The 1,153,433-nt window shown below is 35.2% G+C and overlaps 1 protein-coding gene and 2 pseudogenes across 24 annotated transcripts; 2 read left to right on the forward strand and 1 right to left on the reverse strand.

Annotated features, from left to right (window-relative positions):
• Positions 1 to 115,165: 115,165 nt before the first annotated feature.
• ADGRL3 (adhesion G protein-coupled receptor L3) lies at positions 115,166 to 705,883 on the forward strand. Of its 22 annotated transcripts, XM_082611711.1 has the most exons (26): positions 115,166 to 115,426; positions 133,733 to 133,936; positions 205,200 to 205,413; positions 297,954 to 298,063; positions 362,172 to 362,186; positions 364,352 to 365,152; positions 420,176 to 420,256; positions 519,644 to 519,946; positions 522,028 to 522,131; positions 532,933 to 533,118; positions 536,068 to 536,106; positions 568,815 to 568,998; positions 569,938 to 570,060; positions 575,475 to 575,683; positions 576,380 to 576,556; positions 595,137 to 595,346; positions 605,346 to 605,566; positions 617,538 to 617,604; positions 618,904 to 618,995; positions 656,054 to 656,080; positions 658,632 to 658,800; positions 665,390 to 665,515; positions 672,159 to 672,255; positions 696,904 to 697,032; positions 701,603 to 701,620; positions 703,561 to 705,883. In XM_082611711.1, exons 1-26 carry the CDS (start codon positions 115,354 to 115,356, stop codon positions 704,358 to 704,360), a joined length of 4,779 nt encoding a protein of 1,592 aa, XP_082467837.1. In that variant the 5' UTR covers positions 115,166 to 115,353; the 3' UTR covers positions 704,361 to 705,883. The 22 variants fall into 22 exon arrangements, with proteins under 22 accessions (XP_082467837.1, XP_082467833.1, XP_082467843.1 ...); XM_082611707.1 differs by lacking the exon at positions 701,603 to 701,620; XM_082611717.1 differs by lacking the exon at positions 696,904 to 697,032.
• On the reverse strand, positions 303,849 to 304,675 carry LOC309795285 (GTP-binding nuclear protein Ran-like; annotated as a pseudogene). The gene has a single exon. The product of its transcript is annotated as a GTP-binding nuclear protein Ran-like (transcript).
• A 167,106-nt stretch (positions 705,884 to 872,989) lies between the features above and the next one.
• On the forward strand, positions 872,990 to 873,971 carry LOC309793860 (serine/arginine-rich splicing factor 7-like; annotated as a pseudogene). Its single transcript has one exon. The product of its transcript is annotated as a serine/arginine-rich splicing factor 7-like (transcript).
• Positions 873,972 to 1,153,433: the final 279,462 nt, after the last annotated feature.

Genomic DNA, 1,153,433 nt, shown 5'->3' on the forward strand with positions numbered 1-1,153,433 from the left:
TGGATCTATTGTATGTCAGAGCAAAGTTTCCATATGTATCTGAGAGCCTTTGAATTATACATATTTTACAAATGTGGTTCCTATTAGGAACACCTCTGGATCAGGTTACCTTCCCTCTAGGCCTGGTCTTGCCATTAACTTGCTGTGAGACCTAGGGCACATCATATAATCTCTCTGGATTGTAGTATTCTCTCTGGATTATAGTATAGAGAATACTATATAGTGAGGGTAGTACTAGATTATCCATAAAGGACCTTCTTGCTCTTAAAAAATAGGATGCTGCAATTCTGTGGTGATCTTGGGTCACTGAGAAAGAAAAGTTCGTTTGTGTGTGTTTAATATACTTTGTCAGAAAGCAAGGATATATACGGTACATTTTAAAAGACTTTTAAAAAATACATGTAACTTTGAAAAACAGTTTTGGTGCTTGGAAGAAATCCACTAGGTATTCTAGAAAGCTTGACTATTATAGAATCATTAATTTCCCTATTATTTTTAAAAAGTTAAGTAATTTGAAAAATTCTGGATTTTGTTTTATATTAAGTGTTTACATAAGTAAATATAAATTGATATCCCCATTTTTTAGTGTTATAGATCTTTATAGAAAATTGTATTTTAAGATTTTTCCAGAATTTCTAATGTCAATAAAAACTTATTGAATTAGTGCCTCCCCTTAATTATGAAACAGAGGCTTCATAGTAAATTCTCAACTTTTTTCAGAATAAATATGCATTTTTTTCTAAACAATTTCAAGCTTATATAATCACAAGAAAAGGAGACTGATTAAAAGCATCATCTTTGGTTACATTTGCTTAATGCAGAATAACTACTACATTAAGTAACATGTTTCAAATGCTAAAGAATGTCATTGTAAATCTTGAAGAGGAATGAAGATTAAAACATTAATCTTAATTTGCTTTTAAAAAATTTAGTACATATTATATTAGTGTCTGGTGTGCATAAGACCTCTGCTGTGTTCTGGAGTGATGGTGCTGTCCTGACATAGAGAAAATCACAAGTCTAGCTGGGTATACAAAAACATGTAAAACTAGATATATTATAATGTCCTAAATACTATAATAGAAAAAGGAAGTAAGTAATTCTGAATAAAAAGCCTTAGTAAAGTTTTGCAGAATTGGTAGCATATGGGAAGGATTTTACTACTGGAGAACAGAGAATGGACATGCTAAGAGAACAGATATTCTTAGAGTATTCATTAGAAAATAGTGAATATTTTGTTCTGGGGAATATAATTTTCCTGGATGATAGAGTATTAGGTAAAGATACTTGAGGAAATTTAAGTACATTAAGAGACCCTTTTAATATTATTATGTATTTAGTAGAGACCTAATAATATAGCTATTATTGTGATACTGGTTTTTTTTAAAGAGCAACATCTCTTGGAAGTGTGAGAGTTTCATTAAAGGTGGGATAAAACCATCAGATAAGAAACATGAAATAGAGGGCTAGAACTGATAGCTACCATCTTCTGTGAACTTTTTGCAAACACCAGTGCTCTCAGCTTGATGAAATTCCAAATACTGAACTTTCTCCACTGAATTTTTATATGAACCTTTGAAATATATACTTTTAGAACTTATTTAGCTCAGAAGGACTACATTTTTTCTTCTTTAAAACATTATAAAATTTACACTTAAATAAAAGTTTCTTTTATATCTTTCTAGTTCATCTCATATACATTATATGCATTTTTTCTTGAGTCCTAAGATGTGTTAGTTGAGGAGAATTTAATTGTTTAAGAAAAAAAAGAAATAAAGAAATTGGATTTCTTGGTTTAGCTTAGTGCTGCCTTCAATATTCTGAGAACAATAATGAAATTAGCTAAAATGTTTATCCACAAAATTTAATTCCTGGGGAGTAGCTTCTCAAATTGCCTCTTACAAGTGTAATGGAAGCAGACAGTTGTTTGCTGCTTTGTTGCCAAAAATTGTGAATGGCTAGATTTTTATAAAACTTGGTGGTAATGCATGTATAATCATGTAAACTCTCCATTGTCAATTTGAATGAAGAAACTGAATTTTGTAGACACTTTTTCTTATATTGTGTCTCAGTGTTCTCAGCCATGAGTGAAGAAATCCTTGATGTTATTAATTATTCCACAAATGCAGTTTTTAATAGAGTTCTTTTTCATTTCAATTTAATTTCATCCCTGATTACATACACTGAATGAGTAATATTTTGGATTGTCATTTTATGGATAATCTAGTGATAAGTAGTTCAAAATGAAAGTTTGGATATTTATTCTGGGCATAAATAAATATCCAAATACAATGAATGCTTCTTATCATTATACCTGTATCAGTAAATATTGTAGCAATAATTCCCTCTGATACTACCTTCTAAAAGAATTTCTAATAGGGAAAGAGCAGAGGAAGTGTATTATAAAAACCTTTGCTGAATATATAGTTTCTGAAAAGTTATCCCTGGGCAAAATCCTATACAAATCCCTTCTAACAATTTTGCTTTATTGTATTATGTTATTTCAGGTGCTTTCTATCTCAACTGGACTGTTTCCTAGCTGCAGTTAAAATATACTATTAGGTTAATCCTATGCAATAAATATAATAAAAATATGAGGGCTATCGGGGCTTCCCTGGTGGCGCAGTGATTGAGAGTCAGCCTGCTGATGCAGGGGACACGGGTTCATGCCCCGGTCTGGGAGGATCCCACATTCCGCGGAGCGGCTGGGCCCGTGAGCCATGGCCGCTGAGCCTGCGCGTCTGGAACCTGTGCTCCGCAACGGGAGAGGCCACAACAGTGAGAGGCCCGCGTACCACCAAAAAAAAAAAAAAAAAAAAAAAAAATGAGGGCTATAATAGGTTAAACCCACTCAGCAAAATATCACAATGAATTACAGCTTTCATTTAAGAAATAGCCAATTGCAACCCATTTGTAATAGATAAGAAAGTGATAGCTGAAAATATTTTAATTGGCATGTACTTCAATAGAATGCCAAGGAATAAATTTAATATAAAACAATTTAGAAAACATTGATATGGTGGGGAATAGCTCAACTGTTGGTTTAGAAAGAGTAACACTAATTGCTTTTTTATCCTTTCTTCTAAGAGAGCACCTTGGGCTAATGCTAATAGACAGACAAGGACTAATGAGCTAATGGAGTCTCCACTAAACTATATTTGCCATAAATTGAAGATCACATCTGAACTGAGATTATTTACAAATTGCATTTACTTATAGCCTATGTTAGCTAAAGAGGGAAAGGATTTATTTGTGAAGGACTACTTACATTGTGCCTTTCACTCAAATGCCTGTACGTATGTGATATCCAGTAACAAAATTCTTTTAACTTTAGTTATAGCAGAAAGTAAACTTCTGAAAAGTTTAAATGAATTAAATAACATTAGATTTTTTCCGATTATGCATATTCATCTTTAATACATTTAGAATGCAAACTCAAAGTGCCGGCCCATTTCTGCCGTTAATGATGGTAAAGTCTTTAAAGTAAAAAACCCACATTTTTTACTATCTTTGATAATGCCATAGAGCAACAAAAATTGCATACTTTGAAACTTTTTAAAGAATGTACATATATCAAATTACATTAAAACACATCTATTATATTAATCTGGGAGAGGTTCATATTTTGACTTATATTGGAAAATCATTGCCATCTTGACTCATTTGAACTGAATTCTTGAGTATTTTATCATTTGAAGGGCTTTGATCTCTGACAACATATTGTATAATATAGGTAAATATGAAGAGTAACCAAGACACTTTTGGTTTTCCCCTGTCACTGACTTTTTTGTAACATCCAACTTTAACTTATCTAGGAGGAAAATTTTATTGTTGTTATATTAATGTATAATGTAGTTACTATAAATTTACTATAAATCTACGTATTTTCCAGCTACTAAATTAGTTTCTAAATTGACACCAATAACATGTATTCATGCAGTGTTTTGACTAGTGTTTTTCTTTTTTAAGATTTTTTTTGATGTGGCCCGTTTTAAAAGTCTTTGTTGAATTTACAATATTGCTTCTGTTTTATGTTTTTTTTTTTTTTTTTTTTTTTTTTTTTTGGCTGCAAGACATGTAGGATCTTAGCTCCCTGACCAGGGATTGAACTTGCACCCCCTCCATTGGAAGGTGAAGTCTTAACCTCTGGACTGCCAGGGAAGTCCCTGACTGGTGCTTTTGATGCTTCTCACATTCAAATTCACATCACTGAGTGTCTATTATGTCCCAGGTACTAGGAAACATAATTTCATGAAATTTTTAATAATCCATTGACCTAGTGAAGAAGAGACTACCCACTGAGAGGAATGGAAATTTGATTTAGTAGAGTAAGGTTTTATATTTCATAGTTTCCAATATAATAAAGATATGTTAAAACTGTAAAATAATGTATAACAACAACAGCAATAGTGCAGTTTCTAGGAGTTCACTTATATAAAAAATGTCATCAAATCACTACATAGTCATTCACCAGTTATTACAAAATTGTATAAAGTTAGGATTTTAAAGCAACAAACTTTTTCTTTTTTGCATGTTAATATAACTTCTGTTTTTTTCCCCCGTAACGATTTTGTCTTCTTGTTCTTCTCACAGAACTTTCTCAATTTCAAATTTTAAATAATTTTACAAAAGAAATTAAGGAATAGGACCAATGTGATTGAAGCAGAATTACCCTCCATTTCTGTGGTATGGTCAGCATTAAAAACCAATCAGTAAAAAAAAAAAAAAAATACAGATATCCAAAAGGGAAATGGGTGCAGATGTGGGGATATGAAAATATGAAAGCACATGATCTCTGGAGGTTTTGCTTTTTAAAACTCCTTCAGAGACCACCTGAATCCTCCAGAAAATTGTGAATTTCACAGTATCTTCCTACCTCTCAATTCCTAGTTAACTATGTTGTCTATTTCCTCACCAACTTTTCTTCCCTCCTTTGCACTGTAGAGCTGGAACACCACTGTTTCTAAGATGCTGGTTGAGTTTAGTCCTATTCTGTTCCTTATGTTTTGTAAGTGTCACATGTGAGTACCTATCTTGGGAAAATTTGAATAAGTGCAGGAGTTGCTAATCTTTCATAAAAATAGTAATTGGTCTTTTCAGGCTCCAGAGGGCTATGTTGAATCTCTTATCTCTTAAGGATCATTTCTTCAAAGAAGGGATTTTAAAACTTAAAGATTCTACTTCTTCTCTGTATTGTACTCCAAAGATCCTTTTAGTGTATAGTTGTAGAAATGGAATGGATGAGTAATAAATTAGTCACTGGAGAACCATACCAAACTATATTTTGAACAGGTAAGTAAATCTGGAACTGTTGGAAGCTCTGGAATGAACCATTCTTCATATTATTTTAGAAGACTTTATCACACCCAACAGGTTAGATTATGAATGATGAAATAACAAGGTAATGTTAGTTTTGCTATATTTTATTTTGCCTTGAGAAAAAATTCATTGAACAATGTTTCCCTGAAACTACAATCCTGAAAATTTGTCAGTGTCCTTTGTGAAATGTCTAAGAGTTAAAATTAAGAAATAGTTGAATGATATAAAATAATTTATGAAGTAAGAAATCAGCCTTTGGAAATCTAAAATTCCATATAAAATATGAGATTTTAGCTTTGAATTTGGATTTTGATCTATTGAAAATATCCATTTAAGCAGACCCTTCATTAGATATCAGAGGGTGAGAATTATTAGCCTCTGTAAATGCATTGACAGTAAATGGCACCACAGTTCAACTTGAACAACGTAGTTTTTCAATTGAGATAAGTTATCTTTTTTCTTGTCTCTTAACATTTAAAACATGGTAAAGGATTTCATATTTAAAGTCATCATCTGGACTTGGTTAGCAAGTTTAATTCATGATAATCCTATCTGTCAACCTTAGTCTGATTCAGTTAATACCTGGTAAAATAGCATCTTCTTTTCTGCCTTTCCTGGCTTCCCTAGGTTGGCTGGCCACTCCACCTTTTTGGCTTCCTCTGTACTTTTGTCCTCTCATACCATATATGGAACCACTGGTACAGAACAGCTTTTTTTTTAAACACATGTTTGACTTCCTTGGTATAACCTTGAAATATGAACCAACATATTCAAAGGATCTGTTAAAATCGAATATTCATTTAAATAAGCAAATCATATCTGATGTAGAGAACGTTTAAATAAAGGAAATCACTCTTTTTCCGTTCTTCTCTTTTGCATGTGCTTTTTCTCCTTCTACAACTGTCTCCCTGACCACTCCCCCCACCCACCAGTCCTTTTTTCTTTCTTATTGCAAAGGAAAGAATAATGTATACTAGGGTTACTTGAATTTATTCACATATTCTAATTAGAAATAAAAGTACTGAATGGACCATTTATAGGACAGGACAATCCCTTACTTGTAAGTAGAAAGTATACAGAAATAGAAATTGTCCATAGAATTGAATGATACTAAAATTATTTTTTATTCAAATGTCATGATATATGAAATGAAAATTGCTTACTTCAGTTAATATTCAGATCTTTACTAATAGATAAATAACATTAAATGAACTGTGTGAAACAGGAATAGAGATTATTTTTTATATTTTTCATAATAGGAATTAATATAATTTAGAAAAGGGCACTGCTGACTAGTTTGGCATTGATGTTGAAAGTGTGTTTTTATGGCTAAAGATACAATCTTTAAAGTGGATTATTTTCCATACAAAATCCAATTTTTAAATGACATAAATCATATATTAGACAATGATGTATAACAGAATTATTAATTTATTCCTATTTCATCTTCTGGGCTAATCTCATTAATTTTAAAGATCTATTTTACAAATATTATCTATACTTTACATTTTTAATGTATTTAGGTTTGTAAATAAAAGTAGAAAAAGTTATCAACTAATAATAAGAGAAATGTCACTCTTTGTAATGAATAAAAATACTAAATGAGTACTTAAAACTACTAGTACTTGTTCTATTAGTACATATTAAAGATAGGATTTTACTTCCATGGACTTGAATTTCTACCGTAAAATCTGAGATCATTGAACTAAATGACTGAGGTATCTTACTGGTGCTAAATGTTTCATATTTAAATCTTCCCTCTTGCTTTACTAACTTAAACTCTTTCCTTTGGGATTTTAGAAGTGAGAAGGAATGCCATTCATGTTTGCTCTTATGTATGGTAAGGTAGACAAGAAGCTCAGTCAGGATGGCAGGGTATAATTTCCAGATTTAAAATGTTGTGTTGACGAATGCAGTAAATTTGTACTTAGTTTTAAGTAGAGGCGATGAGTACTAGGGCACATGATCAGTGCAAGTGTGCCCCTGAGACAATATAATTTTCTGCAAATCAAAATAATCAGCAAGAGAACATATATTTCCTTAATGGAGTGCTGAGAGTTTATCAGCTTCTATTAGAGTGTTCATTTTAAAAATGAAGAAAAGGAGAAAGATGTAGTTGAATTTTTAAACCTCAGTTAAATAAAAAGGTTTTGTTTTTGCCTATGTGGTATCTTAATAATTAATATAGCTGGAAGAGTTAATTCCATGTTGAAAGCAGTGTAATAATTATAGAAATGAGTATAATTATTATAAAAAGCTTCTGCTCCAGTGGAATAGTCAAATGAAATAAATATAGAATTAAAAAAACTCACAGTATAAGAAAGAAGAAAAATGATATAGTTTGTTTTATACAGGAGACTAGAAAGTCAACTAGAAATAATTCCTGTTTAAACCTGGCATTTTGTAAAAGAGAGCCATCACTATAGATTGTCCATGAGATTCCCTGTGAATAACTGGCGATGTGAGGCTATAGTAGTCAGAGCTCTTTATTCCTTCCAAACCAGTTATTGTGCTACTAATTAGAATTGGATATTGGTGGTAGTGGAAATGAGGGAGACTATCAATGTTACTTTGTGTTAAATTTTAATCACACAAGTTAGGACATTCAGAATTATGGTTTCCATGGTAACCACAACACTGAGCCCTGTGTGAAGGCATTACAGTGGGGGTCTTTGATTAAAAGAAAGTAAACCAGAAGTGAAACAAAATGCTCCATATGTGCAGCTAAAGTTACCAAAAAAAAAAAAAAGTCCAGCTCCCTTGTCCTTAATTATATTAGCTTAATAGTATGTCACATGTTTGTGCAGTACACTGAAAGGCCTGTTGTAATTCTCATGTGGATGCTGTGTTTTCATTAGGTTTTAAATGATTATTTTTATAGTACCTTTTATGTTTTTAAAATTTATTTATGATTTTCATTTTTAACACATCTGCAGAATCTGACTTTAGGGAACTCATGATAATGCATATGGAAGAAGATTTTTTTTTTTTCACTGAAAATTTTTTAGAAAATGTGTAAATAGAATTGTAGTACTGGACTTTTGCTTATAAGCTTTGATTTTGAAGATTTAGGTTAGGACAACTGTTTAAAATTCCATTTTTATTAAGTTAATTTTTATCATCAACATGAAAAGAGTCTCAAGGAAGAAATGAGATTGAGTAATTCAAGGTGTTTAAGAACACTGGACCCATAAAGATAATTCCCTGGTGGTCCACTGGTTAGGATTCTGGGCTTTCACTGTTGGGGCCCCAGGTTCGATCCCTGGGGGAGCTAAGATCCTGCAAGCCACATGGCACGGACAAAAAGCAAAAAAACAAAACAAAACAAAACACAAAACATTGTACACATAAAAAGATTGGTACAGTAAAAAGTAGTTGAAGACACTGATCGCTAAAGATAAAAAGTATTTGGAGATTTATTTATTTATTTATTTATTTATACACCTTGGTCACGAATGGGGATAATAATCATTAAACTGTTATGCTACATTCCTGTCTCATTTTTTTTATAGAAATGTAATATTTAGCATATGCTGGAAAACAAATGTGTTACATATATATAGGCATGACCGGGTAATGTTTGTGCTGTAGAAACAGTAGAGACCTGCTCAGGTAAGGAATTTTTCTTGTATGATGGTAGTGGTACTTTACTGAGCACCTATTATAGGCTTAGTTATGCTAAGTTTGTCACTGTCTGAATTTATATGCTTTAAGGAGCATGTGATCTGGTGACATTTTTGACAAGAATAAGTAAAAATAAGAACAAATATTTTTCTACATCTTCATCTCTAAATACAGAAAATGCTAATAGGCTAATACTTCTCATGAAATAGTTCAAAAACATAACATATATTTGAATCAATAACATAGATTAAGTACTTCTCTATGAATACTTAGTCATGTAAGAATGCCAGTGGATCAGATTTTAAAATTAAACATCATTTTACAGACAATTAGTCTGTTGCAGATATTAGTAAACTTTTTCTATAAAGGGCCAGATAGTAAACATTTTAGGCTTTGCAGGACATGTGGTGTCTGTCCTAACTGCTGAACTCTGCTGTCATAGTGCAATGACAGCTGTAGTCAATATGCTAAAAAATGAGCATAGCTGTGTTCCAGTAAAACTTAAGTAGATGTTGAAATTTGAGGTTCATATATTTTTCACGTGTCATGAAATATTCTTCTTTTAACTATTATAAAATATAAAAAAAACATTCTGAGCTTGTGGGATGTACAAAAACAGGCAGTGTGGCAGATTAATCTTGTGGGCTGTAGTTTGCCAAACCGTGACCTTTTTTATTTTCTGATTTTTGTTTTATTTTTATTTTTATTGGGGGGTTGTTTGTTTATTGAAATGCAAAGTATAATGTCTACCTGCATGACAAAAATTAGTACTTCAACACTAAACACTTATGTATCCCAAATTATTTTTTTTAATTCTATATCAGTCCCCATTGATGATGTGAATATTTGATGATACATTCTATTTTGAAACAATAGTAATATCATCTACATGGGTATGATATGCCCCCAAAGTAGCATGTTTTTTTCCACATGTGAGGTTTAATCAGGGTGAGAGCTAGGCAAATATTTGTGTAGATGGGGGTCAAAATGTTGATTAAAGTGACTGGAGAATGTAGCTTATGCATATAGCTGCAATGTTAGCTCCCTAACATTGCATCCCAGAATTAAGCAGTGTCAAGCTCAGAGGGATACATACAGGCCTCTCCATCTAGGGTGATGCCACTGTAAAATTTACGGTATGGACTAATACACTAGAATCTGTGTTTCCTTTGTGTGCCTGGCCACCCACAGATGGAAGAGGGGAAATAATTTAGCCGGATATGTCAGGTTCTTTCCTAAACTCATCAGTTAGATAAGTCACATTTTTTACCTTTGGTAGAGTGAATAAAGGCTGGCAAGTGCCAAAAGTTACATTAAACGCTGTTCTTTCTCATGAAAGAATGAATTTAGAGAAAAGGTTTTTGTTTTTCCTATCTTTTATTCATTCACTTATTCAATTAATCATTCAGCACATCTTTTTAGTTATCCACTATATTAGTCAGCTCAGGCTGCCATAACAAAATACCACAGTCTGGGTGGGTTAAACAACAAAAAAATATTTTTTCATAATTTTGGAAGCTAGAAGTCCCATCTCACAGTGCCTGTCTATTTGGTTCCTGGTGTGGACTCTTTTCTTGGCTTGTAGGTGGCTGCCCTCTTACTGTCCTCACATGACCTTTCCTCCCTACATTTTCATGGAGAGAGAGAGAGGGAGGGAGGTTGCTGGTATCTCTTTTTATAGAGACACTAATCCTATCAGATCAGGGCTTCATCCTCATGATATTTAACTTTAATTGCTTTCTTAGAGGCACCATCTCCAAATACAATCATGTATGAATTTTGGAAGGGAGCAATTTACTCCGTAACACCTACTCTGTGCTCTGTTTTAGTTAATGTATATGTATTAGTCAGCAAGTTCCTGGTACCATGGTGTTTATAGTCTATTGGCAGAGACAGACATCACTCAAGTAATTTCACTAATTAATGTGTAATAGCAAACTGAAATAACTTCTCTAAGGAAAAGAAAAATATTTTGAGACCATTATAATAATAAAGAGTATATATGTAATATATAATAAAAAAACTTAACCTAGATAGGTTCAGAGAAGGCCTCCCTGGGGACTGAAGAGGAATGTTCTAGAGGAAGGAAGCAGCTTTGTGGGAAAAAAACAAAACAAAATCCTTGTCATTGTGGGGTACATGCATTTGTAGTCTTTCCTGTTCAGTTACTATGAGGGGAATAGTACCTTGCTTTTTTCCAATTGCAGCTTACTTTTTGGTCTGCAGAAATACAAGAATAAATCCATAGTCTGTAAAAAATTATTTAATTACATTTAAAACAAGTTATCTGAAAAAGTTTAGAATCATATCATTTGACATTTCTTTATCCTGGCTTTAATATTTATTAATAGAGGATGCCTCAACTAGGTGTTACTGCTAAGAAGTGGAAACTTTCAATCCATCAATTTTTTATCATCACTCTGAATGAAATATAAAAATCCTGATAGTGTATATAAGTAGTTTAGTCTAAATTGATACCATGTTTACCTTTTTCCTTGGCAAAAAATGTTTGGTTAATATCAATCAAAGGGAAAATCTGTTCATGTTTTCAATATCTTTTTCAAAAAGTATCAGAATCATGATTAAATAATGCCTTAAATAAAAAGCTTTTTGTCTTTTTAGAACTCTAGTATGTTAGTAGTGTCCTAATACTACAAAAGAATATTAAAAATATTTGAAATACTCATGAGAATAAAATAGAAAGTGATGATATATACGTATATAGACAACTGAGATGCAAATAAAGATGTGGTGCGTATGCTTACAATGCACTCCACTTGACCAGAAGTTTTTTGCTAAACCCTCTCCCAGACTGGGGCTTGGATAGTTTTCATAGTAACTACTTACCTCTTTGAAAAGAGATGGGATTAATTGAGGAGGGAATGTAGATGTCAAGTCTTTGGAAACACTGCTACTTGTTCATCATGGAGAATACAAAAATATTGGCAAATTAAAAAATGACTTGATTTTACAGTGAATGAACAATTCTACTTGGAAAGGAAACAAAAATTTCATAGGCTTTGATACGTTTTTCCATGTGTGACAGGAACTTAGTCTTAATTGCACTTAGTATTATAGTAACTATTTACATTGCTTTTTATTATGTGTATCATAAAAGGGCACAGTTCTGTAAGTGGTACTATTTGTAGACTCCTAGCACTTAATCTTAATTGTATTAGTTATGATCTACCTAGTCCTGATACATATCTGTAGTAATACCCAAAGGGATTCTTTAACTTGAGATTTATCATGACAATAAAAACTTTTGTTAAGAGTTAAGTTTTGTTAAGACTGAAGCATTCCTATGGCATGAGAACTCGTCATTAAGCCCAATGGAACACCAGATTGTATTCTGGTATATATCACTTATTGTGATTCAAATTCCTCTTAATTCTGAAGTAAAAAATATACAATGTAAAATTATAAGTAAATATTAGTAGTGGCTGTAAGACATAGATTTTTTTTTCTTTCTTTCTTTCATCTTCAGCAAGGACCAATGAAATCATGTTTTATGGCTAACACTAGGTGGATAGATTTGATCATTCTCTCTCCTCTGCAAACAAATGAGAAAGTATTATCTAAATAACTACTTGCAGATTTCATCATTAGTAGTAATGAGTAGTAATAAGTTTAAGAATGGCCAGTAGAAATGTGGGAAACAAAATGTTTTTTTTATTGTAGTAATTAGATGTAATTAGTATTAGTAACTAGTAGTAATAAGATGAAAAAGATAATAATCACAATTTCTCCCTTTCCAAAGTTGCATATATCTCTATTTGATTTGGGTTAGTCTATAAATCCAGTCATTTTGCTCTAAAAAAAGGAATACTAATATGGATGTAGCATCCAGCATCTCAAAGTTCTAATTAGGTTAGAATTGAATTGAATCTAATATTTGAATGTGTCATAGAAATAAATGTAAAATACTATAGTTGTATCCAAAAACTTACTGCAAGTATATAGATGAAGAAGATGTAGTTTTACAGAATCTTACATGAAAATGAATTACGTTTCCTTGACTATAATTAACAATGTGATATGTAAGACTAAGAGCTAATGTTACTTTAAGCTACATTAATAGAAGTAGAGAGCACAGAAGAAAGGATGTAATAGTTCAACTGCTCTCTGCACTTCTAGAGATTTCTGCCTCACTCTGGAGACTCATTTTTTTTTCTAAATGATCAAAATGATGAGATAACTTTAAATAAACTGATCATATATTGTAAAACAGAAAAAATAATATTTATGGAATGGGGATGGAGTAAGGGAATAGTATAGTTTATTTACTTGAAGGACAGTTTAATGAGAGGTTAATATGTTCCATTCTTATCCTATTACACATTCCTCATGTCAAATTTTTCATTTAACTCAATACATGTTTATTGAGTGTTTACTATATTTATTCCTCTTAATTCTGAAGTAAAAAATATACAATGTAAAATTATAAGTAAATATTAGTAGTGGCTGTAAGACATAGATTTTTTTAAAATTTAGGGATGCAAAGTGAAATTTAGATTTGATCCTAACTTTACCAAATTCTTATGTTGAGAGGCTTCTTTGTATTAAATGCAAAACATGTTTTTCACATTGCCAAATGCTAAGCTTTCTAAGTATTGATAATTACCCTTACTCAGTGTAGTGGTAAGACACAGCAGAAAAAGAATGCATTTTATTCTGTAAAATTCAACATCTGGTTGTCACTATAATGCTAAGCCTACAGAAACACTCTTTGCCAGATGTGACTTATGGTTACATTGTATTTTATTCAGTGCAGCAAAATGTATTTGAAAAGAAGTCAAAGACATTACCAGGAATAAACAAACCTAAGCAGTTTATTCATTCATTCACTGAAATGGTAAAAACATTCGTAATGAAAATAGTTAACATTTATTGAGAAGGACTTGCACACCTGCTATTTGCCTATATAAAACCTTGTTCAGTTTTCACACTAACTCTTTGAGAACAGATTCTATTTGTTCTTTATGGTATTGCTGAGAAAACTAAGGAGAAAAAAAGTTGTGCTTGGTTACAGAGCTAACATGTGGAAAGGCAAGCTTTGAATCCAAGCTGAGACCCAAATGCTACACAATACAGCCTCCATCTATGCTGCTATAGTTTCTTTTGTGACTTTTGACCCTGCCTATAAGAATAACGAGTGGTTAAATTTCAAGGTCAAATAACTTACTTTTTGTAATGTTAATGAGAACTACATGCCACTTCTATGAATTACTAGTACATTTTAAAGATGATATATATTACTGAGGGAGATAGAGAAGGCAATATTTTATTAAGGTGTTTTTCTCTGGTGAACATACAGATTTTTTTGTGTTTAAAATTATTTTTAATATATCTGCATTAATAGATAATCCACTTTTATTTTTAAAAAGTCATTTCCAGATTTGTATATTTTAAATTTGTCCTTTTTCCTTTTCTTATCAAAATACAACAGGATAGGTAATGTGGCTGATAAATCATTGCAATTATTAAACCTTTGCAATATTATGCATTCATGTTGGGAAAGGCAAAGGTAGTTCAAATATTTTAACTATAATGTGTTTGTAGAAGAAAGTATTCTGTGCAACTTACTCGACATGTCAGGTTAGTAAAATAAAACACTGTTAGTATTGTTCTTTAATAGGTGAGCTTATCTCCTGTAATGGCTAAATGATGTCATTGGTATTTCCTTTAGCTTAGAACAGTATGCTGTATGCCACAAATCATTCCATGGAACCAACTGTCATAAAATGGGGTGTAAGGTTTTATATTACAACTAAGATTAAAAATAACCTTATGAATGGTATGGATATGATTACTTTAGTCAGATTTGTATAGGTTTTATTTCATTCCTATGGCATTCAATTTAGGCAAGTAATTGTATAAGTAATTCAGCAGGACTTTTGTACTTGGATTTCAGTGATAAAATTTGTATTCAGTGTCTAAATCTGATAACAATGAAACCTTATAGTATTTTATTGTACTTTTGAAGAATTAATAATAAAGATAATTTCAGGTAATTTTTTTCTAACTGGAAGCCAAGGTTAGAGCCATATGGAAAAAAAAAACTGTTGAAGAATTATCCTAAAGTAATATGCTTAAAAAATAATTTGTTTTGATATTGCAGAAGCGGATATGTCATTAGTCTTTCACATATTAATATTCTCTTTGCACAAATTTGGACAGAGTCTGAAAGCATAATTCAATAAAAACAGTAGTTAAACCTTTAATTTCCTTCCTTTATGTCCTATGAAACCCTCAAACTTCAAGGTTTGAGGTTCTCACAATCTTTCTTTATTTGTAACGTCTTGATGATGTCTTAGAGTTGTCCACAAAAAAACAAAAGAAAACGCCAGTTTTGTAAACGAATTTTTAGTTTACACTGCATCTTCCAGACAAAGTTTTACCTTCCAGACAAAGCTCTGTAATAAGTTTCTCTGTCATTATTATAGAACATCTTAAAGGACTGGGAAAAGGCAAAGAGTGTCAAATCCCAAGGGGCGAAGGAGACTGGATTAGCTCATATGTAATGTACATGCTTTGCCATTAATTTCACAAATGCCTGTATTTAAAGCTATAAAAATTCTTTTGGGGCTTCCCTGGTGGCGCAGTGGTTGAGAGTCCGCCTGCCGATGCAGGGGACACGGGTTCATGCCCCGGTCCGGGAAGATCCCACATGTTGCGGAGCGGCTGGGTCCGTGAGCCATGGCCGTTGAGCCTGCACGTCCGGAGCCTGTGCTCCGCAACGGGAGAGGCCACAACAGTGAGAGGCCCGCATACCGCAAAAAAAAAAAAAAAAAAATTCTTTTGGCTTACATTCTTATGTATATGTGTGTGTACTCTATAACAGAATGAGTGAATTCATTAGAGAATGAGAGAATAAATTAGTAAATGAAGGGATTCTTTTGTAAATTATAGACTCAAAATTATAAATTAGTTCTCCATAACAAACATTTTGTGGACTATATTTATGAGGAACGCATCTGGAAAAATAACCATCTAATCTAAGTACACATGATTGTGAATCTACATTATATCATATTTTGTGACGTAGAGGGCAGGGGGAAGAGGGAGAAGGAAAGGAAAATAAGATAAAAACATATTAAAATCAAGAGTCTTATTACTATTTATAAGATGGATCTGTGATTCTTAGAGAAATTTTACAAAATTTAACTTCCAGGAAGATTCTTGTGAACACTGCATTAAATTGACTATTATACTCTTCTGTATGCTTTCTTCTTGTGGATATTTTCCCTTCTCTTTGCCGACAATGAATTCCAAATGTGCCAGGCTTATTAGTTTGGCCCTTACTTCTCTTGCTGGGCCCCAGTTGGCCAATGAGAAGGCTATTTTAAACTACTGACCCTGCACCTGGATATTTGTAGCTCATGGGGGTATTAGCTGCTGTCCATTTTTTCCCTTTCTCTACTGCTTGTAAAGACTTGCCTGGTTGTGGACTGTACAGAGATTAATTTGATCATTCCCTGCTTGTGAGAATAGGTTACCAGAAGCCCCACATCTATCTTCCATCTCTTACTGGTGTGGAGGACTGATTTTGGACTGAAGCTTGGTTTTCTTTCTTAAGAAAACGTCACCTGCTTACCAGTATTTAACTTGGAAATTGCTTTTTTAACGTGGATTATTTTATTTATATAAACTACAAAAGAGTCAGTAATGATGAATTTTAAAATTCTTGAAACTAATACGTATGATTTTAGATAGACTGAGGTTCAAACCTAAATTCAGTGATAGCCTGATTTTTTTTTTTTCTGGAATTTCAATAAGAAAACACTGAGTTTATATGATGCCAAAGTGTATTTCCTCTTGCTAAATCTAACAAGCTATTAAGCTTATTTCTGACAGTTTTAAAATTATTCTTGTAGATTAATTTAAGAGTCATTAGTAATAAAGAAAGCCGTTGAATCTTCAGCTTACATATATTGACTTTTAAGTCTAAATAGTGCAATTTACTTGTTAATTTTGTCTTGACTCTTAACACTTCATAAGAACAATGATTTTGGCTGTGGAAATTTGATACTGGCATTTTATGCCCCAGGACTAGCTCTGCTTGTTTTATTAGTTTGTTTTTCCAGTTATCTTTTAATAAAAGCAAAGATATGTTTTGAGAAAAATCACTGAAAATTCTAATTTTGTTGAAAAATTTTATGATAACTATGTCCATCTCTTCCCGCACTTTTCCTTTTCATATTTATCAAGCAGGAAAAATATCCTTTATTTTCTTTTTCGATATGTCTAAAAAGTTAGGCACTGTGATAACCTTAATTAATTCACAATTCCAAAACCCTAGACCAGTTGAACTAAATGAAAAAAAGGAATCCAAAAAAACCAGATTGTGTAGAGGTCTAAATGTTTCCGTTATACAAAAAGTCACCTCATTCATTTTTAATTCTTTTTAAGCAATATCTAAAAAAAAGAATATTACCATAAGCCCTTTTAACCAAAATTTGAACCAGAAAATAAAATGTTATATCAGTACTTTCTTTTTTTTTTTTTTTTTTTCTTTTTGCGGTATGCGGGCCTCTCACTGTCGTGGCCTCTCCCGTTGCGGAGCACAGGCTCCGGACGCGCAGGCCCAGCGGCCATGGCTCACGGGCCCAGCCGCTCCACGGCATATGGGATCCTCCCAGACTGGGGCACGAACCCGCACCCCCTGCATCGGCAGGCGGACTCCCAACCACTGCGCCACCAGGGAGGCCCTCAGTACTTTCTTTTTAAAGTGACTTGTAAGCATTAGATAATATACCTTTACTGGGACTCTAAAAATGATTTCATTGATTTTTATGTTTGATTTATATTATTATTAAAATAAAAAATATTGACAATGATTTGATCTGTAAGGTTAATTCAAAAGAAGAATGGGTTTTGCTGTGCCTTACTTTTAAAGAAGTGTTATTCTGACATTTTAAAATGAACTTTTCAAATATTTAGCCTTTCATAGAACTAAAACTTAATCCAGAGTTTAATTAAGGGATCACAGAAAGGGAAGTTTAGAATAAAGGTAACACATTATAGTTACATTTTTGTCTGAATATAGATATACTAGATTTTTACAATAATTCAGATGAATGTGTGTGCGTATGTGTGTATGTGTGTAATGTTCTTTTTGGAAAAGAATTGCTTAAATCAGCATTTTGGCAAATGCAAGGGAAGAAAAATTAAAACTCTAACAGTTGTTTCCAGTTACTCATTACTTTAAAAGAATTGGTGTTGGACACTTTAAAATAACATGTTTTTCCATAACTTTATTTTCGTAATTCTTTAAGCCTAGGTTATAAAAATGAGTAGTATTGAGAGGTGAGCTAGATAGAACAGGATATTTTTTCTTCTTTTAATTTGACATATTGCAAAAATTATACAAAAAATTTCTGGGGCTTCCCTGGTGGCGCAGTGGTTGAGAGTCTGCCTGCCGATGCAGGGGACACGGGTTCGTGCCCCGGTCCGGGAAGATCCCACATGCCACGGAGTGGCTAGGCCTGTGAGCCTTGGCCACTGAGCCTGTGTTCTGCAACAGAAGAGGCCACAACAGTGAGAGGCTCGCGTACCGAAAAAAAAAAAAAAATCTGTATATCCTTCAACCACATTACCCAAAATATTAAACTTTTACCTGTAACCACAGTTGCTAAATTAAAAAAAAAAAAAGACTACCTTTTTTAGCACAATGAGATACGTTCTCTGTCGTATCATTGGGCTTCACATGCAAACACAGATGCAAAGATAAAATTATGAAGAATGTCAACATGGTTAATGCAGAGCATTTAACCCAAAGTGTTGATCCTTTTGTGCATGGGATTCGTGTGACTACACTGGTTGCATGCCCATGAAGCCAGCCCTGTTTATAAACCTTATTCAGATGTCGTCAGTTGTACCAATAATGTCCATTATAGCAAGAGAAAATCCCTAATCATGCATTATGTTCAGTGATTGTGCCTCTCTAGTTTCTTTTTTCCTTTTTTTTTTTAGGCATTTCTCAGTCTTTCTTTGCATCTCATGACATTGACATTTATGAATAGTATAGGAAGTTATTTTACAAATGTCCCTCAGTTTGAGTTTCTCTGATGTTTTCTTGTGATTAGATTCACGTTAGACGTTTTTGACAAGAATACCACAAAAATGATATGGTGTTCTCAGTGCGTCATATCAGGAGGCAAGTGATGTCAGTAATAATAATTTGCCAGCCCTCCTTCCTCTGTAGAGATTATATTGTAACAGAATAAGCAGGATTCATTCTTAAATACTAGCTTTCACATTTTTGTTCACCTCTTATATGGATAACTGGCTGTTTCACACTGATATGATGCATATTAATACTTAAGAGCAATATTTAACTTCTAGGTTTGAATTATTAATGATATTTCCATTCTTTTACATGCAATTTTGGCTAATAGCTCTTTCAGTGTTTATCTTATGTTAGAAAAATGATCAATTACCTTATTTGAAATTTTGTTTTCTCCACATTTGTGACTTGTCAGAAATTTCAAGTACATCTTAAGCTGAGTTGCTGGAACGACTACTTATATTTTACTTACTGGATGTCAGGAAATACTTGGGAGATTTGAGATATTTCCCAAACACTTTCAAATGTAGTGATATTTCTGAGAAAATCACTTTAAAAATTCAGTGAATGAAGTGATAATTCTATTTTAAGATGAGAACCAGTTTTTGAAAGGATTTAAATATAAAGTCATTAAAACTTTTACTTTTTAGATTAAATATTAAGAATGTGTTAATATGAATGTTAACCCTTATTCATTCATTTTAATAAACACGAATTGAGTTCTGGGTAATACATCACCTCTCAAATCTCCACTCCAGCCGACCAAGTGCTGTGATAGCTCGTCTCTAAAAGCTCACTGTTTCGCCAGAGTCACAGACAGGTAACTCAATAATTTCAGTTCAGTGTGGCTAAGTCCTATGAAAAGGGCAGGGAGAGGATGTTCTGGGAGCTCTGATGTGGGTGCCTGACTCACCTTAGAAATTTATTGAAGGGTTATGTTTCCCAGTAAGCTTGCCTGAATATATGATAAATTATGAAAGATGATTAGAGACTAGGGACAACATTCTAAATGGAGGAAATAAATTAGAGCTGTTGTGCTTATATTACCTTTAATGGTTATTCATTTTATAATGCTTTCTTAGTAAATTTGGTTTTGTTTTTTGATTCCCCCAAAGACGTTTCATAATTCCCTGAAAGTATCCCACCTACCACAAACAGGAGTGGAAACACAGCATTAATAAATAATTATTTAGCTAAACTGAATCTGTAACTAATGCTGCAATGAACATGGGACACATATCTTTTTGAATTAGTGTTTTTTGTATTATTTGGGTAAATATCCATAAGTAGAATTGCTGGATTATGTATTAGTTCTGATTTTAATTTTTTGAACAACGTCCTCCATTTTGTTTTCCATTGTGGCTACACCAAAGTACATTCCCACCAAAAGTGCCCAAGGGTTCCCTTTTCCCCACATCCTCACCAACACTTGTTATTTCTTGTCTCTTTGACAATAGCCATTCTAACCAGTGTGAGTTGATAGTTCATTGCAGTTTTGATTTGCATTTCCCTGATGATTAGTGGGCTTTTACATTCTTATTTCACTCTACTATATATTAAGGTGAAAGATTTTCTTTAAAGTAGTTTTTAAAATTTATTCATTAATCTCCAATGAAATCTCTCAAGTGTCTTAGGTTTTCAAGGAAAATGATTTAAAAGAAGATGTAACATTATTGCAACTAAGCTTTGACAGCAAGCTTTGTAATATTCCAAATAAGCTTTTCTATACTATCTTGGAGAAAAAAAATTTTTCTGTACAATTTAAGAGGTACATAAAATATTTTATACAGTGAATAATTTGAAAAATATTTTGTTATATTACAAATTGCAACCTATGATAAGAGGCTTGGGTCTGATACTGTTTTGTAAAATAATAAATATAAAATCTGATTAAAATACCCACATTAAAATATTCCCATATATTAACTGAACACTTTGGTATATTAACTTCATACTGAGGAATTTCAAATACATCAAATGTATTAAATTTATGTACTGACCCTTAATATTTCCATAGTGTACAATGTTTGGAATCTACTATGTACTAAAAAATAAAATACTTTTTATTAAATTACATCAATTTTATAATTTTCATAGAATTTTTAGTATTGGGGTGGCCAAAAATTTTCGTTTGGGTTTTTCCATAATATCTTACCGAAAAACCCGAAGGAATTTTTTGGCCAATCCAGTAGTATGTAAACAGGAAGAGACGGAACTACTTCCTGAAGTTATAACTATATCCTAAGAAATGATATGAAACACTTTTAGTTTTGCAACTTACAAACCAATTAATGGTGTGAAATTTGTCCATTTAAAATAATCTACTAGAGGGCTTCCCTGGTGGTGCAGTGGTTGAGAGTCCGCCTGCCAATGCAGGGTACACGGGTTTGTGCCCCCGTCCGGGAGGATCCCACATGCCGCGGAGCGGCTGGGCCCGTGAGCCATGGCTGCTGAGCCTGTGCGTCCGGAGCCTGTGCTCCGCAATGGGGGAGGCCACAGTGGTGAGAGGCCCGCGTACCGCTAAAAATAAATAAATAAATAAATAAATAAATAAATAAATAATCTACTAGAAATAATTGTCTAATAAATATGCAATTACTCTTAACTCAAAATTATAAATTATAAAATGTTTCTATTTTGAAAGTTTATAGCTTATGTGCATATCTAATAAACACAGTTGAATATGTATGCAAATATTGAAAGTTAAATTACACAATTTCCCTAGGATTTACTATACTAATCACTTCAGTAAATCTTTGGACATTTTATTATTTAGATCAAATTTTTGATGTCTTTGTGAAAATTATTGGAATAACTTAATCATATTGGTATTAATTTAAAAATATGCATAATTATAATGCCTCATTATTCCATATTATAATTCCTAATTAAGGCCCTGTAGTAAAGGATTATAAGCAAACATTATTTCAAAACAAATTTTAATATTTAATTTTTTACTCTGTTTTGAATTAAACTTTTTATATATAAAATTTATAAATAGATGTAGATTGACATGTAAGAAATATTACAGAGAGATTTTTTACATTTTACTAAGTTTTCCCCAATAGTGATATATGGCAGAACTGCAGTAGAATATTACAAACAGGGTTCGACATTGAAACAGTGAAAATACTTTTACTTTCAATCTGTTTATATTCTTATATTTGAAGTGAGTTTCTTGTAAATACCATATCTGCCAATCCTTGTCTTCTACTTGGTATAAATTTATATAATATAGTTATTGAATGTTAATTTAATGTTAAGGCTTACATCTTTAGTGTTTTTAATGTGTTTTTATATGGTTGCTTTAGGTATTACATTATATATAAATGACATCACAGTCAACTATTGTCAACATTTCACCAGTATGTCTCCCTTATCATCTCTTCACCCTCCCTCATTTATAATATAGTTGTCTTATTTCTCTACATATATTCAGAACCACACCAGTGTCAAAATTTTGCTTCTAATGTCAAATATAATTTAAGAAGAGAAGGAAAGTCTGTTGTATTAACCTTTATTTTTTCTTACTATATTCTTTTTTTTTCCTGATAATGAGTGATTCCTACTTTTATTATTTCCATTCGATTTAGAGGACTACTTTCAGACATTCTTTTAGAATAGGTTTTTGGCAACACATTTTCTTAGTTTTCCTTCATCTGAGGATATATTTATTCCCTATGATTCCTGAAGGATATTTTTCTAGACATATAATACAACATGTTCACAGGTTCTAGTGATTAGTATGTGGACATCTTGTGGGGGGTGGCATTTTGTGCCTATCAGAACAGGAATGGTAGACCTTTTATTATAGTTTCTGTGGCTTTTTTCAATTTTTTTTTTCATTTTTTCTTCTCTGTGGTTTAAATTGGATAATTCTTTTTTTTGTATATAAAGTTAACTAATTCTATTATCTGTCCTTTTCATTTGGCTCTTGAGGCTATACACTGAGTTTTTAATTTTGGTTATTGTATTTTTCTGCCCTAAATTTTCCATTTGGCTCTTCTTTACATTATATATGTCTTTACTGAGACTTTCTATTTCTTTGCTAAGATTATCTGTTTTATTTGTTTCAAGTGTTTTTGTAATTACTCCTTGGGACATTTTTGTGATAGTCCCTTTAAAATCTTAGATAATCGTGACACCTCTGTCATCTCAGTATTGACATTCAATTTTTCATTTCTTTGAGATCTTATTGGATAGTTGTATGATGAATAATTTTCAGTTGAAACCTGGACATTTTGTGTATTATGTTATGAATCTCTGGATTTTATTTAAATCTTCTGTTTTAGCTGATTTCTTTTGTCACTGCCCCAACTGGGCAGGTTGAGTGCTGCCTTATTACTGTCATATGGAGATAGAAGTTCACGTTTCCCATTTGGCCACTGTTAATAAGGGGGCTCCTTATCACTGCTGGGTGAGGCTGGGACATCCAGTTCCCAAAAGTCCTCTACTGATACCTCCCTGATTGGGAGGAGTAAGAGTGCTTTGTTACTACTTCCTGTGTGGCCTCCACTGACACCACAGGGCAGGGGAGCATCCTAACTGTGGGCAGTGGTGAAAGTCTCCACTTGGCCTCTGCTCACACTACCTTATAAGAGGTGCTTCATTACTATTGGTTGGGTGTGGGTATCCAAGTTCCCCTTGTAATCTTTATTGATAATATGGAGTTGGGAGTCCTTATTATTGCCTAGAGGGGATGAAAGTCTGAGGTCCCCGCTATGCCTTCCCTGATACCATCCTTCTGGGGGGAATATTAAGCTGTCTTGTTATAACCTACTGGGGGGAGAACTCTAGGCATTTCTTGGCATTTGATGGCATCAATGGTGGTTGGGTACAGTGTTTTCTGTGTTGTTTGCCTTGGGAAAAGTGGTTTTGTTAAAAGTTTCCTGAATTACTGTGATGTCTCTTTCCTGGTTCTTTGGCTCAAGAGAGCAAGCTTTAGTTGGACAGTTTTTTGTCTGCACCTGTTGTTGTTTTCAGGTTGCCAGTTTTTTTTTGTGTTCCACGTCTAGGTTCTGTAAATCCAAAAGAAAACCTAGGAACCCACTACCAGGTTGTTCCTTGAATCTTAAGGTCCCTAACTTGTCTGCCTATTCTCTCCAATTTTCAGGGTCTTCTTATGTTTGTTTTATGTATAATGTTCAGGGTTTTTAGTTTTACTTAGTTGAAGAAGTAGAAAAAAAAAAAGAAAAAAACTTGTATACCGTCTTCCTGGGATCAGAGTTCTCTCTACCTTGTTATTCAGAAGAGCAGTTCCAGATACTACCTGATTTCAGAAAATGTATCCATTCGGATTTATTTTGTAATGTATGTAGATTCAGGATCAAGGGGAATTAATGGGTTATTGCTAATTTTTGACTATTAATGGAAAAATATTAAACTCACGTGTTCCACTGATATGAAGTATCTTTGTGTAAAAAGCCAGATTAGTATGAAAGTTTATATTTAATAAGATGCTTCCATGTTACCAATCCACACCTTTGCCATTAGCTTCTAACTTTTTATTGTTTTAATTTTATTTTTATAATCTTATTCCCTTTCTCTGAGAGTATTGTCTTTAGTGATCCATATTAATTCCTTCATTTGACAAATTGATTCTAAAGACATATTCTGTATGACCAAGTTAAAAAAACCCCACAACATTCTTTACCATTTATGTACTAAAAGTTTAATGATGAATATGTTGAAGAATGAGAAATTATTGTGGTTTTTCTTTTTGAAATATGAGAACATATTTAACCTTCATTTCCTCCTATTCTTTTCCTTTGTTCCTTTCCTTGTTTTACGTCTTGGTACCTTAGAATAAGAAGCCAAACAAGAGTCAAATGTTGACATGGCATGTCTTGGGTCTTATTGTTTTGAAACCAGTTTATTAAAAATATGCATTTTCAAATAGTATATGCATATTTGGCAGCTGTGTGATTTTCCTGTAGTTATTGTAAATATTTATGCTCCAAAGTCCTATTTCTAATATTAAGTTAAACCATATTGTTATGACTTGAATTCATCAGCCTTGTGAGAAAAAAGTCAGAGAATCATCTCAGAAGTCACTCTTAGGCTGTCTCATATAATTTTGAAGTGCAGAAAGCATTACATAAAAACAGAAACCCAGGAGCTAACTCATCTGGAAAAATGGGAATAATAATATCAAAGGATTTTCACCTGCCTCTGGTCGGGTTTAATTAAAGTACTATATTTACTTAATCTACATTGTAGGTTTCTGGTTGTTGTAAAAATAATCAGAAACGTGCAAATTCTAAGTAGGTTTCTGGATTGAATCTGAATGGAAGGAGATGCTACAATTTTATTACAGCTATTTCTTATTTTTTGCTTTGACATTAGAAAATGTTTTATGTGTTTCAATGGAAATAGTCTTGAATAAAAAGATAAGAACCTTTAAAGATAGGCTTATTAAGGGACTTCCCTGGCGGTGGTTAAGACTCCACCCTTCCACTGCAGGGGCATGGTTCCATCCCTGGTTGGGGAACTAAGATCCCATGTGCTATGTGGCGCAACCAAAAAAAAAAAAAAAGGCTTATTAAGATATATTGCTGAATGCTAATTAAGCTTATTATAGTAATTATTTCTCAGTGTATACATATACCAAATCATTATGTTGTACACTTTAATACAAAGTTATATGTCAATTATGTCTTTTTTTTTTTTTCGGTACGCGGGCCTCTCACTGTTGGGGTTTCTCCCTTTGTGGAGCACAGGCTCCGGATGTGCAGGCTCAGTGGCCATAGCTCATGGGCCCAGTGCTCTGTGGCATGTGGGATCTTCCCGGACCGGGACACGAACCCATGTCCCCTGCATCGGCAGGTGGACCCTCAACCACTGCGCTATCAGGGAAGCCCTGTCAATTATATCTTAATAGAACTAGGAAAAGCCTATTTATTAGAAGTCATATACAAGAAATTTACAGTTATATTAGTTTTCCTTTGGTATTGGTAATTCATTACTGAAAATTTTATTTATTTGTAAATAATTGCCTTATTTCCATGAATCCTTTTTATTTTAGGAAGTCTTTTTTTTTTCCTGAGGAACTGAAGAGTTATTGAGGAAAGACAGAGTTTTGTTTTTTGTTTTTTTTTCCAAAGTAGTGTATCCAAAACAATTTTTGTAGAATATTAATACTAAGTAGTTAGGAAAACTCCAAATCTAGAAATTTATTGCATGAAGGAAACAACAATTTTAAAGTTGTACTATCTAGCACATCATTGTTTGCTTAAGATTGAGATGCTTATTATAAAGACAGTAAGCTTCTAATAAGTAATGGTAACACATAAAATTGACCATTTTTAGTTTATCTCATTTTCCTCTATTCTTTTTCTCCACTTCCTCTTACCAATCTCTTCTTCTTTCTCTCCTTTTTCCTTCTCTTCTTCTCATAAAAAAAAAAAAGTTTATTTAAAGTATTTTTTTTTCTTTTTCAATATAGTACGTATTTTCAGCTTTTCAAATAATCACTTGATAGAGCCAGGAACATACATTTCAATAATATGGCAAATGATATCTCAGTGTAGGGAATCCAGATGAGGATATTTTTTCCCCAAGTTCTGACACTAACATATTATTCTTGTTTGAGCTATTCTTACAATAAAGGATTTTAAAACTTAATAGTAGTCTATGCCTTTTTAAGCCTATCTCTTCCCTCCCTCTGTCTCTTCTGTGGTTTAGTGAGTTAGACATTCATCAAAATTCTGCAATCTCATTTTTAAGAAGTTTAGTTATTATAGAGTGTAATTTTTAGAATATAAAAAATACATTTTTCAGTTATATTTTTCTATGTCCTCATTTTTAGAATAGGTGAAATATGCAAAATATTATAATGTGTTATTTGAAGTTATTGTTAGTACATTTTCACAAGCATAATATTGACATATCTGTCTCAGTTTTGGCTGAAAACATATGACGGGAGGTAAGAAACTCTACTTCTTCAGTAAAAGCTAAAATTTCAAGTATTTTTAATAGTTATATACCTATTAGTAAAAATGAAATAACTTTTAAATTTCTCTCAAAAGTCATTGAACCTCCTTATCTTCTTCATCAAAAACTTCCCCAGATTCCTCAAAATGATGTTATTTTATTCAGTTTCAATTTGTGGTAAAGTGTGGCTGAGTACTAAATTGAGTCAGAGTATGTAAGAACAAAGTTTAGAAAAATATTTTTGCCTACATTTTTGGATTCCAATATAAATGATTTAGAAAGATGGTGAAAAAGTACAGGCTGTGGATAAATTCCAATGTGCTAATAACTGCTTGTTTCCAGTGTGCAACAAAGCAAGGAAAAGTTGAGATTAATTTTGGGGAAACTTTTATAGCAATATGTTATTTGTTGCAACATCCAAACATATGATCAATAGGCTTGTTTTGTTGAGAGGGATATATTTCATGAAAGAATTGGTCAGTGACACATTGTATTGAAAAAAAAAAAAAGTCTTTTACCACAGTCTGTAAAGCAATGGTTTAGAAAAACAATCTTCTCATTTGGTTTGATTGTTTTATGTATGGCTATTTTTTAGAAAATTTAGAAAAGTTTCCCTAAGTGGTAAATATTATGATAATAGATGTTTTAAAATAGTTTGTCAAATTTTATACTTTTTCACTTTTAGAGGAAGTGTCTATAAATATAATTGAGGATCCAACTTTGTGCTTAAATTGTGTCTACACCATGAATGATACATAAGGGTTATGAATTTTGATGAGGGAGATAATTTTAGGGGGAAACCTTTTACTGCTGAAGTAATAGGCCCAAAGGGATCAGATTCATTGTATGTTGGTAGTGGAACAGTGAAGATTTTTGGTAAACATTTGTTCAATTTTTTTTTTAATGAGATACACATTTTAGGCAAAAGTGTATCAGTTAGCAGTTGAGCTTGGTCCAAATTGATTAAAGATAGGATTTTTAATATTTTCCTAAGATGAGTCATCCAGACACAGGGAACAGAGACTGGTGGGTTTTCCTAGGACTAAGCTTTTCTGTTGTCCTTATGTGTAACCTTCATTTTCACCCTTGCAAAATGGTTACTAACTAGAGTGCCAGTCACCATGTCTGGCTAAAAAAGGAGAAGGGCCAGAAGCAAAAGAGACATTTCATCTAAGATTGCCATTCATTTTGGAGATTTTTCTAGATGTCGTTCTTAATAACTTTGTTATATTTCATTTGGCAAAATGATGCCACGTATTCTCTCATATCTGAAAGAGTGGAAGTATAATTCCTTTTTAAGGTGAGAACAGAGCTTCTGTGAAGAGAAATGAAATTATAGTAAGGAGGTATTAGAGAATGGATATTGGGTAATCACCTGGCAGTTTCTGCTGTAGCAATGGTCTGATATTCTGCAACTGAGCATATTTCAAGCTCTGAACATCTGACCTGCTTTTGTCTTCAAAATGGCAGTAATTTAGATCAAATTCTGTTTGGGGTCATCTCTGTTCATTACTTCAGTGTCTTGAGTACTGTCTGATTTTTTATGTTCTTGCAGTGTTTTATTCTTCCTGACAGTCTTCCTATTGATATTATTTCTTTTCTGCGTGTTTTTTTTTTGCTCTCGATAAGAGCTTTGTTCTTTGATAAAATGATACACATTGATAAATTCTGCAAAAGAAAACCACTTTCAAAGAAAATAGACCATTTGAATAGGGAAACAGCATTCTGTTCAGAAAATTCTCAGTAAGGCCCAATGTTTGTTTTGTTCATTTTCTAGTAAAATGCTCTATTCATCATTAATATGCATTCATATAATATGGCTCAATACCTAATTTTATTAACTGTGTTGCATATTCATTATTCTATGAGTGGAGTTTAAGAGGAGATACTCGATTGGATATACAGGTAGCACAGAGTAAAATTTAAAAGTTCTGTAATATTTAGGAAGAAAACGTATGTGAATTTAATTCAGATATTATTTACATGTTACTGATTATAAATAGAAATCCTATGTCATACATTTCAATAGTTTACTTGATTTAGAGTGGTTTTTATGGCTTTACAGTTTTACAAATTCATAGATGACAATTGTTGTATTAAGAATGTATGTATAGGGCTTCGCTGGTGGTGGAGTGGTTGAGAGTCTGCCTACCAATGCAGGGGACATGGGTTCGTGACCCGGTCCGGGAAGATCCCACATGCCACGGAGTGGCTGGGCTCTTAAGCCATGGCCGCTGAGCCTGTGCCTCCGGAGCCTGTGCTCCGCAGCGGGAGAGGCCACAGCAGTGAGAGGCCCACGTACTGCAAAAAAAAAAAAAAAAAAAAAAAAAGAATGTATGTACAATACATGTATGATACATGCAAGTAGATTTTTTTGTATCGTTCTGACTATATTCTACTTTGGTGTTTTCAGAGAAGTAAAATATATTTGTATATTTTAAATAATCTATTTTTTTTTACAACTCTAGATAGATCTGGTTGTGCATGACTAAACAGTTAAAAATTTTAAGGCACACCTTTTTTATTTTCTTCACTTTTTTTCTTACATGGTATCTTTTACATTAGGGAGCATGTCTCTGTGAATGTGCATTAGATTTACTAATCAGTAATTTTAAAACATTTTGGTTTCTGTAAATGTACTCATGGGTTAGTACTTCATACATCTTTTTATCATGATAAATTCTAAATAATAATAAACTATTTGTACTGGATAAAAGTTTAGAGACTAGTTCAAAGTCTCATTTTTATAGATGAAGAAACTAAAGCATAGAGTAATTCAGAATCATACCCAAGTTAAAAAAAAAAGCCACTTATTAGGTGAGGTGAATTAGAACTTCATTCTCTAAATCTTTATTTTTCTATCCCCTGACTCAAAGAAGAAATCTGCATACCAGATGAGAAATGCCATTCTAGTTATTTTGGAATACTAGTGGAAGATATATTCAAGTTTTAGCTCTGTCTTTTAAGAACTGCACAACTTGGAGCAAAATACTTGCCTGTCATCAGTTTTCTGTAAAACTGGCAAATGCCATCTTACTAACAAATTCATTCACACAATTGCTGTGAAGATCAAATAAGATGCATGTGAAAAGCACTAGAAGTCTAATAATAGTACCACCAACAAGAATAATTTATATCTCTATGACACTTTTAGGAAGTACTATTTATTATTGCTCTAGTGCCTAATTCATTTGACCTGCTTATTTTTCTTTCATTTTATACAGAGAAATCATGAAATATATTTCTACATGCTGTGATGCTAAATACAAGTAGGAAAATTTCTCTCATGATTTCAACAGGATTAAATTTAATTTATTAATTTGTAAATTTTGCAAGTTATTTAAAGTTAATGTATATAAATTTTGCAAATTATTTAAAGTTAATGATTAAATTTAATTTATTAATTTATAAAATTTTCAAATTATTTAAAGTTAATGTATATAAACTTTAATGTTGTTAAAGTTAATGTGATCTATAGTATCAAATAACTAAATATTATGAACTTTAATGAGTTCATCTGATAATAGTTCCATAGATGTGATTAGTACCAGGAGTCAAAACTCCTTGATGGTGCTGATTTTACTATCTATTTTCAAGGAAACAAAAATACACCTGACTACTAGGAGAAGCATCCCTAGTATGTCTGTGGCTAAATACCATTCACAGTGTTTATAATTAGATAGGAATTTTCTTTAAACATCATTAATTTTTTCCATCATTCTTTCTTGTCCTTGAAAACATCTATTCATCCTTCAAGTCCCAATCTGATACTACCACCTTTGTGAATCTTCTGCTAATTTATCTTTTAATTTATATAACTTTTATAACTTGTGTAAAGGATGTACTATGAAAATTTGTCCCCAAAAGGCATATAGAGAGTTACTGCTTTGCATTTTCAGGTCTTTCCATGTTTTAAAGGGAATAGTCAGCAGATTTCAATGTGTGTATTTTGAGGGTAGAAAGTCTTGAGAATCTTTCATTTAAGATAACCTTTGAGCCTTAGACTTCAAATGGATGTATAACCTTCTTATGCAAATGTTAACTTTAGTATCTCTGAAAAGTTTACCAACTAGAGTATCCTCTTTAAAACATCCTCCTTAAAACATTCTTCAAAATTTTGTTTTTTTTAAATGCTTCTTTGATTTCTAGTTTATTTGATTTCTCATCACATATTTTCAGCTAAGATTGTGACAAACATATGATATTATTATGCTTGTCAATATACACAAACATTCACAAACATATCATGTTTATGTCTATACACAGATAAGACAAAATGATTTATGGTTAAATACTATGGAGCATCTTATTATATACTTGGTTGTATTATGTACTGAGGTTTCCAAGATATTTTTTGTAAACATGATTAAACCAAAACTGGTCCAAGATATTTTTCTATGTAGTATATGCAAGTAAGTAATTTTAAGGCTAATATAAATGCTGCAGAATATCTAATTCATTGGTATTATAAATGTTGATAAAGTCTGGCATGGGGGTATGGTATCACACTGTCTTATTAATTAGTAAATTTTGGGTTATGCGATTTTATTTTTTTATAAATAGTTTTAAGAACTTATATATTCTTAAAATATAAACCATATGTGTAAGATTATATATTCTTAAGAATAGATAAATTATATAGATAGATAGAAAGAAAGAAATTAGAAGTCACTGCCTTGCTTTGGCCTAAAGCATTATGTTAAACAGATAACAGAAAAAGTAACAATTTTCATAGTGAAATTTTGATGAATATAAAAATAGATAAAACATTAAATCCTAGCCTAAATATAATGAAGAGGTATTTCTGAGAGTTCTAAGGGGACTATGTTATATGAGTTTTGACATTAATTTTGGTGTGGGGGAGCATGACGGATACTTTTTAAAATTGAGATGAACTAGATTTTGTTTTGAGATAAAACTATATAGTTTGTCTGAGTTGGTTACATCTTGACTACTCCCAAAGTTTTACAGTTCTACTTATCTGTCTTACATAGTATTTGTGTTGCAGATAAACCTTGGAGTTGACAGTCAACTACCCTAATAAAACAACAAGAAAGGCACTGATCATTTCACTAAAGAAACTGAGTTATTAAAGTTCTGCTAGGTAGAGAAGTAACAGGTGGGAAGAGGACTTAGGGAATAGCATGGATAAAGCAAGAGGCCGTGAACTTTCGTTATATTCCAGGGTACGTTGAATCCGGTGTGGAGAAGATCAGCAAGAGATGAGCTGGAAAGGTATAATGAGGTTGAATTTCAAGAGTTATTGAGTGTTATGGTAGGGAGTTTGAATTTCATGCTACAGCAACATGAAGTCATCTGAGACTTGATGAAGAGATAGGGAAAGGCCTTCTCAAATAGACCTGTCTAGCAGCAGTGTGGAAGGTAAGTTAGGATTCAGACAAAGAATTCACAGGGCCCTGAACTTGTGGAATGACAGAAATAGAATGAAGGGGATGATGTTAAAAGAGGTATTATGGATTTGCTTTAAAGGAATTCACAGGCTTATATGGGTAGAAGAATGTGGAAGAGGGAGTCTCCACCTTAGTAGCAGGATTTGTAATGTGACTGACTGGAAGACCAGTGATGTTATTTTAATATATTGAAATCACAAGAAGTGAAAGAGCTGGACTACCAGGAGAGGGTAATGGTTGGGGGATGTTTCAGAATTGCCAAAAATCTTGGTTGTGTTGTTCATTTTGTGGTTGGAAATGCATTGTTTTAGAACTTAGAATCAAGGCCACAGTTAAATTGAGGTATGAAGAATGGGACAGAATGTTTATAGTAGTCATAAGCCAAGGATGGATTGTAGGCTAAGAACATGTTTAAAAATGGGACTTTGATGAACACCTCCATTTAAAGATGAAGTAGAGGATGAGGAGTTAGTGAAGGAAGCTGAGAAGGGTTAACATTAGAGGTTCAGAAAGAAACACAGAGGGGGAGGACAATGTCACAGAGTTAATACTGAAGAAAATTTCGAGGAAATCAACAGTGTCAAAGGTTACGAAAGTTAGGTCTGAAAAGACCGTGGGGTCTGAAAATGTAGTTTGTATTCAGATATTGAGAAGAAGTATATAATTGCATATTGGGTGAGAGTCAGCTCAGGAGCACAGGAAATAAACGGAATTGAAGCTTGAGTAATTTAAACTGAGATTTAGCAAAGGACATTTTGTTGCCTAAAAAAGTACTTCCAGCAATAACAAATTAAAGACTCACATCAGTACAGAAAGAAACATCACCCTCAAGTTATTTCCATTGCACCCTGTTGTCTCTGCAGAAAAGAGAACATGGGTAGAAAGCAAGCTGAAAAGTTAAAGGTGAAGGAAAATAAAGCGTATATTAAGTAAACAGTTGGAGAGAGAAGACACTTTGGACTACCATTTTCAGGAGTAAGTAGGTTCATGTATCATATATCTTTTTTTTTTTTTTTTTGCGGTACGCGGGCCTCTCACTGTTGTGGCCTCTCCCGCCGCGGAGCAACAGGCTCCGGACGCGCAGGCTCAGCGGCCATGGCTCACGGGCCCAGCCGCTCCGTGGCATGTGGGATCCTCCCGGACCGGGGCATGAACCCGTGTCCCCTGCATCGTCAGGCGGACTCCCAACCACTGCGCCACCAGGGAAGCCCTCATATATCTTTTAATATATGCTAAAGTTTTACACATGGTAATTTTACACTCAGTGTAGTTGAATTGATTTTTACCCTCACTTCTCTTGTTTAGAGTTGGGAGAAATGATTACAGTTTTTATCAGGTTATTCCTTCTTTGAACATAAGAGGTAGCTCTATACATTCTCATGTACACATTTCAAAAAGGCCAATAAATGGTTTTTAAAAAGTTCCTGTTTTGTAGGCAGTATGATTTGAGAAATTGGGGCAGTAGCTTGCCTGAGTACTGGATATTTAAGAGGCTCTCAAGTTATTATAAATTACAGTTCAGAAATATGAATGGGAAATAGTCATTTTAATTAGGAAGATACACTTGGAAATGAAGTAATTTTTTTAAGGTAATTTCCTTGGTGAGTGTTTTACTGATCACTTGAACTTATTTACCACACAGACGTCACTATGAAATAGGTATTTATGGGGTAGTTTTTAACTAGAAATAATGTTTTTTAGAGTTGAAGTGATGAATCATTTTATCCATATCTTGGCTCAAGCGGCCCTAGTAAAAGGTGATCCCATTGATAGATTTGGCATATCCTAACTGAATGCTTTGTCTTCTAAGACACAACAAAATCTGTCTTACATTTATGTTCAAAAGCTCTACATCAACAATGAGGTACAAAGATAATAAAAATATTAACCTGTACTTTGGAAACAAACAGGTAATTTTGCCTTTCATCATAACCGAAGCACTTTATAAATTAATAGAAAAATAAGTTATATGGCTACATATTTCTAAATGTAAATGGGATTGGAAGCAAGTCAACCAACCTAGTCAAATTTATGAACACAAGTGCAATAGTGTAGCTGTTGAGATGGCTTCACAGGTATGAAGAATATGTCATTCAGAAGGACACATTGATTCAAGTTAGTTCTTTTCTGCTTGTTTGCATTTAATTATGTCCTAAAAGGATTGCTATAGAGAATAAAATATACATGAACTAGCACTTCTGATTTACAAAAGTACATCAATGACATTTCAATTTCGAGTGCAACCTCTGCAGGGAGAATAAGATTGTACATGCAACTTGCATTAACGATATTGAATTCAAATGAACATTTATTCCTATTTCTCATTCATCTTTTAGCCAAGATATTTTATTCCTACTGAAATGTACCTTTTAACATTGCTTGTACTTAAAACCCACAATCAATAAAACCAAGATACAAAAATAAGTAAATAAAGCTTGAAAAAAATTATGTTCTTAATTTCATTCTTTGTTGGTCCCATATAAAGGTGGTGTTTCTCAATGCCCCTTAGTAAATATGGAATTAAGAAATTGAATCTGCCAGTAACTGACTATGGAGAGAATTAAAATGTTTTCTTGTGAATGCAACACATATCTGATATGTTGATATCATATCAGAATATACTCCACCTAGTATTTTGATATTAAGTAGAGCAGAGGTTTAGTGGCAACATTAAAACCTTGAGCTCAGGAAAGCGTTAGGGTGATTTTAAAAAGAATAATGAGTGTTAAACAGTAGTTTGAAACTCAGTGTCTTTGATGTTCCAATAATCCTTGAATGCTACTAATATCCATTCTCCTTCCGTAAGTCTTTGGTTTTTTCTCAAAAGTTTGAGCCACAGCAAGGGTAAGATAAACTGCCTTTCTCTTTAATTTTAAAGTACTTGTCATTGTAATCATTATTATCACTTGTAACCAAAGAAAAGAGGTGGATTGGGAATGCAGTCTATGTATAGTTTCTGTCATTTTAATTGAAACAGTCTGTCTTTGTTAGGAATCTGAGGTAAATTGCACCAACCATGAAATAGGATCTTTAAGGTGCTTAAACAATCCCTCTATAAAACAAAACCAGTAGATGTGAGGGTCATCTGGCAGTAGCAGCTGTCCTCCGTCACCCCTTCCTCAATGGCTGTTCTCCTTCCACAGTAGGCACCCTTCCTTTGTCCCGGGACGTTGTTGTCTCTTTAGAGACTGAACACTAAACAGAAGATAGCCTACTGAGATAGAAGACAACTATTTTTTGTAGGAATACTCAGTCTCAGGTAACTGGACCTGTTTGTTACCACCTATAACAAGTTCCATTGACATTAAACTGTTCTAAATATTTTTGGGTTGTACAGAGAGCAAACTAAATATAGTTGACCCTTGAACACCACCAGTTTGAACTGTGCAGGTCCACTTACACATGTATATTTTTCAACAGTAAATACTACAGTACTACAGTCCTTGGTTGGCTGAAACTGCGGATGTGGGGGAAGGGAGGTTACTCGGGCTGAATATAAATTATAAGAAGATTAACCCCTGCATTGTTCAAAATTTAACTGTATCAACAAAATGAATTGGAATATAACAAAGTTCTGTTGTAAAATCACCATGTAAGAAATGATTAGGAAAGAATGAAAGCAAGAAAATCTGGAAAGATAGATTTTAATATTAAATCTGCCTCAGGAAGAAAGCTATTTTAAGTCATATTATTAATATCAATAATAGCTTATAATGTACTTGTCTAATAGGGCCAGTATTTAAAAAATAACTTAAGTTCTTAATAAATTAATAGCAATAACGTGCCCTGTCCCAGTAACCATAGATAAGCTAATTAATTTATCTGCTTCAGTTTTCTCATAGGTAAAATGGGGATACTAATAGGTACTTTATAGTTTTGTTACGGTGATTGAGCCAATATATGTTGAGTATTCAGAAGGGTTCTAGGACAGAATAAGTTAAATGTTTGCTATTATTTTTAATAATTACTAATAGCAAACTGGACTTACTGGGCTTTCCTTTACCCTTTTGCAGAATCACTTGCTTTGTTATGAAGTATGTAAACAACTGATCTTTTCCCCTGAAGAATTAGTGTAAGACCAAGTTCTTGAAACTGGTTTATTTCAAGATATAACTGAAATTTCACTGTCACTTTTATGATTCTGTAAATGTCATAAATTTTTGTTTGTAGTAATTGTACATATAACAAGTTGACTCTTTTAAATCAAGTTATTATGTTATATATTAACCTGATTATGACTGTTCTGCCATGACATATTTCATCCATGCTTATCCATTTTTAGTCCATTTCACATCTCTGTATTACCTATTATGCAATTAGATTATAATATAAGGCAGGCTTGAACTTTGAAAAGACAAGAGAAGCCTGATAGGTAACAAGTACATTGGACTCTCACCTAATCCTGAATTATTGTTTCAAGTGTCTCATTAATTATAATACTTTTCTTTTTTCTTTTTTATTTTTGTTTGTTTTTTTGTGTTTTTTTGGCCGTATACGGGCCTCTCACTGTTGTGGCCTCTACTGTTGCGGAGCACAGGCTCCGGACGCGCAGGTTCAGCAGCCATGGTTCACGGGCCCCCGCTCCGCGGCATGTGGGATCCTCCTGGACCGGGGCACGAACCCGTGTCCGCTGCATTGGCAGGCGGACTCTCAACCACTGTGCCACCAGGGAAGTCCCTATAATACTTTTCTTACTCATGATTGGTGTTTTCTGTGTTTCTAGTGCTTCATTTAAGCATGAAGTTACTAATTTCCTAAAGCAAAGGATCAGGGTATGTTACAAAACCAATAGCCTTATAAGAGATCTTTTAACATTTAGAAGTAGCAGTTCTAGAATAAAAATGCATAGAATAGAGAAATTAAATGATTATTTTCCTGCATTCCAATGATCCCGGTACTTCACTACGCACTGTTTCTATCTGGTATTTTCAGTGTTTCTTATGTATATTTTTATCATTATATTCTGGGCTCACTACGTATAAAGATTGCATCTTGTGTATTATTCCTCTTTGAATTGTCAGCTCACAGTAGATTGCTTGTCAGTAGAAATTTAATAAAAGTTTGTTAAATTTAATTTATGAATGTATACATAATAAGATATCTTGTATAAGATATCTAGATATTGTATTAGTGAAAGTTTACAAAGGTGTGACTTTTGATACTTTACAGTGTCAGGATTGTGAATAGTTTTTTTTTTTCTTTTTAAAATTAACCTATCAGGCCACCTCACTGCTCACTAATGCTATAACTTCTGTGTTGCTAAATACGATGGATAATTTCCAGTATCATCTGACTTAAGCCTCAGTAGCATTCAAAGCACTTAATGACTCACTTTTTTCTGACTTTTTTTTTTTTAATGTGATGAACTAAATCACGTCTCTGGCACTTCCTTTTCAGTTGTAGGCAATGCCATTTGATTTTCCTCCTTTCCCTGTTTACTGAGTTCTTTCTTTGGGTTTTCTAGCCTATTTGTCTTCTTATATTCCTATTCTGTAAATACTGATTCTGTATTGCTGACTCACAAATTTTTATCTGTATGGACTTGGTTCCAGACTCATATATTATATATTCAGCTGCCTCTTGACCTCTCAACTTGGGTGTCTTATAGGCTTCTCAAATTAACATTTTCAAAAATATTTTTAAAAAATCTCTCTCTGCCTTCCACAACTGTTCTACCTACCTACCAATCTTCCCCATATCAATAAGTAAGACTTACATTTTGCCAAGGACTTTTGAATGATCCATGATACCTCTGTCTTGCTCACTCCAGAAGCTGCTCCTTTTGGTTGGACCCCCCCAAAATATCTCTCAAATGGAGCCAGTTTTCATTATATTCCTAAAGGCTATTGCTTAGTCCAAGCCACTTAGTTTTCTGATTTAGTCTACTAGAATGTAACCTCTTAAGGGCAGTAATTAGATATGTTTTGGTTCTTGCTATTTTTCAAGTGACTAACCTAGCAGCTGCCTCACAGTAGGTATTGAAAGGTATCTGTGGAATAAATGGATTGATTGTGGCTTCCTGGAGGAGCCTCTTCTATAATCACTGATAATGATATCTTGATAGAGAGGTCTGCCACAGTCATGGTGGGAAGACTGCTGGCAAATCCTGCATTAATTGACCCTGATATTATTCGAGGTAAATTCTAGTGCCTTTTTGGTGAAATCTTTCTAGAACTTTGATACAGTGATACGTTTTGACAAAGTGATTCATGATTTACATAAAAACAGTGTTGTGAATGCCATGTGCACATATATCTTTAACTCAAAATATATGGTATCTAACTATGAAATTCCATACATTTAAATATTTATAAAATCAAATGATATTCTGATTTTAATCCTTTGTTTCTATAGTCAGAATAGGTAATGGACACACACAAAATAGTTTCCTTCTTTAGCATTAATGAAAGCTTAAGATTATCCTGAATCCTGCTGACTATTTTAAAATTATTACTGAGATGTAATAATTTTGAAGCAGAAAGAGTACTTTATACTACAATATTTAGTGAATATTTAGCTTCTTATTCATTGAGTGATTTCAAAATTAACCAAGGTACTTCACCTATGCTGTTTTGTTTTTTTTTTTAGTTTTTGATTAGAGCTGATTTTAAAACATACTCACAGCTTGGTTTTAACTGACATAACTTGTAAAATGGAGACGAGATCTGTAAAACTGAAGATGTGCATGTCATCACTCTCATTTTTTTTTTACTTCAAAAGGACTCTGCAGATATTTTTAATATTAATTAATCATAATTTACAGTTATTAAAAAAACTAATTCATTTGTTTATATGGTCACTGAGATTAAAAATATCACTCAAATTCTGTGAAGAGAAAGCTTTCAAACATTAAATTGAAGAAGATAGAATTCATAATTCTGTTTATTGTAAATGATGAAATAAAAACAATGTAACCCATATTTTTAAATGCCAGGACAATTTGACTTGCTATTTATGTTGAAAATATTTTTCAGTAATATATTTGGTCATATGCAATTATGATATTTTTGGTAAATTTTTGTGTGATGTGACCATTTAAATTTGATATGCTTTATGCAGATGACTGTTGTTTTTTATGATACTGTAGCCCCTGAAATAAAAGATGAATCATTGATTTTGCCATTTATTTCATTTTTTTCATGATTAGAATTGTTTGTCATTGTTTCAAAAAAGAGTTCATGCTTACTAATAAAAAATAAAAGAAAAAATAACAACAGATGTAGAGAGTAAAAAGTTGAGGTTCCTTTCCAATCCTCTGCTTAAATTTCAACTCCCACCAGACACTTATGGATTCATCATATCTTAAGTTTTCCATATTAGTGCATTTCTTGATAAATGTATATGTGCCTATAAATAGAAACGTTGGTTTGGGTTTCTACGTATAGGCTCAAAAAGTTATTTTTGTCTGTTGTATTGTCTATATAATATTGTCTCATTCTAAAATATGTATTAATCTGATTACTTTTCACCATCTCCTTTAATCAATGCATAATCCAAATGTTTTATCCCTCACCTGAACAGTCTTCTTTCTGGTCTTCTACCTTGTTCCCTGACAGTGCTTTTTCCATTAAAACAGTAAGTGAAATCATCCCAAAAGATAAATCAAATCTCATCATTTTGCTGATTAAAACTTTCAAATTACACATTGATATTTGGTTATTTTGGGAGGTGTGAATTAAATTTATCAATGGGAAATTAATCTTCATTGTGTCAGTTTCATTCTTATAGTTAGTATTCCTACTAGACCTTTATTAGTAATCACTTTTGTGATAATCAACATTATAAAATTTTAAAGATCCCAAGATAGTCACTTTTCATGTTAGACTATGTCAGACATTTTTAGGAATATTTCAGGATTCAAATTAAAAACCTTTGGAACACTGAACCCTTTACTATTCCTTTCCATGTTTACATAACCATTTATTGCCTATGTATTACATATTTCCCTTTGCAGGCTATTCTTATGTCTAGACTATAGTCTTATGTATATGTGTATTAGTAGTAGGTATATTGTAAAATGTTGAGGCTATTCTTAAGCCATTTATTTCTAAAAAGGTTATAAAATATTGTTTATACAAAATATAGGAAATATCTTTGCTAAATTGGAAAAATTCAATCTTAGGCAAAATTAGAGGGGGGAGAGGAGCTCAAGAATTATTTGAAAAAATTATTTACATTTGCGACACTTCATATGAAGAAAACATGCACTTTTGCATTAGCTCACAAGTGAATATGGATCTATACCAGCTTAATAATATTTATTCTTCTTTACAAGTGCCTCAGTTTTAATAAGGACAAGGAGAGTGTGTGTGTGGTGTTTGTTGTGCCTGTGTTCATTCTTTTTTTTTTTTTTTTTTTTTTTTTTTTTTTTTTTTTTGCGGTACGCGGGCCTCTCACTGTTGTGGCCTCTCCCGTTGCGGAGCACAGGCTCCAGACGCGCAGGCTCAGTGGCCATGGCTCACGGGCCCAGCCGCTCCGCGGCATGTGGGATCCTCCCGGACCGGGGCACGAGCACGTGTCCCCTGCATCGGCAGGCGGACTCCCAACCACTGAGCCACCAGGGAAGCCCCTGTGTTCATTCTTGTGCATCTACTCTTTTGGTAATAAATATATAAAATTATATTTTGAGGTTTTTCATGTATATTGATGAATATACGTACTATTTTAGTTATTGCTTGGTGGCAGGTCAGTTAAAGGAGAGAGAGTACATTTATTTTTAGGAGACATATAATAGATACGATCGATCAGATTGGGACATATTGAGAGGATGCATCTCATTTTATGAATGTTTTCATCTTTTCTAGTTCTAGTGTGTTTTCTTGTCCTTACTCATCACCTTTCTTCACATCTCTTTCCACTGTTAAGTGATTTTTGTCCTATTTTTCTTAAAATACAAAATCAAAAGGAATGTCTCAGTTTTATATAATCTAGCATATTTCAAAGAATGCATTAAAAAATTAAAAGTAGTTCCTAATATATAATATGTATTCATAATAAATATGAACCTTGCATAATAGAAACTTTTTACACATTTGGGGTTTATTCTAAAAATTCAATTAGTATGTAATGCTTGCAGACCTGATGTACTCTGAACAACTTTATTAGTATGAAAGGAAAAAAATAATTGATTTCATTTTACATGAAATCAAGAGTAAGAGATGATTAGTACTGAATTAAGCTCATGATTCCAAATGTGAGCAGCTTTTGTATAATAATACTTTTGTCAATACTGGTTAATTCATTGTCTTTCGCATCTATTTATTGTTTGTTTAAAATTTATTTTTTTGTTTCTTGGAAAAATTAAAGATGAAAACTCTAGTTCATTTTTGGCTTCTACTTGAATTTTAAAATATTTTTGTATTTTGATTTTATTTATGGAATAAATGTTTATGGATATGCAACTTGATGAGCACCCCATCCTATAAAAGACCATGATTAATAGATCACTTATCATGTGGATAAACTCATTCTGATTCTTATATGTTCATTCACTTATTCATCCATGAACAGTTCCTGAGTGTCAGACTGTTTTCTGTATTAGTACTTGTGACACACGTCTGGCTGGACAGTTTCTGCTCTCAAGGAGCTCATAGTTGAATATGTCATAGTTGATTTGGGAAGACCAACATAAATAAATAGTTACAGGAAAATGTAATGAGTTTCTTAAGAGATGTATGTGCAAGGGGCATTGCAGAAATTTAGGACAGCAATGAACTCTGCCAAAGTTCACAGAGAAAAGAAGCAAGTACTAGGAGATTATGAGACCTAGCACTGACATCTGTCCACTCCAAGTAGAGAGAATATGTTCAAAGGGACAGTGGTGTGAAACAGTGTGGTGGTATCCAGAGTTAAAGTACAGCAGTAGAGCTGCCTCCCTATAACTGTTGAGGCCAGTTTTCTGAAAACTCTAGTGGCAAAGTTTATAGATGAGAAAATTAACACCTCATATGAAATACAGGGTGGATACAAAGCCATTGTCCATATGAAAGACTGTTAGAATAATGCTTTTGAATTTGTAATATTTGTCATTGAAGAGAGAGGTCTAGGCTGGCGACAAACATTTGGGATTGGTCAGCATATAGGTTCAGAGAAAACGTGGGTTTGCCTGAAATTTCCAGGAACCTTGAACTTGATAGACCTTCAGCACTTACCAACTTTGTTTCTTGTTAATGCATAAATATCTAAAGATCACAAGTAATACTGGATTAAATAATGTTGATAGGAACCTAAAAGTGGGAAGACAGAAGGTGAATTTATAAAAATGTTGTTATATATGAATATAGGAAAAACATATTTGAGGTGAGGAGCATAATGACTGGTACACCATTGATCTAAAACCAAAAATTCGGTATGTTTATAATTAAATTTTATTCATTGATTTGAAAAGGTGAGTATACTCTCATATAAAACATACGCAATGTAATGGATACTTTAGAAATCTTTAAGGTTTATGTTAAAAATATAAAGACATCCTAAAATCTATCCATTGCATTTTTTGTGACTGCTAAGTTTATTCAACAGTAGTCTTTAATACACCATAATATTACTGGCAGTGAGGCAGACACTTTGCGTTGTTTTCCTGGCAATGATAATAAATTTGACAACTCCCTTTTTCCATGCTCTTTACCTCCTCACCTCGTCAGTCATGATGTCTTGTCTATTGGATCTGTAACAGTTTTATATATGTACTTTCTTACTGCAGCTGTGTTTTATGTTAAACTTGTCACCTTCTATTTGTAAATTTCCTGTCATCTTCCTTTTAAAAGTGCATACTGATCTCAGAATCTCATTTGTAAAATATCATTTTCATCATGTCATTCTCCTCAGAAATAATTGAATTACTTGATGAATACAGATAAAAATCCATGAACAAGTTTCTCCTCAAGTAAACTTCCCTTTCAGTACAAGTTTCTTCTTCTCTATAAGCCCCACCTCTGACAAACTTCTTCCATACTTAGTTTATCCTCTTTTCTCTGCTTACAATTTTCTTTTCCCTCCTCCCTCCCTTTCCTCTCTTCAAGGTCCAGATCAAATCCTATTCTCCTTCACTGGACATCAATGATATTTTTTCTCTCAATTCTTTCGAAACCCATCCACACTTGGAACTTAATCCAAATAAATGGTTAACATTAGTAACAGATTTCCATTATTGACTTCTCAGGCCTATGTACCTTGTTTTCCCTAGCTACCTGGAAAACTCCACCAGGGCTGTCTGCACATTTTGTACTTCTTGGAATTTCTTATACTCAGTGTTGTGTTTCTTAATATACAGTCTTTAAGCATTTTTTGATGGAGTGATAAGGCAGATGTACCCTCAGTGAGATGATGAATATGAATATGACAGAGTGAAAGAAGATATGAATATTTCAATACCCTTTTTAAGAATTTGCATGCTAAAATGCATACAAAAATATAAAAGTATAAGTATCTGAGACACTCTATCACTCTCTTTCACATTAGCCTATTTCATTTCCTTCCTAGTACTAAGTATCATCAGAAATGAACTTATTTATTTACTTATTTAGTGACATTTTTGTCTAGTTGATACATAGACTAGGCTCCACAGGAGACTTGTCTGTCTTCACTGCTGTGTCGCCAGCATCAGCATAGTACCTGGAACGTAGTAACTATTAGATTAATTAATTAATTAATCAATTAACTAAGCTAAAACATACAATGCTAATACCCTAAAATGGGGCCTACAGATTATATGTTATTCTCTATCACTGGGTTTTAAGTTGAAGGAAAGAGAAACCAGGAGAAAGCTATTAATCTAAATAAATGATACTGAGTGCCAATTTAAGGTACTTGTGAAAACATCATTATGTTGTAGTAGTCTCTTCAATTCTAGCTTCCTGATTTGGACTTCATTTGAGAAGGAAGGTTCTCTGTAAATCTGTCTCAGATGTGTTAACTCTCAGGTCACTGTACTTCGAAATTATTGAATGAGTAAAACAGACCTTAGGAGGTAGAAAGACAGTACTTGATAGAGCAACTTTTTCTTAGCTTAAACTTCTGTCAAGATTTGGTCTCAAGTAATTCTTGAGAGTGACCCCCCTCCCCTTATAAATAACAGGTGACATTTTTCTTCTGAAGGAAACATGTGAATATCATATTGGCTGAAATTTTATTTTTAAACAGGTTTCCTTTTTATCTTTATAAGATGATCCTTAGAAGGATACATTTCAGAAAAAATATTCTACTTTTTCTTTTTCTTCCTACATACATCCTGTATCTCCCACCCCTTTTTATCTATTGCAACACCTGTCTTACACGTGCACTATACATGGATATGTACATACATTGATTTAACATGTATGCCTGTCATATGCAATAAAATTATTGCAACCAGCTATTTCCATCAATGATGTATCTGCCCAATATTTCTTATAATATAAAGTTTATGGTTCTTGCATTTAGAATATTTTTTCACACTTCATTTGGAAACTGACAAAGTTTAGAAGAAGGGATTATAATTGGGTGGGTCAAGGCATGTAACAGGTGATTCAAATCCTATTTATAAAACACCATCTGTTGTCTCAAGGGACTTCTCAGATGTATTAACCATGTCAGTAGATTTCTTTTTTATTTTATTTTATTTTATTTTTTGCTTTATAACAAATTAAATCAGTTATACATATACATATGTTCCTATATCCCTTCCCTTTGCGTCTCCCTCCCACTCTCCCTATCCCACCCCTCCAGGCGGTCACAAAGCACGGAGCTGATCTCCTTGTGCTATGCGGCTGCTTCCCACTAGCTATCTACCTTAAGTTTGGTAGTGTATATATGTCCATGCCGCTCTTTCACTTTGTCACAGCTTACCCTTCCCCCTCCTCATATCCTCAACTCCATTCTCTAGTAGGTCTGTGTCTTTATTCCTGTCTTACTCCTATGTTCTTCATGACATTTTTTTTTCTTAAATTCCATATATATGTGTCAGCATACAGTATTTGTCTTTCTCTTTCTGACTTACTTCACTCTGTATGACAGACTCTAGGTCCATCCACCTCATTACAAATAGCTCAATTTCATTTCTTTTTATGGCTGAGTGATATTCCATTGTATATATGTGCCACATCTTCTTTACCCATTCATCCGATGATGGACACTTAGGTTGTTTCCATCTCTGGGCTATTGTAAATAGGGCTGCTATGAACATTTTGGTACATGTCTCTTTTTGAATTATGGTTTTCTCAGGGTATATGCCCAGTAGTGGGATTGCTGGGTCATATGGTAGTTCTATTTGTAGTTTTTTAAGGAACCTCCATACCGTTCTCCATAGTGGTTGTACCAATTCACATTCCCACCAGCAGTGCAAGAGTGTTCCCTTTTTTCCACACCCTCTCCAGCATTTATTGTTTCTAGATTTTTTGATGATGGCCATTCTGACTGGTGTGAGATGATATCTCATTGTAGTTTTGATTTGCATTTCTCTAATGAGTAAAGATGTTGAGCATCCTTTCATGTGTTTGTTGGCAGTCTGTATATCTTCTGTGGAGAAATGTCTATTTAGGTCTTCTGCCCATTTTTGGATTGGGTTGTTTGTTTTTTTGCTATTGAGCTGCATGAGCTGCTTATAAATTTTGGAGATTAATCCTTTGTCAGTTGCTTCATTTGCAAATATTTTCTCCCATTCTGAGGGTCATCTTTTGGTCTTGTTCATGGTTTCCTTTGCTGTGCAAAAACTTTTAAGTTTCATTAGGTCCCATGTGTTTATTTTTGTCTTTATTTCCATTTCTCTAGGAGGTGGGTCAAAAAGGATCTTGCTGTGATTTATGTCATAGAGTGTTCTGCCTATGTTTTCCTCTAAGAGTTTGATAGTGTCTGGCCTTACATTTAGGTCTTTAATCTTTAGGTCTTTAGATTTCTTATAGTTTGTGAGTGGCTTTTCTGAAGAGAGCATGAGCAGGATGATTTCATAAGAGGTTATCATCTGCAGATGGTGGAAGCTGAGTTGCTACTTGAAAATTTGAGATAGAAATACATATAATGTATCACAATATGTTGTTGACCCATGATGTCCCACTCATTTTTCCTATCATGATTTCTATTGTTCTGAGTTGTCCTGATTCTCATTGTTCCTTGACTTTTCTCTTTTTTCCCCTAATAAGTAGTGGAGATGATGATGATGATGATGATAACAACAGTAGCAGCAGCAACAAAAATACTGATAAAATTACAGTTAATTTACTGCAGTCCTACTATATAATAAGTCATGTGCTATTTAATTTAAACATTATGCCAGTTGATCATCACAACATTCTAAGACAACATGCTAAGTTAAATTATTTTTACAGTATTATGCAACTATAAATGATAGAACCAATGTCTGAATTCCTGTCTCTTTGAGAGCATGTAGAGTGACTCTCTAAACTTTATTTTTTTCCTGTTATTCCTCTTCTTTTTGTACTTTTTCTTGCTAAACTGATTCATTGTTCCTCCATCAATTTTCATCTCTTTGTAGATAATTCTTAAATTGATATCTATAATCCCATCTCTCTCTTTCTTCTGACTTCTAATCTATATCTCCAGATGTCTGATCAATGCCTCTGCCTGAAAATGCTCTGGAAATATCATCATCTTTCTACGAATATTTACCCCAGATTCTTCTTGGTTAAATCATCATTATCCTTTTAAATACCCAGACTGACAACATTGTTTTTGTCTCTATTCTCTACTTCAGTTGCTATCTACAAACAGTAGGCATGTAATGTTGATTTTTATCTTGTTCCCTAGTTTCCTTCATTGTTCTATATCTACAGTATCCCTCAGATATATAATATTCATTTAAATATTATTGCTATTCAGCATGTTCTAAAGCCTGCAAGTAGCCCTACAAATTACTCCTACATGTTACTGCTGAATAATCTTTCTGAAATTATTGAAAAGGTTCTCTTTATGCTCTTAACAGTCTTCATTGCCTGCACATTTTCAAAAAGAATTAGAGAGGGAACACTTGCCATATTTCCATCTTGGTATTCACTATCTTAGAGTATTGCATGCCAACAAATATTGGTTACATACAGAAATCTTCACAAATCATAAACTCCAATATGCTGGACAACTTTTCATTACTTATCAATGTGTCCAAGTCTTTGTTCATGGCTCTTTTATCTCGCTGGAATGTTCTATTCTCCCCACCCCCTTATTAACTGCCTTTCTGAATTCTACCCTTCATCCATTCTGTTTAGATAACTTTTCCAAAGGGAGGTAATCTCTACCATGAACAAACTGACCATGCCTGGCTGAGTGTTCTTTCTGTTGTAGATGTTCAATGAATAAACATTCATTGAATTGACCATGCTTCATCCAAATTCGAAGCTTGGCTATTAAGATATAGATAATTTTAAAGCTCTAAGTTCACATGAAGTACTAGTTTTTGCTGGAATCATATTGATTCTGATTATGAATATATTGTTTGAATATGCTTTCTTTCTTTCTTTCTTTTTTTTCTTTTTTTTTTAGTGGTACACGGGCCTCTCACTGCTGTGGCCTCTCCCGTTGTGGAGCTCAGGCTCCGGACGCGCAGGCTCAGCGGCCATGGTTCACGGGCCTAGCCACTCTGCGGCATGTGGGATCTTCCCGGACAGGGGCACGAACCCGTGTCCCCTGCATCGGCAGGCGGACTCTCAACTGCTGCGCCACCAGGAAAGCCCTATGCTTTCATTTTTGACTAGATAGTATGGTTCACAATGATGTTCATAAAACTCTTGCTTAAAAGTTGATAATATTTTTATGGTATTCAGTGAAAATTAGGAATAGTAGTTTCAACTAAGGGAATAATTTGAATTGCAGCTTTCTTCATAAAAACTGTAAATATTTTATTTTATTCCTTATAAAGCGTTACTCAACTGTACACCATATTAATTCGATTTTTTTGAGTTTTAGAAAATATTTAGATCACTTAGTGGATGCAGTGTACTGAGTGCCTGGAAGATGAAAAGGAGCCCCTGTCCCTGTTTAAAATAGAACACTAGGCATTAACAAAAATCCTTTGATGATAGCTATAATGCTAGTTCAAATAAAGTAGTTGAGAAATAGATACAGTTGGTTATTTCACAGCAAGAGTTATATCTGAGTTGAACCTTGAAGCATAAACCTGAGTATAGGAAAGATATTACAGGTAAAGGGGAGAATTTTAGACATATTTTGGAGGAATGACTAGTGTGTTGTGCTAGAGGAAACGTAAGAGCTGATGAAGCAGAGTATCAGATACATGGGAGAAAAATGACAAGAGGTTAGGCTTAAAAAGAGGCTGGAATAGGTCAAAGAGAGCCATTGGATCCTTTTAAGCAGAGAGATGACACAGTCATATTTATGGCACTGTAAATGCTGGATTGGAGAGGGAGAAGACCTGGTCATGGAGATCATTTAGGAACCACTTCCAATAACCTCAGAGAAAATATCATGCTAGGGCTGGGATGGGGGAATAAGAGTGGAATGAGGCAAGTGTGAGAAATCAAAGAAATTAGTATTCCATTGAGTGTGGGTCTAAAGGGGAGGAGGGTTACTTAGATGTTCACCTTGAACGTTGGGTGGGTCATAATAGTACTACCAATTTAATACAGAAAGCAGGAGAGTTTAGGAGGTGAAGAAAGCATAATGAATTTGTCTCAAGTTTATTAAGTACTTAAGCTTATGTCTGGGTTTCTTGAAGCCAAAACATGCTTATGCATCTTAATAATTCATACTTTAAAAAATACAGCATAACCATATATTTCTTATTTTAGTTCTCCATTCCAAAGCAAAGGATTTTTTTTTTTTTTTTTTTTTTTTGCCAGAAAGAGAAAGGAAATGTAAAATATTCTTATTCAAGGCACTCATGGCTATGGGGCATTGTTCAATTTGAATTCATTTTTGTCCTAAGTTACGTTTAATATAATGTATCTTGGAAACACAAAATGAACTGTACAGCATTTTAAACAGAAGTTAAAAGACTCTGATACAAAACCATTTTGTTCTAAATCTAGTGCACTGTTTCTGACCCCTTTCTTGCCAAATTCAGCCAGTTTTATACCAATGAAGTCATGTAGTTTTCTCAGCTAAAGGCCACTTAGTCTTTGTTTTATGCAACACAGTCTGTTTACCAGCACATGAAGTAATTTTCCAAATCCCGTTGCAACATACAGTTACATTCTTTACAAATACTCCATTTACTTTTAGATATTAAATGAAGATTTACAGGAACTCATGCTCTAAAGGATATTTTAGTACATGTTATTTAATCTTACTTAAAATTTGTTATTTTTTTTCCATTTAAAGCATTTAGAGCTGTGTCATTTTATATTTAACAAGGACATTACTTATTATCACTGTTCAATTTTTTTATGGTTATTTTCTGTTCTAAGAAAGACCCTTAAAAAGTCCAAATAATCATAGCGTATAAACCAGCCAACATTTCATTCTGTTATTTTTTTTTTTAACATCTTTATTGGAGTATAACTGCTTTACAATGCTGTGTTAGTTTCGGCCTTATAACAAAGTGAATCAGCCATACATACACATATATCCCCATATCTCCTCCCTTTTGCAACTCCCCCCTATCCTCGCTATCCCACCCCCTAGGTGGTCACAAAGCACCTAGTTGATATTCCAGTGCTATGTGGCTGCTTCCCACTAGCTATCAGTTTTATATTTGGTAGTATATATATGTCCATGCCACTCTCTCACATAGTCCCAGCTTAACCTTCCCCCTCCCCATGTCCTCAGGTCCATTTTCTACGTCTGTGTCTTTATACCAATACAGACCCTAGGTTCTTCAGAACGATTTTTTCTTTAGATTCCATATATATGTGTTAGCCTACGGTATTTGATTTTCTCTTTCTGACTTACTTCACTCTGTATGACAGACTCTAGGTCCATCCACCTCACTACAGATAACTCAGTTTCGTTTCTTTTTATGGCTGACTAATATTCCATGGTATATACGTGCCACATCTTCTATATCCATTCATCTGTTGATGGACACTTAGGTTGCTTCCATGTCCTGGTTATTGTAAATAGAGCTGCAACGAACATTGGGGTGCAGGACTCTTTTTGAATTATGGTTTTCTCATGGTATATGCCCAGAAGTGGGATTGCTGGGTTGTATGGTAGTTCTGTTTTTAGTTTTTTAAGGAACCTCCATACTGTTCTCCATAGTGGCTGTATCAATTTACATTCACTCCAACAGTGCAAAAGGGTACCCTTTGCTCCACACCGTCTCCAGCAGTTAATGTTTGGAGATTTTTTGATAATGGCCATTGTGATTGGTGTGGGGTTATACCTCATTATAGTTTTGACTTGAATTTCTATAATGATTAGAGATGTTGAGCATCCTTTCATGTGCACATTGGCAATCTGTATATCTTCTTTGGAGAAATGTCTATGGAGGTCTTCTGCCCATTTTTTGATTGGGTTGTTTGTTGTGTTGATATTGAGCTGCATGAGCTGCTTGTAAATTTTGGAGATTAATCCTTTGTTAGTTGCTTCATTTGCAAATATTTTCTCCCATTCCGAGGGTTGTCTTTTCACCTTGTTTATGTTTTCCTTTGCTGTGCAAAAGCTTTTAAGTTTCATTAGGTCCCATTTGTTTATTTTTGTTTTTATTTCCATTTCTCTAGGAGGTGGGTCAAAAAGGATCTTGGTGTGATACATGTCATAGAGTGTTCTGCCTATGTTTTCCTCTAAGAGTTTGATGGTGTCTGGCCTTACATTTAGGTCTTTAATCCATTTTGAGTTTATTTTTGTGTATGGTGTTAGGGAGTGTTCTAATTGCATTCTCTTACATATAGCTTTCCAGTTTTCCCAGCACCACTTTTTGAAGAGTCTGTCTTTTCTCCATTATATATTCCTGCCTCCTTTATCAAAAATACGGTGACCTTATGTGCATGGGTTTATCTCTGGGCTTTCTATCCTGTTCCATTGACCTATATTTCTGTGTTTGTGCCAGTACTATACTGTCTTGTTTACTGTAGCTTTGTAGTATAGTCTGAAGTCAGGGAGCCTGATTCCTCCAGCTCCGTTTTTCTTTCTCAATATTCCTTTGGCTATTCGGGGTCATTTGAGTTTCCATACAAATTGTGAAACTTTTTGTTCTAGTCCTGTGAAAAATGCCATTGGTAGTTTGATAAATATTGCATTGAATCTGTAGATTGCTTTGGGTAGCAGAGTCATTTTCACAATGTTGATTCTTCCAACCCAAGAACATGGAATATCTCTCCATCTGTTTGATCATTTTTAATTTCTTTCCTCAGTGTCTTATAGTTTTCTGTATACAGGTCTTTTGTTTCCTTAGGTAGGTTTATTCCTACATATTTTATTCTTTTGGTTGCAGTGATAAATGGGAGTGTTTCCTTGATTTCACTTTCAGACTTTTCATCATTAATGTGTAGAAATGCAAGAGATTTCAGTGCATTAGTTTCGTATCCTGCTACTTTACCAAATTCATTGATTAGCTGTAGTAGTTTTCTGGTAACATCTTCAGGATTCAGGTAGAATATCATGTCATCTGCAAACATGACAGCTTTATTTCTTTTTGTCCGATTTCATTCTTTTATTTCTTTTTCTTCTCTAATGGCTGTTGCTAAAACTTCCAAAACTATGTCGAATAATAGTGGTGAGAGTGGGCAGCCTTGTCTTCTTTCTGTAGTTAGAGGAAATGGTTTCAGTTGAGAATGATGTTGTTTCAGTTGAGAATGTTCTCAACTGTTGAGAACAATGTTGGCTGTGGATTTGTCGTATATGGCCTTTATTATGTTGAAGTAAGTTCTCTCTATGCCTACTTTCTGGAGAGTTTTTATCATAAATTGGTGTTGAAAGCTTTTTCTGCATCTGTTGAGATGATCATATGATTTTTCTCCTTCAGTTCATTAATATCACCTTGACTGATTTAGGTATATTGAAGAATCCTAGCATTCCTGGGATAAACCCCACTTGATCATGGTGTATGATCCTTTTAATGTGCTGCTGGGTTTTGTTTGCTAGTATTTATTTATTTATTTATTTATATTTTTTGTGGTACACGGGCCTCTCACTATTGTGGCCACTGCCATTGCGGAGCACAGGCTTGGGATGTGCAGGCTCAGCGGCCATGGCTCATGGGCCTAGATGGTCCATGGCATGTGGGATCTTCCTGGACCGGGGCACGAACCCATATGCCCTGCATCAACCACTGAGCCATAGGGAAGCCCTGTTTGCTAGTATTTTGTTGAGGATTTTTGCATCTGTGTTCATCAGTGATATTGGCCTGTAATTTTCTTTCTTTGTGACATCTTTCTCTGGTTTTTGTATCACAGTGATGGTGGCCTCATAGAATGAGTTTGGGAGTTTGCCTCCCTCTGCTATATTTTGGAAGAGTTTGAGAAGGATAGGTGTTAGCTCTTCTCTAAATGTTTGATAGAATTTGCCTGTGAAGCCATCTGGTCCTGGGCTTTTGGTTTTTGGAAGATTTTTAATCACAGTCTCAATTTCAGTGCTTGTGATTTTTCTGTTTATATTTTCTATTTCTTCCTGGTTCACTCTCAGAAGGTTGTGCTTTTCTAAGAATGTGTCCATTTCTTCCAGGTTGTCCGTTTTACTGGCATATAGTTGCTTGTAGTAATCTGTCATGACCCTTTGTAGTTCTGCAGTGTCAGTTGTTACTTCTCCTTTTTCATTTCTAATTCTATTGATTTGAGTCTTCTCCCTTTTTTTCTTGATGAGTCTGGCTAATGGTTTATCAATTTTGTTTATCTTCTCAAAGAACCAGCCTTTAGTTTTATTGATCTTTGCTATTGTTTTCTTCATTTCTTTTTCATTTATTTCTGATCTGATCTTTATGATTTCTTTCCTTCTGCTAACTTCAGGGTTTTCTTGTTCTTCTCTCTCTAATTGCTTTAGGTGTAAGGTTAGGTTGTTTATTTGAGATTTTTCTTATTTCTTGATGTAGGATGGTATTGCTGTAAACTTCCCTGTTAGAACTGCTTTGCTGCATCCCATAGATTTTGGGTCATCGTGTATTCATTGTCATTTGTTTTTAGGTATTTTTGATTTCCTCTTTGACTTCTTCAGTTACCTCTTGGGCATTTCATAGTGTATTATTTAGCCTCCATGTGTTTGTATTTTTTACAGATTTTTCCCTGCAATTGATATCTAGTCTCATAGCATTGTGGTTGGAAAAGATACTTGGTACGATTTGAATTTCCTTAAATTTACAAAGCCTTGATTTGTGACCCAAGATATGATCTATCCTGGAGAATGCTGAATGAGCACTTGAGAAGAAAGTGTATTCTGTTGTTTTTGGATGGAATGTCCTATATATATCAATTAAGTCCATCTTTTTTAATGTGTCATTTAAAGCTTGTGTGCCCTTATTTGTTTTCATTTTGGTTTATCTGTCCATTGGTGAAAGTGGGGTGTTAAAGTCCCTCACTATGATTGTGTTACTGTCTATTTCCCCTTTAATGTTTGTTAGCATTTGGCTTAAGTATTGAGGTGCTGCTTTTTTGGGTGCATAAATATTAAAGATTGTTATATCTTCCTCTTGGATTGATCCCTTGATCATTATGTAGCGTCCTTCTTTGTCTCTTGTAGTAGTCTTTATTTTAAAGCCTATTTTGTCTTTTATGAGAATTGCTACTCCAGCTTCCTTTTGATTTCCATTGCATAGAATATCATTTTCCATCCTCTCACTTTCAGTCTGTATGTATCTCTAGGTCTGAAGTGGGTCTCTTGTAGACAGCATGTATACGTGTCTTGTTTTTGTATCCATTCAGCCAGTCTGTGTCTTTTGGTTGGAGCACATAATCCATTTACATTTAAGGTAGTTATTGATATTTATGTTCCTATTACTATTTTCTTAATGTTTTCAGTTTGTTATTGTAGGTCTTTTCCTTCTCTTGTGTTTCCTGCCTAGAGAAGTTCCTTTAGCATTTTTTTGCAAAGCTGGTTTGGTGTTGCTGAATTCTCTTAACTTTTCCTTGTGTGTAAAGTTTTTAATATCTCTGTCGAATCTGAGTGAGATCATTGCTGCATAGCATTATCTTGGTTGTAGGTTTTTCCCTTTCATCATTTGACATGTGTCCTGCCACTCCCTTTTGGTTTGCAGTGTTCCTACTGAAAAATCAGGTGTTAACCTTATGGGGATTCCCTTGTATGTTATTTGTTGTTTTTCACTTTCTGCTTTTCATGTTTTTTCTTTATATTTAATTTTTGATGGTTTGATTAATATATGTCTTGGTGTGCTTCTTCTTGGATTTATCCTCTGTGGGACTCTCTGTGCCTCCTGGACTTTATTGACTATTTCCTTTCCCATATTAGGGAAGTTTTCAACTATAATCTCTTCAAATATTTTCTCAGTCCCTTTCTTTTTCTCTTCTTCTTCTGGGAACCCCATAATTCGAATGTTGGTGCACAATGTTGTCCCAGAAGTCTCTTAGAGTGTCCTCAATTCTTTTCATTATTTTTTCTTTATTCTGCTCTGTGGTAGTTATTTCCACTATTTTATCTTCCAGGTCACTTATTCGTTCTTGTGCCTCATTTATTGTGCCTTTGATTCCTTGTAGAGAATTTTGAATTTCATTTATTGTGTTGTTCATCATTGTTTGTTTGGTCTTTAGTTCTTGTAGGTCCTCATTAGACATTTCTTGAATTTTCTCCATTCTTTTTCCAGGATTTTGGGTCATTTTTACTCTCATTATTCTGAATTCCTTTTCAGGTAGACTGCCTATTTCCTCTTCATTTGTTTGTTCTGGTGGTTTTTGCCTTGCTTCTTCATCTGCTGTGTGTTTCTCTGTCTTCTCTGTTTGCTTAATTTACTGTGTTTGGGGTGTCCTTTTTGTAGGCTGTGGGTTCATTGTTCCCGTTGTTTTTGGTGTCTGCCCCCAGTGGTTAAGGTTGGTTCAGTGGGTTGTGTAGGCTTCCTGGTGGAGGGGACTTGTGCCTGTGTTCTGGTGGATGAGGCTGGATGTTGTCTTTCTGGTGGGCAGGACCACGTCCAGTGGTGTGTTTTGGGGTGTCTGTGACCTTATTATGATTTTCGGCAGCCTCTCTGCTAATGGGTGGGGTTGTGCTCCTGTCTTGCTAGTTGTTTGTCCAGCACTGGAACTTGCTGGTCATTCAGTGGAGCTGGGTTTTAGCGTTTAGTTGGAGATCTATGGGAGAGCTTCGCTGTTTGATATTACATAGAGCCGAGCGGTCTCTTGTGGACCAATGTCCTAAACTCGGCTCTCCCACTTCAGAGCCACAGGCCTGACACCTGGCCGAAGCACCAAGACCCTGTCAGCCACTCAGCTTGTTTCCTGTTGTACTCCGACCTGCTCACTCCTTTCTAGTCTTCTAATTTTCTTGCTGAATGTTGAACACACTAGGATTTTGCATTTGCAGTTCCCACTTGCCTGGCATGCTCTTCCCCTGATATTCAATGGCTCATACTCTTTCTCTTTCATTCTGTTATTTAAAAATATTTCTTTAAATTTGAAGATATTGCTGATCATGTTTCATACACTTATGTGATCATGGTTTTCCTTCTTTGGACCAATGGTGTGTAAGCAATATAAAAATTCATTCATACATTTTGGCCCTCTGTACTCTGTATTCCTCACTGAAAGACCACAGATCAATTTTTCAAAGGAAAAACTGGATGGATATAAGTCATAACTAACTTCCAATATGAAATCCTTTTGTTGTTACTCAGTGAGTGTGATTATAGGTACAAGGACAAATTGCACTATAAATTATGTGAGATTTTATATGAAAAACTTATTAATTACCTAACACTAGATTTAAATGGTTTCATTCTCCTTGGGTGTCACTTTAAGTACATTGCAGACATATTTGATTCTGAGTCTTGAATCAGTGTGTGCTGTTAGATGAGAAACAGTGACAGGAATTTATTTTATATTATGTAGTATAGGCAAAGGGACTCTATTTGCTGGAATAAATAGGCACTCTTTGTTCACAGTATCAGATCTGCTCTATGCATTTAATAATCATAACATTTCAGGGTGGAATGACATCCTAGTTAAGAGGGCACATTTGCATTGCTTCTCACTTGGTGTATCTGTTATTTTAATGTTATTAATTCTTTCAGATGAGCAGCTTTTAGGAATACTGGAGCTTTGTCTGTGGTCGTAAGCCTTTGATTCTGTTTTCCTAGGTTATCAATTCTTGAATCCTTAGCCTTGTCTCCTTTCCAAAGCTTTGGATTGGCCTATGGACGCCTCCCCCATCCTCTCTAGGCACCAAATTCAGTAAATGGCTTTTGTCTTGATATGTGAACGCAGCCTCTGATTTGAGCTCAGTTTGCCTAAACCTGCTTTTTGTTCCCTTACTCCAGTTTGTTGTATGCCTGGATCCCTGATGTTTGTCTCTTTTGTAATCTTCTAATAAATTCCTTGGATCTTGGTCTTGGCACTAGATCTTACTTTATGGTGATTCTTGCATTCTGTATATCATTTACATTTGTAGTTTGATCTCTTATTATCGATGTCCCTTTGGGTCAGTATTTCTCAATTCACTGAACTTGCACTTTGTTTTTTATAATCCATTACTGGCTTTCAACTAACCCAGCGTGGCCTGTATTGCCACAGGCCATACCATGGTTATAAGTTAATCATGAACCAGGTTTCATAGTTGTTTTTTTTTTTTTTTCCTCCCCTCAGTAATCCCTGTATTCTTGGAACAAACAGTTTAGATTAGGTTTCTTGAACCTATGATACAGGATTGACAACTGACAAATTATTAAAACATGCCACTTCTACGTGGGATTTCCTTTCATGTTTGTAGGTTCTGAATCGTGGAAGAAAATCTAGACCCTATGCCAGGCTTAATGCTGATAGCTCTGCCTGTAGGAAAAGATGTATTCTGGATGCCCTGGCTAGGGTAGTTGGAGAAAATGAGATGAGATGAGAATACCAGAAGTCAGAGAAGATTTATATAAAGGCAAGGGCAATCTTGTTTTCATGAAATCCCCAGAATTTTCCTCTGTGGCAGGCACAGAGCAGTAATACACATTGGTTGAAATCAGTAATAGTGTGCTGATAAAATCTTCCCCTGATTCTTTCTCAGTTGTTGGCAGCCAGGTGTATATTTATTTAACTGCCGGTAGGCCTCGCCTACAACAAAAAATGTATTTGCTAGCAAATTGTTTGCTGCTACAAAGCTGAAAATATACCTATTAAGGAGAAGTGGACACAGGGAAAATAGTGAGAGATAAGAGACTTGGGGAAATAATTCTAAGCAACCTAGAATTGTTAAGGATGAGCCTCTCTTGGGGAATTTTAGGGAAGTGATTTTACCTGTCTGTGCTTCAGTTTCTGTCCTTATTTGTGGAATGAAAATAATAAAAGTACTTCATAGATTATTGTTAGGTTTAAATGAGAAAATGTATTAAAAGTGCTTAGAACATTTCTCAGCATATGCATCATTTTATCAGTGTTACACCTTACATCCTGTGAACGTCAAATAATTAAGTTGAAATGTCATTCAAATGCATTTCATTAGCAGCTTTAAAGGGCAAGAATGGCATTGAAGGTTGTAGGGAGGTTGAAATTAGAAATATACTTAGTTACTTAATTTTTTTGTTAGACCTAGATTCTTAACTCATCTTGATAAATATTTAGTGAGACCCCTTGATAAATTGTTTTAGAATTTGGAGTAATTTTGTTTGACTGTGTCAGGCCAGAGAATAATGTACATGTAAGGAAAAAATAATCAATTGTTTCTCCAGTCTTTTTTTTTTTTTTTTTTTTTTTTGCGGTACGCGGACCTCTCACTGTTGTGGCCTCTCCCGTTGCGGAGCACAGGCTCCGGCTCCGGACGCGCAGGCTCAGCGGCCATGGCTCACGGGCCCAGCCGCTCCGCGGCATGTGGTGTCCTCCCGGAGTGGGGCACAAGCCTGTGTCCCCTGCATCGGCAGGCGGACTCTCAACCACTGCGCCACCAGGGAAGCCCTGTTTTTCCAGTCTTTTGGAGTCTTTTACTACAGGTATTTATAATCTGTAGAGTGTATAGAGTGCTAAGAATAATGGTGTATGAACTGATAAGTTGCCTTTACTTTCCCTAAATGAAACAAAAAGAAAATATTTGAAAACCTATAGAATAATGCTATTTTTTTTTCTCTTTCTCTCTGCTGGTGTTCCATTTGATTTTTCTCATAGCAGTACAATTTTCAAAGCCAAAAAACAAAATATTTAATTGCATGATATTTTGGACTACTTTTTCATGTGCATTGCTTTCTGATATTTACAGGGTTGTCATGTACGATGTATGGTTTGTTTACTGTACAAGTCAAGGAGACAAATAAAGCCTGAAACGCAGACTCTGCTTTACTTTCCAAGGTATATGCTCTAGTATGGGCTGAGTATGCACAGATCGGTCATCTTTTTCGAATCAATTTGCACAGAGTTACCCTATAGGCTAACAGCAGCCCTGAATAGTTGGCTTTGACATTCATCTAATGTACAAGTGACAGTAAGCATTAGATAATATAATTGAATTCTCTGTCACAGATGTCCTGAATCCTAGAGTTATTCAATGGCAGTTTTAATTATTCTACAGAGATATTCCAAATGAATATGGCACATCCTTATACTCACCTTTTAACTCTGTGGAAAAACTCTTCTTAGACATTTTATTATTCTCCTTCTATTAACTTAAACAAATGAAGTCAGACAGTGCAATTGTAATCATGACTGGCATTCAGCATTGTAATGTAGACCTAGAGTTGAACGTTAAGATCAGATTATTTCTCTTTATTGCTTTAGATTGATAAAATATTCAAACAAATAATAATAAAGGTCCTAGTAGAGTATTAAGAGAGAGTGGTAGGCATTAATGTGTAATTTGTGAGAAAATGGAATTCTTTCATGTATGGTTTCTTTGCATTACAAAAGAAGTAAAGAGAATTTAATCAAATATGGAAAATATGAAGGAGTGTTTTTTTTATTTTTTTACATCAAACTTTCTCAAAGGAATAAGAATCCTATAGCTTCCTTTACCTTACTGTGGATATACTGAGATTTCCAGCCTTTTTATACCACTGCTGGGCTTTGATTTCTGGCTCACTAATTGGTGGTTGTATATTTACTTTGTTCCTTGGTTTTACAGATTATGAAAAGAGGGTGATAACTGTGGGTACCATTCAGATTTTTTTAAGGTTTAAATATCATAATGTACATAAAGAAATAAGAACTGGGCTTCCCTGGTGGTGCAGTGGTTGAGAGTCCCCCTGCCGATGCAGGGGACACGGGTTCGTGCCCTGGTCTCGGAAGATCCCACATGCTGCGGAGTGGCTGGGCCCGTGAGCCATGGCCGCTGGGCCTGTGCATCCGGACCCTGTGCTCCGCAATGGGAGAGGCCACAACAGTGAGAAGCCCACATACCGCAAAAAAAAAAAAAAAAGAAAAAAAAGAAATAACAACAGTGCTGGTTAAAATTCAAATCAATACCCATTTTAGCATTTTAATACCATTTCGTATAGTAATATGATAGAAATATATATATATATGTTTACTTTAGTGTCACTTTCAATTTAATGACAGTATTGGATTTTTTTGGATGTTTAAATGACAAACGGATAGATGTGTGACAAATAGCCACCAAAGAATTCATTCTTTAAAAAGAAATTATTGCATTATCACTACCTTCATCATAATCAATTAGTAATTTGTAATGGTGCATATTCTACCCATGCAGAACTATTTTAAGTCTTATATTTTTATAGATTTTCTAAAGCTATATCAAAATTAATGTTTTAAAAAGATCTGGTGGTAGTTAGACAATTCAGGGAAGTTAAAAAATGGTTGACCAGGGTTACATTATAGCCTGTTAAAAGCATAAATGTTTATTCTATTCAGAGCATTCTCTGATACAGTGACTATGTACCACATTGTTCCTCAGCAAGACTGAAGACACAAGTCTGTTGGGCTTCTGAGCTCTTGCTGTTATTCTTTGTTGGCCCCAGCAGATTGGTTGTTGATGAGCCATAAAAAAAAAAAAAAATTTAAATAAGACAATTCTTATTATTTTAGAGTGGTAGAATACTACATTGCTTTTTCTAGCAGACATCATGCTTAGAAAACACTATTATATTCTTTATTTTGTAAGACTACATATTCTAATATGATTATTAAGTGTGATGGAGAAACTCAGTTGCCATAGACTGGCATTAATTGTATTCAGTGAAAGTGCTGAATATGAGCACTTTACCTTTTGTTAGTTTCAAGGGTCCTTATTTAGTCAACTACAAATTAGGTAAGAAAAAAAAATAGCTAAAGAAATTAAGGTTCCGTTCTCTAGATGATAACTTGTTGTGTGAACATACTTTAAGTAACTAACCTCAAGTTAAAGAATGTTACATACAACAGAGTGCAATGTTCATAGTCCAGACTGGGCATCCAAGAAGTTTGTGATTTGGAGCAAGTCGTATCACGTTATTGGGTCTAGTTATGCTTTGAATAAATAGATGAGACTTAGAGTTTTCAAACTGTAACTTCCTAGTCACACAGTCCTGTAGTTATTTATTTTTTCATCCACATATTATGTCACTAAAATAAAGAAAAGAAAAAAAAAGGACAATCCCTGAATTAGAAGATCTGTTCAGGTTCCCCTGTCTTTAAACTCTGAGTGCTATAAATAAATTATTTTGTCTCAACAATTTATTTGGTACCTTATTTTAAAAGGGAGGAAACATAAATCTCTACTATGAACATAGTTTCTCCAAAAAAATCTACTGATTATTTATTTCATTAGTCTTTGCTGTTAGTCCTGTTTTTTATGAAGCTAGATAACCATTGGAAGCTTTACAACTCATATTACAAGTTATATCTTTTTTAAATTATTATTTTACTTTAAATTATTTGTGTCTTTTTGTATGTTTCTTTTTAAAAAAATGTTTCTTCTAGTTACATAACACAGTTATAAGTGACAATATTTAGTTTAGTCTTACATTTTATCTAGCCTATCAATCTCTGCCTGTTTAGTTGGCGTATTGAATCTACTCATATCCACTATAATTATTTATATGTTTGGTATAAGACTATGATTCATCTGTGTTTGCCCCATCTGCTTTTTTGTTCTTTCAGCTCATTTTAAATGCAATTGTTTCTTTTTTTTTTTGCTGTACGCGGGCCTCTCACTGCTGTGGCCTCTCCCATTGCGGAGCACAGGCTCTGGACACACAGGCTCCGCGGCCATGGCTCGCGGGCCCAGCCGCTCCGCGGCATGTGGGATCTTCCGGGATCGGGGCACGAACCCGTGTCCCCTGCATCGGCAGGCGGACTCTCAACCACTGCGCCACCAGGGAAGCCCTGCAATTGTTTCTTATTGAAATCTATGTTTAATAAAGTGGTCTGGTAAAAAATAAAATAAAAAGTTTTCTTATACATAGCTTTCTTATGCATAAGCAAAAGAAATTTGAAGTTTTGCTGAAGAAATTTCTGTACACTACAGGCTTAAACCTTTCAAACATCTATGAATAACCCTAATAAGAGATATTTGAGAACCGCTTAGTGAGTACTTATTGTTTGCTGACTATTTCATTTATTATCTAACAGTTTAAATATTCTTAAAGGAGTAAATTTAATACAAGAATAGTCAGACAAGTCATTAGAATAGAGTATATAGCCTAGAAACAATTCCTGGTGCATATATATGACCTGATTATGTGATAGAATAGATGATTCAAACAAACAGAAAATAGATTGAAATATTTAAGAACTGTTCCTCTGTTAATTTCTTAGATACTTCTATAAAAATCCATTTCCCCTCTTACATACCACATAACTAATAAATTATAGATGATTAAAGACATCAGTGTAAAATATATAACATTTAAAAAAATATATGTACTTATTCTATGAAATACGATCATTCTTTTTTTTTAAATTAATTAATTAATTAATTAATTTTTTGCCATGTTGGGTCTTCGTTGCCGTGTATGGGCTTTTCTCTAGTTGTGGCGAGCAGGGGCTACTCTTCATTGCTGTGTGCGGGCTTCTCATTGCAGTGGCCTCTCCCGTTGTGGAGCATGGGCTCTAGGTGCGCAGGCTTCAGTAGTTGTGGCTCACGGGCTCTAGAGCGCAGGCCCAGTAGTTGTGGCGCACGGGCTTAGTTGCTCCGTGACATGTGGGATCTTCCTGGACCAGGGCTCGAACCCATGTCCCCTGCATTGACAGGTGGATTCTCAACCACTGCGCCACCAGGGAAGCACTAATATATAACATTTTAATGAAAAAAAAGGGCAAAGTACAACTTATTCTGAAAAGTGAAGGATTTTATTAGCTTTCAGGTAATGAAAAATACTGTACAAGGCTGTACAACCACTATGTTGAATGTCAGTATATTCAACAATTTCCAGATTGATGGATAGACCAGTTCAGATACCACTAAGGTAAAGAGAAGAGTTTACTTACATAATATGTTTTTTAAAATCTCAGAGCAGTCTGGATACATTGCAGGGACATGAGCAATATTTTCTAATATAAATGGACCTTCAAATTTTGAGCTCATGTTCCTCACCAGAGGATACAGAGTTGCATAAAATAACATTTGATTGAGTGAGGATTACTTTATGTCTTCTGGAAGACCAATTGTAATCCTCAGACTCTCTTTCTATCTGTATACAAATGTCCATATGTTTGGGGTAGTCCAACTCATAGCCTAATCTGGACATATTCTGGACACCACTTTAGCTGGCCAGTAGTCCTGCTTAATCACTTCTGATCTACATAGAAGGGAACAGGGGTCAGTTTCCCAGAAGTCACAGGAAGTCTCTGTAACAAGAAGACCAGCTAAAGAGTTTTGGCTATAGTATACTAAGCTTAATATGTGCTGAACTCTGATTTTGCATTATTTTATTTTCAAATCCCTTTCCTTCTACCTACACAAAAGAAATCACTGATTGGTGATGGGTATTTTATACAATGTCCAGATTCCCCTGCTTTAGAGCTGATTCCCCCAATTGCCTGGATTGTGACTGCTTTGGGCTGACATCCAAATTTCTCTATAGGACTTTCCCTTAGGCAAGGAGTTGCCTTGATCAAGGTTATGTCTCTGTCCTAAGGAAGTCTTCCTCCAATGAATGGTCAATGCGAGGGTACCCAAACCCTCTCCATTGCCTTGCACGACTACCCTCACGAGGCAATCTTGCCTTGCAATCTCCTCATTACTAGGGTGAGGTCTCTGACTTCTATCACAGTTCAACCTTGCCCTCTGCTCAGCTCTGCTTTCCTTACTCCTCTCGGGTGTTGTTCTCAATAATCTTCCTGCAAAGTATCTTGGACTCAGAGTCTGCTTCCCAGGGAATCTGACCTAGAATACTAGTCATATTCATGATAATATTCCAAATCTTGCAGATATTGTCTCAGTTTTTATTGATTCCTGAAACAGGAAGACACACTTGTTCTTAGTTGAACTTGTGATAATGTTTGAGAATCTTTTAAATGTATCTTGCTTGGTATTTGAAATTATCTTTAGCATCTTTTAAATCGTTAACAGGGCTTTAAGGCACAAAACATGTTAAGACTATTTCTGTATTCTCCTCATTCTCACTAAAATTGTAGGTATAACTATAATAAATATGATGTGTTCACCATCCATTTTGAGATTTGGAGCATTTGTGACATGATATCTTATGATGTACCTTCACTAGATAATGGAATAGGCAAATGACACAGCTCTTATTTCACAAAATGCCTGAAACAAAAATACCAGCATGTAAAATAGCTTGGCAATTTATGGACAATTTATTATTATTATTTTCTTAATTTTTGAAATTCTGTTGTACAGACTACTTAGGAGAAATTCCCCAGAAGTTTAATGTTAAGTTTGCTATGCTTCGGAGAGACATGCATAGATTGCATTTTTAGGAATCATAATACTAAATTATAATTGAGTGATTAAGTCCATAAGTGCTGCTGTAGTTCAGAAGTATCATAGTGTGATTGGAAAGGATTCATAAAAGAGAAGAGACTAGGTCATTGGTGAAAGATTTGGGTATAGCAATGGTAGAACATTCTGAGTGTGAGTAAAGTCAAGTAAGATGGAGGTAAGTTGTAAAAGATTTTGAATGTTAGTCTAAGGACATTGAACTTTACTTTTTAGGCAGTATGAAGTTTTAAATGATTCAAGGGATAGGTGACATGTAAGAAATATATTACAGATGAAAAAGTGATTCGTAAAATGAATTGGTAAAGGAAGAGAGTGGTGGAAGGGCCCTATTTAGGAAGTGATCTCAATAAGGTAGGGCACAGATCTACTTGATTATCATATTCTCAGTTCCATTATTCAGAAATCTTACAAGTATGTTTATGTTACATATCCCTTGGGTTGATTCCTGGGTTTACTATTGACATGGATTATCTCAGATAATTGTATAGCTGACAAACCCCTCTTAGGCAGTGGGGTATTGGTGTGTTTAGTCCCAAAATTGTCATTTTGGTTTATAATAAGTATTGCATTGATTAAAATCAAAACAGTCACTGAAGTCCACAGATTAAATATATTGCTTTCTCTTTATCTCATTGCCTCTAAGTTTATCCCAGGAGAAATTTAATTGGTTTGGAAGCATTTATACTTTACAAAGCCATGTTGGATCTACCTAGTATCTCACACGCCTGCAGATAATGGAAAATTGATTTGAACTTACAGGTATACATTAATCTATACTTAGAATTATTGTCCTTTTTTTTTTTTTTTTTTTTTTTTTTTTTTTTGCGGTACGTTGGCCTCCCACCGCCATGGCCTCTCCCATTGTGGAGCACAGGCTCCGGACGCACAGGCTCAGTGGCCATGGCTCACGGGCCCAGCCACTCCGCGGCATGTGGGATCTTCCTGGAGCGGGGCACGAACCTGTGATGCCTGCATCGGCAGGCAGACTCTCAACCACTGCGCCACCAGGGAAGCCCTGTCCATTTTTTATACAAACACTTAGCTTATCTGTAGACCTCTGTTGTCTCCACTAACTTGCTTATTTCATTTAAAAAACATTATACTAGGTAGTAGCCCTAATATTACCTAAAAGTTGCATAAATACCTGTATACATACACATTTTTTACATATATGCACAAAGATATATATATACACACACACAGATACATTGATATATAAATATGTATTCACTTGACTTCCTTTCAAATGGCTGTCATTTTTCGATTGTTCTTTTTAATTGAATTAGTATTGGTGGTTCAGATAGCCAGTATTTCAAAACTGAGGAAATTGTTTGGTATCAGCATTTATAATTCACTTGTTTTAGATTCTATGAACTTCACACTTGCTAAGAAAGTTCCCTGTTTTCCATGTGGTTTATGGAAATAAGTAGTATCACCTTTCAAACTAAGATAAGCATTGCTCTAAATCAAACGTGTATCTTCCTGATTTCCAGCTATTTCACTTAATTGTAAATATGACATTATTAAAAGCTATGTGACTTATGTAAGCAGAGATCCTGTTTATGTTAACAGAGGTTTCATGAAGAGGTGACTAAAAACTTGAAGTGTAAAGTTGGCAGAAGAATGAAAATTTCTGATAAATTATGTTGATTGAATCATTTTATTTTTAGATTTATCATAGAGAAATAATTTCTGTTATATTCAATACTGTTCAGGAATTCTACAAGCAGGTAGCAAAACTATGAAAGATATATAACATATATATATATATATATATATATATATATATATATATATATATAAAGAAATTTTAAGAAAACTTATCCATTCCATCTATTAATAACAGTGACTTTTCTTGATTTTATTTATATTTTGGAAGATATTACACATTAAGAATATTATTATTTTTAAATTATTTTATTGCTTCAGCTTTCCCTTCCTTTTTTCATATTCCTGTTCTTTTCTCTAGTAATATTCTTTAGGGCCTTTGTTGTATTTATAGTGTGAGATAAGAAAAAGTTGCATAGATGACCCTGGTAGAAATTACTATAAAGTTAGTTATCAGTGAGAAATAGGATTCTTATGTAGAAGTCATAAAAGAAAGAATAAAACAAAATATATGATTGATTTCTGCAAATTCACAAGTAGTGACTGTTTATGTGCAAACTTTTGCTTTCATATATCTTGTATTTATTTTTATTTTCAAATCTGTTTTTTCTTTAACTTGATAAATTATATCGAATAACTTTCTGCAATTTGGATATTATTTTCCCTATACTGAGCATGCAGTAGACTTTCATTCTGGGTTTGGTTAATGAATTTTTCAAATGAGCATTGTTAATTTTCATTACTTTCAGTTTAAATCTAATGAATATAATAGAAATAGTACATAGTTAACGTTTAACACACACATGACTATAGTAGTATCTATATGTGTAACATTCCTCCTACACTGAATTTTTAACAGTTGTACACATATACTTAAATATTGATATTTACATGATAATATATATTGTTTTCAAGTGTGAATTTGTTCCATGAGCCAAATATTTAAATGTAAGTGATAAAAACTTAAAAGCATGTGCTTCTAAATCTTCAAGACAAGCTGAAATTGAATCATTTCACTCTTCAATCTGTAAATTAGACTACTCTTTGTTTGTTTCTTATTAATGTGGCTTTTTGAAGCAAACGTTCTCTGAAGAATTTGAGATTTAAAAGATAATATTTATTTATGCATATTGTTTATACTACAACATCTTGATAAGTGATTTTGAATCTATTGGCCAAACATGTGTTACATATATTTTACTGTGAATCCATACAAATGATGTTTATTTGTAAAATTTTATCTTGAATCCTTTCTTCCTCTCTTCCCACCTGCAAGGCAGAAAGGTTGTTAGACATAATGAAAATATTCATTGATAGAGTGTTATATTAGTCGATTATTTTTTCTTACTGGAGTGAGATTTGGAGTTTGACCTAGGTGAAGATGGAGGCTCCTTTCTCTCTCTGAATGATCAATTCTAATAGCAAAAGTAGAAAATGTAGATGATGTTAATGTATTTTAAAATGGTAACCTAAGATAAATAAACTCAACTGTTTTGAGGATCATATGTGGGTGATTCTTTCCACCCGGGCCCTCCATGCACACCCAATTCCAATTGTGAATGGCATACCCTAGAGGTAGTTCTAATGGGCAGAGGGGCAACTATCAGGCTCATTGTGATTCTATAGTGGCTTGCTGTTTTCCACAGCTTCACCTAAAAACAAAGCAGCACATTTTAGACTATTTTTTCGGAACTGTCAATTATCCTTAATTTAATGTATACAACACTAAGCTAGCTAATATATTGATTAAAAATACAGTTATTAATGCTCACTATTTTTAACAGAATATTCTAAGTAGCAATTCTATGATTTGACATTAATAAAAGTTCTTAGGAAACTTCCAGGGTTTAAAATTGCTCTTAGATGTAGTAATAGCTTTCTCCTTGCAATTTATAGATCGTTTTGGAATAGCAGCTGATATGTAGACATTAAAATGTTTTGAAACGTCTAGTGGTAAAAAGTCTATTATTGCTACATTTTTCTGGGGAAAGAAGTACTTGGACATGAAAGACCTAAAAACCCATGTCTGGACATTTGAATTTTTTTTTTAACATCTTTATTGGAGTATAGTTACTTTATATTGTTGTGTTATTTTATGCTGTATAATAAAGTGAATCAGCTATATGTATACATATATATACATATCCCCTCCCTCTTGTGTCTCCCTCCTAACCTCCCTATCCTACCCCTCTAGGTGGTCACAAGGCACCAAGCAGATTTCCCTGTGCTATATGGCTGCTTCCCACTAGCTATCTGTTTTGCATTTGGTAGTGTATATATGTCCATACCATTCTCTCACTTTGTCCCAACTTACCCTTCCCCCTCCCCATGTCCTCAAGTCCATTCTCTATGTCTGCGTCTTTATTCCTGTCCTGCCCCTAGGTTCTTCAGAACCTTTTTTTTTTTTTTTAGATTCCATATATATGTGTTAGCATATGGTATTTTTTTTTTCTCTTTCTGACTTACTTCACTCTGTATGACAGAATCTAGGTCCATCCACCTCACTACAAGTAACTCAATTTCATTTCTTTTTATGGCTAAGTAATATTCCATTGTATATATGTGCCACATCTTCTTTATCCATTCATCTGTCGACGGACACTTAGGTCGCTTCCATGTCCTGGCTATTGTAAATAGTGCTGCAGTGAACATTGTGGTACATGTCTCTTTTTATTTTATTGTATTTTTTTTTTTTTAGCTTTTATGTTTTAATGCTTTTGTGTTTATTTCAACATGTACTAGAAATATATACATATATATACACATACACGTACACACATATATAATTTGTAGAATTTCTATTCAGGTTAGTAATATGATTTTTTTTGTGATAAAATACACATAAGACAAAATTTACCATTTTCATTATTTTATTTTATTTTATTTTTTATTTTTTTTGCAGTATGCAGGCCTCTCACTGTTGTGGCCTGTCCCGTTGCGGAGCACAGGCTCTGGACACGCAGGCTCAGCAGCCATGGCTCACGGGCCTAGCCGCTCTGTGGCATGTGGGATCTTCCCAGACCAGGGCACGAACCCGTGTCCCCTGCATCGGCAGGCGGACTCTCAACCACTGCGCCACCAGGGAAGCCCTTCACTATTTTTAAGTATACAATTTTGTGGTATTTCATACAACCACAGTGTTGTGCAACCACCACCACTATCTACTTCAAGAACATTTTCATTACTCTGAGCAGTATTTCCCACTCATCCTTCACCCCAGGCCCTGGCAAATATTAATCTGCTTTCTGTCTCTATGGATTTGACTATCATTGATATTTCCTATAAATGGAAACATACAACACACGGCCTTTTGTGACTGGCTTATTTCACTTACCATAATGTCTTCGAGGTTCATGCATTTTGAAGCATGTGTCAGAATGCCCTTCCATTTTAAGGCTAAATAATATACTGTATGTATAGATCACATTTTGTTTATCCATTAATCCATTGATGGACACTTGGGTTGCTTCCACTTTTTGACTATTGTGAATAATGCTGCTATGAATATAAGTATACAAATATCTACTCAAGCCTCTACTTTCATTTATTTTGGGTATATACCCAGAAGTAGAATTGCTGCATAATATGGGAATTCTGTGATTAAGTTTTTGAGGAATCACCAGCATTTTCCAAAGCAGCTATCCCATTTTCCAAAGCAGCTGCCCCATTTTACATTCTCACTAGAAACGCACTAGGGTTCTAATTTCTCCACATCCTCGACAACACTTGTTATTTTCTGTGTTTTTGATAATAGCCATTCTAATGGGTGTGAAGAGATATCTTATTATGGTTTTGATTTGCATTTCACTAATGACTGGTAATGATGAATATTTTTTATTTCCTTACTGGCCATTTGTATATTTTCTTTTGTTTTAAATTTTTTTTCACATCTTTATTGGAGTATAATTCCTTTACATTGATGTGTTAGTTTCTGCTGTATAAAAAAGTGAATCAACTATGTATACATATATCCCCATATCCCCTCCCTCTTGTTTCTCCCTCCCACCCTCCCTATCCCACCCCTCTAGGTGGTCAAAAGGCACTGAGGTGATCTCCCTGTGCTATGCGCTGCTTCCCACTAGCTATCTATTGTACATTTTGGTAGTATATATAAGTACATGTCACTCTCTCACTTCGTCTCAGCTTACCCTCCCCCTTCCCTGTGTCCTCAAGTCTATTGTCTGTGTCTGCGTCTTTATTCCTGTCCTGCCCCTACGTTCTTCAGAACCATTCTTTTTTTTTTTCTTTAGATTCCACATATATGTGTTAACATACGGTATTTGTTTTTCACTTTCTGACTTACTTCACTCTGTATGACAGACGCTAGGCTCATCTACCTCACTACAAATAACTCAATTTCGTTTCTTTTTATGGCTGAGTAATATTTCATTGTATGTATGTGCCACATCTTCTTTATCCATTCATCTGTTGTTGGTCACTTAGGTTGCTTCCATGTCCTGGCTATTGTAAATAGTGCTTCAATGAATATTGTGGTACATGTCTCTTTTTGAATTATGGTTTTCTCAGGGTATATACCCAGTAGTGAGATTGCTGGGTCATATGGTAGTTCTGTTTTTAGTTTTTTAAGGAACCTCTATACAGTTCTCCATAGTAGCTGTATCAATTTACATTCCCACCAACAGTGCAAGAGGGTGCCTTTTTCTCCACATTTATTGTTTGTAGATTTTTTGATGATAGCCATTCTGATCGGTGTGAGGTGATACCTCATTGTAGTTTTGATTTGTATTTCTCTAATGATAAGTGATATTGGGCATCCTTTCATGTGTTTGTTGGCAATCTGTATATCTTCTTTGGAGAAATGTCTATTGAGGTCTTCTGCCCATTTTTGGATTGGGTTGTTTGTTGTGTTGATATTGAGCTGCATGAGCTGCTTGTAAATTTTGGAGATTAATCCTTTGTTAGTTGCTTCATTTGCAAATATTTTCTCCCATTCTGAGGGTTTTCTTTTCCTCTTGTTTATGGTTTCCTTTGCTGTGCAAAAGCTTTTAAGTTTCATTAGGTCCCATTTGTTTATTTTTGATTATACCTCCATTTCCCTAGGAGTTGGGTCAAAAAGGATGTTGCTGTGATTTATGTCATAGAGTGTTCTGCCTATGTTCCTTTAGGAGTTTTATAGTGTCTGGCCTTACATTTAGGTCTTTAATCCATTTTGAGTTTATTTTTGTGTATAGTGTTAGGGAGTGTTCTAATTTCATTCACTTACATGTAGCTGTCCAGTTTTTCCAGCACCACTTATTGAAGAGGCTGTCTTTTCTTCACTGTACATTCTTGCCTCCTTTATCAAAGATAAGGTGACCATATGTGTGTGGGTTTATCTCTGGGCTTTATATCCTGTTCCACTGATGTACATTTCTGTTTTTGTGCCAGTAACATACTGTCTTGATTACTGTAGCTTTGTAGTATAGTCTGAAGTCAGGGAGTCTGATTCCTCCAGCTTGGTTTTTCTTTCTCAAGATTGCTTTGGCTATTCGGGGTCTTTTGTGTTTCCATAAAATTGTGCATTTTTTTTTTCTAGTCCTATGAAAAATGGCCTTGGTAGTTTGATAGGGATTGCATTGAATCTGTAGATTGCTTTGTGTAGTATAGTAATTTTCACAATATTGATTCTTACTATCCATGAACATGACATATCTCTCCATCTGTTTGTATCATCTTTAATTTCTTTCATCAGTGTCTTCTTTCATCAGTTTTCTGCATACAGGTCTTTTCTCTCTTTAGGTAGGTTTATTACTAGATATTTCATTCTTTTTTTTTTTTTTTTTTTTTTTTCGGTACGCGGGCCTCCCACCGCCGTGGCCTCTCCCGTTGCGGAGCACAGGCTCCGGACGCGCAGGCTCAGCGGCCATGGCTCACGGGCCTAGCCGCTCTGCGGCATGTGGGATCTTCCCGGACCAGGGCACGAACCCGTGTGTCCCCTGCATCGGCAGGCGGACTCTCAACCACTGTGCCACCAGGGAAGCCCCTCATTCTTTTTTTTTACAATGGTAAATGGGAGTGTTTCCTCAATTTCTCTTTCAATTTTTTCATCATTAATGCATAGGAATGCCAGAGATTTCTGTACATTAATTTTGTATACTGGTACTTTATCAAATTCATTGATTAGCTCTGGTAGTTTTCTGGTAGCATCTTTAGGATTCTCTATGTATAGTATCCTGTCATCTGAAAACAGTGACAGTTTTACTTCTTCCTTTCCAATTTGGATTCCTTTTAATTCTTTTTCGTTTCTGACTGCTGAGGCTAAAACTTCCAAAACTATGTTGAATAATAGTTGTGCGAGTGGACAATCTTGTCTTCTTCCTGATCTTAGTGGAAATGGTTTCAGTTTTTTACCATCAAGAACAATGTTGGCTGTGGGTTTGTCATATATGGCCTTTATTATGTTGAGGTAAGTTCCCTCTATGCCTACTTTCTGGAGAGTTTTTATCATAAATTGGTGTTGAATTTTGTTGAAAGCTTTTTCTGCATCTATTGAGATTATCATATGGTTTTTATCCTGCAATTTGTTAATATCATTTATCACATTGATAGGTTTGCATATATGGAAGAATCCTTGCATTTCTGGGATAAACCCCACTTGATCATGGTGTATGATTCTTTTAATATGCTGCTGGGTTCTGTTTGCTAGTATTTTGTTGAGAATTTTAACATCTATGTTCATCAGTGATATTGGCCTGTAGTTTTCTTTCTTTGTGACATCCTTGCCTGGTTTTAGTATCAGGGTGATGGTGACCTCATAGAATGAGTTTGGGAGTGTTCCCCCCTCTGCTATATTTTGGAAGATTTTGAGAAGGATAGGTGCTAGCTCTTCTCTAAATGTTTTTTAGAATTTGCCTGTGAATCCTTCTGGTCCTGGACTTTTTTTGTTGGAAGATTTTTAATCACAGTCTCAATTTCAGTGCTTGTGATTTTTCTGTTTATATTTTCTGTTTCTTCCTGGTTCAATCTTGGAAGGTTGTGCTTTTCTATGAATTTGTCTGTTCCTTCCAGGTTGTCCGTTTTATTGGCATATAGCTGTTTGTAATAAATCTCTCACGATCCTTTGTATTTCTGCAGTGTCAGTTGTTACTTCTCCTTTTTCATTTCTAATTCTATAGAGCTGAGTCTTCTCTCTTTTTTTTCATGATGAGTCTGGCTAATGGTTTATCAATTTTGTTTTTTCTTCTCAAAAAAACACCTTCTGGTTTTATTGATCTTTGCTTTCATTTCCTTCATTTCTTTTATATTTATTTCTGATCTGATCTTTATGATTTCTTTCTTTCTGCTACCTTTGGGGTATTTTTGTTCTTCTTTCTCTGATTGCTTTACGTGTAAAGTTAGGTTGTTTATTTGAGATGTTTATTGTTTCTTGAGGATGGATGGTATTGCTATAAACTTCCCTTTTATAACTGCTTTTGCTCATCCCATAGGTTTTGGGCTGTTGACATTTCATTGTCATTTGTTTTTAGGTATTTTTTGATTTCCTATTTGATTACTTCAGTGATCTCTTGGTTCTTTAGTAGCATATTGTTTAGCCTCTATGTGTTTGCATTTTTTACAGTGTTTTCCTGTAATTGATATCTAGTCTCATAGTATTGTGGTTGGAAAAGGTACTTGAAATGATTTCAATTTTCATAAATTTACCAAGGCTTGATTTTGTGCCCCAAGATATTGTCTATCCTGGAGAATGTTCGATGAGCACTTGAGAAGAAAGTGTATTCTGTTTTTTTTTTTTTGATGGCATGCTCTATAAATATCAATTAAGTCCATCTTGTTTAATGTGTCATTTAAAGCTTGTGTTTCCTTATTTATTTTCATTTTGGTTTGTCTGTCCATTGGTGAAAGTGGGGTGTTAAAGCCCCTACTATGATTGTGTTACTGTCAATTTCCCCTCTTATGGCTGTTAGCATTTGCCTTCTCTGTTGAGGTGCTCCTATGTTGGGTGCATAAATATTTACAATATTTACATCTGCCTCTTGGATTGATCCTTTGATCATTATATATTGTTCTTCTTTGTCTCTTGTAATAGTCTTTATTTTTAAGTGTATTTTGTCTGATATGAGAATTGTTACTCCAGCTTTCTTTTGATTTCCACTTTCATGGGATATCTTTTTCCATCTCCTCACTTTCAGTCTGTTTGTGTCTCTAGCCCAGAATTGGGTCTCTTGTACACAGCATATATTTGGCTCTTGTTTTTATATCCATTCAGCCAGTCTATGTCTTTTGGTTGGAGTATTTAATCTATTTACACTTAATTTAATTATTAATATGTATGGTCCTATTACCACTTGCTTAATTGTTTTGGGTTTGTTATTTTAGGTCTTTTCTTTCTCTTGTGTTTCCTGCCTAGAGAAGTTCCTGTAGCATTCGTTGTAAAGTTGGTTTGGTGGCACGGAATTCTCTTAGCTTTTGATTGTCTTTAAAGATTTTAATATCTCCGTCGAATCTGAATGAGATCTTTGCTGGGTAGAGTAATCTTGGTTGTAGTTTTTTCCCTTTCATCACTTTAAATATGTCCTACCAGTCCCTTCTGGCTTGCAGAGTTTCTGCTGAAAGATCAGCTGTTAACTTTATGGTGGCTCACTTGTATGCTATTTGTTGTTTTTCCCTTGCTGCTTTCCATATTTTTTCTTTGTATTTAATTTTTGATAGTTTGATTAATATGTTTTTGGGCTGCTTCTGCTTGGATTTATCCTGAATGGACTCTCTGTGCTTCCTGGACTTGATTGACTATTCGTTTTCCCATATTAGGGAAGTTTTCAACTATAACCTCTTCAAATATTTTCTCAGTCCCTTTCTTTTTCTCTTCTTCTGGGACCCCTATAATTCGAATGTTGGTGCATTCCAGAAGTCTCTAAGACTGTCCTCAGTCTTTTCATTCTTTTTTCTTTATTCTGCTCTGCAGTAGTTATTTCCAGTATTTTATCTCCAGGTCACTCATCCATTCTTCTGCCTCAGTTTTTCTGCAGTTTATTCCTTTTAGAGAATTTTTAATTTCATTCATTGTCTTGTTCATAATTGTTTGTTTGCTGTTTAGTTCTTCTAGGTTCTTTTTAAATGGTTCTTTTATTTTTTCTATTCTATTTCCAAGATTTTGGTTCATCTTTACTGTCATTACTCTGAATTCTTTTTTCAGGTAGACTGCCTATTTTCTCTTCCTTTATTTGGTCTGGTGGGTTTTAACCTTGCTACTTCATCTGCTGCCTATTTCTTTGTCATCTCATTTTGCTTAACTTACTGTGTTTGGGGTCTCCTTTTCATAGGCTGCAGGTTCATAGTTCCCATTGTTTTTGGTGTCTGCCACCAGTGGGTAAGGTTGGTTCAGTGAGTTGTGTAGGCTTCCTGGTGGAGGGGACTCGTGCCTGTGTTCTGGTGTATGAGGCTGGATCTTGTCTTTCTGGTGTGCTATACCAAGTCTGTTGGTTTGTTTTGGCATGTCTGTGAAAGTATTATGATTTTAGGCTGCCTCTCTGCTAATGGGTATGGTTGCATTCCTGTCTTGGTAGTTGTTTGGCATGGGATGTACAGCACTAGAGCTTGCTGGTCATTCAGTGGAGCTAGGTCTTAACGTTGAGATGGCGATCTGTGGGAGAGCTCTCTGTGATTGATATTACATGGGGCCAGGAGGTCTCTGGTGGTCCAGTGTCCTGAGCTCTCCCACCTCCGAGGCTCAGACCTGACAACTGGATGAGCACCAAGACTTGTCAGCCACATGGCTCAGAAGCAAAAGGGAAAAAAAAAAGCAAGAAAATAAATAAATAAAATAAAATAAAATAAAATAATTAAAATTAAAAAATATATTATTTACTTAAAAAATATAAAAGTAATTAAAAAAAAGAAGAGAGCAAACAAGCTAATAAACAAATGCACCAATGATAAGAAGCACTAAACACTAAAGTAAGATAAACATATAAATCAGAAACTAGTTAGTTGCATATAGCAAACCCCAAGTACACTTGCTCCGAACGTTCACTGCCTCAATTTTGGGATGATTTTTGTCTATTCAGGTGTTCCATAGATGCAGGGTACATAAAGTTGAGTTTGGATATTTAGGCTGCTGCTCCTGAGGTTGCATGGAGAATTTTCCCTTTCTCTTCTTTGTTCACACAGCTCCTGAGGTTCAGCTTTGGATTGACATGGCCCCAACTTTGTATGTAGGTTGCCTTCTGGCACCTGTTCTTTGCCCAGACAGGACGATGTTAAGGAAGCTCATTAGGGGCTTCTGGCTCACTCAGGCTGGAAGGAGGGCAGGGTACACAATGCAGGGCAAGCCTTTGGTGGCAGTGGCCAGCATGACATTGCAACAGCCTGAGGCATGCCATGTGTTCTCCCGTGGAATTTGTCCCTGGATCACTGGACACTGGCAGTGACGGACTGCACAGGCTCCTGCTAGGGGAGGTGTGGATAGTGACTTGTGTTTACACACAGGCTTTTTGGGGGCTGCAGTAGCAGCCTTAGCATTTCATACCCGTCTGTGTTGTCCACACTGATAGCTGTGGCTCGTGCCCGTCTCTGAAGCTCATTTAGGCGGTGCTCTGAATCTCCTCTCCTCGTGCACCCCAAAACAATGGTCTCTTGCCTTTTAGGCAGGTCCAGAGTTTTTCCTGGACTACCTCCTGGCTAGCTGTGGTACACTAACCCCCTTCAGGTTGTGTTCATGCAGCCAACCCCTGTCCTCTCTTTGGGATATGACCTCTGAAGCCCGAGCCTCAGCTCCCAGCCCCCACCCGTCCCAGTGGGTGAGCAGACCAGCCTCTCAGGCTGGTGAGTGCTGGTCGGCACCTATCCTCTGTGATCCTCCGCTTTGTCCTCTGCACCCCTTTTTTTGTGCTCTCCTCTGTGGTTCCGAAGCTTCCCTCTCCACCTACCCCTTGTCTCCGCCAGTGAACGGACTTCCTAGTGTGTGGAAACTTTTCCTTCTTCACAATACCCTCCCAGAGGTGCTGGTCCCATCCCTATTCTTTTGTCTCTATTTTTTCTTTTTTATTTTGCCCTAACCAGATATGTGGGGAGTTTTTTGCCCTTTGGGAAGCCTGAGGTCCTCTGCCAACATTTATTCAGTGTTCTGTAGGAATTGTTCCACATGTACATGTATTTTTGATGTATTTGTGGGGAGGAAGGTGATCTCCACGTCTTACTCCTCCGCCATCTTGAGGTCCTCTACACATATCAATTTATTGTGAAGAGCAATTAAATAAGATATTCTTGAAAAGGAGCTGAATATGCAGGACCACATAAAGTTTAAACTAATCTATATTTTGTCAGAAATACTTATAATGGAGGAGTAAAGTGTAGTGGTGAAGAGAATGGATGTGAGCCAGTCAGGTTTCAAATACTGGCCCTGCCACCTATTTGGTGAGTGGCCTCGAGCAAGTCACTTATAGTCTCTGTTCCTTACCTTATTTACATACAGATTAGGGGTACTAAGAGTCCTTACTTTGTAAGGTTGTGGTACATATTAAGTTGATTAACATATGTAAAGTGCTTAGCACAGTGCCTATTAGAAAGGAAAGCTTCAGCTATCTTGGTTGCTTGTTCTTGAATTACAATTCTTTCTGTAGCTCTGAATCCCCATGTGGTTTCAGTTGAACAGCTCCTATAACTAAGTTTCACCTTAACTTAGTGGCCTTAGAAAAGAAGCTAAGGGAATTCCCTTGCAGTCCAGTGGTTAGGACTCTGTGCTTCTACTGCAAGGGGCACAAGTTCAATCCCTGTTTGTTCCTGTTGTGCAGCCAAAAAAAAAAAAGAAAAGTTAAGAAAATTAGTCCTCTACTTTCTGAATACAGATTTCACTGAGAGAAAAGAAAAGGGTTTATTTAGGAAAAATAAGTGGTTTTGCTCATTGATTTTTTTTTTCTGTTTGAGTTGTTTTTCATTCTTACCTTTCTTTTAGCATAATACTCAGATAAATTATAATATGACACAAATGTTTTGTATTTTAAGTTTACTTCAAAACAAAGACTTATATTTAAAAGAAAACAGTGAGAATGTATGCAAATAGAATTATTTTGGTGAAAAATATAATATATTATTACGTTGTACTGGAGTATGAAGAGCTTGATTTATAACCATGGATAGTTAATATGAATAAATCATACATTACAACAGTGAGCTTCTTCTGAGATTTAGAATACAGTATTTGTATATAGTCAGAATGAATTTGGCTGAACAAGTGTTAGCTTTTTGTTTGTGTGCATACATATATACATACATATATATATATATATATATATATATATATACACATACATGTACATGCACGTATGTATATATGTATACACAGCTATGGTCTTTAGTCTTTTGTCCATGTAGACTCATATACAAATATTTTGTTTTTAATCATAAACTAAACATAGAAATATGTGATTTGACAGAATGGAAGATTCCCCCCCACCCCCGCCCTTAATCTGTGAGAGAAGTCTTTATCTTTGGAATGTCTTTTGTTTAGAGCTTACTTTACCAGAAAGGCCTGAATGCCTTTCACACTGGAAATCCTTCCTCAGTGACAATGGTATTATAGATTAAAGATGAGAAATATAATTATGTAGCTAGTAATATATTTTACCTGTTTGTTAAAGCAAAACAAAACAAAACTCTTAAAAAATGACTTCATGATCTTGGACTAAAATTTAGTTGGTTTTCCTTTTATGTACGTAAATGTAATCACTCTAACATAGTGGTGGTGGGGTGGGAAAAGACATGTTTTAGATTTGAAACACTTCAAAGAGGTTATTTTCTAACTAATGATGACAGTTGAAGCAGAAAGAATATCGTACGAAGGCTGGAGGAGTAGACAAGGCAGTGAGAAAAACATCAAAACATTATTATTAAAAATGAAAAATAAGAATTAATCATAACTTTGGAATGTCTTCAAAGTTGAAAATGTTTTCCTATGACAGGGATTACAGTTGAGAATATTTATAACTAGAAAAGGTAAAAATATGGTCAAAGCTTAGCTATCTATTGTTGAGGCTGGATGCTGAGACTAAAGTATTCTAAATAATAAATTCATTTATTTAACAAATTTACTGAGCATCAGCCATGTGCCTGGCCTAGAAATTGTAGGTGTGAATAAAATAGACAGAAAACATTGTTTTTCTGTAACTATTACTATATTACTATAGTAATATAATAATAGTAATATTGTAATAGTCTGTAACTATTTAACTCAGCTATTCTCTATTCTAGTCTATGCTACTCTACTACATTCTATTGTTGATTCTGAATTAATAAGAAATATTTCCAGATAATAGCCCTAGTCTACTTAAAGAAAAACTCTTTTACATCATTTAGATATTTGAAATTGAATAAACCTGTTACTTCATCATTAAATGTAAAGGACCTTTGATCAATAACAACATAGAGATACGTGTTTACTTATTTGTTACACACACACAGAAAAAATAATTTTCACACAGGTACGGAGTTGTATCTGTTTTATTCATTTGATCTCTACCAAATTGTCTATTAGTTTCATGTGTATTTAATAATAAAACAAAAAGAAGATATTTGAACAGAATGTTACAAAACATTCCTAAAGGAATTCAATGAGTTATTTAAAGAGCCTTTATTTCATACCTACTGCTTGTCTTTGCTTTATTACTTAGGCTGATCAAATGTAAAGAAAAACACAGTCCCTAGAGTTTTGGGAACAAGTAAGAACAAAGAAAATGATATGTGACTCAGATAAAACTATGTTGGTTTACTTTTGAGTCTAGAAGAGGTAAATAAGAGTTTTGAAATGTGATGTATTGAGGTAAGTCTCAAAATATGCATAAGCAGCTGTCAGAAGGAGAAGATTGGAAATGACTTCCCATTTATTGGTTAACATTTAGTCATACAAATTTCATTACATGGTAAAATGTAGGGAGTTATATAACTCAGTTCCTCTTCTAAATTACTTTTAGATGTTTGTCTACTAGTTAATATCATTTATTCATATTTTGATATACTTCTTTTTAGTCTTTGAAAAAAATGCACCTATGATGTTTTTTCTGATATAGAGTCTTTATGGACCAGATGCATGTACAATTTGTGTCTTTTACTTAAATTAATACATCATGAGGTACTCTCCTTGCCCTTAAATACTTCTCAGAATGTGATTCATTGACTGCTTGCATTGTTGCCAAGAAACTAGTCTCCCTTTATTAAACCATGGTTTGAAAATATATAATTGCCCAAGTTAATAAAAATTTTTCCAGATATAAAATTGGTATTTAGTCATTAAGAAAGTTATTTCACTAGGTTGTATGTAGTTATCCTCAAAAACTTAGGGGTTGGCACCTGGTAGTCATAGTGCTTAATTTGAAAGATGATGGGAAATTGATTATTAAATATAAAGTAATAAAAATATGATTTTCATTAAATCACTTACCATGGCATATATTAAGAAAAAATCAAGAAAAACTTAAAATTCAGGAAATTCTGTCCATTGACTTATTCTTTTCTGTGGATACAGTTTTTTTTTTTTTTTTTTTTTTTTCTTTTTGCGGTATGCGGGCCTCTCACTGTTGTGGCCTCTCCCGTTGTGGAGCACAGGCTCCGGACGCGCCGGCCCAGCGGCCGTGGCTCACGGGCCCAGCCGCTCCGCGGCATATGGGATCCTCCCAGACCGGGGCACGAACCCGTATCCCCTGCATCGGCAGGCGGACTCTCAACCACTGCGCCACCAGGGAGGCCCTTTTTTTTTTTTTTTTTTTTTTTTTTTTTGCGGTAGGCGGGCCTCTCACTGTTGCAGCCTCTCCCGTTGCGGAGCACAGGCTCCGGACGCGCAGGCTCAGTGGCCACGGCTCACGGGCCCAGCCGCTCCGCGGCATGTGGGATCCTCCCGGACCGGGGCACGAACCCGTGTCCCCTGCTTCGGCAGGCGGACTTTCAACCACTGCGCCACCAGGGAAGCCCCTGTGGATACAGTTTTGATAGCAGAGATCTCAGCTTAAATCATGTAATAGTCATGTTCCTGAAGTAGCTTAGTTTGAAAACCTCTGTTAAAATGCAAATTACAGACGGTTGAATAATGGGAATTTAATTAAATTAACGGAGCTTTAATTTACATTTTTAATTCCTTCTGACGTGTTTCTTGTTCTTTATGACTGGTCAGATTCAGTATATTCTAGAATGAGACCTACACTGGCAATTAAGATTCATGGGTTGGCTTTTAAGGTCTGCTACTATATGAGTGAATTTTGGGAAAGTCATTTAACATCTCTTATTTTACTGACATAAAATTATTAGATTGGACAAGGTTGGAGTTTCTTAGTTATTCCTGAAGACCTTGAGTTTCTGTATAAATTCATGTGTGTGTGTGTGTGTGTGTGTGTGTGTGTGTATGTGTATGAATGCAGATTTTGCTTGGAGTTCCTAATCTCCAAAAGTATATAAACAACCATTGATTTTTAAGGCCTCTTGCAAATATAGAATTCAGTTTTTCTGGAAGTGTTCAGATTTCATGAAATGCTTTTTGCCATAAATTTGTCAAGATGCTTTGTCAATGAGTTAACGTGTCTGTAGATAGTAACTATATAAAAATAGATTGCATGTGATAGTATTCTTCTTTTTGTCATATAAGTGGGGTACTTTGCATTATGATTTTGGACCACTGCTATTTGATTTGTATTTGTTTCATGGGAAGTGAAAATAACTAATTGAATATGTCCATAGATATAAATAGTAGTGTTTTAGTTCATAAAAGTATGATGAAACAACTTTTAAATATCTTTAGTTCACCAATAAAAATTCAAATTTTCTTTATTTTTAAAAGCTGAGTTAATTGAATTACTTTACTAATTTTCAAGGAGGTTTCTAAAAAATTAATAAATAAAACCTTCATTAATAATTGTTTGGTCAGAAGGATAATATTATTTTAAGACTAGAAATATTACCTCCAGTAATGGTTCTTTATGTACTAAATAGGTACTAGATACATGATTTATAAATGTACTTAAGATATGAGTATGATCTAATAATATTCTTGTTAGCTCTCAAATAGTGATTTGTCTTAGAAGAAATGAATTTGTAAAAATAATAGGAATAGAAATAGGTAAATTCCTAAATTTTGATCTTGAATACCCATTTATTCTAACTTATAAATAAGAAAATATAATGCTTTCTTGCCAAGTAATTGAATTTACCGCATCAAATTATCCAACACAAATTATTCTGGTCATCTAACATTACTGACCAAAATTAATTTAAAATTATATAGAAATACATTTTAAATTATGAAGCATTTATTTATTTCCTTTTGGCCTGTTATTCTTAGATGTTCTTGAGATATTTTATTTTTCAAAATAGCAAAACTGCAGTGTGATTAGCATGACACTAGTATCTTAGAATTTCAGTTCCATTTATTTTTCTAATTCCTATTTGTCACATTTTCTTTTAAAGGTTTTGGTACATTTAAAATATCACCAATAAGGTGTTTGTTCAAAAACATGTTAATATTTAATGACATAACTTATGGTGATTTTTTAAGGATGAACTTTATATCACAGTCAAAAATCTATTTTAGTTTATCTTATTTAGCTCATGTTCTACTGTATGTGAATTATCTTTATAAATTTGTCTCATTAGATATTAAGGACAACCATTTAATCTTAAGTTTTAAACCCATTCTCATTCATTGACACTAACTTTTTAGGCACTTATCTTAAAAACCATTAATAATTTAAAAAGTCATTAGAAACTGAATTGTTTCATCTTTCTAAGTCACCAGTACAGATCTTAGTAGACACCATATTGAATGGATTTATATAAACACTGTATGGTAACAAATTGATTTACCTCAGGATTACAGCTAGTTCCAGTTCCATGCCTCATAGCTGGTGTGAGTCAGCTCAAAAGTGCATCCTTTATTTTCTGTTATTCATCTGTTTAGAGAGGATGAATTATTTTTCCTAATAATAAAAAAATAGTAATTAAAAAAATCAAACACAAAAACATCATAAATGCCTAAGGCATGTATTATTAACTGCATGAGGTAAAATAAAATATAATATTTATATTTGTAATTAAGGAGCATCTTGTTGTAAAATTTATACCTGACATTTCATTTTTATGGCCCTTTTAGGAACCTGGTTATCTCCATTAAATTCATAAATAGAGATAGGAAGAAATACGATTTCAACAAGTATTTCTAATTTGAGCTGAACTTAATAACAGGCATAGTAAATTGTTGTCTATATATTGTTATTTCAAGGGCTCCAGAAAGTCCTTGGATCAACTAACCTCTTACTTTGCTGATGAATTAAATCTCCAGTAAGATCAATTCTTGGTTTTTATTGAAATGCAGATGTTCTTGGGAAGGATAACTTGAGCCCTAGCAGAACTTTATGCTTTAGGTAAAGGAGCTTATCACATTGTTTTCTAAGTAAAGCAAGTAAGAAGGAGTGAGAATTTGAGAAAAGCGTGCCTCTGAAGGGAAAAGGAAACAGTGTGGGGAAAATAGTTTCAAAATAGAGGAGACTGGGAGGCTGTCCTGGATGCTTTGGGCTTGGTTTGGTCCAGTTCACTGAATCAGTAGAAAAATTTGTTATGTACTGAAACATAAGTAGCAAAGAATATGATGACTTGATAGTGTCATTGTCCCTTGGTAAACTATGTCTTAAATGTCAGTTAACAGAAGGAAGTAATAGATCTGAGTATTTGAGAGAAATTAAAAAAAGAGAAAAAGAGATAGAAAGTTCTGTTGAGTTCTGTTTTCACCTTGCCCAAGTACAGTGGGCCAATCAGCCTAGCCAGGTGTTACGGTGTTACCCAGGATACACAGCCGTTGTTCAATGAGTATAATGGTTGTACTGTACCTGCTTCTTGGCAAAAGATAGAGGGCCAAAGCCAAGTAGCACAACTCCTACACCAACAAGATTAAGACTTAGTCACATTTGGGCCTATTCAGAATGGTTTCAGTGGCCCCCTTCTCAGTTGTTTGCTTGTTCCCACCTCCAGAGTGTTCAGTAGAAAAATATAAGCCTCAGTTACAGAGCTAATATTCTTCCAAAGGTGGAATAGTTTAAAAGTAAAGTGAATGTAGAAAGGAAATCACCAAAGGAGCAGACATGGGCCATTTAAATTTTCCTTGTTCCTAGGTATGGTTAAAGGGGCGGGTAGGGTATGCATAATGACTTGCAATTCTAAAGACATACAGATATACAGCATATACAAGCATATGCTGTTCATTTGAAATTCAAATTTCACCTAGCATCCTGTATTTTTTACTTTAATCTGGCAGTCCTTGTTTAGCGGACACATTAAAAAGAAAAAAAATGAACATAATAAATACAATGTATATGGTGCTTTACCTTGAAAAATATTTCAAGTTTATTGTAGAAGTGTGTGTGAGATTGTGAGTTATTGTGAGGAAGGAGTGGATATGAAGGTTATCTGAAATTGGATGGAAAGTTTCAATGCCAGAGTGGACAAACTGAAGTCACCAGTGGACCTTTGAATGTGTGTCTATGCATTTTGTGTGTCACTCTGCATCTGGATTCAGTTGAGTACAGCATTTTCCTAAGGGGCTAGAGATGGTCTGTTACAATTACTTGACATTTGAAGCCTGAAAGCAGTTATAAACAATACATAAAAGGGTGGGCATGGCTGTCTTCCAATAAAGCTTTATTATACAAAAACAGGCTACCTGATGGTTTTGCATGGGTTTGCAGACGCATGGCTTAAAATTTCTTGCCTACAAAGTCTCACATAAGCAACTACAAAAGTTGCATTATGTTCAAATAATTTCCCAACCACACCAATTGCATTGGAACAAATTTATATTTTCAAAACAAGTCATTCTTAAGTTTGGCATATTAGGGTACATGGACATATATATAGCAAGAGGGTGAAACTTAAAGAGTCATTAATGCCTGTCCTGGGAATATAAAAATGCAAATTTGTTAGCTGGGACATGCTAAGTCAGGTTCACATTCTCTGCCAAGGTGTTTTCATATTTTCATTTCTTTAATTTCTTAAATTTAACTTTTGGTTTGCACTGTTTATGTATATGATATTTAAAAATATCTGTTTATTCCAGCAATCTCTATAGTGCTTTTTGCATTTAAATTAGACTTTTAGAAAACGTTTTAACTAAAGTTCTGAAATCCAAACATTTAAATATGTATGTCTATTCTTTTAAAGTAACATATAACTAATATTATAATTACTAAAGAATTTACACTATGTAATACACATTTTAATATTAGAACTAGGAATATGCATTACTTGTAATTGATATGGAAGGTATCCTTTCTTGACCACTTGATTTAAAATTGCTTTAAATTTTAGATAGTATATTTATTAGTTATATGTTTCCCTAGAAAACTTACCAAGGTTGGAGCATATAAATACATTCTTTACAACCTTCTCTAATGCAGGTAACCAGTTTGTGTTTATGGTATATATAATTGGTGAATGCCTCAAATAGTACTATAAGCAAATTAGTCTGCATAACAATATAACTATTCCTCTGATATCTGTATCTTCTGAATCTCAAACTGAAACAAAAGGCCTTTAGAATTGTTCTTTATAAATTGTTGTCATCAACTGATCCTCAACACTGGGATCCTGATGTCAGTGCATGTTTTGGGAACATACATTTAAGTAAATGTTAAAGTATGTGATTATTTTAGAAGACCCATGTAGACATGCTACATTTAGAGTATTTTGTATATCAATAAAATATCAATAAAAAAGGTATCTGCAAATATATTTATTTATAGGTGTATATATGCAAATATAGAAATACAATTAGTTGCAAGACTGCAAATATATTTCATTTTATATTAAATATTTTTTTCTGATTTAAAGTTGGAAAAGCTTGTCCAGAGGAAGATAGGAAGGATTTTAGGAAATAATTGTGAGAAGTTTTTAAATAGTATAAATACAACCTACAAATAGCTACATTTTTTGTCCTAAACAAGCAGATTAATCAGCTCTGACACAATACATAATATTATGTTTAAATATAATTGGGATACAATTGCAAAGACATATGGTTGTCCATTCTATAAATAATCGAGATGAATTTATATTGTATTTTATTGAAAGGAAAACAAATATTGTGCTTTCTACGTATATTTCTTATAATTTTAAAATTGAGTGTTCAAAAAAATCCAATAATTACTTGAGTATGAATTATGTATTTCTAACTGACAAATGATTTTGCCAAAATTTATTTTTTCTATTGGTAAGTTAGTCCAACATGATTGTGGAATACAAAACTGTGGTTTGTTTTGGATGTGGGGGCTGGTTCTTGAATGGTAAAGTAATATACATAAATTTTATATGGGATACATATTTTTGTTATATAGTCATCATTCAATACAAATAAGCCAACTCATTTTTAATGTGAAAACTGAAAGGATTTAACAGTTGATAATCACATTTAAAACAATTTCCACTAACTGATCCCTTTCGATCTTATTTCTAGATTAACTCATACACTAGCCAGCATCAGAAAACAAAGCGTTGGGGAAATTTGTCGTCTCTAAAAATGACTGTAAAATACATTTCAATTCACCATATTATTTTCTTATATGAAAGATCATTTTTAAAAGCCCTAAACATTTTGTATCGTTAGCATTTCATATGGGTGCCAAGAGCAAAATGTCCACTGGATAATTCTATTGAAGTTATAGTTGGTTTAGTCGTGGTAAAGCAGGGAGGATACAAAAATCGGCTTATGGATGAGTGTGTTTTACATTACCTTCTTCATGCCATTAAATTGCCAAACAGTGGATCCAGTACTATTTAGAGAATTAAGTATCCTCAAGGGATTATATGTTCCATAAATTCAGAGACTGCTGGCTTTGTTTCCTGTTCTATCCCCAGACTTAGAACGTCTGGTCACAAAGTAGACACTGAATAAATATTTGTTGAATAAAGGATGTCTTCCTGTGTTTGTTAAACCAATGAGAGTTCAATTAAACCAATAATCGTTTGGGAAAATTTATTTATAAAAATTAAGGAAGTAAATTTAAAATCAAACAGAACCCAGCTTGAATGTCAGCTTTGTTGATTTTAGAAAAGCACCTGACTGGCCACATTAATAAAATATGGATGATGATACCTAAAATACAAAACTATTATAAGGACCAAATAAAAAAATACATTTAAGACTCTTAGCACAATGCATAAGATGCATGGTACACATTTTAAAAAGTAATTATTTTTAAAAACTATGTCTATGGACTGGTTTATTCATTAACCATATGATTATCACTTGCTGTGCCAAGCTTTGGTTTAGGTCCTGGGGATGCAGAAATGAGTAAGACACAGCCTGGATGTGTTCAAAGTCAAGGAGAAGCAACATTTATAAAAGCAAATAATTACAATAAATTTTTAATGTCCATAATAGTGGTATGGACATTACAGTGTTAATGGAGATATGCATTTTGTCTTTAGGTATGTTTTGTTCCAGTCTCTCTCACCTATCAAAGTGAAAGCTTGGTAGTTGCTTAAAGCACTGGAGAGTATTCCTGTTACCTTTGACTTCTATGCTCTAGTCTTGAAATTATTTTTATGGTGTTGTAGACCATACATTTAGCTAAGGAATTTCAATCCTTGGCATATATTTAGTTAAAGAAATTCAGTGTCTGCTACTCTAAAAATAATTGTTGAATGGATGAGTGAATGGACACATTACTGAGAAGTTTGATTGCATTTTAAGTGTGGACATGTGTATATGTGAAATAGATGAAGATTGAGGTAGATGTAGTTGCAGAACAATTATTTCTTTAAGAAGTGTGGCAGTGAAAGGCACCTCATTTCAAGTTGAAACACTCAGGAGTAAAAGTGATCTCTAGTTTCCTTGTCACAGTTTGTGTGAATGTAGCTAAATCATCTCCTAATTATTTGACACCTCATCTCATTTGTAATTTTGCAGTTCTTGCTTTCCTTCAACAATTTCCCTTTTCCATTAAAAAAAATCTTTGATTATTTTTCATTATTCTCCACCTCTCTCTCTCTCTTTCTCTCTCTCTCTCCCTCCCTCTCTCTCTACTTTCCTTTCATCTATTTTTGATTCCTGGAACATTGAAAATAGTTATGAATAACCACATATATTCTCTTCTCTGTGCGTGACTATGGCTGCATGTCTGTATTTCTCTGTCTTTTTAATCACTGAATTGATATGTACACCAGGAAAAATATTGTAATTATTGTAGAAAATTATGTTCTTTCTACCTAAATGTGTTTTGTCACACCTTTGGCCTCTGTCAAGGGAAGGATAGATTAGACCTTGGGTAAGGCAAGTATACCATGATATCTCAGGTAATATAGATAGAAGGGGACATGGAGAAGAACACAGGTGTCCAGAGAAGAGAACGTGAGTTTCTCTTTGTGTGTTGGGGGGAAGGGGATGAATTAGAGAAAGAAGTAGCTACCTTAGATGTAGTTTATCGAGCATTAGTCAGTAAACTAGGGTGAGACAAATGCCCTTTTTTTTTTTTTTTTTTTTTTTTTTTTTTTTTTTTTTTTTTCTTTTTGCGGTATGCGGGCCTCTCACTGTTGTGGCCTCCCCCGTTGCGGAGCACAGGCTCCGGACGCGCAGGCCCAGCGGCCATGGCTCACGGGCCCAGCCGCTCCGCGGCATATGGGATCCTCCCAGACCGGGGCACGAACCCGTATCCCCTGCATCGGCAGGCGGACTCTCAACCACTTGCGCCACCAGGGAGGCCCAATGCCCATTTTTAAACTTTGGAATAATTTAGCTGGTCAAAATGCCTCTTTTATATGAAAAAGCCAGAACTGTGGAAACAAGCCAACAAAAAACCTTAAGGAAACTTTAAAACGGCAGCATTGACTATTGATGCAAAGTTCTAATGGTATCAGATTATTTGTCTTTGTTTGTTTGAATGTCTGTTGCCATCCTCACAAAATATTGCTTTGTAAAAGTCCACATGTAATAGTTCTATGCCATGTACAATAATTTAGGATTAAGTAATTTAACATACATGAACTTATGTTCTGACACAGTCATACACATATTGCTTTCCTTTACTTTTGTGCTAGGGAAGCAATAAATAGCCAGGCTCTAACAGGTTTTCCCCTGTAGTCTTTATAGTTACAAAAATCACTTTAGGCTAACAGCTCTCTAAATCATGGCAGCATATATTGCAACACGTGCTGCAAAGGAATTACGCATAAAAGGGAATAAAACAAAGTAAAAACCCCATTGTTGAAAAACGGTTATTACCACAGGCATAATTTCTTCCATCCCTTCTCCTGATCCCCTGCCCATATAGTGGCCACCATCTCTTAAGCAATATCAGTCAGGTAACTTTGTGAAACAGTGTATGTGTTTTACTGCCTGGCATATAAATACCAGGTAGCTCAGCTTCAGCAACTGTTTTCCTGACTTCGTGGCTTTGGTGAATCATTATAAGGTGCAGCTGGGATACTAATGCTAGAGGGCTAGAGAGAGATCTCTTTTTTCAAAAAGGTCTGCCTTTGTCAAATCACCCTGAAAGGAACCATTTTTCTCTAAAAGACTTTTTCAGAGTGTCCCAAATATTCTGTAATATACAGGATGATTAGAGTTTAGAGAAGATTTTACTTTATCAAAACCTTAGCCTCAACTGAGTTAAAAATTCTTTCTCTTTGTCCAGGATAATAGTGTCTTATGTAGCCACATGCTGGAAATAGTGGAGAGAGCGATCTGAGACTCTAGCAATAGAGGCTGGAAGTAGGACTAGGATAATGATTAACACCTGTGAGAAGTCCTTGTTTCTTGTTTAATGGACTTAATAACTTAATGGACGCCAGCTCTGTTACACTGGCTGGCGTCAAGAGAGGGAATGTCATTTAGCAGAGCCTACGCTGCAGACTCGACCACAGAAAGAAGGACACCTAACTTCTCTACTTCAGTCACTGAGTATCAACCCAATCACCTCGTCGTACTGACAGCTTCTCATTTCTCAAGTAATAGGTAAAATGAAAGATAAAAGTAAAATAGATTACTAAAGTATAAAAATGTTATAATTAAACTCTTCGTACTTCTTTGTGTCCCTGGAGCCAGACTCAGAGTTCTGGACTGTGCTCTCTGTTTGACTGGGCTTTGTCATCTAACCCTGTCCTAACTCCAGGGAGCATGGAATTTTTCTCTGTTCTTAAAGGGAGGTCCAGCTACCATTATTTCTAATTGACTCTCAGTCAACCCTCAAATCTTAGAAGGAAAGGCAATACACTGCCTTGTGGTTCTGAGTTTAGGCTCTGTAGTCAGCCTGCCTGGTTTGAATCCCTTTTTGGCCACTGTGTGACTTTGTGAACAGAGATGTCTTCTTGGGAAATTCTTAATTATTCTGTACCTCAGTTTCCTCATCAGTAAAAGTGATGAAAATAATAGCGTGTAACTTAAAGAATTATCCTGAGAAATAAATTAATCTTTGCCAAGAATTTTGAATGAAGCTGAGTACATCGTAGGTGTTCAGATGGGGAGGGCTTTCCTAAGTAAAGACCTCTGTTTAAAAGCTCTTACACAGCCCCATCAATTTCTCTTTAGAAGCAATGGTCAGAGTTGCAGTTTTACCTTTGTGTGTGTGTGTGTGTGTGTGTGTGTGTGTGTGTGAGTGATTTGTTTGTCTCTTCATTTGAAAGCTATGCTCTTGGACATTTATAAACTTGTTTTATATTAAAACTTGTTTTTACATCACTCTAATAACATTTTATCCCGTGTAAAATATTTTTAGTTACTCTTTTGAGATTGAATTTGCATAGAAAAAAGAGATAGATTTGGCCATATGAAGATTCATAATTTTTAAACATTATCCAATTTCAAGGCAAATTGTAGTTTACCACATGACAATATTGCACGGAATACAAGTGTCAAGAGAATATATAATATGGAAATTAATTTAGGATATAGTTACATATATTAATTGTTTTGAAAAGTCAGATACAACCCCAAGAGCCCTAACTGTATGTGCCTAGGAAGAAAAAGAAGACATGATATTTTTATCACTGTTGTACCCCCAGTAAGAATTTGTTTCACTGTGTCTTAGTTAAAGAAAAAAATACCCTAAAGAAATGGGTATACTTTCTACCAGGTGGGTGCTTTATTTATCATTATTGACTATATACACTGATTATATAAAGCTAATTTAAATTCTGCTTTTCCATTCTAATCACTTTGTCACACTTTTAGATGGTACATCATAGTAAGATTCTAGACAGCTGAGAGGAAAGTCTTTTTTCATATAATTGGAAAAACTATGATTTTGAATGGGGAGGAAAATATTGATCCTAAATACCTTCTGAGGCAGATTCATTTTAGAAAGAGAATAGGTTGAATTTTAGGATCTGGAAATTGATTATGTTAAAATTATCTGTATCTCGTACCTTTTAGAGAGTTTTTACATATTCCCAGAGTAAGCATACCTGAGTTTAAAAACTACTGTTTTAAAACACTTAAGTAACAAATAAAAATAACAATAGAACCAATAAGACAGAGAGGTTCTTATCCGATTGACAAAAGCATTTAGATAACAGTGATTTTTTAGAATTGCAGAAGTGGTCAACATAGGTATTATTTAACAGAATTTTTGCTAATTTGGAACTTTTTAAGTAATATTTCAATACCTATTCTAAGGTTACAAATTTGTCCCAACCACAAATAGCAGAAGGAAACCATTATATATATTTGAGAAACAGTAAACCAGCTAACACAAAGTGGAAGATTGTGGTTGACTTTGGGTACTAGATTCAGTATTTTTAACATATTCCTGGTATGTTACTACATTTATGATGTTGTTTATGGGACATTGATTAACAAAATAACATGGTCAATGTAATGGTGTTGGTGGGATAATGGAGTAGAACAATACAAAATGCTTTGGGTTGAAGAGATATTTTAACATTACAAGTAGTTTCAGGATAAGATGTATTATCTTTGTTGCATGAGAAAAATTACACAAATTATCATCTTAAAAAAGCATTTTCTCATAATTTTGGTGGGTTATGAGTCTAAGTGTTACTTAGCTGAGTGCCTCTGGCTCTGTCTGTCTTGGGAGGTTGCAGTCAAGATGTTGGCCTAGGCTGCAGTCTCATCTGTAGATTCAACTGGAGGAGAATCCACTTCCAAGCTTACTCAACGTGGGCCTCTCTACTGGCTACATCATGATATAGCAGCTGGGTTCCTCCAGAGTGAACCGTACAAAATAGAGAGTACCTACGATAGAAGCCACAATATATTTATTATCTAATATTGGAAGTGATATCCAATCACTTCTGCCCTATTCTGTTTGTTTGAAGGGAGTCAGTAAGTCCATTCCAGCCTCAAGGGGATGGATTACATGTGAAGGTAGACACCTGCAGGCAGGAATCCTTGAGGTCCATCTTGAGGCTGCCCACCAAAGAGATGAAAGCCTGAGATGTAGATTTGGTAGAAGTAGAAAAAAAGATCTACACTGAAGAATGTATTGATGAACTTTGGAAAGATAGCCCTAACTTTTAACCATTGCTCTGTGTCTAACTCAAGATATGATCTTGAGAGAACTAACTTATCTTCTTTAGGCCATAGATTTCCCATCTGTAAAGTGAGGTGTTGAGCTCAATTATACCTACGGTTTCATTATTATTTAGTGTTATTTCCTTTTATCCTTTGCATATGATTGAATTTTAGGAGGCAAGGAATCTGATTGGTATAAGGACCATCAGTGCTACAGATGAATTAAGTAGATTGAAAACTATGAAGAGGCTATTGGATTTGACAATTAGCCATTAGGGAATTTTTTGAGAGACTTTTCAGTGAGTGAAGGAGACAGACCTGGACTGGAAGTAATTAGAGGTTGAAGTGGCTGTGAAGTAATAGAGCCAACATTTATTTGCTAAGGTGAGAATTTTGGCAGTGAAATGAAAAAGATACCTCTTCATATGTTTTTGAGTGTATGTATGTGTTTTTTTAAAGCATTAGAGACTTTTATATATTTCTGAGAAAGACAGAGAAAAGAGGTAAAAGGGAGCCTCAGCCTTATTCACCTTTGTACCTTAGGTACTTTGTGCAGTGCCTGGAGCAAAGCAAATGCAGGGCAAGGGTCTGATAGATGAGTGAAAGCAGTTTTTCCTTCTCCCATCATCAGAGGCAGAGCTATACGGCTAAGAGCAGGCACTAGATTGAAACTACTTGGGCTGAAGCCTGGATCCCACACATATTAGTTTGGTGACAAATATATGAGCAAGTTCCTTAAGGTTTTTGTGGCTCAGCTTTTCCATATGTAAAATGGGTATAATTCCAGACTGAACAAGAAATAAATGAAGAAACAACAAAGACAAACCAAAAACATATATACTGTTTATAATAGGGCATGAGACATGCTAAGAGCTTGATGTATGTTAACCTTTATTATTAACTAGTTTTATTTAGGAAAAAATATTTTCAGTCATTTTCTCTTTGACCTAATAAACTCTAATTTCTCATCATCTGGAACCTTAATCATTGGTTTATTCTGTTACAGTTTAGTGAAGCAGACATTTATTGACCTTCTATTAGATGCCAAGCCTTGTGCTAGTTGATGTGAACATAAAAATGAATAAAATATGATCTTGTACTTTTGGGCCTTATTGTCCAGGAGGAGATACACCTATGTGAACAAATGAGAGTAGTAAAGTATTCTTGACCTTGTGATAGAAATGTGAATAGACATTTTTGGGAATTTGTCAGGAAAACATTTGCAGAATAAAAAATTGTGAATATTATAGAAGTAGAGTTTATTTTGTGATAGAAAGATTAATGGATGTATTATCAATATTGACAATTAGCTCTGTTTACAGAGCTAATACTTGAATCTTTACTTTTACAATAGTAAAAATCCTTACTTTTACAATATTGTAAAAATACTTTTACAATACTTTTACAATAGAGCCAGCAGACAAAATATTTTGCAGGGCTAAGTTTCAGTGTACAATAAGAAGGTTAGGACAACTTGTGCAAAATCCCTCTGAAATATTCAGAATGTAGTTGCTATTTAGGTACAACTGTCTTATATGAATAACTTTTAAATAAGGAAAATAATGTGAATATCCTATCACTTCTTGTTAATGACGTAAAAACAGTTAATTCGAGTCTTTTCTGTGGGAGGCTTTGTTTTGCCTCCCTACCATGTGAGGTTCTAAAAGTTAAGGACATGTAACAGACAAACAAGTCTCACTGAGTGTTATGGTAAATAGCACTTTTGGGATACTGAGATAATTTATGTACATCATTCATTGAACACAGGGGTTTTATAGATTATTATTAGTTGCCAAATTCATAGAACCAAAAGGATATCACTGCTCTTAAGTGTTGATTTTTTTTTTTTTTTCCGGTACGCGGGCCTCTTACTGTTGTGGCCTCTCCCGTTGTGGAGCACAGGCTCCGGACGCGCAGGCTCAGCGGCCATGGCTCACGGGCCCAGCTGCTCCGCGGCATGTGGGATCTTCCCAGACCGGGGCACGAACCCGCATCCCCTGCATCAGCAGATGGGCTCTCAACCACTGCGCCACCAGGGAAACCCTTGATAATTTTTTGAGGGAGAACGTGTGAAAACCATTTGTCTAGAAAGAAGGAACAGTGAGAACACTTCAAATAGCAAAATAAACAAAAACTGAGAAATGTCCTTATTGTGTTACTTTTATAATTTTTCTCACCCTAAACAGTAGAGTATGTTAACATCATCAGCACCATTACAGATTTTATTAACATGAAAAGACCTGCATATCTCAAAGCTTTAGCACTAAGGAATTACCAGCTTTTTAGTATCTAAAGCATAAATTTATTTCACTTGAGTGCTATTATACTTCATCTGTTTATTCAAATGTAGTGTATTTCCTCCAAAGATAAATCCTTTTCCCCCACAAGATTTTGTTGCTGGTTAAATTAATATAACTTACTGTCCAACTCTCATTAAATCACTATTGCCTGGGCTTCCCTGGTGGTGCAGTGGTTGAGAGTCCGCCTGCCGATGCAGGGGACACGGGTTCGTGCACCGGTCTGGGAAGATCCCACATGCCGCGGAGCGGCTGGGCCCGTGAGCCATGGCCTGTGAGCCTGCGCGTCCGGAGCCTGTGCTCCGCAACGGGAGAGGCCACAACAGTGAGAGGCCAATGTACCGCAAAAAAGCAAAACAAACAAAAAAAACCCCAAAAAACCAAATCTCTATTGCCCAATTGCACAAAGTTACGTTTTTAATTTAAAATGATTAATTGCTCACCAAAGAACATGTGCACTTCATAACAATCAATTAAACTATTTTAGACTAATGTAACAAACCATTTTAGAACGTGAGGGAAAATGTAAAATAAATATCTTCTCACTGTGCTCTAATTGAAAGTTCTGAACAGAGTTTTCAAAAGCTGGGGCATTTTCTTGTGCTTCTTTGTTTACTATTGATTTGTTCTATAGTAGTATTTATTGCATGTCGCATGTCATACGGTCCCTTGATTCTCTGTGTTAAAAATAATGGTATTTGAATCATGAAATTTTAAGCATGTTTTATCAGAACCTGAGGGAGGTGAAATAAGTTGGGGTACTATTAACAAAACTACTGTGTTACCTCAGCCAAGAGAAGAAGAAACCAGTCCATTCTGATTGAATTCAGGGCTCGTTTCTGAAAGTGACAAAGATCTATAGTTTCTTTTCTGTCAGTCCTGCTTAGTCCCCATGGTACTAGGTCTTTCTTGAAGTACATAAGAAACGGTTAGTGCTAACGGCAAGATATTTTCTACGAAGGTGTATTTTAAAGGTAGATTTGGGGAATGTTAGCAAAGCAACTCTGATTTTTTGAAACCATGATGAATTATGACCTCCAAGTATAGGTCTTGATGAATAGTCATAAAATAGATCTTACATTTTCTTTGTTTTGTCAAAATACCTGCTAAATCTTGTGTTAACTGCTGTGGCCACAGAGATTCCTCAGAAGCCTTGATAATATTTCAAGGCTTTAAACTTCAATTCAAGAATATTAAATCATGGACAAATGAAACTTCTAAATTCTATTACCTCAGTAGATTTATAGACTATGTGCATTTAGTATTGAAATCTATAGACATCATTTTATTCATTGTAAAGAGCAAGTCTGCAGATCCTGTACTGATGAAAAAATAATGACAACCTTTAATTTCAAAAAGTACATGATGTTACACAAACATTTTAGTTAAGAATTTAGACTTTGCTCTTAAAAGATAAAGTGGCTTTTCAGAAAAATATGGGTGGATTAGCAGCTTCACAATCTGTCTTGGCCTAGGGGCACTTTTTGGGCTGTGCTCAGTTTGGGTCATAATACTTCTATTATTTATCTTTGTATTTATAAGTCAGATTTTCTGTTGTGCGATAGCTACTGTTCTGTCGTCTGGCTAATTCCTTTCTAAATTAAGTATTTGAAAGCCTTTGTTACCATAATCAAGTATTCAACAAATATCCTTGCGTATCAGTAATTTATAAGGATAATTATTACTGCTGGGGAGCTTCAGTCATGTGAAAACATTGGTGAAATATACAGAAGTAAATGAAAAGGCATTGCACCAAATTTTAATCTTTGTGGTTTGAGAAAGCACTGTACTGTAATATGTCTGATACATAATTTTAAAAAATCTTTCTTTCATAGCTTTTCAAAATTTTTTGTTCAATACATCTAAACTAATTTCAACTATAGTTTCGGTCTCCATACAAATAGTATAAAATCAAAACAGTGAACTGCAATAGAGAAGTTAATTAAATTTCTCATTAGTAAGTTAGAGTATTCATGGCCAGAATTTTTATCTGGCAGTATGGTCAAGCTTTGGTGTGGTGATCATTTATGTTTTGTTATTATTAAGCTGTAGTAGTATTTTTTTTAGAAATGGTGATAGTTTATTTAAAATAGCAATGATCCACATCAAAAATTATAAAAAACGAGTTGAACCAAAAAAGCCTGCTTTCTTTTCTTTCTTTTTTTTTTTTTTTTTGTAAAAATATTAATGTTCCAAGAATCAGTGAATTCTCTGGACAAAACTGCTTAGTACAAAAATATGTGGAATCAAGAATTTGAACTGCACCCTTACCCTTTAGCTACTTGTAAACAGACGTTACCCCCAACTGTATTTTACATTTCCTTCAGTTTCTCTAAGACATTTGTAAATGCATCCCAGTACTAAAGTGTGTATAGGGGAAGGATGCAGAGAGCTTAGGGAAGTATACAACATTATCTCCTCACTTGGCTTAAGGGATTTAAAAGTCTGTGCAGGGGCTTCCCTGGTGGCACAGTGGTTGAGAGTCTGCCTGCCGATGCAGGGGACACGGGTTCATGCCCCGATCTGGGCAGATCCCACATGCCGCGGAGCGGCTGGGCCCGTGACCATGGCCGCTGAGCCTGCGCGTCCGGAGCCTGTGCTCCACAATGGGAGAGGCCACAACAGTGAGAGGCCAGCATACCGCAAAAAAAAAAAAAAAAAAAAAAAAAAAAAAAAAAAAAAAAGTCTGTGCATACACACTACTATATCTAAAATAGATAAAAAACAAGGACCTATTGTATAGCACAGGGAACTATATTCAATGTCTTGTAACCTATAATGGAAAAGACTCAAAAGAATAGATATGTGTGTGTGTGTGTGTGTGTGTGTGTCTAAAACTGAATCACTTTGCTGTACACCTGAAACTAACACAACATTGTAAATCAACTGTACTTCAGTTAAAAAGAAAGAAAATTAAATTTATTTTGTGGTTTGGGGTTGGAGTTACTACTTTCTACCTTACTATTATAGTCCTTCTTTCTCTTCATTATTTTAAAAAGCTTTAATTATTTTGGCAGGAAAATATATTACTAATAGAGTATTCATAAAATAAACTAGTCGATTTTTAATGTTCAATGCATTGCATTTCTCCTCTTAAAAAAAAAAAAGACTTGAAGAAGATGATTTTGAGAGATTTCCTTAGTTCTGACATGCCATAATTACCCAAATATGGACTTAATACTTTTTACATATATTAAACTATTTTAGTTAATTTCTCCATAAAATGTCTTGAGTCACATGTTTCATTTTTATTTCCTTATAAATTTTCTTGGAGAATAGAACATAAAACAATAATTACTTCATTTGGAATAAAATCTCCCAAGGCCAATAAAATGTTGATCTCTGTCAGAGTAATTTTTATAGTTATCTAGGATTAACTCTGTGCTAAAAGGATTAATGCTACATTTTTTTCCAGATAATTTTGTATATTCTGGTTAATTTTAAGATACATATGCTCACATTGAGATACATATTTGCATAAAACCATCTGCATTGATAGCAGGGTGATTCTTTGCATTCTTGCCTGGACCACTGTAAGTCAACAAAGCAAAAGAGAAAGAAAAAAAAGAGGGAAACATAGGGGGTCATATCTGAGAGGAGCTAATGGATGCTTTTGGTATGATGATACTTGAAAAATATTTTTTAATGTTCCTTAGAATTCAAAGAAACTTTTCCATTACAGTAACTGTTTTAATCCCTGGAAACACTGATGTTCTCCAGACTGCCCATCACATTTCTTTTTGCTTCTGCTATATATCTTCATTTCTGAATCTTTTAAAAAAAATAAGGAATCCAGTGTGGGGCTATTTGAATCTTCTCTGTTTGAGATAAAGAGAATCATTGTAGTATCTGTGTCTTGGATTTGGATGATGAAGATGTTTTACAGTGGATGTTTACTGGCAGTATTCAACAAATTTCCCCTATCTATTAATTTACAATAATACATCCGTTTCTATCTAAAATTTTTAAATGTGCCTGTGTGTGCATATGTGTATATGTTTTATTTATATTCATATGAAATAATAAAATAATTATTTCAGGTAATATTTCCACAGTGAAAAATAAGAATGTATAGATACATTATAAAAACAGCTCATTTTTTCTATAGCATTTGTCACATAGGAATTACTCAATGTATTTTTGTTGTTTGGTTAACATTTGTTGCTGTACTTCAGCTGAACTAACAAAGTTTTTACTTTTTTTCTTTTTAACATCTTTATTGGAGTATAATTGCTTTACAATGGTGTGTTAGTTTCTGCTTTATAACAAAGTGAATCAGCTATACATATACATATATCCCCATATCTCCTGCCTCTTGCATCTCCCTCCCACCCTCCCTATCCCACCCCTCTAGGTGGTCACAAAGCACCCAGCTGATCTCTCTGTGCTATGTGGCTGCTTCCCACTAGATATCTATTTTACATTTGGTAGTGTATATATGTCCATGCCACTCTCTCATTTCGTCTCAGCTATTCCTTCCCCCTCCCCGTGTCCTCACGTCCATTCTCTACATCTGCATCTTTATTCCTGTCATGCTTCTAGGTTCTTCAGAACCATTTTTTTTCTTTAGATTCCATGTATATGTGTTAGCATATGGTATTTATTTTTCTCTTTCTGAGTTACTTCACTCTGTATGACAGACTCTAGGTCCACCCACCTCACTACAAATAACTCCATTTCATTTCTTTTCATGGCTGAGTAATATTCCATTGTATTTATGTGCCACATCTTCTTTTCCTCTGTTGATGGACACTTAGGTTGCTTCAGTGTCCTGGCTATTGTAAATAGTGCTGCAGTGAACATTGTGGTACATGACTCCTTTTGAATTATGGTTTTCTCAGGGTATATTCCCAGTAGTGGGATTGCTGGGTTGTATGGTAGTTCTATTTTAGTTTTTTAAGGAACCTCCATACTGTTCTCCATAGTGGATGTATCAGTTTACATTCCCATTAATCTCCAAAATTTACAAGCAGCTCATGCAGCTCAATATCAAAAAACCAAGCAACCCAATCCAAAAATGGGCAGAAAACCTAAATAGACATTTCTCCAAAGAAGATATACAGATTGCCAATAAACACATGAAAGGATGCACAGTATCACTAATCATTAGAGAAATGCAAATCAAAACTACAGTGAGGTATCGCCTCTCACCAGTCAGAATGGCCATCATCAAAAAATCTACAAACAATAAATGCTGGAAACGGTGTGGAGAAAAGGGAACGCTTTTTCCTTTTTTTTTTTTTTTGATATTAGTTATTAGCATATTAACTCTAGACAGAATTGTCAAAGAGATGCCTCTTTGACATCTTGATTCCCAAACTTCTTTTGTGTTTTGACACCAGGCTCCCAACCAGATCCAAATTTTTCTTTCTATTAGAAGAAAATTAACATTAATAAGCCACAAATCCCTCCGTATAAATCAACTACCCATGCTAGAAAACTTCCATATTTATAAAAGGACCTTATGAGAGGATATTTAAAGTAAACTTAACACATAAGCTTTATAAACTAAACACATGTGGAATACACACACATGCACAAATGCACACCTTGGTGGAAGAATGGATATTCAAAAATATTTGGTTATATTACTTAACTGTCTTCCTATAGAGTTCCTTGGTGAAAAATATATTAGGACCATAAGGCATTCCTCAATTCTGTAAAAATATAAAATGTAGGGTGTCATTCTTTCTGCTGACTGATAGGAATGATTCTTAAAGAGAGCTATTCTTTGGAAATTTTTAAGAAATATCTTTTAAGTAAATATTAAAAAGTTTAGGAAATTAGAAAAGATTTAAATCAGAAGCTATTTATTGAGCCCACCACTGGAGAAAACACCATGGTGCATAAGTCTTGATTAAGGTAATAAGGTAATAAAGGAATTTTGAGGGGTAAAAATACAGTGTAAATACACTGGAAACATGTACATCAAAGGTGAAATTACCATATAGTGTTTACATGATTTTTTAAATATTTGAGATCCATATTAATATTGTTCCCAATGATATAATTTTCTTTTTTAAAGTTAGAATTGTTGTTACATTCCAAGGATGCATTATGATTTAATTTTAAATCATAATGAATTACTCTAGAAGACATTAACTTATCCCCTGAACAGTTTATAATGGTCAATACTGATATTTTATATATAATTATAAAATTAAACTATGCTTAACACACCTCCAGGAATATACTGGCTGGGATAATGAACATTTATTCCAAACAGCCAGAATCTGAAACAATATAATTTTCAGCAATCTAATTAATAAACAGTAGTAAGTTCAGTGATGAGATTTAATCAAAGAATTTCATGCACTTCTTCATCTGATTAAAATGACTTGGTGATCTCAAAGTTTTCTTTGTACAATTATAAAGAACAGCAATAAAAAGGCAAAGAAGATGAAAAAAGGTAGGATGATGCTCTGTAGATAGCATATACTGATTAACGATTACACTGTGTAGACCTTGGCTTTCTCAGATTCCTCAGGTGTAGTGAGGGAGCTAGAGGAAGATGGGCTTTGGAGTTACCCAAATCCAACAGGTGAACAAGACCCACCAGAAACGTACATGTTCTTCATGTGGGCAAAACTGATGCAGTGTGTTAGAATAAAAAAACTCACTCATGACAAGATTATGAAAAGCCACTAAATATAATTAATCTATTGAGATGTTTATGCTAGGAATAAGTGGAATTTTATATATTAATTAGGTTCCTTTATCAAGGCCACGGGGAAGTTTGAGAGTATATTTATCTGTGTTTTATTTTTTTCTTCCAGTTTTATTGAGATATAATGGACATACAGCACTGTATAAGTTTAAGGTGTACAGCATAATGATTTGACATATATTATATACATCATGAAAAGAATGCCCTAACAAATTTAGTGAACATCTATCTCCTTACACAGGTACAAAATTTAAAACAAAAGAAAACAATTTTTCCTCGCAATGAGAACTCTTAGGATTTACTCTGTTAATAACTTCCATAGAAACCATACAACAGTGTTAATTATATTGATTGTACATTACATCACTAGTATTTATTTATCTTATAACTGGAAGTTTGTACCTCTTGACCACCTTTGTCACTACACAAAGATACTACATTATTATTACCTATATTCCCCACTCTGTACATTTCATCCTTGTAACTCATTTATTTTGTAACTAGAAAAACCAGTTATTAAAGTATACATTTTCATTAAAAGTAAAAAATAAGACTTATCATAAAGAAAAAAGAAATAAGCCCTTTCAAAAGGCCATGATTTTAATTGACTAAATAATCTTATTGTTTCACAGAGAAAAATAATGATCTCCCTTTTATTTTAACAGTTTTAGGAAAAAAAAGTAAAGGATATAAGCTTTGTGTTTAAACCATGTTATGTTTCATGCATACCATTAAAAAATTATTGCTATGGTAAATCTTCATAAAAGCAAGACTATGTTTCTTTGGAAATGCAAGTTCCTGAGATATTTCATGGAATACCTTATTTTTCTGAAAGATAAATTAATGTCTCAAATGCAAGGAGAAATAATCTTTGGGATGCTTTCAACTATATCTTATTCAGTAATCACAGACATGATAGAAAAAGCAAAACCAGAAAACATAGATATCTCTTGATTCTAAAAAAAAAAAGAGATAAGATTCGTAATTATTCTAATTCACAAAAAAAATTAACTACAAACTTAACACAAATATAGTTACTGTTTTTTTTTTTTTTTTTTTTTTTTTTTTGCGGTACACAGTCCTCTCACTGCTGTGTCCTCTCCCGTTGCGGAGCACAGGCTCCGGACGCGCAGGCTCAGCGGCCATGGCTCAAGGGCCCAGCCGCTCCACAGCATGTGGGATCCTCCCGGACAGAGGCACGAACCCGTGTCCCCTGCATCGGCAGGCGGACTCCCAACCACTGCGCCACCAGGGAAGCCCTAGTTACTGTTTTTTTAAAAAAATAGTTTTAACCTAAAGTCGTTTCCACAGTTTACATGGTAGGCAGTTATCTGCTTTGGCTCTTTATCTGCCATCACTGTGAAATATATTAGAAGAATATTTAAATAAAATGTTAGTTAAAATTGATCCAGATAGCACTGTGTATAATACTCTGACAGCTTTGTTGTTTCTGATGGATTTTCCATCACAGTTGATCTGTGTTCCCTTACTTTATTTCTAGCTAGAGCCAAGTAACAATGACACTATATACCTTTTTGTAAAATTTGCCAATTTTGGTTATTTTAGAACCTAGGTACTCCTGAATTGTCCTTGTGAATCACCATTCTACAGAGAAAGGACTGAACAAAGAAATGATTTATGTACTGAAGCATCAATGTGATTTTGAAACTACATAACTCAAAGATATTTTTACCAAAGATGGGGAGAAGGGCTTCTTTTAGGGAATCAAAACAGTGGTATCTTTAAATAAATAGGAGCCATTAAGCCATTTTAGATGTCTTAATTATTAAGAAAATCAAATTTCATGAGAAAACCTTCTTACAGGCATTCACCTTAAATAATAATCTTTATCAAAGTAATTTTGGATAGCCACTTTTGTACTGCTCTTTTTCAACTTTCTTTCCTTATGCTTTTTATTTGCATAGTCTCTAGAATGGATTGCTTTTGGCCTAAATTCATTTAAATATAACTTGGAGATAATTGTATAACATATCCTCTTACCTAATGGTAAATAAAAAACAGTCACCCTATAGAATTGTATCTTGCTCAAATCAGTGAGATGATTTTGTTGACGTGTCCAGTTTTTGAACACTTTGGAAAGTACGAACACCTAGAGGATGCAGTGTAAACACCTCTAGGTGAGATGTGTATGCCCGTTTGTGTAGTTAGGTTTTCATACGTTTTCATATTTCTTAATGAGGCTGTTCCTTTTCAAGAACAAAAAAACAACTTGGTTATTCTTCCCATTACCCAAGACTCTTTTGTTTTGTTTTGTTTTGGTTTGGTTTTACCAGTTGTCTTAAGTCTTTGATTGGTTTAATTATCTTTTTACATCAGAAAACGTGTACTATTATTTGTGTGGACATCTTTAGGAGTCATTTGGTGTAATTTTTTTAAATGTCAAGTGTTTGACATTATTATAATTTGAGGTGCCACTTATTTTTACTATTATAAAATAACCAGATACACAGAAGGTACACTGAGAAATAGAAATTGACTATTTGAATGATAACTTTGGATTATGTATTCATATACATTCTCTTCTTGTACTAGGTTACTAAAATCACAAAAATTGTGAGTTGCAATATTTATTGGATAAAAATATATAAAATATGATATAAAATATTTATATAATAAAATATAAAATATGATATAAAAATATCATTGTAGTTATGTGTACATTTATATAAATTATATATTACATATATACAAATGAATAAATCCATATATTAATAACTATAAAAGTTCTGTTATAAAATTCTCTAATTATGGGAATTTGAACAGGACCTGAATTACATGTTCCTTCTCTAAATACATCTTTTATTATCCCGTATTTAAATACATTAGCCAAACCAGTTTAGTTATTCCTTTTCCACTGAGGTACTACTTTTAAGTGGAAATTTCCACTTAAATTTCTTTTTTTCTTTTTTTGATATTTTCTTTCCCAAGCTTTTGCTTACTTATCCCCAGACCTAATTGGTGCTTTTTAGTTTTACCTAATGCTGCTCCACATCAGCTTCTATAGTGATAGGACCAGAAACAAGATGAATGAAACATAAAGATGGTTTCATTCTGATTTCGTTTTACTTCCTGTTTGCCATTTTGCCTAACAGTTAAAACCACAGAAGTTGAGGAAATGTTTTTAATGTGACAATAGGCTTCTTTACCTTAAGCAGCAATGCCAATATCTCCATCATATACTTGTTTTATAGCTCCTGTAGAATTGATGTTATGATGATCATTATTTCTACTAAATTATATACATTTTACTATAAAGATTAAATATATTTTAGATATATTTTTCTTCCCAATGAAGAAAAATACTTTGACATCTAAGCAGCTATCTTCAAATTTAAGTTTTGTAAAGTGACCCATTTCATAATTTGGTAGCTACCTATAAATGCTAATCATCAAAGCATTAATATAAAATGTATTGATACATTCATATTTTTAATCTGTCTTGGTGTTATGCTAAAGCTCACTATGGTAACTGTTGATTTTAAAACCATAAATATGTATTTAAATAAACTACCAGCAGAAATATTGCATCATATGCTACAACCTTAGAAACTCTCCCTTGACAGTAATGGTCCCTGATTGCCTTTGGGTATTTTAGGCATGATACTCCATAATGGGCCATTTAGGAAGATATTTAATTTGAGACATATCCAGGTTTACCCTACTGAGATGAGATAATTTCAAAATGTGTATTTTCTGTCCTGCCTGTTTACTACTGATACACTAACTACAAGGAATGAAATATAGCAAAGTTACCTTTATGAATCACAAAAGACAATGTATTTCTTTTGTAATCTCAAGAACAAGGTATTTAAAATATATAGATATCCTATGTCAGGAGGTTCTAAAGGAATTATTTTAAGACCTTGTCTGCTATACATTTAAAAATATGTCCACTATTTTACAATAATCTCTTTCTTATTAATACTTGTTTAATTCTTATTAATACTTGTTTAATTTAATTTTGAAAAAGAGACTTGAAGTTTTAAAAAAATGTGAATATCAAGGGTTTAAATTCAAATTGTTTATACGAAAGAGATGAATGGGACTGACTAGTTATGATAACTAAACCAGAATGAAACTCTGATATAAGCATCTAGCTCATAAAGAGATTTAGCTTCCCCTGCATTCCTCTTGGTTTTGGAAAGTCTTTAAATAAATTGTAAGTAGAGGTGTATTTTTTTTCTTATCTGTCTGAAGGAATTGGAATAGAATGAATTTGACATTACTACCTCATTTCTTGTAGCTTTTCTATCCTAGGCTTTATTTTTAAGTCAGTTATTTAGTAACTGTCATTGCTTTCAGAGAAATAGTGTTAAGACTTTTTCCCCCAATTCAGCCCCCTAAACCCATGCTGTAGCTTGATATGATAATTTGACTTTTAAAGTTTATTGTTCCCAGCTATGGAAATAGCTTTTTCACCAGTCTCAACTGTAGTGCTATCTGTAATGATATTTTCTACAGTTTTTCTGGAGAAAAGGTGGTTATGTTGGTTTTAAATCAAAACCTGCAACTTCACTTGTAAATGAAACTTAGAGTACATATAATATATTGTCATAGTTGTCAGTTATGAAGTATCCAGGTGATTTCAGTTATAAAATTGTCAGAAAGGAAGTGACATAAGGCAGTACTAGTTTATCCCAATCATACAGCCTCAGCAGATAATAAAAGTTCAATAAATATTAGAAACATTTGAGATCAGCTTTACTGATCATTTGTTAATTTGATTCTTGAATTTAAAATAAGTGTGATAAAGTCTCAAATAATTTTAATACTTTGAAGATATATTTTCTTCTTCTCAGTAACGTTCCAAGTAATCTCAGTTCCCTTTTTGGAAAAATTACTAACAGAATTAGTCATGCTGATTGGAATTAAATTGATACATTTTGAAACTTTTTCAGAATTTCACTTGGGAGATATTTATTTTTTTCCTGATTGCTTTCAACTTTTTATATAATTTGAGAAGCACTTGCTTGGCTCTCAAGAACCTCAGAGATCATCATTTCTGGCTACTCACCTAATAAAGTCTGTGGTCTTGTCCCTCACTCACCCAAAACACGCATGAATAAAATGGATCATTGACATCTATTCAGATATGCAAGAGATATATGATGCCAGCTAGTAGATTTTCAGAAGTGAAGACAGTGAAGGGCTTCTGTTTATGGCATGAATCTCTCAATCTGAAGTTTGTTTGAATATTTCAGTGTACAGCGATATCCTAGATCTTTATCTCACTTCATTCAACCCATAATCACTATTATAACTAACTTAAAGCTCCTTACTTTTATATAAAGTATTGTTTTATCACAGGCTGCTCTAAGAAAAATACCATAGGCTGGATATCTAAATAAACAACAGAAATTTATTTTTCACAGTTCTGTAGACTGGGATTCCAAGATCAGGGTACCAGCATGGTTGAGTTTTAGAGAGAGCCCACTTCCTGAGTTATAGACAGCTGTCCTCTTGCTGTGAGCTCACATGGTAGAAGGAGCTAGAAAACTCTCTGGGGTTTCTTTTCTAAGGTGCTAATCTCATTCATGAAGATTCAGCTCTCTTGACCTAATCACTTCTCAAAGGCCTCACCTACAGATTCCATCACACTGGGATTTGTATTCAACATATGAATCCTTGGGGAGGGACAAGCGCAATCCATGGGTCTAGACTGTTTAGGTGCAAATCCGGGCTCTTTATTTTCAGCCATGTGACCTCAGCAAGCTCTTTTAACTTCTTTTTCCTATAGTTTCCTCATTGGCCTGTTAGTAATAATAATAGCCCCTTCCTTTGGAGTTGTTATAGGATTAACAATAATGTTTATATTTAAAATCAATTAAATTATTTACTATGTGGGAAGCTCTTACAACAGTGCCTGATAGTAAGGGCTCAATAAATGTTAGCTGTTGTTATGAAGAAGACTATATTTTGCCTCATGCTCTAGATTTTGGACTAGATTCACATGCTTCTGTTAGAAATGGAATTATTTACTTTGAAGTAGAAACTTGTTAAATCTTCATGTTTTAACTATAGCTTGCTTGCCTTTCCTAATTTCTACTTCCCTTGGAAACAGAAATCAATCCTTGATTATTATCGGAAATGATGTATTTTAAAGCAATTGTTAATTTTTTGAATATCCTTTTAAATAATGGCTATATTCATTCAAGCTTATTTTTCACAACTAATATTGATGATAAAAATTTGAGTTTTTATGAGTATTTTCATTTGTGAAGAGCAGAGTATCTATTTTACAAATCATATACATGGAAAGAGTGTGAGATTCAGTTTTTAGTTTTAAGTTATCTCATTTCAAACAGAATTATTTCCCAAGCTAGTTACTTTAATGCAATTATTTATAGTTAGCTTAATTTCAGACTCATTGATTCTTATTTCCTATTGAACATATCAATGGAGGAAAATATTGTCTTATCCAAAGTCCATTGGAAACAAACTCCAATCAGATGCCTTGTGGGATCTCAGGGAGAAAGTTAACTCAAGGACACTTGGCAAGAAAATGATCCTCAGTAAAACATCAGTCTATTTTATGGTTAAATGATATGTTGCCCTAAAGCTAAAAATAGCATTGTTCATTAAATCCAAATTTTTTCCTAAACATTAATAGACACTTGTTAGATCATAACATTATCTGAAAGACAATTAGATGGGACTTTTACTCTAGAGAACTTCCTTATTAAAATTACCTTTCTAGATTACTTGTTTTCTAATGTAGCATCAAATTATGTTTGAAATATAATTATATGGCAATATGTGTTTTACTTAAGCAATAAAAAATATTGTTTGTTAACGTTTCAGACAATGTGTAGAGATTTAGAATTTCATTGCTTGAAAAGTGTGGTAAGTAATCTTTAAAAAAAATTAATTGTATACAAATAGGTCTTTCTTTTCTCTGATCACTTTGAAATTTGTGGAAAAGATAGTAGGAAAGGAATGAGGGAAGAATGAAGACTTGAGTGAAAGTTCTAGTGGAAACGTAGTATTATTTCTGAACTATTCTCCCTACTTCTAATCTGATTTAATTTTTTCCTGTATCTTCTGTTTGCAGTGATTTTTATTTATTTCTGTAATTTGTGCTTTTAAAAATTAAAAACATAATATTATTTAAATTTTCAAAATTCATAGTTGGAAACTAAGCAAATTGAATTCAAATTCCTTTCTATAGCCCCCAGAACCTTTCCTGTTTTACCCAAATGCATTGTCTGTATGATTTTCTCTTGTTCCTTACTTGCTCAATAGACCTGACATACCAGATAACTTGCAGTTCTGTAATATGCTGTTTCTTTTTCCTGCTCTTAACTTTTTTCATAACAACGCTTAACTTAGAATAATCCTTCTCCAACCACTGTTTAGTGAAATTTCATCTATTCATATCCTTGTATCCTGAATGATACACGTATTATTCTCTTCTTGCAGGTCTTCCAGACCTTCCAAGCTATGTTATCTCCTTTATTTTTTTAACTCCCTTCTTTATCATATTTGGATTTAAATTTTATTGTTTTTAATTTTTTGCATTATCTCTTCTCCTCCTCTTTTCTGTCCCATTATTGTCCTCCTGCTACTCCTTTTCCTTCTCTTCCTTCTTTAATGCAAGAATCATGCCATATATATCTCACATATCTTCTATGACCACAGTTTACATTGTTTGTATTCAGTGACGATCTCTTGGAGCACAGTGATGAAGAAAACATATGTGGGTTGATCAAATTTAATATTTCTTGAAAATATTAAATAAGATGATGGAGAATTTGTTTTCTATGAATCTCCAAAGGGATCTAATACTATTTTAAAATGTATTCACTGCTAGAACATTCAGATCTTTATTGTTATCAGACTTGATAAATACTTTTGAATAGTTATTTAACATAAAGTTCTTGATTCCATAAATATTGAAAGAAAGATCCTTGAACCTAATTGCAGTACTTCAGTTTTCAGTCAAAATATTGAGAAAGTACATGCCAAACATGCAAAAGCAATCAAGCTCTAAAAAAGACTTAAATGACAAAACATGTAAATACACGAAATGTAGATTAATAAAAATTTGTAAAGTTGATATGGAGTAAAATTTGTAGTTAGCAGAATTTGTAATAAGTGAACATTTAATATGTGGGGAGATGTAAAAATATTATAAAAAGATATAGTGTCTTTTCTAGGCCATTATGAGGGGAAAGGTATAATTATAACATGCAATTTAATTTGGGAAAAGATTTAGAGTAAGTTATACATATGTGATTAAGAGTAGCTAAAATAGAAGTAACAATTCCAAGATGAGTGACATTCAGATTCTAATCCTAACCTTTATTTAGAGGGTAGAAAGAAAGCTAATATAAAGTAAAAATAGCTTTCAAATATGATTTAAGAAGGATACATGAAAAAATTAAATGGGAAAAAAGTTATGACATCAGAATTTAAGGTGCCAGTTTCCTCAAAGTAAAATCAATGTGTTAAGTTTAGAAAAACTCTTGTTTCAGCAATAATGAAAAAAATTCAGATAGTTCCAGAGTATAATTGTGCTAGATATGAATAAAATTTAGTCTAAATGTAAAAAATAAGGAATTTTCCATGCAGTTTATGAGGAAAGACTTTATTTACATAAAGCATTCATAGACTATGTTTACATGTGATTTAAAAATAATATTTAGTGGAACATGAGTCAGATCACAGTTACATAATTATAATCTTAAATATTAATGATATAAATTAGGACACTTTTAATCAACCTCACTGTTTAATTTTGAATATTGTGAAGTGTAGTGAAGTTAGGTAGCTTTGTTGGAAGACATATAAACTTTACTTACCTAATCAAAGTCTGCATTAGAAATATATACCTTCCAAGTTTTAGATAGGGTAACAGGCAAAACTGCCATATTGTGATAATCTATTGTAAAAATTAGAAACACTGTCTTTCAATAATAATTTTTAAAGCATTTTATGTGTTGATTTGTTACTGGAAATTAGTAGCCTAAGTAACAAAGTATATTTCAAACAAGAGAAGCATACTGAAAATCCTTTTTTTTTTTTTTTTTTTTTTTTTTTTGCTGTACGCGGGCCTCTCACTGTTGTGGCCTCTCCCGTTGCGGAGCACAGGCTCCGGACACGCAGGCCCAGTGGCCATGGCTCACGGGCCCAGTCGCTCCGCGGCATATGGGATCTTCCCGAACTGCGGCACAAACCCATGTCCCCTGCATCGGAAGGCAGACTCTCAACCACTGTGCCACCAGGGAAGCCCCTGAAAATCCTTTATTTTAAAAATAAAATCTCACATTGTTTTAGTAGCCACCATTCAGCCATAGAATTCTTGAGTATGCATCTCTCTCAAGGAGAGTGTGTTATTAGTTTCCTAAATATGTAAGTGAAAGGTGTGGGAGTTGGGCTTGTGGTCTCTTCCTCAGTTTTGAAAGAATTAAGGAAACAAAGGAATCGGCGAATGATAGACATGCTCGATGACAGGACATCTCTGCATCAGACAATAATTTATGCTGTCACTAATCTTCTCAACCAACCTACAAGGTGAATATTGTTTTCTTTTTTGTAGTTCAAGAAACTGAGAGTCAGAGAGGTTTGTAAACTTGCCTAGCACCAGAATATTCAGTTTGCATGCTTTTAAGTCCCTTGCTGTTACATGCAAAAGAAAATCTGGCAGTTTTTTTTTGTGTGTGTGTTTCTAGATTATCTCACATAACACATATCACATTTTGCACAGCTTTAATTATTGGTGAGTATACCTTCTAACATTCCTATTTTACTGCAAGTTGTTTTAAAACGGTGATCATAGACTTGTAGACACACTCTCCTCATTTGACCCATAGTGTTAACACAAAGCTTTGTACATAGAAAAGGCTAAAGAAATTTCACTGGAGATGGAAATACATGTTGAAATTGACTTTTCAAATGCTTTTTATCATTAGTAAATATTTTTTACGAGTAATTATTTTGTCTATATATGACTTAATGAGCCCCTAATGTCTTTTCTTGGTTTTTCTTCTCTATGTGTTTTTGAAGAGCTATTTTTCAGAAATGACTTGAGTGAAAATCCCTTTTATATGAAAACTGGTTTGGTTAAGTTAATGACAACACATAAATTGGAAAAAAAAATAATCCCAGAAAGTTTTCTTTCTTTCTTTTTTTTAATTTTTTTTAATTTATTTTTATTTATTTTTATTTTTTTGCGGTACGTGGGCCTCTCACTGTTGTGGCCTCTCCCGTTGCGGAGCACAGGCTCCGGACGCGCAGGCTCAGCGGCCATGGCTCACGGGCCCAGCCACTCCGCGGCACGTGGGATCTTCCTGGACCGGGGCACGAACCCGTGTCCCCTGCATCGGCAGGAGGACTCTCAACCACTGCGCCACCAGGGAAGCCCTCTTTCTTTTTTTTTAAAGTTAATATTTAAAGAGTGGTAGTTTATCTTTCTGTAGATTATAAGCATACTTGTCTGGAACATTATTAAAATTTATATAGTTTAGGGCTTCCCTGGTGGCGCAGTGGTTGAGAGTCTGCCTGCTGATGCAGGGGACACGGGTTCGTGCCCTGGTCTGGGAGGATCCCACATGCCGCGGAGCAACTGGGCCCGTGAGCCAAAATTACTGAGCCTGCGCGTCTGGAGCCTGTGCTCCGCAACAGGAGAGGCCGCGATAGTGAGAGGCCTGCGCACCGCGATGAAGAGTGGCCCCCGCTCTCCACAACTAGAGAAAGCCCTCGCACAGAAACGAAGACCCAACACAGACAAAAATAATAAATAAGTAAATAAAGCAAACTGTCAAAAAAAAATTTCTATAGTTTACTTATTGCAATTTTATTATATATATGCACAAATTAGCACATTATCGTGGAGCTGTGGGTGTGAGGTCCATGGGTGGTGAGGCTAGGGTGTGAAAACATATTACCCTCCTCAAGTAATATCTTCTAGTCATCTAAATTCCTTCCCCCACCTTTGTTTACAGAGTAATCATGAAAACAAATTCTTATGCTCAAATCAAATGCAAAATAATCTTAGTAGACATGACTTTATGCCCTGCTGTGATATCTTAAAATAAGCCATTATTATAAATAATAGATAACACTTCATTATCCTTTCTATAAAGTAACTCTCTCTCATTGCTTCACCAAGGTGAAAATATACTATGTCATATGAAATAAACTATTTTGGTTTTCACTGAAGCTAGACTTAACAATTGCAATACTCATACTTCACTATGGAAATAATTTTCTGGCTCCTCCAAAAGGTACAATGTTATAATTAGGCTGGTTTCCTTCTTTAACATGTCCTTCTTCTCCTTTCTCTTTGTCCCTCCACTTCTACCTCATATATCCATGCTGTTCCCTTTTTCTCTACTTGTCGCAATTGGGTAACACATTTAAGCAAGGCCTAAGTCATCCTTGGAAACTTGCTACATTGTCCCCCTTCCTTTGCACAATTACTACCCCTGGTTATGCTCATACATCTTCTTGTTTATTCTACCATAGAGAGAGGAAAGAGCACTGATGTTGGAGTCAGACATTTGGTATGAAATTCTTGCTGAGTAACATTGTCTGATTTTACTTCTCAGTCGACATGAGACAATATTATCTGCCTGATAGATTTGTATGGAGAATTAAATCATATAATTTTATAATATCTAGAACATTGTTTGGAATATGATAGGAACTGTAAAATGTTGCTTCTTCTCTTTATTTTGAGACTCCATTTACTACGTCTTTTCCATTACAGTGGGAGTTGTGAGAAAAATTGTTCTACTTTATTTGTGATTTCAATAATATCCACCATGGTAGATATTTAGTATATATTTTTTAAATAATGTATAAATAACTTGCCTAGATGGCTGCCCTCAATTTTTTTTTCAGTTGCAAAACACTACTGTATATATTTATCTTACGTATATGTGTATAGGTGTTTGTGTATACATGTCTGTGTGTATATACATATCTCTTGATGCCATAGTTTTAGAGGGGGGAAAAAGACAATAACTGAATGTGAGGGGGTAATTGTTTACTTGTTGATGCATCGGTCAATTTAAGTGTCCTCCTTTAAGTATCCATTAATTATTACATGCATGTAAAAGAATGCAATTTTAAATTAGCACCTGCTTTCAAATTTATTTTCAGAAAAAGTTAAACACTTATGGCACTTATGGTAATTAAGGAAAAGTTCTAAATGTTTTCTTGTAAGTCAGAGTGTGAATAAGGAAAACAAAAGAAAAATGTTAAACATGATTCCTTTTTACATAATTTATTTTATCTCAGCCACATTTTTTTGTTGTCAATGCCTTCTCTGTTGTAAAAGTAAAATGTTATAAGAGTGTTTATTATGAGCTTCATTTTTCTATAATGTCTTTGAGTTTAGAAAGAAAATTATTATAACTGTTATTTCCAGATTTAGCTTTCTCTGAGCCTGTCTGTACAATAGTGACTCAATAAATATTTTTGGCTTGATTTATCAAATGGTCTTGCTTCTTACACAACCACATTAAAAAGTATGAGTAGGATAAAACTGAAAAGTAATGAGATATATAATAACTGTTAAGATATATAGCATTTATTATATACTAGACACTGTTCTGGGCAATACATATTTTTATGTATTGTATATAACTAAAATGACAATTTTTAGTTTATTTAATGTTCATATAACCATATGAATTAACATTACTCCCCCACCATTAGCAGATAGGAAACCAAGGAACCGAGGGCTTAAATGACTTGCCCAAGGTCTTAGTACTAGTAGAGTTAGTAATTGAAATTGGGTTGTCTTGCTTCAGAATCTGTGCTCTTAATTACCATGCTATGAAGTGTTGTGCCAGAGATTCAGATAAATCTGTGTAATTTTGCCTTACAATGAAGGCAAGTACTTCAAAAATACTTTGGAATGTGTTTTGGTAGAATGAGACTTAATACAATCCTCAGTAAACTATCTCTATTTTGAATATTCCTTTCCAGAAAAATTTTAAACTTATACTCAAAATGTGAAATGATTTTAAGTATATACCATTCACTTGAATAGACAATAGAAAGAGAGAGAGAGATAGAGAGAGAAGGAAAGAAGGAAAGAAAAGGAAGATCCAGTTTGCATTTGATCAGTTTTAAAAATGCTCACTGTGAAAAACATCTTCAAAATTTGGGTCATATTCCTTTAGTATTTTCACTTCCTAAGATAAGTCTGTGCAAACTTTAAAGAGGGGGCAGCTATATCAGTTTGGTTCAGTAAAATAACTTTACAATGCTAACAATTTTTAATGTCTTCCATATGCACTTAACACTTTTAAGCCAGATTCCTTATTTTAAGTTGTAAGATCCTGGAGGATAGGTTGCATGTTTTACTCAGTATTCTATTCTATGTTCCTAGCACAGTGCTTTGTATTTCAGCGGACACTCAATAAACTTCTTTTGAATGAATTGATTATGATTGAGCATAATTAATTAACATAAGCCTATAATTTTCACAAATTTAATTATAAAAATATTTAGAAAAGTAATATAGTTAATATGTGGAATGATTTCTGAATGATTATTAGGCCTGGAATGAAAGTAAGACTCATGCATTTAACTTTGTTTAAACACACAGTAATGGTAATGAATGATTTCTTTTTTTTTTTTACTTTTCTATTATTAGTAAAAATTATATTTGTGGAAAATGTTTACACAGAGTTAAGTACCAAATCTATTTAAACACATTAACAAATTATACAAACTAATCATTAATTATTATACAAATGAGTATAGTATATTTATACTGCTTTGTCCAGTGAGACTGAACTATTTGTTTCAGTCAGTTTGGGGGCTGGGATGTAAACGCTGTACTAATACATGCATAAATAATGTACCTTAGGTTACTTATTTATTTTTATAAATGATGCATGTATTCATTAAAATGAAGAAGGGAGACAGTATACAGATGTTCTATTCAGGAAAGAAATTTTCAAGGAAATGAGAAAACCTATATTTGTTAACCCTTGTTTTTTTTCTTATTTGCAGGATTCAGATTTGGAATATTGGTGTTTCTGTTCTGAAGAATATTTCCTTTTGTGATTTTTTTTTTTTTTTAATCATCAGTCTTGGACTACAGCAGAATCAGAAAGACACTTATTTTGTTTCACGTTTGGAACACTCACTCTTGAGGCACTCTCATGCCTGAGAACATGACCATGTGGCCATCACAGCTACTAGTCTTCATGATGCTCTTAGCACCGATAGTTCATGGTAAGACCTTTAATTATATTTTTGTGTGATGCTTAATGTTGTCTTAGTTGTTTACACTAGACTCTTTCTTCTAAATTTTTACTCTATGATTTTGCAGCTTTTGCCTACCATATATTAATAGCAGTAAGTAATGTACCTTAAGCTGCAATAAATAGGATTTTGAGTTTGATTTCTTAAAATACCATTTAAAATGTATATCTAAACAAAGTTTAAAAAAATAATTCATGTTTTATTCTTTGTTTTACCACACTTAAGGAATATCATCTGAATTATTAGCTATATCATTTATTTTGAATTATTTTTATTTACATATTTTAGTAGGTAAAATAACTTTTAATACAGTAAGTATGCACAGTTGAAAGAAAACACTCCAAAAATCTGCTTTATTGAACCAAGTAATCATTTGTTTCTGAGTGTTTACTAATCTCCTCAATCTTTAACAAACAGAATAAAAATTAAACCTCTCATTAAAGCAAAATTCTCACATCCCTTTCAATGCAAAAAAAGCAAAAAAAACCAGCAACATCAAAATGATATCAACATATGCAGAAAGGTATTTTTCTTGAAACATGCTAATATACTCATAAAAGACTGTGTTCTTTGTTCATTTAGACAGCTTGGTATTTATAACATGAGTATGATAGTTAAGAAATGATCTCCCTTTGCAAATTTTATAAAACATATAATTATTCAATAAATAAGCAAGATAAATTCTGTACCACTTAGTACAATATTCATGGGATCTCTCTAAAAATTGGCAAATTAAAGTCTATATATATGTTCCTTTTTCACAATTTAAAGTTTTCTACTAATTATCGTTGGTTTTGCACTAAGATGAAAATGGCATAATATAGTCACTATCTCATACATTAATGGTAATTAGAACAAAGAAAAAGGGACACAGCTGTATTTGCCACTGCTTAGAAGGTCTCAGAATATTATAGTTTAGCAAGCAGCTGAAAAGCAGTTTTAGCCCCTTCAGCTCACTTTTGGTTTTTAATTGACTACAGGAATCTATTGTAGTTCGTCAGTGATGTGAATCTGAATTTGGCTCATATTCATAAGTTTCAACATGAATTCTGCATTCTGCTGTCAGTATAAAAACCGGATATGATCACTTCTCTCTTGACATTTTCCCTAAAGTTCCCCTGATTTAACACCTTTATTTCTAACAAATCGCTATATGAGAGTGTTTTTTTAAAAAATGAAAGTAAAATTATACAACCATCTACTTTTAAACAATGTAAATTTGTCAAATATTTCAAAAATTTTCCTTAATTCTTATACTGATGTAGCACTTACATACTCATATACTTGGGCACATATAACATTTTGTGATATGGGACAGTATAAGAATTATACAGGTTTAAACAAGTGCTTTTCTGATTATCTGTATATCTAAAGATGATTCTAATTAGGCTTTTAGATGTTATAAAAACACCTCACTCATAAGGTTACTTTGAAGATTAAATAAATAGCATATGTAAAGAATCTAGCACAGTGCCTGGCAGATATTAAGTGACTGAACACATTAATTTCCTTTATCATACTATCTGCCCCTCCAGTTTATTTTTGTTCCAGTAAATTGTAACAACTAGGAATTAGCTAACCCTGAGAGCTTTTTCATTTGATGTTGATATTCAGAAAAAAAAAAAAAAAACCTCTATGTATGTACAAGTCAAGTTTAAAAAGTCAGTCTAAAATTACACTGTTAGAGCAAGGTAGGTTAAAAATAGCAGAAATAGGTATTGTAAGAAAGACTCCCTTTTCAGAGGTGAAATTTCTGGTCTCCAAAAACTGACACCTACTGTGTATTTCAGTGGGCCCCAAACATGGCTGAGCCTTAGATCATAGGTCTTGAGTTAAGGCCTGTACTGAACACACATACACACACACACAAACACACACACAGAATCTCTCCAAGTAAGTCTGAGAAGTATTTGAAAACTCCTAATAGGGCACGGAGAATATTGAGCCTGGTATATAAAAAATATAAAACATTTTGGCTAAAAACTAAAGTAATTCTTTCCATTGTATGTGAACTACTTTATATTATCTTGACTTTGAATCATATCAGGATAAACAATATAGGTGTTCCACTTATAAACTTTATTCTTATTACTTTGTGTAAGTATTTTAAAACTTCACACCAGAGAAAATGCAAATCAGTTTTGTCTGCCTTCCATAGGAGGCTTTCTCCATTGCCTTTGTGATACCACTTTGGGCTTGTAAATAAAGGGCTTCACTTGAGCAGCCTTTTGGAATCCAGCATGCTCATAAACAGAGGAGTGTGTGTACTTTTGAGCAGTGATGAAATCTAATAGGATAGGCATTTTTAGAGTCCCATATAGCTTAGAGTCCCAGTCCTGGCTTAAAGGAATACCATATAGCTCGAAACCTTAAAGGACTGAGGTAAAGTGGATGTCTCAGTTATAGAAGTACTCTTGTTTCCAAAACATCCCCTGATAGCATCTCTTTGCATACTGCTGTTGAGATGCCTAGCTTCATTTGTCCTTGAGACCATAGAGAATTAACTTTTCTGGGTATTACCCGAATTGCTGGCCTTTTCTCCAAAGTAAATAATAATGATGACTATAAATTATGTAGCCATAAACTTTAGAGGTATTGGTACAATTAATTATCACAACATTCTCATGGGTTTAATGTTATTTATTATTATCATCATTATCATTAACTTCTTATAGTAAAATCATTGAGGTACCAAGTGGCAAAAGAACTTGACTCAAGTTGCACATGAGACCCAGAGAGGTTTTAAAACAAAGGACTTAGCTTCTTAAGCTCTTGTCTTAATGCCAGTAGATAATCAGTTACTATCAAGGCCATTCTTCCCTACAGAAAAATCCCACCTCAACTCTCCTGGTTCTTTGGGAGCAGATAAGGCAGAAAGGTAGATTACTTGCTTCTTCCATGTTCTGGGCACAGACAGACTGGGATTTGAAGTCTAACAGACCTGAGATAAAATTTCAGCTCTACTGCTTACAAGCACTGTAACACTGTTACCTGGTAAACTAGTTAACACATGTCATTTATCATAGACTGTGAGCCAGAAAACTGTGCTAGTTGCTAAAGGTAAGGTAGTGAACAAAAGATTCTTAATTTTTCCCTCAAGCTTACAGTAACTTAAACATTTGTAACCTACTTCTCATCCGCAACAATGAACACTTACTCCATGTGTGGTTATTTTAAGAAATGGATGGAATGATATGTGAATAGTTTCTAACATAGTGCTTGGCATTCAATAAATCTTTATATTTTATTTTCCTAGCCTTAACTACCTTGAAATAGGACTAAACCTCTCAGCATTACATAAGGAAAATGAGTAATTATCATTATTCTTACCCTGATAATTGAAATATTTTGCTACTTGGACCTCAGCACTTAAGTTTTGCCAGAAAATTTTAATACTAGTATCTAAACAAAATTATTATCAAACTGAGATATATATATATATATATATATGTGTGTGTGTGTGTGTGTGTGTGTGTGTGTGTGTGTGTGTGTGTATATAAAGGCTTAGTATATAATTGTCAGTATATAATAATATAGTATATAATTGTCAATTGTCAGTAGTAGTAGTATATAATTGTCAGAGAAGCATTTTTTGCATGATTTCTACATGGGTAAAATTAGAAACTAAGCTGAAGAACTAATTCTGAATAATGTTTACATTAGTTGAATAATCTCCCACATCATCCTAGAAAGTCTGGCCAGTGTTTTTTATAGTAAAACAAATTAATTAGTATATCCACATTGTGTGTGTATATGTGTATGTATATATATATATATATATATATATATATATATACACACACACACACACACAATTTTAAAATTAAGAAATGTCTCTAGTTCTGTGTTTATCTGTCCATATTTTATGTCTCTGTGTACCTCTGTATTTCTCTTTTTCTGTTTACCATGACTGTGCCCCCTTCTTGTACAGCCATAAAATCCTTATCTATAATGCTATGAGACCTGTCAGAAGTAAAGAGAAGCAGCTAAAGCAAGTGGCCAGTTCTTTGCTGTTAAATAATGTAGTGTTGCATGAAGATAAAAGTTTTTTTGTCCTATTGATCTTGTTGGGAGCAAGAGAAAAAGGGGGAATCAGAGAACAAAAATCAAGAGATAACATGGGCACCTGGGACTCATCCTTATTGGCAGTAAAACAATATGCTTCACTGTAGGACCTGGACTAGGACATCTGGTTCTGGGAGAGATGTCACACAAGCCACAATGGGTTGGGAGTTGAGAAGGTGATTGGGGTGCTCAAATATTTTAACTGCATCTCATCTTAATTAAGCTGTGTTTAGAAACTGTCACAATTAAAAAGATAGAAAACAGGATCATTGGAGCTTACTGCTTACAATATTTTTTATGGTACCTTTGCAGAAAAAAGTAGAATTAAAAAAAATTCTTCTGTGGCCACCATATGTGTACTTTTTTCTGCAAGTCTATTTTTTTGTCATTAAAGTTGAATGTATATTTATATATTAATGGACTTTACAGGCAAACCTGCTCTTTATTATGTTCAAGAAGTTAATTATTATAAACAGTTCTTAGCAGGGACAAAACAATGATCGAATGCATATATATTTCATACTATATGTTTTTATGTAATTTGCATTTTATTATTAACTATTTTTACAGTTATAATAAAATTTAATATGTCAATGATTTAAAATAATAATTTAAAATATTTTTAACCTCTAATAAAATGTAAAGCTTGAGAAAGAACAAAATTACATTTTATAACACAACATATTACCATATAATTTTTTTATGAAGTCATGTTTTATTAATTGTGAAAAAGACAGGTTGACTTCTAAGCTCTGCTTAACTTTGTTATTTTTTGAAATTAATCATCCTTTAAATGTTTATAATGTTTGCCAGCCTAGGCAATTTATAATACTTGCAGTAATATCACTGTTTTTATGGTCAAATATGTTATACAGAAAAATCTTTGTCATTATCATGTTATATGAGGTTACTGCAAACACATCCAACACCATCTACGTTAGCCACTTGGTACTGAAGTTCAAAACATATATTTCAAAAGTTAACTATGCAGTCTCTAATATCACAATATTTACTACAAATATGCACGCCTGACAGCTTTCCTTTGTAAGAATGTGTTTAGGAGCCTTCCCTACACATTCGGTATGCAGGTTGGCAATTGGAAAATAGTTTTATTTTGCCTTTGCATTTGCAAAACATGTTATATGTGAATTTTATTGTAGTGATACTCTATGAGTAACACAGGTATACCTTGAGAATAAAATAACATTTTTTTATTTTCAGATTTTAGGTACTGTGACTATTTGGGGGGGTTAAGATCATATTTTTTTGTATTTCTTGGCTTTGGGGTAGACTGTGACTGCACTAGGATGGTCATCATACACTTGATGTTGAATGAATTTCAAAGTATTTTGATATATAATATATAAATAACTAATTATCTATTTTCCTCTTCTTTGCATTGCTATTTAATTTCATTCTCAATGTAAGAATAGTTCTCTTATATTTATAATTTAATATAAATAGCCACAGTGCATTTTTCACACATTTATTTCCTCCATTCTGATTGGGAAATGATTCCTTAATGACCAAATAAAAAATTGAAATGCAATAGGAAAGAGTCTTATTGATTTGTCACGCAAATAAGACACTATATATTATATTGTGATCTGTTTTAATTTGACAGTTTAGAATAAGGCCCTATTGAAACATAGGGTTAATTCATTCTTTATTTCATGTTTTTAACTGATAAATTGAAAATAAACTATTTACATTTTAATACTTACATTTTTGTTTTATTTGAATCTATATTTGCCCTATATTACCATCATGGCCGAATTAGTTTCTTTAAATAAAGAAAATTGTATTCCTATCAGAAAAATTATACATGAAGGATTTGATCAAATAAGCTAGGCTAGCTAAGGATTTGCAAGAGAAATATGCTAGTTGTACTTACAAAAGTAATAGATAGACATCTTTGTACAAAAATAGATTCTCACAATGACATTTGATAAGATTCCAGTGTTTATTTCATCTACACATATTATTGTTTGTTGTGATTTGACTGTCCAGAAGCCAAGGTTGTAGCTTACTTTTAGAGCACAAGAACATAGTCTCATGTATTTTTTTGTTTGTCATTACCAGTGTCTCCTACTTTATTGTCAAAGTAATTCTCCTCATACAAATTTAGATCAGAAAGAAAAAATCCAATAATCCCATGACCCAGTGGTATAATTAATATTAATGCTTGTTAGATTTTTTTTGCAGTTATGTGTATGCACATTTTTTTAAATTGGAATAATGCTAGAAATAAAAGTTATATCTTTAATTTTGACTTAACCTTAAAATTCAGACATTTCTAGCATCTTATTAAAGTTTCAAAAAATTATGATAACATGTCATATGAATGAACCATTGTTTAACCATATGTCGAGGACTCAGCATTGAAGGTCATTGATACATTACCATTACAAAGAGCAGTAAAATGGAACGCGGTTGTATATAAAATTTGACTGCATCTTTGTACCCCTGGAAGAAAATCTCTTGAGATATGGAGGTAAAAGAATGATTCATTTTTAGGTTAATTAATAATTACTTAATAATTGATAATGAATAACTTAATAATTAATGCTATCTAAAATGAATGGTAGTAAATGATCAATACAGCCTTGCTTGTTATCATGACTTTTTGTTTAAAAGAATTCCACAAATTTTGGCTACTATAATAATGAACAAAATATAAATAAGAAGAGTAAATATTCAAATATTAAGATATAATTATTATTTGTAGGAGTATAATGATGTACTCAGAAAATTCAAGAAATAATAACTTTCCCAGAATTAATGGGAGCACTGATTTCAGGTGTATGATTCAAACATACATATATGATTCCATCAAAACAGCAATGAAATGCCTGAGTTACTTAGGAAGTATCATAGCAGGAACTACATGGAACCTATGAGAAGAAAAGTGTGAAACTTACTGGGAGTTATAAAAGAAGACATGCAATATACCATGTTCCTAGATGAAAAGACTAGGAATAGCAAAATTGTAAGTTATTTCCAAGTTAATTTATATATATATGTTCACACACTGCATTCAGAGTACTGATGTGAGCTTTTCTATGTAGAAATTCAACAAAATTATTCTAATATATATATATATGTATATATATATATAGAATATTAAACAAAAGTTAATAAGAAATGAAAAGAGTAATAGGATGACAAATTGAACATAAATATATATATTATGAAAGTATAGTAATTAAGATAAAGTCTCAAAATTAGGCAAATTGATCAATTGTAAAAGACATCCCTGAAACATTACTGCACTCTGTATGTTTGTGGTGTAATTTGATAGGAACGAGTCCTCAGAAAATTATATATATCTAAGACAAGAAGTAGTCAAATAGGGATCAAATCAAGTGTGTGTGTGTATGTGTGTGTGTGTGTTTCCAATTATATATTATGAAATTTCTGGAGAAAGAAATTTGAGTTACCTACTTTAATCCATTCTTGAACAATGTATTAGATAGGATAAACTTCGGCTATAGTCACAGTAGATTCCAAAATGAATAATGGAGTCTAGAGAATATTGTCTTGTTCACCAAGCATTCCAAGGCAGTTAAGTGTTTCTGGTTGGATATGTGTTTGTGTGTGTGTGTGTGTGTGTGGTAGGGGCTGGGAGGATGCCCTTCTCTTGTTCTCACAGTTATTCAGAGACCCAGTCAGATTTTGGAACAAGGGTTCCAAAATCTTTCTGAGGCTCATTGCCATTCCTGTCTACAGGAAGGAAGAACAAGCATTGGGAAGATTCCAATGCAAAGTTTTTATGGATATGCTTAGAAATAGTGCACTTTACTTTTGCTTCCATTTTCATTAATTAAAACTCCTCCTCATAGCCACATCTATAAAGGAGTCAGAAAAGCATAGTCCTCTTGTGATAAAGGAAGAAGAAAATATTTATAAAAGATGCCATGTAATTTTTTTAAAAAAACTAGATCTGATGCACCAATATCTTTTTTAATGTATAAATGGGGATATAAAAATATATTTATTGATTTATATTTCACATACCATAAAATTTACCCACTTAAAAGTGTTTAGTTCAGTGGATTTTAGTGTATACATAGTTGTGCACCCATCACTGAATCAATTTTAGAATGTTATCAGTCCTCCAAAAAGAAATTATGTACCCATTAATAGTCATACCCAGTTTCCCCTTCTCCCCAGTCCCTGGCAACCACTAATCAATGTCTCTATGGGTTTGCCTATTGTAAACAATTTGTATAAATGGAATCATACAATTTTTTTATCTTTTGCAACTTGCTTCTTTCATTTAACATAATAATTTTAAAATTTATTTATATCATAGCATGTATCAGTAGTTAATTCTTTTTTTGTTTCCAAATAACAATCTATTGTATGAAATATACCACATTATATTTATTAGTTGATGGAAATTTAGATTATTCCTACTTTTGGGCTAATTTGTGTGTTGCTGTTATGAAAATTCATGTACAAGTTTTTGTGTGGACATGTTTTCACTTCTTGGGTATACACCTAGGAATGGAATTGCTGAGTCATGATAACTATATTTAGCATTTTGAGGAACTGCTAAACTATATTCTAGAGTAGTTGCACAGTTATACATTCCAAACGGCAGTATGAGGGTTCTTGCGTTCTCACTCACACTTGTTATTGTCTTTTTTCTTTTAGCCATTCTAGTCAAGATGAAGTAGTATCTCATTGTACTTTTCTCTTTTTTTGACAAACTGAATTAAACATTTTTTTGGTTTTTTTTTTTGCTATATAATAGGTCCTTTTTGTTTATCTGTTTTAAATATAGTAGTGTGTACACGTTAATCCTGAACTCCCAATCTTGATTTTTATTTCTGTAATGAATAATGTTGAGCTTCTTTTCATGTACTCATTGGCCATTTGCATTACTTACTTGAAGAAATATTATTTAATCATTTCTCAATTTTTATTTTTTATTGTTGATTTGTAAGCTTTCTTAAATATCTTTTTTAGAAAACACCACAGGATATCAATGTTAGAATACATTTAGATTTAAGAATTCTTTAGACTGCATTTTGTAAAAGAGGATTTTTGCCTGGATTTAGCCACTTAAATCTCATCTATTTTAAATTCACTTTGAAATCATATATCGCTTGTCTAGCCCCACTCCATCTCCTCTTTTACTTACATATTTGATTCCTAAAAATAGTTCATTAATCTGCTTTTTTTTATGATGGCAAAAACTAGTAATTGACAATGATTGAAACTTTATTCTGAGATGTGAACTGTATAGTGGTGAATTATACACAAAACAGCAAGGTAATTCATTGGGTTCTTCTAGTTACTTTCCAATTACTCCTCCTTAAGAAAATGGTAAAGAATATTAAGCTTTAATTGTAGTGGCCAGAAATGTTTCTGTTTTTGTTCTAGTCTGAATTCTTGTCCTTCCAGATTCTGGAAATCCCCCTTATTTACATTTTATTGTATCATTGCTCAAATTATATTATAAATATTGAGTATTTTATTTAAATAGACTCGTTTTCTCTGATATGTTCTACAAACAACTTAATACCTCTTTTAATTCATCTCAAGAAATTTAGGCAATTTGTTGTGTCTCTCTATCAAATCTACATATTTTAATTGGTGTCCTCTGGACTCACTCATATCACATCTTTAAACAAACAAACAGAAAAAGATGAGAAATGGAAAAGGACCTGAGGTTTTATATGGAAAGGATCCTAGTAAACTTGCACTATTTAAGCCCATTGGGCTTATCTGAAATATTATTATTTGGGGAGAAAAGATTAGGAGAAAACTAAATAAAGATAATGATTTATAAATGTTAATACTGTGAACAGCTCCTACAGTTTCAAGGAACCCTGGATAAAGGAAGATGTCAGTATTTAGAAAGTAATACTTAAATGAAGCCCAGAAACTGAAATTTAGAGTATTATTCAATCTAAACTGCTTTAGAATCCTAATTTGCATGGTTCTATTGAATGAAGTAGAAGGATTTCAAGCCTTAGAGTCTAATTCCAATTCTATTACTTCCAAGAAACATGACCTTAACCAGTTTGAATCACAGTTTCTTCATTTATTAAAGGGGTAATTAGGTCTACTTTGTTATAGTATGAGGATTAAGTAAAATAATGTATAGAAAGGCCCTAACACAAAGCCTCACACATTTAATCCTGGGAAAATGTGGTCATTAAAACATACCTTTAGGAATTAGAACTAAAAACCAAATGACCTGGATAGTAAGCAAAATTTAAAATACAACATCATCTTGGGTCACTTACTTTCCATAGTGGTTTTCAAAGACTGCATTGTATATTCTTAATCCCCAAATGTGACAGTTTCTCTAATTATGAGCCTACACATTTGTACACACATTCCATCATTATATTCAGGACTTACCCACTGGACTGTAACTAAGTCTTTAATGAGTTACTAATGAACATCTTAAGCTTAGATCAGCCAAAAAAAAAGTTAGAGTGTTGAAAAGCTATTCATAGTTAAGCCTGTTGCTTTTAATTAGACTATAAGCCCAATCAAATTTCCTGTCTTCACTATTCTTCCCAGGTTTGAAGAAATTGAATAACCAGTGACAGATGTACCCTTACTTTGATATTAGTTTAATGTGAAATTAAAGGGGATAAATACATTGAGCTAAATTAGAGAAATCATTGCTTATTAAATACAAAGATAAAATAATATGCAAAATTAAAATAGCATTTTACAATGATTCATTTTTTTCTTGGACTCATATGACTTCAAAACAGATGAATTTTGTTGTTGCATTAAGAAATAATAGATGACATGAGGAAAAAAGATCCAGATATGATTAGACCATGTAGAGGGAAAAAAACCCTCTATATTTATAAAAGAAAAAATAGCTTTCACACATTACTTCTCTCCAGGCTGTTAGAGATACTATGAGAGTAATGATCAATAGACGCTACCTGAATTAGATTACAACTATTCTTTTATGTAGCGCTTGTTACAAATCAACATGGTGGTGACTATTTAGCAATGATCCTTTTTTTAAAAATTCCTTTTGATAGTGAAGTTGGTGAAACCATGCAAACCTTAAGGGCACATGATTTAATAATGCACACAGATAATACATAAAATTCAAAGCAACAGGCTGGTATGATGCTCCCTCCAAGGAACAATACATATTTGCTTAAAAGGAAGCCTTTTATATTAGTCAAAATGGCTCAGGCCGGTGGGAAGAGCTGTGATAGCCCAGATGTTTTATGGGTTACAGGCTGTTGTTAGAGGCAGGCTTGTTGTCGCGGCTCTGCACAAAGATTAAAAACCACTATGCTGATTTTTTAAAAGTAGGTGTCCAATAATAATTACACTCTATGTATATATCATCAACATAATATAATTGATCGTTTTGACCTGTGAGCCTGTTAACATATCAACTTTTTTGTGAACCAGCATTTAAACACTCATTTAGTATGTGTATTGAGAAGGGGTGGAGGGGTAAAAGTCTCTTATTACCAGAAAAAAGTATATAAAAAGTTTTCATTCTTCTCAACTACCTCCAGAGATGCCAGTTATGGTTAACTTAGGATGGGGAGAAAGAACTCTCTAATGAGACAGATCTCTGTCAAAACATGTATGGTTTTGCTGTTTTTTCCCCACATGTCGAGTACAATTGGCAACATGATTAAGAAAAATGCCCCATTACTACAGTTAAAAAGATTTTTAAAGAAATTATTTACAACATTCTGAAAGCACATTTTCTATACCATTAAAATTTTAATATCCTTTAAGAGGAGAGTAGAGGGAGGGAAGTTAAAAGAAAATCCGTATTTTCCAAAGAATAAATTCCAGAATTTTCCTTTTGTTGTCATGAATTGAAATCTGTTTGCATTATGTTTACAAAGAGGCAGGTGTTTTTAGTTTGAAAAAAAAAGCTATTAGTTATCAATCTTCTGAGGAACAAGATATGTAATAGGCATTTTATTTAATTTGAATGAAAATAATGTCTTTTTGTCAGAAACTGATTTTTTTTTTTACAAGTTTACATCAATAGCAAAATCTTACTCTACTTACTCATTTTAACAAATGTTTGAGATATTTACATTACAATATTGCAATCTAGGCAACCATTACAATGAATAAGCCACGATTTTTCTTCTATGTTTAAAACATGGAAGATGCCATACATGAAAGACAATTAAAAATAATCTTTTAATGTTGTTTCTTTTGTTTTTTAACACTAGGAATTAAGTTTCCCATTAGCTTTATACATAACAAGTGTTTGCTTGTTCCACTAGTCTCAGGATGTCTTATATAGCTTTCATAACTTGACTGTTCAGTCTTCTGGTGAAAGTTTAACCATATTATATTTTATTTTACTGTAACAGCTGTGTTGTAGAGAAGAAGAGCAAGAAACCCAGTCTGAAGGGAAAATTGCTTGCCCACACAGGACATACCAATGCTTCATAAAACAGTTCAGCCCAAAGAAGGAGTCTGTTGAGTTAAATTGAATAATATTCACATATACTATGAAGGTTGCTTCATCATACATAGGTAGACAATTCATCACTTCGGAGCCATTTTCTTGTAAGACCCAGAATTAAGTCAAATTTATCTCTGTGTTAGAACTTCCATGATGTAATTTCTACTTGGTGGCATCCTTAGTCAGGTGCTTGGATTGGAACTTTTATGACGGTTGTTAGAGATTACTACCCAGCCTAGAAAGAAATTTTGCAGCTGTTCACACACACTTCTAGGGAGAAATCAGGAGAGTAGTAATTTATTTATATGGCCAAAATGAAGGTGCTGGGAGAAAGGTAGAGCATTTCAGGTATGCAAAAGGAAGCAGAATTGGAAAATGACCTTTACTTATAAGAAAAGAAATGAAAGCACCAGTCTGTCTCCCTTTCTCTCTCTTTTCCCTCCTGCTTCCTCCCACCCCTTCCTCCCTCTCTCTATACATAGGTAGATAGAGAGATATAGTTATATATATGAGACTGAATTGGATTAGACATTCTGTATCAATCAATCATTTGTTGTTATAAGTATTTCAATATAATTTCTAGCATTTATGTAGCACTTTGCAGTTAGCTGAACACTTTTGCACATAATAGCTCAACGAATAATCACAACAATCCCTTGAATCATAGGTAGTAGTATCAGTAATTTTAAGATGAAGAAATATACTTGGAACCGTCAATCTAATGATGCAGTGACATTTCAAATAGTTGTTAGAAGAGAAACTCAAATCAAAATTCCTTAACCAGCTCATGGAGACTTCTTCCAAAGGCATTTTAATAACCTACTGAGAATTGCCTTATTTTGTAGACCTATGATTTAAATTAGGAATAAACCAACCAAATCAGCATATAGAAGAACGAGCTAGAAACAAAAGAAGATAACAAAAGAAGTAAAGTTTGTAAAGTTTGATTTAAGGAGAGCAGTATTTGCTTAAATCTTGGAAATAAAAAAGAAATCAAGATTTTAAATGTTTAGAAGATCTAAATTTTAATTTAAAAGTAGATTTAAAATTTTAGATTTTAGTAGAGAATAGAGGGAAATAGTGTGAAATTTGGTGCTGATTATATACATAGTGAATAGTTTAGAATAATTATGGGAAGCATGATACCGGGAGTGTCATTTGTAAAGCCTGAGCAGTAGGGGAAAGAATTTCCTGTTAAGAAGGATAATTTGAACAAAGGATTTGGCAGGTACATATAGAGAATAAGTTTTGTATTCAAGAGATAATAGTGAAAGGCAGAATTGAATATGTAGGTTAGGGTCATAGCTGTAATTACAGTACATACATTATAGTACAGTTAAACCCTGTAAGACTCATAATTAGCTAATTATTTAAAAAAATATAGTAAACTCTTACCCCAAAACACAAAGACGAATGACTCGTGAATATGAATGTTAAATCACGTGTAACTCTGATAAATAACACTCTGATGATGTCTTGTTGTAAGCATTCTCTCTCCTTAGAAATACCTTAGTACTGCAGCCCATTGCTATGTCTAGATTCCAGGCTCACTATTATGATCAATAGATGTTTGGAGGAAGAAGCTGAATAATTGAATTACATCGCTACTCACCTAAGGTGAACAAGAAAATAGAAGAAGTTGAAATTGCTTAGAAACGATGCTTATTTAGTATTTTTATTAATTATAAATCAGTTTTGATCTCTGAAGGCATATATTATTGAAATCTGATATTTTAATACTTATTTCAATTATAAGCTCCACAGATAATATGAAAACTCTGAACTCTGATACCAACATCACGAATACTTTACCTCTTACATGCTCATTATTTTCCCTTTTCTTCTTGCCTCATATTTACCCACAGCCAATATTCAGAGACTTTGATATTCTGATGGCCTTTGATGTTTGGAGACTACACATAAACCTAGTGGAAATATTTTGATCATTTCAGTAGGTTGTGAAATATTAATTTTTATATTTCATGCTTGCCCACTAGGAAAGCAGAATCAAAGTGTTTAAATAGTAAAAATATCTGAATATGAATTAATTATGTGGACAATTTAAGTATGGCAATAATTTACATTACTTATGATGAACTTTTAACATTATTAAAGATTAAAGCAACTCACATTTTAAAAAAAGTAGTGTCCCTCTTTTAAAAAAATGAAATCTAAATCAGATATGTAATTTTTAAAGAAGTTAAGAATGAAGGTTTTCTCTCTTTGAAGAAGGATAGAAAGAAAGAAGAACAAGATGTATTGGCCTCATCGTTACTTCCTGCCCTGGAACCAAAATTACCTTTGAGACATCCTAAAATTACATACAACAAAGTTTGAAAATGTGGTCTCAAGTAGAGATGGGTGTGGGGCATAACGGGGATACCTTCCAAGTACAGATAATGTTACAACATTGTGGGGTATTTTTTAATAGTTAATTTGAAAGAAACCTTTCCCTTATGAATCTGGAGAAGAAAAGAGACATTCAGAATGTGAAGGCTGTCTTCAGATATCTGAAGACAAATGCCTTCTAGGATTAGCTTGATACGTTTTGCACATAACCCATTTGTATCAAATTTAGACAAGTGGATGGAGAATGCCAGAGTATAGATATCACACCTTTTTCAACATGAGGAAGAACTTGCTGCTTCAAATGGAATTGGGTGGCCCAAGAACAGAGTGAGTTTGTGATCACTGTCTCCTTGTGTGAAACATGGAGATTTTTAGCAAGGATGCTCTAAGGTTTATTATCTATTGTGTGCATTGAACAATTCTTTCCAGACTTGAGATTCAATGTTTTTAATGGAATACCAGACTTATAACAGTGATGTTTATCTTGAAGATTTATTTTTATAATAGCTTCAGGAAGAAAAATTAGATTTACATTTATACTTGAGTAAATATTTCCCCAGAATTTTTATAATACCTTAAGTATAACATATACAATATTTCTTAAAACAAAAATTAAGATTTTGGCTCTGTTCTAACAACCCTTCTCCATGTGGGCAGTGTAACGTCCCCTCCACTTTTGCTTCCAGTGGTCTGTGACTCTGGTTTCCTTTAATAGAGATGGGCAGTTTAAAGGAGAGGCTGATCTATAGACATATAAAATAATCCAGCTTCATGGAACACCTTGGAGTCTAATCTCCTTTAATTTACAAGTAAAAGTCTACTTAACTTCCTGGTATTTTTATTTTCCTCAGTCTTACCACATGGAATTATTTTGTTCTTTGATCCAGATCTATTCTTTCTAGGTCCCTAGACTTTGCTTTCAGGTTATAGTTCAAACATTTTTGTCTATTTCTTATTTAAGCTGAGATTCTTTCATTTAATGCAGGCACTATTACATTTTTCAACTGATGGTGATTCCACTCTATATGCATTTTAAATCAATTATAATTCTCTGCCTACTCTAACAATTGACCTTTCCTGAAATAATTGATATTTAATTCAGTAGAGATCATTATTCCTATGTCTTTTTCCCTATCCTGCACTAGTCTTTTTTTCCCAGGAGCTTTATTCAGTATCCTAAACAGATGGTTGATTGTCCCCAAACTAAAAGCCTTACCCAGGTTTACAAAGCCCATGATCTGGCTGCTGATTACCTTTCTGATCTCATTCCAGATTACTCTTCTCCCAGTCCACTATATACAGCTTCATTGGCCATTGTGCTATTTCTTGATCAGACAAAGGTGGTTCCAGCCTGAGGCCTTTGCAGCAGACTGGAATGTTCTTTACTCCTGATTTTTGTATGACTAGCAACTACCAATATTTTGAGATCTCAGTTTAAATTTTACTCCCATAGATATGTCTTCCATAAAAACCTAAACAGAGTAGCCTTTACATATTACCCTACTTAAACTTTCTATGGTTTACCCATATCTATATTGTATTAAAATTATTTATGTATTTGCATTATTCTCCATCTCCCACACAAGAATGGGTGATTTATTAAAGTAGGTATGCTATCTGTTTTGTTCACCAAAATCTCCAGCACCTAGAAAAGGACCTGGAATATAATGGGAGCTCAAAACATATTTGTTGAATGAATGAACAAGTAAATGCATGTTCCATCACTCCGAATGTCCTTATATGTTAATTTGGCTGAGGGTGAAATCTTTCAACTTTATTATAACTGAAGCTTGCAAGATAAATAATAGCTTTATAATCTTTTCCTAATTTCCTTCCATAGAGCAGTAAAAAAAGGTGTTGGTAAAAACATACTTGTATATATTCATGTAAAAATAATCAAAAATTAGTCACATTGTCATTTTGGATAACAAAGAGAATGATAGTTTGGAAGTTAAAAGATCAGAAAAGATGCCACTGGAGGTAATTATTTAGAGATTTTAATTTTCACAGCTTTTTTGGTCTTAAAACTTGTTTCCTTCTTTGACACCTGTTCATTCACATGAACTATCAAAATAGCACTCAGATTACCTCTTGCCTAGATATTTTAGTACACACATTTTATAATGAGTTTAAATAAAAATGTTGTTTAAGGGGGACGACTTAAAGTTATATTCTAAACTTTTTCATTGTAGATGGATTGTTTGACAGATTTCTTAATATAATTTTGTTTTCTATAAGAGCTGTATCATTTGTTGTGATTTGGAGGAGGACATGTTTTTCACTCTTAATTTGCAAATAATTTGTATATCAAGAAATTGTAGTGCTACTTTATAAACTTCCAGTGTTAGAAAGATGATCTAAAATTCTCTTGCTTTATCGAATTTCTTAGTTTCTCTCTTGGCTATTGAATGGTAGCCCTATAGCATTATTATCATGTTTTTAATATGCATGTTAAAATGTTAAAAATAATTATGTAAAGCAAAATCTCCTTCCTTGTAAAGTCTTTTTCTTTCTGTTAATAGGAACATTTTCATTATCACTCCTATTTATTACACTAGTTGCAATTAGTGTAGAGAAATATGTATCTGTACCAATTCACCAAAAAAACCAAAATCCTGTACTTATATTGTTCTGTTTTTCATATCATATTATGTATGACTGTTTTGTGAATATTAAAAAATAGTCGTTTGTGCAATTTTATTTTTTCATTATTGTCTTGGTCTTCCATATCTATTCATTTATGTAATATGTACCATTTGTCAGTAAAATCACTGTGTATGTAAATGGCAAAAATGTATGTATATCCTTTTCACCCTAATGTCCACCACAGACCTTAATACAGCATCTTTCCAAAAAGGTTAAGTGACCTGAAACATATAAATAAATATAAAACAATCCATGTAAGTGTAATAGTACAACAAACAAAATTAATAAAAAGAAAACCTCTCTGAAACTTTCTTCACCCATTACTTTATCAAGCTTTTCATGTGTAAATATTTAGTTCAATAACCAGTATTTTTGTTGACACAGATATTAGTGCCCATAAATTATAACAGAATGCTGTGAATCTTTAACAACATAATCTTTTTTTTCCAATAAATAATCTTTATATTTTTTTCAGTTAGCTTTCTCTGCTTTCAATAATTATATTTAATTTTCTAACCATTGTTAGGAATTAGGATGAGGTTTTTGGCTTACTTAAGATCATGATTAACTAGGACAGAGTTACACAGTCAGTATCACACTAACGACTAGGAGATACGATGTCCTCAGCTTCAGGGTTGTCTGTGGGGCCTGGGGTGGTGGAGTCCTGGGCCTATGGCTTGCAGCAGAGAGCAGCCTGGGAATAGCCCCTAGCAGGGCTCCTCTGAGGCCGGACTGAGCTGAGCGGAGTCTGATGGTGCGCCCTGCGGTCCCCGCAGGTGGCAAGCACAGTGAGCGACATCCAGCCCTTGCTGCTTCACTGCGACATGCTGAGCGCAGCCCAGGAGGCGCTCTACCTCCCAGACATCTCCTTCAGCAGCCAGCTGCGGAGCGTGCCACTGCTCATCGTGGACAAGGGCCCCGTGGAGCTGCCAGAGGAGTTCGTGGTCCAGGTGCCCAAGGAGCTCAGATCTCAGCCCAAGGTGCGGCCAGCGGTGGGGAAAGAGGGCTGCGGGTGGCTGGGCAGGGGCTCCTGGGAGGCTCAGCCTCAGGCAGTGGCCCAAATGTGTCTTCTCATATACTTAGTCTCTGCATTCACTCATAGTGGCTGATGTTTGCACCCACTGATATCCTGATCTGTTGTTGAACAGTGCATGCTTGTTCTACATTAGAGCCTCATCACTATCTCAGAACGTTTGACTTTAAATTTCTGATTGGATTTGAAATATCTTTGCTTTATCACAGGAAGTTTACAATTACTCTTAGTGACAATGTCAATGGTTGTAAAATTTGAATGGTTGTAAAAGACATGTTTTAACATTTCTGATCATCTGCTTGTTTGAAATAAAATTCACATCAGTGGAAACTACCAAGATTTTTGAGGCAATTATGGTGAAAACATCTTGGTTAGGAATTGTATATAGTCATCTAAAGCATGAAACCTGATAGAAAAGTGATTTTTACACAAGAAACCTAATTTTCTTATGAAAATGTTGGAAAGTGCTTTATTTATAATATTATCTCTGTAGCTGGCAAGTACAGTGAGTGACATCCAGCCCTTGAAGTTCCAGTGAGGAATATTATACCATATTTGCACAAAATTCAATACTGCTCTTTTCCTCAATACTTTATATATATATTTTTTACCTTTACATAATATTTAGGCAATATAATTTTTCTTTTTACTCACCAAACTCAATACAGACACTCTTATCCCTCTAATTTCCCTCAGGGAATATAATATGTATAATGTAATATAATATAATATAACATAACATAATATACAAGCATTATATAATATTTATATATTTATTAAGTATTTATATAATTATATAAATACTATATTTGTAATTTTCTTTGTGTCTGCAGCATGAAAAAGGCTGAGAAGCATTTGGCAGGTGGAACCATGAGTATCAAGACTTGTTCCAAAACACACTCACCTCTCCTATAGCATAATTTAATAATTATACAGGAAATACTGGCAAAGGAACATGAAATGCCACTATATTAGCTGAGCTTATCTTCTAAGCCCCATTACAGAACTCCCTGGTAAAATAATCTGGAATACTGTGTTTTAGTTCAGGGACTAAGGTTAATGCATTACCCTTTGATCAATTTGAGATTTAAGAGACTTGTGAAATTTAAAGCTAACTCTTCAATTACTGCAGCCACATAAAAAGAGTAAGTGTGTGGTGACTTTCACACTCACAGTGGCTCTGTCCACTCAGTCACGTTGTTCAACCAGTGGCCTAGAATCTTTCAGTTCAGATTAGCATTTCTTCCCTAGTGGTGATGATTGGGGGGCAGTGGTGGTGGGTAAGTGCCTATGTTTCTACAGAAGCATGTAGAATTGACTCCAGTGTGTTCAGAAAAATCAGGGGAAATGTATGGTAAACATTCTTTAAGAACTACATTTTTTTCTTTTCTGTTTTGCTTTGCATTACCATTTCAAACCTGAAATTCTCTAAATTGGGTGTAGTTACATTTTTCACAAAATGTGCTTCAGCAATCACAAAGTTTACATAATATTGGCTTTTGATTTATATTGTAAAATAGTAACATGAAATTAATATTATTTAATTTACCCAATACATATATGTTCATCAGTTTCTAGTACTAGTGAAGAAGAAATCTAGAAATGAATTTTAATTTTTGAGTAGATGTTATAAATGTTTAAATCAGCAACTATAACATAAACACACACACACACACATAAACACCTGCTGGCATTTCTGTCTTGTGACAAAAATTTAGAATAGCAGTCAATTAGAATAGTTTTTCCTATAGTAACTTTACTAAGATGTTGGCTGAATTTTTACATTCCCCCACTTTTATAGCTTAATAAGATTTTTCTATATTACGGGCTTTTACTTTTTGCCACGTATGTGGCAGATTATACAGTGCGGTAATGGGATTAAGTCAGGTTTTCTATCAACTTACAACTAGGAAAAGTGTATTCTATTCTGTTTTGGCCAAAGACAAAAATGAGGGTACAAGGCAACCTTTACGTGATCTTGTAAATGAAGTCTGATGTAAATGTCATGTGATTTAAAAGGAGCCTACAGATCATGCTAATCTGCTATGATGAGGCCATACTTTCTGAAAGTTGCTTTTGTGCAAAAGTAATTTTATCAGTGAGATAGAGAACAACTGAAGGTCATCTTAAATGTTCCCTATAGAAAGAATAAAGGAAGTGAAGTAAATATTACAGGGGCATACTCTTTCTTGATATAGAAGATAATACATACAGATAGAACATTTGGACCATTATTAAAAATGAAATTAAAATGGGAGATACCACATTACCTTGAGCTCTTAAAATTGAAAAGACATGAAGAATTCAAACTAGAAAATGTCAATGAACTCCAGCTTCCTTTCTTCCTCCCCCTGTCTTTCTAAAACAAAAACAACAGTATGTTATAGAAACAAGATACTTTAAGATATAGAAAAAAATGGAAACAATGAAGACATATTAATGCAGTCTTTGATTGGAAAATAAAATTGATATTACTTTATAAAAGTTAACCACTATTTGTTCTATCGATAGCCAAACAAGCAAATAGAAACCCAACACACACAGCCTTAACAATATAACAAAAACCCTTTTATTTGTTTGAAATTAAACTTTGCCCCCTTTTTCCCCCTTTACATTCATTTGACTCCAGATAGCTAATAGCAGTTCTTTTTTTTATAACAAATTTAATCAGTTATACATATACATATGTTTCCATATCCCCTCCCTTTTGCATCTCCCTCCCTCCCACCCTCCCCATCCCACCCCTCCAGGCGGTCACAAAGCACCGAGCTGATCTCTCTGTGAAATAGCAGTTCTTGAGAGTTAATGAGTGTTTGGATTCACAGGAATTAGGACTTCACAGTACAGCAGCAAAGCATAAAGGATTAAAAAACATTGTTCTCAAAAGACCTGTTTCTCTTTAGCGTACTAAGGCAGAAGGAAGTCTGAGGGCAGATTGCACAGTTAATGACTAGATATCACAGCATTTCCTTGAAGCTAAAGGAATGCTGATGTGTTCTTTATCAGCATTTTCCTTGCTTTAATTGTGATTTTCATGCAGGTGCTTAAAAAGTTCATTGAGATGATCTACAAATAACCCTCCTGCAAGCCATACATACAGTGTGCAGGGCTCATACAAGTGTTCTCTCAGAGTACAGCTAAAGCATTTCAATCCTGACAAGTCATAAAAACTCTACCCTGTGCTCATTTTTTTTTTAACATCTTTATTGGAGTATAATTGTTTACAATGGTTTGTTAGTGTCTGCTTTATAACAAAGTGAATCAGCTATACATATACATATATCCCCATATCTCCTCCCTCTTGCGTCTCCCTCCCACACTCCCTATCCCACCCCTGTAGGTGGTCACAAAGCACCTAGCTGATCTACCTGTGATATGCGGTTGCTTCCCACTAGCTAGCTATTTTGCATTTGGTAGTGTACATATGTCCATGCCACTCTCTCACTTCAGCCCACCTTACCCTTCCCCCTCCCCATGTCCTCAAGTCCGTGCTCTACGTCTGCATCTTATTCCTGTACTGACCCAAGGTTCTTCAGAATGATTTATTGTTTAGATTCCATATATATGTGTTAGCATACGGTATTTGTTTTTCTCTTTCTGACTTACTCCACTCTGTATGACAGACTCTAGGTCCATCCACCTCACTACAAATAACTCAATTTCATTTCTTTTATGGCTGAATAATATTCTACTGTATATATATATATATATATATATATATATATATATATATATATATATATATATATATATATATATATATGCCACAGCTTCTTTATCCATTCATCTGTCTATGGACACTTAGGTTGCTTCCATGTCCTGGCTATTGTAAATAGAGCTGCAATGAACATTGTGGTACATGACTCTTTTTGGATTATGGTTTTCTCAGGGTATATGCCCAGTAGTGTGATCACTGGGTCGTATGGTAGCTCTATTTTTAGTTTTTTAAGGAACCTCCATACTGTTCTCTATAGTGGCTGTATCAATTTACATTCCCAATAACAGTGCAAGAGTGTTCCCTTTTCTGCACACCCTCTCCAGCATTTATTGTTTGTAGATTTTTTGATGATGACCATTCTGACAGGTGTGAGGTGATACCTAATTCTGGTTTTGATTTGCATTTCTCTAATGATTAGTGATATTGAGAATCCTTTCGTGTGTTTGTTGGCAATCTGTATATCTTCTTTGGAGAAATGTCTATTTAGGTCTTCTGCCCATTTTTGGATTGGGTTGTTTGTTTTTTTGATATTGAGCTGCATGTGCTGCTTGTAAATTTTGGAGATTAATCCTTTGTCAGTTGCTTCATTTGAAAATATTTTCTCCGATTCTGAGGGTGGTCTTTTCATCTGGTTTATGGTTTCCTTTGCTGTGCAAAAGCTTTTAAGTTTCATTAGGTCCAAATTGTTTATTTATTTATTTTTTTAAAATTTCCATTTCTCTAGGAGGTGGGTCAAAACGGATCTTGCTGGATTTATGTCATAGAGTGTTCTACCTATGTTTTCCTCTAAGAGGTTTACAGTGACTAGGCTTATATTTACGTCTTTAATCCATTTTGAGTTTATTTTTGTGCCTGGTATTAGGGAGTTTTCTAATTTCCTTCTTTTACATGTAGCTGCCCAGTTTTCCCAGCACAACTTATTGAACAGGCTGTCTTTTCTCCATTGTATATTCTTGCCTCCTTTATCAAAAATAAGGTGACCATAGGTGCATGGGTTTTTCTCTGGGCTTTCTATCCTGTTCCATTGATCTATATTTGTTTGTGTGTCAGTACCATACTGTCTTGTTTAGCATAGCTTTGTAGTATAGTCTGAAGTCTGGGAGCCAGATTCCTCCAGCTCCATTTTTCTTTCTCAAGATTGCTTTGTCTACTCAGGGTGTTTTGTGTTTCCATACAAATTGTGCAATTTTTTGTTCTAGTTCTGTGAAAAATGCCATTGGTAGTTTGATAGGGATTGCATTGAATCTGTAGATCTCTTTGGGTAGTATAGTCATTTTCACAATGTTGATTCTTCTAATCCAAGAACATGGTATATCTCTCCATCTCTTTGTATCATCTTTAATTTCTTTCATCAGTGTCTTATTGTTTTTTGCATACAGGTCTTTTGTATACTTAGGTAAGTTTATTCCTAGGTATTTTATTCTGTTTGTTGCAATGGTAAATGGAAATGTTTCCTTAATTTCTCTCAGATTTTTCATCATTAGTGTATAGGAATGCAAGAAATTTCTATGCATTACTTTTGTGTCCTGCTACTTTACCAAATTCATTGATTAGCTCTAGTAGTTTTCTAGTAGCCTCTTTAGGATTCTCTATGTATAGTATCATGTTGTCTGCAAACAGTGACAGCTTTAGTTCTTCTTTTCCAATTTGGATTTCTTTTGTTTCTTTTTCTTCTCTGACTGCTGTGGCTAAAACTTCCAAAACTATGTTGAATAATAGTGGTGAGAGTGGACAACCTTGTCTTGTTCCTGATCTTAGAGGAAATGGTTTCAGTTTTTTACCATTGAGAATGATGTTGGCTGTGGTTTTATCATATATGGCCTTTATTATGTTAAGGTAAGTTCCCTCTATGCCTACTTTCTGGAGGGTTTTTATCATAAATTGGTGTTGAATTTTGTCAAAAGCTTTTTCTGAATCTATTGAGATGAACATATGGTTTTTCTCCTTCAATTTGTTAATATGGTGTATCACATTGATTGATTTGTGTATATTGAAGAATCCTTGCATTATGGGGTTAAACCCCACTTGATCGTGGTGTATGATCCTTTCAATGTGTTGTTGGATTCTGTTTGCTAGTATTTTGTTGAGGACTTTTACATCTATCAGTGATATTGATAGATATCTGATAGATATTACATCTATCAGTTTATCAGTGATATTGACCTGTAGTTTCCTTTCTTTGTGACATCTTTGTTTGGTTTTGGTATCAGGGTGATGGTGGCCTCGTAGAATGAGTTTGGAAGTGTTCCTCCCTCTGTTATATTTTGGAAGAGTTTGAGAAGGATAGGTGTTACCCCTTCTCTAAATGTTTGATAGTATTTGCCTGTGAATCCATCTGGTACTTGGCTTTTGTTTGTTGGAAGATTTTTAATCACAGTTTCAATTTCAGTGCTTGTTATTGGTCTGTTTATATTTTCTGTGTCTTCCTGGTTCAGTATCAGAAGGTTGTGCTTTTCTAAGAATGTGTCCATTTCTTCCAGGTTGTCCAATTTATTGGCATATAGTTGCTTGTAGTAATCTCTCATGATCCTTTGTATTTCTGCAGTGTCAGTTATTCCTTCTCCTTTATCATTTCTAATTCTGTTGATTTGAATTTTCTCCCTTTTTTTTCTTCATGAGTCTGGCTAATGGTTTATCAACTCAAAGAACCAGCTTTTAGTTTTATTGATCTTTGTTATTGTTACCTTCATGTCTTTTTTGCTTATTTCTTTTCTGGTCTTTATGATTTCTTTCCTTCTGCTAACTTTGGGATTGTTTGTTCTTCTTTCTCTAATTGCCTTAGACGTAAGTTTAGGTTGTTTATTTGAGATGTTTCATTTTTCTTGAGGTAAGATTGTGTTGCTATAACCTTCCCTCTTATAACTGATTTTCCTGCATTCCATAGGATTTGGGTCGTTGTGTTTTAATTTTCATTTTTTTCTCGGTATTTTTTATTTTTTTTGATACACGGGCCTCTCACTGTTGTGGCCTCTACCATTGTGGAAAACAGGCTCCAGATGCACAGCCTCAGCAGCCATGGCTCACGGGCCCAGCTGCTCCACGGCATGTGAGATTTTCCTGAACCAGGGCACAAACCCGTGTCTCCTGCATCGGCAAGCGGACTCTCAACAACTACGCCACCAGGGAAGCCCTCTCGGTATTTTTTGATTTCCTCTTTGTTTTCTTTAGTGATCTTGGTTATTTAGTAGTTTATTGTTTAGCCTCCGTGTGTTTGTATTTTTTACAGATTTTTTTTCTGTAATTGATATCTAGTCTCATAGCGTTGTGCTTGGAAAAGATACTTGGTATGATTTCAGTTTTCTTTAATTTACCGAGGCTTGATTTGTGACCCAAGTTATGATGTATCCTGGAGAATGTTTCATGAGCACTTGAGAGGAAAGTGTATTCTATTGTTTTTGGATGGAATGTCCTATAAATATCAGTTAAGTCCATCTGCTTTAATGTATCATTTAAAGCTTTTGTTTCCTTATTTATTTTCATTTGGATGATCTGTCCTTTGGTGAAAGTGGAGTGTGAGAGTCCCCTACTATTATTCTGTTGCTGTCAATTTCCCCTTTTATGGCTGTTAGCATTTGCCTTCTCTATTGAGGTGCTCCTACATGGGGTGCATAAATATTTACAATTGTTATATCTTCTTCTTGGATTGATCCCTTGATCATTATGTAGTGTTCTTCTTTGTCTCTTGTAATAGTCTTTATTTTAAAGTCTATTTTGTCTGATATGAGAATTGCTACTCCAGCTTTCTTTTGGTTTCCATTTGCATTGTCTATCTTTTTCCATCCCCTCACTTTCAGTCTGTATGTGTTCCTAGGTCTGAAGTGGGTCTCTTGGAGATAGCATATATATGGGTCTTGATTTTGTATCCATTCAGCCAGTCTATGTCTTTTGATTGGAGCATTCAGTCCATTTACATTTAAGGTAGTTATCGATATTTATTTTCCTAGTACCATTTTCTTAATTGTTTTGGGTTTGTTGTTGTAGTTCTTTTCCTTCTCTTGTTTTTCCTGCCTAGAGAAGTTCCTTTAGCATCTGTTGTAAAGCTGGTTTGGTGGTGCTGAATTCTCTTAGCTTTTGCTTGTCTGTAAAGGTTTTAATTTTTCTGTCAAATCTGAATGAGATCCTTGCTTTGTAGAGTAATCTTGGTTGTAGGCTTTTTTCCTTTCAGCACTTTAAATATGTCCTGCCAGTCCCTTCTGGCTTGCAGAGTTTCTGCTGAAAGATCAGCTATTAACCTGATGGGGATTCCCTTGTATGTTATTTTTCCCTTTTTAGTTTTAATATTTTTTCTTTGTATTTAATTTTTAATAGTTTGATTAACATGCATCTTGGTGTGTTTGGGATTTATCCTGTATGGGGCTCTCTTTCCCATATTAGGTAAGTGTTCAACTATAGTCTCTTCAAATATTTTCTCAGTCCCTTTCTTTTTCTCTTCTTCTTCTGGGACCTGTACAATTCAAATGTTGGTGCGTTTAATGTTGTCCCAGATGTCTCTGAGACTGTCCTCAATGCTTTTCATTCTTTTTTGTTTATTCTGCTGTGTGGTAGTTTTTTCCCACTATTTTATCTTCCAGATCACTTCTCCGTTCTTCTGCCTCAGTTATTCTGCTATTGATTCCTTCTAGAGAATTTTTAATTTTATTTACTGTGTTATTCATCATTGTTTGTTTGCTCTTTAGTTCTTCGAGATCCTTGTCAAACATTTCTTTTATTTTTCTCCATTCTATTTCCAAGATTTTGGATCAACTTCACTATAATTACTCTGAATTCTTTTTCATGTAGACTGCCTGTTTCCTCTTTATTTATTTGGTCTGATGGCTTTTTACCTTGCTCCTTCATCTTCTGTGTGTTTTTCTGTCTTCTCGTTTTGCTTAACTTACTGTGTTTGAGGTCTCCTTTGCACAGGCTGCACGTTCGTAGTTCCTTTTGTTTTTCGTGTCTGCCCCCAGTGGCTAAAGTTGGTTCAGTGGCTTATGTAGGCTTCCTAGTGGAGGGGACTGGTACCTGTGTTCTGGTGGATGAGACTGTATCTTGTCTTTCTGGTGAGCAGGACCACGTTTGGTGTTGTGTTTTGGGGTGTCTGTGACGTCATTATGATTTCGGCAGCCTCTTTGGTAATGGGTGGGGTTGTGTTCCTGTTTTGCAAGTTGTTTGACATAGGGTGTCCAGCATTGTACCTTGCTGGTTGTTGAGTGGAGCTGGGTGTTAGTGTTGAGATGGAGATCTCTGGGAGAGGTTTTGCCGTTTGATATTATGTGGAGCTGGGAGGTCACGGGTCAACCAATGTCCTGAACTTGGCTCTCCCACCTCAGAGGCACAGGCTTGACACCTGGCCAGAACAACAAGACCCTATCACCCACACGGCCAGCTACGTGGGGTGTTTCTTGCCTTTTGGTAAGTCTGAGGTCTTCTGCCAGCATTCAGTAGGTGTTCTATAAGAGTTGTTCCATATGTAGATGTATTTCTGATGTGTTTTTGGGGCGGAACGTGATCTTCACGTCTTACTCCTCCGCCATCTTGAAGGTGTCCAGCTATTCTCACTGACCAAAACACCTTCTCATGCCGTTTACAATAGCCATTTCCACCTCTGTCCGGGGGCTTCACTGCTGCGAAGCTTATGGCTTTGGTTCTGTCTCTTTAAATGGTGGGGCCCACTGTCCCTTTGATCATTTTTAAGTGTACCTTTTGCAAGAGCCAAAATGCTTTTACAAGGGGCTTGTGTATTCTCTCAATCATATTGGTGAATCACATCCAACTCTACCATCACTTATTTTTTCATTTTCTCCCATTCTTGGGTTTTTGTGTTTGTAGATTAGAATGCTTTTATGATAATTACAGCAAGGAGAAACTCCATTTGATTTTTTATTGCATTACACAAATATCAGCCTTTAAAATTAGTCTGAATTATTAAATACTGGTGGTTCCTTCATTCATCCTTGCCCTCACTTATTTTTTCAGCTTTAATTGAGTGCTGATTCATGCTGGGTACTGCACTAAGTGGCAGGAAGGCAATGATGGAGAACTTACAATCTTTGATCTCTCAGTCAGTATTGGGAGTCAAAAATTGTACAGTGTGGCAAACATTTGCTAGAGGATACCTCTTCTCTGCACCCAAGGAGACAAGAGCTTTGTTTGTAAAATGATGATTAACATATGTCTTTGTGTGTGTATAGGTGTGTGCTTGTGTGTGTGTATTTGAGGGGGAGTACTAACTGTAAGAGCACAATTTTAAGAATACATAATTCTTATGGAAATCTAAGGACACTCTTGAGTATTGGACATTGGTTTATCAGTTAATGATGCCAAGTTTGTTTTTTTTTTTCTTTCCTGTGGGCCTAGTTCTTCTCTGATTCTTCTCTTACTTTCCAACAGCTTTCTTTGCTCATTAACATTGAAAGTGACCACTAGCCTGAATTGTATACCACTGCTCTGAGCAACAGCACTAACCAGTGACTGGCACTTGTTGTTTTGCCTTTAGGTTTGAATTTCCAAAAAGAGAATTTAATCCTCATTGGGTAAGGCCAATGTCCCTGATTTAATTAATCATGTCACTGGCCATCTCATGACCTAGGCCCACATAGAAGCAAGTTTGTGTAACAAAGAAGCAATACTGAGAATACCTTTTATAAAAGTGAGTATAAAGTACTATGGAGTATGTAGAGAGATTGTCAACCCAGTCTTGGAGGATCAGAGAAGATGCTTTTGAAGAAAAGTGCATTTAAGCTGGGACCCAACAGTCAAGTATTAGTTAGCCAAGCATAGAGGTAGAAGAAAGATACTATTATAGATAGGAAACAGTAGCACAAAGGCCTAGTTTAGTATGATTGGAACTTAACGTGTCCAAAGGATAATTTCTAGTTGTCTGTCCAGAAATCATCTGGAGAAGATCAGGATGGCACGATATAATGTTATGAGGAGTTCAGAATTTGTCTGATGGCAGTAAGGGAAAAATTAAGTTAATCTTAGAGGAATTAAGGGAGGAATGACCTGCCACCTCCATTTGAAGAATAAACTAGAGGCTTCAAGACTGAAAATGGGAGGTTATTCTATTGATTCAGATAAAAAAAATGATGGTGGCACTGACTCTAGGAGTGACTGACATTAGTGATAATGAGGACCTATTGACAGGAGTTAGAGATTCATTTGATAAGTGAGTAAGACAAAGGGAAAACCCAAAGAGTACCACCGAGTTTCTGGCTTGAATGGTTGTATGAAGAATGTTCGTCTCACTGAGTTAAGAAAGACAAGAGGAGGCACAGAGTGTTGGTAAGGAATGATGGTGGTGTTATCCAAACATTTACAAATGATTTCCTCAACATGCTCCTTTGAATAGAAACCCAACTTTCTGGTCCCAAATTTAAGAACACTTAGCTTAAATATAATATATAAATCTGTAAAAACATAGTTAAACATGATGTTTGTTGAGCATGTTATTCTCATTAGAAAGAACAAAAAATATTATCATTCATTGTTAGGATTCTATTTTGGCTTAGGTGTCATAAGATTCTGCCACAAAAGATCATCTGCTAGGCTTTTCATTCAGTCCTTCCTTCTACTTCCCAATAATACCTAGCAGGGCTCTAGTGGAGCCAAGATTAGATTTGATTTTGAGCTCTCCTGTGTTCCCATGAAACAGCTGAAAGAATTCTTACTATATATGTTTTTTTACAATGTATATTTTTCAGTACTATGGCAAGGAGACAAATTGAATGAGGTTAAGACAGTTGATCTGCAGGCCTAAGTATACTGGGCATTCATTCAGTTCTTAGTACAATGTTCCACGTTAAAATTTGGAAAGAAGTAGGAGACTAGTCTGCTCATATTTGGGCTCATTAACAGTGTGACATAGCTCACAGTTTAATAAAATAATAATAAAAATAATCTTCATGTGTCTTTTGAGAATGCCTCAGAAACAAATCTTTATTGATACTCTTGCCTAATTAAAACTGATTATTAAAATAGAATATCACTTGATGCCATTGTTAAGTGATACTTTATCTTAAGGAAATGTTTAATGTTCTCATTGGTTAAAAGTCTAGAAAAATAGGGCTTCCCTGGTGGCGCAAGTGGTTGAGAGTCCGCCTGCCGATGCAGGGGACACGGGTTCGTGCCCCAGTCTGGGAGGATCCCACATGCCGCGGAGCGGCTGCGCCCGTGAGCCATGGCCGCTGAGCCTGCGCGTCCGGAGCCTGTGCGCCGCAACGGGAGAGGCCACAACAGTGAGAAGCCCGCGTACCGCAAAAAAAAAAAAAAAAAAAAAAAAAGTCTAGAAAAATAAAAGCTGTATTCCAAAAAATAAACACTTTTAAATTCATAGATCCAAGGCTACAGTTGCAGAACCCACCTAATTCTACATATGAAGGCATTATAATAAGCTGATAGAGGCAGGGAAAGGGTGGCAAAAGCTCACTTATTGGAATAATTGTAAGACAGTGATTTGGGAATGGAGCCAAGTCTTTAGTATACCATGAACTTACCAACATGATAGGGCAGGTCATGGACACTGGATTAAATAAAGAGCAGGAATGCTTTAAAACCTATGAACCAAAACACATACATCCAGTAAATAAGATTAGTAGACAACACATTTTTCTCTTGCCTCAAACTACCTCTCCACATGCCTTATCCTTCAGCCACAGGGAAGTTCTAACAGTTTATTAAACAAACCATACCCCCTTCCTTCCACATCTTTGGCAAGTGATATTATCTTTGCTGTTTGGAATGCCTTATACCACCTGAGTCCTCCTCAGCTCAGCTAAAAATTTGATGTAGGGTTGACTTGAATTGATTTTCCTGTGCCTGCATTCATCCTTAGCTCTATTCTTGACCAAACGATTTCTATCCTCCCTCTGATTCTGAATTACAGTGACCTGAAAGTTGTGTGTGTGCATTTGGTAAACAATTTCTCTTTATTTCCTTCTGGCTTTTATATTTTCATTTGATATAACTAATGATCATAGGAAAACCTGATACTTTTATACTCAATATGTTTTTAATAGTGTTATTTATATTCACTTTGATGAGTTATCCTTCTGGCATGTTCTCATGTTCTTATTCCCCTTACTCCCAGATTTTTGGAAAAGCTGGTTTTAATTTTGTTATTACATTACAGTCTGACGTGTATAGGTGAAGTCCAGTAATTCATGGGGAAGTAGAGAGATGAAAGAACTTGTAACAGAAGAACAGAGATTATTGTTTCTACAGCAATGGGAACCCTCTGTTTTACAAGATCAGCCTTTTGGATATAACTGTTACTACAAGAGAATAATATAATATGGCCTTCGAACTGCTGTTAGCTTCTTGTTTTATATGACAGTATAATATTGTTTCAGATAAAAACCCATTCACATTTATTTGTGTCTTTCAGTGAGGTTTGCCAGTTTAGACAAAATGTCAGGTCTAATTGATATGCAAAATAAATTATTTGGACATCACCCTTTTGAATCCTTATATACTTAATATTATATGTTATTCAGGAAGGGTCAAAAGGAGAGAGGAGACGCCAGTCCCTATGTCCTACCAACCTCCCAGAATCCTTCTCGCTGGAATCCATCTTGGCTGAGTGATATGCGTGCCACCAGGAAGGACCTTGAGTCAGTGATTGGCCAGAGACAACCCGGAAACTAATCCCATCACCATAAAACCCGAGACTGCAAGCCGTGTGGCAGAGCAGTTCTCCTGGGTTCCCTTAACCTGCTGCTGTCCGCTAGGGCACCCCTTCCCATTAAAGTCTCTTGTTTGTCAACAAAAAAAAAGGAAAAAAAAGTATATGTTTATGTGGGAAGAAGGATAATAGGCTAATAGGCATTTAGGGAAATAGGTGTTGAGGTTAAAAGACAATAATAAACTTTTCAGCCCTAAACATGATTTTAAAACATTTTTTTTAGGATCTTGTTTCTTTCCCAAATGGTATAGATACCAGAATGATGTATCCAGTTGAAAATAAATGTGTTAGTGAGTTTGGCCTTCAAGTATTTTCAGGAAAACGTGATAAACTCTTTTGTTTCTATTGGCATAAATTATAAATTATTTTCCCTTTCCATCTGAGAAGTAAAACTTGAGTAGCTTTTCAAAATGCTTATGGAAATTATATTTTTCACCATTACATTTTTCTTGTTACAAAGAATATTACTAATGGAAAATGGATGCTAAACCTTGACATTCTGGCCAAAAAATTACTTAATTAGGAATATATAAGTTGTTTCATTAATTCATTATTTGAGTGTCTGCCACATAATAATAATTGTGTATATGTTCCAAACAACCAGATTTTACCCTACCAGTCACAGATGCTTTTCAGAATAAATTAGTTAATTACTAGAAGATTTTTTTCCTTTTTCTTTTGTTTCCCTTCAACTCAAACAATGTGTGGTAGTAAAAGAGATCTGAAGTATATCCCAGATACAGAGAGGAAACTTCCATTATATTTATAGAAGCCTTAACCTCAAATTAAGATGAAAGGGGAGAGGAGAGCAGGTGTTGTTTAGCATAGAACATCATACTTTCATAGACTGGTTTACGTCTGTGTTTTCAGATTTTGCATTATTCATATAGGTCTCCAGTACAGCAATGCAAAAATTTGGCCAGGCACTCTAATTTATACTTTCTCTCTTTCATATGTATAGTTAAGTAAATTGATGATTCTCCCTCTCCCCCAGCTATTACTTCCTAAAGAAGAAATTTCTTTTTCTTGGCTATATACATATCTTTAACTCTTATTTTTTTCTTTTTAATTGCTACAGAGAAGGTAGTAGTATGGAATTATAGTTACTCCCTGAGCTTTGGGGTCAGACAGATTTGGGTTCATTCTCAGCTTTACTGTTTATTAACTGTCTTAACCAAGGCTAAGGACTTACATTTAAAAAAACTTTGTTAACTCATCTGTAGAGTGTGATAATAAAAGTACATACATTGTAGTGATGATTAAGCATCATGTGTGAATATATTAAAATGATTAAACTCATAGTTTTTGAAACCTAATATGTGTTACCTATTGCTATTTACCCTTTTTTTTTGCTTTCTGTTTTGTAGTAATCATATCAGAGATATGTAATGGAAGATCCATGAAGAATTTTCAATGAATTTTTTAGTTACTTGTTAATATTTTTGTTTAGGTTTGGGGAGAGAAAAAGTGCTGTAATAAAATACTAGCTTTATATTTTTGTTACAATCATGGGTTCCTAGCTTGGGTAACTGAACATTGAGTATAAATGTTTAGGAGAGAAAATAACTTAATTTAATTTACATATTTCTTGTGCCTATAATGAGCATAGAACCCTCCATAATGCTGTTTTTTCCTCAAGGACTTACAGTCTGTTGCTGGCAACAGAGAGAATAGAAAAACCAGTAGGCATTTGACTCAATGATTTGGTGAAATGTGGTGTCATACAAATGCTGTAGTATTTTATTTTATTTTTTATTAATTTTTATTGGGGTATAGTTGCTTTACAATATTTTCTTAGTTTCTTCTGTACAGCAAAGTGAATCAGCTATAGGTATATATATATATATATATATATATATATATATATATATATATAGGTGTATATATATATATATAGGTGTATATATATATATATATATATATATACCTATAGCTGATTCACTTTGCTGTACAGAAGAAACTAAGAAACTAAGATATATATATATATCCCCTCTTTTCTGGATTTCCTTCCCATTTAGGTCACCACAGAGCATTGAGTAGAGTTCCCTGTGCTATACAGTATATTCTCATTAGTTATCTACTTTATACATAATAGTATATATATGTCAATCCCAATCTCCCAATTCATCCCACCTCCCCCTTCCCTCCTTAGTATCCATATGTTTTTTCTCTTCATCTGTGTCTCTCTTTCTGCTTTGCAAATAAGTTCATCTGTATCATTTTTCTGGATTCCACATATAAGTGATATTATATGATATTTGTTTTTTCTCCTTCTGACTTACATCACTCTGTATGACAGTCTCTAGGTACATCCACATCTCTGCAAATGGCACAATTTCATTCCTTTTTATGGCTGAGTAATATACCATTGTATGTATGTACCACATCTTCTTTATCCATTCCTCTGTTGATGGACATTTAGGTTGCTTCCATATCCTGGCTATTGTAAATAGTGCTGCAATGAACATTGGGGTGCATGTATCTTTTTGAATTATGGTTTTCTCTAAGTGCTATAGTATTTTAAAGAAGGAGGAAATGGCATCCCTGGTATGGGGGGATAGTGGAGAAAGGAAGGCAGGTAAAGCTTTCTTAGATAATGTGATATTTTTACTAACTCTTAAAAAATCTCTAGGATCATTTGGGAAGTGCTGACAGAGGGATTGTGTTCCAGAGAAGTGAATTATGTGAACAAAGTTATAGTTGGAGAAAATTATGACATTTTCATCAAACAGTTAATAGTCTAGCTTAACCAACAGTAAGAGCATGAGTAAAGAAGTGGTGGGGCAGGAAGTTTGAAAGGTAGTTTGTAGCCATCTTGTAGGGGGTTTTAAATGCCCATGTGTACATAATTTTGTCTGTAGTGGGGATTCTTTGGAAGCTCTTGATCAGAGTTGCAGTTTACAACCTGTCAGGATTGTGTGGGAAAGTTTAGTGTGGAGAGAGACTTGAACATGGAGAGATCAGTTAGGTTGTTGCCATAGGGCAGAAAGTAATGAGTGTCTGAACTGGAGAGCGAGTAATCGGGATGGAAAGAAGAGGAACGATGTGAGAGATGCACAGAGATCGAATCTGCAGTGCTTGGCTACTAACTGGATGTAGGAAGTGAGGTTGAGGGAAGAATCAAAGATGCCTAGGTGACTGTGTGCTCCCATTCGTAGAATTAGAATGTCAAGAGGAAGCTTTGGTTTTCAGGAAAAAATAGATGAATGTGGTCTTAGAAATACTGAGTTAGAGGTGTAAATGTGAAGTAAACTCTGAAATATTAATCTAAATATCAAGGGAGAAGTTATTGCTAGTAACAGAAGTTAGACATTTTCAACATAAAGGTGATAGTTAAGGTCACTGGGGTTTAGGAGATCATCAAAGCAGAGAAGAGAATGGGCAAGGGGAGAACTGGGGGATACACTTTCATTTAGAGAAGGGGAAATTATAAGCCAGTGGAGGTGATCATATCATGGGTTGATACAACTGGTAAATAAAAGTCCCAAACTTTTCTTATGCTTTGCCCCTCTGGTAGCCTCAGCTAATGCTAATCCACAGAAAGTTCATAAATGCATGATAAGATTATGACAGAGCATGAGCTAAATGGATGAGAAAATGAAAGTGTTTTTGATTCTCACTGAAAGATTTGTGATGTGTGCTGATCTTTCTCAAATACCCTCTAGCAAGTAGAGCAAATAATAGATTAGATTTATGAATATAAATGATGGAATTGGGGAAATATGACTATGTCTAGTGATTTTCTTCTGTTTTGGAAATGTAGTTCCCTGTCTTTTTGTTTTTGATCATTGGTTAATTGTGAATCATCAGGCTAAAGTAGTGCTGGTGTGAACATATATTAAAAGTATATGAAAGTTTTTAAAATGTTAACTTCTGGAATGTTGTGATACTGTTTGAGATTAATAGAAAAACACTGGGATATTTTTTGATGAGACTTGGAAATTAATAATTAAACTAAAATTATATATTGTAATAAGTTCTAACTGGTTGAATCTAAATATATGCAGTCAATAGCAAAAAAAGTGAACACTTGTTTAAATACTTAAATCACTTTAAAATTTAAGAATTATACCAAACAGATGGACTTCTCAATTTTATTTGAAACTACTGGTCTTGTAAAAGTAATTTATTCCCACAGTTTCACATCTGAAAGGAAAACTGTACCATTTGTTCATCTGATATTTATAAATCTTGTTTCATTTATATTAAGTAATGTGATTATTTATAGCATTAGAAAAATAATGTGTTTATAATGGGAAGATATTCTACCAGAATTATTTGAATAACCTATGACGATGTGTGTCTTGTTGGTTTACTTCTTACTTCTTACCTATATTTTCTTTGTCCTGTTATACAGATTTGTTTACCATGTTAACATCTATGACAACATATTATTGTTGAAAAGCTACTTGTATGAGATCTATTTTTGCATTTCAAACATTTTTAGTTGACATATACATATACGTAAGTGTGTATCCATAGAATTATATATAATAATTACATGTGTGAAATTTAAACAAAATAAAAACGGTTATATAACCTATGGGTAGAACTGTACTACAGATTAGATGTAAGTTCTGTTAAAATCATTATTTATATTGCATTGTAGTTCAGAGAATGTTGAATTTTTTTATAAGATACTGCCTTATATTGAAAGAAAGTTATCACTAATTGAAAATTTCAAGGCTTGTTTCATTTTTTGCATTTCATGCTGCATGATGTATTCACTTGTTTTCCCCTATAACATTGTGATGTAGACTTTGAGTTATGGGGTCATGTGACAAGGAAGGTGATGAGGTGTTTTGATAAGGCCTTTGGTAGTCTCATTTTCTGGGCCCTGCCTAATTTAACAGCTTCATCTGTTACAATTCCTCATATGCATGCCATGTTTTAACTCTCTTGAAGTATGACGGTCGTCTTGGTTTGGGTTCTCACGTTACCATGTCCTTCTCTCCCTTTTTTGCCTTTCTAACTCCCATTCATATTTTAGTTCTTGGCACCTGGGATATGATGCAGTGTAATTTAGTGATTAAGTAGTTGGTTTCTTGGGCCAGAATGCTTGGCCTTCAATCCTGACTCCTTCACTTGCTAGATATATGACCTTTCTATGCCTTCCTTCTCTTATTTTTCAAATAGGAATAATAACAATAATGACTCATAGGGTTGTTATGAGTATTAAATGAGTTAGAAAATTGTTGTGGTATGCAGTAAGCAATAAATGTTAGTAAGTCTATTTTTCTCTTCTGGTCTGTTTTGTCCTATTCTATATTCTTTGCTGTCGTTTCCTCTGGGAAGCCTTCCTTGATCCCTGGAGGCTAGGATATGACAACACTATCATACCTTGTCTGTTTACTCATCTGTTTTCCTCCTTGGACTCTGTTTGAGAACAGAGGCTGTTGAGAATTCCCTGGTGGTCCAGTGGTTAAGACTCTGCACTCCCAATGCAGGGGGCATGGGTTTGATCCCTGATCGGTCCCTCATGCCACACTGCGTGACCAAAAAAAAAAAAAAAAAAAAGAAAGAACAGAGGCTGTGTCTTTCATTTTTATATTCCAGGCACCCAGAATTGAGCATGCTGTGTGGTAGGTACTCAAATTTGTTGAATGAGTAAATAAATCAATGGGATTTGGGGGATATGTGCTGTTGCGTGGGAATTTATATCAATGCAATAAAAGCCTCTACATAAACTATGTAAGGCAAGCTATAATAGAAGTCAGGACTGCAAGGCTTACAGACCAAGACGCCAAGATTCTGGAATCATGTGCTGTATTTATTCTGTCGTGGGAAGCCAAGAACAAAGATATAGGATATGTTTGCACAGTTGGGATAAGGTTCCATTGGATGGTTGAAAGGTTCACACTTTCTTAATTCTGTTGAATGTAATGTTGCAGTATCCTGATTCAGTTTCCACTTCATCTGCTATTTCTGCTGATGGTGTGGTTACACAGACCAGATAAACATTGAAGGACCCAAATTTGTAGCAAATTTCATGGCAGTTTTAAAGTTGAGCTGCTGTAGTAAACTGCACATTCTTGATACTTGAACATGGAATGTGTGCACAGGGAAAGGAAATAACATTGCACTTTATAAGCACTGTATTGTAAGTGAAAAATGCAATGTCTTAAATAAAACTGTATTTAAATTTGGCACCAAAAAGAAAAGCTCACTGGTTGGAAGGTATCTGCAGGTAACACAAGCTCAGTTTGTTGGAGAGATGCAGAGACTCGTACACCTGACCGCAGCTGTACCTCACTGTTTAACGTGTTGAGCTGTGTGGCTTATATCTGTCTTTCTCAAGTGGAGAATACATGGGGTCAGAAACAGACCATAATAGATGTCACTAAGGGAGGCAGATTTAGAGGGAAATAGCTATCAATATAGAGGTGATATAATCTGGGCTTTATGAATACTTAAGATTTATGGTCTTTATATCCCTTTCTAAGTAACACTCTGTTTCATTCTTGTAATTGTCCCATTAATTCTGTATTATGTGTACGGGTTACTAACTTACTTTCTATTCTTAGTACATCTTATGAATTTTGCCTGTCTCCCAAGTTACTTGCCTGTACATTATGTATATTTAACACATAAGTCTTATCTATCCCATTTGTTTCTTGTATCTATAGCAGATTGAATATTCTCAATTGAAATAGCAAATACACATTGCGTGTGTTACAGTTAGGCTAACTGTATATTCTGGTTTTCCCAGAGAGACCCAGTTTATACCTGTTGTCCTCCAGTATTAGTAATAGTAATAGTAATAGTAATAGTAATAGTAATAATCCTTAACAGCGTCCTCTCCCATTCTCAGAAGTGTTCTGATTTGGGTGATAATGTATATTACCACCTTAGTATTAATCTACTGTCTGCTACTTGTAAAACTATGTAAATTGTGGTAAATTATATAATATCCCATCTATAAAATTTGTGGATTGGCTATTATTTGTAAAGCCCTTGCCAAGTCCAAAAAATCTTTGATATTTATAGAAAAAAATATAAAGCATTTTACTTCATTGAGTCTATTCATATGACTACTACCCTGAAGACAAGTACATTTATCCATTAGAACTGGATCTAAATACAAGTTGCATATAAATGTATGCATTAACTACTTTGAAATGTGCAAAATTACAGTTTTAATTTATACTTGGGGTGAAATATTTGAGACATTGTAACCATAGACTTTAAAGTTGAAAAAACTAAAAGCACTTTTATTAATTTCTTTAAAAATTGAGTGTATTAAATAAAAGTTTTTGAAATTACTATATGTGGTTTTTAAAATACTTTATGACTGTGAGTTCAACCTATGCTTATATCCTTATCTGAATATTGAATTAAATAGTTGGCAAGGAATACTTGTTTTTGAAGAAGATAATAATTTTAGTTTTCACTATGTTATATTTTCAGATGTCCATAGCCAGTTCTATAGGGATTTTGAGAATAATGGGAATTAAAGTAAATCAGATCTTTAGCAATGGATTTGTATATTACCTACAGAGAGGAAATCACATAAATGTATGAACTGTCCCAGAAGGTTAGTGTAGACATAGAAGGGAAGTGAAGAAAATCTGGATAGCATTTCTGACTTTTGTTTGCAGGTCAGTTAATTCTTGTTTTGTGGGTCTTTCAAGATTGATGACTAAAAACCTTACCATATAGTAACTGGATTTGCTCTGCCCTCCAGAAAAAATCTTCCTAGAATATATATCTGTATTATTTCATTTTAATGCAACATTGCTTATTTTAATTTTTGTCATGGGTAGAAAATCCCATGGCCCAGAAATGAGTTTGTTGAACACAGACCATAGGGAGATAGATTTTGCCTTTTGGAATTTTGCACTCATATTGTTATTCCACTTTGAAGAGGCTGAGGGTAATACATTCATTCATTATTCAAGTCTCCCTGCACCCCTGCTTAGGTGATGATCTGACATGACTAAAAAATGGTTCTAATAGCGTGCTGTGGTAACACATTAATTTTGAAAATACCAGGAGATTTGATGGATGATTAAATGACTTTAGCTTAGTGGAAACTTTCTCATTTTTGTAGGTGGATGGAGAAGCAAGAGTGATGGAAATGTATTGATCTGTGTGTAAATGACAGTTTATAGGAATTAGTATAGGTTAGATGGCAACACTTGACCCTTAAATGTAGTAGAGAATTTATCACACTATCATATTACAGTTATGTATATATGTACCTTTTCCTCCTTACTTGATTATAAAAGTCTTGAGATGAGGAACTATTTTATTTATCATGTGTTTGCCAGGGTACTTAATATTATCTGTGGCTTATGGTATTTACCCAATAAATATTTCTTTAATGGTATATTAATTATAATGCAAATAGCACAATATTTGTCCTCTGTAGACTACCAACTATGAAAGCAGGAGGTAGCTGATAAAATATTGGCATGCTTCTATGACATAACACCGACGAGCTTATTAAGCAAATAAAATAAAATGAGTGTGCATGTTTTCACACATGTTCTTTCACAGACCTGAATCTCACTAAAATAATTAAGTGCTTTGCTCCCACCTTTACCCGGCAGGAGACACGTTTTTCTCCTAGTTTAACTTGTTTTATACTAACAGGCTGCAGTTCAGATTTCAGTTGTTTGCTTCTGGCCTTTGTGGAAGCTGCTCATTAATTCCTTTGGGGTTGTGGAGGGGAGGAAAGGTGAGTATCTTGCATCATTCTGTGATAGCCTCAGGGGTTCATTCAAGAACCTTTGTAGCTTGCTGTGGTGAGAGCACTGAACAGCCCTCCAGTTGGAAAGACATTATAATTAAAGCATTTCATTTCCTTCATTCAGCAAGCATTTACTATGAACCTACAGTGTGTAAATGAATAACTCTGTTTAGATAAACAATAGGAATCTGAAAATTTAACTCCTGCTTGGGAAGAAATAATAAACCAATAGATAAGATAGAAGATGAAGTAGAGAGGAGAGCAACCCTGTTTTCAATCATTGAAGGATAGGGGATAATTTTTTGAATAGAATTCCCATACATGATGTGCTCTCTAATTTTCTAATAGTATGCCTTGTGTTTCCTCCTGCCTGTATGACTTTGCCCTTAGTACTTCTTAAGAAAAGCAGACAGTTCTTTTTATCCTCTAGTATATTTTTTGTTAGCCTGTAGAAGTATTATTTTTACCTCCCATAGGATAGTGTCTGTGTTTCAAGTGAAGGTGGTGTGTTTTCTACCACATGCATATAAAATAAGGAAAGGAACATTTTGGCTCTCTGAGTAAATTACTTATTTGATTCCATTCCGTCTGTTTTATAATACTGAGTAGTTAATAAGCTAAAACAAAATACTTGGCAGGGTTGACGATCCCTTTCCTTAGGAGAGATTTTGGAATTAGAAAGCGTACAGCAATTTATATGAAGGTCACCAGTTTATACCGAGTATGTAAGGAAAGCAGGCAGTCAGATATGCGCGGCTGCATCTAGACAGGAAAAGTTTTGCATTTATAGCCAGGGTAGCTCTTTCTTGATCTTCAAAGTTAGAATAAAAGCTTGTATGACTTGGAGTGGGGAAAAAAGTTTATCAGCAAGATCATTAATAACTTGGTACTCAGCTTTTCAAGTTACAATTAGCTGCTCAACAGCTGTGACCTTCAAGAATTACTCATTATTGTTGGTCCTGAGTGTTCACTCCCACTCTAGAGCTCTTTTCCGAAATAGTTTCTCTGACATCATTGACCCCAGGGGTCAGAGTGAGAAATGAGTCTTCAAGCACTCATTTGTAAGTCTTGTTTCTGCAGGATGCTGTGTGTGTGTGTGTGTGTGTGTGTGTGTGTGTGTGTCTAAGGAATTCAGCCGACAGTTAATGCTTCATTGTAAATCCAGCTGTTTGGTCAGATCTCAATTAGTATGATGCCTGTTGCAAGAAGTGGCACTCCTGGGAGTAGTGAGGAGATTTAGTGGCCTCAAAAACAGAGTAAACTTGATGGTAACATAGACTACATTTTATTTAGTTTTTTTTTTTTAAGTCTCAATGCACATGCTTGCCAAACTCTGTCATGCACTGTGTAGCATCTCAACGGATCAGCAGGGATTTTAAACATGCTGTGTATTTGGCGTACCCTGCAACCCAAAGAGAAAGTGGGGATTAGAGAAACTGTAGTGAAGTATGAAATGAAAGCTCAGCTGGAAAAGGAGGACTGGATTATGTTCAGCTTCTTTGCCTCAGTTCCTTTGGATATTAAGAACATGGGGCTCTTAGGAAAAAGGGATTTGCTTTCTCAGGGTGTAGTGCTTAATCTCTATGTTCTGAAAGGAGGCTTAATTAGGGAAAAGCTATTTGTCATAAAACAAAGAATAAGCAAATCGACAAGAAGGTTGATAGAACTTGTTACTGAAAAGGACTTCTCTGGCTAATTAAGACTCAAATTTATATCTTTTACTCTTTGGGGAGTCTGGTCAATAAAAGGTATATATAATGAAGCTCGTGAACATGCAGCCTTGGCAGTTTCAACCTGAGATCTCAAACATGTGAAGTCCTTGTGACTCTATATGGGGATCTCTGGATAGGACGAGACGGTCTGGTTTCTAGTTCTGACTCATTTCCTTCCAAACCGTGAGATCCAGGACAGCACCTCTGACCTGTGTGCTTCTTAGTTCTCAGTTGAGAAGATGTGTTAGACTGTGTTAGACTTGAATGATATGTAAAGTTCTTGGGGAACTGCAATTCTTGGCCTTGTAATCTCTCTGAGAGCATTTGTATTTCTCTATCACCTTCATTTTAACCATCTGCCCTGGTTTCACTATTACTAGCTTGAGTGACTGAAAGAACCCTTGAATAAAATTTAAATACATATCGGAGGTCTTTTCTTTTGTTTTCCGACATTAGCCTTTCTACCACAACACTGTAATTTCTTTGCCATGTCTAATGTCAAATGGTTAGGTTATCTAATTTCAATTTCTTGAAATGTCCATATTCATGAATTTTCTAATTTTGTGATTTTTAAAGGATAGCTTTGCATTCAAATGTCTAAGTTTTCTCCAAAACATAACATATTAATGATGAAATTGAAACTATTATTGATAGTTTTAGCCAAAATAAGATACAGATAAACAGTAGCAATAGTAAGAATTTACTTATTAAAAATGTACTGTGTACCGAGTACTTTTTGTTAAGTACTTCACATTAATATATGTACTTCACATATATTAACTTATTTACTCTTCATAATGAACCTCTGATATAGGAACTATTATTATTTCTTTTACAGATAAAGAAATTGAAGCACAAAGAAATTAAATGACTTGTTCAAAGTCGTGGCAGAAGTAGGATTTGAACCCAGGCAGTCTGTCACAAAGTCTGAAATCTTTAAATCTGTAACCACATTAATACTGAGTGAAATACAATGGATTTTCTTCCAGGAATATAACATTTCCACATGTTTTAGACATTAGAATTATGAAACACATTCCTAAAACTGGATTAAATATAGTAAAATCTTGGGGAAGAAGATTTGAGAATACAGCAGAATTGTCAGGTTGAATTCATTGTGCTTGAAGATTAACCTGAACTTAATACCCAGGTTGATATTTCAAAGGGACATTTTAAAAAATATTATATCTGTGCATATTGGAAATCTACCACTGATTAACTACAACTGATCACGGACATACAGGGGCATCCTTGGGTGTAGAAAAGAAGTTAAAATATACAACATTCATCTCACTCAACTTTTATCAAAGGTTATATATGATAAAAAGGGAAATATTCCCCAATAGGAAGAAAATTAGCCACACACCTTCCACAAATAATTAGGATCAGCTGGATTAAGCTGGGGAGGTAATGACACAGAGGCTTGGTAAGCAGAAACCTCGAGGACATTGTTTTCGGAGGCAGAGTAAGAAAAGCATTCCAAATTCATAGAAACTGCTGGTGGCCTGGAGAGCCATAGGAAATGAAAGGTCCGGGGCAAAATAAGCAGGAGTTCGTGGCCCCAGCAGCAAAATAAAGTCCTGAAGCAGCTTGATTTGCTCAGTCTTGGCTGTCTTTATTTGTTTCACCCCCAGTGAGAATTCATCCTGAGAGAACCTGGTCAGCAGGTGAGAATAACTGAAAACAGCTGGCTGTTAGTGAAGGTGGGGGTAGAGCAGATGCTGTTTTCTGGTAGAGTTTTTTTTTTTTCCCTGACAACTGAGCAAGTCACATGTAGTTTACTCTTTTAGCTAGACATTGTAATGGTTCTTCTTATAATCCCATGCCCACAAGTCTGCCATTCTTATATGCTTGAAGGCTGATGTAGCTAAGGAAATATAAAGAAAGGATTGGGAATGAAGTATTGATATTCTTCAGTAAGGTTGATTTGCTTCCATCTCATAGCTAAACTCCAAAGTCATCTTGATAGGAAAGCTGTCATTGGAAAGAGGAAGAATGCTCCCTAGAAATCCAGAAGGAATGTCAGCTCTATTCAGCTGGATTACCTGGAGGGCAGTTCCTCTGTACATTTCCAGAGGGAGCCCTCTGCTGAAAGAACTAGATGATTACCCAAAGTTCCCTTGAGCCTGTGTGTTCTTCCTTTCTCTCTCCTATCAAAGCAAACAATCTGTAAAGAAAGGTAACTAACCAGGCAAATGGATATATTGAGACAAATATATATATACACATACACACACTAATCTTTCAGTGGCAGTGCTGGCTGAGTTTTAAACCTATTTTAAATTGGTTTAGTCTATCCTTGCCTGTGACTGTATTTAGTGGCATAGAGCTGTGGGGTTATAACAAATGCGTCCAAACTTTAACAAACCCTGATTACTAGAAGTAGCCCAGGAAAGTTTCTTTTTTCTGATAATTTTTTATCTAAGTAAATTATATAGATTTTTATATAAATAAAGATGATTCTGTGAAAGTAGGAATGCAGTTTGAATCTGGATATTCTCATAAAATGTTTAAGCTTAGAAGGGACCATTTGAGATCATATCTACAATCTATTGATTTGTAAATGAGGAAATTGTGGCCTGGAAGTTTCAAGTAACTTCCCCATAGTTAATGGGCTGACGTCAGTTATGGACCCCGTTCCATTTCCAAACAGGTTTTACGGTTTCTTTATTGTGAACACATATACATTTTTTAAAGTGAAATATTTATATTTTGATTTTAGTTGTTCAAACAAAAACATTTCTGAGGAGTCTTATTATTTCTAAATATTTACATTATTCCTGGAAATTAAAAAGTAGTTCATGTTCATAATAGAATACTGGAAAAACACAGGAAACTTTTAAAGAAAAAAATCATATATCGAGCTGATAAAGGCAACTGCTATGAAGAGTTTTATGTATTTTATCATTTTATTTATGCTAGCTATGTATCGATATATTTAATGCAGTTGTGATTATACTATAATATTTTTTATCTTTTTTTAACTAAGATTTTGAAAACATTGGACTCTTTTAAAGTGTTTACAACAGTTGCATTTGTATGATATTCCATTAAGAAATAGAATAATTTATGTGCTCTCTATTTTTTGGCATTTCATTTTTACTAATAGGAGATTTTTGCATAATACAAATACATCTTAAAGAAGTGACATTGTGCTCTCTCACCATTTCCTCACCTCACATTCTCTCCTCAATTCACTTTAATGCTGCATTATTTGCCAACACTATACTCAGATTGCTTTTATTAAGTTCACCAAGTAATACCATTTTGCAAATTCAGTGTTTGTTTCCTCTATCCTTATCTTAATTGACTTCACAGCATCATTTGACACAGCTGATAACACCACAGTCTCATATTCCTCTTTTTTCTATGCTATTTTAGGACCTTGGACACACAGAATTGAGTGGATTTGTTCCACAGTGGTGTCACACTATCATCACTCTTCCCAGCTTGTTCAATTTTTGTTTAAATTTATTTATTTTTATCTTTCCCTGTGGTGTGCAAATAATGGCCTCCCAAAGGTGTCACCATTCTAATCCCTCGAACCTGTGAATATGTTACCTTATCGGGCAAAAAGGACTCTGCAGGTGTGGTTAAGTTAAGGACGTTGCTGTAGAAAGAATATTCTGGATTATCCAGGTTGGTCCAGTGTAATCACAAGGATCCTTAAAAGTCGACTTAGGAGGAAAAAAGGAGAGACAGAGGGAGAGGGAAGAAAGGCACAAGGGATGCACCATTTGTTGGCTTTGAAAATGGAGGAAGGGGCCTCTAGAATCTAGAATTCTCCCCTAGTGGCTGGCTTCAGAAAGAAACACAGCCCTACCAACTATTTGAGTTTAGCCTAGTGACAATCACATCAAATTTCTTACTGCTAGAACTGTAGAATAATAAAATTTGTGTGGTTGTGAGCGATTTAGTTTATATTAGTTTGTTACTGCAGCAACAGAAAACTAATACCTACTTTTCATCCTCCTTTCTCAAGCTCATTCTCCTTCCCTACTCTAGTGTATTTAATATATATTCTTCTGGTCATACCTTCAAATATACCTGTATCCTTAAAATATTAGAAAATATTTTGAGTGTTTCTTAATACACATAAATCCATAGGTGGTATCATTCTATTCATCTTATCTTTTTATTACTTTTTTCACTCAGTGCTGTCATTGAACTCTGTCCATATTGTTATGTTTGTTCATGATTCTGACATACTACATTATTGAGTATTCCACTGCTGTATCATATTTCATCATATGCATGTACCACATATTACCCATCTAGTCTTCTAGTGATTCTGTCTGCTTATCTAGGCCATCATATGTGTGGTTTGCATTTTACTTACCCAGTGATGGGTACTTAGGATGCTTCTAACTCTTTATGATCAAAAACGATGTGCCAAACATCCTAAATGTCTCTTTGTGTATCAGTATGAGAGTTTCCTTGGGAATACATTCCAGAGTAGGTCACACACATAGATAACTAACTTTGCTAAGCAATGACAGGTTGCTCTTCAGAATAGCTGCAACAGTTTTCACTCGGGCTACAGCTTCCCATTCTTCTTAGCTTCTCCATAGCTTAATAGTAGAAGCCAGCTTTTTAATTTTTGTCTGTTGGATATATATTAAGTGGTGTCTCATTGTTTTATTTTATTTTATTATTATTATTTTTTTTTTTTGTGTGTGTGGTACGTGGGCCTCTCACTGTCGTGGCCTCTCCCGTTGCGGAGCACAGGCTCCGGACGCGCAGGCTCAGCGGCCATGGTTCACGGGCCCAGCCGTTCCGTGGCATGTGTGGGATCTTCCCAGACCGGAGCACGAACCCGTGTGCCCCGCATCGGCAGGCGGACTCTCAACCACTGCGCCACCAGGGAAGCCCTGTCTCATTGTTTTAATTTGCATTTCTCTGATTACTAGTGAGATTGAATATCCATTTTCAATACTAACTAACCATTGGGATAGTTTCTTCTGTAAACTAACTCTTCGTAGCCATTACCTATTTTTCTCTTTGTTGTTTTCCCCCCCTAGGTTGTAAGAATTCTTGATAGTAAGCCTTTGACATTTTTAATTGTGCAAATATCATCTTCCTCTCTGTTGCCCATTAGATAAGTTTGGGCAGGAATCTTTCATTGAAATATAATCACAACATGCCATTTTCTCCCTTTTGGTTTGTGATTTACAGGTGTTTGAAAAACCATTCCTCACCCAATATCATACATATTTTACCTTTCACATTTAGAGTCACTCTTAGAATTCAAGTAGGTTAACTTTAAGTTTTTATATGTTATGAGTTAGAATTAAAACGCTTTTTGGATGTAGTGAGTACTTTTTTTCAATTCACATTACCAAAAAATGCAAGCTCTCTTCAGTGGTTTCTGACGTTATTTCTGTATAACAAATTCTCCTGTACTCTTAGACTCTTATTGTCTTTCACTGGTTCATTAGCCTGCATCTAATCCAATATACCAGTATGGTTTTGCAATATTGCTTAATACCTGCAGGCATAAGTTCCTTTTTTTTTTTTTTTTACTCCTTTTTCAAAATTGGCTTAAAACATTTTAAACCAGATTGTCAAGTTCATCCCAAATTTTATGATTGAGTTTTCATTAGAAATTCATTGAGTTTAGATTGATTTGTAGGAGGTTAATAAATAAAGTGAATCATATTAATAAAGTAGTCAAAAATCTAGAAGTCCTCTTCCATTTCTCTTTTTTGTTTGCCTCCCCCTCTTACTACATTGCCTTTACTATTTGTGGGGCTAGAACAGGAGCTTAAATAGAAGCCTGCATATCATACATCGTAGTTAAAAGTTATAAATCAAGCTATCCTCAATACTCTGCCCATGTTATCATCCTGAAATATGGAGGCTGAAGGAGTTTCCCTCCTTGTGGGATGCTAATAAACCTGAAACTTGTACTGTTCTGCTGGTAGGAAATGGTAGAAGCTGGGTTTACTCAGGATCTACCCAGAGGTGGGACTGACATAATCAAACTCTCTAGGGAGACAAGGGTGGGCAATGCATTTCCTTTGTATCTCACTTTTCCAACTCAGGATTTCCAGGCAGTTCTAGGCCCTTCCAAGCAGCAAGGAAGAGAGAGGGAACTCTGTCTCCCTAGATATTGACTAAAGCTAGTTTGAGAAAGACAAGTTTAGGCAAAAGCAGCCACTCTTTTCTCTGCTTTTCTACTGCCTAGTTTTTCCTCAGTTCTCACCTTCTACCACCATCCTTCCTCCTTCCCCCAGCTGTCAGACTTGCCAGCACTTTGGAGACAGTTCAGCTCCTGGGTCTCTCCCAGTAATTCTCCTTGGTTATTGATCTATCAAAAAACCTTCATATGACCTCCAAAGAGTTTCTGTGAATGTGATTTGTGGGTCTTAGTCTGATCTAAGGGCTGTGCTGCCTCTACCTGAATCCATCAATAAGTCTAGTCAAGCTACCTTGAAAACATCATTGTAATGAGTACCTTTTTAAAGCCGTTATTATCACTCACCCAGGCTTCTACAGTAGCTTCTGTCTGGTCTCCCTGTTTCTGTTTTCACCTTCTTGAAATTAACTCTCCTGAGAAGGAACTGAGAAGGATCATTTTAGAACACAACTTGAGTCCTTTCTCTCTTCTGATTTCAACCCTCTGGGGGTTTTTCCTTATTCTTTCAATGAAATAAAAACTCCCTTCATTGGTTTATAAAACCCTTACCTGCTCTGTCCCTGTTTACATCTGCAGCCTTATTTATATCACCTTATATGTATATTGAACCAGTGTGCTGGAGTTGGCTTGCATTGACCTGTGAGACAGAATTGGTAAATTTTCAGAAAATTTGCAAGCAAGCTGTTAAAACCAACTATTAAAAATAGTATATAATCTTACAATTAACTAAATTACATGGCAAGCAAATGTAATAAATACTCCAAGCTCATCACTTCCTAATCATTGTATTACCTTTTAGTATTATTTATGCTCTTGGGGTCTTTTCAAGTATACTGTATGTGTATAGTTGAAATATTATATAATGGTTTTGCTTTTGCACATCTCTTCCCAACTTCATGTATAGTGAAGTCATGTTGATAGCTTGATATCAGCTATGGAGGGAGAATTTACACCATTGAAAAGGGCAAATGTTATAAATCAGTGCTTACTTAATGTTTTGTTGATTGTCTGGACATAAGTAAGTGTTGGAGAAAGTTAGTAATGCAGAGTAAACTTAACAGTGAGTTGTGTCTAGCTGTTACATTATGAATAGCACAAAATTTTGAGGAGATACTCCAGAATTTAGGAACTATAATGCAGTATAACAAAGAAGTTACTCACATTACTGATGAACCAGTAAAATTTCAACATTTGTTGTTTTATTTTCATCTTGCTCATTAAACAGAAATATCAATCAACATTAACTTTGGAACTACACTTTTTCATCAGTTACAACCTTACTTTGGCTACAGATAAAAGAGTTCAGCAAGTCAATGACAGCATACCATGAGAATCAATTGGCTGTATGGAATTTACAACATAGGGTATTGTATATGTTATTATTGTTTACAAATTGTATGCTAGACATCTTTTATATTAGTAAAATTTATAATAAACTTAATGTTTCTATATACACACATGTTTTTCTAGAAAGCCAGTTAAACATTTGTCAACACATCACTGCTCTCCACCCCTATCCATTAAGCTCTCACTTCAGGGCCTTTGCCTTAGTTAGGCCCTCTGCCTAGATTTTTCTTCCTCCTCATTTTTGCTTGGATATTTCTTCTGCAATCTTCAGCTTAATGGTCACCTTTGTAGAGACCTCCTCTGACAAAAAAGTAAAATAGTTCCTCTTTATCACAGCATCCTATTTTAATTCTCTGCAGAAGATTAGATATTATCATTATTATTTTTGTTTATTATCTGCCTCCCAAATTCTACCCTTATCCCTCAAAAATATAAGGTATCATGAGATTTGGTATCTGGTTTAATCATTTTATTCAGAGGTCCTTGAACAATATCTAGCATTTATTAAACACTAGGAATTATTTAGCTTATTTTCTCTGTTTATCATAGAAATGTTACATTTAAAGATTGCAGCTTGATTATTAAATTACATTTAAAATACTCAAATATGGTTATATGTATTGAAACTAATGTTGCTTGGACTTGAGAGTAATTGTAGAATATAATTTTATCTTATTGAAATGATGCAGGAAAAATTTAAATTATTTACCTTACTGGAAAAATACAGAAATATCATGAAATATACCACTTGAAATTTTATTCTGTCTTAATCCTCAAGAATTATCTCGTATATCTGTTATAGAGGAAATACACCACCCTAGAGACTGATGCTGGGCTTTAAATACATCCAATATGTTTGCTTTTTAAAATCCATACAGTATCTTCATCTTTGCAAGCAATATTTTTGGATCAGAATCATTTTACTTTGGGATTCAGTTGAAGTCCAGAAGATAAGTAAATTCAGAGAACTAGATTGTTTTTCTTCTGCTGTGGTTTCTGGTATAAGAAAACGAACTGAAGAGTGCTAAAAAAGACAATATTGTTAATAATGAGAGAGAATTTTGAATTTGTGTACTTTTGTTGCCGACTCTCCCAAGTTGGCCCCCTGCAAGGGTCCTTCTGCCTGGTATTGTTCGAGCCAATAGAACGAGACTGAGTTCAGTTCAGAAGTAAAGGAAAGGTTTATTCTTCGATCAGAGAATGGAGAGGTGGGAACTCATCATCTCCAGTGCAAGCTCTCCCGACAGGCTGCGGGTGGGGCTGCTTTATAGGACTCTCTTAAGTGGGGAGGGAGTTCTCTTGGGGCCGGCACAGCTGTGCTGTTCATGCTCCAGACCCCAGTGTTAGGTGCAGTGGCTCTGTTCATGGCCTGCTGCCGCCATCTTGAGTCCAGGTGTCCTGTGGAGCTTCTGCCTGCGCCCGCCCAGCTGAGGTATTGGGTGCAGCCATTTGGCAGGAGGAATTCTGGTCTGAAGTGACAGGCTAGAGGCCTCTGCACGTGACACCCTATGAGCACAAAGGAAAGGAAAAGGAAAAAGAAAAAAAGTTAGACTTTATCTCATTACCCAGATTCTATTTTTATTTCTCAGGAATTTTTAATGGACTTTGCTGGTGACACTTTCTCAGAAAGAGGCATGCCTTATTTGTATAGTAATTCATATATGCATGCACACACATGTATGTATTCTAACTAGGTATGTCAATAAAATATTAAGGGAATAGGGATTACTTCAGTGTCCTATAATCTTTGTTGATTCACTTTATGAAGCAACAGACAAACTATCAATATTTTGGATATTTTGCTGTGGTGAATGGTGAATCATTGATAAAAACACTAGTCTAGGGATAACAAAGGAACAAGTATAAATATGATTCCAGAAGTATTCTTACTTGTGAGGCTAATTGATTTTGAGGGGCTGACTAAGAGTTACGATATATTTATTAATTTATGGGTCATTAATCTAGGGAGCTGGCCAACTAAGTAGTTACCCTATTAAATAATGGCACTATAAATCCAGGTAATTCCTAAATATCTCACTATTTATATTATAAATTGAGCTAGTCATAGGACCTTTCAGTTCTCAACTGTCAGCTCGTATGTGTGTGTGTCTCTGTGTGATTAGACACTTGTATATTTTTACATTGAAGATACTAATCACGTTGTAGCTTCATAGTCCTTTCTCATATCAGCTCCACAGTTAGTAGACTGTAGCTAAACATAGGATCCAAGAGTCACTGTACATATTCCTTTTAGATTAAACTAAGGATTCTATGGATATTTTTCCAGCACCAGACCTTGAGACAGGTGTAACTGTTTGAAATTATATAGTAGATCCTGGCTTCTAAATTTAATTATTTAGAAACTTGCCTATCAAGTATTAGCAAATTTCTAGTGATGTTTTGTGTAATTATAAAACCAAGTATGTGCTTGTGGGGGAAGAAAACATTTCCCTTCTTCCCTTCTATGTTCTTTGGCTGGTCTAATAATTAAGTTGATATAAAACAGAATAACAGGAGAAAAACAAACAAAATGGCATGTATATGTAGGAGCCCCATAAAAATGAAGACTCAAAAGGCAGCCAGGTAATTAAAGCTTATGTAACATCCTGAGCTAAGGAAAGGGGTAGGGGTGTGGGGATTCAAAAGAGTCAAAAGCCATGCACAGGAAGGCAGGGGAGATGTTTAGAAAACAAATGTTGCCCTGTTATAAGTTATCAGTTTCTTAGGTAAAAAGATATTTCTGGTAACAGCTGTCTTCCTGGTATAAGCCCCTTTTCCAATGGAAATTAAGGCTGTTGAGGGGGAGGTAAAGAGCTGTCCCTCAATCTATTGGGTTTTTGACTACCTTTAGCTTATAATAATCCTCATGCAAAAGTGACATATTAGGCAGGGGGTGACAAAATCTACGCACCTTCATGCTCAATGAAAGAAAAAAAGGTATACCTCAAAGGTCATAATTAATCAGAATTCTTCATTTTAGGTAGAGTTGAAAGTATTCACAAAATCATGACACTATGGATATTTGAATGTTAAAAAAGATTTTGGTCTTTTCCTCTTTCTTATTTTACTTTCATCACATATGAAAATTAAGAGTAATAACTCTGGAGGAGACTGAAGGAACTGTAATAACTGAGAAACACTAGAAAATTTTATTCATAGGATGTACTGTCAGCATTTATACAAGCTGTGATTGCACTTATATATAACTCATTACAGTTGACCCTTGATCAACATAGGTTTAAATGCTCAAGTTCACTTATATGCAGATATTTTTCAGTAGTAAATGCTACGGTACCACATGATCTATCGTTGGTTGAATTCAAAGATGTAGAACAATGGCATCGGAGAAACTATGCATATAGAGGGCCAACCATAAGTTATACACAGATATTCAAAGGCATGGAGGGTTGGTGCCCCTAACCTCCACATTGTTCAGGAGTCAACTGTATATAGACTTGGACATGACTCTTTTTGTTAAGATAATCAAGATCTTATTTTTACCCCTTGGGATAGTAAATCCCTGATTCTAGGGTAATTTGTACAGATTATATAACAAACAAACTGAAGTTTTTTAATGTGTATACCTCATATACATATGGGAAATAGAAACAAATAAGCAATTCCCTGAGGTGGGCTAAGCCACCACCTTAATACCATCCTCAGCTAAGGAAAAACAGTTGTGTGAGGGTGAGGGTTGGAGTAGATGGGGAGTTGAGAGGAGGGGAGAGGGAGAGGAGGTCCTTCATGAGAAATTGCCAGGAAAAGCAAGATAAACAAAGGTAAAGTGTGCTATGCAGATTTTGGTTGGTGACTTTCCACTGATAAGATTCTCTTGTGATTTAGGGATCCTTCTATTCCTGGTATAGAGAAGGAGACACTCTTACAAATGAAGATTTCTTTTATAAATGTAAATGTCCCTTACAAAAAAGTGACTTCTGTTTTCAGAGCATCTTTTGCAATTGCTGTTTCTCTAAATAATCTTCATAACAAAGCAGCATGTATTTTGTGGTAGCTTATTCTGCTACCCTTCACAACTTTGCCCCAAATCTAGACGTTACCAGCCCAGTAAGGGAGAAGAGGAAACACCACTTTATGTTAGGTGGATTACATTTATTTAATAATATGAATTTGGGAGCTATTATTTTAAGTGTTTATGATACATTTTTTATATGATTGATTAAATTCATGCTTGGTATCATTTTAAAAGAATGAAGCTTTAACAAATATATATAATGAAGTGAGATTATGTTCAAATTTTAGGTTATTGTTATATATATATTTTTGAATTTTATTTTATTGATTTTTTTTATACAGCAGGTTTTTATTAGCTATCTAGTTTTTACGTATTAGTGCATATATGGCAATCCCAATCATCACACCACCAACCCCCCCAACCCCCCCACTTTCCTCCTGGTGTCCATAAGTTTGTTCTCTACATCTGTGTCTCTATTTCTGCCTTGCAACCAGTTCATCTGTACCATTTTTCTAGATTCCACATATATGCGTTAATATACGATCTTTGTTTTTCTCTTTCTGACTTACTTCACTCTGTATGACAGTCTCTAGGTCCATCCACGTCTCCATAAATGACTGAATTTTGTTCTTTTTATGGCTGAGTAATATTCCATTGCATATATGTGCCACATCTTCTCTATCCATGCATCTGCCGAGGGGCATTCCATGACCTGACTATTGTAAATGGTGCTGCAATAAACACTGGGGTGCATGTGTCTTTTTGAATTATGATTTTTCTCTGGGTATATGCCCAGTAGTCAGATTGCTGGGTAATATGGTAATTCTAATTTTAGTTTTTTAAGGAACCTCCATACTGTTCTCCATAGTGGCTGTATCAATTTATATTCCCACCAACAGTGCAAGAGGGTTCCCTTTTCTCCACACCCTCTGCAACATTTGTTGTTTGTAGATTTTCTGATGATGCCCATTCTAACTGGTGTGAAGCGATACCTCATTGTAGTTTTGATTTGGTGATGTCTCTAATGATTAGTGATGTTGAGCAGCTTTTCCTGTGCTTCTTGGCCATCTGTATGTCTTCTTTGGAGAAATGTCTATTTAGGTCTTCTGCCCATTTATGGATTGGGTTGTTTGTTTTTGAATATTGAGCTGCATGAGCTGTTTATATATTTTGGAGATTAATCCTTTGTCCACTGATTCATTTGCAAATATTTTCTCCCATTCTTGGGGTTGTCTTTCGTCTTGTTTATAGTCTCCTTTGCTGTGCAAAAACTTTTAAGTTTCGTTAGGTCCCATTTGTTTATTTTTGTTTTTATTTCCATTACTCTGGGAGGTGGGTCAAAAAAGATTTTGCTATGCTTTACGTCAAAGAGTGTTCTTCCTAAGGTTTCCTCTAAGAGTTTTATAGTGTCTGGTTTTACATTTAGGTCTTTAATTCATTTTGAGTTTATTTTTCTTTATGGTGTTAGGGAGTGTTCTAATTTCATTCATTTACATGTAGCTGTTCAGTTTTCACAGCACCATTCATTGAAGAGACTGTCTTTTCTCTATTGTATATCCTTGCCTCCTTTGTCATAGATTAGTTGACTGTAGGTGTGTGGGTTTATCTCTGGGCTTTCTATCCTGTTCCATTGATCTATATTTCTGTTTTTGTGCCAGTACCATATTGTCTACATTACTGTAGCTTTGTAGTATACACTGAAGTCAGGGAGTCTGAATCCTCCAGCTCTGTTTCTTTCCCTCAAGATTGCTTTAGCTATTTGGGGTCTTTGGTGTCTCTATACAAATTTTAAGATTTTTTGTTCTAGTTCTGTAAAAAATGCCATTAGTAATTTGATAGGGATTGCATTGAATCTGTAGATTGCTTTGGATAGTATAGTCATTTTGACAATATTGACTTTTCCAATCCAAGAACATGATATATCTCTCCATATGTTTGTGTCATCTTTGATTTCTTTCATCAGTGTCTTATAGTTTTCTGAGCACAGGTCTTTTACCTTGTAGTTAGGTATATTTGAGGTATTCTATTCTTTTTCTTGCAATGGTGAATGGGATTGTATCCTTAATTTCTCTTTCTGATCTTTTGTTGTTAGCATGTAGGAATGCAAGAGATTTCTGTGCCCTAATTTTGTATCTTGTAACTTTACTAAATTCATTCATTGATTAGCTCTAGTAGTTTACTGGTGGCATCTTTAGGATTATCTATGTATAGTACCATGTCATCTGCAAACAGTGACAGCTTTACTTCTTTTCTCATCTGTATTTCTTTTATTTCTTTTTCTTCTCTGATTGCCATGGGTAGGACTTGCAAAACTATGTTGAACAATAGTGGTGAGAGTGTACATCCTTGTCTTGTTCCTGATCTTAGAGGAAATGCTTTCAGTTTTTCACCATTGAGAATGATGTTTGCTGTGGGTTTGTCATATATAGCCTTTATTATGTTGAGGTAGTTTCCCTCTATGCCCACTGTCTGGAGAGCTTTTATCATAAATGGTGTTAAATTTTGTCAAAAACTTTTTCTGTATCTATTAAGATGATCATATGGTTTTATTCTTCAATTTCTTAATATGGTGTATCACATTGATCAATTTGCATATATTGAAGAATCCTTGCATCCCTGGGATAAATCCCACTTGATCATGGTGTATGATCCTCTTAATGTGTTGTTGGATTCTGTTTGCTAGTATTTTTTTGAGGATTTTTTGTATCTATATTCATCAGTGATATTTCTGTGTAATTTTCTTTTTTTGTAGTTCCTTTGTCTGTTTTTGGTATCAGTGTGGTGGTGGCCTCATAGAATGAGTTTGGAAGTGTTCCTTCCTCTGCAATTTCTGGGAAGAGTTTGAGAAGGATGGGTGTTAGCTCTTCTCTAAATGTTTGATAGAATTCATCTGTGAAGCCATCTTTTCCTGGACTTTTGTTGGGAGGTTTTTAATTACAGTTTGAATTTCATTACTTGTGATTGGTCCGTTCATATTTTCTGTTTCTTCCTGGTTCAGTCTTGGAAGTTTGAACCTTTCTAAGAATTTGTCCATTTCATCCAGGTTGTCCATTTTATTGGCATAGAGTTGCTTGTAGTAGTCTCTTTTGATGCTTTGTATCTACGGTGTCCGTTGTAACTTCTTTTTCACTTCTGATTTTATTGATTTGAGTCTTTTCCCTGTTTTTCTTGATGAGTCTGGCTGAAGGTTTGTCAATTTTATTTATATTCTCAGAGAACCAGCTTTTAGTTTTATTGATCTATATATGTCATTTACTCACTATTTAATTCAAGCAAATTTTTTGAACACCTACTATAGTATCAAATCAAGTACTGTTCCATCATAGTCTACTGTCTCAGAGTTTATTACCAATTGCTTTCTTTACTTTTCTTTTTTTAAATTGAAGTAATGTTGATGTATGATATTAGTTTCAGGTGTGCTTTCTTTACTTTCTAATCTGTAGTTTAGGTAACTGGTTACAAACACTTGATTTATACTTTTAAATTTAGAAGTATTCTTTCCTTGTTTAATAAAAAGGAACTCCTCAGAAGATTGCCAGACTTTGCATCACAGGATAGTACTACCAAACTGAATCGTATTTTTCTTTTATTTGTTGAAGGCCTTTTGTATTTGACTTTGTTATATCAGGCCAAGTCTACATTATTAGACCTTGTATGCTAAAAATATCAAAAGTTATTTCTCCGTCTAGCTTATTTCCCTGTGTTCTTGTTTGTTCTTCACATTCTGTCCTACATTCAACTCCTTACCTATTTCCCTAAATGTTTTGAGAGGTTGCAATGTGTCCAATGTCATGGCAAGTTCTGGGAAACAAAGATATATACTATCAATCACTGCTATATGTGGGAAGCAACACACGCTAACATGTAGTTTCAACTTATGTTAAAGGTATTTGGTTTATTGCACCTGCACCATTTAAGTTATATGATGCCTCCAGTCATTTTTAGAAATGGGGATAGTTTATAGGTGGATGTTTTACATTTGGATATGTTACTAAGTTGGCTGACCAGATTTCTCTTAATTAAATTTTATATAAATGGCCTGTGACAAATGTGAAACAGCTGTTATTTCTGAATTTCCACTCTCTTTTCGTTTGAAATTCCAAAGCCAAAGAAAGCATGTCTATGAACCTAAGCATTGCTGTACCTAACATATATAATCGAGATCAAAAATTACAATAAAAATAAGAATAAATAAGTCTTTAGTGCAGTAGGCAAAATGGAAAAATAGGTTTAGATTTTTAGGCAGGGAATTATGCTCCCAGAGACATACAAAATACTTTCCAGAATGCTAAATAAAGAAAGCTAAACAGTATAAATGATTTAGCATTAAAATAGATTCAGCCTCCCCAATTGATTATATAACTGGTTGGTTGTGTGATTTTTAACCGTTATTTAACTTTATTTTTTTCCCATATGGACTTATTAATTATTGGCTGACCTTACAATATAATAAAAGGAATGATTTTTAGGTATTAAGATCAAGTGTAAGCATAAAAAGAAATCACAATAATTCTAATTCATTGCACATTATTCTATCAAGTGCTCTGAAATAAATAGACCACCAGATATTTCTCCAGCAAAGATGGGTTTATTTGGGATCAGCAGAGAATTATAATTTGGAATCTGTAACCATGGTGAGCCACATGTAACTCTTTACACTACAAGGGAAGGAAAATACTTCTATAGAGGAGAAAAGGAAGTTGGGAGGGCTCTAGTAAAAGAGTCCATGGCTTTTCATTAGCTGAATCTTTGCCACGAAAGAAGAAGAGTCTTTTTTCTTTCTGTTGGGCTCTGTTATCAGGCATGAGAGCTCCTCCTTCTGGTCTCCCAACTCTATTTAAATGACTTGTCTGTTTATTAATTTTCACAGTATGTTGTTCTAAACACCTCACCCAGTGGAAGTATTTGGTTAATTGGTGGCTAGGCAACAGGATGTTTTGTAGACTTGGTGGAAATTTTCTAAACTTCGCAGTTAACTCCTACAATTGACATCTTTGGGTTTTCAGATTCTCAAGCTTGAAACAGGGTTAACAGCCCATTTTTAAATTAGCTCATGCAAATGAAGAGTATTTGAGCTGAAGCAATCAGAATTTACATATCAATGTTATGTGGAATTTTCTTTAAATTAGTGCTAGGGCAGTACCTCTACATGTTCGAGGACCCAGGAGAAAGTTTTTTGTGTGAAAGCTATTAAAATGAAAAAAAAAAAAGTGTCCATTTTGTCAGTCTTTGTTTTAGGAATTCATTGTAATCCTCATTAACTCATAAGATTATTAAGAAATACTTTTAGTCAAGTTTGGAATGATAGCTCTTTAATAAGGATCTCAAAGTCATATTAAGTACAGACTTTTACTGTAAATTACTTGGACCTTTAAAATGTTTGATGCTGTTTACTTGTAAAAAAATTCTCTCCTAATTTTAGGTCTTTAGTTCTGTCATTTATATTCACATTTTCTGCTATATGTTTCCTAACCCACCATCTGTGTGTGTGTGTGTGTCTGTGTGTGTATGTGTATCCATGAGAGAGAGAAACTGAAAGGAGAGACAAACAGAGAGAGAAGAAAATTGATTATGTATCTAAGTGTTTAAACAATAATTACAGGTTTTAAATTTTATGCATTTCTACACTTTAATTTCAGAGGCACACTGAATTAAATTGTATGTCAACATAAGGCAGCTAAAACTTTCCTTTCTTGTTTCTTTGGAGCCTCCACCTTAAAGTGATGCAAGACTTTGGAGGCCTCTCAGGTACAGAATCCCCTCCACGTCCCTCATTTCTCATTTCTTATAGACTTTAGCAGGAGAGAAGTTTTATTTTGTATGCTTATGAGGAGCAACACAGAAAGGAAGTGAAATCCCCCAAAATGAGTTACACCTGGGGCTTAGATACCATTTTAACAAAGTGTGAAAAAGTGTGGATTGGAGACATTTTATAGGGAATGTTTTGGGGCTTCTGGGGGAGGGAAGGAATTGTGGAAAGGTAGGGTAATAAGGGTCCTGTAAACACATTTGTTGTGCAGACACCAGTCATCTCAGGTGATAAGAGTTGTCTCCAGAGTAGTTCTCTCATACCTGGTAAGGGGAGAACACCTTTACAAATGGAAATTTCCTTTACAGAAAGGAAATTTATATACTGCTTTTAGGTAGCAAGTGGAAGGGCAGAGAGCTCCTCTTGAGTTTTCTATTTCTTAATTGCTTTTAGCTCAAAATAATCCTTGCACCAATGTGCTATATTTTGGGGTAACATGTTCTGATCCTTTTTATCTGCTTTAGAATGCCATTGAATGTCCAGTAAGAGAATTTTCTTGCAATTAGTATAGGCATGTTTTGATTTTAACATCCTGTATACCTTAGCTCTTTAGTTCCTACCTAAAAGGTAGAATAAATCTATAGTGAATGCAAATGACAAACGAGACTATTCAAAAAACAAAGCTCGGGTTATATTCATTCTACCTTTTTTTTCAATAAATATTAATTGACTATCACTGTGCTCTAGTAACTGTGCTAGATACTGAGAACACAGCAGCAGGATAAAAATGAACAATAGACAATATTCTGCTTTCTTGGATAGGCAGTCTAGGGGGAGCAGATAGAGAAAAAAAAGAATGGGAATATAATTCATTGGTATACTGTATCAAAGGAAAATAATCTACCATTCTACCTTCTTCTGGTGTTACCGAACCTAACTTTGGTCCACTCGCCTGATGCGCAGCAAAGCCAATTTACTGATACTAAGTTGTAGCAAAGGAAAGTACAGTGTTTATACAGAGTACCAAACAGGGAGAATGGGCAGCTCTTCTCAAAAGACCTGAACTCCCTGATGGCTTTCAGGGAAGGGTTTTTAAAGGTAACATCTTGGGTTAAGTTTGCAGGGTACATGACTTCCTTCTGATTGGTTGGTGGTGAGGTAACAGGTGGTATTTTGGGAATCTCAGTCATCAACCTTCTAGTTCCAACAAGTTTGGGGTCTACATGCTTGTGGTCAGCATTTAGGCACCAACTTCCACCTGGGTAGAGGTTTTAGATTTTGCCTAACAACTCAAAGATGTGCATCAGATTGTTATGTATATCTTTTGAGGAGGAACTAGGACTCTGTTTTATGGCTGAACTATTGTTCAAGTTACCTTGCTTAACTTCTTTTCCTTTGTTTCTGCACTCCATCACTTCTGTAATTAGTAACTGCTTGAGTCTGCTGTTTGGAACTTAGCAAAATCCTAGGAGATTAAAACCTTTTTCTACAAATAAGAAATGAGGGACGTGGAGGGGATTCTGTACCTGAGAGGCCTCCACAGGGACCTGCTTGGTTTCAATCCCTTCTTTTTTGATACTCATCAATTCTAAGGGGAACAGAGGTGGGACAAGAAAGGGAATAAAGTTTTGAATAGAGAAGTTAATCATAAACTTGGCAGGAGAACTTGGTTTTAGGGGACACTCTGTTTCACTGACTGGTCTAAGGATTAACTTGACATGACACAGATTAAGAGGAGAAAATTGAATTTCATACATGTAGTAACCCCATGTACATGAGAGGTTCAGAGACAGAAAAGTAAAATGAACTATATATGACATCCTGGGCTAAGAAATGGGCTAAGTGCCTAGGATTCTCAAAGACAGGAAGGTCATTCACAGGACAATAAAAAGAACAGATACTGGGTAACTAGATGTTTCCCTGCCATACAGCTGGAATCACTTAGATAAAATTTCTCTCTGGTAATAACTCTTTTTTTTTTTTTTTTTCAGGAATAAACCCCTCATTTCTTCTAGGTTGTTAAAGGGGGCAGTTCTTTCTCTTGAACCTCTGGGTCTCCATTGCCTTTAGCTTAAAATAATCCACATGTCAAGATGGCACATTTTGGGGAGGGCTGTTTTAAAGCCCTGCAATATCATAGATCAAAAAGCATGGTGTATATCAGAAAGTGATATAAAGAAACATAAGGCACGGTAGATGAAAAAGGTTGCAAATATAAAGAATATAGTCAGAAAAGAATGCAACGAAAAAGTGACTTCTGATCGATACCTTGGGGAAGAACATTCCAAACAGAAGGAACAAACATTAAAAGAAGGCTGTGAGACAGGAGTGTATTTGAAGAACAGCAAGGAGATTGGTGTGGCTAAGGCAGAATGAGAAAAGGGATGAGTACTGGGGAATGGCAGTGTTATGGAAGTGCGAGTTGTGTGTTGAGGGGTTTAGTTGGGCCAGAGTAAGGACTTTGGATCTGAGGAAAATGTGGCTTTGAGTAACAGGACTTGACTTCCCTGTATCCAAGGATCATCCTGCCTACTTTATAGATAACAATGGGGAAGGACCTTGCTCATTTTGAATTGAAAGGTTTTCCTAAACAACTAAAGCTCCACTCAACAAACATATGTGCCTACAGGGCCAGGAGATAATGTCAAAGAGTAAAGCTAAAGATTGAAAGCAGCTGGGTGTTAAGAGGATAAAGGCAGTAGGTATTTAGCCTCAGTGTTGAGAATTTTAGGGAGTGGTGAAGGCTGAGACAAATCAGAATGAGGGTGCACATTGTGGAGGTACTGTCATTGCTCATCTCCAGTTTTTACAATGTGATAACATGGGTCCAGGTGTTGCTAGGTCTTCAGATTTTTTATGAGAAGCCAAAAATATGAATTTTTATGTTAAATCTGCTGATCTGTATAAGTATGACCACCAGCTCATATTTAAAACACTCAATAGCCCAATACTGTCTGGGTTGATTAAAGGATTTCTGAGGGTAGGATATAGCAGAAAGGTTCCAGTTTGCATTCTCTAATCTACATACAGCAAGATAAAGCCGGTAGATTCAACACTGATAAATAAGAGATGAGATAAAGGTGAAGGGAGAGAGATCAGTCCTTATATTCTGATCTTTTCAGGTAAAAGTCTTATCAAAATTTTCTTCAGAAAAATATTTAGTCATAACCCAATAGTGAGTATGACTTAAATTATTATGTGTTAATGATTTTCAATTTGCTTATCAGAATAAAATGATCCTTAACACATTCAGATGCTAGAATACTCTATCCTTGAATAGCAGGAGCTTGTATATATTATCTAAAACAGATTTTCATTATGGACCCTTAATGGATGCCTGGTACAGTCATTTTTGTAAAATTATAAATACATCATTGATTGACAGACATGAGACACTAGGAATTGCTGGAATCCATAGACTCACTGTGTAGTTTTGTTAAAAATAAGGTGGTAAAAGTTGATAACCCATTTATTATCAATGGGTACCCTCTACAGAACTGGGTATTTTAATGATGCACTGCCTGTTCCAGTGGGTAGATCTATCTAACAGGCATTTATAAGTCATTACTAATGTAAAATTATCCAGCAGGCTAAGTGCCTGTCTTTTACTCTGTAATGCTAAAGTGCTGTAGGTCCCCAGAGTTGCAGTTAATAAGAGCACTCAAAAACCGACTTTAGGAATCTCTCACAGGGTGTGGTTTCTTTAGAATGAATGTATCTATATATATACTTTGGCTATTTTGCCTTAAACCATTGATCAGATTTTCTGTAGTTTTTTATTTTCTTTTTATTTTATAAAATAATATTAAAGAGCTGTGATTGACTCTACCAATTTTTCATGAGAAGGGAATAACAGGTTGCCTGGATGAGAATATTTACAAAACAGTTGAGGTAATATGGGTCTTTATCTTAAAACCTGGTGCAAAACTTATGGGTAAAAATGGCACCTTTGATATAGTGGCTTGTGAAATATTTAAAAAGTGTCCCAACTTTTGGGGAAGTCACAATGTATATCTTGCATTTTATTAAAGTACTCCTATTGAGTTAGCTCAGATTTTGAGGTTATTGATTTATATTCTTTCCCATCACAATATATTTAATTTTCTGTCTACAAAATCTGATGATAGTCTGGTTGAATGAAGCTTCGATAGAATTGTAATACTTTTAAATTATTTTTCTTATGTGTTGCTGGCTCCTTTCCCCATGGACTGTTCCAGTCTGCATTGGATGCCCATTTTAGGGGCTGAGTAAAAAAAAGTAGCACTGTGAAATTGGTGTTTAGCCCTTTGGTAAACATCTGATACACAATATTGCTTTTGGTTCTACTCTCTTTTACCAGTATCGGAGATAAGATAGATCTCTCTTTTTCTATCCAGACATTTACCTACCTACCTCTCTATCTACCTAGATTCACTCCTGTAAAATTGCTTGAAGAAATTATTATTATTCAATCATTTTTCAAAAATTCTCTTAAGATTCCTACAATGGAACCATTTTATTTTAAAGAGGGATGCTATTAAGCTTCTGGCCAAAATGAGTACTATTTCTAGAACATATTGGACATATCCAAATCTCTTATAAAGTTTCAAAGTGCTGTTGAACAATGGGTGAATGACTTGAACTTTCTGAGTCTTTTTTGCGCATTGGGAAATGCGGATTATAATGCTCCTTGGGTTATCATAAGAATTAAAGGAGAATATTATGTATACACAACAATTGTACTGATAATTAAAAGAATAATGATTAGCACAGGTTCTGGTGCAGTAAGTGCTTAGTCATACTTCAGGATTATTATTATCATCACATACTGTGCTATGTAAGGAATAAATGAGCCAGGTTACATAATATATTTAGTGCTGTGTTAGTCACAGAGTAAGCTCTCTGCAATGGTAGCTTCTTATCATTATCACCACCATCACCATCCCTAACCATTGACACTTTCTCAGTACATAAAATTCCAAATTTTATTTTTTGAATCATAAATAAAGCAATCTATTTGCAGAGAAATGAGTCAGTAATTACAACTGGTTTTCAGTTCCCTTTAATTTTTGCGTGGTGACTTGAAAGTCTTCTGTCAGTTGCCCTCCCTTTGTCAATATAAGTTGCTTTTGTTTATGGCCTGGCTGAAGACTTAAATAAAAATTAGAAAATGAAAAAGTTTAAAAATAAAACCTTGGATTGAACCCACCATGGCATTTAGTGTGATTAGTCTGAATTTGCCTCTTGCTTATCTACTGATAGTCAGTGCATCTGACACATTGGCAGGAGGTTTTTCCAGCACACATTTTCATGCATTGTAATATTTTGTACTTAGTGTGTGGACATATTTGTTATGTGTTACTTTTTTTTCTGGCAGTACCATAAGGAGATGAAAGTATAACTAAAAATGTAGGAAACAAGAAAAGTATGAGTAAAATATGTGTGTCTTTCTTCCCATTTGCTGATGTCCATATTAGTGTGTATAGTCTGCTGACCAAAAGAGGAAACAATAGGGCATTTATGCATAATCATAATCATGTTATTTTTTATTCTAGTGTTATATATGTTTTATAGAACAAAAATTAGCTTTGAAGGAATTGAGGAACTAAAGATGGTATTCGGTTCACTTGTTACCCCCTGCATATGCTATGTTCATTCATGCCTATTCCCTCTATATGTAATTATCTTCTTTCTGTTTGATCCTTAACCATACCCCTCTGATTGACATGACAAACTCCTAATTATCTTTCAAGATTCAGCTTCAAGACTCATTACATCCTAAAGAAGTCCTTCTATGCTATTACTCCTTCCCTGTCCAGGTAGAATTAGAGAGGCCTCCTCTTTGCTCCTATGTCCTGCTTTACAGAATTCTATTATGACATTTAGCCTATTATATTGTTATTGATTATTTGCCTAAAGCAAAATAAAAGTACAAACCGGAGAGGAATGCTGGATGTGTCTTTTTGTTGTTGTTTTAAATCTCTGATGTCTAGCATGGTGGTGACTAGCTTGTGATGTACAATAAATAATTGTTTGTTTCATCAAATAATGCATGCTAACTGTAACAGTTAATAAGGTAGCTTTTATGTATCCAGAAGTCACTTGTATGTAACATAATTTCCCTACATTTCAAAGTAGAAATAGTAAAAACTAATGGTAAACTGACTACATTTGACCGTTAAGTGAACAGGAGAATTTAAATTTCCAAGGGTCAAATTATTATATCCTGAAATTGTTGTGATGGTTGTTGTTTGTCTTTTGGGAAATGGTGTGATAATCTGAGCACCTAAAGTAATTATGGTGGATACCTGCCTTTGTAAATGTGTTGGAATAGAGAAACCCAGTCCTGCCAAATATGTCCAAATATTCCAGATCCCATTGAATTTGCCTTTTTTTCTTTAACCTTACTTAAAAAAAGGAAGGATAATCTACCACTTCATAACGACCTAAAGAAGTCTTTTATCTCCATCTGGCTGCTTCTTTATGGCCAACTTAATGGCAATAAGACAGTGTGAGAGAGATATGCCTAATTGTTCTCCAGTCATAGGTTTGTTTTCATTGTCACTAAAATACAGATTCTCTGATTTATTTATTTATGGTTGTAACCATTTTCTTTAGGTGAAACATGATAACTTGGGTTGCTAGTAACTTGAAAAACGTTGAGAAAGATATAGTACTGTACAGATAGATAAACATGGTATGTTTTATTTTAACTTTCTAGGTGCCTAAAGAGTATGAGTATGCTTTGTTAATAATACTGATCAGTACTTACACTGTAAGCTTTTATATCAAATTTTCTGCCATCCAGGGAAGACTAATTCTGCCATTCAAGACTCATTTCTATTAGGATTCAGTGCTCCATGTTGAATACCTTATTTGGCAGTAGATAAAAGAGGAGTTAATTCTGCTTATCTTACATTATTTAACAGCACCATTTTAAAATAATCTAAAAAAAAAACCATGTTTCATTGCCAATCTTCTGACTGAGGAAAATTGTCAAGAAAGTAATACATGTTTTGGATGACAATAGACCTTTTAATTTTCAAGATTTAATTATTTCAACGTGAATCATTTATAACCTCATTTAATTCTAGGTACATTATGTTTCCTGATATCTCTTCCCTTCTCCAGAATGAAAAATAAGTAATTTACTGTTTGTTTGTTGGTTTGTTTTTTAAAACATATGATTCAAGGAGGTGGAGAAAGAGAAAAATCTCTTCAGGATATTTGATCTACTTTGAGTGAATTTTTGAATACCTGAAATTTTCATAGCCTTATGCTAAGTAAATATTAGTCAAGTCCTTGTACAGAAAGCAAATATTTTCTGCATATGTTTCTCTCTATTATGAAACACACTAACAGTTGTTCCATTTCTATTTCATGGAAACTTTCCAATTACAACCTATAAATCTTATAAAAACCTACAAAATAAATATGAATTATTTTAATTCTCAGTAAGCTTGACTTCAGAAATTATTTTTAGCTGTATATCATAATGTTTGCTCTTATCTTGTCATACTATCTATACTATGGATTACTAATTCTAAGCTCAAGCTTGCCATCTTGAGAATTTATTTATTACTTGTAAGATGTCTCTAACTCTATTAGTGTTTTAAGTAGACTTACAATTTATATTTAATCACATATTATGTTGGCACTGTTGATGATGATATAAGGATAATAAATCTTGTCTAATTGCCAATACACTGGAACCAAAATAGAAAGCCAAATCAATGGTACTTAGATATATCAGTTTAGGTATGTGTTGTCTTCAATTTTTTTTTTTTTTTTGACTTGGGGATCTATTATTAGCTATGATATTGCTGAAATGATCCTTTCTTCCCCTCACTTGCTTGATTTTATATGGATTTATGAGCTTATTTGAGATTTATGATTTCCAGTCATAGTTTTGAAGAGAAAAGTCTAAAAGTATATTGATTCTGAGAAAGGGAGAAGAGAGGATTTGCCCAAGAATATTGAGCTGTAGGAAGTTTATTAGTTTGTCAGGGCTGCCGTAACAAAGTACCACAATGTGGGTGGCTTAGACAACAGAAATTTATTGTCTCTTTATCTCTCAAGACAACAAGTCTGAGATCAAGGTATCCACACATTGGTTCCTTCTAAGGTCTGTGAGGGAAGGAACTGTTCCAGGCCTCTCTCTTTGGCTTATAGATAGCTGTCTTCTTTCCGTGTCTCTTCATGCAATCTTCCCTCTATGTTTTGTCTCTATGTCTAGATTTTCTCTTATGAGGGCATCAGTCAAACTGGATTTCACTCTATCCTAATAACCTCATTTTAACTTGATTATCTTTGTAAAGTTCCTATCTCCAAATAAGGTCACATTCTGAGGTAGTGGGGGTTAGGACTTCAACATAGAAATTTTGGTGGAGGACACAATTAAACTCATAATGGGAAGGAAAAGTTGCATTTTGGAAAAAACAATCTGTAACTTTTTTTGTCCTAGTAAGGCTTTACCTGCTATTTAAAGTTAATTTTTAAAATATGAACTGTTTCCCTTGGCATCTGTTAGAGGAGATTTAACAAAATATGTTTTGGCATATACTCAATAGTTTTAATGTGTCTGATGAAGGTAAGACGTGTATGGTTAAAAAATAAAATTAAATATTACATATCAATGCAATTTTGATGGTTTATACAAGGAATTTTGTTCTTAAAGTATAAATAATTGAATAATAAATAATAATTGAATAATTTAGTATAAAATTTGTACAATTTTACTATCATTAGCAATAGATGTGTGCCCATTTTTATTTAAAAATGAGTTCCTGTCTTTTTGAGTAAATCTGATCTATTTGCTCAACAAATATATAGCATCCTAACTTGTAGAACATGGGATTGCCCATATTGTATCATCAATCACCTATTCAACTTGGACTCTAAGCTTGAAGAACATTATTAATCATTTACTTCCTATGTCTTATGATAAGGAAATAGATGCCTGAAGCAGAGAAGAAACTTGTCAAATGCTATGCAATTAGTAGAAAATGTAGGGCAAGAACCCAAAAATTACAGAATAAAAATTCAACAAATTTAACAACTTTAAATGACCTTTGAGTTCAACAGCTTTGTAATTTTCCAGATGAGGGAATTAAGGCTCAGAGAAGTTAAATAATTTGTCAAAGTCATACAGTTAGCTCAGTGGCAGAATAAATATTAAAATGCACGTTTAATTGCTACACTCATTTAGAAATCAGTTCAAGCAAGGTCAGTGTCATGGGATGTTTTAGGGGCCATTAGGTAGCCTACACTGATCTTTATCACCCCTTCCTCCAAAAAACCCTACATGTAACTGCTAAATATAGTTAAGCAAATACATACATAGGTAGGAAAAATAGGGAGAATATATGAAATCTTCAGACTATTGAAGTCACAGCTCAATTTGTATGACTGTTGGAATAAGTAGCCAGTCATTAGGAAGAAAAGTATATTAAAATTTAAGGACAAGACCCTCTGTCCTCCTACCATCTAACTCCCCAACTAGATTGCTATTCCTTAGCCCCTTCTGGAGCCTCTGGTGAATTCACTGATGTGTCCCATACACCATTCTTGTCAAGGCAGAAAGGAAATTAAGTCTAACTGTCAATTCATTTTGGTGTGGTTTTTCTAATTATTATGGTGCCTTATATTTTCCTTATTCAATTTTCATTTATCTTTTAATCAACCTAATTATATTATTAGTGTATTATCTGGCTTTATTTGAAAACTTCCTTTTCTATCAGGAAATTTCTCCTTTCATTTTTAATCTTTTCACGTGGCCCCATATCAAATATTTATAAACAATTTTAAGGCTTCTCCAGCAAGACAAGCAAACAAACAAAATAAAACAATAATAATTTCTAAAAACCTGTACACCATACTACCCTTCAACCTGTTCTCTTCTGATACTTTTTTATCAAATCATACTAATAATTTGTAACTAAATTTATTCTTTATCTTTAGTGGGTTCAAATTCATGTTTTCCTTTCTTTCTGACTACTATAGAACCAATTCTTACTAAGTGGAAGCAGTAGAAGAGGCAATGTGAAATAATTGCTTACATTCATAGTTGAGGCTGTGAGGAATTGAGAAATTTTACAATGGTTATACACGTTAACAAGTGACGAAGTCAGAACCCTTAACAAATAATTTTTCCAAAGTTTCTATTAGTCCCACTATAATGTATTAATGCAAAGGCATTAACTAAATTCTTAGTCTGGGATGCTATAACAGTTATACCACTGACTGGGTGACTTTTAAACAAAAGTTTATTTCTCACAATTCTGGCAGGTGGGGAGCCCAAGATCAAGGAGCTAGAACATTTGTTGTTTGATGAGGAGGCTTTCTGATTCATAGGTGGCCATCTTTTTGCTGAATTCTCTCATGGTCGTAGTGGGAAGGAATCTCTCTGGGGTCTTTTTTATTAGGGAACTAGTCCCATTTATGAGGGCTCTGCCCTCATGATTTAATCACCTAACAAAAGCCCCACCTCCAAATACCATCATATTGGGGATTCAGTTTCACCGTATGGATTTTGGGGGGAGAGGAACACAAACATTCAGTCTATAGCAGTAAGTTAATTGTCTTTTATACTCTTCATCATCAGTGAAAATTCTACATTACTCAATATTAATTGCTAGTTCCTTCATGATCCCCTTCACTCCATTTGATTCTGTAGAGCATAATCATGGTTCTCTTCTTGCTTCTTTAACTCTCTTTTCTTTTCCCTTTATGATTCCTTCTTCTATTTTTACCCCTTCTTCCAAAAAGGAGTCTAATCCTTAGGATAATCCTCAGCTCTCTTATGTTCTCCAGAATAGTTTTTTTTTTTTTCAATCTATGGATTATGATGATTGAGTTAGAAAATCAATTTAATGGATTGAGATTAGAATATTCTAATGAACCACAATAGAATAGAGTGAACCTCATATAGTGAACATTGGTACCAGTTGCAGAGACTTGTTTCCATTGTGTGTGTGTGTATGAGCTTTGTATTGGGTAAAATATAAAAAATGTATTTATTTCGATAGGGTCATGGTCAAAAAAGTTTCAGAAATACCTCCCTGTCTAGATTGTCTTCCTTGGCAAAAAAAAAAAAAAAATAGCTTTATTTAGATGTAGTTCATATGCCATAAAATCTGTCCTCCTATAATATACAATTCAGTGGTTTATGGTATGTTCGCAGAATTGAGCAACTATCATCACAATCTAGAATTTAGAATATGTTCATCATCACAGAAAGAAAAACTATACCTATTAACACTCATTCACTGTTTTTTTTTTCAAATTCCCAAGCCCTAGGCAACCACTAATCTACTTTCTGTCTATAGATGTGCCTATCTAGAGATATAATATAGATAGCATAATACAATATATTGTAGCTTATGACTGGCTTCTTTTACTTGGCACAATGTTTTCAAAGTTCATATAACTTACAGCATGTATCAGTACTTCAGTTTTTTTATTTTAATTTTTCTATTGAGGTGAAAGTCACATAGCATAAAATCAGCCATTTAAAATTGTACACTTATATGGCATTTAATGCATTCACAATGATATGCAGTAACCACATATATCAACTTCTAAAACCTTTTTGTCACCTCCTTCATTCTTTATCATTGCCGGAAGATCTTCCATTGTGTGAATATACCACATTTTGTTTATCATTCATCAGTTGATGGACATTTGGCTTGTTTTCATTTTTGGCTATTATGAATATTGCTACTGTGAACATTTGTATACACATTTTTATTGGCAACCTTTTAAAATTCATGGAGTTCATGTATCATTTTAAATTCAGGTAATTATCACTTATGTTCCCCAAGATTGATTTATATGAGTACTTGAGGTTTAAGGGCTAGATAGTTTTTGAGTCTTTTCCTATGTAAAGACTTACCTTAAAGTGAACTTATCTTTTTCTCCCTTCCCACCAATTTGAATACTCCTGACTTTCCCTTTTTCTGCTACTAATACAGCCATCCTTGTCAACTTTGATACCATCCTACCCTTTCTTCCCACATCCTGAAAGTCAACAGAATTTTGATTAATTTCCACAAGTCTCTTAAAGTCACACTCTCTATTTTCTTTATTAACATCATCATTTCTTCTTATTTGGGTGAGTACTATTGTTATCTTGTTATTTTTTCTACTATTTTTTCTCTCTAAATTCTCTCAAATCCATTTTGATCATCTCAGACAGACTATGTTTCCTAATGTGCAGTTATAACCAAATCCAGACTCCACCCAAAGATATCAGTGCCTCGTCTCTGAAGCCCCTCCTTATCCCTCATGGCCTGTGTTCCCTGGGTCCTGAGCCTACTGATGGCAGTGCTCTCAGCTAGGAACACCAGACTCATTCACTCGAGCCTGTATTACTTGTAGTAAGATCCACAGACATTTCTGTCACTGAGGCCATTGTAGTGGCTGGTTCTTACTGTGATCTCAGGACTCACTCTGGCAGAAACTACCAAGGAACTTTGAGGAACAAGATATATTACTCACAGGTCCTGCAGGGCACACAGCATGCACAAGGGCCACACAGGAAGGTTGTAGAGAGAGAGAGAGAGCAAATATGGACCTGGGGTTCTGCCTTTGTTAGTATCTGTGGGTTCACTCTTTATTGGCTAAGTTGAAACATAAGAGTGGGAGTTAAAGTTCATGAAAGGAGAAGCAGGATCACTCAAGTGGTCTGTTTTCTAGGTTATCAAGGGCTTTCTGAAAGAAGGAACTTCATGGGTGGGGGTGGCCTAGTTCCTTATCTGATTGTTTCACTATTAACTGTGTCTTACAGCTGGAAATATGTTTATTCAATATGGATGTATTTTGAAATGGGCACCTTAGCAATCAAAAGTTTAATATCAGGTACTTATAATCAGAAAGCTTAATGTCAGGAACATACACTACAGTCTGTTCCATTTTTTTTTGCCATGATACTTACCACCAATGGACACAACATAAATTGATGGTTCATTTTATGTCTCCCCCAATCAGAAGTTAGGCTCCATGAGGGTAGAGATTTTTTTCTGTTAGTTTACTGCTATGCTCCAGCCCTTTGGACTGTGTGTAGAAGCTCGATAGTTATTTGTTGAATTAACTAAAAGTCAAACCCAGACCTCTCTTGAACATAACCTAATATATATTTTCACTAGTAACATATATTATTTCTTGTCTTATGCCTGTAGCTATAGCAAAAGTAGATTCCTTGCCACTTCCTAAATTAACTTAAAATTAAATTAACTTCTGTGTTAATTTCAATTTAAACAAAATGAAGAAATGTGTGAGAATGGAAATGACTGAGTCTAGAGTATGGCTCAGGATTATGGAGAAGGGTTGGTCAAAGTAGTTTTGAAATCAGAGTTATCTCAAAAGGCATCTTAAAGCAGTGGAGACACAGAAAAGGACATAAAATATGATCTGATAAAAAGCATAAAAATCAAATTAGATTTATATTGGAGACCAAAAACATGAGATCTACATTGTAGACATTGAGGCAATTAGAGGGCTCAGATCAGCAGAATGTGGAGGTTTTGGGCAGCATAGAGGCAGACAGTTGTTTTATTGGTTGTCTGTGTGTACTTCGGGCTCCCAGATGACTCTCTATGGCTTTACTTATACCATTTCATCTACTAGGAATGGTTTTGTATATAATTCTCATATTCACTTAAAGCTCTGGCAGTATCGAAATATACTAGATGTGTAACTTTGATCAAGCACTTATTATGTGCCTGGCACTATGCTTGACAATTGATTTAATTCCTATGAAGGAGGTTCAAATTATTATCCTCACTTCATACAGAAGACGACAACTACTTAAAAAGTTTGAGAAAGTTGCTCATGAATAAATAGCTTTTGGATAGGAACCATAACATTTATATTCATTACATTCATATTCATCTCCTAGAGAATAAAGCTTATTTTTTGGCATATAATAAAACTCAACAGCTGTTTGTTGAATGAATGGCTGAGTAGATAGATAAATAAATTGTATTAACTTACAAATAGTAATAAGAAGTTCACATCAGATGATGTTTCCCAAATGAACTATTTGAGTGTTTTTGAAGATTTTAATAATATTTGTTAGAGAGTTTTCGAAAATTCTCTTGGCTTGTTTTAAATCCTTTTTCTTGGCAAAACTTGCTTTAATAGATTTAGTGTTACGGTAAACAAGCACATAAACCATACAAAACACTATAATTATGTAATTCACCATTTTTTTAAAAGTGCAAATATTATTCCGTGGGCTTATGTTTCCTCTACAGAAACTGATCAGGGGACCACAGGTACAGAAGAAACTTCATCTCTTTGTAAATCCTATCTGTGCAGTTATTCTTCCTTGTGTCAGTTTTTGCTTCAGTGAAAACCACAATTACTTCAGCTTCACATGGTCTCCTATTTTGCCTTGTGAACAAATTTATAGACAGAGAAGTTAAAATTCTTAGTTTATCCAGATGTTGTAATGTGAGAAAAGAAATATAATTTAAATGCATATGTTTTTAAAAAGAGCAGTTTATGAGAAAATGTGAATTATCTAAGAGACTATAGATGAATCTTCTTTTAATATATATGTTTAAAAATATATTTCCCAATATTAGAAAATTTAAACCGTGTGACTTGAGATATTTATGGCAATGTGCTATCTCAGAATACTATAAATTAAATAACATACCAGCAAATTGTGATTAATAAAAACCTCACTTATGTCACAATTTGTTTTCTCCATAAATTTCACTGCATTAATTCATGTCATGTGAAATTAAATACTTCAGAGATTTATAAGTATTATAGATGTGAAAATTCCATGTGTTCTCAAGGCCCCCTTCTGTGATATGACCTCATCTTTGAGACCACCCAAATAAAGAAATGCTTTTGACACTTTGAGTCTCCAAGCATCTTTATGTAAATGATCATCTTTTGCAAAAGTTCAGGCTTTTTGTGATGAATTCTTAGTGCATTTCTGAAATAAGATTTATGGGTGATCCAAGCAAAATTGTAGGACCAAAATAACAATTGTTTATTAGTTCAACAAACTAGAGATAGAAAGGCACTTATTCAATAAATACATGCTAAGCATAGTGTTAGGTATTGGGCTCTGGTGGGATCTGTTCTGTTGTATTTGAAAAAAAAACCCATAAAATAAATATGATGTATAAATTACTTGTATTGACCCTAGAATTTTATAACCTTGAATACTCTGGAGATTCATATTTTCTCTCAATAACTTTTTTCTACATAGGAACTATCAATTTGTTACCTTAGATTTGAATGTTATCATTATAGTACATATATTTTAAATATATCTGCATCCTGGCTCCCTGGAGAGGAAACATTTTATTTTCATTTTTAAACTTTCAAGTGCCTAAACATATTTCATACATGGTAAATAGACATTTAATGAATATTGAATGAGTGAGTGATTGAGTGAACCTGCATCTGATTTCTAGTTCTTCCAATTTCCCTACTGTTTTTTTCAGGAAAAAACCTTATATTCACAACATGATGTGTTTTTTCCTAAATTAATATTCATATGATATTAAATTATGCTTTGGTAAAATAGAAATCAAATGATTAATATTTTCCCATAAATTTATGAACTAGAATAGAATCTCTTATTTGGAGAGACTTTGGACAAAAGGTCTGTTCAATTAAAATTGATATATATATAAAGAATATTTTAAATACCTCTACTGACTTGCATTCAACAAATACTTATAAAAAGCCTGCTAAATTGCATTCACTTGGACAGACGTAAAACATAACTAGAGAAAGCCTTCTAATTATGGAAAGCTAGATATTATTCACACTTTATTATAGAATGATAGTTGATTTTTTTAAAAATAATAACAACTGGTCTCTTTTTCTTGGATGTTCATGTGAGGGAAAAAAACCAATACGAAACTTTGGCCAAATAAGTGTACAAACAAGAAGAATGAAGAAACTTTGAAAACTGCATTAATGGTTATTATTAAACTGTTTGTTTAAAGTGAAATACTTTCATTCTCAAACCAAGTGGCCTCTGTCATTCAACCTAATTCTATTTTCTTAATTGGGCATTTACTGATAAACAGATATGTTGAAAGCATACTTCAAATTAAACCAAGAGAAAGAGAATAACTCCATCATACCTACACCATCAGCAGTACTAGAAAAATAACTTAAAATTTGACATTTTCATAAAGCAGCCTTATGGGTGTATGTATGTATGGTGTGTCTGTGTGATTTGTAATCCTTGTATATATTGAAAAAGCAAGCATAAATAAATGTAATAATTGCAATAAGGTATATGTATATAGTCATCATTTGTAAATATCAGTATGTCACTTTAGAACTTTAATAATTAAGTTCAAATTTTAGTTTTTAAATAATAAACTTGGCAAAATGCCTTCTGAAATCATTATCAATTCTGTAAACAAGGTAATTAAAAAAAAAAAAACTTCCTCAAATATTAGGAACAGAATTCTGTTTAAACAATAGGGAAATGTATCAGCCATAGTCAACAATAACAAGGATCTTGGAAATACCAGAGGATTCCAAGTGATAAATAAATATGAAATTAGATGATCAGCAGGATATAATTAAAATTCAATTCTGTGACTCCAATATCATTGACAGGAAGATGTATCAACTGTGGAAATAATTTTGGATTTATGTATTTTTAGTGATGGATTTGTTTCTTGGAGTTGGACAAATTTCTAGGCATTAAAATGATTCTTTCACTAAAAACAACTTACATTTTACCTTGTAATCTTGAAATGATAATTTGGAAACTTATTAAAATCTGTAAGATATCTTTGCTCCCATAAACTCTTTTAGAAATAGAGAGATTGGAAAATTAATATTAGATTAAATCAGTATATTATTTATTATTAATATTAGAAGGCTCCTCTATATTATTTATTAAAAGTTGCATACATCTTTTTATAGCTGCATTCAAAGAATATGTATTACATTCTATGCCAGTTAAATCAAAGATCTGAAAATCTCTTTACAAATGTCAGCATTTACTTTTTATCACATCTGTTTAAATATACTTATAAAGTGATATGGTTTGATTGAAATGTGAAAAATAATGCAGTTTATCCCTTCATTCTTTTTTGGTATGAATCACAGAAAGCTAATTATGAGTGTAATCATCCTTTCTGCTCTCCCCTTCAACAACTTATTGATTCAAGTAAATGTCTGTTTGTAATAATACATTTTCGAATGCTTCCTCTACTAAGAGTTTGAGCAAGATTTAATGAAATAATTCATTTTGAATAACATTAAGCATTATAAGATTTTAAACTTGTGTTTTAGTAATTTTATAAACACTCTCATTAAAATCATTTTAGATACTCCCAACTTTCTTGGGTAAACCAGAGACAGACATGCTGTTCAAACCTCAGTTGGTGAAGCTGTGCTGTTTTCTTTCATAGTGTCATAGTTTGTTTTGTTTTGTTTTTCCATCATAGTCTTCATGATTATTTTGGGGTTATTTAATCATTTGTATATTTAATTGTTTTTAATGTTTATCCCCTGCCTCCATTTATGTTGTAAATTCCATAAGGTCATGAATCAATGTTTTATTGACCATTGAATACCCACAGCCTGGAACAGTTGTTGGACACTTCCTTTAATGATCTATTTTTATTTGTTGAATGAATAGATGAAGCTAATCATTGATTGATATTTATTATTCAGGCATGTCAGAATATGTATTTCTCAACCATCATTTTGAAAACTGGTTTTTATTTCATAACTTTTTAAAAAATTATTTGAGGAAAAATCAGGGTAGATGTTTAGAACTTTGATTTTAATCTATTTCAAGAAACTTGCTATGTGATCCTGAAAATGTATTATATAAAAACTTTCCATTAAATATTTTTGCAGATGGGAAAATTTTACTAACCTCAGTGGTATATTTTGTAGCTGAGCTGAACAAATAAAATAGAGTGCTGGACATGCCCTATGTCATTTCACGACAGTTTTCCCATGTATACAAATAATCCTGGGTATAGCCTTTATCACCTGTTTCCTGTGATTTTTTTAAATGTGGTTTTTGAAGTCAATTCATAAGTCTTTTGAAATTTAAGTGTGTGAGGTGCTTTTCTGCCTTTCAGAATATTTTTGTTGTTTTTATTGTTGTTAGAGAGAAGAGAAAAATCTGTTTATTCAGAATCCTTCTGGTGGCTTTGCCTCAAAGTTGGGGAAAGGTGAGAGTTCACTTCTGACCCAGCCCAACATATTTCACTTTCACTCAAAATATCTTCACTAGTGTCCAGAATTATCCAGTGTGTGCTCAGGTTTTTTGTTTGTTTTGCCTAGGGTTTATGGTTTCATTTTGGCTAACTTTTTTCACATTCCTTTTTTTTGGCTGTGTTGGGTCTTCGTTGCGAGCGGACTTTCTCTAGTTGCGGTGAGCAGGGGCTACTCTTCGTTGTAAGTGCTGAGGCTTCTCTTTTTGCGGAGCAAAGGCTCTAGGCATGTGGACTTCAGTAGTCGTGGCTCGTGGGCTCTAGAGCACAGGCTCAGTAGTTGTGGCGCACGGGCTTAGTTGCTCCGCGGCATGTGGGATCTTCCCGGACCAGGGGTTGAGCCCGTGTCCCCTGCATTGGCAGGTGGATTCTTAACCACTGGGCCACCAGGGAAGTTCCTTTTTTCACATTCTGACTGTTTATTTTTCCTACGTTGTAGGAAGAATTGTCATCAGTATTTATGAAAAGAAAAACTATCTGGCTACTCTTCCTATCCTACAGTTTACATATTTAGCAAGTATCTGGACTTTCCTAGGCTGAGAGATTTGGTTGGTTAATACATTCCTCATTTACCGATATCACCAAATAGAGATTCACTGTATTTAAAGCCAGGATTTACATTCAGTATTTAGTGTTTAGTTAACTTCTTAATGAAAATATATTTGTTTTAAAACATTGCTAATAAAAGTTTTCACTGGGAGTAAAAAAAAGAATAAGCATTTCATTTTGCAAGCAGCATTGTCAATCTGCAAACTTACTCCTAACAAATACATTCTAGTGGAATGAATTTTAACTTTTAGCTTCTGCAACCAGGTAGTAGGAAACTTTGGCTAGAAACCGTACCAATGTGGAGATGTGGATTTGGTCAGGGTCTTTATGATTAGATTTATTGTTCTAATCTCAGGTGCATTACACAGACACTAATGTTCAGCACTGACTCTGCGAGTTTATATATGTGAAAGCTGTTGTAAAGCTTGTGGCTAAAGGATTTATAAACCCTGTTGTATATGTTTTTCAATATTGAAGATTACCAAAGAGGTTATTACAAGGTCTTTTCTGCAGAAGATTTACCCTGCTGAATTAGAAAATGTTTTAGCATTGCTTTACTTAAGGATAAAACAAACAAACAAAAAAAACTTTTAAGCCACTGAAAGCTCTTTATCCTTCCAAGGAATATAATGTGTTTGGGGGGAGAGAGGAGGGGACGAATGTAAGTAGGTGCTGCTTGTGTATTTCTGAATGGCATTTGCAGTGCAGTAGAGAGTTCATTCACGGTTCAGGAATTCCTTCCCTTCAAAATTAAATGTCATTTAGTCTTAACCTGAGGCATCACTGTTTATTCAAAACTTATATATATATATATATGCTTCTCTAAATTTACTGTATATTTCTTGTTAAAATCTATATGACTAGAGATTTTCTCTGTTATATGACAAGAATAACATAAACTTTAAATTTTGCGATTTGCAATAAAGGAAATCATATATTTATATACTTCAGTAAAAGTATAATGACTACATTTGAGAATTAATGTCACATTTTAAAAGTAAAGTAGTGATTTTCCATCTCACTGCAATAGATTTTCACACAAAGGAAATTTTCATATTAGTGTTTGTGATACAATATTAAAATGTATTAAAATGTTAGGAAATAAATCTTAAAATTCTTAAAATAATAATATTATGCTGTTATGTTTTGTGTTATTAAAAAAAGGCCCCTGTCAGACACAGTAAATGGAATATTTAACTTGCATTTCATATTTGGAAATGAGGCTTCATTTCACCAAAGGAATGGCAATCCCTTAACTTTATATTATTGATAACTAGTGTGATATCCTCACATTGCCTTATGTATTTCCTGACAGAACTCCCCTTCCTTTGTTCTTTCTGTTTGTGTGACAAACAAGGAGAGTCATTGCATCTTTTCTCTCACTTGTATGACTTTCTAGTTCATGCCTCACATTCTTAGCATTTTGGGCTAAACCATATTTTCCTGGTGTACAGTAAATGGGGATGATAATATTGACAAGCTTTTAGTTTGGAGTTTGAAATACAATGATACTTTTTTTTAAATTAATTTTTATTTGAATATAGTTGCTTTGCAATATTGTGTTAGTTTCTACTGTACAGCAAAATGAATCAGCTATACATATACATATATTCCCTCTTTTTGGATTTCCTTCCCATTTAGGTCACCACAGTACATTGAATAGAGTTCCCTGTGCTACACAGTATGTTCTCATTAGCAATGATACTTTAAAAAAAATAAAATGATACTTTTAAAATTAAGACACCCAATATGTATTAACAATTACCATCATCATATCGCCTTTTGTCTCATCAATTTCCAGACTCTGTTATCTTTCACCTAATCTGTTTGAATAATTATTGGTTAGTGCTTTTTAAGATTAATTTCATTAATATTATTATTACGTTATTCTTTTATGCTGTAATCTTCCACTACCCTATATTTGGACTATATTCTGAATCTAATTTGAAGCCTTTTTCTGATTTGACTGCTGTTTAGTTCTGTCTGCCATCTACTCCCAAATCTCTTCTGAATATAACTTCTTTTCCCCATACTTATTGAGTTATAATTGACATAGAATATTGTGTTTGTTTAAGGTGTACAACGTGTTGATTTGATACCCATGTATGTTGTGAAATGATTACCACATTAGAAGTAATTCACACCTTCATCACCTCACATAATTGCCATTTATTTTTTTGTGATGGGAACATTTAAGGTCTACCCTCTTAGTAACTTTCAAGTATATAATACAGTTTTGTTAACTATAATCACCATGCTGTACATTAGATGTTCAGAATTTATCCATATTACAACTACTGGAAATTTAAACCCTTTGACCAACATCTCCCCATTTCCCTTAACCCCCAACCCCCAGAAACCACTATTTTCTTCTCTGTTTCTATTAGTTTGGCTATTTTAGATTCCATATATAAGTGGTATCTTACAGTATTTGTCTTTCTCTGGTCTGACTTACCTTACTTAGCATAATTTCCTGAAAGTTCATCATTGTTTGTTACAGATGGCAGGATTTCCTTCTTTCACATGACTGAATAATATTCCATTGTATATGTATACCACATCTGCTCTATCCATTTATCCATCGATGGATACTTAGGTTGTTTCCATATCTTGACTATTGAGAGTAATGCTGTAATGAACAAGGGGGTACAGATATCTCTTTGAGATCCTCACTCAAAATGCTGAATATAGCTCTCTTTGCTCAGAATTTCTGCCTGGAATATTTTGTTATCTTTTCTCCTATATTCATATATTATTTCATCTTTAAAGAACATCTAAAGTTTGCTTCCTTCAAGAAATCTGTCTTAAGAAACTAAACAAATTTATCGCTTCATTACTTTGTAATCTGTTTCACATTTTCATTGTACTTTATGATGGTTAAACCTTATATAGGTTGTGCACTCTCTCTACAACTCTAAGATTCTAGAGTGAAATGGAGACACTTAGGAAGATTCTCAGTACTTTTGCTCTGGATCATCTGTCCATCTGCTCTCCCCTGCTGTGAACTTTCACCCATCTGATCTTGTTGATATTATTCTATAATCTTTTGGTTTTAGTAATCATGGATACTATCTTTTGGCTTTGGGGATTTTGCTACACTCACATTATTAGGGTTCTCTAGATTGTTTTCCAGTTATATTCATGGGATGAAATTTCTAAACTGTCAACTTTCACATATCACAGTTATCTATATTATCTATATCTATCTATCTATCTATCTAGATCAATATGAAGAGATTTATTATGAGGGATTGACTCACAATTATGAAGACTGAGAAGTCCCATGATTTGCTGTTTGCAAGCTGGCAGCCCAGGAAAACCAGTGATGTAGTTCCAACCCGTACTCAAAAACCTGAAAGTCAGAGGGCCACTGGTGTAGGCTCTGGCCTATGACTAAAGGCCTGAGAGCAAGGAACACCAATGTTAGAGGGCAGAAGATAGTTATCCCAGCTCAAGCAGAGAGAAAATTTACACTTCCTCTGCCTTCTTGTTGTATTCAGGCCCTCGCCGGACCACCTTAAATTGGTGAGGGTGATCTCTGTTAGTCTACAGAATCAAATGCTAATCTTTGTTAATCTTTTCCAGAGATGCCGTCAGAGAGATGCTCAAAAATAATGGTTTAGCAGCTACCTGGGCATCCCTTAACCCAGTCACAATGACACATAAAATTAACCATCGCACACGAATGTTTATCATTTTCTTGATTTCTTATGATAACTCTGAAGCTCCTTCTGCCAGACTTTTGGAATCCCAATCTGTATAGGACCACTCCTAGGCCTGAGATGATCACCAATGCGGATGGAGAATTTAAACAATATCTATGTCTTTTGTTTAATTAACTCCCAGCAACCACATTGTAACTGATAAATATACATTTAGAGTTAAATTGGCATATCTTTTAAAATTTCTTTTGAATTGTATAATTCTTTTTACTGGATTCTTGTTTATCTTGAAATTATAATTTTACTCTTAAGAACACTTTGAACAGCCAGTTTGGTGTTTCTGACATTTAGGAAAAGGCTCTGATAATAGTGATATGTGAAGTTTGACTCAGTTTTAGAAATTTTGTCCCTCATGAATATAATTGGAAGACAATGTAGGATATAATTTTATTAAATGTTGAAAACTTATAACAAGTAGATATGAGTTCATTTATTCAAATACTTGCTACATTTTTTAGGCAACCTCCATGTGGATAATGTCACTTAAAGGTCACCATTTCATATATATATATATATCCTCAAAAAGAATGATTAATGTTACCCTCATGCTGAAGCTCCATAAGTCAGAAGGATAGCTTTACAGTAATTGTTTTATGATATTCCTCTCATTAGGACATTTTTTTCCTGTAACTTCAGAAATTCTAAATTTCATGCTTTTCTTTTTGACCTCAGAACATAATTGCCTTTGGTTATTTCTTTATGGTGTCAATTTTAATTGTCACTGTGTTACACTTAACTAAATACTAAAGTATTTAAATTATATGTATTCTTTGTTGAAATAGACTTTTGAAATTCAGTATATTAGATGCTTACTTGTAGTAGGTGTACTTTTATAGAAAGTAGATGATAGTTTGATATTACACTGGGTTTCCAATGTTATTTTTGCTGCCAAACATTTCAGACTAGATTTTCAGAGCACATTTTTTAAAATTTGGATAAGTGTGTTGGCATGTAAAACAGCACAGAGAAAATACGTATATTTAAGAAAATTATGTCATAGGTTCTGCTGAAACTTAAAATTGGGAATATTTGCTTTTTGGCAGCATTTAAGTAATGAAGAATTTTTAAAAGGCATTGCCAATAATTTATTATAGGCAGTAACCCACTTCCAGATATGTAAGTGTCTTTCTCTATAATTAAGAAACGCCTTTAAAATCATTAGCCTTGACCTACAAATAGTTTAATTTACTTCTTTCTCATAAGAAACCAGATCTATTTTCTTTTTATTTTAATGTTTTCAAAATAACCTTTTTTTCCCCCGTCTTATGATCATTGGGATACAGTGTGGTAAAAAAAAAGCTTAACACCGATTAGTAATCTGTTTTTAGTGCTGAAACTGGATTATTTATGTATTATATATAATGCATAATATAAAATATGTGTATAATAAATTTTATATATATATATATATATATATATATATATATATATATATATATATATATATATGGAATGTTATATTTTTTAAATTAATGGACCAAACTATGTTTAAGCAAAGGGATGGTAATATTAGACTGTGTGGGTCATTCATAGTATTTTTCTTTTATTGATTTGGTAATTCTTCAGTATCGTCCAACAGTTTCAATGTCCACTCTTTAAACATTCCTTCAGAATTGATTCTGCACTGTATTAGTAATATATAGCCCAAAACTTAGTGGCTTAAAACAGTAAACGTTTATTATCTTCTGTGGTTTCTTTAGGTTAGGAATCTGGGAATAGTTTAATTTGCTGGTTCTGGCTCCAGGTCTCTCATAGTGTTGTAGTTACCCAAAGGAAGTGTTTCTTGTGGCTGGAGGGTCAGACTCCAAGATGCCTCAGTTTCCAGCCTTGCAAGTTCATTCTGGCTGTCAGCATAGTGTTCAGTTCCTTTTCTGGACCTCTCCTTGGGGCTGCTTGAATGTGCTCAAGGTTTGGTGACCAGCTTTGTACAAAGTGAGTGATTCAAGAGAGGTTAAAGCTGCAATGTCTTGTTAATGAACTACTCTTGGAAATCACACACTTTCTACCAGGCTGTGCCCATTAGAAGTGAGTCACTAAGTAGAGCCCACATTCAAGAGGAAAGGGGAAAAAATGGAGAAGTAGCAAGGGATTATGAACATATTCTAAAACTGCCACGTGGACATGTTTAATATAATCTTTCTCCCTCCATGGGTTATCTTATCTACTGCTCTGGTTTGAGTACTACCTTACAATTCTCAAATTTATAAAGATCTCTCTTCTAAATCACTGACCTGTATTCAACTTCTTACTAGATTTTGTTCATGGCACTACAATCTAATCACTTGCTTATGCCAGAAACCTGGTAGTCATCCTTGTGCACTCACTTTTACCCTTCATGTTCAACCAATCATCAAATCATGTGATTTTTTTTGTCCCTAAACATAGGTCAAATATGTTCTCTGTCATTACCCATTTAAAGCAACTGTTTTATCTTTACTGCTGCAAAATAGCCTCTTAATTTGCATTTTATTATCTATGCTTAAATTTTTTTCTTAGTAAATTTAATTTTATTTAATACATGGGATTTGAGGTAAACAAAGTATAAAAGTAAGGAAACGAAAAATAAATAAAAATATAAGCTGTATTGCTAATAGTTTTTAATATCACAACAAACACACACATAGGGCAGGCTGAAGATTTTAGTTTCTGCCTAATGGAGAATAGACTGCACCATTTATTTTTGAGTGGATCATTGGATATGTAGAACAATCCATGGAAAACCAGATTTGAACAGTGCATTGAAGGCTTGGCCCAGGGAGAGATATATATAAGTGTTTGATTCATCTGTCCTAAAACTAAGTAGTAGTGGCAGGCATATTGTCCATTTAGTGAAAATCTAAATGAAAATCTTCCTTAAATAGATACACAGTGTTTTTCTCTATGTTATATATATGTCCAGCAACTAAGTAGTACACTCTTCGACATTTCTTCAGTGGCTACTGATACTCCACCTTCTGCATTTATTCTCCTCTACATCTATCCTCTTCAGCTACTTACTGTTATTACCATGGTTTTAGCCTATAGTCTACTCATACATTCCAGACTCATGAACCCAAATGAAAATTAAACATTCCTGAGTATTATCCTGACACCTTAAATTCAACATGTTTAAAAACTTAATTAATTATACTGGGTTAATGCCCTCAACCAAATAACTGGCTGCTTACCTCTTAATCTGTGTTTAGTCTTTTACTTATTGATACCTTTTGTCCTAAAATCCTGTGTCTCAAGTAGCACTCCCTTCTTTGAATGCTACCCTGTAAAGCCCTAGTGTTATCCTAGCAAATCCCTGACCCCTGTCCTTGAGTCCAGGAGGAATCAATTGACTCTTTGGTCATCAGCTTTTAGCACCCTTCTCCCGCCATCACCCCATCTTTACACTGGTATCTTTACTTATCATAACCCACATTCACCAAGAATTTAAAGCATTCTGAGTCAAAAGTCACCAAGCAGGATTGCAGTAGGAAAGCCCAAGAAAAGAGTAACAAAATACAAGAAATGTTAACACCAGATTGGCTGAGGTCTCAGAAAAGGAAGAATAAGAGTGATTTGTGCAGAAACAAGTGAGCAAGAACCGGGAGCTAATTCTCCTGTTGTTTAATCCTTCGTCAGGAGCACTTTTAATTAGGGATGTGTTCGACATGGAACTTGGGCAATTCCTGAGGTTCTGGATGTCCTTAGCAGAGAAGCTTAGTTTCATTTGTGTCCTCGTAGTCCCGTGGTCAGTGGGTAGTTCCAAAGTGCAGCATCTTAACAGAAGTCTACCAGATTTCACATCTGAAGCTTTTCCAATTTATTCAGCCAATGTCTATTACACACCTAATAGGTGACACTCTGTTCTTTGTTACCACAAATTAACTCATGGTATGAAAATGAGAAGGACTTCAAGAATATGCCATCTTTTCCCTGTATTATTTTTCCATAGCCACTTCACAATTCCCAGTGCAATATTATCCTGATACAAAATACAATAGACTGTTTCACTGGCTAACTTGCCTTGAATTGTTGACATTTTCCGTGTCTTAGTTGTTTTCTCTAGTAACTAAAGTCTCTCCATTGTTAGCATGATAACTGAATGGTAAGAAAGACAAAACAACAACAAAAATCTTTTAACTTAAGCATATTTTTCCATTGGACTTTAGTTGCTGATTAAAGCATTTAGCAATGTAATTAAAATAATTTAAGTAGCTAATTAGATATGTTACAGAATAGTTTCCAGTAATACATTCCTTTAAACAAAACATCCATTATTTAGGAATGCAATTTATCACTGAGTTACTGATACTAATGCAATTATATGTTAAATGGAAGAAAGCATCCACAAATCAACCCTGGTACCCTGTAAAATTTTCCATATCTATAACTTTTGAATAGTCCTTATAGGCTCAAAAGAGATACATGGGAAATTTGCCTTCGACATTTTAGATGACTTTGCCACTGTCTGGTTCTAAATCATGTTTTTGACAGTTAAAACCCAGATTAAAGCTATGTCTGTGTACGCATTTTAACAAAATTGACTGATGAGTTTAATCAACCAAATTGTCCACTTAGTCAGACAATGCTTTGACTTTATTATTTGCTTATTTTTATTTCTTTGTTAATTTAACTTTTTTTTAAACAATACGACTTAATAGGTTAGGTTAACAAAATATAGCAAGATCAACTCAATGTTTGGAAGCAGTTTCAGTGTGATTTTTAAAAAATGGCTATACCAAAGTTAAGAAAAAAATTGTCTCAGCAAATCCTCAAAAGTTTACTGTAAAACATTCTGAAAAATTCTGATTTCAAGAACATTTTATAAAAAAAGTAAGCAAAAACTATCTGTTATTCTATTTAAACTGATTGAAATTGTGAAACTGGATTCCCAAATTGGAACATTTTTATTGTTCAATGATTTTATTACTTAAAATGCTATATACAGTAATGAAAATACCTTTTTCCATTAAAATAGAATCTGACTATTAAAAAAGACTTCATGTTTAAACAGCCATCTAATTTCTAAATGATAGATAAATACATATATTTTAGGAACCATAGAAACACACATTTCAGAAATTCAGTGTCTATTGTGAGACTACCCTGTCAAAATGTTGACTCAAGACAAACTTTTTTTTTTAACAACTTTATTGGAGTATAATTGCTTCACAATGGTGTATTAGTTTCTGCTTTATAACACAGTGAATCAGTAATACATATACATCTGTTCCCATATCCCTTCCCTCTTGCGTCTCACTCCCTCTCACCCTCCCTATTCCACCCCAAGAACAAACTTTAAAAATATTGCTACCGGGCTTTCCTGGTGGCACAGTGGTTAAGAATCTACCTGCCAATGCAGGGGACATGGGTTCGAGCCCTGGTCCGAGAAGATCCCACATGCCGCGGAGCAACTATGCCTGTGCACCACAACGAAGAGTAGTCCCCGCTCACCACAACTAGAGAAAGCCTGCTTGCAGCAACGAAGACCCAATGCAGCCAAAAATAAATTAAATTTATTAAAAAAATAATTATTACCACCAATCTTTGTGTTAACTCTCTTTGATCAGTGCTGTGGATGTGCTAGATTCAGGTGTGTGTGTTTGCATGTGTGCATCTGTCTGTCTGTGTTTGAGGGGGATTGAGGACAAAACAAGAAAGATGTTGAATGACAACCAGAATGGAATTAACTGTGCAATGCAGCTTGAGTGACCTATTCGGAAGTTATGCGTGGGGTCTTTGGTCCATGTATAGTTTTTCCAAAATGGTATCGAAATGGGGTAAAAACTAATGTCATTTTCTATCTTGAAATAATAGGTATGGTTTCATAAACCAAATCAATATTTTCTGTAGAGTTTCAAGTGAAGATATTTATAGTAATAAAATCTTTTTCCCTATTTACACTCTTTTTACATTTCCTTGCTTCCCTCCTCCCTTCTTTGCTTTCCACATTTCATGCTTATTAAAAAAGCCATAAGAAAAGGTGAATGTATTTATTTAAATACATTTTTATGTATGTGTCAACATTAGTGAGTTAATCAACTATCAATGCAAATTTATAGCTATCATGTATTTATCTCTATAATTAATTCTCATGTGAAAATCAACTTACTAACTGGTTGGTAAAGAATTTAAGAGTTTCAAATATGTGCTTTTAAAAGAAGACTTGTTGAGTTTTTACAATTAAACATTTGACTGTCTTCCAATAATGTACTGATTATATTCACAACCTTGGATTGTGAAACTGTTAAATCTGACGTGAAAAATAGACAGTTTGCTGTATAAAAATGAAATATATATGTTCAGCAAACATATGAAACCAAACAACAAACTAGAAAAACATATTTACCACAAGTATAAAGGACAACTTTTCAATTTTCTTCTATCCAAAGAAATTTTACACTAACAATGTATAATAAAAAAGAAAGATGAAGGGCCAAGAAACATGGAAATATACTTCATTGTATAAATGAAGTGATGAAAATTCAAATAAGGATCTTATATCATTCTTTGTCTATCACATTGGCAAAATATAAAGGAATTGGTAATGTGTAGTTTGGAAGAAGAAAGTACTGCTGGTGGAAGTGTACATTTGTATTAAGCTTTTTGGACATCTAGTTGTTGATATTTGCCAAATTTGAAATATATATTATGCCTTCATCAATTTCATTTATTAACATATACTGTAAAATATATTTGGATAGTTATATTTTTTCTAAACTATTATAGCCAAGGTACACAGGTAGGTTTATGCTTCTTGCAGTATTATGACACAAAAACACTGGGACATTTCTTTTTTTTTTTTTTGAATTTTATTTAATTTATTTTTTTATACGCAGGTTCTTTTTAGTCAACCATTTTATACACATTAGTGTATACATGTCAATCATTTCTAAGTGCCCATTAACATAAGACCAATTAAATAATGTTTTGTATGTATATGTAATATAGCCATTAAAAATGAGGGATACAATATAGGAATGAAAAGATTTCCACCATATATTGTTAAACTAATAAGTAAAATAAATCAAGATATGAAACAATGTGTGTAGTGTGATACTACCCAATTAAAAGTTACTTAAGTAAAAGTAAAAGAGGGATGGGAAGAAATATACAATGTTGTTTTTTTTTTTCTGTAGATAGTTTTAATAGAAAAGTCACCACATTGTTAACTGCTTACCTCTTGACATTGGGGGAAATGTGTGGGAAGGGAGCTGAAGGAAAATTTAATTTGTCTCCTTACAAATCTATTTTCTTAAAGAACATTCACTATTTCTATAATTAACTCAAAAAATATACTGATTATCTTATTACTTGAAACAATGAAACTGTTTCAAAATTGAAATAAATTATTTAAATATGTATATATAAACTCAAGAACAGTACGTTTTTTGTTTTTGTTCATGGTTTCTATTAAAAAACAAAACAGATACACACAGTATTCTTGAGGTTAATCTGAGAATCTTGTTTTAAAAACTGCATGATATTTCTGTATAGTCTTTACCTCACATACCAGCCAGTGTTTTAGAAAATCCAGAGTGCTTTGTTCCATTTATAAGAAAAATACCTGTGAGATAAGGTTTCTAAGAAATAATTGTTATAGCTAGATTTTTAAAAATTCTGCCAAGTTACTGAAGTAAGAGATAGTCTACTTTTAGTTAAAATTATGAATTGCAACTGCTTTATTCCTTTATATTAGTATATCAGAAATGGGTACTTTTCCTTTCTATGTAACAAAGATGACTTATTTTTCTTCCTCCTCCTGGTAGCCTTCAGCCGTGCCCCAATTCCGATGGCTGTGGTCCGCAGAGAGCTCTCCTGTGAGAGCTACCCAATAGAGCTCCGCTGTCCAGGAACAGATGTCATCATGATTGAAAGTGCCAACTATGGGAGGACTGATGACAAAATTTGTGACTCTGACCCTGCTCAGATGGAGAATATACGATGCTATCTGCCTGATGCCTATAAGATTATGTCTCAAAGGTATGATATTTCTAATATTCTTTGTGCATTTAATATAAACTCTCAACATGCATCTGTGTGACATATTGAACACAGGTACACATAAAATTGTGTACTTTAGGATACTTTGAACTACTTTTTCAATATCAAACTATTCCCCATATCACTAAAATGCTAGTGCTAGAAATTGCAAATGGCATTTGGAAAATATTACAATGTATTAGATTATGTATTGTTTCATGTGTTCTATTCTGTGTTCTCTAGAACTGAGTTCATTAGTTGAGAAACTAAATTTATTTTTCAGTTTTCATAAACAGAATTATGTAATTTTCTCCAGAAATTACAGAAAAATTATTTTACTGCTAACAATGATTTCCATTATTGTGGGAAAAAGGGTAAAATTTAAATTCAGAGGCAATTTTATAACTATTAATCAAAATATAATAAAGACTATTGAGTAATGATTATTTGGCCTTGGAAAACAATAAAAAATATTACTTTGATATCTAGTATATAAATTAATTTATTTAATACATTTAAACTATCTGAAATATTACCATAGTAAAATAGGATAAAGTACCACAGAATATCACTGGATAAGTAAAAAAATATTCAATTCTAAAGAGACTGGTCAATTAGAATCTATACTACAGAAAGTTTATATTAAAATTTCTTAATAAATTAGTTAAATATTAAATATATCTCAAATATTTGTTCACCTATTATGACTTCTCAGAAATCAGTGAGAGTCATTCTTTTACGATGTCTTCATACTTTCTGACTACTTGCTCACAAAGTAATTTTTAAAAACTTAATCAATATATGATTTACTTAGTAAGTTTGTTTTTCATTAGGATTTCTATTTAGGCATCTCTTTCTTTTGTTTAAGGACTTCTTAAAATATGGGGGAAATCAAACATATGTAAAAATAAGTTGAATTATAAAAGCAAAGGCAGTGGATTTTAAGGATTATCTTTCTTGTACTTAAGAAAGCCTGCCTTATTTTTAACCTTCTTGATACTTAAAATTCTGATATCTACATTGATAGTCAATATTTTTATAAATTTCTGTTGTGTAAATTATTCAAAGAAATGACCTCATGGCAGGATTTTAATGATCAGAGCATCTGAGGTGTACTTGAAGGATAGTGGTCTCTGGGAAAACCTGAGAGCTTTTATTTGTCTATTTCTAAAATGCTGGCTCATGCTAAGGTGAGTGTTAATGAGAAATAAGATTTTAAAATTAGCGATTCCGTTTGATATAAGTTTGGTTGCATTTGGTTCTTCTTGTTGTCTCTTGTTGTTATATATTGACATACCTCCAAGTATGGCTAAATTCTCTGACATTATACTTAAAAGAAATCTAATCATTTCATTGCCTGTAGGTGTTATAATCATCTTTCAGGAGTGGTTATTCCATAAGTAGTATGGAATGGGCACCATGACTAAATTGTTAGTTTATTTGTTTCAGTCAGAAAACCAAACACAGGATTCTTCAGAATCCATTCGAGAAGTGGGTTGAGGAGGATTTTCTGTGATTAGGTTTTCATTTAAAACGTAGCAGAAGCATTAACTTCACTAGCTTTTTGATCTCTGTATGATTTTCACCAAAATTGTCTTAATCCTTTCATTGATATTATTAATGGCTCCCAAAATAAGCCCTTAATCTTATAATTATTGCAAAAAATAGTTACAATGGATCCTCTGGAGCTACTGAATTATATGGGATGCATCTGTAAAGTGACAAATCTGTAGAGTAAATTTGCTTTAAGCACCCTGAGTAAACCATTTGTAGGAGCCTTCCTGGGAAGTTCTCAACTAAGAATTGTCAGTTAAAATAGCTGTGGTTGATTCTCCATGGAGGCAAGTTTCTTGCTTGTATTTAGACCATTAAATGTACTACATTTACACTTGTCCAAAATAAATGGAGAGAAGAAATCTGGTCCCATTTTGTAAGCTACCAAGATATGGGATGATCACGTCCACTTAAGCTGCTTTATAATGAACTCTCACTGTCACGCCAATGATAGCATGTTAAATAATGTTCATAATTACTAATTATGATGTAGGCACATCATATTAATTATGATGTCAACAGTTTAAATAATGTGTTTGAATTAAAATAATAGTAGAAAAAATATTTTCCAAAAGGTGTTTTAGATTATTGTGTTGTCTTTCATTTAAACTTCTAGAAAGACATTATATCAGCCTAAAAGTTTTAAGCATGTCTCTACATGGGAAGATTATCACTAAACTCAAAAAATTATTTGTGTGTCTTTGCATAACCTTGTTAAAAACGCTTCCTAGCTTACTTCAGCCTCATAAATTAGACATAAGTCACAAGCAAGGACAGACGTAAAATGTTAGTCATGCAGATGTTTGAATACACGTTGAATAAATAGATAAATAAAACTGTACACTAACATGTTAGTTAGGTGTGAAAAATTGGGGACTTGAATCAAAAAGGTTATGACATGTGATTTCCACATTTTTTCCCCAGTAGAACTATGCAATCTGATATCTGCTCTAGAGAAGCCAGTTTCCTCACTGCCCTTCAGATTGAGCCTGGTGTTCTCAAATCTAAGTGTGTTCTCATGCCATTCTGTCCCCGATTTCTCTGAGTGTTCTGTGCTTTACTTTTTTCATTATACTACCAGAAGACTTTTTCATTATACTACTAGAATACATTTATTTATCCTTCTCAGAACTTCTGAGGCCACTCACCTGTTATCATCTATATCCATCATTTTTGCATCCAAACAATAAATGTGTAGTATCATATTTTAGACAGTTTTCTTGTGTAAAGTAAATTGGAGGCTTCTAGAGGGCAGACTTTCTGTTTATCTTACCTAAAACTAACTTTTAATATGTAATAATCAAATATATGTATATATATATATATTTCAAATCAAACCAAATATATATATATATATATTTCAAATCAAATATATGTATAAATTTAGAAATACACCGTCCAATTTTGTCATGCCATTTAAAAACTTTCTTAACTTTATTTTGAGTCATTTTTGTTTCTTTTTACTTTATATTTATATACTTAAAAGTTTTAAAAGATAGTACATATAGCTTTTGAATATAAATGTGAAAATGACTGTTGGCAACTGATAACTACAGAAATTTTACATTTTAATGCAGCTGAGGTGTTTATGTTTTCTTCAGCTATTAATGGAAATACTTGAATTTTTTTCTCTTCAATCATTTTTATTGAAGTATAGTTGATAAAACTTGCATTTATTAATTCCACCAATACTTGAAAGTCCATGATATGCCATTCACTATGACAAATACTCTGCAGTTTGGTGGTTAAATAAGTCTGACATGGTTCCTGTCCACAAAACTGTAGTTTTTTGGTGAATAAAAAACAAATAGCTATATCATTTGTTCAGTAATTTATTTTTATCTCAGTTACATTTATTGAAGAGTTCAAAACAAGAAAGCATACTCTTTTACTTAGATGATACTAGGGAGTATTCACTGAAGAGAAAGTGTTAGGCTTGTCCTTGAAGGATTGCAGTGTTAGTGGAACCGGAAGAGACGAAAGTGATATTAGATATATAAGTGGATGAACGCCAAAAAAAGATCGTGGGAAACAGCTTCTCTTCAGTAACCCTTCACCCATCTTCCTCTGTCATGGCTTCACAAGCTTATTGGTGTCTTCTGTGCACAGCTTACTCTCTCTAGGCCCTCTTCCAAACGTGCCTGAAGCCAGCCCTCCACCATCATCCACCCCTATAGACCCAGTACACCTTGACAATTCGATGATAAACTAGCTTGGATGCTATTCCCTTGTTGTTAAAACTCCGAATGGAGTCCTTCTTATAAATTGGACATAGATTCCATCTAAATGTGGGATATCATATGTAATGATATCTTTATGCCAGCTTTTTATGACAAATATTTTAAACATGTGGCATAACAGCCTTATTCTGCATAGAGTTACCCATATTTTTTTAGTTGAAAGGAATTTTGAACAAGCATGTATGTTTGTATATGAAGTACAGTGATTTATTGAGGTATAATATATATACAGAAAATTGCACACATGATAAGTGTACAACTCAGTGAATTTTCACAAACCAAGCTTATCTAACAACAACTAAGTAAAGACAGAACATTAAGGGTACCTCAGACACCCCACCTTGTGCTTTGTACCAGCCATCCTCCCCTCAACCAAGAATTGCTGCTATTGGGACTTCTATCATCTTAAATTAGTTTTGCTCATTTTGTAATTTAAATAAATAGATTCATATAGTATATTTCCTTTGGTGTCTAGCTTCTCTCATTCAGTGTATTCAGTTTTAAATATAACTTTATTGAAGCATTTTTATATATCAAATTCACCCATTTCGAGTGTACAAAGATTTTTTTTTTTTTTAGTAAATTTACCAAGTGATACAATCATCACCATAAGTCAGTTTTAGATCATTTACATCACCACAGTGAGATTCTTCACGCCCATTGTTGTTAATCCCCATCTCCTTCTCCACCCCATGCAATGACTAGTCTATTTTCTGTCTTTGTGTCCATCCTTCATGCATTAGTTTTTTAAGCTAAAACCTGAATATTTGAAGTCAAGTTAGATTTAGTGGGTGTTTCAATGGGGATGTTGTCAAAGAAATACTAGCAGTTATTCCTGGAGGCATGGACATAAATATGTTGCTTGCCTTTTGAATTATGTTAGAATCAAAGATCATGAATCTACACATTTAAAAAGTACCCTCTTTAGAGTTTTCTATCAAGGAGAGATGTTAAATGCATAAAGTAGGGGTAATTTTTTTCTGATTAAATGAATGATTTAAGTTTTACTTTTAATCTTCCAGCACCATTTTAGCAATATTACATTTTCACATGTCATAGTTACATCAAGAACATGCGAAAAAAAAAAAAAAGAAAGAAAAGAAAAAGAGGCAGGGAGGGAGAATTGTTTCTCACCTTTCCAGAAAAGTTATGTTTCAGTTTATATCAGTATCACTTCAGGGGATTTTACAGTATACAAAAAGGCCTTTGTTTTTGTTGTGTTTAATCCTGGTGAAGTTAAGAACTCTTTCAATAGCAGAAGAGGAAGAAACGCCAGTGGCAGTTTTTGTATGTACATTGCTGAATAAATGTTCTGCAATAACTGTGTATGTAGACATGAGTTTTTTCAATTTGAGTATTCTCTTTGCTTCCTTGACAGATTCATTACATCATGTCTTGTATTTCTTTTATGAACTATAGCAGATCAAAAACTATCCTGCATATCAGGGACTTTTCCATTGAATCCATATTCTAATGCAGTAAAATTAACAAAAGAACAGATAGGCATAGAAACAGAAGGAGAAAAGGAGGGAAGGAAATGAAGGAAGGAAGGAAGGAAGGAAGAAAACTCCCATTCCCAAAGCCCAAATGTAGAGAATATGAAGAAACTGGAGAGTTTCTATCTGGAAGGCATTTATCTCTCCTTCTCTAATATTTTGTCCCATTTTGATTCTGAGAATACATATTTGATAATATTCTACTAAAATGCTTCCTAGTAATCTTTACTAATATTAACTTAATTTTGAATGAAATTATATGTTATGTATATGTAGTTTGAAATTCAAAAAGTTAGTAAATGATTCAAGTATTTCAGGATAGCTTAGGATAAAAATTAAAGGGAGTTGTGTTGGCTGTCTCTTACAGGTCTTGGGGAGTATTAACCCTTTGTGCAGCCATTTTCTAAGTACTGTTCATGGAAACGTGGACTCCCTGAGTCCTTTCTTGGGATTCCACAGGGTCCAAACTATTTTCATAAAAATTCTGACATAAAGTTTGCCATTTTCATTGTATTTGACATAGGCACTGATGGTGCAAAAGCAGTGGTAGGTAACTGTGGGCATCTTAGCAGGGATCAAGGCAGTAGCAACAGTGTAATTTAAAAAATGTCAGTTATTTTAATTTCTAATATGATAAATATTGATAGCTATAACTCGTATAAACTGATAGTCTTTGAGAATCTTAATTATTTTGAGAGTTAAAAAGGTCATGAGACAAAAACAGGAAAATCGATGATTCATCAAACACAACTATTTTTTCATTTCTATTTACTGGCTGAAAATTAGTGATTTATGTTTTGTTTTCATTGTTTTTACATTGCATAATACTCATTCTATTTGCTTTAAAATCATCTAGACATTTTCTATGAGTGAATTATTTTTGAAGGGAAGAATATCTGCATGTTATAGAGTAGCCCCTGCTAATACAGAATCAAATGAGAATTAGACTCATTGCCTGAAAATTACTAACATAATTTTCTGTTCAGACATTCATAATTTTCATAAAATTATGAAGCCTCCTTAAATTAAATATAAAATGATTAAAGCAATAGAAACTTAGAATAGCTAATTTTTAAATAAAAGTACTGCACAGGTTAACTGTATGATTTTGTAGGAGGGGAGGGAGAGCCCTGCCATGATATTATTCTAAACACAAATATGTTGGAAGAAGTAAATTTATAAGTATGTATACTGGGAAAAACATTTTTCAATTTAATGTATTGTTGATGTCAATTTTCTTTTTAAAAAAGAGTCAACCTTGTAAAGACAGAGTTTAAGAAGTTTTGGGCACTCTTTGTTTCCAGGCACTCTTTAAACTTTCTGAGTTCTTTGTAATTTAGCAGTGTTAATGGTAATTCCAATGCTTGTTACCATTAGTAAATGCATTGGCAAACAAACTAAACAAAATAAACCTAGAAAGGACCTAGAAATACAGGTAGAATGAGAATGATAGATTTACCTGGAGTTTTCCCTGTTTCTCATAGATTTATAAAACATAAGAATCACTTTTTTTCATTCATAGTAAATGACAATCTTAATCGTCTCCCCACCTCTAGCTTTTTAGAAATTTTTTACTCTGTGGTCATTATGTAGAACTTGACATCTTGTGTAAAGTGTTTAGAAGATATTACCAAGAGAAGAAACATAAATAGTTTCCGAAAATTAGAGAATATAGGATAAAAACACTGAAGCAATTATCTTGAGTATAGCTTAAATCCAAATGGAAAATAACTAAGCAGATTATGAACATAAATTCTGTCACTGATTAATGGGATGTCACTGGACTCTGGAGGAAAATAATTTACAGTGATATGTAGCAGATATTTAGAATAAATACCTCAGTTTCTCTATCATTACAATGATTTTAAAGATTGCTGAGGATATTGGGGCAGTGGCTTTCAAAGTACTTTGTCTTTCAGTTTTTGTTTTACTGATGAGGAGACTAAGTTGCACAGAGTTAAGAAATTTACCTGAAATTACTTAACTTGCTGTTTGATGGTGCAAACATACCTGCTCTCTTTGGGCACAAGCCCTGTGATTTTTTACTGTGCTCTCTCTTCTTCTAAGACACTAAGAATACTTTTTTTTCTCTTCTTTTAAATTGGAGTGTAGTTGATTTACAATATTGTGTAAGTCTTAGATATACAGCAAAGTGATTCAGTTATATATATATATATTTTTCCAATTATTTTTCTACTATAAGTTATTATATTGAATATTGTTCCCTGTGTTATACAGTAAATCCTTGTTACTCATCTGTTTTATGTAGAGTAGGTTGTATCTGTTAATCCCATACTCCTAATTTATCCCCCCCTTTCCCCTTTGTAACCATAAGTTTGAGTTCTAATTCTGTGAGTCTGTTTGTGTTTTGTATATAGAATCATTTGTACTATATTTTTAGATTCCAGATATAAGTGATATAATATTTATCTTCATCTGACTTCCCTCAGTATGATAACCTCATACTAATTGCTGCAAATAGTAATATTTCATTCTTTTTTATGATTGAGTAATATTCCATTGTGTTTATATACCATATCTTCTTTACCCATGCATGTGGTGATGGACACTTTGGTTGCTTCTATGTCTTGGCTCTTGTAAATAGTGCTGCTATGAACATTGGGGTACAAGTATCTTTTCAAATTAGAGGGTTTTTTTTCTGGATATATGCCCAGGAGTGGGAATGCTGGGTCATACGTATGGTAGCTCTATTTTTAGTTTTTTAAGGAAACACCATACTGTTTTCCATAGTGGCTGCCCAATTTACATTCCTACTAACAGTATAGGAGAGTTATTATCTGTAGACTTTTTGATGATAGCCAGTCTGACAGGTATGAGGTGATACCTCATTGTGGTTTTGATTTGCATTTCTCTGATAACTAGTGATACACTAAGAATAATTTTTGTTACAAGGAAAGGTCTTTTCCCTTTTTTAGTACATCAGAAAAAGCAAGTCAGTCAAATCCACATTTTATATAATTCCATCTGTTGGTCAAACAAGAGAAGGGTTTTAATAAAACCAACCTTACAAAATTGATCAGTGTAGCCATTTATTTTCATCTTCAGGAAAATATCCTTAATATTTAGGATATTATGTGCTTGAATAACTAGAAAGCATATTCAGTTGTTATTGATAATAATCATACCTGTTAACATTTATCGTGTGCTTTTTATTTGCCGTAAACTCTGGTAATGAATTTACCTTTCATTATCTCATTTATTCCTCTCAATAACACTAAGAGATACATATTGTTATCACTTCCATTATACAAATAAGTAATTAAAGCACACAGAAATTAACTTGCTGAAGAATTTATTTTAAGCCAATGTACTGTTGCCTTATTTGAGGATTTGGGGTTTTGTTTATTGTAGCAATGATGATAAAATGATAAAATGTTAAGATTAGTTAAGAACATGCTCCTGATTATGATCATGATGGTGAGAAAAGAAACTCATTCCATCTCATGGAAACATTCAACCAAATATTGGATTGGTTTGTCTCAGCTTTGATTAATGTTCAGTTACAGCCATACATAGATTTTTATTATTGAAGTTTTTGATAGAAATGATTAAATTATTGTGAATCTGAAACTCTCCAGCCTCTCAACCCCTTTTTTATTTGAATCAATTATGTTTATAAAATGTTTTGTATGATGTCATGTTTCTTGGAAAAACATGCATTGATAGAACAGAGCCAATTGTATTACTAAATATTCCAGCTATAACCGTATATAAAGCAATATTTATTGACAACTTTGTATGAGCCAGGCAGTGTTCTAAGTACTTTATATGAATTACCTCATTTAATTCTTTTTTCACTCCTATGAAATGGATTCTATTGTTATCCTTACTTTACTGATGGGGGAACTAAAGCACAGAGAGTTTGATTAACATCCCAAAGTTACACAGTTACATGGCAAAGCTGCAGTTTTAACCTAGGAAATCCAGCTTCAAAATCCAGGATAACTACTACAATCTCTTGGCTGGTGTGCTCTGTCTAAATTATCTATTTTTGATAAAAAGCCTAACCCAGGAAATAAGTATGAACCAGTCACTCTTCCTGAAAAGAAAACACATGTGTGTGCGTGTGTGCATGTTCACCCACACACATATGTACACTGTTAAGTGGTTTGTTGTCATATTCACATACAAATAATGAAAACATGACATGACACTTATTAAATTATATGACATTTATTTTCTGCCTTAGGATAAGTTTTCAAGAAAAATCACTCAAGTACTTGTGATAAAAGTTTTCATAAGAAAAACTATGAAATCAGATTTTGTTATTGTTTTTAACATTTTAGAGTTTATAGGGAAACAATTATCTATAGAAATACTTCAGTAAAGGTGAACTTATGGGTGATAATGGGAATAATACACCAGTTTCTATATGTGTATGGAAATAAAAGAAAATAGGTATCAGTTAATGTGCAAACTTTAGAACAATGAGGACTCATGAGAGAAGCTAAATATGTGGACACTTTGAAATACTTGTAAATGAGAAAATGTATCATGCCAGCCTTTTTTACTCAAACTTGAATGTAAGTAACAGTGTGCATTAAAATTTCTAATGTTTTATATAATGAGATTTTAAACAGCATTAAACTCCTCAAAGTTTTTGATAATAGTTATAAAAATGAAAGTGGATCTTTATTTGTACCACACTATGGTAACTTTGCTTTATTATACAGGTCAGTTTATTCTTATTTGATATTTTCCATTATATTTTTCATTTTCTACCAAGTTATGCTGAAAACATATTGGTAAATTTGTCTCCATGAATACTCTATTAGACACAGGATTTAACTGATTTATTTTTTCTTTATTCTTAAGAATATGACTAAATAAAATATAGTTAATAAATCATCTGTGTAATACATTTTCAATTTCTCATTATGTGATCTGATTAGTTTAACTCTAAGAAAAATGGTATTTCCCAATTGTTGGGGAATAGCCATTACTCTAACATTTGTTAATATGAAAAAATGAATTATTGATACCAGTTTCTATAAAATTAGATATTTACTTTGTCACGTGTGTTGCAGGAAGATATGTAAATCATATTTATTTGTAACTTGGTTTACCAAATGGTAAAAGCAAAATATGTTTCTTCATGCATATGGGCTTATTTCTATATATAAATATATGTTTGTGAGCTATGGCTCAAAAAGACTTTGATCTTTCCAAAAATGCTAGTACCCATGACTATTAGTACTATCAACCTTATGAAAATAAACATTTGGAACTGTTTCTTGGACTTGTTAGTGTATTGAGGAAGTAATATTAGGAAAAGAATATAATTCTACAAAAATATTGCCATATAAAAATGAGAAAAACGTACTTCAAAAGTATTATAAAAGACAAAAAGAAACTAAATGGCTATGGGTTCAAACCTTCAAAGGTAACAATATACTAATGTTATGTGAAAGATTTATGAGTCCTCTACCAATATGAACATCTTATTAAAGACAATATTCTAATATTATCTCCTGATTTAATGGCATTGATTTTTAATTTCATAGTAATAGTACTTTTTGTTTTAGTTTCAGAATTATGCCCACCAAGGCCAGACAACATGCTACATCCTTGAGCATTTCTGTTATATATGAATATTTATATATGTGATTCTGATATATATCTAAATGTTCCTAATTTTATTTAGATACTATTTTTTATTATCTTATTTCTCTCCCCAAACCACAACTTTTTGTCTTTCCATTAGCAAATGCTGTAAAAGTACCTGAAATCAGTCTCATTGCTTACAGTCTTCTAGACAGTGTGAATTATTTCCTGAAGGTATTTTAGAAATTAGGTTCACAAAAATATACTCCTTTTTCACAAATTAGTCTCTGCAAAATTTGTCACATTAAAAGGCCTTTCACCTTTCAAAGGAATTCAAGTAGATCATTCTTGCCTGAGGAGATAAGATTCTGAATTATTTCCAAGTTCAGGTCTTAAAAAACAAAACAAAATAAAACAAAACAATAACTAGAGTCTTTCAAATGACTTTACATTCAATTATTTCCTCCAATAGCATTTCCCTGCTGTGACATAAAAAAAAAATACTACAACTATAACAACAAAAATTATATATAATCTTTCAATAAAAGACATGGAAAAGCATAAATTAATAAAAGCAACACAAGCCCACATGGATATTGGAATGGAATATGAGCCTCATTATGCAAATTAACAGAAAAAAATGTGTCTCAGAATAAGTTGTGAGGTGCATAACATGTATCTAAAAGGTAACATTATTATATGTAAAGGAAAAGATAATTATCCATGTGATATAATTGAATACATATTTTATAGCTGTAATTGCATTATAAAAGAAGGTCAGCAACAAATGACAAAAGGAGCTGCAATATAACTCTTATCCCCCAGATACTTTTAGTCTGTTGTACCACAATTTCTTGTGGGAAACAATTGAAAAGCATGTTGTTTTGATGGTTATAGCATGAACTCAGTGTATCCTTAGAGTGGCAGCTTTGAAACTGTTATGTCAGCAGTGTTGGCATTACATGTGTATACAGACACATGTACACAAACACAAATAAAAGAGAACATAACTTCTGAGATATAAATATAGAGCATTTATGATATGTATTCCTTGAATGCAGAATAATTTTAAGAAAAAATGTATTTGCCCTGTAATCACATAGTTACATCGTTATCTAATGGGTCAAGATTTCAGGCGATTTTCTTTTTTCTATCATTTATTAAGTAGAGGGATATATTTCTCATCCATTTATTTGATTATTTTATTTTAAAATATTTTTTATTTGTGTTAGGATGATACAGCAGATATATTTATTTTATTTTACTGTTGATGGTACTGATGCTTAAACAGATAAAATGATTAATCCAAGGTTAAATGTGACCCTGTGCCTTTGAATTTATTTATAGATTCACTAATCTATTTTTAAAACTAGTTTATTTGGAAAACAGATTGACTCATATTTGGTTTTATGAAATAAAAATATGTCTTTCATTTATTAGCAAAATGAAAAAACAGTTTAAATTCTTAGACTTTACAATTCAAAAATAAAATTTCCTAATTATAAGTGGAAGCAAATTAGAAATGAGATATTCAACAAAGGTGTAGAGACTTTTTAAGAAAAAGTTGTCTCTTGGAGCTCCAAAATTATATTAGCTTTAGGAAGATGTTTAGAAACCACCCCCTTACTCCTCGAACACATATGCCTCATTTGTAGGTTCAGCGTATGTGCTTTGAAATCTTTGCAGCAGACTTTGGTTTGAAATCCAAGACATGTGTCCTGGTGCACATTGCTTCTCTGAGCAAGTTAGAAGTGATATACTTGCCTTGAAGGGCCATAATGAGAATGGAAAAGTTTATGTTTTTTCACATGTATAATAGCACAATATTAAAGTGGTTATTATTATGACTAGCGGTAAATGTTTCTGTATTATCGTCTATTGTTGAATAAGAAGTGTCATTCTGGATTTTAATATTTGTTTTCCTATGTAAGTCAAAAGAGAAGTGCTTAAAGAATTCCTGTCTCAGAAAGACTCTCCATTATGTCTTTAACAATACATCAAGTTCATATTTCAAAGAAATATGATAGGATTTATTTACACTTGTAAATGTTTGTCTGGCTGTACTTATTTTAATTTTTTTTTTTAATTTTATGATCTCTGTATAAAGAGTTCTGGTTCTGGGAAAATCCTTAAAGCACATGAAGTTTATCTTTGAAGCCAGAAAGGTTTTTTTGGGAGGCAGGGTTGGAGGCTTTCACTTCTTTATGTTCTGGGACCTCAGGCCTCATTTTTTTAGTCTGTATAGTCTCTCTTCCCTATCCTAGTCCTTGCTTTATAGTCCTATGTAAGAATGCCATTACTTTCTTACTTTAAAATTATCTCTGGGGCTTCCCTGGTGGTGCAGTGGTTGAGAGTCCGGCTGCCGATGTAGGGGACACCGGTTCATGCCCTGGTCCGGGAAGATCCCACATGCCATGGAGCGGCTGGACCCGTGAGCCATGGCCGCTGAGCCTGCACGTCCGGAGCCTGTGCTCCACGATGGGGGAGGCCACAGGAGTGAGGGGCTCGCGTACCGCAAAAAAAAAAAAAAAAACTCTGAATCTTAGAATTGTTCCAATTTCAGGTGAAGCACATGCCTCAAAATGAGGAAAGAAGGCTCACCAAAGTTATATCTGTATGGTCCTGACAGAGAATGAGATAAGTAGATGCTGGGGAGGTAATCAAAACTATCCACTCCTGCTCCAAATTCAGAATTTTATGTGGAATATCACAAAATGATTTACCCTTAAATAGGAATAATGCCAGGTGTAATACTGTATAATATATTACAAAGCTATTATTATTTCTTGAAAGTGTTTGTTTCCCTCTTAGGAATTCATCTACATACTTACAAGAGGCTATATTTCGAGCTATGAAAATGTCACTAGCTTGGCAAGAAATGTGGCTTGGGAATGTCTGCACAAATCATTTCTTTAGTCTTGGCGTTGAATAATCAAATTTTGTAGATTTTCTCTCTTCTAGTTAAGGAAGTGATTTCAAATAATAATCTTCGTAGATTTTTAAAGGAAGTCTTATACTTGTGAATTCCGTCTCACCAGCGTCATTTCATTCTGTCATTATTGTTGGAAACACCTTGATAGACCAAGGAAGAGTCACCCACACACTGTTTACATCAGTAATTAACAGAGATAGAATTTTAGGAGGGATTTTAGGCAGTGTCATCACTCCAGAATTTTCCTCTTAATGAAGTAACTAGCACAGTGGGCGGCCAGCTGCATTTTTAAACCCAGCAGGCAAGATTGTGAAATAGAAACTATTAAGTGTCAGAAGGAAGAGTTTGAATATAACGTTTGCTACTACTGAAAATGATAAGAAGCTCTCTTGTAAGGAAATGCCTCTTTGACAATCCAGTCTAGGAGCTTAGAAAACTTCAGGGCTCTTTCCAAATACAGGTTGCCATACATTTTCTAGTATAGCTGGACATTTTGTAGGCTAAGGCCACAAAGCCTAAATAGGATCAGAATTCTCTGGCTTGTGAAGGCCCTCCTCCCTAAGACTAGAACCAGAATTATTTAAGTAGGCCCTTTTACATATACCTATAGGTTTGGGAATAAACTAGTCGTCTCTCAGCACCGAGGTATTGATATTTTCAGAAGGAAAAATTGAAAAAGGAAAAAGCAGCTGTTTGAAAAACTAAACACACTAACTCCCATTCCTCTTAGTTTTTTTCCCGCCTTTTCCTGACCTCTGGCCTTTGGGTTAATGGCATCAATGGCTAAGAATGGTTCCAATTCCAGGGAGGCACATGCCTAAAAATAAGGGAAGAATGCTCACCAAAAGTAAATCTGTATGTTCTTGATAGAAAATGAGAGATATAGATGCTGGGGAGATAATCAACACTATCCATCCCCTACTCCAAATACAATTCAGTATTTTATGTGGAATATCATAAAACGACTTCCCCTTTACTGGAAATGACAATGCTAATCACAAAGACTCAGAATCTCAGAATCTTTCAGGTCTCTGCAGTACCACCTCCCCCACATGAACCAAACCAAGCCAAAGAAGATAAACGTTGTTCCCACATGGTAGTACTTCACTTTTGAAAGAAAGAGAAGTAGTGCCTCTGTTTCAGCCTCATAGCACTGGATGCCTTATGATCTGATTGGAGATCTTGCCTGAAATAAGAGATTTTTGGCACTAATTAAATTTGAATTCAAATTTTAGTTTTGTTGCAAGTTTTACATAGGCCTTTGTGAATTCTCCCTCTCTTTTTTTTTTAAATAAGTTTATTTATTTTATTTATTTATTTTTGGCTCTATTGGGTCTCCATACTGTGCGCGGGCTTTCTCTAGTTGCGGCGAGAGGAGCTATTCTTTGTTGCAGTGCACGGGCTTCTCATTGCGGTGGCTTCTCTCGTTGCGGAGCACAGGCTCTAGGCACGTGGGCTTCAGTAGTTGTGGAACTTGGGCTCAGTAGTTGTGGCTCGCGGGCTCTAGAGTGCAGGCTCAGTAGTTGTGGCACATGGGCTTAGTTGCTCCGTGGCATGTGGGATCTTCCCTGACCAGGGCTTGAACCCGTGTCCGCAGCATTGGCAGGCGGATTCTTAACCACTGCGCCACCAGGGAAGCCCTCCCTCTCTTTTCATCACTCATCTGAGGAGACTAGTAATGAAGTCCTGGGCTGGCATACACCCCTGAGTGTGTGCTGGTGCTTCTGATCTGAGACCTGGATGCCTCCTTTATGTTGGCATAGGCTTTCCACTCCAGCTTGTCAAGGTCAAACTGCTGAAAGAAACTGGATGTGGGAAGCACTGATCAGGTTTCACACTAACCGCAACCTCTAAAATTACTTAAAATTTTTAAAATCAGTGGTATTTTCGCTCGGAAATAAAATGTTTGTCCAAGTTAAAAATGAGAAATGCCATCACGTTTTGCTCTTAGAAGGAAATAACTAGCGAATTCAGTAATGAAAGTTTTTAAATGTTTAAAATTTTGTATTATGACAACAGAAAAAATGTCTTAAAACAATGTAAAATCTCAAATGATTTCTTCTTCCCCTTTCTTTAGCTCAAATTGCACTGTTAAATTTGATAAAACAATTCTATATGTTCTACAATAAAAATAATTGCTGCAGTTTTTACAGCACCCTAACTTCTCTTGTTAACACATATACTAAATGAACCATTGTTAGATATTGCATAGTAAATTGTATAGTTCATTTGTAGCAGAAAAGAAAAATAAACAAACTATATATATATATATATATATATATATATATATATATATACTGCTTTTAGCAGTAACCAAACACTTGAAAATCATTTTCCATTTCCGTCTGAATAAATAAATAAATAAAAAGTCTATTATAAACATATGAGGCCTATTAATCGACCAAAAATTAGGAAACTTATTCATTATAGGAAGAAACTACTGTGCACTAAAATGCAAATCAGAAGTTCACTCTTCTGGTTATTTGGAAACCTTAAAAGTTGTCTTATTTGAAAAGACAGGAAAGGAGAGAGTCAGATATTAGAGGAAAGAGAATGGTATTTCTATTTAAATCCCTGGCTTTCAAGAATGCAACTAATTAGCTGCTTCCAAGTTGTCAGCCTTGTTACCTGGCTAAGATTTCCAAACCAGAAAGGGAGGAAGGTAATGGAGGCTTCTTCACCCTGAGGGAAGGGTAGAGGAAGGTGGCATGCATAGGGAAAAACCATAGATAGACAGCTTCCCTTGGTCTGTGTGCATCTGGCCTGTAACTAGTGTTCACAATTGCCAATCTTTAGCTTGTTTGTACCATCCTTCACTGTTGCCATTTCCCCTATCAGAGAAGGTAAATCATTTTAATAGTAGGCCCAAATAAACAACCTATATGGTATATACATCTCAAAAAAGTAAAGTGATGCATGCCAACCAAACTAAAATCACTTGGATTTTCTACTTATTGGGTCATCAGGGGTTCACAGAAGATTGTGAAAAGAAACTGCACTTTATTGAGGACATTTTAGTTCCTTGTACCACCTCAGCAGAACTTTGTTCAGGCTCTCCTTTTACCTTTGTGCCTTGACTGTGGTCCTTTGTGGCAAGATGCTTTGGTTGGTAAAACATAATTTGGAACAAAGGATCCACTGAAGTGGAAGGAAAAAAAGGAAGAAAAGAAGGAAGTAACTTTTGAAGAATTTGGATCATTGAAAAGTAATCTTTTTCACTCACTTTTTATGTATATGCATTGAGTAAAGAAGACTGTTAATTTTGTTTTATGAAAGAGACCTTGATGTTTCATAAGAATTGTCAATAGCAAACGTGTCTGCAACAATAGTAAATAATGTGATGCTCCTTCTTAGAAGGATCTGGCAGCTCCACTTGAGTCATTTGTAATGAATGCAATGATATGTACTCTCATTAATCATTCCATATTCTATATAAACACTATGAGGTACAAGTAGTTCAAATACTTATAATCTAGGGATATGATTATATTATGGGTAGTTCAAGATCCTTGATTTCAAACTAAAAGCATAAGAAAAACCAGAAGCCTACTCTGTTTTGTCAATAAAATTACTTTGATACAAAAAGTACAAGTTTTACTTCTCAAACATCCAACAAATACCCACAGTTTCTATATTGCAGTTGACCTTTATTAAAAGCTTATATATGTGAAATGAGTATTGAAAGCTGATGGTAAGCAAGTCCAGGCTTGGTGGCACAAATAGACTCAAATTAACCACAGAGATAAGCTATTACTAAAGATACTTCCACTTAATGCACCTTTGCCACGAATCCTGATAACTGCTAGGAACTTAAACATGACTAAAATCGTTCCTCACTATAAGGAAGTTTAAGGGAGAAGATTACATAAGCAATTACATTGAATAAAATGTGGTAGATACATTGATGTAAGAATGATACATATAACTAAAGGACTAAATGAAAGGGCTCCTAATGTAACCTGAAATGGACTGGGAAGCTAAGGGGTAAAATCTTAGCTAAGTCTTAAAGTGGACATGAGAAAGGCATCAGAAGGGTATTCAGGGCTAAGGAGAGATATGGGATTGCACAGATGTGAAGGGAACTAATGTAGTTCAGTGACACTGGAAGTTAAACTGTAAACCAGAGACTAAGAAAACATGAGGTATATAGAGACAAAATAATGGCCTTGACTATCATGTTCAGAATATTGGATTTTATAATGACTGTAGTAATTTGCTAGGGCTGGCATAACAAAATACCACAGACAGTATAGCTTAAACAACAGATATTTAATTTCTAACAGTTCTGGAATTTAGAAGTTTAAGATTAAAGTGTTGGGAGATTTTTCTCTTGAGGCCTCTCTCCCTGACTTTCAGATGGCTTCTGTGTGTCCTCACATGGCCCTTTCTCTGTACATATGCATCCCTGGTCTCTTCTTCTTTATATAAAGACATCAGTCCTATTGGATTAGGGCCTGTCCTATAACTCATTTAATTTTAATTACTTCTTTAAAGCCTCTCTCTCCAACTGTGGAAGTTAGGGCTTCAGCATATGATTTGAGGGACACAGATCTGTCTGTAACAGTAATTATGAAGAGGGTCCGCTGAAGGGTTTTAAGTGAAGAAGTAAATTCCTGCGTTAGGAAAATTTGTGTCTACATGCATAATGAAGATAGATTTGAAGGGGAAAAATAATGGAGGCCTGAGGACGAGTTAGAAACATATAACAAGTTTTTCACTGTGAGAGGCTTGATCTAGGGCAGTTGTAGAATGAATGGAGAAGGGGAGACTGAGTTGAGAAAAATCTATCGTTAATGGGATACAGAGGGTAAGGGGATAAAAAAATAAAAGTCCCAACTTCTGTCTTAGGAAAATAGATAGTGGTATGGGCCGACACAGAAAGGGAATAAAAACCGACCTTCAGCGCTGGACCAATCTGCCTCCACTACCTGTCTCCCACAGTTGCCCACACAGCTTTGTCTCTTTGATCTTGTCTCTTTGTACTCCCAGTCTTGCTCCTTCTAATCCAGCCACGATGGTGTGTCCTTGAACATGACAGACACCCACCACCTAACAATGCTATGAGTTGATCAAGGTAACAGCAGAAACATTGTTCTCATTACCTTGCTGTGGAATGCTGTAGACAAAAGTACATACAGAAAAATAGAAAAACCTCCTAAGTACAGTCAGCATTATAAATAAACTGAGAAAAAAACAAAACAACACAAAAATCCCAAAACAAACAAAAAGTGAGGCAAAATTAGAAATGTAAAAGGGAAAGAAGTAGCATTTTGCAGACTCATTCAATCAGTATTTCTTTATTTATGTATTGAAATATAAAGACACACTCTGGTGGTTTTGGGTGATAATGATAAGAAATGTTAAACTAGGGATATGTACACTGTCTAGAGGTTTGCCATTGGAATGCTAGCCATGTGCGGTTAGGCCTTTTTTATTAAGGAGAAGTCAGAAATTGGAGTTTTATAAAAATCTCCTAAATTCTATTGGATCACTTAAAAAATACATTAGGTGGGTTGAACAAAGTATATCTGAAGAAGAGATTTAGCTTTGACTGGTGTCTACTAGAATCTGGGGATTCAAATATGAATTATCATGAATGATGATTATTACTTCAAGAAGTCAATGAATAGGGCTCTGTTTAATCTTCTGTTTAAAATGCATTTCAATCATTCAAGGATCTTAATTAGTGTAGACAATCTCTTAAGTTCACAAAACTGACAATCTCAGGGTTTGTTTCAGTTTACTTTCAAATTCACAGCATGCACTTACATTCCAAGATTCTTCTGGGTGGTGGTAATGAAAAGAGGAGCTAAATACCATCAGGGTATAGCTTTGCAACACAAACTGGAGTTATGTCAAAGCTAGGTTTTCATAATTACATTTGGCCAGAGCCAGATAGTAAAATAATAAATGATTATAGGCTTATTAAAAATGTTTTCCCTCAGACATGATGTCATTAGAAATGGTATGCCTTCACTTATTTGTAATTTGAGAAGATGTTGCCTAAGTACAGCAAATGAGGCGGGACAAATTATCTTTGATTTTCATAGTTGAAAAATATGGAAACATAACTATTTACAAATTTCCAAATATAACTTATTTATTCAGGGACAAAACACCTCAGATCTGTTACAGAGATATTCTTTTATTGATTTGACTCTTTTGCTGGCATTTTCACCTACTTTACCTTAATTGTACATAAGTGTAAGGGTGAGAAGGAGGTGAAATTTTCATCTATTAATATTATCTTTTAAACATGTGTCTGTTTTAATTTCATGAGTTAAGTCTTTTATGGGAAGCACTACAAGGTCATGGGTATATAGAATTTATTATACGTTTATTTACACTATTAATTGAGAATGGTCTAAGTCATTGATATATGCAATAGCATAAGGATATGACTTAGATTAGAAATATACCTGAAGGTATTGTTAGTGACCTCCAACAGTTCGATCATGTGGCAGTATTTTGAAACAAGGTTATAATCTTTTTTTGAAAATTAATAATTCACTGACTTACCCATGAAATTATTTGTAATTTCTTGCTTAAGATTACAATGAGAAAAAAAATAATTATTTTTTGTATTAAAGCTGTCTCTCTATTTTATATTTTACAGTTTAACATTCTGTTAAGTATGTGATAATGCTTATTTGTTTGTGTTTATGTAGATAAGCCTTATCAGCTGTGAAGCTATGGAAAGGAAGTCACAGCAGGTATGAAGTAGGAAAATCCTTGCCAACAATATTCTTATTGGTTAGTCTGTTTGCCAATTTCACGTGGAAAATGATATCTGAGTTCCAAATTGTTTAATTTTGAAATTAATTAAAGTTTACTCATCAGTATTCCCAGAGAAATCTACACTCATGTGTTATTCTGCACCTTCTGAAATAATAAATTCTAACTCTGCAGACTCGTGCAAATACATAATTAATAAGCAAGGTAAAATACTCTGTATATACTATATTGGACTACACCCTAAAGATGATTTTAAAACCTTTGTTAGGTTTCATAAAGTCATTTATGAGTAAGAATGTGCCTGATTAATTTTCATAGCTATTAATATTTAATGTCATAGCTCTTAAATTTAAAGAAGTAAACATGGTTCATGGGGAAAACACCCAGAATATATGGGATTCATTTTTAAAGAATCATTTTATATTTTAACGTATTTCTTAATTCAGTTTCTCTGTAAGTATTTTGAGTATTTCAGAAGTCTTCCTTCTGAATTTTCTTTCCTGTATTTATATGTACAATCCTGATTATGCAACCCAGCTTCACCTAATATTATTACGTCTTAATCCTTCCATCCCTTTGGCATGCCCAATGTTATTTTCAAATGTGTAATATTATGATAACAAATATTTCAAATTAGAACCCTCCAGCTTCTGATATGAATTTTTAAAATTGCCTATGAGTACTTGGTTTTAATATACAGAATAAAATGGGCATAAATTATCTATGGTTATTTTTGCTACCTTCAATAAACTTTCCCCCCAAAAGAAACTGAAACGGAAAAAAATATATAATAGTTACCAAAGATATGTCATATGCAGGCAGATACAAATTTTTGTTTAAAGAGAGACACTTCTGAAAGTCAAAGTGGGCAGTGTTAGTAATTATGTCAAGATAGTAGGAGTATACAAGAAGAGCCCTGTACTAACGAGGCCATGTGTATGAAATCTATCTCCCAGAATTATTTATATTTTTATGAGCATTTCATATTAAAATGAGAAGTTATACATATACCTCTTTTATAAAAGGAACTGATTTCATTTTTAATGTAAGGAGATCTATGATGTTAACATTTAATTATAGATTTACTAACTCTCTAACTTAGTACTTTTCTTTAAGACAAGTGTCACGTTCTTAAAATCCATTTTTTAACGTCTTTATTGGAGTATAATTGCTTTACAATGGTGTGTTAGTTTCTGCTGCATAACAAAGTGAATCAGCTGTACATATACATATATCCCCATATCTCCGCCCTCTTGCGTCTCCCTCCCACCCTCTCTATCCTACCCCTCTAGGTGGTCAAAATCACCGAGCTGATCTCCCTGTGCTATGTGGCTGCTTCCCACTAGCTATCTATTTTACATTTGGTTGTGTATATATATCCATGCCACTCTCTCACTTCGTCCCAGCTTACCCTTCCCCCCCCCCGCCGTGTCCTCAAGTCCATTCTCTATGTCTGCGTCTTTACTAAAATCCATTCTTAATTTTAAACGTATGTGAGTAATGCATTGATTCTTCACCTCTAATGGGCCCTATTTCCAAAGACTGCCTGGGGATAAGTCAGCAAACTACATTTTAGAAGATGTGTAATTTCAAATTTAGACATGATAGGTCACCTTCTTATATCAGAACTGATCTTTAAAGGATGTGATGGACCTCGGACAAATACCATTTAATGTTTTATACTGTAAGTGATCTGGCAGATTAAAAACATAATCATAGTCTAAGTATTTGTTGAAGAGAAATCCTCTAGAAATAACTTCACAGAGATAAGAGTGAGATGGTCCGGTGATTAGAGCATATCATAGTTTTCCTTGAGTTTTAGCAAGAATATAGCAAAACATTCAAATGTTCAATTTATTCTTCTAACATGTTATCTGCTTGTCAGTGGAAAAAGAAAAGAAAAAGGTTTTGACCATGGTGAACAGAACACTACATGAATACTTTGAAAGATGAAATCTTTTATTTCTTTTAGATTAGAAATTCATTTTTTAGAGATCAAAAATGAAGAGATAGTGAAGAATGTTTGCATATAATCAGCATTAGCAATTTGACTAAAAAGTGACAACTACTTATCAAAATCTTTTACTATTTTTATGCATAGGGAAAATATTCTTTTTCTTTTTGTTCCCCTCAAGTCCATTATGTCAAAATGTCAATATATGCAGGGCCATTCTGTTTTAGGGAGATACTAGATGCTCTCATAAACCCCAGAATTTCAGAGGCTGAAACCATTGAAGTTTATTTCTTGTCCTTATTACAGTGGTCCCCAACCTTTTTGGCACAAGGGACTGGTTTTGTGGAAGACAGTTTTTCCATGGATGTGGGGGATGTTTCAGGCAGTAATATGAGTGATGGGGAGCAGCCCATGAAGCTTCACTTGCTTGCCCACCGCTCACCTCCAGCTGTGTGGCCTTGTTCCTAACAGGCTGAGGACCAGAACCAGTCTGTGACCTGGGGGTTGGTGATCCCTGCTTATAAAACTTCGGAGTTGATTCTTTGACAGGTGATTTTCTTTCATATGGTTAGCAAAGAACCTAGAATCCCTCTATCCTGTCATTCCCCATCTTCCCTAGGGCCTAGGATTTCCATGCATCCAGTGGCAGGGCAGACAGGGGACATGGACTAGATACAGAGGAACCCCAACAGATCTTCAAAGCCCTGGCCTGGAAAGGTCACCTCTTGCTTCCAGTCACGATCCACTGGCAAGAACTAGTCACATAGCCACACCTGATAAATGTGTCCTGGGAATTCCCTGGCAGTCCAGTGGTTAGGGCTCTATGCTTCCACTGCAGGGGGCCTGGGTTTGATCCCTGGTCAGGGAACTAAGATCCCTCATGCCGCGTGACACAGCCAAGAAAAAAAAAAAAAGTGTTCTGCTGGTCTATAGTTTCTATATGTGGCTACTTCCTACACTCTGGAGTAAAGAACACAAATTTCTGTTAACTAACTATCTCTATCAAAGTAATTATGGTAAATATAATTTGATAGTGAAAGTTCATTCAAAAGATGAGTATTAACAAGCCATCAGAGTGGTACCTCTAAAAGGGTGAGCTGTGTCCCCAAGGGGAAAAATATCTTCAGTTAATATCATTTTACAGTTTGAATTAATACCATGTGCATGAATTGATTAACTTGTCTATGTAAATTTAATGGAAAAGAATTCTAGGAATCAGTAACTCATCTACCCTAGTGTTTTACTGTAAACCATATACATCTTCTATTTACTTAGCACATTACAAAATGGGAATTTGATCATTTAAGGAGAATAAAAGTTAAAAAGATGAAATAGGGTTTGCTTAATTTTCCTGTTGGAAAACATTCCCACTAGTTCACATGATGAAAGAAAACAAAATCCCTTTATTCTACTCAGATTGACATCTGGCCAGCTTAAGCATATGATAAGTACTTTAGAGAAAAAAAGCAGATATAGCACAATATAATTGGCATGATTTTGCTATCTTTCTATCATTCAGCCATGAGGTTATTGTGAATTTTATCAATTGAAGCATTTACTGGTGGGAATCCTGCTCTCTTCACTTCTGAAAAATCTCCAGGTGATTCATTCTGCTAAAAGACTCATGAGAAAATAGAAACGATAGTCTACAGGCTCACTAGACATTAGACGGTGGAAGTAATCATAATTATCCCTGTGTTTGGTCCTGAAAATATACACCTTTACTTATTTGTCGATCAACCAAAAATATGAAGAGTCTTTTAACTAGTTCTAAAGAGTTCATCTTACAATAATGACCTTTTCCTTACTTATACAAGTTGGTTATTACCCTTGATAGAGAAGATAATACACTTTGAGGGAGAATTAAAAAATGAAGGCGGGACTTCCTTGGTGGCCAAGTGGTTAAGAATCTGCCTGCCAATGCAGGGAACACAGGTTCATTCCCTGGTCCGGATCCCACATGCCGCGAAGCAACTAAGCCCGTGCACCACAACAACTGAGCCTGTGCTCTAGAGCCCACAAGCCACAACTACTGAGCCTGCGTGGCACAACTACTGAAACCCATGAGCCTAGAGCCCGTGGCAACAAGAGAAGCCACAGCAGTAAGAAGCCCATGCACAGCATCCAGCTTGCCACAACTAGGGAAAACCCACGTGCAGCAATGAAGACCCAATGTAGCCAAAAATATAAATAAATAAATAAATAAAAATACATTTATTAAAAAAAAAAAAAAGAAGGCACTCAAAAAAAAATATCCTTAAATGCAAAGAGCAGTTTCTTTTGCCTTTGGGAAAGTGGATTATATTACTAGCTACAAAAAGGTGATGGATTTAGGCTTTTGCAACGTAGTATGTAGAATAAAGGACCATTTATAGATTTCACTACTCTGAGCACTGCTAAATTATTTATCATTATACTTGGGATGTCTGGAATGGTGTGCTCGCCAGTTTAGTCTAGCCGATGTGAACATGAATTTGGCAGTCCCATGTTAAAAAACCTCAAGGGCATGACTGGGAGCTGCTGTCTACTTCAAGGGAGAAAAGGAGAAGAGGAAATCCTAAAGCTTCTTTAAGTCTCAAGAGGGTTAATTTATTTGTTTTTTGTTTTTTTTAATCATTCTAAATCACTTTATAGGACATCTATGTGCAATTTAGGCAAAGTTCCTACCCTCATACATCTGAAGTAATTTAAAAAAAAATTAAAGGAGCAGATTATCCCTTAAATAATCATATTTTGTGCCTTACCATGGCCCTCGAGACTGAATATGATGTGAACTCCAACTCCTGTCTGATCTTATCTCCTACCATGTTCCCCATTTTCAACAAATTCCATCCAAATGTTGTTTATGACTCTGGATTCATTCCTTTAACATTTTCTTTATATTGGTCTGGGGAAGTTTTGAAGCTGACTTAAATGAGAGCATAATTTCAATTTCTCTTCTCTAGTTTTCTTGTTTTGCATATTTTGCTACAAAGAATGATATATTTGAGGACTAGTTTCACTGAGATTTTCTAAGAATTGTTGCATGTTTAAAAAATTGATCTAGAGTGGGTCCTGCAGACATGTTGTAGTAGTAGATTCAATTGTAAATGAAATATATACACTAAGGTACAAATATGGAAATATATCATGTGTAAAAATGAAAATGTGATGGCAATGCTGCAGCTTGATACTGTTGAGTGCAGGATTCCAACTGTGAAGACAGAGGCACTTGTTAAATTCCTAAATGGTATATGCATCAAAATCATCAGTGTGAATTTGTCCAGCATTTATTGGTAGAGATGCTTTACGGATAATGAATTTATTCCTCACATGTTTAATTTTTAATAAAGTTGAAAAAGTAGTATTTTACAAAGGAAGTGAAATATCTAGATCTCAAGAAAAATATTACAAAGTAAAAAGGTACTACTGCTAACTGTATTTACAATACTCACAGTCACCAGCCAGCACAGAAGCGAAAGTTGTCACTGGAAGATTCAAAGACTGCCAGCATACTACTCAACACAGTACTCTCACTAATAGCATTATGCATGCTTACACTGGAAATGATCTCAGAAACATTGAATTTATACCAAGTGGCAAACTTCAGAAGGATCTCTTTCCAAACTTCATAGCATGCAGTTCAGAAAGTGATTGATCTTATTAAGCAGCTGCTGTTGTCTGCTATGAGGCAGTGATGCTTAAGGTCACTACTTATTCTGTGCACCATTTATCCCTACTGAGAATATTTGCACTGGAGGATGTGAGCAGTCAATTGGGATCCTGATGGCTAAAACATAAAGGCTAGCTTCTGATAGTTTAAATAAGCCACACTAGATTTAAAACACCTTTTAGCATAGGGCTCACCCTAGTGCTAAGAGAATTAAGATAAGTTCATCAAGTCTAATAGAGAAAGAAAATCCAGGGTGCCAAGAAATAACATACTGCACATGGAATGATGCTCACTTTATTTAGTCTGTGCTTAAGACTCACCTCTTAAAGAATCCTTTTTTTTTTTTTTTTTTTTTTTTTGCTCTGGACGCGCAGGCTCAGCGGCCATGGCTCACGGGCCTAGCTGCTCCGCGGCACGTGGGATCCTCCCGGACCAGGGCACGAACCTGTGTCCCCCACACCGGCGGGTGGACTCCCAACCACTGCGCCACCAGGGAAGCCCCAAGAATCCTTTCTTGACCTCCATGTCTGAAAGAACAGTTGTGACCCCCTACCCCCAGACACACTTATTTTATTTCCTTCTTCTCATTTATTTTTCTTCAGACATGACTACCAATCCATATAAGTCTATTTAAATGTATGTATGTATGTATGTGTGTATGTCTCACCCAATTAGAATATCATCTTTATGAGGGTAAGAACTTTGTCTTTTTTAGATCACTGAAATATGCCAGTGTCTAAGACAGTGCCTGTAGTATAAAAGACCTTTTAAAAAAATAAATGCATGATGTGTAGTAAAAAGAAATGTACTATCCTTTTTTTCTCACTAGAACCAAAGTAAGGAATTTTTTTTTGTTTTTTTTTTTTTTGGCGGTATGCGGGCCTCTCACTGTTGTGGCCTCTCCCGTTGAGGAGCACAGGCTCCGGACGCGCAGGCTCAGCGGCCATGGCTCACGGGCTCAGCCGCTCCGCGGCATGTGGGATCTTCCCGTACCGGGGCATGAACCCGTGTCCCCTGCATCGGCAGGCGGACTCTCAACCACTATGCCACCAGGGAAGCCCCAGGAATTTTTTTTATAGACTATCTCAGAATATAGAAAGAGTTTTACAGAGAACCTTTTATAATGGAAAGGAAGCTATTAATTTATAAGATAATAAGAAAAAAGTACAGTTTGAAAGGAAACAAAAATTCATATTTATATGAGGTATGCATAAGGATGAAGATTTTAAGAAGTCTAACATCTTGAATTATGACTGCTATAAATTGTTTTTTAATAATTATTAAATTATGCTTACTATGCCTGACATTACACTAGACATTATGCATAAAAAGATTAATAGAGCATATGTCCTGCCCTTCAAAGGTTCACAGTCTGGAGAGAGTTGCAAACAACTACAATATATTTAAATCAATAATGTATGTGTTAAAATAGAAGCCCAAGGATCTGTGGGAACGAAGAGGGGAAATGCCTTGCAATGTTGAGGGAAGGCTTTGAGAAAGAGGTACTATTTAAATTTAATTTTGAAATACGATAGAGATTTGTTGGTTAGACAAAAAGGAGCAAAGATGTGAGAAATAATTTGTATGTTCTGGTCAGAATCATGTGTGTGTGTATGTGTGTTATGTGACAGAATGGAAGGAGACTGATAGAGAAAGAGGGAGCAAATTATGGTTCTGAATATCAGATTAGAGAATACATTTTAATTTTATTCTCTAGGTGATAGGAAGCTGCCAAAGAATTTTAAGCAAGGGAATATAGTTTGAACAAGTTTGTGTTTTTAAAAAGTGATTTCTATGTCTAGAATGTGGTTAGTACATTGGAGGGAGACAATATCGCAAGGTAGAAGATTGATATCTGAGACCTCCAGTGTTCCCCAAATTTTGTTCAATGGAACACTGGTTTAAGGGGATGTCCATTGAGAGTGTGTGAAAAAAGGATCACATGATCAGCTATGCTTTGGAAATATTAAGTTAAGCACAGATAAAAAGTTTATTATTTCTATTGTTTTATTATTATTATTATTACTACAGAACTTCTTATCAAATTCAGTACATTTATGTGCATCATGAATCTCCAAGTTGGGGGAATATTATGTCGTGTTTTCCAAACATGATTGGCCATGGAACCATGTACCTTCCCTCCTCCTGTCAACTGCCAATTTTATATATGACACTCTTGAATCCTCAGTAGGGCTAGCATTTAGGTGGACTTTCTCAACTGGGCTTCTATGAGAAATTAAGCCCTTAACGAAAATTATTTGAGTGAGTCTCTTGGCAATTCTCCCAAGTACGGTTCATAGGTAATACCATTCTAGATGCATAAAAGAGAAGCTAATTTCTTACATACAGTGAATGCACTTGGATATTAGCAATCAATTCTTTAATGGGGCCCCAACTGAAAGGAACACACTTTGAGGGCTTGAGTTAAAGCAATAGGAGTGTTAATGAAGAGACTGCCCCAAACACTTTAGTGAGTTATTTTTATTGGGGGGGGGGGATTTATGGCTTGAATAGACAACTGTTATCATAGATTTTCTTTATTGAAGATAAATAAATATGCCAAAAAGAATCTCAATACATATATATTTGAATTTAAAAGTCTGACTTTTTCCTCCTCATAATTACATGACAGCAAGGCAGAGTTCTATTCAAAATGATTTAGAGACACCTTAATATAAGGAACAAACTTCTTCTATAGAAAACAATGGGTAGGGAACATTTGCATCTCAAAGAGTCTGGGAACATATGTTTCAACAAAACTGACCATTTTGTTGAAACACAGGAAAGACATCAAAAATATACTAAAGATCACATTGAAAATTATGAGGAAATAAGACACTGAGAGAAAATGGTCCAAAATATATATTTTTAAAGGTTGACAAGATAAGTGGTAGGAAAAGAAAACAAAGACTTGTTATTTGATCAGAATGATAAGTTGTTACAGAATAGCTGTGACATAGGGATATGTTGAAAACTAAAACATTATTAGAAATAAAAGTTTTTAAAAGCAGTGTCTTACTGAAAATATGGAAATTTACATGGCAGATGAATAAACTTCATACAATTAACATTTTAAAGTATAATTTAAGGCCATTTATATTTTTAGTTTTAGAATGAAAGCTGTTAAATAGTTTAGTGGGCAAAACAATTTTATCACTACTGTAGATTAATTTTTACTTCAGTAATCATGGAAAGGAATTTAAATTTTTCTATCCTTAAAAGATGTCATGTAGAATTTGAAGCAACACAAAGACCACAGGAGAAGGCTTGTTTTTCACAAACAGCTTGATTGATGGAAGGTTTCATTCTTTTTTTTTTTTTAAGTAGTGCTGTCTTGCCAGTGAGATAGTCTCTATCCAACTATTGACTACAACCTTCCCATGTTGACAAAGTATTTTTTAATTTTTTTCTTTATAATTTTGATTGGTACCTGGAAGGAAAGGCTAGATTTCTGATACTACTTTGTGAATTTCACTTCTGTTATCCATACTATACAGTGTGACCAATGATTTAAAAATAAGCTTTTGTAAGTATGTTATGTTCTCTTATGTTGGGATCCAAAATTAGAAAAAAATATTAATGAGTGGATTCTTAATATTTAAACATGATCCTATAATTTATGATTACTTCCTATAATAAAATCTTATCTGTATGGTACAGTGAATATTTATTTTGTTAATTCCATTTCATGAAAATCTGGACTTGCATGGGAACTTTCATAGACATAGGATTAATTAATTTTGATTCCTAATGAATTTGACCACAGATGCAAATGGTCTGTGTTGTTCATTAGAATGATTCTCCCTGTATTTTAAATGTGTAAAAATACAAACTTACATATAAACACATTGCATTTTTATTTAATATGGGGGTTATCAATTTTGATGTTATGCTATTCAGGACAAATCCTGGCCTTTAGAATTTTTCATGATTGCTTGAGCACATTCATATTTTCCTTTTTATACTTCTTTCTTCTTTTAAACTTCTCTTTCCATTATAGCATTTGTATTTTCTTAAGCTTCAAAACCCCAAAGCACTTGCTTTCTCTAAGCAGTTTAAATGAGCACTTTCTTTCCAGGTGTTTAATGCCTCTCATTATTTTTGGTGATCACTAATTAGTTCTTCCACCTCTTGCTTTTTTCCCAAAATTACTTTGAGTGCTTCCATGAAGGCTGGCACCTCTGCTGCTCAATCAAAAAGAACTTTCTTCTTCAAAGCTACTCCATATATAAAATGGACAGGTTAAGAGGCGGCCAAGAATTCAAACAGCATCTGCCCCCATCTCAAGTCACTTCAGTGTTTCTTGTTCAACAGCTCTATTCAACTATCGATCTTATTGACATAGATTGAATTCTGAAGACATGCTTACTATTTCCTTCCCTAAGCAAAAACCTTGACCTATCTATTCTGTTAACTTTTGTTATAAATCCTACTTGAGTATCTACTCTATTATCTACCTAGGTTCGCTCTGGCTGCTCTGTATCAGTCAAATTCTGTATCAGTCAAGTTCTAGTAAATTCAGCTCAGTAACATAGTTTGAATATCTACTATTTTAAAATCTTTATTTTTTAAAATCTTTATTTGGCCTGAGTATTAGGGTTTCACTGACAATAAGACATCTTCCTGACTTTGAAGAGTTAAAAGTCTAGTAAGAGAAAAAGTCACATAAATAGATAATTTCAGCCTAATATTTTAAGCCATGAAATTGAGGGTATAATCAGGATTCTGTTGGAATCTAGAAATAAATTCTTGGCTCGATCTTAGAATTGAAGGAGAGCTTGAGAAAGATTCTATCTTGTAAAAGTAAGCAAAATAGGAAGATATTTCTAACAGCAGAAGCCCAGATATGAAACAGAAGGAATGTGATGAAAACTATAAGTTTTAAATTTTTATTTAATAAAATACTGTTGTATTATTTTTTTTCCATCTGTAGTTTTTTTTTTTTTTTGCTTTATAACAAATTTAATCAGTTATACATATACATATGTTCCCATATCCCCTCCCTTTAGCGTCTCCGTCCCACCCTCCCTATCCCACCCCTCCAGGCGGTCACAAAGCACCGAGCTGATCTCCCTGTGCTCTGCAGCTGCTTCCCACTAGCTATCTACCTTACGTTTGGGAGTGTATATATGTCCATGCCGCTCTTTCACTTTGTCATAGCTTACCCTTCCTCCTCCCCATATCCGCAAGTCCATTCTCTAGTAGGTCTGTGTCTTTATTCCTGTCTTACCCCTATGTTCTTCATGACATTTTTTTTCTTAAATTCCATATATATGTGTCAGCATACAGTATTTGTCTTTCTCTTTCTGACTTACTTCACTCTGTATGACAGGCTCTAGGTCCATCCACCTCATTACAAATAGCTCAATTTCGTTTCTTTTTATGGCTGAGTAATATTCCATTGTATATATGTGCCACATCTTCTTTACCCATTCATCTGATGATGGACACTTAGGTTGTTTCCATCTCTGGGCTATTGTAAATAGGGCTGCTATGAACATTTTGGTACATGTCTCTTTTTGAATTATGGTTTTCTCAGGGTATATGCCCAGTAGTGGGATTGCTGGGTCATATGGTAGTTCTATTTGTAGTTTTTTAAGGAACCTCCATACCATTCTCCATAGTGGTTGTACCAATTCACATTCCCACCAGCAGTGCAAGAGTGTTCCCTTTTTTCCACACCCTCTCCAGCATTTATTGTTTCTAGATTTTTTGATGATGGCCATTCTGACTGGTGTGAGATGATATCTCATTGTAGTTTTGATTTGCATTTCTCTAATGAGTAAAGATGTTGAGCATCCTTTCATGTGTTTGTTGGCAGTCTGTATATCTTCTTTGGAGAAATGTCTATTTAGGTCTTCTGCCCATTTTTGGATTGGGTTGTTTATTTTTTTGTTATTGAGCTGCTTATAAATTTTGGAGATTAATCCTTTGTCTGTTGCTTCATTTGCAAATATTTTCTCCCATTCTGAGGGTTGTCTTTTGGTCTTGTTTATGGTTTCCTTTGCTGTGCAAAAGCTTTGAAGTTTCATTAGGTCCCATGTGTTTATTTTTGTCTTTATTTCCATTTCTCTAGGAGGTGGATCAAAAAGGATCTTGCTGTGATTTATGTCATAGAGTGTTCTGCCTATGCTTTCCTCTAAGAGTTTGATAGTGTCTGGCCTTACATTTAGGTCTTTAATCCATTTTGAGCTTATTTTTGTGTATGGTGTTAGGGAGTGATCTAATCTCATACTTTTACATGTCCCTATCCAGTTTTCCCAGCACCACTTATTGAAGATACCGTCCTTTCTCCACTGTATATTCCTGCCTCCTTTATCAAAGATAAGGTGACCATATGTGTGTGGCTTTATCTCTGGGCTTTCTATCCTGTTCCATTGATCTATCTTTCTGTTTTTGTGCCAGTACCACACTGTCTTGATTACTGGAGCTTTGTAGTATAGTCTGAAATCAGGGAGCCTGATTCCTCCAGCTCCATTTTTCGTTCTCAAGATTGCTTTGGCTATTCGGGGTCTTTTGTGTTTCCATACAAATTGTGAAATTTTTGTTCTAGTTCTGTGAAAAATGCCAGTGGTAGTTTGATAGGGATTTCATTGAATCTGTAGATTGCTTTGGGTAGTAGAGTCATTTTCACAATGTTAATTCTTCCAATCCAAGAACATGGTACATCTCTCCATCTATTTGTATCATCTTTAATTTCTTTCATCAGTGTCTTATAATTTTCTGCATACAGGTTTTTTGTCTCCTTAGGTAGATTTATCCTAGATATTTTATTCTTTTTGTTGCAATGGTAAATGGGAGTGTTTACTTTATTTCACTTTCAGATTTTTCATCATTAGTATATAGGAATGCCAGAGATTTCTGTGCATTAATTTTGTATCCTGCAACTTTACCCAATTCATTGATTAGCTCTAGTAGTTTTCTGGTAGCATCTTTAGGATTCTCTATGTAGAGTATCATGTCATCTGCAAACAGTGACAGCTTTACTTCTTCTTTTCTGATTTGGATTCCTTTTATTTCCTTTTCTTCTCTGATTGCTGTGCCTAAAACTTCCAAAAGTATGTTGAATAAGCATGGTGAGAGTGGGCAACCTTGTCTTGTTCCTGATCTTAGTGGAAATGGTTTCAGTTTTTCACCATTGAGGACGATGCTGGCTGTGGGTTTGTCATATAGGGCCTTTATTATGTTGAGGAAAGTTCCCTCTATGCCTACTTTCTGCAGAGTTTTTATCACAAATGGGTGTTGAATTTTGTCGAAAGCTTTCTCTGCATCTATTGAGATGATCATATGGTTTTTCCCTTTCAGTTTGTTAATATGGTGTATCACGTTGATTGATTTGCGTATATTGAAGAATCCTTGCATTCCTGAAATAAACCCCACTTGATCATGGTGTATGATCCTTTTAATGTGCTGTTGGATTCTGTTTGCTAGTATTTTGTTGAGGATTTTTGCATCTATGTTAATCAGTAATATTGGCCTGTAGTTTTCTTTCTTTGTGACATCCTTGTCTGGTTTTGGTATCAAGGTGGTGGTGGCCTCGTAGAATGAGTTTGGGAGTGTTCCTCCCTCTGCTATATTTTGGAAGAGTTTGAGAAGGATGGGTGTTAACTCTTCTCTAAATGCTTGATAGAATTCGCCTGTGAAGCCATCTGGTCCTGGGCTTTTGTTTGTTGGAAGATTTTTTATCACAGTTTCAATTTCAGTGCTTGTGATTGGTCTGTTCATATTTTCTATTTCTTCCTGATTCAGTCTTGGCAGGTTGTGCATTTCTAAGAATTTGTCCATTTCTTCCAGGTTGTCCATTTTATTGGCATAGAGTTGCTTGTAGTAATCTCTCATGATCTTTTGTATTTCTGCAGTGTCAGTTGTTATTTCTCCTTTTTCATTTCTAATTCTATTGATTTCAGTCTTCTGCCTTTTTTTCTTGATGAGTCTGGCTAATCGTTTGTCTATTTTGTTTATCTTCTCAAAGAACCAGCTTTTACTTGTATTGATCTTTGCTATCGTTTCCTTCATTTCTTTTCCATTTATTTTTTATCTGATTTTTATGATTTCTTTCCTTCTGCTAACTTTGGGATGTTTTTGTTCTTCTTTCTCTAATTGCTTTAGGTGCAAGATTAGGTTGTTTATTTGAGATGTTTCCTGTTTCTTAAGGTGGGATTGTATTTCTATAAACTTCCCTCTTAGAACTGCTTTTGCTGCATCCCGTAGGTTTCGGGTTGTCGTGTCTCCATTGTCATTTGTTTCTAGGTATTTTTTAATTTCCTCTTTGATTTCTTCAGTGATAACTTCGTTATTGAGTAGTGTATTGTTTAGCCTCCATGTGTCTGTATTTTTTACAGATCTTTTCCTGTAATTGATGTCTAGTCTCATAGCATTGTGGTCGGAAAAGATACTTGATACAATTTCAATTATATTAAATTTACCAAGGCTTGATTTGTGACCCAAGATATGATCTATCCTGGAGAATGTTCCATGAGCACTTGAGAAAAATGTGTATTCTGTTGTTTTTGGATGAAATGTCCTATAAATATCAATTAAGTCCGTCTTGTGTAATGTATCATTTAAAGCTTGTGTTTCCTTATTTATTTTCATTTTGGATGATCTGTCCATTGGTGAAAGTGGGGTGTTAAAGTCCCCTACTATATTGTGTTACTGTCGATTTCTCCTTTTATGGCTGTTAGTATTTGCCTTATGTATTGAGGTGCTCCTATGTTGCGTGCATAAATATTTACAATTGTTCTATCTTCTTCTAGGATTGATCCCTTGATCATTAGGTAGTGTCCTTCTTTGTCTCTTCTAGTAGTCTTTATTTTAAAGTCTATTTTGTCTGATATGAGAATTGCTACTCCAGCTTTATTTTGGTTTCCATTTGCATGGAATATCTTTTTCCATCCCCTTACTTTCAGTCTGTATGTGTCTCTAGGTCTGAAGTGGGTCTCTTGTAGACAGCATATATATGGGTCTTGTTTTTGTATCCATTCAGCCAATGTGTGTCTTTTGGTGGGAGCATTTAGTCCATTTACATTTAAGGTAATTATTGATATGTATGTTCCTATTCCCATTTTCTTAATTGTTTTGGGTTCGTTATTGTAGGTCTTTTCCTTCTGTTGTGTTTCTTGCCTAGAGAAGTTCCTTTAGCATGTCTTGTAAAGCTGGTTTGGTGGTGCTGAACTCTCTAAGCTTTTGCTTGTCTGTAAACGTTTTAATTTCTCCATCAAATCTGAATGAGATCCTTGCTGGGTAGAGTAATCTTGGTTGCAGGTTTCTCTCCTTCATCACTTTAATTATGTCCTGCCACTCCCTTCTGGCTTGTAGAGTTTCTGCTGGGAGATCAGCTGTTATCCTGATGGGGATTCCCTTGTGTGTTATTTGTTGTTTTTCCCTTGCTGCTTTTAATATGATTTCTTTGTGTTTAATTTTTGACAGTTTGATTAATATGTGTCTTGTTGTATTTCTCCTTGGATTTATTCTGTATGGGACTCTCTGTGCCTCCTGGACTTGATTAACTATTTCCTTTCCCATATTAGGGAAGTTTTCAACTATAATCTCTTCAAATATTTTCTCAGTCCCTTTCTTTTTCTCTTCTTCTTCTGGAACCCCTATAATTCGAATGTTGGTGCATTTAATGTTGTCCCAGAGGTCTCTGAGACTGTCCTCAGTTCTTTTCATTCTTTTTTCTTTATTTTGTTCTGCAGCAGTTATTTCCACTATTTTATCTTCCACCTCACTTATCCGTTCTTCTGCCTCAGTTATTCTGCTATTGATCCCATCTAGAGTATTTTTCATTTCATTTATTGTGTTTTTAATCGATGTTTGATTCATCTTTAGTTCTTCTAGGTCCTTGTTAACTGTTTCTTGCATTTTGTCTATTCTATTTCCAAGGTTTTGGATCTGGGAAATAGAATCTTGGATCATCTTTACCATCATTATTGTGAATTCTTTTTCTGGTAGACTGCCTATTACCTCTTCATTTGTTAGGTCTGGTGGGTTTTTATCTTGCTCCTTCTCCTGCTGTGTGTTTTTCTGTCTTCTCATTTTGCTTATGTTACTGTGTTTGGGGTCTCCTTTTTTCAGGCTGCAGGTTCGTAGTTCCTGTTGTTTTTGGTGTCTGTCCCCAGTGGCTAAGGTTGGTTTAGTGGGTTGTGTAGGCTTCCTGGTGGAGGGGACTAGTGCCTGTGTTCTGGTGGATGAGGCTGGATCTTGTCTTTCTGGGGGGCAGGTCCACATCTGGTGGTGTGTTTTGGGGGTCTACCGACTTTTTATGATTTTAGGCCACCTCTCTGCTAATGGGTGGCGTTGTGTTCCTGTCTTGCTAGTTGTTTGGCATAGGGTGTCCAGCACTGTAGCTTGCTGGTCGTTGAGTGAAGCTGGGTGCTGGTGTTGAGATGGAGATCTCTGGGAGATTTTCGCCGTTTGATATTTTGTGGAGCTGGGAGGTCTCTTGTGGACCAGTGTCCTGAAGTTGGCTCTCCCACCTCAGAGGCACAGCACTGACTCCTGGTTCCTCAGTTTGGGATGATTTGTTGTCTATTCATGTATTCCACAGATGCAGGGTACATTAAGTTGACTGTGGAGCTTTAATCCGCTGCTTCTGAGGCTGCTGGGAGAGGTTTCCCGTTCTCTTCTTTGTTCTCACAGCTCCTGGGTTTCAGCTTTGGATTTGGCCCCGCCTCTGCGTGTAGGTCACCGGAGGGCGTCTGTTCTTCCCTCAGACAGGACAGGGTTAAAGGAGCAGCCTCTTCAGGGACTCTGGCTCACTCAGGCCGGGTGGGAGGGAGGGGCATGGAGTGCGGGGCGAGCCTGCAGCGGCAGAGGCCGGCGTGACGTTGCACCAGCCCGAGGCGCGCCGTGCGTTCTCCCAGGGAAGCCGCCCCTGGATCCCGGGACCCCGGCAGTGGCGGGGTGCACAGGCTCCCGGAAGGGCGGTGTGGACAGTGACCTGCGCTCACGCACAGGCTTCTTGGCGGCGGCAGCAGCAGCCCCAGCGTCCCACGCCCGTCACTGGGCTCCGCCCTTTCAGCCGTGACTCGCGCCCGTCTGTGGAGCTCCTTTAAGCAGCACTCTTAATCCCCTCTCCTCGCGCACCAGGAAACCAAGAGGGAAGAAAAAGTCTCTTGCCTCTTCGGCAGCTCCAGAGATTTCCCGGACTCCCTCCCGGCTAGCTGTGGCACATTAGCCCCCTTCAGGCTGAGTTCTCGCCGCCAGCCCCAGTCCTCTCCCTGCGCTCTGACCGAAGCCCGAGCCTCAGCTTCCAGCGCCGTCCTCCCCGGTGGGCGAGCAGACAAGCCTCTCGGGATGGTGAGTGCCGGTGGGCACCGATCCTCTGTGCGGGAATCTCTCCGCTTTGCCCTACCCAGGTATGTGGGGAGTTTCTTGCCTTTTGGGAGGTCTGGGGTCTTCTGCCAGCGTTCAGTAGGTGTTCTGTAGGAGTTGTTCCACGTGTAGCTGTATTTCTGGTGTGTCCGTGGGGAGGAGGGTGATCTCCGCGTCTTACTCTTCCACCATCTTACCCGGAAGTCCCCTGTTGTATTATTTTTAATACTTGTTTCAAAATGTTATTTTTTATACTGTGAATTTTAATCAAAGTAAGACAGTGCATAAAATTGCTGTATGAGCTGTTTCTGTTTAACAAATCACCCCCAAAACTTTGGGTCTTAAAACAATAAATGGTGATCAGATTCACAGTTTTGTTGGTCAACTGTGTGATTTTTCTGATCAGATTTTGGCCTGCTAGACTGAGGCCTGATGGTCTAGGATATAGCCTCACCCATATTTCTAGTGGTTGGCAGAGTGATTCCTTTGGTTAAAGGAGAGTTGGAGGGATCAGATGGAACTGGCTGTCTGAGCTTTCCTTGATCTCCAGTTCTCCAGGCTTCTTAAAAAGTGGTCTCAAGGTTCCAAGAAACTGCAAGCAAGAGCAAGGTGCACTATGCTAGTGCTTTTCAAATCTCTGCCTGAGTCACATTTTTTTTTTTAAGTGAACCATTAACCAAAGCAAGTCACATGGCCGATCCGAGAGACAATTGTGGAGAAAGAAACTTCACCTCTTTTTAAGGAAATAGTTGCAATTCAGGTTTCAAACAGATTATTTGTATAGGGATAGGAACAATCTGTGTCTATCTTTGTAATTTACCAGCCACCCTGTAGACCTTATAAAATTTTATCATTTCATTTTTTTTCTTCCTTCATTGTGTTGTTTCATATTAAAAAGCACATTCCAATTTGTCCTGGGACCAATTATTATAAATTTACAGTAAGAAGAGCTGATGTGTTTTTTTGTTTGTTTGCTTTTGTTACATTTTAGTACATTTAGTACATTTAGTACATTTAGTACATTTAGTACATTTGCTTCCTCACAGATCTCCTTTGTTCTTTCTACTTGATCTTTTTTTTTTTTTTTTTTTTTTTTTTGTGGTATGCAAGCCTCTCACTGCCGCGGCCTCTCCCATTGCGGAGCACAGGCTCTGGAGGCGCAGGCCCAGCGGCCATGGCTCACGGGCCCAGACATTCTACGGCATGTGGGATCTCCCCAGACCGGGTCACGAACCCGTGTCCCCTGCATCGGCAGACGGACTCCCAACCACTGCGCCACCAGGGAAGCCCCTACATCTTTTTAAATGTAATCTTCCGTAAAGAAATTCCCCCAAATATTTTTTTTTTCTAGAAATCAAAGCAAGAAAATAATTATTTTCTCTGGAAGGAGATATTGAAATTATTTTTAAAAGATACTTCTATGCTACTCAGTACCCACATTTGAAATACTCTGGTAGCTTTATTGCTTGGCTTTTGCAGAGTGTGTTGTAGGTATACATTTTTTGTCATGCTTTTGGATATATAGTAACTTTTATGATATTTTAGATCCAGTTGTTCCCTGGTGTCCAAAGTACTCCTAGCTAGTAATTAAAACTCACAAGGCTCATTGCTGCTCTCTGGCTACCTTGGTGCCATTCAGAGCAGATCCACTGTAGCTACTGCAGTTCACCCTTGAAAGTTCTAGAGACTGCAACTTCTCTCACATTTTTCTTTCTTTCTTCACTCAAAATATATCAACTGTTTCCAAAGAAACATATCCTACCGAAGGACTTTACATTCTGTAGAAAACAAATTTAATTTCTGGAGATTACTGCTGATTAAGCAAAACTGTGCTACTACTCATTCTGGTAAGAACAAATAGTTAAAATTTCTCTGCATCAAGTTTCTGATGGAGTTTTTACTAGTAGAAAGAATAGAGCAGAGTAAAATTATAAATAAAATATTTAGAATCTGTTCTGAGATAATTTAGGGTAGTTTTTCATATTTTAGATATATATACACAATTATTTATATAGAAGTATATATACATATAGATGTATGTATACATATATAAATATATAAATAAAATAAGGCTGGCTTTAGGCTTCTTTCTAAAAAAAATGTTGAGGGGGGTTCTTTAATAATGTAGAAAAGTACAAACAAGAACATTTTCCAATAAGTGTAGCAGATTTAACTCATGCAAATGAATTTCTTTCCCTTCTGAAACCCATACTAATGACAGTAAAGAGATTTTTTAAGACATAAATTCTACAACAGTGGGAAGACTAATAAAGGAAACAATAGCTAGGCAATTTTGGAAGCTGGAAGTAAATGGATGAATGGTAACTATTTGAGAATAGCTGAGAAATTTCCGTTCTAAACTGACATTGCAGAAAGCCTAAAACCAAGCCCATCCAAAGGTCTAAGGGATTGATGGTACCAGGTCCTTCTGGAGGTGGAAAATAAAATAAAAATGAAGTTATTTAATAAGCCACACTCGCAGAGAAGCCTGGACACTTGAATCTACACAAGTATCTCTAGTGTGCCTTGTATTCTTTTCCTTATCTCTTATGCAGTAGTAGACAAAGAAAAAGTTTGGCTGACTTATTTTCTACTCTTGTGTATAGTATATGTAGTGTAAATTATGCCTTCCTGTAGTTCATTTCTGTAACAAATTTTATGGGTTTATTTGGTTCTTTGTTTCTGTTTTTCCTTTTTGTTTTTTGTTTGTTTTGTTTTAAACAATAAAGCCTCCATAGGACTGTGGAGGATTTCCCTCACTGAAGTGTATGTTAATAATGAACAGTCTTATGGCTTTATTTAGTTTTGATTAATGCTTTTTAATCTTTTTTTCATATTTATTATAACTTTTTTCCTAGCTTCTTCTTTGCCTATATCTTTCCTCTATTATATAGTTTATTTTAATAACATGGATGAATTGAAGCCTGCCAATTAAAATGAAATTATCACAGGTTAAAGTTTTATCTGAAATTTAAATAATAACAATGATGACAAACACACAGTAATTTCTAAGAAAGATGTTTCACCACCACCACCACCACCTCCATCCCCCTACTGGACCTCAAGATGCAGTTGGCTTGCTGGAAATTTCTTAGCATTTATAATTGTGAGAATACTTTTTCTGGTAAATTAGTAAAATCTGAATGAAGCAAGGAAATTTTATTAATCTTGATTTTTTTTTTCATTTTAAAAGGTCTTCAGTGTTGGGATTTTATCATATGTGTTAACATTTTGCTTCTCTTTGCTCAAATGTTTAAAAATATTATGCTCTTAATATTAATAAAAGCCTTTTTAAGTATATTAACTGTTCTCAGTAAAACCAACATTACCCTTTATTGCTCAGTGTGCTTAGTTAATTCTTCCAAACAGCTAATTTTCCTTTACTTACTGTCACAAGGACAGCAGAGCTAATTAACTTGAGTACAAAAAAAGGCAGTTTTTAGGGTTTTTTTGAGTGCTTTTAATTTTTGCTGTGAAATTTAATATTAAAGGAGAAAAATAGTTATATTTCTCATTTCTTGTCTTAAAAAGGGAAAAAGGCAATTAATTTCTACTTCCATAATTTATTCAAATGAAGACTAAGGAGAAAAGAAATTGCTGTTTTCATCTTTGTCTGTACATGTAAGCAAAATTTTAGTCAGACAGTTAGACCACAGTAATCATTCATCAAGAGATTGCCTGTATGTCTGTGGCTGCTGTTGGTATACTTATATCAAACCAGTCAGTATTGCTTTCAGCATTTTCTGAGAGTTTACAAAACCAAGTCTGAGGCATATGTACAAAACAAAGAAAACTTTGAAACTGCATCTCTTCTATACATTGCAAAAAAACCCGTCTTTTAAAGGAAAGTGATCTATAATCATTGACCTAACATCAGCGAGCCAAATCTCCTCAGTTTCATTCAAAAGATTCTATAAATTTTCTTGTATTCAGGTTGAGGACAGTCTGTTAAAGTAAGAGAGAATAGTAATCCAAACCAATATTGATATTATGGCTGTGGGATTAAAAAATGTCCATATGAAGTTCTCACTGTGCATTATAAAATCTTCTATCTTAACATGCTCATCATTACCTCCCATTTCTCCAAAGCTTTTCTTACAAATTCAGTCTGATCTGGTAAGGTGTCCTTTTATACATGTGTCAGGATAATAATAAAGTAAAAATGAAAATAATAAAAATGAAAAAAAAGATTAGTAATGATATGATGAAGAAAAGAATAGTTAGCATTTATTAAATATTTGCTCTGTGCAGGCATTCTGGTGGGTGCTTAATGTGGATTATCTTGTTTAATCATCACTATTAAGTAGATAAAAACTTTGCTTCCATTTTAAAAACTGACGCAGACACAGAGAATGGACTTGGGGACATGGGGAAAGGAGAAGGGTAAGCTGGGACGAAGTGAGAGTGACATGGACATATATACACTGCCAAATGTAAAACAGATAGCTAGTGGGAAGCAACCGCATAGCACAGGGAGATCAGCTTGTGCTTTGTGACCACCTAGAGGGGTGGGATAGGGAGGGTGGGAGGGAGACGCAAGAGGGAGGAGATATGGGGATATATGTATATGTATAGCTGATTCACTTTGTTATGCAGCAGCAACTAACACACCATTGTAAAGCAATTATAATCCAATGAAGATGTTAAAAAAAAAACAATAAATGAGGTGTAGCACACACAAAAATAAATAAATTTTTAAAAATAAAATAAAAAAAGACTGGAGCAGGGAAAATTTAAAAATATGTATTTCCCAAAGTCATACAGTGAGTAAGCAAAGGAGCTGAGATTGAAATCCAGGCAGTCTGTTTCAAGGATTCCGTATAACCATAACATTCTACTTCATCTTCCTCCTTAGTGGTTAAGTGTAGTCATATCATAAAGTAACTATGATGATACCATTCTTCTCAGTAAGAATTATGCAAAAATTGAGAAAACCAGCTGTTCAGTTTTCAGTCTTTACATCTCAGAAGGAAAAAAAAAAAAAGATTGAAACATAAATGTTTATTATAATGGTCATATTATTTGGCTAGTGAATAGGAAAATTTTTTAAAAGATAACCTGAAATTGGTTATTTAACCAGGTATCATTCTTTCCCATTGTGGCCTAGAGTAACATTTCTGCAATTTCAGAAAATGACCAAGTCTCATCTTCTTCAAACCTTATTCTGCTGTCCTATTTTGTCTTTGCCACAAGTCTTCCCTAACTTAATGTCCTAACTTTTTCTTCTCTGACTCATTTTATACATTCACATCTTCCTAATAAAACCAGTCCTTACTCAGCAATCTTGATTTTCCTAGAAACCATCCCAGTAAATGTGCATTAGCCGTTTCAAAACAAAAGGTAACTTTAAAAACTGAAAAAGAAGAGAGATGGTGTTCAAGCAGAACTGTGTGGTCACAACCCTATCATTTAAAACGATTTTAATATGAACTAATTGTCAACACAAAAATCCTGTATTATCTTCTTTCATGTTTGAATCTTAGAATGTAATCCTTCTAGAAATACTTCTTTGTAGATTTTTTCCAAAGATAAAACACATTCATCCTTCAGAAACTGATACAGTTTATTCCATCATGACCTGTACTTGTCAGTAATTGGCATTCAGCTTGTCCCTGATTGTAATAATTTCAGCAAATATTTATTGTGTTCCTGATATGTGTTAGGTACTATGCTAGGGGTTAGGGAGAAGATAGTGTCTATTGAAGAAGACAAACATTCGAACAATAACCCCAACAAGTATATTATTAGTCTGGTAGAAGTGCCCTGAAGGATAGGAACACGGTTCTGAAGAGTTTTTAACAAAGAAATCTGAGCTAGTCTGAGTGGGCATGTCATGGGAAATCACTCTAAAAGAGACATGAGCTGAAACACTGGAGAAGGGTCAGGAGGCGTATGGAGGTGAGATGGGAATAGGTTCTAAGGAGAGGGAAAGTATGGACAAATGCTCTTCCAGGGAACTTAAAGTTTCCACTTGTAGTGTGGCTGGTGTTTGCAGCACAAGGTGAGTGAGGCTAGAAATTTACTCCTTTCCTATGTATCTAAAATGATACCAGTCTTGTAACATCCTTGGAAGAACTGAGAAAATAGTCATCTAAGTCTTTTTGTGTAGGGTTTAATTATCTTGCAGAACACTAGTTGAGAAAGACTGGTTTGCTTCATGCCAGATACAATTTTACCTATGTCTTGAATGTAATGAATATGGGATATCTTTAAGCATTTTAAGTGGAGAAAAATCATTGTCATGATGAGATTAACTATAACAGCTTAACTGTATTTAATAGTTAAGGTACCTCAGAAACACCTTATATATTTTTTATATATAGTTAAGGAATACCTTTTAAATACTCATAAAACATGTCCTTAAAAATTACACTATAATAGTAGATGTGCATCATTAATGTACCCTTTCTCGGATGCTTTAGAGATAAAATTTTTGCTTTCTATTAAAAATGCAAATGCTGCATATTTACAATTCTTTTTGAAGTATGCATAGCTCCTTATTTTGAAGTAGAAAACTGGAAATTATTTTGAAAAATTCCCTGAATGGTGATAAAGATCCCAAAAGAGACTAGAATGTTGAAAATGAAATGTAGAAAATGAAACAATGGCATCTAACTTTGAACTTTAGGTGTAATTACATTAAGGTAAAGTATTATTTTTCATCCAGTCATTCAGTAGTTATTTATTTAGTGCTTGGTATATGCCAAGCAGTATTTATGGCACTGGAAAAATCAGTGAACACACTAGATAAAATAAACGTTTGTGGGTGGGATAGGCCAGATTGCTATTTATATAAGATGTTCAGAAAAGTTCTTGTTAAAAAATCATAAGCAAGATTGAGAGTATTTGTTACAAAAAGAATATGGACTTAGTTTATAAACTTTAGGTATTTTCTGCTATTATTTTGTTCTTTTTTGGATAATAAACTTAAGTGTTAGAGGGAATAAAGCCTATATATATTAATTAGTATGTAGAGACCTATATATTGATTACAATACATATTTAAAATTTTTTAAAAATCTGTTTATGCCGACCCTAACTTAAGTGTTTTCCACTTCTTAATTTGAATATTTTTGAATTTGATCATTTGTCCATTTACAGACCTGATAGTCCTAATGAAGGTCAGGCAGACATATAAAAATGAATAATGCAAAGCTAAGAACTTGGATAGGGTCTTGATTCAGCATGGGGGTGGTGAAGGAGACTTCACAGAGAAGATGTTAGCTACTTGAAGGAAGAATAAAGTTAATTATTGGTGTGGCTGTGGGCACTGTAGGCATATCACTAAAACTAACTTTTAACAATGAGTACATAATGGGAAGCATTGAATCAATTGACAATATTTTCTTTTGCTCTATTTTATGTACCTTTGTATACCACAGAACAAAGATCAAGTGGTTCTGCAAGTGGCAACTATTTATTAAATAGAACTCTAAGTATGTGTAGAGTAAATTAAATGCCATTAAATTACAGTTGACCTTTGAGTAACAAAGGTTTGAAGTGCATGAATCCACTTATACATGGAAGTTTTTCAATAAATATATATATTTATTATTGGTTGAATTCATGGATGCAAACCCCATGGATATGGAGGGCTGACTATGGGAGTTGATCATCTGCAGATTTTGGTATCTGAGATGGGTCCTAGAACCAATCACCCATGAATACCGAGAGATGACTGTATATTTTCTCACCGTTTCACAGTGTAAAATGGATGTTTACAGAGCCTTTTATTTCATCTTCATATCAAATGAGAAAACTATGGGTAGAGATGTTAAATAATTTCTCACTTTAAAAGTCTGTAAGAATCTAAGGACTGATTTATTTTTTACATGATTTAATGATTTATTTTATTCAGAAATATTACTGTTTTAGTGATTAAGTGAATGTTTTACACAGAATAACTTTTGTCTGTGTTTGTCTTCAGCTTCATTTCCTCTCCCCCAAATACCTATTTATTTAGATTAAACCACTTATCAAGTATTCGTATTTTCATACAATTCATGATTCAGCATATTTCTTCAAATAGAAAAGCTTGATAGGAACCAAGTTGGAGTCATTGACTGTATGCTACTTATATTCTCCTCAAACTTTTTGAAAAGATAATTTTTTTCTTTTGATCTCTATTGTATTATCCTGATAGTATTGTCTACCGTCTGACAAGGTTGAAAAAGTAAAACTTTTTCTTCCTCAAGAGGAATCAAATACAACAACTAAAATTAATCATTAACTAAAAATTGTATTTCAGGTCCATAAATTTCCTAATTTATGCTTATTAATTTCATAATTTCTAATTCCATTTTTATTATACCGTTAGGAAAGAAAATTCTGGAAATAGTTTGGTGCCGATGATCACAGGCTTTAAAGTGATAAAGACCTAAGGTTAATAACAATTTTTGTTTATCCGTGAAATTACCTTTACTTAATATTCATGGTTGTTACTATCTTAATCTCTAAAATGGGAACAATTATATCAAATATATTGTTTTATGAAAATTAAAGGAAATATATACTAGTCACTCTTGCAATGTATCTGACATAGAGGTAATGCACAGTTGTATATCTTTTTGACTTTTCATCCTCATTTATTAAATTAGACATCTACCATTATATTTGAGCACCTAAAACAATAATATTCTGCATCAGTTTATGATTTTAGTCTGGATATCCCCTTTTCCAAAGAAATTGGAAAACCTCTCTACCCTTTTTTCCTTCTGATACTAACATTTTTAGTATTTCCTTCATGTATCAAGGGACATGGTAATTCTGATATTCTGCAGAATTTTTCATCTTTACTAGACCCTATATTCATTTTGCCTTATTTAAAATTTGCCTTTTCTACTTGTACCTTGTGAAAAATAATAGTCATCTTTCCCTAAGTGTTCACACATTTTCCTTTAGAGCTGGTACATTTAAGTATTAATAACAAATCCTAACTCTCAGTATATTGGAATTACAATACCAGATTGATACGAAAAAGTAGAATAAGTGGCGGTGTTTGGCTACTTCAAGGGGACAGTACCCTCCTAAGCCCCCTCTGCTTGCTTATAGTGCCTTAATTTCCCAATCATTTAAACTCATTTTTTTTGTTTTTGCATTAAAGTTTCTTTTAAAATGTCAACACATTACTTTGTAGATTATCTTTGAGTCACTATCATATATTTTGTGATTGGGTGGGATAGTGATGGAAGAGACAAAAGGAGAAGATGCAAAAAAGCAAGGATATACAGGTAGGAAGTAAACCTTGGTAACAGCGACTCTTGGACCAAATTGTTGTATATTTCATGGTAACTCCCCTTGGAGTTAACTTGATAGCATGATAGAAAGAATATAATAATAATGATAATAATAATAGCAGCTAATGCATAACATAGCTATGTACAGTTTAATGATTAGTAGGACAAAAATAGTGCATGTTTCAGATTCTTTGACACATTATTTGTTTTAAAACAAAGGAGTTCTTAGAGAATAATTAATATTTATAATGTGGTTTACTCATGACTGAGTTCATTAAGCAGTTTCATTTAACATTATGCATCTCACTGATAACTGGAATTTAATTATAAATGAAGGATAAAAGCTTAAATCACAGTTTGACATCTTAACCTGCCTACTTGGAAAATTTTGGTATGGCTCTCTAGCATGAAAGATGGTTGCCTCTCTTCTCTCACATATTCTTTCCATTTTTTGTTGTTGTCCTTATTAAAGTTTTGAGGGCAGTGTTTATTTCTCAAAGAGATGGCTGTAGGGAGGTTGAGAACTGCTTTGCCAAGCTCAACGTTTCCTGCTTCAAAATATAGTTTAGGGACAGTCCTGTTTAAGAATCTCAGTATTAAAGAAAATAAAATTGGACCTTGCTCTTTTTGATAGTATATAAAATACCTGGAGAATAAGTGCTGCCACAGCATAGCAGTGGTACTTTCTGCTTACATAGCACCTATTCCTGCAAAGCAAATACAACCTTGCCTGCATGAGAGCCTCTGAGTCTCTGAAATGTGAGATCTTGCTACCTCACTTGACTAACAAATCAATGCTGAAAAGACAAGTGAGACTTTGGTGAGAATGATATGATTTGCAGATCAGCAAGGTGAGAATGAGTGAAACTTACCATATATAGATGGAGATTCTCTTTAGGAACCTTTTTGCCTCAGAAGTGCTATGGAGATAGAAAAGATTTGTTTTCATTTTCTAAAAGGACAACTCGTAATATTCACAAAAAATTGATGCTGAAACTATTAGAAATTTGTAGGGCTAAATGTATATTTTTATGGTAATGTAGTGACATTAGTTATTTCTGTCCACATTGTTACTTATTTGTAGTTGCATTTGTAGTTAACAACATACATCTTTTGTAGTTATTCAGGGCCATACGCTATTAGTATCTAAAGTTGTACTACATGTTTTTCCTCCATCTTTAAAAAAGTCCAGCTAATTTGGATTGATCTAAAAATCATAATGCAGATTGCTAGATTCATAGTCATTTGCATTGAACATGTGTCCTAATTGTATCCATGTGCTGGCATGATATTCTGTAGAGACTAATTCTAATCAGTTCTGTCTAAACATTCTGGATTTCCACAAATTACTATGCTAAGTCATTGACAGAATTCCTGCCAATCTTTGGGCAAATGCTTCCCAGTACTGCCATTTTAACGCTCCAGAGTGAAAGCAACATGACAGCTCTCTTCATCTTTGTATTTTGCATACCCACCTTATTTAAATGTGAAAGATTACTCTTGTGAAATCTCTACTTCAAGGGTATTATACTTTTCATGGATTTTATTGTACTGTATATATTGGAACAGTATATTACCCCAGTTTTCTGAACTGAATTGGCAATTGAATTATTAGGGTATGTTTATACACATGTAATACTCAGACGTATTTTAACCCTTCTAACTAATATAACGCTATTCAAAAGGTGAAGTAATTTTTTCACTATTGACATTGTTATAATTTAATATGTATATAATATTATTCATGACATTTCTCTTTTAATCATAGGTCTCTTTACTGTAAGTAATAGGATCTTAGTAAAAATAGTTTGATTGAGAAAGAATTTTTTTTAGAAATATATTGTGTTGTCTACTGACTTTACATTTTCCTTGAACAAAGAACTATGAAGACTTCAGCAGGACTTCCCTGGTGGCGCAGTGGTTAAGACTCTGTGCTCCCAATGCAGGGGGCCTGGGTTCTATCCATGGGCAGGGAATTAGTTCCCACATGCATGCCACAACTAAGAGTGTGCATGCTACAACTAAGGGGCCCACAAGCCACAATTAAGGAGCCTGCCTGTCACAACTAAGACCTGGTGCAACCAAATAAATTAATTTAATTAAATTAATGTATTAAAAAAAAGACTTCAGGGACTCAGTAAGCTCTGTGTCTTTCTCTCTTCCCCTTACTTTGTCATTCTTTTTTTCTCCCTTACTCTCTTTATAATTCTCTTTTTTTCACTTATTTTTCTCACTATTAAATGTTTCTTACAGCTAATGTGTACAAATGGCCAAAAAAAAAAATCCTATAGAAATCATGTTTACATGTCTGCAGTTCAAGAAACCAGCCCAAGCTGGCTAGCCAAGTACCCAGGAAAGAACATTTGGGTTAGGTTGTAAATCTTGGTCACAAAGTAAATATATGAGTGAGTGAAAAGTGCGTATATAAATATGGAGCATTTTTTTATGGACAGAGATATAGGTGGTAGTTCTCAAACAAGAGGTGGGAAGACACCCTGAAAGATGTCCACTTATATTATATTTTAGAGGATATTGTATTCAGTCATTAAACTATGATGGTTGAAACTGGATTATAGTTTTTTCTTCACTGGCCACCTTCCTAGCCTAAATAATTCAGAATGCCAAATAAATATTTATTGCATAATTAAATGAGTGAAGTAATGGTTGGCAGGCATACCTATTGGTATCTCAATTTATGTTGATAATTCCATTATTTTCCCATATTCCAAGCTAAAAACCATGACAATTGTCTTTGACTAGCCCTTCCTTTTATGCATCTTTAGTGCATTCTCAGAGGTTCTTCTTGTTGTTCTTTCACTATGCTTAATGAATTTGTACCTTTCTCAGTATTTCAAATGGCATCTCCCTAATCCTGACTTCGCCTAAATCAGCACTTTCTAAATTCAGTTTTGTGGAATAGTCATATCCAGTGAGATATTAATGAGAGTCCTGGGAAAAAATAATAAAAGGTTTCTGCTTTCAAATAAATTTGGGAAAGCTGCATCCTCTATCACCCCTTGGAGATTCATAGTGTACATTAGTGCTTTGAGAAGTTCTACAGTAAAGAAACCTGTTTAATGTTGATTATCCTAGCATTTCTTTAAAACATTTGACCAATGAATTATTTTTATTTTTATTTATTTTTTATTTTTTTGTGGTATGTGGGCCTCTCACTGTTGTGGCCTCTCCCATTGTGGAGCACAGGCTCCGGACGCGCAGGCTCAGTGGCCATGGCTCACGGGCCCACCTGCTCCGCGGCATGTGGGATCTTCCCGGACCGGGGCACGAATCCATGTCCCCTGCATCGGCAGGCAGACCCTCAACCACTGCACCACCAGGGAAGCCCCAATGTATTCTTTTATCATGGAGTTTCTGTTAGAATCTCATGAGATGGTGTTCTATAGATCAATGATTGAAAAATGCTGAGCTTTAAAGTGTTAGAAGGAATTCTTAACCACTTTCTCTATTTCTTATCTTTCTGAGTCTCTGCATCCTATACATTGCCGTTGAAAAAATAATTATGAAATACCACCATGTAATGGGAATATAGAAAGTGATTACTAATCCTGTTGACTAGATTTACTTCCTAGAGAAAAAAGAAAATGAGTTTAATTAAAATCAGGTATTACTTACTAGAATGTAACATATGTTAGTTACTTAAAATAAGCTTAAGGTAATTTCAAAAAGAGTAATATAACTAGTATTGTTTTACTTAAAAACTACTATTTACATATCTATATCAGCAAGGCCCCTATAAGGGAACTATGAAACAAAATATCTAGATAGCTTCTCATAACATACATACCAACTCAAAGGTAATAATTGATAATAGGACAAATCAAACTGTATTAATTTTGATCATTGCTTCCTTAACTTTTATTTGCCTCTTATGTATTATTTTCTTTTAAATGGTGATACTGGGAAACGTTTTACATTTCAAAATTCCTAACCAGAAATATATTATTTATTTTGGTGTACTAGAAATCTTAAGGTCATAATAATTTTTCCATGTAAAGTAAAATGTTTATCTAAATATTTTGAAAGTCAGAATGAGAGTGAGAATGTGTTATTGAGTCTTTAAATCTCCATGAGTATTAGCTTGTTCTTTTTTTAACATCTTTATTGTAGTATAATTGCTTTACATTGTTGTATTAGTTTCTGCTGTATAACAAAGTGAACCAGCTATACATCTACTTATATCCCCATATCCCTTCTCCCTTGCATCTCCCTCCCACCCCTCTAGGTGGTCCCAAAGCACCGAGCTGATCTCCCTGGGCTATGGACTTCTTCCCACTAGCTATCTGTTTTACATTTGTTAGTGTATATATGTCCATGCCACTCTCTCTGTCGCAGCTTACCCTTCCCTCTCCCCGTGTCCTTAAGTCCATTCTCTATGTTTGTGTCTTTATTCCTGTCCTGCCCCTAGGTTATTCAGTACCATTTTTTTTGGTAAGATTCTACATATATGTGTTAGCATACGGTATTTGTTTTTCTCTTTCTGACTTACTTCACTCTGTATGACAGATTCTAGGTCCATCCACCTCACTACAAATAACTCAATTTCGTTTCTTACTATGGCTGAGTAACGTTCCATTGTATATATGTGCCACATCTTCTTTATCCATTCATCTGTTGATGGACACTTAGGTTGCTTCCATGTCCTGACTACTGCTGCAATGAACATTTTGGTACATGTCTGTTCTTGAATTATGGTTTTCTCAGGGTATATGCCCAGTAGTGGGATTACTGGGTATATGGTAGTTCTATTTTTAGTTTTTTCAGGAACCTCCATGCTGTTCTCCATAGTGGCTGTATCAATTTACATTCCCACCATCAGGGCAAGAGGGTTCCCTTTTCTGCACACCCTCTCCAGCATTTATTGTTTGTAGATTTTTTGATGATGGCTATTCTGACTGGTGTGAGGTGATACCTCGTTGTAGTTTTGATTTGCATTTCTCTAATGATTAGTGATGTTGAGCATCCTTTCATGTGTTTGTTGGCAATCTGTTTGTTTGTCAAAAAAAAAAAAATATTGAACACAGGCTCCGAGGAGGGGAGGTGTGAATAGTGACCTGTGCTTGCACACAGGCTTCTTGGTGGCTGCAGCAGCAGTGTTAGCATTTCATGCCCATCTCTGGTGTCCGCGCTGATAGCCGCGGCTCGTGCCCCTCTCTGGAGCTCGTTTAGACAGTGCTCTGAATCCCCTCTCCTCGCGCACCCCAGAACAATGGTCTCTTGCCTCTTAGGCAGGTTCAAACTTTTCCCCGGACTCCCACCCGGCTAGCCGTGATGCACTAGTCCCTTCAGGCTGTGTTCACGCCGCCAACACCAGTCCTCTCCCTGCGCTCCGACCGAACCCCGAGCCTCAGCTCCCAGTCCCGCCTGCCCCGGCAGCCGAGCAGACAAGCCTCTCGGGCTGGTGAGTGCTGGTTGGCACCGGTCCTCTGTGCGGGAATCTCTCCGCTTTGCCCTCCGCACCCCTGTTGCTGAGCTCTCCTCCGCGACTCCGAAGCTTCACCCCTCCGTCCCCCGCAGTCTCCGCCCGCGAAGGGGCTTCCTAGTGTGTGGAAACCTTTTCTCCTTCACAGCTCCCTCCCACTGGTGCAGGTCCCGTCCCTATTCTTTTGTCTCTGTTTATACTTTTTTTTGCCCTACCCTGGTACGTGGGGGAGTTTCTTGCCTTTTGGGAGGTCTGAGGTCTTCTGCCAGCGTTCAGTGGGTGTTCTGTAGGAGTTGTTCCACATGTAGATGTATTTCTGATATATCTGTGGGGAGGAAGGTGGTCTCCGAGTCTTACTCCTCCGCCATCTTTAAGGTCCTCCTAGCTTGTTCTTTTAAGTTAATGAAAGGAAGCAGTAGTCATCATAAAAGCATGTATTGTTTAAAAATCAATGAGGGAACTGCCTTCTATTGTGCTCTTTCCACTCTAATTTTTTTTTCCTGTACCTCGAAGCTTAGGAAGAGTCCTTGCTGAGCCTTTAGATGTACAGTCTGGTGTCATGCCTGTTAACTCCATGATAAAAATGAACTAGTATCCCAGTCTAACCTAGATGGTCCTTGATGTTTTATACCTGGAAGGTAATTCTTGTTTCCCTTTTCAGAACCTCATTACCCCCAAACAACTTTTCTGTGCTCATGCTTATTTTATTTTCTCTTGCTAAGGATAATTGCATATAGTTCTTATTGCTTTTCTTAATGGTGTAAATATAAATTATCAATACAATGTAATTGTTGGCTGAGGTAAATGACCTTTCTGGGTTTCCAAAATGTTTTCTCCTTAGTTGATCTACCATATATGTCTGGCATTGGTGTACTGTATGTGAATTCACATTATTAACAATTTAAAAGGTTCATTAACTTTATTTTTAGGAAATAACATTGATAACTTTTAAAGTGTGGAGCTTCCCAATAATAACAGTGATGTTCATAGCTTATATTTGAAAGTAATTTACATGTTTGCAGATGTGCCTTCACATATATTATTTTATCCTTGTAGCAACCTTGTTAAGATCATGGATATTATTATTCCATATAATGAAGGGATGAAGTTTATATTGTAGAGTCAATTACATTGTGTCCTCATACACATAGGAAGTTTTGGAGCTGGGATTCCAAAGCCAGTTTTTCTTACTTCTTTATTCCTGAGGTAGTAATTTGATAACATTGGACTCATGTTGCTATTTTTGGTTTTAAAGAATGGTTATTGTTTGGCACACACACTTAGGCTTAACATCTACTTCATGTACAGTCCTAAGTTTATTTTATCTTTTGTGTGCTCCTTTTACAATGCAAAAATAAAGTGGGCAGTATCTCAGCATTAATGCTAATTGCAAATCACTTCTGTGTTACTGTACTCTGTAAGCATATGATTTCACATATTCTAAAGGCACAGAAAGAAGCAAATATTAGGGTGCTGGGAAGTAAAAGCAGTATACCAGTCTAGATATCCTATAAAGTCAGACCACATGGGTTTTAATTCACTCCTTCCAAGCTGTGTGATCTGGCCCAAGTTACTTAAGACTCATTTTTCTTATGTGTAAAGGGAGTATCATTAAAGTATTTTCCTTGTATAATTGTTCTGAAAATTAAATGGCATAATATGTGTAATGAATGCCTTTAGTACAAACACTTGCTAATTTTTAGCTATGAAAAAAACTAATGGAATGGAAACTTCAAACTATATTGAGACCACTGGAACATCAAAACACACAGGCATGAAGAAGAAGAGAGAAATGAAAAGGAAGGAAACAGGGAAATGAGAAAGGGTAATTAAAAAGAAATGTGATGGGGCTGCTATTTCGATTCAGGAGTTACAATGTTGCAAGAGAATGTTCCTCTGAACCTAACAATAAAAACAAGCTGAATAAACTATAAAATCAGTTACTTTAGCCCATCAAAGAATCAGGCCCAAAGCAACTGAATAAATTAAAATCCAAAATTTGACAAACCTCTCTTAGCATATATAGCTGCTTTCATTTTTGAAATGTGGGAGGAAGAAGTCACTAAAGTAAAAATAAAGCAGCTGAACTTTTAAAGTTTTTAAATGCCATATGTGGGCTGGTGTTGGAGCTCAGAATTCCTAGGAGTCCTAGATACGAGGGGAATCTTTACTCTCTCCTCATCTTTTTCCCATTGGCTTTCATTTGCGAGCTCATGAGACAGGACAGGATAAGGGCAAGAGAACTGAGAAGTGCATCCTGTGAGGAGCAGGTACACCAAGTCTGCTGTAGTCTCAGTGTGATAAATGAGAACTAAGAGAAATGCTTCTGCATTCTGGGACTTATGTTGAACAGGTGGCAGAATCAATCTGCCACAGGACGGGGGCAGGAGAGATCCCCACTGCTCCTGATCTGGAGTGGGAGTGGGGAGTGCTAGGAGAGCTGAGACCTCCCATACAGCCTGCTAAAGTTTGAGGGCAGGCAGAAAAGAGAGAAGCCCACAAGCTCTCTCCCCTGAGTCAGTGTCTGTCTTTTTTTTTTTTTTTTTTTTTTAGAATATACCATGTTTATTATTTAAAATCATTGTCTTAAGTTTTTTGTTCAAAAAATAAAAATTTGAATACAATCAAAACATTAACAATAATGTATTTTTTTGCATTTTTTATTAGTTTCTGCTTTATAACAAAGTGAATCAGTCATACATATACATCTGTTCCCACATCCCCTCCCTCATGCATCTCCCTCCCTCCCACCCTCCCCATCCCACCCCTCCAGGCGGTCACAAAGCACCGAGCCGATCTCCCCGTGCTCTGCGGCTGCTTCCCACCATCTATCCACCTTACGTCCGGCAGTGTATATATGTCCATGCCTCTCTTTCGCTTTGTCACAGCTTACCCTTCCCCCTCCCCATATCCTCAAGTCCATTCTCAAGTAGGTCTGTGTCTTTATTCCAGTTTTACCCCTAGGTTCTTCATGACATTTTTTTTTTAATTCCGTATATATGTGTTAGCATACGGCATTGGTCTTTCTCTTTCTGACTTACTTCACTCTGTATGACAGACTCTAGGTCTATCCACCTCATTACAAATAGCTCAGTTTCGTTTCTTTTTATGGCTGAATAATATTCCATTGTATATATGTGCCACATCTTCTTTATCCATTCATCCAATGATGGACACTTAGGTTGTTTCTGTCTTCCATTAGGGGAGGGAGAAGAGAGTTGAGAGAGAAAGCCCCTAAATAACAGGTGCAGAGACCCTGTTGAATGAAGTCACAAGATGGAGCAGGAATAGGTGCCACCAGTGCACTGGGGGGTTGAGATCAGAACCAGGAGAAACCTGAGAGGCACTCCGGGCTCTTGAAAGAGTACCAGGAAGTGGGCCTATATCACTGGGACAAGAAAAGGATTGCTGAGACACATCTCTGGGGCATCTGAAGGCAGAGTATGACAACTAAGACAAAACCTTCTGTCACTTAGACTCTAAAGTGAAGTTTCTAATTCCACCCTCAGCATTTAAGCCTATGGTGAACTAAATTTAATGAAAACAACAGCAAAGCCCCGGGCCACTGTATTAGTTTGCTAGGTATGCCATAACAAACAACTAAAGGCTGAGTGACTTAAACAACAGAAATTTATTTTCTCGTGATTTTGGAAGCTGGAAGACTGAGATTCACCCTAATGAGTACATACAATCTTAATTAACTATTTAAAGACCGTTTCTTCAATCACAATCATATTCTGAGGTACTGGGAGTTAGGACTTCAACATATGAATTTTGAGGTTACACGGTTTAGCTTATAATTCCTATGTAAACTGTATTAACATCTAGTCCAAACAGGAGTTGTACCCTTTTCTGTGTGTAAATATTATTCACCTCAACCCTTATTGTTCTTTCATACAATGTTCATATTCAATCAAAAATTACAATACACAAAAAAAGCAAGAAAATGTGATCCTTTGCTAAAAGAGGAAATAATCAATAGAACCAGATCCAAGATGTGGCAATTATCAGATTGGATTTTAAAATACCTCTAATGCATTACGGGATTTTATTGAAAAGATGGACAACATGTGTGAGCAGATGGGGAATTTCAGCAGATAGAAACTATGAAAAAGAATCAAATGTGAATGCTAGAGATGAAAAATACTGCATTGGAGATGAATAGTTCTTCTCATGATCTTATCAGTAATCTAACACATGAAAGGAAATATCAGTGAACCTGGCCAACATAGAGCAATAGAAATTTTCTAACTTGAAACACAGGAAGAAATATAACAGAGTAACTGATTTCTGTAAGACTATGTTTAAGAAGAGTCCCAGGAGGTGAAGAGAAAGAGAATGAGAGAAGAAATACTTGAATAATAATTGATAATTTTCCAACATTAATGAAAAACATCGACCACAGATCAAAACCCCAGATAACTTTAATCAGTGTAAATACAAAGAAAAACATACCTAGAATATCCTAATCACACACAGAAAATCAAAGATAAAGAAAACTCAAGGAAGCAACCAGAGAAAGACACATTAAATATAAGGCAAGTGATGTAAATGATACCCAGTTTTTCATCAGAGGCAATGAAAGCCATGAGATAACAGAATAGCATCTTTAAAGTTCTGAAAGATAGATCTGTCAACCTAGAATTGATACCCCACAAAAAAATATTTTTCAAAAAAGAACGTGAAATGAAGACATTTTTTTTCTAAATTAAAAAAGCTGAATTTTTCTCTGCGTTCTCCATTACAGATATGTTAAAATTTTTAAAAGAATTAAAAAGGAAAGCTTCTTCAGGCTCTAGGGAAATGATAGCAAATATGTATCTGTGATCTTTGAGGTGAAGAATACCTCAAAGATATGGAATATATACATATGAATATATTTACATATTTGGGGATATGTGTATATAGTATATACATATATTTTTATAATAAATATACACACATTAAATATATTATCAATCTAGTTAAACTCATTTGTGTGATTAAGGATAGATAATAGCAGTATAATATGTTTATAGCATATGTAGAAGTAAAACACGATAATAAGAGCACAAAGGATGGGAGGATGGGGCTTCCCTGGTGGCGCAGTGGTTGAGAGTCCTCCTGCCGATGTAGGGGATGCAGCTTCATTCCCCGGTCCGGGAAGATCCCACATTCCTCGGAGTGGCTGGGCCCGTGATCCATGGCCGCTGAGCCTGCGCATCCGGATCCTGGGTCACAGCAGTGAGAGGCCCGCATACCGCAAAAAAAAAAAAAAAAAAAAAAAAAAAAAAAAAAAAAAAGGATGGGAGGATGATAATTGGAAATATACTGTTGTAAGGTTTTTATGTTTCTTATGAAATAATAGAATATTTTTTTAAGTAGAGGGTGATGTTAAATACACATATAGTAATGTTTTGAGCAATAACTGAAGTCAACAAAAGAGGCATTGTTATGGATTGAATTTTTTCCTCTCCCCCTAAATTCATATGTTAAGTCCTAACCCCAGTACCTCAGAATGTGCCCTTCTTGGAAATAGCATCATTGCAGGTGTAATTAAGATGAGTTCTACTGGAGTTAAGATGAGGTTCTATTGGAGTAGAGTGGACCCCTAATTCAATGTGACTGGTATCCTTATATAAACAGGAGAAATTTGGACACATACAGGAACCCAGGGAGAATGCCATGTGAAGATGAAGGCAGAGATCATGGTGATATTTCAATAAGCCAAGAACACCGAAGTTTGACAGCAAACCACTAGAAAGCAAGGGAAAGACATAGGAGAGATTTCTCCTTCACATCTTATACTTCTAGCCTCTAAAACTGTGAGACAATTAATTTCTGTTGTTAAGCCATCCAACCTGTGATACTTTGTTACAGCAGCCCTGGCAAACTAATGCAGGCACAAATAAAAAGTCAGTAGCAAAGATAAAATGGAATACTAAAAGTGCTTGGTTAACGCATGCCCAAAATAAGGCAGAAAGAGGAAGAAACAAAATACAGATTTCATGAAACGAAATCAAACACCTGAATAGTGAATTAAACTCAAATATTGCAGTAATTGCATTGAAGATAAATAGACCAAACACTCCAATTAAAAGGCAGAAATTGTCAGACTAGATAATAACTTTGTCAGATTCTCAAAAAAATGAACATACATCAACTTTATGTCTGAGTAATTCCAATCCTAAATATTTATCTATGAGAAATGAAAACATATATCCACAAAAATATTTGTACAAGGATGTTCATACTAGCTTTATTGATAATAGCCAAAACCAGGAAATAGCCTGCATGTTTATCCATATGAGAATGGATAAACAAACTGTGGTATATTGTGAATACAATATGACATCACTCCCCAATAAAAAAGAACAAACCACTGATGTATGCCACAAAAAGGAAAACTCTCAAAAACATTGTTGAGTGAAGGAAACTAGACACTACTAAGTAAATATATACTGTTTGATTACTTGGTAATGGAAATCAGATGAGTTGTTTTTCTTGTGTGTGTTCCAGCAGAGTAGGGATTCAGTGAGAAGGGCATATATGAATCGTGGGGTAATGGGACTAACCCATGCTTCATAGGGTGGGTTAGCTGAATCTAGGCATTTGCCAAAATTGATCAAAATATGTTTAAGATCTCTTTACTTTATGTATGTAACTTGGGAACAAATTGGAATAAGAAACACATTTACTTATACTGGCATGTGGTCGCTTTTTATTTGAATTTATCTATCTTTAGTGAACAATGTACACCATGTTTTAATCTACTAGTATACTACTACCACAAATATTTAATATTAATGTTCATACTGAGTTTCAGTTTACAAAGTATACTGCATACATACTATATTCAGGCTTCAAAATTACTCTGAGTTAATCAGGAAAGGCTCAGTATGATTATCTCTGTTTTATAGAGGGGATGATGTCACTCATGTTTATTTATCCAGAATCAGTGAGGTGATCAGTGGCCAAGACAAATCTTAAGTGACAATATTTTGACTCTGACTCATTTCAGTGAATGTCTTCTACTGAAAGCTCAATAGTATATAAATTTAGTTCCTCCCCTTCTCCCCCTCACTTAACCTGCTTGCTTATGTCTCATTTATGTTAAGTGGTTCTCTTTGAGCATTAGGTGGCATAAAGCTTGGTGGCTTGTTGAATTGACCCTATGTTCTAAACCAGTCGTATTGTACTTCCATGTCCCTGAATAAAACCTAGTTATTGAAGACAGCCAATGGCAAGAGTGAGATTATTTCCTTTGTGCATATAGTAGGTTTAGAAGTAGAAGAAATGCCAACTCAAAATGTCTTTGTACTCTAAAGTAGAAAACCTATTTGTTTTAACCGTATACTTCTGCCATCCTCCTTCCTCCACCTCCCCAAGGCTGTGAGATGTGTTGTGGTGATTATTAAAGGATCTTAGGTTGTTGAGGCATTAGGTACTTTCTTATGAGGAAGATAAGACTTTGGAATAATATTTAACACAGTGTGTGAATAATGCAGCATCTTAATAAATAAAATGATATGCTCAAATTCTTTTTAAAAAATTAGAAAATGTATCTCCCAAAATAGTATTAAACATTACTGCTATGTTCTGAAATTGGTCATCAAAACTTACATACTTGTGAGATCTTAGGAAAGACATTTCAAGAGTTACTTTTACAACTCAAATAGGAAAGGGTGAATATAAATTAGAATCTCTCTGGAAAGTAGGTTTATCATGCAAAATAGGACTGATTCATTAGGGGGATTTATTTTACTCAATTAATAAAATATGATACCCTGCTGAAGACATGACTACAGCAAGTATAAACTGAAGTAGCAGAGAGGTCATAAAATCTCATTAAAAAGGATTTTAAAATTGTAGTCTCAGTAGTGGGTTAAATTAAAGAAAATGAGTGCACATATTTCTCATTCAGAATTATGTGTTCATAACCATAATTTTTAAACTTCAGTCATAGAGCCCATATTAAGTTCTAATTAATATTAACCATCTTTTCAAATAATTTTAGTATCTATCTAGATTTCTACTTAATCCTTCATGTTACAGATTACATGGAAAAACAGTTGAGCCCATCTGTATTTCACAGAGGCTAACCAATACTCACACTCATTAAAAGAGAATGGAAATTCCTGAGTAAATTATTTCTGACTTTACTGATGACAGCTGGAATCTAGAGAACAGTTCAGAGTATAATATCCTTATCTCCCTAAGCAAGAAGTGGTCAGAATAGTTAACACCTCTTTTTACTTTCTGCAGACTTACAACTTAGAATCATTTAAACCTCTGTGATCGAATAATCAGATTGGATCATGCTGCTGCCCAACTAAATCTGTTCATAAAGCGGAATATGGCAAGAGGAAATAACTGAGTGTGTCTTCATTTTGAACAGAAAAAAGCAAGAAAAGTAGTAATTAAATACAATACCATGTTTTCAACAGATGTCATCTTTTGAGAATTAGTTACATAACACATTGTTCTGCCTCTGACAGTATCCATTGGAGGTTACTTTTGCCTTCTGTAGTGTAAACTAAGAATGTTAATGGTACCCCACAGAAGATTGCTGTTACATAGTTAGCCATAATTGCCTTTTTAGGATACACAGTCTCATTATGTGGGATTTTGTGAGCAAACCCTCATTCACTCTATTCTCCATATGACCTTATAGTTGTGACACATTTCCATCTTACTTTCTGATCTATTTGTCCATATCCATCTCTTGTCCATGGGATAACTCTGGGTGTGAAAACTCCATTTTATTAATTTATCTATCAGTGATAGTGATCCCTGTCAGGTCTTGACACATACTAGATACTCAATAGGTAGTTTTTATTTGTATGTAACACTTTCTCTTTTTTAAAAAATTATTGATTTCCACCAGTCAGTACTTAGAAAAATAGACCATTTTTAATCATTTTTTACAGGTCATTGTGTCTCATTATCATTCTGGAGTTCTGCTTGGATGGGCTTCTTTTTTTTGTTTGTTTTAAAGAAACAAAAATGATTTATTTTTCTAGAATAAACTTGTTTTCCTTTGTAATTAACCAGAATTTGACACAGCTGTATAATTTTCTGTTAAATTTTCTTTAACTATTTAGTGCTTTGGATTAATGGATACACCTTTCAATTTTTTTTAAAGAATATTTTAAAAGCAGTTTTAGGTTAACAACAAAATTGAGAGGAAGGTACAGAGATTTCCCTTACACCCCCTTATACCCCTTGCCTCCCCCATTATCAGCCTCATTCGCCAGAATGATACTTTTTTTTTTTTTTTACCAAGGATGGAGCTACATAGGCACATCATTATTATCCAAAGTCCAGGATGTGCTTTAGAGTTTAGTTTCGATGTTATACATTCTATGGGTTTCGATAAAAGTATAGTGGCATATATCCATCATTATAGTATCATATGGAATATTTTCACTGCCCTAAAAACCTCTGTGGTCTTCATACTCCACCTGCCAACAACCACTGATCTTTTTTTATTGTCTTTATAGTTTTACCTTTTACAGAATGTCATATAGTTGGAATCGTACAGTATGTAGCCTTTTCAGATTGGCTTATTTTAATTAGTAATATGCTGTTAAGGTATTTCCATATCTTTTCATGGTTTGATAGCTTATTTCTTTTTAGAGCTGAATAATATCCATTGTCTGGATGTACCAGAGTTTAGTTATCCATTCACCTAATGAAAGGCACCTTGGGTGCTTCTAAGTCTTGGCAGTTATGAGTAAAGCTGCTATAAACATCTGTGTGCAGATTTTTGTGTGGACATAAGTTTTCAACTCCTTTGGGTAAATATCAAGGAATGCAATTGCTGGATCCTATGGTAAGAATATGTTTAGTTTTGTAAGAAGCTGCCAAACTGCCTTCCAAAGTTCGTTGTACATTTTACATTCCTACCAGCAATGTATCAGAGTTCCTGTTGTTCCACATTCATGCCAGCATTTAGTGTTGTATATGTTCTGGTTGTTGGTCATTCTAATATGTGTGTAGTAGTATCTAGTTTTATTTTGCATTTCTCTAATAACATACGATGTGGAGCATCTTTTCATTTTCTTGTTTACCGTCTGTATACCGTCTTTGGTGAGATGTATGTTAAGATCTTTGGCTCATTTCTTAAATCGTGTTTGTTCAAGAGTTCTTTTATGTTTGGGATAACAGTCGTTTATCAGATGTTTCTTTTGCAAATATTTTCTCCCAGTCTGTGGACTATCTTCTCATTCTCTTGACACTGTCTTTTGCAGAGCAAGAGTTTTTAATCTAGGATTTTAGTGAGTAGGCTTGAAGAATTGGGGAATGAAATCTGCATATACTTTTAAGTTGAAAACAGCTCTTAGTGAGTGATTTTCTGTTCAGCAATGTTGGAATGATACACATTCCTTTCTAGGTCACTAAGTTAATCAAGTTAAAGATTTGTCTCCATTGCCAATCCTATTGGTTACAGATATCATTACTAGGAGGGTTTTATGGGTTTTTTTTTTTTTTTTTGGTTTTAAAGAAGTATTTTCCTATGCTGAGTAATCCTCTTTCAAGTCTGTGAAGCTAAATGTCTAATAAGCTATGTTTCTATTCTCATTAGGGTAGAAAGAACAGTCTAGAATATGAAACATCATTGCCTTTCACTAATGAACAAGGGAGGAAAATGAGCAAACTGGCATTCATGTAGTAACTGCTATGTGCCAGACACTGTTAAACACCTTGCATATATCAGTTCAATTACTTCTCATCTAATCCAGGCATTTAGATATTGTTTCAGTTTTATTGATGAAGAAATTGAGTCCCATGGGATGTGGTCATATTTAAAAATAGTTTTTCATCTTAAAAGTACTAGGGACATAATAAGAACACAGTTTCCTATGACTTCAGCCATCTCTTTCCAGTATTCTATATACTATATTTCTCTCTTTTAAGTTCTTTAAATTACAGAAATAATGTTTTCCAAAAAGAAAAACAAAAACACATTCTAGTCCTTATAAGTAACCACTTTTAACAATCATATTTTAATGCTACATATATGAACTACATATAAGAAAAGGGGATCTTACTCTATATATTGCTCTAAATATAGAGCAGTTAAAAGAGGTACTTGCAGTTAAAATACATTCTGGAAAAGAATGCTAGTAGAAACAGTGCTATCTCATTCTTTTTAAATAGTTATATATCAAGGTAACATCACATACTAATTAATGAAAAAATCAATCTCATAAATTTTTTGATAATATAACAAGATATGTATCCTTCTAGTATTTTATATTTTATTAATAAGATGAAGGTCTATAATTAATTCATCCTTAATAGCGGCAACATCTAAATTTGCCAAATACATTTTTTTTTTTTTTTTTTGCTGTACGCGGGCCTCTCACTGCTGTGGCCTCTCCCGTTGTGGAGCACAGGCTCCGGACACACAGGCTCCGCGGCCATGGCTCGCGGGCCCAGCCGCTCCGCGGCATGTGGGATCTTCCGGGATCGGGGCACGAACCCGTGTCCCCTGCATCGGCAGGCGGACTCTCAACCACTGCGCCACCAGGGAAGCCCGCCAAATACATTTTTAAGGCTTTAGGCCTCTTTTTATTCTCAGGCATGTTTATCTTTTATTTGTATGCCTTCAGTTCTCAATAAATTTATAGGTTGAACTTTGCTTTGTCTTTTTATATTATCGTTTATTTTTTAGAGGTCCTTTATTTTTTTATTAGATTTATAGGTTATTTATATACTTTGTACCAGGGTTTAACCTTTTGTCACGTCTCCTTATTTTAATTATATATATATATATATATATATATATATATATATATATATATATATATATATATATATATATATATATTTTAAAGCACTAAGCAAAACACAGAACGTCTTTTGGGGTGATCCTAATGATTGGTTATCATCATTTTACACCCTTGTTGTTTAAGATGAAAGTTTTAGAGAGAGTCCAATCACTTTTTTAAAGATGAGAAAATTAATGTATCAGTACTATTTTTCTTTGACCTGTAAATAGCAAAGTTAGAACCACAACCAAGCCCTCTCTAGTTATTTCTAGAAGGTACCCATCTACACACACACACACACACATACACACACACACACACACTCACACACACATATATGGATTTGAGTCCACATCTCAGTTTGCTTTCCTATTATAGAGATCCTTCATATTTTAGAAGGGAATTGTAATTCTTGTTCCAGTAAAGGTGACAAAGGTTTACTGATCTAGCCTTGTCTAGGCTTCATTATAACCTTTTTCAGGATGGGCAGTTGGAACTGGAGCTGCAATCCATTGTCTGGCATCTTTTTTGCCCTTTTGGAAGAGTATCGTATCCAGTTAACAATAACACATGTATATTGTAACCAGCTAAAGGTGTGAAAGTGGAGAATCAATTTAGGGCAACTAAATCTACCAAGAGAAATAAGGACTTTTAATCTTTGTCTTGAACAATAATAAATGTATCCATATATCCTCTTATGTTATCAGGATTTACAATGGAAATTTATTAAGGAGGATAATCAATAAAATACAACACCATTTTATAAAGTATAATCAAAATTGGCCTTGATTCTATCTCAAAATACTCATTACTTTCTAAGAATTAAATTATAATTGTTGGTAATACATACTCAATAACATTAGAAACGATGTATTGAATGGAGGCATATTATAAGACTTTCAAAAGTTTTACCAGATTCAGTATACAACTATATTATTAGCACTGTCTATCTTGCGTGAAGTTTCTCTATTTTATATTTTTGTAATGATATATTCCTAAAACTTAAATATTAAATTCCAATTGTAATTTTTTTTTTTTTTTTTTTTTTTTTTTTTTGCGGTACGCTGTCCTCTCACTGTTGTGGCCTCTCCCATCGCGGAGCACAGGCTCTGGACGCGCAGGCGCAGCGGCCGTGGCTCACGGACCCAGCTGCTCCGCAGCATGTGGGATCTTCCCGGACCGGGGCACGAACCCACGTCCCCTGCATCGGCAGGCAGACTCTCAACCACTGTGCCACCAGGGAAGCCCCAATTGTAATGTTTTTATAATAATATTTATTTTTAAAGTTATGACTAATATCCTTCGTGTTTTTGTAATTTTTTGATATTTTTATTTTAATATGTTTTCTGGGGTTTTTTGTTAATTTTTTTGTTTTGTTGTTTTGGAAACTTTTGACCAAAAGTGACTACCAAGTGAACTAAATGAATAAATGATATTAATTTGACCTGGATCCTTATCAGCTGAAGAAGATAACTTGACTTCTGACTACAAGGTCATGATGGAGATCATCCTTCACCTTAACCATAGTATATAAAATAATTAAAATAAAATAAAATACGAAAACTGTGAAAATTAATGTGGCCCCTGTATTTATATATGAAGTGATATTGAGCTGGCAGAATCTATGCTGATTGTGGACAATGAGCAATAAATTATTTTTAGAAGGGTGCTTTTTGAATATCTGTTCAAATATCTGTTTGCCTGCTTAAGAAAAATAAAATGGAATAATAAAATAATACAGACAAGGATCAACTAAAGGACAAAGAGATTTGAATAATATAATCAACCTCAATCAGTGTGATTCTTGAACAAAATGATTTTTTTTTCCTATTAATTTGGTAGTTTTAAAATTTTGGGAGGAAAGGTTTTAGCTTATGGAGGCACTTTCCATATGAGAATGAGGTTAGAAATCTTAGCAAATCATTATTGGTCCATTAGAAAGCAGAAATGATTCCTTTTTTGGATCATATTACAAGGGTAATTGCAGTCCCCAAACAAATACAAATGGGGTGATGAAAAATGATAAACTGATAAATGTGTACAATGATTATAAATCCTTTGTATTTACACTGTTTCCTAAATCACTAAAATACCACTAAATATATTTATACTGTTTATTGAGTCAATAAAAACAATTCACTAAATTATTAACATTTCTTGTCATTAATTGCTATATGAGAGCACTTCTAATATACAGTAGCCTGATCTACCAGCTGCAATTTTGAATATATATTTCAAGGTGTAGTGTTTTTGAGATTTGGAATGAAAGCTTTTCATACAGAGACCAGTTTTACTTTCAGAGGCAGGCTTAAAACTTTTATTGAGTAATGTTTTCAAAATAAATTACTTTTTAAGATAATTTTAATAATGTTTTAAGAAATAAAAATTCTATTAAAAATATTTATGCCAAAGAAGGAAATATAATTGAATTAATTATTATTTTTCAAAATTTCTGACAATGTTTGCATATGCATATTAAAAAAGAATTTCCTTAATACCCTCTAACAGAATTGGAGAAAGCATAATTTATTCTCTATATTTTGCCAAGCATCTAAGGGATGGCCTTAGTATAGATAACTTCAACAGGATATTGCAGAATACTGGAATCTTTTTGTTGTTGGTGGTGGTAGTGGTAGTTTTGTTTTGTTTGTTTGTTTGTTTTGTTTTAGATATCAACATATGCATGGAATGAAAAGCAATATAATTTTAAATTGGGGAAAAATTATTTGTATTACTTGATGATGGAATGCGTAGGATTTAAAAAAAATTATTGGTATATAGTCGATTTACAATGTTGTGTTAGTTTCAGGTGTTCAGCAAAGCGAATCAGTTCTATACCTACATATATACATTTTTTTTTTTAAGATTCCTTTCCCATATAGGGCATTACCGAGTGTTGAGTAGAGTTCCCTGTGCTATACAGAAGGTTCTTATTAGTTATCTACTTTATATATAGCAGTATGTATATGTTAATCCCAATCTCCCAGTTTATCCCTCCTCCTCCCTTATCCCCTGGTAACCATAGGACTTTAATAAGTATTTTTCATTTTATTTTTTACCCAATCTCAAAGTTAAAGATAGCTATTATTGTTGAAATCAAAATAGAGGTTTCTTTGGATTGATTGATTAAATAAATCAGGGGAGAGCAAACAATGGCCCTCATACCAAACTAGGCCTATTGTAACACAACTTATTTATTTGTTTTCTGTCTGTGGAGGCTTTCTTGCTACAATGACAGATTTGAATATTTGTGACAGAGCCCATCAGTTCAGTGAGGCCTAAAACATTTACTACCTGACCTTTAAAGAAAACTTATGCTGACCTCTCAAAGGAGTACATACATATATACCATACATAGATCATCACCATATTATAGTGCATTTTAGAAATTGTTTTGAAGAAAAATGTTTGGGTATAGAATCTATAAACTCTTCCAAGTTTATCAGATTTTGCTTCCCTGACCTACAATACTTGTATTTCTTTCATAATTATAACCACCTTTTTTTTTCTTGTAAGAGCATTTTTTATATAATGGCTGCCAATGGAATAATTACTTAATGCCTTAATCAATTACTGAGCACTTGGTAGGCACAGAAAAAGTAAGTACTAATGATATAAAAGTGAATAATTTTGTTCACAATCCACTGGGAGAGTCAGAGATAATCTAAATCAACACATGCATTATAGGCACTAAACAAGATGTAGTCAGGCCTGCAGGAAACTCAGCTATTCAGGACTCTAAATTGCAGAGCTCAAGTCTAACTTAAAATGACTTACAGAGCAAGAAATTACTCTTTTACCTGAAAAGCCCCAGGTTTAATTGACTTTAGGTCTCTCTTCATCTAGGTGCTCAAGAGATGCAATCAGAAATCTGCCTTTCTCCACTTCTCTTGTCCTTTGTGTTGGGCTTCATTTTTAAGTGTTAGCATATTGGCTTCAGGAGTAGCAGACTTAATGTATGTGACCTTTCAATCTCAGTTTTAGGTTACCAGCAATCTTTTCTCCAGTGTTCTCAGCAAAAATTCCAAGTTTGGATACTATTGACTTCTGTTGGATTGCAGGCCCATCCCTGATTCAGTCCGTGTGACCAGGGAGAGGCATTAGGCAGGTGAGGCTCACATGCACAAATAGATTGAACATATGAGCAAATGATTCTTCAGGGCAAAATCCAGATGCACTTATAGGAGTGGGTGCTAGGTAGACAAATTGATATTGACTACATGCAGTTAACCTGAAAACCTCTTCTAGGGAAACTTTTCAATAATGTGTAATTCCATGTAATTAGGATTTTCTACATTAATCTTTCTTTGTGATATTTTGGGCTAAAAAGAATATGACTTTTGTCTTTGGTGATGTACAATGAAAGAGTATGGGAGAAGACTACAGAAACATTTTTTTTTTTTTGGTAAAAGTTTGTATTTCTTATGTATATCCTGGTGATTAGTTAAGTTAGAAATTTGAAACTTATTTAAAAAGTTTCTGATTTTTTTATATCCCTAATAATGAAAATTTTTGTAATGAATGTGACTTATTTCATTAAGAAAAAAAATGTATGTTTGAACTTTCTCTTAGCACCCAAAATTTAGATATGAATATAAATACAGCATGGTTATTATATTAAATTGGATTCACTTTTTCATTATTATCTATGAGGTGAGTTTGAAATGTTTCCAGATGAATATATAAAATTGTTCATATGTTGTAGGATAAGTACCGACTTGAAAATTAATTATGAAAATGATTTTAACACTTTTGTATTTCTTAAAATTCTATTCCGTGTTCTATTATTTCCTGAAATAAAAATGATTATGAAATTTGTATTATATAGTAAAAGACCTGAGTCTAAAGAAAATGTTATTCTTTAATTATTGTATATGTAAGTATATTAAAAAAATGGAAAGGAAACAGTGTTTTGAGAATGTGGTTCTCCAGGAATCTGACCTTTTTAAATGAGCTGCCTTTCATTGTTATTATTATTTTTATTTTTTTGGTATGGCTCCTGTTATCAACACTATTAATACCTAAATGAAAGTGTATTCTTGGTGACCAGTATTGTATTTACATACACTTTATGATTTGCCTCTTTTAATTCATACAGGAGCCCTATGAAGCATGGGTACAATTATCTCCATTATATAGGTGAGGTGTTTGAGGCTTAGAAAGGTTAAGTAACATAAACTATAATAGCTGATAATTGACTGACCCAGGATTTATTCTCAAGTTTGCATAATTTTTAAGCAAGTGTTTTTAATTTATGCAAGGCTACCTCCAGTTACCTCTATCATGTAATATGAAAATCATACATTTGAAAAGCTTTATAATAAAAACAATAGTATATACATAAAATTTCATTAGCAAATTTGTTATGATTGCATTTAATAGTAATGTGCTTCCTCAGGCTTACCATTAAGTCAATTCAGTAGCAACTAAGATAAAGGAAATAAAATTTAAAAATGAGAGAACAGTTTAAATAACCAATTTTTTACATTAGGAAAAAAAAATAACCTAAAGTTTGAGTTGCTTTTATGCAAATGCTTGTCTTTCCTAGTTAAAGCATTTTTGGCTCAAGATTGTGGTGGTGGTTAGTCACAACTGAGGCCTTCATTTTTCCTTCGATAGATAGATTCATTCAGAAAACTTTTTAAATCAGTGATTTCTATATGCTGGCCACTATGATAAATCATGGCACAAAAATTGGCAAATATGACTTCTGCATAAGTCAAGTTTCTAAAAAAGATTTATTATACTTTTCTTCTTATGCAATTCTAAGTACACAGTTGACTTGAATTTAATTCAAGTAAAACAAATGTAATGTTACCATAGATTTAGATTTTGAGTGAAAACATGTATTTTCTTTGGATTTACGAGATTCTAGATATATGCGGAATATACTTTACTAACTGGTATAAAAGAAAAATACCTGCTTCCTTGTCAATGTTAAAATTCAAGATCAGTGGTTGACTTGGCCCCAGCTGTTTGGTTTTCTCTAGTAGCTTTTGATGTCTTTTCTTAATCAGGTTCTTAACGTTGAAATAAAGCATTAAGTGTCCACTTTATTGCCAAAGGATGTTTATTGTTTTAGTGAGGCATACATTCCATCTTTCAGCAGACAGCGATACAAATTTCATGAATGTCCCTTAGTGCTCTCTTTTGATGCCACCAGTTGTATAAGTCTGCATCTTAAAATATCTTTGAAATATTAGTATGACTCAGTAATTTAATTTTTCTCTATGAAATTAAACTTATATATGACCATTTGCTGAGTTAAAAAAATCTTGCAACAAATGTACATATAAATGGGTTGAAACATACAAAAAGTGTATTCTGTTACACTTTCTTTCATTGCTGTGTGCAGTGAACTCAAGAAGTCCTTGAAGATCAGGATAAATATATATTGGAACCCATATCCCTTAATTTTGGAATCTAAATTTTAAAACTGCGTGTTATAAATGACTATATACATGAGTTATTTAGCTCCTAGGTAAAATACAAGTCAAGTTTTTTTTTTATATATATATTTTTATCTTACTATTTTGTAAATTTTGGCAAGTTGAGATGCAGTAGTTGTATGCTACACTTCTAGAGTGGGTCTCCACTGAAAGGTGAAAACAGCCAATGTATGATTTAGAGAATTGAAACAATGAATTTCCTAACTTTTCAGCCTCCTCACCTAGCATATACCATCTTGCTTGCTAGTTGACTACTTGTTTATGTGCACTTAGACATTTCAAATTCAGTTAGCCATTGCAGCTACTTAATTTTTATCCCCTGCTATTTCTCTCTTTGCTAAACTTGCACTGATTTTCTAAGTTGGTGTGCTATTAATGGCAGTCTCTCAGTATTCTTTTCACCTTGTAAAAGCAGCAAACACATCCTTCAGTTTGCATACATTTGCCAAATCTCTACCCTTGTGATACGTTTTATTTGTAAAATGTGTTTACTTATCAAGTGGATTAATATGCTTGAAATATGGTAAGCAGTAAAAAGCATATGTGTTTTTTCACCTTTCCTCCTGTCCATTCTTATACTTCCCTTTCAGGCTTCTCCATTTACTTTCCATCATTTTTATGTAACTTGCTTCCCACTGAGAAGCCATGAGAGTGGCTTTCCCTCAAGCTGACGCAAGTATCCCTCTGTAATTAGACCACAGGGAATGCTGCAGAAGGAAACAGCCACCTTCTTCCCTGACTTTAGGGACTATCATCTCTGCAATACACTCAAACTTTATAACCCTCAAGAGCTAATTCTACAGACATACATATATGCCTTAGGTAAATAAATGTTTATTTATAATTGCATATGTTCAAAAATATTTTGCCAACTGATAGTAACTCTAATCAATTTCTGACAGTATGGGAATTTTATTCACATAGGTATTATTATCTCTGGAGACTCAATTCTTTAAAATTTGTTGTAAAAATTTCAAATCAACACCAAAGCCAAGAAACAAGGTTGTCCTTTTAATTCTGTAGCTAACCAACTGCTTCAGCCACTTCTTATATTTGCTCTTCTGGGAAATATGAGTCTTTCTGACTAATTTTGAAAATGTTTCTTTCTTTGGAGAAAGAATAAACAACAACAAAATCTGGTTATTTGAATGTGTATATTGCATTGGAAATTGCTAAACATTTCAGATTATATATTAGAAAACCAAAGGATGGATACCCAAGATATTTCTTTTGACATATGAGATTTAGGTTTATATCTTAATCTCTTTAAGGACAACAATAAACATTGGAGAGCAAGAGAGTCTGTTTGGAGTCTGTTTAACAGAGTGCTGCTATCTGCCACTCTGCCGTCTTATAGCACAATATAGCAGAGGAGCAGTGCTTGTCAAAGGACATTGGGCATTTACCAGCAGTCATTCAGAGCTCCTATTATGTACACATCAACCCAGAACCAGTACTTCATGTATCATTTTCCTAATGTAGATCTACTGTAAATTTTGCTCCCTCTTGTATTCTCTGCCTTCTTGGATTTCACCACCAAACATTCAATTTCCAAAGCTAGATTCTGCCTTGGTTCCTCCCTCATTTTAATTCTTGACATTCTAACCAATTATCAAGACCTTTCAGTTTTTCATAAATATATTTTGAATTACTTAAAATATATATTAAATATATTTTGAATTCACTTTTTTTCTCCATCTCTGTTATACAACCCCTATGCCTGTAGGCCTTTACTTCACAGATTATTTTCTATAGAAATGGCAGATTAATATATATCAAAAGCAATGAGACCTATTACTTCCTTACTTATAACACATTCTATGATCTTACTTAACCAAGTAGATCAAGTCTAGACTCCTTTAATAACTAGGTGGATAACCTTTACATAAATCACAATTTCTCAAAGCCTTGCTTTTCTCATGTATACATGTATACAGCACTATTAGGGTCACTGTGAAGATTAGGCAAGATAATGCACATGAAGCACTTTGCACAGCGCTGAACACAGAGGAAGCGATCGATACATGTTATCTACTATCTTTATTAACATGTTATACAAAATCTCTGTATTTGAGCCTCTGCTTGCCTCTCTGACCTCTTCTCTTATCAGCCTGTCTTCTACTCCAAGAGCACCAAGTGGCTTCTGTGTCTCTATGTAACATTGCTGTTTCAATTTTCTTTCTCTTTTCATCTGCCTGAAATGCCTTCTCTCTTCTTCCAGTCATTTCACCAAGGTGACTGTTATTCATCTCTCAACACTCAATTCTGATATCATTTCCAGGAAACCTGCCCTGATATCCCCTATTCTGTCCAGGTTAGGTATCTGTATTATTTTCCTATGGCTGCCAAAACAAAGTACCACAAACTAGGTGGCTTAAAACAACAAAATTTATTCTATCACAGTTTTGAAAGTCAGATATGCTAAGATGTCATAGGGCCATGCTGCCTCTAAGCCTCTGGAGAGAATCCTTCCTTGCCTTCCTAGCTTCTGGTAGTGGCCCTCAATACTTGGTACTCCTTGGTTTGCAGCTGCATCACTCTGATTTCTGCCTCAGTTATAATATGATGTTCTCCCTGTGTGTCCAAATTTCCCTATACTATCATATTGGATTAAGGGCCCACACTACTCCACTCTGACCTCATCTTACCTAGTTACATCTGCAACAAGTCTAATTCCAAATAAGGTTATATTCTGAGGTACTGGGGGTTAACACTTAAACATATTTTTGAGGACACAATTCAACCAATAACAATGACTCTCATGTGTGGTTTTGTTTTTGTTTTTTTTGTTTTTTCGCGGTACGCGGGCCTCTCACTGTTGTGGCCTCTCACGTTGTGGAGCACAGGCTCCAGACGTGCAGGCCTAGAGGCCATGTCTCACGGGCCTATCTGCTCCGGGGCATGTGGGATCTTCGCGGACCGGGGCATGAACCCGTGTCCCCTGCATCGGCAGGCGGACTCTCAACCACTGTGCCACCAGGGAAGCCCTCTCATGTGTATATTTATATCACCTATAATACAGCTATCATTGCACTTAACTCATCATATGTTAATAACCTGTTCGTGTATCTCCTATAGTAGATATCAAGCTCTCTAGAGCATATGCCAAGTGTAATCTATCTGCCTAGCACAGGACACATGGTAAGCTTTTAATACATGTCAATTAAGCGAACATATCGTTGTTCACTATTTAAAAAACAGGTCTTGTGATACAAAAAATTACAAGAGTTGATAATGTCACATAATACCTAATAATCTGATTTTTGTTTTCCCATTACTACAAAGAGAAAGGAAATAGAAATACCTTGAATCACGGGCAAAGAGAATATAGTTATTTTCCCAGGGTCCTCACTGTTAGTCCATGCTGGAATCTAAAATTTTAGAATTTAGTAGAATGATATTTTTGAAAATATCGGAGGCTTTAAGTGTCTTTGTCTATGCGTGCTTCAATGAGACCTATACTGAAGTTATTATACCTTGTAATTATAAAATATTTACATTTCCCTCACTGTTCCCACTTCATATTAACTTTGATGTAGGGAGGCAAAACCCTGTTAGTTGTTTTACACATGAGTAGAGTAAAACTCAGAAGGATAAATGGTTTGCTTGGATAATTGTTACTTTGAAAATGGTCTTTTGATTCAGAATTTTTTTCTTAAAGTAAAACATATATGTAGTTTTAGTCTGCTTTCTCTGACTACATCAACATGTATTCATTCCCTTAGCTACTAAAAATCAACAAATGTTTCTTAGTCATTATCTATCATCAAGGAAGTCTCCTATAATAGTTGAAAATACCGTGTGTATTTGGAAATGGGCATGGTCTTAAAGTGCAGCACAATTTTCCCAAACCCAAACTAAATGGTTTCCTAATTTTGTCTCCAATTAATCAAGAGTATTTTAATTAAAATGTTCATGAATAAGATCTAATGGCATAGTGATATAAAGATTTTAGTTGATGGCAATCCTGTGTGAAGGAAGAAAATCGAAGTGCACACTGCCAAGTGGCTTCTTTCTACTGAGTAACCACATTGAACCCAGTTGTTCAAAAATGAAACTGTGAGGTTTGGATGTACAATGCTTTACTTCGTTGCCTGTGAGTTGTTTCATTTTATTTGGAATGCCAAATTAAAGATTTTTTAGAATGCATTTATTTTATTTTTACCTTATAATAATTTAATTCTTACCTTTTTTAGAATTAATTATCATATATCTTGATTCAGTAACCCAGCATTTATTGAGTACCTACACCATCCTGGGTTATATGTTGTATTATCCTATATGTTATTGCTTCTGAGTCTTAAAATAATCACAGATTATAATTACACATACACAGAAATTGAGACCCTGAGGGGTTACATATCTTGTCTTGTTTACACCATAATATAGGTTCAAATGTAGGCTTCTGAGCTTAATTCTAGGATACTTTCTGTATTACTAATGGTATCTAAACTTTTGGCTGTGGATTTTTTAAGTAACTTAAGATTATTCTACATTTCAAGCATTGTCAGTAACCTGAAAACTACCTCTGCACATTTTGCATATTTTTCAAGTGTGTATAAAATTATTTGAATAATACAATATAAATCCATTTAAAAATAGTAAGAATAAAATGATCACTTTCCATTCTAGACTTTTTAATCAAACAACAACAAGAATACAACTACTATTCTGTAATAGAATAGTATTTTTTCTTAAAAATGAATTCTATATTCTTGAAAAGATTGTAAACCATTGGCTTATATCAGGACATTCTTCTAGTTAAGTGTTATATGTGAATAACAAAAAGTCTAGTACATAGTAAACACATGGGAGGTATTCATAAAAAACTTTGTTTTTTTATTGTGTTTATTAGTTGTTATAAATATTTATGAAACTTTTTTCTCTAAAGAACGCAATTCTTAGAGCAATGTAATGACTGTTCAATTATACTGATATTTTTTCTCTCAAGTTTGACATAAAGTAATAATTGTGTGTATTTCATTATACATTTTTTAGAAAAGTGCATTATGCATTATATTACTTATTTTATTTCTAATTCATATATGTGATTTCATAATAATAAAGGAAATGTTAATAAAACGTGTGTTTAAGCTTGTTAGGGTTCAGTAAAACAAACTTCTTTCACTTAAACTTCAAGCTGTATAGATTAGTTATTAAATATCTATCTATCTATCTATCTATGATTTCAAATGCAAAAGGAAACACCAAGTACCAATCATTGAAAATGGCAACCTGGCAACCAAGAAAATAAATATATCATATTTACCTAACTGTTGCTTATTCTCTTTAAAGGCAAGTTGTGATACCAGATTTTTTTCTGCCCTTTTCTCTTTTACCACAAATTTTAAATTACTTAAGTTTTCTTAAATAAAAAGAAACGAAATTGAGTTATCTGTAGTGAGGTGGATGGACCTAGAGTCTGTCATACAGAGCGAAGTGAGTCAGAAAGAGAAAAACAAATACCATATGCAATGCATATATATGGAATCTAAAAAAAATGGTACTGATGAACCTAGTAGCAGGGCAGGAATAAATACGCAGACATAGAGAATGGACTTGAGGACACAGGGTGGAGGAGGGGGAAGCTGGGGCGAAGTGAGAGAAGCATCGACATATATACACTACCAAATATAAATAGATAGCTAGTAGGAAGCAGCAGTATAGCACAGACAGATCAGCTTGGTACTTTGCAATGACCTAGAGGGGTGGGATAGTGAGGGTGGGAGGGAGGCTCAAGAGGGAGGGGATATGGGGATATAAGTATGCATATGGCTGGTTCACTTTGTTGTACAACAGAAACTAACACAGCATTGTGAAGCAATTATACTCCAATAAAGATGTAAAAAAAATATTGGTGGCTTTCCCAACCATGCATAAATTATGAAGCATATGTCTCAGATAATCACTGTGTTGGATTGAGCATTATAGTATCACTTCAAGATATTTCTCTCATATATGGAATAAGGGCCACCACTTTCAAAGAGACAAATGTGAAACACTCCCTGAAGACAGTATCGATATAAATTGTCATAAGTTGTCATCAGAGTCATTCTAAGATGAATCAGCTAATACTGTTATCATCTTAAGGCCCTTAGCAACTGTAGCAGAGTTTATCCAGTTGTGAATGATATGTATCAGCTTTCTGGACATGTGGCAATCTAGATTTTCATTATGACAGAATTGCTAGGTGATCTGCACCTGTTCATTATCTCTAGAAAGAGGCTATTTCTCAACTCAATATTAAAAATAAATATAATATTTTAGAGATGTGCAATAAATACAGGAGAAACTTTGTTTTACAGAAATATAACTTCTATGAAAGCTGCATTCTATAGATGTTATTATGTAAATTTTTTAAAGAGTTAAAAGGTTATCAGAATATGAAGTAGTAAGTATGGATAGTCCTTAAAGTATTATCATTCTCTTTGAATTGTATGTACACTTTGGAATGATCATGAAATAGTAAATGTTCACTTTGTTTTAAAGGGGGGAAAAACTATTAAGAAACTGACAACTCACACTTATTCTATATCACAGTGATGATCAGTTGGTACTAATCCTTCATAGATATTCCGTACATTTATGCGTGTATTCAGCTATACAATTTTTTTAATGCTTTTATTTAAAATTTCATTATGAAGGGTTTTTTTCAGGTTAATAAAGGAAGAGTTACTTCATCATTTTTAATGGCTGTCTCACATCACATAGTAGAGACTCATTTTAATGTATTTAACCAGACTCTGTACATTAGAATGCACATAGCATATACATACTTTCAAAGTAAAATATTGTGGTTTAAATTTGAAACAAGACTTATTTTATATGTCCCAATATTTTTTTGGTAGCTGTGCTGAAAACTTTGTAATATCTTAAATATGAGGTGCCTTTTGCTAGAGAAAGGAACTTGAGAGAATGGTATATCAAATATATTTGCCTACGACAAACCCATCTTCATTAGCAAAACCATGATTTATTCACTCTCCTATAAGAGGCTAGTGCTTCAGAGGAGACCACGTGCCTCTCTGGACCTGTGATAATGAAACTTCACTGGGTAAAACCAGTCATGTGGATGTCCTTTCCCTTGTGTGATTGTTTTAGGAGTAGGCATTGGCTCATTTTGGTCACTGTTCTTTAAGGGTAGTCTGCTGAGCGGCTTATGTGTAGAATATCCTTACTCTTAAAATGAGACACAAGATAGGAACTTTACTTTTTCTGGATTTTATCTTCAAGTAACATCTTCAAATGCAGTGGCTATCTTAGGACCATAGGACATAAATCCAGTAAAATTTCACAGACTCCAAGTCACAGCCATGACTTTGTAAATCTCTGAATTAACCAACTTGAATCAACTCATCTTCCAATTTTTAATATGTGAGATAATACAACCCTTATTTTTCAGTCACTTTAATTTGTATTTGCTGTTTTTTGAAGCCTAAAGCATTCTGATACCAATAGAAATGTCTTTGCATTTCTCTTGTACTTATTGCTTCCTGGTGATACCATAATTCAAAGCAGGTAGGATATATGCTTGAGATGAGTCTCTGTGTGAGGTCATGACTGGACTTAATTCAACAGAGGTAGCCCAACAAGGCCAAGTACCAGAAGTGAGAGATGAAGCACCTTAGAGGGGAGGGGACCATGATAATTATTGGTCTTCAGTCACTGGCACATGGGGGCTTTCTTTCATATTTTGTTGTGCTGCACCAGGTACATTATACTTACAAAACATGAAGATGACTAAAATTATTTTTGTGTAATATGAATCTTACTACCGCACCCTTCAAAAAATTTATGGATGAGGACACAGACAAAGTTTATTTCTGCTGTGTATTCTGCTTTGGAAGTCTTTTATATAAATGTGTATATACGAGTGTGTGCATGTGCATACATGGGTACATACACACACACACACACACAGTTATTCATTTGCTTTCATTTAGCACTTTATTGAAAACAAATGTGAGGAAGCCAAAGACATTTTTCCGAGCTCATCTTATGTTGTTCCTTGGTTTTCATGTTAACTGACTTCAGTAACCAACATTAGTAAAATTCCTTTTCCATTGAAATTCTCTTTCTCAAGGTTTGAATTTATTTCTTTTTATTTTTCTCATACATACATAGTTTGATTTGGAAATTTTATACATTGACAAGAAAAAAGACTTAACTAAATGAATCAGTATGACATCTCTTGTCTTAGCTGTGTCTTGGCAGATAGGGTATTCTTGTAGCTCAGGGAAGGAAAGAATGTCTTGCAGCACTCTTAGGCAGTGTAATCAATTATGTCTGTCTCTGACTTTAAAAAAAATCTAATTCTCTGCGAAGTGAACATTGTCTTCACTTAAGAAAAATACATACATATAAAATATTGTTCCTTTTTATTCAGAAGAAAACAAGTAATGCCTCCATTTGCTGCTATACTTTCAGATAATGAATTCATACACACACACAGATTTATTTGGTTAACCATACATGCAAGTAAAGAATGTTCTGCTCTGATATGCTACTGCAGGTAGACAGTAATAAACTAATACAGATGCAATTCCAATTATTTTTAAATGAAAAGTTTCTCATAATACTGTGAACGATTGTTATAGCATTCAGCTACTACTAGAAGATTATAGCTTAGAAATCACTGATACATAACTCAGGCCTGAAATACTTTTCCAAGCAATGTTTGTGAACATGTTAATTTTAAATTCCATTTATTGTGAACACATGCTTCTATGAATTGTATTCATGTCTAACATAGCTAATCATTTTATTTTTGGAATGAGCTCCATAAATATTCTGTGGATGCTGACTGATGATTATGATAATTTATTCTGTCAAACATTACCCAGAGATATGTGGAGTATTTGGAAATTGGACTTCCTTGCAAGATTACTGCATTTTCAAACATATTTCAATGTTTTCAAAATATTATTAAGTCAGTTTGAAAAATTCCCAATAATGAACCCTTAAGGTTCATAAACTTGTAAATTTATACTATAATAAGAGAATCTGAAGTTTCCTACTTTTCAAATTGCTACTGATATAGTTTAGAGCATAGACAAATAATATATTTTTAGTGCAGTACAGAATTAGTATTTTAAATTGAATTTTGTCAAAATAAAATTATTTAAATCTGTAAATGTGAAATAGTCACCATTTATTTATTCATAGAAAGGTGTAATGACACTGAAACATGAATTCAGTTTAATATGAGTCAGTTGGGTTTCATTAATAATTTCTTAATGTTTGATATTTCACATTTTATGAAGTTTTATGTTTGATATTTTAAACTTTATGAAGTTCCAAGTTGAAACAATGACCCAATTTCTGTAAAATGCTCTAGAAGTAACCTATATGGGTCAGGCAAATCTAGCTCAGTTTCTCATATCTATCACAATAAGCTTTATGCACTGAAAATTCCATTGTGATCCAACAAAACAAACATATAATATCATGTCTTTTAGCCAAACTATAATCAAACCATTTGTTTGTACTAAAAGATAGTGTATGTAAGTGGAGACCTATGCATCCTTTTAATAAATAAAACTGTATATTAGGGAGACATTAAACACCTTAGCCATGTTCCACTGTAATGATATGCATCTTCCCATGTAAGACTTCTACAAAGTAACCACCTCAGGAGACAGTCTCAATATGTCTTTTTGCTTAAGCACTTGTGGTGGGCCGAATAATGGCCTCCCAATGATATTGGCATCCTTATCCACATAATCTGTGAATTGTACTTTATATGGCTAAAAGAACTTGACTTATGTGACGATGTTAAGGTTCTTGAGGTGGGCACATTATCCTGGATTATGGAGGTGAGCCTTAAATGTGATCACAAGGGTCTTTATAAGAGGGAAGCAAGAAGGGCAAAGAAGGAAGAAGGCAGTGCCATGTCAGAATCAGGGTGAAAAAAGATGATGTGGTGTGTGGTCACAAGCCAACAAATGAGGGCACAGCCACTAGAAACTGATAAAAGGCAAGAAAACAGATTCTCCTCAGAGCCTCCATGTGGGACAAACTCTGCTAACACCTTTGTCTTAGCCGTAGAAGACTCATTTTGGACTTCTACCTCCAGACCTATAAGAGAATAGATTTGCATTGTTTTAAGCCACTAAGTTTGTGATCATTTGTTCCAGAAGCAATAAGAAAACTAACATAGTATCCTAGTTTCTATGGTTCTCCCCACTCATCATTTTGGTCATGTTTTCACTTGCTTGTGTCACATCACATTTTTCTAATGTAAAGAATGTTTGTGAAATGAAATATAAAAGAATATAGAAAATGAAAGACTTGAGGCTAAAGAATCACCTTGTGAATCATAGAACTTGGTTTAAATACATTGTCACGATGTGTTCTGTAAGATCTTACTATATTTTTAGTTTATGATTTAGAATCAATGTTCTCAAAAATAAAAACAGCAAACAAGGGCCTTATAACTTCTGTTACCCTTCTTAACTTGCCACTTAAAATGTATGTGGACAACATTGGCAAATTCCTGTGTGGATGCTAGGTGTTGATATACAATATAAGAATTAGAGAATATTTTTAATATTTATGATGATGATTGATTACGTTCTTTCTGACCATTTAGTTCTCTTACTAGTTGAGATCTACATGATTCCTTTATTATATATATATATATATATATATATATATATATATATATATATATTCATATTCATATTCTACCATGAGAAATTTGCCTTATTCTTCCCAGGCAAATCCAAAATGAATGACGTATTTGCAGGTCTCAGAGCGACAGGCAGTGGCACATAGGGAAAGTATTGTCTTGAGGAAAAGAGAGTTGTTCTGTTCTGTTTATGGACATTGAGCAAAATACTCTTGATATTAACATATGAATTTATGGGGGTTTTTTATATTGCTACATTCCATCCTGAGAATTAAAAACTCCTAGTTACCCTGATTACTTAAAGGACCAGATGGCTTCACAGGCAAATTCTATCAAACATTTAGAGAAGAGCTAACACCTATCCTTCTGAAACTGTTCCAGGAAAATTGCAGAGGAAGGAACACTTCCCAACACATTCTATGAGGCCACCCTCAGACCAAAACCAGACAAAGATACCAAAAAAAAAAAAAAGAAAATTACAGGCCAATATCACTGATGAACATAGACACAAAAATCCTCAACAAAATACCAGCAAACCAAATCGAATAATGCATTAAAAGGATCATACACCATGATCAAGTGTGATTTATCCTAGGGATGCAGGGATTTTTCAGTATCAATCAGTGTGATGCAGGGATTTTTCAGTATCAATCAGTGTGATACCCCACATCAACAAATTGAAGAATAAAAACAATATGATCATCTCAATAGATGCAGAAAAAGCTTTTGACAAAAATCAACACCTATTTATGATAAAAACTCTCCAGAAAGTGGGCATAGAGAGAACATACCTCAACATAGTAAAGGCCATATACGACAAACCTACAGCTAACATCATACTCAGTGGTGAAAAGCTGAAAGTACTTCCTCTAAGATCAGGAACAAGACAAGGATGTCCACTCTTGCCACTTTTATTCAACATAGTTTTGTTGAATATTTTGTTCAGAAAATATTTTGTTGAATAAGCTACGCCAGTCAGAGAAGGAAAATAAATAAAAGGAATCCACATTGGAAAAGAAGAAGTTAAACCGTCACTGTATACAGATGACATGATACTGCACATAGAAAATCCTAAAGATGCTACCAGAAAACTACTAGAGCTCATCAATGAATTTGGTAAAGTTGCAGGTTACAAAATTAATACGCAGAAATCTGTTGCATTTCTATACACTAACAATGAAAGATCCGAAAGAAAAATTCAAGAAACACAATCTCATCTAAAAGAATAAAATACCTAGGAATAAACCCACCTAATGTGACAAAAACCTATACTCTGAAAACTGTAAGACGCTGATGAAAGAAATTAAAGATGACACAAACAGATGGAAAGAGATACCATGTTCTTGGATTGGAAGAATCCATATTGTCAAAATGACTATACTACCCAAGGAAATCTACAGATTCAATGCAATCCCTATCAAATTACCAATGGCATTTTTCACAGAACCAGAACAAAATATCTTAAAATTTGTATGGAGACACAAAAGACCCCGAATAGTCACAGCAATCTTGAGAAACATTTTTAGATTTTAAATACTAATGTGTCATGATGGTAGTACCTTGGGTTTTGCATGAATAGTTATCTTTAAAACATTTTTCTCTTGGAACATAATGCCTTATTCTTATATGATTTAGACACTGATTTGCCATATTTTAGATGCTGTGAATTACTTGAGTATACACAGTGTATGTATTTCTTCATCAGTCATTTGATAAATACTAATATAAATTCATATGACTAATTTTGCTAACAAAGAGACACCCACAAAGTATGTTTTTTTATGCCATCATACTTGTTATTCGAATTATTTTAAATGGAGTTTTATATATGAAGCATTAATAGAGACGTTTCTGAGCATTCGTAGGATTGGCTTTTTTGTACACACTGATTTAAGAGCATAATAAGAATATGTAATTGGATTTTTTAAGGGAGAGCCCTATGAATTACCCTCCTAGTAGAGAAATACAACAATATTTTATTTAAATTATTTTAATTGTACCATATTAGATTACTAGAGCTATGGAACCAACCAATACAATCCTTATATGTCTCTTATGTGGGAATGTTTTAAAACATAGTTATACTTAAGATTCATTTTATATGCTTCATCTATAAATTTGTTGTAACTAAACGGGAGAAAATGGGCTGCTACTTTTTATCTAGGTATGGACGTTAAAACAAACATCACTTTCCTAAATTTAGCAGAAAAGAGGTTGGTTCATTTATTTTATATATAATAAGAACTTACTGAATAGATGATATGTGTATAAACCTAGCAATATCATTTTTATTATATGCTACAGTACGTTGTGGCAAATAAAGGAACTTCTTTGCCCCAGAGGTGACTTTTTCATTATCGTTCTTAACCAATTTTGTTGTTATACTGCTATGAATCATATTGGAATGAATAAGTTAGCATCAAATAATTCTGTATCTAATTTCTAATCCTGTAATTATGTTTATCTTCCCTGGCAGTCATCATAAGACTTCTTTTTAAGTTAAGCAATACTACTTTAAAATTAGTGCTAATAACCAATAGCATTCAACATATTACATAATATTTATTAAATAAACTTTATCAATAGATGGCAAATATACTTAAGATGGAGCTTTGAATGTGGGTTGAGTGAAAATGGCATGTTTTTGTGTTTCCTTTTTTCTTTTGGAATAGTCTATATATAAAGAAATACTCATTTATCTTATTACTCCTTCCACCTTATGTTCAGAGATTGATCTTTCTGATTGCTGCATTCCAATTTGAACTGAGAGGGCTTGGTTTTGTATTGTTAATTTAAATTCAGAGCTTCCTTGGAATGCCTGATTCACACCACAACTGAATGAATCCTGGGCCAGTTAGATATTTCACAGCTGATCTTTACCTCATCGGATCATCATAGTACTGCTGACAACATATACGAGTCAATTAGGGCTTCCCTGGTGGCGCAGTGGTTGAGAGTCCACCTGCCGATGCAGAGGACACGGGTTCGTACCCCGGTCCGGGAAGATCCCACATGCCACGGAGCGGCTGGGTCCGTGAGCCAAGGCCACTGAGCCTGCACGCCCGGAGCCTGTGCTCCGCAACGGGAGAGGCCACAGCAGTGAGAGGCCCGCATACCGCCAAAAAAAAAAAAAAAAGAGTGAATTAAATTAGTTTCCCATAGTGACCATGAGATGTATGACTCACACACTCAGGAGACAATAGGATAGTGGTTTTCAGGTCACTGTTCTGGAGTCCAGTGACTATTATTTGATTACTGAGAGTCTGAAAAGTTATTCAACATCATCATACCTATTCCCTCCTCTGTGAAATTGGTACTAGTAACATTCATCTCAAAAAGAAGTGACAAGTAGGATATATGTGAACATGTTTGATAAGTTTAAAACATTAGTATAAATTTCAAATTTATGGTATACTGGATAATGTACTTTGCATACAACTAATTTATTTGACTTTCTTTTTTTAAAAAAAACATGAATCTGTTTTTTCCTGTTTCTACTCTCAATCCAAAGCATCTATGTGCTTGTCTGTGTGTCACTTCTTCTATGTTGTAGGTTTCTCTCAAAAGACTCAGTCTATATGGAATGAAGTGTTATTAATCCATCCCAAAGCAAATGACTGATGTTAATAATGATAACAATGTGGATAGTTACAGCAACAAATAGTATACCGTGTGCATTTATGTGATACTTTACAAATTTTTAATGCATTTTTATAAGCACGTCAACTCTGTGAGGTAGTAAAATAACTGACCTCCATGTTATATATGTAAAAATTGAAACTCCAAGAGATTCCTTTGAGAATTCTATCTGGTATTTGTTATTGTCATCTGCTTTTTTTTTAAATCAAATACTTTATTTGAAAATTGTCTATTGTTGGGGTAGAAAAATTTTATTGCATAAATTTTCCGATGAAAAAATATTGAAACTTTTATCAAAAGTTGAAGCCTTAATGCTTTTATAAGATTATGGCAATTTTTTCTGTGGTTATTAGTAGATTAGGATACATTTGATCATATCATTGTAGTCTTTTCTCATCCTTTACTATGGGTTTTAAGAATATCTTTAATATCAGGGTTACTGAAAATCATTTTTTATATTTAAATTAAAAGTAAATATAAAGAAAAATCTGAGTGTAAAGCATATTGGAACATTCAATTATTTTATTTCCCTTTTATCATCAATAGTATTTAGGATGAATTTACTTTTGATGACTTTGATATAATTATAAAAGTACTCTTACTGGTGTAAATTGATCAATAATCTTTAATCTAATATTAAGGTTAATTTAATTTTGACTCACAGTGACTGAAATCATAAAAAAGAAAGAAAGACTTAAACTCCTGTTTTTGAAATGTAGCTAGTCTTTAAACAATCAGTATTATATCTTATACAAAAATAATATTCCAGATGTTACCTACCTTTTGATTTTTCAGTATCTTAATTTATAAAAAGCATTTGGTATAGAAATCATAATAGAATATAAATTATTTTGAAAAGTAAATGCTGTAAAGAATTGTTTTCTACAGAACAATGATGACAATGACTGCAGTATATTATTTGTGTAGAATGTGTTGGTTTATATACCTCTTCACATACACTATCGCATCAGGTAGAAGGCTTTCTTGATTCTTCTTTGGTTAACATTAAGTAAGATATTTGGGACTCATTACAGTGTCTAATGTTCATAACAAATGTCGCTTATTTCAGTTTTTTTACATATACATAAATAATTAGTATTTTTGTAAATTAAATAGTATATAATATGCAAATGATCAGTTCACATGTGTAGATAACTAGATGGATGGATGGATGTGTCTAATGTCCATATTATATTTTAATATCTGATCTATACATATATAACCATGTGAAATTCTTTTGATTCAAGACAATTTTCTGTGAAACAAACACTTCCATAATTGTAAATTTTAACCTTTATGCCCTACTCAAAAATGACTAGTAATTTGGTTTGTTGATATCAAACATTGGTTGTTTAAATAATAAAAGATTTGTAATTGCCCATTTACTTCTGAAAATTATAAGAATACACACAGATTGTAAATTAATTTTATTATTATAAGAGCTGCAGTAATTAGAAAAAAAGGATGATAGTAGGCAGCAAATCAACAGTAGACCAAGAGAAGAAACATAATATATATAATATGTATATATATATATATATATTTATTTTAAACATTATAATTTAATTATTTGAGATCAGCAATAATATTATATTTACAGAATATTTAAATATCATCAAATTTTATCATGTATACTTTCATTTTTCATTATTTCTACTTTGACTACATTTCTGATAATAGCTGATTGTTTCTGTAACAATTATGGATATAACTGAGTTTATACAGCTGCTCATTGTATAAAATCCTGAGATAGATTTATGAGTTTATTTTTTCAAGGCGTGTTGTGAAAACTGTATTGCTTTAACTGCAAAAACATGTCTTTTAACTTGAGACAGCTTCCTCTAAAGGGTTTTCTATGTAACAGGAAAGTACCACTATTTTTAAAAAGTGTCAGTACACTAAAATATTTGCACTACCTATTTGTAATGCATGTTGAGGACAGCCACATTTACATTAATGTTATTATACAATTGTCTGATAATCATCTTTAGACACTAAATCTACACAAGAGAACTTTAGAACATGTTAACCCTCAGGATTAGCTGTTATGCTAAACTGACTGATGAGAATGGAATATTGACTTTTATTAATCTTTCACTGGTAACACGAAATGTATTTTTCAGTTTAAGACATTTACTAATGAATCAATTTTAATTTAGGGACTAAATAAAATCCTCAGTAAGCCTGGCAAATGATAGCCTTGAGTAAACTCAAAAAATTTTCACTCTAAATCAAAATGAGTTCTGCCCTAAATGCTCTTTATCCAACTAGTAGCCTAGCAAGGATTCAGACGTATTCGTCATATCAAAAAAGGAAGCATCTTTTTAAGAAAGGAAGGAAAGAAAGAAGGGAAGGAAAGGAAGGAAGGAAGGAAGAGAGGGAGGGAGAGGAAGGGAGGAAGGAAGGAAGGGAGGAACTCTATTGGGTCTAGAAAGTTTCCGAGTAAAATTTACTGTAATGAGGCCACTCTGACCTTGAGTGTCTTTTTCAGAGTAGGAATCAATTTCATTATATGTATATTTATTTACCCATGAGTGAATCAGCTAACCCAGATCTGTTTAGCCCAATTGCCAAAAAATATGCTTAGTTTGTGTTTCTGTTTCAATAGTGATGTCTGATTATTCTCTTTGGAGGTTTAAAGTTATTTTAAAGTATAGGATATTGGCATTTGTGAATAGAAATCTGTAAGGTTAGTGTCGTTATTTGGCTGTACATGAGGAACAGGAGTCCATTTTTATTTTCTTCTTTTTTTTTTTTTTACATCTTTATTGGACTATAATTTCTTTACAATGGTGTGTTAGTTTCTGCTTTATAACAAAGTGAATCAGTTATACATATACACATGTCCCCATATCTCTTTCCTCTTGCATCTCCCTCCCTCCCACCTTCCCTATACCACCACTCTCGGTGGTCACAAAGCACGGAGTTGATCTCCCTGTGTTGATCTTCCTTTGGAAGAGTTTGAGAAGGATAGGTGTTAGCTCTTCTCTAAATGTTTGATAGAATTCACCTGTGAAGCCATTTGGGCTTTTGTTTGTTGGAAGATTTTTTATCACAGTTTCAATTTCAGTGCTTGGGATTGGTCTGTTCATATTTTCTATTTCTTCCTGATTCAGTCTTGGCAGGTTGTGCATTTCTAAGAATTTGTCCATTTCTTCCAGGTTGTCCATTTTATTGGCATAGAGTTGCTTGTAGTAATCTCTCATGATCTTTTGTATTTCTGCAGTGTCAGTTGTTACTTCTCCTTTTTCATTTCTAATTCTATTGATTTGAGTTTTCTCCCTTTTTTTCTTGATGAGTCTGGCTAATGGTTTATCAAATTTGTTTATCTTCTCAAAGAACCAGCTTTTACTTGTATTGATCTTTGCTATCGTTTCCTTCATTTCTTTTTCATTTATTTCTGATCTGATTTTTATGATTTCTTTCCTTCTGCTAACTTTGGGTTTTTTTTTTTTTGTTGTTCTTCTTCTTCTTTCTCTAATTGCTTTAGGTGCAAGGTTAGGTTGTTTATTCGAGATGTTTCCTGTTTCTTAAGGTAGGATTGTATTGCTATAAACTTCCCTCTTAGAACTGCTTTTGCTGCATCCCATAGGTTTTGGGTCATCCTGTCTCCATTGTCATTTGTTTCTAGGTATTTTTTGATTTCCTCTTTGATTTCTTCAGTGATCACTTTGTTATTAAGTAGTGTATTCTTTAGCCTCCATGTGTTTGTATTTTTTACAGATCTTTTCCTGTAATTGATATCTAGTCTCATAGCATGTGGTCGGAAAAGATACTTGATACAATTTCAATTTTCTTAAATTTACCAAGGCTTGATTTGTGACCCAAGATATGATCTATCCTGGAGAATGTTCCATGAGCACTTGAGAAAAATGTGTATTCTGTTGTTTTTGGATGGAATGTCCTATAAATATCAATTAAGTCTATCTTGTTTAATGTATCATTTAAAGCTTGTGTTTCCTTATTTATTTTCATTCTGGATGATCTGTCCATTGGTGAAAGTGGGGTGCTAAAGTCCCCTACTATGAATGTGTGACTGTCGATTTCCCCTTTTATGGCTGTTAGTATTTGCCTTATGTATTGAGGTGCTCCTATGTTGGGTGCATAAATATTTACAATTGTTCTATCTTCTTCTAGGATCGATCTCTTGATCATTATGTAGTGTCCTTCTTTGTGTCTTGTTGTAGTCTTCATTTTAAAGTCTATTTTGTCTGATATGATAATTGCTACTCCAGATTTCTTTTGGTTTCCATTTGCATAGAATATCTTTTTCCATCCCCTCACTTTCAGTCTGTATGTATCTCTAGGTCTGAAGTGGGTCTCTTGTAGACAGCATATATATGGGTCTTGTTTTTGTATCCATTCAGCCAGTCTGTGTCTTTTGGTGGGAGCATTTAATCCATTTACATTTAAGGTAATTATCAATATGTATGTTCCTATTCCCATTTTCTTAATTGTTTTGGGTTCGTTATTGTAGGTATTTTCCTTCTGTTGTGTTTCTTGCCTAGAGAAGTTCCTTTAGCATTTGTTATATAGCTGGTTTGGTGGTGCTGAACTCTCTCAGCTTTTGCTTGTCTGTAAAGCTTTTAATTTCTCCATCAAATCTGAATGAGACCATTGCTGGGTAGAGTAATCTTGGTTGTAGGTTTTTCTCCTTCATCACTTTAAATCTGTTCTGCCAGTCCCTTCTGGCTTGCAGAGTTTCTGCTGAACGATCAGCTGTTAACCTTATGGGGATTCCCTTGTGTGTTATTTTTCCCTTGCTGCTTTTAATATGTTTTGTTTGTATTTAATTTTTGACAGTTTCATTAATATGTGTCTTGGCGTGTTTCTCCTTGGATTTACCCTGTATGGGACTCCGTGCTTCCTGGACTTGATTAACTATTTCCTTTCCCATATTAAGGAAGTTTTCAACTATAATCTCTTCAAATATTTTCTCAGTCCCTTTCTTTTTCTCTTCTTCTTCTGAAACCCCTATGATTTGAATGTTGGTACGTTTAATGTTGTCCCAGAGGTCTCTGATATTGTCCTCAGTTCTTTTCATTCTTTTTTCTTTGTTCTGCTCTGCAGTAGTTATTTCCACTCTTTTATCTTCCAGGTCACTTATCCGTTCTTCTGCCTCAGTTATTCTGCTATTGATCCCTTCTAGAGTATTTTTAATTTCATTTATTGTGTTGTTCATCATTTCTTGTTTCATCTTTAGTTCTTCTAGGTCCTTGTTAACTGTTTCTTGCATTTTCTCTATTCTATTTCTAAGATTTTGGATCATCTTTACTATCATTATTCTGAATTCTTTTTGAGGTAGACTGCCTATTTCCTCTTTGTTTGTTAGGTCTGGTGGGTTTTTATCTTGCTCCTTCATCTGCTGTGTGGTTTTCTGTCTTCTCATTTTGCTTATCTTAGTGTGTTTGGGGTCTCCTTTTTACAGGCTGCAGGTTCATAGTTCCCGTTGTTTTTGGTGTCTGTCCCCAGTGGCTAAAGTTGGTTCAGTGGGTTGTGTAGGCTTCCTGGTGGAGGGGACTAGTGCCTGTGTTCTGGTGGATGAGGCTGGATCTTGTCTTTCTGCTGGGAAGGTCCACATCTGGTTGTGTGTTTTGGGATGTCTGTGGACTTATTATGATTTAGGCAGCCTCTCTGCTAATGGGTGGGGTTGTGTTCCTGTCTTGCTAGTTGTTTGTCATAGGGTGTCCAGCACTGTAGCTTGCTGATCGTTGAGTGAAGCTGCGTGTTGGTGTTGAGATGGAGATCCCTGGGAGATATTTGCCATTTGATATTACATGGAGATGGGAAGTCTCTTGTGGACCAGTGTCCTGAAGTTGGCTCTCTCACCTCAGAGGCACAGCACTGACTCCTGGCTGCAGCACCAAGAGCCTTTTTTCCACACGGCTCAGAATAAAAGGGAGAAAAAGTAGAAAGAAAGAAAGAAAGAAAGAAAGAAAGAAAAAGAAAGAAAGAAAGAAAGGGGACAAAAGAAAAAAAATAAAGTTATTAAAATTAAAAATAATTATTAAGAAAAAAATTAAAAAAATAAAACCCAGACGGATAGAACCCTGGGACAAATGTTGAAAGCAAAGCTATACAGACAAAATCTCACACAGAAGCATACACATACGCACTCACAAAAAGAGGAAATGGTTTCAAAATAATAAATCTTGCTTTCAAAGTCCACCTCCTCAATTTGGGATGATTTGTTGTCTATTCAGGTATTCCACAGATGCAGGGTACATCAAGTTGATTGTGTAGCTTTAATTCGCTGCTCCTGAGCTGCTGGGAGAGATTTCTCTTTCTCTTCTTTGTTTGCACAGCTCCCAGGGCTCAGCTTTGTATTTGGCCCCGCCTCTGCGTGTAGGTCGCCGGAGGGTATCTGTTCTTAGCTCAGACAGGATAGGGTTAAAGGAGTCGCTGATTCGGGGGCTCTGGCTCACTCAGGCCCGGGGGAGGGAGGGGCACGTTGCAGGGTGAGCGTGCGGCGGGAGAGGCCAGCATGACGTTGCACCAGCGTGAGGCGCACCGTGCGTTGTTCCAGGGAAGTTGTTCCTGGATCTCGGGACCCTGGCAGTGGCGGGCTGCACAGGCTCTCCTGAAGGGAGGTGTGGATAGTGACCTGTGCTCGCACACAGGCTTCTTGGTGGCGGCAGCAGCAGCCTTAATGTCTCATGCCCGTCTCTGGGGTCCGCGCTGATAGCCGCGGCTTGTGCCCGTCTCTGGAGCTCCTTTAAGCAGCTCTCTTAATCCCCTCTCCTTGCGCACCAGGAAACAAAGAGGGAAGAAAAAGTCTCTTGACTCTTCGGCAGGTCCAGACCTTTCCCCGGACTCCCTCCCGGCTACCCGTGGTGCATTAACCCCTTCAGGCTGTGTTCACGCCGCCAACCCCAGTCCTCTCCCTGCACTCCGACCGAAGCCCGAGCCTCAGCTCCCAGACCCGCCCGCCCCGGCGGGTGAGCAGACAAGCCTCTCGGGCTGGTGAGTGCCGGTTGGCACCAATCCTCTGGAAGGGAATCTTCCGTCTTTGCCCTCCGCACCCCTGTTGCTGTGCTCTCCTCCGCCGCTCTGAAGCTTCCCCCCTGTGCCACCCACAGTCTCTGCCTGCGAAGGGGCTTCCTAGTGTGTAGAAACCTTTCCTCCTCATGGCTCCCCCCCCACTGGTGCACGTACCGTCCCTATTCTTTGTCTCTGTTGTTTCTTTTTTCTTTTGCCTTACCCGGGTACGTGGGGAGTTTCTTGCCTTTTGGGAGGTCTGAGGTCTTCTGCCAGCCTTCAGTAGGTGTTCTGTAGGAGTTGTTCCTCGTGTAGATGTATTTCTGGTGTATCTGTGGGGAGCAAGGTGATCTCCGTGTCTTACTCTTCCGCCATCTTCCCCCGACTCCCATTCTTAAAAATGGTTTTACTTATGGGATTAGTTTATTATTATATTAATTTATATAAATTAAAATTTTAGATATATTTTAATATTTTTACTGTTTTTATTTTTTAGGTTTGGCTAAAAGCATTTCAACACCATATGTTCATTGCCTATAAAGTAAATAATATGATAATCAGTGAATTTATTTTACTACTGCCTAGTTAAAGCTCTGTGGTTCTATTTTCTTAATTATTTTTTTATAAGAGAGTGAGTTTTTCCTACCAAATCGTCCTGTCTTCACATTGGGAATATCCTATGGGCCAGTTAATGTTGCTTAAGCAGTATTTAACTGCTACCTCAAAATCATGCTGTGTTCAATCAAATATTAAATTAGTTAATATGAATAAACAATGAATTTTTTAATGTCTAGGGTTTTTTTAGGTATACTATAGGTATTTCCTTAACAAGTCTGAAACCCTAAATTGACCAAAACCTTATTTAAATCGTGTAATTAGGAACTAAAATAAAATTGGTATTGGTGTTAATAATGATTTAACTATGTAGAAACTTATTATTCTTTTCTTTTCTTCTCTTTTGACTTCAGGTGCAATAACAGAACCCAGTGTGCAGTGGTGGCAGGTCCCGATGTTTTTCCAGACCCATGTCCGGGAACCTATAAATACCTTGAAGTGCAGTATGAATGTGTCCCTTACAGTAAGTATATTCCTGTACTTTTCTTGTAAAAAGGAAAGCTATTAAGCTTTGTTTTGCATGCATTGACAACATAGTCTCTATGAAAACATAAAAATAATCACATAAATTATATTAAAAAACTGGCTAATTTTAATTTTTCAGGGTCTTACATTCTCCCCACCCTTGGAAGAATTAGGTGTTGCCTGCATGATCCTGCAGCATTTAATTTTGACTATATATTTCTGTATATCAGTATCTATTCTAAAACCCTTTTCTTAATGCAAGAATATAAAATATTTAGAAAAAGGATGAAAGAGTGGTATGTCAGTACTATATCCCTCCAGGTCCAAGCAAACAGAAATGAAAGTGAATAATATACTTGTATATATAGTAGTATAGAAAATGATAAATCTAGAATTTGATAGGAGCAATTATATCTAAGCTTCCTGTGCTGCCAAGATATTGAGAAGTAGAAATATATTCACCCAGAGGGAGCAGATTGGAAAGAAAATACAAGGATTACATGGACTAAAACACTCTTCAGCGAATGTATCTTTTACAGTCTCAAGAACTGCGTCTTTGCAACCTTTATGTCAGAAATGATATATACCAACAACTTTTCTTTTTTTTCAGGAATAATGAAAAATCAAACAATCAAAAATGACCCATTTTTTTTGCCTTTTTTATCCAAAGGTAGAATCATCATCTCAAAAGAAATATTTTTGATCTGACTAGTTAATTATTCATGGGATACCTTAGTGAAGATCACTCAGGAAATCCTGTATTTTCATATTACATATGCAGCTCATCCCAGTGGTAGAAAACTCCTGGGATCATAAACAAATCCCAGGTTCCAACGTCCCTTGACATCTCAGAAAAAACAAAGCATCTGGGGGTCAGCAAGTTTACTGTGTCAAGAGGTAGTTTTGCCTCCTTGATGTTTATTTAAAAAGCAGCACATTGCTCATGAGCTGTAAGTGTGTGTACTCCAATAACAATAGAGAAATTTGGCCAGCAAGAAATGAATTGAAATTTAAAAGTAATAATGAAAGCAATCAAGAGAAAATTTCATTGTTCCTTTATTTGCAGTGTGAGTGAATAGAGAAAGTTTATCTAGGGAAGTTTTATAAGCTTACTTTTTTTGATGTGAAAAAGAATAAGTGTGTAGGTTTTATTGAAATCTCAATTGTGGTTATGCTTCTTATATTGTTATCTCCAGGAACCTCTCTATAAAAATATAAAGCCAAATGACCATTTATTGTTCATTAGTGATACTTTAAAGAAATAAAATTTGTAGTCCACTTTAGAACTGTGACAGTTATACTTAGGTTGCCTAATAAGATCTTGTGAAATATGTAGAATAGCTATTTCCAAAGGCATTTAAAAAATATTAAATATGGTATGCCTCATTTTTAAAGACAGTTTTAAGAAACTTACAATCATATTATTGCAACATGAAAGCTGAAGTTTTGTCAAATATTTTTTTCACAATTTTTAAAATTTAAAGAATTTCACAGCTGTTTCTTCAGTTTTCTGTATTTCTTCAGAATTCCTTTAAGGATAACTACTCCAAATTCCTCTGCCAAACTCATTCTGAAAAATCATCTTCTTAAATCATTTCAATATAGATAAGAACTTGCTCATACACTTTTGTATAAAAGGATTGTGGTTTACCACAGATTTCCTCTCTCTTATAAATTTTTAGAGGGGCAATTTGATTCCTGAATATCCTATATTTTCAGGTTTCTCATAATCCTAAAATGTACTGATTGCCTTAGAAGTATGTTCATATATTAAAATATTTAACTGATTGTTTCATTAAATAAGAATTATAAACACAGGTGCAACCACTTTCCAGTTTATACACAGTTTAATTTATATGATATAGTATAATTGCGTTTGTTTAAATTATCTTCAGTATGTTTCAGTTAAAAGTGTGATGCGTACCTGGAAACTCATTTAGAAAATTTAATATGAACTTAAAAGAAAATAATCCAAAAGAAAGTAAAAACCATAAAATAAACTATAGTGACTCATTTGAAAGGTAGGCTGGTTTAGTAGAAAAATGGCCAGATATCAGGAATCCTGGTTACTTAACAAAAATTCTGGATCCTTTAGTCCCAGGTAAGCTATTAAAATTTTCTGGATCTCACCTTATAGACTTTCCCTCATCTATAGTACAGTAGTCCCCTGTTATCCGTGATTTCACTTTCCTTGGTTTCAGTTATCCATGGTCAACCTCAGTCTGAAAATATTAAATGGAACTTTCCAGAAATAATTAATAAGTTTTAAATCATGTGCCATTCTGAGTAGCATGATGAAATATGCCATCCTACTCGAGACATGAATCATCCCCCTGTTTAGTGTATCCACTATATATGCTACCCACTTGTTAGTCAGTTATCTGTAACAATTCAGCTGTCACAGTGCTTGTGTTCAAGTAACCCATATTTTAATGGCCCAAAACGCAAGAGGAGTCGTGCTGGAAATTTGGATATTTGGATATTTTCTTACTGTGCCTAATTTATAAATTAAACTTTATCATAGATATGTATGTATAGGAAGAAAAACAGTATATACAGGGTTTGGTGCTATCTGCAGTTTCAGGAATCCACTGTGGGTCTTAGAATGTACTCCCTGTGGATAAGGGGTGGACTACTACAAGTTCTGATTTAGTTAATAATAAGCTCTTTTTCTTTTGTCCAGCATAAAAAAAACCACTGATTTTTCCATTGCTGAAAATATTCACTTATTAAAATAGCTTTCATTTATTAACATTTACTACATGGCTTATATGTTTACATACATTATTTTATTTAATTCTCACACTCTCCTCCCTGTTAGGTATGAGTGTCAGCACTTTACTGAAGAGGAAACATACTCAATAGGATACGTAAAATGTTTCATGTAAAATGTAGAATAGCTAGGAAATGGCAGAGCCAAGAGTTGAGTTTGTCTGTAATATCTGTTTTTAAGGACACAGCTATAGTTCTCTCCCTAGATTTTACCCTTTATATTTTCAAGAGTTATTCAATGGTGTTCAATATTTACCTTTCATCGGTACAGTAATGGTACATAGTGAAAGCAAATGCTTCAAGGTCCTGGACCCTTTTTCTTCTTTCTTTTGCTACTTACTTTTAAGAGGTTTGTATTCTTTTCTTAAAACAGCTGAATCACTGCAAATTTTATTTTCCCAAACACCTAATGAAGCTTTATGACAAAGACTAATTTGTGCTATAAAAATACCACCGACAATTTAGAATGAGGCTCTTATCTAAGTAGTAACTTAAAATGTTGTTTAAATTACCTGTATTATAGGAGAAAATCCTTGTACTTAATTAATATGCTTGTTAAAAGACCCTATTGTATTAGTAGCAGACAGACTTCATATTTAGGTTTCAATATTAATATTTGAAAACTGAACAACTGAATAAACAACCAAACAACAAATACTCTTAGGTTCTGTTTGTTATATAATTTAATAATATCCATTTTCATTTTGAATTTAAGATGACAAACTGCCGTGTATATGGTGATATACTTTGTTATGAATGTTTTCTTAATATTGATATGTGGAAAAATATCATTGATATTTTCTTTTTTTATATATGCTCTGTGTGTATATGTTTCTATGGTAATATTGATTTTTAAGGTGATACTTTTTCATGGAAAATATAGAAAGAAAATATAGAAATATAGAAAAACAAAAATATATAGAAAAACATATCAATATTAATGATATATAAGTATATAAGAGGTAATATAGAAAAATTCAACAAAGTTTATTGTATCACACAGAAGAAGGAAAATTAAAAACATCTAAGATAAGCTTGCAATAATTTTTGCAGAGTTTTAGGAGTCAGTAAATCGGTGTATAAATGAACACTGGAATTTTTAAGAGGACTTTAACCTAAATCAACCAAATGGTGTGGCTTGTTTTGAAAAGATGACAGTAGGAAATAAAATAAGGAAAATTAGGAAGTTTAAACAATTTAGTGAGGCTACTGAATTTGTTTTATACTCAGGTTTTTGAGTGTCTTGTACACAGTTTTTTTTCAAAATCACTAAAGTTATATTTAATGTTTTATTTCTACTGTCTGTAATTTCTTGTTTGGGTTCAACAGATACCCTGTTTTGGGGACAGTTGAATCAATACTTTTCTCTGTTCCTGTGACACCTTAGTTCCAGTATGACTTTTATAGCCTTTGCCTTTTCTTTTGAAGTTTGATTTTCCTCCTTCGTGATATTTCCTCCCCAGGAGATGACCCAAATATTCAAGAGGTTAAACCTCAGCATTTACCAATGCCACAGTTTTCTTTTCGCAGCTTCCTTCTTCTCACCCCACCCCATCACTTCTAGCCTGATTTGGGATGGAAATTGTGGCATCTTTAAGTAGAGCTTCCTTCATTTAGCCAGTTTACGGGAATGACTGGTGTTAGAGAGAAAACAGTAAAACAACTAACCACCTACATAGAGTATTTCTGAGCAAAAAATCTTTACTTTAGCTTTACTTTATATCCTGCTGATAATTTGTCTTTTTTCCAAGGCATAGAGTTTCACACACATTACACTCAAAAAGTGTTTGTCTTCTCTCACAGTCCAGCATTTCTCTTCAGTTCTTTGTTTCTTCTTTTTAAAAGTACAAAGTACATATTACTTATTCTAGTAATCTTCTCTGCTGGTAGATTTTCTTCGAAATAGATGGGGGAAGCACACAATTGGAGAGCCACTAGAAATGAGTGTTTGGTTAAACCAATCTTATTTTATAGCACTTACAGACTTTCTCACCATTCATATTAGCCATCTGAAGTTATGTATGTGATTGTCTTTATGGAAAGACGTGCAAAACAAGTAATGTTGGAAATTAATATTTACAATTAATTATATAATCTTATTTTGTCTTTTTTTACTAAAAGAAAAAAGTACTTTCAGCATTTAAAATGAATAAAAGCCTTTAAATATTTAATTATAAATAACTACATTTTGCAACTAATATTCAACTGAGTGCATATTTTAATATGTTCACACTTTGGATCCTATTATGTAAATAAATAATTACATATTTTAAAACTCATGCTGAAATTAACCCATATGTTAAATTTTAAAAATATCACAGAATGTCAAGATATAAATTGATTCCCAATGCCTCAGTACCTTTTCCAGTTTCCAATACATAGGAGACATTCAATAAAGGTGTATTGAATGATTGAAAGAAAAAAAGGAAATATGGTCAAAATTTAATCCTCTAAAATCATTATGTTCATTGAGAAAATGATAAACAAAAGAAACTCTTGTCTACACACAAGACCTTATTAATTCAAAGGGAAGATCTATGGTAAAAAATACAGATTATATGAATTTTAGTTTTTCCAAATTGTTTGATGTTGTAATTGTATTCCTCAAGAATGCTAGAATGCTCCTAGCAACCAATTTGTTTTTCATATTATTCTTCTGTGTGCCTCCATATAATGTATCAAGTATTGTCCCTTTATAAGAGGAATGTCAGTTATCTAAATTCTCTTTTTTAGAATGATACTTATAACAAGAACAATAAAATTCTTCATTTCTTTCTCCTTTTTCTTCCCACCAAAGTTTCTTTCTTTTTTTTTCTTTTCTTTTTTTTTTTAATATATTTGAAATACAATTTTATTCTGATTCTAAACAAAAAGGAATGGGAATGACAGTAACAAACAAGATTCCACCACTGAATATTGTGATGTGACTGTAGCAGTCTTATATTTGGAACTCAAGGAGGAAACAGCTGTGTTCCAAAACACCTAAATATGCAGGTCCAAAAAAATGAAGGTTTTTTTTTTTTAACTGCTGCATTCACTCCGAAACCCACTCATCTCCTTCAGCATCCCAAAGATTAAGCACATGTTCTGCTTAGCTATATAATAAAGTGGCAAACACTCTGCACCACTGATATCACAGGACAGTTGCCTATAAAACTAGACTTCTGACGCTGGGCTCCAGCTTCACTTTCTCACAGGTCATCATCTTCATCCGGGAGGGCAGTTGTCTGAGCAACCTCTAGATCGTGCTCTTACTGCGCTGCCAACTCTGGGCCCATGATCACCTCTGGCAGGGCGAGAGCAGGCATGGCAATGAACTCCAAGTTAAGGTCTCCCATCAGTTTTCTAGCAAGCCAGAGGAAGAGCTTTTCAAAGTTGTAGTTACTTTTGGCAGAAATGTCATAGTACTGAAGATTCTTCTTTCGGTGGAAGACAATTGACTTTGACTTAACCTTTCCCTCCTTAATATCCACTTTGTTGCCACACAACACGATGGGGATGTTCTCACACACTGGTACCAGATCTGTATGCCAGTTAGGCACGTTCTTGTAAGTAACTCTCGATGTTACATCAAACATTATAATGGCACCCTGAGCTTGGATATAATAGCCATCTCTCAGTCCACCAAGTTTCTCCTGACCAGCTGTATCCCATACATTGAACTTAATAGGTCCTCTGTTGGTATGGAACACAAGGGGATGGACCTCAACACCCAAGGTAGCTACATACTTCTACTCAAATTCACCAGTCAGATGACGTTTCACGAATGTAGTTTTACCAGTACCACCATCCCCAATGTAAGTTTGAACTGAAGTTGGGGTTCTCCTTGGGCAGCCATCGTGATGTTAATGCAGGCGGGGGCTGCGAGGGTGCACCATGGCGACGGCATCTGGGGCGCTGCTACCCCCGGCCCCTGTTCCCCCCTTCCCCAGGGCCTGGCTCACGCCTGCTCCAAGCGCAGACCGGACGGAGCAGAGTCCTGCTCGGCGCGGAGGCCCGCTCGGCGCAGAGGCCAGGGCCAGGGGCCAGTTTCTTTCTTAAATAGTTTCTACTTGACAGTATCTTGAACCTAACATATAATTCATAAAACTTTTGCAAGTGAATCAGTAATTACTTAATAGTTAATTTAAACTTCTATTGTATGTCCCAAATATGAAATATTCATAAAAATTGCTATTATAAGTTTGGAAAACAGGAAGCGTAGGTGGACTATATACTTTCTTAGAAGTTATCACCCTAAATTCTCTCCTATTCTTGTCTAGCTGCTTCATATGTTTATGGAACTTATTCTCAACTAGATTATATCATTTGCTTTCAAGACCTCCCTCTTTTATCTTCCTTTCATCACACAACGTCTGTTGCAGACCAGGCACTATGCTAAACACTAGGTAGAATGCTAGGATAAAAATTCTGCCATAGAGGAATTTAGCCAAATGAGGCTCAAGTTCCCCAAAGTTACTCTTCCTAGTTCAGCAAAGCAACTGAGCACTTCATGTTAACAGTGCACCTAGAAGACATGCCCATCCCATAGCGGCTGATGTTTGTAGGGGGTGTGTGGGGGTGTATATCTTCAGGGAAGGTTTTCTAGAGGAGATGACTCTTGAGCTGAATCTTAAAGAATGAATAGACTTTAATGAGAAGGGCAATCATTTTTGGCAGATGGGACAATGTAAGATAAGTAACTGTTATCGTGAAGATAAAACCAAAATAGTTTGGTGTTTGCATGAAAAACAAAACACAAGAGTGACAGGAGATGAACCCATAGATGGGCAGGGTAGAAATCATGAGTTACGTGTATGCTGGGATTCTTCTGAGCCCTAATACCCATCACAGTGTGGAGCATAAAGATAATAAATTATTTTTAATGTAATTAACTAATATATTAATAAGAAATACTTGTTTGCAAATCTGCAAAAACCAATTTTGACTAATTTAAGTTGAAAAATGAAGCCTTTTGTGGAGGGAGGGAGGGTGGGAAATACAAAGTAATAGTTCAAGAATCAAAAGAAGAAAGGTGAAAAACAGGTCTGAAAAAATAAGATCCAGTGATCTAGAGAGCAAGAGTTAGTGGACAGTCTCTTAAGTACTCTGCATTTGGATGAATCAGTTACAAAAATGGTCCATCTGATCTAAGTCCTGTAATGATCTAGGCTAGGACATCAGGACTGCATGAAATTCAGTTGTTTCCAAGGAATGAGAATGGGGCTGGCAAAGAGCCTATATATAATTAGAAAGAATCAGATCCCTCAGTAGACTTTTGAGCAAGGGCTACGGGTTAGTGGTCCTGGACCAGATTCAGCCTGAAGAGGGCTTCCTTAGTTCTCCCAAATCCCTAAAACTCAGATTTAACCTGAAGTCTGGAGAAACACTGGACCTGTATTCCCTTGGGCAACAATAGACTAGAGCTGAGTAGGTGCTGCACCTTTTAAATAGGGTCTGTTCTTTGATATTTCCTGTAATTTCCATTACTTATTTTATTGTACCTGGTTCATTATACTCTTTTAAAATATCTCCTGGCTTCTGAATATACTTAAATTTGCAACTCTTGTTCTAGAGTTTGTAACTAATCAATGCTAATAGGTGTAAAAGCACTCTAAATAGTTACTATATTTTTTTTTATTTTCAAAATATATAGTATTAAGTTCTTGCACCAAAAATAATTCTACCAATAGAAGTTTATCAGTACATATTATGGGTTAATAAGTGTGTTAAGTGCTGGGTAAAAGTAGAGTTCGGCCTTATGGATCTGGTGGTCCCATGGACAAGGCAAATAATAAACACATGAACCAATACATATAATCATAAATGATAAAATGCAAGAAGAAAATAAACACAGTTGTACAATAGAAAACAATAAAAAGGCTAACTTATATAAGTGTGATAAAAGACTGCTCTCAAGAGAGGGTATTTGAAATCTGAAGAATGCGAATGAGACAGTCAGGCAAAGAGCCTGGGAAAGAGCTTTCAAAGCAGAGAGATCATTAGCTCCAAAAAGCATGAGGTTGGGAAGAGGTTGGCCTATCCTAATACCTGATGGAAAGTCAGTGTGATTGCAGTCAACATGGGGGAGAGTGACTTGGAGACGTACCAACCAGTAATTAGTACTATCAATACCATTAATAATGAAGCAGCAATTTCTTTCAAGTTTCTAGGATTTATTAAGAATCAAAATATGTTTGCAGAATGAACCTTAATAAAGTGATATTTCCTTTAAAATATATATTTTTGAAAATATTACATTCTACAATAACATAAAGGTAAACTTATATCAAATAAACCAAATATCAAATGGCATCAACAGCTAGAAAGAATAAATAGATATATTTATAGTTGATTAATAATATGTAAGTGTACACATGATGCTAATTGTAAGGAAACAAGATGAATTGAGAGTATTAAAAATTAATTGGATTGGCAAAGTTAGGAAAATATTTGATTTCGAAGTAAAATATTATTACAGACATAAATAAAGTTGGGGGAATAGTTTACCCATGCTCACTTGCTTTATTTGAAATAGTAAGATTATAGAACTAATGCACTTAAACTTAATTCAAATAAATGTTTATAAGATCCTCAAATTGAATAGCATAAATGTGAGGTTTAAAGAGACATGGAATATAACATTTTGTTTTTAAAATATACTGCATATGTATGGGAAGAGAAGTAGTGAAAACGTGAAGGTGAGGTGTTTTTTTTTTTTTCCCGAAGTGTTTATTGCTAAAAAGATTTATAGCAAGCTTGATGTATGAGATCTAAAGAGTTAATTTTCCAGATAAAATTTTTCTAAATTCTTATAAAATTAACTGAAGTACTATGAAAGAGCATTGTTAATTTTCTTGTATTCTAATCACTAATCTTATGAAACTAGAAAAGAAGGAATCAATTTGCTTGGAAAGTACTTCATTCAAATTTTTCAATTTTAACATAATAGTACTTTGTTAAAATGATTAGTTAGTAAAGGGAAAAATCTACATAAACTTTAATGTTTTTGTTTTCTTTTTGAGGAATTTCTCAAATGGTAGGAGATCACAATTCCTGTGAATGTTGTCAAATTTTTAAATTGCTTAAAAATTTTCAAAATCCTGCTATAAAACCCAAATTCTTTTACACAATTAAATACTTACATGGTAGATTCAATAATGGTCCCTCAAAGAAATCCATAATATGTTATTATAAATGGCAAAGAGACTTTGCAGATTTGATTGAATTAAGGATCTTGAGTTGGGGAGATTATCCTGGGTTATCCATGGAGACCCAATCTAATCATAAATATCCTTATAAAAAGGAGGCAAGAGGTTAATGTTCGAAACAGGAGCTATGACAACAGAAGCAGAGATTAGAGTGATGAACATTGAAGATGGAGGAAGGAGCCACTAGCCAAGGATTGCAGGTATCCTCTAAGAAGCTGGAAAGAGCAAGGACATAAATGTTCCCTAGATCATCCAGAATACTCTATTGTACTCTATATGTACATACTCTATATGTACTAATTTAATTTAGTTTTATCAGCCCTTAATGAAAATGTACTTGTTTTTTAAAACATTGTACAATGTCTACATGCCCCCATAGTATAAATATGACTGTTTTCTAACTTCCAGGAAACCATAATCTTCTCATTATTCTTTAATCCTTAGAGTAATCATATCAACATAGAATCAGACAGGGAAGGAACTAATATTGATTACTTTTTGTTTTGTTTTTTAAATTTTTAACATCTTTATTAGAGTATAATTGCTTTACAATGGTGTGTCAGTTTCTGCTTTATAACAAAGTGAATCAGTTATACATATACATATGTTCCCATATCTCTTCTCTCTTGCATCTCCCTCCCTCCCGCCCTCCCTATCCCAACCATCTAGGTGGTCACAAAGCACCGAGCTGATCTCCCTGTGCTATGCAGCTGCTTCCCACTATCTATCTACTTTACGTTTGGTACTGTATATATGTCCATGCCACTCTGTCACTTTGTCCGAGCTTACCCTTCCCCCTCCCCGTATCCTCAAGTCCATTTTCTAGTAGGTCTGCATCTTTATTCCCGTCTTGCTCCTAGGTTCTTCTGACCATTTTCTTTTTTCTTTTTTTGGATTCCATATATATGTGTTAGCATACGGTATTTGTTTTTCTCTTTCTGACTTACTTCACTCTGTATAACAGTCTCTAGGCCTATCCACCTCACTACAAATAACTCAGTTTCATTCCTTTTAATGGCTGAGTAATATTCCATTGTATATATGTGCCACATCTTCTTTATCCATTCATCTGTTGATTGACACTTAGTTTGCTTCAGTGTCCTGGCTATTGTAAATAGAGCTGCAATGAACGTTTTGGTACATGTCTGTTTTTGAATTATGGTTTTCTCAGGGTATGTGCCCAGTAGTGGGATTGCTGGGTCGTTTGGTAGTTCTATTTTTAGTTGTTTAAGGAACTTCCATACTATTCTCCCTAGTGGCTGTATCAATTTACATTCCCACCAACAGTGCAAGAGGGTTCCCTTTGCTCCGCACCCTCTCCAGCATTTATTGTTTGTAGATTTTTTGATGATGGCCATTCTGACTGGTGAGTGGTTTTACCTCATTGTAGTTTTGATTTGCATTTCTCTAATGATTAATGATGTTGAGCATCCTTTCATGTGTTTGTTGGCAGTCTGTATATCTTCTTTGGAGAAATGCCTATTTAAGTCTTCTGCCCATTTTTGGATTGGGTTGTTTGTTTTTTTGATATTGAGCTGCATGAGTTGCTTGTATGTTTTGGAGATTAATCCTTTGTCAGTTGCTTCATTTGCAAATATTTTCTCCCATTCTGAGGGTTGTCTTTTCATCTTGTTTATGGTTTCCTTTGCTGTGCAAAAGCTTTTAAGTTTCATTAGGTCCCATTTATTTATTTTTGTTTTTATTTCCATTTCTCTAGGAGGTGGGTCAAAAAGGATCTTGCTGTGATTTATGTCATAGAGTGTTCTGCCTGTGTTTTCCTCTAAGAGTTTGATGGTGTCTGGCCTTACAGCTTAGTTTTTATTAATATATTTTATAAATATATTTACTCCCCTCTGTGCTGCTTTCTACTTCAATTAAAACAGAAACCAATGCAGAATAGAATAGTACGTGATATGGAGACAAAAGAAGTGACTGTTTTCAGGTATTCTTCATGGCAATGATATATTTCTAATTATTACTTAGGCAGGTGGCAGGTCCTATCACATTTTCCCTATTTTTGCCTTATCAGTTCTCTCAAGCACAAGAGCATAACATAGTGGTTAAGAGTAAAAGCCTTAGAATTTATGTTCTGATTTTGCTAATTAATAGCTGTTTTCTAGTGAAGTTGTCTTACTTCTCTGTGAATGAGTCTCTTCACATAGAAAATAAGGATGATTATCAATTCACACAGTGTCTATGAAAATTAAAATCAAATATATGTAAAAAGGTTGTACGGTGATGGCCATGTTAGAAATTCTCAGTATATCATAGCTATTAAAATTAATATGGCTCTGGCATCTCATCCATTTCTGAAGTTTTTTGACAATCAATACTATCATGTACTGGGGCTTAGAATTACGTTATGCTGTTAACTTATCTCAGGGAGCCCCAGGCATCATAGAGTTATAGCCTTCTCTATTGCTCTTGACTATTGGTATAATTTCACAGACAAGACTTTTGTCTTAGCTCCTCATTTTTTATTTCAGATCACCTCTGGATTTTGAGTCTTTCTCAGAGCTATTTACACAGGCATCTGTCATCTGATTTAGTTCTTGAACCAGTTCTCTTTTATGGGGTTGGTCTCTTTAACCTAAAAGTGATACTAAGACACATCAAGCAAGCAGATTTTCTGAATTTACCCTCAGCTCAGTTGTCTCTGTGGGTTCTTTTATCACGTATTTCCTGCTCTGCATCCCCTTCAGACTCAACCTGTTGGTGCTAGAATTTTTTTTTTTTTTTTTTTTTTTTTTTTTTTTTTTTTTTTTTTTGTGGTACGCGGGCCTCTCACTGCTGCAGCCTCTCCCATTGCAGAGCACAGGCTCCGGACACGCAGGCCCAGTGGCCATGGCTCACGGGCCCAGCCACTCTGCGGCATGTGGTATCCTCCCGGACCGGGGCACAAACCCGTGTCCCCTGCATCAGCAGGCAGACTCTCAACCTCTGCGCCACCAGGGAAGCCCTGGTCCTAGAAATTGCATGAATCACACCCAAGCTTGCTATGGAGTTTGAGCATTGCGTCTTTTAGTTTCACACTTTTCTTACTGGTGTTAGCTTTTAGTACTAGATTATTTACCTCCAGACCAATTTCTCCCCATAAATAACAATAGATAAAGAGGTGTCAATGTCCTCAAATAACTCCAGGTGGAGCCTGGCCATGTTCATTTATTTCATTCAACAAATATTGGTTCAGCCTTTATTGTATGAGTTTTCACATACTGGATCTAGGTGATAACAGTGGAATTTAATCATAAAGCAATCTAAACCTATCTGTTAGGGTTTTTTTGTAGGTTAACAACCTAAGACTCAGAATAAGTGAAATAGTTAATGATTATATAGTTATAACTCATTGATACCTAATTGTAAGTTGAGTTGTCAATCCATCATTCTACTCTGTTTCTTTAAATTTCAGAATAGGTTTCTATAGCCTAGAGACAGAAGCAGTGATTAAGGCATACTCTCAAAAATATAAGAGATTCAAATATATCCCCTTTAGTTGATATTTGTCATTCTAATTCAGTTCCTCATTTTAATTCACATTCATCCAGGAAGATTTCAAAATTCAAAATGACCCTCATGTGACTACTGGATTATTTTATCTTTGTTTGCCTTCAATATAGCCTGTAATTAATACAATTACATACATACAATAGCATATTGAGTTATCAAAAAACCCAACTTTCTCAATATTATGAAAGAACAGTCTTTTCTGTGCATACAGCTAGATTTCAAGCCTCATGGAGTTTCTCATAAATTTATTTCAAAATTGCCTGCAGAAAGCCAATAAGTGAACATTTTTGGGGTGTGCAATTTGCTTTTATGTTCACTATAAACTAACTATTTACTTTTGGAAGCCTTTGTCAGATACGTATCCAAATTTCTGTGGCAAATCCTTTCTTGTTTTAGTTTTTAAAGCAGTTTGAAATAAGTTCAGTACTCAGTTACATTGAGATTTCATAGTTGCTAAAAACCGTCTGCAGTCAAAAACAAACAAACAAACAAAAAACCCAGCTACTGTACTTATGGAGAAAATAGAATAATGCATATCTCTCCAAAGGCAGAATACAGGATTTCCTTTAATGTGATTTTCCTTGACTTGCTCTCTCCCCTATTCTTCTTATACTTGGAGAACTCTTTGCTGTTAAGTTTATGAAGATAACAGGAAAGGCTCAGAAGGAAGATCTTATTCAAATTTGTTGGAAATAAAATGCATTTATTTCTACAACAATGCTTTCTTTTTTCTTTTTTTTTTTTCTTCTGTATTCATTCTGATTGCTCAAGCACCAATAGAACTGGTAGCTGGCTACTTGTGTGTATCAGAATCTAACAGAAATTGTTCTTATGGCCATATTTTGGTTTTATCCTGATCTGTTACTTATCGAGCTATCTACCCAGACTCAACAAGGCTTAACTTCAAGAAAAATGCTTGCCTAGTAAAAGAATATTATTGGGGAGATTATCAAGGCAAAGCTCTAAGAATTCCTGATTCTACGTTATCATGTACTCAGTAATACTCATATTAAATGTTTTCAAGTATCAAGCTCAGATCTCATAAATTATGAATGACGGCCCTGCAACAGATGGCATGTGTTATTCTTTTTAAGAATGAGTGATAAGTGTAAAGTGAAAAACAAGCTATTCTTTGTCTTTAGGACTGGCAATCCTTCTGTCATTTATCAATGATGGCCTACATTTGTGATTAACACTGTCTCTAATACAAAATTCAAGAGTTTATGATGAGTTATATTACTTGACTGAATCTCACCAGCTGCTGCTCCTTGGGAGTATCAGATGGTATTTTCTAAAATGTTGAAATACCTTATCTTTATCATCAGGCAGTAGCTTGAACAATGGAGGAGCTGTTCACTAAAAATCCCATTTATCATTGTTTCTAAAAGTGCTCAAGATTCAGAGCTAATAGGGACCAACCTACAAAGGTCATTTTATTTTACCTAAGTAATGGAAAGCCAGGATCTTTTTTGCCTCATTGATGGATAATAGAGACGAAGAGTCTCATTGTGTACCAGAAATATCCAAATCAATCTAATGCTTTACAAATCTGTTTTACCTCTTCAATGTAAGCACTACATCAAAATTATTTTGACTCTTCAAATAACCAATACACAAAACAGAATTAAAATAGTTTGTGGCATGTAATTAGTGCTTGATAAAAGTTTGGTATTATTATTTTAGTCTTTCATACAATATGGATAGAGTGTTTAGCCTATTGTTGAAAACACTAAATAATGAAATTCTGAATACCAAGCTATAAATAATATTGCACATTCCCAATTTAGGCTCTTGAGAGCCTACCTGGGTGTGTTTTTAAGAGTTAAAATTCTGACATGGACTAGTATTTATCTATCTTTGAATCCTTTCAGTAGATTGTAGACTTTTACAGAAACTCAAGTCCAATTTTATATTAGTGATGGTGGCCAGGTAACCATTTGATGCAAATAGTTCATTACACATTTAGCAGCTCGTTCTCTGATTGGAGTGGAAACTGGAGTGACTTAGAAGCTGACAGCCCAGGAAATTATTGAGAAAGAATATCTTAGAGTGTTTAATAAAAATAGATTATATCTCATCTACTTGATTTTCTTCCTCTTTGTCAAAATTAAAATATAAAGAAGAAAAATTACTGGAGAAAAATGAGGGGTTTTTCCCCTAATAATAGATATTGTTCTCTGAGCAAGAACTAAGTGCTAACACTATGCTAAATACTTTGTATCCAATATCATTTTATCCTCATAGCAGTTTATTTATGTTGTATAATTCCCATTTTAAAAATTAGGAACACAAGACTATAAATTAAGTCCTTAGTTTGTCCAAATTCCCATGCCTAGTAGATGGGTGGGGAGAGGGTGTGGGTATTTGAATACAGGTCTCTTTGACTCATGTGATTTTGTTGATTTTGTTAAAGGCTGGTAAAAATATCTTCTTGTCTGAGAATTGAGAAGCCTAACCATCTACCTTTTACAAAATATTTTACTACCCTCTAACCTGATGCCTAAAAATTAGAGTTGTGTGTGCTGAAGTTAGCTTGACTTGAAAAGAATTTCTTTCAGGAGGTAGGAATCATTGGTAGGAAACTGTGTTAATACAAGGAGGGAGAGAAACTGCAGTTAGTGAGTGGGGTGATCACAATCACTGATTCTGTAAGTCTTGCTCTGAACTGAATCTGATTTATAGTGCTTTGTTGCTGTTAATAATTGTTAAACTTTTGCATTAGTTTTCTACTGCTACTATATCATGACATGGTGATAATTTTATTCTCTTACAGGTGTAGAGGTCAGAAGTCTAAAATAAGGGTACTTGTAGGAGTCTGTTCCTTTTGGAGGAATCTGATTCCTTGACTTTTCCATCTTCTAAAAGCCACCTGCATTCTATGGCTTGTAATCCCTTCATCCATCATCAAGGCACATCACTCTAACCTCTACTTCTGTCCTCAGGTCTCTTCTCTGACATTGAATGTCTTGCCTGTCTTTCATAAAGACTCATCATGGGTTCACCTGGATGATTCAGGATTCTCTTAGCATCTCAAAATCCTTAACTTAATCACATCCATAAAAGTTCACTTTGTGATGAAGGGTAAAACATTCACAGGTTCTGGGGATTAGGGCATGGACAATTGAGGAGGGGTCATTATTCAGCCTTCTACAGGTTTGTTTTAATTAAAGTGCAAATTTTTATTTTAAAAAGAGTACAATTCAGTATAGAACACATGTGAAGTTCTATTGCTCTATTTCTTAAAGACCAAGTATACCTGATTATTGAGTATTAACAATCACAGAACGCTCATAGTATCAATATCTAGGAGAAAATGGGCAGTCTATGGCTGATTTAAGACTAATGGATTAAATTGAAACCAATCCACTTGCCTTTTTCCTTCTAAAATAAAATGTCTTTTTTTCTGGTTACATAAATAAAGAATAAATGATCAAATAATAAAAATATTACAAAAATATAAAGGAAGCTGAAAGTACAGTTTACTTCAGTTTCTTTAACTGGAGATAAATTCAACTAACTTTGTAATTACCATTATTTTAGGCATTGCTTTATGCATTTATACATACATGCATGATTTTACAAGGATGGGAGTTTTATATATATATATATATATATATATATGTATATATATATATATGTATATGTATATATATATACACACACACATATATATAAGCACACACACACACACACACACACACACATATATATAAACATACAATTTAGTGTCTGTTCTTGACAGTTCTTCCTATACTCAGGCATCCTTTGGAGATTTTTACATGAATATAGATTTATATATGTGTGTGTCTGGGTGTGTGTGTGTGTATGTCTTTACAAAAATGGGATCATATCATACATGCATCTTGCTTTTCTCATTATATGATATCTTGTGAAGTTAGCCAGAGTCAGCTGGTATAACTTCGATTCTTTTTAAGGGCTTTATAATATTTCATGGGTTGATGTAGACGATGTATTCAGTCATTCCCCTATTGATGGAAATTTTTATTTTGCTTCATATGTGATAAGATGAATGATCTTTACCAGTAAGGTGATCTCGGTTGGTTTACTAAGAATCATTTGTGTTATCTTACTTTTCAAACAGCAGTGAGACACTTGCCACTTGACACAAGAGCACCTGTCTGCTGACTGAAGTAAAAGGTTCAAGGTATAGAGTCAAGCTGAATGGGATTGAACCTGTGACTTTTAATTCTCTACCAAAATGACTGACCCAACACCACTGACAAATCTTAGCCTTTGCTAATGTTTGAGGCATGTGTTCTATGAATCTGTATAGTCACTTGATTTGGAGAGTTTTCATTAAATAGACTTTAGAAGTATCTGTCACAGGTAGTGCAACTACCTTAATCAAAATACCTATGGTAAGAGAACCAAAATAACTTTGAACTACTCAGAAACAGAGGGACTACTACACATGTGAACTAATTTCTGTAGTGGCACAAGGCTGGGAGGTTTTTGTTTGTTTGTTTCTTAACTTAATGATATTCCTTAAGCATTTAGTAGCTACCTCCTTGCCATCTTTTTCCTCCACCGATTTACTGGTAACATTTTATCAAAAACCATCTGAAACTTTTTGAGTCAAACTTTATTTTCTCAGAACATATTCTTCAATATCTCTGCAGTAGTTGTGATCATTTACTATCTCCTCCTTTACTAAGCTCTTCCTCTGACTTATATGAAAATACTATCTTTTACATAATATCTAATTCCACCCTCTCAGTTTTCTTTCTTAATTCATTTTGGCATTCCTCTCCTTCCCTCGTCTCTACACTTCTTTTGTCCCTCTCTATTTTTCAAACTCCATATAAAGAACTGTACAATCAAGGTACTGGTTGAGTTTTGTTTGCCTTCTATCTGACTGTTAGTCATTCGGTCTGTCTATCTGTCTCTCTCTCTCACACATACACACACACACGGAGAACTGTTTTTAAATTTTGAAGAACCGTCGCCAATTCAATCTCATACTACAATTATTATTTTACTTTGTTGAATTTCTTATACTTTGAAGAATTCAATGACCCTAATCCTTCCACAAACATGTAGTGGGTAGCTTCAGTGTGTTCTTGACTATTCATGGAAAAATGTGAGTTTTTCTTGAAAATTAACATGTTCCAATCCTTTTGCTCCTTAGCGATTTCTTCATGTCCCAAAACTATTGTATAATTTCATTTTTTATAAAACTTCCCTGTGTGAAAATAATTTAGAACTCAGGGAAAAATGCCAAAATCCATGAACGAAAGTACTTAAAGTTAAGGACAGTTTTGTTTTTTTCTTTCATTCTTAGTCTTGCGAGGCTTAATTATCTTCACTTTTGTGAAAAGAAAAGCAATAATTGGAATAATAACAGAAAATGTATCCTTTTGTTTTGCACTCTTCTATTATCATACTTTAACTCAATATTACCATTGTTTATTTAGTTTCTTACATAAAGTAACCAGAATAACCTTTAAACTGCCATGTTCACTTTTCTAAAGCTTCAAAGGAAATGGATCACTTTAGCTCCAACCAAAATTTATTCTTTTTTTTTTTTTTTTTTTTTTTTTTTTTGTGATACGCGGGCCTCTCACTGTTGTGGCCTCTCCCGTTGAGGAGCACAGACTCCGTATGCGCAGGCTCAGCAGCCATGGCTCACGGGCCCAGCCGCTCTGTGGCATGTGGGATCTTCCCGGGCCGGGGCACAAACCCGTGTCCCCTGCATTGGCAGGCGGACTCTCAACCACTGTGCCACCAGGGAAGCCCCAAAATGTATTCTATTTTTTATGAGAGTTTTATGCAAACCAAAGATTTAGCCTGCCAGAATTCTAACTGGCATTCCTAAAGCTTATAATGTTATACCCTTAAATTGAGTATTATTAAATCACCAAGAAGGTTCAAAGTGGTAGAATAAAGATTATGTTAAGTCTGAGATTAAGCTGTCACATCAGAGTAATTTGATTTTAAGTCTCGCTCCATCACCTCCATAAGTAGTCATATCCTTGACAGAGACAAAGTTCATCCAATATGAGTTCTCACTGCAGATGAAGTATTGATGTTTTCATGTTACTTTGGTCAGTCAATAAGGTTAAAAGGATAAAGTTTATTTAGTTTTTAACATTGCCTTCTTGAAGTCAAGTGTCTATTTAATTAAATTTTTGAAAATTTGGCAAGAAAGCACTGGTCATGTCAGCTTTCTTCAGCTTGATTTTTTTTTTTTTAAACAGGAGAAAAAGAAACACATTTTAATTTATGTGTATGGAGGTCTCATAGATATAGGACCTAAGAAAGAAGTGGTCAAAGCAGGAAGCTTTTATACTTCTTAGACAAAGAAACAATACATTTGTGAAGAGTGGACAGGACAAAGAAACATAGCCATTGGGTGCTTAATCAGTGAAGAATCTAAACAGAGTTTGGGCTTAGGGTAGTAAATTAAAGAAGTAACAAGGTTTGTTTTCGCAGGCTTGTTGGCCCCAAATTCCCTATCTCTGGTGATAAGAGTGTCCTACTTCCAGATGCAGGGAGTGTACCTGTCATATGAGAGATGTATTTCCTGCTTTAGGGAGACAGAAAGGAGAGTCAAACTGTCCTTCTTGCACTGGCTCTTTCTTTTTTTTTTATTAACTTTTTTTTTATTCAAACAGAAAGTCACAAAAATTATAATTATCCTCATTCAGCTTGATATTAAATAGCATATTGTGGAATTTGATAGAGACTATCTACAGTAACATGAAACAGATATACTTGGAGTCTACTTAGAAGAGCATCAGGAGTTCCAAATTCTTTTTCAAGGTAGTTAATAACTTCTAAGAGTCTCCTAATGCTAAAAGTTTGAATTACATCTGCAAGTTTTAAGTATGATATTCATTTTCTAACTGGCTTATGGTAATATGTAGTATTCTGTTTCTTCAAATATTGAGCAAAAAGTGTATATATTATGTAATTCACAAAATTGTTTCTGAACCAAGAGATGATAATGACTTCAAAACAGTATGTCTTCTACATTTTATTTCTAATCCAGGCACCTATCACATAATCATCTTATCTGCCTAGCCCTTTTGAAAATTTATAGTTGCTTTTTTAATATGCTGGTGACATATACAAAGAAGAAAAAAATATAAATTTAATTTATGAAAAATATGACCACATTTGAGGCATTAACATTTTATTTCCTCAACAATGTTGTGTTTTTAGTTTAACTCAAAAAAATTACAAAATTTACTCAACAGTTGAATCTTGTATGCAATTAATATAGGTACCATGTTAAGCAGTCAGCATGCACCTGTGAATAAGATGGATAAGATTCTGGCCCTTATCATGTTTTCTTTCTGATATAGCGTATAGTCATTAAATATAGCCATTAACTACATTTATAATAAATATTACAAAAAAAAAAAACCCTCTAACAAAACATGTGAGTCTGGTGGTAAATTCTTGAGGGTAGAATTTCTTCTTCAAATTTATTATATGTAGATTTCTGACACTACATCTGCCTTGAACCCACAAAGTCAGGGGGAATATCCTATTCCAGAAAAGAGTGTGCTTCCCAGGGCAGAGTTTTGACTGCCAATGAATTTTACAAGTTACCTGCAGGTCAAATTTAATCTTCATGGTAATTTTCCTTCCATAAACAGATAATAGAATGACTGTGATTTTAAGTATCTACTTTATTTCTTTTTGTTTGTTTGTTTGTTTTTTAACATCTTTATTGGAGTATAATTGCTTTACAATGGTGTGTTAGTTTCTGCTTTATAACAAAGGGAATCAGATATACATATACATATATCCCCATATCCACTCCATCTTGCATCTCCCTCCCTCCCTCCCTATCCCACCCCTCTAGGTGGTCACAGAGCATGGAGCTGATCTCCCTTTGCTATGTGGCTGCTTCCAACTAGTTATCTATTTTATATTTGCTAGTATATGTAAGTCCGTGCCACTCTCTCACTTCATCCCAGCTTACCCTTACCCCTCCCTCAGTCCTCAAGTCCATTCTCTACATCTGTCTCTTTATTCCTCTTCTGTACCTAGGTTCTTCATAAATATATTTTTTTAAGATTCTATATATATGTGTTAACATACGGTATTTGTTTTTCTCTTTCTGACTTACGTCACTCGGTATGACAGTCTCTAGGTCCATCCACCGCACTACAAATAACTCAATTTCGTTTCTTTTATGGCTGAGTAATATTCCATGGTATATATGTGCCACATCTTCTTTTCCTCTGTTGATGGACACTTAGGTTGCTTCCATGTCCTGGATATTGCAAATAGAGCTGCAGTGAACATTGTGGTACATGACTCTTTTTGAATTATTCTTTTCACAGGGTATATGCCCACTGGTGGGATTGCTGGCTTCTATGGTCGTTCTATTTTTAGTTTTTTAAAGAACCTCCATACTGTTCTGCATAGTGGATGTATCAATTTACATTCCCACCAACAATGTAAGAGGGTTCCCTTTTCTCCACACCCTCTCCAGCATTTATTGTTTGTAGATTTTTTGATGATGGCTATTCTAACTGGTGTGAGATACCTCATTGTAGTTTTGATTTGCATTTCTCTAATGATGAAGATGTTGAGCATTCTTTCATGTGTTAATGGACAATCTATGTTCTTTGGAGAAATATCTATTTAGGTCTTCTGCCCATTTTTGGATTGGGTTGTTTGTTTTTTTTGATATTGAGCTGCATGAGCTGCTTGTAAATTTTAGAGGTTAATCCTTTGTCAGTTGCTTCATTTGCAATTATTTAATCCCAGTCTGAGGGTTGTCTGTTCGTCTCATTTATGGTTTCCTTTGCTGTGCAAAAGCATTTAAATTTCATTAGGTCCCATTTGTTTACTTTTGTTTTTATTCCCATTTCTCTAGGATGTGGGTCAAAAAGGATCTTGCTGTGATTTATGTCAGGGAGAGTTCTTGCCTTGTTTTCCTCTAATAGTTTCATAGTGTCTGACCTTACATTTAGGTTTTTATTCCACTTTGACTTTATTTTTGTGTATGGTGTTAGGGTGTGTTCTAATTTCATTCTTTTACATGTAGCTGTCCAGTTTTTCCAGCACCACTTATTGAAGAGGCTGTGTTTTCTCCATTGTATACTCTTGCCTCCTTTAACAAAAATAAGCTGACCATATGTGCCTGGGTTTATCTCTGGGCCTTCTATCCTGTTGCATTGATCTATATTTCTGTTTTTGTGCCAGTACCATACTCTCTTGATTATTGTAGCTTTGTAGCATAGTCTGAAGACAAGGAGCCTGATTCATCCAGCTCCATTTTTCGTTCTCAAGATTGCTTTGGCTATTTGGGGTCTTTTGTGTTTCCATACAAATTTTGAAACTTTTTGTTCTAGTTCTGTGAAAAATGCCCTTGGTAGTTTGATAGGGATTGTAGTGAATCTGTAGAGTGCTTTGGGTCCTATAGTCGTTTTTACAATGTTGATTCTTCCAATCCAAGAACATGGTATATTTCTCCATCTGTTTGTATAATCTTTAGTTTCTTTCATCAGTGTCTTACAGTTTTCTGCATACAGGTCTTTTGTCTCCTTAGGTAGGTTAATTCCTAGGTATTTTATTCTTTTTATTGCAATGGTAAATGGGATTATTTCCTTAATTTCTCTTACAGATATTTCATCATTAGTGTATAGGAATGCAAGAGATTTCTGTGCATTAATTTTGTATCCTGCTACTTTACCAAATTCACTGAGCAGCTCTAGTAGTTTTCTGGTAACATATTTAGGATACTCTATGTATAATATCATGTCATTTGCTAACAGTGACAGCTTGACTTAGTATTTTCCAATTAGTATTCCTTTTATTTCTTTTTCTTCTCTGATTGCTGTGGTTAAAACTTCCAAAACTATGTTGAATAATAGTGGTGAGTGTGGGCAACCTTGTCATTTTCCTGATCTTAGTGGAAATAATTTCAGTATTTCCCCATTGAGAATGATATTGGCTGTGGGTTTGTCATATATGGCCATAATTATGTTGAGGTAAGTTCCCTCTATGCATACCTTCTAGAGGGTTTTTATCATAAATGGGTGTTGAATTTTGTCAAAAGCTTTTTCTGCATCTATTGAGGTTATCATATGATTTTTCTCTTTCAATTTATTAATATGGTGTTATCACATTGATTGATTTGCCTATCTTGAAGATTCCTTGCATTCCTGGGATAAACCCCACTTGATCATGGTGTATGATCTTTTTAATGTGCTGTTGGATTCTGTTTGCTAGTATTTTCTTGAGGATTTATGCATGTTCATCAGTGATATTGGCCTGTAGTTTTCTTTCTTTGTGGCATCTTTGTCTGGTTTTGTTATCAGGGTGATGGTCGCCTTCTAGAATGAGTTTGGGAGTGTTCCTACCTTTACTATATTTTGAAAGAGTTTGAGAAGGATAGGTGTTAGCTCTTCCCTAAATATTTGATAGAATTCGCCTGTGAAGCCATCTGGTCATGGGCTTTTGTTTCTTGGAAGATTTTTAATCAGCATCTTTATTTCAGTACTAGTGATTGGTTTGTTTATATTTTCTATTTCTTCCTGTTTCAGTCTCAGAAGGTTGTGCTTTTCTAAGAATTTGTCCATTTCTTCCAGGTTGTCCATTTTATTTGCATAGAGTTGCTTGTAGTAATCTCTCACGATCCTTTTTATTTCTGCACTGTCAGTTGTTTCTTTTACTTTTTCATTTCTAAATCTATTGATTTGAGTCTTCTCCCTTTTTTTCTTGATGAGTCTGGCTAATGGTTTATCAATTTTGTTTATCTTCTCCAAGAACCAGCTTTTAGTTTTATTGATCTTTGCTATGATTTCCTTCATTTCTTTTTCATTTATTTCTGATCTGATCTTTATGATTTCTTTCCTTCTGCTAACTTTGGGTTTGTTTGTTTGTTTGTTCTTCTTTCTCGAATTGCTTTAGGTGTAAGGTTAGGTTGCTTGAGATTTTGCTTGTTTCTTGAGGTAGGATTGTATTGCTATATACTTCCATCTCAGAACTGCTTTTGCTTCATCCCATATGTTTGGGTCATTGTGTTTTCATTGTCATTTGTTTCTAGGTATTTTTTGATTTCCTGTTTGATTTCTTCAGTGATCTCTTGGTGATTAAGTAGTGTATTGCTTAGCCTCCATGTGTTTGTATTTTTACAGATTTTTTCCTGTAATTGATATCTAGTCTCATAGCATTGTGGTTGGAAAAGATATTTGATATGATTTCGATTTTCTTAAATTTACCAATGCTGGATTTGTGACCCAAGATATGATCTGTCCTGGAGATTGGTCCATGTGCCCTTGAAAAGAAAGTGTATTCTGTTGTTTTTGCATGAAATGTCCTATAAATATCAATTAAGTCCATCTTGTTTAATGTATCATTTAAAGCTTGTGTTTCCTTATTTATTTTCATTTTGGATGATCTGTCCATTGGTGAAGGTGCGGTGTTAAAATCCCCTACTATGATTGTATTACTGTCGATTTCCCCTTTTATGGCTGTTAGTATTTGCCTTATGTATTGAGGTGCTCCTATGTTGGGTGCGTAAATATTTACAATTTTTATATCTTCTTCTTGGATCGATCCATTGATCATTATGGAGTGTCCTTCTTTGTCTCTTGTAATAGTCTTTATTTTAAAGTCTACATGTCTGATATGAGAATTGCTACTCCAGCCTTCTTTTGGTTTCCTTTTGCATGGAATATCTTTTTCCATCTGCTCATTTTCAGTCTGTATGTGTCCCTAGGTCTGAAGTGGGTCTCTTGTAGTCAGCATTTGTACATGTCTTATTTTATATCCATTCAGCCAGTCTGTGTCTTTCGGTTGGAGCATTTAATCCATTTACATTTAAGGTAATTATCTATATGTATGTTCCTATTACCATTTTCTTAATTGTTTTGTGTTGTTATTGTAGGTGTTTTCCTTCTCTTGTGTTTCCTGCCTACAGAAGTTCCTTTAACATTTCTTGTAAAGCTGGTTTGGTGGTGCTGAATTCTCCTAGCTTTTGCTTGTTTGTAAAAGTTTTAATTTATCCATTGAATGTGAATGAGAATCTTGCTGAGTACAGTAATCTTGGTTGTAGGTTTTTCCCTTTCATCACTTTAAATATGTCCTGCTGCTCCCTTCTGGCTTGCAGGGTTTCTGCTGAAAGACCATCTGTTAGCCTTATAGAGATTCCCTTGTATGTTATTTGTTACTTTTCCCTTCCTTCTTTTAATATTTTTTCTTTGTATTTAATTTTTGATAGTTTGAAAAATATGTGTCTTGGCATGTTTCTCCTTGGATTTATCCTGTATGGGACTCTCTGTGCTTCCTGGACTTGATTAAGTATTTCCTTTCCCATATTAGGGAAGGTTTCAAGTATAATCTCTTCAAATATTTTGTCATTACCTTTCTTTTTCTCTTCTACTTCTGGGACCCCTATAATTCTAATGTTGGTGCATTAATGTTGTCCCAGAGGTCTCTGAGACTGTCCTCAATTCTTTACATTCTTTTTTCTTTATTCTGCTCTGTGGTAGTTATTTACAGTATTCTATTTTCTAGGTCACTTATCTGTTCTTCTGCCTATGTTATACTGCTCTTGATTCCTTTTAGAGACTTTTTAGTTTCATTTAGTGTGTTGTTCATCATTGTTTGTTTGCTCTTTAGTTCTTCGAGGTCCTTGTTAAATGTTTCTTGTATTTTCTCCATTCTATATCTAAGAATTTGAATCATCTTTACTATCATTACTCTGAATTCTTTTTCAGGTAGACTGCCTATTTCCTTTTCATTTGTTTGCTCTGGTAGGTTTTTACCTTGCTCCTTTATCTGCTGTGTGTTTCTCTGTCTTCTCATTTTGCTTAACTTACTGTGCTTGGGGTCTTCTCTTCTCAGGCTGCAGGTTCGTAGTTCCTGGTTTTTTTTTGGTGTCTGCCCCCAGTGGCTAAGGCTGGTTCAGTGGGTTGTGTAGGCTTCCTGGTAGAGGGGACTAGTGCCTGTGTTCTGTTGGATGAGGCTGGATGTTGTCTTACTTGTGGGCAGGTACACATCCAGTGGTGTGTTTTGGAGTGTCTGTGACCTTTTTATGATTTTAGGCAGCCTCTCTGCTAATGGGTGGGGTTGTGTTTCTGTCTTGCTTGATGGTTGGGATAGGGTGTCCAGCCCTGTATCTTGCTGGTCGTTAGTGGAGCTGGGTCTTAGCGTTGAGATGGAGATCTCTTGGAGAGCTTTCACTGTTTGATATTATGTGGAGCCAGGAGGCCTCTGGTGGACCAATGTCCTGACCTCAACTCTCCTACCTCAGAGGCACAGGCCTGACATCCGGCCGGAGCACCAAAACCCTGTCAGCAACACGGCTCAGAAGAAAAGGAAGAAAAAAAGAAAGATAAAAGTAAAATAATGAAATAAAATAAAATTATTAAAGTAAAAAATAATTATTAAAAAAATTATAGAAGTAATAAAAAAAGAAAGAAAGAAAGAAGAGAGCAACCAAACCAAAAACAAATCCACCAAATATGACAAGCGCTAAAAACTAAACTCAAAAAAAATAAATAAATAAAATGGAGAGAAACCTAGGTCAAATGGTAAAAGCCAAACTCTACAGACAATATCACACCAAGAAGTATACACGTACACACTCGCAAAAAGAGAAAAAGGAATAAAGTATATATATCATTGCTCCCAAAGTCCACCGCCTCAATTTTGGGATGATTCGTTGTCTACTCTGGCATTCCACAGATGCAGGGTACATTAAGTTGATTGTGGAGGTTTAATACACTGCCCCTGAGGCTGCTGGGAGAGATTTATGTTCCTCTTCTTTGTTCGCACAGCTCCTGGATTTCAGCTTTGGATTTGGCCCCGCCTCTGCATGTAGGTCGCCTGAGAGCCTCTGTTCTTAGCCCAGGCAGGACGGTGTTAAAGGAGCAGCTGATTAGGGGACTCTGGCTCACTCAGGCCGGTGGGAAGGAGGGGTATGGAATGCGGGGCGAGCCTGTGGTGGTAGAGTCCGGCATGACGTTGCAACAGCCTGAGGTGCACCATGTGTTCTCCCAGGGAAGTTGTCCCTGGATTATGGGACCCTGGCAGTGGCGGGCTGCACAGGCTCCCGGGAGGGGAGCTGTGGCTAGTGACCTGTGCTTGCACACAGGCTTCTTGGTGGCTGCAGCAGCAGCCTTAGCGTCTCATGCCCGTCTCTGGTGTCCTCACTAATAACTGTGGCTCACGCCCATCTCTGGAGCTCGTTTAGGCTGTGCTCTGAATCCCGTCTCCTTGCACACCCTGAATCAATGGTCTCTTGCCTCTTAGGCAGGTCCAGACTTTTTCCTGGCCTCCCTCCCTGCTAGCTGTGGTGCACTAACCCCCTTAAGTCTGTGTTCACGCAGCCAACCCCAGTCCTCTCCCTGGGATCTGACCTCTGAAGCTCGAGCCTCAGCTCCCAGCCCCCACGTGCCCCGGTGGATGAGCAGACAGCCTCTCAGGCTGGTGAGTGCTGGTCGGCACCGATCCTCTGTGCGGGAATCTCTCTGCTTTGCCCTCTGCACCCCTGTTGCTGTGCTCTCCTCCATGGCTCTGAAGCTTCCCCACCAGCCATCCCCCATCTCTGACAGTGAAGGGGCTTCCTAGTGCGTGGAAACTTTTCCTCCTTCACAGCTCCCTCCCAGAGGTGCAGGTCCCATCTCTATTCTTTTGTCTCTGTTTTTTTCTTTTATCTTTTGCCCTACCCAGGTACCTGGGGAGTTTCTTGCCTTTTGGGAAGTCTGAGGTCTTCTGCCAGCATTCAGTAGGTGTTCTGTAGGAGTTGTTCCACATGTAGATGTATTTCTGATGTATTTGTGGGGAGGAAGGTGATCTCCATGTCTTACTCTTCTGCCATCTTGAAGGTCTCCTCTATTTCTTTTTCAAATTAATTATTTTTTATTGAAGCATAGTTGATTTACATTGTTGTTTTTCAAATTATTTTCCATTATAGGTTTACTTTATTTGTTTTCTATCACTATTATCATGGATTTAAGTGATGATTTATTATATTAATTAAGATACTTGAAGTCCTACTAGTTTATATTTTAGTTTTTTTTTTTTTTAATGTTGAGCCTTCTTTTAATTTATTTATTTTTATTTTTGGCTGTGTTGGGTCTTCGTTTCTGTGCAAGGGCTTTCTCTAGTTGTGGCAAGTGGGGACCACTCTTCATCGTGGTGCGTGGGCCTCTCACTGTCGTGGCCTCTCTTGTTGCGGAGCACAGGCTCCGGAAGCGCAGGCTCAGTAGTTGTGGCTCACGGGCCTAGCTGCTCTGTGGCATGTGGGATCTTCCCAGACCAGGGCTCGAACCCGTGTCCCCTGCGTTAGCAGGCAGATTCTCAACCACTGCACCACGAGGGAAGCCCCTATATTTTAGTTTTAATTGCAACAGATGCTATATTTTAAAATCCCACCAACCACACAAAAAATGTTGTCATATACTTTCAATAAATATTTACTGAATGCCTTCTATCTAAATAAGTGATATATTCACCAGGTCCCATGTGGTCAGGAACTATATATTTCTTGTCCATGTTTATATCCTGTTATGAATCACATTGCTCAATATATAGAAGATACTTAGTAGTATTTTTTCAATGATCAGTTGAAGACTAAATACAAAATAACCTTAATATCCTTTAAAAGCTTATCTCCAAATAGGAGAGAAAATGCAGATTCATGAATGACTGTTATAGTGCTATATGTATAAAGTAAAAATTATCATGTACCAGTTTCTATAGAAGTAGAAAGAAATATTTAAAAACAAAAATAAGCAAAGATTTCAAGGTAGAAGAAATACTCATAATGAAGTGAATTAAAAGATAAGCCTCAATAATTTTTTAAATCAAACATATTTGATATTATTTGAAAATTGATAAAAATAGGTGGAAATATCCAAAAGCTCAGTGAAACATCAGAGGACCCTATAAATGTGGTGTAAGTGACAGAGGTGTTTCCAAGAAGACACTATCAACTATATTCTGTCCATTTCTGAATTCTCCAGGAGCTGGCCTAATAATTGTAGCATACTGTGGTTATGCATAGGGAATTTTGCTGTGTCTTTGAACTTGAACTAGTGTCCACTTTGGAAACCCACAGAGCTTCTGCACCACTTCTATACTGTTAGCATGGAACCTCATTTACTAATCTCAAGTTAGTCTGTTTTATTCATCTCTTAACCACAGAAAAATTTCTGCCACATGAAGGCTAAGAGAGATTATTGGACTAGAGTAGATCATTCTGATCTATACCATTATCTCTCAGCTATGGAGTAATATTTAGAATTACTAAATACTATTCAAGGGGCTTCCCACCATTAGGAATCGGGAGCCATAGAGGAGAATATCGCTCATCTTAATTTTCTCTGTTGGATTTCTGACTCTTCCTTTGAGGCACTAGTATCAAAACTTATTTGGCTATACAAAGTTATAAAATATTAATGATTGTGAATTTTATGATTTATTCAAAAAATATTTATTGAGCTTCAGTGTTATATGCCAGGCACTGGATAAAAAGCTGAGGCCAAAAGTGAAAAAAATAGTTGGTCACTGACATTACAGAGTGAAAAGAGGTTTCACACATTCAAGTTCTTGTGACATTCTCAAATACTTAGTTCTAAAATTCCACTAATTACACATTAAATAAATTATTTACAGAAATCTTAGTAGTATGTGAGATTATCTTAAGAAAAATATGTGATTAAGTACTATATTCATTTTGGCTTGTGATTCTTCATTCAGTCACAGTGTATTGCAATCTTTGATTCCAGCCCCTGCTTATAAACTGAGATAATTGCATATTACATAGACTTCCAGAAAATCCACTTTAAAATTATATCTTATGTAAATGGCAGACTGTTCTTTTGCAATGGGTGACATTATTTAATCCAGTTAAAATTACTTTCTTTTTAACTCTGGAGCTTTGACTTAAATTAGTTTATCTTGAGGCTTCAGCATCTCACTTAAACCATTAGTGTGCTTCTTCCTCTAGGGACTCCCATTTATAGTTTCTCATTCAGAATATAATCCTATCAGAAATGGTAGTAATACTTTATACTTAGTAACATCTTTCATCCAAAGGCGTCTTGAGCACTTTTAAATATGACCTTGTTAATGTTTGCAGCATCCCTGAGATGGAGCCACTAGCTGAGAAGAATTTCTTCAGTTTTACAGATGGAAGAATGGGGTGAAGGAGAAAAGTGTTCTCCAAATGTGATTTTAAGAGGGAAATCTAATGTGATGTAATGTGCATTTAAAAATGAAAGAAAAACTGTGAGAAGGAGTATGTTGCATATCAGAGTTACTCCAGAAGAATATAAATTTTTTTTAGAAATATACTTATAGTCAATTATAATATTTAATTTTAATTTTAAAAAACATTTTCCACTAATCATTTATTAACTGGCTACTCTGGGCCCTCTGGTATGCTATGCACTGAATACAGCAGGAAGCAAAATAGAACCAGGGTGGAGAGGAAGACACAGGGTTCAGATCCTGCAAGGCCTGTGGGCCAGGGAAAGGGTTTTGGACTTGGTCTAAGTTTGTTGAATGGCTTAAAGCATGTTTTAGGTTAAAAAAAAAAATCACTCTCAGTGGAATGTGAAATAAGGGACTTAAGACAGGGAGCAGAGAAAACCCATTAGGATTTTTATTTCTAATATTGTATATTGGCTGTTTTTGCTCTTATCTCTTAACCACATGTTCAATGGTTCCTAAACACATAATAATAAAAAATGGCTTTTTGTGATTTTTTTATATACATTACATATATGTATATGTCAATCCATGAAAATGTATATAAAAAATTCACAAAAAGCCATGTCACTTTCCAAACACTATGGAAAGTTATTAAGAGGAAATGGATGTGAATAAGACATTGTATTTGTATTCATAGTGCTCATAGTCTATTGGAAGAAATAAAATACTTGCATAAAAAGCTCTAATACTAGGCAAAGTGTCATAAGTACCACAAAATGGAATATGAAAGAAGAAATTTAGTACTACCCCAAAACCCAAGCAGATTTTGAATTTGAGAATAGTACACAATAAAATAGCAAGTTTTAATTCAAGAGAGAACAGATCTTACCTTAAATACCAGTTTAAAAGAAGACAAATGTATCAGAGAATTTTAGAAAATGTTATGACAGTTGCATTCAGGTGCCTTAGATCCAGAAAGAATAGGTAAGGAGATGAATTCCACAGTCTAGATGCTGAGTGATTCCAACTGAACTAATATGCCGATGATGGTGATGGGGATAAATGAGATTGGGGTGACATGGTAAAGAAAATTTGACAGAAACTAACAAATTCTTAAATGTGGTGAAAGAAAAAAAAAAAACACCAAGAGCTGAATTTTGAGCCATAGTGATTGTGCAAGTGGCAATATTGCCATTATTTACAATGGGAAAATGAAGAAATGTTGATGTGTAGTGTTCAGTGAAGTGGGGTTGGAAGCAAGTCTTAAACATCTAAAGTTTAAGGTGCTGATGAAATTTATAGCCCTCAGCAGTGGTGATACCCTTAGGGCCAGAAAAGAGCTTGGATTAGGAAAGAAAAAGAATAGCTAATAGTGGGACTTCCCTGGCGGTCCAGTGGTTAAGACTCCGCACTTCCACTTCTGGGGGCATGAGTTCAATCCCTGGTCAGGGAACTAAGATTCTGCATGCCATGCAATGCGGCAAAAAAAAAAAAAAAAGAATAGCTTTTCTTAGTAAGTATTTGAGGCATTTTTTTCTGAACTCTAACTTAATTCTCAAAACTTGCTGAGCAAATACTACTGAAACCCAAGGTCATACAGTTAATAAGTAGACCTGAAGTTTGAACTCCTTCACAGTCATTTCACTGAACCAAACTACTATGCTGACACTTAGGAAGGAACTAAACATTTGAGGATCATTTGTAGAGAGGTACAATTGGAATTTTGAGAGTGGTGCAAGTATCTGAAACAAACCAAAGACAAAAGGTAGATAAAAAATTTGGGGGCTTCCCTGGTGGCGCAGTGGTTGAGAGTCCGCCTGCCGATGCAGGGGACACGGGTTCGTGCCCCGGTCTGGGAAGATCCCACATGCCGCGGAGCGGTTGGGCCCGTGAGCCATGGCCGCTGAGCCTGCGCGTCCGGAGCCTGTGTTCCGCAACGGGAGAGGCCACAGCAGTGAGAGGCCCGCGTACCACAAAAAAAAAAAAAAAAAAAAAAAAAAAAATTTGGAAAACAGGATGGAGATACATATGGAGAAGGTTTGTCAAAGTTGAAAGATGCTGATCCAGAATCCAGGAAAAAAAAAGCTATTGTCACAAAAACTAGGAGAAAGAAGTTTAAAGTAAAAGAAGTGCATTAGCTTGTAGAATTCTGTAGAGCAACATTTCTCAAAGTATGTTCTATGGAATATTAGCCATACACCATATTTGAGGGGGGCGGAGGAAGGAGTCCATCCATCACCAAGTAAGTTTGTTAAGACACAAAATAACAGGTTGTCACTACCCTCTTTCCCCTCATCCTCTAGAATCACAGTGTAAATTAACACATTAAAGCTACAGAGAAATAATTAAAGGAAGCTCACTTCATGTTAGCTTAGAAGGCATCTTCTTTTTTTATTTTTGAACCTAGAAATTACATATTTGAATATATTTTAACAAAAGAATCATATTTAGGGGTAGGATGAAGGTTCTAAAAGAGGGGGTTCTTGAGTTACTAAGATCTAAAGAATGTTAAAAGAGGTGGTGCAGAGATAAAAGAACAGTTTAAATCTGGATGGAGGATTGAGGTAGAAAATGAAAGAGAATTGTGGAATTATAGAATTAGGACAAAAGGGTGAGGCCCACTAGTTTATGACTTGTGTGTTAGAATTACCCTGGAGACAGGTTGGTTACAGAGCTCACAACAGGGTATCTGGGATGTGCAAAGCATGATGGGAATACCAGGCCCTGAATTATCTTGTCCTGCTAATGACTCCAAGTTCTTTTTTCATGGTTTCTAGACCCCAATCCTTTCGAGTTTCGCTCTTTGAACTAGTCCACCTTGATTATATTGATCTCAAAAAGTGTTGCTCAGAACTGAAAACTGGAGTTTGTTGCCTTTTGTAAGGCACTGTGTTTTGGGTTTTTTTAAACATCTTTATTGGAGTATAATTGCTTTACAGTGGTGTGTTAGTTTCTGCTTTATAACAAAGTGAATCACTTATACATATACATATATCCCCATATCTCCTCCCTCTTGCCTCTCCCTCCCACCCTCCCAGTCCCACCCCTGTAGGTGGTCACAAAGCACCGAGTTGATCTACCTGTGCTATGCGGCTGCTTCCCACTAGCTATCTATTTTGCATTTGGTAGTATATATATGTCCATGCCACTCTCTCACTTCGTCCCAGCTTACCCTTCCCACTCCCTGTGTCCTCAAGTCCATTCTCTACATCTGCATCTTTATTCCTGTCCTGCCCCTAGGTTCTTCAGAACCATTTTTTTTCTTTTACATTCTATAAATATGTGTTAGCATATGGTATTTATTATTCTCTTTCTAACTTACTTCACTCTGTATGACAGACTCTAGATCCATCCACCTCACTACAAATAGCTAAGTTTCCTTTCTTTTTATGGCTGAGTAATAATCCATGGTATATATGTGCCACATCTTTATCCATTCATCTGTCGATGGACACTTAGGTTGCTTCCATGTCTTGTCTATTGTAAATAGAGCTGCAATGAACATTGTGGTACTTGACTCTTTTTGAATTATGGTTTTCTCAGGGTATATGCCTAGGAGTGAGATTGCTGTGTCTCATGGTAGTTCTATTTTTACTTTGCTCCATACTGTTCTCCATAGTGGCTGTATCAATTTACATTCCCACCAACAGTGTAGGGGGGTTCTCTCTTCTCCACACCGTTTCCAGCATTTATTGTTTGTAGATTTTTTTATGATGGCCATTCTGACTGGTGTGAGGTGATACCTCATTGTAGTTTTGATTTGCATTTCTCTAATGATTAGTGATGTTGAGCATTCTTTCATGTGTTTGTTGGCAATGTGTATATCTTCTTTGGAGAAATGTCTATTTAGGTCTTCTGCCCATTTTTGGATTGGGTTGTTTGTTTTTTGATATTGAGCTGCATGAGCTGATTGTAAATTTTGGAGATTAATCCTTTGTCATTTGCTTCATTTGCAAATGTTTTCCCCCATTTGGAGGGTTGTCTTTTTGTCTTGTTTATGGGTTCCTTTGCTGTGCAAAAGATTTTAAGTTTCATTAGGTCCCATTTGTTTATTTTTGCTTTTTATTTCCATTTCTCTAGTAGGTGGGGCAAAACGGATCTTGGTATGATTTATGTCACAGAGTGTTCTGCCTATGTTTCGGTCCAAGAGTTTTATAGTGTCTGGACTTACATTTAGGTCTTTAATCCATTTTGAGTTTATTTTTGTGTATGGTCTTAGGGAGCATTCTAACTTCATTCTTTTACATGTAGCTGTCCAGTTTTCCCAGCACCACTTATTGAAGAGGTTTTCTTTTCTCCATTGTATATTCTTGTCTCCTTTATCAAAAATAAGCTAACCATATGTGTGTGGGTTTATCTCTGGGCTTTCTATCCTGTACCATTGATCTATATTTCTGTTTTTGTGCCAGTACCAGACTCTCTTGATTACTGTAGCTTTGTCATATAGTCTGAAGTCAAGGAGCCTGATTCCTCCAGCTCTGTTTTTCGTTCTCAAGATTGCTTTGGCTATTTGGGGTCTTTTGTGTTTCCATACAAACTGTGAAATTTTTTGTTCTAGTTCTGTGAAAAATGCCCTTGGTGGTTTGATAGGGATTGCATTGAATCTATAGATTGCTTTGGGTCATGTAGTCACTTTCACAATGTTCATTCTTCCAATCCAAGAACATGGTATATCTCTCCATCTCTTTGTATTATCTTTAGTTTCTTTCATCAGTGTCTTATAGTTTTCTTCATACAGGTCTCCTGTCTCCTTAGGTAGGTTTATTCCTCGGTAGGTTTATTTTATTATTTCTATTGCAGTGGTAAATGAGAGTATTTCCTTAATTTCTCTTTCAGATTTTTCATCATTAGTGTATAGGACTGCACAAGATTTCTGTGCATTAATTTTGTATCCTGCTACTTTACCAAATTCATTGATTAGCTCTAGTAGTTTTCTGGTAGCGTCTTTAGGATTCTCTATGTATATTATTATGTCATCTGCAAACAGTGCCAGCTTTCGTTCTTCTTTTCCAATTTGGATTCATTTTATTTGTCTTTCTCCTCTGATTGCTGTTGCTAAACCTTCCAAAACTATGTTGAATAATAGTGGTGATAGTGGACAACCTTGTTTTGTTCCTGGTCTTACAATAAATGGTTTCATTTTTTCACCATTGAGAACAATGTTGGCTGCAGGTTTGTCATATATGGCCTTTATTATGTTGAGGTAAGTTCCCTCTATGCTTACTTTCTGGAGGGTTTTTATCAAAAACGGGTGTGGAATTTTGTCAGAAGTTTTTTCTGCATCTGTTGAGATGATCATATTGTTTTTCTCCTTCAATTTGTTAATATGGTGTATCACATGGATTGATTTGCCTATATTGAAGATTCCTTGCTTTCCTGGGATAAACCCCACTTGATCATGGTGTGTGATCCTCTTAATGTGCCGCTGGATTCTGTTTGCTAGTATTTTGTTGAGGATTTTTTCATCTATGTTCATCAGTGATATTGGCCTACAGTTTCCTTTCTTTGTGACATCTTTTTCTGGTTTTTGGTATTAGGGTGATGGTGGCCTTGTAGAATGAGTTTGTGAGTGTTCCTCCCTCTGCTATATTTTGGAAGAGTTTGAGAAGGATAGGTGTTAGCTCTTCTCTAAATGTTTGATAGAATTCATCTGTGAAGCCATCTGGTTCTGGCCTTTTGTTTGTTGGAAGATTTTTAATCACAGTCTGAATTTCAGTACTTGTGATTGGTCTGTTTGTATTTTCTATTTCTTCCTGGTTCAGTCTCAGAAGGTTGTGCTTTTCTGAGAATTTGTCCATTCCTTCCAGGTTGTCCATTTTATTGACGTATAGTTGCTTGTAGTAATCTCTCATTATCCTTTTTATTTCTGCCGTGTCAGTTGTTACTTCTTCTTTTTCATTTCTAATTCTACTGATCTGAGTCTTCTCCCTTTTTTTCTTGTTGAGTCTGGCTAATGGTTTATCAATTTTATCTTCTCAAAGAACCAGCTTTTAGTTTTATTGATCTTTGCTCTTGTTTCCTTCATTTCTTTTTCATTTATTTATGATCTGATCTTTATGATTTCTTTCCTTCTCCAACTGAATATTAATATTTGAGTGATCAGTATGAAGGACAGAGGTTTGCTGAAAGCTGCTAGGAATCATTGTCCAACTTTAACTTACCCAGATATCCTCTGAGTACAGTTATTAATTGTATCAGCTCATTGGGTGCAGCTTTAAGTCCTCTTAAATGAATCATCATTGTTGTTTTTATTTCTACAATCTATTCACTTATATATCAGGATAAAATTTGTCAAAGCCATTTGGTGTCCTGTAAAATCTTTATTCCTGCATTTCCTGATTTTCTATGAAAAAGGTGGTATTACTTTGATATAATTTGTAAGTGATTCCATTTTCATGTATTTATAACCCATCTCTTCAATCATTCTATAATCTAGGTTTGTCCTAACTCAGTATCACTAATGTGTTTCTCTAAACATACATTCCCTCCCTTTCTACAAAAGGTATGTGTCTTTCTTCTTGCTTCCCCACTACTTTCTTTTGTATTTTATTATTTTATTTGTGAAATAGTTTATCATAGTGGCTTTGCATTCTTGAATAAATGCCCTCAAATTCTTTGTACCTCAGTTTCCTCATCATTGTGAAAATTAAATAAACTTAAGTGCTGAGAACATACTTTACACAGTAAATGCTCAACAAATCTTTTTTTTTGTTATTTTTTTCCGCACGCTAGTGTTTTCGAAGAAGCATGATCTATTTACAACCCTAGAGTGAAAGTGCTTTTGGGAAATGTAAGTCTTTGAATAAATACAAAGTTTATTTCAATTACTAAGCTTGAGGAGTGAGTGCAAGTCTTATGCTGGGAACTTAGTATTTAATTATTTCTACAAAAAACAGCTTCTGGGAGACATCTATCCAGTTAAAAATATGTAATAATGAAGGGTGCTGTTTATCCATTCAACATCTGAAAATAACTTTCTGAATTTGAAGTTACAATGCCAAGTATCAGAAAAATAGGGTACGGTTTGAGGAAAAATGGATCAATTTATAAAATAGACATCAAGACTGGTATTTCTATTGTTAGGGATAGAAAATTAGGATGGTCTTCCTGGGCAGTGACTCAGAGAGGCAGATGATAGAGAAAATGAGTGCTATAAAAAGACCAAACCCTGTCACCACAGAACTTACATCCCCTTCCTCCACTGGACTATAGGATGTTCCTTTATGATGTATTTCTTCTATTGTTTGCTTTGATGTTATTTTAACCATTGTTCTTTTTACATAAAAAGGTTTGTTTAGAGAGCAGAATGGAGAAAATTTAAGGAGTAGTATCTGCACCCTAAGGAGATGGTCACTTTTCACTGGAGCTCAGAATCACTTGCTTCAAAAGTGCTAAGCAGGAGACAGCTTCTTTGGGGTAGCATCTATGCTCTCTAGAAGATGTTTAACAGTAAAATTTAATTAATAGTGCTTCATGGGGCAACACTATTACTAGCTGAAAGATTTTAATGGGAACATAAAAATGTATAATTGCTAAAGAAGGTAAGTTTGCCCAGGCTTCGTTATTTGATATCATATCAAGTCCAAATATGAAATCAGAAAATATGTATCAGTCTCTCCACTTACCAGTAAGTAAACATTTCCATAGGAGTACAAATACCTGGAAAGAAAGGTAAACTATAGCAATATAAAATAAATAGCAGTTTGTTGATTTCTTTTTAATGTGTTAATATTACTATCTTTTCAATGATTTTAAAGGTGTTTGCTTGACCTTGATTTTTTTAAAGCTGTATTAGTTTAGCCTTGTTCAAACATACAAACATTTTTAGCTGTCTAATTGGATCTTAGAAATACTTTTCAGTGTGTGTAAGTGTACTTTGAATTTTTTTAAGCCAACGAAGAAGAACTATGGAAAAGAAATGAAAACCCTCAAGTTTCATGTGTTTGTCTCTCTTCATATGTATCCCAGCATATACTCCTTGGTGTGTAAGATTTTCTGCTGTTCTAAGACCCCCGGATGAAAGGCCCATATGTACTTGCATATTGGCTGCAAGTCTACCAGGACCCCAATATGAGAACAGTGGAGGGCTTAACTCACCATGTCACTGCCTGCACTACTTTATTTCAAATTCAGCTGTGGATCACCCCATCTTACTTCTATTCTTTCCCTTCTTTTGTGGCTATAATGTGTAATTTAACTATGTCTTCTTCAGTTGCATTCAACTTACCCAAATTTCAGACGTTCTTTTCTTAAAATCAGCTTTCCTGGGTCATTTGGCACAGTTATTGGCTTATTTCCAAACTTGCCATCTCCCTTTTGTTTAGAATTGCTGACATTTTCATGTTTATTCATGAAAAATATCATGTGAATTTACACTGGCACTGGGAGAAAGTGACTGCGGTGCCAACAATAAGTGTCATTTGGGATGTAGAGGGATTTAGAGACATAATAAATTGTCTCATTCTAAGTAAAGTAATGTATCAGAGTTATAAATCTTACCTTTCAAATGCCTTTCTTTAATTGCAGTTTTTTTTTCCTACACCACTAGCAAGAAAGATTTGATTATTCTTAATATCTTTAAAGATGGTTTAAAACAAGTTTTTAATGGTACCTATTTTTACTAAGTTATTGGTTGTTTAAACTCTTAAGGTCTTAGGTTTTTTTAATACAAAGTTTCCAAGTTGAAAATTCAGAATTTCTTAGATCTAGTTTTTTAAAGTAAGAACTAGAAAACTCAATGAAAATTCAAGAAACACATGATGTTTTCTACTTATATTTTTTTAAGTTATAAATGAAAATTTATTAAAGTTAAAAGATCACTTATTCCATTTTTAACAATTCTTAATCTTTCAGTTTAATCCCCACCTTATCCATAGAACGTTTCATAGAGTCATATTGATCTTGATATTACACCCTTCTGATGATTTGTAGCTCACTGTATCTACTTCTTAAATTTAGCCTGTTATTTTATTCCATTTTATTTTAGTCTAATTTATATCTAATCTGGTAATTTATTTCATATTTAAATGTTACCTAATTTGCTCATGTATTTAGTTTTCTAATTATTCAATCTGTAGAAGTCATACCTTTAGTACAAAATTATGAAAACCATAAAAGCAGGGAAACCATGTGTTTGCTTGTCTTCTATTTACCAGTGACCCTTCTGCCATTTTAATAACAATTAAAAACAGTAATAATAATACCTAGTAGTTACCAAGCATTTATTCTGTGCCAAGCACTGTTTAAGCTTCATAATAAACCAGAGAGATAGAGACTTATATTATACTTTTTTTTTTTAACAACGAGGAAACTGAAGCACAGAAACATGTTATTCACCCAGTGATACATAGCTATCCAGTGGTAGAGCCAGGATTTGAGTCTGTTTGAAACTATGTGACTCAAAACCTGTTATCTTCACCACTGCAATACTCTGCCTGATAAAAAAGTACCATGCAATGAACTATTTGAATTAATTATTTTTAGTGGACCAATCCAAATTCTGCCAGTAGTGGTTAGTATATACTTTATTAATGATTGCAATCTAATGTCTGGTATATTCAGGGAAGTTAATACTTGGGTATAGAGGAGTACACATGATATAATAATAGAATTGAAGTAGGCAAATGCAGCTAATTTCCTGGAGTGACTTGAGAGTCCTAGGTCCTAGTGACCTTTATTAGGGTGTGGGCATGCTATTTCCTAGGCAACAGTTATTCAAAGCAGCATATGTTTTTATGGTAGCCAAGTTGGTTTTTCTATTGCTAAAGCTTTGAAAGAATTAACATAGAAAACATGCTTATTATTTCTTAAACTGAACTTGGTAATGGAAGCTACTCTTACAGATGTTTAAAATGGGATGGGTTCTTTATCTTACCCAAATGTCTAAACAATGGCATTAAAAGCAGTTCTGAAGCCAGTGACTGGATGGTGGGTTTACCCAAGGCTTTGAGTCAAAGCTTTTATGAGATTGTAGATTTCCATATTTATAAAAGAAAGATTATTCATGACTTTGTTGTTCACAAAAAAAATAGATGATATTTACAGAAAAAAAAGCCAATGGATTAGTCTGTGGAATGGCCAATGGATCCAATCTTGAGCTTTAAAATATCCTTAAATTTATACTAGGAGAGGTCTCTCTTCACAGTGTCCCTTTACTCTCCTGGAGATTCTCACCTGCAGGATGCTACTCTCTTTGCCTTGAATGGCAGATTCTGTGATTCTTCTGGCCAAGTGGCAGGCCAACAGGAATATAGCAATTTGTTGAATATCTGAATTCCCAGATAGTATTTGGAAAGAATTAAACTAAGGTTATTGCAGATTATGCCTAGAGTATATATCAATGGTTCTGAACCTGTGTATGTACATGTGTATATTAAAACACCTCCAAATACCAGAATATTTGTGGTTCTTTTGAATGAATTAAATTTCATTCACAAATATAGCACTGTATATTCATTTTGGTGTGTTGCCCTCTCAACATAAACGTTTTCTGACCTACTACCCTTATATACTTGTCAAACAAAGTTCATAGATTTCAACTAAATATCACTGATTTGGGTTTTTGTAAATCTGTTTATTTTGGAGGAGTTTTTTTGGCATTGGCTGTACTCTAAGTTGCACCCCACATGTTACCACGACTCCACTTAATTTAACATTTCATCCAGCAGACATTATTCTTCTCAGTTGTATTTATGATAATGATTTTGCACATTGATCAAAATTTGGTACCACGTCTGTGAAGGGTTTGTGGTATATTATGAATTCTATAGACTTTTGCAGGCTGTCCAGGAAAGTCAGCCACAGGTGGACATTATGTCTTGGGGAAAGACCAATCCCAAGATTTCAATGACCTAATTAGACACGTTTTTTAAAAAAAATACAGCCTCTTTTTATATCAGAAGATATTTCTTTGCTTATAAAACACATATTGTAGCACGACTGTCAGCACTCACAAACAATGTGAGCAATGTTATTTGCCTGTTATAATTTTAATGGAAAATATATTTCACTGAACTGGCTATATATGATATTTAGTTTGCAGTATTGATTTCTCTTAAATAAAGAGTATGCAGTGATTGCTGGTGCTTCTTTCTGTCCTTTTTTGTCTGTTACTAAAGTTAGGATCCATTTGGCAACAGGGAATACTATGAACCTAACAGTGATGTCTTAAAACATATGCTTCAGAGATTTTGCTGTGATAGTTCAATTATAGAACTAATAGAGGCAACTATTTCAGTAAGTCAATTAAAATACCACTAGCTTTGAACAGTATCAGGGAAAAACATTTTTGAGAGTTTTCAGCATCATTGCAAATAAAATTATATTTTACATTTGCATTTCATTCTATACTCTGTTATAGAATGTAGGTTTTGTAATCTTTTGGTTAGAATGTAGGTTTTGTAATCTTACAAATCTGGATTGAAATCCCAAGCTTTTCCATCACACTTGTGTGATTTGTGTCCTGGACTATTCAGTTCACTGAGCCTTCATAGCGAAATGAAGACCTTAACCTGAGCGTTTTTATATGGAAGTTGATAAAGAGTAGGAAGGTGTGAGAAACCATGAGAAGACTAAAGGTATGAGTGAAAGTTGGTAAGCTGGGAGAAACTGTTCTTTTGGATTCCTCTCAGCATCCCTCTGTCTTTTGGGTATAGGGAGGGCACCTCTCACAAGAGGGTCTTAATGACGTGATTCAGGGGGAAGGGGAAGGTTAGAGAGTCCTTCCTGTACCTGCTGTTTCTCACATTTCTTCACTGTAAAAATAGTATTTAGTATGCCAAGGCGCCATATCTTAGGGTGGCATATTCTGATCCCTTTCATGTCTATATAGTTATATGGCTGATATCACTATGTGATCATACTTGCCATCTATTTAAATTCAAGTGATGGCTGCCATCTGCACGAAAGCAAATTATGCCTTATTCTTCACTGTGATTTTGGTTGCCTTTGTCTCTTGATGTAGTACTCTCTGTATACACTTATCTTCTGTGTTTCTTCTTGAAAAGTGTTGGTTTAAAATTTAAATTGCCCTTTTTGACAAAAAAGACTATCATATGGTTTCAAAATTGTCTATCAGTTAAACCTGAGTATCTGAGTTGCACAACACCCAGATACGTGGAAAACGATGAGGACTGATATTGCAGCTACTTCCAAGTACCCTGCTCATTAAAAAGTTATTATATTTATATGCAATGATAAGACTTTATTATTATTTTAGTATGTAAGTATGAATGCATATTACTACATTACTAGCTTGATTCTGTAGCTACTTTTACATTAATAAACATACTGTCATTTTATATTAATTATATGGGTAGTTAATGGTCATTTGTGCTCATTTCCTCCAAAACATTTTGGAGCCAATTATGCTTCTATGGCGAGCACTGAGTGTACTCATTTTTTTTTTCTGTATGTTCTTCCTCCATGTAGAAATTAGTTCTTATTAACTCATCATTATGTTCATTAAGTCGATAAATCTGCAAGTATTTATTATGTACCCAGTGCTCAACAAAGCATACATTTTGTTGCCTTTAAATTGCTTATAAATATTTCAGGTTGCTTGCTAATTTACTGTGTTAGGTTAATTGACCTTGATCTACTTCTAGGTTTAAATTACATCTTCTCAGAATCTTAAAATTTGCAAGGGTTCACTTTTCTGTATGTGAGTTAGTAAATGAAAATATTTGAGTTAAAATTGCAAGCATTGCCCATCCTTTCATTCTTCATTCTTCTTTCAAGAATTTTAGACCGCCCTGTAACTGTACTGAACTACAGGTGATTTATTAAATTCAATGCTGTATTTTAAAAGGCCAAGAAATAAGACACCCAAAAATGAATAATGTTTTCTACATAGGAAGTATTTTAATAGTTTCTCATTATGAGGTCTATCTAAACACATTTTCTCTTATGAAAATAGGAAGGGCTATCAAAAGCCCAATTCAAGTGAAAATAGGAAGGGGTATCAAAAGCCTAAATTTAAGTGACTATTACCATAAAAAGTAACAGAAAAGAATTATTACTTCTCCTGAAGCCCCACTTGTCAGCTGGGTCTTAACTGCTTGTGAATTTAGGATTTGTGATCTAAGTGATTTATCCTTCTCTCTCTTCATTCCCAGAATTGACATGAGAATAGACAGAATCAGTCACAGCAAGTTATATTTTTCCCTTTCTGTGCCTGCAGGAAGAGTTCTGTGGAATGTGTAAATTTTAGACCTCTAGCAACAATTCCTTTTTTGAACTTTTCACTCTCAGCTGTGTGTAACCGGAAAGGATATTACAAAAATAAGCTAGTAGGGGCTTCCCTGGTGGCGCAGTGGTTGGGGGTCCGCCTGCCAGTGCGGGGGACACGGGTTCGTGCCCTGGTCCGGGAGGGTCCCGCATGCCGCGGGGCGGCTGGGCCCGTGGGCCATGGCCGCTGGGCCTGCGCGTCCAGTGCCTGTGCTCCGCGGTGGGAGGGGCCATGGCAGTGAGAGGCCTGCGTACTGCAAATAATAATAATAATAATAATAATAATAATAATAATAATAAGCTAGTACTATTACAGTAGTGAAGATTTTTTGGTTGTTGTTGGAGAAAGAGTGAAGAAAAACTGCTGTTTAAAGAACCATATGAGTAACAATACCTATTGCTGTTTCCAAAATTGAAGTGACTGCTAAATAAATGTGAAACTCGGTATCATGAGAGAATAGAAGTTAAAGATTAAGGTTTAGGTACCTTAAACCTTAATTTTAAGATTTTGTTCATGTGCACGTGTACACACACACACACACAGCAGATGCCTCTGGCATACATATAGCATCCCCTTGGCTCTACTCTGATTTTACCCAGACCCACAAAAACTATTTTGTGGACACTCAGCCCTACCTCAGTTACCCCGTTCTCACCTCAAATGCCTTTGTCTTTTAGCATTCTGCCATAAGACTTTCCCCAAGCCCAGAAACTTGTTTGTCTGGCACCCAGCCATTCACTTGTATGAAGGGCTTTCATCGGGTGAAATTGTCCTCAACCACTGGGGAGGAAGGGCCTGTGTATCATTACTCCAGATATATGTTACTCAGGGAAGTATCTCAGAGATCTGGGCAGAATTTGGTCCTCCTTTCCAGCAGTGGCAACTCCAATAATAATGCATATTGTGACTTTTCTTCCTTTTCAGTTTCTCTCTCCCTGTTCTTTCACACTTGTTTCCTGGTATCACCTCCCAAGTAAACTACCTACATCAAAATTCTTGTCTCAGGGTCTACTTTCCAGGAATCCCAAATTAGGACACTATACCACATACGATTGTTTGGATTCATTATGTTTGAGTAACTCAAAGCATTTGTAGGCATCATCAGTCAATAAGTATCTACCAACCATTATGTAATTATTTAGTGTTATTATAAAAATATTACATAGTCTCTTGTAAATCTGATTTGCCAAAACATTAATCATCTTATCGCCTCTTTTAACATTTAACGTATTATCTACTTTCTTGGAAAGCAGCTATAATCTTGTTGATGAAGTAAGATTTATATGTTTGAAACAGTTGGCCAATAATATAGAGAATCTGCTCCTTTCTGGGATTCTACTGATTACTGAATTTCTTGTTAACATATTAATTGGAGTGATGTCTTACTCCATATCTCCCAAAGTGATCAGTTTCTGCAAAACTTTCTTCCTAAGGCTTATCTTTTGAAAGCAGGCCTTCCTGAAAGCAGTGGTTCACGTGGGAAGTTGTTCAAAACTTCATAGAAGAGGTGGGATTTCAACAAATCTTAGATAAATGTATTGGAGATTGTGAAAGTCAGTATTAAATGATAAGTGGTATGTGCAAGGGCACAGATATAGGAGAATTACTGTGTTTCATTGCAAAAGAGATGGTTTGGGAGAGAGTGGCTCTATAACCAACTTGTTTTTGTGTAAAAGGGAAGTTTGTGTGCAAGAAAATAGTATCAATATATAAAAATGAAAACAAGGCATTAATTCACACACAGCTTTTCAGAAATAAAATCAAGTGTATCATAATAAAAATTCTGGCATTTATCTACTGAGAGATATTTTGTACTTGTGGTAGGTGCATAAAACATAGAGTATATCTATTTTATAGCTGTGGGCATGATCTGATTTAATAAACATCAATGTTTTTCTTCCATTGTATTGTCATAACCAAGGATAAAGTGATTGCCATATAGAACTGGGAGAGAGCAGATTGTATTATCAGTGAGCATCTATTCTGACTGTTGCATGCTTGACCAATTGGTAAGAATTGCTCTAGGGGACTGATTATATAAGCTGTATCTATAACCATCTTCTGTGGGAAGTAAGGAACTGTAAAAAGGAAGAGTTTATCTGTCTTCAAAGTAAAAAATCTTTTCCTCTATAATACTGTCAAGAAAAATGCTGATCATTTCCAATATTTCAATTATCAGTTTAAGAATATTGGACTAAATTTGCTTTTATTTTATTTTTATTTGTCCAAATGGAAATAAACTAGGTCCATCAATAAGCTAGTTTTCTGTACTAAATTTTAAAAAGGCATCAAACTAACATAAAATTCAGCCAGTTAACTTAAGCTCTCTTGCTTCTTTCTATACTGAAGAGTTGTATGGCTCTAGCAACAACACATAGAATCTTTTAAAGTCTTAATATACTCCTCATTGACCCTCTTATAAATATTCCCAAGTATAATATATATCAGAAATATAGATCTGGTCCTATTAAACTGCCATTTATTAACATTAACAAAGTAACATTGCTGCCAGGGAAAGAAAAGGGAACTTAACCTCTCTGCCTTCTTGAAGTTTGCAAGATAAATATGTACTAATTTTAAGTGAAAGTGAACATCAGTAAACTAGACAGATTTATTAAGATAGCTTGTAACAAAATGAGCTGGCTCCGTTTTCACTTACTTTCTGGGTGAATGTTTTAATCTATGGATGCCATGGAGAAATGCTACATTAGCTATAAAGCAGAAAGAGGGCACTGTTCAGAGACAGAACCAATAATATATATAGTGCAGCAAATACTTTTCAAATATTTAATGGCCCTGAATTCAGATAGGCAATATATAGTTTACTAAGCTGAGAGAGAAGAAACATAAAAGACTGCTGCCTTCTCCAAATTCATAAACTTAACTTGGACATGAAATTAAGACATTAGTTTTACAGTGGTAGAAGAAACTATATTTGATTTCAAAAAGAAGGAAAATCCATTTTCATAGCACTGCTGCGCACTAGAATTTTGCACTCTGTTCATTCTTTCGTAGTATAAGCATTCGACTTTTACTTTTGCTTCTAAGGAGTTGTAATTTTTCCATCACAAATCTCTCCTCTCTCTAAAACTGGTAGGCACAGTAGAGAATAGATCCTCACCGTGGTCTGATGAGTCCATGCTACGTGTGTAACAAAAGAACTGATGCTAAAAGAAGACTTCTGAGTTAAGATGCTATTGCTTGTGACTAGAAAATATCAACTTGAGAAATCTAAGAAATCTAAAACTTACCTCACACTCTCTTTCCAAATGTATATGTCATTTATTTGCAAGTGGATACCAGATTCTGTGGGCCACATAGTTTTCATATAAGTATCAAACCAGCCAAAATTCACAACTTGAGATTTCATTCAAAACATCATACTTTTGAATCTATTTTTCAAATTTATTGACATTTAAAATAGGGCATCAAACTGTTGTGGTACTCTATTTTCTGAGTGAGAAAAATTAGTCAGTATAAACTGATAAGTAATCTTCTTAAAAGATGATGTAGACCATCTGATGAGCATAAGCTTTTGGAGCCACATTGTCTCTTTTCAAATCCTGCCTCTGTTTCTTACTAAATTTGTGACTTTAAGTAATTAACTTAATTTCTCCTCACAATTTCTTCACCTGTAAAATGGTGATAGTATACTTACCTTAAAGAGTTATTTTGATAATTAAATGAGTTAATAGTAAGGGTTTCCACAGTAAACATTCAGTAACTGTTGGCTGTTGTTGCTATAAATGCTTCTTGTTTCAAAATTATGCATTTATTGTCATGTTTTAATATGCCAAAAAATGCAAGTGATTTTGTTTCAATGTTCATTATTTTAAAATGGAGCATGATGGAATAGAGTATAATACTTGTTTTTTTTAAGTAATTAGATATTAACCTAAAATATCAAATGAGTTTATTAATTAAACATCATATGCAGAAAACTTTTACTTCAGTATAGCAATTATGCAATCCACATACACATATCATTTAAATTATTTTCCTTTTATTTTGCCTATGAAATATGAATAAAGTTATACCGGTTATTCAAGACCATCATAGATAGAGATGCTTTATACTGATTTAACAAATTCAATATATTTATTGAGTAGCTTCTATATTCCAGGCACTTTTCTAGGTGCTGAGACACAGTAGTGAATAAAATGGTGAGAGTCCTTGAATATATACAACTAACATTCTAGTAGATTAATAGAGCAGGTCATAATATGAGTGTTCTTGAGGAAATATATAGTTTCTATTTGAAATTTATTTTGTCTTTAATGTTGGATTTTTTTAATCACCTTATGTGGTAGATGTAATGATAACATTTATGTAGTAGATGTAATGATATGTGGTAGATGTAATGTGGTAGATGTAATAATAACATTTATGTAGTACCTACAATTACACCTGTAAACGTGAAATTAAAAATTTAAATAAATACCATCTACATCAGTTTACTAGATGTTAATTGCTTTTTTGTTTGTTTACAGGACTTTTTAAATTAAAAAGTGAGAAAATTATATATAATAATGTTACACTGATGATAGTTCATTCCTTAATGCTCTAATCAGCAAATTCGTTTTTATGATCCTACAGATAGCTTTTAAGGCAAAATTAACAAACAAACAAACAAACAAACAGTTGGAGCCTAGTTAGTTTAAACAGACTGTAAAGTATCTTGCCAGTGTCCACTAGAGCAAAGAATAAAGTGATCGTTTATTTCATTCTCTAAAACTTCCTTTTCCTCTACTTTGATATATTTTACTAAAACAAAACAATACATTTAGTGAATTACTGAACAGACGTTGGCTGAGTATTATAAAGAATGGAAGGGACAACACTCTTTTTTTTTTTTTTTTTTTTTAGGGGACAACACTCTTTATGTTTTGTTTTAATTTGATTTTGACTTTAATATTTCAGCTTTGGGTGTCGTACCACACTATATACATTTGAAAGGCAGCCTGTTCATTATTTCCTTTCTCAACTTTCATCTAGCTAATTTACAACAATCTTTTAAGGAATATTTATTCCTTCTGTTACTGTCTCTCAAAAGAAGAACATAAATTCACAAGGAAATGAAGGAAGAATATGCTCCCATTCTTAGAAGCATATACTTTTTATGTCAAATATTATAACATTGCAGAGCTAAATTCTATTATGAATGCTCTCACCTATGAGTGAGAAAAAAGTAGAACCCTTTCACTATACAATTAACTATGTTTATCTAGGCCAATGAAATCTTACTACTAAATTGTTATAGGCATGCTATGATGGATACTGAGGAATTAAGAAATAGGAGACTCCCATGAGAAATCTGCTACGTCTACAGTTTACTCTAGGATGCATAATTAATAAAACATGTGTTTTTCCTTCAAGTAGGAAAAAAAGTGGCAAATAGTTTTATGTATGTCACCTTTATTTTGATATACCTAATTCTTCTACCCCTGCATTTCCTCCAGCTCTGTCCGACATTATTGATTTAAGTCAGATGCTAGTTCCTGCCTTTACAGGTGACCAGTGTATGCCTTGTGAGTCAAAAAAAGTGTCAGAAAAGAAAGCCTGTTGTCTGGAAAGAGATCTTAAATAGATGGCTCTGACAAGAGATTATTTAACAAAAATCAGTGTAGCACATTTTTTCAAGTTAAGTTATTGGTAGTTGTTATTACTAACTTTTAAAAGGTTTTGTTTGTTGAAATCACAATCAGATATTTTCCTTGCGATCATGCCATCAACTCATTTCCTATACCTGATAAATATAATTTAGTGGATAAAGCACTATTGGCATTTAGAAAGTAATAGGGATAGCTGAGGCTCTATTCCTCATTCAGTTGATGGAATTATTCAACAGTAGTAGCTTGCACTTGAAAGATACTGGTTTAGCACTTGGGTTCTTGTATAAGAGGCCTGGCATTGGATCCTGGGTCTGCCATTTACTATTTATTTAACTTATCTGCATCTAGTTTCCTTCTCTGTAATATGGAAATAATAATACTGTCCACTTTATAATGGTAATGTGACTATTATGTGAATAGTATATGTAAATTATTTTAAACAGTAGACCACCTAGTAATTAGTAAGCACTCAGATAATATTAGTTGTGCTCATTATTTTCATTATTTCATCACCTTCTTGTTTGCCAGAGAGTGTAGCACAGAGGTTAAGAGTGCAGGCTCAGAAGTTCAAATAGCAGCTCTACTAATTGTTAATTATATGGACTCTGAACTCCTCATCTGTATAGCAGTGACAACATTCTCAACAGGGTTGTTGTGAGGATTAAATAAGATAATATAGATAAAGTATTCGGCAAGTAGCCTGACATAGTGTAAATGTTAACTAAACATAAAAAATCTAAAAATAACACGTTTCAACATTCTTAAGGAGAAATTCCACAGGGATTACAAAATCTTTCTTAGCAATTGATTGTAGAATAAATATTTTGCAGTGTACAACTGTTTAAGTAAATAGTGAGAGTTACAATGGACTCCATTATAGAGAGATAAGAAGTAGTACCTAAGTGGGATTTTATGTGCCTGTTTAGCAAAAGTACTTTGCCATCTGTAAGATTTGTCCCCTTCTCTTTTGTTCACATTATGAAATAAACCATACCAAGTTCATATTTGGAGCTATTTGCCTGTGATTTTAAAAGCATGTCAGTGCCAACATTTATGGACCAGCAGTTATAACAAGACATTTAGAACCTTATAATGCCTGAGTGAATGATACAGAGTCCCTTGCCTTCAAGAACCTCTCAGTACAATTGATCCTTGAACAACTTAAGGGTTACTCTGAGTATAACTTATAATTGGTCCTCCGTATCCACTGATTCAACCAACCATGGACCGTGTAGTACTGTAGTATTTACTATTGAAATATATTTGTGTATAAGTGGACCTGCACAGTTCAAATTCACATTGTTCAAGGGTCAACTGTGCTTCCAGAAGAAGGATAGAAGGTTAAAATACCAAGGGCCAGGAGAATAGTAAATGAGACCATATAAATGAAATTAACTAGAATAGATATTAGCAAACTATGGCCAAGGGATAAACATCCAGTGGGTTGTTTATGTATTGGCCCATGAGCTAAGAATATCTTTTACATTCTTAAAGAGTTATTTTTAAAAAAGAGAGAGAAGAAGACAACTGTGTGACACAGCTTGTATGTGGCTCACAAAACCTAAATTATTTACTATCTGGCCTTTTGCAGAAAGTTTGCCAATCCCTGGACTGGGACATTGTGGAAACCCTCCTCTTCCATAAGCTATGTTGGAATTATGCAGTTATTCATTATGGAGCTGGAAAATAAAGTAGTGTTCATGAAGGAATAATTTAGAACCTAAAGATAATGTTTGGCTTAACTGGGATATAAGGTGTGAGGCATTCTAAGTAGGGGCTACAGAGTGAGTAAAAGTTGAAAAATAAATATAGGTGTGGAGTATATGAAGCAAAATGAATAAGCCACTGTGAAGAATATGGTTAGCATATAGAATTAGTAAGACACAAATTTAGAAAAATGTTATAAAGAACACATTTTTGGAGATTAATCCCTTGTTAGTTGCTTTATTTGCAAATATTTTCTCCCATTCTAGGGTTGTCTTTTCGTTTTGCTTATGGTTTCCTTTGCTGTGCAAAAGCTTTTAAGTTTCATTAGGTCCCATTTGTTTATTTTTGTTTTTATTTTCATTACTCTAGGAGGTGAATCAGAAAAGATCTTGCTGAGATTTATGTCAAAGAGTGTTCTGCATGTGTTGTCCTCTAAGAGTTTTATAGTATCTGGCCTTACATTTAGGTCTTTAATCCATTTTGAGTTTATTTTTGTGTATGGTGTTAGGGAGTGGTCTAATTTTGTCCATGTAGCTGTCCAGTTTTCCCAGCACCACTTAGTGAAGAGACTGTCTTTTCCTCATTGTATATTCTTGCCTCCTTTGTCATAGATTAGGTGACCATAGGTGTGTGGGTTTATCTCTGGGCTTTCTATCCTGTTGGACTGATCTATATTTCTGTTTTTGTGCCAGTACTAGTTTTGATGACTGTGGCTTTTTAGTATAGTCTGAAGTCAAGGAGCCTGATTCCTCCAGCTCTGTTTTTCCTTCTCAAGATTGTTTTGCCTATTTGTGGTCTTTTGCGTTTCCATGCAAATTATAAGATTTTCTGTTCTAACTCTGTGAAAGATGCCATTGGTAATTTGATAGGGATTGCAATGAATCTGTATATCACTTTGGGTAGGATAGTCATTTTCATAATATTGATTCTTCCAATCTAAGAACATGGTATATCTCTCTGTGTCATCTTTGATTTCTTTCATCAGTGTCTTATAGTTTTCTGAGTACAGGTCTTTTGCCTCCTTAGACAAGTTTATTTGTCAGTATTTTATTCTTTTTGACGTGATGCAAAACATACAAACAGTTCATGCAGCTCAATATCAAGAAAACAAATAACCCAATCAAAAAATGGGCAGAAGATCTAAATAGGCATTTCTCCAAAGAAGACATACAGATAGCTAAAAAGCACATGAAAAAATGCTCAACATCACTAATTCTTAGAGAAATGCAAATCAAACTTACAATGAGGTATTACCTCGCACACTTCAGAATGGCCATCATCAAAAAATCTACAAACAATAAATGCTGAAAACGGTGTGGATAAAAGGGAACCCTCCTACACTGTTGGTGGGAATGTAAATTGGTACAGCCACTATGGAGAACAGTATGAAGGTTCCTTAAATAACTAAAAATAGAGATACCATATGATCTAGCAATTCCACTTCTAGGCATATATCCAGAGAAAATCATAATTAGAAAAGATACACGCACCCCAATGTTCATTGCAGCTCTATTTGCAATAGCCAGGACATGGAAGCAGCTTAAATATCCATTGACAGAGGAATAGATAAAGAAGATGTGGTACATATATACAATGGAATATTACTCAGCCATTAAAAAAAAGGAAATAATGCCATTTATAGCAACATGATCTAGAGATTGTGATACTGAGTGAAGTAAGTCAGCCAGAGAAAGATAAATATCATGATATTGCTTATATGTGGAATCTTAAAAAATAAAAAGGTACAAATGAACTTATGTACAAAACAGAAATAGAGTTACAGATGTAGAAAACAAACTTATGATTACCAGGGGGTAAGACGGGGAGGGATAAATTGGGAGATTGGGATTGACATATACGTACTACTATATATAAAATAGATAACTAATAAGGTACTACTGTATAGTACAGGGAACTCTGTTCAATAATCTGTAATGTCCTATAGGGGAAAAGAATCTAAAAAAGAGTGGATATATGAATATGTATAACTGATTGACTTTGCTGTACACCTGAAACTAACACAACATTGCAAATCAACTATATGCCAATAATTTTTTTTTTAAAAAGAACACATTTTTGGAAATTTATAGCAATGAATCTAAAGACCTGAAATGTATTCAGATGAATTGGTGTTAGCATCTTAACTTTATCAAATGCCAAAATCTAAATAAGTAAGTATCTTAAATCTACTTTCAAGAGATTTGATTGACGTGTATGTGATATTTTTGGTGTATATTTTCTACTAATGAATTCTAGGATTAATTTTGTTTGTTTGTTTTGTTTATAGTTCCAAAAATCATATTTATTTTATTATCTATGCTATTACTGAATACAAAATATTTTCTGCTCTTTGACTAGTGAATCTAGTTCAGGTTGGTTGGGATATTTGGAAGAGTTCTACAAAGTACCCTAGTACGTAGTAGCTCCTCAGATTCCTAAGCTGTTCCTCAAAATGTTGTTTTCTTTTTTTCCTTACTGAATGTCACTGTGGGTTTTGTGGTCCCTTTCTCTTGCACCAAGTGATGATAAAAATTTTCAGTTCCAAGAATAATTCACAAGATCTTAAGAGAACTGGTGAAGACTGAAAGAATAATGTTTAGTCAAAAGTAAAGTAACTTGACTTCTTTCAGCTTCTGGTTTTTCTCATCAATAAAATTAGGATAGCCATTTCTGCCCTCACAATGCATAAAGTTGTTAAGTGTCTCAAAATATTCACATTACTTAATAATTTGTTTTTAATACTATTAAAACCATAATTCAAAAATTAAACTGATTTGGGGCTATTATCTTAATTATCTGGCTTCATTTTTCTAATTTGTAAAATACTGGCTGGGAATAGATATCTAAAAAGAACCTTCAGTCCTAGAACCCTGGGAACATTAATTATAAGGTATTTACTAACTATCTAGGACTTTATTTAGATTCAGTTTGAGTATTTTATTTTTTTAAATATACAGAGCTGGATCCATAGAACCTAGTAATAGACATCAGTCAAAAATATATTTCTCAAGAGCAAATGGATAACATTTTCCACAAGAAATTTGATGGTAGCCAAACTGTTATGCTTTGTGTTTCTAACTTCAGCTTCTCTTAACAATTCCCCCTGTCTCTGCCTTTCACTTCTATTCTTGTCTTTTTTTTTTTTTTTTTTTTTTTTTGCGGTACGCGGGCCTCTCACTGTTGTGGCCTCTCCCGTTGCGGAGCACAGGTTCTGGACGCACAGGCCCAGCGGCCATGGCTCACGGGCCCAGCTGCTCTGCGGCATGTGGGATCTTCCCAGACCGGGGCACGAACCCATGTCCCCTGCATCGGCAGGTGGACTCTCAACCACTGCGCCACCAGGGAAGCCCTCTTGTTTATTTTTAATCTTTTTATACTAGCTCCTTTGAAAGCATTTGAAAGGAACTTAGTTGGTAAACAAGTATACTGAAAATCAGCACTTATTATAAGCTTCCCTAAGGCAGAGATCAGTTCCTCCCTTGTAACATATTCATAATAGTACCAGCAAATCCAGTTTCTCTGTGGATTAAAGAAAATGATGTACTGCATGACTATTCACATAGTATATGTTCAGTAACTGTTAGGTATTATGATTGTTATTAGTTATCTCTGTATTCACAGCTCTGAGGGCCTCACACATAAAAAATGCAGTCAGCAGATCTAATATAGAAATATGCATATATAGTCTAGTACTCTCTGAGGGGACTCTGCCTTTGTTTTTTATTTAGCAACTCTAAATGCCACATGTTTTTTACATAGTGGTGACAAATCATTATGACAAGGGTACATCCTAGATGAACCAAATGTGATGTTGACTTTAACTGTTACCAATAATAACTTTGAAATTACTATTTTCACTAGAAGCTATTACCAGTAGATTCACAAAGGAGTCAACTAATAGCACCATTTTCTTTTAAAAGGCTAAATTAACAGTTTGAAAGATTTTACAGATACATCAATGGAATGGAAAGTTAATACAAAATAAAAGACAGTCTGATTTTCTGCAGCATCTATAGATATTGTATTTAAGTGCTTAAATTATAATGGGACTAGTGAAAGCATTTTATGAATTATTGACATTTTCCATCTACACACTCCAGGATGAAATTCATTAGGAGGTGATAATTTTGGAAACACATTATGTAAAGCCATTGTAATACAAGGTACTTGAGCAGCACTTTTCTTCACTGGTGCATGGGTATCATTTGAAAAACATAATTTAGAAGCTGAGCTGCTGAGATTATCCTTGTCTTTCATTAAATAAAGGATTAGCACTTTGTTTACTGAAAGAGACAGATGTCTGTCAGAATTTTTGATATGTAATATACCAAAAAATTAATGAACTTCATAGATCTTTTTATTTCTGTTTATTGAAGTGCTTCTGTATTTTCTTGGTGGTTGTGAAATGGAAGAAGAGAGAATTTTCTCTGCTTCAGAATAATAATTAACAGGACATGAGGTATTCAGAACTAGTTTGTTTCTGCTGATAAGAAATATCTCGTTTCCTTGGCCAAGAAATGAGGAACCCATTTTTTCTATTTATCTTCTCTGGAGATATGCTTTGCATCACCATTCTCAGGCTTGATAGCACTGAAAAGTATGACATTCAGTTCCTTTCTTTGAAAATACCACAGCACAATTCATCATTTCATCGAGGCATAAGAAATATCAATTGAGCTCTTTCTGTGTGCTGGGCATTGAAGATGCAGTGATGAATAAGATCAAAACTTGGATTTGAATTCCAGCTCTGCTACTTATTAACAAAAGATCCATGCATCTTTGTGCCTGTTTTGTCATTTGAAAAGTTAAGATAATGAGAATATCTACCTCATAAGGTTGATTGAGTTGATTAAATTAGTATCATAGGCAATATGTGGCATGTGGTACATACTTAATTAATGTTAGTTTTTATAACAGACACAGTGCCTGACCTTAGGGAGTTTCCATTTATGTTATTTATCTCCTCTAAAGTACACTCCTGCTTGGATTTGGTGACAGAAAGGAAATGGAGAGCAAGAACGCAACAAACTGTTTTTCATTGAGTTTACATGTTGTGAGAACCAGTGTATGATATTAGACAAATGATAGGACTCTGCCACCTACCATTGTTGACCTTGGTCAAATCCTTTTGAGTTTCAGTTGACTTATCTCTGATATGGTAGTACCTAGCACCATATCACAGTGTTGTTTAAAGAATTAAAGCAAGTGATTCATATGAAAACATTTTGTTTACTTAGAAAGTACTATACTGATATAAAATATTATTGTGAACTTTTGGTTATCCATTTATAGATGATTTTGTTTATAGATAATGCACGGGCAAATTTTCATCAAAGACCGATTTGTTTATTACTTAGTTTGCCTTTCTCCCATCTCCTTAACTGCCCAGCTGGCCTGTGATAAGTGTACCCAAATGTATTTTAATAGTCTAAGCCAAATGTAACCAAGAAGATAATTCTGTTCAAAATACTACTACATGGGCTTCCCTGGTGGCGCAGTGGTTGGGAGTCCTCCTGCTGATGCAGGGGATGCGGGTTCGTGCCCTGGTCTGGGAGGATCCCGTGTGCTGTGGAGCGGCTGGACCCGTGAGCCATGGCTGCTGAGCCTGCGTGTCCAGAGCCGGTGCTCCACAACGGGAGAGGCCACAGCAGTGAGAGACCCGTGTACCGCAAAAAAAAAAAAAAAAAAAAAAAAAAAAAAAAAAAAAAAACTACTACATTTCAATGATAAAAATATTTGTTTATAAATTATTTAATATTTCATTACTATCCTATGCTACTCATAAGTATCTTTTTATTTATATATTACAGAGATCCAGAGGCATCATAGCATTCTACTCATTTGGAACGTTTAAATCGTAGATAGAAAATGTGTTGTATGACTTGCAGTTTAAAAGAAAAGAAATGTTAAGCTACATTAGAATTAGAGACAATTGCATAGTTCTTAGTTATAGCAATTTAGTTCTAACAATTTTTGGCGTGCGACAATTTTATTTCTCTGTAATTTTCAATACAACTTAAAAAAACTTGGCAATGCATGCATATGCTCTCTCATCTATACCTTTTCTAATTAAGGAACACAATTCAAAAGTATTGTATATGGTACAAATATGGACAGAACTAATATAGAACTAATAACATCTTATTTTTCTAAACAATAACATGACTATATTATATCTATTTTATGAACTGTTGGGGAATGAAGGGAAAATTGACTATTCTTTTTTTTCCTGTTTCTTCCTTTTATACAGAATACAATTACCCTTAGTCTGAATTTGTCATTTACTCTAACCACAGGATATAGCTTGAGATGTTAAGGAGGACAAAGGACAACAAGGAAATCACTTTAAGGACATACATAAGTATATTTATGGAGGTTGAATGGACAATAAAAATAGTTTGGGGGTTAAAAGTGAAGAGAGAAAAGGAGAGAAACTAGTTCCATGGAAGTTTGGACATGAACAACAACAGCTATAATGTGGAATTCAGGATATTGGACCAGGCTAAAGACAAGAGGTCCTGAAGAAGGCCTAGCAGAGTTGTCATCATACAATTCATTTATTTATGATCTCATAACAGAGAGGAGTAAAGGGAGTGTTTTCCACTTGTGTTTTTAGATTGTCACAGGCTGTTTTATAGCAACAAATTTTTCTTGCCAATATAACCCTCAGAACCATTCATATACTTTTTCTTCTTTGCTTTTTTTTTTTTTTTTTTTTTTTGGTCTGGTTTTACATTTAATTAGTTGAAGAAACAAACTGCTTATAAATTTTTCTTTCCTCCCCATGCATTAAAATATTCAAAGACATCATGCAGATATGCATTGCATGTATGAATCTATATAACAAGTCCAGATTGTCTTTTGCCACGTTTTTCTTTCTACTAGATGCTTAAAATATCGAGAAGCAGAATTAATCACCTCTGTGGATTTTGTATTAATTCAATAGCTGTTCATCAAATATGTATTATGTGCCAGGCATTGTGAGCTTGTGAAGGATACAGTGGTAAGCATGTTTTCTGTATGAAGGCAATTTGTTTGCATGTTTTTGTTTTTTTTTCAGGTGAGGGAAGCTTCTAGAATCAGAATTAGATGATGGACAATGACTGACCAATCCTAAATGTTACTAAGCTTTTCAGTGACGAATCATGTTTGCCTTGCCAGTTTTTGTTATGGGAGTATGATTTGTGTGTACTTACTTCAACTAAAATTATAGGATATTTTACTTTAGTCTTGAAACTAGCAAATAAATGATGAATGGGCTACAGCCAGTCATGACATAGGCAAGACCATAATAATTTTCTCCAAAGTACAACTGCCTAATAAATCTTAATTTTGAGTCACCAGCAGTACCAGAGGCACACTTTACTTATGCTATAGTTCATGCCAATTTCTTCACATTAGACCACGACCAGAGAATTAAAAGTTAAATTTTACCTAATGACAATTTAGAAAAAAAGTAAAGGTTGTTGGAAAAATAAAAATGTCCATTAAATTGTAAGATAGCATTTATAGACTATAATAAATACCTTATCAATACTTTTTACCATATATGCCATCTTCCTCATTAAGTATTTGTTGATGAGAGAAATACTAATCACTAAGAAGTTAGGGCAATTGCAATCTAAGTGGAAGAATTTTATGTGGAATAAGACTAAAGTTCTGTGAGTGTACATTTTATGTTGTAGAATATACCTTCATATATAATTCAAAGGATATATATTTAAAGCTATTTCAAGGAATGAAATTAGTTCTAGAAATCCCGTTATAGGCTAGTGATTGAAAAATGTCAACTTTAGTGTAAGATTCCACTCCCAACTTCATTGTAAAATGGGCCTCAAGTCCAAACTTTTGAGATGATTGATTAAAAAAAATTTTTGCACTTTTGAAATCACATTTAATTCATTATTTTCATGGGGGGCATTGGTATAATCTTTTATGTTTCCTTTTTAAACAGTTGGCTTTTGATTAAATAATTTTTTTAACATCTTTACTGGAGTGTAATTGCTTTACAATGGTGTGTTAGTTTCCGCTTTATAACAAAATGAATCAGTTATACATATACATATATCCCCATATCTCTTCCCTCTTGTGTCTCCCTCCCTCCCACCCTCTCTATCCCACCCCTCCAGGTGGACACAGAGCACCGAGCTGATCTCCTGGTGCTGTGCGGCTGCTTACCACTAGCTATCTATTTTACATTTGGTAGTGTACATATATCCATGACACTCTCTTACTTCGTCCCAGCATACCCTTCTCCCTCCCTGTGTCCGCAAGTCCATTCTCTACATCTAAGTCTTTATTCCTGTCCTGCCCCTAGGTTCTTCAGAGCCTTTTTTTTTTTTTTTTTTTTTTTAGATTCCATATATATGTGTTAGCATATGGTATTTGTTTTTCTCTTTCTGACTTACTACACGCTGTATGGCAGGCTCTAGGTCCATCCACCTCACTAAAACTAACTCAATTTCATTTCTTTTTATGGCTGAGTAATATTCCATTGTATATATGTGCCACATCTTCTTTATCCATTCATCTGTTGATGGACACTTAGGTTGCTTCCATGTCCTGGATTTTGTAAATAGAGATGCAAGGAACATTGTGGTACATGACTCCTTTTGAATGATTGTTTTCTCAGGGTGTATGCCCAGTACTGGGATTGCTGGGTCATATGGTAGTTCTATTTTTAGATTTTTCAGGAACCTCCATACTGTTCTTCATAGTGGCTGTATCAACTTACATTCCCACCAACAGTGCAAGAGGGTTCCCTTTTCTCCACACCCTCTCCAGCATTTATTTTTTGTAGATTTTTTGATGATGGCCATTCTGACCAGTGTGAGGTGATATCTCATTGTAGTTTTGATTTGCATTTCTCTAATGATTAATGATGTTGAGCATTCTTTCATGTGTTTGTTGGCAATCTGTATATCTTCTTTGGAGAAATGTCTATTTAGGTCCTCTGCCGCTTTTTGGATTGGGTTTTTTTTTTTTTTTTTTGATATTGAACTGCATGAGCTACTTGTAGATTTTGGAGATTAATCCTTTGTCAGTTTCTTCATTTGCAAATATTTTCTCCCATTCTGAGGGTTGTCTTTTCGTTTTGTTTATGGTTTCCTTTGCTGTGCAATAGCTTTTAAGTTTCATTAGGTCCCATTTTTTATTTTTGTTTTTGTTTCCATTTCTCTAGGAGTTGGATCAAAAAGATGTTGCTGTGATTTATGTCATAGAGTTTTCTGCCTATGTTTTCGTCTAAGAGTTTTATAGTGTCTGGCCTAACAATTAGATCTTTATTCCATTTTGAGTTTATTTTTGTGTGTGGTGTTAGGGAGTGTTCTCATTTCATTCTTTTACATGTACCTGTCCAGTTTTCCCAGCACCACTTATTGAAGATGCTGTCTTTTCTCCATTGTATATTCTTGCCTCCTTTATCAAAGATAAGGTGACCATATGTGCATGGGTTTAACTCTGGGCTTTCTATCCTGTTCAATTGATCTATATTTCTATTTTTGTGCCAGCACCATACTGACTTGATTACTGTAGCTTTGTAGTTTAGTCTGAAGTCAGGGAGCCTGATTCCTCCAGCTCCATTTTTCTTTCTCAAGATTGTTTTGGCTATTCAGGGTGATTTATTTTTCCATACAAATTGTGCAATTTTTTGTTCTAGTTCTGAGAAAAATGCCAGTGGTAGTTTGATAAGGATTGCATTGAATCTGTAGGTTGCTTTAAGTAGCATAGTCATTTTCACAATGAAAATTCTTCCAATCCAAGAACATAGTATATCTCTCCATCTATTTGTATCATCTTTAATTTCTTTCATCAGTGTCATATAGATTTCTGCATACAGGTCTGTTGTCTCCTTAGGTAAGTTTATTGCTAGGTATTTTATTCTTTTTGTTGCAATGGCAAATGGAAGTGTTTTCTTAATTTCACTTTCAGATATTTCATCATTAGTGTATAGGAATGCAAGAGATTTCTGTGCATTAATTTTGTATCCTGCTACTTTACCAAACTCATTGATTAGCTCTAGTAGTTTTCTGGTAGCATCTTTAGGATTCTCTATGTATAGTATCATGTCATCTGCAAACAGTGACAGCTTTAGTTCTTCTCTTCCGATTTGGATTCTTTTTTTTTCTTTTTCTTCTCTGATTGCTGTGGCTAAACCTTCCAAAACTATGTTGATTGTAGAGATTTAATCTGCTGCTCCTGAGGCTGCCGGGAGAGATTTCCCTTTCTCTTGTTTGTTCACACAGCTCCTGTGGTTCAGCTTTGAATTTCGCCCCGCCTCTACGTGTAGGTCGCCTGAGGGCGTCTGTTCTTCCCTTAGGCAGGAAGGGGTTCAAGTAGCAGCTGATTCAGGGGCTCTGGATCACTCAGGCCATGTGGAGGGAGGGGTACGGATGCGGGGCGAGCCTGCGGTGCTAGAGGCTGATGTGACGTTGCACCAGCCTGAGGTGTGCTATGCATTCTCCCGGGGAAGTTGTCCTTGGATCACCGGACCCTGGCGGTGGTGGGCTATACAGGCTCCCAACAGGGGAGGTGTGGATAGTGAACTCTGCTTGCACACAGGCTTTTTGGTGGCTGCAGCAGCAGCCTTAGCGTCTCATGCCTATCTCTGGGGTCCGCGCTGATAGCCACGGCTTCTGACTATCTCTGGAGCTCTTTTAGGCGGCGCTCTTAATCCCCTCTCCTTACACACCAGGAAACAAAGAGGCAAGAAAATGTTTCTTGCCTCTTCCGGCACGTCCAGACCTTTTCCTGGACACACTCCCAGCTAGCTGTGGTGCACTAGTCCCCTCAGGCTGTTTTCATGCAGCCAACCCCAGTCCTCTCCCTGGGATCTGGCCTCCGCAGCCTGAGCCTCTGAGGCTCCCAGCCCCAGCCTGCTCTGCGGGTGAGCAGACAAGCCTCTCAGGCTGGTGAGTGCTGGTCGGCACCGATCTTCTGTGCAGGAATATCTCTGCTTTGCCCTCCGCACCCCTGTTGCTGCACTCTCCTCTGTGGCTCTGAAGTTCCCCCCCCCCGCCACCCGCAGTCTTCCCCTGGGAACGGGCTTCCTAGTGTGTGGAAACCTTTCCTTCTTCACAGCTCCCTCCCACTGGTGCAGGTCCCATCCCTATTTTGTCTCTGTTTTTTCTTTTTTCTTTTGCCTTACCCAGGTACGTGGGGAGTTTCTTGTCTTTTGGGAGGTCTGAGGTCTTCTGCCAGCGTTCAGTAGGTGTTCTGTTGGAGTTGTTCTACAGGTAGATGTATTTCTGATGTATTTGTGGGGAGGAAGGTGATCTCCACGTTTTCCTTTTCTGCCATCTTGAAACTCTTCTGATTAAATAATTTTTAAGGTGCTTAGTTATACTTCTTCTAGTTGTCAGTCTGAACTCAGATTTCTTAGTAATCTAGCCATAGCATGAAGTGCGTCTCTTAGGTAAAGCTTTTAAGTGACCTATAATGAGGCATACAGTCCAGTGAACACTACAGTTACTTGATAAAGATCCATAATTAAGGATGATGATAAATTTTAACAGTATGAGTATCATAGAGTTTTTAAGAGTCCTAGAAATATTGCAAAAAATAAGATTTGTAAATTAATGAGATAAGGAATCTTAAAAAGAGAACCCCATTTACAACTTCCTAAGCATAACTTTTCATATATACCATTGTTGTCTTCTAACACGTGTGATACTGAGCTTTTGAAAAAAGTCAATGGAGAGAAATGAGTGTGATTTTGCCAACAATTGAAGACATGAGCTTAGGTCAATGCACAAAAATCTCACCTAAAAGTAACTATCCAAAATGGTATTTCTCCCTTGTTTTAAAAATTTCCTGTAGTTTTATTTATTGTGCATAGTAGATCAATTTATCCCTTCCACTGAAATTATCTTAGATTTGCATCACTTGAAATCTGTGATTTTTTTTCAAAGTTTGCATTATGAACCTATTCTTTCCTGACTTTCTCTTTTTTCCCATTGATTCTTTTTTTTTCTTGTTGTGATCTAGGCAAATTGTCTCCAATGAGACAAATGTTTATAAGATAAAGAAGATGCTGCTTGATGAGTTTCATGAATATGTTATAATTTCCCTGAATTTTCCCTGACTTGTATTAGTCAATATCTTAAAATAATAATGGAATCTAATTTGAAAGATACATAACCATAACGTGTTTGAGGATACCAATTCATTCTTTTAAGAGTTTGTTGAAAGACTCACTTAAGAATTTCAGAAAAGCCCATGGCAGGTGGCTCATTATTTATATCAACCTTCAGATACAAATTTTTCTGAAAGATGGTATTTTTCCACAATAATATAAAATATTTTTGAGTGGGAGGAATAGAACTTTCTTCAATAAGGATTCTAAATATGTTTATTCAGAATGAGATCATTCCCTGTTAATATGTCACCCCATGAAGTACATTTCTCATAATACTGACAAGTTATAGAAAATATTAGGCCTTAGGAAATGAATTACAGAGTAGTTTCTTCTGAAGAGATCAATTTTTGAGATGGGTTAAAAGCAAGACTATTATGTTAAATAGTGATATTAACTATAATATTTAATAAATGAGACTATCCCAGCTATCTGAAAGCTTTCTATATATAGTTACCAACCTGTCTTTCAAATGGAAAATATTTGTGTTATTATTATGAATCTGTATTCCCTATGTCTATAATTTGGAATGGTATGTTTATTCAGTCTTAGCTTGATTAACTTTTGCCTTATTTTTTTCCAAGTTTGTACTGTATTTTTAAGCTTATAATGTGATTGTTTCTTAAAAATAATTTTATAGAGGAATGGGTTTTTTTAAAAAACATAATGTTCAATAAAGCAAGTATGAGTGAAATAAATTATTTACTTTCAGTTTGGAAGAGGTGAATAAAAAGTGCTTGGCCAATATCGTACCATTAATCTATTCTCTTTTCTCCTTTCTCTCTTTACTTCTCTCTCTCCAATAGAAGTGGAACAAAAAGGTAATTAAATACCTTTCATAAATTATATACTATTTATAGGCTAAGTTATTTAACAGTTTAACATCTAGTTAAAATAATTTTGTTATTAATTCTTCTCTATTTTATGAAAATTTATTTACTACTTCTGCTGCTCAACTTCACTTTAGTCTGTTGTACTGACCAGTGCTGGTTTGATTTTTTTAATCCTAAAACAGTTTAATAGTATAAAATTTTCAACCATGCATTCTATTCCTCTTTATTTAAGCAGTTAGAAAAACGGTAGATGGTTTTGGATAGTTACTGTTTTAGATTTGTTTTTATTTCTATAATAGATAATTTTCCATAGCTCTGGTGTGGTTCCCCTGTTCCTTTAATTTTTAACTATTAGGGGAAAAGGGGAGATGGTTTTCTAAAATACCTTAAAATAAAATGCTTTAGTAACCAAGGGCTGATTATTAACTAGCATAAAGTTTATATACAATTTTGACAATAATCCCTCCCCATCCTTTATAATTATAAATATCATATTAGAATCCTGAGAAATTCTTCTAATAATCAATTTTATTATCGAATATAATTTGATGATGGCCATCTATCCTTGCTATGGAAGATTTTGATAGTTAACTTTTCCCCTAAACTTTTCATTTTTCCAAAATTAAAACTTTGGGCATTTTAATAATGTACTTTCCTTTTTAATAATCTGTAAACCCTAGCTGAATTTCATCTTAGATTGTTTTCCATTGGATGTAGCTTTATAGTTGTTGTTAAAGAGCTAATCACTAATACCAAGAGAATAATACTTTAATCATTAAAATACGGGTCAACATCCAAATTTCTTGTAATTTCCTAATTTCTCCTCCCAATACACTTCTAATCATTTCAAACATAACAGTGGACTGCATGATTTTTTTTCAATGTGTTTGCTCTGCAAAAATATTGGAGCACTGTTTCCCATAGCAGGTTCAGCGGAACATTACACCACATCAGGCTCTGTAGAAAGGGTTCCATGATCAAATTAGTTTGTGAAATTTGCTCACCCTCCCCACTTCCATCTTGGAGATTCACTAATGTACCTCAGCTATTAGAATCCTGGTATTATGTTTAATGTGATATTTCTTAAACACAAATGGCTAGGGATCCCTGTTTTCTTTCTGTGTGTGTAATATGTGGCTAAACCACTTAAAACAGGTGCTTCAAGGACCTCCCTTTGGGAAACATTGCTTTTTAGCCCCTTCATTACAGTTGAATTGGCCAAGTTTGGTTTTTTTTTTTTTTTTTTTTTTTTTTTTGCCACCACTCATATGATGTGCTACTGAATTGTACTAAAAATCAACTGAATCAGATAATTCCTGCCCATTTTCAGTCTGAAGTATGAGCAGCAAAATATTGTAGCAAGTAATCTTGTTTTTTAATGTTCTTCTCATGTAACAGTAAAAGGTACATGTTTTTAAGTTCCAATACTACTGTATTTAACAGGACATTTTTAACTGATTAAAATCTAGATCTTGGGTTCTTCTCTGTAACCTTTCACCTTTTCTTCTTTCCTTATTCCTTCTTTCCTTTCTTTTTCTTCCTTTCTCTTTTTCCTTCCAGTATCCATCCATCATTCATTTTTAATTGTGTGGGTTGCATGCTCTGTGTGTGCTATAGCTTTAAGAGCTTTTTTCCTAGAAGGCTTAGTGGCCTGTATTACAGGGCTTTTCTTTTCCCTTATTATTATATTTTAATTACTATTGTATTTTCATATGCTTCTTAATAAGTATAGAATAGTTAATAGCATCAGAATGAAATCAATATCTTTAAAAATTCCAAATAAGATATATAAAACCATCACATATAAAAATTTATATTTGTTATATGTCTATAGAATACATAGACATGTCACATTTATATATATAGCATATCCAAAATTATTGTAACACACTTGCAAAGGTAAAAAGCAAAAGAAAGCACAGCCACTCTTTAAAAGGCCAAATTTTTTCAGCAAATGAAATCAAAATGATTATGAACAAATGTCAAAATTAATGTGGATGACTACTTTATGTTCTCAGAAGAATACAGCAAAATAATTAAGTGGTGGTGGGTATTTCTTGTTAGAGTTGAACTCTATTTGGTGAAAAATAAGAATATATGACAAAATATTAAAATTAATACATTTATTATTTTGACTCTTTCCCTTCCAACAGTTTTTCTTTGTCCTGGACTACTAAAAGGAGTATACCAGAGTGAACATTTGTTTGAGTCCGACCACCAATCTGGGGCATGGTGCAAAGACCCTCTGCAGGCTTCTGACAAGATTTATTATATGCCCTGGACCCCCTACAGAACTGATACCCTGACTGAGTACTCATCCAAGGATGACTTCATTGCTGGAAGGCCAACTACAACCTACAAGCTCCCTCACAGGGTGGATGGCACAGGATTTGTAGTGTATGATGGAGCTTTGTTCTTCAATAAAGAGCGCACCAGGAACATAGTAAAGTTTGATTTGCGGACTAGGATAAAGAGTGGAGAGGCTATCATAGCAAATGCCAATTACCATGATACCTCCCCTTACCGTTGGGGAGGCAAATCTGACATAGACCTGGCAGTGGATGAGAATGGGCTATGGGTAATCTATGCAACAGAACAAAACAATGGTAAAATTGTCATTAGTCAGTTGAACCCTTACACCCTACGGATTGAAGGGACATGGGATACTGCATATGATAAAAGGTCAGCTTCCAACGCATTTATGATATGTGGGATTCTGTATGTGGTCAAATCTGTATATGAGGATGATGACAATGAGGCCACAGGGAATAAGATTGACTACATTTACAACACCGACCAAAGCAAGGATAGTTTGGTGGATGTACCCTTTCCCAATTCATACCAGTACATAGCAGCTGTGGATTACAATCCCAGGGACAACCTTCTTTATGTATGGAATAACTATCACGTCGTGAAATATTCTTTGGATTTTGGACCTCTGGATAGTAGATCAGGTAAGTTTGACTTTTGATGGTACTTTAAGGGGAAATATTTACAACTTGCTCTTAGTAAGTTGATTGTATATTTTGATTAGACATCCTTTTGTGGTCTTCTGGCCTGTGTATTGAAAGGTATTCATTGTCTTTTCAGCTAAAAAATTGTTGCTGTTAGTCACTTTCAACTTTAAAAAATATATAAGCATAAGAAACTGACTCTTCCTCCTCTGTGCAGCTAGTCTCCAACCTGCAGCCCTTATTTGAAGGGCATTTTCATTATCAGCTAGTTAGTTCTTTGTGTAGTGAAGTACACAAAACCTTTGCAAAAATAGAATGCCATCCCATCTAATTAATTGTGACATGCCCTGTGAAGTGCTGTCCACTTGGAAAATGTCAAAGGGTTGGCTTGATATAATTCTTCAGGAGGCCTGCACCAATATATTCAACTCACCAAGAGCATCATATATGACCACCCCTACTGGGAATATTGTCAGTTTGACTGTAAATATGTCTGAATGTATCTAATTAATAAAAATGTTCATAACTGATACAGACAAAAAAATAGATCTCAATTTTATAAGAAACAGCAGTGCAAAACTCAGTTTTGAAAAAAATGAGACAAGCTTTAACTCCCATTCTTTAAAATTGTATTTTTCCTCTCTAGGACATACTGTTTACTTTTAATATTATTTAAGGACAGTCATAAATTGCTTTATCTTTTACATTTCTATTTGCACAAGTGAGCAGAATTATCTTAGTCTAGAAGTTAAATTATTTTAACTAGCAATAATATTGTTCCTCCTGATAAAGTATAATGGAAAAGTAAGATATAGGTGTCTGAATTTTGATAGTAATGTAGCAATTCATAGCTTAATTTTTTTCTTCTAGTGCTTACATGTTAATATTTCTTATTTTCTGCATTGGTTTTACCTTTTACTAGCGTGTCATTCTGCTTACTAACTTACTTCACTATATACATATCTTCTTATACAATTAGATTCTAAGTGCCATAGAGCCAGTAGTCTTGCCTACCCATCTTTTTATTATTTTTCATCTGACCATTATTTCTGCCTTCTTAGACACTAGTGTCATATATGGCATATAGAAAATAAAGCCTCAATAATTCTTTGTTGAATGAATGAATGGATGAATGAATGAATGCCTTTCCACTTCTCACTGTGATAGAATGTCAAATTGGGTAGCATTTTCTCTAATCCCTGTAAGAGTGACAGCAGTTCTTTCCATGGCCAGCAATGCTGATACTATGTTGAATTGCTTTGTGTGGAAGGAGAAGCCTAATATGCAACAGCAGCAAAAGCAACTTCTCCTTACTAAGTTCTCAAAAATCTCGTAGACCTGGCTAACCTCTGTACAGGTAAGGTTTCTCAATCCAACACACCCTTCAATTAAAAACCTAAGCAAATCATCTGGAGTATTCTGGGAAGACAGTTCTTTCAGATCTGTGATGTTCTTAAACCAAAATTCATACTTTGGCAGTGAAATCTTTTGATGAGTGGTTCTTAGCCTTTTTTGACTTTTAATTGTAACTGGAGTAATTTCTAATTGCCTCCAAAGAAATAATATATAATAACTCACCATCTTTTGATGTTTGTGAATAAGGGACAGTAACATATTGATTTTATTTATTGGAAAGATCATGCATTATTTTTGTTTAGAATAATAGATAGGTTAAAATTAACATTCCAGGTTTTGATTTGATGGACTGAAGCAAATTCTTAGCTTAGTTTTTATAAATTATTCCTAAAGAAAAAGATGGTACCATAACCTCATGTATTTAGAGACTTGCCAAAAATATTTCTAACGTACATTAATAAAATTATGTGTGTATCCATATGTATAATGTCATTGTAATTGTGGACATAGGAAAATTATACCACTCATTTAATTTTGTTTGTTTGATTATGGGAGTTAAATTATCAGCCATCTTGCCCGCTTGTACTAGTGCACCTATTTGTTAAAAACATGCTTTTAAAGTGACAAACACTGAGAAATGATAAAGTTCAGCTTTTGAAACAAATTCCTAACTTAAGCCAGGAGATTCAGTTTGCACGCTTTTTAAATGACAGTGAAGCTCTCTTATGTTTTGCAAAGAGTGAGATTTCAGCTGTATTAAATTTGTATATATAATCACAAGAAAAATTATCAATTTTCATGCATGAATGCTCAAATTAAAAAAGCTAGTACTTTGGTGTGGACTTAGTTTAGAGGTAGAAAGAATAAGTGTAGAATAACAATAAGTGTACATTTTATGCATGAATATGAGAATTTCAGTTAGCATTAATGGAGGCTGTTCACCTTATTCTACACAAAGTTTCAACTGAGTATTTTTCTTTAGTATAAATTACATTGACATTTTTCAAAGAAATTTCCTTTAATGAATTCTTATTATGGATCTTCTTATGTGTCTATGTATGGAAACCAACTTACTATAAATATGTTAGGGTCAAAAAGACTAATTCTGACTAATTCTAAGTCCATAGATCTATATAGTATATTTTCTGTTGCCATCTGTTGGAAGCAAGCTGAGTATTTTTGCTCTGATTTCAACTGAGCTCTAATCATTGAAAAGTCACACTTGAAGTTTTTATGTAATGGGGTATCTGTGTTTTACTTCTACTGAATATTACTATTCTGTAAATTAAAAGATCTGGGTGTTGGAAGTTGAGACACATATGTTCTCTCAGATGTATAAAAATCCTCAGGTGAAGCATCCATGGAGGTGGCATACTGCTTCTGAACATGGGTCTGGGAGCCTGAAGGACTTGTGTTTTAATTCTGCCTCAGGTGCTTGTTTGACTATAGGCAGGCTACTGAGCCTCTTGGTCTTAGTTTCCTCAACTATAAAATGGAAAAAAAATAATACCTATCTCGGAAGATTATTGTTATGATATATGTAATAGACATAGCAAAATTAACATAAAATCTACATGCCAACCCTACAAGGACCATTATTATCCAGATTATCTGATTGAGGGGCTTAAGGCACTACAGCACGTATAATTTATTTAAAAATTACTCAGCTATTAAAATGCAGCCCAACTTGAGATTCATGCTCCCTTCCATGACACTAGTAGTGGAAAGTATGCCTACTGAGGCTATGTGTCTGGATGCATTCACTTGACAGAAGTGATCTCAGTATCCCCATGTGTCAGACACTCTCCAGATGCAAATCTAATTTGTAGTTCTCATGAGTAGATAATTACCATAGATCTGCACTCCAAACAATTGCCTTTATTTTTCAATGGTGAAATCATACTGTGTCAAGATTTGTTGAATAAGTTAAGAAATAAATTAATGAATTATAATATATATATATATATATATATTAAACCTTCTTATTCAGCATATTATGGGAATGGGAGTATTAGTCCTAACATTTGTTTTATTAAGATTACATGTATGCTTCTCAGGTAGTCCTCTTCTCAGTTTACCATGCACTCCTATGATCTAGAAGTGTTATGTCACCCCATTTATTCCCCACACACCACCCATACCTACTTCTCCTCTTCACTCAGATTGTAGCGATATTTGATAACCTAAAGGAAGTTTAGTCTGTTAAAAAGTGCCAAAGCACTTTAACACCTAATGCACTTTCTTCCAGAAGAAGTAATTAGAGAAATTAGCCAGTGTTTACAATGGGAAAGAAAGTGAACAACTGTTCAATGAATGTTATTTTCGGAACATATTCTCAAATTTTTCGGTTAATGAATTACAGGAATTTTTTCAACTTAGAGAAAATAGAAAGTGTATTCAAGTGAATAAGTGTGTTCCTTTGAAAATACATTTTGTCTGCAGAACAGGTGATTGATTCGGTTTTGAACACCAGTATCAAAAATACCTGTAAGCATTAGCACCTGAGGATAAAGTAAATATGAAAGTGCTATTTTTTTTCTGAGCAGAGAACCAGCAAATCTAGAATTTTTCTCAAATGTACTTTTAACTGAGCCTTTTTCCTGTCTTATAAAATACAATAATACTATACATTCATCATTGCCTCCAATTGGCTATCTTTTGTAAGATACACATTAAAAACCCCCAAACAATATTTAGCTATTTCACAAGTTATTTGAGTGATTCTTATGTCAGCATCATAACTCTAAAATTCTACCTGATGTCCTGATATATCCGGTGTGAGGGATTTAAATAGTTGTTTTACTTGCCTTTAGTTAACTGGTGTTGATTGACTTTCACTCTTGAGTTCTTTCTCCTAAAGCACCTTGTGCTGAGTTCATTATTCATTGGTAAATAGGAGATGTGAGGTACTTTCTTTGACTCTTCCATTTTGTTTCTGAAGTGTCCACTGAATAATCCAAACTTTCCTTGTCAAATATACAAATATTTTCCACTATTTCCTACTGAAAAAAGAAGAAGTAGGCTCAGGTTGATAAGAATAGACAGAGAAGCTCAGAGCCAAAATTTTTCTGAAATTAGTGTGTCTAACAGATCTAAAAATATGTTGGTTGAGGTTTAGTGAAACACATCAAGCAGTCAGTATGAACCACAAATGATAAGGACACGTAGATACTGTCTAGTGCCTACTCTTCTGCTTCCCAAATACAATCCACATTTTCTTGCAAGCCATTTGAGATTATGTAAATGTAATCATTCTTGTATATGCTGAAGAGAGTAGACTCTAAAACCACAACAAAAAGCCTACACATAACAGTTTAACAATGCAGATAAGGTGAACCTTCTGTCCTTATAATATGCTAATTAAGTGCATCTGTGTCTCCAGTAAAAGCTGTGGTTATGTAGTGATGAATAAGAACTTTAAACACACATGACACCTCGTTAAAATGTAATTTTCACATCATATATCTGAGCCCTTTACTTTGACAGCTGAGTAATGTGAGTGCTGGGCAGAGAATCTTGAACATTTCTAAACTGTCACGTGTTTATTAATAAGTAGCTGAATCTGCTTCCCGAACGATTTAGTTAAATGTGTTGCACCCTAGTCACAAAATAGAGCCTGAAAGTAGTGGGATTTTAAATCAAACTTGTCCTCAGTGTATAGGTTATGATTGCTTCACAGTTCCACTTGAGATGCCACATTGTCTCTAAAGTTTAATTTACATCTATCTTAGTAGCTGAGTGAACTTTACAGAAAGAAAAAAATAGCTACTTGTTGCTAATTTCAACCAGGTCTGTATTTTTATGCATCATCTGTTTGCCTGTCTGCAGAGGAGCCCCTTCTTTTTCTCTCCAATGCTTCTTCATTGCCTGTAGTGACAGCTGCTGCCTGAGGGCATTGCTGCTGGTGATTTTTCAGGGAGCACAGCCAAAACTTGCAAAATTTGCAATAGCTATTCCATTGCCACTTAACATCAGCTGAATTCTCTTATGTTTGTTTTTACATGTCTTGTATTTTTCTTCTTCATAATTGAAGGCTAAACCTTTCCTAGAACAACACCTTCTGCTTTTCGGGCTCTGAATATCAACATCGCAGTCCTGTACAAAGCACAACTAGCTGGACCTGGCTTTGTACAGCTGAGCCCGGTGTTAGCCATTCATCCCACATCTAGGTGACCCTCCTAATAAAGGAGACAAGCTGCAAGGTTCACAAATGTTACTGTTATTAATTTTTTTTTCCTACAGAGTGATGTCCCTGATAAATGTATAATTATTAGGACAGTAATCATGATTATTTCTACATGTAGCTCACAGTCATAAAAGATGACTTGTGAATAAGCTTCCCACTCACACCAGCTGTCTCTTCTGTAGCCATTTCACTGCTCATTAGCACATCCACCAGAGGGCAGGCAGGTGGAACTGAAATAGTTTGGCTGCTCATTATTAGCACATCTTGTCAGGGTTGGCAATAGTGATTATAATGGGATTTCTGGTTATCAAGGGGTTCCACTTTAGAATACTCTGCTTCTATCCATATTGACATAAATAAGTGAGAATTAACTTTATTATATAGCAAAGTCTGACATTTGCTTTATTTCTGGTTTTTTTTTTTTATTTTAGACAATGAACAAATATCTTAAAATAGGGTGGCCAAGCAAAAATATTAATTTAAGCAGAAGATTATTTCCCTCTTAATAACTACTTTCCACCACAGAGCTAAATTCTCTGATAATAATGACTAATGACCAAAAATTTAAGATACCTAAATTACAGGAATAATCTGTATAATTTGTATAATTATAATTGTTGTATAATTTTATGGGATGAGACATGTCAGATTTCCCTGAAAACAATGGATAATATATTTTTTGTTTGCTTAATAAGAATTTGCCTGTTTCTCTTCATTCCCTTCAGTAGTACAAATTCATAGCCAAACTCTATGCATCCACTTACCCAATGAAAGTACAAATTAAAATTATGTAGGACTTTCTCTCTGAAGTGTCATGTGACTGAAATATTTTAGCCTTAAAATTTGGATTTTTAAAACTAATGTTAGAAAAAACAATTCTACCAAAAATATACAAATGCAAGTGAAGTTAGGTATTTGTTGATTTCATAACTTAGAATGATCTCTTATGCTAATTTTTTAACTAAGAAATGTTTTTGAAGAAACTTTTGCCTTTGAGAGAAAATGGCACTTAAAAACACTTTGTTCAATAAAAATATAAAATCATAAACTTTTTAAATTTTTGAAAACAAAATTTCAAAATCTATGATAATTTTGCTGTATAGTATACATATTTACATATTAAACAAAAAAAAAGAGACTTTATAGAGAAGCCCACTGAGAGAAATCTGAGACAAATAGGGATAATAGTGGGGAAGGGGTTTCTGAAAATGCATTCTTTACTTTGATACAGAAAAATAAATCCTTCAACCTGTTTGTGGAGAAGAAGCTTGAAAGTGGACTTGGAAATATTAAGATAACGTCAAAGGTGAAAAGTGAAATTCAGGCACAAAATCAAACCTGCTGCAGAAAGCAGAAGCAGGGAGCCAGACTGGGCTTAAGTCATAAGTCCAGTGATTGATTGATGGGCCTTTCTTCCTCTCTTTCTCTCTTCTTTCTCCCTTCCTTACTTCCTTTCATTACTCACGAGACTTGGCTTTAGGTAGCTGAGGCCAAGCACTGTGCTATACTCTGTGATTACAGCTGTGAACAGAGCAGGCATTGGCCCTGCCCTCTTGGAGTTTACAGAATAGTGAAGACAAATAAGAAACAGAAAGATAAAGGGGGAGGGGTGTCAGAAAATAATAATACTTATTAGCTACTGTTTGTCGAGTGCTTTCTTTTCTGGCCTTTTACATAGATTACCAACTTTCATCCTAATAAAAATCATGCAAAGAAAACATTATTCTCATTTCCAGATAAAGAAATTTAGGATCAGAGACGGTAAATAACTCAAATGTCACATACAGGGCTTCCCTGGTGGCGCAGTGGTTCAGAGTCCGCCTGCCGATGCAGGGGACACGGGTTCGTGCCCTGGTCCGGGAGGATCCCACATGCCGCGGAGCAGCTGGGCCCGTGAGCCATGGCTGCTGAGCCTGCGCGTCCGGAGCCTGTGCTCCACAACGTGAGAGGCCACAACAGTGAGAGGCCCGCGTACCGCAAAAAAAAAAAAAAAAAGTCACATACATAGTCCAGAGTTACAGTTAGAATGTTAGTCTGTCTGACTTTCTGCTATGTCATGTTGCTTCCAATCAGTAATTTAAAAGAATACAGGTGCCATAGCTAAGGAGCAAGGGAAAAGCAGGAAGGCAATGTACAGGTAGTAGAATATAAGTAAAGCAGGTAAAATGAAGTAGCAAATGCAAAGTAGCAAGGCCACATCAAACTCATTTAGAATAAGGACAAGCAAACAGCAGCTAGTGTTATAAAGCACAAACTGCACTCTGCCCTGCATATGGCCATCTGGGCAGTGGGGTGGAGGGCCCTCCTTGGCACGTGCCTTGCTCCAGTGCTTGGCAAACAGTATCAGTGTACGAAACAGTATCAACATGTTACAACAGGGTGGCTGGCAGACAGGCAGGCCTTCCTCACCTGGGTCTCTGGTCTCATTTGGCTGAAGACTAAGAGAGAGCAGTCTCCACTGCTTTGCTGTGTACTCCCCTCCCCCCATCCCCGGCCAAGACCTGCTCTAGTAAAGTAGAGGTGCAGCGTCCTTGTCAGGAGGATGGTGTAGGATGTAAGAGCTACAGGTGTTTCTGGAGAGGACTTTGGAGAACTGAAGAGATGGTTCCAGATCACTTCCGTTTTCACACACACACACACACACACACACACACAGCACCTGCCATCCCCTCCAAATTGTACTGGGTTTCACACACATGCCTTAATGCTTAAAAAAAAATGCTATGAAGTACAGATGTGGAAAATAAGACTCAGAAATGTAAAATTATCTGTCCAGAGAAACCCAGTTGATAAATTTAGATGTGGGTTTCAAAGAAACCCAGGTTTATTTGACTAAGTCATGAAGCTGAAGCAGTTTATATTTACAGGGGAAAAATTATAATACACACAAACATACAATAGAATATGATATAATGGTGCATAGATTTGATGTAGGGTGTGTGTGTGTGTGTGTGTGTGTGTGTGTATGTGTGTATGTATGTTCCTGTTCCTAGAAATGCTTGAAGAAACAGATTGAATTATTGGAGGATTAGAAGACTTAGAAACTTTTGCGGAAATTCTGAGCAATTTAAAAGACCGTACGCTAACAGAAGTGTATGGAATCTAAAAAAAAAAAAGAAATGGTTCTGAAGAACCTAGGGGCAGGACAGGAATAAAGATGCAGACGTAGAGCATGGACTTGAGGACACGGGGAGTGGGAAGGGTAAGCTGGGACAAAGTGAGAGAGAGGCATGGACACATATACACTACCAAACGTAAGGTAGATAGCTAGTGGGAAGCAGCCACATAGCACAGGGAGATCAGCTCGGTGCTTTGTGACCACCTAGAGGGCTGGGATAGGGAGAGTGGGAGGGAGACGCAAGAGGGAGGAGATATGGGGATATATGTATATGTATAGCTGATTCACTTTGTTATAAAGCAGAAACTAACACACCATTGTAAAGCAATTACACTCCAATAAAGATGTTAAAAAAATAAAAATTAAATAAAAATAGAAGACTTTAGAGCTTTGGGGACTGGCTCTTTGTTAGATTTATTTCTACTTATTTCCATTTTATTAATCCAGATAGTTTGCTAGCAATACTATTATGGTTACTATCTATGAGCAAGATTAGCAAAATGGGGGAAAAGGAAGACGAAGAAAGAAAAGGAGTTAGTGAGGCAAAGAATGAGGGAAATAAATTTTTTTTCCTAAAAATAAATGGACAAGAAATGAATGAGTTCCCTTTCTTCAAAGGGAAGGTGATGAAAGAGTATGCATTTAAAAATGTTATTTTCCAAGATTGATTTAAGAAATAACCTCAAGTGGCTAAAGATAAAATTAAAGACAAAGTATGGAATACTTATAACTTGATGGTTGAAATATAAATTGTTGTTAACCACTTTTGAGAGAAACTTGGCAATATCTAGTAGAGCCCATGTCTACATGATTGGCATAGCTTATATACTAACAAATCCACTTCTAGGTTTGCTCACTGGAGAAACTTTCTTACATGTGTGCATAGAGAGCAAGCTTTGTGTGTGGTTGCCCAAGTGACTAATAATCAGCTGGAATAGGAGACATGAATGTGACATCTATCTTCGCTGGCACAGAGATATTAAAAGCCCTGGTCAGTGTTGAAGGTAGAGGGAAGCATTATGTGATCAGTTATTCCTTAGAAAGAAATATACTAAGTTAATTACTGGTACCATGAAATGATAAGTAAGAAAATATCTTATACTGAAATTTACTCTTTCTAGTAATATCATTCCATTTGGTCTCAAGCTGGCTGTAATAACTTAAAGAAACCAGGATTACAATTTGCCAAAGTACCAACAACCTTTAACTCCTGTAACTCTTTCTCAGAAATCATTACACTGTTAGTAAAAGAAGCCCTTTCTTGTCAGAAAAGGAAAACTTTCCTCTGAAATTTTAATTGAGTGTGACATAATAATAGCTGTTATGTGTTCCAGCCACTGTGCACATTAAAAAATCCTTGAGAATTTAATTGCTTTAAAAGTATGTTTATACCTCCTTCACTGAATTTTCCCCATGAGTATGAATAGATTCATATATTCTGGATTCCTATAACAGCTTTTGGTATAACAATCATTTTTAAGCTTTCAGGAACATGGCAAAGTACTTCAGGGGATCAACAGGACTACTGAGTTAGCTGATCATGTCCCAAAGTTAAGAATTTACAATGCCATGACACAGGTTCAAGTGCCCAGTTTCTGCAAGCATGGAAAAGCTAAAATTTTCTAAACCGAATGGTGAACTAGAAAACATATGTGAATTAAGGTGGAGGTTTTAGTTCTCTGAGTTATACAACTGAAAAAGATGTTAATCTTAAGAGATACGTGCCATGAAAGTATTGAATTTCAGGACAAAATATCACATAAGGAATATAAAAAATAATTATCTAGTGGAGTTAAATTGTATATTGGGGTTAGAGTCTAAAATCATCTATTAAAGTAAAAATTAAATATAGTCAAACTTATTTTTGAAACTCCTTTAGTAGTTTATAAAATATAGTGAGTTTTTAAAAATATATCCGTATAGAGTACAGAGAGAGCATTATATGTTATTGTGCAATGTATATAGTGCATAATAAAAGGTACCTTTACAGAGTATAATTTTATAATATTTTAATTACATAAAAGAACTACATGAATTCATTTAAATTCAATGTAGTATCTGTGATACAATTACTCTGTATTTAAAAAAAAAAAGAGTTCCATCATTATTTCTGTGTAAATTCTTTCAGTGAGAGCTTTTTTCCCTAAGCAAGACATGTATTCTTCTTGAATATATTGATTTGTACTTTCCCATTAAACTTCTATACAATTATTAGATCACTTATTAAGTGCCTCAGCAGTACAACTAAAAAAAGTCATGTGACATAAGAATATTTAATGATATCAGAAATATTCATTATGTATTGCTAATTTTTCTTAGAAAGCAGGTTTAAATGATTTGGAATTCAGGTCATTATACATTTTTCTACTATTGTTTATGTTTGAAAATTTTTTTTTAAGTTTTTAAAAAATGATTTATGTAGAATAGCCCTATTCATTATACCTAGTACATTTTTTAGCAAGCTGAGGATCCAGAGTTTTAATGATAGTTAATTTCTTAATGGTTCAGATTTGAGCTTTTCTGGGTTTTCCCAAATTTCTTTAGTGAATATGTTAAGTCTCTGAAATATTTGAAATAAATTTCTGAAAATTAAGCTAATATTCCACATGACTAGAGTAACAATAATCTATTTAGAATTCTATGATGGAATGTAAAAAGGCCTTCTAACTGTGTTCAGGACAATTACCCACCTACCTAATTCCCACCCCTTTGTGACTAGGACACACAAATAAGAAATTGCCATAGTCTTACTGAGAGAATGAAACTGTAAGAGAGGAGCCTTACTCCATTTCTAGGTTTTTTTTTCTTTGCTAAGGAAGAAAGTTCGTAGTTCTTAAAAGTATTGGGCATTCCTAGAAACTTTGCTTCTACCCCTTGACTACAGAGTCATTATATTATTTGATTTAGTGGTATTTTCTGTCAATTTTGACTTTTAAGCTTTTAAAGCATTAGTTTTCACCAGTTGTTTGTAAGGATAAAAATTGAAAAGGCGAAAACATAAAAAGACAACCATTAGTTTAAATATACCCACATTGAATTTGAATGAAAAGAGTCAACCATTCTAATAAGAGGTGAAACTTAAATATTTTACTTTTAGCTTTGACAATAAAGCAGATAAATTGCACATCTGAAACTTTCAATATTATTTTTTTATTTATACAACTATTCCCTTTTTATGTTCATGCTTATATTTTCTAGGAAGAAGTAGGTAAGTATGTTTATTGAACGTAGACTATATTTTTGATGAAGGAGAAGCACTAATGGCTTTTATCTTGGTGTAATTATATATATATATATATATATATATATATTTTTATTTTTTTTTATTTTTTTATTTTTTTTGCGGTACGTGGGCCTCTCACCGCTGTGGCCTCTCCCGTTGCGGAGCACAGGCTCCGAACGCGCAGGCTCAGCGGCCATGGCTCACGGGCCCAGCCGCTCCGCGGCATGTGGGATCTTCCCTGACCGGGGCACAAACCCGTGTCCCCTGCATCGGCAGGTGGACTCTCAACCACTGCACCACCAGGGAAGCCCGGTGTAATTATATTAAAAACCATTCATAGCGAAAATATTAAGAGTGTTTTGCTGCAATTTTATGTAGTTATTTTGGGAGGCAAATAATTTTGTTCTAGTGAACAGTGGGTTTAAATACTTTGGTGAATTAAAGTCTCTTTTTATATTTCCTTGTGTAATAGAACTTAAGTGTGTGCAAGTAGGTTATAGGCAAGTGATTCCTAAGTTATATAGGATAATGGATCTCAAAGTGTAGTCCAGCAGGAACTTGTTACAAATGCAAATTCTCAGGTCTCACTCCAGATTAAATCAGAAACTCTGGGGGTGAATCTCAGTAATCTATTTTTAATAGGCTGCTAAGTTTGAGAATTACTGTGTAGACCATAACCCCTAGGTTGTATATACTAGGTTAGTATACACTATGGGGTATAATTAAAAACATTAAACTTTTTTTTTTTTTGCTTTCTAAATTTCTGTGATATTTGTTGATTGCCTTTAAGTGTTTCCCAATCCCCTATCTGATGACTCCTGCAAAGAGGCTGTAAAACTCACTGAGGGAGCATGTTAAAATGCAGACCTGTCTCTTTCAAATCACAGCCCTAAAATGTTGATTCAGTATGCAAAGTGAGGCGTGGGGATAGTATATTTTAAAGGTGATTCTGGGTTTGGAAAAAATTACTACTCTAGATTCCCTAAGGTTTAAATAAAATTTATATCTTAGCAGGAATGTTATCTTAATGCATTAAGAATCTGTGGAGCGATATATACTTTCTACCTCCTCTCTGGGCTAAGGCTGTTCTGGCAGTGAAATGCATCACTTTGTTTTATTAAATGACCCTGTTTTGTGTCCTCATAGAATTACTACCTGTGTGGTTGACAGAAAAGAACAGCAGCCTGATACAGGATGGACACATCCCCTCTCAGGCTTGTCCTAGCAATGCAAGATGCCATTCATCTTCACCTTGAATAGCTGGAATAAATTAACACAGTGAGAAGAACAATGAGACTCTAGGCAATCATGCAGTGCCTCACAACCACTCATGGTCTAATCATATGTTGGGAAACAAACAAACAAACAAAAAAGGTGAAAAATGTGCAGGAAAACAAATTAGACCTGTCACTATATTTAAAGGAACGTAGCAACCAGTATAATCCCATCCTTAACCATGAGCAATACCTCAAACTTCCATATTCTAATTTAAGGCTAAGTTTTGTTTCATAATCGAAAGTGAGATAGGTAGAATTCTGAATTTTTCATTTATGCTCATAATTTTACAAGTATACTAACACATAGTCTGGAATACATGATAGTTCCTTCTTCTGTCCATCCCCACTGACTTTTGTAAACATGGACAGATGACAAGCTGTTTTGAAATGCTATTTTGCTGCCTGAGTCCGATCACTCTTTCTGACTGTTCATTTATGATGGCTATTCAAGGCTGGCATGAATGGCACTCAGATTTGCCAGCTGAGATCTGAGTGGATGCAGAAAACGTGCCCATCCTGAATCAGGCTGATGTGTAATCTTTGTTTGGTCCAGCCCCCTGATGCTCTCATTTTTCTCTTTTAAGACAGAAACATCTAGTGGCTTTGACCTAATAAGAATGTAAAATTTAAAAGGATGTTTTCAAATGTGAACCTGTTGAATTAAATATGCTGATGTGCTTAAAAGGCACTCAAAATTTTTATATCATTTTAATTTTTAAATTAAAAGTGTGCATGGAATTGCTGTTCCACTAAAGGAAATAACTATTTTTATGAAAAACTTTATGTTAAATTTTCCTTTCACCTTTTAAAAAAAATATCTATTATTAGAGTTATCTCTAGAAATATTTGGCTTAGTTACTAGGGTAAATAGTAGTTGTTTGTTCCAAAGATTTTTTGTTCAGTTTCCTCTAATTATTTTAATTTTGCACCATCCATCCCCCTGATTTAGAGCTGAAAATACAGTCATTCATTCTTGTTGCATGAAGTTTGATTTATTTGTTTTGACTGTACTCTATTCTGATTAGTATGTAAGGCAATTCTGCTATTTTTCCTGTTTAAAATAATATGAAATAGTAAAAGCAATATAATAATATGAAGCCTCACACAAGCCTTGGGGTTTTTTGCATTGCTAAACTATAGGAAAAAGGAAAATCTAAGAGATGGAAAATCTAAAAATCTTGTTTTACTAATAGCTATTATGATTTCTGATTTTAGATTCTAAGTATATTTTCTTTGAGATAATTCAGAGGCCTTTTATATTTCCTTAATTGTTTTATATAATAAGGCTAAAATTTTACATAGTTCATTTTGTTAACAAGTACTTATTTAATTCTTAATTTTGTGTCCAGCTCTGTACTCAAGATCTTAAATTAATTAGAATGAATATATGATGGAACTTATCCTTTTAAATTTCAAAGCAATTCATTTTAGTGTTAAAGTGGACTGATTATACTGCTTGAAATGGGACAAGTAGGACATAGTTTTCATTTGGCAGGGTATCGATGGGTACTATAGGCAGAGATACAACACTGGCTGCATCCTAAATATGTGAGCTCCCTGCTATTTTGACATACTCAGCTTATACTAGATTCCTTTCTTTTTCCATTAATGAGAAGGAATAGTATTCACTGATTCAGTCTGTAGCACTTGGCCATTATTTGCTGAGCTGTATAAACAATGAGCAGCTGTATCATTGTTTATATTACATGATTTTGTTTATTCATTTAAAAATTTTATGACAGTAGTGTGGCTTAGCAGCATGCTTATGGTAATGAAGAAGTTAATTAGCAATGTTGAGCAAGACTTCAGGAGATGACTTTTAATAAGTAGTACTGAAAATATTATAGTAGTTATCTGCAGATAAACATAATAAGCCTCAGACAAATGGGAAAAATGTTCAGATTACAAAAAAAAAAATCACATTAGAATCCTTTGGCTTTCAGTTTCCAAAGAATAGCACAGATAAACACATACTCATTCAGATACCATAATTTCCCTGTTTTGTTTTGTTTTTTCATTAACATAAAACTACAACATGGGTAGAAAATGGAAGATTACTTTAATAGAAAATAAGCAATCATCTTTAAATAATAAATACACTCTGAAAGACAACTCTGCCAGTAAAAGAGTCAGACAGCTTACCAAGAATCCTGGAATTGCATGAGCTTTCCAGCCCAGAAATATTGATAGACATAGTCTGAGTGTCTTAGTCTGCTTCATTTTAGAGCCAAAGAAGTCTTAATTCAAGGATCAGGAAATCTGTAATTGGAAAGAATCCCATAATCACTGCTGATATTTTCCTCTAGTTATAAGTGGCTTTATTGTGTCATAAGCTCACTGAAGAGCTCTGGATTTTGCTAAGAAAAGTATTCTCAGGCTCCATTTACTAGACCTGGTGTTCACTTTTGCTGGCTATGCAGTAGCATGTCATGTAGTATTTGATAGAGTGATATGAAAAAGCTTATATTGGAGTATTTTAATACAGCATCAATTTTGCCTGAGGGCTAAACAGAGGTTAAACTTACATTTCTTGCCATTTGTAACTTAGTGGATACTATGACTCATTTTGGGAATTCATTATGATCGTGGCAGGTGACGTTACTTTATTCTTTTGTCATGCACCATCGGCAGTGTCTCCATATCTGGGCCAAACCCATTGGATAACTTAGTATATATTCAACTTCCATAGACCTAAAGAGGTTATTTTTAATGAGGTAAAGGAATTTTTTTTCTTGTTTATAAATGTCAGATATATGAGTCTCATATGAGTGGGAAGTGCCAAAAGTTATTAAAGCCAAGAGAAGTAGATTGGTGATAAGAGATATTTTGAAAAGAGATCATTCCAGGAAATTGTACATAAAGCCTCTCAATGAAGATTTTTTGTTGGATGAGTTATGCGCACACTCAAGATATTATTTTATTTATTTAACATTTTGTGAGTGTTTATTATGTGCAAAATACTTTATTGAATGCTGTGAGAAATAAAGTAAGAGCCTTGGCTCCATAGATAATAAACATATAATTCAGTTGGGCGGGCAGTGCACTGGAACAAAGTCAAGTTATGCCAAGTAACCAATATTTTTAGTTTTTAAAAATCTTACCAAATTAATAATAATATATCTTAATAAAAGATAATAAATCTTGCAAAAGTCATATTCAACTTGGATTTAGTTTTATTTAAATAAGGTATTTAGCCAACTCTTATATGACAGTCTTAAGAGAAGAAGAAGAAATATGGATTGGATTAGATTAGGTTACATTATAGAGAATTGCCAATATTTTTGCAGTTTTGATTTACAAATTACCAGTTTCATATGACTTGACTTAATGTAATGTACCATCTTCATAAGTGGCTTGAATTAACAAGTGAGACTAAGGAAATATGTTGATTTGTCAGAGTAAACCTAGAAGGTGGTCTTTTGGGCATGTTGACAGGCTATGTCATTGGCCCTCTCCTGCTCAATATTTTTAATGAATAACTTTGATGAAGATATAGAAAATGTGACAGTTAGCATTGATAGATGACAGATTATTGGGAGGAAATATAATTGACCAGGTGATAAAATCAGGAACCAAATGGATCTGGACAGACTGTATCAATGATCTAAAATGAAAAAGATGAAATCTGACATGGGTAAATGTAAAGTCCTCTGTTTAGGTTTGTTTGTTTGTTTGTGTACTATATAATACCCAAATGAGAAGACTCTGCTAGACAGTTGTTCATGTGAAAGAAAAAACAAAACAAAACTTTTAGTTCATTTTCAGTCAGCAAATACAAATTTGTTGACTCACAACATAATATACTGGGAATGCAATGATCCAAACCCAGTTAGTCCCTATATTCCCAAGCTTGTAGGATGTGGAGGACCACAGATGAAATTTATATCAACAGTTTGAAATATGGGGTAGAAAAGGCGAATGCAGTCTTCAAATGTGTTGATGATAACAAAAACAATAACAACAACAACAAAATACCTGGAATAAAGAAGAAAATTTCATGCTCTTCCCAATCTTTCAGACCATTTCCTAAGAATTTGGTTCAGAACTTCTGGGCACCAGCTTTTAGGAGCAATGTTAATATATGAGCATTCATCCAGTGGAGGATGTCTAGGTTTGTTGTGTATTCTGGGGACTATGATCCATTTGATCCATTTGAAGGATCAGGATATTTAGCTAGCAAAGATGAGATCTGATTGCATGAGTTTGAAAATGGCTTCTCCACTTACTAGCTGTGTGACTTAGGGCACGTTACTTGGCCTATCTTCACCTTAGTATCCTCACCTATAAAATGAAAATTGTAATAGTAGCTACATCTCAGATTTGTTACAAAAAGTTGGTTAATATTTATAAAGTACTTAAAACTATGAATGAAGTATCAGTGACATATAAGTGCTAAAAATGCATAAATGGCTAGCAAGGGAAAGAGAGAGTGATAGAGAGAGATTATTAATAAATAAATAGAAGGGTTTAGTAGGGAAATCCGAGATGTCTTCAAAGATCTGAAGAGAAGTCTGTGGATGAGAAGGTATTTGTACTTCATTCTTCCTACAGTGAACAAGGGCAAGTGGTTAGAAACCACAGGGTGAATAAAAATCATATCTTTTATAAAATATAATTTTAAATTTTTACATTTAGTCAATTATATTTCTGCAGTGCTCTCCTCCTTCCTAAATTTTGGTAATTGCTAAAATGATGCCAAATTGGCAAATTAGCTTCAACAACCCTGCAACTTGACAGCTTTCATGTGAACTAAGCAGCAATGTTTTTAAGGTCTAAACAAATTTCAGAAATATTGTCAACTCCTAATATGAAAACAAAATGTATTCTAATAATGGTTTGGGACCTAATTGAGTACATGCCATGTTAGGGCATGACTGCCTAGTGACTGATAATACAGCTGACTTACAGTGGTAACCAGAGGTCGTAAAGTCTATTCCAGCAGCACTTCTGCCAGAGATTATCTGAATAAACTCAAATAATTTTCTTAGCCTCTCTTTTTGTTTAACCAAATAAAATCTCATCAATGCAGTGCTATTGTTAACATTATCGGAGATTTCTTGTAGTAACTGATCCTACTGTGGTGACTTCTTCCTTTGACTATTCTTAATGGATTTAGTGAAACCTCTCTTGCTAACATTAATATAATGTAACATTTTCAAAGTAAAACCATGGTTATGAAGAAACAGAGGAGCTTTTGAAATGATGTTTCTAAAAGTGACTTCCTTAAAAGGGAATTGCTTTTTTCCCTGTTATGCTAAGCCTACAATGTTTTTAGGCCAACCACAAATAATCCAGAAAAATAAAAGTGTTAGCACATCCACTGACACTGTGCCTCAGTGATATTAGCTGTGCAGTGTTGTATAATTGGATAACCGAGGTTTTCCTTACAAACTTGGAGGCTGTATACCTAAGATACTTGTATGTATACTAACTGTAATATTATAGCTTCATTTGTAGAATGTTAGTTTTGTGTCTCCACTGGTACATATGTACATTCATGCTGTTAGAAAGCCATTTAACGTTGTTTTGGCTGTTTAAAAAAAAAAACCAATTTCTCCTTACTAGAAATGTGTAAAGTTTGGGATGTGATTAGTAAGCAGTCAGTTTTTAGCATTCAATAAATAGTTCTCTTATTCATCTTCCTACAGTTTAAACATTTATTCATTCATTCACTCTGTTTTCATGAGGTTACTTGGTGGACACTGTGTGTGGATTTAACATATATAAAAATATATATATTTTGCCCAAAATGAATGCAGTCCAGTTGGGGCACAGACCTTAAATGAATAAACCAAATGGAGAAAGGAGAGGAAGAGCATTCGTAAAATGATGAAATAACACTCAAAAAAGGCAAAAGGCATGAGTGACTATGGGGAAAAAAAGGAGATATAAGGTATTTGATAAGGCACCCATTCCTTAGTTGCTATTGCCATTAACCAACAGAGTATTACATTTCTCATAGCTTTTATTTATTTTTACTTTTTAACCAATAACCTACCTGAAAAAGGTATTATATTGGATAATATAAACAATGAATTTTTTAAAAATTGCAGTTTTTGCTCACAGATGAGCTTATGAACTAATAGGATATTCTTACCCTAAGTGAGTTTTTGATACAAAAACATTCTAATGTTTGCCCATTATGCTTTCATATATTTATTGTAATATAATTTCTCAGTTGATAGATTTTATTGAGAGCCACTCAGCTTTCTGAAAAATTAGAATGGAATTCATCATTTGGTACCCCAAATAATCCTTATATTATGATGGTGATAAGCCATACATCCAAAATAGACCTATTAATTTACTAATAAAAGCAAATGTTTTATATTCAAGAACTCTCATTTTACAGTATCAATAACAAAAATTAGATCTTTGTGAAGTCTTATCCTGATTATTTAAGAGTTTCTTTAGTATTAAAAAAAGAAAAAAGAAAATTTATCACACAAAGCGATGCTAATTCTAATGGCATTCACCAGTACAAAAAAGATAAGGAGAAATCTAGAATATAAATTAATTAATTAAAAATAAATTTATTAACCGTTCTTAATTTCCCATATAAGTTATGTCCTGGGAGGTTGTTACAGGCAAGGGAGTTGTTATTATATCCTGTAAATGACATAATTTGTGAATAATTCACTAACCTCACAATGGAATAGATCATTTCTTTTTGATTGATATGTCACCTAAGAGTATTGTTTTCCACTAATTTCATATGTTATCCAGGCATTATTGGGCATCCTAGAATTTTGTGAAAATTTCCAATTATCCTCACATTATTTTTCAAATATTCCAGATCTTAGTAAATATAAAAGTGACATCATGGATTTAAAAAAGCATAGGCCCATATAACAGTGAATTTGGATTAAATAATATTTTGCCACTGTGTTATTTGAAAATCTTATTATATGTTCCTTCAATATTATGAAGTAACACCATAAAGGGTTTTATGGGAATTTCAGCTTATGCCTGTGAAAGAAGAAAACAAGCCAGTGAAATTTGAGGTCCAAAACAAACCCATTCCAAATCGATTTTTCTTGCAGTTTACCATTAATTGAAAGTTTGCCAGAACTCCTTGTATGTTATTTTCTTTATTTTTTATTAAGGTCCTACCTGATTTCAAAGAGAATTTTTAAAATTTTTAAAATTAAAGAATAAATTGTATACAGTAAAATTCACCCATTTTAGTATAGGTTTCTGTAAATTTTAACAAATGTAGTCTTAAATTCACTACCACAATCAAGGTATAGAATAGTTCTCCAAAAATCAGAAAAAGTTTAACATGTCTTATATTGGTACATAGTATAGAGTAAGAGCACATAAACTAAAACTGAAAAAGACTAAGGAAAACAATAAAGAAAATAGAGTAAAGAAAGTAATGAGGCTAAACATGCATACTACATAATGTGATATCTGGCCACAATTTTGACAGTAAAGAACTTTTTCTATAGATGAGAATATGATTAAAAAAATTATGTGTATATGTGTGTATGTAACTGAGTTATCAAATATTGCAGTCAAAAATGATTATATATTTTATATATATATATTCTCTCCCTATATGGAAATACCTGTTATAATTTATGTGCCGATGGCCATCATTTTTCTGCTTTGTATGATATGGGTTCCCATTTTTAAGAATAGATTCCATTGTTGAGAACTGATTCCATTATTCCAGTGTAATAAGTTTTTCCTTACATGAAATCAATATCTTTTACCCAGTTTTTTAAAAGTTTTCCACTTCCCTTTGGAGCAGGATGCAATAAATCAACTTCCATTTAAATATAATGGTCCATCACAAATTTAATAATTGCCCTTTTTCAGTCTTCTTCTCCAGTCTGAGCATCATGTATCATCATAACAAGGTCCTTAAGACTCCCTATCTCCTTTTCTCTTTCTATTCTCAAAACTGGGCACAACATAGAGATATAATGTGATCAATGTAGAGGTGGTTTGACTGTCATCAATGGTAAGCACTAAAATTTATTGAGCTTTTCTAATGAACTGTGAGGTTTTATTTTTCCCATTTTACAGATGAAATAGGGAGTTACAAAGATTGGACTGTATCTCTATGATCACATAACTACTAAGCTTAAGAGCTGAGATTTCAATCTACATTTGACTCTGTTCAGAATACTAAACCATTTTAATACAGACTGAGAGTATATCAGAGTTTAAACATCTGTATCATTCTATTGATTCATGATGAATTTATGGTTAAGAAAACCAAGTCGAGCTTTCCAAAATATGACTTCTTTATGTGAAATATAAAATTATGTCTCCTCAACCCTATATATATATATATATATATATATATATATATACATGCACAATCCATATTTTAAAACTTAAATTCAGCCCAATTATGAGACCTTAAATGAAGTCATTCTTCACTTTTAAAATTTAAGTAGAGAATAGGAAATATTTTAATAAATTTTAATATTGGAGCCAGGATATTAGAAATTTATATATTTATGGCATGAAGACATGCAATAAAGCTGTTCTATTTATCTAGACTGTTTATATTTTTTACTTTTTCTCAAAATATTTTTGTTAAAATATGTCTTACATTTTAGGTTCTATCTATTATAGGAATGAAAAGCATGTGTTTATATACTGAATTTATGTTTTATTGCAATACTTTTCACTAAATTATATAAGTAAAAAATATGGATATAAGTTGGTCTTCATTAAGGAAAGAAGAAACTCTCAAAAGAACTGTCCTATAAGGGCTTCATATGACACATTTAAACACACCCTCCATAATAAAAATGACTGATAGCCAACTTTCAAAGAATTCTCTAAGGAATGAAATGTCTTCATTACCAGCAATGTGTAATTTTTTTTGTTTTTTTGCATTTTACTTTATGTTATTTTTATTTTATTTTACTTTATGCAGCAGGTTCTTATTAGTTATCTGTTTTATACATATTAGTGTATATATGTCAATCCCAATATCCCAATTCATACCACCAACACCACCACCTCCACCCCCTTCCTGCTTTCCCCTCCTGGTGTCCATACATTTGTTCTCTACATCTGTGTCTCTATTTCTGCCTTGCAAACCGGTTCATAAGTGTCATTCTTCTAGATTTCACATATATGCGTTAATATATGATATTTGTTTTTCTCTTTCTAACTTACTTCACTCTGTATGACAGTCTCTAGGTCCATCCACATCTCTACAAATGACCCAGTTTTTTTCTATTTTATGGCTCATTAATATTCCATTGTATATATGTACCACATCTTCTTTATCTATTTGTCTGTTGATGGGCATTTAGGTTGCTTCCATGACCTGGCAGTTGTAAATAGTGTTACAATGAACATTGGAGTGCATGTGTCTTTTTGAATTATGATTTTCTCTGGGTATATGCCCAGTAGTGGGATTGCTGGGTCACATGGTAATTCTATTTTTAGTTTTTAAGGAACCTCCATACTGTTCTCCATAGTGGCTGTATCAATTTACATTCCCACCAAGAGTGCAAGAGGGTTCCCTTTTCTCCATTTGTAGTTTTGATTTGCATTTCCCTAATAATTAGTGATGTTGAGCACCTTTTCATGTGCTTCTTGGCCATATGTATGTCTTCTTTGGAGAAATGCCTATTTAGGTCTTTTTAATATTGAGCTGCATGAGCTGTTTATATATTTTGGAGATTAATTCTTTGTCCGTTGATTCATTTGCAAATATTTTCTCTCTTTCTCGGGGTTGTCTTTTTGTCTTATTTATAGTTTCCTTTGCTGTGCAAAAGATTTTAAGTTTCATTAGGTCCCATTTGTTTATTTTTGTTTTTATTTCTGTTACTCTGGGAGGTGGGTCAAAAAAGACCTTGCTGAGATTTATGTCAAAGAGTGTTCTTCCTATGTTTTCATCTAAGAGTTTTATAGTGTCTGGCCTTACATGTAGGTATTTAAACAATTTTAAGTTTATTTTTGTGTATGGTGTTAGGGAGTGTTCTAATTTCATTCTTTTACATGTATCTGTCCAGTTTTCCCAGCACCACCTATTGAAGAGACTGTCTTTTCTCCATTGTATATCCTTGCCTTCTTTGTCATAGATTAGTTGACCATAGCTGCGTGGGTTTATCTCTGGGCTTTCTATACAGTTCCATTGATCAATGTTTCTGTTTTTGTGCCAGTACCATATTGTCTTGATTACTGTAGCTTTGTAGTATAGTCTGAAGTCAGGGAGTGTGATTCCTCCAGCTCTGTTTTTTTCCCTAAAGGTTGCTTTGGCTATTTGGGGTCTTTTGTGTTTCCATAGAAATTTTAAGATTTTTTGTTCTAGTTCCATAAAAAATGCCATTGCTAATTTGATAGGGATAGCATTGAATCTGTAGATTGCTTTGGGTAGTATAGTCATTTTCACAGTATTGATTCTTCCAATTCAAGAACATGGTATATCTCTCCAACTGTTTGTGTCCTCTTCAATTTCTTTCATCAGTGTCTTATAGTTTTCTGCCTACAGGTCTTTTGTCTCCTTAGGTAGGTTTATTCCTGGGTATTTTATTCTTTTTGTTGCAGTGGTGAATGAGATTGTTTCCTTAATTTTTCTTTCTGAACTTTTGTTGTTAGTGTATAGCAATACAAGAGATTTCAGTGCATTAATTTTGTATCCTGCGACTTTACCAAATTCATTGATTAGCTCTAGTAGTTTTCTGGTGGCATCTTTAGGATTATCTATGTAGAGTTTCAGTCATCTACAAGCAGTGACAGTTTTACTTCTTCTTTTCCAATATGTATTCCTTTTATTTCCTTTTCTTCTCTGATTGCTGTGTCTAGGACTTCCAAAACTATGTTGAATAAGAGTGGCGATAGTGGACATCCTTCTCTTGTTCCTCATCTTAGGGGAAATGCCTTCACTTTTTCAACATTGAGAATGATGTTTGCTGTGAGTTTTTAGTGTATGACCTTTATTATGTTGAGGTAGGTTCCCTCTGTGCCCACTTTTTGGAGAGTGTTTATCATAAACAGGTGTTTAACTTTGTCAAAAGCTTTTTCTGCATCTATTGAGATGATCATATGGTTTTTATTCTTCAGTTTGTTAATATGGTGTATCACACTGACTGATTTGCATATATTGAAGAATCCTTGCATCTCTGGGATGAATCCCACTTGATAATGGTGTATGATCCTTTTAATGTGTTGTTGGATTCTGTTTCCTGGTATTTTGTTGAGGAATTTTACATCTATATTCATCAGTAATAGGGGTCAGTAATTTCCTTTTTTAGTAGTATCTTTGTCTGGTTTTGGTATCAGGGTGATGGTGGCCTCATAGAATCAGTTTGGGAGTGTTTCTTCCTCTGCAATTTTTGGGAAGAGTTTGAGAAGGATGGGTGTTAGCTCTTCTTTAAATGCTTGATAGAATTCACCTGTGAAGCCATCTGGTCCTGGACTTTTGTTTGTTGGAAGAGTTTTAATCACAGTTTCAATTTCATTACTTGTGATTGGTCTGTTCATATTTTCTAATTCTTCCTGCTTCAGTCTTGGAAGGTTATACCTTTCTACGAATTTGTCCATTTCTTCCAGGTTGTCCATTTTATTGGCATAGAGTTGCTTGTAGTAGTCTTTTATGATGCTTTGTATTTCTGCAGTGTCCATGTAACTTCGCCTTTTTCATTTCTAATTTTATTGATTGTGTCCTCTCCCTCTTTTTCTTAATGAGTCTGGCTAAAGGTTTATCAATTTTGTTTATCTTCTCAAAGAACCAGCTTTTAGTTTTATTGATCTCTGCTATTGTTTTCTTTGTTTCTATTTAATTTATTTCTGCTCTGATCTTTATGATTTCTTTCTTCTACAAAATTTGGGTTTTGTTTGTTCTTCCTTCTCTAGTTCCTTTAGGTGTAAGATTAGCTTGTTTATTTGAGATTTTTCCTGTTTCTTGAGGTAGGATTGTATTGCTATAAACTTCCCTCTTAGAATTGCTTTTGCTGCATCCCACAGGTTTTGGATTGTCATGTTTTCATTGTCATTTGTCTCTAGGTATTTTTTGATTTCTTCAGTGATCCCTTGGTTACTTAGTAACATATTGTTTAGCCTCCATGTGTTTGTATTTTTAATGTTTTTTTCCCTGTAATTGATTTCTAATCTCAAAATGTTATGGTCGGAAAAGATGCTTGATATGATTTCAGTTTTCTTAAATTTAACGAGGCTTGATTTGTGGCCCAAGATATGATCTATCCTGGAGAATGTTCCATGTGCACTTGAGAAGAATGTGTAATCTTCTGTTTTCAGATGGAATATCCTATAAATATCAATTAAATTGATCTGGTCTGTTGTGTCATTTAAAGCTTGTGTTTCCTTGTTAATTTTCTGTCTGGATGGTCTGTCCATTGGTGTAAGTGAGGGGCTAAAGTCCCCCACTATTATTGCATTACTGTCAATTTCCTCTTTTATAGCTGTTAGCAGTTGCCTTATGTATTGAGGTGCTCCTATGTTGGGTGCATATATATTTATAATTGTTATATCTTCCTCTTGGATTGATCCGTTGTTCATTATGTAGTGTCTTTCCTTGTCTCTTGTAGCATTCTTTATTTTAAAGTCTATTTTATCTGATATGAGTATTGGTACTCTAGCTTTTTTTTTTGATTTCCATTTGCATGGAATAACTTTCTCCATCCCCTAACTTTCAGTCTGTATGTGTCCCTAAGTCAAATGGGTCTCTTATAGACAGTATATATATGGGTCTTATTTTTGTATCCATTCCACGAACCTGTGTCTTTTTGTTGGAGCATTTAATCCATTCACATTTAAGGGAATTTTTGATATGTATGTGCCTATTACCATTTTCTTAATTATTTTGGGTTTGTTTTTGTAGGTCCTTTTCTTCTCTTGTGTTTCCCTCTTAGAGAAGTTCCTTTAGCATTTGTTGTAGAGCTGGTTTGTTGGTGCTGAATTCTGTTACCTTTTTATTTTTTTTTTACGGTACACGGGCCTCTCACTGCTGTGGCCTCTCTTGTTGCAGAGCACAGGCTCTGGACGCACAGGCTCAGCGGCCATGGCTCACGGGCCCAGCCGCTCCGTGGCATGTGGGATCTTCCCGGACCGGGGCATGAACCTGTGTCCCCTGCATTGGCATGCAGACTCTCAACCACTGCACCACCAGGGAAACCCTCTCTTAGCTTTTGATTGTCTGTAAAGCTTTCGATTTCTCCATCAAATCTGATTGAGATCCTTGCTGGGTAGAATAATCTTGGGTAGAGTAATCTTCATTGTAGGTTCTTCCCTTTAATCACTTTAATTATATCATGCCACTCCCTTCTGGCTTAGAGAATTTCTGCTGAGAAACCAGCTGTTAACCTTATGGGAGTTCCCTTGTATGTTATTTGTCATTTTTCTCTTGTTGCTTTCAATAATTTGTCTTTAATTTTTGTCAATTTGATTACTGTGTCTCAGTGTGTTTCTCCTTGTGTTTGTCCTGCCTTGGACTCTTTATGCTTCCTGGACTCGAGTGGCTATTTCCTTTCCCATGTTAAGGAAGTTTTCAGCTATAATCTCTTCAAATATTTTCTCAGGTCCTTTCTCTCTCTCTTCTCCTTCTGGGACCGCTATAATGCAAATGTTGTTTTGTTTAATGTTGTCCCAGAGGTCTCTTAGTCTGTCTTCATTTCTTTTCATTCTTTTTTCTTTATTCTGTTCTGCAGCAGTGAATTCCATCATTCTGTCTTCCAGGTCACTTATCCATTTTTCTGCCTCAGTTATTCTGCTATTGATTCCTCCTAGTGTATTTAAGTTACTGTATTGTTCATCTCTGTTTGTTCTTTAATTCTTATAGGTCTTTGTTAAACATTCCTTGCGTCTTCTAGATCTTTGCCTCTATTCTTTTTCCACGGTCCTGGATCATCTTCCCTATCATTCTGAATTCTTTTTCTGGAAGGTTGCCTATCTGCACTTCATTTAATTGTTTTTCTGGGGCTTTATCTTGTTCCTTCATCTGGTACATAGTCTCCTGCCTTTTCATTTTGTCCATATTTATGCGAATGTTGTTTTCATTCCACAGGCTGCAGGACTGTAGTTCTTATTGCTTCTTCTGTCTGCTCTCCAGCAAGGTGTAATTAATTCTAAGTTTTTTCCACTTTTGCCAAAATACATTCACACACTAGAATATACATTATGTAACGTCAATGGAAACGGTTCCAAAAAGACAGCAAAAAATTGTTACATAATCAAAACTTGAATGAACAATATAAAGTGCAAATGCATAAATGAACCATGCCCTTTTCTCAGCACCTATTATTAAAAATAGAATGAAAGTTTTCCTTTTTGAATCCCTCAGAGAATGAGTCATTCTGAATAGCTGAATTCTCCTTCTAAATGAGAATGTTTAAGCACTAAAACATTTACAACATATTTTAATCATTTTGTAGAAATCCTTTCTGTACTTTTTTCTATACACTAACTTTCTAATTTTTTACCACACTTTTTTTCTGCATCAAAGCTAACTCACTGTAACTTTTAACATTTCTTTGGTCACTCCAGTTTATCATTATGTTTGTGGCTTTTGAATTGTCTTACATATATTTCATATTTAAATTCCTGGTTTCAAGATAAGTGGGTTATTTTTACTATGATATTATGAGAAATTAAGTGCCCTTAACTTAAAATATATGTTCATTACAAACATTTATATTTCCAAATTAAACTTTCACAGCTCCTATTACAATAGTTGGCTATACATTTATTTATGTAATCATGAATTATTTGGATTACACTGAATGCATGCATTTGTCTTATTATTTAAAATAATCAAAAACAGAAGTCAAACAGTGTTGACACTGTAAATTACATCACTTGTAGCAATTCTTTTCAAATTCTGGGATACTGGATTTATTTATATTTTTAAAAATCACATAACCTTGGCATTCCCTTTTCTACCCCACTGTCATAGTTTTACTTCAGTCCACTGATTTTCTATTCAGTTGAGGGGTAGGGACCTTGCAAATTATGTATTATAATCACCTGAACACATCAAGCTTCCAAAACTTCCTCATCTTCTAGAGTTTCACCTGTTGAGAATGACTGCTGAGTGAGTCACTGTTTCTGGTGGAAGTTTGTCTTTCCTTTACATATTTGGAGGCTGCAATGCAGGAGAACTGTTGGTTGAGGTTCCCAGCATCACTTGCCTATCGTCTTGCAGTAACTGATTTAACTCTCAGCCTCCAGTCTCAGCAGACTCCTCTCCACCCTCATTCCCACTCTCAGTCTGTCCTCCATACAACTACCAGATAGTTCTAAAACTCAAAACAATAATCTAAATCCTATAGTTTGTTTTCTTTACTCCCTGTTGATTTTATTGTAAACCCTTTGAAACCTGGCATGAGAAATATGACCTCAATATATAGACTGCACCATAAACAATGTGTTGTCATAATTTCACCTAAATTTGTACTATGAATGATAATGAATTTTATATACTTAGTTCTAAAAATAATATTAATTTAAGCTAATATTTTTAAAAATAGATTTTAAATACATTAAATAGCTGGAGAAGTTACAATAATTCCCTGATAATCATCAGCATATCAACTCATGGGAAATCTGTTTTACAAAGAAGGATTCTAGGTGGCATTTCCACAATGTCATAACCTACTTTGCAGACACAGTCATAGCTGGTAAGGTTATATGCCTTGAGAGAACCAGGTAGATCATATATATTTTTGTAGTTAAAAGAGTATTAAACATGTGATCTACTCTAGTTGACAGTACTCTCACAAAATGTCATTTAGCCATTTTTCCTGTTTATGTTTGTTTACCATTGAGGGGTAGGAGTGGATTCATTGTCACCTGAACATTAGCCGAGGGTAATTTTATCCTCACAAATGTAAGGATGTAAGTGGATGAATTATTCCAGCATGCTCTCTTTAGTATTTTTCCACTGTAGGAGTTCACACCTTTGTGATGCCCTTTCTTAACATATTCTAAACAGGATGGAAATTTCTGCTTGTAATACTTTCTGAAAAGACCAAATTGGTTGGTTTTAAAACCAATTAATCTAAAAAAGAGAACACCTGTCTCTTCTTAAATAGTGAGTGTGATGTTTTCCCATGAATTCAGCTTAAGAGATAATGTAAAGCTGAATAGCCATGATTCATTTGTAGTTGTCTATTTCTTCCAATTTGAAACAAATGAAAGCTTCCTGTTATTGAGGTTCCTGGAAAGAAAAGACAAGTGATTGTTCACTTGCCTATGGAGATATTCTTAGTGAAGAGGAACTCAAATGCACTCGGTGATGATTAACTGACTTAAAGAATAAGGTAGCGGAGTTTAAGATGCACTTGCTCATTTGTAAGCTGTGGAACCTAAATGAGGAAAACTGTTAGGTGATGGCTCCTTCAGTTTTCTGTCATGTTTGCTTGTGAACTAATGACCATTTTCAGCATAGATCTTAACTGCAAATTATTCTAAAGAAAGTTACTCATCGCTGTTGCATTCACAATTACTTCCACGTGAATAACTTCTTATCTCTTAACCTCTTTTTATGCCTAAGCAGCTCAAAAAATTCCTATGCAATAAGTGCATTTTACATGAATGGTTTGATGTCAGGTCACTGAGGAGAAATTGAAGAGCTTATTCATTGGATTTTTCTGTATATCAAATAGAAACAATAATAGCTATTTTCTAAAAATGAAAAAAATCAATTTGAGCTCAACCTAGATTAAAAAAAGATCAGATCAAGAATGATTAGAGAGCAAGTACTGATTAGAATTCTTGAGTTTCATTCTTTTCAGTTTATATGTGACCTTGAAGAAATCATTTGAACCCATCTCCGTTTAACTATGGCTAGGGAGTACATATATTATGCAAATTTTGAAAATAAAATATAGAAACATAAATAAAATGAGTCATTTTCCAGCTTATCAACTACCATTTGGAAATGAATACTTTTCAGCTACTCACAATAAATGAGTCACTTTTCCAGCTTATCAAGTAATCTCTTCAAAGGAACACTTTTCAGTTATTCATGGGGGTTTCCATTGTTTCTTAGAAGTATGGTAAGTTCAGACAGAAACCAAAGATCCTTTTCAGAAAAGGATAATTTTTTATTTCACTCCCCCAAAAGATTATTCTGTGACCATGTTGGAAAATATATCCAGAATCTACTCCTGCTTACATCTCTTATCCCATATCCCACTTCTTGCTCCTTACTCAGTACAATAGACTGTTGTGTCCCTGTGCTATTTCATGCAAATGAACCTCCCCACATGCTGCTACATTGATGCTGCCTCTCTTTCCTCACTATAGAAGTGAACTCCTCTGTATCTTTTGAGATTGGGATGATCATAGAATTTATCACCCAAATTGGGACACAAGTAAAAAGGAAAGTTAACCAGATGGGAAGTGTGAAAATAGGTGTCAACAGGGATGTATGGTCCTCTTACTTAAGAGCCATTAAAACATTATGTCCTCTGTGATGGTTTCTCCCAAAACAGAAATGCTTGTTTCCTATTTTAATTGCTGTTGTACCTGTTATGGAACTGAACACATTGTAAACTTACTGTTTGTATACATGCCTGCCTCTTAGAAAGGGATCTTTTAGGGCAGGTTCTTAATGCTATAATCATTTCAAATCCTCATCATACATACTTCACAGGAGACATTTTTTTTCCACCCTAACATATCTGAGGGACATCCTCCTCTCATCAATGTCTGTGTCTCATTACCAGAATAACTCTTGGTGGAGATGGAAAGGCCATCTCTCCCTGGCTTAAAGATAAAGGGATCAAATCAGAAACTGCAATCAGAGCTCTTATGAAATTTGAAAATGCTCTGATGGTGATTCCGTGGGTGATGGGCTAGAGAATCACTGGTGTAACACATCATGTGGATTTAATAAACACTTGTTAATGAATTAATAAAAGAGGTGTTTGTTGTAATAATAACACTTGATGAAATCTATTATGATGAAAAAAGGCTTTACTGATTTCTCTTTTACCTCTGTTTTTCCATGCTAAATCTAAATGTCTATCCTTTTTCGTGTGTTTGTTGTTTTAGTTCATTGTTAGTTATTTACCAGATATGATTTAAATTTTTTCCTTAGAATAGTTTAAACATTGATGGATTTCATTCTAACAAAGTAGAAACAGATTTCAAAAGGAAAAAAGAAAGCAGTTTGCACCCTTTCTGGTATTCTGGGTTTTATAATTGAACAATTTGATTTTGTGGTGGAGTTGTTTTCCCCTATTCTTTAGAATTTTTAAAGGTCAGCACTTACAACCTTCATTTTTCTTTTTTCTTCTCTCTGGCTTGCTTTACCTTTTCTTCTCAAACACAGCATCCCTTTGCTTATCCAAAGAATTAAAAGGATTTCTCTGAAGTTCTTACCTTTTTTCCTTACATGACCAATTCAAATGAAATTTGGTAATACTTTCCTTCTTTCAGTTTTTTGATAGCTTTTCATTCACAGAGAAGTTAAGCAATGTAAATTTATAACATAAGAAAATCAGAATTTTGGTTAGAACTCTGGTATCTAAGAATGATATTCAGACTCTGTGAAGCATGATGAAGAATGTTTCAAAATATCAGTTGTTTAATTTTATACCAATATGGAAATTAAGTACCCTATAAAAGGGTATTTCTAAATTAAAGTCCTTAGTTTTAATTTGAGGGTCATATTTTCTCTGAAATTACCACAAATTTGAGGCAGAGTGTATGGGGGAAAAACATGTTTAAACTGAGACTTAGTTTCCTCATTTGTTAAACAGTGATGACTAGAGCAATTACCTCATGGATCTGTTGTAAGGGTAAAAATGTGTTTATAAAATCCTTAACAAAATTTAGCACTGAGCTAAATATTCAACAAATATCATCAACGTTATCATTATCCTCATTTTTATATTATCTTTTATAACAGTTTATCATTACACAAACCAATTGATAAACCAAGAAAATGTCTGATTATTTAACCAAATACTCATGCTATTGGGGGAAAAAACCCAAAACACATATTCCTTTTTAGATTAAATTTGACCATATATATATGAATTCTCAATTCCTAATGGATAGATTAATTTTCTCCTTCATGTTCAACTTGCATATCAGAAGCCATGTCATTATAAATGTTAAATAATTAATGTGTTGTCATTTTTGTTAGCTATTTTATTTCCACACCCACCTCTTGTGGACTTAGTTTGTGACTTTAGAAAAATCACTGGATCACATTCATCTCTCAGTATAGGAAGGCATAGCTTTCTATTACATTTGACAAGTGGAAGAGTTAGAATGATCAAGGGATGTTTAGAAAATGTATTTCAGTCTTTATTATTCATATTTTGCACCTTATGGACAAAAATCAGGAGCATGCATTTTCTGAAGCAGCTAACTCCCATTGTCTTGTGTTGTACTGATTAGTAATAAAATAGCAAGAGGGACAGTCAACAATTGCTAGGTTTAAAAACTTCTCAGAGGTAAAATCACACCAAATCACAGTGGGAACTTTTATCATTTCTGAGTTCAATAGTTTGTTAATGTCCCTTATGATAAAACTGAGCCAACAGTAGGTACACACAAAGCAGCACCCACAATACTTTGTGTGTGTGTGTCTGAATGGAAATCTTTGATGTAGGACTCACTCCTGTTAAATGCAGCTGCATGAACCAAAATGATCTAAACTATATTTGCCAAATAATTCCTTGCAAGCATAATATTGTAATCTGTCTCTGCCTTATTTATCATATTTCTTTAACCAGAGAAAGAAGAACCCTGTTGTAAAATTCTTTCTAATGAGTTTGGAATTTCATATATTTTCACATCAGTAGTCAGAGGTGACACAAGAAGTATTACTGCTTCCTTTACTATGGCTTTTAGAAGAAGGCTTAGGTTAGTATCAGGAATATTAACTATAATTATGCCAAATCCTCTGCTTAACATTTACTTATATATTGGCTCCTTTAATATTCACAGTAATTCAAAGACAGAGATCAACAAAATTTTTCTTTAAAAGACTAGATGATAGGGCTTCCCTGGTGGCGCAGTGGTTGAGAGTCCTCCTGCTGATGCAGGGGACACGGGTTCGTGCCCCGGTCCGGGAAGATCCCACATGCCACGAAGTGGCTGGACCCTTGATCCATGGCCACTGAGCCTGCGCATCCAGAGCCTATGCTCCGCAACGGGAGAGGCCACAGCAGTGAGAGGCCCGTGTACCGCAAAAAAAAAAAAAAAAAAAAAAAAAAAAGACTGGATGATAAATATGTTAGATTTTGCAGACTACATATGATCTCCAGTGCTGCTAGTGATGCTCTTCCTCCTCCTCCTTTTCTTCTTCTTTCCTCGTTTTCCTTCTACTTCTTTTTTTGTTCTTCTAATCTTTTAAGAATTGAGAAACAATTCTTAGATCACAGGCCATGCAACATCAGAGCATGGGTTAGATTTGGTCTACAGGCTGTAGTTGGCTGACCCATGCTTTATGAAATATCTTTAACTATCCCTATGTTCCAGGTGGGGAAATGGAATCTCCAAGAGGCTAACCAGCCTTCCCAGTGTTCCTCAATTAAAGAAAATGCTTTGATCTTCAGCTAAGAATCTCACCTCTAATGCCATCTCCTAATCACCAAGCTATTGATAATATACCCTCTGCTCAAAGGGGTTTGATGGACAGTGATGAAACTGTCTCATTTGTCTCAGAGGAAACAAGTGTGAGATAGTGATGATGCAAACAGTTATAATGACAAAACTTTAACATTCAGGCACACTTAATATGTGGCAGGCACTCTGCTTCATATTTATTATTTCTTTTGCTCTCACCACAATCCTGTGAAATAGGAATGCTATTGTTTGCTTTTTACAGATGAGATTGACACTAAGAGATGAATATACTCAAAGCCACAGAATCCATGAGTGATGTAACTGTATGAGTACCCATAGATCTTATGTCTCTAAAACCTGTGTTCTTAACCATGGTACTATACTGCCTCACTACTGAAACTCATGTGTTCTGGGATACGTGACTTTGATTAGAGTTAGTGAAACCTATCTCATTTCACCCTGTAAATAAGGTCTAGAAAAGACTAACCTTCTTAACTATTTAGTAACAGTGAGCAAAGAAGTAGAACAAAAATAGGAAAAAAAATGCACACATACACACATACATATATGTATATGTATTTGTTTTTTAAGATTTCCTTAGTGAGTACAGTTGAAGCAAAATGTAAGCTATCACCATGGGATTCAGCAGGAATGATTGTTGTTTGGGGATACTGAGTGACACTTTGAAGACTGAGCAATTTGTCACAATTCATTAGCTAATTATTTCATATTATTTCATGTTATTTTCATTCTGTTGTACGGGATACTTTCTTGTCTGCACCATCTTTTTGGCTGTTTCTTGATAAGAAGAGTGGCATTCAGATAAGGATACTATTCATAAAGTTTCCAACCTCAACTGAGATAAATTCAGGTATGGCCACAGAAAGATAATATCTGGCCATTGGTATATTGAAAATAATTGGCTCAGAGCTGAGATAATGAAAACAGAGGTTCAAGATAGAACAAGAAACCCTTCGTGTTGTTTTGATAAGTAACCCTGAAAAATCGAGATGTTCCCCTGGAGTTATCCTAAAATATAACCGAAGATATTGTTCAAACATCTTTGGTCATTTTCTAATAATGTAATTTCATTTATTGGGTTATCATGAACAGCACGATTTGGACTAAACTCCTCTAGAGCATAATTCTAAAGAGGATTTTAATGAAAATCGTCCCTCCATGTGTATAATATTTTCTAGATAACATGACAATAATATTCTGGAATAACCACTTAATTTTTTCCTTTAATAGTACACTATATGTCAGATAAGTCAAATTGTTTTTTTGTGACCAGCTTTTATTTCCTCAGCCATGTTCTAGTACTGATGTCCTCCTTCATACCTGGCTTATAGGACTGCTGTCCTACACAGTTAACTGTCAATTTGATCAAGTTGAAAAGATAGTTGAGATGGTCCACTAGTCTCAAACCTTCCATGGAATTAGTACAGTGTCACCTTTGATGTTCAGTGGCAGATGATTCAGTATTCAACATTGTTTTTCTGGTTTTGAAATTGTAGGTAAGACCTCGTGCTCTTCTGTGCAGATAATCTACTTGAAAATATGCTTATTTTTAGAAATGAGGTTAGTGATGGGTACTTGCTAAAGCCGTCACTAAAGTGGAGGCCATGGATAATGGCTTTTGGAAGGTTTATATGCTTTTTTTTCTTGAGATAACATTTCTATGAGCATTTAGAACATCAAGGCTATTTGAGTACAGCACCAGCACCTGATGTAAAATATTAATGATAAGACACAATGGTTTATATACATAACATGGAACAAATTTTCAATTAAATTGAGATTATTTGAATTCTATTCATTCTCTAGCTTTTATTATTTTAATAGAATCTTACATTCATCTCATGAAAATAAGATGTTGGATAGTAGAATAAAGTGAAAAAAGCATCATTCCTTTATTGAAACCATAACTTCTTGTTACAAGTAGAACCTTGGACTATCACATTCTAAGTCACTGTATCAGTGAAATACAAAAAGAGAAAAGTAAAAATATTATGATGCATCATGGTCTCATGATATAAGGCATCAATTATTCATTCTATACTAAAGGAGAGTACAGTAACAAGTCTAGCATTCCTATGTAATACAAGCAGCTCATAGTAGGATTTGCTAAGAATCTTGATTGATGCCTAGTGTCCCTAAAAAGCATTTTCAAGATATAAAAGTACTTCAAACGTGTTGGATATTGACATAGTTAATTTCCAGAGCTGAATATTCTCCTTAATGGTTTAATGATTTCATGCTTTTCCCTCACCAACATATGAAGTGATTTAACAAGTTTCTCTATTTTTTGTAGATACTGCTGTCTAAAATTTCTAAGGTGTCTCCCCTTTATTGCTAGTTAATAAGCATTTTAGGGACTTTGATACTGAGTAATTTTAAAAGAATTATATATTAGCCCTCCAAATATTCCCCTTCAAAAAAGTGATATATTAAGATGTGTTAATTGAGTTATATGTGGCTGAATTAATTGAACTGAAACTATGTTAGCAAGTTTTTGAATGGTCAAGGGAAAAAAGCTGAAGTGATTAGCTTCCTTTTATAGAGTGCACTTAGTAAAGGAAGAAAATACTTCTGCTTCCTAGACACACAGGCATATGTCTACACACACAAAATGCTTTTGTTTTAAAGTAAGAAAAACTCAACTCAAATTGGCTAAAGCTAAAATAAGGCATTTGATGTCTCAGGGAACTAGACTTACAAAGAGAGAGGCTTGCTTCAGATCTAAAAAGGAGGTGTTCATTTCTGTTATCAAGGTTCTATCTCACTCGGTCCCTAAACTCAGCTTCCTTCTGATTGGCTCCTGTTTCAGATATACTTCTTCCACGTGGTAATAAGATGATCACCAGCATCTTCAAGCCTATGTTTTTCATGGAGCTCAGGTTCTCAGAGAAAGAGCATTCCTTCTTTCTATTAGCATTAGCAAGTTCCAGGGAAAATTCTGATAGGGTCTTCTGATATATTTGATAGAACCCTCTGAGTGACCAAACCTGGGTGGTGAACTCACCTCTCAGATTTTAGAGGATACTGGAAAGGGTGAGCCCTACCCGGTGTATTTAGAGCAGGATTAATATTGAATGCTATATGTATCCTGAAACAAAGGGATGCTGAACAACAAAAAAAACAGACTACAATTCCACACAACAACAAAAAAAAATCATCTAAATTTACACTAGTAGAGGTTTTTTTTTATATATATAAACATGTCCTTGGAGTTATGTTTATTGCTTCTTTGCTTGTTTCCCCCAATATAAATCTTAAAATCCTTTATGAATAAGAATTAACACTTTCAGATCACTTGAGGAAAGCTAAAATATCTATCAGATGGTGTTTCCTTGAAGTCTGAAGGAAAAAAATAAGACTATAATATGCAAAATTTTCACCAAAATTGAGACATATTAGAAGCTGAGAGATTCGTTTAATCATACATTAAGTTGCAATAATGAAGTATGATGACCTTTTTAGAAATAAGAAAATAATATATCTGTCTGTTAAAGAGGAAAACATAAAACTATGAAATAATGTGGCATAACTAAGAAAAAGATATTTCTATTAAAATATACAGTATCTTAAAATCAATCAAACTCTATACTATTATTTTATAAATATTTTCGCTTTTATGACAGCTTATACTTTTCATAGATAACTATAATATAAATGCCTAGTACCTCCAAATTATGCTAATAGTGCTTCCTATTCTTTGAGTGTAAAGCTAAATTCTAACTTTTCCAAATTCCTTTGATTAAGACTGCAAACATAAATGTAGGATAAATCTGTCAAAAATGAACAATTTGCACAAAGAGTTCAGATGTTTCAGCTGACAGCTTTTTAGCACACAGAGGGGAGTTGTCAAAATTTCACTACAGGCAGTTTCGTTCTATACAATGATATATTTTAGACTTTATTGAAAAGAATTACGTGGTAAAATTCACTGTCGTCATCCTGGAAGAATATCCATATCCTTTTATTCTCGATTTGAAAATCTGGTCTTATTATGCTTGGGTCACTCTGATCCCACTTTTGTAAGCCTATGCATGCAATACCTTTTGCATGGAATTTTCTGAATTCAGGTCTTTTGGGGTGTATATTGATCTCTGTCAACTAACTGAATAATCTGGCAGGTCCTGCTGAGCTTTCTTCATGAAGATCCTCTCACAGATCTCATGGATTGATGAAAAGGGAGAAGAGATTCGAACTTAATTGTGGGGGAAATAAGCATCTCCCTTTCTCTTTTCTTTGAAAAAAAGTTAATTTTATAAACAAACCTCATATATATTCTTGTAAAAAAAATCTCCTCTGATTCTTCATTATTATTATTATTATTATTTATTTATTTATTTTGCGGTACGCGGGCCTCTCACTGTTGTGACCTCTCCCGTTGCGGAGCACAGGCTCCTGACGCTCAGGCCCAGCGGCCATGGCTCACGGGCCCAGCCGCTCCACGGCATGAGGGATCTTCCCGGACCGGGGCACGAACCCGTGTCCCCTGCATTGGCAGGCAGACTCTCAACCACTGCACCACCAGGGAAGCCTGATTCTTCATTATCTTGCCTAACTGTATCATTTTACATATAAAGAACTTCTTTGAACACTGGACCTGTAATTAATATATTTGAATTTTTCTACTCCTCTTTTAAATAAGTTTAGGTATATTTAGTTTATTATACTCTAGTATCCAAAGGTCTCATTCTAATTCTCCTATAGATATGCCTTCTCTAAGATTTACTGACTCAGAAGCTGAGAGGATAAATGCCTGATGAGCATCACTTGAGAATAACACCTGATGAGTAGCTTTTACTTTGAGATCTATGTTGTCACACTTCTCCACTGATAACATTTATCCAGTCAAATCCAGGCTGCTACTTTTCATATTCTGGACCCTTCCTTGTGGTGGGGCTAAGGGCAAGGTGTTAGCATTTTGTTGCCATCCACCTATTAATTTTTCCTCAGGTACATTTAACATGCTTTACCATTCTTCTTTGTGGATTAGTGTTACTGGATATTTTCTGATCTATCAGCAGGGAGGACAAGAAAATTTAACATGTTATGCTTTTCTTAGCATGCTAGGATAGTCTTTAAAGCAGAACTTTAAGCAGCCCAGCTTCTTAGCTCTGTACTCTAGGGAACAAACTTCTTTGTTGTGAAGACCCTGGTCTATACTTTTCTTCTTGCTGCTTGCTTCTGTGGTTCTAGAAGCAGATTTTCATTTGCTAGTTCTCCTTTGAAGTAATTCTAATGTCACTTTTCAGGCACTGTAACCCTTTATCCTAAACACATAATTCCAATCTTTCCTTTATGACATTAACTATTTTCAATTCCATTAAATACAGATAAATAATATAAATATAGTGCCAATTTATCCAATTTTTTCACAGGTTATCATAATGATGTAATTGCCACCTACTTAATAAGGGGGAAAATAAAATTGATAAAAGTACATTAGGAGAGTATTTTTTAAAAATCTACATAAATGCATTGGGTTAAAGTCTGTACTAGGGAATTGCTGTGCATCTCATTTGGTAAAGACCTCTTCAAGAATTCCATGAATCTTTTCTGGTAGAAATGGACAGGCTGAGATAATTTAATAGTTATAAAATTTGTAACATTTCTCAAACCAAGTTAGTGGCACTATGAATTTATTTCCATTTATGAAAGAAATTTTCACAGTTTTACTATTTACCTTGTTTATAATTTGAAGTGTAGCAGTTTTAACATTCATCTTAATTTTTATGTCATTGATGTGAATTTTCACAGAAATACACTGAATTCTTACAGTGACTAAGACATTTGAGTGAGTCCTAGGATGCCAGAGAATACATGGAAACTGGAGTTGTTATGCTTCCAACTCTCATGGCGTTTTATACCTGGATTGACCTATGTAAAGTCTTTGCTATAAATGTGTTCAGTTATCTTACTCTTCCAATGAAGACAGATTAGAGAAGTGAAAGGATGTTTCAGTTTTAATATTTACAAAATTGTAGCAAATGTTAAAACAAGTTTAAGAAATCCTAGAATAATTTGAGGGTATTCAAGATGTGTATGTGTGTGTGTTCACGTATTCATGTGACTATAAATATAAATACACACACAAAATTGCTATTCACATTTTCCCACATCGCACATAGTTTCTGGGGAATACACATTTTTAAATATTATATAAATTTTCATAACTGAAAATGAGTATAAAGACTACTTCACCCTTTTTATTTTCCTGGAATTTGATATCTAGGCTGCATGTTGAATAGGTTAAATAATTGGTATCTTCTTTTGACATTAAGTTTTGATAGGTGAATTTAATTACAAGTAAAAATGTGGATTCATTAAATTAATAGACTATGCCCTTTATGTATTTTTTGCTATAAATCAGATACCATGGAAAACACCTCATCTTTTTCTCTCTCTTAAAAAGCACTTTATAATATGGTGAATCATATTTCCAAATATCTCATATTCCAAATAAGAGAATTAGGAGAGTGAACATGACAACTTCAGTCTTACATAGTCACAGTATGCGCCTGATGCTGGTCCTCTGCCAGCCTTTCCTGAGTCACCCAAGGAGATTTTACTTCTCAGTAATCAAGGTTATTTTTGCCTTTCATATAGGCAAAAATAATAAGTATTTATTGAACACCTACTCTGAGTCATATACATATTTATTAGGCCCCCTCTACCTTAATAAGTGGATTTTTCAATTAAATCCCATAATTTTATATCTCTGATTATAGGTTCCAAGAGTTAACAGTTTACTTGCTTATTTCCAGTAGTTGGTACCAGTAAATAGTAGGCACTCATTAAATATTGCCCTAAAGAATAAACGAGTAATTAAGGAAATTAATGAAAGCTCATTCACAGTTTCTTTCTCTTTTGCCATTATTTGTGCTAAAGAGTTATTTTACTCAGTCTTTGCAAGTTCGATAATCAATAACTGCTATAAAACTAACATTTGGTAATTTATTTTAAAAATTTACAATTTTAGAATGACCCATTCTTGAACAAAGATATATCATCAGGAAGATCATATATACTTCATTATCACAATCCTGCACAGAATATCTGCTATATTCTTAAAATACCACAAAGTATCTGAATATTAATAAGAAATACAGTGATACATAACAGAAATTTTGAATCAGTAACCAAGCTTGCCCACATTTTAATATCCCACTACACAATTAGATTCTGAGTATTGGAAAACATGACAAAGAATGATTCCAGCTTGATCCAAAATTCTCATGTCTTAATTTACTCCTCCCCAAAATTAGATATTGAAAAAAACTTTTAAAAAGTAAGTTATTTTTCATTACTTATACTTATCATTTTTGTTTATTGATGAATAAGATGTCAGAAATGTACAACACAGCAATAAAATAACCCGAAAGGAAATATTTATTAAAGAGGTAGGAACTAAACTCATTTAATGAAGCTTGATTCTGTACTAGACACTAGTAATCTTTATGTCACTATTGATTTCATTCTCACAGTAAACCTGTGACCTAGGTAATTTCATAACAGTGGATAAACTCTAAATCTTCCTTTTATACAAAACTTTTATTTTCCTGTAATGAAACATTCCTAGCCCTAATTGTTAGCCAACAAAGTTTCTATATTTTCTACACTTTCTTTCATAAAAATAAGAGAAATAAAGGAGGAGAGAGGATGAATAGGCAAAGCACAGAGAATTTTAAGGCAGTGAAAATACTCACATGATATCATAATCATGGATAGTTGTCATTATACATTTGTCCAAATCCATTAACTATACAACACCAAGAATGTGCCCTAATACTATATGGACTTTAGGTGATTATGATATGTCAATGTCAGTTCATCAATTGTAATAAACGTACCACTGTGGTCGGGGACATTGATAATGGCTATCTATACCTTAGTGGGGACAGGACACATGGGAAATCTCTACCTCCTTCTTAATTTTGCTATGAATATTTAAATGTTCTAAAAAAATCCTAATTAAAAAAAATAAAGAGACAGAGTCGTATAAAGGAAAGAACACATAACTAGGGGTTATATAACTATTATGCTATGTCTGCCTCTTGCCCTTAGCTAGAGGGTGACTTTACATGAGTCCTATATCTTGTCTAGGCCTATTTCCCCCTGTAAATTACAGCAGTTGGGCTAGATGATTTCTAAGGAAGCTATTCTATCTCTTTGATTTTTGTTTCGTCTATCTCATTATATATAGTTGTGTTTTATGCTTATCATTTAGTTGCAGTCATCAAGTTATTATATTACCTCGTGAAGTAATCTCCTCTTTCTGATTAAAAGAACTATCTATGCCACTGGTGATATTTTAGGTGATGGTACATTCTTAATAATGTATGCAAGAATTTGTATGTATTAGAAAGTTGTGGTTAAACGTTGAAGCTCTAGAACTGTCTTCTAGAGCAGTCTTGACAAAATGCAGAATATCAGTGTGTTTTAATATGGCAGTAATTCAAATAAATAAATATATGGTAGAGTGTGTGTATATGTGTGTGTTATAAAGGTTTAGAATAACTCCAGAAATGTACACAAGATACTGGAAAGAGAGATTGCCTGTGGATAGCCATCAGGTTGATTAGATGCTTTCATTTTGTCCCAGTTGAATATATACCATATCCATGTATTAGCTGTTCAAATAATTAGTATATTTAATATGAAAAGGATATTTTTAGAATTAAAATAAATGCCAGTTATTATATCATGTCTTAGTTTTCTATCACTGCTGGAACAAAGTACCACAAACTTAGAGGGTTAAACAATGCTAATTTATTACTTTATATTTCTCTAAGACAGAAGTTCAACACGGGTCTTTTTAGGCTAAAACTAGTTCTTTATGTAGACTCTGGAATGGATCTTTGTCTTTTTTAGTTCTAGAAGCAGCCCCAATTCCTTGGTTCTGGTCCCTTTCCTCCATCTTCAAAGCTAGCAATAGCTTATGTAGTGTTTCTCATGTTGCACGACTCTGACTTACTCTTCTGCTTCTCTTTTCGACTTTCAAGAACTACTGTCATAAGGATAATCTCCCCATCTCAACCATAATCACACCTGCAAAGTCCCTCCTGCCGTATAAAATAACATATTTACAAATTCTGAGGATTAGGAAGGACCAGTGTTCTATCTACCATAAGCTATAAGCAAAATATCTGAGGAAGCTATAATTCCTAAATCAGAATTGCTCTGGAAGAGAAGGAGGCTTAGGGACAGCCTCTTGTATGTCCTGTGCTAATTGACCAACTGAAGTTATTGACCCCTGTGTTCATGCTAACATCACAGTTCTGCTCGTTAGGTTCACCTGTGTTTTTTCTAAACTAGCTTTTCACAGCTCCTCACCCTGAATACTCACCTTCAGTGGAATAGCCCTGAATATTAACTACTTCAACAGTAAAATATTTTCTCCTTATTCTACTGTATGCAAAACATGGGCTTAGTACAGTGATGATAAACAATAGAAAAGATGTGAAGGTGCATGTGGGGAGGAGGACTGCTTCAAGTGTCTTTTTTCTTTTTTCCAGTTTTGGAATCACAATGATTCAAGGAGATCTGTATTACCTACCCCTACCATTTTTAAGACCTCCATTAAAATTAAAAAAAAAAAAATGTCTGGGGAAGGCTAATATAGTTAACCTAGTGTTAAGTAGAACATAGTGTTTTGCTCATTGTTTGAGAAAAGTGATTTTAGAGTCCTGATTGTTCTGTGATATAGTCTTTTATTAATGTAAACACTTAATTTTAGGTTAGCCTGGAAAAGGACTAAGAATTTCTAATGTTTCAGAAATTTAGTATATTTGCCTCTCTCCACCCTCGTAGGTCTATTTATAGGGTGTGGAGGCAGTAAGCTACATAGTAAGAACATGGTCTCTGGACTTGAAACCTGATTCCCACACACACTGTTGTGTAACCTTTGAAAATCCACTTAACCTTATAAAGCTTTAGTTACTGAATTTTTAAAATGGGAAGCAATATTTACCCCACATGGTGCTTCTTAGTATTAGTCTCTTAGAAAATTAGAAAATAACTATTTTTATTACTATGATCTTCAGTTTCCAAAGTGTTCATTCCTGTTTATTTTTGAAGAATTATAAAAACTAGAAATTCAGGGAAGATAAATGCTCTGATTTATTTTTCTTTTTCTATTCTGTTTCTAGTTTATTTCTGTAAGGCTTGCTACAATAGGTTTCTGAGACTTCAAGGAATAATTTTGAAGCGATGCATCCAAAATTCAGTGTTTATCATTTTAACTACCAAGTCTGTTTTTCACGCTTGTGAAAGAAAGGAAATCATTTGTATGGCTTATAAGATAGAGTCCCCTCTATATCTGTGAGCACCTGAAATTCATCATTGATATAAAACATTCCTCAGTCCAACACAATTTCAGCCCTAGAACCAATGAGGTATTTTGCAGGCCAACAGGTTCCATTTCTTTCAGACTGGCTGATTTCTTCCTGACAATTGCTTCATTGAATTTTACATTAAATTCATTTCACAATGTATCTTCCTAATTTTTAGGTATCATAATGGTATTGTGGTTGTTTTTAAAGAACTCATATTTTATAGACACTCAAATATATACTCAAATAATTTACTCAAAAATATACTCAAATAATTTACAGATGAAATTATATGATGTTTGGGATTTGCTTCCCCTTATTCTGGAATGGGAAAAGAGGCATAGGAGGAGAACGGTGAAACAATATAGCCCCTGAATTAACCATTGATGAAGCTGGGTGATAAACATGTGTAGATGTAGAAAACTTGTCCCTTTTCCCCTTCTAAATTCTTTGGCTGGTCTAATAATTAAATTGACATAAAGATTAGCAAGAGAAAAACAGATTTGATTTTGTTTGTACTGGAGGCCCAAAAAAATATGACTCAAAGAATTGACCATTGTAAGACAAAGGAGTTTGATCTTGGGGTAGTAAATTAGTGAAGAAGTAACAGGGCTTGCTTATGTAGCTTTCTCAGCCCTGAGTTCCCTATCTGGGATAATGATGCCTTCTGTCCTCCTCGTGCAGAAAGGATACCTTTCACATGGGAGATTTATTTCCTGCTTTCAGGGAGACAAAGGAGGCTCAGAGTGTCCTTCTTGTACCATTTGTTTCTCAAGTAACTTTAATTCAAAATAATCAATATGCCAGAGTGGCATGCTTTGGGGTGATATATTCTGTTTCCCTTTGCATGTATTTTTTATTCTTTCCTTTTTTGTACATTTTTGAATTTTTACATTATTTTTAATCATCTTTTCTGCCCACCCTCCTTTGTGGGTCCCTGTCTCCTAGCCCTCTCACTTATCTGATCAGCAGGCATCCCCTCATATCATTCCTTCTGATTCCCTGTGTCTGCCATACTCTTTCACTAGACTACTAATTGCTGTTCCCTCAGTCTCATCTTTCTCCAGGTACTGTTCTTCCCTCACTTCACTTACCTCAGTTCAATGCTATTGTTGTACTCTTTTCTCTCACCTCTATCAAGGTACATATCATACTTCACTGCAATTTCTTAACCCTGCATCTAAGCTGAGGTCTCTCTTTGGAGTATTGTATTGTCTTGTTCATATGGTAATGTTAATACTGGTCACAGAGTGGGAGTGGGTACTGAAGAAATATTTGCTGGAAGAACTACACACACACACACATACACACACACACACACACACAAAACACAAGAAAGTTACCTTTGCTTCAAATTACTCTATTTGTTTCCTTTGTGGCAAGAAATATCCACTGGAGAGAAGCCCATCAGTGACCTTTGCACCTTCATCAATGACTTTATATCCTCAATAAGAAGTCAAGCATGTAGTTGTTTCTCTGCTACTTCATACTTTACTAAAGTCACTGAAAATAAGTGTGAGTAATAAGATGAAGGGGGAAAAGGAAACCAGAGTGAAAAGATAGGTGTTAAATTGACAACTTTACAACTCTTTTCTTTGATGATTAATTTTGATTGGTGTTTATATCTGCACCTGAAAGCTGACTTTTTGGATGCCAGATGGTTATAGACAGACTGGGATTTAAAGACAAAAAAAGCAAGCTGTTATAATGCTAGGCACACCCAGTTTTCCATCAGCACAACCAACACATTGACCTCTGGTATTTTTTTTTTGTAGCTGAAATTATTTTCAACAAAAAATTAACCTTTTTTTGAAGAGTCTCATTTACTTTCAGAGTATTTGAAAAACTTAGAAAAATCCCATATGCCGTTCTTCAATGTAGTTTAGTATAGGTTTCCACATTCCACATGGAATCATTATTATAATAGGGCAGATAAATGCAGTGATGTAACTTGCTATCATTCTAAAGCTTGTAAAAGGAAAATGGCAATATCATTAAAAACCCCATGTTCAAAAATGTGAGATCTATTTTATTGTTTTTAAGGAGGGGGAAATGTCATATCTCTAGAGGAAATAATTAAAATCAGAAGTTGAAAATTTAAAGGAAACGAACAAAAAGAAGGCATGGAATCTGCCTGGAGAGCCATTAACTATTAAACTTGTTTACAGTACTATATAGAAAATGAGGAAAATTTGAGTTGAAAGATAGTATAACTGGAAGAACCAATGGGGACTTTATGGTAGTAAAATGTGTTTTTACTTTAGGAATAAAGTTGTGTTCATTTTCCCAATTACATATCACCGTATTTTATTTATGTCTTCTTTTACTCATTGGTCATTGGTGTCATTATTAATATGTCTATGAATATGTGTAAAATTTGAAATTAATGTTAGGCAAAAGCATCTGCTACCAGCGCATTTTGTTCTTTCATTCTTAATTAATAAAATTAGATTTGGACTCTTATCTATACTTTTACCTTTTTACAATTTCCTATAAAAGTCAGATAATATCTCTTGCCTTTTCTTGAACTCTTCAAAATCTATTCATAGAAATTAAATTAGGCCTTCCCGATCACTCTATTTAAAATTGCAACCTGCCCCTCCCACTTCAGATCCCCTTTAGCCTGTTCTAATTTGTTTCCATTGCCCTCAGCATCTCACACATATAATATTTACTATGTTAAACGCTTACTATCTGTCTTCCCCTACATAAGAGTGTGGATTATCATTTATTTTGTTGTGTGATGTATGCCAACTGCCTAAGAAGGCACCTGTCACATATGAGGCACTCAGTTAATATTGTTTGGTGAATCAATGAATGAAAGAATGAATTTAGCATAATAATAATAATAGCTAAAAATTCTAAGTACTTTGCTACATACCATGCACTCTTCTAATTACTACATATGTATATATTTATCTAATTTTCAAAACACCTCTATGAGGTCAGTGCTATTATAATCCCCATTAGACAGATGAGGAAATCGAGGCACATAGAAGTTAAACAGCTTGATAGTTGCTGGCTAATAACTTATATGGTTAATAATTCTATGGCTAAAATGTGGCAGAGTCCAAATACCAACACTGGCAGTTCTGTTTCCTGGGCATGATTTTACATGTTATGCTAAGTTGCCTTTAGTTTATAGACATAGCCAAATCGAAAAAAAATTACATATTTTTATAAATAAATAGTTTTCAACCCTTTTAATGTCTCAACAACCTGAAAGCTCATGGCCCACACACCTTGAAAATAATTGCTTGCTAAGTAAGGCTTCAGAAGTAAGAGAGGGTTGAGGGCAGTTTTCTGCAGGCTAGCTGCATCCCCTTTCTTACTGTCCTCTGACATCACTCTTGACAACCACCACCTTGATTTGACTTTTGAAAGTCACCAATTTATCAAGATGTCAGCTTCCTTATTCTAAAATGTAGGTTTGGGATTATAAGATATCAAATGTCTTTCTCCCTCCAAACTCTATGGTTCTAAAAATGTATTGCTGTGCTCTGATGTGCAAGTAAAGTATTGACAGTAGAAAGAGGACAAAAAAAATCCTTTTCCTGTGCTTAGGGCTGGTCAAGTCTTTTCTATATTTGAACTTTAGTAGAAATTGCAGAGAATTCCTCAATGAAATAGAAATTAAATGAAAGTTGAAAAAGAGATTGAAAATAGAAAAATAATGGCTTTTCCAAAATCCATAATGGCCTTTTGGGTTCTACTAACTAGCACCCTTAAATCTACATCTTTGTCATACCTAACACTGGATAGTTCACACATTTTCATTTCAGAATGTGAGCAGCTCTTTGTTTTCGTTTTTTTGGCCAGATCATTTTTTTCCTTCTACTCTTGCAATGTGGATGAACTGTACAACTTCTGACCCAAACCCTATGCTTTATTTTTCTGTGTTCATCTGGGGAGATTGTTCCCTTCCCAGATTTCACAATTGTCTTAATATTAATTATTTCAGGTCTCATCAATCTTGATTAACTAGACTATCACCTTAAAATGAACAAACAAGCAAACAAGCAAAAAAACCCTGAAAAACATCTCTGTGATAGTGGAACCCTCATTCATTCCTAATGAAAACTAAAATGGTATAGCTTCTTTGGAAATCAGACTGACATTTCCACAAAAGTTTATACATGGAGTTTACTATACGACCCAACAATTCCACTTCTAGGTATGTGTATTCAAGAAAAATGCAACATATGTCCACACAAAAACTTGTAAATGAAGGTTCATAGCAGAATTATTCATAATAGTCAAAAAGTGGAAATTATCCCCAAAATCCATCAACCAATTAATGGATACAATAAATATGGTATGTTTTTACAATGGAATATTATTTGGCAGCATAAAGGAATTAAGTACTGATTCATGCTACCATATGGAGCCTTGAAAAATTAAATTGAATGAAGGAAACTAATCACAGAAGACTATATATTTGTATGATTCCAATTACGTGAAATGTCCAGAACAGGTAAATCTATAGAGATGGAAAGGGGATGAGTGGTTGCCCAGGACTAGGGTGGGTTGGGAGGAAATGGGGAGTGACTTCTGAGAGGCTTCAAATTTCTTTTTATGGTGGTGAAAGTAGTCTCAATTGATTGTGGTAGTGGTTGCACAAATCTATATATGTACTAAAAACATTGAATTGTATATTTGAAATGGGTGAATTGTATGATATATAAATTATATAAGTATATATTTCATATAAATGTACACATATATACAGGTATGTATGTACATACCTGTATATATATAAATGCATATATATGACACCTTCATGCAAATGTATCATTTACCTACACTAAAAATTGAGTAAAATGCAATTCATAAGCTACCCACCCATTACCCTGTTGCCATTATTCTTCTAGACTCCTAAGCAATGAACCAAGAAGCATTTTTTCCTCCCACTTTTTAATTCTTCATAATTCTTTTATGAAATCTGTCATTAAGCAATGCTTATTCCTTTGGTAATTACTTTGTAGGGACTTAAAGATAAAATGACATGTAAACAGCAACACCAGGAAACTCTGTCCCCTAAAATGCATGTCCTATAAATTCAATCTTTAAAATTTAAATTCTGCAGCACAAAATAATTAAATACAAGGATATATAGATGAATATATAGATGAATCTTAACCTGAGAATACACTTCTTACAAGAAAAAAAGATCACAGAGCATCACCAAAATATTATTATCAGTGTGTCTAGCTCTAAGGAGCTAGTAAGGTAGACTCAATAACTAATAATTACAACAGTAAAGGTCAAAAAAGTTAAATGAAAGTCATCAAGAAAATTTAGAAATTTTATTCAAAATGGGGAAAATAGAATACTTACACAATGAAATATTCTTATAACCAAAATATAGAAAACTTCAAAAATAATTTATTCCTATTTATTAAAAAGCAATTCAAACAAAAAGCAGTCCATTTAAAATACATGAAGACAAACTATTTAAAATATTTATTCTCCATGTTGGTTTATAGAATTAATATAATTCTAATAAAATCTCAATATGATTTTTTTACTTTAAAATTTAGAAAAAAAATGCAATAAAATTCAGAAGGAAAAATAATCAGATATTTATCATTTTTAATTTGGAAACATAAGAACAAAAATGAAAGGAGCACATCAGATATTTAGATATACAAAACTGTGGTTATGAGGACCAGGTGAGACTAGTATAAGACAGTCAAATATGGTGGAAAATGTGTCATATTTTTAAAACATGTGTTTGTCCTGCTTTTTACCTCCCTATGCTCTTTTTGAGCTGACTGCATTTTTTGCTGAATATTATTCACCATAAAGTCCAAGATAAATTTTTATGAAAGTTATTTATGGTTTTAACTGGAGTTTATTATTATTACTATTATTTTGCATGAATTCTTAATATTCTCTCTTAATATTTAATTTTTGTCATTTTAATTACAATGAGTCTTGGCGTGATCCTCTTTCAGTTGATCCTGTCTGGGAGTCTCTGTGCTTCCTGTACATGGATGTCTATTTCATTTCTCAGGTTAGGGAAGTTTTCAGCTACTATTTCTTCAAATATTTTCTCTGTCCCTTTCTGTCTCTCTTCTCCTTCTGAGACTCCTGTGATGAGAATGTTAGTACACTTGAAGTTGTCTCAGAGACCTCTTAAAATGACTTCATTTCTTTCTATTTTTTCAGTTCAGCTTTGGTGATTTCCATTATTATTACTTACAGCTCACTGACTGTTCTTCTGTATCATCTAATCTGTTGATTCCTTACAGTGTATTTTTTATTTAAGTTATTGTATTCTTCAGGTGTGTTTAGTTCTTCTTTCTATCTTCTAACTGTTTGTTCAACTTCTCACTGTGTCCCTCCATTCTTCTCCTGAGTTCTTTGATCATCTTTATGGTCATTACCTTAAAATAAACTCTTTATCAGGTAGATTGCTTATCTCTACTTCCCTTAGTTCTTCTTCTGAGGTTTTATCTTATTCCTTCCATTGCAACATGTTCCTCTGTCACCTCATTTTGCCTAATTTGCTGTTTTTATTTCTATGTGTCTTGTAGGTTGGTTACATTTCCCAACCCTGGGGAAGTGGCCTTTTGTAGGAGGCATCCTGTGCATCCCAGCAGCACACTTCCCTCTGGTCACCAGAACTATATACTCTAGGGGTGTCCCCTTTGTGGGCTGCATGGATCCTTCTCTTATGGAGGGCTGACTACGGTGGGTAGTCTGGTAGGTGTGGCTGGCCCCTGGTCCAGTTGGTTTCCAGACCCTGCGGAAGCTGACAGCTGCTGGTTGGCAGGGCTGGGTCGTGAGGCTGCTCACTGCAGAATGCCACAGGGTCCTGGGGCTAATACTGACCCACTCGTGGGCAGAGCCAGGTTCTGGGGTGGGTGGTTCCAGGGCTGGGGTTGACAGATCTACTATCAGCCTGCTGGTAGGTGGACCGGTTCCTGACATGGCTGGCTATGGGTTCTGGGGTGACCCAAATCTGGTGTCAGGCCTCTGGTAGGTGGGGCTGAATCCTGGGCCACTGGCTGAGGAGCCCAGGGTGTTACAAAGCTGGTGTTGGGGGACTTCCCTTTTGGTGCAGTGATTAAGAATCCACCTGCCAATGCAGGGGACATGGGTTCACGCCCTTGTCCGGGAAGATCCCACATGCCACGGAGCAACTAAGCCTGTGTGCCACAACTACTGAACCTGTGCTCTAGAGCCTGTGAGCCACAACTACTGAGCCCACATGCCTAGACCCCATGCTCTGCAACAAAGAGAAGCAACCGCAATGAGAAGCCCGTGCACCACGACAAAGAGTAGCCCCTGCTCACCGCAACTAGAGGAAGCCTATGCACAGCAATGAAGACCCAAAGCAGCCCAAAATAAATTAATAAATTAATAAATTAATAAATTTTTAAAAAGCTGGTGCTGGCAGGCAGGGCCAGGGCCCAGGTGATCTTAAGGCTGGTGCTGGCCTTTTGGTGGGTTGGCTGGGTCCTGACAAAGCAGGCTACAGAGCTTTGGTGGTCCCGGGGCCAGTATCTGCCTACTGATGGGCAGGGCTGGCACCCAGGGTCTCTGGATGCAGAGACCTGGGGGTCCCAGGTCTAGTGTCTGTGCAGTAGTAAGTAGGCCCAGATCCTGGGCCCTCTGGTGGACAGGGCCATGTCCTGAGATGGTTGTGGGCTCAGGGGGTCTTAAGGCAGCCTCACCTAGTTAGTTACTTGTCCTTATGCATCCTAGTACTGGTGCAAACAAGCTGGTGGGCACACCAGGTCCCAGTGCTAATAAGCTAGAGGGAAGATTCCAAAATGGCATTTACCAGTACCAGTGTCCGCGTGGAAGAATGAGTTCCCCAAAATGGCTGCCACCAGTGTCTTTATCTCCATGGTGAGCTTCAGTTGCGTTCTGCCTCTTCTTAAGGCTCTCCAAGAACAACTGGTGGGTCTAACCCAGGCTTCTTTCAACTTACTGCTTCTGCCTTGGGTCCTGGAGCATGTGAGGTTTTGTGTATGTCCTTTAAGAGTGGAGTCTCTATTTCCCACAGCCCTCTGGCTCTCTGGACACTAAGCCCCACTGGCCTTCAAAACTAAATGTTCTGGGGATTTGTCTTCCTGGTACAAGGCCCCCCGGCTGGGGAGCTTAATGTGGGGCTCAGACCTCTCGCTGTTTGTAGAGAACCTCTGCAATTGTAATTATCATCCCCCCTTGTGGGTCACTCATCCAGGGGTATGGCTCTTGACTATATCGTGATTCCACCTACTCCTACTCGTCTCATTGTGGTTCCTTCTTTATGTCTTTAGTTGTAGAAGATCTTTTCTGCTGGTTTCCAGTGTTTGTCATCAATAGTTGCTCTGAAAATAGTTGTGATTTTGGTGTACGTATGGGAGGTGGTGAGCTCAAGGTCTTCCTACTCTCCCATCTTGGCCAAATTCCTTTTTTAAGTAATTCTTTATGAGGGGGGTGGAACTTTGAGAGACAATGATTTTTTTTCAAACTATGCACAGCATCTCCCCATGTTTCCGTATGCCCTTCCTGATGATGATAGATTACTACCCTGAGAATTGTTGCCTTAGATTTCTTATCTATTAGTTAGTTATCCTTAGTTAGAAGTATTGCCTACTAGAATGTGGTTTTTTTTTTTTAACTTTTATGTGTTTTTGTGGAGATAAATGTGTGAATACCACTGATCTAAAGTGTGGCAGGAATCTTTTCAAGAATTTAATTAATTTAATCAATCAACAACAACCTCCATAATTTCTAGTTTTTATTCTGTAGATCAGAAATTTCAGTTACCAGATTGGAATCCATTGCTGCATTTCTCACCTTTCTCTAAGGCTTAGAGTCCCAGTCAATGCCTACCACTGTGACATTCCCTGCCATACTGCATCCTGCAGTTTGCTAGATTTCTCCTTGGAGAGAGAATGGAAATTGTGGCAAACCAGGTTCAGAATTTTACCATCAATAATCCCCATTCCATTCCACTGGCTCTTTGATATCCCCATTTTCCCTTAGGGATATACACACTGTGAACTTGTGCTGCCTAAAGTACCTGTGTTGAGTACTGTTGAGGTTACATGCTTATCCCAAGAACAAAGGCAAATGTGGCATTTAAAGGGACTGTTTACTTCATTATAAATGTAGAGGTAACAGTCCCCAAAGCAGTTACTTGTCAGAGTTTAATCACTAAAATCTATATGCATTATTTTCAGGTTTAATATACCTTCTTTGAGAAAAATATTATGATATAGATGAAAACACTTGAAATTTGAAGTCAAAATATGACTGACCTTGCTGTTTACTATCTGCATGTTAGTTACTTAATCTCCTCTGCTTGTATCTTTGATTTCAAAATGTGTGTGTACTTACTAATGTATTACCTACCTTTAAATCCTTATAGTGATATTGGTTGCATAAAAGGAGATGATGTATGTATGAATGCATAGTGGTTATTATTATATGTAGTAAAAGCCATGTTCCTTGGTTTGACATGAAATCAATACTATTTTATATGCTGATGTTATTTTGAACCAATATAAAGTGAAAGATTCTTATTTTCACTTACATGATCAATAAAGTTTCAAACCAATTCATTTGTAATGGCACAAGACCTTAAAAATAAAAATGTTTTTGCAACCAAGTATGCAACAAGGTAAACATCAGGTGTTTTTATAATTAAGATAATCTGAAGTTTTTCATAAGCTATATTACACATGGACTGCTAGCAGTGCACAATCGCTGTCATTTCTTTTATAATAGTGCTTTCAGTATTCCACTGAAACATGACCAGTGAAAGCATAATATTCTTAGTTACCATTATGAGGAGCTCTGTATATTACAGCCTCTCCACTGTGTCTGCTGTTAGCTAGAAAAATGCTGGGAGCAATAGCAGCTACTATCAACAGGGAGCCATATTAATTATTTGAAATGTGTCTCATAAGAGAAATCAGCAGAGTTTATTACAAGTCGAATATTACTTGAAACAGGAAGGTTACTCTAACTGTTATCATAATCTATGTATCATTAACTTTCCTTGTTTAGGAAAAGAGACTAACAACCCTGTAGATTGCTAATGTATAAAATATAACTGCATATTCCCATTATAGAAAGAAAGCGGTGGGTTCTGTACTTTCACCCAAACCTTCTTTATATAAAGTAGCTTTAGAAATTGAACTCTGTAATTATGCTTTCTTGCCTTAAAATCTTAATTGCTTACTGGATTATCAGTATACAAGCTATAGCTACTTTGAGCATTAGAAAACTCTTTTGTTTTTAAGCTAGCAATTTTTTTCAGTCAGTGTCTAGTCCTTCAAATCAACTTTAACTCATGAGACAGAAAATGTATTACAGATATGCATGTGAACTAGCAGAATGCTTTACAAAAAACAGAATGAATCCATCTACCTTCTTTTTTATATTGTGGTTAGTTATTTTTTCATCAAATACAATAAGCAAGTAGGAGTAGTTTTCTACTCAAATAATAAGTAAAAAGTTTAAAAGTAATCATAAAAATAAGGTATAAATTAATTAGGGTTGTAAAGTTATCTAAATAAGTGCTATTCAAAGTGTTATCTGACAAAGATGCCAGTCTGCAGACCATTTACTACTGATCTGCAGTGAAATAAATGCAAAAATTAAGAGTAAATGTTTAGAAGCACTTAAAGCAAATTGATAGAGTACTTAATGTCTGTTTAACAATGAAAAATGGGGACTTGTATTTTATGTCTTTGTTTTTAGTTTTTGCATTTCATTTTTCTTGTCAGTCATTTTTATTGTATTTTTTAAAGTGTCACTCAAAAATAAACTTGTGATTTAACAACAACAACAAAACTAGATGGCTTAAGAAGGACTGATTTAATTGCTTGATGTTTGGATGACACATAATGATTCTGTGTTTGGATAGATCTGTCTGCACTCTATAATGGTTAGTAAGTCAGTGTGAAGAAAGATGTATGACATCATAAAACCAAAAAAAAATGTAAGAAGACATAATTATAATATCTTAACATTTATTTTTGGGTCCACAGGACAGGCACATCATGGACAGGTACCATACATCTCTCCACCAATTCACCTTGACTCTGAGCTAGAAAGACCCCCTGTTAGAGGTGAGTTGTATTCTTTTTTTTTTTTTTTTTTTTAGTTTAAAGAAAAAAAATTATTCATTCTTTATTGAAGACAATTAATTAAATTAAAGATAACTGTAAATATGTATCTTACAATGCAGTGCCTATTTTAAAAACAGGAGGAAAATGGTGTGTAATGAATGTAATAACAGAAAGAGTAAGTCTTATTTATAATAAGATGTGAAATATTGTTTTGAGAAATGTTTGTAAACCAAATAAGAAATGAGGATCCATAGTGGAAGACTAGTTGAAAACAAACCTAGATTTAGAGATTACCAGATACCCGTTACTTTTTTTTATTGGAAATTTCTTCTTCTACTATCCTTTTTTATTTTAAAATAAATTAAGATGTCTTAATCTAAATCATATTGACAGATTTATTTTCTTGCAAAGTGATATCTTATATTTTATTATTCCTTTTAAAAGTCATTTTATTATTAATATGATAATTTAGTTTTAAAGTATATAAATTAAAATTATGTATTTAAATTGATGCCGTCTGTTTAAAGATTTTTTAAAATAACTAGTCATACAAAATAGAAGTTAAAAGTAACATTTATCTCATAATCTAAATACAGAATTTATCTTTCTACTTTTAAAAATTAATGATTTGTAAATGTTTTATAATGTTCAAACTAATGTAATAATAGACAAACTTTTAATTTTATAAATACCAAATATCCTAAGGTTAATTTTTCAGTTTAAAGTAATATGGTATATTTTCTTTTTCAAAGAGGAACATAGCTTTATTTTTATTTTATTTTTTTAACATCTTTATTGGAGTATAATTGCTTTACAATGGTGTGTTAGTTTCTACTGTATAACAAAGTGAATCAGCTATACATATACACATATCTCCATATCTCCTCCCTTCCACCCCTCCCTCCCACCCTCCTCACTTTGTCCCCGTGGCATGCTATATTTTCTTATACTTTCAATAGTATACAATAAAAGTCATTAGATCTGACTTTTATGAGCATGTTTTCTATACATGCTATTTCCTCTGCCAGGATTCTCTTACCTTTTCTTTTCTACCCAATAAGTTTCTACCAGTGTTGCAATGCTCTGCTTTACCTTCAGTTCCTCTGTTAAGTCTTCCCATGTACTAGGCGGGAGCTAAGTACATGCCTCTGTCCTCCAAATATCCCCTGTGCTTGTCTCAGTTATTATTCCTAAAACACTTTATTTTTCCTAATTTCCTATTTTCCACTTTATTTTTCCTATTTTTCCTATTATTCCTAAAGCATTTTATTTTTCAGCTTGAATGTCCCCTTTCTCTTCTGTAAGATCCTTGAGGGCAAAGAGTGTCATAATTATTATTTCTCCTCCAGCCACTGGTATGTGCTTGGCACATAATAGGAACTCCTACAATGATTTCTAAGTGACTGAAAGTGAAGGTGACAACCTAAATTGTGAAGGATGTATCCTCATTTTTCAAGAAGAAAACTGAGCAGGGACAATAAGAGAACCTTACAAAAAAGAAGCAGAATGAACCAAAATATGTATATGTGAAAGTTGTGATATTTTTAAGGAAATGTGCTTGAGTGCACAGTAAAATGGGAGCAGTTTTAGAGGAAGAGACTGGGAAGATGTAATGAGGAATATTGTGAAGGATTCTGTGTCTCATGCCAAGGAGTTTGTACTTTATCCTGGAAAAAAATCATCAAATATTTTTAATTTTTTAAAAAAATTTCCTAAGTTAGTGGAGTGTTACATCATAACAGAATCAGTTCTTGATATGAGAAAAGTATCTCTGAAATCAGTGTAGATGATGAAAGATTGACAGAGGGAGACCATTTCAGTAATCCAGGTAAAAGATGATTGGGAAATTAGTTAGGAGTGTGTTGGTGACAATGGTAGGGTCCGAGAAGTGTTTTGAAGAGACATGGCATTGGCTGAACTGATACAGGGGAAAGGGCAGAAATGCCTCTAAGGTTTCTATATTGATTAACTACTTGGATGCTTATGACATAATTTCTCATCATGAGGAAGAGATGAATTTTAAATGGATGCCTTGTTTTAGACATGTTAATTCTTAGTAGAATGTTGTTCCCACCAAAGATGGAGACCTATTTATGCAAGTTGGTGACTTTAATATAATTCAATTCTTCAGACATGATCCCAGTATGGTTTGGGAAGAATACTATAGTCATGGGTGTGACAGTGTAATAATCTACTCCAAAAGTTAGTGGCTTAAAACAGGAAACATTTTTATAGTTCTCAGAGTTGGTTGAATCACATATGTGCTGACTTGACTGAGGCTGGATGTTTAGTAGTTAGCAGGCTGGTTGGATTTTCAGGGGAGGAAATTCATTCACATGTTTGGTAGTCACCTTGATGTCATCTGCAGTGATGGCCATATGGCTCTCATCTTCCAGCAGGCTAGCCCCAGTTCATTCCCATTGTGACAGGATTCCCTGCAATGAGTAGGAAAGTACCAAAGTTCAGGAATTGTTTAAGACTCTACTTGTGTCATGTTTTTTGTGGCCCATTGGCCAAAGCCAGTCACATAGCCAGCCTTAGACTTAAGAAATGGACTCCATCTCTTGATGGAGGAACCACAATCCAAAGGACCATGGATACAGGAAGGAGAGGAATTTGGACCATTTCAACCTACTGTAGCTAGGCAGATAAAGAGTAAAATAAATTTAGTATGAAATAAGACAAAAATTGAGTGATAAAATGAAGGGATTTATAGCCAATAAACTTAAACTTGGGAGTTCTAGACCTTTCTTATCTTTAATTTCCTCAACTACCACACAGAAGTTCAGAAATAAGAAATCCTCACAGTGTCTTTGTGAGGATTAAGGATGATACAGGATAGAGTCTGGCATCTGGTAAGCCCTAGATAATATGTGGCTATTACTATTGATACGAACTTTGGGGTTTGCTGTTGTGACATATGTTAAGAGACTGGGCCTTGGAGCCAGGCAGACCTGCACGACCTTAGGCGACTTTTGTCTATCAACTGTAAAACAAGTTTTTAAGGATGATTCAGTGAAACAGTTAGTGTCAAGTTCCTGGCAAATAACCTGACATAAACTAGACCCTGAAGAGTTAGTAGGCAAGTAGACATTATTAAGAGCTTCACTTTAAAGCAGCATCATCTTAGTAAAAGTAGTGATGGTATTAACCTGGTGAAGAATGATTTACTAGAATCCAGCAGTGATCTCTGCTTTATATCTACCTCAAATTGTGCTCTCTACCTTAGAAGAATTGTCTTGATAACTTCTAGTTCTCACATAGTTCCTCGACATGCATTGACCCAGAGACCTTCCTAAACTACTGTGATTAATGCAATTGCAGTTATAGTCATTAGCTCATGTGCCATAGTCCTGTAATTTAAAAAAAAAAAAGAACATTTAATTGAATAAATAAAGAGGTTTGTGTGAATCACCAAAATAACATTGCAAAAGATCTTGTGCTTTTTTCCTTAAAACTATCTAATATTTTATTTAAAAACAAATATTGGAAATAGTAAGAGTTGGCAATATCATTGCTTTGGAACCACAAAGTATTTCTTTTCAACTTTCAACTCTCACCCCTCATCTGCATTTACTGTTTCTAATTATAGTGTACATTTTTGATATTTATGCACAGTCAAATTACACAAATGACCTGTACATTATCTATATCTATGTACAGAGAGGGAATCTCTCATGTATATTATAGGTTTTTACTTGAATTTATACAATAAGATAAATTAGGTTCTTTAAATACTTTGAAATTTTGTCTCTAATAATTTTTGTGTGATTATATAGCAATATCTTTTGAACTACCTGAAAAACCACATTAGATAACTATTTTTTCTATTTTTCTACTATAATTTTATACATATTGAGAATATGAGAGCTATGTCTTCAGAGTCCCCTTCCCCCACTGACCTACAGTTCTCTGTATTCTCTTTCTTTCCCTCCCTGTACCAGTTTCCACTAGTGTACATGCATGTTCATGTTTTAGGAATTATAGCTTTATATATTAATTCCCTGTGTATTTTACAGACTTGACTATATTTTCATAGGAAAATCTTACTTAAGCTTTTTGATATCCATCAAGAGAGTGATACAAAACAATGTTTAAAATGTATTAATATAGTTATCAATATTAGAACAGGGAATTTTTTAGTAGAAAGTATGAATTCTCTAACATACAATTACATATCAGATTGTTTCAGATACTTTGACATTTTATTCTGTTCTTATCTCAAATATTTTGGATTACTTGGTACCTTTTTTTTAACAGTAATTGTGCTTTGAATATTTGAGATAGTGAACTAATTATTGTTAACTTTGGAATTGTTTTTAAACCTCTATTTTAAAAAATAATTATATAATTATTTTTCAAAAAGTATATGTGACATTTTCATTTCTTTTTCATCCCCTTAAGTTCTATATGTAGCTTATGAATCATTTTGGTTTTAATCTACATGTCACCATACTACCTCCTTTCTATTCTCTTGATTTCTTTCATTTTTGCACTCACTTTTTAGGGAAAAAATATTTTGTGAAATTGATGCACTTGTTTGTCAAAATGTATTTCTTTTTTGGTATTGTGTATTTCAATTGTGACCAACATGCTCTTAGTAACCATATGGAAAATGTAGTAACAAGTTACCAAATAACCTTGAAAAAAATGTTGAAATCTATATTCAAAATAGCTGAACTATATAAATTCAGTGGCACCTACCCCCAATGAGTAAATTTGAGAGATTCTATTGTTTAATGTGATCATACATGGCATTTGGCCACATAATTTATGACTGTGATAACTTTATATGCATTCTTCAACTTATAGACTTTATTACTGAATAGGAGTGTAAATTCCAATAGTTTACTAGTGCATTAATGTCACAATACATTACAAGGTAATTAACCAGAGCTGCCACTATAAATAGAAAAAATAGTCACAGCCCTCACTATAAACTACTTAATAAAAATAAGATCCTGAGTCAGCATTCACCATTATAGTAATTTTTCTTCCTATACGTCTCATTAATCAGGACTTTAAAAAAAAATAGTTTCATCTGGAAGCACTGTTATTTTTAAACCTTTCATTATTAAAACAAGTTTTTTACAATTTTGTACTTAATTTAATGGGATTATTATATATTTCTGTATGCAAATAAGTTATCTATGCTTTTCAGACATATTTCCCAATTTTGTGTGTTATAACTGAAATGAAAGTCTACTTTGTTATTTTTGTATCAGATTTGTAAATCAGCACAATGGAATTCTTAGCAGGGCTCATTAGATGTTGTAGTTCTGAAGGACATGTGTCCTCACCAAGGATCCTCTGTCCCTAACCTTTAGTTTGCTTTCTAACAACTCACAAAATACTGTGCCCCAAAATAATGTCTGTATTACAGATAGAAGCACTAAATAAAGGTGTTTGGGTGGGAATTTATTTTGGAAGCTGAATTAGAATCCTAAGCAGAGGTGAATATTGAGACTCAAATATACCAGTTGAGGCACACTCTTCAGTTGAAACTCTATTGTTTTATTTTTGGTTTGGTTTTGTTTCATTGTTTTTCTATACAGTTTGTTGACAGCCTTAGCAGTTAATGATAGAACCCTACCTATGAATTCTTCACAACATCACTAGCAATTCAGTTTAGATAAGTTCCTGTCAATAACCAAGAAAAGACATTAACTTCTGAAAAATGTCCTCCATTTTATTACTAAGGATGATACTTTGAATACTTTGCTACATAAAAATTTGCCAGTTACCAGATACATTCCACCTTCTAATATGGTAAACCACTAGTAATAAAGCTGGTGAAAACAGTACTATATTTATTCTGTATAGTAATGTGTATAGTCTTCCTTTAGGTAGCATCTTATGTTTGATCAGAAGTCTAATACTAAACACTAATTTATACAGTTGCTAATTGTTGACAGTTACAATTTATACTCTGAAAAAAATCTAAAATATTTGGGCACATTTGGAAAACTGTGTCTATTTTTTTAAACTTTTTTTCTATAATAAAATGAGTAATATAAACATGGTTCCATTGGCAGATAATCAATGAACTAGAATAATGCAAGGCATTAAGTTTCATGTGCAAACTAAATTACATTCAGCACATCCACACACTGACCATATTTTTTTAAGTTCAGAATAAACAGATGGTCCTGCCTGGTGCATATATATTAAAAATAGGCTATAGCCAAAGATTCAGCATCACAAACTTGAGATGTTAACAAGCTATATTATTTAGTGAAATATAAAAGAATTTGATGTTGATTAAAATAAATGAACAGAAAAATTAACAAATAAGTGGACGTGATAATTTCTGGGACATAATGAGAGGGGGAACTGGGGATACAGGCAGAGTATTTAGGCAAGACTCAGATCATGAAGGGCCTTTTCAAGGAAAAACCAGAGCTGGACAGTAAAGGGATAAAAAAAGTTTTGAGTTTTTTTCCCCAGAGCTATTCAGTAGAGGAATAAAGACCCTGGGATAGAAGGGACATCAATTCCAAATACAGCACAAACAAGTGGGAACTTATAGCCAAGGAACAAGGTGGGGGGGGTCACTAGATGAAAAATTACTAAAAGGAAACATCACAGGTGAGGGGGATTCTGGAACCACCTTACTAGGATTCTTGCTGAAGACAGGCCAGGGTGATAGGACATCACCCTGGCCTGTCTTCAGCCAGGGGATGGTGGAGGATGAGAATCTGATCAGATATGGAAGGTGATCAGATATTGAGGGTGGGAGTTCTGACTAAACTGACTTAACAGGGTCCTTGCTAAAACTGGACTGTACAAGGAAGTGCACAGATGGACTTAGAAGAAGGTTCAGGAGTCTAATTAAAGTTTGATCTAGCAGGGAATCTTTGTCAGCCTTGTAGGCCATGAAAGGAGTTTGGCTTTTATTTTAAGGTCTGTGAGGATCCCTGAGGAATTTTTACACAGAATACTGCATAATCTGATTTTGATTTTAAAAAGATGACTCTAGGGACTTCCCTAGTTGTACAGTGGTTAAGAATCTGCCTGCCAATGCGGGGGACACGGATTCGAGCCCTGGTCCGGGAAGATCCCACATGCCGCAGAGCAACTAAGCCTGTGTGCCGCAACTACTGACCCTGCGCTCTAGAGCCACAACTACTGAGCCCGTGTGCCACAACTACTGAAACCTGTGTGCCCTGGAGCCCATGCTCCACAACAAGAGAAGCCACCGCAATGAGAAGCCCGCGCACTGCAATGAAGAGTAGCCCCCGCTCCCCGCAACTAGAGAAAGCCCGTGTGCAGCAACAAAGACCCAATGCAGCCAAAAATAAATAAATAAATAAATTTATTAAAAAAAAAAAAAAAGATGACTCTAGCTATAGGGTGGAAAATGGCATAGAAAGAGGTAAATCCAATCATATTGGTGTGGCCTTTATTTAAATTTCATTTAGAGAATTGCCTTCTGCCACTTAAATTTTTTGAAGATTTTCTTTCCTGCTTTTCACTCCATTTTCCACATTACTGGCCTTTGGGTAATGTGAGACTTCTCTGATCCAGAAATAGCAGAAAAATCTGGAAACTGTCTGTGGGACTAAGTGCTGAGCCCTTTAGAAATAGGACCTGAGGGAACACATCCCTGGATTCCAACAAATGACTGGGGGTTACAGTCCCTGGAGGGAAGAAGGGCATTAAGTGCTAGCAGATAACCCATGAAAACACTGCATTTGCTGAGCCGAGGCTGGGTACACTGAATATTGACCCTGTTAAAGCAACAGTAGTCTCAGTCACTTGGCTGGGTGACTGCTAGGCTGTTAACCTATTGGTCAGGTTGGTCTGCATTGCCTCTGAAACTGGGAAAGGCTTCATTGTCTACAATTGGTATGGTGTGAAATGGGAAAAAAGAAGCTGGCAAACGGGTTTGTAGCTGAGATTATAGCAGATCTTTGTGTATTAAACTTAGCAATTCAATATATTCTATAGAAATCACAAAGGACTTTGGGTATAGCAGGCATTAATACCACTATTTTGCATAGAGATGTTGACTACTCTGTTTAGGATGGATTAGGAATAAAGAAAATTAGTAGGTTATTTAAGAAAGGATTCTTAGGAGTACAAACTTAAAGACAGTAGCAATGGGAATCCAAAAGATGTGATAGACTCACAGACATTCATATATGCAGTTAAAACATAAGAGGACGTGGTGATTGGTTGGATATACTGGAGAGGAAAAAATAAATAATTCCTTGATTTCTAATTTGGATAATTTGGGTAAATATTTATACCATCCTGGAAGATAAGGGAAATCCATGTTCAAACTAAAGATCCCCCATTATTTATTTTTTGAAAATGCATGTAACATGAAATATGATTGGAACTCGTTTCCTTTCAGTCTATGGGAGATATGAAAAATAATTTCAGGGGTATCTGAGACCTTTAGCCTTTTAGAAGTAATTGAATTGGCCCTTTGGTCACCAGGTGGTTAGTTATCCTGGGATGTAATTTATTTAGTAGAGTATGACTAGTGGATTTATGTGATACTGAGTCTGATAAAGCTCTTTCCTGGAACCTGAAAGGCATGCCTGCCAGACTTTATTTAGGTTTTAATGAATGAATAAATGAAGGCAAGGCTATAGAGTGAAAACCACCTCTGGTCACCAAATGGTCCATGCCTTTCCTTTGTTTCACTCTTTTGAACAATTGTACTTCTTCATTTCAAATGCGTGTGTTCATTTGAGAGGGGCACCTCGGGGCATACTTGTTTTTTTGTTAGATAAAACCATTCTTGAAGATGGAACATAGAATGTACAGGCTGTACTGCAAGCACATAAAACCTGAAATACCAGATGGAAAATGTCTTAGCCTTGTACTTCTGATTTCTTAAAGTTAAAAAATGGGGGGTATGAACATTCAAATTTTGCTTCTCTTTTCCTCGTTATATAAAAACATGATGTGGCTATCTTATAGAACACGGGTTTTCAGAAGCAAATCCTCAGCATTTTTAACCACCACCCCCCAAAAATGTGGTTTTATTTTTCTTTATAAAATCTATCCAGCTAAAATATTTTCTGATAAGTTTAAATGCATATGGATTAATGCTCTGGAGAATTTCTTAATGGAGTACTTCATTTTGCACCTTACTGAAATGTGTAATTTGAAAACATTGGTGAAATTTGCCATCCCCCACCTGGCACCAGCAGCTGCTGGAACCTGGACCATTTCTGATGACCTACACTCAGGCAGCAGTAATCTAAGGCAAATGACACATTAAAAGCCACCTCCCCACCCCTTCTTCTGTTAAACGTATCTAAGGTAAAAGAAAGAGGATAATATTTTATTTAAGCTCCAGCTATTTTCTTTTTTCTCCTCTTCTCTTTCCATTCCTGTTACTCTAAAACTATGATGAGTGGTCATGCTCTTAACATTCAGATATTTATAGGAAGAAAATTTGTCTTGAATGAGCAGATGGACCAGTTCTAAGACAAGCTGCTGTATTAATAAACATGTGTGGTGCTTTATCAGCAAAGGAGCCTATTTTGACATTTCTTCTGGATGATTTGTATAACCTATCACTATCACACCTGGTACAGGGACAATAAATGGGCACTTAATAGTCAAGCAGTGTGTGAACACCTTCCATTATAGCTTCATTATGTCAGATATAATCATCTATTACTGAATGTCAGACATTTAATTTATGATCAGTTGCCCTACAGAATTAGTGGCCATACAAATGAATGGTCCATTCATGTCACTTTTACTGTAAATTTCCTTCTCCCGATACCAGCCCCTTTTTTAAACACATAGAATTAATTTGATATCCTTTTGGGATTTCAAAATATAAGATATTTTGTTTATATTTATGAAATTTGAGAAGATAAATATGAATCACATGTGATATAAAATTCCATATGTTAATGCACATATCTATTTAAAATAATAGTACAGTTCTTTAGTTTCCTTTACTTATGAACTTTAATTTGATTTTGGTAAAGAAGCGACAATGCTCTTAGTAAAAAACAAGTTTCCCTAGAAATCTGCAAAGATACAACAATGTGCATATAGTTTGCAATACTTTACTGTACATCTAAATGTTCATTGAGAGTAAATTTCATCTATGTATTTTTTACCATAATGATAATAATAATTCCACTGGACCATAATCAACTGTGGCACTGCCAAAAGATATGTACAAGACAGACAGTAAAAAGGAAAGAGAATCTTAGGTTTGTGAGAGAAAAGCTGAGGGAAAAAAAGAGAGCCAGGAAACTAGCACCTTGTAGTGTTTCAGAATTAATGCTCCTACAGGCATCTTTAGAACTCTCCAGCCCTTTTCTTTGGACTTAAGTAAACACAGCCAGAACTTCACCACGTCTATTTTCAAGATCTCTATTAGAGAGAACTTCAGTTCTTATGAAGACTTCAGACTGAAATTACTATCTATGAAAAAGTTCTTTAAGAGATGTCTCAACTGCTGTCTAATAAGGACCTTAGGACTGGGGCGATGGTAGGATCCACTACATGGGAAAAGGAGTCTCAAAGGCTATTAAACAATAATGCAACTTTGGGACCTTCCAGATTAGAAAGAAAATGAATGGTACAGACAGGAAAATATTAACAAACTGATAATAAAATTGGATCATATGAGGATGAATCTACATTAGTACCAACACCATATTACAATTGCCTTTGGCTGTTTGAAAGGCCAGAGCTGCCAAAAAGAAGGTTCCACCTGTATATTATGGACCTGCTTGTCTTCTACCCAGTTCTACCTTTCAGTGTGATGAGTGGCAGCACTCACACAGGAAACCAGGTGGCAGAAGATTATGAACTTCTTCATTAGAGTTATAAACTTAAACCACGCATTTTGGAAGGGATGTCTGACATAACTGAAAAATGTCACCAAGGACAAATAAGGGGAAGATGCTGGGTGGGGGATATTTAATTCTAATATCCTAAAGAAACAAAAAGCTCTAGTAGTGTGAATGAATACAATTGCAAAACCTCACTACACTGACACATTTCTAATTGGCATGGACATAGCTGCCTTTTATTTCTATTTTCTATAGACAGCAGTGGTCAATAGACATATTAGTCCATAGAATATTCCATTGACTCAAATGTCTGGAAAGCTCATAAAGGGACCCAGGTTGTAGAAGATGATCTTTTAACAACCAACCCAAATAATGTTGTTAAGATTTATTTGATGAAAACTCATGCTAAGGTGACTTAGAGTGATTCTGGCTGAGACTCTTCAGGGATGCAAGCTCCCCAAATGAACTGATTAAGACTACTGTCTTTTACAGATCGGAACCTTTGGGCAAGTATAACCAGAATCAAAGGGAAGCAGGCATCAAGTCTTAGTTGGCTGGGGAAAAAAATCCAAAACCTTCATAGTAAGCCTTACATAGGAGAGCCCTCACCCAGTCCAAGCATTAGACAGCTGACTAGACCTCAGTGCCTATTCTAAACCACCAGACTGATACTTGGCAGGGACCTCTGTTCATTTACTTTCCTTTCCCCATCGTCTTATATGTATTTTTCTCACAGCTTCATTGGGTCTGCTGTATCAAAAATTTACATCATCTGGAACCATATTGGAAAACCTGGTTTTATAATCACTTGACTGGTCCAGAATCATTGTTTTTCTCACCTTTCTAACCATCATGTTTATGTAGAGCCAGGTTTATCTCCTGCTGTGTCTTCAGGCAGGATCTTCAGTTGTTTTTGTGTGCAAAATGAAAACTATTAAGAAACATTACCATCTGGAAATTAAAAGAAAAGATGCATTTATTTGAATTTGTATCCTCAGACTCATTTTATTTTTGCTGGTTATGCCAAGACTGAATAGAGAATAGATGCATATATCATGATGTATAAGTCATAGGAAAAATATGAAATTTCATGTAAAATAACTAGCATAATTCTTGCAAGGGCACTTGGCTCATACTACATTTTAAAAAAAGTGCAAAGGTGAATACTTTGACTTTTTGTTTCCAGCTATAATTACAATCTGTAAAATCCGTATTAGTAACTTTAGTCCTCATACTGAATTTGGGCTTAACTGCTGCTAATGCACAAAGCAAATTCAAGAATATATATGAACAAATATTTTAAATGTTTAACAAGAGAAAATGTTAATAAAAGTGAAAATACTTTTTAAAAATTTTAATGAAATAACACATGGTAGAAATAGCGTAACAGTAATTTGTAATAGCAACATGGAGGAAGCCTGTGATCTAATTATAATTTTTTCAAGGTGTGTACAATCACAATGAAAAGACTATAACTAATATTTACAATTCTTACCTTGAACACTAATCATTCGATAAATGTTTATGGAATTTAACAGAAAACTTTAAGATATAGCATCTGTTTTAGGCTATAGAGCAGCAAAATGTTAATTGTTTTCAGTCAGCAAGAAATGGAATAATTCCAAAATGTAAGCAGCTCCCTTTCCCTCTTGGGTATAATTAGAACCATTATTAAATCAGATCCATTAAACTGATGGGAATTTGGGAACAATAATTAGATTTATCTGCATAAATTGATTGAAGAATACCTAGCCTAAAGAAAAATGACATAAATTTTTGAGAATTCACACGTTTTACTTATTGTATTCCCTTTTTATATTTCAAGTAAGTCGTGGCTTAATCTCTTTTCATTTTCTAAACTAGAAAAACTACTCATTACATTAAAGCTTCAAAATTCTATGTTCTCTGAGAAAAAAATATTATATAACTAGGTTCCTATCAAACTATGTAAACTCACTATTGTCTGTACTATTGAATAATATTTGTGATGCAAATAAGTGAAACCTTTGAGTCATATAGTTGTAAAAGCCAAGTGGAAACAATTTAAGTGCATTGTTTCTTGTATAAAATCCACTAGATTTTTTTTCTTTCTTTTTTTATTCTATGGTTTAGACTAGACAGTGTTAGATAATTGATATGAAATGTGACAGTCTCTCGTTCATTTTACCAATAAAATCTGGATGTGTGATATTCAGGACACTATGCATTTCTAAAATTATATGAATCTGAAGTACCCATAATTTCGAATCAAGAGACATGTAAAACCCAAATGTCTTCCTTATGCTAATATTTTTCCTTGAATAAAAATATTATTCATGAATGCTTATTATAGTACTTACTAACATTTCATTTTTAAATGACTGTATTTATCATGAAACAAATTTACTTTGGGGGAACTTTTTGATGTGTTCTCAATTAAGAAAAAAATTAGTAAGTGATTTCTATTTATTCTGTCATGTGAAATATTTGCCTTTATAAACATGTGATTTAAAATATGACTTTTAGTGCTTCCCTGGTGGCGCAGTGGTTGAGAGTCCTCCTGCCGATGCAGAGGACGCGGGTTCGTGCCCCGGTCCGGGAAGATCCCACATGCCATGGAGCGACTGGGCCCATGAGCCATGGCCGCTGAGCCTGCGCGTCCAGAGCCTGTGCTCCACTGCGGGAGAGGCCACAACAGTGAAAGGCCCACGTACCGCAAAAATAATAATAATAATAAATAAATAAATAAATAAAATATGACTTTTACTCAGCTTCTATCCAACTGTAACCATAGGAGTAATACTGAATAATAGAAGAAAAATTGAAATCTAAGACTTAGGAAATATCTTTAGAAATGCTATTAGCAAACAAAATAAGAACAAGAAAGGTCACCACTGACTGAATGGCAGTTTTAAGCCTTATACACTGTTTGGTACTTCACGTAGGTTATTTCTAATTTTATGAAAACTTGGGAAGGTAGGTCTCTTTATCCTCATTATAGAAATAAGAAGCTGAGACTTAGAGAAGATGAGGCAACTCATCCAAGGTTGTACAGCTATTAAGTGCTAGAGCTGGGACTCTGGAAAATATTCCAAACAGTAACCTCATTTTTTATAGTCAGTGACAGATATGATAAAAGTAGCAACATACTAGTATCTCTTAGGAAACAACTTAAAAAAAAATCATGGTAGCATTCTAGGAAGAAAAGATCACACACTATTACCAGCTAATAGTTATCTCTCAGGGGTGAGGGTTGAGAGGATGGCATTGCATTATGGTTTTAAAGTGAAATGAACTGGATTGAATTCCATTTGTCATGATATACTATATGCAGTTAGGAGTAAGGTTTAGAACTGTGTTGTTTGTTGTTGTTGATAAAATTTGTTTGTTTCTCATCAAATCCTCATTATCCTGGGTCACATTACTCAGATCCCAAGCTGTAACTAAATATAAACCACATTGTGATGATATCAGTAATAATTACACTTGCCAGATTCTGTCACAGGGGAAAGAGGAAGAAATGTGTTCATAAACTACTTTGACCATCTCATTATATATAAAGATAAATATCAAGTTTAAAATTGAGAAATCTTGTGAACAGATTCTGAAAAAGGCAGAGCTATTTTAATTGTGTTTACAGTGGTTAAAATTACTTGAATATGAACTTAGCTCTATAAAAAGGAAACAAACAGGAATTTTTTACAGATTTCTCATGTTAGTTTAGCATTTGTCTTATTTAAAGTAAGATTGTCAAGCAGGTAAATTCAAGACCATTTTCTATTTGTTGAAACTTCAGATTTTGTTAGAACTACATATGAACATGTACAATTGAGTTACTTTGGTTACATGTAGATATAGATATCTAATATATAAATATGTACTGAACATCTTGAAGAATCACCAACTCTGTTTATAGTAATGAATGAAGTTTTAGCACAAGAAAAACTATACCTTCTCTGGTTGGAAGTAAAAAAAAATGTCTGTGCCTTTTATCTTTAAGGAAAGGTCTGAAGATGCTGATTCATTTAATTTCTTCCCTTTGTTATATTTTATTGTGGAGGAGATAATGGGATTGGTTTAATTTAATGAAAAATAAAAACCTCTTTCTATAACTAACTCCCATTCATTTGTATGTCTAAGTGTCTAGATAAATTAGAAATGATCTTTTAAAAATTTGAATTGAAGACTAGTGAGACTAGTACAGAAGTGATCTTCAGAATCACTTAATGGAAAGGGTTGTGCTGATAGAGTGATTTTCTGTTAAGGAGACTTGGTAGATAGGGTGGAGTAGGGGGAAGCAGGAAGGAAGAGGGTGTGTGCTGGACTATTTAAAAGTATCATACTTTATGCAGTAGTTTCAAAATGTGTTGCCACCCATGGTATTCTTTGTTTTTATATAGCTATAGAGTTTATAGTTATAGTGTGACTCTTGAATTAACAGGAGAAAATATATTCATGTGGTATTTTTTTTTCTTTTTAATCATCATAATTTTCCAGATTCTCTTCTTTTTAATTGGTTGATTACTTTTGATTTAGTTATAGGTTTTAGAGAAAAGATGTATAAAAAGTTACAGCCTGTGAAAGTATGTTTCTGATGTAATGGCATAGAATGATGCTACCTTTTTTATTTAAAAGAATTAACCACTAACTAGCTTGTATCATTTAACTTTAACAGAGACACCTGAAGTGATTATAAAATCCCATTTACATATGTTAAAAGATAAACTAAGTCAAATTAAAATTTTAAGAACTTATTTGAGCAAAAGTTGATTCGAATCAGGCAGCAGTCAATCTAGCAGATAGAAAGGAGGTCTGAGGAGCTGTACAAAAGGAAAGACTTTTATAAGCAGAAGGGAGTGGAAGCAAGGAAGTTATACTAGGCAAAAATGCAGACTGGTGATTACAAGATTACTTTCCTTTAAGGAGTAGCAGGGGCAGATTATCTAATTAGTGCTGATCAGGCAATTCCTGACTGACTGGCTTAGGATTCCATTTCTGGGAGAGCCAAAACTGTAAGTAAGTTGTGGTTGGTTTAGTGACCTGGGACTTAGCATAAGCAGCTCCATTTGGGGCCTGTTGTCTTCCTTTTTTTTTTTTTACACATATAAGGAAAGGGAAGCTCAAACAGTTTGTGACTGGTAATAACACATTTTAAGTGTACCCTTTTGTGAGTCTAAGTCTGAGTTCACTCTCTGAGTCAATTTGCAGCTCCATGTATTGCCTTTAACTGATCTTTTCTATTTTTGCTTCTCTTTTCAGTGTTTATTTTACTAGCTACTGTGCTAGTGCCTTTGGGAGGTTCTAATAAAAGTGTTCATTGTTTGTTTAGTTTTCTTGCTGTGCCATCTTGAAATGAGAATTTTTCCCTAAAAGAATGGGTAAGATAATTTGGGAAACAGCCTATTTTCCTGAGTTTACATCTGGATTTGGAGGAAGGAAAAGGTTACAAGAATGCTTCTGGATGATCTATCAAAATATGCTACTTAAGTGAATGTTTCCCTCTTCAGCCAAAAGAGAGGAGATGGTTTGTGTGTTTGTTTTTGATTTTTTTTTTTTTTTTTGGCTGCGTTTGGGTCTTTGTTGCAGTGTGCGGGCTTCTCATTGCGGTGGCTTCTCTTGTTTCAGAGCACGGGCTCTAGGCTCGCAGGCTTCAGTAGTTGTGGTGCACGGCCTTAGTTGCTCCACGGCATATGGGATCCTCACGGACCAGGGCTCGAACCCTTGTCCCCTGAATTGGCAGATGGATTCTTAACCACTGCGCCACCAGGGAAGTCCCTTGATTATGTTTTTTTTTTTTTTTTTTTTTTAAGAATTGCTTCCTTCCCTCCTCCCTTCTCTTCTTCTATTTCAAGCCTAATAAAGATTTCCTACTCAAACTTTCCCTAATCTCAAGGGAGAGCAATAGCTAAATTCCAGGTGAAATTTACCAGTGTAAACTAAAAATGTACATTGGATACGTTTTTAAAGTCATATACTCCGTATTCCCCCTAAAAGGCAGCCATGAGCTAGGCTTTCCACCACCATCCCCCCACCTTTCCTTTTTTCACTAGGTTCTCTCCTTTTTCTCTCTCCTGTTTTGCCTAAATAAAAACAACCTTGACAACAATGAACATCCTGGTTCAAACTTTTAAACATTGGAAAACTCAAAGTATGAAAATTCTTTGGCATAACTGAAAACTGTTGGTCTCCACCAGGCCTTTCCAAGATGCTGGAGGCTCACTTATGTATTTGCATATAAATTATGTAGTTTCTTGTATTTTCACATACATCCTCAGGCCTAACAGATATTCTCAGGTGATTTTCAAGTCAAAATCACAATAGCCAGTACCCTTAAGGAAGTTCTTTTTGAATTTTCTGTTCTCCCTACCTTTTCATTTCACTGCTCATCTTAATTGGCTCAAAACTTCATCAGCACCACGTAGTAGTTGATAGAGATTTTAAGAATGAAAATTGAGGAAAAAGGTTAACAAAGCAAAGCAGATCTGTTTCTAAGAATATTTCACACAAGAAGGATAAATTGTCTTTTCAGAGAGGAAGAAACATATCCATGAGATCATTTAAAACCATGAGATAATTTTGAAATTGTAGAATGGGAGAAAAAATTTTTTTTTGGACAAAATAGATCAGTTTTGATGAGGAAAGAATAATTTCCATAGTGAAATCATTTGTACCTGCTTGCTGTTTTCTTGCTAGTTCCTTGCTGCCTAAAGTATTTTACTATTATCTTTGCACACATTGCCATTAGAGTAATACCTGTAGTGGGGGAAGGAGAGGGCATAGGAAGAGGCCAGCACAAATAGAGATAAATGACTGAAATTTGGCTTTAGTTGTACCTGGAAAACGCCAGCAAAATTGACACTGTGGGTATTTTACAATGATTTGTTTAATTAGCTGAAACTCCTAAGGGAAAATTTTATGAAATGGCAAACTCCCAAAGCCTAATGTAAATCTGTTTTTCAATGTATGACAGAATTTCATAATACAGAGATGTTAAAAAGGCACCAGTGAATAAAACTCCATACAGTCAAACCTTTTAATACCAAAAGTAACATCTTACAGAGAAATGTGAAAATAAGTTCTATAGGTTAAAATATTATTCACCTGAGAGAATTAAGGTACATGTTTGCAGGTGGCTAAGATAGTCATATTTTGGCTAGGGGGATTTTCTTTTAACTCTCTCCATTTCCTCTCTTTCTTGTTTCCTGTGGATTTTTCTATATAGGTAAGTATGTAATCAAGTTTACATTCTGTTCTTACCTAATGGATTTTTTAATCTACAAGATAATTCACTTTTGGAACAACTAAAGGCTATTAATTCTTCATCATTCTGCTTTAGTGCTTTCAGAGTTTGGATTTAGGTAACTGGTTGACTGAAAAGGCTAGAGAACTAGGTTTTCTTTTGCATTTGGTTACACAGGCACAAAAACATGGTGAGTCATCCTCCCAGGGGAGAAAATAGCAGCTGGCCAAAGAGCCATCTCCTCAGGTGTTCTTAGTTTCATTTAGAAAATCAAAATCTTATTAATGTACTGATTCCAGATGAATAAAATCCATCAGTTTTGTTATAATCGTGAAGCTAGAGGATGACTTTATATAAACTGTAGTTGAAAGCAGTTTGTTTTTTGTATGAAGCTGCATCATTTGCTGTTTTCAGTAACTGATGAATTTTCTTTGAAAGATTAGCTAAATGGAGGCTTCTAGTCATGAATTCATGTAGTCTACACTAAAGATGTAGTTTATACATTGGAGATTGGAAACAGGTGTTCCAGCATTGGTTCTATAAGCGCTGTTACAAATTGCTTTCAGTAGGAGGCTATAAGGAAACAAATGTAAGAAAAAGAACAACTCATAATTCTTATGATTATTACCTCATCTATACAAGTATTGAATGACTCAAATGGAAAAAGAGAATAAAGAGCAACAGGTGATTAAATCTTTCAAAATGTAAGCCTAGGTGGGAAGGGTGTGATAGGACAGAGACAGAATCATTGTTCATGCTGTAAAATTGTTCCATTTCCTTTATTCTCAGAAGTAATTGAGGTCATTTCTAAATGAATATATATAAACTTATAGATATGAAAAATCTATGTAGCAGAGACAACTAGATGTCCAGTATCTGTTTACCATTTCTTCTGCAGTAATGGAGCCCTCATTTTTAGCTGGACCCTTGGCTAGTGGGAATAAAGATATTTTCCCTTATACCTAAGGATGTCTTAGCTAATAGTACATAAATAGAAGTGGTGTGTGCAACTTCCAAGAAGTGTTCTTGAATGAAGGTGGCATTCTCCTTCCCTTTTTTTAATCCTTCCTACTGGCTGGTTGCAATATGCTAGAGGAGCCACTATAGATCACAAAGTAGACTCTTATGTATTAAAGAAAGAAAAGAACATAGTGAAGGTGCCTGCTTCCATATTAACCCTGGAAGCCTGTTTTCTCTTGAGAGAGAAATAAAATGATCTCTTGAGTTAGCCATTCTTCTGTTGAATTTTCTGTCACCAACAACTAAACCTCATCCTATTATACTTTAGCATGAGATCCAATAATAATTTCACTAGTAGACTGTGCCTATATCAATTCATGAGGGTCTCTGCTTCTCAAAAATGCATAAAAATGTGAAAATTATATTTTTATGTGTTTTCTCTTTCATCTTTGCTTTATTTTTTTGCTGTGCTAGTTTTACTGGTAGCAATTACAGTCAAAAAGGTTTCAGAAAAAAATTTAAGTAAAGGCTCTATATTTACTTCACTCTTGTAAAAGTTGGGGAAAAACTGGCTAAAAGTGAATAATGGCAATAAACTCACTGTTTCATAGTTTGAACATTACTGCTTTAAAGATCCACATTGATGTAGCCTTTATATCCATTCCAACTGTCCTTGCCTTTTTGCAAAACCCCTTTGACTCTTGTTTGTGTTATTCCAAGAGACTCAAACTACATGCATTGCTTTTGGACTGTTTCTTTGCCTTCTCTGACCAGCTCCCTCTTTCCCTTGTGCTATGGTATATCTCTTTAACACTTAACCACACTCTGCAGTCATTCTTTACATGGCAGTCAAAACCAATGGAACTGTTTGTTCCTGAAGGACATTTGTCTATCTAGACTAATGGGCATATAGTAGCTATCCACTAAATATTAGGAAATAAAAAGGGATGGAGGGTAGGCAAGATGGAAGGGATTGTTCTTAGGGTAAGCCAGCTTTCCTGTTTATAATTTTAAAAATTTTATGTGGACAGGTATAGTCATATACATTTCTAGTATGTACAATAAACTTTTTATTACAATTTTGTGTTTTAATAGTTTAAATCTTGGCATTTTAATTTTCTTTTAGGCATAAATTCTCTTGGAATGCCCCCTTACCTCTTCTTTTTTGGACAATTTCTTATATTAAGAAAAAGGAGCAAGCTATTCATAACTAGTGGTCACGAGTCCCATTATATTTTTCTCTTGTATTAACAATGATCACTCTCCACTGTGTTCTATTTAATTACCCAGAATTTGCTTAGTCATAATATTAACCCTTAACAACAGAAATCAATAGCTTCTGTGGGAAGTGTGGCAGTTTGGGGGAAAATTGGAAAAGCTTATAGGGATACAGAAAGACACAAACTGAGACAGTGTAGATATTTACAAGATGAGATGTAAATCAATTTTTGCCAGCAATTGCCTCCACCAGTACTATTCTATTAATGTGTACTGTTCAGTACACTTTTACAATATTTATTGGCATAGCATTATTTCATCAGCGATTCTTTCATTCTTTGGTTGCAAAATTCTATATTTACATAAAGTCTTTATTAAAAATTATACTCTTGCTCATGTAGAGCACATTAAAAAGTAAAAAAGAATAAAATTAAAAATTACTCATATATTCACTTCCCAGAGATTACCAATGTTGTCATCTTAGCTTATAGCCACCTAGCCTTCTGCTCCACTTTTACAGGGAATATTATTTTATAGTCTGTTTGCAATCTATTTTATTAACTTCAAAATCAGTCATGAAAAAAGTTTACATCAACAAGTGTTTTTCTACAATATTATTAATGTTGGTATGATATTTCATTTGTATGGGTATAATATATTCAAATAATCTAATATTATGGGATACTTAGGATAATTCCAATTAGTTCATATTATAAATAACACTGCAGTGAATATTCTTGCAAATTGTGTGATTATATGTTTTGTGCCCATCTATGACAGTGTCCTTAGACTAAATTCCTAGGTAATGAACTTCCTAAATTAAAGGATAAGCAAAATGCTATCGCATCTTTTTAAGTACTCATTGACAATTGTCCTGCAGAAACGTTATACTAATATACAATGTAAATAGGGCTTTCCCCCAAATCTCACCAACTCTTTAGAGCCACTTAAAAAAAATGTTTAGCAATTTAAGGAGAGCGGTTTGTGTGTAGGTATCACTTGAAAGTAGATATTATACTTTTTGTGTGAAGAATCATTAAATTTTTGTCATAGAATTCTGTTGCTTAAAAGTCCCAATTGGGGATCTATGTTAACTGAAAATAATATTTACATATTTAAATGGTAATAGAAGAAGGGCAAAATACTTTTTAAATCATGTACTGTATCTAAAATTTTATCTTATAAACCATATTCTTATTTGGAAACCACATGTATTAGTTTCCTAAGGCTGCTGTAAAAAATCACTACATATTTTAATGGCTTCAAAAGGCAGAAATTTATTCTCTCCATAGTTCTGGAAGGTAGAAGTCCAAAGTCAAGATGTCAGCTGGACCATAATCTCTCCAAAGCCTCTAGAACAAGATCCTTCCTTGCCTCTTATAGCCCCAGGAGTTCCTTAGCTAGAGGCAGAGTAATTCCAACCTCTGCCTCCATCTTCACATGCTGTCTTCCCTGTGTGTCTCTATCTCAAAATACCAGTCAAAAAAAAAAAAAAAAAAAAAAACAATAAACACCAGTCAAGTTGGATTTAGGGCCTACCCTCTCCAGTATGACCTCATCTTAACTTGATTACATCAGCAAAGATTCTGTTTTATAAAGTAAAGCCACATTCAGGTCAGGAATTCAATCAAGCTCTCTTTGGAGGCCACATTTTAACTCATAACCCCGTATATCTTAAAAGTTATCCAATAAATTATCTATTTTGATAATGAGGTAATAGTAGTTCTTACTTGTAGTCAATAATTTTAATAGTATTACCTCATGCAAGGAGAAATTAATTAAATGACCAAACTTTTGCATCCTGTGGCTACTTTCTGTTCTAAAGACCCTCTTATATACAAATAATAGGAAAATTAAAATACACTGAGTATTTTCTGAGACATGCCACTGATCTCACAGGTGTCTAGATTATGACAGAAGGCAGTGAAGAAAATTCCAACCCATTCAGACCTCTGTCCATACCAGTGTTTAGAGAAGTGCTTTATAAAGCTGTCTAAATACTTCAAAATAACCAAACCAACTTGCATAAATAGAAGGTATATGCGTTTTAACAAGTTCAGCTTTTAGCGATATGCAGTAAAGTTACAATAATAACCAGTTTTAATCTACTGAAAAGTCTTAGCCACTGTTGTAAACAAAATTATTCATTTTTAGCTGGTCTGGTCATTTTTAGCTGGTCTTTAGCTGGTCTTTTCCTTTTTTCTCTGGTTTAAGTTCTTTTGATCCTTTTCTATTTTTGAACTTTTTTTCCCCTCACAATAGCCTACTATTCTTTACTAGGGCACTTACTACTATTTGTAAAAGTCCTGTCTGCTTATAGAGATGCTCAAATTTCACTTTAAATCCAATGATATTTAGCATTGTATTACCAATGAAGTATTGGTTCTTTAGGGCACAAACTTCTAAATGCTGTCTGCTGTATTTATTACACAGCTTCACTTAGTGTGAAGCTCTCTGTATCATTAGGGTGGATTCTAATGTGTTTTCTGCTTTTCTGTAAAGAGAGGAATATTTTATATGATTTTTGTGGAATGTGATTCAAAAGTTGTAGCCCCCTTCTTTCATTGGGCACAAACTGGTGTATCTTAACTCTTCCTTAGTAACCCTTTCCGCACTCTCTGCAGTGTTTGTGGGGGGCCTTTTTATCCATTTTATATAGAAGTTATATATGTAACCTTTTGAAACAATTCTGTATCTTCTTGTTCTCATCTCTGACTTTAATTGTCTTTAGGTTAAATTTTCAATTCTTTCTTACAGATATTATACTCATTTAATATCTAAATGCCAGCTATGACTTTATTTCTTAAAAACAAAGAGAAAATGCAATGAACACAACCAAACACATTTAGTTTCCCCATAATTTGAGGACTGCTTAAAATATTTTCATACTCCTCTAAACATTGCCATGGGTATTTTAGGTATAAACACATTACATGTAAACAGAATGCTTTTGCAAAACAGATTCACTTGTAAAATATTCACTTAAATTATAAAGGCATAATATATACAGCATGTTTAGGCAGATTTTTGTCATTATTTTATTTTCTTAATTTCACCGGTTGTGAACATCAGAATCTTAACTACTAATAAATATGTAGTATCCTCTGATCCAGGTCTTGATGTAAACAGTTCCTTAATTCAGAACATTGGATGGTCAATCCATATTCTCTTAATATTTACTGAGCACATGCTATGGGCCACATGCACTCTGCTTATTAACTTTATGCTTATTATCTCCTTTATCCTCACAACAATTGTGGATTATTATTATTAATTTTTTTCTATTTAAAAAGTAAAGACACTGAATCTTAGAGAAATAAAATAATTGCGTTTTCTGTCCTAGTTTTAAATGCTATTATTCAATTTAGTAGTACTTACCATCAGTGAAATATAAAAGTAGAATGGGTTTGATATCCGACTTTAGCTTTTCTTACCGTTATTAGATGATAAACTTAATTTTAGTAACTAAGTGAATAGTCCTGATCCATTTTAGATCCTTTGTCCTAATTTTGTCCTAGGCTAAAGAGTTTCAGATTATGCAGGAAAATTGTATTGTTAATGATAGAAAAGATGTCAACATAACAATGCTAGTTCTCTGGGATCTTTCTAGATGGCATTTTCTTCTCAGCATATTGCACTTGAAATGAATACTCTGGGCAAGGCTATAACTTCTTTATAACAGCATTAAATGTCTTCCATGTTATATAAGATTGTAGTTAAATGGAAATTTAAATATAGATGGAAAATCTAAATTTTTTTGTCAGTAGTCTAATAGAAAGTATCATCTGTGCAACAAAAGGGAAAAGAAAAAAAATAACTTTAGATAGAGCAAACTATAAATTATTCCCTATCAAGATATACTTCTATGCTATTGAAAATTCTATTCCCAAATGGAATCATCTTTGCCCATGGCGTTTCTCATTGAAATAAAGAAAGGCACATTTCCTAATAATGGAGGTGAATTAAAAAGTGAGCCAAATGGCATTTTTAATCATTCAACAGTAGAAATTTAAATTGAAAGCTTCATATCTTTTATTGTAAAACAGATGTAATTTTATCTTCTTTATGTACTATTTTTATCATATATATTATTTTAATGTCCAAGTCTTTTATGTATTTATTTTTAAATGTAGTGATTTATCCAAAAGTCATATTATACAGAGAACTTATGAAAATCTTTAGTATTAACTTAAGTGAACAAAGATGTATATTTCAGGAAAAATATGTATTTATTTCAAGAACATTTATTAAGGACCCATAACATGAATAACAAATAATGGTTCTTGATTCAGTACATTCAAGTGGCACTTTTAGGGGATAGTTATTACACAGTAACTTTGGTAGAGACTTTGTTAAAAATTTCACCTTAGACCCGTGTTTCCTGAAATTATATTTTAAAGATTTTTTTTCCCTTTGAAGTATTAGAATAAATCTCTCCAATAACATGTGAAACTGCTTATGTGTTTTTGACATAATATAATGGATGCAGTGGATTTACTTCTTTAAATCTTGAAAGACATTGTCAACATACAATAGTAAAGACTTGTTTTGCTATAAACTAGAAAAAAGATTGACATAGCCTTTAGTTTGTCAGCAGCTGATTATATAATTATGTATGTGTTTATGGAGGAAAAAAATGTCATAGCTAAAATATATATTGTTGGTGTCTAAGTATTTCCTAAGCAATTTAAAATTTAGATCTTAAATTTGTATGTTGGGAGACCGCCAGGATGGAAAATAACAAATTTGAGGGTGATCATATTATTCTGTTTTTGTTTACTTCTTAGGAAAGTTTTTTAAAAGATTAAAAAAAAAAAAAAAGGAAGTTTGTCTTGGTTTCTCTAAACTCTGATTAGTTAGCACTGTTATTACATTGATGTATTATTTAGTACAATTAAAAAAAAACTTTTTAAAATGCAGATGCTATAGTTATTTAGTCCATTTATTGCATTTAATTAGAGTGTGTGAAATAAAATATGGAAAACTCTTTATGAATCAAGTCTCAAAATGTGTGAAATTACCAGTTAGGTATTTTTGCCCACAGAAGAAGTATCTTGTTTTAGAACTCAGCTTCTTACTTTTTAAAACTACATCTAACTTCCCTCTTGAAATCACCAGCTACCAACTGTAGAAGAAAGAAACATGTTTTGTGCCCTAGAGGTGTGTGCCTGTCAGAGCTCATCCCTCTTTGTACTCCTGTTCTTAACTAGCACAGTGTCTGTCATGGGGACTCACAGAGGCAAGATTTACTAATCCGGTATTCATTGAATGCCTTACACAATCACTATTTCTTAAAGAAATGTAAACATATAGAATAAATGTAAACCAATATCTACTTAAGGATCTGGTGGTCTTCACACTGTAAGATCCATAAGAATTACCTGGGATGCAGATTCCCAGGAACCATCTCCCAGATTCTAACCCTTTAGGCTCATGATGGTGAAACAAAATTTGCATTGTTAACAATCAAATTTAGGAAATTTTGATAATTGTAGCCCATTTATCCCTCTGATCTTGGGATACCCCACTAACGCTACTATTATTATTGATAGCTTGTGTTACTAATATTTATTAAAAACTTGTCACACGCTTGACAACATTGCATGCACTTTTTAAAGTACTCTCTTTTTATATCCTTACAACACCCTTATATAGTAGACACTATTTCTGCCCATTTTACGGACAAGATAACTAAAGCCAGGAGAGTATTGTTAACTTGCACAAAATTACAAAGTTAATAAATTGATTTATGGAGATCTCTCACTTTAAATTTCATAACATTTATTTAACAATTAATGATGCCCCCAAGTTGTTTTCACAAGATGGATGAATCAAACAAAGCAATAAACCCAGACTACTCTAACATACACATTATACATCTGCAGGATGATATCTACTAAACAATGACTTAATTTATCTCATTAGAATAGCACTGTTTTTTTTTTTTTTGTTTTTTTTTTTTTGCGGTATTTGGGCCTCTCACTATTGTGGCCTCTGCCGTTGCGGAGCACAGGCTTCGGATGCACAGGCTCAGCAGCCATGGCTCACGGGCCTAGCCGCTCCATGGCATGTGGGATCTTCCCAGACCGGGGCATGAACCCGTGTCCTTTACATCGTCAGGCAGACTCTCAACCACTGTGCCACCAGGGAAGCCCACTGATTTTTTTAGAAACATTTTATTGTAGTATAATTGCTTTACAATGGTGTGTTAGTTTCTGCTTTATAACAAAGGGAATCAGCTATACAAATATCACCATATCTATTACCTCTTGCATCTCCCTCCCTCCCACCCTCCCTATCCCACCCCTTTAGGTGGTCACAAAACACCAAGCTGATCTCCCTATGCTATGTGGCTCCTTCCCACTAGCTATGTATTTTACATTTGGTAGTGTATATATGTCCATGCCATGCCACTCTCTCACTTTATCCCAGCATACCCTTCCCCCTCCCTGCATCCTCAAATCCATTCTCTAGTAGGTCTGCATCTCTAATCCCATCCTGCTCCTAGGTTCTTCATGACCTTTTTTTTTTTTTTTTTTTTTTTTTGATTCCATGTACTTGTGTTACCATACGGTATTGGTTTTTCCCCTTCTGACTTACTTCACTCTGTATGACAGACTCTAGGTCCATTCACCTCACTACAAATAACTCAATTTCGTTTCTTACTATGGCTGAGTAATATTCCATTGTATATATGTGCCACATCTTCTTTATCCATTCGTCTGTCAATGGACACTTAGGTTGCTTCCATGTTCTGGCTATTGTAAATAGAGCTGCAATTAACATTGTGGTACAAGACTCTTTTTAAATGATGCTTTTCTCAGGGTATATGTCCAGTAGTGGGATTGCTGGATCATATGGTAGTTCTATTTGTAGTTTTTTAAGGAACCTCCATACTGTTCTCCATAGTGGCTGTATCAATTTACATTCCCACCAACAGGGCAAGAGGGTTCCGTTTTCTCCACACCCTCTCCAGCATTTATTGTTTGTAGATTTTTTGATGACGGCCATTCTGACTGGTGTGAGATGATATCTCATTGTAGTTTTGATTTGCATTTCTCTAATGATTAATGATGTTGAGCATTCTTTCATGTGTTTGTTGGCAATCTGTATATCTTCTTTGGAGAAATGTCTATTTAGGTCTTCTGCCCATTTTTGGATTGGGTTGTTTGTTTTTTTGATATTGAGCTGCATTAGCTGCTTGTAAATTTGAAGATTGATCCTTTGTCAGTTGCTTCATTTGCAAATATTTTCTCCAATCCTGAGGGTGGTCTTTTTGTCTGGTTTATGGTTTCCTTTGCTGTGCAAAAGCTTTTAAGTTTCATTAGGTCCTAATTGTTTATTTTTGTTTTTATATCCATTTCTCTAAGAGATTGGTCAAAAAGGATCTTGCTGTAATTTATGTCATAGAGGGTTCTGCCTATGTTTTCCCCTAAGAGTTTTACAGTATCTGGCCTTATATTTGCGTATTTAATCCATTTTGAGTCTATTTTTTTGTGCATGGTGTTAGGGAGTTTTCTAATTTCCTTCTTTTATGTGTAGCTATCCAGTTTTCCTAGCACCACTTACTGAAGAGGCTGTCTTTTCTCCATTGTATATTCTTGCCTCCTTTATCGAAGATAAGGTGACCATATGTGCATGGGTTTAACTCCGGGCTTTCTATCCTGTTCAATTGTTCAATATTTCTGTTTTGATTACTGTAGCTTTGCAGTATAGTCTGAAGTTAGGGAGTCTGATTCCTCAAGCTCCGTTTTTCGTTCTCAAGATTGCTTTGGCTATTCATGGTCTTTTGTGTTGGCATACAAGTTGTGAAATTTTTTGTTCTAGTTCTGTGAAAAAAGCCATTGGTAGTTTGATAGGGATTGCATTGAATCTGTAGATTTCTTTGGGTAGCATAGTCATTTTCACAATGTTGATTCTTCCAATCCAAGAACATGGTATATCTCTCTATCTCTTTGTATCATTTTTTTTTTTTTTTTTTTGGGGGAAGCCTGGGAACACGAAGTCTTTACCACTGGACCACTAGGGAAGTCCCAGCATGGTTTTCTTTTTCTTTTTTTTAAAGAGAGGGTACAGAGGGAGAATTGGGAGAAACAAGCTTGCTATTCAAGGGGAGTTATTATTATTATTTTTTAATAGAAATTAATTTAATTTATTTATTTGGTTGTGTTGGGTCTTCGTTTCTGTGCAAGGGCTTTCTGTAGTTGCGGTGAGCGGGGGCCACTCTTCATCGCACTGCGCGGGCCTCCCACTGTCGCGGCCTCTCCCGTTGTGGAGCATGGGCTCCAGACGCGCAGGCTCAGTAGTTGTGGCTCATGGACCCAGTCGCTCCGCGGCATGTGGTATCTTCCCAGACCAGGGCTCGAACCCGTGTCCCCTGCATTGGCAGGCAGATTCTCAACCACTGCGCCACCAGGGAAGCCCCTCTTTGTATCATCTTTAATTACTTTCATCAGTGTCTTATGGTTTTACGCATACAGGTCTTTTGTCTCCTTAGGTAAGTTTATTGCTTGGTATCTTATTCTTTCTGTTGCAGTGGTAAATGGGAATGTTTCCTTAATTTCACTTTCAGATTTTTCATCACTAGTGTATAGGAATGCAAGAGATTTCTGTGCATTAATTTTGTATTCTGCTACTTTACCAAATTCATTGATTAATTCTTGTAGTTTTCCGGTAGCATCTTTAGGATTCTGTATGTATAGTATCATGTCATCTGCAAACAGTGACAGCTTTACTTCTTTTCTGATTTGGATTCCTTTTATATCTTTTTCTTCTCTGATTGCTGTGGGTAAAACTTCCAAAACTAGGTTGAATAAGAGTGGTGAGAGTTAGCAACCTTGACTTGTTCCTGATCTTAGTGGAAATGCTTTGAGTTTTTTGCCATTGAGAATGATGTTGGCTGTGGGTTTGTCATATATGGCCTTTATTATGTTGAGGTAAGTTCCCTCTATGCCTACTTTCTGGAGGGTTTTTGTCACAAATGGGTGTTGAATTTTGTCAAAAGCATTTTCTGCATCTATTGAGATGATCATATGGATTTTATTCTTCAGTTTGTTAATATGGTCTATCACATTGATTGATTTGCATATATTGAAGAATCCTTGCATTCCTGGGATAAATCCCATTTGATCATGGTGTATGATCCTTTTAATGTGCTCTTGGATTCTCTTTGCTTGTATTTTGTTGAGGTTTTTTGCATCTATGTTCATCAGTGATATTGACCTGCAGTTTTGTTTCTTTGTAACATATTTGTCTGGTTTTGGTATCAGGGTGATGTTGGCCTCGTAGAATGAGTTTGGGAGTGTTCCTCTCTCTGCTATATTTTGGAAGAGTTTAAGAAGGATAGGTGTTAGCTCTTCCCAAAATGTTTGATAGAATTCGCCTATGAAGCCATCTGGTCCTGGGCTTTTGTGTGTTGGAAGATTTTTATGCACAGTTTCAATTTCAGTGCTTGTGATTGGTTTGTTTATATTTTCTATGTCTTCCTGGTTCAACTTTGGAAGGTTGTGCTTTTCTAAGAATGCATCCATTTCTTCCAGGTTGTCCATTTTATTGGCATATAGCTGTTTGCAGTAATCTCTCATGATCCATTGCCTTTCTGCAGTGTCAGTCATTACTTCTTTTTCATTTCTAATTCTATTGATCTGAGTCTTCTCCCTTTTTTTCTTGATGAGTCTGTTTAATGTTTTTAAATTTTCTTTATCTTCCCAAAGAACCAGTTTTTAGTTTTATTGATCTTTGCTATTGTTTCCTTCATTTCTTTTTCATTTATTTCTGATCTGACCTTTATGATTTCTTTCCTTCTGCTAACTTTGGGTTTTTTTTTTTTTTTTTGTTCTTCTTTCTCTAATTGCTTTAGGTGTAAGGTTCAGTTGATTACTGGAGATGTGTCTTGTTTCTTAAGGTAGTATTGTATTGCTATAAACTTCCCTCTTAGAACTGCTTTTGCTGCATCTCATAGGTTTTGTGTCATTGTGCTTTCATTGTCATTTGTTTCTAGGTATTTTTTGATTTCCTCAGTGATCTCTTGGTTATTAAATAGTGTATTGTTTAGCTGCCATGTGTTAGTATTTTTTGCAGCTTTTTTCCTGTAATTGATATCTAGTCTTGTAGTGTTGTGCTCAGAAAAGATAGTTGATATGATTTCAATTTTCTTAAATTTACCAAGTATTGATTTGTGACCCCAGATATGATCTATCCTAGAGAATGTTCCATAAGCACTTGAAAAGAAAGTGAATTCTGTCATTTTTGGATGGAATGTAATATAAATATCAATCAAGTCCATCTTGTTTAGTGTATCATTTAAAGCTTGTGTTTCCTTATTTATCTTCATTTTGGATGATCTGTCCATTGGTGAAAACAGGGTGTTAAAATCCCCTACTATGCTTGTCTTACTCTCGATTTCCCCTTTTATGGCTGTTGGCATTTGCCTAATGTATTGAGGTGCTCCTATGTTGGGTGCATAAATATTTACAATTGTTATATCTTCTTCTTGAATTGATCCCTTGATCATTATGTAGTGTCCTTCTTTGTCTCTTCTAATAGTCTTTGTTTTAAAGTCTATTTGGTCTGTTATGAGAATTGCTACTCCAGCTTTCTCTTGATTTCCATTTGCATGGAATATCTTTTTCCATCCCCTCACTTTCAGTCTGTATGTGTCCGTAGGTCTGAAGTGGGTCTCTTGTAGACAGCATAGATATGGGTCTTGTTTTTATATTCATTCAGCCAGTCTATGTCTTTTGGTTGGAGCATTTAATCCCTTTACATTTAAGGTAATTATCAATATGTATGTTCCTCTTACGATTTTCTTAATTGTTTTGGGTTCGTTTGTAGGTCTATTCCTTCTCTTTTGTTTCCTGATTAGAGAAGTTCCTTTAGCATTTGTTGTAAAGTTGGTTTGGTGGTGCTGAATTTTCTTAGCTTTTGCTTATCTGTAAAGGTTTTAATTTCTCGGTCAAATCTGAATTAGATCCTTGCTGGGTAGAATAATCTTGGTTGTAGGTTTTTCCCTTTCATCACTTTAAATATATCCTGCCACTCCTTTCTGGCTTGCAGAGTTTCTGCTGAAAGATCAGCTGTTAAACTTATGGGGATTCCCTTGTATGTTATTTTGTTGTTTTTCCCTTGCTGCTTTTAATATTTTTTCTTTGTATTTAATTTTTGATAGTTTGATTAATATGTGTCTTGGCGTGTTTATCCTTGGACTTATCCTGTATGGGACTCTCTGCACTTTGTGGACTTGATTAACTATTTCCTTTCCCATATTAAGGAAGTTTTCAACTATAATCTCTCCAAATATTTTCTCAGTCCCTTTCTTTTTCTCATCTTCTTCTGGGACCACTATGATTCAAATGTTTGTGCATTTAATATTGTCCCAGAGGTCGCTAAGACTGTACTCAATTCTTTTCAATCTTTTTTCTTTATTGTGCTCTGCAGTCGTTATTTCCACTATTTTATCTTCCACGTCACTTTTCCATTCTTCTGCCTCAGTTATTCTGCTATTGATTCCTTCTAGAGAATTTTTAATTTCATTTATTGTGTTCTTCATCATTGTTTGTTTGCTCTTTAGTTCTTCTAGGTCCTTGTTAAACCTTTCTTGTATTTTCTCCATTCTATTTGCAAGATTTTGGATCATCTTTACTATCATTATTCTGAATTCTTTTTCAGGTAAACTGGCTATTTCCTCTTAATTTGTTAGGTCTGGTGGGTTTTTACCTTGCTCCTTCATCTGCTGTGTGTTTCTCTGTCTTCTCATTTTGCTTAACTTACTGTGTTTGGGGTATCCTTTTCTCAGGATGCAGGTTCGTAGTTCCCATTGTTTTTGTTGTCTCCCCCCCAGTGGCTAAGGTTGGTTTAGTGGGTTGTGTAGGCTTCCTGGTGGCAGGGACTAGTGCCTGTGTTCTGGTGAATGAGGCTGGATCTTGTCTTTCTGGTGGGCAGGTCCACGTCTGGTGGTGTGTTTTGGGGTGTCTGTGACCTTTTTATGATTTTAGGCAACCTCTCTGCTAATGGGTGGAGTTGTGTTCCTGTCTTGCTAGTTGTTTGGCATCGGGTGTCCAACACTGTAACATGCTGGTTGTTGAGTGGAACTCTGTCTTGGTGTTGAGATGGAGATGTCTGGGTTATTTAGCCATTTGATATTACATGGAGCTGGGACGTCTCTCTTGGACCAGTGTCCTGAAATTGGCTCTCCCACCTCAGAGGCACAGCCCTGATGCCCAGCCGGAGTGCCAAGACCCTGCCATCCACATGGCTCAGAGTAAAAGGGAGAAAAATAGAAAGAAAAAAACATAAAATAAAATAAAATAAAATAATTAAAATAAAAAATATTTATTAAAAGTGAAAAAAATTTAAGTAATAAAAAATAGAAAGAAAGAAAGATAGAAAGAAGAAAGAAAGAAGAGAGCTACAAAACCAAAAAACAAATCCACCAATGATAACAAATACTAAAAACTATACTAAAAACACCAAAAAACAAACAAACAAAAAATAGACAGACAGTGCCCTAGGACAGACGGTAAAAGCAAAGCTATACAGACAAAATCACACACAGAAGCATACACATACACACTCACAAAAACAGAAAAAGGGAAATATATATATATATATATATATATATATATATATATATATCATTGCTCCCAAAGTCCACTGCCTCAATTTGGGATGATTCTTTGTCTATTCACATTTTCCACAGATACAGGGTACATCAAGTTGATTGTGGAGATTTAATCCACTGCTCCTCAGGCTGATTGGAGAAATTTCCCTTTCTCTTCTTTGTTCTCACAGCTCCTGGGGTTCAGCTTTGGATTTGGCCTTGTCTCTGTGTTTAGGTCTCCTGAGGGTATCTGTTCCCACTCAGACAGGATGGGGTTAAAGAAGCAGCTGATTCAGTGGCTCTGGCTCACTCAGGCTGGGGGTAGGGAGGGATACAGAATGCGGGGCGAGCCTGCAGCGGTAGAAGCCAACATCACATTGCAACTGCCTGAGGTGTGCCATGTGTTCTCCAGGGGAAGTTGTCCCCAGATCACAGGGCCCTGGCAGTGGCAGGCTGTACAGGCTCTGGGAGGGGATATGTGGATAGTGACCTGTGGTTGCACACAGGATTTTGGTGGTGGCAGCAGCAGCCTTAGCGTCTCATGTCCTTCTCTGGGGTCCGTGCTGATAGCCGTGGCTCACTCCCATCTCTGGAGCTCATTTAGGTGGTGCTCTGAGGCCCCTCTCCACATGCACCCCGAAACAATGGTCTCTTGCCTCTTAGGAAGGTCCAGAGTTTTTCCTGGACGCCCTCCCGGCTAGCTGTGGCACAGTAGCCCCCCCTCAGGCTGTGTTCACGCAGCCAACCCCAGTCCTCTCCCTAGGATCTAACCTCCAAAACTGGAACCTCAGCTCCCAGCCCCCACCCACCCCAGAGGGTGAGCAGACGAGCCTCCCAGGCTAGTGAGTGGTGGTTGGCACCGATCGTATGTGAGGGAATCTCTCTGCTTTGCCCTCCGCACCCCTGTTGCTGCGCTCTCCTCTGTGGCTCCAAAGCTTCCCCTCTCTGCCACCCACAGTCTCCGCCTATGAAGGGACTTCCTAGTGTGTGGAACCCTTTCCTCCTTCACAGCTCCCTCCCACTGATGCTTGTCCCATCCCTACTCTTTTGTCTCTGTTTTTTTCTTTTTTCTTTTGCCCTACCCAGGTACGTGGGGAGTTTCTTGCCTTTTGGGAGGTCTGAGGTCTTCTGCCAATGTTCAGTAGGTGTTCTGTAGGGGGTTTTCCACATGTAGATGTATTTCTTATATATTTGTGGGGAGGAAGCTGATCTCCATGTCTTACTCTTCTGCCATCTTGAAGCTCCTCCAAACTAGGGCCGAATGGCACTGATTTTTAATGCAAAATTTGAACAAAGATCCTCTCAGTCAGGTTTTCCTTCAAGCCCCTACCCTCCTTGGTCTAAATCAACATTGCTTCTTCTTGTGTCAGTAGCTAGTTCGTTCTTCACAGTCAAGAATGAGCACAGTCATCAGTAGTCCTCATTGAAATTTAGTTGTTACTAAGTAACTTCAAGAAATGTGATAAATGCATTGCTTTTCAGTGATACATAATGCAGGATTTTTTTATCCAGCTCTGTGTTCCACCCTTGTTCCCTAATCTGTTGATACTATTATCCTTTACACAGTTTACCGAAACTGTTCTAACAATTCAGGTTACATGCCCTAAAGGGACCTTTTTGTACTAGTAAAACTTAACCAAATAAATACATATATACATAAACAAAGGATGAGAAACACAAGATTGACAAGTTCTTTTTATTTTGCCAAGTAAATATATTAATTATATATAGTTTTAAAAGCTATTATTGCCCTCATTACATAAGAAGAAAGAATATTTTAGACCCTTCTCCAGTGAAGAAAGGGAGAATAAAAGTCATAATCTCAGAGTAAATGATATTGTTTTCAGTTTCGGGAAGAAGGGAAATGGATTGGTATGTTCCTGAGCTGGCATTTTGCAACCACTGTTTTCAGCAGTTACCTATATTGTTTTTTCAAGAGCTTCCTAATGAGTTATTCCCTACTTTTATACTTACTTATAAAAAGCCCCCCTTCAAATTTTCAACCATTCTGAAAGATGCTTCCATCTTTCATTCCATTTAGAATTTAAAATTTTGTAGCATCATTGTTATATGCACCATTTCCTCTCTAAGTGAGTAGCATTCTGCAGTTTTTTAATTTCTGTAAAAATGTATTCCTAGTGTTATTCTCTCAGCCTTCTACTTCCTTTTTTGACTAAAAACATATTTAGAATGTATTGGTGCCTAATATTGTCTTTAAAAAAGGAAAGAGAAGTTCTCAGTTGCAATTTCAAAACAATAGCAATAGTTCTTTTGTTTCTATTTTTTTTTTCTTACTACTGTATTGAAGGCACTAAGAAAAGGAAGTCTGGAATTAGAATAGTTAGGGACTATCTGGTGTGTCTTTCATTTTTTAAGGTATATTTTCATATTGTTTGTATCTATTGTTTTCTGACACCAACCAGGTGTCCAATAATTCAATTCAATTCTGTTACTAAATCCCAGAGTAAGAGAAAACCCTACAGGTTAAAGGCTCAGTCCCAGGAAGACTGCCACCACTCAGAGGCCAGCCACAAATGAGTGCCCAGGCTACCCACAGTTCTGCCTACCTGACTACAAATTCAGAGGGTTCCCGTGACTCCCTCCCCCCATCTCAGGTTCCATAATTTTGTAGAACAACCCATGGAACTCTGAACTCATGCAAGTGCTCTATTTAGGATTCCAACTTTATATGCAACTCAAGAAAAGCCAAATTGAAGTGATTTGTAAGACGATGTGTGGCATTCTGCACAACCTCAATGCTGGGTGTCAACTCCCAGTGCATTAATGTGTTCAACTAACCCAGAAACTTTCAGAATCTTATGGTTCAAGAGTTTGTATGACTGAATCTCCAGCCCTCTCTCCCCTCCCAGGCAATTGGGGAATGAAACCTAAAAGTTCCCACCCTCTAATCCTGCATTTGGTCTTTTTGTTAACCACCCACCTCCTGAAACCATCTAGAGGCCCCACCCTGAGTCACCTCATTGGCATTAACTCAGAATTTGTTATTAATAACAAAAGACGCTCATAATACTTAGGAAATTCTAAAGACTTTAGGAGTTCTGTGCCAGGAACCAGGGACAAAGACCAAACACCTTTTTTATTTTGCCACAGTTTGATTTCTGCAGAGACTGGAATATTATGACCAGATTTTCCTCTCCCAAACCATCAGTAGGCTTTCACAGTGCATTTACTGTCTCATCATCTGCTTCTTATGTTCTACTACATAATTTCACTTTGGCTGCAGCATAATGGCTATGAAAATACTTGGAAAAATTTAAAAGTAATCTCTGCCATAAAGTATTATTATTACTTTAATTATTTTGAAGAACATTTCTCTCTTAGACACTAAAGAAACATGTTTATGTCCCCTGCCTTTGACCCATCAAGAGTGTAAACTCAAAGCCACCTGCTGAAGCATTTTTTCTTTACATGATTTGCATTCCTTGTATTAATGTTTATATATAGTTCCTAATATTTGAGATTTATTCTTACTTTCCAAGAGCCCCAGTCTCAGTCCCAAGGGACAGGTTCATCTGTGAAACTCAACAAGGGAGATCCAGAAATGGAAACTATGAACTATAATGATTCCTGAACATAATTGTTTTTACTTATAGCCTCTTTTCTACAGCCTGGTCTTGAGAGCTATACTTGATGTATAAAGCATATCTATCTTTTTGTGTACTTATGGATGTTAATACATTACAGTTATCATTTGCAGATATGGTTTAGTTTATTTTCTAAGAAATCTTCTACCTTAGCCTATTTATAAGCCAGAGTAGTTGGGAATTTATTGCCTCTTTATTGGTAGAAATACGTGTGTGTGAGTATGCTTATATTCATATTCTTAGACGGATTGATGGAATGATGGAGGGCATCCAGAAAGTTGACTAGTCAATACCTTCCTTGTAAAACTGAAACCAATATCAAAAATAAAAGAAGCCATGTAGCACCCAAGTCTTGGTTTCTAATATGATTCTCCAGTCAAAGAAACCAGCTCCTTGGAGGGGTGTCTGACTCTGGGACTGAGGCAGAAAATGTACAGAATGAGCCTGGAAAATCTTATAGTGTCAGAAAGTATGGGGGGAGTGTCTCAAAAAATAAAACAATGGGGATGTGTCAAAGGGAGGTGAGAGTAACTAACAAGGAAGAGCACCCAAGGCCAAAGCAGAAACAATTTGTGCAACAGTTTAAATTTTGTAACACTGGATTACAACCTACAGTATAAGATGAATATCCATGAGTCCATACTGATACAGATAAATGATTAAATAAGTAAATGAGTGGAGGAGAAGAGACAAATCTCCTACAGAAAAAAATTCCAAATAATTTTTGTTGATACTCCCTCCTCAATGAAATAAAGCTTAATTCCCACACCTTCAAGTTACTAAGTGTAACCTACTAAGTGTAGGTTACACTTAGTAACTTGCTATCAAAGAATATAATATGGAAGGGGCAATAAAAAACAAAAAGTAAGTTTACAGTGGAGAAATTTGGGAAACACTACCTAAGGCAGATGATCAATGCTGATATCTTTATCAGTCAGACATGGTAATAGCATATACACTTGGCATGATGTGATTAAAATGGCACTTCACTTCTGTGGCCGTCTTTCCAAAAGCCTACATTCCCAGTCTAAACATAAGAAAAGGACAAGAGACAAGCACAAATGTAGGGACATTCTACACATTATCTGACCAGAACTTCTCAAAATTATCAAGATCTTCACAAACAAGCAAAGTATAAGAAAGTGTCACAGTCCATAGAGAGCTAAGGAGACACGAAAACTAAATGTAATGTGACATTCTGGATGCGCTCCTAGAACAGAAAAAGGACATTAGGGAAAAGCTAATAAACTATGGTGTTTAGTTAATTATTTATTTATTAATATTGGTTTATTAGCTATACTTAATAATAATTTATTAATATTGGTTTATTAGCTATGAGAAGTATACTATAGTAATATAAGATGTTAAAAAAGGGGAAACTGAATGCTGAGTATATATGAAACCAGTTGCAAAGTAAAGTAATCTTTACAAATTTTATGCAGTAAGCTAGAAACCATTTTTTTAATTGTAAAATAAAAAGGTAACTTCTAAGAACAAAATAAAATTACAAAACCGAAAGTCTCACATTTATAGAGTTGATTGAGTTTTTGTATTGAATATTTTCTGGAAGCAATCAAATCCAGAAACTGAAGAGTATATGGTATTTGCTTGCTTTTCAACAGATAAGAGTTCTGATTTAAAAGACGTTGTTTAGTTAGTGAACCGACTATCAATGAAGAATATTGAGATACCAATAGGGAATATCAGTAAAGATTATTTTTCAGTTTTCACAATTTTCCTGGGACTATTGCAAAGATTGTGACAGATTTAATTTTGTTCCTTAGATATCAGCACCTTCTTACTAGTAAAATGTACAACTGACCCACCTTGGGACTTTAATAACCCACCTTGAATCATTTTAAAGGAGTTTTATGAGGGTTATGAGTTAGTGAAGAAAGTACTTGCCTAATAGTCACTGAAAGGCAGTAGATTTAACTCCTTTAATTTTTTCAGCACACATTGAATACCTACCAGTTGCTAGGCTCTGGAGATAGCAACTTAGTCCCTAATTTCAAGGAAGTTACAGTCTAGTAGAGGGCAATGGGCATATATAATCAATAAGAGTAATTAAGTAAACTATTTGCCTGGGTCCATTGAGAGCACTGAAGAAGGAATCATCGATTCCAGAGGATAGGGACAGTTTACAAAGGCTTTGCAGAACAGGTGATTCCAGAGCTTAAATATCTTTCATCATGCCAAAGAAGTTGGGAAACCAAAGGCATAGTCAGAAGCCTGAAGCAGTATGTCAAATTCAGGCAACTGCTAGTGTTTGAGAATTTTTCAGTCATGGTGGGAGTAGAAATTCTATAGTAGAAAAGCTTCCATAAGCAAAAAACCTAGAAATAGAGGCATGCTCCAGGTTACAAGGAGCTTTATGAACATGGCTAGAGTTTTAAATAAGGGAATAAGATGATCAAGTTATTCTGGCAGCTGTTTATCAAGGACAGTGAAGGTGGCTTGCCTGTCAGAAAGTCTTGGGGCTTTGTTTTAACTTCCTACCACCTAAGCACTGGTAATTTCCTCCACAATGGTGAAGAAATACACCTAAGCGTGGCGTTACAACAGCCATTAAATGTGTCCGGTAAAACATCGAGGAAAGCTTTGGAAGAGCATAAGATGGTAGACAGCTGAGAAAGGTGTTGAATGACTGTTTTAATAGTCCACGTAAGAGATCTGAATTAAAGTACAGCAATAATGGTAGAGAGGAAGACAAATGTGAGATACTGGGTGGGCCAAAAAGTTCATTCGGGTTTTTCCTTCACAGCGCACCACAAACCCGAACGAACTTTTTGGCCAACCCAATACTTTGATGAGGCAGAATCCTTTGGAACTTAATCACTGATACGTGGTAAGAGGAAAGATATCCCCAATTACCTTTCATTATTGAAAGGAACAGAGGTCGGCTTGTGAGGAAAGATTATGAACTGTTTTAGCACATTGAGTTTGAGATACCAATGGGAAGCAGAGGTGACATACACAAAAGGTAATAAATAAAATGATCTAGAGCAGAAGTTGGCAAACCTTTATGGTAAAGGACTAGATAGTAACTATTTTCGTTTTTGAAAGCTATGTAAGGTCTCTATCACAGCTACTCAGTTCAGTTGTTGAAGCTGGGAAGTAGCCAGAGACACTATGTAAACAAATGAGGGAGGCTGTGTTCCAATAAAACCTTATGAACACTAAAATTTGATTTCATATCATTTTCATGTCATGAAGTATTCTTTTTTTCCTAACTATTAAAAAAACAGGAAAAAAATCTGCACTCATGGACTATAAGAAAACAGGCAGTGGGGCAGATCTGGCCCAAGATCCTTAATTTGCTGACCTTTGATCTAAAAAGAGATCTGGCTTAGAGATGGGAAGTTTTTGTTATTAATCTATAGAAAGAAGTCTGAAGTGATGGTTGTGAATACCATAATGTCTATGGATTGAGGGAGAGAAGAGTATGGCTAGTATGTGGTTAGGGAACCAGAATTTATGGGATAGGAGTCAATAAATGAGATTTTAGAAGTAAAACAAATCCTGTATTGTTATGAATAATCCCATAGTCACTATTCTATACATATGTTAACTATGAATCTATTTACTATGAGAATATATACTACACTGCTGCTTCTGGGCTCATTTTTCTATGTATTTTTCAGTGTTTAGTGTACCACCTGAAATAGAGCTTGCATTTGAAAAATATATAACGGAGGATGGATGATTAGTAAAAATTTTAAATACCGTTATTTAGAACTATTTGATTTAACTGGGGAAGTTGTAGGGAAACTAAGTGAAATGCTTAGAACTTTAAAGTAATTTGCAGATCGAGTAATAATAAAAGAATTAGTAATGGTAATATTGCAAATTAGTGGTTACACTTAACTTTTTCATACTCGTCATGATGGTGCTAAATGTTTTTGTTTGTTTTTCCTAATTCATTAATGGTGAAAAATAATTAACTAAAAACATTTATTAGTGAAGCCCCTAATCACTAGGTAAGTTTTAGTGAACCAGAGCTCTGTATTTTCTCAATACTATTGGTATCTTTCCAATTTGTAAGTTGTTTTTAGCATGACATAGAAACAAGAGTAACCTCTTGCAGTTCTGTAAGAAGTAGAAGAAATTAAAATGTCAGAAAAGTTAAAAACATTGTTAAATGATATTTATAACAGTTCTGATAAAATGCTAGGAAATAGCTGTGATTATGGATCTGCAATAATGATCTGTTTCTGCAATATGTACTATTAAAGTGGCATTATTCTCACTAAAGAGTCAACTACTAAACAGAACCAGTTATTTCACTGGTAAAACCAGTTTTAAAGGAAGTAAGTTAGTGCCTAATTATTCATATTAAAGAAATAAAGGACATAATCTTTTTCTGATGCTTGTCTGGGTTAGAGAAATATGGTCTCATTGCTTTTAGGTTAATAAAATAACACTATGCTAAAAGCTATTTTTCAAAGTACAAATCTTTATACTTACCTTAAAAAATAGAAGTAAATGTGTATGTATATGTTTATTGTTTTGGAATAAAGCTTTTAACTACAGGGTATTCTTCAGAATTACTTGTGGAGAGTTTTGATTCAGTAGCTTCAGGGTGGCAGGGCTCTGTAATTTTTAAAAGCACCCCAGGAGCTTTCTAACATGCCAGTCAAAGGCAAGAAGCACAAATGTGTTGTGTGTGTGTATATATACAGGTTTGTGTATTGTTTCCTTGCTTCCCTGCATCCAGCTTAGGACAACCAACCCAAGAACAGTGACATTCTCTCTTCTTTTTGTCTTTTTCCTTAACAATATGGAGATAAACTTAAGCCAGAAAAACATTTTTTTTTGGAGTATAATTACTTTACTATGTTGTGTTACTTTCTGCTGTACAATGAAGTGAATCAACTGTATGTATACATATATCCCCTCCCTCTTGGGCCTCCCTCCCACACCCCCCATCCCACCACACCCCATCCCACCTATCTAGGTCATCACAAATCACCGAGGTGAGCTCCTGTGCTATACAGTAGGTTCCCACTAGCTATTTATTTTACACATGGTAGTGTATTTATGTCAAACCTAATCTCCCAATTCATCCCACCCTCTGCTTCCCCTCCTGTGTCCACACATCCATGCTCTATGTCTACTCCTGCCCTGCAAATAGGTTCATCTGTACCATTTTCTTAGATTCCACATGTGTGTGTTAATATATGATATTTACTTTTCTCTTTCTGACTTCCTTCACTCTGTGTGACAGACTCTAGGTCCATTCACATCTCTACAAATGGCCCAATTTTGTTCCTTTCTATGGCTGAGTAATATTCCATTATATATATGTACCATATCTTCTTTATCCATTCATCATTTAGGTTGTTTCCATGTCCTGGCTATTGTAAACAGTGCTACAATGACACTGGGGTACATGTTACTTTTTGAATTATGTTCTTCTCAGAGTATATGTCAGTAGTGGGATTGCAGGGTCATATGGTAGCTCTATTTTTAGTTTTTTAAGGAACCTCCATACTGTTCTCCAGAGTGGCTGTATCAATTTACATTCCCACCAACAGTGAAAGAGGGCTCCCTTTTCTCCACACCCTCTCCAGCATTTATTGTTTGTAGATTTTTTTGAGGGGGGGGGTTAATTTTTTTTTTTAATTTTTATTTGTTTTATTAGTTTCTGCTTTATAACAAAGTGAATCAGTCATACATATACATCTGTTCCCACATCCCTTCCCTCTTGTGTCTCCCTCCCTCCCACTCTCCCTATCCCACCCCTGCAGGTGGTCACAAAGGACTGAGCTGATCTCCCTGTGCTATGCGGCTGCTTCCGACTATCTATCTACCTTACGTTTGATACTGTATATATGTCCATGCCTCTCTTTCACTTTGTCACAGCTTACCCTTCCCCCTCCCCATATCCTCAAGTCCATTCTCAGTAGGTCTGTGTCTTTATTCCCATTTTACCCCTAGGTTCTTCATGACATTTTTTTTTCTTAAATTCCATAGATATGTGTTAGCATACGGTATTGGTCTTTCTCTTTCTGACTTACTTCACTCTGTATGACAGACTCTAGGTCTATCCACTTCATTACAAGTAGCTCAGTTTCATTTCTTTTTATGGCTGAGTAATATTCCATTGTATATATGTGCCACATCTTCTTTATCCATTCATCCGATGATGGACACTTAGGTTGTTTCCATCTCCGGGCTATTGTGAATAGAGCTGCAATGAACATTTTGGTACATGTCTCTCTTTGAATTATGGTTTTCTCAGGGTATATGCCTAGTACTGGGATTGCTGGGTCATGTGGTAGTTCTATTTTTAGTTTTTTAAGGAACCTCCATACTGTTCTCCATAGTGGCTGTACCAATTCACATTCCCACCAGCAGTGCAAGAGTGTTCCCTTTTCTCCACACCCTCTCCAGCATTTATTGTTTCTAGATTTCTTGATGATGGCCATTCTGACTGGTGTGAAATGATATCTCACTGTAGTTTTGACTTGCATTTCTCTAATGATTAATGATGCTGAGCATTCTTTCATGTGTTTGTTAGGAGTCTGTATATCTTCTTTGGAGAAGTGCCTATTTAAGTCTTCTGCCCATTTCTGGATTGGGTTGTTTTTTTTCCTATAGAGCTGCATGAGCTGCTTGTAAATTTTGGAGATTAATCCTTTGTCAGTTGCTTCATTTGCAAATATTTTTTCCCATTCTGAGGGTTCTCTTTTGGTCTTGTTTATGGTTTCCTTTGCTGTGCAAAAGCTTTGAAGTTTCATTAGGTCCCATTTGTTTATTTGTTTTTATTTCCATTTCTCTAGGATGTGGGTCCAAAAGGATCTTGCTGTGATTTATGTCATAGGGTGTTCTGCCAATGTTTTCCTCTAAGAGTTTGATAGTTTCTGGCCTTACATTTAGGCCTTTAATCCATTTTGAGCTTATTTTTGTGTATGGTGTTAGGGAATGATATAATCTCATACTTTTACATGTACCTGTCCAGTTTTCCCAGCACCACTTATTGAAGAGGCTGTCCTTTCTCCACTGTACATTCCTGCCTCCTTTATCAAAGATAAGTTGACGATATGTACGTGGGTTTATCTCTGGGCTTTCTATCCTGTTCCATTGATCTATCTTTCTGTTTTTGTGCCAGTACCACACTGTCTTGATTACTGTAGCTTTGTAGTATAGTCTGAAGTCAGGGAGCCTCATTCCTCCAGCTCCATGTTTTGTTCTCAAGATTGCTTTGGCTATTCGGGGTCTTTTGTTTCTCCAAACAAATTTTGAAATTTTTTGTTCTAGTTCTGTGAAAAATGCCAGTGGTAGTTTGATAGGGATTGCATTGAATCTGTAGATTGCTTTGGGTAGTAGAGTCATTTTCACAATATTGATTCTTCAATCCAGGAGCATGGTATATCTCTCCATCTGTTTGTATCATCTTTAATTTCTTTCATCATTGTCTTATAATTTTCTGCATACAGGTCTTTTGTCTCCTTATGTAGGTTTATTCCTAGATATTTTATTCTTTTTGTTGCAATGGTAAATGGGAGTGTTTTCTTGATTTCACTTTCAGATTTTTCATCATTAGTGTACAGGAATGCCAGAGATTTCTGTGCATTAATTTTGTATCCTGCTACTTTACCAAATTCATTGATTAGCTCTAGTAGTTTTCTGGTAGCATCTTTAGGATTCTCTATGTATAGTATCATGTCATCTGCAAGCAGTGACAGCTTTACTTCTTCTTTTCCAATTTGGATTCCTTTTATTTCCTTTTCTTCTCTGATTGCTGTGACTAAAACTTTGAAAACTAAGTTGAATAAGATTGGGAAGAGTGGTCAGCCTCTTCTTGTTCCTGATCTTAGTGAAAATGGTTTCAGTTTTTCACCACTGAGGACGATGTTGGCTGTGAGTTTATCATATATGGCCTTTATTATGTTGAGGAAAGTTCCCTCTATGCCTACTTTCTGCAGGGTTTTTATCATAAATGGGTGTTGAATTTTGTCGAAAGCTTTCTCTGCATCTAGTGAGATGATCATATGTTTTTTCTTCTTCAATTTGTTAATATGGTGTATCACGTTGATTGATTTGCGTATATTGAAGAATCCTTGCATTCCTGGAATAAACCCCACTTGATCATGGTGTATGATCCTTTTAATGTGCTGTTGGATTCTGTTTGCTAGTATTTTGTTGAGGATTTTTGCATCTATGTTCATCAGTGATATTGGCCTGTAGTTTTCTTTCTTTGTGACATCCTTGCCTGGTTTTGGCATCGAGGTGATGGTGGCCTCGTAGAATGAGTTTGGGAGTGCTCCTCCCTCTGCTATATTTTGGAAGAGTTTGAGAAGGATAGGTGTTAGTTCTTCTCTAAATGTTTGATAGAATTCACCTGTGAAGCCATCTGGTCCTGGGCTTTTGTTTGTTGGAAGATTTTTAGTCACAGTTTCAATTTCAGTGCTTGTGATTGGTCTGTTCATATTTTCTATTTCTTCCTGATTCAGTCTCGGCAGGTTGTGCATTTCTAAGAATTTGTCCATTTCTTCCAGGTTGTCCATTTTATTGGCATAGAGTTGCTTGTAGTAATCTCTCATGATCTTTTGTATTTCTGCAGTGTCAGTTGTTACTTCTCCTTTTTCATTTCTAATTCTATTGATTTGAGTCTTCTCCCTTTTTTTCTTGATGAGTCTGGCTAATGGTTTATCAATTTTCTTTATCTTCTCAAAGAACCTGCTTTTAGTTTTATTGATCTTTGCTATCGTTTCCTTCATTTCTTTTTCATTTATATGTGATCTGATCTTTATGATTTCTTTTCTTCTGCTAACTTTGGAGGTTTTTTGTTCTTCTTTCTCTAATTGCTGTAGGTGCAGGGTCAGGTTGTTTGCTCGAGATGTTTCCTGTTTCTTAAGGTGGGATTGTATTGCTATAAACTTCCCCCTTAGAAGTGCTTTTGCTGCATCCCATAGGTTTTGGGTCATCGTGTCTCCATTGTCATTTGTTTTTAGGTATTTTTTAATTTCCTCTTTGATTTCTTAAGTGGTCACTTCGTTATTGAGTAGTATATTGTTTAGCCTCCATGTGTTTGTATTTTTTACAGCTCTTTTCCTGTAATTGATGTCTAGTCTCATAGCATTGTGGTCGGAAAAGATACTTGATACAATTTCAGTTTTCTTAAATTTACCAAGGCTTGATTTGTGACCCAAGATATGATCTATCCTGGAGAATGTTCCCTGAGCACTTGAGAAAAATGTGTATTCTGTTGTTTTTGGATGGAATGTCCTACAAATATCAATTAAGTCCATCTTGTTTAATGTATCATTTAAAGCTTGTGTTTCCTTATTGATTTTCATTTTGGATGATCTGTCCATTGGTGAAAGTGGGGTGTTAAAGTCCCCTACTATGAGTGTGTTACTGTTGATTTCCCCTTTTATGGCTGTTAGTATTTGCCTTATGTATTGAGGTGCCCCTATGTCAGGTGCATAAATATTTACAATTGTTATATCTTCTTCTTGGATCGATCCCTTGATCATTATGTAGTGCCCTTCTTTGTCTCTTCTAATAGTCTTTATTTTAAAGTCCATTTTGTCTGATATAAGAATTGCTACTCCAGCTTTCTTTTGATTTCCATTTGCATGGAATATCTTTTTCCATCCCCTTACTTTCAATCTGTATGTGTCTCTAGGTCTGAAGTGGGTCTCTTGTAGACAGCATATATATGGGTCTTGTTTTTGTATCCATTCAGCCAATCTGTGTCTTTTGGTGGGAGCATTTAGTCCATTTCCCTTTAAGGTAATTAACGATATGTATGTTCCTATTCCCATTTTCTTAATTGTTTTGGGTTCGTTATTGTAGGTCTTTTCCTTCTGTTGTGTTTCTTGCCTAGAGAAGTTCCTTTAGCATTTGTTGTAAAGCTGGTTTGGTGGTGCTGAACTCTCTCAGCTTTTGCTTGTCTGTAAAGTTTTTAATTTCTCCATCAAATCTGAATGAGATCCTTGCTGGGTAGAGTAATCTTGGTTGCAGGTTTTTCTCCTTCATCATGTCAATTATGTCCTGCCACTCCCTTCTGGCTTGTAGAGTTTCTGCTGAGAGATCAGCTCTTAACCTGATGGGGATTCCTTGTGTGTTATTTGTTTTTGTTTTTTTTCCCTTGCTACTTTTAATATGATTTCTTTGTGTTTAATTTTTGACAGTTTGATTAATATGTGTCTTGGCATATTTCTCCTTGGATTTATTCTGTATGGGACTCTCTGTGCCTCCTGGACTTGATTAACTATTTCCTTTCCCATATTAGGGAAGTTTTCAACTATAATCCCTTCAAATATTTTCTCAGTCCCTTTCTTTTTCTCTTCTTCTTCTGGAAACCTTATAATTCGAATGTTGGTGCATTTAATGTTGTCCCAGAGGTCTCTGAGACTGTGCTCTGTTCTTTTCATTCTTTTTTCTTTATTTTGCTCTGCATCAGTTATTTCCACTATTTTATCTTCCACCTCACTTATCTGTTCTTCTGCCTTGGTTATTCTGCTATTGATCCCATCTAGAGTATTTTTCATTTCATTTATTGTGTTTTTAATCGATGCTTGATTCATCTTTAGTTCTTCTAGGTCTTTGTTAACTGTTTCTTGCATTTTGTCTATTCTATTTCCAAGATTTTGGATCTTGGAAATAGAATCTTGGATTAGCTTTACTATCATTATTGTGAATTCTTTTTCGGGTAGACTGCCTACTACCTCTTCATTTGTTAGGTCTGGTAGGTTTTTATCTTGCTCCTTCACCTGCTGTGTGTTTTTCTGTCTTCTCATTTTGCTTATGTTACTGTGTTTGGGGTCTCCTTTTTGCAGGCTGCAGATTCGTAGTTCCCGTTGTTTTTGGTGTCTGTCCCCCGTGGCTATGGTTGTTTCAGTAGGTTGTGTAGGCTTCCTGGTGGGGGGGACTAGTGCCTGTGTTCTGGTGATTGAGGCTCGATCTTGTCTTTCTGGTGGACAGGTCCACGTCTGGTGGTGTGTTTTGGGAAGCCTGTGGCCTTATTATGTTTTTAGGCAGCCTCTCTGCTAATGGGTGGGGTTGTGTTCCTGTCTTGCTAGTTGCTTGGCATAGGGTAACCAGCACTGTAGCTTGCTGGTCGTTGACTGAAACTGGGTGCTGGTGTTGAGATGGAGATCTCTGGGATATTTTCTCCACTTGATATTATGTGGAGCTGGGAGTTGTCTTGTGGACCAGCGTCCTGAAGTTGGCTCTCCCACTTCAGAGGCACAGCACTGACTCCTGGCTGCAGCACCAAGAGCCTTTCATCTACCCGGCTCAGAATAAAAGGGAGGAAATGTAGAAAGAAATAATTAGTAGAAGAAAGAAAGAGAGAGAGAAAGGAAGGAAGGAAGGAAAGAAGGAAGGAAGAACGGAGGGAGGGAGGGAGGAAGGATGCAAAGAAAGAAAGAAAGAAAGAAAGAAAGGAGGGAGGGAGGAAGGAAAGAAAAAGAAAGAATGAAAGGAAGAAGGGAGGAAGGATGGAAAGGAAGAAAGAAAGAATGAAAGGAGGGAGGAAGGAAAGAAAGAAAAAGAAAGAAAGAAAGGGGCGGAGGGAGGGAGGGAGGAAGGGAAGGTAGGAAAAGAAGAAAGAGGGCAGATAAAGTAAAATAGAATAAAGTATAAAATATAGTAGCGTTATTAAAAATAAAAAAGTAATTATTGAAAAAAAATGGATGGATAGAACCCTGGGACCTATGGTGGAAGCAAAGCTATACAGAGAAAATCTCACTCAGAAGCATACACATACACATTCACAAAAAGAGAATAGGGGGAAAAAATCGAAAATCTTGCTCTCAAAGTCCACCTCTTCAATTTGGGATACTTCATTGTAAAAAGAGGAAAAGGGGAAAAAATCTTAAATCTTGTTCTCAAAGTCCTCCTCCTCAATTTGGGATGATTTGCTGTCCATTCATGAACTCCACAGACGCAGGGCACAACAAGCGGACCGTGGAGCTTTAATCCGCTGCCTCCGAGGCTGCACAGAGAGATTTCCCTGTCTCTTCTCTGCTCTCACAGCTGCTGGTTCTCAGCCTTGGACCTAGCCCCGCCTCTGCACGTAGGTCGCCGGAGGGCATCCGTTCTTCGCTCAGACAGGACGGGTTTAAAGGAGCCGCTGATTCGGGGGTTCTGGCTCACTCAGGCCGAGGGGAGGGAGGGGCACGCAGTGCGGGGCGGGCCTGCGGCGGCAGAGGCTGGCGTCACGTTGCACCAGCCCGAGGCGCTCCGTGCGCTTTCCCAGAGAAGCCGTCCCCGGGTCCCGGGACCCCGGCAGTGGCGGGCTGCACAGGCTCCCCAGAATGGGGTCGTGGACAGTGACTTGCGCTCGCACACAGGTCTTGTGGCGGCGGCAGCAGCAGCCCCAGCGTCCCACGCCCGTCTCCTGGGTCCACACCTTCAGCCGCGGCTCGCGCCCGTCTCTGGAGCTTCTTTAAGCAGTGCTCTTAATGCCCTCTCCTCACGCACCAGGAAACAAAAGGGAAGAAAAAGTCTCTTGCCTCTTCGGCAGCTCCAGACTCTTTCCCCGGACTCCCTCCGGGCTAGCCGCGGCGCACCAACCCCTTCAGGCTCTTCCTGCCGCCAGCCCCAGTCCTCTCCCTGCGCTCCGACGGAAACCCGATACCTGAGCCTCAGCTCCCAGCCCCGCCCGCCCTGGCGGCCGAGCAGACGAGCCTCTCGGCCTGGTGAGTGCCGGTCGGCCCCAATCCTCTGTGCGGGAATCTCTCCGCTTTGCCCTCCACACCCCGTTGCTGTGCTCTCCTCGGCTACTCCGAAGCTTTCCCCCTCTGCCACCCGCAGTCTCCGCCTGCGAAGGGGCTTCTAGTGTGTGGAAACCTTTCCTCCTTCACGGCTCCCTCCCACTGGTGCAGGTCCCATCCCTGTCCTTTTGTCTCTGTTTATTCTTTTTTCTTTTGCCCTACCCAGGTATGTGGGGAGTTTCTTGCCTTTTGGGGGGTCTGAGGTCTTCTGTCAGCGTTCAGTAGGTGTTCTGTAGGAGTTGTTCCACGTGTAGATGAATTTCTGATGTATCTGTGGGGAGGAAGGTGATCTCCGCGTCTTACTCTTCCGCCATCTTCCTCCGGACTCCTGTTTGTAGATTTTTTGATGATGGCCATTCTGACTGGTGTGAGACAAGCATGGTCCAAAATCAGATTATCAGAGTTGGAGTGAAATATGGAATTATTTGTGATGCTGATCGGAAAGTGAACAAATTTGCCCACAAGCAGAGATAGGATAACAGCAGCTGCCAGCTAATTCTTTTATCTCTCTGAATCTGGGTGGAGTAGAAGACGTTAATGATGCTGGCATCAATGCAGTGTGCTGATGCCAATATCTGGGCCCTTTTGTTCATGCCAACATTATACAAATCTTCTCATCCACTCTACTCCAACTGTGGTATTTCCCCTGGGTGCTACATCTAAGAGTTGTCACTGAATGCCCGATTCCAGTGCACTTACCTCTCAGAGCCCCTTCGGGTTATTAATAGCTGCCATGAGAATGCCTGCCATGTGGCCACTACTCTTTGGAGCACTTTATGTCTTCTCATTCAATAATCATCACAATATTACAAGACAACTACCATCATCATCATCATCATCATCATCATCATCATCATTCTTCTATTACAAATAAGAAAACTGAGGCTCAGCAAGTGTAAATTAGCTTATCCAACAATAGGAAGTGATAAAGCCAGGATAAGAACCACATTCGGCCTAATCCTTAAGTCTGCTTTTTTCCCTAAGCCATGCTGCCAGATATTACTGTGTTAAATCACTCATCATTTTGTGTCCAATTGGCAAGTATTTCTACATATGAAGTATTAAAATCTATTTCCTAGTATAGTGAGGATGCAGAATGCTGCTTTGTGTCATAGGATAGGTATACAAGGGCAGTTACATCCTCTCGTTTTAAAAAAAGCATAGTTCCAAATTAAGAAAACCAGCTTCGGGGTCATCAGGGAAAGACCTGGGAAAAGTGAGAGCAAAAGAATATATCATGATTGTTAAAAGCAAGGACTTTGGAATTAAGTATGTATTTGAATTCAGAATCCAGTGTTTGTAAGATGTCAACCTGGGCATCTGTTCAATGGGGACAGTAGCATCACAAGGTGTGAAAATTACATAAAATAATATAGGTGTTTAATTTAGGGTAATGCCTGATGAATATTTAGTGCTTATAAAATTTTGTTTAGAAAAAAAGTATTCCGAAAGACTAGATTACTAGATTGGATTAAATCAAGAAATCAAAGGGATGGAAGATTAAATTCAACGGAGGAGCAGCATGCTTAAGCAACAATCTTCATAAAGCCAAGTCTAAATAGAAAAAAGGTTGGTCCCCTTTTAATTAGATGGGATTTTGATTACCTATTGGTGCATAACAAACCACCCTAAATTTAATAACTTAAACTTTCATTTTATTCTGCTCATGAATTCTGGGGTCAGCAGTTCATCCCTAATATGCTGGAATTGGTTTGCTTTTGACTCATGATATCAATAGGCTCAGCTGAGAAAACTTGAACAGGTGACTTGAATGACCAAGAATGGAATCATCTGGAAGCTTCTTTATCACAAGTTATCTGCTGGGGCTTGATTACTTAAATCCCAAGCCTACCTGGAACTGACAACCAAAACACCTACATGTGGCTTTTCCACGTAGGATTGACTTCTCAGCATGGCATCAGCTGTCTGAAAGAGAGTGCCCCAAATTAAAGCTTCTGGACAGCAAATGTTCCAGAAAACACAGTAGAATCCGCACAGCCTTTTCTGACCTAGCCCTACAAGTTGTGTAGCATCACTTCGGGAACATTCTATTGGTGCAAGGCAGTCACTAAGGAAAGCCAAGATTCAGGGGAAATGAATGAGACTCTCCCTTTTGATGGGGGAATGACAATGTAGTGTGGCCAACTCCCTTGGACTTAGAGAGTTACCATGACATGAGCCTCTCAGTTTTAAAACTGGGAATGTCCCAGGATAGCCAGGATAAGTTGGTTTCTCTGTGGTAAGCTCACATTCAAAAGAGCATTTGGAAGAAGATGACTTGCTCAAAATATAGTCTGCACCAAAGACGAAAACCATGGGGCAGAGCTGTAACAATGAGAAGGCAGAGTCTAGATCAGCAAAGCATAGGCATTTGCATGTTTCAGCTGGCCTGACCCACTTTTAGCTAGATTGTTGGTTGGCATTGTCAAATGTGGGTTAGAAGAGAAAGAGACTGACCTATGATGGGATATTAAGTAACCTGGCCCTGAACGAAAACAAAGCAGACCATTGTCCCCTCACACGTGGTCCTTGGTGTTATGTGTAGCACCACTGCCAACAGTACCCTTGGGAAAACCTCCACTCTAAGTCTCTGCATAAGCTAGTGACCTTGCTCTCCATAGCAGTGCAATGCGGAGTGTAATCCCTGGACCACTACTCTTAGCCTCCCCAGGAGCTTGTTAGAACTACAACTTCCTGGACTCTATCTCAGAATGACTAAACCAGAATCACTGGGAGGTAACCCAGGAATCTGTGTTTAAACTCACTCTCCAGGTGATTCTGATGTTTGAGAATGTATGAAAAGCAGGGATCCAGCACAACTACTCCAGCACAACTGCCAGGTTAGTGGTTCTCATCCTGGGTGTGCATCTGAATCAATTTTTAATTTTTTGGTGCGATAGGAGGTATATTTTAAAATCAGACTAAAATAGGCTTCCTATTTTCTATCACCGAAGTGATTCTGATTTAGAACATTAGGGAAACAGTAGATAGGCAAAAGAACTTGGATTTCAGAAGCCAGTATTTGCAGCCCAGCTTTGCCACTTAAATATTGTGTGACTCCTCTCTGAGAAGGGCAAGTTGAGCCAGGTGAACAGTATGACCTTTCTCTGTTCTGACATTCTGTGATGTACATGATATCCTGAACTCACTAACACAGACGAATACATTGTTGACTGGGACATACTCTACTTCACATAGTGTCTGGTCATCATTCATTCTCTAATTCCAGTCCCACATCTTTTAGGGAAGGAGGGTAAAAGTGGATATTAATGTTGATAGCAGCAAACAGACACACACATATAGATACACATGAAATTACTTTATTTTCAAACATTAACACAAGTCTTACAAATATATCACATTAGTTGTGGAGGAAGGTAGATATTTCATAACTTCAGGGCTATAATTTATTATTGGCAACAAAAGGCAAAAAACCTCACTGTCAGCATGAGGGCACAGTTTGAAGCAACTGAAATCATACAAGCATTGCTTTATAAATATCGATTTCTGAGCAGTATAGTTTCAGAAAACATTGATTTTAAAAGGATATTTTAATTATTCTCTAACAGGTGTTTGGAATGAAATGGTATATTGCAGCTATATATATGAAGGTTTGGTCAGCATTGATTATTTGGAATGTCTAGCTTTGCAAGAGAGCAAAAAGGAAAGTGTTTTGAAATAGACAAACTCTTGTAGCATATAGTTTATATGACTAGAGGTTGTCATCAAATCTTGAAAATAGTCTTGATGTATTTAAGTGAAAGATAGTGGACACTAAGCTGTCATAGGAACAAATTATCTGGGTTGCTTATCCTTGGAAATCAAGTTACTTAGTTTTAAAAACTAATAATAATCCATTTAGATCTTCTTTTCAAATCAGTTTACTCATGAATGACTGCCATGTATACATTCCAATTTGTCAATGAATTGGCATGAAATGTTGGAAATTGATCTTTTTTTTCTTAAACATCTTTATTGGAGTATAATTGCTTTACATTGTTGTGTCAGTTGCTGCTGTATAACAAAGTGAATCTGCCATACATAAACATATATCCCCATATCCCCTCCCTCTTGCCTCTCCCACCTTCCCTCCCTCCATCTCCCACCCCTCTAGGTGGTCACAAAACACCGAGCTGATCACCCTGTGCTATGCAGCTGCTTCCCACCAGCTATCTATTTTACATTTGGTAGTATATATATGTCAATGCCACTCTCTCCCTCCATCCCAGCTTACCCTTCCCCCAACTTGTGTCCTTAAGTCCACTTACTTTGTCTGCATCTTTATTCCTGTCCTTCCCCTAGGTTCTTCAGGACCATTTTTTTTATTCCATATATATATATATATATAGATAGATAGATAGATAGATAGATAGATAATGTTAGCATACAGTATTTATTTTTCTCTTTCTGACTTACTACACTCTGTATGACAGTCTCTAGGTCCATCCACCTCACTACAAATAACTCAATTTCCTTTCTCTTTATGGCTGAGTAATATTCCATTGTATATATGTATCATTCTTCTTTACCCATTCATCTGTCAATAGACACTTAGGTTGCTTCCATGTCCTGGCTGTTGTAAATATTGCTGCAATGAACATTGCTGTACACGACCTTTTTGAATGATGTTTCTCTCAGGGTACATGGCCAGGAGTAGAATTGCTGGGTGAAATGGTAGTTCTTTTTCTAGTTTTTTAAGGAACCTCCATACTGTTCTCATTAGTGGCTGTATCAATTTACATTTCCACCAACAGTGCAAGAGGGTTCCCTTTTCTCCACACCATCTCCAGCATTTATTGTTTGTAGATTTTTTGATGATGGCTATTCTAACTGGTGTGAGGTGATACCGCATTATAGTTTTGATTTGCATTTCTCTAATGATTAATGATGTTGAGCATTCTTTCATATGTTTGTTGGCAATGTGTATATCTTTTTTGGAGAAATGTCTGTTTAGGTCTTCTGCCTACTTTTAGATTGGGTTGTTTGTTTTTTTGATATTGAGCTGCATGAGCTGCTTGTAAATTTTGGAGATTAATCCTTTGTCAGTTGCTTCATTTGAAAATATTTTCTCCCATTCTAAGGGTTGTCTTTTGGTCTTGTTTATTGTTTCCTTTGCTGTGCAAAAGCATTTAAGTTTCATTAGGTCCCATTTGTTTATTTTTGTTTTTATTTCCATTTCTCTAGGAGGTGGGTCCTAAAGGATCTTCCTGTGACTTATAACATAGAGTGTCCTGCCTATGTTTTCCTCTAAGAATTTTCTAGTGTCTGGCCTTACATTTAGGTCTCTAATCCATTTTGAGTTTATTTTTGTGTATGGTGCTAGGGGGGATTCTAATTTCATTCTTTTACATGTATCTGTCCAGTTTTCCCAGCACCACTTACTGAAGAGGCTGTCTTTTCTCCATTGTATATTCTTGCCTCCTTTATCAAAAATAAGCTAACCATATGTGCGTGTGTTTACCTCTGGGCATTCTATCCTGTTCCCTCGATCTGTATTTCTGTTGTGGTGCTAGCACCATATTGTCTTGATTACTGTAGCTTTCTTGTATAATCTGAAGTCAGGGAGTCTGATTCCTCCAGCTCCGTTTTTCTTTCTCAAGATTGCTTTGCCTATTTGGGTTCTTTTTTGTTTCCATACAAACTTTAACATTTTTTGTTCTACTTCTGTAAAAAGTGCCATTGGGAGTTTGATGGGGATTACATTGAATCTATAGATTGCTTTGGGTAATATAGTCATTTTCAAAAATTTGATTCTTCCAATCCAAGAACATGGTATATCTCTCCATCTGTTTATATCATCTTTAATTTCTTTCATCAGTGTCTTATAGTTTTCTGCATACATGTCTTTTGTCTCCTTGGGTAGGTTTATTTCTAGGTATTTTATTCTTTTTGTTGCAATCATAAATAGGAGTGTTTCCTTAATGTCTCTTTCAGATTTTTCATCATTAGTGTATAGCAATGCAAGAGATTTCTGTGCATTAATTTTGTATCCTGCTACATTAGCAAATTCATTGATTAGCTCTAGTAGCTGTCTGGTGGCATCTTTAGGATTTCTTATGTGTAGTATCATGTCCTCTGCAAACAGAGGCAGTTTTACTTCTTTTCCAATTTGGATTCCTTTTATTTCTTTTTCATCTCTGATTGCTGTGGCTAAAATTTCCAAAACTATGTTGAATAATAGTTGTGAGATTGGGCAACCTTGTCTTTTTCCTGATCTTAGTGGAAATGCTTTCAGTTTTTCACCATTGAGAATGATGTTGGCTGTGGGTACGTCATATATGGCCTTTCTTATGTTGAAATAAGTTCCCTCTATGCCTACTTTCTGGAGGGTTTTTATCATAAATGGATGTTGAATTTTGTCTAAAGCTTTTCTGCATCTCTTGAGATGATCATATGTTTTTTCTCCTTCAATTTGTTAATAGTGTGTATCAAATTGATTGATTTGCATATGTTGAAAATTCCTTGCATTCCTGGGGTAAACCCCACTTGATCATGGTGTGTGATCCTTTTAATGTGCTGCTAGATTCTGTTTGCTAGTATTTTGTTGAGGATTTTTGCATCTATGATCATCAGTGATATTGGCTTGTAGTTTTCTTTTTTTATATAATATCTTTGTCTGATTCTGGTATCAGGGTGATGGTGGCCTCATAGAATGAGTTTGGGAGTGTTCTTCCCTCTGCTGTATTTTAAGAATTTGAGAAGGATAGGTGTTAGCTCTTCTCTAAATGTTTGATAGAATTCACCCATCTGGTCCTATGCTTTTGTTTGTTGGAAGATTTTTAATCACAGTTTCAATTTCAGTGCTTGTGATTGGTCTGTTTATATTTTCTATTTCTTCCTGGTTCAGTCTTGGCAGGTTGTGCATTTCTAAGAATTTGTCCATTTCTTCCAGGTTGTCCATTTTATTGGCATACTGCACTTGTAGTAATCTCTCATGATCCTTTGTATTACAGCAGTATCAGTTATTCTCCTTTTTCATTTCTAATTCTGTTGATCTGAGTCTTCTCCCTTTTTTTCTTGATGAGTCTGGCTAATTGTTTATCAATTTTGTTTATCTTCTTAAAGAACCAGCTTTTAGTTTTATTTATCTTTACTATCGTTTCCTTCATTTCTTTTTCATTTAATTCTGATTGATCTTTATGATTTCTTTCATTTGGCTAACTTTGGGGGTTTTTTTGTTCTTCTTTTTCTAATTGCTTTAGGTGTAAGGTTAGGTTGTTTATTTGAGATTTTTCTTGTTTCTTGAGATAGGATTATATTGCTGTAAACTTCCCTCTTAAAACTGCTTCTGCTGCATCCCATATGTTTTGGATTGTTGCGTTTTCATTGTCATTTGTTTCTAGGTATTTTTTGATTTCCTCTTTTTTTTTTTTTTTTTTTTTTATGTTACACAGGCCTCTCATTGTTGTGGCCTCTCCCGTTGTGGAGCACAGGCTCCAGATGTGCAGGCTCAGCAGCCATGGCTCACGGGCCCAGCTGCTCCACGGCATGCGGGATCTTCCCAGACTGGGGCACGAACCCGTGTCCCCTGCATCGGCAGGCGGACTCTCAACCACTGTGCCACCAGGGAATCCCTGATTTCCTCTTTGATTTCTTCAGTGATCTCTTGATTATTTAGTAGCGTATTTTTTAGCCTCCAATTGTTTGTATCTTTTACAGCGTTTTTCCTGTAAATGATAGCTAGTCTCATAGCGTTGTGGTAGAAGAAGATACTTGTTACGGTTTCAGTTTTCTTAAATTTACCAAGGCTTCATTTGTGACCCAAGATATGATGTATCCTGCAGAATGTTCCATGAGCACTTGAGAAGAAAGTGTATTCTGTTGCTTTTGGATGGACTGTCCTATAAATATCAATTAAGTCATCTTTTTAATGTATCAGTTAAAGTTTGTGTTTCCTTATTTATTTTCATTTTGGTTGATCTGTCCATTGGTGAAAGTGGGACATTAAAGTCCCCTACTATGATTGTGTTACTGTCGATTTCCCCTTTTATAGCTGTTAACATTTCCTTATGTACTGTAGTGCACCTATGTTTGTTGCATAAATATTTACAATTGTTATATCTTCTTCTTGGATTAATCCCTTTATCATTATCCTTCTTTGTCTCTTGTAATAGTCTTCAAAGTCTATTTTGACTGATATGAGAATTGCTAGTCCACTTTCTTTTGATTTCCATTTGCATGGAATATCTTTTTCCATCCCCTCACTTTCAGTCTGTATGTTTCCCTAAGTCTGAACTGGGTCTCTCGTATACAGCATATATACTGTCTTGTTTTTGTATACATTCAGCTAGTCTGTAGCTTTTTCTTGGAGCATTTAATGCATTTATGTTTAAGGTAATTATCAATATGTGTGTTCCTATTACCATTTTCTTAATTGTTATGGATTTGTTATTGTAGGGCTTTTCCTTCTCTTGTGTTTCCTGCCTAGAGAAGTTCATTTAACATTTGTTGTAAAGCTGGTTTGGTGGTGCTGAATTCTGTTAACTTTTGCTTCTATGTAAAGGTTTTTATATCTCTGTCAAATCTGAACGAGATCCTTGCTGGGTAGGGTAATCTTGGTTGTAGGTTGTTCCCTTTCTTCACTTTAAATATGTCTTGTCAGGCTTCCCTTATGGTGCAGTGCTTGAGAGTCTGCCTGCAGATGCCGGGGACATGGGTTTGTGCCCCGGTCCGGGAAGATCCCACATGCTGCAGAGTGGCTAGGCCCGTGAACCATGGCTGCTGAGCCTGCACGTCCGGAGCCTGTGCTCTGCCACGGGAGAGGCCACAACAGCGTGAGGCCCCCGTACCGCAAAAATAAATAAATAAATAAATAAAACCCATATGGGGATTCCCTTGTATGTTATGTGTTGCTTTTCCCTTACTGCTTTCAATATTTTTTGTTTGTATTTCATTTTTGATAGTTTGATCAATATGTGTCTTGGAATGTTTTTTCTTGGATTTATCCTTTATGGGACTCTGCTTCCTGGACTTGAATGACTATTTCCTTTCCCATATTAGAGAAGTTTTCAAGTATAATATCTTCAAATATTTTCTCAGTCCCTTTCTTTTTCCCTTCTTCTTCTGGGACCCCTATAATTCAAATGTTGGTGCATTTAATGTTGTCTCAGAGGTCTCAGAGACTCCTCAATTCTTTTCATTCTTTTTTCTTTATTGTGCTCTGTGGTATTTATTTCCACTATTTTATCTTTGAGGTCACTTATCCGTTCTTCTGCCTCAGGTATTCTACTATTGATTCCTTCTAGAGAATTGTTAATTTCATTTATTGTATGTTGTTCATCATTGTTTCCTTGCTCTTTAGTTCTTCTAGGTCCTTGTTAAACGTTTCTTGAATTTTCTCTATTCTATTTCCAGGATTTCGTATCATCTTTACTATCATTACTCTGCATTCTTTTTCAGGTAGATTGCCTATTTCCTCTTCCTTTGTTTGGTCTGGTGGGTTTTTACCTTGCTCCTTCATCTGCTGCATATTTCTCTGTCTTCTCATTTTGCTTAACTTACTGTGTTTTGGGGTCTCCTTTTTGCAGGCTGCAGGTTTGTAGTTCCCGTTGTTTTTGGTGTCTGCCCCCAGTGGCTAAGGTTGGTCAGTGGCTTATGTAGGCTTCCTGGTGGAGGGGACTGATGCCTCTGTTCTGGTGGATGATGCTGGATCTTGTCTTTCTGGTGGTCAGGACCGCATCCAGTGGTGTGTTTTGGGGTGTCTGTGACCTTTGTATGATTTTAGGCAGCCTCTCTACTAATGGCTGGGGTCATGTTCCTGTCTTGCTAGTAGTTTGGCATAGGGTGTCCAGCACTGTAGCTTGCTGGTCATTGTGTGGAGCTGGGTCTTAGCATTCGGATGGAGATCTCTGGAAGAGCTATCACCAATTGATATTATATGGGGCCAGGAGGTCTCTGGTGGCACAATGTCCTGAACTCGGCTCTCCCACTGCTGAGGCTCAGACCTGACACCCGACTGGAGCACCAAGGCCCTGTCAGCCAAACAGCTCAGAAGAAAAGGGAGAAAGAAAAGAAAGAAAGAAATTAAATAAAATAAAGTTATTAAAATATTTTTAATTATTAAAATAAAAAAACAAAAGGAATAAAAAAAGAGAGGAACCAAACCAATAAACAAATCCACCAATGATAACAAGCAATAAAAAGTAAGCTAAGATAACCATATAAATCAGAAACTAATGAGTTGCATACAGCAAACCCCAAGTCTACAGTTGCTCCCAAAGTCCACCACCTCAATTTTGGGTTGATTCCTTGTCTATTCAGGTATTCCACAGTTGCAGGGTACATGAAGTTGATTGTGGAGATTTAATCTGCTGCTTCTGAGGCTGCTGGGAGAAATTTCCCTTTCTCTTCTTTGTTCACACAGCTCCTGGGGTTCAGCTTTGGATTTGACCCTGCCTCTGCATGTAGGTCACCCTCTGGCATCTCTTCTTCACCCAGACAGGAGAGTGTTAAAGGAGCTGCTGATTAGGTGTCTCTGGCTCACTCCGGACAGGGGGAGGGAAGGGTATGGAATGTGAGGCGAGCCTGTGGCAGCAGAGGCCGACATGACATTGCAACAGCCTGAGGCATGCCCTGTGTTCTCCTGGGGAAGTTGTCCCTGTATCACGGGACCCTGGCTGTGGTGGGCTGCACAGGCTCCGGGGAGGGGAGGTGTAGACAGTGACCTGTGCTTGCACACAGGCTTCTTGGTGGCTGCAGCGGCGTTAGCGTTTCATGCCCGTCTCTGGTGTCCGCGCTGATAGTCGCGGCTCATGCCCATCTCTGGAGCTCATTTAGTGGTGCTCTGAATCCCCTCTCCTCGTGCACTCTGAAACAATTGTCTCTTGCCTCTTAGACACTTCCAGCCTTTTTCCTGGACTCCTTCCCGGCTAGCTGTGGTGCACTAGCCCCCTTCAGGCTGTTTTCATGCAGCCAACCCCAGTCCTCTCCCTGGGATCTGACTTCTGACGCCCGAGCCTCAGCTCCCAGGCCCCGCCCGCCCCGGTGGGTGAGCAGACAAGCCTCTCGGGCTGGTGAGTGCTGGTCGGCACTGATCCTCTGTGCGGGAATCTCTCCACTTTGCCCTCCACACCCCTGTTGTTGCGCTTTCCTCTGCAGCTCCGAAGCTCTCCCCCTCTGCCACCCGCAGTCTCCACCCGCGAAGGGGCTTCTAGTGTGTGGAAACCTTTCATCCTTCACAGCTCCCTCCCACTGGTGCACGTACTGCCCCTGGTCTTTGTCTCTGTTTTTTTCTTTTTTCTTTTGCCCTACCCAGGTACGTGGGGAGTTTCTTGCCTTTTGGGAGGTCTGAGGTCTTCTGCCATCGTTCAGTAGGTGTTCTGTAGGGGTTGTTCACATGTAGATTCATTTTTTATGTATTTGTGGTGAAGAAGGTGATCTCCACCTCTTACTCCTCCACCATCTTGAACATCCATGGAAATTGATCTTTAAAGATAGCTTCTCTAAACTAATAATGATTTCCCCCCTGAATTCAAGCTCCTGATCAGAGCAGGAAGGCAAGCTAGTTTTCCTCTCAGTGCCAAAGGCCTTTCAGGAGCCTCAGTATATATTTGCATGTCCAACATAAAATTTTGTTTCTTCCCTATCTTACATTTGATTTGAACATTTCAAAGCCCCAGAGTATCAGATACTCAAGTTAAACTGAGCTCACCAGAAAGCCAAGCTTTCAGATGTTATTGTGACAGTCACTTACTGCCTAAAATGCGTGCAGAAACTATAGTAATGCTGGCTTTAGAAGGTCAGAATTTTGATCTACTATTCCCTTTTATTTGTGGTAGAATAACTTTATACTGCTGAGGCAACAAATAAAGCTGAGGTCACCAGCAGAAACTGGAGAAAATAATAGAATTTTCAAGCAAGATTCTTTTCAATCTGGTGTTGAACTTACTGAGGGGAAAAAGTGTTACATTTACTGAACTGAGCAAGTTCTGTGAATAGTGCCCTGAAAACACATAAAAGGAACAGGTTGGAAAAAATGGTATAGTTGTGAAGCTGTTGAACTAAAGTGTAGTCACCAGAAGCATAGTATATAATGTTTCATTTAATCATATCTTGTGGTTGTTTTATTTGGGGGACATACACTATCACATGTTTGGTACTTCAATCCAGAATGTCCCAAATATCTAAATAATGATGCAGTATGCTGCATCGATTTCTAGCCTGTTAGGAGAAAATGTAGAAAGTATTATTTATGTATGAATGTTTGTAACTTGCTTAGTAGTTTACATTTATCTCTCTGAATGAGGTTGGTTTAATTTAAGCAAAAACTATGAAACAAAATTTTCATCTAGAATAAAATGATTATTTTATTTATTTATTTATTTATTTTATTTTATTTATTTATTTATTTTTTTTTGCGGTATGCGGGCCTCTCACTGTTGTGGCCCCTCCCGTTGCGGAGCACAGGCTCCGGATGCGCAGGCCCAGTGGCCATGGCTCACGGGCCCAGCCGCTCCGCGGCATATGGGATCCTCCCAGACCAGGGCACGAACCCGTATCCCCTGCATCGGCAGGCGGACTCTCAACCACTGCGCCACCAGGGAGGCCCTAAAATGATTATTTTAGATGAGAAACTTCAACCATCCAAGGAGGGGGAAAAAATGGAATTGAGTGAATCAGTTTCTTCAGGGCCTTAGTGTAACTCTCTTGTATCCTGATAGCACTTCACTCAACATGCAGATCCTCAGGAAGTCTAACTGGCCTAGCTTGACTCTCAGACCCACTTCTGGACCAGAGAAGGTCAGGGCATCTTGAATGGCATTTCACAAATTTATAGACACATGAGGCTGGATAGATTCTCAAAGCAAAATGGAGATGCTTTCCTAAGCAGAAGGAATGAAAGCCCGGGAAGCCAAAACATAAATATTCAACACAGAAAGCAAAGTGGGAATTCATTCTTATTAGTCCTGGTAATGGAGGATAGTTTCTTACCAATCTGACACTTTTCCACTTCAGTTAACAGATAGATTGCCAAATATCCCTGAAACACACACATACACACACACACACACACACACACACACACACACACACTTTATTTGATAGCAAAAAGTAATCCAAACACGCTTATGCCCGTTCCTTCCCCTCCTTGCCTACTTCAAGGTTTCTCACCCTCCACACTTCAGGCAGGTGTCCATTTGGCATTTTGACATCTGGGGCAGGATAATTCTTTGTTGTAGGAGGCTGTCTTGTGCATTGTGGGTTGTTGAACGGCATCTCTGCCCTCTATCCACTGGATACCATCCCTCTCTGTTGTTACAACCAAAAATCTCTAGATATTGCCAAATGTCCTATAGAGGACACCATCATCACCATCGAGACCCACTGAAGTCCTAGACTATATTTGAGGAAAAATCTCTTTTTTCTAATGAAAATAAATGATAAGTCTGCTAATACATTTTAGCTATTTGAAAGAAATTTCACATAGAGGAAGATTGCCCAATATACTAATATTAACATTTCTTTTTGTAATGGTTAGTCTGTAATCAGCACATTAAATAAGGATTCTGAGTTCAGTCATAAAACACCTTTTTTCTGATCCTACCAAGTTTCTTCCCTGCCCTTATAGCCCCCTTTTCCCCGCAATCATCATTTCAGTCCAAAGAATAATCTAATTTTTGAAGTTCCAAGTTCCATGTACAGTTCCATATGATAGCAAAATTTCCAAACTTCATTTACAGTAAAATTTCTTTGAAACGTTCTATCTCCTCAGTGCTGTAGGTAGGAAGCTTGCTGTGTGAACTGGGTGCCTAGCCTGCTTCCTCTCTGTTTTTTCACTGGATGCTTCCACTTGTCTTCTGTGGGACAGACTGCCTCTAGCTCCTAAAGGATTTAGCATGGCAGGTGAGGAGGGGAGGAGAAGTGAGGCACAGGAAAATTCATATGTGATAGATTTAGATGGAATAAGAAATAATTTCTCCTTAGGAAGATGGATAAAAATGAATCTGTCTTGGGCAGTTATTTGAGAGCTGAAAGGTCCTCTTGAGAAATATTTGACTGTGTTTCATGTGAAAAAGCAAATGATGCATGTTCTTCCAGCTGGATGGCCACTTACATTTCCTCCTTATGCCCCTGGAAATTCAGTGGTACACTTCTTCTGCCGATATCATTTTTCACCTCCAAAAGTCACCTTGGGCTTCCAGGCCACACCCTCCCCTGATTCCTGAGAAACTTATGCAGCCTTGTTGTAATCTTTAGAGTAGAATTATAGCTAATTCCCTATGCATCTTGGTCTTTCTTTCTCTGCTTTGTCCCCAAACTCTGGGAAATACATATTAAGCTTCCATGAATCCTTTCTCATTAGGTGTAAATGAGAGGGAAACAATGCCACAGCCGTTCAATAACTTAAATACACTTGATGGTGTATCTCACCATTCTCACTGTATTATGTTCCTCAGGGTCACATCACTTGTACAAGCTGCAGTGAACTTCCTCAGGACTGTCTGCAATCTAATGACATCAGATTTCTCTGCACTGGAGCTAGTCAGCCTGACCTCAGCATATATGTTCTCTGTGGCAGGAGGAATTCAGATGCTATTGGTACTGGCCTAAAGCTACTTCATTCTCTTCCTTCATGTCTATAGTAAAGCTGGAGAACACTCAGATTTCAAAATGCCTCCAAGCTTTCCAGTATAACTTCTGAAACCTTATAATTAAGGAACTCCCTGTTCAGCCAGTCTTTTCACTGAAGACTCCTTTCACTTCCTGGCATTAACTAAAATGCATGTCTCCCCTGAGCACACCTTCAAGTTCTCTGAAGGAAGATTATTTTCTCATATCTGTCATAATTCTGTTTTAAGGATTAAAGGTAGTGTCACATTGATCAATCATCCACATGCTTGTAGAATAGCAAAAGTAAACAAGACAAAAGAAAAACTCTGTTCTTTTGAAGCTCATGGCATTCAGCTGTTTTCCCTGAGAGTCAACTATAGGCACAGTAGAGATTATGTACGGACTGTATAAGAATCATATTGACTTTGTTGTAGTTTCTTTTGATTACAACATGGAAAATTCTTATGTACTTGGCCTTCAAATTCTGTTTCTTAGGTTAAAAATCATAGAAAAGGGATTACGATATTAGCCCATATCTACTTTTAACAGATATGCTAAAGAGTATTTGCATTATAACTGGTTAAATTAAACCAACAGAAACTTACATCTAAATGTAAATTTTTTGAGATGATCATATCAGCTCCCGATAGTAAGTTAAAGAATTAAACTTAAAAGGTAAAGAGGAGGAAGACCATTATGAGGGCAAGAGAGGCAAGAGGTGGAGAAAGTAAATGTGTGAGAAGGTGTTCAGCTGGGTGAAATAGGAGCAGGAATTGAAAAAAGGTAGTAAGGAATGAAACATGAACAAATTTCACCTGATTAACTAAAGATCCACCATAGGAGTCAGATAGATCTTATTTTGACTCCCTGCAATACTTCTAAGAAGTTGTTTTGGGTAGTTACTAGCATCGCCCTTCCAAATGACAGTAAGGTTTTTGTTTTGTTTTTTTTTTCCCCCCTAAAACATTACCAAAGAAATGAATTTAAGTGAAGTTGATTTCAAGGAGGATCTGGTGGAGTCTAAGATCAAATAGTGTGTATATCCTTTAAAGTAGGATCGGTAAATGCAACTTGAATTGTGCATTAATAGTATACAGAGTCTTTTAAACAACACATTAGACTAGTAAATTTGTCAAATGGTTATGATAAAATATGAGTGAAGAGTTTTGTTTTGCTATTTGAAGTTGTTCCACTGAGAAAGAACAGTACCATATGTTTATTTTTTTAAGTTATTTGAATAACCCTTATTAATTTTTTTACCAAACACATTTGGAGTACTTGATAAGAATTAATGGATTTTTGCTTTCATGATAAAGGGGAATTTATATACCTTTTCTTCTTTATGGGAAATGTCACTAAATCAAAATGTTGCCATTGTATTTTTGATGACAGTTATTTATTTCTCTGAACATATGCCATATTCCAAAAAAAAGAAATATAACTGAACTTATTTTATAAAAGGGTATAGCAGAGAACTTTTCAAAATTACTTTCACATTCTGAGTGTCTTTCACTACATACAGGTTGACATGAAATGTCAATCTTTTATTAGGTCATTGTAATATATGACAGATTGATTTCTGTCTTTAAGTTTTCTGATTAAATATATAGGGTAATTGATAATATACATAATATAAATGTCACCATTTTGATGTGGTAAATGCAATATTATTCTTGACAACACTGCTATATAAGGTTTTATCTTTGAATATATGCAAATATTTAATTCCCAGTAAAGTAAGAAGTTTGAGACAAAATCAAAGAACATAAGATAGTCTATATAGAACAATATAAACAGCAGGTTTTTTTTCTCCCTATTGATTACTTAGCAAATCTATAGAAGTCATTCCCGAAATGTAAGCTATACTTTTAGCATGTATTAGTATTTATACTCTATTCCAGTGCTATGCCAGTTACTCAGTTTTTACATGGCTATAATAAGTAGACACATATTGTTGGGTCTTGTACATTTTCTCTTGGATTTTGTATAAACTCTTAGATATATCTGTGCAGCTTATGTATTTATCACTTTTAGTGGCAATAATCTATAGCCACTTAAGCCATTCTAAAACTGTACATATTTGTATTCTCTTCATCTCCTTTCTAATATACAGCACACATATACATCATTTTATATACATATTTGGATTTCTTTTGTAGAATTTCCTTGTGATATAGTTCCTGAGATGGAAATATAAGGAGAAAGGGTTATGATGTCTTTTCCATTAACAAACTAATAATGGGACCGCATTTTAAAATACATACTACCTTTTCTATTACCAGTGCCATTATTACACTATTGTCCTTTAACTCTACTGTTTATTATAATAACTTCCAAACTGTTCTTTAACACTCTTCTTTCTTTCTTTTTTCTCTTATATTCTATGTTTGATAGCCAAATTATTCTTCCTAAAACAGAACTTCATTCTCTGTTCATAAACTTCAACAGAAGTTTTAATTTCTAATTTAGTAGGCAATTACAGTTCTTAGCAAGACATTCAAGTTACTGCAAAGTATCACTTCAGCCCACTTTTATAGCTTTGCAACCCAAATTTGGATGACTTCCATGGGTAGTATAGTCATTAGAGTACTATCAGTTATTCAAGATCCATCTGAAAGGGCTTTCTTTGACTTACCAAACAGTTACCAAATGCCTACTATGTAGAAGGCACTGAGATATTCAAAAATGAAAGAAAAACAGAACAAAATATAGTTTTTATTCTTGCAATACTCACTGCATGGATTTGAGATTGAAAACAACACATTTGTGTAATTGTTGACAGCCTGAGTAGAACATGAGTTGCTTTGAATGATGAGTAGGTGCACAACAGACACAGGAAGTTAAAGACAAGACAATTCAGTGGGAAAAGAATAGTAAACTTTTTAACAAATTGTACTAGGACAATTGGATATCTACATGCTGGTGAGTAGAGTTAGACTCCTGCCTTATAACATACACAGAAATTAACTAAAAATGGATCATAAACCTAAACATAAGAGCTAAACTATAAATCTTAGAAGAAAACATAGGAAAAATCTTCACAATCTTAGATTAGACCATAGTTTCTTAGATATGACACCAAAAAGCAGAAGCAACACAGAAAAAATAGATATATCATACTTCATCAAAATGAAAACCACTGTACTTCAAAGGGCACTGTCAAGAAAGTGAAGACACCCACATAACTGGATAAATTATTTGCAAATCATATCATATAGGAGAATTGTATTCAGAATATATAAAAATTTCTTACTACTTGATAATAAAAAGATAAATAACTAATTAAAAATTGGACAAATGATCTGAATAGACATTTCTCCAAGGAAGATATGCAAATGTCAAGTAAGCACATGCAAAGGTAATCAGCATTATTAGCCATCAGGGAAAGGCAAATCAAAACTACAATTGTAGGACTTCCCTGTTGGTGCAGTGGTTAAGAATCCACCGGACAATGCAGGGGACACAGGTTCACACCCTGGTCTGGGAAGATCCCACATGCTGCAGAGCAGCTGAGCTCGTGCACCACAATTACTGAGCCTGCGCTCCAGAGCCCACAAGCTACAACTACTGAAGCCCACTCTCCTAGAGCCCGTGCTCCACAACAAGAGAAGTCACCGTAATAAGAAGCCCAAGCACTGCAATGAAAAATAACCCCTGCTCGCTGCAACTAGAGAAAGCCCATGTGCAGCAGCAAAGACCCAATGCAGCCAAAAATAAATAAATAAATTTATTTTTTTAAAAAACTACAATTGTGTATCACTTCTAACCACTAGACAGGCTGTAATCAGAAAGACAGATAACTATAAGTGTTGACAAGAATATGAAGAAATTGAAACGCTCATCCACTGTTGAGGATTGTAAAATGGTGTGGCCACTTTGAAAGACAGTCTGATAATTTTTCAAATGGTTAAACATAGAGCCACCATATGACTCAGTAATTTTCCTTCTAGGTATCTACTCAAGAAAATTCAAACATATGTCCACATTAAAAAAATACACAAATGTTTATAGCAGCATTTATTCATAATAGACAAAAAGTAGAAATAACCCAAATATCCATCAACGGACGAACGGATAAATAAGATGTGGTATATTAGTAAGTAGACTATTACTTAGCAATAAAAAAGAATCAAGTACTGATTCAGCTACGACATGGATAAAACTTGAAAACATTATGCTGAAGAAAATAAACAGTCAAAAAATTCACATATTGTATGATTCTATTTATATGAAATGTCTGAAATAAATCTGTAGAGATACAAAGAAAAGTAGTTGCTTCTTAGAGCTAGGAGGTTGGGGAAAATGGGGAGTGACTTCTAATGGATATTCAGTTTCTTTTGGGGGTGATGAAATTATTCTAAAATGGGTCATGATAATGGATACATATTCATATGAATATACTAAAGACTATTGAATTCTGCACTCTAAATGGCTAAATTATATGGTATGTGAATTATATCTCAATACAGCTGTTACTTTTTAAAAGTTAAGGAAAGTAGGGTACAGAAAGGCATGTTCCCTTTACTTATATACTCTCTCTATATAGAATGATCTTCCCTAGTTATCTGTAGCGCTCACTGCTTCATTTTCTTCAAATGTCACCTTACATTTGGGCCCACCTTTATTACCAATCTAAATTTCAAAATTTTCTCCTTTGCACATATTACTATCTAACATAAATATTTTACTTATCTTGTTTGTTATTTGCCTTCTCATGAAGGAAAGAATTTTTGCATCTTAATTTGTTGCTGTATCTCTAGTCTCTAGCACATAGTAGATATTTGTTCAATGTGTGAATGGTATTACATGAAAAAAAAAAAAGTGACAAGTAAACCCAGGTCTCAAACAGTGTGGCTTGTTTTGACACTACAAATAGTTCTTAAATAGCTGGATCAGAGGATAGCCAATGGGGTGTGGTATAAATAAGGCTGTAGAGGAAAGGGGAAGCCCTGTTTCTAAGGATCTTACATAGACACACTAAAGAGTTTAATCTTATATCCTATAGACAGGAGAGAACCATGGAAAGGTGATGACCAGGGGATTGTGATGATCATTATTAGTTCAGTTGACTTGTAGAGGCAGAGAATTCTCTCTCTCTCTCTCTGTTTCTCTCTCTCGTAAGAAGGGGTCTTTTTTATTTTTCATTTTCCCACCCATTCTGTAATAGTATATACTGTCATGTACTTGGAAGTCCTGGTGACACTAAGGACATATAATTTATAAGATTATTTACATTTGTTTATTTATCATTTTATTTTAGACTATTCCCCATTGTTTAAATTAGACATTTATTTAATCAGTCTCAAGTCAGTTTTTAGTCCCAATGTTAACCTTACTTTTTTAAAAATGAGTAGAGATTCAGAAAAAATAAACAACACCCCCAAAGACTGAAAACAAAACAGAGTATTTTTCCAATTTAACTTGATAACAACAGTATTTAGATTTTTCACACTAAAATCAGGGTAACTTAAAAAATGTCCAGGGGCTTCCCTGGTGGCGCAGTGGTTGAGAGTCTGCCTGCTAATGCAGGGGACACGGGTTCGAGCCCTGGTCTGGGAAGATCCCACATGCCACGGAACAACTGGGCCCGTGAGCCACAGCTACTGAGCCTGCGCATCTGGAGCCTGTGCTCCAGCAACAAAAGAGGCCTCGATAGTGAGAGGCCTGTGCACCGCGATGAAGAGTGACCCCCCGCTTGCCACAACTAGAGAAAGCCCTCGCACAGAATTGAAGAACCAACATAGCCAAAAATAAATTTAAAAAAAAAAAAGTCCATAGGCAAGTAGTACTTGTGAGAAAAGTAGTTCTTTTTTTGTTTAGTTTTTAAATTATTATTTAGACCAAAAATGTGAACAGAAAGTGACTCGAGTTTATTCTATTCTCTTAAGGCAAAAATCTATTTATCAACCCATAAGGAAATTACAAGCCCTGGTTTCTTTCAGTTCTTTGTTAAAAATGCACTGTAGTGCAGTATGATTTGCATGTTAATGATGTGAATCCAACTGTATAATAAATGAGAAGGGGAAGATATAAACTAGTTTCAGAGAGCAGGTTTGTTTGTTTTTCATGATTTCTTCCTTAAACGTTAACTTGAGAACACATCTATGAGGTATGCTTATGTGAAAGCTGATAATTTGTGATCATTGAATGCAATAGCATTGAAGCAAGAAGTTTCATTCTCAGATTTCTCACTCAGAAAGCAACTGGACACTAGAGGCATTTGAACATCTTTGGAAGGCAGATCTAATATAGTAAACAAGAGGCTAGCAGAATTTATTCTGTGAAGTGTGATCCCTGAAATCAGAAAGCATGAAGCCACCACAGTTTCTCTTTCTCTCACCAACTTCCCCTGTCCTTGACCAAATTCAAGCATACAATTGAGATGCTTTGTATTTTGTGTTTTTCATTAGTTTCTTGGTTTGTTTTTATGCATGTGCTACTTAAGTTAAACAGCAAAACAAAACCAATTTTTAAATATTAATGTCTGATTTGTGGAATTGTGTCTTAGAAGCATGGAAACACTAGAAATTGAAATGCATAATCTATGTTTTTGAAAGCCATCCAATTTCCTTTATTTACAGCCTTTGAACCATTTCACAAATTGAAAAGCAACCATCCAGCCACTTCATGTTTAGATTAATATATGTTTAAAAGATCCTAAAACCATTATCAGCATGCAGTGGCCCTCTCATTGAACAAATATAGATTAGAGGTAAATGAAGAAATTCCTAAATAGAGGTGATTTTCCCCAAAACAGGCATTTGGCAATCTCTAGAGATATTTTTGATTGTCACAACTAGGATTAGTGAGTACTACTGGCATCTAGTGCACAAAATCCAAGGATGTTGCTAAACATCCTAAAATGCACAGGACAACCCCCTTCCCCAACCCACACACACATACACACGCATGCACTAAAGAGTTGTCAGTAGTACCAAGGTTGGGAATTCCTGCTCTCACTAAAGTTGTGGAACCAAATCATATCTTAAATTTTAAATTCTAATTCACAAATGTTTAAAACTCGGAGAACAGTTAGGACTTGTATTATCTACTGGTATATAAAAATGCTACCACAAACTTGGAGGCTTAAAACATGCACATTTATTATCTCAGAGATTCTGTGGATCAGTAGTCCAGGCACAGCTTAAGTGCATCTTCTATAAAGCTGAAATCATAGTGCCACTCAGGGAAGAGTCCTCATCTGAAGGCTCAACTGGGGAAGAATCTGTTTTCAAGCTCATTCAATAGTTGGTAGAATTCAGTACCTTGTAGACTATCAGATTGAGAGCTTCAGTTTCTTGCTGGCTGTTGTCCTCAGCTTCTTGTCCCATGGCTCTCTATAGGCAGTTCACAACATGGGCAGCATGCTTCCTCAAAGCCAGAAGGGAAAGTCTTCTCACAGAAAGATATTATGTGTAATGTAAATCATGCACATAATCACATACATCCTGCCACCTTTGCCTATTTCTATAGGGTAGAAGTAAGTAAAGATCTAGCCCACATTCAAGGGTAAGGAATTACACAAAAGTGTGAAAGTGTCCACTCCTCTGTCTGTTTCATTTTCTTTCTCTGTATTAAAATTTTTCACATTATTTAGGACTTGGAGGTTGGGTGTTTGGGGAGCAGAAAGGCCATCTTGGGTTCTTGTTCATTGCTAGTGATGGGTGAAGATTCATCTGTATTTAAAATATACAATTGTAAATATGATAAATGGAATAACTAATGAGTGAACGTTATATGAGTTACATAACACAAAAATCGGTATTGAATCTCTCTCCACTGTACATTAAGCTTAACTTATTATAATATATTTGTCTTGTTATTATAAATTTTGTTTACTATATCCTTACTGGAGAACTTCTCTGTTTACTTTAAGTTTATGCTGAATGTTCATTCTCTGATATGCAACTATGTTTCCCTTTGGCTTTTATACAAGCCAGATTAATTTCTAGTGTTGGAAATTAATTTCAGCAGTAAAACTGTGATACTACATATGTTATAATATTAAAGAAAATTATTGTTAAGCAAAAAACACACACATATTAATGAGAAATAGTTTTATGATTACAATAAATCTTTCATACATTTGTGTTCTTTTAAGATGTACAAATAACTATAGTTCTTTCCATATACTGTAAGACATATTCTATGGTATTTAATACATATGTGATGACTGATAAAAATTGCATTATGTAGATATCAAGTGTATCAATTTTTCACTTTCATACATGAATTCAGAGTTTCTATTTTATAGAAATTTTATTCATAAGCATAATTTAGGGAGACATGAAAATTACATAGTGAAATAGATTTTTTTGTTTCCTTCAAATCACTTTCTTGGACATTTGCACCATTTGCATATCTTACATGGATACTCACATATACACAAAATATTTATTAAGCACCAAAGGGAACTAACACTCATCCTGGTTTATAGACTTCACCAAAGTTTCAAAGCTAGAAAGTGCAAGAGCTGGTACTCATATGCAAACACCCCTTCATGTGGCTCTACCTAAATAGTAAGAATGAAATCTTGAATTCTTAGTGTAAATTAACATCCTAAAAATAATAAACATATATTGAATACAATTATGAGTAATCTAAAAATGACCATTTCATTCACTCTTTCTCCTTTTCTGCTTGCAACCACTATAAATCACAGCTATCGAAAAGATTAGTGATTTAGCCAAGTAAAGGAAGTGGGATGTGGGTGAGAAGAATAGTTAAGACTGAGAAGAGTGTGTTCCAGAAACAAATGTTAGTATCATTGAAGATGAGATGGGACCTTTTTGGGACACAGGAAATAAATCCAGGATGGTTAGAAGGGAGAGAACAAAGGCAAGGATGCTTCAGTGGAAGCTTGAGAAGTAGGCAGGATGAGGATCAGAGGGCTTTGAAACCATGTTTAAGCATGTCAAATTTATAATAAGATCACTTGGGAGCTTTTAAAGAGCAACAACATGAGATTTGTGTTTTTCAAGATCACTCCAGCTACAAGGTTATAGGTGGGCTTCCCTGGTGGCACAGCGGTTGAGAGTCTGCCTGCCGATGCAGGGGACACGGGTTCGTGGCCCAGTCCAGGAAGATCCCACATGCTGCGGAGCGGCTGGGCCAGTGAGCCATGGCCGCTGAGTCTGCGCGTCCAGAGCCTGTGCTCCACAATGGGAGAGGCCACAACAGTGAGAGGCCCACGTACCAAAAAAAAAAAAAAAAAGATAGATTATAGATATTCATGTGATGATTCAGGGAGATAATTATTGATAGCTGCAACTACCTCAGTGGACCTCAAGAGCATTAGGCTTAGAGAAAAAAAGTAAATCCCAAAAGGCTTCATGCTTATGATTCTACTTATACAACATTCTTGAAAGGATGAGACTGTAGAGATGGAGAATAGATAAGAGGCTGCCAGGAGATAGGGATGGGGATGTGTGGGTATGAATACAGAGAGGTTGCACAGGCAGTTCTTCTCTATTGATGGAACATTTCTGTATCATTAATGTCGTGGTGGTCACACACATGTATACATGAGATACAATCACATAGAACTATATGCATGTGTGCATAAATGAATGCAGTTTAAAAACGGTGAAAACTGAATAAAGTCTGGAGTCAAACTAAAAGCTATGTACCAATGCCCATTTCCTGGCTTTGATATTATACTGTAGTTATATAAGATCTCACCATTGGAGGGAAGCTAAAGGAAGGGATTCTTTGTACTATTTTTGCAACTTCCTGTGAGTCTATGCTTATTTCAAAATAAAAAGATTTTTAAAAAGCTATTGTAATAGAACAGGCTTAGGTTAGAATGGGAATGGTGGTGAAGAATGAGAAAGGCAATATTCTCTGGGCTCAACGACAATCAAATTTGCAAGTCCCAGTGTTAATATTTTGTATGGAATCAAGGCAGTTGATGTTAGAGTGCTTTTATTGAACAAATATTAATTAAGCAACTCTCTGTGTCCCATGCTATTGAAGGCACTGAGGACCACTGTTGAGCAAAACAGCAAGAGTCTGTCCTTATGGGACTTTGGGGCTACCAAAAGAGTCTAAAACATGCCTGCAGAGTGTTACACAAATTTTTGATACTCTCCTATATGAAGACCAGGCAATGCTTCTAACAGATCAAGCTACTGATAGCTCGTGGACTTCTAAATTATGCAAGCCATCTATAATTTTGATTCCATGGTAGTTTCATCTTCTTCATATCATATATTTCAATATTGATTTAAAATGTCTTTTTCCTTCCCCATCCCTCCCATTTTACTTTCAAAACTAAATATTGAATTTTTTTTGGAAAAAAAGATTTGTTATATACTGTATGCCCCCAAATTTCAAGTTTTGAAATACCACAGAGCAGACAAACGATTTTGAAGAAATATTTGCTCCTTATTTACATTTTTCTTGCTTAAAAAAATATTCCCCATTGAAGTGCAAGTAACAATATCTTATGTTTTCCAAAGCTAGTTTGGATAAAGTCAGTGCTAGTGGGGTTTTAAATATCCTTCAGAGATTGAGGTGAAAAAGATAAACTTTATAATTGTACTTCAGGCTGGTCTAATTTCAGTTCTTGTTATATAAATTCAGTTCAACCTTCTAAATTAGATGGCTGTTTATAACTTTCCTGAAACAGAGTCAGTGGCCTCTCAGGATAACCTGCATTTGATATAATAATGCTATTATTAGTGAATGTCTATTTTATATCAGTATTACTGAAGTAAACATAGGAATCCACATTTTTAAAATCCATATTTTTAAAGATAATTAAATTTTTACTTTCTGGAAAATTAACTTGCCCAGATCCAAATAGCTAATAGCTGATTATCTAATATTTGAAGCTAAAATAAATATTCTTTCCAGTACACCTCACTGTCTTTCATCGTATTATTACTACAGTAAATATACTGTTTAATGAAGCCTTTGAGGGCTCTTCGGAGGTCTCTGAAAGTGAACATAATTTTTTTGGAGTAGAAGAGCTCAATATAATCAGTATCCATTTTATTTACTTATTTTCCTAGCAATTTGAAATATACATGTGATACACATATATTTCTGTGCATAAGTGTGTGTGTGTGTGTAGAGAAACCTGAAAATTATTATACTGTGGGCAGATTTTTTTCCTAAGGAATTTGCTTCTCTGACCCATTTATTACTACCTGTGCAATGCATGACTCCATATTCTTAAAAGGAAAATCATCAGGAGAAAGCAAAATGGGGAGGTTTTTATTACTCTATTAATTTGGAAGGTGTTGAGTAGGCATGGTTGGCATGAGAGTAGGAAAAAAATAAATTGTTTGGTACATATTTGAATGAGGAGAAGTTACTAAGTTCCCAACTTGAGGACTGGAGAAAAAACAGTCTCTTCAATAAGTGGTGCTGGGAAAACTGAACAGCTACAAGTAAAAGAATGAAATCAGAACACTCCCTAAGACCATACACAAAAATAAACTCAAAATGGATTAAAGACTTAAATATAAGGCCAGACACCATAAAACTCTTAGAGGAAAAGATAGGCAGAACACTCTTTGACATAAATCACACAAACATCTTTTTTGAGCCACCTCCTAGAGTAATGAAAATAAAATAAACACATGGGACCTAATTAAACTTAAAAGCTTTTGCACTGCAAAATAAACCATAAACAAGACAAAAAGACAACCCTCAAATTGGGAGAAAATATTTGGAAACAAAGCAACTGACAGAGGATTAATTTCCAAAATATACGAACAGCTCATGCAGCTCAATATCAAAAAAACAAACAACCTAATCAAAAAATGGGTGGAAGACGTAAATAGACATTTCTCCAAAGAAGACATACAGATGGCCAACAAACACATGAAAAGATGCTGAACATCACTAGTTATTAGAGAAATACAAATCAGAACTACAATGTGTTATCACCTCACACTGGTCAGAAGGGCCATCATCAAAAAATCTACAGACAATAAATGCTGGAGAGGGTGTGGAGAAAAGGGAGCCCTCTTACACTGTTGGTGGGGATGTAAATTGATACAGCCACTATGGAGAACAGGAGGTTCCTTAGAAAGTTAAAAATAGAACTACCATATGACCCAGCAATCCCACTCCTGGGCATATACCCAGAGAAAACCATAATTCAAAAAGATACATGCACCCAAACGTTCATTGCAGCACTATTTAAAATAGCCAAGATAAAAAGAAAAACAAAAAATAAAATAAAATAGCCAAGACATGGAAGCAATCTAAGTGTCCATCGACAGAGGAATGGATCAGAAGATTTGATACATATGTACAATGGAATATTACTCAGCCATAAAAAGGAACAAAACGGTGTCATTTTCAGAGACGTGGGTGGACCTAGAGAGTGTCATACAGAGTGAAGTAAATCAGAAAGAGAAAAACAAATATACATTAACACATATATGTGGAATCTAGAAAAATGGAATAGATGATCTTATTTGCAGAGCAGAAATAGAGACACAGACGTAGAGAAAAACCATATGGATACCAAGGGGGAAGGCGGATGTTGGGATGAATTGGGAGATTGGGATTAACATATATACACTACTATGTATAAAATAGATAACTGAGAACCTACTGTATAGCACAGGGAACTCTACTCAGTGCTCTCTGCTGACCTAAATGGGAAGGAAATCCAAAAAAGAGGGGATATATGTGCATGTATGGCTGATTCATTTTGCTGTACAGCTGAAAATGACACAGCAATGTAAAGCAATTATACTCCAATTTAAAAAAAAAAAGTGACAGAGCTGTTGAGGATATGACAAAAACTGGTTAGAACCAACTAGGCCCAAGATGGTGGAAGATTCTACCTCCAGTAGACCTTGAGACTCATTATACGCTCATTGTAATACATTAGCATGCTAAATGACACACCCACCAACACCACAACAGTTCCAATGCCATAAAAGGACAAAAAGTAGGCACTGGCTCAATTCCTGGAAATCCCATCCCTTCCCCAAAGTAGTTGGAATAAATCTCCCACTCTTTATATATTTATTTTTAAAATTTTTGAATTTTATTGTATTAATTTTTTATACAGCAGGTTCTTATTAATTATCTATTTTATACATAATAGTGCATATATGTCTATCCCAATCTCCCAATTCATCCCACCACCACCACCCCCTGCCACTTTTCCCCCTTGGTGAACATAGGTTTCTTCTCTACATCTGTCTCTCTATTTCTGCCCTGCAAACAGGTTTATCTGTACTATATTTCTAGGTTCCACATATATACGTTAATATACGGTATTGTTTTCTCTCTTTCTGACTTACTTCACTGTGTATGACAATCTCTAGATCCATCCACGACTTTACAAAGGACCCAATTTCATTCTTTTTTATGGCTGAGTAATATTCCATTGTATATATGTACCATATCTTCTTTATTCCTTCGTCTGTCGATGGGCACTTAGATTGCTTCCATGACCTGGCTATTGTAAATAGTGCTGCAATGAACATTGGGGTGCACGTGTCTTTTTGAATTATGGTTTTCTCAGGGTATATGCCAATTAGTGGGATGGCTAGGTCATATGGTAATTTTATTTTTAATTTTTTAAGGAACCTCCATACTGTTCTCCATAGTGGCTGTATCAATTTACATTCCCACCAACAGTGCAAGTGGGTTCCCTTTTCTCCACACCCTCTCCAGCATTTGTTGTTTGTAGATTTTCTGATGATGCCCATTCTAACTGGTGTGAGGTGATACCTCATTGTAGTTTTGATTAGCATTTCTCTAATTAGTGATGTTGACCAGCTTTTCATGTGCTTCTTGGCCACCTGTATGTCTTCTTTGGAGAAATGTCTATTTAGGTCTTCTGCCCATTTTTGGATTGGGTTGTTTGTTTTATTTATATTGAGATGCATGAGCTGCTTGTATATTTTGGAGATTAATCCTTTGTCAGTTGCTTCATTTGCAAACAATTTCTCCCAATCTGAGGGTTGTCTTTTCATCTTCTTTATGGTTTCCTTTGCTGTGCAAAAGCTGTTAAGTTTCATGAAGTCCCATTTGTTTATTTTTGTTTTTATTTCCATTACTCTAGGAGGTGGATCAAAAAATATCTTGCTGAGATTTATGTCAAAGAATGTTCTTCTTATGTTTTCCTCTAAGAGTTTTACAGTGTCCAGTCTTACATTTAGGTCTCTAGTCCATTCTGAGTTTATTTTTGTGTATGGTGTTAGTGAGTATCCTAATTTCATTCTTTTACATGGACCTGTCTAGTTTTCCCAGCACCACTTATTGAAGAGACTGTCTTTTCTCCATTGTCTATCCTTGCCTCCTTTGTCATAGATTAGTTGACCAAAGGTGCATGGGTTTATCTCTGGGCTTTCTATCTTGTTCCATTGATCTATATTTCTATTTTTGTGCCAATACATATTGTCTTGATTACTGTAGCTTTGTAGTATAGTCTGAAGTCACAGAGTCTGATTCCTCCAGCTCCACTTTTTTCCCTCAAGATTGCTTTGGCTATTCAGGGTCTTTTTTGTCTCCATACAAATTTTAAGATTTTTTATTCTAGTTCTGTAAAAAATGCCATTGGTAATTTGATAGGGATTGCATTGAATCTATAGATTGCTTTGGGTAGTATAGTCATTTTCACAATATTGATTTTTCCAATCCAGGAATATGGTAAACCTCTCCATCTGTTGGTATCACCTTTAATTTCTTTCATCAGTGTCTTATAGTTTTCTGCATACAGTACTTTTGTCTCCCTAGGTCAGTTTATTCCTAGGTATTTTATTCTTTTTGTTGCAGTGGTAAATGGGAGTGTTTCCTTAATTTCTCTTTCAGATTTTTCATCATTAGTGTATAGGACTGCAAGAGATTTCTGGTCATTAATTTTTTATACTGCAACTTTACCAAATTCTTTGGTTAGCTCTAGTAGTTTTCTGGTGGCATCTTTAGGATTCTCTATGTATAGCATCATATCATCTGCAGACAGTGACAGTTTTCCTTCTTCTTCCAATTTGTATTCCTTTTATTTCTTTTTTTTCTCTGATTGCCATGACTAGGACTTCCAAAACTATGTTGAATAATAGTGGTGAGAGTGGACATCCTTGTCTTTTTCCTGATCTTACAGGAAGTGCTTTCAGTTTTTCACCATTGAAAATAACGTTTGCTGTGGGTTTGTCATAAATGACCTCTATTATGTTGAGGTATATTCCCTCTATGCCCACTTTCTGGAGAGTTTTTATCATAAATGGTGTTGAATTTTGTCAAAAGCTTTTTCTGCATCTATTGAGATGATCATATGGTTTTTATCCTTCAATTTGTTAATATGGTGTATCACATTGATTGAGTTGTGTATATTGAAGAATCCTTGCATCTCTGGGATAAATCCCACTTGATCATTGTGTATGATCCTTTTAATGTGTTGTTGGATTCTGTTTGCTAGTATTTTGTTGAGGATTTTTGCATCTATATTCATCAGTGATATTGGTCTGTAATTTTCTTTTTTTGTAATATCTTTGTCTAGTTTTGGTAAGAGGATGATGATGGCCTCATAGAATGAGTTTGGGAGTGTTCCTTCCTCAGAAATTTTTTGGAAGAGTTTGAGAAAGATGGGTGTTAACTCTTCTCTAAATGTTGGATAGAATTCACCTGTGAAAACCTCTGGTCCTGGACTTTTGTTTGTTGGAATATTTTAATCACAATTCCAATTTCATTACTTGTGATCAGTCTGTTCATATTTTCCATTTCTTCCTGGTTCAGTCTTGGAAGGCTATACCTTTCTAAGAGTTTGTCCATTTCTTCCATGTTGTCCATTTTATTGGCATAGTGTTGCTTGTAGTAGTCTCTCAGGATGCTTTGTATTTCTGAGGTGTCTGTTGTAAATTCTCCTTTTTCATGTCTAATTTTATTGATTTGACTCTTCTCCCTCTTTTTCTTGATAAGTCTGGCCAATGGTTTATCAATTTTGTTTATCTTCTCAAAGAATCACCTTTTAGTTTTATTGATCTTTGCTATTGTTTTCTTTGTTTCTATTTCATTTTTTCTGCTCTGATCTTTATGATTTCTTTCCTTCTACTAACTTTGGGTTTTGTTTGTTCTTCTTTCTCTAATTCCTTTAGGTGTAAGGTCACATTATTTATTTGAGATGTTTGTTGTTTCTTGAGCTAGGCTTGTATTGCTATAAGTTCCCTCTTAGAACTGCCTTTGCTGAATCCCATAGGCTTTGGATTGTCCTGTTTTCATTGTAATTTGTCTCTAGGTATTTTTTGACTTCCTCTTTGATTTCTTCAGTGATCTCTTAGTTATTTATTAATGTATTGTTTAGCCTCCATGTGTTTGTGTTTTTTACTCTTTTCCCCTTGTAATTGATTTCTAATCTCATAGCATTGTGGTCACAAAAGATGCTTGATATGATTTCAATTTTCTTAAATTTACTAAGGCCTGATTTGTGACCCAGGATTTGATCTATCCTGGAGAATGTTCCATGTGCACTTGTGAAGAAAGTGAAATCTGCTGTTTTTGGATGGGATAACCTATAAATATCAATTAAATCTATCTGGTCTATTGTGTCATTTAAAGCTTGTGTTTCCTTATTAATATTCTGTCTGGATGATCTGTCCTTTGTTTTAAGTGAGGTTTTAAAGTCCCCCATTATTATTGTGTTACTGTAGATTTCCTCTTTTATAGCTGTTATCATTTGCCTTATGTATTGTGGTGGTCCTATGTTGGATGCAATTTATAATTGTTATATCTCCTTCTTGGATTGATCCCTTGATCATTATGTAGTGTCCTTCCTTTTCTCTTGTGACATTCTTATTTTTAAATCTATTTTATCTGATATGAGTATTACTACTCCATCTTTCTTTTGATTTCCATTTGCATGGAATATCGTTTTCCATCCCCTCACTTTCAGTCTGTATGTGTCCGTAGGTCTGAAGTGGGTCTCTTGGAGACAGCATATATATGTGTCTTGTTTTTGTATCTATTCAGCAAGCCTGTGTCTTTTAGTGAGAGCATTTAATCCATTCACGTTTAAAGTAATTATTGATATGTATGTTCCTATGACCATTTTCTTAATTGTTTTGGGTTTGTTTTGTAAGTCCTTTTCTTTTGTGTTTCCCACTTAGAGAAGATCCTTTGGCATATGTTGTAGAGCTGGTTTGGTGGTGCTGAATTCTCTTAGCTTTTGCTTGTCTGTAAAGCTTTTGATTTCTCCATCAAATCTGAATGAGATGCTTGTCAGGTAGAGTAATCTTGGTTGTAGTTTCTTCCCTTTCATCACTTTAAATATTTAGTGCCGCTCCCTTCTGACTTATAGAGTTTCTGCTGAGAAATCAGCTGTTAAACTTATAGGAGTTCCCTTGTATGTTATTTGTCATTTTTCCCTTGTTGCTTTCAATATATTTTTTTTTTTTTGCCTTTAATTTTTCTCAGTTTGATTACTATGTGTCTCAGTGTGTTTCTTCTTGGGTTTATCCTACCTGTGACTCTCTGCACTTCCTGGAGCTGAGTAGCCCTTTCTGTTCCCATGTTAGGGAAGTTTTTAATATAATCTCTTCAAATATTTTCTCGGGTCCATTCTCTTTATCTTCTTCTGCAACCCCTATAATGCAAATGTTGTTATGTTTAATGTTGTCCCAGATGTCTCTTAGGCTGTCTTCATTTCTTTTCATTCTTTTTTTTTTATTCTGTTCCATGGCAGTGAATTTCACCATTCTGTCTTCCAGATCACTTATCTGTTCTTCTGCCTCAGTTATTCTTCCATTGATTCCTTCTAGTATCTTTTTCATTTCAGTTATTGTATTTTTTCATCTGTGTTTGTTTGTTCTTCAATGCTTCTAGGTGTTTGTTTTTTAATTATTCTAGGTTTTTTATTAAACATTTATTGCATCTTCTCGATCTTTGCCTCCATTCTTTTTTCGAGGTCCTGGATCATCTTCACTATCTTTAGTCTGAATTCTTTTTCTGGAAGGTTGCCTATCTCCACTTCATTTAGTTGTTTTTCTGGGGTTTTGTGTTGTTCCTTCATCTGGTACAAAGTCCTCTGCCTTTTCATTTTGTCTATGTTTCTGTGAATGTGGTTTTCCTTCCACAGGCTGCAAAATTCTAGTTCTTCTTGCTTCTGCTCAAATCTCCCACTCTTTAAATTATGTAATTACCCAGCCCATAAAAACTGTCCACCCCATATTTCAGGGCTGCTCTCACCTGAGACAGCTCATACTCTGTATGTGGAGTGTGTATCTCCCAGGGCCACTCTGGCCTTTTGAGATGGACTGTGTTCTGCCTACAGAATGTGTTTTTCTGTTTTCACTTTCCTATGGCTCACTCTTGAATTTTTTCCTGAGAGAAGCCAAGGACCCTTACTTGGTGGCCCATCCCAGGAACTTGCCCAAGACCTGGGACATGACCATCTTCTCAAGCCCCATTTTCCTGCAACCTCTTTACAAAGGGTAATAATAAATCTATCTACTTTTTACCTTAAAGCAAAACAGACAAACAAAGAAAAAATTGCCTTAGAGATAAATGTTCTGAATTCTATTCCTGAATGTATAACAGAAAATACCTTGGCCTAATCACTCAACCACTTAATTCTCTTAACATAGACAATTTCTACCCCTACCTTTATTTTAGAGGAAAGTAATCATTAATTACTATTATCTATGTAAATGTTATGCTTCTTGAGTGTCTAGGTCTGTATTTTCTGATACTTGTATTATAACTGAATATTATGTAAATTTGAATTTGAAACTCCTGTATATTAAATCTTACAAAATTTAATCTGGAGTGGGTGATTAAATTATTTAATCCAACTTTATTAAAATCTGAATGTAATAAGATACAGTAACATATGTTCATAGATCTGAAAATACTTTTCAAAATAAAGCATAATTATTCTATCACTCACCCATCATGCATTATTGAGTATTTAATATATGTCAGGTAGTATATTTTCATGGAAAACAAAGTAGAATATCAAATTTCCTTTCACTCAGTAATAGCTGTAGAGTTGTACAGTTTAAATGTGGTTTTGGAAGAATGACTTAATTTATCAAGTCTGTAATCTGTAAGCTGATTATTAAGTGACTTAGAAGAATATTTATGGTTTTACTTGAAATTAAGAATCATTTATATGACAATTAATACAGCTCTTTTTCTTTTTTATAATTTAAATTACCTGAAAAAAATGAAATGTCTAGCGATCTCATCAGTGTAAGAAAGATGATGGGCACAGTGGAGAGCCAAGATATGACTCTCTACAACCCATAATACAGTGAGCCCGCCCACCCTGTAAACTCCTTGAGGAGAGGGGCCACGTTATATTCAAACTTGTATTCCCTTCCTAGCAGCTAGGGTCCTAGCAGTTGGATCTCCCAGTTGTGTCACTGTTAGGTTTAATTGGTTAAAAAAATAAAAATCAATGCTTGAGTTTAACTGTTTGCTTTTAAGAAAGTGCTTAGAAAGCAATATAATGACCTTCTTTTTTCCAGACTCTACATGTAAACAGCAAAACAAATAACCAAGAACTGTAGCCACCCTGAAAAAGGGCCTTACATTTTGCCAGTTTCTTGGAAACTTGTGTATATGTAACAGGGGCGAGCACATATATATTATCTCAAGCATATGCAATAGATCAAAGTTACTAAAATTGCATTCTTTAAAAAAATCTTGGAGCTTTAATTATGAGCTTTTCTTTGCTATTCACTTTGAGTATTTCGTTTCTAAATACAGAGAATAATTTTATTTTTCTTGAATTTATTTTAACTTCATACTTACAAATAAATCATATGTAAGCCTTACAGTTTGGAATCACTTTGTCTTCATAGGTAAACTACAATTCACAAGTTAATAATAAAACATATGTCATTGTAAATATTAGGCAATAATTTTAGTAACTGGATAACAATGATGTCAAAAGTAGGGGAATAAAATACAATATTAAGGCTAGAAGTAAGGAATTATTCTAAATCCTAACTCAATTTAACTACTTACACTCCTTGAATGCTTTGCTGGTCATTGAGAAATCAGTAAACTCAAATTCAGTTGAATTTATTCTCCCAGTTTTTTTGTTTGCATGGTTTTGTCACCACCAAAGTTTACTTAATATTCTCATAAATCAAAACTTCTAAATATTTTGCAGTAATGAGAAAACCAACACAACTCTGTTGGTTATAAATCAGGAATCCTTGGGAATATTTTCATACTGTTTGAAGTCAATATGTCTATGTGGTTGTTTCAATTTTAAATAAATAATAGTAATTGAGATGGAGATGAAGAAGAATTGACATTAGAAGAGCTAACTCTTCTTCTGTTAAAATGAAGAATCAAACATCAGCTCAATTCCACCAGCATTGTTCAAGGCCTACTATGTACCAATGAGGATCATAGTTTCCATACTCAAAAGCCATCACCTCTCTCACACCCCCATACTCTTGTATATATGCACATGACCCATAGCATTCTAGTCATTATGATCACCACTTACACCTCAGACGTATAGTCAAATAGATACTTGTTCTCCCTACTTCTGTTCTCTTCCCATTCAGTCACTCTTAAACACAGCAACCCAAGTGAACCTAAATCAGATCATACCTTTCCTCTGCTCAGACCGTACAGTGGCTTCCCACACCAGACAGAGTAAATGCCAAAGTCCTCCCTATAACTATAAAGTGCTATATGCTCAGCCCCTCACCACATCTCTGATCTCATTCCATACTTGTTTTCTTTAACATTGCTCCAACAACACTGGTCATCTCACTGCATATAGACCTTTGCGGATGCTCTTCCCTCTACCTGGAATGCTCCGCAGTTATTCACATCTCTCACTCCTCCACCTCCTTCAGGTCCTCCTTGTCACCATAACAGCAAGGCAATGCCTGACACCCTATTAAAAATTGCAATTTCCTCTACTAACACTTCCGATTACTTTCCCTTCCCCTGTTGTTTTTTTTTTCTTCTTATCCTTAGCACTTTTTAATATGTAATATGCTATATATTTTAAATTTTTGTCCTATTTATCCTAATAAAATATAAGCTCTATGAAGGCAGGGATTTTTATTTTTTATTGTTTTTATTGTTCAATTCTCTATCTCCTGCATTTAGAATAGCAATTGGCACATGGTAAGCAACCAGTAATTCTTGGTTCTATTAGGAAATAAATAACATTATTACTGATAGTAAATGCTTATTAATCTGTTCTCTGTCATTACTTTGCTAAGTACTTTAAACCCATATTGACACTTTTTTCTCAAATATATATATATATTATTGTCTCCATTTAGTGAAAAACACAAAAAGAAAACTAAAGTACAAAGATATTATAATTTGTCCAAAGTCACGTTTCTTTTAAATGATTATTTATCTCATTGTATTATAAAGAGACGTTTCTGTTACTACAGAATTTTATTAACTCTAGGATTCTCATGATTTCACCTCTTAGCATTTCATTAGTTGGAATGTCCCTAACACTTGAAGATATGTCACAGTTTAATTGGCAGAGGTTTTTTCTAAGTGGCACAAAGAAAATTTAATAGATCTTGTACCTTCCAAAAAATACACTATATTAAAATCTTCTTGAGGGCAGTGCTCTTTGCTTAATCTCTGAATCCTTGATACCCATCACAATGTCTAGTATAAAACAAACACCAATAAATATTTACTGAATAAATAATATTTTTAGTATATTTCTGCTCTATTTCCTAACTTCTTCAGTAGATTTTCTATAAAGCTTCTTAGGGCTTCATGAGGGAGAAGAACATGATAACAATATTCAATGTTTTATTCCCAGTACTACTCCTGTCATATGGTAGATGATTAATAAATATGGAAGGGATGAATTAATCTTATAATCCCTAGAAATTAGCTCTCTTATAGACAAATAATATATTCTAGACTTGATAGTTTAAAAATTGACTTCAAATCTTTGTCAGATAATATGGATTACACATGGGTTTTGGAGGCAAACTATTCATATTAAAATCCTGGATTTACCACTTCTGAACTATGTGAAATTAAGAAATTATCTTCACCTCTCCATACCTCAATTATGCATGTAAAGCATTAGCACACTACCAGGTACATAACATATGTTCATGAAAAAGCAGCTATATTTCACATTACTGTTTGCTGATTGTTTACTGCCTACTTGTGTGCCCACCACTGTACTCAATTTTCTGGACTTTATAGTTTTTTCTTGGGGGTCCTTACGTTAAGAGATTTAGACATGCCATAACAGAAAGAAATTAGCTCAAAGAGGATTACTTCCTCCAGTCTCACAATCAGTGGGCAGGTAATTTCCTGTGGATCAAGTTCAGGTTATCAATATTCCTTCTAAGTTAGTGTGGTTAAGAGTGTGCCTAGGTTGTTTCTCTGTTATGAACTTTCAACCTTAGAAAAATTACTGAATCTCTTGGTGCTTCAGTTTCACCATCTGAAAATCATGATAATTAATAGTACAGATTTGTTGTCAGAATTAAATGGGCTAGTTCCTGTGAAGTGCTCAGAATAGTGCCAGATGCATAATAAGTACTCAAAACTACCCAATAGGTCCAGGCCATAGCAATACCAAGAAAGTATATGTGAGCAGTACTGGGGACATATTAATTTCCAAATTTATTGAGTTTTTACAAATATGTTTCTGTCATTACATTTTGTATAAATTTTTAACAATAGGATAATCCTAATAGAAAGGGAGAGATTTTGATAGACTTGGATTAGAATCCTGGTTCTATCACTTTCCAGCTATATAAGCTTGGGAGAATTGCCTAATTTGACTTCTTTCATCTCCAAAATGAAGATCAGTATAGCTACCCTAAGGTTATCAGGAATACTAAATTAGTATTTCTTATAATACATATATAAAACATACAGCGCAGTTCCTGGCATGGTAAGGGCTAAGTATGTAGCAGATAATTCTTATAAGATGCCCCCAAAATCCTTTATTTTACCTTAATACCTTACATGATAAGGCCATTACAAGTTCATGTTTATTAGAACAGATAATTTTCTTTATATACAGTAAGAATATATTCTATGAGAGAATCAGAAAATATAAATGGATCAAGATACAAAAATAACTTTACCCCCACATAGCTGATAGTATGTGGAATTTCACTATTTCAAGGGGCCATGGAGCCAAGTATTATAGATGGATTCTGAAAATAATTGGAAAATTTCATGATTTCATGACTGATAATGTTTCTTTTTAAAAACTAAGTGCAATCAAATCTTCTGCCACCAACTGACATTCATGGAGGTCAGGCAGAATTTCTTTCTTCTACCCAGAGCACTGCACAGGCAGCCAAAAGACACTTGCAGCATTTTTATGGTTTTGGTTTTCATTTTTCCTTTATCACACCCTTGGGAGGATTTCTTCAATAATTGACCTTGGATTAAATGCTTGGAAGGTGGGGAGAAGGAAATGCTTCTGTAGTCAACCAAAATACTTTATGTTGGGATGAAGTTAGCCCAAAAGAAAGGCTTGTAAAGGGAAAACCATGAGGGGAGGTACATATTTTAAAGAGGAAGGGGAAAAATGGAGAATCAAGAAGAAGGTCCATGTATTTCATGAGTAGAAAGAAAACATTTCTTCTATCATGACGTTTATCCTATTTTTGATTCCATGGTTTATATTCTATTTTAAGTATTACATTTTTCAGAAGATGCCTGTATTAGTCTGCTAGGGCTGCAACAACAAAATACCACAGACAAGGTGGCTTAAGCCAACAGAAATTCATTTTCTCACAGTTCTGATGGCTGAAAGTTCAAGCTCAAGGTGCTAGCAGGATTGGTTTCTCCTTAGGCTTCTCTCCTTGACTTAAGATGGTCACCTTCTCACTATATCCTCACATGGCCTTTACTCTGTACCCCTGTATCCCTGGTATCTCTCTTCTTATATGGATAACAGTTCTATTGTATTAGGAACCCACCCTTATGAATTCATTGAATCTTAATTACCTCTTTAAAGGCTCTATCTCCAAATATAGTCATATGTGGAATAGGGCTTCAACATATGAATTTTGGGGGAAAATAACTAAGTCCATTCACAGTGTCAATCCCAAATAATAAATGTGTTTTGTGATCAAGAATAGTAACGTTGGGCTTCCCTGGTGGCGTAGTGGTTGAGAGTACACCTGCCGATGCAGGCGACACTGGTTTGTGCCCCGGTCTGGGAAGATCCTACATGCTGCGGAGTGGCTGGGCTCGTGAGCCATGGCTGCTGAGCCTGCGCATCCGGAGCCTGTGCTCCGCGACGGGAGAGGCCACAGCAGTGAGAGGCCCACGTACCGCAAAAAAAAAAAAAAAAAAAAAAAAAAAAGTAGTAATGCTTTATTAGAATCATTTTAGTTCCTTCAGTCCCTTCTTAAAGCATTATGGAAGACTTGTAGTTGTAGAATGCATGAAATAATTCAGGCTGCCACTTTTAAAAGCATATTATGAAAAATATGGAATATGGAATTAGAGGACACCGACTTACTACTTGCATGATTATGATTCACTTACCAGTTGAGCCTATGTTCTCTCATTTGTAAAATTAGGAATTCATAGTTATAATTACTCTGCACATTTAAAAATAAGAATTCAATGAGATAATAGAGATAAGGTAAAGCATTACAAAATGTAAAGCACTATACAAATGTCATTTATTTTCAGTTTTCCATAGTGTACTCCACAGAGTATAATCTGTAGTAACATTCAAAATAACATTTATTCTTTTCAAGGCAGGCTGAAGAAAAAAAATTCAGCAAAATAAATCAAATCATAAGAATGAAATAACCCATGGACAATAAATTTCAGAGGGCAAGAGAATTAAAAATTTATTTTGGAAATAAATGTTAATTATGAGAGAAAAATGTTAATATGAAGGACTTTTTTGGTTACATTTCTGATAACCAAATACTAATCTGTATAAGCACAATAAGCACAATAACAATGACAAAATAATAAGGAAAATTGCACAATTTTGATAAAGTGTTTTATATAAACAGTCACTCAAACTTATTTTCTTTTACATAGTAACCTTCCCTGATACAAAACCTCAAGCATATGAGGCACTAAAAACTCATAGTTTTATTAAGCTATGTCATCAGGTAAGATTCAGTAACAGTGTACACTGGAAAAGTATCATATCACTTTTACCTTGCTGGAAGATAGAGAAGGAAAAACTCCTTATAGCATATGATATAGGCTGGAACTTCACCAAAGTGTGTTGCTAGAACTCTTTCGTGAATCTAGATCTTTTTTCACAGTATCTAGAAGTAAGGCCTGCTCTTTCCTGGGCACTGGTGACAACATGTATGTCACTAGTAGTACTTATTCTGCCAAAAGCTGGCATTGAGCAGAGCTCTTGGGAGCCGTACATGGCCGTAAATGGTAGGGAAGGGATGGGGGATCAGGGACAGCTTTTAAAATGGATTTTTATTCTGCTTAAAGTCAAACAGAAAGGTACAACCATGCTTGTAGATATCTCTCTGCGACACAGTTCCAAAGAAAAGAGATCTATACTGATCCTTAACAGTAGTGCTTCTGTATTAAACTAAATAAAGTCTTTGCAATGTATTTCATAACAAATTGAACTTAAAAAATATATATCTTGGGCTTCCCTGGTGGCGCAGTGGTTGAGAGTCCGCCTGCCAATGCAGGGGACACGGGTTCGTGCCTCGGTCCGGGAAAATCCCACATGCCGCGGAGCGGCTGGGCCCATGAGCCATGGCCGCTGAGCCTGCGCGTCCAGAGCCTGTGCTCCGCAAAGGGAGAGGCCACAGCAGTGGGAGGCCCGTGTACCGCAAAAAAAAAAGAAAAAAATATATATCTTTTATCAGTGTTACTGCTTCACAAAAGTATGTTCAATTTAAATATGATTGTTCTGAGATAAGGTAATTTGAGGAAAGAGGGGCTTTGTATTCTCCCTGTTTATTTTCTCTTAGAGTTATTTCTTTAAGTTTTCTTAATGTAGAGTAAAATGCATTTATCAAATAACTTTTGCAGCCCATCAACTGTAGGGATTCTTAGCTACTCCATTTGCTATTTCTTTTTACTTATCCTTTCCCATCTTTTGTGAATTTTTACAACAGGACCCTCTCCTGCTTCCTTGACCTATCCCTGATGGTCATCTATCTTTGCTGAGAGCTTATTAACTCTTAGTCAGACAGAAGGCCAAAAGTTGAGGAAATGATATTGACAAAACACATTGTAGTATAAAACCCTGTCTTGTTAAATTTGAAAAGGTTCCTTGATGGAGATGGTATCCAATCTAAGCCCCACAGAATACATAGGAATTACTAGGTGGAAATGGGGGCAGGAGTACTGCAGCATATGCAAAGACCCTGAGGCCAAAAGAACAGGGGACAACTGGGAAACTACTGGTAATTTTGTATGGTTTACGAGTAGAAGTAAAAGATTAAAATGCATTATAAATGAGCTGGAGAAAGAAACTCCTAAAGGCTATAGGCATGAAGAAAGGGGGTTCAGCTTTATTTGGAGGGCAGATAGAAACCATCTGGGGATTTTAATCTGGGGAGTAACATATTCCAATGTACACCCTAAGAGATGCCTTTGGCAAAAGGTGAAGAATGGTTTGAGTAAGCTTATTTTAGAGAAAAATAAGAACACTGATTTTCATTATGTGATGCTATTGTTAAATACTTATTGGTGGGATACTATAGTTTTTAAAAATCTGAAATCTGGATCATTTAAATAGAGCACAATGATACATATATAAAATCTATGCTAAAAGACAATTCTATTCAAACTTGGCAAGTCTGGAATCAGAGCAAACAAAAGTCTTATGATAATATGTCATTGCTCCTTGTGCATGATTTGTGTTGTTGAGAAAATAGGCCAGAGAATCTTCTCACCAGAAATGTGATGATGCAGTTTTATCAGAGCAAAAATGATCACAAAACAAATCCCCTCTTCTCCCAGAGGGTTGTATGTTAATTAAAATTTCTAAGTGAAGAAGGCTAAATTTATTTAGAAAGCATTCTTTAGTACCTATAGAATTCTCAGGAAGAGAAGGAAGACCACTGAAAATCACAGCTTCTATTTTTAAATTAATTTCTTCTCTAGATCAAAAACTTCTTGAACGAGTAAATTTGACCATGAGATTATTTCACTAATACAGCTAACTGATATGAGTCTCTGTTTCTACATGATCAAAGTAGACTACAAAGAACTAAAAATACTTTTTTTGAAACAAAAACTGTAGCTCATTATCAATGAAAAGATTCAGAGTCCCTTTCAAAAATTTGTTATTCAAAATCATCCCTTCAAAAGTACAAATGAGAGATGGCATTACTGAAATTGGAGTCAGAGAAAATAACTTGAAGTTAGCTTTTAACTATTGCCTTACTACTCCATCAAGTAGTATGAGGTCAAAAATAATTTTTCCAACAACTAGAAAAATTTGCACAAAAAATGTGCTTATATTCCCAGCAATGACACAATTGACACATATTTTTTAAAAGCCAATGCTAAGTATTAATACAATTATATTATTTACTTTAACATTAATTAACATTAATAAATAATATTTGATTTTCAGCTCATTATTATTAAATTTTCTTACTTTTATGTTTTCTTTTTGGAAATTCTGATAATTTTATATGTAAACAATATATATTATAATAATTTTTACTGTTTATAATTTTAAGACTTCAATTACACTTGTTTAAAAATACATTGCTAAATATTATATTTGAATTGTGTTAAATGCTTAGTGCCAAAAATTTTGTTTACTAAATCCTGAATTTCTATTTTGCAAAAGTACATATTGAAATACCAGTATTGGCATTTTCCTCTGGTATTGCTTTTATTAGGAAAAATGTTAAAAGGCCACCGTTTTCGTTCATAGATGATGGCAGGTTGAACACAGATAATGGTGATTGGGAAGAAAGAGAAATATTTTTTTTAACATCTTTATTGGAGTATAATTGCTTTACAATGCCATGTTAGTTGCTGCTTTATATCAAAGTGAATCAGCTATACATATACATATATCCCCATATCTCCTCCCTCTTGCATCTCCCTCCCACCCTCCCTATCCCATCCCTCTAGGTGGTCACAAAGCACCAAGCTGATCTCCCTGTGCTATGCAGCTGCTGCCCACTAGCTATCTATTTTACATTTGGTAGTGCATATACTTGCACGCCACTCGCTCATTTCATCCCAGCTTACCCTTCCCTCTCCCCAAGTCCTCAAGTCCATTCTCTACGACTGAATCTTTATACCTGTCCTGCCCCTAGGTTCTTCAGAACCTTTTTTTTTTTTTTTTAGATTCCATTATACATGTTAGCATACGGTATTTGTTTTTCTCTTTCTGACTTACTTCACTCTGTATGACAGTCTCTAGGTCCATCCACCTCACTACAAGTAACTGAATTTCCTTTCTTTTTATGGCTAAGTAATAGTCCACTGTATATACATGCCACATCTTCTTTATCCATTCATCTGTTGATGGACACTTAGTTTGCTTCCATGTCCTGGTGATTGTAAGTAGTGCTGCAATGAACATTGTGATACACATATTTTTTTGAATTATGGTTTTCTCAGTGTATATGCCCAGTAGTGGGATTGCTGGTCACATGGTAGCTCTATTTTTTGTTTTTTAAGGAACCTTCATACTGTTCTCCATAGTGGCTGTATCAATTTACATTCCCACCAACAGTGCAAGAGGGTTCGCTTTTCTCCACACCCTCTCCAGCATTTGTTGTTTGTAGATTTTTTGATGATGGCCATTCTGACTTGTGTGAGGAGATACCTCATTGTAGTTCTGATTTGCATTTCTCTAATGATTAGTAATGTTGATCATCCTTTCATGTGTTTGTTGACAATCTGTATATCTTCTTTGGATAATTATCGTTTTAGGTCCTCTGCCCATTTTTGGATTGGGTTGTTTGTTTTTTTAATATTGAGCTCCATGAGCTGCTTGTAAATTTTAGAGATTAATCCTTTGTCAGTTGCTTCATTTGAAAATATTTTCTCCCATTCATCTTGCTTATGGTTTCCTCTGCTGTGCATAAGTTTTTAAGTTTCATTAGGTCCCATTTGTTTATTTTTGTTTTTATTTCCATTTCTCTAGGAGGTGTGTCAAAAAGGATCCTGGTGTGATTTATGTCATAGAGTGTTCTATGTTTTCCTCTAATAGTTTTCTAGTGTCTGGCCTTACATTTAGGTCTTTAATCCATTTTGAGTTTAGTTTTGTGCATAGTGTTTGGGAGTGTTCTAATTTCATTATTTTACATGTACCTGTCCAGTTTTCCCAGCACCACTTATTGAAGAGGCTGTCCTTTCTCCACTGTGCATTCCTGCCTCCTTTATCAAAGATAAGGTGACCATATGTGCGTGGGTTTATCTCTGGGCTTTCTATCCTGTTCCATTGATCTATATTCTGTTTTTGTGCCAGTACCACACTGTCTTGATTACTGTAGCTTTGTAGTATAGTCTGAAGTCAGGGAGCCTAATTCCTCCAGCTCCGTTTTTCTTTCTCAAGATTGCTTTGGCTATTCGGGCTCTTTTGTGTTTCCATACAAATTGTGCAATTTTTTGTTCTAGTTCTGTGAAAAAATGCCAGTGGTAGTTTGATAGGGATTTCATTGAATCTGTAGATTGCTTTGGGTAGTAGAGTCATTTTCACAATGTTGATTCTTCCAATCCAAGAACATGGTATATCTCTCCATCTATTTGTATCATCTTTAATTTCTTTCATCAATGTCTTATAGTTTTCTGCATACAGGTCTATTGTCTCCTTAGGTAAGTTTATTGATAGGTATTTTATTCTTTTTATTGCAATGGTAAATGAGAGTGTTTCCTTAATTTCTCTTTCAGACTTTTCATCATTAGTGTAGAGGAGTGCACAAGATTTCTGTGTAGTATTTTGCTGCATCCCATACATTTTTGGTCATTGTGTTTTCATTGTCATTTTTTTCTAGGTATTTTTTGATTTCCTCTTTGATTTCTTCAGTGATCTCTTCTTTATTTAGTAGTGTACTGTTTAGCCTCCATGTATTTGTATTTTTTACAGATTTTTTCATGTAATTGATATCTAGTCTCATAGTGTTGTGGTTGGAAAAGTTACATGATACAATTTCAATTTTCTTAAATTTACCAACGCTTGTTTTGTGATCCAAGTATGATCTATCCTGGAGAATATTCCATGAGCACTTGAGAAGAAAGTGTATTCTGTTGCTTTTGGATGTAATGTCCTCTAAATGTTAATAAAGTCCATCTTGTTTAATGTTTCATTTAAAGCTTGTGTTTCCTTATTTATTTTCATTTTGTATGATCTTTCCATTGGTGAAAGTCGGTGTTAATGTCCCCTACTATGATTGTGTTACTGTCGATTTCCGCTTTTATGGCTTTTAGCATTTGCCTTATGTATTCAGGTGCTCCTGTGTTGGGTGCATAAATATTTACAATTGTTATATCTTCTTCTTGGATTTGTCCCTTGATCATTATATAGTGTCCTTCTTTGTGTCTTTTAGTAGTCTTTATCGTAAAGTCTATTTTTTCTAATATGAGAATTGCTACTCCAGCTTTCTTTTGATTTCCATTTGCATGGAGTATCTTTTTCCATCCCCACTTTCAGTCAGTATATGTCCCTAGGTCTGAAATGGGTCTCTTGTAGACAGCACATATATGGGTCTTGTTCTTGTATCCATTCAGCTAGTCTATGTCTTTTGGTTGGAGCAGTTATTCCATTTACATTTAAGGTAATTATCTATATGTATGTTTCCTATTACCATTTTCTTAATTGTTTTGGGTTTGTTATTGTAGGTCTTTCCCTTCTCTTGTGTTTCCTTCCTAGAGAAGTTCGTTTAGCATTTGTTTTGAAGCTGGTTTGGTGGTGCTGAATTTTCTTAGCTTTTGCTTGTCTGTAAAGGTTTTAATTTCTCCATCAAATCTCTATGAGATCTTTGCTTCGTACAGTAATCTTGTTTATAGTTTTTTCCCTTTCATCACTTTAAATATGTTCTGCCACTCCCTTCTGGCTTGTAGAGTTTCTGCAGAAAGATCAGCTGTTAACCTTATGGGGATTCCCTTTTCTGTTATTTGTTGCTTTTCCCTTGCTGCTTTCAATATTTTTTCTTTGTATTTAAATTCTGATAGTTTGATTAATATGTGTCTTGGCATGTTTCTCCTTGGATTTATCCTGTATGGGACTCTTTATGCTTCCTGGACTTGATTGACTATTTCCTTTCCCATATTAGGTAGTTTTCAACTATAATCTCTTCAAATATTTTCTCAATCCCTTTCTTTTTCTCTTCTTCTTCTGGGACCCCTATAATTCGAATGTTGGTGCATTAATGTTGTCCCAGATGTCTCTGAGACTGTCCTCAATTCTTTCCAATCTTTTTTCTTTATTCTGCTCTGTGGTCGTTATTTCCACTATTTTATCTTTGAGGTCACTTATCTGTTCTTCTGCCTCAGTTATTCTGCTATTGATTCCCTCTAGATAATTTTTAATTTCATTTATTGTGTTATTCTTCATTGTTTGTTGCTCTTTAATTCTTCTAGGTCCTTGTTAAATTTTTCTTATATTTTCTCCATTGTATATCCATGACTTTGGATATCTTTACTATCATTAGTCTGAATTCTATTTCAGGTAGACTGCCTATTTCCTCTTCATTTGTTTGTTCTAGTGGGTTTTTACCTTGCTCCATCATCTGCTGCATATTTCTCTGTCTTCTCATTTTGCTTAACTTACTATGTTTGGGGTCTCCTTTTTGCAGGCTGGAGGTTCATATTTCCTGTTGTTTTTGGTGTCTGCCCCCAGTGGCTAAGTTTGGTTCAGTGGGTTATCTAGGCTTCCTTGTGGAGGGGACTGGGGCCTGTGTTCTGGTCGATGGGACTGGATCTTGTCTTTCTTGTGGGCAGGACCATGTCCTGTGGTGTGTTTTGGGGTGTCTGTGACCTTTTTATATTTTAGGCAGCCTCTCTGCTAATGGGTAGGGTTGTGTTCCTGTGTTGCTAATTGTTTGGCATAGGGTGTCCAGCAGTGGAGTTTGCTGGTCATTGAGTGGAGCCAGGTCTTAGTGTTAAGATGGAGATCTCTGGGAGAGCTTTTGTTGTTTGATATCACGTGGAGCCGGGAGGTCTCTTTTCAACTCACCTCAGAAGCACAGGCCTTAAACCTGACTGGAGCATGGAGACCCTGTCAGCCACATGGATGAGAAGAAAAAGGAGGGGGGAGAGAGACAGAGAGAGAGAGAGGGAGGGAGAGAGAGAAAGAAAGAAAAGAAAGTTATTAAAATTAAATTTTTAAAATTATTAGACATAAACAAATTACTGTAATAAAAAAATAAGAAAGAAAGAAGAGAGCATCGAAACCAGAAAACAAATCCACCAATGATAATAAGCACTAAAAACAATACTAAAAATTAAAAAAAAAAAAACTGACACACAGAACCCTAGGACATATGTTAAAAGCAAAGCTATACAGACAAAATCACACAAAGAAGCATACACATACACACTCACAAGAAAGAGAAAAAGGAAAAAAAATGTATATATATATATATATATATATATAGAAGGAAGAGAGCAGCCAAATCAATAAACAAATCTACCATGATAATAAGCTCTAAATACTAAACTAAGGTAAACATAAGACCTGAAACAAATTAGATGCAAAAAGCAAATCCCATGTCTACATTTGCTCCGGAAGTCCACCGCCTCAATTTTGGGATGATTCATTGTCTATTCAGCTATTCCAGTGATGCAGAGTACATCAAGTTGATTGTGGAGATTTAATCCACTGCTCCTGAGGCTGCTGGGAGAAATATCCCTTTCTCTTCTTTGTTCGCACAGCTCCTGGGGTTCAGCTTTGAATTTGTCCCCGCCTTTGCATGTAGGTCACTTGAGGGCATCTGTTCTTCACTCAGACAGGACGGCATTAAAGGAGCAACTGATTAGGAGGCTCTGGCTCACTCAGGCCGGGGGGAGAGGGGGGTCCAGGATGCGGGGCCAGCCTCTGGCGACAGAGGCTGGCGTGATATTGTGACAGCCTTTGGCGCACCGTGTGTCCTCCCAGGGAAGTTGTCCCTGGATCACGGGACCCTGGCAGTGGCAGGCTGCACAGGCTCCCAGAGGAGAGGTGTGGATAGTGACCTGTGACTGCACACAGGCTTCTTGGCAGCTGCAGCAACAGCCTTAGCCTTTTATTCCCGTCTCTGGGTCCGCGCTGACAGCCGCGGCTCGTGCCTGTCTCTGGAGCTCATTTATGCGGTGCTCTGAATCCCCTCTCCTCCCGCACCCCAAAACAATGGTCTCTTGCCTCTTAGGCAGTTCCAGACATTTTCCTGATTCCCTCCCAGCTAGCTGTGGTGCACTAGCCCCCTTCAGGCTGTGTTCACGCAGCCAACCCCAGTCCTGTCCCTGGGATCTAACCTCTGAAGCCCGAGCCTCAGCTCCCAGCACCCACCCGTCTGGGAGGGTGAGCACACAAGCCTCTCACGCTAGTGAGTACTGGTCAGCACCGATCCTCTGTATAGGAATCTCTCCACTTTGCCCTCTGCACCCCTGTACCTGCACATTCCTTTGTGGCTCCAGCGTTTCCCCGCCACCCTGCCAGTGAAGGGGCTTCCTAGTGTGTGGAAACCTTTCCTCCTTCACAGCTCCCTCCCAGAGGTCAGGTCCTGTCCCTATTCTTTTGTCTCTGTTTTTCCTTTTTTCTTTTACCCTACCCAGGTACGTGGGGAGTTTCTTGCCTTTTGGGAAGTCTGAGGTGTTCTGTAGGAGTTGTTCCAGACGTAGATGTATTTCTGATGTATTTGTGGGGAGGAAGGTGATCTCCACATCTTACTCCTCCCCCATCTTGAAGGTCTCCAAGAAATTTTTTAAATGAGACGGAATCTGCCAGACTTGGCAATTTGGGGGATATGGTGTATACAGAAAAAAAAGGGGGAAAGAAGAATACTCTGGTTTCTTGTATGAACTTTGAGTAAATGTAGTTATGAACATTACCATTCATGTGGAGAGGGAATGCGAGAGAAAATGGAGGAAGAAGGGGAGAGGAAACAGAAGAACAAGCAAGAAGACAAAATAGCAAATAGTATCATTTCAGAAATGCTACAATTTCAATTATTAAGTAAGTGTTTAAAATGGTTCTGATGAACATAGGGGCAAGACAGGAATAAAGACAGAGACATAGAGAATGGACTTGAGGACATGGGAAGGGGAAGCTGAGACCAAGTGAGAGAGTGGCATGGACATAAATACACTACCAAATGTAAAATAGATAGCTAGTAGGAAGCAGCCACAATAGCACAGGGAGATCAGCTCGATGCTTTCTGACCACCTAGAGGGGTGGGATAGGGAGGGTGGGAGGGAGATGCAAGAGGGAGGAGATATGGGGATATATGTATATGTATAGCTGATTCACTTTGTTATAAAGCAGAAACTAACACACCATTGTAAAGCAATTATACTCCCAATAGATGTTAAAAAAATAAATAAATAAGTGTTTGAAAAATTCATAGACCCTCCCCCTGCAATCTCTATTCTATTTTATGCACCAAATACACTGTGATGGATTTGGCATCTCTTCTGGGGCAGCAGAGTCTAATTGATGACATGGTAAAGCAGACCATGAATGACAAACAACAGGAGGCTCATCACAGTTCTCCCTTCAGTTTCTTAAACCTGTGCTACTTTGAATCTGACCAGAGCCAGTTCCCCCACTGTTTATTGCCAGTGAGTGAGATTAAGAGTAGTTTCTGGGCTTCCCTGGTGGCGCAGTGGCTGAGAGTCCACCTGCCGATGCAGGGGACGAAGTTTCGTGCCCCAGTCTGGGAGGATCCCACATGCCGCGGAGTGGCTGGGACCGTAAGCCATGGCCGCTGAGCCTGCATGTCCAGAGCCTGTGCTCTGCAACGGGAGAGGCCACAACAGAGAGAGGCCCGCGTACTGAAAAAAAAAAAAAAAAGAGTAGTTTCTAATCTTACATTTAGGAAAGCAGTGTATGTATGTGGAGGCCTGGTACACGCTTGCATTCCTATGTTGGGAATCTGAATATATTTTACCAGAAAGATAATTCTCTGCAGTGATTATTTCTATAGTATCATTAAGACATTGCTTTGTATACATTATAGATTTAATAACCTGTTAATATCTAATCAAGGAACCTAACCACTTTTATCTGGAACTTGGAAAATGCCACTTTAAAAATCTAGTTAGAAAATAATTTATGAACACTAATTGGAAGTTACTAATGTGAAGTTTGAAAGTTTTGATACAATGGGTCTGTTTTAAGAGCATCAGCGTAAATCACGCTACTCGAATTTGTGTTAAGGATATTATACTCAGAATTGCTCTTTACCTTTTAGCTTGTGAGCACTTTAATTTCGGATTGTTTTTTTTTTTTGCTACATCTTTAGAAATTCATGTTATAGTTAATGTGGAAAAAATATTGTATATAGCTCTCTCCCTTCCTATACCGAATTTGAAGATTCTAAGGAGAGGACTGTAAATGTTTTAATCCCCTAATAGTCCAAAAAGCCAGTAAGCTTCTTAAAGCTTACTGAAGAGTTGAATTGTGCTGTAACTTTGTTTTCTGTAATTGAAGTTGAGAAAAACTAGAAACAAGCCTACATTTAGCATTAGTCAAATGACTGTCTTGATATTCAAGTAGCACTCTGATATTTTGATATTGGCTTATTTTTCCCATGTTTAAGTCTCCATGAATTGTCAAATAAAAATGACTTCTGAAGTATTAGGACGTTTTTAGGTCCTACTGTGAACAAGCAATGTAGGCGTTTTCTTCTGAATTTTATTTCAGATATCTCTACCGCAGGACCTCTTGGCACGGGAAGCACCACTACCAGTACAACCCTTCGGACCACAACTTGGGGCCCAGGCAGGAGTACCACCCCATCGGTGTCAGGAAGAAGAAACCGGAATACCAGCACCCCATCTCCAGCAGTTGAGGTACTTGATGACATTACCACACACCTTCTGTCAGGATCATCCCAAATCCCAGCTCTGGAAGAGAGCTGTGAGGCTGTGGAAGCTCGAGAAATCATGTGGTTTAAGACCCGTCAAGGACAGATGGCAAAGCAGCCGTGCCCTGCAGGAACTATAGGTAAGTCTGTCCTACAGAGCTGAGCTAAAAGTGTATTGTTACTTTGGCTTGCTTTCCTAGTTTTTTTTTTCTTTTTTTTTTTGGTCACAACGTAGTTTTATTACTTAAATTTGATTAAATTCTGGACTCAGCCAAATTACAATTTATAGCCAAGTATTTTCAGAGTTTGAGAATGCAACCTGAAGAAGTCACAGGTGAGAATTTGGTGGGAATACCTGTGAGATCAATAGTTTTCACCCATGCTGTGAGGTCAAGTTACAATTAAGCTATGGATGTCCCAGCTACTCCAAAAGGCCAGCTCACCTATGCAACAGCCCAGAGTGAATCACTGGATTGGTGGGAGCTAGTTCTCATGCTTGTGACCAATTGTCAAATGTTTATTGCAGAAAACTAGACCAAGGACTTCTGTATTAGATGATCATTGAAACTACCTAACATTTAACAAAAGAGAAGATTTGACTATCCTTTATTACCAGTCATCATAGCTGTCCTTTAATAGTTGGAGCCTCTTGACATTGTCAGGGATGATGCTGGCAGGAGCCAGCCTCCTCTTACACAGCATCCACTAGAGAGATCAATCCTGCATTGTTTTCTCTAGGAGGTAGTCAAGAACTTGATAGCTCTTTGTCCCCCCACCTTTTTCTTTTCGCTGATGTGATTCATAATATCACCAAATGGTAACCATATTATTATTTACAATTTTAAGCCAGAAATAGTTTGATTTCTTATTGTTACAGATATTGATCTTCATATAACTAATACTTGACACCCTGCATAAAATTTGCATTATTGCATAAAATGTGTAAATAAAACAAATGCATAATAGACATCACTAGACCAGCATTGTTAGGAGCTGTGATTTTGGGTGTTATTGATTTGGTTACTTCAATAGGTTTGTCTTAACAAAGTTTCAATGTGGAAATGTCCTTCTGAATTCCATGGTATATGAAGTGGTGGGAAGATAAGAAGATATATAAAAGTGCACATTTAATTTGTTTTCATCAAAGTGTTTAAAAATATTCTGAGATCTTCCTTCCCTTTATGAAGGGGCACAATATTTAGTTCCAGAGTTTTCTGTGGTATTGGAATCAGAAAACATTTTGAACTTTTCTCTTAGCACTGTCTCCTTAGTTCTGTACCTCAGTTCCTTTATCTCTAAAAGAGAAATAATAACAGTCCCCCTTTCTTCAGATGTTTGTTGTAGAGGTTAGTGAAATACTTTATTTGAAAGCAGTTTGCAAACTGCAAAGCACTACAGAAATATGTTGTTCTTGTTCTGTGAAAATTGAGAAAGAGATTTACAGGAAACCTTCTGAAGCCCTCCCTCCCAGGTGACTGTGCTTACTCTGCAGTCTTCTTTTTACCCTTTCTCTGTCCCCTCTGCTGTGCCCCTGTCCAAGGCCCACACAGTCTTTTCTCACCTGAATTATTGCAATAGCTTCCTCACAACTTCCATATCACTCCCTGAAATTCATCCTCCATGCTGCTGCTACAGTTATCTTTCTACAGCCTAAATCAGCCCATTTGTCTCCTCTGCGTAATGGTCTTCATTGATTTTCCAGCACCTACAGATGACAGACAAGGGCGTTTATGATCTGGCTCTGCCAGCCTTTCCAACTCCATTAAATACAACTCCCCTACCCACTAGACCTCAATTCAAAACACTTGATGATTCCCAAAGACAGCATATTTTTCCTTTGCCTGGAATGCCCTTACCCACCTTGTTTTCCTGAAAAACCTGCAAACTGATTCCTCTAAGACTCAACAGCTACCTTGCCTCTGAAAACTCAAACAGTAAGCCCCATGGAGTCAGGTACTACATTCATCTAATTCATGAAGTTATTCGTGTACCTGGTGTAGTTGTCAGCAAATGCTTTAAAAACATTGAGTGTTTGTTATGTTATGTTTCTCTAATGCCAATTGCTTGCTAGGCACTGTACATGGTGTTTTAATAGACATTACTTCAGTTTAATGATCATAGTCTTACCTTTGCTCATATTTGAACATATTATGGATATAAAGTCATTATAAGAAAGATGGTTTGAACATTTGAAACAGACCTATTTCTCTCATTATTTTAGGAGTATCAACTTATCTATGCCTGGCTCCTGATGGAATCTGGGATCCCCAAGGACCAGACCTTAGCAACTGCTCTTCTCCTTGGGTCAGCCATATAACACAGAAGGTAAATCATGTCACTGACAAGGAAGACTTTGCCAGATCTAGATCCTCTGTTGTTGACTATAACTGCTGTAAACAAAATAGTCAATAATTTTTTTAATTAATGTGGAAAAAATTCTCCATTTTATTTTAAGATTTAATGACAAGCCTAATATGCTATGAGCTAATTCTAGAATTTTGTTGTTCTTAAAGAGGAAATCCATGGACTTCCTCTAAGCCAGGCAGTTTTATTATTAATAAAATTTTTATGATATTGTGAACTACAGATATAAAAGTCCAAGAGGTATTATAAATCAAGCAAGCAAAAGCTTCTAGCATATATACATATGGATTTTCCTGTGGAAATAATAATTACAAAAAAAAAAAGTCTACCTTTGGAATCTTAATCCATTTGATAAATGTTCTGTAACCTAATCGTTTATCAGTGTTAAAAGTATACACACATGTGACAGAATCTTGAAGACTCAAATTTGCAGGGCTTATTTGGTTGCAATATGTTGAACATTTTTATTATTAATGCACTGTGTGGCTTTGAATTGATTTCATTGCAAACAGAGACCAGATGTGCATTTATGCCAAAAGGGCTATGGGATGAATCCTTATTATAGCAATTTGTGTGGATTTATACACTCTTAAAATGGAGAGTCCTTCTATGTTACATTAGCTATGCTGAGGAATTTCTGAAAGAGATTTTTCCTGAGAAGTATTACAAATGATGGCCTTACTAAAAGCCTCTCTGTGCCATTTGCTCTTTTCTCTATTTGTTTTTAACCAGGCTTATCCTCAATAATATACTGTTCAATAATCCATAAATATCTACCCAGTAGATTGTTTAGCAGATGAGCCATAACCATCTATTTACCCTAAATCATGGAAGAACAGTGGTTATATTGACTCCAGTTACCCTCTTACATGTGCATCTCCATACTTGTTGCTATTCATAATGATGCTTCTCCAATTTCAGTACTGTTCCTGCCACAGTTTTTATGTCCTTTGATTTTTATTACAATGTAGCTCAGACCCCAGGGCAAGTAACTCTTCCTGGATGTGATCAGATTAAAAGATCAGTAGCATATCTCCTTACATTAGTGACTTTAAAAAAATATTCCCTATGTACTAAGCCTGGGGGTTAATATTAATTCAGTAATAATTCACCTAGAAAGTGAATGTTTTCATGATAATTCCTGAATATGGTTGGCCTATTTCATTGCAGAAATTACTGGTGACTTTGACTGATAATGATGCTTAATTATTTTCTTTCCTCTGCAGACCTGCTAATCTTGTGACAAAAGGCACAATTCCTTGCAAAGAGCAGACAGCTCTTGCCCATTTGATTTAGGGATGGAATGTTTTTGTTTTATAGCAAGTATGTTCCGTTCTTTTGGAGCATTTCTGTGTAATCCTGTAGCACGTGTAAAATTATGTTGTATTATAATTATATTAAGATTATACAACTTAGAGAGTTGGAATTTATAATAATACCTTAGCTTGATTACTTATAAATTTATAGAATTGTCAAAAGTATAACAGGAGGTTTTTGAACCCTGTGAATTGGCTTATGTAACTATTGCCAGGTCAGTGCTGGAACTGGTATTTAGCTGGGTCTACCTTTATCAACATGTCACATTTAGCCACAACACTGGCTACACTGTGAATAGATCATGATGGCCTTATATCCCACACCCACTTACCTAGTCTCTCTTCACTTCTCTCCACTCTTTTACTTATACCTCCAACTATTTATGCTATTCATTAAACATAAATGATAGTTGAACAGGTTACCACAAAACTCTAACACTTTTAACTATTCACATCATAAGCTTCTGAGAGAGAATTTGTATGTGCTGTCCACAGAGTTATTTGTCCCTATTTTCTCTCCCTTCTCCCCAAAGCATCTTCCACAGAATTCATCCCTTTGCTCATTTACTCCCTCAGTACCTGAGTCCCAAAAACAAACAGATGGAACCTTTGAAGAGGGTTTGTTTACAGTGGCATTTGTGGGAGCAGAGGTGAACTGCAAGGGATTGAGAGGAACCCAGAGCTAGTAATAGGGATGGAGCTGTTCCCAACCCCAGGCCTCTGGTTGCCAGATCAATGGAATGACAGAAAACTGGTAACACGATATCCTTGAGAGGAAAGATGGGGCTTCCCTGGTGGCTCAGTGGTTGAGAGTCCACCTGCCGATGCAGGGGACACGGGTTCGTGCCCCGGTCCGGGAAGATCCCACATGCCGCGGAGCGGCTGGGACCGTGAGCCATGGCCGCTGAGCCTGTGCGTCCGGAGCCTGTGCTCCGCAACGGGAGAGGCCACAACAGTAAGAGGCCCGCGTACTGCAAAAAAAAAAAAAAAAAGAAAGAAAGATGACCTATAGACAAGAGACACAACCTAGCCTCAGGCAAATCTTCAGAAAAGATCTAGGCGAATAAATACTCTGATCTCACCCACTCACCTCTTCCAGCCTCCTCACGTGCCCAGCTTCACCACTGGCCAAACCCAAACAAAAGCCAGAGAAGAGGGGTGCTCTTAACTAACATCATGTAAGTCCACCTCCTAGGGCAGAGAGAAGGAGGGAGGAGGATGGAAAGTGGCCTTCCTTGAATTAGCAAATGGAAAGTAACCAACAGAGTTCGCAGTTTTTGCTTCCCTTCTCTCACCCCTCCTCCCTTTCCCATCCCCCTCTCTTTCTCTCATCACTGCCCCTCTCTTCCCTCCTTTCTTTCCCTTGTTCCGTCCCCCTTCCTCTGTTCTGACCTCCCTGCTTTTCTTTAATTTGTTTGTTATGCCAGTGTGAAAAAGTAAAAGTGAAATAGGTATCCGGAATGATTTGTTCCTTCCCTCCTCTGCTCATTGTGGTTCAGACTTTTAAAATAGAGTAACACTTGTTACCCGCAATAAAAGCATAGAAGACAAAAGAAAAGAAGGGGTGATTCTCTCATTTAAACAGTGTTTTCAGTTTTACCTCTGCAAGTTTGTGGGTGAACGTACCTTGGAACATGAGGCCCATCTCTTATGGCTTTATAGTGCCTGTGGGGAATTCCTGAGGGCTTTAAAGATAAGACCACCCTGGATCGCAGTCACTGCATCTTTCCCATGGGAGGATCTTTCATGTTGTTATTGGTACTATTCACTCACTGTATGTCAGGCACCACTGTAGACAACAAGTATACACAAATAAATGGATCAGGATGCTTACTTTAGTTGGAAAAAGCAAACCTTAAATTTTCATTTTCATTAAGAAATGAGTAATATTTTTTTTTTTTTCCCCTACAGTCAGGCCAGGAGGGAGAAAACAAGCAAAGAATCTTGATGGTTTCTGATTCACAACTGAATTTGGCCACTTACATACTGGTGACATTATAGATTAAATTTTGAGTGATATTAAAGAATAGATTACATTTCACTAGAGAAAATGTAAACCTTTAAAGGCAGAAGAAATTTGTTACAAACTGGCCAGAATACTTTCATAATCATGAGATTTAATAATTTGTATAGAAGGGGAAAAGCAAAAGTTGTACAAAAAGATGCAGTGGTGGAGTGTAGGGGCAGGGAGGGAAAGAGAAATTGGTAGGTGGGTGGGTGGGTGGATGAATGGGTGGACAGAAAGATAGGTACAAAGATAAACAGATGATTGGATACAAAGATAGATTAAATAGATAGTGAGATTAGGTACATATGTCTTCAAATTAATGTTTTAAAAATATGTTTCTGGTCATATTGGAGGCCAACAAATTAGTTTAGAGCTCTGCCTGCCTTCTCTAACATATGTGGTAAAATATCCTGTTTTCTCACATTTCTTTTTTTTTTTTTTTTTTTTTTTTTTTGCGGTATGTGAGCCTCTCACTGTTGTGGCCTCTCCCGCTGCGGAGCACAGGCTCCGGACGCACAGGCTCAGCGGCCATGGCTCACGGTCCCAGCCGCTCCACGGCATGTGGGATCTTCCCGGACCGGGGCACGAACCCGTGTCCCCTGCATCGGCAGGCGGACTCTCAACCACTGCACCACCAGGGAAGCCCTCTCACATTTCTTAATGACTGTTTGCTGAAATCATAGTCTCTGGCTTCAGCTTGACCTCTAGCTTGGACTCAAGTTATCAAAAAGGAGTTTATACTTTCTATTTTGCATACCTTTAAAGAATTCCTTGCACTTTATAATCCCTCCTGTCTTTTTTTCAATTGGAAACTGTGAAATTAAAGTTGTGAAGACATTCTGTATTTATTTACATGTAAAGTAAGGTCTGCTTCCTACTTCATTACCTGGTCCAACTATTATATGAAAAAGATATGCCTGAACTATTACTGGGAAATAGTCTTCTTATTTCTAGCAAACTGAAATATCTTTTTGTTTGTTTGCACACAAACTACTGACAGCTTCTGAGATAATGTAAGATTCTTCCTGCATTTTCTAAAGAAGGATGTGAAGATCTAGAAATGATGTTGCTGTTTTACAGTATAAAATAAGCCGGTGATTTGCTCTGGAAGACTGGTTGAATCCTGTCACCCATATCTTAATTTCTCCATTCTTTTAGCCTCTGTAGATCTACTATGGAATGAAAGTTAAATTGCTTGTTAATTTAATCAGAGATTAGCGGAATTTCCACATCTTCAGGCTCATTTAGCCCACATTCAGTTGTAAGCTAGAAGCATTTTATTGTTTATATACCTACTTGACTCAGATTTATAGAAAAAATAGGCAGATCTTTCAAAGAAATGGTAGCTTTGTACTTAAACAATATGAGTAACTTCTTCATGAATTGTTTTGACACCTGATTAATGTTTGATATAATAAATCCCATAAAATGTCAAAGCTTATTTCAAAGAAAACTGTTTTTCCTTGTGTCAAAATTTGAAATGCAAATAGTATCCATCTCTGTCATAATTATTATCCTTAACTGCAGGGTTTCCCCTCCCCTATTGAAGCCCTAGGTATAATCCCACCATTTCAATACAGGCATTAATTTACTAATCCTCAAAAACTCATAAGATTTCTCAGTGTGCATGTACTTATTTCTGAGAAATAACTTAAGCAGAATAAAAGAAATGTTAGAGATAGACATTGTAATGATGTCTTTAAGGTAGAATATATGAAATAACTATTTCAATCCTGCCTCTTTGCACAGAAGACTTGAGGCAGATTCAATATATGTATATATTTTTGTATGGAAATAAGATAATAATAACTGTGGTGAGAGAAATAAATAGGACCATCAGAAAGAAGAGTAGCTTCTGGATGCCCCTGGAAAGAATATGGTTAGTGAAGGTCTGGTTTGATAAGGCAACCTTTGAACTGAGCTTGAACCTTGAGGTCACAGTGACTAGGAGAGAGTCCAGTTGATGGCACCACTGCCATTAACAACAAGAAAATTGGAGATGACTCTTGGTGCCTCCCTTTCCTTCCCTTCACACGTCCAATCAGATAGTAGGCCTGTCAGGGTACTTGTAAATCTCTCCCAAATCAGGCCAGTTGTCACTTTTCTCCACTGCTACTACCCTTAATCCTCAATAGCTCCTTCTACTGCTGTGGCAGTAGAAGACCTCACAGCAGGTCCCCTTTCATTCACTCCTGAACCCTCTAATCCATTCTACTGAGTTTGATTTCAAATGTAAGACTGATTAGACCACTCCTATTTAGACTCCAGTACATTCACATCACTCTTTTTTTTTTTTTTTTTTTTTTTTTTTTGCGGTACGCGGGCCTCTCACCGTTGTGGCTTCTTGCATTGTGGAGCACAGGCTCCAGACGCGCAGGCTCAGCGGCCATGACTCACAGTCCCAGCCGCTCCGCGGCATGTGGGATCCTCCCAGACCGGGGCACGAACCCGTGTCCCCTGCATTGGCAGGCGGACTCTCAACCACTGCGCCACCAGGGAAGCCCCATTCATATCACTCTTAACACAATTTTCCAAAATCGTCGTCATGACTTCCAAAGTGGGACTACTCAATCTTGCTTACCTCTCCAGCTGCCTAAACCCCAGTCACAAGTGCCCTTTGTGCAGCACCCTTAAGACTCCCTGCCCGCCTCTCCTAAAAGCTGCTCTCTCTGCCTGGAAACTCCTGCCCTCATCCCAACCTAATTCCCTCTTTTCTATTTCATCTCAGATTACACATTATTTCTCAGAGAAGTATTTCCTAAATTATTCCCTAACTTCATACACCAGGTTAAAATGCCTTTTAACTACTCTACCACACTGGGATTCTGTATTGCCCTCAAAAAAACTGAAATCAAATTCTTGTGCAGTTAATTTCTTAATAGCCCTTCCCTTGCTAGTACGTAAGGTCCTGTTATTGGGAACCATTTTATCCCCAGACTTTAGCATAATACTATTAGAAATTAAAATTTTGGTTAAATAACAAATGAGCATTTAGACTGAAGGAACAATTGTTGAAAGTAGAGATAGAGATATTCTATTTTTTAAAAACTAGATATATATATTTAATACATACAGACACACAATTTGTGCTATGTAAGTACCAAACTGAATTCTGAAGATAGAAAAATGTGCTTTTTCTTTCTGTTCTGCCTTTAGTACCCTGTCTTCCCAAACCATGATTACTTAGACTTCGCTTTTTATATAACATCCTCTTGGCTCTCTTTCCCCACCAGTCCCTACCAGAATTTTATCTTACTAAGTCACGCTCAACTTATCTTTTAACTTTCAACTTATTGTTACTTTCTGTTGTTTTCCCACCTAATTTCCAGGTGTTTATTACCTCTGTTCTATATTTCAATAACACCTCATATACATTCTGTTATCATAATTGCATTGTTGAATTAGTATTATCTGCCTTTATGCACCCTCCCCCGCAATACCAACTAGTAGAACGTGAGATTCCTGAGTGCAAGAGCCACATATAACATTTGTCTTTATTTCCTTAGGAAATAACAAGTGTCCAAATGATTGTTGAATGAATGAAAGAATTTTACTATGATTTCTTCAATTTTAAGAGGAAGAGAGGATCATAATGAATAACTGGTTATATTAGTTTTTATTTTACTTTAAAAACATGCTTATCACATTTTTATTATAAACATTTTTATAACTTATTTGTACTTTAGTTTTTTTCTTACAGCTTTCTTATTGGTGAATATTGAGTTCCAGAGTTCTTTTGTGGGATTAATTAGATTTATTCTTCATAAATAAACACTTGAGTGCTAAAATGTAGTTACTATTTTTAAGATAATCCACTAGAGATTTTCATATTTGACTCACGGTTTTACAACACTACACTATCGGCTATTGACACATATATAGGCAGCATCATTATCTTTTATGTTGAGAGCAGTGATATTTTGACTTATTAGTCTTTTACATTTTCAACTTTTTCATTACTGTACATAAAGAAAAAGTTTAAATTTTTATGTTAGTAAATTACATAGGCCTCCTTTTTCACCTTATCATGTCCTACCCCAATGTTATAATAATTAATAATTGAAGACTATGTTTGTACAACTACACAGAAAAAGAAAAGAAAATGAATTACAATGTGAAAATACCTATTTTTTTCTGTTTGATAAGTAATTTTGTTTTTTATAATGTTCCGTGATAGCTGTAGTGAAAGTCAGTACTTGCATCTTTAGTTTTGAGGATAATGTATGAAAGAAAGCCTATTATCTAGTAGATCTCAGCCTTTTTCCAACAACGCCCATTTAAGTGAATCAAAAGACTCCAGAGGTGCATGTGCCTTGACATTTTCTCATCGAAAAAATATTATGTGGTAATAAAGGCATAGAAGAAAACAATACAGTAATAATGATGATAAAACAATTATACAAGTGCATAATGCTTAAAGTAAAACAATAGTAATTCCACAAATAGATTCATTTTTATAAGAATAGTGTAGGTAGGAAACTACAACAAATGCAAGACTCTATGGATGGTGGATGTAGCATCTGTCACCCCATTGATCTCCAGGGTTAATTTGGCTTATCTGGCTGGCTAGGCGTGTGTCCCCTTCCTCCCTCACCGCTCCACGTGCATCCCTTCCAAAGCTGCTCGCTTGGTTGAAGAGGATGACCTTTCCCAATAGAGGAGGACCATTCTTCAGTCAAGGGTATATAAGTAGGTGTGCTCCCCCACTAGAACCTCCAATCAAGCTCTCAAGGTCCATTTGTAGGAGAACATAGGGTAGTCAAGCTTCCAAGACTCTAGACATATCCAAATGAGGTGCTGTATGTGGCAGTCTGCCTTTCTATAAAAGAAAAAAAAAAATATGAGTGGTGCATTGCTTATAAGAATATCCCTTTGGAAAATTATAGGAATTCCAGCTATCTGGATACTCATGTGCACAGGAGTTTTGCAACATTGCCAAGCAATTGTATCAGGTGTTCAGACTTACTGATGGAATATTGAATTTGAATACTTCATGAGTACTAGCATTTCACCAATTTAATTAACAAATACTGAATTTTATAAATCATTGATTTACTAGATTACAAGTAAGTAGCCCTAAATTATATGTAATGATTAAATGTATGGATTATAATCACATTTATGTCACTTTGTGACCACTTAAAAGTACTTTCATGATCCATCAGTGGGTCTACATTGACTTTGCTACACACTTATCCTTGAACCTTATAATCTATTCCATTTGGTCTTACAAGTATCTCAGGTTTTCAGGTCCTGACCATAATTTACAAATTCAATAAATTTAGTGCAAGTGTTTTTATATTTTAAGGGTTTCTAAAAAGTACCAATTAACTATATAATAATACTTTAATATATTCTTCTTGTAAACTTTAAACATTGCAGAAAAGGATTTGTTTTTTGATTTCCATCTTTCAGATTTGTTTTATGCGTTTAAACATATACACATATATATATAAATGTAAAATATTTACATATAATATTATTTTTTATAGGTAAAATGTTTATATGCTACTCAAGTTGTGTTTATATTTCACAAATAACATGCCTATATATATTAGCACATAAATAATTTTTATACTTGCATTTATTTTAACTCAACATTACATGTTGAAGATTAATGTTAACAATATTGTTCTCTTTCATACTTTTAAACTGTTGATTAATATTCCATAGTATTTATATACATGAGCAGTTTTCCACAGTCATAACCCATTTTGTTTTCTATTATAAGCAAGCTAGAATGAGCATCTTTGAACATATCTCTTTCATAACAGTGGGATTATTTTTTTATGGTTGATAGTGATAAGAGAAATCTCTGTCTTATACAGTTTTCACATTTCAGAGTTTAATAGACGCTAACAATTTACTCTACATAGGAAGTATGCAAATATACACATTCAGTAGTAGTTTATGATGGTCATATACATTTTTACAAATCTTTGCCAACACTTTGTTATTAAACTATTTTTATGTTTTTGAATTAGGATTTTTCTATATACTTGAGAATGTGATTATTAACAATTTAGTTATTCGAATTTCTCCAATTTATTCATGTTTCTTTAACATTCAATACTGCTACAAATATTTATTAAGCATCCCTGAGTAGATAGTGATAACCTATTTGACTAAGAGTTTTTGTTGTGCCCCTTATAGCTTTCTGGATATCCATTAGGAAGATAGCCTTACGAAGAGAGGAACTTTCTGTATGGGATCCTAAGTTCTGTATTAGACTGTCTTAAAGATAGAAAAAGAGAAGAAAAGAAAATTTTCTAAATAATGACACTATTATATATTTAAGTAGTAATAGAGCAGGCTAAAGTCAGGAAAAGTCCGTGCCAAACCATTAACAATCTCTAGGAAGTGGGAATATAGAGAGGCAAAAGAAGAGACATTCATGATTTTGGCATTGCATACCTATATCTGTATTGTGTAAATGTTTTATAATCTTATTTTAGTCTATTAGTTTAAAAATGATAAAGGACATGATAAATTGGGAAATTACACTTATTTTTTTTTAAGTTCCCCAGGCCTTCCTTATAAGCTAATATATATTCCTGTCTACTTATTACCCAGAGCTATCAAATTTGCTCAAGTAATCATAGGGTATTAGTCTATCTTTTTTTTTTTTTTTTTTTTTGGCGGCACGCGGGCCTCTCACTGCTGTGGTTTCTCCCGTTGAGGAGCACAGGCTCCGGACGCACAGGCTCAGCGGCCATGGCTCACGGTCCCAGCCGCTCCGCGGCATGTGGGATCTTCCCGGACCGGGGCACGAGCCCGCGTCCCCTGCACCGGCAGGCAGATTCTCAACCACTACGCCACCAGGAAAACCCAGTCTATCTCTTTTAACATCTTGGGATTGTTGACAATTTGAAAAATTCTTGTAGAATATACTTGAAAAAGCAGCACGTACTTTCAGAAAAGGAAAGTTCTAGAAACTAAGCAATAGTTTGCTACCTGGTACATTGGGAACAAAATCTCTTAGTAAGAAGACGAAGAGCACTTTGAAAGGCAGGGATTTTATTTGGAATTAAATTTTCACAGAGTTTAGCAGCCAGTGAGTATTCGTTGTGAACTAAGTGCTAAACTAGGCATAATGGAAAATTTGTACTGGCCACTGTCAATATCCAATTTAGAAATGCATAGAAAAACGTCATAAGGCAAACCTTAGACTTAACCACTCAGATGGGTAAACTAAGAACAATTTCTAGAAGTTAGATTCCTCAAGAGGAGCTTCCTAAAGGCATGAATTTCAAGTTAGGTATTGAAGAAAATAATGGATTAGCAGGAAAACTTAAGGAGTGTATACCAAGTAAAGATGGGGTTTAATAACTTTCTTGCCTCAATGATTAAAACATATGCAAAAGCAATTGTCCAAAGAAACCAATAAAATTACTTATTTAAGATCTCTTTCCTTTTTCTTCTGTTTTCAAAATTATAGTTGAAATCTGGAGAGACAGCTGCCAACATTGCTAGAGAACTGGCTGAACAGACAAGAAATCACTTGAATGCTGGAGATATCACTTATTCAGTCCGGGCCATGGATCAGCTGGTAGGCCTCCTAGATGTACAGCTCCGGAACTTGACCCCAGGTGGAAAAGATAGTGCTGCACGAAGTTTGAACAAGGTAAGGACTTTTGTTACATGTATCTTTAAAGTTGTAAAATCAGTGAGACTTCCCTGATTAATTTATTTCCTTCCATAAAATCAGATCATTCTAAAGAGAATTGCTAGCTATATTCAATTCACTTCACTACTGTAGTATAATAATGACCTTATTTGACTTTCAATCTAAGGAACAATAAATGATATCTCTCTATATGTATTTTGAATTTACAATTCTATTTTCCATAGTACTCTTTTGTATGCTAAATTCTGACAGGGTTATTATAGATAAATGCCATTTCTTTTGGGTGTTTTTTCCCTGTCAAACCTTTATATTAATATAATTAACAGTAAAACAAATGTCTAATCAACAAGCAGAAATTTAGAAAATAACAATGAAAAAGGATATTAGTAATACATTATAGATTTTTTAAAAAATAATTTAACCTAATTCATATTACATTAAAAAACTCATATGGCAAGTATTTATTTTTATTTCCTTTTGATTTTTAAATTACTGATTTTGTATCATTACCATTATAACTTAAAAGGTTTAAATGTGTTTCAGCAACTTTGAATTGTAACTAATAAAAATAATTTGTTTTTAAAATTTTAAGGAATTTTATGTATTTTAATTTATATTTCTAAATCTACTATATATTTATATACATTATATACTCATATATAAGCATTTTATATATAACCTATACACATATAAACATTTTATTTACATAAGTATGTAAAATATATTTAATATATTTATAACGAATATCATTTATTTATGTAACAAAATATCACATGGTGAAAAGATATTAGAATGATGCCATCAGATAACATGTATTCCCTGAATGGCATTTTTGTAGTAAAGATAATCGGTTATTGAAACTTGATTTTAAGATCTCAAATATCAGTGATAATCTTATTACTTAAAAAAGCAAGAATTTGACAGTGACCTTCTAATGTCCTGTATGGAATTCACTAAATGAATATTCCCCTTTAGAATGAAAAAATAACTTTGCAGACTGGTCTTTATTATGTTTATTTCCTTTCTGTCTTATTAGACTAGGAGTCTCACTCATGAACCGGAAGAATTTTTTTTTTAAATAATAATGGTTCGACATTAAAAAGCTAGATATTTTATCTGTCAGTTTTTTCTGCAATTTCATCCTCAGAAAATAGATTCAGCTTTATCAATTATATATAAATTATTACTAAAGGTTTTTTCATGCTGAGCAGAAAGGAGTTATTTTTGTCATTCATATTCCTGATAGAATCTCAACCAAGTTGCTGGCAGAATATAATCCACAGCTGCCTATGTAGTCTGGGCAGGCATGCTGTGATTTTAATGTGTTATCACCCAGGCTGACTGGAGGCTATTAATGAATATTGCTGCCAGCTATTGTTATCATAATGTACTGGATATAGTAATTTCTATTAATGTTACATATCCATACCATTACTTGTTATAGCAATACTTTGTATCTTTATTTAAAAATGGTGTCGATGTCTGACAATATCAGGTAAAGCTGGCAATTAATGTCACATTCTAACTAGCTACAGCTAATCAGCTCGCCTAGTCTGAATATCAAATAACTGCATAATGGACACATTTTCATTTGTGAAGCTTTTTAATGCTCTCTTTTGTTTCTTATTTGGCTCTTTTCAGCTGTTTATATAACGTGGTTTGTTATATGTTAATTTGCATGATGGGGTAAGAAGATGGGAGGGCAGAGGTTATTCACATGCTTCCTGGCTTGTTCTCATTTCCTGTGGTTCCCACTGTTCCCTGAAGCAGTTTTAACCCATCAGATTTGCAAAGTCAACTTCGTACAAATCAATTGAGCTCCACATTGAAATTCTGGAGAGTTTAGAGACCTGCTAAACCAAAATGAGAGTCAGTGATCCAAATGACAGTGCTGACAATTTACTTGCACTCATTCCTCACTTAATTCTTTAGAGAAGTAACTGCTCTATGCTCATTGAAGATGCATGAATTAAAGTGGGAGAGTATTAGCCACACAAAAGGCATCAGAGTAACTGCTTCTTAAAACTGGTTAATTTTCTCCTTGAACAATCGAGGCTCCTGAAGGAAAATAATAAGGAAAAGGAGGAAAACTACAATCTAATTTATAAAATTTGCAGTCATTTATTTAAAGAGAGCAAATATATGTATTAATTATTCATTTTATCACCAGGAAAAAATGTTTGGGACTGAATATGAGTTGCTGTTAACCTTTTGCCCAGAAAAACATCATTCTCTATGCAAACAAAGAAACACACAGAAACAGGCTTCTTATCCCACAGAAGTTCCTAAAATGTATAAATTTTTTGGTCAAAACCATCAAAAGGAATTATTCAAGAAATAAAAACAAGATAAATAACAATATCGATTGCATTCTTTTAATCAGAAGTTACTTATCTCTTGGTATTTGTCCCTTAGAATCAAATAGTCAAATGAATGGGCATTCCTATTTTCTCAATAAATAGAACTTTTTGTATGTATGAACAAATGGTTTGTGGGACACATTAACCACCTAAAAATCTGTAAACCACAGACAATTTACTATCTTTAAAAAATGGGTTCCAAATTTTTGACATAATTTACTTAACTTCATAGATCTTCATTTGTGGCCCATGAATTAATAACTAACCTCATGTGAAATGAATCATGTCAAATGAATGAAATATATTGATTTTTACTAATTTCTACTAAATTTAGTCTCAGATTTCTTTCCATCATTAACAGCTTTATACCATCCAGTTATCACTTGGGTTCTGAAAAGCTGTTAGTTTCTGTTTTTCAAGCCGTTACTGACATTTTGCTGCTGCTTAGCTTTCATTCTCTTCTTGAAAGTAGTGCACAACAAAATAAGGTGTTTGTGTAGATGTGTTCTTTTATTTTTCTTGTTTTCTTCTGTCACTAACTTGTTTTTTCTATTCTGTGTTTAATCTGCTGTCTTAATGGATTCAGCTTCAGAAAAGAGAGCGCTCTTGCAGAGCCTATGTCCAGGTACTTTCTGCGTTTTTATAAATGTGTTAAGTTGTTGAATTGTCTCTGTTGGTGACAGCATGTATGGGCATCAGATAGAAAGATGATAATGTATCCTGTTGAACTAGAAGAATTTCAGGGAGGGCATGGAGGGTGGGAATGGAAAGTTATATGAAAGGGTATGTGCTAAAAATAAATTTGACAGTGCCAGTGCTCTATCATACAAGAGGAGCACAGACTAACATAGAGGTGCAACCTTGGGTGTGAGAATTTTGATCATCACTGAAAGGTGAGTTGGGTGTAATATATAATAAATCTCTAATTTCTTCAGAGAGGTGGGTATGAAAACATTTCATTCCTATGTTGGTCTAGCTAATATTTGAGTAGCAAGTCATCCAGAAATGACAATCAAATAAGACAACAATTCTGGGATACTTGGAATATCATGTTTCTGTGCCAAATTAATCAAGACAAGCTGTGACGATCTTACTCTTCCACTTATTATAAACACATGGATCTGAATGTAAGTGTAATTTTTCCTCCAGTTAACATGTTGTAATTTGTTTCTAAGCAAGATAAAAAACACTTCTACTGTTTATGAGTTCTTTGTGAAAAAGAATCCCAGAAGCAAGTTTCATAGTTATTTTTAGAATAAGGGAAAGAAGGGAGGGGAGGGGAGAAGAGGAGAGGAGAGAAGAGGAGAGAAGGGAAGGGGAAGGGAGAGGAGAGGAGGGGAGGAGGGAGGAACAAAGGCAGGCAAGGTCAAATGACAAATTCAAATGACAAAGCTATTTAGTAATGACTTTGATGTGCTTTATTCAAGGGAAAACAATCCATGGGTTGAGGCAGTAAGTGCCTCACCATCAGTGGTGCACTCTCCCTGAGGGATGTTGGACAAGAGTGAGTTTTATAGAGACAACTCTAAACAGGGTGCGATTGGCAAGGAGGTTGGGGATTTCCTTATAAGGCTAGCAGGTCCTGTTTTCTAGGGTAAGGTGAGCTAGCTAACTCTGAGTTGGAGGATTGTGATCAGTGTATGTGAGGTTTCCTTGACAGTCATTTCCCATAAGTGCAGATTTAGATTTGTGATGTGGACCAGGCCACTGGGGCGGCCTCCATTTTGTGGGTCCCAAAATACAAATTAACTTTATCAGAAGGAAGAAAAAATATGAAACTGTGTGACTGTCAACTTTATTCCCTATGTGTATATATCATAGCATTTTTAAGGGGAAGGCCAACTACATTTATGAAGAGAGATGCCTTCAAGACCCAAATCACTGGTTCTCAGATTAGTAGTCCAGAAAATACACAGTATCAGTTTATTCACAATAAGGGCATTTTGTGAGACAGTCATTTAAAAGGAAAAAAAAAATCATTTGAACATTGAACAGAGATTAGGAAGAAAAGCTTTTAATTTGTATTTAACTTTATAAATTAATGAATCTTTGTATATAAGAAGCTGTTCAGGTTTATTTTTCTAAGGTTTTGGGAAAGAAATTGCTTGGGGGGTTATGTATATATATATATAGCTTAGTGTGTGCCATAGACAGAGAAATGAAGTGCTCTTCATCATTGAAAGATGAGGATCATTTTTGAGAAATATTAGGATTGTTTTTTATTGTAATCTATGCTATCCCTTTAATGGGGCCTTGGAGATAATTAGCCTTTCAGTATTTAAATCTATGAAATGCATGGTCATTCAAACATGAATCTCTGATGGAAAATTAATAGCACAGTTTATTCAGTAGCTGATTTCCTGGTGTTGTAATTGACTGGCTAGGAATAAATGTTTCAGCTATTGACTAAACATCTGATAAGACCAAATACAAACAGAATATTGGTGAAGCAGAAATGCTGTGCTCACTATAACACAGCATTATTTCTGTTCCTTTTATTGTAGATAATTATTCTATGAAACTCTAGAGGGAGTAATACTTTAAACTTTAGTCTATTTGAATTTTAAAGGCTTATGTTCCCTATTATTTCTATGTTCAGAGCACATTCTGAGCTACCTATGAAATAGGTATGAAATACACTTGAAATGTTTTATGCATTAAATTTGAAAAAAAGATAATTATTTAGTTACCACAAGATTCTTAAAAAAAAAAAAAAATTCCTTTCCATGGGCACAAGCAGTGATTCTCCTAGGTTTGATTTTGACCATCTAAACACATTTAGCTTTTAAGTTTTTAGAAATACAGTGTTTATTTTATGAATGACCTAGATCTATTTTTTATTTCTTGCTTCCCACCTTTTATTCCACACACACACACACAAAAAAGTGAAATCTGGACTGTCAGCCGTCAGCTATGATAACTCATCTGTAGGTGAACAATTAAAACACAGTTGCTCTGATTTTTTAAATAATATGTGAATCTCCTAAAACCCATTATTCTTTTGTCTCAAGAATTTTAACAAAAACAAAAAATTGGATCAAATATATTTTATTTTTCTTTATTTAGTTGTAATTTTAGATTACATTAAAATCCTTGTTGACTATCAAAAGATAGTTATTGACATATCATATTAAAAATAGCATTACCATATTGCAGGCATAATGCATACCTTCATTTAGGAGAGGGTTTTAAGTTTTATGCCAGAGATAACAAATAAGGTTTGTGTTACATATGCATATTAAGTAGCTACCATGATATAATATTACCAAGAGGGACCTTAGAGATGAAGATGAGTGAGTTGAGATCTGGAGAGATGAAATGACTGGACCAAGGTCACACAACTAGCACCAATGGCACTAATGCTGCTATCCTGATGTGCATCCAGTGCTTCTTCAACACCATGATTAAGAATAGGGTTTCCAGGCTTCCCAGGTGGCACAGTGGTTGAGAGTGCCCCTGCCGATGCTGGGGACACAGGTTCGTGCCCGGGTCTGGGTAGATCCCACATGCCGTGGAGCGGCTGGGCCCGTGAGCCATGGCCACTGAGCCTGTGCATCCGGAGCCTGTGCTCTGCAACGGGAGAGGCCACAACAGTGAAAGGCCCGTGTACAGCAAAAAAAAATAAATAAATAAAAAATAAAAGAATAACAGTGATTTATTATGAAGAATAAATATGTTTATTAGGCACTGTGGCCATAATTGTGCAAAGCATTTTGCATAAATTCTTACTTAATATTCAAAACAACCCTATGATATAAGTTATTGCTATTCTTAAAGTAGAGAAAATGTGGCACAGGAAGCATTAAATGACTTTCACAAAATTACACAGTAATAATTGAGGGGCTCCTGAATTCAAAGTTAGGTCTTCCTGATTCAGAAACTTGCTTTCATTCGCCAAAATAATGTGATTGCAAAACTGACATTATTTGGTGTTAGAAGTCAAGATATATTATTTGGTTTATATTTATTGATTTATGGTACTGTATTTCAGGAATGGTATAAAGTATAACAATTGTTTTTTTTTTTTTAATTTCTCCTTTTTTTGAGATTGAGCTCAAATGGCTGTGTGGTGATTATTTTGTACTCCTATAGCCAGGTCAAATACAAACATAATTTACTTTGAAGTCATTTGGTTTTCAGAGGAGACTGTGATTTAAAAATTATCATATTGAGAGAAGAAAAGAGCAAGTAGAAAATATTCTAACTGTATGTTAAAGGAGAAACAGTCAAACTGTTTTCCAAAGTGAAAACACCATTTTACATTTCCACCAGCAATACGTGAGGGTTCCAATTTCTCCACATCTACGGCAGCACTGTTACTTTCTCTTTTTGATTATAATCATCCAAGTACATGTGAATTGCATAAGTTCTTAACTCTAGTGGTGGAATGGGGGCAGGGGAAGTTTTAGGAGGGTAATCCATGAACGAATAAAAAAATTATATGGCTCCAAAGAGAGGTCTGTGTTTTCATGAGAATCTGAGAGTAGAATGTGACCTCAAATAGCTTAAGAACAACTGTCTTCATGTTCTATAAGTGTAACCAGAACTTATATTTATATTTTTTTCTCAGTTTTCAATCCCAAGTTCCCATCTTCTAAATAGAAATGTTTGTTAACATTGTTCTTCTCTTTAGCAGGAAATATTAAAAATTACTAGTGTTCATTTTTTACTGCTTTAAAAGTAGGACATTTTCCTAGTTAAGAAATATGTTTTGATTTTTATCAGCAGTTTCTTTTGTCCTCCAAATCTCAGAGGTGGCATGGACTCCCTAGAGTCTGCAGTAGATCTTGCTTAATGGGAAATATAAGTACATACAGTTTTTGATGTGAATCTTTTGAGTCATTCTTTGGAACCTACTATATTATTTGCATAGTCGGGCTGAGAACTGATCAGAAAAAAATTGGTAAATAGATGCAAATTTTTTAAAAAAGACACATATACATGCATACCTGGTTTCCTCCCTTCTTCCCATCCTTCCTTAAATTTTTCTTTCCTTTTTTTTCAAAGGCAGATAGTCTATGTGTTCTTTAAGTCTTACCAAGTATTTGTAATAAGGTCTCTTTTTATTTCAGTTTGGAATTATAGTTTGCTTTTTCTGTTTATTTTTTTATTTATTTTGTTTGTTTCACCTTCATTATCCACTAGAAATCTGTATCCTAGGTACCATCAGTGTGAAAGCAATCTCTATCTTCAAAACTATGTAAAAAACATCACATAGTAGTTAATGACAAAAACATTCAAGAATTACTAGTTCAGCACATGTGCCCAGTAATATTATCAGTACTAGGAATATAGCAATGCCCATAACAGGCCAAAATCCCTGCTCTCTGAAACGTCCAGTAGCAGAATATAAACAGTATGCTAAGTATATGAAATATATGGTATGTGAGATGATGATAAATGTTACAGAGAAAAATAGAGCAAGAAACGCATCACTGAGGTGACATTTCAGAAAAACTCTGAAGGAGTGAACCGTGAAGATATGCAGGAAAAAGCATTCCAGCAGAGAAAACAAAGTTTCTGAGGTGGAAATATGCCTGTGTTGTCCAGGAAGCGAATGCAACTGGAGGAGAGTGAAAGAGAAGAGGGTAACAGGACATTAATCTGTGGGGCAACGAGGGCCCAGATCTGATAGACCATCGTAAGGACTTCAACTTTTACTCATAGACACACAGGAAACCACTGCAGGTTTATGAGCGGAAGGATGACATGATGTGATGTGTTTTAAAAGTGGAGAATAGGGCTTCCCTGGTGGCGCAGTGGTTGAGAGTCCGCCTGCCGATGCAGGGGACACGGGTTCGTGCCCCGGTCCGGGAGGATCCCGCATGCCGCGGAGCGGCTGGGCCCGTGAGCCATGGCCGCTGAGCCTGCGCGTCCGGAGCCTGTGCTCCGCAACGGGAGAGGCCACAACAGTGAGAGGCCCGAGTATCGCAAAAAAAAAAAAAAAAAAAAAAAAAAGTGGAGAATAGATTCTAGCAGGAAAAGTAAGGGCTGAAGCAGGGTGACCATTTGGGCAATAACAACATTCACTTGAAACAGGATATGAGTGTGGGATGCTGAGATAATTCTTCATCTTTGGGAATTCTTTTAAGTGGAACAAACAGGATTCGCTAAGGGGTTGTATGTGAAGTGTCAGAGATAGAGAGGAGTTGGGATGACACAAAGTGTTTTGACTGAGCAACTGGAAGGATGCAGTCACCATTTATTGAGATAGTCAATCTGTGACCAATTTGGGAGGAGCACGAAAAGAACTTCACTCAGGGGCATGTTAAGTTGGAGATTCTTATTAAGTATGCAATATTGATGGTAAATATGCAGTTAGATATACGAGCTTGAAATTTACCTGAGAGGTCAAGCTAGACATAATCATTTAGTAATGTTTCACTTAGAGTGGCTTTTTCAGCCAATGTACTAGATGAATTCATCAAGGAAATGAGTGTAGAAAGAGAAGAGAATCTAGAGCTGAGCCCCAGGACACTGTCATATGATGAGGTCAGGGAGAGGAAGAGGAACCAGCAGTAGAGACTAACAACCAGCCTTAAATAAGGAGGAGGACCTGGAGAGTATGGATGGCATCCAGGAGTCAACTCAAGTTCTTGTTTCATGGAGGAGAAAATGATGTCAAGTGCTGCCGAATCTGCTCAGAAATGCTGATACAGCTTTTCAATGATAAAAGTAATGTCAACTTTTGATGAATTTTAAAAAATTCCAGGGCTTCCCTGGTGGTGCAGTGGTTGAGAGTCCGCCTGCCGATGCAGGGGACACGGGTTCATACCCCGGTCCGGGAAGATCCCACACGCTGTGGAGCGGCTGGGCCCATGAAACATGGCCGCTGAGACTGCGCATCCGGAGCCTGTGCTCCGCGACGGGAGAGGTCACAGCAGTGGAAGGCCCGTGTACCGGAAAAAAAAAAAAAATTATATATATATATATTCCAAAGCCCAGATATCTGTATTATTATATGTACTGCATAAACATCTTTACCTATTGCTTTCATTTTTTTTGGTCTGTAATGCAGACTTTCTGTGAACCAAAGTTGCTACTTGCACCTTTGACAAAGTGCAGATTGAATTATGCCAGTTTTATTTGTGCGCTTTTGGTGCATGAGACAAGAAAGATTCTAACCTCCATTTATACTGCTAGGAAGAAATTAATGAGTATTTTCAAGTTTCTTGTTTGGTCACTTAATTGGCTGTGTGGCAAAGAGCTCCATGGTGCATGTCAAACGACTTTCTGAGTCCTCTAATGATTTGTGCTTTGCTTGACTTGTGATACTATTCTGTGTGGCCTGTCAGGCTGGATATCCTTGTTAAAGTGGCTAGAATAAATTGGCCAGTGGTGTGCATACAATGTAGTATATTAACTGCAGCAACGGGGAGTAGTTTTAGCAGCTCTTTCAGGCGATTTCGATGTTTGCCCATAAGCATCAAAGCCAGTCCAAACTTTCATTTAATATAATTAAAAGGACATCTGAAAGTAGTTTGAATCACACCAGGTTTTGAGGTTTGGTAACCCTTTGTTAAAACTTTGTGAACTTAATATATTTCACAGCTTGATAAATCTTCACTTGATTTGAGTCAGTAAGAGAAAAAATATAAATCTGCACCCTGCATGTTTCTGGTGCCCTGAACCTATTTCTAAAACACTTTGAGATCAAAGAAAGTAACTTCCATCTACAAAGCAGAGTTTTCTTTAGATAAAGAAGATATAATAATTCTTTTCTATAAGTTGCAGTCACTAAATGCTGTTGTAAAGCAATTGTTGAATCAAAAGATAGTAAAACCATATGTAATGTAAGCAGTGTAAATTATTCAGGTTATTTTTTAAGAGCATAGGTAGGTCAGTTGATAAATCTAATAATTTGAAAACCTCCAAAGGACAATGACAGATGTTGATGATGGAGTTCCTGCTTTGACGTGCAAAGAACATCATTTTGGGAATCTCTCAAAATTCCCATGGCTAATGTGTCAGGTCAGGCAGAGATGGCCACTTTACAAAGTCATTTCTGACTCTTCCAGTTTGCACGTTTCCTATAAGTAAACAAAATGTTCCAGCTGCTGTTTGTATATACATGGTTTGTAAATGCTTCAGGAAGTAATTCTAATAAGGGTGAAAAAAAAAAAAGCCCTTTTGTTTTTAAATAAAATGTTTTCACTTAAAACAAAAGTATTTTCTCACTTCTTTTCACCAAATTTTATTTTCTTCTCTCTTATAACTTCTTGATCAAAGCCTAGATAACTACTTAATTGTAAAATTGTTTATTTAAAGTCCATTCTAATGCATCATTGCTTTCCAAACATGAGTTTACTTTCAGAAAAGTTTTAAATACATAGAATATAAATAGATATACTTTCTACGCAAACACAAGAGAATGCACATCAATTTACTTTGCTATTTTTCTTTCTTTTTTTTTTTTTTTTTTTTTTTTTTTTTTGCGGTACGCAGGCCTCTCACTGTTGTGGCCTCTCCCGTTGCAGAGCACAGGCTCCAGACTTGCAGGCTCAGCGGCCATGGCTCACGGGCCCAGCCACTCCGCAGCATGTGGGATCGTCCTGGATCGGGGCACGAACTCGTGTCCCCTGCATTGGCAGGCGGACTCTCAACCACTGCGCCACCAGGGAAGCCCTACTTTGCTATTTCTTTAACAACATTATGATCATGTACCTAACTAGAATGAAAAAATACATTTAAAATAGGATTACAGATTTAAGGTCCTACTTGCTGAAACTATCATTAGCATTTCTGGTACAGGTCAGGAAAGCAATGGAAGTTTTAAGGTGTCATTTTCAGTAGAGTAGTTCCTTGATGGCTTGGAACCAAACAAATGATTTTTTAATACTGCTCCCAACAGAGTTATAATTCTGATATTTTCCCTTATCAGCCAGTAGTAACAGAAACTTAACTATGACAACTTAAACTAGGGCTTTATTTTCATTAAGTAAAAAGGAAATGCAGCCGAAACTGTTCAGGATTAGCATGAAACTCCATATCAGAGACAAAGGTGTCATCTGCTTTTCTGCTCTATTGTCTTTAGCACATGGGTTTCCATCCTTAAAATGACAAGATGGTTACTTAGCATCCATGCTAATTTTTACATAGAAAGAAGCATAAGGACAGGTAACTAAAATATTCATCTTTGTTAGAACTTTCCAAATGTCTCACCCAACTATATTTGACCATTTTCCCTACTTCTGACCATATCCCTTGGGCTACGCAGGGATAGCCCAAGGGATTTAGCTTTGCATAGCTAAACGCTTCATTAATAGTTATACTTTTGCAGCTGGGCATAACTATATCTATTAATATCCAGTGATTCTATATTTAAAACAAGAGAATTTTTGGGCAAATAGTATTCTTAGATGCAACCAAAAATACTTTTTTCTTATTTAATGGTACATATTGATAAATTCATTCAGTTTTGATGTAATAATCTACCATAGAGTTATGACAATACCAATGGTTACTTTTAAACCCTAAGTATAGATTAAAATGTTATTTTGATTGTTCTCTTATAGTTATAGTATGAAAGCAATCATTTTTGTTAAAAGGAAAAAAAGATTATTTCAGATTATTTCTGAATAGCTAATATAGGTATATGGTTTAAAATTCAAAAAGTAGAATAATAGGTATGGCTCCTTCCCACTGAGGCTGCTGCATTGCTAACTCTGGGGCATGCCACTGACATTGTGACCTATTTCAGTGGTGCCCCCTTGGAGTTGTGTGGTGCAAGCAACCCTGCCTCTCTCCCCAATCACTCAGATCTCCTTCCTTACTGTTACCAGCCTCTTAAATATCCTACCAGAGAAGACAATTTTTATTCATATCCATGTTTCTATAATGTTTCTTTATAAATTTTGTCATACAATCACAAAACAGTGCTGTTCTCTTTACCTACAACTAGGACTTTGGGAATAGCTGTGGCAGACCCACATTATGTGGTAGCATTCCACCACTGAGAAGAATAAGCATATAGAGATGATCACAAGGTACACTTGTATCGCAGTTTATATCAACAAAAAGACTTAACTGTATCAGTAGGAAACCAGTTGAATAAAATGCTACACCAAATAGTGGAATAATCTTTAGACACAGAAAGAAGGAGGTAGATCTTGTACTGACTTAGAAAGATGGGTATAATACAGTAGCAAGTAAAAAAAAGGCAAGCAAGCAAAACCAAACAAATAACATTATTATGGTGATCACATCTATTTGTATGTATCTGTAAATATTTACGAGTCTGGAGGGGTCCACAACTAACTGTCAAAGAAATTCCTTTTGGGATAGGTGAGTGTTATTCCATAAATAGACTTTCCAGTTTTAATGTATATACTTATGTATTTTCAACTGTTCACAACGTATGCTTTTTATTTATTTTTTTTTACTAGTACAGAGTATTTATTGGAAAAGTTTTAGACTTACAGAAAATTGGTCAGTTAGTATAGAGTTCCAATACCATATATACCTCCTACACACAGTTTCCTTTATTATTACTACCTTACATTAGTATGGTACATTCATTATAATTAATGAACCAATATTGATATATTATTATTAACTAAAATGCATAGTTCAGATTCACTTAGGTTTTAACTATGCCTTTTTTCTGTTTCAGGATCCTATAAGGATATCACATTACATTTAAACATCGTATCTCCTTAGGCTCCTCTAGGCTGTGACAGTTTTTCAGACTTTCCTGCAAGGTTGTCCTTTTCAAAGTCAGAAAATATATTTTCCTTTTGAAATAATTAGTGTGTATACTTTAAGAAGAGCATAGAAGTATTCATTCATTCACTCACTCAGACAATATTTGTTGAGCTCCTGTGCTTCAGGCACTGTTCCAGGTGCAGTGATTCAAAGGTAAAGACAGACAGGATTACTATTCTTGCAGAGCTCACACCCTAGTTTAGCAAACTGGAGTTTGGGAAGGAAATAGACAGTAAAGCAATCGAAATAATAAAAGAAGATAATGGCCGAAGTACTATGCAGAGAATTAAAACAGAATCATGAGTTAAAGTAACTGCTTCGTTACTTTAGACTGTGTGTATCTGGGAGATGAGAGTGCAGCTGACTCCTGGCAGTATGAGATCAGCCATTTGCCTATCTGGAGAAAAAGCATTCTAGAATCAGAGGTCACCCATCATGGCCAAGTGAGGTTGGAGAGTCCTGGAAATAGAAAGAAGGCTAATATGCCTGAAGCAATGGGTTGAAGGAGAATACAGGGCTAAGAAAGCTATGGGAAGGAGTCAAGATTCTGAATGCCACTGAAGAGTTTTAACTAGGGTTGTGACAGTAGATTTTTGCAAGATTAATTTGGTTGCAAATTTAGTTTTCCTCTGATATCCATTATTGCTGCTTCAGTTATCATCTTTATGTAGGTAATTCTCAAAAAACCTTAATCAACCACTTTAAACACTTAGAAATTTTGTCATTCCATTCTCCCTACTGCTGAATAATGTTTTAAAGATGCAAATCTGATTAAGACTTGATCCCACTCAAAGACTGTCCATTACTCTCTTTTTCACTAAAGAGAAATTTTCCTGTTTTGGACTACAGTCTTTGAGAATTTGACTCCTCTTTTCCCATACCTGACTTCCCATACCTTTAGCTGGCCCCTTCCATATTCTTAGATTCTACACTCCCAAACCACCTAAGTACTTGCAGTTCATGTCTCTGTGCCTTCTTAGTCACAGTTATGTTCTGCTTGGATTTCTTCTATATTTGTTCTCCTTTCTCCATCCTTCCCTCTCAGTAACGTTGACTTATCTTCCAACACCTACTTTATAAGCCAGTGACTCTAAAGAAGCATTCTTTCTCCCACCTAGTCTGGATAAATGCCCTCTTATACATCCTCGCTTTTCCTCTTATTACAACAATTATCACGCTATAATTTTTTAATATAATTTAATTTATTTTTTACACAGCAGGTTCTTCTTAGTCATCCATTTTGTACACATCACTGTATACATGTCAATCACAATCTCCCAATTCATCACAACACCACCCCCATCCTCCACTGCTTTCCCCGCTTGGTTGTACATACATTTGTTCTCTACATCTGTGTCTCAATTTCTGCTCTGCAAACCAGTTCATCTGTACCATTTTTCTAGGTTCCACATATATGTGTTAATATACAATATCTGTTTTTCCTCCTTCTAACTTACTTCACTCGGTATTACAGTCTCTAGATCCATCCACATCTCTACAAATGACCCAATTTCGTTTCTCTTTATGGCTGAGTAATATTCCATTGCATATATGTACCATATCTTCTTTATCAATTTGTCTGTCGATGAGCATTTAGGTTGCTTTCATGACCTGGCTATTGTAATTATTGCTGCAATGAACATTGGGGTGAATGTGTCTCTTTGAATTATGGTTTTCTCTGGGTATATGCCCAGTAGTGGGATTGCTGGGTCATATGGTAACTCTATTTTTAGTTTTTTAAGGAACCTCCATACTGTTCTCCATAGTGGCTGTATCAAGTTACATTCCCACCAACATTGCAAGAAGGTTCCCTTTTCTCCACACCCTCTCCAGCATTTGTTGCTTGTAGATTTTCTGATGATGCCCATTCTAACTGCTGTGAGGTGATACCTCATTGTAGTTTTGATTTGCATTTCTCTAATATTTAATGATGTTGAGCAGCTTTTCATGTGCTTCTTGGCCATCGGTATGTCTTCTTTGGAGAAATGTCTATTTAGGTCTTCTGCCCGTTTTTGGATTAGATTTTTTTTTTTTTTTTTTTTTATTGAGCTGCATGAGCCGTTTATATATTTTGGAGATTAATCCTTTGTCCATTGATTTGTTTGCAAATATTTTCTCCCATTTTGAGGGTTGTCTTTTCATCTTGTTTGTGGTTTCCTTTGATAGGGATTGCATTGAATCTGTAGATTGCTTTGGGTAGTATAGTCATTTTCACAATATTGATTCTTCCAATTCAAGAGCATGGTATATCTCTCCATCTGTTGGTATCATCTTTAATTTCTTTCATCAGTGTCTTATAGTTTTCTGCATACAGGTCTTTTGTTTCCCTAGGTAGGTTTATTCCTACGTATTTTATTCTTTTTGTTGCAATAGTAAATAGGAGTGTTTCCTTAATTTCTCTTTCAGATTTTTCATCATTAGTGTATAGGAATGCAAGAGATTTCTGTGCATTAATTTTGTATCCTACAACTTTACCAAATTCATTGATTAGCTCTAGTAGTTTTCTGGTGGCATCTTTAGGATTCTCTATGTATAGTATCGTGTCATCTGCAAAGGTGTATACAGTTTGACAGTTTTACTTCTTTTCCAATTTGTATTCCTTTTATTTCTTTTCCTTCTCTGATTGCCGTGGCTAGGACTTCCAAAACTATGTTGAATAATTGTGGTGAGAGTGGACATTCTTGTCTTGTTCCTGATCTTAGAGGAAATGCTTTCAGTTTTTCACCACTGAGAATGATGTTTGCTGTGGGTTTGTCATATATGGTCTTTATTATGTTGAGGTAGGTTCCCCCTATGCCCACTTTCTGGAGAGTTTTTATCATCAGTAGGTGTTGAGTTTTGTCAAAAGCTTTTTCTGCATCTATTGAGATGATCATATGGTTTTTATTCTTCCGTTTGTTAATATGGTGTATCACATTGATTGATTTGCATATATTGAAGAATCCTTGCATCCCTGGGATAAATCCCACTTGATCATGGTGTATGATCCTTTTAATGTGTTGTTGGATTCTGTTTGCTAGTATTTTTGCATCTATACTCATGAGTGATATTGGCTTGTAATTTTCTTTTTTTGTAGTGTCTTTGTCTGGTTTTGGTATCAGGGTGATGGTGGCCTCATAGAATGAGTTTGGGAGTGTTCTTTCCTCTGCAATTTTTTGGAAGAGTTTGAGAAGGATGGGTGTTAGCTCTTCTCTAAATGTTATCAAGCTATATTTTAATTTCTGTTCACTTTTGTATCTCAGAGCTCCTTGAAAAGGGACAGTGCCACTTTTATTTCTATATCTCCAATACCACTTAAATTCTACTTAACACACAAAAAGTGACTTCTAAATATTTACCTTTTAATTGAGGCTTCTGGCTAATGTTTCCTATTGCTTGCTGGTATTTCCACTGCAGTAGAAATTCTCAAAACACTTGTCTACACTCACTATCACCAATCCCTCTCCTCGTATTCTCTCTTGATTTCACCTCATCAGGCTTTTGCCCTCACTACCTTATTGCAACTGCACTTGCTGAGGTCATTAAGGATTTCATGCTGCTAAATTCAGTAGTCAGTTGTCAATCCAACATACTTAACCAATCAGAAACATCCAACACAGTTGATCACTCCCCACTCCCTTTTCCTTGATACATTCTCATGAGGACAGCTCATTCTCTTGGTTTTCCTCCTCTTGATGCTTCTTTCCAGTCTCCTTTGCTGGTTCCTTTTCTCCCAAACCCTTGGTTGGAGTGCCTCCTAGCTCAGTCTATTCTTGTTTTCTCTGTCCCCACACTCCCTTGGTGAGCTCATTGATTTAAATACCACCTATGTGCCTAAGACTCACAAATGTTATCTGCAGCACAGACCACTTTCCTGAACTGCAAAATTCATTTCAAGCTAACTTCTCAACATCTTCACATTTTTTTTCTGACACCTCCATTTATAACTGAATTCCCAATCTTTCTTCACTTGAAAACTATGTTTTTGTGCAGTGTTCGCCTACTCAATTGATGTGGTTCAGTCCCACCCCTCCTGTTTTCTGTAAAAAGCTCCAACGTGGGCCTCCTTAAGGTTTTGGAACATGCAGAGCATGTTTCCACTTGTGGACTTTTATTCTGTTTGTTCCCCCTGATTGAAATATCTCCTCCAAATACCTGCATGGGTAACTCTCTCAGCAACTTTGTATTTTTTAAATTATTACACTTTCAAGGAGGTCCACTGGACCATCCTAGGTAAAATCACAAGGTACCCTTCCCCAAAGCTACCCCTAGCTCTAGATCCCCCTATCATGTATATTTTACTTTTATTTTACTAGATAGTTAGATGATAGATAGATAGATAGATAGATAGATAGATAGATAGATAGATCTGATTTTAAGCTTACTTTCCTTGCCAGAACATTTAATTCTAGGATTTTTTCCCCTTTTCTGCTTTGTTTAAGATGTATCTCAAGAGTCTAGAACAGTATTGGGACATATTAAATGCTCAAGAAATACTTTTTGAATGAATAAATGTCCTACTTCAAAGTAAAGATACTTAAAATTGAACTGATTATCTCTCAAAAGCAGATTCTCCATAGCTTTACTCTTTATTTTACAACCATTTTACTAGTTACCCAGAAAAAAATCTAGAGTTATTTTTATTTCAAGAAGGACTTTTTTGTTTTTATTTTTGTGGTACACGGGCCTCTCACTGTTGTGGCCTCTCCCATTGCGGAGCACAGGCTCCGGACGCGCAGGCTCAGCAGCCATGGCTCATGGGTCTAGCCGCTCCACGGCATGTGGGAGCTTCCTGGACTAGGGCACAAACCCGTGTCCCCTGCATCGGCAGGCGGACTCTCAACCACTGCGCCACCAGGGAAGCCCAAGAAGGACTTTTTTTTTGATACTTTTATGATTGAGTTCATTTTGAAATTGATGGAAACAATCTTCCCTTGACTTCTGTGATATCACAACCTTCTGGCAACTTACTCTTTCTTCATCTCAGTTGTCGACTCTTCTTTCTACATTTTCTTCTTTATCATTAGTGTTTGTAGGTCATCAGTTCTTCTCCTTGTACTCAGTTTATCTGGTAATGTCAGACATCTCAGTGGCTTCAATGAGCTTCCTGAATTTATGATGCCTAAACCTGTATGCCAAGAGCAGATATCTTAGTAAACTGCAGACTGAAGAGGTTAAGAATATGCCACCCCAAAACCTGTCACTTTGGCACATTGATTATTTTGAACTGAAGGCAATTGAGAAACAGCAGATGAAGAAGGGCTTTCTGATCCCCCTCTTTCTATCTAAAAGCAGATCATAAAATTTCCATGTGCCAGGAAGAGAAGAACATTCTTATCACCAGAGAGTGGGAATCAATGCCAAAATGGATCTGAGCAAAAAAATGTACAAAAATGAAAATAACCCTTATTTTCCACTTGTTTCCCCCATGTATTTCCTAGTCGCTTTCCCACAATTTAGTGCCCCTAGTAGCTTAATCCCTTTTCCTTTATGTTTACCCTTCATCACAAATTTATCATTCTCTGGTTAAAAAAGCAGGTAAACTCTCAGTCCTAGCTACTTCTTCAGGTTTTTATTTTTCCTATGAAGTATACCTTGTATTAAATAAAATTTGTGTGATTTTTTCCTGTCACTCTATGTCAGTTTAATTCTCAGGTCTCATCACTGAACCTAAGAGGGTAGTGGAAGGTTACTTTTCTCCCCTACAAGTCTTCTCTAGACCTTTTAAATTAATTCAATTCAAGTACTTTGCATTCAAAATAGACAAACTTGAATTCATCATGTTTTGCACACTCTCCCCGAACATGTACTTACATCCTCTACCTTTTAAAGATCAAACATTTGCTCCTTTTCCTTTATTCCCATTTTAAGTGAGTGCTACCTCATTGCCTACCCCCAAATTCTGTGAATTTCACTTCATTTCCCTTTCCAACTGTAAATTAATCATTAAATTTTTTTGGAATCTCTATTTTTCTCCATTCCCACAGCCAGATTGCATGGATTTGAACCCTGGTTCTGCCCTATGTTAACTAATTAGCCTTTAGCAAGTTAACTTCTCTGAGTCTCGTGCTCACTTCGACAGCACATATACTAAAATTGGAACGATACAGAGAAGATTAGCATGGCCCCTGCATAAGGATGACAGAGAGAGAAAAAAAAAAGAAAAACTTCTGAGTCTCAATTTTCTCACTGCAAGATGAGAATAATAACTACTTCTACCTGTTGGGTTATTCTCAAAATTAAAGAAGCTGATGCATATAAAGCATTTAGATGACAGTCTGGAACACACTCAGTAAATATTAACCATTGTATTTTATATCACTCCCCTACCTTAAATTTTTCAGTGACTTCCTGGTGCCTTTTGGAATTGCAAACATCTTAACAAGGTTTGCAAGCCTCTTTGAAAACTAGCCTTCACTTACTAATCTTGTCACTGAACACTTTTCACTCTGCTCTACTGTAAGGAATTTTTCTTCAGTTCCTCTGAGATGCCTGTTCTCTTTCACCTCTGTATGTATAAACACATGTTTACCCCTTGCCTGTTTGGTCAATGTTGTACTTAAGCTTGAAATTCTACTTCATGGAGCCTAATACAAAGCTTGAACCCCATGTTTCTGCTATTATAATGCTTGTCATGTCATATTTTATTTAGTGGCCTCACTATATTGTTATCACTTTGAGGGAAGGGAGAATATCTGTCCCTCTTGCAGTATCCCAATGGAAGGTACTTAGTTAATATTTGTTGAATGAATGTTGAGTTAACAAAAAGTTTGAGTCCAGTTTATAGCTCCATTTAATTCCTGTAACACAGCATAGATTTGACAGTGTTCAATCATTTAACTCTAAATAAGATTTTTAAAATAATACAATTACAGTTTGCTAAAAATAATACATTTTTAAATAACAAGGGGTTTCTTGAAGAGGCAGAGTCATTTCTATGAAATTTTAGTTTCACCTTGTTCTACTACTAAAGGTTCTTATTACTATATTAAGGTCAGTTGTGTTATGCAATCTAATTTAAGACTTAATGCCAACACTTCACTGTAATGTAAAAGGGAGTTCAGAGATTAGTGATTTTTATATGCTTAGTAATATTAAATGACAGTGATTATAAAAAGAACCTTAGGTTTATTGATCAGATGTGTAAATTATCAGTCACTCATCTTGACTTCTAATAAAAAACCTGCAAGTTTAAAACGGTTTTGAAGACTTCTAACATTTGACCTTTAAATTTTCGATTCGAATCAATGTCTAAACATAAATTGGAGTACAATGTGCCTTATTCAGGAATGATTGTTAACTTTTACTCTATTTTATTTTATTCTCAACTAATAAACTTTATATCAAGCAGTCAAAAATGAAGAATGAAAGAAAAGTTGTTTTTTTATTTTTTTAATTATAAATCAATATAAACTCTCTCTCTGTATATATGTATATATATATATGTATATATATATATATACATATATATATACATATATATACATATATATATATACATATATATATATATATATATATATATATATGTATATATATATATAGTGAGAAAGCAAGAAATGGGAGTAGAGAAGCCCTGAAGACTTATTTCTCTTTCTCTATATATCCTGAAATTTATACATGAAATATATTTAAACATAACCATATATATAATATAGTAAGAGAAAATAACAGTGTTCAGCATGATTACTATATATATTGGTAAAGAAATATTGCATTCAGGAGAACACATCAAAATACAAAGATGTGGAAGTAAAGAGTAAAATAAAATTTCATGTTACTAGGCATTTTTTCAAAAGGATGTCAGCAATTTATTAATTTAAATTTATCTACTAGTAGGAAACATTTGCTCTTAACTTTCTAATGGGCTGCCTGATGATAATCTGCATACATATAAATCTTTGCTTCATTTTAACACAAGAGAACTTAAAAATATAATAAATGAACTGAAGAACTTAAGATCTAAACTTATAACTCCTTTGCTTAAATATCTTTAATGGCTGTACATTTTCTACACAATAAAGCCCAAACTTCTATCATACTGAAGATCTTCTAAAATCTGAATTCTACTTACCATTTCTCTCACTGTACTCATCTTTTAAACTATCTTTCCACACAGTATACATGCTCCTCACCTCAACCCAACAAATTTCTTGTCTTGGTACCTTCTTTTTTTTTTTTTTTTTTTTTTAAATCATCAACTTGCTTGTTATGTTCCTTAGCTTCAAATTTCCTCATCATAGTTAAAGAAAGTTTATTAATCTTTTAGTGCCCCACTCAAAACCAAACCAAACACCTCTGGGATCTTTTCTTGATCCTCCTCAGCAAGAATTCATTACTTTTTGTCCCATGTGACGTGCTTACCTTCTGCTTTGGAGTATAGGCAAATTGAGAACAGATTCCATGTTTTCCTTATTTTTCCTAACTTCACACAATAGTGAATTCCCTAGTTCTTTGCATATCATACATACTTAATAAAACCTCATTGAGTTGCATTGAAAGTGACCTTTGGTACATTTTAAAACATTTTGGGGAATTCCCTGGTGGTCCAGTGGTTAGGACTCTGAGCTTTCACTGTGAGGGCGTGGGTTCAATCCATGGTCAGGGAACTAAGATCCCACAGGCCACGTGGCTCAGCCAAAAAAAACTCCAAATAAATAAATAAAACATTGTGGAAAGCTTTTTATAGAATATATTGTCATTATGCTTAGTGATCTGCATTCACTACAATAACCTGTGCTTCTGCTTTTCTCCTTAATTCCCTGTAATTCACCCTCCCTTCCTTCCAAACCATGCTGATATCTGAGCACTCAGAAGACTTCTTGGGAGACACAACAAAAAGTTATAGAACTAAAAGAAGATGTTTTCAGTTTCCCTATTTTATTAATGATTTGATATTAAAAGTAGGTTATTTTTGTTTAATGGACATTTATTGAATGCCCAAAATGTCTCAAGACACTAAAATTTACCCTGGAAAAATACAAATGAACATGATGTATCCCCTGAGGACATCATAATCTAGTGAGAATGCCAGACACAAATATGGATAATTCTATTAGAGGTGAATAAGTACTAAAATGGGAGCCCATTGTGACATTGAGTCTCTGAAATGATAATGATTCAGATAACATTGGCTAGCTAATAGGTTTTTTCATTTGTGCTTAGATAATCTTTGCTCTTATAAAATCAGAGATTTGTTTTCTGCCGGTGTGAAAAAGGAGAAAACTCACGTGTGAATCTTCACTGGATGGCAATCATTCAGCGAAGAGTTATTGAACACTTATTATGTGCCAGGCAGAGTTTTAGGCACTTACAAATGACACAGTCACCACCCTCATGAAGCTTGCCTTTTCTTGAGTGAGAGATCTTGAGTGAGAGAATCCTGAAGGTAAATAAATATCTGACATATCTTAGATAATGATACATGATACAAAGAAAACAAAACAGATCTTGGATTTAAGGGCGGTAGACTCTGCCTAGATATGCTGATAGTGGAAGAGCTCGTTGAGCAGTTGATACCTGAGTTAAAACCTGAATGAGATCATGATCAAAAAGCTTGTCTTCATGGCTTCCCTGGTGGCGCAGTGGTTGAGAGTCCACCTGCTGATGCAGAGGACATGGGTTCGCACCCCGGTCCGGGAAGATCCCACTTGCCATGGAGCGGCTAGGCCTGTGAGCCATGGCTGCTAAGCCTGTGCGTCCGGAGCCTGTGCTCCGCAACGGGAGAAGCCACAGCAGTGAGAAGCCCGTGTACCACAAAAAAAAAAAAAAAAAAAAACAACAACAACAACAAAAAAAAAAACTTGTCTTCAGAAAAATACCATGGTGGTATAGTTGTATACCTTTTCACAAGACATTCATTCTATTTGGATCTTTATTCTAGTGATTTCAAGCAAAGGAAGAAGGGTAACTAAGTTTCCCAGGTTGTTCTGCTTACCTAGTTTAAGATTTACAGCTCACCTCGGTAAGAAGTGCCATTGATATGTTTTTCACCATGGATCCTTTTTTTGTTTGTTTTTTTAACACTTTTATTGGAGCATAATTGCTTTACAATGGTGTGTTAGTTTCTGCTGTATAACAAAGTGAATCAGCTATACATATACATATATCCCCGTATCTCTTCCCTCTTGTGTCTCCCTCCCTCCCACCCTCCCTATCCCACCCCTCAAGGTGGTCACAAAGCACAGAGTTGATCTCCCTGTGCTATGCGGCTGCTTCCCACTAGCTATCTATTTTACATTTGGTAGTGTATATATTTCCATGACACTTTCTCAGTTCGTCCCAGCTTACACTTCCCCCTCCCTGTGTCCTCAAGTCCATTCTCTACATCTGCGTCTTTATTCCTGTCCTGCTCCTAGGTTCTTCAGAACCATTTTTATTTTATTTTTTTTTAGATTCCATATATATGTGTTAGCATACGGTGTTTGTTTTTTTCTTTCTGACTTACTTCGACCATGGATCCTTTTATGTATACTTTTTTTTTTTTGCGGTACACGGGCCTCTCACTGTTGTGGCCTCTCCCGTTGCGGAGCACAGGTTCTGGATGCGCAGGCCCAGCGGCCATGGCTCACGGGCCCAGCCGCTCCACAGCATGTGGGATCTTCCCGGACCGGGGCACGAACCTGTGTTCCCTGCATAGGCAGGCGGACTCTCAACCACTGAGCCACCAGGGAAGCCCCCTTTTATGTATTCTTGTCAAGGAATCCTAGACTATTTCACAAGCACATTCTCCTGGAAAAATGACAAAAGTTGTTATTGGAAGGATATATAGCTGTTTTTCTGCAAAAAAGTTTGATTATACAGTTTATAACATCTTTTAACAAACATACTACAATTATATGCTCTGAGTAAAATTAGTCAAATGAATTTGCTTAATATCTGAATTTAATGATAAGAGGTTCAATAATATTGTGTAATGCAAATATATGTCCAGAAGGGTATGTTATGTACATGATCTTGGTATGAATCTAAGTGACTTTTCACACTTCCTAATTTATATTTGATTTTTATAAAGTCAAAAGTGACTTTGGGGGCTTCCCTGGCGGTCCAGTGGTTAAGACTTCTCCTTCCAATGCAGGGGGAGCAGGTTCGATCCCTTGGCTAGGGAGCTAAAATCCCACATGCCTCGTGGCCAAAAAACCAAAACATAAAACAGAAGCAATATTGTAACAAATTCAATAAAGACTTTAAAAAAAAGTGACTTTAGAGTCTAGTCCATAAACTGTAAAACGAGAAGAGTAATATCTAATAGTAGAATGCCCCTAACCACCCTCGAATTGAAACACAATGAGTTTTATTTTCTTTTGTAGTTCACACGTTGTTGATTGGTTAGAAAACATCAATTTGTTCAAAGGCACACAAATTTAGTGGCAGAACCAGAATGTAAATTTCCCATGTCCATCTCCTATTCAGTTTCTAGTGTTTTAAAAACGATAATGGAGTGAATTAACATTTAGTTTCTGGCAAAGATATTGTTGACTAAATTAACTTCTCAAAATTTAGATTATTTCAGTCTATACATGTCAAAACCATTAGGTGTTTTTTGTTTGTTTGTTTGTTTTTTCCTTCTGGATCAAGGCATTGTGGTGAGAATATAAATTTTTTTAAGATAAATTCAGAACCAATCTTATTTCCGTCCAACTTTAGAATGTAAATTTTAGGTCAGAAAAAGAATTATAACAGAAAATAGAAATTAATGAGAGCTGTTGGACATTAAAGTAATGCCACAGCACCTCACTTTAATCAAATTCATTGTATATTTCCTGTTCAACTTTGGTTCTAAGTGTAGTCAAGCTCATTTCTTTGTAACCAAATACAATGAAAATCAACCTGTTTTTTAAAAGAAATATTGTTGAGCTAATGAAAGCAATGGAAATAAGTAGTTTGACCAAAAAAGAAAAAAAAAATACGGAAAACTTAATTACCAGATGTCATCATTTATGGGTAAATATATAAATGCAAAATATATAGGGAAAACGAAATATATTCTTTTCCCATCGAAGAGTTGTGACTATTTAATTGGCCTTCATTAAACTGGTAACAGGGACACATCAGCAACCTTTGGAAAGCTTACACAAATTGTATCAATTATAAAGCTATTAAGATTGACTTAATTGTGCTGTCTCACTAGCAGAAAATGGGTCAGTTAGTTCAAGCCTCTGGAACACACTTTATGAACTATTTAATACACATGTTCCTCCCGTTCCTCAGTAGTAAAGTTGTGTAACAGGTCTGTTTATGAAGATCGCATTGTAGAAGAGGTATTCCTTCCAGATCTCACTTCAGTGTGAATATTTTGCAGTTATCGCATATGACTTGTGCTTTATTCAGTGAAGACCTCTTTTTTCACACACTGGACTTTGATATCAAATGAAAGTAAAGATTTCAACTAAACACTTATTATGAGCCAGGCAACCTTATGAAATGATTTTATTATCATCTCCAACTTACAGGTGAATCCAGAGAAGTGAAATAACTTGCCCAACAGCACACAACTAGTAAAGTGGCAGAGGCCAGTTACAAACTCAGCAGATGTAGTCCTAAATCCTACACTAATTTTAGCACTACAGAATTCTCTTTCTCAATTCTTGTGTTGACATTTCCTTTCAGTTATACTTGGGCAATCATAACAGGTGCTGTTTTAAGAATAAATAAATATTAGATTTGTGTCTTAACCCACCCAGGTTTTAGGGCCATATTTTAAGTCTGTCGTTTCTGCGATGAACTTGGAAATCCTTTGGCCTTTATTTTTATTTATTTATTTATTTATTTTTTTCATTTTATTTTTTATTAGTTTCTGCTTTATAACAAAGTGAATCAGTCATACATATACATCTGTTCCCACATCCCTTCCCTCATGCATCTCCCTCCCTCCCACCGTCCCCATCCCACCCCTCCAGGCGGTCACAAAGCACCGAGCTGATCTCCCTGTGCTCTGCGGCTGCTTCCCACTATCTATCTACCTTACGGTTGGTAGTGTATATATGTCCATGCCTCTCTTTCGCTTTGTCACAGCTTACCCTTCCCCCTCCCCATATCCTCAGGTCCATTCTCAAGTAGGTCTGTGTCTTTATTCCCATTTTACCCCTAGGTTCTTCATGACATTTTTTTTTAATTCCATATATATGTGTTAGCATACGGTATTTGTCTTTCTCTTTCTGACTTACTTCACTCTGTATGACAGACTCTAGGTCTATCCACCTCATTACAAATAGCTCAGTTTCATTTCTTTTTATGGCTGAGTAATATTCCATTGTATATATGTGCCACATCTTCCTTATCCATTCATCTGATGATGGACACTTAGGTTGTTTCCAGCTCTGGGCTATTGTGAATAGAGCTGCAATGAACATTTTGGTACATGTCTCTTTCTGAATTATGGTTTTCTCAGGGTATATGCCTAGTAGTGGGATTGCTGGATCATATGGTAGTTCTATTTTTAGTTTTTTAAGGAACCTCCATACTGTTCTCCATAGTGGCTGTACCAATTCACATTCCCACCAGCAGTGCAAGAGTGTTCACTTTTCTCCACACCCTCTCCAGCATTTATTGTTTCTAGATTTCTTGATGATGGCCATTCTGACTGGTGTGAGATGATATCTCATTGTAGTTTTGATTTGCATTTCTCTAATGATTAATGATGTTGAGCATTCTTTCATGTTTGTTGGCAGTCTGTATATCTTCTTTGGAGAAATGCCTATTTAAGTCTTCTGCCCATTTTTGGATTGGGTTGTTTGTTTTTTTGCTATTGAGCTGCATGAGCTGTTTATAAATTTTGGAGATTAATCCTTTGTCAGTTGCTTCATTTGCAAATATTTTTTTCCGATTCTGATGGTTGTCTTTTGGTCTTCTTTATGGTTTCCTTTGCTGTGCAAAAGCTTTGAAGTTTCATTAGGTCCCATTAGTTTATCTTTGTTTTTATTTCCATTTCTCTAGGAGGTGGATCCAAAAGGATCTTGCTGTAATTAATGTCATAGAGTATTCTGCCTATGTTTTCCTCTAAGAGTTTGATAGTGTCTGGCCTTACATTTAGGTCTTTAATCCATTTTGAGCTTATTTTTGTGTATGGTGTTAGGGAATGATCTAATCTCATACTTTTACATGTCCCTGTCCAGTTTTCCCAGCACCACTTATTAAAGAGGCTGTCCTTTCTCCACTGTACATTCCTGCCTCCTTTTTCAAAGATAAGTTGACCATATGTACGTGGGTTTATCTCTGGGCTATCTATCCTGTTCCATTGATCTATCTTTCTGTTTTTGTGCCAGTACCACATTGTCTTGATTACTGTAGCTTTGTAGTATAGTCTGAAGTCAGGGAGCCTGATTCCTCCAGCTCCGTTTTTCGTTCTCAAGATTGCTTTGGCTATTCGGGGTCTTTTGTTTCTCCAAACAAATTTTGAAATTTTTTGTTCTAGTTCTGTGAAAAATGCCAGTGGTAGTTTGATAGGGATTGCATTGAATCTGTAGATTGCTTTGGGTAGTAGAGTCATTTTCACAATATTGATTCTTCCAATCCAGGAGCATGGTATATCTCTCCATCTACTTGTATCATCTTTAATTTCTTTCATCAGTGTCTTATAATTTTCTGCATACAGGTCGTTTGTCTCCTTATGTAGGTTTATTCCTAGATATTTTATTCTTTTTGTTGCAATGGTAAATGGGAGTGTTTTCTTGATTTCATTTTCAGATTTTTCATCATTAGTGTACAGGAATGCCAGAGATTTCTGTGCATTAATTTTGTATCCTGCTACTTTACCAAATTCATTGATTAGCTCTAGTAGTTTTCTGGTAGCATCTTTAGGATTCTCTATGTATAGTATCATGTCATCTGCAAACAGTGACAGCTTTACTTCTTCTTTTCCAATTTGGATTCCTTTTATTTCCTTTTCTTCCCTGATTGCTGTGGCTAAAACTTCCAAAACTATGTTGAATAAGAGTGGTGAGAGTGGGCAGCCTTGTCTTGTTCCTGATCTTAGTGGAAATGTTTTCAGTTTTTCACCATTGAGGACAATGTTGGCTGTGGGTTTGTCATATATGGCCTTTATTATGTTGAGGAAAGTTCCCTCTATGCCTACTTTCTGCAGGGTTTTTTATCATAAATGGGTGTTGAATTTTGTCAGAAGCTTTCTCTGCATCTATTGAGATGACCATATGGTTTTTCTCCTTCAACTTGTTAATGTGGTGTATCACATTGATTGATTTTCGTATATTGAAGAATCCTTGCATTCCTGGAATAAACCCCACTTGATCATGGTGTATGATCCTTTTAATGTGCTGTTGGATTCTGTTTGCTAGTATTTTGTTGAGGATTTTTGCATCTATGTTCATCAGTGATATTGGCCTGTAGTTTTCTTTCTTTGTGTCATCCTTGTCTGGTTTTGGTATCAAGCTGATCATGCCTCATAGAATGAGTTTGGGAGTGTTCCTTCCTCTGAAATTGTTTGGAAGAGTTTGAGAAGGATGGGTGTTAGCTCTTCTCTAAATGTTTGATAGAGTTCCCCTGTGAAGCCATCTGGTCCTTGCTTTTTGTTTGTTGGAAGATTTTTAATCACAGTTTCAATTTCAGTGCATGTGATTGGTCTTTTCATATTTTCTATTTCTTCCTGATTCAGTCTTGGCAGGTTGTGCATTTCTAAGAATTTGTCCACTTCTTCCAGGTTGTCCATTTTATTGGCATAGAGTTGCTTGTAGTAATCTCTCATGATCTTTTGTATTTCTGCAGTGTCAGTTGTTACTTCTTCTTTTTCATTTCTAATTCTATTGATTTGAGTCTTCTTTTTTTTCTTGATGAGTCTGGCTTATGGTTTGTCTATTTTGTTTATCTTCTCAAAGAACCAGCTTTTAGTTTTATTGATCTTTGCTATCGTTTCCTTCATTTCTTTTTCATTTATTTCTGATCTGATCTTTATGATTTCTTTCCTTCTGCTAGCTTTAGGGTTTTTTTGTTCTTCTTTCTCTAATTGCTTTAGGTGCGGGGTAAGGTTGTTTGTTCCAGATTTTTCCTGTTTCTTAAGGTGGGATTGTATTGCTATAAACTTCCCCCTTAGAACTGCTTTTGCTGCGTCCCATAGGTTTTGGGTCGTCGTGTCTCCATTGTCATTTGTTTTTAGGTATTTTTTAATTTCCTCTTTGATTTCTTCAGTGATCACTTCGTTATTGAGTAGTGTATTGTTTAGCCACCATGTGTTTGTATTTTTTACAGATCTTTTCCTGTAATTGATGTCTAGTCTCATAGCATTGTGGTCGGAAAAGATACTTGATACAATTTCAATTTTCTTAAATTTACCAAGGCTTGATTTGTGACCCAAGATATGATCTATCCTGGAGAATGTTCCATGAGCACTTGAGAAAAATGTGTATTCTGTTGTTTTTGGATGGAATGTCCTATAAATATCAACTAAGTCCATCTTGTTTAATGTATCATTTAAAGCTTGTGTTTCCTTATTTATTTTCATTTTGGATGATCTGTCCATTGGTGAAAGTGGGGTGTTAAAGTCCCCTACTATGATTGTGTTACTGTTGATTTCCCCTTTCATGGCTGTTAGTATTTGCCTTATGTATTGAGGTGCTCCTATGTTGGGTGCATAAATATTTACAATTGTTATATCTTCTTCTTCGATCGATCCCTTGATCATTATGTAGTGTCCTTGTTTGTCTCTTCTAATAGTCTTTATTTTAAAGTCTATTTTGTCTGATATAAGAATTGCTACTCCAGCTTTCTTTTGATTTCCATTTGCATAGAATATCTTTTTCCATCCCCTTACTTTCAATCTGTATGTGTCTCTAGGTCTGAAGTGGGTCTCTTGTAGACAGCATATATATGGGTCTTGTTTTTGTATCCATTCAGCCAATCTGTGTCTTTTGGTGGGAGCATTAATCCATTTACATTTAAGGTAATTATTGATATGTATGTTCCTATTCCCATTTCCTTCATTTCTTTGGGTTTGTTATTGTAGGTATATTCCTTCTGTTGTGTTTCTTGCCTAGAGAAGTTCCTTTAGCATTTGTTGTAAAGCTGGTTTGGTGGTGCTGAACTCTCTCAGCTTTTGCTTGTCTGTAAACGTTTTAATTTCTCCATCAAATCTGAATGAGATCCTTGCTGAGTAGAGTAATCTTGGTTGCAGGTTTCTCTCCTTCATCACTTTAATTATGTCCTGCCACTCCCTTCTGGCTTGTAGAGTTTCTGCTGAGAGATCTGCTGTTAACCTGATGGAGATTCCCTTGTGTGTTATTTGGTTTTTTTCCCTTGCTGCTTTTAATATGATTTCTTTGTGTTTAATTTTTGACAGTTTGATTAATATGTGTCTTGGCATATTTCTCCTTGGATTTATTCTGTATGGGACTCTCTGTGCCTCCTGGACTTGATTAACTATTTCCTTTCCCATATTAGGGAAGTTTTCAACTATAATCTCTTCAAATATTTTCTCAGTCCCTTCTTTTTCTCTTCTTCTTCTGGAACCCCTATAATTCGAATGTTGGTGTGTTTAATGTTGTCCCAGAGGCCTCTGAGACTGTCCTCTGTCCTTTTCATTCTCTTTTATTTTGCTCTGCATCAGTTATTTCCACTATTTTATCTTCCACCTCACTTATCTGTTCTTCTGCCTCAGTTATTCTGCTATTGATCCCATCTAGAGTATTTTTCATTTCATTTATTGTGTTTTTAATCAATGCTTGATTCATCTTTAGTTCTTCTAGGTCCTTGTTAACTGTTTCTTGCATTTTGTCTATTCTATTTCCAAGATTTTGGATCTTAGAAATAGAATCTTGGATCATCTTTACTATCATTATTCTGAATTCTTTTTCAGGCAGACTGCCTATTACCTCTTCATTTGTTAGGTCTGGTAGGTTTTTATCTTGCTCCTTCACCTGCTGTGTGTTTTTCTGTCTTCTCATTTTGCTTATGTTACTGTGTTTGGGGTCTCCTTTTTTGCAGGCTGCAGATTCGTAGTTCCCGTTGTTTTTGGTGTCTGTCTCCAGTGGCCAAGGTTGTTTCAGTAGGTTGTGTAGGCTTCCTGGTGGGGGGGACTAGAGCCTGTGTTCTGGTGGTTGAGGCTCGATCTTGTCTTTCTGGTGGACAGGTCCACGTCTGGTGGTGTGTTTTGGGGTGCCTGTGGCCTTATTATGTTTTTAGGCAGCCTCTCTGTTAATGGGTGGGGTTGTGTTCCTGCCTTGCTAGTTGCTTGGCATAGGGTGACCAGCACTGTAGTTTGCTGGTCGTTGACTGAAGCTGGGTGCTGGTGTTGAGATGGAGATCTCTGGGAGATTTTCGCTGCTTGATATTATGTGGAGCTGGGAGGTCTCTTGTGGACCTGTGTCCTGAAGTTGGCTCTCTCACTTCAGAGGCACAGCACTGACTCCTGGCTGCAGCACCAAAAGCCTTTCATCTACCTGGCTCAGAATAAAAGGGAGAAAAAGTAGAAAGAAAGAATTAGTAGAAGAAAGAAAGAGAGAGAGAAAGAAAGGAAGAAGGAAAGAAAGGAAGGAAGAAAGGAAGAAAGGAGGGAGGGAAGGATGAAGGATGGAAAGGAAGAAAGGAGGGAGGGAGGGATGAAGGATGGAAAGAAAGAAAGGAGGGAGAGAGGGAGGAATGAAAGAAAAAGGAAGAGTGAATGGAAGAAGGGAGGGAGGGAGGAAAGAAAGAAAGGAGGGAGGAAGGAAAGAAAAAGAAAGTGAAAGGAAGAGGGGTGGGAGGGAGAAAGGAAGGAAAGAAAGGCAGGAGGGAGGGAGGGAGGGAGGAAGGAAAGAAAAAGAGAGTGAAAGGAAGCAGGGAGGGAGGGAGGGAGGAAGGAAAGAAAAAGAAAGTGAAAGGAAAAGGGGTGAGAGGGAGGGAGGAAGGAAAGAAAGACAGGAGGGAGGGAGGGAGGGAGGGAGGAAGGAAAGAAAAAGAGTGAAAGGAAGCAGGGAGGGACGGAGGGAGGAAGGAAAGAAAGACAGGAGGTAGGGAGGGAGGGAGGAAGGGAAGGTAGGAAAAAAAGAAAGAGCAGGTAAAGTAAAATAGAATAAAGTATGAAATATAGTAGCGTTATTAAAATTTAAAAGTAATTATTGGAAAAAAAAAAAAAACGGACCGATAGAACCCTGGGACATATGGTGGAAGCAAAGCTATACAGAGAGAATCTTACACAGAAGAACACACATACACATTCACAAAAAGAGAGCAGGGGGAAAAATCAAAAATCTTGCTCTCCAAGTCCACCTCCTCAATTTGGGTTACTTCGTTGTAAAAAGAGGAAAAGGGTGAGAAGTCTGAAATCTTGCTAAGTTCACCTCCTTAATTTGGGATAATTCGTTGTAAAAAGAGGAAAAGGGGGGAAAGTCTTAAATCTTGTCCTCAAAGTCCACTTCCTCAATTTGGGATGATTCGCTGTCCATTCATGCACTCCACAGACGCAGGGCACATCAAGTGGACCGTGGAGCTTTAATCCGCTGCCTCCGAGGCTGCACAGAGAGATTTCCCTGTCTCTTCTCTGCTCTCACAGCTGCTGGTTCTCAGCCTTGGACCTGGCCCCGCCTCTGTGCGTAGGTCGCCGGAGGGCATCCGTTCTTCGCTCAGACAGGACGGGTTTAAAGGAGCCGCTGATTCGGGGGTTCTGGCTCACTCAGGCAGAGGGGAGGGAGGGGCGCGCAGAGTGGGGCGGGCCTGCGGCGGCAGAGGCCGGCGTGACGTTGCACCAGCCCGAGGCGCTCCGTGCGCTTTCCCGGGAAAGCCGTCCCCGGGTTCCGGGACCCCGGCAGTGGCGGGGTGCACAGGCCCCCCGGAGGGCGGGGCGGATAGTGACCCGCGCTCGCACACAGGCCCCGCGGCAGCGGCAGCAGCAGCAGCCCCAGCGTCCCACGCCCGTCTCCGGGTTCCGCGCCTTTAGCCGCGGCTCGCGCCCGTCTCCGGCGCTTCCCCAGGCAGCCCTCTTAATGCCCTCTCCTCGCGCACCAGGAAACAAAAGGGAAGAAAAAGCCTTTTGCCTCTTCGGCAGCTCCAGACCCTTTCCCCGGACTCCCTCCGGGCTAGCCGTGGTGCACTAACCCCCTCAGGCTCTCTTCCTGCCGCCAGCCCCAGTCCTCTCCCTGCGCTCCGACTGAAAGCCGATACCCGAGCCTCAGCTCCCAGCCCCGCCCGCCCCGGCGGCCGAGCAGACAAGCCTCTCGGGCTGGTGTGTGCTGAGGGCACCGATCCTCTGGGCCGGAATCTCTCCGCTTTGCCCACCACACCCCTGTTGCTGTGCTCTCCTCCGCTACTCCGAAGCTTTCCCCCTCCGCCACCTGCAGTCTCCGCCCGCAAAGGGGCTTGTAGTGTGTGGAAACCTTTCCTCCTTCACGGCTCCCTCCCACTGGTGCAGGTCCCGTCCCTATCCTTTTGTCTCTGTTTATTCTTTTTTCTTTTGCCCTATCCAGGTATGTGGGGAGTTTCTTGCCTTTTGGGGGGCCTGAGGTCTTCTGTCAGCGTTCAGTAGGTGTTCTGTAGGAGTTGTTCCACGTGTAGATGAATTTCTGATGTATCTGTGGGGAGGAAGGTGATCTCCACATCTTACTCTTCCGCCATCTTCCCAGGGTCCCCCCTTTGGCCTTTAATAGAAAACTTCTCTCAAGACTATATTTTATTTGGGAAAATGCAATTGTTGAAATGTATACAAAATGTATAACTATGAAAAAATATTGCACCTTATACATTTTCAGTTGCAAAACTAAGATAATGGGGTGTGTTTGATTTATTTGCTGTCAGTTTAAAGACAGTATTTTAGCTAAAGCAGTCTGTTGTAAACAGTTTTCTATTTAGAACATTCCCAGAGTTGACCATAGTTGCTGCTTTTTCATTTTTCTTTTCTTTCTTTCCTCCTTTTGCCTTTTTAAAATTTAAAACATTAAAAGCAATGAAGAGCAGAACAGAAACTTTGCATTATTCCCAAAAATTTTTCCCTGAGGTATGGTTTAAATTAATCAATGTAAGATTATTCACTAACGTTAAAATGGCTGCTCCATAAAGCACAGGCATAATTTCTGTTTCATATGGGGTTCAGAGCATTTCTAATGAATTCAGAGGATCATCTAATCCCAGAAAGAATACTTCCTTACACTCAAGAGGTCAGTGTCCTCTGTTTGGCATCAGAAAATATCTAAACATTTTTTTGTTTGATTTCTATCTGGCACCTCCTTTTTTTGCCATATCCTGTTGGCATCATCCCATAGAGAACTTCCTGAAAAGCAGATCAGATTGTTGTGATCCAGAAATACTTTTGTCTGGCTTCTAGGTCATGCTTTAAACCCAGAACAAGTGACAGAGCTAAACATACTATGTGAAAATGACCAGTCATTAAACTCGAGAGTGTTTTTTTTTTTAAAATGATGCAAAATACTCAAGTTGCAAGTAGAACTATTTTACATAAAAGTCCAGTGATGTTGGTTTTTTGCCAGAACTTGGAATAGCTGGGAAAAATATCAAGAAAAACAATTTTTATCAAAAGGCAAATTAGTTTTTGAAGCTGGTGTTAATTGGCAGCCAAGGTGTTTCATTATGAAGCTGAATTTTTAACAGTTGTTACTTAGTTACTATGAAAACACCAGCCAGAAGAAAACACTGCAGCTGTAATGGATATTTCTCCAGTCTTTCCCTGTCCCTCTGCCAATGTGTCAATAATGTGAGTCCTGTTTCTAAACACCTATGTGCTGCCTGGAAATTGCCTGTGTTGGCTGTTTATTCAACTTTATTTCAAGATTAGATGCATATTTGATAATCAACAGGTTCAAGGATGATCACTTTCAAACTGCCGGTGTTGTATTTTCCTGTTTTGCAATTCTCTATGTTTGAGTGAAACCTTAAGAAGACCTTATTGGAAGAACTGTCTTTTCTTGTAACCTGGAGTATTGAGCTAACCACAGGAAATATATAAATTGTAACTAGAAAGATGATTCTTTTGGATGAAGCAAAGAGAAACGTGGTGCCTTATCTCTATGTGTGAGTGTACCTACTGCTGTTTTTTTTTGTAAGGAAAAACACCTGAGGGCCATAGGTAGCAAGTTCCAACTGTTTATTCCCCTCCCTAGTAATAAAGAGCATGAAGGTTTTTCTCCACACATAACACATCCAAAGCCCCTGGGAGTATGTATGCTTTGATATTTTCCCTATCCTGACATTTTACTAGCTGACTAAGAAAAAAAAATTGGTTTGCTCAAAATCCTCAACCTATAGGCGAAGGCGACAGATTCTTGTATTGTCCTGTCTATAGTCATCCTTCTGATTTCTGTTATGTTTAGCATCTAGTTTTATGGTGATGTATAGAGAAAATCATTTTTTTGTGTGGTGATGTGATAAAAGTATTAGTTTAAATTACTTGCCAACAGTTCACCAACCAAATAATTTAACTATGTAATTATAGTCTTATTGAAGCCTTTGCTATTGATTTTAAGAAGCAACCATGGATCTATTCGTTGTCTTTCAGAACAAAAGAAGCTTTTCCTGTTGCCTTGCAAAGTCTCAGCTAGGGTTTTACAGAGCGAACTAATGAATGCTTCCACTGCAGCATGTCACAGGGGAGGCTGGGACAATACTGAACTCATGCACACCACTGATCCTTACTTGCTGGGCAACATGTATGCCTGGATTTCTGACAGCCCTGTGGGTTCACTAGAGACCTCAGTCATTCTGTTCATCCTTTCGTAGGCAATGGTCGAGACAGTTAACAACCTCCTCCAGCCACAAGCCTTGAATGCCTGGAGAGACCTGACTACAAGTGATCAACTACGTGCAGCCACCATGTTGCTTGACACTGTGGAGGAAAGTGCTTTTGTGCTGGCTGATAACCTTTTGAAGACTGACATCGTCAGGGAGAACACAGACAATATTCGTAAGTGGCCTTTGTTCTACAGAAGGGCCAGAGAGGGACAAGAAAAAACTATCATCTTGTTCAGCAGAAGAGGGAAAAGAAAAAAGTATCATCTATAGCGGACCAGATATTATGAGTGATACTTTATTTCAGTGGAGATAAGTTATCCTTTTTCTATAATTAGGAGGGTATCACCTGTCATTATCTTAGAAGTATCCTCATAATCATGTATGTATCCTCCTAAGGACATTCCAATATTGAATATATTAGCCTGAGATCACTTACAATGAGGTCCGTGTATTTTTTTTTCCAGTTTTTATGTATGTGTGTATCTATGTATGTACAGTAGTATTTAAAATTTTATCCTTAAGGGTCCCTTCAGTTATAATAAGAATGTCTCTGAATTATAAACTATAAAGAAGCCAGTCATTTACATGAAGGTGTTAAAACAATTTTTGATAATTGTGTTATTGGCTCATAAAGAGTATAAATCTATTTTTAATGTGTCTAAGGATGTAGCTGACAGTTTTATTTCAGAACATTTGATAAAGCTATTTCAAACTTATTACATTTAAAGATAAGTCAATATTGACATAATAGTACAGCTCTAGATTATAAAAGGATTTTCACTTATTTCATAAAATAAAGATAACATTTTGAAAGTAAACTTATAGTCAATGGCAAATTGTAAGGATTTGAGCTTGAGTTTTAAAGTCTAGGCTTTGTAATTGATATCCTTGTATTCTTATCTACCTGATTTTAATAGCTTTTATTTGCTTTATTTTGAAAAAAATGAAAACACTAAAAAAACTTCTAAATAGAAGACTGACGTACTATAAAGTATGGCAAACAGAACATTAATTCCAGTGTTTTGATTTCAGAAATATTTCAATAATTAGGAGATTATCTTAAATTTGTCATGTTTCTCAACGACCACTGATATGTCTTTGCCATTAATAGAATTGGAGGTTGCAAGGCTGAGCACTGAAGGAAACTTAGAAGACCTAAAGTTTCCAGAAAACATGGGTCATGGAAGCACTATCCAGCTCTCTGCAAATACTCTAAAACAAAATGGCCGAAATGGTAGGTTAGAATTTATTTATTAAGCTTGATGGAATTGAACTTGTCATTAATTCATTGCATCTTGGCTTCAAATTTTAGATCTGCTATCTAAAATCTCTCCTCTCCTCTCACTCCACTGTTCTCTTTCTTCACCTCCTCTTCCTCCTCTTTCTTAGCTCCTGCATCAACAATATTGCAATGATATTTGCTCTACAAAATTCTCAATTAGATTTGGAAATTGTTGTTAATTTTTAGTTGTAGAAAAATATCAGAAACTTGAATGTAAGGGAAATTAATAAACAACAAAATCCAGATATTCTGACTTTTTTCCTTAAAAGGAGTAACTCTCACCGAGTTGACAGATTTTGTTTCTAAAATTTCAAATGGAAATTCTACTTGTAATTTTAAAATTATATGTTTTTCTTTATTAACTTCTTTTTGAGGGTGTTTCTATGCTTTTCCTTTGCAAAGCATATGAAAAATATAAATGTAAGGAGATGCTTTTGGGAAATGGAACTGGTAGGTATCGATCGATTTAGTACTAGGTTATATTCATTGAATATGATTAAAATTAAGTAAATAAATAATCCCACAGAGAAAGTATGTCTGAAGCCTCACTAATATTATTTTTTTTAATTTTCTTTATTTATATTTTGACTGCATTGGGACCTCATTTCCTCACGTGGGCTTTCTCTAGTTGCTGTGAATGGGGGCTACTCTTCATTGCAGTGCACGGGCTTCTCATTGCAGTGGCTTCTCTTGTTGCAGAGCACAGGCTCTAGGCGTGCAGGCTTCAGTAGTCATGGCTTGTGGGCTCAGTAGTTGTGACACACGGGCTTAGTTGCTCCGCGGCATGTGGGATCTTCCCAGACCAGGGCTCGAACCCTTGTTCCCTGCATTGGCAGGCAGATTCTTAACCACCACGCCACTTTAGGGAAGTCCCTAAAATTTTTTAAACATTTTTTTTTGCTAAGGAAGTGAGATCCTTTAACCTGTTAGGTGATAGGAAGATGACTTCAGGTTGTAGCAACCAACTGAAAGCTGATTTTTCATATTACAAGGTAAATAGTTTTGAAAAAAGAAGAGACTGTTAAATAATATCAAGAAAAACAAATTATGTTTGTTACCAGCAGAACAAAATTCTTTATAAGTGTTGGAAATCTTATAAGACTGAATTTATAAATAGTACTATGTTGCTAAATTGACTATGTGAGTTTTGAGGCAGCAATGAGATTTTCCTTTTTTTTTTTTTTTTTTACTCATTTATTTATTTATTTAAACTTTTGAATTTTATTTAATTTATTTTTTTATACAGCAGGTCCTTATTAGTCATCAATTTTATATACATGAGTGTGCAAAAAGATTTTCTATAACACGAAATCAGATTCCTGCATTAGCTTCCTAACTGGTTTCCCTTCTTTGACTCTTGCCCCACAACAGTATATTCTGTTGACAAAGTGTTCTTCCTGAAACATGAGTCTGACCAGTTCACCTCCAGTTATGCTTAGAATGAAATCAAGTGACTTAACAGGCCTACCACATGTTCCCCGGTCCACTTCCTTCCTGCCTCAGCTGCTCCACCTCACGTCTGTTTTTAGCATGCTCTCTGTGATCCAGACAGTCTAGTCTTGACTCTTTTTTTTTAATTGAGATATAATTGACATATAACATTATGTTTGTTTCAGGTGTACAACATAATGACTTGATATTTCTATATATTGTGAAATGATCACCCCAATAAGTCTAGTTAACATCCATCACCATACATAGTTACATATTTTTTTTTAGAGGAAAACTTTTAAGATGTACTCTTATATCAACTCTCATAATAGACAACACAGTATTATTGGGTTGGCCAAAAAGTTCGTTCGAGTTTTTCCGTAAGGTGTTATAGAAAACTCCAAACGAACTTTTTGATCAACCCAATATTAACTATAGTCACCATGCCACACATTACATCCCCATGACTTGTTTATTTTATAAATGGAAGTTTTTACATTTTACCTTCTTCCCCCATTTTGCCTACTCCCACCCCTCACCTCTAGCAATTAGCAGTCTGTTTTCTTTATTTTTTTTTGTTTGTTTGTTTTTAAAATTCCACATGTAAGTGAGATATTTATCTTTATCTGACTTATTTCATTTAGCATAATGCCCTCAAGGTCCATCAGGTTATAGCAAATGGCAAAATTTCCCTTTTTATGGCTGAATAATATTCCATTCCCCATTTTATATCTCTATGTATAATTATACATATAACATTTTCTTTATCCATTCATCCATCAGTAGACATTTAGGTTGTTTCCATGTCTTGGCTATTATAAATAATTCTGCAATGAAAATGAGGGTGCATAGATTTTTTCAAGTCAGTGTTTCTGTTTGCTTCAGATAAATATGCAGAAGTAGAACTGCTGATCATATGGCAGTTCTATTTTTAATTTTTTGAGGACTCTCCATACTATTTTCCATAGTGGCTATATCAATTATATTTTTATCTACAGTGCACAGGGTTCCCTAATTCAGTCTTGATTCTATTCCTTGAACACACCAAGAGTGTTCCTTCATCAGATGTTTTCATTTTCTTTCTTCTGGAATGCATATTTTATATTTCTTTTTATAGAAACTTCTCTATCATTCATTGCTCATTATAAATCTTAACCCTTTAGGAAAGCTTTTCCTATCTCCTCGAAGGTGGACTACTCTTTCCCAACCACTATTTTCCCATTAGCCATTTCTGCCAGCACTTCTTCATAGCATTTATTTACTTACCATTATATGAAATTATATTATTATTAATTATTATTATTTTTAAGTTGCCTGCTTATTGTCTGACTCTTTCTCTAGAAGATGATCTCCATGAGAGCAAGAGCAAGACAGCTCCCTTCCTCCTCAAAAAAATGGAGGAAAACAATTTATTGTCTTTATTCCCACTTGACTCTAACATTCAGGGATAAGGACTGTGACTTCCTTGTCTTAGTTACCACAGTGGTCAGTGCAGTTCCTGTCTCTTGGGGATCCACCAAAATGAATTTATACTGGAAGTAAAACATAGGGCTTGACTTATTTTAAGAAAGGAAGTGACACAAAATTTTAAAAACATCCTAAAAGAAGGTTAACTTTACAGAGGATTACTTGTAAAAGATTGCTATAAGGGGAAAAAAATAAGGTAGAAGGAGGTATGGAGATAGTGATCTTAAAAGAGCATGATAATTGAATTTTAAGACAGATAAAGATTTTTTTAAATTTATTTTATTGAAGTATAGTTGATTTACAATACTGTGTTAATTTCTGCTGTACAGCAAAGTGATTCAGTTATACATATATATATTCTTTTTATATTCTTTTCCATTATGGTTAATCACAGGATATTGAATATAGTTCCCTGTGCTATACAGTAAGACCTTGTTTACCCATTCTATATATAATAGTTTGCATCTGCTAATCCCAAACTCCCAATCAATCCCTCCCTCACACCCTCTCCCCCTTGGCAACCACAGGTAAAGATTTTGAGTCTTTGTTTTGTTTTGATTGTAATTGAGATATAATTTGCATAAAATAAAATGCACATATCTTCTGTTTAGCTTGATGAATTTGACAATTGTACATTCTTCTGTGATATCACATAAACTAAGATGAAAATCTCATGTATTACCCAGAAAATGTCCTGATACCTCTTTTCACTCTTCTCACCCCATCTCCCCACCTGATGAACTACTTTCTTCTCCTTACTATTTCTAAAGACAAATTTTACCTGTTCTTAGACTTCATGTAACTGGAGTCATACAGTATGTACACTTTCTGTCTGTATTCTTTATCTCAGTATAATATTTTTGTGATTCAGTCATCATGCTCCATCTATCATTAGTTTGTTCTTTATTGATGTATAGTAACTCTATTATTTTAATAAGCCATAATTTATTTACTCTCCTATTGATAGATTTTTGAGTTGTTTCTAGTTTGGAGCTGTTGTGGATAAGGATGTTATAAACATTCTTATACAACCATTTTTCTTTGTGGATATATATTTTCTTGTATCTAGGAAGGGTAGATATATATTTAACTTTGTAAGAAATTGCCAAACATTTTTCCAAGTAGTTGAACCATTTTACACTCTCACCAGTAGTATGCAGAATTTCATTTGTTCCACATTTTTACTAACATTAGTGTGGCTAGTATTTTATAGTGTGGATTTCAGAGATCCTAGTGGGTATGAAATGGTGTCTCAATATGATTTTTTTTTTTTTTTTTTTTTTTTTTGCGGTATGCGGGCCTCTCACTGTTGTGGCCTCTCCCGTTGCGGAGCACAGGCTCCGGATGCGCAGGCCCAGCGGCCATGGCTCACGGGCCCAGCCGCTCCACGGCATATGGGATCCTCCCAGACCGGGGCACGAACCCGTATCCCCTGCATCGGCAGGCGGACTCTCAACCACTGCGCCACCAGGGAGGCCCTCAATATGATTTTAATTTTTATTTCCCTAATTACGAATGATGTTAATTTTTATGTGTCTATTAGCTTTTTTTAAAATTAATTTGTTTTTATCCTTATTTTTGGCTGTGTGGGGTCTTTGTTGCTTCACGTGTGCTTTCTCTAGTTGTGGCTACTCTTCATTGTCGCATGCGGGCTTCTCATTGCAGTGGCTTCTCTTGTTGCAGAGCACGGGTTCTAGGCGTGCAGGCTTCAGTAGTTGTGGCACGCAGTCTCAGTAGTTGTGGTGCACAGGCTTAGTTGCTCCACGGCATGTGGGATCTTCCTGGACCAGGGCTCGAACCCATGTCCCCTGCATTGGCAGGCAGATTCTTAACCAATGTGCCACCAGGGAAGTCCCATTTAGCTTTTTATATATCTATTTTTAAAGTGTGTTTTTATGTCTTTTGTTATTTTAGTATGTTATTTATAATTTTACTGTTGAGTAGCAGAAATGCTTTATATATTGGAGTCATATGTATATATATATATATATTTCCTAGTTTGTAGCTTGCCTATTCATTTTTTTAATGTTGTATTTTGATAGGCACAAAGTTTCAATTTTGATAAAGTTTAGTTTACCATTTTTTTATTTTATGGTTAGTGTTTTCTGAGTCCTATCCAAGGCATCTTTGCCTTCCCAAGATCACAAAGGTATCCTATATTTTGTTCCAGAGACTCTCTGGTTCTGATTTCTATATTTAGGACTGTGATCCATCTTGAATTAAGTTCTGAGTATAGAATGAGTTAGGGATTGAAGTTCATTTTTTTTTTTAATACTGATATGTAGTTGTTTCAGTATCATTTGACTTTCCTCATTAATGACTTGGCACTTTGGTTGAAACGAATATTTGAATTTTGTTGTGAATATATATATTATACAGATTTGATTACAATCTAATTAGAACTCTCTAATTTAAGTGTGATGTACAAGCTAATCAGTTTCTTCCCAATTTATATGTACTTATTTTAGGAGAGATCAGAGTGGCCTTTGTCCTGTATAACAACTTGGGTCCTTATTTGTCCACGGAGAATGCCAGCATGAAGTTGGGAACAGAGGCTATGTCCACCAATCATTCTGTTATCGTCAATTCCCCAGTTATTACAGCAGCAATAAACAAAGAATTCAGTAATAAGGTTTATTTGGCTGATCCTGTGGTGTTCACTGTTAAACACATTAAGGTAAAAAAAAATGGCATGTGAAGTTTTTTGTCCACATTATCTATATTTGTTATAACAAGGGCATGAAGTGTCTTAATTTTCTTTTTCTTTTTCCCTATTTTTTGACATATAGCAATTCATTGTCTATAAAATGATTAGTGATTTCTTTTTCCAAAATGAGAGAGAATAATTCTTGTATATGTATATAGTTAAGGTAACAACATTCATAGATGGATTTATAAATGCTTCTCTATAATTAAAAAGAGCTAGCAATATGTTCAGTGGAACTCAGCATAGCTCAACTGATGTTACAAGTAGTTATGTCTTTGTGTGTAGATATATTTTTATGTATATGCAAGGATTGTATTGTAAATTGAACAAAGATTTTTTAAAACCATACTATCAGAAGTTCATTGTATAGAGCAATTCTTTGCTTTGCAGTATAAATTAATTGATGTGATTCTGAGACAATGATACTAGTATTCCTTCAATATTACTTTTGAAAAATGAAGTCACCTCTAATCAGGGGGATTAAATAACAACATATATTCAAATTTGCTTAGAATTGATAAGCCCCACTTAATATGAAAACTCCGGTAGACCTCTCCACAAAAATTGAAACATAGTGTGAAGTTGTGTTAGATGTAAAGAAAATGCCTACCTAATTTACATGATGAAAAAGTAGTTATTGGCTTTGTTGATGTTTTTTTCCTGTAGCAGTCTGAGGAAAACTTCAATCCTAACTGTTCATTTTGGAGCTATTCCAAGCGCACAATGACAGGTTATTGGTCAACCCAAGGCTGTCGGCTCCTGACAACAAATAAGACACATACTACATGCTCTTGTAACCACCTAACGAATTTTGCAGTACTGATGGCACATGTGGAAGTTAAGGTAAGATACATACCATAAAATAAAAATGGCTTAGCATACAGTTAAGACATTAACTGTAAAAAGTCCTAACTCCATGTCCAACTTGAGTGTATTTCTACTTCCACAGTAATTCTATTCAAGAACTCTCTGTTGTTCAACCCATATCCTATTGATGAGTCAAAGAACCCTTTTTTTTCTATTATCAGTATAGGTCGTAAAATTGAAATTTGCTTATAAAATAAAATTTTGCTAAGAAAACTTCCCCTATTCTTCCCTGCTTTTATTTTGTGTGAGTAAATATCAAACCATATCCTCATGAACAGGGCAAGGTAGGACCCCAGCACCAAAGGCCAGTGTGATAGGGTTAGAAACCTGGGATCTAGTAGGCTGAAGACTAAGGAGCCATGCATGGGATTAAGTACTCTCAAAATGAGTATTGGGAAAATAGCTGTTAAACACAGTACACAAAGCATTGTAATACATAGAGCCTGGCAAATTCTAACATAATGTAATCATTCTGTCCATTCAAGAAGACACTATTCTAAGGAGAAATCTAAGTGATAGGTTGTTTCCAAAATCAGAAACGTGGCTAACTTGGCTGCATCAGTCTGTTGCCAAGTGACTGGTAGTCTTGGAAGGCAGGAAGAGGATTTAGATTTCAGATATACTTAGGACATAAAAATACAAAGGGATTATTAGCTTGGTTATAGAAATTGATAACTGGGTTAGTAACAAGAAATTATATACTTGTGAATTCTCATCTTCCTGATGTCAATAAAAATAGAGGAAGTATCACTGTCCAATACATTTTAAAACATGAAAACCATGGCAAAGGTTTTATCCACCTGATACCATTTATCCAATAATTTCATCCAAAATTTTCTTTGACTCTGTTGAACTTAGAGATGATGCAGGTATCTTAGAGGGAGACCAAATCCAAGCCCACTCAGGACCTTAGGAATAAATTACCTTAGCTGTGTCAACGCAGTCAAGTTTGATCTTTAAAGGACTACAAACCGTAATTTGTCAGAGCTTCACGCATTGATCAAGCTTAGTAAGATTGGCTGCACTAACAAATGTTAGGTTTAAACCTGGAATGTATTCGTATGGCTCTAGGATTCTATCTTTTCAGTTTAGGGAATAAATTCAAACACAGAAAAATGGATCATATTTCAAGCAACCACAAAAAAATAATTTTTTGCTCAGTTCATTGCATAACAATCTCTACCCAGTCCATCACGCAAGCATCTCGACTGTGACCATTACTGTGTGTCAACAAGAGATAAAAATAGGTGGAAGTCAATATTTTCCTTTGACAGTCAGTCATACAGTAAGATGCCCTGGGTTTCTTGTATCACAATCTCTTGCAATTGCCTGGGTCATTCCCATCTTGATCACACCACATGATTTTGGCACTTGAAAAAACGAAAAACAAGCAGAATGATCATCCCTGGAAGTCCAAAAGGAAACAAATCAACCAAACTTACATTAGACTAATGTCTAAAAATGAATGCTAATTTATTCATGCACAGTGAGATATGCAACAGCCAGTTAGAATAGATATTTGTGCTTGCTAGTTATCACTTCCTAACTCCACAGGAAAATCTATAAAGGAAACAAAATTATATTCGAGAATTTTGCTTGATGAGAGCAAGAAGAGTTAGCTGAGTAGTCTTGTTGCTATTGCTATTAAGCTGTGGTGCCCTAATGAGTGGGTTTTCACTCCAGGGTTCTACCTGTGTACTGAGTAGCCTTTTCTATCATCTGTGTTACCTCTGCTATTCATTCAGTACTTCCTTCATTTTTTTTTTTACTAACAATTTTCAAACACCTGAGGAAAGGTATTGACATGTTGCCTGCTACACCGTAGGCTGTCAATAAATGTAACTTTCTCCTGATTTGCCAGAGATATCACTAGATTCCAGCATTCTGGTGAAGTTTCTGGCCCTCGTGGAACTTGCATTTCTGAGGGGAAAGAAAGGACAAAGAAGTGAAGCTGCAGTCGTAAATGTGATGTCTTTTAATTGAGGCCCACACTGTGATTTAGGGACACAGAGGGGGATCATCTATCTAAAGCAGTACTGGTCAGAGAGGGCTTATCAAAAAAGTGACCTTCTCTGAAGCATGGGTAGGATGAATTTAGTAAGGTAACCTGTGGAGAATTTGTATCAAGCACATTCTTGGAAGATTTTCTTCACTTTGCTTTGGGTGCACCATTCTCTCTTGCTTCTTTCCTTCCTCAGCAGCTGGTCCTTTTTAGCTTCCTTTACTCATTCCTCCTCATCTCCACATCCTCTTGTTGTTGCTCTGGCCCGGAGCGTAATCATAGATGTAGTCTAGGCACTATCCATTCTTTCTCTGTAGTTGATCTCATATGTCCATATGGCTGTAAACATCATCTCATGATTCCCAGACTTCTATCTCCATTTCTTAACTCCAGACTCCTAGATACAACAGTTAACTTGATATATCCACCTAGATTTCTAATAAGGGTCACAATTCTAGAACTACACTTTTGGTGTTTTCCCATCTGTCCTTTCCTTCTTAGTAAATGGTTACTCTGTTCTTCCAGGTGCTCCAGCCCTAAACCATACACCATCTTTGATTTGTTTCTTTTCACTCACACTGCACACCCAATCTCATGAGCATATCCTGCCAGATCCAGCATCTGACAACTTAGCATCTTCATTGCTACCACCTGGATTCCAGCCCTTAACCTCTCTCCTCTGCTGTTTGGTTACAGCCCTTTAATTGGTCTCCTTGCTTTATTTCTTGTCCTTCTTAAATTTATTCTCAGCGTAATTGCCAGAGGGATACTCTTAAAATGTGAGTCACTCTTCTGATTTATTCTCAAAAAGCCATACTGTAATCCCTTTAAAATGCAGATCAAGTACTTCACACCTTTGATCCAACCTGAATAACTTCTTATCTCAATAAAAGCAAAGTCCCAAATCCTGACCCCTTTAGAAACTCTTGACTTACTCTCCGACTACTCTTCCCCTTGCTCACTTGGCTTCCTTGCCTTCCCACAAACGCATCAGGCTTGCTCAGGTTAGACTTAGTTTCCCTTCTCCTACCCTTCACCCCCCCGATAGCCACAAGGTCAGCTTTCTCATCTCCTTCAAGTCTTTGTTCCAGTGTAACCTTCCCAAAGAGGCTTTCCTTGTCTACCCTTTTAAAATTTCAGATTACCCCACTCCCACAAAATACTGTGGGAAATAAAGCAAAACAGGTCCCTGGCCTCAGTCAATTTATACTTTATCAATGGAGAGAAGTATTCAGGTTGGTTTTTGAATGGGGTGATCAGAGAGGTTTCATAGCTCTGAGGTCAATCTGAGGTCAATTTCATAGGTCAATTTGAGCAGATAAAAGAAGGAAAGGGATGCCCCAAGGTGGCAGTGTTGCCAAAACCTGGCCTCAGTGTACGGGCACCAAGTTGAACCTCGAAGACTGAGTTTTGGGTGAAGTAGAAAGGAATAGCTTTATTCTTTTGCCAGGGATAGGGGGCCACAGTGGACTAATACCCTCAAAAGTCTGTGTCCCCACCTGGGGGTGGGGTTGTAAAGGAGTCTTATAGTAATGGTCCAAGGGGCAGTGCTGCTGATAAGGATCAGCGTGCATGCAGGGCCTGCATTCCTTCAATCCAGAAATCATTTGGCATCCGGTGGTCTTGTGATAGGATTCTGTGGTTCTGGGGGTTATCGAACTGTGACCTTCTCTCTGCAATGAAGAATGCTTCATCAAGTAGTTAACATCTTCCATTTGGTGGGGGTTTTAGTTCTACAGAAGAGCTCAAAGATATTGTTATATGTATCTCTTGAGGAGGAACCAGGATTCTGCCCCAAGGCGTCACTATTATTTCTTGACTGCTTCTCCCTTGTCTCTGTATCCCCTCCCTTCCCTGATTAGCAACTGTTTGAACCTGCCCTTTGGAACTCAGGGGAATGTCATGGAGATTGAATGAAGCCTATTTCCTACAAACAAGAAATGAGGAGCACAGAAAGAATTTTGTGCCTAGGAGCCCCACAGGGTCCTGCTCAGTTTCAGGAACACAGCTGACTAACTACTTTCTAGTTTTCTCTACTTCTCTTGTCTAAGGAAACATTTGGTTGTCTTCTCTTTTAGATACAAAAGTAATAATTATGGAAATTTATGTAATTTTATATCAAACTGTGGTAGTATGCATGACATTTTAAAAACTTTTCCATTATTGGAATCACCTGGAGGTTTATTTGTCTGTTGTTCAGTAGAGTGTTGAATACACTAAATTCAAATGTCTGTCTCTTCTCATACCAGTGATTCTCTTTGTGAACACTCTTTGTGGGTGGAGTATTTTAGTTTGCATGATCATGTTTCAAACTAATTGACTAATTAACATTTCTACTATGGTTTTGTACAGCGCAGTAACAAATGCTTTAGAAAATGGTCTGACAATTTATATCACCTATAGCTTTTTCCTCTACCTAAATTATAATTCTTTGGGGATAATAAAAAAAAAGTCTCCCTACTCATTTCTGTCAGTTCAACTTGACATTGATTTTTATTATCTTTAAAAGGCTTCACTTTCCTTAGTTAGATGCTTGCAACTCTCTCTTTCTCCTTTTCTTTTCTTTTGAGCTTAGTATATCCTATTGCCCCTACCCCAACTTTACCACAGTCCAAGTATAGGCATTATTTTGCTATTTAAAATCATTGTGTTTCTTTTTAAATTTAGTATTGATTTAAAACAATGACAATTTGGAAATTTTTAACTTCATACCATGGATTCTGTGTGTCAAATATTTTATAACTACACTTTTTCTAGGTTAGAAGAAAATACACTGTAAGGTTCTGCAGTTGCATATGAAGAAAAGTACTTGCTTTTCAAACAGAGTATTTTTACTTTTTTAAAGTTCAAAAGAAAAGTTAATTTGAGTTTAAAAAATGATTTTATTAGTGAAAAATAAAATGTTTAATGTATAATGCTAAAGGTTGTACACTTCCATTCCCAAATTTTTATGTTCATTTTGTATTTTGCCATCTATAGTGCAGTGGGACTGAGGTGAAGGTAGAGATTAAAAATCATAAATATTACATAGTACTTTAAATAATGTATTTATTTACAGGAAAAAAAAACTAGATAACTCACAAGTTGAATACCCTACAAATATGTAAAATTCCATGAAAACAAAATGGTTTCAAAAATGATCAAAAATGTAAGATTTTATTATATTATCTTAAATATTAACTCTATCAAAAAAATTGACAACCTCTTAAAACCAAGAACTGTTCTTGGACCTTCTCATCAAGCAGTTTTATAATGATATGTTTCCTTCCTAGATTTATTAAAATCTGAAATTATTTATTTGCTGTTTTATTTTCTGCCTCCTCCACTGGACCCAAGCTCAGTGTTAGGAGCAGAGACCTGAAAGAACTGAGAATCAGTCTTTCAGATTATCTGGGGAAAGACTCTTCCAGGAAGATGGAACAAGAACAAGAACCTGAAGCAAGGGTGATTCTGTGATTCTGAAGAACTGCAAGGAGAACAGTGTAGCTGGAGTGGAAAGAAAAATTATTTTATTACTTATTTTCTCCACTCTTTTTATAGAACTTTTATAGAAAAGTTGAAAGAGTGTTACAATAAACACTCATATACCCCTTTTTCTGAATTCATATTTAAATTTTGACACATTTGACTGTCACTCTTCTGTGTATGTACATGCATATATATTTTGCTGTATTATTTGAATCGTTGGAGGTAAATTGCTGATTTTATAATATTTACTTCCTAAATTTTATAGCAAATAGGTTTCAAGAACATGCTCTACCATTAAAACACATGAGAAATTTAACTTTGACTAAATATTATCATCTACTGTATAATTCATACACAGATTTTCTAATTATCCTGATAATGTCCTTTACAGCCATTGTATTTCCACTTAGGGCCTGATCAAAGATCACAGTACCTTTAGTTGTGACATTTCTTTGCTCTTCTTTAGAAGTATCCCTGCCTGTTTCTGTCTTTCATGAAAATGACACTTTGCAGAGTCCAGGCCATTTGTCCTGTAGAATGTTTCACAATCTCAATCTTTCTGATTTTTTTTCTCATAATTATATCCAGGTTAAACATTTTTGACAAAAATACCCTGTAGGAGATGCAGTATCCTTCCCATTGTATCAGGAAGCCCCTTATTAGAGTTACTAAGTTTGATCATTTTGTTAAAGTTACATTGTACAGGAACATTGAAGTTTTTGTAATTAAGAGGAACATGTGGAAACATATCTGGAAAGTTTGTTTTATTAATCTCAGTTTATTTCATTGTAATCTGTTAAGTCTACCCTTTACTTGTTCCTCAAATAGTTAAGTACTATCTTTGTGACAGGCAAAGTTTATGATCTAATTAGTAATACAGATAAGTAATCAGCATAATCTATATCTTATAAGAAATGTCTTATTGTTGTGGTAGAGAATGCTGTAGAAACACACGGGGAAAAGCCTTAACTTGACCTTGGGAAGTCAGAGAAGATGCTCTAGATGAAATGACATAACTTTAAGCAAAATGAGAGCAACAGGCTTGAAGTAACCTGAAGTAAGGCTGCATTTTTGTGGTTTTGAAGTGTATATTTTCAGTAAAATTTATATTCAAGATAGTATTAATTACACTCTTCTGATTGTTTTTATTTCTGAGTTGTAGTAGAATTTTTAAGCAGAAAGAGACCTGCAATCTTCTCATATGCACACTAGATCCTTACCCTTACAATTTTCAGGTTCTTTATCATCTTCAGTAAATAAGCATGGCTAGAAATAGCAGCTGGAGATGCATCTGCAATTCTAGTGAGAAATATAAGTAATAAAGTTTATGGAGATTGCAAAAAGTAGAGATCTGGTGAGGACTAAACTCTCAGAAAGGCCCAACATGTTCAATGATAGAGGAATTAATATCATTTCTTTAGTGTCTACATACATTATCTCATTTGATCCACAGAACCAGAATAGGAATTGTCATCATAATTTATTTTCCCATTTTATAATTTGCAGGGAGGTTGGAATAAGAAAAGTTAGGAGGCTTAGGGTTCTGATTCCAGTTCTTTAAGTAATTGCCTCTATCTTTAGTAAATCATTTGGATTCACTGTTCCCATTATTAATCAGTTAATGGAGAGTAATAAAATTATTTCTAACATTATCTCAGGATTATTTTGGGGGATTGAATAACAAAATCTATTAAAATTTTGTTGAGAATTATAAAGTTTTCTGAAAATATAATTTTTTAATTCACTATCTGCTTAACTGTCCTCAAAACCTTTGAGCTCTTGATCCTGGGAGTAGTTAACTATCAAGACCCAAATAGTTAATTGAGTTTCTAATAACTGATAATCATCTACCTGTACCTGAAAGAAAGACATTTAGGCCAGTGCTTTGCATCACTGTTTACAGTGACAGATTCTTTTTATCACAATGAAATTGTCAATTTTTTTTAGTATATTGGCTCTACTCACCCAATTTACCCGTGCTTGAGAAAGTATAATCAACCAGTCAAGCAAAAGATGCAGGCATGAAAACTTTCTCCATCCTAATATTCTAAAACTATCCTTAATTGCTTATACTGTTCTTGGTAAGAATTAGTTGATATGTTTACTAACTGTAGTCTATTTGTTCTGGGTTGTAAAATTTTACCCCCTTTTTTTTTTAACATTCAGACTCTTCTGTGATTGTTTTTCTTTTTTCCTGGCCTATTTCATTCTACTGTGTCTAGTAAATAAAGTCATAAAGCTAGAGAACTATTGAACTCTAGAGGAATTAGGCTAGATTTTCCAGAATAGTTTTATAGATTTCTAAGATAGGCAGTAAGGTCAACTTGTGTGTAAGATTTTAAAAGCATGTGAACAAAAATATGGCTGAACTAAATTATTTTTCCTACCTTGTTATAGACCATTCAGAGAACTGCCAGTTTCCTTTGTGTATTCTCACAGCATAAGCATTATGGTTTAAAGATCTTCTATGGTTGGTTACTTGCTGATTTAAAAAGCCAATCATGGAACTTTTAAGTTGTTAATTTTGTAAAATTTAATGTTAGCTCAAGCTATTGACTCGAGGCCTTTGGGATATTTGTCCCCAGGGTTATTATTTGGAAGATCCCTACTCTGTTTAAAATGCAATAAACTTATTCATGAGAATGGAAAAAGGAAAACCTAATAACCATTATCCCCTTTTTCTTTTTCCTGAATTTGGTATAGCTAAGAAAACCAAATGAATATGAATAATGAAGTAAAAATGAGATAAATGTGTGTGTGTACGTGTGTATATATTTATATTTCCATTTTGTTTTATTCAGTACCTGACACACAGTAGGCATCCAATGTTAGGATGAATCTACCAAATTTTATTAGATGTTTTTGGCTTGGTGTATTTTCTATTTATTTGTTTTTTATAATGTAGTTATGCAAAATTACTTTCTCTGTTAAGCCTAATTCTATTTGTCTCTATTTTAAAATTTTCTTTCTCATTGTGGTAAATTTATCATTCCTTACATGCCAAAGGAAATGGCTCTATGAAAAGAATGATATTTAAATAATAGTAGGGGCTTCCCTGGTGGCGCAGTGGTTGAGAGTCTGCCTGCCGACGCAGGGGACACGGGTTCGTGCCCCGGTCCGGGAAGATCCCACATGCCGCAGAGCGGCTGGGCTCATGAGCCATGGCTACTGAACCTGCGTGTCCGGCGCCTGTGCTCTGCAACGGGAGAGGCCACAACAGTGAGAGGCCCACGTACCGCAAAAAAAAAAAAAAAAAAAAAAATTACAGGTAAATAATAATAGTAAACATATCTGAGTAATTCAAGTCTGGCATTTCTATGGTTTCCCTTCACTTATACTTCAGCTCCTCTATCCCATTCCATTGCACCTAACCCTTTAAGAAGTACTTTCAAAAATTGTGTGTGTGTGTGCGTTTGTGTTTTAATGAAAACAATCTTAAACGAAGTTACCCATTTTGTCTGAGAATCAGGAAATTTGCTGAATGATCCCCAGCAAACTTTGTTTTAACAAAACCACTGGATTTAATCATTGTATTTAAAGGGTAATCAAGAAGTTTTCACCCGTGAACCCTACCTCTGTTTAGTCCTAAGGGGCTTAGTATAATTGAGTCTACAAAAGAAATGTAGGAGAGGATCTGTGGTCCTCCGCACTGTTAGCAGTATTGTTAAGAGCATGGAGTATTTGGCCACCAGTTAGGGTGATCAACCTTTTAGAGAGCCAACCAGGAAACAGCACTACCAGATCAAAAAATATACTTAATATGCAATAAGTAATTATGCACCTATGTGTTATTACTACTTAAAAGTGACAATTAGAAGTATTTAATGCTAATTAATAGTAGTGCTCATAGTGTGAATACCTATAACAATATTTTTAAATGCGTCTTTCCATCCTCTGATACAGCAAAAGTCTATTGAATATTTAAAATTTCAGGCTATATTATTGCACATTTTATAAATGTGAGAATTAAATAAGTTAGTACAACAAAGTAATTAAACATATATGACCTATATTTAATAAAAATATGTTTTTTTCTATGTGTATTTTTCATTTTTTTAATAAAGTTAAAACTGAATATAGTCAAAAGTAAAATTCACTTTGACCTGAAGTTCTGATTTTATCAAGCGAATATTACATTGATTCCTGGTGTCAATCCAATAGATTACATCAAAATAAATATCTTCTCAACAAAAGTGTTCAGCTTGGAGTACTTAGGATTTTAATGAATAGCTTTACTTTGTAGCTTTGTAGACTTGTAGGAATTAGTTCCCAGCTCTCTAGAAATGCCCATCCACTTTGTATGTACAGGCTTGTTTTGGTAAACCAGCTGTTTGTCAATTTGTTCTTCTGCATCTGTGAATTCATCATATTAGCTGTCCATGTCCAAAATGTTCGTGATTTATAAACATTTCCAAGCACATTTGATGTCAGCATAAGCTTAAACACTATCAGGGATAATGGTTTTAGAGCACTGAAATAGTTGTACTTTATGAAGTAAAGACTGGATCCCAAGTAAGTTATAGTTTTAATAAAGAAATGCTAAAGTCCTGTTAACATGACTGTCCTTTTCTGATGACATTATTTTTGGAAACAGTCTTAAATCCCCAAAATAAATCATGTTTTTCACTGTAATGATTTTTTTGTTCTAACCTACGCAGAAGTCCATGCAACTCGGGTAGAATAAGTTCATCTTTTTCCAGGTTCCCTATAGCCTCTTCAGAACTCATCAAACAGTTTTAGAGAAACATATAAATGTGTCTTACTGTAATATTTTTCTCCATTCTCATCTGTCATATATTTCAAAGTTAGAGAAAGACATTTTTCTTGTCCCACACTTTGGAAATATGATTTTACAGAAGGTCAGTATTTTAACATATTGTCTATGGCCAGCCCCAGTAATAGCCATCTTGAAGGCACATGTCTCAGGAGACTATCTCCTTCCATTTCTATAAAGTTAAAAGGCTCATTAAGTACTTCTACACATTTTGAAGAAACTGAAAAGTGACCAAATAATTTCATTATGAAACCTCATTATCGCAGGTAAGCACATCACATTTCTTTTTAGCAGCCTTGTCTACAAGGTGTACAGCACATTTAGTGAGTAAGAACTGTTCATTTTCTTTTGTTAGAAGTTTATAGGCTGAATAGCATTTTCCAAAATTTACATTTGCACTGTCCATCAAATATACAGATAGATGAGCAAAGTCTAGTTTATATATGGGCAAGGTTATCAACAATCTTTTGTTTCGTGACTTCTGAAGTTTAATCAAAACCTTTATGGAAATCAAGAAGACAATTTGAAACTCCATTTTTCAAATCAAAATGCATAAGAGCTGGGGGAAACATTATTTTGTTGCTATGATCCAACACTTCACTTTATATACTTTAGAAAACATGATCTGACAGAATCAGCTCTACACTGTAAGGAAGCAAAACATTGGTTATCAAAATTTCTCCTTTTGTTTACCCATAGGACATTTCAATTGCAAACTCTGAATCAGGAAAAGTAACTTTACTCAGGTGCAAAGACAAATAAAGGGAAGAAAGCAATAATACATGTTTATCTTTTGGAATACTCAGGCTTACTCCACTACCATTAATTTCAACTGAACATTGGTACCTTTTGAGGGGAGGTTTAAAAAAAACATAAAACAAAAAAACCCACTTTTTATCCTACAAAAACTTGCCTGTCTTATCCTAGATTTGTGAGATTCAGCCTCCATACACACATTCACATGCTTCTGGTCCCAAATTCATTTCCACATTTTGTGTAGTATACTTTGTTTTGGTTATCTCTCTAATCTAACTTCATGTATCCTTCCATGTATCTTTAAAATAACACAGTTATTTAGCATTCCTTTTCAGTATTGTCATGTTATTATATTGTTCTCAGTTTCATCAATGAACTCTTAGAAAACAGTCACAATAGTAACAGTGTTAAAAATTAATTTAGCACAATCTTGGTACAAAGCACAACAGTTAATCCAAAGTCAAAGAGAAATTTAGCATCACAAGGCCCTGAAGTTGCATACTTAGGTTTCATCACTCAGAATAATACAACAATGTCTGATTCTCTACTAGGAACTGCAAATCATGGTTTCCAGCATCAGTAGTCAGGGAATAGAACAGCAGGAGTCACTAAGGAAGGTGGATATTCAATGCCACAGACATTTGATACTAAAAATAGTGTTGCTTCCAGTCTCTATTTTCTAGACTATCATATGGATTTTGTACTTTTCTTTCAAACTTCTGAACCCATCTCTGACCTCTGGAATAGTTTCATGTCTGGGAGAAGATTTTCCCAGGATAGAAAAATTTAATGCTAGAACTAAGACGTTCCTGAGCAAAACTGGATACTTGGTCATGTTACCATTAATACTATATCTACTGCATTACTAGTTGAATGACCTAGGGTAAATTACTTATCTGTGCTTCAGTTTTTTCATCTGTAGATTGGAAATAATAATAGTATCACATCACAGTGTTTTATAGGACTAAGTGACAACCCTAATAAAATAGATAAGCACTTCTAAAAGAAACTGATATTTTGAAAGTTATGTATTAGCTGTCATCATCATTGTTATTATCATCATCACCATTATCATCATCACTGTATTTAACTCAGAAATGTTAAAGATGAAATTTTCTATCTTCCCAGCTTCATTTTCTACCTGCACCCCATATACTCCTAAAATCTTTTTCTTATTTACTGCTTGATTACTTCATTTACTTTAAAAATTTCTAATTGGTCAGTAATTGTTTTTTGTTTATCAACTTTACTTTTTAAAAACCTATATCTGTATTTAATTCTCAACTACTGTAAGATACTTAGTTTCCACATTTTCTACTATTTCCTTTTCTGTTTCCTCTATTAAGGTAGTTGTGAATCTGGTTCACCAAATATGGTGAGATTAAAAAAAATGTTTTTTCAATTCAAAGCAAGAAAATTTCAAATAACTTAGAGTATACAACGCTGTGCTTCTGAAACCAAAGAGATATTCTGAATAAGTTCTCTTGAATTCAACGGATAGTTGGATATGAATAGTTTTGTGTGCTTTTACTTGCCAGTGGTTCTCTCTCAGCAATTAAAGCTTGAAAATATTTGACTGATTTTTTTTTCAACTTGATACAAATTTGGAAATTATTGCTGAGTTATTTTGGCTAACTTACTATAAAAATCATAAGAAATGCAATCATATCATTCTTCATACTGTGTTACTCAACTTTGACCTTCATCCTATTGCTGCAAAGAAAATTCTAATTTCCTCAGACCATTGAGCCCTTTATTTTCCCAAGCATTCGTGTGGTGACCTATGTGTTCGATGATTGGTTAGAGCAATGCAAGGAACTTATTTCACAGAGTTCTTACCACATTTATCAGAAAATAGGCCTTTCATAACCCTACTAGCTTCAGTGGAATTCTTGAGTCAAAGCAATGCCTTATGCTGATGTGATACATTGGTAACAAAGTGAGTGCTCCTACATTTGCAAAGAAGAAAAAATAAAACTCATTTAGCTATATTACAAGTATTTCAGAACAAGATATGTTTAACAGGCAATTTAAAAATCATATTATTATGCCTTAACAACTCTGACTCAACATTAAAATAATACACTTTAATGCAGAAAGTAAAACAGGTTCTTGAAAATTACTGTCCACATTTAATAATTATTATAGGGTGATTGTTCAAGCAATGTCTGGAAAATGCAACTTTCTAAAATTATAAAAAAGCCAAAAACATCCAGAGGGGTTCAGAATTAATTCATATAGTTTGTGTATCTGGAAATATACAATATATCTGGAAATACTTAGGCAGTTAAAATGGAAAACATTTCAAAATCTATTTCTCCATCTTGTTTGCTGACAAGATGCTTTTTGGACAATAAAGTTAGAAATATCAAGATTTACATAAAGATCTTAGTGTACACAGGTTGAGTTATTTTTAAATCATGAAGCAGAAGTCACATTTCCCTCTTCCATGAATTTGGGCTTAGTTTCATTAAATATACCTATTGGTATATTTGAGGGTTTTATACTGACAGAGTGAGTTTCACAAAACATCATTGTTTAAGCCACCTTTTTTTCCTTCATTGTGGTACTCACCCCTTTTGTGGTATTTGAATTACTCAGTAATCCCACAGTGATAGGACAAAGCAGATTCATTGAGGTGAAAATAAAAGGAAAAATCAGGAACTTTCTGTAGCTTTTACAAAATATCTGGCATTTTATATATGAATGTAAGCTTCACAGGAAGCCTGAAAAATGAGTATTGTTTTCATAAAAATTTCTTTCTAGAGTGGATAGAGTCAATGAATTTCCTGAAAGTATATTCTGATGAATCATTCTGTCGTTCTGCTTGTAGATTTTCTCTCACAGCTCCCCATCTTCTTTAAGAAATTAATTTCCTTGAAGTTTTTGATTCTTTATTTTTCTAATTTTTATTGGTGTATAACTGATTTACAATATCATGTTAGTTTCAGGTATACAACAAAGTGAATCTGTTTTATCTCTATATGTATGAAGTGTCTGATACTTTAAAGGGTAAGTAGTTGTTCAAGTTGTCCAATTGCAAAATTGGAGCAACAAGGTTAAATCCACATCTTCAGACTCTAATCATACTTATTCTGCAGTCCTCTTACTTCCACACATTTTAAGATATTATGGTGTAACGACCTCCTCATTCTCCAGCTTTAATTTTCTTTATCTTTTACTCAAGATTTTAGAGCAGGTAGTTTATGAACCAAAGAACCCCAAAGATTGCAATGGGCAGCATGATACAACTTTTAGTTTATAATCTAAATCCATTGCAGAAGGGAGGGTAATTCAAGAGAGATTCATTTATTCATTTCACACATTAATTGTGCATCCACTCTATGGGAGGCAGCTTTCTAGGACCTGGGGATACATTGGTGACTAAACAATTTATTCCCTTACAATGTACTTTCTAGTAAAGGCCACAGACGATGAACAAGAATTTTTTTTTTTTTGGAGTACAGTTGATTTACAATGTTGTGTTAGTTTCAGGGGTACATTAAAGTGAATCAGTTATACATATACATATATCCTCTCTTTTTTAGATTATTTTCCCATATGGGCCATTACACAGTATTGACTAGAGTTCCTTGTGCTATACAATAGGTTCTAGACTATGTATTTTATTAATATTTCTTGTTTATGTAGAAAACATAAATAAGATATATTAATAAAATATATAGTCTAGGTAAATGTTAAGAGGAAAAAAAATTCAGGAAAAATAATAGAGAGTCAGAGCGGGTAAATGATGTTTGCAATTTTAGATGTAGTGATTCAGAAAAACTCTGTGAGAAGGTGACATTTGAATGAAGAACTGAAGGAAGTTAGCAAGTAAGTCACACAGCTATTTATTGGAAGAGAATTCCAGACCAAGGCAACATCAAGTACAAAGTCTCTGAGGCTGGAATGTGCTGGATGTATTCAAAGGCTAGAGGAGGCCAACTGGGATAGAGTGAACTGAATGAAGGGGAGAATAGGAAATGTTTCAAAGGAGTGCAGATCTTATAGGACATTATAGACCTTTGTAAAGACTTTGGTTTTTACTTTTATTGAGGTAGGAGACATTGGATGCCTCCATCAATTAATCTTATTATCTGGCTTGTATTTAAAGAGAAGCTCTCCATCTTGTTGAACAGAGAGGAAAGGGGGATGGATGAGGGTCATAGTAGGGAGATCATTTAGGAGGCTGTTTAAAAAAAATCAGGTAGCTCTAACCAATTTGGTGCAATTGAGGTGAGGAGCAGCTGTCAGATAGAAGACAGGAGCTACAAGATTTCTTGATGGATTAAGAGTAGTGTGTGAAAAAGAGGAATCAATATGACTCTTAAGTTCTTGGCCAGAACACTTCAAAGAACGAAGTTGCTGTTTACCGAAATGAGGAAAACAGAAGGAAGGGTAGATTTGGGAGTGGGGGCTGGGAGTGGAGGGAGAAACAGGATAAGAAGGGGCTCAGTTTTGAACATGTAATATTTGATATTGATACTTTTTAAAATCCAGTGGGGATTAAATGGATACTAAAACTATACTGATGTAAGAGGGTTCAGCTCTTAGACATTTGGTTTAAGTGGAGTAGTGTTATTATAACCATTCAAAAACAAATATTTATTCATCTTTTTTTTTTTTTTTTTTTTTTTTTTGCGGTACACGGGCCTCTCACTGTTGTGGCCTCTCCCGTTGCGGAGCACAGGCTATGGATGCACAGGCTCAGCGGCCATGGCTCACGGGCCCAGCCGCTCCGCAGCATGTGGGATCTTCCCGGACCGGGGCACGAACCCGTGTCCCCTGCATTGGCAGGCGGACTCTCAACTACTGCGCCACCAGGGAAGCCCTATTCAGCATTTTTTATGTGTCAAGCCCAATACTAAGTGCTAGGATCTAATAATACGGTATAAGACTAATAAGATCTCAAGTCACATAATGGTATATAGTTCATGTCAAGGGTGATTGAGTTATAGAGTACTCAAAACGTGGAACCTTGAAAATAGGAATACTTGCTCCATTATCACGTTGTTAAAACTATGCCTAGGAGTTTTATTCAATTGACCATCCTCTTGAAGGGGGGTTGGTTTTTATCATGGCTTGGCCTCCTGAAAGTTCTGTTATGACAGACTATTATAAAGAAGGCTAAACTCATAGGTCTTGTTCGCGTTTAATGTCCATTGTTCTTTTTCTTTCATCTTACTGATAAAATTCAAGTGGTGAGTCACATTCGATCACAGTATAATACATATAAGGTAGCTGTTGTTTATGTTTTCTGAACTAGACAGTAATACCTGAAAGATGATTACTAATTAATTGCTAGACTTTTTTGTTCTTTCTTTGAGTGTTATGTACTTTTTGTACTGTTGTTTTGACGTTTGGTATTCTTCTCTTAATAATTCTGCATGGGGTTTTTGAAAGATCTACAAAGGCACTGAGTAAAGTCAATACATTTCTAATAATGCAACTACCCAGGAAAAGCCGGAGTTATTTGGTTTCTTTTTTTTTTTCTTTCTTTTTTAGTGTTTTAGGTCTTTAGGATATATTTGAGAATGTATTATACCTGCCATTATGGAAGACTGCTGTGCTGAACGCTGGTGCTTGATACTCAATTACAGCATCTTTCCTTTGAGTCAAAGAAGAGAGCAAATAGCCCTCTGTTCAGGGAACCGGGTAGCACTAACCACTCTCCACTCTCCAATAGTAAAAGTAATTTAAGCTATCAGAGACCCAACACTACTTTAGCAGTGTCCCCTGGAGAACAAAGCAGTTAAATCAAAATTTCATGTGGTTTTCTTTCATGATTTGAGCTCCTTCCGAGAAATACATCTAGAGTTATGCAGGAATAGTTTGAAACTGTTTCATTGACAGTGTCCTAGCAGAGTTCTTTATCAGATAACAACTGTGAAGTTGTATCTAGCAATATGCGAAGTGCTGTGATTCAGGTTACAGCATGGTGGCTCACTTGTAAGGAGAATTTCCACATTCAGAATAATCTTTGTATGAAGTTTATATAAAACATAAAGGTACAAAGTTTGAATAAAAACAAAAAATAGAAAACCTGGATATTTATGAATTTTTTAAGGTGAGCTAACAATGTGGGAGACAACTAAATGTAGTAACTTCCATCCTAAAACAAAAATCAATGTGTATGATCTATACAGTTGAAAAAGATGTCAATTAGAAACATATATCTTTGTTTTCAACTAAAAACTTTCCCATGCACATGTTATGCTTTCACTACTTATGCATATATCCATAAAAATCAAGGCCATTGATTTGTGTCATTTAAAATTTTCCATAAATGGTATCATACTGTATAGATACATTTGCCACTTACATTTTTTTAAACCTAATATTAGATTTTTGAGAAGTATCTATGTTTGTGACTATAAATCTAGAACACTGATTTTCTACTCCTCTTTTGAATATCATTCCATAAATATCAACCATTATTTATGTATTCCCCTACTGTTGGAAGTTAGGTCTTTAATAATTTTCAAGAAACCTAGGAAGAAAAGAGGAATTGACAGTCATAGACAGTTTCTCGATTCTGCTCCAACATGTTGGCACACCGATGTGTTGGGCTACCATACGTTCTAAGCTTCACAAAAGTGGTTTTGATGGAGGCAAACTATCATAGAGTGGAAATGGAGTTTTGAATCTTAGAACAAAGACAGAAATGAGATAGTGGACAAACCAAGGAACATGGCAGGTATGGAACTCACAGGACTGTAACAGAGCCACATAATGTAGTTTCAGTGCAGAAGTTTTCATGAGCGTATTTCTTTTTCATGGCTCTACTATCTCTTTTGGGCTGCTATCGGGTATAGTAATTCTGAATACTTATTTTCCATCTGTGTATAACAGGTTCTATTCATGCAAAACCTTTCAGTGATCAAACTTCTTGATCTCCTTAAGCCATTCAATATGAATATAAATCCAGTGACTATCCTCATTCTTTTAGATTTTCCACTAAATATATGGTACACATATGTGGCTGTCCATCAGAATTAACTGGGGATCTTTATGAAATTACATACTTTTATGAACTCAACCTTCGAAATTCTGATAAAGGATTTATAGGACAGAGGAATTGTATTTTTTTAATAAAAATTCTTCAGTGATTCAAATAAATTTCAGTTGTGATACCACTTTCCTAAGTGTATAACTTAATTTTTATATAGAGTATTCCCTGGCAAGAGTTGTAAAAATATTAACCTAAAAACATTATGTGGGGTAGAAAAACGAAAAGCTTTACCTTGAAATCTTTGGCCCAAATTAAGTTGATATGCTTCAACTGAAAATGTACATAGTTGAAAATGTACAACTGAAAATGTACATAGCTAAGAAAGGTGCAAACACTATTGACAAACTGATTTACACCTCACAGAAAAGATAAAATGCTTTACCTGTGGATTAGAAAACCCAAATAATTAAGTTATCTTATTCATTGCATGTGTGGAGGATATTTAGTACATTATTAAAATCATGCTTCATAGAAACAGGCCCTTATAAACTTTGTAATTGGTTATGCATAATTGCAACTTATGGCTTTTCTATTGTGTTTCCAGCACAGTGATGCGGTCCATGACCTTCTACTGGATGTGATCACATGGGTTGGAATTTTGCTGTCCCTTGTTTGTCTCCTGATTTGCATCTTCACATTTTGCTTTTTCCGTGGGCTCCAGAGTGACCGTAACACCATCCATAAGAACCTCTGCATCAGCCTTTTTGTAGCAGAACTGCTCTTCTTGATTGGGATCAACCGAACAGATCAACCAGTAAGCAATTTATTTTGGTATTAGAAAAGAATTTCTCCACTTCCAGCTTTCCAATACACAAAATATTCTTGCTTGAAAGTATCCTCTCTTCCAGTTGTCTAAGATAGTTACTAATTTTGAGATCTTATTCAGTATTCCCTTTTTCATATCCATTGTCATAAAGAAGCAGTGAATATATGGATGTATGAATGTACATTTCTTCAGAAATTCTGTTCAGAAACTTGCCTTTCTAAACAACTGTGTTTCTTCATTAGTCTTTTTCTTTAATTTTTTAAATCACACAGCTGAATATTGAGAAAACTTAAATCATTTGGGGAATGGAGGAGTATCTTTTCTAACATGTAATTGTTATTCTTTGAAGTTTATAATATATATATTTTTTAAAAAACTGGAAATTATATTGAAAACTGTATGTCTAACATGAGTTGGGTTTTTGTTTTAATCTTTTTTTTTAACATCTTTATTGGAGTATAATTACTTTACAATGGCGTGTTTGTTTCTGCTTTATAACAAAGTAAATCAGCTATACATATACTTATATCCCCATATCTCCTCCTTCTTGCATCTCCCTCTCACCCTCCCTATCCTACCCCTCTAGGTGGTCACAAAGCACTGAGCTGATCTCCTTGTGATATGCGGCTGCTTCCCATTAGCTATTTATTTTATATTTGGTAGTATATATAAGTACATGCCACTTTCTCATTTCGTCCCAGATTACCCTTCCCCCTCCCTGTGTCCTCAAGTCCATTCACAACATCTGCATCTTTTTTCCTGTCCTATTCCTAGGTTCTTCAGAAGTTTTTTTTTTTTTTAGATTCCATATACGTGTGTTAACATACGGTATTTGTTTTTCTCTTTCTGACTTACTTCACTCTGTATGACAGACTCTAGGTCCATCCACCTCATTACAAATAACTCAATTTCATTTCTTTTTATGGCTGAGTAATATTCCATTGTATATATGTGCCACATCTTCTTTATCCATTCATCTGTCGAGGGACACTTAGGTTGTTTCCATGTCCTGTCTATTGTAAATAGAGCTGCAATGAGCATGACACTTTTTGAACTATGGTTCTCTCAGGGTATATGCCAGTAGTGGGATTGCTGGGTCACATGGTAGTTCTATTTTTAGATTTTTAAGTAACCTCCATACTGTTCTCCATAGTGGCTATATCAATTTACATTCCCACCATTAGTGCAAGAGGGTTCCCTTTCCTCCATACTGTCTCCAGCATTTATTATTTCTAGATGTTTTGGTGATGGCCATTCTGACTGCTGTGAGGTGATACCTCATTGTAGCTTTGATTTGCATTTCTCTAATGATTAAGGATGGTGAGCGTCCTTTCATGTGTTTGTTGGCAATCTGTATATCTTCTTTGGAGATATGTCTATTTAGGTCTTTTGCCCATTTTTGGATTGGGTTGTTTGATTTTTTGATATTGAGATGCATGAGCTGCTTGTATATTTGGAGATTAATCCTTTGTCAGTTGCTTCATTTGCAAATATTTTCTCCCATTCTGAGGGTTGTCTTTTCGTCTTGCTTATGGTTTCCTTTGCTGTGCAAAAGCTTTGAAGTTTCATTAGGTCCCATTTTTTTAGTTTTGCTTTTTCTTTCCATTTCTGTAGGAGGTTGGTCAAAAAGGATCTCGCTGTGATTTATGTCATAGAGTGATCTGCCTGTGTTTTCCTCTAAGAGTTTGATAGTGTCTGGCCTTACATTTAGGTCTTTAATCCATTTTGAGTTTATTTTTGTGTACAGTATTATGGAATGTTCTAATTTCATTCTTTTACGTGTAGCTGTCCAGTTTTCCCAGCACCACTTACTGAAGAGGCTGTCTTTTCTCCATTGTATATTCTTGCCTCCTTTATCAAAAATAAGCTGATGATATGTGCATGGGTTTATCTCTGGGATTTCTATCCTGTTCTATTGATCTATATTTCTATTTTTGTGCCCATACCATACAGCCTTGTTTACTGTAGCTTTGTAGTATAGTAGTCTGAAGTCCAGGAGCCTGATTCCTCCAGGTCTGTTTTTCTTTCTCAAGATTGCTTTGACTATTCAGGGTCTTTTGTGTTTCCATACAAATTGTGAAACTTTTGTTCTAGTTCTGTGAAAAATGCCATTGGTAGTTTGATAGGATTGCATTGAATCTGTAGATTGCTTTGGATAGTATAGTCATTTTCACAATGTTGATTCTTCCAATCCAAGAATATGGTATATCTCTCCACCTCTTTGTATCATCTTTAATTTCTTTCATCAGTGTCTTATAGTTTTCTGCATAGAGGTCTTTTGTCTCTTAGGTAGGTTTATTCCTAGATATTTTATTCTTTTTATTGCAATGGTAAATTAGAGTGTTTCCTTAATTTCTCTTTTAGATTTTTCACCATTAGTGTATAGGAATGCAAGAGATTTCTGTGCATTAAATTTGTAACCTGCTACTTTACCAAATTCATTGATTAGCTCTAGCTTTCTGGTAGCATCGTTAGGATTCTCTACGTATAGGATCATGTCATCTGCAAGCAATGACAGCTTTACTTCTTCTTTTCCAATTTGGGTTCCTTTTATGTCTTTTTCTTCTCTGATTGCTATGGCTAAAACTTCCAAAACTATGTGAATAATAGTGGTGAGAATGGACAACCTTGTCTTGTTCCTGATCTTAGTGGAAATGTTTTCAATTTTTCGCCATTGAGAACAATGTTTGCTGTAGGTTTGTCATATATGGCCTTAATTATGTTGAGATAGGTTCCCTCTATGCCTACTTTCTGGAGAGTTTTTATCATAAATGGGTTTTGAATTTTTTCAAAAGCTTTTTCTCCATCTATTGAGATGATCATATGGTTTTTCCCTTCAATTTGTTAATATGGTTTATCTTCCCTTCAATTTGTTGATATGGTTTATCACACTGATTGATTTGCTAATATTGAAGAATCCTTGCATTCCTGGTATAAACCCCACTGGATCATGGTGTACAACACTGTAATATGCTGCTGGATACTGTTTGCTAGTGTTTTGTTGAGGATTTTTGCATCCATGTTCATCAGTGATATTGGCCTGTAGTTTTCTTTGTTTGTGACATCTTTGTTTGGTTTTGGTATCAGGGTGATGGTGGCCTCATAGAATGTGATTGAGAATATTCCTCCCTCTGCTATATTTTGGAAGAGTTTGAGAATGATAGATGTTAACTTTTCTCTAAATGTTTGATAGAATTTGCCAGTAAAGCCATCTGGTCCTGGGGTTTTGTTTGTTGGAAGATTTTTAATCACAGTCTCAATTTCAGTGCTTGTGATTGGTCTGTTTATACTATCTATCTCTTCCCAGTTCAGTCTCAGAAGGTTGTGCTTTTCTAAGAATTTGTCCATTTCTTCCAGGTTGTCCATTGTATTGGCATAAAATTGCTTGTAGTAATCTCTCATGATCCTTTGTGTTTCTGCTTGTCAGTTGCTACTTCTCCTTTTTCATTTCTAATTCTATTGATTTGAGTCTTCTCCCTTTTTTTCTTGATGAGTCTGGTTAATGGTTTATCAATTTTGTTTATCTTCTCAAAGAAGCAGCTTTTAGTTTTATTGATCTTTGCTACTGTTCCCTTCATTTCTTTTTCAGTTATTTCTGATCTGATTTTATGATTTTGTTCCTCCTGCTAACTTTGTGGTCTTTTTGTTCTTTCTCTAATTGCTTTAGGTGTAAGGTTAGGTTGCTTATTTGAGATGTTTCCTGGTTCTTGAGGTAGGATTGTAATGTTATATACTTCCTTCTTAGAACTGCTTTTGCTGCATCCCATAGGTTCTGGGTCATTGTGTTTTCATTGTCATTGTTTCTAGGTATTTTTTGATTTCCTCTTTGATTTCTTCAATGATCTCTTGGTTATTAAGTAGTGTAGTGTTTAGCCTCCATGTGTTTGTATTTTTTTTAAGATTTTTTTGCTGTAATTGATATATAGTCTCGTAGCTTCGTGGACGGAAAAGATACTTGATACAACTTCAATTTTCTTAAATTTACCAAGGCTTTTTTGTGATCCAAGATATGATCTATCCTGGAGAATGTCCCATGAGCGTTTGAGAAGAAAGTGTATTCTGTTGTTTTTGGGTGGAATGTCCTATAAATATCAGTTAAATCCATCTTGTTTAATATATCATTTATAGCTTGTGTTTCCTCATTTATTTTCATTTTGAGTGATCTGTCCATAGGTAAAAGTGTCGTGTTAAAGTCCCGTACTATGATTCGGTTACTGTCGATTTCCCCTTTTATGGCTGTTAGCATTTGCCTTATTTATTGAGGTGTTCCTATGCTGGGTGCATAAATATTTACAATTGTTATATCTTCTTCTTGTATTGATGCTTTGATCATTATATAGTGTCTTTCTTTGTCTCTTGTAATAGTCTTTGTTTTAAAGTCTATTTTTTTCTGATATGAGAATTGCAACTCCAGCTTTCTTTTGATTTCCATTTGCATGGAATATTTTTTTCCATCCCTCACTTTTAGTCACTAGGTCTGAGGTGGGTGTCTTTTAGACAGCATATATATTGGTCTTGCTTTTGTATCCATTCAGCCAGTCTATGTCTTTTGGTTGGAGCATTTAATCCATTTACATTTAAAGTATTATTGATATGTATGTCCTATTGCCATTTTCTTAATTATTTTGTGTTTGTTATTGTAGTTATTTTCCTTCTCTTACATTTCCCCCCTAGAGAAGTTCCTTTAGCATTTGTTGGTGGTTTAGTGGTGCAGAATTTTCTTAGCTTTTGCTTGTCTGTAATGGTTTTAATTTCTCCATCAAATCTGAATGAGATCCTTGCTGGGTAGAGTAATCTTGGTTGTAGGTTTTTCCCTTTTATCACTTTAAATATATCCTGCCACTCCCTTCTGGATTGCAGAGTTTCAGCTGTTAACCTTATAGAATTCCCTGTTATGTTATTTGTTGTTTTTCCCTTGCTGCTTTTAATATATTTCTTTGTATTTAATTTTTGATAGTTTGATTAATATGGGTCTTGGTGTGTTTCTCTTTGGGTTTATTATGTATGGGACTCTCTGCACTTACTGGAGTTGATTGATTATTTCATTTCCCATATTAAGGAAATTTTCAACTATAATCTCTTCAAATATTTTCTTAGTCCCTTTCTTTTTCTTTTCTTCTTCTGGGACCCCTAAAATTTGAATGTTGGTGCATTTAATGTTGTCCCAGAGTTGTCTAAGACTGTCCTTACTTGTGTTCATTCTTTTTTCTTTATTCTGCTCTGCAGTAGTTATTTCCACTATTTTATCTTCCAGTGTGCTTATCAGTTCTTCTGCCTCAGTTAAAATGCTATTGATTCCTTCTAGATAATTTTTAATTTCATTTATTGTGTTGTTGATCATTGTTTGTTTGCCCTTTAGTTCTTTTAGGTCCTTGTTAAATGTTTCTTGTATTTTCTCCATTCTTTTTCCAAGATTTTGGATTATTTTTACTAGGATTACTCTGAATTATTTTTCAGGTAGACTGCCTATTTCCTCTTTGTTTGTTTGGTCTGGTGATTTTTACCTTGCCTCTTTATCTGCTGCATATTTCTCTGTCTTCTCATTTTGCTTAATTTACTGTGTTTGGGGTCTCCTTTTTGCAGGCTGCATGTTCATAGTTCCTGTTGTTTTTGGTGTCTGCCCCCAGTGTCCTGGGTTAGTTCAGTGAGTTGTGTGGGCTTCCTGGTGGAGGAGACTAGTGCCTGTGTTCTAGTGGATGAGGCTGGATCTTGTCTTTCTGATGGGCAGGACCTTGTCCAGTGGTGTGTTTTGGGGTGTCTGTGACCTTATTATGATTTTCGGCAGCCTCTCTGCTAATGGGTGGGGTTGTGTTGCTAGTTGTTTGGCATAGAGTGTCCAACACTGTAGCTTGCTGGTCGTTGAGTGGATCTGGGTCTTAGTATTGAGATAGAGATCTCTGGTAGATTTTCACCCTTTGATATTACATGGAGCCGGGAAGTCTCTGGTGGACCAATGTCCTGAACTTGGCTCTCTCACCTCAGAGGCACAGGTCTGACACCCGGCCAGAGCACCAAGACCCTGACAGCCAAACGGCTCCCAAAAAAAGGGGAGGGAAATAAATAAATAAATAAATAAATAAATAAATAAATAAATAAAATAACATTATTAAAATAAAAATAATTATTAAAAATAAAAAAAATTAAAATATAATAAAAAAAGAAAGAAAGAAGGAAGAGAGCAACCAAACCAAAAAACAAATCCACCAGTGATAACAAGCACTAAAAACTATACTTAGAAAAAGAAAAACAAACAATAAACAAAAAATGGACAAACAGAACCCTAGGATAAATGGTAAAAGCAAAGCTGTACAGACAATATCACACAAAGAAGCATACATATGCACACTCACAAAAAGAGAAAAAGGAAAAATATATATATTAAAAAAGGAAGAAAGCAACCAAATCAATAAACAAATCTACCAATGATAAACTCTAAATACTAAACTAAGATAAACATAAAACCAGAAGCAAATTAGATTCAGAAAGCAAACCCCAAGTCTATAGTTGCTCCCAAAGTCCACCACCTCAGTTTTGTGATGACTCGTTGTCTATTCATGTATTCCACAGATGCAGGGTACATCAAGTTGATTGTGAAGTTTTAATCTGCTTCTCCTGAGGCTGCTGGGAGAGATTTCCTTTTCTCTTCTTTGTTCGCACAGCTCCTGGGGTTCAACTTTGGATTTGGCCCCGCCTCTGCATATAAGTTGCCTGAGGGTGTCTGTTCTTAGCACCCACAAGACGGTGTTAAAGGAGCAGCTGATTAGGGGGCTCTGGCTCACTCAGGCTGGGCAAAGCAGAGGTATGGAATGTGCGGTGAGCCTGCGGTGATAGAGTCTGGAGTGATGTTGCAACAGCCTGAGGAGTGCCATGTGTTCTCCTGGGGAAGTTTTCCCTGTTTCACGGGACTCTGGCAGTGGCTTCCGGGAGGGGAGGTGTGGATAGTGACCTGGTCTTGCACATAGGCTTTTTGATGGCTGCGGGAGCAGCCTTAGTGTTGCATGCCTGTCTCTGGGATCCATGCTGGTAGCTGCAAATCACGACAGTCTCTGGAGCTCATTTAGGTGGTGGTCTGAATCCCCTCTTCTCGCACACCCTGAAACAATGGTCTCTTGTCTCTTAGGCAGTTCCAAACATTTTCCCAGACTCCCTCCAGCCTAGGTGTGGTGCACTATCCCCCTTCAGGCCCTGTTTATGCAGCCAACCCCAGTCCTCTCCCTGAGATCTGACCTGCAAAGCCCGAGGCTCAGCTCCCAACCCCCACCCACAGCAGCGGGTGAGCAGACACGCCTCTCAGGCTGGTGAGTGCTGGTTGGCAGCAATCCTCTGTGCAGGAATCTCTCTGCTTTGCCCTCCACACCCCTGTTGCTGTGCTCTCCTCCGTGGCTCCAAAGCTTCCCCCCCTCAGCCACACACAGTCTCCGCCCACGAAGGGGCTTCCTAGTGTGTGGAAACTTTTCCTCCTTCACAGCTCCCTCCCAGAGGTGCAAGTCCCATCCCTATTATTTTTTCTCTGTTTTTTCTTTTTTCTTTTGCCCTACCCAGGTATGTGGGGAGTTTCTTGCCTTGTGGGAAGTCTGAGTTCTTCTGCCAGCATTCAGTAGGCATTCTGTAGGAGTTGTTCCACATGTAGATCTATTTTTGCTGTGCTTGTGGGGAAGAAGGTTATCTCCACGTCTTACTCCTCCACCATCTTGAAGGTCTCCTAACATGAGTTTTTCTAATTGACCTATTTTGGAAAATAGTTCAAACTCAATGTCATTTTTATAATTTATATACTCTTCCCAAATTTTGTTTTACACTTTATATTTTCTCAAGTTCTGTTTACATCTTTAAGTGCTAACTTTGTAGTTTATACTTTACTACTAACCACATTTAGCCATATCAAGAAAGGAAGGGAAGGAGGGAGAGAGATGGGGAGAGAGGGAGGGAGAGAGTGAGGGAGGAAAGGAAGGAGGGAAGGAAAGAAATAGGAAAAATGAATAGCACTAGCCAACTGTTCTTGATAAACCCAAACAGAAAATATGATCAACAGACAATACCTAATATATTAAACAGACTTTATGCAATTTGTAATTTTTGTGAGGCCCTTTCTACTAACTTAAGATTCATGCACATAATGCAAGTTGGTTCTCATGAGTAAAACTGCAAATGAAAATTTTCATTTTTTAGAAGACTTGTAGGCATAATAAATAATTCATTCATTTAATGCTGTTCTCTGGTATGTGTCCATATGTATACAGTACGTTACAGTGAAAATGCAGTTGGATTCATGTTTGTGATTATACATTCATGATTAATGGCTGTGAAGGGTACAATTATGGTGATTATACTTTTAACTGGTTATCATATACAAATGTGACAGTTTTTCCCATAAATGCATACAGATGAATAAGCAATCAAAGTGTGCATTTTTTCTCCAAAAACGTAAAGCCTTCTGATAACAAAAATTAATAGTTGAAGTTCTAACTCTACAAAGCAAGAAATGGAAAACGATGTTATTTCCCAAGAAGAAATCATTTCATTCTCTTTTTAACCTGCAATTCAAATGCTCTGTGATTTCTTTTCATTTAGAAACCTTATTCTTATTTTTCCTTCTTGATGTTACATATGGTATGATAAACTTCTCCAAATGTTGCATACTGCACAAAACTTCTGACATATAGCATAAAGGACAATGATTGATATCAAAAATTTGGGGGCTTCCTCCCTGGTGGCGCAGTGGTTGAGAGTCTGCCTGCCGATGCAGGGGACACAGGTTCGTGCCCCAGTCTGGGAGGATCCCACATGCCGTGGAGCGGCTGGGCCCATGAGCCATGGCCGCTGAGCCTGTGCATCCGGAGCCTGTGCTCCACAACGGGAGAGGCCACAGCAGTGAGAGGCCCGCATACCACAAAAAAAAAAAAAAAAAAAAAATTGGGTTGAGTACAGCTCAGCCCAACTTGTCTTTACTCTTTTTGCTGTATATGTGTTCTCTTCCTGCCTGTTATGTGGCAGTCAGGCTCTGCTTTCTCTTTCTAGCCCCTTTGACACTTGACTGCCTCATCTCCCCTTCATCGTCATCTCTCTAATCCAAGGAAATAGACCTGCCCTTCGTCTCGTTTCTCAAGGATCATACTCGTCATTGAATCCATACTAATAAGTTAATTTCTATAAATTTGTTGCCTTTTCTAGTAGGAACTGTAGATTTTAGTTAGGACTTCTTATAAAAAATGAAGACCTCCCCTCCAAAGGAGTGAGAATTTCAGGAACTGACATAAGAAAATTAATATATGGTCAGCTGAAACTTATAGTACCTTAGAAAATATGCCAAAGTAAGGGCTAGCTGCCTTTTGTGACCAAGCTTGTACAGACCAACATTTAGTAAAATAACAAAAAATGAGAGAATGAAAGCACTCCTGGAACACTTTATTTTAACCAGATCTACAATTACACCTATGCAGTATGAACTTCCCAATGTCATCTTAAATCCTTTCTGAAACAATGCAAGAACGAAATAAACAATAAATAATAATGAATTAATAATCTCATTATAAAACACTTTATTATATTTTTTATTTTAAGAGCTTTTATTCTCCTTGACTTTAGTGTTTCTCTTTCACTTACATTGAAGAACTTAATATGTTAATAAACACGGGATTATGACCAAGAAAAAAATTCATGAGATCTATTTTAAAACCTTTAGACTAATCTCAGTAATAATTATCAATAGGATCTTATTAGAACTTTTCCCTATATGTTATACTTTTTTCTTATTATAATGCTCTGCTGTCATCCATAGCCATTATTAATAAAATGTTAAATACAGTTTTCACAAATAAGTTATATTTAATTAGGTTTTAATGTCTGAATTTTAAGAATCTTGTCTCAATTATTTTTTTTGGAGACCTATCTTATTATTGCAGTCTTGATAAATATTTATTTTAATTTTATGGCAGTTGGTATTTCATTTGGTAGTTATTTGAGTGACTCATTTGTTCCTTTCCCTAGATTGCCTGTGCCGTTTTTGCTGCTCTCTTACATTTCTTCTTCTTGGCTGCCTTCACGTGGATGTTCCTGGAGGGAGTGCAGCTCTATATCATGCTGGTGGAGGTTTTTGAGAGTGAACATTCACGAAGGAAATACTTTTACCTGGTCGGCTATGGGATGCCTGCACTCATTGTGGCTGTGTCAGCTGCAGTAGACTATAGGAGTTATGGAACAGATAAAGTGTGAGTTTATGTTTTCTTTCCTTTTTTTCCTCCTTTAAAATCTAGTTGAAATTGAAACTTTGCATTTTCTCGGAAGCTAAGGTCTTTATATCACTTCATAGCAATAAACAAGAGAACTGTAGAAGCAAATGGAGAGAATTCAATTCATGGGTTGTACTTTTGTTATGATGTAAAGAGAGAAAAATATTCCTGAGATTGCACACCTACATCACAACCTTGAGTAATTATAAAAGGATGATACTTTTAATATCTTTCAGAGCATTGAGACATTTGTCAAATGAAGAGCTAGCTGTATTAAAGATGTGCATTCAGAGGACAGTGTAGTCCCTGACTTTAATGGCTTCTCTTCTTCCTGACATGTCAATTCTAGTCACTAGAAAGTAACTTGTATCATTAACAGAAAGGTAGAGTATATGAGCAGGGGCAGCTTGTGTTTTCCTTTTTTCCCCTAGGTGGCTATTGCGGTACAGTGATGAACTTTATTTTCAACATACCTTCAAATTGGTGAAACGTACCCATAGAGATGATCAGCATACTTATGGAAAGGAATTCAGTGAAAAATATTTCAGTAATCCACATCAATATAATAGTTGGGATCCTGAGAATGAATGAGTTTCAATAGAAAAAGTTTAGAAAGAAGACCAAGATAGATCTCTGATGAATACTCACATTTAGAACATAGATTGAGGAGGGAGAATAAAAATAAAGAAAGAAAAGAGATGACCAGAGCCTTAAAAGAGAACCATGGGGAAAGTGAGAAGAAAGTTTCAAGATGGTATTCTCTGTCCATTTATCCTTTGCAACAACTATTTTGGCAAAGTGCTGGAAGCAGAAGCCAAATTGGAAAGTGTGAAGAGATAAGTCAGTGGCAACAAAGTAGAGTCTTCAAGTGTTATCTACAGCCTGAAAAACTTTGATTGAGAAATAGTGAAAATATTAATTCATGGTAACAGTAATGAAGAAGGATTTTTAAAAATGAAGTCCCAAAATATCTAGGATGGGAAGAATCAAGTTGGTAAGAGGAGATTAGTAGAGAGAAAGTATCTTATGCCTCATTTGTATTAAATATATATATAGGCTGAATGAAAAGAAAAGGTCATAGGGGGGTAGAAAGATATAAGATTATACATAAGATGAGAAAAACCTTGATTTAGTACTGGAAATGGCCTTAGAATTCCCCTAGTCCAAGGCATTATATTCATAGATGAAAAAAAAATCAAGAACCAGATAAATTAATTGCCTTGTCCATGGTGATGGAGGTAGATAGTGGCAGATGTGTGATGAAATAAGTCAGGCTTATTTCCACTAAAACTAGGACGTTTTTGAAATAGTCAGATGACCCCTGTCTTCTGAGGTGTGAAGGAAATAACAGAAAAGATAAATGTGGAAGTGGAGGAATTTTTCCATCAAATAGGAGATACTGATTTTTGAGTGAATAGGTGAGGTCACACTGAGAGGACAGATTTGAAAAGCTTTGAAATGAGCACTATGGAAAATGTGTTAAGGAGCCAATTAGACATTAATAAAATGATTTCCAAGCAGTAGTGTAGGCTCAGATGAGGTTAGACAGCATCAATTGTACAGAAGTTAGTAAGCCAAATTTCATGACTTTTCACCAGCAGTCAGCAGCCTGAATATGCTGGTAATAAAGCAGCTTGTTTCCCAGAAGGATTCAGAAGTAGAGAACAAAAAGAGGACTCCAGAGTTATAGGGAGCATAGTTAAAATAGAATATACGTTGGTGTAGAAGCACAAACAATACGATTAAAAAAAGACCATCTCGCTTCTGTTGAATTTTTTTCTTGAGTACAGTGACAAGCTACATAAAACAATTTGTCTAAATGTAATGAATAGTAATTATTTTTTAATCTAACCTTTGTGAATTGTGGTTGAATCTGAGGTCATTTTGTGTATCCCAGTGGCAATCATGGACCAGATTAGGATTAGGTAAAAATATTGCCTGCATTTGCTCCTAAAGACATTTTAGGGGAGGGGGATTAGATCATAGAATTTAATAAAAAACACCTTTATTGATATAATTTGCATACCATAAAATTCACTCTTTTAAAGAATACAATTCAGTTGTTTTTAGTACATTCAATGTTAGGCATCCATCACCACTATCTAATTTTAGAATATTTTTATCCCCTCTAAAAGAAGCCCATTAGCAGTTACTGCCCTTAGATCATAGGATTTTATATTTTAATTAATGCATTTTATCTCTAATGTATTAAGTTGACTGATATTGTTATTTGTGACCAATACTGTAAATATTGTCCTTATATAGTTCAATTTTGCTCTCTTGCAGTTCTTGACTTGCTTTTATTTTTGTTTTATGTTGTTTTTTCTCTTTAGATATTTGCAAATTTTCTCTTACTGAACTGACAAATTGTTTGCTTTATGTTTTAGTCATTTATTTTGGAAGAGAGGTAATTTTCTGGATAGCATGAATCTATCTTTTCTTAGAATCAATACTATGTAGTCTCTTGTGACTTTGTTAAAGTTTTGGCTATCATTACTTTAATTTCCTGCACCCTAACTGGAAGATCTCATTTACTGACATTATCACTTTGTGAAAACAGAGGCTAATTTTTTTCCCAGGCATTGATTTAAAACAAGCCTTAATAATAGTTCAGTTTCACCATTATGATTTTTCCCAACACAAAGAGAAGCAAAACAGATACAGGTAAAATAAATGGTAAATGAAAGAGGGATAGAAAAGGATAGGGAAAATTGCACTAAAATTCTTTCACAGGTGGGCATAGAGCATTTAGTGTCTCATTTGTGCATTTTCAATGAATTGTCCAGAGAGAGACCTTCAAAATACATGGAAAAAAGATTTAACTTCTTCCTTTGGGAATTCATCCAACTCAACGTCTATACAGTGTTGTTTTGCCCATTGAGGAAGCAGGTGTTGAAAAAGAAACATTATTCAGTCATTTGTATTTACTTGATAAGCTGAAATGAGCAGATCATGTTTCTGTCAGGAGTTTAATCAAGATATTGTCTCAAATAAAAATATAAGCAATGAATTTTTATATACTGGAAGGATTTCTGCATATAGAATTATGTATCTTTTTCCTTATTATTAAATCTGTTTTTGTTTTCTGGTTTCTGTTACTATTGTTTATTTCTTTTATTTCAAATGGCATTTTCTACTTCCTGCTCATCACATTTGGGGGCTTTTTGGTTGGTTTGTTTGTTTTTGCCAGTGTTACCTTCTTATGTGCTACACTGATTTTTTTAAATACAAATATGTAAAGTCTACAGTCATAAATAAACTGGAATTAGCCAGAATTCAGAGACATATTGTCACTCATTTTCTGTAAATTCTTATTAAGCTTAATACAGTAAATTTTTATTTCTCAGAAGTCTATTTTGCTTATTTTTGGAATTTTGTTATTATTAAATTTTTACTTCTTAGTCTCAACCACTTGGATTACATCAAGACTAAAACCACTGAATACATAGTACAGTAATCCAAATAACAAATTTCTCTTTCTTTTCTCTCCTCTTAATGTATTTTATTATAATAACAATGAGGTTTTATTTCTGAAACCTTTAATAATAATAATAGCTTACATTTCTGAAAAGTAGAGAATCGTATCAATGGTAGGAGATAAAATTAGAGACAGAATTGTTTTTGTAGGTTAAATAAATGTTATTTTGATACAGATAGAGGTAACTATCATATTCCATTTGGCTGAAGGATTATGATGTGTTTTTCTATGAAATGTTATTAGGGCTGTTGAATTGATTATTATGTAGAAAACACATACACATAAAACATACATAATTTGATTTTGAGAAGTTGCTTAGTTTGCCATCAATTTGCAGTATTTATAAGAGAATCTCATTATTTTCTGATGTTATTTAATGAAATCTTTTTATCTGTGTTGACATTATTCTCGAGATAATTTACTTAGAATTACATTTAGTTACATTTAGTCACAATTATCAGACACTTAAAAAATCAGATTAAAGGTCCAATACAGTCATTAAAAAAAAAAATCAGCTAGTGGACCACAGGTCTAAATTGCACTGACTATGGGGTGTTTTCCATTTTCTCTCTGTTTTTCGATCTACCATTAGTCTCTTATACTGTTATTCATATGAACATTCAGTGAAGCCATCCATGCGGTTATAGCTCAAAGGGAGAGCATTTGACTTTGGTGAAGCCGTCCAATATGATACTGTCAAAAAATGAAGGCTGGCATTGACTTAATAATTCAAACACATTGATACGGAAATTCTGTGCTAAGTACTTTGATTTTATGACCTGAAACTAATCAGTTCATGTAAACTTTAATTGCCTCAATATTACCTCCAAAAATGCAAACTGTTTGAACAGTTAATTTTTATTCAAAGGGAAAAAAATTGCATTTAGAGTTTATAGCACTTTCCTTGAAATCTAACTTTGTGACAGAAAAAGCAGTGGTTAAAGTCATAGGTAGATTGGAAAAGGACTGGAAGTAGGTTCCAAGAAGAGGAGAAGGGAGGGTGCTGGGAAGGAGTAAAGCTCAGAGAATAGCCCAGAAATTAAAATGTGGGCTCAAAAATTAGTAAAAGTTTTCTGAAAGATGTTGATTAGGTCATGAACATTTATAATGGACCAGAAAGAACATCTTTGAGTTCTAAAAGCATAACTGAGCTTTTAAAAATAATTGAAATCAATTTTATGATCTGAAAATTATTATAAATCATCTGTTAAGTCTTAGATTTGTCTTCTTAGCTCACTAGCTTAACAACAGCTCCTAAAGGAGTAGTCTCTCCTCTGCTAGTTAAAGGCCCCCCAATTTCTTTATTGCCACTTAATTCTCTAACCAGCATAATCATTTGGGTAGAAAAGTGATTATTGATTTTTAAAATACTAGGTTATATTATTACCCAAGAAGGAGCTGAGCCAAGGAACATTAAACTTGATAGTATCTGAAAGGTATATGCATAGTTTTATTCAATAGATTTTGCAATGTCTAAGCACGTCATCCTACTCATAGAACATTATATATTCATCTGAAATATTTCTCTAAACATGTTATTATATGTAAAATATTCCTACTTGTAACATTGTGTTGACATGAAGCATTTACCTTACTAAATATTTATCACCAGGCATGTTTGACTTTAGGTTGGCCAGTGGGAAATAGTACAGATAATGAAGAAGTATTTATCATTGACATATATCAAGATAGTCATTCAATATGTGTATGGGGAATGCTCTGTATGTTATTTGTTCTGTTGTTAAAGCCAAGAGCTTATTTTATGTGTATGTATATCAGAGACTGAGGGCTTATTTTATCATCATTTCATCACCCAGGAACCCTATGACTGGCATAAGATTATCACTGTATATAAGAATTTGGGGTTGAGCATAATTTTTTTCGTTAAGGAGTTAACCATTCCAGAGCCTATATAAGAGAACATCAGGACTGCTGTCCTGTTATTTAGAAAATATAATTGAAGTCAAATATGGAGCTTAAGTTCTTACTGGAACCAAAGAGGTATATATAATAACTTCCACATCTAGAGATTACCTTTTATCATAATTTCACCCACTAGAAGGTTACAATAAAAAAGACAGCTAATGACACATATTGGTGAGGATGTGGAAAAATCAGAATCCTCATATATTTCTGGTGACAATGTAAAATGGTGCAGCTAACTACTTTGGAAAAGAGTTTGACGGATCTTCAAAATGTTAACATTAGATATCGAGTGACCTAGCAATTCCACTCCTAGGGATTTACCCAAGAGAAAATGAAAATATAGGCTCATTCAAAAACTTTCACATGAATATTCATAGCAGCATTATGCATATTAGCCAAAAAAGTGGAACCCCCCATATTCATCAGTTGAAGAGAAGCTAAACAAAATGTGCCATATCCTTATGATAGAATATTATTTGGAAATAAAAATGAAGTATTGATACATGCTACAAAATGAACACAATTTAAAAACATTATGTTAAATGAAATAATCCAGTCACAAAAGACTACACATGTATGATCCCACTTGTACTAAATGTCTAGAATAGACAAATTCTTAGAGACAAAATGTATAGTGGTTACTAGGACTGGGGAGAAGGTAGGGAAACCATTACCATACCAAGGGAGTGAATTTGGTAGAGACAATGGAGGGTGGCTGTAGATAGGTACAAGTTTTCATTCTGGTTCCATGAAAATATTCTAAATTTAGATTACAGTGATCATTTCCCAACTTTTAAATATACTAAAAGCATTGAATTATATACTTTAAATGGATTATTCAGAGTATATAAATTATACTGCAATAAAGCTGTTTAAAAATACTAAAATTTTTACTAACTTATCTAGAGATCACCTTATATTTGGAAAGATCTAATATTTTTACTTGGGACATATTTCAACAATCTGTGCTTTATGTACAGCATATAAATTCCTCACCTACTCATTGAGAATTTATCATTGTCAACAAAACTATAGCTTTTATTTATTTTATAACTTGTATGTTTATTCTTTTTGAGAAACACATATTAGGTTCAGAGACTTTGGAGTCAGGTAGACTAGAATAAAATTCAGGCTCAACTAATTATTAGCCATGTGGCTGTGGGCAAGTCAGTTTGACTTTCTAATCTGTAACATGGTGGTTATTATATAAGTACCTTGCAAAACTACTGCAATATTTAAACTGTGTGTGAATGAGTAAATACATATGTATATGTATGTGTATGTGTGTGCATATATATGTATATATATTTAAGTATGCATGCATGTAAAATGTTTGGCACATATAAGCATTTATTAAATTAAAACTATTATTATTACTGGTACTATTATTTAGCTGATGCAAATGAAGGAATACAAACTTTATGATTAGCAACATTGTTTTAATTATAAAATAAATTATATTAAAAGCATCCATTTATAAGAGTAGTGATTACAATTCTTATGATACTGCCTCCTGTTATTTCAAGAAACACGGGACCATGGGAATTATTCCAACATTTAGTATTAATAAATTATAACAGACAGCACTTTTCTTACCTTTGTAGTCCACCATAAACTTATAGGATGTATTTTGCTGAAGAAATAATGAAACACTTATTTTTAAAAAACATATTGGGGGGAATTCCCTGGTGGTCCAGTGGTTAGGACTCCATGCTCTCACTGCTGAGGGCCCAGGTCCAATCCGTGGTCAATGAACTAAGATCCTGCGAGCCATGTGGCACGGCCAAAAAAAAAAAATCATATTGGGTGCATGAAGACAACCTAACCTATATTTGATGTAGGAGATTTAGTTTTGAGTTCTAAAATTCAAAATTGTAGCTGAACCACAAATGCCAGCCTTGAGTACCAGTGATCACACTCCATTCCTGCATTACTCTGCCAATCTTCTTTCCAGTTCATGCACTTGCTCGCAAAGTATTTCAATATTAGATGCATGAGTGTGCTGTGATACAAATGTCATTTAAAAACCCTTAACAGATGTATTATGCAGTAAGCTTAGAACTAGAGTAGAGTGTGTATCTGTCCCTTTTCCTCTTCTCTTCCTTCTTTCTTGCCCCAATTCTCTTTATTCCTTCTTTTTTCTCTCATTCTTGCGAGATATTTGTAGTACAAATATAGAAAGATCTGCATATGCTACAGAGAAAAGAAGAATATGTAGTTTACAAACTCTCATAAACAACCTGATATAATTAAACCCTATAAATTTCATGGTCTATCAGTCACAAATATTGTTTACTGGTTACATTTAATACTCAACAAGGATAGTTTAGTCTGTGATTTAGGTCCTGTAGAAAATGAAGCAAATATCATTGTTAATTTACATTACTTCAAAGAAATGGTTAATGTTCAGATGTCTGCTTTGATAAGAGTGAATTAAACAGGCAAAAAAATACAATATCCCAAGGCATCTTAATGGAACAACGTTAAACTAACTTTGAATAAGGAACTACACTCTGGTAGTGTTACTGGTACCTAAAAACATTATAAAACATATGTTTTAGGTGACATTTATATATGTTGGGCAATTGGTCTTACCACTTTTTAGAAAGAGAGCCATGCCTTTTTTAAATGACAATGATAGAAAAATGGTGAGGAGTATTTTAGTAGGAGAAGAGAATTAGCTTTAGAAGCATGGTTTTCTGTTGTCCTGTTTTGAGAAATTAATTTATTTCATTGTTTTATTTTTCTGTTTTCTGAGTAAACCTAAAGGTAGTACTTGATTAATTGGTAATTAACATTTTTACAGGAGACTGATCCAGATTTCAACACCTTTATTATTATTTAATTTGCAGTGATGTTTCTTATATTTTGGAAGAAAATAATTCTGTAAGAACATAATAATTTATCCATGCAGATTAGTATCAGTTGTTTAGAGTAGTAAACCAATAAACCTGAATTAATGTAGTAAGACTTTATCAAATATATGACAATGTATGCTGATTTTATAATTTTTAAAAAATTGCTACAAAAAGAATTTCAGTGACATCTTTGTATAGGTAAATGGGAGAAAAAGTCAAGGTTTATGGTATGTGACAAGTTTTCCTTTGAATTCCAGAATGTATTTGGTCTTGTAAGATTTTTCAGTCTTGATTCAAATAAGCATGTAGTGTCATCAGAATGCATTTGCTCTTTCAACAGCAGGTTATCTCTTTTATTACAGTACTGATATAAACATAATTTATAGATTTTATGTATATGAGAGAAGTTCATTTAAAAAAAGAATTGATATATCTTAAAAATTAAACAAAAGTAGCCTATTAAAATTAATGAGTTCACAAATTAAATGATGCTTAGTGGATAAAGGCAATTTTCAGATAAATTGTATTTTTCAATGGCAGGTCTATCTGGCCATTTGCAAGTTGGACTTTATTATGTTTAATACAATAAGCTGTTCCTTTATAGCATTTGTTTACCCTTAATCAGTGGTTTTGCATTGTATCTAAGTGACATTGAATGGCCTAGACTTAGAGAATACTATGAGATAAGATGTATGTGCCCAGGCATGTAAACACACACACATAATACAGTCGGCCCTCTGGATCCATGCATTCAGCATGAGTGGATATGGAGGGCCAGGTGTAAGGCACTTGAGCAGCCATGGATTTTGGTATACACGGGGGATCCTGGAAACAATTCCCCATGGTTTTTGAGGGATGTCTGTACTCTCCCTCACCTTAAAGCCAGGGTGAATTCTTTCAACATTGGCACAGGAAACTCAGGGCACAAATCATACAAACTTTTAAGGTAGTTAGTGGGAAAGAGGAAATACAGAAAGTTTTGAGAAAGCCAGCATGCGGCCAAAAACAGCAGGTATGGCCATATGGCAATTGAATTAGAAAAGGAATTCTTGCCACACTGTGGTCCAGAAGGTAGTCAAGCCCAGGCAGCCATCAAGGAGAGAGGATTTATTTACTACATGTTAAGTGTTTCATATCACCTCTTTCACTGTTCAGTTCCTCAGAGAATTGAAATCTGTTGTACCGAATAGATATTGAAGAATTTTCTTACAGAAAAAAAATAACTTCTAAAGTAATTTCACTTCTACATTTAGACATCACTATGCCAAAAGCATATTTATTTCCAAATAAAGCATTTGCAAAACAAAGACCTTTTTCGAAAAGTATAAAAGTTTTGTAAGGCTAAAACTTAATGACATTATTTTATTTTAACAACACATTTGGTGAAATTATGTAAATTTTTTAAATTCTCTATTTTATCCAAGACATTCTGTAATATTGTAATTAAAATAGTTTGTCTAAGAAGTCATTAACCTGTAGAATAACAGTTTTCAGAAATTCTTGAAATACATTTTCCTTTGAAAACAGCTTGCTGAAAATGTGTTTTGGTTCTCACATTAGCTCTCTAAAACTCGTCTGACCTACAGAAGAACAGGGGCTGTATTATTAACAGTCATTCTTAAATGTATTATTAGTATATCATGCTGTTACAATTTTAGCAAGATTCTTGGACTCTGGTGTATGTGTATGCTTTTGTATGTTTTAATTTGGGAATATGTCCATGATTTGTCCTTTATTGTCCTTATCTTGAGGGAAAATGTGGTCTTTGTTGGGAACCCAGAGAGACCCACAAATATTTCCCCTACTCTGGTCTCCCTACAACACACTCGTTTGTTATTAGGGCGCTAAAAAAACTAGCCTGAGGTCAGAATGAAGACAATGTTCGTACTTCAACCTTTGTGTTCTCTGGTTTGTTTCTGCTTATTGGCAATGCCACACTCTTATTTTCCATGACCAAATTTTTTGAACAACAGCACAACAAAAAGATAACCAATTACTCAAACAAAACAATGGCTAATAGTTTAAGTATTGATTGGCTTCCTAATAACATTTTTTTCAAATTGGATTATTATGTTTATTTTGAATAAAGAGAAATTATGTCTATGTAAAAAATATGAACTTGTAGTCAGTTTCTTATTGGACTGCAAATATTATACTCCAGTTGAAATTAGTTTACATATATTTAACTTAATAGAATAAGGCCAGATTTTCTTGTTTTGAAATCACATTTTTTCAGGGCATTTGGTTATTTCTTTACTTAAAAATCCAGCTTCTAACCTTTTAAAAAAATGAAGTTACATAAAAGTAAAAAAAAAAAACATAATAAACATCACTGCCTCTATCACTCAAATGTTAAAACTATTAGTATTTTGGCACATAGCTTTCAGTAACTACTAAAATAAAGCACATGGCTAAAGCCCCTTTCATCTGCTTCTGGTCTTCTCTACTCACATATGAGAGGCAATCACTAATCTGAGTTTGATGATTTTTCCCATTTCATTAAAATAATTACATACATATATGTATCTGTCAAAAATATGTGTATTATAGTTCAAAGATGTATAGATTCTTCACTTTACTTTTTCACTAAACTTTGTTACTGTGGTCTATTCTATTGACGTATAAAGATCTACTTCCTCCCTCTTGACTATTTTATAACATTTCATCATATGAATAGGGAACATTTTATTTATTTATTCCTGTACTGACATATATAAAGTTCTTTCTACATAGCTTTTCTGGTATTCCATTATTGCTGAGGTTTAAGTAACAGTTACATGATAATCAGAAATATTTACATACTTTGGATTTGCTCTTTTAGAACACTTAGCAAAGCACTTGACTGTTTTCCACTGGAGATGTTTTCTTTTCTAATTATGCCTCAGATATAGCCAAATGGCAAATAAGTCAAGATATGATTTTTAACATCAAATGTAATTTGTTCAAAACTTACATTAATCTTTCTCATAACTAGTCACTTCCATTTTGTCTCCCTGTCATCCTGAAGAATGAAAATGTAATTTCCCAGAGGCTTTAAGAATTGAGAGAGTATTAAATGTAACTGAAATTAAGTGATTAATAATTTACTTTTGGGTCATGAATCAAGTTCATGGGATGCTAAGGATAATTTGCAACCCCAGAAGCACTAGCAGTAACAATGCACTTTTTAAGACTTAAGAACTCTCAAAGGTTGGCTGCCCAACCTAATTAAACTTCAGTTTTCTGATACCAAATTTATTTCTTCTTTGTACTGGATTTCCTCAGATCTTCTTGACAAGAAAATGTCACTTTACCTGACAGCTGATAGACAGGTTATGTAGCACCATAATTGGAGAGAAAAAGATAGCTTAAAGCTACTCGATTTAATGGCTATGTGTATGGCTTTTTCTTTCTTTCTTTTTCTTTTTTTTTTTTTTTAAGGTTTCTATGACAGACACAAAAGGCCCTAGCAAATAGGCCCAGTGCCATTTTTTTCCTGCTTCCTCTAGGGGTGATTATCTTACTGCATCAATAGTGCTGTCAGAAATTGGGCACATAATTCAGCATTTAAATGAACAAGCAATGTAATATTTCCTGTCTCCCAGTGGAATGCTTTGCAGCTCACATTCTTCTCTGTCACTTGCTCACTCTTGATGTATGTCCCATATCCAGTCCTTGAATGCCTTCTCTTCCTTGTGTTTCATTGCAGATGTTGGCTCCGACTTGACACCTACTTCATTTGGAGTTTTATAGGACCAGCGACCTTGATAATTATGGTAAGAACTCCTAATTAACTATGTGTTTCCCAGGTCAAGAAATAAAACTTTCACTATCCTTGTGCTGTCTATCTTTAATTTACATAGAGTAATTTGGGGAAAGCATGTACTTATTTGACCCTATATAACTCAAGCAATTAGACACTCATTGTAGTCTACTTTTATATTGTAAAATACTTAATCAAAACCCTTGGGAGAAGAAAACATGCATTTGCAAGAGCTTACGCAGTACTGTGGCTCCTCAGGGGCCTGATCTAGCATAATCCATTTGGTTTTATAGGTTTTAAACAGTGATGACTTTGTTTGACAATAGTACATTTTCTTTCTTTTTCATTTGGATAATTTGAATTATGAATGGAAACAGAAATTGGAAATGTGGTAAAATAACCTTCCTGTTCCAGTTTTGTTTTTATATAAATCTCAAAAACTTTAAAATGTAAGAGGATTTCACTTGAGAATGATAAGTAAGTTAGGTAAACATTCTGGAATCATACTTTTTAAAAAATTTTTAAATGCATAATATCTTGATTTCAAATATGCATTATTTATCCTAATTGAGATACTATTGGTGGTAGCATTATTTATATACTTACCATTTATATACTTATATCATTATTTATATACTTTAAAATACAAAATAACCCCAAGTTCTGGGATATATAAACTAAGTAGGTGACAATGACAATTCAACATGTGGTTTTCTATACAGTTTACATATGTGTGATATTTGAAATTTACACTGGAGCTTTTATTTTGTTTTGCTTCAAACCATATGTTCTCTCTTGGTCCAGTGATATAACAATGTCAGTGGGGGTTCCCTCTACTTTAATCCTAATTTGTTGTAGCATCAAAATTTAACCAGCATTTTATAATCCTTTTGACCGATCTATTCAAAAATATTATGATTTTTGTATTTATGTTTTGTAATGTAGCACTTGAACAGTAAATCAAGGGCCATGTTTAAAGGGTAGATATAGTAACACACCTGGAATAATTACTGTCTTTTTAAAAAATATATACTTGACTTGGCTTTGTCTTGCAGTTTCCATATCATCATTCCAACTGCTGCTGATTTTGTATGTGTGTGTATTTGGCATAGCAGTGCTTTGTAACTCATTGGTATCCCGGGTTCCCAACTGGCCTCTTGCTTTTACTAAAATACTAGGCAGTCATCTATGATCCGATTCCTTTATAAGTGTAGGAGAGCTAATTTCCCAGAACAACTCATCTGTCATAGAGAATACACTTGCTTTTTTTCTACTCCAGTTATGCTATATAACAGTACCTTTTACATTCCAGCTTAATGTAATCTTCCTTGGGATTGCTTTATATAAAATGTTTCATCACACTGCCATTCTGAAACCTGAATCGGGCTGTCTTGATAATATCAAGTAAGTGATTTTTCTTTTTCTTTTCTTTAGTCTACCTTACTTTGATACACTAAACTATCCCTACTTTTCATTGTATTGAAATCTTATGGCAAAATGATAAAGGTCAATGTGTTGTCTTCGCTGAATAAGATCATTTATTGACTATTGAGGTGACTTGATCTGCCTGAAAATAGGTAGAGTGAAGTTCTGTCTTCAAAGAAACTTTTCCCCCTAAATTCTTATTTACAGTATGATAAGTTTTTATTAGATGTATTTATTTATTTTGTCCAGGAAACAAAGTTGCTGTGTCTGGGCAGACTATTCTTTGTTAGCGCTATGACCACACCAGTACTCAACACTCCATCTCTCCCTTCAGAGCAGTGTGAAGAGACTGAGATGGTGGCACCTGCAAGTGCCAAAAGGGGGATTTTTACACCAGAAGAGAGGAACCCTGAAATTATTAACCTGGGTGTTTGCAGAGGAGCTGTTGTACAGCTGCCCTCCTCTCCTCCTGAGAGAGAAAAGGATACCTCAGCTCCCTAATGTAAAATCCTATTGTATACATATATATGTCTCCAGGTTGTACCCCCTTTGAAATGTTAACATTTACCTCTTGGGAAGTAAATCCCTCCATAAGACTGTCACTACCTATTCAATCATCTTTTAATTCCCAAGGTTTATCCTTTAACCCAAATTCTACTTTTTTATCCTCAAAAACCTGAACCATGCAGAGATATGAAAATATCCACAATCCTTTCCTCACTAGTAGTACTTCTTTTATATATACGCAAAAATAAGACAATTTACATTTTCTGGGAAAAAAAATAGTTCTTTAGTGTAATCAAAATTTTTATCTTATTCCTTTAGAGGCTGTGACACTTGAGAAAGAGTAATGTGAACATGTACTTTAGTCATTAATATATATTCTATATTAAGTAGCATTTGTATATGATTTGCCTGTGCTATGTGTTAACTTGGTTAAATGTTTTTATTTAAATGAATGCACTTTCAGATGAACTTTCATGAGGTTGCCTGTGACTTTCATGTGCTACTGATATTCTCCTTGAACTACCTCAGATAGCAGCTATGTCACCCATTTTTCATCCTCCTACATTCAGTGCCTGACAGTTCCTTGCCCATAGTAGGCCCTCAATGAATGTTTATAGAATAAAGTAATACATTAAAAACTGTAGTGACAGAAGTGTATTGACATTAACTATTTAATTTTGTTTAAGGGGTCATCTGTCTACATTAGTTGAAAAGGTAGCTAAGGAATTAGAAAAAATAATGTAATGGAGCAAACTAGAAGTTATCTACTATGAGTAATAGTCTTTTGTGCTTCTTAATATTACTTAGTTGAGTCATTATACTGTTCAATTATGTACAACTAGACTACCCTTCTAAAATGCAGTATTAGTTCCTTGGACCGTTTGCTCCTGATGATACTGAATTTGGATTGTTAAATCAGCACATAAAGCATAATTTCTTTATGTTATCATACTTCTACTTACTTTAGTATAAATTGCATCTTTATATCTATTGTGTAATATAAAACAAAATGCATATAATACTTTATTATCATTTTTATTATGCTTTTAAAGTACTATCAGAGAGAAGTGAATAATACGTTGATATTTATGTAACAGCTTTTACCAGATTAAAAATTTCAAAAAGGCCTTGTACTTAGTACAGTCACATATTTAAAAGATAGATTTGTATTCTCATTATTCATGTGTATTTCTTTAGGTAATATGGGTTGAATCTCTGTGATATTACTATTTAGGAAAACAAACACACAAAAGCTAATAATTACATTTAATGATATTGATGGCATCAAACTTTATATTACAAAGCAAAATAAAGCCTTAAATGAGACTGTCTTGATTTGAATTCTGTCTAAACAGCTTTATAGTTTATAGCCTTTGGAAAGTTTAGTTAACCTTGTTGAGGCTTCCTATACTCTTTAAAATGGGTATAATAATGAAACATACCCAGCCATCAAATGAGCAGAGGTATGTAATCAGCCTTTGATGATACTTTTTAAGGAAAAATCAATAAGGCTCAAGGAGAGAAATTAAGTAGCTATTAGAAAGAATATGGAGGGTGGTTTTAAGATGGAAAAAAGGGGATATGGATATACTGATGGGAAGGAACCAGTAAAAAAGTGGTTAGAAATAGAGGAAAGGAAATCAGTGTTATAGTCATGACTTGAGGAACTAAAGGGAATGAGATCCAGAATAGAGGGAGAGTAATTTCACCCCACTCAATTTCATGAAGGACACTTTTCTACTGAGATAACAGAAGCAAGCTAGGAGGATCCTTTTCTACTCAGACTAGATAACATAAATAATAGGCGTGATGTAGATATGTTGGTGGAACCAGGGTAGAGCAGTAAATTGAGGGATTTCTGCCTATTCTCCTCTACGAAGTAGGAAAAATGATCATCTACAGGATATGAGAGCATGCAGGAGAGAGATAATAAGAGAGAAATCTCAAGAAAATAATCCTTAGAACTTTACAGAATCTGAAGGACATTTTATTTCATTTAAAATATGTTAACTATTTAATAAGTGCTTGTAAAAAAATCACCAGGCCATAATTGATAAGGAAAGAATTTAAGAAAGGTTTAAGCAGAACACAAAATCTGGCATCCTTTTTGTTTTTAACAAAAATAAGGATCTGTATAACATGAATTTTTAAGTGATATGGATGATGTGAGAGTATTTTAAAGGCATAGCATCATTTATTTGCAATGTCTTCTTTTTTTTAGTACAGGGAAAGGGCATAAAAGTTAATAATGTTTTCTTGGGTTTTTTTTTGTATTTTTGTAAAGTGGTGAATAAGATGCACCACCTTGGGCAGTTTACTGAGAAAATAAATTCACCATATAAGGCCTTTTGCTGGTCAGTGTCTTTCTAAAACAATTCATTCATTCATTTATCAAATATTTTTTACTTTTATTACACACATTCTTTCACGTAGAAATATCTTCTTTATCTAAAATGTGTTTGCTTCTCCCCATGTTCACAACCACCACTTCCTTTTTGGCCACCATGAACTTCTGCAAAGCTGCTTCAGTGGTCTCCTGACATTTTTCCCCATACTGATTCTTGCTCCTGCCTTCATTAACTAGAGTGATCTCTTGAAAAGTTTAAGTCTGATTATGCAACTCTCTTGGGTAAAACTCTTCAGTGATTTCCAGTTACTCTTACAGTAAAGTCCAGACTTCCTACCATGGCCTACTTAGCCTTCCTGGTCTAGTTGTCCCATTTTAAGCCATGTGCCCCTCTGGCCATTCTGGGTGTACTCACTTGTGCTTCAGGTCTTATCTGCTGCTACTCTACAGATTTTCTTTTCCCTAACACTGCATGGCTAACTCTAATTTACTCTAATTAATTTAATTATTATTTTTAAATAATTTAATTATATTTTAATTTTAAATTTACTTCACAGTCATCATAATAAACACATTTTGATATTAGTATAAAACAGTCATTTCGTTAGCTCATTACTATATTAATGATATACTCTGGGAAAAAATAATAATAGAGTAAATTCCTATAGTTAACATGATTACAGAGGAAATGAGGTACTCCAAGTCTCAGATTTAACTAAAAAAGTACTTAAAACTAAATAATGTATTTCGGTTTGCTGTTTGCTTACTTGTCCTTTGTCTTCTTTTCATCAAAATAGGTAATTATATTTGGAGGAAAAAAGTAATTCCAGTCATTTGAATTTTCTGATTTAATTTCAAACAAGTTGAAATTGGAGCTTACAGTAATCATAGCAAAAATCTAACCTAGTTCTTAAAAAATAATATAAATATAAATAAAACAGTTAATGAATTGTTATCAGTACAAAATTAATTCATAGTATCACTGTAGTATTATGACAGTTAAAACTTTAATTCTTGAGGATCATTTATAGCACGCTTGACATTTAACTTAGAAATAAAAATTGATCATTTCTGTAGTTATCAACTACTTCTCTTGTTGAAAAAATATTTAACAGCATCACAAGTACTTTGCAGAATTAAAAGAAATAATAGAAGTTTTTAGGGCTAAGAAAGAAAATTGGTGCCCGTATGGAGAGACAAGGAATCTACTAAGCTTCCCTTTCCTATGTCTGACCCTTTGCTCTTTTCCAGGGACAGACTTCTGCATCCAAGATTCTGATTTTGACCTAGTCCAGTTTTCCAATTTCTGGTATCTCCCCTTAACTTGGGTTTTACATGAGTGATGGGCTGGCAAACACAATGTCAGATGGTTTAAAGAAACACCATTCACTTTCCTTCCTTCCTCCCTGTGCTCTAATTGCTAAAGGAAGGTGTAGTGCTAAAGGGGAGCAAAAACTCATGTCATACACAATTTCAATTTGAATTTCAGTTCAGTCCTGTGATGGATATATGATCTTGCAAGTTATGTCATGGCTCTCAGTCTCAGTATCTCCTCAGAATTGGGAATAATTGATTCTACTTTGTAGAGTTATGCTATAATTAAATATAATCATATATGTATAGCATACAGCTCATAATTTAGTATTCATACAGTATGGTTTGATTATTTTTAACCACTCTATGTGGAAATATATTGCTGCCTTTGGTTCTCTGTGTTTTCCTTAGTGAAATTTGCTGAACCTCTTATCAAAATCTCATTAGAATTTGACTGGCTTTGTTTCTTATGTAGTGTCATAAAGAATTTGCCTGATATGATCCTTTTTTTTTTTTAAGCCAAAGTTATCCTATTATGAAAGAATTGGCTCTAGGAGTGAAATGCTCATTTGATTAATAAATAGCAAGTTCTGTAGTTAGCTCTAAATTTAAAAAAAAAAGTGTCTTAGTGAACTTGGGCACCTGCCTTACATAACGAAACCTAAGAAGGCTTCTGAGTAGCTTCAGGGATGAATAGAAAAATGTTTTGCCTTACCAGTATCCATAATAACTTATTTATTCCCTAAGAAGGTAACTTTTGCTTTGTACTGTGTTTCCAGATATTGGTAGAATCGGTTAAGTAATTTAGCTTGACTAGTATTACATTAGTACTTCATGGAGTTAAATGTGGTAGGGTTCTAAAAAATTGAAAGTGGAAAAGCAGAATGATATAATCCTGAAAAATGCAACAACATCACAAAAAATTTTCAATGCTTTAATTTTTCTTCTTTATATTAATATATTAAGATGGAATTATATATATATATATGGCCTGCTTTTCAAAATGGTAACATTTTTATACCGTAGTCAGAGCAATATCTTAAAAAGAGTTTGATCCTTTATGAGAACAGTAAACCTAGTTCTGAATTATACTTAATAAAAATATTCATCCACTTCAATGTTTTCTGGATGAGTTTTGAGGAAAATATTTATAGTACTTTCTCATTCTTCTTAAAATATTAGCTAGTGATGTAAAAATGTTGAAATATTGTTTTGGGTTTTTAAACAGGAAGCTCAGTATAGTTTATATAGTCCATGCCGACTTTAAAAAAAAAACTTATGTCTCCATTCACTTGACTTTATTTGTTGTTTACCTTCCACCACCAAAACTACTCAATTTAAATGAAAACATCACAAATTTCTAATTATTTTAAAATATTTCTAAATATTTAGAGATGTTGTGTTTAAAAACTGTCACGTCCAGGGCCAACACACTATACTGAAGATGTGTTTTTTTCCAAACCTTTTAAATCAAATATACTTTTCAACACCCACACACACATTGAACACTTTAGTTCTTGAGTCAGAACCAATAATTGATTTATTTTATTCATTGTTATAAGATAAAATACTTTTTAAGAAATTCTGAAAGGAATATCATCTGTTATCTCCTCCATTTCCTTGTTCTGTGGCTAAATATCACTGGAAATATACCATAACATTATCATAAATGATCCAGGTGTATTTGAAAAGTAATACAATCTAAACAGAACTGTTTGGAGCCCTGTGTATTGTTGACACCACTAGAGTCGCTTCAAATAAGTTAATACCTTCCTTAGGTATTAGTTAGTCCTTTGCTGATTAACTTAATTTCAATTTACAAGCATTTAACAATCACTTCTATGGAAAATGAACTGTAGCCACTGGTTCACGAAGCTGTACATTCGCCAAGTGTTGTTGCCAGTCTCATTGTATTATGCGTTTTACGCTGTAGTTTTAACTTTTCTGAAATGTTAAAAGTGTTAGTCTCTGTTTTGAGTCTTTCTCTTTAAAATGCATTCAAATCCCTATGTGATCTTTCTAGGAACCAGGTGTTTTATGTATCACTGTATTTGGCATACTTCATACTCTGGGAGCTGACACTTGAGAAAAAAAAACAGTTTGAAGGATGACTGTCACAGGCACACTGGAACTGTTAAGTGTTATACCTTGAGATCAAATAATTCTTTCACTTTTCCCCAAAATAATTAGGTTTATATCATAACTAGGAGAGTCAATTGCAGCCTAAGGATGAGAAAGCCTGAGAGACTACCTAAGGGAAAAATAATTCTTCTTTATGAGAAAAATGTAAAATTTAGCAGCTCCTGTGTTCTTTATATGTGGCTGGACTCAGATTTCCTTTGTATCCTATATGAAACATGCAGTCAGCTTTGGGAAAGCTTGGTAATCAGAATTGTATTATGAAACCAAAATTTCTGAAGTAATCATACATACAATAGCAAAATTAATCTAAAATAAGTAGTCATAATAAGGCTGTAGTTTTTCCCCCCAAATAGTTCAGAGCAAATATTCACTTAAACTTTTATAAGAGTGGAAGAAATCTGAGAATAGTTATAATTAAATAGTATTTGTATTCCATATTATTCACATATTTTATTTAATTTTTAATGTATAAACTTTGATATGATTTTTTGTCCTTTAATTATTCATTAATTTATTTAATTAAAAAAATGCTAAAATTTTGGATATGTTTTGAGGATAGAACTTACAGAATTGCTAATTTATTTTACATAGACTATAAGAGAAAGGAGTGGAATGTGATTCCAAGGTTTTTGGCTTGCGGTACTGAGATATGGAACTGTAGAAAAAAATCACATTAGGGGTAGATCAGGAGCTTTGGAGGAAGTGGTTAATAGCATAACTTTGAAAGACTTACTAAACATTACAGTGTAGATGCTGAGTAGGCAGTTGATATAATGAAAGCTGAAGATTTAAATCTGGATTCATTGGTATATAGATTTTATTTTATTTTATTTTTGCATTTAATGGTTTTCAGGTTTTATTTATTTTCAGTATTGATTTTGTTTTATATATCTTTATTACTGTCTATAATGGTAAATGATCCTGTTTTACTTATGAAAATGATATATTTCCTTTTAAAAAATTAAGCAAAGTGAGATATTTTGGGGAAAAAAGTAATAATGTAAAGGTGGTATGCAGATATGACCAAAACTTAAGATAGTGATTTTCCAGCCAGACTGGTTTCTGTCACTTAGTCACTGTATGTTTCTGTTAGGATAGCTTTGCTATGAGTAGCAAATGCTGACCAGTATGGGGCCTAAATCATAATGATACTGATGATTTACAGAAACTAAAATCCAGAGGTCGGTGGTTCCATAGTTGGTTTAATAGCTCGGTAATGGTAGTAAGTACCTAAGCTCTTTCCATCTTTTATCATCCTTAGCATGTTGGCTGTTGTCATTCACAGTGTCAACGTGTGGTCCAAAGATGGCTCTTTCAGCTCCCACCATCATATCCTTTAGCAATTGTGTTCAAAAGCAAAAATGAAGGAAGAAAATAACGCTTTCCTCAGAAGCCTTTTCTCATGCCTTTCTCTCTCATGGTCAGGGTAGAAGATATTTCCCAGAAGCTCCTTGCTCATATCACATATCTAGATCAGATGACCACCTCTTAATGCAAGAGGGTCTGGGAAAGCAGAGATCTGGCAGAGGGGACTGGCTCAACTCTGTGGGCAGGAACAAGCTAGTTTCAACGTTTGCAGAGCTCAGGGCAAGAGTACAAAATGATAAATTAAACATATCCTAACCTCTTACTCTAACAGATATACCTTGAAAACCACCTGGAAGGCCAGGATTGAATTTAGAATCCTTCAGTTCCCTGGAGTTCCATGTCGGGATATTGCCATTGACTCACTACCCATCTTCCTTCTCTTCCTACCTCGACTTCCATCCCACACCATGTGGGGCCTCACACAGGCATGGGGACACTGCAACCAGCACATCCAACTTCTGTCTGCTTGGCCACTCCTCAAATGTAGGAGTGTGGGTACTGGCTACAATCTTGGGAGAATGGGTCATAGTAGATTTCGTTTTAAACCCATGTGACTGGATAAAATAAAAGGATTGATGTAGACATATAAAAGAAAAAGACCAAGGACTGAAACCCTGGGTCACTCTAAATTTTGAGAACTTGGAAATGCAGAGTCTACAAAGTGATTTAGAAAGAGCAACCAGTGAGATAGGAAGAAAGTTAAAGATACTGGAAGCTAGGCAAATGAAGCATTTCAATTAGGATGGGGACTTACACTTGACCACTGGATTTAGCAACTTGAAGGTTCTTGTGTCTTTGGCAAAAGTTGTTTGATGAAGCCTTATTAAAATGGGTTGGGGACAGATGGGAAGAGGGGAGTTAAAAAACACATGTAAAGACATCTCTTTTCAGATCTTTTTCTGTAAATAAGAGCTAAGAAGTATAGTAGCTGGAGAGAAGTGTTGGATCAAGGGCATTTTTTTGTTTTGTTTTGTTGATTGGTTAGCTTTTAAGCATGATAGAGACTACAGCCTCTTCCTTTTAATCTGGTATGAATAGACAATTAGTTGATGCAGGCAAGAGAGGGGAAAATTGTGTGGTTTCTGCATTTAAGTAGGCAAGGGAAGATGGGATCTAGTGTACAGGTGAAGGTAAGAAGGAATACAGACAAAACAGTTCATCCTTTATATGATGAATTTTTTTTTTTTTTTTTTTTTTTTTTTGCTGTACGCGGGCCTCTCACTGCTGTGGCCTCTCCCGTTGCGGAGCACAGGCTCCGGACACACAGGCTCCGCGGCCATGGCTCGCGGGCCCAGCCGCTCCGCGGCATGTGGGATCTTCCGGGATCGGGGCACGAACCCGTGTCCCCTGCATCGGCAGGCGGACTCTCAACCACTGCGCCACCAGGGAAGCCCCTATATGATGAATTTATGACTCAGTTCTGTTAATTTATTGACCAGCAGATATTTTCCTTTAAAGTAATGCAATAAGTTATCATGGCTCATAAGCAGTAACTACTCATTGTGTTCAGAAACATTCATCTACTTGGAAAGAAAGTTATATCATCTTGAAAAATACAGTGTTGTTACAAGATTACTTTAATCCTCTATTTTCCCTTTTACGTTAATATATATTAATGTATATACTGTTATAAATTTAATATTATATTAATATATTATAAAATCTATATCTATATGTAGGTATGTGTGTATGTATGTATATTATATACTATGCATACACTATATATAACCTATATACTTTATATAAAATGCAAATGTCCAAATACTTTGTTGATAAGTAAAAGTATTTTATATTTTGAACATATTTAGTAACTTTTATGTGTATTTTTCATTAATTTAAGAAACAAAATCAATAGATCATACAGTTTGGAGAGGATTAATCATCAATAAAAATTACTTAAGCAACAAAATTCCTTTTACTTCAAGAAATAATAAGATACACATTTTTATACCTGAGATGATCTTTTAGTTAGCTGTCTTTCTGAAAATAAAATACAGAGTTTTATATATATATATATTATAAAATTTTATCAAATATACTTTATAGGATAGCTGAGTGCTAATATACCTTTTGGGATATAAAATGACCATTCTTATTCCTCATAAATGACTGATTATATATGCAGAAAAAAAACCTAAATGGAAATGTACTAAAAAGTTAATAATGGTCACCTTTTAGTGGCAAGATTGCATGCACTTTAAAATGTTCTTTTTCATGGACTTGAGTGGTGTTTTTTGACACCAGTTCCATGTTGTTTTTACACACACCAGCTGATTCTCCAACACCAACTAAGTTTCCAGCAATTCAATTCAATTCTAACACTAACACTAACTCGTAGAATTAGAGTGGATCCCACAGGTTAAGGGCTCCCCACTGCAGATGCCAGCCACAAACAGGAATGCCCAGGCTACCCACACTTCTTCCTGGAGAACTACAAATTTAGGGCTTCACAAGACCACCTCTCAGGTTCAATAATTCACTAGAACAAATCACAGAACTCAGGAAACTGCTCTACTTACAACCGCAGCTTTATTAAAAAGGATAAAACTTAGGAAAAAACAAATGGAAACAATGCACGGGGAGAGGCGGAGGACTAAGGTTCCATGGTCTCTCTGGGCCCCACCCTCCTAGACCTTCAAAGTGTTTGCCAAACCTAGAAGCTCCTTGAACCACATCTGTTAGGGGTTTTAGTGGAGGTTTCATTACAAAGGCATGATTGATTAAATTATTGACTACTAGTGATTCAACTCAATCTCCACCCTCCTTCCTTCCCTGGGCATGGGGTTGTAGGTGGGAGCAGGACTGAAAGTTCCAACCTTCTAATCTTGGCTTTGTTTCTCTCAGACCACTTCCCACTGAGGAGCTACTTAGCCCCCACTACTGTCTTCCATTACCTCTAGGCACCCCCCCACCCCCATCATCTCACGAGCATACAAAAGACACTGTTACCACTACAAAGATTACAAGGGTTTTAGGAGCCCTGAACTAGGAACCAGGACAAAGACCAAATATTTGTTTCTTTATTGTACCACAGCAATCTGAATTTTTAAAGTTGGTATTACGAATGTATAGTACTCATATAAACATTTTTTTCTTCAAAATTGCTTGCCCTACATTATGTCCATAAACATATTAGTAATAGAATAATCTTAAAATGTCATTTTTCTGCAAGTCATTCTATATTTCTAACCTCTGAAAAATGTTTCCCAAAAATCATGTTTAATTGTCTATTATTAATGGTTTACTGTGAATATAGTGAGATAATGAAAATTCAATCAAGTCTGATGAAAATGGGAGCATTAGATTACTGTAGTTTATTTATCTCCAAATTCTTTGACAGATGGAACTCATTTCAAGGTTTTTAATTGCTTTTGTTTATACCATTTAAAATAATTAATGTAAGAATCTAGTTATGATTTGGGGATACAAATTTTTTTAACTTATTTTTTTATTTTTTTCTTCATTAAAAAAATTTTTTTTGAATTTTAGAATTTTATTGACTTTTTTATACATCAGGTTCTTATTAGTTATCCATTTTATACATATTAGTGTATCTATGTCAATCCTAATCTCCCAATTCATCACACCACCCCCCACCCCCCGCCACTACCCCCCCCCTTGATGTCCATAAGTTTGTTCTCTATAACTGTGTATCTATTTGTGCCCTGCAAACTGATTCATCTGTACCATTTTTCTAGGTTGCACATATATGCGTTAATATATGATATTTGTTTTTTGCTTTCTGATTACTTCACTCTGTGTGACAGTCTCTATATCCATCCACGTCTCTACAAATGACCCAATTTCGTTCCTTTTTATGGCTGAGTAATATTCCATTGTATATATGTACCACATCTTCCTTATCCATTCATCAGTTGATGAGCATTTAGGTTGCTTCCATGTTCTGACTATTGTAAATAGTGCTGCAATGAACATTGGTGTGCATGTGTCTTTTTGAATTATGGTTTTCTCTGGGTATATGCCCAGTAGTGGGATTGCTGGGTCATATGGTAGTTCTATTTGTAGTTTTTTTAAGGAACCTCCATACTGTTTTGCATAGTGGCTGTATCAATTTACATTCCCACCAACCCTGCAAGAGGGTCCCCTTTTCTCCACACCCTCTCCAGCATTTGTTGTTTGTAGATTTTCTGATGATGCCCATTCTAACTGGTGTGAGGTGATACCTCATTGTAGTTTTGATTTGCATTTCTCTAATGATTAGTGATGCTGAGCAGCTTTTCATGTGCTTCTTGGCCATCTGTATATCTTCTTTGGAGAAATGTCTATTTAGGTCTTCTGCTCGTTTTTTGATTGGGTTGCTTGTTGTTTTTTTTTTTTTAATATTGAGCTGCATGAGCTGTTTATATATTTTGGAGATTAATACTTGGTTGATTCATTTGCAAATATTTTCTCCCATTCTGAGGTTATCTTTTCATCTTGTTTGTAGTTTCCTTTGCTTTGCAAAAGCTTTTAAGTTTCGTTAGGTCCCATTAGTTTATTTTTGGTTTTATTTCCATTACTCTAGGAGGTGGATCAAAAAAGATCTTGCTGTGATTTATGTCAAAAAGTGTTCTTCCTATGTTTTCCTCTAACAGTTTCATAGTGTTCAGTCTTACATTTGATCTTTAATCCATTTTGAATTTATTTTTGTGTATGGTGGTAGGGAGGGTTCTAATTTCATTCTTTTACATGTAGCTGTCCAGTTTTCCTAGCATCACTTATGAAGAGATTGTCTTTTCTCCATTGTATATCCTTGCCTCCTTGGTCATAGAGTAGTTGACCATAGGTACGTGGGTTTATTTCTGGGTTTTCTATCCTGTTCCATTGATCTATATTTCTGTTTCTGTGCCAGTACCATGTTGTCTCGATTACTGTAGCTTTGTTGTAAAGTATAGTCTGAAGTCAGGGAGTCTGATTCCTCCAGCTCCGTTTTTTTCCCTCAAGACTGCTTTCGCTTTTCAGGGTCTTTTGTGTCTCCATACAAATTTTAAGATTCTTTTGTTCTAGTTCTGTAAAAAATGCCATTGGTAATTTGATAGTTGTTGCATTGAATCTGTAGATTGCTTTGGGTAGTATAGTCATTTTCACAATGTTGATTCTTCCAATCCAATAACATGGCATATCTCTCCATATGTTTGTACCATCTTTAATTTCTTTCATCAGTTTCTTATAGTTTTCTGCATACAGGTTTTTTGTCTCCCTAGGTAAGTTTATTCCTAGGTTTTTATTCTTTTTGTTGCAGTGGTAAATGGGAGTGTTTCCTTAATTTCTCTTTCAGATTTTTCATCATTAGTGTATAGGAATGCAAGAGATTTCTGTGCGTTAATTTTGTATCCTGCAACTTTAACAAATTCACTGATCAGCTCTAGTAGTTTTCTGGTGGCATCTTTAGGATTCTCTATGTATAGTACCATGTCATCTGCAAACAGTGACAGTTTTACATCTTCTTTTCCAATTTGTATTCCTTTTCTTTCTATTTCTTCTCTGATTGCTATGGCTAGTACTTCCAAAACTATGTTGAATAATAGTAGTGAGAGTGGACATCCTTTTCTTATTCATGATCTTACAGGAAGCGCTTTCAGTTTTTCACCATTGAGAATGATGTTTGCTGTGGGTTTGTTGTAAATGGCCTTTATTATGTTGAGGTATGTTCCCTCTGTGCCCACTTTTTGGAGAGTGTTTATCATAAATCAGTTTTGAATTTTGTCAAAATCTTTTTCTGCATCTATTGAGATGATCATACAGTTTTTATTCTTCAATTTGTTAATTTGGTGTATCACATCATTTGAGTTGCATATATTGAAGAATCCTTGCATCCCTGGGATAAATCCCACTTGATCATGGTGTATGATCCTTTTAATGTGTTGTTGGATTCTGTTTGCTAGTATTTTGTTGAGGATTTTTGCATCTATATTCACCAATGATATTGGTCTGTAATTTTCTTTTTTTGCAGTATCTTTGTCTGGTTTTGGTATCAGGGTGATGGTGGCCTCTTAGAATGAGTTTGGGAGTGTTTCTTCCTCAGCAAATTTTAGAAGAGTTTGAGAGAGATGAGTGTTATCTCTTCTCTAAATGTTTGATAGAATTCACCTGTGAAGCCATCTGGTCCTGAACTTTTTTTTTTTTGGAAGATTTTAATCACAGTTTCAATTTCATTACTTGTGATTCGTCTGTTCATATTTTCTATTTCTTCCTGGTTCACTCTTGGAAGGTTATACCTTTCTATGAATTTGTCCATTTCTTCCAGGTTGTCCATTTTATTGGCATAAAGCTGCTTGTAGTACTCTCTTAGGATGCTTTGTATTTCTGAGGTGTCTGTTTTAAATTCCTCTTTTTCATTTCTAATTTTATTGATTTGAGTCCTCTCCCTCTTTTTCTTGAGGACTCTGGCTAATGGTTTATCAATTTTGTTTATCTTCTCAAAGCACCAGCTTTTAGTTTTATTCATCTTTGCTATTGTTTTCTTTGTTTCTATTTCATTTTTTCTGCTCTGATCTTTATGATTTCTTTCCTTCTACTAACTTTGGGTTTTGTTTGTTCTTCTTTCTCTAGTTCTTTTAGGTGTAAGGTTAGATTGTTTATTTGAGATATTTGTTGTTTTTTGAGGTAGGCTTGTATTGCTATAACTTCCCTCATAGAACTGCTTTTGCTGAATCCCATAGGTTTTGGATTGTCGTGTTTTCATTGTAATTTGTCTCTAGGTATTTTTTGACTTCCTCTTTGATTTCTTCATTGATTTCTTGGTTATTTAGTAACATATTCTTTAGCCTCCATATGTTTGTGTTTTTTACTTTTTTTCCCCTGTAATTGATTTCTAATCTCATAACATTGTCGTGGGAAAAGATGTTTGATATGATTTCAATTTTCTTAAATTTACCAAGGATTGATTTGTGACCCAAATGTGATCTAGCCTGGAGAATGTTCCATGTGCACTTGTGAAGAAAGTGTAATCTGCTGTTTTTGGATGGAGTGTCCTATAAATATCAATTAAATCTATCTGGTCTATTGTGTCATTTAAAGCTGTGTTTCCTTATTAATTTTCTCTTTGGATCATCTGTCCATTGGTGTAAGTGAGGTATTAAAGTCCCCCACTATTATTGTGTTATTGTATATTTCCTCTTTTGTAGCCATTGGCAGTTGCCTTACGTATTGAGGTTGTCCTATGTTCAGTGCATAAATATTTACAATTGTTATATCTTCTTCTTGGATTGATCCCTTGATCATTATGTAACATTCTTTATTTTAAAGTCTTTTTTATCTTGTATGAGTATTGGTACTCCAGCTTTCTTTTGATTTCCATTTGAATGGAATATCTTTTTCCATCCCCTGACTTTCAGTCTGTATGTGTCCCTAGGTCATAAGTGGGTCTCTTGTGGACAGCATATATATGGGTCTTGTTTTTTTTTTTTTTTTTATCCAATCAGTGAACATGTGTCTTTTGTTTGGAGCATTTAATCCATTTATGTTTAAAGTAATTATCGATATGTATGTTCCTGTTACCATTTTCTTATTTGTTATGGGTTTGTTTTTGTAGGTCGTTTTCTTCTCTTGTGTTTTCCACTTAGAAAAGTTCCTTTGGCATTTGTTGTAGAGATGGTTTGGTGGTGCTTAATTCTCTTAGCTTTTGCTTGTCTGTAAAGCTTTTGATTTCTCCATCAAATCTGAATGAGATCCTTGCTGGGTCGAGTAATCTTGGTTGTAGTTCCTTCCCTTTCATCACTTTAAATATATCATGCCACTCCCTCTAGCTTGTAGAGTTTCTGCTGAGGAATCAGCTGTTAACCTTATGGGAGTTCCCTTGTATGTTATTTGTCATTTTTCCCTTGTTGCTTTCAATAATTTTTCTTTGTCTTTAATTTTTTTTCAATTTGATTACTATGTGTCTCGGCATGTTTCTCCTTGGGTTTATCCTGTATGGGACTCGCTGCACTTCCTGAACTTGGCTGGCTATTTCCTTTCCCATGTTAGGGAAGTTTTCAACTATAATTTCTTCAAATATTTTATTGGGTCCTTTTGCTCTCTGTCTTCTCCTTCTGGGACCCCTATAATGAGAATGTTGTTGCATTTAATGTTGTCCCAGAGATCTCTTAGTGAGTCTTCATTTCTTTTCCTCCTTTTTTTTTTTTTTTTATTCTGTTTCACGGCAGTGAATTCCACCATTCTGTCTTCCAGGTCACTTATCTGTTCTTCTGCCTAAGTTATTCTGCTATTGATTCCTTCTAGTGTATTTTTCATTTCAGTTATTGTATTTTTCATCTCTGTTTGTTTACTCTTTAATTCTTGTAGGTGTTCTTTCTTTAACTCTTCTAAGTCTTTGTTAAACATGTCTTGCATCTTCTCTGTCTTTGCCTCCATTCTTTTTCTGAGGTCCTAGATCATCTTGACTATCGTTATTCTGAATTCTTTTTCTGGATGTTTTCCTATCTTCGCTTCATTTAGTTGTTTTTCTGGGGTTTTTTCTTGTTCCTTCATCTGGTACAAAGCTCTCTGCCTTTTCATCTTGTCTTCTTTCTGTGAATGTGGTTTTCTTCCTACAGGCTGCAGTATTGTAGTTCTTCTTGCTCTGCTGTCTTGCCTCGGGTAGATGAAGCTATCTAAGAGACTTCTGCAAGTTTCCTGATGGGAGGGAGTGGTGGTGGGTAGAGCTGAGTGTTGCTCTGGTAGGCAGAGCTCAGTAAAACTTTAATCTGCTTGTCTGCTGATGGGTGGGGCTGGGTTCGCTCCCTGTTGGTTATTTGGACTGAGGCAACCTAACACTGCAGCCTCCCTGACTCTTCGGTGGGGCTAATGGTGGACTCTGGGAGGGCTCACACCAAGGAATACTTCCCAGAACTTCTGCTACCATTGTCCTTTTCCTCATGGTGAACCACAGCCACCCCCAACTCTGCAGGAGACCCTCCAACAGTAGCAGGTAGGTCTGGTTCAGTCTCCTATGTGGTCACTTCTCCTTCCCCTGGGTCCTGATGTGCACACTACTTTGTGTATGCCCTCCAAGAGTGGAGTCTATGTTTCCCCCAGTCCTGCTGAAGTTCTGCAATCAAATCCCTCTAGCCTTCAAAGTCTCATTCTCTAGGAATTCCTCCTCCCATTGCCAAACACCCAGGTTGGGAAGCCTGACGTGGGGCTCAGAACCTTCACTCCAGTGGGTGGACTTCTGTGGTATAAGTGTTCTCCAGTTTGTGAGTCTCATACTCAGCAGTTATGGGAATTGATTTTTTTGAGATTGCACCCCTCCTACTGTCTCATTGTGGCTTCTCCTGTGTCTTTGGATGTGGATATCTTTTTTGGTGAGTTCCAGTGTCTTTCTGTCGATGATTGTTCAGCAGTTAGTTGTGATTCCATTGCTCTCACAAGAGAGAGTGAGCACACGTCCTACTCTACCATCTTGAACCAATCTCTGTTTCTTCATTTTTTTAAAATGTAATTGTTGTGTATTTTCCTTGGATGTTAAACATTTGAATAAAGATTCAAAAACAGGTACATTTATTTAGCAATATCTCATTTAATTCTGTCTTGTAAAATTAAATCATATATACTATGGCATAAACTCAAATTCCTATCCTAAAATGATTTCATTCACTGTTAACATATTTATTTTAATATAGTTTCAGCTTACAAACAATTATACAAGGAATTAATAGAATTAGAACTGTAGATTTCAACTCTAAATGAAGGCATTTGAATCACTTTTGAATTATTTCCAAGCAGATAATTTTCCTTTTCAATATATAAGCCAATTTTTACCCCAGTGAATACATAGGGTCCTAGTTCTTTAAAGTATAAAGTGGAAAATAGGATTACTTACAAAGGCTGAATGAAGTACATATGAATTCTCATGGATATCATAATCTGGCGGCTTTTAAGAGCTGTCTTGGTTGCTATAGTCAGAACCAACTAGAAATTACGTTTTTCCTAATATAGCTCTGTTTGAAATGACACAAATTATTTTAAATTGGAATTTTTATTTAGTACAATGATTATATGTTTATAAATAGGGCTGAGAGACTTTTAGCCTGCAAATCCTAATCAATCCATGCTTCAAATGCTTTTTGGAAATGTTTAAAGTAAAATTTTATGGGTAATATTAAGTTAAATATTATATCCTATTTTGAGTCACATACTGTAGGTAAAAATTTAGTCATAGATTCTGAAATAAACAACTTGTACTCTCTGGTTCTGCCCTTAAATCAACTATAATGGCTGCACTTGATCCAACATCAATTTGAGATTTCATGTTTGTGTCTATTTGAAACTATGTGCAAAATAACAAGACAGATACTTAATTATTGAAGTTTTGCTATGTGGTAGGTACAGTTCTGCAATCCTCTACATGTGTAAATTTAATCTTTGCAATAACCCTTTGAGGTTTCTAAAAGGGTAATTATCTCACCTTAAGACCTCACAGCTAGTTAGTGCCAAAACTTGGATTCCAACAGGCAGTTTTGCTTCGGTGTCCATTTTTTTACTCATTACCATATATTCCTTGTTATATCACATTGTACTTCTATAAGTAAATTAAATTGTGCTTCATTTAAGAGTTTTTTAGTAAATATAATTTTAGATTGAAGACATGCTTAAAGAAGCTTTAAATTCAAATATTGATTGGAATACATGACCTAAGAGCCCCGTCTTTAAAATCCTGTGATTATTTTAATATTTTAAGTTATGAACTGTAAAATCAGTTTAGAAACATTCAATTTTCAGGAGTCTTAATGTCACAGCAGTCTTCTCAGAATTAGAGGTAGAGTTTTCAGAGTTACTAGTATTCAAAGTGAATTACTGAATGAAACCACCCAAGAAGAATGTTATTTTTGTAAAGGTGACTCAGAAAGTATAGTCAATAAGGTAAATAAAAAATTATGTCATATAACCCAAGAATAGAAGAACTATAGTTGAATAGTTCTATTCTATTCAGCTATAGAATATTGCTGAGTACTCAAGTATGATAAGATGGAAAAAGTTGACAAGGGATTTGGCAATGACAGGGGCATTGTGGAGTTAGGAACATATGCCTAAATAGAGTGGCTTTTATGAAAATGATGTGACTGAATATGAATTACAAAACTCTTGATAAATTTTTCAGGAAAGGATAACACAAAAGATTCTTGGAGAATCTCTGGGATCTGGAAGGTGTTTTGTTTTGTTGTTTTGTTTTTTAAAGTAAGAAATACTAAAGTATGTTTGCTGATGGGAATGAGCCAATAGAGGAGGAGATATTGATAAAAGCAGGAGAGACAGGAGCACAGTTCTTGAGAAGCGTCAGAATGAGTGGATATGTTGGCTTTATAAGAGCAGAGGCCCTTCTCTCATAATAGGAGGGAAGACAGTGTGTGTGGCTACTGTTGAAAGTAGTTGATAGATGTGGTGTTGGAAAGATGAGAATATTTCTGTCAGTAGTCTTGTTTGAGTTCTCCCAGAAGTGGACTCTGAGCCAAGGATTCAGCTCAAACAATTTATTAAGGAAGCGCTTTCAGAGAAAATCAGTAAGAAAGTAAGGGGAAGCAAGGGGATAGATAAGAGGAAGAAGCTATGCAAGGTTGTCATTTTGGGTGAAGTCTCAGACTGACCCTGGTCCTAAAGGGAGCTCTGGAGTGTAAATTACACTTTGGAACTGTCCAACCTTAAGGCATAGGAGCTGGAATTCTATAACTTCACACCTGTTAATAATTGATTGCAGGCTTGTCAAAGGGGGATGGGGGCGGTTGTGAGAGTGGAATGTAAACTTCCAGACACTACTGGCTGTATGGACATAGCACTTCTGGTGCCCCAAAACAGCCACCTGTGGGTCACGGGGGCAAGTGTTTAGCAGCTAAACGTGCAGCAGATGAATGATAAATTCAGGAGCTGTGCAAGCGATTGTGAGGTCTAGACAGTGCACCAGTGCATTTGCAACTTTTAGATTGTTTCTTTTCTTTTCTTTTTTTTTTTTTTAAAGAAATAGGAGGCAATATTCAGCTAAGGAGGTTGGGATGAAAAGGAAGTTTGAGACTGAAGGAAGATGTGAAATATTCCTTATGGGGAAGGGAGAAAGCATATGTGCTAGGGGAGTTTAGTTGGTTTTTGGATATTGGCTGTTAGACATTTGTTGTCATGAATTTAATGTGTTTTCAGTAGTCATGGTTGTGTGTTTTTTCCATCAATGCTGACCTATCCAGGGTTGCATATTTTTTCAAATCATTAAGGATGAAAGAGGAAGTAAGAAAGTAAAGATCACAGAATCTAGTCTGGCCAAGCAGGAAAGGATGGACACAAAAGGGGTGATATATAGTGAAAATGTGGAGAGACAGAAAAATGGGAGGTCTGGAGATTCTACTAGGATAACAAAAACAAGAAGAAATAAATGGTGGTAGTAAATATTTGATGGCAAGAACCTCAAAGGAGCTGGGGGTTTGGACAGAAGAGAAGTAGTAGTTTGGCAGTGCCACTTCTACTGCCTGAGTTGTAAGAGAACCAGTATTTGAGTTTGTGTGGTCTTCAGGGAAGGCACTGTCAGCAGGCAACAATTTTACTTAAAGCATGAAGGTGACAAAAACACACAAGGATGAAGATTAGAATGTAGGGGACTTTGTTGATATTGGACCCTGAATTTCAAAGGACAGTATGGAATTTGCGGGTAGGAAGAGAAATGTGGAAATTTGGATTGGATTAAGGGATATACAAAGAAATTTTAGAGTAAGTGGATGGAACAAGCTTGGAACCATTTTTATTGTCCAAATTCATTACTTACTATCTTCTTGCAGTCACTTACAAATTTGGGCAATAGAGTTCCTACCCAGTATCAATGGAAAATCCCCCTAGATGGATGAGAACACTACTTACACTCTGCCTTAGATACATACATTTTCTCCCCAAATTCTAGAAAATACCAAGATACATAATCTTAAGAATCAAATCTCAGGCTATTTAACTATATTCCAATTTCATAAAAGAAGGCTAAAATGCTCTATGATTAAAGGTAATAAATAGATGATCACTGATTGGCAAATTAATCATCTCAAAGGTTATGTGCTACACAAATGGACTGCAAAACTTACCAACACACTCTGGGTGCATATCAGTTTTCCCTAATTCCAAGGGAATACCTCTCATTTAAATAAAAACAACATTAAGGTAAACAGCACTCTTTAAGACTTCAGTTTTTCTCATTCTCCTACTCTCCAGGAGTGCTTTTTAACAGGAGTGTTACTTTGTTTTAGAAAAGTTTACCTCATATTGAAAGTGGTGAAAGCATGTAAGTCATAGTTATTTTAAATAAAGGGCTGTGTAGTAAATCATTGGATTTGTAATTAAAACGTGTAGACAGTATAATGGAATGTAAAGTGTCTTGAGCTACTCAGTCCACACTAGAAAATTTCCTAATCTGATTTTCTCTTGGCTGAATCCCAATTTTTGTTGGATTTTTCCACTACATAAAATTATGTATTTTTAAAAGATCTGTCAACAAAGTCCCTGGCACTTTTATAAATGTGCTATTTGAGTATGTATTCTAGAATACTTTGGAATGTCATCTGTAGAATTTAAATTTTCAATCAGACATTGAAACGTGCTAATACAAAAATTCTCTCAGTTCCAGAACTGAGATTGATAGTGTAAGATTATAATTTCAAACTGTTTAATTATGAAATAAAGGAAATAAGCCATCAGTATGAAAAGTAATAATTGATCAGCAAAAATATTGACATGATTGAATATTAATATATTACATATACCAAGATGTAAGTTTTAAAAATGGCACATATTCTTTACAATAGTCATTGTCATTGCACTTTTCTCATTTTTCTGCCTTCTTTGAATTTACCACATCTTGCTCGGTTAGGTGTAGAAAGATCTCTAAAATTGCCAGATCTCCCACTCAGTAACTTTCATTCGTTCAATAAAACAATAAAAATGTACCATCTCAGTTAATACCCACAGGAACCCTATTGGTAAAATGATTATGCTCATTTATTTCTATTAGATTTTTTAATGTTTTAAAAAATGTTTTAATTTTTTCCCATTTTTTTCTGTTAGCTTTTCAGTAAACTTTCCCTTTTGCTTGCTAACATACAACTTGAATGCTTTGGCTATTGCATGTATCTTCTCCCAGACTATCATGTCTCTGTTGATTTTGCCTTTGTTATGGAGAGCAATATATATATATTTAAATCATCATATTTTTTCCTCTATAACTTTTGAGGTCTCTGGAGGACATTATGTGTTCCTTATATAAAGAGCCAAATTTCCAACATCATTTGCCAAATAATCCATCCTTTTCCTCCAGATTTTTGCTGCTACACTATTCCATATCAAATCTCTGTTTCTGTGCTCTCTTCTATTCTGAGGACATACACTTCATTCCTCTACCATTACCACATTATTACCAAAACTTGCTTAGTATCTGGTAGAATGAGTCCTCCCATTTTTATCATCTTCTTCAAAACTGCTTTAACTACTCATAGACTTTCATTTTCTTTCACATAAATTTCAGAATCAGTTTCTAAAGTTCTTCTGATATATTCCTTACCATTCTGGAATAATTGATCATGATATTTATGCACCATTAGGTTTTGCTATTTAATAGCTTATTTAGGATTTTTATGTAAGATTTTAAATAAAATGTTCTTATTTATTTTTTATTATCTTAAACTGTCCCTACGTAGTAAGTTATAGTAGTCTCATAAAGTTTTTCTTCTTTTTTGTTTAGGCCTGTCCTATGTGAAAAAAAGGATTATTTGTTACTTTAATATTATATAGAACTTATTTGTAAAATGTTTGGGGTCTAGAGGCTTTTTTGGAGATGTAGCAACAGAAGGATAATTGTTCATGTGCATCTATGCATATTTTATTGGTTATTGATTTCTAATTTAACATCACGATCATCAGAGAATACATTCTGATTGATGTTGATTCTTAGTACTTTATTGAGGCTGCCCTTTGACCTAAAATGTGATTGATTTAAGAATCATTATTTTGGTATTTGGAGCTTTTGTGTATCTATAAAATTGGATTTATTTACTATATTTGCTTAAATTTTCTATAACATTTAAAAATTTTTTCTCACTGACATAAATTTAAGATTATATTTAGATTTCTAGTAATAAATTTAATTAGGAACAACAACATCTTACAGGGCTTCTGTATTAGAAGCAGAATTGTGGTAGAGATTTTGTGTCATTAACTAGGTCTACTCATTGTCCAGGTAACTAGCTGAGGCATAGACTATTCTTTTCTTGGTCCATTAAACTCTAAAAAAACTCTAAAAAAAAAAATCCTAGTAAGATTGTTTTATTCATTGTGAAGGTGAGTAAACTAAGTAATGAAGGTTAAATTACTTGACCAAAATTAAATAAAACTTGTCTGCTTCCTATTGTGTTTCGAGACCTATCTTTGTTCCATTTATTGGCATCTTTAGTAAGTACAAACATGTTTTAAATACTCAGTTGTGCTTTTTTTATGTTTTAGTTGTTCTTACAAGCAGTTTAGAATAAGGTGTTTATTCACAGAAGGGTTATGATGAATGTTGCTGTTGCAAGTTGTTGAAATGAGAGGTGATGATACCATATGGTATGAGAAAGAGTATAACAGCCATTCAACCTGTCAGAACACATTTGGCAAGAATATCAAAAAGTTATGAATTTCCTGACTTATTTTACTTAAGTTAAAAGTTTGTGTATCTTCTAAGTTGCAAAAAAAAAAAAAAAAAAACTGAAAGTAATATATTCTTTAAAATACTTCCTCTCTTTACATTCCAATGACCAGATTTTATCAGCTCTCTTGTCCTAAAGAATCAGTGAATTCTAAGACTCATGTAAGTCTGAAAAACACTGGCCCTTCAATAGTGAACCAGGAAACAGGATTTTAACTATAAGTATTAATAAATAAAAGATAACTTGCCATTATTTTACAGATCTTGAGATGTTTCTTACTAAAACCACAGTTTTTATAGATTACAAGATAAAAATTACTAATTAGAAATACAGATTTCTCTTTATATATTTTGTCACTTTATCTTTCCTATTCAAAGTTTCAAGCTTTCAAAAAATCATAAGAAAATATTAATAAAGTTCAATTTTAGAACATATATCTCAATGAATTTTCATGGACATTTCACATAATTTTATGTCCTTTGTTTCTTACTTTATGATCAAATGATTACATTTAGTGAAACATTGCAGTTACTTAGTGGACTTTTTGACACTGAAGATACAATATATTTATGAATTAAATTTGGATTTCTCATGTAATCCAGAGGACTCTGGGTTTCTATTTTAATGTTCATTAGCATCTGAATATAACCCATTTCAAATGAGAATGTAAAAATTCATAGCATTTACTAAGCCTGAAGAAATCTTAGAATGAAATATTGCATAAACTGAAGCTTTCTAAATATAAATAATAGAGATCATTTCAGAAAGAGACAGTGGTTCCCTCTTCCTCTTTGAATTTCTACTTAATATATGAATTTCCAAAACACTTAAAAGGAAAACTGTGTTTTTTCCCTATAGCTTGTTTTTTGAGGTCAGAAGGTCAATACACAACAGTAAATGTAATAGTACATATGTATATAGTACTTTTTTTTTTTTTTTTTTTTTTTTTTTTTTGCGGTACGCGGGCCTCTCACTGTTGTGGCCTTTCCCGTTGTGGAGCACAGGCTACGGACGCGCAGGCTCAGCAGCCATGGCCCATGGGCCCAGCCGCTCAGCCGTATGTGGTATCTTCCCAGACTGGGGCACGAACCCGTGTCCCCTGCATCGGCAGGTGGACTCTCAACCACTGCGCCACTGGGGAAACCCTGTATATAGTACTTTTGTATGTTAAAATTTTGTGTATTTGAATAATTTTTGTATCTTAAGTTAAAATTCCAAGCCCTTTTATTTAATACACACAACAGCCCTATGAACAGAGTTCTGTATTTATCTGCATTTCACAGAGAAGAATGTGAGGCTCAGAGAAGTTGAATAATTAGCCCAAGTTTGCAGCATTAGTAGAATGCTCAGCTGGCATTGAAATGCAGGCAGGCTGATTCACAAATCCATACATTCAGTCACTATGATATACTATCTTTCATATATTAATAGTAATAAGTAATCATACAGTGGTCTTATTTGCTTCCAACATGATTCCAGAATTCTATATCTTATTTGCATGGAATCTTCCAATTCATTTTTATAAGTCTGAGAGATGGAGATATTAAACTGTAATAGTTTGTAGCTGTCTGTGTACAATATACTAATCCATTATTCATTCTCATAATTGATACTCCTAATTCCTTTCATATATGTTAGTTCTTTGACCATATTATATTGAGTTATAAAAATTTGTATAACATCGAGTTGTGGAGATAATATAATTAAAGTTTTATTAGTCATTGATTTAATATTTATTGATCCTGATTTATTATATTCAATTCTGCCTAATTTCAGACTTACCCAATTCATCAGCAGTGTGAAATCTGTGATTAAAAATTTAATATTGGTGTATGCTCTCAAATCTCCAATACTATTGTAAGGAAATTGAGGCATGGGAATGAAAATGTTTATGATATTTTCAAAACCATTTATTTTAGTTATTTGGTTCATTTCATTCTCCTCAATATTTGTATATGAACAAAATGTAGAAATATAGCTTTTAGTAGTACTACTTTAATAGTAGTAAAATCCACAGTTGAAATAAAATCATCTTCTCTGTTTATAATTTTTATATTTTTATTAAATAACAAATATTTTTAAAGGATTTTTAATATATTTTATAGTTAGTGATTTAAACATAAGACCATGATGAAACATTGCTTAAATTTTACTCAAAAATGTTGAATTACATTCTAAATGACGTTTCCTTTTAATCTTCCAATACTGGTTGAATAAAAGAGAGAGAATTGAATAATAATGTAATTCTAGGATGGTAGAGTCCCACTAATATAAAGTACATTTGAAAGAAATATAAAGCTGTCAAGATTTCTATAATAAGAGTTACTAACTGATTGAGCATTTTCAGTACAGTGAGGTATAAACATTGATATGTTTAGATTTTTCTCTGATCGCTACTCTTCCAACTGTGCTATCTCAAATATCCCTTAACCAACCTGGTAACAGATATCTTAATGCCACCTTAGACAGATCTTGATGCTTTGCCAGTCCATTCTGGTTATTAAATGTCTGACCAAATTAAAACTTAAATAACATCCCATTTAAAACATACTTCCTTTATTGCCTGTTAAGATTTGTGTCTGGGGGATTCGTATAAGTAAAGGTATTTTTTTCCTTCCTCTTTGCACTATTTTATGTATTCTATGAACATTGCAATCTTAAAAGGCCATGTCTTTACTCTTCCAGTTTTAAAGATTGGGGACATATATACACTATTGATACCATGTATCAAATAGATAACTAATGAGAACATACTGTATAGCACAGGGATCTCTACTTAATGAACTGTGGTGACCTAAATGGGAAGAAAATCCAAAAAAGAGGAGTTTATGTATATGTGTAGCTGATTAATTTTGCTGTACAGTAGAAACTAACACAACATTGTAAAGCAACTATACACCAATAAAAATTAATTAAAACTAAATAAATAAAGACTGGGGACCCTGGATTTGGTATTATGACAAAGCAGTGACTCATAGATCACTTGCAAATGAAGTCTGTTAGCTTGGGTTGCTAGAATATGGGTAACTGAATCCTCTTTATCCTCAGTTTGAGAACCTCATTATCAATGAGGGGCAACTGGGAAAGCCCACTCAACATACAGATACATAAGTATTTATTACTTTTTTTTCTTTAATGAAAAATGAAGAATACTTTAATTTTGAGAAACTTACTCATATTACCTTTATCATTCCTACAGTAACTCAAACCAAATCCAAGGGGAAAAATCTTTATTCGTTTGATATAATTAGTTTTATATCAGGGAAAGTAAATTCAGCTGCATACTGAACCTACAAATACTGGAGCACTAACCAGAATGTATATATACATCATGATTGCACTCCTTCTCGCTGTTAAATATACAGTTCACTCACCAACAGCAATTAGCTAATTCGACAATTCCAGAGGATCCCAGAATGTATTAGTCTTGAAGTTGATGAGATCAATAATTCTGCCTAAAGGCATTCATTTTCCTTTACCTGTTGTGGTTTATCAATGACCAGATCTTTTGGCTTGGGGATTAAATTCTCAAATATTGCTCTCATGACTCCATCTTTCTTCACACCAAACCTTACCCATGCCACTATTTTTTAAAATTCTGTACTATTTTATATAATAAAAGGGAAAGTTTAAAACTATTTTTTAAATTAATGTTCTTTATATCTTGAATTTTATGTAATATTTCCTTCAAAAACTTTGTCAAAAAACATTATACTTTGAACTGTTAAAGTCAGAGAAAGAATATCCTATAACTAATCTGATTCATTCATATTGTTTCTGTCCATTTATCATCTGTCTATACTGATATACTATATTATGAGTCTTTATATCATAGCATTAATTTATAAATTAATGTTTTCATTAAGAAATCTATCCTCTTGAAGATATATTTTTTGCTAAGCTTCTATGGGGCTAGATTTTAATGTTCTTTGGAATTGTAGAATATATAAGCATATGCATAATTATTATCAATCTATTCAGAGGCCCCTAACAATTCTGATCTTGATTCTAATGATCACTTTTATAGATGATTTTATGACATTAATGTTTAAATAAAGCTTTCAAATTTAGATGTAAGAATAAAATGATAAAATGTCTGATAAAAGAAAAGTGAATATGCTAAAGAAAGGAGGGTCTTTTTTTCTTACTGTGTCTTGAAAATTGTTTATACAATATGTTTTACCTCATTTTCAGTGTCACCATTTATAAATTCTAAGATAACCTGTAAGTTCCTATTAATGTCTGCCAAGATCATCTTAAGCCTTTGTGTCCATATTTTCATAAAACCTTAAAATAATTGCAGTAAAATTGTTTCAGTCCTACACCTTGGAATGAAGTTTTATTTCAATGGACCTTCATTGGTAAATCAAAATGAAAATTATTCAGCTTTAGAAACTAGTTATGTAGATATGTTTTTTAGAATAAAAAAATGAATCTATAGCATACAGCTTTAGCACCATAACTGGTGGCAACATTATCATCAATTTTAGATTTGATGGAGAGACATTCTAAAACTAGATACTCTAAGCCAATAGAATATCTGACAAAATGATGGAAGGCACTGAAATATTATAGATAATATTTAGTGATCTTTAGATTTTGAACCATTGTATATTATTCATGTCATCCTGGAAGTAAAATTAATGAATAGTTCTTTGCCATTAGCATGAATTTCTATACTGAATATGAACTAAGGATTCTTATAGCTAAAAGATACAAATTAAATGCTTTAGCAATTATTGCATAGGCTAAGACTCTATAAAAAATACACTAAATTATAGTTGCTTAAACGTAGATGGGTCTAGAATAAGTGGTCTAAATCTAATACGGTGGCTCCACATCAATAAACAGCTTTCTTTCTAGGTCTGTCACTTTCTCCTAGAGAAAGAGAAGGAAAAAAAATGGTCAAAGAAAGACCAATTCCAATCCCTTAATTGGCAAGACCCAGAAATGCCACAGTTCACTTCTGTTCACATTCTTGTGGACACTACTTAAACACATAGGTATAGCTAACTCTAAGTAAAGCTGGAATTGCTATCTTTGTTATTGAGTAGAGCAAGCGGCTGATCCCTACAATTACCAACAAAAACTGCTGAATTGCACCCTGATATCTCTCTTTAATGATTCTTATTAAAGGCAAACATCTCACTCCAGCAATTACAGTGCAAGTTCTGTATTTTATTTTTTGAAATATTTGTATAGCTTAATAAAAATTTGTGGAGTATTTTTGCATGTTTTCCTACATGCTAACATTTGAAACTTTCTTTACTTAACATTGTACTATACAGATTAAAATACAGTCATTCCAATCATGAACTTGGCATCACAGATGGAATATATTGATGCAATGGGAATGCATATAATGGAATAAATATCATTTTATTAAGTTCTGTAAGTTTTCAATGTTAGCAGAAGTACAGGATTTTCTTGTTTGGCACAGTTTACAGCTGTTAAATATGATCAATTCTTAGAAATTCTTCTCTCTTTATCTTTTCACATACATGGCTTTATTTAAATTTCTCTTGGAATTTCATTTCCTGGCTTAAAACTCTAGTCCAGCACTGTCCAATTGAACTTTCTGTGAAGACAGAAATGTTCTAGAACTACACTGTCCAATATGGCAGCTACTGAAGCTTTTAAGTACTTGTAATGTAACTAGTGTGATTAAGGAACTGAATTTTAAACTTTATCTCATTTTAATGAATTTAAATTTAACCAAACTCATGCGGCCAATAACTCCATATCAGACAGCATGGTTAGTCACTCCCTGCACCATCTACAAACTTATTTCTGCCACATCTATTTTACAGCATAATATTACTCCTGAAACATCCTCAAATAATTTAACTATTCAACATTTATTATTTGGTGTTTTTTTAATATTTATTGGAGTATAATTGCTTTACAATGATGTGTTAGTTTCTGCTTTATAACAAAGTGAATCAGTTATACATATACATATGTTCTCATATCTCTTCCCTCTTGCGTCTTGCTCCCTCCCACCCTCCCTATCCCACCCCTCTAGGTGGTCACAAAGCACCGAGCTGATCTCCCTCTGCTATGAGGCAGCTTCCCACTAGCTATCTATTTTACGTTTGGTAGTGTATATATGTCCATGCCACTTTCTCACTTCGTCACAACTTACCCTTCCCCCTCCCCATATCCTCAAGTCCATTCTCTAATAGGTCTGTGTCTTTATTCCTGACTTACCCCTAGATTCTTCATGACATTTTTTTTCTTAAATTCCATATATATGTGTTAGCATACGGTATTTGTCTTTCTCGTTCTGACTTACTTCACTCTGTATGACAGACTCTAAGTCCATCCACCTAACTACAAATAACTCAAATTTGTTTCATTTTATGGCTGAGTAATATTCCATTGTATATATGTGCCACATCTTCTTTATCCATTCATCTGATGACGGACACTTAGGTTGTTTCCATTTCCTGGGTATTGTAAATAGAGCTGCAATGAACATTTTGGTACATGACTCTTTTTGAATTATGGTTTTCTCAGGGTATATGCCCAGTAGTGGGACTGCTGGGTCATATGGTAATTCTACTTGTAGTTTTTTAAGGAAGCTCCATACTGTTCTCCATAGTGGCTGTACCAATTCACATTCCCACAAGCAGACCAAGAGTGTTCCCTTTTCTCCACACACTCTCCAACATTTATTATTTCTAGATATTTTGATGATGGCCATTCTAACTGGTGTGAGATGTTATCTCATTTTAGTTTTGATTTGCATTTCTCTAATAATTAATGATGTTGATCATTCTTTCATGTGTTTGTTGGCAGTCTGTATATCTTCTTTGGAGAAATGTCTATTTAGGTCTTCTGCCCATTTTTGGATTGGATTGTTTGTTTTTTTGTTATTGAGCTGCATGAGCTGCTTATAAATTTTGGAGATGAATCCTTTGTCAGTTACTTCATTTGCAAATATTTTCTCCCATTCTGAGGGTTGTCTTTTGGTCTTGTTTATGGTTTCCTTTGATGTGCAAAAGATTTGGAGTTTCATTAGGTCCCATGTGTTTATTTTTGTCTTTATTTCCATTTCTCTAGGAGGTGAGTCCAAAAGGATCTTGCTGTGGTTTATGTCATAGAGTGTTCTGCCTATGTTTTCCTCTAAGAGTTTGAGAGTTTCTGGCCTTACATTTAGGTTTTTATTCCATTTTGAGCTTATTTTTGTGTATGGTGTTAGGGAGTGTTCTAATCTCATACTTTTACATGTCCCTGTCCAGTTTTCCCAGCACCACATATTGAAGAGCCTGTCCTTTCTCCACTGTACATTCCTGCCTCCTTTATCAAAGATAAGGTGACCATATGTGCGTGGGTTTATCTCTGGGCTTTCTATCCTGTTCCATTGATGTATCTTTCTGGTTTTATGCCAGTACCATACTGTCTTGATTACTGTAGCTTTGTAGTGTAGTCTGAAGTAAGGGAAACTGATTCCTCCAGCTCCATTTTTTGTTCTCAAGATTGCTTTGGCTATTCGGGGTCTTTTGTGTTTCCATACAAATTGTGAAATTTTTTGTTCTAGTTCTGTGAATAATGCCAGTGGTAATTTGATAGGGATTGCATTGAATCTGTAGACTGCTTTGGGTAGTAGAGTCATTTTCACAATGATGATTCATCCAATCGAAGAACATGGTATATCTCTCCATCTATTTCTCTCATCTTTAATTTCTTTCATCAGTGTCTTATAATTTTCTGCATACAGGTCTTTTGTCTCCTTAGGTAGGTTTATTCCTAGATATTTTATTCTTTTTGTTGCAGTGGTAAATGGGAGTGTTTTCTTGATTTCACTTTCAGATTTTTCATCATTAGTGTATAGGAATGCCAGAGATTTCTGTGCATTAATTTTGTATCCTGCTACATTACCAAATTCATTGATTAGCTCTAGTAGTTTTCAGGTAGCATCTTTAGTTTTCTCTATGTATAGTATCATGTCATCTGCAAACAGTGACAGTTTTACTTCTTCTTTTCCAATTCGGATTCCTTTTATTTCCTTTCTTCTCTGATTGCTGTGGCTAAAACTTCCAAAACTATGTTGAATAAGAGTGGTGACAGTGGGCAACCTTGTCCTGTTCCTGATCTTAATGGAAATGCTTTCAGTTTTTCACCATTGAGGACGATGTTGCCTGTCGGTTTGTCATATATGGCCTTTATTATGTTGAGGAAAGTTCCCTCTATGCCTACATTCTGGAGGATTTTTATCATAAATGGGTGTTGAATTTTGTCAGAAGCTTTCTCTGCATCTATTGAGATGACCATATGGTTTTTCTCCTTCAATTTGTTAATATGTTGTATCACATTGATTGGTTTGTGTATATTGAAGAATCTTTGCATTCCTGGAATAAACCCCACTTGATCATGGTGTATGATCCTCTTAATGTGCTGTTGGATTCTGTTTGCTAGTATTTTGTTGAGGATTTTTGCATCTATATTCATCAGTGATATTAGCCTGTAATTTTCTTTCTTTGTGACATCCTAGTCTGGTTTTGGTATCAGGGTTATGGTTGCCTCATAGAATGAGTTTGGGTGTGTTCCTCCCTCTGCTATATTTTGGAAGAGTTTGAGATGGATAGGTGTTAGCTCTTCTCTAAATATTTGATACAATTCGCCTGTGAAGCCATCTGGTCCTGGGCTTTTGTTTGTTGGAAGATTTTTAATCACAGTTTCAATTTCAGAGCTTGTGATTGGTCTGTTCATATTTTCTATTTCTTCCTGATTCAGTCTTGGCAGGTTGTGCTTTCTAAGAATGTGTCCATTTCTTCCAGGTTGTCCATCTTATTGGTATAAAGTTTTTTGTAGTAATCTCTCATGATCTTTTGTATTTTTGCAGTGTCAGTTTTTACTTCTCCTTTTTCATTTCTAATTCTATTGATTTGAGTCTTCTCCCTTTTTTTCTTGATGAGTCTTGGTAATGGTTTATCAATTTTTTTATCTTCTCAAAGAACCAGCTTTAAGTTTTATTGATCTTTGCTATCATTTCCTTCATTTCTTTTTTATTTATTTCTGATCTGATCTTTATGATTTCTTTCCTTCTGCTAACTTTGTGTTTTTGTTTGTTTGTTTGTTTGTTCTTCTTTCTCGAATTGCTTTAGGTGCAAGGTTAGGTTGTTTATTCAAGATGTTTCCTGTTTCTTAAGGTAAGATTGTATTGCTATAAACTTCCCTCGTAGAACTGCTTTTGCTACATCTCATAGGTTTGGGGTCGTCCTGTCTCCATTGTCATTTGTTTCTAGGTATTTTTTGATTTCCTCTTTGATGTCTTCAGTGATCACTTCGTTATTAAGTAGTGTATTATTTAGCCTCCATGTGTTTGAATTTTTTACAGATCTTTTCCTGTAATTGATATCTAGTCTCATAGCGTTGTTGTCAGAAAGGATACTTGATACAATTTCAATTTTCTTAAATTTACCAAGGCTTGATTTGTGACCCAAGATATGATCTATCCTGGAGAATGTTCCATGAGCACTTGAGATAAATGTGTATTCTGTTGTTTTTGGATGGAATGTCCTATAAATATCAATTAAGTCCATCTTGTTTAATGTATCATTTAAAGCTTGTGTTTCCTCATTTATTTTCATTTTGGATGATCTGTCCATTGGTCAAAGTGGGGTGTTAAAGTCCCCTACTATGAATCTGTTACTGTCGATTTCCCCTTTTATGGCTGTTAATATTTGCCTTATGTATTGAGGTGCTCCTCTGTTGAGTTCATAAATATTTACAATTGTTATATCTTCTTCTTTGATCGATCCCTTGATCATTATGTACTGTCTTTCTTTGTCTCTTCTAATATTCTTTATTTTAAAATCTATTTTATCTGATATGAGAATTGCTACTCCAGCTTTCTTTTGGTTTCCATTTGCATGGAATATCTTTTTCCATCCCCTCACTTTCAGTCTGTGTGTGTCCCTATGTCTGAAGTGGGTCTCTTGTAGACAGCATATATATGGGTCTTGTTTTTGTATCCATTCAGCCAGTCTGTGTCTTTTGGTTGGAGCATTTAATCCATTTACATTTAAGGTAATTATCGATATGTATGTTCCTATTCCCATTTTCTTAATTGTTTTCAGTTTGTTATTATAGGTCTTTTCCTTCTCTTGTGTTTCTTGCATAGAGAAGATCCTTTAGTATTTGTTGTAAATCTCGTTTGGTGGTGCTGAACTCTCTCAGCTTTTCTTGTCTGTAAAGGTTTTAATTTCTCCATCAAATCTGAATGAGATCCTTGCGGCATAGAGTAATCTTGGTTGTCAGTTTTTCTCCTTCATCACTTCAAATACATCCTGCCACTCCCTTCTGGTTTGCAAAGTTTCTGCTAAAATATCAGCTGTTAACCTTATGGGGATTCCCTTGTGTGTTATTTTTTTTTCCCTTGCTGCTTTTAATATGTTTTCTTTGTATTTAATTTTTGACAGTTTGATTAATATGTGTCTTTGAGTGTTTCTCCTTGGATTTATCCTGTATGGGGTTCTCTGTGCTTCCTGGACTTGATTAACTATTTCCTTTCCCATATTAGGGAAGTTTTCAACTATAATCTCTTCAAATATTTTCTCAGTCCCTTTCTTTTTCTCTTCTTCTTCTGGAACCCCTATAATTCGAATGTTGGTGCCTTTAATGTTGTCCCAGAGGTCTGTGAGACTGTCCTCAGTTCTTTTAATTATTTTTTCTTTATTCTGCTCTGCAATAGTTATTTCCACTATTTTATATTCCAGGTCACTTGTCCGTTCTTCTGCCTCAGTTATTCTGCTATTGATCCCTTCTAGAGTATTTTTAATTTCACTTATTGTGTTGTTCATTGTTGCTTGTTTCATCTGTAGTTTTTCTATGTTCTTGTTAAATGTTTCTTGCATTTTCTCTATTCTATTTCCAAGATTTTGGATCATCTTTTCTGTCATCATTATGAATTATTTTTCAGGTAGACCGCCTATTTCCTCTTCATTTTTTAGGTCTGGTGGGTTTTTATCTTGCTCCTTCATCTGCTGTGTTTTTTTCTGTGTTCTCATTTTGCTTATCTTACTGTGTTTGGGGTCTCCTTTTTGCAGGCTGCAGGTTCATAGTTCTCGTTTTTTTTGTTGCCTGTCCCCAGTGGCTATAGTTGTTTCAGTGGGTTGTGTAGGCTTCCTGGTGGAGGGGACTAGTGCCTGTGTTCTGGTGGATGAGCCTGGATCTCATCTTTCTGGTGGGCAGGTCAACGTCTGGTGGTGTGTTTTGGGGTGTCTTTGGACTTATTATGATTTTAGGCCACATCTCTGCTAATGGTTGGGGTTGTGTTCCTGTCCTGCTAGTTGTGTGGCATAGAGTGTCCAGCACTGTAGCTTGCTGGTCGTTGAGTGAAGCTGGGTGTTGGTGTTTAGATGGAGATCTCAGGGAGATTTTTGCCGTTTGATATTATGTGGAGCTGGGAGGTCTCTTGTGGACCCGTGTCCTGAAGTTGGCTCTCCCACCTCAGAGGCACAGCACTGACTCCTGGCTCGAGCACCCAGAGCCTTTCATCTACACGGCTCAGAATAAAAGGGAGAAAAAGTAGAAGGAAGGAAGGAAGGAAGGAAGAAGAGAAAAGAAAAAAATAAAGTAAGGTAAAATTAAATAATTAAAATTAAAAAATAATTATTAAGAAAAAAATTTTTAAGTAAAAAACAAAAAACAAAAAACAGACGGATAGAACCCTAGGACATATGGTGAAAGCAAATCTATACAGACAAAATCTCACACAGAAGCACACACATACACACTCGCAAAAAGAGGAAAAGCGGAAAAAATAATAAATCTTGCTCTCAAAGTCCACCTTCTCAATTTGGGATGATTCGTTGTCTATTGAGGTACTCCATTGATGCAGGGTACATCAGGTTGATTGTGGAGATTTAATTCACTGCTCCTGAGACTTTGGGGAGAGATCTCCCTTTCTCTTCTTTGTTTGCACAGCTCCCGGGGTTCAGCTTTGGATTTGGCCCCGCCTTTGCATGTAGGTCGCCGTAGGGCATCTGTTCTTCGCTCAGACAGGACGGGGTTAAAGAGCCGCTGATTAGGGGGCTTTGGCTCACTCAGGCCTGGCGGAGGGAGGGTTATGGAATGCGGGGCGAGCCTGCGGCAGCAGCGGCCAGTGTGACGTTGTACTAGCCTGAAGTGCGCTGTGTGTTCTCCCGGGGAAGTTGTCCCTGTATCCCGGGACCCTGGCAGTGGTGGGCTGCACAGGCTCCCCGGAAGGGGGGTGTGGATAGTGCCCTGTGCTCGCACACAGGTTTCTTGGTGGCGGCAGCAGTAGCCTTAGAATCTCATGCCCGTCTCTGTTGTCCGTGCTGTTAGCCTCGGCTCGCGCCCATCTCTGGAGCTCCTTTAAGCAGTGCTCTTAATCCCCTCTCCTCACACACCAGGAAACAAAGAGAGAAGAAAAGGTCTCTTGCCTCTTCAGCAGGTCCGTACTTTTTCCCGGACTCCCTCTGGGCTAGCCGTGGTGCACTAACCCCTTCAGGCTGTGTTCATGCTGCCAGTCCTCTCCCTTATTATTTGGTGTTTTATTCTTTGGGTAAGAAATTCTGTATTTTCACTGTGAAAATAGTCTAATAATAACTATGTGATATTTATCAAACACAATATGTCAGACACTGTTCTGAGCACTCAATACACAGTATATCATTTCATTATCACAAGAAAATTACCACCATTTTATAGATGTATAAAGTGACACAACCACAGGCTAATTAATTTTTGCCTAAGATCAAATAGCTAGTAAGTGAATTAAGTTAGGATGTAAACCTCAGGCAAACTGGCTTCAAAGCCCAGGCTCTCACTCTATTCTTTACCCTTTCATCACCCTGGAGAGTAAGGTTTTTTTTTTTTATCAGTGGTTCTCTTTGTTCAAAATGCATCACAGTTGGAGCCTTTCTAAGAGCTTTACTTGTATATGCATAATATCAGAAACGATTGCCTCTTGCAAGAGGTAAGAGAAAAGAGGACACAGTTTTCTGTTTCTTTTCTGTCCTATCACAATTCACTGAGCAGCAACTATGTTTGTAAAAAAATATCCCCTAACTAGTCTTTACTAATTTGGTGCTTGGATCTCATTTTATCAGGATGATACTAAATAGATTAGTATATATAAGTGAGAATGAACAGGTGCCATCTGTTTGCTCCTATTACTACAAAAGATTATTCAAAATTTTTTCTCAGTGCACTATCAGAAAGAATTTTAAAGTAGTTTGGTTGATTATTTTTAAAGAGCTATAATGTTCAGATTTAACTCAGGTCAATCATCTGCAAGTTAAAATTACTCAGAAGTGTACTGTCCATAATTAAGTAATCTTACCTACTAATATTATACAATAAGAAGACCTTTAGGTGACATGAAATCTGTCATTTTAAGTATGCCCCCAAGCCTTTTCCAGATTGCTCATAAGATTTCTCATTCTCTAGAGAAATGTGATCTCTTAGAAATAAATGTCTCTGTCAAGTCACAAGTAATATGAGCACATGATGAAAAAATGGAATTTTTTAGTCTCATAAGGGATATTGCAGTATTGTAAAATTGATTTTATTCCTCGTTATTTAAGTTCTCATGGTCATTTTAGCATTTACCTTTTAGATATAAAGGGAAGTTTATGATACCTTTTAGGGAGGTGGGGGACAGAGGCCTTTGGGGACCAGGAGAATATTTTTCATATGAAATTCTTTGTCATAAAATGCTAATGTTGGTGTTCTTGTCTTTATGTCTATGCATTCTTTAGCTATGAGGATAACAGACCCTTCATCAAGTAAGAATGACCTGAATGGCTGATAAATTCCATTTATCAGTGTGGTCCCATGAACCAGCTGTCAGATCAGTACTGAAAAATCATTAGAGCTTCTGTCATTCACATTGAGGCAGAAGAGCAAACTGTGCAGGAAAATAATCAGGCATACAACTTCTATGCATAATAAATATGCTGCAGGTGTTTTGCCAGAAAAATTCTGCTTCACCTCTTTTAATTGGATATCACCTGAATTTAGCGCCACAGTAATAGCAACTTCATGTGGTACAGACTTGTTTTGCTTTTAATAGATTTCTCCTTTCATTTCAGTGTGCTCCTCTGTGTTGCATATGTCCTCATTTCTGTTGTTTGTTTGGACATCATTCATCTAAAATTATTTCGTGATTTAGTGTTATATCTTCAAATGATCTCAGGGGTATGAAACTACCCAATTGCAAATGAAACTAATGAATTTTTAGGTTAAATATCCAAAAGAGGGGAAAATACCTCCTTCAAAAATTAAACTTTATATATGCAAAATTGTCTCTTTCAAATTCGATACGTCACTTGATTGTTGATCTAATTGTTTATGAACGTATCTTTTAAATTTCTAAAACAAATCTACAAGTCTGTACTAATCTATAAGCATAAACACAAATGCTAATATTTGGGCTTTTTTTCCTTTGTACATTTTAAAATTACATGTCCTGTAATTAAGATTGGCAACCTTTGGGTGACCTTGCTGTAGACTTTCAGTTTGTTCTTCTGGTGAAGAGTCCTTTGTTTTCATTTTCTCCAATACCATTTCACTTACTTCTTCATGTTCTTGCTTATTTTTTTCTTTGCAAGTTGGGCTCATCACTCTTTTATATCATTAACACTTGGGCCCATCATGTGTTTTCTAGTGGATAATAGCTGGCTAGAGTATTTTATCCTATCATTTTATTTCTAAATCTGAATAGCAATTTTGACTTAATGGCGACTCTCCCCATTTTTCCTTATTCCAATACCTGTAAACAAATAAGAGCTTTACCTTGAAAGTTCTCATACTTCTGAATCTGCTTGTAAAATAAGATATTAATATCTAAGATGTTTTCTAATTTGTATAAGCAAACATGCCACATACAATGGCAAGCTTCCTTTAGGGATTCTTTATTCAAGAATATTAAAGTTTTAAATTAAGCACATTAAATTTAGTGGATGTTTACATTTGAAATATAGTGGCTGACGGTTGTAGAAGAAAAATGGTAAATATTTGAGATTAATTTTAATAAGACTTTAATAATATTTGACTACTTTGGGACATATCTTTCTTAAGACGTAGTTCTCTCTGAAAAAATTATTAAACCCAGCTTCAGATTATAGTAAACATATATGATTTTCCCCCTTCATTTTGCAAAGTTTCAATCCCCATATTTATTCCTTAGACAATGTAAATAGCAGATAGTAGTCTGCTAAAAATAAATATTAGATTACCATGTTCAGGAAAGTATACTGGGAAAGGAAAAGGTGGGTTCATAAGAATATAGAGATCTAGACTGTTTTGGTCCTATTCTATATACTTAGAGAGAAGTTGAGAAGATTCCATTTTCAGTTATTGGATTCCTGTCTATTGGAAAGAGTTATTTTATTTTGATAGTAAATACATAATACATAGCTACAAATATGTGGGCTTTTGTCACCCATTTATTACTATTATGACTGGCAGCTTGGAGGAAACTAAGGGAATGGAGTGAGAGTGAGAATTTGTCTTCAATTCTGGACTACTTTGTTCATCCCTCTCCATCCCATTCTCAGCTTCATTTTCTCCCGCGAGTTTGCAGACACTTCAAAGACATGAAGGTGTCCTGAACTGTTGGGCTTCTTTTCAACAAAGCTGCCAATTGCCTGGTGTCCGAAGTCTAGTCCAACATAACCCAAGACACAGCAATCCAAAGGCTGAAAGAGTAGATGGTGATCTAGAGGGGAACTATTTTTTCCCATTTACTGTATCTCACACTTGTTCTACTTAACTATAGAATCAGAAAAATAGAAGTTTCAAATTTTATACAATCTTCCATATACTGGTTCCTTCTGTTCTTGTCTATAAACACTAAATTTTTTATGGAAAAAAGAGGAAATTTGGAAAAATGGGGTAAAAGTGTATCAGATGAAGAGTCCAATGAAACAAATGTTTGATTAATGGAAAGAGTCCAATCAAACAAATGTTATCATACCAATGAGACCAGTGGAGACTAACATAGCTTTACAGACTCTTCCCCCTTGCCATTCACCATAATTACATATCCATACCATTTGCATATGTGCTGCAAATACATGAATAATTTAATAGTACAAATCTGCTTTTGCATAAGTGAATTTCTGTGTTTATAGCATCTTCATTCATGTATATCTCCTCAAGCTTGAAAACATGTAAGTTCTCATTAAAATCTTAAAGTACTTATACCACCTGTCTTACATTTTCTGTCAATAAAACTGTAACATTTTTTTCAGTGTCAGTATTGTTGATACAACATGACTGTGTTAATTAAAGACAAATTATTTGATAACCCTTAATTTTCTCTTCTCTCTGCAGGTCATGGGTTATAGGTGCAATAGCTCTTCTCTGCCTATTAGGATTGACCTGGGCCTTTGGACTCATGTATATTAATGAAAGCACAGTCATCATGGCGTATCTCTTCACCATTTTCAATTCTCTACAGGGAATGTTTATATTCATTTTCCATTGTGTCCTACAAAAGAAGGTAAGCTAGCATTCTCTGTTCAAGAATAAATAGCATATATACTATGACAGCAAAGTACCCATAACATAAATCATTCTTGATGTGTTTGTCTCTAAGAAATAAATATATTACTTAATTGATTTTATTTTTATAATAGTAAAGACAAAACAGACATAAAATGAAAGCATAAAAATTGGCAAATGTGCTTAACAGCAAAAAAACAGAATCAAAATATTTTGATTTGGACAATGTACAAAAATTATATTCGTATAGATTTGACCTTATAGTCTTTAATATTTTTATTGGCAGACACATGGAATTTGTATATTAGGGAGTAGATTTTCTAAGATGTTATGGAGGCATGGGATATATGTATATATATACATATATGGCATGGCATAGCAAATATATGTTTTTCTTTTTAAAAAATACTAATTTGTATTGATATATTCTAGAAAATATAATTATCTAAACATTTTATGATAAAAACATTTATTTTTTAAATGAATGGTGGAAACTTAGTAAATATCTCTGTATTTCTTTAAAAGCATCTTTTATAAAATCTATGATTTTGATTAGAATGCAATATTTAATTTTAATATTGGTCTATTTTTATGATTTTTCACATCTTTAAGGCCAATATATTCATTTTCAAAGTTGATTTTAGCAACTAAATACTTACATTGCATTTTTTTATCTCAAGATTGATTTTCTCTTCTTACACTGTTTAACTCTATTATAAATGTGGTCTTTGTAGTTCTGACCATATAGACCCCTGAGCCAGGACTGGGTCTGAATCCTAGCTCCTCTACTTAAAGGTTTATGTGACTTTGGGCCATTTAATTAACCTTTATATGCCCCAGTTTCATCATGTGTAAAATGGAGGTAATAAAAATAATTTTGAGATATTGAGAGGTGGCTCTGAAAATGAAATGGCAAGAAGTGAATTTTTTTTTCTAAGAAAAAAAACTATAAGACCTAAAATTGTTTTTGGAAAATAAAGAGTAAAGATATCCACCTCTACGATTTTTGGCTTAAGAGACTAAGGGAACCTCAAATAAAAGTTGAGAAAGGTGTCTACTTGTTGAGATGCATCCAGTTTTATCCTGTTTCAGTTTTATGTAGTGGTAGGTATTAAAAATGTGTTGGCACGATCTTAAATACAGGCTAGAATAGAATTGATTACTCAGACCTGTAAATGTAAGTTACAGAAAAGAAAAGAGTTTATGATGTTAGAATGGATGGATTCTAATCTAATGGATTAGAATTAACTTAGAAAAGAGGTTGTGTTGGAAGGGATGAATCTTCCCAAATACTTAGTGTACATACACCCCAAATTGCCATCATTTAACCTAATAAAGCTATTTTTTACTCATTGCCCAATTGATGAGTGTGCCTCATAGAGGGACACAGGCCAATGAAAGCTCAGCCAACCTCACTGTTCAATTTCCACAACCACCTTGGGTGTTGACATCTAGCAGATAGTCTGAGAAAGAGAGAGAAGATCTTGTATAAAAAGTCTGGAAGTGGTTCACATCACTTCTACTCACCTTCCGTCAGATAGGACACTATAAATAATACCAACTAAACTGCAAGGAAAACTGGGAAACATACTCTACTTTTTGTACCCCAGGAAGATGAGGAATTGGGTAAGTCTAACACAGTCTAACACACTTGATGATTATGAAGAGTAGGAGACATTAATAATGAGTAAGAATAGAAATAGAAGGAAGAAAGTGTTTGAGGAGAAGAATGAGAAGATAAGACCTAAATGAAAGATAAGGGGGAAATGTCCAGAAGTAGACACTTGTCAGTATTATAAAACACTTCAGAGAAGTCAGAAAGACTAAGCACTTGGAAGGATTTCTAGATTTTGGTAGAAAAAAACTATCACTGATTGTCAAGAGCAATATGTAGAATGATGGGTGCAAAATCAGGAGATTAAGGGAAAGGATGACATTTGTCCATATAAATAAGGGAATATTGGGCCATCATATTTAGTTATACTAACATCTTCAAATATAGGGAGCCAGCTTTATCCATTATTTTATGTATTAGCTGGAAATTGGACTAACACATTTTTAAATTTTAATGTTTATATTGAAGTTTTCTACAGAACAGAAAATAGTTCTGTGCTTTGTGCATGAATGATTTTGATTGTAATTATTTTTTTATTAACCAGTACCTATTAGTTTTCCCAATTATTATTTATATTGTATTACAAATATATGTCAATGTTTTGATGTCCAGGTAGAGATACCAGACCTCAGGATCCAAAAACGTCTAGAATTTTTAGTATATTGAACATATTTAACAGAAGTGAAATTTTAAAAAAATATATGTCATCAAGCTCAATTTTGTGATTCATTAGAACAGAGTTCAGCAAACCACAGCTTGTGGGCCAGATTTGTCCAGCTGCTTTTAATTTTTACAGTCAGTCAGCCAAGAATTGTTTTTGCATTTTTAAATGGATACATTTAAAATTTAAAATAAGTACACACACAGCATTGTTGGTTTTGCCTCTTGGTTCACAAAGCCTGAAATATTGACTGTCTGAAAAAAAGTGCCAGGCCCTGATTCAGAAGCTTATTTTTATGATTTATAATAACTATTAATAAGCATATTTTCTTTCATGCATTCTGTGTTTTGAATTTTTCAATTTTGGTGGCATTTTTATTGAGTGTCAAGAACATAGCCCAACATCAGAGAATATGGACATCGAATTATCATTCACCGTTTTTTTGCCTACAAAAAATCCAGATACTTCTCTTTGAAATTGCAGAAACAGTCTTAGGAGATTTTTCTTTTATTCCTTTTTTAAAAATTGAGGTATAATTGAGATATAACATTGTGTAAGTTTAAGGTATACAATGTATTGATTTGATACACTTATGTACTGTGAACTAATTACCACCATAGTGTTAATAGCTAATACCTCTATCATCTAACATCTTTTCTGTGGTGAGAACACTTAAGATCTCCTCTCTTAGCAACTTTCAACTGTATAATACAGTACTGTTAACTAGAATCATCATCATGTACCTTAGATTTCTAGAACTTATTCATCTTATGGCTAGAAGTTTGTACCCTTTGACCACCATTTCCACACAGCCAACATCTGGTAACAACTAATCTACTCTGTTTTTATGAGTTTGGCTTTTTTAGATTCCACACATAAGTGGTACCATATAGGATTCATCTTTCTCTGTCTGACTTACTTCACTTAGCGTAATGCCTTCAAGGTCCATCCAACATTGTTGCAAATGGCAGGATTTCCTTCTTTCTCGTGGCTGAATAATATTCCTAGATATATGTAACACATCTTCTTTATCCATTCATTCACTGATGGACACTTAGGTTGCTTCCGTATCTTGGCTGTTGTGAATAGTGCTGCAATGAATATGGAAGTGCAGACATCTTTTCAAGATCCTGATTTCATTTCCTTTGGATATATACCCAGAAGTGGGGTTGCTGAATCATATGGTAGTTCTATTTCCAATTTTATGAGGAACCACCATACTGTTTTCCATAATGGCTGTACTTATTTACATCCCTACCAACAGTTCACAAGGGCTCCCTTTTCTCCTTATCCTCACTAATACTTATCTCTTGTCTTCTTGATGCTAGCCATTCTAAAAGATGTGAAGTGATATCTCATTGTGATTTTATTTGCGTTTTTCTAATTAGTTATGTTGAGCATCTTTTCATGTTAGCCATTTGTATGTCTTCTTAGGTAAAAAACTTCTATTCATTTCTTTTGTCCACTTTTAAATTGGATTGTTTGTTTTTTTGCTTCTGAGTTGTATGAGTTCTTTATATATTTTTGGTATTAACCCCTTTTCAGATATATGATTTGCAAATATTTTATTCCATCCTGTAGATTGCTAATAAATTCTGTTGTTTCTTTTGCTGTGTAGAAGCTTTTTTAGTTTAATGTAGTACAAATTACTACTTTTGCTTTTGTTGCTTGTGCTTTCGATGTCATATCAAAAAAATTATTGTCAAGACCAATGTCCAGGAGTTTTCCCCTGTTTTCTTCTAGAAGTTTTGTGGTTTCAGGTCTTATGTTTAATTCTTTAATCCATTTTGAGTTAAATGTTGTGGGTGGTATAAGATAGGGGTTCAATTTCATTCTTCTGCATGTGGTTAACCAGTTTCCCTAATACCATTTATTAAAGAGATTGTCTTTTCTCCATTAATTATTCATGGCTCCCTTGTCAGATATTAGTTGACCATATATGCAAGGGTTTATTTCTGGGCTCTCCATCTGTTCCACTGTCTATGTGTCTATTATGCCAATACCATACTGCTTTGATTACTCTAGCTTTGTAGTATAGTGTGAAATCAGGAAACATGAAACCTCCATCTTTGTTCTTTCTCAGGATTGCTTTGGCTGTTTGAGGACTTTGGTGGTTCTGTACAAATTTTAGGATTGTTTTTCCTATATCTCTGAAGAATATCATTGAAATTTTTTCGAGAGATTGCACTGAATCTATAGACAGTATTGGCTCTTATGGACATTTAACAATCATATTTCCTATAGGAGTTTTTTTTTTGTTTTGTTTTGTTTTGTTTTGTTTTGTTTTGTGGTACACGGGCCTCTCACTGTTGTGGCCTCTCCCATTGCAGAGCACAGGCTGTGGAGGTGCAGGCTCAGCAGCCATGGCTCACGGGCCCAGCCACTCTGCAGCATGTGGGATCTTCCCAGACCAGTACATGAACCCGTGTCCCCTGCATTGGCAGGTGGACTCTCAACCACTGTGCCACCAGGGAAGCCCTTCCCAGAATCATTTTGAGGGAGGAGACTAGCGTAGTTCCTAGCAAATAGTGATTAAAAAGTAGAAGCTTCTCATCTCACCCTCCCAAAACTCACACATGTCTTGGACACACACAGGTGGGCACAAACTTACTTCTTTAAAAAAATAAACAAAATATGAATTGGCTTGTAAATAGTGAATAAAAATAATTATTTCTAATTATTGAGAAATATAGCATAGAAGAGGTTGGTTGGAAAACATTAATATAACTTAAATATATTAAATAATATGTAATTTTGACATTACAAATCAGAGAAAGGCTTCAAAGCTTAGCACATCATGCCTCTCTGTTTTGTTCTCACTGAATGCCTTTTTTCTCTTAACTACCCATTCTTGCAACTTAATCTTCAAAACCAACACATTCCAACCTATCTTTTAAAGATAGCTTGAAGAAGTCCTCTTCTCTAAGAAGCCTTCCTTGGTCTGCCTACCCACTTCCTATCAGGCTCTCCTCCTCCATGCTTTGATTCACCTCACTCTGTATCATTGTTCCTATCACATAATAAGTATTTAATGAATGTGAATTCTTCAAAAAAATCTGAATATAGTCAGTCTCTGATTTTGCTATATCTTTGATAGAATGACTGTTACTACATTAAGATGTAATGTTTTATTTCAAATACTAATTTTAATGTGTCATTCACACTCCTTTTTTTTGATTCTAAATAACAATTCTCAAAAAAGCATGTTTTTATAACTTTGTTTTAAATAATATTACATTGTCACAAATTCTGGAAACTATGAACTCATGTGAAATCAATAAAGTGCTAAGAATAACATATGTACAGTGTTATTTCATAATGAATGTAAAATTTGTGACTATAAAACCAGTAAGTCATCCTAGAATGTGTTTTTAGTTGATGAACAAGTAGTTGGTGATTATTTTTCTTGATGTTGCTAGTGGAGGTGAGATTTAGAACAGTTACTGTTTATTTTTGTATGTCTTGTTTGATTAAATAGGCAATAATAAAAATTTTTAAATAAACATGATCAAAGTTTTCCCCAAAATTGTTGATATATTTTCCTGTTTGAAAACATCAGCTAAAAAATGCTTATCTCCTTTTATCCTGTGATTTTTATACTACAACAAGGATTAATAATGTAATCACAGTGCTATATAGAAAAGCAATCATATTTCTCTGTAATTATTGAATATAACTATTTTGAAGGAATGAATTTAAAATATTTTGAGGATATTTTATAGTCTCAAGTTGCAAATTTGACCTCTTTTAAGATAAATAAATTTCAGAGAAATATAAAATTTTAAAAAATGCTTAGCCCAACACAGTCCTTTTTTTTTTCTGTTTTGTCTTTAAATATTCTCTCTCCTCTCTTTCTCCCTCTCCTTCTTTCTCCATTCCCTCTTCTCTCTAACTTCCTCACTACACTTCTGCCTAAAGAACAGTACAACTGTTCTAGTGAGGAAGTTAGAGATAAAAGGGAATGGAGAAAGAGTTAGATAGGCTACTTCATATCAAATCTATGAAGCTAAAAATAGTATCTTGAAGAGTCTTAAGTTTTTGTTTTTTCAACTGAGACTGTATCATTATAGTGTGATTGGACATATGTGTGTTTGTGTGTTTTAAAAGGCTCCAATTATTCAAAATTTCAATCTTGACAGTATGAATATTATTTTATATTGTAAAAAAATGTATAAAATATATGCTGAACAGACTTTTTTATATCTGTAGGGCAAAAAAAATTATATTAATTATCTAAAATAAAACACATGCATTTTATATTTCCTAGCTGAAATGAATTACTTACTAACAGAAGTTAATATTTTTGGCTAGGTACGAAAAGAGTATGGGAAATGTCTGCGAACACATTGTTGTAGTGGCAAAAGTACAGAGAGCTCCATTGGCTCAGGGAAAACATCTGGTTCTCGAACTCCTGGACGGTACTCCACAGGCTCACAGGTAAACAATATTTGTTAACTAAAATGAAATATCTCTTACCTGTATTCTGTTATGGGTTGCTATCCTTTCTTGATGAGATCTATTTTCTATCCCAAGTATTTAACATATCAAATTTGTTGTTTTGTTTTAGTGTGTCTCAAATGAAAATGATTATGACAGAAATTTAAGAAACCAAATTGCAAAAAAAGTGAAGTTTAGGGTCTAAGTTTGCATAATAATTCATGATTTCAGATTATTCCCAGTTGAATGAATATAGAAGGTAAGGAAAGGAATTTTGCATTTCACCCAAAATTCTAAGAAAGTAATATTTTACATAGATATATGATTCTTGAGTTAATTACTTCTCTTAACTAGTGTAATAATTCTTTATCATATACTGTATTTACTTATTAGATGGTATGTTTAATAAAAATAGTTCTAACTCATACCATATTGTATGCTGGTAAATCGAAGGGCAATTCAGGTAGTGAAGAATACCATAATAGCATCATTGACTTAACTGATCTAAGTGCTACTTCCATCAGTCCAGCATTAAATATAGTAGCTGCATTATCCCTCATCAAGGAAATTTTAAACTTTTAGGTAACGTGTCTGCCATTTTTCCCAGGCCACAATGTCAGTCCAAAGATTATTACGTAGAAAGTTCAGCAACTCTAGGATGACTAAAATGAGCCAGTCAAATAAAAGACATATGTGGGTCATGCATGAATGAGTTTGGGTTCCAACTAGTACACTAATATTTTTAAGATTGTATGGTTCAGTGGGAAAAACAATCATTTTTTTCAGTGTTGTTAATAGCAATTTTCTGAAGAAGACTTGAATTTTAATTCCTAGATAAAGTTATAAATCAATAACATTTTTTTAACTCAGCTCAACTTATAAATCTATTTTTTTAACTTGGTAACTTTATATATAATATAAAAAAGAACACTTCATTTGTTCTTTGACTAATTTCCAATCAGCTTGTAAATTTAATCAATTAAATTCACCTAAACAATTCCATTCATATGCTTAGAAAATTAAATATCCTCGTAACCTTTAAATATCATTTACAAATCTAATATATCTGATTCTCTCAAACACATTCACTGTCAGACTGGACCGTTGTACACACCTAACTAGCACTTGGAAAACTCTATAAACCAAAGATAATGAACAATATTCTCGGAAATAAACACTTTCCTCACACTAAAGGAGTTCTCTTTTATCTTACAAATAAAACTACATATCTAATATCAATCTAATATTTCCAACTAAAAATTTTAAAACTAACCTATAACTGTCAAACCTATCAGACTATCTCAACACCTAACAAGCACTAATTGTCATAATGATCATGAACTTATTCCTACATATAATATACAGCTATTAATAATTTGAATTTATTTTATTATTTCTGTGCCTTACTGAGGTTGCAAAGTTGTAAATTAGGGGAAACAAATGTTCCAAGTTAGGTGGACTGAGATTTCTTAGTCTAGGACTACTAAATTTGTCAGTTAAAAATCTGAAGTTTCACATAAGAGTTGGGGCATACCTGGATGATGCTTACAGCATGACCTCCTTGTAATCCATTCCTTTATTTTCAACCTGATAATGCTTAACTCTCTTATTTGTAACAATCTTTTCCACAACTTTTAAATTGCCGAGATCCTCTATGTCATTTAACTTGATTTGTTTGTGCATCCTTCTCATAAAACCGAGCTCATCAACCATTATCCCGTAGTCATTTTATTGGCATATGCCCTTAATGAAACAACACTTTGGAGCTTCATTTATTATGTTAGAACAGAGTTGTGCAGTGTTTAGTATTACTTCTAAGCTACATGATAGGGCAGTGCAGCTTAATAGAATAACCATAAACTTGGTGGGTGGGGAGACCTTGGTTTGAATTCTAGCCTTACCATGTACCTACCAGCTGTGACACAAGACAAGTTATTAAATCTCATTGACCCTGTTTTTTCATAAGTAAAGTGGTTTCTGATTTCTTATGTTGTTAGGAAGATCAAGCTAATGTATACCAAACACAGCATACTGTACATGCTCAATAAACTGGAGCAGGTACCACTTACTAGTGTCATTATTGCAGACTATAATTTCAGGTATATATTTTAAAGCTGTGTCATTTTTTTCACTTTTACAGTTATAACATCACAATTCTAATATTGGGAAAAAAACCAATATTAGGTTTTTTATTATGCTTAATATAATACTAATTCTGATTAACTACAACAATCCAACCCTACATAAAATTATAGTCACTTAAATCTAGTCTGTTTAGGTAAAAATAATAAATATTTCATATTAACTGTGAACTTTCATGAGCAAAGTCTAAAACACTCACTGATATTAAGGTAAACTTTGGGGAGTATAGATGCCTTTTTCCACATCAGAGAACTTCTAAAATCACAATTGTTATATTTTTTGTTGAGAAACATTGAGTTTCTCTTTAAATGCCAAGCAGTCTTGTAAGCTCTGGTGTTAAAATGGTTGAAAGACAAATAACTTTCCCCATGATCTGGAGCTTTCATTCTAATTGTAAAATGCAGAAAATTTATTAACAAACAAATAAACCAACAGGGAATATCAGAGAGCTGGTGGATAACCAAATATGGTTATGTGATACAGAAAGTCCAGGTAGTTACTTAGATTAAGCGCTAGGCAAAGACTATTTGGGGAAATGACAGGAAGGGAGTTCAGGGAAAGAAAATTCCAGGTGAGAGAACATCAAATACAAAGCCCTTTAGGTGGGTGAGACCTTGCAAATTTGGGAATAAGAAGAATGTCATTGGCTAAAGTGGTGAGAGAGTGAGTAGGAGATGAAGTCAAAGAAGGCTGGAGACGGATCCTTAGGTATTTTAAGAGTATGGGAGTTCACATTTTATTCTGATTACTTTAGAAAGGTAATGGGATCATTTAGAAAAGACAGTGACAGGAAATCATCCACATGTAATAAAGATCATGTGGCTACTATGTAGGTAATGAAAGAGTGTGACTGGCAAGACTAAAAATTAAAAATTCTCTCCACCCTGGTTGATCCCCTGGTGGTAATCACTTATAAAAAGTTGGTAATATCCATAATCACACACAAATATATATTCACAGAGATGTGTATAGGATTGGTATGTGTGTGTATTTTTAAAAACTATGAGCTGAAGTATTGTCCTTTCCACCTTGACCTTCCATTAATTGTTCTGTCATTTATCTTTCATTTGTTTTACTGACTTTGTAAATGTATTTACTTTTGTTACATAATATTTGAAACATAAAAAAATATATGTGGCATATATTAAATTGTGAAGCATAGTATAATAAAATCAATACCTGAGAACTCACCAACCAACTTAGGAAACAATATTTTCCATATATTTTTCCCTTGTTGAAACCCCTCCCTAACCAATCCCTCCCTATGCCTCCCTACCAGAGACAGCTACTAACTTTTGTTCTTCATTTCCTTGACTTCTCCAATAATTTCTTCACCTCCAATAAAGATGTTGTTTACTTCACCTTTTTAAAATCTTTCTTTAAAATGGTACCTTATTGTATGTAGTTTTCTGTGAGTTGCTTTATTCACTGACATATTCTAAGGCTTGTCCTGGTTCATTCCATGAACATTGAAGTGTTGTCTCTGTGCCACATACTGTATACTTTTCTTCTGCCTGCAATACTTTACCCTTTTCTCCGTTTCCTTTTTAGCAATTATTTGATATAATGTAGTGAGCTGTTAATCTCCTAGATCAGGATTCAAATACTGGTTATGCCACTTATTTGGTCTGTGATATTGGACATGTGAACCTCTAAACCTCAATTTTGTAATGAATAAAAGAGTGAATACATGAAAAATACATAGCATAAAACCTAGAACATAGAAAGAATTGAAATATTTAAATATTATATTTATCATACATATTTTATGTATATACACATATAATAATCACTGTGTACCAGTCATTATTTCTGGTGTGTGATACATCACTGAACAAGAAAAGACAAAATTTTTGTTTTTCTTTTTTTTCTTTTGGCCACGCTGTGCTGCTCACAGGATCTTAGTTCCCCGACCAGGGATTGAACCTGGACCCTTGGCAGTGATAGTATGGAGTCCTAACCTCTCGACCACCAGGGAATTCCCAAAATTTCTGTTTTTCTAGAGCCTCAAACCTAATGCAGACATTGGACATTAATTATTGGACATTAAATATAAATATAAGAAATAACTATATTATAATAATATTGTAGAAGATGGTAATGCTATGGGGGCAGAAATTGCAGAGTTGGGTCGTGCACTACAGTTCTAAATAGGGTGATCAAGTTAGGTCTCTTTCAGGAGCAAAAGTTGAAGAGGTGAAAGATTTATCCATACCAGTATCTGAGGAAGGAGCACTCCAGACAGAAGAAATAATCATATAAAACCTAAGACAGGGGCTTCCCTCGTGGCGCAGTGGTTGAGAGTCCGCCTGCCAATGCGGGGGACACGGGTTCGTGCCCCGGTCTGGGAGGATCCCACATGCCGCGGAGCGGCTAGGCCCGTGAGCCGTGGCCGCTGAGCCTGCGCGTCCGGAGCCTGTGCTCCACAATGGAAGAGGCCACAACAGTGAGAGGTCCGCGTACCGCAAAAAAAAAAAAAAAAAAAAAAAAAAAAAAAAACACACACACACAAAAAAACCCTAAGACAGAATTGTGCTTGGTGTGTTAAGGAATGGCAGGGGAACAGGTGTGGCTAGCCCAGGTAGGGGAGACTAATGAAAATAATAATAGAAGATAATGGGGGCAGCTCAAATAAATGTCACCTAACAATGATCATAATTCCATCAACTCTCAGCTGAGATGTCACTTCTTCAGTGCAATGTTCTCAGATTTCCTAAACATGTTCTCTTGTTACGTGCACTTAAAAATTATTTCAATTAAGCAGTATAAAAAACATTTTAAAAGCATGCAAAATACAAGCGTATGGCACGGTGATCTATTGCCCTTCCCCAAACCAAATATTAGAATATTGAGAGTGCCTCAGAAACCATTTAAACCCTTCTCAATCATTCACCTCAAAACATAGTCACTATCTTAACTTTTAACAGTACTTTTTGTTTTGCATGTGTTTGATACTTATCCACATGAAATCATCCAATACATATTCTTTTATGTTTTCCTCCTTTCCTTGGACATCTACGTTGCTTCAGGAGGCTATGTTGCTCTTTTATTTTCATCGCTGTATATTGTTCTATAATTTATTCATTCATTCTACCATTGATAATCAGTTGGGTTGTTCACAGTTTTCAGCTATAAGTAATGCTTCTGTGGAGATTTGTGGGCACATTGTACTTTTGCATTTATTTTTGTTAATTTATATTTGATTAGTCTGTCACTTACTAGTCTAGCAACTCCATGAAGGCAAAGATGTCTGTGTTTACCTTTCTCCATTGTATTTCCTAGATTAGTATTTGGTGTGCAGTAGAGGGTTATTAATATTTTTAATTAGTTAACTAATAAAACGAATGTGAGAGATTTGTTCTCAGTATTTCAGTTTGAAGTTTTGAAGTATTTTTCAAGTGCAGGTTTTACTGCACCAGTTTTCTTATTGTACTTTTATTAGTTTTGCTGTATGTGTATGTGTATGTATGTATTTGCTGATCTATATAACAATCTAGACATTTCTAAAAGATAAACATATCCCAATGTTCATAAAACCAATTGTCTAATATTTTAAGATTAAGTACTCCTATTATTCAAGGAATTCAAATATATTTGGAACATAACCCATTTGTGAGCTTGATTTCACCATTAGTACTAGTAATAGTTCTAAGAAGTTTTTCATCCTTGGAAAAGCTTCTGAAAATATTTTGTTTCCTGCTCACAAGATTGTTAATACTTTTTGATCCCTAACTCAAATAAAATAGCAAAGCGATAAACCAGAAAAAAGTCCCCCCAATGCAAAAATATTACACTGCTTTCTTGAATTATCAGACACTTGGAAAATTGAATTTGAGAATATATATAATGATGTAAGAATTTTCAGTTCTCTATAAAACTTCCTACTGTCTAGAAATGAATAAAGATGAATCGACTTCCTTTATCTCCTTCAAAAGAAAGAAAAGTTGAGATAGTATGTAACCTGTAAAATTACATTGGTCTTACAAAATTTATGGAAAATGTTAAGTTTAGTAACATTGTAATATACTCTGTTCTTTTCTTACCAAACTGTTTCTTCTTGCAAGATTCTGAATTCATAAGTAAATCTTTTGTTAATAAAACTTACAAATTAATGCATATTTAAATATCCCATTCCCATAAAAGTTACAATGAAAATAATTTTTTACCTTAGAAACTTAAATTATTAAATTCTATCTAGAGTACATTTCTATGTATCTTCCTGTTTAAATTGGTATAGTATGTTACATTTATTCCTTTTAAATAGTTATAATTATTTCTGGCATAGGCATTTAAGAATACACTTAATGAGAACCAATTATTATCATTAATTTAGTTCCTGATGTTCTCATGCTACTGTACTACAAGCATATAGAAGTTGTACATTTGCCAGATGCCAGAAATATAAGCCTCATATAACTGTAATAGAAACAAAAAAGAACAATACGTGTGAAAATTCACAGTGTGGTGAGTGCATTTCCTTTTTTTCCTTTCCCTCATCCAGAGCCGAATTCGTAGGATGTGGAATGACACGGTCCGAAAGCAGTCAGAATCTTCCTTCATTACTGGAGATATAAACAGTTCAGCGTCACTCAACAGAGGTAATTAGAAATAATTTTTCATATTCACTCTTTTTTGTGATTACTTTAAGAAGTTCTTAAATGCATTGCTTTGTCTGCAAATTCTGGACCTTGTTCCATGTGATAGGAATACTGCAAGGATATAAAACCTGGTTGAGTGTAGTAGTGTGTTCCATTATTCATAAGCCTTTTTGTTTTTTCAATCCAGAATTTTCAAGAGATCTTTTCTGAAAGTAAGTTAAAAAGTGAGAAACTTCTTTCTCTAGTCATCTGCCATTAACTGGTGAGCTGTCAGGCCTCATTGGAAGCAGTGAAAATGGGCAATTATGTGGCTATATAGTCTGCTAAACATCATAGAGTTCCACATTATCCCACCTATAGAGCAATTTCATAGTCTTTGTGGAAGTAAAATTATACTCTCTAGTACATACTTAAGGCAACCTGTGTATTTGGGGAAAAATCCCACCTAATCTTAATATCAAAAAGATGTGTCCAGATAATATTGGATATTTAAAGATACAGAAGAAAAAAACCACTATATATAAATTTTATATATATATAAAATGATTTTTTTGGTGTGTATGTGCTTCTGGTTAAAATGCTTCTGGGGTATCATTTTGAAAATGAAGTTCCCTTAATCTACTATTTTGTTTGTGGTTGATCTTTTTTATTGCTTCTGTCTCTTTCTCCCTCTTCTCCCCCTCCCCACTGTGTGTGCGTGTGTGATTAAAATTAAATTGACTGCAGTAAAAATGAGTAGATATAATGTTTGTGGAGAGCTAGAGTACACTACAGTCTGTACTGGGAAATATTTAGAATACACTTTTATCTGGGGGGTGACATTTCTATGAGCACATTCTAATTGCACTGTCCTCAAAGAGACATTTTTTTATGCATATATTCAGTGGTTATTTTTATGATTGACATTGTTATTTTTTTAGCCTCCAAGCTAGAATTATTTGTTTGTTTTAAACCTGTTTCTGAGAGCTTTCTGTTATATTAAATGTTACTTTGAAACAAATAATTTAATAATTATGGTTTACAATTAAGAAAGATTCAGATGCTGGTGATGTTAATTACTTTTACTCAAGTAGGTTGCATCTTATTTATATAAAAGAAGTTACAACAAGTAGTGTCTAAGTTGAATTTGAAATAGGGATTCATCCATATTATATTTAACCTTGATTGATTTACATACTTTTATTTGTGGTAGTGATATAGTAACTATAACCTAGTAATGATATTTAATTTTCTATATCACTTTTGCTTAAGTTAAAACAGTGAGTGCCAATATTCCTCCAAATATGAAGAAAATACATTAAAATAAAACAATTACCTTCTTTTATTTTGTTTCATTTTTACTTTATTTTACATAATATCTCTCAAGTATTCTCATTTTAAGTTTAGTTTTACTGGTTAGTTTGTGAAACTTTAAATATGAATACTTTTAACTTTCTGACATACTTCCTAAACCACAGAGAACAAATTACTTACACATGCCTCCAAAGTTTAGGAACAAATTTGCTTTCATAGTGACAGATTTTTCTTTTTACTTTAAATAATACATAGAAAATTTACAGTATGTTCCTTTAAGAAAACTATCCTTATTAATAAGATTTATTATTAGAAGTATCTTGCATCTAATGGTCACAGCAACCATAGGATAAGTGTCATTTAAACAAAAGATGAGATTTAATTTTAATGATGCACTGTTTATTTGCCTACTGTGTAGACAGATAAAATATGTAAAATAACTATTTGGTTTAGCATTATGATCTAAATTTATGTAAAGATAGTAAGGTATGCAGCTTTATTAAAAATTATTTTAAATGAATAATTTTTATGACCTTGATTTTTAAGGTCAATCACATTATATAACATTGCTGTGCCCTTTTTAGTTCCATCTCAGAAAGTTCAACTTGGAATATGTGCTATGAGGATGACTAGGTCAATTTGAAATATATTTAAAGAAAATAATATTTTATATTATCTGATTATATGTTTAAATCTGTTTTTAAAATCTTTAGCTTTAAAAGGTATTTCTTAAAGTTATTGAAGAAAGGGTATAAAATTTCTTGTGACATACAATAAGTTACTTTGATGATGGCTTTGGGGAGGGGGTTAAATTGAATTTATGACTTGTATGTTCATGCAGTGATCTTTTCCTTCAGGATATATATTCTTCCTTTCACTCAGTGACTTTAATGGTGGTAGACATCATAGTGATCTTCCTGATCTCCTATATTAATTTCCTCGTTCCCCTAGTCAGAAACTCCTCATTTTATTCTCATCTCATTATTTTTTATCTTAGATGAGTGCAGTATTTTAAAATTTTATTTCTTCGTATTATATCTCTGAAGCTAGTCTTTAACTTCCTTCTTTAATCTTGTCTTATTTCCCAGGGTCCTATCCTCCCTGCATTCAGACGTGTGTATCATATTTAGGTAGGTGGCATCCAAGATTCACCTTTCCAGATAAACAGTTCAGTCACCTCAGCAACATAATTATTCACATCTATTTATTTAAAAAATTATATTCCCTATTATTAAAATAAAATGTTAGGCACTGCATTTTTACATCTTCATGTACAGTATTCTAACTTCCCATTCATTCTTAGTTTCTTACAACTGCAATTTTTTTTAATTCCAACTCCATTTTCCTTTCTTTCTAACAGATATATTAAATCTCTTATGTTTGCCTTTAGAATATTTCTGACCTTTGAAAACTACAAGAAGTTGTCTAAAAATTAGTCCTATTTTCACTTCAGGTTTTCTTTCCTATTCATAACCACTGCTCAATTTATCAAAAGAATAATTATTTTAAAATTCTGTATGTCTTATCATCTATTCTTCCAAACAAAAATCCATCATTATCATCTTTGGGATTCATTAAGAATAAAGCATCTACCATGCAGTGCAGAAATCTTTCTCAATGGTTTTTATTTTTTCAAATCATCTCTAATACTGTTCTTGAACCAGCTTGTTACATCCTATGTATCAGTTTACCTGTCCAGATTTCCCAATGTGATAAATTTGATTACTATTGGGATTTTACTCCTTGTAATCAAGCAAGACCTTGGAACATTTGTTGATAATTTTCAATTTATGTAATCATTCTTATATATTCTCTTTGGGATTTTGTTATTTGGTCACCTCATCTCTTTAAAAACTTTCATTACATTGTCCTTTGAATATATTTATGAAAATGTTTTCCAGGTGTTCTCTATACATTTTCAAAAATTCTTCTTCTGCTGACTTGTTTGCTACAATGCTACACACTCATACGAAGCCAGAGTTTCTTGAGGGCAATACCCAATACTCCAGGGTTACCATCAAGTTAACTTCATCAATGCCATTGTATACACAGGTAGAAGGAGCTTTTTGAGAGCCCTAAGGTGATGCTTGATTACAGAGAGTTTCAAGGAAAGTTAACTCTTATCCAAACCCAAGTTTCACAAACCCCACAGGAGGGTTTATTCATTTGTTCATTTAAACATATACAATTTGCACATACCTCGAAGTCAGTCCTCAATCCTCAAGCTCCTCCCAGGCCAATAGAACTCTAATCCAAATTTCTGGTAGTTCTAAGTTCCTGATAGTAGCAGAAACGATTTGCAGCTAAGGTAATCTTTTTCACCTGTATCCCCTACCCACAATCTCTGTTAGCCAAACAGCATTCTGAATGATTTAGATTAGCAATACCTATAAAACTTGAGTTTGATCCAAAAATGAAGCATTTGGGGAGAAATTTCTCTGGTAGTTTAGTTAATTGTTACACATTTCCACTCTTTCTGTAGATTTATGTGGAAATTGGGATTTTTCTGAAATGAGATTTTACTAGGCTTTATCATCCTGAATAATATAATTGCATTTCCCACTTTTTTTTTAATAAGTTGAATTGACATCAGAAATTTCAGTTTAAAATCAAGGTTTGCTAGGTAGCTGCTACCAATATGATATTGCTATATGAATTACCAAAAGGTGGCCCCCCAGCTGTGGATTGCAAAAATGTGCCGCATCTGAGTGGCAGAATTAGTAAAAAGGCATTTCTCCTTCTGCAACAATAACTTGGCCTGTATTGTGGGTTTTTATTTCCCCTAGCTCCCATTCTCCATCTTATCAACCTCCCACACAAGTTAATGCAATATAGATTTTTATTCATGGAGATCTGACCAGTAAAGCTATATTTATTTAAGCCAGATTTAAGTGTTATATGGCAGAAGAATGTCTAATCTGTAGTTGTTTTTTGCATAGAAGTTTTGAGTAAGGAGTTTTAACCCAGCGACTTTGGGTAAATTGCTTAACTTCTCAGTGTCTATGTAATAGGGATATAAACAGTACCCACTTCAGAGGGACTTTGAGAGGACTGAGTTAATATGTGTTAATTGCTTACAACATGCCAGAGACATAATAAGTACTATTATTATTCCATTCAGAAGTTCACTTATATCTTCTAACAGATGAAAACTGGTCCTTGCCAGTGCTCTCAAGAATGTTATTAAAATTCATCATTCACTACCAAAGGTTTCTTTTACTTTGTATTTTCTAATAATAGGTGGGAGGAATGAAGTTGTTACCTGAATGTCAAGTAAAAGAAATAATTTACCTAAAATGGTGCTCCCCTTGATGCTAACAAAAGGAAATAAACTCATAAAACTGAATTATCTCTTTTAAATTAGAAATTAAATGCAAATTACATCTGCATAGTTGTACTTTCCATTTTTGATTTGTAACTATATATAATTTTATTTTATTTTAAATTTTATTTATTTATTTATTTATGGCTGTGTTGGGTCTTCGTTTCTGTGCGAGGGCCTTCTCTAGTTGTGTCAAGCAGGGGCCCCTCCTCATCGCGGTGCACGGGCCTCTCACCATCGCAGCTTCTCTTGTTGCGGAGCACAGGCTCCAGACGCGCAGGCTCAGTAATTGTGGCTCATGGGGCCAGCCGCTCCACGGCATGCGGGATCCTCCCAGACCAGGGCTCGAACCTGTGTGTCCTGCATTGGCAGGCGGACTCTCAACCACTGCGCCACCAGGGAAGCCCCCTGTAACAATATTTTAGCAATGAGGAAATAAAGGCACAATATTTCTTCTCCCTACCTTAGATAATGATATAAACAAGCACTGCCTTCTCTTTCCTCCAAGCTCTCCTACCCTTCAGGGGTTTAGAGAACACTAGTTAGGCCTGCTAAATAACCAGTTATGTAGCAGAGTAAGGATGTGACTCATTCCCTTTTTAAACTCGTATCTTCTCAGAGCCTGTATTGTCTTTCCCAAGAGGCTGGTCACTAGCACAGATGAAACTTCACAATAAATCACCGGCTGTCTCATTAATATTCAGGCTACTAAACATATTTTGTTTTTATGTTTTTAAAGAAAAATACAAATGAAAAGGTATAAGTGGTGTTCACCACGATTAATGATTTCTATAAATTAAAGCTACTAGGGTGAACACACATACTCATTCACTCCATGTTATTAATGTTAGTAAATATAATTTGGCTTATATGCATAAAATGTCATATTGCCCCAAATCCTTGCTGTTTTGAAGGATTATAAAATCATTTGTTATAAATATTAACCAGATTCTAATATAATCTGACATTTGCCAAATTTGCAGAAACAGTTAATCATATGCCTAAGAGTACTTCTTGCAAAGCTAACAAGTCAGACTAGGCTATATAACAAATTATTTTTTTTTTGTTTTGAGAAAGTATTACAATGATATGAGCACAAATATAATAAGTGTCCCATGGCATGGAGAAATTTTTCATTTGAGATTCGCCATTATATTTATATCTAGTATTTTTTGACCTTTATATTCTTGATTGTAAATGAGGCAACAGTGATTTCTGTGTTAATTTCTTTCCTTTGTATGTGTCCTCAATAATCAGAAAATGTACAATAAAATAAGGATATCTTCTGTTTCCAGAAAATCAGTTTAATATACAAAACAAAATAGGTACAGATTTTAAAAACTGAGGTGCTGCATCAAATAGATAACTATACAATACTACTAATACCTTGATTCCTAATTCTAGGAGACCAAATAACTTACAGAATGAACTTTTCATTGTAAAATGGAATATATTAAATATTGATCTCTAGTCAATCTGGGGCAAATGTTCTTTCTATTAATTGTTAGCAGGAACTGAAAAAGAAAAACTTTTAAAATGCTTGCCCAGTGAGTCCTTCTTATGTTTTGATCTTAACTTTGTCTCTTTGTTCAGAATCCTTCAAATCATCCAGCCTCTCACAGCCAACTACACAATATTAAAAATGGTTTTATTATTATTATTATTATTATAGTTTTCAAAGACCCCTTCACAAAGGGCTTATTTATGTAGAGTAGATTTCTCATTTTTATGGTTTATTATCTTACTGCCTTTATATATAGTTAGCAGTATCTCTTACCGCTTTGTTATAAATCAGACAAGCCACAGTGGGTTACCTTGATAACTTCTAAGTATGGTGCTATAGAACATTTCCAATTGGTTTTAAAATATTACTGTTTTGTATAAGTTGCTGAGGATGTAATTTTTTTTAGAAAACAGTATCTTTTTTGAGAACTAAATGTGAATACTACAACTTATCTTCAAAAATTAGTGTTATTCTTTTCTCTGATAGAACAAAATGTGCCTCTTTATAGTCTTGGTGAAGTTGGGATTTCTCCTTTAGTGTGTGTAACTATCATTTACCTGTTTTACACTGTTCATTATTTATTATCCATTATCTTTATATCCATGAAGAACCTAGGTTTTCTGGCAATTTGTCCAAAATCACATGGCTAATAAAGAACACAATCTAAATTCCAAACGAGGGATTTCTGACCACACAGTCCTACTTACAATAATAAAAAATTTCATTATTTTCTTATGACAGTTTTACATGAAGCTTGCTGAAGACTAGGATTAAGTTTCCAAGAATGTATTTCAGAATGATTTTTATCACCTCATGGAAATAAGATATTCTTAAAGCACAATTATTCACATCTTTATCTCTTAATTTCTTTGATGTACTATTCATTTCTTTCCACTTTATTTTGTTCTAAGTACAATTCTTTTTTTTTTTTTTTTTTTTTTTTTTTTTTTTTTTTTTTGCGGTATGTGGGCCTCTCACTGTTGTGGCCTCTCCCGTTGCGGAGCACAGGCTCCGGACGCGCAGGCCCAGCGGCCATGGCTCACGGGCCCAGCCGCTCCGCGGCATATGGGATCCTCCCAGACCGGGGCACGAACCCGTATCCCCTGCATCGGCAGGCGGACTCTCAACCACTGCGCCACCAGGGAGGCCCCTAAGTACAATTCTTTAGAGTGGATTCATTCATCCTATTTACTTAGGGAAAGAGAAGCTTTAAAATATTGTGAATATATGGGGATTGACCAATAACCTTTTTTTACAAAACTATTTGATATCAAATATGCTGAACTACTATACATAACTGTTCAGTTGTAGGACTTAGATTGCAAGAATTTTATAATCATTCTTTTCTCCTGGAAGTTCTCAAATAACAAAAATCTCAAGATTTTTTTTAGTAGAATCCTTTTATCTTTAATTTTTAATTTCTTATATTTTGGTAAAAGGATGAATATTTTGGTCAGAGCAAAGACTGTATTTTAAAAATCTGGTAAATAGCTTCTGCCTATAATCATTTAGTAATAGAACCAAAGATATAACTTTCCCAAATCTCCATACTCCAGAATTTGATATTCCTTGAAAATGTGTCCTCTGTCAGGGCAATATAATAATGCCTAGAACAGATAGGAAATTTATTTGAGTTGACTTCAAATAGGTAGTGATAATGTTATAAATTAAACTTTGTATTACTTTTATGTGCTAATTCTAGTTTTTTAAAAACTATGAAATGCCTTCTAATTCAAAATTTAAAAGCAAACAGAATTGGACTCTACCTCTCATCTGGAAAAATGTTCCTACTCTATTATAAGCATAAAATTGTGATGATATAAATGTGGTATATAATATCCAAAGTTAACTAAAAGTCATCACTTGTTCAGATTATTTTTTCTAAGAAATAGATTATATTAACCTATATCTGCTATTTGAAAATGAATAGAAGTTAGTTCATTTACATGAAAAATTAAAATATGGAAATGGGATATATGTTTAGCATAAGAAGGTCTTATTAGAAAAAAAAGATACATAAATACCAATAATTGTGTATTATCCAAGATAGCCCCTGTTTGTTGCATACTGGGGCTTGCACTTTATATAGTTCAGCCTTATATACTGCATGCCATTTAAAAATAAGTGTTTATGTGATAGGCTCTCCTATAATCTTCATAATAGGCTTTCCTCATAATTTATTATTATAAGGAATATGGGTGCTTTAAAAACTAAAACAAGTTACCCATCACATTCATAGTAATTTATAACCCCAGAAAATCACTGGAGAGCTAAGAAAGATTTAAGAGGATATACAGATTGAAGAAAGATAGTTAGTCTTTTTTTTTTTTTGCGTTATGCGGGCCCCTCACTGCTGTGGCCTCTTCCGTTGCGGAGCACAGGCTCCGGAGGTGCAGGCTTAGCAGCCATGGCTCACGGGCCCAGCCACTCCGCGGCATGTGGGATCTTCCCGGACCAAGGCACGAACCCGTGTCCCCTGCATCAGCAGGCGGACTCTCAACCACTGCGCCACCAGGGAAGCCTGATTGTTAGTCTTGATGTAGAAAAATAGAAACAATATGTTTCCTGAAACAGTCTCAGTCTAAACAGAACAGAGCTGGTTATGATTATATGACAAAATAAGCCTTCTCTGAACAACATAATTAAGAATCTCTTTATTCATAGATATCTTGTTTTAATTTATATCTACTTTTCTCTCACATACTTTTTTTCAAATAAATTTCCAAATATAAAATTCAGGTTTTAGCTGGTATAGACTTTCTGCATACGAGTTTGTATAATTTGTACAATATAAGAAGGTATGCCAATATAGGTCAGAGAAGTATATGAAAAGTCATTTTCTTCAAATTGGTAAATTATTTTATATTGTTAAATAGTTATACTTTCCTTTGTTCTGAGGTTCTATTCAGCAAAAATTCACAAGCAGTGTGAATTTACAAATAAAATGTAAAGCAGTGTGTGATTTACAAATAAACATAGCTGTGGGAATGACTACATTCTTACTAGAAATAAATGGAATTTACTGCTATTTTACCTGTGGATAAGCATAATTGACCCATTATCTTTGAGCTCAGTATTCTTTGTTTTGAGTACTATGCCAATGTATTGAAAATGCCCAAGTTAAAAGCACACAGAAATACATGACTTTGACCACAAAAAATGAGTTTTAGAGATGAATGACTGAGTAGTATAGGTTCATCATTTCTACTTGCAAATCAGCCACTTCCTATACTGTAAAGCAAAGATTCATCAAGAATTATGATTTCTAAGCCTACCACTGTTGGCTAGAGCAGTCAGAAAACATAAGATCTTTGAGAAGCTTCTTTTTCAATAAAAAATAACAATGAGTATGTAATGGTATCAGTTTCTTCATTGCAACACAACTGGGTTGTGTTGAATTTCAGGGCAAAAAAAAAAGTATATACATAAAATAATACTTAAAAGCTTTTAGAAGAAAATATATTTTAGATTTTAGGTTAAAGGAGTTCTTAAAAACAAAATAACAAAGATCATAAATTATAAGAAAAAGAAAGATAAGAGTCCTATCTCAAAATTTAAACAGTACTCAAAACAGGTGAGCTACTGGAAGGAGGTGTAAACAATACATATAAAAAACAAAATGTTAATGTATATATTGTATAAAGAATGCCTACAAATCAATAAATAAAATTAAACAACCTAATATGTATGTGGGCAAAAGATAAGAACAGGCAATTCACAGAATAAGAAACTTTACAACCAATAAATATATGAAAAATTATTCCATCTCTCTGGTAATCAGGAAAATGCAAAGTATAACAGTAATTTGAGATACTTCATACTCTATCAGATAGGCAAAATGTCAGCCTGACAATACCATGTCCTAGCAAGAGTTTAAGAAATATACACTGCTTATGGGAAGTGTGAATTGATACATATTAGACAGCATTGTGGCAATATGTTGTAAAATGAAAATGTGGACCACATATGACACAGGAATTTGACTTCTAATTGTTTATTATAGAAAAACCCATGTATCTGATGAAGAAGACATGTGTAAAGCCAATTAGTGCAAAATAAGGGAGAACAGAATACGTAAATTCTAGGGTTCCCAACTCTAAAGCTTTGAATTTACATATTGAAATAGAGGCAACACCTCTACATTCAGAATATTTCATTTTATACTGAACTAACAATGACCCAATCTGTACTCTGGAGAAGACATGCCATTGAAATCCATATTAATAGATTCCCAGTGAATGAATTAGCTATTAAAAGAAGCTGAAGTATCCCTGAACCATTTGAAAGAAATTTAATAGGCAGGTTGATTAAAATTTAATAGCTAACTTGTTGGCTGTTAAAAGTGCACAGTGTGATAAATCAAGATGTCAGCTCTTCAATTTATGACTTTAGAAAAAAATGATGAAAAAGATTTTGGCTTTCAATAAAACATTTCAAGGACTTCCGGGTAAGATGGCGGAAGAGTAAGACGCGGAGATCACCTTCCTGCCCACGGATACACCAGAAATACAGCTACACGTGGAACAACTCCTACAGAACACCTACTGAATGCTGGCAGAAGACCCCAGACATCCCAAAAGGCTCGCCCCGCATTCCGTGCCCCTCCCTCCCGCCCGGCCTGAGTGAGCAAGAGTCCCCGAAGCGGCTGCTCCTTTAACCCTGTCCTGTCTGAGCGAAGAACAGACGCCCTCCGGCGACCTACACGCAGAGGCGGGGCCAAATCCAAAGCTGAGACCCAGGAGCTGTGAGAACAAAGAAGAGAAAGGGAAACCTCTCCCAGCAGCCTCAGAAGCAGCGGATTAAAGCTCCACAATCAACTTGATGCACCCTGCATCTGTGGAATACATGAATAGACAACACATCATCCCAAATTGAGGAGCCAGGAGTCAGTGCTGTGCCTCTGAGGTGGGAGAGCCAACTTCAGGACACTGGTCCACAAGAGACCTCCCAGCTCCACATAATATCAAACGACAAAAATCTTCCAGAGATCTCCATCTCAACACCAGCACCCAGCTTCACTCAACGACCAGCAAGCTACAGTGCTGGACACCCTATGCCAAACAACTAGCAAGACAGGAACACAACGCCACCCATTAGCAGAGAGGTGGCCTAAAATCATAAAAAGTCCGCAGACACCCCAAAACACACCACCAGACGTGGACCTGCCCACCAGAAAGACAAGATCCAGCCTCATCCACCAGAACACAGGCACTAGTCCCCTCCACCAGGAAGCCTACACAACCCACTAAACCAACCTTAGCCACTGGGGACAGACACCAAAAACAACGGGAACTACGAACCGGCAGCCTGCAAAAAGGAGACCCCAAACACAGTAACATAAGCAAAATGAGAAGACAGAAAAACACACAGCAGGAGAAGGAGCAAGATAAAAACCCACCAGATCTAACAAATGAAGAGGTAATAGGCAGTCTACCTGAAAAAGAATTCAGAATAATGATGGTAAAGATGAGCCAAGATTCTATTTCCCAGATCCAAAATCTTGGAAATAGAATAGACAAAATGCAAGAAACAGTTAACAAGGACCTAGAAGAACTAAAGATGAATCAAGCATCAATTAAAAACACAATACATGAAATAAAAAATACTCTAGATGGGATCAATAGCAGAATAACTGAGGCAGAAGAATGGATAAGTGAGGTGGAAGATAAAATAGTGGAAATAACTGCTGCAGAGCAAAATAAAGAAAAAAGAATGAAAAGAACAGAGGACAGTCTCAGAGACCTCTGGGACAACATTAAACGCACCAACATTCGAATTATAGGGGTTCCAGAAGAAGAAGAGAAAAAGAAAGGGACTGAGAAAATATTTGAAGAGATTATAGTTGAAAACTTCCCTAATATGGGAAAGGAAATAGTTAATCAAGTCCAGGAGGCACAGAGAGTCCCATACAGAATAAATCCAAGGAGAAATACGCCAAGACACATATTAATCAAACTGTCAAAAATTAAACACAAAGAAATCATATTAAAAGCAGCAAGGCAAAAACAACAAATAACACACAAGGGAATCCCCATCAGGATAACAGCTGATCTCTCAGCAGAAACTCTACAAGCCAGAAGGGAGTGGCAGGACATAATTAAAGTGATGAAGGAGAAAAACCTGCAACCAAGATTACTCTACCCAGCAAGGATCTCATTCAGATTTGATGGAGAAATTAAAACCTTTACAGACAAGCAAAAGCTGAGAGAGTTCAGCACCACCAAACCAGCTTTACAACAAATGCTAAAGGAACTTTTCTAGGCAAGAAACACAACAGAAGGAAAAGACCTACAATAACGAACCCAAAACAATTAAGAAAATGGGAATAGGAACATACATATCGATAATTACCTTAAATGTAAATGGACTAAATGCTCCCACGAAAAGATACAGATTGGCTGAATGGATACAAAAACAAGACCCATATATATGCTGTCTACAAGAGACCCACTTCAGACCTAGAGACACATACAGACTGAAAGTAAGGGGATGGAAAAAGATATTCCATGCAAATGGAAATCAAAAGAAAGCTGGAGTAGCAATTCTCATATCAGACAAAATAGACTTTAAAATAAAGACTACTAGAAGAGACAAAGAAGTACACTACATAATGATCAAGGGATCGATCCAAGAAGAAGATATAACAATTGTAAATATTTATGCACCAAACATAGGAGCACCTCAATACATAAGGCAAATACTAACAGCCATAAAAGGAGAAATCGACAGTAACACAATCATAGTAGGGGACTTTAACACCCCACTTTCACCAATGGACAGATCATCCAAAATGAAAATAAATAAGGAAACACAAGCTTTAAATGATACATTAAATAAGATGGACTTAATTGATATTTATAGGACATTCCATCCAAAAACAACAGAATACACATTTTTCTCAAGTGCTCATGGAACATTCTCCAGGATAGATCATATCTTGGGTCACAAATCAAGCCTTGGTAAATTTAAGAAAATTGAAATTGTATCAAGTATCTTTTCCGACCACAATGCTATGAGACTAGATATCAATTACAGGAAAACAGCTGTAAAAAATACAAACACATGGAGGCTAAACAATACACTACTTAATAACGAAGTGATCACTGAAGAAATCAAAGAGGAAATTAAAAAATACCTAGAAACAAATGACAATGGAGACACGACGACCCAAAACCTATGGGATGCAGCAAAAGCAGTTCTAAGAGGGAAGTTTATAGCAATACAATCCCACCTTAAGAAACAGGAAACATCTCGAATAAACAACCTAACCTTGCACCTAAAGCAATTAGAGAAAGAAGAACAAAAACATCCCAAAGTTAGCAGAAGGTAAGAAATCATAAAAATCAGATCAGAAATAAATGAAAAAGAAATGAAGGAAACGATAGCAAAGATCAATAAAACTAAAAGCTGGTTCTTTGAGAAGATAAACAAAATTGATAAACCATTAGCCAGACTCAACAAGAAAAAAAGGGAGAAGACTCAAATCAATAGAATTAGAAATGAAAAAGAAGTAACAACTGACACTGCAGAAATACAAAAGTTCATGAGAGATTACTATAAGCAACTCTATGCCAATAAAATGGACAACCTGGAAGAAATGGACAAATTCTTAGAAATGCACAACCTGCCGAAACTGAACCAGGAAGAAATAGAAACTATGAACAGACCAATCACAAGCACTGAAATTGAAACTGTGATAAAAAATCTTCCAACAAACAAAAGCCCAGGACCAGATGGCTTCACAGGCGAATTCTATCAAACATTTAGAGAAGAGCTAACACCTATCCTTCTCAAACTCTTCCAAAATATAGCAGAGGGAGGAAGCCTCCCAAACTCATTCTACGAGGCCACCATCACCTTGATACCAAAACCAGACAAGGATGTCACAAAGAAAGAAAACTACAGGCCAATATCACTGATGAACATAGATGCAAAAATCCTCAACAAAATCCTAGCAAACAGAATCCAACAGCACATTAAAAGGATCATACACCATGATCAAGTGGGGTTTATTCCAGGAATGCAAGGATTCTTCAATATACGCAAATCAATCAATGTGATACACCATATTAACAAATTGAAGGAGAAAAACCATATGATCATCTCAATAGATGCAGAGAAAGCTTTCGACAAAATTCAACACCCATTTCTGATAAAAACCCTGCAGAAAGTAGGCATAGAAGGAACTTTCCTCAACATAATAAAGGCCATATATGACAAACCCACAGCCAGCATCGTCCTCAATGGTGAAAAACTGAAACCATTTCCCCTAAGGTCAGGAACAAGACAAGGTTGCCCACTCTCACCACTCTTATTCAACCTAGTTTTGGAAGTTTTAGCCACAGCAATCAGAGAAGAAAAGGAAATAAAAGGAATCCAAATTGGAAAAGAAGAAGTAAAGCTGTCACTGTTTGCAGATGACATGATACTATACATAGAGAATCCTAAAGATGCTACCAGAAAACTACTAGAGCTAATCAACGAATTTGGTAAAGTTGCAGGATACAAAATTAATGCACAGAAATCTCTGGCATTCCTATATACTAATGATGAAAAATCTGAAAGTGAAATCAAGGAAACACTCCCATTTACCATTGCAACCAAAAGAATAAAATATCTAGGAATAAACCTACCTAAGGAGACAAAAGACCTGTATGCAGAAAATTATAAGACACTGATGAAAGAAATTAAAGATGATACAAATAGATGGAGAGATGTACCATGTTCTTGGATTGGAAGAATCAACATTCTGAAAATGACTCTACTACCCAAAGCAATCTACAGATTCAATGCAATCCCTATCAAACTACCACTGGCATTTTTCACAGAACTAGAACAAAAAATTTCACAATTTGTATGGAAACACAAAAGACCCCGAATAGCCAAAGCAATCTTGAGAACGAAAAACGGAGCTGGAGGAATCAGGCTCCCTGACTTCAGACTATACTACAAAGTTACAGTAATCAAGACAGTATGGTACTGGCACAAAAACAGAAAGATAGATCAATGGAACAGGATAGAAAGCCCAGAGTTAAACCCACGGACATATGGTCACCTTATCTTTGAAAAAGGAGGCAGGAATGTACAGTGGAGAAAGGACAGTCTCTTCAATAAGTGGTGCTGGGAAAACTGGATAGGGACATGTAAAAGTATGAGATTAGATCACTCCCTAACACCATACACAAAAATAAGCTCAAAATGGATTAAAGACCTAAATGTAAGGCCAGACACTATCAAACTCTTAGAGGAAAACATAGGCAGGACACTCTATGACATAAATCACAGCAAGATCCTTTTGGACCCACCTCCTAGAGAAATGGAAATAAAGACAAAAATAAACACATGGGACCTAATGAAACTTAAAAGCTTTTGCACAGCAAAGGAAACCATAAACAAGACCAAAAGACAACCCTCAGAATGGGAGAAAATATTTGCAAATGAAGCAACTGACAAAGGATTAATCTCCAAAATTTATAAGCAGCTCATGCAGCTCAATAACAAAAAAACAATCAACCCAATCCAAAAATGGGCAGAAGACCTAAATAGACATTTCTCCAAAGAAGATATACAGACTGCCAACAAACACATGAAAGGATGCTCAACATCTTTACTCATCAGAGAAATGCAAATCAAAACTACAATGAGATATCATCTCACACCAGTCAGAATGGCCATCATCAAAAAATCTAGAAACAATAAATGCTGGAGAGGGTGTGGAAAAAAGGGAACACTCTTGCACTGCTGGTGGGAATGTGAATTGGTACAGCCGCTATGGAGAACGGTATGGAGGTTCCTTAAAAAACTACAAATAGAACTACTATATGACCCAGCAATCCCACTACCAGGCATATACCCTGAGAAAACCATAATTCAAAAAGAGACATGTACCAAAATGTTCATAGCAGCCCTATTTACAATAGCCCGGAGTTGGAAACAACCTAAGTGTCCATCATCGGATGAATGGATAAAGAAGATGTGGCACATATATACAATGGAATATTACTCAGCCATAAAAAGAAATGAAATTGAGCTATTTGTAATGAGGTGGATAGACCTAGAGTCTGTCATACATAGTGAAGTAAGTCAGAAAGAGAAAGACAAATACTGTATGCTAACACATATATATGGAATTTAAGAAAAAAAAATGTCATGAAGAACATAGGGTTAAGACAGGAATAAAGACACAGACCTACTAGAGAATGGACTTGAGGATATGGGGAGGGGGAAGGGTAAGCTGTGACAAAGTGAAAGAGCGGCATGGACATATATACACTACCAAACGTAAGGTAGATAGCTAGTGGGAAGCAGCCGCATAGCTCAGGGAGATCAGCTCGGTGCTTTGTGACCGCCTGGAGGGCTGGGATAGGGAGGATGGGAGGGAGACGCAAAAGGGAGGGGATATGGAAACATATGTATATGTATAACTGATTAAATTTGTTATAAAGCAAAAAAATAAATAAATAAATAAATAAATAAATAAATAAAACATTTCTTTGACACTGTAATTTCATTAATTGTTTGAATAAAAACAGTAAAAATATAAAATTATGGTTTCTGTGGCTTTAAAACTTGTATAACTTTTAAGGATAGTATGCAGATTATTTTAGCTTTGTTTATTATTATAAACAACTTGGTCTTGATTAATATGGCTGTCTCTATTTTATAAAGTAGCCCTTTAAAATGGAAATAATCTTTGCTTACACTATCTTTCTGTAGATTGCATGTGTGCTGATATTGTTTTGTTACATAGAAAAGCAAAAAATAGGAAACAAAATATTTAAAATAGAAAATGTCTATTGAATCAGTTCTCCACAGTTCTAAAAGTCTCTTTTATCTATTTACTTTTATTTTTGTTATGTGAATTAATATGTGAATATGAAAATAAAATAATTGAACATTACAGAAAAGCATATTATAAAAAAGTAATGCACTCCTATAAGGCTCCTAATAAAATTTTGTTGAAACATATTTTTGGGAGAGGGTGCTAAAAAATGTTTGAAAATCGCTGATATAAATACGTTTAAGAAAAACTACTAGAGTCATGTGTGACCTTGAATAAATTATGACCATCTCTGGACCTGTGTTCCTTTACATATTGAGTGATGACAGTAGATTAGATAAGATTAAAATCTTATTGCATTGTAAATTCTGGATTATAACCTTTTTCCATTATGTTATACTGCAATTGATTAGGTGATACTTACATACATAAGATATATTTTGGGTATTCTGAATCATTTTTTCCAGTTTTCTTGTTTATATTATAGGTCACTCGCCAAAGAAAGAGACATGTCTTTTTTCCTGTATACCACTTTTCTTAAATATTGAAAAGGAAGTAAAAGCCTCAGGACCCTTTCACCGGAAAGAAGTGCACATGTGTGTGCACAACGGAGCACACAAGCATACACCAAAAGCATTTTACATACAATTTTAAGGGTTTCACAACTTCATAGATACCATCTCCTGGTGAAAGATTCCTTGCCTTACACTGAAGTTAGTATTCTAATTCTATAGAAAATACCATCATTAGTGAACTTATTTTTACTTGTTACAAATGAAGTCTCTGCTTTGCGCCAAAATTAATGTCTGAAAACAAAAGCACAAAGTCATCACTCAGTAGTAACTGCTGTGTATATAACTCTGACTTGTATGCATCAGTCAATATATATAATGAAAATGACTTCATAAAAGAAAAATATGTCAAACCAAAGGAGAGAGAACCGTGAGGGAATTAAGTGGAGGATGAGGTACATTAAGAAAGAAAGAATCATCCAGGTAAAACTATTTTATTGAAATAAACCAAACAGAACCTTTACCATGTTACATGTTTATACATAAACATTTGAAAATTGACGTATATTGGTATGTGACTATTAGAGAATGGTTGTATTCATTTGGTTCATTAGATCACCGAGGTCTTCATTTATAAAACTTTGCCCATTCAATACAATAAAATAAGAATGTAACTACATTTTTTAAAAAATGAAGTGTGAGGGGTGAGCAGAGTGATAGTTCAAGTTATTTTAAGAGCTTCTCAGTATACTTTTGTTAGCATGCTCTCAAGAAGAAACATTGTTTGAATTATGTTTCTGAATGATATAATATAGATTCAAGTGAGATCCAACTGTCACCTTGTTTCAGATATGTTCTTTACTTCACAATTTCAAAGCAGGCAGATCTGCCTTGGAGTTTCAGTCCTCAATTACATGTTCACATTGAACTGGCCTAGGCAGTGCTGTCATTCAGGGCCTGCCAATGTCAAAACACCTATTTTATTTTCATAAGGAAAGAAATGTAGCAGTTTTGTGGTAAAAACTACACATTTGAAAAAAGTGTACTCATTATTCCATTCAAATTTCACTCACTTAAAAACTTTTATATCAAAAACCTCAGTCTTCAGGTATAAAGTCAAAAGAAAAAAAAACTCTTAAAATGATTATCTGTGATTTTTTTATATGTTTATTTATTTATTTTTGGGTGTGTTGGGTCTTCGTTTCTGTGCGTGGGCTTTCTTCAGTTGCAGCGAGTGGGGGCCACTCTTCATCGCGGTGCACGGGCTTCTCACTGGCGTGACCTCTCTTGCTGCGGAGCACAGGCTCCAGGCGCGCAGGCTCAGTAGTTGTGGCTCACTGGCCTAGTTGCTCCGTGGCATGTGGGATCTTCCCAGACCAGGGCTCGAACCTATGTCCCTTGTATTGGCAGGCAGATTCTCAACGGCTGCGCCACCAGGGAAGCCCCCGATTATCTGTGATTTTAAACGTAGTCTTTTTTCAGTAACTTGCGGTCTTACAAAAAATCATCAGAAAAACTTCCCTAAGTTTTTCAGTGTAGAATATGAAAATCCCCTTTTGCTTTCTATCATGCTTTCACCAGAAATAAAGATTTTGTGCTTGGTCTTCTGTTGATAGCCTTGTTAATGATTCACATATGTTGAAATTCAATGTTAATTCCTTTTCCATGGTTTTATGAAAGAGCTGACCCTTGTTTCTGATAGCAAATATGCAGGTATGACTAGACTGTAGCCAGGATTTAAGGACTCAGAGAATTAAAGAACAGCTATTTTTCACAGCCACCTTGTGCTGTTTTACCCTATTTTAGCTTTTTGAGTCATGGCAGGTTGTACTGTTTTTTTTTTTTTTCCCTCTAATTAATATCTGCAGTTAGTATTCAGGTAGCATTTTCTATTTCCAAATAATTATATGAATGTTTATCTTTGCTTTAAGAGTTTCAGTATTATGGCCACTGGTGTAGTATTAGAAGGAAATAAATCATTAGAAATTAGACAAACGGCACTATTCAAAAATTTACTCAAAATATAAAACTACTCATAATTGATAAAAGGACTTGTTTTAGTTTTCATATTTTCAGGATGCCATGGATTTCACATAATTTTTTTCTTTAATTAAGGAAATATTTATTGAGCTCCAAGAACTATCCTAGACATGCGGTATAGAGCAGTGAAAAAACAAAAACCCTATGTATTCCCTGTTTTCCTGGGGTTTACATTCCAGTGAAATTAGCACACAAACATGCTTTTCACATACATGGCTGTAACTACCCTCCAGCATCAATTTATTTGTGTCTTCAAACTGACTAACCAGTAAGCTTAACTTTTCAGCTGAAAAACAGTGACAGATGGTCTGTAAACACTGATCTTCTTGGAAGTCTTCAGCAATTTCACAGCTATTAGAAGGGAAGTTTACAAATCAGAAGTTAGTTGGAGGTTAGAGAAAGAGGCAGGATGGACAGAACCTTGGGAAATAGTATCAGAATTCAAAGTGACCCTATTAAATTGGAGAAGCAGCTAGAAGCAAACAGAATAGACTGGGGCAAAGACAAGTGAAATGTAGTGCAGCTACAGAGAAAAGACAAAAGTAACTGTGCACATAAAAGATGAAGGAAGGCAGATTCTGTGCAGGTTTTTAGGAAAAGATCTAGGCATTGGCAACAAGCAGGTTTTTTTAGCACAGTCGGTGCTACCTTTCAAAAGTATAACTGAAATGCCTATATGTGAGTGGGTGCTGTAGGCAATACTTTCTAGGAAAATTGCACTTGTCTGGCATGCCAACAGGCAAAATGGCCTCTTGAGGTCACAGCAATCTGTGAGTGTCCATTAAAAATTATTAACTTCTTACACTAGGCAAGTCAAATGAGGGATAATTGGTCAGTTATTCAGACATCTCCCTCATTCTTTCAAACTAGCAAACTCATAGAGTTTACCCATAACCTTACATTCTTTGCAAAACATTAATCACCAAACTTTACATCCTGCTCTGTAATTCCTGTGACTGAGCCCTCACTGGTGTTATAACTCTCCACTTTCAGGACTAAATCAGTTTCAGTGACACTAATTATATTAGTTTTAAATGGTGCATGAAGTATAAAAATGAGCGGTAGTTAAAAAGCAACTTAATTTAAATAGTGATTCTTTTTCTATCAGGAAAAATTGTCCTTAATACCAAGGATAAAGAGAAAACTGATTTTATTTTTAAGTTTTAAATTTTTTAATAAGTGTTTGTGTGGTTTTAGATTTAACGGCAGGTAGATCTCCAATCATGTCACTCATTAGGGCTGTAGATTAGTAACAGATTCTGTTGCACCTGGATTTGAGGAAGCACCCTACCAAAGCCATGTGGCGGAGACTGAATATTGTTACATTCCACCAACATTGTGTCATAATACAGCTGTATACCAATCCATTTCTGCTATTGTTGCTTGCCTTTCTAGCTCAGCAGGAATTGATGATAAATAAGTGAACTTTAAAATTCAGTCTTCCTATATTAGTGGATTTCACTGATATAAGTGCTTTAAATTTAAAGTACATTCAAAAATTAGAAAAACACTAAGAAAAACAGAAAAGGAACTTTATGCTAAGAAAGATAGAACCAGATAGATTATCTATACAAATTGTGATAGCTTTGTTAGAATTCCATTATGGATCTCCATTTTTGTATGATTAAACTTTTTTTATTCTCACATTATTAGCTTTTTTGTAAACTGAATGCTAAACAGAAACCAAAATATTGAGTCACCTGCTTCTTTTTTATGCTTGATTCTTCCCAACTCAATTGTTTCCTTATTCTAACATACAGATCATCTTTTTTTAAATTACATTCTTTTATCATTTATTTATTAGTTTTTGAATTCAGGTAAATTGAAATATAACATTATACTAGTTTCAGGTGTATAACAATTAAATACTTGTATATATTATGAAATGGTCACCACAATGAGTCTTGTTCACATTCATCACCATAAATAATTACAGTTTTTTTTCTTCTGATGAGAACTTTTAAGCAGATCATCTTCTTTTACATCAGCAGGTAAAAAAAAAAAAAGGGAATATTTTCTTTTATAAGTTATATGAAGCCAGAGAAAACAGTGACGAGCCATCTTTCCAGTCTACTGTTTGTTTTCCAGTTAGTTTAAATTACATAATGTGTAGGGATAAAGGGAAATGTGCAGAGATGTACATATAAGTCCCAGACATAAAGATCTTACCCTTATTTGATCTATAAGGAAGTGTAAAGAGTTTGAACAATTTTATATTTTTAAGGTTTTTACCCTAGTTCATTTTAAGTTGCTTACACTTTTCATTTTTTTATTTAAATGCTTATTTAGAGTAACTTTAGAAGACAGCTACTTGTGTTAGAAGACTAACTTTCCTTTTAACTTGAGAAAAGGCTGAAATAATAAATATTAGGTAGCAGATACAATTTACAGGTAGTTTGCTTTCTAAAAATGTTGGGCAGACCAAATCCTGTCTCAAACAATTAAGCTTCATCAACAAATATCCATGTTTAAGATTAACAGTATTCCATTTCTTATCTGAAAGGCACTGTAGCCAACTCTTTTTAGCTTTTCATACTAATATACCATGTATTTAATTCATCAATGGGAAGTAATAACCTGATATGCCCATTATATGATAAATTGAAGATCTGTCATCTCACTGTGTAAAGACATCTAAATGTGTATGAAGTACAATTTCAGCAAATATTCATCGAGCACACAAAACTTCTGTGCTAGCTCTAAGCTAGTTCTTTGCAGAATGTGTAGGATGCAAACATATAGCTTATTTCCTGATAAAACTGAAACTTTCTAGCTCTAGCGATCAGACAAGCTTTATTGTCCTTTAAATCAATAGTTCACTTTCCCAATTTTGAGGTTAAAATGTTTACTTGACTGGTAATTTACTATATAACAAAGAACTATGATTAAGAAAAAATTAAAACTGCCATGGCCAAGTTTTCCCTTTTCATTTTTTTAACATTTCTATGAGTGACTGAATGTTCTTGTCATATTCATTCAATATAGGTTACTTTTTATTTTGAGATAGTTGTAGATTCACTTGCAGTTGTATGAAATGATACAGAGATTATGTACCTTTTACCCAGTTTCCCTCAATAATATCTTGTAAAACTGTACTACACTGTCACAGCCAGGATATTGACATTGAAACAGTCCTCCAATTTTGTTCAGATTTCTTCTATTTTACTTGTATTTAATTGTATTTGTGTGTGTGTGTGTTTAGTTCACTGCAATTCTATCACAAGAGTAAGTTTGTGTAGCCACCACCATAGCCAAGATACAGAGTCATACCATCACCTCAAGGATGCCTCATGCTGCCCTTTTATTACCATACCCACCTCCCTCCCATTTGCATTTTTAAACCCTGGCAACCACTAATCTATTCTACATTTCTATAATTTTGTCATTTCAAGAATATATGTATTTATGGAATCATTCAGTTTTTGAATTGTCTTTTTTACCCAGTATAATTCTCTAGAAATTCATCCAGGTCATTATGTGTATTGATAGTTGTTCCTTTTTATTCCTGAGTAATATTCCATGGTATGGATGTGCCACAGATTGTTTAAACATTCACCAGTTGAAGGACATCTGGGCTCTTTCCCATTATGGGCTATTACAAATAAAGTTGCCATGACCATTCATCTGTAGGTTTTTGTGTGAACATAAATTTCCAGTTCTCTGGGATAAATGTTCAAGAGTACAATTGCTGGGTGGTATGGTAATTGCATGTTTAGTTTTATAAGAAACTGCCAAACTGTTTTTCAGAGTATTTTAGTATTTTACATTCCCACCAGCAAAGTACAAGTGATCCAGTTTCTCTTCATCCATGCCAGCATTTTTGTCACCACCATTTTTAAGTGTGTAGTGATATCTCATTATGGTTTTAACCTGTATTTTCCTAATGACTAATAACAGTTCTTTTCTCATTATGAGCTTGTTTGCCACCTGTATACCCTCTTCCATAAAATGTCTGTTTATACCATTGGCCCATTTTCTAATTGGATTGTTTTTGGTTTTGTTTCTTGTTGATTGTTTTTTACTGTTGACCTTTGGGAGTTGTCCAAAGTCCCATATATCCCAGATACTAGTCCTTTGTTGGAGTGCAAATATTTGTAAATTTGTTTGAAAGTATTTTCTCCTGTTCTATATATTTCTATTCTCTAATATATATATTTAAATTAATATATACCTGTGTTTTCAACCTATCCTTATATAATTTGTGTTTTTCTTTCTTCATTTTTCTTTTCTTTATCATCTAACATAAATATACATTCTGCCTATCATTTCCATACATGGCCTAATTATATTTAATAAAACTGTCATTCTCAATTTTTTGCTTTTTTGTTTAAGTGACTCTTGAGGGTGGGAGGTTGTAATGCATACTGACAGTATGTTAGAGATTAAGTACATCTGTTCATAAAGAGATAAAAGAGTTTATCTTTGTTACTTTGCTATGCCAAAGTCCAAACAACCAGTTGGAAAATGGAAAATGGAATTATATATATATTGCTTGATACGATGAAGTTAATATTTTATTTAAAATATTTAAAAATAATATCCTTATGATCATTTTGTCAGATTTGTAAGTTCACCTAATTAGTATGCTTACAATGGTGTACTAATAAGTGTGATTGCATTTTAGTTTATTTCAATTTAAATAATTCTAATTCATAGAATTTTAAGTAATGTCAAAATCTTCTGTTGTGTCAACAGCTGCTCTCCAAATGAGTGTTTTATCATAAATGTTGCCTTTTATTATTTCATTGAAAACAACCCAATGGTTTCCATGATTGAGGGAATGTTTTGTTTAATTTTAACTTTTCTTTCTGTGTTTTAAACTTTTCTTTCAGCTTTTGTTTTGTGTTATATGTTTTGATTATATGGAAGACTCTATTTTGCTTTTTTTTAAATTTTTCATTTTTCATTTTTAGCAAGCATGGGAATATATTTTTGCTTACACTCTGGGAAAGAGAAGAACCTAAATGTGGCTTTATCAACATTGTAAATCATTTAATTTATTTCCCATTGAGTTGGATATGTGCCTTGTTGGAAACGTGTGCTTTAGTGGCATATATTTTTGAGTCTAACTAGCTACCTGCCTGTTATCAGGACTATATCAACTGTTTTCATTCTAAATGTTTCCTTTCCTTTTTTTCAAACACATTTGCCTGATTGACCTTTTTTTTTTCTCTGTCTTTCTATGGGGCTGCTCCAGGAGCCATGGCTAATCATCTTATAAGCAATGCTCTGCTTCGTCCGCATGGTACTAACAATCCCTATAATACATTGCTTGGGGAACCGGCGGTCTGTAACAACCCTTCTGTCAGCATGTACAACGCACAAGGTGTGCTAGAGTTTATCTTAATTTTTTCAAGTGAGAGTCCCAGTTTATGTAGCTTTTATGGCCACATTCTATTTTTCTTTCTTTCCTCCTGCCTTTTCTTTCTTTTGGAAGCAGATGCACAGACTCTTTTTGCCTTCCACCCCTCTTGGTGTTTTTATTTTCCATTTTCCTTAGGTTTTCCTTAGTAAGAAATGGATTCCTTCCTTCTGATAAACAAATGCTTGATTCATCAATATGTGTTTGTTTCTCTGTAATGTTGTAAAATGTATTGTGGTTTGTCAGTACTTTTCTTGTTGTTGATTGATTTCTATATTAAATACCTATTTATTCATTTTAAGAAATGAGATATTTGCCCAAGGTAAGTAAGATAAAGGAAGACTTGATTCAGCAATCTTAAGATCAAGAAAGTAATCTTACTCTGTTATATCATGAAGCACACTCTAGGCACAAACATCACTACTGATGAAAACACTTAGGTCAACTCCATGGAAAACACTGAAATAAGCTGTGGTGGAAAGAACAGTGAATTGAACAGTAGCAGATCAGGTTCTACCATAACTTGATATTGTCTCTGTGAACTGGCTCAGAAAGGTCATGAAATGCTTTTTCTACTGTGGCTTCATGTTAAAAACAAAGGTTTTGAATATGGTTCCTCTGTGTATCCTCCAACTTTAAATGATTTAAAAATTTAATTGTATCTCAAACACATAAGCATAAATCTATTTAAAACCACTTACAATCTAAGCATTTTTACGTGACTTTTTACCTTTTCTAAGCTAAAAAATGTATTGGAGTACAAGAAATTAAAAATATTCATATCATAAATAAAGTGACCACAAGAAAATATTATTCAAGTAAAAGTGTCATAAAAGAAAAATTTTAGTCAGTGATACACCTATTTAAAATTATATTTGAAAGAAAATTCACGATAACAAAGAGACTTCGGTGGTTCCTTCAAGTTGGATGAGACAGATTAGCAATATTTTAAATTTTTCCCAGGCAATCTTGAATAAAATTTCTATTATCCTCTTTGGGAATCTGTGTGTGTGTGTGTGTGTGTGTGTGTGTGTGTGTGTGTTTTCCTTCTCAGTCAGAGGTAAAAGATTAGTGGCATGAGTGTGAAAAACTTGGTGTGCATGATTATTCCAGAAAAGCATGTTTGTTGCAACATGGTCACTGGGTGTCTAAAACCATCTGAGTTTCCCAGGTGACACCTTGTCAGATACGAAGGATAATTTTAAATTATTTCAAAAATACCAAAGCCAGTAAGTCAGGAGTGACTTCAGGAATAGTCAAGTTGTTTTTCAATAGGATTAAAGAATTAAGCAAACTGTCAGTTTTATCCAGTTTCTTAAGGACCTATACCTAAGAATCATAGACTTAGAGTCAAAAGAAGAGATAGAACTCATTGAATCCTCTTTACCACATTGTGGACGTTCTGTCAACCTGTGCTTAAGTATTTCCTCTAATGAGGCCTTTCCTACCTCGAGATTTAATATATTCAATTGTTGAAATGCTCCATTCATTATAAATATTTTTTCTTTCCACCAAGTTGAAATTTGCCTCTGGCTGTGATGCTTAGGTTTGCCTTCTAGAACAAAGATGAGCAGAGCATTTTTCTGCTGTCTGTGGCAATCCTTTAAATATTTGAAGGTAGTTAATCTGGCTTCTTTTAGTCCTCCATTTTCTAGTAAAGCAACCTCAGTGTTATCAGGAGGGGAAAGTTTCTTCATGGTTTTTCCCCTTTACATTGTCTACCATTTGTCAATGTCCCAACTTCATTGTAGCACTCAATGATGTGTATATTACATAATGCACTAAATTTGGTTTGTCAGAACAATTTTGCAGACCTTATAGAGTCTTGTTTGGGTTTTTCCCTTTATTTTCATTGGGCTAAATGACATAAATGTGTCATTAGAGTATTTTAAATTGTTCTGACATATTAATAAGTTTTGAATGATGTTAAATGAAGATTTACATCATGTTTGCATATTAAATCTATTCTACATTATTCACCTTATGCAAAAAGTTGTTGGAAATTTTTTAAAATAAGTAATAGTTTAGATCATATTTTGTTTAGCTTTTTTGATTATTCAGATATAATTTCTAATGTCTTAAATAATGAAAAACTAACAATCATTAATCTGTATGTTTTCCTTAATTCAATATCTGCCTTCTTGTCTTATTTTACTCCTGGTATCCTAAATTAGGAGATTTTTCTAAGGATGCAACACCATTATAAACACTATCAAAGTGAAATTCTCACAACAAAATTTAAAATAATACCATATAAATCCAAAGTTTTATTCCTATCGAGCCTATTACTGAATATTGCTATTAAGATTATCAAAAATACACAAAGGATTCTTCAGAATGGATTTAATGTTTATGCCAGTAAATTAAATTCTACTGACTTTTCTTAAGAACAAAAGTAAATAATTTTATTATTGGTTTTCAGAGTCAGAAATGGAATTGTTCAACTACTTTATGTTTTAATATTTTTGAGATGTTAAGAAACTATGGTAGAGCTTAAAATAATTTTTTTACCACTGAACAAAAAACTTGGTGATTGTCATATTGCTACTAATCTTATGCTTTCAGATGAATGCACTTATATTCTTACTGGCAAGGTGAAATCTTACATGAAATATAGGTGGCTCGGTATGTACTGGAGTGGTTTATGTTGAATTACCACTTGGTTCTGTTCTGTTGGTCCTTTAATTCTGTTGTACCAATGCCATCCAAGCAAAGAAGCATTCAGATTTAAAGTATCCATTTTTGTTTGTGATGCCTTTATTTAAAATATGTAAAGATATGTTACAGTATTACTAATGCATATAGAGTTAGGAATAAAGATGAATAATATAATTTTGTTATATTAGGTTCAGATTCTACCTGTGGAAATATTTAAAACTTCATGCATGGTATTTCTGGACCATTATCTTCTTGTCACTATTGGAGAATTTAGTTTTTGTTAGATAAATCTCATTATAGATTAACCTGCCAACAAAATGTAATATAGAGAAGTCATGCTTTTACAAGTTAATTTACATTTTAAAGTAATTTAATTCAATTCTAAAGCTTTAAAGAAAAAACATATTTTTAGGATGGGATATAATGAAGAATACATTATAGTTGTCAAGAATACAAGGTTATAGTATAAAGTATATAAATAAATATTCTGTTATAGCTTTCAAAGTCTAAGGCAGATGTGAAGAGAAGGAGGTAGATAGTAGTGCACAGAGTCAATCTAGAAGATTCCTATTATGATCCCAGTTCTGCCACTGTTAGCAGAAGTGGCGTTAGATAAGGTTCAGTCTCTTTTGGTTGAAGCTTCCTCATCTTAAAAAGCAGGAGCTGAACTTCAGTTATCTCTTATGTGCTTTACAGTTCTAAAATGTTATCATTTACGGAAGGAGCCATAATGAGCCTACTAGCAATTTCCATCTGCTGCTATACTAGTTTGGCTTTTTATTTCCAATTCTTTTTCTAAATGTGTTTTGAAACTTTAAAGGAAATTTTCTCTCCATTTTGAAATATTGTTGGTCTTTTGCTGAGAAACAAATCGACTTTTAAAGTACAAAAACTGTATCTCTAAAGCAATGGCTAAATTATAACAAGTTGGAATCTCTTGAAATGATATAGCCCAGTGACTTCGCTGGTTTTTATTTTGTGATGATTTAACCTTCTTATAAACAAAATCAGCAAAAGCAGGTTTTTTGTCAGGATTAAAATATGAGGGTTTTCTTTTTAAAATAATTTTGCTACTATTGTTTTTAAAGGATTAACTTTTAACATGTTAGATTGCATATGATTGTGCAACAATCCAGAAGAAAACCTGATATTGATTGGTGGTATTTTTTCCCCCACACATTTTCTTGATACAGAATAATGGTTGCATTTAGCCTTTTTCTTTCTCCAGTTATACAACTTTTGAATATGAGCTCCAGAAATGACAGTATTGATCAGTATAATTTACAAATGATAAAAAGCACTTGTATAAGTACAGTGGGAGAAAAATAATCTTTGTACATGAAAAGAGAAGATACATAAAAGAAAACACAATTATGAAAAGTTCAAACTGTGGTATTTTTCTCTGTATATAAACAAAAGAATTTATTTATAATCTTACTGAAAAAATTTTAAAGCTAAATGACATTCCTTAGAAGCAAGTATGTCCTAACCTATACACACACACATATACATAATACTGAATTATAGTTGTGGAAATAGTCATAGCTTGCCCTCAAAATTTTACTCTCTTTGGTGGTTGTGATAATTTTAACTTTAAAATAAGTGTGTATTTGTTTGAAATTTACAAACTGCAGAAACGCTTATTAAAGACTCATTAGCATGTATTATGGGGTTTCTTATTTTCTGACTAACATTTCAGTATTTTTAATTATGATAAACCATGTAACACAGACCCATGAATTTTGGGGCAGTGGAACTATTTCCTTTGACTCTTTTTTCTGCATATCATCAATTTGCTTTTTACTCATGTTTCTTCTACTGTCGCTGTAAGCTTACTTGTTGTTTTTTCTTTCCTTTTCTTCATGCTGTCGTTTAGAGCCCTACAGAGAGACAAGTATGGGAGTAAAGCTAAACATTGCATATCAAATGTAATTTTTTTTAGTTCACTTTTATTGCATCACATATAGATGATGTAGTTATTAAAAACAGTTCATCTCACAATTTAAAAACTAAAGAACCTATGAATCAACTTATATAAATATATGTTAATAGAGATTAGACGCTTTTGTTGTCTGATTCTTTTATTGTGTCACATAACATAGTTGTTAAGTCTCATGTAATGTTTGTGTGAGTTAAATTGTTTTTAAATTAAGCATTTGTTTTTTGCTAAGTAATTCATAAACTTTTAATTTTCATTACTACATTCCATCATACAAATACATGTCACATGCAACATACCCAGTTTATTTAACTATGGCTGTTTTCAAGCCATACCCAATGCATTGACAACAGAAATAATAAACACATGTTTCAATGCATCAGTTGCTCAACCATAACCATCAAGCCTACCATAGCAGCCTCTGCAGCAGCAATCACCCATCACATATGGCCCTTTAAAAAGCATTTACTTTTATTTTTTCTTAACATTGTGGATTTGTCTACAAGATATCTTATAACATGAAAATAAATCGCTTCACCCTATGTCTGTGATGGCTGTTTTTTTAATGTTTTTAATGCATTGCTATTTTTGAAAACTGTGTTACTTGAATATAGAGTATGCATCAGACGTCCATATAAAAATTGTTATATTTGGGATACTTTATTTAAACAAGTAATGAACTAGTTCAGTTTTGGTAAACATAACTGCATCACAGATATAGAATGAATGCTATATTTTCACAAGTTAGTGATGTTTTGACAAGTTTAATAGAATTCTTCAATTAATTGTTCTATAAAGAAATACCCTTTATTATTTAGCAGTATTCGTTAAATGTTTGTGTTTTATTTTCTTTTGTGTTTACATTTGGAGAGATTTATGGAACTATTATAGATCCTTGGATTTCTTTTCATTCAAGAAAATGCAAAAACCTTGAAGAAGCATGTGGTCAAATTTATTTCACTGCAGCTGTTTCTTCCCAGAATAAGACATTTAATCTCTTTTAAACCCAAAGTTTAATATGCACACAAAGTCATCACTCATTATGAAATGGAACCTTTAATACTGACACTGTGTTTTTAGGAATCAGATCCCCCATGTCTTTACACAGTCTTTTGTAGAATTATCTAATGACCCTAAACAATTACTAATGGCTTAATATATAATAGTAACCAAAGTACTTATAGCAGAAAAAAAAAATTGGAAAGTAAATCCAAATATTTTTGTTTTGAAAGTTCCTATGTGCAAATTATTTTGAAGTGCCATTTATTTGACTAGGCATTATTTCATGACTATATCATTCTGACAAATTTAACATAATCCTTTTGTGGTTTTTTGTGTAGGGATTATTTTCAATCTTATAAATTACATGTCAGATTATTAGAGCCTGCTCAAATCTTTTACTTTGACCAGTATATTCAAAGTACCACACATGAATTATGTTAATTTTATACCTATTTTAATGTTAAGACAGCACATAAAATTAAAGGTAATGAATTATTGGATTGACTTTGGTGTGTATAAATTGAAAGCTATGAATGACTACAGCAAAATTTTGCACTTTTTTCCCTAAGTTATAACCAAATATGTTTCAAATACTGTCAAACAATGTGTGGAAATTGCAAATTTATAGGGGTTTTTAAAATTCTTTTAAAGATTTACTTTAAATAATTTTCTGTTTATAAGATTTCTATCAATTGTCCAAGTATACATATATATAGATATAGATATGTACATACAGATTTAATATTTTTTTTATTTCCAAACATTTTATACTTAATTAAAATTGCTAGCAATTTATACATACTTCATAGTCGGGTGTTTTCACTTTTGTGTTTGTGTGTGTGTTCTATAGCCAATTGGATATAAATGTCATAATGTTTTGTAATCTTTTTCAGAGGGGCTTCTGAACAATGCCAGGGATACAAGTGTCATGGATACTCTACCACTGAATGGTAACCATGGCAATAGTTACAGCATTGCCAGTGGCGAATACTTGAGCAACTGTGTGCAAATCATAGACCGTGGCTATAACCATAACGAGACTGCCCTAGAGAAAAAGATTCTGAAGGAACTCACTTCCAACTATATCCCATCTTACCTGAATAACCATGAGCGCTCCAGCGAACAGAACAGGAATCTGATGAACAAGCTGGTGAATAACCTGGGCAGTGGGAGTGAAGATGATGCCATTGTCCTGGATGATGCCACCTCCTTTAACCATGAGGAGAGTCTGGGCCTAGAACTTATTCATGAGGAATCTGATGCTCCTTTGCTGCCCCCAAGAGTTTACTCCACAGAGAACCACCAGCCACATCATTACACCAGAAGGCGGATCCCCCAAGACCACAGTGAGAGCTTTTTCCCTTTGCTAACCAACGAGCACACAGAAGATCTCCAGTCACCCCATAGGGACTCTCTCTACACCAGCATGCCGGCACTGGCTGGTGTGCCCGCCGCAGAGAGCGTTACCACCAGCACCCAGACCGAACCCCCACCGGCCAAATGTGGTGATGCCGAAGATGTTTACTACAAAAGCATGCCAAACCTAGGCTCCAGAAACCACATCCATCAGCTGCATACCTACTACCAGCTAGGTCGCGGTAGCAGTGATGGATTTATAGTTCCTCCAAACAAAGATGGGACCCCTCCAGAGGGGAGTTCAAAAGGACCTGCTCATTTGGTCACTAGCCTATAGAAGATGACAGAAATTTAAGCCAACAAAACTGCTAACACCAGGTTGACTGTTCTGAGTTGATATAAGCAGTGGTAATAATGTGTGTACTCCTAAATATGCTGTTCTTAAACGACAAACACAAACTCTCAGACTTCTTTTTTTTTTTTTAAACTGGGATTTTTTTTAGGTCAGCCCAGGGGAGAAAGATCATTGCTGAAATTCCCCTGTGCCAGCTTCTTTCCTGTCCTTCCCCCCTCAGATGGAGACTTCATTATGTTAATGAACGAGATTTGAAGAAAATGGCGCTCATTGTGGCCTTGTTGAATTATGTTGTGTTTGTTCTAACATCTCTGATGCTCTGTTACTATAATTACAAGGACCTGATTTTTTAAAAGGCCAGAACACTTGTTTGAAATTAGTAACAATGCTGCATCTAGATCGGAGTGTTGCACAAACATAAAATCAAAGCAAACTATCACATAGTGGTTTTTAGTCACTCACAACCTGAATTCACCACAGCAGGAATAGCTGAGGTGTACAAAATAAAACAACACAATTGGTAATGAAATGGAGGGGAATTCTAGAATTATATGCTAAATGCATATTTTATGATTTGCTGTATTAACTGATGATAAAACTAATGGCAGAAAAAATTTGAACAATTCTATGTAATGTACAGATACTAGCATTGCACATGTAGTCTGCTTTCTGTTCCTCCAGAATTTGAGTCCTGTTAATGTAGTGGAAAAAAAAGAAATTTTCCTTTTCTTTCGTGCTGGTCTTGCAAGTTTGTCTACCAGTAAGAGAGCAAAGTTTCCTTCCTTCTTTCTTTCTTCATTTTCTTTCTTTATTTTTTTTCTTTCTTTTGTTCTTTTTTTTTGCCTTTTTTTTCTTTAAATTTCACATGGCAAAAAATAAATAAATAAATAAATAAATGAAGCTATCACTTTATAAGAATCATTTTCTAGTAATGCAAACAAATTATTTTTTACAAAAAAAAATAAAATAAATAAAATTAGACTTCCTTCCCTCACTATATATCTTTATTCAGTCAGAATATTTCCAAGAACATTTTTGCAATTAGAGCAGAAAGAACTTTTCTGTTTACAGTGCACATCTGTTGTAATGCAAAGCATATTTGGCAAGCAGTTCATCACTAAGAGAGTAGCTATGATTCTACAAGTAAAGAGGTGTCAGTAGAACTAGTGGGGCTTCTGCATGTGAGAAATGGTATCCCATGGGTGTGAAAGTGCTGAATGCTCAGTCTGTTCCTCAAGTGGGCACCTTCACTACCAATTGTTAAAAGAAATTCACTCCCTCGTAGAAAGAATTGAAAGGTCAATTATTTTGAAGTGATTTTTTTAAAAAAAACTTTCTGTTTATTAACAGGAAAATTTATTTATTTGACAGGATTTTAAGTAATGTAGGAATACAAGAGGTAAATTAGCAGCACATATAATTTTTTTTTAAATTTATGATCCATTTTGTATGGTCTCAAAGTTGGATGACCTCATTACTAATATTTGTTGTAAAAGTGAAACTTGTTTGCCAACCAATAAACAACTGATTGAGATTTAGAAGATATTGTATTGATGTATGTACTATATGATTAATTATTCTTTTCATTTTTCTCATCTTTCCTTCTGCTTTCAATATATAAACTTTGCTAATCCTCTATGGCCTAAATGAGCCATGCAAAAGAAATCAACCTGCCTAAACTAAGCACAAAATTATACAGTTTTTGCAAAATAATCCAGAAAAATAGGATGGGCATGTTTATGTTGGCTGAAATAATATGCATAATGTACTTTCGAGCAGGTTAATATATAGGTTACTATGTGCTTATTTATAAGCCAACTGCATTCACACGGCTTATTATAAATAAGTCAGCTTCAGCCAGAGATTTCAGTATTGAACTGGGGAAGGGAGGATCATATTTTTTCCCCCCTTGTATGCTTCATTTTGATGTTGGATATTAAATTCACTCAATTGGCTAAAAATGGAAGAATAATGGCAAGGAGAATATCCATTTTATAAAGATCGTACTATAAGACAGTTTTTTGCTAATTCTTTGTTTTTCTATATATGGATAAAATGGGAGGGAAAAAGTCCTTTTAAAGAAACTTTCTAGATCTCCAATTACTGAAGAATCTTTGCCAGCAGTGTCCAAGCATGGAGATCCTCCTAGGGCAAAGTTAGAATGATTTTGGCAAATTGTAATTTCTGTTATATTATGTGATATCTTGGCAATTTCTTTTTCTTTATTTTTTCAAAAAAAAATTTAAGCACCAGCCACTTATAAATGAATTTCTTAAGATTAGAAGGAGTAGTTTAGAGAATAGCCAGTAATCTATACATACAGTTTTAAAATATATAACAAAAGATAAAATTCTGTGCTGGGCCAGAGTACATCATAACCTTAAATTAATATCACCTCAAAATATCTTATGCACCATTCCTTTTTAGTCATTTGACATAAGTATTTTTTAAGTCTACAGATTTTCTCTAAGTTGCAGGAGAACCACAAACTTTAATAGTAATTAGGTTTTCTCATACCACACCTGGCAATATTAGCACCTGAAAGGTGGTTAGCCTATCTGTTACATAGAATACATTTGGTAATGAAAGAATCCTTTTTAGACATGTTTAAGGTAACTTCAGAAACACAAATGTAGTCTGTGGATTTATGAGTATTTATGCTAGTTTTGCCAATCCAACAGTAATCTATATGAAAGCAGCTCCATCAATAAGAAGCTAGTTTCACAGAATAATGGGGAAACTACCTCAATTCAGCTTGCTGATGCTGCCGATTCTGATTTTCTGCTTTTGCTACCTCCCTGCCCATTATCTTTTGTGTTTCATTATATGGAAATTTGAAGCCAATAGCTTCCCATCTCTACATAGTCCAAATTGAAGAAAATCACTTGAATACATAAACTGGTATGGAAAGCCATTCAGTCCTGTTAGTTACTACCAAGTTCTTACATCAAGATGAAAGGGTGAGATTTTTGAACTCGCATGCATCGTAATTGGTGTACTTTCAGCAAGACTTAAGATCCCAAAGACCTTCACATGAAAATATTATTCCCCCAAATTGAATGAGACTATAATGAAAACAAAACTGGATGAAAGTTAATTATGTATACATTTCAATAGAAATTTGTGTATGTCTAACCTGTTCTCATTTAGTCCTCTTTACACTAGCAAGGGTTGAATTCCTGAACTTGAATCTTTTTTTTACATGCATTTTCATGTATAGCAACTGATAAATTAATAACTTTAAAATTTTCTCTTTTTTTTTGCCATTTTGGCTGACTATATTTGCAATACCCTGTGACATTCATGACCTTATTTGCATATTTCTGATGTGTTTATCTGATTTTCCATTAAGAAGTAAATTTTCACCAAATATACTATACATACATAGCACATTATTTGGATAGCTGGAAGTAAAAGTTATGCCAATGAAACAAATTATTATTTCCAAGTAAAATAATATTTTCATAACATTTTACACTTTCTTTTCCTCTTTGAGGTCTATTTCACTTGATACTTTATTAGGACACTAGCGAACAAACCATGTTATTTGATTCAGAAGCTGTTGGATTGTTGCACAGCTCACATTCCTAATTGGTAGTATTTATGGAGAAATATAAATTTTGTGAAGGAAAATAGGCTGGAATTCCAATTCAATTTTTGAACATCCCTCTTTGTTTTCACTCTACTAAAATTAAAAATACTATACTTAAATAATAATTGCTATGCTAAAATAATCATAATGACAAAAAAAGTACTGACATGAGGACAATCATCTTGAGATAAAAATAGTGGGGAAAATGTAGTAATCAAATGCAGGTAATGGAAACCCCTTAACTTCCTATAATACAAATCCAAAATGATTTAAATTAAAAGGTAGTTTATGATGTGTATTTTTAAATTCCGCATTAATCTAAATATGTTGACATATTGATGAAAGGTCTTTAAAATTTCATCTTGTAATTTTTAAATAATAACTTGGTGTAACATGTTTTCATAATAATGGAGATAAGCAGGTAAGTGAATTAGTAATTTTATAAAGAACACATAGCATAAATTTCGGCAATATCTTCAGCTTTTCCCCCCATGCTTGTTCAGATCCATTGACTAATTTGCTTATTTTTTAAAAATGACATTAAAAACTTCAAAGACTGACTTTTTGCTCAATTATAGAGACCAAAAGGGTTGTCTAATCTTCTGGGTTGTCTAAGGATCAACTTCAAATTAATCAATCATCACCTCCTATTAGTGAAAGAATAATTCATTTTTAGAAGTTGTCCATCAGTAATGTACCAAAGTGCTACTGCTCCGGGCATTCTTCAAAAAACACAAAACACTGCAGAACTACAATGCAGTCAATTAAAATTTGGAGAGAGAGAAATTTAGAGAGAGGAAAAATAAGAAGAACCCAAACACTAATTTGATTTTGAGCAATTCTGAAAATATTGACATGAATGTCCTTTCTTCTCTAACAAAATATTTTAGGTAAAATAATAATATGTATGATCTTCCCAGTATATTATAGTATCAAGGTATTAAGAATTAAATAGTTCATTTAGCAATCATAACTCACCACATAGATAATTCTTACACATTTCTAAGTAATACTTTAAATATATCTCATGTTAGATTTCTGCACATCAGTAAATTAGGAATATGGAAGCACAAGAGTGAAGCAGCAACTTTGCAAAATAGTTTATGGAAGAATTTTTGTGCAAATGGATTCTACATGAGACGCTTCTTTGACCTTATAAAATAGATTCAGTGGATCCAAACTGTAAATTCAATTTTGTAATCAGCAAATAGATCCTTATTAAACCATCTGGGAAATATTGCTAAATATCTAAATTTTCATTTCTAGACTAGAAGAAGTTAAAGTGTTGGTAGCCACTTCTTTCCTGCTTAGGCTGTAAGAGGAATCTTTCCTGTTTACTAATTAACCTGATTACTTCCTCTTTGCTTTAAAAGGGAAATCAATCTTCAACTTTCACCTATACACATACTTACATACTCCATTCCTTTTATTTACAGCCTGCAAAGGAAATAGCTTGTTTACATTATTGCAGACTTTGTGATTTTTGCAATTAAACAGGTAGTTATTATGGTTTTGCATATTCTCATTTGAAATAAAGTTATTGCTATTCCCTCTTTTAAAAGTTAAAAGTCAGCACTTCTTTAACATCTAGGATCTTTGTTATTATTCAAATGTCTTGATTTCAACTATGTTGTGATGTTTCTTTCTCTCTCTTAATATTACATCACACAAGTTTTTCTTAATTTGTGTCCCTTTAGAATATATATTGCATTTAGGTAAATACAAACTATGATTTTTAAGAAGGCATGTGAAAGGAGAACTTTGATTTACGTGAAGAAGTCAAGGAAGACTATACAAGAAAAAAACCTCTATTGAGATAGCAAAGTGTTTTCAATCACAATAGGAACAAGAGACCAGAACCAAGTTGGCAAATTCATGGTGGGGTAACTGGGCCTAAATTAGAGATACAGAGAAAAATTATCCAGGAAAAAAATAATAAAATTCCTTAGAGTGATAAAAATCTTAAACACTGTACCCAATGCGATTGATGTGTTGAAAAAAATAAAATTGAAGTTTACCATATTATAATTTGAACCTGCTGATTCCACAGAAAACACTAAAGTACTTTTAACATTCTTTAGGCATTTCTTGTCTAAATATTTTTGCCTCAATTCACGTTCACTCTCTAATTTGCTTACTCTGTTGTATGCCAACGCAGTTAATGCTACTAGTAGCTTTGTACCTTTTAGAGCTTTATTATGAATCTTTCTAATAAACATTAAATTAATATTAAATTGGAATTATGTAGTTGTGCAAAATAATTCATAACCAAGCAATAGTCATAGGATAATTCATTATATATATGAATATTACTTTGAGACTGAACAAATAATTACAATGCTGAAAATATTATTCTCAAGTCCTTCTCTCTCATCAATTATTGTAGTTAATTCATAAAATTCTGCAGACAGTTGTACACATGATATGTTATCAAAATGCTTCATAATCCAAATGTATCTAAACGTATTCCAATGCTTCTTTCATTCTAGAATGCTAAAGGAAAGAGCTTGAAAGAAGAGAAAGTAAAGCTGTCTTCTAAGTATCTAATTTAGGTAAACATTGTCATTCAGAATGAAAAATTTTGAAATGAGAACGTTCCAATTTGTGTTCTGAGGGAGAGGTTATTAAAGATTACACTTAGTCCAGTATTGGAGGATTTTAAATTTTAAAAAAGTTAAGTTTGTCTCAGTGGCCCAAGACTGCAGAATTTCACAGTACATTGGCAAGGAAATGTGTTTAAAATCCATACCCAAAGTGGCTTTTTAAAGGTTAAAAATTCCTCTGATTCTTCTGAAGGTGAAACTGGCAAAATAGTCCTGGCTTAAAAATGAAATGTATTAATTGACCTAAAAAATGGCAAAATTCATGAATGCCATCAACTCTTTAATAGTAGGTAGAGGTCTTTGGGGATGGAACTCAGTATACACTGACTAGAACAGAGTGTCCTCTTATGCAGACCACTGCCTAGTCCTCTAGAACATTTTTAATGCCTTGAATTTCAACTTGTCACAATGTCTTATGTTTTAAATGACATCATGAATCAAGAGATGAGGAAAAAAAACATTTAAAGTTGGTTTTCATGCCACATTTGAAAATAAAGATTTCCTTTACCATCCTAAGTAATAAAAGATGATATGTCTTGAAACAGCTGTGGGCAATCAGAATGTTTTCATTTATAAACAAGTCTTATTTGTATATTCTAACACTGCTCTTTGCCTATGAACTACAAAGACAATAATTGTAGAAAGGGTCAACTTGATTTCCCTTAATGGCTTCTGTGAATGTATTGGAAAATGGAAGGATACTTGAAAAAGTTTTTTCATACTGTTTTCCCACTTGCCAAGCATTAAATCTAATTCAAGATACATCTTTTTTAAAAATGATAGTTTACTTTAAAAACTAACTAATTAGGCTATTTCTCATTGATAAGAAAAATCATTTTTTAGGAACAAGAATATAGCTATTGCAAGCTTTTGTCTCTTACATTCTCATATATTACACATGGCATTAATCTTACCATATACACCTACCAGATTTCAATCTATTGGATTTTTTTCCCTTGTACAACCTTTCCAACCTCTTTTTTCCCCCTTAAATTTTCTGTACAATCACATGTAAAGTCATGAGCTACAAACCTCAATAAAAAATATCAGTGAACAATAAGTGATGTAGTCACTGTTATTATATGGTAATACTCAAACATTGGTTTGGGGACAGTGTTTCAAACTGCAGGATAATAACTGAAACATGGACTCCTAATATATTTTCTTACTATCCCCGCACCCTTCAACCTCCTCTCATATATTGAAAATAAAATGTGAGGCTTTTTTCTTTATGTTGACAGAGAACTGCTGCCACCCAACGTGTCTGTAAGTCAATTTGTTCTTTCCAGGAAGATAGGAAGTTAAATTAATAACTTACAGTTTGCCCTTAAAGTTTGCCAATGATGTGATATAATCAGATGTAGTTCTGTATCTGCTGCCTGATCAATTTATTTCTCCTAATCTTAAACTGGGTAGTAGGAGAGTCAGTCACCAATGAACCTTTGGTCCAAAGGAGAGTTAGGAACTCTATGCTATTCTCCTTTTGAATAAAGAGCACAATAAGTATTAGTATACATTGTGGATCACAAAGGTAGACATTCTTTAACCATCATTCTGTAGTGTCAGGGATTCTGATTATTTAGTTTACTAACTCTTAGCATCAGTAATATGAGTACAAGTATCAGCTAGAGTAATCTAATTTAGATGCCTCTACTTCATAATATTGAAAATACATTTTCAGAAGAAATATTCCAAAGAGGAAACAGAGAGAAATCAGCAGCTCTGAGTGACTAGTACGTGCCTGGCACTTTACATTGTCTCATTTGATCTTTTCAATAATATGGTGAAATAGATTTTTTCATACTTGCTTTATGAAGGAAGTTGAAATTCAGATCTCAGAGTCATAAAGCTAGTAAGTTTTGAACCAAAATCTCTCAAAGTCCATTTTATTCTTTTTTAACCATGTTACATTGCATCATCTAAATGATTAGTTGAACCGAGATTAACACATCCCTTCTCATTTAAATAAATGGGTGAAACAGGCATTCAAGGAAACCTTAAAAAAACATGGAGCCTGCTTTTAAAGAGCTTGAAGTTTATGCAAACTCCATTTTACCAGACAGTTGGGAGAAATAAAAAGAGAGAGAGAAAAAGAGAAGTGTCACTGATTCTATACTTTTGAACACATTACTTTTCTAAGAATAAGCCTTCTCATCTCAAGTAAATTCAATACCTAATTTGTATGTGACACATAATGTACTTGGCACACATGAAATTCTCGAGAAAACTCTTAAACAGATTTTTGGTTAGCACTAAATAGACTCTGTGTGTGTGTCTTGTTTTTCAGCAGGTGTCATTTGATGAAAAAAAAATGTTTTTGAGTTTAAATACATTTGGCAGATGTCAGGCTAAAGTAAAATAGCTTTTTTATTACAAGATTTCAGAGAATGTGCTGAAAAGTAGAAGAGTGTTTATCGTGCTGTTTCCTAAACTAATTTGGCCCTGAAATCCTCAAGGAACCTGAAGAGCAATGATTTAAAACTATTAACCCATGGAACTCAGTTTGTAAAACACTGCCCCAAATATTTTTGTTGCAACTGAGTTTTTTCCCCGAGTATTTTACATCAATGAGATGCTGGAGGTGTGACTCCTCCAATATTAATTGGTTTTATAACTCATCATAAAATAGTGTTACAAAAGTTTCTCCACTAAATGTATGGTCCCAGTCTTCAGGTAGAGACAGAGCAATTAATAAGATGAATGATGGCTTAAGTATTCTACCCTAATCATAGAATCCCTTGATTTTAGTATAGCTTCCTATCTTCCAATATCAAATATCCACTTGGCTACAGCAGCTGGAGACAAAGAGTTTTTACTCAACAATATTGTTTCTCAAAATAAAAATCAACTGGATTATTAAATATATATTTCATTTTTTAATTCATAGAACAAAAACTCTTGTTCAGAATATCTCAATTTCTATCACCATTTTCAGGGTCCATGAATATTATCATACAGAAAGAAGTCAGTTATTAATTTTAAATCATGCAGAATTCACAGATAAATATCAGAATTATTTACATGGAACAAAAGCCTCTTCAAGTTTTTCCTGGAAATTTGACGGTTATCAGACCATATATCTACCTGGTATTTAGCACAGTGTCACAGCTATTCAAAAATCTACTCATTGTAAAAGTGAATTGACTGTAATTCCACAGAATAGAGCTGTAAATTGATGAAGCATTTTTTATTATTATTTAAAATGCATGATAGTAAATCGAGTTTCTTCAGTATAACTCCCAGCTTATATTTATTTATCTGTTGGCCACCCAATTCACATTCTTCTTTTTAAGTTTTAGTAAGCAACTAATATTGATTCCTAAAAGTTTATCTAAACAGGAATAGCATGGAGGACCCCATGGAAGGTAAGAGAAAAATTAGTAACCATTCATTAGATAGAAATAACCACTTCTCTTGGGTTCTCACAACCACTAGTCTTCTCCTTCAATGGTTAGTAATAATATATAGAATTAATACATCTAAATTACCAAGCTACTTATCACATAACTTTCATGGATAAAGTGATAGGGTGTCAAATAGTTTTTACTCTGGTGACAGCTAATCCAATGGTAATGACTGTTTGGAGCACGTCTTCAGAAGGCTGCATCTAAGATTAGTAAGAAAGAATTCCATGGTGGGTTATTTATGTCTGCTATGGTCAGGGAAGAGAACCGCAGGGTAATAATCAACTCACATGCAATCTACATATAAATTATATATCTATTTATCTCTTGTATACATATTGTTAATACAAATATCTGACACATATTGTATTTTATTTTTATTTATTTATTTATTTAAATTTATTTATTTTTGGCTGTGTTGTGTCTTTGTTGCGGCACGAGGGCTTTCTCCAGTTGCAGCAAGCAGGGGCTACTCTTTGTTGCGGTGCACGGGCTTCTCATTGCAGTGGCTTCTCTTGTTGCCAAGCACGGGCTCTAGGCATGTGAGCCTCAGTAGTTGTGGCACGTGGGCTCAGTAGTTGTGGCGCACGGGCTTAGTTGCCCCGCGGCATGTGGGATCTTCACCGACCAGGGCTCAAACCCGTGTCCCCTGCATTGGCAGGTGGATTCTTAATGACTGCACCACCAGGGAAGTCCCTCTGACATATATTTTTGAAGAATCCAGTGCTCTAACTCCTTTTTGATGATAGCTACTTCAATTATGCAATGATAGAAAATATTGATATTTTACAAGGGGAGCAGAAATATTATTTATATCATTCACTCCACTTATTTCTCATGTTTGCTTTATATAACTTATTGGGCTATGTTTAGAAAGCTTTTCTCCCATTATTTTCCCAGAGCTATACCTAAGCCCTCCCCTCCTCTATGTAGTCATCACCTCCATCTGACCACATCCCTGACCAGTCTCCCTCAGATTCAGGCTAAATTCCATCTACTCTCATAGAAATATGAGATCTCTTTTCTCTTTAATCTTTTCCTACCTATCAATCTCATTCTCAGTCTCCCTCTTATGTTTAATCTTAGTTTTACTCGTTTTCCCCTTTTATGTCTGTGTTTCACAAGTCATTTCTATCTTATCTGATGTTTCTTTAACTCCAAATATCAGCAGCATCTTCTCTCACTCAGTCTAGAGATTTACTCATCAGATACTCCTTTTCTTCGTTTCTTCTTTCTCTCAAAATTCCCAGACCCAACTTTGTCTTAGACCTCAACCACATTTTTTTCTAGGTCATTTTCATCCATCTCTCTGAACTTCTCCACTCATCACTCTAAGTCGTTTGTTTTTCCTATATACAGTGTAAATTCACAGAATTGCAGACCTGAAAAAAAACCTTGAAATCATTTAGTTTAATCCCTTTACTTCATAGATAAGTAAACTGAGGACTACAGAGGACATGTGACTGTTCAATGTCATAGCTCATTCATGCTGGAGCTAATTCTTGAATCAGGGCTTCCTGACCAGCATATTTTCTACTATGTTATTTTTAAACTATTTTCCTGGCTAAGCCTTTCTACAGCAACATGTCTGCCTCACCTGTGATCTAGTTTCTCCTTTCTTACTAGATGAGTATTTCAGGATCCTTTGATTTTAAGCAATAGAACCATAATTCAAACTTGCTTGAACTAAACAAATGAAAAACATCAAATTTTATTTTTACATTTTTACTGGAGTATAATTGCTTTACAGTGTTGTGTTAGTTTCTGCTGTATAACAAAGTGAATCAGATATATGTATACATATATCCCCATATTTCCTCCCTCTTGTGCCTCCCTCCCACCCTCTTTACCCCACCTCTCTAGGTGGTCACAAAGCACGGAGCCGATCTCCCTGTGCTATGCAGCTGCTTCCCACTAGCTATCTATTTTACATTTGGTAGTTTGTTTCATTTCTACTCTCTTAATTCATCCCAGTCTCTCCATTCCCCTCCCCCACACCCATGTCCTCAAGTCCATTCTCTATGTCTATGTCTTTATTCCTGTCCTGCCCCTAGGTTCATCAGAATAATTTTTTTTTTTTTTTAGATTCCATATATGTGTGTTAGCATACGGTATTTGTTTTTTCTCTTTCTGACTTACTTTACTCTGTATGACAGACTCTAGGTCCATTCATGTCACTACAAATAACTCAATTTTGTTTCTTTCTATGGCTGAGTAATATTCCATTGTATATATGTGTCACATATTCTTCATCCATTCATCTGTCGATGGACATTTAGGTTGGTTCCATGTCCTGGCGATTGTAAATAGTGCTGTAATGAACATTGTGGTACATGTCTCTTTTTGAATTATGGTTTTCTCAGGGTATATGCCCAGTAGTGGAATTTCTGGGTCACATGGTAGCTCTACTTTTAGTTTTTTAAGGAACCTCCATACTGTTCTCCATAGTGGCTGTATCAATTTACATTCCCACCAACAGTGCAAGAGGGTTCCCTTTTCTCCATACCCTCTCCAGCATTTACTGTTTGTAGATTTTTTGATGATGGCCATTCTGACTGGTGTGAGGTGATACCTCACTGTGGTTTTGATTTGCATTTCTCTAACGATTAGTGATGTTGAGCATCCTTTCATGTGTTTGTTGGCAATCTGTATATCTTCTTTGGAGAAATGTCTATTTAGGTCTTCCTCCCATTTTGAGATTGGGCTGTTTGATTTTTTTTGATATGGAGCTGCATGAGCTGCTTGTATATTTTGGAGATTAATCTTTGTGAGTTGTTTCATTAGCAAATATTTTCTCCCATTCTGAGGTTTGTCTTTTCATCTTGTTTATGGTTTCCTTTGCTGTGCAAAAGCTTTTAAGTTTCATTAGATCAAATATTTTAATGGGATTTACTGACTCACCTAATCATGGAGAAAAAGTGTGAGGCCAAGGCTAATTGGGAACCTTTTGAACACAGTAAAGACTTTCTCTGTGTCTTATCTTTTCTGTTTTTCCCTCTGTGCCAGCTTGATTTTTTTTCCTACTGAGAAGCAGTATCTGATGGTGGTTGAGTTTCCAGACTTTGAATCTAGACTCTGTGAGTTAAAAGCCTGCTTCTCTATTTTCTAGTCTTGGGATTATAAGCAAGTTCCTCTCTATAGCTCAATCTCCTCCTCTATTAAAACAAACAAACAAAAAAGGTAATAAAATCTACTGAATAGAGTTATTGAGATAATAGAGTTAAAATCATGAGTTAATAAAATGTTTAGAACAGTGTCTTACACATAATACATGCTTAAGAACAGTTCTCTCTTCTTACTGTTACAACAAGACAGTCTCTTTTTTATAGAGAGTCATGTTTGGCAGCAGTTTTGTACTTTGAATCAAATAACTCCATGAAAATATGAAAGGGCATTTGGTTAGAAAAATCTCAAGGAAGCATTCAGATTCACCATGCTTGGTTCTTATACCTTACCCTGGACCACTTTTGCCCAGAGGATTGAGTACCATGATGATGAGTACTAGGAGTCTAGGTTACTGTTCATATCTCCAACTAGGACAGCAAAGTCTTTCTAGGAGCTAGTATGAGGGGAATGCTGGACAAACACACTTGGAGTAGAATCAGTTCTTACAGTGTTATGTCTTACCTAGTCCATCTGAGACATGAACCTTTCAAACTTCACTCTTTCTTATCTAAATCATGCTTCACGTCTGACTGACCTGAACTGTTTATCTTTACTCAGTTCCGTGTTCTATCTCACCAGTATACTGCTAATCAAAATGCACCTAGTAAACCCAATAATTCAATCAATGCTACAAAGTGACACATTTCCATCAGTTAGAGTTCATTTCTCTCCTCTCTTTAATAAGCCTTAATTGTAAACATTAGAAAATCAGAAATGAATGTTTTGTTCTTCTCACTCTTCTCTCAGATCAAGGTCTTGAATTCCACTCTGTAACTCTGAAATTTTCAAGTAGAGAAATACTACTTTTTCTAAATACTATGTATCCTTGAAAAGATAATTAAATTGGTTTTGATGAAAACTCTTTCTCAAAAAAAAAAAAAGGTAGAAATGAAAATGCTATTAGGTTTAATCCAGGATTAGCAAGAGATATCCAGAAAAGCTGTTATTCTTACTAAGCCTGAAGGCTTAGAGCTGAGGGATACATCCTATCACAATAGTACATCTAAATAAAAGAACAGTTATATTTACAAAGAATGCTGCCACCAGTCAGAAACAGTCTTTCAGATAAAATTGTCGGGACTTTTCCCAAGGTATGCCTTGCACGAAAAGCATTTTATTTGAACATGGGTTGCTGATCTTACTTTTCAACACACACGCAATTATTGGGAGGAAAAAACAAGTGAAAAATATGTATACACAATTCTAGCAAACAAAAGTGAATACTATCAGTTTTCCCCCAATTTCACAAAGGATGTGTATGTATACAGCATATTCTGGGGTCCTCCACATTCTCTGAGTTAAGGAGAAGATCCAACCCTTAGTATAGTGCCATAGGCTTTCCAAAGTCAGAAGTGAAAAACAATTACAGTCCTGCATCTTCTGCGCAGTGATCCATATGACTGTAGAGTTGTGTTTTATTTATTAGTATCTTCAGTTTTATTTTAAGTGGAAGTGGTTATTGAGATTTTTGTGAATAAACAAAGTAGAAGTGCTACTAAATTTTGATTTTTCTTTTGAAGCATTTACTGAAATGTTAAAAGCTAGACAAAAATTAAAAAACTGAGTGGTCTCATTAAATAAAAAGTTTGAAGTGTTACAAATTGCAAAAACTTGGATATATGTCAGAAGAAATTACTATTTCGAGTAGATTTAATTTAAAACAAGCTACAGGAGAGACCATAATAAGAAAATGATACAAATCTTTAATTCAAATAATTAAAGTCTAATAGTGACTTAATTACAGATAAGATTAAATTTTGTCAAGTTTACAAGTAAAATTCAATTGAATGTTAATGCTTTATTGAAGGTTTGCTAGATTTAAAAGCCTACATTTTGGAATTGTGGAATTTGATTACTAAAAAGACCTCTTCCTTTATCTATATATGCTTTACATTAAAGCAGTTGCATAATCTCAGGACACTAAAGTTTTTAAGATGATAGAATGTTCAACCATTTCTTGTCACCCTACATAAATGCTAACAACATAAAAACTCAACATATACTTTCACTTTTCTCAGAGGAATATCAACTTCAAGAACAAACCAAAATACTGAGGATTAAATCACACTTGGGGCTTATAGAGTCACATGCCCAAAGTGTTTGAAAATGCTTTCAAGAGAAGGGAGTGCTTAAAAGGATTATAACTCTCAAGACTATTGTAACTAAGCACATTGTGCTACAAATAAATCCTGATGTGACTGTTACAGAAAATAGGTGCTGTAAAGACTATTCTTTAAAGAGAAAATACAAGCTGTCTATACAAATAATAAAACCTTTCTCATTAAATGAGCTGAAGCTCTGATGTCTCCAGAGTTTTAGAATGCTATTCAGCAATTATGTCCCTACTAAGATTTAATTATCCCATTAGATATTTATTTACTACTACGTATTAAGTTACAGTACTCTTAGAGTCAGTGAACTAATAAATACATAACTACAGCTAGATAGAAACAGCTTAGCCAAATAATTATTTCCAATTATTTCACTAGTATTTAACAATATCCCCAGAACAATCCTCTGCCCAGAATAGGCATTTAATAAATCATTTTTGGAAATGAGAGGATAGAGGAGGGATGACCTGACTTGCATGTTATTTGGCTGCTATTATCTGATTTCCTTTGCAATAAATCTTACAGCGATCCCCTTAGAACTTTGAGTCTCAAACTACATTAAGCAGGCTTGGGGAAGGAAAGTAACATAGAGAAATGGAAGAATGTATAGGGTCACTTACAAGTAAGTAACTTTTTAAACACATCCTGCTAGGGTTATTTTCTCTGCCAAAAGCTACCATAGGTTGGCAAGAGAATGTTTACTGTGTTAGGAACCGAGACACAAAGGACTAGAGATAAAGCCTTTGAATAATTATTTCTGTGTTGTAGTTCTGCAAAAGAAGAGAGAGAAAAAAATTAAAAAGATCTACTGATCTCAAAGTAAGCTTAGTGTTTCTCCAGTAAATGAATGTTTATATTACACCTCTTATGCAAAGAGTTTGGAAAAGTTATCAAGCCTTCAAAATAATCTCTGTCATGATGACACTTCTCCAGCAATGAAGCGTTAAGAAGTTATTCTAAGAGGATAATATTCCAGATTATGATGGGATATAAAAGAAGGAAATTAAAATAGAAAGAACATTAGAGATCCATTACTAAGTTCATGATCCGTTGATTTCTAAACCTATTTCTTGATCAACAGGATCTCAATCATGCTCTATTTTGTCAGAAGATATTGGAGAGGAGTGACAGAATAGACTCACTCTTTGGTGAATAAGCAATTGCACGTTACTTACCCAGTCATCCTTGTCCCTCTGAGAGAGGTGGGATAGCTATTTGTGGGGGGATAAACAAAGTCCGCCTTGAAGGTATTACTGGAACACAGCCATGCCCATTCATTTAGTTTCATCTATTGCTGCTGCTTTTGATTTACAAGGGTAGAGTTGAATAATTGCATAGAGACATTATGGATGGCAAGCCTAAAGTGTTGAGTATCTGGCCCTTTTTTTAAAAAAAAGATTGTCCTGTCCTGCCACTAGATTCATCAGAACCATTTTTATTGTTTTTTTTAGATTCCATATATATATATATATGTTATCATACAGTATTTGTTTTTCTCTTTCTGAGGGGTGGGATAAGGAGGGTGGGAGGGAGGCTCAAGAGGGAGGGGAGATGGGGATATATGTATACATAGAGCTGATCCACTTTGTTATACAGCAGAAACTAACACAACATTACAAAGCAATTATACTTCAAAAAAGATGTTTAAAAGAAAAAAAGGTCTAAGAAGGTCTTTAAGAAGGACCACTTCTTGGACTTTGCAGTGTTGAAAAAAAAAAAAAGGTTTTCAACCTCGGCATTACTAATTAGGGGTACACATTCTGGAACCATAAATCAGGTTTCAAATCTTGGATTATTCCTGACTTAGGTGAGTTATACAACCCTTCACTGTCTCAGTTACCTCATCTGCAAAACATGAGTAATAATTTTACCTCCCTCATAGGGTTGTTATAAGAACTAAATAAGTTAATCTAGGGAAAGCACTTAGAACTTGTGATACACATGTATGCCTGACACATATAAAGTGTGCATAAGTACTAAACTGTTATTACTATTACTAATAAAACCCTGATATTATATACCATTGCAGTTTGCTCAGCTACAAATCAATATTACCCATCCTTTCTTTTAGCTGGAAGTGATCAATTAGATATAGCTGAAAATTATTGATATTGCTTCAAAGAAGACTCCTTAAAGGGAGTTGCCTCAGCTGGGCAGTGTGACCTTCATCCTTCTTCCTCTTCCTCCTTATCCTCGTTGGAATATAACTGTGATGGTTGGAATGCTAGCAGCCATCTTGGACCATTAAGCAACCTTGAAAAAGAAAGCTATATGCTAAAGATGGCAGAGCAAGAGATTGTAGGAGCATAAGTCCCTGGTGACTGTGCAGTTTCTGTATGACCCCGAATTGTCCACCTTCAGACATCTTTCACCTGAGCAAAAATAAATCACAAACTTATTTTAGTCATTGCTACTTAGACTTTTCTAGTACATGTAGCTAAACATAATTCCTAACTGATAGAACAGTGAATCGATTAAAATTATTATTTTCTTTTTTTGATGGGGGTGGGAAAAGGTAATAATACCCCTTTTTTTAAACATAAGGAAAGAGTGGCAAAGCTTTACTCTTCAACATTAAACTACGGCTTTGCATCAAGGTCTCACTTTAGACCGCTTAAAACAGGATTATTCCATTTAATTTTAATCTCTTCATGGATTATAAATTATTGTAGAAAAATCTCAGCTATCATTTAGCTCCAGCACAGCATGATTTCTCATTACTAACCTACAGTTATCAGAGGAGTTTCCTCTCAAGGTTGCAATCATTATGAAAATGGCAATGACATATTTAGTTGAAGGATAGTAAAGTATGCTTCAATTAAAACCTGATAGCAACACAAATCTTTCTTTTCTTTTGTGACTCATGCATAAAAGCTGTTTATATCAACACTTAACTGCTCAATTAAAAAAGAGCACTAGATAAGGTATAGCAAGGGCCATAATGGCAAACACACCATGAGATGGCTATTTAACAAATGCTGTGGTATCTTATTGGGGAAGGGGGAATGATGTCCAGGTATGTGATTTAACTTTCCTCTTGATAAGGCCATGCCATTTTACCCAATGATGTCAGTAACATACAACTCTCTGTCTAAATAACACAGCACACATGACTAGCATAATATAATCAAGCTGATAAGCAATTGGTTGGTAAAACACTTAATAAGTGTTGCTTAGATGGACATTTCTGAATATTTCTGCATTCTCCATCTTTTGCACATATACAGACACCTCCATTATTTGAAATTAATAGGAACAAACAGGAAGAGTATAATTAGATGTAGTGGCAAATGAAGAAACTATTTTCAACAAGTGGTTACAAGGAAAAATGGTGAAGACTGTTGCAGCTAAACACATAAGTATTTATAAATGACTCAAGGTTTGATTTGATATGTTCTCAAATAGATCACTGCCAATTGACACCCAGGCTAATGTTTTCCTTTTCTGCAAATGGTCATACTTCCAAATTAAATGAAGACAATCACAGATGTCTTTTTATAAGTATTTTCAGGTGCGAATGATACAAACTTATAAATCACAACAAAATAACTACATAAGAAAAATCCCCATAGCTAGTATTGCAAAAAACAATAAAAAAAAAATGTCTGATAGCCTGTCTCATCTCACTCAGTGTCAAAAAAGTAAGTCCTTACTAAGACCTACAAGATTAGGCACCCAGTTCCCTCTGAATTCATCTCCTATACTCTTCCCTTCATTCTCTCCCCACAGCCACACTATTCTCAGCGCCAGTCCTCAAAGATAGGTGTGCTCTTGCAAAAAGTCCTTGCAATTGCTATTCCCTCTGCTGCAGGGCTCCCTCCCAAGAAAACCTCCAGAGTTACTGCCCACAGTTCCTCAGTGAGGCTTGTGCTGTCCAACCTATCTAAAAATTCATCAATCTCCCCCTCCCACTCTTTCTTTGTTTAATTTTTCTCATGATATGCTATAAGTTTTACTTATTTATCTGGCATATTATCACTACCCATGAGAATAGTGATTTATGTCTGTGTTATTCATTAGTGTATTCCCAGTTCCTGGAATCATATATGGCACATAGTGGCACTAAATAAGTATTTGTTAAATAAATGAGTCAATGAATGGATAGGCAATAATGAAAAATTTTTAAATAACGTATTATAAAATTTACCACTGATATTAGTTTAGTGCATATTCCTTCTAAAAACTTTCTAGGGATATGCCAGTGTGTATTTGTGCCTGGGTATAAATTCACACACATATATATATGTTGATATGCATATATAAGCATGCTTTATATAATTATATATTTTACACTGACACTTTTATATATTCACATTTAATATGTTACTTATGTTACTTATGAGAAATTATTTTCAGCAAATGGCTTTTTTTTTACATTTTGAGTATTTCAATGGCAACAGAGGGAATAGCACTTATTCTTTATAATAATTTTTCATTACTGAATTAATTTTTTTATTTCTAATTTTTTTTGTTCAATCACCTTGTCTAAACTTTCAAAGTTCTGATATATATTGTTCTTTCATAACTTCTATCATTTTATTATTTTTTTTACTTTATTTTAAAATTTTATTTTATAATTTTTATCTTTTTTGAGGACATCTGGTCTGCTTTCGTGTGTGTAGGAAGTTCTGCTCCATATTCTTTTCTTACTTCCAAAAACTTTGTATGGGTTTCAAACCAATCACTTTCCGTAGCTCAGTTCTATCTGAATTTAGTTTTCTGAACTTTTAGAAAGGAGAGGTGGATCAGAATTTTTTTTTTTTTTTTTTTTTTTTTTTTTTTTACGGTATGCGGGCCTCTCACTGCTGTGGCCTCTCCCGTTGCAGAGCACAGGCTCCGACCGTGCATGGCTCAGCGGCCATGGCTCACGGGCCCAGCTGCTCCGCAGCATGTGGGATCTTCCCAGACCGGGGCATGAACCCGTGTCCCCTGCATCGGCAGGCGGACTCTCAACCACTGTGCCACCAGGGAAGCCTGAACAGAATACTTTTTTTAGCATATTTCTAGGAATCCTTCTTCTTTTCATAAAGGGTTAAAAAAATATGGTTTTATATTTTCTGAACTCTCCTGATCTGGTACCCTTCTTCTGTTTTTATTCAGACCTTCTCTTTTCTTATATTTTATATCATCCCTGTCTTGCTCAAGTTGCAATCTGTTCCCAACAATTTCTTCTCATTGTGGGACTTTGTCCTAGATGGAAGCTTTGGCTGGTTAGTTTCGAGTGTTCACAGAGACTATACTGCTCCATGCTCCATCCTGTCAGAACTTACCATGGAACTCGTGCACCCAAGAATTGAAATGTGCAAAAACTCTCCCACTTTTAGCTCCTGTGCTTTCTGGTAAAAAATCTGTTGGAATTCTGGAGTTCTCCTCCTTTCAGATCATTCAGATTTCCATTTGCTTCATTTTTATCCCTCCAATGAATGCTATGAATTGCAGTTTTGTAATTATTGGTGGTCTACCCCCATCTGCTTGTATTTTGGAGTCCATGGAGATACTTTGCCATTTTTATTGTAGTTGCTAGCTGTGAGGTTTTGTTTTTTGCTATGCAGTTTCTACATTTCTTTTTTTTTTCTTTTTGCGTTACGTGGGCCTCTCACTGTTGTGGCCTCTCACATTGCAGAGCACAGCCTCCGGACACGCAGGCTCAGTGGCCATGGCTTATGGGCCTAGCCGCTCCGCGGCATGTGGGATCTTCCCAGACTGAGGCACGAACCCGTGTCCCCTGCATCGGCAGGCGGACTCTCAACCACTGCGCCACCAGGGAAGCCCTCTGCATCTCTTTTTATGGTGGGATTTTGGAAGATCCAACGTTATATCACTATAACAATGATTTCAGAATATTCTAGAAAACAGGGTATGTGGCTTTTAAATTTTGATGGGTAGGGGGAAATTTCCCTCAACAAAGTCTTAGTCATTGTGCTCTCACATACAGTTTATGAGAGTTTCTTTTCCCACCCCATGGCTAACATTAGATATTATTACTTTTCATCTTCAGCAGTCTATCAACTGAACAGTTGTAGATCACTGTTTTATGTTGCCTTTCATGAAAGAAGCTTAAGAAGAAAGGATGATTTGAGCTGTTTTCATGGATATACTGGGCAATCATGTATGTTTAACTAGGAACTAATGTTTTGAATCTTTTGAACATATTTCTAACAGGTTGGTGGTCTTGTTAGTATTGATTTATTATTTTAATATATTAATAAATTAGTTAAATTATTTAGAGAATTTTAATGTAGACTGAACTTGGATTGATTAATGGGCATTTAATTCTGATTCACTTGAAGAGTCTGCCTACTCTTTTCTATCACAATCCATTTAAAATTATTATCTTTACAGTATATTTTAATATTTATAAGGACTATTTTCCTCTCAACACATTTTTCTTAATGTTTTCTTTCTATTAGATGAAATGTAATTATAATTTTTACTTTTTTATTTTTTATTTTTTTTATTATTTTCTGCTTTATAACAAAGTGAATCAGTCATATATATACATCTGTCCCCACAACCCTTCCCTCTTGCGTCTCCCTCCCTCCCACCCTCCCTATCCCACCCCTCCAGGCAGTCACAAAGCACCGAGCTGATATCCCTGTGCTATGCGGCTGCTTCCCACTAGCTATCTACCTTACGTTTGGTAGTGTATATATGTCCGTGCCTCTCTTTCGCTTTGTCACAGATTACCCTTCCCCCTCCCCATATCCTCAAGTCCATTCTCAAGTAGGTCTGTGTCTTTATTCCTGTTTAACCCCTAGGTTCTTCATGACATTTTTTTTTCTTAAATTCCATATATATGTGTTAGCATACGGTATTTGTCTTTCTCTTTCTTTTTTTTTAATTTTTTTTATTTTTTAAATTTTTTTATTTTTATTTTTTTTAATTAGTTTCTGCTTTATAACAAAGTGAATCAGCCATACATATACATCTGTTCCCACATCCCTTCCCTCATTCATCTCCCTCCCTCCCACCCTCCCCATCCCACCCCTCCAGGCAGTCACAAAGCACCGAGCTGATCTCCCTGTGCTCTGCGGCTGCTTCCCACTAGCTATCTACCTTACGGTTGGTAGTGTATATATGTCCATGCCTCTCTTTCGCTTTGTCAGAGCTTACCCTTCCCCCTCCCCATATCCTCAAGTCCATTCTCAAGTAGGTCTGTGTCTTTATTCCCGTTTTACCCCTAGGTTCTTCATGACATTTTTTTTTTTTAAATTCCGTATATATGTGTTAGCATACGGTATTTGTCTTTCTCTTTCTGACTTACTTCACTCTGTATGACAGACTCTAGGTCTATCCACCTCATTACAAATAGCTCAGTTTCATTTCTTTTTATGGCTGAGTAATATTCCATTGTATATATGTGCCACATCTTCTTTATCCATTCATCCGATGATGGACACTTAGGTTGTTTCCAGCTCCGGGCTATTGTGAATAGAGCTGCAATGAATATTTTGGTACATGTCTCTTTTTGAATTATGGTTTTCTCAGGGTATATGTCTAGTAGTGGGATTGCTGGGTCATATGGTAGTTCTATTTGTAGTTTTTTAAGGAACCTCCATACTGTTCTCCATAGTGGCTGTACCAATTCACATTCCCACCAGCAGTGCAAGAGTGTTCCCTTTTTTCCACACCCTCTCCAGCATTTATTGTTTCTAGATTTCTTGATGATGGCCATTCTGACTGGTGTGAGATGATATCTCATTGTAGTTTTGATTTGCATTTCTCTAATGATTAATGATGTTGAGCATTCTTTCATGTGTTTGTTGGCAGTCTGTATATCTTCTTTGGAGAAATGCCTATTTAAGTCTTCTGCCCATTTTTGGATTGGGTTGTTTGTTTTTTTGCTATTGAGCTGCATGAGCTGTTTATAAATTTTGGAGATTAATCCTTTGTCAGTTGCTTCATTTGCAAATATTTTCTCCCATTCTGAGGGTTGTCTTTTGGTCTTGTTTATGGTTTCCTTTGCTGTGCAAAAGCTTTGAAGTTTCATTAGGTCCCATTTGTTTATCTTTGTTTTTATTTCCATTTCTCTAGGAGGTGGGTCCAAAAGGATCTTGCTGTGATTTATGTCATAGAGTGTTCTGCCTATGTTTTCCTCTAAGAGTTTGATAGTTTCTGGCCTTACATTTAGGTCTTTAATCCATTTTGAGCTTATTTTTGTGTATGGTGTTAGGGAGTGTTCTAATCTCATACTTTTACATGTCCCTATCCAGTTTTCTCAGCACCAATTATTGAAGAGGCTGTCCTTTCTCCACTGTACATTCCTGCCTCCTTTGTCAAAGATAAGTTGACCATATGTGTGTGGGTTTATCTCTGGGCTTTCTATCCTGTTCCATTGATCTATCTTTCTGTTTTAGTGCCAGTACCACACTGTCTTGATTACTGTAGCTTTGTAGTATAGTCTGAAGTCAGGGAGCCTGATTCCTCCAGCTCCGTTTTTCGTTCTCAAGATTGCTTTGGCTATTTGGGGTCTTCTGTTTTTCCAAACAAATTGTGAAATTTTTTGTTCCAGTTCTGTGAAAAATGCCAGTGGTAGTTTGATAGGGATTGCATTGAATCTGTAGATTGCTTTGGGTAGTAGAGTCATTTTCACAATATTGATTCTTCCAATCCAGGAGCATGGTATATCTCTCTCCATCTATTTGTATCATCTTTAATTTCTTTCATCAGTGTCTTATAATTTTCTGCATACAGGTCTTTTGTCTCCTTAGGTAGGTTCATTCCTAGATATTTTATTCTTTTTGTTGCAATGGTAAATGGGAGTGTTTTCTTGACTTCACTTTCAGATTTTTCATCATTAGTGTACAGAAATGCCAGAGATTTCTGTGCATTAATTTTGTATCCTGCTACTTTACCAAATTCATTGATTAGCTCTAGTAGTTTTCTGGTAGCATCTTTAAGATTCTCTATGTATAGTATCATGTCATCTGCAAACAGTGACAGCTTTACTTCTTCTTTTCCAATTTGGATTCCTTTTATTTCCTTTTCTTCTCTGATTGCTGTGGCTAAAACTTCCAAAACTAAGTTGAATAAGAGTGGTGAGGGTGGGCAAACTTGTCTTGTTCCTGATCTTAGTGGAAATGTTTTCAGTTTTTCACCATTGAGGACAATGTTGGCTGTGAGTTTGTTATATATGGCCTTTATTATGTTGAGGAAAGTTCCCTCTATGCCTACTTTCTGCAGGGTTTTATCATAAATAGGTGTTGAATTTTGTCAAAAGCTTTCTCTGCATCTATTGAGATGATCATATGGTTTTTCTTCTTCAAATTGTTAATATGGTGTATCACATTGATTGATTTGTGTATATTGAAGAATCCTTGCATTCCTGGAATAAACCCCACTCGATCATGGTGTATGATCCTTTTAATGTGTATAATTTTTACTTTTTAAGGAAGTAAGTGGCTTGCCTGAAGACACATAACTAGTGGTGTGCAGAGGCAGCATTTGAAATAAAATCTGCCTGGCTCCAAAATTGATGCTTTATATACATGATTCTTCTTTTTTAAAACTTCAGTTCATTCATCAAGAAAAACAAATCTGTGGTGTGTACTGTGTGCCGGATTCTGTGTTAACCGCTAAGGATACAAAGATAAATTACTTTGTTTTTGAACTTGAGAGCTTATTCCCTAATATCCGATTGTAATCCTTTTTTATTGCCAATTTCCCTCAAGAAAAATCATATGTGAGTCTTTACAGAGCCTTTTAAAACCATAGAAGTAGCCATTTTAAATATCATAAATATGTCATTTATACACAGAGACAGTTTCTAAAATAATTTTTCTTTGGATTCGTTTTTATAGGAGAATACTACTTTAAAAAAAGCAAGCTTTATATTTAAAAAAATAACAGAGTAAGTATAATCTCTTCTACAAAACAGTTGCTTTACACAGTTTATACATAAAATCCTAATTCATGTTCTCTAATTCCCCTTAAAAGATTGTTAGAGCTATTGGAAAACATGGCTCAGGTTTCAAATCATTCCTCCTTATATTAGTTACCTGTAGCTGCATAAAATATTACCCTGACACTACATTAAAACAACAATATTTATTATCTCACAGTTTCAGTAGGGCAGGATTCCAAGTGAGGTTCGGCTGGGTGTTATGTTTCAGGTTACAATCAATCAAGATGTCAACTGGGAGAGCAGTCATCATCAGGTTCAAATGACTAAGGGTCCACTTCCAAGCTCACTCACCAAATTGTTGGCAGGATTTAGGGCCTCAGTTTTCACTGGTTGTTGGTTCGAGGCAGCCTTCAGTTCCTTGCCAGTTGGCCCTCTCTATAGTGCAACTCACAACATGGCAACTTGCTTCATCAGAGCAAGCAAGCAAGATGATGAGAGAAAGCTGTGCTAGCAAATGGCAGTCAGATTTGAATCTAGTCTTGGTAACACCATCCTATCACCTTTGCTGGGTTCAATTCATTAGAAGTAGGTCACTAGTTTCATCCCACATACAAGTGAAAGGGATCATAAAATGACATGAATAACAGGAGGCAGGAGTCATTACAGGTCATCTTAGAAGTCTGCCTACAACTCTCCTTTCTGTACTGATTCTGCTACCTTGGTTTGTCTGTGTGATAGAGAGAGAAGAAAAGAAATATATTTACAAATTATTATCAATAAAATTAAATCTAGATATTCATGGAATAAAATTTTGTCAATATTTTCTTTATTTTTACTCTTACTGATAATAGTTAACATCCATTAACTGTATGGCCAGTGCCGAACTAAATTTTGTACAAGATTTATCTCCTCTAATATTCACATAAGATTACTAACACAATCTTAAGTTAGGTGATCATTATGTCCCCTTGTTGTATTTGACAAAACCGGGTCACAGAGAATCTAAGTAACTTGTCCCAAGTCATACAACTAGTAAAAACATGCCAGCCTATCTCCAACTTCATGATTGCCTCCACCACATTGTAAACAAAAGTTGTGTTTATTTTTAAAGTCTCTCTAAATACTGTAAACTGGAAACTCTCTACTGCATTGCTAGTAACTAATGCTGAGACCAAAATCATCTTCTAAGTAGGACTTTGGGTGTTTTTTTTTTTTAAAAAAAGTCAGCTATGAGTTAAAGTTCACATAAATATCATACAGTAAGCCTTTGCTGCACAGAAATTTTATAAGCCTGCAGCAGTTATTACCCTGAACTGTGAAAAAACCTGAACAGACAGGAACCTTTTGCAGATAATTGTGCTGACATTCCTACTTCATTATTTTTAATAGAATTGAATTTGTGGTGATCATGCCCAGGTACATGAGTGCTACCTTCAGGAGGAAGACATGTCAGGTGTCTTTATTCCCAGGTGAATTGAATGCTTTTGGCAGGAAGTCACTGTGCAGCACAAAGGACACATTCATTTAACCATCTTTATTAAAACAAAATAATTTTTTAAATGATTTCAGATGACCCTATGCATCTAGCCTAGCTACAAGTAAAAGAGATGTGATGATAGAAAGCAATTATACAATAGAGCTCTCTGGGCAAATTTGGTATCCATTCCAATATATATCAAGAATTAACTAGATAACCCACTCTTTTAAACTGTGAGGAGGAGTTAAACAAATACACATTGTCAAGGGTTACTTTTGTATTCAGTGTGTGATGAGATTGAGAAAACTTTAAAACATTTAATATGAAACAAAGTTAATCAATAATATTAAACAGTTAAATATAATACTCAGGTCCTTTGCTTATCCAAATGAACTTTTTTCTAGCCCCGAAACCACTCCGTTTTGCCATTCAAGTCACCTTATTAAATGAATATTCATTGAAAATAGGTTGTATAGCACTGCTATTCCTGCACTCATTCAACTAGTGATTTTATATGCCTTCCTAAGAGAATTTTCCTGATTAATGCTACTTCACACATTATTGGATTATTTATTTATTTATTTATTTATTTTTTGCGGTGTGCGGGCCTCTCACTGTTGTGGTCTCTCCTGTTGTGGAGCACAGGCTCTGGACGCGCAGGCCTAGCAGCCATGGCTAATGGGCCCAGCCACTCCACGGCATGTGGGATCTTCCCAGACTGGGGCATGAACCCGTGTCCCCTGCATCGGCAGGCGGACTCTCAACCACTGCACCACCAGGGAAGCCCCCATTATTGGATTTTTTTTAACACATCTTAAGATTATAAAACACACACACACACACACACACACACACACACATATATATATATATATATATATAATGGTGATACTCACCAAATTGATCTAAAGATTAATTCAAGTCCTGTGAAAAATCCCAGGGACCTGTTTTTCAGAATTTAGCAAGCTTCTTCTAATATTCATATAGAAATGCAAGGGACCCCAAATGACCAAAGCCGATTAAATTAAAAAAAAAAAAAAGAATTTAAACTTCCTGATTTTAAAACTTACTACAAAGCTGCTTATCAAGACAGTAGGATGCTTGCATAAGGATTGACATGCATATCAATGGAATAGAATTTAAGTTCCAGAAATAAACCTTTACATCTATGGTCAATTGATTTTGACAAGGGTGCCAAGTCAATTTAGTTGGGGGGTGGTTGTGAGGATAGAAGCTTTTCTATAAAAAGTGCTTGGGCAATGAGACATCCACATGAAAAGGAAAGAATTTGGTCCTCTACATCATATCATATGTAAAAACTAGCTCAAAATGAGTCAAAGACCTAAATTTAAGAGCTAAATATATGAAACTCTTAGAAGAAAACATAGTAGCCAATTTTCATGAACTTGGATTAGTAGTTTCTTAGATATGATGATCAAAGCACAAACAACAAAATAGAAATAGATAAATTAAACTTCTTCAAAACTAAAAATGTGCTTTAATGTGTACCATCAAGGAAATGAAAAGACAACCACAGAATGGGAGAAAATATTTGCAAATCATAAGGGATTTGTATCCAGAATATATACAAAACTTACAATTCAACCAGGAAAAGTTAAATAGCCTAATTAAATAATGGGTAAAAAAACCCAAATAGACATTTCTCCATAGAAGATACACAAGTGACAAATAAGCACATGAAAAGAGATGCTCAGTATCACTAGCCATTAGGGAAAGGCAAATCAAAACAATAGTGAGATACCCCTTCACACTCACTTGAATGGCTGAAACAAAAAAACACAGAATAACAAATTTTGGCAATTGTGGAGAAAGTAAAACCATTAAACGCTGCTTGTGAAATTGTAAAATGTGCAGACACTAAGGATGACAGTTCAGCAGGTCTTCAAAAGAGCAAATAAACATAGAGCTATTACATGTGGCAGGAATTCTTCTCCTAGGGATATCCCCAAGAGAAATGAAAACATATGTCCACACAAAAACTTGCATACAAATTTCACAGCCGCATATTCATAATACTCAAAAAATGGAAACAAATCAAATTCCACAAACATAAATGTATAAACAAAATATGGTATATTCATACAGTGGAATATTATTCATCTCTAAAAAGAAATGAAGACTGGTACATGCTACAACCTGGATGAACCTCAAAAATAGCATGCTATGTAAAAGAAGCCACTCACGAAAGACCAGATATTCGATCATTCATTGACACAAAATGTCCAGAATAGGCAAATCCAGAGAAAAAGAGAGTAGGTTAATGGATGCCAAGGACTGGAGGAAGGAGAAAATTTGGAGTGACTGATAATGTGTATGGAGTTTCTTTGAGGGGGTGATAAAAATACCTTGGAACTAGATAGTGGTTGTGTTTGCACAATTCTATGAACATTAAAGACAACTCTATATTTCAGATAGGTGAGTTTTATTTTATATTAATTATATCCCAATAGAAGTGTATAAGAAAATTGTACTTGCCTTATTATGTATTTGCCTAGTTTTTCCTATTACATTTTAAGTTTTTGTTTTTACCTGAATATAAAAATTCATTAAAATTAGAAGTGTTCTACTTCCGTGCAAAATTGTACTTATTCTCTTTAATAACTATCTTTAACTGTACTTTTTGACATAAAGTCTATTTGTCTATTGTTTTTAAAGCTACAACAGTTTTCTTTGATAAGAATATGGTGTCTTATAACTTTTTAAGAATTCTTTTAATTTCAACTCTCTATTTTTCAATTCTAAATATTTCTCTCACAAGTAGCAAAGCCTTTGGAAAGGCTTTAACCAATGTATTCATTGGCCATATGTTTTGGTTAAATTTGCAGTAAAAGATATTTTGACTGTAATTGATTGATTGCTCCTTTTTTCCACTCATTTTTTCCTCAGTCATACTTCCCTACCTTGTTGATGGCAGTAGAGTGGCCATGGAACTTTTGGGGATTCAGCTAAGAGGATAAGTTCTTTAGGTGTAGATTAATGTGTTTATGTGGTTTATAGAGTTAACTTTCCTGGATTTTTAATTCTTGTTTGCTGTGTTGGGGTAGGAAAGCCTTCCAGGAGTTCTCCAATCGCGCATCTTGCAGTCTCACCTGGCAGCACAGCACAGAACTTATGGCCCTGAAACTGAGCTGCCAAATGAACTTGTCCTACAGTTCCTGGCAACAGAAATATATGTGAAGTGAAGGAGAAATAAGTTTTGAAAAGCATGAATGCAGGAACATACTTGTGGAAAATTCTTCCAAAGAGGTTTAAAATGGTAAGCAGAGGGTGTGGTTATTCTCAATGCTTATTCAGAACAGAAGCTCTGTCCTGTCAGATACACACCCAATAATTCACAGGTACAGTTATAAATACACACTTTTTTTTTTAATGCTAACAATTATCTCTTTTCTTGTTGTTGTTTCTGCTTTATAACAAAGTGAATCAGTCATACATATACATCTGTTCCCACATCCCTTCCCTCATGCATCTCCCTCCCTCCCACCCTCCCCATCCCACCCCTCCAGGCGGTCACAAAGCACCGAGCTGATCTCCCTGTGCTCTGCGGCTGCTTCCCACTATCTATCTACCTTACGGTTGGTAGTGTATATATGTCCATGCCTCTCTTTCGCTTTGTCACAGATTACCCTTCCCCCTCCCCATATCCTCAAGTCCATTCTCAAGTAGGTCTGTGTCTTTATTCCCGTTTTACCCCTAGGTTCTTCATGATATATATTTTTTTAATTCCATATATATGTGTTAGCATATGGTATTTGTCTTTCTCTTTCTGACTTACTTCACTCTGTATGACAGATTCTAGGTCTATCCACCTCATTACAAATAGCTCTGTTTCGTTTCTTTTTATGGCTGAGTAATATTCCATTGTATATATGTGCCACATCTTCTTTATCCATTCATCCGATGATGGACACTTAGGTTGTTTCCAGCTCCGGGCTATTGTGAATAGAGCTGCAATGAATATTTTGGTATATATCTCTTTTTGAATTATGGTTTTCTCAGGGTATATGCCTAGTAGTGGGATTGCTGGATCATATGGTAGTTCTATTTGTAGTTTTCTAAGGAACCTCCATACTGTTCTCCACAGTGGCTGTACCAATTCACATTCCCACCAGCAGTGCAAGAGTGCTCCCTTTTCTCCACACCCTCTCCAGCATTTATTGTTTCTAGATTTCTTGATGATGGCCATTCTGACTGGTGTGAGATGATATCTCATTGTAGTTTTGATTTGCATTTCTCTAATGATTAATGATGTTGAGCATTCTTTCATGTGTTTGTTGGCAGTCTGTATATCTTCTTTGGAGAAATGCCTATTTAAGTCTTCTGCCCATTTTTGGATTGGGTTGTTTGTTTTTTTGCTATTGAGCTGCATGAGCTGTTTATAAATTTTGGAGATTAATCCTTTGTCAGTTGCTTCATTTGCAAATATTTTCTCCCATTCTGAGGGTTGTCTTTTGGTCTTGTTTATGGTTTCCTTTGCTGTGCAAAAGCTTTGAAGTTTCATTAGGTCCCATTTGTTTATCTTTGTTTTTATTTCCATTTCTCTAGGAGGTGGGTCCAAAAGGATCTTGCTGTGATTTATGTCATAGAGTGTCCTGCCTATGTTTTCCTCTAAGAGTTTGATAGTTTCTGGCCTTACATTTAGGTCTTTAATCCATTTTGAGCTTATTTTTGTGTATGGTGTTAGGGAGTGATCTAATCTCATACTTTTACATGTCCCTACCCAGTTTTCTCAGCACCAATTATTGAAGAGGCTGTCCTTTCTCCACTGTACATTCCTGCCTCCTTTATCAAAGATAAGTTGACCATATGTGCGTGGGTTTATCTCTGGGCTTTCTATCCTGTTCCATTGATCTATCTTTCTGTTTTAGTGCCAGTACCACACTGTCTTGATTACTGTAGCTTTGTAGTATAGTCTGAAGTCAGGGAGCCTGATTCCTCCAGCTCCGTTTTTCGTTCTCAAGATTGCTTTGGCTATTTGGGGTCTTCTGTTTTTCCAAACAAATTGTGAAATTTTTTGTTCCAGTTCTGTGAAAAATGCCAGTGGTAGTTTGATAGGGATTGCATTGAATCTGTAGATTGCTTTGGGTAGTAGAGTCATTTTCACAATATTGATTCTTCCAATCCAGGAGCATGGTATATCTCTCTCCATCTATTTGTATCATCTTTAATTTCTTTCATCAGTGTCTTATAATTTTCTGCATACAGGTCTTTTGTCTCCTTAGGTAGGTTCATTCCTAGATATTTTATTCTTTTTGTTGCAATGGTAAATGGGAGTGTTTTCTTGATTTCATTTTCAGATTTTTCATCATTAGTGTACAGGAATGCCAGAGATTTCTGTGCATTAATTTTGTATCCTGCTACTTTACCAAATTCATTGATTAGCTCTAGTAGTTTTCTGGTAGCATCTTTAGGATTCTCTATGTATAGTATCATGTCATCTGCAAACAGTGACAGCCTTACTTCTTCTTTTCCAATTTGGATTCCTTTTATTTCCTTTTCTTCTCTAATTGCTGTGGCTAAAACATCCAAAACTATGTTGAATAAGAGTGGTGAGAGTGGGCAGCCTTGTCTTGTTCCTGATCTTAGTGGAAATGGTTTCAGTTTTTCACCATTGAGGACAATGTTGGCTGTGGGTTTGTCATATATGGCCTTTATTATGTTGAGGAAAGTTCCCTCTATGCCTACTTTCTGCAGAGTTTTTATTATAAATGGGTGTTGAATTTTGTCGAAAGCTTTCTCTGTATCTATTGAGATGATCATATGGTTTTTCTCCTTCAACTTGTTAATATGGTTTATCACATTGATTGATTTGAGTATATTGAAGAATCCTTGCATTCCTGGAACAAACCCCACTTGATCATGGTGTATGATCCTCTTAATGTGCTGTTGGATTCTGCTTGCTAGTATTTTATTGAGGATTTTTGCATCTATGTTCATCAGTGATATTGGCCTGTACTTTTCTTTCTTTGTGACATCCTTGCCTGGTTTTGGTATCAAGGTGATGGTGGCCTCATAGAATGCGTTTGGGAGTGTTCCTTCCTCTGAAATTGTTTGGAAGTGTTTGAGAAGGATGGGTGTTAGCTCTTCTCTAAATGTTTGATAGAATTCGCCTGTGAAGACATCGGGTCCTGGGCTTTTGATTGTTGGAAGATTTTTTATCACAGTTTCAATTTCAGTGCTTGTGATTGGTCTATTCAAATTTTCTATTTCTTCCTGATTCAGTCTTGGCAGGTTGTGCATTTCTAAGAATTTGTCCATTTCTTCCAGGTGGTCCATTTTATTGGCATAGAGTTGCTTGTAGTAATCTCTCATGATCTTTTGTATTTCTGCAGTGTCAGTTGTTACTTCTCCTTTTTCATTTCTAATTCTATTGATTTCAGTCTTCTGCCTTTTTTTCTTGATGAGTCTGGCTAATGGTTTGTCTATTTTGTTTATCTTCTCAAAGAACCAGCTTTTAGTTTTATTGATCTTTGCTATCATTTCCTTCATTTATTTTTCATTTATTTCTGATCTGATCTTTATGATTTCTTTCCTTCTGCTAGCTTTAGGTTTTTTTTGTTCCTCTTTCTCTAATTGCTTTAGGTGCAGGGTCAGGTTGTTTCCTCGAGATGTTTCCTGTTTCTTAAGGTGGGATTGTATTGCTATAAACTTCCCCCTTAGAACTGCTTTTGCTGCGTCCCATAGGTTTTGGGTCATCGTGTCTCCATTGTCATTTGTTTCTAGGTATTTTTTAATTTCCTCTTTGATTTCTTCAGTCATCTCTTGGTTATTGAGTAGTGTATTGTTTAGCCTCCATGTGTTTGTATTTTTTACAGATCTTTTCCTGTAATTGATGTCTAGTCTCATAGCATTGTGGTCAGAAAAGATACTTGATACAATTTCAATTTTCTTAAATTTACCAAGGCTTGATTTGTGACCCAAGATATGATCTATCCTGGAGAATGTTCCATGAGCACTTGAGATAAATGTGTATTCTGTTGTTTTTGGATGGAATGTCCTATAAATATGAATTAAGTCCAGCTTGTTTAATTTATCATTTAAAGCTTGTGTTTCCTTATTGATTTTCACTTTGGATGATCTGTCCATTGGTGAAAGTGGGGTGTTAAATTCTCCTACTATGATTGTGTTACTCTCGATTTCCCCTTTTATGGCTGTTAGTATTTTCCTTATGTATTGAGGTGCTCCTATGTTGGGTGCATAAATATTTTCAGTTGTTATATCTCATTCTTGGATCGATCCCTTTATCATTATGTAGTGTTCTTCTTTGTCTCTTCTAATAGTCTTTATTTTAAAGTCTATTTTGTCTGATATAAGAATTGCTACTCCAGCTTTCTTTTGATTTCCATCTGCATGGAATATCTTTTTCCATCCCCTTACTTTCAATCTGTATGTGTCTCTAGGTCTGAAGTGGGTCTCTTGTAGACAGCATATATATGGGTCTTGTTTTTGTATCCATTCAGCCACTCTGTGTCTTTTGGTGGGAGCATTTAGTCCATTTACATTTAAGGTAATTATCGATATGTATGTTCCTATTCCCATTTCCTTAATTGCTTTGGGTTCGTTATTGTAGGTATATTCCTTCTGTTGTGTTTCTTGCCTAGAGATGTTCCTTTAGCATTTGTTGTAAAGCTGGTTTGGTGGTGCTGAACTCTCTCATCTTTTGCTTGTCTGTAAACATTTTAATTTCTCCATCAAATCTGAATGAGATCCTTGCTGGGTAGAGTAATCTTGGTTGCAGGCTTCTCTACTTCATCACTTTAATTATGTCCTGCCACTCCCTTCTGGCTTGTAGAGTTTCTGCTGAGAGATCAGCTGTTAACCTGATGGGGATCCCCTTGTGTGTTATTTGTTGTTTTTCCCTTGCTGCTTTTAATATGATTTCTTTGTGTTTAATTTTTGACAGTTTGATTAATATGTGTCTTGGCACATTTCTCCTTGGATTTATTCTGTATGGGACTCTCTGTGCCTCCTGGACTTGATTAACTATTTCCCTTCCCATATTAGGGAAGTTTTCAACTATAATCTCTTCAAATATTTTCTCAGTCCCTTTCTTTTTCTCTTCTTCTGGAACCCCTATAATTCGAATGTTGGTGTGTTTAATGTTGTCCCAGAAGTCTCTGAGACTGTGCTCTGTTCTTTTCATTCTCTTTTCTTTATTTTGCTCTGCATCAGTTTTTTCCACTATTTTATCTTCCTCCTCACTTATCCGTTCTTCTGCCTCAGTTATTCTGCTATTGATCCTATCTAGAGTATTTTTCATTTCATTTATTGTGTTTTTAATCGATGCTTGATTCATCTTTAGTTCTTCTAGGTCCTTGTTAACTGTTTCTTGCATTTTGTCTATTCTATTTCCAAGATTTTGGATCTTGGAAATAGAATCTTGGATCATCTTTACTATCATTATTCTGAATTCTTTTTCAGGTAGACTGCCTGTTACCTCTTCAGTTGTTAGGTCTGGTAGGTTTTTATCTTGCTCCTTCACCTGCTGTGTGTTTTTCTGTCTTCTCATTTTGCTTATCTTACTGTGTTTGGGGTCTCCTTTTTGCAGGCTGCAGATTCATAGTTCCTGTTGTTTTTGGTGTCTGTCCCCATTGGCTAAGGTTGTTTCAGTAGGTTGTGTAGGCTTCCTGGTGGGGGGGGACTAGAGCCTGTGTTCTGGTGGTTGAGGCTCGATCTTGTCTTTCTGGTGGACAGGTCCACATCTGGTGGTGTGTTTTGGGGTGCCTATGGCCTTATTATGTTTTTAGGCAGCCTCTCTGTTAATGTGTGGGGTTGTGTTCCTGCCTTGCTAGTTGCTTGGCATAGGGTGACCAGCACTGTAGTTTGCTGGTCGTTGACTGAAGCTGGGTGCTGGTGTTGAGATGTAGATCTCTGGGAGATTTTCGCTGCTTGATATTATGTGGAGCTGGGAGGTCTCTTGTGGACCCGTGTCCTGAAGTTGGCTCTCCCACTTCAGAGGCACAGCACTGACTCCTGGCTGCAGCACCAAGAGCCTTTCATCTACCCAGCTCAGAATAAAAGGGAGAAAAAGTAGAAAGAAAGAATTAGTGGAAGAAAGAAAGAGAGAGAGAAAGAAAGGAAGAAGGAAAGAAAGGAAGGAAGGAAGGGAGAAAGAAAGGAGGGAGGGAGGAAGGATGGAAAGAAAGAAAGAAAGGAGGGAGAGAGGGAGGAATGAAAGAAAAAGGAAGAGTGAATGGAAGAAGGGAGGGAGGGAGGAAGGAAAGAAAGAAAGAAAGAAAGAAAGAAAGAAAGAAAGACAGGAGGGAGGGAGGGAGGAAGGAAAGAAAAAGAAAGTGAAAGGAAGAGGAGTGGGAGGGAGGGAGGAAGGAAAGAAAGACAGGAGGGAGGAAGGGAGGGAGGAAGGAAAGAAAAAGAAAGAGTGAAAGGAAGCAGGGAGGGAGGGAAGGAGGAAGGAAAGAAAGAGAGACAGAAGGAAAGGAGGGGCGGAGGGAGGGTGGGAGGAAGGGAAGGTAGGAAAAAAAGAAAGAGCAGGTAAAGTAAAATAGAATAAAGTATGAAATATAGTAGTGTTATTAAAATTAAAAAGTAATTATTGAAAAAAAAACGGACAGATAGAACCCTGGGACATATGGTGGAAGCAAAGCTATACAGAGAGAATCTTACACAGAAGAACACACATACACATTCACAAAAAGAGAGCAGGGGGAAAAATCAAAAATCTTGCTCTCCAAGTCCACCTCCTCAATTTGGGATACTTCGTTGTAAAAAGAGGAAACGGGCGAGAAGTCTGAAATCTTGCTAAGTCCACCTCCTTAATTTGGGATAATTCGTTGTAAAAAGAGAAAACGGGGGGAAAGTCTTAAATCTTGTCCTCAAAGTCCACTTCCTCAATTTGGGATGATTCGCTGTCCATTCATGAACTCCACAGACGCAGGGCACATCAAGTGGACCGTGGAGCTTTAATCCGCTGCCTCCGAGTCTGCACAGATAGATTTCCCTGTCTCTTCTCTGCTCTCACAGCTCCCTGGTCTCAGCCTTGGACCTGGCCCCGCCTCTCGCGTAGGTCGCCGGAGGGCGTCCGTTCTTCGCTCAGACAGGACGGGTTTGAAGGAGCCGCTGATTCGGGGGTTCTGGCTCACTCAGGCAGAGGGGAGGGAGGGGCGCGCAGTGTGGGGCGGGCTTGCGGCGGCAGAGGCCGGCGTGACGTTGCACCAGACCGAGGTGCTCTGTGCACTTTCCCGGGAAAGCCGTCCCCGGCTTCCAGGACCCCGGTAGTGGCGGGGTGCACAGGCCCCCCGGAAGGCGGGGCGGACAGTGACCCATGCTTGCACACAGGCCCCGTGGCAGCGGCAGCAGCAGCAGCCCCAGCGACCCACGCTTGTCTCCGGGGTCCGCGCCTTTAGTCACGGCTCGCGCCCGTCTCCGGCGCTTCCCAAAGCAGCCCTCTTAATGCCCTCTCCTCGCGCACCAGGAAACAAAAGGGAAGAAAAAGCCTTTTGCCTCTTCGGCAGCTCCAGACCCTTTCCGCGGACTCCCTCTGGGCTAGCCGTGGTGCACTAACCCCTTCAGGCTCTCTTCCTGCCGCCAGCCCCAGTCCTCTCCCTGCGCTCCGACTGAAAGCCGATACCCGAGCCTCAGCTCCCAGCCGCGCCCGCCCCGACGGCCAAGCAGACAAGCCTCTCGGGCTGGTGTGTGCCTGAGGGCACCGATCCTCTGGGCCGGAATCTCTCCGCTTTGCCCTCCACACCCCTGTTGCTGTGCTCTCCTCCGCTACTCCGAAGCTTTCCCCCTCTGCCACCTGCAGTCTCTGCCCGCGAAGGGGCTTGTAGTGTGTGGAAACCTTTCCTCCTTCACGGCTCCCTCCCACTGGTGCAGGTCCCGTCCCTATCCTTTTGTCTCTGTTTATTCTTTTTTCTTTTGCCCTATCCAGGTATGTGGGGGAGTTTCTTGCCTTTTGGGGGGTCTGAGGTCTTCTGTCAGCGTTCAGTAGGTGTTCTGTAGTTGTTCCACGTGTAGATGAATTTCTGATGTATCTGTGGGGAGGAAGGTGATCTCCGCGTCTTACTCTTCCGCCATCTTCCCAGGGTCCCCTAAATACACACTTTAAAAAAAGTAACATACAGTAGAATCTATTAGACCTCCAGTGTTTTGTAGGGCACAAACATGTAGACATGCTGCAAATAAGTATACCAGCGTGTTCAACCTTGTTTTATACATCTCAACATATGGGAACACATCTTAGTATATTAAATGAATTTGTCTTTTAAGTTCCAGATGTATGGCTCATGCTAAAAAAAAAAAAGATTTCTTGCTGATGTGACCCAAAATACTAACATTGATGAATATACCATAAAATATACCACACAATAAGGCTATCAATAATTTGGTTAAGGGGCTTTCCTGGTGGTGCAGTGGTTGAGAGTCCGCCTGCTGATGCAGTAGACACGGGTTCGTGCCCTGGTCCTGGAGGATCCTGCATGCCGTGGAGCAGCTGGGCCCGTGAGCCATGGCCGCTGGGCCTGTGCATCCGGAGGCTGTGCTCCGCAACAGGAGAGGCCACAATAGTGAGAGGCCCATGTACCGCAAAAAAAAAAAAAAAAAAAAGAATACATAATTCTTTAATATATTTCCGTGCACAAGAAAATGTTAAATGCCCTGAAATCTCCTAGCTCATATATGAAACAAACTTACAGAGGTTTTCCTAATTTTGACAAAAATCTTTAAAAAAATCTAAATGATATTACTAATAAGTAATAAAGCTGAAACTTTTCTACACTAACAATATTAGAAACAAACTTCAATCATGTTAAAAATTGGAGTTATCTTTCTATTCCCTTCACTAAAAATTTTCCAAAATTATTGTTATCAGTATATGAAGAGCAATAAAGAAATTTGCAGCCATGGGGAATTCCCAGGTGGTCTAGTCGTTAGGACTTTGTCCTCTCACTGCCGAGGGCCCAGGTTCAATCTCTGGTCAGGGAACCAGGATCCCACATGCCATGGGGCTCAGCCAAAAAAGAAAACAAACAAAACAAACAAACAAAAGGGTAGGAGGGAATATACAGCCAAAAAGTTCAGGGACATACCATTATAAGATATATCCAAAAGGAAATTTTTTTAAGTTATTTTGTTTATTTGTTTTGGCTTATGGTGTTTGTGGTATTTATCAGCTTTTAAAATGTGTAATTCACTGTGATTTCTCTTTTTAAATAAATATTAAATTTTATACCTAATTTGTTATTAGTTATTCTTTATTTCTTTTTTCTTAGAGAGAGAACCCCAAATTAAACCCCTGGATTCTTACAAAATCTGGATTTGTGTCTATCACTTATTTTAATTTTTGTCATTAAGTGCATATAAAATGGTATTTCACTTTTTTTTGTTTGCTTTTTGTTTTCTTGGTTTATTGGGTTTTTTTGCATTTCCCTGTCCACTACTAATGTTTTTATTGGCCATGTGAATTTCCTTTTCTTTGAAAAGTCTCCATCCCTTTTGACCATTTCTTTTATTATTTAAAAGTTTTTCATATTATTTTTTTACTACATCTTTGCTGTTATATATATTGCCAATATTTTCTCCCACTTTGTAACATTTTCACTTTAATACATCTTTTGATTAATAACAGCTCTCAGTTTGATATAGTTAAATTTATGTCTTTTTATTTATGGTCAACTCTTTTTTCTAAATGTATTTTAAAGAAACTTTCATGTCCCTAATTCTAAAAACTTTTTAAATAGGTTTTTCTACCAGACACTTAAGACATTTCAGTTTTGACATTTAAGTCTTTAAATCTTTGCACTTTATGTTTATATATGAGATGAAGTGGCTTCCTTTTTTTTTCTTTTTTTTTAATCTTTTTTCCATATGGATAGTCATTTTTTCCCCAAACATCTTTCCTTTCCCAACTGATCTGAAATGTCACCTCTGTCATGTATCAACGAGTGTGGGTATGTGTCTTAGTTCTCTATTTCACTTGTCATTTTGTTTATTCTTATACAAGTTTAACTTCCCACTTATTATAGGTTTATAATAATTCCTGGTCACTCTTTGGGCAATTCCTTTCCCATTCATCTCTGGCTACTATTGGCCCTTTACTCTTCCACATAACATTTTAGAATCAGATTATGTTTCATGAATAACATTGGTATACATTGGAATTGTATTGGATATAATCATTATCAGAAGATATACTATTTCCAAATATCAGTCTTTGTAGCCAGAGACATGGTACATTACTCAATATACTTAGGTGTCTTTTAATATCTGATAATAAAGCTTTTAAAAAATGTCATCTTAGCAGTCTTGAACATTTTTAAAGATTCTTGATCTTCTGTGATAATATTGTAAATTATGATATCTATTTAATTGTATTTTCAGAATGCTTATTACTGGCAATTAGAAATGCAACTGATATAAATTTTGTATTACTATTTAATTAAATAATAATTATATGTAGCCAATTTACTAAGTTATTTTTAGTAATTTATAAACTCTTTTGTTTTCTATGTAAATTATATCTTTCCTACTTCACATCTTTATGTCTCATTTTTTTCTTATTACACTTGCTAAGACTTCTAAAGCAGTGTTGCATAAAAGGACTGGTATTGTGCATCCTTGTCTTAGTCCTGATTATAAAGAAAACTCTTCTAAAGTTTCCCTTTTCAGGATGGTATTAACCTTAGGTCTATCCTCTTTATAATATTAGGGATGTTCTACTCTACATTCCTTGTTTACTAATAACATTTATTATGATGGGTATTGGATTTTACTAAATGTTTTTTTTTTTTGCAACCTAAATAGATGATCACTTTTTTCTCCTTTAATCTGTTAATGTGCTGAATTAAATGTATGAATTTTAAAATATTGACCTAATCTCACATAACTGGGATACCATTTTGGCCAAATATATTATTTGAAAAATACACTTGGATTCTATTTGCTAATATTCTGTTTAGGATATTGCATCTACATTCATGAATGAAATATTCCTATAATTTTCCTTTCTTGTATTTTTCTGGGTTTAATATCAGGCATATCCATGAAGAGTAGAATGAGTTTGGAGGATTTTTTTTCTTTTTCTATTGTCTATAATATTTGGCATGATCTGTTCTTTGAAAAATTGATAGAAATCGCCTATCTTCTGGATTCCAATTTTGTTATTAAAAAGTTAACTGTCTAGGGTACATTCCTTTGAAAATAACCTGTCTTTTTCTCTATCTCATTTTAATATTTTATCTTTTTATTTGCTGTCTATAATTTCATTAAAATGTTGCCATATATGGATTTCTTTAATCTATTCTATAAATGACACATCAGACTTCTTGAGTCTTTTGTTTGGCATCTTCCATTAGTTATAGAATATTGTCAACCTCGCTCTTTTTACTAATTAATTTATTTCTCTCTAGCTGGATCAGTAATTGAACTATGTTAGATTTTCTCAGTTATTTTTACCATCTCAACATTTTTCATAGTTTCTAAGTTTTACATTCTGTTCTGCATTCTGTGTACTTTCTTCTTACCCAGGTTCCATTGTACTAACTCTTTCCCTCTTTTGTGTCTAATCTGATGTTATAATCATTTACTGAGCTTCTATTTTCAGTTTTCACATTTTAAATTTCTATAAGTTCTCTTTCGGTTTTTTTGTTTGTTTGTTTGTTTGTTTTCCAAAGCTGCTTGCTTTCTTTATTGTTTCCAGTTTCCTGAAGATAGAGTCAAACTAATATTTTCTTTCTTTAATTCTAGCCAGCATAATTTCTTTTTATTTTCATAATGTGAATATTTGATGCATTCATGGTTTACTTCTGTGGTCTGATTTATTTATTTTTTTCTTTTTTGCTGGTTGTTACATATAGTGGCTTATTTCCTTGAATGCTTTTTGATTTATTTTTCTTTTAACTGCTTATGTTTTCGGGAAATTATCCATGAGAGTTCTTTGAGTCCTAAGATGAAGTTTTGCTTCTCTAGAAAAGATTTTTATTTGCTTCTTCCAGATCCCTGGAAGTAATAGCAATCTCCATCAACTTTACTATAAATTTATGACAAGTTTTCATGTATTAACAGTACAATGTGAATTTTTGGCAGCAAATTCACGTTGGGACCAGTCTGAGTTACTACTTCACAAAGTCAGTTCTATGTTATAGGTTTGCTCCGGGAATTTAATTATAGGTGATTTATTCAAACAATTTTATTGGTTGTGTTATGATTGGCAGCCATACTTTGAGTTTGTATTGCAGTTAGTCTAAACACTTGAGAAACAGGAAATTTGATATTTCCTTCAGATTCCAGTTTATGATAGCTTTATAACACCTGTGTTACTGAAATGATCTGATTGCTATAAATGTGTGGATTCAGTTTAAGATTAAGGTTAGATAGGTTTAATAGCTATTCAATTATAGAATTCATCATTGCATGTTTACAGGAAATTGATTTGGCCAGAGGCCAAAATGTGGAGATGTTTTTATGCCATTGCTTATTTGTAAACATTTTGCTTAGGCTAGGCTTTTAAGCAGTTAAATATGAATAGATACTGTGAATAATAACGTAAGAACCAGAGTAGTTTAAAATACCTTTATCTAAAGGAAAATATCATTCTGGTATCTTTGTTAGCAATCAACATATGTATTTAATGTAAGGTTTTTCATCATTGTTATTAACTACTGAGCTTCTGAAAGGAGAAATGCACACGTTTTTAAAAAGCAGTTTGCCTAGATTATAGATATAATATTCACTCATACATCATTTAATAGATTTTTCTATCACTGCACATCTTTAAGTTTAATTATTTCTGTCTTTATTTACTTAGAACCAAATTCTAAAGCAACAGATGTACTGAAATAATATATTTGATGCAAAAATTCATTACAACAATATGCATGTATGTAATATATTATTTTATACATAATTGTGCCTGCTTAGCACAGATTCCTAGCACTTCACATAAATGAGGCGTTTGTGATTATGATTCCCAAGTTCATGTGCTTTTAGATGTATTATGTTAAAGTACATTACACTTCAGAGTATAATGTTAGCACTCAGGTTGTATGAAATGGAAACCCACTCAGATTGAGCAAAAAGCTAATTTATTAGGGCAGCAATATATCTGAGCCTCAGGAATAGACTTAGAATGGGAACACACTAACGAATACATTGTTACTCTCTTTGTTCCTCTTATGTCTATTTTTCTCTGAATATCATGCTTTGTTTTTCTTCTTCATTGAAAGACAGTTTTTCTCTTTCCCTGTCCCCTGGGTAGAAAATGACCACCAACACTTGCTCTGGAATTTAAGTAAAGTCATGACGTAATTGAGAAATACTAAATTGACTCTCCCTGGGTCTCAGTTCTCACTATTTGACAAGGAACTGATTGGTTGATTTCAGGGCTCACTCCTGGGGTGTGAATCAAATAGAATCTTGAGGGCTTCCACTGTATCATTGTTGATGGAGAGAAAAGGGAATATTCCAAGAAAAGAGATGCTGGACAACAGTTTAGTAGTATCTCTTGTATTTGGCTAGAGGCTGCATTCCCTAACAGCTTGCCACTCAAACTGTGGTCAATGGAATAATAATGCTGGTATTATCACGGACCTTGATTGAAATTTAGAATCTCAGCCGCACTCTATCTCCTATGAATTCGGATTTTCAATTAACAAGATCCTCAGGTGATTTGAATGCAGGTTAAAAATTAAACACGGTTCTAGTCTGTTTAAAAGTCAGGACCAGGTGCATAAAAATTGATGCTATTTCAAGGTACCTTTTACTCCTAATCAGACATAACCCTTTAGCTTCCCAAGTTAACCTTTTACATCCTGGCAGAATCCCCATCAACTGATATATATACATTTAATATATAGACACAAATATAGATTTAATTATAATATAAAGGTAATCTTGACAGTGTGTAGATCACTGCAAATTCATTTCCATTAATGGAAAAATCAAACAATTTAAGATTTAGATCCTAATAATTTGGGTCAATAGTCCCAATTTTACATATGAAGGATAGCATAATATATCTATTGGCAATGTATTCCTAATATTTTAAAATTTTACTAATATGACATATTTATATTAATTACCAAAAAAATAATTACTGATTGGACAATTCAGATGGAAACAAGAAATCCAGGTAACCTTTATGAAGATGCTTAAGATCATGGAAATGATCAGGTCTTAGGTTATCATATGCTTTAATTTTTATGTAAGCATATCTTATGGAGTAAAATATTATTAGCCGAGTGTTATTAATGTTTATTACATGCCAAAAACCTTCCTAAATAATTTACATAGATTTTCTGGTTTATATTTGGTGGTGTTCAGATTGTGATCTACCATTAATTGAACTTTTACAAATATAATTGTTTTTAAAAGCTAAGTTTTCTTTTCTGTCTTTATCACGGTAGTATACATTTTAACTTGAGCTTGGGATATGGTATTGGACTGATATTGGATTTGAATTCAGGTTTAACTTCTTACTTGTTGTATGTACTTGTGCTATTTACATCACTTCCCTAAGCCTCAGTTCCTTGTCTATAAAGTAGAAATAATCATTGCAATTTTTTATAGAGTTGTGGGACTTGAAAGAGAAAGTGTATATGTCCTGGCAGATAGCATCATGTATGGTCAGGTCACTCAAGATGGCTGTGCTCTTGCTCTCTGTACATTCCCTGCTTGATTAGTCCCTGCTTCCCTTACACCTTACTCACATGAACATGCTTGCCCTCAGCTTCAGCTAGTGATTGCCCTAATCCTTAGGCCTGAATGGGTCCACCTGCTAGTTCATTAAAGGGAAAGCCCTTGTGATGGTATTAACCTGAGGGGCTGGGAGGGACATGCCCCAGCTTCTGGTTTCCCTGGTAACTGATGAGCCAGCCTGACGCCAATTTCCCCCGTAAATGGTAACCTCCTTCTCCCCTGAGTAGTGAAGATGGCTGTCTGTCCTGTCTGCTACTTGCTGTCCACAGTGCGATGTCGCTCCAGGACCTTTTGCTTCAGACAGGTAAGATTCCCTGTCTGGTAAGCCATCAATGTCTCTGTCTCCGTCTCAGAGCTCTTTCTTTGGTCTCGAGGCTGGGCTACTACAAGGCTTGCAAGCTTGTGGGGTGTAGCCAATACTTCAGTAAGGATTAGTTATTATTATTATTATTTACTTATACAGTCACCCTTACTTAATTTCATTTGGTTCCTGACAGGAAGTTTTTTCATGTTGCTTTTGGAAACATTTTTACTCTATCTAACCACTAAGAAAAAGAAACTTTCCTCTTTGGTCAGATTATTTTCACTAAGCCAGATGTGGCTAATTTGGGTTAGAGATTTATTGCCAATAGCTCTCCTTCTTGAATGGGAACTTGAAAATAGTATGTGTTGCCTATATTTGGTCATACATTATGTGTTGCCTGAATTTGGTTATAAACTCCACTGGAGTTTTCAACTGTATCCTTATTTAGGTTGACTTCATGTAATCTTATACCATTGTATATATACTGTGTCAGAAACAGGTAAGCAGAGAAAAGTCAACATGAAAGACATTGTTTGATGATGTTTATATATATATATTTTAAACATAAATAGATCTCTAGCTTCCTTACCTCCTGATTTAATATTAGATTTGCCACAGAAAATTCATACAACGTTTTAGAGGTTGGAACCTCCAGTTTAGAAGTTTTGTGGTAAATTTATACTTTCCTATAATCATAAAGGCAATTCTTGATCTCATAAAAATTTATTTTAAAGAACTTTGCAAATATCCTTTTAATATTTCTGTATGACACAGGGTTAGGTGTAATATTATTCTGATTCAATATTGCTATTTCTTATATATTTCATGAGATGAAAAATTCAGGTAGAACGTATCTCACATAAAAACACGTTGAATTTTCGTTTCTCAAGGTTTATTCTTTTTTCAGGTTTGGAAGCAACTGAGAGATAGACTTGAAGACCAGACAAAGAACAAAATGTCACATTCATTTCTCTCATGAGTAATTGGAAAAGGTAAATTTAGATGTAAAGCTAAATTGGCTTACTAATAATCCATCTCTGTATCAGACTAACTCACCCCATTAATGGGAGAACTGTATAATACCAGAGTAGTTATACCAGACTTTTTTCCCTTACGAATAAGACAGTAAACAGACCAGAATAGATGCCTCCTGCAGACAAAATAGAAGCACAGAAGTTGCCAAGAGACTTATGCTTAATTCTTTCTTCTAGCACCATCATCATCATGAAAATCATTCCTCCTTCTACGATCAAGGTAATTTGAACTTTATTTTTTTTTCAAGGTAATACAGTGAAATAACACAAAACTTTAATATTACTGTGGAACTGAAGACATCTTAAGCACTGGTAAATAATAGCATTCTAACATTCTGGGTAGTTTTCAAAATCTAAGGATAGATTGTTCACCTTAAATGTATTATCATTTTAAGTTTGTGTAAGATTAAATAGAGATCTGTGATACCCTCAGAAAAGTAAAATCTAGGCCAATCTTTGGAACTATGAATTTAAGCTATAAAAATGCTGTAGATTTCCTCTTACCATTGACTATTAAAGGGTGCACCTTCTTTACTAAACCTCTTCTAACTTCATGTATTTCCTTCTGCACAACTTTTTTTCTATTATACCAACAGTTTCAGGGTGGGAGGAAGCTCATTGGGTAGGATCCAAGGCAAACCACTAATTATGATGCAGTTGCAATGATAAAAATCTCAAACATCGAATCTAAAATTTACTTTTACTTTTTTTTCTTCATTGGATCAACTCAGTTTACTTTGATTCCTCCAGCTCCAACCTCACTCATTACATCATCATAAGAAGCTAATCTCTTCCCATGACATTGTGTATATGGAATGCATAAGAAAGCCACAGAGACGATTTATTTGTCAAATCTCTAGCTCTAAAGTTTCATGAGTGGACAAAGAAGTTGAAGTTCTGCTTCTCTTTTCCTTTTTTTATATTTTAATTGTAGAATTCAAGACTATTGTTTTTGTTTTTTAAAAACCTGCAACTTTTATCATTTAATTTAATTGAGCATTGTCTAAAACAGATTTTGGGACATCATTTTTTTCAATATAAACACCCATTTAAAAATACACATGTTGGGTATTAGTTACATTCTTAAAGATGATTAAACTATTATCTCTGGACAATTTAACAGCATTCTTACTGTATTCACTTTAACCATCTGGTTTACCTAAAGAGAATTTAAGGATGATGTCATCAGAGTGCCTCATCTACATTGAGAGCACTACACAGCATACACAAGTGTGTTATTAGAAACATATGTTTGGTTTAAAAACACCTTCCATTTCATTCACTGTGAGCCAGATTCTATCAGTGACAAAAATTTCTCAAGAAGTTGGCTAGCACTTGAATTTATTAAATTACTGCTGAAAGGCACAACATCTTAAAACTAGTTTCAAATATCTGTTGCACCAATCAATACTTGATTTACTCTAAAGAGAACATTCTCCTCTTTAAAAAAAAAAAAAACCAAAAAACACAACAGCTGTATTATAGTTGAGAAGGCATAGCAAAGATTTAGAGAGTCTATATACCACCACTTATATTGTCTCATGTTTAAAGAAAAGAAGGTCAACATTAAGTCTCACGGTGAAATTATTGACCTATTTCCACAAAGGGTTAAAAAAATTAAATTGTCTAGCTTCAGAGAGGAAATGCAAAAGACATAGGGGAATATTTAAAAGAAATAATCAGAGCAAAATATTCTTTTGGGGCTAACCTAGTGTTTTCAATGACTTAATTTTTAAAAGAAAGAGCTGTTTATAATATTATTTTAGAGCTTCCTCCTCCAAACCAATTGTCTCATAATTTCTTTTTAATATGTTTTTCCTGAAAGACAAAAAACTTTAGACTAGCAAAATTCATCTTACTTACTTTAAAAAATAGTCTAGAACAAGCCTGGAAAATGGGTGGTAAATATCAAACAAAATCATATTTCTGAGAACAAGGATAAAGATGGAATGTTCTTTAGATAGACAATCAACCACATGTGCCTCTAAGGGCTTATATGAAATCAATTTTGATGTAGTCAAATTATTCAATGTACTTGAAGTATGTTATTGCATTATACATTAATCTATTAATTGCTGTATTTCTTGTGAAAGCTAAAGCTCTCAAAATAAAAAAAAAACATATTTTCCAGTGTAAATGACAGAATAAAAATATACCTTAAAGTCAATGAAACTGATAATATGAGTACAAGATATAAATAACCTAGGAATAATGTGGTCCCCTAAAAGCCTTGTTTGTTGATAAACCAGATTACCTATATAGAATGGTCTTTGACTTAGCAAATGTCATAAATTTAATGTCATACTAAAATGTGGTTTATTCTGTAAGCTTGTGAGTATCCATAAAGTTCAACGACTTCCAAATTGGGATACATTTTAGGAGATAATGTAATAAAGTGAACAGGGCATAGGTTTTGGAAAAACAAACAAGTGTCCCCCAAACAACAGCCTGAGTTTTAATCCCAATGTCTTTATATACTAACAGTGTGGGTCAGAGTGAGTCATATAATCTGAGCCTGTTTTCACTTCTGTAAAATGGGATAAATTTAAGGTGCTGTGTATATGACATATACTTATTCCAGTTTCTAAGGCTTCATAACAAATCACCCAAAAGTTAATGGTATACAACTGTCCAAGTGTTCTGTGGGTCCAGAATTCAGCCAGGACACAATGGGAATGGTTTTTTATCTGCTCTACAATGTCCTTCACCTTAGCAGGTACCTCTTCTCATAAGCCTCTCGGTGTGAGGGCTAGTTTAGGCTTCCTTACAGCATGGTATCTGGGTTGCAAGGATGAGTGTCCTGAGAAAGCACCAAGGGAAGCTGCATCCATTATGCAACCTAACCTTAGCACTCAATAAAATTATTCTGCCATACTCCGTTGGGTAGAGCACTTACAAACACCTGCCCAGACACAATGTAACCCTACCTCTTGATGGGAAGATTTTCAGTCACATTGTGAGAACATGTGTGTTGGGTATATATATTCTCTGATCAGTTTTAGAAAATAAAATTTCCTACAGTACTCAACATATAGAAGCTATTATTATTACTTTTATATGATATAGTATAGAATTGTGGAGAAGGCAAGGATTTGGGATCAGGATACTTTGCTACTTAAAAGTCCTTGTTAAGTTATTTGGTGTCTCTGACAAATTCTTCACCTATTAAATTAGTATGATATACTTATTTTGAAGGATTATTGTGAGGATTTAAGAGATAATATGCCAAATTATTTGACAGATACTATGTGCTCAGTAAATGCTCCCCCAAAGTTTGGCTCAATAAGTAATGGCACTAAAAATGCCTCAGTCTGCTACAAAATCAGAGTTTCCAACAAGCCAAAATGGTTGTGAATAAGCCAAAGGGATGGATTTCTGTTTAGAATCAAACTTTGAGCAGAGTGTTCAGGACCAGCAAAATATAATTTTATACAGAAAATACAGTGTCACCAACAAGTTTGAGGAACGAATTGAATCACAGACTCATGGAACCTTAGAGAAGGAAGGTGGCTGACAGATAAAACTCCACATTTTATAGATAAGAGAATCAAGAGAGGTTAAATTGCTTGTTCAAGATTATACTCTAAGGAGCAAATCTGCAGCTGAAATTCATGTCTGCTAACTGGTAAGTTGAAATCTTTAATAGTCAACTATGCACAAGTTCAAATCTTCAACAGTCAACTATGCACATTATGAATTTTCTTTATACCTTTTCCCCTCTGGAATGGAATCCTGCATTAATTACAATTGAGCATATTATTTGTGTGAATACAATAATAATGTGTTTACAATAGCTAATGAATTAATGTCTTATGAGAGTTTTTCAAAATTTTAATACAATAGAAGGAATTATTATTCCATTGTGTGAAACAATCAGGAAATTGAGGCTTTAAAATAGCTGAAAAAAATTTCCAGTTTCCCAAAATGTATATTTCCAGTTCTGAATTTTTGACATTGGTTAACCAAAAATGCAAATATTGTTGGATCGATCATAGATACATACTGGGCAAGTCAGTCAGCTTTCCCATGGAATACAGTGTAGCAGGTAAAGATAAGGGGTTTGGAACTAGACTACCTGTATTGGATCCACACTACCTGGATTGGATAAGTAAACTGTGTTTCCAATAATAGTTGGTACATTGAGTAGTTGTGAGAACTAAGTGGTGTATTAGTTTCCTGCTGTTGCTGTAACAAATTGCCACAACATAGTGGCATAAAACAACACAAATTTATTTTCTTACAGTTCTAGACTAGAAGTCCTAAATAAGTCCCATAGTTTCATTTGGATAAAGTCAAGGTGTTGGCAGTCTCCTCTGGGGGCTCTGAGGGGAGAATCTTTTTTTTTTTTTCTTTTTTCAAATTCTAGTGGCCACCTGCATTGCTTGTGATTACATTTAGGGCCACATAGATAATCCAGAATCATCTTTCCATCTCAAGATACTTAAGTAAATCGCATTTGTAAACTCCCTTTGGTCATATTTGAAAACATTCACAGGTCCTAGATGTAGGTAAACATAGGGGTCTTTATTCAGCCTACCACAAGTGGGATGATACATACATAGTACTTTACCTCTTGCCTGGCTCTAAACAAAGGCTCAATAAATGCTAACAATTATTATGAAATACAGCTAATTTATAGTTATACACATAGACATCATTTGTATCCCTCAAAGCCACACTATTGTGTATGTTATTCACAGAATGTGGGTGACAAAAACAATTTAGTTAAAAATGATCTTTGTCTCTGAGCAACACCTAATGGAATCACTAGAAACCAAGCACACTCCATAGCCCTTCCTTCCCCTCACATGATCCTAAGAAATCATCTCTGTATTGTATGCACTTTTAAATCTTCTTCTTTCCACCTCTTTCCTGATTCTCACTCTTGATCTGCAAAGATGTCCACCTTTGTGTTTCCTGTGTCAGTGACATTTTGGCACTGCTGCTGATGCAACCTAGCTCTGTCCCTGCCAACCAGGGTTGCTCCATTCACCAAGAATCCTCAATCAAGGGTGGGATGTCCCACCCTTTTCTCTCTTAATCACTCTGATGATTCAAGGCCATTTTGAGCCCCTTCTCTTCCCCTAGATTTCTTTTTTTCTTTCTTTTACCAACTTGAATATTGTATACTCCTTTATTAATTGATGTCTGTAGGTCTCTCATAGTCTTCTCTTGCAAGGCACTTCAAGCAGTTTTCCTAGGCTAAAATAGAGGACATTAACATCAGCTGTCTCATTGACAGAAGATGTTCAAGATGAAGGTATTCTTTTTGCCAAACACAGAGTGAGTTTTCTGTCGATCTAGGACATGAATAATGATTAAAAATTTAGTGCACATCAGGCCTGTGTTGATGAGCATGAAAGCCACAATCTCTTCCTAAGAAGTTTATTAAGTATGAGGGGAAAAAAGCATGAAACAGGTAATTATAATCCAGAGTGATATACTGGAGAATATGAGACATTTAGGGTGCTACAGGAGCACATAGGAGAGGCAATTAATCCTGATTTGGAGAGTTAGAGGATGGTTCCTGGAGAAAGTGCTCAGTAGGATGAGACTTAAAGGATCAACAGGGGCTTCCCTGGTGGCACAGTGGTTGAGAGTCCACCTGCCAATGAAGGGGACACAGGTTCGTGCCCCGGTCCGGGAAGATCCCACATGCCGCGGAGTGGCTGGGCCCATGAGCCATGGCTGCTGAGCCTGCACGTCGGGGGCCTGTGCTCCTCAACGGGAGAGGCCACAACACTGAGAGGCCCGCATACCACAAAAAAAAAAAAAAAAAAGGATCAACACTCCTTAGACAAGTGAAGTGCAAGAGAGGATAGGACTGATTGCTGCATGGAGAATACAGTTTTCAAAGGAAAAAGAAAAGCTTAAAGCAGATACTTAGAGATTAAGAGAGGCTGGTGTGTGTAAAATTCTGAGTGATTTCAGAATGGCTGAAGCATTTGGTATAACAGAAGAATGGGAAGAGAGAAGACTGGAGAGGTTAGCCAGATCCTGAGGACTTTAAGAGTGCTTTTAAGAAGTTTATATTTTATATAAAGGACGAAGAGGAATTCTTGAAGTGTAGTGGTATTTTAGGAGTGGTGTTTAGGAAGATCATTCTTTGACTCATACTGCAATGGAAAAAGGGCAAGGCTGGAGATTGATTGGGTAGGGCAGAGTGGAACCTATTGCAGTAATACAGTTGAGCTTCATTTTAACTGGTGATCATGACAGAGTAAAGTGGACAAGTTTAAGAACTACTTAGGAGGTAAACCTCACAGTATTTTATGCTTGTTTGAATGTGAATGTTGGAGTGAAATGAGAGAGAGGAGTTCCTGGTGCCTGTCATGTACAGATTCTTGGTTCTGAGGTTAACTGTCATACTTTAGGGTCCTTTCATGGTTTTTCTAAAGAAACACTTCATTTTTGCATGAAAAGGACTGACAAGCTAGAATTCATGGCGCACTCATAGATTTTGCCCTTCAACTAGGCCTCTGTTTCACATATACTTTTTATTATAATCATTATTGTTTAACTATTGCATGGGATTCATTTCTGCGACCCTCCCATAGAATTAGATGGAACTGATTTTCACAAGCCCCATAAATCAAGAAAAAGTTAGGAAACATATGGCTACAGATTAGTCAGAAAGTCTTGTTGTTTAGGAGACGAAGACATTTTGATGAAGCCCCTGGGAATCTTTCAGCTGAAATATCTTGACAGTTTCCTTCTGCTCTTTAGGAGGTATCAGAGGCAATGGTCTTGTTAGAGACAGTGAGGCAAAATTTTCCTACTCAGCTCCTGTCTATTTTTAGCATCATTTCCTCGTGTGATTCCAGAATGTTGTAAGGTGCTGAATTATTAGTAAATCCAAACAATAAGGCAGAGTAAAACTTTTATAACTAAGAGATGGGAGAAAAACTTTATCCAATGGATTGTTTCTTCTCCCTTCTGAGGAATGACCTTAGACTGTCAAATCATATCCAACATGACCATAATACATACTACACAGCCATTAGGAATTCATCTCCTGTTATGATGGGAATTGGTAAGATCTGTGGTTGCAAAGCTCTATACAGTTGGCTAGGCTTTGCAAACAATGTGGGAGAAGCACAATACATGGGTTTCTAGAGTTTGACAGAATCCTTTAATTTTTTATTAAAGGATGTGAACAGTTTACACAGTTGTCTGCATTTTCTAAGAGAAAACCAGGCAGGTCAAATTTCAGAAAGATATACAGTACTCTTTTGGCATGCCAATGTGTTTTTCTTTGTATGCTCTATGGAGGACCATGAACAAAAATACTAAAATTACTGTTCAATAATAATACAAAACAAAACAAAAAGCAATACAAGAATAAATATGTGGATAACTTTGGATTGTATTACAGGGAAGACTTTTAAAATCACAAGACAAGTGAAAGAAATGACAAAAGGTAGACAGTTTATATCCCTTAGAAAAATATCTATATGCAAATATTAATCAAATCAAATGAATGACAAACTGGACAGATATGATTAAGAAATATGACAGAAAAATGGTTTAGAAGCTTAACCTCTTGCTTTTCAAAAAAAACAAATTCACAAGGAAATTTTAATTACTTTAGGACAAAATTTGGTAATAGCTCACAGAGAAATACCAATAGCTTATAAGTGTATTGTGATGACCATTTGTTTTTCCTTGAACTCTCCAGCAGTTATTCTCTTCTGACATCACTCCATTAAATTCATTTGGGGACTCCACCTCCAACTCCAGTAGTGAACCATGTAATCTAGGCTCAAGGCAGTCAGTAGTTCAGAGCTGGACATGTGTCCTAAGAGGATCCATTCAGATCTTAGCCTCTTTCTGAGGGCTACTTGTAAAGAGGCTTTCCCACTGAACTTGAACCCAAGAATATATGACTTTGGAGTTACTGCAGCCATCCTGCCACTCTGTGATTCCTGAGAATAAAGTTTACGTGTAGAAGAAAGAAGAGTATAGCAAGTAAACAAATAAGGAGACTAGGAAAGGATGACATTGTTTAGAGCCTAGAAATTCATCTGTGTTTGGAAAGTAGTTACAACCTTTTTGCAGAACAATATGTTAATAATATTAGCTCATATGACCAAGAATATATGTTAATACAGTAAAAGGTTAACATACTCATATTGCATATATTTGGTTGATATAATTACTAATGATTTTAATTTCCTTTTTCATGTTCTATTTCCTAAATTCTTCTAAAATGACATTTATTACTTTTGTTTTTAATTTTTATCTTTTTGTATTACCTTTATAAATAAGAAAAATATACATTATTAATGTATGTTAATTAATTTGATCAACTATATGAGCAACAGGACTTAATTCACATATTGTAAATTTAGTTAGACTTAAACATTTACTCTTACAGATATAATAAGATGTTACCAGTTTGCCAGATTGTGAGGTTTGAGGATATATACCTCTAGACTGCCAAGTGTGCCCAAGACTTCTGACATCAACTGCAAGTTTTGGGGGTTACCATAACCACTCTAAATTTGAACAATTAGCTAGAAGAACTCACATAACTCATTGAAAGCCAGTATACTCATGGTTACAGATGATTATAGGAAAAGACAATATATGAAAATATCAGCCGAGGGACGAGATGCATAAGGCAAAGTCTGGGAGGGTTCTAGATGTGAAGGTTCTATTGATTTCTGGGTGATTTACTCTCCTGGCATTGGTGGTAACAATACACCTGAAGTATTGCCAACCCAAGAAATTCACCTGAGTTTCAGTGTCCAGAGTTTTTACTGAGGCTTTGTTACTTAGGAATAATTGATTGATTGGTTGCCCATGTGGTTTAACTCAGTCACCAGGTAGATTACTCTGCTTGGACTGCCTTAACAAAATACCACAGACTGGATGACTTAAACAACAAAAATTTATTTCTTATAGTTCTGGAGGCTGGGATGTCCAAGATCAATGTCTTGGTAAGGTAGACTTCATTCTAAGGCCTCTTCTCCTGGCTTGTCAATGGCCACCATCCTTCTTTGGGCTCACAGAGAAAGAGCTTTCTGGTGTCTCTTATAAGAGCACCAATCTCATTAGACCAGGGCCCCACCCTCATGAACTCATCTAACCAAAGTTACCTCCCCAAAGCCCCTTCTCCAAATACTGTCACATTGTGGTTTAGGGCTTCAATATATGAATTTTGGAAGGACACAAACACTCAACCCATAAAACCAGGTCAGTTGATACCATGGGATTCAAAGCCTCCACTCTAATCCACATGGTTGGTCTTTCTAGCAGGACCAGCTCCACACTAAGGTCTAGTGTGGTAAGAGCCCTCACCTTTAAACAATGGCATAGAATACCTGGCAGAAGCTGAGGACAAAAGCCAAGCTCTTGTGGGGCAAGGTCAAATTCTTCACCACACAGGTGCCATATATATGTATATATGGTTAGTTTTTAAAATAACAGGTTAACTTAGTCAAGTGCAATAAGGGAGCAGCTTTATTCTTTATTATTTCCCTTTTTCTGTGTTTTGATATAGGCTTTTCTTTCCCTACCTGATGACAGTATCTCTGGCAGATCCTGTGGCTGTACACAGTCACTGTCAACTATAAAAATAGACTTTTTAATCTTAAATAAAATTTAAGTCTTTTCTTCTCCCTTTCCTTATACTGAATCTGTGGCCTGGTACCTGCAGTAGGGATGAGACCTAGTCTCTTTTTCTCTTTCTCTCCACCTCCTTCCCAATCCTTCTGATACTGCCAGGGTAGGGTTTAGATTCAACAGAGAAATAATTCAACAGAGAAATAGAGCAAATATTTTCATTGGTTGGATAGCGGTGTAAACTGACTCTCAATACACTCTGCCATGTCAGGCATGCATGGGTTTATGTAGGCTCATACACAACAGATAATACTTTTGGGCTAGTCTCTTTCTACTCTTTTATTAATTCTTTCCCATCCAAGTTGTTCTGTCCCCTAGTCAACAGCTCCAGGTCAAGCCACTTACCCATAGTGGCATTCTTGTGGTCCAAGGAAACTCATGCCTCCTGGCTCTACAAAATGCCTAATTTAGCTAAATATTTTAGGTTGATAGCAAATGCCCCATTCAACATCCCATCAAATGTCCCATAACATATGGCATATGTTACTATGCTCACTTGCTGCCCAGAAGAACTAAAGCATATGGCTGCCTGCTTGCTGTACTGTCCTCTCCCTTCACCTTGTCAGTAAATGTTACCAAGGCTGGCATCATTGCCTCCTCTTAAGTTCCCAAGATAAGTGTGTACAGTCTTTCTCTTCACATTACCCCCAAATCCAGAAGACTCACATCAGTTTTTCTTAAGAAGTCTCTCATGCTTTACATCATTAGATCTGTAGCTTCACAAGCATAAGATCCAAATAGTGAGAGAGATGCTAATATTACCTCTTACAGAAAACTCTTATTTTTATTAATAATTTTGGGGGGCACCTCTCTTCACTTGGTGGCAGTGGGACAATGGAAACACTCTCCTTTCCATGGACAAAGGAAAGAGTGAGGCACAGGTTTCTCTACTTTTATGAATTTCCTTTAAGTAATCTCCTTATGAATCTTCCAGTCATTTTTAACAAAGAATGGAAGTGGATGATGGTCATTGATAGTCAATGAACCAATTTAATCACATGTTATTAAGTTCTGTGGGAATGTTTGTAGCTGATTTGGGTGAGGGAGTTATACATCACCTACTGTCTGCAGCTTGGTGATTTCACCAAATTTTTCAAGTTGATAGGAAACGTCCCATTCAACATCTTAAAATATATGACATATATTACTATGCTCATTTGCTGCCCCCCAAAACTAAAGAGTATTGAACTAATATAGACTTAGGGAAAACTATTATTTCTTTTTTTTTTTTTTTTTTTTGCGGTACGCGGGCCTCTCACTGTTGTGGCCTCTCCCGTTGTGGAGCACAGGCTCCGGACACACAGGCTCAGTGGCTATGGCTCACGGGCCCAGCCGCTCCACGGCATGTGGGATCCTCCTGGACCGGGGCATGAACCTGTGTCCCCTGCATCGGCAGGCGGACTCTCAACCACTGTGCCACCAGGGAAGCCTGAAAACTATTATTTCTGATTGATCTTATTCTAATCTAGCACTTCCTAATGCTGTTTTAGAGAAGGACTCTTCTAATGAAGGGATTCTCGGGCTCCCAGCATAATAAAGATTCTGAGAAATCACAACAATCATCTGTAAGAAACCATCCCAAAATTCAGTGGATTGAAATAACACATTTATTCTTGTGTATCTGTTTGTCTTGTGGGGCTTGGCTGATCTCAGTTGAACTTGACTAGGTGGCACTCTGCACACAGTGATGCCTCAGATTCTAATTAAAGGTTGAAGTCAGAGTGGGCATATTCAGTATCTCTTATTTTCCTTGTGTCAGAGAGGTAGCCAGAGATGTCCCTTCCTCTCATAGCACTGGCACACAGGTGCAAGATAATAAGCACAAACATGTGTCCTTCTAAGGTCCGGGCTTGGCACTGGCACATTGTTACATCTACCCATAGACCTTTAATCAAAGTCAGTCATTTGACTAAGCCAAATCAAGGGGTGGTGAAATATACCCATGATGAGGCCACGGCAAGGTGTGGATGCATTGTAGGGGAGAAGAATCAGGGCAATAATTCAATTTAATCTGAAATTGCATTGTTTGATGAAAAGTTTGCAAACTTTATATATATATATACACACATATGTGTGAAAAATATATAGCCATGAAGTTCTTTTTATTAAAATGCAATACCTAATAAAATCCTACGTGCTTTGGGAAATGTTATTCTAGACCATTCTCAAAAAGTGGACAATAGGGGCTTCCCTGGTGGTGCAGTGGTTGAGAGTCCACCTGCCGAAGCAGGGGACATGGGTTTGTGCCCCTGTCTGGGAGGATCCCACATGCCGCAGAGTGGCTGGGCCTGTGAGCCACGGCCGCTGAGCCTGCGTGTCTGGAGACTGTGCTCCACTGCGAGAGAGGTCACAACAGTGAGAGGCCCGCGTACCACAAAAAAAAAAAAAAAAAAAAAAAGAAAGAAAGAAAGAAAAAGTGGACAATAAACTGTCTATTGGGTCAGAGATAAGTTCTAATGGTTTACCTCAACAACAAGCAAACTTACTTCAAACAAGTAACGATGAAGTCATTAACCAGGCTTCAAACTCAGAGTCAGAACCTATCTGTGGCACCCTTTATTTGAGTGACCATGGGTGAGACACTCCACTTCTCTAAAGTTTAGCTTCCTCATATGCAAACCTAAGATAAAGAATAATAGATTCCACTTCACTGAAAAGTGGTGAGGAGTAAAAGAGATAATATGAATGGTTAAATAATAATCTATTTTCTATATTGTCTTGTTTATTTTTTACCATTATCATCTGTGTATTAAATTTCACAACTGCCATGCCTTTTTAAATCGATTCAACTCCCTTCCGTTTTAGACAGTTGTTGTAAACTTTTCAGTGCTTTATAACCTGTATCCTCCAAATAATTTTCTTCCTCACCACGTCCTGCTCCATCCTGGTTGCAACCATCCCAGACTTAGACATTCTCAATAGTTTCCTAACCTGGATCCTCACTATCTCCTGTTGCCTTACTATCCACCAACCCATTCTCCACAGTGTACTCCACAGTGTACTAATGTGGTACTGTAAATAGAAATCTACTCTTGTTCATACATACGTAGAGATACACACATGTGCATGCACACACACGTCTCGTTTTTATTTTTGTTTGAATTTATCTTTTATTTATTTATTTTTCAAACAATTATTTCATTGTTTTTAAAAAGGTCAAACTCTTTAACATGAGATACAAGATACAAAGTCTTGCATTGTATTTTATTCCTATTTTCCTCTAGCCTTGTAACGTTCTTCCCCTTGATCTTTTTACAAAAGCCACATCAATCTCATAGTTCCTTAAAAGTGTCAAACTATCTTCTGTTCTTGCCTTTCCAGGGACTGTTTCCTCTACCAGGAGTCATCTCTTGCCTTCACTAAACTCTCCCTCACCTTCATGTCTCAGTCAATCACCACTTCCTTGGTCAAGCCTTCCAGGACTTTCCACCTTGGTCATTTCCTCCATTACAAGTTCTCATAATCACTGTGTTCCTTCCTGAAACATTTGTAGAGTAAGAAAAGTTTCTTTTCCTCTACCTACTTTAGGTTCTCTAGCTGGGGCTCTGTAAATTAGACTGGCCAAAGACAGATTAACAAGAGAAAAAGAGCAGAAATTTATAGACATGTGCATCACACATATACACAGAAAAACACCCAGTGATGACTAACCCAAAGGGGTGTTCAGAACTTAAATTAACATAATATCTTAAGCTAAACCAATGAAAAAGAAGTTTTAGGCTTCCAGGCAGGCGACAGTAAGCTGGAAAAGCATAGTCAACAAAGGTTTAATAAGGTTTGTTATGCAGCTTTAAGTCAGTAGGTGCCTTCTCCATTGATAAGAGGTATTAAAAGTCCTCCTCTTCCTAGTATGGTAGAGGGAGACACCTTTTACAGATAGAAATTTCCTTTATAAATGTGAATTTATAAATGTAAATTTCCTTCACAAGTAGAAAACTTGTGCCCTGTTTTTAGCACTTTTTCTGCATCTGCTGGTTCTCTGTGGCCTTTAGTTCAAAATAATCCATACGCCAAAGAGGCCTATTTTGGGGTGACATATTCCTGTATCCTTCACATTACTTATTACAATGGCAATGTTATATTTCTTTGTGTGATCATTTAGTTAATGTCTCTCTTACGAACTTGAATATAAGCTCCAAGAGCACAGGAGACATGCTGGACTCAGTCACTGATATCACTAATGTCACGCAAACCACCTCCCCAAATTCAGGAAATACATTTATTGGATTATTTTGACTATTATTTCTTATGGTGTAGGATAAGAATAGTTTATAATATCTGGGATTACATTATTGTAGCACAAGGGAAAAAAGGAAATATCTTGTATAGATATTCATTTATTGTCATAGAATGATTCCAAATTTTTTCCTTAGAGTCTGATTTCTTTTTTAAACAAGTTTTCTTTTAAATTATGCCTCAATAAAGAGGTTCTACCTTTGTTTATAAGTTCCCTTTCTACCTTCTTTCACATCCTTCTATTATTTTATCTTTAAAATGTATCTTTTAATACTGAACCCTAAACTAACCTGATTCTATACCCCAAAAGCCTGAGTTTTGGAAAATCCCAAGGGGTTCCCCATCAAGCTAAAGAAAAACACTGATTTACATGAGTGGATGAAGTCTCTACCATCTCAAATTCCTGTTATAATTAGTTTCAGAAGAACAGATTCATGTTATGTCTATTTCTATTCCTTTCCCTCTCTGCAGCAGGGGAATGAGTCATTAGAATTTTAACGTCAGCATTACATACCAGCAGAAGTCTGTTGTTATGCTTTAACTACTTAAATATTCTGAATTCTGACTGGCTCATCCGTTCTACCTTTCATTGTAAGAAAACAGGAATGGACTCCTAATCAAACAAAAGAGCATGGAAAGCATGGAAAAGGTCAAATAAGTGCAAAATCGTCTGTCAATCATTAAATGGTGACATAATTAGAAGGCTTGCTTTTGTGACTAAGATTGAAACTGAAACACAGAATGTCACCACATGAATCCTCTAGATTCACAATGAAGGCGGTTGGAGTAGGAATGAAGAAGAATTAACTATTTTAAAACAATTGTGTTTAGGTGTTCTGCCCATTTTTGGATTGGGTTGTTTGTTTTTTTGTTATTGAGTTGCATGAGCTGCTTGTAAATTTTGGAGATTAATACTTTGTCAGTTGCTTCATTTGCAAATATTTTCTCCCATTCTGAGGGTTGTCTTTTTTTCTTGTTTATGGTTTCCTTTGCTGTGCAAAAGCTTTGAAGTTTCATTAGGTCCCATTTGTTTATTTTTGTTTTATTTCCATTTCTCTAGGAGGTGGGGTAAAAAGATCTTGCTGTGATTTATGTCATAGAGTGTTCTGCCTATGTTTTCCTCTAAGAGTTTGATAGTTTCTGGCCTTACATTTAGGTCTTTAATCCATTTTGAGTTTATTTTTGTGTATGGTGTTAGGGAGTGTTCTAATCTCATACTTTTACATGTCCCTGTCCAGTTTTCCCAGCACCACTTATTGAAGAGGCTGTCCTTTCTCCACTGTACATTCCTGCCTCCTTTATCAAAGATAATGTGACCATATGTGCGTGGGTTTATCTCTGGTCTTTCTATCTTGTTCCATTGGTCTATATTTCTGTTTTTGTGCCAGTACCATATTGTCTTGATTACTGTAGCTTTGTAGTATAGACATTTCTCCAAAGAAGATATATAGATTGCCAGCAAACACATGAAAGAATGTTCAACATCATTAATCATTAGAGAAATGCAAATCAAAACTACAATGCGATATCATCTCACACCAGTCAGAATGGTCATCATCAAAAAATCTAGAAACAATAAATGCTGGAGAGGGTGTGGAGAAAAGGGAACACTGTTGCACTGCTGGTGAGAATGTGAATTAGTACAGCCACTATGGAGAACGGTATGGAGGTTCCTTAAAAAACTACAAATAGAACTACCATATGACCCAGCAATCCCACTACTGGGCATATATCCTGAGAAAACCATAATTCAAAAAGAGTCATGTACCAAAATGTTCATTGCAGTTCTATTTACAATAGCCAGGAGATGGAAGCAACCTAAGTGTCCATCATTGGATGAATGGATAAAGAAGATGTGGCACATATATACAATGGAATATTACTCAGCCATAAAAAGAAACAAAATTGAGTTATTTGTAGTGAGGTGGATGGACCTAGAGTCTGTCATACAGAGTGAAGTAAATCAGAAAAAGAAAGACCAATACCATAGGTTAACACATATTTATGGAATCTAAGAAAAAAAATGTAATGAAGAACCTAGGGGTAAGACAGGAATAAAGACACAGACCTACTTGAGAATGGACTTGAGGATATGGGGAGGGGGAAGAGTAAGCTGTGACAAAGTAAGAGAGTGGCATGGACATATATACACTACCAAACATAAAGTAGATAGCTACTGGGAAGCAGCCGCAGAGCACAGGGAGATCAGCTCGGTGCTTTGTGACCACCTAGAGGGGTGGGATTGGGAGAGTGGGAGATAGGGAGATGCAAGAGGGAAGAGATATGGATACATATGTATATGTATAACTGATTCACTTTGTTATAAAGCAGAAACTAACACACCATTGTAAAGCAATTATACTCCAATAAAGATGTTAAAAACAAAACAAAAAATAATTGTGTTGCATTGAAACTTCTAAAAGGACACATTCTTTAGCCACAGGAAATTGTTCCAGTGATGATGGGATGGTGATAGTGTGCTGTTCTGAACTCATCAGAGTGCATAATTTTTTGGATAAACATTTAAAAAGAAGCCAAGGGCTTCCCTGGTGGTGCAGTGGTTGAGAGTCTGCCTGCCGATACAGGGGACATGGGTTCGTGCTCTGGTCCGGGAATATCCCACATGTCGCGGAGTGGCTGGGCCCATGAGCCATGGCTGCTGAACCTGTGTGTCTGGAGCCTGTGCTCCACAACGGGAGAGGCCACAACAGTGAGAGGCCCACGTACTGCAAAAAATAAAAAATAAATAAACAAATAAATAAATAAAAAGAAGCCAAGTCCTATTCTTGAAGCATTTCATAAATTTCACTACTAAGATAATATATCTTTTCAAATTGACCTTGTGCTTGTATTTTTTAAATTTAGAAATAATTGTTGTGGGTTGTAAATTGTGAGGTTCTATTGTTAGAAATGAATTTGTCTCTAGTTCATTTATTTTTTGGCTACATTTTAATCTTCATACTCATTTTTTTCCCAGAAAGGCTGCAAATAGTACTCCTTTAGATTTCTAGTTTATCATATATTTAAATGGACTTTCAAATAAATCATTCTAAAAGTTGTTATTTCCTTTGCTGTGGATTAGTTCAAATTTGCTTTTAACTTATTTCTCATTGTTTTTAACAGTCACAGCAATAGAATTTTGCCATAATTTCACGACTGAAAGCTATGTATCAGCCACCAATTTAGATATATATATTTTTAAGACACTCATGTTATCTGTGGACTATTCAAAATGTTCGTTTTCCCTTCCACTCTCTCCTGCAGATTTCCTTTTCCTGCTGCATTACATTTCAGAACCTTCATTGTAGAAAAAGGAGAGGAGATAAAACTATAAGAGTGAGGTTCAGTCCAATGACTAAATGATGTTTGTAATGTTATTCGTATGGTTCAGTCTCCTCTACTCTCTTTATCTTCCTGTCTTTGGAAATTAAATTTAATTGTTCCTTTGCCAGGTGTTGAGACTGTTACCAAACTCAGGTTTGGCTGTTTGCCACTCAAAAGACAATACTCAAGAGGGAAGTGTTGGTAAAAAGGAAATGTTGCTTTAATCAGAAGGCCAATAATCTGTGGAGAAGGTGGATTTATGTCTCCAAAACCAACTCAAATTCTGCTTGTCTGTAACAGTTTTTAAAGGGAAAAGGGTGAAAGAATATCAGTGAATCATCGAGGCACGAGGTTAATTTCTACATCATTCTCCATTGTGTGAAGACTGGCTGATTCCTCATTATCTTCCTTCAGATTTTATCTAGACCACGTGATCTGCCTACAGGATTGCTAAGGGAGCTCCTGGGGGGTATAGAGCTAGTCATTCCTAAACTACTTAATTCTTCATTCTTATTTATTTTAATCTAGGAAAATAATCAACAGGTTAGGCAAGGCAGGGTGTGCATTCAGTAGAGCATAAGTCAGGAGTTAGGTTAAACTGCCCCATGATCTCCTTTCTGTAGTTAGGTTCTTCTAATGTTAAAGGGGAACAGGAATGGGCAAATAGGAAAGAAGCAAAAGAGTTGCTTTCAAGACCTGTACAAGGTCATCTGAATGGATCTTTTTATATATGGAAAACAACTCTAAAACACTTAACCATTTATCATAAATTGGATTCTTTGGCTTAGCAACTGCTTTGTTAGCCAGCCAGCTCAGAGAAAAGTTTTTGATCACTGGTGTTATCTATAGACATGCAGTCTGTAAGAGCAATAGAAATCTTGGAAGTTAAGAAGCAGCTGTGGACAGAAGTACAAGATAAATTATTGTCACTCTCATAACAAAAGTAAAGAGCTAAATTAGCTGATCCAGAAGTAAATCAGAACAACATGCTTAAGGATATAATTTTGTATTCCATGGAAGTTGAGAGGTAGACAACAAAACCCAGTGTGAAAACTAATAGAAAAATAGAGAAGGCCCAGAAAATAGAAGTCACTATTAAAACTTGTGATTTATAGGTCTGCCAGAGGGGACTCTAAGAGTCTCGATTTCAGTGAAATTATTTGAAAAATCTATTCAGAGAGGTGCAATGAAGAGGGCAAGGGAAGAGTGGAATAAAATTGATAGAATCCTTCATCTTCACATGCTCAGCACATGACTTCAAGGCTCAGTAAAAGTGCAGTTGGCAGTATTTTGAGTCCATGATATACAAAGGAAACTGTACTATTGTCATAAGTCTTCATTAAAACTGACTAAAATTCACAGTCAGATTAGGCAAGTTCAGTTTGTTCAATATGTATGCATATTGATTATAGCACTCTTTTTGTCATTGAAGAAGGGAAAAACAATCAAGCTTGGAGAATGCCCTGGACCTAGGACTTTATGTTTATAAATCCAATTTTCTTTTCATTATACCCCCTCTACGTTGTTTTAGTCTTGAACCAGAAGATGAATGGGTCAAATAAAGGAATGCTTTGTGGGTATGTGGATTACCAAAAACATGTAAGAGGATGAAAAGCATAATCTGATATGGGCACGGGCAATATATGTGATGTGGTAGTAGAGTGTGGCTCAAATGTGACAGCACATTCCAAGACCTCTGACAATTGAAAATACCTAATTTGGTGTGCTATTTCAGGCTTGCTGTGTCTGAAACATGCATAAGAGCATCTTATAAGGCTGACCACGGTTGGAGGAGTCTAAGTCACTTTGTCAGTTGCAGCTCTTTAATGATATTAAATTCATTGTTTCACTAAGATTGAGGTGAGAATAAGAAGTACTCACAAAAATATACGATTTCTATGGTCTTTGAGTTTTTAAAGGGCTCTTAGGGGTAGTTGAAGAAGCAATCTGTCAAAAGAACTGAGTACTTATTATGCTAGAGGCAGTGTGCCAGGTAAAGAAGTGGGCTACAAATAAACCATAAGACCCAGTTAAGACTCTGAAACAACAAACTATCTTGCTTGAGAAATAAAATCTGAAACAACAACCAAGAACAATTGAAATCTCTGAGATCCAGCCTATCAGTGCCTAGACTGTATTGACCATGATTAAAAGTTGAATAGAATTCACTCATTTGTTTGTCCATTCATTTGAAGAGGGGAGACACCATCAGAGTGGGCACAGTAGTACACACCTCCTTTCTACAGTATTTTTTGACACCACCACATCCTCCTAAATATTGGAACATGGGAAGTGAGAATGAGAGGTGGGGGAGGTTGCATAGGGATTGGCAAGGATGACCTTTTGATAATCTCTGTTTAACTCAATTGAACTTGGATATATTAATGTAGAAAAATGAAGAATATAGAGGAGGAAAGATAATTTTTCCTCTGTCTGAGTTCTTGTCTGAGATCCCTGTAATAAAAGGCAGATTAACAAAAGAAAACTAAGAAACTTTATTAACATGTACAACTCAGGTATACTTGGGAGATACCCAGGAAAACAAGAATAACTCTCTGGGGTGGCTTAGAACTCAGTCTTAAATGTCATTTTAACCTAAAGATAAAAGAAAGAAATGTGCGTGTTTGGCAGAGGCCAGTTATGAAGAGGTTACTAGGAAAAGCTTAGTAAATAACTATAAGGTTTGTTATGAAGACTTAAGCGAGTGCCTTCTCTACTGATAAGATTCTCTTGTGACTTAGAGTCGTCCTTCTCTTCCTGGTACAGAGAAGGAGACATGCTTACAAATGAAGATTTCATTTATAAATGTAAATTTCTCTTTCAAAAGGATACCTTCTACTTTTTTGAGAGCTTTTCCTGTTGTGTTGTTTCTCAAAATAATCAGCTCAAAATAATGCTTATGCCAAAGAGGCATATTTTGGGGGGGCATATTCTGCTGTCCTTTAGAGAAGAATATTGTTTACATAATTACTTAGGTCAATATGACCTAGAAGAAATTTTAAATTGCACTTATATGTGTTAGCTTCATTAATTTTATATATATTTTGGAATATACAGGAAAGGTGTACAAAACTGTCAGGCAGTTAACAAATACAAATATTTTTTCCCCTCAATTTTATGTTTGTGTTATTTTTTTTATTTTTATTTTTTTGCGGTATGTGGGCCTCTCACTGTTGTGGCCTCTCCCGTTGCAGAGCACAGGCTCCGGACGCACAGGCTCAGCAGCCATGGCTCACGGGCCTAGCTGCTTCGTGGCATGTGGGATTTTCCCAGACCGGGGCACGAACCCGTGTCCCCTGCATCGGCAGGTGGACTCAACCACTGTGCCACCAGGGAAGCCCTAAAAGATGTTAGTTTTTAAAAAGATGTTAGTTTGTTTATTTTTCTTCAGTAGAGTCCTGAAAATTATGTGAATTTTAGGCCTCATAAAACTTTTACCCATCCCTTATAAATATTTAGCAGTAATAATTTAAAAAATACATTTGGTTAAAAGCATGAACTCTTAGTCACTTAACCAGATGTAAGTTATATTTTTGACATAGCTTTCTATCAAGCTTGTGATAGTGAGCTTATAAGTATTAACTGACTCACAAATGACAGAAGGGGCCACTGCAGCTAGCAGAGAAGTTAGTTGTTAGGGTCATTAGATGAATAGGAAAAAAGCTATAAAAATGGTAGTGTTATGAATATCACTGTACGATGTATGCAAAACTTGCCACACATTGCATGAAAAATCTTAGTACAGGACAAATACTTTGATATCTATAAAAATATAATTATTTGAAGTCTTAGGCATCATCTTATTTGAAAAAATTGACTTTCATAATTTTTCTTCATCAGGGTTCATCAACACTCAGAGGTCAGTACCTTTGAATTAGCACAGGAGATTTGTTAACAGAAATTCTCTTATAATAGTTTTCGAACAGAAAACAAAAAATTCTAGGAGACTTGGTCAATAATCATTTTTTTCCTAGATAAAGCATGGTGTATTGTGTACATTTTTTAATAGTGGTAAACATGTCAGACTCTAAAATGAGACTAATATATTATCAAGGTATTTATCTTATTAATTTGTGTTTCCAAATACTGCAATTTTTGATTAATGCAATGTTTGGAAAAATAAATCTGCATCTGCAGATGTGATTCTCTCACCCAACAATATCTCCCTACAATTGTTCTTCTATTCTTCAAATTCAACTTCTTCAAAGAAGACTTCCTGACTGACCCTCTTTAACCCTCTCTCCTCTGAAATCTTATATTACTATTGTTTTACAAATACTCTATAACTTATTCCTCACTGCGATCTTAATTCTTCATTGTTCAAGTCTAATCTCTCCAATTAGCTTTTAACCTCTATCAAGACATGATCTGTGTCTTTTGACTTCTTGGTACTGCTCACAGTAAAATGTAAGTAATTAAGATTTAATGTGATTGAATTTAATTTAATTCGATGTAGATTTCAATGGATTTTTTCCAATTAGATGGTTTTGGATTTTTATCCATTAAAAAATATGCTATTATTACTAATTTTAGCCCTTCACACTTATCCAAAGGATGAGCTAAGACTTGTTATATTTTGCAGTCTGGAGATACATTTCATAGGCTCTTCATCTAATCACTTTTCTATTCATTTTCTACAAATTCTATCCATAAAATATAACATGCAATTGTCTCAGCTCAGATTTACTATAAATCCTTGTTCTACAAGAAACCGTATATTTATAAATTTATGAAAAACATTAGATATAGGAGAAAGGACATATTGAAAACATTTTAAATATATTATTCAAGAAAGAGATAATAATGTATCAGATCAGATTTAAGTACTGAACAAAGAAGATAACTTCTAGATGGGGGGATCTGATTACTGTGTCTTGCCCCTTTCACCCACAATTTGGCTACTCTCTTCAAACATTTAAATATATATATATTTAAAACCATTCAAGGTTTAAATAATCAGTTTGTTGAGCCATCTAAATTCAATTGCTTTAAAAAAAATGAAGCAGCTTTATTTTTCTTCAATCACTGCCTTTAGCTATGCTGTAACTTATCTCCATTTCTGGTCCCTTAAACACTATTTGAGAGAGATTCCCTATTCGCAGTCAATCTCACTTATTATAACCAGCCCAGTTAAAACATTGAAACTTAAACTCTTTATAAATCTCATCTCCTCACCTCTACTTAGCACAGATCAGATTCCTGGCTCCAACACATGAAGGGAGCACTGAGGAGCATGGCTTTGGGATACATCCACCACTTCTCTCTTCCAGGTCCAAAATTTTTTCCATTAGTAATTGAAGGTTCAGCCTAGGTGACAAGATTACTGTCATCATTTCAGAGGGAAGAGATAGAATCCCCTGTTTTTGTCTACAAAGCTTCTCAGGACAGATGGCAATTGGGTGAATAGTCACCCTAAAAAGATATGTCCAAGTCCTAGCCCCTGGTATCTGTGAATGTGACCATATTTGGAAATAGGGTGTTTGCAGATGTAATTAAGGATCTCAAGATGAGATCATCCTGGTTTTATAGGATGGTCCCCAAATCCAACAATGAACATCCTTATAAAAGAAAGAAAAGGAGAAAACACAGAGACATACAGAGAGGAAAGTCATGTGAAGATGGAGAAAGAGATTGGAGTTTTACATCTACAGGCCAAGGAACATCAAGCATTGTTGGCAGCCATCAGAAGCTAGGAGAGAGAGACAAGGAATGAATTCTTTCTCAAGCATTCAAAAGGAACCCACACTTCAGACGCTTTGATTTTGACTTCTGGACTCCAGAACTGTGTGGTAATAAGTTTTTATTGGTTTAAGCCACTTAGTTTGTGGTAGTTTGTTATGACAGCTGTAGGAAACTAATACGGACTCGTTCTTGATACCTGTGTGTGGCAGATATCTAAATGTTTGCCCTGTCGGGCTGTATACTCGAGTTCTTAAGAGAATCTTAGGCAGTCTCCCACTGTCATTTCCCTGATCTGAAAAGTCAGCCTTGAGCTCAAATTTCCCTCCTCATCTTAACCCCTGTAGCAAGCAGTATATCCAAAAGTTTGTGCTGTTGTTATCCTCTTGCCTTGAGGTCAATTCTCATTTATGGCTCACTGGCAAGATAGCTCAGATATTCTGTTATATTCCCCTGATCTCTGAGAAACCCACACATTTTCAACATGACAAATACTGAAAACAGGTCACTCTAGTCCTTTCACTTCTGTACCTCTCCCTAATTTTCTTGTCCTGCTCTGAGGAGTCTAATGCCTAACAGTCAACTGACTTAGGGAATGGTATGCCAGCTCTTTCTCCTGAAGGACATCCATTTCTAAGAGTACAGCATGGTTTCAGACTTTTTGAGAAGCAGCACCCCCTTCCCTGTGGGGAAGGGGATTAATAATATTTTCTCTAAGAACTTATAATTTCTACAAGAAAAATAATCTAATGTCTTTCTCTCTCTTACTCCACATGGACCCAACCTCTTTCTTAGATTGGGAAAGAAGATGGAATAGCAGCTGGTGGTATAGTTGAGGCTGGTTCTCCAAACCCATAATTAACTCAGGAGTCAGGGTGGGGGTAGACAGTGTTTGTCCTTAGCTGTTGACCAGCTCTCCTTAAAATGTTGGGTAATTAGTGCCTCTTTGTCTTCAACTTTGGATGCTGGACACTGATTTGGGGCACACTGGGAGCCATTTCACTCAATAACATTACATATACTTTATGTGAAATCCCTCCACTAGTTATCTTCAAGTTTGTGGATTAAAATCTTTAATGTGAAAAAGCAGTTAGCAAGATTTAATTTTACTATTTATTTGATGTCCAACTGAACTCTTCAATTTAATTCTTTGTAAAGTAAGAGAATTGGACAAAAATCAGGTATTTCTTATGCAACTGGTTTTTGGGAGATAGAAGGGAAAATAAATGTGCAAAGTAGTCACTGTGAATGGGGGCTGTGATCAACTTAAAAGTGTCAATACTTACCTGATATATTGACATTGTTAGCCAAGCCAATCATAGCAGCTCTTCTGGAAGCCAGTTCCTAACCTCTGCTAGATGGCCTTTAATGTCCATTCCACATTTAATGGTCCATGCATCTGTTCTCTATGCCACTTAGACAGTATGAGACCATATTTTCCTTGTCATAATGATTGGAAGTGGGTGCTACTAGTCTTTTTAGTTATAAGGGACCAGAAATATTATATATACAATTCTCCTTTGTTCCTCATGATTTCCAAATGGCACATAGGACATTCATGCCGCGAAAAAAATCTGTTCTTATTTATTTGAATAGAAACTCAATTCTGGTTTTTATATAGAGAGATATAGATAAAGACTCCTTGCATAATTTTATAGAGATATTTTTCCTGAAATACACATTACTGTGTATATTGAGGGATTATTGCACTTTATTTTGTTTAAAGTCTTACCCAGCATTGCTTAGTATCGGCCACTCTTTCACAAAATCATTTCAGCAACAGCAAGTTATTCATAGAATTTGAGTCCCCAATCCTTCACACCTGAATCAGGTAGCATTTTTAGTTTTGCATTTATGTAATTATATGGATAGAGGCCAGCATCTGACTATGTCATGAAATCTTCTTGTGTAGCTATGCCTAAGAGTGTACACACTGAACTTCAGATTTTTTCCCTAATAAACTGCTTTCTTATTATTTATACTTAAATAGCAGATAGGGCATTATATAGATATTAAATAAAATATGTGTAGGTAGATCTTCATATCTATGGTCTTCATTTTTGGGTGGTAAACCATGTATTACAAATTATTTGCTATAAAAAGGGAAAGATGGTTTGATAACACTGATCTATGCCTACTACCAGAGATCTATAAAATTCCAAAGTTCATCAAAATTCCAGAGTACCCATATATGTACATATATGGATCTTTACCTATTTCCTGGTATATACATCTGCAATGTCCTTTACTTTGTCATTGTCCTCACACTATGATATTCTTTTCAGAGTCACGAGGGGTTTAAAATAGTTTGTTCTTATTGTAACATAGTAAAAATTTCAACCTGACTCCAACTTCCAGAGAAATTATTCATTTGATGATTTCCTGAATAGAGGCAGTTTTCAATTCTAGATTTAATATGAGAGAAGTGCGGATCCCTAAATATTGTCTATGGTTATTTTTAGAGTTTTACAGAATTCTTTTTTTACCATGATTAAAATATTTATGAAACTGAGGAATTTTAAAATTCAAACGAATAAATTGGAAACTCAGTGTTAAATGGCAAATGATTTTCAACATTATAATGAGGATGGATCATTTTATTTTCAGATACTTTTTCTTTCTAATTGAATCTAATTACTGAGCACATGCTAAAATAGGTGAAAATATTAATGAGATATTCATAGATGTTTCATAGAATGAAGTCAAATATTATCACCTATATATATATTTGTATATATGTTACAGAGAAAATTCTTATTATGTAAGATAATTGTCACTTGTCACAAAAATTTTCCAGAGCAATTACAGGTGGCATAAAATTGCAGGAAGCCATTTATCTGATCTTTCCCCTTTCAGTTATTTACTACCTTTTGTCCATAAATGAATCTTCCTATTTGCTCACATCTTTAATTACCACTAAAAAATAAGAGAGTGAGAGAGCAATTTCTACTACAATTTTAAACTAAAAGTTTGCTCATTCTTCAAACGTGGTGAGCACCTGATACAGTTAAAAGATAGTGTAGATGTTGTCAGGGATAGAAAGTGTGGGAGACAATTTATATATCTTATTTCTCCCCATTCTGCAATTATAGAAAAAGATAGTTTACATTAAAAAATTTACATATTCTTTAATTTGTTACATTTATTAAATTGGGCAACAAAAATAAAGTGATTTTTAGGATAGGCATTTCTTTATCTTCTTTTTCCCTAGTTTGTATTTTCATTATTTTTATATTATTTTCATTTCCTTCATAAAGTTTTATATATCTGTGATATAATGTCTAAATTTGCAGATTGAAATAAAGCCCAGGTTGACAGTATATATGAACAGTAGTATAATCCAGAAGGAATACTTTTATATTGTTCATAATTGTTTCTAATTTGAACTATAATTATTAAGGGAATCTGCTAACAGAAGATTGTTTGGCAGAGGATATAACTACAGTGTTATGTAACACACAAATTACTCTTCAGGGTAGCAACCAGCTTGAAGGAACCTATAACTGACATGTCCCTGAGGGGTGCTTAATCCAGAGTTCATGACTGAAGTTGTATGAAATATTTTAAGCATTTTTCTGTGTGTGTGTGTGTGTGTGTGTGTGTGTTTGTGAGTTTTGTGGGGTGGGGGAGGGTATGGCCCATTTATTATCATCAGATTCTAAAACCTTAAGATTCTAAACCCACTAAACCTTAAGATCCCCTGAAACCTCAGCTTTCTACAGGAAAATATTTGATTTCTCCCCTATTTTAAGAATTTCATGGAATAAATAAATTATCCTGCTCTTCAACTGATACAGGCAATACATGGTTTTGGTCATTAAAATCTACTAACATGGGCTTCCCTGGTGGCCAGTGGTTAAGAATCCGCCTGCCAATGCAGGGGATGTGGGTTTGAGCCCTGGTCTGGGAAGATTCCACATACTGCGGAGCAACTAAGCCTGTGCGCCACAACTACTGAGCCTGTGCGCTAGAGCCCACGAGCCACAACTACTGAGCCTGCCCACCTAGAAGCCTGTGCTCCTCAACAAGAGAAGCCACCGCAATGAGAAGCCCGTACTGCAACAAAGAGCAGCCCCCACTCACGGCAAGTAGAGAAAGCCCGTGCGCAACAACAAAGACCCAACACAACACCGCCCCCCCCAAAAAAAAAAACCACTAACACTATTGGCTTTGACAGGCTCTGCTCAAATAAAGACTAGTTTCACTTCATTTTTAAGCCATTCAGCTTTATCCAACTGACATTCCTGAAAGTTGTACATTTCATTTGTGCATTCTAATCATTTAATTTAGTAAGCTTAATAAGCTTATCTCTAGTCAAAGATAACATGACATTTATATGACTCTAGGGTGTGTGTTAAGACTGGATTCTTCCTGTTTCAGTTTCAAAGTGGATTAGTAAAGATGTTTCTTTGGGGCTGTTGCCCTGCTTGGCTGTTCCATCCTCTTTTGAGGAAGAGGCATTAAGAGGGGAGTTACTTTCCAACCCCAAGCTTTAAGAGGTTGGGCTTCTAGACTCATAACTGGTGACTTTTGAAATACTCAGGAAACTTTATTTGTGCCTGACCAAAATAAAGCAAGGTAAAGCAGAATGAATTCTGAGGTTTTTCCGACCCAGGAAACCCAAAGGAAGAGAGAAGTTCTGAGCAAAAGCTGTTGCTTTAGTGGCTGCACTGGGGTAGGCCCACCCTCTCAAATCTTGTCAAGGAAAAAGAGGTGTGATTGTTTCTGTGAACCAGACATGGATGTCCTTTGAAGACTTTTTGGAGGCGGGGGGCTTGCCCATTAGAGATCTCAGGAGGAAGTGATGAGGGCTGGAAGTGTGCTCTGGATGCTCTGGGACTAGAGCAGAGTCACAAGAGGCCACATGTTGTGGAGACAGATCAACCCAGGACAAGGGTATTTCAGGTAAGAGGAGAAGCATAGAATGATTCTGAAGCTCATAAAATCAAGATCATGAGAGAAAGGGTCAGCTTTGATTATCTGCTAGGTGCACTGAAGGCACCCAGAGGTTCACCCATCTCCTCTGCTCAGACAGCACAAAGCTACCCAGTCAAGTAAATCTGGTAAGGAACCAAACAGCAGCTTGCAAGTAGAAAGAGAAGCTGGCAGACAGCAGAAGCCCTGGGCACCACCCTCATCCACCTTCCTTGAGCTTCCACTTGAAGAAGAAAGAGATTTCAAACAACATTGACTGGAGTGTTTTGAGCATCTGATAGTGGATATTCTAATTACTAAAATGAAATAGTATCTGCAAACTGAAATGACCATATTGTGATCTATTCCTCAAGAATGTACAAAAAAGCATTGGGACCCACTGAGCTTCCATCCAGGGCTACAGGGAGATGGTCTTTATTGTAGAAAGTTTAAAGGGATGGTGTTAGAACAAAAGAAAGTTGTGTTTTATTAATGTCTCAGGTTCTATTTGTTCATTATACTAGTTATACTGCTTAAATGGAATCCAGGTAATTAGTACTCATATTGATAACTGATTCTTTTTTTTTTAATGAAACATACTAATTTTTTTTACAGTGCTATAGATGAATAGATGGGTAGAGTCTAATAGTACTTAGCTTTCAACTGATATATTTTAGTCTCCATCATTTTCACTATTAAAAAGATAAGTCATACATGTTTAATCTTTGATGTGTTTTCCATACTATTTCAGGTCTTGATATAGTTCATTTCCAAACTTAGTGATTCTCAGAAGAATCTGGGTGTCCCTTATGTTAGTGAGAGTATGTCTGTCATCCAGGGTCAATACTCATGATTCCACACAGCCTTGCCTCCCACCTCATTCACTGGAGATGAGAAAACTCTGACTTTTAGAGACAGACTGTCTGGAAGTCATAATGTGAAATTGCCTTCTAAACGAATTCAGCTAAATCACATTTAATATCAGATTTTAGTGACTTGCTCATGACTGTTTATCAGCTCTCTAAGCTCCTAAATGACTCTTTAATTAATTGTTTCTCCTTTAGTGGCTCATTTTCTGTCAGGTCCTAGAGCACTGTTTCACCACCCATAGGGCAGAAAGGCTGTCTGAGATTCCACTACTGTTAAATGTAGCCCAGTATCATTTAAGTATGTTACCTTGATGACGGTGATGTCACTCAGGTATTTTTCCTACAAGGAACTAGCACAATTTCACTTATTTCATTTTAATGGGTCCCCTTGGCTTTGAGGCTATAAACTAAAATACCATTGCAGTCTCCTCTAGCAATCTCAAACTTAATTATTCCACTCCAGGAAGCTGTCTGATGGCCCTGCAGAGACCTACTTTTGCTCTCAAATGCAATCCCTGATTGTGTGGCAAAATTACCTTGGCTTCACATTCTTTTTTTTTTTTTAATTTATTTACAAACAGCATGGAAAACACTTCTCAGCACAACTTAATAGGTGATTATCACACATTTGATTTCAAGAAGTTAGATTGGATATTTTTCAGGGTTTACTTTTTATTATTTCCTATGTAATCATGAAGACTTCTTAAATACTATTCCAACTACTGGGCATTGTGGGTAATGAGGTGTAAATTGCCAGGATAGCTGACTCAAATATTTTCCCCTACTAAGTTTTGATATTATTTATTAAGTTTCATAGTTCAGATGACACATCTTATATGCCCATCTCTACCAATATCTTTTTTGCTGCTTTGAGTAAATTTAGTTTTCTAAACTAAAATTTCTAAGTGATTTTGCAGAAAGCAGAGAGAGTGACAGAGATATATTGCAAGAGAAAGAGCCAGAGATATCAGAGATTTACAGATGTCATTTGCAATACACAGTTATTTATGAAAATGGAAATGGTCACTAACACATTTGATGAGTGATTGAAATTTTCTTTTTAAATTTTACATTTATAATATGGAATAATACTAATATGAATATTATACAATTTGAATAATAACCAAGAAAAATTCAGTTCATAGTCAAAAAGTAGATTGAACTGAAAGCCAGAAACTCTGTAATATTATACACAGGAATATTTTAGCTCTATTCAACACTTTGGTCTATGAAGACTAATAGGAATCTTATTTCTTACTTCTGTCTCACATTGTTTAAAGACAAAGGGGTAGCCCATGCATGTGCTATGTTTCCTATTAATAACATTTTCTTTCCATTGCTAGTCTTAGGCTTTGGAGAAAAAAAAATGGCGAGGTGAGAGAGAAAAAAGTGAGAGAGCTTGGTTTTATTATACTTTATGTGTGCAAGTAGTTTTTCATTTTGTTCTTTTCAGCCTAATGCTCTCATCTGTGCAAGAAATTAAGTGCATGAGAATTGATATGCTCCAGTCAATAGATGAAGCAATAAAATATAACTGAAGAGAAAGGACCCCCATCATACACAAACTTTATAGACATTTAATTCCCTATGTGGATGGGATATTTACTTCCCTGGACTGAAGCTTCACACAAAACAAGAATTAGATTTTCTTCATTTTGAGCTTGCAATCCTACTTCATTTAACAACTGTGGAACTGAGAAAGAAAAACAGATGCGCAGACAGACAATATTTGGAAAAAGAACCAGAATGAACTTGAATCCCACTTGTTTGTTTTGGGTTTTGGAGAATGTGGAAAAAAAGAGATTGAATTTAAACACACAAAAACCACAAACACTTTTTTCTAAAACTCATTTTAGTTATCCTCTCTGAACAAACTGAACAATATTTAGTGAAGCTCTGTCTCAATCCCAGTGACCAGTTTTACATTACTGGATGGTCAGGGGAGAATTGGTGAGCACATCAAAGATTGACAAGTCATTGCAGACAGAGCAGGCTGATTCAGGTTTCACATAATCTATTGCTTCACCATGAAAGGTTCCCCATAAAATGAGTTACTATATGTTGCAGACACATTGAAAAACATATAGGTATTCATAGATGTTATTTGCTTAGGCTTCGAGATAAACAAAAACTAATACTAAGTTTTTAATATTAAGAAATGCCAATTTCTTAATATTAAAGAAGACTTTATGATTGAAGGCTAATATACCAAAACATAAAGTCTATATATTGTTACCACATAAGTGAAGCATATAGTTTCTTACTCAAAGGGAACTAATAGGTTAAAATAACACAACAGTCCTGAAAGAACTTTGAAAACGTTTATATAAACCTATAGCTTTGACTTTCATTTTGACCATAATAAATTTCATCCTCTTTCTACTCCTGCAAATAGATTATTTTCCATATTCAACAAAGTAAAAATTATGTTTTTAAGCAAGTGTCTTTCTATTATGAGGGCTGATTTATTAAACAAATATTAATTAATGGTACTTAGCACTGTGTGACTAGGTTTGCTTCACTCCTGGTCCATCAAACAGAAGACTTTTAGTCAGGGTAGATACAGATTTTGTGGTGTCTGAAGTTTCTAAAATTTTTAAAGGAATGAAGTACAAAATTGCAAACACATAACTACAAGGGACCCCTCCTAGGGTCTTGGAAGGGGTGTGGTCTAGTGAGGGCCCCAAATTTTAAGCTATATTAGCTTAATAGTTAATCTTACCCTGGTCTCTTGTAATTTTATGGAAAGCATGATTCTCCTATCCTTTGAATTGGAAAAAAATGGTGTCAACCTGAAAAAACATAAAGAATGCACTCTCCTTTGTTTTCAATACAATGCTGAACAAGATTTTCTTCAACTTTCCAGCATCAAATGGTGATAAATATGTCTTTCCCTACGTCTTTAGTGGTATTATGATAAGGACACATTGTTTGGGTGGCAATTGATCTAAATGACAGGTAGCAGGAGATGAATCCCACAGCATCAGGAAGTGTACTATGGAGATATGGTACAATACAAGCAACTTAAGATCTCATAACTATTAAGAGATAGTGTGGAGCCCAAACCAGGAGTGAACCTAGAGGTGTCAGAGCAGGGATTCAGGCTAGGGAAACTGAGGTCATGACAACTATTCATAAACTAACTGAGCCTAGGTTTTGGTAACACATTTATGGAGCACTCACCTATTGGCCATGCATTATGCTAGGCCCTAAGATATGTATACAACAGAAACCAACAACAAGGGAATTAAAAATCTTGTGGGAGAGGTACCTTCTTCAACAGGTGGCATTGAAATAACTGATTTTTAAATTATAAAAACCTATATAAATCATGAAGTTCCTTGAGTGATTATAATTTGTTTACTTAATCAATTTGGAAATGACTCCAGTCCTCCACTCTACCTGCAACATATCCCCTTGATTCAGGAGGCATATCTTTGATTACCTTCACTATCATTTAATCCAATCCCTATGCCATTTCAGTTTTTCACAGATGCTGGAACTTGGTTAGCTCTTGGAAGGTGCACCTGGGGCAGGACTTGCTTTGCATGGTAAAGTTAGTGGTTCCATGTTTGGATGTGAGAAGAATTAAAAATAATTTTAATTTTAAAATTAAATAATTTTAATAATTTTATTGATATGCAGATAATTTTATTGATATGCTACCTTCACTATAGAAGTGAAGGAATACCTTGCTTCATGATCTCAGGAAAGAGGAGGCTTCCTTCTTCACATAAGTCAACACTTCCCTAGAAATCACCCTATAGTCTCTGGAGAGAAGATGCTGTCATAGAGTTTTGAGCTCCTGGCAACTTTGGATAGCACCAGTGACTTTCATGCCGTCAGATGCTGACTTCATCTATCAGCAGTGTAGGGGAGGAAAAAGGGTTACTCAATCCTCTTGCAGTCCTTGGCTGCGTCTGAAAATTAAACTAACAAAAATCAATTAGCAGGAGAAAAGTACATAAGTTTATATAAGTTTTATGTGACGTGGGAGATTTTATTAAGGAAATGAAGACCCAAAGAAATACACCTGAGTATTTTAATGCTAAGTTTGATGAAGAATGCACAGTCGTGTAGATATAGGATAGGTCAGAGAGCATGAAGTAAGTATAGCAAACTGGGGAAACTTAGCAAGGCCTATTTGTTCAGATTCTTCTTGGTGTCCCTTGTCTTTGGAGATAAGGATGCTCGTTTCCTCTGGGTATAGGGAGGACACCTCTCACATAGGGACTTCATGTTCTGTTTCAGGGAAGAAGGGCAAGCTTGGAGCTGGAGGTCAGAGTGAACTTCCTGCTTCTCAAACTCCTTCAGCTTAAAATATTCAATATGCCAAGGTGACATATTTGGGAGTAGCATGTCCTGAAACCCAGCAGCAGCAGCACTGGAAACATTTGATCACTCCTGTCTCCTTAAAACACTTTCTTCTGAATTCTGGGACACAATTCTCTCTTGGTTCTTCTCTACCTCATGAGTTGTTCCTCCTGAGTCTGCTCTGTCAGTTTCTTTCTTCTTAATGTCTCCAAGTTGGAGTGCTCAGGGCTCAGTCTTGAAGCTTTTGCCCTGTCAGCCTATCTACACACTTCCAGTGATCTCATCAGATCACATATATGGCTTCAAATAACATTGATATTGTGATGACTCTATATCTCCAGCCTGAACCATTTCCATGAAATCCAGGCATGTATGTTAAACTGCCATAGATATCTCCACTTAGATTTCTCAAATTAATATATCAAAAATTGTGTTCCTGATTTCCCATCCTAAACTAACTTTTCTCACCTATAATCCCACCTCTTAGTCAAAGTCAATTCCATTATTCTAACTGTTCAGACAAAAACTTTGAAGTCATCATTGATTTCTCTCTATAGTTCCCACCCTATATCCAAACCAATAGTAAATTCTATCATCTCTGTTTGCAGTCCAATATAGAATTTAATTCTTACTACCTTCATTGCTACTGTCTACATACAAAACACCATTATTTCTTGCCTGGACTTTTGCAATAGCCTTATAACTTGTCTCCATTATCACCCTTCTCTCACTACAGATTAGTCTCTTCCCAAAGTCAGGGTGATTCTTTCTAACGTGTCAGATTACATCATCCCCTACAAAACCCTACAATGTTTACCCATCTCCACAGGGCTAAAATCTAAAGTCCTAATTATCTGGCTTCCGTGACATTTTTATGCTTTCCACTTCTGGTCTCCTCCTTTCTCACTTAGGTCCAGATATGCTGGACAATGTGCAGTTTCTTGAACATGTAGAACATGTTCCAACCTCAGAATCTTTGCACTTGCTGTTCTCATTATGCTCTTCACAAAGGTATTTGCAGAGCTTATTCTCAGTTGGTTCTTAACTTTCATGAGACAGAGGGGAGAAAACACCTACCACCTGAAATTCTCTATACATTTTACCTTGATTTATTTTCTTCATATAAGGTATCATCATTTAACATATTATTGAATATATATGTTGCTTTCAGCTTTATTGAGGTATAATTAACATATAATTTTGTGTAAGTTTAAGGTGTATGACATATGATTTTATACACTCATTTTGTAAAACTAGCATAGTAGTGTTCCTTAACATCACCATCACCTCACATAATTACCATTTCTTTTTTGTGGTGAGAACATTTAAGATCTACTCTCTCAGCAATTTTCAGGTATATAATACAGTATTTTAAACTATTGTCACCATGCTGTACATTAGATTTCCAGAACTTTTTCATCTTATAACTGGGAGTTTGTACCCTTTGGCTGACATATTGCCATTTCTTCCACACTCAGCCCCAGGCAACTATCATTCTACTTTCTTTTTCTATGAGTGTGACTTTTTTCCCCTAGATTCCACATAAGAGTGATATAATGCAGTATTTGTCTTTGTCTTTATGACTTTTACTTCACTTAACATAATGCTCTCAAGGTTCATCCATGTTGTAACAAATAGTAAGATTTCCTTCTTTCTCTTGGCTAAATAATATTCCATTGTACATATGTACCTCATCTTCTTTATCAATTCATCCATTGATGAACACTTAGGTTGTTTCATATCTTGGCTATTGTGAATAATGCTGCAATGAACATGAGAGTGCAGATATCTTTTTGGGATCCTGATTTTATTTCTTTTGGATTTATACCCAGAAGTGGGATTGCTGGATCATATGGTAGTTCTAAATTTAATTTTGTGAAGAACTCTGTACTGTTTTCCATAGTGGCTGAACCAATATACATTCCCACCAACAGTGCACCAGGATTCCCTTTTCTTCTCAACCTTGCCAACATTTCTTATCTCTTGTCTTTTTGATAACAGCCATTCTAACAGGTGTGAGATGTTATCTTGTGGTTTTGATTTGCATTTCTCTGATGATGAATGATGTTGAGCATAGTTTATTTACATGTTGGCCATTTGGATGTCTTTTTTGGTGAAATGTCTATATAGATACTCTGCCCATTTTAAAATCAGATTGGTTATTTTTTGCTATTGAGTTGTATGTGTTCCGTATATATTTCAGATATTAACCCCTTATCAGATACATAATTTGCAAATATTTTCTTTCATTACATAAGTTTTATTTTGTTGATTGTTTCTTTTGCTGTGCAGAGGCTTTTTTGTTTGTAAAAAGCCTCACTTATAGTCTCACTTATTTTTGTTGCTTGTGCCTTTGATGTCAGTTTCAAAAACTCATCTCTAAAACCAACGTCAAGGACTTTTTCCCCAGGTTTTCTTCTGGGAGTTTTATGGTTTCTAGTCTTACATTTAAATTTTTAATTAATTTTGTGTTAATTTTTGTGCATGGTATAAGGTAGGGGTTTGATTTCATTTCATGTGATTACCCAGTTTTCTCAACACTATTTATTGAAGAGACTATCTTTTCCTCATTGATTATTCTTGGTTCTCTTGTCAAATTTTAGTTGACCATATACATGAAGGTCTATTTCTGGGCTCCTGAATCTGTTCCATTGTCTATGTATCTATTTTTATTTCAGTTCCATACTGTTTTGATTACTATAGGTATCTAGTATAGTTTAAATCAGGAAGTGTGATGCTTCCAGCTTTTTTCTTTCTCAGGATTGCTTTGGCTATTTTGGGTCTTTTGTGGTTTCACATAAATTTTAGAATTGTTTTTTTCTATTACTGTGAAAAATGCCATTGGAATTTTGATAGGAATTGAATTGAATCTATAGATGCCTTTGAGTAGTATGGCCATTTAAACAATATTTGTTAACAATATATAGAATTAGAATAATATTTGTTAAATGTCTTAAGGGATGCTTAAAAAGATTTGGAAAAAATAATTCCAATATCTTATTATATAAAATTTAGTGTTAATATATTTCCAGGAAAAGGTTTCTAAAAAAGTCTACCTCAAATGAAAAGGGCTATTTTCCAGACAGTGTAAAAAATGGAATTTAGAATAGCTTCTTGGCTATCTGGCTTTTCCATCTTCTACAGTGTGCATGAAGAAGACCCTTGTCAATTTGGTTGGTCACTCTGTTACTGTTGGTGTATTTCCTTTTTAACTTTAACAGATTTTATTTGAATAGATGTCATGTGCACATATTTCTGTGATGGCCTGTTGTTGCTCACTTGGTTTACAAACACCCAGGGATGTTGGATTTAGAAGCTGCCAAGATATTCAGCACCTATGAGACTCTTTTTAGTCTGTGTCAGCTTTGCTTCTCAGGTGGGGTTAATGGCTGTTCTTTCTAGAACTTGACAGTTGTATTTCTAGTATGCAAGAAATGTTTCTAACTGCTTTTAGTATTAGGCTTAATCTAGGAGTAACAAAAATCTTATTTTTATTTTTTCCCCTGGGGCCCTTCAACACTTCAACATGTGGGACCAGAAACTGTCTTTTTTAAGAAGTGAGAGAAATTGCAAATATATCTAAACAATTTGGGGGAAATATAACCTGTGAAAACAGTTTCATTATTCAACACATCTGAAATGTGAAAATGAAATAAACAAAACAAAGTCAAAAGCACCATGGGACGGCATAGTTTGTAAAAGAGATGGAAGAATTAACTAAAACCTACATATTTTTGGTGGCTTCAGATTTTTAACATGGAGGCAATATGGACGAGAGTGTAAGAAAATGGCTTCATGACAATATGCCAGGAAAATAACCCTATAAATGCTGAGTTATCTGTATCTAACCAATGTGCAGTATTTGGCAAATTTCTTAAACTTATATTTGTAAGAAATATCTTTAGAACAGTTGTTTGGCTTCCTTAAAGTTTTAATTCTTTGTTAGACAAATTTTTACACGTTTTGATGGAGTTGAAATGCAATTCAATTATGCTTTATAATTACAAAATATTTTTGCAGGAGAAAATGTCACACCCTAAAATTCAGAAAGATTGAAAAAAGGTAAAAAATCGTGAAAGGTCTTTCTAAGGAAGTAAAAATTAGGATCAATTTATCAGTGAAATGATTTAGCCTAGAGCCTAATTTTAGTTAATTCTAAGTCATTAACATATATTTTAATAGCTTTATTGTGTACGTATTAAGCTTTTAAAATATCTTAAAACACCTTTTAAAAACTCTGGTTCTCTCTATTATATTAAATTATTAGATAGAAGGTAGACATAAGATGATAAGCCTTTTAAGGAAGATATATTTACTTCATATAGTTTTTCTACTTTCCAAAATAATCCCAGTTTTATATCTATTTTCAATATAATCTGACAGTGCTTGGCATAACACTTGGCATATCATGGTTATATCAGTCTGGATTCTGGGTTGCAAGCCACACTAACAATAGCTGGCTAACTTATCAGAAAACAAATTTCTTGGAAGTATATCAGGCCATCACTCACAGACTTAATGGGAAAACTGGAGAATCAGGCTTAGAGAATGAATAGGAAACAAGGAAGAATCAACATCAAGATTTCCAGCTCTGGTCACATTACAAAATTGTCTGATCTGGTCTCCATGACAAAATGCTGCTGCTGCTGAAAGTTGCCCCCTGAGAATATATTAAAAATTATGCCTTTGTCTTCATGTCACAAGCTTTCACGTCCATCTCGAGATTCAGTGTCATAGGTAATAACATTCACTTGATTGATAATAGTTAAGTGCCTGACCCTTACTGCCAAGGTTATGGAGAGACAGTATCTGATACCCTTCAGCTTGACAATTTACACTCCAACCAAGGCTTAAACAATGGAAGAGTCCTCTCCATTAAATAAGAAGAAACTTTGAATAATGGGAAACTAAAGACAAACAGATGTCCTCTAAACTTGGCATTCTATAATATATAGACAGTTGATTATTGTTATTCACGTTCGTTATGTTCTATAAAGTCTCCTTCAACACTGAGTTAGCCAATGCTAAGCATTGCAATTAGGGAAAAATACAGAATTATGTTCCCGTGAGCCACTGGCTACAACATTTTCATCAGCCAAAACAAATGTATAACTTTGTTTTATTTGTGTTTATGTTTAAAGACACCTTATTTAACATATATTGTTGATTCATTAACCTTGGACTTATGACCAACAGCACTACAACTGATGTCTGAATGAAGCTTGTCTAACACACATATTTTCTCCATAGGACACATCACAGCCTTCTTGACTTCTGTAACACCAGATAACACATTGGCACTAGGCTTGGGGGCCATTTTAAACACCAAAGTCATCAACAAAGAGCAAAAAAATGCAAAAAGTGTGGTGCTAAATAAACTGTGAAAAGGACACTTGTTTACAGTATAAGAGCTAAAACAAGAAGGTAGAGTGTTGCCTTGTTCAATTTCCAAAGGGAATGTGAGTGTTGGCAGCTGAAATTTTTTTTGCTGCTCTGTGCTTGAATATGTCTGCAAATGACAGCAAAAATACCACGAGTATTGATTTTGGGGTTACAGATAAATTTCAGCAAGTAGTCGAATTAACAAATATGAAAGGTGTATACATATATATATTTGGAATTAACAAATAGTGCTGTGCTTTTGAAAACTGTAAAGCATAAACATGCATGTAAAACTGAAAGCATAGTAGTGTAAGTTAATCATCAAACATACCTGAAAATTCTGTATCGGCATTGAAACCTTTCAACATTTAAAATCCTAGTATATTTCTTTATTAGATAAATGTGATAATGTGAGAAGTTATATATCTCTTCTCTATTTGGTTGTCCAGGTTAATTGCTAATACTTTGAAAACCTTTTTACATCTATGAATTTGCTTATCACTTGTGGGTTTTAGTTTTGCTCAGTTATGTCAAAATCTCTTAGTCCTTATTCAGGTATCCATTACAAAAAGCTAGTACCAAAGTTCTGTATACTATTTTCAATCTCTAAACTACATTTAAAGGTAATCATCTAAATAATTAATTGCTCTCCTTTGTTCAAGTATACTCAAATTGAAATATTTTTTTTTTTTTACTTACACATCTGATGAGTTGGATAGACCTCATCAGTCAAATGACTTCCCTGAGCATCTGGTAAATTAAAGATATCAAGACATAAATAAGCCTAATTCCTGTCAACATTCCCACCTTTGGTTTCTTTCTGGACATTAGCAGAAAGTCAGTATGGCTTAGTGCTCTCAGTACCTTAAAGTTTTCAATCTTTCTCAGCTTTTTCTTGGATCACTGACTTTTGACCTTTGGTTTATGTCAATGAAGATAATAATATGAAATATATTTTATGAAGAAATGAGGAGAAATAACTATCAGATCCAAAAACCAATTTCCAGATGGAAAACCTTGCCAGTCCTATAGTTAAAGTTGGCATTGTTGATAACTCTGGCAAAGGTGGATCAGAGGATAGTGTTAGGACTTATTTGAAGCAAAGGTTTAGATCAAGGATATAGTAAACTTTTACATCAACATGAGGTTGAACAAAAAAAAAATCACAATAAGTAGGAGTGGTGTGGCAGACACCTCAGTTCTATACTGAAATATATCAGATAGAACATCTAAGAAATCAGGGAATGAATATGATTGATTCTGGAAATTGCAGGCTGCTTGGCCTCTGCTCCATTTTATACTACCTCCTAGAGTAGGTAGGCTCAGGTCTTGAGATATCATTTTAACCAAGAAAGGTCGGAAGCTTGCAGGATAAGGTCAGACATGTTAAAATAATATTTTGAAAATAATAATTCTATGATAAAATTAGGTACAAGTATATGAATTTCTGAGGGGAAGTGAATTTAGTTCTTAGAAAATAATAAAGAAAAATGGCAAAGCCTCTAAGACCTAATATTTCATATATTCATTTATCTGAAGTAAAAGCAATTTTTCATATCTAAAATAAAAAAGAAATACTATAATTCATTGATTCTAAGATGCACTTTTTAACATTCTTAACACCTCTAGAACCTGGAAGCATCTTACAATTAATGGCATCCTACAATTAAAATTGAATAATATTTTTTCTTCATGAAACTTAAAATAATGAGGCATGTTACAATTGAAGTTAACTTTCCTTTGATTAAATATAGTAATATGCCTTAAATTTAGAAACATATTCATTAGTAAAAGTAAGATTAATAAACTGTACAAAATAAACATTTTAAAATAAATTTAATGTAATACTTCACAATTCAAACCTAGAGCTCAGTGGACCCCTTTCAAGGGTCAACTTTCTGTTATTTTGTACACAATTCTTTTGTATATATGTACACGTATTTTTCTCCATAAAGAGTCTGTAGTTCTCATCTAATTCTAAGTCAGTATTCAAAAACTGAAAAACATCTTAAATAATTAAGATGATTAATTTTAATATTCCAAATAATGGTTATATAGTAAATATTTTCTAATGACTACATTTAACAATTTACATGAGTAGCATTTTTTTCATTTTTGATTCTTCATTATGTTCCTAATATCGCATTTTTTCATTTTTGATTCTTCATTATTCTGCTAATATTACACAGCTTAACAGACATGAATCCACCTAAATTTATAGTAGAGTCCATCACTTATACACAGGAAGAAAAAGTAGAAAGGATCCTCTACTATGTGAGTTCTCAAATATACCCCTATATTACATTTTAATGTCTAGAAAAGTGTCAATTTTCATATTGACATTTAAAAAATAAGTTTAAATCAAACTTTATAATGTAGAATAATTTCTTCTAATTTTAAAAACAATGTGGTATTTTTGGTAAAATACATACAATGGGAAGAAAAAATATCACACAAAATTGAACTATATTCACACCCTAATTTTAGAGGGAAAAGAAGCATTGATCAGGGATAGATAAATTTTTTTAAGATATAAAATTAGAATATTAGTTCTTTTAGTTATGAAGTTGAAAGGCCAGGCTGCCCTGGAGAGGTGACAAAAAATAGATATTCTTTCTTCAGAACAATAACAGGAAATTTGAGTTGTTCTTTTCCTGTTAAAGACTCAAGAGGGACGTCATTGGTTTGTGTCAAAAGATTCCAGGCACAGGGAAAATGGGAAAAAGAGACTCTAAAAGGGGAACAGCAACATGAGAAATTGGGGAACAAAGAGAGGAATGTAAGTAGAGATTCTTTGGGCAGAGATGGCTAGGAATTGAGGAGCGATAATGGCTGCCATTCACTTTTTAATCGTTACTTTTTTGTTCTGCAGTAATGGTGCTCCAGTATACCATGGATTTGGTTGAAGTTTCACACAACAGCATTATGTTAGTTACGTCTTGGGGAATGAAATAGAGGCAGAGCAGACATATTTGACAGTGCAGATTTTTCAGCCAGACTTGCCTAAGTTCAGATCCTGGCTCCGCATATAACTACCAGCCTCTTTGTGCTTCATTTACCTTAGCTCCAAAATGGGCATAAGTGTGCTTAATCCATAGAGTTGTTTGAGGATTAAATCTGTTAATGCAGCAGTCCCCAACCTTTTCGGCACGAGGGATAATTTTTCCATCAAGGGGTTGGGGGTGTGGGAGGAGGTGGGGAACGGTTCAGGCAGTAATGCAAGCGATGGGGAGTGATGGGGAGTGGCAGATGAAGCTTCGCTAGCTCACCTCCTGCTGTGCGACCTGGGGTCGGGGGGTGGGTTGGGGACCCCTGTGTTAATGCATATGAAGTTCTTATACCATCGCTAGGCATAGTGAAAATATTAAACACAAGTTTTTTGTTTTGTTTTGTTTTTTAAAACCTCATAATGAGGCACAGGCGTTAAGTGATTTGCCCATGGTCAAATGCTATGAAAAGGGAGAAAGGGAATTTGAACCTAGGCCATTGGGCTTTGGCAACCAAGTTCTTTTTTTTTTTTTTTACATCTTTATTGGAGTATAATTGCTTTACAATGGTGTGTTAGTTTCTGCTTTATAACAAAGTGAATCAGTTATACATATACATATGTTCCCATATCTCTTCCCTCTTGCATCTCCCTCCCTCCCACCCCCTCATCCCACCCCTCTAGGTGGTCACAAAGTACCGAGTTGATCTCCCTGTGCTATACAGCTGCTTCCCACTAGCTATCTATTTTACGTTTGGTAGTGTATATATGTCCATGCCACTCTCTCATTTTGTCACACCTTACCCTTCCCCCTCCCCATATCCTCAAGTCCATTCTCTAGTAGGTCTTTGTCTTTATTCCTGTTTAACCCGTAGGTTGTTCATCACATTTTTTTCCTTAAATTCCATATATATGTGTTAGCATATGGTATTGGTCTTTCTCTTTCTGACTTACTTCACTCTGTATGACAGACGTTAGGTCCATCCACCTCATTAAAAGTAGCTCAATTTTGTTTCATTTTATGGCTAAGTAATATTCCATTGTATATATGTGCCACATCTTCTTTACCCATTCATCCAATGATGGACACTTAGGCTGTTTCCATCTCCTGGCTATTATAAATAGAGCTGCAATGAACATTTTGGTACATGACTATTTTTGAATTATGGTTTTCTCAGGATATATGCCCAGTAGTGGGATTGCTGGGTCATATGGTAGTTCTATTTGTAGTTTTTTAAGGAACCTCCATACTGTTCTCCATAGTGGCTGTACCAATTCACATTCCCACCAGCAGTGCAAGAGTGCTCCCTTTTCTCCACACCCTCTCCAGCATTTATTGTTTCTAGATTTCTTGATGATGGCCATTCTGACTGGTGTGAGATGATATCTCATTGTAGTTTTGATTTGCATTTCTCTAATGATTAATGATGTTGAGCATTATTTCATGTGTTTATTGGCAGTCTGTATATCTTCTGTGGAGAAATGTCTATTTAGGTCTTCTGCCCATTTTTGGATTGGGTTGTTTGTTTTTTTGTTATTGAGCTGCATGAGCTGCTTATAAATTTTGGAGATTAATCCTTTGTCAGTTGCTTCATTTGCAAATATTTTCTCCCATTCTGAGGGTTGTCTTTTGGTCTTGTTTATGGTTTCCTTTGCTGTGCAAAAGCTTTAAAGTTTCATTAGGTCCCATTTGTTTATTTTTGTTTTTATTTCCATTTCTCTAAGAGGTGGGTCAAAAAGGATCTTGCTGTGATTTATGTCATAGAGTGTTCTGCCTATGTTTTCCTCTAAGAGTTTGATAGTTTCTGGCCTTACATTTAGGTCTTTAATCTATTTTGAGCTTATTTTTGTGTATGGTGTTAGGGAGTGTTCTAATCTCATACTTTTACATGTCCCTGTAAACGTATGCACTTATTGAAGCACTTATTGAAGAGGCTGTCCTTTCTCCACTGTACATTCCTGCCTCCTTTATCAAAGATAAGGTGACCATACATGTGTGGGTTTATTTCTGGGCTTTCTATCCTGTTCCATTGATCTATCTTTCTGTTTTTTTGTCAGTACCATACTGTCTTGATTACTGTATCTTTGCTGTATAGTCTGAAGTCAGGGAGCCTGATTCCTCCAGCTCCGTTTTTCATTCTCAAGATTGCTTGGCTATTTGGGGTCTTTTGTGTTTCCATACAAATTGTGAAGTTTATTGTTCTAGTTCTGTGAAAAAATGCCAGTGGTGATTTGATAGTGATTGCATTGAACCTGTAGATTGCTCTGGGTAGTAGCGTCATTTTCAGTGTCGATTCTTCAAATCCAAGAACATGGTATATCTCTCCATCTATTTGTATCATCTTTAATTTTTTTCATCAGTGTCTTATAGTTTTCTGCATACAGGTCTGTTGTCTCCTTAGGTAGGTTTATTCCTAGATATTTTATGGTTTTTCTTGCAATGGTAAATGTGAGTGTTTTCTTGATTTCACTTTCAGATTTTTCATCATTAGTGTATAAGAATGCCAGAGATTTCTGTGTATTAATTTTGTATCCTGCTACTTTACCAAATTCATTGATTAGCTCTAGTAGTTTTCTGGTAGCATCTTTAGGATTCTCTATGTATAGTATCATGTCATCTGCAAACAGTGACAGCTTTACTTCTTCTTTTCTGATTTGGATTCCTTTTATTTCCTTTTCTTCTCTGATTGCTGTGGCTAAAACTTCCAAAAGTATGTTGAATAAGCATGGTGAGAGTGGGCAACCTTGTCTTGTTCCTGATCTTAGTGGAAATGGTTTCAGTTTTTCACCATTGTGGATGATGTTGGTTGTGGGTTTCTCATATATGGCCTTTATTATGTTGAGGAAATTTCCCTCTATGCCTACTTTCTGCAGGGTTTTTATCATAAATGGGTGTTGCATTTTGTTGAAGGCTTTCTCTGCATCTATTGAGATGACCATATGGTTTTTCTCCTTCAATTTTTAATATGGTGTATCACATTGATTGATTTGCATATATTGAAGAATCCCTGCATTCCTGGAATAAACCCCACTTAATCATCATGTATGATCCTTTTAATGTGTTGTTTGATTCTGTTTGCTAGTATTTTGTTGAGGATTTTTGCATCTATGTTCATCAGTGATATTGGCCTGTAGTTTTCTTTCTTTGTGACATCCTTGTCTGGTTTTGGTATCAGGCTGATGGTGGCCTTGACCATGAGTTTGGGAGTGTTGCTCCCTCTGCTATATTTTGGAAGAGTTTGAGAAGGATAGGTGTTAGCTCTTCTCTAAATCTTTGATAGAATTCGCCTTGAAGCCATCTGGTCCTGGGCTTTTGTTTGTTGGAAGATTTTTAATCACAGTTTCAATTTCAGTGCTTGTGACTGGTCTGTTCATATTTTCTATTTCTTCCTGATTCAGTCTTAGCACATTGTGCCTTTCTAAGAACTTGTCCATTTCTTCCAGGTTGTCCATTTTATTGGCATAGAGTTGTTTGTAGTAATCTCTCATGATCTTTTGTATTTTTGCTGTGTCAGTTTTTACTTCTCCTTTTTCATTTCTAATTCTATTGATTTGAGTCTTCTCCCTTTTTTTCTTGATGAGTCTGGCTAATGGTTTATCAATTTTGTTTATCTTCTCAAAGAACCAGCTTTTAGTTTTACTGATCTTTGCTATCATTTCCTTCATTTCTTTTTCATTTATTTCTGATCTGATCTGTATGATTTCTTTCCTCCTGCTATCTTTGGGTTTTTTTGTTCTTCTTCCTCTAATTGCTTTAGGTGCAAGGTTAGGTTGTTTATTCAAGATGTTTCCTGTTTCTTAAGGTAGGATCTTATTGCTATAAACTTCTCTCTTAGAACTGCTTTTGCTGCATGCCATAGATTTTGGGTCATCATGTCTTCAGTGATCACTTTGTTATTAAGTAGTGTATTGTTTAGCCTCCATGTGTTTGTATTTTTTACAGATATTTTCCTGTACTTGATATCTAGTCTCGTAGTGTTGTGGTCGGAAAAGATACTTGATAAAATTTCAACCTTCTTAAATTTACCAAGGCCTGATTTGTGACCCAAAATATGATTTATCCTGGAGAATGTTCCATGAGCACTTGAGAAAAATGTGTATTCTATTGTTTTTGGATGGAATGTCCTATAAATATCAATGAAGTCCATCTAGTTTAATTTGTCATTTAAAGCTTGTGTTTCCTTATTTATTTTCATTTTGGATGATCTGTACATTGGTGAAAGTGGGGTGTTAATGTCCCCTACCATGAAAATGTTACTGTCGATTTCCCCTTTCATGGATGTTAGTATTTGGCTTATGTATTGGGGTGCTCCTATGTTGGGTGCATAAATATTTACAATTGTTATATTTTCTTCTTGGATTGATCCCTTGATCATTATGTAGTTTCCTTCTTTGTCTCTTCTAATAGTCTTTATTTTAAAGTCTATTTTGTCTGATATGAGAATTACTACTCCAGCTTTCATTTGGTATCCATTTGCATGGAATATCTTTTTCCATCCCCTCACTTTCAGTCTGTATGTGTCTCTAGGTCTGAAATGGGTCTCCTGTAGACAGCATATATATGGGTCTTGTTTTTGTATCCATTCAGCCAGTCTGTGTCTTTTGGTGGGAGCATTTAATCCATGTACATTTAAGGTAATTATCAATATGTATGTTCCTATTCCCATTTTCTTAACTGTTTTGGGTTTGTTATTATAGGTCTTTTCCTTCTCTTGTGTTTCTTAGCTACAGAAGGTCCTTTAGCATTTGTTGTAAATCTGGTTTGGTGGTGCTGAACTCTCTCAGCTTTTGCTTGTCTGTAAAGCTTTTAATTTCTCTATCAAATCTGAATGAGGTCCTTGCTGGGTAGAGTAATCTTGGTTGTAGGTTTTTCTCCTTCATCACTTTAAATATGTCCTGCCAGTCCCTTTTGGCTTGCAGAGTTTCTGCTGAAAGATCAGCTGTTAACCTTATGGGGATTCCCTTGTGTGTTATGTGTTGTTTTTCCCTTGCTGCTTTTAATATGTTTTCTTTGTATTTAATTTTTGAGTTTGATTAATATGTGTCTTGGCGTGTTTCTCCTTGGATTTTTCCTGTATGGGACTCTCTGTTCTTCCTTGACTTGATTAACTATTTCCTTTCTCATATTAGGGAAGTTTTCAAGTATAATCTCTTCAAATATTTTCTCAGTCCCTTTCTTTTTCTCTTCTTCTTCTAGAACCCCTATAATTCGAATGTTGGTGCGTTTAATGTTTTCCCAGAGGTCTGTAAGACTGCCCTCAGTTCTTTTAATTATTTTTCCTTTATTCTGCTCTGCAGTAGTTATTTCCATGATTTTATATTTCAGGTCAGTTATCTGTTTTTCTGCCTCAGTTATTCTGCTATTGATCCCTTTAGAGTATTTTTAATTTCACTTATTGTGTTGTTCATCTTTGCTTGTTTCATCTTTAGTTCTTCTAGGTCCTTGTTAAATGTTTTTTGCATTTTCTCTATTCTATTTCCAAGATTTTGGATCATCTTTACTATCATTTTTCTGAATTCTTTTTCAGGTAGACTGCCTATTTCCTCTTCATTTGTTAGGTCTGGTGGGTTTTTACCTTGCTCCTTCATGTGCTGTGTGTTTTTCTGACTTCTCATTTTGCTTATCTTACTGTGTTTTGGGTCTGCTTTTTCAGGCTGCAGGTTCGTAGTTCACATTATTTTTGGTGTCTGTCCCCAGTGGCTAAAGTTGGTTCAGTGGGTTGTGTAGGCTTCCTGGTGGAGGGGACTACGGCTTGTGTTCTGGTGGATGAGGCTGGATCTTGTCTTTCTGCTGGGCAGGTCCATGTCTGGTGGTTTGTTTTGGGGTGTCTGTGGCCTTATTATGATCTTAAGCAGCCTCTCTGCTAATGGTTGGGGTTGTGTTCCTGTCTTGCTAGCTGTTTGACATAGGGTGTCCATCACTGTAGCTTGCTGGTCGTTGAGTGAAGCTGGGTGTTGGTGTTGAGATGGAGATCTCTGGGAGATTTTTGCCATTTGATATTACGTGGAGCTAGGAGGTGTCTTGTGGACCAGTGTGCTGAAGTTGGCTCTCCCACCTCAGAGGCACAGCACTGTCTCCTTGCTGGAGCACCAAGAGCCTTTCAGCCACATGGCTCAGAATCAAAGGGAGAAAAAGTAGAAAGAGGATAAAATAGGATAAAATAAAATAGTTATTAAAATGAAAAATAATTATTAAGAAAAAATTTTTTCAAAAAGTAAAAAAAAAAAAAAAAAAATGGATGGACAGAACCCTAGAACAAATGGTGAAAGCAAAGCTATACAGACAAAATCTCACACAGAAGCATACACATACACACTCACAAAAAGCAAAAAAGGGGAAAAAATATAAGTCTTGCTCTCAAAGTCCACCTCCTCAACTTGGGATGATTCGTTGTCTATTCAGGTATTCCACCGATGCAGGATACATCAAGTTGATTGTGGAGATTTAATCCACTGCTCCTGAGGCTGCTGGGAGAAATTTCCCTTTCTCTTCTTTGTTCTCACAGCTCCAGGGGTTCAGCTTTGGATGTGTTTAGGTCGCCAGATGGCGTCAGTTCTTCGCTCAGAAAGGAAGGGGTTAAAGGAGCCACTGATTAGGGGGCTCTGGCTCACTCAGGCTGGGGGGAGGGAGGGGCACGGAGTGCAGGGCGAGCCTTCATGGCAGAGGCCAGCATGACGTTGCACCAGCCTGAGGCACGCCGTGTGTTCTCCTGGGGAAGCCGTCCCTGGATCCCGGGACCCTGGCAGTGGCGGGCCGCACAGACTCCCTGCAAGGGAGGTGTGGATAGTGACCTGTGCTCGCACACAGGCTTCTTGGTGGCGGCAGCAGCAGCCGTAGCGTCTCATGCCCGTCTCTGGGGTCTGCGCTGTTAGCCGCGGCTCGCGCCTGTCTCTGGAGCTCCTTTAAGCAGCGCTCTTAATCCCCTCTGCTCATGCACCAGGAAACAAAGAGGGAAGAAAAAGTCTCTTGCCTCTTTGTCAGGTCCAGACTTTTTCCCGGACTCCCTCCTGGCTAGCCATGGTGCACTAACCCCTTCAGGCTGTGTTCATGCAGCCAACCCCAGTCCTGTCCCTGGGATCCTACCGAAGCCCGAGCCTCAGCTCCCAGCCCTGCCCGCCCCAGCGGGTGAGCAGACAAGCCTCTCGGGCTGGTGAGTGCTGGTCGGCACCGATCCTCTGTGCGGGAATCTCTCTGCTTTGCCCCCCGCACCCCTGTTGCTGTGCTCTCCTCTGTGGCTCTGAAGCTTCCCCCCCTCCACCACCCGCAGTCTCTGCCCACGACGGGGCTTCTAGTGTGTGGAAACCTTTCCTCCTTCACGGCTCCCTCCCACTGGTGCAGGTACCATCCCTATTCTTTGTCTTTGTTTATTCTTTTTTCTTTTGCCCTACCCAGGTACGTGGGGAGTTTCTTGCCTTTTGGGAGGTCTGAGGTCTTCTGCCAGCGTTCAGTGAGTGTTCTGTAGGAGTTGTTCCACGTGTAGATGTATTTCTGTTGTATCTGTGGGGAGAAAGGTGATCTCCGCGTCTTACTCTTCCGCCATCTTCCCCCTCTCCTCCGCCATCTTCCCCCTCTCCCCTAAATACAAGTTTTGGTGTAAAATCACACACAGAGAACTGGAGCAACTTGAGGTAGCATTGAGATTTACTAAGTAACTTAAAATTGAACCGGGAACAGGGATTTAGAGTAAAGCATCTGTGCAAGTCTAAGAGTCCCTTCTGCAAGTGTCCTTTCTAATTCTGTGTGATACCTCAGGAAGACTCAGAAATAGTGGGTAGAGAAATGAACCTGCTCCAGTTTCATTGAATGGAGGCTTGGGTTGTCTTTATAAGGCTATTACTAAAGGGTAACTCTGGAAGGCTGCATAACTTCAAAATGTTCTGGTTATATATGCAACATAGAAAGTGAAATATCTCAGTCATCTTGCTCCTCAGAAATACCCTCTGTTGTGAATTTAATGTACAGAATATATATATTTTTTCATAGTCTTAATAAAATTATTTTACTTTTGAAGGACGAAAAATAAGTGTCCAACAGTCATTTTCATTTCCCTGAATTGACCAGTGTGAAAATACCCCTGTGTTTTCATTGCATTCAAGGTAAGATGCTGCCTTGAAAATTGGGAGGCACACTGGACAAAACTTGGGTCCACTCACCTGTGTGTGGTAAAACCAATCTACTGACACCAGGTTGTGGTGAAGGAAAGTGCAGCATTTATTGCAGGGTGCCAATCAAGGAGTCCAGGGCAACTAGTGCTCAAAAATACCCAATCTCCCTGGTGGGTTTCAAGAAAGCATTATTTTTTGTTGTTGTTGTTTTTTTATGTTTTTTTGTTGTTGTTGTTGTTACGTGGGCCTCTCACTGTTGTGGCCTCTCCCCTTGCGGAGCACAGGCTCTGGACGCACAGGCTCAGCAGCCATGGCTCACGGGCCCAGCCGCTCCGCAGCATGTGGGATCTTCCCAGACTGGGGCATGAACTCATGTCCCCTGCATCGGCAGGCGGACTCTCAACCACTGCGCCACCAGGGAAGCCCCAGGAAAGCATTTTTAATGGCAAGGTGAGAGAGGGGCATCCCGGGGTATGTGATCAGCTTATGCACAATTCTCTGATTGGTTGTTGGCGAGGTAACAGGGCTGTGTCACAGGGGTTAACATTGTCAGTTGCTAGGTTCCATTAAGCCTGGGGGCTATGTGCTCATGGTCATCAAGTAGTTAATATCTTCCAGTTGGTATTGGTTAAAGCATCTGTAAAAGCTGTTATCTAGGTATTTGAGAGAGGAGCTAAAGCAGGGGACATGGGGGAGGGGTCTGTCCCAGGAAGACCCCATAGGGTCCTGCTAAGTTACAATAGGTCTTCTGGTTTTAATTCGTATTATTCTATGTAAATTGCTTCATATCTGAAGGACTCAATTTCATCATATTTTAAATGAAAGTACTTAGCAAATCTTCCCTAAATCACCTTCCACATCTAAAATTATATAATTTTAAGTGTTCAATAGCAATTTGGCTGATTGGATTATAACAAAAATGCTTTTATTTCTAAAAGCAAGTATTTTCTTTTTCTTTTTTGAAAATGGTGATTCAGTAGCCCATAGTCCACAAGCTCTAGGTTTCACCAAACAAATCACAAGTCTAAATACTTTAGAGTAACTGAGAATGTGATTTTTAATGATTTTTCTCTGTATGGTGTAGTATTACATCTCCACTGTATTTATTTACATACCTCTTCATTCTTTTAATTGTGAAAGATTTAATGAGAGGTTGAATTTTAATCTAATATCTGTACTTGGCTGCAGGTATACATGACAATCTCAGTAGACTGGAGGCCATTTGATGGAGGTAGACTGACTTGCCCTACCTATTTTTAAAGAACCTTCAGTCAGAATGACCAATTTATAACAACTGGTGTTATAACTGGTGGTGACAGTGGAAAAGGAAGCAGGTAGATCTATAACATAATCTGGGGAAAATAAAAGGAAAAGAAAGGGTTAGTCAGAGATTACACTAGATAAAGCAATAATTTCTTGAAATTTTTCTTCTCCAACCTCCTATAGATTTTGCCTTAGTTATCTGTTACCACCCAATCTGCAGTTGTAATATAACTCACCGTAGGTAGATGTTCTTTACAATGAGTAGCACATAAAGACATTATTCATTTAACTGTTGGTATTTAAGCTAACCTGTTTGTTTCTGTCATCAGGACCAGTTATCAGAGACAACTTTGTGGAATACTGTGGGAATCTAGAGTTGGGAGAGCCCATATTAAGTAGATAACTGAATGAGAATTATAGACACATTGATGGGTGACAGGGTTGGTATGAAGAGAATAGCACAGAGAGGGAAGAGAAACTTGCTTATATACAAGTTCTCTGAAAACTTCCTTTGAGTTTTAATTTTCCCTGAAAGCTGGCCCCCAATCAAAGTTCCTAGGGAAACTAGGCTAATTCAAAATGTAGATTCTGTAGTCTGAGATGCTTTGAATCTATTTATTCAGCTCAAGGCATTTGCTCTCTATACATGTTATTTTAGGATTATGATGCCAGATGTTTCTTGTGCAGGATGCCGGCAATGAAATTCTTCATATATTTACCTTTCGATTTTTATCTGGGAGGCTTTGACTGAATGTCACATGACCAGAATTAAAAGAAATATGCAATCCAGTTTTTAAACTTAATATTTAATAACTCTTCTCACAGAGATATACTTATTAATCTTAATGTCATTGATAGTAGGCACTTTTCTCAGTTTTTGTTGATTTTATCTTGTCTTCAATCATACGCTGTGAAATAAAATTAAACATATATAATTACAGTCCTCTTGGTAGGCTGTTGACTATTTTGAGTTAAAAAGCATTCTGTGTTGGCAGCAGAAATAAAGCATCAGTGGTCTAATTTCCTCTAATCCACTAGGTGCCTGCTTAATTACAACCTTCCATTTACTAGCTCTTTGGCTGTATTCCATCTTTGCTTGTATATTTTTTTCATTCAGTTTATTGTCCATTTCTATTTCATCGAGTAACATAATATAGACTGTGCCTGTTTTGCTCCCTAGCTTGCACACATTCAGTTGAGCCATTTCTATATTTTGTTATGGAATTGATTTTAACTTTTTTTTTACTCAGAGAAAAAAGACGTTCATATAAAGTTTAGTGTAGAAAAGTTTTTTTTTTTTTAATGTCAGAATATTATTGGAAATAACAGAGGAGTCTGAAAGTCATTTCAACTATCAAATTGAAGATAGATAGATACTGGGGGAAAAAACATGTTGGTGGAAGAGTTTTGTTGCCATATAATATATTTTGTTAATTAGTTTTAATGAAAGAAAGACTCTTAGAACTAGTTTTCAAAACTGTCTTATGTATATATAATGATATAATTATTTAAACTAACCAAATATTTTTTAATTAAAATAATTAATTGAAATATAGTTGATTTACAATGTATTAGACAAACCAACCAAATATTGAATGAAGTAAATGCATGAAAAATACAAAATTTATTTATTCATTTAGCGTACAATGATTATTTGTTTAAGTACTTATTGATTATATGCATTTAATTGTATACATGTAAAATGTATGGAGTTTCTATCAGCTGAAACAGTTTTGTCATTTTTGTGGTGTTAAAATTGCACAGGGTGTGTTAGATTCAATAGAATTAATGATAATGGGTTTGGTTTACAGTAAATTTATTCAACTTACTTAGATTGTAATCCACATGAGTGTGGGGATCTTGTCTAACTTTTTTAGCACCATAGTCTGAGACTGATGCTAAATATAATGCCTGACAATGAGTATGAGGATTTAAGTGAATTTTTCCTATACAGACATAAGGTGACCTACACTTACAGATTTAACAACAGTACACAACCAGATATACACATGAAGTTTGGCCAAATGCAGAATGAGTTTAACCTTGTGAAGGCTGTCATCAGCAGCCAGAAGGCAAAATCAGGAAGGTTAGAGAGAAGCAGAGACAGGAAATTCGATCTACAAGCTAATAATTCAAATGTTAGCTTTTCTAGATTAAAATAAATGATGGCTAGGAGTTGGAGGAGGTATCAAATGGAAAGGGGAACAAAGGATTATTTTAGAGTGATGAACGTGTCTATATCTTGATTGTGGCATTGGTTACATGTGTGTATAACATTTGCCAAAACTCATAGAGCTATTCTCTTAAAATAAGTGCTTTTTACGGTTTGTAAGTTATAGTCCTCAATATGGTTGATTCAAAGAATGTTCTTAGATACATAGATAGATAGATAGATAGATAGATAGATAGATAGACAGACAGACAGGTGATGTCTCATAATGTGCCTTTTAAAAATCTTTAGCCAGAGAAATATTTTACAGCCTGACTGGAAGCCTAACCTGGAAATAATTTGTCAACTTGGAATTTGTTGACTAGAAAATCAATGACTCTGTCATTTTCATTTTATTCTTTTGCCTTTCCTGGCTATTAATCCCTGTGGAAGCAATGCATAGAAAATAGTAAAGGCTAGAAAGGACCAAGAAATCTCCTTAAGCTCTTTAATTATTATTAGAGATGAGTTAGTTAGAAATTAGGGTCACTCAATATAACTCATTGCATTTCTGAATAAACATTTTTGTAATGACATCAAAATTCCATTTTTTTGAAGAGAATTTTTTTAATCTCTAATTTTGCTGTCATTGCTCACTTTTATTCAGTTAGCAATAGACCTGCCTCATTTGCTGGGACTATACTTTGAGGGTCTGATCATAAAGCCCTGTCTGACTTCAAATTATGTGATTCTTTAAGCTTTCCCAGTGGAATGCATGCTCACTCTTGTAAATTTAGTGCTTAGCAATGAAACCATCATGTCATATGCTGTAAATAAATAACATGGATAAGTGAATTACTCTCTCCAGCAGATTTTTTTAACTTAAGTTGAGAGAGTCTAGATGAGACAATTTGGGTTTTGTTTTGTTTTGTTTACTACTATATTCTACAAAAAAGTATGTAATATGTTCTCATTTGATTCTTAGCCTCCATTACCTTAAATTAGAAGGTCAATTCCATTTTCATCTAGGATCTACAGGTATGTTTCAATGACTGTTCTTCATACTCAGTGGTTTGCCACATTTTGAACACTCCTTTTCACCTTTGGGGGAATTTTCTTCCTTATAAGTCTCGTCTTCTCAAGGAAAATACCAGGAATTTACTTTCCCATCCTCCCTTGAAACTAAGTTTTGGAATTAGAGGGTTCTGCCAATTAGAAGCATCCATTCAAGAGTTTGATTTGGAAGAGGAGCTATCATTACACGTTGGATGTTACCTGGTGTACCAAGCCGTATATTTGGGCATGTGCAGTAAACCTCCACCATAATGTGAGTTCATCCATTCCATTAATTTATGCCTATGATTTTGTGAGCACTTAATTAATGGTGGAAGAAAAAAATTGAGCTTTGTTTGGATTATAGACCGTCTTGCATGTTATATCAGGAATGTGGACCTCTGCAGTGTTAGAATAGTACTCAGGGATGTTCCTGCAAGACAGTGGGGAAGAATTAATATCCTAATGGGGAGAATTAGGGGATATACCTCTCATTGTCTATTTGTCTCGGAAGGAAAAATGACACTAGGTACCTTTAACACCCATTCATATATGCTGATTAATAGTTAGGCTGGATTGGCTTGGACTTACTTAGAAGGAATGAGAATGGTAGATGGCTGGTAAATAAACTCACACTCTAGGTATATTTTATTTTCTATCTAAATAGCTCTTTGTGGAATATAGATACCATCCATACCTGTGGGTAGAGTATGAACTAGTCAAGAACTAGTCAACTAGTATGAACTAGTTACCATGAACTGGACAATAATTTGGACTTACAGGAATAAATTACTATTTTGGATTTGGATATTTGGATTTACTTTCTCTCTTTTCCATGAATAATATCTGTGGACTAATTGAATGCCTTGTGTTCCATTATGATATCCATGTACCAGTGCTTCTGATCCTGGAACTGATTTTACAGGGACGAAATTAAGACATAGATGTACACTCGCTGGAATTAGAGGTCTAGCTTTGTACCCTGTCACCCAAAAGTTGCTGGTCTTGCTGTGTATAAGATTATTGAAGACACATTACAGCACCAGTCTTATGAGGCTAGAATGCCATCTTGCAGAATGTGGCATATGTTATATACTATTCAATAATATACAGTGCTTTTTCTTTCAAAGATCTGAGAACAAAGTGATTGGGAGTCAGAATATAACCTCTCACTTTTAGACCTCATGACCTATTGGCAAAAATTATAGTTAATGGTCCATAACTTTTGGCTTTGTCGGTTTGGAAGTCTCAGTACTCAAGAAAAGATTGCTTTCACCCTGGCACACAACTGTGTTTCCATATAACTGCGATCAGAGACTGCTTCATGACCGTTACAAGCTTCTTATGAACAGGACAAGAATGGGGGTTAAAGTGTTGCTAGAGTGATTGATTATCAGAGGTGATAGGAGACTACATAATGGGTATAGGGATGAATATTTAAAATATGGGGATATGCTGGTCTTCATAGTACTATTATAGCTAGTGATAAAGTGAATGGAAGGCTACCATAGGTAGGTACACAAAGGAAGGACCACCAAGGTCCCTGTATCTAAGGAATAAAATGTGGTGTACTATGTCAGGTAAGAACCCTGAACAGTTGAGGAACTGGTCGAGGGAAAAAGAAGCCTAGAATATGTAGTAGAGAAAGAAAATCAAAACTTGACATAATAAGCCATTCCAGAAATAAAGAATATAGTATCTACTCATATTCCCTGCAGTGTCTTGCACATATTTACATAATTTAAAATATTTTTTCTCTTTCCCATTCTATTATTATTTTATATTTATATATTTTTATTTCACAATTTAGTATATAAGAGAATATAAAGATGGACTTATGACTTAGAAAAATAATGACTATCATCTAGATACCTTAGATTTGGAATTGAACGGGGAAATCTATGGAGCTTTGGATTTACTACTTGTTTAGACTGAGGGCACCTGTATTTTCATTTGTATGAAGAAAATTGCAATATGTTAGCCTGGGACATTTTCTTGTTGGAAATTTAAATATGAAAGGAAAATATGTGGTGATGTTGGGATGTCAAGAAATGGATAATAGTGCATATTTGTCATGTGTTGTGGCCATCAGCATGTTTTGAACATTCCTCCTCTATTTTTGAATTTCCAGTGTTAGGAACCCCATATCTCCAAGGTGGAAGTCCCCTTCCCCAGGTTCTCTTATGGCTAAAATATAGATCCATGACCTAAGTGCTACCAATCAGACATACCACTCAAGAATTCTGTTTGGAAGAGAGTGGCTTGAAGAAGGATGTACTCATAGGATCTTTCTGGCAATTGTGGCAGAGCCTGGTGGAGACATTTCTTTTTTTGGGGGGACATAAGTAGGAGAGGCCCTAAAGGCCATTTTTTTTTCTTTTTTTGTGGTACACGGGCCTCTCACTGTTGTGGCCTTTCCCGTTGCGGAGCACAGGCTCCAGACACGCAGGCTCAGTGGCCATGGCTCACGGTCCCAGCCGCTCCACGGCATGTGGGATCTTCCCGGACCGGGGCACGAACCCGTGTCCCCTGCATCGGCAGGTGGACTCTCAACCACTGCGCCAGCAGGGAAGCCCCTAAAGGCCATTTTTTATGTAACCTGCTAAAATGGTTTCTATTGTTTGCAATCCTGACTGAAACTTACATTGAAATATATGGCACTTGAGTGTGTGTATTGTGTGCATGTGTGTACATGTATGCACATGCATTTAGACACATACATAATACACATTTTTTTCCATATGTGTCTATTTATTTATAATATGCTCCCTAAACATAGTGGAACTCAAAAGGCAGTCTGGCTGAACAACGGATATATGTGTGTGTGCACGGGTGTGTGTATGACATAGCATAACTCAATTTGAATATTTCTAGTATGTAAGTTTTCAGACTACCTCCTATTTTTATACTTATTTGATGTAATAAATTATTCATTTTCCAAGTATCTTGATTATGAAAAAAATAGATTATGAGATTCTCAATATCACCCAATTGAACTTTTGAAATAGTATCACAGCATTTTTTTTTTAATTTCAAGGTATTTCTACTCATATAAATCCAATGGCAAGGGAAAATTCACAACTTCATTAAATAATATGAAAGGGTATATATCAGATATATAACTTTTAGAACATTATTTCTTACTTATTTAAAATAATTTTTAATAGTTTGAGGCTACTATTTTTATTCTTTGCTCAGTGATTTGGAAAGCCCCAGAACTTACTAATTATTTTTTTAATTCCAATCATGCATACATATTTTACAAGAGTAATTTATATTTTTAAAAAATACTCTTGAAAATGTTTACTATGATTTCTTCTCATTATTAATCAAGCCCAAGTTACATAACTGAATTGAACACATTTTGAGTGAATTAAGGAACATCTAAAACAATAGGTTTTTAACTATTTAACCAAGTAGATCATGTCAAAGATATTCTTTTCATTTGTTCAGCCCAAGCCAATAAACTGGTCATTTTCCAGTGTGGTGCTTGTCTCTGGATGGCCAGGTTCTCATTCAGGATGCTCTGCTTCTTTAACCTTTACTATACTCTCACACCTGAGTTAGGAATCTGAGAGGCACACAGTCTGTGCAGGTTTATAAGGTTAAGGTACTGTTGTATATCTTTTGCAGTTTAGAGTGGAATCTATTCACACTTAAAGAGGGGAAAAAACTCCAAACAATAGAGAGAGCTTCCAAAATGTCTACCTTCAGGCCTCTCTCCATTTAAATATTTCTTCTGGGTTTTCTGTGTCTATTTCCTCTGGTTTCTAGTGCTTCCTTTTATTCAAGCATTTAAAGAGGAAGTAGTTAAACAGACCAAAGGAATCCTGTTCTAGGTAAATAGATTCAAGAGCTCAGTTCTGATGTCTTCAGGGCACACACAGCAAAACAACAACTGAGCCTAGAAAGGTTTTGGGGAGGTGTAAGGAGCCTGGGAACAATCCAGCTATTCTCATCAGAGTTCGTGTGTACTCCTGTCATCAGCAGGGAGTAAATGTGAAAGAAAAGAAATTCTCTACTCTTCTCACTGGCTGCTCAACAGGCAAAGCATTAAATCTCCAAGTCCCTTCTACTTGTGAATTTTAATTGTTGGGGTTGGTCCACAGAATAAAGCCATTTTGGCACAAATGACATGCGTTGGCATTTAAACAAGAATGGCAATTTTCATTTTATCTTCATTCCAAATTAGAAAGGCAAAAAAAAAAAAAAAAAAAAAAGGAAGAACCCCGTTGTTTGTCAAACAAAAAGGGCTCTTTTGTTTGTTTGTTTTTCATTTCTGTTTTTTTAATTTGGTTTACAGGTATAAAGAAAAAAATAATTAAAACTTGCCTATGTCCTTTTAAAGCAGTTGGTTAATAAGCTTTGGCTTACAATTTCAATCTGGAATTTCCCTAGACTACCTTATTTATGATAGAGGCTGGATTTTACAGTGGCATTTTATGTGCCTGGTCTACATTTTAAAGCCCAGCCCTGTTGTTTAGGACCAGAAATGGACACAATTTAATTCTGTTTATTATAGAAATCAAGTACTTTTGGAGAGAGACTTGTGAGCAGCTGTTTAATATTGTCTTTCTGCTAATATAAAGGTTCATTTCTCTTGCCCTCTGAGGAAATAGCAATTCATGAGATTTCTGGAGGCTCTTTTCTATAGAAATACAGGTCTGCTGCCAGGATTTAGGAGCAAAAAAAGATTTGCTGTTAATTGGTGGGGCTGGCTCTCTCTGACAGGTGTCAAGTTAAGAGCTGTACTCCAGTAGAATGTCAGAGGATTCTGCAAAGAAGACATCAATAATCAAAATAGAAAAGAAAACATCATTTTTGTCATACAATTTCTTAGGCTTTTTTTTTTTTTTTTTTTTACTTTTTGTAACTAAATTCAATATGAAGTAAGTTTTTGAAATGAAGATGGGCAAGAATTATCTGCCTTCCTTCCTCAGAGACTGTGTTCAATGGTTAAGGAAATTTAAAATTTTCTTTTGGAAACAATGCAGTTAAAATAATTGAGCAAGCTTTAAGGTGAGATGATTGTTTAAATAATTGTACTTACAGTGATAAGTAACTGAAACTCACAGTCTCTTGAAGCAGGGCCTTGAATATAGCAGTTGATGTGTCTTACAGTGACGTAAAGGAGACTATTAGACTTGGAAAATTTAAAAGGCATTTGACTCTTAAGCCATTCCTTTATTTGGTATTGATATGAGTAAAAACATACCTCCAGGATGGGACAGCTCATATTCTCTTAAGGGCCAGTTCTGGCTGTATATTCACTGTCTCAAACCTTAGGGTCCTTTTTGTTAGTGTTAAGAGAGAGACAGCCAACTGTATCTAAGAATTTCAGTGATGCTATGAGTCAAAGAATAACAACATCCAGGTAATTGCCTTATTCTTAAGGAATTTTATGAATATAAACTAAATGTGAACTACTTTGACAGTTGGAAAAACATTGAAGAATTATTAAATGGAATAGGATTTCTACTACACATAAATTTTGAGCCAAATGCCCATTTAATATACACCTTGAGAACATACCTCGGTGTATTTCTGAAAGTATGCTGGTGGTCTTATAGGTGTGTGCTTTCTGGATTAAGACTACATGGTGTGAGGTTATTTCTCTTTGTGTTCCACGATTACTTTGTTTTTGTTTTCCATGATTTTGGAAAACCTAGTTTGGATTTCTTCTTTCATGGGTTTTTCCTTCTGTAAAAACAAAAAGGTACTAAATTTAAAATTTATTGCACAAACATTGCATTTTGACTGAGTTGTGTAAAATGATTCAGAAGCAAATTGTTTGAGAGTCAGGTAGTGTTTGTCACCTGCCTGCCTAAGAAGCTGATGTATTAGAATACAGATTTTAAATCTTCCGGTTGGAAGCACCTTGTGAATCTGCATTCCAAGGTTCTGTTTTTTTTTTTGGTTTCCAACTCAAATAACAAGTATTACTGAATTAGGTGGTAATCAAAATATATAGGATGTTTACCTTGAAAACTTGGCTTGTGAAGAAAAGCTCTTTGAAATAAAAAATAATAGACATACACTTACTTTATGGAAAAGAAAAATTTTAATAAGAAATTTTAGTCCCTGAGACTTTTTGGGTTTCAGGAAGCATGCAGCCTCAAGATCTCAGAAGCAAGGAAGTTGGAATAAATAAATAAATAAATAAAGCCTCAAGTTTCCTTTCCGTAAAAGGAAACTTGAGGACTTGATGACTGTGTTGCTGCCATCTTCACCCTGGACTATCTGTTAGAGAGAATGACAGTTTTTTTGTTAAACCCTATAAGCCCTGTTTATTTTTGTTGTTATATAAAGGTGAATGCAATACTAACTGAAACATTTATTCAAGCAAAATGGGGTGGGGAATCTGCATGAATCTCTCTATGTTTTTCTCTCTTACTTTCCCTCCTGTGCCCTCTCCTTTTGGGTTGAGAAGTGAGGTGTCATAGTCATACACATGCCAAAATACACTTCAAATGAAAAGGAAATAAAGTTTGATTTGAAGTTGTAGGCTCTGTATTCACACTTGTTTTCTCTACTGCACAGATATTTTAACAGTATTTATCATTTATGTGCATGATCCTGCTGTTATTTTATTCAAGATTAGACTGATGAACGAAATAAGATAAGAAAACAAAACCTGACACAGAGTGGCAGTCAAAAAATGTTGTTTCCTCTTTCTCTTTCCTTTAGGAAATGAGGCAATGTCAGAATTCACAGAGTTCACATAGGGATTAGAGCACTTTTTCACATTTTAAAGGTCATGTTATTCTTATATGTGTTTTATCCTGAAATTACTGATAGTAACATGTAATTATGCTGTAGAATACTATTTGGGAAGGGGGGGAATTACATTTATATCCTACATTTGCAAGCATGTTGTCCTCAGTTGAATGGAGAGAAGAATCAAATTAGCTAGTGACTTTTAAAAGACAGTACAATTTCTATTTTCAAGAATTTTATAAACTTTGGCCAAGCAGATCTTATCAGCCTATAAGAAGACTGGTATTCCTAAAAAAAATAAATAAATACTCTTCAGTATCTTACATGGGAAATAACAATTCTTGTTTCACTATATGTGAAGAAATTGGTGGCTTTCTTAAGTAGACTGTTTTCACAATTTAGTTTAGGAGAAAGCTAGTTTAGGAGAAAGCTATCACCTAAACCATTCACTTTTCACCCACTTGAACTGCCACATGGGAATGCATTTAAAGCAACATGAACTTTGTACATGAGCATGATCCAGCTTTAGTCTTGTCCTGTATTACAAACAAATGTGGGTAATTTTCATCAATTACATTTACATATGTTTCTAGTCCTCTGTTATGGCTATATCAAGATGCAAAACTTGTGGAAATAGTACCAGACAGTGATCCTGTTTTAATAAGATTTTCAGTCTAATTATATGTGTTCTAAAGGTTCAAATAACATTTGGATCAACTGCCAAATTTTGGAAGTGCTTAGCTGAACTGAACTTCTGAACTTCTGAACAAGCTTACTTTTCAGTGCTTGAAAGACTGTTTTAGTGAAAGCAAATCCTTTGGTCTGGTCAGGATTTATTTATATATATTTTTTACTGTCTAGCCTGCTACATCTGACCTGTATATATCTTTTCTACTCAGCTTACTACTAAGGAAATAGAACCATCAGTTTCAGAAAATGACAGATTTTTTTTCTAAGGTGGTGAATACATATTTTGAACTGTGTCCTGTTATGTTCAGACTGGGAAAGAAAAAAATTTCTTTTTTTAATGTTTGTAATTTACATTAAATTAAGCTGATGGCTAGATGATGTCATCTCTGACTATAAAAGATAATGTTTTCCAATTAATAGTAACAACTAAGCTTTCTGTGGATTTTATAATGCCCTCCCCATTTGTTTTAATGCACATGTGATCCTAACAATTCCCTGTGAAATTTCTTATTAATCTCATTTTACCAGATATGAAGGAGTCTTAGTAGTATAATGACTGGCTGAGCATCTGAGTTAGTTCTCAAACTTAGATATTCTGACTTTTGGTCCATTTTTCATTCCAGTGTACCACAACTACCTCATGTGATTAGGCTTTTTCAAGAGACAGAAGAAAACACAATGAGTAATATGGAAATAGGTAGATTTTGTCTGTGAAGGTGGCAAGTTTAAGTAGAGCTGGAATCTGCGCCACACATAAACCGAAGTTATGGCAGAAGAGAAGTGATTGAGAGGAAGTGTCTCCAACAGGATGGGAGGTGGCCCTGGTTTCCTATTTTGTAGCTTCAGTCTGTGGCCCACCTGGATCATGAGGTTCCTCTCTACAGGTTTTTTTTTTTTTTGAAAGAAATAAGAAGAATAACAACATAAGAATCTAATGTTCTCCAGTAAGTAATAGATTCAAAAGGCATTTAAATATTTTTTTTAATTTTCAGAAGATTGAAAGATAGCTCTACTTCTTTCCAACATGTTCACCCAAAGAAAATTTTAAAATTCTAAAATATTTAAATGATTTAAACTGAATCTAGAAAATAACCATTCAAATTCTGTCATAGATCCAGTTATATTATTATGAATTATGGCAATTGTTTGAAAAATATCTCTCTAGCTGAATTCAACCGTTTAAAGGAGTCTCTAAATATTAATCTCAGGCAACTATTTCCTCTCCTCTGAGGATTCTTCTGAGATCACAGAAAAACCTTAACAAAAACAACAAACATACAATATTGTCATTAAAAATCAAGAAAAGGTTTTGCCAGAACAACAAAAGCTTAAAAGGATTCCTGGAGGTTAGAAAGCAAGCGGTGAGACTGAAGGAGGAAGAAAAGAAAACTGGCCCTGGGCACTAGACAGAAGCATAGATCTTCTCTAGAAACTCCAAGGTCATAATCTACAGGTACAAGTGGGAATGGGCCAGGGAGCAACCAGCACAGCGATTCATTACAGATCTGCCTCTTTCTCATTTAAATAAATAGGCTGGCAGTAATAACTTTTACCCTTAGGCTCAAACCAGGGAACTGCTCTAGAAAGAGCTTGTCATTGGCCTCAAGGGTGAATTTACTGGGTCCAGAGAGAGAGAAGCACAGTGGAATTTGAGGTAAACAGATTTAAACAATGAATGCAAGAAAAAGACTCCTCTATTCTCAGCCTCGCACCCCCCCCACCAAAAAAAAAAAAAAACCCACAAACTATATACCCTCCTTAATTTGTAAAATGTTGTTGGAAGGAAGGGGAGTTTCCAGTTGCCTACCTAGTTGTTCTTTATCCATATACCCTACTGACAAAACTGTCACTAGGCCCCAGCCCAACAATAACCTGAAACCATGAATTAGTGTCCCCCATTCAAGGAATGTTGTTTATTGAGAGGAAAAAAATCTATCTATCTATCATCTGTCTATATCATCTTATACCATCTCTGTCTCTATCTCATCATCCTCTATGTACACAGGAAACCCATGCAAGCCAACTAACTAACGTAGTATTTCCTTCAAAGTAGGACTGACTCCATGTGTAGTGGGTGCATTAAACAAGAAAAATTTATAGGGTATAATCATAAAACCAACTTCATTTTTATCTTCCACTGTCCTTTTCATCCCACTGGTCAGGCAGAATATATTTTCCTTACTTTTTGATGAAAACTCATGATTATTTTGAGGTATTGCTAATCTAGACAGAGGATAGAGCATCAGACAAAACAGACAAGTCCTTGCTCTCAGGGACCTTATACATTCTTAAGGGATTTTAGCTTAAGCAGTATTTGTTATATGCCTTCCTGAGGGACTTGGAAAAGTGATTTTTCTTGGAGTTGGCCCAGGGTTTGAGTGAGACCAAGGTGTGGAAAGGTGATATAATCTTGTTCTTCAGGCAACAGGTACTTTACAAATAAGTTGGTTTTCAAATTGGGGTCACGTCAGTTCACTCTTGGAAGCAGGAGTGGTGAGTGAGCTCAGCACCTAGTAGCTACCACTAATACCATATTTGGGAGATTTTGCTGTGGCAGCTGAATCAACAGCTGGGATTCTAAAATCCCTAACTTGCACATAGGATTTAGCTTTCTCACCCACAAAATTATGGTCCTATATTTACCATCTGTGTGTCACTTTATATTTATGAAATTATAAAAATAAGGATTTATTGGGAAAGAAATATTTTTGAAAATAATTTAAAAGCATAAATCTGTGGCTTAGAAATGCAGTTCTTGATAAGACATGGCCCATTAGACATAACAATAGCTCATTAACAAAAAGTTGATATTAGCTCATAATTTTTGAAAGGAATCATTATTAATTAAAAAAATCATGAGATATTGAAAAGGCTATCTCCTTTACCAATAATAGCAAAAAGCCTTCTAAATTGCTACAGAGTTCATCCAATGCTTTATTCTTTTTAACTGTATCAAGTTCAATATACAATGGAAAGAACAATGAAAGCTAATCCTGTGGCACCTTTGAATGTTTTTTATTTTTTGCCTTGTATTCAAAGGCCATTTGCTTTTTGCTAGAGGGTTTGAATTGAAAGAATGTCTGTCAAAATGCGGGTCACTTTGTCAGGTGGATGACAGGTTGAGAAACAAAGAAACATGATTCTACCGGGCTAATATACACCTGGTAGACGCAAATCTCTTACCAACTGTTCCCATCGGTGTCATTAGCCCTCCTGTCCATAAATAAACAACCTCTCTGAGAAAGAGCTTCTAGGTATTATGCTGCTCCTTTGAATGGCATCATCCTACAAACAAGGAAAAAGTGATCAGAGAGAAGGTGTTCCCCAGATAGGTTTTCACCATAGACTGAGCCTTTGTGCTGGTCTGGGGAACAAAGGGCATGACTTCTGTGTGCTTCAATGGAGTAGTGTGTCTGTTCTCATATACACTTTTCTCTTGATAAGGAATCAGTGAGTGTTTGTACGTCTCTGCAGTATCTTAAGTTCACTGTTTATAGTATTTCATAATAAGGAATCTTAGAGATGAACCTCTTACAGAGGAGAAACCTTTTCACATTTGCCTTTTCTGGGAACTTATTCTTCTTATTGCAAAAGACTGAGTTTAAGTGGGAGTGGCAGTGTTTTTTTGTTTTTTGTTTTGTTGTTGTTGTTTGGCGAATTACCAATTTAAACATACTTCTTAGTTTGGGAAAGAGAAAAATCAAGTAGAATTCTCCTTGAAATGTTTAGTTACTCTTTCTCCAGAACATTAACTTACAAAGACACATTTTCTTTGTTTCAAAATAGTTTTGGGTATTTAATCTGATGTTAAAGTTTATATTCAGAGATGATTTTATTTGTTTTTCATGAAAGATTTCCAGTGTCAGTAATTCCATAAGTGTATGGTCCTAATTTAACATAATTGTTCTGAAGTAAAAATAAGCAACTCTGTCACTGTGACACTTTAAAAAGAAGGGGGGTAGTCTTCCAAGCAAATCATAAACAAATTGACCCTCTTAAGATTTTCATTCTTATCTAAAAACCCATTCTTTGCCAGTAAGCCTCATGATTTTTTTGTGGCTAGGAAAGCATAGTTCTTAATGGCTCATTATCCACAGCCTTCCTGCTCCAGACAAGTAAATGTAAGCCCATGCCTCATGAAGAATGATTGATTTAGTTACAAGGGCATAATTGTTTTATTAGGAAGAATCAGTTCCTTAAAGCTTTAGGGGAATGAGTAAGTTAGAGGTGAGGCTAGCTAGAGTTACTTTGACATGGAGACAATCAAGTGAGGGGAAATCAATTGGCATCTATTTAATACTCCATGATGTGTGAAAACTATCCCAAGAAATTGTTTCTTTTTCTTTTTTTTCCGTCAAAAGAGAGAAATCAGTACTTTTTGTTAAAATTTACATTCCATTTATGAATAAATGTAAGATGATTTCAAGGTATATGAAGCTTCTTGAGAGACAGAACTTCATTATAATTTATATTTATACATACTACCAGTACAGACTCCTCTTTGTAGATAAGGCTCTTTTACTTAGGTTTACAAGGCATAGAGGAGCATCTTATAGAAGCAAGTTGATATAGTAAGAGTAAAGAAATATATATATATATATATATATATATATATATAACTGTATTATTCTGTGAGCAATATGATATGCCACTAATAGATTTATAGGGTTATAGGATTATAATAATAACAGTACATTGAATTTTGGAGCTTTTGCAGGGATATGCTTTTTCACAGAGACACTGCAAATTAGCCACTTCTATGTAATTCCAGTTACTCATGTGGAAACTGAATTTCAAGGTCACCTTGGTTGTGGGAACCAGACCTAGACTTGATTCTAGGCCTTTTTGGACCTGGAGAATAGTTAGGTAATCCTATTATTTTATATATAATGAAATAACATTTTTAAGATTTCTGAATTGTTCAAGATCATAGCTTAAATTGACTCATATTAAGCTTTATTGAATCATTTAAGAATTTATAAATACATTTTATTGTAAAGAATTTAAATCATAAAGATGCAAAAGTTAGGAAGTCACCTTTCTTCTCTATCTATAACCTTGTCAGGTTGCTGTGAATCATTTCAGACATAGCCCTCTGGATTTAACCACAAACGAACATGTTTACACACATACACATAGCCTCTCTCTCACACATCTGATTCATTTATTTATAAAATTAATAATAATTTTCATCTTTTTTCTGCAATCTGATTTTTAAACTTAATACATGCAGAGAAACTCTTGTATTTAGAATAGCTATACTATTCTTTGAAATTACTACATAGTATTACATAAGAGATAAAAACCCCTTATTTATGTGATCTCTAACCTATTAAATAAACTGTGCATTCCCTACTGATTTCAAAGGTCAACTCAATAATGTACTAAATTCTTATTTATATATAACATGAAGTGTATAGTCCTATGATTGGGCCTCAGTCTTTTAGTGAGCCTGCACTTCTGGACTGTGTACTTCACAAGGGTGTCTCAGTGTTGTGTTTTTTTTTTTTTTTTTTCCTGTTAGGTGGGATAGTATGGCTAGAGTGGACTGGAGTTGGGTATTTTCCTTTTCCAGCTTCTCCAGAGCTGTTGCAGTTAGGAATTTCTCTTGTCCAGGTCAATTAGGCTCTGATAATACTACATCAGGTTAGGCTTTGGTTAACTAGTTTCCTCTGAGGGCAGGCCTTGTTAAGAAGGACAGAGTGCTCTGGTGTATTTCACAATGGCTCCCTTTCCCTTCCCTCTGCAGGAAGTCCAAGGGTATTTTCCTAAAATATTTCAATATATACCATGGGAATCTTGTCAAGCTCCTGGAGGTAAATCTCACAGTATTGTGGGGCTCCCCTGTGACAGGATCCCCTTGGGGCTTTTACTTGTCAGAGTTGTCTGCAGTTTGTCAAGTACAATTCAGATTTTCCTACCAGAGCACTGCTTCCTGCAGCATAAGTCTTCCACTCCAGGAAGCAGCCATTTCCTGTATTCACCTGTCTCTCTAATCTTGTGGGCTGCAGATTGCCCTGTGTCATCACCTTTCTTAAGAATCCTAGAAAAGTTGTTGATTTTTGGGGTCTGTTCAGCTTTTTATTTGTTGTTAGGATGGTGTGGCAACTGCTAATCTGAGAGTATGTTTTATTTTACACTGATTATTGTTGTTTATAGGAAGACTATTGATTTTCACCTGATTAGTATATGGCAAATGATAATTAGTAGGTCTAATAGTGCTTCAGTTTATATTTTTATTTTCTAGATGGAAAATTATATCATCTATAAAAATGATAATTCTCATTTTTTAAATTATACATACTTATTTTCATTAAAGAGCCAATTTTGTTTTATTGTCTTCTGTTTTTACTCTATTTAGTTTGCATGCTTCTATTTTCTAGTTTCAGAATTTGTGCTTTAAGATTTGTTACTTTCTTTTTGCATCTTTTAATTCCCTTTCTTGTATATCTGAAAACATTTCAATTTAGGGGTTGTTTTGACTGAATTCAAAGTTCAAAAAAAATAGTATTCCTTTTACGGTGTTATGTTCCAAGATTCAATGTTATTGATGAAAAGATATTTATATAATTCTCATTCTTTGTAAGCATACTGTGTTAAAAGAAAAAGCACACCCCCTCAAAAAAAGGCCAACTTATGAAATGCAAATAAGGGAAACCTAAAAGGCTAACAGTTATATGAAGAGATGCTCATATAAATTGTACCCATCAGACAGGGGAAAAATGATATAGTTTTATAATTCCAAGTACTTGAAGATATTTAGATAGAAAGAAATCTTGTGCACTGATGTTGAAGGTACAGACTGGTTCAACCACATTGTCAAGATATCTTATATCACTTGGTGAAATTATGTATGCCCACACCGAAACCCAGCAATCCAGCTCCTAAGTGTATATCCCAGAGAAATTCTACAAAAGACGTTAGGAGACATTGATGATGATTTGTAGTAGCAGAGAGTTAGAGGCAATTGTCTTTCACTGGGAGAATGGACGTGTGTGATGTGATGGTTACACTTCAAAATGTACCATGAAGCTGCTAGAAACAATGACTAGATATACACATAAAACTTGATCGCTCTTAGGAACAGTGTTGCATGGAAAAAAAAAAAAAAGAAAGAAAGAAAAACATAATGTTCCCAGCAAAATACCACTTATCTATTCTAAACATATAAATACAGAAAATAAAACTTTATATGTCTTTCTTAACATGAAAGAGTAAAAGGCCAATAATAATCAGGATGTTTCTGAAGAATGAAATTAAGAATAGAAGACGAGTCCTATAAGACATCAGGACTTATTTTGAAGCTTCAATCATTAAAACAGGTACTCCAGTAAGAAACAAAATAGAATAGAACAAAACAGAAGATTTGGAAACAGACACATGCATTTATTGCACTTCAATTTATGACAGAAATGACATGATCAGTAAGTGAAGAATTGAAGGGCATTTAGCTAGTGAAATTGTAAAAATGCTTATTGACATAGAAATATCAAAAGGAGGGGAATACACTCTGTGCCCACCAAAAATAGAAAAATAGAATATTCATGAAGAATCCTAATTACCACTACAATTATATTCTAAATAATCAGAGGTTCTTAAGTAGTTTTTAACTTGAGTAATTTAAGATAAAATTTCCAATTGTTTAGATACTATTGTTTCTAAGTTTTAAAACTTTTCAAAATGATTACATGGTTAGCTAATAGAATCTGTAGTTTAAAATATATTTTGCAAATTATTGAGGATTTCATATGATCAATGTGTATAAACGTTCCACCATCTGTTGAAAAGAAAACATAATGTAATTTCTACTATCATAGTAGTATGTTTATATTCAATATGAATTGTATGATATACTTCTGTCATTTATATTTTCTGTTTTAGTGCTTTGTTTATAAATTCTGCTATTTAGTTTTAAATACTTTTGTTTTTTATAAATTCTATTGCTACTAATTTTGGAGGTTTATACTTTTATTTTGGTACTCATTGAGGTAACTTTATAAGTTTACATTATATGCTTAAACATCTATACTGATTCATAGGCTTTAGAGAGTGTCTTCTATTGACTACTATAATGGTTAAAATAGTACATTTATCATTCTTCATCTCTCTTTATGGCCACTCCAGTTATTTGGTAGTTTTGTTGGTTTTCATAGATATTAAAAACTACTGAATTAATAGATACAAGCCAGAACAATTGTGGATCTGTTTTTCTCTTGAAACACAGCGTCCCCTCCTTAGTTCTTTTCAGATAGGGTTGCAAGGAAATGATGATTACAGATTTGATCCCTGCTCTTATCTTCTTGTAATTTTGTTAAAAGTTCTATTCTGAGGTTCAGTTCAACTGCCTGAGTGTATACAGCTCATGATCTTAAGATTGCTTTTGTATTTTCTTTATTTTTTCCCCACCCAATACATTAGTTTCATTGAATTAATCATTTCTTCCTGGCAGAAGATACAAAAGTTAGCAGAACTTGAGGTCTCTGGCCAAGAAGCTACTAGGGGAGGACATAGGAAATAGAGTGTTCCTTGAAACTTTGCCCTTGGCCATTCACTTCCTTAGAGCTTCTACTCTAGTCTCTCTTTTGATCTCTGTTCAGATTGAATATGGCTTTCAAGACTCAGGCAAATGCTTATTTTATTTTTAAAAGAATTCACATTGTAAGTCTTTTTTATGAAAAAAAACATACTCAAAGAAAATTATATAATATATCCCTATATATTCATCACTCAGCTTCTATAATTATCAACTCATGTCAGTTGGATTTATCTATATTCCTAGCCTGTTCCTCTTCCTTTCTCTTGGGTTATTTTGGAGAAAACACCACATATTATATTACATTGTCTGTGTGTATTTTCGATGTATCTCTAAAAGATGGCTCATTTTAAAATAGAACCTCTCTTATTACATAAAAGACTAGGAGGGACTCTTTAATATAATTGAACATATAAAGGTTGTTTACATTCCCACAACTATATCTCACTTTTTTAAAACAATTTAATTCTTCAAATCATGATCCAAATAAATTCCATGTACAGCAATTGGTGGATATATCTCATCTCTTTTAATCTACAGCTCCTACCTCTATCTCACTATTATTTTCTCACAGTTATTTGTTATAGCTTGTGTTATAGAATTTCCCACAGTCTAAATTTTGCTGATTGCATCCTGTGATATATTTAAATTGGTCCTCTACTTTTTTCCTATAAATTGATCAGATTGAGGCTTGATGTTTTTGGACAAAGCTACTTGATGGGTGATGCAATATTTCCATTAGAAGGGTCATTATATCTGCTTGTCTATTTTTTGTGAATTTAGCGGATGGATCACTGCTAGATCCATTATTTCATAAAGGGTTGTAAAAGGGTGATATTCTAATTCAATCATTCCTTTTCAATCATTATCTGAAAAAACTTAGATGAATAAAAAATTCTCCCCCGTTAACTTTTTGTTTATCTGAACCCAGAGTATGTAGGGATAGAACTACAGGGTAGATGCTTGAGTCTTTTCCCTATTTACCAGATTTCTAGAAAATGAGTTGGCTTCCTAGCATCCTTGCAAAATCATGAATTAGTTCTATAAAATATATTTTTTAAAGAGCTTATGAATTTAAATATTTGATGTATTTTAAACAATTGAAATTATTATTACTATTTATGTTTGGATTTTCCTAGATTTGGATAGTAGGAGTGTTCCCCAGTTGGCTTCTGAGTCCTTTTGACATGATTTTGGTAATGTTTGCCTCCTTACTGTGTGGTTTGATAACATGTTCTCAGCTCATCTTGCATAATTTCTACCCCAGCTTGAAATTTAAAAAAAGTTTGAGGGGTTCCATTTCCTTTGTGATAAATGGTATCTGGAAACCAAAATCTGGTTAAAAGTGATATTTATTGTCCCTGTGTAGGTCTTTTTAGTGAAAAGAAGTAGGACACATTTTTTTTAAAAAAAAATCATATATTCATGTTTATGCTCCAATTCAAATTTAACAAATTTAGGAATTCAGGATTTTTTTTAAAATTTATTTATTTATTTATTTTTGGCTGCTTGAGTCTTCGTTGCTGCGCACGGGCTTTCTCTAGTTGCGGCGAGCAGGGGCTACTCTTCATTGTGGTGTACGGGCTTCTCATTGCAGTGACTTCTCTTGTTGCAGAGCACGGGCTCTAAGTGCATGGGCTTCAGTATTTGTGGCACACGGGCTCAGGAGTTGTGGCTTGTGGGTTGTAGAACACAGGCTCAGCAATTGTGTCACATGGGCTCAGTTGCTCTGCAGCATGTGGGATCTTCTTGGACCAGGGTTTGAACCCATGTCCTCTGCATTGGCAGGTGGATTCTTAACCACTGCGCTACCAGGAAAGCCCAGGAATTCAGGACTTTTACTTAACCAAATTCCTCTTACATGTGAGACTTCTTTCCTCATGACTAAAATTCCAGTTTCCAATGACATCATTATTATTATTCATTCATTATGTTCTGTACAGCACACTCAGAAAAACAGTGCTAGCTCTCAAAAATATGATTACTGAAAATAGTTTGAGAATTTTTTCATTTTCAGTTTTTTCCCTTTTAGTGGATATCCTATTAAGAATGAACAATTGATTTACTGTGTTTTAAAAATCACTTGAAACAAATACTTCCTCTCAGTGTAGTTATTTTTTATCAACTCCATAAGGCTGTGCTCACTTTTTATTAATTTTCTGTTGGGATTATGATTTTTAAAAAGTTCTTTTTTTGTATTTATGGAAAATATTTGTTATTCTATCAACTCTGTTTTCTTAAAAAAAAACTGCTTCATTTGTTTTCATTTATTTCTCCACTTGGAAAAAATACAAGCAAATATGCTCTTTCTTAGGTCAATGGTAGGATTTAAAGCATCTTTAAAGAAGAATAACATCTGTGTGTGTGTGTGTGTGTGTTTGTGCATGAGAGAAAGAGAAAAAGAAAGAGGGAGAAATAACACAGTTTCAAGAATGTGTACTAAATTTTGGCATGGCAAGTGAATTTGTTTGAATTTATGGAAATTTCCCAAGATAATTTCACTGTACATATTTATAACTAGGAGTCTGTTTAATTTGACTGTTAATAGGCAAAGTTTTATAATTTACATGACTTTTTTTCTAACATATCCTCTGGGGTTGTTTACAAAGCCTATGTGATTCCACTGAATTTATTTGAATAATTGTGAATATGATCTTCATTTATATTTTAATGTGTAAATATATCTTTGACAAATACAAGGTCATTTGGAAATATTCTTTTTATTAAAACACTGCAATTTAGTAATGAGTTGAATGTGTCTTGATAATATTCACTTTTAACTGAGAGTGAAATGTCTATCATTATTATATATTAACATTGCTATATTGATTCTTCAAATTTAATTTAACATAGCTCTAATCTTTGAGAATAATTTTTCTAGTTTGCCTATTTTGTTGACTGTTAATGATCCTTGCCTCTTGGTATTTAGGCCCTTATGTTGTCTCCTTCCACCTTAGACCCAGCTTGATTCGGTAAACGTTTCTCCACAATTTTCATTCATTTTATTACGTCTTATAGTAGTTACATATATCAATAACTGCCAAATCAATGATATGTTAAAAAGAAGACTTTATTTCCTAGGATTTTAGGCAAAATGCTCATTTCAAAAAAATGCAATTAATGGATGATGGATGACACTTTTCCAGTGACTAGTCATGGTTGAAAATATGCCAAGATTTGGAGGAGATGTAGTGAGAGGTGAGCAGTGTGACAGTGTAGTAGTGCTGGGACAGAGTGGAAGGAAAGAGGGATTCTTAATACCCTGAAAATGAAACTTGGGAGCATGAGGGTCTAAAGGAAAAATTTAAAAAATGCTTACCAGTATGATGGCACAGTTTATGATATCATTTTCCACACTTTCAAGAAAACCTATAGTCAAGTGCTTCTGACTGGTCAGTGTTTAAAGAACTAGACTCATATTTCTTTGTGGTGGATCCCGGATTTTACAGCTGGAGGATGCTAGCCTAGTTTTACATAGATTTTATCTATTGTTTCATCTCTCTTCTTCCCTGAACTCATCCTATCCACAGTCCACATCTGCTCTTCTGACTCTTGCTTCAATGCATGGAAATACCATCTAACTTATGACTCAATATAGAAACGAGAGCCATCCTTAACATTTGCCTGCCCCTTCATTTTCATAATCATTCATTGAGTCTTGTCAAGATTCTTCCTGAAATATCTCTCAAATTTGTCCTCTCTGATCACAACCTCCCAAACATTGCTTTAAGTCAGAAACTCCACAGCTGTGTTCTGATCTATTAAAATAGCTTCATGACTCTTGTGCCTATCTTCAGAATCTGTCTAGCTCTAAACTATTCTCTTCACTTCCATTAATTTTTACTACAAAACACAGATATAATACCTCCAAATTTTACATAGAAAATATTAAATGGCACTGAATTACCAACTGTTAGAAGTCCAGATACCTCAGGATGACATGCAAGTTTTATCCCATTGACCCAATACATCTTTGGGGATTGCACTGCTATCCAAAAGAATCCCCTTAACTGTAAAGAGAATCCATTACTGAGGGTCTTGGTAGCATTTGGTTGGTCCAGGGATGGGCAAAGGACAATGCAAGCAATCCAAAACCTTTTTTATGGGGTGACAGGAGGAGAAAATTTGGAGTTGGGCTACAGAAATGGAGAGAGAGAAAAATAGAGATTGAAACTTGGTCTCTCCCCTTATGACTGGACCTCTTTCATGTAAATTTAAGGAACTGTTGGCAGTCGTCTTCCTTCTTTCATGTGACCTGAGTAGTAGAGAAAGTAGATATGTTGAGAAAAATTATTTAAACATGTTATCAGAAAGAAGCACATATGAAAGATTACAGAGCTTGCTCCCCAGGTCCCTTGAAACCTTCTAGTTGCTGATATCCTGAGATGTGGGTTTCTACTTGTCTATAGAAAGAAAAAAAAAAAAAGAAAAAAAAAGCCAATGAATCTAGCAGTATTGGGGAAAATAGAAGATACAAGTAATTCTGCTAATTACTAAGTGAAAAGGATAATTTTATTAAAGTTTGTTCAATTTTAACACACAAAGAATTAACAGAGATTTGAAATTTGTTATATCTCTATAAAAAGCTATATATATATATATTATATATATATATAAATGAATATATGTTTATAGTATTGAACATTAAAGTTAGATAAGGAAACCATTAACAGGATTGTAATACAGTTATTCATCCATCTTTGTCTTTAGTTTATCTGAAAATTTACATCTTTGCTATTAGTTCAGAAAAAAAAATTTTGTCTGCAAACAGTACTTTATGTATAAATGGAATGAGATGTATTTTCTCAGTCAGGTGTGAATCGAGGCAAACTATGCCCTGTACCCCACCTCTAGCTCACCTATTCATGATTACATGTTAGATTCTTATCAAATAGCAATATCAGTGTAAGCTATGTGGAGCTTCTCTGCTGTCCCAAAATTGAGTATGAGGCTTAACACTAAAGATAAATGGGCTCTAAGTACCCAATTTCTAAAACAAGCCACTGGCAATTAAGTCTAGAATCTTCCCACACTTCCCACTCTTTATCCCTGGATATTAAACTTGAGTCATGTCTCCTATATTGGCTAGACTGTATTGGAGACACATATAAATATGTAACTAGTGATTTAAGAAGGGTAACTTCTGAGAGCAATAGTTGCTCTGAAGGATACAAATGCTGAATGTGATAGAATGTGACTGGGACAGGGACTCTGGGTAGGATGGTCCACAAGGGACTCTGAAAAGATGACAGTTGGGCTGAGATCTGAATGATGAGATGGATTCAGCTACCTGAATACTCACAGGAAGAGTATCCAAAGGAACAAGTGCAAAGATCAGGATGTTGGAACATGTCTGAGGTGGTTACAGAACAGAAAGGTCAATGGGTATCTGAGAGGCATAAAGCAGAATAGTTAGTATTATGATTTTAATGTATTTGCTAGAATAAATCTGACTCTAATAATATAAATTATTTGGCCTTTTCAATGTTTCAATTTCTTATTTAATAACAAATATATCTTAATTTTATATTCAGTGTTTATTTGAATTATTATAATTAATTATAAAAATTGTGAATGATTCTTAGATACTCTTTGCAAGATCAAGTCATATGCTCTAAATGTAGAATGGGGCTTGTTTTCATAAGAAATATTGTTCATTATAGACATGAATATCCAGAAATTTTATATAAAGTTCTATTAACACTTTATAGTGAGAAATGAAAGAGTCAATAGCATTTAAATACTTCTGTTTGTATATAAAAGGAAATACTATCTATTCCTCATATCAGCTATCCTGGACAGTTTGAACTTGTTCACCTAATGTGGTTATCTGGTAGGATTTTTCTCTTTTTTTTTTTTTTTTTTTTTTTTGGTCAAATCACACATCTCTTTTCCTTTGCCTAGAGGAATCGGCAAGTATATACTTTTTAACTTACTGTAAAACTTTAAAAGTGATCACTTTGAGCAGATCTTTATTTTAAGATCTTGACTATCAATAACTGATGGAGTACAACAGGATTTTTATCCATTAATAACTTGTAGAAAGTTATTGTAAGTCGTTATACAAGGTTCATCAGCCCACTGGCTAAAGCAGCAGAAATTCACTTGCAGGCATGGGTGTACTTCAGTACTATAATTAGCTCCATTTGTCAATGGAGAAATGAAGGCTAAGAAAGATTAATTAGGTTTACCAAGCTTACAAAACGTTGGAGTGACAGAACTAGAAGAAGAGCCTGTGTTGTCTGACACCCAAATCTCAGCTCAGAGTCCTACATAATTTTGCCTCCAGCTAAATGTTACTGGTTTGGTGGATAATAGGCTCAATGCAGTGCTTTTTAAAAAAAAAATTTTAAATATCTTTATTGGAGTATAATTGTTTTACAATGTTGTGTTAGTTTCTGATGTACAACAAAGTGATTCAGCTATAAGTATACATATATCCCCATATCCCCTCCCTCTTGAAGCTCCCTCCCATCCTCCCTATCCCACCCCTCTATGTGGTCACAAAGCATCGAGCTGACCTCCCTGTGCTATACAGCAGCTTCTCACTAGCTATCCATTTTACATCTGGTAGTGTATATATGTCAGTGCTACTCTCTCACTTCATCCCAGCTTCCTCTTCCCCCACTGTGTCCTTTAAGTCTGTTATCTACATCTGTATCATTATTCCTGCCCCGCCACTAGGTTCACCAGTACTGTTTTTTTTTTAGATTCCATATACATGTGTTAGCACACAGCATTTGTTTTTCTCTTTCGGACTTACTTCACTCTGTATGACAGACGCTAGGTCCATCCACCTCCTTACAAATAACTCAGCTTCATTCCTTTTTATGGCTGAGTAATATTCCATTGTATATATGTGCCACATCTTCTTTATACATTCATCTGTCTATGGACATTTAGGTTGTTTCCATGTCCTAGCAATTGTAAATATTATTGCAATGGACATTGTGGTACATGACTCTTTTCGAATTGTGGTTTTCTCAGGGTATATGCCCAGTAGTGGGATTGCTGGGTCATATGGTAGTTCTATTTTTAGTTTTTTAAGGAACCTCCATACTGTTCTCCATAATGGCTGTATCAATTTGCATTCCCACCAAGAGTGCCAGAGGGTTCCCTTTTCTCCACACCCTCTCCAGCATTTATTGTTTGTAGATTTTTTGATGATGGGCATTCTGACCGGTGTGAGGTGATACCTCATTGTGGTTTTGATTTACATTTCTCTAATGATCAATGATGTTGAGTATCTTTTCATGTGCTTGTTGGCAATCTATATGTCTTCTTTGGAGAAATGTCTATTTAGGTCTTCTCCCCATTTTTGGATTGGGTTGTTTGTTTTATTGATATTGAGATGCATGAGCTGCTTGTATATTTTGGAGATTAATCCTTTGTCAGTTGCTTCATTTGTAAATATTTTCTCTCATTCTGAGGGTTGTCTTTTTATCTTGTTTACAGTTTCTTTGCTGTGCAAAAGCTTTTGTTTCATTTGGTCCATTTGTTTATTTTTTATTTTATTTCCATTATTCTAGGAGGTGGGTCAAAAAGATCTTGCTGTGATTTATGTCAAAGAGTGTTGTTCCTATGTTTTCCTGTAAGAGTTTTATAGTGTCTGGCCTTACATTTATGTTTTTAATCAATTTTGAGTTTATTGTTGTTTATGGTGTTAGGGAGTGTTCTAATTTCCTTCTTTTACATATAGCTGTCCAGATTTGCCAGCTCCACTTATTGAAGATGCTGTCTTTTCTCTATTATATATTCTTGCCTCCTTTGTCAAAGATAATGTGCCCATATGTGCATGGGTTTATCTCTGGGTTTTCTATCCTGTTCCATTGATTTATATTTCTGTTTTAGTGCCAGTACCACATTGTCTTGATTAATGTAGCTTTGTAGTATAGTCTGAAGCCAGGGAGCCAGATTCCTCCAGCTTCATTTTTCTTTCTCAAGATTGCTTTGGCTATTTGGGGTCTTCTGTGTTTCCATACAAATTGTAAAAATTTTTGTTCTAGTTCTGTGAAAAATGCCATTGGTAAGTTGATAGGGATTGCATTGAATCTATAGATTGCTTTGGGTAGTATAATCATTTTCACAATGTAATGCAATGCTTTTTATTGTGACTTTTGGGTAATTAATGACTAGGGATGCCTTCTCTGTTCTTTCTAAGATGTTAAACTGTTTCTCTGTGAGTTCTCAGTTATGAATATTTGTTCTGTACTTGTCTATATTTCTCACCCCACTGAGTTCACAGTGAGATGGAATACAGGAAAGATGTAAAGCCTCTTCCCTTTTTTCCATGAGTGAAAATATTTTTCCTGTTCAGTTACAGGTGTAAGCATAGGCTCTTTGTTAGCCAATTCATCCAATACCTCACTCACACAGAGTCCAAAACATACAAATGCTTCCTAAATCTTTATGTTCTTATTCTATTAATTTCAGAAACAAAGTAATGGGATGTTTTTACTTTATATCTTTTTATCACGAAATTTATGAATTCCGCAATAACTTATTGGTAAGATAGGTTACCAAGGAGCATTGATTAAATCCTATTCATTTGTGAACAAATACATTTTAACCCCATTTCTCATGGGCTAGGATTTGTTTCATAAATCAGATATGCCTTTGTGAAATGTAGCAATATTTTGAGAAATGCAAATAATGACATTGAAGTTTTCCAGTCAATAGTATGATATAATACATTTAATTAATTTTCTTGCCACATCCCAAAGGCAATTGAAAATGGAAGATTTTTCCTCGTCAAAATGTGCTGAACCCACTTGTAATAGTATATCTTGATAAAAAAGACTATGGCTGTGTGCAAGGGAAAGAAAATGCATTAAAAGGCCTTGTGTTGTGGAAGCAAAAGTACCTGGATAATAAGTTGCCAGTCAATTGAGATTTCACCCTAGGTAACACAACAAGATATTAGTGATACTAAATGTAGAGAGAATATACCCAAAGCTGATTCCTAGTTCATGATCTTTAAAATATTTGGGTGATTTGTTTATCATTTGTACTTTTTCATTTAAAATACATGTATTATAAATTCTGAATACATTTAAAAAATTAGAAGTGAAGGTTTATCTTTTTTCAGAAATTTCACACATTTTGCCATTGCATTTAACCAACATGACTTAAAATTATAGTTAACATGTCTGTTTCCATAGTTTCATTTTATTACCTGTAATTTAATTAGCAGTATTTCAACAAAATGAATAAAACTCATTAAGTTTTTCAGAATATGCCCTTCTGATTATTACAGTCCCTAGGTTTTTCTTGCATGGAGAATATTTGGCATAACCATATACATCTGTTAAAAAAGTTAACATCTAATCTAAAGAATTTTTTTCTTCTTTGATTGATGGGCAATTTGTAAAGAATGCAGTTTGTCAAGAAGCCTTTCCCTTTTCCTTCCTGAAATCCCTGTTTCAAACCAGTAGTAGCAATTTCCTGTCTATGTTGGCATTCAAGGCATGAGATATCCTTGTTTTTGACAGCAAAGGACATTTGTTTTGTTTGAGCTGCACTCTTATCAGTGACAACAATAAAATTGTCAAGTGTGTTATTTGAAACATCAAATTCAATATGAACCTTTGTGTAAGTAAGGGAAATTGGATATAATAATGTTTTCTTTCTTAACCAATGGAGCACACAGCTAGACTTTGGAATAGTTGTGGATTAAATGATAAATACTATATAATTACAAAAGAATGCAATTACAAGGGATCAAGGAAGACATTTTTGTAAATGATAGAATAGAATGTAAGTTATTTGTTGAATTATATATTTGGAATCAAGGGGACTATAACAACAAATAGTTTAAAATTGCAAATAAATTTCAGTTCTCAATGAAGATTTGAAGTTAAATATCTGAGTTGCCACTAAAAAATGAATGAAACAAGACAAAAATTAGACTTCTGTACCTCTGTTGATTTAGAAAATCTCACTGTCATTTGGAAATAATAATAGTCATTCATTCATTTTCTGTATAGGTTGAATCCATGTCCTTCTGACCCAACTCAGACCCATATTTCTTCATGGATTCAGTCTGTAAATGAAAAGAACTAACTACCTTGTGACTTGCTGAGGTAAATTAGATGAAAAGAATTTAAGGATTAAATTTAAGATTCACAACTTTTTTTTTTTTTTTTTTTTTTGTGGTACACGGGCCTCTCACTGTTGTGGCCTCTCCCATTGTGGAGCACAGGCTCCGGACGCACAGGCTCAGTGGTCAGCCACTCCGTGGCATGTGGGATCTTCCCGGACCGGGGCACGAACCCGTGTCCCCTGCATCGGCAGGCGGACTCTCAACCACTGCACAACCAGGGAAGCCCCAAGATTCACAATTTTTAAAGTTTTACAACTTATTCTACTCTTGGAAAAATCATAATTACACTGAATCTTAGAAAAAATTTCAGTTAGAATAAAATTCACAGTCCTATGAATATATAACTATATTCTATTAAGTTAAAGTAGCTGTAAATCTGTCACAATATAAGATCCTATGCACAGTGTAATAATTATGGAATTATTAAAACAGTCACCAGCAATTTTTATTTTTAGCATCTGTGAAGCAACTCTAATTTATGTTAATAATTATAAGTAGATCATATTTTTATTTTACAAGCACAGAAATATCTGTTTTTAATTTCTTGGTTTCTTGCTTTTCAAGATTCCTAAAATATAAATTTAGACAATGTATCTTGAAACACAAAATTAGTAAACATATATGACATGGATAAGACTATATATTTTCTTATTTTAAATGTATTGCATTTTCTTGGAACACCCTATAGCCAAAGGGAAAAAAATACATGGTATTGCAGTCCTTACCTAAATAAAAAATTTTAGGTAAGAATTGTCATATCATTTTTTCTTAAGTATAACTGAAAAAATATCCTCTGAAGTTCTTTTCCTTCTGGAGTAATGTGTAAGCTACATGGGTCCAAGAAGATACAACTTCTTTTTAATAGATGGGGGATATAATGTGTTAACTTATTTCCTATGTGTAAATACATCTGAAGAGGTGTCCAGAGTAGAATCCATTAATGTTTAAAATGCACCTAGGGGGCTTCCCTGGTGGCGCAGTGGTTGAGAGTCCACCTGCCGATGCAGGGGACACGGGTTCGTGCCCCGGTCCGGGAAGATCCCACATGCCACAGAGCAACTGGGCCTGTGAGCCATGGCCGCTGAGCCTGTGTGTCCGGAGACTGTGTTCTGCAATGGAAGAGGCCACAACAGTGAGAGGCCCGCGTACCGCAAAAAAAAAAAAAAAAATGCACGTAGGGTTGCATTAGTGTCTAAAATAGAGAAAAGGAGAAGGGTAAGATTGTCATCAGAGTCCTTTCTCTTCTTCATTTTATTTCCTCTTTGCTTCTTGTCTTCCTCCCTTACTTGTTTACCTATGCACACCCCTGATTCACATATAGTCCAAGACTGATGGACAGATTCATTTCTAGATTTGCAACTGAATTGAATCAGTTTCCCTGCCACTGAGTGAGCAAACTGCAGGAAACTATTTAGGCATTTGGGAAATAATGATTTTATTTTTAAAGATTTTACTGAGAAAAAGCATTAGCTCTGAATTAGAGGACTTTTTAGAAGTTGAAATTAATAGGTGAATGCATAATTAAAGTTACTTAATTTGAGAGGTATATATCCTTTAAATTTTTTCAAGCCATTGGATATTTAATTGGTAAAGTACATAAGAATGAAAATGTCTTGGACCCATTTACTCTTTTTAAAACATAAAAAAAATATATATTCATAATATATATATATATATATATATATATAATTATTATGTATGTAGTTACTAATCTAATGATAATGCCTGCTAAATATCCTAGAATTCAATCGACAAGTCACATGATTTTTCCCTCTAATGCATAGTGTACATGCAGCTGGAATTCCACCTGACTATGTTATGTCCAGGCTTTTACCAGATTACCCTACTTCTGGCAATCTCCAGGGAATGCATGTACGTAAGTTCTAATCCCTGTTGGCACATCAAGTAGCCACCTGCCTCTAGAATCCAGCTCTCCACTCTGCTGAGTTTACTGTGTGCTCTGTGGTTTGTCATCTCACCCTCTGTCTTAAGACTTACTTCTCTCAGGTGACTATTGTTGGTCCAAACTGCTTCATTTTAAGTTTGGGCAGAGAGCTGGCTTTTCAACTCCCCACAGGAATGAATCCCTGAGAAAAGGTTGTAATATTTAACAAGATTTTGCTGAAGACTTGGGAACAATAGAAGAGAAATATATAATATAATACAAAGAACTTTTAAAAGCATGCTCTACAGAACCACTCTCAGTACAAGCCAGCATCAGTTCGGTTCCTCCTGCACCTGCCACAGAGTCTGACACATAAAGGTGCTGGGTCGGTAATTTTTTTGTGAATTCCTTAATGGAATTAAATGTTTGTAAAATCCACATATTCAAATATATTCACAGAGTTTTTGAAGTGGAGCTTCTTGACCTCTACCCTGCCAGCTTGCATCAGGGTTCAGTTTACCTACCCTCAAAGAGAGTCACTTTGAGAAGTTCTCTAATCCAGGCCCCATCTCTTTAAAACTAGCACTAACTAAGCCATTTTTTCCTTCTTGTCCAAGTATGAGGATTATTTCTGAAGTAGTGATTGCTATAATACCTACCAAAAATACACATTGTTATAGTTGATGTTATATAAGTCAGCACCTCCATTCCCTTTTTGAATTTCTCTCCCTTTCCTTTGCTGCCCACCACCCCACCTTTTGGTTTTTCTGACTCTTTCACCCTTGAAACTTGGTACTCTCACTGTCAGGCCCTTAACTATTTGTCTCCACACAGTTCCTACAAGCTCCTTCCCACCTGTTCCATTTCTCCATGGCCCCCTCTGGTCTGGCAACCCTACCAACTCTCCAAGTTTATCTTTCATCTGAAGAAGGGGAGAAGTTAGATTTTAAAAAGGGACATTCTGTAATCAAATGTTCTGCAAAATTGCCCTTAGGAAATTTCCTGGGAACTTCTGTCAGGGTAAATAAACATGCCAAGGAATTCTGAAGCCTAATAAGCCCAGCTCTCCCAGAGTTAGGAATTCATTCTGAGGCTGCCTTGGGTGTGCTGGACTAAAGTTAAAGGAAACAACTGAGCCTGGAGCAGCTATCAACTTAAATTAGCAAGATGATAACTGATACACAGACACATGTATGCATTTATGTTTTACCCAATGCTTTCCTTTAAAATAAAGTTATTTGTGTTTTCATAATTTCTAACACAATATTAATATGCAGTAAAATACCAGGAAATTTTTGTATTAAGCTATTTCTTTAAGAAGTTTTGAACGTACATGATATTTTATTTAATAAACTTTTAATCTTCCTATAATCAGGTAGTATAGAAAGCTTAGAGAATTACAAAATTTATCACTAATATTTCTTGATTTGGTTATTCACTACTCATTGAAAAAATGTATCACTTACACATGTGGATTATCAAAGGAATGATGTTTGAGTCCTTGGAGAGAGTAGTTTTGACATTCTCAAAGTGAAGTGGAACACTGGTCAATGTCAGAGGTAGGTAGAAAAGAACCTGTTATATTTTTTTAATTGAAGTGTAGTTGATTTACAATGTTATATTAGTTTTGGGTGTACAACATAGTGGTTTGATATTTTTATAGATCATACTCAATTTAAATTTATTATAAAATATTGGTTACAGTCCCTGTGCTGTACATTACATCCTTGTATTTTATTTATTTTATTTTTGTTTTGTTTTGTTTTGTTTTTGGCCATGCTGTGTGGCTTGCAGGATCTTACTTCCCCAAAAAGGGATTGAACCTGGGCCCATGGCAGTGAAAGCACTGAGTCCTAACCACTGGACCTCCAGGGAATTCCCATATCTTATTTGTTTTGGAATTCCCATCTTATTTATTTTAAACCTAGTAGTTTGTACCTCTTAACCTCCTTCTCCTATCTTGCCCCTCCCTACCCAGGAAGCACTAGTTTGTTCTCTGTATCTATGAATCTGTTTCTGTTTTGTTATACTCTTTCATTTTTTTTTTTTTTAGATTCTACATATAAGTGAAAACATGCAATATTTATCTTTCCCTGACTTACTTTACTAAGTATAATACTCTGTAGGTCCATCCATGTTATTGCATATGCAAAATTTCATTCTTTTTTATGGATGAGTAATATTCCATTGTGTTTTGTCAGTGTGTGCATGTGTGTTTATGTATATCACATCTTATTTACGCATTCATCTATTGGTTGATACTTAGGTTGCTTCCATTTCTCAGATATTGTAAATAATGCTGCCATGAACACTGGGATGCATATATCTTTTTGAAGTAGTGCTTTCCGTTGAAGAGAACTTATTTTAGTGACAACAAGATAAAATTACTTAGAAGGCAGTAGTGGGTATTAGAGAATTATGGGAGGTGCATCTGGATTGATAGGAGAATTCTTATTTTATTTTATTTTTTTGGAGAATTCTTATTTTCAAGTCAGTAAATAAATTTTGCATTGAGGGAAGCAGGAAATATTGAGTTCAAAAATTTTTAGTTTGTTAAAGAAATCACAGAAATCGTACAGCTTTTTGTTTAGTGTGTTGATGCTGCAGCTAGCCTTGTTATCCAACAAAATGCAACATTGTTGTATATTATGCTCTCAGAGCAAAAGGAATAAAAACGTATGTCTTCTGTCCATTCTAGAGCTGCAACTATAGTGGCACACCCTATTACTTACATAAAATCCAATAGTTCTCCGTACTTAAAGATGATGAATTTGGAAAAAATGTAACCTCTGAAATAAAACTTAAGTGACAGTTATTTAGGAACAAATCCCAAGTGCAACTTTTCTTGTGAAGTAAAATGTTCTGAGTCATTTTCAAACATTTGATAGAAGCTGTGAATCTACTTTGTGAATCTATAAGAAAAAAATCTAGTGAAAACAACTGAAAGTTATCATCTACTTAAGAAAACAAAAATATTCCTTTATATGTATTGTGTGTGGGTGTGTTTGTGTGTCTGTTTGTACTAGATCTTGTATTGATTTTGCTACTAATGTAGAAGTACCATAAGCCCATGCATCCCATGCCAGCTAGAGAGATACAAAGTAGGAGCATAGTGTTATTCAAACTTTGTGACAAATATTGCTTCAGGTGCCAAGGCAGGTGCAAAATTTTCAAATTATCACCTGGTTTGTTTGCAAGAAGGAAAAGCGTCATGCTGTTTAGCGGAAATGTTGTAGCATTGTGATTCTAACGCCTACTCTCTGTGCAAGACAAACCCTTAAACTTTTCCATCTGTGATGGTACCACATTTCATTGAGAAGAATCTATGCCAATTGTACAGCTGTGTGATGGCAGCCAAAAATAAAGAGATTTTGTAGTTCAAGGATTACAATCTATTAAACTATCTTAATTTTAGAAACTAGGGATTCATTTTGATTTCTTTAGGTCATGTATTTGTTGGCTTTCTAAAAACAACCCACAGTTGAATCAGTGAAGGATTCACTATTCATACCTCCAGTCCTAAATTGAACACATATACAAGAGTAAAAAGAGAATGCCATTGCCATGTTGGTTTTTTTTAAGTGAATGTATTCTACTGATTTATTCTAGATACTCATGTGCTGGTTAGTTGGCTATCTGTAACACTCCTATTTTAGAACACTAACTGCTCACATTGAAAGTGTTATCTGTTGCCATTTGCTTATGTGGCATTGCTCTTGTGAGCTACTGATACTCATAAAAGACAAAGAAATATAGTGCATTGAGATGTTGGAAAATCTTATGCATTATGTAATATTCAACTGTAAAAATAAGAGTGATTATTGATAAGGGGTCTATGTGCATTCGTTGTTCTAATAGCCTGCTGGTTTTAGAAATAAAATCACAAATTCATTTCACATCAATATAAAACTTCTGTGAATTGCTACAAGAAATAGTCTGCAAGTTAAAATGATATTAGAACACGTCTGTCCAGTTTGGTTGGAGCAAGAGGAATTTAGTATTTGAAAGTCCATAACCTTGATTTTGCTTTCTATCTCCTGATCCCTTGTTATACTTTTTACACATTTCTTAATAGTAACTAGTTCAGTGTCAGTAGAGCTCCTTTCTCTCTCATGAAAACACCTCAGGTTTCTCTGTGGCTTGGGTCATTATCCCCATTTGTTACCTATCCAGTGCTCCATTTCATGCAAGTTCCACCTATTGCTCTATTTTATGCTTTCTTCTCCCTTCAACTGAATGTGCAGGACCAAATAAACCTGGCATCTGGATTTGTAGGGGCCAATATTTGAGAGTCTGCTCTGTATCTTAGGATCTAAATTCCATCAACCAAAGACTCATAAGTTCTGGTTTGATTGACATGCTGTTTATATTATGATTTGCATATTAAATATCTGTAAATTCAGTACTTTGAACATGTTATCATACAACTGTCACATTAACAGTAAAATACTTTTTGCATCTTTATCTTTTTGCCTTGTGACCCATTTTTATTTCCACCACCATTTTGTACACACACACACACACACACACACAGAGGCACATCTCCAAAATCCCTTGTTGAATTAGACCTGGAGAAGGATCCCTTATGATGCTGTATAGGAGAGAACAAAAATTCCTACCACCACTGAACCGTAGTTTGGAGCCTGAATTTATTTTCTATGAGCCTCTTGAACCACTAATTTAGAAAAAGGATAGATTATTTAATGCTAGCAGCTTTCAACTATTTTTGCTTTAGACTAGTTGAATATTATTACATTTTTAGTTGCACTGGCTTTATAAATTGATCCCTATGGAACTATCTTTTCCATAGGTGGTGTGCCTTCTTTTAAGCCTGGATTAATGCCACTGAATTTGACCTTTGATGTTAATAATTAAAAGAGAATAAATACTCCTTGTGGATTTTTTCTTCAATGTAATTTAAGCTTCATTTCTTTCTCAGTAGTAGCTATCTGGTAAGATTTACATCAATGATAAAGACTAATTGGAATTTGTGGTTCATTTTTGAACTGTTGGGAATAATACTAAGTATGTTTCTGTAGTCTCTCTGGAATCATCAGGCTCTGTACAGAAAATCTTTTGATTTTCAGAGAGTATATATAGTGAGTATATTTGGTGTCATTCAATCTAGAAGTATATATCATGCTTGAGCCATTTTGAATGACGCTATGTAGGAATCAAAACAAAAAGATATAAGGTGACTTTCTCAAGTTACTATAATGTATTAGTGAATATAAGCCAATTGCAATTAACTGTATTAAAAATAAAACATAGAAAATGTTCTAAAAATGGTAAAATGCAATGTAGGAGTACAGAAAGGAGAGTTTTCTCATTTTTGTTCTATTCCTAAGTAATAACACATGGGTAGCTCTAAAATATTTGAGGTTTTGGTATGGCAATTTATTTTAAAGTCATCCTCTTCAAATTTTACTAAATTACCACGTTCTTACTTTCAAAATATTCTTGGAGAAAAGTTATTTGTAAAATCAGTGTTTCTGATTTAAGAATATGCAGTGGTTACTTTTACTTGATTTTAGCAAATAGTGAAAACCTTGTAGAATATCCTAGATACAGTACATAACTCTGAAAAAATTCTAATATGTGAGCTTTAATTCCACATAAATTATTATAAACTGGTAAAGGTAGAAATCACTGGTATAAATTATTTCAGCCCACTGAAAAATAGTATGACTCATTGATGAGATGCTGGGTCATGTGTTTATTTTCAGAAACCCAATGGTATTGAAACTACTACAGCTACCGGGAAACCAAGAAAACTTGAAAAGCCTGCAGGAGATTCACACTAATACTAGAAGTTTCATTAAGTAGAGTGTTAGGGCCAGAAATCTGGTTAGTGCACTTACCTTGTAGCTGTGTTTATTTCGGAAGTACATTATTTTTCCTTAGAGTGTAGGTATATTGGGATGGCTGGAGGCTGATAGAGAACAGGGGGTGGCAAACTCCATCCTCACAACAACCCATGTCATAACCATGAGATCATTAATTGAAAGATTTAACTATGTTAAATAACCTAATATCTTATGATTAGTTTCTTGGGGGAATTTTCCATTGGCCTGAACAACTGAAATTACTTGCAATGGCATTAACTGAGAAAGAATATTTGTAACAGCATAGTATTTGCTATTCTTCCTTAACAGGTATGTTTTTAATATTATCACCTGAACTTTAACATGATCTCTGATAAATGTGATACATTTCCTATATGTTTATGGTGAATTTGCTCTTTAGACAAATTCTGCTTTGGGGCCTGTATTAGTTTGCTAGGTCTACTATAACAAAATACCAGAGACTGGGTGGCTTAAACAACAGTTCATTTTCTCATAGTTCTGAAGGTTGGAAGTCTAAGACCAAAGATGTCAGAAGTTTTGGTTTCTCCTAAGAATTATCTTTTTGGCCTGCAAATGCCCATCTTCTTGTGGTATCCTCACAAGGCCTTTTCTCTGGTGTCTCTCTATGTAGGTCCTAATCTCCTCTTCTTATAAGGACACCAGTCATATTCGACCCTATGATCTCATTTAACTGTTATTACCTCCTTAAAGGACCTCTGTCCAAATATAGTCCCATGGGGGGTGGGTGTTAGGGCTTTAACATATGAATTTGAGGGTGACAGCGTTCAGCCCATAAGAGAGTTACAGGGGTTTAGATTTGCTGAACAATGAGAAACTCTAAAAAGTACCCTGAGTAACTAAGGAAACAGTATATGCTGTGAAAAGAGGCTTTATGTGATATCTACTGGCTGCTTGTTTTACCCATCAAGAACAGCAACAGTTGCTTGAGTCAAGAATCTGGGATTCATTCATTATTCCTCACTCTTCTGATATTTAATGAGTTACTTAGGAGAATAAAATCTGTTCTGTCTCCTGAAGATCTGTCCAGACCATCAACTTTCCTCCAGTCTCAGTATGAATATGTTAACTTACATCCTGGCTAGATTACTATGGCAATTTCCTCATTAGTATTTCTGCCATTATCCTAATTTTAACTCCTTCCGATTCATTCCCAGTTTAACATCCACAGTGATCATTGTATAAACTCTTCAATGTTTCCCCCTTGAACACAGAACTGAGTGAAATTCCCTGCATGATTTAATAAGCTTCTGTCTACTTCTGTACCCTTGTCCTGTCTCCTTCTCTGTTCTTCTCTCACTGACTTCTTACATTCTATGCTTTAGCCAGACTAAGCTGCATTTCTTGAGAAAGATCATGTTCCCTCTTGCCTCTGGTACTTTGTACATGTGGAAATTTTAGCCTGGAGCACTTTCTGCCAAGAATCTTTTCCATATTTAAGGTCTTAGTTTACACAGCATTTTATACAGGAAACCTTTATTGACCCTCAAATCTGGGTCAGATGCTCTTTTAAGCTATCACCAAAACCTATTTTTTTTTTGTAATTAAGTAATCCATACTTCTCCCATGATAATATTTCTCTCAGTACATTAAAATTGCATTTTTCTAGCATATGTACTACTACAATATAAGCTCCTTGAGAAATAGCAATCCTGCCTTGCTCACTGCTCTAATCCTAGTATCACTGTTGAGCCTGGCATATAGTAGGCCTTCAACAGGATGAAGTTACTGAATGAATGATTAGATTATGGAAGCTCTTCTAACATATATAGGTTTTTAATAGGTCAGGGATTAATGGCAGGGTAAAATTCAAAAATTATGTTTTCTTTAATTATATGATTTTTCTGTCTTCAATATTTTCTTCTTCTGTTTCTATCATTTTCTGTACTGAAGAGTTTTCTATATTTTTGATCCCAAGAATCAGGTCATCACTTTTTTTTTTTCACCTTGCATGTTACAAAGAGAAGCTTGAAAGATGCTGATATAGTGTATAAACTGACAACTGGGATGAATTGAAAAACTGAAGCCCAGAATCCAAATTAACCAAGAGGAAGAAAGTAAAAGGACAGTCTATGTGACACAGGGGATACTTTAGGGCAGCTGAGGCTGCTGCTGTTAAGTTTCTGCCTGGTAAAAGAGCTGGTAGCTATCATTACTAGATTGCTTTCAAAAGACAGGAGACTCTGCAGCTGTGTGCGCATGTGCATTTTAAGAGAAGAAATGTCCACCCAAACAGCAAGATTGTAAATTGTGTGTGACAATGAATTAGGGCTTTATTCTTCAAACAATGAAACTGAAATGTGATTGAAAGTGAGTGAAGCATGAAAAGGGAACTCACATGCAAAACACTCCTGGAAGAAAGAATGCCTGTGTAATGACTGTGTTAAAAACGTATCATTTCTAAATATATGCTATCAGTTTCACCAGGAATTGGGTCCAGGTTTGTACACATTTAGTCAAATAATAAATTTCAGGATAAAATTACTCTTTACTTTAGACAAAAGACTTTGACTATTTGATTACTATGAGAAATGCTTGTAGCCTTTGTTCCTTATGTCTTACATGCCCTCAGTTCTTTAGAAACCATTATGATATATTACTATTGTATCCCTTTAAATGAAGTATTGAGTATATGGCTCAATATATATTGAGCATATCAAGTCCTCTGTGGACTGTGAGTGAAAATGTTAGAAAATCATACTTATACATCTTGCTGCTTTTGTGAGTATAAAGAAACTGCCTTGTTGCTCCTGAGAGGAAAGTTGGACTATGTGGACTGAGGTAATGCCCTGTTACTGGAATTTTACTTCTAGAAAGGGAAGTCTTTGGTAAACAAAGTACAAATTGACAAGAGAATATATTTGTCCAGTCAGAAGTAACAGACCAACAGTTTAAATCTTTCCCCAAAGAATTACAACATCACCAGGAGTAGGTGTAGGTTGCCTTGTGTGTACTCTTTTCACAACTACTTTGATATCAGTAATTAAACACACATGTATTGAGTAATGACCATGATGTCTAGGACTGTGCAGTGCAATAGAGATGCAAAAATAAAGATTCTTGTCATCAACTTGCTCACAACCACTTGGAAAACTCATGATTTTTCTCAATAATATTATGTTTTCAAAGTTTTAATTTCATCATATTCCTTTCTTGCTAAGCCTTCAATATTTACCCTTTACACCTGGAATAAACTAAAACTAGACACCACGATTCACCACAGTGCAACTGACCTAGTCTAAGTTTCTGGTCTCTTCCACCATCTCCTCAACCCTCGCTGTGATCTTTCAGGTCTTTATATGGTCACTACTTCTCACAATGTTATCCTCTGTTATATGTTTCTTCCTCAGCAAGACTTTCCCTGACCATGATATTTAACAATCACTTCCCACTCCACACCCCTAAGTCAGTGCCTATCCCCTTTCACTGCTTAATATTCTTTATAGCACTTATCATTACCTGAAATGTTTGGTTACATTAAGAAAATCCCAATGAAATTAAGCTCCATGGGGGAAAGACTTCTTGGTAACTGCTGAATTCATATTGTATATACGTGTGGCTCACAGAAGGTGCTTGATAGGTGTGTGTTATGCAAATGAATGACATTCTGGAGAGGCCTTGGCAGTTCAGCTTAGGGCGCCACAGTCCTCCACACAGCAGTAGTTTCCACACAACTGCAACAGTGGAAAAAGTTCAGGAAGCCAATCAAAACGTTTATGGACAATGTTTTCTCCAGTCTCCCTTTAAATGTATGTTTATAAAATGTATTTTGGCACGTAGGTGTAGGAAGAGATGCAAAATTTCCCCTCAGTTAAGACCTCAATACTGAAAGACTTCTCTAGACATGAGATCTTTCCCATGAACTTACACATCAAATGAAGTCCTTAACATTCATTTCTTGAATATATTCCTAAAAACTTGGTTATAAGATCAGTTTTTACAAAATATTTTTTTGAAAATGTAGTGAGTTTTGGTAGATAGATCTCATATTAAATGTGATTTTTTATAAAAATATGCAGATATTTAGAAAGCTGTGTTTTCATGTCAGAATTTCCTAACATAGAATGTATTTGTAATAGGTATATATGTTGTAAAATTAAAGTGGCACTTCTGGTTATCTTAAAGCATGGCTAGGTTGCAAACTTTACAAATGCTTTACAACAGCATGCCAAGAAGGCCAATTTCAAAAAACAATTTGGACTAAACGTACACACATGTTAAGCCCTGAACCACATGTTGTTTAAACTGCATCCTTCTTATTTTAAAGACTGCACTTGCAAATACTGAGGATGCATTGAGAATGTTTATTATCTACCAGTTTCTTTTTAGCTTGAGAGACAGTACTCAATATGATAAATTACCTTTCTGGTAGAAAATCCATTCCAGAGAAACCCTCTGAAGTGAATACCTGTTAAACTAGAAGATATTTTAAATGAATACATTTTATAATGAGAAAAATAAATTGAAAGGCGAAGCAGTGAAATAAAATGCCTGATGCTTGAAGGAAAAAATGAAACTGGGTAACATGTAAAATTTACCTTTTTGAGTCATGCTTCATTAAAAAAAGGATATAACAATAGAGGTATCATGAAATGGTAAATGTCATGTTCAAGATAGGTTTTTGCTGTATGTAATAATGTTATTTTAGTTTATATGATTAAACTGTAGTCTTGTAGATTGCTTTGAGTTAACTTAAAAAAATCTGATATTGTAAACTGAGTTTTTGGGAGGACATGATTCATGGATAAGTTTTGAGTTGTACCACTGGGAAAACTTCAGATTGAATTCTTCCATTTTCCATCTACCCTTCAGGTTCTTCAGAGCAAATGTTGTTGAAGAACATACCTCAGTAATATTGCCTTAGAAATACAGTCACTTCTGAATGGAAAAATATATTCCACCTATAACACCTAAATAAGTTGCTTCTGTATAAACCTCTGTCATTCCCTTTTCCACCTCCTTACGCATCCCCCCCACCCCAAGTCTGTCTGTCTCCTCAAACTTCCTTCCTGACAAGTTACCTTAAAAGTGACTCAATGACTGTTTTCTCATTCAAGTCTCAAGTCAAATGCAGTGGAGTTTGTCAGAAGGTAGTCACTCCTGAACTGCTGTAATAAGAGAAGCTCTCCTAACTTGAAGTTTGCAACATAAAATAGCTCTAGGGAGAATGAAATGGCAGCTGGGAACAGCATTTTAGGCACTGGAAGCAATATAGCAGCTGTTAGTGGACAGCATTCCTCTTATAGACGTCTATGTGATTTTCTTAGCCAGGGACACATCTGTGGGGCATTATGAATCTGCCAGAAGATTAAAAAATTCGTTTATACTTATCGAAATGTCTGAGGGAACTATTTGAAGTGTGAGAGCCCTTTGTAGCTTTTACGAGGAGGCCTTTTCAGAAGCAAGAAATGTCATGTGTTACAAAGGCCAGTTTTAAATTCAAACTAAAAAATAAATCTTATTTTAGGACCTGAATAGTAGAGTGAATGTTAAAAAGTGAAAAAAAACAAGTAGCATTCTTCTATGAGCTAACAAAATGGCTATGAGTAGAAAATTATCAGGAGACCAAATTCTTTTAATGTTCCAACTTGTGTTATCATTTATGTATTAATTTCTCTCTCTGAATATATACATATATGTACACATATATATTCTAAAATAGTATACACCTGAGACATCTGCTCAAATGAGGATAATTATGTAAATGATATTTACATAGGGCTTTTATGCTTTAAAAAAATTTTAATTTAAAATTTGAACTTCAAAATAGAAAGGTAATATAGGGCAAATATTTTTGTTTTCATAGTACAGACTGGGAAAACTGACGTTGTGAAAATTTGTCTGTGGTTCTCCAAAATTGCCACAGCAATTGAATGCAATACTTCTAATTTTAAGTCAACACAGGGCCCAGTACAGCACCTGGGTAGATGTTCATTTCTTTTACATTAAAGAGAAATATGTTTAAAGTTAAAAATTTCAAGTGATGTGTTAAAATTATAACATGAAGAATATAATTTAATAATATTACTTATATAGCATTGGTAAAACATAAAAATATTGATAATAAGTTTAGATGGCATGTGGTTTTTAATGAGATATGATAGGATTTATCCTGTTCTTGGAGCAAAATAAATAAGTGGCCACAGATTACTGCTTAATATATATAATTAGATGATCAAGAATGGGCATGTAGAAGTGGAGGTCACTTACCTCCATAGAAAGTTATGATCTCTTGCTTTTTAGTTCCTAGATGTGAGCCAGTTCTCACACCCAGAAATCATGGATTGAACAGAAGTGATCTCCCTAATCCCTCCCCTAAAAGGACCTAGGGCCACTTGTTTGGGTAACCATACACTGGGGAATGGGGAATAATAGATCTTTAGAGGACCCTTGGATGTAGGATCTGAGTTGACACTGACATTTGGCACCCAAAGTGTTGTCATGGCACTCCTGTTAAAGGAGGGATTAATATGATCAGGTAATAGAGCTCAAGTCCATCTCACAGTGGGTCCACTGGATCAACTTTGGCCCAGCCTATGCTCAAGTCTCTGGTACTTAAACTGATATTCTTAGCTGTTGGCACAACCCTCATACTTCTTTCTTGACCTGTCGAGTAACAGCTAGAAGGAAAGGACTAAAAGTCTTGAAAGTTACTCTTTTTTCAACATAGTAAATGAAAAAGCACTGGCAATTCTCTAACTGACAGGGAAATATGGCCACCTCTGCAGGGCAATGATATCCCCAAGCTTCCCTATGGGATCAGATTGAAGCTAGTCTCTGGCTGAGACCACATTCTTACTATGCTTTTTTCCTCTGCTCTTTCCACTTTGAGTTCTCCCTTTCTCCTGAGAGATTTTACCAATAAGTCATTTGAACAGTAACTCCAGACTTAGGCTCTTCTTTAGGGAAACTATAATATTTTTTAAAAAAATTTTAAATTTTATATTTGAGTATAGTTGATTTGCAATGTGTCAGTTTCAGGTGTACAAAAAAGTGATTTAGTTATACATATTCCTATATCTATTCTTTTTCAGATTCTTTTCCCATATAGGTTATTACAGAGTACTGAGTATAGCTCCCTGTGCTATTCAGTAGGTCCTTGTTTATTATCTGTTTTACATTTAGTAGTGTGCATATGCCAATCCCAAACTCCCAATTCATCCCTCCCCCCACTTTTTCCCATTGGCAACTACAAACCTGCTCTCTAAGTCTGTGAGTCTGTTTCTGTTTTGTAAACAAGCTCACCTGCATCATTATTTTAGATTCCACATATAAGTGATATCATATGATATTTGTCTTGCTCTGTCTGACTTACTTTACTTAGTTTGATAATCTCTAGGTCCATCCATGTTGCTGCAAATGGCATTATTTCATTATTTTTATGGCTGGGTAATATTCCATTGTATATATGTACCACATCTTCTTTATCCATTCATCTGTCAGTGGACATTTAGGTTGCTTCAACGTTTTGGCTATTGTAAATAGCCAATGAACACTGGTGTGCAAGTATCTTTTTGAATTATGGTTTTCTCCAGATATATGCCCAGGAGTGGGATTGCTGGATCAACTGGTAGCTCTATTTTTAGTTTTTTAAGGAACCTCCATACTGTTCTCCATAGTGGCCATACCAATTTACATTCCCACTAACAGTGTAGGAGGAGGAACCCATAATATTTGAAATAACATCCTCCACTCTCTACCACCTTTTGTTTTCTATCCTCTCACCCATGTTATTTTACTTTTTACATACCTCAAAACTACTTCACATTATATTTCTAAATAATTATTTTTAAAAGTATTCAAATGAACTCCCTAATTAGATTCTAAGCTATTCTGAGGTACTTTGTGTTGTTCGTTACTTTAGCTCAGACAGAATAGGACCTAAGCAATAGTAGATACTCCAATAAATTGTTCATGTGAATAAGCAAATGAATTTGAAATGGTCGGCATTCATTTACCTTTAAATTTTGTTGTACTTTATTGGGTAGTTTGTTAACTTATTCCTAAAGGGAAATTTAGTAGCTCAGTTTAACATATACTTTTTTCTATTTTTATTGTATGTGTAGATTTAAATAGGATCAAGAAAATATTTTGAATAAAATTAAATAAACTCATAAGAATTTAGAAGTTTATATTAATATAAGTTTAAGCTAGATTTAAACTTAGATTATTTTTCCAAATTTACAAACTGAGTTCTTTCCTTTTTATGTTGATAACCTATATCTTGGGTGTTCTAAACTTAAATATGATGATATACCTATATTTTGAAACATAGCAGTTTCCTAATTGCTCCCTACTGGTTAATAGTCATTTTATAAATGGAGCAGTATAATCTTTAACTATCCCAATATGCTATCCATTTAAAGAATGTCAACCTTTTGCACCTTTAGACTTCTAAAACTTGGTGTAAGGTAGTGGATATATTTTACTATAGCCAGTATGTTATAAAACCTCTATAATTTTTGGAATTGAGTAGATTTTTGAAATCGTTATAGTCTTTATAGCAATATTAATGTATGTAAAGATTTCCTTTCTTTCACTTAAACTAATTGAATTATTTCACTACATATTTTATAGTAGCCTTTAAAATATAGTGAGATAACTTAAAAATATAGCACATTAAATCAAGAAGTTGACATATACTGAGAGAAAGCAGACACTTTGTGTTTATCTCAATCTGTTCTGCATATTACAAATCCTAGAGATTTAAAACCTTGAAACAATATTATTTCGTAGGAGTTTGGAGGCAAGAACAACCAGAACAAAAACAAGACAGTTCAGTGCTTTTAAAAGTATCATCAAAGAATTAAGTCCCGTAGAGGAGGCATCAGGAGAACTGATTTGTCGTCCCAACTTTGCTTTATCTAGCTATGCGATCTGAGATATAAGTATTATCATCAATAAAGTGATTTTATTTGATCAATATTGAGTGAATGTAATATAAGTTGCTACTGTGTTTTGACTCCATCCCATTCTTTGCTTTAATCCCATGCATGAGCCCATTTGACTTATGAGGTCACAGTTGCTCATATGGTCACACTTGCCAAACCAGTAAATAGGAACTGTACATGCTTGACTTTTAAGTAGCAGTCCATGGATGACGTTAAGAGATCTGGAAGAATACTTCCTGAATGATACCAACTGAGTGTTTATAACTCTCCAAATTCATGTATTAAATCCTAACTCTAAATGTCATAGTATTAGGAGATGAGAGCTTTGTGAGGAGATTAGGTCATGGGAGGGGAACCCTCATGAATGGGATTAGTGGCCTTATAAAAGAGACACCAGACAACTTCCTTGTCCCTTCTGCCAGGTGAGGTTACAGCTAGAAGGAGCCATCTATGAAGCAAGAAGTGGTCTTTCACAAGACATTGAATTTGTTTTGACCTTGGACTTCCTGGTCACCAGACTGTGAGAAATACATTTCTGTTATTTGTAAGCCACCAGCCTATGGTATTTGTTATAGCATCTCAAACACTCTAAGGCCCTTGGTAAGTTGTTCCCACACTAGAAGAGATTAAAATCCCTGGCTGAATTTTAGACATGACAATGAGAGGAAGCAAAAGTAAACTCTAGTGAAAGAAGAGTCTGTGTGCTCTAACCCTTCAACCCCTGAGTCTTACCATTCAAGTTTGGGATAATAAAACTGCCAGCTAAATTTGGGCAGCTAAGAGTTTAAAGGAGCTGTGCTCTCCAAATTTGTCTGTAAAACTGGAAAACTGCAGCCTTGCAGGCATTCACTATGCCATTTTGACATGAGAACAAGAGAAGATAGATGGTTATCGGAGTTGGACACAGGGTAATTACATAGCCTAGTTTGCCCAGGACAGTCCTGATTTACATCTGCTTTTCAACAGCATTTGTCTCAGACAACGTGTCCCAGTTTCAGATGATAAATTAGATGATCACTCTAGCTGTAAGTGGCAAATAGAGTTTGAAGTAGCCTTATGAAGTTTCTCATGGCACTAGATTGGAATAAGAATGTAGATGCATTTTACTGTGTCCCAGTCTATTTAAGGAGACACAACAGTTGAACGAGACATACATATGGAGACTGCATTTAACTTGGGGCACCTAGATGAATAGAGAAGTGCCTATGACCATGTAAAAATTTACTTGGCTGTAGATACAAATGGCAGCATAGTAAACAATATAACAAAATATTATTATCCCTGTCCATTAATGTCAACATGGCACTGTCAAATCCCTGGATAAAGGAGCCTAAATTGACTGATTATAACCTGAAATGACTGTTTATCTGAGATTGAATAAGATTAAGTTTTTGGCTATGTTTTGAAACTAAGTTCAAACTTAGTTCAGTGATCGTTATAAAGGAAAAAGTAATATATAGATTGAGGAATGTTACCAGCTACATGTATTTTTCAAACTGTTCTCTGAGATGTTCTACAGGTCCTCAGAGTGACATCAGGGGCAGTAGGTTATCTTGGGGGAGGGATCTGAGCTTACCACCCCTGCTTCAATCAGTTTGATTCTGTTCCTACTTATTACAAAAGGTTTAATTGAAGAAAATATTTTGCTACTAATACAATGATATTAGAATAACATTTATTCCTCTATTTTTCTCACAGCCTCTATCCAACCCAAGTTTTACTGCTTCTGTTTTCAAAAGTTTGATCATTTCCTACTATCCCCACTGTTAATCACCATATTCAAAACCATCATCATTTCTCACCTGGATTAATGCAAAGACCTCCCAACTGGTTCCCTTTGGCTACCTTTATTACCCAATAGTCTATTCTCAACAGAGCAGCTGGAATAATCCTTTTAAAAAGATAAGTAAAATCAGGTCATTTCTGTGCTCATGACTCTTCAACAGTATCCCATATCACTTAGGCCTGACATGACCTGCCATTTATGGTACCTACTATCACAAGGCCCTATTTGAGCTGCCCTCTCCCACCTACTATGTCTCTGATCTTATCCTTTTCCACACTTTCTTATTCTCTCTGTTCAGCTGGCTTCTCAGCATCACTATGTGCACAGACATGCTAATTATTCATCCACTTCAGGGTTTTTGCATTTTCTATTCACTATGACTAGCCCACCCATCCCCCAGAGCAGGCACTAAAAAATAAGTTTAATGACCACTAGACCCAATGATTTCTACAAAATCATTTTTATAACTTTAGTTATGTAATTATGAAAAAAATTATGCATTGGAATACCTGGAATTGAACGAGATGTTCTCTTAAAACTCTTTAAAGGTGAAGAAATCTGTCTCTCAGTTATGCAGTTCTATGGTGTCAATTTCCAAAATGTCTGTTTGTCTCCTGATAGGGGAATTCTGGACCACTAATGTCAATACCAAAGAAATTACAAATAGCATACATTCAACAACCAATATTTATACAATAAGGATACCATTGCTATCTTATACCATGTAGCAAAGAATTTAAAAAATTGCATTTGTTGTTAAAATTTACAAACCTTAAAATCTTCACTCTAATAAATTCAAGGAATCCTGTCTTGTGTTCATTTTAGTCTTTCCTGTAGTTTTCACTTAGTCATTACTTACAAAATTAGCTTTATAATCATTTCCATAGTCTTCACATATTTAGGTATTGCTTCTAAAATTAGTTTTAAGATCAAGCCAAAAATACTGTCCAAAAATACTGTCCAGATAATGTAAGCAGCCATACATTATTTCTAGAAATAGACCTTGAATGCAAACTTGTCAAGAAAACTGGAGTCCAATGATCAAGTCAGTTAACTTTTTGAGGATGCAGTTAATTTGTTTTTCTCATGTGGAAGGCAGCCACTACAGTAGCCCTCAATTATCCTCACCTCCTAGTATTCACACTCTTATTTAATCTTGCCCCCTTGACTGTGAGATGCACTTAATTCTGATGAATAGAATATAAGAAGTGATGGATAGTCATTTTTGAAGTTAGGTTATAAAAAGTCTATGGCTTCTGTCTTGGGTGTTCTCCCTTTCTCTGTTACCTTGCCAGTTCTGGAGGAAGTAAGTTTGGTGTCCCAAAGCATCCCTGTGGAGGATCCCACATGAGTGAGCTTGAAAGCAGATCTTCTGAGCTCTCTCAAGAGCTATGTGAGTGAGTTTAGACACAGATCTTCTCAGGGCTAAGAGCCATGTGAGTGGACTTGGAAACAATTCTTCCCAGTTGACCCTTGAGGTGGTGGCAGCCCTGGCTGCCACATTGATTGCAGCATTGTGAGAGATGCTGAGGCATAAACACGCAGATAAGTTCTCTTGAATCTCTAACCATGACATAATAAATGTTTGTTATCACATGATATCATTGACTATCATGCTAGGGATATGTTACCTAAGGATAACATTACTGATTACTGTAAAGTTCTTTCCTCTCTTAAATCCCTCCCTGCTTTTCTAGGGATAATCGGATTAGACTATAAGAATAGTCATTCTCACTGGTCAAAGTGTAAAAATAATCAACTTGAGGAGAAATGTGATTTTGCATTGTGATAACTCTCTTGAATGGCCAATTGGACACATCAAATATGTTTCATATATGTTAATTTTGTAATTTTGTCCTAAAACTCTAGACTTTTCAAAAGTTAGTTTCCTAAATCACCTGCCCAACTTTAGTCTAAACTGATAAAGTTAAGACAGTCAAAGACTGTCTAGCTCTCTTGCATAACAAAGTTCGCCTAGAGGAGACTTAGTTCTGTTTAGATATGGGCTGCCTCAAAATGACAGCAGTAGACAGGCTGGTCAGGAGGCAGCAGCCTTGATCTTCATGACTGCTGTCCTTACATTCCAAGCTTATACCAATGCCCTTTGAAATGACATATTTTGATCCTTCTGGTCCATCCACATGGGTAGGGTTTTAATTTGTCAGAGTCCATTGAAATCCATCCTTCACTCATGCCCTTGTTATATTATGGCTCCGGTACCAGGGACCTCTAGCATCACTGAGCCTTTTATTTGTACAAAAGGAGAAATCTTTCAACATTATTTATATAACTAGCACCTCCATGGCTCAAAGCAACAGCCTGCAGCCTCAGATTTCTCCCAATTTTTTACAGCCTTTCTGTATATATAGGAGCACCAGTATTTTTATCTCTACCATTTTCTCATAGCTAAACTTCAATGTGCATATATATATAGATACATGCAGACATATGATCATACACACATACACACAAACATAAGAATTTTTCTTTTTTACAGCTAAACACAGTGTAATAATTATGTAACAGTTAATAAAGTAGATAAAATAATGATTACAATAGTTTTTACTATAAACAGGTGACACCTTATATTAAAATGTACAGAAATAACTTAACTCTATACTAAAATTAATCTGTTTTTATGTCCCCACAAAATAGAAAATAATAGAAAGTTGTCTATTTACACACTCTCACATACACATACATGAACACACACACGCCCATGCCCACACATTTCTCCTTGGAGAACATTTACCAACAACATGTTGTTATTTGTTTAGGTATTTTCATAAGATAATCATCTTTAGAGTTCTCTGATAATAGTCCCCAAGTGCACTTCTTGGGTTATTTTTAGTTAGGTGTTGACTTATTATATACTAACAATTCTCAGGTCACATATGTTTGAAAAATGCTGGATTAAACAAGGTGAAATAAAACTTGTCACCTCAGGAAATACTAGATTTTAATATGCTTATATGTATTATGAATGTGCAGTGGGGGACTGCAGGATGCAGCATTCCTCAGAAGAACTGATAAAGAATTGTTTTTTAGATAAAATATATTTGGGGAAAGAAAAAGGAAGAAAGGAGAGAGAAAGAGAGAAAGAGGATGGAAGGAAGGAAGGAAAGAAGGAAGAGAGGAAAGGAGGGAGGAAGGAAGAAAGAAAGTATGAAAAAAAAGGAAGTAAGTAGGAAAGAAGGGAAGAAAGAGAAAAGGGGACACATATTACTTTTCCAATTGGTTAAAAGACAGAAAAAATAGATAATTCACTGGCTGAAATCTACCTAGCATACAACTGTGCTTTTACATATATAACTATCACATTGTAAGTGATATGACTACTTAAAAAAAATCAAGATATCTAGAAACATAATGGGTAACAGCTCTTTAAGATGTACATTTAACCTTCTTAACAGGCTTGTTTTTAACATGAACCCTTATTCAAATTCTTAAAGACATCTTCATGTATTTTTTGTTCTTTGAAGAAAGCTTTAAATCATATCAATGAACTTCAATTATAAATAGCCCTCATGAAAATATTATTAACCAATTCTTCCACCTGAGAGACGTGGGAGAGTTAGGAGAGAGCAAGGACTACAAGTGTTTAATGAAGATATGAAATGTGAAATACCTAGTTAAGTAGTTCTTAATAATAATTATTACCAACACAGTATGGTACCAATTGATATTTTATTGTGCTATAAATCTTGCAGCCACTTTCCTGCATAAATACTAAAGTGTGCAATTTAAACTATTTGCTGAAAGGGCTTGTCAGATCTGAAGCTACACAATGGAAAAACAAAAACAAAAAGCCAAAAACATAAGTAATCTTATAGTCAGAGGAGCTCCACCTGACACTTCACTTCCCCATTCAGCTAGCACAACATAGACTCATTTTTTTTTTCCTGAGCTGGTTAAAATATATGTGTGTATAGTATTCTTGAATGAATTAATCAAGAAGAGCGGGTAGTGACACATAAAGAGAGATGATATGGTATTGGAAGAATGTCAGTCCCCTGAGGCACTACAGAGACAGTACATAATGTTAAGTGGATGATAATCCTAAATTACATCAGTCAAAGGATGTAGTCAAATCTATGAAGGCCACCTGTATGATTGTCTTGTACAAATAAGAGCATTGGTTTTTCATTTCAACATCTTTGCTTGACCTACCTCTCTAAAATGAGGCATCACTCATGGCTAGATTTCCATGTGTCTCTCCTCAAAATTACATGTATTTTTACATGTATTGATACATTTACATGTATTAAAACATTTGAGAATCATGTTTATAATCCACCCTCCTACCCAGTGCTGGAAGTTGGATGTTTTAATCTTTATTTAATAAGTGCAGGAAGTGAAGCTCCCAAAGTTCAAGTGATTTGACAAAGGACACCCAGGTCAGAAGTGGACAAACCAGATTTGATGCCATCTTTCTGTCTCCAAGACAAGAACACATTTACTTATACCAGACTATTGAAAGAACCAGCCTGTAATATCTATTTGCTAAAATTTCATGGCAGAGATATCTTGGAGCAGACTCTCTGAAATGATACTGTGGATTTTACTACATCTACTGATATAGATGCTTGACAATCCTGCAGCCTGTGGAACAAAAACCACATTCACAGAAAGATAGACAAGATGAAAAGGCAGACGGCTATGTACCAGATGAAGGAACAAGATAAAACCCCAGAAAAACAACTAATGAAGTGGAGATAAACAACATTCCAGAAAAAGAATTCAGAATAACAATAGTGAAGATGATCCAGGACCTTGGAGAAAGAATGGAGGCAAAGATCGAGAAGACGTAAGACATGTTTAACAAAGACCTAGAAGAATTAAAGATCAAACAACAGAGATGAACAACACAATAACTGAAATGAAAACTACACTAGAAGGAATCAGTAGCAGATTAACTGAGGCAGAAGAATGGATAAGTGACCTGGAAGATAGAATGGTGGAATTCACTGCTGTGGAACAGAATAAAGAAAAAGAATGAAAAGAAATGAAAACAGCCTAAGAGACTTCTGGGACAACATTAAACTCAACAACATTCACATTATAGGAGACCCAGAAGGAGAAGAGAGAGGGAAAGGACCAGAGAAAATATTTAGAGATTATAGTCGAAAACTTCCTTAACATGGGAAAGGAAATAGCCACCCAAGTCCAGGAAGCACAGCAAGTCCCATACAAGATAAACCCAAGGAGAAACACGCCGAGACACATAGTAATCAAATTGACAAAAAATAAGGACAAAGAAAAATTATTGAAAGCAACAAGGGAAACACGACAAATAACATACAAGGGAATGCCCAAAGGTTAACAGCTGATTTCTCAGCAGAAACTCTACAAGCCAGAAGGGAGTGGCATGATATACTTAAAGTGATGAAAGGGAAGAACCTACAACCAAGATTACTCTACCCAGAAAGAATCTCATTCAGATTCAATGGAGAAATCAAAAGCTTTACAGACAAGCACAAGCTAAGAGAATTCAGCACCACCAAACCAGCTCTACAACAAATGCTAAAGGAACTTCTCTAAGTGGGAAATACAAGAGAAGAAAAGGACCTACAAAAACAAACCCAAAACAATTAAGAAAATGGTCATAGGAACATACATACCGATAATTACCTTAAACGTGAATGGATTAAATGCTCCAACCAAAAGACACAGGCTTGCTGAATGGATACAAAAACAAGACCCATATATATGCTGTGGGAGAGACCCACTTCAGACCTAGGGACATATACAAACTGAAAGTGAGGGGATGGAAAAAGATATTCCATCCTAATGGAAATCAAAAGAAAGCTAGAGTAGCAATACTCATATCAGATAAAATAAACATTAAAATAAAGAATGTTACAAGAGACAAGAAAGGACACAACATAGTGATCAAGGGATCAATCCAAGAAGAAGATATAACAATTATAAATATATATGCACCCAACATAGGAGCACCTCAATACATAAGGCAACGGCTAACAGCTATAAAAGAGGAAATCAACAGTAACACAATAATAGTGGGGGACTTTAACACCGCACTTACACCAATGGACAGATCAGCCAAAATGAAAATAAATAAGGAAACAGAAGCTTTAAATGACACAATAGACCAGATAGATTTAATTGATACTTATAAGACATTCCATCCAAAAACAGCACATTACACTTTCTTCTAAAGTGCACACAGAACGTTTTCCAGGATAGATCACCTCTTGGGTCACACATCAAGCCTCAGTAAAATTAAGAAAACTGAAATCATATCAAGCTTCTTTTCTGACCACAATGCTAGGAGATTAGAAACGAATTACAGGGAAAAAAGTGTAGAAAACACACATACATGGAGGCTAAACAATATGTTACTAAATAACCAAGGGATCACTGAATAAATCAAAGAGGAAATCAAAGATACCTATAGACAAATGACAATGAAAACACAACGATCCAAAACCTGTGGGATGCAGCAAAAGCAGTTCTAAGAAGGAAGTTTATAGCTATACAAGCCTACCTCAAGAAACAAGAAAAATCTCAAATAAACAATCTAACCTTACACCTAAAGGAACTAGAGAAAGAAGAACAAACAAACCAAAGTTAGCAGAAGGAAAGAAATCATAAAGATCAGAGCAGAAATAAATGAAATAGAAACAAAGAAAACAATTGCAAAGATCAATAAAACGAAAAGCTGGTTCTTTGAGAAGATAAACAAAATTGATAAACCATTACCCAGACTCATCAAGAAAAGGAGGGAGAGGACTCAAATGAATAAAATTAGAAATGAAAAAAGGAGAAGTTACAACAGACACTGCAGAAATACAAAACATCCTAAGAGACTACTACAGTCAACTTTATGTCAATAAAATGGACAACATGGAAGAAGTGGACAAATTATTAGAAAGGTATAACCTTCCAAGACTGAACCAGGAAGAAACAGAAAATATGAACAGACCAATCACAAGTAATGAAATTGAAACTGTGATTAAAAATCTTCCAACAAACAGAAGGCCAGGACCAGATGGCTTCACAGGTGAATTCTATCAAACATTTAGAGAAGAGCTAACACTCATCCTTCTCAAACTCTTTGAAAAAATTGCAGAGGGAGGAACACTCCCAAATGCATGCTATGAGGCCACCATCACCCTGATACCATAACCAGACAAAGTTATTACAAAGAAAGAAAACTACAGGCCAATGTCACTGATGAATATAGATGCAAAATTCCTCAACAAAATAGTAGCAAACAGAATCTAACAAACACATTAAAAATGTCATACACCATGATCCAATGGGATTTATTATAGGGATGCAAGGAGTCTTCAATATATGTAAATCAATCAATGTGATACACCATATTAAAAAATTGAAGAATAAAAACCATATGATCATCTCAATAGATGCAGAAAAAGCTTTTGACAAAATTCAACACCCATTTATGATAAAAACTCTCCAGAAAGTGGACATAGAGGGAACTTACCTCAACATAATAAAGGCCATATATGACAAACCCACAGCAAATATCATTCTCAATGGTGAAAAACTGAAAACATTTCCTCTAAGATCAGGAAAAAGACAAGGAGATCCACTCTCACCACTATTATTCAACATAGTTTTGGAAGTCCTAGCCACAGCAATCAGAGAAGAAAAAGAAATAAAAGGAATACAAATTGGAAAAGAAGAAGTAAAACTGTCACTATTTGCAGATGACATGATACTATACATAGAGAATCCTAAAGATGCCACCAGAAAACTACTAGAGCTAATCAATGAATTAGGTAAATTTGCAGGATACAAAATTAATGCACAGAAATCTCTTACATTCCTATACACTAATCATGAAAAATCTGAAAGAAAATTAAGGAAACACTCCCATTTACCATTGCAACAAAAATAATAAAATACCTAGGAATAAACCTACCTAGGGAGACAAAAGACCTGTATGCAGAAAACTATAAGACACTGATGAAAGAAATTAAAGATGATACAAACAGATGGAGAGATATACCATGTTCTTGGATTGGAAGAATCAATATTGTGAAAATGACTATACTACCCAAAGCAATCTACAGATTCAATGCAACCACTATCAAATTACCAGTGGCATTTTTTACAGAACTAGAACAAAAAATCTTAAAATTTGTATGGATACACAAAACCCCCGAATAGCCAAAGCAGTCTTGAGGGAAAAATACAGAGCTGGAGTAATCAAACTCCCTGACTTCAGACTATACTACAAAGCTACAAGTAATCAAGAAAATATGGTACTGGCACAACAACAGAAACATAGATCAATGGAAAAAGATAGAAACCCAGAGGTAAACCCAGGCACTTAAGGTCAACTAATCTATGACAAAGGATGCAAATATATACAATGGAGAAAAGACAGTCTCTTCAGTAAGTGGTGCTGGGAAAACTGGACAGATACATGTAAAAGAATGAAATTAGAACACTCCCTAACACCATACACAAAAATAAACTCAAAATGGATTAGAGACCTAAATGTAAGACTGGACACTATAAAACTCTTAGAGGAAAACATAGGAAGAACACACTTTGAGATAAATCACAGCAAGATCTTTTTTGATCCACCTCCTAGATTAATGGAAATAAAATGAAAAATAAACAAATGGGACCTGCACAGCAAAGGAAACCATAAACAAGATGAAAAGACAACCCTCAGAATGGGAGAAAACATTTACAAATGAATCAATGGGCACAGGTTTAATCTCTAAAATATATAAACAGCTCATGTAGCTCAATATTAAAAAAGCAAACAATTCAATCCAAAGATGGGCAGAAGACCTAAATAGACACTTTTCCAAAGAAGACATTCAGATGGCCAAGAAGCACATGAAAAGCTGCTTAACATCACTAATTATTAGAGAAATGAAAATCAAAACTACAATGAGGTATCACCTCACAGCAGTTAGAAGGGGCATCTTCAGAAAATCTACAAACAACAAATGCTGGAGAGAGTGTGGAGAAAAGGGAACTCTCATGCACTATTGGTGGGAATGTAAATTGATTCAGCCACTATGGACAGCAGTATGGAGGTTCCTTAAAAAACTAAAAATAGAATTACCATTTGATCCAGCAATCCCATTACTGGGCATATACCCAGAGAAAACCATAATTCAAAAAGACACATGCACCCCAATGTCCATTGCAGCACTATTTATAATAGCTAAGTCATGGAAGCAACCTAAATGCCCATCGACAGACGAATGGATAAAGAAGATGTGGTACATATTTATAATGGAATGTTACTCAGCCATAAAAACGAACGAAATTGGGTCATTTTTTGAGACTGGGTGGATCTAGAGAGTGTCATACAGAGTGAAGTAAGTCAGAAAGAGAAAAACAGATATCGTGTATTAACGCATATATGTGGAACCTAGAAAAATGGTACAGATGAACCAGTTTGCAGGGCAGAAATAGAGACACAGATGTAGAGAACAAACATATGGACACCAAGGGGAGGAAGTGGTGGGTGGGTGGGGTGGTGATGTGATGAATTGCGATTGGGATTGACATGTATACACTGATGTGTGTAAAATTGATGACTAATAAGAACCTGCTGTATAAAAAAATAAAATAAAGTTCAAAAAAAGAAAAACAAAAACATTTGAGCTCCTTTCCATGGGAACTGCCATCTTCCAGTAATTTGCCAAAATGACTAACACAAGAATAAAGAGGAGAGACACCTGCTACATGTTTTCTAGGACTTTTAGAAAACATCGAGTTGTTCTTTTGGCAACATACATGTAAATATACAAGAAAGGTGATACTATAGACATCGAGGGAATGGGCACTGTTCAAAAAGGAATATGCCACAAATATTACCATGGGAAAACTGGAAGTGTCTAGAGTGTACCCAGCAGGCTGTTGGCACTATTGTAAGAAGTTAAGGGCAAGATTCTTGCCAAGAGAATTAGTGTATGTGTTAGGCATATACACTCTAAGAGCCATGATAACTTCCTGAAACTTATGAAGGAAAATGATCAGAAAAGAAGGAAGCCAAGGAGAAAGGTACCTGGGTTCACTTGAAGCCCCAGTCTGCTCCACCCAGAGGAGCACACTTTATGAGCACCAATGGAAAGGAGCCTGAACAGCTGGAAACTATTCCCTATGAATTCACAGATTGTAATAGTTGTAAAAGTTAGGACTTTGTTTTTTTCTTAATTGAATAGAATGCAGTATCTCCTCCCCCAAAGAAATATTTAAAACAAACTTTGTGTCCTAATTAATTAGGTAATATCTTCACTATTAAAATTTAGTGTTTTTCTTGCTAAAAAAGAAGTTTGAACTACTCTCTGGTCTGTATAGGACAGTATGATTCAAACATTCTGCTGCACTTCTGGCTCAACAAGTCACAATGAACATAGAGTGTGTTAAATGGGGCAGATATAGCTTTCTTCAAATCATTTTGCTCTTCCATATTCATAGAAAACCTCCCTTGTTTGTCAGATCTGTTTATTTCCTCTTCTTGTTTTTTCATTAATTATTAACATCCATTTTCCCCACTAATCTCTTCCCTCCTGATTTTTCTTTAAATTAGATCAACTCCATTCATATTATTCACTGTTCCTGGAGGTGAGGAAAAGATAAGCAAACATAACTGGAGAGATTAAAAAGATAAACTGGAGGGCTTCCCTGGTGGCACAGTGGTTGAGAGTCCGCCTGCTGATGCAGGGGACATGGGTTCGTGCCCCGGTCTGAGAAGATCCCACATGCCGCGGAGCGGCTGGGCCCGTGAGCCATGGCCGTCCGGAGTCTGTGCTCCACAATGGGAGAGGCCACAGCAGTGAGAGGCCCACATACCTCAAAGAAAGAAAAAAAAAAAGATAAACTGGAGAGCTAGGGGTAGGGCTAAAGAAGCCAGAAGTCTAATGGGGACTGAATTGTAGAGATACAGCTAAATGTGTTTCTCTCTGAAGGAAACAAAATTCAGTTCACCAGTTAATAACTTGTTCTCCCTTCTGCCTGGTACACACTCTTCTAGATCAATACCTGCTCAGCTCTTTCTCATAAGTTAGGACTCAGCTCATAAATTACTTTCTTTGAGCAGCTTTTCTTAATTTCACAATGTAAAATAATGCCCCTTCATCACTTACATCACATCACCATGTTTCAGTTTCTATATGTCACCTGAGACTATCTGAATATATTTTATGTCATCACACGTTGGTTGTCTCCTGCAAATAAAAAGTAACCTCCATGTGGGCAAGGTTCTTGTTTTTCTTTGAAGTCTCTATCACTGGCATCTAAAAAAAAGACATAAAATTTTTTTATAAAGCTAGATCTTTCTCTTCATAGAAAGTTATAATTTAATTAGAGAGTGGAATAACTAGAAAACGACTGAATAGTACAATGCACCTTGTGAGCCATCAGTCCAGGTTCAAGGATGAGAGAAATCGATACTGCTAAAAACATTTGGGAAGACTTCATAGGGGATGGGAGCTTTAAAATGGCCTCTGAAGAACAGGTGAAAAGAAAGAGCATTCCCAGGGAGGGGAACAGCATGCACAGAGATAGTGGGGTAAGAATTAGCCTTAAACGCTACTAAGTGGTTTATTTCACACCACCAGCTTCTAAGTTCTTTCATGCAAGAATGCCATTTGAAATTATCCTCCTGAATTTTTTATATTTAACGCCATGGTTTCCTTAAGGAACTGGTTGTAAAAGCATCACTTGTCTTTGTGCTCAAGTGTAGTGCTCAATAAGCCTATGTTCAATGAAGTGCTGTCTTTCTGACAAGACAGATGAGGCAGTGATATTGTGAGCAGCAATTGTAGACTGTGTGGGCTGTGGCTTTCACAGCAGGGATTTGTCAGGCTAGTCTGGATTTCATTTGGAAAACCTTAAGCACATTTTCATGAGGATGTCTACATGGGCTGGCATAAGAGTTTCTCACTATTGCCCTAGGCCAGCGTATACACATTGCCTTCTCTCACCTTTTGATTTAGAAGCTGTCAATTTACCACTTTCTCCATCTGATAAAAACCCTGCCTAAGGATCATTTTATTCCACAGGGTTTTTAGTTACTGGAAGGGAGGCAGCTACGTATGAATTTTTAATATTGGGGAGCGGGGAATTAGCAAAACCAAATTTTTTCTTGTGGCTACCTTTGATATTGTCTTGTGTGTTTGTGACTTTGTGTGGATGCATGTGTGTGTTTTGTGTTTGTCTGTGTGTGTATGTGTGAATGTCTGTTTTCCTGCTCCTTTTCTTTCTTTTCTTTTATTGTATTGACAGGACTGTGTCCTTCTGGACTGTACAATGTCGAAATAGAAAGCAATCTATTTTGAAACAGATGTTTTAAAGAATAATTGATGGGGCTTCCCTGGTGGTGCAGTGGTTGAGAGTCCGCCTGCTGATGCAGGGGACACGGGTTCGTGCCCTGGTCCGGGAAGATCCCACATGCCACGGAGCGGTTGGGCCCGTGAGCCATGGTCGCTGATCCTGCTCGTCTGGAGCCTGTGCTCCGCAACGGGAGAGGCCACAACAGTGAGAGGCCTGCATACTGCAAAAAAAAAAAAAAAAAAAAAAAAAAAAGAATAATTGATGGAGATGGAAACCACTAGTAGGAAAGAAAAGGAATACAGATGATAAATTACTAGAGATCTGAGTGTTACGAACATTAAAAATATTGAGACACACTCATGCCAAGAGGTTTTGATTTCCTAAATAATAACCTTATTTGGAAGCATCATTTTCTTGATTTCTAGTAAGACCATATCTACAACCAAAGACAAGAGCTGACATACAGATGCTGAGGGTACCATTATATTTAGAAAAGATAATCTTATCTTTGAAATTTTCTATAGTTATGAATGACATTTTTTATGGCTATTAGTGATGTCCTTAAAATTTCTGTAAAACAATTCTAATAAAGTATGAAGATAAACTGAATATTGGGTTAATTTTTATTTAAAAATCTTTTCCCAATGTGTATATACTCTTATATATGTTCAGATCTATGTTATGGTGACATATTTTTATAAATGTACTGTGAAGATTGTCAATACAGCTGTCAGCTAATATAAAAGGTTACTATCTGTGATGGATGTTGGATGACATTTAAAAAATAAAAATAATTTTTAGCAATACTTAAAACTATTAAAGATATTTTCCTTTAAAAGAAAACATTGTAGAAAAAGGTAACTTAAGCAATGATATTTTGGGTTTACATTAAATGTAAATGATAAAACAGGATAAAACAAATAACCAACGTAATGCTCTTGGTTTAATAAGCTCATAACTTGGAAATGTGCCACTGGTGCATTCAAAATATAACAAATTTGGGGTGAATATTTAAATATTATGGAGAAATAACTTATAAAATTAAAAAAAATTCAACCATAAATCATCTATATTTACTATGAAATGTTATATAATTATTTCAAATCTACTGGATTTGATAAAACATAGAAAGTAAAAATACTAAAAAGATTTATAGCATTCAGACAGCAATACAGCATATCTCACTGTACTGCTGTCTGTGATAAAAGATTTAGGCTAAATTACAGAACTGTACTTAATTGTCTATATGCTTATTCATTTATTCAATCCCTCATTCACTTATAATTTAATTGTGCTTGTTAACAGAGCATTTGGTTAGCCAATTGAATTAATTAGTTGTTTAGTCTAAGTTAGGAATATCTTAATTGTTCCTGGTTGGATTTGGACCAAAATTTTCCATGCCTTTATTTATAAAAGAGGTTATATGTCTGTTTACTAGTTTGGGCTCACCTAAATGCTAGGTTGAAAATTAAAATACATTTCCCTTTTGGGACTACAGTTTCACTTTCTGAATGTTTTCTGTTTGTCCATATTCCCTTCTTTTACTGTTGGCACTTGCATCCTCAAACCCACCTGTTCTGCTGTTTGTTAGTCACTTTATATAAGGCAAGTATTTCACTTATTAACAATATCTGTAATTTTGGAATGCAACATCTTCCTCTATGGTAATGCAGTCCACTATGTAAACAGGTGTCATATGACTCCCTTATGTTGCCCTATGGGAATTGGCAACTGGGGAATTGGCACAAGAATGCGGGTACTCTGGCTACTGCTAATGTTGTGAGTAATAAACTCTTAATCTCTAACCCAGGAATCTCATGTCTTCTACCAGCTTTCATGAAACTGTGGAAAGCTAACTTGTTAGGTTCCAAATAGAGTAAAATTGTGGACCCTTTACAGTTCTTGACAATGATGCCATGATTTGACTGGTAGCTTTATTTTCTTAGTGGTACATGAAGTAATGGTATATTCAAAAATTAATGGCTTCTTGGATTCAATGAAATGTAGTATCTGGATATATATTCCTACATTTACCATGAATAGAGTCAATGGAATCCACAATTTCTCTCTAAGAATCCTGTCAAATTTCAAGTTCTTACAGCACAGAGCTGACCAGAACATGGTATAATCCCAATATTTTCACTTAAAATTAGACCTAGAGAGAAACCTCATATTAGCTTTACTAGAGCTCTGCTTTGGAAAGCATTTGATACTGGCCCACCTAATCAACTCATACTTTTATTTCTCTTTCTATTCCCACCTTGTACATAGTCTCCTGGGAAACTTCCTTGGAGGAGGTTTGTCTGAGAAAGCTAGCTTTAGGAATTTTTGGCTGTGACATTCTATTCCTTACTCTTTTTTAATGAAATCAACAAGAAAATTTATTATTTTAGAGTGAGGAATAACTGTGAAAGGGCCAAGACACTTCTGTCTTGTATATTATCTCCCTGTAGACAAGCAACATGGGAAGACAAATCATCATTACAAGATTTTGTGGTAGGCACAGAATTAAACAATATTAATGTCATTATGTTGTTTACTAGCATCTGATTGAAAAAAAAAAAGCAACAAAACCCATTAATATCCTTTCCCTGGATGCCAGTGTCTAGTGTATCATTTACCCCATTGGCTTAAGCCTTATCTCAATGGTTTCATTCTTCAGGATAAGTGCATTAGTTTTGGACATCAGAAAAAAATTCAAGCTGTTGAGATATGAAAGGAAGGAGACTGAGGATTTCTGAAAAAGAGACACATTTCCTGTGGGCATTGTTTGGAATGGGCATTTGAAGATGGATGGAAATGTAGTAGCCATCTTCAACCATACACAGAGCTAGCCTGTAGACAGGCCAAAATATACTTAGAAATAGCAAGATGGAAATCACCAGATGCCAATTCTGTCACTCTGTACTCAGCAGATAACTTTCCTGGGCTAACCTTGCATGTTTTTTTTTGCCTTCCTTCCCTGGCAGGAGTTGAGGTGGGTAGTGGGATAGAGTAGATTTGAGCAAAAGACATGGGCTCTCACTTATTTCTTATTACAGCTCTTCTCATTAATTTTCAGCCTAGTTTGATTCTTCGCTAGCTGAGAAAAGAGATATCAGTTTTCTTAATTCATGAATAATTGCTGGTCTTTTTTTTTCTCTCTCTCTTTCTGATTCCAGGTATAGAATTATTTCAGTATTGAAGATTACAATGTAGTGTTCTTTTTCTCCAATGTCCTTTTGAGGGACAAGAAAAGAGTATTGAATGGAAATGAAAGTAACCCAGTTTTTGAAATAACAAATTTCTAACAGCCACAAATGAACGATACATGTACCATATTTATATATATATCATTAGCCATTATACTTTCTTATTATTATTGACTTTTAATCATTATTCCTCTAAACAAACTATGGCTTCATGCATATCTTACTCTGTTTTATGTAATTTCTGTTAGTTCTTATAAATTTTATATTTCTTTGCTTTCATAAAATTACTATTACATTTATTTTATGGTATTTGATTAAGAGTTTCAACATATCAGATATTGAAACTCATATTTTTCAGACTATTGCTCTTAATAAACTTATTATCTGATTGAGTTTTTTTCTGTTTTATACTTTAATATTTGCTCTTATTGATAATCATAGAAGAAGTTACATGTAAAAAATAATTTTCCCATTTCATCCATGCTATGTGCATTGTTCTGTAGGGAATAATTCTCTTTCATAATCACAAAAGTGCTTCCAAAGATAGTTTTGTAGTATTTCTTTTGAAACACCATATTTTCATGACCATATATAATTTCCTGAAGCGTTTTTATAAAAGGTTAAATGGTCGCTTTTATCTCACTTTCTTGATACAATTTTTCACATTTCTATCACAGGTTTTACTTTTCTTTCAGCAACATTATTTTTAAACTTCAAATAGTAGTAGAATTCTATGTCACTTCCAAACCATTGATCAGGCTATTGTAAATAACACCTCATTCTCCATCATGATTCTCTGTTACTTTCTTTCACACTCGCTGCAGTTACAAATGAAAGAAGGGTCAAAGTGAGGTTACTGCAATTGCTTTGAATATGATTGAATAGTGACCTCTGCAAGGTAGAGCGAAAGCTTGGGGTTTGAGTATGGCAACAAATACAGGGACTTGTTAGTTCTATGGGTGCCCACCAATAAGAGAGCCAGAGTATGTTAAATATTGGGGATCAGTATATAGGCCAGCAAGACTCAAATAGATTTGGAAATGTGTTTGAACTGAGTTCTAGATCCAAGAAGCTGTCACCATTTTTATTTAACAGGGTCTGTAAAGCCCTGCCAATATAATAAGATTGTACACAGTAAGTTGTTAAAAAAAGAAAAAAAATTGTCATTATTTCTAAATAATATAGGTATTATATTTGTTCAAAATTGTATCTCACCTGAGAGTCCTGAAAAACAATGGATTACACAAAATTAATATTTATTATTGTTATTATTATTGTTGCACATAAAAGAATACTAGGGGTAGGAACTTCACTATTGATATGAGTTTTCCTGACATCATCAGAGAATGAGGCTTCTTCTAGTTTTTGCTCTATCTTCCTTAGTATGTGACTGTTGTTAATGTTTTCACGATAGCTAATGGGCAGGAAGGATCAGGACAAAGGGAAAGAAAAAAAAAAATCATGGCTAGGTGAGTCTGCCCTGCTATTTAAATATTATTTTTCCTAGAAAGTGCATTTAAAAATTTCTACTTATACAGACTATGTCCCATGATCATCTCTACTCTCCAAGTGAGGCTGAAAGACAGTTTTTAAAGCTGCATTGATATATTAAATAACATTAGAGATTTTTTAGTAAGAGAGAGGAGGATGACCATTGGGTAGGAGAAAAATAGTCTCTACCACAATTAAACATTAGAAAACCAAAGAGAAGAAACTGAAAGTTCTTGGAAATAATGAGAACATTTACTATGTGGATTATGGTTAAGACAGATACACAAAATCAAAATGCATTTTTGTATTCCAGAAGTTGAAATGTAGAAACAATAACAGTCACTACCCAAAATAAATTGTAAATACTTGGAAATTACTCTAAAAAATTCATAATATTTATTTGAAGCTCTTCATACAACTTTCTTGAGATACGTGAGAAAAGATTTTAATGATTGGAGACACATGACATTCTTGGATGAAAAATAGAATGTTTTAAAAATATCAGTTAGTTCCAAATTAGTTTATTGGCTTAGTGTAAAGCCAATGAAATGCAAATTTTTTCCCATCTTCAACTCAATTCTCAAAATTAACAGGACAAATAGTAAGAACAGAATATTAAGATTTTTTAAATTGTAAAAAGGATAGATTTGTGCTACCAAACATAAAAACGTGTCATCATGTTATAAAAACAAAATAATGCAATTATGAAAAATCATAGTACTGAGCAAGGTTTAGAAACCAGATCAGTAAAACAGAACAAATTGTCACAAAACAAGGTAAAATATATACATATATTGTATTTGTCATATTCTTAGTATATAATAAAGATATCATTATAAACTATTAGGAATGAAATAGACTTTTCAACAAATATATGAAAAAAGTGTACTTAAAAATAAAAAAAATCAAATCAGACCATTGTTGTATCCAAAACACCCAAACTCCAGATGAATTAAAATGTTGAAAGTAAAGTTCATAAACAAATGAACAATAAACAAATGAATTAAAAATCTAGAAAACACTGATCTCAGATCAGAAAGGGCTTTTTGAGCCTTCTAGTTCCTGAAAATTATATCACAAGAAAAAGACTGATAAATTAAAATTTTGAAACATCTTGATGGTAAAATACCATAGAAAACATTGAACAGTCAGAAACATATTTAAAGTAAAAGTGACAAAGAAAGAGGATGTAGAGACATAATTGAAGCCCGGCACTGGGCAATGGTGTACAAGTTATAAAAATAACTATCTGGCAAGTATTTTGTTGATAGCATAGTATAACTAAACACCGGGATTTACAGAAAAGCCTTAATTTCAATTTATATAAGACTTACTATTGGCAGGTTTTTATATTATATTGATAGGTTTTCTCAATATGGACACATCTATGACATGTTCATAACTTCATCATCTTGAGTTATATTAAATCATGGCTTAAATCCCATAAATTCTGATAGATCAATCCAGCAGCATTTGTCCTAATGTACATGTATCAATAAAACATAAGGTATGGGCTTCCCTGGTGGCACTGTGGTTGAGAGTCCGCCTGCTGATGCAGGGGACACGGGTTCGTGCCCCACTCCGGGAAGATCCCACATGCTGCGGAGCGGCTGAGCCCATGAGCCATGGCCGCTGAGCCTGCACGTCCAGAGCCTGTGCTCCACAACGGGAGAGGCCACAACAGTGAGAGACCCACATACCGCAAAAAAAAAAAAAAAAAAAAAAAAAAAAAAAACAAGAAAAACAACAAAAAAAACACATAAGGTATAAAACTTGTTCATTTACTTTATCACCTCTCAAGTTTTGTTACTATGTTCTTCCCAGTAGTGTATTTCAGCTTAATATATTTTATCGCTTTGCTGCCATCCAAGAGATTTCTACAGTTCTCATGTTTCTGTTTGTTCTTAAAGCGCCTGTGTGAATATATTTTATTTCAACAACTATATAATGTCTGCCAGCTACTTAGAAATCATTACATTTTGGAAAAGAAAACCACCTTTAAATTAAATTGAATATACATGGGCCTTTAAAAGGTCTAACCCTACTTAAACAAATGGTACCTTAACAGAGCAATTGATCTCAAGGAGGATCAATTATGATGAAAATCACTAACTTCAAAAGAGAAGTCTTGTCTTTGGAATTGAACATGAAATTATTTCTTTCAATTCTAATAATACATATACCATTAGAAAAATGAAATGCCTTTATCACAGAGAAGATATGGAAATGTGTGTGAGAGAATTGATTACATAATAATTAGTTCTTGCTCTTTAAGTTCATTAATATTATTCATGGAATAAATAGACTATATATGCCAAAGCTAGGTCTTCTTCTAAATTCTGTGAACTACTTTAAGGGAATACTGCCTTTATTCTTAGGGAAAAAAATTAATAAGACTTTTCTTGACTCAAAAAAATAATGACTTTATTTTGGTTAATGTTAATTCAAGATCTAAACTGATCACTTTTCTGGATATATTATCTTTGAACATATTAGGGAATGAAATACTTCTTTCAGATAAGAGAACTACTTGTGCATATAAACTATCTATAATTTATCTTTATTATTGTTAAAACAGTGGCAAAAATTCTCATTTACCCTATTATCTTACTCGCTGAAAGTAAGACTGAGCCATGTCCACAAAAACCAACATATTTAAGTGAAAACTAAAAGTTCATTTTGATCTGTGTAAACCTCTGTAATTAACCAAATATGTGGAATTAAGAAAACAGATCCTTATTTAACTGATTCATGTATTACACAAAATTTAACAGCAGTTAAATGGCCAAACATTCATTCCCTTCTTACACATTTCTAGCTTAAACAAATTTTTACACAAATATTTAAAATTTAATAGATATTTTAATAAGTTAAATTATTTTGTCTTTTCAAAAATATACCTTGTTCATGATAAAATGTCTTTCTTTAAGGGAGGATATTGGTGTATATAATACTCACTGCTTATGATGCATAGACTGTTAGAGTTAGATAATAATGAGTTTGAAATGATTAAATGAAAGCCCTTCCTAAATTTCTGTAGTATGAAGACTAAAAAAGAAGGTGATTTTAATGTGCTTGCAAAAGAAATGTCATGATGTCCCTGTTTGGCCAGTGTGGATGTGTTTTCTGCTTGGGCCTTGTATTAGTTTGCTAGGGTTGCCATAACAAAGTATCAGTACCACATTCTGCATGGCTTAAACAAGAGAAATTTACTGTCTCACAGTTTTGGAGGCTAGAAGTCCAAGATCAAGGTGTCAGCAGGGTTGATTTATTTTGAGCCATCTTTCTTTGGCTTAGAGATACCCATCTTCTCTTTGTATCTTCACATGGTTTTTCCTCCATGCCTGTCTGTTCTAAATCTTCTCTTCTTATAAGGACACCAGTTATAATGAATTAGAATCAACCCCAATGACCTCATTTAACTTTAATTACCTCTTTAACAGCTCTATCTCCCATATAATCACATTCTAAGGTACTGGGGGTTGGTACTTCAACACATGAATTTTGGAGTGACATAATTCAGCTCATAACATACTTTGAACAAGAAATGAATCTTTCTTCCAAAGGAGTTTAAACATCTCTATCATAATCACAGTAGGCAAAACTGTGGTGATGATGATAATGCTGACTAGGGAAGAAAGAATATAGCTTATAATCAACACAGAGTAAGAAAGCTAAAATTAAATAGTGCAGTAATACCCAGCCATTCTTTTTTAACGAAGCTGGCAGTCACCATTTTGAATACATATTGCAAGGAAGAAAACTGATATGATTAGTTCTACTAACTTAAGGTGTGAGTGCTATTATGTTTAGTTTTTGTCTATGTACCAGAATGCACAAATGGTCCCAGAAGACCAAGAATAAAATAATCAGGTGGCAAGTGCTTTGGCCGTCCAAACTGAAGTGCTACATACTTATGCCAGACATGCAAATGAAGAGGTCAAAACTCAGTTTTGCAATCCTTGGCTCACTATCTACCTCAGCCTCAAAAGTTGAGCTTGGGAATTAGAGGGATGATTTTTCTTCAGCAGAAACTTATACTTGTTTAAAAGGGATAGGAGAGGGCTTCCCTGGTGGCGCAGTGGTTGGGAGACCGCCTGCCGATGCAGGGGACACGGGTTCGTGCCCTGGTCTGGGAAGATACCACATGCCGCAGAGCGGCTAGGCCCGTGAGCCATGGCCGCTGAGCCTGCACGTCTGGAGCCTGTGCTCTGCAATGGGAGAAGCCACAGCAGTGAGAGGCCCACGTACTGCAAAAAAAAAAAAAAGGGGGTAAGGGAAATTGTGCTTTACCTCATTTCAAGTCAATGGTGATGGTCTTGACTTTGGTGCCTGAAGTTGGGGAGCATATTGAACTGGCATAAGATGCATACCTAAACACTTTTCCTACTTATATTCTCCTCTCAAAAAATGTAGAGGCCAGAGGCTGGCTGAAATGACCTATAGAAGCAGAATAGAGCTCTGTATTAGGACAGTAATTGCACTCTAACTCCCAACACAATAGACCAAGACTATATGTTTTTTGTTGAAAAAATCTGGGCCATATGAACAAGAAAAAGCTGGCCATGGGCTGACTTAGACATGATCCAAGAGCATAAGACATCTCGAATAATGAGAGAGAATCCAGAGAATCATAACACTACTCTATGAAAGAAAGTGATAGCTTTAAATACCTACCTGGTCCAGAATGTACCATAACCCTCATGACAGTACTGGTCATACATGACCTTCCCACTAGCATCATGTCCAAGTTAGGGAAGAAGGGAAACTTATACTTGATATGTAATTCAGAGTTCTGACTGTTAGATACAATAGACATTTAAATTGTATAAATAATATTAGGCTCATAACTAAAAGTGAACAGAGAGCTTTTTTTTTCTGAGAGTCAGGAGCTAGGATTCAAGGCCTGCCCAAGATTTCACATGGTGACAGGAAAGAACCAAACCTACAGGATAGATTTGAATGTGTAGCCAGGAGGAAAGAATATTTGTTTCTGAATTACATGCAAACCTCGTTTATTTGATTAATGCTTAAAAAAATTAAATTCTGCTCAAGTCTCTGGAATTATGGAAGTATTCTTTTTTTTAATAAATTTATTTATTTTTGGCTACGTTGGGTCTTTGTTGCCGTGCGTGGGCTTTCTCTAGTTGCGGCAGGCGGGTGCTACTCTTCGTTGTAGTGAGTAGACTCCTCATTGCGGTAGCTTCTCTTGTTGTGGATCACGGGCTCTAGATGCTCAAGCTTCAGTAATTGTGGCATGAGGGCTCAGTAGTTGTGGCTCACGGGCTCTAGAGCGCAGGCTCAGTAGTTGTGGTGCACGGGCTTAGTTGCTCTGTGGCATGTAGGATCTTCCCAGACTGGGAAACGAATCCATATCTCCTGCATTGGCAGGTGGATTCTTAACCACTGTACCACCAGGGAAGTCCCTGGAAGTATTCTTTAGGGCTCCCTTCTTGCCAGATTGTCCAAGAAACCTGACAGGCTTTCAAAAAGTGAGAAGTAACTCCACCTTCCACATTCTTGTGGATTTACCTTTCTGTGTTTCTCCGAGTTCTTTTCACAACTTCCACGTGTTGCTATGGTCAAGTCTTCTTTATCTGAAGTGCATGAAATTTGTCTGGACTCTAATTCCCAGAAGAAGCTAGCATGATCCCTTGAAGGTGAAGAATTGCACCTTGTTTATGGTAGGATCCACTAAGAAAGCTTCAGTTAGATTACAACCTGTGGTCTTCTGTAATTTTTAACAATATACATAGATATCATCTTCATATACCCTGCCACGTTTTATGTGCTATACCAGAGTGTCCACCAGGATGCTTCTATTGCTGCCATTCATCCTAGGAGACCAGACAGGTTTCACTTGGCTACTATTCAAGGATGGCAGTCAATACATTGATTCCTTTCTATAGAGGCACAGTCCTGTCAGCCCTGACCTACCTTTCCCATCCCCACCCACTGCTAGTAGATATTCATGGAGAAAGGTGCAGAAAGAATGACATGCTCTCTCAGCCCTCAACATGTCACCCTACTACATCAACTTTTTAAAGAACTGGCACTTGATTCCTTTCCTTTCAACAAATAGGTTTGCAGATAGTAATAAAGTCCTTAAAATATAAATATACATCCTATTGCAAACAGCCTGGGGCAAACTATAACTTGTTTGTAATAGGAAGTAATGTCTTGAAACTTTCATAAAGAAATCCATACTAGATCAGAATAGAGAGAATGATCTTAACAATACCAGTTAAAAATCATTGTTTCCTTACTCAGAAAATGAAATAGATTTGAGAATTTTCTAAATATCACACACACACACACACATAGTACTCTAAACTGTAAGCATGTCACATTACATGGTAATAATCCATTCAGTTTCAGTAAATCTTTTTATCATCTTCATAAAGTGGTAAGTTAAAAAAAATCATTGGTTTAGGTGGAATTTCTCTGTCCATTAGCATCAAACTTTTGTACCTAAAGTTGGAAAAACCAGGGAAACAAAATGTATTACAGAATAATGTCTTCAAGATTTTAAATTCCACCTGGTTCGACATAATAGCGGAATACATTCCATGGTTATAATAGTCTATTTTAAGCTGGAGAGCTTAATTATGACTGGCAGATGAGTTTTTTCCCTGAAGCAAGTATATTTGTAAAACTATTAAAAATGCTAGGGAAGGTAAACAGCTATCTAAATTTGCATCTCATTTGATAAATATTAAATGCTTTGGAAAGACAGGATGAATCTCCACTAAGACCTAATTGATCTTGATTAAACCCATCAATGTCTTTGCCATTGATAAAATTGATTTCAGGAGTTAGGACAAGGACCAGTACATAAAATACTCTGGTAAGATTCTCTAAACAACAATTAGTTCCTTTCCAACCCCTCTGATATCTGCTGTATTATAAACTCAACACGAGAATTAGAAGTAAAGAAAACAGGAACTAATTAAGCCAAAATAAGCATAAATAATTTATAAAGAAACCATTGGGGGGGGGACTTTCCTAGTGGCACAGTGGTTGGGAATCCACCTGCCAATGCAGGTGACATAGGGTTGATCCTGGGTCCGAGAAGATCCCACAGGCCATGGAGTAACTAAGTCCGTGTGCCACAACTACTGAGCCTGTGCTCTAGAGCCCATGAGCCACAACTACTGAGCCCATGAGCCACAACTACTGAAGACCGCATGCCTAGAGCCTGTGCTCCGCAACAAGAGAAGCCACTGCAGTGAGAAGCCCACGCACTGCAAGGAAGGGTAGACCCCGCTCACCACAACTAGAGAAAGCCCACGTGCAGCAATGAAGACCCAATGCAATCAAAAATAAATAAATAAATAAATAAATAAATAAATTTTAAAAAAGAAACCATTGGGGTTGGAGTGGCTGAAGTGTATCATGGATATGGTGTGTACAACTGGATTTTCTTTATTTATTAGAGTTTTCATAGCTTTTACAAGGAAACAAAATGTTACAATTTAGAAGGGGAAATACCTAGGAAAAATTCGTATAGTGTCCTATTCTCTACATTTTCATAATGATCTATTTTCTACATTTTCAGATATTTTCCAGAAACAAATGACAACCCAAACAACAAAACACATTTACCAAACTTCAGTGTTCCTTACATTGTAGACACTGATGATAAACAGGGAAAGTAGAAACATATTAGAAGACAATATCTAACAGGGAAAGTAAGCAAACAAAGCAGTGTTCTTGAAATATTGCATGCTTCTCTCACATTTTTTTCTTTATTCAAAATTTCTTTGCCCTGAGAAACTCTTATAAAATTCATCACATTATTTTTGTGATGGTGGCAGTGGAACAGCAATCAGGTGATCACATTCTGACAGACTTCAGTAACACACAAATAGCATTAACACACAACCCTTGGTCTAAGGCAGTTGACTATGATATACCAGACAACACTAATCAATCAGAGTTTGAGTTCCCTTTATTCTGACAAGGCTTCCTAATATAAGCCATCAAAAGTAGTTTAAAACTTGGTAGTCTTGAGTGCCGCCGGGACCATTGGTGAATGTGGCTGCATTGTAGGTTTTGTAGTAATTGATCACTGGGCGCTGCGAGCTGAAAGAGCCGAGCTCGCAGGCCAGTCATCATGTCACGTTACAGGCTGTACGGAGGAGAAACCAAGGTGTATGTTGGGAACTGGTGCTGGCAAAGGAGAGTTAGAAAGGGCTTTCAGTTATTATGGTCCCTTAAGAACTGTGTGGATTGCCAGAAATCCTCAGGGATTTGCCTTTGTGGAATTTGAAGACCCTAGAGATGCAGAAGATGCAGTGCGAAGCCTGAATGGGAAAGTGATTTGTGGTTCCCGAATGAGAGTTGAACTCTCAACAGGCATGCCTTGGAGATCTCGTTTTGATAGACCACCTGCCCGACGTCCCTTTGATCCCAATGATAGATGCTATGAGTGTGGCGAAAAGGGTCATTAGCTTATGATTGTCATCGCTATAGCCGCCGAAGAAGAAGCAGGTCACAGTCTAGATCACATTCAAGATCCAGAGGTAGGCGATACTCTTGCTCTCGCAGCAGGAGTAGGGGAAGGAGGTCAAGATCAGCGTCTCCTTGGCGATCAAGATCTGTGTCTCTTCATAGATCAAGATCAGCTTCACTCAGACGGTCTAGGTCTGGTTCTGTAAAAGGATCGAGGTATTTCCAATCCCGGTCCAGGTCGAGATCAAGATCCAGGTCTCTTTCACAACCAAGAAGCATCCGATCGAAGTCCAGATCTCCATCTCCAAAAAGAGGTCATTCCCCCTCAGGAAGTCCGTGAAGAAGTGCAAGTCCTGAAAGAGTGGACTGAAGTTCTCAAGTTCACCTTTTAGGGAAAAGTTATTTTGTTTACATTATTATAAGGGATTTGTGATGTCTGTAAAGTGTAACTTAGGGAAGGGTAATTTAACCATCTAATCAAAACGGATCTGGACTATTACTCTGTAAATTCACAGCAGTAAGGTAATATAAATTTTTGTTGAATGTATTAACATCCTATGGTCTGAAAATGTGGGGTTTTATTTGGCACATTTAAAATAAAATGTTTCTAATTAGATTTTTGATTTCGTTCAGTATTAATGCTCCTCAATTTGGTAGGCTTCAGGAGTCAAACTTGATATTAACCATATTCATACAGACCTACATTCAAAGTTTAATGGTATTATTTAAGTCTTGGATGTCACTGAGTATATATACACTTGGAAGATTCCTTTCTATGCTTAGAGTTTTGGGTAAGAACTCGAGTGTGTTCCCCTTAGTAGCATGAATGCATCATGACAAGTCCCTAAATTAATCTATTGGAGTTGGCATTATTAGATGTTATCAGGCTAATGATCTCTTTTGTCAGGTTGTAGGAACCACTGACTTGCTATAAAGTGAGCACAACAGGAACTGAGCAAGAGTAGCTGGACTTGATGCTGGAGAAACTGAATTTTCTGAAGCCTATTTAAGTATAGTAACTAATTGAGGTTTTCAGCCTATTAGATAAGATGGTGTCAAAGTAGAGTTCTCCATTCTAGGAAGTTATACTCAATGTTCCTTTGTTTTCAAACATTAACCAATTTTATGCCAAAATTTTTGCATGTCTGAAGAATAGTCTGAATTTGGGACAAAACATCTTCATGTAAACCAGCTTTGCAAAATTTTCCAGCCCAGATATTCTCCTCTGTCTCTTCAAATGGATTGCCTTACTCTGAGCAGAGATCTGTTAATTTCCAAGTTAGGTTTTTCAGTTCCCAAACACTAACATACTTAATCTTATTTTGCCAGGCTGGTGCAAAGTAATTAAAGATGTCAATCAGAAATGTTAAAAAGACTAAAGTAGTTTTGTAAATCCAACCTATATTTAGCAACACCTCATGTAGTTATTTTTTGGTAGCATCTGGTAAATTTTAGAATGTTAGAGCCAGTAGATCCTTTATTTGGACTTTAAATATCTTTAGTATCATAGGGCAGTAACAATTTTGAGTTTTCTTGTCAAGCTTTTGGTGCAAAAAATTTTAGTGCTGGTGGCACAGCTGTCTGCCCTTGTTTCTTATGCTTTTAAACAAAGTTATTGGATAACTTTACAGTTTGGGAATACTGATCTGCTTCAAATTTATTTACTGGTCTGAATGATCATTAGTATGTTGGAAGTTTGGATGTTCTGTTTTTGGAATTTTGACAACTGGCTGTGTTATATGGTTGGTATAAAGTTATGTGTGTAATCAGCAGGCTTATTTGTTGCACTTGGTCAGCTTTAATTGTTCTGTATTATATGAAGATAAGATTACTCAACAATAAATCTGCAGAGAATAATAAAAAAAACCCCCAAAATTTGGTAGTCTTGCCACACTGTTTTTAATAGAACAGGTACATACCTCAGCTGCTGTCTTTTCCTTTATTGAAAAACTAACAGAGCATTACAAAATGCATCTGCCTTAAATATTTGAGGCCAACTATAAAACATCAAGATACGTGGTAATAAAAATGCATCCGTGATGATGTGCTGTGAAAAGAAATATGCATAAAACTGTCAAAAGGCCAGCAAAACAAAACAAAACCCCCAAAACTTGAAGAGCAGGAGTGAAGTTAGAAAAATAATTTTGCTAAGAAGGCAAAAATATAGTGGAAAAAAGCCTGGATTTAGTGGTCAGGAGACCTGACTTCTACTCTTTCCATGGGAGCTAAAACCTGGGTAATGTAGGCAAATTGCTAAGTCTCTCCAGGCTTCCCTGCACAAATTTAGAAAATAAGGAGGCAGACTGGATGATTTCCAAGCTTCCTTCCAAAGCCAAAATCTGATGAGTTTTTAGTGACTTGTAGTTGTTAGAAAGAAGACAAGAAAATTCAAATTCTTGCTTAACAATCTTCAGATGAAAATAAAATTTTCTTTTTTAACTTGTAGAAATTGTAATTGAAATACAAAGGGCCACAACTCTCTATATATGTATTTTTTGCTGCTTATTTTTCTTACACTTGGTTTGATATTTATTTCTCATGATCCATTTTTTACAAATAAAGAACTCAATATCATCAAAATTGCTATCAGATATTTATCAAGTACTCACATGGCCATGAAGCAAATGTGTATGGAGTTCTTAACAAATTCTTTCCTTAGACCTAATGGTACTTAAAGGAGGCTCTGTAAATATTTACTGAGCTTCTACTATATGCAAGGAACTATTCTAGTTTCTAATAATAAAGTGGTAAACAAGACAAGCAAGATATTTGATCTGACCTATTTTACATTCTAGAGGAGGATGATGAAGAACAGATTAGCAAATTAGTAAACAAATAAAGGAATAAGATCATCTCACATGATGGTAAGTTTTATGAAGAAAGTAAAATGAGCTAGATGTATGCAAATGTATTTCTATCAGTTCCTAATTTTCCTTTCCTATCATAGGGAGATTGCCTTCTTTATTATATGATTAATGGCTACCAGTTTAAAACAAATGTTCAACCTGGACAACCAGACACCTATTCCCACACCAAACACAGAAACCAGCTTGGCCCAATGGATGTAACTTCTGTGTTGCTCCTCCTTGTCCTAGTATTTTCCATTTCTATTTAAATCTGGAATTTAAGATATCAAAATGGATCTCTAGGGCAAAATCTGGAGATAAAATTTACCATTTTAATTAATGTACTAGTTGATGAAATATTTAACATATATGAGAGAGGCTGACTAATATTAATTTAATGTGTTTTTTTTTCCTTTAAAGATTTGTACTGAGATGTGGTGAGTTTTGAGATAATACTATATCCCTTACTTTTTATTAGTTGGATTTTCTTTATTAGATAGTTTTTGGAGATGTATTACCTAAAAATATAATTTGATTAGTGGGGAGGGAGGATTAGTGGATGAGTGCCAGGCTAGATGTGGTCTCCTCAAGGCCACTGACAAGTCCTTGTTTTTCTCTGTGACAGCTGCTGAAACAAAGAGCACCCTAGGCTGTTTGCAATTCTCTATTTCATTGTGTGAATAAGAATGAGGTTTTCCAGGCCACAGGACCCTGGGAACTCAGCCTATTCTATGTTGGAACTCTCTAGCTGCCCTTGGGATGGAGTGGGCTCACCCTGTGCATCTGTGCAATTTACTGCTTACTTAGTTGCAGGTGCAACTTGCACCTCTGAGCTAGGTACTCCACCTTTAGTTTCAAGGGGAATTAGCACCTTCTACAATGGCACAGAGAAAAGATAATTATTAGTGGTCAGAACCTGAAGTTGAATCCCAATGGTTCTAATTTTTCCAAACAGTTCTAATACTACTATTACCAAAAATAAAAATCATGATAATAAGAGCTAATATTAATTGTGTTTTAGGCAGTGCAAAATGCTTTATGTGTTATTTCAATTAATATTTGTAACAACCCATGGAGGTAAGTATCATTGTCCCTTGGTATCTGCAGGGATATTTGTTCCAGGACCCCTGTAGATACCCAAATTCAGTGACTCAAGTCTCTTATATAAAATGGCATAGTGGAGTCAGCATTTGGTATCCAGGGATGTGTAACCCCTGGATACAGGAGGGACAACTGTGTTATTATTAGCACAGAGAGATTAAATAATTTGTTCAGGTTGAGAGTGGTCATTTTTTTAACTTAAATTCTCTTGTTCTTAGCCACTTTGTGTGACAATGTTATTTAGCTTTCCTTAGAGTTCTAGATTTAGTTTCCTCATGTAAAATAGGAATAATAATGTTTCCTCCTCCTCACATATATGAATGTTATATATATAATATGTATATATATATTCATAGAGACATATCTATCTCTGTCTCTTGTTTCTGTCTTTTTATCTCTTTTTCTCTATCTCTATCTCTAACTCTATCTCTACCTCATCATTTAGCACAAAGCCTGACCAGTGATACATTGTTAATAAACAGTAGCTCAGCTTTTCTTTTTTTTATTTTTAAAATTAATTTCTTTTTAAAAAATTTTTTATTGGAGTATAGTTGATTTACAATGTTGTGTTAATTTCTGCTGTACAACGAAGTGAATCAATTATACATATACATATATCCACCTTGTTTTGGATTCTTTTCCCATATAGGCCATTACAGAGTATTGAGTAGAGTTCCCTGTGCTACACATTAGGTTCTTGTTAGTTATCTATTTTATATGTAGTAGTGTGTGTGTGTATGTCAATCCCAATCCCCCAATTTATCCCACCCCCACTTATTCCCTGGTAACCATAACTTTGTTTTCTACATCCATTACTCTACTTCTGTTTTGTAAATAAGTTCATTTGTATGCTTTTTAAAAATTCCACATATAAGTGATATCATATGATATATCTCTTTCAGTGTCTGACTTACTTCACTCAGTATGACAATTTCTAGGCCCATCCATGTTGCTGCAAATGGCATTACTTTGTTCTTTTTTATGACTGAGTAATATTCCATTGTATATATGTACCACACCTTTATCCATTCCTCTTTTGATGGACATTTATGTTGCTTCCATGTCTTGGCTATTGTACATAGTGCTGCAATGAACATTGGGGTGCATGTGTCTTTTTGAATTATGTTTTTCTCTGGGTATATGCCCAGGAGTGGGATTGCTGGATCATATGGTAGTTCTATTTTTAGTTTTTAAAGAACCTTCATATTGTTCCCCATAGTGGTTGTACCAATTTACATTCTCACCAACAGTGTAGGATGGTTCCCTTTTCTCCACACCCTCTCCAGCATTTATTGTTTGTAGATTTTTTGATGATGGCATTCTGACCAGTGTGAGGTGATACCTCATAGTAGTTTTGATTTTCATTTCTCTTATAATTAGTGATCTTGACCATCTTTTCATGTGCTTTTTGGCCATCTGTATGTCTTCTTTGGAGAAGTGTCTATTTAGATCTTCCACCCATTTTTTGATTGTGTTATTCCTTTTTTTTGATATTGAGCCACATGAGCTGTTTGTATATTTTGGAGATTAATCCCTTGTTGGTTGCTTCATTTGCAAGTATTTTCTCCCATTCTGAGGGTTGTCTTTTCATTTTGTTTATGGTTTCCTTTGTTGTGCAAAAGCATTTAAGTTTAATTAGGTCTCATTTGTTTATTTTTGTTTTTATTTTCATTACTCTAGGAGGTAGATCAAAAAGCTCTTGCTGTGATTTATGTCCAAGAGTGTTCTGCCTATGTTTTTCTCTAAGAGTTTTATTGTGTGTTACCTTACATTTAGGTCTTTAATTCATTTTGAGTTTATTTTTATGTATGGTGTTAGGGAGTGTTCTAATTTCATTTGTTTACATGTAGCTGTCCAGTTTTCCCAGCCACTTATGGAAGAGACTGTCTTTTCTCCATTGTATATTGCCTCCTTTTTTATAGATTAGGTGACCATAGGTGTGTGAGTTTATCTTTGGACTTTCTATCCTGTTCCATTGCTCTATATTTCTGTTTTTGTGCCAGTACCATATTGTTTTGATTACTGTAGCTTTGTAGTATAGTCTGAAGTCAGGGAGACTGGTTCATCCAACTCCAGTTTTCTTTCTCAAGATTGCTTTGGCTATTCAGGGTCTTTGGTGTTTCTATCCAAATTGTAAACTTTTTTGTCCTAATTCTGTGAAAAATGCCATTGGTAATTTGATAGGGATTGCATTGAATCTGTAGATTGCTTTGTGTAGTATAGTCATTTTCACAATATTGATTCTTCTAGTTCATCTTTCCTTTGCTTGTGCAAGGTGCCTACTCTCATATTGAACTGAACCCAGAGAGGAGAGCAAGAAGTTGGTATGCATCAGTGACAGATACATTTAGTTTAGTTAGGCATGACAAATTTAATGAATTTACTGAAGACAAAGTCAAGTCTGATCTTTTCTGATTCCTCACACAATGGCTAGACTAATGTCATTACCAGCCATTTATTAATTCCTACACATTTATAATTTTTTATTCATACTGATAATGCAAAACTATTGTTATCACTTCCTTTTTATAGATAAAGAGAGGAGGGCTAAAGAGATGAAATGATTTGTTCTAAGTCATACAGAAAGTGACAGTAAGGGTATGTGTGTGTAACTACAAAGCTCATGATATGTTTTGTAAATCAGATTACCTCTGTGGCAGACAGATCCTAGGGTAGCCCCCATGGTTCCCTACCCCCTGATGTTCATGTTCCTTGAGTGTACGTGGGACCCATGATTTGCTACTAGTCAGTAGAATATGGCAAACATTAAAGGCTTCTGCAAATGTAATAAAAGTGCTAAATCAGGTGGTTTTGCATTAATCAAAAGAGAGATTATCTTGGGTGGGCCTGACTTAATCATACAAAAATGCTTAAAATAAGGACTGGGCTCTCCCTAAGGTGAAAGATTCTCCTTATGGACCTGATGAAGTAAGCAGCCATGTTAGAGAAACCTACATGGAAGGAACTGTGGATAGCCACTAGGTGCAGCCTCTAACCAACTGTTGGAAAAAAGCTGAGACCCTCAGTAATACAGATGCAAGGAAATGAATTCTGTCAACAACTTGCTTTAGCTTGCAAGTGGATTCTTCCCCAGTCAAGGCTCCAGATGACAGCACAGCCTGGCTGAAATGTTGATTGCAGCCATGTGAATTGCTGAGTAGAGGACCCATCTAAGCTTTGCCCAGACTCCTGGTACATAGAAAGTGTGAGCTAATAAAATGTGTGTTAGTTTAAGTTACAAAGATTGCAGTAATTTGTTATGCAACAATAGAAAGCTACAGCAATATCGAAAGTATTCATTCAACTAATATTTATGGAGTATTTTCTATGTGCAAAGTACTGTGCTAAGGCCATATTAAATGTAGATAAAGCTATTTTCTAGAATCCCTGTCCTCAAGAAAATTACAGCTGCAATAGTAGAATCACATTGGCATCCTGGTACAATTTGACTTCTTCTAGGAAATTTTATTAGCCTTTATTTGCAATCCTCCATTAATCAGAACATGATAGCTAGGTAGTAGTATTTATTTCTTGAATTTTGACAAGGATTGGGCTAAGAAAAATACTTTCAAATACAGGGATATTAATTTGGACCTGGGTTCTTTTCTAAGCTCATATGAAAACATGATATCCAAAGATAGCTAAATTAAATAGATATTTTTATGATAACTTCAGGTTTGGTTACATTTAAAGGTTATAACTCTCTTGAATCCCTTTTTAATTTTAAAAATGTATCAATATTTATTACTGTAGTAAGTCCTATTGTCCCCTGAATTTGAACAATATAGTTCCTAAATTAAGGGAATAAAAACAGATGATATAAATTCAATACTAATTTACATGGAGTTATATTAGAAAGAATGTTCTTTGGATTCCAATCATGGAAATCTTGGGGAAAAAAAAGATTTCCAAATCCAATTCAAAGCATACAAAGTTTAAATAAATGTGTTCTTATTGCGATCTAAATTTGTGTTTCTTAACTGACATAGGATTTTCAACATCAACATTCATTCAAATTTGTTTGCATACTGTAAAAGTCAATTAAGCTGAATAGGTCATTCTTATGTTGTAGGGCATATCAATTTAAACTCCAGAGGAAATCTTCTAACTCCTATATAGGAGAGCTTTTAGTTCTTGGGCTTTCAAGCAAGAAGTATAGAAAATATTTCCTTATACTTTGTTAACCTCAAAATAAATAGCTTTTGTAGGAGGTATCCCATGTTTTGGTGTTTTCTGAAATCCAGGTACTATCCAGATAATATTAAACATCAGTATGCTCAAATTATTTACAAATTAAGCATGCTAACATCAAATATAGAAAAAATGCAAATTAGCATGATATATTATCAGTAAGAGGTGAATATTCTGAAGTAAAATTATACAATAGCAGGTACACTAAATACAAGATCTCAGAATAAGTAAGACAGAGATTAATTATATAGTAAACAGAAGAATGGATTTAGGTTTTGTCCTCCTTTAAATCTAGTTTTTCTCTTAACTCTTACCTTGTGTATTCTTAAAAAACAAACAAAAAACAAATTTCATGGAATATCTCACGTTAGTGAAAAATATCCTTCTTTAATCTGAATCTCTCAGAGAAAACTCTCTTTCCCCCCACTTCTTTACCTGATTTACATTGAAAATTCATAGTAAAAGAAGAAAAACAAAAAAGCTTTTACTCTTAGAAAACCAAAAAAGCTGGTAGAAAGCTTTGAAATATCAATACAAAATTTTTTTTCTATCTAAAGCTCTCTCTCACACACACACACACTTACACACACAGACCCTAGTTATCAATACTACTGATTTTCTTTATTTTCTGAGTCTGTCACTCCTACCAGAAGTAGCTGCTAGGCTTGATTTCCTCCATTAATGAGATCTGTTCAAGAGTGTAATTTTCCCAGTAATACTCTTGGAGAGCTTTTTGTCTCAACAACCCCATGCTTCAAAATCTCAAAGTTGCAGTCCATGTGTACAAACATGTACCATCAAGAGATTTCATTTCCGATCATTTCTCCTACTAGTAGTGCCTGTAGTCCCTGCTAATGTACCATACAGAATAAAATAAAAGAAAATAAAGGAGGTATTGAAGTGAACATCTTTTTCCTCTCAGTTTATCTGCATTTGGAGGGCCTCTCTTTCTGTGCAAAATACACTAGAGAAAGCATGATTGTTTGGCTGCTCCCAGCATGTCATTATCTTTTGGAGTTTTTATTTTTTGCTTGCTTTATCTTTCTTTATCATTATGGAAGTTTCTCTCTGGGTCTCTGAGTTACTGTGTTTTGCCAGTTAAATCCATGAAACCCTTTATTTGCAGAAAGAATTGCATACCAGTACTGTCAATAATGAACGGTTATTGTAAAAAGGGGCTCAGAGAAAATAATTAAGAGATGGAAATCTCTTAAGAAACTTTTGCAAACCAATTATAGATGTAATCTATTTATGTAAATGATGGGTTAACATGTGTATAGCACCTTTCTTCCAAATAGATTACTAGATACTTAACAACTGTGACTATTCTTGAATACATAGTATATTCTTTCCTTTCTCTGAAATTGTTTTCACGATGAAATGTTGCATCTGTTTGATAAAGTTTGTTATGGATTATTTAAGGCAAGAAATATAAAAGAATAGATGATCCATTTGAGGCAATTAAATTACATCAGCGTGGTTCAATGTGCACATGTCCAAAACTTTGGGATTGGAAAGGCGATAACTGGACCTAGGGGACCAAAAAATAACTCTTTTCCCTCTGTTATATCTCCCATCTTGTAACCACGACTTGACACATTTACCTACTACCACCACCTCACCTTTTCTTTGCTTCATGCATAATTCCCTTCATTTTCCCTTTCTAAATCAGAAGTGTGAGAACTTCTATTCGACACGGTTATTGTAACTTTCTCTTCACCAAACTGCAGTTGTTTCCAGTTATTTGGCGGGACTCTTATCCCTGTATTTTATAAAATCCAGCTTTTCTAAGATCTCACTCTAGTCCTACATCCTCCCTATATTAGTAACACCCTAATATCTTCATTCATTTTGTTTTGTGAAAAAATAAATTTCTCTACAGGTGTCAAATATAGAAACTTACATAGTGGCTGTATATTCAAACCAAGATGAATTTGTAATTAAAAATAACTTCAAGGTGTGTTGTTGCTGTGTGGAAATGAATTAGTTGCAAATGGGATTGGGTAAATACACGGAAAATATGTGAAAGATGTGTTATTCAGAGGATGATTTGTTTTGAATAGTGGAAGAAAGCATTAAGGAATAAGTGCTGCCTCTCTAAAAATAATATTAACAGAAGTTGTTGAAATGTTCTCTGGGAGAACCAGTAAATGAAGCGTGGAAGCTAATTGGATTCTCAAAAATTGACCCCCACAGTATTCTTGTTTGAGTATTAGTATAGTATTAGTTGAGTATTAGTTGTATAGTTGTATTAGTTGTATATAGTATTAGTTGAGTATTAGTTAGTATACAATATGCAGAGATCCAATCACTGAGGACAGACTATGTTCTGGGCACTGTGGATGAAAACAGGAAGAGGGCACAGTCTTTGCTTCTGATTAATTAGTGCATGTGAGTTTATATGGCTAATTTTAATGATAAAAAAATGAAGAGAAGTTCTTTATGGTTGCAGTCACTCAAAATAAAAGCCTATTACCCAGGATTAGACAAAGACAGGTAAATAGTAGTATCATTTTCCTGGCTAATTTGTAGTTTGTGACTTTAAATATATTTTGATAGTAATGCAGGCATACCTTCAATTCTAAGCTTGGAACCTTCTATAAGGCAGACTAATAAACAAAATTCTCTCAGGGCAGGTACATGCCTATTTTATATCTTTCTGACTTTAAAAATTAATTGGCTCTTAAAGCATGACATTGGATATATCTCCTTACTGGAGTAGTTGAAAGGAATGATTTAAGGATAACTGGAAATTACAAAGGGCTTCACAAATTAAGTTAATTCTCCCTTGCAATAGACTTTCTCGGTAGAAAAATATTGTCCTCCTATAAATGGCAGTTAAAATGGTAGCTAAAATAAATAAATTAACACAGAGAAAAAGATCAAGATTAACATTATATTGGCCTTTTGGTCTGATGATAAAAATCTCTTCTTCCTTATTAAAGGTAATGCCCTCTAGAGTTACGGGTTTCTTAAGGCATGTATCTTTTTGTATCATCATCATCAACGACAACATTATTAAAATTATTTTCATTGTTATTACAACACTAGTCACATTAGCATTTCATACTAACATATTTAATAACACTCTCCAGATACTGACAGTATATGACAGATAGGCCACTTCTAAATAGTTGCAGTTCAGGCTTTCTCTGTTCTGGTCTATGTGTGAAAACACAGTAAAAAAGAGAGGCCTGGAAAGCAGAAGGACAACCATTCCTTTGAGTTGTTTTTCGGAATTTGAGCTAGGGAAACAGTAAGTGAAATAGCTCTTTGTTGACCTCTGCACTTTATCTTCTCTCTTTTTTCTTGGCTCTAATTCTGGATTTATTTTCTTATATTGTTTCGTATAAGCAATGTTGGGATTTGTCCTGACTTCCAAGCACTATGGGATACTTTATATTAGGGTTCTTTTAGTTAAAATCTGGTATAAAAATGTGCTTTTATATGAAAGCCTGATTGTATAATTTTGTTGTTCCAGCTTTTCCTTTTCTCTTACGTTTTTTGAACTATAAGTTTCAAGTAATTTGAAATGGAGCCCTTTTGCTTGCTCTGATTTTAAGAATTTTGTATATGCTTACTGGGAAGAACTAGGGCACATGTTTAGCCTGGCTTACTTGTTTATTATAGAAACGATCCTGAAAAGGACAGTATTTTCCAAACAGATCAGTAGTGACAACGTTGAACTAAGTGCTGTGATCCTGGAAGAGTGAAGGTTAAAGAAATCCCTCAACACTTTTGTACTCCTGAAAAGGCCTTACTTGGAAGAACCATCCCTCCCGGGTGACATAGATAAGACTCAGGATGCCTCCTACTTTATTGATGACAAGCCAGACACAGACCCACCAAATTCCCTTTTGGCTTCTAAATGACTAGCGGAAAGGCTTGCCTCACTGGCCAATAGGAACAAAATGCTGGTTAAGTAGACCTTGGTTAAGCTTCTCTCCTTCCCTCAGGCCCCTAAACATTAACACACCCTCAGCCTGAGCAGCATACAACCTTCCTTAGCAGCCTTTCCCAAGCTGTATTTCAGGCCTTGGGATAAAACATATTCTGATCTACTACCTACTATCCGGTCACCTCACTTTCCCACCTATTTTAGCCTTATTTAATCCTTATAAAAGAAAACCCCTTTATTAAAAAAAAAAAAAAAGAAAGAAAGAAAGAAGAAGAGAACCGTTTTCTGCTTGACCTCTGAGACACTGGCTGATCTCATGGTCAGAGCTTCTCCCTCTGGAAACAGTCCACTCCCCAATTACAATAGTCCCTTTCCCTCTCTTGCAATAAGTTTTCTAATAAAGTCTTTCCTTAGCAATGTCCAGAGTTGTTATTTGAAATCTGTAAATATTTGTTAATTAATGATATAGCATTATATTCAGCTAGTGCCTTAAATATGGTAGATTAAATAAGGTAACTAATGTATCTACAGTAGATTATTATCAAAAGAATTAACACATAAATGATTGTGCCAATTATCAACTTACTGTGTTTAAGTTCCAAATCTACCCTTGTTTACCTTGCTTCGAGACATTGGAGCTGTACTCTGTAAACTCCTTTGCCAGCTGACAGAACGTTAAGCTTCATCAGTAGAGGGCACTGGAGTGACTGCAAGGTGGTAGCAGTAGGAAGACACTTTTCTTTCCAGGTTCAAAGTCTGCATTTATTATTATTATTATCATTTTTAATCTTTATTGGAGTAGAGTTGATTTACAATTTTGTGTTAGTTTCAGGTGTACAGCAAAGTGAATCAGTTATGCATATATATATATCCACTTTTTTTTTTTTTTTTTTTTTTTTTAGATTCCTTTCTCATATAGGCCATTACAGAGTAGTGAGAAGAGTTCCCTGGGCTATATGGCAGGTTCTTATTAGTAATCTATTTCTATATATAGTAGTGTGTTTAAATAAGTCCCAGTCTCCCAATTTATGCCTCCCTCCTCTTAACCCCTGGTAACTATAAGTTTGTTTTCTGCAACTATTACTCTACTTCTGTTTTGTGAATATGTTCATTTGTACCGTTTTTTTTTTTTTTTTAGATTCCACACATAAGCGATATGTTGATATTTGTCTTTCTGTGTCTGACTTACTACACTCCGTATGACAATCTTTAGGTCCATCCATGTTGTTGCAAATGGCATTAATGAGTTGGGGACTCCAGGGGCCTCTGCAGACAAGCAACAGCTGTGACCTCATGCCATGTTCTCCCCATCAGCAGCCCTTCTGAAGGCTCCCAAACCCCAACAGTTCATTGCTTCTACAAACTATTGTCAGCCAAGGCCTCTGACAAGTTTCTTCACCACTGGCAGCCTGTGTATCCCTGTGGCAGCCATGCTCTCTTTGCTGAAGTTTGAATCTCAGCATTGGCTGGGCAGTGGTCTCTCCTGGTTTTTAGTTTCTCTATTGTTTCTCATCCTCTAGAGGTAGTAGCTGCCCTTTTGAACCCACTGCTTCTAGATCCCTTGAAGTCCATTTTATTTACTCTTAGTAGTTAAACCATTTTTTACTAGTTAACAATTCTTTATATTGAAATTTCTCTTTTTGAATAACCAGTGTAGTTTCTGTCTCCTAACTGCTACAATACAATGAGTGAGAAAACAAGTATTCTTGGTCTCAATTTTCAATATTAGTGGACTCTAGTCTTAACCATTTCTCCAATTTTATCCATCTCAGTAAAACATACCCATGTGATAAATCACATGACCAACTCTTCTGTCTAGAAATCTGGGAGTCATCCTTGACACTTCCCTTTTTCTCTCACCTAAAATTCAATTCATCATCAAGTCCTGTAGATTCTACAAATGTATGCCAAATTGTATACTTTTGACAATCTCTATTCCACTCCACCATCCTACATTACTATAGGCTCTTAAATGGTTCCCCTTCTAGTATTGTTTCTCAATCAGCTTACACAATTCAGACTGATCTTTTAGAATACAAACTGGATTATGTTATTTACCTGGTTAAAATATGTCAATAATTTACCATTGCACTTTGGATAAAATTAAAATTCACTCATATAGCCTATAGGCTACTATCATGATTTGGCTACTGACTACCTCTTCCCTCATATTACATTTACATTGACCTATCCTGTTTCTCTTTTTTTGTGTAGAAAATAACATTTTAAATTTCAGGACAAATCAAAGCGTTATCTTTCAGAGGTATTTAAAATGTCACTGAAATTCACCAGTGTGTTTCCAACAATACACATAATTTAACATAAGTGACAACAATGGACAGCTTGCTTATATACTGACAATGACAACTACACCATGGGTGCTGCCTGGCTTTCAGAAATTGTAAAACACCATTGATTGTAAGACACAATAGAATGGTGAAGCACAATAAAACGTAAAAAACAAAACAAAACTTGTGTTTTAAAACTGATGATATACAATATATAATTGTTTGTGCTATTATTTATTTAACATCTGCTTGTTGACTCGACTGAAAGCCATGTGGCTTCTGTGGACCATTTGATTTCTAGCATCTTATGCATTTTCAGGCATTAGGATGTATTCCATAAATATCAGTTAGTAAATTTGCTCAACTTTTCTAAGTACTAAGTGGTAAGATTCAAGATGATTTTTGTCAATGGGAGAGAAAATGGTGGCTGACTTCAGTCTGCATGACTATTCACACCTCAGAGACTGACCTTGAATAAGGTCAGTCTAACCTAAGTAGGTGCCACCAAGCCAGGGATTAGAGAACCAAGAAAAGAGATTCTTTTAGTCTCATTGAAGCTTACCACAAAAGGAGCAGTATACAGACTTTATATACGAAGGTTGTTGGGAGACCTTTTCCTCCCTGTATTTTCTCAACAGAACCTACAGGCTGTGACTTTAAATCTCAAGACAAGCTATGTGTCACATGGGCTACAGAGCATTAGAGTATGCGGTTTTTGCCTTATAATTTTAGCATTGATAGTTAGTTGGCATATTAAATCAATAGCCAAAACCATTGTTCTACTTTATCTTGTTATTAGCTGTATTCAGGACCAAAGAAAAAACATTGCAGAGCTGATAACTTACTATATTTATGAGGCCTGCCCGTTAGTTGGAGGGCCAATGCCCTCCCCAACACATCCTTCAAATCATGTTTGATTTATTGATTATATAAGCCTTGACTGTGAACTTTGGCTTCAGGAGCCAGTCAGCATATTCAACCACAGAGGAGTGGTGAATATTTATTGATAAACAGATAAATAGAGAGGGGGACTCCATTTTAACAGTAATATTGATCCTTTCTGAAAGTGGTAGAAGAAACTTTGAGATTACCACACATCCCAAGATCAAAGTAAAAAAAAATCTTGTATGTAGGGTGCTTTGTTGTGTAAAATCTGTTGGCATCAAAAGAGTATAAGAACTTTGGACATCAGAAAAGTTTCAAGATGTTAGATGAATGAAGCTCGGGGAATTATTTTAACTCTGGAAATAGCAGCAAGCACATTGGGGAAGTATCAAGGAGTATTGGAGAAATGTACTTAAAAGGAGGCAAGGTCATTGAAGCCAAAGTAGATCTATCTGACAGGCTAAAAAAATAGTTTTATTTATTTATTTAAAAAATACTTAAGCACTTGCTATACTGCACAGAAAAAAAAAAAAAAAAGGAAAAAGGAAAAAAGAAGCCACAAATCCCTGTGCTCTATAGAGCTCATATTTTAGCAGATATACTCAGAACTTACTGCTGTTAAAATGGTATTATAAGGGCAGCTATATGTGACTCATTACTAGATTGACTGGGGTCAGAGAAACCTAAAAGAAAACAAGAGGCATGAGCTCATGGAGTAAACTGGAGTCATACCCCTGAAAAATCCTGGATCCAAGTAAGTACACTTTTGAGAGGCTCCCTGTTAAACTTCAGACATGAAATCCGTAATTAAAACATTCTTGGGTTAATTGTTCATTGAGGAATGGGACACATTAATGTGGTAAGAAAAAAGATATGAAAGGAGCCTGAGAAGACAACCTTGACATATCATTTTTAGATTAGTTTCAACAGGACATTTATACTTAGATAGTACACCAGGGAAATATATGTAGTTAGGGCTCAAAGGAAAGGCATAGGGAACATAAACTATACTAAAGGGAAACCAAGCAAGACATTAACAGATGAAGTCTAATTCTGAGTTATTTGAGCATTTAATACTAACAATAATTTAGAAAAAATTAATAACCTGACCCAAAAGCAAAATGAAAAAAAAAAGTAAAATATTTACACTTTGGAGAGAAGAAAAGGGATAATTGAAGTAGATTAAAATCTGCTGAGCCTGCCTAGAAGAAGAAACAGAAGATAACAACACTAGAGGGTAATCCTATTAAAGCAGAAAAACATAATTGGCAAAACAAAATGTTTCAGCTGTTGTCGAAGTAGTAGAATTACTCAAGGTATGGAAAATAGAAAAGTTTTCAAAAGGGCAGTTTATTTATTTTTTTGCGGTACGCGGGCCCCTCACTGCTGCGGCCTCTCCCGCTGCGGAGCACAGGCTCCGAACGCGCAGGCCCAGTGGCCATGCCCCACGGGCCCAGCTGCTCCGCGGCACGTGGGATCCTCCCGGACCGGGGCACGAACCCCCGCCCCCCACATCGGCAGGCGGACCCCCAACCACTGTGCCACCCGAGAAGTCCCAAAAGGACAATTTTTTAGGTAGGTTTATGGCCTTCTTCAGAATTCCGAGACACATGTTTCAAAATGATCAGTTGTACTTTTGATTCAAGATTCTGCTGAGGATAATTTTCCAGCTGGGGAAAAAAATATGCTGAGAGGCTTTTCTTTAGTAGGCAGATTTCCCAGGGCTGAGACAATTTTCAGAGCAAGAAGCAAAGGTAAGTAAGTGGGTTACAATGACGGAAGGCTTAGCAGGAAACTTACCATGTAAGACTCAGGGACTGGGAATCACCACTGCAGACTTCTGTATTTTACATGAAAATGGGTAGTCACTTGCTAGGAAAGGAGGCAGAAAGAATAGGTCGATCCTGCCCCACCTTCCTTCCCTACCTCCCGAGATAGGGTAAACATGGTGACATAATGAACCACTTATTTTATCCCTTGAGATTAAATTTATAGATTGTAAGCTACATCAGTTTGCACAGGCTAATTGGCACCCTGCTGAAATGAAGCCAAGAGAATTTTTCCTTTATTCTCATAGCATCTTTGTGGTCTGAACCTTCCTTCAGATAAAAGGACCCTTTTATAACATTAGTATGGAGAACAAAAACACTAAGAATGAAAGATTGCTTATGGACACTTGGGAATTTCTTGTGTTCTCTAAATTTTGTGGGCATATGGCTGGTTTTGCAATCACAAGATATGTCCTTGTAATTATTAAGGGCCTTTTAAACAGCCATATATGCATTCATATAATAATAATAATAATTTTATTGATCATTCTTAGTATGTGCCAGACACTGTTGTTCTAAAGTTTTAATTTAAAACATAAATAACCTTAGGGTCCAATTAATTCAACCTTAAAGCCTAAAAGCCTAAAAGAGCTTTTTTTTTTTTTTTAATTCCTGGGAAAACCAAGTCATGAGACTAATTACCTGGGATTCCATGAGAACCCTCTAACTGAGAGTGAGCAGAGTAAGAAATTGAGGATGGTAATTATGGATTTCATTTCTTGAGATTTTTGTAATTTTGAAGTAGAATTAAATTTTGGACTTTAATTTCTTCCTGGACTTTGATAAATGGGAGAGGAATTAATAGTATTTAAATGTTAGACATTTGAATATTTGTGTTCTTTGAGGTATATTTCTGACATCACTGAGATGATTACCAAATTTCTAGTAAGCTATATCCATCCTTGGGACAAGATATAATATTTAGGATGGTGATTATTCTAGGAAGCAACTTTATTGGCTGGTGGGGGTAGTGTGGCCTTGAAATTAATTTTGTGCAATATTTTGAATTAATCTAATATTTTCTTGAGGCAAAATCTAAACCCACATCCAGTGGTCCCAGGATGATATTCCAAAAAAGCAGTATTTGGTATAGTGAAATTATATTAGGAAGTGGGAGTAGGACCAGCCTGAGAGAATAATGATTTTCTCCACACAGGGGCACAGCCACATCCCTGCTTTTAATTACTAAGGGTTAATTGTTAAGACCCATAGGTTAAAATAATAAAATCTGGGGAGTGATAGAGTGCAACTTATTTCCTTATAAATCTATTCCCGGAGAAATCATTTATTCCAGTCCTGGGGAGAGAACAGTATTGTGAAGTTAATTTTGCTGTTCTTCCAACCTCCCACCTCCTTCCCTTGCTAATTGCCTAAAGCAATTTAAGAGAAAACAAATTGATCAACATGATAATTATTGTTGAGAATTGAGTCTCAGTTACTAGTGTTTTGAGCATTGGCAATTTTGGTGTATCATGTAGTTTTTGAAAATTATTTTGGATCTCTGCTTAGATGGTTTTTTTAGATTTCTCTCAACTTTGTACTTTTTATAATCAACTTTAAGTCAATTATATATACATATCACTATTCATAACATAAAAAAACTTGTGCCAATTTTAATACCAAGCAGTAGAACATTAGTTAGAAAACTGAAAATATCTAACCCTAATATAATGTGTGGAGCAATTTTAACAAGAATGGGTTAGTTGGAACCCTTTAGGGTTTCACAATTGATGGAATGCTTGTGTAAACTATGATAGTGTGCCTAAAGTCTATAAAATTTACTTAAACATAGACTAGGATTTGGAAATATAAAAATCAAGGTTTTATTAGTGGTGTTATCTGGGTATGTGAAAATATCTGGAGGCATGTGATTTTCCTATGACTTTCTTTCACTTAATTGTATCAATTATTCTGTAGTATTTCATTTGTAATAGGAAAACTGTAATTAATCTAAAAATAAAATTTACTGTAAAAGGAAAATGAGTAGATTTGGGGGATCTCAGTGATTAAAAATTATAATTCATTATAAACCAATTATTTCACTTCTGCTGGTTTACTATGTTTTAATTTTATGCTTAGTTGTGAAAAACAGTTTGTTCCAATTAATTCCTCTTGCTGGACATTTAATTTTACTTCCCAATTAAACCCATATTATTGGATATTGAGGTTGTGCAAATTATTTTCAGTTAACTCATCGGGCAATAGCAATGTATAACTCTTTAATTGAAACTAAAGATTTTAAATGAATTAGAATATAATTAACTATAGCTTTAAAATCTACATATGCTTATATCTTAACTCTGCAGAATGCAACTTTATCTTTTTGTTATTTTGATTCCATTTTAGGAACTTATGTCTCAGAGTCACCAATAGTAAATATTTATTATAGTAATAGTCATTGTGTACTTATCCCAAATCACTTGGCCTTTCATAAAAACACTTGAGTTTTCTTTAGCATTTAATACTGTTGAAATCTGCTTATAACTCTCTCCATTACTTTAATATAGTCCTACGAGTCCTTTATCGTTCCCCCTTTCCTCTCTTTCACCAGTTGTTTCCTTCTTCACTTTCTTTCTCCTTATCTCTACTCTTCCATTTTTACTTTCTTTTTGTTTCTGATTATATTTTTTCCCCTTTTTTATTTTCTGCTATGATCTTCCTTCTTCTGCTTTTGTTCTTTTCCCTTCTAAATGGAGGCAATCCTTTAATTCTTAATTTTAATTCTTAATTCTAAATCCTAATCTTAATTCTTTTGAATTTCCTCTACACCAGTGAATTTCAAAATGTGGTCCCTTCTTTAACTGCATATTTGTGTGAGGCCACATTTTTTTTTAACATATTTCAACCAAAACAACTTATCACAAAGAATTTTGCTCCTGCTAGATGGCTACACCCTAATCCCTGAAACTTGTGAATGTTTTACCTTAAGTGGATCAAAGACTTGTAGGTGTGATTAAGTTAAGGCTTTTAGGATGGAGACATTTTTCAGGTGGCCCCAATGTAGTCACAGGTATACTTATAAGAGGGAGGAGGAGCGTCAACGTCAAAGAAGTGAGGATGGAATCAGAGGCCAGAATGATTTGGCCAAAGTCAGGGAATGTTAGCCACTTCTAGAAGCTGGAAGAGGTAAGGAATGTGTTTTTGCCAAAAGCCTCCAGAAAGAAAGCAACTTTGATTTGCTTCATGAGACCTGTTTCAGACTTCTGACCACCAGAACTGTAAGATAATATGTTTTTATTGTTTTAAGCCACTAAGTTTGTAGTAATTTGTTATAATAGCAATAGGAAACTAACACAGGATTTGTGTTAGGATGGCTGCGTCAGGCTGGTTGTTGAAGAGCTTTAAAGATTGTAGGTTCCTACCTTCAGGGAGTCAGAGTGTTTTCAGATATGGAAGGGGAATTGGAAGTTATTATTGTTGGGTTTTTTGGCCTTAGTAATTTGAGATGTTACCTTTATCATATCATAAGGGTTTTGTGTATACTTGAGCCAATTTATGGGCTTTCTATTCAATTACACTCATCTATTTTCTATTTCTAATCCAGTACCACACTTTTAATTATAGAGGTCTTATAGTATGCTTTACTTTCTGGTGCCGTTAGTCACCTCTCCTAGTTTTTTGTTTTCCTGGCTATTTTTGTATGTTTTACTTTCCACTCTAGAATGAACCTTTTAACCTCTATAAATTATCTTTATAAATTGCCCAGTTGACTCTGGAAATCAGAAAGGTTTAAGAACTGCTGATGAAAAGCACAGATAGGAATTTAAAGGGCAGGTATATTCTGTTTAGAGGAAGGTAAAGTGAATCTGTGACAATTGCAAATTGAAAATATCAGTAAATAATTATTTGTAATCCACTTGATGATAATTGCCTTTAAAATCCACTGTAGTCCAGTTGCTTTAGGAAATCTTTTAACCTTAATAATCTGTACTGATACTGAGTAGCCATTGCCATAGTAATTTTCCAGGTTGATATGTGAGAAAATTACAAAAGTTAATTCTCGTCAGTAATCTATTCAGTGTAATTTTCCATAACTATGATCTTCTTTTCTCTTATCTCTTTAATTTTTTAAGGACTCTTGATTCATAATGAGTTGACAGTGTTAGTTTATTTAACTTGTGGGTAAGGAAACCACAGCTGGGATGGGGAAGATTTTAGAGCAGTAAAGGAGATTCAAGGGTGTCATTTTTTGCTTGTAAAAAAAATATGTATTTCTTTTAAACACACTCACACATACAAATATGGAAGCAGAATGTAGAAAGTGGTATAAATAGTTATAAATAAAATGCTATGTATGTAAAAAAGAAAAAGGAATAAGTACACTGCTCACCCAAATGGCTGTTATTGAGTTATTTATTGAGTTATAATTGGCAAATCAGGTTTTTAACAATAAAATGGAGTAAATAGTAATTTCAGCTATTAGGCTAGTTTCAGGAATGAAAAGTAGCTTACAAGTACTATGGTGCTTGGTTAGTGGGAAGTCTCTCTAGGAGCAATGTGTAATAGAACCTTCTCCACAATGAGGGAAATATTCTAGATCTGTGCTGTCCAATATGACAGCCATTAGATGTGTGAGTCTACTGAGCACATGGAATGTGGTTAGTGCAATTCAAGAACATAACTTCTAATGTTATTTAACTATAGTTAAAATTTTATTTAAAGTGACATGGAGCTAGTGACTACTGTACACACTATCATTATTGCCTCAAATAGCTGATTCAGACTTCTTTGTTAAAAATGATGGTGCATATACCCTGAGAAAACCATAATTCAAAAAGAAACATGTACCAAAATGTTCATTGCAGCTCTATTCACAATAGTGCGGAGATGGAAACAACCTAAGTGTCCATCAGCGGATGAATGGATAAAGAAGATGTGGCACATATATACAACGGAATATTACTCAGCCATAAAAAGAAACGAAACTGAGCTATTTGTAATGAGGTGGATAGACCTAGAGTCTGTCATACAGAGTGAAGTAAGTCAGAAAGAGAAAGACAAATACCGTATGCTAACACATATATATGGAATTTAAGAAAAAAAATGTCATGAAGAACCTAAGGGTAAAACAGGAACAAAGACACAGACCTACTTGAGTATAGACTTGAGGATATGGGGAGGGGGAAGGGTAAGCTGTGACAAAGCAAAAGAGAGGCATGGACATATATACAGTACCAAACGTAAGGTAGATAGATAGTGGGAAGCAGCCGCAGAGCACAGGGAGATCAGCTCGGTGCTTTGTGACTGACTGGAGGGGTGGGATAGGGAGGGTGGGAGGGAGGGAGACACAAGAGGGAAGGGATGGGGGAACAGATGTATATGTATGACTGATTCACTTTGTTATAAAGCAGAAACTAATAAAAAAGTAAAAATTAAAAAAAAATAAAATAAATGACCACTTACAAATGAAAAAAAAAAATGATGGTGCAATATCTAAGGTACATGGATATATTTGTCTCTATAAAGGTAAACAACTACTTATTTTTATTTTTCATAAATTTATTTATTTATTTTTGGCTGCTTTGGGTCTTTGTTGCTGCACACGGGCTTTCTCTAGTTGTGGCGAACGGGGTCTACTCTTTGTTGTAGTGAGCAGGCTTCTCATTGTGGTGGCTTCTCTTGTTGCTGAGCATGGGCTCTAGGTGTGTGGGCTTCAGTAGTTGTGGCACAGGGGCTCAGTTGTTGTGGCTCACGGATTCTAGAACACAGGCTCAGTAGCTGTGGTGCATGGGCTTAGTTGCTCTGCAGCATGTGGGATTTTCCCGGGCCAGGGCTCGAACTCATGTCCCCTGCACTGGCAGGCAGAATCCTAATCTCTGCACCACCAGGGAAGTCCCTAACAACTACTTTTCTTTGGCCACTGCTAGCTGATCACTGTATAGATAGATAGGCTTGTTTGTAACCTTTACTTAGCTATTTACAAGACTATTTACTACACCTCACTGATGATTTAGTTGTACTTCTTGATTTCCTATGACAAAATAATGTTGTTAAACAATGTTAGTCTCAAGCAATCTATGCCAGCCTGTTCTCCAGTAACAATGCAAAGATACGACTAAATTCTATAAATTTAGATTACGTGCTCTGTTTGAGCTCATTAGGAATAAAAGTAGTGGTATACCACCAGCCTTGCTTACTGCTATTTAATCTACTCTAGTTATTCTAATACTCACCTGTGCCTTACAAGAGAGAATATAAAACAAAATTTTTGTCCTTTGTATGATATTTCCTAGGTTGCTGAAGATTCTCTTTCCAAAGTGTTCTTTAAGACTCATATTCTGTCATACAATTTATCTCATCATAAATATTTGAAGGCTGAATGCTCAGTACTGTTTATTTATTCATCATAGGGTATTTCTGAATTATTTCATTGGTATGGAATTTTTGATGCCAAACTGAAAAAAAAAAAAAAAACTAATAAACCAAAAAATTCCCAACTTTTTGAAAATACATGCATACTTTTAAAATAGAATAATAAAAGTGTGTAATGAGAAACTTTTTGGAGTTGCATATATATTTAGAGATAAGATAAAAATCTTTTTAATATAGAACATTTGAAACATATGTAATATTAAAGATAATAGTGAAAAGAACATGAAATACCTATCATCCACTTTCAATGATTATCAGGGCACAACCAATCTTGTTTCATCTATAGCCCCATCCTTTGTCTCCCACATGGTTATTTTGAAGCAATTACCGACATTATATTGGCTCATCTGTAAATATTTCAGTATGATCTTTAAAATACAAAGTCTTTAAAAATCACAATGACAAATCAAGTATCACATCTAAATAATAATAATTTCAATATTGCCAAATATTCAGTTAGTATTCATTTTTCATCATTGTTTTGAACACAGTTTGTCTGCTTAATTCAAGGTTGAAATAAGCTCCATGCATATAGATGAATGACTGATGTTTCTTGAGTCTTTTTGATGAATGGGTTTCATCTCCATTGAACATTTTTTCTTTAGAATTTTGCTATTAAAGAGACCAGGGTGTTTGTCCCGTAGAATTACCTGCAGCCTGAATTTTGCTGATTTTAGAGCATAAACTAGACTTTGAGTAATACTGCCATATTTTACTCAACAAATTTGCTATGGATAGACTTCTGAGTGGTTTGCACACTTTACTACTTTGATAATGCTGTAATAACTAGCTTTGTGGATACTTAGTTTGTATTTTTGCCAGGGTGTATTTCATATAGGTAGCTAGACATGGGACCATAGGGTCAAAAAGTAAACCGTATGAAATTACTAGACATTGCCAAATTCTCTGCCATTAGAGGTGTTCCATTTGCATTTCCACTAGCAATGTTTTAGTATGCTTGTTTCCCTACAACTTTGCCAACAGAGTAGGTAGTCAGACTTTTGGATTTTTGCCTAATAGTTGAGAAATGCCATCGAAGTATAGCTTTTCTTTGCATTTATCTTACCATAAGTTAGGTTAAACATACAGAGGAGATAACTTTGCACTGTCAAGGCATTAAGCAACATATTTTTACTAAAAAATTATATATATGTATGTATATGTGTGTGTGTGTGTGTGTGTGTGTATATATATATATGTAATATAAAAGCAGTGGCTAGCCTAAAAAGTTACTTTTAGAGTGGCTTATTGGGATATTAAACGTTAAGATGATTTTGATAAAAAAATATTGTGGAAATAACTAATTTAAAGATTTCAACTTAATCAATTGTGGTATATCTGAAAGTATTTTGTAGCATGATTTTCATCTGATAAATGGAAAAATTGGTAAAGGTGCACTCATAGTCTGTCAAATATTTTTCTGTCTTGGAAAAAATAAAATTTAGATTTTTTAATTCTTGATATTTTAATATGGCCTGTGGTTTCTTTAATTTTGCAAACGTTAATTATCTGGTAATAATGTCTCACTTTGAAACATAGGATGTGAGAAAGCAAAGAAAATATTTTTCTCCCATCGTAAGAATGAAAGGCTAAATAGGCAAAATGGAATACTTAATATACAGAGTGGGTCTGAGATTTAAGAGGGCAGAGGCAGAAGGGGAAGCTAAGAATTTAAAAGCTGTCTCTTCCAAAAGGAATGCCTTTTTTTGGTATTTCTTAAAATGTCTGAAAAACTCTTTGTTTTGTAACATTATCTTTTTTAGATTTGGCCTTTCCTCTTCTTCCTCTTTCCATGTGTGGAAAGGGTAAACTGCACTTTCCGTCCTTTAGGAAGTCGCATGGAGGCCTGGAGAAGCCAGGATGAGGTCTAGTGGAAATCAGGTACAGAATTGGCAACTTAGGAAAACTTTGTTCAAGTATGTTATAATAAATTTTAGAGTAGTAGATCCCAGAGCCTGGTTTTGACCTAGGAGAAAGCAGATAAGGGTATTGCTCAACCTACTTTAATTTGAACAACTCAGTGGGTAGAAAATAGTATTCAAAGATCACAAGGCTAAGATATCACTCATCACTCTGGGACCAAAGGGCTGCATGGTGTTTCTCCCTCAAAGACTTGAAAATGTATCAGACTGCTGGATTAGACTTTGGCTTTCCCAGCTGTTGTTTTTCAGTGGAAGCAAAATTAATGTCTTCTATGTGCCTATCACATGGTAGGTTATGAACCAGTTTCTGAGGATATAAAATGATAAGACCTCTGTTCTGAAAAAGGTTGTAATATACTCAAAGAAGCACTAGAACACAGTGGTTATTAAACATGTGAATTCTGGAACTATATTCTTAAGTCTGGGTGACTTTTCAGCAAGCTATTTAACCTCACTGTAACTCAGTTACTTCATCTGAAAATTGTTAATAGTAACTGACAATATTTGTAAAATGTTTAAAATAGCACTTTGTACCTAGTGAATACTTAATATTAGTATGAGTATAGTTATTTAAAATAGATCTCATCTTTGATTTGCCCCTGTTAAAAAAAAAAAAAAAAAGGATATGTTCTTCATTGTTCTAATATCTCCAGTTCCATCCCTAAGGCTAAGTGCAGATAATCTTCCCTGATCATCCTGCTAGAGGTCCAGGGACACATATACTCCTGTTTTTCTTGATAGATGAAGAAAGTGCTTAGTGGAATAAGCAATTTTTTTAGCCATACAATCTTTTTTGTGCCACGAATTAGCTGTGCATCCAAAATAGATGATTTACTAGCCAAAGATCTTAGTTTATCCACTTACAAAATATGGAAGTTTATCTTTAAAGTCCATCATATCTGTGAAACATCATCATTAATACATAGTCTTGACACAAATATGCTTCATTTTAAGCTACTATATGAGAAATTTAGACAAATTTTCAAATACAGCCAAGTACACTATACCTACTGAAAACCTTGCAGTCAGTTATTGCTAATTCTTGGGCTGGGAGGAAATTTGAGGTCTCAAGTTTATAGTCCACTGAGCTTAAAGTTAATCACAGGGTGTTTAAGATTAAGTGCTATATTTACAGAACTAACAATTCTCTTTAGAAAACATACCCAAATTGGGTTTGCCACATATGCCAATCTCTTCAGAACCTGCAGATACAGAAGGCCAACTGTGCAATGCTTTTTTATACAAGGGACTTGAGCATCTGTGGATTTGGGTCTCCACGGGGGAGGGGGTCCTAGAACCAATTCTCCACGAATACTGAGGGACAACTCTAATGGAAAATATGTGATCATTGGTTCATTGGTACTACTTCTCCATGTGGGTGAGTGTGTGTGTATATAAGTGTGTGTGTATATATATATATATATATATATATATATATATGTATTTTGATATATATACATTATGTATGTGCATACATGTACATACATATACACACATGTATATATACATACATGTGTAGACTCACATACATATATTTGACATGCACATGTTTACATACATGGCATACACAGAGGGACAGATACAATCATGGCAATGATGTGTGTGTGTATCCTTAGAGCAGTGAAATGATTAAATCATTGTAGATTTCTGATTTACAGTAACTTGTAGACTGTAAGTAAACATTCTGAACTTAACTTTTATGACTCAAAAACACTTAAGATATTGAACTCTAATAATTATAGTTATTTATAACACAAATAACTATATTAAATAATTTCTAACATATACTGAGGTAAAATACAACAAACATTTGACATTGATATTAATAAAATCTGCTACTAAAGACTAAAAATTGAAAATGTTTATAGGGATTGGTTCATATCTGTAAGAGGAGAAGTTTCCACTAGAGATTGTATGGTTTAAAGTAAATGAGGAATATGGGGGGGGGGACCTTCAAGATGGTGGAGGAATAAGATGTGGAGATCACCTTCCTTCTGACAAATACATCAAAAATACATCAAAGTGTGGAACAACTCCTACAGAACAGCTAATGAACGCTGGCAGAAGACCTCAGACTTCCCAAAAGGAACAGAAGCCTGTGGGCAACCTACATGCAGAGTGGGGCCAAAACCAAAGCTGAACCCCAGGAGCTGTGAGAACAAAGAATAGAAAGTGAAATTTCTCTGTGCAACCTCAGGAGCAGTGGATTAAACTCCACAATCAACTTGATGTACCCTGCATCTGTGGAGTACCTGAATAGACAACGAATCAACCCAAAATTGAGTCAGTGGACTTTGGGAGCAACTGTAGACTTGTGATTTGCTGTCTGCAACTGACTTGTTTCCGATTTTTATGTTTATCTTAATATAGTTTTTAGTGCTTGTTACATTGGTGGGTTTGTTTATTGGTTTGGTTGCTCCCTTCTTTTTAAAAATAATTTTTAATTTTTTAAGTTTTAATAATTACAAAATTGTTTTATTTTAATTATTTTTGAATTTTTTTCTTTTTTCCCTCCCTTTTCTTCTGAGTTGTGTGGCTGACAGGGTCTTGGTTCTCCTGCCTGGTGTCAGGCCTGAGCCTCAGAGGTGGGAGAGCCAAGATCAAGACATTGGACAACCAGAGACCTCCAGGCCCCATTGTAATATCAATAAGTGAGAGCTCTCCCAGAGATCTCCATCTCAGTGCTAAGACCCAGGTCTACCCAATGACCAGCAAGCTCCAGTGCTGGAAGCCCCAAGCCAAACAACTAGCAAAACAGGAACACAACCCCACCCAATAGCAGAGAGGCTGCTTAAAATCATACTAAGTTCAGATACCCCAAAACACAATCCCACTACTGGGCATGTACCCTGAGAAAACCATAATTTAGAAGGAGTCATGTACCTCAATATTCATTGCAGCACTATTTACAATAGCCAGGACATGGAAGCAAACTAAATGTCCATTGACAGATGAATGGATACAGAAGATGTGGCACATATATACAATGGAATATTACTCAGCCATAAAAAGAAACGAAATTGAGTTATTTGTAGTGAGGTGGATGGACCTAGACTCTGTCATACAGAGTGAAGTGAGTCAGAAAGAGAAAAATAGAGACCGTATGCTAACACATATATATGGAATCTAAAAAAAAGGTTCTGAAGAACCTAGGGGCAGGCCAGGAATAAACATGCAGATGTAGAGAATGGACTTGAGGACACGGGGAGGGGGAAGGATAAGATGGGATGAAGTGAGAGAGTGACATGGACATATATACACTATCAAATGTAAAACAGATAGCTAGTGGGAAGCAGTTGCATAACACAAGGAGATCATCTTGGTGTTTTGTGACCACTTAGAGAGGTGGGATAGGGAGGGTGAGAGGGAGACACAAGAGGGAGGGGATATGGGGATATATGTATATGTATAGCTGATTCACTTTGTTATAAAGCAGAAACTAACACAACATTGTAAAGCAATTACACTCTAATAAATATGTTAAAAAATATATGAGGCCTATGGTTTGATAATGTGAGCTCTTGAGATGGACTGCCTAAGCAAAATTGACTTTGTCATTTATTAACAATGTGATCTTGGACACTCCATTTCTTCATCTGTCAAGTATATGTAAGGGGTGTGGGACAGTGCTTGGCACAGTTAAAATGACCATAATTGTAATGAAATAATGGAGATTCTTCCAGGTCTGTAATTCTATGAAATGGTAATCATGTCTGTTTAAAATAAGATACTAAGGTTTTCTTTAGCCATATGATACTGAAGAATCTGAGCCGTTAATGAAGTAAAAACTTCAATTCTTTTTTATCATATGCATTTACAATATAAAGAAATAGCTTACAGAACTTAGCTTGGAACTTGCTACAGTTGGAGGTGATATGAGAAGGGCAGTGTATCTGTGGAGCTCTCAAGAGAAATAGAATCCTGTTCTGAGAGGAGAGAGGGGAGCAGAGAGAAGAAAAGGATTATTAGAAATTGGCTCACATGATTGTGGATGTTGTGAGTTCCCACACTCTGCCATCTGTAAGCTGGCATTATACAGGAGAGCTGGCAGTATAATTCAGTCCGAGTCAGAAGGCCTGACAACCAGGAAAGCTGAGATTTGTAAATCCCAGTCCAAGGGCAGGAGAAGATGAGATGAAATGTCCCAGCTCAAGCAGGAATCTAGAAAAGAAGGCAACTTCCTTCTTCCTTCACATTTTGTTCTATTTATGCCCTCAATGGATTGGATAATGCTTACCTACATTCGGGGGTGCAATCTACTTTGAGTCCATAGATTCAAATATAATCTCACCCAGGAACACTCTCAAGATACATCCAGAAAGAACATTTAATCTGCCACACCATGGCCAGTCAAGTTAAAATTAACCATCACAGGTAAATACGGTGATAACTGGAGGAATAGTACCAATTTATTTATATTTCTAATCCTGACATATGAAATGAAGGACTCATGTAAATATCACTCATGTTTTATATACTATTAATTTAGCTTTCTAGTGACTCAGCTATTTGCTACGTCTGAACTCTTTATAAGGAGAATTTTAAACCTGAGCATCAATTAAACAATATATTCAGGGAATATACTTGGTGGAAAAGAGAAGGCCAGTGCTTACACATCGACCTCTCTTCTTTCTCTGTAGAGAATAAACTTTATAAATCTGAGGAATAGAGATAAAATTTGATGATTTTAATGGTACTGGCTATTGTTTCCCTAGAGTAATTCAGTTAAAGTTGCCCTATGTTGAGCATCAATGAAACAATTTCTCTTTCCTCTTAAGTTCATGCTCTATAGAGTTAAATGGGAAAAAAAATATTCTAGATCATTTTTACAAGGCCAAAACTTTTTGGCCAATGTTTTTCATTGTAAAGAGTTGTGTAAGTAAAGATTATTCATTTAGACAGTGTTCTCATTTCAACAATAGCTCATTTCTAGTATTTAATTACATGATGTTCCAAATGATATATCATACCAGTAGAATAGGAAAACTTCCTCAATCACTGGAATATCTCATCTAATTAGAGGACAGAACTTTTATGTTGTGAATATAATCTAATGTAGAATATAATTTCTATTTTATTATTTGGATAAAGAAGATAGGAGAGTGATCAAGAAAGAAATGTTTGAATAAACATTTAAAATAAGTTCAAATGCTCAAATGTGTTTTTATTAATGTGAAATAGGTTACATTAGAAAATAATTGTATATTTTGTAATTTTACTAGTCTTTAAGGATTATATGAATGAAATGCAGACACTAAAAACTTATACCAGAGTCACAAACCTAGTGGGAAAATTAACATGACCAATTCTAGTAATTTATTTAAAAGAACTTTAGACCCAGAAATAGACCCCAACAAATACCAAGTTTTAAGTTTTGATGAAGGTGCAACAGCAAGAGAAAGAGTAGTCTTTTCAACAAATGGTGCTGAAGTAATTAAACACCTACAGACAAAAATAATAAACCTCAATGTGTACCTCACACCTTATCCACAAACTAACTCAAAATGGATAATTCAAAACTATTTAAACTTTCAGAAGATAACATAGGAGAGAAACTAGAGCTTGGTCAAGTGTTCTTTAGAAATGACACCAAAAGCATGATAAAAAAAAAAATCGATCATTGGACTTTATCAAAATGAAAACCTTTACCTCTGAGAAAGATGGTTAAGAAGATTAAAAGACAAGCCACAGACTGAGAAAAGAATTGCAAACTGCATATCTGATAAAGATTTATATCTAGAACATAAAAAGACCTCTTAAAACTCAACAGTAACAAACAAACAAAAAACCCAAACCATTCCAAATAGAAAGTGGGCAAAGAACATGAAGAAGTAGTGCACTGAAAAGGGTGTAAGGATGGCAATAAACACATGAAAAAATGTTCAACATCACTAGCCATTAGGGAAATAAAAATTTAAACCAAAATGACATACTTATTGGAAGAGCTAAAATAAAAAATAATTACAATACCAAATGCTGATGAGGATGCAGAGAAAGCAAATCTCTCTTGCATTGCTAGTGCCACTGTAAAATCCTGAGTTCATGTGACATTCCAAAACAAGACATAGAACTCAAGATTATTATCTTCTCCCTGATTTACTACTATATCTTAGCGCAATATTTCAGTTAGGACATGCCTTGAGTCTAATTTCTTAGGAGTTAAACTTTAAAAATTTTTATATTGTATTATGTAGCATTTATTATACTATATATTGTATATAAAATATGGGTTGAGGGCTTCCCTGGTGGCGCAGTGGTTGAGAGTCCGCCTGCCGATGCAGGGGACACACGTTTGTGCCCCGGTCCAGGAAGATCCCACATGCTGCGGAGTGGCTGGGCCCGTGAGCCATGGCTGCTGAGCCTGCGCGTCCGGAGCCTGTGCTCCTCAACGGGAGAGGCCACAACTGTGAGAGGACCACGTACCGCAAAAAAAAAAAAAAAAGGGGTTGAGCCATCAGTGTTTCCACAAATTTTTTAAAATATATTTATTTATTTATTTATTTTTGGCTGCGTTGGGTCTTCGTTGCTGCGTGCAGGCTTTCTCTCTAATTGCGGCAAGCAGGGAATACTCTTTGTACTGCACAGGCTTCTCATCTTTGTGGCTCCTCTTGTTGCATTGCACTGGCTCTAGGTGCGCAGGCTTCAGTAGTTGTGGCATGCGGGCTCAGTAGTTGTGGCTTGCAGGCTCTGGAGCACAGGCTCAGTAGTTGTGGCACACAGGCTTAGTTGCTCCGTGGCATGTGGGATTATTCCCAGACCAGGGCTCGAACCTGTATCCCCTGCGTTGGCAGGCAGATTCTTAACCACTGCACCACCAGGGAAGTCCCCCACAAATTGTTTCAATATGACAAAGGCATACAATTTTACTTAACTAAAATAGCTTGTAATAATGAATATCTTTTTAAATGAATAACTGCCAGAAGTGGTTAAGCCTATGAATACTTACAATGTTACCAATGATATAGACAACATATTCACTTAATTTTAATTTTTAGACTGTTACTTTAAGGTCTTAGACTAATATCTTTCTGAGTTAATAACTTTATCTTTGGTTACTTGGACAATTTCTAAGAAGAAAAAAATGAAAAACACTGGTCATTAGTCCTTGTCTATATCTACCTTTTTCTTTATTTTTATATATTATAGAATGGTTGTATAGTAAAAGTATATAGAATTGCCTTTAAATGATCAACCTAAAAATTTATTAATTGGATAGAGTTATGCTTATGAAATAATATTTGTTAGCTTTCTGCCTTTATTTTTTAGTTTGGAAAAACAAAATTTGGTTACTTTGGATAAAGATAGTAATTAAAAATAAACTATACTTAGGTAACACTTGGTTCAAGAGTTACAGAGAAATACCAGTGTGTTAGTTTGCCAGGGCTGCCATAACAAACTATTAAATACTGAATGATTTAAGTAACATAAATTTATTTTCTCACAATTCTGGAGACAAAAAGTTCAAGATCAATGTGTCAAGCAGGGTTGGTTTCTTCTGAGCTCTCTCTCTTTGGTTTGTAGATGGCTATCTTTTCCCTGTGTCCTCATGTGTGCTTTCCTCTGTGTTTGTGTTCAAATCTCCTTTTCTTATAAGGACAGCAGTCATTTTTGACTAGGGCCCGCTCTAATGATCTCATTTACTTAATTACTATTTTAAAGACCCTATCTCTAAATATAATCACATTTTGAGGTACCAGGGGTTAGGATATCAATATATGAATTTTTGGGAGATACAATTCAGCCCGTAACATATATACATAATATATATTTACATATACAAACATACTACATATACACACAAATGCACACACACAAAGATGATAAATATGCTTTGGTAAATACCCCAGTATCTCTTTCTATTAGATTGGTGAAAGGATTGTTCTCTTGGTTTAATTTGGGCACTTTTATTCTTTAGTCTAGAAGAAAACTAAAAACTCTGATCATGATCTTTTCTTAGTATTTACTATGCTGCAGTACTCAATTGTATGATCTCTAGAGTATTAAATGCTGTTATACAGCTACTGTCCCCAAACAATCATATACCAAAAAGAATGAGAAAATCTAAACTTTGTAGAGATTGAAATGACCACAACTAGAACTTGTTACATGATCGCACTCCACAAAGCATGGTGTAGACTTGGACTGATCACATCCCTAGATGATACTGATTTATTGTTCAGTACAGATATAAGAATTACAAGGGAGGATAGAGAACTGTGGTTACATATGATAATAAGACACAACTCTGTCATAGGAAGTTCTTTCTCAGGAAGGTAAGGGTGTAAACCAAAAAATAACTTTACTGTTTACTTCAGGAAGTTGCTGTAAATCAATTTATCTGGGCAAACAATTTGCTCCTCTGGGCAAACAACTTTCCTGTCAGGAAAATAGAATGATCACTGGTTCAAAAACTCACATGTCATGTAAGATTTTACTCATCAAAACCCTCACTGTGTTATGCCCATCAGTTCTAAATTATTATGTCATATTCTATGCTGAATATCAATCAAGTTCTTGTCTTGAACTTTGAACCTAGCCTCCCAAATTTTTTAAGAATCCTTTCTTGATCTCTCTCTTTTGAGGTACAACTAGGACTGTCAAAGTGGTATTCTCTCTTACAGTCCAAACTCTAAGAAACTTAACGTTGCTGGAAAGACAGATTTTTGATGTTCTTTTAGGGGATGTGACAGTTGATACATTTTACACCTAAACCATGAAAGTTAATGTTATTAAGAATAATCTGTTTTATATATTTACATATCATTTTGAGTATTTTAGTTTTCATTTCCTCAAATTTAAATTTGTCTTCCAAATAAATTAAGTAAAAACCCACAGAATCTATATTTTGATGATTTAACACTTAATCCATTAAATTATTTGAGTGATTAACCTAAAAATTCGATTCAATGCTATAATTTGATGAGGTAATGAAGCAGTGTCAGACACCGTGCCTTGACGTTTAACCATTTCCTCTTTTTTACTTCCTGCCAAAGTGCGCCTCTCATCATAAAAAACGAAAATGTCAGATTCTGACATTTCAGCCTCCTTTACAGTAAGGCTAGGCCACAGCTCTAGCCAAAGAGATAAAAAAAAAGCAGAATTGTGTGTGTGTGTGTGTGCGTGCGCACACGTGTGTGTGCATATGTGCATGCACATGCGTATCTGATATTTTCCTTGATTAAAAAAAAATAGGGAGGATAGAATAGAACCTTAATTTACTTTCTACTTTGGGTACTGTTTGAGCATGTGATACAAAGACATGCAACATCAGTCCTGAAACCACGAAACCACAGCCTGAAAAGAGAAGCCAATCTGGATCTTTGGTGACACTGAGACATTGAACTAACCTTTAAAGTACCTACCTTTAGACTTGTTGTTTATAATAAATACTTATTATTTGAACAGGTTATTCCATAACTTACAGCCAATAGCATTTCTGATTCAAATATTAGACCCATTAATTAATTATTATTATTTTTTTTTAGTAACAGGTTATTTGGTTAAAAACAACATGTATGTTTTTGGTGGCAAATAAAGGGTCTGTTCATAGTACATTGTGTTATAAAATAATAATTGTTTTATAATCACAACAAATGAAAATAATATTTTGATTGTTAGACATATGAATGGATCTATTATTGAATTTTCAGTGTTTTTTTATTTTTTGTGTTTTTTTTTTTTTGCATTTTATTGATTGCATAGGAAACTCAGAGGAAAGTAGATGTTTATGTCCATTTCAACCCCTTACAAGGAAATCTCACAGCATTTTATATTTAAAATTTTACATTTATTTTGGAGGGTTTTTTTTTTTTAAGGAAAACATGATAAGTATTCAGATAAGTTAAAAACAGTGAAGCATTATCACATTATTTTCAGTCTTCTCTAAACACTTTTCCTTTTCTTTCCCATTTTTCCTCCCTTATATATTTGAGCAGATCTGGATTTGAGCAGATCTTTCACCTTTATGAAAGGTAAAAAATGGGTTTTTGCTTATGATTGTGCTCTTCAAATAGAGGAAAGTTTTCTGACACATTTTTGAAAATGATAGCAGTGATAGCATTCAATCATAACTCCATGACTCCATTTAGGACAGGTTTAATGAGCAGGCCTATCTCTATTTTTTTATTAGCAACATTATACACTGAGCTATACTGAATACTTTTCATTGCACTGTATGGAAAAAAATATTTGGACAAAAATTTCACTAGGAACTTTGTAATCTCTGCAATTTATTTTTGCAATTGTGTGAAATTTAAACGTGTACATGGATATAAATGGAACTAATTTGAAAACTTAATATAGTCACAACTTATAGTTTTAAACCTTTTTCTTCAAACAGAGGGAAAGTTTTAACTGTATTCAATTATTAAGGGTATTTCAAGCTTAATAAAGGGGTATTGTCTAAGAAGAGCCTATATTTTTGGGTTTTCTTAACAATTATCCAATGTATTTTTAAACAAATTATCTTTTTATTTGGCCTATAAATTCATAAAAAGTATATGACCTCTGTTCATTTTTTGTGTGACAATTTACCTGGTTTAGAGACCTTGGTTACTTTGCATGTAGTTCTAAAAGGCAAAATTAGCAGACTACAGAAATTGTGTAGAGGGAAAAGAAAAAAGAAATATATGGTTGTTTTGGGAGAATCTAGCAGAAAAAGATTCTAAGATAAATAAATTCTTAAATATAGCACTCAAACAGTCGCCTCCAAAGAAGTCAATGAGAGACAAACTCCAGTCGATTGAGAGATGAACAAAAATAAAGTAAAAATTGTTGTGTAAAAGGACTTACAGTCAGTACTGAATAGTTAACTAGACTTAAATCAATAGTTTGTAAATATATTTATTATAAAAATGGTAACTGAGTTAATATCTTAATGTTAAATTGTATTTTTTGCTCCCAGTATGTACATTTCTATGTGATACTTGTGTCATATTTTCTAGAAATGATTGAGTACCTAGGCCTCTGTGGAGGAGAGAGCAGACCATTAAATTTCTTATTTTCAGATTTGCATTTTAAGATGGACTTTTGAAATTTCTGGTGTAGGTAACAGTTTGACTTTAGAGTATCCAGAGTCAAAATACATATCTTAATAATAGATTTGGGAAAAATGCATCATTAATAAGTATAAGATTTCCTGATGTAGATGTAATAAAGAAAGGGAGCATATTGGAGAAGATAGCAAACATTAGAAGTTTGCATCCTCACCCAGGCTAAGGGTTGGGGTCTATGATAGCAGCTTTGTGATGGTGGGGATTTGAGGACAGAAGGGAGACATTTTCTAATTTCTCAGGTGGTGCACAGAAGGTGAACAGTCTTCTGGAATTGAGTTTTATTGCTCTAACATGGTGCCTCCAGGAGAATAAACATGGTAGCTTGTGGTTTTGTTACAGAAAAGGTCTGATGCCAACAAAAAAATGGATTTCAGTGCCTCCCAAAGGCAGCTTGTTCCTGATGCAGTGATGCTATATAAACCTGCTGCCCTCCTCAAATTCTACCCCTAGATGCCACCACAGGTAAAAGGAAGAGTAAAGCCCAGTTCTCTATTAACATATTTTAAAGTTGAAATTATTAGTAAACCTCAGAAGTTACTGAGTTTACTTGAAAATGTCTAGATTCAGTTTTTTGCAATTGCATGAAACAGGAGTTTGAAGTGAGACTAATTTTAGTTTTAAGAATATTTTCAAAATAACACTTTTGTGTACATCAGTTTGTTATGAGAAAACATATCTGCTAAAAACTAAAATTTCAGTGACTAATTACTGAGATAAAAATACATAAAATGTAAAATGTTAATAATAAAATTCTAAATAAGATACACAAATAAACAAGAAGTGGCTATTAATTTCTTTATAATTCCCAGTGAATCAGGATGCTTTTTCATCTTGGTGATTTGAGAATTATAAGTCTAAATGTAAATTTAATACCTTAACGTCCTTGTAAAAGTAAAAATAGTATGTACATTATATAAATTATAAGAATGAAAAAATCTAAGAATATGTTGTACACAGAATAAAATATATGCAATAAAGGAATAGCAAGAAAGTACAACAAAAAACAGCAAGTATGGCAAAATATAGAAGAAAAGGAAATGCATTAACTTTGACAATAATTGTAAAAAGTTGAACTTGTTTATACAGCAAATAGTTTCTTGGAATGGGTTCCAAATCAAAATCCATCTATATGATGTTTGCAGAGCTACATTTAAGATGATACAGAAAGCTAAAATGCAAAGAATACATAAAGCAAATCCAAAATGAAAAATAAAGAACAAACTTAAAAAAGCAGGTGTCAGTATATTCTTAGGAGACAAAGTAGAATTTAAAATAGAAAAAGTTAACTTGAAAAAAGACAGCCATTCATATTTATAAACAGTACAATCCACAAATCACTATATCTCTCATGAAACTATGAACCACTATGCAACACATAATAGAATATAAAAATATATAAAGGGAAAGAGAAATAGTAGAGAAAGAGGTAGAAACTCTATTCTACTAAGAAATGTTAGTCTTTTATGGCTGGCGGAGGTAAAATTAAAACAAAAATAACATTAAATGTCCTATATGCCATGCACTGTTTTGAGTGCTTTGCATGCATTTATTTAATCCTTATAACAGCTCTCTCAGGTCATACTATCCCAGTTTTTCATATAAGAAAACTAAGACAAAGATAGTTTAAATAACATCCTTAAAGTCACACTGTTAATAGTCATGGAGCTTGAATTTGACCTAGGCAACTGAACCCCAGAATTCACACTCCTATCCACTACATTATACAAATTATAGGTAACATAGTCTCAAATATGATCTTCAGACATTTAAATGTACCTTTTTAAGTATCAATATATTTAAAAATCATTTCATAAACAAATTTCAGTAAGTTAAATAAATTAAAAACAGGATATTGGTTACCAGTGGGGAGAGGGAAGGGGGAAAGGGTAATATAGGTATAGAGGAGTAAGAGGTACAAACTATTAGGTATAAAATTAGCTACAAGGATACATTGTACATCACAAGGAACATAGTCGATATTTTATAAATGGAGCATAACTTTTAAAATTGTGAAGCACTCTATTGTACACCTGTAACTTATATTAAAAAGAGAAAAGAGTTCCCAGCTGAGAGAGGGAGGTACAGGTAAACATGTATGTGGAAAGAGCATGGAACAGAGGTACTCTAGCTCAGCCAGGAGTGATAAGTAAGGAGTAAGATGAAAGAAGAGGTCAGGGAAGAATTCCTGGGGAAGTCAATGTCAGATCAGAGTTCCTTCTTCAGAACTACACACGTGGCCGTATCAAGTAAGAGGTTTATGAAAATTAAGTGAGATGGAGCTCCTTCTGGTCCTCTAAAAAATTGACAGTATTAGACGAGATTGTATTAGTGACTATTGTAATAATCCCAGTGACTATTAATCTTAGCTGTAATTGAAATCCACATAGCATTAACCTCTGGGTCTGATGTTTTGGAGTTTTTCATGTTCTTCTCTGCTGGAGGAAGTGGTTCATTTGTCTCATGACAATGAATTCCTTTGTGCCTGTCTTTCTAGTTGGCATCCAGGTCTTCTGAGCTAGTTATAAAGTGGTTCTCCTGCCAAAACCCAAAAAAATCACAGAATAAAAGCCAAGTAAGAATTGTGAAATCTCTTAGGATGCCCCTTAATTCCCAACCAATATTTCCTCATAGAGATACCAGTTTTAAGATGACTCAAATGTTCGTAATTAATTGAAACTGTGGTGAATCCATTATCCAGTTAAACAATCAGTCAACCCAGTATTTATCGACTGCATGATGCCCAGCTCTATTTTAGGCATTGAGGATTCCATTGTAAGCTAGGAGTCAAGGTCACTTCACCCACAGCATCTCTAGCCTGGTAAAGAATACGAATAAATATGCAAACAAATTAATTTGTGGTGATGAATGCTTTCATGGGACAAGTTCAAAGTTCAAGATCTCAAACCAGGTGTATCAGGGAAGACTTCTCAGAAGAAATGATATGTAAGCTTGGACCTGAAGGAGTAGGATAATCAGGTAAAGAATTCACAGACTCAAAGAGATGGAGGAGGGGAATGATGAAGAATGTTCTTGTTGACTGAGCATGAGACTGTGGGAGGGGCAAGGGGAAATGTGACTTGCTTCAGAAGAGCTGAATGTTCGGTACCACTGAAATATAAAGTAGCAAAGAAGAATGTGAACAATGAGGCTGGAGGCGGGTAGCAGAGGCCCAGGCAGAAAAGGTCTAATTAACCATGTTACAGACTTTATATCATTGAGCAGCGAGGACCAATTGAAGTATTAAAACTGTGATTATGTATGGAAGTAACTTAATCAGATTGGTGTTTTTGCAAGCTCACTCAGGATACTTACTATGTGGGAGAATAGATTAGAGTGGAGCAAGAGGTAGGCAGGGAAATCAGTTAGAGATTTTTGAGCTCTGTGAAGCTTCCTAGATTTGGGAATTGTCCTTTCCCTTGATATCCAAATCTAAATAAAATAGAATAAAATAAAACAAATACCATCCCACATAACCCAGAATAATGTTACATTTTCCTCTTAATAGTCCATTCTTCTAGCTCAGAATTCCTGCTTCTGAGTCAGTTCTTAATCCCTTTCCCCATCATCTCATGTAGCTGATTGTCTCTCTACAGTGCTTTGCCCCAACCATGTGGGGAAAAAACAAAAAACAAACCAAAAAAACCCAACAGAAATTGCCATTTTCTGACAAAGGTGAAGAAACATGAGTAAGTTAAATAATTAAACATAATGTGATAAATATTCCCATTGTGGCATGCACAGGACACGTAAGTTGGCAACTCCACTGCACAGTTTGCAGTTCAGGGGAAAGGAAATCTAAGCTGTGTCCAGCCCATGAAGCAGGATTCAGACAAATGAGAAGGTGCAGGGCAGAGGTAAGGTGAGTGTGCAGGGAAGGAAATGTCCCGGGAAAAGCTGCACAGACACAGGAAGACAGGTTTTGGGAAACTGCATACAATTTAGTATTGTTGGGACATTGGTGCAAGATGTGAAGTTGGAAGAGTTAAGTTGGAAAAGATGATGAAAGTCAATCTTTTCTTTAATGGTTTAATTCTGGAGGACCTCTCAAAATTTAAGTATTACTTCCATCAAAATAATATATCATGTTTAAAAAGTAAAATTCGTACTATAAGGATTATAAAAATAGCAGACCTCTGTCTAATTCCATCTGGAAGCTTCCACTTTACGGTGTTTTTTTTTGACATCTATTCTAAATAGCATGAGTATATCAATGCTTTTTACTTTCTTTTTAAAACTTATGAATTTAATTTTTTGGTCATGTTTTAAAAATACATCCCCAAGTTTGAGTTGCATATTCCCCCACCTTGTCTTGCAGAAATAAAGACATAAAAGATTTAAATCAGTTGCCTAAAGTCATAACAAATCTTTTAAGTAAAGCCAGGTAATTTTCCACACAAAGCAAATAGGAGGTAATATGATAAGAACTAGGAGAACTATACCATCATTGGGTTTCTTGTTTTTTTTGTGTGTTTGTTTGTTTTTCTGTAGGACAGTAGTGCCATTTGTGTTTCATGATTAATTCTATATAAACTTGCAAGTATGATATGTTGCATCTAATAAAGAATTCCTTCTTTTTTATTTTTTTTATTGATTGATTGATTGATTGATTGCTGTGTTGGCTCTTCGTTTCTGTGTGAGGGCTTTCTCTAGTTGCGGCAAGTGGGGGCCACTCCTCATCGCGGTGCGTGGGCATCTCACTATCGCGGCCTCTCTTGTTGCGGAGCACAGGCTCCAGATGCGCAGGCTCAGTAATTGTGGCTCACGGGGCTAGTTGCTCCGCGGCATGTGGGATCTTCCCAGACCAGGGCTCGAACTTGTGTCCCCTGCGTTGGCAGGCAGATTTTCAACCACTGCGCCACCAGGGAAGCCAAGAATTCCTTCTTGAAAGAACAAAATACCAAAATATTTTGCACTGGAATGTATTTGAAATTACTTTTGCTTTTGTGGATTTATACAGTGTTCGGTCTCTGGGATTATTTTTCAAATTGGATTTCAGGAGGGTTTGAAGCATGTGCTTATATGGTTCCCAATATTTGTTATAATTTTATTTATGATTTAAATTTTTTTTAGATATTAATATCCTATAAGAAAATAAATCATCTGTCTTTCATCCTCCCTCCCTCATGTATACAAATCTACTTCCTTCTATTGTTCCAATATGCTTATACTACAATTTTTGGTTAAATAGTCATTAAAGTAACTGTGGATATTTTTTACAGCCAAGACGTACTATGTGTTATGATCATTTTCCCTTTATTTTACGTTTCAATTTTTAAAAAAGTAGTCAATAATATATTTTCATTTGCTTAGCTTTCTGTCCACCCTATCAATAATTTACCCCTAAGTTATCTGATAGAATTGAAAATAACTCCTGGATATGTTAAAACACATCAGATATTCTACCCGTTTAATTTTCTTCTAGCAGACAGGACTCTCAGAACACTTTGTCCTCCTGCTTTAGTTTCAGCTCTTTGCTCTGTACTTGTTTCTCACATTATCATCTTGAAAATCCCTTTCTTTGACCAGCATCTATTATTTTTTGAATTGTTGTTTCTTGTTTACTGATTTATTCTCTTAGTTTGGTGTACTACACTCACTATTGGCTTTCTGAGGAAAATTCCTGAGTTATCCATTGGTTAGCTTCTGTTTGACTTTATCTCTCTGGGGTTTAGGTTTCAGGTTTCTCTGAGTTACTAAATCATCTCAAGGGTTTAGGTTGTAGCTTTTTCTGACTATTAAATCATGTACTATTAGTCCAGTTACTTTCTTGGTTTCTTGTCTGCTGTTGATACTTTTTCCATTCACTTGGTCCTGCTGGCTTAATTCCTGTTTTATCCTTTTATTATCTATTTAAAGGGTTTGGTAGGTAGTCTCTGAAATGGCCTCTTATAGTCACTGCCTCCTGGCATTCATGCTCTTATGTAACCTCCTCCCCTTAAATATGGGCCGGACCTAGTGACTCACTTATAAAGAATAGTATATGACAAATGTAATTTCACCTCTAAGATTAGGTTACAAAGAGTCCTTGATTTTGGTCTTACTTCCTGTCTCTCTTGCTCTCACTCTCATTCTTGCTCTCTCAGTAGCTCTGAGGGAAGCAAGTTTCTGATTGTGAGCTGCCCTATACAGAGCCCACATGGCAATGAGCAAAGGGAGGTCTCTGGTCAATAATCATCAAGGAATGTAGGCCCTCAGTGCAATAGGCTGGGAGGAAGTGAATTCTGCCACATGAATGAGCTTAGAAGCAGATCCTCCCCCATTCAAGTATTCAGGTAAGAAGACTTGACACTTTGACACCTTGGTTGTTGGCTTGTGAGAAACCGTGAGGCAGAGGTACTCAGATAAGCTGCACCCGAGTTATCCTAACTCTCAAGGTGACAGTATTAGGAGTTGGGCCCCTGGGAGGTGATTAGATCATGAAGACAGAGCCCTCATGAATGGTATTAGTGCTCTTATAAAAGAGACCCCAGAGAGATCCCTTGTCCCTTCCACCATGTGAGGATACAGTGAAAAGGTGTCTGTGAGTCAGGAAACAGGCCTTCACCAGACACTAAATCTGCTGGTGTCTTGAGCTTGGACTTACTGACCTCCAGAACAGTGAGAAATAAATTTCTGTAGTTTTTAAGCTAACCAGTTTATGGTAGTTTGTTATAGCAGCCTGAGCAGACTAGGATACTGAGCCACAGAAACTGTGAGATAATAAATGTTTGTTGTTTTGAACTGCTAAATTGATACTATTTATTTTATAACCATAGGTAACAAATACAGAGAGATTTTTAAGAAGGAGTAGAGAGTATCACGTGTTTGATTTGTCATGTCTGAACAAAAACCTGAAGGCTTTTCATTAGAAGTCATGAGATAATTTTTAAAAAGGAAGTAAAAAGATAATTATTTTAAAGAGTTACTATATGGAAACCTTGTGGGGAACATACTGGAGGGAGCCAGACTAGAAGAAAGGAGCTATTACAATGATCAGATGAAAAATGATGAGGACCTGAATTAAGTCAGTATCAGAGGATATGGAGGAGAGGAGGCAAATTTGAGAGCTATTAGTCATTGATACAACGTGATTGCTGAGTAGATATTGTGATTAAATAATAAGCAGATTTCTCCTTGATTCCAGTCTTGAGGGAATGAAGTGGATTATGGTTCTGTTAATTAGGGTGAAGACTAGAGAAGGAGTGAAAGTGGAGAGGATAAGAATAAGTTTAGTTTTGGACATTCTGAATTTGAGATGTCCTGGTACATCTGCATGAAAATAATAATGATGATAATAAGCAGCATGCATTAACTACTTAATTATCAATAGGCCATCTTTGATGCAGCCTACATGAATTATTTTGTGTTATTCCCGTGACAATATTATCTAATAGTTGCTATCATTATTTCCATTAAACAATGAATAATTTGAGTTTTAGAGAGGTCAAATAACTTTCCCAAAGGGCATAGAGTGATTTTGATATAATAATTTAAACATAAACAGTCTGTTTCTAAAGCTCAAGCTTCCTGTCTCCCCTCCATATTGTTCTTATAGGACCAGCTCTCAAAAGGAAATAATCGGGCATTGTCTTCAGAAATTCTGAATTCCTTCTGGTTGCCCTAAACATTTTTGTAACCAGACAATTCTGGTTCTAATTACATGACTGGGCCTACAGCCTGGTGTATAATTATAGGCATTTAAAATTTTCTTGTGAATTATTGCATTTTGTGGATCAATTTCATGTAAGATATGTTGTTGATAGATATGGAAAAAGACAGGCCTAGCTTTTAGTGTTAAATTTAATAATCATTATAGAACAAGCCTCCTGGGTGATGTATCTCACATTCATTAAAGTAGGTTATGATAGTGACTGTTTAAATCCAGGATCTTCAGTAATCAAAGACTGCACAGGATAAAGGTCATTTTATCTTAATTATGCCATTGAGAAATTATGACCCAAATAGTGTTATGTAAATATCATTAAATTTGGTTTATTTTGACTTTGCTTTACTTAAAAAGAAAAAAATTCTGCAAATCGCTGCTTGGATGGAACAGAAAAGTTCATTATATTTTCTGAAATAATCATCAGTTTGGAAGAACATGTAAATTGCAAAGCTATATATAAAAGAAAAAAAAAGAGAGATGTACTCTGGGTATTCTTAGGACTGCTAGAAGATGATTTTTATTACTGAAATGAGTAAGTGAACTTTTGTGATGATTACAGATGCCTAAGGAGAGTGTAGGAAGATATTTAGATAACAAAGCTATAGAGATATGGAATGGTCAAGGCCAAGGGCATTAAGGGAAGACTTGCACATGGGCATTAATTCAAAGAATATCAATTCATTCAGTGACCTCTTCTCTATACTGTTTGCATTCTGTCTTCTATTATTTTTATATCCATACCTTGAACTCATCTCCATGCTATCACCTTATGAAGCCTCTTTTAATCCAGCTTATTATTATAAAAATATACAACAAAATATAATACAATAAACCCCTGATACTCTTCATCTAGATTCAGCAATTGTTAATGTTTGCTATATTGGTGTGTGTGCATGTGTGTATGTATGTGTGTATTCTAATTCACCCTTGAGTATTTTAGTGTGTGTGTTTAGGAATAAGGGATTCTTTAGGGACTCTTCAATGCCTATTAGAAGAGAGTTTGATGTAATGATTAAGAGCAAAAGCATTAGAGAACTAAGTTTGGATCCTGACCCTACTACTTACTATCTATGTAAAATTGCTTTACCTCTTATAAACTCAGTTTTGTCATACATAATGGGGGTGAAATACTTCTCAACCTGACAGGATTACTATAAGATCAAATGAGAGAGTATGAGCAAAATGTTTCAGCCTAATCCCTCATAAAAAGTGAGTGCTCAGGAAAAAATGAAATTTTTATTAGGTATTTGTCATCTCTTTCCATCCTTGCCTCATTGCTCCCTCTTTCTACTGTTCAGGCATTGCATACTCACAGTCAACATTAAATCAAACTAGGACTGAAAATGGAAATCTGAAGAAAAGTTTGGAGAAGGTATAATTCTGTTGGTTAACATATTTTTACTTAATTCAATTTTAAACTACTCTGAAAAGGAAAAAAAGAATTTAACAGAAAGGCTTTCTTGCCTATGTTGTCCTTTGCTGAGAATTAATGAATCTGAGTTTCCTTTGGCTCAAGTTAATTTTGCATTATTTAGGAAGACTTTCAAAGATAGGCAGGGCATGAGAACCTTTAAACAGTCCCCATTCAAGTGAGTTTATAGCCAGTGATCAGTGTCTGTCATTAGAAAGAAACCTTTTGCTATTTGGCTATTTTCACAGAGAATGAAATAAGAGTAATTGGGAGGCAGCTGGTGCCCTTTGGCAGCTCTTAGAGAAAGAAGGGAAGGATTGTGGAAGGATTACTAGTAGTAATCCTTTATTAGAAAAAGCACCTATCTTGGGATTGAGTCAGTGATACTGGCTTTGCTGTAGCCCAGAGTGGAGAAGTTGCTGCTTCTTTGTGAAGAAAACAACTGAGCTTGGAAGAGCAGAGAAAAGGGGAAGAAAGAGAGTGAACATTTATAGAACACTTCTTTTAGTCAGATACTGGCCTAATGTTGTGTGTGTATGTTTCTAACTTTAAGTGAATCCCCATAATGACCCTAAGTAGTGTTGATTGCCATCTTTCATATGTACAAATGAGGACTCTGAAAATTTAAGACATTGAGGCTTTTGCTCAATGTCACACAGCTAGCAAATAACGCAGTTGTAATTCAGACTTCTAAAATTGATACTCTTTTCATTATAACGGTGGATCTCAAAGTGTGGTCCTCAGCCCAGCATCATTGATACCACTTGTAAGAAATACAGATTTTTCAGACCCTATCCTATATCTACTGAATCATAATCTCTGGGCATGGGGCCTGGCAATCTGTGTATTACAAATTCTCCAGGTGATTTTGAGGCACACTAAAGAGTGAGACCCCTTGAACTATATTATCTCTCTATCCCATTATATTATAGTATTTCAGTTTTTGAGAAGGAAATAGGTATTAAGCGTATGCAGTTCCAACTTGGAACTTATTGTTATGATGACATTTCTCTGAAGGCATTGTAATCACAGGCTAGATCAGGAAGAAAACCGGGGGACTTCCCTGGATAATATCTATGAAACCTCTAGAGAACTGGGATGAGGAGAATCCATTGAATTAGGACTTCCAGCAGAGGAGCACATTGGTGGAGGGGAAAGATGGATTAGACTAGTGGGGAGATCATAAGATTGTACTTTGTGAAGACCACTCAGCAGAGGATATTTTAGTTGACCCTCTGGGAATTATTGACTCTAATGCTTATTAGAAAAAGATTCTTCAGAGACTATTTTGGAAAATATTTGACATATGAGGCACTGTGGTAGCTGTGATTTGCTTCTTTACTTTATCAACTTTTAATAGAATTTACTTTGAATCCACTGTGGCCAGCATCTTGCAAGTTGGGCTACAGATGGCAGCCTACTACACTATAAATACTATTTGACAAATGCGTATTGAAGATCTATATTAGACTAGGTGGTAGGTAAAAAGTATAAATTTCCTAGTTGGGGCTCTAAGCCAAAAGAAGAAAGTCACATACACATAAAAATATTAAGATTTTTTGTGGCCCTAGAATTTTAGACAAAAGCAGGAGGGTAAAATTTTGTTTTCTGATTATACTTACTCCAAACTGTGAGCTAAAGGGTTAGGCATGAAGTTGTCATTTATCATACATCAATTAAAAATAAAGATGGTAAGCAGATGTGACATTATAACTAGAGGAAACAGAAGCAAAAAAAAAGACAATTTTACTTAAATGAACAGATGCGTGTAAGAAAACAAAACCAGCAAAACAAACAAATATTTGAAATAAGAATTTTTAAATTAAAAAATGAATTAAAAAGGAACTATGTTCCTAAATTGAGATATCTAGTGTGTTGAAGTGTCTTCCGTCAGCTTCCTTGGCAAATATTTTTTAGGCATCTGTGATCAGCATAAAGACTACTAGCTTCGAGCTCTGAGTTTCTCCCACATTTAGATCTCATGCAAGCCTTGGTGTGGGAGGAATATTGCCACCCATCCAAGGTTTCTGGACATTTATTATTCAAGACGGTAAGTGAATGTAGCAGAGCCTGGAATGTGTTCACTGTGGCCATGCCTGTTGTTCCTACACTTCCAGAGTCTTTGGACTGCCAGAATAAATTTGGCACTACCAAGGTGGGTTCTTCCAGTACTAGGATTAAGCCTTGTTTGGACCAATTTTCTGAATATCTGGTTGATTGAGAATTTCCTTCTTATCACTAGTGTACTAGGAAAATACAGAAATACATTTAAAATAATTAAACAAGATTAAAAAGAAAAGATGTAGAGAAGCTTTCTTATAGGTTTCACATAAGTAGAATTGTATAGTTACAGAGTTGAATAAGCTAAACTTTAACCTCTTTTTACCACCTTTGGGCAATCTGTGTATTAACAAGTTTTCCAGGTAATTTCAATACACATTTAAGTGTGAGAACCATGTGGACGGACTTACTTTATTCAAATATCTACTCTTTCTTCTATAATATCATCTCTACAATATTGAATTTTCAAACCTATATTATAGTCCTCTAGCAAAGCATTATATTTGTACAGAAATGTATAGTACACTATACATGAATACTATAAGGCTCTGCAATAGAGCAGAGAAAGTATGAGGTATGTAGACAAAAGATCTAATTTTGAATCCTGGCTGGGTCATCGACTATTTCTGCTACAGTGGAAAAGTCATTTATTATTTCTTATACTCAGTTTTCATGGTTGTAAAGTGGGATAGTATTTGCTTCTAATTCATAGAGTGATTGTGTCACTAATGAAAAAAATTAATTATTCAGCTGACATTTCTTGATCACCTACTGAGTCTGGAATGGTGCTAGGAGATAGAGTAAACAAGACATAGTCTTTTCCCTTAAGAAACGATAGATGATACCAAATGTATTAGTACTTCTGGGGGGTAAGGTGAGAATGTAACCCATTCTGTGTATATATGGTGGGAAAGAATCAGGAAGACTTCTCAAGGGGTTGTTCTGTTCAGAGAAACATGCAAGTAAAGTAGGAAGAAAAATTCTATAATGGAAGTGGGTGGTGGGTAGGGCATTCTGGGTAGAGGGAATAACATGGAAAAATTTGGAGGTAACAGAGCATTGATCATTAATGAGACTGTAAGTAGTTGATGTGCTAATTGAGACAAAGGTAAGAGTCTTGAGAGATGAACATGAACATGTAAACAGCAGCTAAATTAGTAAGGGCTTTAAACACCATAATGTGTGGAATGTGGAGTCACCAGTGTGGAATTTTAAAAAGACATTGGCACAATGAGATGGATATTTTGTAAAGACTAATTGGCTATATTACATAAGATGGGGAAGGAGTCCATGTAGGTGGTCATTGTGTAATTCGGGCAAGAGGTAATGATGACCTAAACTTGGGATAAGGCAAGAAGTAGAGATTTGAGATGATAAAGTTATAGCCTAAATGGCATTTGGAAATGAATAGGATATGACTGAGAAAATATATTAATATCAGTTTCCTAGACCTTGCAAGCCTATAGTTACAAAATTATTTTTAATGCCCAGATTAGCATGTGTTGAGCTCTCACTGGTTCTAATTGTTAGCAATCCATCCTCCTTAAAATGACTTTCACCCCAGAGGTGATTTCCAGGGTGCTGCCTCTTATGCACTCAAGGACAAGTCCCTGAAGTCCTTCTGCTCTGTCCCTCTGTCATGCCGCCCTATGGCTGCCTGTTTTGCAGGTCATCCTATAGTCTGTCTTTAGACACACAAATTTTCTACTGGATTGGTTGTTGCTTTCCCCATCCTAGCCATGAGAGCCCTGTGATCTATGGTTCAGACCTCTGCTACAGTAATAGATGCATGGCTCAGCATCTGATTTGGGGAGGCTAATTCTACAAAGTGCAGCTGAGACCAGTCCATAACTTTAAGGATATTTTCCCAAAGGTCTAAGGAACCAGATTCTAGGGAAATACAACACAGAAATTGATTTACAACTATATGTGTGTTCCAAGTCATTTTAGAATTCCTTATCCTGCCTTATTGTCCACCGCTCTTCATGTGGTCAGGAGTACTGAACTCCTGCACTGAAACTTACCAAGATCTCCACACCTTGAATTCAGGCCAAATCTACTTTCAACTCTAAAAAATAAATAAATAAACTTTTTCCTCACACCTAACTAAGGCTTGCACCCTTGACTTGTGACTTATTTCTGGAGCCTGAATGATAGCAAGTATATCCATTTTTCTTCAGGAGAAACCTCATCTCCATTCACAGTTTTCTGTTCTGTTCCCAAGGCCTCAACAAAAAAAAACATAACGTAATAGTAAGACATCAGTATACTTCTCAGAGTCTAGATTATTTGGCTTTAAGCATGAACAGTCTTATCCTGTGGGCTAATAAGACATAGTTTAGTTTCCTTTTTGTCTCATTTCACCAGTGATTTAATAACCTTGGGGTTAAAACTCATTCATGGTAACCTTATTACTTATATATAGGTGCTTTTTATTAACTGTTATACACTAAACAAATATAAACGTTATTATTTTATGCAAAAAACAAAGTCTAAATTATTTAATACAATTCAGTGAATTGTATTAAAGAAACTGGTTGCTCCTTATCCAGAGTATGATGATATAAAGCCCTATACTTTATTGAGTTTGACTTTATAAGATAGCATGAATAACAATATCTGAAACAAAATCTGTTTACAACAGCTTGCCTTACTAAGTCACCAAAATCCTAAGCAGATATGATTTTCACTGGAATTTATCTGATAATAATTTTTCAGTAAGGTGAAATGAAAAGGAAATTATAATACCTTTGTCAGACTGATTCTTATTCTTTTTATTCTTCTTTTAGAGAATGAGCATCACTTTTTTCCTGAAGCTAAAAGGAATTTTTACTTTGTGTGTTAATTTTTATCAAAATTAGCACCAAGAACAGCTATATATCCCTGGTCCTAGAATCTGGACAATATAAGTCATATGGCAAACATTTCAAGCTTCAAGAAACTGATAATTTAAGCTAAATAAGACTGATATAGGAAGATAAAACCATTTATTAAAAACAATCAGAATAAAGAATGTATCATTTAGTAAGTAAGGATAGACAACAATTGAAAATGAATCTTAGGCTCTGTAGTGGGAAAGGAAAACAATTCCTTTATGTTGGGTTCAAATGGTAAAATATTATCCATAAAGTCCACAAAGTGTTGGAGATGGGGGAACAGTTTCTTACACCATAAAACAGTCCCACACCCACATCCCCACCAGGCTCATTTTCTCCATAAAACTTAGGACATTAATACTCTACCTTCAAACCTACTTGGCCATACCTTCTTAGTAAGCAAAACTCCTTTTCTTTCTAGATTCCTTTCTCCTCTCTTGCCCTATTAACTCTCAGCCCCCTTAAATGATTTTCTGTCCCATTGAGAATCTTTTACTGGCTCTACTTTCTGCTTCAATAGTCAATCACTTGGGTCCCTCTACTTCCATTGCTGACTGGAGATGACAGGTGAAACGGAGGTTGGAAATGGTTCTCTGATCATGAACTGGACTCAGAGTGGAATAGATAAAAGATGATCCAAGTTCTCAGTATCCAGAAAATTCCTGCTTTCATGTTGCCTCTATGATAAGAAAATGATGGCTTTCTCTGTCTGTGACCAAGAAGAGGGCAGGGAGGTGGACCAGAAGCTACTCTACCACCTGCTGCCCTCGTAGAATCCCTTCAGTCCTGAACACTCCCTCTCTTCATAGTAGATAAAAAAGAACTCACTTGAAACAATGCTTGTTGCACAGCAGGGAGTTAATAGTTTCCTTACCCACTTAGCTAGCTGGTTTACGTCCTGTGGGAGCTTGTCATTTATTGCTTTGCTTTTTAAACTGGCTACTTTATAAATTCACCTTTGTATATACTCATTCTTCTGCAGTGGTCTGGGATTCTTAATTTTTCTTCCCTGAGATACAATGATTTTAAATGATTTCATTTAAAGCCTCATACTTGCTTCTTTGAATGTATTCTACCAAAGAGGACTTGCCCTGGCACATGTTGAGACAGAAAACATTCCATTGCCATCCATGCCTGAGAGGATATAGGGCCTCTCACAGGTTTCTAGGTCCCTCATTCTCTACCCTCTCAATATACACCCTTCACTATCTGTTATATATGCCACAGTTATTGACAGATTGTGAGGTGGCATACATTCTCCTCTGAACTAATTTATGAATATGTAGAAAGATATTTCTGTACACAGCCTTAGCATTCCCGGTTATGGCTTTACACTTTACAAGGTATACTAGAAAGAATTCTAACTCTTCTAATACAAAATGTGGATCTATGTGCATTTGTCTGCTGAAATTCTTTTGTGAGACTCAATGTCCTTTTGCAGCTTCTGACCCTGCATCTTCATATCATAGAATTTTTATCTGTTACACATATATCCAAAAGCAGATGTATTTGCTGGAGCATCTCCTATATATTTTTAGGTTAAAAGAGTATCTTTCTCTGCATTAGTAGATATTCTTAATGTTGTAAATGACAGAATCCCAATCAAAATTGACTTAAGCAAAATTAAATTTATTGGGTCCCATAACTAGGAAGTCCAATGGCTTCACAATGCAATGTCATTAGAACTCGTTGTATCTTCCATCATTTCTTGCCTTGCTTTTATATTTTGATTCCAAGTGGTAACAAGATGATTGCAGGATCTCCAGTTCCGATGTAATTTCAGGTCTCACAGGAAAAGGTAGGAATATCCTTTGCAGAGATTAGAGTAAAATCATCTTCCATCTCACAAGCTCAGCTTAGGTTATGTGTCTGGTCCTTAACAATTGATGTGGCCAGGCAAATGTTGTACTCCAAATTTCCAGGTCTAAATCACACAGTATTGGGAGATGGATTCAAATCCAACAGAAGCAAATGGACTGAGAAGAAAATTAGAATGTGGTTATCAGAAAGTGCTGGGCAGCAAAACCAACAGATGTTCACTGTAGTCTCCCTCATCTTGGTATGTGGCAAGATCTAGGAAAGAAATGCGTTGAAAAACATAATGATCCAAATAGAAAAAGATGGCATCATAGGGAATATTTAGTTTTGAGAGTATTTGAAAAGAAGATAACTTGGCATAGAATGATCTTCTGGACATTGAGATTTTGAGAAAGACAAAAATGTAATAGGAAGTTTTTGGGTGTCCAATACATGATATAATATATTTTTAAATATCAGTAATTGTCCCAAGCAAAAAAGATTTCTGACATCAAGAAAGAAATATTTGAAAATGATGCAGCAATTACAATTCTTCCAGTAGTTATATACATTTAAATGCTCCAAATATTCTCCTTTGTATTACATAGGTAACATTTTAAAATGCCATTGCCTATTAAATACGGTCTATGTATTCATTTAAAAATACCTTTGACATATACTCTAACATACTGCTAACTGTTCTGAAAAGAACAGATTGTTTATATTTAATTTTATTTAAAACAATATTAAAATAGTTCCAGAGGGAACAAGTAAAATATCAATAATAAGAAAATATATTTTATCCATTAATAAAACCTGTATTATACGAAACAATTTAGGCAAATAAAAATCTTCCAAAGCTCAGTGATTCATAGACAAAGAAGATAAACATTTTCCCTCCACATACATATTTTTTAATAAATTATTTTATAGCAGACAGGCAATTTTTCATGCAAAGTCTGTATTTCTAATTGTGAATTTATAAACTGAGAAGAAAATTATGCCACATGAATATCGATGAAATTCTAAATTAGGGTTACCTTTCTTGTTGGGAGAAACTCAAACCTTCATAATCAAGACGGCAAAGTTTGAATTTTGGGAACTGTTATGATCAGGTTTGTTAGGGGTTGAATTGTAGCCTCTCAAATTCATATTAAAGTCCTAAGACCCAGTACCTTAGAATGTTTAAAAAATTTTTATTGGAGTATAGTTGATTTACAATGTTGTGTTAGTTTCAGGTGTACAGCAAAGTGAATCAGTTATACATATACATATATCCACTCTGTTTTAGATTCTTTTCCCATATAGGCTATTATAGAGTATTGAGTAGAGTTCCCTGTGCTATGCAGCAGGTCCTTATTACTTATCTATTTTATAAATAGTAGTGCATATATGTCTATCCCAATCTCCTAATGTATCCCTTCCCATGCCTTACCCTCTGGTAACCATAAGTTTGCTTACTATATCTGTACCTCTATTTCTGTTTTGTAGATAAGTTCATTTGCACCCTTTTTTTAGATTCCACATATAAGCGATATCATATGATATTTGTCTTTCTCTGTCTGACTTACTTCACTCAGTATGACAATCTCTAGGTCCATCCATGTTGCTGCAAATAGTATTATTTCATTCTTTTTATGGCTGAATTATATTCCATTGTGTATATGTACCACACCTTCTTTATCCATTCCTCTGTTGATGGACATTCAGGTTGTTTCCATGTCCTGACTATTGTAAATAGTGCTGCAATGAATATTGGGGTGCATGTGTCTTTTTGAATTATGGTTTTCTCCTGATATATGCCCAGGGGTGGGATTGCTGGATCATATGGTAGCTCTATTTTTAGATTTTTAAGGAACCTCCATACTGTTCCCCACAGTGCCTGTACCAATTTAACATTCCCACCAACAGTGTAGGAGGGTCCCCTTTTCTCCACAACCTCTCCAGCATTTATTGTTTGTAGATTTTGTGGTGATGGCCATTCTGACCAGTGTGAGGTGATACCTCATTGTAGTTTTGATTTGCATTTCTCTAATAGTGACGCTGGGCATCTCTACATGCTTTTCAGCAATCTGTATGTCTTCTTTGAAGAACTGTCTATTAGATCTTCTGACAATTTTTTGATCGGGTTTTGTTTTGTTTTGTTTTTGTTTTTTTGATATTGAGCTGCATGGGCTGTTTGTATATTTTGGAGGTTAATCCCTTGTTGGTTGCTTCATTTACAAATATTTTCTCCCATTCTGATGGTTGTCTTTTCTTTTTGTTTATAGTTTCCCTTGCTGTGCAAAAGTTTTTAAGTTTAATTAGGTCCCATTTGTTTATTTTTGTTTTTATTTTCATTACTCTAGGAGGTGGATCGAAAAAGATCTTGCTGTGATTTATGTCAAAATGTGTTCTGTGTTTTCCTCTAAGAGTTTTATAGTATCTGGCCTTACATTTAGGTCTTTAAACCATTTTAAGTTTATTTTTTGTCTATGGTGTTAGGGAGTGGTCTAATTTCATTTGTTTACATGTAGCTGTCCAGTTTTCCCAGCCCCACTTATTGAACAGACTGTCTTTTCTCCATTGTAGAGTCTTGCCTCCTTTGTCATAGATTAGGTGACCATAGGTGCATGGGTTTATCTCTGGACTTTCTATCCTGATTCATTGATCTATATTTCTGTTTTTGTGCCACTACTATACTGTTTTGATGACCATAGCTTTGTAGTATAGTCTGAAGTCAGGGAGACTGGTTCCTCCAGCTCCAGTTTTCTTTTTCAAGATGGTTTTGGCTATTCAGGGTCTTTTGTGTTTCATACAAATTGTAATTTTTTTTTGTTCTAATTCTGTGAAAAATGCCATTGGTAATTTGATAGGGATTGCATTGAATCTGTATATTGCTTTGGGTGGTGTAGTCATTTTCACAATGTTGATTCTTCCAATCCAAGGACATGGTATATCTCTCCATCTGTTTTTGTCATCTTTTATTTCTTTCATCAGTATCTTATAGTTTTCTGAGTGCAGGTCTTTCATCCTTAAGTAAGTTTATTCCTAGGTATTTTCTTCTTTTTGATGCGATGGTAAATGGGATTGTTTCCTTGGTTTCTCTTTCTGATCTTTTGTTGTTAGTGTATAACAATGCAAGAGATTTCTGTGTATTAATTTTGTATCCTCCAACTTTATCAGTTTCATTGATGAGCTCTAGTAGTTGTATCTGGAGATAAGGACTTTATAAAGGGTGATTAAATTAAAATGAGGTCTTTAGGGTGGACCCTAATCTAATATGACTGGTGTTCTTAAAAGAAGAGGAAATTTGTACATATGAACCAACACCAGAAGACCATACGAAGACATCAGAAGAAGATGGCCATCTACAGTTCATGGAAAGAGATCTCAGAAGAACTAAACATGCTGTCATCTTGATCTCAGACTTCCAACCTTCAGAATTGTGAGGTAATAAATTTCTCTTTTTTAAGCTACCCTGACTGTGATAGTTTGTTGTGGCAACTCTAACACACTAATACAAGGTTTAAAAACACTGGAGTCCCTGATAGAATAATATAGTAATTAATTGATAAATAGTGCCCTGGTCTAGATAGTTCATCACCATTCATTGAGTAAGTATTGGGACTGCACCATAATAAACAAAAGGAAAATTGTGTGAGATGAAATAGTAGAGTAAATAACATCTAGAGCATGTAGAGCTTCTTTAGTTCTTGAACTTGATCCAAAAGATGTTATAAATTTACTGAAGAGAGTGACAAAATCAGACATGCCTTTTAGGAAGTTCAATCTGGTGGTAGTAGGATGGATTAGATAGGATCAAAAGTAGATTCATAGAGTTTAGGTAAGAAGTAAGGCTTCTCTCCACAGGAAGTAATGGGAATGGAAAGAAAGGGAGGATTGTAAGTAATATGCAAGAGTGTATTAGTAAGACTTGGTTAGAGGATATAAGTGATAAGGAACATTAGAAAGGGAGGGGACAAGAACAGTGATCAGGATTTAAGTTGAAAACTTGGTAGACAGTATGAACATGCAGTAAACGGGAAAAACTGGAATAGGAGCAAGTTTTAGGGGACAATTATACATTTAGCCAAAGAATATTAATATTAATAACTGATAGAGTTGTTAAATGTCTTTGAGAGGGAACAGCCAGAAAGATAGGAAAAAAATTAAGGAAATAGTTTGTTATGAAAGCTAAGGTGAGGAAGTGTTGAAAGAATTAGCTAGTGGTGAACCATATCAAATGACACTGGGAGTGGGGTGGGGAGGATTATATAAGATGTGGCCTGAAAGATGACCATTAGATGGACTGACATAAAAGTCTAAAGAAACAGAGTGAAAATTTTCTGGCAAGAATTGAGGAGTGGTAGAAGGAGAAGAAATGTAGACAAGAAAGAATTTAACCTGGTCGGTTGAATCTCTCTTTCCTTAATCTACCTCTACACATCTCTTTACCATTTTCTCTCTCTCTACCCTCAAGTAAAGAAGTGTCTTTAATTGGTTAGAGCCCAGGGCATTAATTGAGTTACATTTTACTAGGGGGATGGTTTAACTTTAAAACTGTATTTTATTTATTTTTTTATTTATTTATTTTTTTGCAGTACGCGGGCCCCTCACTGTTGTGGCCTCTCCCGTTGCGGAGCACAGGCTCCGGACGTGCAGGCTCAGCAGCCATGGCTCACGGGCCCAGCCGCTCCGCGGCATGTGGGATCTTCCCAGACTGGGGCACGAACCCGTATCCCCTGCATCGGCAGGCAGACTCTCAACCACTGCACCACCAGGGAAGCCCTAAAACTGTATTTTAAAGTTTAGCATCTCTGTACAGAGCCTTGTTTTTCTAATGTCGGTCCTAGGCAAACTCTACATACTAGGGCAAATGATGCTCAATCTTTATTTGTTCTTTAAATTCTGACCACATAAAATGGATATAAGGTAAGGACAGTGCCTGTTCTCCAGACCTGCTTTTTCTTATTGAGCAGAAAATACGAATGTGGCCTCACATAGAACTTTAATAATAAAGTTGATTCTCCAAACAACTTTGGAGTTTGTGAGTTAACTATGTTATCAGATTCTTGCTTACTCTTAATAAAGTAACATGCTGATTATTTTTGCCATGGTTCCTAATATTTAGATCTTTCTGTTGATACCCTACTGAAGAGAATTAACAGACAGATTAAGATTTAAGCAATCCTGGGTCCCTGTTCTGAATACTATGCAATCCCAACTACACTTTACACCTCAACTTTTAACAAAATGCAGGGAAATAGAAGACAGTAGCTGGGTGAGGAAATATGATCAAAGAATTTTTTAAGGTGGATATAAAGAAGACAATAAACAGGGAGAGGATAATAATATAGGAGAGAGAAGATAACTGAATATATTATTTTTCTAAAGGAAATAAGCTTAGGGCACAGTGGGGGGGATTGCATATTTACTCCATCATAAAAAGACAAAAGTAACAAAGAACAGCAAATGTAGTTAAGAAGTTAAGAATTGTTCTGAGCTGGTGACTTCTAGTTTCTCTGTAGTAGAAAGGGTCATCTATTGAGAGTGAAAAATGAAGAAAGCTTGTCAGAGGGTTAAGGAGAGTACAGAAGCTTTGAAATATCATTGCTGCAGAGGATGGGAAGATGAAAAGACGAGAAAAAGATGATTGCCCTGCCAGGGCTATTGAGGATCCAGCTGAGTTTGGAGAACAAGTACCAATATTCCTGGTTAGGCTTTTTACTCCAACAATGCCAAGAAGCCCTGGGAGGTGATAATTAAATGAAATAGGGTTGGTACTTTGAAGGAAGGGTGGGAAAAATGACAGAGGCAAAGTGAAGACAAGAAAGGGGATGATGTATAGAAAGCAGGGGCCAATGGAGTAAGTCCAAAATGAGCTGTTATATGATAAGTAATGAAGCATGTTAAAACAATAAGAGCTTGTGATTAGAAACTGGGATACATGAATTAATGATGGCACCATTTGAATTGTCTACGTTGGAGATAGAAGACTTTTGGATATTTTCATCAAGAGGGGTTGTCTAAATAATCTAACCGTCCATTTTCAAATCCAGAGCCTCTTGTCTTCATAGTTATATTTCTAATTGGATCCTCCAGTTAGTAAAACAGGAGTCAAGTAATTCCTTTCAAAAGCTGTGACTTCAGTGTTATCTATATCATATTGATAAAGATAATTAACACTGCTGTACATTATAAATGAAAGTTAAGAGAGTAAATCCTGAGTTCTCATCACAAGAAAACTTTTTTTTCTATTAATGCTATATCTATATGAGATGATGAATGTTCACTAAACCTATTGTGATAATTATTTCATGATGTATATGTCAACTCATTATGTTGTACAACTTAAACTTATAGAGTACTGTATGTCAATTATATGTCAGTAAAACTGGAAAAAGAAAAAAAGAATCCCAACCCACCAATCCCAACATAATACATGGTAAAATTTTTGTTTCAGTAACAAAGGCTATGTGATCCTAAGAAGTAATTTTGACTATTTTTTAAACTAAATTAATAAAATTTTTGGTGTCAAGTAAATGCAAAAAAAAAATAATCATTAGGAGAATCTCTTGTAACTTGAACACTTTAAAAAGTTGTCACTCTGTTATATACTAGCACACCCTAGGATTTTTTTTTTAAATTGAATATTTGGAATAATCTTTTAATTCTTACTTGTTCTTAAATCTTACATAACCTCTTTTTGTTTTTCACCCAAGCTTTTCCTAAATGATGACAGGACTTCTGTATAATATATTGCCAATATTTTCCTATATGTGGATTTAATAAAAAACATAACTGAATATCCAAATATACCATATATGAATAAGATGGGTTTATATTTTCTTTTTTATTTAAAAAAGGTTTCTCTACTAAATTAGGTTTTATAGTATGCTTTGGTGTTATATAGATATGAAAAAATATGTATTAAATGACAAATTTTAGTGTAACCCATAGGTTATAGAAAATTTAATGTAAGAGAATCTTAAGAATGTGTTATGTTATTTTTTTCTGCTTTAGAAGAACAATTTTGAATATCCTTAGGGTTTGGGAGACTGTCTATTGCATTGTTTCATAGTAACTATGACTGATATCTCCATATGTATGTGTGAATATATAAATATGTGTATATGTATGTGTACATATGTATGTTAAATTTTGCCTGATATATACATATATATGCACACATGTGTATACAGTTTAAATTATAAATCTGAGTGCTATTGCTAACAAGTTTATTTAAAAAAAATCTGTCCTTCCTGAAGTTTAATCACAAAACATGATATGTACATTTTCAGTCTTTTGAAATTTATTGAGACCCATTTTATGGTTCAGTATATTGTTTGTCTTGGTGAATGTTACATGTGCAGGTAAAAAGTGTGTAAATGTGTATCCTGTAGTTATGGGATGTACTATTCTAGAAATATCAATTAACTTATGTTGATTGATAATTCAAATCTTCTATATCCTTACAGAATTTTTTTTGTGTAATTGATCTAACAATTATTAGAAAATGATAATATCTCCAATAAAGATTTTAAATTTCTTTATTTCTCTCTAGTGCTGTCAGTTTTTCCTTCAAGTGTTTTGAAACTCTATTATTTAGGTGCATATGTTATTTAAAAACTTCTGTTTTTCTCATGATAGTTTCCTTTCATAGTTTGAAATATACTTAATTATCTCTGAAAATACTTGCTGTCTTGAAGTGTGCTTTAATATTAATTTAGCTAAACAAACTGGAATTATTTTCATATTTTTTCTTTCTATATTTCATCTCATATTTCGAATGCATTTACAGACAACAGAATATAGTTAGGTTTTCTTTTCTTTTATCTAATCTGACGATCTCTGTCCTAAAATTGTAGTGTTTATTAGATTTGTATTTAATACGATTATTCCTATGATTGAGGTTTAGATAATATCATGTTGGCATTTATTTTCTATTTGTTCCATCTTTTTAAATTTTAATTTTGTTGATTTCTTTCCTTTCTGTATTCACTATTTCAAATTACCCCCCCAAAAAACCGCAAAAACCCTTTGTAATTCCATTTTAACTCTTCTAAAACCTTTATAGCTGTAACTCTTCAATTTCTTTTTTCTAGTAGTTGCTCTAGTTATTACAATGTACACCTTTAACACACTAAAGTCTACTTAGAGTTAACATTGTACCACTTCATGTGAAATGTAAGACCCTTATAAAAGCATAATTCCATTTATGCCTTTCAACCCTTTTGTTATTTTTATCATAAATTTCACTTCTTTGTGCAGTATAACCATATAGGAAAATGTTATCATTTTTTCCTTGAAACAGTGTTAAATTAAAAGCAGAAAAACAATTTTTATATTATCTACATATTTATATTTCCTATATTTTTTTAGTTTCATTTGATAGACCTTTCTTTAGCACTTGTATTCATTTAGTTAAAGCATTCTGGCAATTGTTTTGTTTTGTTTTGTTTGTTTCAAATGTTTTAATTTTAGTATCATTTGTACTGGATGTATACTCCTGTGTTGGCACACTTTAAAGTAGTTTTTCTATTATTTTGGATAAAGAGCCAGTCATATTTTGTATATAATGGTCTTTCTTTCCTGGTTGCTTTTATTCTGTCTGCTTTATTATAGGTCTTCAGCAATTTGCCTATGATACACCTAGGTGTGGTTTTCTTTTTATTTATCATGCTTAGATTTTAGTATCTGTAGTATGAATTTTCTAAACAAATTTTGAAAAAAATTGACGATTACTTCTTCAAAAATTTTTCGCCCAATTTTTTTTAATTTCTCTCCTTTAGAAATGCAAGGTAAGTATATGTTAGATCACTTGAGATTATCCAACAAGTCACTTAGGACCTATTTATTTTTTTCTCTTTTTTTCTCTCCTTTAATAGAATAATTGCTTTCGTTCTGTCTTCATGTTAACTGAGCATTCATTTTATTGTTTTCAATATGCTGTTAAACCCATATAGTGCAGTTTTTTTATTTCAGATAATGCACTTACCATCTTTGAGATTTCCACTAGGTTCTTTTCTACATTTTCAGTGTCTTTGCCGATATTCCCTATTTATTCATATGTTCTTCTGTTCATTTAATTTCTTACAGGTAATGATAATTGCTATTCAAAAATCCTTCTCTACCAGTTCTAATATCTGGGTCTTCTGGCATGTTTCTATTGGCTGCTTCCTCCACCCCTGCCCCAATCATATGTCATATTTTCATTCTTCTTTGCTCTTCAGTGATTTTTTTTTGTTGTATGCTATATATTATCAGTTATGTTGTAGAGAATCTTGCTTATATTGTCTTCTCTTAAGGGTATTAAACTTAGTTCTAGTAGGCAGTTATTTATAGGGGAATCTTTTGATGTCATCAGGCATGACTTTATTCCTTGTGAATGATAATTTCAGTTTTGGCTTAGTACTAAAGCATTCCCGTTAGTGTAGGAAGCATTTCTCATCCTTGATGTGTGACCATTCTGGGGTTTCAGCTGAAAGCGTAGGTGTTCAGGGAGTTATCTCTACTCTGGCTGGGCCAGAACTTAGTACCTCACAGCACTGCACTACCTTAGATCAGTTCTTACTTTGTTTCCTACTTAGTGCTCTTAGTGCTCACAGAATCTAACCCTGCTTATAGCTACACTCATGTCGAAAGACTTACAGTAAATCCCCACACAGATTTTTGATGTCTTCTTCTGTATTGCATTTCTATTGCTGGGTAACCAATTACCACAAATTTAGCAGCTTAAAAAACACCCATTTATTAGTTCACAGTTCGATAGTTCAGGAGACTGGCACAGAGTGGCTGGGTTCTCTCCTCAGTGTCTTCTAAGGCTGAAGCCAAAAGGTTTTGACAGGGCTACATTTCTTTCTGGAAGCTCTGGAGAAGAATCCACATCCAAGCACAATCATATCGTTGGAAGAATTTAGCTTTTTGCAACTAAAAAACTAGTTGCAGGACTAAGGTCCCTGTTTCCTTGTTGGCTCTCAGCCAGGGACCCCTCCGCTGCTAGAAGTTGCCCATATTCCTTACCATGTACCCACAATAGGCACTTTACAACATGGCTGTGGCTTTTCTTTCCAACTGGAAAGATTGTCTCTCTGACTGCTTCTTCTGTGACCAGCTAGAGAAAACTAAGGGACTCACTTAAGCAGATCAGGCTCATCCCAGATCATATCTATTTTTCTAAGTTAAATGTGCCATATAAGATAACCTAATCATGTGAGTAAAATCTATCATATTCACAGTCCTTGTGTCTATAGAGATATGTACACTAAGGACAGGGATCTTGCTGCCATTGTTGGATTCTATCACACCCTCTATATATCTCCTTTCTCTCTGATACCCTACCCTTAAAATTCCACCCCATTCTGCTATCCCATCTTCTTCACCCAATGAGAATCCCATGCTGTGCTTATACTCCATCTCTCTGCACCATGGTGTGTGAACTACCACCAGGCAGAAAGCTGATGCAAATTTACCTTATATGTTCTTCTTCCTTCAAAGATTACTTTGCTGTACTGCCTTTTGCAAAATGCTCGAAAACAGTTGACTCACGAATTTTGTTTAGTATTTCAGTTCTTTACCTCAGGAGGGCAAGTCTAATTCCAGTTATTCCATCATAACTTGAAGAACAATGGGAAGTACTTTTATAAAGTGATGAGTCATGAAAATATCTGAGAAAAAGAATTCCAGGGATAGGTACCAACAAGTGCATACTTGTTTCACATTATCCAAACTGGATTAAACACATACACACATAATAGAAGGGATGACTTTCCTTTGGGAATGTAATTTGTGTGAGGGAGTTGGATCACTTGAAAAACTTTATTTTCCATATGCAATCTTAGTGGGTATCAACAAGAGGTATTTTTGAGTATATAGACTGTCAGAGCACAAATACCCTTCTCTTTGTTATTTGCATTCAGTGCCAAGGTAATTCATTCAGTTCTGTGGCTCAGACATTATCTTATGCTCAAATTCTGGTTATGTTCAAATACATCTCTTGAGCCTTGATTTCTCTCCATGACTTTTTGGCTAATATATCTAATTCTCTACTCAACATATTATCTTGCTTGACTAGGAGGCAAATCAAAATTAACATGTGCAAAATCAACTCTTGATAATCTTCCCCCATCCACCTGACAAAAGAATTTACCTTCCCTGAGTCTTTCCTATTGTAGTAAGTAATCTATTCTTTCTGTTGTTCAGGCTAAAAACTCAGAGAAATCCTTGACTTATTTATTTTACAACTCATCACACTGATAAACAAATCTTATTATCTTTGCTTTCAATCTTGAATCCCCTAAGGCAACAAGATCAGTTGGATCTAGTTCAAAATATATTCCAAATTTTACCACTTCTAATCCCCTCCAGAGCTACTACTCTGGAGCAAAATCATAAAATCTCTTACCTTGATTACTACAATAGACTCCAAACAAGTCTACTGTTTATAGTCTACTCCCCAGCCCTAACAGTCTCTTCATACAACAGTCAGATGATCCCTCAAAAATATAAATCATAATTCCCCTGCTCAAAACTTTCCTGTTTCCCTACTGCACCTAGGAAAAAAAAATGCAAACTTTAGTAAGATTAACAACCCAGGTAATTAGCTCCTATCTATTTTTCTAACCTTATTATCTATCACTCTCCCTCTTGCTTTCTCTATTATAGGCACACTGATCTCACTGATTTATTCCATTAACAAATCAAATGTACTCCTACCATAGGGCCTTTATATTTGATAGTCACTTTCTTTGGAAAGTTCTTCCCAGAAATTCACATGGTTCTCTCCCTCATATCACTGTTTTCTGCTCCACAAATAGGCTTATCACAACCATCCTACCTAAAGTAGCAATCCTTCCACTCTACTTTATCTTTCTCCTACTATTTGTCACGTTTTGACATCCTATTATACCTCAATTTATTGTTTATTAATTGTATTCCTTCGCCACTACCACATAAGGTCATTGAAGGCAGAGACCTTATCTGTTTTGCTTTGTGTTGCTTTCCCAGAAACTTTACCAATGTGTTGTTGATAGTATGCAGTCAATAAATAAGTGCATGAATGACTAAATATTTTCCTGCTCTGGAAACTGTATCTTCTCAATTCTGTGACCATTGAGACACTGATAAATTGGTATTACTTCCTAGATCAAAGAGCAAGTAATCAAGCCTGAAGTTTAAATAAAGGGGCTTTAAAAAAAAAGAATTTGTTAGCATTGTATTTTTCTCCCCTTCATTACAGATATGCAACCTATCACTTGGAAAGAGCACACATAAGCTGTTATATTTTGTTTAACACAGTAGATACAGACTATTAATGTCATATGTTTCATGAGAATGATGGTGTCAGGATTTTTAAGACCTCTGTAATGAATTTTATAGAGGGTTTCCCAACAGTTATTCCCTATCAGAGAATGGCTGCTCTCCAATATCTACTCTCTTTTCTTTTTTATTAATAAACGTTAACAGTTATTATTACTGTCAAACATGGATTTGTATATCTGGTGTGTTCTTAAATAACAAACTGCTGACCCCCATGATAGTTCATGAGACACAAGACAGATTTGGAATCATCATAGGTTAAACTTTCACTTAGAAGGAGCTTCCTATTTATAAGATCAAGCCCTAGGTGTTTAGGTGAACACAATTTAAATTCTTTATTATTCTTTCCTTTTGTTGGCATTATTGCATTTTTCTCTTTTCCCTGATGAAACACTTCACTGTTTATTGCATTTGCTAATTAGATTAGCAATTACCAATTAAGTTAAATTTCAAAGTACCAGTCAAACTTTATATATTAATTTGTTACACCATTACTAATTAAGATAGCAGTTTTTACTTAATGGATTACATGTGAATTAAGATGATTCCGTCCATTTTTCAAAGCCTACATATATTTTACTAATTGGCATAGTAATCATTAGTTTATATTTAAATTTAATATGTCAAGTTAGTAAAAAGTCATGTGACAGTTCAAGTCTGTGAAATATAGGAAAAATACTAGGATAAACAAGAGTTAATTGAATTCAGAATTATCCAAAGTTTGAGTTGAGATGAGTAATGTTTTGGAAGACATGTATAATCGTGCTTTTGAAGACAGATAATCTAAGTTCTCTAATAAGAACAAACAGATTAAAATATATTAGTAATATTCAAAGAACACTTTGTAGAAATATGGTCCTTTCATCTGGCAGTTAGTGATTTACATACCTTTTAGTGGGTAGTAGCTGAGGGTGCGCTGGTTCTGCCAAAGGCATGTAAATGAAATTATAATTTTTAAAGTTTTCATTGGGTTTTCACATCAGGACTTCGAAAATTTTTCAAATACTGATTTCCTTTTACTGACTTTTAACAAATATTATGAACAATTCTACTGCCAGATGTTTTCTTACTACATTGGAGATACATCAAAGAAAACATATAAAATCTTAGCAGTGTAATAGATATATATTTGTAGTAAAGAAAATATTCTATAAAATGCTTAATTATATTAACAACTTACTACACTTACAACATCAACTACATTAACTAGGTTAATATGCTTTCATCTGACTATACTTACCACATTTAATGATTATTTTAGTCAAGCACAAAAGTTTATATTGTTTAGCATAGTTCTCTAGCCCTGGGCCAAACAGGAGAGGATAGAAAGAAATATAGCTTTACTTAATTATAAACTTGTATAAATTGTGAAATTGCAATCTGGCTCACAAGACTGTTATTACTTAATGCACTCCAGCTCTTTGGTCTTAGTTATAACCCTAGTGTAGTGAAAGATGATGCAAATTTACAAATTAGCAGATACATATATTTTAAGACACTAATAATTAAAAAGGTCTACTAACCGATTTGGGTAAAAATCAGTTATTGTGAATACCTATTCCTGAGTTGTTGATGTTTGCATATCTGTCTTTTTGCAAAGGGGTATTTTATGGAATCCATCTAGGAATCTGGCATACAAATGGTTAAGCAGTAGGTCTGCAATCAACTCTCTCCTTTTTGGGAGAGCTTCTGGTCAGAAAAGAAGCTGAATCAGCCTAATCTCCCTTTAAATAAGTTAATGACAAAAATTTTGGCAAACAAACCAATGATACTTGTTAGTGGAATAGTTCATATCTATGGATGCTTTTAGCAGGTTGGACCAGGGTTACTATAATATGTTATCGTAAGAAAAAAATTCAAAGCTTTCAATTTATGGGGCAGTTCTCTGGAAGAAAAATGTCTTATAAGCTATGTAACTATCTGATTAGAAGGTGCAGATGTCTTATGATCCAGACAGTTCTCTACTGTGTAAGGTATGTAGTTGCATGCATTATCCTAGATCTCTCCTTGCTGACCTGTACCTTGAGATTATTCATGTCATCAAAACTATTAGTAAAACTGTGTTACTGGCTCAGAGCTCTGATTCATGTGAGTGAGATTTGACAATCTGGTCTTTTGTGTTATCATAGTATACATTTAATATTTTAGGTTAACTATATGGCAGACTAAATATTTAAAAAATATATATGGTTGGATGAAAAATACAAAGTTATAACCACTTAAAGTGGCTATAATATCCTGGTCTTAGGCACAAATGTCATTAAAATTCACCCTTTATTTAAGAATCCAATAGTTAATGCACTCTAAAAATTCTTTGTCTATTAAACTTAAGTATACATTAATTCAATTTTTACTAGAATTTGTGGAAGATGAATTACAATAAAAAAGCCATTAGCTTTTTTTTGTTTTTTGTTTTGTTTGGACAAAGTGTAAAGAAATAGGAAAGGAAAAACTCAAAGTATTAATTTTCACTCATCTCTTTCAATACTATTACAACTTCCTCCCATTTACTTTAGGTTTTGATCTCTTTAATTTTACTTCATTATTTTATTTCCTTCTAGTTTTGTCTCTTATCTTTAGTTATAGACTCTGTTTTCTCTTAACCATATTCATCTCCTGCATATTTCTCTCCCTACAAATAGCTTCTGTTATATTTCTGCATGTGTCTTTCTGGATATGTTTATGTCTGTATGCATATATAAACTTTTACATTTCTTTCTCTATTTCCTCTGTTTTTTTCTAGTCAAAAATGTGCCATTCTATTAAGTAACTTGCTTTTTCTTTTATCAAACTATATTTACTATCATTAAATATGAGCTCTTTAAAAATGAAAAAACTTAATATTCAGGAAGATTCCACAATTTTGATTTTGATGGAAGATTTTCCCTAAAATCATCTGACTATTTTCCAATCTCATTCTGCCTTTCTCCCACTCCTGCCCAGTTCTTCCCAACAGAAGAAGGGCCTGATACAGGTAAAACTGGGAAAACTCATCTGGCTCCAGAGAATGTGAGTTAGTTTCTACTTCTTCATGCTCTAAGTCTTCCCAGGTCATCTGTTAAGTCATCAGGGGGACGTTTGCCTGAGATTAGTTATCTAATAGTAGACCAATATGTCTATCTAACTCTGGGATTCACTGTTGGATTGAATATTTCACTCTCAAATAGGCTGTGTGTCCTAACTTACCCCTTATTGACGTTAATGATAACAATATTGCTCTCAAATATCCATCTGTTCAGGAATACATTGAGGAAAAGGGTAAGGAACCGAACTAATTATTAGGTTCCTTTAAAGACCTCAATGAATCATCATTTGTTTAAACTATCAGTGGACAATTAGGTTGTTTTTAGATTTCTGTGTTTACAACAAATTAGTAATGAAAATATTTATAGCTATATTTTTGCATATTTGTGTGATTTTTATCTTTAGGCTAAATTTCTAAAATTTAAATCACTGAGCCAAATATTTTTGCACATTAAAATTTTTATAGATATTTCCAAGGATTATCTAAATTTTCACTAATTTATACTCACAACAATAATATGTTAAGTGATTTTTTTCTGCTATGACATCTGATAAATTGATTATTCATTCTATTTTTATAGGGTTGAGCAAAGTATCACATATTTACTTTAATCTGTCTATTCTTCTGTAAATTTCATATTTATGTCCTATAACATGTTTTTCTATTTTTCTTTTCAAAACTTTATTTGTAAAGACTTCTTTTGTATTAAAGAATTTTATTCCTTCTCAGCATATGTATGTAAATAGTATTTTTTAAGTTGTCCTTTATTTTTGACTTATTGTATCTTTATCATGCTTATGTTCTTGGATTTTATGTATTTAAATTGCTTACTGTTTTGCTTTATGTCTTCAGAACATCAGGTTTAGAAAATTCTTTTTTTCTATCCACTTCAAAATTATACAATAGCTATCATTTTCTTAACTCCCACAATTTTCTCTGCATTGAATGGGAAAATGGGGCGATGTATTAAGCCTGACTGTTTTCAAATTTTCCTTCCTATAAAAATTGAATAATGTTTAAAGATGGATCAGAGACAGCAGAACGTGAAATAAGTTGAGTCAACTTAAGTTGCTAAAAAAGCCAAAAACAAATGCAGAAAGAAGAGTCATAAACAAAGAACTCTTGGAAGAACATAGGGGTCAGAAGTATCTGTGATATGGAGGAGTTGATAAGCTTCTCTAAAAAAGGATGATTCAAAAGATTGAGAGATTCCTGCTGTGTAATGTAGAAGGAAAGACAGATAATAGGTTGTGTTTTCCTTAACACTGAGTGATGGGAAGATTGTATCTATTTTTGTTTCAATTTGCTCCAGTTTCCAAAACAGCTTTAAACATGATGCTCTACTTTATTTGTAGCTCACTTACCAATAATTCTGACTTATTCAAGCATAAGGAATACCTTAACATCCCAAAAGTACTTATTCCCTTATTACCTGCTAGTAAATTATGCAATAAATGTTATTGTCAAATATGGAATACTAAAGTCTGACTTGTAATCTATTATTGTAACTTTAAATTAGAATTAGCTCGAGTCAAAATAGATTATAATTTTTTTAAATTTTAATCAATTTAATACTTTTTGTTAATAGGATGACTTAACATTAACTTTATAATTTTAAAATTAAGTGTTTCACATTAATTGGATTAAAGATTTAAATATATTAAATATCTTTAAGGACTAGAAGCATTAGTGGAAAATTTGTATGATTTTGGCAAGTGACAAAAATTAATGTGGAAAAATCAAAAGCAATTTAGGGAAGGTAGACACAATTAACAAACTATATAGAACTAATTTTATTATTTTATTTTGGTATCAGAAATACCTACCATAAAATGTTATATAGCAAGTAATAGAATAAATATTTAAAATGTATATGACATTAGATGATTAATACACCTAGTACAAAGAATATCTCAAAGTGATCAGAAAAAGACCAATCCCTTCCCAAATTGACAAAATATTTCAGTAATCAATTTAAATTAGAGGGAAACCTAACAACCAAAAAAATTGTGTCAGGAATCTAAACCATTTTTGATTAATGTCTGCATTAATGAGATTTATTTTACACATCATTTTGAAAGACAAAATAGAGCTACAGCCTCTAATTTTGGTGAGAATGTGAGGAATGGACACTCATATGTTGTTAATAGAAATAATCGTTTGCTATAGCTTTTTTTTTTTTTTTTTTTTTTTTTTTTGGCGGTACGTGGGCTTCCAACTGCTGTGGCCTCTCCCGTTGTGGAGCACAGGCTCCGGATGCACAGGCTCAGCGGCCATGGCTCACGGGCCCAGCCACTCTGCTGCAGGTGGTATCTTCATGGACCGGGGCATGAACCCATGTCCCCTGCGTCGGCAGGTGGACTTTCAACCACTGTGCCACAAAGGAAGCCCCGCTATAGCTTTTATGAAATGTAAATTGCCTCTACCTTTAACATTAAAAGAATAAACCCACCTCCTACCATTTTTCCAGATATCCTACTTTTGGGGATCTAGCACATAGAAGGAGTAAGTATCCATATATGGATACAAATTAGAGTTGTAGATGTAAATATATGTATACATATATACAGATAGATATATAGAAATATATTGCAGCATTGGTTTACTGAAAAGATATTGGCAAAAAATTGAATGTCTATCAGTATTTACCATGAAAGAAATCATTAGTGTCATGTAAAGATATTGCATAATGCTACAAAACTATTACAAAAAAAGAGGTAGCTCTATAGTTATTGACTTGATATACTATAAAAAAATATGGGAAAAATCTGAAAAGTATGATTACATTTTGGTAAAATAGCAATAAAATGCCTTAAGTGTGAGTGTGTGTATTAATGTTATGGAAGGAAATATTTATATCAATCTGTTAGTGGATGGAGAGGGAATTTAAGTTTAGGAATTCTAGAACAGCTACTTACATTATGCATTGTTTAATGTTTGCAGAGAATAGATTTCTACTGTTGTAAATATTAAATACAAATTTAAGAAATGTACAAATAAAAGACAATTGGAATCAAAGTAAATAAGAATGAAAACATGAAAAGGGTTTTTTAAAAATTATCATTATTATTATTATAAACACATGGCTTGGGGTCCCTAAATTTGTACATTTTATTTTTTAAAGAATTCTCACAAAATAGGAAGTTAACAATTCTATCATGAATTGGCCATTTCCATTGAACTATTTGAGTGTAAAAATTTAAACACATATGATGCTATTGTAAATTATATGACAAAAGGATGTTTAGCTTACATAGGAGTTTTTTCCAATCTATGCTGGAATGCATTCATTCTTACATTAGTTTTCAACTTAAATTTAAAATGTATATATAATTAAAGGGTTAACAATGTGCTGCTTGCTAAGGTCAATTCAGACAAATTAGGGAATAGCTGAGCATTTAAATAGATTATCATTTTGAACTGTTTTCATCCAATTAGGATGATTTTAAATGAAACTTGGAATTTTCTAAAATAAAAACATATATGTCTAGGGCTTCCCTGGTGGTGCAGTGGTTGAGAGTCCACCTGCCCATGCAGGGGACATGGGTTCATGCCCTGGTCCGGGAAGATCCCACATGCCTCAGAGCGGCTGGTCCCGTGAGCCATGGCCACTGAGCCTGCGCATCCAGAGCCTGTGATCAGCAACGGGAGAGGCCACAACAGTGAGAGGCCCACGTACCGCAAAAAAAAAAATAAAATAAAATAAAAAATAAAAAAATATATGTCTAGACATTATTGATCTTCTAGTTTAGTAGTATAAGGTAGTATTAAAACAAATGGAATCCTTCCTTTCCTGGGATATCATTAGTCACAGTCTCAATACAGGTAGGTCTAAAGCTGGTTCAGTTGAGTACCCTACCTAGAGATATTGGGGCTTCTACAACTACCACCTCCTGCTCCCACACCCTCATCATGTACTATGATGCTAAATGGACAGGGGAAAGGGGAAATATGGAAAAACATAGATTTTTACAACGAAAGTTTATCCCAGTCACATCCTGCCTGAATGACAGATAAAAGCAGAACTGATTTGCTCTTCTCCTGAGTGCCTTTCCCAAAAGTGCCACATATCAACACTTTCAAAAGTAATTTGTTGACAGGATAGTTATTAAAACTGTAAAAGTAGAGGAAGTGTGTAAAAGTAAAACCTGGAAGCTGTCAGAGGATTGTGTTATTAATACAAGCTTCTTTCCAACCAAACAACTGGACAGGCCCTGCTGAGACTTGCCCCTTGGCTTGGTTCCTTTGATGATGAAACCCTGACTTTCCTAAATCCTCCCACCTCTCCCCAACGCAAATACCACAAAGGAATCTGGGCTGCTATGGAGCTCAGTTAAAAGCAAAGCACAAAACTCACTGTTTAATTTTTAGGTGCATCAAATAATAGTTTAAATTTTTTTTTGAATTGGAGAAATCTGAAATTGCAAGTGGAGTTTGGAGAAATATGAAATTATAAATGTTTACATGGCATATCCCCCTTTATTATTAACCATTTTCAACTCACATTCTCCATAACTTATTAGATTGATGATTGACTTACTGACTTATTCACTCATTTGTTTATTCATCTGTTAGATCAAAATTTACTGTATGTATTATTCAGAGTTCTCCAGAGAAACAGAACTAATAGGATGTATACACACACACATTTATGTGTGTGTGTATATATATATATATATATATATATATATATGTATGTATATCTATATTTATATATCTGTCTATCTATCTATCCATCCACCCATCCATCCATCTACCTATCTATTGAGAGAGATTTTAAGGAAGTAACTCATGCAATTGTGGATGCTAGCAAGTTCAAAATCTTTATGGCATCCTGACAGGCTGGAGACCCATGGAAGAGTTGATGTTTCAGCTTCAGTCTGAGGACAGTCTGAATGTAGGCTTCTTTCCTGTGTGAGGGCCCTTAGTCTTTTTTTCTTAAGCCCTTCAACTGATTGGACGAGGCTCACCCACATTATGGAGGGTAATCTGCTTTATTCAAAGTCGACTGATTTAAATGTTAATCACATCTAAAAAATACCTTTCACAGAAACATCAAGGCTTGCATTTGATGAAACAGCTGGGTACTGCAGCCTAGCCAATTTGACACGCACATTTAATCATCACTGATTTTCAAATACAAAAAGCCTAAAAATCTGTTCAGTACATAACCTCATGGTAGAGATGGAAAGGGAGGGAAGAGAAGGTGAGGGACAGGCACAAGGTTAACTAACTGGATTGCAATAGAAGAAGCAAGGTAACAGATACTTACAAAATGTCAAGGGAGCTGAGAATAGGAAGTGAATAATTTTTCATGAATAAAAAAAAAGATGCATTGATGTTCAAGATACCTTCCTCTTGTCCAGATATTTGGCCCAGAAGAGCAGTTGCTCTAGTCAGAGAGAAATTTAAAGAGATGTGTGAATCTCTACCTTGGGGCTCATGTGGAACTTGTTCAAGACTCAGTTCCAAAATATTTGCAAACTTAAGCTGGGATTCAATTTTATAGTGAAATTTAATATGCATTGGGATCTTACTTAGTTTGAGGCATTGTCTTTAAAAATCTCATCCCCCCAGATAGATTTTATTTTATAAGCATTGTATATGACTACTTGTTTGAATAAATGTGCAGAGTTTTTGGAAGACTGTTTTTAACTACTTTAGACTGTGAGCTATGCAGTTTTTCCATATGAAATTTTCATAGTAGAATCTTTGCTTCAGCAAATTGCAAAGTGTTTTTTTTTCTTTTGTTTCAGAGTTTTGGCAGCTAAATTCACTCTGAGCACAGTGGGCTGTCTTTCTCCAGCACACTGCATTAGAAAAAGGGTTTTACACCCTAAGGGTTTTAGAGTTTCTTTGTTCAGCAAAGAATTGAATCATATTCCTGAAAGTGGATCTATTTCTTTCAAGGCTTAATTTAAATGATCATTGACAAATCAAGCTAGACATTAATTAGTTCTCCTATTGAAATTAATGTATTTTATATGTATTAATGTGAATATCACAGGAGGCACACTGTCAATCTAGATTTTGTAAAGGAATGTTACATACCTTCCAAATAGTTTGTACTGGTAAAAGTTTCTAGAATTCTATCTCATCCTGTACTATTCTCCCTGCTATTTGTGTTTTGGTCACACTGGCCTCCAAGTTCCTTGATTGTTCAAGATTTTTCTCATTTTAGGGTCTTCATATTTCCAGTTCCAACTGGGTCTGGAAAACTAATTTCCTGTTTCTCCCATGACTTGCCTTTTCTTATCCTTTGAGTCTTAACTTCTATTTTACCTCCTAAGAGAAGCTGTCTTTGGCCATCCTGCTCTAGTAAGCCTCCTCACCACCCATTTCTCATCTGTGGTCCTCCTCTCTCTATTGCAGTACACTATTTATTTCCATCAGATTATTTATTGTAATCTTAAATTATTTTGCTTACTTATTTACTCAAATAGAGTCTGTTTTCCCCACTAGGAAGTATGTTTCATTAGAACAAAGAACTTGCCTTTTTTTTCACAGCTCCATCCTTAGCACAAAATGTGAACATATTTATATTTCTTGATGAAACACTGGAAACAAAACAATGTATTCATGACAAGCAAAATGTTATTGAAAGTAAGTTTCTTAGAAAAAGTTGAGTATGTAATAACATCATACTTTCTGCTTTATTTTAAATGAGATGTCAATAACGATACACATCAGACTCCTAAGTATATGTGAAATAAAAGGCCATACACAGAATTTACAAAACGAAATTGTTTACAACTTTGGACCCTCTGTCCATGAAAAGGATACAAAAGAAAGGGTCATATTTTATGGAAGCAAGAAAACTTTGTGAAGATATTGCTTTGGGGAAAGTTGTTGCTCTGTTGGTCACCTGTCCTCCCACTTCATTCACCCTTCTCAAATCTAGAGAGGTGATAGAAATAAGATCAGAATGAGACTTGGAGAATATATAAATCTGGAGCTGACTCAGCCAAAGAAATCCAAAAGCTCCTGGGCAGTAGGATAAAAATGATAGTTTTGTGAGCGACTTAACATTCTCAGAAATTTTCATTGCTGGAGGTGAACACATATTCCTTGGGGCTTAGAAAGCAGCCACAAACAATCATCTAGAATTAGAATAGAGATACCTGTACCCAGGTCAAAGAATTAGCAGGAGAAGAGTACCTACCTAAACATGGAACTCTCTGAAGGACCTAAGAAACCCCACAAGAGAAGGTGTAAGATTTAAACATCTACCATGTCCAAAGAGCATAAAGTCACTCATACAAGTAAAATGATGAGGATGAAGTATGAATTGGTTTTCCATCCTTTACCTTTTCTTACCATCTCTCCCAACCTCCCCCTTCCCTTCCATGCTTCCTTCAACCTTAGCCAAAGTCCATAACACTGACTAAGAAAATATAGAACATTAGAGCAGGGAGAGAGTGTAGATGCTAACCTCACTCCATACACCAAAGACAGGCAGTATCTATTATAAATCTTAGTTCAGAAGGTGTTGAAAAGTTCTAATTTTGAATGGAGATTAAAGCATTTGAGTCATAGCTGAGTAGTACCACAACTGGAGAAATGCCTCTTGACTAAGATGAAGCAGAAAATTCGTGGAATCTGACTAAATATGCATCCCTCCACGGGAGGAGATTACCCCAACTGAGTAAGTTTTAAAGGGTCAGAGAGAAAAAAGAAAATGTGTATTGATTTCATCTCATGAATCAGGTATTCCAACACATCAGTTACAGGAAATTTTGTTACCCTAATTATTCTTTTAAAATTTACGGCTGAAATTTGTCTCTCTTTCAATCTATTCTCCATACAGCAGTCATATTTTAAAAGCTCAAATTAGATTATGACAATCTCCTGCTCAAAACTCTCCAAGTGCCCTTTAACGCCTTTAGAATAAAATTTAATCTCCTTGACCATAGTGTATAGGGGCTATCTGTTTTGCCTGTTGCCCAATTCACTGACACATTTCCTTCAATCCCTGTTCCTTAAACACGTTGCCTTACTTTTCATTCTTACACATGCCAGGCTCATTCCTGCTGAGAGTACTGTTTCTCCAGCCTGATATATTTTGGTCCTGGATTTCATGGCTGTTTCCTTAGACACACAGGTCTTACCACAATTCTTCCCTCTTCAGTTAGATCCTCTCTGATCTCATAAAGACTCTTTATCCCTGGCCCACTGTGGACCAGCTCTACCACTCTATACTTCATCAATGAGTTTTATTTTCTTCATATGATTTATCATGTAAGATTACTTATTTATTATAATGTTTGCTTTCTCTTGTCTGTGACTTGCATCAGATTATAAACTGCGTGAGAGTAGTGAATAAATTGGTTGTTTACCACTGAATTCTTTGGGACATAGTATGTGCTCAATACCTTTGACTGGATGGAAAATTAAGACCAAAATCTTTAATTAAACATGAAATTATCATATAGCTGAATTTATTTTTCTTTTAAAATAAATTGATTGTGACCTTAAAAAATCAATTACATATAACTCATTATTTTTATGCCACAGTAGCTTTAAATTTGTGTCTTTATTTTTCAGATAGATCAATTAGACATATATAGGCTATGTCAAACATATCGATAAAATATAAAACATAATTATTTTTTTATATGGAGTCAAACATTTAAGTATTTTTAGACAGGGTAGACAAGTTTATACAGAACAGTTGGCCAATAGGATAGTCCAGTTTATAGAATATTTTAAGTTATCAAATAGAACAGGCATTGATAAATAACTTCTCTGGAATCAGATTAAAGAAATCAATTTAAAACTGAAGGTTGTTTTTTCTGTTGTTTTGATGACTGAATACACTCCAGAATTTTGCTGGACATTATTAGGAATACTGTAGAATCACGGGAATTAGTGCTGGGTAGGGTCTTAGGATCTTCTGCATCTCTAAGGGTCCACTTGTTCCTACTTCTCAACTTCCAATAAGTAAAATGCTATTCACAGGGGTGGGAGTGGGGGTGTAAGTAGAACTGAATTCCATGCTTTTTTTCTTCACGTAGAAGTGCCACACAATCTTAACAAAACTGTCTAGGAATAGAAAGAATTTATTCCTCATAGTCAAATCTTACTTCCCTCTCTCAATATCTTGATAGAAATTACTTAATTTTAGTTTTTTTTTTCCTCCAAGTCTGCAAACTTCCAGAGCTGAATTAGACTACTGTGTAATGGGAAGGATGAGATATGAGTGTGCCTAGCAAGAGTCTAAGTGGAAATGCTATGAGAGTTCTAACTTGTTCATCATTAGTTAAATGTTCATCTCATAAATCACTGTATGTTTATAACCGTCCTCTTAATATCACTCAAATATGGCAAAAAAAACATCATAATATGGTACAGTGGCTCTTTATGTACCACTTTATAGTTTTTTTAAATTAACTAAAACTTTATCTCATTTGATCATCTGTAAAAACAGGGAAAAGAAAGCACCAAATCTCCAAGGTAATTTTGCATGAGGATCAAGTGAGATACAATGTGTGTAACAGTGTTTTGTTCCTATAGGATGTTGTGTTTTCATTTAACATGGCTTGTACTACATTGCATTCCAATTAATTTTTAAATTTAAGTTTGTTATAGTGGTGAGTGTTAGGTTATTAGGTAAAGCAAAAGTTTTAATTAATTAATAAAAGGTTTTATTTTATGTATCTACCTCATTTTTAACAACAGTCTTGGCCTGATATTTGGGAGGAGAGAGAGAGCTGAAAGGGGAATGAGAACAGATCCAAAGTAGTCTTTGAAGGAAAAAAAAAAAAAAACTTACTTATGGGTGATAAAATATAAGTAGTTCAATACTTTGAAAATATTTTTTGAAAATGTAATTCATTTTCTTAGGAAGTTGGACTGTGGAAAGCAGTTTTCCCTGTAACAGGCTGTAATGTCCCCAACAGAAGTGTAGGTATATGCCACCATGAGAAGGAAGGGCAGGACTTAGAAGAAATCTTGGCTTGACAGAAAGAGCAGAAAACTGGCACTGTCTGATCTTTTTATACTTGTGGGAAGAACTGGATACAGAGGGGAAGCACCCAGTGAGACATTTTTGTCATGATCCTTCAGATCCGGACAAAATTTTATTTTCCATATGCGGCTCTGTGAAGAGACCAGCTCTCTGTTCCCTGACAGCCTGGGGCACTTAGGAATCAGTCAGCTCACACAGAGATACAGCACTCCCAAACCTCCCTTGGATGCCATGTAGTGTGAAGGACCTGGAAATTCCTCTACACCCCGAAGAGAGTTGAGGCAATTGCTGAATCTGAGTGGGTAGATGGCCAAAGGGAATCCCTGAGAGGTGGGGAGTAATCCTACTCTTGAGGTCTTTATGGATGACCAGTTTTTCTGGGGAAAAATGAAAATTATAGCCAGTACTCAAATTGTGCCAACAAGTACTGGATCAAGGGGTACTGGGGGTGCCAGTTATCACATGTTCTAATCTACCTAAGATTCATCCCACCTGTTAACCAGACTCAGATTTCAGCATTAAAAGCCAGCATTACACCTAATGTCCAGGTGACAGGAGGCATCATCATGGAAATCAGAGGAGCCAGAAGATAGCACAAGGTCTCACTCATATAGATTGGATGCATGTGCTCCCAACGTAGGAAGTTATTTAAGGTCCCACTTTCTACATATACTGCAGATGCCATCTGGTAGTAATATGGAAATGGAAAGGAAGCCTCAAAGATTAAAAATTTATCAGTTATAAAGCAGAAACTAACAAGCCACTGTAAAGCAATTATACTCCAATAAAGATGTTAAAAAAAAAAAGTTGTCACACGAAGCTTGTTTTCTATGGCCCCAAAGTGTTCATCTTAGTATATTTATCTTTCAAATAATATAAGAAAGCCTTATTGTAACTATTCCAGTTAGTTGAATTATGATACTAATAAACACCCGTTGGAATAAATTCAGTCAATAAAGAAGAGTCTAAACACACACACACGCACAAAAAAAAATATCAAGAAAGTAAAAAGAATGAGTTATCCATAGTGACTCTTTACATTATTGGATAGGATGAAGTTTATCAAATTGGAGTATCCCTATCCTCTATATGTCTGTCTGTCTATCTACCTACTACCTACCTGTCTATTTTTTTCCACACTACTCCCTAGTGCCTAGTATGGTAGATTAATATAAGCGAGAAAAAACATGATGAAAAATTATCTTTGATTATCTGAATACATCCCTGATAAATGCACTGTAATAAATAGATTCATATTAGTGTTATCTTACAAACACAAAAAAAGGAAATACATCTGTTTATATTATTGACAATTTCTTCAGATGAACTTTAAAGTTAAAATTAGAATTGGTTTGAAGGAAAAGAACATTTTAAGAGATGGCTTTTAAAGAGAACACTTAAAATTGAACATAATCTAACCATTTATAAAATCCTTCATCATCTCTTCCACTTATTTTATTTTTTTAATTAGTATTTTTATTGTCATGTATTTTATATTATTTTTTGATAATTTTATACATTGCAAAATGATCACACAGTAAGTCTAGTTAATATCTGTCACCATACATAACTACAAAAGAATTGTTTTTCTTGTGATGAGGACTTTTAAGATTTACTCTTAGCAACTTTCAAATGTACAATACAGTAGTACAGTACTAACAATATTTAATTTTAAAATACTAGTTACTTTTTCAAAAAATTGCTGCAGAGTAGTAAGTTATATTTGCAGTATGTTTTTATCATTGTCCAATTATGATTACAAGTGGAAATTAGTCTTTTTTTCAGCAGTCCACTTGCCTCTATTATCAGAAAACATAGAATTATTTATTAAAAGATGTCTTCCAGAATTGGACTCTATGTGGATTTGGGGGTTTATTGGTAAATTCAGCAAATTAATGGCTTGGCATTTTAATTTTTTTACCCTTTCCTTGCTCGGGCAATTCCTGTCTGGACAATATGCTGCAGTATTTGTGATTCTTTCCTGAGCACTTGAGCAAAATCCTGCTATCTTGTTAATCTGAATATCCCCTCATCTTACAACTCAGATTGTTCATTTGATACTCTCAATTCAACTTGCTATGGAAACTGGGATAACGGTATGCATATTGGAAATCCACAGATGAATTAATATATTTATTCAATAATTCAGTTTCTCTCTCTTTTTTTTTTTTTTTTTTTTTTTTTTGCAGTACGTGGGCCTCTCACTGCTGTGGCCTCTCCCGATGTGGAGCACAGGCTCCAGACACGCAGGCCAAGCGGCCATGGCTCACGGGCCCAGCCGCTCTACGGCATGTGGGATCCTCCCAGACTGGGGCACGAACCCGCGTCCCCTGCATCGGCAGGCGGACTCCCAACAACTGCGCCACCAGGGGAGCCCTGTTTCTCTTTGATTAAGTTATTTGCTAGAGATGCTAACAGAGTACCTTAGAATTTTGTCCCTAAGCACCTGGTATAGGTGTTAATACGTAAATAAGCAAAAGAGCAGTTCCCAAAGGAGAGCAGCAGCAACCACTGACGGGAAGATGCATCCATGCATAATGAAGAGCTAGATGCATCTCACTTTAGCTGTAGGACAGAAAAGAATGTCGGAGGTCTGTGAAGACGAGGCAAAGGAAAGGTTAATTCTCATAAACTCATCATTCTCCACCTTAACAGATTAAAAATAAGATTCATTAGAATTATTTAGCTTATAGATATATGAAATTTCAATTTTCTTTTTCTCCTATAATTTGAGAATAATCCTATAGATGACACAGGGAGACGTATTCTACATAAAATACTTTATTTATTTTTTTACATTTTTATTAGAATATAATTGCTTTTCAATGGTGTGTTAGTTTCTGCTTTATAACAAAGTGAATCAGTTATACATATACATATGTTCCCATATCTCTTCCCTCCTGCGTCTCCCTCCCTCCCACCCTCCCTATCCCACCCCTCTAGGTGGTCACAAAGCACTGAGCTGATCTCCCTGTGCTATGTGGCTGCTTCCCACTAGCTATCTATTTTACGCTTGGTAGTGTAAATATGTCCATGCCACTCTCTCACTTTGTCATAGCTTACCCTTTCCCCTCCCCATATGCTCAAGTCCATTCACTAGTAGGTCTGTGTCTTTATTCCCGTCTTACCACTAGGTTCTTCATGACATTTTTTCCCCCCTTAGATTCCATATATATGTGTTAGCATACGGTATTTGTCTTTCTCTTTCTGACTTACTTCACTCTGTATGAAAGACTCTAGGTCCAACCACCTCACTACAAATAACTCAATTTCGTTTCTTTTTATGGCTGAGTAATATTCTACTGTATATATGTACCACATCTTCTTTATCCACTCATCTGTCGATGGACACTTAGGTTGCTTCAATGTCCTGGCTATTGTAAATAGAGCTGCAATGCACATTTGGTACATGGCTCTTTTTGAATTATGGTTTTCACAGGGTATATGCCCAGTAGTGGGATTGCTGGGTCATATGGTAGTTCTATTTGTAGTTTTTAAGGAACCTCCATACTGTTCTCTATAGTGGCTGTACCAATTCACATTCCCACCAGCAGTGCAAGAGTGTTCCCTTTTCTCCACACCCTCTCCAGCACTTACTGTTTCTAGATTTTTTGATGATGGCCATTCTGACTGGTGTGAGATGATATCTCATTGTAGTTTTGATTTGCATTTCTCTAATGATTAAAGATGTTGAGCATTCTTTCATGTGTTTGTTGGCAATCTGTATATCTTCTTTGGAGAAATGTTTATTTAGGTCTTCTGCCCATTTGTGGATTGGGTTGTTCGTTTTTTTGTTATTGAGTGGCATGAGCTGCCTGTAAATTTTGGAGATTATTCCTTTATCAGTTGCTTCATTTGCAAATATTTTCTCCCATTCTAAGTCTTCACTTTTGTTCTTGTTTATGGTTTTCTTTGCTGTACAAAAGGTTTTAAGTTTCATTAGGTCCCATTTGTTTATTTTTGTTTTTATTTTCATTTCTCTAGGAGGTGGGTCAAAAAGGATCTTGCTGTGATTTATGTCATAGAGTGTTCTGCCTATGTTTTCCTCTAAGAGTTTGAGAGTTTCTGGTCTTATATTTAGGTCTTTAATCCATTTTGAGCTTATTTTCGTGTATGGTGTTATGGGGTGATCTAATCTCATACTTTTACATGTCCCTGTCCAGTTTTCCCAGCACCACTTATTGAAGAGATTGTCCTTTCTCCACTGTACATTCCTGCCTCATTATCAAAGATAAGGTGACCATATGTGCGTGGCTTTATCTCTGGGCTTTCTATCCTGTTCCACTGATCTATATTTCTGTTTTTGTGCCAGTACAATACTGTCTTGATTACTGTAGCTTTGTAGTATAGTCTGAAGTCAGCAAGCCTGATTCCTCCAGCTCCATTTTTCGTTCTCAAGATTGCTTTGGTTATTCGGGATTTTTGTGTTTCCATACAAATTGTGAAATATTTTGTTCTAGTTGTGTGAAAAATGCTAGTGGTAGTTTGATAGGGATTGTATTGAATCTGTAGATTACTTTGGGTAGTAGAGTCATTTTCACAATGTTGATTCTTCCAATCCAACAAAATGGTATATCTCTCCATCTATTTGTATCATCTTTAATTTCTTTCATCAGTGTCTTATAATTTTCTGCATACAGGTCTTTTGTCCCCTTAGGTAGGTTTATTCCTAGAAATTGTATTCTTTTTGTTGCAGTGGTAAAGAGGAGTGTTTTCTTAATTTCACTATCAGATTTTTCATCATTAGTGTATAGGAATGCCAGAGATTTCTCTGCATTAATTTTGTATCCTGCTACTTTACCAAACTCATTGATCAGCTCTAGTAGTTTTCTGGTAGCATCTTTAGGATTCTCTATGTATAGTATCATGTCATCTGCAAACAGTGACAGCTTTACTTCTTCTTTTCCAATTTGGATTCCTTTTATTTCCTTTTCTTCTCTGATTTCTGTGGCTAAAATTTCCAAAACTATGTTGAATAAGAGTGGTGAGGGTGGGCAACCTTGTCTTGTTCCTGATCTTAGTGGAAATGCTTTCAGTATTTCACCATTGAGGATGATGTTGGCTGTGGGTTTGTCATATATGGCCTTTATTATGTTGAGGAAAGTTCCCTCTATGCCTATTTTCTGGAGGGTTTTTATCATAAATATGTGTAGAATTTTGTCGAAAGCCTTCTCTTCATCTAATGAGATGATCATATAGTTTTTCTCTTTCAATTTGTTAATATGGTGTATCACGTTGATTGATTTGCGTATATTGAAGAATCCTTGCATTCCTGGAATAAACCCCACTTGATCATGGTGTATGATCCTTTTAACGTGCTGTTGGATTCTCTTTGCTAGTCTTTTGTTGAGGATTTTTGCATCTATGTTCATCAGTGATATTGGCCTGTAGTTTTCTTTCTTTGTGATATCCTTGTCTGGTTTTGGTTTCAGGGTGATGGTGGCCTTGTAGAATGAGTTTGGGAGTGTTCCTCCCTCTGCTATATATTGGAAGAGTTTGAGAAGGATAGGTGTTAGCTCTTCTCTAAATGTTTGATAGATTTCACCTGTGAAGCCATCTGGTCCTGGGCTTTTGTTTGTTGGAAGATTTTTAATCACAGTTTCAATTTCAGTGTTTGTGATTGGTCTGTTCATATTTTCTATTTCTCCCTGATTCAGATTTGGCACGTTGTCCATTTCTAAGAATTTGTCCATTTCTTCCGGGTTGTCCATTTTACTGGCATAGAGTCGCTTATAGTAATCTCTCATGATCTTTTGTATTTCTGCAGTGTCAGTTGTTACTTCTCTTCTTTCATTTCTAATTCTATTGATTTGAGTCTTCTCCCTTTCTTTCTTGATGAGTCTGGCTAATTGCTTATCAATTTTGTTTATCTTCTCAAAGAACCAGCTTTTAGTTTATTGATCTTTGCTATTGTTTCCTTCATTTATTTTTCATTTATTTCTTATCTGATCTTTATGATTTCTTTCTTTCTGCTAACTTTGTTTTTTTTTTGTTCTTCTTTCTCTAATGGCTTTAGATGCAAGGTTAGGTTTTTTATTCGAGGCATTTCCGGTTTCTTAAGGTAGGATTGTATTGTTATAAACTTCCCTCTTAGAACTGCTTTTGCTGCATCCCATAGGTTTTGGGTCGTCGTGTCTCCATTGTCATTTATTTCTAGGCATTTTAAAATTTCTTCTTTGATGTCTTCAGTGATCACTTCGTTATTAAGTAGTGTATTATTTAGCCTCCATGTGTTTGTATTTTTTACTGCTCTTTTCCTGTAATTGATATCTAGTTTCATAGCATTGTGGTCAGAAAAGATACTTGATACAATTTCAATTTTCTTAAATTTACCAAGGCTTGATTTGTGACCCAAGATATGGTCTATCCTGGAGAATGTTCCATGAGCACTCGAGAAAAATGTGTATTCTGTTGTTTTTGGATGGAATGTCCTATAAATATCAATTAAATCCATCTTTTTTAATGTATCATTTAAAGATTGTGTTTCCTTATTTATTTTCATTTTGGATGATCTGTCCATTGGTGAAAATGGGGTGTTAAAGTCCTTTACTATGAATGTGTTACTGTTGATTTCTCCTTTTATGGCTGTTAGCCTTTGTCTTATGTATTGAGGTGCTCCTATGTTGGGTGCATGAATATTTACAATTGTTATATCTTCTTCTTGGATCGACCCATTGATCATTATGTAGTGTCCTTCTTTGTCTCTTGTAATGGTCTTTATTTTAAAGTCTATTTTGTGTGATATGATAATTGCTACTCCAGCTTTCTCTTGGTTTCCATTTGCATGGAATATCTTTTTCTGTCCCCTTACTTTCAGTCTGTATGTGTCTCTAGGTCTGAAGTGGGTCTCTTGTAGACAGCATATATATGGGTCTTGTTTTTGTATCCATTCAGCCAGTTTGTGTCTTTTGGTGGGAACATTTAATCCATTTACATTTAAGGTAATTATCGATATGTATGTTCCTATTACCATTTTCTTAATTGTTTTGTGTTTGTTATTGTAGGTCTTTTCCTTCTGTTGTGTTTCTTGCCTAGAGAAGTTCCTTTAGCATTTGTTGTAAAGCTGGTTTGGTGGTGCTGAACTCTCCCAGCTTTTGCTTGTCTGTAAAGGTTTTTATTTCTCCATCAAATCCGAATGAGATCCTTGCTGGGTAGAGTAATCTTGGTTGTAGGTTTTTCTCCTTCATCACTTTAAATCTGTCCTGCCAGTCCCTTCTGGCTTGCAGAGATTCTGCTGAATGATCAGCTGTTAACCTTATGGGGATCCCCTTGTGTGTTATTTGTTGTTTTTCCCTTACTGCTTTTAATATGTTTTCTTTGTGTTTAATTTTTGACAGTTTGATTAATATGTGTCCTAGCATGTTTATCCTTGGATTTATCCTATTGGGACTCTCTGTGCCTCCTGGACTTGATTAACTATTTCCTTTCCCATATTAGGGAAGTTTTCAACTATAATCTTTTCAAATATTTTCTCAGTCCCTTTCTTTTTCTCTTCTTCTTCTGGAACCCCTATAATTCGAATGTTGGTGCGTTTAATGTTGTCCCAGAGTTCTCTGAGACTGTCCTCAGTTCTTTTCATTCTTTTTTTCTTTATTCTGATCTGCAGCAGTTATTTCCACTATTTTATCTTCCAGGTCACTTATCCGTTCTTCTGCCTCAGGTATTCTGCTATTGATCCCTTCTAGAGTATTTTTAATTTCACTTATTGTGTTGTTCATCATTACTTGTTTCCTGTTTAGTTCTTCTAGGTCTTTGTTAAATGTTCCTTGCATTTTCTCTATTTCCAATATTTTGGATCATCTTTACTATCATTATTCTGAATTCTTTTTCAGGTAGACTGCCTATTTCCTCTTCATTTTTTAAGTCTGGTGGGTTTTTATCTTGCTCCTTCATCTGCTGTGTATTTTTCTGTCTTCTCATTTTGCTTATCTTACTGTGTTTGGGGTCTCCTTTTTGCAGGCTGTAGGTTCGTAGTTCCCGTTGTTTTTGGTGTCTATCCCCAGTGGCTAAAGTTGGTTTAGTGGGTTGTGTAGGCTTCCTGGTGGAGGGGACTAGTGCCTGTGTTCTGGTGGATAAGGCTGGATCTTGTCTTTCTGGTGGGCAGGTCCACGTCTGGTGGTGTGTTTTGGGGTGTCTATGGCCTTATTATGATTTTAGGCAGCCTCTCTGCTAATGGGTGGGGTTGTGTTCCCATCTTGCTAGTTGTTTAGCTAGGGTGTCCAGCACTGTAGCTTGCTGGTCATTGAGTGAAGCTGAGTTTTGGTGTTGAGATAGAGATCTCTGTGAGATTTTATCTGGTTGATATTATGTGGAGCTGGGAGGTCTCTTGTGGACCAGTGTCCTGAAGTTGGCTCTCCCACCTCAGAGGCACAGCACTGCCTCCTGGTTGCAGCACCAAGTGTCTTTCATGCTCATTGCTCAGAATAAAAGGGAGAAAATGTAGAAAGAAAGAGGATAAAATAAAATAAATTAAGATTAAATAAAATAAAGTTATTAAAATAAAAAAATAATTATTACGAAAAAAAATTTTTAAATTAAAAAGAAAAAACAAACGGACAGAACCCTAGGACAAATGGTGAAAGCAAAGTTATACCGACAAAATCTCACACAGAAGCATACATTTATACACTCAAAAAAAGATGAAAAGGGCAAGAAATAATAAATCTTGCTCTCAAAGTCTACCTCCTCAATTTGGGATGATTCGTTGTGTATTCAGGTATTCCACTGATGCAGGGTACATCAAGTTGATTGTGGAGATTTAATCCGCTGCTTCTGAGGCTGCTGGGAGAAATTTCCCTTTCTCTTCTTTGTTCGCACAGCTCCTGGGGTTCATCTTTGGATTTGGCCCCGTCTCTGCGTGTAGGTCACCTGAGGGCATCTGTTCTTCGCTCACACAGGACGGGGTTAAAAGAGCCGCTGATTCTGGGCTCTGGCTCACTCAGGCCAGGGGGAGGGAGGGGTATGGATGCGGGGCAAGCTTGCGGCGGTAGAGGCCAGCGTGACATTGCACCAGCTGGGGGCATGCCGTGCGTTCTCCTGCAGAAGTTGTCCCTGGATCACGGGACCCTGACAGTGGCTGGCTGCAGAAGCTCCTGGGAGGGGAGTTGGGGATACTGACCTGTGCTCGCACACAGGCTTCTTGGTGGTGGCAGCAGCAGCCTTAGTGTCTCATGCCCTTCTCTGGGGTCCGCGCCAATAGCCACGGCTCACGCCCGTCTCTGGAACTCCTTTAAGCAGAGCTCTTAATCCCCTCTCCTTGTGCACCAGGAAACAAAGAGGGAAGAAAAAGTCTCTTGCCTCTTCGGCAGGTCCAGACTTTTCCCCGGACTCCCTCCTGGCCAGCCGTGGTGCACTAACCACTTCAGGCTGTGTTTACGCAGCCAACCCCAGCCCTCTCCATGTGCTCCGACCGAAGCCCAAGCCTCAGCTCCCAGCCCCGCCCACCCCGGCAGGTGAGCAGACAAGCCTCTCATGCTTGTGAGTGCTGGTCGGCACCGATCCTCTGTGCGGGAATCTCCCCGATTTTCCCTCTGCACCCCTGTTGCTGCACTCTCTTCTGCGGCTCTGAAGCTTACCCCCTCCGCCACCTGCAGTCTCCTCCCGTGAAGGGGCTTCTAGTGTGTGGAAACCTTTCCTCCTTCACGGCTCCCTCCCACTGTTGCAGGTACTGTGGCTGTTCTTTTGTCTCTGTTTTTTCTTTTTTCTTTTGCTGTATCCAGGTACCTGGGGAGTTTCTTGCCTTTTGGGAGGTCTGAGGTCTTCTGTCAGCATTCAGTAGGTGTTCTGTAGGAGTTGTTCCACGTGTAGATGAATTTCTGATGTATCTGTGGGGAGGAAGGTGATCTCCGCGTCTTACTCTTCTGCCATCTTCCCCCTCTCTCAAAAATACTTAATTTAAATTTAAATTAAATCAGCTCTTTTAATGACTTTTCTCAAATGTAGATCAGTATTTTAAATGCTTGAGGGTAGAAAACAGTGTAGAAAAATAAGATAGTAGAAGGGATAAGGGATTACAAAAAACATACTTGTATGTTTGCTGCAGTGAATTCATAATATTTATTATGAAGCCAGAGCATCAATATAAATTGAATACAAACCAAAGATGAACTTGATAAGACTTTCAATTTTATGGAGATATTAGATTTATCAATGAAGCAAACATTTATTTAGGACCCACTATGTGTCAAACACTATTAAAAGGTGTTGGAAATAGAAAGTGAACTACAGAAAAGGAGGGGGAGAAAGACTCATAGTAATGCTTACTCAGCATCAGGTTTTTTCTTACAGATTTATCTGAATTATTTGATTTGATTCTCACACTTATTTTATGAGATATTTTACTCCAGTTTTACATATAAGGAATCTGTGAAACTGATCACTGAGTTTAAATTGTCCAGGGCTATGTGGTTACTCTATTAGTCAGGAAAGTTGAGGCCATGGTACATGTCAAAGAAATACCAGAATCGCTAGAGGTTAACAGAATAAAGTTCTATCAGGTCTATTTCTTGACAATGTCCTAGTCTTATATGGTTCAGGAAGCCCTTCTCAAAGTGGTGGCCCAGGGATCCAAGTTGCTTCCGTGTTGCAGCTACAACACTACAATCACAACATCAGAAATGCCTACCTCTCAGAGTCATCATAGAGGGATTAAGGGGTGTAGGGATTGCACAAGGGAGATAATGACCAACCCTCAAAATGGCCAAATTGCTTCCCTCATATTAATTGGCCATACCAGTCACGTGGGTCCAATGTATTATAAAGAAACCTGGGTAATATAATTATCTTACATGCTCACAGAAGGAAATGGATTGGTGCATATCTAACAAGTCTATACCGTGGTTACTAAGTAGCACAGTCAAGATTTCAGCTTAGACTTATAGGGCACACCCTCTTAATCACTAAGTGTTCCTTATGAAGAAATATTTATACTGCAATATGGTAAATAGAGCTAAGCAGAAAAAATCCAAACCAATATGGGAGAGTAAAAGAGGGCACTTAGTAGTCAGCAAGTCCTCATCAAACTCATACCAAAATCACATGTAACATTGAAGGTTGGTATTTGTCCTTCTGAGTGAACAAAATGCATGTCAGTGCTTCACTCTGTTCTAATGCAGTGCTTCTTTGTAAAGGAAAGAATACTCTTAGGGCTTACCAGTTTTATTGTGTAGTTTTATTATAATGTTGTTTATATATCTAACCTAAAAAAGGGGATAAACTCTTCATGATTTTCTCTTATTCAACTTTAAAATAAAATTTACACATGAAATATAAACATATCTGCAAAACCAATACAATTCAAATAACGTTAAGATGACATATAAGATTGTTTTATTGAATCTAAATTGCAATTCCCATTGTGTCTATGATTTTGATTGCTCTGTTGCTGTTCCTTTGATTTTGGCACATCTCAAGTGCTGGTTACCCTCTGTGGCCTCACATTTCCTACCATTTTTTCCTATTTGAATAATTGGGAAACATTTGTTCATGCAGCACTTTCTAGTATCATTTGGCCTTCATGTGGTTTTGGTGCAAACACAGCGTTTACACGTTAAGTTGGGCTCTGTCTTGTCTTTATTCCCTGTGACTTCTAAAGTAGAATGGACTGCAGGCAGCTTAATTATAAATATAACTGCAATCATGGGCACTAAAACTGTCTAAGAGAACTCAAAATGTAAGGAATATCTTTTTAGTGTAGAACTTACAGATTTCTACAAATACCTGAGGATATATAGGGTCCTGTCCACAAACTGATAAGCAATGTCTTAGGGGGTGGGCTCTTTAAAACAGGAGAAAAACAGATATACCTTGTTTTTATTGTGCTTTGCTTTATTACACTTTGCACATATTGCATTTTTTTACAAATTGATGGACTGTGGCAACCCTGTGTCAAGCAAGTCTGTTGGTGCCATTTTTCCAACAGCATTTGCTCACTTTGTGTTTCTGTGTTTCTTTGGTAATTTTCACAATATTTCAAACTTTTTCATTCTTATATTTGTTATGGTGATCTGTAATCAGTGATCTTTGATGTTCCTATTGCAAAAAGCTTACAATTTACTGAAGGTTCAGTTATGGTTAGCATTCTTACCAATAAAGTATTTTATTTAATTAAGATATGTACCTTGTTTAGAAATAATGCCATTGCATGCTTAATAGACTACAGTAAAATATAAACATACCTTTTATATGCACTGGGAAACCCCAACATTTGTATGACTCACTTTATTGTGATATTCCCTTTATTGTTATATTTACTTTATTGTGGTGGTCTGGAACTGAATCCACAATGTCTCTGAGGTATGCCTGTAGCTAACTTGTTTTTTTTTTTTTTTTAAAGAAATATGAGTAAAGGTCTCTACAGAAGACAAGGAACAGGGCTCTATTTCTTGATCCATAGAGGCTATGTGTAATCTAAGCCAGATTGGAATTCCGTTCTTCTTTTCCATGTCCTGGCACTTTATTGCACCTGATTTGTAATCTTTATGCATACTTGACATGATATATTTTCTGAAATACACATGAAAACATGAAAAGTATGTTTGTTGAGCAGGCATTGTTAAGTTTAGAAGTTACAGCCAATGCTAAAACCTGAAACTCTGGTGGACACCTGCAGTAATAGAATTTATTTATTCTAACAGAATTTCAGTCTTTTTTTTTCAGTCTTTTATTTTTAGAGATCTGAATTACCTGAGAACACAATAATATATTATTCAATGAAACAGTAATTCAAGCCCAAATGAGAACTTAAAGCAAAAACTTCCATTTTATTCTTTCTTTCCTCATTTTTTTCTACTTCTCTACTTTTTTGTTTTTATATCTGAAGCTGTCCTCTCTGTCTTCCTACTCCTCTCTGTCTTCATTTGCTTCATCAGTGAACAAGGATTATGGAACGCATACCATTTGTCAGGCCTTATGCTAAGTACAGGTGATTCACAGATAACTAGTAAATGGTCTTGAATTTCAAGGAGATTGCAGTCTTTTAGAAGTAGACTGAAAAGCAATCACTAACTTACTGAGGTAATGAGCTGAGTGCTGTAATTGCCTAGGGAAGGAAACAGCTAAATTTAAATAGAGGGGGTTAAATGAGAGTCAGTGAAAGTCCTGAGGCTAGATGAGGGTCAAAAGGGTTGTTAAGAGGTCTCTTTTAGGTTGAGTCTGTAAGGATGTATAGACAGCTCAGGTGGTCATGGAGACCTTGGGGAGAATGGCTTTACAGCACACAATACAAATGAAAAAAATATTTACACAAATGAGGATTTTCTTTCAGATAGATAGCCTGTTAGTTCTGTCCAGCCTATTATTTATGATATTACACTCTCATGTCCATTAAAAACATCTACAGTGTTTAATAAGCAAGGAGGTATCTAAGTCCTCTCCCTAAAGATTTGTATCAGGATGGAGGAATCAGCATTTTAAACAACCCTGGTTGTTTCTTAAGCAGCTGGTCTAGGGACCGTAGTTTTATAAATTCTCTACATTTGCTTTGCAAATATAATGATACAGCTGCGGTTGTTTTTGAGGTGTAGGGGTCAGTACAGTTAAACAAATTTTCATAAGAGAGTGAGAAGGATTGTTCAGGGTGCAGTGGTTAGGGGTTATGAGAGTACATTTATGGTAATGTAACGGGGATAAAGATAAATCTCTGAGAATACAAGAAGGGGGAGTGTCTCCTGAGGTGAAATGAAAGGAAAAAAAAAACTGTGAAAGTCACAGTAGTGCAGAGGATGAAGAATTTCTGAGAACAAAATATATGATGGTTGACTTGAAGTTCTTCTGTTTTAATAAAAATCCTCCAATCTCAACCAGCTCTTTAGTGGAGACCACTGAACAAGCACAGTCTGCTTTGTTTGAGCATTTTTTTTTTTAAGAAAATGAGAAAGATGCTCTGTCAGTGATGTGCTGGAGGCAGACTGTAGCAGCTTGGAAAAGCCAATTTTTAAAATTTCAGTGATTTTGTGAGTTGGTTGTTAAACAGGGCCGTTATTAAAAATTATCTTATGTAAACTTATAAGCAAATAAATCACATTAAAAACAAAGTTAATAAATACCGAAAACATATCATTTTCTAATTATTTTACTACGTAGTACTATTGTGTTTTTGAGGTTATTGATGTTGATTGTATCTGTGTGTGTGCATGTGTATATAGATATACTACTGTACATCTTTACCAAACTCTGTATTTAGTGACCTGATATCTTGAAGTCATCATGGTGGGAGAATTTGTTGTATAGAAATTGTCAAACACTACAGAGAAATTCTTGTATTTTGTTTTGTTTGCTTATTTATTTTTTGAAAACTGATTGTTAATTATTTACCTATACACCATTGTCTTAGTGGACTCTTTTCTATCATTTTTCCTTCCTCCCTCCTTCCATCTCTCCTTTCCTCTTTATAATTTTGCCTTCCTCTTCCCTCCCTCCCTCCCTCCCTTTCTTCCTTTATTTTTCTCTCTGTTCTTCAGTTCCTTCTTTCTTTCCTTTTTGCCCATCCAGCATTCATTTTCCTTTCTAAATATGTTCATTTTCCTTTTGGGAACCACTTACTGGTACTAACAACCTGTCTACTTTGGATGACATGATTCAGTGGAGCGTAGGATTTAGGGTAAACCAATCCAGACATCCACAAGTTCCACCCTCAACCATAGCTGATTCAGGGAAATGTATTTGACTGAAGTCAGGCTAGGCACAGTTGAAATTTCTGCTTGAAATTCCAGGATTCCTTTTTTAAAGGCCTAAGAAATAGTCAGTTTCTTTTCCTCTGGCTGTGACTCCTCAGGTAATAGCTTAGGGTTTGCTGGAAGTAATTTAGTGGCTAAAAGAAAAGATGGCTTGAGAAGAAAGCCGAAACTGAAAAAGGAACTAAGAACACAAGAAAATAAAGTGGGTCCTGATTGTATCACCTGAGCCCTAGGTTATGCTACATCTGGACTATTCACCTTCTTGAGCCAAAAAATTGCTTTTTTTCATTAAGTACATTTGGGAGGGCTTTTATGCATAGTTATATAAAACTTTCTAACTGAAATAGATTGAGACTCGTGTCTTGGTCAAAAGAGTATAAAGCAGAGATCATTCCTATGATGAGATAATTTACAAACTGGAGAAGAAGGAGTCCAGAAAGAGTGTGTGGTGACAGTAAGGACACACATGTGGAAAAGAAAAACTGAGCTCTCAGACTTGGCACTGGTGATGATCACATTACTTACTATGTTTAACTTTACTATTGATTAGTATTTGGCCACTAATAATAGTTACTTTTCATTCGATTGTTACACTGTTATAGAATCTGTTTTCTTGGTTTGTTTTATGTATTTTATCTATAGAGTTAGTTGAAATAGAAATTTCTTGAGGTTAAAGACTACATTTATGTTAGTTTTTTAACCTCACGTCACCTGATATTTTACTTTGAAATACTGTGTTCGTTAAATACTTTTGACTAACTACGTCTTATTGCATCTTAGAAATATTTTAACTTCAAAATTTTCCTGTATTTCCACTATTTATTATGACTCTTTTGAAAATTATGTATTACCCTAAAGTGCTTCAGTGATAAATGGATAAAAAATTGGGCAAATTAGATCAATAACCTCTATGATAACTTATAAAGAAGGAGATTAGGGAAAATGATAGAAAATAAATTTTCCTGTTAAGAAGTCCATGCGTTAAGTGGGACTTAAAATAGTTTATTCCCAGGGTGACCATACATTCTAGTTTGCCTCTCATTCTGGTAAAGTTATTAATAGCTCTCTCTTTAATTCTCAACAGTGTCCCAGTTTGGATGATAAATTACATTGTTCAGTCATTATTCCAATAGTTCCCAACCATAGATGATGATCTGTATTACCTGGGGACAGAATTTTTAAAAGATATAAAATACCCTAACTATATAAAAAAATAACAAAATAACAGTGACCTGTATACCCACAGTCAAAACTTGACAGTTAACATTTTGCCATTATTTTCTTTGTTTATTCCTTAAAAAGAAAAAATTAATGTCACAGTTAGAATAAAAGAATTCTCTTTCCCAGTCCCATTTTCTTCCCTCCCTCCTCAGAGGTAAACATTAAGAAGTTGGCACATGTCCTGCCTATGTATGCATTTATATTTTGATGTGTATATTAAAAAGTTAGACTGTAGCAATTTGTATATAGTTTAATACTATTTCTGTAAACATTACTAAAACAAACAAAAAGACAATATATATTCTTATGGGAACATTTAAAAAATATGGATTTCTGAGCACCTTTTCCAGTCTATTAACTCAGAATGTTTTGAGGTTGGGGCCAGAAATATATATACCCTAAATGATTCTGATATTCCAACAGACTTGGGAAGTTTGATTAATGTCAGATCCCAAACTAATTTACAATGTTTATTTACATTTAAAATATCTGGTTTGATGGGCTAGAGGTTCAGTATTGAATACGAGCAGTAAACATCTCAGGATCAAATCTGACAACCTAAGCAAGTCAATTTTTTAGTAACCTTTTAAAATATAGCCTTAATGGTATATTTTCCCTTTGTAATACTGGGATCTTAATTTCACATTGGTTTTCAGGGTTGAGAGAACTACGAACTTTACACCTATTATTTCAATTCACAAATGAAAAGGGGCCAATTCAATGGTGATGGCTGCATAAGATAATATATTAAAAATTAAATTTAAGGAACACTTACGTGAATAAAACACAATGCTGATACATAATAGGACGTCAGGAATGGCCAGAAACATTTTGGAAACCATTAATGGGTTCAGAGACTAAATGTAAAGAATATGATCTTAATGTGCTGTATAAAGAGAGTGTAATATGGAAAGCACCATCAATGGGATTTCAGAGTAGAAATAATTAAAGTAGAATATAAAAGTAAAAATCTAAGTAAATTAATGATTCCTGGAAAGCACTGAAAGGTATCTAATTTCAGAGAGTTCACTAAACTTATTGAAGTCTTTACTGTATTGTATATTTAACTTCCTTAATCATTGAATGTTTGGTCTCTCTTTAACCAAAACCAACTGGTTCAGTGTACTTTGATTATATGAGTGTTTATACAGTTGTCCTTGAATCCTAAAGCAAAATGTGGATTCATTTCATATAATGGTACTAATGACAGAAAACAATTTAGAAGATAAACTTTGAGACCCTGCCAGAAAATTTCAAGTGATGTATCTTAAACACTTACATGTGTATTTACATGAGACTTCATTGACATTGACATGAGATTCTCACCACCATCCTTCATCAATCAGGCATCAATCAGAGTTAATTGGAAAGACAGAGATACATTCCCAAAATTTCATCAAAAAACAATGTCACTCTTTGTTTCTAAAAGTTACAGTGAATTTGGCATGTCATCTTTTACTTAGTCTTTTGGAGTCTCAAGATAATAGAGGGGGAATAATGGAATGGATAGGATAATTTGGGAAGAAATTGTGTTTGCAACTGAGCTATCAAATAAATCACCCTCTAAGGGAGACAACAATAGAAAAGATTTTGGCTCTAGCAATTGCATAAAGATAAGCATTCAAAATGAGACAACTGGGGCTAGGATAGATAATAGCTTGTCCATCAGGGGCAATGTTACCAATTAATGCTAATAGAAGCATACAGAATTTCACAATATTGCTGCTAGCTATGCTTAGAATATTGTAACATTATTATGTGTATCCTTTATTAAGCACCTAGAATGAAAAAGTGGGGGAAAATAGAATCAAATCTTCTTTATTGAAGGTAAGGGAGATTTTAATTCAGAATCACTTTTTCAAAAAGTGTTTTACGGACTTCCGGGTAAGATGGCGGAAGAATAAGACGCGGAGATCACCTTCCTCCCCACGGATACAGCAGAAATACAGCTACACGTGGAACAACTCCTACAGAACACCTACTGAACGCTGGCAGAAGACCCCAGACCTCCCAAAAGGCAAGAAACTCCCCACATACCTGGGTAGGGCAAAGCGGAGAGATCCCCACACAGAGGATCGGTGCCGAGCGGCACTCACCAGCCCGAGAGGCTTGTCTGCTCGCCCGCCGGGGTGCGCGGCGCTGGAAACTGAGGCTCGGGCTTCGGTCAGAGCGCAGGGAGAGGACTGGGGCTGGCGGTGAGAACTCAGCCTGAAGGGGGCTAATGTGCCACAGCTAGCCGGGAGGGAGTCCGGGAAAACTCTGGAGCTGCCGAAGAGGCAAGAGACTTTTTCTTCCCTCTTGGTTTCCTGGTGCGCGAGGAGAGGGGATTAAGAGCGCTGCTTAAAGGGGCTCCACAGACGGGTGCGAGTCGCGACTGAAAGCGCGGAGCCCAGTGACGGGCGTGGGACACTGGGGCTGCTGCTGCCGCCGCCAAGAAGCCAGTGTGCAAGCGCAGGTCACTGCCCACACCGCCCTTCCGGGAGCCTGTGCAGCCCGCCACTGCCGGGGTCCCGGGATCCAGGGGCAGCTTCCCTGGGAGAACGCACGGTGCGCCTCGGGCTGGTGCAACGTCACGCCGACCAATGCCGCTGCAGGCTCGCCCCGCACTCCGTGCCCCTCCCTCCCGCCCGGCCTGAGTGAGCCAGAGTCCCCGAAGAGGCTGCTCCTTTAACCCTGTCCTGTCTGAGCGAAGAACAGACGCCCTCCGGCGACCTACACGCAGAGGCGGGGCCAAATCCAAAGCTGAGACCCAGGAGCTGTGAGAACAAAGAAGAGAAAGGGAAACCTCTCCCAGCAGCCTCAAAAGCAGCGGATTAAAGCTCCACAATCAACTTGATGTACCCTGCATCTGTGGAATACATGAATAGACAACAAATGATCCCAAATCGAGGAGCCCGGAGTCAGTGCTGTGCCTCTGAGGTGGGAGAGCCAACTTCAGGACACTGGTCCACAAGAGACCTCCCAGCTCCACATAATATCAAATGGCGAAAATCTTCCAGAGATCTCCATCTCAACACCAGCACCCAGCTTCACTCAACGACCAGCAAGCTTCAGTGCTGGACACCCTATGCCCAACAACTAGCAAGACAGGAACACAATGCCACCCATTAACAGAGAGGTGGCCTAAAATCATAAAAAGTCTGCAGACACCCCAAAACACACCACCAGACGTGGACCTGCCCACCAGAAAGACAAGATCCAGCCTCATCCACCAGAACACAGGCACTAGTCCCCTCCACCAGGAAGCCTACACAACCCACTAAACCAACCTTAGCCACTAGGGACAGACACCAAAAACAACGGGAACTACGAACCTGCAGCCTGCAAAAAGGAGACCCCAAACACAGTAACATAAGCAAAATGAGAAGACAGAAAAACACACAGCAGGAGAAGGAGCAAGATAAAAACCCACCAGACCTAACAAATGAAGAGGTAATAGGCAGTCTACCTGAAAAAGAATTCAGAATAATGATGGTAAAGATGATCCAAGATTCTATTTCCCAGATCCAAAATCTTGGAAACAGAATAGACAAAATGCAAGAAACAGTTAACAAGGACCTAGAAGAACTAAAGATGAATCAAGCATCGATTAAAAACACAATACATGAAATAAAAAATACTCTAGATGGGATCAATAACAGAATAACTGAGGCAGAAGAACGGATAAGTGAGGTGGAAGATAAAATAGTGGAAATAACTGCTGCAGAGCAAAATAAAGAAAAAAGAATGAAAAGAACAGAGGACAGTCTCAGAGACCTCTGGGACAACATTAAATGCACCAACATTCGAATTATAGGGGTTCCAGAAGAAGAAGAGAAAAAGAAAGGGACTGAGAAAATATTTGAAGAGATTATAGTTGAAAACTTCCCTAATATGGGAAAGGAAATAGTTAATCAAGTCCAGGAGGCACAGAGAGTCCCATACAGAATAAATCCAAGGAGAAATACGCCAAGACACATATTAATCAAACTGTCAAAAATTAAACACAAAGAAATCATATTAAAAGCAGCAAGGCAAAAACAACAAATAACACACAAGGGAATCCCCATCAGGTTAACAGCTGATCTCTCAGCAGAAACTCTACAAGCCAGAAGGGAGTGGCAGGACATAATTAAAGTGATGAAGGAGAAAAACCTGCAACCAAGATTACTCTACCCAGCAAGGGTCTCATTCAGATTTGATGAAGAAATTAAAAGCTTCACAGACAAGCAAAAGCTGAGAGAGTTCAGCACCACCAAACCAGCTTTACAACAAATGCTAAAGGAACTTCTCTAGGCAAGAAACACAACAGAAGGAAAAGACCTACAATAACGAACCCAAAACAATTAAGAAAATGGGAATAGGAACATACATATCGATAATTACCTTAAATGTAAATGGACTAAATGCTCCCACCAAAAGACACAGATTGGCTGAATGGATACAAAAACAAGACCCATATATATGCTGTCTACAAGAGACCCACTTCAGACCTAGAGACACATACAGACTGAAAGTAAGGGGATGGAAAAAGATATTCCATGCAAATGGAAACCAAAAGAAAGCTGGAGTAGCAATTCTCATATCAGACAAAATAGACTTTAAAATAAAGACTATTAGAAGAGACAAAGAAGGACACTACATAATGATCAAGGGATCAATCCAAGAAGAAGATATAACAATTGTAAATATTTATGCACCCAACATAGGAGCACCTCAATACATAAGGCAAATACTAACAGCCATAAAAGGAGAAATCGACAGTAACACACTCATAGTAGGGGACTTTAACACCCCACTTTCACCAATGGACAGATCATCAGAAATGAAAATAAATAAGGAAACACAAGCTTTAAATGATACATTAAACAAGATGGACTTAATTGATATTTATAGGACATTCCATCCAAAAACAACAGAATACACATTTTTCTCAAGTGCTCATGGAACATTCTCCAGGATAGATCATATCTTGGGTCACAAATCAAGCCTTGGTAAATTTAAGAAAATTGAATTTGTATCAAGTATCTTTTCCGACCACAATGCTATGAGAGTAGATATCAATTACAGGAAAAGAGCTGTAAGAAATACAAACACATGGAGGCTAAACAATACACTACTTAATAACGAAGTGATCACTGAAGAAATCAAAGAGGAAATTAAAAAATACCTAGAAACAAATGACAATGGAGACACGACGACCCAAAACCTATGGGATGCAGCAAAAGCAGTTCTAAGAGGGAAGTTTATAGCAATACAATCCCACCTTAAGAAACAGGAAACATCTTGAATAAACAACCTAACCTTGCACCTAAAGCAATTAGAGAAAGAAGAACAAAAACATCCCAAAGTTAGCAGAAGGAAAGAAATCATAAAAATCAGATCAGAAATAAATGAAAAAGAAATGAAGGAAACATTAGCAAAGATCAATAAAACTAAAAGCTGGTTCTTTGAGAAGATAAACAAAATTGATAAACCATTAGCCAGACTCATCAAGAAAAAAAGGGAGAAGACTCAGATCAATAGAATTAGAAATGAAAAAGGAGAAGTAACAACTGACACTGCAGAAATACAAAAGATCATGAGAGATTACTATAAGCAACTCTATGCCAATAAAATGGACAACCTGGAAGAAATGGACAAATTCTTAGAAATGCACAACCTGCCAAGACTGAATCAGGAAGAAATAGAAACTATGAACAGACCAATCACAAGCACTGAAATTGAAACTGTGATAAAAAATCTTCCAAGAAACAAAAGCCCAGGACCAGATGGCTTCACAGGCGAATTCTATCAAGCATTTAGAGAAGAGCTAACACCTATCCTTCTGAAACTCTTCCAAAATATAGCAGAGGGAGGAACACTCCCAAACTCATTCTACGAGGCCACCATCACCTTGATACCAAAACCAGACAAGGCTGTGACAAAGAAAGAAAACTACAGGCCAATATCACTGATGAACATAGATGCAAAAATCCTCAACAAAATACTAGCAAACAGAATCCAACAGCACATTAAAAGGATCATACACCATGATCAAGTGGGGTTTATTCCAGGAATGCAAGGATTCTTCAATATACGCAAATCAATCAACGTGATACACCATATTAACAGATTGAAGGAGAAAAACCATATGATCATCTCAATAGATGCAGAGAAAGCTTTTGACAAAATTCAACACCCATTTATGATAAAAACCCTGCAGAAAGTAGGCATAGAGGGAACTTTCCTCAACATAATAAAGGCCATATATGACAAACCCACAGCCAGCATCGTCCTCAATGGTGAAAAACTGAAACCATTTCCACTAAGATCAGGAACAAGACAAGGTTGCCCACTCTCACCACTCTTATTCAACCTAGTTTTGGAAGTTTTAGCCACAGCAATCAGAGAAGAAAAGGAAATAAAAGGAATCCAAATTGGAAAAGAAGAAGTAAAGCTGTCACTGTTTGCAGATGACATGATACTATACATAGAGAATCCTAAAGATGCTACCAGAAAACTACTAGAGTTAATCAATGAATTTGGTAAAGTTGCAGGATACAAAATTAATGCACAGAAATCTCTGGCATTCCTATATACTAATGATGAAAAATCTGAAAGTGAAATCAAGGAAACACTCCCATTTACCATTGCAACAAAAAGAATAAAATATCTAGGAATAAACCTACCTAAGGAGACAAAAGACTTGTATGCAGAAAACTATAAGACACTGATGAAAGAAATTAAAGATGATACAAATAGATGGAGAGATGTACCGTGTTCTTGGATTGGAAGAATCAACATTGTGAAAATGACTCTACTACCCAAAGCAATCTACAGATTCAATGCAATCCCTATCAAACTACCACTGGCATTTTTCACAGAACTAGAACAAAAAATTTCACAATTTGTATGGAAATACAAAAGACCCCGAATAGCCAAAGCAATCTTGAGAACGAAAAGTGGAGCTGGAGGAATCAGGCTCCCTGACTTCAGACTATACTACAAAGCTACAGTAATCAAGACAGTATGGTACTGGCACAAAAACAGAAAGATAGATCAATGGAACAGGATAGAAAGCCCAGAGATAAACCCACGGACATATGGTCACCTTATCTTTGATAAAGGAGGCAGGAATGTACATTGGAGAAAGAACAGTCTCTTCAATAAGTGGTGCTGGGAAAACTGGATAGGGACATGTAAAAGTATGAGATTAGATCACTCCCTAACACCATACACAAAAATAAGCTCAAAATGGATTAAAGACCTAAATGTAAGGCCAGACACTATCAAACTCTTAGAGGAAAACATAGGCAGAACACTCTATGACATAAATCACAGCAAGATCCTTTTGGACCCACCTCCTAGAGAAATGGAAATAAAGACAAAAATAAACACATGGGACCTAATGAAACTTAAAAGCTTTTGCACAGCAAAGGAAACCATAAACAAGACCAAAAGACAACCCTCAGAATGGGAGAAAATATTTGCAAATGAAGCAACTGACAAAGGATTAATCTCCAAAATTTATAAGCAGCTCATGCAGCTCAATAACAAAAAAACAAACAACCCAATCCAAAAATGGGCAGAAGACCTAAATAGACATTTCTCCACAGAAGATATACAGACTGCCAACAAACACATGAAAGGATGCTCAACACCTTTACTCATTAGAGAAATGCAAATCAAAACTACAATGAGATATCATCTCACACCAGTCAGAATGGCCATCATCAAAAAATCTAGAAACAATAAATGCTGGAGAGGGTGTGGAAAAAAGGGAACACTCTTGCACTGCTGGTGGGAATGTGAATTGGTACAGCCGCTTTGGAGAACGGTATGGAGGTTCCTTAAAAAACTACAAATAGAACTACCATATGACCCAACAATCCCACTACTGGGCATATACCCTGAGAAAACCATAATTCAAAAAGAGACATGTACCGAAATGTTCATAGCAGCCCTATTTACAATAGCCCGGAGATGGAAACAACCTAAGTGTCCATCATCGGATGAATGGATAAAGAAGATGTGGCACATATATACAATGGAATATTACTCAGCCATAAAAAGAAATGAAATTGAGCTATTTGTAATGAGGTGGATAGACCTAGAGTCTGTCATACAGAGTGAAGTAAGTCAGAAAGAGAAAGACAAATACTGTATGCTAACACATATATATGGAATTTAAGAAAAAAAAATGTCATGAAGAGCATAAGGGTAAGACAGGAATAAAGACACAGACCTACTAGAGAATGGACTTGAGGATATGGGGAGGGGGAAGGGTAGGCTGTGACGAAGTGGGGGAGCGGCATGGACATATGTACACTACCAAACGTAAGGTAGATAGCTAGTGGGAGGCAGCCGCATAGCGCAGGGAGATCAGCTCGGTGCTTTGTGACCGCCTGGAGGGGTGGGATGGGGAGGGTGGGAGGGAGACGCAAAAGGGAGGGGATATGGAAACATATGTATATGTATAACTGATTAAATTTGTTATAAAGCAAAAAAAAAAGTGTTTTAGAAGAAAAATAATGTGATTACACATTTTCTTTTATTATACAGACAGTTCTCAATTGTGGACTGACAAAAGTTGTGACCTCATTAATCTACTAATTAAATATTACAAGTGTCTGGATCTGTATGAAGCACTGGAGATAGAGAGGTGAATAAGACACTTGAGGTCACTGCCAATTATAGTATTCCATGTTAAGGATAATGAAGGGGAATTATTGGTGCTATGGGAACATATAAGAAAGTTACTTAACTCAGGCTTGAGGGTCAGGAAATGTTTGCCAGTCAGTGAGAGATAACTAGATGAAGAATTGAAAGAAAACTGGGAGTTAAGCTAAAAGAGAGGGGACGAGGGGTTAAAGTTCCTGGTAAAATTAACGGCATGTGCAAAGACCTGTAATAAGGATAATATGCTTATTAACTAAAAGAAGTCTGCTTTGATGGGAGAGTTCAAAGGAGAACGGTTAGAAACATAGCTGATATATCATGCAATGATAGATATTTGAATTTTATTATAGAAAATGTAGATAGTTATTGAAGACCAGGAATGATCAGACTTGGGATTTAGAGAGATAGCTTTGATTCATTGTGGAGAATGGATTAGGTGAAGGTGCAAATGAAGACAGGGGTGGGTGTGCTTTCAGTGGTCCAGGTAAATCTAGATAAGAGTAGTGACTCATTAGTGAGGTAGGCAGTTTTGACAGATTTCAGGGATAGTTGAGGCAGACCTTGGTGATTAATTGGATGAGGCTGATAGGGAGTAAGAAGAATTAGGAATAATGTCCAAGTTGATTATGTAAGTGGGAATACAGTATTGTGATGCCCTTGAATGAGGTAAAAAATCATTGGAGCAGACGATTATGGGAGAAGATAAAAACTGAGTAGAAGGCAAATGTTTGTGATAGGATCTAAGCATTTGCATGTAAGATGTGCATGATGTTTATTGGAGTTTCTTGGTCTGGGATTATGTTTTTGAGATACAATAACCTTCAAGTATGAACTGGAATTGTAGGAATGAGTGAGATTTCTTAGTATGTAGAAAGAAAAGACAAAGGCTCAGCATAAGCTTTCTTTGAGAAAACATCTAACTTTGAAAAATGTATCTCCAAAAGGAAAAGCCAGAATGTGGAATGAAAAATAGAAGATGGAAAACTCCAGAAGAATTAGAACATGTAGAGAAATCTGTTTGTCATGGGGTGGGACTTCTACAGAATGCAACAAATGGGATAGACAGGGAGGGATCAGTTAGAGACAGGGAGAAACAGAATTGCATAAGCTAAATCAGTTTATGTCTATGATGTAAGATCAGAAAAGGAAGCACGTTGTGATGAACTGAACTCATGTTTTAAAAGGAATAATCCTAATGGTTCCCTGGCAGATGACTTTGATGTCCTCCTCTCCCACAGGTACTATATTTTCAGAAACTATGTAGAACTTTTATAAATAGTAAATCTGGAATTCTCATATAACAAAATCAATTTCATACCTCTGTTGATGTGGTTTCAGTACTTCAGTAGTTAATGTCTAAAAAGTTTGTGCCTTTTATTTAATGATAGAACATGATAGCAAAGCCATCAGGCATCAGATTTCAGAGATTTGGTCAGTCCTATATAAGGAGTTGAGTGATTTTCTTAAAAGTTATGACCACCAAGATTTTCATCTTTTCTCCCTTATCTGACCATAATATTGTAAAACAGAAATTGTAATTTTTGCTCTTCACTCTTATCATTGTTGCTAAAATTTCATAATATGTGAATTTTAAAATCATCATTCTTCAGTGACATATAATTTTAAAAAATAATAATCATAACCCAAGAATCATTTTAAAAAAATTTTAATTGAAGTATAATTGATTTACAATGTTGTGTTAGCTTCAGGTGTACAGCAAAATGATTCAGTTATATATATACATATATGTATAATATATATATTCTTTTTCAGATTCTTTTCCACTATAGGTTATTATAAGATATTGAATATCTTATAATAGTTATAAGATATTGAATATTCCCTGTGCTATACTGTAGATCCTTGTTGTTTATCTATTTTATACATAATAGTGTGTATATGCTAATCCCATACTCCTGATTTATCCCTCCCCTCCCCTTTCCCCTTTGGTAACCATAAGTTTGTTTTCTATGTCTGTGAGTCTATCTGTTATGTAAATAAGTTCATTTGTATCATGTGTTTTAGATTCCACGTATCAGTGATATCATATATTTGTCTTTGTCTGACTTACTTTACTTAATATGATAAGCAACCATCTGTGTTGCTGCAAATTGCATTATTTCATTTTTTAATGGCTGAGTAATATTCCATTGTGTATATATATATATATATATATATATATATATATATATATATATATATATATATATATATATATATATATATATATACCACATCTTCTTTTTCCAGTCATCTGTCAATGGACATTTAGGTGGTTTCTATGACTTGGCTACTGTAAATAGTGCTGCAATGAACATTGGGGTGCATGTGTATGTATCTTTTCGAATTAGTTTTCTCCAGATATATGCCCGGGAGTGGCATTGCTCTATCATATGGTAACTATATCTTTAGATTTTTAAGGAACCTCCATACTCTTTCCATAGTGGCTACACCAACTTACACCCCCACAAACAGTGTAGGAGGGTTCCTTTTTCTCCACATCCTCTCCAGCATTTATTATTTTTAGAATCATTTTTGTTGTGCCATTTTTTGAGAATAATGCTGTTAGGAAATATATGGAAACTTAAGTTTTCTGATGAAAGTCCTAGTTCCCAAAATATGTTACACTTCAAGATGAGACCTGCTTTAACATACGAAAGAAGAAAAGTGAAGTCTTCCAAATAGTTTTTAAATTTTAATTTACACTTTGATCTTACATTTCCAGTTTACCTTTTGAAATGTGCATTGTGGATGACAACAAACTGTACTATTATAGCTTAAATCAAAGGAATTATTATTTCTTTTATCTGAGAATTAGGCATGAATTTTTCATTTCTCATAAATGTATAATAGATGAAGACACTTGTATTTTCAGATTAGTTGGCACAGCAACAAGATCAACTAGAACTAATCTGTGAAAGTAATGAGATTCTGACAAGTATTTTCACTGAAAATTAATATTTTGTTTTGCTATTTAGCATAGCCAATAATTTTATTTCCTTAAATATATTACAAAAAAACCTCTCTCCTCTTTCTTGCAGGAAGCATTAAGGGACTGCATAAAATAAGATTATATACTCATATTTAGACCCAAACAATTTATTATACTTTTTTTTGGCATATAAATTAGGGCAGATATCCACTCTGGCTAACCATAGCAAAACTTAAACTGCAAAACCTCAGTTGATTTTTTCTTGTTATGAAAAATTAGATACAAGTTGAGCAGCTTTTTTTCATCTTAGACTACACCATGTGGAACACTTGGATGCTGTAGAAAGAAAGAAGAGGAATACCAGTGGTGAACTGCCTTGGGCAGGAAAGAATATTCATTGTTCTGCTTATGGTCCATGGATCAGAACAGGTTAAATAACTGCAACTTAACCACACACAAAAAAAAGACTGGGGAGAGCAAACGAACACACGAAATACTGGGCACTAACTGTCTCTGCCCATTATAGAGTTTGTAGAGCTAGATAATTAATTAAAGAATCCAGACTCCAGAAAGCCTGGAGCCAGAGGATCTAGGGGATCAGGGACCTTAGAGGAAGGGACACAGTTCTCAGAGAGTGCGCACCTTTCTGCTTTTTGTTTCTTGATTCTTCCTTGTTTGGGTCATTCACTCATGTGGTTTGTAACTATTTATTTATGTGTATTTTTCTAATTGATTTCTAGGAGCTCTTTATGTATTCTAAATGTGAGCCCTTTTAAAATTTTGTGTTGCGTATATACACTTGCATTCTATGGCCTGATATTCCATTACCTTAATTATTTTTTAATAAATAAATTAATTAGTTTGATGAACTGATATTCTTATTTTTAACATGAACCATTTATCATTTTCCCCCTTATGGTTAGTGCTTTCTGTAAATTATTTAAATATTTCCTACACAAGAATATGAAGATATTTTTATATTATTTTTCAGAAGGCTTTTATTTGTCTCATTCATATTTATGCCTATAGTCTCCATGAAACCTTTTTTTTTTTTGTAGAGGTAAATGTCCAATTTATTTATTTTTCCTATTTAAGAATATCCAGTTTCCCAGCATCACACATTAAAAAGACTATCATTTCTCCATTACTCTGCAGTGCTGCTGTTATAAAAACTCAAGTGATCATTTAAAAATTCATAGGGTTCTTTTTCTAGGCTCTATTCTGTTCTGTTCCATTCCATTCCATTCTTCTATCCTTGTGCTAATAGCACACTCAGTTGTACAGCTTTATAAGTCTTAAAATCTGTAAATATAATTTTTACTATTTATTTGTGCTTTTCAAGGTTTTCCTGGCTCGTTTTGGCCCTTAAACTTTCTATTTAAATGTCAGATTCAGTTTGTCCTATTCTACAAATACACACACACACACACACACACACAAACATGCATTATGTTAATTCTGGGAATGTATTAAATCTGTAAAAACTAGGGGGGAATAGACAGCTTTACAAAATTAAATCTAGTAGTACACAAACATAGTGTGTCTTGCTGTTTTAGGCTCTTCTTTTACTTCTATCAGTAGAGGTTTGTAGTTCTCTTAATATAGGTTTTGCACATCTTTTGTTATATTTATTCCCAGATACTTGACTTTTTATTCTATTTAAATCTTTTAAATATAATACTGTATTTTGTGCTGGTATATAGAAATACAATTGATTTTATATTGTATTTAAATATGTCCTGCAGATTTGCTAAGTCCTCTTAATAATACTAATAGTTTATCTGAATGTTTTTCTAGATTTCCAATGTACACAATCATTTTATCTGTGAATAGATAGTTTTCCTCCTCTTTCAAGCTCAATAACTTATTTTTCTCATTTATTTTACTGCTTAGAACCCTCAAAACTAAGTTAAATAGAAGTGGTAATAAAGATTAGCCTTGCCTTTTTCCAGATCTCAAGAGGAACACTAATTTTTTATGATTTTCTGTGATATTTTCTGCAGGATCTTACTTTTATAGACATTCTATCAGATTATGTTTCCTTCTATTTCAATGTGCTAAGATTAGAATTTTACCAATATTTCTACATGTATTGAGATTATCATATGATTTTTTCTCTTTAATCTATTAATGGGGGAAATGGAATATTGATCCAACTTCACATTCCTGGAATTATATGAGCTTGGTTGTAATGTATTATCAGTTTTTATATTACTTTTTTCAATTTGATATTTTTGTTTGTTTGTTTAGAAATTCTGCCTTGGGATGATTTCCTCATTATCTTTTAATGTCTACGAGATATGTAGTGATGACTTTCCAAGCCCAATACTGTACTGAATATGTGTATACCTTTTTTTCCTTTTCTTGTCCTGTAGTCACACTAGAGGTTATCAATTTTATATTTAGTGGCTTTTCTTCTTTTTCAAATAAGCTACTTTGGCTTTGTGGATCCTGTAATAATTTTTTAAAATAATTTTTACTCTATTCTTCCTCTTTTCTATTTGTTTGTCTATTTTGTTCTTCATTTTCTAATTTTGAGTTGTACACCTAACTCATATTTCTCAGTCTTTCCTTTTCCTCATGTGTGCTTTTAAAACTATGAGTTGTCTTCTATGTACTGTTTTGATTCATCTTACAATTTTGATATGTAGTATTTTTATTTTCAATAATTTCAGAGTATGTTTTAATTTTTCTATTATGACATCCAAACATTTGGGCACTTTTTAGTTATAGTTTTGTTATTGATTTCTAGCAAAAGTTTGTTATAGTCAGAAAATAAACTCTATATTTCAATCCTTTGAAATATTGAGACTTGATTTATAGCTCAGTATATAGTCAATTTTTAAAAAAAGGTTTCATGTGTGCTTGCACAGCAGATATATTCTGCATTTGTTGCATTATCGTGTTGTTCAAATAATGTGCCTTCTCCAGTTCTTTTGTTATGTACCTAGAGAGGAACTTTAAAATCTTCTACTATGATTATAGATTTTTTTCCATTTATTCTTGTATTCATGTCAATATTTGATTTTTAATATTCAAGGACAGTTATTAGATTAAAAAATTAAAATGTTTATATAGTCTTGGTGAATTAAACTATTATCATTATGAAGTGACCCTCTTGATTTCTAATAATGCCTTTGCCTTAATGTAGATGTGTACTGATATAAATATATCTATGTTGGCTTTCTGTTTTTTGTTTTTTGTATAAAAATATATTTTTCTAGCATTTATCAGATGACTCTCTATCCCTTATGTTTATATCATTTTAATATTTAAATATTCTACAAACAATAAAGATTTTAAGAAATTAATATAGCTGACAATCTTAAATTGGAACACTAAATTCTTACATAAAATGTAATTTTTCATAGTAGACTTTATAGTTTTTGTTACAATATGATTCCATTTGTTCTGCCTATTCTAGCTTTTTTATTTCCCTTCTTCTTTTTCTCCTCCTCCCCCTCCCCTCACCCTCCTCCCCCTCCCCCTCCCCTCCTCCTCCATTCTGAGAGATGTGAAGTGGTATTTCATTGTGGTTTTGATTTACATCTCACGGATGATTAGTGATGTTGAGCATTTTTTCATGTGCCTGTTGGCCATCTGTATGTTTTCTTTCAAAAAATGTCTATTTGGGTCCTCTGCCCATTCTTTGTTTTTTTTTTTAATTGAGTTGTATGAGTCCTCTATATGTTTTAGATATCAACTCTTTATTATATATATCATTTACAGATATCTTCTCTAATTTAATACATTGCCTTTTCATTTTGTTGGTGGTTTCTTTCACCATGTAAAAACGTTTTAGGTTGCTGTAGTCCCATTTTCTTATTTTTGCTTTTATTGCCCTTGCCTGACAAAATACATCCAAAAAAATATTGCTAAGACTGTTATTAAAAAACATACTGATTGTTTTATTTTAAGAATGCTATGGGTCCAGTTATTACATTCAAGTCTTTAATCCATTTTAAGTTTATTTTTATACATAGAGTGAGAATGTAGTCAGTTTGATTTTTTTTTTTTTTGCATGCAGATGTCCAGTTATCTCAACACCAATTATTGAAGAGGCTGTCTTTTCCCCCACTTTATATTCTTGGCTCCTTTGTCATAGATTAACTGACCACAAGTATATGGGTTTATTTCTGGCCTATCTATGATGTTCCATTGATCTGTTTGTCTGTTTTTTGTGCCATTACCATACCATTTTTATATTACTGTCACTTTATAGTATAGTTTGAAATCAAGGAGCGTGATAACCCTAACTTTGTTCTTCTTTCTCAAGATTGCTTTGGCTATTCGATGTCTTTTGTGGTTCCATACAAATTTTAGGATTATTTGTTCGAGTTCTGTGAACAATGCCATTGGTATTTTGATAAGTGTGACTTGGCTGTCTAAAATGGGAGTTATCACTTCATTGAGAGTTTTTGTCATAAATGAATGTTGAATTTTGTCAAATGCTTTTTTGACATCTATGGAGATGATCATTTGATTTTAATCCTTTGTTTTATTAATGTAATGTTTCACATTAACTAATTTACAGATGTCACACCATCCATGTATCTCTGGAACGAATTGCACTTGATCATGGTGTATGATCCTTTTAATGTATTATTGAATATGGTCTGCTGATATTTTGTTAAGGATATCTGCAACTATGTTCATCAGGGATATTAGCCTGCAATTTTCTCTTTTTATGGTGTCTTTGTATGATTTTGACATCAGAGTAATACTGGCCTCATAAAATGAGTTTGGATGTGTTCCTTCGTCTTCAGTTTTTTGGAATAACTTGAGATGGATAGATATCAGCTCTTCTTTAAATGTTTGGTGGAATTCACCTGTGAAGGCATTTGGACCTAGACTTTTGTTTGTTGGGTATATTTTCATTACTGGTTTAATTTCACTATTTGTAATTGATCTATTTAAATTTTCTATTTTTTCATGACAGTCTTGGAAGGTTTTCAGTTTCTAGGAATTTATCCATTTCTTTTAGGTTGTCTAATTAGTTGGCATATAATTGTTCACAGTATTCTTTTACCATCCTTTGTGTTTCTGTGGTGTCGGTTTTAATTTCTCTTCTTTCATTTTTGATTTACTTACTTGGCCTCCCTCTCTTTTTTTCTTGATGAGTCTGGCTAAAGATTTGTCAATTTTATTTACCTTTTCAAAGAACCTACTCTTAGTTTCATTGATTTTTTTTTCTATTTTTCTTTAGTCTCTATTTTATTTATTTCTGTTCTGATCTCTATTATTTTCTTCCTTATACTCCTTTTGGGCTTTGTTTGTTCTTTCTTTTTCTAGCTCTGTTCAATGCAATTTAGACTTTTTTCCTTGTTTCTTGAAGTAGGCTTGCATTGCTATGAACTTCCGTTAAAATTGCTTTTGCTTCATCCCATAAATTTTGAAAAGTTGTGTTTCCATTTCCATTTGTCTCAACATATTTTTAAATTTTCTCTTTGATCTCTTTATTACCTATTTTTTAGTAGAATGTGCTTGTGTTTTTTTTCCAGTTTTCTTCTTGTAATTGATTTCTAGTTCCATACCTTTGTGGTCAGAAAAAAATGCTTGATATGATTTCAGTCTTCTTTAATTTATTGAGACTTATTTTGTGGCCTAACATGTGATCTATCCTGGAGAATGTTTCATGTGCACTGGAAAAGGATGTATATTTTGCTGCTTTTGGATAAAATGTTCTGTATATATCTATTAACTCTATCTGCTCTAATGGGTCACTTAAGACCAGTGTTTCCTCACTGAATTTTTGTGAGTGATCAATCTATTGTTGTAGGGTACTAAAGTCCCCTTTGATTATTGTATTGCTGTCTATTTCTTCCTTTATGTCTGTTAATATTTGCTTTACATATTTAGGTATTCCTATATTGGGTGCATAAATGTTTACAAGTATTACATCCTTTCATTGGATTGACCACTTTATCATTATGTAATGGTCTTTGACTTTTATTACAGACTTTGTTTTAAAAATCTATTTTGTCTGATGTGAATATTGCTACTCCAGCTTTTTTTTCTTTTCCATTTGCATGGAATATCTTTTTTCATTCTTTCAATTTCAGTCTACGTGTGTCTTTAGATCTGAAGTGTGTCTCTTATAGGCAGCATATAGATGGGTCTTTTTAAGAAACCATTCAGCCATCCTTTGTCTTTTGATTGGAGCATTTAGTCCATTTACATTTCAAGTAATTATTGATAGGTGTGTACTTATTGCTATCTTATTGTTTTCTGGTTGTTTTGTAGTTATTCTCTGTTCTTGTCTTCTTTCCTTTATTTATTCCCTTGTGATTTTTGGATTCCTATAGAGTTATGTATGAATTTCTTTTTTTTATATTTCGTGTATCCATTGTAGGTTTTTGATTTGTGGTTACCATGAGGTCATATATCAACCTATATATATATAGCAGTCTAGTTTAAGCTGATGGCCACTTAAGTTAGAATGCATTCTAAAAGTACTACATTTTTACCCCACCCCCTCCACATTGTATGTTTTTTTTTTTTTTTTTTTTTTTTTTGTGGTTTTTGCGGTATGTGGGCCTCTCACTGTTGTGGCCTCTCCTGTTGTGGACCACAGGCTCCGGATGCACAGGTTCAGCAGCCATGGCTCATAGACCCAGCCACTCTGTGGCATGTGGGATCCTCCTGGACTGGGGCATGAACCCACGTCCCCTGCTTTGGCAGGCGGACCCTCAACCACTGCGCCACCAGGGAAGCCCCTCCACATTGTATGTTTTTGACATCATATTTTACATCTGTAGTTTGTGTATCCCTTAACTACTTATTTTAGTTATAGTCGATTGTGCTACTTTTGTCTTTTAACCTTCATACTAGTTTATTAAGGAGGTGATCCACTGTCTTTTTTATATATTTATCTTTATCAGTAAGATTTTTTTGTTCATATATTTTCTTATTTCTAGTTGTGGCCTTTCCTTTTCCCCTTAATGAAGACCTTTAACATTTTTTGCAAGGTCAGTTTAGTGGTGATGAATTCCTTTAGTTTTTGCTTGTCTGGGAAATTCTTTACCTCTTCTTCAATTCTGAATGATAACCTTGCTGGATAGAGTTTTCTACATTGTAAGTTTTTTTTTTTCCATCTAGCACTTTAAATATGTCTTGCCCTCCTTTCTGTCCCATAAAGTTTCTGCTGAAAAATCAGCTGATAAGCTTAGGGGGATTCCTTTTTATGTGACTCATTGTTTTTTCCTTCCTGCCTTTAAAATCTCTCTTTATCTTTAACTATTGTCATTCTAATATAATATATCTTAGTGTGGATCTCTTTGGGTTTGTCTTGTTTAGGACTCTCCGTGCGTCCTGGATCTGTGTGGTATTTTCTTCCATGGGTTAGGAACTTTTCAGCCATTATTTCTTCAGTTAAGTTTTTTGTCATTTTCTCTCTCCGTCTTCTCTTTCTGGGACTCCTATAGTGTAAATGCTAGTATGCTTGATATTATTTCAGAGGTTTCTTAAACTATCCTCATTAACTTTATTTCTTCTTTGCTGTTCTGATTTGGATGATTTTTTCTATCCTCTTTCAAGTTGATTTTCCAGTCTTCTGGATCATATAATCTGCTGTTGACTCACTAGTGTATTTTTAAATTTCAGTTATTATATTCTTCAGCTCTATATTTTCTAACACTTTGATGAAGTTCTCACTAATTTCACAGATTCTTCTCGCAACTTTAGTTAGTTAGACCATTTAAAAAATTCTTTATCAGGAAATTTACTTATCTCCATCTTATTAAGGTTTTTTTTTTGTTGTTGTTGTTGTTTTTCCCCTTGGGTTTTATCTTGTTCTTTTATTTGGAACATATTTCTCTGTCTTTTTATTTTATTTGCCTTTCTGGTTTTTGTTTGTTTGTTTGTTTTTCCCCTATGAATTAGGTAAAGAGCTACCTCTCCCAGTCTTGAAGGAATGGTCTGGTACAGGGAAGTATCCATGTACCTGTGTGCACTGGGCATTTTTGATAGGCTGCCTGGAGGTGGAGTGGGTGTGGGCTATGGGAGTCCCAGGGTACTCCTGGAAGAAGTCACCTTTATGATATGGCTGGAGCTGGAACAGGCATGGGCAGGGAGGTATCTTGGGGCATGTTATGCTGTGGCTGTCTTGGTGAGATGGCTAGATCAAAACCAAATGTGGGTCAGGGGTTGTCCCAGGGGGCACTGCACTGTGGCTACTTTGGTAGGATGCTTGGGAGCTGTAGTAGGTGTGGGCTGAAGGCTGTTCCAAGGGTACTCAAACACTGGTGCTCACCAGTGCCTTTTACTCCAGACAGAGTTCCAGGAGTTCCTCTCTCATTTGGCAGATGCTCTAAGGTTAGTATTTGGATCTCCTTCTGTATAGTTTAAGTGCTATTTAAACTTTGTTTTTTTCTGTTGTGTTTCAGGGTGGGTGAGTCTGTGCTTGGGCTCCTCAATGATATCCCTCTCTATTGCAGGTCACTATGTAGGGGGTGGCTTTCCCAAGGATACAATTTCTCCATCTTTCATCCAGTTTCTATGTGGTTCCTCTATGTGCAGAAGCTGTTAAATCAGCACAAAGGTCTTCTCCGAGAAGAATTGCTCTATCTATAGGTTTAGATTCACTGTGTCAGTTGGAGGAAGTGGCCGTAGAGTCTTTCAATGCCATATTTTTAGACCCCTTCTCTCCCATCACTTTATATAATTTCAAATCACATTCTTAAATATTCAAGTTTAGCATTTGTTTTTATCTCTGGACATAACAAGTACAGCAGTTTTACAGTTTTATTCATAACTTTAGTGTCATAGTCCTTCTGTATCTTTTTTATTAGTTTCTGCTTTATAACAAAGTGAATCAGTCATACATATACATCTGTTCCCACATCCCTTCCCTCTTGCATCTCTCTCCCTCCCACCCTCCCCCATCCCACCCCTCCAGGAGGTCACAAAGCACCGAGCTGATCTCCCTGTGCTATGCGGTTGCTTCCCACTATCGATCTACCTTATGTTTGGTACTGTATATATGTCCATGCCTCTCTCTCGCTTTGTCACAGCTTACCCTTCCCCCTCCCCATATCCCCAAGTCCATTCTCAAGTAGGTCTGTGTCTTTATTCCTGTTTTACCCCTAGGTTCTTCATGACATTTTTTTTCTTAAATTCCATATATATGTGTTAACATACGGTATTTGTCTTTCTCTTTCTGACTTACTTCACTCTATATGACAAACTCTAGGTCGATCCACCTCATTACAAATAGCTCAGTTTTGTTTCTTTTTATGGCTGAGTAATATTCCATTGTATATATGTGCCACATCTTCTTTATCCATTCATCCGATGATGGACACTTAGGTTGTTTTCATCTCCGGGCTATTGTGACTAGAGCTGCAATGAACATTTTGATACATGTCTCTTTTTGAATTATGGTTTTCTCAGGGTATATGCCTAGTAGTGGGATTGCTGGGTCATATGGTAGTTCTATTTTTAGATTTTTAAGGAACCTCCATACTGTTCTCCATAGTGGCTGTTCCAATTCACATTCCCACCAGCAGTGCAAGAGTGTTCCCTTTCCTCCACACCCTCTCCAGCATTTATTGTTTCTAGATTTTTTGATGATGGCCATTCTGACTGGTGTGAGACGATATCTCATTGTAGTTTTGATTTGCATTTCTCTAATGATTAATGATGTTGAGCATTCTTTCATGTGTTTGTTGGCAGTCTGTATATCTTCTTTGGAGAAATGCCTATTTAAGTCTTCTGCCCATTTTTGGATTGGGTTATTTGTTTTTTTGCTATTGAGCTGCATGAGCTGCTTATAAATTTTGGAGATTAATCCTTTGTCAGTTGCTTCATTTGCAAATATTTTCTCCCATTCTGAGGGTTGTCTTTTGGTCTTGTTTATGGTTTCCTTTGCTGTGCAAAAGCTTTGAAGTTTCATTAGGTCCCATTTGTTTATTTGTTTTTATTTCCATTTCTCTAGGAGGTGGGTCCAAAAGGATCTTGCTGTGATTTATGTCATAGAGTGTTCTCTTCCTCTAAGAGTTTGATAGTTTCTGGCCTTACATTTAGGTCTTTAATCCATTTTGAGCTTATTTTTGTGTATGGTGTTAGGGAATGATGTAATCTCATACTTTTACATGTCCCTGTCCAGTTTTCCCAGCACCACTTATTGAAGAGGCTGTCCTTTCTCCACTGTACATTCCTGCCTCCTTTATCAAAATAAGTTGACCATATGTGCATGGGTTTATCTCTGAGCTTTCTATCCTGTTTAATTGATCTATCTTTCTGTTTTTGTGCCAGTACCATACTGTCTTGATTACTGGAGCTTTGTAGTATAGTCTGAAATCAGGGAGCCTGATTCCTCCAACTCCGCTTTTCGTTCTCAAGATTGCTTTGGCTATTCGGGGTCTTTTGTTTTTCCAAACAAATTGTGAAATTCTTTTGTTCTAGTTCTGTGAAAAATGACAGTGGTAGTTTGATAGGGATTGCATTGAATCTGTAGATTGCTTTGGGTAGTAGAGTCATTTTCACAATATTGATTCTTCCAATCCAAGAACATGGTATATCTCTCCATCTATTTGTATCATCTTTAATTTCTTTCATCAGTGTCTTATAATTTTCTGCATACAGGTCTTTTGTCTCCTTAGGTAGGTTTATTCCAAGATATTTTATTCTATTTGTTGCAGTGGTAAATGGAAGTGCTTTCTTGATTTCACTTTCAGATTTTTCATCATTAGTGTGTAGGAATGGCAGAGATTTCTGTGCATTAATTTTGTATCCTGCTACTTTACCAAATTCATTGATTAGCTCTAGTAGTTTTCTGGTAGCATCTTTAGGATTCTCTATGTATAGTATCATGTCATCTGCAAACAGTGACAGCTTTACTTCTTCTTTTCCGATTTGGATTCCTTTTATTTCCTTTTCTTCTCTGATTGCTGTGCCTAAAACTTCCAAAACTATGTTGAATAAGACTGGTGAGAGTGGGCAGCCTTGTCTTGTTCCTGATCTTCGTGGAAATGGTTTCAGTTTTTAACCATTGAGGACAATGATGGCTGTGGGTTTGTCATATGTGGCCTTTATTATGTTGAGGAAAGTTCCCTCTGTGCCTACTTTCGGCAGGGTTTTTATCATAAACGGGTGTTGAATTTTGTCGAAAGCTTTCTCTTCATCTACTGAGATGATCATATGGTTTTTCTTCTTCAATTTGTTAATATGGTGTATTACATTGATTTGTGTATATTGAAGAATCATTGCATTCCTGGAATAAACCCCAATTGATCATGGTGTATGATCCTTTTAATGTGCTGTTGGATTCTGTTTGCTAGTATTTTGTTGAGGATTTTTGCATCTATGTTCATCATTGATATTGGCCTGTAGTTTTCTTTCTTTGTGACATCCTTGCCTGGTTTTGGTATCAAGGTGATGGTGGCCTCGTAGAATGAGTTTGGGGGTGTTCCTCCCTCTGGTATATTTTGTAAGAGTTTGAGAAGGATAGGTGTTAGCTCTTCTCTAAATGTTTGATAGAATTTGCCTGTGAAGCCATCTGGTTCTTGGCTTTTGTTTGTTGGAAGATTTTTAATCACAGTTTCAATTTCAGTGCTTGTGATTGGTCTATTCATATTTTCTATTTCTTCCTGATTCAGTCTTGGCAGGTTGTGCATTTCTAAGAATTTGTCCATTTCTTCCAGGCTGTCCATTTTATTGGCATAGAGTTGCTGGTAGTAATCTCTCATGATCTTTTGTATTTCTGCAGTGTCAGTTGTGACTTCTCCTTTTTCATTTCTAATTCTATTGATTTGAGTCTTCTCCCTTTTTTTCTCGATGAGTCTGGCTAATGGTTTATCAATTTTGTTTATCTTCTCAAAGAACCAGCTTTTAGTTTGGTTGATCTTTGCTATCGTTTCCTTCATTTCTTTTTCATTTATTTCTGATCTGAACTTTCTGATTTCTTTCCTTCTGCTCACTTTGGGGGTTTTTTGTTCTTCTTTCTCTAATTGCTTTAGGTGCAAGGTAAGGTTGTTAACTCGAGATGTTTCCTGTTTCTTAAGGTAGGATTGTATTGCTATAAACTTCCCCCTTAGAACTGCTTTTGCTGCATCCCATAGGTTTTGGGTCGTTGTGTCTCCATTGTCATTTGTTTCCATGTATTTTTTTATTTCCTCTTTGATTTCCTCTGTGATCACTTCATTATTAAGTAGTGTATTGTTTAGCCTCCATGTGTTTGTATTTTTTACAGATCTTTTCCTGTAATTTATGTCTAGTCTCACAGCATTTTGGTCGGAAAAGATACTTGATACAATTTCAATTTTCTTAAATTTACCAAGGCTTGATTTGTGACCCAAGATATGATCTCTCCTGGAGAATGTTCCATGAGCACTTGAGAAGAATGTGTATTCTGTTGTTTTTGGATGGAATATCTTGTAAATATCAATTAAGTCCATCTTGTTTAATGTATCACTTAAAGCTTGTGTTTCCTTATTTATTGTCATTTTGGATGATCTCTCCATTGGTGAAAGTGGAGTGTTGAAGTCCCCTACTACGAGCGTGTTACTGTCAATTTCCCCTTTTATGGCTCTTAATATTTGCCTTAGGTATTGAGGTGCTCCTATGTTGGGTGCATGAATATTTACAATTGTTATATCTTCTTCTTGGATTTGTCCCTTGATCATTATGTAGTGTCCTTCTTTGTCTCTTTTAGTGGTCTTTATCTTAAAGTCTATTTTGTCTGATATGTGAATTGCTACTCCAGCTTTCTTTTGATTTCCATTTGCATGGAATATCTTTTTCCATCCCCTCACTTTCGGTCTGTATGTGTCTCTAGGTCTGAAGTGGGTCTCTTGTAGACAGCATATATATGGGTCTTGTTTTTGTATCCATTCAGGCAATCTGTGTCTTTTGGTGGGAGCATTTAGTCCATTTCTATTTAAGGTAATTATTGATATGTATGTTCCTATTCCCATTTCCTTAATTGTTTTGGGTTCGTTATTGTAGGTATTTTCCTTCTGTTGTGTTTCTTGCCTAGAGAAGTTCCTTTAGCATTTGTTGTAAAGCTGGTTTGGTGGTGCTGAACTCTCTCAGCTTTTGCTTGTCTGTAAAGCTTTTAATTTCTTCATCAAATCTGAATGAGACCATTGCTGGGTAGAGTAATCTTGGTTGTAGGTTTTTCTCCTTCATCACTTTAAATATGTCCTGCCAGTCCCTTCTGGCTTGCAGAGTTTCTGCTGAACGATCAGCTGTTAACCTTATGGGGATTCCCTTGTGTGTTATTTTTCCCTTGCTGCTTTTAATATGTTTTCTTTGTGTTTAATTTTTGACAGTTTGATTAATATGTGTCTTGGCGTATTTCTCCTTGGATTTATTCTGTATGGGACTCTCTGTGCCTCCTGGACTTGATTAACTATTTCCTTTCCCATATTAGGGATGTTTTCAACTATCATCTCTTCAAATATTTTCTCAGTCCCTTTCTTTTTCCCTTCTTCTTCTGGAACCCCTATAATTCGAATGTTGGTGCATTTAATGTTGTCCCAGAGGTCTCTGAGACTGTCCTCAGTTCTTTTCATTCTTTTTTCTTTATTCTGCTCTGCATCAGTTATTTCCACTATTTTATCTTCCACATCACTAATCCGTTGTTTTGCCTCGGTTATTATGCTATTGATCCCATCTAGAGTATTTTTCATTTCATTTATTGTGTTTTCAATCAATGCTTGATTTGTCTTTAGTTCTTCTAGGTCCTTGTAACTGTTTCTTGCATTTTGTCTATTCTATTTCCAAGATTTTGGATCATCTTTACTATCATTATTCTGAATTCTTTTTCAAGTAGACTGCCTATTTCCTCTTCATATGTTAGGTCTGGTGGTTGTTGATCTTGCTCCTTCAGCTGCTGTGTGTTTTTCTGTCTTCTCATTTTGCTTATCTTACTGTGTTTTGGGTCTCCTTTTTGCAGACTACATATTTGTAGTTCCCTTTGTTTTTGGTGTCTGTCCCCAGTGGCTAAGGTTGTTTCAGTGGGTTGTATAGGCTTCCTGGTGGAGGGGACTAGTGCCTGTGTTCTGGTGGTTGAGGCCCGATCTTGTCTTTCTGTTGGACAGGTCCACGTCTGGTGGTGTGTTTTGGGGTGCCTGTGGCCTTATTATGTTTTTAGGCAGCCTCTCTGCTAATGGGTGGGTTGGTTCCTGTCTTGCTAGTTGCTTGGCATAGGGTGTCCAGCACTGTAGCTTGCTGGTCGTTGAGTGAAGCTGGGTGCTGGTGTTGAGATGGAGATCTCTGGGAGATTTTCGCTGCTTGATATTATGTGGAGCTGGGAGGTCTCTTTTGGACCCGTGCCTTGAAGTTGGCTCTCCCACTTCAGAGGCACAGCACTGACTCCTGGCTGCAGCACCAAGAGTCTTTCATCTACCTGGCTCAGAATACAAGTGAGAAAAAGTAGAAAGAAAGAGTTAGTAGAAGAAAGAGAGAAAAAAGAAAGAAAGAAGGGAAGAAGGAAAGAAAGGAATGAATGAATGAAGGAAGGAAGAAAGAAAGAAAGGAGGGAGGGAGGAAGGAAGGAAAGAAAGAAAGAAAGAAAGGTGGGAGGGAGGAAGGAAAGAAAGAAAGAAAGAGAAAGGAAGAAAGAAGGGAGGCTGGGAGGAAGGAAAGAAAGAAAGAAAGAAAGACAGGTGGGAGGGAGGAAGGAAAGAAAGAAAGAAAGAGATAGAAAGACAGGAGGGAGGGAGGAAGGAAAGAAAGAAAAATAAAGAAATGAGGGGGGGGGGCTTCCCTGGTGGCGCAGTGGTTGAGAGTCCGCCTGCCGGTGCAGGGGACGCGGGTTCGTGCCCCGGTCCCGGAGGATCCCACATGCCGCCGAGCGGCTGGGCCCGCGAGCCATGGCCGCAGAGCCTGTGTGTCCGGAGCCTGTGCTCCACAACGGGAGGGGCCACGGCAGTGAGAGGCCCGCGTACAGCAAAAAAAAAAAAAAAAGAAATGAGGGGGGGAGGGAGGGTGGAAGGGAAGCTAGTAAAAAGAGAGAGAAGATAAAGTAAAATAGAATAAAGTATGATAAATTATAGTAGCATTATTAAAATTAAAAAGTAATTAAAAAAAAACAGACGGATAGAACCCTGGGCCAATTGGTGGAAGCAAAGCTATACAGAGGAAATCTCACACAGAAGCATACACATACACATTCACAAAAAGAGAACAAGGGGAAAAAATCGTAAATCTTGCTGTCAAAATCCACCTCCTCAATTTGGGATAATTCGTTGTAAAAAGAGGAAAAGGGGGGAAAGTCTTAAATCTTGCTCTCAAAGTCCACCTCCTCAATTTGGGATGATTCGTTGTCTATTCATGTATTCCACAGATGCAGGGTACATCAGGTTGATTGTGGAGCTTTAATCCGCTGCATCTGAGGCTGCACAGAGAGATTTCCATGTCTCTTTTTTGTTCTCACAGCTCCCGGGTCTCAGCTTTGGATTTGGCCCCGCCTCTCCTTGTAGGTCACCAGAGGGCATCTGTTCTTCGCTCAGACAGGACGGGTTTAAAGGAGCTGCTGATTCGGGGACTCTGGGTCACTCAGGCCAAGGGGAGGGAGGGGCACGGAGTGTGGGGCGAGCCTGCAGTGACAGAGGCCCGCGTGATGTTGCACCAGCCCGAGGCACTCCGTGCGTTTTCCCGGGGAAGCCGTCCCTGGATCCCGGGACCCAGGCAGTGGTGGGCTGCACAGGCTCCCCGGAAAGGGGGCGTGGACAGTGACCTGTGCTCGTACACAGGCCTCTTGGCGGTGGCAGCAGCAGCCCCAGCGTCCCACGCCCGTCTCCGGGGTCCACGCCTTTTGCCGTGGTTCGCACCCATCTCTGGAGCTCCTTTAAGCGGCACTTTCAATCCCCTCCCCTCGCGCACCAGGATACAAAGAGGGAAGAAAAAGTCTCTTGCCTCTTTGGCAGCTCCAGACTTTTTCCCGGACTCCCTCCGGATAACCGTGGTGCACTAACCCCTTCAGGCTCTCCTCCTGCTGCCAGCCCCAGTCCTCTCCCTGCGCTCCGACTGAAAGCTGATACCCGAGCCTCAGCTCCCAGCCCCGCCCTCCCCGGCGGCCGAGCAGACAAGCCTCTCGGGCTGGTGAGTGCCTGAGGGCACCGATCCTCTGTGCGGGAATCTCTCTGCTTCGCCCTCCACACCAGTTGCCGTGCTCTCCTCCGCTACTCCATAGCTTCCCCCCTCTGCCACCCGCAGTCTCCGCCCGCGAAGGGGCTTCTAGTGTGTGGTAACCATTCCTCCTTCACGGCTCCCTCCCACTGGTGCAGGTCCCATCCCTATCCTTTTGTCTCTGTTTATTCTTTTTCTTTTGTCCTACCCAGGTATGTGGGGAGTTTCTTGCCTTTTGGGGGGTCTGAGGTCTTCTGTCAGCGTTCAGTAGGTGTTCTTTAGGAGTTGTTCCACGTGTAGATGAATTTCTGATGTATCTGTGGGGAGGAAGGTGATCTCCGTGTCTTACTCTTCCGCCATCTTCCCCCGGGATCCTTCTGTATCTTTTGTATTTCTGTGTTTTCCCCCTGCTCCACTTCTTATTTGAAAAAAAAAAAATATTTATAGTAATTATTTGATGACACGGTATTTTTTTCTCCCTTCAAGGATTATGCTAGATACATGGGGACACTAAAAATTCAGTTTCTCCTTAATCTTATTTCAAATATCAAGATTTTCTGGTCTGTCCAGATGATTTTAAGACTGGCTATAATAGAGCTAGTTTAGTTTCAGTTAATCTTATTTCTAGGTTATAACTATTTCAGTATCAGCCGAAAGTGATAGGAATAATTTAGCATTTCCCCATCTTGGTGAACCCTAGAGAAAAAGTAGATCAAAATTTTTGTTCTCCTAATCCTGTGAGGCTATAAAATTAGCAACTCAGTTTGAATCTGCTAATCTCAAGCTCCCAGTTTATCCCTCCCCAACTCCCCTTCCCCCTTGACAACCACAAGTCTCTTCTCTATGTCTATGAATCTGTTTCTTTTATGTAGATAAGTTCATCTGTGTCATATTTTAGATTCTACATATAAGTGATATCATATGGTATTTCTATTTCTCTGTCTGACTTACTTCACTTAGTATGATAATCTCTAGGCTCATGCATGTTGCTGCAAGTGGCATTATTTCATTGTTTTTTTATGGCTGAGTAATATTCCATTGTATATATGTACCACATCTTTATCCATTCATCTGTTGATGGACATTTAGGTTGTTTCCATGTCTTGGCTATTGTGAATAATGCTTCTATGAACATAGGGTTGAATGTATCTTTTTGAATTATAGCTTTGTCCAGATATATGCCCAGGAGTGGGATTGAGGGATCATATGGCAACTTTATTTTTAGTTTTTTGAGGAACCTCTATATTGCCCTCCATAGTGGCTGCACCAGTTTACATTCCCACCAGCAATGTAGGAAGGTTCCCTTTTCTCCACACCCTCTCCAGCATTTGTTATTTGTATATTTTTTGATGATGGCCATTCTGACTGGTGTGAGGTGGTACCTCATTGTAGTTTTGATATTGCATTCCTCTAAAAACTAGTGATGTTGAACATCTTTTCATGTGCCTGTCGGGTATCTGTATGTAAGACCTTAACTTCTGCCTCCATGGGCAATTAAAATCTATCCTCAGACAGACTGTTGGGTCAGAATCAGATTTTGAGGCCCCTAAGGCTACAGTGGCATCACTTAGTGAACTTATCTTTCTTGCTTTATAGTCCTTCCTTATTTATTCACAGGGAAATTTTCTCTCTTTCTTTTCTCCCTCCTTCCTTTCTCCCTTCCCTCCCTTTCCCTTTCTCTCTTCCATCCCTCTCCCTCTCTCCCTCCCTTCTTTTTCTTTCCTTCCTTTTTTCCTGCTTTTTTTTTTAAAAACTCAACTCAACCTTTGCTTTTGTTGTTGTTGTCCACAATTTTTTTATTTGTTTGGAGGAAATAAGAACTGTGATAGCTCAATATGCCATGTTGCCAATACCAGAAGTGTCAGTGCAAGAATAAAACAATACTTTAAAAAAATCAATTCTTTACATTTGGAATATTAATTAACTAAACAAGTCTCTACAAATTATACATATTTATCAGATGTTTATTTAGCAGTGTGATATCAAGATGGCAAAGTGGCATGAGCTGTTGGTTTCCTCCATCAAAATCACTAGGGAAACTAAAGAAGTAAAACAGATGTGTAGACTCTGGGAATTAAAATCTACAACATAAAGAACTATGAGAAACATCTGCAGAGACCAAAGTTTGACTTCAGGTTTAGAGAAAGTAACTGATAGTGGCCTTGGTGGGGGAAATGAGTGGAGGAAAAACTGTTTCCATACTAAGATTTCTGTTCTTTTCCCCTCTACTCTCACAACTTCTTTTAGATTGGTCAGTGGTCAGTGACTGTGCTTCCACTGCAACAAGTTCTACCACTGGTTCAGATAACCAAGTATAATATCAAGATAGCACAAAAGTCCTGCAGTTGTGAGGAGTTGATGAAAGCAGTACAATTACAACAATTCTCCTAGGGAATTTATTCTTCAACACTTCTCCCTCCAAATCTCCATTATTGGTGAATTATAACCTAAGGAGGCTGCTTCTTCCCAATGCTGCTTTTTCCTGAGCATTTAACAGAGAGTTTTTGAATATAGGAGATGTCTCAAGAGTGCCAACCAAAAGGAGTGATCAAAGATGACTTATAGGTTCTGGGGCTCTCTGCTCTGAACTCATCCCTTCTCTCTTTCTAAACTCCTCAGTACGAATACACACTAACCTGGCCTTTGGATCTTTCCCAATATATGTGACCAGATAAAATAATTCATACCCTTGGGAAGTATATCCTCATAGGACAAAATAAATGGACACCTAAGGAGTACAACACCCTCAGGGGAAAGATAGCAAACCATTGGATTCTTATACCATCCTAAGACAAAGTTTTGTATTAGAAGGATAATGAGTGATATCATTTAGTTAGAAGATTGATCTTTCTTGTAAGTTGTGTATGTCTGTGTGTGTGTGTGTAAATTGAATGCTTAGTAGATTTGCTATAGGATGGAATACTAGAGAGCATTATGTGTAAGAAGGAAGTTATAATCAGTTTGATTCGAGTGACTTACCACTAAGTGACTTACTTGTGGTCTTGAACCACAAGTGCCATTATTTTTATAAAATTACATGTGGGGTGATAAAAATAGTTACCATATATGGAGTGCTCATATACCAGACACTGTGCTAAGCAGATGGTAGACATTATTTTAATCCTTAGATAAGTATTATCTGTTCAAATGAGGAACTCGAGGTTTAGAAGCTTCAGTGACTTGTCTATGTCCAAATTATGAAGGGGGGTTTTCACTTCTCAACCTGGTCAAAGCAATCCTTGGGGGATTATCTCACACTATAAATTCAATTTTGGGGTGGTGAAGAAGGTACTATTTTACTGTTATCTGGCAGTGATGGGAAATGGAGGGAAAAGGAGATGTTCTGCCAATTGATCCTAATAAAGTAAAAGACCTGATGTGTATACACATAGGGCTGGTTCATAAATATATTCTCTATTGCCAAGCCAAGTCTTCATCTGATCTGTGTCCATGTGTTCCATTTTGTGAATTTTCTCTCTTCCAAACATGCCTTTAATAGTGTTTAAACCTGCATCTACCCCAGAGTAGAATTTTTCTACTGCATCCAGCTAGAGACAACCAGGCATTTCTAGTTTGTTCATGGAAGGCTCAGGACTGCTGTTTCTCAGCCTAATACTTGGAGCACTACAGTGGCCATGGGTGTGAGAGGACAGTACAAACAAACAATAAAAATCAGAGTAGTCCTGGGTATATAACTATACATTTCTTTCCCTCTGGCTGCTACAAGTGAGGAAGGTAGACCTTAGGAGCCAGGATGGTTCTTATCTGTCTTAATCCTCTTCGACAGCACAATATATGTTTCTCTAGGCTATGTACTTCTTATATTACCAAAAGTTGATTTCATGCCAGGAGGTAAATATGGTGAACAAAAGCAAAGTGTTACTAGTTTCACATATTTTATTTAAAGAAATATAATTCTTAGTGCCACCAAAATAAGCTTGCAAAGTTCAAGTTTCCTTTTGTAAACTTAGGTTTCTTTTTAAAAAGACCTCTAGATGCAATTACAATGGTTGTCTCAAGGTGGAAGTGTATTGTGATAATACACTGAAGTCTACTCCCAGCTGTTTGAAATTATTCTATGAGTTACATCATGATTTTCAAGATGTAGTCTCTTTGAAATTAAACATTTATTTTAAGAGTTACATATCAATCACACTGCCATTTGTAACAAAGTTTATGGGAAAAGAAAAACAATGTAAGGTGAGAATATTGGAATATTTATCTTACGCATTCAAAAGTTGTACAAAGAATTCTCTGAAGACTGCAACCATGAAACAATCTTACTTTGTCATCCTGGGGGTTTATTTGTTCTACAACTTCAAGATTTAAGGGAGGGCAAATTCTTTGGTAAACATCATCTAGAAGTTGATGTTTTGGGGAATAATAAACCTAATCCTTCTGTATTGCTTTATTTTAACCCCAGGAAGATATTAAATATTATTGTAAGAATTCCTTTCTTTGGCATCAAGTCTTTGCTTATATTATACCCTAACACTTGCATTAATAACTACTAAAAGTGTGATTATATTAAACTGTTTCAAACTATGGGTTGCTCTCTAATTTTACTATTGTTTCCACTTTTTTAGACATACAAGATAGAATAGTCTCAAGCAAACAATTGGCAAATGTTGCTAATTTCATTGCTGGGATTGTTTTATTTAACATTTCAAGGAAAATGCTCACACCATTTAATCATGAGTTGTTTGTCTCAGTAGCCCAAACTATGAAGCCAATTGATTTGTTTCTATCAGTGATGAGATGTTTTGGTTTCAAAAAACTTACATAGCAGGAAAGTTAAACAATATAATTATGAGTTTAAATTTGTATGTCCATTTTGAATGAAAATTCATCCCCATCCCTATCTGCATCTTCATCCCCAACCCCAAGAGTCTTCTAGAACCAGTGGTGAAGAAGAGAAAAGTGTGTATGGCCCACCTTCACTTTGCAGCTGACATAGAGAGCTGAATCTACCTACTGTATCCAGCATATTCAGAACTCTGAGGAATTACTATGCTTTGGATTTAAGACTTCTAATTTATTTATTTATTTTTTTTTTACTGGCTCTCAAAATTCTTTGCTAGTGATACACAGAATACAAAAGGAATCGTTTGAAAAGTTACAGTCAGTTCAGTTTGGGATACATTGTTTGAGTATGAGTGTGAAACTCCAAGAAGAGTACTAGATATAAAATTAAGTTGATTTTTTCATACAAAATTATCTAGCACAATATATTGATTAATCAATATAATACCAATTTATAATAATACCAAGTTCTCATTATATGCGGGTAATTTCTTGAGCACTCTGAAACGTTACATTGACATACAGTACCTGCCCACTCCCAGGCAAACATTACACTAGTTTTATTTTAAAAGTCTTGCTATTGCATAAATAAGTCTCCACACCTTATCATTACCACATCTTCTTCCACTTCAAAATTGTCTTGGTTGTTTTAGTTCTTCTTCTTTTTTTTTTCTTTATACAGCAGGTTCCTTATTAGTCATCAGTTTTATACACATCAGTGTATACATGTCAATACCAATCACCCAATTCATCACACCACCACCGCCACTCCACCGTGGCTTTCCCCCTTTGGTGTCCATACGTTTGTTCTCCACATCTGTGTCTGAATTTCTGCCCTGCAAATCGGTTCATCTGTACCATTTTTCTAGGTTCCACATATATGCGTTAATATACGATATATGTTTTTCTCTTTCTGACACTTCACTCTATATGACAGTCTCTAGATCCATCCACATCTCAACAAATGACCCAATTTCATTCCTTTTAATGGCTGAGTAATATTCCATTGTATGTAGTACCACATCTTCTTTATCCATTCATTTGTCAATGGGCAATTAGGTTGTTTCCATGACATGGCTATTGTAAATAGTGCTGCAATGAACATTGGGGTGCATGTGTCTTTTTGAATTATGGATTTCTGTGGGTATATGCCCAGTAGTGGGATTGCTGGATCATATGGTAGTTCGATTTTTAGTTTTTTAAGGAACCTCCATACTGTTCTCAATAGTGGCAATATCAATTTACATTCCCACCAAAAGTGCAAGAGGGTTCCTTTTTCTCTACACACTGTCTCCAGCATTTGTTCTTTGTAGATTTTCTGATGATGCCCATTCTAACTGCTGTGAGGTGATACCTCATTGTAGTTTTGATTTCCATTTCTCTAATAATTAGTGAGCAGACTTTCATGTGCTTCTTGGCCATCTGTATGACTTCTTTGGAGAAATGTCTATTTAGATCTGCTGCCCATTTTTGGATTGGGTTGTTTGTTTTTTTAATATTGAGCTGCATGAGCTGTTTATATATTTTGGAGATTAATTCTTTGTCCATTGATTCGTTTGCAAATATTTTCTCCCATTCTGAGGGTTGTCTTTTCGTCTTGTTTATGGTTTCCTTTACTGTGCAAAAGGTTTAACGTTTCATTAGAGTCCCATTTGTTTATTTTTGTTTTTATTTTATTTATTTGTTTACTTTTTTATTTTATTTTATTTCCATTATTCTAGGAGGTGGATCATAAAAGGTCTTGCTGTGACTTATGTCAAAGAGTGTTCTTCCTATGTTTTCCTCTAAGAGTTTTATAGTGTCTGGTCTTACATTTAGGTCCCTAATCCATTTTGAGTGTATTTTTGTGTATGGTGTTAGGGAGTGTTCTAATTTCATTCTTTTACATGTATCTGTCCAGTTTTCCCAGCACAACTTATTGAAGAGACTGTCTTTTCTCCATTGTATAGCCTTGCCTCCTTTGTCATAGATTAGTTGACCATAGGTGTGTGGGTTTATCTCTGGGGTTTCTATCTTGTTCCATTGATCTATGTTTCTGTTTTTGTGCCAGTACCATATTGTCTTGATTACTGTAGCTTTGTAGTATAGTCTGAAGTCAGGGAGTCTGATTCCTCCAGCTCCATTTTTTTTCCCTTAAGACTTCTTTTTCTATTCGGGGTCTTTTGTGTCTCAATACAAATTTTAAGATTTTTTGTTCTAGTTCTGTAAAACATGACATTGGTAATTTAATAGGGATTTCATTGAATCTGTAGATTGCTTTGGGTAGTATAGTCATTTTCACAATATTGATTCTTCCAATCCAAGAATATGGTATATCTCTCCATCTGTTGGTATCATCTTTCATTTCTTTCATAAGTGTCTTAGAGTTTTCTGCAAACAGGTCTTTTGACTCCCTAGGTAGGTTTATTTCTAGGTATTTTATTCTTTTTGTTGCAGTGGTAAATGGGACTGTTTCCTTAATTTTCTTTCAGATTTTTCATCATTAGTGTATAGGAATGCAAGAGATTTCTGTGCATTAATTTTGTATCCTGCAACTTTACCAAATTCATTGATTAGCTCTAGTAATTTTCTGGTGGCATCTTTAGGATTCTCTATGCATAGTATCATGTCATCTGCAAACAATGACAGTTTTACTTCTTTTTTTCCAATTTGTATTGCTTTTATTTCTTTCTCTTCTCCGATTACCATGGCCAGGACTTCCAAAACTATGTTGAATAATAGTGGTGAGAGTGGACATCCTTGTCTTGTTCCTGATCTTAGAGGAAATGCTTTCAATTTTTCTCCATTGAGGATGATGTTTGCTGTGGGTTTGTTGTATATTGCCTTTATTATGTTGAGGTAGGTTCCCTCTATGCCCACTTTCTAGAGTGTTTTTATCATAAATGTGTGTTGAATTTTGTCAAAAGCTTTTTCTTCATCTATTGAGATGATCGTATAGTTTTTATTCTTCAATTTTTTAATATGGTGTATCACATTGATTGATTTGCATATATTGGAGAATCCTTGCATCCCTGGGGTAAATCCCATTTGATTATGGTGTATGATCCTTTTAATGTGTTGTTGGATTCTGCTTGCTAGTATTTTGTTGAGGATTTTTTCATCTATATTCCTCAGTGATACTGGTCTGTAATTTTCTTTTTTTGTAGTATCCTTGTCTGGTTTTGGTATCAGGGTGATGGTGGCCTCATAGAATGAGTTTATGGGTGTTCCTTCTTCTGCAGTATTTTGGAAGTGTTTGAGAAGGATGGGTATTAACTCTTCTCTAAATGTTTGATAGAATTCACCTGTGAAGCCAACTGGTCCTGCACTATTGTTTGTTGGAAGATTTTTAATCACAGTTTTAGTTTCATTACTTGGAATTGGTCTGTTCATATTTTGTATTTCTTCCTGCTTCAGACTTCGAAGGTTATACCTTTCTAAGAATTTGTCCATTTCTTCCAGGTTGTCCATTTTATTGGCACAGAGTTGCTTGTAGTAGTCTCTTAATATGCTTTGTATTTCTGTGGTGTCTGTTGTAACTTCTCCTTTTTCATTTCTAAATTTATTGATTTGAGTCCTTTCCCTTCCCTCTTTTTCTTGAGGAGTCTGGCTAATGGTTTATCAATTGTGTTTATCTTCTCCAAGAACCAACTTTTAGTTTTATTGATCTTTGCAATTGTTTTCTTTGTTTCTATTTCATTTATTTCTGCTCTGATCTTTATGATTTCTTTCCTTCTGCTAACTGTGGGTTTTGTTTGTTCTTCTTTCTCTAGTTCCTTTAGATGTAGGGTTAGATTGTTTATTTGAGAGTTTTCTTGTTTCTTGAGGTAGGCTTGTATAGCTATAAACTTCCCTCATAGAACTGCTTTTGCTGCATCCCATAGGTTTTGGATCGTCCTGTTTTCATTGTCATTTGTCTCTAGGTATTTTTTGATTTCCTCTTTGATTTCTTCCCTGATCTATTGGTTATTTAGTTATGTATTGTTTAGCCTCCATGAGTTTATGTTTTTTATGTTTTCTCCCCTGTAATTCATTTCTAATCTCATAGCATTGTGGTCAGAAAAGATGCTTGATATGATTTCAATATTATTAAATTTACTGAGGCTTGATTTTTGATGCAAGATGTGATCTATCCTGGAGAATGTTCTGTGAGCACTTGAGAAGAAAGTGTAATGTGCTGTTTTTAGATTGAATGTCTTATAAGTATCAATTATATTTATCTGGTCTATTGTGTCATTTAAAGCTTCTGTTTCTTATTTATTTTCATTTTGTATGATCTGTCCATTGGTGTAAGTGAGGTGTTAAATTCCCCCACTATTATTGTGTTACTGTTGATTTCCTCTTTTATAGCTGTTAGTAGTTGCCCTATGTATTGAGGTGCTCCTATGGTGGGTGCATATATATTTATAATTGTTTTATCTTCTTCTTGGATAGATCCCTTGATCATTATGTAGTGTCCTTCCTTGTCTCTTGTATCTTTATTTTAAAGTCTATTTTATCTGATATGAATATTGGTACTCCAGCTTTCTTTTGATTTCCATTTGCATGGAATATCTTTTGCCATCCCCTCACTTTCTGTCTCTATGTGTCCCTAGTTCTGAAGTGGGTCTTTTATAGAGAACATATACATGGGTCTTGTTTTTGTATCCATTCAGCAAGCCTGTTCCTTTTGTTTGGGGCATTTAATCCATCCACGTTTAAGGTATTTATCGATATGTATGTTCCTATGGCCATTTCCTTAATTGTTTTGTTTTTGTAGGTCCTTTTCTTCTTTTGTGTTTCCCTCTTAGAGAAGTTCCTTTAGCATTTGTTGTAGAGCTGGTTTGCTTGTGCTGAATTCTATTAGCTTTTGCTTGTCTGTAAAGCTTTTGATTTCTCCATCAAATCTGAATGAGATCCTTGCCTGGTAGAGTAATCTTGGTTGTAGGTTCTTCCTTTTCATCACTTTAAGTATATCATGCCACTCCCTTCTAGCTTGTGGAGTTTCCTCTGAGAAATCAGCTGTTAATCTTATGGGTGTTCCCTTGTATGTTAATTGTCATTTTTCTCTTGCTGCTTTCAATATTTTTTCTTTGTCTTTAATTTTTGTCAGTTTGATTACTATGTGTCTCGGCGTGTTTCTCCTTGGGTTTATCCTGTATGGGACTCACTGCACTTCTTGAACTTGGGTGGCTATTTCCTTTCCCATGTTAGGGAAGTTTTCAGTATAATCTCTTCAAATATTTTCTCTGGTCCTTTCTCTCTCTCTTCTCCTCCTGGGACCCCTATAATGTGAATGTTGTTGCATTTATTGTTGTCCCAGGAGTCTTAGGCTGTCTTCATTTCTTTTCATTCTTTTTTCTTTATTCTGTTCCGCAGCAGTGAATTCCACCATTCTGTCTTCCAGGTCACTTATCCTTTCTTCTGCCTCAGTTATTCTGCTATTGATTCCTTCTAGTGTAGCTTTCATTTCAGTTATTGTATTGCTCATCTCTGTTTGTTTGTTCTTTAATTCTTCTACATCTTTGTTAACATCTCTTGCATCTTCTCTAGCTTTGCCTCCATCCTTTTTCTGAGGTATTGGATCATCTTCACTATCATTAGTCTGAATTCTTTCTCTGGAAGGTTACCTATCTCCAGTTTATTTAGTTATTTTTCTTTGGTTTTATCTTTTTCCTTTATCTGGTACATAGCCCTCTGCCTTTTCATCTTGTCTATCTTTCTGTGAATGTGGTTTTTGTTCCACAGGCTGAAGGATTGTAGTTCTTCTTACTTCTGCTTTCGGCTGTCTGGTGGATGAGGCTATCTAAGAAGACTTCTAATTTAAATGGGTGGTAACTACAGGGGGGGAAACTGTAGAAGTTTCATCTTCATAATCTAGTTTTGATATCCAGTAACGTCTGGACTAAACTATATCATTTACTAACACCAAAAAAAAGAAGAAAGGAAAAAAGTGTATACATATATATGGAATCTAAAAAAAAAAAAAAAAAGAAAGTTTCTGAAGAACCCTGGGGCAGGACAGGAATAAAGACACTGACATAGAGAATGGATTTGAGGACACGGGTAGGGGGAATGGTAAGCTGGGACGAGTGAGAGATTGGCATGGACATATATACACTACCAAATGTAAAATAGGTATCTAGTGGGAAGCAGCCACATAGCACAGGGAGATCAGTTCAGTGCTTTGTTACCACCTATAGAGGTCGGATGGGGGGGTGGGAGGGAGATGTAAGAGGGAGGAGATATGGGGAGATATGTGTATGTATAGCTGATTCACTTTGTTATAAAGCAGAAACTAAAACACCATTTTAAAGCAATTATGCTCCAATAAAGATGTTAAAAAAAGAATGAAATAAAAATTATAAAACTGAAAGCAACTCTGTTGTACTAGAAACAGGGCAAGTTCTTCTAACCCCAGTGTCATGTGGGTGATATGTGCTTGTTTTTCCCAGTTGGATTACCATTAATAGTGGACTAAAAATAAACCTTCAAAAAAAAGAAGTATGTATTCTATATATTACATAATTTGTGCTGACTGTAATGTATATAAATGTATTTAAAATACATGTAAAGTAAATGTGTATATGTGTGTCTGCTTTAATTGAATGAAAGTATGTGTTACTTTGTCTCAGTAAGGGAGACTGAATTTGAAACAGCAACTGTAAGACTCTTCTTCATTTAGGGGAAAGTAACAAGTTAAATGAGGGACATAATAAGTATCTTCACCTGTGTATCTTTCAAGTCATTGATGTTGACCCTAATCTTCAAAGTTCTTCCCAAAATGGGATATTGTTTTTGCTTTATTACTCTGGCATTGAGGTGTGTTTTCAGAAGTTTTCACTGCCCTTTTCTTTTAAAATAACATTTACTTCTTTGGTTAGGAAACCAATGTCATGATATTGCTAGTCCACTAAGATCACTGTAAGACCAAACTCCATTCATTATTTGACCCTCATAAATTCTCACTTTCATGGCTGGATCACCATAATATTCTATGTGTTAAGTTTACAGCTTGGTGGTAGAATAATGATCCCACCCCCTGCCCAAATGTGCCCCTGCCTTACTCACTAGAACCTGTGAATGTGTTAGGGAATTAAAGTTGTAGACCAGATAAATGTTTCTAATTAACTGACCTTGAGATGGGAAGATTATATTCTATTATCCAGAGGGTCCAATGTAATCACAAGGGTTCTAATAAATAGAAGAGGGAGGCAGAGACAGTTGTGTCAGAGTAATGTAAAAGACTTGACCAGTTTTTACTGGCTTTGAAGATAGAAGTGGGCCAGGGACCAAAAATGTAGGAGCTTCTAGAACCTGCAAAGGCATGAAATCAGATTCTCCCCTACAGCCTCCAGAAAATTATGAAGTCCTACTGACATCTTTATTTCAGCCCAATAAGACCTATTTCAGACTTCTGACATCCAGAACTGTATGTTTGTGTAACTTGTTACAGTAGCAAACTTGTTACAGTAGCAATAGAAAAGTAGTACAGAGCCTGAGTCAATAAATCCCAAGAAGTCTAGATATTTCTCTTTCACAAATGCACAGTTATTTTGGTTAATAGCAACAAGTTATTTTGTGAAAGAAAACTTATAACAGGGACTTGTGATGTTATTGCTTATTTCTTTCTCAAGGGTGCCCATTCTCCTCCTCATTCAAGGAGCTCTAGGTCTTTGAACGGACTTAAAGGTTCTAGTTCTCTATTTTGTTTGCTGAAGTCAGGCCTTATTCATCTGAACTAGAGGCTTTTCATATATATTAGAACAGTGGGACCTTCTTGAGCTTTTTATCTAGGATGATTTTAGAAACCACCAAACAATGCCAAACAATTCTGATTACTACTCTTCCCTTGCTCCCTTTCATGGTACTAGTACCCTCCTTTGTCTTGCCAGCTAAGTGTTGCTAGTTAGTATCATCCCTGGACTTCATGATCCTCATGGAACTCATTGCAATGATGTTATCTCCTATCTTTATCCATGGTCTACACTGGAGAGCCACCATGTTATTTTTTCAAGAATGCCATCAATGTGATTCTTAATGACTTTGTGAAACAAAGTCTAATATGGCCTGTCATATGTCTTAGTTCAGGCTGCTATAATAAAATACCATAGACTGGGTGGCTTAAACAGTAAATATTTCTCACACTTTGGGAGGCTGGGAAGTCCAAGATCAAGATGTTGGCAGATTCACTATCTGGGAGAGCTCTCTTCCTGGTTTGCAGACAGCTGTCCTCTCACTGTATCCTCACATGGGGGTGGGGAGGAGGGAGGAAGGGAAGGAATGAAGGAAGGAAGGAAGGAAGGAAGGAAAAAGGGAAAAGAGAGAGCTCTTATCTCACCTTCATGACCTCATCTAAACATAGTTATCTCCCAAAGGCCCTACTTCCTAATACCATCACACTGGGATATAGGGCTTCAACAAATGAATTTTGGGGAACAAAAACTTTCAGCCCCAAATACAGCCTCTCTGGAGAAAGGATTAAGGGCTGTCTGTGTGTGTTGTTCATGATACATCTACTCCAACAATTCTATATCACTAAATCTTCGAGCCTTGCAAGGAATTTGGGGTGTTCAGTTTCATTTACAATAGATCTAAAAAGTTTCAGCCAACCATCCAAGCAAGAGATAAAATCCTCCTCCTTGAGTTTGTATACTGAATTTAGTTAGAAGCAGCCTGCCTCTCCAGGGTTTTTTAATTCTTTGTTTCTCTTAGTTATCTGTCATTATGGCCATCATTCTGCCAAAGCTTTCCTTTAAGTCATTTATTTCTATGTGTCCACAATTTTAATGAAATTAAATAGCTATTTATTGTATGGCATTGGTTAATAGCCTCATCTTCTAATGTCAACTGGATTCTATCTTCAAACGGAAATAGGTTAGAAAAATAATCCAAGTTTTCTCATTGCTTGATGATCTGTTGTTGACAAGCACTTTTGTTCCTAATTGTCTTCTTGGCTAGTATTTTAGTTGCAGTCAGCTATATCCACTGTAGCTAGTTTTGCAAGTAGGGATTTATCAGAAAGCATGAGTTACCTGATAAAATTTCTAGGAGTATCAGGGTACCAAATATTCAAGATGCAAGAGAAGTGTAGATATGAGAAAGCATCCAACTGTCAAGTGGTTATTCAGACAAAATCTTTCTGTCATTACTATCTTGAGGGACTCTAGGAGAGGAGAAATGGAAAAGGTTGGAAGGATAAAGGAACCTCTGTTACAACTGTTGCAAAATAATTAAATACCTTTCCACAGTGCTCATCAGAAGAGCCACTCATTATTGACTAATCTTTTTGCCTTCTAATTCCCATGTAGATACATTTGCTTAGTTAAACCTAAGTCATTTGTGAACCCTGAGCTACAGAAAAATTCTAGAAAATTTAATTTTACTTTTGAGAAATAGCACTTTTTTTTTACAGTTGTCTGTTACAGCAACATAACCTAATCTATCCTGACTATAGTAGAGTAGTATATGTATGTGTGTATATGCATTTATACACATACACACACACAGATACACTCATACAAACTAAATAAAGATTGGCATATATTCTTTAGTAGCATATTTTTCTTGGCTAAGAAATATGTTTATTATTCAAAAGTTGTTTATTGAGCACTTACTATATCTTCACAATTTTCTAGATGTTGATGCTATATTAATTAACAAAACAGAAAAAAACCCACCCTCAATGGAATTTATTTACATGGAAACTTTCCATGTTTATATGTATATATTTATTATTCTTTTCTTTTTTACCATCTTAACCATTTTTTGAGTCTGCAGTTCCATGGTGCTAAGTTTAATCACATTGTTATCAAGAGATTTGCAGAACTTTATCATCTTGCAAAACTGAAACTCTATATCTATTAAATAATGACTCCCTTTCTCCTCTCCCCCCAACACCTGATAAACTACCCTTCTACTTTCTGTTTCTATGAATTTGACTACATTAGTCACCTCATATAAGTGGAATCATATATTTGTTGTTTTATGACTGGGTTATTAAAATTTTAATCTTTAGCTTTTTAATCTCCAGTGTACAGCAAGGCATAGTAGAAGGAGGTTGAAGGATTTTGTTTGGTTAATTTCCAGAGTTTTCCATAGTTATTCTTTTAAACTTTCTTCACTGGAAAGAGAAAGTAAAATCAAATGCAAAAAAAAAAAAAAAGTGGGGGAGAGCTAACGCAGGCCAATTTAGTTTAGGTTCTCCAAAGGCAGACCATGAAAAAGAGGTTATTGTATAAGGGATTAATTCAGGAAGTTCTCTTAGAATAACTATGTAATATTATAATGACAGCAGGGTAGAGCAGAGGAAGAAGTTGGGCAAAGATGTCTATCAGAGAAGTATAGCCTCAGCTTGATCTCATGGGGAGTGTGATCCCACTGATACTTCATCATGAGGGCAGGGCTGCTATAACTCCACTTTAGGGAGTCATTGGCTAAGAAAGACCCAAGAGATGAGAATTCCAAAGATGATGAGATTCAAAGGAAAGGATACAAGTGTGAGTCAAAAAAAAAATAAAGAAATATAAACTCAATGAGAATACATACATGTGCACATGCACACACACACACACACATATAACATAGAGAGAGACAGATATGTATTTATTTTGCAGCATTGCTTAAATAATGAGACAAGAATCAGTGGCAACCAAGGAGAAAGTCTGAAATGGTATATCTTAGGTCTAAATTACAAATTTTCTGTAAATATTTTAGCCGTGACTACAATTATAAGCTGTTATTTCTATAGAAATAAAACTGGGAGAGAAAGACAATGAATATTAAAAACAATATTTGAAATTATCTCATTCATCCAATGTAAGTCTAGGTATTTCATTGATGAGTCCAAGGCATTTTGATATGTGTTGAGAAAAAGTTATAATCAATATAAACAATGGTCCAAAACCAATAAAAAGAAATATAGTGAGGCAAATGTAGAGCCTTGAATTTACATTTTAAAAAATAACTTTTTATGACCATTAATGCTCCTATTGGACAGGAGCTTCCTAGACATAACAATAATAAGCCCCAAACAAAATACAAAACAAAACAACAAGAATGTGGAGAAAAGGAAACCCTCAAATACTGTTAGTGAGACTGTAAATTGGTACAGCCACTATGAAACACTATATAAAGATTCCTCAAAAAAATTAAGAATAAAAGTACTATATGGCCCAACTATTCCACTTCTGGATGTATATCAAAAGAAAAAGAAAACACTAATTCAAAAAAGATACATGCACCCTTATCTTCATTGCAGCATAATTTACAATAGCCAAGTTATGGAAACAACCTAACTATCTATCAATGGATGAATGGATAAAGAAGGTATGGTTTATATATAAATGGAATACTATTCAGTCATAAAAAACAATGAAATCCAACCATAGTGGGCAACATAGATAGGTTTGAAAGTATTTAGGCTACATAAAATAAGTCAGATAGAAAATGACAAATACCATATTATTTTACTCATATGTGGAATATAAAAAACAAAGCAAATGAACAAACAAAAGAAAACAAAAGGAAATCCATAGACACAGAGAACAGATTAGTGATTACCAACAGGGAAGAGGGTTAGGGTTGGGTAAAATGGGTTAAAGGGGTCAGCCATATGGTGATGGATGGTAATTAGTCTTGTGGTAGTGATCATTTTGGGATGTATACAGGTGTTGAATTATAATGCTGTGCACCTGAAACATAATAAAAATAAATAATTTCAAATTATAGACAGTATGTTCTCTTATCACGGAAGAATTAAATTAGAAATCAATAACAGTAAGATGCCTAGGAAAACCTCAAAACATTTAGAAATTAAATAACACAGTTAATTCTAAATACACAGATCAAGGAAGGAATCACATATGAATTTATAAAATATTTCAAACTTGTGTAAATGAAAATACAATATAAGAAAATGTGGCTCACTGCCAAGTTTTTGGAACACAGCCACACTAGTTTATATTGACTGGCTGCTTCCCTTCTACAATGGTAGGATAGAGTAGTTGGGACAAAGACCATATGGAAATGGCCACAAAATATAAAGTAGTTACTATGCAGCCTATTACAGAAGCAGTTTGCCAACTTCTGTCTTAAGCTATCATTCAGAACATTTTCCTCTTTTGATGATGGGGGAATGGATTTTAGCATACTGATTATCTGGTTTCCACACCTGTACTAATTAAAAATCACACAGTCACTGTCAGTTGGGTGAAAGTTGTGGGTTTCAGGGTGTAGGAGACCAAAAGTGTCATTAAAATGTACCAAATACTATAAAGATATTAATTGGGTGCTGAGTGCAGATGGTGTTGCTGCAGAGAATAGTAATTGGGTTCAAAGTCATGGCCATATAGGACATGTTTTTGTTAATACAGATATAATTCCAATGTATTTTTTTGAAAAACATGAAATGTATGTAACACAATATTAAAATCTCTCCTCTGAAAATGGCTAAAAAAGGAAGGAAAAAGAACTTGGAAAAACCCTCTAAACACTGTTGGAATCTATAATTCCAAATGTAACTATGCATTAGAAATTCAAGAGGAAGTGAATTTCTTATTTGAGTTTAATTTCCTGCTAATTGATTAGACAATTGAGAACAAAGTCCCAAAGCTAAAGCAAAATTTGGTTTTAAAATGTGGATGTAACTGGCTAACATTCATACATAGGAGAGTCCAATCTAGACAAATTTAGATATCAACTACATTTGTATGAGTTTTGTAAGGCTTTGAAATGATTTGCATATGTTGGGTGTACCTGTGCCTAGACATTCAATAATTATAGTAGTATTTTTTATTGTAATTATTTTTATTTACCTCTAACACCATGAAGGCATTACTACCATCCCCACCACTGCTAATTTGAGATGGTCTCATCTATAACATAAACTATGTCAAAGGGTCTAGTATGTACTTGGAATGTATTAGGTATGTTTTCTACCTCTACAGTTTTTGTCCTTCTTGTGTTCACCTCTGGATTTGTAAATTTTTAAAGCCCTAATATAATGCTTGTTATTGACCCAAAATGAACTGTCATGGAGAGAATTACACACATGCACGTATGTGTGGGACAGACATACTTCTTCAATATTAGAAATGCTTTCAAGGTAAAGATGGTAAATTATAACTCTTTGTGAAAGTCACAGCTTTTAGAAGACAGATGGATTTTTTTTTTATCCTCCTATAAGGGCTAATGTATGTGTCAGTGACATTTTACAAACAAATGAAAAATGCTTCTTCTGAGGCTGCTAAATTTGAAACCAGAAGAGATGATAGGTAACACTCATCACATAGCTAAATTATGCTTATTAGCTACTGGATGATAAGATGTAGTTTAGGCAATCAGTCAATTTTGGAACATATTTTTAATTTCTCCAGGTATTTGTAGGGATTGATTGCTATTTTTCCATTAGGTAACATCATTGCATTATTTTAAGGTTGATATAATTAGCTGCAGGAACATGCAAAATATAAAAACTAAATGTTAAAAGAAAAGGTGACCTTCCAGCTTAGAACACAGATAAAGAGTAAATGAGCTCTGTAACCTCCCACATCGATGTTTCAAGGTAATTTAATATTAAGACCCTTAACTGAAATACTGAAGTGTGATACTGTATATTACAGTCAGAGGCATTCACAGACTGTAAGAACAATTAGTTACAGTGACTTTTCCAATCCCACCATATTAAATTCAATTAATCTATCATTGATTGAAAGATAGCTTGGTTTTATTAGACATTTTCTAGGCATTTTCTGTCATTAATAAAACTTGTATATTTATAGTTGTAGCCTGGAGAGATGGGTATTATTCATTTCCAAGACAGTGGTTCAGACATTTGGCTTAGATTTTTATGAAGACTGTCTATTGGTCAAGGTAATGTGCGTGCATGCATGTCTGTGTGTGTGTGTCTGTGTGTTTGAAGGAGGTGGGGAGAGAGAGAAAGAGAGATAGAACTTTATCGCTAAGTTCCTTTTTCCTTTTGACTTTGGAAATGAAAACCTCTATCCCAGCCCCACAGCCCCGCAGGCTTTTTGCATTAGACTGCTATCTCCAAGAAGGTAGAAACTAGATTTTAGTGTTTATAATACATGTAATACTTTGCACAGAGTTATGTTCTTATAGATATTAGTTCTGATTCCAAAGGAGCAGCAGTTGATATTAAAACTGTTACAAAGTAAAGAAGGGAAATGCATGGAACAAGAATTCATCTCAATTATTATAAATGGCAGTCTTCCAGTGACATTTAGGTAGTGTAACTTAGGCATTAAAAACTCCAGCTTCAGAGTCAGAGAAACAGAAGCTTGAGTCCTAGCTTCTCTGCTGAGATTTGCTGATGTTGGGCAAGGTAATTAAATCTTATTTTCTTCATTGATGAATGGGAAAACCAAAAATACCTATAACATTTGCTTGTTTGAATTCTTATTATCATTGTTATGTATTTTTTTCATGATGTCTACGTAAACAATTACATTATTGAAAATGTGTTCCGTCTCTAAGATGTTCAAAGAATGTACAGCACTCTGTCTACCATGTGGCAGAGGGAGTATACTAAGGAAATAGTACCTGCTGCTGCTAGATGCCTACCAATTAGGCATTCTTCTCAGTTTTGCAAACAGGATGCTGATTTTATTCACATTTAGGGGAAGAATTGTGCTCTGCTCAGAGCATGACTATTGATTGATGTAGTCAATTACACGAATCCTTTTTGTCGGGTTAAGGATTGAGCATGTGACCCTGTTCTGGCTAAAAAGACATAAGAGTAACACGGCTGAGGGACTTTGGGAAAAACGTTTCCTCTCTAATTAAACGGGAGAGGTGAATAAGGGGGCCCTTCCTTTCCTTCCCACCTTCGTCTTTCAACAGTTATATGTGAGTGAGGCTTGCAGCAGCTTTGGGCAATGGTGAGGGAAGAGACAGGAGAATCATAAATGATTGAGAGGGCTGACATTGGTTGGGCTGCTGAAATAACCTCTGAACTTCTTGTTATTCAAGATTTATTAATATAACCATATGTTTAAGTCATTAATAGTAGGTATGTTGTTACTTGAAGCCAAAAGCATTTTAGGGCTGCTGCTTTGGTTAAAACTCATGATTTTATTAAATTCTTTCTTTGGGAGGTCTCAAATGAAAAGTCTTATAATTAATCTAATAATTAATATGTTTCATGTATTCACCTATTCAACACATGTTTCTTAAGCTCAAAAAGTGAAACAAACATTTATTACGCACTGGATGGGGGATACTGAACAAATTAGCATAGTTAATGAGCAACAGCACCTGGTATTGAAATGCCATGGGCTTTGAAGTACAACAGGACAGAGTTTTAATCTGGGTGTTATCAATAGCAAGCTCTATGGTCTCTAGGACAATATTTAAGAGTCTCTGAAAAATGAGGATAAAATGATCCCTACCTCTAACATTGCTTTAAAGATTGGTGATTAAAGTTATGTCGAAAAATTACTCAGTCGATCTAAGAAAGAAATGGAAAATTTTATTCTAGCCAAATTTGAGGATTATAACCCTGGAAGAGCATCTCAGAAAACTCCGAGAGCTGTTCCGCCCATTAGAAGTCAAGGAACAGTTCTGTAAGGTTTTTTTGAGACAGAGGGATGTACATTAAATGATGTATTATTGACAGTTTACACAATCCAGATCTAAATGTCGTGTGGCCCCTTACAAGATTGAGACAGAATGTTATTATTTTTAAGAAGCTGTTTTGTTGGTGCTAAGAGAATGTTACTCTTTATTGTTAAGCAGGTATTGCTGCCAATGGGGGAGGCTTGGTCGATGCATAATGCAGATACACAATGTACAATTGGAGGAGAGAGGAGGCCAGAGGTCAGAGAAAATTTTTTATGTTTAAATTTTTCTTGCCTTACCATAAAATATGAATTTTATTTCACAGTTATCACTTATTATTTAGGCACAATCTCTAACCTTAATAAATAATCGTTGAATGAGTAAGTGGTATATTTTCTCATTTTCTTAATAATGATATATATATATATATATATATATATATATTTTTACTTAGAGTTTAGTTTTCTAAAAAGAACAGAACAAAATTTATTTTAGAACACCTCACTTAAAAACCAGTTATTAAAATTTTAAATAAGATTGTTAAAATGTTCATGAACCTAAGACCCCTGGGAGGATACCATCTATGCTCCATTTTCTCATGCACTTTCTATGCTGCATTTCATTGCAGCACTAGTCACATGTCTTTTGCTTCAGTGATTTAAGCCAAAATAAAATGTGTGTGTTCTCACTTATTTTGTTTGAAAATAGCAGTCTAGGACAATCAAATAAAATTCCCTCACTTTAAAACAGTCAGGTGAGTATAGCCTCTCATTCAAACTGTAATTAATGCACATAGGACATTTTATTGACATAAAATTAAGTGTATATAATGACTATTAGAACATAAATATATGTGTGACCTTTATTACTTTTCACCTATATTTTACTGGTATATACAGAAAAGTCATATAGGGGAAAATTATATACAGCTAAAGAACTTGGAGCCTTATTGAATATAACCTAAAAATAAGACATATACTCAAATCACTTAGACAGGTATTAACAATAGTAATCAATCGCATAATATCACTTATATGAGGAATCTAGTAAAATGGTACAGATGAACTTATTTGCAAAGCAGAAATAGAGTCACAGATGTAAGAACAAACTTATGGTTACCAAGGGGGGAAGGAGGGGTGGGACGAATTGGAAGATTGGGACTGACATATATACTCTGCCATGTATAAAATAGATAACCAATGAGAACCTACTGTATAGCACAGGGAACTCTACTCAGTGATCTGTGGTGACCTAAATGGGAAGGAAATCCAAAAAAGAGGGGATATAGGTATACATATAACTGATTCACTCTACTGTACAGCAGAAACTAACACAACATTGTAAAGCAACTATACTCTAGTAAAAAAAAAAAGCATAGAAAAGCAAAGCAAAACAAAACAATAGTAATCAAAGTTAACATTTATTGAGTGCCTACTATGTGCTAGACACTTGTTCTAAGCACTGCATGTGTATTCACTCACTTAAACCCATGATGTTACTGTTATTATTCCTATTTTACAGAGAAGGAAACTGAGACACAAGGGAATTTATTAGCTTCCTTAAGAGTATACAGCTATTAAGTGGCAGATATGGGATATGATCTAGGCATTCTGCTATAGAATCTATGCTCTTAACCATCATACACATTAATTGGAGGAGGTGAGATTTATATTAGTACATCATTAGTAAGTGCCAATGGTTCAGTTCTTAAATGCTTAGGGATTCTGAGAAATAAAGAAAATCAGTAATGCTTTGAGTAAATATTGGTGCTGGCTTGTAGGAAGAAGGATCTTGCTAAAAACCTGAAAACAGATTATGTTTTGGATAGTCAGTGCATAAAAGGTGTGCATTTGAGCAGGGCAAAGAGCATGAGTAAAGACACTAGTGCAGCAATGAGCATGTAACATAGGGACACTAAGGACGTGGATGAAAATAGTCTCAGAAAAACATTTTTTAAAAATCTTTTTAAAGTCCATTCCTTTTCTTTATTGTTTCCATGCTTCCCTATTTCCTTCAGGTCCTCCTCTCAATTAAATGAGGTGACAGGCTTATTAATTACTCCCCAAAGATGCCCACATCCTAACTGGAACTTTTGAATAGGTTGTTGCATGGAAAAAGGGACTTTGCAAATATAATTTAGATTATGCATTTCAGAATAGGCAGTTTACCTTGTATTATCTGGGTGGGCCCAATCTTATCACATGAGCCTTTGGGAGCAGAAATATTTCCCTGTTTGGAACCAGAGAGATGCAACAGCAGCAAAAGCCAGACGGGATGTAACACAAGGGTAAATCAGAGAGGTCCCAAGCCTGAGAGGGACTCACTATGCTGTTGCTGGTTCTGAGATATAAGTGTCCCATCAGTGAGGACTAGAAAGAGGCTTCTAGGAGTTAAGGTGTCTCTGGTTGACAGCAAGTAAAGACAGGGAATTAATCCTACAAATTTAGAGAACTGAAATCTGCCAACAATGCAAATGAGTTTAGACTGGATACTTACCCAGAGCCTGCAATAAGGAACACAGCCCTGATGACACCTTGGTTTTTATCCAGTGAGACCCATCTCAGGTTTCTGACCTACAGAAACTGTGAAAAAATGACTGTGTTTTGTTGTAAACCACCAAGTTTGTGGTAATTTGTTATAGCAGTAATAGAAAACTAATACAGATGATATGCCAAATATTGTATTTGAACTATGGAAGAGGCAAGGGCAAGTAGTGGTAACATTTCTGTCACTTTTCCTTACTCCTTACTTCAAATCCTGACAATAATGGGGATGCATATAAATACTCCAAAAATCTTTTTCTCAGATTACTCAGGAGACTGATATTAAAAATGGTACATTTCTACTTTTTTCTGTCTTGATTTTTAAGTAAAAGAGTTATCATTCCTTAAAGTGCTTTAAAAATGGTAAATTAAATTGATACTCTATTCATTTTCCCTCTCTCCACAGCAAGAGTTTTCATTTAACTGGGATATTTTTGTCTTAGTCAATACTTATAGGAAAACAGTGGAACAAGAATTTTGCTTACTTTGAGAGTTCTATGAGATCATGAGAGTTCTATGAGATAATAATCTAAAGGATTATTATTCTTTATGGATTTTTATAGGGAGGGAAGAGAGAAAACAGTTTTTTCCTGCTGGTATATGAAAAGAAGAGATTTATTAGTCATGAGAAAGATATTGGTAACTCAGGTTAGTTGTGGTTTCTAAAATAAGAGGCTATGCCTCTTGCCAAGGGAAAGAATTCCAGCATTGAATATGCATTTCCTTTTGGTGTATCTTTCTGTCACTTTTCATATTCCAGGCTTTATCGTGGTCTACTGCCCTCATGTGGATCTATTTGTGAGGATTAAAAACAACTGATTAATTAAAGACGATACTCATGTTAATACTCCATCTTTTCTCTTTTTATCATTAATCTGTTTAGTTTTATATTTACAGACATGACAACACTTAAAGTTTGAATAAGTTCTTTCACATCAAAAGTGCAAAATGTATCTAAAAGAAGTATTCTATCCTAAACAAAGTTTTATCTGAAATTTAGGAAAATAATAAGCAAAATTGCTGAGCTTAGGGTAAAAGCTGTATTTTCTTTCCTTGGTTGAATTTAAATTAGATTTTTTTTTGTTGATTAGCTGCTTTTTGTTGTTGTTTTTACAGTGAGATAACTAAAGCTATGTTGAATAGAAACGTCTTTTTTTTGGCAACTGTATTTCTAACATGACACTAAGAGAAATGAACATAGAATCTAAAGTGCTACAGGCTTAACCTTAAGTAAAAACAGAGTTATAAGGATTGTTAAGCTGAACTGAATGCTAGTGACTTAGGTTATGTCTGTCTAATTTGTTTTGAGAATAACACTCATGTTTTAATATGTATGTTTTATATCATATTGATTCCAGAACTTACACCATTGATTATCTCAGTGATTAAAGAAAAAAAATCACACATAAGTAATTTATTGCTCTGTTTAATTCAGGACAAATTGTTTAAAATCTCCCCATCTTAACTGGAGCTAGGGCTTGCCTGCTGTAACTCCATGATTCAGGTTAATAGAAACCAAGCACTTTGCCCCACACAGATACTAAATAGTTATGATTTATGTTTTTAGCTTTTTATAAAGTGTCATATTTTTTTAACCTAGTTATAAGTATAATACATCATCATTCTAAAAAGTTTGGGAAAATTTTATGAAGAAGGCAAGAAAAATCACCTATGACTACACCATCAAAATATTAATATTTTGGGTGATGTTTATTTTAAGACTTTTTATTATGCATATGTAATGAGATAATATTTTGAAAGAAAATTAATACGATTTAAAAACAATTTTATTGGAATATAGTTGATTTACAATGTTGTGTTAGTTTCTGCTGTACAGCAGAATGAATCAGTTATACAGACACATATCCACTCTTTTTTAGATTCCTTTCCCACATAGGTCATTATAGAGTATTGAGTAGAGTTCCCTGTGCTATACAGTAGGTCCTTATTAGTTACCTATTTTATATATAGTAGTGTGTATATGTCAATCCTAATCTCCCAATTTATCTGCCCCCCCCTTTCCTTCCTGGTAACCATAAGTTTGTTTTTTACATTTGTGACTCTATTTCTGTATTGTAAATAAGTTTATTTGTACCATTTTTTTAATGCCTTTCTTATCACAAGATCTTTCTCTTAGTTGGCCCAACACATTCTTTTACCTGGGGGAACTGTATGGATTGTTACAGAATATATATAGAAAAAGAAAGAGTGACAAACTTTTGACTTAAAAATAAGATTTTTCAGAACATCTTCAAAGCCAGTCTTCATAAAAGCAAACAATTTTTCTAAATTTATTTTAACTACATTTAACCTATCAAGGGGCAGATTATAGAGTTTTTAATAATTTAGAGAAGATACTTTGTCTTCAGTTAAGACTTAAGATGTTTGAATTGGGAAGAAGTTGGGAATGTGACCAAGGAAATGTGGAAACCTGAGAGGGACATGGAAGAAAACAAAAAAAAGGGATTGAGGTGGTCAGAATCTAGGGATAATTATGTTCCCTTATTTCCTTGTCCCTGATCCAAGCCAAGGGCTACACTCAAAATGCATGGGGGCAGACAGTGGGGAGAGGGGGAAGGCATTGGTTTAAAAATACCATTGACTCTTGTGCAACATGGGGGGTTAGGGGCCAACCTCCACAGATTCAAAAATCCACATACAATTTTTGACTCCCCAAAACTTAATAGCCTACTCTTGACTTGAAACCTTATTGATAACATAAACAGTCAATTAAAATAATTTTTGTGTTATACACATTATAAACTGTATTCTTACAATAAGTAAGCTAGAGAAAAGAAAATGTTCTTAAGAAAATTGTAAGGAGAAAATGCTTTTATAGTAGTGTACTGTACTTATTGATACTGTAAGTTTGTGTTGTCTGTTTACAAGACAAATCCTCTGTCAGTACCTATATCAATATTTTATCGTATGATACATAGTACTGTAGATGTTATATATATTACTCACTCTAGACATCAAAAATGAAAAGATAATATGAAAATTTCACTTTTATTTACAGGTATAATTCAGGCATTGATAACAGAGAAGCAGCAATATAATTGCCTTATGATAGCCTGGCCTATAGACTAATGAATGGATCGTTATAAAATCTTTATGGCCTATGTTATTATAGTCATATTCATAGTACAGTACTGGAAACACTGTTACATTAAAAACACATGTGATGATAGGCTGATACTCAGTTCTTCCAATTACAAGAGAGAGGCGTACTGTATGGTAATACACTTCTTTGAAAGCAAAGTTCAAAATAGAAAGGAAACTAACACATTATTAATTTTAAATTAACTATCACTCACCTTATGCCTGTTAAGGACAGACTAGTATCTACATCTATTTTATGCATTCATAATGTACCTAGCTTTTTCTTAATTTTTAAATTTTTCTAGGCTCTATGGTTAGTCTGTGAATTTTTTCAGATTGTCACAAATCTCCAAATATTTCCCCAATATATTTATTAAAAATAAATCCACATATAAGTGGACCCACAAGGTTCAAACCCATATTGTTCAAGGATCAACTTGAATACAAATAAAAAGTTGAGGAAAGCACTGAGGGCAGAAAGGAACTGAAATGAGATGAGGTGGTCATTTAAAGGGGACAGAGCTGTGAACTTAGGCAGAGAGAAAGAGAGGGAGTGTAGTTAGTTGATGCATAAGATTCATTTGGTTTCTATACAGTACTGTGCTGAATTGAGTGTCACTATGCCAAGGGGGCCAGGCAATTGTATGAATGAACTAGACTTAAAACAGAGGCTACAGATGGATCAGCAGGTAGAAGGAAAATATGGGAAAGTCTCAAAAATGACTGTAGCCAGTGAGAGTTATGTGGAGGCCATGCCAATAGGAAGAGCTACTGAGATAAGACTAAAGGAGTAAAAGGGTCTTGAGTTGTGTCATCTGCTGACATCAACCTTACATGCCAACAGGAAGAGCCAAGAAGACAGTAGAGCTCAGAGCAGCCACTGGCCTCCCTGCTGATGCAATGACCTGCTTCTTGTAGCCAACAAAGTCACCTTGTTGCCTACATTTATCTAAACATTATCTTGAAAAGGAGCAGGAATTTGGGGAGGAACGGAAATAAGAGAAACTGAATCATTATCTAAAATTCATTACATTTTACATTTAAAAAATATTTGGTTTGACTAAAGATTAAGTCAGAATTAAGTAAATATAGTTTTAGCTGCTACTTTAGGGGTAGGGACTTGGGAAGAAGATCACATTGCTGTGTATATATATATATATATATATATATATATATATTTTTTTTTTTTTTTTTTTTTTTTTTTTTTTTTTTGCCGTACGCAGGCCTCTCACTGTCGTGGCCTCTCCCGTTGCAGAGCACAGGCTCTGGACACGCAAGCCCAGTGGCCACAGCTCACGGGCCCAGCCACTCTGCGGCATGTGGGATCTTCCCGGACCGGGGAATGAACCCGTGTCCCCTGCATAAGCAGGCGGACTCTCAACCACTGCGCCACCAAGGAAGCCCCTGGTATAAGTAAATTTTAAGCTCCATTACACAACAAAGTTTAAAATATGTGATTAAATGTTTATACATCTATTGAAATAATTATGTAAGTATATATATATATATATATATATATATGTGAATGCACACACAGACATACACATGCAAAGGAAATCCTGCTACTCTATTTAATATTATAACATATTTATCTTCTCTTTTCAAGAATTGTTTGAAACTATGCATTTAAAAGCATTATGTTTGTATTGTGAAATATAACTAATTATAAAACATACATTTATGGAATAAATTCACACTTCAGAAGCCTACTATATATTCCTTCTTAGTCATAATCCTCTCCCTACTCCAGGTATTTACTAACATACTTTTATAAAAATCATTCTCTTACTGCTATGTACACTTTATCACCTATATAATTTGCCTTAAAAATATGGTACAGTTTTGCTTTTTTTGAGCTTTATATAATGAGATTACACTGTATGAATTATTATTATTATTATTATTATTATTATTATTATTATTATTATTATTTTTTGCGGTACACGGGCCTCTCACTGTTGTGGCCTCTCCCGTTGTGGAACACAGGCTCCGGACACACAGGCTCAGTGGGCATGGCTCACGGGCCCAGCTGCTCCACGGCTTGTGGGATCTTCCCGGACTGGGGCACGAACCCGTGTCCCCTGCATTGGCAGGCGGACTTTCAACCACTGCGCTACCAGGTAAACCCTATACGAATTATTTTTGTATCCTGATTTTTAACCCAACATTGTCTTAAGTATGTAACCCATTTTATTGCATGAAGCTATAGCTAGTATTCTTAAAGGTACTCAATGATATTTTATGACTATATCAGAAATGTTTTATTTTTTCTATTATGGGTAACATAGGCTATTTTCAGTACTTTGATGTCACAAACCACACTGCTCTGATCATTCTTGTGTATATACATATTATGCTTAACAGTGTGAATTTCTCTAGACTATATATTATGGGTGGGATTGCTGTATCACAGAGTATGCATATTTTCACTTTATTAGGAAGGCCAAACCATCTCCCAAATGGATTAGACAAACCAAATCATGCTTAGTAGTCCTTGGAAAGTTTTTACTTGAATAGATTCTCTGTGGTGTGTGTATCCATTTCTTTAGCTTGGAATGTAGGTTGTTTTCCTTTCTTTATGATTACGTATGCTACAATGAATTTCTTTGTGAACTTTACATACTATGTCAAAGTTTCTATTTCTTTCCCTATAATCAATTCTTAGATTTGAAATTATTTTGATCAATAGATGCAATTATTTTGGTCAACAGTTGATAATTTTTGTGGTTCTTGTTATAATTTTTATGCTTAAATACACTCTTATTTGGGACCATTTGCATATATCTTTATTCCTTTGCCACCTTGTGAAGCATAGTGCTGTTACTGAAAGTCAGTTTTACAATAACACTGAGGAAGAAATAATGTATAAATGTGGCAGAATTGAATATATTATTTATATCTTTTCTTATGTATATCACCTATTTCTTATAAACAGGGGTGTTTCCTAGAATAGTAGAAATGGTTTTCCTACTCAAATTATTTTCATTAGGATACTGAAATTATGTTCCTGAAAACACTTTTTAAAAATATATATACATGATTTCTGGGAGTGTCTTTTGTTTAAGAAAAAAGGCTCATGTCAAAACTTTTGAGCGTCCTGTTCTGATGAACCAAAAAGTCATGCACTTCTGTTCTGACTAGAGCTAAGCAAAGCAATAGATGTAAAATACGTTTTTATAAATAGTCACAGCATTTGTAGGTGAATCTTTAGGGCTACCAATATTGAAGTATACTGAAAAAAAATGAAAGCTCAAATAATTCTAAAAATGTCCTCAAATGTATATCAAATCTGCAATTGTTCTATATTTATTTAAAATGGTATTGGCTATTCTCAAACATATTTAATTTTTTTTAGTAGCCACATATTTTCTATGAAATTCCCTGAGATTTTATTTCAAAATATATTTTGTTTCGGATGCACAGTTATTTTTAAAAGGTTAACCATGCAGAAAAGTAAGTTGGGCCTCAAGAATAACCATGGTGGGGATTAAAATCCAAGGGAAAGGTAAATCTACTGAGACTGTACAAGACGGAACTGCACTAGTGCCCGTTTATTTTCTTTGGATTGAATTGCCTACAACTAGAGCTGAGTTAACCAGAGCCCTCAATTTCTTTTTTCCCTTTTAGAAGTGGCCTGACTGATTTGATTTCAAGTCTTTTGGAGTTGTAAGAAACAAAATCCTCCCCCGTTAAAACTGCATGGTGTTTATTACCACCACAGGGATGATTTAAAAAACAATGAAAAAGTTGACTTATGAAAAACAAAGCTGGTTAATTACAGCAAATGGACTTAATTTAAAAACCACAGGTGCCTCTTTTATAAGCTTTTCTTGAGCTCTTGCCCATAGCATGTTTATATGACATGGATGGAGATGAAATCTTTTCTGTGGCCAGCTTTAAATGGGAAACATTTGGTTTACCACTATATACAGTTCAGACCACATGTGATGTCATATAAATGATACAATCTATGAATACTGTTTGGAATACAACCTGTGAGTATTGTTTCTGCCTTGAAGAATACTGCATCTGCTTCATTATTTATGGAATTTAAATAAAATGAGATCAATTAATGCCCTGGCAAAGAACTCATTTGCTATATATTTTAAGTAGAAATATAAAGGGATTTACTTTATAGTTCATACAATTTTACTTTTAGAAATCTGTGATTTTAGAAGCATTAAGATATGTTTAGCAAAAGTATGTTTGGCTAAAATAACTTTAGTTACAGTGGATATCCATAAGCTTATAGATAAGTTGTGCATGATTTTGTATTCTAGGGATTAAAATATTTCCTCAAGCATATGTGTACATTTTTCACACTAACCTTTCATTTGCAAGTTTTTATTTGATTTGTTTATTTTAGTGATGTTCATCTCTTACAAGTGTAATATATTCTATTCAGAAGACCCTTTAATCTCAGAAGGAATGAGAATGTCTGTTTTTCTCTTTGCCTAAATCCTGACACATATATTTTCTTGATATATTTTTCATGGATGTGATAAACTTCAAATCTCCTTACTCTAGGTGCTTAGAGTTTAGGTTAGCTCCTTGAGGTCCTTGTGTTTCTAAATCAAGCTGGCATCTAATCTTCTTCTTATCCTTGAGTAGTTAGAACTTCTGGGCTATAATCAGATTTAGAGTAGAATCATTTAGGATCATGGAGGAAGCCAATGAATCCCACAGATTGCTGTACTGAAATTAACTGAAAGCAGTAGAGAGAACAGCAAAACATATATATTATATGTTTCCAATTACTTTTCAATACAAACATTACATCCTAAACAAATCATCTAAAATTTACTAGATAACACCATTTCAGGTACCATATTGAATCTGTGCACAGATTATAATGAACTCTGAAATCCCTTACATAGTCATAAGTATGCATCTATTGCTTTTTATATTTAACAGGAAAAAATCTGTGCAAGCTGTTCCAATTTGATTATCTTTTATACTAGCTTTATGATTATGTTTAGAAAGCATATGTTATGTCACAAAATGAGACCCTCAGGTTCTTCATCTGTTAAATCCAGCTGACAAATCCTCTCTTGTAGAGTTCTTGGTGGAATTGCAGGGACTCAGTAAATGGTAGAATTATGTTGTCATTGTTGCATTAATACATACATTTAAAGTATTTATTATCTAAAAAATCTCTTGCTGTTTTGCAAAAATATTTTCTTTATTGACAATCACTAATTATGAGCTTTGGAACTCAATCTCAGGTGCAGGTCAAATATGTGCATATATCAATAGCAACCAGTATGATGCAGATTTTAATATATTTTTTAAATTGATTTTTATTGGAGTATAGTTGTTTTACAATGTTGTGTTAGTTTCTGCTGTACAGCAAATTGAATCCACTATATGTAAACATATATTCCCTCTTTTTTGGATTTCCTTCCCATTTAGATTACCACAGTACATTGAGTAGAGTTCCCTGTGCTATATAATAGGTTCTCATTAGTTGTCTATTTTATATATAGTAGTGTATATATGTCAATCCCATTCTCCAAATTCATCCCACCCCTCCTTCCCTCATTGGTATCCATTCGTCCTTTCTCTATGTCTATGTCTCTATTTCTGTTTTGCAAATAAGTTCATCTGTATCATTTTTCTAGATTCCACATATAAGTGATATTATATATTTGTTTTTCTCTTTATGAATCACTTCACTTTGTGTGACAGTCTCTAGGTCCATCCATGTCTCTGCAAATTGCACAGTTCTGTTCCTTTTCATGGGTGAGTAATATTCCATTATATATGTACCACATTTTCTTTATCCATTCTTCTGTTGATGGACATTTAGGTTGCTTCCATGTCCTGGCTATTATAAATAATGCTGTAGTGAACATTGGGGTGCATGTATCTTTTTGAATTATAGTTTTCTCTAGGTATATGCCCAGGAGTGGGATTGCTAGGTAATATGGTAGTTCTATTTTTAGTTTCTTAATGGACCTCCATAATATTCTCCATAGTGGCTGTATCAATTTACATTCCCACCAACAGTGTAAGAGGGTTCCCTTTTCTCCACACCCTCTCCAGCATTTATTGTTTATGAAAATGATTATGCTACTAAACACAATCTACAGATTCAGTGCAATCCCTATCTAATTGCCAATGGCATTTTTCACAGAATTAGAGCAAAAATAATTTACAATTTGTATGGAAGCACAAAAGACCATGACTAGCCAAAGCAATCTTGAGAAAGAAAAATGGAGCTAGAGAAATCAGACTCCTTGATTTCAGACTATACTACAAAGCTACAGTCATCAAGATAGTATGGTACTGGCACAAAAACAGAAATATAGATCAATGGAACAGGATAGAAAACCCAGAGATAAACCCATAGACCTATGATCACCTAATATATGACAAAGCAGGCAAGAATATACAATGAAAAAAAGATAGTCTCTTCAATAGGTGGTGCTGGGAAAACTGGACAGCTACATGTAAAAGAATGAAGTTAGCATATTTCCTAACACCATACAGAAAAATAAACTCACAATGGAATAAAGACCTAATTGTAAAGCCAGACACTTTAAAACTCTTAGAGGAAAGCATAAGCAGAACACTCTGACATAAATTGCAGCAAGATCTTTTTTGAACCACCTCCTAGAGTAATGAAAATAAAAACAAAATTAAACAAATGGGACCTAATTAAACTTAAAAGCTTTTGCACAGCAAAGGAAACCATAAACAAGACAAAAAGACGACCCTCAGAATGGGAGAAAATATTTGCAAAGAAAGCAACTGACAAGGGATTAATCTCCAAAATATACAAACAGCTCATATGCAGCTCAATATCAGAAAAACAACCCAATCAAAAAATGGGCAAAAGACCTAAATAGACATTTCTCCAAATAAACCATACAGATGGCCAAAAAAACACACGAAAATATACTCAACATCACTAATTATTAGAGAAATGCAAGTCAAAATTACAATGAGGTATGACCTCACACTGGTCAGAATGGCCATCATCAGATTTTAATATATTTTAAGGAAAATTCTACATAACTTTATTTCCATCAAAAATATTTCCATCCTTGTCATTATTTATATTTTAAAGAAGGAGAATTATAATTATTGAAGAAAGATAAATATGAAATTTTCCCATTATCACAATCATTGTCTTAACAGCAGATGGATTTTATCTAGCACCTATTATTGGGTTGGCCAGAAAGTTCGTTTGGGTTCCATAAGACATTATGGAAAAACCCAAATGAACTTTTCAGCCAACCCCGTACATTGCAAATGCTATGCTACACATAATAACCATATCATTGCTAATCCTTACAACACAAATATTATCTCATTTTTGATATGACAAAAGTGAGAGTTGAGGAGGTTATGTAGTTTGTCCAAAGTGACCAAAACGTGAACTGACTACAGGTTTGTCTGACTCCTACTTTCCCGATTTTTCTAGAAATGCAGGCATCATCTTTCATTGGGGTAGGCTCAACTAGCCTACTGATACATGCAGACTTCTAATCCTAGATCTGTGTTACCTGCATTTGGAAAGTTTAACATAGAAATAGCTTAATATTGTTAATCTGTTCTGTGCTACTATTGTTACAAGAATATTCAATTGACTCAGTTTTTCTTGTCTTAGGATATTGCTGACAACAGTAGAGCTTAAATGCTTTGCTCAGCAACAACAAATTATTCCAGCCAAGATACACTGATATTTCTATATTCTCCTTTAAAGAGTAAATCTGTGCAAAATTGAACTGCATAAATACTACAGCATAGCTAAGACTTCAAATATATATAATGAGAATGTTATTTGATATTTCATTTGCCACAGAATTATGGAACTTTAGAATTCAAGGGTCACTATAAATTAGTTCAAAATCAAGATTGAGTCCCAGAGGATTTGCAAAGAACTAGGACTAGAATACGGGTCTTATTCATATAAATGGTGTCCACCGAAAGGTTGAGATAAATGTCTGAATGCATTAAAATTCAAGTTGAATGCTAGGTTCATTTGTTTTTTAGTCCTCATTAAATGCCTTCCATTGTCAGATATTGTTCCAGGGAATGGAAGCCTGGTGATAAATAAAATAGGTAAGGTCCCTGCTCTTATGGAGCTTATTCTTTAGTGGAAAGGAAAACAATTCACAAGCCAAAGAACAAACAAATGAAGATACATTTCATATTTTGATAAGTGCAATGATGAAAAGTGCCTGAAGATTAAGGGATGTGAATGTGTGTGTGGGCGTGTGTGTGTGTGTGTGTGCACACGAAGGTGTATGTGGAATACTTTAGGGAAGACCCACCTAGAGGATGTGACCTGTAAACTAAGATGTCCCTGGAAAGTTAATATTTGAGACTCAAATGATAACAAGAACACTGTATGAAAATCTGGCATCAGAGTGTTTCAGAAAACGTAAAGTCCCTGAGGTCTCTAAAAGTTTGCATCGTTTGAGTAAATAGAATTAAGTCCAATATGGTTAAAAGACAGTGAAGAGTGGGGCTTAGAATTTTCTACATGGAAGGGGCCTGAGGAGTAAATCTGTTTGGAAGTAGAGGTTGGGAGATTATCATGAGCCTTACAAGCACATTGTTTTTACTTTGACTACAAATTTCTCTGGGACAACTTTGAGAGGGCAGATAGAAATTACAGGGATCTTAAAGCTTCCACTTTGACATGCACAAACTACCCTGGTGTCTGCTTGGGGGAGCTGTAGACAGACATTAGATCATGTATGTCTGATCAGATCATGTGGTGCATATTAGGTAGTTTAGATGTATTCTAAATGTAGTATTAAGTGATATGATATATTTAGTATATTTTCAAGGATCAGTCTAACTTCTACATGAAGAATTTCATGGGAAATCTATTAAGAGATTAATGTTCTGTGATTTATTCAATCATTTATTCAATATCAGGTTCCTACTATGGGTCAAGCACTCTTCTAGGCACTAAGGAACTAGCAGTGAATATAACAAAGTGAGGGCAGGAATACAAAAATAAGTAAATACAAATATCAGATGGTGATAAGTGCTTCATTTTAAACATAAAGCAGGAGAATAAGATAGAAAGTGGTGTGTCTTGTTAAATTATACAAGTGGTTGGGTCAAGAATTTTCTGATTATATGGCATTTCAGCACAAACTAGAAGGCAATAAGGGGATAAATAAGTCAATATTTATCTGAAGGACATTCTAGGCAGAGGGCCACTGTAAGTGTAAATGCAGTGGTGGTGGTGGTGGGGTGGTAATTTTTATATACTTCTTTTCCTTCATTTTGCCAGAAAACATGAAAGAAGAGTCAGAATTCTGGCTTGTTCTCCCTGGCATATTTGTTGATTAAATATATAAATACAATATTTATATAATACATATTTATAATTATATCTATAACATAAATTAAAAATATATTGTAAAATCTTTAGCCACTATATATTACAATGTCTAGCATACTTTGAAAAAGACGTTACCATTCAGAAAGTGGAAGAATGAGAGACCTACAGTAGTAATTCCCAAATCCTGCTGGATAAATGTGTTGCACCTCTGCCCTGGTGATAGGAAATACTCCCTGTTTAGGACACAGTTTGGCACCTGCTCTAGCTTTCCAGTTCATTTTTTTTTCATGGCTCTTGGATTCTCCTTCTGGGAATTATTTCCATTTCTATTATGCCCCTTGGCCTCATCTAAGGAGTTTACTGAAGAATATGCCCCCTTTAAAGGCTGAGCAATATCCTGCCCATAAATGTTTGGGGGTCTCAAAATTCCTCTTCAAAGAGTAAATATCTGTCAGTAATAATTTAGTGTTACCATACTGGGTGATAAATAACATTCTGGTTGTATCATTCATGTATTAATCTGTGATTAATATTTCTATCTCATTTTATTATAGTCTAAAATCTTTTTTTCTCCATAAATGTTTAAGATTAACTAAAGCTACTAGGCATAGTGGATACAAAGAATAAGATATATTTCATGTCCAAAAATTTTTCCATGAAGGAGATTGATAAGAATATGAAAAGTTATAATATTACCTAATAAGTGCTGTGATATTAGTTGTGTTGTGCTCTGGGGAGAGTGAGGGGTACCAAACATAGATTTGTACATATGGTAATACTTTTCTGAACTCAAATAATAAAGAGTAATTAGACAGAGGACGAAGGAGTTTCCAACAGAATATGTATAAAAAGAACAGGGGTCTGAGATTTTGACATTCATTTGGGAAAAATCAAATGACCTTTCATGGCTGAAATATAGCCCATCTATGAGGAAGTGAGAGATGGAGAGTTGAGTTGATAGAGGTATGTTAAGACATTTGTATTTTACCTTGAGGATAATAGGGGAGATAATGATGTGTTAAAATAAGTATCAAGCTTAAGTATGAATAAAGAATTTGCAGGTGGTGAAGGAAAGGAGAGAGAGGTGATATTGGAGATTGAAGGAAAAGATGGAAGTCTAGACATTTTAATGAACTGAATTAGAGTAGTGTCAGTAGGTCAATGTGGAAAGAGAATGAGAATGTAGAGGTGAGAGAATTTTTTGACTGAGGTTGTGGGGTGGTGGAACTGGAGAAAAATTCTCAGCTTTTTTTCTTTTTTTGTTAGTTTTTTTTTAATTTTTATTTTATTTATGTTTTTATACAGCATGTTCTTATTAGTCATAATGTTATACACATCAGTTTATACATGTCAATCCCAATCATCCAATTCAGCACACCACCATCCCCACCCCCATGAGACTTTCCCCCCTTGGTGTCCATACATTTGTTCTCTACATCTGTGTCTCAATTTCTGCCCTGCAAACCAGTTCATCTGTACCATTTTTCTAGGTTCCACATACATGTGTTAATATACGATATTTGTTTTTCTCTTTCTGACTTACTTCACGCTGTATTACAGTCTCTAGATCCATCCACATCTCAACAAATGACTCAGTTTTGTTCCTTTATATGGCTGAGTAATATTCCATTCTATATATGTACCACAAATTCTTTATCCATTCATCTGTTGATGGGCATTTAGGTTGCTTCCATTACCTGGCTATTGTAAGTAGTGCTGCAATGAATATTGGGGTGCGTGTGTGTTTTTGAATTATGGTTTTCTCTGGGTATATGCCCAGTAGTGGGATTGCTGGATCATATGGTAGTTCGATTTTTAGTTTTTTAAGAAACCTCCATACTGTTCTCCATAGTGGCTGTATCAATTTACATTCCAACCAACAGTGCAAGAGGGTTCCCTTTTCTCCACACTCTCTCCAGCATTTGTTGTTTGTAGATTTTCTGATGATGCCCATTCTAACTGCTGTGAGGTGATACCTCATTGTAGTTTTGATTTGCATTTCTCTAATAATTAGTGATGTTGAGCAGCTTTTCAGGTGTTACTTGGCCATCTTTATGTCTTCCTTGGAGAAATGTCTATGTAGGTCTTCTGCCCATTTTTGGATTGGGTTGTTTGTTTTTTTAATATTGAGCTGCATGAGCTGTTTATATATTTTGGAGATTAATCCTTTGTCCATTGATTCATTTGCAAATATTTTCTCCCATTCTAAGGGTTGTCTTTTCGTCTTGTTTATGGTTTCATTTGCTGTGCAAAAGCTTTGAAGTTGCACTAGGTCCCATTTGTTTATTTTTGTTTTTATTTCCATTACTCTAGGATGTGGATCAAAAAAGATCTTGCTGTAATTTATCTCGAACAGTGTTCTTCCTATGTTTTTCTCTAAGAGTTTTATAGTGTCCAGTCTAACATTTAGGTCTCTAATCCATTCTGAGTTTATTTTTGTTTATGGTGTTAGGGAGTGTTCTAATTTCATTCTTTTACATAGAGCTGTCCAGTTTCCCCAACATGACTCATTGAAGAGAATGTCTTTTCTCCATTGTATAGCCTTGCTTCCTTTGTCATAGATTAGTTGACCATAGTTGCACGGTTTTATCTCTGGGCTTTCTCTCTTGTTCCATTGATCTGTGTTTCTGTTTTTGTGCCAGTACCATATTGTCTTGATTACTGTAGCTTTGTAGTATAGTCTGAAGTCAGGGAGTCTGATTCCTCCAGCTCCGTTTTTTTCTCTCAAGAGTGCTTTGTCTATTCGGGGTCTTTTCTGTCTCCATACAAATTTAAAATATTTTGTTCTAGTTCTATAAAAAATGCCATTGGTAATTTGATAGGGATTGCATTGAATCTGTAGATTGCTTTGGGTAGTAGAGTCATTTTCACAATATTGATTCTTCCCATCCAAGAACATGGTATATCTCTCCATCTGCTGGTATCATCTTTAATTTCTTTCATCAGTGTCTTATAGTTTTCTGCATACAGGACTTTTGTCACCCTAGGTAGGTTTATTCCTAGGTATTTTATTCTTTTTGTTGCAGTGGTAAATGGGAGTGTTTCCTTAAATTTCTTTCAGATTTTCCATCATTAGTGTATAGAAATGCAAGAGATCTCTGTGCATTAATTTTGTATCCTGCAACTTTACCTAATTCATTGACTAGCTACAGTAGTTTTCTGGTGGCATTTTTAGGAATCTCTATGTATAGTATCGTGTCATCTGCAAACAGTGACAGTTTTACGTCTTCTTTTCCAATTTCTATTCCTTTTATTTCTTTTTCTTCTCTGATTGCCATGGCTAGGACTTCCAAAAGTATGTTGAATAATAGTGGTGAGAGTGCACATCCTTGTCTCATTTCTGATTTTAGAGGAAATGCTTTCAGTTTTTCACCATTGAGAATGATGTTTGCTGTGGGTTTGTCATATATGGCCTTTATTATGTTGAGGTAGCTTCCCTCTGTGCCTACTTCTGGAGAGTTTTTATCATAAATGGGTTTTGAATTTTGTCAAAAGCTTTTTCTGCATCTATTGAGATGATCATAAGGTTTTTATTCTTCAATTTGTTAATATGGTGTATCACATTGATTGATTTGTGTATATTGAAGAATCCTTGCATCCCTGGGATAAATCCCACTTGATCATGATGTGGGATCTTTTTAATGTTTTGTTAGGTTCTGTTTGCTAGTATTTTGTTGAGAATTTTTTCATCTATATTCATGTGTGATACTCGTCTGTAATTTTCTTTTTTTGTAGTATCTTTGTCTGGTTGTGGTATCAGGGTGATGGTGGCCTCATAGAATGAACTTGGGCGTGTTCCTTCCTCTGCAATTTTTTGGAAGCGTTTGAGAGGATGGGTGTTAGCTCTTCTCTAAATGTATGATAGAATTCACCTGTGAAGCCATCTGGTCCTGGACTTTTGTTTGTTAGAAGACTTTTAATCACAGTTTCAATTTCATTACTTGTGAGTGTGCTGTTCATATTTTCTATTTCTTCCTGCTTCAGTCTTGGAAGGTTATACCTTTCTAAGAATTTGTCCATTTCTTCCAGGTTGCCCATTTTGTTGGCATAGAGTTGCTTGTAGTAGTCTCTTAGGATGCTTTGTATTTCTGTGGTGTCTGTTGTAACTTCTCTTTTTTCATTTCTAATTTTATTGATTTGAGTCCTCTCCCTCTTTTTCTTGAGGAGTCTGGCTAATGGTTTATCAATTGTGTTTATTTTCTCCAAGAACCAACTTTTAGTTTTATTGATCTTTGCTATTGTTTTCTTTGTTTCTATTTCATTTATTTCTGCTCTGATCTTTATGATTTCCTTACTTCTGCTAACTTTGGGTTTTGTTTTTTCTTCTTTCTCTAGTTCCTTTAGGTGTAAGGTTAGATTGTTTGAGGTTTTTCTTGTTTATTGTGGTCGGCTTGTATAGCTATAAACTTCCCTCTTAGAACTGCTTTTGCTGCATCCCATAGGTTTTGGATCATCGTGTTTTCATTGTCATTTGTCTCTAGGTATTTTTTGATTTCCTCTTTGACTTCTTCCCTGATCTCTTGGTTTTTTAGTAACGTATTGTTTAGCTCCATGTGTTTGTGTTTTTTATGTTTTTTTCCCCTGTAATTCATTTCTAATCTCATAGCATTGTGGTCAGAAAAGATGCTTGATATGATTTCAATTTTATTAAATTTACTGAGGCTTGATTTTTGATGCAAGATGTGATCTATCCTGGAGAATGTTCCATGCACACTTGAGAAGAAAGTGTAATCTGCTGTTTTTGGATGGAATGTCCTATAAATATCAATTAAATCTATCTGTTCTATTGTGTGATTCGAAGCTTCTGTTTCCTTATTTATTTTCATTTTGTATGATCTGTCCATTGGTGTAAGTGAGGTGTTAACGTCCCCTGCTATTATTGTTACTGTCGATTTCCTCTCTTATAGCTGTTAGCAGTTGCCTTATGTATTGAGGTGCTCCTATGTTGGGTGTATATATATTTATAATTGTTTTATCTTCTTCTTGGATTGATCCCTGGATCATTATGTAGTGTCCTTCCTTCTCTCTTGTAACATTCTTTATTTTAAGGTCTATTTTACCTGATATGAGCATTGCTACTCAAGCTTTCCTTTGGTTTCCATTAACATGGAATATCTTTTTCCATCCCCTCACTTTCAGTCTGTATGTGTTCCTAGCTTTGAAGTGGATCTCTTGTAGACAGCATACAGATGAGTCTTGTTTTTATATCCATTCAGCAAGCCTGTGTCTTTTGATTGGAGCATTTAATCCATTCACATTTAAGGTAATTATCAATATGTATGTTCCTATGACCATTTTCTAAATTGTTTTGGGTTTGTTTTTGTAGGTCCTTTTCTTCTCTTGTGTTTCCCACTTAGAGAAGTTTCTTTAGCATTTGTTATAGAGCTGGTTTGGTGGTGCTGAATTCTTTTGGCTTTTGCTTGTCTGTAAACCTTTTGATTTCTCCATCAAATCTGAATGACATCCTTGCCAGATAGTGTAGTCTTGGTTGTAGGTTCTTCCTTTTCATCACTTTAAGTATATCATGCCACTCCCTTCTGGCTTGTAGAGTTTCTGCTGAGAAATCAGTTGTTAACCTATGGGAGTTCCCTTGTATGTTATTTGTCATTTTTCCCTTGTTGCTTTCAATAAGTTTTCTTTGTCTTTAATTTTTGACAGTTTGATTACTGTGTGTCTCAGTATTTCTCCTTGGGCTTATCCTGTATGGGACTCACTGTGCTTCCTGAACTTGGGTGGCTATTTCCTTTCCCATGTTAGGGAAGTGTTCAACTATAATCTCTTCAGATATTTTCTATGGTCCTTCCTCTCTCTCTTCACCTTCTAGGACTCCTACAATGCGAATGTTGCTGTGTTTAATGTTGTCCCAGAGGTCTCTTAGGCTGTCTTCATTTCTTTTCATTGTTTTTTCTTTATTCTGTTCTGGAGCAGTGAATTCCACCATTCTGTCTTCCAGGTCACTTATCTGTTCTTCTGCCTCAGTTATTCTGCTATTGATTCCTTCACTTGTAGTTTTCATTTCAGTTATTGTATTGTTTGTTTGTTCTTTAATTATTCTAGGTCTTTGTTAAACATTTCATGCATCTTCTCTATCTTTGCCTCCATTCTTCCAAGGTCCTGGATCATCTTCACTATCATTATTCTGAATTCTTTTTCTGGAAGGTTGCCTATCTCCACTTCACTTAGTTGTTTTTCTGGGGTTTTATCTTGTTCCTACATCTGGTCCATAGTCCTCTGCTTTTTCATCTTGTCTATCTTTTTGTGAGTGTGGTTTTTGTTCCACAGGCTGCAGGATTGTAGTTCTTCTTGCTTCTGCTGTCTGCCCTTTGATGGATGAGGCTATCTAAGAGGATTGTGTTCCTGATGGGAGGTACTGGTGGTGGGTAGAGCTGGCTGTTGCTCTTCTCAGCTTTTTTATTTCACAAAGAATATTTGAAGAAGAGGAAGTGGTGTGGTATATGTGATGTGTTTATTTATGTGGAGACTGAGTGGTCTATGTTTCATTCAAATAGATAGGTAAATATAAACATGGATACAAAAGTCTGGGGCTCAGGAGAAAGAGAACCATCTATATACAGGTGATGTGAACCCATGGAATAGTTAGAGGAAAAGTTACTGGTAGAGAACGAGAAAATGGTAGAGAAGTAGTAGAAGGGAGAAAGGTTTTTCCTGGAAGTGAAGAGAAGAGGTGTTATTAATGGAGAAGAGCATGCATGATATTGAAGTCAAAGAGAAGTCAACCAAGGAAAAGTTCAGTGAACTTGACTGATAGGAAATAATTGATGATATTAGGGGTAACAATTTTAGGATAATGTACCTATGTAGATTTCTGAAAACTGAGATGGAAATGTAAGGCAAGGAAGTAAAGGTGATGAACTTGGGACTAATATTTATTCTTGATAATGAAAAAAGGGAGGATGTTAAGGCAACACTAAGATTGTCTATTTTCTTAATGTCTGAAGAGACTCTAGCATTCTGTTTGGCAAGTGTTGGGAGGTAACAGAGTGGTGGGGAGAAAGATAATGAATCAAGAAGTGGTGCTTGTTTGATCAATGCCCTAAGGAGGTGGCATGGATTGAAGAGGGAGAAATTGGAATCAAGTGAAGAAGGACAAGATGATTCATCTTTTAAAAAGGAAGTACACAGAGGTGTTTTTTTTTTTTAAGATGTTGGGAATAAGAGTTTATTAATTAATTAATTAATTTTTGCTGTGTTGCATCTCCGTTTCTGTGTGAGGGATTTCTCTAGTTGTGGCAAGCTGGGGCCACTGTTCATCGTGGTGTGTGGTCCTCTCATTATGGTGACCTCTCTTGTTGACGAGCACAGGCTCTAGTCGCACAAGCTCAGTAGTTGTGGCTCACGGGCCTAGTTGCTCAGCAGCATGTGGGATCCTCCCAGACCAGGGCTCGAACCCGTGTCCCCTGCATTAGCAGGCAGATTCTCAACCACTGCACCACCAGGGAAGCCCACACAGAGCTATTTTTGAGAATATAATTGGGGGTTATTTCTAAGTTTTTAAGTGACAAAATTAAAGTTTTGTAGAGTTCAATTTCTCTAAGTATTTTCTTTTTCATTTGATATACAAAGATTTTACTGTTGAGCTAAATAGCAATCTGAATTCTCTGAAAAAATCCACAATCAGAAGCAACAGAAATAAGTATTGACTGGATATATTGAATCAATAATCCTGTCTTGGAATAGGACTAGAAAATAATTACTTTGGAGAATTACACTCTGACCTCATAGAGTTCAATGTGATTGTCACACTTAGCCTGCAGTTCTGTATTTTATGTATGTCAGGCTGATCTCCTTGAGGTTATAACTGTTCAGTTATGATTTATGAAGAATAATAACTTGATCTGTTTTTATCTCTAAGTATGAAGTACAAAATGACACTTGAGCATGAAATAGAAATCTTACTTTTGCCATATATTAAAATATACATCCAACAAATAATTTGAGTTTTGAAATGATTATTCTTAGAAGCAGCATTGCATAGTAGATTAGACAGTAATAATAACACTATTGATAAGGACTGTGTACCAGTATATGCTACTATTATATTTATTCACTGTAACCCTCATAACCAATTATAAGTAGAAAACACAGAAATCAATCATAACGTATTATAAATTGTCACAAAATTTAAAAAATATTATCTACATGTCCATTCTCTGTAAAGCAATTATATTCTAATAAAAAATTTACATATCATCTATAGATCGAAAGAATTTAATCTGAGATCTGGGCTTCTTGGTACCTAAAGATGCATGGCTGGGTTAAGAGAAAGAGAGAGGAAAACTGGAGGGAAGGGACAGGTGCCAGGGCTGTGCAATTTAGACTCTGGATGTAGGAGTGAAAGGGTTCCACCACTCTTAATAGCTCCTAAGATTAGGAGTCTAGATAATGTACCTGGGTCATTCCTCAGGGCTGATCTTCTGTATGGCCATACCTACTAGCTTTATTGTAAAATGACTAACTGCATGAGTTAAATGGCTTATTCTCCTCTCTGCTATATGTGCCATTTCCTTGTAAAAAAATTCCTTTACCAGCCGAAAAGTTAAAAGTCTTTTGTTGTAACTGAGAGTTAACAGGTTTAAAATGTAAATATTCCCAGGAAAGATAGCACTTTTATATAACTTGATTTTAACAGAGATAATAACCACAAGTACTGGTTGGTGTTAGATTCATTTTTGTTTCAAAGCTTAATGTAAATGGGGGTGAGGGGCAGACATACATTGGATGCATGAAATGAGGCATAATTTCATATAGGAAGAGATTGGGTGTATAAAGGATGAGTCGCACTCAATTACAACTGAGTTCCTATAGGAATTCAACAGATCTATAGAAAGCCAAATTTGAGAGTATGTGTGCCTTCTAGAAGCAAAATCAGACAGGTCTTTATTAGATATAACTTTTTTTGCTTGCTTTTAACCAGTCTCACTTCATATAATGACGTTTTTATACCAGAGATTTGTCAATGTACAAGAGAATTTGTCAAAAGAATCTCATCCTAAAACCATATTTTGTTTTGCATATCTAATGAAGTAAAGTAAGTCATAAATACATTGGCACTTTGTTCCTCTGTCAACATAATAGGCCTTTTTATATTTTATAATCCTTCACATACTGACTATAATAATAGTTATTTGCAAGTGAAGAACACACTATCCCACATGACCACAATTTGAAATGCAGGTATAATTCCCTAATGAATAATAGCACACTTCAGTATTAGAAAGGGCTGTCTCTGAATTCCATTTCCACCTCTTAATTAATTTTTAGACTTTCAGTAACTTTTGGTTTCTAAGGCTCAGTTTCCATATATACTTAGTAGCCACTTCTTGCAGTTTTAATGAATATTAAATAAGATGAGTATGTAGCACATAGTAAATACTTAGTAAATGTTAGTGAACAGGAGGAAAACTGCCAGTAATAAAGTAGTGAGTTGCTTGCCTTTAATAGTAGAATAGTATTTGTTGCCTATTACTGTCATTTAGAAAATGATCTTTTTCTTGAATTTAAAATAGGTTGGAAAGAATAACCAGAAAGCCAGATTTTTTTTACTATATATGTGTATAATATATATGTATACATATATATGTGACACAGATTTATTAGGAATAGAAAATTCTCAGTTTTTACCAGTTTCCTGATCATGCTTAACTAAGATAACATCTTTGCCATAAAACTCTTATTTTCTGCATGTTATTGTACTTTCTAATAAACACTGTAAATGATTGGAAAGAGAACTGGGCTTCTGGAAATGGTGAGGTTAATGACAAGGGTCCTTGAAAGTATTAGGTAGACAATATTTGGATCAGGCAAGCTCGTTTGGTGGGAGACAAGGGTAAACATGCCTGACATCCTCTGTGTCGGAGGTTAACTCTGGGCCCTAATTTGTATCCAGTAAACTAATACTACTTTTAAGGTATTGGAAGTAAAAAGATCTCAAGAGACTGTTGATTCCTGCTTTCATAGAACCTACCTACTCAGTCAAGAAAACCAGATCTATACATCTTAGAGAAATAAAGACATAGTTTTTCAATACCTTTAGACCATTAGTTAATTTTTAAATAAACATTGTTGCAAGAAAAACAGTCTTCCTATAGAACCAACATACTTTATAACTAACCACTTATTTATTAACTACTACATTCTACACATTTTTATATCAAGATTCCATTAGCTCTTTACAGAAAATTTCTTTTTTTTTAATTGAAGTATAGTTGACTTACAATATTATATTAGTTTCAGGTGTAGAACATAGTAATTTGATATTTTTGTAGAGTATATTCCATACAAATTATTATAAAACATTGACTATATTCCCTGTGTTGTACTCGTTACTTATTTAGTAGTTGTACTTATTTAGTAGTTGTATCTTTTCATTCCTTTCACCTATCTTACCCCTTCCCTCTTCCCTCTTCTTACTAGTAACCACTAGTTTATTTTCTATACCTGTGAATCTGTTTCTGTTTTGTTATGTTCATTTGTTTTATTTTTAGATTCCACATATAGGTGATGTCATACAGTATTTGTCTTTTTCGCTCTGACTTTTTTCACTAAGCATGAAACCCTCCAAGTTGATCCATGTTGTTGCAAATGGCAAAGTTTTATTCTTTTTTATGGCTGAATAGTGTTCCATTGTGTAGATATATACCACATCTTCTTTATCCAGTCATCTGTTGATGGGCACTTAGATTGTTTCTGTATCTTGGCAGTTGTAACTAATGCTGCTATGAACATTGGGGTGCAAATTTCTTAGTCTTGTTTTAATGATGAAGAGTAATGAAGCTCAGAGGGTTGAACAGTTTGGGCTAAGAAAGCACAACTGGTGGATGGCAAAGCAGAGTTTCACTGCTGATGAGTTACCATTTTTCTGTTCTTAGTTACAGTAGGTAATGGTTGTATAAAACCATTTAATGAATCTTCTTATATGAACTCTGTTCCCAGCCATTTTTTCTTTCTTGTCAAGGAAAATTTACATATACTTTTTTTTTTTTTCTAAAGGAAGTATCCATTGACTCATTCGTAGTGGGACATTCAGTTTGAACTTATTTCCTAGTATTGGTAATGCATATTCATGAGACATTTCAGTGTTCAGGAACAAAGTACAACAATTTAACATAGTTGTTAAGATTTAGCTTTGGAATTCAACAGACTTGAAATCAAATATCAGGCACATCACTTCTAGGTAAATTACTAGGTAAATTTTGCTAAGTTTCCTAATCTATATAAACCACATTTTCCTCACATGGAGAAGAGTTATAATAAGACCTCGGTTATAATTAAAGGTATTATTGAATAACACACTGCATGTAAAGCAAAAGTAAACATTTAACTAATGGTACTATTAGTATTTTTAAACTTCAGAAACTTGATTTAGTCAAAGGCCAAGCTACATTTGTTTTTCTCTTATACATCTCATTTTCTTACAACACAATAAAATATATTACATTTTTCTGAACTCACCATCTCATTCTTCTCAGACTGTCCAAATACTTAAATCTAATAGCCAGTGAATTACACTATTTGTCTAATTCAGGGGTCAACAAACTTCTTCTGTAAAGTTCCGAAGTAAATATTTTATATTTCCTTGGCTATGTGGTCAGTTGCAACTACTCAGCTCTACCATTGTAACATAAAGGTAGCCACACGTAGTACATAAACCAAAAGTATGACTGAGCTCCAACAAAACTTTATTTTCAAAAACAAGCTGTGGGTGTATTTGGCCTGTGAGCCATAATTGGTTACCCCTGATATAAATTACTGATAAATAATCACTGATGTTTACTGTTATTCAGCATATATACATATAATCACTTGTACTTATGCACAGTTAAACATTTAAAAATACTATATACATTAATTATTTACTTAAAAAGGATGACCTGTTTTATCAATTGGCACTGTTGCATACATTAGTGTGTCTCTCTTTTTTAATGTAATTCTGGATTTGGAGGAAAGGAAAGGAAGAAGCTACAAAAATTAGGAAAAATGTAATTGTCTAAGTTAGGTAGTTTTCAAAATTTTTCACTGTACCCACCATAAAAAATATCTTTTGCAGCATGACACCTGCACACCATGTGTACACATGCACGCACCTGTGTATATGTGTTTAATTCTGATCTAAGCTATGCCATGCCATGTCATGCCATTTTATTATATTCTATTTCAAGCAAACATAACATAAAACTAGACTCACTAAAATGACTTCATGATCTAGTAATGAATTATAAATCACAGTTCAGCAACCATTGGCACAGGGATCTTGGAAACTCAAAGGACAGACCTCTAGTGGATTCCTGTCTCAAACATCTTCCCTCAGAATATCTAAATAAAATGACTTGTCATAAAATTATCAATTAACTTGGATCAAAACTCTTCACTAAAAATCATAGTAATACATGCACTTTAATAAAATATTTTTTAAAAATCCCTGCTATCCTTCCACCCATTCTCATTTCTACATCCTACTTTACAGAGTCCATCACTTTGAACTATGTTTACTTTTGGTTGTTACTTCCATATCTCTAACTAGCTTTCTATTGCTATTACTTGATGTGTTCATTTGGGACATTATTGAATTACTTCCTGCATGGATATCACTATTATTATCTTCCCTGACTCATTCTTCTCTATCACCTTTTATCCAAATTAGCATAAATGAGAATAGATGTTGGGAGACAGGAAATTCTCCCACATATAGTTTTTGTTCTGAGATTTTCAGTTATCTTTATTCTTGTACTACTCTTTTCTAATAATTTTTACGTGTGTGTACGCATGTGTGTGTGTATGTTTCAAACACATTATATCAATATTTGAGGGTTTTTTTTTTTTTCTGAAGTCCTCCTTCCTAGAGCCCCCATCCTCTGGGTTATCTGCATCTACTTTAGGCAGTTTCCTCTGTGGTTGATCTTGAACTCTTTTCCATTCTCTCCTTCTCAAAGAAGCAAACATTGTTTTCTGATTTCATGGTCCTCCCTTTCTTCTATACCTCATTTTGCTGTAATGCAGGGTGGGCAGGAGAGTGATTCCTGCATATCTTAAAATATTTTATTCCATCCTTACTGATTTTTTAAACGTTTTAAATATTTTGAGACCATTATATGCTTACAGAAAAGTTTCAAGTACAGTATAAATAACTTTCTACCTCCCTCTCTCTCTCCCTTCTTCTCACTCTCCATTTCCTTCTTTCTTACCTTCCTCCCTTCATCTTTTTCTCCAAATAACTTTCCTGAAAACTTTCAGAGTAACCTGCTGACATTATTACATTACTCCTAAATATTTTATTGTATATTTCCTATAAACGAGCACATTCTCATACATAGCCAAATTCAATGATCAACATCAGGAAATTACTACCATCTAATCCTCAGACCTTAACTTTCTTCAGACAAGTTTTAAAAACTGTCCCAATAAATTTCTTTGTAGCCGAAGGATTTGGTCCAGAATTTCTCATTGCCTTGAGTTGGCATGTATACTCTTTATACTTCTTTAGTCTGAAGAATTTCTGTTTCTTCATGACTTTCATGGACTTGACACTTGAAGTATACAGACCAGGAATACACATCAGTTATTTTTTAGAATGTACTGTAATTTGCATTATCTGACATTTACTCATGCTTAGATTTGGTTGTGCATCTTTGGCAAGGCAATCACACACATGATGCTGTGTTCTTAATGCATACTGTTAGGTAACAAACATTTTTGATTTATACCATTTAGTGCTGAGGTTTACTTTGATAACTTGATTAAAGTGGTGTCTGCTCAGCTCCCATTGTAAACCTTTCCCCCTTTGTAATTAATAATTACAGATCTTCCTCAACTTATGATGGGCTTATGTCCCCACAACCCCATCCTAAGTTGAAATGATCATAAGTCAAAAATGAGTTTAACACACCTAATCTACCGAGCATCATAGTTTAGACTACCCTCGCTTAAATGTGCTCAGAACACTTCCATTGGCCTACAGTTGAACATAACTAAGTGTTGAATATCTCATGTAATTTATTGAATACTGTACTGAAAGTGAAAAACAGAGTGGTTGTATGGGTACAGATGTTTGCAAGTATATGGGTTGTTTATCCCTGCAATCGAGCAGCTGACTAGGAGCTGTGGCTTGCTGCTACTGCCCAGCACCATGAGAGAGGATATTATCGTGTATCAGTGGCCTGGGAAAAGATAAAAATTTAAAAATTGAAGTTTGGTTTTGACTGAATACGTTTCATTTTGTAGTATTATAAAGTTGAAAAATAGTAAGTTGACCATCTGGACTATCTGTATTTTGTTGGGAAGTACTTTGATACCTATTTTATTCAATGGGTTATAATTGATGACTACCACCATTTAATTAAATACTCAGTTGCCCCATATTGTCTTGGAGAAGTCTCTTCAGTTTGAGCTTCTATATCATTTTGACATATCTTCAGAATTCCTTGAGCAATTACTTGCTCTGTGGCATAAGATATTCCAGGCCCCGTTTTTCTTTTATGAGCATATAGTTGATATACAATGTTGTGTTATTTTCAGGTGTATAGCAAAGTGAATCTGTTATACATATCCATATATTCACTCTTTTTTAGTTTCTTTTCCCATATAGGTCCAGGCCCATCTTGTATTTTCCCTAGCCTAGCTCGGAAATCAGACATTTCTCCAAGAACCCTTGCTTTGTTTTATTGGAGAATACTATTGCTACTTAGAAATACAAATCTGGATGCTAAGTTTGCTCATTGCTTATAAGGTGTCACTGTTTGCTGGCCATCTCAGTTGTCAGAGTTAAGGAACTAAGGAATATATGCATATATAGATAGATATACACACATAGATCCTGAACACTGAGGCTACTACATCAACATGGCTTAATTAGATTTATTAATGCATCTGCTGTTATTTTGATATGTTCACCTGCACACACACATACATACTCACATTTACACCTACATTAATTTCCTTATCTAATTATCTCTCTGTATCTATATATCTATATTTGTACCTGTATCTAAATCCATATGTGTATATATGTGTGTATGTATGTATATGTGTATATATATATATATAATTTATTATATATATATATAAAATAAATTGAGAGTTCCTCTGTAGTTAAAAGTATAAGTATTCTAACCAAATTATTTCTAGGGTTGAAGTAACTCCTACATCAGACTTCTATATGCCCATTAAGCACTAGGAAAAGTGAGGCACAGATGGCCTATTCCTGAAGGTCCATCTAGTACCAATATACCAGAAGCACTTTGTCAAGCAAAGACATCAAGCTAATAACACAGATTCCACTGTTTTTAATTTTCACATTGAATTATTAAATAATTATTAAATTAGTATTTCAAGGAATATATTAAATGTTTAAAAATGAGGATACATTAAATGTTTATAACTGTACATTCATTTTAAAATGGTATATACATTGCATAAAATACAAAAAATTAGCTAGGTGGTTTGTGACTGCCTAGAGGGGTGGGATAGGGAAGGTGGGAGGGAGGGAGTTGCAGGAGGGAAGAGAAATGGGACCATGTGTATATGTATAACTGATTCACTTTGTTATAAAGCAGAAACTAACACACCATTGTAAAGCAATTATACTCCAATAAAGATGTTAAAAAATACATAAAATTATATAACTATACATTCATTAGTTTAATGTGTACTAGTATATTCACTTATTCCTACTTTGCTTGTCTTAGGATGAATAATGTTTCTACTCCACAAATAAGGAAACTAGGCCATTGGATGCTAAATGACTCTTAGCAAGGGAGTGATATAATTAAGAAAATTATCTAGATCAAATGCATTCTTTTTAGTCATCATATAATTTTCTATAATACTGGGCTAACTACATTATTCTATCATTCTTTTATGGTTGGACATTCACAGTTTATCCTGTTTTGTTTTGTCTGTTTAGATTCCAAGAATTATAAATGCCCCATAAAAGTTTAGGAACATTTAAATTTTAATAAATTTTGCTGATGTGTTTATACAATAGTTATTTTAAATATTTTCTCATAATCTAGGTCATTAATATGCAGAAAAGGATAACACCTTCCAGTGGCTTAAAACTAAGTGTTCACTGCATATTTTGCACTTGTAAAGTGTTATGGAGTCTAAAAATAATAAAATTTAAAAACTCTGGTTTCTAGAAAACTGTATGTGGAATAAAGATTTAATATTATTTTTGAAGATACACTGAATGTGATTCATATTAGGGCTCTACAAATAATGAGTAAAAATGCAGGATAAATGTGAATTTTGAGAGGGTTACTTAGCCAAGACTTTTGAATGAGATGAGTTTTCAGCTGCTTTTAGCAGGAGAGAAGGAGAAAGTACCGTTAGAAATCAGTAGTTCCCAAATATTTTTCTGTTATCTGCCAGCTAAGGCAAAATCCTACCAGCCGTTAAAAGTACCTTCCTTATATACATTTTCTCAACATTTATGATAAATTTAATTTTGTAAAGTTATCATTTATTACCATGGAGTAATTTCCTGCAGACTTTTTGAGCAAAGCTTTCATAGATAAATTTAGTCTTAGTACAGTAGCCCTTTCTCCTAGGCTATATTTGGAGCTTCCACTCATTTAAAGCATATAATTTTTTATAAAAGATTGCAGCTATGAAATAGCCTCCTGTTATAAGCAAAATCATAATGATGAAAAATATCACCTCTATTTTGGTACCTGTATGAAATTGCCAGCAGTATTTCATATAGATGAAAAAGTGTACATTGACATTTAAATCTATTACATATTATGCCCCTTTCTATATTTTTGATTTAGTAGTGTAAATCCTCATACAACTTTGTTTTTTATGCTACATACTATAATTATAGGGAATAAATTTTTTTTCATGTAAATTGAGCTCTTGGGGAAATTTTATTACTGGGAACATCTTCTTCTGGGGGAGAAAATAGATTATATATTCTCATAACCACATAGAAAAATTCCAAGTTTTCGATTGCTGTCAGTATCTTAATAGACGACCCTCTTCAAAAAATAAAAAGCTAATACGGGCACTTTGGGCCAAGCTAACGTTGTACTCAGGAAGACTGTGTTTAAATCCAGGCTTTGAGTGTCATCTATAGTTATAACCCTAACAAGTCCCACACTGTTGTTCCTAAGTGTCCAGATGAAAGAACTTTTTGGTTCTCCACGGTTTTCTTCATGATAAAGAGGTCAACTTCACCTTTAGATATAGCCTTCTGTTTGGCGATACTTGCTATGTACACTTTGGGAATAGATTTCTTTCTCTGTATAATGCTTGGGGTCTGCCATTGAATAAAAGAAAAAAGAAAAACATTTTCAATAGAAGCTGTGTTTGTGTGTAGAATAAGACAGGAGTTGGCCTTCTATGTGTATTTTTCCTCTGAGGCTTTTTTACCTGACTCCAGTTTCTACTTTTTGAAGTAGCCTGTGAAAGTTTAATAAGCAGTTTGTGGAATCCTTAAGGAATGCAAGCCTTTTGTGTTCTGTTGTTGAAATACAAAACTGATTCTCAGGTGATGTCGATGTCAGAAGTGCTACCTCTATTAATACGTTGACAACTGTTCCAAAATACATCTTTTTGGAGAACATTTTTGAATTGGAGAAATAAACTAGAAGAGAAATATAAACAAAACAAAAAGTAGAACATTAGCCATTTTTGATTTTTCTACTTTTGCCTAGTGACAATGCAACGATAGGCAGCAAGTTTGTATCTTTTAAACATACTTCTCCCAAATTCTTTTTTTTTAATTTATAGAATGTATTTATTAGAGAAGTTTTGGGCTTACAAAAGAAAAATGAGCTCTACAGAGCGTTCTTGTATATTTCCTTCTCCTTCCTGCATACCCCCTCCCTCAATAGTTTCTCTATGATTAACTTCTTGCATTAATGTGGTACATTTGTTACAATTGTTGAGCCAATATTAATACATTGTAATGAACTAAAGTCAGTAGTTTACATTAGGGTTCCCTCTTCCTATCGTACAGTTCTATGGGTTTTGACAAATGATGTCAATATTATACAGAATAGGTCCACTGTCCTACAAATGCCTGGTGCTCCACCAATATATCCTTTCCTCCCCAAATCCTGGCAGCTACTGATCTTTTTACTGTCTCTATTAGTTTTACCTTTTTCAGTATATCATACAGTTAAAACCATATAGTATATAACCTTTTCAGGCTGGTTTCTTTCACTCTGCAGTATGCATTTAAAGTTCCTCGATGTCTTTTCCTCGTTTAATATGTCACTTTTATCACAGAAGAGCATTGCATTGTATGGATTTATCACAGTTTATCCATTCATCTATTGAAAGTCATCTTGGTGGCATTCAATTTTGGCAATTATGAGTAAAACTGCTATAAACATTTGTGTGCAGGATTTTGTGTGGATGTAAGTTTTCTACTTATTTGGGTAAATACTTATGCATCTGATTGCTCGATCATATGGTAAAACTATGTTTAGTTTTGTTAACAAAACCTTGCCAAACTATCTTCCAAATTGGCTGTATCATTTTGCATTCCCACCAGCAAAGAATGAGAGTTCCTGTTGGTCCACATCCTCCCCAGCATTTGATGTTGTCAGTGTTTTGGATTTTAGCCATTCTGTAGGTGTGTAGTGATATCTTATTATTTTAATTTCAATTCCCTAATGACATATGGTATTGAGCATCATTTCATATGCTTATTTACCATCTGTATATTTTCTTTCATGAGGTGACTGTTCAGATCGCCTGTCTACTTTTTAACTGGGTTGCTTGTTTTCTTATTATTGAGTTTCCAGAGTTCTTGCATATTTAGGGGATATAAGTCCTTTATCAAATACCTATTTTGCAAATATTTTCTTCTAGTGTGTGACTTGTCTTTTCATTTTCTTAACAGTGTCTTTGCAGAGCAGAAGTTTTAAATTTTAATGAAGTACAACTTATAAGTTTTTTCCTTCATGGATTATATGGTTAGAGTTATATCTAAAAACTCATTGCCAAGCCTAAAGTTACCTTGATTTTCTACTCTCTTATCTTGTAGAACTTCATTTCTTCTACATAGACAATTATGTCATATGCAAACAAAGACAGTTTTATTTCTTCCTTTCCAGTATATAAGGCTTTTATTTCTTTTCTTGTCTAATTGCATTAGCTAGGACTTCCAGAATGATGTTCAATCAGATATCTGAGAATGGATATCCTTACCATGTTCCTCATCTTAGGGGGAGAGCATCTAGTTTCTAACCATCAAATATAATGTTAGTCATAGGTTTTTTGGTATATGTTCTTTATCAAGTTGAGGAAGTTTCCCTCTTTTATTATGGAGCTTCCAGGGGGAGAATATATTTTCTTGCTTTTTCCAGCTTCTAAATCTTTCTGTATTTCTTGGCCTTCCATATTTAAAGTGCATTAATCGAAGTTCTACTTCCATTTTTCTCCTAGTTTTTCTAAATTTGACCTTCTTGCCTCCCTTATAATAAACTCCCCTGTGATTATATTGGATACACCCAGATAATTCAGGTTAATCTCATCTCAAGATCCTTAACTTAATTACACATTAATAGTTCCTTTTGCCACATATTTACAGCTTCTGGGGATTAGGACCTAAGCATCTTTGTAAAGCCTTTATTTTTTCAACCACAGTAAGCTTCCTTGCTTCCATCTTTTCTACTTAACTCTTCCATATTCCTTTTAATTCAACTGAAATATCACTTTCATGGTGAAATATCTCTGAACCATTTAATAAGATTTGTTTTCTCTTTCCTGTATAGTTTTTATTTTTCTTGACTTATTTAAATTTTTTGGACTCACTTAAAACTTTATTTCTTGTTTTCCTTAGTATTACTTCCTTTTAATCATCTTTCCTCTTTTTCATAACAATATGATCTTGAAAATACTATTCATTCAGCAAATATTTATTGTACCCTTATTATATGTCAAGTCCTGTGATAGGCACTAAGAATAATATAGTAAGCAAAAGAGACATCTTTCTTATTTATTTTTTTTGAGGATAATATATATTGCTTACATAGACAATGATTGAATTATGAGTCCAAGTTCAGAATGGGAAAATATTTGAGGAAAACAATTAAAAACATAACTACCATTGACTGGAACTGCAAATCTAAAATTTTCTTCTTTTTTTAATTTAATTTTTTATTGAGTTATGGTTGATTTACAATATTATGTTAGTTTCAGGTATACAACATATTGATTAAAATATTTATAAATTATAATCAATTTATAGTTATTAGAAAATGTGGCCTATATTCTCTGTGCTATACAGTATATCCTTATAGCTTGTTTATTGTGTACATTGAAGTTTGTACCTCTTAACTGCCTACTGCTTCTTGCTCATCCACTCTCCATCTCCTCACTGGTAACCAATAGTTTATTCTCTACATCTGTGAGTCTGCTTTTTTCTCATTGTATTCACTAGTTTGTTTTATTTTATAGATTCCACATATAAGTGACATCATACAGTAATTGTCTTTGTCTGACTCATTTCACTAAGCATAATACCCTCCAGGTTCATCCATGTTGATACAAATGGTAAATTTATTTAAATTGCTCAATAGCATTTCATTGTGTGTTTGTGTGTGTGTGTGTGTGTGTGTGTGTAAACACACACACAACATCTTTATCCATTCATCTGTTGATGGCACTTAGGTTGCTCACATATCTTGGCTATTGTAAATAATGCTGTGATGAACACCGGGGTGCATGCATCTTTTTGAATTATTTTTTTTTGTTTTCTTTGGATATATAGAATTGCTGGATCATATGGTACTTCTATCTTTTAGTTTTTTTGAGGAACCTCCATACAGCTTTCCACAGTGGCCACACCAATTTACATTCTCACCAACAGTGTACAGGGTTCCATTTTCTCCACATCATTACCAACATTTATTATCTGTGTTTTTTTGGATGGTAGCCACTCTGACAGGTGTGAGGTGATGTCTCATTGTGGTTTTGATTTGCATTTCTCTGATGATTAGTGATGTTGTGCATCTTTTCATGTCCCTGTTGGCCATCTGTATGTCTTCTTTGGAAAAATGTCTATTCAGGCCTTTTGCCCATTTTTTAATCAGATTGTTTTTGTTGCTATTGAATTGTATAAGCTGTTTATATATTTTGGGTATTAACTTGTTATTGGTCATATCATGTGCAGATATTTTCTCCCATTAAGTAAGTTGTCTTTTTATTTGTTGATGGTTTACTTTGCTTTACAAAAGCTTTTAAGTTTAATTCGGTCCCATTTATTTATTTTGTCTTTTGTTTCCTTTGCCTTAAGAGACAGATCCAAAACATTATTGCTATGATTTATGACAAAAGGTGCTCTGCCTCTGTTCTCTATAAGGAATTTTATGATTTCTGGTCTTACATTTAGGTCTTTAATTCATTTTGAGTTTATTTTTGTACATAGTGTGAGAAAATATTCTAATTTCATTCTTTTCCATGTAGTGGTCCAGTTTTCCCAGCACCACTTATTGAAGAAACTGTCTTTTCTCCACTTTTCTTCATTGCATGTTCTTGCCTCCTTTGTCATGGATTAATTGACCATAAGCATGTGGATTTATTTCTAGCCTCTCTGTTCTGTTCCATTGATCAACGTGTCTGTTCTTGTGACAGTACCATACTGTTTTCATTACTGTAGCTTTGTAATATAGTCTGAAGACAGGAAGATTGATAACTCCATCTCTTCTTTCTCAGGATTGTTTTGGCTATTTGGGGTCTTTAGTGTTTCCACACAAATTTTAAAATTCTTTGTTTTAGTTCTGTGAAAAATGTCATTGGTATTTTGATAGGAATTTAATCAAATCTGTAGGTGGCCTTAGGTGGTATGGTCATTTTAACAATATCAAATCTTCCAATCCTTGAATATATTATATCTTTCCATCTATTTGTGTTATTTTCAATTTCTTTCATCAGTGTCTAATAGTTCTTGGAGTACAGGTCTTTTACATCCTTAGGTAGGTATATTCCTAAGTATTTTATTCTTTTTGATGTACTTGTAAATTAGACTGTTTTCTTAATTTCTCTTTATAATAGTTCATTGTTATTGAATAAAAATTCAACAGATTATGTATATTAATTTTGTATCCTACAACTTTACTGAATTCACTGATGAGCTCTAGTAGTTTTTTGGTGGAGTCTTTAGGATTTTATTTGTATAGTATCATGTCATCTGCAAACAGTGACAGTTTTACTTCTGGCTTTCCATTTTGGATTCCCTGTATTTCTTTTTCTTGTCTGATTGCTGTGTTTAGGACTTCCAATACTATCTTGAATAAAAGTGGTGAGAGAGGGCATCCTTGTCATGTTCCTCATCTTAGAGGAAAAGCTATCAACTTTTCTTCATTGAATATGATGTTAGTTGTGAACTAAACATATATAGCCTTTACTGTGTTGAGGTATGTTCCCTCTGTATCCACTTTCTGTGAAGTTTTAACCATAAATGGATGTTGAGTTTTGTTAAAGCTTTTCATGCACCTACTGAGATAATCATATTATTTTTATTCTTCAGTTTGTTAGTGTGGTGCATCACACTGATTGATTTGCTCATCCTTGCATCCTTGGGATAAATTCTACTTGATCATGGTGTATGATTCCTTTAATTTATTGTTGAATTTGGTTTGCTAATATTTTGCTGAGGATTTTTGCATCTATGCTCATCTTTGATATTGGCCTTAATTGTCTTTTTTATGTGATATCTTTGTCTGGTTTTGGTATCAGGGTGATACTGGCCCTGTAGAATGAGTGAGGAAGCATTCCTTCCTCTGCAAAGTTTTGGAATAGTTTGAGAAGGATGGGCGTTAACTCTTCTCTATATGTTTGGTAGAGTTGTTCTCTGTCCCTTTTTCTTTCTCTTCTCCTTCTGGGGCCCCTATAATGTGAATGTTAGTGCACTTGATGTTGTCCTAGAGGTCTCTTATACAGACCTTATTTATTTTTACTTTTTTTCCTTTTTTCTGTTAAGCTTTAGTGATTTCCACTACTTTGTCTTCGAGCTTACTGAGCTGTTCTTCTGTATCACTTATTCTATTATTGATTCCTTCTAGTGTATTTGTCATTTCAGTTATTATATTCATTATCTATGTTCAGTTGTTCTTTATTTTTTCTAGCTCTTTTTAAAAAAACTTCTAAATTCTCACTGTTCATCCATTCTTCTCCTGAGTTCTTTGATTATCTTTATAATATTTACCTTGAACTCTTTCTTGGGTAAATTGTCTACCTCCACTTCACTTAGTTCTTCTTCTGGGGTTTTATCTAGTTCCTTCTTTTGGAATATGTTCCTCTATCACCTCATTTTATCTAACTTTCTGTTTTTATTTATATGTCTCTGATAAGTTGGTTCTGTTTCCTGACCTTGGAGAAATAGCTTTTTGTAGAAGATGTCCTATGCATCCCGGCAGTGCACTCCCCTCTGGTCACCAGGGCTCTATGCTCTAAAGGTATCCCTTTTGTGGGTTGTGTAGGTCCTTTTGTTGCAGTAGGCTGACAATTCTGGGCAGTCTGGTAGGTGTGGCTGGCCCCCACTGTGGTTGGTTGCCAAGATGTGCTTTGTGCAGAGCTTGCTGGCTGTTGGTTGATGGGGCTGGGTAATGAGGAAGCTGGCTGTGGAAGCCCAGGAGGCCTTGGCACTAGTGCTAACTCACTGTTGGGAAGAGTCAGGGTCTAAGAGATCTTGGGACTGGTGCCCATCCACCAGTGGGTGAAGCTGGGGCTGATATTTGTGATTTTGGTGTGTCTGTGTGAGGAGGTGATCTCAAGGTCTTTCTACTCTGTCATCTTGATAACTCCACCTCAACACCTTTTTTATTTTAATGGAGCTTACAGATCACAAAAATATTTAATTATAATATGGGATAGATTTAATGGAGATAAGATTATATGAATTTAATAGTGGAACTGAGCTGGTCTGGTGGGGGCAGGAGTGGTGGTAGTGATAACAATGGTGGAGGTTAGCGACAGCTTAGACTTTTACAAGGATATTAAACTGATATTTCAAGTTCAGGAGGTGTTTCAAACAGAGAAAATAGTATATATAGAGGGGTTGGGAAGGGAAAAAAATGTTTAAGAAACTGAAAGAAGATCCAAATGACTAAGTATGGAGAAAACAGAGAATGGCATGGAATGGAACTTCAGAGGTAGGCAAGGGCTAGATCTCAAAGGGCTTTTTTAGTCATGTTACTGGTTCTCACTGGTACTTTTGGTTTTAAGTGGTGAATTATCATGATTATATCTAGGTTTGAAAAGGAATCACCATAATTACATTTCTCTTTTAAAAATATCTGATAGTTCCTTTTAGTCTATCTCACAGTAATTTTTCATACTACCTTCTGTATATTTCTACTGGTTTAAAAGATTTTTACCATGATTTATTGCTGACAGTCTGGTTTTTTTTTTAGTTTAAGAAAGCAACTTTTTCACATTTGCCTTGAAAAAAAATTTATTGAAGGTGGAATTTTAAGTTGAAGGAGAGGAGAGTTTTAGATGCTTCACTTCCTGTGCAGACCTCCTCTGTACCACTTGTTGGTTTGTGTTGAACTTAACAGTTTACCAGTTTTCCCAAATAGATTGCAAAGAGATCAGAAAAGGTACTTCAGTCATGTTCCTGAATTCCCAGGAACATAGTAGGTGTTAAATACATTTAAATCATATGGATATATTTAGTTCAATTAAAAATGTTACATGGGGCTTCCCTGGTGGCGCAGTGGTTGAGAGTCCACCTGCCGATGCAGGGGACACGGGTTTGTGCCCCGGTCCGGGAAGATCCCACATGCCATGGAGTGGCTGGGCCCATGAGCCATGGCCGCTGAGCCTGCACGTCCAGAGCCTGTGCTCCGCAACGGGAGAGGCCACAGCAATGAGAGGCCCATGTACCGCAGGGGGAAAAAAAAAATGTTACATGAAGACTATTTGCTTACACTTAATTCAAGGAACTATAACATTTCACATAGAGAAATGGAATTTTACCAGAAAGAATTGGGGCATTTGTTCTCTTTTTTATTGCCATAGTAACAATGCACTTTTCAGTGTCCTTATAATATTCACCAGTTTTCCACTTTGCTGTCTTTTAAAATAGAAGGAAAACACTCTGCCCATCTGGAAAGAAAAAATAATGAAGGTAATATCAAATATAATTTGAAATAACAAATGCAATCATTTTTACTGGGTGCTATCATGTTCAAAAATAGTAAAAGATGTCTTTTATAGTATAATACTAGTCTGAAAACTCATGGGAAAATTCATGACATCTCAGATGTATTTACCACTCAACATGATGATTTTGAGGTTTTATGACTGTATTTCTGTAAGAAACCATGGCAACTTAGGTAATGGTCTTCTTTTTTTTTAAACTTATTTATTTATTTTTGGTTGTATTGGGTCTTCGTTGTGATGCACGAACTTTCTATAGTTGTGGTGAGTGGGGGCTACTCTTCATTGCAGTGCATGAGCTTCTTATTGAGGTGGCTTCTCTTGCTGTGGAGCATGGAATTTAGGCTTGCAGGCTCAGTAGTTGTGGCACACGGGCTCAGTAGTTGTGGCACACGGGCTGTAGTGTGCTGGCTCAGTTGTGGCACACAGGCTTAGTTGCTCTGCAGCATGTGGAATCTTCCTGGACCAGGGCTCGAACCTGTGTCTACTACATTGACAGGTGGATTCTTAACCACTGCATCACCAAGGAAGTCCTGGTAATGGCATTCTTTTCTGACAATCTCCCAAACCTCAGGTTATCTGTAGATGACAAGCATCTTTTTTATATTGATACTATTCTGCCTCACTAATTGTGCCAGGCCAATACAGCTGTTGTTCTCTTCAGGACAGTTCCACCAAATATTATGTTAATTAAGGTTAGCATGTTTGTTGCATCTAACGTGTTATGTGTCTGATTTGAAAAACTACTTCTCATTTTAATAACATACATAAGGGCAGGAACAAGTAAATTTAGGATATGTAAGAGATTGATTTGGCACTATATTTCACAAAGAGAAAAAAATGCAAGTGTCCATGGAGGTAGTGAAGGATGGGAATGAATGTTTGTTTTGTGTATGTGTGTGTGTATGTATATATGTATGCATACATGTATATATGTCTATACATAAACATATAGGTTATATTACATATGTATATATACACACAGAATAACAAATGTACAAATTAATTGTATGAGAGTAATGAACTAAGCATAATTCACATAAACAATTATCTACTTTGCCTGTAAGACAAATATTGTCTTATTTCAGTGGAGACCAAAAGAAAAAAAAAGCAGTTATTATATGCTTGTTTTTATTATAATAAAGATTAACATCTTTCAATAACTTTGTCTCAGATTCATTGACTAACCAAGTTCAAAGAAATATATAAATTTATACTAGAAAGTCCAACAGTTATGGAGCCCGGCATAGTATATTTAACTTTGCACAAGTTTTATAACTGCTTCTGTATAAAGTTTTGATGGTGATGGTAATTGCTACCTTGTAGCATTAGTTTTTATGAGGATGAATTGGAAATTGCTACCTTGTAGTATTAGTTCTTATGAGCATGAATTGGAAAAGTATTTATATAGTGATCAGAAGATATTATTCCTCTCAAAATTGAGGTTAAGGAACAAAGAGATTGAGTTATTTGAGAATAAATCATAATCTCCAATATGCCTGTGGTACAGTTTAATTCCATTTTTTAAAAAAAATTATTTATTTAATTTATTTATTTTGGCTGTGTTGGGTCTTCATTGCCGCACATGGGCTTTCTCTAGTTGCAGCGAGCGGGGGCTACTCTTCATTGTGGTGCACAGGCTTCTCATTGAAGTGGCTTCTCTTGTTGCAGAGCACAGGCTCTAGGCACTCAGGCTTCAATAGTTGCGGCACGTGGGCTCAGTAGTTGTGGCTCACAGGCTCTAGAGCACAGGCTCAGTAGTTGTGGTGCACAGGCTTAGTTGCTCCTCTGCATGTGGGATCTTACCGGACCAAGGCTCAAACCCATGTCCCCCTGTATTGGCAGGTGGATTCCTAACCACTGCACCACCAGGGAAGCCCGATGCCACTTTTAATATAGATGGGAAAGGAAGTTGTAGACCTGGTCCATGTCAGACCAGAGATATGAACTCAGTCCTTTTAAGTCCAATGAGTAGTGGTCTTTTCAAAATGCCGTGGATGACTGAAAATGATATCTGGGAAGGTTTTCTCCCATGAACAATTTAAGGCAAATTACATTAGCTTCTATCAGCAAAGATATATTCCAAGTAAATGGACAAAGGGAGATTATGATGGGAAGTTACACCAAGAAAATTCCACATTACAAGGACAAGGTCCAGAGGGCAATTGTGAATAAGAGTGTCGATTACTGAGGTATCTATGTTGTTACCAGATATCTGTAGGCTGTAAGGGCCTAACTGAGAACAAGTAGTACAGAAAGTGTCATTAAGGAACACTTAAGTATACTTTGTGATTTGGTTCTATTCCAAATTCACCTTTCTCTGTTCCTTGACTTGCAGATCATAATTTAATCATTCATTCAACCAACAGTTACTATGTATCAGGAACTATTCTAGATACTGGATGCATCTCTGAACAAAAAAGATGAAAAGTCCTGCTTCCATGAATATTAAATTGTAATTGGAAATAGTAAAATGCTTATGGATTTCTGCAGTGCTCTTTCCTTCCTCTTCACCTAGGTAATCTTTAGTAGTCTGCTTAGCGCTCATGTCTTTTAGGAAACCTTCCTGAATCTTGTCATGTGGATGATATTTCCAATTTTATGTTCCTCTGATATTAACACTTAACATATCTCTTTACTGTTGTTGGCTTTTTTTTTTTGGCTAAAGGTAGGGTCTTGGTCTTCTTTGTATGTATATTACCTATACAAGTTTCTTGAATAAAGGAATAAACTTCCTTTGTGAATATGTCCAAGAACTATCCTTTTTTAATTTTATATTTAAAAATATATAAATATTATATTACTTATAATTAATTAAAATTAATTGTGAATATTAATAATAAATGTTATCTATAATCATTATTATAAAATTAATTTAAAAATATATGTTTATATGTATATGTTTGCTGATTGAATTTTGGTAAATATTTAGTTAAATTTTCCCAGATATTGTTTTTATTGATCAAATAACTAGATATCTGCCAAATTTCTGCATCAACCTGGAACCATGTAAACATGTTTTACCCTGTCCTTTAAGATTCCTTGAAATAAACAAAGGAATATATAAAATAATTATATTAATAGAAACATTATAAGGCATGATATTCAGTTAATATTACTGACACTAAATAACTGTTCTGTCTATACGTTTAAATTCCTTGTGTATTAATAGTAAGGTAATAGTTTGTGAATAAATGCACAGGTGCACACACACACACACACACACAGCTAATGATTGACATTCTTACCACCATTTTCAAAGATTTTGAGCAGCATGTCAGCCCAAACACAATTTTAAAAAAAATAACAAATTCCAAACCCATTAGGGAGAAAAATTACCTATGGAGCTGGAGTTGATCTGATATATCCAGCAAAACTGGATATAGCAACTTGAATAATGATCCAAAAGACTGACAGGGTGATTGATAGACTTCTATAAACCCACGGGGCTCGTAGAGGATTTCTCCACTCTCTGTCTGGAGTTGCAGCAACTGGTGTGGTTCCTTTAATCTGCAGTTGAAGTGTATTAGAATATATGATGAATTAACATGGATTTTTCTTCCTTTGATCACTGTCAGTTTTATAAAAATAGGAAAAATACACTATTAGACATACACATTAAATGATCTTGTTGTATTTAATAATTCCCCATTTCCTTTGTGATTTGTTCATTTATTATCTATGACTTCTCATCAGCTTAGTGAGTTTTATTTTGTTCTACTAAATGACCGAACACTTAAATTGTTGCTCATAGCACCTATTAGCCTATTCTTCACCCTTCCCTTCATCATTCTTGCTTTATGATTTAAAATTAAATCCTTTCCTCTTACTAACAACCTTGGTTATTCAGAAGCCATGTGTGGAGTGGGTAAATGAGCATACATGGACTGACTTTGCTGCTCTGTGACTTAACAGTTGGGTGACCTGGGCCAACCTTGACCAACTTACTCTTTCTGCTGTTTCTTACTTGTGAAATAAAGAAATACTTCACAGGATTGTAATGAAGATTGAATGTTACTGCAAGCAAATCATCTAGAACACTGTAAGCACCCAGAAGTGCTAATTCCTTCCCTGTCCATGAGTATAACTATTTTTGTGACTATGTTTTCATGTTATTTTTCTTCATTATAATAACGAGCAGAAAGGAAACAAAGCTTATATTTACACCCTAATTTTACACAGGAAGAAACGTAGTTACTGGTCCAAGTTCATTTAGCTAGTAAGACCTATAGACAATAATCTTTAGGTCATAACCTGAGTAATCTGGCTCTTATAATTCATAGAATTTTAGATTAATAAAGGGGAATAGATGATTTTGGTGCTGACTACAATGTGAGGTTCTGTGCCAAGCACTTAATTTCCATTTTATATAAGCCCCTCCCCTACACAGTCTTAAAAGGCAGATACTTATTTTAAGAGTAAATTTAGACTCACGAAAGTTAATTAACTTGCCATTGCTCACCCAGACAATATGTGGTGAATTTCAGATTAAAATCCAGGAAATAATAACCTTAAAATCTATACTGTCTCTAATCATATTGGATCCATGCTTGGAGGCACTTTAGGTGTAATTTATGTCAACTTTCTCTTTTTAGAAGAAATTTGGTCTAAGGAAATCAACTTATACAAGGCAAAACCAAAACCTGTCTCCTCAAAACTTTGTCTCATATGTGATCATTCGATTTTTTTAAACCTTTATTTGACTCATTGCTTTCTTTTAAACATATTGACATATTTCAATAAGTTTTATTTGTCTCTAAATCTCCTATTATTTTTGAATTTACGTGTCTTTAGGTCAGACTTTATATCAAGAAGAGATCACTGGATTTTAGCCTTCAGCTGAACTCCAGTGAGGTATTTGGTAACATGTAACTCAATGTCTTCATCTCCTTCTTATATTGGTGTCTATTGTGAAGAATTCAAGTGAATAATTTCAAAATATCTGCCAAATATTAGATGACAAAAGTGATCATAACTGCTTATATCTAATAGCCTTGAGAGAACGTCTTAAAGTTACTTCAAGTATATTATGCAAAGAAATATAATGATTAAAATATGTATAAAATTCATCCTTCTTATCAGTCCAGATTTGTTAGGGAGTCTATATTTTTCAGTTGTCCCTATAAAAGTACCACCGTTTTTTCCTTCTACGCTATTTTTTTATGAATTTCCAAAAATTATCCACCTTTTCAGATCATGTACTCTTTGGCCTGACTGCCTTAGGAATCCTCTAGTTCTTCAAAATAATAGCCAAGAAGTTTTAAATATGGCTTTCTTCTCAGATATATGAAATATAGTTGTCATAATGACTGACTTTTGACAAGATGACATCATTTTAACATCATAAGAGAACTGAGAATTCTTAGTTCTGTCAATATAAAAGAAGGGCTAAAAAGTTAATTGTTTATACCAGGCCTGAAATGGATAAAACTAAACACACTAACGAGCTTATAACTGATCTTAAGATCAATGTCTTTTTTGGTAATCTCTCTTTCTTTATGATAATATCTTGTAAAAATATACCTGGCCATGAGTAGAAAGCGAGTTTTGCTTAGGAACAGTCTGTCACTGAGGTCAGAAGCTATCAACATTGCTTTGTATATGTAGCAACTCAAGACTCACTATACCATTCCTACTGTAAAGGCAACTCATGCAGCATTTTTATTCCTTTCTCCCATTTACTTTCACAGTGTATAATTGATCCTTCCATAAACTCTACAAGATAAAGTATCTCACTCAATATGACTTTTACAATTAATGATAAAGTGTAAACCAACATGTTGAAGACTCAGTTAATACTGTCTTTTCCTCTGCTTTCTATAGCGTTTAGTTAAATGACTATTTCAGTAGCACGTGCTCCAATGCCCGACACATGGTGAGGGCAAGAGTCAAGACTAAGCATTGTTCCTCTAGAATGGGTCTTACTCAAGTTATGAGTTCAGTACATGCTGACTGAATCAATCTATGTATAATTATATCACTTTAGATCTTTACATAATCACAAATGTATTAATATATATGGTTACATGTCAGTGCTACTGAAAGTACTCACTTAAACATATATTTAAACTTATTTTAAAAAATAATAAATCATGGGTTAGTTAGGATAATCACTTTTATCTTCAACTATGATCTTTTGTTCATTTATTTGAACAGAGCTCTATTTATATCAAAACATTATATTTATGTGGCTGCTTTCAGGTTACAAATTAATTTCAAAAACATTTTCCCATTTGATCTTTAGTGTATCTGCAGAAAGGAAAGCTAGGTATTATTTCTATTTTACAAGTAAGGAGAAGAAATTTGAAGTTAGTTTGAACCAGTTTATTGGTACTAACACAGTGAATAGTTATTTTTGGAACAAAATTAATTTTCCAAATATTTATTAGAAAATTCATCAAAGTATTTTTTTTGTATATAAACACACATACTACATACTTATTCACCATAGCATTGAGTGTGTGTCAGAAAAGTAAATTTTGAATCTTTCCAGAAGACTCTTTTCTAAGTGGATGTGCAACATCATTATTGCTATAATCAGCAATCCTTTATTTATTTATTTATTTTCCCTCTGGTATCAGCCTCCTTCCTTCAGATTCTTTGTGCTTCTGAGATTACAAGAGCATCCCTCTTGAGTAAGGATGCAGTCATTGTACATTCTGTGGAGAAGATGTAAGCTGTGGACAAATGAAAGCTGCTGCTGTGTTTTATCTGGCTTTTTAGAGATAAGCACTCTAAGGTCAAGATAAGTTTTTATGCTCCTGTGCTCTTTATTAACTGCTTTAAATTATGATAAGAGGTCAAAACACAGAGGTCCTACTAATTTATTTCCTATTATTATGCATGTGCGTGTGTACACATATGATGTCTCAAAAGGAAAAGGCAAAAAAAAGTAATATATAATGAATTTAGAGACAAGAAATGTGAAGGGGGTCATAGTGGTATTTATATGATAGACAGAGTAGTCTTTGTTAAAGTATGGGTTTGTGGTCATGTTGGAAGAAGTTTGTCAGTTTGAAGAGGAAAAATCCAAAATCCCTGAAATGATTTGTTCACAGACTTAAACAAATCTGAAATGTAAGATTAATTTTTATTTGTATAGAAATCCCATTACTCATACAGTTAATGATAATTAGGTCCTCTAAAGTTATACGTGTCCTCTAAAATTATGTATGTCCTTTTCAGGACTGCATTGGTTTGTTTGTCTGAAAATATCTAGCTGGTAGGATAATGTTTGTCTCACCTAATATATTTTCATACTACTGTTAACATTATTAAATTTGTAATTTTGTTTTTATGCTTGTGCTGCATGATATTCCCAGTTCTCAAAAATGGACCCATGACTGAAATGTGATTCACTGAAGCCTGAAAAGCGATAGAAAGAGTTACATAAATAGTGCAACCACAAATAACATCATAAACAAAGAGTGAACTGGTCTCCAGTGCTGAATATGGAGTGCAAATCTGTATATGCTGGGACACATAAGTCTGCAAGTGTCATGATTTCACATATGCAGCAGGAAAAGAAAAATACAAATAGGAAGTACGTTTATAAATATCTTAAAAAATTGAATTATATTTGACTAGAGATTAATTTACCACTATTCCCTACTTTATTTTCCATTATAAAGCCTTGTCAAACAAGGACATAAGTGTCTGGCAAGACCATTTCTTGAAGGATTAATTGATGTGTTCCCCCTGCTTCCTTGTGAAATATTCAGCTTATAGCCTGAGAAATATTCCACTCCTCTCAGACGCATTAGTAAGGGAAATCACCCACTACAGAATCATCCACAGAAAGTCTAACATCATAAAGGTAGGGAAGAAAATAAAGGAGTAAGGGAAGAAACGGAGCCGGGAGATGAAAGAAAGGAAGGAGTAGGCACAGAGGGGAAGGAAAGAGAAAGGAGGCAGGAAAGGAAGGGCTTATCTTGTCTGAGGAGTAGGTAGAAAATACCTTCACTGTTAGGCACCAGAAGCCTACATGGATCCTGGCTAACTGTGGAGCGATTGTTTTTGTTTCCCATGGAGAGGTCCCCAAATAGAGAAACTGCAGGTCTTTGATTTGAACACCCAGTTACAATGCAACTGTCCTATAACCTGAAGACTCTACCTTCATTTTGTCCACTCCCAAATGTCCAGTTATCTGTGATTAACCCACCATCCTATAGTTTGGGATACATTCTGTACCTCCTCAGCAGAGGGGAACTTAGACATGAGTTGTCTGGTGGGCTGCTGCTGGTGGTGGTGGTGGTGATACTCACTCATTGCAGGAGTGGGGGGGTAGAAGAACTGGAAATAATAAGTTGGAAATTGTCATTGATTCTTTTATTTTTATTTTTATTTTTTTTTTTGCGGTATGCAGGCTTCTCACTGTTGTGGCCTCTCCCGTTGCGGAGCACAGGCTCCGGACGCGCAGGCTCAGCAGCCATGGCTCAGGGGCCCAGCCGCCCCGCGGCATGTGGGATCTTCCCGGACTGGGGCACGAACCTGCGTCCGCTGCATCGGCAGGCAGACTCACAACCACTGTGCCACCAGGGAAGCCCAATTCTTTTATTTTTGGTCCAGTAAACTAAGGGAGATTTTTTTAAAAATAACATGCAAAAAATAAAAATAAAATAATAACATGAATAAATAATTTCTATGCATTAAAGTGATTAATTTTTTTTGCAAAACATACAGAAGAGAAGCATTTAAGATTTCACAGTTTCTAGCAAAAACTACTTAGAAAACTATATAGCGAATTGCACTGTTAATGACAAATATTACAAACAAAGAGAAAGTAGAGGAGGTTATTGTCAAAAATCTTTTATCGAATGATATTTCAAAATGATGCATAATATTAACTATGTATCAAAGGAAGAAAAATAATTACTATGTGGTAGGTGCCTGTAGATATTTTAATAACCAGTTGATTGAAATCAACTTTGCAGATTATGAATAAATTCTTGACCCATGCACTGTACAGATATGAGAGAATCAGAGTTGATGACTTTTTATTCTGTTTATCAATGAGGAAGTCATGCTACAAGGATAAGAGATTTTTTATTTGGTTACCACTTATTTTGTGATCTTGGCCTTTGTAGCTGTGGGCTTTTAAGAAGAGTTGGGAGGAGGGAAAGGTGTTATTTTGTGGACTAGTATGAGTGTCCTTTGATACTAATCTACATACACCTTCATTCATAGTAAATATTTTGTGAACATTGATGTGCTTCCTGACTTTGATTTCGTGTCAAGAAACAGTAAAAATGTTAATTCACTCCCATTGTGGCCACAAAATCTTCTGCTTAGTGAAAAAGTGGGCAGCAAGTTCAAGAATCTGCTTTTCCGTGTTAAAGTACACTCTCTGTGCTGGGTAAGGTACCTACATGACTTTTTGAAAATCTTGTTCAGGTTAATACGCTCTGCCTACACACTAATATTGTCCCTAAATAATATTCACATATTTCAAGTAATTTCCTCACTAGCATATCAACCATATATATTGAGTATGTTAAATTACTTGATCCTGTCCTTCAGAGCTGAAATGATAAAATATTCAATGTTGAAGATTAGACATTAAGATTTCTAAAGTTAATTCTGCAGCAGATTCTTTGCCTTTGATACTTTGATTAATTTCTTATTGGTTGATTATATTTTTCACTTGTTGAAGAAATGCATCGAGGTAATATCAAGTGAACTTAAAAATCACATTAAAACATGGTAAGAGAACATGCAAAAGAGAATTCTAGAAATGAATCTAACATAGAGTGGATTAGAAATTTATCCATTGATCTTCAAAGATTCAGGGTGCATGTGCCTTTCTCTCATCTTTAAAATTAACTGAGAAAATATTTTTTAAATTCGATGGTCCTTAGTTAATTTTATAGCCATATTGAAAGTAGGAGTACTTTTAATATTCAATCTTAATGCTTATTTCTTATCCACTGACTTCCTGTCTTACTGAAGGCAACACACTTCACAGAGGGGAACAGCAGAGTGGAGGAGCAATTGAACAATAGGGAACTCTTAGTCCAAAATCCAACCATTGTTGCAATAGGTGACAAAATTGTCTCTAGCACCAGGAACTGCTTTACAGCCAAACCCCAAGGCCTATGAATTCATAGTGAGTGTTATGAAATCCATGGCCTGCAGGGCTGGACTGCAAAATATTTGGTACTGGTACATGAAAAGATAAATATAGAAACTAAGAAGAAGAATTTGGATTTTTTTTTACAGTAATTTGACAACCTACTGCATACAAGCATGTGATCAGTGGTCTCACATCACTGAGAAGGTTTAGACTAGTTTTGGTAAAGTTCATCTTGTGGAGTAAGCTGGTGTAGGGTGAGATGCTTATGTGTAGTAGGATCACAACACAGCATGTGGCATTTTAAAGTTAGCTTGTTAAGTATAACTCAAAAGGATATATCAGAAAAACATGTCATTGGTTTCTTAAGTCTTGTGTTTTGTGTTTTAATTAAGCCTGGTTTTTAATTTATAGTTTAACAAGACTTGGAAAAATAAGGAAGTGACATATATATTATTTGTTTTCACTCCTAATTTACAGATTATGAAACATTTTCACTGAACTATTTTTTCAAGAAAAGATAAAACTTTTCTAACTGTTGCAGAATGGTAGTGTAAAAAATTCTGATCTTAGGTAAAGAGAAGCTTTATTAAAAAGGACAGTTGCAATAGGAGGAAGGGCACTATTGCCATAGGATGAGGGAGACTTTTGCAATAGGTAGAACACTTTGACCATAATAATATCTGCAAGACTCTTCAATATCAGGCAAAAAGGTATTTTCTTTTATAGGATGACTAACAAGGCTAAAAAGAACTTAGTGAGTAAGAGGGGAATGATTGGGTGGTGTGATCAAACAGTTGATCAGAAAATGTCTTTCCTTAAGATCAACTGATTCTTGATTCTCTGGCGGGGTTGTTATGAAAGTTGGTTCACTTTCCAATACTGGCTAAGACTGGGCATGCATCAAAATTCAGTTTTGTGTGTTCTGAGGAAGAAAACAAATGAAACTAAAGTTTACTCAACTAAAGTTAGCAGATATGTTGTCCAGATTGGTCAGTGAGTACAAATTGTTTAGCTAATCATGGATGAGACAAAGAATGAGAATTTGGTCTGTGTCTAGCCTTGTCATAGGCGAGTAAGATAGGAGGCATCATTGACTCTTATCTAAGTCATAGAGGAAGAGGGTTCTTTGCAGTAAGTTGTTTTATGGAATACAAAATGATTAAGGGGGGATTTCTTACCTGTCACTGTTTGCCGGGAGCACGGTAATCTGGTAGAGTTTAACATTGTAAGCTCCCCCATTTTCTTAAGCCAAATGAATATCATTCATTGCTGAGTAACTCAGAGGGGATTGTAAATCAGAGTGGGGAAAAGTAGCTTCTAAGAAGTAGACACCTGAGGACTCTTGTTGGCACTGTTCCTGTAAAATCAGTTAAACTATCTGTTGAGAGATAGTAGCAAAGGTCAGTTGCATTAGGTTCAGGCATTTTAAAAGAAAGTTGCTTAAAATGAAAATAAGAATTATTAATGGAAAAAAATTGTATTAAAGTAAAAAGCCAGAAGTTGAACCCCATAAGATATTCAGTGAATTTTAAGAGTTTGATGGATGAAAATCTTTCAGTTATGTAGCAGTGCTTGTTGAGCTTCTTGAAGCTAATAAGATGTCAGTGTTCCAGTTATCTCTCCTCTAAGAGCTTGCAAGACCTGAGCACTTTATCAGACTTCTTAATGACCCAGTCAGCAGATAGCTTAGGAAGAAATTTGTCCCATGCATAGTCTACTGTGGTGATAAGTCCTTCAAGGTTATCAGGTTTTCAGAATTTCGCTCACATTTTTTTCTTCACATGTTGTTGGAAAGGGTCTGCTACATGGCTACCTAGAGTCCATATAAGAGTCTGGTTAGTCAGGTTTTAGCTCTTGGTAATACCAAGTAAGGAAGGAGGGAGAAAAATTGGCAACATTAGTTGGGGGTATAGTCAAATATTGAAGAGAACCAGAAGAACTGAAAATATTGTAAAAGTTGACAATGCATGACAGATGAAAGGATCCAGTCCAATTGAAATATAGGTAACAAAACTGGTTTTTCATATCCGTTTGTTACTTATAAGTTGTTAAGTGGTGCTAAATAGCTCAAAAACAATTGAGGGCCAGAATATGATAACCTGCATGGAGTGCTATGGTTGTCCACTGATACACAAAATTTCTTTCTATAGTCACCTTTCCTTTGATCAAAGATAATGTCAAAGAAAGGTTATTCTAGGGCTTCCCTGGCGGCACAGTGGTTGTGAGTCCACCTGCAGATTCAGGGGACATGGGTTCATGCCCCGGTTCGGGAAGATCCCACATGCCACGGAGCGGCTGGGCCTGTGAGCCATGGCCGCTGAGCCTGCGTGCCCGGAGCCTGTGCTCCGCAACGGGAGAGGGCACAACAGTGAGAGGACCGCGTTCAGAAAAAAAAAAAAAAGAAAGAAAGAAAGGTTATTCTAGATCATAAATTAAGGTGTCTTTCATTAGATTTGCCCTCATTATTTCATAGAGAAAGAACGGTGATTTGCCCTTAGAGGCCTTCTAAAATTTACTTTGCTGAAAATTTTCATGAGGAATCTCAGATAACATTTCAAAAGCCTCTTAAGGCTAGGAAGCCAAACCAAGAACTCATCATTATACTTCACCTTCAGTATCTATAAATTTGGGTGAATTCCTCTCTTCTAGAGTCCCTAAAATATCCTAAATTCCCTATGCCTACAAAGAAATGCTAATCCTTAAACCTGGAAGCTCTGTAAAGCTAGGTACTTCACTAGTTTTCCTAATAAGGCTTTGTGAGTTTTGGCTCCATAAAGTTAGCTTGAACTCCTTAATAGGGTCTAGTCATATGTGATTTAAAGCATCATTCTCAAATATGACATTCCAGTCAAGGCCTTGGTATATTACCAATGTTTTCAATTATGTCCTGCTAACAAAGGAAGACACTTTGAACCTAAGCCAAAGTTATATTGCCATAAAATAAAAACATTCAATCCATAAGACTTTCGAAAATATGAAAGGATCAGGATAAATGTTTCATTTCTGTTTATAAGAACATAGTCTACTAAATTGTTAGGAATTATAGAGAGGAAAAAGAGAAAAGAAAAAGGGGTTCCTCATATCCAGAAAATAGGATGTTAAATCAGCAGTATTCTAAGCAAAATCCATAATCATCCTTCATGAGTTCTTTCTGCCCTATGTAATTAATTCTTGGTCTGATAGATTCAGGGTTGTCTTGTGATCTCATTTGCTTCTACATTAGAGTTATGAAAATCCTGACTCAGTCCAATGGTATGATCTCAAAATTATTTAAGCAATGCCATCAGAAACCTATGCCCAAGAGTACCTGGCATAGTCATTTTCTAAGGGTCTCTAAGACAGTCCTTTTTTGAAGACAGCATTCTGGTCTGTAGCTAATTTGCAAGTGCTTTCAGGGAAGCATGAGAATAAAACAAAAAACTTTGTGTAGAGGATGTAAGACTTTAAACTTGTGATTAATTTATCATCGATAATTTTCAAAAGCAAAAGATCTAATGAAAGTTTATTAAAATATAAATGAAACTGACAAGGAAATGTGCTTGTTTTTGGCACACAAAACAAAATCAATCAAAAATCACTGTGACAATAAGGGTTTTTTTTAAGTATACATAAGATGTAATACGAACTTAGCACAAAAATGAGAAAACTTATTTTCTTAACTAATTATGGTCATGATAAAGTCAAAATAAAATACAAGAAACAATTCCAATGTGACACAGAATTTTTGCCTCCTAGGCAGATTATTCAGAAGGTAAAGATACACATTTTACAACCTCTTGTTAATAACAAACTGATAATTCAAGAAAATTTGTCATTTTAACAGAGAGAAAACCAGATGTTAGTTTTGCATCAATGTACTATTTTACACAAAAGCACTTTTCAAACAATTCTTATAAATAAACCTTTGATAGCTTTAAACATAAAAAAAAAATTGCCTGTCTGTAGAACTTTACAGTTTTCTATACCCATTCAGGTTTTGTTCTACACTTTCCTCTTTCTCACATGGAATAACTAATCACTTTACACTGGAACAAAATTACTCCTTTTTCCCCTAACGAAAACAATTCCTGAATACCCTGTATAGAAATTTGTTTTTCTCTGCCGCTGTTTCTTCTGGTAGAGTCTCATTAACATATATTGTTTATAAATTTTAAATATATTAGCTTCCATTTCACAGAGAAAAGTATAAAGTGGATAATTGTGAACTCAGTGTCATAGACCAGGGGTTTGTCTTAGAGCTTAAGAATATACATACACCAATTTTTATAACCGTTTATGTCCTTGTAATATAACTTGTAAATGTGACCAAAAATGAATAACACTAACAGACCCAAATACATAAAGTCTTAAAATTAGGCTTAGTAATTTATATTTCAGTATTTCGTCTTACATAGAAATGATTTAGGTATTGAAAGAATAGTCATTATTTAACCTAATGTAACATAAGTCTAGGAGATTTTTTTGGGGGGTCATGCCGCCGCATACGGGATCTTAGTTCCCTGACCAGGGATCGAACCCATGCCCTCTGCAGTGGAAGTGCAGAGTCCTAACCACTGGACCACCAGGGTTAGGGGTTAGATTCCTGAGTCTAAGATTTTAAGTTATCAAAATATCTTGGAGATTATATCTTCATATTGATGAACTATAAAACATAATTACTGTTGAAATAAAGTTTGTCAAAATAATTATTCAATTTGATTAATCATAAATTTACATTTTCATATCTTAAACATCTAGTAGATATAATGTAAAGTTAGTCAGTAAAATATAAGTTTAAGAGGAACATATCCAAATAGAAAAAGAAAAAGATTGTATTAGTCTTAATTTCTGGCAATTTTAGGAATATTCAACTTATATAAACTCTTATTGGTCTCTAAGCCAATCAGAATAGAGCTCCTTTGAGGAATTTTATAATTTAACTTGGTAATAACATCCAGAGTTAGGATGCATAACTAACCTACCTACCTACCTACATACATACATATATACATACTATGTTAGTCTGCTCAAGCTAGCAGAACAGAATACTCCTTATGGCTGTTTCTAATGGCCCCTTCCACATTGCTCTCTGTAGGCGCCTTGCCCTGGGGCTCTTTATAAGGGCAGTGTGGTCCAGTGAAACCGAGGAGGTGGTTCTATCCTGTGAAATCAAGGAGGAATCAGCCTTATCTTCTGAGCCTGTGGTAAGAGGCAACCTCCACCTCCTGCTGTGATCTCTGAATTGTCTTTGGAGTTATTCTTCCCTGTTCTTGAAGGATAATGTATGTATATTCACAACTAGATAGATTTATGATCCTGTCCTGTAGAATCCCAGAAGTCTGACAGCTTTCCTTCATTCTGTCATGTTTTCTCTCCCCTTTAGTTCCAGTTGTATTTCTGCTGGTATAATTCCATCTCTATACCTGGCTTCTGCTGAGGTGGCTGATTAAATCCATGAGTTGCACCCATGATTTCTTTATCAAACGGTTGTTCAGCTGTACTTTTCGTGTTCTCTTCAGAACATGCTCCTTCACTTTTTACAGTATAGATAGGCTGAGAATTTTCCAAATCTTCAAGTTCTGTTTCCTTTTTCCTTCAGTTTATCTCTCCTTTTGCATTTTACTATAAGTAGTAGAGAGAAACTAAACCTCTCCTTCAATACTTCGCTTAAAAATCTCCTCAGCTAAATTATAAATTTATCATTCCCCAAATTCTACCTTCCACCAAACACTAGAGAGGAGCAAAGTTCTTTGCTACTTTATAACAAGGATTGTCCTTCCTCTAGTTTCCAAAAACCTGTTCCTCATTTTCATCTGAAACCTCACCAAAATCACCTTCAATGTCCATATTTCTAACAACACTCCCTTCCAAGATCATGTACGCTATTTCTAGCATGAACCTCAAAACTTTTCTGGCCTCTACCCATCACTAAGTTCTGAAACCAATCTCACATTATTAAGTATTTGTTACAGCAGTACCCTACTTCACAGTACCCGAATTTGCATATTAGTCAGTTGGGGCTGACATAACAAAAGACTACAGACTGAGTGCCTTAAACAACAGAAATTTATTTTCTCAAAGTTCTGGATGCCAGAAGTCCAAGTTCAAGGTGCTGACATAGTCAGGTTCTGGTGAGAGCTTTCTTGCTGGCTTGCAGATGGCTGCTTCTCACAGAGCCTTTCTTCTGTGTGTGGGGAGAGAGAGAGAGAGAGAGAGAGAATGCTCTAGTGTCTCTTCTTCTTCTTATAAAGACATCAGCCTTATCAGATTACAGCTCCACACTTTTGACTTCATTTAACCTCCTTAAAGGCCCTATCTCCAAATATTGTCATATTGGGGGTTAGAACTTCAATATATAAATTGAGGGGGAAGCATAATTCAGTTCATAGCACATATATATGCATATACATACATGCATAGACAGACCAAACAGACCCAAATGCAGAGCTTATAGGCTCAATTCTAAAATTTCAGCTATGAGTCAGACATAAACACAGAAATACAAAACTCACTGGTTTGTAGAGAAGGTCTGGCTCTAATCTCCACCTTTATATTTTTACCAGGATTATGTTTCTGGTAGATGGGAAAATTTAAGGTTGCCTGTTTAATATGGGATTTAAAGGACACCCACTAACACTTGTGGAGGAGAGTGTTAATTTATTTTTTGCTCTGGTATGTAATCTTATTTAGCTAGAGACTAAATTTTGGACAGGGGAAAAAGAGGAGAACAAGTGACCATCTTGAGGTCTCCAAAGCTCATATGAGTGATATGATACCCAGACTGTTTCCAGTTAGCTTTTTCAGTCTCAGGCAGTTGCTTTTAGGGTCCTGAGCCCTTTGAGAGCCCAAGTAAAGCTGGAGTATGGAGTTACTATAAGGAGCTGAGGGCCAAAGTGAGAAGGGAAAGGTCTGGCAGAGGTGGGCAGAGTGGTGGAGGAGTTGGAGATGTTGAAGAGAGAGAGATAAAAGATTCACAGAAGCTGAAGGAAGACCAAAGGTAGTACAAAGAAAGAAAGAGAAGGAATGGGTGTTGGGACAGGGAGGCTTTAAAAGGCCCAAAATTTGGGGCAGTCCCAAATTTTTCAAAAAGTCCAGAATATTGAAGTTTTAAATGGCTCCATGGTGAATTTTTTCCATTTCTCAAGGTACCGAACAGAATTAGTGCCTGAACATTTGTGCTCCCCAAATTCATATGTTGAAGCCCTAACCACCAATGTGAAGATATTTGGGGATGGGTCCTTTAGGAGGGAATGATGGTTAGATAAGGACATGAGGATTAGTGCCTTTATAAGAAAAGCCACAAGAGAGTTTACCCGCTCACGCACTCTCTCTCTCCATGGGCATGCACATGAGAAAAGCCATGTGAGTACACAGCAAGGAAGCAGCCACCTGCAAGCAAGGAAAAGCGTTCTTACCAGAACCTAACTATGCTGGTACCATGATCCCAGACTTCCAGCACTGTGAGAACATAAAGTTATGATTCTAATTTCCCCAATCTATAGTATTTTGTTACGGCAGCTCAAGCAGGTTAAGACAGCACAATTATGGAAAAGCATGTAGTCAGTGGGAAAAGATGAGGCAGAGTGCCTAATCAGGTGAAAGTTACACATGGGACTAGATAGTTAAATCAGAGATAAAACCTTAAGGGAGCTGGGAAAAGGCCCACCTGATTCATTCCCTCACACAATCCCCATAGAACCAAGGAAATTCCTCCATGTAATACCCAGTTAAGGAGCTAAAGAAATTCCCTCAAATGATCCTCAGTTTGAGGATCCAAGAAGAAACAGAAAAGTCCTCACAGGAGGGCCAAGAAAATTGTCTGTGCATGAGAGAGTCAAAGTAACCCTTTATCGTGTTACAACAGACAAATGAGTGAAGAGTTGAGACTTACCACCATGGTTAAGAACCCCAGCAAATAAAGAACAGAGGATCAGAGAAGCTGGAATGAACACAGAGGAAGACAGAGAGTCTGAGGGTGGTCAGCACTCCATTCGAGTGTTAGCATCCAAAAACTTTCAAATAAAAACAGATTGGGACCTAGGTAAGGAGAAATTTTACTTAAAACGACCATTGCACTAAGGAGAGGTAGACCACTGCATTAGGAAAAACTCTCCAAGCATAATATCTAAAGGTGTTTCAAATGTCAGGCAGAAAAGAATTTTCTTTTATAGGGAGAGGTAAGTAAGGTTAGAAAGAATTGGGCTTGGGGAGCAGGTTAAGCAGGTATGTGATCAGACATTGGATCAGGGAACTTCTTTCCCTGTGGTCAGCCAATTCTTGGGCTTCTATGGAGGGTTGTTCCACATTTAGAAGTAGCAGAGAGGTTCAACCAAATTTAGGTTAAGTTAGCAGGTATTTTGTCCAGTTTGGTTAGTGGCTATAAATAGTTCAACTAATCATGTATGAGACAAAGAATGGAAATTTTGGAGGATCTGTGTCTGGCCTTGAGACAGGTAAACAAGGGACAACCTTGAGTCTTATCTAATTCCTGTGGTACAGAAGGTTGGCTCTTCGCAGTAAGCCATTTCCCAGAACAAAATTGGGTGGGGAGATTTCTTAACTGTTGCTGTTTCAGGAGCACAGAGCCCAAGGAAAGATGAAGTCTGTTGGTTGTAAACCAAATGATGGCAATGGAAGTAACTCTGAAGAAATCCCAAATATGTACTACTAATTTTAACTAGAAGCATGATGTCTTGTGTGCTAAGTTCAGTTTTGTAGCCATAATTAATGGAGGAATGTAAAGAATAGTATCTTATTTGTGGGGTCATAACATAGCTAATGAAGCAAGAAAACCATCAAAATCCGAGCAAAAGTTATGAACAAATCATAAAGAAAGAATTTCAAAACAAAAAATATTTGAAGGAAAAAGCATTGAATTAAAGGCTGTTAGAAACAGATGTTTCAGTTTACCTATAAACATTAGTGCTTTGCAGGATTCTTATAAAGTAACAGACAAGACTAAAAGGATACAATTGCCATGATATTATATTGGCTTAAAAATAGTGGTGAATTTGTAGCAGAGAAAGTAGTGAAAATACCACTTTGCTCTGATACCATATCATGTATTCCAGAACAGGCTAGTGATAAGAAGGACCATCTCAGAAAACAAAGCTTTCAAAGTATTTTTCATTGCAACTTGGCAAATGCCCAGATATGGCTAACATGACAATTTAAAAAATGTATCTATGATTTGAACATAGTAGTGATGGGAAGAAAGAATAAGTTTTTTTGGCTTCATTGCTGGAAACAGAACAAAATTTATACTTTATAAAAATATAAAAGATTACATAGTTTGAAAATGTGGTTTGGAGTCTAAGTTTGGTAGAAGTGTGTTCTGAAGAAATAGCTGTGATATCAGAAAACCTTCTGAAGTAGTTATATAGATTAAAGAGTGAGATTGTGCCAGAATATAAATTGATACACTTCTTGCTTCACAGAGAAAGACTTGCTGTGGAAAAAAAATGTGCCCAGTGACATAGTAACATTTATTAATTATATAAGCTAAAACATTAAAGTTGTGATTATTATTACATGATAATATGGAACAGATCATAAACAGGAATCAAAAGTTCTGTTCAAAATGTTTTAATTACTGAACACGTAGTATTTCTACAAAATAACTATCAGTTTTGTCCCAACTTTTTAAAGCTATAAATTGGGCTGCTAGTTTTCATATTGCATATATTCAGCCTTTATAATATTTTAAATTTTTCATGCAAATGACCCAGTACAACATGGCTTTCAAAGGCAGATAAGATCAAAGAACAAAAACAAAAGTTAGAAGTCTAGAAGAACCATTTCCACAGATTCTGTAACGTGTTTCTTAACTTAAGAATAATTATTATTTAGGTAGAGGATGTTCTTGTTACATATCTGAGGAAAGTTATCACTGAAAAACAAGAATTTTACAGAAAATTTTGATTTGAATTTTTCAAGAAGATAAGTTTCACATATGACAAATCTATGAATATGGGATTCCTTACTTTAATCATAAAATAATTTAAATTTAATCATAATTATATAGAATATGTTGTTGGAATTGCTATTGATGAGTAATGAAAACTGAATTTTGAAAAGCAGCACAATTTGCTTCATTTTGGATAAAAGTTAAAAATGAACATTCTGAGACTAAGTGAAATCACTTTAAATTTGATTTTTCATTCAGTTCAACAAACGTCCCTGAGACTGGCTTCTCTACCCATATTATCAAAACAAAATATAAATACAATGTAGATATACATTATCCCAAGCAAGCACCGTTGTCATCAATCTCACCTACATTAGAAAAACTAACAAGCAAGAAGCAAGCTCATTTGTCACATTAAATCTTTAAGAATTGACATGCATAATATTCATCAAAATGTTTGTAAAGAGATTTAATGTGGAAAATAGGCCTTTCACTCATAACTTTTCAGTAATCTATAGTTTGAAATTCCAGAAATGTGGGAATGTAATAGTGATTCCTTACATAGCATTTTTGAACATTCAGTAAAAAACATGTGTAGTTCTGGTAACTCTTTTTCCCTATGTCTTTGAAATTTGGTCTTTTCTTGTGTATATGTATTTTTTTCATTTTATTTTTGCTAGTAATTTATTGTTAAATTTTATAAAGCTATCTAACCATGACAGATTATTAATTTAAAAAGGATAAAACTAGTCCTTCATTAAGTATAGCTTGAAAAGCACTATTCTAGGGCATTCTCTGATATCCTGTCCTAATTCTGGGCTCTAGCTTTTAACTTTACTCCCATCAACTTCTATGAGGTAAAATATAATGTCTAATTTTGCAAACAAGGTCTCACTTTAGCCTCCCTCAGTGAACTAAAAATCACCCTAACTTAAAACCATCCTTGGTAACTTGCACCTTCTCTTCATCATGTTTAGATTTGACATAGCTCTACCTAAATATTTGCTTTCTCTCAGACACTAGCTTCAAAAGTTAGGCATAAATCTGCAAGGGCCATAAAATTTGCAAGGTTTCATAAAATATACTTAAAAGTGTTTATTTTTGCCATTTGAGAATATTGTCAAGACTTCAAAATATAGAAGTCGTAGTTGTCAAATATGTCTGGCATATAACAGTGTATATTTTTATTTTTTTCAATGCACTTGTAGAGAATACAGCCAAGAAGGAAAAATAAATATTATAAATACAAGTTATTACAAATAAATAATTTTGATTCTGCAAAGACCTCCAAAATTTTTTGATTATGAAAATACAGGATATATATGGAGTGTACAATGTGGGCTATGATAGAATGGATAATGGCCCCTTAAATATGTCCACATCCTAATCCCCAGAACCTATGGATACTACCTTTTATGACAAAGTAGTCTTTGTAGATGTGATTAAGTTCAGAATCTTGAGACAGGGAGATTATCCTGGATTATTATGCTATGTCTGATGTAATCATAAGAGCCCTTTTAAGAGGAGGAGACCAGGGCTTCCCTGGTGGCACAGTGGTTGAGAGTCCGCCTGCCGATGCAGGGGACATGGGTTCATGCCCCGGTCCAGGAAGATCTCACATGCTGTGGAGCAGCTAGGCCCGTGAGCCCTGGCTGCTGAGCCTGTGCATCCGGAGCCTGTGCTCCACAATGGGAGAGGCCACAAAAGTGAGAGGCCCGCATACAAAAAAAAAAAAAAAAAAAAAGAGGAGGAGACCAGAGTTACTAGTAGGAGATGTGACCATGGAAGGAAGAGGTTGAAATAAAGGGAGGAAGGAGCCATGAGCCAAGTATGTAGGTGGCTTTTAGAAACTGGAAAATGAAAGAAAACAGATTTTTCCCTAGAGTCTCTAGCAGAACCAAGCCCTGCCGACATCTTGATTTTAGCCCAGTGAAAATGATTTTGGACTTTTGACCTTCAGAACAGGTAAGACAATAAATGTGTCTTATTTTAAGCCATTAAGTGGCTTAAACAGAAAACTAATACAGGCACCTAATGTTTGTAGGTGAGAAGCAGAGAAGGTTTTCCATAGGAAATGATATTTAATCTGAGGTAAAAAGAAAAACCAAAAATTAGCCAGGTAAAGAGAAGGAGAAATTTCTAGGTAAGGGTCATATTGTGTATGTAAAGAATTTGAGGTCAAAAAGAACATGGTGAGTGTGTTAGTTACCTACTGCTTCTATAACAGATTCCACAAATTTACTGATTTAACACAGGTTTATTATGTAGCAGTTCTGGAGGTCAAAAGTGCAAAATCAGTCTCACTAGGCTAAAATCAGGGTGTTGATAGGACTATGTTCCATTTGGAGACTCCGAGAAAAATCCATTTCTTTGCCTTTTGACACTTCTAGAATTTGCCTATATTTCTTGCTTGTGGGTACCTCCGAGTCAGCAATCACATCACCCCAAACTCTCCTCTGACTCTCCTTCTTCCCTCTTTTACTTACAAGGATTACATTGGGTCCACTGGGATAATGTGGGCTTACCTCCCCATCTCAAGATCCTTAACTTAGTCACATTTGTGAAGTAATTTTTACCATGTTAAGATAATATATTCACAGGTTTCTGGGGTTAAGATGTGGACAAGTGGGTGAATTATTGTGCCTACCACAGTGAGTTTAAGAAATGGAAAAGCTTGTGATGTCTCAAGAACAAGAGTATGAGGAAAGAGTAGTAAAATACAGCCTTAACTGATAAGCAACTATGAAAGACATCTTAAACCACGTTAAAGGTTTCAAATGTTGCCCAAAGTGAAGTGATTATATTCTACCCTAGAGCACCTAGAAGATTTCCTAGAAATTCATCTATTATTTTTTTAAGCATAAAGGTAATTTTGACCTTCCTGTGAGGAGCGAACTAGATGTAAGTCATTAGGAGATAAATTCAGAGGCTAGGAGAGATGGTTGGGATGAAGGTAGTGGAATAGAGATGCAAATAAGTGGATAGATTCAAGAACATTTTCCAATGAAAAACTGAAAAGAATTCATGAGTGATTGGAAAGATAAGTGAGCAAACAAGCTTGGGCAACATGATTTCTATTAAACCCTGGCATGCATGTAGGCCATAAACTGAGAGGATAAACTGGATGAGCAGCACACTGGGAGAGGGGAGATCTTGAGTTTGATTATAGAAATACTATGTTTTGGTATTATAGGTACATTCAACTGAAGATAATTGTTCTCACAGTTTAGGAACACAGATACAAGGAGTAGACTGGGGATGATGTATTTGCAATTCATAGACGTACACATCATAATTCAAACCAATTGAGTGGAGGGTATCACTCAGGGAAAGAATATAGATTCAGAAAAGAAAGGAGTTGAGCAATTCCAACATTTACTGGAGTAAGAGAAAGCAGAACAAAGGTGATAAAATATTATCCTAGGGAGAGATAGAAAGAAGCCTGGAGGTTGAACCAAGAGATGAGAATATTTTAAAAATGAGATTTTTAATTAGGTTGAAAGTTGTTAAGAGTTTAATGAAGGAAAACCAACACTGTCCATTGGATTTATTAATGTTTTATTTCTTGGCAAACTTAACAAATATAAATTCTGTGGATTAATGGGGGCAAAAGTAGTTAGATTGTGGTGGATCAAGGAAGTGAAAATTCCAACTGTTGACAACTCTGTTATGAAGGCTGATGGTGAAGAGGAGTAAAGAGATGCACAGTTAATTGAAATTTGGCATGTGGTCTGGGGATGATGATAGGAGAAACTAAATCATGTTTTAATGCCTATGAGAAAGTTCAGGGTAGCAAAAGAGAAGTGAGGAAAGTCTAGATGGTTTAATGTTCCTGGAGACCTTACTCAAAAAGTTGCTGCTTAGCTTGAAGGAAAGACTTTTGACCAAGCAAATTGCAGGATTTAACCAACAATTTGATATTTTCTCATGTTACGGTACTATCTCTTGCCCAACATCCAACCAAGTTAAGATGTTACATTTATTTTTCTTTGAAAATAATTTCTGCAATTCTTTTTTTGTTTGTTTCTTTTAATTACTTTATTTATTTTTTGTATTAGTCATCCATTTTATACACATCAGTGTATACATGTCAATCCCAATCACCCAATTCATCACACCACAACCCCACCACTTGCTGCTTTCCCCACTTGGAGTCCATACGATTTTTCTCTACTTCTGTCCCTCAGTTTCTGCTCTGCAAACCGGTTCATCTGTACCATTTTCTAGGTTCCACATATATGTGTTAATATACGATATTTGTTTTTATCTTTCTGACTTACTTCACTCTGTATGACAGTCTCTAGATGCATCCACATCTCTACAAATGACCCAATTTTGTTCCTTTTTATGGCTGAGTAATATCCCATTGCATATATGTATGAAATCTTCATTATCCATTCGTCTGTTGATGGGCATTTAGGTTGTTTCCATGACCTGGCTATTGTAAATAGTGCTGCAATGAACATTGGGGTGCATGTGCTTTTTGAATTTCGTGTTTCTCAGGGTTTATGCCCAGAAGTGGGATTGCTGGGTCATATGGTAATTCTACTTTTAGTTCTTTAAGGAACCTCCATACTGTTCTCCATAGTGTCTGTAACAATTTACATTCCCACAAACAGTGCGAGAGCAATCCCTTTTCTCCACACCCTCTCTAGCATTTGTTGTTTGTAGATTTTCTGACGATGTCCATTCTAACTGGTGTGAGGTGATACCTCATTGTAGTTTTGATTTGCATTTCTCTAATAATTAGTGATGTTGAGCAGCTTTTAATGTGCTTCTTGACCATCTGTGTGTCCTCTTTGGAGAAATATCAATTTAGGTCTTCTGCCCATTTATGGATTGGGTTGTTTGTTTTTTTGTTATTGAGCTGCATGAGCTGCTTATATATTTGGGAGATTAATCATTTGTCCGATGATTTATTTGCAAATATTTTCTCCCATTCTGGGGGTTGTCTTTTCGTCATGTTTATGGTTTCCTTTGTTGTGCAAAAGCTTTGAAGTTTCAGTATGTCCCATTTGTTTATTTTTGTTTTTATTTCCATTACTCTAGGAGGTGGATCAAGAAAGATCTCACTGTGATTTATGTCAAAGAGTGTTCTTCTTATGTCTTCCTCTAAGAGTTTTATAGTTTCTGGCCTTACATTTAGGTCTCTAATGCATTTTGAGTTTATTTTTGTGTATGGTGTTAGGGAGTGTTCTAATTTCATTCTTTTACATAGAGCTGTCCAGTTTTCCCAGCACCACTTATTGAAGAGGCTGCCTTTTCTCCATTGTATATCCTTGCCCCCTTTGTCATAGGTTAGTTGACCATAGTTGCGAGGGTTTATCTCTGGGCTTTCTATCCTGTTCCACTGATCTATATTTCTGTTTTTGAGACAGTATCATATTGTCTTGATTACTGTAGCTTTGTAGTATAGTCTGAAGTCAGTGAGTCTGATTCTTCCAGCTCCATTTTTTTCCCTCAAGACTGCTTTGTCTATTCAGGGTCTTTTCTGTCTCTACAAATTTTAAGATTTTTTGTTCTAGTTTGGTAAAAAATGTCATTGGTAATATGATAGGGATTGCATTGAATCTGTAGATTGCTTTGGGTAGTATAGTCATTTTCACAATGTTGATTCTTCCGATCCAAGAACATGGTATATCTCTCCATCTATTGGTATCATTTTTAATTTCTTTCATCAGTGTCTTACAGTTTTCTGCAAACAGGACTTTTGTCCTCCTAGGTAGGTTTATCCTACATATTTTATTTTTTATTTTTTATTTTTTTTGCAGTGGTAAACGGGAGTGTTTCCTTAATTTCTCTTTCAGATTTTTCATCATTAGTGTATAGGAATGCAAGAGATTTCTGTGCATGAGTTTTGTGTCCTGCAATTTTACCAAATTCATTGATTAGCTCTAGTAGTTTTCTGGTGGCATCTTTAAGATTCTCTATGTATAGTATTATGTAATCTGCAAACAGTGACAGTTTTACTTCTTCTTTTCCAATTTGTATTCCTTTTATTTCTTTTTCTTCTCTGATTGCTGTGGCTAGGACTTCCAAAACTATGTTGAATAATAGTGGTGAGAGTACACATCCTTGTCTTGCTCCTGATCTTACAGGAAATGCTTTCAGTTTTTCACCATTGAGAATGATGTTTGCTGTGGGTTTGTCATATATGGCCTTTATTATGTTGAGGTAGATTCCCTCTGTGCCCACTTTCTGGAGAGTTTATATCATAAATGGGTGTTGAATTTTGTCAAAGGTTTTTCTGCATCTATTGAGATGATCATATGGTTTTTATTCTTCAGTCTGTTAATATGGTATATCACATTGATTGATTTGCATATATTGAAGAATCCTTGTATCCTTGGGCTAAATCCCACTTGATCATAGGGTGTGATCCTTTTGATGTGTTGTTGGATTCTGTTTGGTAGTATTTTGTTGAGGATTTTTGCATCTATATTCATCAGTGATATTGGTGTGTAACTTTCTTTTTTGTAGTTTCATTGTCTGGTTTTGGTATCAGGGTGATGGTGGCCTCATAGAATGAGTTTGGGAGTGTTCCTTCCTCTGCAATTCTTTGGAAGAGCTTAAGAAGGATGGGTGTTAGCTCTTGTGAAGCCATCTGGTCCTGGACTTTTGTTTGTTAGAAGATTTTTAATCACAGTTTCAATTTCATTACTTGTGATTGGTCTGTTCATATTTTGTATTTCTTCCTGGTTCAGTCTTGGAAGGTTATACCTTTCTAAGAAATTGTCCATTTCTTCCAGGTTGTCCGTTTTGCTGGCATAGAGTTGCTTGTAGTAGTTTCTTAGGATGCTTTGTATTTCTGTGGTGTCTGTTGTAACTTCTCCTTTTTCATTTCTAATTTTATTCATTTGAGTCCTCTCCCTCTTTTTCTTCATGAGTCTGGATAATGGTTTACCAATTTTGTTTATCTTCTCCAAGAACCAGATTTTAGTTTTATTGATCCTTGCTATTGTTTTCTTTGTTTCTATTTCATTTATTCCTGCTCTGATCTTTATGATTTCTTTCCTTCTGCTAGCTTTGGGTTTTGTTTGTTCTTCTTTCTCTAGTTCCTTTAGGTGTAACATTAGATTGTTTATTTGAGATTTTTCTTGTTTCTTGAGGTAGGCTTGTAGAGCTACTAACTTCCCTCTTAGAACTGCTTTGCTGCATCCCATAGGTTTTGGATCGTTGTGTTTTCATTGTCATTTCTCTCTAGGTATTTTTTGGCTTCCTCTTTGATTTCTTCAGCGATCTCTTGGTTATTTAATAACGTATTGTTTACACTCCATATATTTGTGGTTTTTACATTTTTCTCCCTGTAATTGATTTCTAATCTCATAGTGTTGTGGTCAGAAAAGATGCTTGATATGATTTCAATTTTCTTAAATTTACTGAGCCTTGATTTGTGACTCAGGTTGTAATCTATCCTGGAGAATGTTCCGTGAGCACTTGAGAAGAAAGTATAATCCACTGGTTTTGGATTGAATGTCCTATAAGTATCAATTAAGTCTATCTGGTCTATTGTGTCATTTGAAGCTTCTGTTTCCTTATTTATTTTCATTCTGATGATCTGTCCATTGGTGTAAGTGAGGTGTTAAAGTCCCCCACTATTATTGTGTTACTGTCAATTTCCTCGTTTATAGCTGTTAGCAGTTGTCTTATGTATTGTGGTGCTCCTATCTTGGGTGCATATATATTTATAATTGTTATATTTTCTTCTTGGATAGATCCCTTGATCATTATGTAGTGTCCTTCCTTGTCTCTTGTAATATTCTTTATTTTAAAGTCTATTTTATCTGATATGTGCATTGCTACTCCAGCTTTCCTTTGATTTCCATTAACATGGAATATCTTTTTCCATCCCCTCACTTTCAGTCTGTATGTGTCCCTAGGTCTGAAATGGATCTCTTGTAGACAGCATATAGATGGGTCTTGCTTTTGTATCCATTCAGCAAGCCTGCGTCTTTTGGTTGCAGCATTTAATCCATTCACATTTAAGGTAATTATCAATATGTATGTTCCTATGACCATTTTCTAAATTGTTTTGGGTTTGTTTTTGTAGGTCCTTTTCTTCTCTTGTGTTTCCCACTTAGAGAAGTTCCTTTAGCATTTGTTGTAGGGCTGGTTTGGTGGTGCTGAATTCTCTTAGCTTTTGCTTGTCTATAAAGCTTTTGATTTCCCCATCAAATCTGAATGAGATCCTTGCTGGGTAGAGTAATCTTGGTTGTATGTTCTTCTCTTTCATCACTTTAAGTATATCAAGCCACTCCCTTCTGGCTTGTAGAGTTTCTGCTCAGAAATCAGCTATTAACCTTATGGGAGTTCCCTTGTATGTTGTCATTTTTCCCTTGCTGCTTTCAATAACTTTTCTTTGTCTTTAATTTTTGCCAATTTGGTTACTATGTGTCTTGGTGTGTTTCTCCTTGGGTTTATCCTGTATGGGACTCTCCACGCTTCCTGGACTTTGGTGGCTATTTCCTTTTGCATGTTAGTGAAATTTTCGACTCTAATCTCTTCAAATATTTTCTTATGTCCTTTCTCTCTCTCTTCTTCTGGGACCCCTATAATGCGAATGTTGTTCCGTTTAATGTTGTCCCAGAGGTCTGTTAGGCTGTCTTCATTTCTTTTCATTCTTTTTTCTTTTTCTTTTTTTCTTTTCTTCTTTTTTTTTTTGTGGTATGTGGGCCTCTCACTCTTGCGGCCTCTCCCGTTGTGGAGCACAGGCTCTGTACACGCAGGCTCAGCGGCATGGCTCATGGGCCCAGCCACTCTGCAGCATGTGGGATCTTCCCGGACCGGGTCATGGACCCATGTCCCCTGCATTGGCAGGCAGGCTCCCAACCACTGTGCCACCAGGGAAGCCCTCATACATTTTTCTTTATTCTCTTCTGCAGCAGTGAATTTCACCTTTCTGCTTCCAGGTCACTTATCCGTTCTTCTGCCTGAGTTATTCTGCTATTGATTCCTTCTAGTGTATTTTTCATTTCAAGTATTGTATTCTTCATTTCTGTTTGTTTGTTCTTTAATCCTTCTAGGTTTTTGTTAAACATTTCTTGCATCTTCTCGATCTTTGCCTCCATTATTTTTCCGAGGTCCTGGATCATCTTCGCTATCATTATTCTGAATTCTTTTTCTGGAAGATTGCCTATCCTTATTTCATTTAGTTGTCTTTCTGGGTTTTTTATCTTTTTCCTTTATCTGGTACATAGCCCTCTGCCTTTTCATCTTGTCTATCTTTCAGTGAATGTGTTTTTTGTTCCACAGGCTGCAGGATTGTAGTTCTTCTTGCTTCTGCTGTCTGCCCTCTGGTGGATGAGGCTATCTAAGAGGCTTGTGGAAGTTTCCTCATGTGAGGGACTGGTGGTGGGTAGAGATGGCTATTGCTCTCGTGGGCCAACCTCAGTAAAACTTTAATCTGCTTGTCTGCTGATGGGTGAAGTTGTGTTCCCTCCCTGTTGGTTGTTTGGCCTGAGGTGACCCAACACTAGAGCCTACCCAGGCTCTTTGGTGGGGCTAATGGCAGACTCTGGGAGGGCTCATGCCAAGCAGTACTTCCCAGAACTTCTGCTGCCAGCGTCCTTGTCCCTTGGTGAGCCACAGCTGCCCCCTGCCTCTGCAGGAGACCCTCCAACACTAGCAGGTAGGTTTGGTTCAGTGTCCTGTGGAGACACTGCTCCTTCTCCTGGGTTCCAATGTGCACACTACTTTGTGTATGCCCTCAAGAGTGGAGTCTCTGTTTCCCTCTGTCCTTCTGAAGTCCTGCAATCAAATCCTTCTAGACTTCAAAGTCTGATTCTCTAGGAATTCCTCCTCCCATTGCTTGACCCCAGGTTGGGAAGCCTGACGTGTGGCTCAGAACCTTCAGTCCAGTGGGTGGACTTCTGTGGTATGTGTTCCCCAGTTTGTGAGTCACCCCCCAAACAGTTATGGGAGTTGATTTTATTGTGATAGCACCCCTCCTACCATCTCATTGCTGCTTCTCCTTTGTCTTTGTATGTGGGGTATCTTTTTTAGTGAGCTATAGTGTCTTTCTGTCAATGATTTTTCAGCAGTTAGTTGTGATTCCAGTGTTCTTGAAAGAGGGAGTGCAATTCTTTTTTTAGTTAAAAAGTATCCTTTTACTTTTACCTTTTAATTAATGTTTTAATCTATGTATCTCAAACCTTCAACTCTTTTTCTTTTATAAAATTACCTTTGTTTCTCATCTTTATTTTTTCCTAGCTTTTTTAAAACTTTACCTATCTTGTGTTTACCATTGTTAGAACTTTAAGCTTCTTTCAATTATTACTCAATTATTTTTCTTTCAATATATCACCATTTTGTTGTTGTTTCTCTTTTCATCTTAATTTTAAAGCAAAATCTGTCCTCTTTGAATTAGTTTTTTAAAAAATCCTCTTCTCTATTTCAATTCTTAATGTAAAAATTTTGAATTTTTAATGATTATGAAATATTATTACAGAGAAGTTAGTATATAGAGCTCCTTTCCCATATACAGGAGATACAGGAGGCTTTGTTCATTTTCTTCCCATTATCTGACACTGGAGTAAACCACAGCTCCACTTTTTCCAGTGGATTTTTCCATCCTTTTAATGATAACTCTTTAAAACAATTAAAAACCTTTTAACAATTAGATTAAGAATAATAGGTTAAATCCTAGCTGAACTAAAGTTGTTTCTTAGAAGATTATATATTTGATACATATGAAATTATTTTTTTCTAGATATTCACACCATAAAGTGGTTAAAATATAATTTTTTTTAAATTCATTGCCCCTGGCATATCAAAGCACATGATTTTAAGCAAACAAATGTAGCACATCACAAGTGTTGTGATCATTCTGATAGATACTTATACAAATAGACCTGGTAAAGATCACCAACTCAGTGCTGCTACATAAAAAATATTCTTCTCTTGTCGTTTGAACTTCTTTACTATGATGTTCTTTGCAGAAAGTTAAGCTCATATCTCATATACTATTTTGCTTTTACCATTTAATTTTGGGTTTTGAGCATTTTACCACCTAAAAGATGTTTTAAATGAATAATATTTCATTATATGGATGATTTGTAGTTTAAACACTTTCATATTATAGGACTCATCTTGTTTCAAAATCTTGCATGTAATTCACTTCACTTTGGCTACATATTAAAAAAGGAAATTATTGGATAAAAGGGTATAACCATTTTTAAAGGTCTTGTAACTTATTGCCAAAATGCATAATCACACCATGTAATGAATGTGTGACTGTCTTTTTTGTTTTAACCATACCATTATCAATTAGCCTCTAGTTCTGCTCCCTGAGATTGACCTCCCAGTCTGCTGTGCTCTATTGTTCTTGGCTATACTGGCTGATATATCCTCCTTTCTTTATCATCCTCCTTTCTTTATCACCCTCCTTGGCTACTTTAGAAGAAATTACTCCCTTGGGCATATGAGTAGATTTCTAAGTCTACTTCCTGCTGTTAGAGAGTTGGGAGTGCAAGATTGTTTTTATATTTGTAATAGTCTCAGTTCCTTTCAGTCCAAGTTGCTGATGCTTTTGCCTTATAGCTATTTCAAAAATATTGTAGTATCCTATTTATCTTGAATTCATCGAATGAGCCCAAAATCTATACCCACTATTCTTTTGGACATGACTCTATGTAGACATAGTTCTGAGTTCTTTGGACAATGCTGGAAAATCCCAAGTTACAAGGTGACCCCAGAGTAAGAGTGGGAGAGCCCTACAAAGTTACACAGTGAAGGGCAAAGCTGTAGGGAGGGGTGAATACTTTGGGCTATTTTTGCCATCTAATACACTGTAGTGGAAGGAAACAATGGGTATTGGGGTGTAAAGAGGAATCTGAGCCACAGCTGTATGTGAGATTCTTAAGCCGCGAGCTATTTTCTTTTTAAAATTCTGTGTAAGTTGTTTCATATAATCCTAATATTTAGTATTGCAGATGACAAGTCTAGGGCTAGCCTGGATTTTATTCCTCTTAGATAACTATTTTTATGTTTACTCCTTTTCTTATTAACTTGCAATGCAAAAATTTTTATCTGTTTTGTTAATGTATATCTTTTGCATGGTTTAACATGAATTATGAAGGATGTTTTTAATGCGTATACTCAGAAAGTTTGGAGAGGTTTAGAATTTTTTTTCCAAATTCTGTCTTTATGAGAAATTTCTTTTTTAAACTACAAACTCAATTTATTTAATAGATACAGTTATATTCAAATTTTCGGTTTCTTATTTAGTGTACTTTGTTTGTGTCAGTCAAGGAATTTGACCTTATCATCTAAGGTGTTTTATGTATTGGCATAAATTTATTCACAATATTTCCTCATTCTTCCTGTAATGTCAGTAGGATAAGTAGTGATGTCCACCTCTCTTTCATTCTCAGTATTGGTTATTTTGGGGGGATAAATTTGGCTAGGGATTTATCAACCTTATTGACTCATTAAAGAAAATCTAACTTTGGTTTCATTGATTTTCTTCACTGTATTTTTTCTATTTCATTATTTCTTCTCTTATTTTTCTATCCTCCCTTTTGCCTATTTCTGGTTTTGTGTGCTGTTTTTTTCTAGTTTTGTAAAGTGGAAGCTTAGGTCATTGATTTGAGATTTGATTTTCTAACAGACTTTTAATGGATATATTTCCCTTGAGGCAGTGGTTTTGCTGCATCTCACATATTTTGTATGTAGTGTTTTCACCGAGTGAAATGTATTTCAAAAATATTTTCCAAATTCTGTTGTGATTTGTTCTTTGCTTCATGTATTATTTGGAAGTACAATGACAAATTTACAACTATTTGGGGATATTTCAGTTGTCTCTATGATTCTGCATTCTAATTCACAGAACGTAGTACAGTTTTAACCCTTTGATGTTTACTGAGATTTATTGTGTGGTCCAGATTATTGTCTATAATGGTGAATGTTTCCTGTACAATTGAAAAGAATTTGTATACTCCTATTACTGGGACATCTTTTTTCTCCTTCCTTTATCTTCTCTCTCTTTCTCTCTCTTCCTTCTCCCCCCTCCTCTTCTTCTTGTCATTAAAGTATTCTTTTTATTTTAGCTTTCAGTATTTTGATGCATCCTCGTGCATTTTTCTTTGTATTCATGTATTTATTCTGCTTGGGGTCCTATGAGTTTCTTGAGTCTGTGGTTTGTTTTCATTTATTAATTTAGGAAATTCTCAGTCATTATATCTTCATATATTTCTTCTGCTTTACTTTGTTTTTCTTCTCTTTCCTGGATTCCAATCATACATATATTTTAGGGCCTTTCATATTTTCCCAGGTTTTTGATGCTCTGTTCTTCTTTTTAAAAATTGCTTGTTACTGTTGTTTGTTTGTTTTGGGTATTTCAGTTTGGATCATTTCTATTTACATATCTCAAGTTAAGTGATTCAAGTGATTCTTTCCACTGCTATGCCCAGGTTTATAATAGTCTTATTGATAGATTTCTTCATCTTTGATTTTTTTCCTAACATTCCTACCTGACTTTTTTTTTTTTCTAATAGTTTTTGTTTCTCTGCTGAAATTCCCCCACCTGTTCATGGATTTACTCACTTTTTCCATTAGATTATTTAAATATTAATAAGTTATTTTCAAAGCCCCTCTTTGATAGTTCCAACACCTGGGCTATCTTTTATCAGGTTCTGTAGACTATTTTCTTTCTTGACAATTGATTCTTTTTATTGCTTTTCTATATCTCTCATAATATTTGATTGAATACTGGATAATATGTGTAAAAGAACAGTAGAATCTGAGATTAAAATATTTATGGCTGGAAATGGGTACCCTTGTTCTTGTCAGGCCATTGCAATGGTTGTTTGCCTTAAACCAGTCAGTAGTTGCATTGGGTTAGGTTTTAGTTGTTGGTATATCTACCTTTAATACACTGTGGGATTGAAATGCCTTCAGAAGTGGGGTATTGCTATTTTGTTTATCTTGTGGGTATAATAGTTTGCTAGGGCTTCTGTAACAAAGTACCACAAACTGACTGGCTCAAAACCAGAATTTTATCCTTTCATAATTCTGAAGGATGGACGTCTGAGATTAAGGTGTCAGCAGGGTCCTTCCAGAGCTCTTTCCTAGCTTCTGGTATTCCTTTGTTTTGTGGCAGCATAACTCCAGTCTTCACATGGCATTTTCTCTGTGTAGGTGTCTGTCTCCAAATTTCCCCTTTTGATAAGACTACCAAACATACTGGATTAGGGGCACACCCTACTGCAGTGTGAATTCATATTAACTAAATACATCTGTAATGACCCTATTTCAAATAAGTTCAACTTTTGAGATATTGGGGATTATGATTTCAACTTAGGAATTTTTTTTTTAATTTTTGTTTAAAAATAAAATAAATTTATTTAAAACAACAACAACAACAAAAAATAAAGATAGTGTCCAGTTTAGAAGGGGTGTACTGGTCAGTTCTCTGTATGTCATTATTTGACAATTCAAATAGTTGTTAACCATAAAGTTCTGATCTAATGTTTTGACTACACATATGGGCATCTAATGTACACACATGAACACCTTTCTGTTTGAGTCTTCATTATCACTGAGAGATGTACTCACAGTAGCTATCTCCAGTTGAGAGATACAGTACTTAAAGTTTTGATCGTTTGATAGAAGGTTGCCAAGAAGTCCAAGTTCCACAGGTTAGTTTTTTGTACAGAATCCTGCAACCATATTTATTTAATGTGAAGATCCTCTTATTGTTGTTATACTTTCTGTCTCTGCACATGAACAATTGATGGAAGGTCTTTGTCCATCAAATCCAGGGGCACTTGTTTGGCCACTTGAGGATATTTTATCCACCATTGTTTTGTTATGCAGGTATCAACTTATGAATTTTTGAAGGGACAAAATTCAACCCATAAGAATAAATAAGGGTCTTCCCTGATGGTGCAGTGGTTGAGAGTCTGCCTGCCGATGCAGGGGACACGGGTTCGTGCCCCATTCTGGGAAGATCCCACATGCCACAGAGCGGCTGGGCCCGTGAGCCATGACCCTGGGCCTGCGCGTCCGGAGCCTGTGCTCTGCAACGGGAGAGGCCACAACAGTGAGAGGCCCACGTACTGTAAAAAAAATAAAATAAATAATAATAAATAAGAGAGTGCTGAACAGATCTGTTCAGTGCTCCATCCTCTCCTTTCACCGGATCCTGTGACACCAGTATCACAAAGGAGTGACTTGCCTTGGCCCTTTAGCTGTGGCAGACTGCTATTGCTTGTTATTCAATGCAAGGCTTGTTTTGCTGAGGGTTGGTGGGGGGCAGATTTGCTTCTTTGTCAGTCTTAAGCAGGCTTTGTTTTTCTGAGACTCAGGAATGAGGCTGTCTCTGAGTTCCTGGTCCTTCACTCACCACAGACAAATTCTATCTCATATATGGTGCAGAGTCTATAGGGCCAGTGTGTTCCTGCTCCTCCACCCACAGGGCAACCAAACTCTTCCCTGTGTTGCTAAGGAGTCTTGGCTGTGAGTGAATGTCCTGCTCTTACTACAGTAGTAACAGTTTTTACTTTTTTTTTTTTTTTTTTTTTTTTTTGCTGTACGCGGGCCTCTCACTGTTGTGGACTCTCCCGTTGCAGAGCACAGGCTCCAGACGCGCAGGCTCAGCAGCCATGGCTCATGGGCCCAGCTGCTCTGCGGCATGTGGGATCCTCCCGGACCAGGGCACAAACCTGTGTCCCCTGCACTGGCAGGCGGACTCTCAACCACTGCGTCACCAGGGAAGCCCAGTTTTTAGTTTTGTGTCAGTGCATGTTCTAGGCCTGAGCAGATTTCCTGCCTTTGCCCCAGTGGCAGATGGCTTTGTTACTGCAGAGTGGAATTGGGAGGAAGTGGCAAGTTTTCTGTCCCTCCCTCAGAAGCATCCAACCTTTGCTGGAACTAGGGAATAAAAGAGGATTTTGTTCTATTCCCACATAAATATAGCCCCCTAAAGATAGCTTTAGCTTCCACCAAAATCAGTAGCAGCCTCTCTTTGCCTTGCACCTAGTGAAGTCCAAGGTGTTCAAATTTTCCTGTCAAAGTAGGGTTAGGTCCCAGACAGGAGTGGACTTTTTGCCCCTCCCTCAGAAGCAGCTTGCTTTTGTTTTGTTTCAGAAAAAGGTCTGGCGGGTTTTCGCCCTGGCCCCCATCAGCAGCTGATCGTCATTTTGCATTTATACACAGCCTGAGTCATTGATGTGCTTCTCTAAGTATGAATACTCCACTCTCAATACTCCTTCCAAGCCTGTGCCACAAGGGGAACTCATTCATTTCTCTTGTCCTGTACCCAGTCTTTCTCATGAACACCTGGTGAAGGACTATAGAAAAGAGCTGCTGGATGGGGGCAAACTTACCTTGTATATGAGTCTCCCATGTAATCTACACCATCACTAGGGCCTACGGAAGTGTTCATATCCCATTAGAATTAGGTGTACCTTATTACGTGGTAACCTCAGCTCCCTGTTGAGTTAAAAAAAAAATCCGATTTTTCTCATTGTTAGGGTTGGAGTGACATTCTGCTGCAGATTTACACATCTTAAGTGTTAGTAGAACTCTTTCTAATTATATCTTGAATTATTCTTCAATCCAATATTTCTGGTACATTCCCCAGAAGCACCTATTTTTTTCATTTCAGGTTTCTATTCTCTGTCTTTTATAGTTCTTATATTTTCTTTTATAATTTCTCCTTGTCCATTTCCTCCGTGTTATCTACTCTAGATCTCTGCAGATTATTTCCTGCAAATAATTTTCTTACTGTTTCAATGGGTATTTTAAGATTGAATTTTCGGCCTTCCTCAGGACAAACAGCTAGCATTTTAGTCCAGAGCATCTCAGGTGTTGGCACTCCTTTGTGTATTACACTTCCTGCTTCCTACTCTTCTTTCATAGCAGATCTCCTTATAACCTATTGAGGAAAATGAAGAACATTTTCTATTTCTTATGGTTACACTACACAATCTTTCCTGATACAGTTTTCATTTGAATTTCAGGTTGATGTTCTTTTTATTCTGTATTGTAAGACAGTTTTTTTCATTGTCCCCAAATTTTGTTTATTTTGAAATTATTCTTTGTTTAGAACTGACTTATTTACCCAGGAAGCATGTGTGTGATCTACAGTTTTGCTAAGTGTTCTTTGCAATCTTGGTAGATTTGCCATCTCGTTGCCGTGACAAGAAGGCAAACTATATTATGCAAATTCTAGTGTAATTTCTAACAAGATTCTGATAAGAGGAAATAGGAATGAAGCATACTAGGCAATACCAAAGAGTATCCACACTAATAAGTATAGATCTGCTGCCTTTTGATCAAGAACTTGATTGTGGATTGGAACCACTTTCCACCTACTTCCAAGAACAGTTGTATGCTTTGTTTTGCAAGATAGAGAGGAAAATATGGTTAAATTAATTGAATTTGTCCATGTAGCTTCATGGTTTTTGTTACTTAAAGTTTCTCTTTAATTTTGTCAGTAAGTTTATGACTTGGTTTTAACATTATTGTATAAACTATATTATCCTCTCCATTTATGGGCACCTAGGAGGAAGTTTAAAAAGTTGGATCAGAGACTACTACTGTTCAGACTCCATTTTTAAACTGAAAACCTTACATGGAATTTTCAGACAATGACATATATTCTACAGTCATCATATTGATGCTGAAGTTGGCAATTTTTGATAAAGCAAATAAACAGCTGTTTGTTACAGATATGGCGTAAGAGGTGTGCAGTACTTAATCATTAAACTGCATCTGTGGTTTAATCAATCATTGTCACATATTTATTGAGTGCCTACCAGGCGGTCTGAGTTATCAAACCTCCACTGTGGCATCACACTATGAATTTCAGAGCTTTGATATTTGACAGAGCATTCTTTAAGCAGCCATACTTAAATTTGGCTTTCAAGCTGTTACCTAGTTAGATAAAATATAACTTTTGTCAATTTTAATCTGTGCTAGGAAAGAACATCTAAATTAAAATCAAACAGAAAAGGTGTGCTCATTTCCCTTTCAGTTTTTCTCCCAATGTTACAGATAATTTACCCTCTAAGTTCAGAAGATACATAGCATAGCTCTGTGCTAGGATGCTTAGGTTATCATTTCTGCATTTCTAGGGACAGTCTAACTGGGTGTGAGTTCTTTGATTTCTGATTGGGGTTTTCTGGAGATAGCAATGGGGTACTAAAATCTTGGTAAAATGCAGTGCTGGAAAATACTAAACATTCTAGACTCTTAATCATAAATTGAATCAATGTGATAGATATGGGGGCTCTCAGAATAGACAAAATCTCTCATGTGAAAACCTTCATGGTTTAGAATTTGAGGTCAGTGAAGTGGGATTGGGAACTAAGCACTGTTAAATAAATACATTGTCCCCAATTTATTAGGTACTAGTACCTACACACCTACTTCCCCATTTCCCACTCTTTTAAACATGATTAATCTAGGGTATAGAGAGTTTAATAACTTATATTATCAATTGGTAGAGTCATATTTTGCACTTAGGTCTTTATGGGTACAAATCCTGTGTTCTTTCCCCTTTATATTCTGCTTACAGTGTGTAAGATATTATTTAGGTTTTGGAGTTACAGAGGTCTTGTTTGACTCTTCAAGGTTTAATGTCTAGTTAGGGGATTTGGATACTTCAATTTAAACAGCAAATTTGTATTAAAGATAGTCCATTAAAAGGGTCATTCCAATAAGGTGGAAAACTTCATAAGAGAAAATATTCATGACTGAGACAGTTGGGTATATAGTTATGATTTGGAGGAAGCAATTAAGATATGTAATAAGTATCAGGCTGGCCTGAAAGTCTCAAGAGTGGGTTCCAACACTAAGAAACAACAACAAAAAATATTTAGAATTTTAAGTTTAAATTATAAGTCAAGGGCTTCCCTGGTGCTACAGTGGTTGAGAGTCCGCCTGCCGATGCAGGGGACACGGGTTCGTGCCCAGGCCAGGAAGATCCCACATGTGGTGGAGTGGCTGGGCCTGTGAGCAATGGCCACTGAGCCTGCACGTCCGGAGCCTGTGCTCCACAACAGGAGAGGCCACAGCAGTGAGAGGCCCGCGTACTGCAAAAAATAAATAAATAAATAAATAAATAAATAAATAAATAAATAAATAAATAAAAAATCAAAACAGAAGCATATAATATCATACTGACATCACCAGGGCTAAGGAAAAACAAAGTCGTCTTCTCTCTTATTTATGTTTCCACTTGAGATCTATAGCCATGCAATTGCTTTTTAAACATTTAGTTAACATGGTAAACACAGTTAAGACAATAGTGTCTATCTGGGTCTCTGCGGAAGATGGTGGAAGAGTAAGACGCGGAGATCACCTTCCTCCCCACAGATACATCAGAAATTCATCTACACGTGGAACAACTCCTACAGAACACCTACTGAACGCTGACAGAAGACCTCAGACCCCCCAAAAGGCAAGAAACTCCCCACATACCTGGGTAGGGCAAAAGAAAAAAAGAATAAACAGAGACAATAGGATAGGGACGGGACCTGCACCAGTGGGAGGGAGCCGTGAAGGAGGGAAGGTTTCTACACACTACAAGCCCCTTCGCGGGCGGAGACTGCAGGTGGCGGAGGGGGAAAGCTTCGGAGTAGCGGAGGAGAGCACAGCAACAGGGGTGTGGAGGGCAAAGCGGAGAGATTCCAGCACAGAGGATCGGTGCCCTCAGGCACACACCAGCCCGAGAGGCTTGTCTGCTCGGCCGCCGTGGCGGGCGGGGCTGGGAGCTGAGGCTCGGGTATCGGCTTTCAGTCAGAGTGCAGGGAGAGGACTGGGGCTGGCGGCAGGAAGAGAGCCTGAAGGGGTTAGTGCACCACGGCTAGCCCGGAGGGAGTCCGGGGAAAGGGTCTGGAGCTGCTGAAGAGGCAAGAGACTTTTTTCCCTTTTGTTTCCTGGTGCGCGAGGAGAGGGCATTAAGAGGGCTGCTTGGGGAAGCGCCGGAGACAGGCGTGAGCCGCGGGTAAGGCGCGGACCTCGGAGACGGGCGTGGGCCGCCGCCGCCGCCGCCGCCGCCGCGGGGCCTGTGTGCGAGCGCGGGTCACTGTCCGCCCCGCCTTCCGGGGGGCCTGTGCACCCCGCCACTGCCGGGGTCCCGAGACCCGGGGACGGCTTTCCCGGGAAAACGCACGGAGCGCCACGGGCTGCTGCAATGTCACGCCGGTCTCTGCCGCCGAAGGCCCACCCCACACTGCGCGTCCCTCCCTCCCCTCTGCCTGAGTGAGCCAGAGCCCCCGAATCAGCGGCTCCTTTAAACCCGTCCTGTCTAAGCGAAGAACGGACGACCTCCGGCGACCTACACGCAGAGGCGGGGCCAGGTCCAAGGCTGAAACCCGGGAGCTGTGAGAGCAGAGACAGGGAAATCTCTCTGTGCAGCCTCGGAGGCAGCGGATTAAAGCTCCAGGGTCCATTTGATGTGCCCTGTGTCTGTGGAGTGCATGAATGGACAGCGAATCATCCCAAACTGAGGAAGTGGACTTTGAGGACAAGATTTAAGACTTTCCCCCTTTTCCTCTTTTTACAACGAATTATCCCAAATTGAGGAGGTGGACTTGGAGAGCAAGATTTTTGATTTTTCCCCCTGCTCTCTTTTTGTGAATGTGTATGTGTAATCTTCTGTGTAAGATTCTCTCTGTATAGCTTTGCTTCCACCATATGTCCCAGGGTTCTATCGGTCCGTTTTTTTTTTTCAATAATTACTTTCTAATTTTAATAACGCTACTATATTTCATACTTTATTCTATTTTACTTTACCTGCTCTTTCTTTTTTTCCTACCTTCCCTTCCTCCCTCCCTCCCTCCGCTCCTCCTTTCCTTCTTTCTTTTTCTTTCCTCCCTCCCTCCCTCCCACCCTTCTTCTTTCCACTTTCTCTTTCCTTCCTCCCTCCCTCCCTCCTGTCTTTCTTTCTATCTTTCCTTCCTCCCTCCCTCCCTCCCTTCTTCCATTCACTCTTCCTTTTGCTTTCATTCCTCCCTCCCTCCCTCCTTTCTTTCCTTCTTTCTGTCCATCCTTCCTCCCTCCCTCCCTCCTTTCTTTCTTCCTTCCTTTCTTCCCTTCTTCCTTTCTTTCCCTCTCTCTTTCTTTCTTCTACTAATTCTTTCTTTCTACATTTTCTCCCTGTTATTCTGAGCCGGGTGGATGAAAGGCTCTTGGTGCTGCAGCCAGGAGCCAGTGCTGTGCCTCTGAAGTGGGAGAGCCAACTTCAGGACACAGGTCCACGAGAGACCTCCCAGCTCCACATAATATCAGGCAGCGAAAATCTCCCAGAGATCTCCATCCCAACACCAGCACCCAGCTTCAGTCAATGACCAACAAGCTAGAGTGCTGGTCACCCTATGCCAAGCAACTAGCAAGGCAGGAACACAACCCCACCCATTAGCAGAGAGGCTACCTAAAAACATAATAAGGCCATAGGCACCCCAAAACACACCACCAGACGTGGACCTGTCCACCAGAAAGACAAGATCAAGCCTCAACCACCAGAACACAGGCATTAGTCCCCCCCACAAGGAAGCCTACACAACCTACTGAAACAACCTTAGCCACTGGGGTCAGACACCAAAAACAACGGGAACTACAAATCTGCAGCCTGCAAAAAGGAGACCCCAAATACAGTAACATAAGCAAAATGAGAAGACAGAAAAACACACAGCAGGTGAAGGAGCAAGATAAAAACCTACCAGACCTAACAACTGAAGAGGTAATAGGCAGTCTACCTGAAAAAGAATTCAGAATAATGATAGTAAAGCTGATCCAAGATTCTATTTCCAAGATCCATAATCTTGGAAATAGAATAGACAAAATGCAAGAAACAGTTAACAAGGACCTAGAAGAACTAAAGATGAATCAAGCATCGATTAAAAACCAAATAAATGAAATGAAAAATACTCTAGATGGGATCAATAGCAGAATAACTGAGGCAGAAGAACGGATAAGTGAGGTGGAAGATAAAATAGTGGAAATAGCTACTGCAGAGCAAAATAAAGAAAAAAGAATGAAAAGAACAGAGGACAGTCTCAGAGACCTCTGGGACAACATTAAACGCACCAACATTCGAATTATAGGGGTTCCAGAAGAAGAAGAGAAAAAGAAAGGGACTGAGAAAATATTTGAAGAGATTATAGATGAAAACTTCCCCAATATGGGAAAGGAAATAGTTAATCAAGTCCAAGAGGCACAGAGAGTCCCATACAGAATAAATCCAAGGAGAAATACAACAAGACACATATTAATCAAACTGTCAAAAATTAAACACAAAGAAATCATATTAAAAGCAGCAAGGGAAAAACAACAAATAACACACAAGGGAATCCCCATCAGGTTAACAGCTGATCTCTCAGCAGAAACTCTACAAGCCAGAAGGGAGTGGCAGGACATAATTAAAGTGATGAAGGAGAGAAACCTGCAACCAAGATTACTCTACCCAGCAAGGATCTCATTCAGATTTGATGGAGAAATTAAAAGCTTTACAGACAAGCAAAAGCTGAGAGAGTTCAGCACCACCAAACCAGCTTTACAACAAATGCTAAAGGAACTTCTCTAGGCAAGAAACACAACAGAAGGAAAAGACCTACAATAACGAACCCAAAGCAATTAAGGAAATGGGAATAGGAACATACATATCAATAATTACCTTAAATGTACATGGACTAAATGCTCCCACCAAAAGACACAGATTGGCTGAATGGATACAAAAACAAGACCCATATATATGCTGTCTACAAGAGACCCACTTCAGACCTAGAGACACATACAGATTGAAAGTAAGGGGATGGAAAAAGATATTCCATGCAAATGGAAACCAAAAGAAACCTGGAGTAGCAATTCTCATATCAGACAAAATAGATTTTAAAATAAAGACTATTAGAAGAGACAAAGAAGGACACTACATAACGATAAAGGGATCGATCCAAGAAGGAGATATAACAATTGTAAATATTTATGCACCCAACATAGGAGCACCTCAATACATAAGGCAAATACTAACAGCCATAAAAGGGGAAATCGACAGTAACACAATCATAGTAGGGGACTTTAACACCCCACTTTCACCAATGGACAGATCATCCAAAATGAAAATAAATAAGGAAACACAAGCTTTAAATGATACATTAAAAAAGATGGACTTAGTTGATATTTATAGGACATTCCATCCAAAAACAACAGAATACACATTTTTCTCAAGTGCTCATGGAACATTCTCCAGGATAGATCATATCTTGTGTCACAAATCAAGCCTTGGTAAATTTAAGAAAATTGAAATTGTATCAAGTATCTTTTCTGACCACAATGCTATGAGACTAGACATCAATTACAGGAAAATATCTGTAAAAAATACAAACACATGGAGGCTAAACAATACACTACTCAATAACGAAGTGATCACTGAAGAAATCAAAGAGGAAATTAAAAGATACCTAGAAACAAATGACAATGGAGACACGACGACCCAAAACCTATGGGACGCAGCAAAAGCAGTTCTAAGGGGGAAGTTTATAGCAATACAATCCCACCTTAAGAAACAGGAAACATTTCGAGTAAACAACCTGACCCTGCACCTAAAGCAATTAGAGAAAGAAGAACAAAAAAACCCCAAAGCTAGCAGAAGGAAAGAAATCATAAAGATCAGATCAGAAATAAATGAAAAAGAAATGAAGGAAATGATAGCAAAGATCAACCAAACTAAAAGCTGGTTCTTTGAGAAGATAAACAAAATTGACAAACCAATAGCCAGACTCATCAAGAAAAGAAGGGAGAAGACTCAAATCAATAGAATTAGAAATGAAAAAGGAGAAGTAACAACTGACACTGCAGAAATACAAAAGATCATGAGAGATTACTATAAGCAACTCTATGCCAATAAAATGGACAACCTGGAAGAAATGGACAAATTCTTAGAAATGCACAACCTGCCAAGACTGACTCAGGAAGAAATAGAAAACATTAATAGACCAATCACAAGCACTGAAATTGAAACTGTGATTAAAATTCTTCCATCAAACAAAAGCCCAGGACCAGATGGCTTCACAGGCGAATTCTATCAAACATTTAGAGAAGAGCTAACACCCATCCTTCTCAAACTCTTCCAAACAATATCAGAGGAAGGAACACTCCCAAACTCATTCTACGAGGCCACCATCACCTTGATACCAAAACCAGGCAAGGATGTGACAAAGAAAGAAAACTACAGGCCAATATCACTGATGAACTTAGATGCAAAAATCCTCAACAAAATACTAGCAAACAGAATCCAACAGCACATTAAAAGGATCATACACCATGATCAAGTGGGATTTATTCCAGGAATGCAAGGATTCTTCAATATACACAAATCAATCAATGTGATACACCATATTAACAAGTTGAAGGAGAAAAACCATATGATCATCTCAATAGATGCAGAGAAATCTTTCAACAAAATTCAACACCCATTTATGATAAAAACCCTGCAGAAAGTAGGCATAGAGGGATCTTTCCTCAACATAATAAAGGCCATATATGACAAACCCACAGCTAACATTGTCCTCAATGGTGAAAAACTGAAACCATTTATGCTAAGATCAGGAATAAGACAAGGCTGCCCACCCTCACCACTCTTATTCAACATAGATTTGGAAGTTTTAGCCACAGCAATCAGAGAAGAAAAGGAAATAAAAGGAAACCAAATTGGAAAAGAAGAAGTAAAGCTGTCACTGTTTGCAGATGACATGATACTATACATAGAGAATCCTAAAGATGCTACCGAAAAACTACTACAGCTAATCAATGAATTTGGTAAAGTAGCAGGATACAAAATTAATGTACAGAAATCTCTGGCATTCCTGTACACTAATGATGAAAAATCTGAAAATGAAATCAAGAAAACACTCCCATTTACCATTGCAACAAAAAGAATAAAATATCTAGGAATAAACCTACCTAAGGAGACAAAAGACCTGTATGCAGAAAATTATAAGACACTGATGAAAGAAATTAAAGATGATACAAATAGATGGAGAGATATACCATGCTCCTGGATTGGAAGAATCAATATTGTGAAAATGACTCTACTACCCAAAGCAATCTACAGATTCAATGCAATCCCTATCAAACTACCATTGGCAGTTTTCACAGAACTAGAACAAAAAATTTCACAATTTGTTTGGAAACACAAAAGACCCCGAATAGCCAAAGCAATCTTGAGAACGAAAAATGGAGCTGGAGGAATCAGGCTCCCTGACTTCAGACTATACTACAAAGCTACAGTAATTAAGACAGTGTGGTACTGGCATAAAAACAGAAAGATAGATCAGTGGATCAGGATAGAAAGCCCAGAGATAAACCCACGCACATATGGCCAACTTATCTTTGATAAAGGAGGCAGGAATGTACAGTGGAGAAAGGACAGCCTCTTCAATAAGTGGTGCTGGGAAAACTGGACAGGGACATGTAAAAGTTTGAGATTAGATCATTCCCTAACACCATACACAAAAATCAGCTCAAAATGGATTAAAGACTTAAATGTAAGGCCAGAAACTATCAAACTCTTAGAGGAAAACATAGGTAGAACACTCTATGACATAAATCACAGCAAGATCCTTTTGGACCCACCTCCTAGAGAAATGGAAATAAAAACAAAGATAAACAAATGGGACCTAATGAAACTTTAAAGCTTTTGCACAGCAAAGGAAACCATAAACAAGACCAAAAGACAACCCTCAGAATGGGAGAAAATATTTGCAAATGAAGCAACTGACAAAGGATTAATCTCCAAAATTTATAAGCAGCTCATGCAGCTCAATAGCAAAAAAACAAACAACCCAATCCAAAAATGGGCAGAAGACTTAAATAGGCATTTCTCCAAAGAAGATATACAGACTGCTAACAAACACATGAAAGAATGCTCAACATCATTAATCATTAGAGAAATGCAAATCAAAACTACAATGAGATATCATCTCACACCAGTCAGAATGGCCATCATCAAGAAATCTAGAAACAATAAATGCTGGAGAGGGTGTGGAGAAAAGGGAACACTCTTGCACTGCTGGTGGGAATGTGAATGGGTACAGCCACTATGGAGAACGGTATGGAGGTTCCTTAAAAAACTAAAAATAGAACTACCATATGACCCAGCAATCCCACTACTAGGCATATACCCTGAGAAAACCATAATTCAAAAAGAGACATGTACCAAAATGTTCATTGCAACTCTATTCACAATAGCCCGGAACTGGAAACAACCTAAGTGTCCATCATCGGATGAATGGATAAAGAAGATGTGGCACATATATACAATGGAATATTACTCAGCCATAAAAAGAAACGAAACTGAGCTATTTGTAATGAGGTGGATAGACCTAGAATCTGTCATACAGAGTGAAGTAAGTCAGAAAGAGAAAGACAAATACCGTATGCTAACACATATATACGGAATTAAAAAAAAAATGTCATGAAGAACCTAGCGGTAAAACGGGAATAAAGACACAGACCTAGTTGAGAATGGACTTGAGGATATGGGGAGGGGGAAGGGTAAGCTGTGACAAAGCGAAAGAGAGGCATGGACATATGTACACTACCAAACGTAAGGTAGATAGATAGTGGGAAGCAGCCACAGAGCACAGGGAGATCAGCTTGGTGCTTTGTGACCACCTGGAGGGGTGGGATGGGGAGGGTGGGAGGGAGGGAGATGCATGAGGGAAGGGATGTGGGAACAGATGTATATGTATGACTGATTCACTTTGTTATAAAGCAGAAACTAATAAAAAAAAAATAGTGTCTATCTGGAGCAGCCTAAAAGTGCCAGATATGTGGAAGCTATTTAGATTACATTAAAAGGTCACTTAACATTTGTGCCTTACAGGATTTCAGGAGTGAAGTGTACTGGGTGCCATCTTCACCTGACATTCATATGGACATCAACAGCCTAATCCTTTTACAAGGTTACAAAATACTTTTGATGTTCTGCACAAGAGGCAGTTATTATCTGTAAATATTTTAAAACTTTCAAATATTTATTGCTCAAGGAAAAGGATAAGAAGGGTACTTTAAGAAAGGAGGTGAGTAATGAGCTACAGGATAAACCAGGAAATAGATGGTAAATGCTTTTGGAGCAATGAATCCATCAGTGTGCTGGAATGAATAAGTGCATTTTTAGGTGTATTTAAAGATAAGCCAGGAAAGGTAAGTAGTAGCCAGGTTGTGAATGATCAGGTTAAAATGTTGGGATTTTTCATTAGGTGATTGGGAACAATAAGATATTTGAGCAGTAAAAAGGAGAGTTCCAGTGGTATTATAGAGGTTAAAACTGGCAGATGTGCATTCTATCAAACAGAGGAAAGAGAGCCTAAAGGCTGAGTTTTTGTTATATAACAAAGATCCTCAAAATATCAGTGGGTTACCACAATGGACATTTATAGCTTGTCTTTCATAGTTTTGCAGGTCAGTTGAAGCACTTTGCCTTCAATTGTCTAGGCTTGCTATAGATTGCAGGTTGGATTCAGGTCCCCAGACCCCACGGTGTCTCATTCTGGGATCATGGTCTACCAGGGACATTTCTCTTGGCAATGACACAAGCACAAGCAGAAACACCTGCTGACTCTCAAAGTCTCAGCTCAGAACTAGTTCTTGTCATTCTGCCTCACATTCCATTGGCCTAAGCAAGTCAATGTCCAATCTCAAGATCAGTAGAGTGGAAATATATACTTTACACATTATAGTAGTACTTCAAAGGCACATGGCAAAGGGTGTGACACTATAATTGTAATTTAGGGAGGGAGTGAAGAACTGGGACCAGGGACTAAGTCTACCATGTAGAAAGAGACTATTTGGGGACCTACTTGAGTAATCTGGACTTATGGTGACAACAAACTCCACTAGTGTAATAACAGAAAAATTGCTGATTATATGATGGGAAGAATTCAGGAGACATTCCTAATGAAGAAGGAAGAGGATTTGCTGCCTGACCTGATATCAGGAATCCTGGAAAAAGATTCAGATCAACACAGAGGACTCAGTGGATGACACAGGATACATAATTTTTCATAAACACTTGAAATTTAAAAATTGTCATGAACTTGAAAACCAAGTAGGATCATAATAAAATTCATAATCCCCACTACCATTCTGTGTTGTTACCAGTAATATTATTTCCAGAAATAAAGCACAATATGGGTTGAATATGTGGAGAACTGGTCAAGTCACCATTGCTCTTAACTGGATCCTTTGCTTCAGTCCCTCCCTGTAACTACTGGGATCTGAACATATCAATCTACATTTTTAAGAACAAAGTTCACACACTCTCTTCAGAAATGACTATGATCATAGATAATGCAAAATAGCTGGAGGTTATGAGAGCTTCCTCCAAGAAAATTTTAGCTTGCTCTGTTTTGGTCAAATTCTACAACATGCATTTCAAATTAGACAATTTAACTCATTTGTTGGCTGCATGGATTATTCTTTTCGTAGAGCTTCCTTATATTGTGATTTTGGATCTATAAATTTTTTCATGACTCGAAGCTAATTTCTTCATGTGTATAACAGAAAAAAATTAAGGAAGGTGATAATATGTTATGAAAACTTATTGAAAGGATTAGTGCAAATATGAGAGTAATCCTTTTATTGAATGGATCTTAGAATATGACCATGATGTATATATAAAATAAGCTGTGGAAAATTTTTTTAATGTTAAATGGATCTTTAGACTTAATATTTGATAAAATTTTAAAGAAAAATCAAATTGATTTGACTGGCTGAATTTTAGTTATATTTAGACATAATTATTATCAGTTAAGAATATTTACACCAGTTCTTTATAACATAGAAGCTATTATGCCTGTGAACAGAAAACAGATTATTTAGTGAAAAAAAAGCTATCAATATTATCATGTGACATCATGTGGAGATATCAATAGGTTTCTTGAATGTGTTACTACTTATTTTGGTGTTGTATTGCTACAGCCTAGCAAAAACTTTTCTGTGTATTTTTCTCTTCTCTTTCAAGTCACGCTATCTTCCAATTATTAAAATAATCAAAGAAAAAGTGGAACATCATGTCATTTTCCCACAATATCACATCTATGACCTTTTTAAATTTACCTTTTTCTATCTCACATAAGGGAAGACTGCATATGTGATAAGCATAAATAAACAATCAAAGAATGGAAAAGAATATATTAGAATAAAAGATAGTTATAAAAATATTTTGCTTAGAAAATATAATTAAATTAAATATATTTACCACTATTTGCATTATTGTCATTAAGTCAAAATTTGGAAGAATGAAATGCAGAACTCAGTGAAATTATAACTGTAAATCTAAATATTTGCCAGACAATAGAGAACCTAAGTAAAACTAAACTTTTTAACCCTACAGAGCTGTTGAAGAGCAATAAACGTTGCTGAGTGTCTTGGACCTAAATTCTCGAGTCAAACTCGAGGTTTGAACCCTTCCCACTGGAGCTGAATTTACAGCTTAACCTTGATATTCCCTTATAAAGAGAGGTGAAATGCAAAAGTGTTGAAGCAGAAGAGTAGAAATTGATTGTCATCAAAATGTCAATAAGCGTTACATTTACACAACATGAATAGGGCCTATATATTCTTAAAACTCACCATGAATCAAAATATGAAGCTGGGGTTTAGAAAGAAAGACATAAAAAGGAATTCTGCATTTAAAAAGCAGTTATATTTTTCCTTGAGTCCTTGGCAGCTTCAGTGGTCAGCAATGGAAACAGTGATAGATACATCTCAGAATCTGCAAAGCTGCGGTGCTTCTAAAGTGGTGAGAGATTGGATTATTTAAAAGGATGAGAAAAATGTAGATGTTTGTTCGTTTAAAATGTCCTCATTAATATCAACTAACACAACAGAGACTACTGCAGTTGATGTAGTGGTTGAATATCAAATTTGTCATTTTTGTGTTGGACCATAAATTGCTTGTCTTATTTCAGAGCATTATATTTCTCCCTATATTTTATAATTTTTATCACTGTTAAAATCTCAGGTTTTCAAGATATAAGATTACATTTTGTTCTTTAAGCAATTAAAGAGAAATGCAACATAATGTCAAGGAAGAAATAATAGTGTTTTTATTATTTATTGCCTGAAAAAATGCCTATATATTTTTTCCAAACTTCCTAAAATGTATTGTTTCAAAATTTTTAAAAAAATCAGTTATTAAAGAGATTCAAGTTCCAAAGTGATGAATCCAGTGAGAGAAAATGAAAATCCAGCAGTCTCTGAGCAAGCTATCAGATATAAAATATTCTAAAAATACTTTCTGTTTTTATTAGCATCAAATATGTGAAAATTATGGAGTGAAAAAAATATATATATATAAGCAATAGAAGCTATTTTAGATATGAACATGCGAAAAATTGTATAAGAAAAGGTCAGCATAATATAGCTGTAGTCATTCAGAATTCAGCCAAAATTAAGATTTTGCTAGTCACTTCTTACGTGACTATGTGTTTGTTACCATCCTCCCTTAAACTTAATTTCCACATCTCTTAAATGAGGGAAATTAAAAAAAACAAATTAATGGTTTTAATCTGATGATAAATTAGATCATATGTACAGATAACTTAGTTCTAGAGTATAATGCTTGGCACATAGTGAATTAATGATCTGTTATTGTTATTATTATTATATTATTCTCATTGCAGAATACACTGAGTGCCAATCCCTAACACCTGAGGCCTGATAATTTGCAGACCATAGCATTAATTTTGATGACTTAGTTCAATTATTCTATGTAACTTTTTTAGCTACTTAAAAAAAAATAGCTTATTTACACTATATCTCTAGGTGATTTTATTTATAATTCTATGCTAGTGCTTTTATATTTTTATCTCAGGGCTAAAGTTTTCCTTTAAGTTCCAAACTCACATCCAACTGCATATTTGATATATCAACTTGCATATCTCTCAGGTACATGTTCAAAATTGAACTCTTGATCAGACTGATAAACTGCTTTCCCCCAAAAGCAACCCCCCACAACACACACACACACACAAATACCAAAAGCACTAACCAAGCAACTGTTCCAGTTACGGTGGCTGCATAACAAATAACTCCACAACTTGGTAGGTTAAAGCACAATGTCATTTATTTTTCTCACAAGTCTGCCTTTTAGGTAGGGCTTGCTAGTGATAGCTCGTCACTGCTGCAATTGGTGTCAGCTGGGACCTAGAATGACCTCAAGGCCCCTCTGCTATGTCAGGTGGTTTGTGCTGGCTTTCAGCTAAGACCTTAACTGGGGCTGTTGGTTAGAGCACCTTTCTTACTAGGTAGCCTTCAGTTCCTTACAACCTGATGTCTGGCTTCCAAGGATGACCTCCTGAGAGTGAGATTGCCTTTTATGACCTAGCTTCAGAAGTCAGGTAGCACCCCTTACCTTGCATTCTTATTTGGTAATGTAGACAAAATGATCCAGCTGAGTTCAAAGGAGGGGAGATAGTCTCCCTAGCTAGAGGTAGAAGCGGATGTAGGATCAGAAATATTGCATCATCATTTTGGGGGGAAATATTGATATAATCTGCTACACTGACCAAGTAACAAAGTACCATTCCTTTATCAGTCATTCGAATTTCAGCAAATGTCTCTGTCATCTTTCTATCTGCTCAAACCCCAAACCAAGGAATCAGCCTTAATTTATTCTTTTCTTTCACTCTCACATCAGTAAGTCCAGCTGGTATTATCACCCGTATCATTTATCTTGAATTCCCTTCCTCCTATCCTTCTGCTTTGTCCCTACCAATCCCAACGTATTTTTTCCTTCTAAACCTCACCAGTAAACTCCCAACACACAACCCGCTACATTTTTGTCTTTGCGCAATCCTTTCTCCACATATATTCGTTACCTTTAATAGAGAAATTAGCTGATATCACTTCCTTGGTTAAAACAGCCACACATAAACTTTTCTTATATGGAAATATGATATGGGTATATGAATCATTCCAATAGTGAGAGTTGTGTATGATGGAAAAGAGTAACAAATATGTCTCAATCACCTCTGATTGTTTAAAGATTAGTGGAGTTTATATTCAGTTGCTTTCTGCCTTGAAATGATAAATAAAGAAAAGATCAGCTGTGGTTTTTTAAACACCCAGAACATCATATGTTTTATTCTTATGTCTCAAAAAGTATATTATTGTTTTCTCCTATAAATGATTATATGGGCCATAAACTCTTTTTCTTTCCTTAACCACCATTTTGGATTAGGTCCTAGATCTCTAATTTTCTATCTATTAAATGTTTCCAGCATATAATTACATAAGGCAAACAACAATCTTGAAAAGACATAGACTGTTTATACATTATTTACTATTTCTATTATGCAGCTTCATGTTCATATAAAATACATTTATTTTTATACCAACTGAGGATAAAAAGTAATAGGATTTTAGATAAGTTAAAAATGTATTTCTCAATATCCTTTGTATTCTATCTGCTTTGTATGTTTGATTTTCCTTACACTCAATAGTACTTCTACCCAATAAAAATGATCTCTTCACATATAATCTATAATCTGTAATCTATAATACAAAATATATAACATTTATATATACTTACCCACACACTTCTTTGGCAAGAATTTTAAATTGTTACATTTGTTTTCTTTAGCCATTGCATATTTTATGTAATGAAATTCACAGAAGGAGCTTGAAAACAGTGTAATTTATATTTTATAAAGGCTTATTTTTCTTTATTTTTTCCTTTGCTAGTGGTGGTCTTCATAGTGACAGATTTTATTTTTCTTCCAAACTTTGAAAGAGCATGTATTGTGTATGCCTAGGGCATAAATGTATGCCTTTAAGCAATATGTGGATTTTTTTTTTTTGGATGGTTTTGCTGGATCAAAAACTGGACAGATATGCTAAATTTAGTGTAGAATTTTACCTCTTTTCGATTCACAGTCTTCTAATAATACTTTAGCAACTTCATGAATTTGTGGATTATTTTAGTTTAATTGGAGGTATTTTACATTTAAGTTATTAATACAGTAAACAACCTTTGGGGAAGTGTTCTAACCTTAATAAAGCTTTTCTTTTTTTAAGTAGTGATTTTTTAAAAATCAGATGTTTTATCCCGTGTGTTTCAGACTTTTTTCTAATGACCTCAACTCTGAAAGATTATTTTTCAAATTGGTTTGCATTAAAAATGATCATATCAAAACCTTCCATTTCATAGAAACTTTTTTAAAACTGAGAAATAAATACCCTCCCAAGAGATAACTTCCTCAATTTATTAGAAAAAATGATGAAATACAGGACACACTTCACATTGTATAATAATGTATGTGAGAAAACTTTCACCAATGAAATTATTCAATATCTTTACTCTAGATTTTTCTTGCAGTTGAGATATAATTGACATATAACATATTAGTTTCATCTGTACAATGTAAGATTGTAACTGTTGGATTTTTGATATTCCCCTTTACTGATTTCATCCTACATGTCCACATACGTGTTCTGAATTAGAAACAGATTTTTTTGTTAAATATTTCATAGTAAATAATAGTATCATCCACCCTTCATGTGTTCTGTCTTTATCCTTGGGACTATAAGATGGAAGCAGGTTATTTTTCCAAGGGAAGAAGATCTTGACCACTATAGTGAGGGGTGAGGAAAAATGATTGTTCCATGTTTATAAAGGACCAAGACACCTTCTCTTCCTTTCTTTTTTTTTTTCCCCTCTTGAAAGGGTATCTTCCTTACTCTATCCCTTTGCTCTGTAAATTAAATTTATCCAGGAAACAGATAACCCTTGTGTCTGGTTTACAACCTAGAGAAGTCTCCAAGTTCCTGGGCCTCATTCCTCCTTGAAATGAAAATACTTAAGATAACCTTTGCAGTTTTCCTGGCATCTTGGGGGCTTAACCCAGAGTCCTACTCCTGGCCGTATCCACTATTCTTTTGAATTAGAGCAATTAACTGGACAAATGGCTATTGATCTAATTCTCATAGTATGTCAACTTGTAACCAGGAGACTAGGGGTTTTTATCTGAACATTGAGAAATCTAGGCAAGTTTTATTTCCCACAGTAACTTAATCATTGAAGTGATATCTCATCACTTTTATCATATTCTATTAGAAGGAAGTCACAGGTTCCAGCCACACTCAAGGAGAGAAGCTTATATACAGCATAAGTACTGGATATCAGGAAGTGGTGCTATATTTGGATGCCACCTGAAAGTCTACACACCACAGCCACCTTTGAAGACATCAAATAGTTTGAAAGTAAATACAGGTAAAAATAATCATATCAACTTGTATTTGCAACAATAAAGTTTAAAAATCTAGTTTTATATCAGCATTGTCTGGAACAGAAATTTTGGCTCAATCTGTGTAAAAAATTCCCAAATTGTTGAAAATTTATTAGACCAATAATGAATCCACATGACAATATCTTATCTTTGGGCTACCTCAAATTCAGTTTTAATTGGTTTGCTTTAAAAAGTCTTGTTACCATCTTTCTAAAATCAACAGAGATTTTTTTTTAATTAATGGTAAACTGTACCTTACACGAGTATAACAGTTTATAAGTTGTTTATCCTCCTCATAACAATGTGAGGAATATAAGGATTTTTAATTACAGTTTGCCTTCAAGGAAATTGAATAGAAGAAAGATTTTCTAAGTTACTCTAAGTTGCTATCCAGCTACCAAGGCAGGGCCAGGTGTTTTAACCCAGGTTTCCCAATATGATCAAGGTTATTTCATATGTATCTCATAGTTTTTTTTTTGTTTTGTTTGTCTACATTAAAGAGATCAAAAAGGAAGGGGCACTGAAAACAATTTTTTGATAAATATATATTTTTCATATTATCATTTCCTTCCTTCGTTCCTTCCTTCCTTCCTTCCTTCCTCTCTCCCTCTCTCCCTCCCTCGTTTCTTCTTTCTTATTTCAATATAACAATCTTCCTAAAGCTATGAAAAATTAACTTCTTGTGAAAACTGTGTTACTTTTATCCTTAATATTGATAGGCTTTTTTGTTAGCACTTTTTCTTAAAACTACCAAGTGTGTGCTAGAAAATTAGAATTGTATTGAGAACTCTCTTTACATTAAATTATTAAAGTGAAAATTAATATAGAGAAATAACATGTTTCATGAGGCTAAGCTTGTACTTTTGTATAAGTTTTCTCATTTGGTTATTGAGAGTCCATCTAAGAACCCATCAGACTGTAGTAGCCAATCTGGATATCAGCAGTGAGGACAAGTAAAGCACAGAACATGATCTTATTTAAAACTGAAGCACAGTTTATTGAAAAGCTACAGTCCATAGAATGTCATCAGGTTTCACCACTAGCACTCCTGTGGTCAATGAATGAAAATCAGAAAAGAATAGTCCTGCTTAGTAAACTAGTAAATTATAGGTCACCTGAGCTGGCTGTGAAATTTCTCTGAAATATGAAAAAGTATGTATTTTATACTTTATAGTCTAATAGCTAATTAGATAATTGCTCCTTATGGTATAGACCAATTTTGAAATCAGCATTTTAAGAATTGTTTTGGATGACATATAGTTATTTTTCATCTTTGTTTATTGAAGAGCTGAAGTCTAATTTCTGGGTAACATTATTATCAGCATTTACTAAATTCAAAGCATATTTTTTACTAGACTAGCACAGATAATTTTATATTTTGCAATATTCTGGACTTAGAGGCTCTTCTTTAGTGGTTTAATTTTCTTATCTGTTTAATTTGGGGTAAACTTCAAACTGTCTAAAAATCCCTTTAGTTCAAATATTTACTGACTTTTATTCTGTTTACCTTTTGAAATCAGTATTTGTCAGTTTCATGTTACCCTTTTTTTCTTCTCCTCTAAGATTACTGGAATATTGGTAATTGTGTTTTCCAGGGATAGTTATATGGCACTGTAAAATTAAGAGTAGATTGTATTTTAAAATATATTAGGCATAAAAGTTTAGGAAAAGTAAACCAGGTGGATTCTAATTTTAATTGATTTATTAAGAAAGATATTAAATACTTTGACCTTTTTATACATAAATGTCCATAATTCATTTGTTCCTATAATTCAGGGATATTATGTTGATTTATCCAGACAGCTCCTTCCCTTCATAGGAAAATATAGCAAATTTTATTGTCTCCAACTCCTCTGGTCATGTGATAGTCACCAATGACCTCCTTGTTGTCAAATCCATGGGCATTTCTCATTCTTTGTCTTACTTGACTTCTCAGCATTATTTGATTTATTTTATGTTAAAAATTGGCTGATTTATTTGTGTTAAAAATAGTCTTTAATTTAATTTCATGATATGTTCTTTAACTTTGGGTTTTTCTTTCTACATTATGTTTTCTTCTATGTCTCTTTTGCTGGCTATTTCTTTTTCATACAGCCTCAGGTCTTTGCACTGTGGGGTTTTTGTTGTTGCTGTTTGTTTGTTTTTTCTCTCGTGCTAAATACACTTACTTTGTGTAAATCATGTCATCTCCCTGCCTTTGGAAACCATTTATACGCTTACCTCTACCCAAAATGTATCACCAGCTCTGGTTTCACTTTTGAGTTTCAGAACCCATAAGTAACAATCTACTATACATCTACATTTGGATATCTCTTGATCATCTTGGTCTTAAGATGACCAAAATTAATTTTTTCTTAAATCTGCAAATAAACTTGCTCTTCTTCTAGTATTCAATATTTCAGTAAATGACACCACCACCCACTAGTTGCTCAAGGAAGAAAGTAGAACAACCCTCACATATAACTGAACGCCACATCCTGCCAATTTTGCTTCAAAAATAATACCTCAAATATGACAATTTATCTCCATCTCCACTCCACCACCCTGTTTTAGTCATTTTGCCTTATCTTCTATAACAATTGCTATCCTACTCTTGCTCCTAACCAATCCAATCTGCTAATAGCAGCCAAAATAATCATAAAATAAAAATCAGGTGATGTCACTTATCTGATTAAACTTTTCAATAGCTCTTCAAGAGAAAACAAAAAATCTTTGACCTTGCCCTCATGATACCTTCTAGTTTTATCTCCAGTCACTCTCAGTATCACTTATTCTTTCCACATTTGCTTTCAGGTCACCTTGGCTTTTAGGCCTTTATAATTTCATCTCTCATTGCTTGAAACACACCTATTAGTTGACTCCCTCTACTCCATGCTCCAAATACTTTTGCCAAGCTATTCATACTCTTTAATGAGGTTTTGGCTTAAACGTCAATTTCTCAAAAAAACTTTCCATGATTCTTTAATCTAAATAAATTCCTTTTTTTAATAATCTCAGAGCATCAAGTTCCTTTACTTCATATACAGTATCAGTTTCTAAGCCTGACTATTTATTTCAGTGATTATCTATATTCTTTCTCCTTTTACTGGACAACAAATAGTAAACTTTGTTTCTCTTTTGCTTACATTTTATCGCTAAAGTTTAGTACAATAAATAGTACATAATGAGGGATAGCTCATTTTGGGAATGCAATAGCTTCCCAAATTTCATTTTTCCAAAATAATATTATGTATGTTTATTTGCATTGTTCTTGATAACTTCTGGATTATCTCTTTTACCTCCTATTGCTCTAAAACCCATCTTATCTCAACAGGATGTGCTTGTCAGTTCTTCTTCAAAGCACTTCAGATCACTTTGGTGACCCTCTGTTGTGGAGACATGCAGTGCCTGTGAAATAACATTGTCAAGCTTCATTACTTTATAATTTATTTTTCCACCTTAATATTCCCTAACCTTGTCTACAATAAATTTGTCTAGAATAAATTCAAACATATATATTCAAGCCTCTTCTAAAATTTCTTCCTAGAATTTTTTTTTACAAACTTGCATTCCCATGGTTTTCTAATTTATCTAGTAGTTCTTCTTTACTTTTTAATAATTTGAATTTAATAATGGCCATAGTAGCACAATAGTAACTGTTAAAATTTCAATGATAGTTTTCTATTTCAAGAACTCCTTTAATCATACATAAAGAGAATGCTTCTTTTTCTTAAAACTGCAGGAGGTCTGAACTCAGCTTTTGTGTATCTTTTTGTTAGGAAAGGAGAGCAAAAATGATTAAAGGATCTTAACTTTACTTTGCCAGAGTGGGAACCTCACCGCAGTGAGAATTTATGTAGGAAGTTGACTACCAGAGCTGAACACTAGGTTTGATTTTCTTCCCTACAACAAGAAAAAATGTATTTTGGGGGTGGCGGGGTGGGAAAGAGCATTTAATTGAGATCATTAAATGCTAGGTGTGCACCAGGTCTTTTTTTTTTTTTATTGATACAATATTGTTTCCTTCCAGGAAGGTATCAGAGATGCTAATTATCAAGCCATTAGCTTTTATGGGCAAGAATGAAAAGATCATCAAGTAGGATGGAAAGTGAATTACTTGCTACATATCATATAACACAATTCATTCAGCCAGTTTATATTTGGTGGCTTTGTCAATAGTTATGTGAAAAGAGTTAATTCACCACCATAGCAGGCAGATTCCTTAAACTATTTTTCTTCTTTTCACAGACAGTTTTGTGTCATGTGGTGTTACTTACTAAATCAATTTGGAGAGACTCCATAGGGAGAAGGCAAAAATAGATATGTACAAAATTACTTTGTGGGGGGGTAGATGAAAAATAATTAGGTTTGAGTATGATTAAACTTTTTGTTGTCAATGTGTATATACATTTATTTGCACAGGTTTCTTTTACCAAAATTAATCATACTTGTAAAATAGGAGCTGTAAGATACCCAAATAGAAGTGAGTCTTATAGTGATGGGATTTTATAAGTGGTGCCACATTTCTTTTTGCTCACTTGACTTTAAAGCTCATAATACATTTAATCCAATTGCCTACATATTAAATACTATTAAGGATTTTTTAAAAAGAAAAACTCTTGTCTTATTTCTACCAAATAGATTCACAGAGAATAACCAATTATACTCTATGATGGGACATATGCTTATTTAATGTACATTATTATAAGAATAAATATTCAAAATAAATAAAATCATTGTTCACTGTATTCAGATAGTCAAATTACAATTCTTAATAAATGAAGGAAAATCACATTTATTCTGAGTCAGTCAAGATTTTCAATTTTTTTGCTGAATATTTTTCAATTATGACCATTTGTGCTGTATTCATTATGGTCAGTTGCTTGCTGTTATCTCACTCTCAGTGCACTTCTGCATAATTCCCTCTAGTGGGGCCTCTTGTGCCTACTCTGTCCAAGGAGCTCTGCAAAGCTTCATGCTTGATTCATCTGTTAGGAGTGTCAATATTGTCAAATACATTAATCCTTGGGAGTGTCAATATCATCAAATATTTTATCCTTTTGTTTCCATACCCTGAATTCTCTCCATTTTTCTATGCTGGGCTCTTCTTCCTAGACATAGTAACAGTCTTCCCTTTGCAACCAAGGGCAGAACACCTAAAATCTCCTTGACTGTGAAGCATTAACTTGTTACTTGTATTTCAGGCTGAAAAAGAATCACTCATCCTACTGAATCATTATTACTCTGTTTCTGTCTTCCTACTGAAAGCAATGCCCAGGTGTTAACTGTTCAGTCATTTATTACCCAGTATAATGAAGACAACCAATATATGTCTTGTCTAAGTTTTCTTTAAATTTATAAAAATCTGTGCCTTTATGACATAAATGACATGACAAAGCCTTTAAAAATTCCCAATTAGTAGTAGAAAAATACAATTTTATTTCTGGTTTAACTTTTTAATTTGCTTACATATTCTATAAAAATGACAGTTACTTATAAGATGCATATGTATGTGTATCTATATATATATGATATATAGTCGATTAAACCTGTTAGAAAATTGAATACTTTAATATCATAGAACAATCAAACAATGAAACTGTCTTAAAAATAAAGTTACAATGGTTTCAAATATCACTCAAATTAAATATTTCTAAATAAATACTGATTATTAGGAGTTAATTCTAATAGATAACCGTTGTTTTACCAGAGTAACTATTTTTATGCCCCATGCTCCAAAATGCACAATATAATGGTTTACTCTTACACAACCAAAAAAATCTTAAAATGGAGAAATAGACCAAAGTCTACTTTTATCTAATTATACTTTTTTCTTCATAAATCAAGGAGAATGTGAGTTGTGGTGAAAAATTCAATGAATATATGATATATTACATAACTTACTTTTGAAGAAGAATATTATCTTAGGAGGAAATGGAAATTTAATATTAATTGAGGTGAGAACAGGTTATTTTTTTTAATGTTTAGTTCTTTGTAATCCCAATTTTATTAACAAAAACATGTTTAATATTGGCATTACAGGTATCACCATGTGGTACTCAGAATACTGGGAAATATATGTAATTGAAATAATAAAAATCATTCATTCATTTAAGAAGTTTATAGTTAATAAGTAACATCTTATGGAAAAACACGAACAAATTTTTGGCCAGCCCAGTATTTATAATGTGAAATTAACCAACTTGATATACCAATTGCATAATTTATAATTTACAAATATGATTTGCATTACTTCTTTGTGATTGAATATTTTTATAGATTATACTCCATTTAAAATTATTATAAAATATCAGCTATATTCCCTTTGCTGCACAATATATCCTTGTAACTTATTTATTTTAAACATAGTAGTTTGTATCTCTTAATTCCCTATCCCTTTCATGTCCCTCTGTCTTGTCTCTCCCCACTGGCAACCACTAGTTTGTTCTCTATATCTGTAAGTCTCTTTTTATTATGTTATATTCATTTGTTTGTTTTATTTTATAGATTCTACATATAAGTGATAGCATACGGTATTTGTCTATCTGTCTGACTTATTTCATTAGCATAATACCCTCCAGCTCCAGCTGTGTTGTTACAAATGGCAAAATTTCATTCTTTGTTATGGCTGAGTAATATTCCTTGTATTGTATAAATATACGTACCATATCTTCTTTATTCATTTATCTGTTGATGGATACTTAAGTTGCTTCCACATCTTAACTATTGTAAATAATGCTGCTATGAACATTGGGGTGTGTTTATCTTTTCAAATTAGTGTTTTCATTTTCTTTGGATATATACACAGGAGTGGAATTGCTTAATCATATGGTAGTTCCGTTTTCAGTTTTTTGAGGCACCTCCATATTGTTTTCCATAGTGGCTGAACCAATTTATATTTCCACCAACATTGTACTAGGGTACACTTTTCTACATCCTTCCCAACATTTGTTGTTTGTGGTATTTTGGAGGACAGTCATCTAACAGGTATGAGGCAATACCTCGTGTTTATTTTTTTCTTTTTCAGATTCTCTTCCATTATAGGTTATTACAAGATATTGAGTATAGTTCCCTGTGTTATACAGTATGTCTTTGTTGTTTACCTATTTTATATATAGTAATTTGTATTTGCTAATCCCAAACTAATAATTTATCCCTTCTCCCCATTTTTCCTTTGGTAACCTTAAGTTTGTTTTCTATGTCTGTGAGTCTTTCTGTTTTGTAAGTAAATTCATTTGTATCATTTTTTAAAGAATCTACATTTAAGTGATTATAATACGATATTTGTCTTTCTCTGATTTACTTCACTTAGTATGGTAATCTCTAGGTTCATCCATGTTGCTGTAAATGGCATTATTTCATTCTTTTTTATGGCTAATATTCCATTATATATATACACACACACACACACACCCCACATCTTCTTTATCCATTCATCTGTCAATGGACATTTAGGTTGCTTCCCTGTCTTGGCTATTATAAATAGCGCTGCTATGAACATTGGGGTGCATGTATCTTTTCAAATTATGGTTTTCTCTGGGTATATGCCTAGGAGTGGGTTTGCTGGGTCATATGATAGCTCTATTTTTAGTTTTCTAAGGAACCTCCATACTGTTCTCCATATGGCTGTATCAATTTACATCCCCACCAACAGTGCAAGAGGGTTCCTTTTTATCCACAGCCTCTCCAGCATTTATTATTTGTAGACATTTTGATGATGACCTTTCTGACTGGTGTGAGGTGATACCTCATTGTGGTTTTGATTTGCATTTCTCTAATAATTAGCAATGTTGAGCATCTTTTCATGTGCTTTTTAGCCATCTGTATGTCTTCTTTGGAGAAATGTCTATTTAAGTCTTCTGCCCATTATTTGATTGGGTTTTTTGTTTTTGTTTTTTGATATTGAGCCACATGAGCTGTTTCTGTATTTTGGAAATTAATCCCTTGTCAGTAGCATCATTTGCAAATATTTTCTCCCAGTCCATAGGTTGTCTTTTTGTTTCGTTGATGGTTTCCTTTGCTGTGAAAAAGCTTTTAAGTTTAATTAGGTCTCATTTGTTTATTTTTGTTTTTATTTCCACTACTCTAGGACATGAACCCAAAAAATATTGCTGTGATTTATGTCAAAGACTGTTCTGTCTATATTTTCCTCTAGGAGTTTTAGAGTATCTGGCCTTACATTTAGGTCTTTAATCCATTTCAAGCATACTTTCATATATGGTGTTAGAGAATGTTCTGTGCTTTTTTTTTATTTTTTATTTTTGCAGTACACAGGCCTCTCACTGTTGTGACCTCTCCCATTGTGGAGCACAGGCTCCAGACGTGCAGGCTCAGCAGCCATGGTTCACGGGCCCAGCCACTCCACAGCATGTGGGACCCTCCCAGACCGGGGCATGAACCTGTGTCCCCTGCATCGGCAGGTGGACTCCCAACCACTGCACCACCAGGGAAGCCCTGTTGGGTGCTTTTAATTTGTATTTCTCTGATGATTAGTGATGTTGAGCATCTTTTCATGTGCCTGTTGGCCATCTGTATGTCTTCACTGGAAAAGTGTCTATTCTGATCTTCTGCCCACTTTTAATTGTGTTGTTTGTTTTTTGGGTATTGAGTTTTATGAGCTGTTTATATATTTTGGATATTAACCCCTTATTGGTCATATCATTTTCTTCCATTCAGTAGGTAGTCTTTTCATTTTGTCAATGATTTCCTTTGCTGCTCAAAAGCTTTTAAGTTAATTTGTTTATTTTGGCTTTTGTCTCCTTTGCCTTAGTAGACAGATCCAAAAAACTATTGCTACAATTTATGTCAAAGAAAGTTCTACCTATGTTCTCTTCTAGAAGTTTTAAGATTTCAGGTCTTATATTTAGGTTTTTAATCCATTTTGAGTTTATTTTGTATATGGTGTGAAGAAGTGTACTAATTTCATTCTTTTACATGTAGCTGTCCAGAGTTCCCAGCACCACTTATTGAAGAGACTGTCTTTTCTCCATTGTATATCTTGCCTCTTTTGTCATAGAATAATTGACTATAGGCACAAAGGTTTATTTCTGGGCTCTCTATTCTGTTCCATTGATCTATGTGTCTGTTTTTGTGTCAGTACCACACTGTTTTGGTTACTGTAGCTTTGTAGTATATCTGAAGTCAAGGATTGTGTGTTTCCACATAATTTTCAGGATTATTTTGTTCTAGTCTGGTGAAAAATGTGAGTATTTCAATAGGGACTCCATTAAATCTTTAGATTGCTTTGAGTCATATGGTCATTTTAACAATATTAATTCTTCCAAACAAAGATCATGGAATATTTTTCCATTTCTTTGTATCATCTTCAACTTCCTCCATCAATGTTTTAATAGTTTTCTGAGTATACGTCTTTCACCTCCTTGGTTAAGTTTATTCCTAGGTATTTTATTCTTTTTAATGTGAAGTAAATTGTTTACTTGCTTGATCTATGTATCTATTGACTTGCTTGATCTTGATCTATTGTTTTCTTGCTATCTCTTTAATAATAGTTCATTAATAGTGTATAGAAAAGGAACAGATTTCTGTATATTAATGTTGTATCCTGTAACTTTACTGAATTCATTTAGTAGTTCTAATAGTTTTTTTGGAGGCATTACAGTTTTCTATATATGGTATCATGTCATTGGCAAGTAGTGACAGTTTTACTTCTTCTCTTCCAATTTGAATGCCCTTTATTTTTTTTCCTTGTCTGATTGTTTTGGCTGGGACTTACAATACTATGTTAAATAGGAATAGTGAGAGTGGGCATCTTGGTCTTGTACCTGATTTTAGAGGAAACTCTTTCAGCTTTTCATCATTGAGTATGATTTCAGCTGTGAGTTTGACATATGTGGCCTTTATTTTGTTGAGATATGTTTCCTCTTTACTGACTTTGATGAGAGTTTTTATCATGAATGGATGTTGAAGTTTGTCAGATGCTTTTTCTGTGTCAATTGAGATGGTCATGTAATTTTTATCCTTCCTCTTGTTAATGCAATGCATCACATTAATTGATTTGCAGATATTGAAGCATACTTGTAGTCTGGCATAAATCCCACTTGATTATGGTGTATGATCTTTTTATATATCATTGAATGTGATTCACTAATATTTTGTTGAAGATTTTTACATATATCTTCATCAGACATATTGTCCTATAATATTTTTTTGTTGTGTCTTTGTCTGGTTTGGTATCAGCATAATGGTGGCCTCTTAGAATGAATTTTGGAGTATTCCCTCCTCTTCAATTTTTTGGAATAGTTTGAAAAGGATAGGTATTATCTCTTCCTTATATATTTGATAGAATTCCTCTGTGAAGCCATCTGGTCCTGGACTTTTGTTTGCTGGGAGATTTTTGATTGCTGATTCAATTTCACTACTAGTTTTTGCTACGCTCAGATTTCTTCCTGATTCTGCCTTGAAAGATTGTATGCTTCTAGAATTTTATCCATTTCTTCTAGGTTGTCCAATTTGTTAACATATAACTGTTCATAGTAGTCTCTTATGGTATTTTTGATCTCTGTGGCATCATTAATAATTTCTTCCCTTTCATTTCTTATTTTGTTTATTTGGGTCCTCCCTCTTTTTTCCTAATGAGCTTAAGTCTTATCAATTTTGTTTACCCTTTCAAAAAACAGCTTCTGGTTTCACTGATCTTTTCTATTTTTCTGGTGGAGTGGTCTCTTTATTTCCTCTCTGAACTTTATTATTTCCTTTCTTCTGCTGACTTTGAACTTTGTTCTTCTTTCTCTAATTCTTTGACATGGTAGGTTAGGTTGTTTATTTGAGATTTTTCTCATTTCTTGAGGTAAGCCTGTATCGCTATAAACTTATCTCTTATAACTACTTTTTCTTTGTCCCATAGATTTTGGAAAGTTGTTTAAATTTTTATTTGTTTCAAGGTATATTCTGATTTTCTCTTTAATTTATTCATTGACCCATTGGTTTTTTTAGTGGCATGTTGTTCAGTCTCCATATATTTGTGTTTTTCCTGTTCCTCTTCCTGTAATTGATTTCTAGTTTCATACTCTTGTGGTCAGAATAATTGCTTAACATAATTTCTATCCTCTTAAGTTTGCTGAAACTTGTTTTATGGCTTAGCATGTGATCTGTCCTGGAGAATGTTCCAGGTGCACTTGAAAAGAATGTGTATTCTACTGTTTTTATATAGAAGTCCTGTAGATATCTATGAAGTCCAATTGGTCTATTATATCATTTAAGGCCACAGTTGCCTTATTGATTTTCTGTCTGGATAATCTGTCCATTGATATAAGTGGGGTGTTAAAGTCCCCTACTATTATTGTACTTTTGTTTATTTCCCCCCTTTTGTCTATTAATATCTGCTTTATATATTTAGATCCTCCCATATTAGGTGCTTATATGTCTTTTGATGAGAAGATTTTAGTCCATTGACATTTAAAGTGATTATAGATAGGTATGTACTTATTACCATTCTGTTAATTGTTTTCTGGTTGTTTTTGTAGTTCTTCTCTGTTCTCTCTTTCATCTTTTAGTTTCTTCCCTGTGGCTTGATGATTTTCTTTAGTGGTATGCTTGAGTTCCTTTCTTTCTGGCTTTTGTGAATCTACTGTATGTTTTTGATTTGTGGTTACCTTTAGGTTCATGTATATTGACCTGTAACTATATCTACTTGCTTTAAACTGATAGTCATTCAAGTTCAAACACATTCTAAGAGATCCACATTCTTTTACAGATCTACATTCTTTTACTCCTCTTCCCAACGTTTTGTGTTTTTTGTTGTCATATTTTACATCTTCATGTTTACCCCTTAACTGTTTATTGTAGTTGTAGTTGATTTTATAATTTTTGACTTTTAAGTTCTATACTAGTTTATTTTATTCATTGATCCACAGCCTTTACCATACATTTGTATTTACTAGTGGGATTTTTCCTTTCCTATCAATTCTTACTTCTTGTTGTAGCCTTTTCTTTTCCACTTAGAGATGACCCTTTAACGTTTCTTTTAAGGTCAGTTTAGTGTTGATGAACTCATAGTTTTAGCTTATTTAAGAGGTTCTTTATTTCTCTTTCAATTCTGAATGATAATCTTGATGGGTAGAGTATCCCAGGTTGTAGGTTTTTCCCTTTCAGTACTTTACATATATCATGCCACTCCCTTCTGGCCTGCAAATTTTCTGCAGAAAACATCAGCTGATAACCTTGTGGGAGTTCCCTTGTATGTGACTCTTGGTTTTTCTCTCACTGTTTTTAGAATCCTCTCTTTATCTTTAACTTTTGTCATTTTTATTAAGATGTGTCTTGGTGTGGCTCTCTTTGGGTTCATCTTATTTGGTACTCTCTGTGCTTCCTGTACCTGGATATCTGTTTCCTTCTTCAGCTTTGGGACATTTTCAGCCACAATTTCATCAAATACATTTTTGGCTCCTTTCTCTTTCTCTTCTCCTGCTGGAACTCCTATAATGTGAATGTTAGTATGTATGATATTGTTTCTGAGGTAATTTAAACTGATCTCATTTTAAATTTGTTTTTCTTTTTGCTGTTCTGATTGGGTATTTCTATTACTTTATCTTCCAGATCACTTATGCATACTTCTGTATCACTCTGTCTGCTGTTAATTCCTTCTAGTGTGTTTTTTCATTTCAGTTTTTGAACACTTTATCTGGTAAATTATTTATCTCTCTTTCACTTTTGGTTTGAACAAATTCCTCTGTCTTCTCATTTTGCTTTACTTTCTCTGTCTCTGTGAAATTAGGTGAAACAGTTACCTATCCTGTTCTTGAAGGGGTATCCTTTTGCGTAAGCATCACTATGCAGTCTATATGTGCTCCATGGCTTTGTTGGGAGAGCTGGATTTGAAGTGACCACAAGTCACATCAAGGTGTGCTGGCAGCTATCACCTTGGTGGGAGTTGGGACTGGAGGTGGAGGATCTAGAGCCAGAGCCAGGTGTGAGCTAGGGCTTCTCCTATTCTCAGTGGCTGTCCCTGCCCTATCAGGGGTGGGTGTCTTGTCCCAAGGTGCTATAGCAGAAGCCCTGAGGGTAGGGTCCAAGCTGGTTCTGTTCTAAGTGTGTGCACTCCTAGCAACAGCATCTTCTCCCCAGAGGGGAGTAGTGCTAGAGCAAGAGGGCCTGGGGTGGGTGCCCAGTGTAAGGCAGTGCATGTGCTGGGATGGTGTTGACCGCCTAGTCAGAGCTCTAGACTTCTCCCAATCTGTGAACATCACGAACGGCCAACCTTGCCTCACTTGGATGCTTTGCCAGGTCTGAGCCAGCTCCATTCCCCCCAACTGTACATCCTTCCCAGCTACAACAGCTTTTTCCCTAGTAGAGAGCTGCACTGGAGCTAGAAGTGCCAGAAGGGGCACTTGGTATGGGACAGGGCATGTGCTGGGGTAGTTGTGGGAAGCCAGCCAGAGTCCCAGGCTGTTTCAGTCTGCTTCCTCCACCTTGTTCCTGGGAGTAAACAAGCATATACACACTGTTCATGAGTAGAGTCTAGTTTCTTTCAACCCTCCTACTAGTCCCACTCATTCTCAAACCAGCTAGCGGACTCACTTTCCCAGTGTTGGATGCCAGGGCTGTGGTGCTCTTCTGTGTCCCCTCCTAGGGGTCCAGGTTCTGAGCTGATTGAATCTATTTCCTTCCTAACTGACTCCATGTGGTTCTTTCTTTACAGCTTCTGTTGTAGAAGAGTCTTTCTGACAGTATCCAGTTTGTTTTCTGTGAGAATTGCTCCACATGTAGCTCTATTTTTGATGTGTTCAAGGGGGAGATGTGGTCAGTGTCCTCCTACTCTGCTATCTTGATCTCCTCCTCCCACCTCCTTCTGCTTTGGCAAGGCATTACTTTTGAGTTCCTATAATACACCTAATTATTAAATTCCAATATATAAAAAAACGTGTAATGGAAGCAAATAAGACACATGTCATAGTTTGGGAAGAAAATAATTATGAAAAGTATATTTTGACATAATTTTATGAGGTAATATATTTTACCAGTACTAGCAAAGGGAGAAGAGTCAAATAGAACAATTATATGTGAATGTTATAGTTAATTTTAATGTGTCGACTTGACTGGGTCATAGGGTGGTCAGATATTTGGTTAAACATTATTTCTGAGTGTGTTTGTGAGGTTGTTTCTGAATGAGATTAACATTTGAATTGGCAGACTGAGTAAAATAGATTGCCCTTCCCAGTGTGGATGGGTATCATCTAATTCTTTGAGGTGCTGAATAGAACAAAAGTGTAGAGAAAGGGAGAATTTACTCTTTCTGCCTGACTGTTGAGCTGAGCCATTGGTCTTTCCTGCCCTTGGACTGAGTCTTATACCATCAGCTCTCTTGCTTCTCAGGTCTTTGGACTTGGACTTGATCTATACCACCAGCTTTCCTGGGTCTGCAACTTACAGACAACAGATTGAGGGACTTAGCCTCCATAATTGTGTGAGTCAATCCTATTGGTTTTGTTTCTCTGGTGACCCCTGACTGATACAGTGGGTAAAATTAAAGTATACTATTATAGTTCATCCATATTATACTTGCACAAAAGATGCTATTTACTTAAAGAAGTATAAAAGCATTCATTGAGATATACAAATAGAAGAAAGAATTTTCACACAAAGTAAATAAATTAATATTTAGTGAACTATAATATAGTGCAATTATTTGTTGCTTCTCTGAGGATTTTGTCAAGAAAGAAAGAAAGAGAAAGAAAGAAAAAGAAAATGAAAAAGGGAACAGAAATCTATAAATTCTAATTCAATTTGGAAAAAGAAACAGAGCTCCTACATTCTTATAGAGCTTTTATATTCTTACAGAAGAAAATTGTTTTTTCAACTGTCCAAATGACTAAAATATCCAAACAAAGGATTCATGATAAAATGAATTACAAAAGTGAAAACTATTAAAATGTCCTGTTAGTGAGGGAAGAATTCTGTGTGGTTCAGGGTGTACCATGATGGTGTGAACAGCAGTGTTGCCATTAAAATGTCCATGCTGTCACAGTGGCTGTATTCAAGAAAATGGACAGAGAGGTGTAGATCAAAATATCATGGTGATGTAGGAATAGTGAACATTCTTAAATTTACATGATTTGGCAGATAACTGTTTTAGAATGCTGAATTGGAAAATGCAAATACATATTATATGTATCATTCTTTTATACAGACAAAGAGAAAAAGAAGGTGTTTATAATATGTTAAAGAAAAATCAAGAGACAGAAAAAGTTTCTGTTGTGAATATCTAATTTCCAGACATATTATTAATCCAGGAAAAAAATTACAGAAGAAGCTTCAAATGTACTTTGACCTATTAGAAAATTCTGTATAATGAAACTAGTTATTAAAGAATATAATTTTTCACACCAAAATATAATTTTAACAGCCTAACAAAAAGCCACTGTTATTTGCTTAAATGGCAGAAAGCCAACCAGAGCAACATCATTATATTAACATTTTCTAGAAATGTTATTTTTTCTTTTAGTTAAGAGTGAAGCACACAATGTCAATATTAATTTGAGTTCATCTACCCATGAAGTGATTCAGAATTGATTTTAGGTAGTATTTTTATATTGTTTTATTTATAGCACCAGTTAAGACTATTTCATTGAAACAATAGTTTAATATGTTTCTGTTTAGCCCTAATGTATTCCTAAAAATATACAACTTATTAGAATTGCCTTATAATGAATATTTTTGTCATTTTTGTTGCAAGATTTGGTGATATTCTTTCAGCTGTGCATCAAAGAAACTTAAGAAAAAAATTAGCCCTATAAAATGTGCACTTGCTTTGATCCTCTCACTGATTCAATAATATTCAACACCCTGAAAGAGTAAGATACTGCTTCATAAAGTCCATTAGTGCAGTATCCTAGAAAAGAGAGAACTGGTCTGTGTAGACTTTTAATAATAAAACATTATTACTTTCATATTGAAAAGGACTTTTCTGATCATTTACAGGATGGTAATTATTCTCTGTGTCATCACTAGTGATGCATGTATTAAAACAACCCTTGTATAGAAATCAGTTAATAAATCAATGAGACTGAAATCTGCAGGAAATCCTGTACTGCTCTCTTTCATGAATAGGCTTCACCAAATGCTATGGGGATGAATGCAAAACAGGCCTGAAATACCAAGCTCGGCTGCAGGAATATAAGGAGATGGCTAGACAGGCCAGGCTGTTTTTCCATATCTAGGGAATTGTTAAGTCTGTAGAAGTGCTTAGTATTAGGTTTCAAAAAAGCCAATCAAATGTTCCAAATATTAACCTTTTATGGGAGCACAGGTCAGAGAAACAAGATAAAAAAACCTTCTAAACTATTCCTGTATTCGAGGTTCTTGGAGAAGAAATATTTAATATTCCTCGTTTTTCATTGGAAAGTAACAGCCATCCTCAAACAGTCTTGTTTTTTTCTCTCTCTATGCCCTTTATGATTACTATCATCTTTATATCTTCACCATTTATCAGTGTTTTGAGGTAAACTACTGACTCTACACTATTATTGTTATACAGCAGACAGACGTTTTGAAGATTCTTTTCTGTTTTCCCTGAGAGCCAGATTACTGACAGCAATGGGAAAAAGAGTCCTAGATAGTCTCTGCTGGTTTTTCCAAAGTGCCCACTAAGGCCTTTATTAGTTAGTGGTTGACACAGCTGCCAGAGTTTCTGGCCCTTTTCACTGGGATCTGGGACCAGGACATGGGTCCCTATTTTTAGAGTGAGAGGATCATTATGAGGGGTAAGTGCTGGTGGTTCCTCAAGGAGGTATTGTTTGCTGATGGACAGAGTCATCGAAAGGATGTAAAATCAATGACCAAAGTATTGAAGTCATAGCTATGTTTTTCAAAGCTTTTGCAGAGTATCTCTAGTGGCATAGGATAATAAACCAGAGGCACCTTGTGGACTGCTTGGTGTCCCACTGCCCCATTCTTAAAAGTTCATGGGAAGTTTACATTCAACTCTATAAAGCATCAGTTTTTTTATCACAAAAAATGATATTTTATATTACTTACTATATGAGATTTTTTTATTTCTCTTTTGCTTAATGGCTAAAATAAATGTCTATTTATTAAAAATCTAGGTTGAATGGAGAAACATCATGGCATAACAGCTTCCTTATCTGGGCAATTTTCTTTTGTAAAAAAAATATTTAGAAATATATATATATATATATATATATATATATATATATATATATATATATATATATATATATATATATATAAATAGAGAGAGATAGAGATAGATATAAATGTGAACTGATATTCCCCAGCTGAATGAGAAATCCCTGAAGAGAAGTGCTGGAATAACATTTTCAAAGAGGAGACTCCATCCAATGCTGAAATTTTCAGTAAATGAATCTTATTACTGGGGAACTTAGTTAATTGTGTCATATGTCAGTGAAAGTTTCACTGACTTATTCTTCAGTCTATTTTACTAGACTAGACATATTTAGTAAAGAAAGATAACTCATGCATTCTTTTTAAGCACTAACACTACAATTTTTGTCACATGTAATGAAAGATAAGGAATTACCTGTATTACCAATAATCAAGTCTCCCTTTCCAGTTCCAACTGTATTTCAATTTTATGGATATCGTCAAGTACCTTACAACAATTCGAAGTTAAGCTTACACTTGTGGGATGTGAATGCTCAGGTTAGAAAAATAGCTGCTAAATAATCTGAATTTGTGAGCAACTTGTTAGGTAAACAATGAATCATTTCACCTTATCCTCATGTTTATCCTTTGCCAGGGCACCATTATTTTTCTTATTTAAGAAAAGCAACAAATAAATTTTGGCTAATGCATTCTACATGCCAAGTAAGTATTTATCACTGTACCTGAAGAAAACTTATAAGTCACTTCAAATTCCATTATAAGTATGGACAAAAAGGTTTAAATTATTATTTTAACTTACCATTTAAGCACCGAATGAAGATACTGAGAAAATCAGGTGAGAAAACCAGCTGATAAATCACACTGAAAGATTTTCAGGATAAACGATGGGTGCAGTGTGAACTCCCGGTCTTGCATTTTACCTGTTAAAGTTTTTGTGCCATATAAGCATATATTTCTATTTCTTCCCAGTTGAAAAAAAATAATATTTGAAAAATTCTTTTCAAGTAATTTCACAATTAAATCTGTCTTCACACATATAATTTTTATGTGTGGGAAAACAAAATAAACCAAAACAACAAAATAACCAAAGTGCTGACTATCCATTCATAAAAGTTCAAGGTAACATTCTGGTTGATTTCAGTCTTTCAACCAATTATTCAAAATATTCTTTAAGCATTATAAAATAAGGACACTTTTTTTCCAGCTTGGTTACTTTTTTTACCAAAAATAGATTCATTCATATCCTCAATGCAGTACTTCATAAAATTTCCCATAGCATGAGCTTACTTTTCTGCCATGAGTTGAAAACTTGTAAGAATCTTCAATTATTTTTATTTGCTAAGACACAGGTAGAAATCTCATTTTATTAATTCAGGTGTATAATAAAGAGAAATTTATTTTTATAAAACTATTTTTTATTTGGAGCCCTATTCCAGCACAGTGTCAAAACTTGTAATCCAAATTATTTCTCAGTCTCTCCTTTCCTTTTCTAGGTACTGTATCAAGGTTCCATGGTCCTTACATAGTCCCAAGTCATTGGAGGGTAGGCTGGGCATCTAGTCCTAAGTGTGTTTTGTGCAGGCTGACTTCTATTGAGTCATTCATTGTCTTGCTGGTTTCTCAGTGGTCAGTGTGTATAGATTCCGACTAAATTATTGCTGGTTCTCATCTGTTTCAGCAAAGCTCTTTTCTTCGGCAGTGCCGTGCTCAGGCAGAGAGAAATCGTTCTATTTTTTGCTCACACAACATTGTGCTTGGGGAACTTTCTGAGCATGGCTAAGCCCCAATCTGCCCAGAAATTCCATGCAACGGTTTTTACTTTTCACTGAATTTTGTGTTGTTTGTTTGTCATTCTGCTGTGGCTGTGCACTCTGGGACATATGGAGCTCCATGACACTTTCTTTCTTTTTTCTTAAATTAGTATCTGCTTTATAACAAAGTGAATCAGTCATACATATACATCTGTTCCCACATCCCTTCCCTCTTGTGTCTCCCTCCCTCCCATCCTCCATATCCCACCACTCCAGGCAGTCACAAAGCACCGAGCTGATCTTCCTGTGCTATGCGGCTGCTTCCCACTATCTATCTACCTTACGTTTGGTAGTGTATGTATGTCCATGCCTCTCTTTCACTTTGTCACACCTTATCCTTCCCCCTCCCCATATGCTTAGTCCATTCTCAAGTAGGTCTGTGTCTTTATTCCCGTTTTACCCCTAGGTTCTTCATGACAATTTTTTTTCTTAAATTCCATATATATGTGTCAGCATACGGTATTTGTCTTTCTCTTTCTGACTTATTTCACTCTGTATGACAGACTCTAGGTCTATCCACCTCATTAAAAATAGCTCAGTTTCGTTTCTTTTTATGGCTGAGTAATATTCCATTGTATATATGTGCCACATCTTCTTTATCCATTCACCCGATGATGGACACTCAGGTTGTTTCCATCTCTGGGCAATTGTGAATAGAGCTGCAATGAACATTTTGGTACATGTCTCTTTTTGAATTATGGTATTCTCAGGGTATATGCTTAGTAGTAGGATTGCTGGGTCATATGGTAGTTCTATTTATAGTTTTTTAAGGAACCTCCATACCGTTCTCCATAGTGGCTGTACCCATTCACATTCCCAGCAGCAGTGCAAGAGTGTTCCCTTTTCTCCACACCCTCTCCAGCATTTATTGTCTCTAGATTTCTTGATGATGGCCATTCTGACTGGTGTGAGATGATATCTCATTGTAGTTTTGATTTGCATTTCTCTACTGATTAATGATGTTGAGCATGCTTTCATGAGTTTGTTGGCAGTCTGTATATCTTCTTTGGAGAAATGCCTATTTAAGTCTTCTGCCCATTTTTGGATTGGGTTGTTTGTTTTTTTACTATTGAGCTGCATGAGCTGCTTATAAATTTTGGAGATTAATCCTTTGTCAATTGCTTCATTTGCAAATATTTTCTCCCATTATGAGGGTTGTCTTTTGGTCTTGTTTATGGTTTCCTTTGCTGTGCAAAAGCTTTGAAGTTTCATTAGGTCCCATTTGTTTATCTTTGTTTTTATATCCATTTCTCTAGGAGGTGGGTCCAAAAGGATCTTGCTGTGATTTATGTCATAGAGTGTTCTGCCTATGTTTTCCTCTAAGAGTTTGATAGTTTCTGGCCTTACATTTAAGTCTTTAATCCATTTTGAGCTTATTTTTGTGTATAGTGTTAAGGAATGATCTAATCTCATACTTTTACATGTCCCTGTCCAGTTTTCCCAGCACCACTTATTGAAGAGGCTGTCCTTTCTCCACTGTACATTCCTGCCTCCTTTATCAAAGATAAGTTGGCCATATGTGCGTGGGTTTATCTCTGGGCTTTCTATCCTGTTCCATTGATCTATCTTTCTGTTTTTGTGCCAGTACCACACTGTCTTGATTACTGTAGCTTTGTAGTATAGTCTGAAGTCAGGGAGCCTGATTCCTCTAGCTCCGTTTTTCGTTCTCAAGATTGCTTTGGCTATTCGGGGTCTTTTGTTTTTCCAAACAAATTGTGAAATTTTTTGTTCTAGTTCTGTGAAAAATGCCAATGGTAGTTTGATAGGGATTGCATTGAATCTGTAGATTGCTTTGGGTAGTAGAGTCATTTTCAAAATATTGATTCTTCCAATCCAGGAGCATGGTATATCTCTCCGTCTATTTGTATCATCTTTAATTTCTTTCATCAGTGTCTTATAATTTTTTGCATACAGGTCTTTTGTCTCCTTAGGTAGGTTTATTCCTAGATATTTTATTCTTTTTGTTGCAATGGTAAATGGGAGTGTTTTCTTGATTTCACTTTCAGATTTTTCATCATTAGTGTACAGGAATGCCAGAGATTTCTGTGCATTAATTTTGTATCCTGCTTCTTTACCAAATTCATTGATTAGCTCTAGTAGTTTTCTGGTAGCATCTTTAGGATTCTCTATGTATAGTATCATGTCATCTGCAAACAGTGACAGCTTTACATCTTCTTTTCCAATTTGAATTCCTTTTATTTCCTTTTCTTCTCTGATTGCTGTGGCTAAAACTTCCAAAACTAGGGTGAATAAGAGTGGCGAGAGTGGGCAACCTTGTCTTGTTCCTGATCTTAGTGGAAATGGTTTCAGTTTTTCACCATTGAGGACAATGTTGGCTGTGGGTTTGTCATATATGGCCTTTATTATGTTGAGGAAAGTTCCCTCTATGCCTACTTTCTGCAGGGTTTTTATCATAAATGGGTGTTGAATTTTGTCGAAAGCTTTCTCTGCATCTATTGAGATGATCATATGGTTTTTCTCCTTCAACTTGTTAATATGGTGTATCACATTGATTGATTTGCGTATATTGAAGAATCCTTGCATTCCTGGAATAAACCCCACTTGATCATGGTGTATGATCCTTTTAATGTGCTGTTGGATTCTGTTTGCTAGTATTTTGTTGAGTTTTTTTGCATCTATGTTCATCAGTGATATTGGCCTGTAGTTTTCTTTCTTTGTCACATCCTTGCCTGGTTTTGGTATCAAGGTGATGGTGGCCTCATAGAATGAGTTTGGGAGTGTTCTTTCCTCTGAAAGTGTTTGGAAGTGTTTGAGAAGGATGGGTGTTAGCTCTTCTCTAAATGTTTGATAGAATTCGCCTGTGAAGCCATCTGGTCCTGGGCTTTTGTTTGTTGGAAGATTTTTAATCACAGTTTCAATTTCAGTGCTTGTGATTGGTCTATTCATATTTTCTATTTCTTCCTGAGACAGTATTGGCAGGTTGTGCATTTCTAAGAATTTGTCCATTTCTTCCAGGTTGTCCATTTTATTGGCATAGAGTTTCTTGTAGTAATCTCTCATGATCTTTTGTATTTCTGCAGTGTCAGTTGTTACTTCTCCTTTTTCATTTCTAATTCTATTGATTTGAGTCTTCTTCCTTCTTTTCTTGATGAGTCTGGCTATTGGTTTATCAATTTTGTTTATCTTCTCAAACAACCAGCTTTTACTTTTTTTGATCTTTGCTATCGTTTCCTTCATTTCTTTTTCATTTATTTCTGATCTGATCTTTATGATGTCTTTCCTTTTGCTATCTTTGGGGGTTTTTTGTTCTTCTTTCTCTAATTGCTTTAGGTGCAGTGTCAGGTTGTTTACTCGCGATGTTTCCTGTTTCTTAAGGTGGGATTGTATTGCTATAAACTTCCCCCTTAGAACTGCTTTTGCTGCGTCCCATAGGTTTTGTGTCATCGTGTCTCCATTGTCATTTGTTTCTAGGTATTTTTTTATTTCCTCTTTGATTTCTTCAGTGATCACTTCGTTATTGAGTAGTGTATTGATTAGACTCCATGTATTTGTATTTTTTTACAGATCTTTTCCTGTAATTGGTGTCTAGTCTCATAGCATTGTGGTTGGAAAAGATACTTGATACCATATCAATTTTCTTAAATTTACCAAGGCTTGATTTGTGACCCAAGATATGATCTATCCTGGAGAATGTTCCATGAGCACTTGAGAAAAATGTGTATTCTGTTGCTTTTGGATGAAATGTCCTATAAATATCAATTAAGTCCATCTTGTTTAATGTATCATTTAAAGCTTGTGTTGCCTTATTTATTTTCATTTTGGATGATCTGTCCATTGGTGAAAGTGGGGTGTTAAAGTCCCCTACTATGAGTGTGTTACTGTCGATTTCCCCTTTTATGGCTGTTAGTATTTGCCTTATGTATTGAGGTGCTCTTATGCTGGGTGCATAATTATTTACAATTGTTATATCGTCTTCTTCGATCGATCCCTTGATCATTATGTAGTGTCCTTGTTTGTTCTCTTCTAATAGTCTTTATTTTAAAGTCTATTTTTTCTAATATAAGGATTGCTACCCCAGCTTTCTTTTGATTTCCATTTGCATGGAATATCTTTTTCCATCCCCTTACTTTCAATCTGTATGTGTCTCTAGGTCTGAAATGGGTCTCTTGTAGACAGCATATATATGGGTCTTGTTTTTGTATCCATTCAGCCACTCTGTGTCTTTTGGCAGGAGCATTTAGTCCATTTACATTTAAGGTAATTATTGATATGTATGTTCCTATTCCCATTTCCTTAATTGTGTTGGGTTCATTATTGTAGGTCTTTTCTTCTGTTGTGTTTCTTGCCTAGAGAATTTCCTTTAGCCTTTGTTGTAAAGCTGGTTTGGTGGTGCTGAACTCTCTCAGCTTTTGCTTGTCTGTAAAGCTTTTAATTTCTCCATCAAATCTGAATGAGATCCTTGCTGGGTAGAGTAATCTTGGTTGCAGGTTTTTCTCCTTCATCATTTCAATTATGTCCTGCCACTCCCTTCTGGCTTGTAGAGTTTCTGCTGAGAGATCAGCTGTTAACCTGATGGGGATTCCCTTGTGTGTTATTTGTTGTTTTTCCCTTGCTGCTTTTAATATGATTTCTTTGTGTTTTAATTTTTGACAGTTTGATTAATATGTGTCTTGGCGTATTTCTCCTTGGATTTATTCTGTATGGGACTCTCTGTGCCTCCTGGACTTGATTAACTATTTTCTTTCCCATATTAGGGAAGTTTTCAACTATAATCTCTTCAAATATTTTCTCAGTCCCTTTCTTTTTCTCTTCTTCTTCTGGAATACCTATAATTCGAATGTTGGTGTGTTTAATGTTGTCCCAGAGTTCTCTGAGACTGTACTCTGTTCTTTTCATTCTTTTTTCTTTATTTTGCTCTGCAGTAGTTATTTCCACTATTTTATCTTCCACCTCACTTATCCGTTCTTCTGCCTCAGTTATTCTGCTATTGATCCCATCTAGAGTATTTTTCATTTCATTTATTGTGTTTTTAATCGATGCTTGATTCATCTTTAGTTCCTCTAGGTCCTTGTTAACTGTTTCTTGCATTTTGTCTATTCTATTTCCAAGATTTTGGATTTTGGAAATAAAATCTTGGATCATCTTTACTATCATTATTCTGAATTCTTTTTCAGGTAGACTGCCTATTACCTCTTCATTTGTTAGGTCTGGTAGGTTTTTATCTTGTTCCTTCACCTGCTGTGTGTTTTTCTGTCTTCTCATTTTGTTTATCTTACTGTGTTTGGGGTCTCCTTTTTGCAGGCTGCAGATTCTTCGTTCCCGTTGTTTTTGGTGTCTGTCCCCTGTGGCTAAGGTTGTTTCAGTAGGTTGTGTAGGCTTCCTGGTGGGGGGGACTAGTGCCTGTGTTCTGGTGGTTGAGGCTCGATCTTGTCTTTCTGGTGGACAGGTCCACGTCTGGTGGTGTGTTTTGGGGTGCCTGTGGCCTTATTATGTTTTTAGGCAGCCTCTCTGCTAATGGGTGGGGTTGTGTTCTTGTCTTGCTAGTTGCTTGGCACAGGGTGACGAGCACTGTTGCTTGCTGGTCGTTGACTGAATCTAGATGCTGGTGTTGAGATGGAGATCTCTGGGAGATTTTCGCCGCTTGATATTATGTGGAGCTGGGAGGTCTCTTGTGGACCCGTGTCCTGAAGTTGGCTCTCCCACTTCAGACGCACAGCACTTACTCCTGGCTGCAGCACCAAGAGCCTTTCATCTACCTGGCTCAGAATAACAGGGAGAAAAAGCAGAAAGAAAGAAGTAGTAGAAGACAGAAAGAGAGGGAGAAACAAAGGAAGAAGGAAAGAAAGCAAGGAAGGAAGGAAGGAAGGGAGAATGAAAGAAAGAAAGGAGGGAGGGAGGAAGGATGGAAAGAAAGATCGAAAGAAAGGAGGGAGGGAGGGAGGAAGGAAAGAAAAAGAAAGAGTGAAAGGAAGGAGGGAGGGAGGGAGGGAGGAAAGAGAAAGAGTGAAAGGAAGAAGGGAGGGAGCAAGGGTGGAAGGAAAGAAAAAGAAAGTGAATGGAAGAAGGGAGGGAGGAAGGAAAGAAAGGAAGAAAGAAAAAAAAGAAAGAAAGAAAGAATGAAAGAAAGACAGGAGGGAGGGAGTGAGGGAGGAAGAAAAGAAAGAGAGAAAGAAAGAAAGGAGGGGCGGAGGGAGGGAGGGAGGAAGGGAAGGTAGGAAAAAAAGAAAGCGAGCAAATAAAGTAAAGTAGAATAAAGTATAAAATATAGTAGCGTTATTAAAATTAAAAAGTAATTATTGAAAAAAAAAACGGACAGATAGAACCCTGGGACATATGGTGGAAGCAAAGCTATACAGGGAAAATCTCACACAGAAGCATACACATACACATTCACAAAAAGAGAACAAGGGGAAAAAATCAAAAATCTTGCTCTCAAAGTCCACCTCCTCAATTTGGGATAATTCATTGTAAAAAGAGGAAAAGGGGAAAAAGTCTGAAATCTTGCTCTCAAAGTCCACCTCCTCAATTTGGGATAATTCATTGTAAAAAGAGGAAAAGGGGAAAAAATCTTAAATCTTGTCCTCAAAGTCCACCTCCTCAATTTGGGATGATTCGCTGTCCATTCATGCACTCCACAGACGCAGGGCACATCAAGCGGACCATGGAGCTTTAATCTGCTGCCTCCGAGGCTGCACAGAGAGATTTCCCTGTCTCTTCTCTGCTCTCACAGTTCCCGCGTCTCAGCCTTGGACCTGGCCCCACCTCTGCGCGTAGGTCGCCGGAGGACGTCCGTTCTTCGCTCAGACCGGACGGGTTTAAAGGAGCTGCTAATTCGGGGGCTCTGGCTCACTCAGGCCTAGGGGAGGGAGGGGCACGCAGTGCGGGGCGGGCCTGCGGCGGCAGAGGCTGGCGTCACGTTGCACCAGCCCGAGGCGCTCCGTGCGCTTTCCCGTGGAAGCTGTCCCTGGGTCCCGGGACCCCGGCAGTGGTGGGCTGCACAGGCTCCCCGGAAGGGGGTGTGGACAGTGACCTGCGCTCGCACACAGGCCTTGTGGCGGTGGCTGCAGCAGCCCCAGCGTCCCACGCCCGTCTCCGGGGTCCGCGCCTTTAGCCGCGGCTCGCGCCCGTCTCTGGAGCTTCTTTAAGCAGCGCTCTTAATGCCCTCTCCTAGCACACCAGGAAACAAAAGGGAAGAAAAAGTCTCTTGCCTCTTTGGCAGCTCCAGACTTTTTCCCCGGACTCCCTCCTGGCTAGCCGTGGTACACTAACCCCTTCAGGCTCTCTTCCTGACGCCAGCCCCAGTCCTCTCCCTGAGCTCCAACTGAAAGCCGATACCCGAGCCTCAGCTCCCAGCCCCGCCCGCCCCGGCGGGCCGAGCAGACAAGCCTCTCGGGCTGGTGTGTGCCTGAGGGCACCGATCCTCTGTGCCGGAATCTCTCCGCTTTGCTCTCCGCACCCCTGTGGCTGCGCTCTCCACCGCTACTCCGAAGCTTTCCCCCTCTGCCACCCGCAGTCTCCACCCGCAAAGGGGTTTCTAGTGTGTGGAAACCTTTCCTCCTTCACGGCTCCCTCCCACTGATGCAGGTCCCATCCTTATCCTTTTGTCTCTGTTTATTCTTTTTTCTTTTGCCCTACCCAGGTATGTGGGGAGTTTCTTGCCTTTTGGGGGGTCTGAGACAGACAACCCAGCGTTCAGTAGGTGTTCTGTAGGAGTTGTTCCACGTGTGGATGAATTTCTGATATATCTGTGGGGAGGAAGGTGATCTCCGCATCTTAGTCTTCCGCCATCTTCCTCCGTCCCCCCATGACACTTTCTAAAGCTCTATCTGCATAACACATAATTTAGTCATCTTTCCCTGGAGACTCACTCTTTTGCTAAGGTGTTTTTGAGAGGTAAGGTACCATTACACCCTGGTCTCAGTTGCCTCAAACATGTTCAGGATTAATGGATTCTATAAAAATCAAAAAAGGTAATACAAAATAAAGTGGACTGACCATTTACCTGATTCTACATGGCTGTATTTTTCCCTTAAATAGGAAGATAGTTTTTCTTCTCTCAGTAGTAGGCTTTTCCTCCTACCTGGGCTTTGTACTCCATCTCTTTCTTTCTTTCTTTCTTTTCTATTTTTTTTTTTTTTTTTTTTTGCGGTATGCGGGCCTCTCTCTGTTGTGGCCTCTCCCATTGTGGAGCACAGGCTCCGGATGCGCAGGCTCAGTGGTCATGGCTCACGGGCCTAGCCGCTCTGCGGCATGTGGGATCTTCCCAGACTGGGGCACGAACCCGTGTCCCCTGCATCAGCAGGCGGACTCTCAACCACAGCACCACCAGGGAAACCCCATCTCTTTCTTTCTTTAGGCACTTATTTCCACATTTAACTGATTTCTATTTACTGACTCATTCTGATGGTGATGATGATGATGATGATGACGATAGCTGTATCAATCAGGGCAAAGTCAGGAAGAGAGAACCCATGCCAGGAAGTATAATAGAGGGAGTGTAATGTTGGAAACTAGTTGTAAAAGTGATAAAAGACTTGAAAATTGGGTGATAGTAAGACACCCAGAACTTAGCAACAGCTGAAAGCTACTATCATTTTCATGGTACAGTGGGACAAGATGGTGCTACAGAGTTCAGGGATGGATAGTTTCCAGTTTATACAATGAAGGAGAGGCAGCTCCTGCTGAGACCTGGCATGGAGCCCAGTGAAAGAAAAAGTTAAATATTCTGATTTCTTTTTTCTCCTCTAGTGTTCTGCTAGTGCATCCAGAATCTGGAAACTAATTAGAAACCAATAGACAAAGGAGCCCAGAAAATGGAGGAGTCAGATATCTGTGGTATAGAACAAAGCAAGGGGTATGAAGGAGTGGATCTGAGAATAAACAAACCAGTCACAGGTCCAACTGCCAAGGAATAATAACAAATGTAATACTTACCAACCTTTGATGCTGGCACTAGCATTATCCTCACTTTACAGGAGAGAAAATTAGAATTATGTCATATTAAAATGTAATAAAGAAAAAGAACAGGTTGTTTAGGGGGATGGGAATATAGGAGAGATGTGGAGAAAATATTAATCCTTCTTTTAGTCACCTTTACACTGATTAACTTGTTAAAATTAACATATATCCCTTCAGTAAATAAAAAATAATGTGAAAATGATCATGCACCTCCCTTTTTAAAAAAGTACTTAATTTCCAATTCCTCCTTGGTTTACTTTTCTATCTCTCTCACCTCTTTCATAATCAAACTTCTGGAAAGATTTTTATAAACTGCCCCCGTATTTCTACATTTTTACTTACTCTATTACCTGCAATGTCTTCTAATCCTCTCACTCCATTGAAACAATACTTGATAAAGACCCCAAATGATGTTTTATCATGACATTCAGTGAGTCTTTTTCATTCCTTTTTACTTGACGCTTTTCTCTTTTTCTTAAAAAAACGTTTCTGCCTTTTAGCATAAAAGTCATCACAATCATTTTTGATTTCTAGGCAGTAAGTTGGAGACTGTAGAAAAAAATAAAAGGCCACATCCATACCTTCTAATGAGCTTTATGAAGATATCATACATTTCTATTATATCTCCTTGGCTAGAACTAAGTCATAGGGCCATATCTAGATTCAAGGAATTCTGGGATACAAAATCTTTTAGCTGGTGGCAATATGCTTATGGAAAGATTGGATTTCCATTATTTAAAAAATATTAAAAATTGAATGGCTATTTTGAGGTTCCTAGCAGTTTCTGCCAAAGCTGTTATATTCAATGTCATCGATTGTCATATAAAATATTAAATAGATCATTAATACTTAACACAATGGAGTTGAATATGTGGAGGAAGGACATGGTAACTTATCTCAGAATGCTGGAAATAAATGCACTAAGGAAACATCATAGGAATTCTAGGAGTTAAATATTATGTACTCATTTGAGTAATTTGATTATGACTTTAATGTGAAATATGCTGTTGTATGATTTTCTCTCCCCTAGAAATATTCAGGTGCTCAATTACAGGCAGCAAAATGGTGTAGGTTAGAGTTCAACAAGAGTTCTTTTAGGGTGAAAAGGGGAGGGGAAAAGAGAAGAATGAGCTGAGAGTGTTAAATGTGGGAGTGATCATCTAAGGTAGAGATGAGAGTCCAAGGATTAAAGAGACGGGGTGTGGCTAATTCATCTATGTCCATGTTGAAGTAGCTGGGAATGATAATGAGGTAGGGAGAAATTCTTTGCCCTGAGAGATGTCTTCAAAAAATAATGAGTAATTCAGTAGATGGTATCAAGGCACAAGAGAAGGTGGCACAGGAAGATGACATAAGCTTTAGATAGTATTAATTCCCTCAGAAGAAGGCAGGGGAGGGGGATTAATTACCTGAATGTAGTATTAAGGAGGAAGGAGAACACCTATCTTATCTCTTGGTCCTGAGGTTTGTGGACTGAAAAAGAAAAAACAAAACAACAACAACAACAAAAATTTTTTGTTAAGAGCAATTTAATGGAAGGATTTCCATTGGAGGCAGCCAGGTTTTAATGAAGGTCATCCAGTCACGAGAACATTCCAAGAGAGGTGATGGCGGCTATAGGTGAGTTTGATGATCATAAGTTAGAAGAAGGTTGAAATGCATGAAGGAGAGTGGAAGACAATTTGGTAGATAAGAGTGTGGAGACAACAATTTAGGAACTAGTGATGATGAGCATAAATAGGAATGTGAGGTATTAAGGCCTCAGATCTCACAATCTGAAATGAGGGGGAGCCAAACACCGTTTCCCTGGGCCTTTGTGCTTTTCCAATGATTTACTAAAAGGCAGCTCCTTGAAGTTTCTACTTTTCTAATGGCTAAGGATAGATCTTTATTATAATTACTTATTTAACTTTATTAGAATTCTTATCAGGTTTCTCCCTGCTAGGTTATGCACTCTGTGAAGTCAAAAACCCACTCAATATTGCTAACAATTATATTCCTAGGAACTAGACTAGTGCCTGGCTTGTTTACCTGCGGTTTCTAGTGCAAAAGTTTGCAGGGGCCACAATGATAGCATAAATCATTAAAAAGAGACCGGGTTTTGCCTTTTTTTTTTTTTTTTTTTGTTACAGAGCTGTTTGTATATTTAATTGTGGGAATAGTCTTATTTCTACAAGTAAACATATTTTTCCCCTTTTCTTAAAATGTGATATTTTATTGGTCTAGCTTTTGGTTTTCAATTCTTTACCATGGCACAGGTTAAAGAAATAATTTTCTAAGGATAACAGGGTGGCAGGGCTCTGATAGAGGACAATTGAGACAGACAGTGTTTCAGTGGGAGTGGTCAGAACTGTGGTGAAGATGACACAGCCTGTCTAAGAGAGGCAGCCTCTTCTCTCTTCCAGCAGACGTCTGGCCTGTGCAAATGCAGGCCTTTGTTGTTTAAGAGAAGACAGTTACCTAGGTTGGTATATGAAATACCCTGATTTTTTTAAAAGTTGGTTCAACTTTTAAAAGTGCAGAAAAAAAATGTGATGTCAGATGACCATATTTGAGCTCTCACCCTCAGTCTAGATTCCTATGTATTCAACAAGTATTTGTTGAAAAAAGTGAATGAATGATTTGAAGAAGGTAATTTTCTTTAATTTATTTTAAACATTTGGTTATTATTAAAAGAAAATCCCTTTAAATCAAGCAATTTAATATTATACACTTTCCTTTTAGAATTTTCTTATTCAGAGTTTGGATTTTTTTTCAAGTACTTAAAGGTAACATGCTGGTGTATTCAGAAGATTTGTTTTACCCAGAATAAAGGAAGTGTGAGACTGCATAATCACTTTTTTATTGTGAAATTATTTTTATACATTAAGATTTGTTGTGACCTCTTCCTAAAGATAGCAATAATATATTCATCTAATGAAATTGCTTTTGAAGACCTTGTAGAGTTAATAAATTATTTTACATATCGGATTTAATTATTTTTAGTAAAAAAGCAATTTCACAGTCAGATTGTTCTTCTCTCAGGACTGTAATCAATGAATAAAAAACATTGATGGTAGGTTATCATACTTCTCTTAGCTATCATGGTCTATAAAGAAGTTCCATCTTGATTTTCAAAACTGTCCTTAAAATATCACCAATTCAAAGTAGCAGAAATGAGGTTCCTACCAAAACAAACCCCAAAAAACTAAGTAAAAAAAAAAAAATGTCTATTTTACATAGAAATCTATACACAGATGTTTACAAAAGCATAATCTATTTCCGGTGTAGAAATGTATTTTTGAGTATATAAACTTATTATGAAACTGACTTCCATAAGCATAGATTAGCATGAAAATAAGTATTTAGGATTTTGAGGGGTCCTCTATCTATGTCATAAAAGGAGTGAGAGACTGATCATGCAAATGGAAATGGCCAGACCATATATTAAAATAAAACTCTAATCCACAAACCCTTCAGCAAACATTCTCAGAAGCCAAACCACAACCTCTTAACCAGTTTTCCCCAAATGGTAATGACTTGATCAATAAATGCCAGCTTCCCTCATTTTGCTCCTGGTCACAATTTACGGCCAATCAGAGCAAGAGAAGTATGCTCTCCTAACCAGTCATGCAGGATGCTCCAGTTCTATCAGCCTGCCTCTGGAGTCCTCATGCCAATAACCTCCAACTAGAGCCTTCCCCTTTTTTCCACTATAAAGCTTTCCCACTCCCATCTGCCTTGAGTCTCCGCCAAATGCAAGTGATGGCAGCTGACTCCCTTGCTTTATAGAAAGCTCTGAATAGCTTTTGCTTGTTCTATCTGGGTGGTCTTTGTTTATTTCCACAGGAGTTATATACATTTTTGTCTGTTTCAAATGAATACATGTAAGCAAATGGACAATCAATACTTACTCTATGCCAGAAGATCTATGAGATAAAATATGGTGATATTTTATAAATGGTAATGTGTTAGTGTTCTTTAAGATTCTAAAAGAAGAACCTTGGCCTTTTCCTAGACAAATAGGGAAGGAATGTTTTCTAAATTGGTAAATCCTTTGACTACATACCTCAATAAGAGTTTTAAGGCCTAGCGAAGGGCTTAGATTTCAGGAAGAAAAAATAGTTTCCACTGACAGTACCAGAAGGGGAGGAGGAAAATACTATTGTTTTAAGAGGAAAAAGAACTCACATTTGCCTGCTTAAGATTCACATGTGACTATAGCACATTTGGCCTTCCATTTGCCAGAGTTTAAGAATTTAGATTTACCTCTAGAAGCATTATTGACTATGGTAGAGTGTAAACTCCAAGAAGGCTTATATTGATAATAATAATGATAATAATACTAAAAACAATAAAAGATAATAGCAGCTATTATGCCTAGTATGTATCAGCCTGCTTTAAATCCATCTTCTCATTTAAGTCTTATAAAAGTCCCATGAAGTAGAATTAACCTTTGTTTTAAAGATGAGAAAACTGAATCTTGGACTGTATAAGGACCTCCAAACTTCACATGATTAGTGGCAAAATTGAATCCATTCAATGATCAGAATTAAAGCCCTTGTCAGATTGGTGATTCCTTTCCTTGGCATCAGGAGCCTGAAGTCACTGAGTAACATCTGTAGCTTAAATTTTATTGAGACTATTGATAGGCTACCTCTTGGAAAGATTGTTATTCTGGGAACTAAGAATTATAGAATATACTGTTGTAATCTAATGTAGGAAGCATGAATCCTCCAAGTGGGTCACTTGGATAAATGATGAGCAAGGTCACTCCTAACTTTACCCTTTGGTCCCAGAGCTACGTTTTCTATCTATTATGTTCATTGAATGATTGAATGGTTCTTGATTTAGGGTGGAAACCACATCCTAGAGTTTAGTGTCCCATCCTTGCAGGGTCACATCTCTAAGCTAGCACTTCAACTGAATATTGAAAATGTTGTCCCATTGCTTCATTTGACTGGAAGCCACAGGGAGTGCAATATGGGATTGGACTATCCTGTGTTCATGTGTTCACCGTCACATGTCCTTTGCTTTGGAGTGATTCTCTTGATTTGAGATGATGTTATGTGTGATGGTGTCCAGTGTATTAAACATTTCTAACTTTGTCAAGGCTCTGTGTGTAGGAAAGGCAAACCTGTACCTGAAATTTGTGACAATTCTAGTTGTAGTGGAGCAAAATTTGCCACCCCAATATGTGTCTCTTTGGCATGAGAATTAATTTAGGTTGATTATTTTTAAGAAACAGAAGACACAGAAAGTTTTTCTTGTTACTCTCCCCCTTAACTACCTAAAATAATTTAGATAAAGGACCCATTCCAGAATAGAACTATCCCCAGACATATCTGCAAAGAATATAGTATAGGTGTGGTGAGGGAAACACAGCAGGGCCTAGAGATCAGAGTCCACTCTGTATCCCACTGTCCCTGCATGGCCCAGCAATCATTCGTTCACCAAACATTTGCTTTTCCAACTCCATTTGAATTTTCTTCCCATTTGAAGTCCTAAACCACTACCCCCAGCATCCTCTTTTGTCTTTAGCTTAAGATGGTATTTAAGGTGAGGGTTTTGACCATTTGGGAGAATTACTCAGTTTTCCTGGTTCTCTCCCATGTATACATGTTATCAAATTCTGTTTGATTTTTCTCCTGTTAATCTGTCTCTTACAAATTTCATTCTTAGCCCAGCCAGAAAAACCTAGAAGGTTAGAGGAAAATTTCTTCCTCCCCAACACAGTTGCTATAGATCATTACCCTTGCCAGGATTGAAGGTGTACAATGTAGTCAACTTGCCACCAGCTGGTTGTTTGGTCTCCTTGAAGGATGGTTTGTCTGAAATTGTCCCAGGTTTAGCACTGAATGTCCACCGTCCTGGATAACCCCTCAGTCTTGGACTAACTGGGACTGTTGTCCACCCTCAGTGGTGCTTTATGGAGGCTTTGTTTCATTCTCTGCTGATGGTAGGTTGAACATTGTGCTGTAGCAGTAACTAGATCAGCTTTGATGAATAGGAGCCTATACTTTTGGGCTTATGCACAGGCTCTATCTTTGTCATTATGGCTTTTCCATTCACAGGCTCAGTGTGCTACCATTAGGGTAACAGTTGTCAGAACCTGGCTGATGGGAAATGGCTAACATTTTTGTTTAGGCTTCTTATGTGATAAATGGGCACTCATGGACATCAACATGCAATACACAGACTGCTTTATTATTACTCCCATAGTCATGCTTTATGCTTACACCCATAGGTCCATTCATATGTCTTTCCCCAAGACTTCCTTATTTCTTATCTTTTTCTTCCCCCCAGTTCCCAATCAACAAGCTGAGACATTTGTCAATGTCCATGATTCTGTGTATATTCTTTATTTTCAGATGCCCATGTCTAAAGTTCTGTTCCCTTTAACTTTGCTCCTTTTACTGTATCAATTATTTATTTCTACATACCAAATTCCACCCCCTCCAAATTAGTGGCTTAAAGCAACAAACATTTATTAATTTTCATGTTTTTTTCTGGTTTGCTGGCTATAGATCAAGTTCATCTTATCTTACCTGGACTCCTTTATGTATCTGCAGTCAGCTGGTGGGTCCATGGGCTCTGACTTGTCAAAGATGGCCTCAGCTAGAATGGGTTCATTCTCCTCCACATTCTCCTCTAGTAGGCTAGGTTAGGTATGTCATCATAGGAGTAGCAGAGTTCCATGAGAAAAAACAGAAACATTCAATACTTTTTCAGCTGGAGGATCAGAGAGTAATCAGTCACTCACCTTAACAGCCTGAATTACTTATGTGGGTAGACAAGTGGACAATCAAAGCTTGTAGAAATGTCTGAGAAAGTAAGGTCATCAAGCCTTGAAAACGACACCATGAAGAATGTGATCACAGTCATGTCTTTGGAAACTTTCACCTCTGTGGGAGGTGCTGCCAAACATGCATTGGTGAGTTTGAGGCTGATTTTAGTTGGTTAGGCTAGCAGCTGGGGAGACTGTTTGGACACAGAGTGTAAGAGAGGACTGAGGACAACCTGGGGCCCATCATTTCTCTCACTTCAGTATTCAAATGAATATAAAAGTCTACCATTGTTTCTTTTCTGCTTTGTGTGTCTCGACACAATGATCACATTGATATGGACATTTCTTTCTAGATTTACTAAGGTAACTCACTTTTTATTTGTTCAATAAACATACTGTCTTTCTCTCCTCCAGTCTCCTCAATACACTCGTTTCCATCTTTCCCTTGCCTCTTTCTCTCAATATTTTCACCCTACTTCCTTAGATTCTACACCCTGCACTTTTTGGACAGCTCCTGTTTCCTCAAATTTTATCACTATTTTCTTTCAAATAAATCCTTACCTGACCTATAGCCAATTCTATTAGGCCACTGTTCTCTATAAATTAGATACAAATCTGTTAATAAATTGAGCCTGCTATTAATTGAGTGGCTTTATGGAGATCCATATCCTATAACATAAGATTGATTCTAACTGGGGAGTAGAGACCCTACTGAACATCAGAGAAGAATTTTGGTGTAAGGACACTGCATTTGTTAACACAATGCATATTGTTACTGGCCTCATAAATGGATACGTTTTCTGAGAAAACTACAGGTTGTAATTTTAAAAAATTAATAAGCTGCTATGGCAGGGGTTGACATCCCAAAGAAGAATTCCTTAGAAGGGAATGATGAATGCTTGTACTTCACGTACAGCTTCAAAGACTTGTGAAGTCATGGATGAGGCTGGGTGTTACAGGATCTCATGGCAGCAAAGGAGAGGAATATGAAAGAATTCTCCTTTTGATATAGCCCTTTGATTTTTCAAAAGTCTGTTTTCTATCATGCAAGACACAGAACAATGCATTTGTGACATACATATTTTCACATTGTGAATATATAATGTGAATTGATATAATACACTTCTCTGCCACAAAGCTTAATGCATTTATTAATGGTGGATACATGTTATGTTTCAAAAAAGCCCTGACATTTGTGCTGTATTTTATACTGACTCAGGTATTATATGAATTTATATAACAATATTAAGTGATTAAGCTACAAAATTTGTTTTATAACAATAAATTGTATTAGGGATATGCATTTGGAAGTATAAATAGTAAAGGACCCAGAAGTATGAATAATACTCCAAAAGTGGAGCAGAGCCAAAACGAATACAAATTTCCCCATGACAAGTAATTTTATCCCTGTGCTTTAAAACTAAACCGCTTTGGTGAACTTGAAAAAAAATAATCTTTGGACTCAAATTCATTAGATTTTATTACTTTTCTCACTTCACATTTTTACATTTGTGTTTTCTGAACAGACATAGATCCCTTAAAAACCTGCAAAGAATATGTTGCTTATTTAGGGAATGTATTTAAAAATGATATTTTAAGGGCAGCAGAAAATTTTGTCAAAAGTCAGAAACTCAATCATACTTCTTCGGTCTTCGTTTCAAACAATAAAAAATTTTGGGGTAAATTTTAGATTGTTTGTTTTCAATGAACTTTATTAATGCACAAAACTTTTGAAAAATATTAAAAGATCTTATTAGAACATATGAATGTTGCTTTTGATAGATTTGCAGTGTAGGAGGAAGCGGTAGAAGAACTGTTGAATAATTTTTATGTAGAAAGGCATTATAAAGAATATATTTTTTAAAAATTAACTATATGATACAACTCATGTTGAGTCAGTCACTGTAATTTTATAAAGGCATGGCTACTTTTTAAATGAGACTGAAAAAAACCAAAGGTCATAAATCTAGTGTATTGAATATTATTTTTGTAATACTAGCCAATGATCATTGTGTTAACATCCTTAAAAATGCAAATATTAATTTTGTTCCAAGAGTATTTTAGAAATGATACAAATAAGCTCTAAACAATAAAACAAGTGTTCCTCCCTGTCTGTGATACATATTTCCCCACAAGTACATATACACACTTGATGTAGAAAATAACCTAAAACTTAAGCATGGCAAGAGAAGCAAATTGTCATAAGCTTTAACAGCATCAAAATACTGACCATGATTCAGACAAACCAATTTATCATCATCTTTTAAGTATTTTTCTGTAACAAATTTATTGTATTCAAAACTGTCATGTAATCCCTTCCCTTCTTGTCCCTTAACTTATTTTCCTTCCTTTCCTTTTCAACAAAAGAAAACCTCTGTTCCGCTCATTTTGTGATTCGTTCTATTATAATGGTCTGTCAGCATATCTGGTTCTATCAGCACTACTGACAGTTTTTTTTTTAAATTATAGTGAATTTTATTTAAATGTTTTAATGTAATTTTTATTTTATATTGGGGTATAGTTGATTTACAATGTTGTGTTAGTTTCAGATGTACAGCAAAGTGGTTCAGTGATACATATACATATACCCATTATTTTTCAGATCCTTTTCCCATATAGGTCATTACAGAGTATTGAGTAGATTTCCTTGTGCTATACAGTAGTTCCTTGTTGATTATCTATTTTATTTTTCTTTTTGTATTAGTTTCTGCTTTATAACAAAATGAATCAGTTATACATATACATATGTTCCCATACCCCCTCCCTCTTGGTCTCCCTCCCACCCTCCTTATCCCACCCCTCCAGGCGGTCACAAAGCACCGAGCTGATATCCCTGTGCTATGTGGCTGCTTCCCACTAGCTATCTACCTTACGTTTGGTAGTGTATATATGTCCATGCCTCTCTTTCACTTTGTCACAGTGTACCCTTCCCCCTCCCCATATCCTCAAGTCCATTCTCTAGTAGGTCTTTATTCCTGTCTTACCCCTATGTTCTTCATGACATTTTTTTCCTTAAATTCCATATATATGTGTCAGCATACAGTATTTGTCTTTCTCTTTCTGACTTACTTCACTCTGTATGACAGACTCTAGGTCTATCCACCTCATTACAAATAGCTCAGTTTCGTTTCTTTTTATGGCTGAGTAATATTCCATTGTATATATGTGCCACATCTTCTTTATCCATTCATCCAATGATGGACACTTAGGTTGTTTCCATCTCCAGGCTATAGTAAATAGGGCTGCTATGAACATTTTGGTACATGACTCTTTTGAATTATGGTTTTCTCAGGGTATATGCCCAGTAGTGGGATTGCTGGGTCATATGGTAGTTCTATTTGTAGTTCTTTAAGGAACCTCCATACCGTTCTCCATAGTGGCTGTACCAATTCACATTCCCACCAGCAGTGCAACAGTGTCCGTTTTTTTCCACACCCTCTCCAGGATTTATTGTTTCTAGATTTATTGATGATGGCCATTCTGACTGGTGTGAGATGATATCTCATTGTAGTTTTGATGTGCATTTCTCTAATGATTAAAGATGTTGAGCATCCTTTCATGTGTTTGTTGGCAGTCTGTATATCTTCTGTGGAGAAATGTCTATTTAGGTCTTCTGCCCATTTTTTGGATTGGGTTGTTTGTGTTTTTGTTATTGAGCTGCATGAGCTGCTTATAAATTTTGGAGATTAATCCTTTGTCAGTTGCTTCATTTGCAAATATTTTCTCCCATTCTAAGGGTTGTCTTTTGGTCTTGTTTATGGTTTCCTTTGCTGTGCAATAGCTTTGAAGTTTCATTAGGTCCCATGTGTTTATTTTTGTCTTTATTTCCATTTCTCTAGGAGGTGGGTCCAAAAGGATCTTGCTGTGATTTATGTCATAGAGTGTTCTGCCTATGTTTTCCTCTAAGAGTTTGATAGTGTCTGGCCTTACATTTAGGTCTTTAATCCATTTTGAGCTTATTTTTGTGTATGGTGATAGGGAGTGATCTAATCTCATACTTTTACATGTCCCTGTCCAGTTTTCCCAGCACCACTTATTGAAGAGACAGTCCTTTCTCCACTGTACATTCCTGCCTCCTTTATCAAAGATAAGGTGACCATATGTGTGTGGCTTTATCTCTGGGCTTTCTATCCTGTTCCATTGATCTATCTTTCTGTTTTTGTGCCAGTACCATACTGTCTTGATTACTGTAGCTTTGTAGTATAGTCTGAAGTCAGGGAGCCTGATTCCTCCAGCTCCATTTTTTGGTCTCAAGATTGCGTTGGCTATTCGGGGTCTTTTGTGTTTCCATACAAATTGTGAAATTTTTTGTTCTAGTTCTGTGAAAGATGCCATGGTAGTTTGATAGGGATTGCATTGAATCTGTAGATTGCTTTGGGTAGTACAGTCATTTTCACAATGTTGATTCTTCCAATCCAAGAACATGGCATATCTCTCCATCTATTTGTATCACCTTTAATTTCGTTCATCAGTGTCTTATAATTTTCTGCATACAGGTCTTTTGTCTCCTTAGGTAGGTTTATTCCTAGATATTTTATTCTTTTTGTTGCAATGGTAAATGGGAGTGTTTTCTTGATTTCACTTTCAGATTTTTCATCATTAGTGTATAAGAATGCCAGAGGTTTCTGTGCATTAATTTTGTATCCTGCTACTTTACTAAATACATTGAGTAGCTCTAGTAGTTTTCTGATAGCATCTTTAGTATTCTCTATGTATAGTATCATGTCATCTGCAAACAGTGACAGCTTTAATTCTTCTTTTCCGATTTGGTTTCCTTTTATTTCCTTTTCTTCTCTGATTGCTGTGGCTAAAACTTCCAAAACTAGGTTGAATAAGAGTGGTGAGAGTGGGCAACCTTATTTTGTTCCTGATCTTAGTGGAAATGGTTTCAGTTTTTCACCATTGAGGACGATGTTGGCTGTGGGTTTGTCATATATGGCCTTTATTATGTTGAGGAAAGTTCCCTCTATGCCTACTTTCTGCAGGGTTTTTATCATAAATGGGTGTTGAATTTTGTCGAAAGCTTTCTCTGCATCTATTGAGATGATCATATGGTTTTTCTCCTTCAATTTGTTAATATGGTGTATCACATTGATTGATTTGCATATATTGAAGGATCCTTGCATTACTGGAATAAACCCCACTTGATCATGGTGTATGATCCTTTAAATGTGCTGTTGGATTCTGTTTGCTAGTATTTTGTTGATGATTTTTGCATCTATGTTCATCAGTGATATTGGCCTGTAGTTTTCTTTCTTTGTGACATCTTGTCTGGTTTTGGTATCAAGGTGATGGTGGCCTCATAGAATGAGTTTGGGAGTGTTCCTCCCTCTGCTATATTTTGGAAGAGTTTGAGAAGGATGGGTGTTAGATCTTCTCTAAATGTTTGATATAATTAGCCTGTAAAGCCATCTGGTCCTGGGCTTTTGTTTGTTGGAAGATTTTTTATCACAGTTTCAATTTCAGTGCTTGTTATTGGTCTGTTCATATTTTCTGTTTCTGCCTGATTCAGATTTGGCAGGTTGTGCATTTCTAAGAATTTGTCCATTTCTTCCAGGTTGTCCATTTTATTGGCATAGAGTTTCTTGTAGTAATCTCTCATGATCTTTTGTATTTCTGCAGTGTCAGTTGTGACTTCTCCTTTTTCATTTCTAATTCTATTGATTTGAGTCTTCTCCCTTTTTTTCTTGATGAGTCTGGCTAATGGTTTTTCAATTTTGTTTATCTTCTCAAAGAACCAGCTTTTAGTTTTATTGATCTTTGCTATCATTTCCTTCATTTCTTTTTCATTTATTTCTGATCTGATCTTTATGATTTCTTTCCTTCTGCTAACTTTGGGGGTTTTTTTTCTTCTTTATCTAATTGCTTTTAGTGCAAGGTTAGGTTGTTTATTCGAGATGTTTCCTGCTTCTTAAGGTGGGACTGTATTGCTATAAACTTCCCTCTTAGAACTGATTTTGCTGCAACCAATAGGTTTTGTGTTGTCGTGTCTCCATTGTCATTTGTTTCTAGGTATTTTTTGATTTCCTCTTTGATTTCTTCAGTGATCACTTCGTTATTGAGTAGTGTATTGTTTAGCCTCCATGTGTTTGTATTTTTTACAGATCTTTTCCTGTAATTGATATCTAGTCTCATAGCATTGTGGTCGGAAAAGATACTTGATACAATTTCAATTTTCTTAAATCTACCAAGGCTTGATTTGTGACCCAAGATATGATCTCTCCTGGAGAATGTTCCATGAGCACTTGAGAAAAATGTGTATTCTGTTGTTTTTGGATGGAATGTCCTATAAATATCAATTAAGTCCATCTTTTTTTTTTTTTTTTTTTTTTTTTTTTTTTTTTTTGCGGTATGCGGGCCTCTCACTGTTGTGGCCTCTCCCGTTGCGGACGGAGCACAGGCTCCGGATGCGCAGGCCCAGCGGCCATGGCTCACGGGCCCAGCCGCTCCGCGGCATATGGGATCCTCCCAGACCGGGGCACGAACCCGTATCCCCTGCATCGGCAGGCGGACTCTCAACCACTGCGCCACCAGGGAGGCCCTAATTAAGTCCATCTTGTTTAATGTATCATTTAAAACTTGTGTTTCCTCATTTATTTTCATTTTGGATGGTCTGTCCATTGGAGAAAGTGGGATGTTGAAGTCCCCTATTATGAGTGTGTTACTGTCAATTTCCCCTTTTATGGCTGTTAGTATTTGCCTTATGTATTGAGGTGCTCCTATGTTGGGTGCATAAATATTTACAATTGTTATATCTTCTTCTTGGATCGATCCCTTTATCGTTATGTAGTGTCCTTCTTTGTCTCTTCTAATAGTCTTTATTTTAAAGTCTATTTTGTCTGATTTAAGAATTGCTACCCCAGCTTTCTTTTGGTTTCCATTTGCATGGAATATCTTTTTCCATCCCCTTACTTTCAGTCTGTATGTGTCTCTAGGTTTGAAGTGGGTCTCTTGTAGACAGCATATATATGGGTCTTGTTTTTGTATCCATTCAGCCAATCTGTGTCTTTTGGTGGGAGCGTTTAGTCCATTTACATTTAAGGCAATTATCAATATGTATGTTCCTATTCCCATTTTCTTAATTGTCTTGGGTTCGTTATTGTAGGTCTTTTCCTTCTGTTGTGTTTCTTGCCTAGAGAAATTCCTTTAGCCTTTGTTGTAAAGCTGGTTTGGTGGTGCTGAACTCTCCCAGCTTTTGCTTGTCTGTAAAGATTTCTATTTCTCCATCAAATCTGAATGAGATCCCTGCTGGGTAGAGTAATCTTGGTTGCAGGTTTTTCTCCTTCATCACTTTAAATATGTCCTGCCAGTCCCTTCTGGCTTGCATAGTTTCTGCTGAGCGATCAGCTGTTAAGCTGATGGGGATTCCCTTGTGTATTATTTGTTGTTTTTCCCTTGCTGCTTTTAATATGTTTTCTTTGTATTTAATTTTTGACAGTTTGATTAATATGTGTCTTGGCATACTTCTCCTTGGATTTATCCTGTATGGGACTCTCTGTGCCTCCTGAACTTGACTATTTTGTTTCCCATATTAGGGAAGTTTTCAACTATAATCTCTTCAAATATTTTCTCAGTTCCTTTCTTTTTCTCTTCTTCTTCGGGAACCCCTATAATTCAAATGTTGGTGCCTTTAATGTTGTCCCAGAGTTCTCTGAGACTGTCCTCAGTTCTTTTCATTCTTTTTTCTTTATTCTGCTCTGCAATAGTTATTTCCACTATTTTATCTTCCACCTCACTTATCTATTCTTGTGCCTCAGTTATTCGGCTATTGATCCCATCTGCAGTATTTTTCATTTCATTTATTGAGTTTTTAATCGTTGCTTGATTCATCTTTAGTTCTTCTAGGTCCTTGTTAACTGTTTCTTTCATTTTGTCTATTCTATTTCCAAGATTTTGGATCATATTTATTATCATTATTCTGAATTCTTTTTCAGGTAGACTGCCTATTTCCTCTTCATTTGTTAGGTCTGGTGGGTTTTTATCTTGCTCCTTCTCCTGCTGTGGGTTTTTCTGTCTTCTCATTTTGCTTATCCTACTGTGTTTGGGGTCTCCTTCTTGCAGGCTGTAGGTTCGTAGTTCTCATTGTTTTTGGTGTCTGTCCCCAGTTACTAAGGTTGGTTCAGTGGGTTGTGTAGGCTTCCTGGTGGAAGGGACTAGTGCCTGTGTTCTGGTGCATGAGGCTGGATCTTGTCTTTCTGGTGGGCAGGTCCACGTCTGGTGGTGTGTTTTGGGGCGTCTGTGGACTTTCTATGATTTTAGGCAGCCTCTCCGCTAATGGGTGGCATTGTGTTCCTGTCTTGTTAGTTGCTTGGCATAGGGTGTCCAGCACTGTAGCTTGCCTGTCGTTGAATGAAGTTGGGTGCTAGTGTTGAGATGGAGATCTCTGGAAGATTTTCACCATTTGATATTATGTGGAGCTGGGAGGTCTCTTGTGGACCAGTGTCCTGAAGTTGGCTTTCCCACCTCAGAGGCACAGCACTGACTCTTGGCTCCTCAATTTGGGATGATTCGTTGTCTATTCATGTATTCCACATATGCAGGGTACATCAAGTTCATTGTGGAGCTTTAATCCACTGCTTCTGCGGCTGCTGGGAGAGATTTCCCTTTCTCTTCTTTGTTCTCACAGCTCCCGCGGCTCAACTTTGGATTTGGCCCTGCCTCTCCATGTAAGTCACCAGAGGGTGTCTGTTCTTCGCTCAGACAGGACATGGTTAAAGGAGCAGGTGCTTCGGGGACTCTTGCTCACTCAGGCCGGGAGGGTGGGAGGGTCATGGAGTGCAGGGCGAGCCTGCAGCAGCAGCGGCTGACGTGACGTTGCACCAGCCCAAGGCGTGCCGTACGTTCTCCCAGGGAAGCCGTCCCTGGATCCCGGGACCCCGGCAGTGACGGGCTGCACAGCCTCCCCCAAAGGGGGGCGTGGACTGTGACCTTCGCTCGCACACAGGTCTCTTGGCGGCGGCAGCAGCCCCAGCGTCCCACTCCCGTCTCTGGGGTCCACACGTTCATCCACGGTTCGCGCCCGTCTCTGGAGCTCCTTTAAGCAGTGCTCTTAATCCCCTCTCCTCGCGCACCAGGAAACAAAGAGGGAAGAAAAATCTCTTGCCTCTTCGGCAGCTGCAGACTTTTTACTGGACTCCCTCCCGGCTAGCTGTGGAGCATTAGCCCCTTCAGGCTGTGTTCACGCCGGCAGCCCCAGTCCTCTCCCTGCTCTCTGACTGAAGCCTGACCCTCAGCTCCCAGCGCCGCCTGCCCCGGCGGCCGAGCAGACAAGCCTCTCAGGTTGGTGAGTGCCATTTGGCACCGATACTCTGTGCGGGAATCTCTCTGCTTTGCCCTACCCAGGTACATGGGGAGTTTCTTGCCTTTTGGGAGGTCTGAGGTCTTCTGCCAGCGTTCAGTTGGTGTTCTATAGGAGTTGTTCCACGTGTAGCTGTATTTCTGGTGTATCTGTGGGGAGGAAGGTGATCTCCACGTCTTACTCTTCCGCCATCTTCCACTACTGACAGTTTATGTGAAGTTGCACTGTCTTTGTAGCAAAGATTATCCCTGTAACCCTAGATGGCCATCTTCAGATCAGCTTTTAAACACAAAACAAAATGAGTATTTTGTTTTTCTTATTAGGAAGCTTCCATTAGTATATGATACATCTTTCAGTTCTCTTATATACCATTTTCAATCTATGTTTGTATATCAGGCAATTCACAGATATTCACTCTTTGTTTTTGTTTTGTTAGTTTAGAGTTGAAATAAGCACATATAAGATTAGCTGAGTATATTTATTTTCTTGGCATTTCCAGGGTAGCTCACAAAACAAATTTCTATTAATGAAGATGCA

Source organism: Mesoplodon mirus (genome assembly GCF_964341445.2).
Source record: "Mesoplodon mirus genome assembly, chromosome: 2".
NCBI classification, from domain to species: domain Eukaryota; kingdom Metazoa; phylum Chordata; class Mammalia; order Artiodactyla; family Ziphiidae; genus Mesoplodon; species Mesoplodon mirus.

Coding starts and splice junctions, on each gene's coding strand:
- ADGRL3 (XM_082611711.1), top strand. CDS start 115,354: ATGCCTGAGAACATGACCATGTGGCCATCACAGCTACTAGTCTTCATG. Junction 420,257..519,643: donor AGAAAGACCCCCTGTTAGAG/GTGAGTTGTATT, acceptor ATTTTATTTCAG/ATATCTCTACCGCAGGACCT. Junction 605,567..617,537: donor AGTTATGGAACAGATAAAGT/GTGAGTTTATGT, acceptor GTTTCATTGCAG/ATGTTGGCTCCGACTTGACA.